We start from the raw sequence: 1,153,433 nt of genomic DNA on the forward strand, positions 1-1,153,433 counted from the left end.
TCGAATGTTAATGTGAATACAGAGATTTGCTTTCTGGTAGAAGTAAATTAAGAATTAACAGCTTCTTATGGGGGCTTGGGGAGGAGATGGAGAAAAAGCACTGCGAGGCCAGTGGGGAGGGGGGCTGCCTATACAAGGAATTGCATTAATTTCCTCCTGGCTTAACCATATGTTACTTTACGCTGTTCAATTTTAATGTGTGGTTTTGGAAACTAAAATTTCAGTCTTTATTAAAGAAAATTTGGAGAACAAACGAAAAAAAAAAGGAACCTTTCAGTTGGAAGAGATAGAGACCCACTCAAGGTAGCCTAAGCAGAAAAAAAAGGAAATATAATGCTTTATGTAACAGAAGTCCTGGAGGGAAGCTTGGATTCTCATATTCTCAGTGTTAAAATGCAAAGGCCTGTCTTGTCCAGCTCCACGCTGGAAGATCCCGAGGAAGAGCTCTGATGAGCCGCCTCAGTCCATGTGCCCTTCCCTGACCCGGTCTCCGTGGCCCAGGGGAACCGAGTGCTGCGGCTGGCGCAGCGCAGGAGGAGGAGGTGGAAAAGGGTTTGGGGTCTGCCAGACCCATGGGAGCCATAACATTGGAGAGGAGGAGAAGCCGTCCCTAGAGGAAGGAGGATTCGAGGTGGAACTGCACCAACAAAACTCACTCACCACAGATGGCCCTCACGGAAGGGGTGGAGGCAGGGGTGCTGTGCATGTTCAGAGGGTGCGGGGAGGGTGCCGATACCCAAGCGGGCTGCTGATGCTTTCTCCCTCTTCCCTCGCGCACGGGAACACACAGTCCCGCTCATCTGGGGAGTAAACTTGGTATAGTGTATTATATGGGGAGTCTGTTATATATACGGATTGGAAAAGACAGTTATTCTAGATGATTTTCAGTATGGAGTTTGCTGAAACCATATCAAGAAATCATTCAGAAAATGTTCAAAAAGGACCCAATAAGCCAGGAACCTGTAGAGAATGGGGAGTCAAAAGCTGATAAGGCGTGATCACTGACCTCAAGAAACAGAGATTGTTGCTTTGGGGCCATATACAGGAATGGCCACAGCCAGGCAGTTCAGTGCTCACAGTTCCATCCACCCAGTGGGACTGGGCTTAAAAGAAGGATGTGGGTGAGGTGTAGGAGGCAGGGGATTGACACTGTGCTTTACTGGCTTGAGGGTGGTTTACCTGCCTTTCCTCAGTATCCCCCCAAGATCCACCAGGAGGCCAGCCTTTGACCTTTAGCCTGCCCCAAAGCCAGGAGACTTCATGCCAACCATGCAGCCAGATCTCTTCCTTAAGAGACAACCAGGTCAGCTGGAGTTTCCCGTTGAGATTTTGTTTCCACTTAAAAAAAAAAAAAAGATTATGATATTTTCTGTCTCCTCAATTTAATCTGCCTTTGCTCTGAATGAAAATCCTGGAGCATCCCTTGAAGTCCTTTTGAAGATACTAAATTTCAAAACTTTAAAAATGGCTCTGGTGCTTAAAACAAGGTCAGAGCATGAAAGTGTTACATTCTGTAATAACTCTCAAGAAAGTTCTGATTATTAAAGTGAACATGATCCTGTAGAAAAGCTAGAAAACAAAAGTCAAGGCAAGGAAGAAAATTGAAAGCCCCCCGTAATCCCCTAACCAGAGTTAGTCAAGCCTAACATTCTTGGGGTATTTCCTTACTGTTCTCTTCCTGATGAGCCATGTCAGTGGCTGCCTCATCAATTCTATGGGTGAACTGTCATTTGGTTAACTGCACTCTTTTTTAAAAAAACTTATTTTGAAATACTTCCATGTACATTTCCTAAGAAAGGATATTAACTTATATAATACCTTTAAGTACAGTTATCAAGTTCAAGAACTTTAACATTGATATAAAGCTTTCAGTCTATATTCCAATTTTTTCATATGTCCTAATAATGTCCTTTTGGGCTTTTTGTCCTCCAATATTAGATCCAGTCCAGGATCATGTATTGCATCTAATTGTCAGTGTCTTTACTTGCCTTTTTTTTTTTTTTTAATTGTGGAGACATACAGTATAAACTTTCCCAGCTCAACCACTCCCAAGCATACCATTCAGTAGGATTAATCACATTCACAGTGTTGTGCTACTTAGCTGCACTCTGAAGCATTTAGATTGTATACAGTTGTTTGTTGTGGTTTTATAATGCCACATGAGGAACATCCTTGCATAAAGAGGGCGTTCCCCTTGTCCCACCCTTGTGTTTAGAATTGTCTGGAGCATTCTTAGGATGATTTCCATGAAGTCTCCCAGGGCAGTGAGCGCCTCTTGTCTGTCACGGTCTGAAAGCCAGAGCGCCACGAGGATCCGTGCCCAGGGCTGGCCCACGGTGGGTTGGCCACGGTGTGCACGCACCTGGGCTCCAGCACTTCCAGCTCTGAGATCCTGTCCGAGTTATGTGACCTCACTGGGCCTCAGTGTTCTCATCCATAAAATGGGGCTTATCATACCCACTCGTAGGGTAATGGGATAAGTGAGGGAAATGGGGAAAAGTGTGTTTGTGTGTGACATAGTTCCTGAAAAGCACTTACTTCTGTTGAGCACTTTCTGTGATTATCTGTGGCTTAAATGAGCAATGCTGACATATGATAGGTGTTCAATAAATGTTGAAATTGAAGGCAAAAATATGCCCTAATTATGACGGATACAATATAAAAATGACATTTCAAGGCGAGAGGGCCATTTTTCAACACTTCCAGCACTTTTGAACATATTCTGTTAGCCAGAGCACACAGTTGAGTTATTTATTTACTTATTTTTTGTCAGTGGTAACTTCTTTTTTTTTAGCCAGTTTCTGAAACAAAAATGTCCTGGGTCCAGTGACACTACAGTTGTAAAAAGTGTTTTTAAAATGGGCTGCCAGATTCTTTCAGTCATTCTGCAGCCTGTTAAGGATAAAGCTTCCCTACCTCATGAAGACAGTGCTGTTGACATTGGTGTTTGGTGCAGGTCCAGTTGTTGCCACCATCTTGACCTGCTGGCACCAGTTAGGAATTGGGCTCATCTGAGCTTCTTGGTATTTATAGGGGGCTGGGTCTCCCCCCAAAGGACCTTGGTCCTTGGTATGCATGTAACGTAACCTCTCTGATACTGAACTGCATTTTGCTCAGCTACCTCATCTGCAAATGAGATTAAACGTTATAGCTATTTCATTGAGTTGTTGTGAGAGTTAAGCATGCCTGGCACACGGTAAGTACGGCAAAGATTCAGCTGTTTTTATTTTTGTTATTATTACTCCAGCTGAATCCTAGTGACATATGCTTTTGGGTTTTCAGAAACATTTGTCTGGAGTTTTGAATGATTGTCTCATCTTTGTTACCTACCAGGGCAGCTCAATAGGTGTTGACAACATTTATAGATATGCTAAAGAAACTTGTCATTCATTCAGTAAACACTGGCTGAGCAGCTGTGTGTCGGGTGCAGTGCTAAGTGATGGGGATAGAGTGGTGAATAAGACATGGTCCCATGGTTTATAAGGTTGACAATGCCCCATGGTGGTGAAAGGGGGCAAGCCAACTCTGGGGGACTGTTGGGAAGGGTGTGAATTTGTACATCCTTTTGGGAGGGCAAGTTGGCAATGTCAACATTAAATATACATGTCTGCCTACTCTAAAATGATAGTCATCAAGACAATGTGGTATTGGTGAAAGCACAGATAGTGAAACAATAGAGTCCAGAAATAAGATTCACATGCATTTATCACTTTGGCATAGAATAGTCACTCCCCTCTCATATATGTTATATAGCTTTGTCATACTTGTATTGACAAAAATAATTTTTGACTAGCATGCCAAAGCAATACAGTGGGAAGGAAAAGTCTCTTCAACAAATGGTGTTGCATTAATTGGTATCATGGGGGAAAAATGAACCTCACCCCCTATCTCACAAATACTCAAAATTTGAGAAGGATCACAGATGTAAAACATAAGAGTCAAAACTATAAAGCTTCTGGAAGAAAATATATTCATGAATGTGAAGTAGGTAAATATTTCTTTGGACACAAATGTACAAATCATAAAAAAATTGATAAAGAGGATGTCATCAAAATTAAGAACTTCTGGTTTTTGAAAGGCACCATTAAGAAAATGAAAAGACAAGCCATAAACTGGGAAAAACATTTTCAGAATATAAATCTGATAAAGGACTTGTATCCAGAATATATAAAGAAGTTCTACAACTCAATAAGAAGATGACAAACAACCTAATAAAAAATGGGAGAAAGACTTGAACAGGCACTTTACAAAAGAAGATATATAAATGGCCAATAAACACATGGAAAGATGCCCAACATCATTGGTCATCAGGGAAATGCAAATTAAAACCACAGTAAGATACCAAGAGAATGACTAAAATGAAAAAGATTAACACCACCAAATGTTGTTGAGAATGTGGAGCACTCAAAATCTCATACATTGTTAGTGGGGATGAAGAATGATACAACCACCTTGCAAATGTCATCTCTTATAAAGTTAAACATACTATTACTCTATGACCCAGCAAGTCCACTCCTAGCTAGGAGAAATAAAGGTATATGTCCACAAAAGCCTCGTATAAGAAGGCTCTATTTGGGGTCCCCTCCCCTGTGCTGTGGCCTGGAAACTGTCCAGGCAGAAAGATGGGGCAATCCTGGGTCTCACTTCATTTGTTGCCCCTCTCTCGGGGATCACTGTCTTGTGTCATTTGTTGTCCAACATCGGAAAACTGTTGTTCTATGGTGTGTTGTGTCATTCCCCCCCACACACCCCCAGGTTTTTAGTTGTTTAAAGTGAGAGGTTAAATACAGTCCCTCCTGCTCCATCATGGCTTGGAGCAAAATTACCACGTCTTGTTCCATAGGGTTGTGGGGTAAACTGGTATATTCATTTGTCAAAACTTATAGAACTGTCCATTTGGGATTTGTGCATTTTGCTGTACGTAAATTATAACTCAGTGGAGTGAACAATTGGGAGAAAAATACATATGTCCTTTGATCTAGCAATTCCATCCCTAGGAATTTATCCTAGGATGTTTCCCAGGTATGAAAGATATATTGTACAAGGATGCCCTTGATAGCATAGATGGCCATAGCCAAAAGGGGAAAAGAAATCGAACTATCCATTAATAAGGGACTGGTGTATCCCTTCAAAGGAATGCTACGCAGCTCTTAATCCAGATGAGTATGTCTTTATTGACGAGAAAAGCCATCCAAGATACACTAGGAACTTGAAGCAGCAGTCGCAGTCACCATATATCGTATAGTAGTGGGCATCTGTGGTATTGTCTGATTGGATTCTCCTCGTCCATTTCCTGGGACTGTCCTTCCCTTCCCCAGATACATCTGGCTGTGAGAGAGCTGCTGTCATCTTACATGAGTCTGCATCCTCTGATATTTGGGTGAGTCAATGAGTCCATTCCCAGATTTTTCTAACTTGAAACCAAGTCTGACTCTCCAGAGGTTGAAACTATAAAACAAACAAACAACTCAAGCCCCAAAGACAAACATGGATCTTGCCTCATGGAGGAAAAGGGATCTTCAGCAACAGGATAAAGCTGACGTTCAGAGAGACACAGAGACGAGAAGCCACTGCCCAGAGGCCTTCATGTGTTTAGCCCTGAAATCCTTGCTTTGAAAGTCCCCAGCTACGCCCCAGCCCTTCCCATGACTTGGTTATCTGATTTCTTGGATACTAAGAGCCAGCAAATCCTCCCTTTTGCTCAAGTTATTTGAGCCAAACCATATGGTAGTATGTGCATCAGGGGAAAAAAAAATGAAAAAAAACAAACAAACCATAAGTTGTGTGTGAGTGTGTATGTGTGTGTGTGTGTGTGTGTGTGTATCTGGTCTGTAGCTGCTCAAACAAACTTCGAAGCTTGTTTTTTGGCAAAGAGGACTCGGAGAAGGAAATGTGACCACAGCTATTCACAACTATGGCTAGTTTTGTCAGAGCAGTAAGAGAGGCTGGGACTGCTGCTGGTTGTCTAAGGCAGGCAGTGTGGACACTGAGCAAGCGGCAATGACCTACTGGGCAACCTTTGAGATTACCCTGTACCCAAATACTATTTGTCTATTTGATTATGGAAAGATCTCTCGTTCTCTTTCTTAAAGACAAGGAGTTCCCAACTCCCTCTGCCCTGCCCAAAATGTTTCACCTCAAATACTTAAGCTGGCAAATCCTTAAGAAGTATTGTTAAGAATGCTCAAGAATTGTTAAATTGCTAAAAAGTTTTAAGCCCTTATTTGTCTTTGGAGCATTGCTGGATCCTTCAGATATATTATTTAATTGCTTAATGTAATAAGTGTGTTTCTGGGAGGGAAATGTATAAATCCAAGGATTTTAATCTTTTTTAAAAAACTTGCTATTTAATGTTAGATGCTTATTATACAAGAAAAAGACAATGCAGATAAAAAATAAAGAGGAAATCATCCATAGAAATATGAATACAATCTGGATAGTGCAGAATAGGGGGGATTGTTAATGGTTTTGTTAGGCATGATAATGATATTGTAGACACATAAGAGATGTCCTTTTTAAAGGTTAATGTTAAATTATGTAGGGATAAAATACAGTGATGTGCGAGATTTGCTTTAAAATACTTCAGGAGGGAAGTGGGAGACAAAGTAAGTTTTTTAAAAAAATGTTGAAGCAAGTGTGGCAAAATATGGATAACTGATGAATTGAGCAATGGGTGTATAGAGGTTCTTAGGAAACCTATTCTTTCTACTTTTGTGGGTGTTGAAAATTTTCATAATAAAAACATTTTTAAACACCCATAATCCTCAAGCCACCACCCCCAAATCAGTATTTTCTACTTTGTGTACATCCTGTCAGTACAGTTATGCAGGCATATATTTTTAAAATAGCATCATTGATGGTAAAGGTTTGGAAATGGATGGTGGTGCTGGTACCACATTATTGCAAGTGTAATCAACGGCACTGAACTATAGAGGTGAATGTGGTTAAAAGGGGAAACTTTAGGATGTATATGTTACCAGAATAAAAACTGAAGGATAAAACAGGACTGTGCACACAGTGAACCCTATTATAGACAAAAGACTATAATTAACAGTACAAGTTTAAGAATGTTCTTTCATATATTATAACAAATGTATGATACCAATGCAAGGTGTTAATAGGGAGGAATATGGGAAAAATATAAACCTAATGTAAACTGTGGATGATAGTTAATAAAACCATTTTAAAGATCCTTCATCAATTGTAACAAAGGTAACTACTGTTAAAAATAGTACAATTATAAAAAAGTGCTATCAACAATTGTAACAAATGTTCCACACTGGTGCAATGTTGGTGGTAAGGTGGGGTTTGGGAATCCTGTATTTTGTGCAGGATTGTTCTGTAAACCCACAACTTCACTAATAAATTTTTTTTTTTTAAAAACCCAACATCATATTGAGTACATTATCAATTATTATGCAATGAATATCTTGTCATAAAATACTCTTTGTGACATGCTTTTTAATAACTACTTGCCATGTCATTGACTGGACATAAAATCCAATGGGGAATTTTTCCAATTTCTCACAATTGTAAACAATCAATAAATACTCTAGTATATAATCTTTATGCACTGCTATGATAATTTCCCAAAGATAAAAGGCCTAGGACAGGAATTTCAGGATGAAAAGAATGTTTAAGCACCAAGGGCAGCTGGTCACCCATGGGATTCCCACAGACGGTGTTTCTGTTTTTGTTTTTTTAAGCAAACCCTCACCCTATAACTTAGCCCTTGAGCACATCTAGAATGTCATATTTCAGCTTTGTAAGGCTGCAGTGCAAAAGCCTGGGGCACCCAGCTCCTAAGCAATGCCTGACACCCAGGAATAATCAACAGAGCCTCTAGTCTTTGGAACCATCTTACTAAGATGGACAATGATGAAACGTTTAAATGGATATTATGGGCGTATGCCAATTACATGAATAATTATATCAATTTCTGTGCATGAAGAGGGCAGGTGGGTGGTGCATGCGTGCCCTTACTCACCAGAGTCCAACCAGGGGAGGACATGCTTCCTTCTTTATTACACACTGGCCTGGCTTTAGCCTACAGATGATTCTTTCTCATTTTGTGCAGCCTTGTGGTTATTCTGACCTTTTGTCTGGCCTTGGGAGCTCGACTGGACACTTTCACCAGGTTGCAGGGGAGGAAGCGGAGATGCTTAACAAGGTCTTGCCTCAGAGGTTGTCAGGATGCTAATTCAGGGTTCCTCCGTTCCAGGCACTACCCCACCAGTCCCATCCTTGATAGATACGCTCCTTTGACAGGAAGTGTGCTCCAAGGGTGAGCACCCAACATTCCAATCAAAGACGGCAGTGGAAAAGACCGGAAGCACCAAGGCCTGAGCAGGAGCAGCACCAACCTGCCCTCCCCTCTCGCCTCATTCTTTAACAAGGACAGTTGATGCTCCTCAGATGTACGTAAAACGCTATCCCGTTCAAGCGCCAAGTCCTTTCCAGAGGGAAATGCCGGCACTAGGTCATGTCTGTCAGGATGGCCCCACCCCTTAGGCTCAGGGTTGGGCATGTGACCTAGGCCCAACCAATCAATGCCCCATATGTGCTCTGACCCCAGTGATTGGTTCAAGGATGGCATGTGACCCGAAGCAGACCAATGAGAGCCCACCGAAGACTTTAAATGGAAGTGTGGGCCAAGGGAATCTGTTTACTGGGGTTGCTTACTTGGTTGTACAGCTTCAGTGTTTAAGACCGTGGCTTTTGGGGTTTGGAGTTGAACTGGTGTCTCCTCTTCACCATTTACTGTGTGACCTTTCTCAAATTTCTTAACGTATCACTGAGATTTGGCTTCCTTATCAGTTAACTGGGGCAATAAAAACATCTACCCTGTAAAGGGTAAAACAACCCTGTAAAAACAACCCTTTGATGGGTTGTTAGGAGTTTTGTGTGATGTAACATGTAACGTGTGTTGTGCCTTCTCTGTATACATCATTCCATTATGTTGGTTGGCTGTTGTGGTACCATCCACACCCTGAGGTGGGGGTGGCGGGGTTGTAACAAGCTCCTTCCGTCTTGCTAAGCCGGTTAGTCCACAGCACTATTGCTCTTTAACCATTTTTTTTTTTTTTTAATGAGGCATCACCAGATGGTTTCTATACACCTGTAATTTTCTGGGAAACTCCTGATTTCAAATATTCAATCCTGTTGACAGAAAATAAGTTTCAGTTTCTGATCAAAAGAATATCGTTCCAGTCCATACATGATGCGGATGGACCTGAGCCATTGGTTGAGCATTTGTGTTGCATGAAGCCATTCCAGGAGAAAGGGTTATTTGTGTGGAGGTCTCCCCGTGTCAGGAAGGACTCAAGTGATGGAAAACGCAACACAAACTGGCTCAAGCAAAAGAGGAATTAATCAGTTGATGAATTACAAGGATAGTTCTGATTCACAGAGCTGAGAGTCAGGGAGGTAGTGGTCCCCTAGAGCAGAAGTGGGTCAACTGTTTCTATCAGGGCCACATCGTAAATATTTTAGGTTTTGCAGACCGTTTGGTATCTATTGCAACCATTCCACCCTGCAATTGTAGCACTAAAGCAGCCATAGACAATACATAAAAGAATGAGTGTGGCTGTATTTCAATAAAATGTTACTTACAAAAACAGGTTGTAGGCTGGTTTGGCCCATGTGCTGTAGTTTGCTCTGGAGGGAAACCAGTGTACCGTTACTAAAAGAGAGGGGATTCCATGAAGGTGGCCAAAACCCAAACATGCCCATTATAAACCTCAAATTCTCCTGGCATGGTTTGCTTTTTCTGTCCTCCTCAAGAAAACAAAAGGAAATGAGGTGACTAGCCTGGGCCAGTCTATGTGGATAGAACAGAGAGAGGTTCTTTTCTTTTGTAGATCTGCTAATATATCAGAGTTCAAACACAGGACCTTAAAGAAGGGTGTAGTGTATGCTGGGTAGCTTACATGCTGAGGTTTTACTTCTTCACATGCTGATTTCTTTTGTGACCGCCATAATTTCTTAGGCAGACCTCTGGACCCATGATTATCTGTGAGTTAAGTCCCTTGTATGTTCAATGACACAAGATAATATACGAGGGACTACTCACTCTCCAGATGTGACTCACTGCTGGTAATGATTGGTGTGTTTTTATTAACTGGAATCACAACATGTCTTAGAAACGAGTGTGTACTGAGCAGTGTCAGGGAAACATTAATCAGCCATTATGTCCTCATGCTTTGGAATGTCTCAGTCAGATAAAAATATAACGTTGGCAAAGGCATTCTAAAGATTTTATGTTGACCCAACCCAATAGTAAATAGTTTGAGGAACCTTTTGTGGAGTAAATGTAGACAGTAGTCCTCAGAGTTGAGAGTCAGAGGGTTTCTAAAAGGGATGATGGCAGAGCTGGCCAATGGAGCACTGCTTCTCTATCCTTGAAATTTTTGGACTTCCCATCTCTGAAGCAACAGCCATGGCAAAGAACTAACTAATAGTTGAATCTCTTCTCTTTGACAGCAAGAAATGAAGCATTGAAAGCACAAATTCCTATAGTGGGGCTAATGTAGTGGGATGTTGGGACACACGGGGCAGATCCAACCCTACTTGTCCATGTCTTTCCTGGGATGATAATCCTGGATATGCAGCTACTGACTAATGTCCAGGATCAAGCCAGATAGGATTCAAAACATAAGGACCTAAGAAACGTCAGCTATAAGACATGTCATATTCCTGCACCAAGGGGATGTGAAAGAGAATAGGATGAGCATTCTCATGTTGTCCTGTCATGACCACTACCCACAGCCCTGTTGGGAAAGCCTGGGAGTCCAGAGGGCAGGGAATAAGGGACCAGCTGTGCCTTCTGAGGGAATGGCCCAACTCTCTTGGTGAGCTTTGTAGCACCCATCTTTAGCTGCCTGGGCAATGCCAGAACTTTGGAGATTCAAGTCCAGTTGCGACTGCCCTAAGGGAAGCCCAGTTCCCAGTGACATCAGGGCATAAAGTTTAGTACTGGGCTGTCTTTAGTTGGGTGTTTCACTGAAAGAGTTCCTTCGTTGACTTAGGAGATGGTCTATACAGGCATTATCCTTGATTGAATCTTGTGACCCTTTTAGGTACACAGGTCTCCATTTTTAAATTTCTATCTACTGGTACAGCATGGCTGTTGGAACTCAAAATTGTGTCTTAGTGAAGTAAAAATTTAAGTAATCATTATTTGTTTGGTAAGCAAAATATTTCCACATAAGTTCCTTTGATGGTGAAGAGGTTGAGTAATCACTGGGGTCCAACCCTGTTGGACTATACTCATTTTATACACATTTCGGTTCTGACTCTCAATCTTGGCATACTGAAAGGGACATGTGCTGGTTTGGATGTATTGCATTCCCCAAAATCCCATTATCTTTGATGGGATCTTGTGGGGACAGATGTACTAGTGTTGATTAGATTGGAATTCTTTGATTGAGTGTTTCCATGGAGATGTGACTCAATCAACTGTGAGTGAAACATTTGATTGGATGGTTTCCATGGAGGTGTTGATTCAGGGTGGGATAAAGGAATTCTCGGGCAGAAGGACCAGAGAGCAACTGAGAGTGACATTTTGAAGAGGAGCTGCAGCTAAGAGAAGACAAAATGCCCCAAGAGCAACATTTCGGAGAATGCCATTTTGAAACACAACGGGAGCAACTGGACGTCAGCCACATGCCTTCTGAACCAACAGAGGTTTTCTGGATACCAATGGCCATCCTTCAGTGAAGGCACCCCCTTACCTTGGACACTTTATAGCCTTAAGACTATAACTTTGTAACCAAATAAACCCCCTTTATAAAAGCCAATCCATTTATAGTATTTTGCATAATGGGCAGCATTAGCTAACTGGAACAGGACATATTGCTTTTCTAGAGTTCCTTTTCAGGGATTCAGGTCATAATTTCAGGTCCCCAGATTTTAGATTTGTTTCAACAAGATCAAGAGGACTTCTTTCATTCATTCAATTAGTATTTATTTAGGTTCTCCTTCTACTTTATGCCAGTGTTCTATAAACTAGAAACTTAAATTTGTAACCTGTTTTTTATGCATTGAATACAAATGCACAAAGACATATGTATGACAATGTCACCATAGCATTGTTTGTAATAACAGATAATTGGAAATGACCCAAATATCTATCAACAGAAAATTGGATAATGGTTCATCCAAACAACAGAACACTGAAATCATTAAAAAAGAAGAGACAGATCTTTAGGTATTAGTATAAGTGAGTTAAAGTAATAATCAGACAAAATTAAGTTGTAAAATAAGTTTTATATACCATTTTTTTGCATACACACACTTCACAATCTGGAAGGACACATGAGAAACTGGTAAGAGTGGTTGCATATGGGAAAGGGAACTAGGATGGGAGATTTTGTTATATATGTATTTGAAAAAACATCTTAAAGAATAAAGACCATTCTCTTTCTATTGACTTTCTCTAGAGCATGGGAACATTCATTTCTCTAAGTCACACATTATTATAATGTTTGATTTTTTTATTGATCACATACTGCCTTCCTAACAGAAAAAATAATTTGTACACTAATTGTAGATCACCTGAGGGGATAAGATGCTCATATGCAGACTGGTAAAATGCATCGATGATTGAAGATTCTCAACCTAGTGCTGCTGAGAGCTTTCTCAGCCAGGGAGTCAGGTCGTTGAGCACCTTTAGCCTGGTACTGATACATGGTGGTACTGGCTATTAGTCCGCTTTGACCAGAAATTTAATTGAATTTTTAGAAATTAAAAACAAACAACGTTTATATTAACAAAGGTCTCTAGAAGTCTGTGCCAGATTATGTGGGTTTGAGAATTTTATCAAATCTCTTACAGTGAGGTGATTTAATCACAAAACTTTTGGAGTAAATATCAGTTTATATACATCTATTTGTAATCAAACTCCAGCCATTTATACTAATATAAATGTGCTTACTTAACACTGAAAGAACAAAACTTCCAAGGTAGCAAGCCTAAAAAGGAAATCTAGGTTATGAATCTAAGTTAAAAAAACTTACTCTCTATAGCACAAGTGATTGGACTGGCAGGGAGAGGCAAGAAAGTGAGCAGTACTTGGGGCAAAAACGAAAGATCTAATTGATATAATAGTTGAAGGGCAATTTCACGTGGGCTTCCCAAGTAAATTGTCATTTACCATATAGGCTCTACTATGTCTTACTCCCTCTCCAGAGCCAGATGACAATTACATGTAAAAATAGGCGAATACTGAAGAACAGCTCCAGTCTAGTGTACACTTTGGCTAAACTGTTTGTATGATATCAAAAGTACAAGTGACAAAAGGAAAAAAAATAAATTGGACTTAATCAAACTTAAAAAACTTTTTGTCCTTCGAAGGAAACCATCAAGAAAGTGAAAGACAACCCAAGGAATGGGAGAAAATATTTGCAAATTAAATATCTAAGAGAAAAACCGTGGTATACCCATACAATGGAATCTTATTCAGCGATAAAAAGAAATGAGCTACACGTTACCGCAAAGGAGAGGCTAAACTTGCATATAATTGTGCCTAAGAGTCTCCCCCTGAGTACCTATTTGTTGCTCAGATGTGGCCCTCTCTTCTCTCTCTCTAACTGAGCCACCTTGGCAGGTGAACTCATTGCCCTCCCCACTATGTGGGACCCAACTCCCAGGGGTGTAAATCTTCCTGGCAATGCAAGATATGACTCCCGGGGATGAATCTGGACCCAGTATCCTGGGATTGAGAATATCTTCTTGACCAAAAGGGGGATGCAAAATGAGACAAAATAGTTTCAGTGGCTGACAGATTTCAAATGGAGTCGAGAGGTCACTCTGGTGGACATTCTTATGCACTATATAGATAAAACCTCTTAGGTTTTAATGTATTGGAATAGCTAGAAGTAAATACCTGAAACTACCAAACTCCAACCCAGTAGTCTGGACTCCTGAAGAAGATTATATAATAACGTAGATTACAAGGGGTGACAGTGTGATTGTGAAAACCTTGTGGATCACGCTCCCTTTATCTAGTGTATGGATGGATGAGTAGAAAAATGGGGATAAAAACTAAATGACAAATAGGGTGGGATGGGGGGGGGATGGTTTGGGTGTTCTTTTTTTCACTTTTATTTTTTATTCTTATTCTGTTTCTTTCTGATGTAAGGAAGATGTTCAGAAATAGATTGTGGTGATGTACGCATAACTATATGATCGTACTGTGAACTGTTGATTGTATACCATGGATGATTGTATGGTTATGTGACTGTATGTCAATAAAACTGAATTTGAAAAAAAAAAGAAATGAGCTACAAACTCACAAAAAGACATGATTGGCTCTTAAATGCATATTGCTAAGTGAAAGAAGCCAGTCTGAAAAGGCTATATTCAGTATGATTCCAATTATATGAAACTGGAAAAGGCAAAACAGTAAAAAGTGATTGCAAGGGATTGGTGTGGGGTTGGGAGCAGGGGAGATTTGAATAGGCGAAACTGGATTTTTCTAGGGTGATAAAATTATTCTGTATGATACTGTATAATAATGACACTATAATACTAGGCACTTGTCAAATCTCATTGAACTTTATAGCACAAAGAGTAAAACTTAACGTACACAAATTTAAAATATCATTTAGGAGGTGAGGGGGTGGAAATCCCAAGATGCAATGCAGAATGTAACAAAACAATCTAACACTTTGGAAATGGAGCCTGTAAATCTAAGAGCAAAAGAGATTGTACATCACTGTATTATAGTTTAAAATTCCTTCTTATGGGGGTATGGCGTATTAATAATTAAGTAAATGGATGGTGGATGGTGGGAGCCAGGTGTCTCACTGTTGGGTTAAAGTTGACAGATAAGCAAAGGGAAGAGGGTAGACTGATCCATATGATAATGGAGTAGAGTTGGAGACATCAGTATTAATTCATTTCGCTTAATACAGGTACAGATCATTACATAAATATTTATAGTTATGTGTACATATACAGGTTAGCATACACATGTCCTTTCTCTGTCTGCCGAGAGGGCATAAAGTTTCAGTAGCAACAAGCACACCCAGCGTCTAGATCTCGGTTTCTAATACCATTCTTCAATAGAAGAAACCTGGGCTCTTAGGAGAAAAGGCTGATGAAACAAACCAATGGTGGGGGTATTTTGCTAAAAGAACACAGAAATCAACTGAAAGAGCTCCCAATGACCAAAGCTGCACCAAATTGAGCCACAAAATAAATAAGGGAGTATAAGCCTTAGTATAAAATAAATATCCATGGAACATACTGATACGAATAATTGAATAAATCAATTAATGGGGGAGAAGAGACAAAGCTCCCAGGCAGAATAATTCCAAATATTGTATGTAGATACTCCACCCTCAAGAAGAGGAAGCATAACTCCCCACTCTTTAAGTGTGGGTTGCACATAGTAACGTCCTTCCAAAGAATACAATATGGAAAGGGGGAAAAGGGGTAACTTTATAGGGGAGAAATCTGACAACCACCACCCTCAGCCAAGTGATCAGGATCATCAACAGTGTTATATCATGTTGATATTATGTGTCCTTGGTATGATGTGATGAGTATGGCACTTTACCTCTGGGGTCTTCCTCCCCAAAACCATAACCATCAGAAAAATCCCAATAGAGGGGCATTATACAAAATATCTGGCCAGGTCATCAAAAACAAGGAAGTCTCAGGACTGTCACTGCCAAAAGGAGCCTAAGGAGAAATGAAGACTAAATGTAGTGTAGGATCCTGGATGGGAACAGTAAAAGGACTTGATATCAAATCCAAGAAAATTAGAAGAAAGTATTGACTTCAGTTAATAATGTTATATATATGTGTAAAGTTATATATGTATATATATATGACTTGTATCCAGAATATACTAAAAACTCTCACAACTCAACAATAAAAAAGCAACCAACCATTTCACACTCACTAGAATAGCTATTATTTAAAAAACAAACCAGAAAATAAGTGCTGGTAAGGATGTGGAGAAATAAGAACTCTCATATGTTGCTGGTGGGAATGTAAAATGCAGTCACTGTGAAAAAGAGTTTGGCAATTCCTCAAAAAGTTAAACAAAGAACTACCATATGACCCTGCAATCCACTTCTAGGTATATATCCAAAAGAAAAGCAGGAACTTGCACACTGATGTTCATAGCAACATTATTCACAATCATGAAAAGGTAAGAGCAACCAAAACATCCATCAACAGAGGAATGGATAAACAAACCGTGGCATATACAATGGAGTATTATTCAGCTGTGAAAAGGAATGAAGTTCTGATACATGCTACAATATGAACCTTGAAGACATCATGTTGAATGCATTAGGTCAGACACAAAAAATACTTTATGATCTCATATTAAAGATTTAGAATATGCAAATTCAGTTAGAATTAGAATACAGTTTACAAGCGGCAGGGATGGAGGTGGGGAATAGGGAGCTAATAATGCTCAACTGGTAGTTTCTGTTTGGGGTGAAAAGGTTTGGAAATGGATAGTGGTGATGGTAGCACAACATTCTGAATGTGATTAACACTACAGAATTGTATACCTGAACATGACTAAAATGATTATTTTTAGGTTGTGTATGTTACAATAGAACCGTACAACAGAGTGAGCCCTAATGTAAACTATGGACTATAGCTAATGTTTCATCATTTGTACAAAGGTACACACTAATGGAAAATGTTAATTTTTCTGTAAACCTACAATTTGTTCTAATAAATTATTTTTAAGAACCTTAGGAAAAAAGTCAACGCAATTAATAAACAGGCAAAGGACATGAAGACATTTTTCTGAATAAGATATATAAATGGCTAATAAGCACATGAAAAAACGCTTTAAATCTTTAGTCATTAGGGAAATACAAATCAAGACCATAATGCAGTACCACTTCACACCCAGTAGGATGGCTACAAGTCTGATGATTTGCAAAAACTGAAACCCTCATTTACTGCTAGAGGGAAGGTAAAACGGCGAAGCTGCTTTGGAAGTTTGGCAGTTCCTGTTTGATCAGTTACTGTGACTCAGCAATACAACTCCAAGAGAATTGAAAATGTGTTCATAGCTGCATTATTCATAATAGCCCCTAATTGGGAAAAATCTGTGATCAACAACTGATGAATGGGTAAACAATGTTGTGTATCTACACAGTGGAATATTAGGCAATAAAAATGAAGTACTGATACACAGTGTAACATGTATGAACCTTGAAAACATTATGGTAAATGGAAGCCAGCCAGAAAAAAATTATTCCACTCATAGGAAATGCCCTAAATACACAAATTCTTAGAAACAAATTAGATTACATCAAGGCCTCAGGAAAGGCTGGGATGGGGAGTGACTTTTTGGGGTGTGATAAAAATGCTCTGGAATTAATAGTTATGGCTGCATGACAGTGAATATTCTAAAAAATGATTAAATTTGTATGCTTCTAAAGGTGAATTTTTTTAAATTCAATTTTATTGAGATATAGTCACATTCCATGCAGACATACGAAGCATACATTTAGTTGTTCACAGTACCATTATATAGTTGTGAAAGAGTGAGTTTTATGGTATATGGATTATATCTCAGTAAAACTGTTATTTAAAAATTCTCTGTGCTAGTGACAATGTATGTTTATTTTCTAGACAGGTGCTCCACAAAGTAGAGCAGGTAGGCAGAGTACAGTAATAGATCTTAACCCTTTTTTTCCTTCCAAATGGTGTTCTATGATATAGTCAAAAAACTCAGAAGATTTGAAAGAAAGACTACACTGAACAACGCTGTTTTATAAACTTTTATTGGAAGGGCTACAAACTTTATATTGTCACTGCATTTCTTATTCTTATAGTGGTTGTGGGGAAGTAACCTTGGATACAAAACTATGTTTTGAATCTTGCCCAGGCTGGTTGTGAAATAATTTTTGTACAATGGAGGTAGTGGAAAGGGCAATAACTTAAAACTCACAGGCCTTGATTAGTGTCAGGACACCTTTTTTTCATTCAAGTTCTAGCAGACCTAGAAATAAACTACAAGTACTATATTTAGGCTCAGGGATGGCATAATACAATTTGAAATTTCAGTTTTCAGTTTTCCCCTTTACACACGTAAAATGTGCAACTGACTTTTCTCTCAAATAAGTGTGTTCTAAAAATATCTACTTGGGAGTGAAAAGACATAAGGAAGAACATAATTCTTTTCATAGGAGTTTTACCTGATTTTTTCATACCAGCCCAAGGAGTCTTACTTTTCTAAAATATTAGGAACACATCACTGCTTCCCCCAATTACAGATATTCAACTTAATAACAGGTTCTGTGCAAACATGGTTTTACCTTGATTCGCTGTTACCTTGCTTTTTAAAGGGGGAGAGATGGATACAGAGGCCTAGGCCAACCTGGCCCCAAATGCTCTGAATTGTAACTTAGGCCTTACATTACTTAGATGTCCTCGGCTGATGGGTGCTCTACAAAGCTTAGTTGAAGCTAATAAAATGCCTGTTTCTACCAATGTATCAAGCTTTCCTTTGTCTTTTAAAACTATAAAATGGGCACTTGGCTGAGGCATAAGCCTCAGGCCAATGGGTTTTTAAGGGCCGGCTGTTCGAGAACAGAACGAAGGATTCATTCTCCAGTTTAAGGATACGTTTAACAGTTCAAAATATGTTCTTCCTTCTAAAAATGTGACACAAGGAATAATTTACATCAACTGCTTTTTATTATTGAGTTTCAGAAACCTTTCACAAGATTGTAAAAAAAAAAAAAAAAAGAAAAAAAGAAAAAAAAAAAGAAAACCAAAAATCTTTACAACCACAGCTAATGTATTTTTCCATTGTTCCCAGTCAGCTCCGAACCCATTGTGTGCAAAGCCCATTTTCCATGCATCTAAATGATAGATACAGGCCATGAAATTCTTTATTCTATTTATAGCAGCTTATGCAGGTGCAGCCAAACACAAAGCTTCAGGACAAATTGTACACAAATCTTACAATGAAGGATCTGAATTTAAAATATGAAACATAAAAATCTACACAAACTGATAAAAATCAAGCACAGATACCAGGACTGAAACTTATAACCCATGTGGGAAGGGAGTTTTGTTTCCTTTCAAGTGCTTTATTCCGCTACAGAACAGTCCAAATGAATACGTAAAGCTTTGTGGTTAGTTTAAATTATACACTCTGTAGATACTATACCAATTTTAAAAGTTACACAGAGACCAATAGATGTCCACCAGTTCATCTGGATTGATCAGATACTCCAGCTGAATCGCTGAAAACAAAGCAGGCAAATGTGGAAAGAAAATCCACCTGCGCTCTTGCTGCAGCTGTTACTGATGGGCACACTGCACTCCAGGTCCGTGGTGGCTGCTGCTTTCCTCGTCAGAGCTATCATTGTAGGCTTCGCGCCTCTGACCACCTCCCGAGCCCCGAGTGCTATCAAATTCCTGAAGCTCTACCTCCTCTGTGTCTCCAATGACATTAGGAACTTCCGGTCTAGATGGCAGAAGATCTTCTAGTTCCTTCAGTAAAACAAACAAAAATCAGATTAAGTTTTAAGATTTGTTCAACTTTCCTTTTGCTACAATCCAAGTGGTATGCTTCTTTGACAGTTAAAATGGAAAGTGACTGGGTTTTGTTTCACAGGCCACAAACTGATATCCCTCAAACCAAATCTGCAAATTTTGCACAACCCATTACTTAAACACACACACAAAATGGAATTGGTTGCCAATATTTAAACACTGGGAAATTTCACATTAAAATCAAGACTTCTAGCCTTTAAACAAACAAACAAACAAACAAACAAACAAAAAAAAACACCTCAGACATGCCTTCCTGCATCCCAGGGAACCCCAATCCTTCCAGTCAGTCAATTTAATTCCTTGACTGCTACCTACTTGATCCCATGAGCATTTACACTGTAACCCTCACTACAACCAGACAATCATGCAAGGATTTAAGAAGTAAAAATTTAAATTATGTGATCTAATCTCGGCGCCAAAACGAAGGTGTCAAAGAAATACAACTGTTATTAAACTTTATAATTAAGTCATTTGTTGCATAAATGTAGATAACACTTACAGAAAGCTTTTCTGGGTTGATCCAGTTATTTTCAGGAAACTGCACATCAAACTTTATGTAAAGATCACCTTTTTCAAAGGGATTCCGATACTGTGGCATTCCTTCACCTCGAACTACACGAACACATCCTATTATTTAAGTAAGTAAAGGGGGAACTATTAAGAATTTTACACAAAAAAGTGTTCAAAAATACTCTTTTGAGAATCACCCACATTTAAAAAAATGACAAATTATAAAAGAACACACAGAAGCCTGGCTCAGATAAAATTAAGTTCTTAAAATACCAAGATTACCTGGTTCAATTACTTTGCCAGGGGGGTATTTCACCACAATCTGACGGCCATCAAGGTGCTTAAATGTGAATTGAAATCCACACAGAGCTTCAACAAGTCCAATCTTATATGTCATGTGCAAATCATTTCCATCTCTCTGGAACACCTAATGGATAAAGCACACAAGGAACACATTTAAAAAATATCCCTTTCCAAGCCCCAAATTAATTCTACCCATTCATTGTAAAAGCCAAACTGCCACCATCCCTAATTCTCCAAGTTTATGTCAGAAAAGTTAGCTATTCCTGGGGATATGCTAGAAACTTCTTTAAGGAAGGTATTGGAACTGGGGAGAGTTGGCTTAAAGAGCAACAGAGCTGAGGCTCTAGTAAGAACATCAAGTATATCTGGCAATTATGGCCCACTTACTGAGCAAAATGGTGAAGAAGGCACAGCAGGCTCTGTGGAGCCAGCTCACTTGGACTGCTCCCCAGATGTGATCCTAACAGGGGAAGGGGAGGGTACAAATTCAACATAAAGCTCAACCTGTAATGCTCAGCCAGTAGTCAAGGGGCTCAATTCCATGCTTCATACATGCACAAACAAGTTTTTTCTCATTTAAAATTCAAAACTTGCTTAGATGAATGTAAATTAAATGGAGCAACCACTGAAGTTGACTTATTAAATATTACACTCTAAGTCTATGGACTAGGTAATGCAAAAGTTGCTGAATAACCACAATGAATGTTCCTGAACTTTCAATGTATGGGAAAATACATCAAATTTCACACATGCCCAACTTGAAAACAGAGGAAATCTGAGATTTTTTTTTTTTTTAAAACCAAGTTTATTCTCCTAAATTTACCCATGAATTAAAGGTAAACTGAAATTAGTATCTTGACCAGTGTGTCTCAGAGTGTGTTCCTGGACCAGCAGCCTCAGTAGCACCAGGATACTAGGAATGCACATTCTTGGGCCCACCATACATGTACTGCACCAGAAACTCTGGAGGTGGACCCAGCAATCTGTTGTTTTAATGAGCCCTCCCGGTGATTTTAATGTACTCTAAAGTTTGAGACCCACATCTAGTATAATTTTTTTATTGTGGGTGATTCTTGATAGAATATTTTTTTCTCACAATAAATGGAAACATATTTTTCAATGAGGTATCTTTAGAGCAGGACTCCTCAATGCTTTTAAAATGCTTATGTATATCCAAAGACTTAAATCAGACTCCATTACCAACTGGTCCCCTCACAGATTTGCTGGAAATGGTTTAAGAACCAGACTCAGGTGTACGCCATTTCAAATACTGACTTATAGAAGAGAAGTCTAAGAATCTACTCTGAGAGGGCAGATATTTAGAAGGACTGAATTATCTAGTTAGGTTAAGCAACACCAGATAATGTGGTTCTGTCAAACTGGCCTACTGAAAAGTAACAGGGCAAGAAGATAAATACATATGAGGAAGCACTCTAAAAACAGAATGCTTTTTTGATCAAAAGATTTATGTATGTTTGAGTGTTTCACATACAGCTTCCATCGTAATCTCACTGTGGCCTCATAATTTCTTCAGCATAAGTGCTGAGGTGAAAAAAAAAAAGTCAAAACCAAAATTACAAGCTATTTTATGAACAAATAGCCAGTTCCATGTTCTAGTTTAAATTATTCTAGTTTCCTTCAGAAGATTCATGATATTTTCAGTGGTACAGATGAATCAAGAAGCCTAAACCTCATCTCTGGCTCAAGTTTCTGGTCATGACAGAAAACTAAGAAGGAACAAACTTCGACCTCTTACTACATAAATCTCCATTCTAATCTTTACCATCTTCTAGTTTCTACTTCAGACAACCAGTTACATCTGCTTTCTATTGGAAACTAGATGCAATTCTGCAGCTGCCAACAATTTTAAGAGGTGACTTGCTTCCAAAAGCCTCCCCACAGCCTCGAGAAAGAAAAGCTTGTTCATTTATCTTATTTGATTTTACAATATCCTTCAGTGGGAGATCTATTTTGTTTTTGATAAGCAAACCAAAGCCCAGGGAAGCTACAGCTAGCAAATGGAAGTCAGAATGCAAATCACTCCAAATCCAGTGATGTTTCTACTCTAAAAATCCCAATTTAACTATATAGCAACATTAAAGACTAAACATAGAAATAAAAAGATTTCACCATCAGGATGACATGTCAAACCCCCTAAAAATCATCTCTATTCTCCTATAAGTAAACATTCCTTCTTAACTTCTTCACCAACTTTCTGGCTGTGCACTGCAGCTATTGTTTGAGGACTGCCCCAGACTGCTCATTGTCTCTAAAAGTACCCAGATTACAATACAGCTTAACCCACCCCCAGGAAGACTGTAAGTTCTTCAATTACTTGGCTACTTTTCTATCTTTTTGCCTCGCAGAATGCCTTCTTTGATGTTATGCACAGCAGGCAAGACTGAACAAATAAGGAAGTAGCTAAAATGCCAGGAAATAAGGAACTCATAAGAGTTACAAATATTTCAACCTATGAGACCCATAAGACAGAAATTCAAGTAACTACTCTCATGTTTTAGCAATCTAAGAGACCCTTGCCACATGTGAAGATTTGGCAATATCCATGAAGAGTCAAGATGTAAATTATAGTTTTGCTGAGCATGAAATCTGACTAGCATATCCTGAAAGGCTAGTGTGCGAGGAGCAAGCCACCACCTAGTGAGTGAATCCAATCAGATTCCCAGATCCACATGCAACATGGCTTTGTTGTTCTCTATTGGATTCTGGAGGTGATTTTAAAATTTAATTTATTTGTAGAACTGACCATCAAATGGAGGAGAAACTTCTAGTGTAAAGTGAAAAGGCAGTTAACCAGGGATTGTAAAGACCTTCAGAGGAACTCTTAAGAAACTGTGATTAGGTATGGAGCCAGAATCCCAGTCAAGTAAAGACCTAGCATACACTATAGCACAGTGAAAAATATAGGCACAATGGTATAACTGAAATAACATAGACTAGACGGTTAGATAAATTCATCCTTGCCTTGTACACAGCAAATACAATACATATTCAATCAGAAATTAAACTTTTTTTAAACTGCAAGACACTTTCTTTCAAGGAAAGCTCACCTGGATACCCAGTATGTAAAACAAATCAACAGAACAGTTAAGGATGGGGCTGGGAAGAGAAACCCTGCCCACTCACACCACCTTTCAAAGGGGTTAAGGAATCTGAGGTCCAGAGACAAAGGACAGTACCGGACTAGGTGGAACAAAAACTGATTGCTCTCTCTACCTACAGCACTTTGAATGCACCTGCCTTGTTGGTTCACTGCAGTTCTTATGAACTCCGCCACGATACCTTAACTTCATCATACGTTGAGTGTTTCTCCAGGGATTCCCAAAAGATCCAACCTATATCTGGCAAGCAAGACCCATTTCTTAATTTAAACAAACAAACAAAAAGGAAATTACCTCATGTTCTTTCTCTTGTAGCAAAAGAACAATGTCTCCTGGTTCCACTCCCGGCGCCTGGTCTGCTTCCCCAGTGAATGTAATTCTCTGTCCATGTTTCATGCCTTTGTCTACGTGGACTTCAAGAATCTTGACTTCTTTAATCACTTTCTTCCCCTCGCATTTTTTACAGCGGTCCTTTTCATTAATTACCTCTCCTGGAATGAGAGGTCAGTCAAACTTCTTAAGTAAGATCACTCCTGATAATGCCCTTATTCATTAATTATTTTGTTTGTTTGTTTGTTTTAACTTCTTTTAACATCTGCCTAACTTTTTTGTTCAAAGTAGCATGCTGAAAAACAAAAGCTCACATTTCACTGCAGGGTACCTGCAGGACCCAGCTACCCAGTCTACCCTACTCCTGAGCGTAACATCATCTTAACACACTTTCTTGGCTTCTGATTCTATTTCCTGAAGTTAAAACAAAGCCTAAGGATTAAGGAAATGAAATACTATAACTTCTACAAACGGTTTTCCAGTAAAAGTTGTTTTTATTTTTATGTTCTAGTTTCATATACGTTTAATAGAGGCAACCAGAATTTTAAATATCCTTCATGACTCAGTTAAACTATATAGTTGGTATTGGATTTTATTTATTTCGCAGACTAAATGCTAAACCCTGCTCAGATGTCCTACTGTGTATCTCCCTTTTATTAAGGTACAATATCATTTAGAATTTCCAAAATTAATTAGCAATGGCTAAACTGTAGATGGCACTGGGTATCTCCAAACCATGTTTAGGACAACATAGCTTCTTTCTTCTACGTATTCTTCTGAAGCATTTGATTAGTGGTGTAATAAAATAAAAATGAAGTTGTACTTAGTGTATTATGAAAAAATAGCATCAGTTTCCAATAGCTGATTATTGGCACATTTTCATGGCTTAAATGACTTCAGAAACTGTTTCTAGAAGAGTGCTTTCACAAAGTATGTTCTCTAAACACCAGTTCCTCAAAATGGTAATAGGAGGTATACGGAAAAATATTTCCGTCAACTTTGGTTTCTGGACAGCAGCAATCACTAGCAGCTTTAATACGGCAAAATGCACTGAAATACTCCAGGAAGGGAACATAAAATGCAGCTTCTCAAAATTATCTGGTCACTTCCAGGAGCAATTTAGAAAAGGATGTTCTGGAACTGCGCTGTCCAATATGGTAGCCACATGTGGTTATTTACATTTAATTAAAATAAAATTTAAAATTCAGTTCCTCAGTCAACACTAGCCACATTTCAATTGCTCAACAGCCACATGTGGCTATTTGGTTACTATACCGGACATCATAGATACAGAACATTTCCATCACTGCAAGAAAGTTCTACTGGATAGAGTTGCTCTAGGACAGGGGTCAGCAAACTAAGGTTCGCAGGCCAAATTGGGCACAATGCCTGTTTTTTCAAATAAAGTTTTACTGGAACATGTTTGTGCCCACTTGTTTACATACTATCCATGGCAATAAGGGCATTAAAAAGGCAGAGGTGAATAGCTGTGATGGAAACCATATGGTCCACAAAGCCTAAAACATTTACTTCTGTGAAGAGCTTCAATCCAATATCCAATCCTCAACAGCTAACTAAGGTTTACAGTAAAATCCCCCACTTATCAGAATGTTAACTGAACAATTTTCTGTCTCCCTATTTATTCAAATCTAACCTTTTAAAATACAAAGGGGTAAATAATCACCTTGCCCATCTTTGTTGAATTAACAGACTGACCTGTCATTGCATATAATACAAATTTACTGTGGTCAATGGGCCTGTGCATAACAGAATAATTACTTTCACACTTAACCTTTAGAACACTTTGTATCTTTTCTTTAATAAGGTGAATACAAGTACACTTTGAAAAATTGTACTCTCTCCAATTTCTGCACTTCTAATCCATTCTGACATAAAAGCAGGGTATTGGCACACATACCTTCTCCATTACAATCAGAGCACACAGACTGCATCTGCTGTACCATGCCTGGAGCCAGCTGCCTGATCATGATGCGTACACCTCGGCCCCGACAAGCACTACACTTCTGAACAGCTCCAGATTTTCCACCTTGGCTAAAGCAAGCAAAAATATACATTAGATTCTTGCCCAAAGACCATTATAATAAGCCATAACAAATAGGAATCGCGTTCTCCACTTCATCTTCCATTTCTAATGACTAATATTTAAATGGACTTTCAGAGGTTATCAGAAAATATTCTGTGTTGGGTAGTTTTAAATCATGAGCAATTTTCACCTGGTACAGACTTTCAATATGCCACCTAGAACAGACGAAATTTATTGTGTAAGCCAGAACATACACTTACCCACCGCATGCACTACAGAGTACATTCTTGCTAAGTTGTAGTTTGGTTGTCTTGCCATTATACAGATCTTCTAAAGAGACTCTGGGGGAAAAAAAAATCAGGTTCAATCAAATTTTGCCAAGTTCTCTTAAATACAAGATATAAATTACAGCTGATATATAGCCAATTCCATTATAACCTCTTAAAACAAAGAATCCGAAAACACCTTCTAGTCTCAACTGTCTCAAAATTGTTATCTTAAGCTAAAACTTTTATACATTCTAGGCAGTGTAAGAATAACATGTTTATGGACAAAACATTACCACCAACACTTCCAAATAACGGCATATCTACAGCTTAGCCTTAGACAAAAGCGCTTGGTTACATCTATCTTTTAAACTCCTTGAAGAACCTTAAATCAAGTCTCTTAAAGAAAAAATAGGTAGGTCAGGTTTTTCTACATATTAAATTACAGTTAGTATACAAAACCACCCACCAAGAGCCCAGAGAAAAACCCATTTCAACAACATAGCCAAGGAAGGAAAAAAGCAGGTAAGGATCTGGCTAAGCTAGCAGTCTCCCCTGCCAGTGGGAATCAAACTGGCATGATCCCTCTACAAGGCAATTTAGTAATATTTATCAGCTTCAAAACACTGATGCTTGCTTGGGAATCTATGCCAAGGAAAGACGATGCTGTATAAAAAGATGCTCAGAGCAACAGTATATATTACAGCAAAAACCTGGCAGCACACTAGAAAAGGTGAATGATTAAATAAATCATGGAATGGAATATTATAAAGCCACACAAAACTACACAAATGAAATGCTTGCAATAATAGGAAATTTTTAATTAAAGTTAAACTGCAGGAATAAAACTGCGTTTACTATATAATGTGAAACAAGTTTTAAAAGGAGAACTTGAAGAACCATAAGGACAGTAACTACTCTCTTGGTCCTATTTACTTTCTAGACTAGTCTTACATCAAGAAAAAACATGAAAGAACTAACCCATATTGCATAGTACTCCTGAGATGATATCCAAATAATTTTTTTCTGAGGGTAAATTCTTTTATGCAAACAAATTTAAGGATAAGACTCAAACAGATTATGTATGACGTCCTCTAATTTACTATAATGTGTAAACTAGATAACATGAAATATTTTAAATAAACATTTGAACTTTGGACTCTGGCATTTGCTAGTAAAACCATTTTCTGATCATGGAAAAAATTAACGGGAAAAAAAGACCTCACAAATTTTGCAAAGTGAAATAGCTATCTTCATATTATAGGCTTGTGGGTTCTCAGGCTAAGGAAGATCAGACACCATTCATATGGTAGGTTTATGTTAGGCTGGAAGCCAACAAGTTCCACAAAAACCAACTCAGGAGAGTTCACACTGAGGATCAAGTAATGAGTGACTTTAACATGTCAACAAACTAGCCAGGCAGAGAGTCTCTTTTCTTAAGTTAACTAAAAAGTAACGTGAGGATTTAAATACTTCAAAGAAAATAATCTTCACACTTAAAAATTTAAATATAACAAGCAGCCTCAGAAGCATCCTCCTACTCAGTAAAAAACATCAACTGTCCTTCAAGATTGGTAACAAAATACAAACATCCAGTTGATCAAATTCAATTTAGTAATGAGACAATAAGGCAAAACATTTTTTCTTCTGATGAAGAACAGAACATTCTACATACTTTTTCTCTTCTACGTAGTACGACCATTTCAAAAAGGGAACTTAATATTTTTTTAAAAAAGAAAAAATGATATTCACTTGAGTGGATGCATCATGTCTTCTCCTCTTCTTCTGCCATTTCGACTTCTACTCTGATTGCCCATGAAGCCGAACAATCCCCCACCAAAAATGTGAGAGAAAATATCATCCATGCCACCACCTCCACCGCTACCTTCCCGAAGACCTTGTTCTCCATATCTGTCGTATAACTCGCGTTTCTCAGGATTTGAGAGTACTTCATATGCAAAACTTATTTCTTTGAACTATAAAGAAAAAGTAAAAATGAAAACAAATAGGTTTTCCAAATAGAAGAGGAGGGGGAAGACTATAGGAATCCAAGAGTCAATTCCCCAAGGTAATCATTCTAATAAAAGCTACAAGTCACCTTTGGTATGATGCTGGTCCTATTTACCACCTATTATTGCTGTGAACATTAGTACTCCCATTCCAAATCCAGAGTACTTTTAACATCACTCCCGAAATTTAAAACTAAAACCCCAAGGGAAAAATAGACTTAGAATCTCTTTACTTACTTTGTCTCCAGCATTTGGATTCTTATCAGGATGGTATTCCTTGGCCAACTTTCTGTATGCCTTCAAGAAAGGATTTTTTAAAAAAAGTTATACATAATGGCTAGTTTAAAGATTTGTAATTACTAACTTTTCCACTTTTGTGAGAAGTAATTTTTACATTATCCAAAATCTGCTAAAGTCATAACCTTGGAAAAATATTTTCTTTTTATTGAAATTACTGCATGGTATTTTCTATATCAACAATTTACTCACTAACATAATGTAACAAAGTAGACAGTAGTTACACTTGAAAAGAAGTTCTACTTAAGAGCAAGATACAAAAAAATGAAACAATACTACATACAAAAACAAAATAATTAAACATTATTCCATACTTTCACTCTCATCAAATGTCTTTGACGGCCCTAAATGACACCAAGAAGATCCCAATAAATAAAAGAGGAAGGACTGCTAAAGCTTTGCAGATAGCATAACACTATTAATATAAATTCACCTAAGGTTAGAATCTGCACTCATGATGGCTCCTCTCGTCCCTCTAACATCAAGAAAAAGCCAAGAGAAATTCCTTAGGGAGTCCTTCCGTGTTCTATTCTCACTTGCTGGATAACAGGGTCTACAGTGACCTCGGTTTTTAGATGCATATACGCTCTCAACCAGGTGATTGGGATATACTGCACTTAAGTCTTCACACAGACACATGAATTATATAATGCCGACTAGCATTTCCGGTAAGGTAACAGGAAGTCATTTTATTCTCAACTGTACGAGTTCCACTGTCTAAGGAGAATTCTCATTTTCCTCATCTTACAAATCCGGATATTCTAAGCCCCGTGAAGATGTTGTGGGGCTTAATTAAATACCACGAGTGCTTTGAAATCTTATGATGAACAATCTCGCGGCAACGCACAGGGCGATAATAAGGCCTTATATTTATTTTTAGTCAGCGTACACTCAGGTATTTGGCTAGGACCCAAGGCTCATTCCAGAAGCACACTCAACCCATTTAGATTACCTGCCCACGGAACAATGCACCCCAACACAGACCCACGCTGCCTCCGGGTCAATGGGAGAGGGAGAGAGGGGGAGGCGCTCCTGTGACCCGCGCGGCGGCGACCGCCTAGGCTCCTCGGAGACCGGCGTCCGGCGGGGGCGGCCTCCACCTCCCGCCGCTCCGACCCGCAAGCCCTAGGCCCAGCCTGACCCGCGGCCAGGGCAACTTCTCTCCCGAGGCCGGGATGCGCTGGGCGCCTCGGTCCAACCTGTTTTTCCAGGGTGGTGACCTCGGCGTGGTGAGCGCCCGGCACCCGGCGGGGCAAAGAGGAAGGAAGGGTTTGCATCGCAGGGGTGGGTTTTATTCGCTGCATCTGAGGGCGGGGGAGGCCGGCGGCCCAAGGTCAGCCGAGGCCGGGAACGCCGGGCCCGCGCCGCGCCCGCTCTGCCGCCACTGCCCCCCGCCCGGGCCCGCTCGCGGGAGGCCCCGCAGCAGACCCCACATCCCGGCCGCACAGGCCCGGCAGCCCGCTCCCCCTACCTTCTTGAGCTCGTTCTCGCTGGCACCGGGCGGGACGCCCAGGATGTCGTAGAGCTTCGTATCGGCTACGTTCGCCATGGCGACCTGCCGGGCAGCGCGCAGGCAGGAAGGCGGCGGAGCGCACGGAGCCGGGCCGGGCCCACGAGAGGCAGCCGCGCAGGCCGAGGCGGACAGCAAGGGAGAAGCGGGGGTGGTGCCGAACTTTGACCCGGCGCACGACGTGCCGTGACGTCCTCGCGCAGAGCCCGCCCCGAGAGCGCGAGCCGTGGCCGCTGGGTCGGCCTGGCAAGGCGGAGGAAGGGGTTCGCTTGCTAATTATGTTCTGGGGGTCTCGGCCGCGGGGTGGGTTGCAACGTACAGAATTGGGAAGGATTTCGCACGGCTCCTTTCAAGAATTCGGCCCACTCTGAAAGGCGTTGTTTGTTTAACGCCGCGCCGAGCGCTTACGGCAGGAAGAGGCCCTTGAGGCCGGCGGGAAAGAAAGCGGGTCCCGGCTCCCGCCGGAGGCGCGCGGGCTCGCGGAGATCGCCCTCGGAATCAGAGACCGGGTGGACCTGGGTCAGGCTTCCTCGGGGCTTTCGATGAAAACCAGCATCTGGGGTGTGTGTATGTGTGTGCTTTTTGTTGCACGGGGATTTTGAAACATTCACCAAAGAGAATGGTATAATACATCCCCATGTAACTATCACCTAGATAAACAAGGTAGTGGTTATCTCTACCTTTTTTAAGCGACGTCATTATCACGTTTAATGAAATTCACTCCTTAATCTAACTTTCATTCCGTGTTTAGATTTTTCGTAATTGTCTTATATCCTTTTACAATTGGTTGTTAGCAAGCCACTAAAAATCAAGGTCCCCGAGTTGCCCCTGGATCATGTGTTTGAGTTTCAGTTGATATCTTTAAAGTTAGCCAACATCAGAGGTCTAGATGGTGTAAGGCTGTCTGGCTGGACGAGCACAGTCACCTGGTGACCGATGCCCAATAATTTACATCACTTCTTTAGGTTAGCTCAAAAAATGTTTTGTGCAACCTACCGTGTACTACCATGTACAGAAGCCTGGGATGGAGGAGGGGAGTGTTACAAAAGAGAATATGCCGTGGTATCTGCCTTTAGCCCACTAACAGTTTATGGAGACAGAAAAATAAAGTGTTCTGATCCCTTGGAACCTGAACTTGTAGCAAAGACTCCAGCATAAGCATCTCCCGCAAGATAATCTTTATTCCTTGTTATTCCTTCAGACCTAATTCTGGCGGGCCTTGAGAAGTTTGAAATTTATCCTGAAAATTCTGGGGAGTGGCTTATGAGAAGTCATCATGTTCCTTCCACCACACTCTTTTTTCCTCAAATCCCACATGAAATGTGGCTGCTTTGATTCCACCGTCTGGTGAAGACTGGTGTCTCATTTGAGTTTCCACTACCCCTGCTTTGTGCTTTCTGTGAAGGTATATGTGACTTTTATGGTATTTTGATCTGGTGTGTACTCTCCCTTATGGACATTCATTCTTCTGTGTCCCACAGGCCTGGCATTGAATGTGGTCAAGTCATCACTAGATCAGTTCATGAATGCCATTACCGTTTAAATGCTGACCTTCATCTTTCTCTTATGCACTTTTCACATTTTGGGTAGTTCACAAGAAGCAGTATCAAGTTGTGGTGGGGTTAGACTGTGTGGGTTGCAGCCTGGCTTTGCCATTTATTAGCAATGTGAACTTTGGCAAGTTAACTTTTCTGAGGCTGTTTTCCTCATGTTTAAAATGGGGTTTAAAAATATATCATTGGCTTGTTTTGAGGATTAAAAAAGTTAGTACATGCAGACTACTTAGGACAGAAATATTTGGCTAAAACTAATTATTAGCTGTTCTTCCCCATTTGCCTCAGCAGTCTATACATCTCTGTATTATCTTTATTTGTTTCAATTCCTGGCTTCCATAATGGATTTCCCCGACTTCATTACCTCTCTGGAATTTCCCGCAGTTACTTTTCATGCTCTCACCTCCCACATCTCCCTGCCTACTGCATATGATATACTCCTCTTCCTCCATTAGTTCCCACTCCCCATGAGATTATGAACTGAAAACGTTGTCTTTACTGCAACCTGATAAAGTTTATTATCTGATATAGTTTCTCTTATTTTTATCTCATTTTCTTCCTGACCATGAAGACTTGAAACAAGCCAGAGTTTTCTGTTTTTTCAGTTTTACTCTTTTTTTTTTTTTTTTTTTTGCAAGGGGAAAAAGTCCTTGCTTGATTCAGTTTTAGCTCTTGATGTTCTAATGAAGAGTAGCTGGGTAAATTCACTCCCTAGCTCTAACTTGTACTTTACCTGACTCTAAACCCACCATAGTTCATATTTAAAATTTTTGTTTTCATTAATTTATAGTATTTTCTTCGTTTCTGAGTACTAATGGTACTGAGCATTGCTATTTGCTAATTCAGAACAGCTCTGTGTGCTTCAGCTGACACGTTGTCCCTGTCGTGGCTTGCAGAGTCAAACCTGTGGCAGCGTGAGCACCGTTGTATTTCAGCCATTGGCCGTGTTTTGAGGTAGCTCATTTATTTTAACTCCAACTTTAGCTGCTGTCACGAAGGGCATTTATCTCATGTCATGTCTTAGGCACCATAAAATGCTGAGTCACAGTGCATCTGAGGGCTGCTCTCACTAGGCAAATGACTAGTTTGAGGCTGCAATGATTTCAGATTTCTGTCAGGGTAAATTGTTGCTCAGTTCCTTTCTTTGTTTTGATTTGACTTGCTGTGTAAGTTCCTGCGAGGGGTGGAGGTAAGGAGGAAGCAGAATGAGGGAGGGAGTGTGTGGCCTACACTATTTTTGAAGGCCACATTTACAGCGAGTTGAGTACAGAAGTATGTAATCCATTTCTTCAGGTAACTTTTATATCTGATTCAGACAGTTCAGACTGTAGTTTTGCTTTCTGCCTCTAACTAGTTTTGAATATACAGAGCAGGTGGTACAAGTTAAAATATTTTTCCAGGGATACAGAGAAGGTGCTAATGGCTCTTGTCATAAGGGTGTCAGGACCCAGAACTGATGATTGTTTGTACTTTGAGAAGAAATTGTGGGGACTTGGATCACTGGATAATCTGTAAATTTCTTGCAGTGCCTCAATCAGATTATTTGCCATTGGGGGCGCCATGATTGTATGTGGTATTCTAGCCCCACTGCCATCAAACCTTATGTTGACTAGGATATGCCATGTCAACTAGCATATCATAACAGTTCAGTTTGCTCATACCATTGCAATAGTAAATAAGCAGAGAAACTGATGGGATAAATTCAGCTACCTAACCATTTGTGTGGGGAAAAAAAGCAGAGAAGAAACGTCTGCATACTCATTTATTCAACAAATAAGTATTGTGGGCCCACTGTTCAGGGCTAGAGATAATCATAAACAAAATCACTGCCCTAACAGACCTTACATCCTAGTGGGAAGATAGACCAGTAGATACAAGATATATGGGATGTTAATGTGCACTCTGGAGAAAAAGGGGGTGATGGGGAACATAGGGGTTGGGCACTGTTTTCTTTTTAGGGTCTTTGGGGAAGGCTTCGCTGATAAGGTGACATTTGAGCTGCAATCTAAAAGGAAGTAAGCCCTGAGATTTGAGAAAAGACCCTAAGGCAGGACATGCCTGGCTTGTTACGGCAGCATGACCAGTAGGGCTGGATAACAGTAAGTGAGAGACAGTGGAAGGAGTTGGGTTCTGAGGATCTGATCAGGCAGAGGCTTGTAGTTCACTTAAGGACTTGGCATTAACTCTGAGTGAGATGGGAAGCCATTACAGGGTTTTCTGGCTACATTTTTTTTTCTTTTTCATTTTCTTAAATTGGAGAAGTAAGTTTACAGAAAACTCATGCAGAAATTACAGTATTCCCAAGTACCCCTTACCCCTCTATTAACACTTTGCATTAGTGCGGTACCTTTATTAAAGTTGATGAAAGAATATTAAAATTGTACCATTAACTATAGTCTGTCATTTACAGTGTTCACTGTGTTGTACAGTCCCATGTTTTATCTTCTAATTTTCATGCTAGTAACATGTATACAACCTAAAACCTCCCTTTTGAACCACCTTCACATATATTATTTAGTGCTGCTAATTACACTCACAATATTGTACTTCTGTTACCACCATCCATTTCCAAAACTTCACAGTCAACCTAAGTAGAATTTCTGCACAAATTAAGCATTAACTCCCCATTGCCTACCCCAACCTAGCCCCTTATATTCTAGATTTTAACTCTGTAAGCTTGCTTATTATAATTCGTTCACATCAGTGAGAGATCATATTATATTTGTCCTTTTGCGCCTGACTTATTTCACTCAGCATAATGTCGTCAAGGTTCATCCATCTCGTCACATGCATTAGGACTTCATTGCTTTTGTTTGTTTGTTTGTTTGTTTATGGATATCCTTTACTAGCTGTCCCTAATGTTAACAAAGCAGATAACCATAGTACAATTATCACCATAGGGAAGTTAACTTGAAAGTATGAACTAAACAACAGAGTTTGAGTTCACCAGTTTTTCTCCTAACATCCTTTCTCTGTTCCCAGATCCAATCCAGGACCCCATATTGCATTTGGCTGTATTGTCTTCTTGGTCTCCTCCAGTCTGAGGAGTCCTTGGGATTTCCTTGTCTTTCAAGATCTCACCACTTTTGAAGAATCCTGATTCATTTTTTTAATAGAATGTCTCTCATTTGGGCTTGTCTGATTTTTTTTTAATTCATTTTTATTGAGATATATTCACACACCATGCAGTCATACAAAGCGTACATTCAGTTGTTCACAGTACTATTATGTAGTTGTGTGTTCATCACCAAAATTAATTTTTGAACATTTTCCTTACCACACACACAAAAATAAGAATAAAAATTAAAGTGAAAAAGAACAATTAAAGTAAAAAAGAACACTCGGTGCCTTTTTTTTTCTTTTTTGCCCCCATTTTTCTACTAATTCATCCATACACTGGACAAAGGGGAGTGTGGGCCATATGGCTTTCCCAATCACAGTGTCACCCCTCATAAGCTACATTTTTATACAGTTGTCTTCAAGATTCATGGGTTCTGGGTTGTAGTTTGATAGTTTCAGGTATTTACTGTTAGCTATTCCAATTCATTAGAACCTAAAAAGGTTTGTCTGTATTGTGCGTAAGAGTGCCCACCAGAGTGACCTCTCGGCTCCTTTTGGAATCTCTCAGCCACTGAAACTTATTTCATTTCCTTTCACATCCCCCTTTTGGTCAAGAAGATGTTCTCCTTCCCACGGTGCTGGGTCTAGATTCCTCCCTGGGAGTCATATTCCACATTGCCAGGGAGATTCACTTCCCTCAGTGTCAGATCCCACCTAGGGGGGAGGGCAGTGATTTCACCTGCCAGGTTGGTTTAGCTAGAGAGGGCCACATCTGAGCAACAAAGAGGCATTTGGGAGGAGGCTCTTACACACAATTACAGGCAGGCCTAGCCTCTGCTTTGCAGCTACAGTTTTGCCAAAGTCAAGGACTTCATTCCTTTTTACAGCTGTATAATATTCCATCATATGTATATACCACATTTTGTTTCAATCCATTCATTGGTTAATGGGCAGCTGGGTTGCTTCCATCTTTTGGCAATTGTGAATACATGCTGCTGTGAACATTGTGTGCAAATATCTGTTCGAGTCCCTGCTTTCAATTCTTCTGGGTATAAACCTAGTAGTGAGGTTGCCAGGTCATATGGTAATTCTGTATATAGCTTCCTGAGGAACTGCCAAACTTTTCCACAGTAGCTGCACCATTTTACATTCTCACCAGCAATGAATGAGTATTCCCATTTTTCCACATCCTCTCCAACACTTGTAATTTTCTGTTTTTTTTTTTTTTTTTTAAATAGGAGCCATTCTAGTGGGTGTGAAATTATATCTCATGGGGTTTTGATTTGCATTTCCCAAATAGCTAATGATGTTGAGCATCATTTCATGTGCTTTTTAATTATTTTTAACTATCATTTCATGTGCTTTGTATATCTTCTTTGGAGAAAGGTCTATTCAAGTCTTTTGTCCATTTTTTAAAAAGCAATTTTATTGAGATATATTCCCGCACTATAAAATCCATCCAAAGCATACAATCAGTGGCTCACATTATCATCATATAGTTGTGCATTCATTGCCACAATCAATTTTAGAACATTTTCATTACTCCAAAAATAAAGAAATAAAAATGAAAACACCCCAAACATCCCATACTCCTTATCTCTCCCTATAATTTATATTTTTTGTCTTTGTTTTATTAATCATCTGCCCATACACTGGATAAAGGGAGTGTCAGTCACAAGGTTTACACAATCACATGGTCCCATGATAAAGGCTATACAGTTATACAGTCATCAAAGATCAAGTCAGTTCAACAGATTCAGATATTACCTTCTAGCTATTCTAACACACTAGAAACTAAAAAGGAATATCTTTATAATGTATAAAAATAACTTGTGTAATGACTTCTTGACTCTATTTGAAATCTCTTAGCCACTGAAATCTTTATTTTGTTTCATTTCTTTTCCCCCTTTTGGTCAAGAAAGGATTCTTGATCCCATGATGCTAGGACCAGGCTCTACCCTGAGAGTCATGTCCCACGTTGCCAGGGAGACTTCACTTATACCCCTGGGAGTCATGTCCCACGTAGCGGGAGGGTAGTGAGTTTATTTGCAGAGTTGGTTGAGAGACACCACATCTAGCAACAAAAGAGGTTCTCTGGGGGTGACTCTTAGGTATAATTATAGGTAGGCTTAGCTTCTCCTTTGCAGGAATAAGCTTCATAAGTTTTGCCCATTTTTAAATTGGGTTGTCTTTTTATTGTTGAGTTGTAGGATTTCTTTCTGTATTCTGGATATTAAACTCTTGTTGTATATGTGGTTTCCAAATATTTTCTCCCATTGAGTTGGCTGCCTTTTCACCCTTTTTACAAAGTCTTTTGAAACACAAGGATTAAGTTTTGAGGAGGTCCCATTTATCTGTTTTTTTCTTTCGTTGCTTGTGCTTTGGGTGTAAATTCTAAGAAACCATTGCCCAACCCAAGGTCCTGAAGATGCTTCCCTTTATTTTCTTCTAGGAGTTTTATAGTCCTAATTCTTATATTTAGGACTCTGATCCATTTTGAGTTAATTTTTTGTATATGGTGTGAGATAGGGGCTCTCTTTCATTCTTTTGCCTATGGCTATCCAGTTCTCCCAGCACCATTTGTTGAAGAGACTGTTCTTTCCCAGTTGAATGGATTGGCAGTCAAAAATAAATTGGCCATAGATGTGAGGGTCTATTTCTGAACTCTCAATTTGATTCTTTGGTCTATATCTGTTCCCATGCCAATACCACTGTAGCTTTGTAATAAGCATTGAAGTCAGGAAGTGTGAGTCCTTCAACTTCGTTCTACTTTTCAAGATGTTTTTGTGTATTTGGAGCCTCTTATCCTTCCAAATAAATTTGTTAATTGACTTTCCTATTTCAGCAAAGTAAGATGTTGGAATTTTGACTGGGATTGCATGAATCTGTAAATCATTTCAGGTAGAATTGACATATTAACATTATTTAGTCTTCCAACGTATGAGCATGGAATGTTCTATCTTTTATTTAGATCTTTGGTTTCTTTTAGCAAAGTTTTATAGTTTTCAGTATAAAAGTCTTTACATCCTTGCTTAAATTTATTCCTAGATATTTGATTATTTTAATTGCTATTGTAAATGGATTTTTTTCTTGACTTCTTCAAATCTTCTGTTGTATCCTCATAGTATATTTTAATTTCCATTATTGTGCTTTTCATACCCTTAATTTCTGTTATTTTTTTTTGTCATATTTTGTTTTTTTGTTTGTTTTTTTTTCCTTTTGGCTTTTTTTTTTTTTAATTGAGATTGATCACATACTATACAGTTATCCAAAGGTCCAAAGTGTACAATCAAGTGCCCCTGGTACCATCATACAGCTGTGCATCATCACCACAATTAATTTTTTTTTCAATTTTTAGAACATTTTCATTACTCCAGAGAAGGAATAAAGACCAAAAAAGGAAACTCAAATCCTCCCATACCTCTAGCCAACCGCCCCCATTGTTGACTTATAGTATTGGTATAGAACATTTGTTACTGTTGATGATAGAACGTTAAAGTAATAGTAACTGTAGTATATAGTTTGCAATAGGTATATTTTTTCCCCTATCTGCCTCTCTATTATTAACTTCTATTTATAGTGTCATACATTTGTTCTGGTTCATGAAAGAGATTTCCAATATTTGTAGAGTTAGTGACGGACATTGCCTACTACAAGGTGCATTCCCATCTTTTGACCTCCAACTTTCCTTCTGGTGACATACATGACTCTGAGGTTCCCCTTTCCACCACATTCGTGCACCATTCAGCACTGCTAATTATTCTCACAATGTGCTACCATAACCTCTGTTTATTTCCAACCATTTAAGTTCAACCTAGTTGAACATACTGCTCATACTAAGCAATGGCTCCCCGTTCTTTAGCCTCGTTCTATATGCTGGTAATTTATATTTCATGTCTATGAGTTTACATATTATGATTAGTTCATATCAATGAGACCCTGTAATATTTGTCTTTATGTGTCTGACTTATTTCACTCAAAATAGTGCCCTCAAGATTTCTTCATCAACCCAATTTTTTAAAGACAGGTTTGTTTACACACCATACATTCCATCCTACACTCAATAGTTTCTTGTATAGTCACATATTTATGTATTCACCACCCTCACCACTATCTTTATAAGGGCATCTTCATTTCTTCCACAAAGCAGGAGGGAGAGTCAAAGAAGTTAGAGAGAAAAAGAGAAAACAAAACAAAAAAAACCAAAAACAAAACAAACAAACAAAAAACAAACATGACTGCTAGGAAGCACCAAAAAGAAAGATAGCATTAAACTAAAGTAGAACAAAGAGTCAGACAGCATTACCAGTGCCAAGAGTCCCATACACCTCCCTTATGCCCCCCTCTTATATGCATTTAGCTTTGGTATATTGCCTTTGTTACATTAAAGGAAGCATAATACAATGTTTTTGTTAATTATAGTCTTTAGTTTGCATTGATTGTATTTTTGCCCCGATACCTCCCTATTTTTAACACCTTGCAAGGTGGACATTCATTTGTTCTCCCTCATGAAAAAACATATTTGTACCTTTTGTGACAATTGTTGGGCACTCTATGTTTCCCTGAGTTATACAGTCCCAGTCTTTATCTTTCCTCTTTCCTTCTGGTGTCTCACATGCTCCTAACCTTCCTCTTTCAACCATATTCATAGTCATCTTTGTTCAGTGTACTTACATTGTTGTGCTACCATCACCCAAAATTGTGTTCCAAACCTCTCACTCCTGTCTTTTCCTATTTGTCTGTAGTGCTCCCTTTAGTATTTCCTGTAGAAAAGGTATCTTGTTCACAAACTCTGTCATTGTCTGTTTGTCAGAGAATATTTTAAACTCTCCCTTATATCTGAAGGACAGTTTTGCCAGATAGAAGTTTCTTGGTTGGCGGTTTTTCTCTTTCAGTATCAAATGTATCATACCACTTCCTTCTTCCCTCCTTGGTTTCTGCTGAGAAATCCGCACATAGTCTGATCAAGCTTGCTTTGTATGTGATGGATCGCTTTTCTCTCACTGCTTTCAGGATTCTCTCTTTGCCTTTGATGTTTGATAATCTGATTATTAAGTGTCTTGGCATAGGCCTATTCAGATCTATTCTGTTTAGGGTATGCTGTGCTTCTTGGATCTGTAATTTTATGTCTTTTATAAGAGATGGGAAATCTTCATTGATTATTTCCTCTATTATTGCTTTTGCCCCTTTTCCCTTCTCTCCTCCTTCTGGGACACCCATGGCACGTACATTCATGCTTCTTTTGTGTGTAGGCTTTCAGGTGCATTGTTCTCCAGTTCCTGAGTGTTTTCTTCTACCTCTTGAGATATGCTATTGTATGACTCCATTGCGTCTTTCATCTCTTGTGTTGTGCCATAGATTCTGCCAGTTGTTTTTTCGAACTTTTGATTTCTACCTTATGTACGCCCAGTGCTTTCTTTATAGCCTTCATCTCTTTTGCCATATCTTCCCTCAACTTTTTTAATTGACTTAACATTAGTTGTTTAAATTCCTGTATTTCAGTTGAAGTGTAAGTTTGTTCCTTTGACTTGGCCACAACCTCATTTTTCTTAGTGTAGGTTGTAGTTTTCTGTTGTCTAGGCATCTGGTTTCCTTGGTTGCCCCAATCAGGTTTTCCCAGACCAGGACAGGCTCAGGTCCCAGAAGGAGGAAATATTCAATATCCAGTTTCCCTGAGGGTGTGTCTTAGAAGATTGATACACCCTGTGAGGCCTCAAGCCACTGTGCTTTTCCTAAACTGCCCAGCAGGTGGTGCCTGTCAGCCTGTAGCTCCTGACTGGTGTAAGGAGGTGTGGCTTGTGGCTATTTTCCCCCAGGCTCTGGGGTCTGGTTCTGAATGGAAGGCGGGTAGTAGAGCTGGTCATCACCTCTTTCCTCTTAGGGAAGATACCCCACCTAGGGAGATTTCATTTGCATTTAAATAGGTTCTTTGTTTCTCTGACTCTGTTATCTCCACCCTTGTCTGGGTCAGAGTGCTGCGAGCTGCAAATGGCTGAGGCTTTCTCCACTGAACTGCTCAGGTTGACAGAGAGAAAAAGGGACAGAAAGCCCCCTTTCAGAGTCAGTCCATGGCCCCCAGTTTCACCCATTGGCCAGAGATAGCACCCCGTCATCTGGGCTCCCCTTCCCAAGACAGAGAAGTCCCCTGACTCTTTAAGGTGAGTCATCACTAAAAGCCTCAGTCTGTTTGTTGGAGATTTGCAGCTTGCATTGAGCAGCCTACATTTGCCAATTAAAACCCCAGTTGGAGCTGGGCTGAGGTACATTCACTTGTTCGGAGAGTGCTCCTCTCTATCACAGTGAGGCTTTGCCATTTGGTCTGCTGTGGGGAAAGGGGGCTCCCAGCTCAGATCCGCAGTTTCTACTCACAGATTCCACACTGCAATCTCAGGCATTCCTCCCAGTTCAGGTTGATGCATGATGTGTGGACAGTCAAGTTGTCCCCCAGCAGTTTTTCCAAGATCATTTGCTAGTTTATTAGTTGCTTCAGGGGAACTAACTAATTTCCACTCCTGTCTATGCTGCCATCTTCTTCCTATGTTTTTTTTTAAACTTTCAAATTCTTTTTGCTAATACATTCTCTTATTATTATCCTTTAGCTCTATACCCATATTTTCCTCCATCTTGAATTGATTTAGGAGATTTGTTTGAACTTCTTTGATTAGTTGCTCCAAATTCTGTGTCTCCTCTGAAGTTTTAATTTGTTGTCTTGACTGAGTCATGTCTTCCTGTTTCTCAATATGGCTTGTATTTTTTGCTGATGTCTGAGCATTGATTATCTTGATGACTTATCTTTGAAGGTCTGTTTCACCCTCTTGTCTAGGGTTTTGTTGTTGATTGGCTTTGTGTTAAGTCTCTTCTTTGACATCTGGTCCTACTTAGTCTAGACCTTTAGAGTAGCCTGTGTTTAATTGTTCAGGTTTTCTCACTCTTCTTCATCTAATTCTTGCCCTGGATTTGCAGTACAATTTTTAAGATTGTACTTGTTGTCCAATTGTTTTACCTCCAGGAGATAGCTTCCTTTCTTCTGTTCCTTCTCCAGGAATCATGATCTGTTCTGTTTGTTTTTGTGCAGAATTTTCTCCCTGGCTCCTATGATTCTTTTAAATTCTCTCCCTCACTCAGGTCCCCGTTTTCCTTAAACTTTTCAGTTCTGGGACACCTCCTGTTTCACAGAACTTCAGTTTACCCCCTCTTTTTTTGTGTGAGATTTTCTGCCTCCAGTTTCTTCTCCATTAGGATTTCCCACCCCAGGGTTCCAGATAGGGTCAATCCAGAAAGGTGGATCAATCCAGAAAAGTCTGTTTTGTGTATATGTAGTCCAGCCAATAGAAACTGGATTAAGTGTGCATGCCTCTTGCCAATAGTTCTGCCACAGTCTCTCTCCCTTTTTTTTTTCCCCGATGGCCATTTTGTTTGCAGTCCTTCTCAGTTGCTTGTGCTCTGCCCTGGGTCTCCATGGACTTGAGTCTCTGTGCCTGGATATATGTGGGGTTCTAACTTGCTGCTCTATGGTCTACATGCACAGTAGGAGTAATGCAGGATGTGCTGCCTCTGCAGGACTCCCAAGCTGCATGGGACTGAGTGAGGAGCAGGGGTCTAGACTTGTGTGTCTGGAAAGAATTATCTCCTACCTGATCTTGGAGATTACTTTGGTTTACCTTTGATTCAGCATTTGTGTAGTCCTTCTCCAATCTCTAACATCCTCCGGAGTTCCGAGCAATTTGTCCTTTTATTAGCTGACTCTGAGGCGACAATTTTCCAGGGGATGTCTTATGTCACCATATTGATGACATCACTTCATTTAGAGGGTTTTGAAGTATCACTCTGGGAGCTCTGTCGAAAAGCTATTGAAATAATACCCAAGTGAGTGATGACTGAGAAATGAAGGTGAAGTTGGTGAGAAATGGTTGGATTCTGGATATATTTTAGCTTTTAGCTGAAAGAATTAAATATTGGACAGAAATAAGGTTGGGGTGAAAATAAGAGAGTTCATGTTAAATTGGAGATGCTTATTAGACTTTTAAGGAGAGACGTCAATAAGTAGTTGAGTTTATAGGAATGGAGTCCAGACTGGCAATATAAATTTGGGAGCTACCAACATACTGATGTTACATAGAGATAAGACTGGATAAATTCACCTAGGATACTTCATTCTGGCTGCACAACAGATTCCCTGGAGGAGATTTAAAAAATTTTCAGTGCCTGGACCTCTTCTCCTCAAAATTCTAACTGAATTGGTCTGAGGTAGGGCTATAGCATGGAATTTTTTTTAAAATATGTATTTAAATGTTTAAAACATCTGTTTAAGTGATTTAAAACATCTGTTTTTGAACATTTAGATCATTTATACTTTTTAAAAATTGTAAGCAATGCTTCTATAAATGATCTTAGAGTCTAATTTTTGTCAACATCCTTGATTGTTTCCATAGAATACATTTCTAGAAGATTGCTGATATTTGTAAGTTGTCACCTTAAGACATGGAAGACACATGATTTTGTTCTAACATATAGTCTCTAAAATATTTGTTCTAAAGTCAGAATGGATTTCCTTAATAAAATTTTCATACTCAAGTGTTAGAACAATGGGTAATCAATCCTCTATATTGTTAAAATCATCCAAAATCTGCAGTGCACATTCAGGTACTGAATCTTTCTCCTAGATAAAATGCTAAGAGGCTTCAACATTGTTTAATCAGAGAAAAAGAAATTATAGCTAAGAAAGAAAAAAATATATAGAAGTCAGAAGGCTGATTCAGAGTCTGGGATTCAGTTTAGTTTTTCAGGCACCTTCTTACTCCTTAGTGAATTTCATCAGGTTAAAACAAATCATAGTATCAAAGATATACCAAATAAAATGTTGGTAAATCAAGGAAGCAAGGAAACCAGTTGGGAAGCAGTGGGACAGGGGTCCAGGAGAGAGAGAGATGAATGTAGACAGATTGAACTATGGCAGCAACAGGAAAAACAGAGAGAAGAGGATGGATTTTGGATCTATTTTAGAGGTAAATCCTGGAGGTGAGGTAGGTGCTCCTCATTTCTATTTCCAGATCTTTCTCTCTCCCACATTCCAAAAAAACAAAAATTTTACTCCCAAGTCACCAGATTACCCCTAATGCTCCTCACTGCACTGTCAATTATCAATTTATTGACCACTAGCCTGACTATCCCTCATATCTCAAAACTTTAAGCTCCTGGCTCATTGTCTCTTCAACTCTACTTATGCCTTAATTATTGGCTTTTTCAATATATTTGTAAGTAATCCTTATATCACCTTGGCCTCTCATTTCCTTGAACTCTTCATCCCCAGTGATCTTGTCCTCCATACTACCTCAGGTGGAGTCATATTGTAGTCTGTCATTGACAGATCCTCTTTAATCTCAATTTCAAGTATCCCATTCTCTGACCGCTACCTCTTATCCTTCCACTCCCTTTAATACCCTGAGTCCAACATGCCTTCAACCTCATGGTTCCCTGTATTTGTGCATTCACCACTATCAACACTATCTACATAAGGACATCTCAATTTCTTCCACAAAGAAGGGGGAAGAGTCAAAGAAAGTAGAGAGACAAAAGAAAAAGAAAAAGAAATAAATAAAATGACAGCCAAAAAGCAAAGGAAAGATTGAATTAAACTAAAGTACAATAAAAGAGTCAGACAACTTCACCAATGCCAAGAGTCCCATACCCCTACCTTAAATCCCCCTCTTATAGGCATTTAGCTTTGGTATTGCCTTTGTTACATTAAAGGAAGCATAATACAATGCTTCTGTTAACTATAGTCTCTCGTTTGCATTGATTGTATTTTCCCCCCAATCCCACCCTATTTTAACACCTTGCAATGTTGACATTTGTTCTCCCTCATGTAAAAACATATTTGTACCTTTTATTACAATTGTTGAGCACCCTAGGTTTCATTGCGTTATACAGTCCCAGTCTTTATCTTTCCTCTTTCCTTCTGGTGTCCCACATGGTCCTAACCTTCCTCTTTCATCTCTACTCACAGTCATCTTTGTTCAGTGTACTTACATCGCTATGCTACTATCTTCCAAAATTGTTTTCCAAACTTCTCACTCCTGTCTTTTCCTTTCTGTCTGTAGTGCTTTCTTTAGTGTTTCCTGTAGAGCAGGTATCTTGTTCACAAACTCTGTCATTGTCTGTCAGAGAATATTTTAAGCTCTCCCTCATATTTGAAGGACAGTTTTGCCAGATATAGGATTCTTGTTTGGTGGTTTTTCTCTTTCAGTATCTTAAATGTATCATACCACTTCCTTCTTGCCTCCTTGGTTTCTGCTGAGAAATCCGCACATAGTCTTATCAAATTTCCTTCATATGTGATGGATCGCTTTTCTCTTGCTGCTTTCAGGATTCTCTCTTTATCTTTGATGTTTGATAAACTGTTTATTAAGTGTCTTGGCATAGGCCTATTTGGATCTGTTCTGTTTGGGGTATGCTGTGCTTCTTGGATCCATAATTTTATGTCTTCCGTAAGAAATGGGGAAACTTCCATTGATTATTTCCTTTATTATTGCTTCTGCCCTTTTTCCCTTCTCTTGTCCTTCTGGGACACTCATGACACGTACATTTCTGCATTTCATATAGTCATTCAGTTCCTGGAGACATTGCTCATATTTTTCCATTCTTTTCTCTATCTCTTCTTTTGTGTGTAGGCTTTCAGGTGCATTGTTCTCTAGTTCCTGAGTGTTTTCTTCTGCCTCTTGAGATCTGCTGTTGTATGTTTCCGTTGTGTCTTTTATCTCTTTTTTTTTTTTTGCCTTTCATTTCCATAGATTCTTCCAGTTGTTTTTTTGAACTTTCAGTTTCTACCTTATGTACGCCCAGTGTTTTCATTATATGCTTCATGTTTTTTTGCCATATCTTCCCTCAACTTTTGAATTTATTTAGTATTAGTTGTGTAAGTTTGTTCCTTTGACTGGGCCATAACTTCATTTTTCTTAGTGTTGGTTGTAGTTTTCTGTTGTCTAGGCATCTGATTTCCTTGGTTACCCCAATCGGATTTTCCTAGATCAGAACAGGCTCAGGTCTTGGAAGGAGGGAATAGTATCCTGTTTCCCTGAGGGTGTCTTAGAAGATTGGTACACCCTGTGAGGCCTCAAGTCACTGTGCTTTTCCACCCAGCAGGTGGTGCCTGACAGCCTGTAGCCCCTGACTGGTGTAAGGAGGTGTGGCCTGTGGCTGTTTTCCCCAGGCTCTGGGGTCTGGTTCTGAATGGAAGGAAGGTAGTAGAGTTTGGCACCACCTTCTTTCTCTTAGAGAAAATACACCCCCTAGGGAGAGGTCATTTACATTTGAATAGTTTCTCTGCATGTGCTATCTCCAGACTTGTCTGGTTCAGAGCGCTGGGAACTAATGATGACTGAGGCTTTCTCCACTGAGCCGAAAAAGGTGTAGAAAACCCTCTTCAGGGCCAGTCTGCAGTCACCCTCCAGCTCTCCAAGGTCAGTCATTACCAAAAGCCTCTGTTTGTTTGTTGGCAATTCGTATCTTGTATTGAGCAGTCCACGTTTGTTAAGTTTGTTGATTAAAACCCCAGTTGGAGCTCAGCTGAGCTATATTTGCTTGCTCAAAGAGTGCTGCTCACTAGTAACACGAGACTTGCAGTTCGGGCCATAGTGGGGAAGGGGCTCCCAGCTTGGATCTGCAGTTTTTACTTACAGATTTTATGCTTCAATCTCAGGCATTCCTCCCAGTTCAGGTTGGTGTATGATGAGTGGTCATGTTTGTCCCCCCACAGTTATTCCAGATTATTTACTAGTTGTTCCTGGTTGTTTATTAGTTGTTCCAGGGGGACAAACTAGCTTCCAATCCTCTCTATGCTGCCATCTTCTTCCATCTCTCTCTGTATATATATTTTTAATTATTTTTTTTTCCAACAGCCCCACCTCCTCTCCACTGGATGTTACCTCAGGGTAATTTGATGCTTCTTAGGGGTTTGTTTGTTTTTGCAGCTTATATTCAGCAGTCTATCTTTGTTAATTGAAACCCCAGTGGGAGCTAGGTTGTGCTATATTTGCTCACTCCAGGAATGCTGTTTTCTCCCAGAGCAAGGTCTTGCAGCTCAGCCTACTATGGGGGGAGGGGACTCCTGGCACAGTTCCATAGTTTTTACTTACAATTTTTATGCTGCCATCTCAGGCATTCCACCCAATCCAGGTTGGTGTATGATGTGTGGACAGTTACAGTTGTCCCTCAGCAGTTCCACATTATTTACTAGTTGTTCCTGGTTGTCTGTTAGTTGTCCAGGGGACTAACTAAATTCCACACATCTCTATGCTATCATCTTGCTCCTCTAGTATTTGTCTTTTTGAGTCTGGCATATTTCACTTTTCATAATGTCTTCAGGATCAAACCATGTTGCAGCATGTATCAAAACTTCATTCATTTATACAGCCAAATAATATTCCATTGAATGTATATACCACAACATTTTGTTTATCCATCATCTGTTGATGGACATTTGGGCTACTTCCATCTTTTAACTTTTGTGAATAATGCTTATATGAATATTGGTATAGAAATATCTGTTCAAGTCCCTCCTTTCAAATCTTTTGGATATATCCCAAGAAGTGGAGTTACCAAGTGAAATGGTAATTCTATTTTTAATTTTCTGAGGAACCACCAACTGATTTCCACAGTGCCTGCACCATTCTCCAGTGCCATCAGCAATGTTATCCTATTACCTCACATTCTCCTGCCAGACTTAATATTTTTTTGGTGTTTTTTTTTTTTTTTAAATAATAGCCATCCTAGTAGGTGTGAAGTGATATCTCACTGTGGCTTTGATTTGCATTTCCCTAATGATCAATGATGTTGAGTGTCTTTTCATGTATTATCAACCATTTGTAAATCGTCTTTAGAGAAATGTCTATTCAAATCCTTTGCCCATTTTAAAAATTGGGTTATTTTTCTTTTTGTTGAGTTGTAGGAGCTCTTTATATATTCTGGATATTAAACCTTTATTAGATATATGGATCGCAATTATTTTCTCCCATTCATCTTTTCACTTTCTTTGATTTAATCTGTTACTGTATTTTCATCCCTAAAAGTTCTGTTTGTTTCTCTTTAAAATAATTCCTCCTTTTGTTTGTGTATTGTCTTCTTTATTCCCATTAGTTCTATGTCCATGTTTTCTGTTAGCTAATTGAATTTATTTAGGTGATTTGACTGAAAGTCTTTAATTAATTGTTTCAATGTCTGTTCTTCCTCTGTTGTTTTAATTTGTTCCTTTTTATGGGCCACTTCTTCCTGTTTCTTTGTATGACTTGTGATATTTTGTTGATGCCTGGGTATTTGATTATTTTGGAGTGCTAACTCTGGAAGTCAGTTTTTCCCTCTTCCCTAAAGTTTTAGTGTAAGTTGGCTGTGTTTTAATGCTCTTTTTCAGTGCTTAGCCCAGGTTATACTGAACCTTTGGAATAGTCCATGGTTAACAGTTTTTCTGTCTGGTCTCTCTAAGCCTGAGTCTTGCCCTGGGTGCACACAGTAACTTTCAAGAATTCCCTAGTATGTGTAAGTGTTTCCCCTCCAGGAGAGGATTCCCTCTCTCCAGCTCTTCCTCCTAGACCCAGTGCTGTGCTCTTTGTTTTCATATAGTTTTATTCTCCCTGGCAGCTGAAGTTATGTCAGCTCCACTCCCATTCTCTGGTCTACCCTTTCACTCCAGCTTTCAGCTGTGGGCCTGTGCTGCCACCCAGTGGCCTGTTCCGCCCTTCCATGGAGTTTTCTGCCTCCAATAATTTCTGGGCTGGGGTACCCAGACCCATGGCCTGAGTCTGTCTCCCAGAGCCAGATGGGCTCAATATACAAAGACACCCAATATTTCTGTTCAGGTGCACCAGTATTCAGACACCAACAAAACAGACCAGTTACCAAAGTGGCATTTTGGATTGATCTGCCTTCTGGGAGCTGCACTTGAGTGCTTGTGTGTGGACTGCTACCATGAGTCTATTGGGTCACAGGGCCCTGCATCTGGATGTGTATGGTTTGCCCATTTGCCATCCTGGGTGGATTTGTCATCAGGGGCTGGCAGTAGAATGTGCCCTGGGGTCAGAGCCTCTGTTCTGAATCATACACACAGCCACACAGATCGAAGTGTAGGGGTGGAGCCCAGATGGATAAATTTGTCCCATTGCTCTCTTACTGTTTTTAATGTTTTAATTTTTCCTTTTGATCAGCATTGGTTATGTTGTTATTTAGTTTTGATCATCTTCCAGAAATTTGAGAGAGTTGATTTTGCCCTTTTACTTTGTTGTTTTTGAGGGGGAACATTTGACACGACAGCCTGTGCCACCATCTTAATGACATCTCCTCTCTCTGTATTTCTTACTTAGCCTTCCATTGTTTCTTTATACAAGGTCAAGCAAACACACATTTAAATTCTTATATAGCATACTATACACACTGCTCTGCACTTGCTTTTCTCACTTAATAAATCCTGTACATCTTTCCACATCAGTACATATTTTCTTCATTCTTTAAAAAAATTATTGTAGTTACATATATGCAACATAAAATACTCATTCTTTTTAAATATCAATATACATATGTGACGATGTACTATATTTTAATAATTCTTTATTGATGTATACTTGACTTATCTGATAATTAAGGTATTTATGCCTGAGATGAAATGCCTTAGAAGTTATCTTTTATCACCCAACTTTTGAAAAGTAGGATCTAATTCTTTTGGTGCATTCTACAAGGTGAATCAAGGTTTGGATTTATTTTTGATAGTTTAATTTTTAAAGGAAGTTGCTTTATCAAAAGAAAATCTCACATTTTTTTGGGAACAGAAGGAAATAATTTAAAAATATCCTGGATCCAAAGAGCTCCCAGGGGACTATCTAAAGCCAACAGCTATCAACATCAGCATTTGCCATTTGAACTTGAGACTATTAGCTTTCTACTGGGATTTGGAGAAAGATACCTCAAATTGTAAGAACAGTATTTTTGAATTAGTTTCTGGGTCAAAGTAATGGAGCCATTATTTTAGCTATGGTTTAGCTGTGAACTTGGCTGGCAGATTTTCCCTACTAAAGATACATACTACTCAGATTCAACTGGAAAAATGCACAGAAGAAATCTAAAGGAATGTTGGCATTGGTGATGGAAGCCCTCTTTTCTTCTAAGAGAATATGCAGTATAATATTCTTTAGGGGATCTCTATGAGAGATGAAACACATTGAAATGGTTGTAGTTTTATATATACCTAGGAGAAGAATTGCCAGATTATATGCTAATTCTGTGTGCATTATATGTAGTAAGCAATCAATAAATATCTGTGGAATGAATAAATGATTTCCTTTTATAAAATATTTGTGTTTTTATCCATTTGTTCATTCATTCATTCCACAGCTATTTATTAGGTGACATATATTGAGGCACTGTTCTAGGCACTTGAGGAAAAAAAATCAATGAACAATATCCAGACAGAACCCTGCCCTCATGGAGCTTATTTTCTAATTGATAAACAAGATAAATAAGCAAAATATATAATAAATGAGATAATAATCAAAGAGGAGGAAAACAGCAGTAAAGAATTGGAAACGTTGGGAAAGGGGTATGTTGTTGAAATTGTAGATAGCGTGGCCCAGGAAGATCTCTCTAAAATGGTGACATTTGAGTAAAGCCCTGAAGGAAGTGAGGGAGGGAGCCAGCCAGATATCTGGGGAAAAGAGCAATCCAGTCTAAACAGAAGGAGGATCTAGTGTGCAGAATCTGAGGTAGGAGCGTGCTGCTTGTGCTGGAGCAGAGCAAGCAAGGGGAAGCAAAACAGGAGAAAAGATCAGAAAGGTAAGGGTGAGACAGGTCACATAGAGCCATATATTCATTGTACAGACGTTGGCTTTTACCCAGGGTGAAATAGGAAGACACGGGAGGATATGAGCAGGGAAGAACCATGATGGGGTTGACATTTTCAAAGATCCTCTGACTGCTGCATTGAGAATAGATGGAAGTAAGGGCAGAAGTTTCTGGGCTATTGCAAAAATCCAGGCCAGAGACGTCTGTGGTTGGGATCAGGGAGGTAGTGGTACAAGTGGATTCTGGATCTGTTTTGAAGGCAATGCAGACTTACGGCTTATGGATCTGATGTGAGGAGTGAAAGAAAGAAGTCAAGGGTGAGGACCAATGTGGGCAAATGCACATACAGTAGATGTTGAACTGTATCTGCAAACATATTTGCTATGTTATTTTGAAACACTGTTCACATTGTAAAATTATTGTGTATGAAAATATAAAACTCTCTGATAAAAAGGGGCATATGAAATGCCTAGTAGCAGGGCCCAACCAATTGCTTGATGTTTATGCTTGTGTATGTTTAGGATTTACCACATTGGATTATGTGCAACTTGAATGTCTAAACCAGTAGACTCAGGCTCCTTATGGGGAGGGTTTGGGGCTTTTGCCTTTAATTCTCTATTTCTTGGCAAAGTATCTGGCATAGAATAGACATTGAATACATGTTTGATGAATGAAGGCATTTTTCTGAATGTATTATGTTCCCTAGCATTTTCCATTATCTGTTTATTTTTAATATTTTTATTAAAGTTTTTTTTGTGTTAAAAAACATACACATTTCTAATGATTCTAGGATACTGCTTAGAAACTTCTGCTCTTATGCTTTTCTGTATGTGTTGTAATTCATTCAAAAGGTCTTTAAGGTATTATTAGACTCGTATTATTACTGTGTCCCCAATCAATTGCAAGTTGTGCATTTGAAGATTTTATTCTATAATAAGTGATTTCTCTTAACTGAAACTTTCATATTTTACCAGTTTAAAGAAGTTTGCAGGCAATTGCATTTCTAGGTATATACCGCAAAGAATTGCAGACAAGAACTCAAACAGATATTTGCACACCAATGTTCATAGCAGCATTACTCACAGTAGCCAAAAGGTAGAAGCACCCCAAGAGTCCATCAATGGATGAATGGATAAACAAAATGTAGTATAGCCACACCAGGGAATATTTTTCAGCCATAAAAAGGGATAAAAGTTGTGATACATTTTACAACATGGATGACCCTTGAAGACATCTTGTTTTTTTTTAGTTGAAAAAAGATGGTTGTCTTTAATATTGATAATTGACTATTATTTTTACTACATTAAATATTGTCTTTTTCATTTTGTTTTATTTTATGTCTGCTACAGATTTCTCAGTTTTTAGTTGTTCCAGCCAGTGGTTTGGGGACCACTCAAATCAATAGGTAATTCCAGACACCACGGAACTGTTCCAAGCCAACCTTTCCTTGCTCTTCCTTTCTCCTCAACCTTCATTTTTTTCTCTTGCTATTTTATTGAGTTATAGTCAAATACCATACAATCATCCAAAGTGTACAATCAGTTGTTCACGGTATCATATATAGGTGCATTCATCACCACAATCAATTTTTAAACATTTTCATTAATCCAAAAAGTAATAAAAATAAGAATAAAAATAAAAGTAAAAAAAACACCCCAAATATCCCATACCCTTCTCCCCCCATTATACATTTACTTTTTGTCCTCATTTTTCTTCTCATCTGTCCATACACTGGACAGAGGGAGTATGAGCTCAACATCTCAGAATCTAGAAATAACCATTACAACTCAGGAGCCACAAGGTTTTCACAATCACACAGTCACACTGATGTAAGCTACAAAGTTATACAATCATCTACAAGAATCGAGGCCACTGGGTTGCAGTTCAACGGTTTCAGGTATTTCCTCCTAGCTATTACAATACGCTAAAAACTAAAAAGGGATATCTATGTAATGCATAAGAGTAACCTCAGGATGACCTCTCAACTCCATTTAAAATTTCTCAGCCACTGAAACTTTATTTTGTTTCATCTCTCTTCCCCCTTTTGGTCAAGAAGACTGTCTCAGTCTCATGATGCCTGGTCCAGGCTCATCCCCAGAAGTCATGTCCCATGTTGCCAGGGAGATTTACACCCCTGTAAGTCATATCCCAGTAGTGGGGAGGGTAGTGAGTTTACCTCTGAGTGGGCTTAGAGAGAGAGAGGCCATCTCTGAGCAACAAAAGAGTTTCTCTGGGGGTGACTCTCAGGCAAATTTTAAGTAGGCTTAGTCTCTCTCTTTTGCAGTAAGAGGCTTCATAAGGGCACGCTCCAAGATCGAGGGCTTGACCTACTAAATTGGTGGTCCCCAATGTATGCAAGAGTGTAAGGAATTCTCCAGGTGGGTAAATTTAATATTTTCACATTTTCCCCCAGTCCCTCAAGGTGGCTTTGCAAATGCTTTTTAGTCCTCTGCCCAAATTACTGTGGGATGTATCAGGCTTCACAGTAACCTGTACAAACAAATCAGATCTCACTCCCTATTCAAGTTTCCATGTAATTATAGTGTTTGAATAAACTGACCATATAAGTTAAATTACATTCTGTAGTGTCCTACAGAAAATAAAGATTTTCCACCAAATAAACCCTCTACCTTTGGTCTCACACGGAAGTTAAAGTTTTAAAACAAGGTCAATATTATCCTTTACTCTTTATTCTGATCTACATTAGTCCTAACCAAGGACATTTCATTCATATGTCTAATTGAAGTCTGATCTCTTTTTCAGCTTCTTTAGCATTTGACATTCATAGGTACCAAACTCTAGCTCTGAGTCTCAGGTGTCACAGAGATACCCAAAGTTCCAGGGACTGACCAGGTTATACACAAAGAGCTCAACATCTCAGAATCTAGAAATAACCATTACAGCTCAGGAATAGATGTGACTTCTGTAAGAGTTTACAATTTAGGAGCCATTACAATAAGCCTTCCCCTGATAACCTATGCTCTCAGTTTCAATTCTCAGAGTTTGCACATAATAATACTTAGTCTATATTAGTGCGGTGTTATAATGTCTGTCTTTTCTTTTCTGGCTTATTTCACTCAACATACTGTCTTCAAGGTCCATTTACCTAGTTGCATACCTCACAACTTCACTCTGTCTTACAACTGCTCAATATTTCATTGTATGTATCACCACAGTTCACCATTCCATTCATCAGTTGATGTACCCTTAGGCCACCTCCATCCACTGCAAATAGTGAATACTGCTGCCACAAACACCAGTGTGCAAATGTCTGTTTGTGTCCTTGCTCTCTGTTCTTCCATGTATATACCCAATAACAGGGTTGCAGGACCATATGTCAACCCCATACTTAGCTCCTGTGGAACCACCACACTGTCTTCCAGAGGGGCTACACTATTTTGCTTCCCTACCAGCAGTGATTAGGTACATCCCTCTCTCCACATTTTCTCTAGCACTTGTATCCCTCTGTTTATTTTTTAAGCATTCCATCCTAAGTAAACAATCAGTGGTTCCTGGTATAATCACATAGTTATGCATATACCACCACAATCTATATGCAGACATTTCCATTTCTTCTACCAAAAAAAGAGGAAGAGGAGAAAAAAAGAAAAAAAAAAAAGGAAAAATGATGTTTTATAAGAAAAAATAAAACAAAATAAAATACATTAAGAAGTTCAGACAATACCATCACCACCAAGAATCCCATACCCATCCCTTATATCCCCCTCTCACAGACGTTTAGCTTTGGTATATTGCCGTTGTTACAATTAGTGGAGGCATATTACAATGTTACTGTTAACTATAGACTCTAGTTTGCATGGATTGTATTTTTCCCCCAATACCAACCAATTCTAAACACTTTGCAAATTTGACATTCATTTGTTCTCTCTCATGTGAAAACATTTTTATATTTGCACATTTAATCACCATCATTGACTACTCTAGATTTCACTAAGTTATACAGCCCCAGTCTTTATTCTCTAGGTTTCACTAAGTTATACAGCCCCAGTCTTTATCTTCTATCTTTCATTCTGGTGTCCTACATGTCCCTAGCCTTCCTCTTTCAACCATACTCACACTCATCTTTGTTCAGTGTACTTACAGTATTGTGTTACCATCAGACAGTATTGTGCTATTTCTGGATCTATACAATCAATCCTGTTGAATATACTGTAACTCTTCAGCATTAAATGCCTGATCTTTCTATCTCCTGATAATCTATGTTCTCAACTTTAACTTTCAAAGTTTGCTCATCAGTGTTAGTTCATATTAGTGAGACCATACAATATTTGTCCTTTTGTTTCTGGCTAATTTCACTCATCATAACATCCTCAGGATTCATCCATGTTGTTGTATGCTTTGTGACTTTATTCTGTCTTGCAGCTGCATAATATTTCATTGTATGTATATACAACAGTTTGTTTATCCACTCTTCTGTAGATGGACATTTGGGCGGTTTCCATCTCTTGGCAATCATGAATAATGCCACCATAAACATTGTGCAAATGTCCGTTCATGTCCTTGCTTTCAGTTCCTCCAAATATATACCTAGTAATGGAATTGCTGGATCATAAGGCAATTCTATGCCTAGCTTTCTGAGGAACTGCCACACTGCCTTTGAGAGTGGTTGCACCATTGTCCATTCCCACCAACAGTGAATAAGTGTACCTGCTTCTCCACATCCTCTCCAGCACTTGTAATTTTCTGGCTTTTTTTTTTTTAATGGCCATTCTAGTGGGTGTGAGATGGTATCTCATTGTGGTTTTGATTTGCATATCCCTAATAGCCAGTGAAGTTGAGCATCTTTTTTTTTTAGCCATTTGTATTTCCTCTTTGCAAAAGCATCCATGTCTTTTGCTCATTTTTAAATTGGGTTGTTTGTATTTTTGTTGTTGAGTTGTAGGATCTCTTTATATATTCTGGATATTAAACCCTTCTCTGATATATGGTTCCCAAATATTGTCTCCCATTTCATAAGCTGCCTTTTTACTTTTGTGGCAAAGTCCTTTGATGCACGAGAGTGTTCAATTTTGGTGAGATACCATTTATATATTTCTTCTTTCAGTGCTCATGCTTTTGGTGAAAGGTCTAGGAAACCACCTCCTATCACAAGAACTTTAAGATATTTCCCTACATTTTCTTCTAAAACTTTTAGTCTTAGCTCTAATGTTTAGGTCTTTGATCCATTTCAAGTTAATTTTTGTATAAGGTGTGAGATAGGAGTCTTTCATTCTTTTGGATATGGCTATAGAATTCTCCAAATATTTATTGAAGAGGCTGCTTTGTCCCAGTTTTCTTGGCTTGACCACCTTATCAAAGATCGATGGTCCATAGATGAGAGGGTCTGTTTCTGAACACTCAATTCAATTCCATTGGTTAGTATATCTATCTTTATGCCAGTACCATTCTGTTTTGACCACTGTAGCTTTGTAATATGCTTTAAAGTCAGGTAGTGTAAGACCTCCCACTTCATTCTTCTTTTCCAATATATTTTTTTGTTTTGGCTATTTGGGACATCCTGCACTTTCAAATAAATTTAGTTATTGGTTTTTATATTTCTGCAAAGTAAGTTGTTGGGATTTTAATTGGTATTGCATTGTATCTATAAATCAGTTTAAGTAGAATTGACATGTTAACTATATTTAGTCTTCCAATCTGCGAACACGATATGTCCTTCTATTTATTTACATCCTCTGTGATTTCCTTTAGCATTTTCTTGCACTTTTCTGTGTATAGGTCTTTTGTGTCCTTGGTTAAATTTATTCCTAAATATTTGATTCTTTTGGTTGCTATTATAAATGGAATTTTTTTCTTCATTTCCACCTCAGATTGCTCCTTGCTAGTGTATAGAAACAGTACTGATTTTTTTTAAAATACATTTTTTTATTGTGAAACTTAACACATATACAGAACAGTGATAATTTTCAAAGTACAATTTAACAAGTAGTTAGCAAATTTCCAAGAATATTATGGGTTACATTTCCAAAATTTCAGTTATTTCCTTATTATAAAATATAACATATGCAGAGAAGTGATAACTTCCAAAGTACAATTTAATGAGAGCTATAGAGCAAATTACCAATAATGTTATGGGTTGCAGATCTACCATTTCAGTTATTTCCTTCTATCTATTCTAATAACTTAGCATCTAAAAAAATATATATAAAGATTCAATACTCATAATCCTTTGTTAAATCCTATCTTGGCTATTGCTACCCCTTCCTCTCAATTAATCACTTTCCTGATCTTCAGGGGTGTCTAGGCAGTGACCACCCTAACTTGTTCATATTGTAAAGGGGTGCCAACATTATGGGGAATGGGGTTGCATCTGGTTGTTGTTCTTAAAGAGGTGGTTTTCTCTGGGTTTTAGGACTTGACTGGCATAGGAACACTCTGGTGGATTTAAGTTTCTGAAAATTATACTTGGTAAGTGAAATTGTTATAGAGTTTCAGATATGGACCTAGGTATTTCAGGACTACTGTCGGTTAGGGCTTGGCATACTGTGGCCATTTGGGATATCTGGCTGGAGCTAGCATAAGAGTAACCTCCAGGATAGCCTCTCACCTCTTTTTGAAATCTGTTAGTCAATAGTACCGATTTTTGCATGTTGATCTTTTATCCTGCCACTTTTTTCAGGATTTTCTACATATAGGATCATGTCATCTGCAAACTGTGAAAGTTTTACTTCTTTCTCTCCAATTTGGATGCCTTTTGTGCCAGTTTGAATGTATTATGTCCCCTCAAACCCCATTATCTTTGATGTAATCTTGTGTGGGCAGAGTATCAGTGTTAATTAGATTGTAATTCTTTGAGTGTTTCCATGGAGATGTGCCCCACCCAACTGTGGGTGATGACTCTGATTGGATAATTTGCATGGAGATGTTGGCCCGCCCATTGGATGGGTCTGAATTAAACTACTGGTGCACTATGTAAGATCAGACAGAAGGAGCAAGCTTGCTACAACCAAGAGGGACACTTTGAAGAAAGCACAGTAGCTGCAGATGAGAGACATTTTGAAGACGGCTGTTGAAAACAGACTCTTGCTCTGGAGAAGCTAAGAGAAGACAAATACCCCAAGTGCAACTAAGAGTGACATTTTTGAGGAACTGCAGCCTAGAGAGGAACATCCTGGGAGAAAGCCATTTTGGAAACCAGAACTTTGGAGCAGATGCCAGCCACATTTTGTTTATCCACTCATTGGTTAGAGGACATTTGGGTTGTTTGCATTACTTGACAATTGTGAATATTGCTGCTATGAACATTGGCATGCAGGTATCTGTTCGCATCACTGCTTTCAGATCTTCTAGGTATATACCGAGAAGTGTGATTGCTGGATTGAAGGGCAACTCTATATCTAGTGTTCTAAGGAACTGCCAGACTGTCTTCCAGAGTGGCTGTACCATTATACAGTCCCACCAGTAATGAATAAGAGTTCCAATTTCTCCACATCCTCTCCAGCATTTGCAGTTTCCTGTTGGTTTAATGGCAGCCAATCGAATTGCTGTGAGATGATATCTCACTGTGGTCTTAATTTGCATCTCCCTAATAGCTAATGAAGCTGAAAATTTTTTCATGTGTTTTTTGGCCATTCATTTTTCCTCTTCAGAGAACTGTCTTTTCATATCTTTTGCCCATTTTATAATTGGGCTGCCTGTACTATTGTTGAGTTGTAGGATTTCTTTATATATGCAAGATATCAGTCTTTTGTCAGATACATGGTTTCCAAATATTTTTTTCCCATTGAGTTGGCTGCCTCCTCACCTTTTTGCCAAATTCCTTTGAGGTACAGAAGCTTTTAAGTTTGAGGAGTTCCCATTTATCTATTTTTTCTTTTGTTGCTTATGCTTTGGGTATAAAGTTTAGGAAGTGACCTCCTAATACAAGGTCTTGAAGATGTTTCCCTACAATATCTTCTAGGAGTTTTATGGTACTGTCTCTTATATTGAGGTTTTTAATCCATTTTGAGTTAATTTTTGTGTAGGGTGTGAGGTAGGGGTCCTCTTTCATTCTTTTGGATATGGATATCCAGCTCTCCCAGCCCCATTTGTTATGTCCCAGTTCAATGGTTTTGGGGGCCTTATCAAAGATCAGTCATCCATAGATCTGGGGGTTTATCTCCAAATTCTCAATTTGATTCCGTTGATCAATATGTCTGTCTTTGTGCCAGTACCATGCCGTTTTGACTACTGTGGATTTTTAGTAAGCTTCAAAGTCAGGGAGTGTAAATCCTCCCCCTTCTTTTTCTTTTTTAGAATGTTTTGAGCAATTCAAGACATCTTCCCCTTCCAATAAAATTTGATAACTAGCTTTCCAAGTCTGTGAAGTAGGTTGTTGCAATTTTGATAGGAATTGCATTGAGTCTGTAGATGAGTTTGGGTAGAATTGACATCTCAATGACATTTAGCCTTCCTATCCATGAACAAGGAATATTTTTCTACCTTTTTAGGTCCCCTTCTATTTCTTTTAGTAAAGTTATGTAGTTTTCTATGTATAGGTCATTTACATCCTTGGTTAAGTTTATTCCTAGGTACTTGATTTTTTTAGTTGCTATTGAGAATGGCATCTTTTTCTTGAGTGTCCCTTCAGTTAGGTCATTTCTAGTGTATAGGAACATTACTGACTTATGTGTATTAATCTTGTATCCTGCTACTTTGCTAAATTTGTTTATTAGCTCAACTAGCTGTGTCATTGATTTCTCAGGGTTTTCCAGATATAAGATCATATCATCTGCAAATAATGATAGTTTTACTTCTTCCTTTCCAATTTGGATGCCTTTTATTTCTTTGTCTTGCTGGATTGCTCTGGCTATCACTTCTAGCACAATGTTGAATAACAGTGGTGATAGCGGGCATCCTTGTCTTGTTCCTGATCTTAGAGGGAAGGCTTTCAGTCTCTTGCCATTGAGTACTATGCTGGCTGTGTGTTTTTCATATATGCCCTTTATCATATTGAGGAAGTTTCCTTCAATTCCTGCCTTTTGAAGTGTTTTTATCAAAAAAAGGATGCTGGATTTTGTTGAATGCTTTTTCAGCATCTATTGAGATGATCATTTGATTTTTCCCTTTTGATTTGTTAATGTGTTGTATTAGATTGATTGATTTTCTTATGTTGAACCATCCTTGCATGCCTGGAATGAACCCATTTGGTCATGGTTTATGATTTTTTTTAAATATGTCTTTGGATTTGATTTGCAAGTATTTTGTTGAGAATTTTTGCATCTATATTCATGAGGGAGATGGGCCTGTAGTTTTCCTGTCTTACAGCATCTTTACCTAGTTTTGGTATTAGATTGATGTTAGCTTCATAAAATGAGTTAGGTAGTGTTCCATTTTCTTCAATGTTTTGAGAGAGTTTAAGTAAGATTGGTGTCAGTTCTTTTTGGAAAGTTTGGTAGCATTCCCCTGTGAAGCCATCTGACCCTGGGCATTTATTTGTGGGAAACTTTTTAATGACCGATTGAGTCGCTTTGCTTGTGACTTGTTGGTTGAGGTATTTGGATAATTTCAATCTTTTTGAATCTATTGAAGTTTTTTTTTGTGGCTCAGCATATGATCTGTTCTGGAGAAAGTTCTATGAGCACTAGAGAAGAACATGTATCCTGGTGATTTGGGATGTAATGTTCCATATATGTCTGTTAATTCAAATTCATTCATCAGATTGTTTAGGTTTTCAAATTCCTTATTGGTCCTCTGTCTGGTTGATCTATTTATAGGAGAGAGTGCTGTATTGAAGTCTCCCACAATTATTGTGGAAACATCTATTGATTCCTTCAGTTTTGCCAATGTTTGTCTCACGTATTTTGGACACGTTGATTGAGTGCATAGACCTTTATAGTTCTTATTTCTTCTTGCTGAATTGTCCCTTTTATTAGTATATAGTGACCTTCTTTGTCTCTTATAACATCCTTGCATTTAAAGTCTATTTTATCTGATATTAATATTGTTACTCCTGCTTTCTTTTGGTTGTAGCTTGCATGAAATGTTTTTTCCATCCTTTTGCTTTCCATTTCTTTGTGTCCCTGTGTCTAAGATGAGTCTCTTGTATGCAACATATTGATGGTTCATATTTTTTATCCCATTCTGCCAATCTATATCTTTTAATTGGGGAATTCAATCCATTCACATTCAATGTTATTACTGTGAATGCATTTCTTGAATCAGCCATCCTATCTTTTGCTTTATATTTGTCATATATATTTTTCCCACTCTCTCTTTATTTCCTTTAATGTACCCTTAGTAAAACTCTTTAGTTCTGAATCCTTCTCCATACCTCTCTCTCCTTTCTTTGCTTCTCTGCCGGTAGTGCTCTCTTTAGTATCTAGTAGGTCAAGTCTCTTGTTAGCAAATTCTCTCAGCATTTGTCTGTCTGTGAATATTTTAAGCTTGCCCTCAAATTTGAAGGAGAGACATGCTGGATAAAGAATTCTTGGTTGGCAATTTTTATCTTTCAGAATTTTAAATTGTCATTCCACTGCTTTCTCGCCTCCACAGTGGGCCACTAAGTAGTCACTACTTAGTCTTATGTTGTTTCCCTTGTATGTGGTGAATTGCTTCTCTCTTGCTGGTTTCAGAACTTGCTACTTCTCTTCAACATTTGACAATCTGATTAGAATATGTCTTGGATGGGTTTATTTGGATTTGTTCTGTTTGGAGTTCATTGGGAGTCTATGATTTGCACATTTATGTTGTTTAGAAGGTTTGGGCAGTTTTCCCCAACAATTTCTTTGAATACTCTTCCTAGATCTTTGCCCTTCTCTTCCCCTTCTGGAACACCAATGATTCTTGTATTTGTGTGCTTTATGTTGTCAATCATACCCCTGAGATCCATTTCAATTTTTTGACTTTTTTCCCCATTCTTTCTTTTGTACTTTCACTTTCCATCCTGGCCTCTTCCAGCTCAGTGATTCTCTCCTCAGCTTCCTCTAATCTAGTACTGTGTGTATCCAGAATCTTTTTAATTTGATCAGCAGTTTCTTTTTATTTCCATAAGATCATCTATTTTTTATTTACTCTTGCAAATTCTTCTTTATGCTCTTTTAGAGTCTTCTTCAAGTACTTTATATCCTGTGCCATGATCTCATTGTTTGTGATTACCTTTGATTAATTGCTCCAAATACTATGTCTCCTCTGATTTTTTGATTTGGGTGTTTGGGTTTGGTTTATCCATATCTTCTGGTTTCTTCATATGCTTTAAAATTTTCTGCTGTTTTTGGCCCTTGGCATTTGCTTATCTTGATAGGGTTCTTTTATTTGAACAATTATCTATAATTTTTCAGAGCTACACCTTCGTGGAGTGCACTTCCTCTGACATACCAGCAGATGGTGCCCCTGAGTGACCTATTACCCTCAAGCCAGTTCTCCCCAAATTCATCTATGTAGTGAGCGGGTGTCCAAATCTTGTGGGGGTCCAATCAGTACACCAAATTTCTATGTATAGTTGGTGCATCCAGCCCTGAAGATGGGAGGTGTGCCCTATGCACTTAAGGAGGGAAAGTGGCTTAAAGGCTCAAATCTCCCAGCTATTCCTGGAGACTTAAAGCTGTTGCATGAGTCCAACCCTTTGACTCAGACTCCCCAGTTTCTCTCAGAAGTCCCTGGGATTGGTGTAGGGCCCTTTGAACTTCTGTGCAGGACCCCATCTCCAAGCCACACCCTCTGCAGGCCTCTATGGAGGGAAGACTGTGCAATGTCATGGGTGAATGGACTCCAAAAGGGAAGCTCTCAGCTACAGTGATGCACAAGGGCATTCCCAGACCACTGAGAAGATGGCTGTACAGGGTGTAGTGATTTCCCCCTTCTGCAGACCTCTGCCTTCCTAGCTCTGGGACAATTAGCTGCAGGTGTGTGAAAGGCTATCATCCATGCCAGATACTGAGGCAGGTGCCTGGAGCATGGAAAGCACTCCTACTTTGCTCAACTGCATGGCTCTTGCTGCTGGATCCATAGCTGCTTTTGGGGTTTTTAAATTAATCCGTCTCCAAACACCAACTCCCAGTTTCTCCTGACCATGTCAGGCTGTTTTTTCCCCAGCAGCCTCACTCTCTCATTTCCAAATGCAGACTCTCAGTTTCACCAAGTGTATAGTCCCTGTGGATTTAGTGGACCTTGTCCAGCTGGTACAATGCTGGAACTGGTATTCTGGCACACTTCTTGTCTTTTATCTAGTATTTTTCACAGAGAAGTATTTTGCTCTGTCTCTCCTAATCCACCATCTTGGATCTCCCTCCTGTTAAATTTTTATCACCAATCCGGGATCTCCTATGTCCACAGGAACTTTATGTATAACTATGTGGACTCTTCTTATGCCTAGACTAATGATTGATGCCACAGTCGAGGACTCTTAAGATTTACAGTGGGGGAGAATATTCGGTATTTAAAACCTCTTCACAATGTCCCTTTTTCTGATACCTTACTATCTACCAATGGAAACTCTTGCATGTATATTACTTTCTTTTTGCCCATAGAGCCCTAGCAAGCATCTTTCTACAGTGAGCTTCAATGGTAACTCATGCCCACAATTGAACCCAATGTTCGGTTTGCATGAAACTTGCCACCTTCAGGTGCTACAGGCTTTCCCTGGACCATAGCTCCTGCTAAATTGACTATGTGGAATGCCCTGTTGATGTGGCAGAACTCAACACACTGGCAACTCTGGAGTGAGATTTTCTCTTTTAAGACTGAAATCCAATTACTGTCTTATAATGAGACTTGAGCTTATGTTTTTTTTCCCTTGTGAGGGAACAAGTAAATTAGCCCCAGCCAATATTAGGGTATGCTCTACATGATAGGATAGGTTGCCTGACAGCAGAAGCAGTAAAAGACTGTATGGTCCCTGTCTGCATGGAACATCTTAATGGGAACCAAGATATGGGGTGTTTACCCTCAGAAGTGTGTAATTTTACTGTTAAGCTACAAAATGATAGCCTTTCCAATGGCAAAAATGCCTCCTACAGCCATGGAGCATATGCCTACCCCATGGGGTGGCTATGGACCTGTAGGCAATATGAATGGCCCTATTACCTTACAGTTGGACAGGATGCTGTACATGGGTGCAGCTGCATGTCCCTGCCATATGATATGATTCTTTACCCCACACTTACAGCAATTGAGAAATGGTTAAATTTAGATATCAAGTGAAGCATATCTCATGGTGGTTTTATGCTTTAGCTATTCTTTCCCCCAGGGGGGAGCTGCAATAGTTACCAAACAACAGATAACAGCTTTAGCTAATCATATAGCTCATGCACTAAATGAATCTAGGTTGGCAATTTCCTTGTTAAAAGATGAGACAACCCAATTATGGAAAGTGGTCTTACAAAATAGAATGGCTTTGGATATTTTGACTGTGGCACAAGGCGGGACCTATACCATTATAAACATACTATGTTGGGTATATATTCCTGATCACCCATATAATATTTCACAAGCTTGAAATCATATGCAAGAGCACATATACAGTATTGATTAATTATCTAGAGACCCCATTTCTTGGTTTAATTCTATTACCCAGCCTTGGTGGCATTTCTTTATAGGATTATCTGCCCTACATGTTGGATTATTACTTTTCTGTTGCCTTTTATATTATTGTTGTAGTATATGGATGCAATGCCTGTCCTATGGTCAAAGCAATCTGTCATGTGGGGTTAGATTGTGGCAGCCCAGGGCCCAGGCCACCTCCTAAATGGGAAAGAAACCCCAGGCACATAACAGTCTGTTTGGCCAGGACAAAGGTAAAGAAAGAAAACAATCTCCCTGGAGGGAAAAGAATGATAATCACAGATATAAAATGGCACTGATGGTATCTTAGTCTTAAACATTAATCTTAGTAAAACATCACGTCTTAATCCTCTGTAATGGTTATATTACAGACCTGATGTCATAGTATATGGAATGTCTTTGTTCTAAAATCATATACATATTGCCCCTTGTACTCCCTGCCCCTTTGTGGAGTGCTATCCCTCTGGACTATCACCACCAGAGACTTTCTCCTGTTCATAAGTCCTAATAAGTCTATGTCTGCTTCTGTGCCTGGTGTGTTTTTTGGTCTCACAGCAGCACCAGCTCATGCTCTTTGTGAATTTGGTCTGGGCCAGAACACCATTGTATATCCTAGTCTTGGCATGGATAAGTTTTATTTTTTTAAAAAATCAACTTTCGCTTTAAAGGATGAGGATTTACCACCTTTAAAGATATTTAAAACAAACAAACAAAAAACCCTGCAGGCTCTCAAGGCAATCTGAAACAGGCATTTCCAAATGGCTTTGTTCAATTTTTGGAATGTGAATGTCCTTTGAGAATGATGACTGTGGATACTTTTGAAGGGAAGATAATCGTTGGTATGTTTAAGTTCTTGTATGTTTATTAAAAATGTATTTGCATTGCTTTATAGGCATACCTTGTGCTTCCTCAGAATTGTCACCCCCTGCTCTGGGGAAGTTGCTGGTGATGACAGACTTTTTCATGCCTCTGTGAGGTCACACTCTGCTAATATCCATTGTCCTCTTCCTGCTACCTTTGAACAGAGCTCACTCTGAGATCTTTCAGTCTGGCAGTGGGGGCTCCAGCAAGGAGGATGGCCAGGAAAGTTAATTTGTGACCTCCAGCCAATCTCCTAGCTTCTTCGACCTTGGTTTCTTCTTTTGCACTGTGGAGCAAGGCTGTTTTGCATTTGTCATCTCATAAGGTAATAGAAATTAGCTCCTTAGAAGTCTGTATGTAAAAGCTCATGATATATGTTCATTTGAAAAGTTACTCTTTTATTTAAGTAATATTTGTTCATTTCAGAAAAACTGGCAAATACAGCTCAGTTTTTTAAAAAAGAAAATTAATTACATTTCCATACTATTTTCTATGTGTGTTGCATAACTTGAATTTATACTTAAAGTATTATGAACATCTTTTTGTACTAATAAATATACTGCAAAATGTTTTATATACAATCTAAGAACCTTTACAATAAGCCTTCCCCAGATCCAATTCTCAGAGTTTGCACATTATAGTTAGTCCATATTAGTGAGGCATTATAATGTTTTTCTTTTCATTTCTGGTTTGTTTCACTCAACATACTGTCTCAATGTCCATTCACCTCACAACTTCACTCATTCTTGTAGCTGCTCAGTGCTCCATTGTATGTATACGCAATGGTTCACCATTCCATTCATCAGTCGATGTACCCTTAGGCCACCTCCATCCACTGCAAATCATAAATACTAACACCATAAACCCCACTGCAAAAATATCCATTCATGTCCCTCTTTTCAGTTTTTCCAAGTATATACCCAACAACTGAGTTGCAGGACCATATGGCAACCCCATGCATAGCTTCCTGTGGAACAATCACACTGCCCTCCAGAAAGACTGCACTATTCTACTTGAGTTATAACGGTTATCTCTAAGTTCTGAGATGCTGAGCTCTTTGTGTATAACCTGGTTGGTCCCTGGAACTTTGGGTATCTGTGTGACATCTGAGGCTCAGAGCCAGAATCTTGTGGCTATGAATGCCAGCCTTACCCCATACAGTAAATGTTAAGGAGTCTGAAAGAAGAGATCAGACTTCAATTAGAAATACAAACAAAATGGATGTGGTTAGGACTAAGGTAAATCAGACTAAAAGTTAAAGGACAATATTAATGGTGTTTTTAAAACTTCAACTTTTGTTTGAGACCATAGGAAGAGATGTTTAGTAGATGCAAAATCTATATTTTTTTGTAACACGCTATATAATTTAACTTGTATGGTCAGATTATTCAAACAACATAATTACATGGAACGTAGAATAGGGAGTGAAATCTGGTTGGTTTATACTGGTTAGTGTGAAGCCCCAATATATCCCAGTAATTTGGGCAGAGAATAAAAATGTATTTGCAAAGCTCCCTTGAGGGACTGGCAGAAGATGTGGAAATATTAAATTTCCCCACCTGGGGAATTAATGATATTCTCACAAACATTGGGGGCTACCAATTTAGAAGGCTGAGCCCTCAATCTTGAGGCTTGCCCTTATGAAGTTTGTTACTGCAAAGGAGAAGCTAAACCTGCTTATATTTGTGCCTAAGAGTCACCCCCAGAGAACCTCTTTCATTGCTTAGATGTGGCCTCTCTCTCTAAGCCAATTCTGCAGGTAAACTCACTGCCCTCCCCGCTACGTGGGACATGACTCCCAGGGGTATAAATCTCTCTGGCAACATGGGACATGACTCCTGGGGATGAGCCTGGTCCTGGCATCATGGGATTGAGAAAGCCTTCTTGACCAAAAGGGGGAAGAGAAATGAAATAAAGTTTCAGTGGCTGAGAGATTTCAAATGGAGTCCTGAGGTCATTCTGGAGGTTATTCTTATGCTTTATATAGATATCCCTTTTTAGTTTTTTATGTATTGGAATAGCTAGAAGGAAATACCTGAAACTGTTGAACTGCAACCCAGTAGCCTTGATTCTTGAAGATGATCGAGTAACTATATGGTTTACACTGTGTGATCGCATGATTGTGAAAACTTTGTGGCTCCCACTCCCTTTATCCAGTGTATGGACAGATGAATAGAGAAATGAGGACAAAAAGTAAATGAATAACAGGGAGGGATGGGGGTTATGGGATATTTTGGATGTTCTTTCTTACTTTAACTTTTATTCTCATTCTTTTTTGTGTGTGGTAATGAAAATATTAAAAAATTGATTGTGGCGATGAGTGGTATATAATGGTTCTGTGAACAATTGATTGTACACCATGAGTAATTGTATGGTACGTGAATATATCTCAATAAAATTGGATTAAAAAACCAAAAAATGTTTTATTTAAATATTTTGAAGAGCCAACACATTTACAAGTTTCAAAATTCAAATTATGTAAAAAGGTATGCAGCACGTGTTGCCCTCTGCCCTAACTCCCCACTCCATCCTACCTCTGCTTCCTAACGTGGAATTCCTGTGTGTCTTAGTTTCTTTATGCATCTACAAATAAATGTGAATACATATTCTGATATTTCTCCTCTTGTGAACCTGACAAGTAAATCACATACATACTGTTCTCACTTTCCTTTTTTAACGTAACAATATATTTTAGAGTTTTTTCCATATCAGAACATAGGGCATTTCCTCATTGCCTTTATAGTGGGGTTATATTGCATTATATGGATAACTCATAATTTGACAAATCTCCTATAGCATTTGTGTCTATTTTGTTTATTATAATTAGTGATATTGTATACATCGTATATAAATATTTGTGCACATATGTGATTATTTCCTTAGGGCAAAGTTCTAGTAATGGCTCAAAGAGCTGGAATATATTCTAACTTAAAAAAAAAACAATAGGTACCACCAAATTATTCTTTAGAAATGGGCCAATTTATGCTACTATCAGTGCTATAGGAAGGTGTTTGCATCACAAACGTTTGATAGTATACACATTTTTCAAATTTTGTAAGAGAAAATGGTATTTCGTCATTGTTTTAACTTCCCAGTAGCGAAACTTAAAAAAAAAATCTTTTTATTAGCTATATATTTTAATTGCCTGTCCATGTCTTTTTCCCATTTTTCTATTTGGTTGATTATCTTTTCTTACTGATTAATAAGAGAACTTTAGCCCCACTCTTGGTTTATTGTTGGCCTTTTCAACCATTTATTACTTTTGACACATTCAGAAGTTTTATGTAGCCAAGTCTTCTTATCTTTTTCCTTTGTGGTTTCCGCCTTTTGTGTCTTGCCTGCCTGGTTTTGAATTTCAGGGATGCTGTAGAGTGAACCTGAGATCCCATTGTGCCTTACAAGCTCATGAATGTTGATTTGATTGGCCAAAGTGGAAAGGCTGTCAAGACATGAGTTTTGCATTTATTTGTGCCCACTATGATAAAAGTTTTCATTTGGAGGAAGCTTACCTGCAGTGTCTGAAAGCATGAGGTGATAAGGCAGTGATTAACACTGCATGGAGCTCCTGTCTGACTTTCCACAAAGGAATTATCCTGAATCACTTTTTAAGTTTCTGGTTAAGTTCCTGTTCTTTATAATTATTTGATAAATATCTACTGTATGTTTGCTGGATGAACACAGAGTGACATAGTAAAGGCAGGAAGGGGGCAGGGTGATAGCCATCAAGTGTAAATGTGTGGGAAGGACCCCATTGTGTGCTGGGGCAGTGAATTCAACAGGTCTTTTCTGCTGCTACACAAGATATTACCACAAACAGTGGCTTAAAAAAACCACCCATTTATTAAATCACAAATCTGAAGGTCAGAAGTGCAGGCACAGCATAACTAGGTTTTCTGATCAGGGTCTCACAAGGCTGAAATCAACGTGTCAGCCAGCTGCATCTTCATATGGAGACTTGATTAGGGAAAAATCTGCTTGAAGTTCCCTCAGGTTGATGGCAGAATTCATTTCCTTGCAAACATAGGACTGAGGTCCCCTTTGTATTACTGGCTGTCAGCTCTAGAAGCCGCTCTGAGGTCCTGGCCATGTGGTCTCCTCTCACACTAAATCTCTGACTTTAGGAAGGGTCCAGTGCTCGAAAGGGCGTGTGTGATTAGGTCAGGTCCATCCAGGATGATTTCCTTTTTGATGAACTCAAAGTCAACTGATTATTATTATTTTAGTTATATCTGTAAAATCTCTCCTGCCATATAAAAAGACACAGCAATGAGAGTGGCATTCCATCATATCACAAGTCCCACTCACATTCAAGTGGAATATATGCAGGGCATGTAAAATGAATGGGACTCTTGGGGTCCACCTTGGAATTCTGTTCACCCCACGACAGCATGGTAAAACCGAGGAAGAAGAGCAAAGTGCCTGAGAGCAAGTGTTCTGGATCCAGGCTGCCTAGGTTCACAGCCCAGCTCCATTTACCACCCATGTGGTTTAACCGCCCCATGCCTCAGTTTCCCCATTTGTGAAATGGGGGAGTGATAGCTATCTACCTTGTAGGGTTATATGAGGGTAAGTGAGGTAATGCAGGTAATTCCTTGGAACAGTTTCTGATTGAGTGTTCATACTGTTGAGTGGTTTGCAAAAGCATTTATATGAGTTGTTGAATTCTGAGATTTAATTACTTTATCAAACAAAATTTTAAGAAGTGTAAAAACAGTAGAATGGCATGTAGCATCTCTGGAAACAGTGGAAAAATGCTAATTAGAGGCGATAGCAAATAGTCTATGAGACTCAAATGAAATGCTAGTTACAATGACAAAGAGAGAGAACACTGAAAAAGAAAAGGAAAAAGTGAAATGTTCTAGGATTAATCAGGTAGAAATTCCTGATGCAAATAATCCTTGAGCTATTGCCAGCGAGGTACATATGTGCCAAACCATCTTACAAATATTCCTTTCTTGTTCCAAAAAGAAATCTTCCTATGTATTTAAGCATTTTGATGATTATCCAAAATAACAGGGATGGATGTTTAACAGGATCCACTTTTCTCTTCCAAAGTCTGTGTTTGGCCATCAACAATATGCATTGTTCTCTCAGGAATTTGATTCTTTCTCTCATTAAATTGAATTGTTTATTGTGTTTACAATAAAAAAATAAGGAATCAGCAAATTACAGCCTGTGGGCCAAATCTGGTCCTCTGCTTGTTTTTTAAATAAAGTTTTGTTGGAACACAGCCATGCATTCATGCTTTAATGGCAGAGCTGAGTAGTTGTAAGAGACCAAAAGGCCTATAAACCTCAACGTATTTACTGTCTAGTCCTTTAGAGAAAAAGTTTGCCAACCCCTGAAATGTAATAAATAAATAAAATCATGTTAATGTCTATAAAGACCTGCCAGAGCACAGCCTGTTTGTCAGATGATACTGGATTAAGCCCGTCTGTTATTTGAGCGGTGCCAAGAGAAGGAAGAGAAGAGGCGTCTCCACTGTCAAGCCCCGAAGGGTTGGAAACATGGGGTACATGGGGCACCAAAAGTGAATCAGACCCATTCCCATTAGGGATTTTGTTTTCAGATCAGCCTTCCTTCCCCAGGGATCCATAATTTTAATAAGGGCTCTTTGGGTAACAAGGAATAGAGGTTCCCTTGAGTTTGTTCAAGTAAAGGTTTAATTATTTGGATGTACAGGGCTGGATCGCTGGGATCAAGACCAGGAACACCACCAGGAAAGTGGAACTGGAACAGGGCAGCTGTCTGCCCCACGTTTATGTCTTGCTCTGTCCTCCTCTCTGCCCACCAGCTTCCTCCACTTACTCTCCTCATAACTTTGACCTACCAATGGCTTTGGCTTTTTGTGGTCAGCCCTACTGGATGTAGTAAAATTTTAAAATTTTTAAATTGAAGTAATACATGCAAAAGCAAAAAATTATATCTTTCTCACCACAGAATCCCCACACGCTTTCCCAGGAGGCAATTACTGTCAAGTACAGAATCTTATGTATTATCATTGCAGAAATTTTTCATGCACTTACAAGCAAATATATCCCCAATTTCATTCACAAATAAGGGCACACAATGCATAATTTTTCCATTTTCACCAAATTTTCGTAAAGCTTATACCCAGAAACAGACTGATTTACTAATTTACTTTCATTGGCCAAAGCAGAGTTCATGTTAGAAAAATATTTCTCCTTTGTCTATAGTCTTATTCACTCTTTAGTTTTCATCTTTAATTCTGCAAATCAGATGAGCTCTTGGGAGGTATTCAGATTTGCTAAAGCTGCCATTATGCAAAATTCCAGAAACGGATTGGCTTTTTTTTTTTTTTAATCTTCATTTTATTGAGATATATTCACATACCACGCAGTCATACAAAACAACTCGTACTTTCGACTGTTCACAGTACCATTACATAGTTGTACATTCATCACCTAAATCAATCCCTGACACCTTTAGCACACACACAAAAATAACAAGAATAATAATTAGAGTGAAAAAGAGCAATTGAAGTAAAAAAGAACACTGGGTACCTTTGTCTGTTTGTTTCCTTCCCCTATTTTTCTACTCATCCAATCCATAAACTAGACAAAGTGGAGTGTGGTCCTTATGGCTTTCCCAATCCCATTGTCACCCCTCATAAGCTACATTTTTATACAACTGTCTTCGAGATTCATGGGTTCTGGGTTGTAGTTTGATAGTTTCAGGTATCCACCACCAGCTACCCCAATTCTTTGGAACCTAAAAAGGGTTGTCTAAAGTGTGCGTAAGAGTGCCCACCAGAGTGACCTCTCGGCTCCTTTTGGAATCTCTCTGCCACTGAAGCTTATTTCATTTCCTTTCACATCCCCCTTTTGGTCAAGAAGATGTTCTCCGTCCCACGATGCCGGGTCTACATTCCTCCCCGGGAGTCATATTCCACGTTGCCAGGGAGATTCACTCCCCTGGGTGTCTGATCCCACGTAGGGGGGAGGGCAGTGATTTCACCTTTCAAGTTGGCTTAGCTAGAGAGAGAGGGCCACATCTGAGCAACAAAGAGGCATTCGGGAGGAGGCTCTTAGGCACAACCATAGGGAGGCCTAGCCTCTCCTTTGCAGCAACCGTCTTCCCAAGGGTAAAACTTATGGTAGAGGGCTCAACCCATCAAACCACCAGTCCCCTATGTCTGTGGTCATGTTAGCAACCATGGAGGTGGGGTAGGCCAATACCCCTGCATTCTCCACAGGCTCCTCAAGGGGGCACTACATCTTTTTTTTTTTCCTTGTTTTTCTTTTTTTTTTTTTTAACTTTCCCTTCTTTTTTAAATCAACTGTATGAAAAAAAAGTTAAAAAGAAAACAAACATACAATAAAAGAACATTTCAAAGAGACCATAACAAGGGAGTAAGAAAAAGACAACTAACCTAAGATAACTGCTTAACTTCCAACATGTTCCTACTTTACCCCAAGAAAGTTACCTAACATAGCAACAATTCTGTGAACTTGTTCCTACTATATCCATCAGAAATGAACAGACATAGTCATTCCTGGGCATCCCCAGAACGTTAAATAGCTTATCTGTTCTTCTTGGATTATTGTTCCCCCTTCCTTAATTGCTCTCTATTGCTAGTTCCCCTACATTCTACATTATAAACCATTTGTTTTACATTTTTCAAAGTTCACATTAGTGGTAGCATATAATATTTCTCTTTTTGTGCCTGGCTTATTTCGCTCAGCATTATGTCTTCAAGGTTCATCCATGTTGTCATATGTTTCACCAGATCGTTCCTTCTTACTGCCGCGTAGTATTCCATCGTGTGTATATGCCACATTTTCTTTATCCACTCATCTGTTGAAGGACATTTGGGTTGTTTCCATCTCTTGGCAATTGTGAATAATGCTGCTATGAACATTGGCGTGCAGATATCTGTTCGTGTCACTGCTTTCCGACCTTCCGGGTATATACCGAGAAATGCAATCGCTGGATCGAACGGTAACTCTATATCTAGTTTTCTAAGGAACTGCCAGACTGACTTCCAGAGTGGCTGAACCATTATACAGTCCCACCAACAATGAATGAGAGTTCCAATTTCTCCACATCCCCTCCAGCATTTGTAGTTTCCTGTTTGTTTAATGGCAGCCATTCTAACCGGTGTTAGATGGTATCTCATTGTGGTCTTAATTTGCATCTCTCTAATAGCCAGTGAAGCTGAACATTTTTTCATGTGTTTCTTGACCATTTGTATTTCCTCTTCAGAGAACTGTCTTTTCCTATCTTTTGCCCATTTTATAATTGGGCTGTCTGTACTATTGTCATTGAGTTGTAGGATTTCTTTATATATGCAAGATATCAGTCTTTTGTCAGATACATGGTTTCCAAAAAATTTTTCCCATTGAGTTGGCTGCCTCTTCACCTTTTTGAGAAATTCCTTTGAGGTGCAGAAACTTCTAAGCTTGAGGAGTTCCCATTTATCTATTTTCTCTTTTGTTGCTTGTGCTTTGGGTGTAAAGTCTAGGAAGTGGCCGCCTAATACAAGGTCTTGAAGATGTTTTCCTACATTATCTTCTAGGAGTTTTATGGTACTTTCTTTTATATTGAGATCTTTCGTCCATTTTGAGTTAATTTTTGTGTAGGGTGTGAGGTAGGGGTCCTCTTTCATTCTTTTGGATATGGATAGCCAACTCTCCCAGCCCCATTTGTTGAAAAGACCATTATGACTCAGTTCAGTGACTTTGGGGGCCTTATCAAAGATCAGTCGGCCATAGATCTGAGGGTCTATCTCTGAATTCTCAATTCGATTCCATTGATCTATATGTCTATCTTTGTGCCAGTACCATGCTGTTTTGGCGACTGTGGCTTTATAATAAGCTTCAAAGTCAGGGAGTGTAAGTCCTCCCACTTCGTTTTTCTTTTTTAGAGTGTCTTTAGCAATTTGAGGCATCTTCCCTTTCCAAATAAATTTGATAACTAGCTTTTCCAAGTCTGCAAAGTAGGTTGTTGGAATTTTGATTGGGATTGCATTGAATCTGTAGATGAGTTTGGGTAGAATTGACATCTTAATGACATTTAGTCTTCCTATCCATGAACATGGAATATTTTTCCATCTTTTAAGGTCCCCTTCTATTTCTTTTAGTAGAGTTATGTAGTTTTCCTTGTATAGGTCTTTTATATCTTTGGTTAAGTTGATTCCTAGGTACTTGATTTTTTAGTTGCTATTGAAAATGGTATCTTTTTCTTGAGTGTCTCTTCAGTTTGTTCATTTCTAGCATATAGAAACATTACTGACTTATGTGCATTAATCTTGTATCCCGCTACTTTGCTAAATTTGTTTATTAGCTCTAGTAGCTGTATCGTCGATTTCTCAGGGTTTTCTAGATATAAGATCATATCATCTGCAAACAATGACAGTTTTACTTCTTCTTTTCCAATTTGGATGCCTTTTATTTCTTTGTCTTGCCGGATTGCCCTGGCTAGCACTTCCAGCACAATGTTGAATAACAGTGGTGACAGCGGGCATCCTTGTCTTGTTCCTGATCTTAGAGGGAAGGCTTTCAGTCTCTCACCATTGAGTACTATGCTGGCTGGGGGTTTTTCGGATTGGCTTTTATAAAGGGGATTTATTAGGTTACAAGTTTACAGTTCTAAGTCCATAAAAGTATCCAAACTAAGGCATCAACAAGAGGATACCTTCATTGAAGAAAGGCCAGTGGAGTCCAGGACACCTCTTTCAGCTGGGAAGGTACGTGACTCGCATCTGCTGGTCCTTTGCTCCCAGGTTGCCTTTCAAAACGGCTTTCTCCAAAATGTCTCTGGGCTTCTGTCTCTCTTAGCTTCTCTCAGCAATCTGCTTGGTTCTCCTGGGGCATTTCTCTCTAAGCATCTGGGGGTCCTTTCTTAGTTTCTCCAGGGCAAACTCTGGGCTTCATCTCTTAGCGTAGCATCTCCAAATGTCATTCAGTCTGCATCTCCAAGTATCTCCAAGCGTCTGGGTCTGTGTTGGCTCTTAGCTTCTCCCAGGGGCAAACTCTGGATTACATATCTTAGCTTCTCTCCAAAATGTCTTTCTCAGCTTCTCTTGGGGTGTTTTGTCTTCTCTGCTCTCTGTGTGCGCTCTCTTAAAGAACTCTAGTGATCTAATAAAGACCCACCTGGAATGGGCAGGGTCACACATCCATGGAAATAATCAAATGGTCTCAACTACAGTTGGGTGGGTCACATCTCCATGGAAACAATCTAATCAAAGTCCCACCCTAATCAAAAGACTAATAAGTCTGCCCGCAGAAGATTGCATTAAAGAACATGGCTTTTGTGGGGAACATAATAGATTCAAACCAGCCCAGGAGGCATACTAAAGAGTTTAAAATTTAGATCTTAAATAAATCACTCATTCCCAATAAATAGTAAGGTGCTGTGCATTACTCATTTTCAGATGTGCTGACCATAGCTGCATGTGGCTGGGAGCGTTTTATTACTTCAACTACATGGTGCTGTCTTCCTTGGCAAAGACCAGATCAATTCACATTTTGCAGTGGGTGCAAGTCTCAGTCCACAAGTGAGGTGTGTGAGAAATATAACTTTCTCTATTGGTCTGTACCTCAGTTTTTACCTAGGACCCCTAGTTGACAAAGGTTGTGGAAACTTGACCACAGTCCACAAGGAGTTCCTCCCTTTCGTGGGTGGCTCCTAAGTTCTAGGGACTTTTGTCACACCAGGAAGTTGGCGTTAGTCCTGGTGTGTATGGACACATCAGGTGTCCACAGAGCCATCCCTCCCTCTGTCTGTCTGCCTGATCCCTCCAAGGGCTCTGTCCACGCTGTTGTAAATGGTGTTGGGGCCATTCTCTGCAGCTTTCATGGCTGTGCTTGGGCTTGGGAATGACTGTCACTCTCTGAGGCCATGTCTGCCTAACTCCTATGCAGTCACTTCCCCTTTGGGCATTTGCAACCTTCCCATGCAGTGTAACATGAGCCCTCTCTGCTCTCAGATCCTCAGGTTTTAGTACTTCCTTCCCTATTGTCCAGGGGACATTGTTGGGGGATTCCTTCGTCCAAGACGAACTTTCATCACTTCCCTTCCTCCTTTCTTTTCTCCCCCCACCCACTATACCAGCCCCCAACCAAGATGTCTTTTTCAGTCTGGGATAGATGGAGGCAGGGGCATGAAGGGCAAAGGGACAAAAGGGAACATTATTCTGCAACAGTGTTATCACTCTCTTAGCATTGGTTTTAGGTTTATGTTCTGGAAAGCTACCCAGTCGGCCCTCCCCTCTGCTTACATATGACCCCAGTGAATCAGCTCCTTCCTACTAGATCGTGTAAAGAAGAATCGTTCAGAAATGCACCACCTGGTCTGCATTAACTTTCCAGAGGGCTCAGTTCATTAGTGTGGTCTTCCTCTTTCCATCCCACTTTACAGGGTTAAAGGGGGCAGAGGCAGTAGGTTCTGTTCTTGGTCTGTTTTGAGGAGAGAAGGTCTAAGGAAAACAGCTCAGAGGGTCCAGGCAGGAGGCTGCACCTGAGAAGCCAGCTCCAGAAAGTGGCCCAAATCAAGTCTTTGGACCCCGGAGTTGGAACAGTTCAGCAGTTGGGAGGGTGCAGCCTCTTCTGTCTCCCCTGCTCACACTGGTCCTCTCTGCCTTTGGACCATGGGCCTTTGTGGTTTCCTGCCTGTATCCACCTGCCAGACACTTCCCTACCCAGCTCCTGCTGACTTTAGACAAAGGGAGATAAGAGATCATGAGTCCAAGACATTGTGTGTTGGTTTAGGGCTCTGGCATGACGCACAGAATTAGAAATCCTTAATACAAATGAATTTTGTTATAATAAATGAAGAAAAAGTTGGATATATATTCTATTATGTTGAGAAAAAAGTTCAGGTCCTTTTTTGCTGTATTATATTATCACAAATTAAGCTTTTATGAAACAAATGAAAATATGCAGTTTTGTTCATGACATAGATATTAAAATGTCAGTGTCCATCATAGTCTGAGCATTCAAGATAGACAACAAAAGTAGCACACATATAATAAAATACTGTTAATTTCTTTATTGCTTTATTCTAAAAATGTGTAAAGTGATAGTTTTATACAAGGTTTGTGCAAGGTTTATTTTGCTTCCTATCTTTGATTACTTTCTCTTTCCCTTTAGGATATGTTCTAGTTTGCTAATGCTGCTGGAATGTAAAACACCAGAGATGGATTAGCTTTTATAAAGGGGGTTTATTTGGTTACACAGTTACAGTCTTAAGGCCATAAAGTGTCCAAGGTAACGCATCAGTAATTGGGTACCTTCACTGGAGAATGGCCAGTGGCATCCGGAAAACCTCTGTTAGCTGGGAAGGCATGTGGCTGGTGTCTGCTCCAAAGTTCTGATTTCAAAATGGCTTTCTCCCAGGACATTCCTCTCTAGGCTGCAGTTCCTCAAAAATGTCACTCTTAGTTGCACTTGGGGTATTTGTCTTCTCTTAGCTTCTCCAGAGCAAGAGTCTGCTTTCAATGGCTGTCATCAAACTCTCTCTCATCTGCAGCTCCTGTGCTTTCTTCAAAGTGTCCCTCTTGGCTGTAGCTCCTCTTCAAAACATCACTCACAGCTGCACTGAGTTCCTTCTGTTTGTCAGATCATTTATATGGCTTCAGTGATTTAATTCAGACCCACCCTGAATGGGCGGGCCAACACTTCCACAGAAATTATCCAATCAGAGTCATCACCCTCAGTTGGGTGGGGCACATCTCCATGGAAACACTCAAAGAATTATAATCTAATTAACATGGATAGGTCTGCCCACACATGATTACATCAAAGATAATGGCGTTTGGGGGGACATAATACATTCAAACTGGCACAGGACACTTCAAAGAAAATCATTTAGACCAAGAAGTTATCTGGTATTCCAGATCAGGACTTGGAAAATCAATTAGCTGCAGAGGCATGAATGGGGTAAATTGTGTGATACAATAATGGGGTGGTGAGCATTCTGGTGCTCTGGGAGTTCCTGTGTCAACTAAACGAGGCAGCCCCTTTCCAGGTTCAGCTACTTGTGGCCATATGGAAAGGTGAGCCCAGTGTTGCCGGGACTGCTGTTTCAACAGAAGGCGGAAATCCAGATTTTCATGTGAGGTTGTTTGAGTTTTAGAACTACGTAGGACCAACTAAAATAAACCTGTTTCAGAATTGGCCTATGGCTCACGAGTTTGTAACTTCTGTCCCAGACTTTGTGGTTTCTACTGCCTTTGTTACAAAAATGAAACCAGGAGACACTACAGGCAAGTTTTGGCAGCATATATCAAATAGATACAGACGGTAGAGAAATTATTTTTAATCCAGGGAAGAGACTGAGAAATTAAAACTCCTTCCAAAATGGTGGCAATATTGATATCATTCTTCAGGTAATAAGAATAAAGCAAGAATTTACACAGGTTGGAAAATGCTTTTTTTAAAATTCATTTTATTGAGATATTCACATACCACACAGTCATACAAAACAAAGTGTACATTCGATTGTTCACAGTACCATTACATAGTTGTACATTCATCACCTAAATCAATCCCTGACACTTTCATTACCACACACACAAAAATAACAAGAATAATAATTAAAATGAAAAAGAGCAATTAAAATAAAAAAGAACACTGGGTGCCTTTGTTTGTTTGTTTGTTTGTTTCCTTCCCCTATTTTTCTACTCATCCATCCATAAACTAGACAAAGTGGAGTGTGGTCCTTATGGCTTTCCCAATCCCATTGTCACCCCTCATAAGCTACAATTTTATACAGTTGTCTTCGAGATTCCTGGGTTCTGGGTGGAAAATGCCTTTTTAAAAAGGTCATGACCAAAGTTGCTGAAAGAACCCTTGGAAAATAATACATTCCAGCCACTAAGTGCAGAGGAAATACCTCCAAGGGAACCAATGGGATTTATTTATTTATTTTTTTTTCCTCTATGATTTCCACTTAATTGAAAAAAAAACTAACTCAAATCTTGGAAAAATGAGAAAATGTCTTATTGATCTATTATTAGTCTTTCCATCATACCTCAGACTTCTGTATTGCTTCACAGTCATTTCTATTGCTCTGTAAGAACTGATTTGTGAGAGATTCTAGATTCTGTTTTTTTGCTTTTTTAATAATAAAATAATATGTCAAATGCCAAGTCTAGAAGACAATGGGATTGCAAGTAGCAAACATCAGGACTATATGGTCCTGTATCACGTGACAAGAAAATATGGATGATTCCATTAGAATTCTAAAATAAGTTTATGAAGGAAATAAGGTAGATGACTGTACCCAGCTACATATTTGATAGATGTCTCAAAAATTATTTACAAAATTATATATATATATATATATATATATATATATATGTGTGTGTGTGTGTGTGTGTGTGTGTGTGTGTGTGTGTGTGTGTGTGTGTCTTTGGCAAAATGCTTACAGGAGTTGAAAAATGGCCGAAAGTGCATAAATGGAAGGACACTGATGATGGTGAGGCACCAGCGAAGTTCAGGACCAATCAGTAGTTTTTGTTAAAGACCTAGACCCTCAGAAAAGGAGAAAATGGTGGTTGGGTCTCTACCTGAGCAGAGACCCAGAAGGAAACAAATATTCAGTCATCCTTTACAGTGAGAGAGCAGAGTTAACAAACTTTTATTTTAGAATGATTTTAGATTTACAGAAAAACTTCAAAAATAGTACCAAGTTCCTATGTACCCCTCTCCGAGTCTCCCCTATTAACATATTACATTACCATGGTCCCTTTGCTAACCTTGGTATATTACTAATCACTAAACTCCAGAATTTATTCTTTCACTTCCTTTTCAGTTAATGTCATTTTTCTGTTCCAGGATTCCCTCAGGGTGCTACCTCACACTTAGTCTCCATGCCTCCTTGGTCTTCTCTAATCTGTGACATATCCTCAGTCTTTCCCTGTTTGACATGACCTTGACAGTTTTGCTACTATGGTCAGGTGTTCCGTAAAATCACCCTTAATCTGGACTGGTCTGATGTTTTTCTCATGGTTAGATTGGAGTTATGGCTTTTGGGGAAGAACATCACAGACATGAAATACCCTTCTTGTTATATCCTATCAAGGAACATACTATCAACATGACTTATCACTGATGATGTTAACCAGTTACTTTTTTCCCATTCTCCACACTCTATTCTTTGGAACAAAGTCACTAAGTGCAGCCCACTCTGCTGATGGGAGAGGAGTTAAGCTGCAACTTTTGGGGAAGAGTATTTGCATAAGTTCTTCTTTAAGGAAGATTTGTCTCTATTCTACCATTTACTGATTTTTCAGTAATTTATTTATATTAGGATGGGCTTGCATATATTCATATTTTGGGTTATAATCCAATACTACCATTATAATCTGTTTTACTTTCCTAGGCTGCTAGAACAAATATCATGAAATCATTTGGCTTAAACAATGAGAATTTATTATCTTACAGTTTTTTTTTTTGTATAATCCTCCATTTTAAATAATTCTCATGACCCGAAACATCTCACAGCTCTTGTCAGCTCTTAATTATTTGTCCCTCGTATTTGTGTAGTACTAGGATGGTATTCCTGTTAATTATAGTCCCTGCATGCAATATGTAGATTTTTCCCATATGCCCTCCTGTTGTCAACTCTCTGTGCTACTGTCATACCTTAGCAGTATATCATGCAAGACCCTATCTATATTTGTGGTGCTCATCTGTAGTAAAAATGCCTTTAAACAACCCCTTTCAATCCTATTCACCTTCAACACAGCTCTGATACTAATAATCCCATTAACAAATAATCATCATCTCTATCCATTACCATACCTTTTAATTCACCATCATTAACATATCTGAACATATTAGCTTATCATCCCCCCTCACTAGCTACTGTCTATCACTGATACCCCAATATTCTATATTATAAGACACTGATTTTACATTGTTCAGAGAGTTCATAGACATGTTAACAAACAATATTCTCTCCTTTTGTGTCTGACTTATTTCACTCAGAATTATATCTTCAAGGTTCATCCATGTTGCCATATGTTTCAGGACATTGTTCCTTCTTACTGCTGCATAGTATTCCATCATATGTATATACCACATTTTGTTTATCCACTCATCTGTTGAAGGACACTCAGATTGTTGAAAAATATCTTTTCATATCTTTTGCCCATTTTATAATTGGGCTGTTTTACTACTGTTGTTGAGTTGTAGGATTTCTTTATATATGCAGGATATCAGTTTCTTATCAGATATATGGTTTCCAAATATTTTCTTCCATTGAGTTGGCTGCCTCTTCACTTTTTTGACAAAGTCTTTTGAGGCACAGAAGCTTTTGATTTTGAGGAGTTCCCATTTATCTGTTTTTTCTTTTGTTGCTTGTGCTTTGGGTGTAGGGTCTAAGAAGCTACCTCCTAATACTAGGGTTTGCAGATGTTTCTTACATTATCTGCTAGGAGTTTTTTGGTGCTGTCTCTTATATTGAAGTCTTTGATCCACTTTGAGTTAATTTTTGTATAGGGTGTGCAGTAGGTCCTCTTTCATTCTTTTGGATATGGATATCCTGTTCTCCAGACCCATATTTTGAGGAGACTGTCTGTCCTAGTTCAGTGGATTTGGGTGCCTTATCAAAAATCAGTCAACCATAGATTTGGGGGTCTTTTTCTGAGCTCTCAATTTGATTCCATTGAGCAATATGTCTATCTTTATGCCAATATTTGCTGTTTTGACCACTGTAGCTCTACAGCAGGCTTCAAAGTCTGGAAGTGTAAGTCAGTCCTCCCACTTTGTTTTTCTTTTTTAGGATGTTTTTGGCAAATCGAGTCCCCTTTCCCTTCCAAATAAATTTGATAATTAGCTTTTCCAAGTCTGCAAAGTAGGTTATTGGAATTTTAATTGGCATTGCATTGAATCTATAGATCAGTTTGGGTTGCATTGACATCTTAATGTTTAGTCTCCTATCCATGAGCATGCAATATTTTTCCATCTATTTAGAACCTTTTTTATTTCTTTACTACAATTTTGTAATTTTCTGAGTAGAGGTCTTCTACATCCTTGGTTAAGTTTATTCCTAGGTACTTGATTTTTTTAGTTGTTACTGTGAATGGAACTTTTTTTTGATTGCCTCTTCAGTTAGGTCATTATTAGTTATAGGAACACTACTGATTTATGTGCTGGCTTACAGTTTTGAGGCTGAAAGTCAAAATCAAGGGGTCATCAAAATGATGCTTTCTCCCCAGACTGTGGCTTCTGGGGCTGGCTTCCAGTGATCCTTAGTCCTTAGTTTGTCACATGGCAAGACACATGACAACATCCACTGAAGTTCAGCTTCTGGGTGCTCTGCCTGTGGCTTTCTTTCTCATGTCTCAATTCTGTTTATAAAGGACTCCAGTAGTAGGATTAAGACCCATCTGGAATGAGGTGGGCCACACCTTAACAGAAGTAGCTTCATGAGAAGGTCCTACTTACAAAGGGTTCACACCTGCAGGAGTGGATTAAATTAAGAACATATTTTTCTGGGATACTGACAACTTCAAACCACCATACTCTAATGTCTGGACCCCCAAAATGCATGTTCTTTTTATATACAAAACACATTCAGTCCCTCACAATATCCCAAAAGACTTAAGTCATTTCAGAAACAATGTTTAGTACAAAGTCTCATCAAAATTGGTTATAAGTGTGGTCTGTCCTGGGGCATGTTTCCCCTCTGTCTGTTCACCGGTGAAACATAGAAAACAAGTTATCTGCTTCTGATATACAATGGAGGAATAGACATAGAATAACACACATAATATAATTCCTATTCCCATGGGAAGAAATTGGAGGAAAAACAGGGATCAGAAGTCCCAAACAATTCTGAAATCCAGCAGGGCATACTGCATTAGATTTCAGTGTATGGAGTCATCTGTGGAACAATGTTTTGTCCTCTGGGCCTAATGAAGCACCAGTCTCACACTTACCTGGTGCTTGCACAGTGGCCATGCTCTCCCCAAACACTGGAGTGAAGGCTGCACCCTCTCCAAACATCGGGTTGGTGGCCAGACTCTCTGCAATCCCCAGGCAATAGGTTCCACCTTCTGAGAACGCTGGCTGGCAGCAGTGTTCAGGAAGACCTGAACAATGGGGCACAAGTCCTGCCTTCTCCAAGCACTGGGGCAGACTCACCCTTTCCACACATATGGGTGGGTTCACTCTCTTGGTCCAAGAAGATGTCTTCGGTCCAGACCTCAGCTTCTATGGTTCTGCCCTTGAAATGATTTTTACTTCAATTTGTCCCTTCTCTGTCTCTTTGACTTGAGGCTAGCAGCAGTTTTGTTCATATAAATATGCAAGCAAAAACTTGTAGTTTTGCATGTAGTACACAGGGGTCCAAACCATCAGACAAAAGAACTTTCCGCAGATCCTTCCTGGATAACTGCATTTCTAATCCTGACTTCGAGGGAAATTGCTGACTGGTTTCATGTTCAGTTAAACCCTCACATGGAGCACTGTTCTCTGGGGACTCACTTCCCAGAAACTCAGAATTTTCCAAACTATCGATTTCTGATTTCTTTGTGCCCAGGAGTTCAGCTTATCCATTTCCTTTCACATTTTACTATAATCTGCAAGGAGAAACAAGGCTGCATTTTCCACAGTTAACTTTGAAATCTTCTCAACTAAATATCCAAGTTCATCTCTCTCAGATTTTGCTGACCACACAGCATCAGAATGTAACATTTACTGTGTGTTAGGGCTTTACATTTATTAACTCATTTAATCCTCACATTTCTTCAAATAGATACCCTTATTATTTCCTGTCTCACAGATGAGGAAACGGAGGTGTGCAGAGTTAAATAACCCAGGGTTACATAGAAGTGACAGAGAAACCTGACATCGGGGCCCACTACACTGCATGTCCTTGCAAACTTTAGTTTTGCTTTGAGGATTCAGGAGACACTTCAGAGTCATGATTCTGCATATCAGTGCTAAGTATTCTGCAGATGGTTGGGTATACCACAAACCAAGGTTATGATTCATTGAACATCAAGTTATTGAGAGTTTTATTTTCTTGTTGGTTATCTGGATTTGACATATTTCCTATGGTGAACATGTATTAATTTTATACCAAGAAAAAAATGGTAAACATCATGTGTATATTTAGAATAATGGTAGCTGGCTGCTGCTCCCCAGCCAGAGATTCTCCCTCCAATTCCATTTCCAGTCTTGGAATATCAGGGTTTAATTTTATTAAGGGAGATGGTCAGTTTCTCTTATATTTAACTCATCATCTTCTTTTTCAATAATAAGAACCACATATACTTTCCATCTCACTTTGGCTGTTTGGAAGCACAATATAACAATTGCACAGGTCTTTATGGTCTGCTATGTTGTGTTTTTTGGTCTTAATTTCCCATATTTTAATTTTTAAAATATTAGCCCTAGTTTGGATTTAAGAATATGATGCAATGAGCTAATGTGGACCTCCCTCTTGTTACAAATAATAGATTAAAATATTTTTAAAAAATTCAAATCTATGATCAAATTCGAAATAAAGATAAGAGAATTTCTCAGGTGCCAACGCTAGAGTGGTACCCATGCAAGCTCTTGCCATGATGGCCGAGGAGGTAGGGGATCTAGATATAGGACTAAACAATTTGCTGGCCTCAGTGGGATAACAGATATGGCCTCCAGCCCACAGGCAGTGGGAAGAGGGAACTGAATGCATTCATAAATCGAGGATCTGGAATGGCTGCACTCCTGTATCCAGGGGACCAAAACACATTGCCTACCGACCCAAAGAAGGCTGCCTTCAGGAAACTTAAGCACCAAACCTGCACCAAATGTTCTCTTCCTGCTCACTGTGGGGATTCAGAGCCAACAAATCAACATAAAAACGAATCACAGTGCTCACTTTGGCAGCACATATACTAAAACTGGAATGATACAGAGAAGATTAGCATGGCCCCTGAGCAAGGATAACACGCAAATTTGTGAAGTGTTCCATATTATTTTTTTTAGCATGAACAACTTATAGTGGTCACTGCCTAGACATATCTGAAGATCGGGAAAGTGATTAAACTAGAGGAAGGGGTAGCAAAAGGCAAGATGGAATTTAACAAAGGATTTTGAATACTGAATGTTTATATAATTTTCTTTTCTTAGTTGCTGGGGTATTAGAATAGCTAGAAAGAAGGACTTGAAATGGTGGAACTGTAACACATAACATCCTTTGTAATTTGTTCTATAACTACTTGTTAAATTGTCATTTGAAAGCCATACCTTTTTGTATATATGTTATATTTCACAATAAGGAAATAACAGAAACCGTGGAACTATAACCTGTAATATTCTTTGAAAGTTGCTCTCTAAGTACTTGTTAAATGTCACTTGAACTTTATCACTCCTATGTATATGTGTTATATCCTACAATAAAAAAGTATGGCAAAAAATAGAAAAGAAATGTAAACAGGAAAAGAATGCTCTATCCAGATGAGAAGAAACAGAGGTGTCCCTGAGCAAGAGCAGAAGTTACAGAGAGTGTAGGAATGGTCATTATGTATATTCTTAAATGCTCACGTGTTACTTCTTACACTCAAACTATAACTAAAATTAAGTTTCGTTCAAAAACAAAACAAATCACAGACAGGTGATTTTCCTGGAGTACTCAGCCCTGCTCCTGCTGTTTCCACAAGTCAGAGCTCAGAGGACACACACATCTGCCTGCTCACACACACAATCACACACATGTGCACACCCTCTCACACACATTCAGGCACACTCACACCCCCAGAGAAAGATGAAGTCACACGAGAAAACTGATACACCATTAGAGCATAGCAGCAGACACAGCAGCAAAAGGATTAGTGCCCCTGAGAACTTGAGATAATTCAACAATGTGAAAAATGACCCTCTGGGAAAAGAATAATCAGATGTGATGAAATACGTGACTCTGCAGGTTGAAGAAGAGCCCCGATTCCTGCACAGGAGGAATGAAACCTGATGTTCCCTTGAGGTAGTTGTTCTGTCAGTTCATGTTTTCATAAATCCAGTGTTTGTAAAGTGGGGTCCACAACACCAAAAAAGATGCATTTGGAAGGATTTGGGAACACCTCTGGGCAGCCTGGACAAAGAGGTTAAAAGCTTGGTGGGTCGGCATAAGAGGAAGATTAAAGGAGCTGAAAATGGGCGCTCGGCCGAGTGACATACCCGAGATGACAGGACAGCAGCCCGCGGGGTCCTGGGGCTGACAACTGATGGATCGCCGTGATGAGGAGGGGAGAGAGCACTCCTGTCACCACAGCCACGATGTGACTGGAACCGAGAAGGGAACATTTAGAATCTGTGCCAGCGGGAATGTGCTTCCAGTTAGCACTTTCCCTCGTGAGGAGAGGACATTTCCAAGGAGAGAGGACCCGCCCCCACCAGGCCGTGTAGCATACATTGAAGAGTCGCGCAGCCAGTAGCTACTTAGATCCTGAAGAAAATAAGAGCTGCCGCTTGTGTTCCCTTATCCATTCCTTCAAGAACTTCTCTACCTGACCCACCCCAGGCTCAGTTGAGCCCCTTCTGCAGTCTGCCTTGGGTGCAGGTCCATGTGGTATCCATACAGTACAAAAAGGCCACAATGGTGAAATCTTTGAGCAGGAAACTGGCTTGTTTCTGGGGTTCCTAGGCCAGCAGAGGGCCCAGAGCAGGGGCTCAGGAAAGGTGGAAAGATGGGATGTGGAGACAAGCAAAGACAATAAAGAATTTGTCAGCCTCTGTCCCCAATCCTGGAGACACCCTCTAGATCTTTGGAATTTCCCATGATGGAGGTGTCTTTGTTATTCTTGATGGGCCCCAGACCACACCTGACGGTCTCTGCCAACAGATGACTCAGGGTGGGGAGCCACATCCTTAGTCTGAGGGTGGGGTCTGACCACTCCAGGAGGACCAGACAGGTGATAGGGTGCTGGGGCTTTGAGCCACATCATCACAGCCCTACTTCCATGGAGGGGCTGGGAGCTGGAGACCGAGTGCAAACATGAGGTCACCGATTCCTTCAATCATGCCTACGTAGTGAAACTGCAATAAAAATTTGGGACATCAAAGCATGAATTTCTTGTTTGGTAAAACACGTTGTGTGATTGGAAGGTGACATGGGGAAAGCACACGGAAGCCTCACATTTAGGGATCTTCCCAGACCTTGCCTACGACACATTTCTTCTCTTGGGTGCTTTTTGTTTATATCCTTTTTGCTATATCCTTTTGCTACAATAAAGCTAAACTTGTAAGAATAGCACTTTTCTGAGTTCTGAGTCCTTTCAGTGAATTATTGAACCCGAGGGGATGATGGAAACCCCTGGATTTGTCAGAAGGGAGGGGTGGCCGTGGAAATCCCCAAACTTGTAGCTGGTGTCTGAAGTGAGGACCGAGCCCCTACCCTTCACTCCAGGGGGTTCATGTCAGCACAGCATTGCACAGGGTCACCCCCCCACACACACACATGTTATTCGCCCAGGGCAGAGGTGCAGGAGTAAGTCAGCTGGACTGACGGAAATTGGTTCTCACGCCATCTTGATGCCAACCAGGCAAATCAAGTCAATTTATTAGGAAAAACCACTTTGGGAAAAGATCAAACAGATTGCCAACATGGTATAGATAAGAGTTAATTGTCTGAAAGTTCTGTTTTTCATTTAGATGCTTTTGGTATCATTTATACTGTTGTAATCATTTTATCTACCATTCCCTTTTTAAAAAAATTCTCTGGAATATTTTTTATAATTTTTTCAGTCAACTCTGAAGAAAAGAGACTTACTAGGAGAACTAGCAATCTATTTCTTTTTTAACTTTTTATTCTGAAATAATTTCAAACTCACAGGTCAGTTGTGAAAATAATACAAACCCCATACAGAAAACTCCAACATACTCCCACTTCCCTAGGTACCCAGATCACCAATTTCAACATTTTATCACCTTTACTGTATCATTTTTTCCAGTATCTATCTATCTATCTATCTATCTATCTATCTATCTATCTATCTATCTATCTGTATCTATCTGTCTATCATCTATCATCTATTTTCCATCCTTCTGTCCATTTTCTAAACATTTGAGAGCAGGTTGCATACATAATAATCCTTGAATACATAATATGTCCACGTACATTTCCTTCAAACAAGGATATTCACTTACTAATCACATTAAGTACAGTTATCAAGTTCCAGAAATTTAACTTTGATATGAAGCTTACAGTCCATATTCCGTTTTTTTCTTATGTCCCAATAATGTCTTTTGAGCCTTTCTCCTCTATTCTCGGATCCCACCCAGTATCATCCATTACATTTAATTGTCATTATCTCCTTAGTTTATCTTTCTTTCTTTCTCTTTTAAATCTGGAAACATATGTATACAACATAAAACTTCCCATTCCAACCTCTCCCAAGCACACCATTCAGTGGGATTAATCACAGTCACAGTGTTGCAGTAACTTCACAATCCAGTACTAGAACTTTCCCTTCATCCCAAACAGAAAGCCTGCACTCAATTCGCATTGATTCGTCACTGTCGCAGGCCCCCACCCCTGGTGACCTGGACTCTGCTTTCTGTCTTTATGAGTTTGTGCATTATCTGATACGTATTTGTGGTTACCATGGAGCTTAAATTTAAAATCCTATATTTATAACAGTCTCATTTGCTTTGGTACCAACTTAATAACTTCAATAGCATACCTAAACTTGTTCTATACCCTCTGTCCCCCCATCTGTATGTAATTCTCGTCACAAATTGCATGTTTATGCATGTGCCGGTTTGAGTGTATTGTGTCCCCCAAATGCCATTATCTTTGTGGTCTTGTGTGGTGCAGAAGTTTTGGTGCTGGTTGGATTTGCTTGGAGTGTGCCCCACCCAGCTGTCGGTGATGATTTTGATGAGCTGTTCCCATGGAGGCGTGGCCCCACCCATTCGGGGTGGGCCTTGATCGGTGGCGCCATATAAATGAGCTGACTCAGAGAGAAGGAACTCAGTGCAGCTGGGAGTGATGTTTTGAAGAGGAGCAAGCTTGCTAGAGAGGAGCGTCCTGGGAGAAAGCCGTTTTGAGGCCGGAGCTTTGGAGCAGATGCCAGCTGCCTTCCCAGCTAACAGAGGTTTTCTGGATGCCATTGGCCATCCTCCGGTGAAGGTGCCCGGTTGCTGATGTGTTGCCTTGGACACTTCGTGGCCTTAAGACTGTAACTGTGTAGCCAAATAAACCCCCGTTTTATAAAAGCCTATCCATCTCTGGTGTTTTGCATTCTGCAGCATTAGCAAACTAGAACAATGCATTATGAATTCAAAATCACCAACATCATTACATATAACACATTCACCTTTTAAATCTTGTAGGAAGTAAAATGTGTAGTTACAAATAAAAAATACAATACTACTTGCATTTATATTTCCCCATGTCATTTATCTTTACCAGAGATTTTAATTTCTTCATGTGTTCAGTCAATTCTTTCCTTTCAATCTGCAAAACTCCCTTTAGCATGTCTCGCAGGGCCAGTCTAGTGTGATGAAGTCCCTCAGCTTTTGTTTATCTGGGATTGTCTTAATACCTCCTTTCATTTCTGAAAGAGAGTTTACTGGAGATTGAAGTCTTGGTTGGAAATTGTTGCTTTCAGCACTTTAATTATGTCTTCCCGCTGCCTCCTTGCTTCTATGGTTTCCAATGAGAAATCAGTACTTGGTGCTCAATCTTATTGAGGCTCCCCTGTATGTGGCAAGTTGCTTCTCTCTTGTGGCTCTCAGAATTCTCTCTATATCTTTGGCACTTGACAGTCTGATTATAACATGGTGCAGTGTGGGTCTATTTGGGTTTATCCTGTTTGGAGTTCATTCCACTTAGATGTGTGTACTCATGTCTTTTGCTAATTTGGGAAGTTTTCAGCCATTATTTATTTGAATATTCTCTCTGCCCCTTTCTTTCTTTCTTTCTTTCTTCTCCTTCTGGGACTCCCACAATGAGTATATCGAAATGCTTGATGATGTCCCACAAGTTCCTGAAGCTTTGTTTGCTTTTCTTCATTCTTTCCTCTTTCTGTTCCTCAGACTGAATGATTTCAATGATCTTATCTTCAAATTCATTGATTCTTTCTTCTGCCAGCTCCAATCTGCTCTTGAACCTTTCTGGGAAATTTTTAATTTCTGTTACTGTGGTCTTCAGCTCTGTTTGTTTCCTTTTCATAATTTCCATCTCTCTATTGGTATTTTCTTTGTGTTCATCTGTCATTTTCCTGATTTCCTTTAATTCTTTGTCCATGTTTTCCCTTGCTCTTTGAGAATATTTAGTACACTTTTTAAAAATTCTTTGTCTATAATTTCCTGAGTCTGCTCCTCCTCATTGATAGTTTCTAATGCCTTAATCATCTCCTTTGCTTGGGCTATCACTTCCTATTTCATTGTATGGTTTGTAATCTTTTGTTGAAACCTGGATATTTTGATATTTTAATGTGTTATCTTTAGAATTTAGACTCTGAGACATCTGTTCTTCGAACTTGTACCCAGCTGGTGTTATAGCAGAGCTTTCCTTGAATGCCAAGAGGTAACCAAAAAAAAAAAAAAGAAAACACCTTTCTCAGTCCTTGCAGATTGACCTGTGCAAGTGCTCTCCTTCAGATTTAACCATACAATGAGTTTGGAGAATAGCTCCAGGCCAAAGAGTAGGAGCTTCCCCTGTCCTTTCTGCATGTGCATATTGTCTTGGGCATGTGCTTTGGCCCTAGGAATCCCCAGGTTTACATAGATATGACTGCCCCCTCCTCCACAGGAGCAGTTTCATCACGGTTCATGCACTGCACTGTATGTCCTGCACCCAGCAATCTCTTGCCCCAGGCAGCCACAACTTGACTGCTCTCCCACTGCATTCTGAAGAGCTTTGTGAACTGCCTTCTACACCAGGGAAAGTTCTAGAATGATGAGTTCCTTAGGCCACCACCAGAGAAATGGGTCAGGCGTTCATGCTTGCAGTATGTGCATGAGGGTTACTCTTTTCCCTCCATAACCAGCACTGGCCGGCTCCACACTGAGCTGGTGAGGGGGGCAGGAGGGACTTCTAGTGCTCCATGAGGTCCCACCACTTTTAAGCGGCCTTTTTCTGCTACTGCAGGCCTTTCACTGCTTTCTGGAGCTTTGAGAAAGATGTTTCTGTCTGTTCTTGCTGGTTACTCAAAGCTTCCGTGGGGTCATGGAGCCCTGAAACATCACGTTCTGCCATCTTGACTGGGACCCAGCAATCTATGTTCAGGTGTTTATGCACAGTTATATCATTTTTTCCAGAGGATTTAAACATTTATTTTAGCTATTAAGTTTGCTATGGCTCTTCAAGTTTCTCTGCAGATGGGAGTGGAATAGAGAGAAATACAAGTCCATATGGAATAAGCCTCTGTTTAGACAGACTCCTTGACTTATTAAAAGTGGTTCTTATCATAAATCCAATTTTTGAATTGATAAACGGATTTGTTACACACATAAGCTAGCATGCTCCAGTGCTGAAATCAGAACTGGGGCAAGAAGTTCATAAAATGTCCATTTATAAGTGCAGTGAATCTCCTTTTCATAAGCAGCAACTTCTCTCCTGATTTGCTTCAGACACAGCTCTGACTGCAGAGGTAGTTCTGCTCTAGAAAGCTCTGACACGATTCTAGTCTATTAATGCCTTGGAGGACTCAGAACTGTATATTTAATGCAGCTCATGGTCTAATCTGCCTACTAGCAAGGAGCCTACAGAACTCCAGGAGCCACAATTGTTGCTGTAAAATTGAAGGATGACAAGGAAAATGCCTTTTCCCAAGAAGCCACCTGTGCTGGGCTGCAGTATGTATCGACTGTCTTTCTGTGCAGGAGGCTCAGTTTCTGCCTTCTTGGAATTACAGTTTCTATGCAAGGGGCTCAGTTTCTGCCTTCTCGGGGTTACAGTTTGAGAGGGACCTACACTGAGCCTGATCAAAGGAATAAATGTTGTCTTGGGACAGAGATTATTCAATAAAGAAAGGACTTTGTATCTACAGATGCTAATAGCTAGATTTGAAATAAGTTACGATCAAACTGATTTAAAATAGTTAGACTGATTAGATCATGGTTTAAAGCCAATGATTAAATTGGATCAAGGCCACGAATAGAGCATCTCGGGCTGTTGTGTTTGGATTTGGGGAAGCAGACTGACTCACCCAGGAAACATTTAAAACACAAATTTCTGGGCCCACCCCCAGATTTACTGAATTAGGGGTGGAAGGATGGGGTCCAGGAATTCTGAGTTTGGGAACCACTGACTCTGGAGAAAGAGTTCTGGCTTAGGGCCAGGCAGATCTGGTTTTGAATCTTGGCCTTGAGCGGGTTTCTTGACCCTTCTGAGGCTCAGAACCTCACAGGGAGTGTGGCTTTGGAGTGAGTAAATGAGACAGCAGATGCCACGGGTCTCAGATGATTAGCCCAAAGGTGGGGCACTGTAGGGCATTTGGGAACCAAGAGCTGTCCCCCCTTCCTAACTGCAGCATAAAATGCTCCTGAAACCGCCCCCTTCAGGATTTCTGTGGAGACGACAATACCCAGTTAAATAATCAGATTGCCACATAGCAAGTCAAGAATCTGACTGAATCATAGATTGAAAGGGTTTGACAACCTGGTTAATTCTGATAACTTCGGGTTGAACCTGATTAAACGTGTGGCCATCCCAGTAAAGGCCAACAGCTGTTGGATGGAGCCAGTTAAGCAGGCTGGTATGGGCCTTGGGGCATCTGATTCATCGGGTGACACCCGGTATCCTGGCTCCCCCGAGCATGTGATTGTCATGCTTCGTGCCCACAGGCCCTCAGTGCCTTCAAGGTTCACTTGAATCCCACCATAACTGGGTGGGGGGATTTCGTCCCCCACCGAGCACCTGGCTGGCCTGAGATCAGTGCTTCCCATCCACGTCGGGGCAGAAACCAAGCACACTCAGGGGATCTGAAGCCACATGGCAGGTTTTCCTGCAGTGTCGATTTTACTCAATGACTGGAGAGAAGAGCAAAATTTTACATTAACAAAAGCTGGTGTTTATTGAATGCTTTGCTTTGTGCCAGGCACTGTTCTTTATGTATATTATTCTGTTTTATCCTATGAGGAAAACCTGTGAGGTGGGTGCTATTACTTTCCTCATTTTACAGGTGAGGAAGAACCAAGAGAGAAGCAGAAAGATTATGTAATTAGGTGTACTGGTTTCTGTATATTACGTCCCCTAGAAAAAGCCATGTTCTTTGATGCGATCTTGTGGGAGCAGACATATTAGTGGGGATTAAGTTGGAACATTTGGATTAGATTGTTTCCATGGAAATGCGCCCCACGCAACTGTGGGTGATAACTGAATAGTTTCCATGGAGGTATGGCCCCGCCCATTCAGTGTGGACCTTGATTAGTTTACTAGAGCACCATATAAGCTCAGACAGAAGGAGCGAGCTTGCTACAGCCAAGAGGGACACTTTGAAGAATGCACAGAAGCTGAGCGAGTAGCTACAGATGAGAGCAGATTGAAGATGGCCGTTGAAAGAGGACTCTTGCTCCGGAGACGCTAAGAGAGGACAAACGCCCCAAGAGCAACCAAGAGTGACATTTGGAAGAGGAGCTGCAGCCTAGAGAGGAACATCCCGGGAGAAAGCCATTTTGAAACTAGAACTTGGAGCAGACACCAGCCACGTGCCTTCCCAGCTAACAGAGGTTTTCTGGACACCACTGGCCATCCTCCAGTGAAGGTACCCGATTGTTGACACGTTACCTTGGACATTTTATGGCCTTAAGACTGTAACTGTGTAACCAAATAAACCCCCTTTATAAAAGCCAGTCCATTTGTGGTGTTTTGCATTCTGGCAGCATTAGCAATCTAGAACCCTAGGCAAAGAGGTATCGGAGGGGAAGGAGGAGTGTGGGGAGAGGAGGTGTTCCCAGCAGGGGTTCTGGCATGTGCAAAGGCCCTGAGGCAGAAGGTAAAATTGCAAATGAGGAAAAGAAAGGCAAGGATAGCTGACGTGCACGGGAAGAAAGCAAGGGCCATCAGACCACAGAAGGTCTTGTGGGCCAGAGATTTTGTCTGTTATCATAAGAGCAACGGAAAGCAATTGAGATTTTAGTTTTAATTTAACTTTTAATTACAGCATGTTAAAAATATACACAAAAGTAGAGAGAAGAGTAGAATGGGCTTCACCAATTAGCCATTGCGATGCTTTAAGAAGAAAAGAGAAATGATCAGATTCATGTTAAAATAAACAAAAACAAGTCCTCTAGCTACTGAGGAGAAGGAACTGGGGGGAGCAAAGTGGAAGTGGAGAGAGCAGTGCAGGAAGCCCCTGCAGTTGCCCACCTGGCACTGTGGCTGGACTGAGGGAAGCAGAGGGAATCCAGAGAAATGGATTTGGAGGGGCCTTGGTTTGGCTCCCCCTGAAACAGACCCTGAGACAAGGACTTGAGAGCAAGTAGTTGATTTGGGGGTTGGGAGATACTGGCACGGAAGTGGGGAAGAAGGACAGGGAGGGAAAGAGGGAAGACACCCCCTTCAGGGTTCCTCGCTACCCCTTGGGTGGGGCCATGTATATAACTTGCAGGACATAGTGCAAAACAAAAATGTGAGGCCCCTTCCTCATAAACGATTAGTAATTTCAAAATGACAGCAGAGCATACAGCCAAGTCCAGAGCGCTTTTAAGGATGAGGACCCTGTACAACTGCACAGGTGGAATGCCCGTGGAGCTTCATTCTGCAGGGAAAGTTGGGAACCAGTGTCAAACATCCATCTCAGAATTACCCCACCCAAGGGATGAGAGGGCTGCCAGTCACTGGCTGGGCACCAAAGCACCTGCCATGGAGGTTGAGGACGAGCGAGGTGTCTCAAAGGAGACACAAGACACAGGGTGACTTAGAGGTTCCTGGCTCATGCACTGAAAGTCCAGAGGGTCCCTTGCTTGAGACAGTGGGCCCAGAAGAGGAGCAGGTGGGGGGCGGTGGGGTGAGATCCTGCATTTAGTTTGGACACATTGAACTTGACTCATCCAAGGAGAGATGTCAAGAAGATGGTTGGAGTTTTGGGTCTTTGTGGAAGTGTCTGGCCATGGGAGTGGATGCCAGTGCCCAGAGAGAGTGCAGAGGGCTCTGAGAAGCTTGAAATACACTGTCCACAGGCTGGGGTCGCACTGAGGGTGAGACGTGAACTAAAGCAGAAAGCTGCTCCCCTGCAGTCCCTGCTCCTGAGGCAAGACCTTGGGACAAAGAGAGTCAGGCAGACACCCTGCCCATGAGGCCCTCCAGGTTTGTGATTAATGCAGTGGGGAGACTGGCGCCATCACCCTCCCCACCACTGCCTGGTTCAGTGCTGCCCTCAGCCCCATCCTGGCTCTGGGAGGAGCAGATGGTCTATAACCATCCACTCAAGCTGCCTCTGCACACTCCTCCAGCCAGGTAGATGTCCAAAGGGGGAGATTCAAAATCGCCTGCACAAACGCTGAAATTGCTTCTTTCTGTTTCATGGATTTTCTCTGTACAAATAAAAGTGTACGTTTACCAGTGGTTATTAAAACAATGAATTCCCTCCCGCCCCCAAATGCAGACAGCGAGATGGCTGGAGTTTTACAGAGTCTAATTACCAGAAGCAGTGAAAGTATCCAAAACAATACACGGGTGTCCAGATGGCGCAGGCGTTCTTGCATATTTCAATGTCTATTTAAAGAAAGGATGTCCAGGCTCCGTTAGCACCGAGAGAGGCTCCTGGAAGCCACGTTATTCCCGTCATTAAAGTCAATCCAAGCTCGCCAACAAAGAGGAGGCTAAATGAATCGGACTTGCCAAGCTCAAGCAGCCCTGGGCTCCTTGGCCCGGTAATTGCTTCCTTATTGTTCCTTCTCATTAAAATAAAGGTCAAAGGAATCACCAGGCACCTGCTGTCCTTGCTTACACAGAGAAAATCTTCCGAGGGGAGAAGTTCAGGGAGCCCACTACAGCGGGCATCTGGGCACAGGCCCTCTTCAGCTCTTACTAGGCAGAATCTAGCTACTTTTCTCCTGCATATAAAGAATGTACACATATGAAAACCATTTTCTACGTTTTGGTATAGGCAGGTTGCAGTAATCTGGAAAAGAGCCAGGGTGCATGTCCATTTATCTCTAAAACATAAAGATGGAATGCTGAAAAAATACAGATAATGTGTCTATTTGTCACTGGAGAAAACTAAACATCTGGCCCAGTAATTAATTTTTTTTCTTTTTGCTTTTGAATCCAGCTATTTTGGCATGGCAAAGGCACTACTTGAGAGGTTCTTAAAATTTGATGGATGTCTTACTCAGGGGTGATATTCAAATACTGAACATCAGGTTCAGCACGAGCCCTGGCCAGTAGAATGAACGCCAGCCAAAAACAGCCAGTATATGGTATTGGTGTGGTAAATGGCACACAGTATATGGTGTTGGTATACAGTATATGGTATTGGTGTTATATGGTATTGGTATATGGTATAAGATATTGGTGTGCGCTGGAACATGGCAGTCCTGGTTATACTTGTCCCTCAGTGAGTGAAGGGAAGAAAAGGGTACATTGAGGCAGGAATTTTGAATGACATTTTCATTTGTCTGAGTGTCATGCTGTAAACAGGGGGTAAAGTGATACTGGAGAAAAAGCTGAGGGTTAAGTGCCCCTGGCATGTCCCTGGAAGTTTTGTTCCCGGAGACCAGGGCCTGTCTGGTGGCCCACTCTCCAGGCAGGCTTGCTGCGGCTGGTTGTCCTCATTGTACTGGAGCACGAGAACACAGATACCAAGGACTTGGAATCCGAAGATGAATATGCTGTGATATCAAAAATGGCACTCCAAATTGGTTCCAAATACAAGGATGTTTCGTAACAGTGTTGGCCCAGATTGTCTCACACGGCTCATGCTTCAAATGTTTTTCAGCCAAATGAAGAGGCCTAACAGCCATCAAGCTCTTGTCCAGTGTCATTACTATAAATCATTATAAATGGGTTCTGAAATTGCTAGAGACATAGACCCAAGATCACAGTCATGGGGAACGGGGCCAAGAGATTGTTTCATTGAGGGAATGGGACATCACATCGTTTGCAGAACCGGCCTGCATCTTTGCTCAGGAAGGGAGGGAAATCCCCTCAGTATGTCTTGCAGTTGTAACAGGTATCATCAAGTGTGGAAGAAAAACGGACTGCAATACTTTTTTGGGCAAAGAATCATAGATGATACCTGTCTATCCCAGTCAGCAGCATTCAAACAACGATAGTGTAGCTAACATTTACCCAGCCCTTACTGTATGGCAGGCACACTTCTAAGCACTTTAACTTATAAGGCAGGCTTGGTTATTATTCCCATTTTACAAATGAGGGAACTGAGGCATAAAGCAGTTACAGAATATGTCCAGGGTTATATAGCTAGTAAGTGGCACAGGTAGCAACTACCTGATGATGACTTTTCCTCTTTAAGTCCATTCATTTCACACCAATCATTAAGACCTTCTAGGTGCCTTGGGGGAAAGAGAGGGAGGAGACCCACTTTGTGTCCCCAGGGATGTGGCTGGGGTGATTAACCCCTTGCAGATAGCTACATTCAAGCGTGACCATTTCAGGAGCTGAGTGTATCCTGCAGACATAAGTTTGAAGATACTGGAGGGACAACCCCTTGAGTTTGGAGGAGCCAGGGAAGGCTGTGGAAGGGCTACATTTGATCAGAGCCCGAGGTACGGGTAAGATTTTCCTTGCTTTCAATCATTTTCCCCATAGATGATGTGGAGTAAGTTCCGGGTGAAAATGCACAGCTTGCATTAGTGCTCTCCTTTCTCTGGCCCCAAGCTGCGTTTAGACCCAGCCCTTCTGCCTTACCATCTTTGAGGACCCACTTGCCCAGCCTCTCTCACCCACTCCTCATCTTGCTCAGATGAACATTACCCCACCCAAGTAGGGTGGTCAGATTTAGCAAATAAAAATACAGGAAACCTACTTAAATTTTTTAATTTAAGTATGTCCCGTGCAATATTTGGGATATACTTATACAAAAATGTATTTGTTGTTTATCTGAAATTCAAATTTAACAGGTGGGCCTGTATTTTATCTGGCAACGCTTACACCCAGGCCCTAGGGAATCCTTCCTCAGCCTCCCTCTGCCATAGGCCCAGACCCTTCTAGAGGCACCTTCTCTGGCAGCTCTAAAATTCATTTACTGATTCTTCAGAAATGGTCCGAGCACCTCCAAGAAGGGAGGCCTGTGAGGGACTCTTTGGGAAGAGTTAGCCTGGTAGGGTCTGCCCTGGAGAGAAGACAGGTCCAAGGTGGGCTTGGAGGCTTCCGGGAGGAGGCGTCCAGAAGGGGACCGCAAGGGCGAGGGGCAGGCGGTGCTCGGGGGCCAGGCTCGGGGCAGTCGTAGCGTCTCTGGTGCCAAGAACCTCCAGAACAGCCTCGCCAAGCAATGCCCGCCCGCGCGCCCTCCCTGCGGGCCCGGGAGAGGGGCGCCCCCAGTCCCGCCCCGAGTCAGCGATCGGCACGGGCAGTCCCGGCTCCGGCCGCCAGAGGGCGGGCTGCCCTGCGAAAGCCTTCCCCTTGCCCGCTGCGAGGAAGACGCACGAGCTCGGCGCCGGGCATCGCCTTCGCTCCGAAACCCACCCAAAGAGCAGAGAGGCCCCAGGCACCTCCCCTCCTCTCCGAAAGCCCCACGAGACAGGGGCGGCGCTTGAGGGCAGAGGTGGACCCAGAAGCGTGTGCGAGTCCACGCGCTGGTGCCGGTGCCTGTGTGTGGAGCAAGAGGGAGGAAAGAGAGAAGGGGTGACAGGGTCCTATTTCCCAGGAGGGAAGGTTCATTCATTAGCCAACAAACGTTCCCTGAGCCTGCAGTTTCCTCCCTCCCAGCCACAGCCCTGTACCCCACAGGATCCCTGTGCGTCTGCAGCACTTCACAGTTTGCGAAGCAGTTTTACAGTCAATTTCTCATTTGTCCTCTAGGCAACCTAGGGAAGGGGCTCGAGACGGGATTAATCTTTCTCCCTGTTCTAGAGACCGGAATCGAGGTTCCGAGGTGCCACTTAGCTCGGGAGTGGGTCAGCACAGCTGCCTTTCAAACCACACTTGAAATGTAATGATTTGAAAAACATAGGAGGAAATCTTGTTTGTTGGATAAATGAGTGATGAGTTGAATTTTGAAAAACTACACGTTCATCAACAGAGTAACAGACTGGACACGTCCCACTGTGCAAGGCTGTGCCGCGGTCCTCACTGCTTGTTTTGAGTTCATCGCCATGGCCTCTGTTAATTTAGGACCCTCTAGGCGCCGGGCTCTCTGCTGACCCTTCCACCCGAGTTATTGCTTTTCCCCGCACAAAGCGCCCGCGAGGTGGGGTACTCAGCAAGGTAAGTGACCGCTCCAAGGACACCAGCTGGGGAGGTGGGGTGGCCTCTGAAGCCTCTGACTCCAGAACCCGCTTCCCTTTGGTGACTGCGTGAGTGTTCACAGATGTGAACACCCTCTCCACCTGCAGGTCGTAGACATCCACTCTCCAAGCAGCCACTCTGTGTCTCCCACCAGGAGATGTCCCCAAAGCAGAGCTGAGAGACTTGAGTGGAAAAAGGAGCTTGTGGGATTCCAGAGACTGCGTGATGCTGGGTTAGAAAACAAGTTTCATATGGGCTCGTATATTTGTCTAAGTACAAGAATAACCCTGAGAGGATATTAACCAAACTGTTTTTCGGGGTTACTCTGTGGGCAGTGGGGGTTACTTCTGGGCACCGTGTGGATTTCTTACAGCAAGTCTTATACTTCAAAAACCCTGGAAATGCATTGTTTGTAATAACAAACATTTAGAAGCAACCAAAATGTCCCCACCAACCTCATAGACCCTCCCAGCTCAATCTGGGGTGGGGTTGAGATGGGGATCAGTCCACGGTCCAGAGCTGAATCAAAGGAAAGAAGGCCATGTGGCTGTGGCGGGGGCCTGCCCATCAGCTGTCCGGAACTGGAGCTGAAAATCTGTGAGCACATGTACATGCAAACACACAGACACACACACAGACACACACACACACACACACACACACACACTGTAGGCCCCTGTTCCACGGTCCACAAATGGGTCTTTGGTGTCTGCTGGCGATTGAATCAGTGACCCCACAAAAGACATCCATGTTCCTCTGGATGTGAACCCTCTGGTAAATAGTGTCTTTGGATATATTAAGGTGAGTCAGGGTGTGGACTCATTTGTGAATAGGATCTTCCAAGATGCTATTCAGCTGTGGCCAAAGTGAATGAGGGCGGGTCTTAATCTGTAAGACTGAAGGCCTTAGTAAGGCGGACAAGTCAGATACAGTCGGAAAAGCCAGAAACCAGCAGAAGCCAGAAGTAGCAGCCAGAGAGGACAGAGAGCTGGCCACGTGACCAAGGACAGTCATCACTTGAAAACTAGCCACTCGGGAGAAAGCAACATTTTGATTCTGGACTCTAAGGCTTCAAACTATGAGCCAAGACATCCCTGTGTATAAGCCAGTCCATTGTGTGGTCTCTGTCATAGCAGCCCTGGCCAGACTGAGACATTGTCCGTGCAGGACTCACCTCCTCCCAGAAGCCTGCTCAAGGGGTGGGAGCTCAGGGGTGGTCTTGGCTCTGGGGCCCATCCCTGCAGACCCTCACAGCTAAGCCCCCACCCTAGCCTGTCCCCGTGTCTGACCCTGGCCCTGGACCATGAATGGGCTCGAAAAGGGGATTCAGGGTCTTCTGGAGACCAGGCCCTCCCAGGGTCCCCCGGGCTCCCCTTCTCAAGGGGAAGAAAGGGTGGGCATCTTCCTCCTCCCAGCTCCCTACGCAGCCTCCCTTCCCCAGAGTCCGTTAGGAACCGTGAGCTCTGCCATGTGGATCCCAGCTTGGTGGAAAGCATTTGGAAAATTGGGGGCAGGGAAGGCTTGTCCAAAATGTTCACTGTGGCTATCTCAGGTGGGGGGATTGTGGGTGAGTTTCACCTTCCTCTTTTCTCACATTTTTGGTTTGTATTTGCTTAATTTAGTTTTTAAAGTTAGTCCACAGCCCTTCTTCACTGAGAGGAAGAGAGAGAAACTAGGAGACACAAAAAACAAGAGGAAGGAAAGGGGAAGAAGCAATAAAGAGAGAATGAAATAAAATGAGAAAGAGAAGGTGTAGGAGAGGCAGAGTTAGTTGTGTTCTGTTTCTTGATCCGAGTTCTGGTTAAAGAAAGTTAACGATATGTCTTTCTATAAGTTTATTTCAATAACAAGTTTTAAATGTAGGAAGGGATGGGTGGGGTTGGATTTGTTTATTTCCAGACAATGGGATTCGGTTCCACTGGAGCCTGAAAAGGGTTATTTCATAAAATCCACAGGATCCTAGGCTTTTCACAAAGTGAAGCAAACCATGGAACTCTTTGCTTGTCAAAGTGCGTCTAACACAAGCAAAGAGGAGCTTAGCTGTGCTCAAGGAAGCTTTGTCCACAGTGGGTTGCTAAGAGAAACAGGTTTAATAATCCTTCATTTGTGTGCTGTACTTTGTGGTTTTCAAAGCACTTTCATACTAATCTGCTCTTCATGCATGAGTGTGAAAAAATTATTATTTTAATGACTGGCACTTCTAAAGGAGGACACTATCTTTAGGAAATCCTCTGATAAACCAATTTGGGGATGGAAGGTGACAAGCAAAGAGCCTATCCAATAGCTCTACATAAGAAAAGCAAGGAGACTTTGCATGAGATGAGGCAGTGCAGAGAAGAGGGTGGGGGCAAGGTGGCAGAAAGCTGATTTCTTAACAGTGAGTAAGCTTTACACAGCACCTCCACAAATGCCCACACGTGCTGCTGCACAGATTGAGCGAATCCTCCATTCTTCAGGGGAGCACAGTTAGTGGCAGAGCTGGGTGGCATTTGCCCTACACGGCCCGGCTCTCAGAGTCTGACCTCCTGACCTCTGGGCTACACAGCCTCCCTGTGTTTTGGAGAACAAACAGTCTCATATGCCATATAAAGATGTTTGCGTTTTGTAATGTAAATCTCTTCTTTCCCACCCTCCCCCATTTTGGGTAAAGCTTCCTGACACACAAATGTCTTGTGGGAGAGTTTATTGGGGGAGATGAAGGAGGGGAGCTGAGTCGCACGTTTGGATCAGCACCGAGCACAGACACGAGTGAGCAGGAGACACCAGCAGGGTGGGCGTCTTCTCTGAGTTTGAGCATCCCCAGGGATTCCAGAAACCTGGGGGAGGATATTGGACTTCCGGTTGGACCAGGGATCTGGGGTCACAGCCAATTCAGTTGAAATTTCAAAGACCAGCTAGACTGCAACTGTTGTCCAGATTACACTCGCGACACCCGTGAGAGGTGGGGAGGAAAGGCTTTGTGCTCCCGGCTCACAGCATAAATGAAAACCAGAGAGATGAAGAATGTGTTCAAGGTGGCACAGCCAGAGTGGTATCGTGGGACTTTAGCCAAGAGCAGAGGGAGGCCCAGACCTAAAAACCTCGGCGACGCCCTAAAAGTACACTCTGTTAGTTCTGGCTGCCCAGTCCCCAGGCTGCCCTGCTCCGGATTGTCCCCAGGTTGCCTCTCTAGCCTTTCCTCTTGATCTGTGAGCTGCCTGGGCCCTTCTGATAATTCCCTTCTTTGGCGTCTCAGGTAGCCAGAGGGAGATTCTTAGTTTGCCATCCAAGAACCCCAAATAACAGACATGTCTGAGCTGGCCTTGGGCCCAGCCTCAGCCTGGGCCTTTAGAACAAGTTGCTCCTATGGGTTGATCCTTTTTTTTTTTTTTTTTTTAATATTAGAGTTTATTAAATAGGAAAGCTTTCGACTTGAATAGGAGGGAAAAAGGATATTTACTTGAAAACTAAATGCGAAGGCGCCCCATGCACAGTACATTAGTATATCAGAGCGTGTTCAGAAATCACCAGAAGGTCTCCGGCGGTGGGAACCTGAGGGGGCACTGCCCAGCCCACCTGGATGCCCAGGGCTGAGGTCTGGTCCTGAGCTTCCACAAGTGATTGTCATCCTCAAGGAGCTGGGGCGAGAGCAGAGAAGGAAAATGTCCCTCATTCACCATGATGGGGCTTCAGTCTATAAATAGCCATCAGAAATAGAGCAGAGAGAGCTTGAGAGAGAGAAGACAAATCATTTGAGGTCATACATTAATTTAACAGTGGCCTTTTTCATCCTTCTGAGACAAGCTATTTGATCCTATTCAAACTGGAAAAAATAATGAAACCACCTTGAATTATCGGCGTATCTGTTCAGTCCCCTCATCACCCATCAGGACTGGGCCGCAGGCAGGTGGGGACTGGGGTGTCAGGGGCGGGGGGGGGCTGCCGCCTACAGCAGCCGCCACCCCCACCCCCAACAACACCAGCGAAACTAATCCGAGCCAGCAGCCCCAGTGGGAGAAACTCATTAGCAGATCTGGTTTTGCATAATTTAGTAGTTGGCATTAGCAAATTAAGTCTGCTTGGCTTCCTTCGTTGTATCAGCCATTAAGAGAAAATGTGAGGAAAACACGGGTTCCTAATCCCAGCAGTTTTCTGGAGACGATGCTAATAACAAGAATAAAGTGCTAATGAGACGACAATTTTTCCTTCCACTCACATTTTCTTGCTTGTTCCTCAGGACTGCAGCAGAGGAAAGCGAGTCCGATCCTTCTTCCATTTGATGGATGATGAAATGAGACGGGGAGGTGTGTACAGCCAAGGAGGCGGTGGGCCTGGGAGCTGCTCCTTCAGCTGTCCTCACTGCCCACCTTGTTGCGGGTCCAGGCACATCCACATGTGCTGGACTCAACAGTGTGGGCTCCGTGGGGAGGCCAGTGATGACCGGCAGAAGCAGAGCTCAGGGCCGACAGCTAAGGCCCTGCTTTGGCCTCCTCCTCAGGGGTGGCCTCATCCCCATCTGGCTGGAGCATTTGTTATTCCTCATGCAAAGAGCAACAGTTAACAAAAAGCAATATTTGTTGAGTACTTCCAGGTGCCCAACATGCACTATCTCTTCAACAACTCACAGTCAACAATGAGGTAAGTGCCGATATCAGCCCCAATTTACAGGTGAAGAAGTTCAAGCTCAGAGCGATGAAACAGGCACCAATTGGAATGATTTCCTAGTCTCCAAAGAGTCCTCTTCTCTGGGATTAAGCTGGGCATCCAGAGGTAAGCCCCAATGATCCTGTCTTCGTCATGTGGCCTTGTCCCCCAGACTGGCCAGGAATGGGATATGACCCAGGCTGGGCCAGTCAAGAGGCCCCACCTGAGGCTTGTCAGGCTGGAACTAAGGCAACGGAAGCAATCCCTCTGGTGATGGGAGCTGTGCGATGTGAGGGCTGGAGATATGGCAGCCATGTTCTTCCCATGTGGAAGAAGCCAGTCTGCAGCAGGAGAATGAAAGTAGATGCAGTGACAAGGGCACATGGGAGGTGAGAAGCCCCGGTATCCGCCCAATAAATCCCCCTTTTCCTTTAGCCGGGTGGGTGTGGGTTTCTGTCTTTTGCAACCACAAGTCCTGAGCTCCCCCAGGAAGTATATGTCATGGCAGAAACTGAAGTCTCTGTCTGGAACCACCTGGCTCTCTCCCTCACTCAGGAGATGTCTAGACAGGCAGAGGGGGCAGTTAATGGAATCCCCAAATCACTGCACCAGTGGTGGCTCAGGGCTCATTCACCCACACCTATGCTCCGGGCAGTGCTGACCAAGGTGGCCTCTCTGGGCTCTGAGTTTTTGTTTTGAAAGACATCATGACTTTCTAACATTTCCACAGCTGAGTAATAGTAGGGCCTTGGCTAGGGTGGCCCCAGTCCACACGGCACTTTTGGGTGAGTGTGTCTGCCGGAGGTTTTGGGACACAACATACAAAACTGCACCCAGCAGCCCTGGCCTGGACTCAGACCGTGGTCTCTGCTCCAAAGGGCAAGTTCCCTCCACCCCAGAGCAGTCTCAGGATCGATGAGGGGGTGGTGGGAAAGGCTGGAACACTATGCTGGGAGAGCTCCCTGGTGAAAGGGTTTGAAAAGTTTGGTCTTGGGATGCGAAGCTTTGCTCTGGGCGAGGTGTCATCAAGGCACATCCCGAGAACTTTTGTGGCTAGAAACAGCGGGCAGGCCATGTGTTTCCAGCCAATGCCCCGAGCTTGGTGGAGACTTCTTCGTGGTGTTTATTAAAACTAATGAACAACAAATAAACCAAAAAAGTCAAAGAAGTCCCCATCTCCTGGTGTCATGAAGCCCCAAGCAGCACCAGAAGAGGATTCTGCATGGAAAGAGGTTTGGGGTGGGGCACTGTCATGAGGCCTTGTGCTCCCCCCACCCCCGGCACACTAAAGCCCCTGTCCAGCCCCACTGCTGGACTCCAGTTCAAATCACCAGCGAGGACTTGGTGAGCAACATCCGACACTGGCCTTGAGCCGGGCACAGCGAGGAGAGGACAGGAAGAAGACACAGCCAAGATTCAGATCTGGGGCCGGTAGGTTAGGCCTCGTCTGCTCACCTGTCTGCCCATCTGTCCACTCACCCATCCAACCCCAAGTGCCCAGTAGGAAGAAGTTTCTAGTGGGAAAAAGTGCATGCAAACACTGAGGTCAGTGTGTCGCTGGGGAGGGGTACCTGCTAAGTTATTTAGGGGGAAAGTAAAAGCAATGCACATACTTATCTATGCACAGAAAAATTCTGGAAGGACGCAGATACTAAGGGTACGGATAGAGATCTTATAACTACAGATACAGTGATAATCTCTGGCTGACTGAAAATGTATTTTTATTTTAATTTATTTTTATTTGCTTAACGGTGTTTTCTCGTTTTCTAAATTCACTTGTATTGCTTCTGAAATGAAAGATTATTAAAATAATTCATAAGGACCTATGGGTGGGAGAGCCAGGCCTCCTCCTAATCCTGGAGAAGGGGGCTAAGCCCCACCGCCACCCCCAACAAATGAGGCTAAAATCCCAGTAGCATCCCTTCCTTTATTGGCTGCTCCAGCCTCAAGCTGTGGTGGCCCTGGCATGAGAAAGTGCATCCATTAGATGGGGGAGAGCACAGTGGATTGCACACGAGGCGGCCCTGCAGCTGGGATGTGCTGGGCCTGTCTCTGGCTGAGGCACCCCAAGCTCTGCACATGCAAATTTCCATTTCCAGCCCTGTGTGGGTGTAGGGAAACCTTATCAGTATTGCTTTGAGTTATATGTAAAATTGAATTCTTCACCCCTCTTGAGTGTTGTTGTATAACTATCAGTTCTGATATTTTTGTAACCTGTTTTTTGGTTTTGTTTTCCTTAAATCTTTTCCCCCTTATCACATTGCTTTCAGTGTTAGAAAGTTTTCTCAGCAATACCAAGTTTAGAGGGAAGATTACAACATTTGAATGCTCGGGGTGTGAGAGCCTGAGATGGGGGAGCCTCAAGCACTTCCTCACAGAGCCCCCACTTACGGTCTGAGACCCCCCTGGGGCTCAGGAGGGGATGGGTGGCACAGCCCTCGAGGGTGGGACCCAGGAGGACCCATAGCTGGGTCATCCAGGAGGGGTTGTTTTATTTTTTTGGTTTTAATTAGAAAAAATTGGATGTTTACAGAAAAACCATGGATAAAATATAGTTCCCACATACCACCTTATTATTAACACCTTGCATTAGTATGGTACATTTGTTACAGTCCATGAAAGGGCATTTTTATAATTGTACTATTATTTACAGTAGGGTTCGTTGTTTACAGTAGGGTTCACTGTTTGTGTTGTGTAGGCCTATGCTTTTTGTTTTTAATTTTTAATCTAGTAACATATATACAACCTAAAATTTTCCCTCTTAACCACATTCAAATTGGGAAGGGTTCTTTAGGGAGCTGGGAAATGGAGAATCAGAACCATCATTAAGAGCACCAAACGCTAAGCCCAGAGGGAGAAGAGGTGGAACCAAACAGGAGAAAAATTGGTGTCAAGGAGAGTTGAAAGCTGTCCAGGGTAAGAGATGAAAGCAGGATGAGGCTCTGAGGGGAGATTATGTGCCAGGATTCCCTCCAGTTCCGCCCCTCTCGGACTGGGCTCCTCACCCCTTTCTTTGGGCCAGCGCTTGCCTTAGTGAGATCTTTGTGGCCTGGGCCTGGTAATGATCAGCAGCAAAACGACAAATAGCGCTGCCCTCTTACCGTTTCCTGGGTGTGGGGATGAAGCTTTCTCTGAACAACTGAGCATGACCCTCTCCATTACCTGAAGGCACGATAAGCATCGCATGTGGATATCCACCTCTTACTGCTTCTCTTGTTTTCGGGGTCTATTCTCATCTCTTTTGCTGGCCCGGGGTGCTCTGGTTGACAACCTGTCTGTTTGTTGGCTTTACGTTCTAGGTGAAGTCGGTGAGCACAAGCCCTCAGGCCTGTGTGGGTTGGAACCCAAGCACTGGGATGGGTCTGGGCAGGAGGATGTTTGTCCAGAGCAGACGCACCTGCGTATCTCCCAGGTCTGCCAACTCAGCAATTCCACTTGGAACCCTTTGTTTGTTCCTGGACGTCTTCCCTGAGCACTAGACCAGGTTTAGGATCCCTCTCTCTGCTCCTTTAGCTCCGTCTAATTCCTCTGAACACTCATTATACTTTATTTAACTGTTCATTTAACGTCAGCTTTCTCTAAGAGCTTCTATGTTCCGGGAGGACAGAGACGATGCCTGCCTTGCTCAGCATGGGATCCTTTACGCCTGGCAGTTGGCAATACTCAATCCATATTTCTTGAATGAATGCTAGAATCAAAATTCAAGTCACAGTTGAAGAGGGAATCCAGAAATCAGTCCAGGAAGCCCAGCAGCCTCAAACAAAGGCTGACATCATAAGCCAGAGAGAAAATAAGGGACAGGAAGCTATAATCAGGTATAAGCTGGGAGATGGTGCGTGCAAACATGCTTTGGGACATGCACAGGGTGCTGGGTTCTGATCATATGGAGGATGAGCCTCATGATACAGGGGCCAGGTTAGAGATACAGACCCCAGCTGGACACCAGCCTCCCACTGTTGAGTGCTTGCAAGTTACTCAATACTGGATCCTGGGCTATGGCCCTGAGTCCACTTTTAACTCCCTTGCTGACCCTGAGCAAGTTTCTTTTCCTTTCTGAGCACAAGGTGCCAGATCACAACCATGGCTGGCAAAATGTTCTGGGATCTATGTCTGACCTCCCCTCCCAGGCATGCAGGGGGAACAGTTTCTGGGAAGTCTGTTCCCATGGATGCAATATATATATATGATACATTTTAATGAAAGAAAATCTAGAAAATACGTGCAAGTAAAAAGTGAAACACTTACCCAAATACCCCAATACTGTTTACATTTTAGGCCCCAGTCTTTTGGCATCTAGCTCCAGATCTTAGTGTGTATTGGTTGAGAGCATGGGCTCTGGAGCTCTCTGAGCTGTCAGTTATGAGCTGTGTGGCCCTGAAAATATGCCTTAACCTCTTTAAGCTTCAGTTATCATCTGTAAAAAAGAGATGATGTGAAGAAAGGGCATATCAGCATCTGTTATATAGCAAGTACTTAATAAATGTTGGTAAATGCTGAATAAATATTAAAATTCATTAACCACTTATGTTCTCTCCATGCCTCCCTGAATTTCTTAGCAACGTCCCATCTCACTTCTGGGCTTCAAGAAGACCATCCACTGCTTATGGGGCGTGATTTTTTTTTTTTTTTTTTATCAACTCCATGCCCTCCTGAAAGCAAAGCTAATATCCAGGGGACTGTATTGAGCAATTTGAATGGGAATTATGGGGAAGATAAAAGTAAAGTGCACATAAAAGCAGATTGAGCAGTATATTGGACCATAATGGCTCAATTATGTCTGCTCTTCTCTTCTAGTAATAGCACCCCACCTCCTCTTCCTTTGAGAAAATATGCTCCCACTCTGGGTGATTTTGGTGGGATGTCAATCACATTATCTGGTTCTGCCTCATCCAAGCCACAGAGGTAGACTAGTGATCCAGGCCCAGGCCATAAGAATATCCCAAACCCCCAGCCTCAGAGAGTGGTTCAGTAATGGGCAATCAACCTCGGGCAGGCCCCTTTGATTTCTTCTTGGAACTCTGACTTTGGGATCAAGGTGCCATGAAAATATGCACTTACCATGTGGAGGAAGCCTGCTTGTGGGAAGGGAGAATGAGATCAACACAAAGAGAAGCTGACACATGCAGAGATGAACCTGGAAGTATCAAGTCCCCAGTTCCAGCCCCCTGAAGCCCTGGTTCTTGCAGAACTTCTGAATTGTGTTTTCTCACTATTCTTCTCACCCATGTGAGCCATAGAAATTTCCTTTATTAATTTTTTTTTTTTTTTGGCTTAAACCGAATTGTTAAATTGTTCTTTTCAAGTCAGAGTCCTGAGTAATACAAATGCTTTGTTTCTAAAGGAGGGAAGGTGGTTGTGTAATCACCTGTAATTGTGTCCACTCTGTCTCTGATGAGAAGCACATTTTTCCCAAGGGGCAGTACTCCCAGCACATTGCCCAAGATAGAGGGAACCCCTACTTTTGGGGGCTCAAGTGTCTCGAATTCTTATCCAGGGCTCTCTCGGGGTTGCACTCTGTCTTACTGATTGCTGATATGATCTACAGCATTCACTCCATCAAGCAGAATTTGAGTCTCTCAAATCTTTGGAGTTATTTGAAGGAACTGTGATCCTTTCATCTCTTCTAGTTTCCTTGGAGTTTCTTCTATTCTCTTTCATCTCTAGCTGAGCATTAGGAACAGGTATAATGGCATAAGATCCTGAGTCTGGACGTATATGAAAGTATTTGGCATATTCTGAGCTATCAGAATTATTCATGTGGCACCTGTATCCTGCTCCCTTATCACCACAGCCCTTTTATTTCTTTTATAAACAAGTTTGCATGAGTGGGACGTCCCCAGAGGGGTCTTGCACAGCCCTCCATGTGAGGTGAAGCTGCAGGCAGAAAACTGGTCACATTTAGTCAGATGCAAAAAGCTTCTAGTTTATTGCTGGCTTTAGGAATCCTCCCCACACACCCCAATCTGAGTCTTCCCATTATTTGAGAAGTTTGCCCACCTTCTCATCAGGTTGTCCCATTTCTCCTTCAGAAAAATGCTCAGAACATTTAGGAACCTCTCTTGCTTGATTCCTTCGAGTGCCAGTCAGTCTGGCATTTGTTGTTTTTTCCATGTGCCCTTTAATTTCCTTGAACTCATATTCCCCAATGGACAATAAATTACTTGTGGGCAAAAATAGTATATACTATGATTTCTTTAAGTACACCATAGGGGGAAAGAAAAACAGGGAATAAGGGGCCCAAAGGAAAGACCATGCAAATGGGAGAGATTAATTGATCTGGGTCATGACTAGATTTTCATCATCAATGTGAGAAAATAGAACTGGAAGAAATATACTTTGTGGTTTTCACCTGCTAGGATAGAAAGGCTGTGAGAGTTGTGACCCAGTTTGGTTTGTCAGTTCCACAGAATTCATAAGAAAAGAAATAAAAGAGGATGTTTTTTGAACATTGTGCCAGTTTGGATGTATTTTGTCCCCCAAACGTCATGTTCTTTGAGGCAGTCTTGTGGGGGCAGATGCATTAGTGTTGATTGGGTTGGAATCCTTTGATTGAGTGTTTCCATGGAGATGTAACCCACCCAACTGTAGGTGATAACTCTGTTTGGATTATTTCCATGGAGGTGTGGCCCTGCCCATTCAGCTTGGGTCTTTTTTTTTTTTCCCCTTCCTTAATTGCTCTCTATTGATAGTTTCCCTACATTCTACATTATAAACCATTTGTTTTACATTTTTCAAAGTTCACATTAGTGGTAGCATATACTATTTCTCTTTTTGTGCCTGGCTTATTTCGCTCAGCATTACGTCTTCAAGGTTCATCCATGCTGTCATATGTTTCACGAGATCGTTCCTTCTTACTGCCGTGTAGTATTCCATCGTGTGTATATACCACATTTTATTTATCCACTCATCTGTTGAAGGACTTTTGGGTTGTTTCCATCTCTTGGCAATTGTGAATAATGCTGCTATGAACATTGCGTGCAGATACCTGTTCGTGTCACTGCTTTCCGATCTTCCAGGTATATACCAAGAAGTGCAATCGCTGGATTGAACAGTAACTCTATGTCTAGTTTCCTAAGGAACTGCCAGACTGACTTCCAGAGTGGCTGAACCATTATACAGTCCCACCAACAGTGAATAAGAGTTCCAATTTCTCCACATCCCCTCCAGCATTTGTAGTTTCCTGTTTGTTTAATGGCAGCCATTCTAACCGGTGTTAGATGGTATCTCATTGTGGTCTTAATTTGCATCTCTCTAATAGCTAGTGAAGCTGAACATTTTTTCCTGTGTTTCTTGGCCATTTGTATTTCCTCTTCAGAGAACTGTCTTTTCATATCTTTTGCCCATTTTATAATTGGGTTGTCTGTACTATTGTCATGGAGTTGTAGGATTTCTTTATATATGCAAGATATCAGCCTTTTGTCAGATACATGGTTTCCAAAAATTTTTTCCCATTGAGTTGGCTGCCTCTTTACCTTTTTGAGAAATTCCTTTCAGGTGCAGAAACTTCTAAGCTTGAGGAGTTCCCATTTATCTATTTTTTCTTTTGTTGCTTGTGCTTTGGGTGTAAAGTCTAGGAAGTGGCCGCCTAATACAAGGTCTTGAAGATGTTTTCCTACAATATCTTCTAGGACTTTTATGGTACTTTCTTTTATATTGAGATCTTTGGTCCATTTTGAGTTAATTTTTGTGTAGGGGGTGAGGTAGGGGTCCTCTTTCATTCTTTTGGATATGGATATCCAACTCTCCCAGCCCCATTTGTTGAAAAGACCATTATGACCCAGTTCATTGACTTTGGGGGCCTTATCAAAGATCAGTCAGCTATAGATCTGAGGGTCTATCTCCGAATTCTCAATTCAATTCCATTGATCTATATGTCTATCTTTGTGCCAGTACCATGCTGTTTTGACAACTGTGGCTTTATAATAAGCTTCAAAGTCAGGGAGGGTAAGTCCTCCCACTTCATTTTTCTTTTCTAAAGTGTCTTTAGCAATTCGAGGCATCTTCCCTTTCCAAATAAATTTGATAACTAGCTTTTCCAAGTCTGCAAATTAGGTTGTTGGAATTTTGATTGGGATTGCATTGACTCTGTAGATGAGTTTGGGTAGAATTGACATCTTAATGACATTTAGCCTTCCTATCCGTGAACATGGAATATTTTTCTATCTTTTAAGGTCCCCTTCTATTTCTTTTAGTAGAGTTATGCAGTTTTCTTTGTATAGGTCTTTTACATCTTTGGTTAAGTTTATTCCTAGGTACTTGATTTTTTTAGTTGCTGTTGAAAATGGTATCTTTTTCCTGAGTGTCTCTTCAGTTTGTTCATTTCTAGCATATAGAAACATTACTGACTTATATGCATTAATCTTGTATCCTGCTACTTTGCTAAATTTGTTTATTAGCTCTAGTAGCTGTATCGTCGATTTCTCAGGGTTTTTCAGATATAAGATCATATCATCTGCAAACAATGACAGTTTTACTTCTTCTTTTCCAATTTGGATGCCTTTTATTTCTTTGTCTTGCCAGATTGCCCTGGCTAGCACTTCCAGCACAATGTTGAATAACAGTGGTGACAGCGGGCATCCTCGTCTTGTTCCTGATCTTAGAGGGGAGGATTTCAGTCTCTCACCATTGAGTACTATGCTGGCTGTGGGTTTTTCATATATGCTCTTTATCATGTTGAGGAAGTTTCCTTCAATTCCTACCTTTTGAAGTGTTTTTATCAAAAACGGATGTTGGATTTTGTCAAATGCTTTTTCAGCATCTACTGAGATGATCATTTGATTTTTCCCTTTCGAATTTTTAATGTGTTGTAATACATTGATTGATTTTCTTATGTTGACCCATCCTTGCATGCCTGGAATGAACCCCACTTGATCATGGTGTATGATTTTTTTAATGTGTCTTTGGATTCGATTTGCAAGTATTTTGTTGAGGTTTTTTGCATCTATATTCATTAGGGAGATTGGCCGGTAGTTTTCCTTTCTTGTAGCATCTTTGCCTGGTTTTGGTATTAGATTAATGTTAGCTTCCTAAAATGGGTTAGGTAGTGTTCCATTTTCTTCAGTGTATTGAAAGAGTTTAAGTAAGATTGGTATCAGTTCTTTTTGGAAAGTTTGGTAGAATTCCCCTGTGAAGCCATCTGGCCCTGGGCATTTATTTGTGGGAAGATTTTTGATGACTGATTGGATCTCTTTGCTTATGATGGGTTGGTTGAGGTCTTCTATTTCTTCTCTGGTCAGTCTAGGTTGTTCATATGGTTCCAGGAAATTGTCCATTTCCTCTACATTATCCAGTTTGTTGCCATACAGTTGTTCATAGTATCCTTTTATAATTTTTTTAATTTCTTCAGGATCTGCAGTTATGTCACCTTTTTCATTCATTATTTTGTTTATATGGGTCTTCTCTCTTTTTGATTTTGTCAGTCTAGCTAGGGGCCTGTCAATCTTGTTGATCTTCTCAAAGAACCAACTTTTGGTGATATTTATCCTCTCTATTGTTTTTTTGTTCTCTATGTCATTTATTTCTGCTTTAATCCTTGTTATTTCTTTTCTTCTACTTGGTTTAGGATTGGTTTGCTGTTCATTTTCTAGCTTCTTCAGTTGATCCATTAGTTCTTTGATTTTTGCTCTTTCTTCCTTTTTAATATATACGTTTAGTGCTATAAATTTCCCCCTCAGTACTGCTTTTGCTGCATCCCATAGGTTTTGGTATGTTGTGTTCTCATTTTCATTCGTCTCTATATATTTAGTAATTTCTCTTGTTATTTCTTCTTTAACCCCCTGATTGTTTAGGAGTGTGTTGTTTAACCTCCAGGTATTTGTGAATTTTCTAAGTCTCTGATGGTTATTGACTTCTAATTGTATTCCATTGTGGTCAGAAAATGTGCTTTGAATAATTTCAAACTTTTTAAATTTATTGAGCCTTGTTTTATGTCCCAGGATATGAGCTATTCTGGAGAAAGTTCTGTGAGCACTAGAGAAGTATGTGTATCCTAGTGACTTGGGATGTAATGTTCTATATATGTCTGTTAAATCTAATTCATTTATCAGATTGTTTAGGTTTTCAATTTCCTTATTGGTCTTCTGCCTGGTCGATCTATCTATAGGAGAGAGTGATGTGTTGACGTCTCCCACAATTATTGTGGAAACATCAATTGCTTCCTTTAGTTTTGCCAGTGTTTCTCTCATGTATTTTGTGGCACCTTGATTGGGTGCATAGACATTTATGATTGTTATTTCTTCTTGTTGTATTGCCCCTTTTATTAGTATGGAGTGGCCTTCTTTGTCTCTCAAAACATCCCTGCATTTAAAGTGTATATTACCTGAGATTAATATTGCTACACCTGCTTTCTTTTGGCTATAGCTGGCATGAAATATTGTTTCCATCCTTTCACTTTCAATTTCTTTGTGTCCCTGTGTCTAAGATGAGTCTCTTGTATGCAACATATTGATGGTTCATTTTTTAAATCCATTCTGCGAATCTATATCTTTTAATTGGGGAGTTTAATCCATTTACATTCAATGTTATAACCATGAAGGCATTTCTTGAATCAGCCATCTTATCCTTTGGTTTATGTTTGTCATATATATTTTTCCCCTCTCTCTATTAGTATCCTTTAATGTACGCATACCAAATCTCTTTAGTACTGAACCTTTCTCCAAGTCTCTCTCTCCTTTCTTTGTTTCTCTGTCTGTAGGGCTCCCTTTAGTATCTCCAGTAGGGCAGGTCTCTTGTTAGCAAATTCTCTCAGCATTTGTTTGTCTGTGAAAAATTTAAGCTCTCCCTCAAATTTGAAGGAGAGCTTTGCTGGATAAAGAATTCTTGGTTGGAAATTTTTCTCACTCAGAATTTTAAATATATCATGCCACTGCTTTCTCGCCTCCATGGTGGCTGCTGAGTAGTCACTACTTAGCCTTATGCTGTTTCCTTTGTATGTGGTGAATTGCTTTTCTCTTGCTGCTTTCAGAACTTGCTCCTTCTCTTCTGTGTTTGACAGTGTGATCAGAATATGTCTTGGAGTGGGTTTATTTGGATTTATTCTATTTGGAGTTTGCTGGGCATTTATGATTTGTGTATTTATGTTGTTTAGAAGATTTGGGAAGTTTTCCCCAACAATTTCTTTGAATACTCTTCCTAGACCTTTACCCTTTTCTTCCCCTTCTGGAAAACCAATGAGTCTTATATTTGAATGTTTTATATTATCTATCATATCCCTGAGGTCCATTTTGATTTTTTCAATTTTTTTCCCCATTCTTTCTTTTGTGTTTTCATTTTCCATTCTGTCATCTTCCAGGTCACTGATTCGTTGTTCAACTTCCTCTAGTCTTGTATTATGAGTGTCCAGAATCTTTTTAATTTGGTCAACAGTTTCTTTAATTTCCATAAGATCATCTATTTTTTTATTTAGTCTTGCAATGTCTTCTTTATGCTCTTCTAGGGTCTTCTTGATATCCTTTGTATCCCGTACTATGGTCTCCTTGTTCCTCTTTAGTTCTTTGATTAATTGCTCTAGGGACTGTGTCTCTTCTGATCTTTTGATTTGGGTGTTAGTTAAATCACTGGAGCCATATAAAAGTACTCACAGACAGAAGGAACTCAGAGCAGCTGCAAGCTTTGAGACATATTTTGAAGATGGCTGTTGAAAGCTGATGCATTTTGGAGAACACCATCTTGAAATGCAACCTGGGAGCAAGCAGACATCAGCTATGTGCCTTCCCCGCTAACGGAGTTTTTCCAGATGCCAATGGCCTTTCTCCAGTGAAGGTACCCTATTGTTGATGCCTTACCTTTGACACTTTAAGGTTTTAAGACTGTAACTTTGTAACCAAATAAACCCCCTTTAAAAAAGCCAATCCATTTCAGTTATTTTGCATAACAGCAGCATTAGCAAACCAGAACAGACATTTACATAGACACACATCAATGTGCAAATGCCTACACAGACTCTTTTTAGAATGGTTTGTTGGCATTTGAAAATATAAATACAATTGTGATAAGTTCACTACAAACTAGCCAACCAGTCATATCTTAACAAAAAAGCAACTGAGACTTCAAACCCATGTTTTCCTAGACCTTTTTAGACCTCCAAGGAGTAGGCAGAAATGGTGGTCCCCCCCAGGATGCAAGATCAAAGTGAAATTCTTGGAGATCTTTCTCTCATACTTGTCACTACTCCTTGCCTCAAGTGACCTCCTCAGAGACCAAGAGGATCCTTAATTTGTTCCTGATTTGACCAACAATAAACCATTTTAAAAATACTTCACACATGAAGAACAGGAGATAAAGAAACATGACAACTGAAAGCAGTGCATGTTCTGGGAGTTTCTTTTGCTAAAAAGGAGACAGTTGGTGAAATCTGAATGCAATCAGTAGATTGGAAAACAGTAGTATATTAATGTTAATGGACTCATTTTGATAACTGTACTTTACTATGTCTATGTAATAGACTGTCCTTTCAGGGAACTACACATTGAAGTATCTGGAGTGAAGTGGCATCATGTTATAACTCACTTCCAAATGGTAACTTCAAATGTATGTGTGTTTGTTTATATGTGTGAAATGAAAGGAGGAATAAGCAAGCCGAGAATTATAGTTTGAGATTTCCAAAGCACCTCATTTATCAATTGATTGAAAAACACTAGGTATAGGGAGGTGGGGCAAGATGGCAGAGTGGTGAGGTGTGGGTTTTAGTTACTCCTCCAGGGCAGTTGGTAGAAAGCCAGGAACTGTGTGGACCAGACACCGCAGAGCAATTTGACTTTGTGCATACTTCATACAACACTCACGAACATGAGGAACAGCTAAGATCAGTGAAATCTGTAAGCTCTCATGGCCAGGGGACCTATGCCTCTCCCTGCCAGACACAGTCCCATGGGAGGAGGGGCCATCAGTGCTGGGAACCAGAAGGGAGAACTACAGTTGCAGCTCTGACTGAAAACTCAGACTGCTGATCAAAAACTCCAAATATAGCTAGACTGAGACCAGACACCAGAGAATCTGGGAGCAGGCAGCCCAGCAGAGAGGAGATAGGGCTAGCAAAAATAGCAAAAAATACCCCCAAAATAAAAACAGAGACTTTTTGGAGTTTGGATGAATATAACATGGAGAAGGGCAGGGCTCAAACAGAACCAGGCACATATGCAAATCCAGAAGGTGAGGACCTTTGTCTGAAGAGCCTGTTTCTCTGCTTTCTTTGTTGTTCCTTAATGGCTCTCAACTCCTTGTCTCTTAGCATTTCAATAGCCCATTAGATCTGCAAGGACTGTAAATAGCTCATACTGGGCTCTTCTTTTTCTTTTTCTTTTTCTTTTCTTCTTTTTTTAAAATCTTTTTCTCTTTTTCTAAAACAATTATTCTAAGAATCCCGTTACAGAAAGCCTCAAAGACTTGCAATTTGGGCTCAGGCAACAGCAGACCTAAGATAGATCTGAGAGACAAAGCAATAAGTCTAGTGGCAGAGAAAATTCGCTAAACACTATAATTTCCCAAGAAAAGGGGGCTGTGGCCAAGCTCCAGTGGCAGCCCTCCTTCTGGGAAATTAGACCCCCAGGGGCTGGAATTCAGAAACTAGCTTCAGTCAGCCTCACCCCCGACAGGGTCAGGGTCACCAAGAGAACCTTCTTACACTAGTGGGATAACTGCAGGCTGGTAAGCCCCATCTTCTGGACAGCACAGGAGAAGCATAGACTCTAAAGGCCTGAGAGGAGGGTCTCATTCTCAAGGAAATTCTATACCTTCCTCTTGAGACCTGGGCCTCTCTGGACTGGGCAAACCTGACTGGGGTTGACCATATCTGAGGAGACCATCACAGAAGAAAGCTACATAGAAGCAGGGCAATAAACAGAAAAATAAGAGGTGAAAAACTGATCAACTAACAGAATCTAAGTTAAAGTTCTAGAATAGGCTGAACTGAACACCAAGGGTTAGAGAACAAAGCCAACCAACAAGAAAACCTTAGGTAAAAGAGTGAAAACAAGCTCCAGAATAAACTAATCAAGAAACTCAGATGCCTAGACAGCTTAAGATAATGAGCCATACTAGGAAACAGAAAATATGGACCAGTCAAAGGAACAAACTAATATTTCAACTGAGACACGGGAGTTGAAGCAATTATTGCTAAATCAATTCAATGAACTGAATGAACTAATTGGAGATGTTCAAACAAAGCTAAATCAATTCAAAAATCAAGTCAATGAACTTGGGGAAGACATAGCAAAAGAGATGAAGGATATACAGAAGACACTGGATGACCATAAGGAAGAATTCATAAAGTTGGAAAATCAAATGGCAGAACTTATGGGAATGAAGGACATAATGGAGGAGATGAAAAAGACAATGGAGGGATACAACAGTAGATTTGAACAGGCAGAAGAAAGGGTCAGTGAATTTGAAGACCAGATATCTGAATTCACACACACAAAAGAACAGATGGTGAAAAGAATGGAAAAATATGAGCAGGGTCTTAGGGAGCTGAGTGACAACATGAAATGCACAAATATAAATGTTATGGGTGTCCCAAAGGGAGAAGAGAGGGGAAAGGGGGCAGAAAGAAAAATAGAAGAAATAATCACTGAAAATTTCCCAACTCTTATGAAAGAAAATTAGAGATTCAAGAAATACAGCACACCCCAAACAGAATAGACCCCAATAGACTCACTCCAAGAGACTTACTCATCAGATTTTCCAATGTCAAAGACAAAGAGAGAATCCTGAAAGCAGGAAGAGGAAAGAAATCCATCACATAAAAGGGAAGCTCAATAAGACTGTACAGATTTCTCTGCAGAAACCATGGAGGCAAGAAGACAGTGGTATGATATATTTAAGGTACTGAAAGAGAAGAACTGCCAACCAAGAATTCTATATCCAGCAAAACTGTCCCTCAAAAATGAGGAATAGGCTAAAATATTTCCAGACAAACAGACACTGAGTTTGTGAATAAGAGACTGGCACTACAAGAAATACTAAAGGGAGTGCTATGGGCTGATAGGAAAAGACAGGAGAAAGAGGTTTGGAGAAGGGTGTAGAAATGAAGAATATCAGGAAGGGTAAAAAGAGAGAGAGGAAAAAATAAGACATGACATATAAAATCCAAAAGACAAAATGATGAATAAAGTACTGACCTTACAATAATAACACCAAATATTACTGGTTTAAACTCCCCAATAAAAAGACACAGAGTGGCAGGATGGATTAAAAAACAGAACCCATCTATATTGCTGTCTAAAGAAACTCACCTTAGACATAGGGACAAAAATAGGCTGAGAGTGAAAGGTTGGAAAAAGATATTTCATTCAAACAGCAACCAGAAAAAAGTGGGAGTAGCTATATTAATATCAGACAAGTAGACTTCAAAAAAACAATTAAAAGAGACAAAGAAGGACACTATATATTAATAAAAGGGTCAATTCATCAAGAAAACATAACAATCATAAATATTTATGCACCAAGTCATAGTGCCCCCAAATTCATGAGGCAAACATTGAGAACACTGAAAGAAGTAGATAACTCCACAATAATAGTTGAAGACTTCAATACACCACTTTCATCAATGGATAGAACATCTAGACAGAGGATCAACAAGGAAACAGAGGTGTTGAATTGTATGATAAAGGAACTAGACTTGAGAGACATTTATAGAGCACTACACCACACAATAGCAAGGTACATATTTTTCTCAAGTGTTCATGGAATATTCTCTAGGATATACCACATGCTGGGCCACAAAGCAAGCCTCAACAAATTTAAAAATATTGATATTATAAAAAACACTATCTCAGATCATAATGGAATGAAGTTGGAAATAAATAACGGGTAGAAGATCATAAAATTCACAAATATATGGAGACTAAACAGCACACCCTTAGAAAAGCAATGGGTAAAGGAAGAAATTACAAGAGAAATTAGTAAATACCTCAAGGCAAATGACAATGAAAATACAACATACCAAAACTTATGGGATGCAGCAAAGGCAGTGCTGAGAGGGAAATTTATTGCCATAAATGACTACATTAAAAGAGAAGAGAGAGCAAAAATTGAGGAATTAACTGTCCATCTGGAGGAACTAGAGAAAGAAACAGCAAATAAACCCCAAAGCAAACAGAAGGAAAGAAATAACAAAGATTAGAACAGAAATAAATTAAACCGAGAAGAGGAAAAAAATAGAATCAACAAAACAAGAAGCTTGTTCTTCAAGAAAATCAACAAAATTGATGGACCCCTAGCTAGGCTAATGAAAAACAATAGGTATATAGAAGACTTAAACAATGCAATCAACATTTTCAACCAACTGGACCTAATTGATATTTGTAGAACACTATGCCCAACAACTGAAGAATACTCATAATTTTCAATTGCACAAGAAACATTTTCAAGAAAGACTATATGCTGGTCATAAAACAATTTGTAATAAATTTACAAGTACAAAAATCATACAGAGTGTATTATCTAACCACAAAAGAATTAACTTTGAAATCAACAACAAAAACGTTGTTAATAATGGAAAAAGGAAAAGTCTAAAGCCAATGATCTAAGTTTCCAATGTGAGAAGTTAGAAAAAGAACAAATTTAGTCCAAATCAAGTAGAAGGAAGAAAACAAATGTGTAAAAATAGAAATCAACTAAACAGAAAATGAACTAATGATAGAGAAAATTAATTAAACCAAATGCTGGTCCTTGATAAAGATCAATAAAATTGCAAACCTCTAGCTGGACTGATAAAGAGAAAATGCAAAGAAGACACAAATTACTAATAGGAACAAAAGAGGAGATACCACAACAGATTCTACAAATATTAATAGGATGATGAGGGAATATTATGACCAATTTTATGCCAATAAAATCAATGATCTAAATGCAATGCACAAATTCTTTGAAAGACATATATAACCAAAAATGTCTTAAGACAAAAAAAACAAAAATTGAATAGCACTATACAAATCTTTAAAAATGAATTTAAAATAAGAATGTTTACACAAAATTTCAGGCAGAAATGGCTTCACTGGTGAATTTTATCAGATATTTAAGGACAAGATGATACCAATTCTATGCAAAATCACAAATTGGAGGAGGAGCTATACATCACTCAACTTATTTTAAGAGGCTAGCATTGCTCTTACACCAATATCAGACAAAGACATCACAAGAAAATGCACAAACAATATCCCTTATGAGCATACATGCAAAATAAGTCCTTAAAAATATTATAAATCAAATCTAGCAATATATACAAAGTATAATGTGCCATGATTAGGTGAGTTTATCCCAGGAATGCAAGATTGAAAATCAGTCAATGTAATTAACAATATAAAAGAAAACATATCATATGATCATCTCAATAGATGCTGAGAAAGTATTTTATAAAATTCAGAACTTATACATAATAAAATCTCTCTGCAAACTAGGATAAGAAGGGAATTTCCTCAATCTGATAAAAGGCAACTATGAAAATGTGTATCTACATATTAAATGGTGAAAAGCTGAATGCTTTTCCCCTAATATTGAAAACAATGAAAGTATATCCATTCTCACAACTTCCATTCAACATTGTACTCATGGTTCAAGTCAGTACAATAGGCAAGAAAAAAAAGTAAATCTATACATAATGTAAAATCACCTTTATTCATAGATGTCATCATCAAATGCATAGAAGACCCAAAGGAGTTTATAAAAAAGCTAATAGAACTAGTAAATGAGTTTAACAAGCAAGATTACGAAGACAACATACAAAAAAACCAACTGTATTTCTATTAGCTACAAAAAATTGGAAATTCAAAAATTTTTAAAAAAATAGCACTTAAAATAGCATTTACAAAAGCATAGAGTATAAAATATGTAGGAATAAATGTAAAAAAAATAAGTGCAAGATCTGTACAATGAAAACTACAATGGAATGTTTGGAGAAATTAATAAATACAAATAGATAGGGAGATATACCATGCTCATGGACCAGGAGAGAAAGTATTGTTAAAGTGTCAATATTGCCCAAATTGATCTATAAAGTCAATGCAATTCCAAACAAAATCCAAAAACCTGTTTGTTTAAATTGACAAACTGATTCTAAAATTTATATGGCAATGCCAAAGACCCCAAAAAACAATTTTGAAAAATAAAAAAGAACAGATTTGAAGGACTTAGACTAACTAATTTCAAGACCTACTAAAAAGCTAGTAGATTCCAGAAATATACTCACACGTATGTGGTCAATTAATTTTTGTCAAAGGTGCCAAAGTAATCCAATGTGGAAAAGATAATATTTCCACTAAACATACTCAACAAATGTATATCTACATGAAAAAAGTAAACCTTGACCCTTACATCACACCACACAAAAAATTTAACTTGCAATGGATCATAGATCTAAATGTAAAATTAAAACTATAAAATGTCTAGACAAAAATATAGGAGAAAATCTTAGCATCCTTTGGGATGTGCTGAGAAATCTTAGGTAAGAACCAGAAAAACCAATGATAAAATACAAAAATTGATAAATTGGATTTCTGCTATATTTGAAAGACAGAGTTAAGAAAGTGAAAACAAGCTGTAGGTAAGAAAGCATGCTACCATGAGCAAGGGCCAACAGAAACAACAAATAACAGAATTAGACTTTCAAGAAATTTAGATAATGGAATTATTGAATACAGAATATGAAATATGTTTAAAATTCTTAAAGAAATAAAAGAGTATAAAAGCCAAAAAAAGTTTATAAGTTCATATATATGACAGGATTTTAGTCAGAATATATAGAGACCTCTTGTATCTCAGTAATAAGAAAATAACCCAATTTTAGAAATTCAGCAAAAAATTGTACAAAATATTGACAAAGAAGATATGTAAATGGTCAATAAGCACATATAAAGATGCCCAACTTCATTAGTCATCAGGGAAATGCAAACTGGAACAGTGTGATATCACAGTCATTCAATTGGTTAAGAATAAAAAGGCTAATCATACCAAGTGTTTGTGTGAAAGTGGAGTGAATAAACCTCTCATACATTGCTAAGGAGATTGTAAAATGGTACAAAGACTTTGGGAAAATGATTTGGCAATTTCTTAAAATGTCAAACATATACCTACTTTATGATCTGGCAATTCAAATCTTCAATGTTTACCCAAGAATATATACACACAAAGGCTTGTACATTAATATACACATATACACAGAGCTTTCTTCATAACAGCCAAAACTATTGTTGGACATATGTTCATAAAAAATATATAGGTAAACAACTCATCTAACTGGATGCTTAAATTACGTGCATTTTACTGTATGTACATCAATAATGTTAATAAAGAATTTTATAAAGTCTGTGTGTTTTGGAAAATCCCAATCTGAGAAATTAATCTAAACTGATCTTGGGTTGAAAGTGCCATGGAGGCATCTCACAGAAGAAAATGCAAATCCTCTTTGGAATACACTCACACCAGTCTTCATAGAACTCCTACAGACAAAAATCTTTTTCAAAGATGAGTTCACAATAAAAATAAAATTAACAAACACTTCCCCAAAAAACTTCTATCATGAGCAAGGGTCAACAGATACAACCAATAACAAAATATTTAGTCAAGGCACTTAGTTAATGGAATTATAGGATATGGAATATTAAATAAATTTAAAATGGTTAAAGAAGGATTTTTAAACGCAAGGAAAGAAGGACACCACCAACAAGAGCAGGTAGCACTTTGGCTTTCAGCTTGGAGGTGGACAAGTAGCAATCTTCTTCGGTCATCCTGTTTCCAGCTTCATCTGATACCAGCTGTCTTTGATATACCACCCAACCTCCCAAACTCTACCCCAAGAAGATGAAATCATTTATCTGAGGTGCACCAGTCAGGAAGTCTGTGCCACATCTGCCCTGTCCCCCAAGATCAGCACCCTGGTTGGTCTCCAAAAAAAGGCTGATGATGATTTCACCAAGACAACTTATTACCAGATAGGCCTAAGGATTATGGTGAAACTGACCATTTAGACACACAGCATCAGATGAGGTGGTACCTTCTACCTCCACCCTGATCCTCAAAGCCCTTAAAGAACAATACAGAGACAGAAAACAGAAAAACATTAGGCATGAGAAATATCACTTTTGATGAGATTTTCAACATTGCCTGAGAAATGAAGCAGCGATCTCTAGCCATAAAAACCTGTGGAAACATTAAAGAGATTTTGGGGACTGCCCAGTCTGTGGGCTGCAATGTTGATGACTGCCACCCCCAAGGCATCATAGATGACATCGACAGAGGTGCAGTAGGTAAGAACAACAAAGGAAAATATTTCAATAAAGGATCATTTGACAACCAAAAAAAAAAGTAGGTATCAATAAATGTTGCTGGGCAAACTGGATCTGAATGAAAGTGGACCCCTGCCTCACTCCAAGTAAAAATTCATTCAAAATTGATCAAAGACCTAAGTATAAGAGTAAAAACACTTAGAGGAAAACAGAGAGAAACATCTCACTGGAAATTAAACAGAAAATTAGATATGACTGAGAGAGCTTGTAACACATTGAAAATATGAGGAGATGGAAATTGTGAGAGATTAAGGGATATGGAAGATAGAATGAGGAGTCTAAAATATCTCCAACTGAAGAATAGATGGAAAGAATAAAGATTATGGAAGACAGCAACATTCAAAGAGATAGTGACAGAATTTTCCACCACTGTTGAAAGTTATGAATCATTAGACTCAAGAAGCATATTGAGAGACTTACAGTTGCTCAAGATGATAGTGCAGAGAGACACTCCAGAATGCTGTGTTCTGACAGAATCTATGAACAACTAGCAAAAACTGGCCCAGCCATCTTTCTCAGAGCTCCAGATGGCAGTTAACATGTTCCAGTAACTGGATAAGCACAAAATCAAGCAAAAAGCAACATAAAAACAGTAGGAAAATCTTGTAGTATCTTTGCTGGACTGTCCCCCACCCCCTCTCAAGATCAGAGTGCCAGCATGCACTTTCAATGCTGATCCTGGTCCCAGTTCTGGAGACAGGAGAGTAGACCCTAGGTGCATACCAGGGTACATGTATGCCCATGCCAGTCTATCTAGTGGCAGCCCGAAGGACTGAATGAGGACATTTGTTTCTGGCTCACTACCCTAGAACTGGCCTTGCATGCAGAAGCAGCTTGCAGACCACTAAATCAATGTAAGAAAAAATCAAATTGCAGTGGCCTGGGGAAAAGAATTACCAGACTTAAGACATACAAAACAGTGCCCAGAACTCACACTATTTCATAGGAAGAAGAAGGGGCATCCAGGTGCCTGTAAATGGGAGAATTTGTAAGGACACATGCACATACCCAGGGTGAGATGCTCAGAAAAGACAGAGAGGACCTGCAGTTTTATTTAGGGCTATTATTCAGATTCACTGGCAGGAGAGATGAGCTCTGAAGGAGACCACCAGTCAACACAATGCCAATCTGTAAAGATCATGAAAGGTGCTTTTTGCATTTTTTTTTTTGCTTGCTCCTGGCATTCAAGGAAATTGCTGTCATATCACTAGCTGGATACAAACTTACTAAATCCCAGAGTTGAAACATTAAAATATTAAAAAGTACAGTACACCAAAAGATGAAAAGACATAGAAAGGGCAGCAAGATAGCAGCATATGGAGGTGTGGAATTTAGTTAGTCCTCTGGAACAACTAGAATATAGCCAGGAAAACTAGTAAATAGTCTGAAACAACTGTCCTCAACTAGTAACTGGGGGGCTGGGAACTTGCTCTGAAAAGTAAATTTCTTTTTTTCCTTTTTTTCTCTCAATCTAAGTAGCTCATTAGAGAAAGCCTCAGGCATTTTCAATTGTCAGCACTGACGTTGGCAAGGGTGGAGTTAAGATACAGAGACAAAGGAAGAAGTCAAATGTAGGAGATAAATCCCTAAAGGGCTTATCTTCCCTAAGAAAAGGGGGAGGTGGGGCCCAGCTCATGTGGCTGCCCTCCCTCAGAGAACTCAGGCCCTAGGGCCTGGGGGAGAAAAAAAAACAGAAAACAGAAACAGCTTAAGCTTGGCTTCTGACACTCTCACCCCCTGGCAGGGACAGGGTCTACTGAGAATTAAAGGCAACCCACCTCTTTATGCCTGGGGGAGCTGTGGGCTGACAAACACCACCTGCTGGGCACAGTATCTTGAGGAAAAGCATAGCATCTTGAGGCTTCATAGGAAAGCCTGACAACCTTCAGGGTCTCATCCTCAGGGAAACCTGATACTGATTACACTGTCTTCCTGAGATCTGGGCCTATCTGGTCTGGGAAAATCTGATTCGGGTAATCAGGGAAATCAGATGCCTAGACAACAAAAAATTGTGATTTGTACTAGAAAAATGAAGATATGGCCCAGTCAAAGGAACAAACTTACACCTCAAATGAGATACAGGAGTTGAAACAACTAATTAAAGACCTTCAAATAAATATGCTAAATCAATTCAAAAATCAAATCAATCAGTTGAGGGAAGATACAGCAAGAGAGATGAAGGGCATAAAGAAGACATAGGGCAAATATAAGGAAGAAATTGAGAGTTTGGAAAAACAATTGGAAGAACTTAAGGGAATGAAAGGCACAATAGAAGAGATGCAAAACAGAATGGAGACATAAAACAGCATATTTGAAGAGGCAGAAGAAAGGATTCAGGAACCATGGAGGCAAAAAAGCAAAGATATGTTATATTTAAGATACTGAAAGAGAAAAACTGCCAACTAAGAATTCTATATGCAGAAAAAAACTGACCTTCAAAAATGAGGGAGAGTTTAAAATATTTTCAGACAAAGAGACACTGAGAGAATTTGAAAGCAAGAGACATGTTCTACAAGAAACGGTAAAGGGAGCACTACAAGCAGATAGGAAAAGACAGGAGAGAGAGGTTTGGAGAAGAGAGTAGCAATGAAGACTATCAGTGACAGTAAAAAGAGAAAGGGAAAATAAAATAAAATGACATATAAATTCCAAAAGTCAAAATGGTAGACAGTAGACATTACATTGAGTGAAATTAGCCAGGAACAAAAAGATGGGTATGCTATGGATTCACTAATATGAATTAACATTGATGAGTGAGATTTGAGAGATAAAGTTGAGAGGTTATCAGGCGATAGAAAAAGGTTAGAAATTGGGCATTTGATGCTGAAGGAGTACATAAAGGTAAACAGGATTGATTGTATAGATCCAGAAGTAGATAGCATAAAAATATGTGATGGTAGCACACTATTGTAAGTACTCTGAACAAAGATGAGTATGAGTATGGTTGAAAGAGGAAGGCTAGGGGCATGTATGACACCAGAAGAAAAGATAGAAGATAAAGTTTGGGATTGTATAACTTAGTGAAACCTAGAGTGGTCAATGATGGTGATTAAATGTACAAATATAATAATGTTCTTAAAAGAGGAAGAACAAATGAATGTCAACATTGCAAGGTGTTGAAAATTGGATGGTAGAAGGAAAAAATACAATCAGTGCAAACTAGAGTCTATAGTTAATGGTAACATTATAAGATGCTTCCATTAATTGTAACAAAGGCAATATACCAAGGCTAAATTTCTATAGGAGGGGATAAGGGAGAGATATGGGATTCTTGACAGTGGCATTGTTGTTTGACCTTCTCATTGTATTTTACTTAATTTTTATTTTTCTTCTATATTTTATATTTTTATCCTTATTTTTCCCTCCCATTTCTCTTTCTTTGTGGAAGAAATGGGAGTATCCTCATAGAGGCTGTGGAGGTGAATGCATAACTATGTGACTATACCAGGAATCATTGATTGTTTACTTAGAATGGATTGTGTGGTATGTGAATAAAACTGTTCTAAAAAATAAACAGAGGGATAAAAGTGCTGGAGAAAATGTGAGAGGGATGTACCTATTCACTGTTGGTAAGGAAGTAGAATGGTGCATCCCATCTGGAAGACAGTGTGTTGGTTCCACAGGAAGCTAACTATAGGGTAGCCATGTGGTCCTGCAACCCAATTATTGGGTATATACTTGGAAGAACTGAGAGCAGGGATATAAATGGACATTGCACACTGGTGTTTATGGTGGCAGTTTTCATGATTCACAACACGTGGAGGTTTCCTAAGGGTACATCGACCAATAAATGAAATGGTGAACTGTGATATACACATCCAATTGAATACTGAGCAGAGGCAAGAAGAAATGAAGTTGTGAGGATGCAACTAAGTAAATGGACCTTGAGGACAGTATTTTGAGTAAAATAAGCCAGAATCAAAAAGATAAACATTATAACACCTCACTAATATGGATTAACTATAATGTGCAAACTCTGAGAATTGAATCTGAGAGCATGGGTTATCAGGGGAAGGCTTATGGTAAAGCTTACTAGAATGTAAGCTCTTACAACAGCCATGTCTACTCATGAGTTGTAACAGTTATTTCTAAATTCTGAGATGCTGAGCTGTTTGTGTATAAACTGGTCAGTCCCTGGAACATTGGGTACCTGGGTGACACCTGAGACTCAGAACCAGAGTTTGGCATTACCCCATACAGTAAATGTTAAAGAAGCTGAAAAAGAGATCAGACTTTAATTAGAGATATGAACAAAATGGACTTGGTTAGGACTAAGATAAAAGACTTAAAAAAATGATATTGACTATGTTTTAAAACTTCAACTTCTGTGTGAGACCAAAGGAAGAGAGGTTTATTTGGTGGAAAATCTATATTTTCTGTAGCACACTATATAATTTAACTTGTATGGTCAGTTTACTCAAACATCATAATTACATGGAATGTATAATAGGGGGTGAGATCTGGTTGGTTTGTACAGGTTAGAATGAAGTCATGATACATCCCAGAATAATTTGTGCAGAGAATAAAAATGTATTTGCAAAGCCCCCTTGAGGGACTGGGGAAAAATTGGAAATATTAAACTACTCCACCTGGGGAATTCCTGATATTATCACAAGCATTGAGGACTACCATTGTAGTAGGCTGTGCCCTCAATCTTGGGGCTTGTCCTTATGAAGCTTCTTACTACAAAGGAGAGGCTAAGCCTACTTATAATGGTGCCTAAGTGTCACCCCCAGAGAACCTCTTTCATTGCTCATATGTGGCCTCTCTCTCTAAGCCAACAATGCAGGAAAACTCAGTGCCTTCCTCCCTATGTGGGACATGACTCCCAGGGGTGTAGATCTTCCTGGCAATGTGGGACATGACTCCTGGGGATGAGTCTGAAACCAGCATCATGGGATTGAGAAAGCCTTCTTGACCAAAAGGAGGAAGAGAAATGAAACAAAATAAAGTTTCAGTGCCTGAGAGACTTCAAATGGAGTTGAGAGGTCATTCTGGAGGTTATTTTTATGTATTTTATAGATATCCCTTTTTAGTTATTAGTGTGTTAGAATAGCTAGAAGGAAATACCCAAAACTGTTGAACTGCAATCCAGTATCCTTGATTCTTGAAGATGATTGTATAACTATATAGCTTATATGGTGAGACTGTGTGATTGTGAAAACATTGTGGCTCACACTCTCTTTATCCAATGTATGCATGGAAGAGTAGAAAAAAGGGGGACAAATGTAAATGAATGATGGGGGGAGAGGAGTAGGAGATGTTTTCAGTGTTCTTTCATACTTTTTATTTTTATTCATATTTTCATTTTTATTTCTTGGGATTATGAAAATGTTCAAGTGTTTATTGTGATGAATGCACAGCTCTATGATGATACTGTGAACAACTGATTGTACACTTTGGATGATTGTATTGTATGTGAATACATGTCAGTAAAATCACATTTAAAAATAAAAAAATAAAAGGCATAGAAAGAAATATGAAATAATGGCCCAGCCAAGGGAACAAGCAAAAACATAAAACAAAAACAAAAACAAAAACAAAAAACAATGAGGATAGCCAGACTTTGGATATACCAGAAAAAGATTTTTTTTTAATGATTTAAAATATGCTCAGAGAGCTGAAGGTAAATACAGAAAAATACTAAAGGACACCAGGAAAATTATATATGAACAAAAAAAGAATTTCAATAAAGAAGCAGCAATTGTGAAAAAGGAATTAAACAGGTATACTGGCGTTGATGTAGGATTTGGTTTGCCAGTATTTTGTTGAGGATTTTGCATCTATGTTCATAAGGGATATTGTTCTGTACTTTTCTTTTCTTGTGATATTTTTACATGGTTTTGATATTAGGGTAATGCCAGCCTAACAGAGTGAGTTGGGATGTGTTCCTTCCTCTTCAAGTTTTTGGAAGAATTTGAGTCATACTGGTGTTAATTCTTTTTAATTATTTGGTAGACTTCACCAGTGAAGCCATTTGGTACTGGGCTTTTCTTTCTTGGGAGACTTTTACCACTGATTCATCTCTTTACTTGTTATTGGTCTGTTGAGAGATTCTGTTTCTTCTAGAGGCAGTGTAGGTAGCTTGTGTACTTCTAGGAATTTGCCAATTTTACCTAGGTTATCAAATTTGTTGGCATAAAATTGTTCAGAATATCCTCTTATAATCCCTTTTATTTCTGTGAGGTTAGTAGTAATGCCCTCTCCCTCTTTTATTTCCTAATTTTAGTCATTTGTATCTTCTCTCTTTTTTTCCTTGTCAGCTTCATTAAAATCTTGTTGATTTCATTGATATTTTCAATGAACCAAACTTTGATTTCATTTACTCTCTCCATTGCATTATTTTCTGTTTTTTAATGCAATTTTATTGAGATATATTAACACACCATATAATCCATCCAAAATATAAAATCAATGGCACACAGTATCATCACATAGTTGTGCATTCATCACCACAATAAATTTTAGAACATTTTCATTGCTCAAAAACAGAAATAAAAATGAAAATAAAGCCCCAAACTTCCTATACCCCTTATTCCCCCCATTATTTTTTTTAACAGTTTTATTCAAACACCATACATTCCACCTTAAGTGTTACAATCAATGGCTCATGGTATAATCACATAGTTATGCATTCACCACTACAGTTAATATGAGAACATTCTCATTTCTTCCAAAGAAAAAAATCCCATACCCTTTATATTCCCCTATTATTGACATTTAACTTTGGTATAGTGCCTTTGTTACAATTAATGCAAGAATATTCAATGTTACTGTTAACTATAGACCTTAGTTTACATTAATTGTATTTTCCCATACCCCATCTTATTATTAACGCCTTGTAATAGTGATGTATGTTGGTTCTAGTTCATGTAAGGACTTTCTTATATTTGTACAATTAACCACCATCCTTGTCCACTCCAGGTTTTGCTAAGTTGTACAGTCCCAGTTTTTATCCTCTAACTTTCCTTCCAGTGACATATTTGACTCTAGCCTTCCTCTTTCAATGTTACTCAGCATTGTTAATTACACTTAAAATATTGTGCTACCATCACACAGTATTGTGCTATCCATTTCTGAACCTTTACAATCAACCTTATTGTACATTCTGTACTTCTTAAACATTGATTGCCAAATCTCTGCCCCCTTCCTATGTCCTTATAACCTATGCTTTTGCCTTTAACTCTCAGAGTTTGTGCATTAAAGTTAGTTCATATTAATGAGACCATGCAATCTATGTCCTTTCTTTTCTGGCTAATTTTGCTCAATATAATGTTCTTGAGGTTCATTCATATCATTGCATGCCTTATGACTGCATTCCTTTCTGCAGCTGCACAATATTCCATCATATGTATGCACCACAGTTCACCCTTTTGCTCATCAGTCACTGGACCATGGGGTCACCTCCACCCATTTGGAATTGTGAATAACGCTGCCATAGACATTGGTGTTCAGATGTCTATTCATGTCTCTGATTTCAGTTCTTCCAAGTATATACCTAGTATATACCTAGATAATACGGCAATTTTATACTTAGCTTCCTGAGGAACTACTACACTGCCCTCTAGAAGGGCTGCACAATTCAACTTCCTAGCAGCAGTGAATAGGAATACCTCTTTCTCCACTTCTCCCCCAGAACTTGTAGTTTTCTGTTTATTTTTTAAAACAGTTTTATTCACACACCATACAATCCATCCTAAGTATACAATCAATGGCTCCTGGTATAATCACATAGTAATGCATTCACTACCACAATCTATATGAGAACATTTCCCTTCCTTCCAAAAAGAAAGAAGAAAAAAATCTCATAAACCTCCCTTATACCACTCTCTTATTGACATTTAGCTTTGGTATACTGCCTTTGTTACAATTAATGGAAGAATATTGCAGTGTTATTGTTAACTATAGACCTTAGTTTGCATTAATTGTATTTTTTCCCATATACCATCCCATTTTAACACCTTGTGATAGTGACATACATTTGTTCTCATTCATGTAAAAACTTTATTATATTTGTACAACTTACCACCATCATTGTCCACACTTGGTTTTGCTAAGTTATACCATCCAAGTTTTTATCCTCTGGCTCACCTTCGGGTGATATACATGACTCTAGGCTTCATTTTTCAACCATACCCACACTCGGCTTTGTTTATTAAACTTACAGCTTTGTGTTACCATCACACAGTATTGTGTTATACATTTCCAAACCTTTACAATCAACCTTATTGAACATTCTATACTCCTTAAGCATCAGTTGCCCAATCTCTGCCCTCTTTCTATCTCCTGATAACCTATGCCCTCTAATGTAATTCTCAGAGTTTGCTTGTTAGAGTTAGTTCAATTAGCAAGATCATGTAGCATTTGTCCTTTGTTTCTGTCTTATTTTGCTCAACATAATGTCCACAAAGTCACCCACATTGTTGCATGCATCATGACTTTTTTCCATCTTACAGCTGCATAATATTCCATCATATGTATATACCACGGTTTCTTTATCCATTAGTCAGTCAATGGACATTTGGGCTGTTCCCATCTATTGGCATATGTGAATAATGCCACTGTAAGCATCAGTGTGAAAATGTCTGTTCATGCCCCTGCTTTCATTCTTCCAGGTATATAGCTAGTAATGGGATTACTGAATCATAGGACAATTCTATACTTAGCTTCCTGAGGGACCGCCAAAGTGCCTTCCAGAGCAGCTGCACCATTCTATATTCCCACCAACAGTGAATAAGTGTACCTATTTCTCCACAGCCTTTCCAGCACTTGTGGTTTTCTGTTTTGTTTTTTTTTTGTAATGGTCATTTTAGTAGGTGTGAGATGGTATCTCATTGTGGTTTCGATTTGCATTTCCTTGATAAAGCTATTGAAGTTGAGCATCTTTTCATATGCTTTTGAGCCATTTGTATTTTCTCTTTGGAAAAGTGTCTATCCATGTATTTTGCCCATCTTTTTATTGTGTGTGTGTGTGTGTGTGTGTGTGTGTGTGTGTGCGTGTGTGTTTGTTGTTGAGTTGTAGGATCTCTTTATCTATTCTGGATATTAAACCCTTATCAAATATGTGGTTTCTGAATATCGTCTCCCATTGAGTAGGCTGACTTTTTACTTTCTTGACAAAATCCTTTGATTCACCAAAGTGTTCAGTTTTAAGGAGATGTATCTATTTCTTCTTTCATTTATCTATTTATCTGTTTCTTCAGTTATCTATTTCTTCTTTCATTGCTTGTGCTTTGTGTGTAAGGTCTAGGAAACCACCTCCTATCACAAGATGTTTAAGATACTTCCCTACATTTTCTTTTAAGAGTTTTATGGTCTTACCTCTAAAGTTTAAGTATTTGATCCACTTTTAGTTATTTTTTATATAAGGTTTGGGATAGGGGTCCTCTTTCATTATTTTGGATATGGATATCCACTTCTCCAGCCACCATTTGTTGAAGAGGCTGTCATGTCCCAGTTGAGTGGACTTGGCTGCCTTGTCAAAAATCAATTGTCAGAGACTTCTGGGAAGATGGCAGATTGGGAAAGTCAGCAAAATTCTCCTCTTTAAAAAATACTAGATATAGGAGGAAAGTGCTCCAGAACAGCAGTTCCAGGGTTCCACTGGCTGGGCAGGGACTTCTACTCCCATAGTGAGTGTGTACTTGGAGAAATGGAGAGACCGCATTTAAGATGAGTCTTTAGCCCGGAACACCACTGGAGAATAGGTGGTTAGAGCTGGCAGACAAGCATGGAGGGGAGCAGCCTTCCATGCCCCATGCACTCTCCTCAGAACTTGGCTCAGGTGCTAACCCTCTGGAGACTTGTGGCCAAGAGCCCCCATGCTAGGGACTGGCAGTTGGAGCAAGCAGAAAAGTGAAGGGGACAGCTTTCCATGCCCTGTGCAGCCATGTTTGCAGTTGGCTGCAGAGATAACCCTTCACAGCCCCGTGGCTGAATGTTTCCTTGAGGGAATTTGGGATTTGGAGGGCTTGTGACAACATCCCTTCTTCCTCCATGGAAGCTACCAGTATGCACAGCCTAGAGGCAAGGACACAGCACAGAAGTGCCAGAGCCCTCCCCCAATCCCAGGGAATCATGGGTGCATGGCAGACAGGGACTGTGAGGCATTTGAGCTGGAAGGTGGGACACACAGCTCTGCAGCCCAAGAGTACGCCACCCACAGCCCCAGGAACAGCTGGGATCACTGTGTTCTGGAGCAGACTCCCTGTCAAACTGTGCAGGGTATACTCCCTCCCCCCACGAGCTGGCAACCCCCAGTGCACACATAAAATAGGTGCACTGATTGTACTTCCACATGGTTTACACCCCCTTTCAGTGCATAGATGAAGTTGGGGGAGAACTGGCTTGAGGGAAAGAGGTGGCTCAAGAGCACCATCTGCTGGCAGATCATGAGAAGTGCAGTACCACAAGCTGTATGTAGTTCTGCCAAATTTTAAATCATCAAATAATCCTGTATATACTAAAAGAATCTTGTCAAGATAAGCAAATGCCAAGAGCCAAAAACAACACAAAATTATAAAGTATATGAAGAAACCAGAAGTTATTGATAACACAAATGTCCAAATTAAAAAGCCAGAGGAAACAAAGAATTTATAGCAATTAATTAAAGAAGTATAAACGAACATCAATGTCATGGCTCAGGATATAAAGGACATGATGAAGACCCTAGAAGAGCATAAAGAATTTGCAAGAATGTTATGGTAATAAAAGATACTGTTGATCAAATTTAAAATATTCTTGAGACATGTAACAGCAGGTTTGAAGAGGTAAAGGAACAAATTAGTGACCTTGAGGACAGGCTGATGGAAGTTGAAAGCACACAAGAACAAATGGTGAAAAAAATGCAAAAATTGGAAATGGATCTCAGGGAAATTATAGAAAACATGAAGCACACAAATATAAGATCATTGGTGTTCCAGAAAGGGAAGAGAAAAGGGCTAGGAAGCATATCTGAAGGCTTTGTTGGGGAAAATTTTCCAGCCCTTCTAAATGACATAAATCTGCAAATCAAAGATGCCCAATGAACTCCAAATAGAATAAATACAAAAAAAAAAAAAAAAAAACCCACCCACTCTGAGACATATTCTGATCAGATTGTCAAATGCTGAAGAGAAGGAGAAGTTTCTGAAAGCAACAAGGGAGAAGTGATTCACCACATATAAGGGAAACAACAAAAGTCTAAGTACTGATGATTCAACAGTCACCATGGAGGTGAGAAGGCAGTGGTATGACATATTTAAGATTCTGAAAGAGAAAAATTGTCAGCCAAAAAGTCTTTATCCAGCAAAGCTCTACTTCAAAATTGAGGGAGAGCTTAAAAGTTTCACAGACAAACAAATGCTGAGAGAATTTGTTAACAAGAGAACTGCCCTACAAGAAATACTAAAGGGAGCTCTATTGGATAAGGAAAAAAGGCAGGAGAGAGAGGCCTGGAGAACTGAAGACTATTAGTAGGGGTAACTTAAAGGAAATAGAGAGAGGGAAAAAATAGATCTGACAACTAAAAACCAAAGGATAAGATGGCTGATTCAAGAACTGCCTTCACAGTAATAACATTGAATGTGAATGGATTAAACTCCACAATTAAAAGATATAGATTGGGAGAATGGATTTTAAAATATGGACCATCAATATGCTATTTACAAGAGACTTGTCTTAGACCCAGTGACACAATGGGATTGAAAGTGAAAGGATGGGAAAAAAATATTCCATGCAAGCTACACCCAAAAGAAAGCAGGGTTAGCAGTACTAATCACAGATAAAATAGACTTTAAATGCAAGGAGGTCATAAGAGACAGAAGGACAATATATACTAATAAAAGAGACAATTCACCAAGAATTACTTATGCACCCAATCAAGATGAATGTTTATGCACCCGACAAAGATGCTCCAAAGTACATGAGACAAGCACTGGCAAAACTGAAGGAAGCAACAGATGTTTCCACAATAATCCAGGGAGACTTCAATACACCACTCTCTCCTATAGATAGATCAACCAGACAGAGGATCAATAAGGAAATTGAGAACCTAACCAATGTGATAAATGAATTAAACTTAACAGACATATGTAAAGCATTACATTACAAATTACCAGGATATCCATTCTTCTCTAGTGCTCATGGACATTTCTCCAGGATAGATCATATGCTGGGGCATAAAACAAGCCTCCATAAATTTAAAAAGATTGAAATTATTCAAAACACATTCTCTGTTCACAATGGAATGCAACTAGAAGACAATAACCATCAAAGATCTTGAACAGTCACAAGTATCTGGAGATTAAACAACATGCTCCTAAACAGTCAGTCGGTCACAGAGAAAATTTCAAGAAAAATTCCTAAATATTTAAAGATGAATGAAAACAAGAACACAACATATCAAAACTTATGGGAGGCAGCAAAGGTGGTATTGAAGGGGAAATTTATAGCTCTAAATGCATACATTAAAAAGAGAGAAAGAGCTAAAATCAAAGAACTAATGGAACAACTGAAGAAGCTAGAAAGTGATCAGCAAACTAATCCTAAAGCATGTAGAAGAAAAGAAATAGTGAGGATTAAAGTGGAATTAAATGATATGGAGAACAACAAAAAAAAAAAAACCACAATCAAATCTTCTTTGAGAAGATCAACAAGATTGACAAACCTTAGCTAGAATTACAAAGCCAAAAAGAGAGAAGACCCAAATAAACAAAATAATACAATAGAGGTGGACATTACTGAAAATCTCAAAGAAATTTAAAAAATCCTAAAGGGATACTATGAACAGCTGTATGCCAACAAACTAGAAAATTTAGAGGAAATGGACAATTTTCTGGACACACATGAAAAACCTTGACTGACCAGAGGAGAAATTGAAGACCTCAACAAATGAATCACAAGCAAAGAGATCCAATTAGCCATCAAAGAGCTTCCTACAAACAAAAGCCCAGGGCCAGACGGCTTCAGGGGAATTCTACTAAACTTTCCAGAAAGAACTGACACCATTCCTACTTAAACTCTTTCAAAAAATTGAAGAAAATGGAACACTGCCTAACTCATTTAGTGAAGCCAACATCACTCTAATACCAAAACAAGAAAGGAAACTATAGGTCAATATCCCTAATGGATATAGATACAAAATTCTCAACAAAATACTTGAAAATCGAATCCAAAGACACATTAAAAAAGTCATACACCGTGACCAAGTGGGGTTCATCCCAGGCAAGCAAGGATGGTTCAACATAAGAAAATCAATCAATGTATTACAACACATTAACAAATCAAAAGAGAAAAATCAAATTATCATCTCAATAGATGCTGAAAAAGCATTCAACAAAATTCAGCATATTTTTTTGATTAAAAACACTTCAAAAGGTAGGAATTGAAGGAGACTTCCTCAATATGATAAGGGACATAAATGGAAAACTCACAGCCAGCATAGTCCTCAATGGTGAGAGAATGAAAGCCTTCCCTCTAAGATCAGGAATGAGACAAGGATGCCTGCTGTCACCACTATTCAACATTGTGCTAGAAGTTCTAACCAGAGCAATCTGGCAAGACAAAAAAATAAAAGGCATTTAAATTGGAAAGAAAGAAGTAAAACTGTCATTATTTGCAGATGATATGATCTTATATTTGGAAAACCCTGAGAAATCAATGACAGATACTTGAACTAATAAATTCAGCAAAGTGTTGGGACACAAGATTAAAGCACATAAGTCAGTAATGTTCCTATACACTAGAATGTCCTAACTGAAGAGACACTCAAGAAAAAGTTTCCATCCACAATAGCAACTAAAAAAATCAACCTAGGAATAAACTTAACCAAGGATGTAAAAGACCTCTACACAGAAAATTATATAACTTTACTAAAAGAAATAGAAGGGGACCTTAAGAGATGGAAAGATTCCAGGTTGATGGATAGGAAGACTAATCATTGTTAAGATGTCAATCCTACCCAAATTGTCCTACATATCAATGCAATACCAATCAAAATTCCAACAACTGACTTTGCAGAATTGGAAAAGCTAGTTATGAAATTTATTTGGAAGGGAAAGGGGACTTGAAGTGCTAAGATAATTTTAGAAAAGACAAATGAAATGGAACACTTCCTGTTCAAAGCCTATCATAAAGCCATGGTAGTCAAAACAGCATTGATCAAAGATAGACCTATTGATCAATGGAAGTGAACTGAGAATTTAGAAATAGGCTCCCAGATCTACAGTTGACTGATTTTTGATAAGGTGCCCAAATCCACTGAACTGGGACAGAACAGTCTCTTCAAAAAATGGGGCCAGAAGAACTGGATGTCCACATCCAAAAGAATGAAAGAGGACCCCTACTTCATACCCTATACAAAAATTAACTCAAAATGGATCAAAGACCTCAATATAATAGACAATACCATAAAATTCCTAGAAGATAATGTAGGGAAACATCTCCAAGACCTAGTATTAGGAGGTAGCTTATTAGACCTTATACCCAAAGCACAAGAAATGAAAGGAAAAAGAGATAAATGGGAACTCCTCAAAATCAAAATCTTCTGTACCTCAGAGGAATTTGTCAAAAAGGTGAAGAGGCTGCAAATGCAATGGGTGCAAATATTTGGAAGCCATGTATTCCAGTTTGCTAATGCTGCCATTTTGGAAAACTCCAGAAATGGACTGGCTTTTATAAAGGGGGCTTATTTGGTTACAAAATTATAGTCCTAAGGCCGTAAAAGTGTCCAAATAAAGGCATCAACAATAGGGTGCCTTCACTGACAGGTGGCCAATTGTGTCCAGAAAACCTCTGTTAGCTCAGAAGGCACATGGCTGGTGTCAGCTTGCTCCCAGGTTGTGTTTCAAAATGATGCTCTCCAAACTGTCTCTAGGCTTAGCTTCTCAGGACAAATTCTGGGCTGGTATCTCTAAAAAGTCTGCTTTCAATGGCCATTTCCAAAATGTCTCTCTAAGCTGCAGCAGCACTGAGTTCCTTCTGTCTGAGCTCTTACAGGGCTCAGTAAACTAATCAAGACCCATGCTGAATGGGTGGGGCCACACCTCCATGGAAATAATCTAATCAAAAGTTATTACCCACAGTTGGGTGGGTCACATCTCCATGGAAACAACTTAATCCAAAGATTCCAACCTAATCAACACTAATATGTCTGCCCCCACAAGACTGCATTAAAGAACATGGCACTTGGGGGGACATAATACATCCAAACTGGTACCCCACGTATCTGATAAGAGACAGACCTCCCACATATATAAATAAATCCTACAACTCAATGATGATAGTATAAATAGCTCAGTTATAAAATGGGCAAAAGATATGAAAAGACATTTTTCTGAGGAGGAAATACAAATGGCTAAAAAACACATGAAAACATGTTCATCTTCACTAGCTATTAGGGACATGCAAATCAAGACTACAATGAGGTATCATCTCACCCCAATAAGAATGGCAGCCCTTAAAACAACAAAAAACTACAAATGCTGGAGGGGATGTGGAGAAATTGGAACTCTTTTTTTATTGCTGGTGGGAATGTATAATAGCACAGCCACTGTGGAAGACAGTTTGGTGGTTCCTCAGAAAACTAGATATTGAGTTACCCTACAATCCAGCAATTTCACTTCTTGGTATATACCCAGAAGACCTGAAAGCAGTGACATGAACAGATATGGCACCTCTCTCTTCCCTGCATCTCACCACTGCACCCACTGCACTTCCATGGGGGTAGGGCAAATGCTGCCCACTGGATTTCCTCCTGGGAACTCTTCCTGTCTGACCACGGAGGATCACCCCCAGCAAACACAGGTAGATGCATGGGAGTGGAGGGCTGTGGCTCACTCCCTTACCTAGTGGTGGTTTTGCTGCTGATGGCCAGAAGGTGGTCCAATGGGAGCACACTCACCACATCCCTCCAGCCATCATCTCTCCTCCATTTTTGTTGGTGTCCTCTCCATGTACTGTGGGGAACTCTCTATGGCCAGTCACACCCTGAAAAACTGGTCCCTGGTGTCCTCTGGCTGCATTCTAGTTACTTTCACAGAGGAGAAGCTCATTCCACCTCACCTGCTCTGCCATCTTCCTGGAAGTCCTGCTTATTTTTTTTTAAACAGTTTTATTCACACACCATGCAATCCATCCTAAGTAACCAATCAATGACTCCTGGTATAATCACATAGTTATGCATTCTCCACCACAATCTATATGAGGACATTTCCAGTTTTTCTGCAAAGAAAGATGAAGAGGAGAAAAATATGAAGAATAAAAAAATAAAAGAAGAAAATATTAAAATAAAATAAAATACAATGAAAAGGTCAGACAACACTACCACCACCAACAATCCCATACCACTCCCTTATATCCCCCTTTTATAGACATTTAGCTTTGGTATATTGCCTTTGTTACATTTATTGGAAGCATATTACAATGTCACTGTTAACTATAGACTATTTTACATTAATTGTATTTTTCCCCTATACCATCCAATTTTCAACACTTTGCAATGTGTTTTTGTTCTCCTTCATAAAAAAAAAAATCCTTGTATTATTACATTTAATCACCACCACTAAGCACTCTAGGTTTCACTAAGTTATACACTCCCAGTATTTATCTTCTGTGTTTCTTTCTGGTGTCATGCATGCCTCTAGCCTTCCCCTGTCAGTGACACCCACACTCATCTTTGTTCAGGTACTTAGAATATTGTGTTACCATCATACAGTATTGTGCCATCCATTTCCAGATGGAACATTCTGTACTCCTTCAGCATCAGATGTGCAATCTTTACTCTCTTTCTATCTCCTGATAACCTGTGTTCTCAGCTTGAACTCTCAAGGTTTGCTCATTAATATTAGTTCATATTGGTGAGACCATACAGTATTTGTCCTTGTGTTTCTGGCAAACTTACTCAACATAATGTCTACTGTCTACCATTTTGTCTTTTGGATTTTATATGTCATATCTTATTTTATTTTTTTCTTCTCTCTTTTTGCCCTTACTGATGTTCTTCATTTCTACACTGTTCTCCAACCTCTCTCTCCTGTCTTCTCAGTATCTTGTTCACAAATGCTCTCTGTGTCTGTTTGTCTGAAAATATTTTAAACTCGACCTCAGTTTTAAAGGACTGTTTTGCCAGATATAGAATTCTTGGTTGGCAATTTTTCCCTTTCAGTATCTTAAATATATCATACCACTGCTTTCTCACCTTCATGGTTTGTACTGAGGAATTCACACATAGTCTTATCGAGCTTCCCTTGTATGTGATGGAACACTTTTCTCTTGCTTCTTTCAGAATTCTCTCTCTGCCTTTGACATTTGATAATATGATTATTAAATGTCTTGGAGTATGTATATTTGGATTTATTCTGTTTGGAGCATGCTGCGCTTCTTGGATCTGCAATTTTATTTCTTTCATAAGAGATGGGAAATTTTCAGTGATTATTTCCTCCATTATTCTTTATGTCCATTTCCCCTTCTCTTCTCCTTGTGGGACACCCATGACATATATATTCATATGCTTTATGTTGTCATTCAATTCTGTGAGATGTTGCTCATATTTTTCCATTATTTTCCCTATCTGTTCTTTTGTGTGTAGGATTTCAGACCGTCTGTCCCCTAGTTCATGAATCCATACTTCTGCCTCTTCAAATCTGCTGTTGAATATCTACAATGTGTTTTTCATCTCTCCTATTGGGCCTTTCATTTCTATAAGTTCTTCCATTTGTTTTTTCAAGCCTACAAATTCTTCTTTATGGTCATCCAACATCTTCTTTATATCCTTCATCTCTTTTTCCATTTTCCTTCAGCTCATTCATTTGATTTAGCATATTTACTTGAAGATCTGTAATTAGTTGTTTCAATTTCTGTATCTCATTTGAAGTGTAAGTTTGTTCCTTTGACTGGGCCATATCTTCATTTGTCTAGTATGAATCATAATTTTTTGTTGTCTAGGCATCTGGTTTCCTTGATTACCCTAATCATATTTTCCCAGATAAATGGGCCCAAGTCTCAGGAGGAGGATGTAATCAGCATGAAGTTTCCCTGTGGATGAGACCCAAAGATTGTCAGGCTTTCCTGCGAGGCCTCTAGACTCTGTGCATTTCCTATCCTGCCTGGCAGGTGACACCTGTCAGCCCATAATTCCCAGTGGGTATAAAGAATTGTGGTGCCTTTAATTTTTAGCAGACCCTGTGCCTGCCAGGGACCGAGGGTGAGTCATAAGCCAAGCTTAAGCTGTTTCTGCTTTTTTTCTTTTTTCCTCCAGGTCTTGTGTTCTCAATTCTCTGAGGGAGGCAGCCAACTTGACCTGCCCCCCCCCCCCATTTTCTTAAGGAAGATATGCCTTGTTTTGACTTGTTCCTTTGTCTATCTATCTTAACTCCAACCTTGCCTGGGTCAGCACTGACAATTAAAAATACCTGAGGCTTTCTCTAATGAGTGACTTAGAATGAGAGAGAGAAAAAAAGAAAAAAGAAAGAAATCTCCTTTTCAGAGCCAGTCCCCAGTCCCCCAGTTTTGCCAGTTGAGAGCTGGAGTTGGTGCTTGGTTCTTGTGTCCCTTTATTGGGACACAACCCTTTTCCAGTATTTTGAGCTCAGCTGTCTCTAAAATTCCTCTGTTTTTGTTTATTTATTATTATTATTATTTATCCATCAGCACTGTCTCCTCTTTGCTGGGAGGAACTCAGGTTCCTTTCCTGTGTGCTCCAGGATTATCTGTGCTCATAGCTTGCATTCAGTATTCCAAATTTGTTAATTAAAACCACAATTGGAGCTTGGTTCATCTACCTTTCCTTGTTCCCAGGAGAGACTGCTGCTTTTACCCAGAGGGAAGAGTTCCATCTTAGCCTGCCATGCCGGTGGGGGATTTGTGAGCCTCTGCCATTTGGGGGGCTTTACTTACAGTTCTACATTGTGGTGTCAGTCCTTTCATTCCTACCAGTCTAGACACAGATGTCCCCCAAACAATTGTTCCAGACTATTTACTGGTTGTTCCTGGCTATTTACTAGTTGCTCTAGAGGGCTAACTAAATTCACACCTCCTTACACTGCCAGCTTGATCCAGCTCTCTTAAATCAGTCTTTTGCCATTGACACTATTGAGGCTTTTAAATTCAGTAACTGAATGATGACTTCATTTGGTTAGCCCAACAACTCTGTCAACTGGAGATATTAAACATAAGGAATCTTTCTTCTTCTGATCCTGTTGTAGCTTTTTCTTCATCTCAGCAACATGAAAGTAAAGCCAAAAACATTAGGACTCGAAGGTGAATAAAGGCATTCATTTCATGGTAAACCTGTTCTTCTCGTACAATGAATGGTAAATCAGCTCTTTTCAAAAAACATTATGAACGAACTAAACATAACCAGTTTACCTCAATGATACAAACACAGTAGAAGCAAAAACATGAAGAACAAAAACATGTCCTCTAAAAGTATAATTTGTATACAGATGATTTAAGGTTTATATCAGTATATTAAATTACAAAGTAAAATGCAGGCCAAGCACCTTACAGAACTGAAAATGTCCTAAATAATAGGCGGCCTATATTCTTTCATGAATATCCTTCCTTAATGGTCTACCTCCTACTCATACTTACTCTTAAAAAATGTACATGTATATCACTCTTCACTGGAATCTTTCCCTGGAGATCTGCTTCCCAGAAACATTCTTTTATAAAAGGTCTAGGTAAGCAATAGTTGACACCAAAATGTGCCTTTGTTCCCCAGGAGGAAGCTTCAATACAAAACAGCTGTCAGCATCTTCCCCCTAAATAACAACCAGCAGCCGTGTGGGTCCTTAACTAAAACTTGCAGAGACCCCAATTGACTCTAAACTGATGCACCTACAATTAGAGAGATTTATGAATACCTTCTGTCAATCCATAGATGTAGAAACAAAAAACAAACTACAGAAAGAAGACACACTTGTTTTAAACCAACAAACAAATTAGCCAAAATACAGCCCATGATATATATTACTTTTATAACCATAGCTTAAGACTCTAAAAATTGTCATTTTTCAAAACTATAAGTAATGAATTTATAAAAGGTTTCTGTTTCCAAAGATGTTATTGGGGTCCACATAGTCATTAACAGAGTCAGCATCCCAAAGCCAACATCAGAGATACCCTCCTGTAGCCACCACTTCCGTAACTTGCCCATTCCATGGTGATGTGACAGGCTCCCACCATTAGTGAGGACTCTTTCTCTAGCAGCTGCTTCAGTTTGTTCAAACATAGTCAGTGGGTCACTAATTCCCCTATAGTTGAAGGCAAAATAGAAATAGATACATGTATCTGTATCATAAGTCTGCATCACCCTGCATGTAGAAAGAGGAACAAAGTGAGCACCCTTCTCTGCATTCTCTTGTTATTCTTTCTTTTATGTTTCTAGAGCTCCACAATCCTGTATCAAGGAGCAGAAGTCTCAAAGAATTCTTCTAATACATAGTATTCCAAACCCAAGCCTCAAATGTATCCAACGACATAGGTTAGCAAATAACCTCTCTGTCCATTATTCTCACCAGCTGCCAACTCACCGAATTTTGCTGCAGTGTCCTACACTTTCTTTTCATGTTGAAGAATCTTCTTACCACCATCCTCAAATGGTAATGTAGCGACACTTAGGTGATTGGGATCAAATCCTTTAAACTTTGTATTATAAAACTTTTTCAATCCATCCAAAGATGATGTAAAAATAGAGGAGACCTGAGGTTTAAGAGCATGACCAAAATGAAACTGCTGCTTGTCCATGAGGTGAATAGATGCAGGAACACATCCCTGTTTTGAAATTTCTCTTAAACAAGCTACTTCTTGTTCAAAATTAGGGAGAGCTACTGAACCATACTTTTGGTGTGCAGGGATTGGTCTTATTTTTATTGTTGCTTCTGTTATCATGCCAAACATTCCTTCAGATCCCATGATGAAATGATGGATATCAGGTCCGTGACTGCTTTTTTCTATTGTATCTATAGGTGTTACCATTTTTATATGAACCACCAGATCCTCAATATTGCCATAGTTATTCTTAACACCTGATGCCCTAGTAGATACCCATTCTCCCACAGTGCTGAATTCCAGGGAATCTGGCTCATGACCTGTACAATAACCACTTTCTTTAAGCTGTCTTTCCAACACTTGTCCAGTTAAGCCAGCCTCTACATAAGCCATCAGAGTATTTTCATTGATTTATAGGATTTGGGTCATTTGTGAAGTGTCCAAATAATTGTTCTTGTCTTATCTGCAGGACACATGAAACACTTGTCCCTCCACCAACTGGTGTGATACAAAAATTATATTTGCATGCTAGATTCCCAATCTTAACTACATCATCATGACATGTCGGCCATAAAACTGTATCAGCCATTGATGAAACATTCCTTCCCTGAGCAAATATATTTCTTGAAGACAATGACCATGAGCTCTAAATACTTGATCATTTGCTTCTTGTGAATATGACCTATTAGGTTTTTTAAGGTCATGAAGAAAATCTTCATTTACAATAGAGGAGGTGTATCACTAGGATTAAAGAATGCTTTAGAGGTAGTTTTATGCTCCCAACATACTCCAAGGTTATTTTGGACCCAATCTTTAAAAGTTGATAAAATCATGCCACTAAGAAAGTACCATTTCCCAGTCAACTCATTGTAGGCCTTCCTATTGATGAAGAACTTGGAATCATTTTATCCCTATCCATTCCATTTCATAACTTCTTGCAGCTTCTTGGGAATGGTGTTTGTCTTCTGTGCAGTGGGAGTAGCCATGGGTGCTACGGTGCCCGTGAATAGGGCTCTCCCAACTTTGCACTGGTGCCCAGAGCCTCCCAGAGCCAACCCAGCAGATGGCCCCACAGAACCTGCAGTCTCTGAGCATCGTGGCCAGGCTCCATGTTCTGGTCTCTGTCTGCAGCAGAGCTAGGGCCCGCACCCATCCCACCTGCTGCAGGCGCTGCCTCCTCCATGGCTTCTGCCTTGTGCTGCCACCCAGGACCCCTGGGCACAGGTGATTGGATGCTCAGAGCCGTGCCTGGAGTGCCCGTTCACTGAGGAGCATCCCTGCAGCCATCCCAGCGACTGGCACACTACAGATTTTTGCATGTTGATGTCGTAACCTGCCACTTTGTTGAATTTGTTTATTAGCTGTACTATCTTTGTTGTGGATTTTCCAGGATTCTCTCTCTCTCTCTCTAAAGCCCTGTCATCTTCAAATAGGGAAAGTTTTATTTCTTCCTTTCCAGTTTGGATAACTTTTTCCTAATCACTCTGGCAAGAACTTCCAGTACAATGTTGAATAACAGTGGTGAGAGTGTGCATCCTTGTCTTGTTACTTATCTTACAGGGTAAGCTTTCAGTCTTTTACCATGATGATGATACGGGTTTTTCATATGTGCCTCTTATTATGTTAAAGATGCTTCCTTTTATTCTTAGTTTCCTGAGTGTTTTTATCAGGAGGAGCTGCTAAATTTTGTCAAATGCCTTTTCTGAACCAATTGAGATGATCATGTAGGGTGTTTTTGTTGTTGTTGTTCCATTAATGTGATGTATTATGTAATTGATTTTCATATGTTGAATCACCCTTGTATATCACCCTTCTAATACCTGGGATAAATCCCACTTGATCATGTTGTATAGTTCTTTTTTTAAAAAAATTCAGTTTTAATGAGATATATTCACATACCATACAGTCATCCATGGTGTACAATCAGCTGTTCACAGTACCATCTTACAGTTGTGCATTCATCACCCCAATCTATTTTTGAACATTTCCTTACACCAGAAAGAATCAGAATCAGAATAAAAAATAAAAATAAAAAAAGAACACCCAAATCATCCCCCTCATCCCACCCTATTTTTCATTCAGGTTTTGTCCCCATTTTTCTACTCATCTTTCCATATATTGAATAAAGGGGGTGTGATCCACAGGGTTTTCACAATCACACTGTCACCCCTTGTAAGCTACATTGTTGTACAATCATCTTCAAGATTCAAGGCTACTGGGTTGGAGTTTGGTAGTTTCAGGTATTTACCTCTAGCTATTCCAATATATTAAAACCTAAAAAGTGTTATCTATATAGTGCATAAGAATGTCCACCAGAGTGGCCTCTCGACTCCATTTGGAATCTCTCAGCCACTGAAGCTTTATTTTGTTTCATTTTGCATCCCCCTTTTGGTCAAGAAGATGTTCTCAATCTCATGATGCTGGGTCCACATTCATCCCCTGGAGTCATATCCTGCATTGCCAGGGAGATTTACATGCATGGGAGTCAGGTCCCATGTAGAGCGGAGGGCAGTGAGATCACCTGCCAAGGTGGCTTAGTTAGAGAGAGAGAGGGCCACATCTGAGCAACAAAGAGGCACTCAGGGGGAGACTCTTAGGCACAATTATAAGGAGGTTTAGCCTCTCCTTGCAGCAACAAGCTTCACAGGGGCCAGCCCAAGACAGAGGGCTCAGCACATCAAGCCGTCAGTCTCCAGTGTTTGTGAGAACATCAGCAACAATCCAGGTGAGTAAGTCCAGCACCTCTGCATTCTCCCCCAGCTCTTCAGGGGGCCCCAAATAGATATATATATATTCTCCACCCAAATTACTTTAGGATGTGCTGCCATTTCATTCTAATCTATATAGACCTACCATATCTCACTTCCTATTGAAAATTCCATGTAATTGTAGTGTTTGAACAAACTGACTTTAGAAGTTATATTGTTTAGAAAATATAGATCCTACACCAAATAAACATCTCTTCCCTTGGGCTCATATGGAAGTTGAAGTTTGAACACAATCAGTTTCAACCCTTACCCTTTGTCCCTATTTGCTCTAGTCTTAACCAGAACTGCTTCATTCATATCTCTAATTGAAGTCTGGGCTCTAGTTCAGCTTTTTTTTTTTTTTTTTTAACAGTTGCTGTATGTGTTAACACTGATATTCATATCTGCCAAGCTCAAGCTCTGAGTTTCAGGTGTAACACAGATACTCAGTGTTCCAGAGACCAATCAGGTTTCACACTAAGGGATCAACATCTCAGAGTTTGGAGATAGCCATCACAATTCGGGAATAGATTTGACTGCTGAAAGAACTTACAGTCTAGGGACCATTACAATAATCATTTCCCTGTTAGGCTGTGCTCTAAGATAAAATTCTGAGTTTTCACATTGTGGTTAGTCCATATTGGTAAGGCATTATAGTGTTTGCCTTGGTTTCTGGTGTACTTCACTCAACATGCTGTCTACAGGATCCATTCACCTCCTTGCATGTCTCACAGCTTCACTCCTTCTCTTAGTTGCTCAATATTCCACTGTATGAATACATCAGAGTTCACCATTCTGTACTTCAGTCAGGGTACCCCTAGGCCACCTCCATCTACTGCAAATCATGAATACTGCCTCCATGAACACCAATGTGCAAATGCCATTCGTGTCTCTGCTCTTGGATCTTCCAAATACATACCACAGAATGAGATTGTAGGACCTTATGGCTCCACATACTTAGCTTCTGGTGGAGCCACCACAGTGACCTCCAGAAAGGCTACACCATTCTGCCTCCTCAACAGTAAATAGGCACATCCCTCTCTCCATGTTTTCTCCAGCACTTTTACCTCTATTTATGTTTTTTCCTACAATCTTATAGAGAAATATTCACATAACATACAACCATCCACAGTGTACAATCAGTTGTTCACGGCATCATCACATAGTTGTACATTTATCACCACAGTTAGCACTTGAACATATTGATTATTATGAAAATGTGTGGGTTTGTTTGGTGAAAAATAAAAAAGTAATAAAAAGAAAGATAAAAATGTCATACAATACAATATAATAGTAAGGACAAAAAAATAATACCACTACCAAGAATCTTGTATCCCTCCCTTATATCCCCCTCTCATATATATTTAATTTTGGTTTATTGCCTTTGTTACATTTAATGGAAGCATTTTGGAATGTTACTGTTGACCATAGACTCCAGTTTGCTTTGATTATGTTTTTTCCCAAATACCATCCCTTTTTCAACACTCTGCATGGTTGACATTCATTTCGTCTCTCACATGTGAGAACGTTTTAATATTTGTACATTTAGCGACAGTCATTGTCTATTCCAGTTTTTGCCAAGTTATACAGTCTCAGTCTTCATCATCTATCTTTACCTCTGGTGTCATACATTCCCCTATCCCACCTCTTTCAGCTTTACTCACAGGCATCTTTGTTCCATGTACTTACAATATTGTGCTACCATTACACAGTATTATGCTATCTATTTCTGGATCTATACAATCAATCCTGCTGAACATTTCTGTAAACCTTCGGCATCAAATGCCTGATCTCTACCCTCTTTCTATCTCCTGGTAGCCTGTGTTATCAGCTTTTAACTCTCAAAGTTTGCTCATTAGTGTTATTTTATATTAGTGAGACCATACTGTAGTTGTCCTTTTGTTTTTAGCTAACTTCACTCAACATAATGTCCTCAAGGTTCATCCATGTTATTATATGTTCTGTGTCTTTGATATGTCTTACAGCTGCATAATATTCCATCATGTGCATATACCACAGTTTGTTTATCCACTCATCCATTGATGGACATTTGGGCTGTTTCCATCTCTTGGCAATCGTGAATAATGCTGCGATAAACATCAGTTTACAAATGTCTGTTTGTGTCTTAGCTTTCAATTCCTTTGAGTATATACCTAGCAATGGAAGAGCTGGGTCATACGGCAAATCTATACGTAGCTTCCTGAAGAACCTCCACATTGTCTTCCAGGGTGCTTGCGCCACTCTACTTTCCCACCAGCAATGAATAAGTGTGCCTCTTTCTCCACATCCTCTCCAGCACTTATAATTTTCTGTTTTTTGGATAATGGCTATTCTGGTAGGTGTGAGATGGTATCTCATTGTGGTATTGATTTGCATTTCCCTAATAGTCAGTGAGGTTGAGCATTTTTTCATATGTTTTTGAGCCATTTGTATTTCCTCTTCAGAAAAATGTCTGTCCATGTCTTTTGCCCATTTTTAAATTGGGTTGTTTGTCTTTCTTTTGTTGAGTTGCAGGATTGCTTTATATATTTGGGATATTAAACCCTTATCTGATATGTGGTTTCCAAATATTGTCTACCATTGTATAGGCTGCCTTTCAATTTTTCTAACCAAAGTCCTTTGATGTACAAAAGTGTTTGATTTTGAGGAGATCCTATTTGTCTATTCGTTCTTTGGTTGCTCACGCTTTGGGTGTAAGGTTTAGGAAACCACCTCCTATCACAAGACCTTTAAGATAGTACCCTATGTTTTCTTCTAAGAGTCTTATGGTCTTAGTGCTTATGTTTAGGTCTTTGATCCAATTAGAGTTAATTTTTTATAAGGTGTGAGGTAGGAATCCTCTTTCATTCTTTTGGAAATGTATATCCAGTTCTCCAAACACCATTTATTGAAGAGGCTGCTCTGTCACAGTTGATTTGGCTTGACTGCCTTATCAAAGATCAATTGTCCATAGATGCAAGGGTCTATTTCTGAAAACTCAATTTGATTCCAATGGTCAGTATCTCTGTCCTTATGCCAGTACCATGCTGTTTTGAGCACTATAGCTTTGTAATATGCTTCAAAGTAAGGTAGTGTGAGACCTCTCAGTTCATGCCTCTTTCTCAAGATATTTTTGGCTATTCAGTGCACCTTGCCCTTCCAAATAAATTCAGTTATTGGTTTTTCTATTTCTGCAAAGTAAGTCGAGATTTTAATTGGTATTGCATTGAATCTATAAATCAGTTTAGGTAGAGTTGACATCTTAATTATATTTAGTCTTCCAATCTATGAACATGGTATGTTCTTCCATTTTTTAGGTCCTGTTCTACTTTTAGCAGTTTCTTGTAATTTTCTTTGTATAGGTCTTTTGTGGCCTTCATTAGGTTTATTCCTAAATACTTGATTCTTTTGGTTGCCATTGTAAATGGAATTATTTTTATTTCTTCCTCTTGTTGCACGTTACTTGTGTATGAGAACACTACATTTTTTCACATGTTGATTTGTAGCCTGCCACTTTGCTGTATTCACTGATTAGCTCTAATTGCTTTGCTGTAGATTTTTCTGGATTTTCTACATATAGAATCATGTCGTCTGCAAACAGTGAAAGTTTTACTTCTTCCTCTTCAATTTGGATGCCTTTTATTTCTTTTTCTTGACTGATTGCTCTAGCTAGAACTTCCAGCACAATGTTGAATAACAATGGTGACAGTGGGCATCCCTGTCTTATTCCAGATCTTAGAGGGAAAGCTTTCAGTCTCTCCTCATCGAGTACAATGTTAGCTGTGGGTTTTTCATATATTGTATTTATCATATTGAGAAAATTCCCTTCTATTCCTATCCTTTGAAGTATTTTCATCAAGAAAGGATGTCAAATTTTGTCAAATGCCTTTTCTGCATCAATTGAGATGAACATGTGGTTCTTTTGCTTTGAGTTATTGATGTGGTGTATTACATTAATTGATTTTCTTGTGTTGAACCAGCCTTGCATACCTGGAATAAACCCCACTTGGTTGTGGTGTATAAATCTTTTAATGTGCTGCTGGATTCAATTTGTGAGTATTTTGCTGAGGATTTTTGTGTCTATATTAATTAAAGAGATTGGTCTATAATTTTATTTTTTTGTAGTATGTTTGTCTCATTTTGGTATTAGGGTGATGTTGGCGTCATAGGATGAGTTGGGTAGTTATTGTAGTAGTGAATTGGGTAGTGAATTGTTCTTCAATTGTTTTGAAGAGTTTGAGCAGGATTGGTAGAATTCACATGTGAAGCCATCTGTTCCTGGGCTTTTCTTTTTTGGGAGCTTTTTGATGACTGACTCAATATCTTTGCTTGCGATTGGTTTGTTGAGGTCCTCTATTTCTTCTTGGGTCAATATTGGTTGTTTATGCTTTTCTAGGAAGTTGTCTAGTTCGTGGAAGTTGTCCAGTTTATTAGCATATAGTTGCTCATAGTATCTTCTCATTATCTCCTTTATTTCTGCAGGGTCAGTAGTTACGTTTCCTTTCCCATTTCTGATTGTATTTATTTGCATCTGCTTTTTTTTTTTTTTTTATTAGCCTAGCTAGAGGTCTATCAATTTTGTTGATTTTCTTGAAGAACAAGCTTCTGGTTTTGTTGATTCTCTCTATTATTTTCCTGTTCTTGGTTTCATGTATTTCTGCTCTGATCTTTGTTATTTCTTTCCTTCTGTTTGCTTTGGGGTTTATTTTCTGTTCTTTCTCTAGTTCTTCCAGATGGACAGTTAATTCCTCAATTTTTGCTCTCTCTTCTCTTTTAATATAGGCATTTAAGGCAATAAATTTCCCTCTCAATACTGCCTTTGCTGCATCTTATAAGCTTTGATATGTTGTATTTTCATTGTCATTTGCCTGGAGGTATTTACTAATTTCTCTTGTAATTTCTTCCTTTACCCACTGGTTTTCTGAGTGTATTGTTTAGTCTCCATATATCTGTGAATTTTTCAGTCTTCTGACTGATTTATTTCCAACTTCATTCCATTATGATCTGAGACAGTGTTTTTTATAATATCAGTATTTTTAAATTTGTTGAGGCTTGCTTTGTGTGACCCAGCATGTGGTCTATCCTAGAAAATGTTCCATGAGCACTTGAGAAGAATGTGTAGCTTGCTGTTGTGGGGTGTAGTGTTCTATAAATGTCTAGTTCATTTAATATACACTTCATCATCTCCATTTCCTTATTGATCCTCTGTCTATATGTTCTATCCATTGATGAGAGTGGTGTATTGAAGTCTCCAACTATTATTGTGTAGTTATCTACTTCTCCTTTCAGTGTTCTCAATGTTTGCCTCATGAATTTTGGGGCACTCTGGCTTGGTGCATAAGTGTTTATGACTGTTATGTTTTCTTGATGAATTGACCCTTTTATTAATATATAATGTCCTTCTTTGACTCTTTTAATTGTTTTACTTTTGAAGTCTACTTTGATATTAATATAGCTACTCCCGCTTTTTTCTGGTTGCTGTTTGCATGAAATATCTTTTTCTTCTAAACTTTCACTTTCAGCCTATTTTTGTCCTTATGTCTAAGGTGAGTTTCTTGTAGACAGCATATAGATGGGTCCTGTTTTTTAATCCATTCTTCCAGTCTGTGTCTTTTTATTGGGGAGTTTATTCCAGTAACATTAAGTATTATTACTGTAAGGTCAGTACTTTCTTCTATCATTTTGTTTTTTGGATTTTATATGACATATCTCATTTTTTCCTCTCTCTTTTTACCTTTCTTGATGATCTTCATTTCCATACTCTTCTCCAAACCTCTTTCTCCTGTCTTTTCCTATCAGCCTGTAGCACTTCCTTTTATTATTTCCTGTAGCACCAGTCTTGTATACACAAACTCTGTCAGTGTCTGTTTGTCTGAAACTATTTTAATCTCTCCCTCATTTTTGAAGGACAGTTTAGCTGGATATAGAATTCTTGGTTGGCAGTTCTTCTCTTTTAGTATGTTAAATATATCATACCACTGTCTTCTCACCTCCATGGTTTCTGCAGAGAAATCTGTGCAGTCTTATTGAGCTTCCCTTGTGTGTGATAGATTGCTTTTCTCTTACTGCTTTCAGAATTCTCTCTTTGTCTTTGACACTGGACAATCTGATCAGTAAGTGTCTTGGAGTATGTCTATTGGGGTCTGTTCTGTTTGGGGTGCACAGTACTTCTTGAATCCCTAATTTTTCTGTAGATTTTGCTGATCTCAGCTGCTCCACATGTTCATGAGTGTTGCATGTAGTTTGTCCAATCTCAAATTCCTCTGTGGTGTATGGTCCACACAATTCCTGGCTTTCTACCAACTACCCCAGAGAGTAAGTACAACCTAGACCTCACCACTCTGCCATCTTGCCCTGCTCTGTGTATAGTTCTTTTAATGGGGTAGGATTTGGTTTGCTAGTATTTTGTTGAGGATTTTTACGTCTATATTCATGAAGGCTATTGCTCTGTAATTTTCTTTTCTTTTGATATATTTATCTGGATTTTGTATGAGGGTGATGCTGGCCTAATAGAATAAGTTGGGAAGTGTTCCATCCTCTTCAAGTTTTTGGAAGATTTTGAGAAGTATTGGTGTTAATTCTTCTTTGAATGTTTTGTAAAATTTACCTGTGAAGCCATCTGGTCCTGGGCTTTTCTTTCTTGGGAAATTTTTTTTTAATATTGATTGATTGATTGATTGATTTTATTACTTATCTGCCCATACACTGGATAAAGGGAGTGTCAGTCACAAGGTTCTCACAGTCAAATGTTCACCCCATAAAAGCTATATAATTATACCATCATCATCAAGAATGAAGGCTACTGGATTACAGTTCAACTTTTTCAGGTATTTCCTTCTATCTGTTCTAATACACTCAAAATTAAAAAGGAATATCTATATAGTGCATAAGAATAACCTCCAGAATGACTTCTTGACTCTATTTGAAATCTCTTAGCCACTGAAACTTTATTGTGTTTCATTTCTCTTCCTCCTTTTGGTCAAGAAGGCTTTCTCAATCCCATGATGCCAGCGCCAAGCTCATTGTTGGAGGTTTTTGATGACTGAGTCAATCCCTAACTTCTTATTGGTTTGTTAAGATCTTCTGTTGCTTCTTGAGTCTATCACTTCTTGTCTGCGTCTAGGAATTTGTCCTTTTTATCTAGGTGATCTAATTTGTTGGCATACAGTTATTCATAGTGTCTTATTTCTCTCGGGTCAATAGTAATGTTCCCCCTTTCATTTCTGATTTAAATTATTTGCATCCTCTCTCTTCTTTGTCAGTCTAACTAAAACTTGCCAATTTTATTGTTTTTTCAAAGAATTAAATGCTGGTTTTGTTTATTCTGTTTTTAAATTCTGTATTTCATTTATTTCTTCTCTAATCTTTTTATTTCCTTCCTTCTCACTTTGGGTTTAATTTGCTGTTCTTTTTCTAGTTTCTCAGATTTGTGGTTAGGTCTATGATTTGAGTTCTTTTTTAATATAAGTCTTTAAGGGTATATATTTCTATCTGAGCACTGCCACTGCCTTTGCTATGTTTATTTTTATATGAACATATATATATGTTTATTTGCTTCAATAAAGTTTGATATGTTGTGTTCTCATTTTCATTCATCTCACAATATTTCCTGCTTTCCCTTGTGATTTCTTCTTTGACCTATTGTGATTTCTTCTTTAAGGGTGTGCTGTTTGACATCCATATATTTGTGGATTTTACAGTTCTTTGCCTGGTATTGATTTCTAGTTTTATTCCAAAAATTATTTGAATAATTTTAATCTTTTAAACTTATTGAGATGTTTTGTAACCAAACATGTAGTCTTTTCTGGAGAATGACCCATGTACTCTTGAGAAGAATATGTATTTTGCTGTTTTGGGGTGCAGTGTTCCAAATGTGTCTTTTAGTATAGTACTGTTTGAGTTCTCCATTTCATTATTTATTTTCTGTCTACATGTTCTATTGACAAAAGTGTTATATTGAAGTCTCCAACTATGGGTGTAGAGGTGTTTATTTCTACCTTCAGTTTTTTCAGTGGTTGCCTCTTTAATTTTGGGACATTTGCCGTTAGGTGCATAAATGTTTATGATTGTTGTTTCTTCTTGATGGATTGACACTTATTAAAATATTGTGTCCTTCTTTGTCCTTTGTACCAGTTTTTTATTTAAGGTCTATTTTGTCTGTTGTTAGTATAGCTCCCCCAGCTCCTTTTGGTTAATGTTTCCATGGAGTATTTCTCCTATCCTTCCACTTTCAACTTATTTGCATCTTTGTGCCTAAGGAGGGTTTCTTGTAAACAACAAGATCATGCTTTTTATCAATTCTGCCAATCTGTGTCTTTTGTTTATGCATTTAATCCACTTACATTCAGTGTAATTACTGATAAAGCAGGTCTTTCTTTAGCTGTTTTGTCCTTTGTTTGGTATATGTCATATCTTTTTTGTTCCTCTTTTCCTTTATTGCAGCCTTCTTTTGTTCATAGTGATCTTTTGTGATACAAGTGATTGACCCCGTCTCATTTCTTTTTCTGTATCTATTTTAAATACTTTCTTTGTGGTTACCACGGATTTTGTATGAAACAATCGAAGTCTAAAACCTGCAAGTTTGGAAGATACCAACTTAATAGTCTCTGCTCATATACCCCTCTGTTTCCTGTCTTTGTGTTGTTTTTGTCACACATTACCTCTTTGTATTTTGCATGTCCATAACATGGAAATATGACTTTTTTTTTATTAAATTGTATTCTAAATTCTATAGGAAACAAGAGTAGAATCACATACTGAGGATACCATACTATTAGGCTTTTCATTCACCTATGAAATTGCCTTTACTGAAAATCTGCACTTCTTATTACTTCTCCAAGTTACTATGTCCTGTCCTTTCTTGACAACCTGAAAATCCTTTCTTTACAACCTGAAAATCTCCCTTTTGCATTTCTTGTAGGGCAGTTCTCCTGGTGACAAACTCTTGCAGTTTTTGTTTATCTGTGAATGTCTTAAACTCTCCCTCATTTTTGAAGGACAATTTTGCTGGATAAGGAATTCTTTCTCATTACTTTAAATATGTCATACCACTGCCTTCTTGCCTCCATGTTTTCTGATGAGGAACATGCTCTTTTCTCTTACTGCTTTGAGAATTCTCTCTTTTATCTTTGTCATTCAAGATTTTGAATGGTATCTGTCTTGGAGAAGGTCTATTATGGTTTATCCTGTTTAGAGTTTGTTGCATTTCTTGGCCATGTATATTTCAGCCATTATTTCCTCAAATATCTTTTCTGCCCCCTTTTCCTTCTTCTTTCCTTCTGGGACTCCACTTCATTTGTCCCTCCACTCCCTTAGACTCTACTCACATTTTTTCATTTTCTGTATCTGCTCATCTGTGTGATTATGATACTCCTGTATCTAGTTCACTGATTCTTTTTTATTCAACCTGCTGTTGAATATTGTTAGTGTATATTTAATCTCCATTATTATGTTTTTCATCCCCATATGTTCTGTTTTGTTCTTTTAAAAGCTTTCTTTTTGTTCACACTTCATCTTCCTTATATTCTTAAGTTCTATATCCAAATTTATTTATATCTATCCATATTTCCCTTTAGCTCCTTGACTGAATTTGACTGAACTCTTTGATTAGTTGTTCTACCATGTGTATTTTCTCTGCAGTTTTAATTTGTTGCCATCTTTCCTGTTTCTTTGTATGGCTTGTGATTTTTTTTGATGTCTGGGCATTTGGCTGTTATGATGTGTTCATCCTGGAAGTCAGCTTCTCCTTCTTGCCTGTGGTTTTAGTGTAGATTGGCTGTGTGTTAAGGCTATTCTTCAATGCTTGTTTCATTTTATACTGAACCTTTAGAGAATCCCATGTTTAATAGTTCACATTTTCTCAGGTCTTTCTGCACCTTACTCTTGCTCTGGGCATACACAGTAACTATTAATATTACTCTTTTATGTGAAAGTGTTCCCCCTTCAGGAAAGAATTTCCTTTCCCCTCTTCCTCCTCTGGGAGTTTTGGACTGTTCTCTTTGTTTTCATATACATTTTCCTCCACAGTGGCTATGATTTGCTCAACTCTTCCCCCAGACTCTGGGAAGCCTTTTCACTCCGGCTTTCAGTGCTGGGTCTTTGCCACCTTACAGTGGTTCAGTTTCCCCTTTTCATGGGACTTTTCTCCCTCTGTGACTTCCATACTAGGGGATCCCAACCCACAAAGCCAGATGTGGTCAGTGTTAAAAAAAAAAAAAACACAAAACCTGATTTTTTCACTTGAGTACACCAGCAATTAAGGACCAGGTGGGGAGTGTGCACAGCTTACCAGTTCTGCCACAGGCCTCTCCCTGCCTGGGACTGCTTTGTACACCTGAATGTGTGTGGGACTCTAAGTCTCTGCTGTGGGTGGCTCTGTGGTCAGCAACTGTGGCAGGTGGTGTCCAGGCTGGAGCCCTGCTGCTATGTGTCTCCTAAACCATGAGGTCTGAGCATGGGAGGAAGGGTCTAGATGGTCAGGTCCATGTCACTCTCCTACCTTTTCTTTTTGGTAGGCTTTTTTACTTCTTTAATTCAGCATCTGTGGAGTCATTCTTCAGTCTCTCTCATCCTCCAGAGTTCCAAGCGAGTTGAATCTGCCCTTTTATTTAGCTATCTCTAAGGGAAAATGTTCCCAAGAGTGTCTTTCTACACCATCTTGATGATGTCACCTCTTTCATTTCTTTCTTTCTTTCTTCTTTTTTTTCTTTAAATAACAGTACATTTTCAAAACAACTCTCATGTTAAGGAAAAAAAGAGGGTCAAGGTGTGCCTCAGAAACGCTGCTTAGACTGTGGCCCCACAGGATGTAGGTTCCAGGAGGAGGGACAAGCATACTGATGAAAACCCCAATGGGGAAGAGCAAAGGGCAGCAAAACACAGCAAATCTGAAGACACTTTGTTGTCAAATGCTGGCAAGGGGGCACAATGCTGACTTTAACACACACACAAACTATCATACATTATGAAAAGAAAATAAAAGACATTTTCAGAAAAGAAAAATTGAACAGATCACCAGGCAGAGTGCCAATGAATAACTTCTAAAGGAAGATAGGAGGAAAGTGACCACAGGTGTAAGGTCTCAGAGAAGGTACAAGAGCAAGTAAACTGATAAACATGTAGAAAAATCTAAATATTTACGTAAAATAAAAATTATTGACCATTTGGGGGAGAATAAAAACCTGCTTGATCAGATGGCAGAGTGAGAAGCTTCAGGGCTCTGTAAACCAACAGAAGCTTTTAACAACCAGTAAGAACTGGCAGATACATCTTTCTCAAAGCTCCAGAAAATAGTTAAAGGACTGTAGCAATAAGGCAAGCACTGAATCAAGAAAAAAGCTACTTAGAAGCAGGAGCGTCTCATGGCAACCTGGCTGTCCCCTCCCTCACCCTCACCAGTTACAGAGCCAGCCTGTGTCCTCAGTGCAGATCCCTGGGCCCAGTTCTGGAGGGAGCAGAGAAACCCTTGTGCACATACTGGGAGCAGGTCTGGCTGGCCCAATCTGTCTGGTGGTGGCCTGAGGGACTTGTCCCAGAAATTGCCCTGTAGGTAGAGGCAGTTCACAGAGGTCTCTTATAATATTCTGTGGGAGAGCAGAAAAGTGGCTGCCTGGGCAAGGGATTGCTGGCTTTAGGACATGCAGTGCACTGCTCAGAATTGTGAGAAAAATGTTTCCTAGGGAAGAGGGGACATTCATATCTGTGTAAACGGGGGAATTCCCAGGGCCACAAGCAGATGCCCAAGACAAGATGAATGCACAGAAAGGGCCAGGGAGGCCCCTAGGCCTTGGCCTGGAGCTGTTCTCCAAACTCATTGCATGGATGAGCTCTGAAGAAGGTCAGTCTGCAAAGACTGGGAAAGGTGTATCCTTTTTGTCTTTTTTGTCTTTCTTGTTAGCTCCTGGTATCCAAGAATAGCTCAGTCATAATACTAGCTGAATACAAGCTTAAGGAACTCAGAGTCTAAATTCCAGTGATAACATTAAAATATCAATGTCCAGCTTTCAACAAAAGATTACAAAAACATACAAAGAAACAGGAAGTGATGGCTTAGGCAAAGGAGAAGATTAAAGCATTAGAAACCATCAGTGAGGAGGATCAGACCTGTGATATTCCAAAGACTTTTTAAAAAATGGTCCTGCATAAGCTCAAAGAGCCAAAAAAAATAAAAAATAAAAAAAATAAAAAATAATGGACAAAGAACTAAAGGAAATCAGGAAAATGATAGAACACAAAGAGAATATCAATAGAGAAACGAAAATTATGAAAAGGAACCAAGTAGAGCTGAAGACTATAGTAACTGAAATTTAAAAACTCCCCAGAAGGATTCAAGAGAAGAAAGAATGAGTGAACTCAAAGATAAGACAATGAAATCATCCAGTCTGAGGAGCAGAAAGAGGAAAGAATGAAGAAAAGTGAATAGAGCCTCAGGAACCTGTGGGACACCATCAAGCATACCAGTATACACAAGTGGGAATCCCAGAAGCAGAAGAAAGAATATTCAAAGAAATAATGGCTGAAAACCTCCCAAATTTAATGAGACAAGAATATAAACATCCAAGGTGCTCAACGAACTACAAGCAGGATAAACCCAAATAGACCCACACTATAGTCAAACTGTCAATTGCTAAAGATAAAGAGAGAATTCTGAGACCAATGAGAGAGAAGCAACATGCCACATACCAAGGAGCCTCCATAATATTGTGTTGATTTCTCACTGGAATCCACGGAGGCATGAAGGCAACGGGAAGACACATTTAAAGTTCTGAAAGCAAAAAATTTCCAACCAAGAATTCTGTATCCAGCAGATTGTCTTTCAAAAATGATAGAGGCAGTAAGACAATCACAAATATACAAAAAGCTGAGGTAGTTTATCACCACCAGACTGGCCCTACAAGAAATGCTTAAGGGAATTCTGCAGACATTTGACTGAATCCACATGAAGAAATAAAGTTCTCTGGTAAAGCTAATGATATGGGTAAGTATAAATATGAGAACCATTGTATTTTGATTTGTAAATCCACATTTTACTTTTTACAGGCTCTAAAAGAGAAATGTATTAAATGTAATGATAAATCAACAGTTTTGGACTCAATGCATAAATATGTAATTTGTGACAAGAACTTACATAAAGGTGGGGAACAGAGGGGTATGTAACATAGTTTAGATATGTTCTTGAAGGTAAGTTGATATCAAAGCAAATGAAATTATAATAAATAGAGGATGTGCCAGTTTGAATGTATTGTGTCCCCCCCAAACACCGTTATCTTTCATGTAATCTTGTGTGGGCAGACATGTCAGTTTTGATTAGATTGTGATTCTTTGAATGTTTCCATGGAGATGTGCCCCACCCAACTGTGGGTGATGACTCTAATTGGATAATTTCTATGGAGGTGTTGCCCCACCCATTCAGGGTGGGTTTGAATTAAATTACTGGAGCACTATATAAGCTCAGACAGAAGAAGCAAGCTTGCTACAGCCAAGAGGGACACTTTGAAGAAAGCACAGGAGTTGCAGATGAGAGAGAGTTTGAAGACGGCCATTGAAAGCAGACTCTTGCTCTAGGGAAGCTAAGAGAGGACAAACATCCCAAGAGCAACTGAGAGTGACATTTTGAAGAGGAGCTGTGGACTAGAGAGGAACGTTCTGGGAGAAAGCCATTTTGAAAGCAGAACTTGGAGCAGACGCCAGCCATGTGCAGCTAACAGAGGTTTTCCGGACACCATTGGCCATTCTCCAGTGAAGGTACCTGATTGTTGATGTGTTACCTTGGACACTTATGGCCTTAAGACTGTAACTGTAACCAAATAAATCCCCTTTATAAAAGCCAGTCCATTTCTGGCATTTTGCATTCCGGCAGCATTAGCAAACTAGAATAGAGGATATTGAATTTAAGCCCCATGGTAACCACACAAAAAATATCAGAGAATGTGCAAACTCATAAGGACAGAAAGTAGAGTACAGGTTACCGGGGGTGTGGAGGCTGGGAAAATGGGGTTGATACAAAATGAGCATAGGTTTTCTGTTTGAGGTGAAGGGAAAATTCTAGGATGGTGGTGAGGGTACTGCAACATTGTGAAGGTGATTAATCCCACTGAATTGTATGCTTGGGAGGGGATGGAATAGAAAGATTTTTTTAAAAAAAGAAAAATGAACTAAAGAGATGACATTCAAAAGCAATATTGGATAGGATCGAAGAAAGGAGTAGAAAGATCACAGAAAGATATTTTTGGGACAAAGAAAAAATTGGAAGCGATATAGTAGCATATCTTGACCTTGACAACTGCACTTAAGGTGATTATATAAGTGAATATCCTTGTTTGTAGGAAATGTACATGGAAGTATCATGTGTTCAAGGATTATGATGCATGCAACCTGCTTTCAAATGTTTAGAAAATGAATAGATGGATGAATAGACAGGTAGATGATAGATAGAATGATATGGAAAATGTGGGAAAATGTTAAAATTGGAAGATCAGGATCTGGGGGAGTGGGGGATATGTTGGAGTTCTCTGCATGGGGTTTGTATTATTTTTGCAACTGTCCTATAAGTTTGAAATTATTTTAAAATATGAAACAACAAAAAATAAAGACAATAAGGAAATATTCAGAAAAAGAACTAAAACTGTACAAAAATAAAAGATGGAAGAGGGGTGGCTGCAGTTGTGACATTATATGATTTTTCTTTTTTTCAGAAAGAAGGTGGAAATATTAATTTTATATTTGAAGTATGCGTGATAAAATTCAAAGGTCAGCCACAAAAACAAGAGCAATAGAGTATATAAATAACTTCTAAGCAATGCATACAAGGGAATGATAAACACCAAATTTAGGACCGGGGGATCAGGTGGATAGGAGGGAAATGAAACCCAGGAGGGGTTCACGCCAGCCTCAAATTGTATTTACAGAATACTGTTCCTTAAGTAGGGTCCTGGGTATCTGGGTGCTCATTATTCATTATATCTTTTGATAAATCTGAAATATTCCTTTAAAATAGAATTCAATAGATTTGAGTTTTTTAAATCCCTTTAATCTTTCCATAGCAGTGATTCTCAAACAATTTTGCCCCCCGCAGCAGACATTTAGCCATGTCTGGAGACAATTTCGGTTGGTACAACTGCAGGCAATGCTACTGGCATCTAGCGGGTAGAAGCCAGAGATGCTGTTAAACCTCCTACAATTTAAGAGCAGCCCCCAAAGCAAAGAATTCTGCAACCAAAATGTTAATGCAAGCTTGAGAAACTCTGTTCCATAAGAACATCTATTTTTTCAAAAATTAGATTTTCTTCTCTCCCTTCTATTGAAAAGGAAATGAAACTCCATTTTGCAAATCAAGAGAAGCAGAAATGATGTTGCCACATGGCGGCCTAGTTTACAATACTTCCTGTACATAATTATTTTCAGGAAGTAAAAATGTTTGATAAAGTCCAGGAAAAACACTAATTTCATAAAAACATTTTAAAGTGCTAATATATTAATTTACCTTTGACTGATAAAGTGCCATGAACATAGCAATAATTACAATGGGCTGCTTTTGACTGGAGTTTCTTTATGAGATGAGGTTTCCATGGAATAGTTAATTGCTTTCAGTTTCTCCATATTCAAGAAAGAACAAAAAAGGTATCTGAAAAAGAAGCTGTTTCTGTTCTCTTGTTTTCTTGCTAGTGGCACATTAGTATTCAATGGTGGTACTGTACTTGATTCTGAGGCTGCTACTGAAATGTCGTCATTAAATCCTGACTTCACACATCTGGCATTCTGCCTAAATGCAGCTCAGTGTAGATTACAGTTCAACAAATCAATGCTCTTGAATTGCAGGTTTATGTAAACCTGCAATTAAAAACAGTGTGCAATCACTTTCTTTGCCTACGTGATGAGGGAAGAGAAGCAAGCTGTTTTTTCCAGGGTGGAGAGGTGAAAATGCTAGCTAAAAATAGCATTCCCTAGCATAGCCATTAAACATAGATTTTTTATAAAGGCAGTTTCATTGAATCTCTCAGTCCTTGCACTGTTTGAGGAAGTTCTCTAATTTTCATTGACAAACTTCGGCGTTTCTTCAGAGAACTTGGACTGGTGAATGTTCTAGTAGTATTTGCTTAAAGAAGCTGTGAGCACTTGTGGTAATTGGGAAGGAAAAGCTCAGATCCTCAAGAAAGGAGATGGTGGTAGCAGGACTGGAAGGTTTTTACAAAATGTGTGTGTGTGTAGATTTCTTTAAAAGTGACTGAGAGGCTACCTACGGGCTCCGAGCAGAAAGGCAGGCACCCTCCCTGCCGTGCAGAAGAAAATGAGAAGCTCAAAGTAGTCCTTCAAGAAGCAGGAAACAGCCACCAACCGCCGTGGAGCAGGAAGACAATGCTCTGGCATCTAGCAATTAAAAATTGAAACCAGTTTCAGAAAGGAAAACTGGCCAGAGTTGGTATTTTGATCATTTTGGCAGAAGCAAAGCAAGGCAAAAAGAGCATTGTCTCCCAAGAAATCCATTTAGTTCTCATCACAACAGAAGAATTCCCATATAGGAACGTTTAGGCTACCCTTGTCATTTTGGGGTAGCATCGGGATATCAAGGATTTGTATTTCCTTTCTCAGTGACCCAGACGGACTCCTCCATCGTAGGGTGTTTGTTTTTTGTTGTTGGTGCCCCACTGCTTTCATTGTCCCCAAACTCATTTTTTTCATGTAATTTTAGGAGTCAATGGGATTGGAAACATGATAGATGTTGGTGGAATTGTGGGACTCCCACATAGGATCTGAATAGAATTTTATCCTGGTTTTATGTTTAGATCATTTCATCTCACCCAAAGGAGAGCTGATGAGTGACTTAAAAGGGACACTACTCGAGAGTCAGGGTTTAATTGTAATCTAATTTACATTTCAAATGCAGAATACCCAAATTTTGATCTTTTTTGCTCTCTCCTTGGAGAGAGTGAATCTGGTTAAGTGGTTTTATCTATGGCTGGGGAGGCTAAGGATAGCCGAGAAGTGCTCATGCAGGAGAAAGATCAGCTCTCCTTAATCCAGCTCTTCAGACGCTGACATTGATCAAGATGATGCGAAGACTGCTTTGATCGTCTTTCTTCAAACATAAAGCATCAAGTTAGATCTCCAGCAACTACTTTTACTCCAGGGGTCAGGTTGGGATATGCCATTGTCTTCCTTTTCTAGCTTTGTATTAGTTACCTATGGTTGTATAACAAATTACCCCAGGATTTAACAGTTTAATACAACAAATTCCTATTCTCTCAGTTTCTGCTAGTCAGGAATCGGGGTGTGGCTTAGCTGGGTCCTCTGGCTCAGGGTCTCTCACCAACTGCAGTCCTCTCAAGGCTCTACTGTGGAGCAGCTGCTTCCAGGCCCACACCCACGTTAGCAGGATTCCGTTCCTTCACAGGCCATTGGACTGGGGGCCTCAGTTCCATGCTGGCTATTGGCTGAGAGCTCCCTGGTTTCTGCCATGCAGGCCTTTCCACATTGCATCTCACAGCATGGCAGCTGGCTTCCATCAGAGCAAGTGAGAACAAGAGAGTGTGAGCAAGACAGAAGCCAGAGTGTTTTTGTCACAAAATCTCCAAAGTGACATCTATCACTTTTGCTTATTTTATTTATTAGAAGCAGGTCACTAGGTCATTAGGACAGGGGATTAAACAATAGCGTGAATACCAGGAAGTGGTGCCATCTTAGAAGCTTCATTTTTTTATTTGAAAAGCTAATGACTGGAGAAATGACTGCCTTAAGACTCTGGATTTGAAAAGCAATTGCAGCAAGCTCACGAATCTGTTACTTGTGCACATTTCCAGAGATTAAATTGTTTTATGAGATGTGATGTAAGAGTGATAAAATAACTCAAGGTTACAGAAAGAAATGCTTTTGAATACTGGAGCAAAAATCTCCTTTACTTAGACTGTCTTACTAAAACTCACATGACTCTACATTTTTGGCTTGAAATCTGTGAATATTCTGAAACACCACTAATAACAACAGGACAGTTATCAGAAAATGGAAGAATAAAAAGATTTGAAAAGCATGGATCAATATCTACATTTCTGATGAAAATTCCTTCTAGCAATCAGCAGATACCCAAATTGTTTTAATAAACTCTGTACTGACCAGGTGACCAGAAGGTACTGGATGTTGCTGAGTATGACAAAGTTTGGAAGGTGAGAGCATTTTTAGATGAAACCTGATTTTTGATCCTAAATACACAGAAAGTAACACAGTTCTGTAACTACCTGTTGAGTCATACAGTGGTAACTTTTTCTTTCTTCCTTCTTTGTCCCTTCATCTGTGGCCATATGATAGTAAAACTCGGGGGAGTTTTCACCTTGCTTGGCTTACTCACCCCCCAAACTGCCCAGTTAAGTGCACACTTTCCTGAGGTCTACTCATCCATCTTTACTAAGCTGGGGCTGTGCATTCTGCACCTCACAGGCACTACGTGGGTCTGACCATGGAAGTTCTCACGCCACTTCAGTGACTGGACATAGCAGACTGGACCTGCAGGCAGCCTGAGCCAATTCAGTAGAAATTATACATTTTTCTTTTCTTTTCTTTAAGTTTACCTTCACTTGAGATGAACTCGAAAACACAAAATGGTTCTTCCTATAATAACTCGTGATGCTTTTGTTTCTTATAATTATTTACTATTTTGGAAGCTAGTGTGCAGGAAATGTCAAGCTTGCACTGGAAGGAAATAAGGATTCTGCTGCCATTCAGTGGCCTAAAAATTCTGTGCCACTTCCAGAGACTTTGGCAATCAAGGAAATCAAAACACAAAGTTTTATTTCCAGTTAATAAGCTTGCCCAAAGGTCAAAATTCTTTACTGTGAAATGCCAAATAAAGGATTAAGCATATGAGAATCTGCTTGGTCTAGAAGTTCATCTCTAATAAAAATCCATTTTTTTTTTAAATTTACTCTAGACAGTACTTAGTACTAAACATGCACCAACAGTCTTAAACAACAGAAATATATGAAGAGTTACTAGCTAAAGGAAAGCAAATTCAGAATTCCGAATTTTGTTATTAGTAGATGTGTAAAACATGAGCAACTGATTTTGCAGAGAGTTAGAAAAAGATGTAAGTCTATTTGTCATTTGTAGTGGCTCAAAATTCAAATCATTCTCCAAAACTCAAAGAGACATGGTGCACAAATGTTTAATTTCTAGAGTATACATAGTTTCCTTTAGATTTAACAAGGATCACAAAAGCAAAAACACTGAAGCTCCTTCTAACTAGTAACAAGCCTATAAATTAACATTATTTATTAGGAATTCACAGCAATTGTCTTGCAGAGTTTGCAGGTGCCAAGAAATTATGGCAATCAAAACTGTAGAATTACAAGGTGTTACATATATTTTTAAAAAAAAGGTGAAATATAATGCATTGCAAGAAAAATTACTTTTATGGAATAAATTACATTTTAAATAAAAATGATTCACAAGTTTACATGGAACATCTGGGCTGCTGTTTAGAACTGCTTGATTTTTAACACTTTCAGCCAGCTAAAGCAGAGAGACAGCACAAAGCAGGAAAAGAGCACTGGGGTAGTAGTTCCAAGATTTGGGTACTCACTAAGCTTCTCTGGGCTTCAGTCTTCTCATTAATAAAGATGGAACTGGTAATCTTTCTTGGATCTTAAAAAAGGAAACAACTCAAGACTTCTTCTAGGTCTAATCAGTCTGATTCATGGCATATTATGTTTAGTACTTGAAATAAAGTAATGTGAACAATATGGCAGACACTAGTTTTCAATGAAAGCATAATCTACTTTGAGAATTATTTCTGGAATCACAAGTAGGCTTTCCCACATCAGTTGACACAATCCTGAAACAAGGAAGCATGCTTCTCATCAGACAAGAGCAGAACTATAAAAATGTTCAGAGGCAGACATTTAGGAGGTTCTTTTACTGTCCAATAATTACATGAAACATGATGAAGACACTGACATAAAAACTTAAGTCAAAGTGGCCCTTAAAATCTCTCTTGTGATGTGAAATATGAAACATCTTTTCTTTAATTAAACCTTTATTAAACCTTTAGATTGAACACCCCCCCCCCCACAAAAGGATTATTGCACTTCATTGCTATATTCCTTTAGAAGTTGGGATTAGTAAATTTTTTGTAATTTTGGGACATGTAGGGATTGGTATCTTGTGTTAAAATTGGGATTAACTGTGTCACAAATAGAAGACAGCAATGACAATACTATAGAAGTGTATGGACATTTTCCTTAATGATACTCCTGAAATGGAGATATTCTGTATTCCAGATTTACATTTTCTAAGTTTTAAGTTTAATACTGGACTACTGTGTTACCTGTGCAGGGTGTAATAACTTCCATAAAATGGCTAAATTTCATGTCTTCCATTACTAAAATTTATGGCTTTCACTTTAGTAAACAATTTGTAGTTTTCCCACTGACCTCAAAGATCAAAGATTTAGGCATTATATAGTAATAATGCCTAAAATTTATTAGTTCCATTCTCTTTCCTAGAATATACTGGCAAATGTTTGACTAAGAAATAAATGAGATCTAAGACCCATCTATAGTTCAATGAAAGCTGGCTTAGCTACTGATGATCTGGTTCTCTAGTTCCAGCCCTGCAGATAGACTGATCAGAAACCAACGTTTCTAGATACCATTAAGTTGTGCCTCCACTTGGCTAATTTTTTTACTACCTTTTTCTGCATTTTGTTCCTTTTTTAAATCCCAAAGAAATGATGCCTCACATAAAGTCCCTCTCAAACTAGTATCAAGAAAAAAAATAGCCTCTGCAGATGTTTGTCTTTTCTACTGTGAAAAACAAAAACTGTTCCTTGTTTGTTTTAGCAGCCAGAAAATTTAGAGCCCAATTTGTTGTTCAAGCTTTACTTGCTTACCTGAGCTGCTTGAAACCATGTGCTTCTGTGCTAATGTTTTAGCTTTAAATGTCTTCTTTAAAGGCTCTGTATTCTGTAGGCTTCTTTGAGCCTTTTTAAAAGAAGACAGGACACAAATTTCAAAAGTAAAAATATAGTTACAAATGACTATATATAATGTTCAGCATAGTGCATAATGGATATAGTTTTACATAGAAAATATGCTAAGTTCCCTTTCATTATCATGAAAGAATGAGATCACAGTTATTATTATATTTAATATTTATCATGCTGTTCAAATGTTGGCTGGCTTAAGTTACCTACTAAAAAGCCTATCCAACATAGCTACTCTAAGAAATTAATTATATAATCTGGCTCTGGTATTAGTTCAGGGTATATACTACATTCATTAAGACTTTTTACCTTTCCAAGTTGTATTTTTAAAACAGAAGAAATTATGCTGACTTACAAAAATTAAATCATGAATATACTATGTGTAGGTTTTCAAATTTCCTGGGTATAATAGTTTTTTAAAAAAAATTTAAAAATGTGACATAAGAAATGTTTTGTATTATTTATATCTATGCATTGTATTTAAAGTCACAGTTTTCACTAATCTGAGAACATATTTATGTAATACTTTAAAGAATTAATGAAATCCTGTGAAACTTCAGTTTCTCATTTCATTGAGAATTCAGTATCAAAAATATAGTAAATAAGAATTTACATCTTTTAAATGGCATGTCTGTATTAGTTATAATTTTATACATGGATTCCTTTCCATACGTATCTTCAGATCCAAAATCCCAGTGCCATAAACAACATGATTGATCATGTAACAATGTATATTTTAATATAGGATTTGTGTAATGATTTAGAGCAATAAATATCACACAGTAAAAAATTTATCATAAACTAAATACAGTAACAAAAGAAAAAAAAAGCTTATGTACACATTACCAAGGTCTTTACAATAAATTATAGTGTACAGTTCCATCAAAGCATATTTGTATACAGAGCCGCTAATGTGAACACGGAAAAAAATCTGCCATGTAGGTCTTTAATCTTGAGTTAATAAAGTTTGTGCAGTATCAAATAATATCAAAAGTCTAAAAAAAGACTGAATTTTTATATAATGTTTATAAATTATTGTTTTATATACCATTAAAAAACATAAGATCAAAAGTACATTTTAAAAAAAAGTGGAAGTTGTTATTCTTGATAAGAGCTAGAAAAATGTATTGTCCCAAGTAAGAAGCAATGTAAAGGCTTACAGTTTCTTAGGAATTTCCCTTTAACTCTCAGACAACCTTGGTTACCATATGCCAGAGGATAAACCAATGCAAAGGTAGCTAAGCAATCTTTTTACAAAAATAATAGGAAACATAGATCTGGCGATGAGAAATATTGCAAATAAACATAATTATAGACATCTCCCTAAGTGAATTAAATGCCTCTTCACTTACTGGAATGAATGGGCTGTCACTGGATGTGACCAAATTTGAGAAATTTCAAAGGCTTCTACAAGTTTTATTTTTCTCAGGTTTTTAGTCATAACTGGTAATAGTGCATACATCCCAGGGCTATGCAATTTTCCACTATAACTTAGATAAAATATGATTAAAAGGTAATAAAGCATATCATCTACTTATCAAAGAAAATAAAGACTAAAGATGCAGAAATTAAAAGGACAGCAGCATAAAAATTAGTCAAGAAGAAATGGATGAAACCTACCTCTGGGTCTTAATTGGCACTTATCACAGTAACTAGCTATAATGTGACAAATTTGAGAACAAATGTCTATTGAAATACGTGAAGAACATTAACCACTTGTATTTTTTAAGAAATTGAAATTGTGAAATTACTGGCTTATAAAACTAATTAAATTTGGAGAAAGGGAAAGTAAAAGGAATCTAAGATGTAATGAAAAAATCTTATTTTTAAGCTTGTTGTGCGATCAAAACATGTGGGATCAAAACATTGACAGAGCCCCTTTTTAGGTTCTAAAGAATTGGGGTAGCTGGTGGTGGATACCTGAAACTATCAAACTACAACCCAGAACCCATGAATCTCGAAGACAGTTGTATAAAAATGTAGCTTATGAGGGGTGACAATGGGATTGGGAAAGCCATAAGGACCACACTCCACTTTGTCTAGTTTATGGATGGATGAGTAGAAAAATAGGGGAAGGAAACAAACAGACAAAGGTACCCTGTGTTCTTTTTTACTTCAATTGCTCTTTTTCACTCTAATTATTATTCTTGTTATTTTTGTGTGTGTGCTAATGAAGGTGTCAGGGATTGATTTGGGTGATGAATGTACCAGTATGTAATGGTACTGTAAACAATCGGAAGTACGATTTGTTTTGTATGACTGCGTGGTATGTGAATATATCTCAATAAAATGAAGATTTAAAAAAAAAAAAAAAAAAAAAAACATTGACAGAGCTATGTTGATCAAAAGCAGTCTTCTAAAACTAACTGGCAGCCTGAGCGTGGCGCAACACAACCCATTCCTTACAAGTGGTGTTTAACTGGTGCTTTGTTTACATGAACCAAGTAACAGACGATCTTTTTTCTTCTTCACTGAATGGAGTAAGTTCCTTGGTGAGTTTTACAGACTGCCTGAGACAAAATTTCACCATTACAATAGGTTAATGGTTAATGAAGATCTTCCTACTTTTGATAGGGGAGAGGGGTGGGTTGCTGAAAACAGTATGGGTGCTCTGTAGGCTGCATATACACATACATACTTAATAATTAGCATCAACTTTAGAAGATTAAAAATCAATGGATATGGACGTTTGTGCAGAATCTTCTCGCCCCCTGACATAAATTTCACAGGGAATCTCCTCCATTACTCTGTCTTCTAGAGCCTGTTCAGGGCACTCATGTGCCTGTTTGAAAGTGTAGCTACTTTTTTTGAAGGTGCTATTAAATGTTTTCATTGGCTGTGGTTGTGCAAAATCATTTCGGAAAGGAAGTTCCATGGAGCTGAGGTTGGTCCTGCTTTGTTTGACGCTGGATGCTTGCGACCCACAGTGATGGTCATGAATGCACCGGGAGGCAGTGGAGGAGCGTCGCATTTTCTGGTAGTTGTCCAGTTCTTCTGACAAGTCAGCCAGGTCTGCAGAAATCTCTTTGTCCCTCAGCGAAAACAGTTCATAATGAGGAGGATCAAACACTTCTTGGAACCCAGTTTTATTAAAAGCAGTTTTGCAAGCCATGACCTTTTTTCGAGGCTGTTTCACTTGTACTAAAATAGAAATAATGAGAAGGACTAAGACAATCCCTGATGTAATGCCAATAATTGTTCCATGAGTTTTAGTGATTTGTTCAAATAGTCCTGCTTTTTTCTTCTCTGTAGGAAGAGAAACAGAAAAATTGAGGTTCTCAAAATTCATCAGTAGGAGCCCTCTCACAAACTGGGAAGGAGGTATTTTTAGGTAAAGTACTTGGGTCAAATACACTGCAGATGATGCAATTTAAAATTAGTTTTTTAAACAAATAATGCAATTCTATTACTGAGATACCTGGTTATAAATAACCAATAATGATACAGCTAGATAGAGTAGAAAAAAGATAAAGGACTTGGTTCCTTTACTCAAAAGTACGTGAACACATATAATCAAATGAATATAGAAAATGCCAAAATAGATTCTTGTTTTCTGTCAAGTATAACTTTCTGCTCTATGAAATGTTTGGCCAACAGCCCCTATGAGTACATACTCAGTATTTCTATTGATGGACATCAGCAACAGAGAACTACAATAAAAAGACTAAATCAGTCACATACATCATTCATGATCTACTGGTTCTGAAAATATTTCATGGCAAGTACTTAAGATAGCCAGATCAGATTACATCACTTTTTCATAGTGATTTATTTTATAGACATTTAATGAAATCCTGGAAGAAAAAAGGTAGATAATCTTTAGTTTTGAGAATGATTTGACAACCAGCTTAAAGACATTCAATTATTACCACAAGCCATGTTTATTTTTCACATGGTATATACAGAAAATAGAGCATAGGAAATTTTATGAAAAGAAAAAAAGCATTTTTTAGACTGGGTCTACTTTTACCTTGTAATGCTGACTCCATCAGTTGATTTTTATTAAATATGTAAAATAATATTTCCATATAATTTTAAAAAGAATAATACTTAGGCTACTTAAAAATTATTTTGAGAAATAAGGTATCTTTACAGCATAAATAGAAAAATAAAATAAGGACAGGAAATATCATGACGCACTTCTTAACAACTAAGATAGAAAAAACAACGTAATTTATAAACCCAAAATACTTTTGTTTACAATATTTTTTCTTTGTTTCTATGACATCCCAGGGAAGCTCTGTGATCCATATAAACATTCTTTTAAATGTTTTCTGCCTAAACAACCATGCTAAACACAGTTGTAGAAAAAGATCTTTTAGGTCTTGAGGCTACAGCCACTTTTATCTCAATAATGTTGGCCTTTGTACCAGACTCACCTTTACAATGATTTTCATCCCAAGGGTATGCACAGTTTTGAACACCATTACAGACTAAAGAATTATTGATGCACATGTTGCTATGGCAAAAGAAAGTGCTACCTGTGCAGGGAGCTGTAGGAAAAAAGAAAACAGTATTGCTAAGAAAAGAGAGTATACACATTATGAACCCATCTCAATTTATTTTATACTTTTATAAAGTTAATTTCTTACTCCAAAGGCCTTTCTACAAAAACACTGTACTCCACAAACAATAAGACAAAGGCCAATACTCTCTGGCTCTGGTTCATCTAATGTTTTTCTCATGGTAGACACTACAAGGCCATTTTTATGTAATGACAATGTGAATATATTTCCCATAGTTCTTATAGAACTAGTATATACCCCAGTGTGATTGTTAATTTTATGTGCCAACTTGGCTAAGTTAAGATGTTCACTTGTTTGGTAAAAACTGGCCTAGCTGTTGCTGTGTAGGTATTTTGTAGATATGATTAGCAGCTATAAACAGTTGACTTTATATAAAAGTGATTATCCTTGATAATGTGGGTAGACCTCACCCAATCTATTGAAGGTCTTAAGAGCAAAAATTGTGGTTTCCGTAAGAAATCCTTCCTCAAGACTACAACCCTCTATTTCTCTCTGAATTTCAGCCCTTCAGAATTCACTGCCAGCCCTCACAATTACATGAGCCAATTTCTTAAAATAAATCTCTACATATTACATAAATAAATACACACACACACACACACACACACACACACACACACACACATCCTGCTGGTTCTGTTTCTCTGGAGAACCCAGACTAATATACCTGGGAAATTTGTTTTCAAAAATTTAAAGGACATCTGTATACCAATATTCATAGGAGCATTATTCACAATTGCAGAAAGGTAGAAGGAACCCAAGTGTCCAAAAACAGATGAATGGATAAACATGAGGTATATCCATACAGTGGAAGTTATTCACCTGTGAAAAGTAATGAAGTTCTGATACATGCAGGAACATGGACAAACCTTGCAGACATCATGTTGAGTGAAATAAGCCAAACACAAAAGGCAGATATTGTGATGTCACTTTATGAAATATCTAGATAGGCAAATTAATAGAGAAATTAAGTAGATTACATGCTACCAGGGGCAGGGAGAGGTATGGGGAGTCAACGCATAATGGATGCAGAGTTTCTATTTGGAGTGAAGGAAAAGTTTTGATAATGGATGGTGGTGATGGTAGCATAACATTATGAATGTAATTCATACTACTGAACTGTACATTTGAAATTCTATGTTGTATATATGTACATTTCAAAGTACAATAATGGTATATGGAGTAATGTCTTATTTTGTATAAGTGACTCTCAGCCTAGAATGTCTCCTCCTTTCCTTCTTAGTGATCACTTTCAAAATCATCTCAAATGTTGCCCTCTCTGTGAAGACTTCTCAGTGGTCCTAGGTAGGCAGTCATGCCTGTTTGTTCCTGTCATACTCTGTATACTCCTGTATGCACACTTCTCAATGTACTTCTGAATATTTGTTACACTGGATTATGATTCAATGTGTGTACTTCTGCTAGGAAATAAAGTTCTAGATCGGAGACGAAATACAAAGCAGTGTAACTTGAAAGTTTCAGCTTAAAGACTGGAAAAACATTATGGCAGACAATCCTAAAAGTAAACTAACTATTTTGACTTGTAAAATTATAATCTGACAAAATGTTTTCTTTCTGCCTAAAAAATTCTACTTTAAAAAAAAAACCCAGGTTTTATTTTCTTTTTTAATGCAAATTATTGAGATATATTCACACACCATACAATCCATCCAAAATATACAATCAATGAAATTTTTGATTTTTCAGAAAATACATGTTTTACCAAGCAAGAAAAATTGGATATCACTTTATATCAGACTGACAGAACCTAAAACATTTTTTGCATTTTCTTTTTAAAGTTTCTTTTCAAGATTTCAAGATGAAATAAAGGTCTAAAATTTTAATGGACTGATAAATATCTTCTTCCCACCCAAGATGGGCTTACAAGGGGTTTTCCCTGATAAATATTATCTTTCTTTTAATAAATATACAATGAATATCATTAAAATAATAGGCATGAGGTTAATATTTCTTTCCCCTAAAGAGGAGGTTATCTGTTCAGCTTGCCACTCCAGGCCTTTGTTTGCTTACTTATTTCCTCCCCAAGGGAAGAAGAGTGAATTATTTTATCAATAAATCTGGGAGCAGGAATTGGGGATTCACAGCTCAGAACCTCTATACCGTTACTTTAAAGGGTCTGACCCCCACCTGACTGTCTAGCTGTCTGCTGGTGACTGAGTGGGCAAGCTTGCAATTCTAGGGTGTAGTCTTAGGAAGCTTAGGAATACCTAATCGTATTCTCAAATTGCATTATCAATAATAAAACTGATCTATTGATAGCTACTTGTCTGTCCTCCTTTACCTATCTCAATTGGCTTTGAACATGGGCTGGAAAAACAGGCATTATATTGGGTCCCCAGAAAACCCCAAAACATAATCTGATTAACATAGGTCAATATTCTATATTCCAAAATTTCTATTCTTCATCCCAAATTGCTTTGGTATTAGAGTACAAACATAACTTTTCTTTAAGGAAGAATCCTGGTAAGGCATTATTTATCCAAGTCGCAATGCAGCAGATTAATAATCTATGGGTTAATCATTGTGAACCAGGGTTTGTTTATCCCTTTCCCCCACTGTTAAACAACCTGAGTTTAGGCATTGACTTCTTTACCTACATACAATTAAATAGTCTCCAGAATAAACTTTTAAGCTTGCTTATTCACTGAGCACTTACAGTTCAAGTGGCCTTGTGACTGAAGAGTCTGAAACAGCTAAGATCCACAGATAATTGGGGGAAGTGCTGTGCAGCACAAAGTGGAAAAAACAGTGGACAAGTAATCAACAGAAATTGTTCCTGCTACCAGTTCACCTGTATACTTACAGACATCTAACATCCTGAGTCTCAGCTTTCTCCTTCACACACAAGATGGACTACAAGGGTATCTCACATTCTGGTTTGAAAATTCAATGAGACTATGAAATTATTGGTCTCAATCAAGTTGGTACATCTGTTCTTAATCTAAGTGCAAAAAAATGTACATAACTAATGACTAAATTACTCAGAGACTGTTATCCTGTCAAAATGGCATCATTTAACCTGTGAGAATTATAAATATTTCATGATCCTTGAAAAATGCTTGATGGTTTCAAAGCTATAGTGACAATACATATTAGTTACATAGATAAGCCACGAGATTGGGAAAGGAGAATCAATGAAGATGTGTGGTAGTATTTTATTTAATTAAAGAAACTAGCTAGTGTACCACAATTACATAAATGGGTACACTTTAAATATAACAAATGGTCTAGAGAAACATCTAGCATTTAAAAAAAATTCCTCATTTCTAAAAACTGTTGTTTTCTATTTTTATTTATATATCACATCATTATTCTATTACATGGTACACAGTATTATATAGTATATTCTAATTCTGGTATCTATTTTATCTATTTAACAAATGGGGGAGCAGGGAAAAGAAGCTATTTTTAAGACATTTTGAATGAGGTTATAAACATTATGGTGGCTTTTTGGTGTTCTGATTTTCTGAGCCAAACTATCATTAGCTTTTAAGTTTATCCATAGAGTATTATGTGACTGCAATTTATTGGCTCTTTATGGTATCAAAGGTGGTGTAAAACAGGTTTTTTGCCCCATGTTTCTCAATGATTATATATGGTTAAGAGGAAAATATCCTTAGTTTTTATTATAGAGTTCTTTATAATTGTTCTCCAAATTATTTAAAGTAATTAGAAAATAGCACTGATATGGTCAGAGTTTGTTTTATAGAAATTTGAGTTACATTTATAATTACAAATATCTTAAGCTTTATGGCTTTTCGTTGGACAAACTTGGCTGCTCCTATGAAATTTCATGGGGCTGCTAGACAAGCTTTAATTCAAAACTATAATAAAATAGCTGAATAATGAGTTTCTATAAATAAGGCACAAAGATAACAGCAAAAATAGTGTCAGTTATGAACCACTCTCTACTTATAGCCTGAGGACTCTCCACCCCCTTTACTCATCACTGGGTTATGGCAATGGGAAAGAAGAGGAATGTTTGGACTTCAGCTCCCCTCTACTTGTGATGAGATGTGGCAACGATGCTGAAAGATGGTTCAGTCCTTCAACTAAGCCTGCAGGCAACCCTTAGGCAATATGTCACGGAAAATCACATTATGTATTCATTCTAACAAAAGAATCTACTCTTCACAGTTCTAGTCCTAGAAATTATTTTCTTATAAAGACATATTCTTAAAAAGTCATGTATGTATTATAATTCAGTGCCTGGACAGAAGTGAAACACATCCTGATTACTATTCTACATTGTCCCATTTAGCTAAGTAATACTATTTTAGTCACATCTGCAATGTACAATGGGTAGGCATGAAGCGAACCTCTCATGCAGAATTAACCCATTTATATAAGCCTTTATTTGAAATATTGATTGTTTTCATGGATGGATTCATAACAATTACAAATCATTAACAGCTTAGAGAAGAACAAAATAAATGGTTCAACAATTTGAATTAATGATAAGAATGTAAAAATTTACTGTTTTCATCTTTGAGATGTGTTTATCAAAGGAAGATTTTAAAGCTGGGAATCTTATTTTGGAAAAATCCATGAAATCCCTTAATTTATCATGCACCCACAAATTTTTTGGAGGAGGCGATTCCTTCTTGTTCTTGGGTAATAAAGTCAAATTTGGGATATGGAGCTAAGTCTACTGCAGCCTTACAATTCAGTCTTACATATACTGATTAGCATAAAGATACAACTTTAGGGACACTTTTCACCTGTTCAATAATCAGAATTGTACTAACAATGAAATCATTAGTATATACAGAGAAAATACCTTAACTAAAACACATCAAGGATAATTTCCATTTAAGATTTAGACCAGGGAGAAACTAAGATGGCGGCTAGGTGAGACAGGGCAAAGGAACACCTCTGTGAAAAACACTAGATAAGGACCAGAGAGTGACTGAGAATACCGGTTACAGCGATGCACCAGCTGGACGAGGTCTGCTAGATCCCAGGGGCTGTATACTTGGTGAAACTCAGAGTCTGCATTCTGAAACGAGTGAGTAAGCTGGCTGGAAGTCCCGCAGCCGCGCGGTGATCTGGGGAAGCCAGAGTGTGCCGTTTGGAGAAAGGGAAAAACCCAGGAGTGGCTGCAGCTACGATAGTGGGAACCATGCAGTAAAACACAGCAAGAGGGGGCTGGGCCAGCCTCTCGGTGTCTGGCCTGGAAGATAGCCCGCTGCAGATACCCTGGGGGCCAGGTGAATAGAGGGGAGAGCTGGAAGCAGAAAGAAACCCCGTGGCTCACAGCTGGCTCCCGGGAGGGCTGGATAAACTCCTGCCTGGGGCCGTGCCCACAGCCCAGAGCCCCACCAGTTGTCCCGGAGCTGGGAAGGAGGAACTGTGTGAGGAGGGGGGGTTGAGACGCCCCGTTCGGCCATTTTTGCATCAGGCTGAAAGCGCCCCGGCACGGCCCGGTGGCCCAGGGCTTCCCTTGAGGGACGGAGTGCACTGGTGACATAGCACAGCATTCCCTCGGCAGAGGTCCTGGAGGATCGCGGCTGGGCGGGGGGACCCGCTCGGAGAACCCAGGGACGTGATGCCAAGTCCGGTGGTTTGTGGGACAGCGAGAGAAAGGGTCTGGGGTTGAAATGAAATGAAGGCTTGGACTCTTGTGGCAGCCTTGAATCTCTGGGAACCTGGGGGATTTGAATATTGAGGCTGTCCTTCCTCCCTGGCCACCCGTACATGCACCCCGCATTCTGGGCAGACAGCTCCAGCAACACACCCAGGCTCAGTTCTCTGGCTGGACCCCACAAGAATCATTTCCCCACACACCCCGGGGACAAGGTGGAGAACTGACTTGAGGGGTATAGGTGACTCACAGATGCCATCTGCTGGGTACTTAGAGAAAGTGTACGCCACCAAACTGTGTTTCTGAAAAATTAGATCAGTATTTTTTTTACAACTTGAAAGAACCCTATCAAGCAGAGCAAATGCCAAGATCCCAAAAACAACAGAAAATCTCAATGCATATGATAAAACCAGATGATATGGAGAATCCAACTCCAAACACACAAATCAAGTTATCAGAAGAGACACAGTACCTCGCACAATTAATCAAAGAACTACAATCGAGGAATGAAAACATGGCAAAGGATTTAAAGGACATCAAGAAGACCATGGCCCAGGATATAAGTGACATAAAGAAGACCCTAGAAGAGCATAAAGAAGACATTGCAACAGTAAATAAAAAAATAGAAGATCTTCTGGAAATACAAGAAACTGTTGGCCAAATTAAAAAGACTCTGGATATTCACAATACAAGACTAGAGGAAGCTGAACAACATCTCAGTGTCCTAGAAGTCCACAGAACAGAAAATGAAAGAACAAAAGAAAGAATGGAGAAAAAATCGAAACGGATCTCAGGGAAATGATAGATAAAATAAAACGTCCAAATTAAGACTCATTGGTGTCCCAGAAGGGGAAGAGAAGGGTAAAGGTCTAAAAACAGTACTCAAAGAAATTGTTGGGGAAAACTTCCCCAACCTTCTACACAATATAAATACACAAAGCATAAATGCCCAGCGAACTCCAAATAGAATAAATCCAAATAAACCCACTCCAAGACATATTCTGATCAGACTCTCAAATACTGAAGAGAAGGAGCAAGTTCTCAAAGCAGCAAGAGAAAAGCAATTCACCACATACAAAGGAAACAACATAAGACTAAGTTGTGACTACTCAGCGGCCACCACAGAGGCGAGAAGGCAGTGGCATGACATATTTAAAATTCTGAGAGAAAAAAATTTCCAACCAAGAATACTTTATCCAGCAAAACTCTCCTTCAAATTTGAGGGAGAGCTTCAATTTTTCACAGACAAACAAATGCTGAGAGCGTTTGCCAATAAAAGACCTGCCCTACTTCAGATTCTAAAGGGAGACCTACCAACAGAGAAACAAAGAAAGGAGAAAGAGACATAGAGAATTTTAACAGACACATATAGTACTTTACATCCCAAAGCACCAGGACACTCATTTTTCTCTAGTGATCACAGATCTTTCTCCAGAAGGGACCATAAGCTGGGACATAAAACAAGCCTCAAGAAATTAAAAAAAAAAAAAAATTGAATATACTCAAAGCACATTCTCCAATCACAATGGAATACAAATAGAAGTCAATAATTTTGGAACAGTAACTCCACTATTTACTTCCTACATGATATAAATTACACAAACTCTAATGACAAATCAGTGGCTTTGAACTCAATGCAAAATATGTAATTTTAGACAACTATATAAAGGTGGGGGAATGGAGGAGTATAGGAACATAGTTTATGTGTCCTATTGAAGTGAAGGTGGTATCAAAGAAAAACAAGATTGATATGGATTTAAGAGGTTAATTTTAAGCCCCACAGCAAACACAAAGAAATTATCAGAGAATATAACCATAGAGATGAAATGTAGAGTTTGGGTTAAGAGAAATGGGGGAAGGGGCAATGGGGAGTTAAGAAATGAGTGTAGAGCTGCTGTCTGAGGTGAAGGGAAATTTCTAGTAATGGATGGTGGGAAAGAGCATTACAACATTCTAAATGTGATTAATCCCACTAATGGAAGGCTAGGGAGGGGGTGGAATGGGAAGATTTAGGCTGTATATATGTTTCCACAACTGGAAAAAAAAAAAAAAAAGACAGTCTAAATAGATGACGACTGAATGCCAAGGATGAACTTGGATGGGATTGGAGGATAGAGGACAGGTGGCTCAAAGGGACACAGTTGAGACATAAGGTAAAAGAAATACAGAACGTAAGCTTTGTATCATTGTTGAATCTCTTGTACTTCTTAGCTGCGCTTAATGGGATTGCATAAAAGAATGTTCTTGTTCATGGGAAGTGTATACATGAATTATAGTGTACGTTCAAGGAAAAAAAAAAAGATATAGACCAGCACTCTCCAAAATCAGTATGAGCCAAAAACATGAGCTAGTAGCCATATTAAAAGATAAAAAGAAACAAGTGAAATTAAGTTTACTACTATATTTTACTTAACCCAATATATGTGCAGAAAAGAGTTAAACCAGGCGTAAGGCTATCTTTAAAAGGGCCTGCTTGCAAGGTTGGCCCTTGGCTGGCATCTGGGAACTTGGCTTTCCTCCACTCTAACTGGTAAGGGTGGTTCAATGAACCTAAGCAGTTTGTGCAAGCAATGTTATTTATGCTGAACACCTGCTTTCATTCTGGCAGTCTGGAATTTTGGTGTGCTTGGCAGAGGTTGATACATGCCCAGCTTCCAGTAAAAACACTGGGTGCTGAGTCTCTAATGGGCTTCCCTGGGCAGAAACATTGCACACATGTAACTGCATTATGTGTTGCAGGAGAAATGAGCATATTCAGTGTGCTTGTCTTGGGAGGCAGAAAGCATAAGGAAGCTTGGGCAAGGATTTCTCCAGACTATACCTGTGTCTTTTTCCCTTGCTGATCATATCGTATATGCCGTTGCTGTAATAAATCTTAGCTGTGAGTACAAATACATGCTGAGTCCCATGAATCCTTCTAGCAAATGATCTAACATGTGGGTGGACTTGGGGATCCCTGGAACAGTATAAAAAATCTTCTTCTTTAAACATGTAATCAATAGAAAACATTATTAAGGAGTTATTTTACATTCTTCACTTGAAATCTGGGGTGTATTTATATAATTTAAGCAGTTTTCAATATGGACTGGCCACATTTCAAGTGCTCAAAAGCCACCATGGCTAGTGGACACTGTACTGGACAGGGCAGGTATGGATGTCAGGAATAATAAATTAATGAAAAAAGTACAAAGACTAAAATAGCTTTCTTGCTATGTCTTTGTATAAAGCAGTGATTTGGAATTACTTGGAATATGAAACAGCCTTTGTGTAGTTATTTTTTTAATTAGCAAAGTTGTGGGTTTACAGAAAAATCATGCATAAAATACAGGGTTCCAATATACCACCCTATTATTAATACCTGGAATTGGGGTGGTGCATTTTTACAACTGATGAAAGCATATTTTTAGAACTGTGCTACCAACTATAGTAAATGGTTTAACCTGGGGTTCACTGTTAGTGTTGGGCAGTTCATGGATTTTTCAAAAAAAATTTTATTCTAGTAACATATATACAAGGTAAAATTTTCCCGTTAAACCACATTCAAATATACAATTCAATGCTATTATGTTTAAAACGTTGTGCTGCCATCACCATCATCCATTACCAAAACTTTTCATTGGCCAAAACAGAAACTCTGTAGATTTTAAGCCTTAATTCCTTGTTTCCTTACCCCTGACCCATCCCCTGGTAACCTGTATTAGATTCTGACTCTATGAGTTTGTGTATGCCAATTATTTCTTATCAGTGAGATCATACAATATCTGCCCTATTGTGTCTGGCTTATTTTTCTCAACCTGATGTCTTCAAGGTTCATCCAAACGTTGTTGCATATGTATCAGAACTTCATTCCTTTTACAGCTGAATAATGTTTCATTGTGTGTAAAGGACGTATTTTGTTTATCCACTCACTGGCTGATGTACACCTGGGTTCTTCCATCTCTTGGCAATCGTGAATAATGCCGCTGTGAACAACAGTGTGCAAATATGTGTTCAAGGCCCTGCTTTCTGTTCTTTGGGGTATATACCAATAAGTGGGATTGTTCGGTCATACAGTAATTCTATACTTAACTTTCTGAGGAAAAGCCACAATGTCTTCCACGATTTTATATTCCCACTAGCAAAAAGTGTTCCTATTTCACCACATCCTCTCCAATACTTGTAATTTCACATTTAAAAAAAAATAGCAGCCATGCTAGTAGGTGTGAACTGTTATTTCACTGTTGTTTTGACTGGCATTTCTCCCACTGTATAGGTTGTTTTTTTTTTCATGATAAAGTCCTTTGATACACAAAAGTTTTAAATTCTGTTGAGGACCCATTTATCTATTCTTTCTTTTGTTGCTTGTGCTTTGGGTGTAAAGTCTACGAACCCATTGCCTAACACAATGTCCCAAAGATGCTTTCCTATGTTTTCCTCTAGGAGTTTTATAGTTGTGGCTCTTATATTTAGGTCTTTGATCCATTTTGAGTTGATTTTTTTTATATGTTGTGAGGTATGGATTCACCTTTATTCCTTTGCATACAGAGATCCAGTTTCCCCACCCCGTTTGTTGAAGAGACTATGCTTTCCCAATTGAGTGCTCTTTGCCCCCTTGTCAAAAATAAGCTGGCTATAAATGTAGGGTTGATTTCTGAACTCTCCATTGGCCTATATGTCTGCCCTTGTCAGTACCATGCCATTTGGATTATTGCGGCACTATAATAAGTTTTAAGATTGGGAAGTGTGAGTCCTCCACCTTTGTTGCTTTTTCTAAGATGGATTTGGCAATTCAGGTTCCATTACCCTTCCGTATGAATTTGATGATTGCTTTTTTCATTTCCACAAAGACAGTTGCTGGAATTTTGATTGAATCTATAAACTGCTTTGGGTAGAAGTGACATCTTAATAATATTCAGTCTTCAAATCCATGAATGTGAAACATCCTTCCATTTACATAGTTCTTTGATTTCTTTTGACAATGTTTTGTAGCTTTTTGTGTACAAGTCCTTTACATCCTTTTTGAGATTTATTCCTAGACATTTGATTCTTCTAGTTGCTATTATAAATAGGATTTTTTTTCTTGATTTCTTCCTCATATTACTAGTGTATGAGTAATGATTTTTGGGTGTTGAGCTTGTACTCTGCCACTTTAAAGATTTCATTTATTAGCTGTAGGAGATTTGTTGTGGATTTTTTCAGGATTTTCTGTATAATAGGATCATGTTGTCTGCAAATAGGGAAAGTTTTACTTCTTCCTTTGCAATCTGGATGCCTTTTATTTCTCTTCCTTGCTTAACTACTCTGGCCAGAACTGCCAGTACTATGCTGAATAACATGGTGAGAGTGGGTATCCTTATCTTGTTCCTGATAAGGAGACTTTCACCATTAAGTAGGATGTTAGCTGTGGGTTTTTCATATATGCACTTTATCATGTTGAAGAAGTTTCCTTCTATTCCTAGTTTTCTAAGAGTTTTTATCAAGAAGCGATGCTGGATTTTATCAAATGCCTTTTCTGCATTCAACTGAGATGATCAGGTGTTTTTTCTCCCTTCATTTTATTAATATGGTGTATTATGTAATTGATTTTCTTATGTTGAATCACCTTGCATAACTGGGATAAATCCCATTTGATCATGGTGTAAAATTCTTTTAACGTGCTGTTGGATTCAGTTTGCTAGTATTTTGTTAAGGATTTTTCCATCTTTATTCATAAGAGATATTGGTCTTCTTTTCTATTCTTGTGGTGTCTTTAAGTGGCTTTGGTATGAGGTTAATGTTGGCCTCATGAATGAATTAGGGAATGTTTCCCCCCTCTTCAATATTTCAGAAGGGTCTGAGCAGGACTGGTGTTAATTCTTCTTGGGATGTTTGGTAAATTCACCAGTGAAGGCCTCTGGTCCTGGGCTTTTCTTTGTTGGGAGGTTTTTGATTACTGATTTAATCTTTTTAGCAGTTGCTGATTTGCTGAGATTTTCAATTTCTTCTTGAGTCAGTGTAGGTAGTCTGTGTGTTTCTGGGAATTTGTCCATATCATTTGTTACCTAATGTACTGGCATACAGTTAGTTGTTCATGGTATCCTCTTATTGTGTAGTTTTATTTTTCAATTTTGAAAACATCTCAAATTAGAAACAATCTCAGGTTACATCCACAGAATAACAAGGAGCAGCAGCACAGTTCACTCAAGGCAAATACTACTGCTGAGCTCTTCAATTTTCCAAATGCCTGAGCAATTCATTACCATCCAAAACACCTAAATACTTTGCCCTTCAAATCTTTTGAATTTTAGTTTTCAAAGGTAGTCCGACTCAAAATTGTAGGTATCTTTGACTCATTCTCTCTTACCTTTATTCTTGATAAGTCACCAAATCTGGTTGTTTCTATCTCCATACATTTTTGTTTTTAAACTTTTTATTTTGAAATAATTTCAACCTTACAGGACAGCTGAAACAAACAAACAAACAAACAAAACAACCATACAGAGAACTCCAACATAATCCCCAACCAGATGCACTAATATTACCATTTTGCCACATTTGCCATATCATTTTACCATTCCATTCATCCATCCAACCATTTTCTAAACATTTGAGAGTACGTCTGATATACTATGCTCCTTGGACGCTTAATACTTCCATGCATATTTCCTAAGAACAAGGATATTCACCAGCTAACCACCTCAAGAACAGTTTTCAGGTTCAACAAGTTTAACATTGTGTTCTAGTTTGCTAACACTGCCATTACACAGGATATCAGAAATGGACTGGCTTTTATAAAGGGGGTTTATTTGGTTACAAATTTACAACCCTAAGTCCATAAAACTGTCTAAACTAAGGCATGTACACGATGATACCTTAACTGAAGGATGGCTGATGGCATCTGGAACCCTCTGTCAGCTGGGAAGGCACATGGCTGATACCTCTGTTCCTTTGTTCTTGGGTTGCGTTTCAAAATGGCTTTCTCCAAAATGTCTCTGGGCTTCATTTCTTAGTTCAGCATCTCCAAACATCCTTTTGTCTGCATCTCCAAGCGTTTCTAAGTGTCAGCAAGCAACTCTGTCAGCTTCCAAGCTTCTAATGTCTGTGTATCCTGGCTTATGAGTATCCCAGGGCATTTTCCTCCCTTTGTTCTTCATGAAAACTTCCTTTAAAGGACTCCAGCAAACTAATCAAGACCTACGCTGAATGGGCAGGGTCAAATCTCCATGAGAACATTCAATCAAGAGGTCACACACTATTCAAAAAGATTTATCAAGCTGCCCCCACAAGACTGCATTAAAGAATATGGCTTTTTCTGGGGGACATAATATATACAAACTGGCACACAGATATACAGTTTAGGGTCTATATGCCAAAATTTTCGTAAGTCCCAGTAATGTCCTTTTGGGCCTTTTCTCCTCCATCAATAGATCCAGTCCAGGGTCTTGCACTGGTATTTAATTGTCATTGTCTCTTCAGACTCTCTCTTTTAAAAAAACTTACGAAAAATACATACAACATAAAATTTCCCATTTAAAATACTCCCTATCATAAAATCCAGTGGGATTTACAAGCTTGTACTACCTTGACCACCATCCATTACCAGAACTTTTCCATCGCCCCCAAAACTGTGCCCACTATGAATTAACACCCATACTCTTTCCCTCCCATCCCGATAACGTACCCTACTTTCTGCTTCTATATTTGCATATTCTATCTAATATAAGTGAAATCATATAATATCTGTCCTACTTGTCTGACTTATTTCACTCAACATTTCAAGGTGTCATCCATGCTGTAGCATACATCGAAACTTACTTCATTTTTATAGCTGCATATTACATTGCATGTATTTACCATATTGTGCTTATGCACCATCTGTTAATGGCCACTTGGGTTGCTTCCGTCTTTTGGTTATTTGTGAATAATACAAATATGTGCTGAATCCCTGTTTCCAATTCTTTAGGGGTATATACCCAGGAGTGGGACTGCTGGGTCATCTGATAATTCTATGTTTAATTTCTTGAGTAGCTGCCAAATCATTTTCCACACTGTCTGCACTCGTTTACATTCCCATTAATAACATACTAAGCTTTTTACTTCTCTGCATTCTTCCAGAACTTAGTTTCTGTTTTCTTAACAATAACCATTCGAGTCTGACGTGATATCTCACTGTGGTTTTGATTTGTGTTTCCCTAATGGATAATGATGTTGAGAATCTTTCCATCTTTTCACTGGCCATTTGCAAATTGTTTTTGGAGAAACGTCTATTTAAGTACTTTGCCCATTTTTAAATTGGGTTATTTGTTGCTTGTTGTTGAACTGTGGGAGTTTTTTGTATAATCTGGATATTAATTCCATATCAGATACATGGTTTCCAAATATTTCTGCCCATTTTGTCAACTGTCTTTTCATTTTCTTAATAATGTCCTTTGAGTACAAAATATTTTCATTTTGATGAAGTCCAATTTAACTATTTTTTTTTCTTCTGTTGTTCATGCATTTGGTGTCAAGTTTAAGAATCCATTGCTGAGGAGATCCAAGATGGCAGACTGGGAGAGACAGAGCAAAACTCTTCTCCATTAAAAGCATTAGACACAGGACAAAAAGCACCCCGAGACATATTCTGATTAGATTGTCAAATGCTGTAGGAGAAAGTTCTGAAAGCAGCAAGAGAGAAGCGATTCACCACATACAAGGTGAAACAAACAACATAAGACTAAGTCCTGACTACTCAGTGGGCACCATGGAGGCAAGAAGGCAATGATATGACATATTTAAAACTCTGAAAGAGCAAAATTGCCAGCCAAGAATTTTTTATCTAGAAAAGGCTGGGCAGGGACTTCTACACCCATATTGAGTGTGTACTTGGAGAAACTGAAAGACCACGTTCAAGACGGGTAAGTGTTCAGCCCAGAACGCCACAGGGGAACAGGGCTGAAGCCAGAGGACGGCACGATGGGGAGTAGCTTTCCACTCCCTGGGAACCCACTACTTGGTGTGGGTGATAAACATTCACAGACCCACGGCTAAGAGCCCCCATGCTAGGGACTAGAGATTGGAGCAGGCAGACAAATGCAGAAAGGGCAGCATTCCATGCCCCGTGCAGCCATCTTTGCATCTTACTGGGAGAAAACCCTACACAGCCTGCCGCCAAGAGCTTCCTGGAGGGAATATGGGATTTGGCAGGCTTCTGATGGCATCTACCTTTCCTCTGCAGTGGCCCATAGTATGCACAGCCTAGAGGGGTGCCTCACAGAAATGCCAGGAGCCTTCCCCAAATTCCAGACACTCCTGGGCCGACGGGCAGAGAGGGACTGGTGGCATTTGAGCTGAAAGGTGAGAAGCATAGCTCTGCAGCCCCAGAAAACTCCACCTGCAGCCCTGGGAATGGGCGGGATCACTGTGTCCTGGTGCGGACTCCCTGCCAAACCACACAGGGCACGACCCAACCAAAGGGCTGGCAATCCCCAGTGCACATGGCAAATTGGTGCACTGGCTTGAGTATAAAAGGTAGCTTAGAAGCATCATCTGCTGCAGGGAAAGTGTACTACACCCAAGCTGTAACTCTGCCAAATTATAGATATATGTTCAAATAATCCTGCATATCCTAAAACAGCCATATCAAGATAAGGAAATGCCAAGAGGCAAACAAACAAACAAACAAACAAAACAGAAAATTATAAAGCAAATGAAGCAACCAGAAGATATCGATAACCCAAATGTCTGAATTGAAAAGCTAGAAGACACACAGAACTTAGAGCAATTAATCAAAGAAAGTACTCACAAACATCAATATCATGGCTCAGGCTATAAAGGACACGAAGACCCTAGAAGAGCATAAAGTAGACTTTGCAAGAGTAAATAAAAAACAGAAGATTTTGTGGAAACAAAAGATACTGTTGATCAAATTAAAAATATTCTTGAGACACATAATACCAGATTTGAAGAGGCAGAGGAACAAATTAGTGAATGCGAAGACAGAGTCATGGAAAGTGAAAGAACAAAAGAACCAACGGTGAAAAAAACTGAAATATTTGAAATGGATCTTAGTGAAATGATGGACCACATGAAACACACAAACATAAAAATCACTGGTGTTCCAGAAGGGGAAGAGAACAGTAAACGGATAGGAAGGATATTCAAAGACTTTGTTGGGGAAAACTTTCCAACCCTTCTAAATGACATAAATAGGCAAATCAAAGATGCCCAATGAAATCCAAACAGAATAAATCCAAACAAACACACTCTGAAACATAATCTGATTGACTGTCAAATGCTGAAGAGGAGAAAGTTCTGAAAGCAGCAAGAGAGAAGCGATTCACCACATACAAGGGAAACAACATAAGACTAACTACTGACGACTCAGCAGGCACCAATGTGACAAGAAGGCAGTGGTAGGACATATTTAAAATTCTGAAAGAGAAAACTTACCAGCCAAGGATACTTTATCCAGCAAGGATCTCCTTCAAAATTGAGGCAGAGCTTAAAATTTTCACAAACACGTGCTGAGATAATTTGTTAACAGGAGACCTGTCCTAAGAGAAATACTAAAGGAAGCTCTACTGTCTTGAGAAAAAAAGAAATGAGAGAGAGATCTGGAAAAGGGCACAGAACTGAAGAGTTTTAGTAAGGGCACTGTTCTAGTTTGCTAATGCTGCCAGAATGCAAAACACCAGAAATGGACTGACTTTTATAAAGGGGATTTATTTGGTTATGCAGTTACAGTCTTAAGCCCATAAAATGTCCAATGTAACGCATCAACAATCGGGTACCTTCACTGGAGGATGGCCAATGGCATCCGGAAAACCTCTGTTAGCTGGGAAGGCACGTGACTGGCATCTGCTCCAAGTTCTGCTTTCAAATGGCTTTCTCCCAGGATGTTCCTCTCTAGGCTTCAGGTCCTCAAAAATGTCACTCTTAGTTGCTCTTGGGGTGTTTGTCCTCTCTTAGCTTCTCCAGAGCAAAAGTCTCCTTTCAAAGGCCATCTCCAAAATGTCTCTGTAAGCTGAAACTCCCCTCTCAGTTTTAGTGCGTTCTTCAAAGTGTCCCTCTTGGCTCTAGCTCCTCTTCAAAATGTCACTCTCAGCTGCACTGAGTTCCTTCTGTTTGTCAGCTCATTTATATATTGCCAATGATTTAATTTAGATCCACCCTGAATGTGTGGGGTAACACCTCCATGGAAATTATCCAATCAGAGCCATCATCCACAGTTCGGTGGGGAGCATCTCACAGAAACACTCAAAGAATTACAATCTAATCAACACTGATACATCTGCCCACACAAGATTACATCAAAGATAATGGTGTTTTGTGGGACATAATGTATTCAAACCAGTACAGGTACCATAAAGGAAATAAAAACAGAGACGGGGAAAATATATCTGACAAACAAAAACCAAAGGATAAGATAGCTGATTTAAGAACTGCCTCCACAGCAATAACATTGAATGTGAATGGATTAAACTCCCCAATTAAAAGATATAGATAGGCAGAATGGATTTAAAAATATGAAAAATCAATATGCTGTTTATAAGAGATTCATCTTAGACCCAGTGACACAAAGAAATTGGAAGTGAAAGGATAGAAAAACATATTCCACGCAAGCTACAGCCAAAAGCAAGCAGGGGTAGCAATACTAATTTCAGATATAATAGACTTTAAATGCAAGCATGTCATAAGTGATAAAAAAAAATGACACTATATACTAATAAAAGGGACAATTCACCAAGGAATAACAATCTTAAAAGTGTACGCACCCAATCAAGGTGCTCCAAAGTACATGACACAAACATTGGCAAAACTGAAGGAAGCAACAGATGTTCCCACAGTAACTGTGGGATACTTCAATACACCACTCTCTTCTATAGACAGATCAACCAGACAGAGGATAGATAAGGAAACTGAGACCCTAAACAATGTGATAAACAATTTGACTTAACAGACATATATAGAGCATTACATCCCAAATTACCAGGATATACACTCTTCTCTAGTGCTCATGGAACTTTCTCCAGGATGGATCATATATGTGGCATAAAATAAGCCTCAATAAATTTGAAAGGATTAAAATTATTCACAGCACATTCTCTGACCACAATGGAATGCAACTAGAAGTCAACAGCCATTGAAGATCTAGAACAGTCACAAATATCTGGAGATGGAACAATACACTCCTAAACAATCAGTGGGACAAAGAAGAAATTGCAAGACATTGCTAAATATCTCAAGACGAATGAAGATGAGAACACAACATATCAAAACTTATGAGATGCAATGAAGGCAGTACTGAGGGGGACATTTATAGTTCTAAATGCATACATTAAAAAGGAAGAAAGAGCTAAAATCAGAGAACTAATGGGACAACTGAAGAAGCTAGAAAATGATCAGCAAACTAATCATAAAACAAGTAGAAGAAAAGAAATAATAAGGATTAAAGCAGAAATAAATGATATGGAGAACAAAAAAACAAAAGAGAGAATACATAAAATAAAAAGTTGGTTCTTTGAGAAGATCAACAAGATTGACAAACCCTTAGCTAGACAAAGTTAAAAACAAAGAAGACCCAAATAAACAAAATCATAAATGAGAGGGGGGACATTATGCAGATCCAGAAGAAATTTAAAAAATCCTAAGACGATACTATGAACAATTGTATGCCAACAAACTAGAGAATTTGGAGGAAATGGGGTGAACAACCTAGACTGACCAGAGGAGAAATAGAAGACCTCAACCAACCAATCACAAGCAAAGAGATTCAATCAGTCATCTAAAAGCTTCCTACATATAAAAGCCAAGGGCCAGATGGCTCCCCAACCAAAGTTTCTAAAAAGCACTGCTACCATTTCTACTTAAACTTTCAAAAAACTGAAGAAAATGGAACATTATCTAACTCATTTTATGAAGTCAACATCACCCTAATACCAAAACCAGATAAAGATACTACAAGAAAGGAAAACTACAGGCCAATCTCCCTAGTGAAAATAGATGCAAAAATCCTCAACAAAATTCTTGCAAATCAAATCCAAAGACGCATTAAAAAAAAATCATACACCATGACCAAGTGGGGTTCATCCCAGGCATGTAAGGGTGGTTCAATATAAGAAAATCCATTACAGTAGTAAAACACATTAACAAATCAAAAGGGAAAAATAAAATGATCATCTCAATAGATCCTGAAAAAAACATTCAACAAAATTCAGCATCCTTTTGTGATAAAAACACTTCAAACAGTAGGAATTGAAGGAAACTTCCTCAATATGATAAAGGGCCTATATGAAAAACCCACATCAGCATAGTACTCAATGGTGAGAGAATTAAAGCCTTCACTCTAAGATCAGGTGTAAGACAAGGATGCCCGCTGTCACCACTATTATTCAACATTGTGCTAAAAGGAAGAATAAAACTGTCATTATTTGCAGATGATATGATCTTTTTTTTTGTTTTGTTTTTAGTTTTTAATTTTGATTGAGATTGTTCACATACCATACAATTATCCAAAGATCCAAAGTGGACAATCAATTGCCCCCAGCACCCCCATACAGCTGTGCATCCATCACCACACTTAATTTTTGCTCAATTTTTAGAAACTTTTCATTACTCCAGACAAGAAATAGAGCGAAAGGAGAAAAAAAAAGAAAAGGAAACTTGAATCCTTCCATATCCCTAACCAACCCCCCTCCATTGTTGACTCACAGTATTGGTATAGTACATGTTACTGTTAATGAATGAACGTTGAAATATGACTAACTGTAGTATATAGTTTGCAATAGGTATATATTTTTTCCCTATATGCCCCTCTATTATTAACTTCTAGTTATAGTGTCACACATGTGTTCTGGTTCATGAAAGAAATTTCTAATATTTGTACAGTTAATCATGGACACTGCCCACCACAGGATTCAGTTTTATACATTCCTGTCTTTTGACCTCCAACTTTCTGTCTGGTTACATATGTGATTCTGAGCTTACCCTTTCCACCACCTTCACACACCTTTCAGCACTGTTAGTTATTCTCACATCTTGCTACCGACACCTCTGTTCATTTCCAAACATTTAAGTTCATCCTAGTTGAACATTCTGCTCATACTAAGCAACCACTCCCCATTCTTTACCCTCGTTCTATATCTTGGTACCTTATATTTCATGTCTATGAGTTTACATATTATAATTAATTCCTATCAATGAGACCCTGCAATATTTGTCCTTATGTGTCTGGCTTATTTCACTCTGCCCTCAAGTTTTCATCATCAACCCATTTTTTTTTAAGATGGTTTTGTTCACATGCCATACATTCCAGTCTAACTAAACAATTGATGGTTCTCTGCATGGTCATACATTTGATGGTTCTCTGCATGGTCATACATTTATGTGTTCACCACCTTCACCACTATCTATATAAGGGCATCTACATTTCTTCCACAAGGCAGGAAGGAGAGTCAAAGAAGGTAGAGAGGCAAAAGAAAAAGAAAAAAGAAAGAGGAAGAAAAAAAATGACAGCTAGGAAGCAGCAAAAGGAAAGCTTTAATCAAAGTATAATAAAGAGTCAGACAACATCACCAATATCAAGTATCTCACACCCCTCTCCTATCTCCCCCTCTTACCTGCATTTACCTTGGTATATCACCTTTGTTACATTAAAGGGAGCATAACTGTATCATGTTACTTACAGTCTCTAGTTTATGTTGATTGCAACCTTCCCCCAATGCCTCCTCATTTTTAACATCTTGCAAGGTTGACATTCGCTTGTTCTCCCTCATAAAAGAACATACTTGTACATTTTATCACAATTGTTGAATACTCTAGATTTCACCAAATTACACAGTCCCAGTCTTTATGTTTCCTCCTTTCTTCTGGTGTCCCACATGCTCCCAACCCTCCTCTCTTAACCATATTCATAGTTATCTTCGTTCAGTGTACATACCTTGCTGTGCTACCATCTCCCCCAAAATTGTCTTCCAAACCTCTCACTCCTGTCTTCTATCACTCTGTAGTGCTCCCTTTAGTATTTCCTATAGGGAGGGTGTCTTATTCACAAAGTCTCTCATTGTCTCTTTGTTGGAAAATATTTTGAGCTCTCCCTCATATTTGAAGGACAGTTTTGCTGGATATAGGATTCTTCGTTGGGGGTTTTTCTCTTTCAGTATCTTAAATACATTACACCACTTCTTTCTTGCCTCCATGGTTTCTGCTGAGAGATCCACATATAGTCTTATTAAGCTTCCTTCATATGTGATGGATTGCTTTTCTCTTGCTGCTTTCAGGATTCTCTCTTTATCTTTAACGCTTGATAATCTGATTATTACGTGTCTTGGCATAGGCCTATTCAAATCTATTCTGTTTGGAGTACGCTGTGCTTCTTGGATCCATAATTTTATGTCTTTCAAAAGAAATGGGAAATTTTCATTGATTATTTCCTCTATTATTGCTTCTGCCCCTTTTCCCTTCTCTTCTCCTTCTGGGACACCAATGATACATACATTCTTGTATTTCATTTCATCCTTAAGTTCCCAGAGACATTGCTCATATTTTTTCATTCTTTTCTTCATCTGCTCCTTTGCGTGTAGGCTTTCATGCGTTTTGTTCTCCAGTTCCTGAGTGTTTTCTTCTGCCTCTTGAGATCTGCTGTTGTATGTTTCCATTGTGTCTTTTGTCTCTTGTGTTGTGCCTTTCATTTCCATAGATTCTGCTAGTTGTTTCTCTGAACTTCTGATTTCTGCCTTATGTATGCCCAGAGTTTCTCATAAACACTGCCTTTATCTCTTTTGCCATATCTTCTCTAAACTTTTTGAATTGATTTAGCATTATTTGTTTAAATTCCTGTATCTCAGTTGAAGTGTAGGTTTGTTCCTTTGACTGGGCCATAACTTCGTTTTTCTTGGTGTAGGTTGTAGTTTTCTGTTGTCTAGGCATCTGACCTCCTAGGACACCCCAATCAAGTTTTTCCAGAGAAGAACAGGCTCAGGTCAGAGAAGGAGGAAATATTCAGTGTCCGGTTTCCTTGATGGTTTTTCTTAGAGGATTGACACATCCTGTGTTTTTCTGCCTGGCAGGTGTGCCTGTCAGCCTGTCAGGGCTGGTGTAAGGAGGTGTAGCCCACGGCTCTCCTCCCCCAGGCTTTGGGGTCTGGTTCAGGTAAGGCAGGTAGTAGAGCTGGGTCCCTCCCTTTCCTCTTGGGAAGCTATGCCCCCTCTAGAGGGGTCATTTGCATATAAATAGATTCTTTGTTTCTCTGACTCAGTGCTGAGATTTTAAAATGGCTGAGACTTTTTCTACTGCGAAGAGCTGCGAGCTGAAAATGGCTGAGGCTTTCTCCTCTGAGCGCCCAGGCTGAGAGAGAGAAAGGGACAGAAAGCTCCCAGATTAACCCATCGGCCAGAGATAGCACCCAATCCTCTGGGCTCCCTGCCCTGAGACAGATACATCCCTTGACTCTCCCAAGTCAGTAATCACTAAAAGCCTCTGTCTGCTTGTTGGGGAGTCACAGTCTGTATTGAGCAGTTAACATTAAAACCCTAGTTGGAGCTGGGCTGAGGTACACTAGCTTATTCGGAGAGAGCTGTTCTCTAGCACCGCGACGCTTCTGTGAGGGAGGGGCTCTCGGCTCTCGGCTTGGGTCCGCAGTTTTTACTTACAGATTTTATGCTGCGTTCTCGGGCATTCCTCCCAGTTCAGGTTGGTGTATGATGAGTGGATAGTCACGTTTGTTTCCCCGCAGTTATTCCAGGTTATTTACTAGTTTTTTGGTAGTTTATGAATTGTTCCAGAGGGACTAACTGGCTTCCACTCCTCTCTATGCTGCCGTCTTAGCCAGATGATACTATCTTATATTTGGAAAACCCCAAGAAATCAATGACACAGCTACTTGAGCTAACAAATTCAGGAAAGTGGCAGGGTACAAGATTAATGCACATAAGTCAGTAATGTTTCTATACAATAGAAATGACCTAATTTAAGAGACGCTCAAGAAAAAGAGTCCATTCTCAATAGCAACTAAAAAAATCAAGTACCTAGGAATAAACTTAACCAGGGATGTAAAAAACTCCTACACAGAAAATTACATAACTTTACTAAAAGAAATAAAAGGGACCTAAAGAGATGGAAAGATACCCCATGTTCATGTTAGGAAAGCTAAATGTCATTAAGATGTCAATCCTACACAAACTGATCTACAGATTCAATGCAATTCCAATCAAAATTCCAACAAACTATTTTGCAGACTTGGAAAAGCTATTTATCAAATTATTTGGAAGGGAATGATGCCTCAAACTGCTAAAAACATTCTTAAAAAAAACGAAGTGGGAGGACTTACACTTCCTGACTTTGAAGCTTACTATAAAGCCACAGTAGTCAAAGCAGCATGGTACTGGCACAAAGAAAGACACATCGATCAATGGAATAGAATTGAGAATTCAGAAATAGACCCTCAGATCTACTGATAAGGCCCCAAATTCACTGAACTGGGACAAAACAGTCTCTTCAACAAATGGGGCTGAGAGAAGTGGACAACCATATCCAAAGGAATGAAAGAGGACCCCTATCTCACAACCCATACAAAAGTTACCTCAAAATGGATCAAAGACCTCAATATAAGAGACAGTCCCATAAAACTCCTAGAAGATAATGTAGGGAAACATCTTCAAGACCTAGTAATAGGAAATTGCTTCTTAGACCTTACACACAAAGCTCAAGCCACAAAAGAAAAAAACAGATAAATGGGAACTCCTCAAAATCAAAAGTTTCTGTACTTCAAAGGAATTTGTCAAAAAGGTAAAGAGGAACCCAAATTCAATGGGAGAAAATATTTGGAAACCATTTATCTGATAAGAGACTGATATCTTGGATATATAAAGAAATCCTACAACTCAATGACTATAGTACAAACAGTCCAATCATAAAATGGGCAAAGATACATATAACTTGGCAAAAACTGGAGAGGCCAATGACTGTTACTAAATATACAAATATAAAAATGTTTTTGCATGTGGGAAAGCAAACGAATGTCAATCATGTAGAGAGTTGAAAAAGGGATGGTATTCAGGAAAAAATATAATCAAAGCAAACTGAAGTCTATGGTCAACAGTAACATTGTAACATTCCTCCATTAAATGTAACAAAGGCAATATGCCAATGCTAAATGTATATGAGAGGGGGATATAGGGGAGGAATATGGGATTTTTGGTAGTGGTGTTATTTACTGTCCTTACTAGTATATTGTATTGTATGACATGTTATTTTTCTATCATTTTTTTTCTTATAGTAATCAATATGTTCAAGTGCTGATTGTGGTGATAAATGTACAACTTTATGATGATACCATGAACAACTGATTGTACACTGTGGATAAATGTATGGTATGTGAATATAACTCTATAAAATTGTAGGGAAATATATATATAGGAGTAAAAGTGTTGGAGAAAACATGGTGAGAGGGATGTACCTATCTACCTGTTGATGAGCAGGTAGAATGGTGTAGACTTTCTGAAGGTCAGTGTGGTTGTTCCACAAAAAGTTATGTATGTGGGGACCAAAAGGTCCTGCAACCTCATTATGGGGTATGTCATTTGAAGATCTGAGAGCAGAGACATGAATGAACATTTTCAAACTGGGGTTCATGGAGGCAGTAATCATGATTTGCAAAGGGTGCAGGTGACCTAAGGGTACATTGACTGAAGAATGGAATGGTAGACTGTGGTGTACGCATACAGTGGAACATTGAGCAACTACAAGAAGGAGTGAAGCTGTGAGACACACAACGAGGTGAATGGATCATGTACACAGTATTTGAGAGAAGTACACCAGAAATAAAGGCAAACACATTAATGTCTCACCAATATGGACTAACTACAATGTGTAAACTCAGAATTGAATCTTACAACATAGCCTAACGTGGACATAATTACTGTAATAGCCCCTAGATTGTAAGCTCTTACAGCAGTTAACTCTATCCCTGAATTGTAATGCCTATCTCTAAACTTTGAGATGCTGATTCCCTAGCGTATAACCTGATTGGTCTCTGGAACAATGAATATTTCTGAGACACCTGAAACTCAGAGCTAGAGCTGGGCAGATGTGAATGTCAGTACTAGTGCATACAGCCACTGTTAAAAAAAAAAAAAAAAAAAAAAAAAAAAAAAAAAAAAAAAAAGCTGAAAAAGAGCCCAGACTTCAATTAGTGATATGAATGAAACAGGTCTGGTTAAGACCAGGGCAAGCCAGGCCAAAGGGTAAAGGTTGAAACTGATTGTGTTTTTAAAAACTTCAACTTCCATATGAGACCAAGGGAAGAGGTATCTATTTGGTACAGGATCTAAATTTTCTAAATGGTACAACTCTACAGTCGATTTGTTCAAACACCACAATTGCATGGAACTTTGAATAGGAAGTGAGATACGGTAGGTTAGTATAGGCTGGAATGAAATAGTGACACATCCCAGAGTAATTTGGGGCAGATAATAAAAAATACATTTACAGCCTCCCCCTCCCCCGCCCTGAGGATCTGGCAGAAGGTGCGGATGTGTTGGACATCCTCACATGGACTGGTGTTGATGTTGTCACAAACATTGGGACTGGCGGTTTGATGTGCTGAGCCCCCAATCATGGGACTTGCCCTTAGGAAGCTCGTTACTGCAAAGGAGAGGCTAAACTTGCATGTAATTGTGCCTAAGAGTTTCCCCCTCAGTACCTCTTTGTTGCTCAGATGTGGCCCTCTCTCTCGCTGAGCCATCTTGACAGGTGAACTCGCTGCCCTCCCCCCTACGTGGGACCCGACTCCCAGAGCTGCAAATCTCCCTGGCAATGCAGAATATGACTCCTGGGAATGAATGTGGACCCGGCATCATGGGACTGAGAGTATCTTCTCGACCAAAAGGAGGATGCAAAATGAGACGAAATAGTTTCAGTGGCTGAGAGATTTCAAATGGAGTCGAGAGGTCACTCTGGTGGACATTCTTATGCACTATCTAGATAACAACTTTTAGGTTTTAATGTATTGGAATAGCTAGAAGTAAATACCTGAAACTACCAAACTCCAACCCAGCAGTCTGGACTCCTGAAGACAATTATATAATAATGTAGATTACAAGGAGTGACTGTGTGATTGTGAAGACCTTGTGGATCACACCCCCTTTATCTAGTGTATGGATGAGTAGAAAAATGGGGATAAAAACTAAAGGACAAATGGGGTGGGATGGGGGGGATGATTTGGGTGTTCTTTTTTCACTTGTATTTTTTATTCTTGCTCTGGTTCTTTCTGATGTAAGGAAAATGTTCAGAGATAGATTGTGGTGGTGAACGCATAACTATGTTATCATACTGTGGACAGTGGATTGTATACCATGGATGATTGTATGGTGTGTGAATGTATTTCAATAAAACTGAATTTAATAAAAAAAAAAAAAAAGACATTTCTCTGAAGAGGAAATACAAATGGCCAAAAAACTCATGAAAAAATGTTCATCTTCACTTGCTATTAGGGAAATGCAAATTAAGACCACAATGAGCTATTATCTCACATCAGTCAGAATGGCTGACATTAAATAAACAGGTAACTACAAATGCTGGAGAGGATGTGGAGAAATTGGAACTCTTATTCATTGCTGGTGGGACTGTATAATGGTACAGCCACTCTGGAAGACAGTTTGGCGATACCTCGGGAAACTAGGTATCGACTTACCCAACGATCCAGCAATTGTACTTCTTGGTATATAGCCAGAAGATCTGAAAACAGTGACTTGAACAGATATTTGCACACCAATGTTCACAGTGGCATTGTTCACAATTTCCAAGAAATGGAAACAATCCAAATGTCCTTCAACAGATGACTGGATAAACAAAATGTGTTATATACATATGAAGGAATACTACGCAGCAGTAACAAGGAATAAGGACAGGAAACATAGGAAACATGGATGAATCTTGAAGATGTAAAGCTGAGTGAAATAAGCCAGACACAAAAGGAGAGATATTGTATGTTACCACTAATAGGAACTCTGTGAAAAACATAAAGAGTGTCTTATAATATAGAACATAGGGGAGCTAATTCTAGACAGAAGCTGGTGAAGGGGGAATGATAATCTAAGGGGAATGATAAGATAAGATTTAACAAAGATCTATGAATACTGAAACTTTATATAATTATTCATTTTTTTGGATGCTGGGGTGTTGGAATGGCTAGAAGGAGCTAAATGACATGGTGGAACTGAAGCCTGTAGGATCCTTTGGGATTTGTTCTACAGCTGCTTGTTCAGTTGTGCCTTCAAGGTCCTCACCTTTCTGTATATACCCCGTACTGCATGATAGGGAAGGGAATGAGAGTGTGGAACTGTAACCCATAACAATTTTTGAAATTACCTATATAACTGCTTGTTGAGCTGTACATTGAGAGTTGACACCTTTCTGTATGTATGTTAGATTTCACAATAATGGAAATGGCTGAAGTTGTGGAACTGAGACCCATGACATTCTTTGAAATTTGCTCTCCAACAACTTGTGAAATTGTACTTTGAAAGTTATCACTGTTATGTATATTTATTAAAGTTAACAATAAAAAAAAAAAGAAAAAAGAAAACAAGAAAGCATTGCCTAATACTAGATCCTGAAGATATTTCCCTATTATTTCTTGAAAAAGAAGAACAAATTTGGAGGGACTAACACTTCCAAAATTTAGAATTTATTACAAAATCACAGTAATCAAAAGAGCATGGTATTGGCATGAGGACAGACATATAGGCTGTGCCAGTTTGGATATATTATGTCATCCCCGTCCTTCTCCCCCCACCCCAGAAAAGCCGTATTCTTTAATGCAGTACTGTGGGGCCAGACTTATTAGTCTTGATTAGGGTGTGACTTTTGATTAGGTTGTTTCTGTGAAGATATAACTCGCCCAACTGCAGGTGAGACATTTTGATTAGATATTTCCATGGAGGTATGGCCCCATCCATTCAGGATCGGTCTTAATTAGATCACTGGAGTCCTTTAAAAGGAACAGGAGTGGACAGAGATGCATAGAAATACCTGAAGATGCAGACACAAGGGCGTTGGAAGACGGTAAGCTAAGAGATATAGCCCAGAGTTTGCTCCGGAGAAGCTAAGAGAGGATTCCCAGATGCTTGGAGAGAAATGCCCCAGGAGAATGAAGCAAAGAGCTGAGAGAAGCTAAGAGAGACAGAAGGACAGACATTTTGGAGAAAGCCATTTTGAAACCAGAAATTGGGAGCAAAGGACCAGCAGACACCAGCCATGTGCCTTCCCAGCTAACAGAGGTGTTCCAGACACCACAGGCCTTTCCTCAGTGAAGGTATCCTCTTGTTGATGCCTTAGTTTGGACACTTTTATTGCCTTAAAACTTTCAAATTTGTAACCTGATAAATCCCCTTTATAAAAGCCAATCCATTTCTTGTATTTTGCATAACATAGCATTAACAAACCAGAACACAGGCCAGTGGAATTGAATTAAGAGTTCAAAAATAAATCCTCACATCTAATAAACCCTGGCCAACTGATTTTTCACAAGGGTGCCAAGTCCACTCAACTGAGAAAGAACAGTATCTTCAACAAACGGTGCTAGCAAAACTGGATCTCCTTAAGCAAAAAATTGAAGGAGGACCCCTACCTCACATCATATACAAAAATCAACTCAAAAATGGATCAAAGACCTAAAGATAAGAACCCAAACCACAGAACTAGAAGAAAATATAGGGAAACAACTTCAGGACATTGTGTTAGGCAAAGATTTCTTAGATTTTACATCCAAAGCATGAGAAATAAAAGAAAAAAATAGATAAAAGGGACTCTTGGTGGCTCCGTTTTGCTGCACATTTGTGCATTAAAGGACTTCACCATGAAAGTAAAACAACTGACACAATGGGATAAAATATTTGGAACCACATATCCTAAAAGGGTTTACTATACAGATATATAAAGAAATCCTTCAAATCAATAACAAGAAGAAAAAAAAAAACCAATTGCAAAAAGGGTAAAGGACTCGAATAGACATTTCTCCAAAGAAGATATACAATGGCCAAAAAACACATGAAAAGATGCCCAACATCTTTAAACATTAGGGAAATGCAAATAAAAACTATAATGAAATGTCATTTCACATCCAGTAAAACGGCTAATAGTATAAAAAAGGAAAATAACAAAATCTGGAGAGGATATGGAGGAACAGAAACACTCATACCTTCTGGTGGGAATGTAAAATGGTGCACAACCTATGAGTAGATAAACTGTGGTGCAAGAATAGTCTCTTCAACAAACAGTAAACTCTAATGTAAGCTATTTTAATAATTTTTTAGTATAATTTTAATAATTTTTTTTCATTAATTGTAACAAGGGAACCACACTAATACAAGGTGTTAGTAATGGGGTGGTGGGGGGAGTATATGGCAACTTTTTGTTTCTGCATGATTTTTCAGTAAACCTGTAACTTCTCTAATAAAAAAAATTGTATTAAAAATTGGTCATAGATGTGTGGGTTTAATTTCTGTGCCCTCAAGTCCACTGCATTGGTCTATAGGTCTGTCCTTATGCCAGTATCACATTGTTTTAATGTAGCAGCTGTGCAGTAAATTTTGAAATTGGATGTGTGAGTCCTCCCACTCTGTTCTTTTTGAAGATGGCTTTGGTTATTTGGGGTTGGGGTTTCTTGGCCTTCTTTAAAAATGTGATGATTCACTTTTCCATTTCTGCAAAAAAAAAAAAAAGGCTGTTGGAATTTTAACTGGGATTGTATTAAATCTGTAAATCACTTTTGGCAGTATGGACATCTTAATGATATTAAGTCTTCTAATCCATGAGCATGGAACATGGTTCCATTGATTTAGGTTTTTAATTTTTCAGTTATGGTTTTTGTTTTTTCTAAAACAAGTTCTTTAACTCCTTGGTTAAATTTATCCCTCGATATTTTATGTTTTTATAAAGTTGCTATTGTAAATGGAACAGCTTTCTTGATTTCCTTTTTGGATTGTTCATTGGTATATAGATACACCGCCAATTTTTGTGTATTTTTCTTCTACCCTGGCTATTTTGCTAAATTATTTATTCCTCTAGTACCTTTTTCTTGTACATTCTTCAGGATTTTCTCTGTTGGATCACGTCATCTGTGAATAGAGTTTTACTTTTTCCTTTCCAATTTGGATCCCCTTTATTTCTTTTTCTTGCCTAACTGTTCAGGTTAGTGCCTCCAGTACAATGTTGAACAGCAATGGGGAAAGGAGACACCCATGATGTGTCCCTGATCCTAGGCGGAAAGCATTATCTGTCTTGCACCATTGAGTATGATATTAGTTGTGGGTTTTCCAATATGACCTTTACCATGTTGAGGAAGTTACCTTCTATTCCTAGTTTTCTGAGTATTTTTATCAGGAAGTGTGCTCTAGTTTTTCAAATGCCTTTCCTGCAGTAATTGAGATGATCATGTGATTTATTTCTTTCATTCTATTAATGTGGTGTATTACATCAACTGATTTTCTAATATTGACCCACCTTTGCATTCCTGAGACAAATCCCACTTGATTATGGTGTACAATCCTTTTAATGTGTAATCAGATTGGCTTGCTAGCATTTGTTGAGGATTTTTGCTTCTACATTCATAAGGGATACTAGTGTCTGTTTTTTCTTGTTGTATCTTTCCTTATCTGCTTTGGTATTATGGTGATGCTGGTCTCAGAGATGAAACAGAGTCTTTTCTCCTCTTCAATTTTTTTGAAGAGTTTAACAAGATTGGTGTTAATTTTTCTTTGACCTTTTGTTAGAATTCAGCAGTGAAGCCATCTGGTCCTGGGCTTTCCTTTACTGGGAGAATTTCAACTACTGATCCAATCTCTTTATGTGTTATTAGTCTGTTTAGATCTTAAATTTCTTCTTGAGAAAGTTGAGGCAATTTGTGTTTTTCTAGGAACTTGTCCATTTCATCTAGGCTATCTAATCTGTTCACATGGAATTGTTCATAATATCCGATTATTTCTGTAATGTTGGTAGTAACAGCTCCAGTTTTATTTCTGACCTGTTACTTGCATCGTCTTTTTTTGTTATACGGGTTAAAATTTGTCATTTTTATTCATCTTTTCACAGAACCAGCTTTTAGTTTCTCTGATTTTTTTCAACTGTTTTTATATTCTCTTTCATTTACCTACACCGTAATTATTTTCCTTCCTTTGTTACACTCTGCTATAGTTGGCTTTTCTTTTTCTAGTTCATCTATGTTTGAGAATCAGTTACTGACTTGAAAGCTTTTTTTTTTTTAAATGTAAGCACTTATAAATTTCCACTGAGCACTGCCTTTGCTGCATGCCACAAGTTTTGGTACACTGTGTTCTTGTTTTCATCTTTCTCAAGACATTTCCTAATTTCCGTTGTGATTCCTTGCTTGGTCCCTTAGTTGTTTAAGAGCACATAAATTTTCACAATTGTGAATTTTCCAGTTCTTGATCCGTCATTGATTTCCGCCATCATTCCATTCTGTTCAGAGAATATACTTTGTATGATTTCAACCTCCTAAAATGTATTAACACTTCCTTCGTGACCTAACATATGTTCTATCCTATGTTAGGAGACTAATCCCATGCACTTGAGAAGAATGCGCAGCTTGATTTTGTTGGATGAAGTGTTCTAGATATGTCTTGAGTATATATGTCTATATTTACAGTATTGTTTAGGTTCTCTACTTCCTTATCGATATTCTAGCTAGACATTCTATCCAGTATTGAAAGTGATCCAGTTTACTAATGCTGCCATTATGCAAAATACCAGTAATGGATTGGCTTTTATAAAGGGGGTTTATTTGGCTACAAATTTAAAGTTCTACGGCCATAAAAGGTCCAAACTAAGGCATCAGCAAGAGGATACTTTCACTGAAGAAAAACAATGGTGTCCAGAACACCGGCATGTGGGAAAGCATGTGGCTGGTACCTGCTTACCCTGGGTTGTGTTTCAGTCTCTCTCTCTCTCAGCTCTTTTCTCCCAGGGCGTTTCTCTCTAAGTGTCTGGGGGTCCTCTCAGCTTCTCCAGGGCAAACTCTGGGCTTCATCTCTTAGCATCTCCAAATGTCCTGTATGCATCTCCAAGCATCTCTAAGCATCTCTGTCAGCTCCAGCTCCACTTCTCTCTTTCTTCCTGAGCATCTTGAAGGACTCTTGTGATCTAATTAAGACCCATCTTGAATGGGAGGGGCCATACCTCCATGGAAATAATCTAAACAAAAGTTTTCACCCACAGTTGGGTGAGTCACATCTGCATAGAAACAACCTAATCTAAATATTCCACAAGATTGGATTAAAAGAACATGTCTTTGGGGGGGTGGCAAAATATATGCAAACCAGCAAATTCCACCCAAAAAGGCATGATCTTTCAAAATGCAAAAATATATTCATTCCATCACAATACAGTTAAGTACAGTCTTATAAAAATCAGTTACATGTTTGAAAAAAACTGAAAAAGAGTTCAGACTTCAATTAGAGATATAAATGTAATGGATCTGGTTAGGACTAAGGCAAATCAGGCTGTGCCAGTTTGAGTGTATTGTGTCCCCCAAATGCCATTATCTTTGTAGTCTTGTGTGGGGCAGAAGTTTTGGTGTTGGTTAGATTTGCTTGGAGTGTGCCCCACCCAGCTGTGGGAGATAATTTTGATGAGATGTTCCCATGGAGGCGTGGCCCCACCCATTCGGGGTGGGCCTCGATCGGTGGAGCTATATAAATGAGCTGACTCAAAGAGAGAAAACTGAGTGCAGCTGGGAGTGATGTTTTGAAGAGGAGCAAGCTTGCTAGAGAGGAACGTCCTGGGAGAAAGCCGTTTTGAGGCTGGAGCTTTGGAGCAGATGCCGGCTGCCTTCCTAGCTAACAGAGGTTTTCCGGAGGCCATTGGCCATCCTCCGGTGAGGGTACCCGATTGCTGATGTGTTACCTTGGATGCTTTGTGGCCTTAAGACTGTAATTGTGTAGTGAAATAAACCCCCGTTTTATAAAAGCCTGTCCATCTCTGGTGTTTTGCATTCTGCAGCATTAGCAAACTAGGACACAGGCCAAAGGGTAAAGGACCATACTGACTGTGTTTTAAAACTTCAACTTCTGTGAGACCAAAGGAAGAGATGCTTATTTGCTACAGGATCTGTATTTTCTGTAGCACACTAAATAATTTAATTTGTATGGTCAGTATATTCAAACAGTATAATTATATGGTACTCTGAACAAGAAGTGAGATCTGGTAGGTTTGTACAGGTTAGTGTGAAATCCCGATACATCCCAAAGGAATTTGGGCAGATAAAAAAATGTTATTTGCAGGTCCCCTGAGGAACTGGGGAAAAATGTGGAAATGTTGGACTTCCCCACCTGGATTATTACTGATATTCTCACAAACATTGGGGATACCAATTTAGTACGCCAAACCCTCAATCTTGGGAATTGCAATTACAAAGTTTGTTACTGCAAAGGAGAGGCTAAGCCTACTCATAACTGTGCCTAAGAGTCTCCCCCAGAGATCTTCTTTGTTGCTCAGATGTGGCCTCTCTCTAAGCCTACTCGGCAGGTGACTTGCTGCACTCCCCCCATATGGGACATGACTCCCAGGGTGTAAATCTCCCTGGCAAAGTGGGACATGACTCGGGTATGAGCCTGGACCCAGCACTGTGGGACTGAGAAAATCTTCTTGACCAAAAGGGGAAGTGAAATGAAACAAAGTTTCAGTGGCTGAGAGATTTCAGAGTCAAGAGGTCACTCTGGAGGGCATTCTAATGCACTATACAAATATCCCTTTTTAGTTTTCAGTGTATTGGAACAGCTAGAAGGAAATACTTGAAACTGTTGAATTGCAACCCATTAGCCTTGATTCTTGAAGATGATTTTGTAACTATGTAGCTTACACAGTGTCATTGTGTGACTGTGAAAACCTTGTGGCTCACACTCCCTTTATTCAGTGTATGGACAGATGAGTAGAAAAATAGGGACAAAGGTTGAATGAAAAACAGGGTGGGATGGGGGGATGGAATGCTTTGGGTGTTTTTTTTTTTACTTTTATTTTTACTCTCATTTATATTTTTTGCAGTAAGGAAAATGTTCAAAAATTGTGATGAATGCACAACTATATGATGGAACTGTGATCAGTTGATTGTACGCTGTCAATGACTGTATGGTATGTGAACATACTGCAATAAAACTGAATTAAAAAAAAAAATCAGATATAGGCATAATCTGTCCTAAGGCAACATTCCCCTCTGGCTGTGGACCTGTGAAATTTAGAACAAATTATCTGTTTCCAATATTCAAAGGTAGGACAGTCATAGGATAAATGTTCCCATTGCCATAGGGAAAAACCAAAAGGAAAACAGGGGTCAAGGGACAAAAACAATTCCAAAAACCAGCAGGGCATACTTCATTAGATTTCAAAGTGAGAGTCATTTATAGAATGACATTTTATCCTCAGGGCTTGAGAGCACAGGAGTCCAATCCTTTCCAAGGGCTTCAAGCAGCCCTTTATTCTCCAAACGCTGGGGTGAATGCTCCAACATATCCACACGTTAGGGAGACTACCTCCTTCTCAGCCACACCCTCCTCAAACACAGGGGTGACATCCGGAGTCTCTTCCATCTCCTGGGCACACTCTCAACCCTTCAGAACAGTGGGGCGGTGGCCAGGCTCTCCCCAATCCTCAGGGAATGTGCTCTACCCTCTCTGAGGCCTGGGGCAGCAGCACTCTCCCTGAGCATTGAGGTGGAAGGTCTGCCCTCTGCCTCAAGGGCAAACACACTCTTTCCACGTACATGGGTTGCTCTACTCTCCTTGCCTGAGATTTCTTGGCTTCAGATATTGGCTTCCATAGTTCTGCCTCCTCTCAAGAGATTTTTCCTTCAATCTGTCCCTTTTCTGTCCCTTTTAGTCCAGACTGGTTCCATCTATACAGATCTCACAAAAAATTTGTTGGCTTGGCATGCAGCAGACAGAAGTCAAAACTGTCAGACAATAGGACTCCCCAAATCCTTTTTGGATAACTCCATCTCAAATCTTGGCTTGTACTGAAATGGCCTGCTGATTCCAAGTTTCGTTAAATCCTCATGTGGGGCTGTAGTCTCTGGGGTTTCATTTTCTGGAAGCCCAGAATTTTCCAGACTATCAATTTTTGGTTTCTTTGTACCCAAGATTTCAGTTCTCAGTTTATCTCTTTCCTTTCACATTTTACTACATGCTGCAAGGAGAAGCCAGGCTGCGTTTTCCACACTTAATTTAGAGATCTTTTCAGTTAAGTATCCCAGTTTGTTGCTTTCAAATTCTGCCTTCCATCTGACACCAGAACTCAATTTGCCAAACCCTCCACCACTTTAAAACAAGGATTGCCTTTCTTCCAGTCAGCTATGACACATTCATTGTTTCTTTTTAAGGCCTCATTAGAAGTATCTTAGGGTCTATATTTGTACCAACAGTCTCTTCAAAGCAATCTAGGCCTTTTCTATCAAATTCCTCACAATTCTTCCAGAACCTCCCCCCATACATTTAAAAAGCCATTCCAATGTGTTTGGTATTTGCAAGCTCAGCAGCACCCCACTCCTGATACCAAAATATGTTCTGGTTTGCTAACGCTGCAATTACGCAAAATACCAGAAATGAATCGGCTTTTAGAAAGGGGATTTATTCAGGTACAAATTTAAAGTTCCAAGGCCATAAAAGTGTCCAAACTAAGGCATCAACAAGAGGATACCTTCACTGAAGAATGTTCATTGGTGTCCAGAACACCTCTGTCAACTGGGAAGATACGTGGCTGGCATCTGCTGGTCCTTTGCTCCCACGTTGTGATTCAAAAACGGCTTTCTCCCAAAAGTCTCTGGGTTTTTGTCTTAGCTCCTGTCTCTTGGCTCCTGTGCATCCTTGTTTCTTTCTCCCACAGTGCTTCTAAGTGTCTGGGGGTACTGTCTTAGCTTGTCAGGGGAAAACTCTGGGATCCATCTATTAGCTTAGCATCTCCAAAAGTCCTTCTGTCTGCACTCCAAGCATCTCTCAGCATCAGTGTCTGTGTCAGCCCTTAGCTGTCTTCAATACTCCAGTGAACTAATCAAGTCCCACCATGAATGGGTGGAGTTCACACCTCCATGGAAATAATTTAATAAAAAAATCTCACCCACATTTGGGTGAGTTACGTCTCCATGGAAACAACCTAATCCAAATATCCCACAGTATTGGATTAAAAGAATATGTGTTTTGTGCTGGGCATAATACATCCAAACCGGCACAGCGGTGTACTGCAGTCTCCACCTGTTAATGTAGAACCTATCTCTCCTTTCAAGTTTGTCAATTTTTGCTTACTAAATTTTGGAGATCTGTCTTTAGGTACATATATTTTTATAATCATTAGAGGTTTTGATGAATTGATTCTTCTCAACAGTGTCCTTCTTTGCCCCCTTTCACAGTTTTCATCTAAATGTCTGTTTTCTGATGTAAGTACAGCCACTCCCGTTATTCTTCGGTTACTATTTTTCCTGTCCTTTCACACTCAAGCTATGTGTGTCTTTGAATTTAAGGTGTGTCTCTTACAAACAGCATACTGTCAGGTGGTGCTTTTTTTTTAATCTACGCTTCCAATCTCTGCCTTTTTTCCTTGTAGGAATTTGTTAATTCTAATTAATTGCAGCCCTAAAATCTGTCCTCAAAGTTTCTCCACTGTTAAGCAGGATCAGTGCCTGTGTATAAGCTGTACATCTTTTAATATGAAAAAGTTCCCAATGTTTGTAAAATAGTAAAGACTTTTTAAAGACATAAACAATTTGTAAATAAGATAACTCCCTCCAAAGCAGTATTTGGCAGTACCTAAACTACATATGCACTTACCTTTTGACTCTGCTATTCCACTTCTAGGAATGTACTCTAATGATACATCTCCAAAAATATGAAAATGGATATGCATATTATTTGATACATCATTTATAATTACAAAATATTATGAATAGCTCATATGTCCCTACATAGGAAATTGACTAAATTAACTGGAACACACAATGGAATACTCTGCAGCTACAAAGAGTATAAGAAATATCCCTCTGAACTGATAAGACTGATTTCCTTGATATATTTTTAAATTTAAAAAGAAAATTACAAAAGATTATAGTGTGCTGCTCTTCAAGTAAGATAAAAAGAGGATATAAGAAAATAAACATGGTGTGTGTTCATTTGTGCCAAAAGAAATACAGGAGGGATACACCAAGATCTAATGAGACTGGTTACCTGCAGAGTGGGTAGGAATGGAATCAAGGAATAGGAAAATGGAATTGGGGCAGCAGAGATGACAGGAGAATGATACTTACGAGTATACCTTTTTGTACAGTTTTGAGAATAAGTTCCCCCAAATGAAAAAATAACTTAAAGTAATCATGATGTGGGGCAAAACAGAATAAAATACAGTCACAAGTAAATTGCTGGGGGTAGTTTGAAGCTGTTATGTACCCCCAAAAAGGCCATGTTCTTTTAATAAATTCCTGTGGGTACAGACCTACTGTGGGTGGGACCTTTTCATTAGGTTATTTCAATTGAGATGTGACCCACCTTATACAAGGTAGGTCTTAATCCTCCTAATAGAGTCCTTTACAAGAGGATAAAAACCACAGAGAAGCTGAAGGATGAAATTAAGAGAAGCTCATAGAGAAAAGCCTCAGAGAAGCTAAGAAAGGACCTAGAAGAAACAGGGAGGAAGCCACTGAAGCCAGAAGGTGAATGCAATGAAACCTGGGACAGAAGGACCACCACACCTGGACATGTGACAGAGGGGTCCGGACTACTAGCAGCCTTTCTTCAAAGAAGCTTTATAGCAAATCAAAGCAATAGTATTACAAAAGTATTTTGAATACTGTACATTAAAATGTATTCCAAGCCCTTTTCTGGCTGGAACCCTGGAGGGTGTAGAAGAGAAGAAAGTTCCGGCTGTGCAGGAAACCCTTAGGAAAAAGCGAAGGAATTCTGCTGAACTGAAGATCAAGCGCTTGAGAAAGAAGTTTGCCCAAAAGATGCTTCGAAAGGCAAGGAGGAAGCTTATCTATGAAAGAGCCAAGCACTATCACAAGGAATATACGCAGATGTTCAAAACCGAGATTCAAATGGCTAGAACGGCAAGAAAAGCTGGCAACTTCTGTGTACCTGCGGAACCCAAATTGGCATTTGTCGTCAGGATCAGAGGTATCAATGCTATGAGCCCAAAGGTCCGAAAAGTGTTGCAGCTTCTTCGCCTTCGCCAAATCTTCAATGGCACCTTGGTTTAAGCTCAACGAGGCCTCGATTAACATGCTGAGGATTGTGGAACCATAGATTGCATGGCAGTACCCAGACCTGAAGTCAGTGAACAAACTGATCTATAAGCGTGGTTATGGCAAAACCAGTAAGAAGCAGATTGCCTTGACAGATAACTCTATGATTGCAACTCAATCATAGAGTAAATATGGCATCATCTGCATGGAGAACCTTATTCATGAAGTCTATACTGCTGGGAAACACTTCAAAGTAGCAAACAACTTCCTGTGGCCCTTCAAATTATCTTCTCCCACAGGGGAGATGAAGAAAAAGACTACACATTTGGCAGAAGGGGGAGATGCTGGCAACAGGCAAGACCAGATCAATAGGCTTATTAGAAGGATGAACTAAGGTGTCTACTATGATTACTTTTATAATCTGGCCAGTCAACAAACAGTGACTGCTTTCAAATTAAAATGTATTCTACTGGTGACTTCTTGTTAGCCTGCCTCTGCCTTCCTTTAACTGTAATGACAAGTCTTGTGATAAAATTAACCTAAGTCAATAGCCCACCGTATGCAAAACTAGGGTCTAGTTTGTATCTCACAGGAAACATTGCCAATGTTCTCACAAATATTGAGGACTGGTGGTTTGGTATACCGAGTCCTCTATTGTGGCGCCTGCCCTTATGGAGCTCGTTACTGCAAAGGAGAGGCTAAACCTGCTTATAATTGTGCCTGAGAGTCTCCCCCGAGTACCTCTTTGTTGCTCAGATGTGGCCCTCTCTCTACCTAACCCAACCCTGCAGGTGAACTCACTGCCCTCCTCACTATGTGGGACCTGACTCCCAGGGGTGTAAATCTCCCTGGCAATGCAGGATATAGACTCCAGGGGATGAATGTGGACCTGACGTCATGGGACTGAGAACATCTGGACCAGATAGGGATGCGAAATGAAACAAAATAAAGTTTCAGTAGCTGAGAGATTCCAAATGGAGTCAAGAGGTCACTCTGGTGGGCACTCTTACGCACTCTGTAAACAGTCCTTTTTAGGTTTTAACATAATGGAACAGTTAGAAGTAAATACCTGGAACTGTTGAACTGCAACCCAGTGGCCTTGACTCTTGAAGACGATTGTATAACAATGTAGCTTGCAGGGGGTGACAGTGTGATTGTGAAAGCCTTGTGGATCACACTCCCTTTATCCAGTGTATGGATGGATGAGTAGAAAAACAGAGACAAAAACTAAATGAAAAATAGGGTGGGGGAGTTGATTTGGGTGTTCTTCTTTACTTTTATTTTTCATTCTTATTTTTACTTTTTCTGCTGTAAGGAAAATGTTTAAAAAATAGGTTGGGGTGATGAATGCACAGCTATATGATGGTACTGTGAACAGCTAATTGTACACCACGAATGACTGTATGATATGTGAATATATTTCAATAAAACTGAATTTAAAAGAAAGTAAATGCTCAGTAAGTGTCTATGAATGTATGAAAATTATGCAAATTTTATCAAAAGTATGAGAATATTTACTTACGTTCCACAAAGGAGGTAAAGAGCATTCTAAACCTGCTAAGCCGGCTACCTTCATCCGCCCACATTCGTATTACTCCAACTCCTGTTTTAAGCATTACATCATTGGCCACGGTGCTGCAAAACTTGGCCTTCAGATTTTCAATAGAACTGCTTCCATCATAGACTGCAACGAAGTTTCTCTTGCATTCATTTGAGTGCTCCATTTGATAATCTAGGAACCTCAAATAAATCTGTAACATTAAAACAAAGAAAAACACTGCTTTTAAAAAGAAATCTTAATTTTTCTATTTTTCTTATCCACAGTCAACAAGAAAGACTGAATCCAGCTATGACGGTTGACATGAAAACATAGTAGATAAAAAGCTGACCAATACATAGTTAAAAAAAAATAAGGCTATTTCTTTGGTTGTCTTAATAATGTCTAAAGTTTATGCTATGTTTATGAAGAGAATAAACTTTTTGGTCTATGAGACATAACTGTCTTACATATTTTCTTCATTATAAAAACAATCTCATGGTACTCACAAACTGGGAAAATGATTTTTCAAAGTAAGTTATCAAGGTAAGCACTATAGTATTCTATTTGTGTTTTGCAACCTCTTAAAATTTTATAGGAAATTTGCTACCTAGCACTAACTTATTTCTTAAAATACACTTTGGCCATTCTTCTTTGAATATTTTCTACTTTTTCTCTTTAGATTGTGGGCTTACAAAGACTACGAGCACTAATCTTTAAAAGAACCTAATGAAGTAGTTATTTTCTTTTTTCAGGTAAGGAGGAAATTAAGGCTCAGAGAGATCAGGAACTTGCCCAGGGTTACTCAAGGCCATGATGTGAACCCAGTTGATCTGACTCTAAAGTGTGTGTTCTTCCCATTCACTAGTACCTTCTCTACACACAAAAACACACATCACTTTTTGCCCGACTGCTTGACTATAACTCTACAATTAAAATAAAATTTTAGGGATTGGAGAATAGAAGCTTCTTTTGAATTGCCACTGAAGATGTCTAATGAGTATCTACTTTATAGCTGTTATCTTTGGGGTAGCAGTATAATGCCACCCCCACCCTTTAATTTAAAGGGTTTAATAAAACAAAAATGTTTTCTCCCCTAGAACATCTTGATTGCGTATAACTAAGAGCAAACAATGAAAAATATAGCTCATAGAGTTAAATTCTGACCAAGTCACTTTAGCTGATTTGAAATGATCAGTTTGCAGCTTCTATTAGAATGGAAATTGGTAATGAAATAGGATTTTCATTTAAAAAATTCACAAAATCATCATACATGTATTTTGACTATGGCAGCAATACGTCTTCTTAAATATATCATATGTTCTCATTAATTTGTCCATCATTTATAAAACCAAAACACTCTGCTCATGTTTCTATAGTAGCAAGTATCACAAATATCGTATTTAATTCTTTCAGGTCCTATGGAAGACAGAATTGTTTTCTTAATTTCTGTTTTTGGTTGTTCATTAGTGGTATAAATAAATAATTTTTGCATGTTGTATTTTCAACAGATACAATGGAGAACGTTTTCACAGTTTTAATAAAGTCTAATGGATAAATTTTTTTCTTTTATGGATTTCCCTTTGGTGTAGCATATGAGAATTTTTTGCCTTACTCAAGGTCATAAAGACTTCTTCCCAATATTTTCTCATCAAATTTTATAATTTTAAATTGTGGCTTATGATTCATTTTGAGTTAACTTTTGTATAAGGTATTAGTTCAGGTTCTTTTTTTTTTTGTTATATGAATGCCCAATTGTCCCAGTACTATTTGAAGATATACAAATTGCTAAGAAGTGCATAAAAAGATGCTCAACACCATTAGTCATTAAGGAAATGCAAATCCAAGCCACAATGAGGAAGGTCCCATGACCATGAAAGAAAACAATTATCTGAAGGAACATATTTTTGGAGATAGCATCTCAGTGCTGGACAATGGAGATTCAAAGAGATAATAGGGACATACCCTCATCAAGATGGTGGAATGAGAAGGTTCAGGGCTCCAACCCTCACAGAACTTTAGAAAAATCAGCAAGAACTGGCAGCAATACCTTTCTCTCAAAGCTCCAGAAAACAGTTAAAAGGTCTGTAGAAACAGAATGAATGCTGACTCAAGAAAAGGGCTGCTTAAAAGCTGTAGGATCTTGTGGCACCCTGGCTGGCCCCTCACCTGTCCCCGCAGTGGCTCAGCATGGAGCCAGCCCATGCTTCCAGTACAGGTCCCTGGTATGTATGTCTGGAACATTCTGGCTGGTGGCAGCCTGAAAGACTGAATCAGGATACTCTTCACAGGCTTGCCATCCCAGAACTTGTCCTGAGTATCAAAGGCTGCTCATGGAACTCTCGAAAAGAATTCTGTGGGAGTGCAGTCAAGTTGTGGCTGCCTGGGGCAAAGGACTGCTGGCTGAAGAACATATAGTGCAATGCCCAGGACCATGAGGAAACAGTTTCTTAGGGAAAAGGGGCCATTTGTATCCTAGTAAATGGGGTAATCCCTAGGGCCACAAGTGCACACCTCATGCAAGTACAGCAAGGGCCCAAAATAACAAAAACAATCTTGAAAAAGATGAAGTTGGAGGACTAACAATTCCCAATTTTTACTACAATGTGACAGTAATCAAAACAGTGTGGCACTGACACAAAGATAACTAGATCAGTGGAACAGAACTGAAGGTTCAAAAATAGACCCACACATTTATGGACAATTAATTTTTGACAAGGATGCTAGGTACATGAAGGGGGAAAGAAAAGTCTCTTCAAAAAATGGTGCTGGGAAAACTGGATATCTACATGTAGAAGAATGAAGTTAGCCTCCTACCTTCACACCATATACAAATATCAACTCAAAATGGGTCAAGCACCTAAATAAAAGAGATAAAACAACAAAACTTTTAGAAGATAATATAGGAAAAATCTTCATGTTCTGGGATTTGACAATGATTCTTAGATATGACACCAAAACCACAAGCAATGGAAGAGAGAACAGATAAGTTTTGAATTCATCAAAGTTAAAAACTTTTTTTATACTGAAGGAAATTACCAAGAAAGAGAGAAGACAATCTATAGTATGGGAGAAAATAGTTTCAAACCATTTATTGGATGTGTTTAATACCCAAAATATATTAAAACCTCCTAAACTCAACAAAAAAAGGCCAACTACCCAATTAAAAAATGGACAAAGAATTTGGACATTCCTCCGAAGATATACACCTGGCCAAAATACACATCATTACCCATTAGAGAAATGCAAATTAAAACCACAAATATATACAACTTCACACACACAAGGATGGCTATTAGAAAAACAACAACAAAGAAAATAACAAGTGCTTGAGAGGTTGTAGAGAAATGGGAACTCTAGTACCTGTTCTTGGGAATGTGAAATGGTGCAGCCACTGTGGAAAGCAATATGGCTATTCCTCAAAAAGTTAAATATAGAATTACCATTTGACTGGTAGTCGTACTTCTAGGAAGATATCCAAAGAAAGTGGGAAAAGTCACAAATAGAGACTTGTATAACAATGTTCATAGCAGCATTATTCACAATAGCCAAAAGTGGAGACAACCCAAATGCCCATTAACAAAGGAATGGATAAATAAACATGGTATATACACACAATGGAATATTAGGCCATGAGAAAAAATGAAGCTATGAGATATACTGCAATATGGTAGAATTTTGAAAAAAATACATGCTTAATGAAATGAGCAAGACACATAAGAACAAAAACTATATGATCACTTATAAGAGATGACTAAAAACAGCAAATCTGCAGAGCTAGAAAGCAGATTAGTGGTTACTGGTAGAAGGTAGAACGGGGGGGGGAGCAGAAGGGTAAGTGTTTGGGTAAAAAGAGAGAAAAAGACAAGGGGGGGGGGCTGCTAAAGACAGCCCTGTAGGTTGAGAGGAAAGGACAATAGACAATAGATGGAAGCCAAATGAGAAATAAAGACCTCCAGTAAGGAGGTATCATGAGTAAATATAAAACCCAATACTATTAAATTTTTCGTTTGTAATTTCACTTTTTACTTCCTACATAATCTAAAAGGCAAATGCATAAAATGTAATGACAAATGAGCGGTTTTGGACTCATAATGTAGATATGTAATTCGTGACAACAACTACCAAAAGGTGGGAGACAGACAGGGGAAGAAACAGTTTGTGTATACTCTAATTGGCATCAAAGTAAATGAGATTATTATAGATTTGGGTGTTAAATTTAAGCCGCATGGTAACAACAAAGAAAGTACTGGAGAATATGCAAGCTCATAGAGACAGAAAGTAGAGTACAGGTTACCAAGGACACAGGACGGGGTAAATGGGGAGTTAATGCATAATGGGTGTTGGAGATTGAAAAGTTTTAGTAACGGAAAGTGGTAAGGGTATCACAACGTTATGAATGTGACTAAACCCACTGGTAAGTTTGGGAGTAGTTGAGTAGGGAGTTTATGTTGCATATATGCACCCAGAAAAACTACTTAAAAAGCAACTAAAGAGATAAGGACAATAAAATGCAACAAAAGATCCTGAATGGGATCTAACGAGGAGAAAAGGCTCAGAAGGATATTATTGGGACATATGAAAAAATTGGAATACAGACAATAACTTCAATGTTAAATTTCTTGAATGGTATAACTGCACTTAAGATGGTTACACAAGTGAATATCCTTGGTCTTAGGAAATATACATGGCAATATTAAGCGTTCAAGAAGCATGATGTATACAACCCACACACAAGTGTTCAGAAAATGGATTCATAAACAGATAAATGGATGGATAGACAGACCAATAAAAGTGACACGGCAAATGTGACAAAATGTTAAAATAAGTGAATATGGGTTTTCCTGGGGTTGGAGTATGTTGGAATACTCTGTATGGGGTTTGTATTGTTTTTGTAACTGCCCTTTAAGTTTGAAAATATTTCAAAATAATAAGTTAAATAAATAGAGAAAAACAATCCCAGAATGAGATATCATTTCACACCCACCAGGACAGCTATTACTTAAAAACAGAAAATAACAAGTGTTGGTGAGGATGCAAAGAAATTGGGATCCTCATGCATTGCTCCACTCTTAGCTATATGCCTCCAAAAAATGAAAACAGGGACTCAGACATTTGTATACCAAACTGCATAGCAACATTATTCACAAAAGCCAAAAAGTGGAAAGAACCAAGTGCCCATTAACAGATGAATGGATAAAAAAGAAATTTGATATATATATAAAATGGAATATTATCCAGTCATACAAAGGAACAAAGTTCCAATACATACTTTGTGAATGAACAAAGAAAAGCAAGTCAGATATAAATGGAAAAATATTGTTTGACTCCACTTACATGAAAATTCAAAAAGGGCAAACTCATAAGACAGAAAGTAGGTTACCAGGGGCTGGAGAGGAGGAGGAATGGGGAGTTAGTGTTTAATAAAACCAAACAGACTTTCTGTTTTGGGTAATGAACAGGATTCAGAAATAAATGAGGGTGGTGTGGTGTGGTGGTGGTGGCTGCATAACACTGAATGTAATTAGTGCCACTGAATTAACTGTACAATTAAAAATGGTTAAAATGACAAATTTTCTTATGTACATTCTGCCACAATAATAAAAGCCAATTGTGAGAATCTATTTCTGGATTCTTTACTCTATTCCATTGATCTATATGTCTGTCCTTTCCCAGTAGCACATTGTTCTGATTACTACAGCTTTACAATCTATACTGTCTTTGATAGGTATAGAACCATTCAGGTCACAGATTTGTTTGTGGGAGAGTTTTGGTTGTGGCTTTCAAGGAACTTCTCCATTTCATCTAACCAGTCCAATTCTGGGGCACAGAGTTGTTTGCTGTATTTTCTTATTTTTCTTTTTAGTGTCTGTAGGGTCTGTAGTGATATCCTATTATTCTGTCCTGATATTGTGTTTACCGTTTCTGCTTCCCTTCATTCTTTCTAGTATCATTACTGTTGTACATAAAGAAGTTTCTTTAGTGTTTCTTATATAGCAAGTCTGCAGGGAACAAATTCTTTTGGCCTGTCTTCATCTGAGCTTGTCTGTAGTTTCCCCTCATTCCTGAAAACATATTTTTGCTGCATATAAAATTCTGGATTCATAGTTATTTACTTTCAACATTTTAAAGATTTTGATTTACTGTCTTTCTGGTGAGAAATTCAGTCATTCAAATCATTGTTCACTTATAGAAGATACATCATTTTTCTCTGGCTTTTCTTAACTTTTTCTTTATCTTTGATATTGCTTTAATTTCCTGGCTATTAAAACAAGTTCTGTGCCAGTTTGAATGTATTGTGTCCCCCAAACACCATTATCTTTGATGTAGTCTTGTGGGGCAGACGTTTTGGTGCTGAATAGATTTGCTTGGAATGTGCCCCACCCAGCTGTGGGTGATGACTCTGATGAGCTATTCCCATGGAGGCATGGCCCCATGCATTCAGGGTGGGCCTTGATCAGTGGAGCCATATAAATGAGCTGACTCAAAGAGAAGGAACTCAGTGCAGCTGTGAGTGACGTTTTGAAGAGGAGAAAGCTTGCTAGAGAGGAACGTCCTGGGAGAAAGCCATTTTTTTTTTTTTTTAATTCAGTTTTATTGAAATATATTCACAAACCATACAGTCATCCATGGTATACAATCAACTGTTCACAGTATGATCATATAGTTATGCGTTCATCACCACAATCTATTTCTGAACATTTTCCTTACATCAGAAAGAATCAGAATAAGAATAAAAAATAAAAGTGAAAAGAGAATACCCAAACCATCCCCCCATCCCACCCTATTTGTCATTTAGTTTTTACTCCCATTTTTCTACTGATTTTTGAGAAAGCCATTTTGAAACCAGAACTCGAAGCAGACGCCAGCCACGTGCCTTCCCAGCTAACAGAGGTTTTCCGGATGTCACTGGCCATCCTCCAGTGAAGGTACCCAATTACTGATGTGTTACCTTGGACACTTTATGGCCTTAAGACTATAATTGTGTAGCCAAATAAACCCCCTTTTTATAAAAGACAATCCATGTCTGGTGTTTTGCATTCCGCAGCATTAGCAAACTAGAACAAGTACCACGAAATGAATTGGCTTAAACAGTGGGAATTTATTGGCTCGTGGTATTGAGGCCAGGATAAGTCCAAAACTGAGTGATGCTTTCTCCCTGAAGGCTGTGGCGTTCTGAGACTGGCTGCTGGCAATTCTGGTCCTTGTTTTTTCCATAACTTGGCAAATGCAACTGTGATGTCTTATTTTTCCTCTGAGTTTTGTTGCCTTCCAGCTTCTGATTGCTCTCTAGGGATTGTCTCTCTATGGCCTTCTCTATAAGTCCTCCAATAATAGGACTAAGGCTCATACTGATTAAGGTGGGCTACACTTGAACTGAAGTAACTTCATCAAAATGTCCTAATTACAATGGGTTCCCACCTACAGGAATGGATAAGTTAAAGACCATGTTTTTCTGTGGCACCAAGCTACCACAATCCACCCTCTGGATCTCAAAAGACATGTTCTTCCCATATACAAATTACATTAATTACATCACAACATCCCAAAGGCTTTAAGTCATTTCAATAAAATTGCCAAGTACAAAGTCTCATAAAAATTGAAATGGGTATGGTCTATCCTGCGGCAAAATTATTCTTTATCTGCGGACCTGCAAAACCTAGAAAACAACTTACCAGCTTCCAGTATACAATGGAGATATGCATAGCATAAACATTCTCATTCCAGAAGGAAGAAATTAGAAGAAAATTGGGTCGCACGTCCCAAACAATTCCAAACCCCAGCAGAGCAAACTCCATCATATTTCAAGGCCTGAGAGTCATGTATGGGCCAACATTTTGTCCTCCAGGCCTGAGGAAGCGCAGCCCCAACCCTTCCAAGCACTTGTGCAATGGCCATGCTCTCTCTAAACAATGGGTTGAAGACCCAATCCTCTCCAAGAATTGGGATGGCAGTGTCCATGAATGCCAGGCACAGGCCCCACCCTCTCTGAACATTAGGATGGCAGCCAGGCTCTCTGCAAATGCTGGGACACAGCCCCTACCATCTCTGAGCACTGGGGTAGCAACACCCTTCCTGAGCAGAGGGCAAGGCCCACCCCCCCCAAGTGCTGGGAAAGATGGCCTGCCCCCTCCAAACCCAGGTGAACCTGCCCTTTATACACACATGCTTTGGGTCTGCTCTCTCGACCAAAGGAGACAGCTTCAGTCCAGACCTTGGCTTCCATGGTTCTGTCCTTCAAGTCATTCTTCCTTCATTTCAGCCCTTCTCTGTCCCTTTCAGTCCATTATGGCAATGGTTCTGCTCATAAAAACTCTGCAAAAAACCTTGTCGGCTTTGCGTGCAGTTCACAGGGGCCCAAACCATCAGACAATAGAACTTTTCACAGATCCTTCCTGTATAACTGCATTTCCAAATCCTAACTTCCACTGAAATGGCTAACTGGATCCATGTTTTACCATATCCTCTTTAACAAACAGTTCAGTTAAACCCTCACATGGAGCCCTATCCTCTAGGAAGGGACTTTCCTGAGCTGCTTCTGGCCCTAGTCTCAGAGCCTATCTGGATAGGCTCAGCATTCTCCAAACCTGATGGTTTCTGGTTTCTATGTGCTTAAGAATTCAGTTCTCAGTTTACCCCTTGCCTCTTGCAATTTACTATAAGCTTCAAAGAGAAACCAGGCTGCACCTTCCAAACAGCTTGGAAATCTCAGCCAAATATCTAAGTTCATTGGTTTTAAGTTTTGTCTTCCATTCAACATCAGAACTCAATTTTGCCAAGTTCTCTGCCACTTTAAAACAAGGATCATCTTTCTTCCAAATTCCAATAACACACTCTACATTTCCTTCTAAAGTCTCATCAGAAGTACCTTCAGTGTCCATATTTCTACCAACAGTCTTTTCAAAGCAGTCTAGATTTTTCTATCAAGCACCTTACAATTCTTCCAGCTTGTACCCATTGCCCAATTCCAAAGCTATTTCCATATTTTAAGTATCTGTATTAGCAGCACCCCACTTTACGATACCAAAAACTGTTTAATTTCCTGTCTGCTAAAATAAATACTATGCAATGAGTTGGCTTAAACTACAGGTATTGGTTGGCTCATGAATGTGAGGCTAGAAGTACAAAATCAAGGCACCAACAAGGTGATGTCTTCTCCCAGAAAACACGGGCTGCCAGTGATCCTTGGTCTTTGGCTTCTCTGTCACATGGCAGTGCACATGGTGGACTCTCCTGGCTTCTCTTTTGGGTCCTGTTGACTTCCAGCTTCTAGTTGCTCCCTGTGGCTTTCTTTCTGTGCATCTGAATTTAATTCTGTATATAAAGGACTCCAGTCACATGATTAAGACCCATCCTGATTTGCTGGGCTATCCCTTAACTGATATAACCTTATCAGAAGGTCCTAGGCTAAGTGGATTAAAACCCACAGGAATTAAGGAATATGTTTCTCTCAGGTACATAGCTCCAAGCCACCACAGATACCAAGCATTTGATTTCAATATGCCCAAGTCTGGTTTTGTTTATCCAGTTTGTTCATCACTTAGCTTCTTCAATTTGTAAATTTATGTCTTTCACCAATATGGGACCTGTTAGCAACTGTTTATTCAAATATTATTTTCTGTGCCAATCTCTTTCTCTTCTCCTTCTGGGACTCAAATGTTGAGATTTTTAAAATTGCCTGACAGATCCCTAAGGTTCTGTTAATTTTCCTATCCTTTTTCATTGTATATCATAGTGAATACTTTCTATTGATTTATCTTCCAATTTCACTGACTATCCTCTGCCATCTCCATTCTCCTATTGAGCCCAGAGTGAATTTTTTTAAAAAAACATTCAGATATCATATTTTCCTTTTTTCAGGTACGAAATTTCCACCTGGTTCTTTTTTATGGTTTCTATTTCTTGGCTGAGACCTGCCTTTCTGCTCATTTCAAGAGTGCTTAACCTCATGGGATATGGCTAGAATAGCTGCTTTAGCATCTTTGATAATTCCAACTTCTGGGTTGTTGGAATTATCATCTGCTGATTTTCTCCTTTTGGAATTAATAAGATTTCTATGTTTCTTTGTAATTTTTTTCATATCCAGTATTTTTAATATAATGCTGTGAGACTGTGGGTCCTGGTAAAAATCTCTGGAGGATATTTGGTTTTGACTGTTTTGTTTTAGCAGGCAATCTACCCAGTTAGATTCCGAGACTTCAAGTTCTACCTCACTTTATATCGGTGGTAGTTCCAGTATCAGTTCAGTTTTCAGGGACTTCGCAACAACTTTGTTCAGGATATGCCCTTCGCAGGGACTCAGACGGTAGTTTAGTGATTCAGTTCCCAACAAATTTATGATGTTTCCTTGGGTCTATTTCATGCATAGACAGCTCAGGGGTAAGACAGAATTAATTCAGTCTCTTCTCTAGCTCTCTCATCTCCAAAACTTCTCTCATATTCTGCTGACAACATAAACCCCTTTTCTATATTCCCATGGACAGAAAGACAAGTTTCCTTCAGGGTTTAAGTCTCCTATCCTGTTCCAAGTTTCGACTGACTTGAGATGACCTTTTAGATGTTGAAAGGAGAGGAAAAAAAACCAACAGGTATTCTCTGCCATACTCTCCAGACATCATCATCTTTTCCCAGTTCTTCTGGTTAAAGAGACAGGGTTTCTCTTGGTCTTTTATTGCTGCTGTGGCTGCTGCATTACCAGTGTATGACTGGGGATGGCTTTGGTTAGACATGGGAGAGAAAGAGGGGGAAAAAACCCCAGCAGGAACCCTGAACCCAGCTCTTCAGTTTGCAAGAATCCCCTTTTCTATCTTCTTGTTAGTTTTTCTCCCAGATTCTGGTTCTGTGAATCAACCCACACTCAGTTCAGAATCTCACTCCCTTTATGGGTCTTTATTCAGGTTTTTACTTATCTTCCTGATATACCTGTTAGTAGTTACTTTTCAGAATGCTTTTATAGTTGATTTTGTACTCTTTCCAAATATTTCAGTTGTAATCAGAAGTATGCTGTATTGGGTTTACTCCAACTTGGCTGGTTCTGAAGTTGAGAAATTTATTTTAATGTAGTTAAATTGGTGAATTTTATCTTAAAGTTTTGTTGTGTCTACTGTTCTTGTTTATAATAAACTGTTTTCACAACTAAAGTCTTATAAATATTGTCCTATATTTTTTCCTAAAAGCTTCACTTTTAATTTAACTTTTAGGAACTGATTTTATGACCTGTGAGAGAGAGATCCAACACCGATAGCTAATATTTGCAGTGTCAATTATTAACAGTCTCTCCTTTTGATCTAGAATGCTACATATATACCAAGCTTCCGTACATGTGTAGTTTTGTCTTTGGGTACTTTATCCAAATTAAGTCAGTATATCCCAGTGACAAGTTCATCCTCATCAATTACCATAACTTTATATTGAAGAGTAAGGCCCCCCCCCCTTTGTTTTTATTGAAAATTGTCATGGATCTTCTTGACCCTTTTAGAGGTCTTCTAGAGGAAGATTTTCTTTTATGGCTAACATTTTTGGCATAAAGTCTAAGAAACTATTGCCTACCACAAGGTCCTGAAGATGTTTCGTATGTTTTCCTCTAGAAGATTTAAAGTTTGGGTTTTATATTTAGGTCTTTGATACTTTTTGAGTTGACTTGTATACGGTACGAGGTCACAGTCCACCTCCATTCTTATCCAGTTTTTCCAGTGTGATTTGTGGAAGAGACTATTCCCAGCACGATTTGTGGAAGAGACTATTCTTTCCTCTTTGAGTGGACCTGGCACCCTTGTTGAAAGTCAGTTGGCCACAGAGTGAGGGTTTATGTCTGAACTCTCAATCTGATTCCACTGGCTTTTGTTAGACATGGGAGAGAAAGGGGAAAAAGCCCAAACAGGAACCCTGCACCCAGCTCTTCAGTTTGCAAGGATCCCCTTTCTAGGTACCTGTGCTAGTACCATGCTGTTTTGATTACTGTTGTTTTGTAATCAGAAAGTGTGTGTCCTCCAACTTCATTCTTTTTCAAGACGGTTTTGGCTTTGGGGCCCCTTACCCTTCCATATCTATCTGACAATTGGCTTCTTTTCCAAAGAAGGTTGTTGGAATTGTGACTGGGATTGCACTGAATCTTTAAATCACTTTTGGTAGTACTGACATCTTAACAATATTTAGTTTTCCAATCAATTAATGTAGATGCCCTTCAATTTATTTAGGTCTTGATTTGTTCATGTATAAGTCCTTTACATCCTTTGTTAAATTTATACCTAGATATTTGATTCTTTTAATCGCTATTGTAAACAGAATTTTTCCTCTTCAGGTTTTCATTACAGGTGTATAGAAATACTAGCAATCTTTTCATGTTGATATTTTAATCTGCCACTTTGCTGAATTTATTAGTCCTAGTAGGTTTATTGTGTATTTTTCAAGATCTTCTGTATATAGAATCACTTCATCTGCAAATAGGAAAAATTATACTTCCTCCTTTTCAATCTGGGGCGCCTTTAACTTCTTTTTCTAGCCCAAATGAACCAGCTAGAATTTCCAGTACAATGCTGAATAACAGTGGTGATAATGGGTACTCTTGTTTGGTTCCTGATCTTAGAGGGAAAGCTTTCAGTCTTTCACCATTAGGAAGGATGTTACCTGTTGTTTTCATATACACTCTTTCTCAAGTTGAGGACGTTTCCTTCTATTCCAAGTTCTCTGAGTGATTTCATCAAAAAAGTGTGTGTGATTTTGTCAAATGCCTTTTCTGCATCAACTGAGTTGACTGAGGATTTTTGCATTTATACTCATACAAGGGTTAGTGCTGTGTAATTTTCTTCCCTTGTGGTATACTTATCTGGTTTTGGTGTTAGGGTGATATTGGCCACATAGAATGAGTTAGGAAGTGTTCTCTCCTCTTTGATTTTTTTGGAAATTTCTGAGCAGGACAGGTGTTAATTCTTCTTGGAATGTTTGCTAAAATTCACCAATGAAGCCATCTGGCCTTGTTGGGAATTTTCTGATTACTGATCCAATCTCTTTAGTTTTATTGGTATATTGTTATCTTCTATTTCTTCATGGTTTCAGTGTACGTAGTGTGTGTATTTTCTAGGAATTTGTCTACTTCATCTTGGTTACCTAATTTGTTGGTGTACTATTGTTTATAGTATCCTCCATTAATCCCTTTATATTTCTGTGTTCGGTAGTAATTCCCCCTTATTTTTGATTTTAGTTTTTTTGTGTCCTTTTTTTTTACCTTTGTCTAATTAAAGGTTTATCGATTTCATTGATCTTTTCAAAGAACTTCTGGTTTTGTTGTTTCTATTGTTTTTTTTATTTTGTTTCATTTATCTATGTTGTAATCTTTGCTACTTTCTTTCTTCTGTTCACTTTTGGTTAGTGTAGCCTTCTTTCTTTAGTTCCAAGTAGGTTAGATTAATAATTTGAGACCTTTTAAAAACAAAAGTTATCAGAGCTACGAATTTCCCTTCTCAGCATTGCCTCTGCTGCATTTCTGTAAGTTTCTGAGTTTTTTCATTTTCATTCATCTCACAGTATTCCTAATTTCCCTTTTGATTTCCTCTCTGACCCTTTGGTTGCTTAATAATGCACTGTTTAATTTTCACATATTTGTGAATTTTCCAGTTCTCTCTCATTGATTTCTAGTTTAATTCTTATGTGGTAGGTAAGATACACTGCATGATTTCAATACACAGTTATCCTTTCTACATCGCGACTTTCCTCATCGTGGTATCAAAGTATCATGGGTCAGCATAAGAAATTAAATGGGAATTTTGGGGGAGTTTTGTGGAAGCTGCAGATGACATGCGAAGGCCAGCAGATGAAACAGAACAAGTATACAGTATTTTTACTTAACATTGACCTATGTATGGCCTATGACCAAATATTTAACACAAATATTACAGTAAGGTACTGTAAATACCCAATAAAAGAAAAAGAAATAATTCAGACTTCTTCTCAGGTACGAAGGGAGGGCCCAAAGACTTTTACATGGATTTACCAGATTGTGGGGGTGCCACACCCCTTACCCTCATGATGTGGAAGGGATAACTGTACTTGAATTTACTGAAACATGTTTTGTCACCTAACATGTAGTCTATCCTGGAGAATGATCCATGTGCACTAGAAATGTATTCTGCTGCTGTTGGGTGAAAGGTTCTATACATGTCTGTTAGGTCTAGTTGTTTTATATAGTCCAAGTTTTCTGTTTCCTTACTGATCTACTGTCTGGCTGTTCTATCCATTATTGATAGGTGGTATACTGAAGCTTCCTCCTATTAATGTAGAATTGCTTTTACTCCCTTCAATCTGTCAATATTTGCCTCATACATTTTGTGAATCTGCCATTAGGTGTGTGCATAGGTATGTATTTCATAATTGTTATTTCTTCTTATTGAATTGACCCCTTTTATCTACATACAGTGACCTCCTTTTTCCCTAATATCAGTTTCTGACCTAAGTCTATTTTATCTGATATCTATATAGCTGCACCAGCTCTTGTGCTTACTATTTGCATGGTATATGTTTTCCCATCCTTTAACTCTCAACCTACATGTGGTTTTGAATTTAAGATGAGTCTTTTGTAAACAGCATAAAGTTGGTTCGTGCTTTTTTTTATGCTTCTGCCAATCTCTGCCTTTTGCCTGCACAGTTTAATCCATTTACATTTCAAGTAACTACTGATAATGCAGGATTTCCTTTGTCATTTTGCTACTTAGTCTTTTTAAGTCATACCTTTTTTGTTCCTCAATTTTTCCTTTAATGCATACTTTCATATTTATTTGATTATTTGAATTGTACCATTTTGAGTCCCTTCTTATTTCTTTCTGCATTTTTCATATATTCTCTTTGCAGTTACCGTTTAAGCACAGTTGATTTGATACCAACTTACTATCAACAGTATACATATATATCGTTCTATACCACACCATTTTGTGGTACTTGTTACAAATTATACCTCAGTTCATGTCCTAAACCAGATATTTAGTATTACTTAATGCATTTGCATTTTACAACCTGTAAGAAATTTAAAATACAATTATATGGCAAAAAATATAATAGTATTGGTATTTATAATTATCCACATGGTTACCTTTACCAGAGGATCTTTATTTCTTTCTGCTGCTTCAATCCCCTGTCTACTGTCCTTTCTTTCAGTCTGAAGAACTCCTTTTAACATTTCTTGTAGGGTATGCCTAGTGGTAACAAAGTCCCTCAAGTTTTGTTTTTCTGGGAATGTCTTAATGTCTTAAACTTCCCCCTCCTCCCCATTTTTGAAAGACTGTCTCACTGGATATAAAATTCTTGGTTGGCAATTTTTTTCTTTTAGCACTTTACATACTTTGCCCCTCAGTCTTCTTGTCTCCATGGTTTCTGATGAAAAATCTGCATCTAATCTTATTGGGACTCCCCTGTATATAGCACATTACTTTTCTCTTGCAGCTTGCAAAACTCTTACAGCAGTTTGACTACTATGAGTGTGGGGGTGGTTCTCATCGAAGTTTATCCTGTTTGGGTTTGCTGAGATTCTTGAATGTGCATATACATGTCTTTTGTTTAGTTTGGGACGTCTGCCATTCTTTCAAAATATTCCTTTTGCCCCTTTGTCTCTTTCTCCTCCTCCTAGGATTCCTATAATTCATATACTGGTATGTTTATTGGTGTCCACAGGTCTTTTCCCCTTTGGCTTTGTTCACTTTTTTCATTTTTTCTTTCTGCTTCTCAGCATGAGTCATTTCTATTGTCTTGTCTTCTAGTTCACAAATTCTTTCCTCTGCCAGCTCCAGTCTTCTGGTGAAACCCTCTCTATAGAATGTACTTCAGTTATTGTGGTCTTTGACTCCAACTCCAGTAGTTCTGTTTGGTGCCTTAAATATTTTCTATATATTTATTGAGATTCTCATATTGTTTATTCATTGTTTTCCTGATAGCCTTTAGTTCTTTTCAGTGTTTTCCCTTATCTCCTTTAGCATATTGAGGACCATGTTTTTAAAAGTCTGCTGGTATGTTCAAAGTCTGGTCATCTTCGTTGATGATTTCCAGCTTTTCATCTTGTTCCTTTGGATAGCCAATCCCCTCCTCTTTGTCATATAATCTTTTGCTGCACACTGTACATTTAAATATTTTAAAGTGTGAACTCTGGGAATTTAGTCCCCGAGCTGTTTGTACCTTAAATAACAAATCAATGCAAAAAACACCTTTTACTCTCTTTGCGAATCGGGTCTGGGTTGGCTGGTGGTTTCGATACCTTCAGCGTTTAGACCTTCCATCAAGAAGGCCAGCCCGAGGTGAATGTGAAGTGCAAAGTATTCTCCATCTTTTTTGAACCCGTGTCTTGCCTTGGACTTGTGCTTGCTTGTGGCCTTAGAAATACCCATTTATAGGAATTCAAATACTTCCTCTATTCCCTGTGGAATAGACTTTCTCCTTTCAGGTACTCTATTTTATGACTTAAAGCTGGCAATCCTTTGCTCTAGACCACTTTCATTTGTTTCTTAAAATTGCTTTAGCTGTTTGCAGGCTGCTTCTGCCTGCAGGACAAGTTATAGGAGAGCGAGCCAGAGATGAGGTAACTGGTTTGATCTTTCATACCGTCACCCGATAAACTGGCACCAACTTACGGGCACTGCATATATGCATAGGTGTTACTCTGCTCCCTCCAAAATAGGGGTAGGGACCCACAAGGGGAATGCAGGTTGCTCCACACTTTGCTAGGGTCAGAGGAGAGGCCAGCAAGTTGCCATGAGCTCCCACCACAATTCTGTGGGCAAATGGTACTCTGGAGTGTCATACACTGCCACCTTAGATGAATGGAAGCCTCATTTGTCTTTTAATATCTCTTTTAATCTCAAAATTCCTATTTTCTCCCCTCTAGTCATTTATAAATAGATGTTTTTTCTTTCATTTAATATGTCTATTTTAGTTTGTGTGATAATAGTTTTTAATCTATTAAAAGGATTACCTTGCTCTAGTTGAGGTAAAGATCCTTTCCATTTCCAATATCATTTTATCTTTTTTTTCCTCGATCAATCTTGCCAGGTTTGTCTATTATTTTTTACAAAACAAAACAAAACCAGTCTTTGTTTTTGTTGCATCTTTCTCTTATTTAAATTTCATTAATTTCTGCTTTTTTACCTTTTTTATATATATTCTGACATTCTTTTAATTTAAGTGAGTCATAGCTCACTAATTTTCCATCTTTTTTTTTTTTTTTCTTCTAAAGGGAGAACTCAGGCTTATAAATTTCTGGGATGTACTGCTTTACTAGCATCCCATAATTTGTGCTATGTGGTATTTTCATTATTAAGTGACTTCTAAATTTGTTCAAATTTCCATCATTATTTCTTCTATGACCTAGTGCTTTTCTTTCTTTTTTAGAGCAATTTTTTTGATATATATTCACACACACATATAGTACACAAAGGCTCACAGCATCATCTCATAGTTGTCCATTCATCACCATAATCGGTTTGACCTAATGCTTTTTATCCAACTGTATGGATCAGTTTTTGTAAATGCTTCATGGATGGTTGTAGAGATGCATATTCTCTGGTTGTTGAGAGTAAGATACCATATCCAGTAGGCATAAAGTGTTGTTTAAATCTTTGCTTGATCTATTAATAACAGAGAAGTAAATGCAGTTATGTACTATAATTATGGATATGTCAATTTACATTTTCTACATTTTGAGGAGAAGAGTGGTTAACACAGAAATTTTTAAATTATTTTATTTTCCTGGTGAATTTACGACCTGGTTTTGATTGTAATAGCTGTATCAGCTCTCTTTTGGTATCTGCTTGGTATTTGTTTCCTATTTTTGTATTTTCAAATTTTCCTATAATTATCCTGTAAAAAAGGATAATTTGGATTTCAACTGTAGAATTTGGTCCATTTATTCTTTTTGTTCAGAAATGTTACTTTTCCCTCATTCTAGAATGACAGGTTAGTTGGATGTGGAATTTTAGACTGTCAATGCTTTTAAGACATTATTCTATTGCTTTCTGGCTTCTATTTTGCAATTGATGATTCTGGAGCCATTCTTAAATCTTAATTCTTTGGTAGGCTCTCTCTTTCTCCTCTCTAGTCATTTAAAATTTTGTCTGTGGTGTCTAATGTAATGATGTGTCAATTCAAAAAATGTTTTTTCTTGCTAGGGAGTCATTGTATTTTATACCTTTCATCAATTCTTGAAAATTTTCTTAATATACTGGCACACTCTTTCAGTGCTGTATGTTAGTAATTTCTTCAGATCTGTCAAGAACCATACTTTCTACCTGTGGAAGTTGTATTTGGTATTCTCAAGTGTCTGGTCTTTTTTCTTTATCTTTTTGATTCCTTATGGTCAGATATTTAAAACTTATTAAAATATTTAAAATATTAAAAACTTTTGATGGTTTCTCTTTTTAATAATACTACCGTCTGAAGTTCTGGGGGCTCTAAGAAATACATGATTTGTTGTGTTGTTAAGCATTTGTGTTTTCTAATTTTAGACTGTGCAGTTACCTTCAGCAATATTTTATCTGTGGCAATCATGTGGCCTCTAAGGCAATTTTGGATTTATTTTGGCAAAGTGCCTAAAAGTTTTTATGAGCCCAGGCCCATTATTTAAATTTGGGGGCTTAGTAGTTTCTGGATTAAGCAGAAAATGTAAATTCATATTCCACCCCCTAAGAAGTTTCTAGGTATAAAGTCTTAGAGAAAACTCCAATCCCAGTCCCCAATCCCACCCTGAGCCCAAGACCAGAAAGACAATTTTGTCATCAATCTATGCTAGTGGAAGATTTTTTTTTTTTTAATCTACCCTTTCATAGGAAGCATTTCCCTTTAAGGCTTCCAGCTTCACATGGCAGCCTCACAGTGGTCACATGAACTCCAAGCATTTTTTTTTATCCCATGTTAGTGTAGGCATTAAAATCAAACTCTTGGGCACATCTATCTCTGGGCAGTGACAGGCTACTGAGATCAGCAAGGGGCATTAGTACTATCAGTTTCAGTTAACTGCTCTATTTATAGTTATCTATCTTCTTTTCTAGTCCAAAAGAAATACCTTTTCTTTGGAATATATCTATGCTTTTAAAACGATATTTTTAATATTTTATCCAATATTTCCAGGTATTTTGTAACAGGTAAGTTTTCAGGTTATCAAATTCATTGTATTATCACAACTGTAAATCTGATTTTAATGATTCTTTAAATGTGTATTTCCCCCACCTTCACTCTCTTCATCTCTTTACACAGGCAAAATATAATTTTAACTGCTGATATTCTTAGAAGAATAAATCGAAAACAAACAGCAAAAGTAGTTAACAATTAATCTCAAGCTCAGAATTATTTAAAAACATTCTTCCCTGCAGTATTTTTCAATAAAAACTCTATATTATTATCAGAGTACAACATGGTACGAAGATAAAAGTAGACTCAACATATTTGTGTTTTGGTTTTGACACTGCTGTGACCAAACTCTGTGATGCTGGCAAGACACTCTGACCTTCTGTGGACTGTCTTCCTCCTCATAAAAAGGTTTCATGAATCCATGGCTCTTAAGATTTTAAGAATCTTTATGTGTGATACTTCTGAAAATAAAATTATATTTTAAGTTGTTTAACTGTAACAGTTCTGGGACCTTAACAGATGTTCAATAAAGTGAAAAATCAACTGTTTTTACATTGTAGTATCAGTTTATGTATGTGCCAGTTTGGATATTATGTTCTCCCAAAGGCCATATTCTTTAATGCAGTTTTGTGGGGGCAGACGTATTACTGTTGATTAGGTTAGAATCTTTTGATTGAGTGACTCCATAGAGATGTGACTCAACCAACTGTGGGTGAACCGTTTAATTATTTCCATGGAGATATGGACCCCATCCATTCAGGGTGGGTTATGATTTAATCATTGAAGTCCTGTAAAAGACCTTAGAAACAGAAGGAGCTCAGAGCAGCTGTGAGGAACATTTTGGAGGAAAGCTAAAAGCTGACACTGATGCTTAGAAACACTTGGAGATGCAGACAGAAGGACGTTTAGCTACAAGATGAAGCCCAGAGTTTGCCCCGGGATATGCTAAGACATGACCCCCAGTTGCTTAGAGAGAAATCTCCTGGAAGAATCAACCAAGAATGCACAGGAGCTGAGAGAGGAGCTGGAACATAACTCGAGATCAACAGATGGCGTTTCTCCAGTGAAGGTATACTCATGTTTATGCCTTGGTTTGGACACTTGTATGGCTGTAGAACTGTACATTTGAAGCTTAATAAATCCCTTTTATAAAAGCTAATCCATTTCTGGTATTTTGTGTAACAGCAGCACTAGCAAACCAGAACAATGTAATAAATAAATAAATGCACAAACCAAAATACAACACTACACGAATCAAGTCTTATCATGTTCTTTTCCAAAATGATTCAATACACAATAATACCTTCGCTTTTGGAGTAGCTTTAATTGTCCATATGCAATCAACTGCTTGGCCAGGTTTTGTTTTTTCTTCTTGTTCTACCTGACTAGAACGTACTATTCCATCAGCTCCTGAGAGCTCAAACTGGCAATCTAGAAAGAATAAATGAATGACGTTAAAAGGAAAATAAGACTAATAAAAAATGCCATGAGAAAAAAGAGGTAATATACTAAACCTGGAATGGGATTTAAAATACCTCCTAGGTAAGTAAAGTCTGGATCTGTAACAGAAAAAAGAAAAAAAAAATCATTGGTTTTGAGATATTTTAAACTTACTTCAAGGTAACATCTTAAGTTATGCCTAATGCTCCATTTAATAAACAGCAAGGCAAGAGAAAGCAGCTTTCTTTGGTGAAGATTTTAGGCAGTGGCTATTTAGGAACATATGCAGCCTGCCTACTTACAGGATCAATGTTTATTTAATGATAACATTTATACTTTGGGTCCTATCATAAAAGAATAATTTATTGATGCTACTTGAAAACTCACATCAATTCACCATCAAAAGGAACAGCAGATGTTCTATTCTGCTGAGTTTTTTCACAGTAGCAATGAAAACAAAGATGACTAGGGGATTCACAGAATATTCTGCCCTGTGAAGTAGTTTATAAGTTTGAGAGGCAATAGTTTATACCAAAATAACTAATTTGATTTAGTAGGGTATTTGATTTTTATTAACTAAATCAATTAAGTGAAATAACTGATACTTTAGTGTTACAAAACGTTACACGTGCAACAGATCTTTACAAATAAGTTTATGCTGCTTGAAAGAAACAACAGAAAAAAACAAAACTCAATTATCTTATTATTTCTAAATATTAAAAAACAAACTCAGACAACTTCATATGTAATGGTGCTTGCTTTCAAGGCCAGTAGATTTTTTTTCCTTTGAGTTTTATATATCATGAGAGAAACTTCACATCTTATAGCAACTTTACATCTTATAGACAAATAAAATGCTTAGGATTTTTAGACTTCATCACCTCCCATTTGCCTTTTATAGTGCTTCAGAGTTTCTACATATATTATGTCTAATTTAATGCTCACAAGCGTAATATCAGGATTATATATCATACTTTATAGATGAGGAAACTGAGTTAAAGAGAGATTAAGTGATTTTCCTCCATCAGACAGTGGCAAAGTCAGGATGAGATTCTAATGCTCTAGAAATCTACTTTGGAACTTTTCTCACCCTACCATGTTGCCTTTATAGTGTGGGTCAGTATCCCACAATTTTACCTCTAAGAGGAGAAAAATCCACATATCAAAATAAATATGCAATATACAATTAGTCACAGCCAAACTATGGCTGCATGCATTGTTATTTAAAGTCATGTTTATAGAATAAATTCTGTCTAGGAGTTGGTAAATCTGGAAGAAACCTTAGGAATATGATAAAAATCACGTATCGTAATTTTTTAATTACAATAAAAAAGAGCAGTCTCTGAGATGTATTCTATATTAAGCTAACAGTTAAAAGACAAAATTTCATTCTTTTTGGAAAATGCTATCCTTTTGGCATTGAGGAGACAAATACTGAAGCAACACTTAACAATTCTCATAATATTTTTAGTGACAAAAAAAAGAAAAGGTTTTTTATGTTGCTCTGGCATAAAAAGCAGGTAATAAAGCTGTGTGTATAGTATGATCCCAGTTTTGTACAACAAAATAGAGAGATATAGAAAAACCTCTGAAGAGAAGCACATCAGAATGTTAACACTGGTTTTATATATAAGGGTGTGGGATTATGTATAATTTTTTATTTAGATGCATTTTAATTATTTTTCAATTAAATTTCTTGTGTGAAAAAATAAAGACAGAAAGATGATATAATTGTTATGCTAAATTATTTTTCATCTTCTTGTAAGTTTTTTGAAGATAGGAAAAATAATTAAACCTCTCTGTTGTTTCTTCCTTAGGGATACGCACATACTTTTACACTGGAAAGGGCTACAGAGTTTACAAAGTGCTTTTACCAGAATCGGTGAACAGGTGTAATGGGCTGAATGGTGGCCCCTCTAAACATATGCCCATGTCTTAATCTCTGGAACCTATTACCTTATATGGCAAGTGAGTATTAACTTTACATGGAAAAAGAGTGATTAAGAATTTTGAGAAGAGGAGAAGACAGACCCACAGAGAAGACGATGTGAAGACAGGGGAAGAAATTGGATGGCTATGGCCACCAGCCCAGGAATGTGGGGCAGCCACTAGACACTGGAGAAGCAAAGAACAGATTTTCCTAGGGCCCCTGGAGGGAGCAGTGGGTAGCCCTGCCAGATTTCACACTTCTAGCCTACACAACTGTGAGGTAATAAATTTTTATTGTTTGAAGCCACTGAGTTTGTGTCAATTTGTTATGGCAATCTCAGGAAACTAACACAGCAGTTATTCCTATTTTGAAACAACTGTTTCCTTATTATGAAAACAAGACAATTGTTTTCATAATCAATTATGAAATACGAAATGATTTTACAAAAAGGTATTTACCTTGATGTTTTTGGCCTTGAGTATATGCTATAAAACATAAAGAAATCTAAGACAAAAATGGGCCACAATCTGTAATATGCTTCAAAATTTAGTGATATGGTTTGATTTCCAGTTTTTGTTAAGTGTTTTACTTGTTGATGATACGCATTTTCTTTGACCTTGCTAATTTCTTTAAAGTCTTGATTTTGATTAATAGATCAGCTTATCTCTTTTCCAATCTTAAGATTCTAAAATCATAATGTGAGATAACTAAACAACTGAAAAGATAATTTATTTTTTACCTGGAATAAATGAATATTTTGCTCGAAATCCAAGTCCTTCTAGCTCTTCATCAGAACTAAACTTAATCCACATGAATCTCCCTGTTGATCTAATTAATGGAGGGCTTTTCACACCACAATAACGATCTATAAGTGGAGAGAAACCAAATGGTCCATCTCGAACTTCCAAGTGATCAAACCGACATTCAAATGATGGTTCTATATAATAATGTTCATCAAAGGTCAACTCTATTCTTTGACGTGGAGCAGCTAGAAAATAGGGTAAACGTATCAGAACAACACAACCAAGAAAGACTATAAATGTACTGATAAAAATGAGAAAGACAAAACAACTGTTCTGTTACTGCTTCATAGATGGGCTAATAAGGGGAAGTGACTGTTATATACACAAGTCATAAATGTTATTTTTATGTTAATGGTACTTTTTTGAAGAACTATGGTAATTTTTCCCTTTGGCATATGGTATTTATTAAACTAGTCAAATGCACTTAATTGATTAAAACTGAAGTTTTGGAGCCAACTCTTATAAGTTTATGAGCTACAGCTCTTAGTTCATGAGACACGTAGAAAAATAATCTGAAGCAATGCAGGTAACAAGGTAAATATAGACATAAATTTGCATAAAGCCTAAGATGGGATGCCAGTAAGTTTTAGAAAGTTATTTCATCAGAGAAGTTTCTCACACATATACTGATTCACCTAGTTAAATTAAATTCTCATGCAATTCAAACTATTTTTAGGATATTCAAACTTCCTATAAAATTTCAACTATTATTTTGTTAATGTAGTCAACATGCAGAAATATTTACAATTACCAGAATTTAATCCAAATGCATGCTTCAATTCTGTTCAAACTAGTTTAAATAGAGCATTTTATTTACATATTTAGTTTTACCATAAAGTAAAAAATCACCCATTAAAAGACAGAATTATGTCAAATACCTTCCAAAATATAAATACACTCCTTGTTTGGTGGATATGAATCAGGATAATTTGGTGACGCAAAATGACCTCCGTTGCTGGTCCGAACCCAAATGCCACACTGGGTTGCAGGCATGTGTTTGATTCCAATGTTTTGTCCATCTTAGGGGAAAATAGCATTTCAAATATTAATTACAACAAAAGAAAATATCATTCTCTTTTCCCCACAACTTCCCCCAAACAATTGCCCCCTCTATACTACAGAGATATATTTTTAAGAACCCCTGCCAACTTTAGCACAATAATTGAATATAGGAGAAGTGAAAGAGAAAGACGACTGTATACTGTGCCTGCTGCTGCCATGGGAGAGAAATGGGAAATAAAATCCTCCAACTTTTAGAGACAAAAACCATGTGGGAGAATCTGACAATTCAACAAAGTTAAATAAAACCCAGCTGACATAATAAAGAGTATCTCATAGTTTACCTCTGATATGGCACACCTATATTTAGTTTAACACAAAGTCAAATAAGATTCGTAAGTTATAGGGAGGTTTTATTAAAGACTATAGATTGAACATATGCATTTGGCTCTGCTCCTTCTTTAAACCTCACTTAAACAATGGTAAGGGAGTTTTTAAAAAGGCATAAGCCTGAAAGTACGAAGAAGATAAAATAACAATTGGTGGTAGCAGGTGTTAGGAAGTGGGGGAAAACTGGGCTTTTAAAAACATGAACATGAGGCTTGGTTAAAAGTCTGTTTTAAAATCCATTTTATCTCCATCCAATACTCTCTCCTGTTCCACAAATCTATGTAGTTGCTGTTCTATCATCGCATCAGAAAACTGGACATTATTTCTGTGAAGAAGGTAAAAGAGGGTTTCTGGACTGGGGAGACACCAGGCACACCGACAACAGGGAGATGAGCTCAAAGTTAACATCCTGAATGACACTCCCAGCCTCCTCCCCACACTGAGCTCTCCAAAACCTAGCAGACAGCTACGGGTCCTCCAAAAGGAAACGGAAAGATTCTTCTCTGGGGAATCTCATCAGCCCAACGAAAAAGACCCAAAGATACAGATTCAGGGGGTTCCTCAGTATCAGATCACTCAACACGGAGGGCCACAGACAAGCCATAACTACATCTGCAGAGAACTTAGGGTCTGCTTTTTCGTGCCCCTCACATAAAGATGAATAATGTTTGAGGAAAGCCTCAAATAAGAAACAATCAGAAAAAAAGCAGCTCTGAGGCAACAAAGACTACATAAGATTAATAGAAAACAACAAAAATACCAACACAAAACAAAAGATAGTATTATCTATAAAACAAGAGCAGGATGCTCTTAAAAAAGAAACTCAGAAAACAAAAAGAAAGCTACTAAAAATAGAAGAAATGAAAAAACGTGTAGAAAGTTTAGAGTAAAGGTTGGCAAACTGCAGCCCTGGGCCAAATCTGGCTGGCTCCCTGTTATTGTAAATAAAGTTTTATTGGAATAAAGCCATGTCAGTTTATTTGTATAGACATATAGCTGTTTTTATATTATAATGTTAAGCTGAGTAGTCTGCACCAGAGAATGTAAGACCTATAAAGCCTAAAATATTTACTATCTGGCCCTTTACAGAACAAGTTTTCCTATTCCTGATCTACAGGATAAAATGAAGTTTCCAAAAAGGAGAGCAAAAAAGAGATGGAAAACAGAAAATATTTTTTTAAAAAACCCAATAACCAAGAGGGCAAATAACCAAAAAACAGGACACAAAACAGAGAAAACAGAAGAAAGGAAATTTTAAAAATTAAATAGGATAAAAAGGAAAAAGAAAACAACAAAATTTCTATATTAAAAAAGTTCTGTGAGTGACAATGTAAAAAAAGTGAAAAAAAAGGGCTTTGAACAAGATATTGATGGAACTGTTTCAACTGTCTACACTGGAAAAGAGGTTTTTATTTTTGCTTAATGATAAAGCATAAATCGCATTTAATTTTTTGACATAATCCACAGTGTGCTAGGAGCTACCAGAGATGCCATTTAAAAATATTTATCAAGGCAAGACTTTCTGTTGACAATTTATTGTAATTAGTGACCGCTGAACCCAGTGAATTCGAGGCTGCTATGCTGACAGAAGGCCTTAGAGATCACTGGAACATTCCAGAGGGATTAAGGAAATAGTACTGAAAAGTTGCAAACCTTTCAAATAAGCTACCCCACTGTCCTCAACATGCCGTAAGTTCCACTGTAAGTACTTTACCTTGGGTCTTCTGTGCCACAGCAATCCCTTCCACTACAAGTATTGTTATTAACAACACTAGAGAAATAATAGAAAAGAGAAATTAAAAATGTGAATTTACAGTACATTTAACTATGTTTAAAAGGAAAATAAGATGGATAAAAGTTTAACTAAAACCAGTATTTCTTACTAACACTCTCAAGATTTTTAGAGGTTATGTTCTTATTTACTTCTTGACACTTAGGACAATCCTACAGAAGACATCAATGATTTTGCATTCATTTATGTAAGTACAAATAATACATGGCACTTAAAGCATTTCTCAACTTATGATGGATTTTTTAAAAATTTTATTTTAGTAACATATATACAACCTAAAATTTGCTCTTTTAACCACATTCAGATAAACTATAATCTTATGATGGCTTTTTCAAAATTCATTTTTTCCAAGAAACCTGGGTGACTATAACTATTCCTATATTTACTGTACTCCATCTCAAAGAGATTACATGCATTATAGCTAGCTTTGCATTGTATCATGCCACTGAAAGTTCAATCAGATTATCTGACTTGTGAGAACATTCATAATAAAGACAAAAGGCAGCAGCAGTCTCAATTCAAGACATTTTATAGTTGTATAGTACTATACTGTGTTCTTTGTTACAAAAGCTAGTCGCATTATAGAAAAGGAAACTTTTTCTCAAGCTGTTATCAGTGAACATTTCTTAGACCCAATCAGCAACATGTTGAATTGTCATATGTATGTGTTTTGAATATTTCTTTAAACATTTTATTTTTATGAATGGTGCACTAATAACTTTCATTCTCCCTTTCAATGAAAACCACACTACCAGCCTTCCCCCAACCTCCTGTGGGAATTGAAGTTTTTATTATGCATTCAGTCAAACAAATCACCTCCTGGATAGCTGGTACTGAGAATAAGCAGATGTGGGGGGAAACATACAGCAAAATAGTTAAGAGTATGGAGTTTAGGAATAATACAAAGGGTTGTAGTGAAGATTAAATGCATAGCACTTTCTATGTGCTGGGCATTCTGCTAAATAAATAATAGATAACAGGACAAATTACCATCCTCAAAGAGTCCACCTACTATCAAAGACAATTGACAACACAAAGTGAAAAGGAGTGTAAACAGGAGGTACACAGAAAGCATAATGGAAGGACAGAGAATCCCCATTTTGCTGGGGATTAAGGGGAACAGGGTGAGGCAAACTTCAGAAAAGGTATATTCTGTCTGAATCTTAAAGGACACTATGGGAGAGGGAGAAACAGCTTTAAAAACATGGAAGTAGTCAATTGCTCTTTTTCACTCTAATTATTATTCTTGTTATTTTTGTGTGTGTGCTAATGAAGGTGTCAGGGATTGATTTAGGTGATGAATGTACAACTATGTAATGGTACTGTGAACAATCTAAAGTACGATTTGTTTTGTATGACTGCGTGGTATGTGAATATATCTCAATAAAATGAAGATAAAAAAAACAAAAACAAAAAACATGGAAGTAGGAGCACCAATCTACAGCAGGTTTCAGGGAACTCTGATTAGTACAGTATGATTAGCATGTGTACAGGAATGGTAGTTACTTCAGGTTAGAAAAAGTAGCATGAGAGGTGGGGCAAAAATGGCAGCACAGGGAGGTGTGGAATTTAGTTAGCCCTCTAGAGCAACTAGTAAATAGCCAGGAAGAACTAGTAAGTAGTACAGGACAACTGTCTGGGAGACAATCCATGACCATACACACACATCGTACATCAGTCTGGAATGGGTAGAATGGTTGAGATTTCAACATAAGAACTGTATAAGTAAAGCCCGTGTGGAAGCTGGTGCCCCCTCCCCGCTGGCACACAGACTGAGTTAGAACACTTCCCTGTGGGATAAAGAAACAGTCTCTGCTAGGAGCAAGGCAAGGTAAAGGTAGCTCAACGAAGCTCCAAGTGCAGTTTTAATTAACAAATCTGGACTACTGAATACAAGCTACGAGCACAGATAAATCCGGAGCAAGCAGGGAAGGAGCCCTGATGTCTCTCCCAGCAGAGAGGAGGTGGGGCTGATGGAAATAAATAAATAAATAAAGACAGAGGCTTTTGGAGTTGGCTGAGCTCACAATACTGGACAAGAGGCACACAGAACCACGTACCACCTGGGGTTCTTGACTGGAGAAACGGGGGCAGGGGACTGGCACTGAAAAGGGGATTTCTGTCTTTTTCTTTTTTTTCCTCATTCTAAGTAGCTCATAAGAGAAAGCCTCAGGCATTTTCAATTCTCAGCACTGATCCAGGGAAGGTTAGCTAAGATAGGTGGAGAGAAAAAGAAGTCAAGTGAAGGAAATAATTCACTAAAGGGCTATCTTCCCTAAGAAAAGGGGGGACCAAGCCCAACCCAAGTGGCTGCCCTCTCTCAGAGAATTCAGACCCCAGGGCCATGGTAAAAAAAAACAAAACAAACAAAAAAAAAAACCAGAAATAGTTTAAGTTGGCTTCTGGCTCACCCTCAGTCCCCTGCTGAGAGTTAAAGGCACTGGAACTCTTTATGCAGGTGGGGAGCTGAGGGCTCACAAGCACCACCAGCTGGGCAGGACAGGAAAAGCACTGAGTTTAGAGGCCTCACAGGGAAGTCTGACAGTTGTCTGGGTCTCATTCTCAGGGAAATGGGATACTGATTACACCCTCTTCCTGACAGGAGGAAGCCCATCTGGTCTGGGAAAATCTGATTGGAGTAATCAAGGAAACCAGAAGCCTAGACAACACAAAAATTATAAGTCACATGAGGAAAAACCAAGTCAAAAGGAATAAACTTACACTTCAAATGAGATGCAGGAGTTGAAACAACTAATTAAAAATCTTCAAAGAAATATGCTACATCAATTCAAAAACTAAATCAATGAATTGAGGGAAGAAATGGCAAAAGAGATGAATGATATAAAGAAGACATTGAAGGAATATAAGGAAGAACTCAAAGTTTGAAAAAACAATTTGCAGGGAGTAGCTAAGATGGTGGCATAGAGAGAAGTGGAAGACTGTTAGTTCCCCCATGGAATAATTCGTAAATGACCAAAAAACTAGTAAATAACCTGAATAACTGCGGGGAGACAAACGTGACTGTCCACTCATCATCCACCAACCTGAATTGGGAGGAATGCCCAAGACCACAGCATAAAATCTGTAAGTAAAACTGCGGATCCACGCTGAGAGCTGAGAGCCCCTCCCTCATGGAAGCCTCATGGTGCTAGAGAGCAGCACTCTCTCAGTCCAGCCCCAACTGGGGTTTTAATGTTACCTGCTCAATACAGACAGCGAATCCTCAACAAGCAGATAGAGGCTTTTGGTGACAACTGACCTTGGGAGAGTCGGGAGACATATCTGTCTCAGGACGGAGAGCCCAGAGGATCAGGTGCTATCTCTGGCTGACGGGTGAACCTGGGAACTTTTCTGTTCCTTTCTCTCTCTGTGGAGAAAACCTCAGCTGTTTTCAGCCCACAGCGCTTTGCAGTAAAGACAGCCTCAGCCATTTTAAAATCAAAACACTCTGATCAGCAGAGTCAGAGAAACAAAGAACTTATTGATATGCAGATGACCTCTCTGGAGGGCGCATAGCTTCCCAAGAGGAAAGGGAGGGGCCCAGCTCTACTGCCTGCCTTTCCAGAAGCAGACCCCAAAGCCTGGGGGAGGAGAGCCACAGGCCACACCCTCTTACACAGGCAGTGACAGGCTGACAGGTGCACCTGCTGGGCAGAAAAGCACAGGTGTATCAATCCTCTAAGAAAAACCATCAGGGAAACCAGATACTGACTATTTCCTCCTTCTGGGACCTGAGCCTATTCTCATCTGGGAAAACCTGATTGGGGTGGCCTAGGAGGTCAGATGCATAGACAACAGAAAACTACAACCTACACTAGGAAAAACGAAACTATGGCCCAGTCAAAGGAACAAACGTACACTTCAACTGAGATACAGGAATTTAAACAACTAACGCTAAATCAATTCAAAAAGGTTAGAGAATATTTTGCAAAAGAGACAGAGGCTGTAAAGAAAACACTGGGCATACATAAGGCAGAAATCGAAAGTTCAAAAAAAAACAACTAGTAGAATCTATGGAAATGAAAGGCAAAACAGAAGAGATGAAAGACAATGGAAACATACAACAGCAGATCTCAAGAGGCAGAAGAAAACACTCAAGAACTGGAGAACAAAACACCTAAAAGCCTACACGTAAAGGAGCAGATGGAGAAAAGAATGAAAAAATATGAGCAACATCTCCAGGAACTTAAAGATGAAACAAAGTACAAGAATGTACATATCATTGGTGTCCCAGAAGGAGAAGAGAAGGGAAAAGGGGCAGAGGCAATAGAGGAAATAATCAATGAAAATTTCCCATCACTTATGAAAGACATAAAATTACAGATCCAAGAAGTGCAGCGTACTCCAAACAGAATAGATCTGAATAGGCCTACACCAAGACACTTAATAATCAGATTATCAAATGTCAAAGACAAAGAGAGAATCCTGAAAGCAGCAAGAGAAGTGATCCATCACATACAAAGGAAGCTTATGTGCGTATTTCTCAGCAGAAACCATGGAGGCAAGAAAGAAGTGGTGTGACATATTTAAGATACTGAAAGAGAAAAACTGCCAACCAAGAATCCTATATCCAGCAAAGCCGTCCTTTAAATACGAGGGAGAGCACAAAATATTTTCTGACAAACAGACAATGAGACTTTGTGAACAAGACACCCGCCCTACAGGAAATACTAAAGGGAGCACTACAGAGTGATAGGAGAAGAGAGGAGTGCGTAGTTTGGAACAAAATTTTGGGAGATGGTAGCACAGCAATGTAAGTACACTGAACAAAGATAACTATGAATATGGTTGAGAGAGGAAGCTTGGGAGCACATGAGACACCACAAGAAAGGAGGAAAGATAAAGACTGGGACTGTGTAACTTGGTGAAATCTAGAGTGTTCTACAATTGTGATAAAATGTACAAATATGTTTTTTTACAAGGGAGAATAAGCAAATGTCAACCTTGTAAGATGTTAAAAATGGGGAGGCATTGGGGGAGGGATGCAATCAACATAAACTAAAGACTATAACTAACAGAATCATTGTATTATGCTTCCTTTAATGTAACAAAGGCGATATACCAAGGTAAAAGCAGATAAGAGGGGGGATAGGGGAGGCATGTTAGACACTTCACATTGGTGGTGGTGTCTGACTCTTTACTCTAACTTTGATTTAAGGTTACTTTTCCTTTTGCTACTTCCTAGCTGTCATTTTTTTTTTTCCTCTTTCTTTTGCCTCTCCACCTTCTTTAACTCTCCCTCCTGCCTTGTGGAAGAAATGTAGATGCCCTTATATAGATAGTGGTGAAGGTGGGGAACACATAAATATGTGACCATACAGAGAACCATCGATTGTTTACTTAGGATGGAATGTATGGTGTGTGAACAAAACCATCTTAAAAAAAAAAAATAGGTTGATGACAAAACCTCAAGGGCAATATACTGAGTGAAATAAGCCAGACACATAAGGACAAATATCGCAGGGTCTCACTGGTAAGAACTAAATATAATATGTAAACTCATAGACATGAAATATAAGGTACCAAGATACAGGACGAGGCTTAAGAATGGGGAGTGGTTGCTTAGTATGAGCAAAATGTTCAACTAGGATGAACTTAAATATTTGGAAATGAACAGAGGTGTCAGTAGCAAGATGTGAGAATAACTAACAGTGCCGAATGGCGCATGAAGCTCAGAGTCATATATGTCACCAGAAGGAAAGTTGGAGGTCAAAAGATGGGAATGTATAAAACTGAATCCTATGGTGGGCAATGTCCATGATTAACTGTACAAATATTAGAAATCTCTTCCATGAACCAGAACAAATGTATGACAATACAACTAAAAGTTAGTAATAGAGGGGCATAGGGAAGAAATACATACCTATTGCAAACTATATACTACAGTTAGTAGTATTTCAACATTCTTTCATAAACAGTAACAAATGTACTATACCAACACTATGAGTCAACAATTGAGAGGGGTTGGTTAGGGATATGGGAGGATTCAAGTTTCCTTTTTTTTTTTTTCTTTTTACATCTTTCACTTTATTTCTTGTCTGTAGTAATGAAAAGGTTCTAAAAATTGAACAAAAATTAAGTGCGGTGATGGATGCACAGATGTATGAGGGTACCAGGGGCAAATGATTGTAAAGTTTGGATCTTTGGATAATTGTATGGTATCTGAACAATACCAATAAAAATTTAAAAAAAAAATTTGCAGAACGTATGGGAATGAAAGGCACAACAGAAGAGATGAAAAAACACAAAGGAGACATATAACAACTGATTTGAAGAGGCAGAAGAAAGGATTTGTGAACTAGAGGACAGACCATCTGAAATCCTATACACAAAAGAACAGAGAAGGAAAAGAATGGAAAAATATGAGCAGGTTCTCAGAGAACTGAATGACAACATGAAGCCCAAGAAAATGTGTATCATGGGTGTCCCAGAAAGAGAAGAGAAGGGAAAAGGGGCAGAAAGAATAATGGAGGAAATAACTACTGAAAATTTCCCATCTCTTATGAAAGACATGAAATTAGAAATACAAGAAGAGCAGTGTACCCAAAATGGATCTGAATAGATCTACTCCAAGACACTTAAAAATGAGATTATCAAATGTCAAAGACAAAGAGAGAATTCTAAAAGCAGCATTCTATCACATACAAGGAAAGCTTGATTAGACTATATGTGGATTTCTCAGTAGAAACAACGGAGGTGAGTAGGCAGTGGTATGATACATTTAAGATACTACAAGAGAAAAACCGCCAAGCAAGAACGCTATATCTGGAAAAATTATCCGTCAAAAATGAGGGAGAATTTTAAATATTTTCAGACAAACAGATACTGAGAGAGTTTGTGAACAAGATACCTGCTCTCCAAGAAATATTGAAGGGTGCACAACAGGCAGATAGGAAAAGACAAGAGAGAGAAGTTTGGAGAAGAGTGAGGAAATGAGGACTATCAGGGTAAAAAGAGAGAGAGAGAAATAAAAATTAAATAAGATATGACATATAAAATCCAAAAGACAAAATGGTAGACAGTAGACATTATATTGAGTGAAATTAGCCAGAAACAAAAGGACAAATACTTTATGGTCATTCAAGTTGAGAACACAGGTTATCAAGAGAGAGAAAGAGGGTAGACATCAGCCATTTGATGCTGAAGGAGTACAGAATGTTCAACAGGAGTGAATGTATAGATCTAAAAGTGGATAGCAAGATACTGTGTGACGGTAACACAAAATGTGAAGTACTCTGAAAAAAGACGAGTGTGAATACGGTTGAAAGAGGAAGGCTAGGAGAATGTACAATACCAGAAAGAAAGACAGACGATAAAGACTGGGATTGTGTAACTTAGCGAAACCTCGAGTGGTCAATGATGGTGATTAAAGGCACATAATGTTTTTATATAAGGGAGAACAAATGAATGTCAACATTGCAAGGTGTTTAAAATTGGATGGTATAGGGGAGAAAATACAATCAATGCAAACTCAAGTCTGTAATTAATGGTAACATTTTAAGATGCTTCCATTAATTGTAATAAAATAAATATACCAAAGCTAAATGTCTATAAGAGGGGGATATAAGAGAGTGGTTTGGGACTAGTGGTGGTGGTGTGACTGTCTGACCTTTTCACTGTATTTTATTTTACTTTCTTTGTTTTTGTTTTTATTCTTTATTTTTTTCTCCTCTTCCTTTCTTTGAGGAAGAAATGGAAATGTCCACATATAGATTATGGTGGTGAATGCATAACTATGTGATTATACTGGGAATCTGATTGTTAACTTTGGATGGATTGTATAGTATATGAATAAAACTGTTTAAATAATAAACAGAGGGACACAAGTGCTTGAGAAAATGTGGACAGAGGGATGTACTTATTCACTGTTGGTGGGGAAGTAGAATGGCACAGCACATCTGGAAGATGGTGTGGTGGTTCCACAGGAAGCTAAGTATGGGGATGCCATATGGTCCTGCAACCCTGGCTATATACTAGGAAGAACTGAGAGCAGGGACATGAATGCACATTTGCACACTGGTGTTTTTGGTGGCAGTATTCATGATTTTCAATGGATGGAGGTGGCCTAAGGTTACATCGACTGATAAACAGAATGGTGAACTGTGGTATATACAGACAATGGAATACTGAGCGGCAGCAAGAAGGAATGAAGTTGTGAGGTATACAATTAGGTGAAGAGACCTTGAGGACAGTACGTTGACTGAAGTAAGCCATAAATGAAAAGACAAACATTATAAAACCTCAGTAATATGGACTAATTATAATGCACAAACTTTGAGAACTGAATCTGACAACACAGGTTATCAGGGGAAGGCATATCATAAAGGTTCCTAGATTGTGAGCTCTTACAACAGTCACATCTATTCATGAATTGTAATGGCTATTTCCAAATTCTGAGATGCTGAGCATTTGTGTATAACCTGGTCAGCCCCTGGACCTTCAGGTATCTGTGTGACACCTGAGACTCAGAGCCATAGCTCAACAGCTATGAATTCCAGCATTTCCCCATACAGAACTGTTAAAGAAGCTGAAAAAGAGATCATTCTTCAATTAGAGATACGAACAAAATGGACTTGGTTAGGACTAAGGAGAATCAGACTAAAAGGTAAAGGATGATATTGACTATGTTTTAAAACTTCAAGTTCTGTGTTATACCAAAGGAAGAGATGTTTATTAGGCGCAAAATTCATAATTTCTGTAGCACACTATATAATTTAAGTTCTATAGTCACTTATTAAAAAACCATAATTGTATGGAACTTTGAATAGGGAGTGAAATCTGGTTGATTTGTACAGGTTACCGTGAAGCTGCAATGCATTCCAGAGTAATTTGGGCAGAGAATAAAAAGTAGTTGCAAAGTCCCCTTGAGAGAATGGGGAAAAATGTGGAAATAGTAAACTTCCCCACCTGGGGAATTCTTAATATTCTTGCAAGCATTGGGAATTACCAATTTAAAAGGCTGAGCCTTTGATTTGGGACTTGCCTTTATGAAGCTTGTTACTTAGCAAAGGAGAGGCTAAGCCCACTTATAATTGTGCCTAAGAGTCACCCCCAGAGAACTTCTTTTGTTGCTCAGATGCGGCCTCTCTCTTCAAGTAAGTAGACTTGCTGCCTTCCCCTCTTTGTCGGACATTATTTCCAGGGGTGTAAATCTCCATGGCAACGTGGGATATGACTTCCAAGGATGAATCTGGATCTGGCATCATAAGATTGAGAAAGGCTTCTGGACCAAAAGGGGTACGAGAAATGAAGTAAAACAAAGTTTCAGTCACTGGGAGATTTCAAATGGAGTCAAGAGGTCATTCTGGAGGTTATTCTTATGCATTATACAGATATCCCTTCTAGTTTTTAGTGTATAAGAATAACTAGAAGGAAGTACCTCAAAGTGTCGAATTGCAATCCAGTATCCTTGAATCTTGAAGACAATCGTATATTAAATAGAATAGCTTATACAATGTGACCATGTGATTGTGAAAACCTTGTGGCTCAGACTCCCTTTATCCAGTGTATGGACATATGGGTAGAAAATCAGGACAAAAAGTAAATGAATAATGGGGGGGAGGGGGGTATGGGATGTTTTGGGTGTTCTTTTCCACTTTTTTTTATTTTTTTGGAGTAATAAAATATTCAAAACTTGATTGTGGTGATGAATGCACAACTATATGATGATACTATGAACAACTGATTGTATACTTCGGATGATTTTATGGTATGTAAATACATCTCAATAAAACTGCATATTTAAAAAAAACGTACTATGAGATCCGACTGTAGAAAGCCTTGAATGTCATGAGCTACAGAGTTTGGACTTTTGACTATGAGAAGCCACTACAGATTCTAAAGTAGAGAGTGCCATTATCACTTATGTGTTTCAGACCAATAATTCTGAAAGTTCTGTGGAATCTAAACTTTTAACAAGAAGAGAGGAGATTATTTATGAAGCAAAGACAATGAGGTCTTGAAGCAGAGCAGATTATTGGAAACGGAAAGGAGGAGGGATTTATAAGATGATTCAAATGTAGTCAACCACAATGTGTAACTCAGAGGATGTTAGGGGAGAGGGAGAAGGAGGCCTTGGAGAGGGTGCTAGTGTGAGGGACTGGGCAATGGTCATCCCATGGTTCATTTTGTTTGGTTCAGATGATTCTCATTTTATTCAAATGTCCTGGGAATGATGAAGATTTTTTTTTTTTTCATTTTGGGGAACTGCACACACTGAGTATCTACCCCACAGTCCCCAATGTACACAGATAATATATAGTTCTTGCCATTCAGTTGTTTGTATTTTATTATCTAATTATCTGACCTCTTCACCTTTGGCTTCTTGATCTTTGCTGACTTTTCACTTCTTTCAATAACTTTAATTTCCCCTTTCCCTTTCTTTGGCTGCTGGTAGTGTTGTACATAATCTCGTTACATAGGAACAACCCTTCCTCCAAATTCTTCCCATCTTTACACCAGATATGAGTTAGAGAAAGGGAGTCTTGGCTCATTTTTGTTGTTAGTTTACCACAGAAGAATTATGATCAGAAAGAAAATCCGGGGTGGTAACTTCAGACATTTGACAATTCAGCAAATGACACATCCTGTCTGTATCCATTTATCTCATTAGAGGATATACTACTTCCTAGATGATACATAACTGGTTGAAATTTTGTGCTCAGTACATACTTCCTTCTGAATCACAGGAATAACTATTTACTGATTTTCACATTCATAATTAACAATATATAAGTAAGTAACCACAAAGCCAGGCAAGCAGGGCAAGAAAGAAACCAACGAAATGAAACCAGGAGAGTAACAGTAAGACTATGATAAAAGATAATTGTGCGAGGAAAAAGTATATTATATAATGACCAATAAAAATTTGCCTGGGTAAAATATCTGATTTAGGAAATTCACACAGAATGCTCATGTGTGGTAGAATAATCATATTAAAAATAGATTTGCAAGAGCACATAAACCAATTACATTTTTCTCTACTTTATTTGGAGGGCTGGTCACAATTTTCTTTTCCCATAGAGTTAATACTATTCACAACTGAATCACTGAATATAAAAATGACATGCAAATAAATGGGCAAATCTGCAAAGCAACTAGAAATAAAAATACTTAGTGATACAGTTGGGACTATTATCACTCTAAATTCTGTATCCTAATAAACATAGCTTCCCTGAGTCATGTAATAGAATATTTGCAAATGGCTTGATTTACGATCAGGTTGAATTATTAAAACCAACTCCATTAAAGCCCAATGGTGGAAATATTTAGTACATGAAGCCACTTTGTGTGCTTTGTTCTATTCTTAGTCCCAACCTATGTGCCCTCCTTCTCACCAAAAGGATCAGCCATTTCTCAAATCTACAGATACCTCACACTTTGAATTCAAAGACAAGATACTCAATAAGGCACTAATTCCTTTAAGGGAGAAATCCACATCAAAACAAAAATTTTAAACTCCCTAACTTTAGTTTGGTTATGCAGAGAACTGTTTGTGATTTGATGCCTGATTTTAGAGTTTAGTCAAGGCCGCGTAATAACCTGTGTACCGATCTGACTTAAAAGGCAGGCTCAAATAATAAAGACAGGTGCCATTCAAAGTGTCACTACAAATCCTCAAAGCCACTCCCCTTATCCCACCTCCTTTTACTCCGAATCACTCTTATTTTATAGCTCTGAGTAGAGAATCTTGTCCCCTAGACCCTCCAGTTTAAGAGTCCTACTTTCCATTGTGAAAACCAAGGTTACATTTATTCTTTTCACCATTATTTAATAATGGCAACTCTGACCAATGCAACAAATACTGGAAAAGAGATAAAATTATTCTTTAAAGCTAATGTTATTTAAAACCTCAAAATTCCAAGAGAATTACCTGAAAAAATTATTATACCTATTAAGAGAATAAAGATTAAATTATATAAATCAACAAATGAATAAATTGAATAAAATGGAGAAGTAACATATTTCTGGATTGTAAAACTCAACATTGTAAAGGTTACAATTCTTCCTAATAAATCATACATTTAATGATATTTTAATCAAATTTTGAGCTTTTTTTAAAACTTCACAGAATGTTTCTCAGCTCAATTTGAAGATTTTTATATGAACCAAGTAAAATTTAAAAATAAAAACTAACGTATACAAGTACAAACATATACAATTAATAAAACAGAATATACTTATTGAAAAGCTACAGTAATTAAAACAAGTAATTTTAACAATCAGGCTATGTCAACAAACATATCCAGCACCCACATATCCAAGGAGCGAGTCAGTCCCTGAGGATATAGCAATGAACCAGACATCACCCTTATTCTCAAGGACCTTACAGATATGAAAATGCAAGAAGAGAAAAAGCTAAGAAACAGACCCAGAGATATCTAAGAATTTATTATTATGATACATGTGGTATTTAAAATTCTTGCTGTAAGGATGGGTTTAATAAATGGTTCTGGGATAACTCAGGTATTTGGGAAAAAAATTAGAGCCCTACTTCAAGCTAAATACAAAAATAAATGTAAGATTGAAAAAAGAGTTTAAAGTAAAAACTAATAATAAAACTAACTAATAACTAAGGGAAAAAAAAGTCATATTATGTATGTACTTGTGAGTGGAAAACACTGATTCGCTAAAGACAGACACATAAATGCAAACTATAAAAAGTGGAAAAATTATACAAGAAAAATGGGCCAAAAATTTAAAAATGAAGCAAATATTCAGTCCTATTAATGAATACAGAACAGGATTCTAGTCTTGTCAGGATATAGGAAACTGGCATACTCATATACTGCTTCTGGATTCTAAATTGGCACAACCTTTTAATGAGAAATCTGGTAACATTTATAAAAGACTTTAAAAATGTGCAAATTCTACCCAATAATTCCAAGTCCAGATTTGGGAAATGAACCAGTAAGATAGTTGTTCTCAAACTTTACAATGCATCATAATCACCTGGAGGGCTTGTTACGACACAGTTTGCTAGGGTGGGGGCACCTCCACAGATTCTGATCAAGTAAGTTTGGGGTGGGCCTGAGAAGTTGGCAGTTCAAGTCCTCTAGTGATGTTGAAACTGTTGGTCCTGGGACCGCACTTTGGGGACCAATGCAATAGGATAACGATAGTACACTGAAAGTAAAAGAAAGAGGCAGCCTTTTTTTCTCCTTTGGTTGTGATAGGGGCAAATTTGGGCCTTTAGGGACAGGGCAGTTTGGGATGAGGGTGGAGAAAAGACAGTAGCTGAGTTGGTTTTTGGAAATGTTGACCTTGAGGTGAATGCTTTACTGCCTATTTATGGAAGCCTGAAGTACGTATCCCAATTTAGACATGTTCTTAATCTTAATTTTCATGCCTGTGAGTATGAACCCATTATAAACAGGATCTCCTAAAGATGTTATTTTTAGTTAAGGTGTGGCCCAAACTAATGAGGTTAGGTCTTAAACCATTACTGGATTAAGAATTATCAGAGTCCTTTATAAGGAGAAGTAGTTCAGACATAGTGAGAGAAGGTGCAGGGAGAAGCAGGAAGTCAGTAAGAACTTGGAAGAGAAAGGAGGGGACATTACCATGTGATGGAGGCAAGGAAGCAAGCCAAGAAATCCCAAGGATCCCTGGCAGCCAGCACTAGAATGCTACAGAGTTGGGGGAGAAAGCATCTACGCTACAATTTTGGACTGCTCTATAGTTTCAAAACCATGAGCCAATAAATTCCCATTGTTTAAGCCAACCCATTGTGTGGTTTCTGTCATAACAGTAAGGAAAATGAAGACACTATTCTTATAATGTCCCCACAAATATTTCTCATTTCTAAGTACCTGCACTTGCCAAAGACCTCCTTTTGCTCTGCCAAATTACCTTCACACTGTTTAAAACCTGCTTTCTCCAGGAACCTTTTTCAGATTAATTTTACTTGATAGCATTCAGACATTTCATTTCTGTGGCTATTCAATGGTTCTCTGTTTCTATCTAGCTTTATGTTTCTTTCACTGATTTTGTATGCTCTTATTAAATATAAAAGCACTAGCATTAGGCTTGGCATGAGTAAAAGAAAAACCCGATCAAGTAGTTTAAATAGGACAGAAGTAAATTTTGATGTCATGTAAACAAACTGGAGATAAGCAGTCAAAGGCTAGAATGAAGGCTTTATAATTACCAGAGCCCTAGGCTCCTTCTCCCTTGTTGTTCCTCTATGTGTGACTTTCATTTCTAAAGTTGCCTTATGGTCCAATATGGATGCTGGATTGCCAACCATTACAGGCATACCTTGGAGATATTTCAAGTTCAGTCCCAGACCATAGCAATAAAGTGAGTCACTACATTTCTGGTTTCCCAGTGCATATAAAATTATGTTTACACTATACTGTAGTCTATTAAGTGTGCAACAGCCTTATGTCTAAAAAAAAGTTCATACCTTAATTTAAAACATGATACAGTGACAAGAAATGAGCACATGCTGTTGGAAAAATGGCACCTATAGACTTGCCTATGCAGTGCTACCACACACTCTCAATTCGTAAAAAATGCAATTATCTGTGAAGTGTAAAATGAGGTATGACTGCACAGCTTCATTATAGCTCTTATGCTTATATTCTAATAGTAAGAATGAAGAAATGACATAGGGAATTTCCCTTCCCTTTAAAAATACTTTCCCAGGACTTCCAATTATCTCAAAATAAAAGGTTTAACTAAACAACACTTCCCTGAATTTGCACACACTTCTACTCACATCTTGCTTGCCTAGACTTGATTAGTCACATGGCCACACTCCAACTCTAGGGGAAGCAGGAAGTATAGTCTTTATTTTGGGCAAGCACGGTTTTAGCTGAAATCGAGAGAATTACTGAAGGGTAGAATGGATACTGGGGAAAACTGGCAGCTTCTCCCACAGTCCCCTATAGACTATTCTATATGCAGTAGCCAGTGGTTACAAAACAGAAATCAGATCGTGTCCCAGCCTTTCATAACATCCTCTGATAGATTCCCACTGCATTTAGAATAAATCCATACTCCTTACTCTGGTTTCAGAAAACCTATGTGATCTGGCTCCTAACTATCTCTCTGACCTTCCTCCTTTTTGATCACTATCTCCAGCGACACAGGCCTTCTTGCCATTCCTTCAACACACCAGCTAACTCTTACTAGTTACTTCTTTTGCTTAGATTATCTTTGCATGGGTGGTTCCTTCGATCATTCAGGTCTTGTGAGGCCTCTCCTGACTTTTAAAGTAATTCTGTATTTTCTGTTTTATTTTAATTATTACTTATGACCTGGTTTCTTGCTTGTTTATTGTCTGTCACTTCCTATTAGAAAGAGGAGCCTTATCTCTCTGATTCACTGATGTATCTCCAGTGCCTAGCATATGACACAACAAAACACGAATAAATGAAGTGACCAAGCATGATCCTGATTACATCTTCTTTTTATTTCCGTGACACAGTACCCTGTGCTAACGTACTGATATGCACAAATCTTGGTTAACAGCTGCCACACACGACCCACCTTTTTACTTGAACATGAATCAGAGGATGAGAAAGGAATTGAGGTTTTTTTTTTTTTTCTTCTCCTTTTTCACGTGCCTAGCCACTACTCTTATTTTCTTCTAGCTGGCTTAGTTTACCTTTGTTAGTAATTAAAACACCTCTTTCTAAGCTTTCCTATTTTAAGCATCTAAGCAACAAACGTAAGTTTGTTAAATCTATCAAGAAATGCCAGAATGTAACAACCGCCTACCTGTTTCCCTGTTCATTACTATTTTCTATGATAAAAACAGCAACGGAATTCAGTTAGAGAGCACATACCACTTGAGGGACTAATAATCAGTTTATAATAAACTGTTCCAAAGAACAAAAAGTATTCAAATTAGTCAAACACAATCTTAAGAAAGAAGATGGATCTTGGTGAACTTTGAGATCACTCCAGCCCACATACATTCATCACATTGCCAATCATTTTTATAAGAAAGAGTAACTGTGGCAGAACTGAATTCTCTTTTCTGCAGAAAGTGACAACCTCCTTGTTATCCAAAGTGCTCATGAGACAGCAGTTTTATATGCTCTGTTTTAATTGCAGAGGAGTCCTCCTTACATCCACAGCAACTACCACTAAATTTTAACATGACCCGGTCACATTCTTTGATTCAAAATCAAAGAGTATTTGATATCTGCTTATCTGTTAGTGCTGCAATTTCCAACATATTACCCTAAGCATATTTAAACCAACATGTTTTAATGTCACTTTGAGTAGGAAGAACAGAACTCTCAGATCAGCATACTCTGTAATTTTTTAAGTGGAATAATACACATGGTGAAAAGTGTCAGTTCTTCAGGGGCCACTTGGATGCTTGAGGTGACTATGAGGGCAAGGCACCCCGCCCATTACAGTCTCTTGTTTTCATCATAAGGGTTCCTTTAAGAAAGGGTTCTGTTGTAAGGCAAGTTTGGAAATTACGACTCCCCCTTCTAACTCAAAGACCTATATGGTTGGGATCTCAAAGGCCTCAGGGACACATATTTTTTAATATCAATAATTATTCTGCAGCAGCATAAACAGAAAACTGATAGGCGATTGGGCTGGATGAGTAGTAGTAACCCAAGAGCAGCCTCTGGATTGTTTTTTTAAATTTTAGATATGAGCTTTATTTATAGTCTTATTCCAAAAAGGACAGAAAATGGATTTGATTTAAACTTGCTTTGTAATGCACATGGGTATTGTAGGATTACATGCTTTTCCTAAAAGGTGGGTTTTGATTTCAAAACATAGGTAAACTGGATTCTAGTTATTTGAAGGTTTACTATTATAAAACCATCCTTTAATAAGATTTTTCAGTTGTCAGGGTTAAAACATGCTCTTCAACCCCTTGGTGAAAAGAACCAAAAAGTTAATTTTTAACAAGGCTGTATGTAAAAACTTCACTTAAAAGTGGAAGTATTTCATTACTTTACTTATTTCTGTATAGTCATAGTTTAACTTCTTGGATGAGGTTTAACATTGTAGAACAGGAGTCAATGTCCGCACAGTCTAAGATTCAAAAAATATAATGCTAAGGGATATTTGTGTTCTGTTACTTTGCAAACTTAATCAAGTTTATACAGCTTTAAATCTGGCTAAGTTTAATAAGATTCTCCCCAAGCAAGTGTGTGGTATGAATAAGAATAAACAGGTCTATGTAATGAAATATTTTCATGTGACTCTACTGCTTACTTAACTTTGAGGAAGGCAAGCCAAGTTTTATGAGACCTGGAGTGATCCTAAACTGTTAAAAGTGAATTATCCACCTTCAACAATATATGAAAGGTTTAAAAAGCCCAGTAGCGTTATCTTTTGTCTTCATTGTCCAAAATGAAACAAAAAGAATCAATGCATCTTTAAGAACTAACTACTGACTACCTAAAATCTCAAACACTCATTATGGCTGATTTGTTTTAGTAGAAACTAACCATAATATTCCAAACTAGGTCCTTGATAGGTAATATCTACTATTATGTAAATGTTAAATAACTGCTTCAGATAAGAACCTCTGATATTGAAGCAATTCATCTTACAGGTTACTTAAGGGATACTTTCTCAAGCCTTGCTGCACACAATGAACAGTATCTTGAAAAGGCTGATTTTTTAAAAGGAACTTTTAAAAATTAAAAATATTAATTTTTGTATAAGTAACACATTTAAAAAGAAAAAAATCAAATGATACAAATTAGTGTACAGGGGAAGGTAAGTCTTCCCTTCACTCTTGTATCTGTGCTGGGATTCCCCCTCTAGAATCAACTATTCTTAATTTCTCAAATTTGTCCACCAATTCCAGCATTTAAAAGCATACAGACTTAAAAACAGGTTGCTTACTCTCTAGTAAACATACAATAACAATTCAGCTTGAGTTTTAAAAATATTCCAGTATGTAAAAATAGTGAGGTTGGATAGCAGAAATAAGGAAGGAAGGAAGGAAGGAGGAAGGAAAGGAAGGAAGGAAGGAAGGGAAAGAAAGGAAAGGAAAGGAAAGGAAAGGAAATGTAAGGAAAGGAAAGGAAATGTAAGGAAAGGAAATGTAAGGAAAGGAAAGTAAAGGAAAGGAAGGAAGAAAGAAAAGCCACATACTACATTGTTTTCACCGTAGCTCTGCCATCACTACGGATGCATTTCGTGAAAGCTGCAAAAAACTAAAAGCTACACCACGATGGCCATAGAGGGCAGTGTGTACCAACGACAAAAGCAAAGGCAGAAAAGCTGCAAATTTCGTTCACCATTCTAGGAGTATCTAGGAGATGGTCCTATCCAGCTGCGTTTCTCAAGTTCTGCAGGTAAAGCTCTGTAACAGATTTAACGTGATTTCTCCCCAGAGGATTACTCTCAGATGGACTGTCATTATGATGTTGATAACCGTGTTGAGTGCAGCAATCAAAACAAGGGGAGAAAATTCAGATAAGCAGCATCATAGAAATCCTATTGTGCATATGGTTTACGGAAGAGTAAAATAAAATCGTATATCCAAAGAATACAAATAGAACACAAAAAGAATACAAATTAGGGATTACAGATATGAAAAACCACAGGATTAATTTCAGAGCTTAAAATGTTACTATAATGAAGGGATCGCTAAAAAATTATGAACTGACGTGAAATATTCCCCAGCCAGAAAGTCCTACGGATCGTAGTATACAAGCTATATGCGTAAGTATATAGCTGGGTAATTAAACATTTTAATTTCCTGACATCCTAATTGTGAACTTAGTAATGTTTAGTGTGTAGTATGTCCAATTAAAATTTAAAACAAAATTATACTGAATTTTCTAAAAAACAAATGGAAAAGTGTCAATACGGGGTAGCAAAACACACAATTTGTCACTGTACAAATATCAAGATATAAAAAGCTATAGATGACCCTCCTAATATAATGCCTTGACGCCCCCCCAAAGAATATTCTATAACATTACAAGTATACAGATACTTTTCAATCTAAGTCAGCGGGAGTAGGGGGACATGGAAGCCCTTTCTTGAGCATTGACTTGTGCTATTTTCCTCCGAGGACTGAAAAAAGAATTTATTCAGTCCGAGTTTCACAAGCAACTTTGTATCACAACCTTAACGATCTACGTATAGCAATTTTTACCTAAAATACACTTTCTGGGAAATGCAAAGAACTACAGTATGTTTTATTAGAGATTTTTGCACTTGACGAGATTTTTAATTCCCGGTACAGCAAACGAGTAAGAGAATCAGCGCCAGCGGCAGGCTCTCGCCGAAAGCCGGAGGAGGGTCACCGCTGAGCGCCCTGGGCGGCCCGGAGCAGCCGCGCTCCCGGGGCCGGGCCGAGCCGGGGGCCGCAGTGGTGCCGCAGCCTGCGCGGCCGCGGCAGGTGGGACCCACCGGCCAGGCCCATTGTGCCGCCCGCCACGGCGAGGTCTGACCGCGACGCGGGGCTTTTCGAACATCGCTCCACGACGTCTCCGCCGGGGCTTTCACTGTTTGAATGGAATGACTTTTTGTTACTGAATTCTGAAAAAGACCGGCCTTCGCTACGCTGACATAAACCCCACAACTTTGCGGGGCGATGCACGGGATCCTAAGGAAAAGGGAGAACCCGGAGAGGGGCGCGCGCAGCTCGGAGGGCCTCCAAGACGCCAGGGGCCGGCCCTCATCAACCTGACCCCGCGTTCGGACCCTAGACAACTCCGCGACCCGAATGCAGCACCGGGAGAACAGGTCCGCCGGGGCCGGCCGGGCGGGAGTGTCCACGGTGCGCTCGGGTCGCCGCGATCCCAGCAGACAAAGAGTCGCGCTGCGCGTCCGCGCGCGGCGAGTGGCCGCAGGTCCGGGCTGGGATCGCGCTGGCCCGCAGGGGGCGCCGTCCGCGGCCGCAGCGCTTACCTTTGAGGACCGCACAGAGCTGCTCCAGGGCCATGGTCCCAGCGGCCCGGCGCTCCGCGAGGGGCTGAGGCGGGTGGCTGCGGCGAGGAGGCGGCGGCGTTCACGGCCCGGCGCGGCGGCAGCCCCGCTCTGGCTCCATCGCCGGCCAGCACGCTCCTTCCCCGCGGGCCAGGGCTCAGCTCCTGCGGCCCGCCATGCCCGAGCCCTCCGGCGGGCTCCCGCGCCGCCCGAGTCCCCCGACGACGCTGCGTCCCATCGGCCGCCCAGAAGCCGAGGGCTGCGGAGGCGAGGGAAAGGGAGGGCGCGGGCTGCCCTGCGACGCAGCACCCGAGTGATCGCACCCGCCGCCGTAGCTAGGTCTCCACCGAAGTGGCGGGCGCGGGGAGCCCAGGTTCATTTAAGCTGGAGCGCGAGCGCCGCGTGCCGGCCGCGCCGCCACTGCGCATGTGCCCGCCCTCTCCCCGCCCCCGCCCGCGTGCCCCTCGCACCCCTCCCCGCCAATCGCCGGCGAGCCGGCCTGCGGCCTCGAGTGCTGGGAGGGCGTCGCGAGCCGGGCCCGCCGGCGGCCGTTACACCTGGGGGCGGGGCCAGGAGGGCGGGGCCTGGAGGACGCGGCCGCCCACCGCTGCGCGGGCTCGCCGCGGACGGCCGCTTCCCGGGCCGGCGCCGAGGGAGAGCCGGCCCTGCTCCCCGCCTCGAGGGGCGCCCGCGGTAAGCAGGCCCGAGTCCTCGAAGCCTCTCGCCCGAGGGATGGGCCGAGGGCCCTGCCGCCCACCTCGCAAGGGAAAAGAGGACGCCGAACCCTCGGTCTCCTAGGTCCTCAGTTCAGGGTCAAAACTTTGCCCAGCTCAGTCCTGCTCTCATTCCTGCGTCTGGCAGGGAAACAGGTCTCGGCATGGCTGAGGGCCAGGGGTCCCTGAGGGTCTCACCCGCCCTGAAGCGCCTACGCGGGTGCTGGGCACGTTGTGTGTCAACTCCTAATCCTCAGGGGTCCCTGATGAGATAGGTACTCCTAGAGGATGGGGCCGCGGCCGAGGCTGGAGAGGCCAGGTGATCTGTCCAGGGCCACACAGTGAGCAGCAGAGGCGGCTGCCAGCCCGGGGAATCCGCCTCCAGAGACTGCCCTGTGACTGCAGAGTCCTACTGACGGGTTGTTTAACTTCATCGATGAAAATTTCCAGATTTACAAACTATTGTGTAGTATGTAGTATTAATTATCCTGTTCTATTTTCTCCATAGCAGTTATCATATCTGAAATGTCCTTGCTCATTTATTTGTTTGTTCAGCATCTGTATCCCCCCAATCCTCACCCCATTAAAATGTAAGCCGTTTGCGGGCAGGGAAGCTATGTTCATTTATTCACTTACCACATATTTATGGACAATACTTATGTGCAAAAAGCCATGATAGATGCTGGAGAAACAACCACAATTAACGCCCTACAATATTTGTGCCTTTACTTGGTGGCAGTAGGAGCTCCATAAATGTCTAACAAATTATGTCAGGGCATCTCAGGCAACCGAAAAAATCTTCCAAGGGTATTAAGCTCTTCTTTCCTTTTATCCCTCCAAGAAAGGCACAAAAGAGTAGGTAATACATAAGGTTTATGCATAAAAACATATTTAACATAAACTAATCAAGTATCAAGGTATTTAGTCCTTTGCCTGTTGCTTTGGTGGGTACAAAAGAGGTGTTAAGTTTGGATTCCTAGGGACAAATTACCTACAGTTACATTGAGATTGCACACAAGAACCAACTAGTAAGTAAAATGGCATTTTACACTAATGTAATATAGTGACATATTGGGCATCTAAAACAGTAAATAATAGGAGTATTAAGTCTAAGTTAGACACAATAGTGGGCGAAAAGAATGAGGAGGAAGGGACCCTTACAGCTTCTGGAACATAAAAGGGTCTTAATGCGTAGTTGTTGACTGAAGGAGAAACCAGTGTGTGTGATGTCATCAGAATGCTTCATGAAGGAGGTGACACACAAAGAATGCAAAGGCTGCTGATGGCAAGTAGAGAGGAGAGAAGGAAGAGCATCCACTTCAGGCAAGGAGTGGGGGGTGGGCATCACATTTGGGACAAGAGTTGTGTTTGGTAGCAGTTAAAAGTAAGGTTGAATATGGTGGAGTTTGATTATGGAGATCCTTGCTTGAATGCTAGTCAGTTTGTTCAGAGTTTGTTCTTGATTTCAGAAGACCAGAGGGTGTAGTTTTCAATAGAGGGATAATGGAGTTCTGGAAAGATTAATCTGGCAGTTGAGTTGAGGATATAATAAAAGGGGAGAGATAAGAGCGACCACAGTAATTCAGAAAGTATAAATACTGTACAGCACTTCTTCATTCAGCCTAGTAGCCTATACTGGTAGTGTCATTGTGATAAAACCTAAAAAGTCTTTTCTCCTCTAATATGTTGGCTTAAGAGTAGGTTCCAATTGAGAATGTTCATTTTGTGGCCACCTTTTAAGACACCTGTCTTTTAGATGTACTGCTATAATTGTTGGTAGTAGGTTTTTCGAGGAATGTAGTAAAGCACAAATCTTAGCTGGGATTACTGTGTGGCCACATACTGGCTAAATCAAAAGGAAAGCAGTGTTGCATATCTCTCAGCTGGGGAGTTCTGCTTTTGAATTACTATTTCCCCAAAGTCCACCCAGTAGCACCCAGTCTGTCCCCAAATTACCTGCCAGTTCCCAGGTGATCAAGGGCTATGCTTTCACTGGATGCCACCAGCTCTCTTCCAGGCATTGGTCTAGCCTTGCCAACTCCTTACAGAATCATTCCTGTAGTTTAAATTTGGTTTTCTCTAAGTCCTATGCAATATTCCAATGGTATTTGCTTGGTATTTACTTATTATGGTAATGAATCAGAAAAAAACATTTTATCTCAATGTTTGTATACTTATAGATTTTTATTGTCTCTCTTTTTTACTATAGTTTGGGAGCTTTAATGTTTTATTAACTGATAACCTAGGAAGGCATGCTATGTTTAGAGATATAAGGAGCTTTAACATTTTTAACTGATAGGCTAGGAAGGCATGTTACGTTTAGAGATATAATGAAGGAAGATTGAGGAATTTATACAGAATCAAACTTTGATGTATAGAAAATCTATTTTTAGAGAATAAAATAGGGGTCACAAAATGCTTTTATTTTCTTATAGTGTGCAAATATAACTACAATAATGGTGAAGTTTAGTGAAAAATGAAATCACACAGGATCTCACTGAAGATTTCATTGCTCATTATGCAACTGTAGGGGATTTTGGGGGTAGAAAAAGAGAAAGATTTTAATTTTTTGTTGCATGAACCATAATTATTAGTGTGTTACGAATATTGAAGAATGGTCACCAGGGAGTCCAAAACAGTTCTTTCAGTAACATTGTCACCTAAAGCTGTTTCTGATTTTCTGGTTAGCAAGATTCCACACCTAGAAAGCTTTAAAGAATTATTGTCTACTACCAATACTAAAGTCTTTCAACTATTAAGTTATCAGGAAAATTTCTGCACATTGAATTACTTTCATTTGATTGTAAAAAACTAAGAAACTCCTAATTATATTTCTTAGAATGAAGTTATTTTTCTTAAAAACCAAAATCCCATTTTGAAAGCAGTCCTATTTACTTCAGGCTTAAACATGTTATTTTTTTCAAGCTTAAGTGAATGCTAGTTTATTTGGTGCAATATAAAACTATAATTTTAAAGTAAAAAATTCTTAATGTAGTTATTTGGTAATATTTGCGAGATAATAGAAATTTCTTGTCAGTTCAGATAAGGGCTTAATGGACAGTAAATATCTATGCTGCTTCATATATACCTAAGCTATTTAATACTATTGTGATTGGAATGCCTGTAGTCAAATTTATTCAATTTTGATAATATATAAGATGTATCTGAATTATTGCAATTATTAACAACAAATCTCAAACATTTCTTGCTGTGTAAAACACATAATTTAAGATTTGTAATGAAATTCATTTCTAGATTTATAATCTGGAAAGGGATCTTTGGGAAAGTTTTATAATTTTTTTTGAATGTGATATATAACATACTCAGAAAAGGGTCTGAAACAAATATGTATATACAGTTTAACAAATAATTATAAAGCTAAGAGTCATATTAATACCACCTAGATCAAGAATTAGAACATCATCTGTATCCTAACAACCCCCATGTTCCTGTGCCTGGTTAAAATCCACTCCCAATATCCTATAGTTGATCATGATTCTGACTTTTATGATAATCATTCCCTTCCTTTTCTTTAGAGTTTACCGTTTATAAATGCATCCTTAAACAATATAGTTTTATTTTCCTATTTTTGAGTTTTATGTGAATAGAATAATACTGTATGTATTGTTTGTGTTTTGTTTATTTTGCTCAATGTTGTGAACTTAATCTGGTGTTTTGTGAATTTGTAGTTCATTAAAAGTCATGGCTGTATAGTATTTCATTGTATAAAAATCTATGTAGACAGACATTTACGCAGTTTATAGCTTTTAGCCATTATGAACGTTGCTGCTATGAACATTTTTATATCTATATACCAGTATACATGTACAAGAATTTCTTTAATAGTAGAATTGCTTTGTAGAATTGCAGATGCATATGTTCAACTTAAAATAAAAGTAGAAGCAACTACTGCTTTAGAAAGTAGCCGTGCCGTTTTATAAAGTTCCACTAAGAATGAATAAGGCTTCTGTGCTCCACATACATATCAACGCTTGGTCGTTGTCAACTGTTTTATTATTTCTCAGTCTGGTAGGTGGGCCATGGTATCTTAGTGAGATTTTAATTTGCATTTTCCTTACTAATAGGATTGAACACCTTTTATATGTTTATTTTTCACTTGGATTTAGATTTTTTTGAAGAATCTGTTTAAATCTTTTGCCCAATTTTTTGTATGTGTTTCATTTTGCAGATCATGAAGTTATTTACTGATGCTAATATTTACTATTATAATTCATATTTCACATTTAGGTGTTTTATCTACCTGGAATAGATTTCTTTTTGGGTGAGAGGGGTACAATAAATTTTTATATTTCTTATGAATAGTCCCAGGACAATTTATTGTTAATACACTGTTCTTACCCCACTGCTCTGCAGTTTCACTTCTTTCTTGAACAGATGTCCATGTATGTGAATCAGTGGTCTCTCATTGGTCTGTCTGTCTTCTCATCAATAGCACAGTGTATTAATCACTCTTAACTTCATAGTTATAGTTTTGAGATCTGTAGAACAAGTCCTTGTTCTTCTTTTTCAAGATTGCCATAGATATTCTTTGCTCTTTGTATTTCTATATATATTTTAAAAACAGCTTATCAAATTCACCAACACCACCAAAACTCACAGGGATATTTAGTGGAATTGGAGGAGATTTGACATATTTACAATATTGCGACTTCCAATTTATGAACATTGTACAAATATCTATTTATTGATTATTCCTTTAATGTTTCTTAGAAAAGTTTTGTAATTTCTGGAAAATTTATAAATGTGTACATTACAGGGGAATTTAGAAAATACTTAGAGATGAATAAAAATCAAAGCACAACACACCAAAACTTATGGCATACAGCAAAGACAGTGCTCAAAGGGAAATTTATAGCTATGACTGTCTTTATTAAAAAAGATCTCAAATTAATAAGCTAATCTCATATATTGAAGAAATAGAAAAAGAAGAGCAAAGTAAACCCAAAGTTAGCAGAAGAAAGGAAATAATTAAGATTGGAGCATAGATAAATGATACGTTATAGAAAAACAAGTGAGAATACACAAAATTAAAAGTCGATTCTTTGAAAAAAATCCATAAAATTGGCAAACCTTTTTGCTAGACTAACAAAGGAAAAAGGGAAAATGTGCAAATAACAAAAACCAGAAAGGAAAATTGTGATATCACTACTGATATTACAGAAATAAAAAGGATTATAAGAGAATGCTCTGAACAAATGTATGCCAACAAATTAGAGAATCTAGACAAAATAGAAAAATTACCTAAATTAACTAAAGAAGAAATAGAAAACCTCAACAATCCTGTAACAAGTACAGAGATTGAATCAATAATCAAAAACCTTTCACCATAGAAAAGTCCAGAACCAGATGGCTTTACTGGTGAAGTCTATGAAATATTTAAATAAGAATTAAAACTAACCTTTCTCAAACTCTTCCAGATACTTCAAGAGGAGGGAACATTTTCTAATTCGTTCTGTGAGGCCAGCATTGCTCTGATACCAAAGCAAGGTAAACACATCATAAGATAAGAAAATTACAGATAAATTTCCTTTGTGAATATAGAGCAGAACTCCTTAACAAAATACTAGCAAACTGAATCCAGTGGTATACTTTAAAAGATTATTCACCATGACCAAGTGGGATTTTACCCCAGGAATGTAAGGGTGGTTCAACACATGAAAATTAATATAATACATGGCATAAATAGAATGAAGGGAAAAATCCACATGATTATCTCAATAGATGCAAAAAAGTGATTAGAATCAGTGCCCTTTCTTGATAACAACACTCAACATGATAAGGGCCATTTATGAAAAACCCACAGCATTATACTCAGTGGTGAAAGACTGAAAGCTTTCCCCCTAAGATCAGGAAAAGGACAAGAATGCTTGCTTTTAGCACTGCTATTTGATACAGCATTGCACTAGAAGTTCCAGCCAGTGCAATAAGGCAAGAGAAAGAATGAAAAGGAATCCACATTGGAAAGAAAGGAGTAAAACTATCTCTATTTGCAGGTGACATGATCTTATATACAGAAAATCCAAAGGAATCCACAAGAAAACTATTAGAGCTAATGAATGAGTTCAGCAGATTGGTAGGGTTCAAGGTGAACACACAGAAATCAATTGTGTTCCTATATAGGAGCTATGGACAATCTGAAGAGGATATTAAGAATTCCATTTTGAGTAGCATCTAAAAATAACTAGGAATACATTTAACCAAGGATTCAAAAGACCTGCACATTGAAAGATACACACTGTAAGAAATGAAGACCTAAATAAATAGCAAGACATCCCATGTTCATTGATTGGAAGAGTAAATATTGTTAATATGTCAGATTACCTAAAGCAATATACAAATTAAATTCAATTCCTATAAAAATTCCAGCAGCGTTTTTTTTTTTTTTGCAGAAATGGAAAACTGACCCTCAAATTAATATGGTATTGCAAGGGACCCCAAATAGCCAAAATAATTTTGAAAAAGAAAAGCAAAGTTGGAGGACTGACACTTCCCAATATCAAAAATCACTACAAAGTGACAGTAATCAGAACAGTGTGGACTGATATAAAGATGGGCAGACCGATGGAACAGAACTGAAAATCCAGAAATAGACCCACACATCTATGTCTAGTTGATTTTCAACAAAGTTGCTAAGTACATGCAGTGGGGAAAGAATAGTCTCTTTAACAGGTAGTGCTGGGAAAACTGGATATCCATGTGCAAAAGAATGAAATTAGACCCGTACCTAACACCATATACAAATATCAACTCAAAATGGATCAAGGACCTGTAAAACACTTAGAAGATAAGATGGGGCAAATGTTCATGACCTGGGATTTGTCAATGCATTCTTAGTATGACACCAAAAGCAAAGTAACAAAAGAAAAAAATAGATACATTTGATTTCATCAAAATTAAAAACTTTTGTGCATCAAAGAAAGTGAAAAGACAACCTACAGAATGGGAGAGAATAGTCGTATGGTTTATAGATCAAATAACAGCTTAATATCCAGGATACATAAAGAGCTTTTACAATGAAACAGTGGAAATACCAACAACCCAATTTAAAAATGGACAAAGGACTTGAATAGTAGGCATTTCTTCAAAGAAGATAAACAAATGGCCAAAATGCACATAAAAAGATGCTCAACATCATTATCCATTAGGGAAATGTAAATCAAAACCACCACGAGATATCAAGTCATGCTTCAACATGGAAAAACCTTGAAAACATGATGCTCAGTGAAATAAGCAAGACACATAAGGAAAAATAATGTATGATATAACTTACAAGAGATGAACTAGAAATAGCAAGCATGCATAGATAGACGAGAGGTTACTGGGGGATGGGGGTGGGGAGAAAGGGAAGTTTGAGGGGAAAGGGGTGTTTGTTTTATAAATATTTTAAAAATATGTTTTTATCATTGATCCCAGTGAGATGTGGTGTATCTTGTATTACATTGGGTCTTAGGTAGTTTATTTGGTGCTAATATAAATGTTAACTATTTGCCAATCTCATTTTCTAACCAGTTGTGCTGGTATATAAAAATGCAATAGATGTCTTAAAAACTGCTTTAATGACGTATAATTGACATACGGTAAACTGAATATAAAAATATAAGATCTGATGAGTTTTGACAGATATATATATATATATCTCCATGAAATCATCACCCCAATCAAGATTATGAACATATTCGTCAAGCCCGAATGTTTCCTCATGCCCCTTTGTAATCCCTCTCTCCCTCCATTGCTCCCTCCTCTCTCTGCCCATCCTCTTTCCCCAGGTAACCACTGATCTGCTTTCTATCACTGTAGATTTGTTTGTATTTTCTAGAATTTTATATGAGTGTAATCATATAATATGCACTTTTTTCCCCTGGCTTTTTCACATAGCACAGTTATTTTAGGATTCATCCATGTTGTTGCATGTTGTTGAGTTATTACTTCATTTGTTCAACCATTCCCTAGTTGAGGGACATTTGGATTATTTCCAGTTTATATTATATTCAGTTTTGGGAGATCATGAACAGATCTGCTATAAACATTCATATACACATGTTTGTATGAACATAGCCTTCATTTTTCTAGAGTAATTAGTTACCCAGGAGTTGGATTACTAGGTCGTATGCTAAGTGCATGCTTAACTTTATAAGAAACTGCCAAACCATTTTTCCAGAGTGCCTTTATCATTTTGCATTCCTACCAGGAATATATGAGAGTTCCAGTTGCTCTTCCTCCTCCTCAGCACTTGAAATTGTTAGTATTTTTTATTTTAGCCATTCTAACAGATGTGTAATGTATCTCTTCATGGTTTAAATATGCATTTCCATAATGGCCAATGAAGGTGAACATCTTTTCATATGCTCATTTGCTGTGTGTATATCCTCTTTGGTGAAATGTCTATTCAATTTCTTAACCCATTTTAAGATTAGATTTTGTTTTTTCATTGTAGAATTCTTTATACATTCTGGATACAAGTCCTTTGTTGGATATGTGACTTGCATATATTTTCTTTGAATATGTAACTTGCCTATTTATTTTCTGGAAAGTGGTTGTGTTTTATTTTTTTGCATAGCAAAAGTTTCCAATTTTGATGAAGTCATGTTTAACAGGTTTTTCTTTTATAGATTATACTTTTGCTGTCGTTTCTAACAACTCTGCCTAACCCCAGTTTGTGAAAATTTTATTCCATGTTTTATACTAAAAGTTTTGTAGTTTTATGTTTTACCTTTAAATTTGTGATCTATTTTGAATTAGTTTTTGTATAAGGCACATGCTTTAGGTCAAGGTGTTGTTTTCTTTGTTTTGCTTTTGGCATATAATGACCAATTGTACTAAACACTATTTGTTGAAAAGACTGTCCTCCATTGAATTGTGTTTCCACCTTTGTCAAAGATCAAAAAGCTGTGTTTGTGTGGGTCTATTACTGTACTGTCTATTCTGTTCCATTGATCTATGTGTTTATCTCTTTGCCAATACTGCACTGTTTTGATTATTGTAGCTTTGTAAGTTTTAAAATCAGGTAGTTTGAGTCCTCCAACTATTATCCTTTTTTCAAAATTGTTTTAAGCTATTCTAGTTCCTTGACCCTTTCATATAAATGTTATAATAATCTTGTCTTTATCTACAAAAAATACTGCTGGGGACATCATCAACATGGCGATGTAAACAGCTGCCCAAAACTTCTCCCCAGATATTCAGCAAAAAAAGGGAGGTAACCCTGACTCATTCGGGACTCTGGAGGAGGGAATGGTTGGGAGAAGGACCCTACAGATGCTGGATTGAAGAAGAAGAGAGATATAAGGTAGGAGAATGCCATTGCGGTCCTGCAGCTTCTCTCTCTTCCCCCTCACTCAGTCTGGCACAGCACAGAAGGAACACAGAGCCAGCAGTTAGGATTCCTCTCACCTCCCACCAGGGACACGGACTAAAAATTGCTCACGTCAGTGAGACAGATCCCCATCATTTGGAGATCAGGGGTATAGCGGAGGACATTTCAAGGCCCACATCAGTGAGGAAAGTAGTAGCTAGTAGCCCCATACTTGGCTGGGGATGGCTGAAAACTGTGGCAGCTGGGGGAGTCTTCTGCTGCAAAGAGAGTGGGAGACACAGCCCCACATTGAGCCAGACTTTACCCAGCAAAGTGAGGGTGTGAGAAACCCACACCTTCAGCCATGCCCAGTCAGGGGCACTTGGAGGCAATTCAGACCCACCAAGCCAGACTCACCTGGGCTCTAAGAGGTAATTCAGCCCCACCCAACCAGGCACAGCTGAACTCCAAGACGTAATTCACCCTCATCTGGTCAGATGCAGCCTTGGATCCACCTTCTGAGGACAATTAAATCACCAAACAGTGCCATCTTCTCAGCATACCAGAAAGTGCAAGGGAATTTTAGAACTTCTCAGAACCTCTCTAGACCTATCCCAGGCCCAGTGGATCTGGTCTACACTCCCTGCCTGGGAAACCAGACCTGCTTAAGTTTATAAATACAGATGACCCAACAGTTAAAGCAGTGTGCTAAAACAAACCTAGGGCTTGGTTGCTGTGGAAAACCAGAACGCCATTGGGAACCACCAGACTTGTTTTACCCACACACAGAGAACTTCTGTAGTGCCCAGTGCCTACCCAGAGGCGGGCTGCTGTGGGCACTTGGTTTGCAGGAGATACTGGGGAACAGAGCTAATCTGAAAACTGGCCAGCAAGCGAGAGACATAGGCAGGGCAAGAACCAGAATAATAAGAGCTAAAAATTTCTGAGCAGTTAAATGGAAGCTAATAGAATAAGTTGAACTGAATGCCAAAGACCAAATAGAGAATGAAGCCAAACAACAAGAAAATCCCAAGTAAAAGAGTGAAAACAACCTCTAGAATAAACTAATCAAGGAAACCAATGCCTAGACATCAAGAAAAAATTATGACTCACACCAGGAGAAATGAAGATATGGCCCAAAGAAACCGACACTTCAAAGGAGATACAGGAGTTGAAACAACTTATTAAAGATTTTCAAACAAACATGCTAAATCAGTTCAAAAATCAAATCAACAAGCTGAGGGAAGATATGGCAAAAGAGACAGAGAATATAAAGAAGGCATTCTGCAAACATAAGGGAGAACATGAAAGTTTGAAAAAACAAATGGAAGAACTTATGGAAATGAAAGGTACAATGGAAGAGATGAAAAAATAAAGACTTACAGCAGCAGATACGAAGAGGCAGAAAAAAGGATTAGTGACCTAGAAGACAGAACATCTGAAATCTTACACACAAAGGAACAAATAGGGAAAAGAACAGAAAAATATGAGCAGGGTCTCAGGGAATTTAATGACAGCATGAAGTGCACAACTATACATGTCATGGGTGTCCCAGAAGAAGAGAATGGAAAATGGGTAGAAAGAATAATGGAGGAAATCGCTGAAAATTTTCCTCTCTTGTGAAAGACATAATATTACAGATCCAAGAAGCACAGCAGATTCCAAACAGAATCAATCCAAATAGACCTACTCCAAGACACTTACTAATCAGATAATCAAATGTCAAAGAGAATTCTGAAAGCAGCAAGAGAAAAGCAATCCATCTTATACAAGGGAAGCTCAAAAAACTATGTGCAGATTTCTCAGCAGAAACCATGGAGGCAAGAAGGCAATGGTGTGATATGAGAAAGATACTGAAAGAGAAAAACTGTCAACCAAAAATTCTATATCTGACAAAATTGTCCTTCAAAAATGAGACAGAATTTAAAATATTTTCAGACAAAGAGCCACTGAGGGAGTTTGTGAACAAGAGACCTGCTTTACAAGAAATACTAATGGTGTGCTACAGGCTCATAGGAAAAGACAAGAGAGAGAGGGATGGAGAAGATTGTAAAAATCAAGACTATCAGGAAAGGTAAAAGGAAAGAGAGAAAAAAATAAGATATGACATATAAAATTCAAAAGACAAAATGGTAGAAGAAAGTACTGCCTTTACAGTAAAGACATTAAATGTTAATGAATTAAATTCCCTGATAAAAAGAAAGAGACTGGCAGAATGGATTAAAAAGCAGGACACAACTATATGCTGTCTTCAAGAGACTCACCTTAGACACAAGGACAAAAGTAGTTTGAAAGTGAGAGGTTGGAAGAAGATATTTCATGCAAACAACAACCAGAAAAGACCAGGGGCAGCTATGCTAATATCTGACATATTAGACTTCAAATGTAAAACAATTAAAAGAGACAAAGAAGGACACTATTAATAAAAGGTGCAATTCATCAGGAAGACATAACAATCATAAATACGTATGCACCGAGCCAGAGTGCCCCAAAATACATGAGGCATACACTGAAAACACTGAAGGGAGAAGTAGACACCTTTACAATAATTGTTGGAGACTTCAATATGCTGCTGTCATCAATGGATAGAACATCTAGGCAAAGGATCAATAAGGAAACAGGGATGTCAAATAGTACGATAAATGAACTAGACTTCACAAATATTTATAGAACCCTACACCCCACAACAGCAGGATACATTTTTCTCAGGTACACATGGAGCATTCTCCAGGAGAGACCACATGTTAGTTCACAAAGCAAGTCTCAATAAATTTAAAAATATTGATATTATACAATACACTTTCTCAGATCATAATGGAATAAATAGAAAATAAATAACAGGTGCAAGGCCAGAAAATTCACAAATATATGGAGGCTGAGCAACACACTTTTAACCAGTGGGTCAAGGAAGAAATTACAAGAGAAGTTAATAAATATCTAGAGGTAAATGACAATGAAAACACAACATATCAAAACTTATGGGATACAACAAAGGTGGTGCCGAGAGGGAAATTTATTGCCCTAAACACCTATATTAAAAAAGAAGAAAGAACAAAAATCAAGAAATTAACTGCTCACATGGAGGAACTAGAGAAAGAACTAACCCCAAAGAAACAATAGAGAGAGTCAACAAAAAGAAGCTGGTTCTTTGAGAAAATCAATAAAAGTGATGGACCCTTAGTTAGGCTAACAAAAAAAAAAAAAAAAAAAAAAAAAGAGAGAGAGAGAGAGAGACAGGGTGCAAATAAATAGTATCAGAAATGGGAAAGGGGACATAACCACTGACCCTGCAGAAATAAAGAGGAGAGGATATTATGAGCAACTGTATGCTAAAAAAATAGACAAATTAGACTAAATGGACAACTCACTAGAAAACTATGAACAACCAACTTTGACTTGAGAGGAAATAGACAATCTCAACAAACCAATCATAAGTAAAGAGATTGAATCAGTCATCCAAAAGCTCTGAAAAGAGAAAAGTCCGGGACCAGATGGCTTCACATGTGAATTCTACCAAGCATTCAAGAAAGAATTAGTACCAATCCTGCTCAAACTCTTCAAAAAAAATTGAAGAGGCGGGAAAGCTACCTAACTTACTTTGAAGCCAACATCACCCTAATTCCAAAGTGAGACAGAGATACTAAAAGAAAAGAAAATTATAGATCCATCTCTTTAATGAATATAGATGCAAACATCCTCAACCAAATATTCACAAATTGAATCCAGCAGCACATTAAAAGAATTATACACCATGATTAGTGGGATTTATTCCAGGTATGCAAGGCTGATTCAACATAAGAAAAGAAACTGATGTAATACACCACATCAATAAATCAATGTGGAACAACCACATGATCATCTCGATCAACGCAGAAAAGGCATTTGACAAAATTCGATGTCCTTTCTTGATGAAAACACTCAAAAGGAAAGAAATAGAAGGGAGTTTTCTCAATATGATCAAGGCAATATATGAAACACCCACAGCTAACATAATACTTAATAGGGAAACACTGAAAACTTTCCCTTTAAGATCAGGAACAAGACAAGGGTGCCCACTGTCACCATTGTTATTCAACATTGTGCTGGAAGTTTTAGCTAGAGCAATTAGGCAAGAAAAAGAAATAAAAGGCATCCAAATTGGAGAGGAAGTAGAAAATTTTTCACTGTTTGCAGATGACATGGTCTTATATGTAGAAAGTCCAGTAAAAAATCTACAGCAAAATTTGCGCTGGCTAATGGATACAGCAAAGTGGCAGGGTACAAGATCAACACACAAAAATCACCAGTAATGAGCAACATGAGGAGGAAATCCATTTACAATAGCAACCAAAAGAATCAAGTATTTAGGAGTAAACTTAACCAAGGCCACAAAAGACCTATACACAAAAACTACAAGAAATTGCTAAAAGAAATCAAACAAAACCTTTAAAAATGGAAGAATATACCATGTTCATGGATTGGAATACTATAGTTAAGATGTCAATTCTACCTAAACTTATTTAAACATTCAATGCAATACCAATTGTAATCCCAACAACTTACTTTGCAGAAATAGAAAAACAAGTAACCAAATTTATTTGGGAGGGCAAGGTGCCCTGAATAGCCAACAATACCTTGAAAAGTGGAATGAAGTGAAAGGTCTCACACTGCCTGATTTTGATGTATATTACAAAGCTACAGTGGTCAAAACAGCATGGTACTGGCATAAAGATAGATATAACGGCCAGTGGAATCCAATTGAGTGCTCAGAATAGATCCTCTCATCTATAGACAATTGATCTTTGATAAGGCAGTCAAGCCATCACACCTGGGACAGAGTAGCCTCTTCAATAAATGGTATCTGGAGTACTGGATATCCGTATCCAAAAGAATGAAAGAGGACTCCTGTCTCATACCTTCTACAAAAATTAACTCAAAATGGATCAAAGACCTAAACATTGCAGCTATGATCATATAATTTTTAGAAGAAAATGTAGGAAAATATCCTAAAGATCTTGTGATAGGAGGTGGTTTCCTAGGCCTTACACCCAAAGTGTGAGGAACCAAAAAAGAAATAGATACATGGGATCTCCTCAAAATTAAACACTTTTGTACATCAAAGGACTTTGTCAGAAAAGTAAAAAAGTAGCCTATGCAATGGGAGACAATATTTGGAAACCATGTATCAGATAAGAGTTTAATATTCAGAATATATAAAGAGATCCTACAACTCAAAAGAGAAACAACCCAATTAAAAAAGACAGGGACAGACACTTTTCAAAGAGGAAAAGCAAATGGCTCAAAAACATATGAAAAGATGCTCAACTTCACTGGCTGTTAGTGAAATGCAAATCTAAACCACAATGAGATATCATCTCACACCTACCAGAATGGCCATTATACAAAAAAAAAAAAAAAAAAAAAAAAAAAAAAAAAAAAAAAAAATAGAAAATTACAAGTGCTGGAGAGGATGTGGATAAGGAGGCACACTTATTCACTGTTCATGGGAATGTAGAATGGTGCAGCCACTCTGAAAAGCAGCATGGCAGTTCCTCAGGAAGTGAAGTATAGAATTGCCATATGATCTAGCAATTCCATTACTAGGTATATACTCAGAGGAACTGAAAGCTGAGACAGGAATGGACATTTGTAAACTGATGCTTATAGTGGCATTATTCACAATTGCCAAGAGATGGAAACAGCCCAAATGTCTGTCAACGGATGAGTGGTTAAACAAACTGTGGTATATGCATACAATGGAGTATTATGCAGCTGTAAGACAATGAAGTCACAGGGCATATAACAACGTGGATGAACCTTGAGGAGTTATGTTGAAAGAAATTTTCCAAAAACAAAAGCACAAATACTGTATGGTCTCACTGAATGAACTAACATTAATGAGCAAACGTTGAGAGTTAAAGCTGAGAACGCAGGTTATCAGGAAATAGAAAGAGGGTAATAATTGGGCATTTGATGCTGAAGGAGTATAGAATGTTCAACAGGATTTGTTGTATAGATCCAGAAATTGGATAGCACAATACTGTATGATGGTAGCACCATATTGTAAGTACACTAAACAAAGATGATTGTGAGTAAAGTTGAAAGAGGAAGGCTACGGACATGTGTGACACCAGAAGGAAAGATGGAAGATAAAAACTGGGACTGTAGAACTTAGTGAAATCTAGAGTGGTCAATGATGGTGATTAAATATACAAATATGAAACTTTTTTTACATGTGGGAGAACAAATGAATTTCAACTTTGCAAGGTATTGAGAATGGAATTGTATTGGTGAAAAATATAATCAAGGAAAACTAGAGGATATAGTTAACAGTAACATTGTAATGTGCTTCCATTAAGTGTAACAACAGCAATATACCAAAGCTAAATGTCTATAAGAATGGGATATAAGGGAGAGGTATCGGATTCTTGGTAGTGGTGGTGTTGTCTGACCTTTTTATTCTATTTTACTTTAGTTTAGTTTTATTTTTTCTCTTATCCTTTTTATTCTTATTTTAATTTTGGGGAAAGTAAGGAATATGTTCAAGGTCTGATTGTGGTGTTGAATGCACAACTATATGATGATACTGTGAACAGTTGATTATACACCGTGGATGATTGTATGGCCTATGAGTATATATCTATAAAATTGCAGGTGAAAAAAATAAACAGAGGGATACAAGTACTGGAGAAAATATGGAGAGGGATGTACCTATTCGCTATTTGTGGGGGAGTAGAATGGTACAGCCCATCTGGAGGGCAGTGTTGTGGTGGTTCCACACGAAGCTATGTATGGGTTTGCCATAGGATCCTGCAACCCTGTTATTGGGTATAAACTTGGAAGAACTGAGAGTAGGGATACGAATGGACATTTGCTCACTAGTGTTTATGGCAGCACTATTCACGATCTGCAATGGATGGTGATGGCCTAAGGGTACTTCGACTGATGAAGAGAATATTGTATGCATACAATAGAATATTGAATGGCTGCAAGAAGGAATGAAGTTGTGAGGCATGCAACTAGGTGAATAGATCTTGAGGACAACATTTTGAAAAGGCAAACATGATAAAAACCTTACTAATACAGACTAACTATAATGTGCAAACTCTGAGAATTTAATCTTAGAGCACAGGGTTATCTTATTTTAAAGATCTGTAGATTGTATGCTCTTACAGCAGTCACATCTTTTCCTGGGTTGTAATGGTTATCTCTAAATTCTGTATAACCTGGTCTGTCCCTAGAACTTCAAGTATCTGTGTGACACCTGAGACTTGGAGCAAGAGTTTGGCAGCTGTGAATATCAGTATTATCCTATACAGCAACTGTTAAAGAAGCTGAAAAAGAGATCAGATTTCAATTAGAGATACGAATGAAGCAGATTTAGTTAGGACTAAGGCAAGTCAGACAAAAGGGTAAAGGATGATATTGACTATTTTAACACCTCAAATTGTGTGTGACACCAAAGGAAGATATGTTTATTTGGTGAAAATCTATATTTTCTGTAGCACACCAGATAATTTAACTTATATGGTCAGTTTACTCAAACACCATAATTACATGGAACTTTGAATAGGGAGTGAGAACTGGTTGGTTTGTACAGATTAGTGTGAAACCGAGATATATCCCAAAGTAATTTGGGCAGAGAATAAAAATGTATTTGCAGAGAACCTAAGGTGGTGGCTAGGTGAGACAGGGGAAAAAAACACCTCTGTGAAAAATACTAGATAAAAACCAGAAGGTGACCCAGAATACCGGTTTCAGCAATGCACAAGCTGCACAAGGTCTGCTAGAACCACAGGTGCTGTACACTTGGTGAAACTGGGAGTCTGCATTCTGAAACAAGTGAGTATGCCGGCTGAAAGACCGTGGCCATGCTGCGGTGTGGGGAAGCTGGGGGTTGGTGTTTGGAGATGGACTGGTTCTTTAAAAAAAAAAAAAAAGGAAAACCCCAGAGCGGCTGCAGTAGCAACAGTGGGAACTGCGCAGTGAAGTATGGCAGGAGCGGGCTGAGCCGGCCTCTCAGTATCTGGTGTGGAGGATAGCCTGCAGCAGATTCCATCAGGGCCAGGGGAGCAGAGGGGAGAGCCGGAAGGAGAAAGAAACCCCACGGCTTGCAGCTGGCTCCCCGGTGGGTTGGAGACACTCCTGCCTGGGGCCATGCCCACAGCCCAGAGCCGCGCCAGTTGTCCTGAAGCTGGGAAGGAGGAACTGTGCAAGGCGGGGGGGGGAGTTGAGATGCCCTGTTCAGCCATCTTTGCATCAGGCTGAGAGCGCCCCTGCACAGCCCGGTGGCCCGGGGCTTCCCTTGAGGGACGGTGTGCATTTGTGACATAGCACAGCATTCTCTCAGCAGAGGTCCTGGAAGATCACAGCTGAGAAGGGGGGCCCGCTCGGAAAACCCAGGGACGCTACGTCAATGCTGGTGGTTTGTGGGTCAGTGACAGAGAGGGTCTGGGGCAGAACAGAAATGAAGGCTTTAGACTCTTGCGGTGGCCTTGAATCTCCAGGAATATCTGGGGGGTTTGAATATTAAAGCTTCCCTGCCTCCCTGGCCACCCGGACACACGCCCCACATTCAGGGCGGACGGCTCCAGCAACACACCCAAACTGAGTTCACCAACTGAACCCCACAAGAATCATTTCCCCACACACCAAAAGGACAAAGTTGAGGAAAACTGACTTGAGGGGTATAGGTGACTCGCAGACGCCATCTGCTGGTTAGTTAGAGAAAGTGTACGCCACCAACTTGTATTTCTGAAAAATTAGATTGGTATGTTCTTTTTACAACTTGAAAGAACCCTATCAAGCAAAGCAAATGCCAAGAGGCCAAAAACAACAGAAAATCTTAATGCATATGATAAAACCAGACAATATGGAGAACCCAATTCCAAACACCCAAATCAAAATATCAGAAGAGACATAGTACTTGGCACAATTAATCAAAGAACTGCAATTGAGGAATGAAAACTTGGCAAAGGATATAAACAACATGAATAAGACCATGGCACAGGATATAAGGGACAGAAAGAAGATCCTAGAGGAGCATACAGAAGACATTACAAGAGTAAATTAAAAAATAGAAGATCTTAAGGAAATAAACTGTTGGCCAAATTAAAAAGACTCTGGATACTCATAATACAAGATTAGAGGAAGGTGAACAATGAGTCAGTGTCCTAGAAGTCCACAGAACAGAAAATGAAAGAACAAAAGAAAGAATGGAGAAAAAAATTGAAAAAATCGAAATGGATCTCAGGGATAGGATAGATAAAATGTCCAAACTTAAGACTCATTGGTGTCCCAGAAGAGAAAGAGAAGGGTAAAGGTCTAGAAAGAGTATTCAAAGAAATTGTTGGGGAAAACTTCCCAGACCTTCTACACAGTATAAATACACAAAGCATAAATGCCCAGCGAACTCCAAATAGAATAAATCCAAATAAACCCACTATGAGACATATTCTGATCAGACTCTCAAACACTGAAGAGAAGGAGCAAGTTCTGAAAGCAGCAAGAGAAAAGCAATTAACCACATACAAAGGAAACAACATAAGACTAAGTTGTGACTACTCAGCGGCCACCATGGAGGCGAGAAGGCAGTGGCGTGACATATTTAAAATTCTGAGAGAGAAAATTTTCCAACTAAGAATACTTTATCCAGCAAAACTCTCCTTCAAATTCGAGCGAGAGCTTAAATTTTTCCAGACAAACAAATGCTGAGAGACTTTGCCAATAAAAAACCTGTCCTACTTCAGATACTAAAGGGAGCTCTACTGACAGAGAAACAGAAAGGAGAAAGAGATATAGAGAATTTTAACAGGCATATATAGAACCTTACATCCCAAATCACCAGGACACTCATCTTTCTCTAGTCATCACTGATCTTTCTTCAGAATGGACCATATGCTGGGACATGAAACAAGCCTCAATAAATTAAAAAAAAAAATTGAATATATTCAAAGCACATTCTCCGACCACAATGGAATACAAATAGAAGTCAATAATTTTTGAACTGTAACTCCACTATTTACTTCCTACATGATATAAAATACACAAACTCTAATGACAAATCAGTGGTTTGGACTCAATGTAAAATATGTAATTTTTGACAAGAACTATATAAAGGTGGGGGAATGGAGGAGTATAGGAACATAGTTTGTGTGTCCTATTGAAGTTAAGTTGGTATCAAAGAAAAACGAGATTGTTATGGATTTAAGAGGTTAATTCTAAGCCCCACAGTAAACAAAAAGAAATTATCAGAGAATATGACCATGGAGATGAAAAGTAGAGTATAGGTTAAGAGAAATGGGGGAAGGGGCAATGGGGAGTTAAGAAATGAGTGTAGGGTTGCTGTTTGAGGTGAAGGGGAATTTCTAATAATGGATGGTGGGAAAGAGCATTCCAACATTCTAAATGTGATTAATCCCACTAATGGAAGGCTAGGGAGGGGGTGGAATGGGAAGATTTAGGCTGTGTATACGTTTCCACAATTGAGAAAAAAAAAAGAAGTCTAAATAGATGACAATTGAATGCCAAGGATGACCCTGGATGGGATCTGAGGATGGAGGACAGAAGGCTCAAAGGGACACAGTTGAGACATAAGGAAAAAAAAAAAGGAAATATAGAATGTAAGCTTTCTATCATTGTTGACTCTCTTGTACTTCTTAGCTGCGTTTAATGGGATTGCGTAAAAGAATGTTCTTATTCACAGGAACTGTATATGTGAATTATACTGTTTGTTCAAGGATGTGTGCAGCTAGCTCTGATATGTTCAGAACACAGAGCAATAGATGGTGGATGATAGGGAGGGAGGGAGGGAGGAAGAAATAGTGTGACAGGATGTTGAAGTTGATGGATTGGGCTATCGGGGGAGGGGGTCAGGGTATGCTAGGGTTCTGTGTATGGGGTTTGTATTGTTTCTGCAACTGTTCCTGTGACTTTGAATTTATTTCAAAATAAAATTTAAAAAAATGTATTTGCAAAGGCCCCCTGAGAGACTTGGGGAAAATGCAGAAATATTAAACTTCCCCACCTGGGGAGTTACTGATATTCTCACAAGCATTGAGGATTACTGGTTTAGAAGTCCGAGCCCTCGATTTGGGGGCTTGCCCTTATAAAGCTTGTTACTGCAAAGGAGAGGCTAAGCCTGTCTTTCTAAGCCAACTCGGCAAGTAAACTCACTGCCCTCCCTGCTCCATGGGACATGGCATCCAGGGGTGTAAATCTCCGTGGCAATGTGGGACATGACTCCTGGGGATGAACCTAGACCTGGCATCATGGGATTGAGTAAGTCTTCTTGACCAAAAGGGGAAGGAAAATGAAACAAAATAAAATTTCAGTGGCTGAGAGATTTCAAATAGGGTCGAGAGGTCATTCTGGAGGTTATTCTTATGCATTATAGAGATACCCCTTTTTAGTTTTTAGTGTTTTGGAATAGCTACAAGGAAATACCTGAAACTGTTGAGCTGCAATTCAGTAGTCTTGATTCTTGGAGATGAATGTATAACTATGTAGTTTACAGTCCCTTTATCCTTTGCATGGACAGGTGAGTTGAAAAATGGGAACAAAAATTAAATGATTAATAGGGGGATGGGGGTGGGATATTTTGGGTGTTCTTGTATTTTTATTCTGTTTTTTTTTTTCAAGTAATGAAAATGTTCAAAAATTGATTTTGGTGATGAATGTACAACTATGTGATGGTACTATGAACAATTGCTTGTACACTATGGATGATTGTAGTTTATGTGACTATAACTCAATAAAACTGAATTTTAATAAATTCAGCTGGGATTTTGATAGAGTGGTGTTTATACATTACTTTGGGGAGAACTGACATCATTATGTTGAATCTTCCAATCTGTGAACACAGTATGTCTTTCCATTTCAGTCTTCTTTGATTTCTTTCATTTGTAGTTTCAGCAAACAGATCCTGGGCATATTTTTTTTTTTTTTTTTTTTTTTTAGATTTCTACGAAATATTTCATTCTTTTGGATATATAGTATTTGGTATTTAAATTTGTTTTCAATTTCCAATTGTTCATTACTTTTGTATAGAAATATGATTGCTTTTTTTTTTGCATTGACCCTTTATTGTTTGACCTTGATGACCTCACCAAGGTCCTAGGTTTGTGTGTTCTTGTGTGTGTGTAGAGATTCCTTAGAATTTTCTACTATATGATCATGTCATCTGTGACTATGTAAAGTTTTATTTCTTCCTTTGTAACCTGCCTTTTATTTCCTTTCCTTCGCTTATTAAACTGCGTAGGACTTCCAGTACTATGATGAAAAGTAGGAGAGAAGGAGGACATCCTTGCTTTGTTCTAATCTTAGAGGGGAAAGCATTCAGTCTCTCAGCACTAAGTACCTCGTTAATGCCCTTTATTAGGTTAAGAAAATTCCCATTTATTCTTAGTTTGTTTAGATTTTTAAAAAATCAGAAATGGGTATTAGATTTTGTCAAATGATTTTTCTATCTATCTAGAGGATCACATGGTCTTTGTTTATTCTGTTAATATCATGAATTCTGTTGCTTGTTTTTTTTAATAGTGAATAAATCTTGTATAACTGTGGTAAACCAGTTGGTCATGACATAATATCTGTTTTTAAAATTCAGTTTTATTGAGATATATTCACATTATCCATGGTGTACAATCAACTATTCACAGTACCATCATATAGTTGTGCATTCATCACCACAATCAATTTTTCAACATTTTCCTTACACCAAAAAGAATAAAAATAAGAATAAAAAATAAAAGTAAAAAAGACCCAAATCATTCCATCCCCCCATTCCACCCTGTTTTTCATTTAGTTTTTGTCCCCATTTTTCTACCCTTCCATCCATACACTGGATAAAGGGAGTGTGAACCACAAGGTTTTCACCATCAGACCATCACAGAATGTATCTTCAAGAATGTATCTTCAAGAATCAAGACAGTGGCAGTTCAACAGTTTCAGGTATTTCTTTCTAGCTATTCCAATACACTAAAACCTAAAAAAGAATATGTGTATAGTGCATAAGAATGCCCTCCAGAGTGGCCTCTAGACTCCATTTGAAGTCTTTCAGCCACTGAAACTTTGTTTCATTTTGCTTCCCCCTTCTGATCAAGAATATTTTCTCAATCCCACAATGTCAGGTCCAGGCTCATCTCTGGGAGTCATATCCTGTGTTGAAACGGAGATTTACACCTCTGGGAGTTAGGTCTCACGTAGGGGGAAGGGCAGTGAGTTTACCTGCAGAATTGGCTTAGAGAGAGGGGCTACATCTAAGCAATAAAAGAGATTCTCTGGGGGTGACTCTTAAGCACAAATATAAGTAGGCTTAGCCTCTCCTTTGCAGTAACAGGCTTCATAAGGATAAGCCCCAACATTGAGGGCCCGGCCTACCAAACTCAATGTTTATATCAGTAATAACCCAGGTGGAGATGTCCAACATTTCCACATTTTACCCCAGCTCCTCAGGGGGAGCATGCAAATACATTTTTATCCTCTGCCCAAATTACTTTGGGATGTACTGGTATTTCACACCAATATGTACAAACCTACTGTATCTCAGTTCCTATTCAAGTTCCATGGAATTATTGTGCTTGAATAAACTGACCATAGAAGTTAAATTATTTAGTATCATATAGAAGATATATATCCAGATAAACATCTCATCCCTTGGTCTCACACAGAAGTTGAAGTTTTAAAATACCGTCAAAATAGTCTTACCCTTTGGCCTGATTTGCCTTAGTCCTAACCAGATCTCCTTCATTCATCTCTCTAATTGAAGTATGGACTCTTTTTCATCTTTTTAAACAGTTGCTGTATGCACTAATACTGACATTCATAGCTGCCAAGCTCTAGCTCTAAGTTTCATGTGTCTCACAGATAAAACATTTCCAGAGACTGACTGGGTTATATACCAAGAAATCAGCATCTCAGAATTTAGAGATAGCTATTACAATTCAGGAATAGATATAACTGCTGTTAGAGCTTACACTCGAGGGAATATTATAATATCTTTTTAATGTATTTGTGGATAGAGTTTGCTGCTTCATTGAGGATTTTTATGTCTATGTTAGTGAGGGATATTGGCCTAGTGTTATTTTCTCGTAATGCCTTTGCCCGGGTTTGGTATTACAGAAATGTTTATTTTTAAGCAGTTGTGAAGTATTCTCTTCTCCTGTTTTCTGCAAGAGATTGTGTAGAATAAGTATTATTTCTTCTTTAAATATTAGGGAAAAAACCACTTGTTCCATTGAATGTTCTTTTTTGGAAGGCCTTTTATATGCTAATTCAACTTTTTAAAAATATATAAGGTTTACTGGTTCCTTCTTGGGTGAGTTTTGGGGAGTTTGTGTTGTTTAAGATCTTGAATCATTTTTTTTTTCCTTTAACTTACACTATAATTCACATATACACTTCCCATGAACAGGAACATTCTTTTATGCAGTTCCATTAAGCGCAGCTAAGAAGTACAAGAGATTCAAAAATGATACGAAGCTTATATTCTATATTTCCTTTTCCTTATGTCTCAACTGTGTCCCTTTGAGCCACCTGTCCTCTATCCTCCAATCCCATCCAAGTTCATCCTTAGCATTCAATTGTCATCTAGTTAGACTGTCTTTTTTTTTTTTTTTTCAGTTGTGGAAACATATATACAGCCTAAATCTTCCCATTCCACCCCTCCCTAGCCTTCCATTAGTGAGATTAATCACATTTAGAATGTTGTAATGCTCTTTCCCACCATCCATTACTAGAAATTTCCCATCACCTCAAACAGCAACCCTACACTCATTTCTTAACTCCCCATTGGCTCTTCCCCCATTTCTGTTAACCCAAACTCTACTTTTCATCTCTATGGTTATATTCTCTGATAATTTCTTTGTGTTTACTGTGGGGCTTAAAATTAACCTCTTAAATCCACATCAATCTTGTTTTTCTTTGATACCACCTTCACTTCAATAGGACACATAAACTATGTTCCTATACTCCTTCATTACTCCACCTTTATATAGTTATCTAAAATTACATATTTTGCATTGAGTTCAGAACCACTGATTTGTCCTTAGAGTTTGTGTATTTTATATCATGTAGGAAGTAAATAGTGGAGTTACAGTTCAAAAGTTATTGACTTCCATTTGTATTCCATTGTGGTTGGAGAATGTGCTTTGAGTATATTCAATTTTTTTTTTAATTTCTTGAGATTTGTTTTATGTCCCAGCTTATGGTCCCTTCTGGAGAAAGATCTGTGATCACGAGAGAAAAATGAGTGTCCTGGTGATTTGGGATGTAAGGTACTATATATGTCTGTTAAAATTCTCTGTATCTCTTTCTCGTTTCTTTGTTTCTCTGTTGGTAGGGCTCCCTTTAGAAACTGAAGTAGGGCAGGTCTTTTACTGGCAAAGTCTCTCAGCGTTTGTTTGTCTGTGAAAAATTTAAGCTCTCCCTCAAATTTGAAGGAGAGTTTTACTGGATAAAGTATTCTTGGTTGGAAATTTTCTGTCTCAGAATTTTAAATATGTCATGCCACTGCCTTCTCGCCTCCATGGTGGCCAACTGGAGTAGTCACTACTTAGTCTTATGTTGTTTCCTTTGTATGTGGTGAATTGCTTTTCTCTTGCTGCTTTCAGAACTTGCTCCTTCTCTTCAGTATTTGAGAGTCTGATCAGAATATGTCTCATAGTGGGTATATTTGGATTTATTCTATTTGGAGTTCGCTGGGCATTTATGCTTTGTGTATTTATATTGTGTAGAAGGTCTGGGAAGTTTTCCCCAAGAATTTCTTTGAATACTCTTTCTAGGCCTTTACCCTTCTCTTCCTCTTCTGGGACACCAATGAGTCTTAAGTTTGAATGTTTTATTTTATCTGTCGTATCCCTGAGATCCATTTCGATTTTTTCGATTTTTTTTTCTCCATTCTTTCTTTTGTTCTTTCATTTTCTGTTCTGTGGACTTCTAGGACACTGAGATGTTGTTCAGCTTCCTCTAGTCATGTGAATATCCAGAATCTTTTTGATTTGACCAACAGTTTCTTGTATTTCCTTAAGATCTTCTATTATTTTATTTACTCTTGCAATGTCTTCTTTATGCTCTTCTAGGGTCTTCTTTATGTCACTTATATCCTGGGCCATGGTCTTCTTGATGTCCTTTAAATCCTTTGCTATGTTTTCATTCCTCGATTGTAGTTCTTTGATTAATTTTGCGAGATACTGTGTTTCTTTCGATATCTTGATTTGTGTGTTTGGAGTTGGATTCTCCATAGTGTCTGGTTTTATCATATGCATTAAGATTTTCTGTTGTTTTTGGCCTCTTGGCATTTGTTTTGCTTGATAGGGTTCTTTCAAGTTGTAAAAAAAAAAAGGGATATCGATCTAATTTTTCAGAAACATAGTTTGGTGACGTACACTTTCTCTAACTAACCAGCAGATGGAGTCTGTGAGTCACCTATATCCCTCAAGTCAATTCTCAGCCTTGTTCTCGCGGTGTGTGGGGAAATGATCTTGTGGGTTCATTTGGAGAACTCAGTTCGGGTGTGTTGCTGGAGCCGTCCACCCTGAATGTGGGGCGTGCGTACGGGTGGCTAGGGAGGAAGGGGAGTTTTAATGTTCAAATCCCCCAGGTTCCTGGAGATTCAAGGCCGCTGCAAGAGTCTAAGACTTCGTTTCATTTCAGCCCCAGACCCTCTCTCTCACTGATCCACAAACCACCGGACTTGGTGTAGCGTCCCTGGGTTCTCCTAGCGAGTCCCCCCTCCCAGCCGCGATCCTCCAGGAGCTCTGCCGAGGGAATGCTGTGCTATGTCACCAGTGCGCGCCGTCCCTCAGGGGAAGCCCTGGGCCATCGTGCCGTGCCAGGGCGCTCTCAGCCTGAAGCAAAGATGGCCGAAAGGGGCGTCTTGACCCCTCCCCTCCTCGCACAGTTCCTCCTTTCCAGCTCCGGGACAAATGGCGGGGCTCTGGGCTGTGGGCACAGCCCCGGGCAGGAGTTTATCCAGCCCTCCGGGGAGCCAGCTGTTAGCCACGGGGTTTCTTTCTGCTTCCGGCTCTCTCCCTCCGATCCCCCAGACCCAAGGGTATCTGCAGCGGGCTATCTTCCCAGCCAGACACCAAGAGGCTGGCCCAGCCCCCTCTTGCTGTGTTTTACTGTATGGTTCCCACTATTGCAGTTGCGGCAGCTCCTGGGTTCCCCCCCACTTTTTTTTTTAAAACAACCAGCCGGTCTCCAAACGCTGAGCCCTGGTTTCCGCAGACTGCCACGCAGCTGTGGGTCTTCCAGCCAGCTTACTCACTCGTTTCAGAATGCAGACTTCTGGTTTCACCAAGTATACGGCCCCTCTGGATAAAGGGAGTGTGATCCACAAGGTTTTCACAATCACACTATCACCCCTTGTAATCGCATTGTTATACAATTATCTTCAAGAGTCAAGGCTACTGGGTTGGAGTTTGGTTGTTTCAGGTATTTACTTCTAGCTATTCTAGTACATTAAAACCTAAAACCGGATGTCTATGTGGTGTATAAGAATGTCCACCAGAGTGACCTCTCGACTCCATTTGAAATCTCTTAGCCACTGAAGCTTTATTTTGTTTCATTTTGCATCCCTCTTTTGGTCAAGAACATGTTCTCAATCCCACAATGCCGGGTCCAGATTCATCCCCAGGAGTCATATCCTGCATTGTCAGGGAGATTTACACCCCTGGGAGTCAGGTCCCACGTACTGGGGAGGGCAGTGAGGTCACCTGCCAAGGTGAAAGCACCACCTTTTTGATTCATTACTTTTCTCTATTGTTGAACTGTTTTTTATTTCACTGATTTCTGCTCTAATCTCTGTTATTTCCTTCTGTCTTCTGTTTTAGGTTGAATTTACTCTTTCTCTAGTTTATTAAGGTAGAAGCTTAGGTTACTGATTTTAGATCTTCTTTTTATTTGTGTAGTAAGGAATTTGGCCTTGCCCAAAGAGACTTTGGCTTCTATTCCTGGGAGTTAAGCCTTAAACTTTTGGAATTTCTTAGTGAGAGGATTGTCTTGTTATTCATAGAGGGCCCCTGATAATTTATGCTAATTAGGTGACTCAAGATGGTCCTCTTGGAGGCCCAGGGCTGGAGTTTGAGTTTAACCATGTGTGCAGTAAATCAATGATTCAGACTTATGTAAGAAACCACAATAAAATCTCTGGACACCAAATCCTGGTCAACTTCCTTGGTTGGCAGTATTGTGTGTGTGTTATCACTCAGTAGTCAAGAAAGGGTAACACTATTGATGGCTCCATGGGGAAAAGACAACTTGAAAATTCCATGTTTGAACTCCTCACAGACTCTTCCGTTTGTGTCTCTTCCTTCTACTCATTCTAATTTGTTTCCTTTTTCTGTAATAAATGTAACCACAATAGATTTCAGTGACTTCTGTGATTATTTCTAACGAATTATTAAATTTGAGGGTAGTTTTGGAAAACACCTCAACTTCTAATTGGTGTCAGAAATGAAGGTGGTCTTGTGTGGACTCTTACCTCAAAGTTTGTAGTTGGACCCTAACTCCTTGCAGTTGGGTTCAGAAGTCTTGAGTACTGTGCCCTAAACCTCTGTGTTTTACTTATTGTAGGATTAATGTATGCATTTAATATTATAAATTTCCCTCTAAGCACTGCTTTATCTGCCTCCTACAATTTTTTTTAAAACAGTTTGATTCACACACCATACAGTCCAACCAGTGGCTCTCAGTATAATCACAGAGTTGTGCTTTCATCATCACGATTTTAGAACATTTTCATTGCTCCAAAAATAAAAACCCTAAACCCCTATACACCCCTATTATTGACACTTACCATTAGTGTGGTACCTTTGATACAATTTATGGAAGAATATTAAAATATTACCGTTAACTATAGTCCATAGTTTGCATTAGGTGCATTTTTTCCAACATACCACCCTACAGTGACATACGTTTGTTCTAGTTCATGGAAGAATATTCTAATACTTGTACTATTAACTACCTTTATCATCTACAACAGGGTTCACTATGTTATACAGTCCCACATTTCATCTTCTAGCTTTCCTTCTAGTGACATACCCGACCTTAAACTTCCTCTTTCAACCACAATCACATGCACAATTCCCTGCTGTTAATTACACTCATAATATTGTGTCACATTACCCTGTATCCATTTCCATACATTTGCAATCTACCTTATTAAAAATTCTGCACAAATTAAGCATCAGCTTCTCATTCTTTACCCTCATTCTATCTTCTGGTAATCTATATTCTAGATATTAACTCCATGAGTTTTCTCATTATATTTCCTTTATGTTAGTGAGATCATGCCATATTTATCCTTTTGTGTCTGGTTTATTTCACTCAACATAATGACCTCAAGGTTTGTCCATGTTGTTGCATGCATCAGGACTTTATTTCTTCCTATAACTGAATAATATTCCATCATATGTATGTACTACATTTGGTGTATCCATTCATCAGCTGATGGACATTTGGGTTGTTTCCATCTTTTGGCAATTGTAAATAATGCTGCTATGAACATCAGTGGGAAAATGTTTCTTCGTGTTCTAGCTTTTGGTTTTTCTGAGTCTGTTCCTAGTAGTTGGATTGCCAGATCATATGACGTCCTGAGGAACCGCCAAACTGTCTTCCACAGTGGCTGTACCATTTTACATTTCCGCCAGCAGTGAATAAGTTTTCCTATTTCTCCACATCCTCTCCAAAATGTAGTTTTCTGTTTGTTTAATAGTGGACATTCTGGTATGTGTGAAATGATATCTCATTGTGGTTTTGACTTGCATTTCCCAAATAGATTGTAATGTTGAGCATCTTTTCATGTGCTTTTTAGTCATTTATGTTTCCTTTTTGGAAAAATCTCTGCTCAAGTCTTTTGCTCATTTTTAAAAATTGTTGAGTGCTAGGATTTCTTTATATATTCTGGATATTAAACTCTTATTGGATATGTGGTATCCAAATATTTTCTCCCATTGAGTTGGCTGATTTTTTACCTTTTTGACAAAGTTCTTCGAAACACAAAAGTAGTCAGTTTTGAAGCTGTCCCATTTATCTGTTTTGTTTTCATTGCGCTTTGAGTGTAAAGTTTAAGAAACCACCACCTACCACGAGATCTTTATATGCTCCCCTACATTTTCTTCTAGGAGTTCTGTGATCCTGGCTTTTATATTTAGGTCTTTGATCCACTTTTTTTCTTTACCTTTTTTTTGTGAAATATAATATATATACAGAAAAGTGATAACTTTCAAAGTACGATTGAAGTAGTAGTTAGAGAGCAGATTTCAAAGAATATTATGGGTTACTGTTCCACAGTTTCAGTTATTTACTTTGAGGTGATTTCTGTATAAGGTGTGAGTAGGGGTCCTCTCATTCTCTTCATACGGATATCCAGTTCTCCCAGCACCATTGGCTGAAGAGATGGTTTGTTCTGTCCCAGTTGCGTGGACTTGGCAGCCTTATCAGAAATAAACCGACCATAAATGTGTGGGTCTATTTCTGAACTCTCAATTTGGTTCCATTGATCAATATGTCCATCTTTATGCCAATATCATGCTATTCTGACCACTATAGCTTTGTAATACGCTTTAAAATCGGGAAATGTGAGTCTAATTTTGTTCTTTTTCAAGATGTTTTTGTCTATTCATGACCACTTATGCTACCAAACAAATTTGACAATTGACTTTTCCATTTCTTCAAAGTAGGTCATTGGAATTTTGATGGCAATTGCATTGTATCTGTAAATCAATTTGGGTAGAATTGACTTAATGATATTTAGTCTTCTAATCTGTGAACATGGAACATCCTTCCATTTATTTAGGTCTTCTTTGATTTCTTTTAGCAATGTTTTGTAGTTTTCTGTGTACAGATCCTTGGTTGAATTTATTCCTAGATATTTGATTCTTTTAGTTCCTATTGTAAATGGAATTTTCTTCTTGATTTCCTCCTCAGATTATTCTTAACTAGTGTATAGAAACAGTACTGATATTTGCTTGTTGATCTTATATCCCGCCACTCTTCTGAACTCATTTATTAGCTCTAGAAGCATTGTTATGTATTTTTCCAGACTTTCTAAATATAGGATCATGTTATCTGCAAATAGTGAAAGTTTTACTTCTTTCTGATTTGGATGCCCTTTATTTCTTTTTCTTGACTAATTGCTGACATCTAGCACAATGTTGAATAACAGCAATGGCAGTGGGTGTACTTGTTTCAGATCTTAGAGGGCAAGCTTCCATTCTTTCACCACTGAATACAGTGTTAGCTGTGGGTTTTTCATAAATTCCTTTTATCATGTTGAGAAAGTTTCCTTCCATTCCTACCTTTTATTTTTTTTTTATTTTTTTTCCATTTTTATTGAGATTGTTCAGATACCATACAATTATCCAAAGATCCAAAGTGTACAATCACTTGCCCCTGGGTACCCTCATACAACTGTGCATCCATCACACTTAATTTTTGTTCACTTTTTAGAAACTTTTCATTACTCCAGACAAGAAATAAAGTGAAAGATGAAAAAAGAAAAAAAGAAAAGGAAACTCTAATCCTCCCCTATCCCTAACCAACCCCCCTCAATTGTTGACTCGTAATATTGATATAGTACATTTGTTACTGTTTATGAAAAAATGTTGAAATACTACTAACTGTAGTCTATAGTTTGTAATAGGTATATAGTTCTTCCCTATATGCCCCTCTGTTATTAACTTCTAATTGTATTGTCATACATTTGTTCTGGTTCATGAAGTGATTTCTAGTATTTGTACAGTCGATGATGGACATTGCCCACCGTAGGATTCAGTTTTATACATTTCCATCTTTTGACCTCCAACTTTCCTTCTGGTGACATATATGACTCTGAGCTTCCCCTTTCCACCTCATTCACACACCATTCGGCGCTGTTAGTTATTCTCACATCTTGCTACCAACACCCCTGTTCATGTCCAAACATTTGAGTTCATCCTAATTGAACATTCTGCTCATACTAAGCAACCACTCCCCATTCTTAAGCCTCGTCCTATATCTTGGTACCTTATATTTCATGTCTATGAGTTTACATATTGTAATTAGTTCCTATCAGTGAGATCCTGCAATAATTGGCCTAATGTGTCTGGCTTATTTCACTCAGTATATTGCCCTCGAGGTTTTGCCATCATCCCATTTTTTTTTTGTTTTGTTTTTAATCTTCATTTTATTGAGATATATTCACATACCACGTAGTCATACAAAACAAATCATACTTTCGATTGTTTACAGTACCATTACATAGTTGTACATTCATCACCTAAATCAATCCCTGACACCTTCATTAGCACACACACAAAAATAACAAGAATAATAATTAGAGTGAAAAAGAGCAATTGAAGTAAAAAAGAACACTGAGTACCTTTGTCTGTTTGTTTCCTTCCCCTATTTTTCTACTCATCCATCCATAAACTAGACAAAGTGGAGTGTGGTCCTTATGGCTTTCCCAATCCCATTGTCACCCCTCATAAGCTACATTTTTATACAACTGTCTTTGAGATTCATGGGTTCTGGGTTGTAGTTTGATAGTTTCAGGTATCCACCACCAGCTACCCCAATTCTTTAGAACCTGAAAAGGGTTGTCTAAAGTGTGCATAAGAGTGCCCACCAGAGTGACCTCTCGGCTCCTTTTGGAATCTCTCTGCCGCTGAAGCTTATTTCATTTCCTTTCACATCCCCCTTTTGGTCAAGAAGATGTTCTCCGTCCCACGATGCCAGGTCTACATTCCTTCCCAGGAGTCATATTCCACGTTGCCAGGGAGATTCACTCCCCTGGGTGTCTGATCCCACGTAGTGGGGAGGGCAGTGATTTCACCTTTCAAGTTGGCTTAGCCAGAGAGAGAGGGCCACATCTGAGCAACAAGGAGGCATTCGGGAGGAGGCTCTTAGGGACAACCATAGGGAGGCCTAGCCTCTCCTTTGCAGCAACCATCTTCCCAAGGGTAAAACTTATGGTAGAGGGCTCAACCCATCAAACCACCAGTTCCCCATGTCTGTGGTCATGTTAGCAACCATGGAGGTGGGGTAGGCGAATACCCCTGCATTCTCCACAGGCTCCTCAAGGGGGCACTACATCTTTTTTTTCCTTTTTTTTTTTTTTAACTTTCCCTTCTTTTTTAAATCAACTGTATGAAAAAAAGTTAAAAAGAAAACAAACATACAATAAAAGAACATTTCAAAGAGACCATAACAAGGGAGTAAGAAAAAGACAACTAACCTAAGATAACTGCTTAACTTCCAACATGTTCCTACTTTACCCCAAGAAAGTTACCTAATATAGCAACATTTCTGTGAACTTGTTCCTACTTTATCCATCAGAAATTAACAGACCATAGTCATTCCTGGGCATCCCCAGAACATTAAATAGCTTATCTGTTCTTCTTGGATTATTGTTCCCCCTTCCTTAATTGCTCTCTATTGCTAGTTCCCCTACATTCTACATTATAAACCATTTGTTTTACATTTTTCAAAGTTCACATTAGTGGTAGCATATAATATTTCTCTTTTTGTGCCTGGCTTATTTTGCTCAGCATTATGTCTTCAAGGTTCATCCATGTTGTCATATGTTTCACGAGATCGTTCCTTCTTACTGACGCGTAGTATTCCATCGTGTGTATATACCACATTTTATTTATCCACTCATCTGTTGAAGGACATTTGGGTTGTTTCCATCTCTTGGCAATTGTGAATAATGCTGCTATGAAAATTGGCATGCAGATATCTGTTCGTGTCACTGCTTTCCGACCTTCCGGGTATATACCGAGAAGTGCAATCGCTGGATCGAATGGTAACTCTATATCTAGTTTTCTAAGGAACTGCCAGACTGACTTCCAGAGTGGCTGAACCATTATACAGTCCCACCAACAATGAATAAGAGTTCCAATTTCTCCACATCCCCTCCAGCATTTGTAGTTTCCTGTTTGTTTAATGGCAGCCATTCTAACCGGTGTTAGATGGTATCTCATTGTGGTCTTAATTTGCATCTCTCTAATAGCCAGTGAAGCTGAACATTTTTTCATGTGTTTCTTGGCCATTTGTATTTCCTCTTCAGAGAACTGTCTTTTCATATCTTTTGCCCATTTTATAATTGGGCCGTCTGTACTATTGTCATTGAGTTGTAGGATTTCTTTATATATGCAAGATACCAGTCTTTTGTCAGATACATGGTTTCCAAAAATTTTTTCCCATTGAGTTGGCTGCCTCTTTACCTTTTTGAGAAATTCCTTTGAGGTGCAGAAACTTCTAAGCTTGAGGAGTTCCCATTTATCTATTTTTTCTTTTGTTGCTTGTGCTTTGGGTGTAAAGTCTAGGAAGCGTCCGCCTAATAAAAGGTCTTGAAGATGTTTTCCTACATTATCTTCAAGGAGTTTTATGGTACTTTCTTTTATATTGAGATCTTTGGTCCATTTTGAGTTAATTTTTGTGTAGGGAGTGAGGTAGGGGTCCTCTTTCATTCTTTTGGATATGGATATCCAACTCTCCCAGCCCCATTTGTTGAAAAGACCATTATGACTCTGTTCAGTGACTTTGGGGGCCTTATCAAAGATCAGTCAGCCATAGATCTGGGGGTCTATCTCTGAATTCTCAATTCGATTCCATTGATCTATATGTCTATCTTTGTGCCAGTACCATGCTGTTTTGGCAACTGTGGCTTTATAATAAGCTTCAAAGTCAGGGAGTGTAAGTCCTCCCACTTCGTTTTTCTTTTTTAGAGTGTCTTTAGCAATTCGAGGCATCTTTCCTTTCGAAATAAATTTGATAACTAGCTTTTCCAAGTCTGCAAAGTAGGTTGTTGGAATTTTGATTGGGATTGCATTGAATCCGTAGATGAGTTTGGGTAGAATTGACATCTTAATGACATTTAGTCTTCTTATCCATGAACATGGAATATTTTTCCATCTTTTAAGGTCCCCTTCTATTTCTTTTAGTAGAGTTATGTAGTTTTCTTTGTATGGGTCTTTTACATCTTTGGTTAAGTTTATTCCTAGGTACTTGATTTTTTTAGTCGCTATTGAAAATGGTATCTTTTTCTTGAGTGTCTCTTCAGTTTGTTCATTTCTAGCATATAGAAACATTACTGACTTATGTGCATTAACCTTGTATCCCGCTACTTTGCTAAATTTGTTTATTAGCTCTAGTAGCTGTATCGTCGATTTCTCAGGGTTTTCTAGATATAAGATCATATCATCTGCAAACAATGACAGTTTTACTTCTTCTTTTCCAATTTGGATGCCTTTTATTTCTTTGTCTTGCCGGATTGCCCTGGCTAGCACTTCCAGCACAATGTTGAATAACAGTGGTGACAGCGGGCATCCTTGTCTTGTTCCTGATCTTAGAGGGAAGGCTTTCAGTCTCTCACCATTGAGTACTATGCTGGCTGTGGGTTTTTCATATATGCTCTTTATCATGTTGAGGAAGTTTCCTTCAATTCCTACCTTTTGAAGTGTTTTTATCAAAAAGGGATGTTGGATTTTGTGAAATGCTTTTTCAGCATCTATTGAGATGATCATTTGCTTTTTCCCTTTAGAATTGTTAATGTGTTGTAATACATTGATTGATTTTCTTATGTTGAACCATCCTTGCCTGCCTGGAATGAACCCCACTTGGTCATGGTGTATGATTTTTTTAATGTGTCTTTGGATTCAATTTGCAAGTATTTTGTTGAGGATTTTTGCATCTATATTCATTAGGGAGATTGGCCGGTAGTTTTCCTTTTTTGTAGCATCTTTGCCTGGTTTGGTATTAGATTGATGAAGATTGATTAGCTTCATAAAATGAGTTAGGTAGTGTTCCATTTTCTTCAGTGTTTTGAAAGAGTTTGAGTAAGATTGGTGTCAGTTCTTTCTGGAAAGTTTGGTAGAATTCCCCTGTGAAGCCATCTGGCCCTGGGCATTTATTTGTGGGAAGATTTTTGATGACTGATTGGATCTCTTTGCTTGTGATGGGTTGGTTGAGGTCTTCTATTTCTTCTCTGGTCAGTCTAGGTTGTTCATATGTTTCCAGGAAATTGTCCATTTCTTCTACATTATCCAGTTTGTTGCCATACAGTTGTTCATAATATCCTCTTATAATTTTTTAATTTCTTCAGGATCTGCAGTTATGTCACCTTTTTCATTCATTATTTTGTTTATATGGGTCTTCTCTCTTTTTGATTTTGTCAGTCTAGCTAGGGGCTTGTCAATCTTGTTGATCTTCTCAAAGAACCAACTTTTGGTGATATTTATCCTCTCTATTGTTTTTTTTTTGTTCTCTATGTCATTTATTTCTGCTTTAATCCTTGTTATTTCTTTTCTTGTACTTGGTTTGGATTGGTTTGCTGTTCATTTTCTAGCTTCTTCAGTTGATCCATTAGTTCTTTGATTTTGGCTCTTTCTTCCTTTTTAATATATGCGTTTAGTGCTATAAATTTCCCCCTTAGCACTGCTTTTGCTGCATCCCATAGGTTTTAGTATGTTGTGTTCTCATTTTCATTCGTCTCTATATATTTAGCAATTTCTCTTGCTATTTCTTCTTTAACCCACTGATTGTTTAGGAGTGTGTTGTTTAACCTCCAGGTATTTGTGAATTTTCTAAGTCTCTGATGGTTATTGACTTCTAATTGTATTCCATTGTGGTCAGAGAATGTGCTTTGAATAATTTCAATCTTTTTAAATTTATTGAGGCTTGTTTTATGTCCCAGCATATGATCTATTCTGGAGAAAGTTCCATGAGCACTAGAAAAGTATGTGTATCCTGGTGATTTGGGATGTAATGTCCTGTATATGTCTAATTCATTTATCAGATTGTTTAGGTTTTCAATTTGCTTATTGGTCTTCTGTCTGGTTGATCTATCTATAGGAGAGAGTGATGTGTTAAAGTCTCCCACAATTATTGTGGAAACATCAATTGCTTCCTTTAGTTTTGCCAGTGTTTCTCTCATGTATTTTGTGGCTCCTTGATTGGGTGCATAGACATTTACGATTGTTATTTCTTCTTGCTGAATTGCCCCTTTTATTAGTATGTAGTGGCCTTCTTTGTCTCTCAAAACATCCCTGCATTTGAAGTCTATTTTATCTGAGATTAATATTGCTACACCTGCTTTCTTTTGGCTGTAGCTTGCATGAAATATTTTTTTCCATCCTTTCACTTTCAGTTTCTTTGTGTCCCTGTGTCTAAGATGAGTCTCTTGTATGCAACATATTGATGGTTCATTTTTTTTTTTGATCCATTCTCCGAATGTATATCTTTTAATTGGGGAGTTTAATCCATTTACATTCAACGTTATAACCGTGAAGGCATTTCTTGAATCAGCCATCTTATCCTTTGGTTTATGTTTGTCATATATATTTTTTCCCTCTCTCTATTAATATCCTTTATTGTACCCATACCGAATCTCTTTAGTACTGAACCTTTCTCCAAGTCTCTCTGTCCTTTCTTTGTTTCTCTGTCTGTAGGGCTCCCTTTAGTATCTCCAGTAGGGCAGGTCTCTTGTTAGCAAATTCTCTCAGCATTTGTTTGTCTGTGAAAAATTTAAGCTCTCCCTCAAATTTGAAGGAGAGCTTTGCTGGATAAAGTATTCTTGGCTGGAAATTTTTCTCACTCAGAATTTTAAATATATCGTGCCACTGCCTTCTCGCCTCCATGGTGGCTGTTGAGTAGTCACTACTTAGTCTTATGCTGTTTCCTTTGTATGTGGTGAATTGCTTTTCTCTTGCTGCTTTCAGAACTTTCTCCTTCTCTTCTGTGTTTGACAGTGTGATCAGAATATGTCTCGGAGTGGGTTTATTTGGATTTATTCTATGTGGAGTTCACTGAGCATTTATGATTTGTGTATTTATGTTGTTTAGAAGATTTGGGAAGTTTTCCCCAACAATTTCTTTGAATACTCTTCCGAGACCTTTGCCCTTTTCTTCCCCTTCTGGGACACCAATGAGTCTTATATTTGGACGTTTCATATTATCTACCATATCCCTGAGGTCCATTTCGATTTTTTCACTTTTTTTCCCCGTTCTTTCTTTTATGCTTTCATTTTCCATTCTGTCATCTTCCAGGTCACTGATTCGTTGTTCAACTTCCTCTAGTCTTGTACTATGAGTGTCCAGAATCTTTTTAATTTGGTCAACAGTTTCTTTAATTTCCATAAGATCATCCATTTTTTTATTTAGTCTTGCAATGTCTTCTTTATGCTCTTCTAGGGCCTTCTTGGTTTCCTTTGTATCCCGTGCTATGGTCTCATTGTTCATCTTTAGTTCTTTGAGTAGCTGCTCTAGGTGCTGTGTCTCTTCTGATCTTTTGATTTGGGTGCTTGGGCTTGGGTTACCCATATCGTCTGTTTTTTTCATATGCTTTATAATTTTCTGTTGTTTTTGGCCTCGTGGCATTTGCTGAACTTCATAGGGTTCTTTTAGGATTTGTAGACCAATTGAAGGCCTTATCTCTAATTTATTAGATCTACAGCTTCGTGGAGTACACTTTCTCTAACTAACCAGCAGGTGGCGTCCACGAGCCACGTGTTCTCCACAAGCCAGTTCTCCCCTGCTTAGCCTTTTTGGTGAGTGGGGGAGTGAGTTTTGTGGGGTCCAATTGGTGTACCAAGCTTGCGTGTGTAGTTGGTGTTGCCTGCCCTGTATATGGGGCGTGTTTCTGGGCAGTCAGGGAGGGGGGGTGGCCCTAACAATCAAATCTCCCTGGTGATCCTTGAGTTTTAAAGCTGCTGCAATAGTCTACTCCTTCAGTTCAGTCCTGCCACAGTTTGTCTCTGCCACTGACCCACAAGTCCTTGGTATTGGCGTATGGCTCCTGAGACTTGCAAGTGGGCCCCTCTTGCAGGCCGTGCACCCCGGGTCCTCTGTTGAAGGATGACTGTGCTATGTCACAGGTGAGTGCCGTCCCTCCAGGGCGGTTCTGGGTTGCTGGGCTGTGTAGGGAGGCTCCCAGTCTGCTGAAATGATGGCTGAATGGGGCTTTGTTTATTCACACTGCTCCACCTTCCCAACTCTGGGACAATCAGCTGAGGTTGCAGGGAAGGCTAATGTCCACGCCCAGTTTTGTGGTGTGTGCCTGTTATTTGAAGCACTTCCGTCACACTGGGTTGTCTGGGGCAGCTCTGGGCTATGGGGCTGGCGATGGGCATGAGTGTTTCCTGTCCACCAGGATGATGGCTGTGAGCGGACACCCCCCTTTTCTTGGGAAGTTGTGGTGTTTAGTGAATTTTCTCAGCCACTGGATTATTACCTTTTGTCTCAGAGCTCTCTTAGTTCTGCTCTTGACTTGACCTGCCCAAATTGCAAGCCTTTGAAGCTGTCTGTATTGGGCTTCTTAGAGTAATTGTTTTAGAAAAAGAAAAAAGGATTGGAAAAAAAAAAAAAAAGGGCCCTCCTCAGAGATCTAATAGGTTATTGAAATGCTAAGAGGCCATTAAGGAAAGGTCCACAGGGCAGAGAGATCAGCTTTTCTTTGGGATTTGCATATGTGTCTCAGGGCCTGAGCTCTGTCCTTCCCCTTTCTATGTTCACCAGAACTCCAAAAATCCTCCGCTTTTATTTTGGAGTTTTTCGTGTTGTTTTTTTTCTATGCCTGTCTCCTCTCTGCTGGGCTGGCTGCTCTCAGATTCTCTGGTGTCTGGTCTCAGTCTATCTATGGTTGGAGTTTGGATCAGTAGAATGAGTTTCCGATAAGGGCTGCCACTGCAGTTCTCCCTTCTCCTTCCCGGAGCTGACAGCCCCTCCTCCCACGGGACTGAGCCTGGCAGGGAGGGGCGCAGGTCCCCTGGCTGCAAAAACTTACAGATTTCGCTGATCTCAGCAGTTCCACGTTTTCATGAGTGTTGTATGAAGTATGCCCAAAGTCAGATTGCTCTGTGGTGTCCAGTCCACGCAGTTCCTGGCTTTCTACCTACTTTCCTGGAGGAGTAACTAAAACATACAGCTCACCAGTATGCCATCTTGCCCCGCCTCCCCATTTTTTTTTAATATGGTTTTGTTCACTCACCATACATTCCATCCCAAGTAAATAATCTGTGATTTTCTGCATGGTCATACATTTATGTGTTCACCACCTTCACCACTATCTATATAAGAGCATCTACATTTCTTCCACAAGGCAGGAGGGAGAGTCAAAGAAGGTAGAGAGGCAAAAGAAAGAGGGGAAAAAAATGACAGCTAGGAAGCAGCAAAAGGAAAAATAACCTTAAATCAAAGTAGAATAAAGAATCAGACAATACCACCAATGTTAAGTGTCTGACATGCCTCCCCTATCCCCCTCTCTTATCTGCATTCACCTTGGTATATCACCTTTGTTACATTAAAGGAAGCATAATACAATGATTCTATTAGTTACAGTCTCTAGTTTATGCTGATTGCATCCCTCCCCCAATGCCTCCCCATTTTTAACACCTTGCAAGGTTGACATTTGCTTGTTCTCCCTCGTAAAATAATGTATTTGTACCTTTTATCACAATTGTTGAATACTCTAGATTTCACCAAGTTACACAGTCCCAGTCATTATCTTTCTTCCTTTCTTGTGGTGTCTCACATGCTCCCCATCTTCCTCTCTCAACCGTATTCATAGTTACCTTTGTTCAGTGTACTTACATTGTTGTGCTACCATCTCCCACAATTGTGTTCCAAACCACACACTCCTGTCTTCTATCACCCTGTAGTGCTCCCTGTAGGATTTCCTGTAGGGCAGGTGTCTTGTTCACACAGTCTCTCATTGTCTGTTTGTCGGAAAATATTTTGAGCTCTCCCTCATATTTGAAGGACAGCTTTGCTGGATACAGGATTCTTGGTTGGTGGTTTTTCTCTTTCAGTGTCTTAAATATATCACACCACTTCCTTCTTGCCTCCATGGTTTCTGCTGAGAGATCTGCACATAGCCTTATTAAGCTTCCTTTGTATGTAATGGATTGCTTTTCTCTTGCTGCTTTCAGGATTCTCTCTTTGTCTTTGACATTTGATAATCTGATTATTAAGTGTCTTGTCATAGGCCTATTCAGATCTCTTCTGTTTGGAGTACGCTGCGCTTCTTGGATCTGTAATTTTATGTCTTTCATAAGAGATGGGAAATTTTCATTAATTATTTCCTCTATTATTGCTTCTGCCCCCTTTCCCTTCTCTTCTCCTTCTGGGACACCAATGATACATACATTATTGTACTTTGTTTCATCCTTGAGTTCCCGGAGACGTTGCTCATATTTTTTCATTCTTTTCTCCATGTGCTCCTTTGCGTGTAGGCTTTCAGGTGTTTTTTTCTCCAGTTCCTGAGTGTTTTCTTCTGCCTCTTGAGATCTGCTGTTGTATGTTTCCATTGTGTCTTTCATCTCTTGTGTTGTGCCTTTCATTTCCATAGATTCTAGTAGTTGTTTTTTTGAACTTTTGATTTCTGCCATATACATGCCCAGTGCTTCCTTTACAGCCTGTATCTCTTTTGCAATATCTTCTCTAAACTTTTTGAATTTATTTAGCATTAGTTGTTTAAATTCCTGTATCTCAGTTGAAGTGCATGTTTGTTCCTTTGACTGGGCCATAACTTTGTTTTTCTTAGTGTAGGTTGTAATTTTCTGTTGTCTGGGCATGGTTTCCTTGGTTATCCAAATCAGGTTTTCCCAGACCAGAACAGGCTCAGGTCCCAGAGGGAAGAAATATTCAGTATCTGGTTTCCCTGCGGGTGTGTCTTAGAAAATTGCTCCACCCTGTGATGCCTCGGGTCACTGCGCTTTTCTGCCCAGCAGGTGATGCCTGTTAGCCTATAATTCTTGCCTGATGTGAGGAGATATGGCCATGTTCCCCCAGGCTCTGGGGTCTGGTTCTGAATGGAAAGGGCCCCACCCCTTTCCTCCTAGAGAAGACAGACCCCCCAGGTGGAGGTCATTAGCATTTCAATGATCTTGCTCTCTGCTTGTGGTGTCTCCACCCTTCCCGGAGTCACAGTCCTGGAAACTGAAAATGACTGGGGCTTTCTCCACTGAGCTGACAAAGAAACAGATGGTCCCCTTCAGACCGAGTCCAAGGCGACCCTCCGGCTCTCCCAGGTCAGTTGTCACCCAAAGCCTCTGTCTGTTTTTTGGGGATTCGTACCTGTAGTGAGCAGATCATACTCGCTACTTAAAACCCCAGTTGGAGCTCAGCTGAGCTATATTTGCTTGCTGGGAGAGAGATTCTCTCTGGCACCACGAGGCTTTGCAGCTCGGGCTATGGGGGAGGGGGTCTCCCGACCTGGTTCCGCAGGTTTTACTTACAGATTTAATGCTGTGTTCTTGGGCATTCCTCCCAATTCAGGTTGGTGTATGATGAGTAGATGGTCTCGTTTGTCCCCCCGCAGTTATTCTGGATTATTTACTAGTTGTTTCTGGTTTTTTGTAGTTGTTCCAGGGGGACTACTTAGCTTCCACTCCTCTCTATGCTGCCATCTTGCCTGAGTCCTCCATTCCTACCTTTTAAAGTGTTTTTATCAGGAGAGGTTGCTGGAGTTTGTGAAATGCCATTTCTGCATCAATAGAGATGATCATGTTTTTTTCCCCTTAGTTCTGTTAATGTGGTGTATTACATTAATTGATTTTCTTGTGTTGAACCACTCTTGCATAACTGGGAAAAACCCACTTGATCAAAAAGAACATGTCAAGGGAAAAAATGGAAAAAAAAATAAGCATTGTCTCAGGGAATCAAGAAACAAAACAAAGCACAGAAACATACCCATCATGGGTGTCCCAGAAGGAGAAGAAAAGGGAAGGGGGGCAGAAAGAATATTTGAGATAATAATGGCCAAAAATTTCCAAATGCTTATGAAAGATATAAATATACATTTCCAAGAAACACAACATACGCCAAACAATCTGGAGTAGGTCTATTCTTTTGTCTGTTTGATTTCAGATGTCCTGTTTTCCAACTTGCTGATCCTTTCTTCTGCCTGTTCAGATCTGCTGTTCTATGCCTCTAAGGTATTTTTAATCTCATCTATTTTGCCTTTTGTTCCCATAAATTCTGTTATTTTTCTTTGCATGCTTTCACATTCTTCTTTATGCTCACCCATTGTCTTCTTAATATCCTTCATCTCTTTAGCTATATTTCCCTTCATCTTCTTGAATTTGTTCAGTAGATTTGTTTGAACTTCTTTGATTAGTTGTTCCAAATTCTGTATCTCCTCTGACTTTTTATTTGTTTCTTTGACTGGGCCATATATTTATGTTCCGTAGTATGGCTTGTAATTTTTTTGCTGTCATCTGGGCATCTGATTATCCTGATGAGATTATTTTGAAGGTTGGTTTCTCTCTATCTTAGGCGTTTGTTTTTGATTAGGTTTGTATTGAGGCTTTTCTTTCACATTTGGCTTGTTAGTATTTCCCAGCCCAAACAGGGTCAGGCACCTATGCATGGGGTGCAGACAAGCAGCAAAGGCCCTGGGGAGAGGGTCAGGAAAGATGCCAAAAAAAAACCCTTTTTTCAGCTATCCAAGGCTGTGCTTACCCAGCCTGCCCAGCAGATGGCACTCTGTGGCATCCTATTCACCACAGCCCTAAGAAGGCAGGGTATTTTTAGCCCTCTGCCTGCTCTGCCAGTGATGTAGGTTGAAACAATGGCTCACTGGTGCCTGTATGCGATGGGTTAAAGCAGCAGCATCCAGCGAACTAAATTCAGCAGTCAATAGCTGGAGCAGCACTGGGTTATGCCTCTCTCTGTTGTTGGGGAGGAGGTCTGTCATGGCTCTCCCAATCTGCAGCAGCCCACCAGGGAGGGAGCAGACTGACCTGAAACTGCTTGCTTTGAGGTGTGGGCTGGGCACCAAGAGCCATGGCCAAGCAAGTGACTCATGGTTTTTCACCACATTTTCTGTCTCTTCATCCTATTCTAACCTGGATGTTATTCAGTACTGCCCTGATCTCCAGAGCCCTAGAGCAGTTTTTTTGATAGTTTCTGCCTGTCCACTAGCTATTTTTGAAAGAGGAGTGAACCCTCCAGCCTCCTACTCCACCGTCTTCCTGGAAGTCCTTGTCTCCTACAAATTTTGATATATTATAAATTTATTTTCAGTTCATTTAAAATATTTTTAAATTCCCTTTGAGATTTCTTCCTTGGCCACTGCTATTTAAAAGTGTATTATTTCCAAATATTTTGGGATTTTCCAGGTATATATCTAGTTTAATTCTGCTTGAGTCTGAGAACATATTTTTTGATTTATATTTTTAAAAATTTGCCCAGAATATGGTATCTTTCTGAATGTTCCGTGTACACTTAAGAAGATGGTGTATTTTGTTGCTGGTTGGAGTCTACTATAAATAACCATTGTAAGGTTGGTTGATAGTGCTTTTCAGGTCATCTCTATGCTTACTGATTTTCCCCCTACTTTTTCTATCAGTTACTAAGGAGGGGTGTTTGAAGTCTCCAACTTAAATTGTGGATTTGTCTATTTCTCCTTGTAGATTTATCAGTTTTTATTTTATGTATTTAGTTTATACATATTTAGGGTTTTTATGTCAAGAGTGAGGATAGCAAATGTGGCAAAATGTTAAAATTGGTGGTTCTGGATTTCCGTGGGTATTATGTTGGGGTTCTCTGTATTGGTTGTGTATTATTCTTGCAACTGTTCTGTGAGTTTGAAATTATCTCAAAATAAATAGTTTAAGGAAAAAAAAAGAGGGGGGAGTGATCTTAGGCAAGTCTGCTATCTTCAGCTGAGGCAGTCCTCAAATGGGACTGACAGGTGACCGACTGTTGATGGCACTCCCAAGAATGAGGATAGTGAATCCTTTCTTCCTGAATGAGGATATTGACACATCACAGCATCTACCAGGAGTATTCAGGTTTTCTGTTTCTTCTTGTGTCTGTTTTGGCTATATTTTCTTAGGAATTTGTCCATTTTGTCTAAAATTGCAAATTCATTGGTATAGAATTGCCCTTATGTCTTCCTCTTTTTTTTGTTTTGATATATACATAATCTGTAGTTTTATAATTTTTTTATATTGGACATTTGTGCTCATTTTCTTTTTCTTGATCACTGATGCTGGAGGTTCTTAGGGCAGCCTGCGCTCAATTACTGAGGTTATGGGGGTATAGAGAACCTGCTCTCTTACCCTAACTTGGGATGGGCTCATAGATAGGGTCATCCTATCTCTGAGCTCTCTGTAGGGTTGAATAAGGCATTTCAGTGAGAATGCATCACAACTTGATTTCTCCCTCTGCTCTTTCCCTTGCACGGGTATTGATTTCAAGAGCACCATCTAATATGTTACTATTTTATTAGTCTTTCAAAATACCGGCCAGTTGATGTCGAGCCAGGCTACAAGTAATCACAAGAGCTGGTTTACTTTTAGTCTACCTATACCCTGAGAAGTTAGACCTCAAGTATCCTAGCTTAACCCTTGTTATACCATTAGGGTCTGTTGGACTCATTTTAAAATTTGAGCAGTTCTACCTATTTGTATGGATTAATATTTCCTGACTTTTATTTTTTCTTAGAGATCTTAAAAAAAACAAACAAAAAGACAATACACTTATTTTTAAAAAATAGAATAAACTGATTTTCTCTTGCAGTTACCATATGAATCCATTGAGCACTTTTATAAACCTAAGACTTAATGGAATTTAGTGACCCTAGTTTTCTTATATCTTGAAACATATTGTTAAAGGATTTCTCTGCTTCTTGAAAGGACATCTATGAAGCTCAGGTCTTTTATCCTTTGATAATTTAGTAACCACTGCCTCTGAGTAAAGATGCTCTTCATAGATTTATAGGGATACTTCATAGTCTGAGAGTTAATCTCTAGCCATCTCTGGCCATAACAGGTTCCTACAGTTCCCTGTCAAGAGTGGGAAGGGAAAAAATGAAGGAAAGTATGTTTAAAAGTTGTTACTGAGATGGATAAGATGGCAGCCTAGAGAGTAGTGGAAGCTAGTTAGTCCCCCTGGAACAAAAAAAAAACAACAGAAGCAACTAGTAAATAACCTGGAATAAATGCGGAGAGACAAATGTGACTGTCCACTCATCATACACCAACCTGAATTGGGAGGAATGCCTGAGATCGCAGCATAAAATCTGTAAGTAAAAACTGTGGACCTTAGCCGAGAGCCCCTCCCTCATGGAAGCCTTGTGGTGCTAGAGAGCAGCAGCACTCTCTGAACAAGCGAATATACCTCAGCCCAGCTCCAACTGGGGTTTTAATGTTAACTGCTCGATACAGACTGCGAATCTCCAGCAAGCACATATGAGGCTTTTGGTGATAGCTGACCTTGGAGAGTCAGGGGACGTATCTGTCTCGGGATAGTGAGCCCAAAGGATCGGGTGCTATTTCTGGCTGATGGGTGAATCTGGGGGCCGTAGACCTACCCTGAAAGGGGGCTTTCTGTCCCTTTCTCTCTCAACCCGGGCGGCTCAGTGGAGAAAGCCTCAACTGTTTTCGTCTTGCAGTGCTCTACAGTAGAGAAAGCCTCAGCCATTTTAAACTTGCAGCACTCTGACCCAGACAAGGGTGGAGATAGCAGAGTCAGAGAAACAATCTATTTATATGCAAATTACCTTTCTCTAGGGGGCATATCTTTGCAAGAGGAAAGAGGTGGGGCCCAGCTCTACTACCTGCCTTCCATTCAGAACCAGACCCCAGAGCCTAGGGGAAAACAGCCACAGGCCACACCTCCTTACACCTGTCTGGAGCGACAGGCTCACAGGCATCACCTGCTGGGCAGAAAAGCACAGGGTGTGTCAATCCTCTAAGACACACCATCAGGGAAACTGTATACTGAATATTTCCTCCTTCTGGGACCTGAGCCTGTTCTTATCTGGGAAAACCTGATTGCGGTGGCCAAGGAGGTCAGATGCCCAGACAACAGGAAACTACAACTACACTAAGGAAAATGAAGTTATGGCCCAGTCAAAGGAACAAACTTATACTTCAACTGAGATACAGGAATTGAAATAGCTAATGCTAAATCAATTCAAAAAGTTTAGAGAAGATATGGCAAAAGAGATGAAGGCTCTAAAGAAAACACTGGGTGTACATAAGGCAGAAATCAAAAGTTCAAAAAAACAACTGGCAGAATCTGTGGAAATGAAAGGCACAACACAAGAGACGGAAGACACAATGGAAACATACAACAGCAGATCTCAAGAGGCAGAAGAAAACACTCAGGAACTGGAGAACAAGACACTTGAAAGCCTACACACAATAGAACAGATAGAGAAAAGAATGGGAAAATATGAGCAACATCTCCAGGAACTTAAGGACAAAATGGAATGTAAGAATGTACATATCATTGGTGTCCCAGAAGGAGAAGAGAAGGGAAAAGGGGCAGAAGCAGTAATAGAGGAAATAATGAAAATTTCCCATCTCTTATGAAAGATGTAAAATTATAGATCCAAGAAACACAGCGTACTCCAAACAGAATAGATCTGAATAGGCCTATGCCAAGACACTTAATAATCAGATTGTCAAACATCAGTGACAAAGAGAGAATCCTGAAAGTAGCAAGAGAAAAGTGATCTATCACATACAAAGGAAGCTTAATAAGACTATGTGTGTATTTCTCAGCAGAAACCATGGAGGCAAGAAAGAAGTGGTGTGACATATTTAAGATACTGGAAGAGAAAAACTGCCAACCAAGAATGCTATATCTGGCAAAACTGTCCTTCAAATATGAGCGAGGGTTCAAAATATTCTCTGACAAACAGATAGTGAGAGAGTTTGTGAACAAGATACCTGCTATACAGGAAATTCTAAAGGAAGCACTACAGACTGATAGGAAAAGACAGGAGTGAGAGGTCTGGAACACATTTTTGGGTGATGGTGGCACAGCAGTGTAAGTACACTGAACAAAGATAACCATGCATATGGTTGAAAGAGGAAGGTTAGGAGCATGTGGGACACCAGAAGAAAAGAGGAAAGATAAAGACTGGGACTGTATAACTCAGTGAAACCTAGAGTGCTCAACAATTGTGATAAAATATACACATGTTTTTTCATGAGAGAGAACAAATGAATGTCAACCTTGCAAGGTGTTAAAAATAGGAAGGTATTAGGGGAAAAATACAATCAATGTAAACTAGAGACTATAATTAACAGAATCATTGTATTATGCTCCCTTTAATGTAACAAAGGCAATATACCAAGGTAAATGCAGATTAGAGGGGGGCATGGGGGGTGTGAGACTCTTGGCATTGGTGGTGTTGTCTGACTTTATTCTACTTTGATCTGAGGTTATCTTTCTTTTTGCTGCTTCCTAGCTGTCATGTTTTTTTTTCTCTTTCTTTTTTCTTTTTCTTTTGCCTCTCTACCTTCTTTGACTCTTCCTCCTGCTTTGTGTGAGAAATGTAGATGTCCTTATCTAGATAGTGGTGAGGGGAGTGAACACATAAATATGTGACTATACAGGGAACCATTGATTGTTTACTTAGGATGGAATGTATGGCATGTGAACAAAACCATCTTAAAAAAAATGGGTTGATGATGAAACCCTGAGGGCAATATACTGAGTGAAATAAGCCAGACACATAAGGACAAATATTGCAGGATCTCACTGATAGGAACTAATTATAATATGTAAACTCATAGACATGAAGTATAAGTTACTGAGATATAGGACGAGGCTAAAGAATGGGGAGCAGTTGCTTAGTATGAGCAGAATGTTCAACTAGGATGAACTTAAATGTTTGGAAATGAACAGAGGTGATGTAGCACATTGTGAGAATGACTTACAGTGCTGAATGGTGTGTGACTGTGGTGGAAAGGGGAAGCTCAGAATCATGTATGTCACCAGAAGGAAAATTGGAAGTTAAAAGATGGGAATGTATAAAACAGTAAACCTTGTGGTGGGCAATGTCTGAGATTAACTGTACGAATATTAGAAATCTCTTTCATAAACTAGAACAAATGAATGACACTACAACTAGAAATTAATAATAGAGGGGCATATATGGAAAAATATATATACCTATTACATACTATATACTATTGTTAGTAGTATTTCAATATTCTTTCATAAACAGTAACAAACATACTCTGCCAATACTATAAGTAACCAATGGAGGGGGGGTGGTTAGGGATATGGGAGGATTTGAGTTTCCTTTTTGTTTTTCTTCTTCTTCTTCTTTTGTCTTTATTTCTTTTCTAGAGTAATGAAAATATTCTAAAAATTAAACAAAAATTCATTGTGGTGATGGATGCACAGCTGTATGATGGTACTGGGGGCAACTGATTGTACACTTTGGATCTTTGGATAATTGTATGGTACGTGAACAATCACAATAGAAATTTTTTTTTAAAAAGTTGTTACTGTTAATCTGGAGCCTTTTTGGTATTGAAGTATTTTGTAAAATAAGTTTCTGAAATATGTAAAGTTTTTTGGCTGGTCAGATGGGACTGGTCCAAATAAATGGTGTATTAACAATGATGATATTTGCAATATTTCCATGTATGTAATTTTTATCTTAAAAGTGATTATTTAGTCTTAATTACTCCTCCAAGTTCCTAAAAACAGGATCATGGAAGTATAGATCAGTGGAAGAGAAATGTCACAAAATGTCACGTTATTGTTTGTCACTGCAATGGGAAATTGGAGGAAAGAAAGAAATAGCACTTACCAAGTAACTTCTAAGCACATATTGCTATATAAGGCTCAACAACTATCCTTTGATGTAAGTATATCACTCACTATTTTTGTTTTACAGAAGAGGAAACAAAGGTCTAAGAGGTAAAGTATGACTGACTTGGTCATAAAATGGGGGAGTTGGGCTCCAAATCCAGATTTCACTGACTTCAATGTCTTGTTCTCTTTCCACTAAAATATTAAAAATTAACGTAGGAGGCAGGACAAGATGGCAGTGTAGAGATGTGTGGAATTTAGTTAGTCCTATAGAGAAACTAGTAAATTGCCAGAACAACTAGTATATAGTCTAGAACATCTCTGACTAGACTCATATCATACACCAACCTGGAGGGTGGAATGACTGAGATTGCAGCATACGACTAAGTAAAGCCCCCGAAACTGCAGAGCTGGTGCTCCTCCCCCACAGCACAGCAGGCTGAGCTGAAATACTTCCCTCTGGAAGAAAGAAGCTGGCTACTTCAAGCAAATAAAAGTAACTCAATTAAGCTCCAACTGCAGTTTTAATTAAAAAATTTGGACTACTGTATACAAGCTACCAAGCACAGATAAACCTATAGCAAACAGGAAAGGAATCTGAGGTTCCTCCTGGCAGAGAGGAGGCAGGGCTGATGGAAAAAAAATACATAAATAAATAAAAACAGAGGTTTTTGGTGATGGCTGAACTCAGAATACTGGAAAACAGCTGTGTCCCAAGAAAAGGGGCACAGAGAACTGGGTACCAACACTGGTCAACTGGCAAAACTGGGGGCCTGGGGACTAACTCTGAAAAGTGGTTTTTGCTCTTTTTCCTTTTTTAAAAAATCTCAGTCTAAGCAACTCATTAGAGAGAAAGCCTCAGGCATTTTCAATTATCAGCACTAACCCAGGCAAGGGTGGAGTTAACAGAGTCACAGAGACAAAGGAAGAATTAAAGTGTGGAAGATATCTCCCTAAAGAGTGTATCTTCCCTAAGAAAAGGGAGGTGGCGCCCAGCTCAAGTGGCTGCCCTACCTCAGAGAGTTCAGATCCCAGGGCCAGGGAGGGGGTATAGAAAAAAATAAACCATAAACAACTTAAACTTGGCTTCTGACATCCTAGGCCCCTGGCCAGGACAGGGTCCACTGAGAAATAAAGGGACTGTACCTCTTTACACCAGTGGGGAGCTGCAGGCTGACAAGTGCCACCTGCTATATGGGACAGGAAAAGTGCCGTATCTAGAGGCCTCAAAGGAAAGTCTGACAACCTGCTCCTCAGGGAAGCTTGATACTGATTACATCTTCATCCTGAGACCTGGGCCTATGTAGTCTGGGAAAATTTGATTGGGGTAATCAAAGAAACCAGATGCCTAGACAACAAGTTATGAGTCACATTAGGAAAACTGGAGATATGGCCCAATCAAAGGAAAAACCTACACTTTGAATGAGATACAGGAATTGAGACAACTAATTATTAATCAAACAAATCTAAATCAATCCAAAAATCAAGTGAATGAGTTGAGGGAAGATATGGCAAAAGAGATGAAGGATATAAAGAAGACATTGGGCAAACATAAAGAAGAAATCAAAAGTCTGAAACAAAATTGGCAGAACAGATGGGAATGAAAGGCACAAGACAAGAGATGAAAATCACAGTGGAGACATACAACAGGAGATTTGAAGAGGCAGAAGAGATTCATGATCTGAAATCCTACACACAAAAGAACATATAGGGAAAAGAATGGGAAAATATGAGCAGCATCTCAGGGAACTGAATGACAACATGAAGTACATGAATGTACATCTCATAGGTGTCCCAGAAGGAGAAGAGAAGGGAAAGGGGCAGAAACAATAATGGAGGAAATAATCACTGAAAATTTCCCATCTCTTATGAAAGACATAAAATTATGGATCCAAGAAGCACGGCATACCCCAAACAGAATCGATCAAAATAGACCTGCACCAAGACACTTAATAATCAGATTATCAAATGTCAAAGACAAAGAGAATTCTAAAAGAAGCAAGAGAAAATTGATCCATCACATACAAGGGAAGCTTGATAAGACTGTGTGCAGATTTCTCAGTAGAAACCATGGAGGCAAGAAGGCAGTGGTATGATATATTTAAGATAATGAAGAAAAACTTCCCACTAAGAATTCTATGTCCGGAAAAACTCCTTCAAAAATGAGGGAGAGTTTAAAATATTCTCAAAGAGACACAGAGAATTTGTGAACAAGATACCTGCTCTACAGGAAGTACTAAAGTGAGCACTATAGGCAGATAGGAAAAGAAAGGGGAGAGAGGTTTCGAGCACAGGATTGGGTGAAGGTAGCAGAATAATCTAAGTGTACTGAACAAAGATGACTGTGAGTACAGTTGAAAGAGGAAGGTTAGGGACATGTAGGACACCAGAAGGAAAGATAGAAGACAAGGACTGAGACGGCATAACTTAGTAAACCTAGAGTGGTCAATGATTGTGATTAAATGTGTTTTTACTTAAGGGAGAACAAATGAATGTCAACTTTGCAAGGTGTTAAAAATGGGGTGGCATTGGGGGAAAAATGTAATCAATGTAAACTAGAGTCTGTAGTTAACAGCAACATTGTAATATGCTTCCATTAATTGTAACAAAGGCGATATACCAAAGCTAAATGTCTGTAAGAGGGGGAGATAATGGAAGTGTATGGGATTTTTGGCATTGGTGGTGGTGTCTGACTTTTAAATTTTTTTTAATTTAATTTTCTTTTTTCTTTTGTCGCTTTTTAGTTGTCATCTTTTTCTTTTTTCTTATTACTTTTTTTTCCTCTTCCTCTTTTCTTTGTGGAAGAAATGGAAATGTCCTTATATAGTGTGGTGAATGCATAACTGTGATTTTACAGGGAATGATTGTTTACTTAGGATGGAATGTATGGTGTGTGAATAAAACCATCTAAAAAATTAACAGAGGGATACAAGTGTCAGGGAAAATGTGGAGAAAGGGATGTACCTAATCACCATTGGTGGGGAAGTAGGATGGTGCAGATCATCTGGAGGGCAGTGTGGTGGTCCCACAGGAAACTAAGCATGGGGTTGCCATATGGTCCTGCAACTTGGTTATTGGGTATATACTTGGAAGAGCTGAAAAGAGGGACACAAATGGACATTTGCACAGTGGGGTTTATGGTGTTGGTATTCATGATTTGCAGTGGATGGAGGTGGCCTAAGGGTATACTGACTGATGAACGGAATGGCAAATTGTGGTATAACATACAATGGAATATTGAGCTACTACAAGGAGTGAACTTGTGAGGTACATGGACATTGAGGACAGTATGTTGAATGAAATAAGCCAGAAATGAAAAGAAAAACATTATAGTGCCTCATTAATATGGACTAACTATAATGTGCAAGCTCTGAGAATTGAGTCTGAGAGCATGGGTTATCAGGGGAAGGCTTGTTGTAAAGGTCTGTAGATTGTAAGGTCTTACACAGTTACATCTATCTCTGAGTTGTAGGGGTTATTTCTAAATTCTTAGATGCTGAGCTCTTTGTGTATAATCTGGTCAGTCCTTGGAACTTTGGGTATCTGTGTGACACCTGAGATTCACAGACAGAGTCTGGCGGCTATGAATGTCAGTATTACCCCATATAGCAAATGTGAAAGAGCCTGAAAAAGAGATCAGACTTCAATTATAGATATGAATGAAATGGACTTGGCTAGGACTAAGGTAAATTAGACTTAAGGGTAAAGGATGATATTGATGGTGTTTTGAAAACTTCAACTTCTGTATGAGACCAGAGGAAGAGATGTTTATTAGATGCAAAATCTATATTCTTTGTTAACACACTATATAACTTAACTTATATGGTCAGTTTATTCAAACAATGTAATTACATGGAATGTTGAATAGGCAGTGAAATCCAGTTGGTTTGTACAGGTTAATGTGAAGCCCCAATACATCCCAGAGTAATCTGGGCAGAGAATAAAGATGTATTTGCAAAGCCCCCGAGGGACTTAGGGAAAATATGGACATATTAAATTTCCCCACCAGGGGAATTAATGATATTCTCACAAGCATTGGGGGCTACCAATTTAGAAGGCCAAGACCTCGATCTTGGGGCTTGCTTTCATGAAGTTTGTTACTGCAAAGGAGAGGCTAAGCCTACTTAAAATTTTGCCTGAGAGTCACCCCCAGAGAACCTCTTTTGTTGCTCAAATGTGGCCTCTCTCAGCAATTCTGCAGGTAAACTCACTGCCCTCCCCACTACGTGGGACATGACTCCCAGGAGTTTAAATCACTTGGCAACATGGAACATGACTTGTGGGGATGAGCTTGGCCCTGCATCATGGGACTGAGAAAGCATTGTTTGACCAAAAGTGGAAAGAGAAATGAAACAAAATAAAGTTTCAGTGGCTGAGAGATCTCAAATATAGTTGAGAGGTTATTTTGGAGGTTATTCTTATGCATTATATAGATATCCATTTTTAGTTTTTAGTGTATTGGAATATTTAGAAAGAAATACCTGAAACTGTTGAACTGCATCCCAGTAGCCTTTATTCTTGAAGATGATGGTATAACTATATAGCGTATACTGTGTGACTGTGTGATTGTGAAAACTCTGTGGCTCCCACTCTCTTTGTACAATGTATAGACAGATGAATAGAAAAATGAGGACAAAAAGTAAATGAATAGGGAGAGATGGGGGGTTATGGGATGTTTTGGGTGTTCTTTTTTAGTTTAACTTTTATTCTTATTCTTTTTTGTGTGTGGTAATGAAAAGGTTCAAAAATTGATTGTGGTGATGAATGCACAACTATATAGTGGTACTGTGAACAACTGATTTATGCTGTGGATGATTGTATGGTATGTGTGAATATATCTCGATAAAATTGAATAAAGAAAAAATTAATGTAGCTCTTTTTTGCATGGTTCACTTTCCATGGCCCACTGCAACCATGGGATCATCTCCTGTCAACCCCCCAGGTTCAACAGGGCCCCTACCCTCTGTCATCTCCACCATGGGACCCACAACCTGAAGCACTGCCATGTGTGGTAGAAGAAAGAAGGGAAGTTCTGCTCCTGGAATTCAAAGAAAGCTCTGTCTTAACACTAGCTGGATACAAGCTCAATATGAGAATTTCCAGAATGCAACAAAAGAATACAAAATACACAAGGAAACAGGAAGCAATGGCTGAGGTAAAGGAGAAGATTAAGCCATGATAAACCATCAATGAGGGGGATCATACGTGGAACATTCCACACACAGTCTAAAAAAATGGTCCTAAATATGCTGAAAGAGCTGAAGGAAAGTATGGACAAAACACTAAAGGAAATCAGGAAAATAACAGATGAACACAACGACTCTCAAAAGAGAGATGGAAAGGAACCAAACAGAACAGAAATTAAAAATTCCCTAGAGGGGTTCTATAGTAAATTGAAGCAGGCAAAAGAAGGCATCAGAGAACCTGAAGATAAGGTGATTAAAACCACTCAGGCTGAGGAGCAGAAAGAAACATAAAAGCGAAGAGAGCCTAAGGAACTTGTAGGGCACTATCAAGTGTACCAATACATGCATTGTGGGAGCCCCAGGAGAAGAAAGGGGCAGAGAGAATAATCATAGAAATAATGGTTGAAACATCTCAAATTTAACAAAAGACATAAATATTCATACCCAAGACACTCAACGAACTCCAAACAGGATAAGCCCAAATAGATCCACAACATGCCATGTACTCAAACTGTTGAATACTAACAATATAGAGAGAATTCTCAAAGATGCTAGAGAGAAGCAACATGTCACATATAAGGGAGCCTCAATAAGATTAAATACCAGTTTAGCATCAGAAACCATGGCGGCAAGACGGCATTGGGAAGACATATTTAAAGTGCTGAAAACAAAACACTGTGAACCAAGAATTCTATATATGGCAAAAATGCTTTCAAAAATGAGGGAGATATTATGACATTCCCGGGTCAACAAAAGCAGAGGAAGTTCAACACCAATAGACATGCCCTATAAGGGATGTCAAATAGAGTTCTGCAGTTGAAAGGAAGACAACAGACAATAGATTGAAGCAAAATGAAGAATTAAAGATGTCTGGTAGGATAGTGACATGGGAAATAGAAATGTCAGTATTGTAGTTTTGGTTTTTTAACTAACTCCACTTTTTACTTCCTACAGGATCTAAAAGGCAAATGTAAATGTGTAATGACAAATCAGTGTTTTTTGACTCCTAATGTACAAACATGTAATTTGTGACAATAAAGGTGGGAGGCCCAAGGGATACACTATTGAAGTTAAGCTGGTATCAAAGCAAATGACACTGTTACAGATTTAAGATGTTAAATTTAAGCCCTATGGTAACTACAAAGAAAATGTTGAAAAATATGCAAGCTCTGAGAGACAGAAACTAGAGTACAGGTTAGTTATTAGGAATGGAGAGTTAATGCATAATGGGTGTAGTTATTTCTTTTTGTGAAAGTATGAAAGTTTTAGTAATGGAAGTTGGTGAGGGTACTACAATATTGTGAATGTGATTAATTCAACTGAATGGTATATTAGGGAGGGGTTGGGATGGGATAGTTTATGTTCCCACAGTTACAAAAAAGAAAAAATAAAGAGATAATGATGAAAAAAAAACTAATGGAAAGGTCTTTGTCACTGATTCTCAACATTGTGATGCATTTTTTCCTGCTGCCCCTTAATAAAGACATTAATATTGCATTTGGAGTTTAGTATCAAGAACATAGAGAAATATAGTAGTAATGCCACTGGTTGTACTATTAATTGCCATTAACATTTTATTTGCCTACAACATTGAGGGAGTTTTAAAGCTCATTTTTATTAATTTATATGTACTAAGCCCAGTTGTTTATAGAGATAGTGTGGAATAGTACTTGGCACACTGTTGTGGATTGATAACTATTTTAGTGAATTTAACTGCGTATTTAGTCAGGAGAGCTCCATCTTGCCCACGACTTGTCTTAATTAAGAGACAGCGGGCCAGTCACCTTACCTCTGTCTCAAGTCCAGATGAGTGATTTAGATCTCAATCTCTAAGGCCTCTTCGTGTTCCAAGATAATTATTAAAAAACTCCCCAAAATATTTCAATAAAGAATATTTATTAAGAGGACATTTTAACATGCTTATATACAAAGAAAAACATTAAAACACATGCCATTCTCAGTGAATTGTGAAGGAAAAAAATAACATGATGAACAAACAAAATTATTTTCAGAGAAGATTGTTTTATAACCATCACATTTCCATTTGTATATTAGAAAATTATTACCATTGATAAATAAACTTTTCCCAATCTTAGACTTGTCTTTTTAAAGTAACTTTCTGATGTGAAATCCAGAATACAAAATTTGCATTAAAATCTGAATGTAAATTATAGCGTCCTCCAAGCCTTTGAGAAGAGAAATGATTGAAGATTTGCATTCCCAGATGCTATGTACAGCACTTTCCTTTCAAGAAATCAAATGCTCTTCATTACCATATGATGAGGATCAGTGTTCAAATGACAATTTTTAGGGCATATGAGTTCTTGATGTGTACTATAATATAATTTTTAGTTAATGTGAGCAAGTAATCTTTATATAAGATGTCAACCATCAAGAATTTAGGGTTTTCAAAGAATATGATTCCCTCAAGCCTGAAAACAACATTCTATTGCCTCTCTATATTTTGATAATTATAGAAGTCTCTAAAAAAAAATCTCTAAAAATAGTAATGATGACTACTAAGTACTGAGTTGTATATGCTAGAGACTAAGCTAAGTGCTTTATCATATGTCATCCCATTTAATTTTACAGTAAGACAAGTGAGTAGGTAACATATTAGCCCCTTTGTATAAATGAAAAAATTGAGGCTTAACATGGTTAAACAATTTGCCAAGTTCAGACGGCTAACAGGTGGTGGAACCAGGAGTTTAAGGCAAGACTACTGGACTGCAATTTCAAAGCCAGAATACTCAGCCACTATACTGTATGCCAATCAGCGAGAGACCCCTGATCTGCTATGAGGAATGTTAATGTTTCATAACTTTTTCTGATAACAGTCACAAAAGTATAATTTGTATCATTAGAATAAGAAGCAGACCAATTCAAGTGGAACACAAAAAATCCACTCATTTAAATATTTTTATTTACATATGTTTTTCCATCATCATTTTAATAAGATTATAAATACATAAACACCTGAGTACATGCAACACATTCCACAAAGGAACAAAAATGTACAAGCACTATTCAATAAAGAACCCAAAAATACCGTACAAAGTGCTTTAAAAAAAAAGATCTTGCAACACTTTCAGACCGTATTTATTTGAAAACTTTCCAATAATTACCAAAGGATGCATCATTTATAAATAATATCCAAAACAATCTCATTTTCTTCTATAAGCCAGAATTTAGTATTTCAGTTAATCAAATGAATAGCAGTTCCATTATGTAATATTAAAGGCAAGTCACATAGCATCAAAATGAAACCGATGGGCTTCTTGTCGTTTTTCTCTATCATCTGCTTTCTGAAAAAGAATTTTACACTAGTTTATAAATGATAGGAAAATGTCAAGAAAAGACTAATTTCTCAAATATAAAGAAGTTAAAACAAAAAAAGCCTTCAGCAATTAGTAGATAATAGGTGTGATTTTATAATAGCAATAATCTCATGAAATATTTTTGTAGTTTATACTAGCTATTTTATATTTAATGATCTACTAATGGAATTTTAAAACCAACAAGAAATATTCCTTAGATACTACACTTGTTATATTTATTATTTATTTGTAAGTAGGAGTAAACACTCGATTCTATGAGGATGGAATCAACTATTGCATTTTCTTTTCCATTTTTAACACTGATGCTAATAAAACAATCTAAATTAATTATATTAAAGTACATTAATTATTTTGGGGTTAACTTATTGATTTAACAGATATTTATTGACCCTTTACTCCCAATAAGATACTGTGCTTGGTATTTTGAGGGATTAAAAAAAAAAGTCAAACTCTGAAGGAACTGAAAACCTAGTCTGAAAAGAAATAAAACATTTAATAACTATATTTCAAGATAAAATAGTGAAAAATGTTACCAGTATTCTGAGAGAGAGATTTGCTTCTAGGTTGAAGTGAGGAAAGTAAAAACTTTGAAAACAAAGGGTGTTTGGAAATGGCAGGTAAGAGGAGCATTCAGTCCAAACTGGGGGTACAGCATAAGCAGTCATGGGAAGTAGAGCGGAGCACGGAGTATGTGAAGGGAGGTGGTAAGAAATGAGGTTGGGAAGGTATATTGTACAGTCACATTGGAGGTATGTGAAGGACAGCCTAAAGGGTTTAGCCATATTAGGCAGGGATTTGACAGCAGTGTGACATTTGAGCAGGAAAGTGACATTATTAAGGCTAAACTTAATGATGAGTAATATGGCAGTAATGTGATAAACGGAGTAGAAAGGGGAGTGAATGGAATCAGGCAGACCAGGTAGGATGTACCAGGGGGCTGAACTAAAGCAGCGGTGGTAGGAATGCAGAAGTGGAGTTAGCTGCGGAGACTTTTTATGGAGGTAGAATCAATAGGGCAACTGATAAAATTTTGTAGGTAGGAAAGGAGTGAGAGACAAAGCTTTAGAATACTGGTTTTGAGGTGCCTGTAAGTGATCTAGGTGGAATTGTCATGGAGACAACTGGAAATGGGCGAAGACAGCTCTGGAGAGAGATGAGGACTGGAGTAATTTGAGGTAATAGTTGAAGCCATGATTTTATATGAAATTGGCTGGGAAAGTGTAGGAAGAAGGAGGCCTAGGACAGACACTATGGAATAATACTTGCATTTAGAAAATGGTATAACAGCCAGAGTAGGAGAAAGAGGAGTGGCCAAAGAGGTGAGAGACACTGTACACAAGGGAGAGAACTTCATGTGTCACAGTCAAATATATGCTTATCTTCAGAATCTTCAGCTACTGTATCATTATGTAAGTGTGAACACTGTGTAAGTGCCCAGTGTTTATGCTGTAATCAGATCCCCTGATAAATTAATGAAATTAATTTCCTTTCCTTCATAGGTTTAGAGCTATGTAATATTTCAGACTACATTCTTATCCTTCTGGATGAAAGTACGTAGGGTCACCCTTGATCTTACCTCCTAAGTTGCAATCTTAATGTTAACTGAATATGAAACTTTGTTACCATTTTTGATATTTAAAGTAGTGATTATTTTTTGAGACAAACCTATGAACAATTATCAGAACAATTAACAAGTTTTTTTTCTTAAGTCAAAAGAGTAGCTAAGATAAAATAAATGGTAATTTCAGTTAAAAGAAAATGAATATGATGGGGATAACAATCCAAAGAGAAAAGGTGCAAAAAAGGAAACACTTCTTTTGTGACAAAAAGAAGCCTTTTTGGAGGTACTCTTGGAACCTACTAGTTTGGACTTAATATATATTCTTATACAAATAGAAATTAGCCTTTTTTACTTCACTTAAACATTGTATAAAAAATTTTGGGAGTTTTGTTTATAATTATTATTTATGGTATTTTACTGAAGAACATGTCAATTTAGTTTAATGCAAAAAATATGACAGATGGAAATGATGGTTATCACTTTAGTTGTTATTTGCCCCCCTCCCCCACCAACCCTGAGAAAATCATGTTACTTCTTTGTGCTCTAATTTCTTTATCTATAAAATGAGATAGTTGTTATTCCTGGAAAAAGAATATCTATGGCTCTGTCAGTAGAAATGAACACAGACTCATTTAAAAAATACTATTTTTCAAGCCATGATGAAATTGTTTCTAATTAAGTCTTTCTATATAGCTGGTAATTTTGGGGTGATCACTACATACAACATCAAACTTTTTAAATAGTCTTCTCCTGTGGCTTGTATGAACATTTAAGAGACATTAGTGACTTCAGGGGACAACAGAAATTATCATCAATAAGATGACATTCTGGACAGAATTTGAAAACTCAGGAAATGTTAGTTACGTGAAAAGTTAAACTTAAATATAGCATTTTCAAGAGTAATACAGTACTATACTAAATTATCCAAAGTTAAAGTTTCATTTAATTGAACAAACCTTTTCCTGCCAATGTAAAATGCCAATTATTGCCAAGATGAAAACACAGACACCAATGAGAGCTATAGCAGTGAGCAGAACAATGTTACTTGGTGTAAGATACAGTTTGGCACTCCAGCTGTAGATGAAAACAGAAGAATTAAAATTAGAAATTTTAACTTAAAAATGACAAACTTCTAGTGACACCAGAAAACAAAAAAGTTTATTAATGAAAGAATCAATCAATTCATTCATTAATTCATTTACCCATCTATCCATTCATTATAAATTAAAACAAAAGCAATTAAATTTAGATAGTGCTAAGACTATCAAAGATCCTGCAGAGTTCAGATTTTACTCAGAGAACTGAAATGGTATACAATTTTTTATGTAACACTTTCATATTTTTCTTTTTTCAAGTTTGATCTTGTGACAATTACTCCTAAGTAAACCTATCAAGGTTCTTTGGACAATCTTAGAAACCTTTTTTAACATCTTGATTGACTTGCTAAGTTTAAAACCTTGAACTGACCATCTAAAACAACTACATAGCCAGGTGTAGATAGACGGCTTGTGCAAAACCTCTCCCATTTCTGTGTCATGTTGGAGGATTTACATTACTACAATGCATTTTAGAGGCCTATTACAAAATCACTTTTGTTTTTCATTGTTAACGGCAATATAAAAACTAGAGGTCTTCAGCATAAATAGAACTAGCTCTTTCCTCTGAAACAGTTCATATAAAACAGCACATGGAAAACCTTCACAGTCTAAAATTGAGGTCTGTATCACCTACACTGCAGGTGGTTACATACAGAGCTTTTTGTTCTCCCTGAAAAGAGATAATGGATATATTTTCATTTTAAAAGTTTAATAAAAAGTAAGATTGTTCTGATGAATAGTAAGTAGCTTAGCCTCTATCAATAAATCTCAAAATAAACCTTACATTAAAATCAATTTGTTCTATTATTATGTACATAAATTTGAAAACATTTCTTCAGAGAGAATAAGAGAAACAAAAAAAAATTTGAGATTATAGAATTTTTCAGAAATTCAGAATAAGAAAACTTTAAGAAAACAAATAGTTAATTATCTCAGTACCTTACTCATACTTAAAAAAAAGTCTTTCGTAGGTTATTTAGTTATTTTTTGGTACTTTTAAAATAAATTTAAAAAACAAGAATATAGGCATTTTGGTTAAAAAAAAATCAAGTAGAACAAAAGGTCAATCCTCATTTTCCTACTCAGACGTAGTCATTCTAGTTTTTTGTGTATCCTTTGAGAGAGATTTTATACATATTTAAGCTTATGCATATATAACATTTTTAGACTAAAAAATGTTTCTAAACTTTTAGAAATACAAATGGCCACTTATTATAATATTCTTTTGCATTTTGGTTTTTTTCTGGCACCACACTGTCTTAACAGTCTGTTCCATGTCCGTGGCAGTGCACATGAACCTGTCATGGTACTGCACTGTACAGAAGCACCATAATTTATTTCCTACTTATGGTCCAGTTTTAAATTTCTTTTACAGAAAATGAACATAAACACACAATATAGGATCATTTTAAAAAGTCTCAACCAGGAGTATAACTTTCTATTGATGTTACCTCATTTTAAGCATAATGGTATAATAAAGTTTTCTTAAGAAACTTGGTTCTAAAGTGCACAAGTCTACCATGACACACACTCAGTGGTGCTGGTAAACTAGCTCTCTGGGGAGGGTGGGGGGTGGGGAGCCGTGATTTGTGGAATTTGCCAATCTTCATGTGTAAATATACCTACCATGACTGATTTTAAGCTACCAATATGACTTAACTGAACACAGAGCTGTTAAGAAAGAATGCATAATCAGCTTGTGATCTGGCCCAAGCTGGCTCTAGCACCAATGAATACATCTAAAAATTTAATTAAAAACAAGCCTGTACTTTGAGGAGAAATATAACAAGCAGACCCCTTAGGTTACATATTCATATAAAATTATACCATTTCTCTTTGGTTATTTTCCCCTAATGATAGACTGGACTTAAGTTATTATTTTTCCCAATGAAGTTTAAATGTTAGTAAATACCTTCATCACCTACTTTAAAAAGAATAGACTCAATCTAGTAATTTAAAGAAAAATGAACAAAGTTGGGGATTTAGAGTTAAATGCTGTATATACTCTGCTAATAAGTATAAAAATGGCTACCGTTTCCTGAAAACTTACCATATGCTGGGCACTCTGTTAACTACATTTAATCCTCAAAATAGCCTTATAAGGTAGGTATTCTACCTACCATTCTACAGATGCAGAAATTGAGACTCAGAGAGGATAATGGACTAGCTCCCAATCTCAGTCAGCAGCGGAACTAAGTTTCTAGCCTAGATCTGTTTGACTCCAAAATTTGTGCCAACCACTGTGGGATATATAATCATTCTTCGAAGACTTTATGAAAAAGATCAGTATTTATTTAAAATTTAGCAACCTGTAATTTTAGAATTTATAACTAGTAAACTCAAGACCAGTTTATTTAACCAGCATATGTATAAATCTCTTTTCTAATAGGATTTAATTTGCTCTTCCTGAAAAATGTCAGGGACCTTTTGTGTAGGCATGCTTAGTCATTTAAAGTTAGCTATAAGCAAATTAAGTGATGGCATTCATACGGGAACACAGTAGGATTAAGAGAGTTTTTAAAAGACTTTAAGCGCATCTGTGATTCACAGTTGACAGTATCTTTACCAAATTCAGTTCAAATAAGGACATTACCTTCGAGGAACATTATGGGGGTATGGAATGACAATTAGCTGGGAATTTGGAATGATTGCAGTCCACTCTTGTTTTCGTATAGACTGGAAAAAGAATTTAATGACATTAAAAATCCAGTATATTTCAAAAACATGTCATTATTATTCAAAATAAATAAATGAAAAAGCTCAATTGAGAAACTGAAATTTTAGGTATGGATTAAACCAAATTTACATATTCACATTAAGTCCAAAATAGAGGTCCTGTGTCATTTGATGACAAAAATTTTCTGATCTTTCCATGGAAGGATTATATTTGCTTCTCATAGATTCATTCACTCATTCATTCATGAAATATTTATTGAACACTCTTATTTAGCAAGTACTGTTCAAAGTTCTATGTGCAAATGCTGCTTAGAACTAACATCAAGTTAGAAAAAGTGAAATATATAGCATGTTAGATGGTGAAAGTGATAAGGATAAAATGAAGGAAAGAGGGACAGGAAGTTGTGAGGTTTATGGGAGAGGTGGTGGAAAGATATACTATATGTTCAAATCAGGATGGGTTCTCTATAAGATAAGCTTAGGTCACTGACAATTTTAAAAATTCTCTTAAAAAAACTGAATATTAAAAAACAGATTAATTGTAAACAAAAGCAGTTTTTACTCACCTTCTCTCCAGATGGACGGGGAATACCAACAAATAGATGATCAAGAAAATTTGCACTTCGACCTAAACCAAGTACACTGTATGGTAGTTGGAGAGCTAAATGTGCTGACTGGCTGAGCTGTCCAGCTAGATATATTTAAAAAACAAAAAGAAATCTTTGAATATATTGTTCTTGTCCAATGTTAAAATGATAAAATGTTAAAAATATATTAGAACTGATTCTTTAAGGATAAAAAACCAAAATTAAATCTCTAATTGACACTTAAAAAACAGAACTTTACTGAGTTATAATTCACCTAGCAATCATCCTTTTACTTTCACCTTAATAGTTTTTATAACTCTAAACTGTGTCTCTTGTAGGCAGCAAATAGTTGGATCATATATCTTTTACATATTCTTCCAATCTCGCCTATTAATTGGAGTATTTAATCCATTTAAATTTAATGTAGTTATTGATAAGGTAGGATTTATGTCTATTTGTTGTCTTCTACATATGTTATGTCTTCTTGCTCTTCTGTTTCTTGATTGCTGTTTTCTTTTTTTAAAATATTTTCTGGTATATCATTTTAATTCCTCTGTTGTTTCACTAGATGTTTTTGAGTTATTTTCATAATGGCTGATCTGGGGATTACAATTAGCATTTTAAAAGCAATCTTCATCATGTTAATAACAACTTAATTTCAATACAATACAAAAACTTTGTGCTATTATGGCTCAGCCATCCCTCCCCCCTTTTCTACTGTCATGCAAATTACACCTTTGTACATTACCAGCCCATAAAACAGTTTTATAAATATTGCTTCATGCAGTAGTCTTTAAAATCAGATAGAAGAGGTACACACTAAAATATATATTTATACCTTCTTTTATATTACCTATAGTTAGATTTACTGGTGCTCTTTGTGTGGATATGAATTATGTCTAGTGTCCTTTCAGTTTAGCCCAAAGGACTCCCTTTAATATTTCTTGTAGGCAGGTCTACCAGTGATGAATTCTTGCCCAATTTTGTTCTGGTAATTTCTGAAATTCTCCTTAATTTTTGAAGAACAGTTTGACTGGATATAGAATTCTTGGTTGACTGTTTTTTATTCACCACTTGGAGTAAGTTATCCCACTGCCTTCTGGTATCCTTGGTTTCTGATACAAAATTAACAGTTAATCTTATTGAGTATCCCTTATAAAAGATGAGTTGCTTTTCTCTCATTGCTTTCCTTGTCTTTCAACAATTTGCTTATGATGTATCTTGGAGTTTATCTTACTTGGAGCTATACTGAGCTTCTTAGATGTGCAGAATAATGGTTTTTAAAAAAATCATATTTGGGAGGTTTTAAATAATTATTCCTTGAAATATCTGTTCTTCCCTTTTCTCTCTCCTCCTTCGGATATTTCCATTATGTGTAAGCTGGTTTGCCTGTGGTGCCCTACTGGTTGCTGAGGCTCTGTTCATTTTTATTCATTTTTTTCTTTCTAAACTCAGACTGGATAATTTCAATAGATTTATATTCAAGTTTGCTGATCCTTGGCCAGCTTAAATCTGTTGTTGAGTTTCTAGTATATATTCAGCTATGATAATTTTCAACTTCAGAATTCTATTTATATTCTATATTTAGTAAGGCATAGCTGTCATACTTTTAATTTTTACAAAAATCAAGGTGAAATTCACGTAATATACAGTTAATCATTTTAAAATGTAGAATTCATTGGCATATAGTATATTCGTAATATTGTGCAACTACACCCTTCTCTAGTTTCAAAATTTTTATCACCCCAGAAAAACACCTTGTACCCAGTAAGTAATCCTTTACAATTCCTCCTCCTTATCACCTGGCAAATACTAATCTGCTTTCTGTCCTTTGAATTTGCCTCTTCTGGATATATCATATAAAAGGAATAAAAAAATATGTGACATTTTGTGTCTGGCTTCTTTCACTTAGCATAATGTTATCAAGGTTCACCCAAGTTGTCGCATGTATTAGTACTTTGTTCCTTCTTAAGGCTGAATAATATTCCATCATATGTATATTCTGCAAATTGTTTATCCATTTATTGGTTGATGGGCATCCTAAAAAATGTGGGTATTCACACATACATGGAGACACACAGAATTTTCCATATTAACTGTTATTAAGTATATCAACCAGTGGCATTAATACATTCATCCATTACCATCCATTACCAAAACTTTATCAACCCAAACATAAACTCTGTATCCTAAAGCTATTAACTCCCCATATTTCCCTCCTCTCCCCCCAAGTTTCATATCTGCTTTTCTATAGCTTGATGCACACAGGTGTCCAATGAAGGAATGATAACAGGCATGTCAAAAATAATGAAGAGAGAAAAAGAAAAGCAATCCACAGCAATCCAAGCTGTTATTGCCTGTGGCGTTCCAATTTAATAGTCAATGCTCCTTTACAGAGTTGCATTAGGAAGGTACAGTTTTCTGAGGTTATGTGCAATTATGTTTCAGTTGTCATGCTCTGGATTAAAAGAGATAAACTCTGGTTTCAAAGTGGACAATGTGGTATGAGTGAGTTAAATGGAAAAGCTTGGCTTATCCCTTAGTGTACTTCACATTTCATGCTAGAGATCTACAACTCTCCAAGAGGCAAACCAGTAATCAATGGGCCATGCCACTTTGCTATAAGCTATCTTTTTTAGTGGTGACAAAAAGCACACGGGAGTGAAATTTCTTAGTTTTCAGACAGGGATAAAGACACATAGTTACTTTGCAACCAAATGTGAGAGGGGTTTTTTTCTTCCCAAATTGCAAGACAGGTTATTTTTTAGTGACATGTGATTTTTAAGTAAATTTTCATTATACTAGGAAGCTGTCACATGTTATTCAACTTGGAGACACCTGGAAGCAATTACTTGGCTATCAATAGATACTAAACACAAAACAAAAATACCTTACACTTCTTCCCTTTAGCAAAGTCATCTCTTTCACATGTACCTTCTTCCTAGAGGACATGACTAAAGTTGTGACGGTCAGTGAGCAAATTCTTTTAAACCTTAACTTCTCACTTTCTGCTCCTTTACATTTCTTTCCCTTTCCTATCCACTCAAGTCTGCTCTGCCCAAACACAGCTTTTTATTAGCATTGACACATCCATCTTTATAAATTCTTTTGCATTGCCTTAAACTGTCTCTCGCTTTCCATCTGAGGCCGTGCTGCCATCCCCTCTCAGATTCCTCAAGACAGATTTCTATGATTGTTTTCTGAAACCCTCAGAATCAACCTGAAAATATGATTCATATTAAAGATGTCAAGGGATCAGAATACTCACTGGACTCTGTGAGCTTATACTCTAGCTTGTATTTATTATAGCTTGTAAATATTTTTTGAATAATAATAATAAATCTTTATAGAACAACTCACTATCACTGTGGAGTTTGTTTATATGCACAGCCCCCAGCCTAAGACAACACATACATTACAAATGATTCTTATGTCCCTAAAATTGTGTCAATTTTCATTCTCTAAGCAATTTCTATTTATTCTCTTGCTTTTGTGTCTTTTTTCCTTGTTCATACTTATAGATTTGTTCTTAAAAGTTTCTTTCTGCCTTATGCTTACTATAGTACCTTATTTAACCTTCATTTCTTTAGTTCTCTAAAAATTTGGAAATGTTGCAAAGTCATGGTTTACCTTTTGAAGAAACAATGTATTAAGTTTAAGCCCACTACTATTTCACTGAAAGAGGTCATCACACAAAGCTGGTGGTAAAGGAAGACTCTTGATCATGATTTCCAGGAAAGGAACAATTTTAATAAAAAAGTAATTTCAATTCCTTTTTCCCATCCCTTATGACTTTGCTGTCATTCATTTCATTTATCCATATACTATAATTACCCAATACACTATCGCTGTTATTACTTTAAACAAGAGTTATCTTTTACATCAACTAAAAATAAAAAAAGAAAAGATTTTACTTTAACTTATTCTTTCTCCAATGCTCTTCCCTTTCTTTATGTAGATCTAAGTTTCTAAACAATGTCATTTTCCTTCTCCCTGAAGAACTTCTTTTAATATTTTTTGCAGGGCAGAGCTGTTGGCAATGAATTTTCTGTTTTTGTCTGGGAAGTCCTTTATTTTTCCTTCTTTTTTTTCCTACTTCATTTTTGAAAAATAATTTTGCTGGATATAGAATTCTAGCTTGGTGGTTTTATTTTCTTTCACTCCACTCTCATTTTGTTTGTATGGTTTTTGACAAGAAGTCTGCTGTAATTCTTATCCCTGTTCCTTGATAGGGGGGTGTTTTTTTTCCTCTGGCTTCTCTCAAGAGGCCTAAGTATAGGTTTTTTTTGGATATTTATCCTGCTTAGTGTTCTCTGAGCATTCCAGATCTGTGGTTTAGTGTTTGTCATTAATTTTCAAAAATCTGTGCCATTTATTATATCAAATATTCTGCTCTGTTCTCTTTGCTTCTTTTGGTACTTCACTCACATGTATGTCTCACCCTCTGAAATTATTCTACAATTCTTGGATGTTCCATTCTGTTTCTTTCATTTATTATTTCTCTTTGCACTTCAGTATGGGAGGTTTCTGTTGAGTTATCTTCAAGCTCACAGATTCTTTCCTCACCTGTATCCAGTCTACTTATGAGATTATCAAAGGCATTCTTCATATCTGTTACAGTGCTTTTGATTTCTGACATGTCCTTTTTATTTTTCATAGTTTTCATCTCTTTACTTACATGTGTTCTTGCATGTTGTCTATTTTTTCCAATAAAGCCCTTAGCATATTAATCCTAGTTATTTTAAATTCCCTGATAATTCCAAAATCTGAGTCTGATGTTTGCTTTGTCTTTTCAAGATTTTTTTTTTTTTCTTTTTTGCCTTGTAATATTCTGTTGAAAACTGGATAGGATATAAAAGGAACTGTGGTTTTATGTTAGTCTGGTTAGTAGGTGGACTCTGTCTAAAGTTTGCTGTAACTGTATGTGCCAGAGGCTTCAGATTCCTCTGGTATTCTTGTTTTTGTCTTCCCTGTTATCTTTGGGATTCCCTAACAACTCCTCCTTAGAGTCTAAATTGAAACATGTTCATCTAAAATCCACTCTTATTATACTTAAGTGCTGGGCCTGTTTCCCTGGGCTTTGACCTTCACAAGTTTCTTAGTTGCCCCCTCCTCCGGCCTCCGACTTGGATGAGATAGGAAGGTTAGAGGGCCTGGAATTGGGTAAATGCCCTACCCCCAGGTGAGATAAGGTTCTGGTAAAGTCATTTTCTCTGGAGCCTAGGCTTTTGTTTTGAAGCATGCTCTGTACATACTTCAAAATGGTTACTTTCCCCTCCCTCAGCCGGAGATGCGAAGGGACCTTTCTTGGCTCTTTATTGTGAGAATCTGCTAAGGTTCCTGGAGGTAAAACCCAGAAAAGTGTGGGGGCTAGTTTTAATACATACATGCTAAAATCCTTTCTCTGATTTTATTTTAGCATATTGTTCCACTGATTTTGTATTTCAAATTAGGGGAGGTCAAGATGTGATAAGCTTTTTAGTATAATTTCTTATTAGGGATCAGAGATTACATTTTGGTAGGTAGGAGAATCAGACCATTGTTACTGATTTAATTTTAAGAAAACATAAAATACTGGTTCTCTCACAATGAATCAGGTCTTATAAGGAAAATGGCAAAATTATTCAGCTCAATCATAATAGTCTCAACTTCTCTACATATTTACTTGAAATAGCTACAACATGAGTGGCTTTGAGGTCACAATATGTGTCTCAAAATTTATCAGTGTATTAGAAATGCCATATGAGATTATCTGAAATTCCACAATTTACCACACAAACATTTAAATGGGATTTCAAAATCAGAGGGGCCACTGATTACTATTCACTTGCACATTTCTACACAGTACAGGTGGCAAATTAAAAGGAAGTAATCTATAATTTTTTTTTTTACAGGAAAATTACATGCCCTGAAACAGATGATAGCTAAAGTGATGATGACAATGATTAGTAACAACAACAAATAACTTTATTTCCTATATTGTCATCTTGAATTTCATTGCATTTGACAAAAATTTTTCAATTCTGGGGATCTAGAGAAAGTGAATGAGTTATTATAGGTCATTTAAGTCAGTGGTACCCAAATACTGTTAAACTAGGGAAGAAGAGAAAATATATTTATACTTCAAACTTCAGGAATATTCTTAGTTGTGAAAAATCTTTTCCACTGGTTCTTGAAATGTGGTCTCTGGAATAGTGGAACCACCTCTGGGGACTTCTTAATGAAAATTCTCAGACCTATTGAATTGAAACTTTGGAGATGGGGGACCCAGCAATTTGTGCTTTAATCAGTTCTCTAGGTGATTCTGATATATGCTAAAGTTTGACACTTCAGACCATATAGGAAAACACAATATTCCTTACAGAGAAACAGCTGTAATTCATCACCAGTTTCCTAGATTCCTGGCTCATCTTTCCCATTCTCTGCAAGTAATCATCTTTCACATACTATGCAAATAAAAAATTGGGATTTTTTAAAGCAGTGAGTTTGGGAACCATTGCAATAGGGAGAATACTTGTTCTCTAGATTTAATGACATCTGTAGAGCATACCTGATAGTGGGACCCAAACGATTATATTCAGAATAAATATAACATCTTTTCTAAAACTAACAGAAGTTCATGAGAGAGAAGAGAATTTAAGTTGTTATTTAGGAGTAAATTACCAGTTTGCACACTACTTAAATCTAGGACTGTTCATACTGAATTTATCTTGATGCCAAATTCTTATTCCCAGTTTGTTGATGGTAGGGCAACATGAAAAAGAAGCCAAAAGATAGTGAGGTAGAATGAATTGATAAAGCTGTAAGTCAGCCAAAAAAGGTCCTTATATGTATTCCAAGTAGGTGTTCAGTATATTTTATCATTTAACTAATCATATTATAATCTTATCTGACAATGATATAAAGTTTTAAGTTTTAAACACATCTCAACAGTAATCTCACTAGCCCTTTAGGAAGAGAGTTGGCTTTCTATTATTTATCTCTGTATCCTCATCAAGGGGTCTGGCACAATAACTCTGAATGCCGTTAGTAATTAAAAATATGCATAGACCATCAGGGAAACCGGATGCTGGGTACTTCCTCCTTCTGTGACCTGAGGTTGTTCTTGTCTGGGAAAACCTGATTGGGGTGGCCTGGAGGTCAGACACCTGGACAACAGAAGGCTACAGCCTACACTGGGAGGGGCGAAGTTATGGACTAGTCAGAGGAGCAAACTTGCACTTCAACTGAGATACAGGAATTTAGACAACTAATGCTAAATCAATTCAAAAAGTTTAAAGAAGATGTGGCAGGAGAGATGAAGTCTATGAAGAAGACACTGGGCATACACGGGGCAGGGGTCGAAGGTTCGGAGAAACAACTGGTGGAATCTGTGGAGATGGGGGCACAACACAGGAGATGGGGGATGCAGTGGAGACATACAACAGCAGATCTCAAGAGGCAGGGGGGACACTCAGGAATTGCAGAGCAGGGCACCCGGGAGCCTGCATGCAGGGTAGCAGATGGAGGGAAGAGTGGAGGAGTGTGAGTGACGTCTCCGGGAACTTAAGGACGAAACGAAATACACGAGTGTATGTGTCATTGGTGTCCTGGGGGAGAGGAGAGGGGAAAAGGGGCAGAAGCAATAATAAGAGGAAATAATCAATGAAAATTTCCCATCTCTTATGAAAGACATAAAATTAGAGATCCAAGAAGCGCAGCATACTCCAAACAGAATAGATCTGAATAGGCCTACGCCAAGACACTTAATAATCAGATTATCAAACATCAAAGACAGAGAATCCTGAAAGCAGCAAGAGAAAAGCGATCCATCACATGCAAAAGAAGCTTAATAAGACTGAAAGAGAAAAACTGCCAACCAAGAATCCTATATCCAGCAAAACTGTCCTTCAAATATGAGGGAGAGTTCAAAATATTTTCTGACAAACAATGAGAGACTTTGTGAACAAGACACCCACCCTACAGGAAATACTAAAGGGAACACTACAGAGTGACAGGAGAAGACAGGAGTGAGAGGTTTAGAACACAATTTTGGGAGATGGTAGCACAGCAACATAAGTACACTGAACAAAGATAACTATGAGTGTGGTTGAGAGAGGAAGGTTGGGAGCATGTGGGATGCTGGAGGAAAGGAGGAAAGATGAAGACCAGGACTGTGTAGCTCAGTGAAACCTAGAGTGTTCAACAATTGTGATAAAATGTACAAATATGTTCTTTCATGAGGGAGAATGAGCAAATGTCAACCTTGCAAGGTGTTGAAAATGGGGAGGCACTGGGGGAGGGATGTAATCAGCATAAACTGGAGACTGTGGTTAGTGGGATCATTGTATTATGCTCCCTTTGGTGTGGCAAAGGCGATGTACCAAGGTAAGTGCAGATGGGGGGGGGTGATGGGGGAGGGGTGTGAGATACTTGGCATTGCTGGTGTTGTCTGACTATTCTACTTTGATTTAAGCTTATCTTTCCTTTTGCTGCCTCCTAGCTGTCATTTTTTTTTCCTATCTTTTCTTTTTCTTTTGCCTCTCTACCTTTTTTGACTCTTCCTCCTGCTTTGTGGAGGAAGTGTAGATGCCCTTGTATAGATCATGGTGAAGGCAGTGAATGCATAAATATGTGACTGTACAGCGGACCATCGGTTGTTTACTTGGGATGGAGCATATGGCATGTGAACAAAACCATCTTAAAAAAAAAATGCGTTGATGACAAAACCTTGGGTACAGTGTACTGAGTGAAATGGGCCAGACACATAAGGACAGATATTGCAGGGTCTTGCTGATGGGAACTAATTATAATATGTGTAAACTCATAGACGTGAAATACAAGTTACCAAGATACAGAACGAGGCTAAAGAATGGGGAGCGGTTGCTTAGTATGAGGAGAATGTTCAACTAGGATGAACCTAAACGTTTGGAAATGAACAGAGGTGACGGTAGCACATTGAGAGAATAACTAACAGTGCTGAATGGTGCGTGAATGAGGTGGAAAGGGGACGCTCACAATCATATATGTCACCAGAAGGAAAGTCGGAGGTCAAAAATTGGGAATGTATAAAACTGAATCCTATGGTGGGCAATTTCTGTGATTAACTGTACAAATATTAGAAATATCTTCCATGAACCAGAACAAATGTATGACAGTACAACTAGAAGTTAATAATAGAGGGACATATAGGGAAAAATATATACCTATTGCAAACTATATACTACAGTTAGTAGTATTTCAACATTCTTTCATAAACAGTAACAAATGTACTATACCAATATTACAAGTCAACAATGGAGGGGGGGTGGTTAGGGATATGGGAGGATGTGAGTTTTCCTTTTCTTTCTTTATTACTTTTATTTTTTTATTTTATTTATTTTTTGCTTCTTTATCTTAATTTCTTGTCTGGAGTAATGAAAAGGTTCTAAAAATTGAACAAAAATTGATTGTGGTGATAGATGCACAGCTGTATGGGGGTACCGGGAGCAAGTGATGGTACACTTTGATCTTTGAATAATTGTATGGTATGTGAGCAATCTCAATAAAAATTAAAAAAAAATATGCATAGACCAAATAATATTATTTCAAGCTTTATCAAAGTGATCCTTTAATGTTTAAAATCTGGTGTTGGTGACATTTTTCTTAGTAGGCAAGCAATGTTGGATTTTAAGAATTCTGTATTTTTTCAATTGTAGTTAAGATTGATGGATTTTTAGCACATAGTTCTGATCTACTATGTAAAATGCAACATCAGAATTGTAGCCAGAAGTAGAGCTTCAATTTATATACTGGTAATATGCCTTACAGTCAGAGCCATTTTGCTTCAAATTAAAAAAAAAAATTGGCTAATCACAAAACTCTAGGTAATATGAATACAGTAACAAAATACTTTTATGCCTGAAACATGCCTAACAAAATAAAATAGTACATATCTTTTCTTAAGTGTTTTCCATGTAGACATTTCATTTAATTGCTAAAGTGATCATTTTTATTGTTAATGATTTTTTTTTTTCTAATTTAAGGGTCCGTTGTGAGCATCAATGAATTGAGACACACACAAAAAGGTACTTGTTTTATATCCTAAATAATTAAACCGAGAAGCGTACTCTGCTCATATCAATCTGTAATCTTACCAAATAGAAGTAATTGTATGGGAATAGGGATGTTGAAACACATTTTACTCTGAAAGTATATTATTGAAAATAAACCATTTGCAAATCAAACCTGAAACATTTTTAGGTACCCTTCCTAGTAAAAAGAGTTTAATTTAGTGCAAACCCAAACCCCTCTACCACACACTTACTGAATTTCAGACTGAATTTTGAGTTTTATAAAACTTTAGTATTATGGTTCTTAATCAGAAATTCTTTCATTTTGTCTTCTTGATACATTATTCTTGTAAATTACAATGTTTTCCTTCTCACATTCACAAATGAATCAATAAACAAATTGCTTGTAGGCTTTGCATAAACTAACTCTTACCAGATAGATGACTGTATTTACCGTTATTCTAGAAGTTTAGAAAGGGAAAGATGTTATGAAAAGCAAGGCTGCTATTCCATAAAAGTGAGAGTAAGCATTTTATATTTAGGAATGTTTGGCAGGAACATTGATTCAACAGAATAATCTTGAAATTGTGGAATGAATTGTTTGAGCAATGCCAAGACATATTAAGTTTGAGGATCACCTCCTCTCTCCCCTTCCCGTCTGCCCTTCTTTTATTTGAGAAGATAAGCCTCAGTCGTGTACTAGCAAGGTCAAACTTGGAAGGACAAAACCTTCAGGGAAGAAACTTTTACCCACAAGTTTTTCTTCTGGGTCAAGATCACCCAGGCCAAACTTCCCCTTCTGGAAAGATAGACAAGGTGTACTTTTCTTTATTCCTCCTGCTAAGTAAAACTAGAAACCCTGGATACCAGGTGGAAAAAAGAAGGTAGACCAGCAAGGGACCTTGGGACCCAAGGAACAACATGGCTGTGAGTTTCCTGGCTTTTCTTTTGGCCTCGTATATCACAGACTTCAAGCTGAAGAAGGTGATAACTCAGGAATGCCAACAGGTGCACAGGAAGATTACATGGGAGATCAGAACTCCCACCTCTGCCTAGTAGAAACAAAGAGTGCCCCATCTCTTTCATTGTCAAAGCTGTACTTCCATTACCAACTGGGAGTAATAAGGTGGAGTTCCCCCACCCCCATTTGAGTAGTATCAGAAGAAAACAGCTAAAATAAGATCCAGTGTCTCAGAACATAATACAAAAAAATCCAGATATCAATTTAAAAATTACTTGTTTTTCCAAGAGTCAGGAAAATCTCAAACTGAATGAAAAGACAATAGATGACAACAGTGACATGAGAGAAGTGTTAGAATTATCTAGACTTAAAAGTAGGCATGATACAACTTGAACACATAATTACAGGCATGTTTGGAAGAAATGAAAATATAAAAAGCCTCAACAAAGAATAGAAGATATACAGTAAAAACAAATGGGCATTTTAGAATTGAAAAACACAATCACTGAAATAAAAAGTTTAATGGATGGGTGTAGCAGCAGAATGGAGGAGAAAAAGGAAAGAATCAATGAATAGGAAGACAGAAAAATAGAAATTACCCAATCAGAACAATAGCAAATAAGACAAAAACAAAGAAAAAATTTTGAAAAAGGCCAGAGATAAATGGCACCTTACCTATAGGGGAAAACAGCTAGATTGACAGCAAATTTATCATCAGAATCCATGGAGGCCAGAAAGAAGTGGCACAATTTTCCAAATGTTGAAAGAACTGTCAACTCACAATCCTACACTTAGTGAAAATATCTTTCCCCTTTATTTTAAAGGGAAATCAGGACATCATCAGTTGAAGAAAAAGTAAGAGAATTTGTTTCCACAAGGCTTATGCTAAATGAATGAGAGAAGTAAATTCTCTAAACTGAAAGGAAGTAAAAGAAGGAATGTTGGAACATTAGGAAAGAAAAAAGAATATGGTAAGCAACAATACAGAAAATATAACAAGCTTTCCTTATTCTCCTGAGTTTCCTAAATTGTATTTGACAATTGAAGCAAAAATTAACCATGTCTTATGCAATTCTAAATGTATATAAAGGAAATATATAAAATGATATATATTGGTGATGGTAGCGGGACATAAAGTTTTTATACTCCACTTGAATTGAAAAATGACATACTAGTATATGTATTAAATTATGTGTATGTAATGTAATACCTAAAACTCTCTACAAACTCTGTACAAAAAGATATGCTCAAAAACACTATTGAAAAATCATTATGACATTCTAAAAAATGCCCGGGCAATCCATAGAGAAATAAAAATGAGAGAACAAACAGAAAACATAATAAAACAAAAGGCAGATGTATGCCACGAATATCAATTTTACATTAAATGTAAATGGTCTAAATACACCAATTAAAAGGCAGAGAATGGCAGAGTGGATTAAAAAAACATGACCCAGCTATATGGCTGTCTACAAGAAACTCAATTCAAATATAATAATATAGGCAAATGAAAGTTATAGTAATATTTTGCCAACCATACCCATCCAACCATGCTAATGGTTCACCCCTACAATTGATGAAGGCATCAGGATGTGAGACTGCATGAAGTGACCACCTCTCTCTTTTTTATTACAAGGCTATTTGAGAATATGAGCAGTATTTCATCATTCTAAGTTGTACAAGACTCTTAAAAAAATCTACTAGCAGGTGAATATTCAGGATGGACTTGTAGGACTGTGATAACTACCTACTATGCGATTTGATAGGTAATATTCTTGAAGCAAATTTCACAGCTTTCTGTTTAACATGTTTAAGAGAATTAAATCGTTAGCTGCTATGCACTCATTCCTCTTAATTTCTTACCAGAAATTTTCTAAGGTTCTCTAAATTTATAACCAAGAAGGAATAGAAGCATTTTAATATTCATTTTTACTTTTTCCCAAAATTTATATTTTAAATTGCAGGTAGCTTTGCTGTAGTTTTTTACCCTAAAATTTTCTTTTCTAACTATCAAAAAAACTGTCATTTTAAATTTGGAGTTCTGTAGTATTAGGGACATTCATGAAAATAGGTTTTTACATCTTCATTTTGCTTGTTAGATTTTATTTATTAGAGGTTTTCTTTGTTGCTATACAACAACATAAGATGATCATCAAAAATCCAAGTGCTCCTTAAAACAACCAGGACATAGAGTTGTGTTTAAAGTCTGCAGCAATTAGGTCAAAAAGGAAAATTATAAGAAATTTAAGTTAGAGAGCTTTGACAGGAACTTGCTTCACTGAGAAGCCTGGGTACATTCTGAAGGATCAAATGAATATTTCAGGCACTATCATTATCAAATTAATACTTTATTGCAAGAAAGTCTTTCTATCTGTAATGGACATGTCCAACTATGCTTCCACGTCAAACTGACACATATGCTAGTTGTTACAAACAAATGGCTTACTGGTCTTAAAACTGGGGGGCAGAAAAAAGGAAGAGATCACTGAAGGTGCACCAGCAGCTAAAGGAGCAAGAGTAAACCAAGAATGAGGAAGATATGGGATCCAAGAACCAAGAATCAAACACAGAAGGGAGGTGAAGGGAATAACTAAGGTCACAAAAGGAAGACCCAGGATGATAGCTTGGTGGCAGACTAGAGAGTGTTTGGCCAGATACAGAAAGAAGCATTTCAGAGGTATTGTCAGGAAAAAAAAAATTGAACTGACATATTATCAGACAATTTTAGCTTTGTGGAAAACTAGAAAAAAGAAGAGTGCCAAGAGGCAATTAACTGCATAAAAAGCACAACATTCTTTAAGGAAGGAAATAAACTCATACCACTTGGCTCAGCAATAAAAAAAGTTTTATCTTTTGGACAGTGAAAACCTGTCAACTGGAATCAACCAAGAATGAGTTAAAACTACATTGCAAGGATAAAGGAGGGGAAATATGTTTGGATGTTATGGATGATTAAAGAGAGCTAAATTATAAATTCTTATTCTTAAGTAAAGGGAAATAAATGGATAACATGTAAAACAAGAATTAAGAAATAACATCATTGGAAGATGGCGGAGTAGATGAGGCATCCAGGCTTATTCTCCATCAGAGTAACCTGAAAGGGGCTGGAGGACAGAAGGGACCATGGTTCTGGGGTGTGAATGGCCACAGAGGGTCCCCAACAGGATGTGGAAGGGACACCCGATAAAAACGGAGGAGAGACGGCATCTGGAGGGATGTGGTTAGTGCGTTCCTCATCTGGACTGCCCCCCACCCTACCCCAGGCCAGCAGCAGCAAAGCTGCCACTGGGCAAGGGAGTGAGCAGAGGCTCTCTGCTCCCATCCACCTACCTTGACAGTTTGCTGGAGGGTGATCCTCCACAGCCATACAGCAGGGAGATCCCGTGAGGGAATATGGCAGGCTGTGACTGCTCTCCCCCCAACGGAAGTCCGGGGGGTGCAATGGTGAGAAGCAGGGAAGGGAGAGGTGCCACACTGGCAACTGGGAGCCACTCCCACACCTCAGAGACTCGGAGGCACAAGGCAGGCAGAGAACTGGCAGGCAGGGCCCATGTCCCACCTTCGGGGTGCCCTTGATCAGGCTCCCTGCCTGCCTGCTTGGGGTCCATGTTGCAGCCCCAGGACCAGGATTCCCCAGAGCACAAGGAGATACAGTGCATTTACTGGTTCCCCACCCAGTTTAGACTCCGCCCACTGCACAGAAGAAGTTCGGAGAAACTGCACTCCAGCAAACCAAATTAAATATAAAAACTCAATTAATTCTGCATTTCCCAAAGTAACCCTATCAAGACAAGCAAGTGCCCTGAATCCAGCAGAAAATGACAAAGCACTTGAAGGCAACAGAAGATACGGACAAGCCAAACAAACAAAAAGCTGGAAGAGACACAAAGTTTGGAGCAATTAATCAAAGCAGTAAACACATATATCAGTATTATGACTCAGGATATATGTGACATGAGGAAGACCCTAAATGAGCATGAAGAAGAATTAGCAGGAGTAAATTAAAAAATAGCAGATACTATGGAAATAAAAGATACTGTTGATCAAATTAAAAATACTCTTGAGACACACAACACTAGACTGGAAGAAGTAGAGGGACAAATTAGTGACCTCAAAGATAGGATGATGGAAAGTGAAAGCACAAAAGAACAAATGGTGAAAAAAATTTGAAAAATTTGAAATGGATCTCAAGGAAATGATGGCCAACATGGAGCACAAAATGTAAGAATCACTGGTGTTCCAGAGGGGGAAGAGAACAGTAAAGGGCTAAGAAGAGTATTTAAAGAAGTCACTGGGGAAAACTTCCAATCCTTCTAAATGACTTAAATATCCAAATTAAAGATGCCCAATGAACTCCAAAAATGATAAATCAAAATAAACCTATTCTGAGATATATACTAATTGGATTGTCAGATGCTGAAGAGGAGAGACTTTTGAAAGCAGCAAGAGAGAAGCAATTCACCACGTACAAAGGAAACAACATAAGACTAAGTACTGACTACTTAGCAGGCACCAGGGAGACAAGGAGGAAGTGGTATGATGTATTTCAGATTGTAAAAGAGAAAAATTGCCAGCCAAGAATTCTTTATCCAGCAAAGCTCTCCTTCAAAACTGAGGGAGAGTTTACAATTTTCACAAACACGGGGAGAATTTGTTAACAAGAGAACTGCCCTGCAAGAAATACTAAAGGGAGCTCAACCAGCTGAGAAAAAAAGAATGGAGAGAGAGGTCTGGAGAAGAGCACAGAAATGAAGAGTTATTAGTAAGGGTAACTTAAAAGAAAAAAAGAGGGGGAAAAATAGATATAACAACTAAAAAACCAAAGGATAAGACAGTTGGTGCAAGAACTCCCTCCACAGTAATAACTTTGAATGTGAATGGAATAAACATTCCAATTAAAATATAAAGGATAGTAGAATGGATTAAAAAATATGATCTAACAATATGCTGTTTACAAGAGACTCATCTTAGTCCCTGTGATACAAAGGGACTGAAAGTGAAAGGTTTGAAAAAAATATTCCACACAAACTGCAATCATAAGAAAGCTGGGGTAGCTATACCAATATCAGACAAAATAGACTTTAAATGCAAAGATGACACAAGAGATAAAGAAGGACACTATATATTAATAAAAGGGATAATTCACCAAGGAGAAATAACAATTATAAATGTTTATGCACCCAATCAAGGAGTTCAAAATACATGAGACAAACACTGGCTAAACTGAAGGGAGCAATAGACATGTCTACAATAATAGTGGGAGACTTCAATACACCACTCTCTTCTACAGACAGAACAACTTGACGGAGGACCAGTAAGGAAGATGAGAGCCTAACCAATATGATAAATGAATTAGATTTAATAAACATATACAGATCGCTACATCCCAAGGAACATTCTTCTCTAGTGCCCAAGGAACATTTTCCAGGATAGATCATAAGCTGGGGCACAAAACAAGTCTTAATAAATGTAAAAAAACTGAAATCATACAAAGCACATTCTCTGACCACAATGGAATGCAACTAGAAGTCAACAACTACCAAAGAACCAGATCTTTCACAAATATATGGAGGTTAAACAACACACTCCTAAACCACCAGTGAGTCAAAGAGGAAACTACAAGAGAAATTGGTAAATATCTAGAGGTAATGAAAATGAGAACACAATATATCAAAATCTGTGGGATGCAGCAAAGGCAGTGCTGAAAGAGGGAAATTTATAGATCTAAATGCTTATATCAAAAAGCAAGAATGAGCTAAAACTAAAGACCTAACTGAACAACTGAAGAGGCTGGAGAATGATCAGCAAACTAACACTAAAGCAAGTAGACAAAAAATAAATAACAAAGATTAAAGCAGAAATGAGCTGGAGAACAAAAAAAACCAATAAATAAAACCAAAACCTGGTTCATTGATTAGAGCAACAAGATTGACAAATCCTTAGCAAGACTGACAAAGTCAATAAGAGAGAAGACCCAAATATACTATGAACAACTGTATGCTAACAAGCTAGACAATTTAGAAGAAATGAACAATTTCCTGGAAACACATGAACAACCCAGACTGACCCAAGAAGAAATAGAAGCCCTCAACAAACTAATCACAAGCAAAGAGATTCAATCACTCATCAAAAATCTACCCACAAATAAAAGCCCAGGGCCAGATGGCTTCATAGGGGAATTTTACAAAACTTTCCAAAAAGAATTGACACCATTTCTGCTCAAACTCTTTCAAAAAATTGAAGAAAAAGGAACACTATCAAACTCATTTTATGAAGCTAACATCACTCTGATACGAAAACCAGATACAGACACTACAAAAAAGGAAAACTATAGGCCAATCTCCCTAATGAAAATAGATGCAAAATTCCTAAACAAAATACTTGCAAATCAAATCCAAAGGCACATTAAAAGAATTATACACCATGACTAAGTGGTGTTCATTCCTGGCATGCAAGGGTGGTTCAACATAAGAAAATCAATTAATGTAATTCCACACATTATTAACAAATCAAAAGGGAAAAATCAAATGATTGTTTTGATAGATGCTGAAAAAGCATTTGAAAAAATTCAACATCCCTTTTTGATAAAAACACTTCAAAAGGTAGGAATTGAAGGAAACTTCCTCAATATGGTGAAGGGCATATATGAAATACCCACAGCCAGCATAGTACTCAATGGTGAGAGGCTGAAAGCCTTCCCTCTAAGATCAGGAACAAGACAAGGATGCCCGCTATCACCACTGTTATTCAACATTGTGCTGGAAGTGCTAGCCAGAGCAATTTGCCAAGATAAAGATATAAAAGGTATCCAAATTGGAAAGGAAGAATTAAAGCTTTCATTATTTGCAGATGATAGGATCTTATATTTGAAAAATCCTGAGAATTCGACCACAAAGATACTTGAGCTAATAAAGGATCTAAATAGGTGGAAAAATATTCCATACTCATGGATAGGAAGACTAAATGTTGTTAAGTTGTCAGTTCTACCCAAACTGATCTACAGATTCAATGCAATCCCAATCCAAATTCCAACAACCTACTTTGCAGACTTGGAAAAGTTATCAAATTTATTTGGAAGGGAAAGGGGCTTCGAATTGCCAAAAACATTCTAAAAAAGATTGAAGTGGGAGGACTTATACTTCCAGACTTTGAAGCCTACTATAAAGCTACAGTGGTCAAAACAGTATGGTACTTAGGATGGAATGTATGGTGTGTGAACAAAACCATCTTAAAAAAAAAAAAAAAAAATGGGTTGATGACAAAACCTCAAGGGCAATATACTGAGTGAAATAAGCCAGACACATAAGGACAATTATTGCAGGGTCTCACTGATAGGAACTAATTATAATATGTAAACTCATAGACATGAAATATAAGGTACCAACATATAGGATGAGGCTTAAGAATGGGGAGCGGTTGCTTAGTATGAGCAGAATGTTCAACTAGGATGAACTTAAATGTTTGGAAATGAACAGAGGTGTCAGTAGCAAGATGTGAGAATAACTAACAGTGCCAAATGGTGCGTGAATGAGGTGGAAAGGGGACGCTCAGAGTCATATATGTCACCAGAAGAAAAGTTGGAGGTCAAAAGATGGGAATGTATAAAACTGAATCCTATGGTGGGCAATGTCCATGATTAACTGTACAAATATTAGAAAACTCTTCCATGAACCAGAACAAATGTATGACAATACAACTAGAAGTTAATAATAGAGGGACATATAGGGAAGAAATATAGACCTATTGCAAACTATATACTGCAGTTAGTAGTAGTTCAACATTCTTTCATAAACAGTAACAAATGTACTATACCAACACTATGAGTTAGCAATTGAGGGGGGTTGGTTAGGGACATGGGAGGATTCGAGTTTCCTTTTCTTTTCTTTTTTCATCTTTCACTTTATTTCTTGTCTGGAGTAATGAAAAGGTTCTAAAAATTGAACAAAAATTATGTGCGATGATGGATACACAGCTGTATGAGGGTACCAGGGGCAACTGATTGTACACTTTGGATCTTTGGATAATTGTATGGTATCTGAACAATACCAATAAAAATTAAAAGGAAAAAAAACAAAAAAAAAAACAGCATGGTACTGGCATAAAGATAGACATATTGATCAGTGGAATAGAATTGAGCGTTCTGAAATAGACCCCTGGATATACAGTAGACTGATTTTTGATAAGGCCCCTAAATCCACTGAACTGGGACAGAACAGTCTCTTCAACAAATGGTGCTGGGAGAACTGTTAGCCATAACAAAAAGAAGGAAAGAGGACCGCTACCTCACACTCTATACAAAAATTAACTCAAAGTGGATCAAAGACCTCACTATAAGAAACAGTACCATAAAACTCCTAGAAGATAATGTAGGGAAACATCTTTAAGACCTTGTATTAGGAAGTAGCTTCTTAGACCTTATATCCAAAGCACAAGCAACGAAGATAAAATAGATAAAGGGAAACTCCTCTAAATTAAAAGCTTCTGTACCTCAAATGAATTTCTCAAAAAGATGAAGAGGCAGCCAACTCAATGGGAGAAAATATTTGGAAACCATGTATCTGACGAGAGTAATTTCTCGTACATATAAAGAAATCATCTATAAGTCAATGACAATAGTACACAGAGTTTGATTATAAAATGGGTAAAAGATATGAAAAGACATTTTTCTGAAGAGGAAATACAAATGGCTAAAAAACACATGAAACAAATGTTCATCTTCTTTAGCTATATTAGGGAGATGCAAATCAAGACCACAGTGAGATATCATCTCACACCAATAAGAATGGCTGCCATCCAAAAAACAAAAGACTACAAATTCTGGAGAGGATGTGGAGAAATTGGAGCTCTTTTTCATTGCTGGTGGGAACGTATAATCGTACAGCCACTGTGGAAGACAGTTTTGCAGTTTCTCAGAAAACTAGATATTGAATTACCCTATGATCTGGCAATTCCACTTCTTGGTATATACCCAGAAGACCTGAAGCAGTCACATGAACAGACATTTGTACACCGATATTCATAGCAGCATTGGTCACAACTGCCAAGAGATGGAAACAATCCAAGTCCTTCAACAGATGAGTGGATAAACAAAATGTGGTATATACATACGATGGAATACTATGCAGAAAAGGCAACAAATTCTTGAAATATATGGCAACATAGATGAAACTTGAGTGTATTAACTCAGATGCAGAACGAGATATTTAATGTTACCACTTCTATGAACTCTCTCAACAACGTAAAATCAATGTCTTATAATGCAGGAATATTGGAGGCCTAGTGATAGGCAGTAGCTAGCGAACAGGGAATGATAATCTAATATGTTCATATATATTAATGATGGTGAATTCAAAGGTGTGGTAATGATAGGGGTGACGATTGTTTGTTAATGGGATTATAAGTATCAGAGCTGTATTGAAGGCGAATAGGAATGAAAGAGGTTGTTTAAAGGCATGTTTCCTACAGATCAGAACCACAAATATAGATAGGTGCTTGCAAGATATACTTCTAAGGTATGACACTGGCACAGTGAGTTGACAACAGAAGGGTACAAGGGAAAAATCTACACATTGCACACTAGGGACTATAATTATTAGGAATACCATACTAGTATACAAATACTAGGGACAAATAATTGGGGGCTGAGAAGAGCTGTGAGATGTTTTGAGTCATGAAAATTGTTTAAAATGGAGAGTGATAAGGATTGTACAACTGAGTGATGATAATGTGAGATATGGATGGATTATGATGGATATACCATATGCTATTTGAATTTAGGAACTCCATACTTTATAGGTTGGGCCCTCGATATTGAGGCTTGCTTGGGTGAAACTTATGGCTATAAAGAGGAGGCTGAGCCCACCTGTAATTATGCCTAGGAGTCAACTCTAGAGAACGTCCTTAATTGCTCAAATGTGGACTTTCTCTCTAAGCCTAACTCTGCAAATTATTCATTACCCTCCCCCAGATGTGGGACAGGACTCCCAGGATGAGTGGGCCTTCCTGACGACGTGGGACGTGGATTCTGGGAATGAGCCTGATCCTGGCCTCGAGGGACTGAGAATGCCTTTTTGACCAAATGGAGGAAAAGAAAGGCAACAAAATAAGGTTTTACTGGCTAAGAGAATTCAGATAGAGTCAGGAGGTTGTCCTGGAGGTTACTCCCATGCAAGCTTCACCTAGATTTGCCAAATGACCACAATAGGATAAACCCAAGTCATCAGCAGTCCCGAAAACCTTAAAGAATACCAGATCCCTTTCTGAGACTCAATAAAAGTTTCACTCACTGTATGGCAGCTAAGTCCCAAAACCCAGAGGCAATAGCCTCTTCAAGAACATCAACTAGATGTGTCCCTTTTCCCTTTTCAACATGAACAGGTTAGGGTAGTCCCTACCTAGACATCCCCGAAGATCAGGAAAGTGATTAAACTAGAGGAAGGGGCAGCAATAGACTAGATGGAATTTAACAAAGGATTATAAATACGAATCTTTATATAATTTTCTTTTTCTTAGTTGCTAGGGTATTCGAATAGTTAGAAAGAAGAATTGAAATGGTGGAACTGTAACCAATATCATAGTTCGAAATTTGTTCTATAGCTACTTGTTAAATTGTAATTTGAAAGCTATGACTTTACATATATATATATTTCACAATAAGAAAATAACTGCAACTATGGTACTATAACTCAAAATAACTTTGGAAATTTCCTATATATCTACTTGTTAAATGATAACTTTGAAAGATACTATCTTTTTGTATATATGTTGTATTTCCTAATGAGGAAACGGCTGAAACTGTGGAACTGTAACCTATAATATTCTTTGAAATTTGCCTGTAACTACTTGTTAAATCGCACTTTGAAAGTTATCACTTTCATGTATATGTTATATTCTACAATAAAAAATGATAAAAAAAGAAATAATATTTTTTTAAACATCATTTTTAAGAATAATAAATAAAAGAAGTAACAGCTATCTGGTTGCCAACAGATATTGGGCAATGAGGGAACCACAGTTTTTCATTATCAGACTTGCACTACTGTTTGATTCTTTAGCACTCTGACTTTGTTAAAAATAAAAGTTAAATATGGACAACAAAATAATAAGTGCTTTGCTTTCTATTACCTTGTTTAATATGAAAGAATGTGAATAATAGTCTCATATAAACATTTGGCAGAGAACTCTATTATTTGGTTTTTAAGTGTTCAGCCCATGAGTTAGTATACTTTCTAACTGGTAGATATAAGTAAATTATTTGTGTCTTTTTTTTTTTTTAAACAGCAAAACCATCAGTACTCTGTATTACTGAACAACTGTAAAAAGTCATTCTGCTTACCTGGAAAAGGATTTAAATATATTAAAAGGAAGATACTTGGCCAAAATGAAATATATTTAATAGAACAGGATCTATTCATATAGTTTTTTGTAAATATGGCCAAGATCTTTGATTAAAACGATTGAATTTAATTATAGTGTAACTGTTGACAATGTAACATCTTTGGTCTTAAATGAAGAATGTTAAAATACTAGAAAGATCTTTTAAGGTGAATCTATTGTCTTCTTCAAAATGTGTTACGAAAACTGAAGTCTGTCTTTATTAAATCAATAAAGACAGAAATACAAGAGCATAATACCAGGATCATAATGTGTACTTATTGTACTGGGAACTTTTCTCCTCTTCCTTTTCCATCAGTCTATGTAATGTTATGATATTATTTTATAGCTTTTTTTTATTCTCATATATTTTAACTTCAAAAATTTTAAGCAATATACACAGCTGACAGGAAATTTCACACCTATATACTATTACAATACTATTAAATGAGAACATCCATGTAAAGTGCTTAGCAGAATGCCTGGTACAGAGTAATTACTAATCAGTGTTAGCTAATATTATTACTTAGGAGTATCCCCCAACTCCTAGGAAATAAAGATTATGATGACATTCCTTAGGAATAACATCAGATAATATGTTAAAATGACTGGGTTATAGCTCTTATTGAGATGATAATGGTGGGACCAATGCAAGTATTGAGAATCCAAGTTAAAGGGCCAGCCGCTTGATAGTCTAAGTTGGGAAATAGTAATAATTTGTTGTTGCCTGTGCCTCAGGCCATACAAAACAGGGAAAATGAGGTCAATTGGCCTTGCTGTTGGCCTATGCAGCCACGCTGGTTAGAAATCCTAAGTCCCTGGGGAATAGGAGTTACCCAAAATATTGTAATAAAGCCTATTAAATCTTTATTACCAATTTAGGACCTCCTATTCCCACAGAAACCTTATGCATAACTATGTGGTCCCTTTTCATGCCCAGAATAACAATTAATGTAATGGTAGAAAACTCTCAGAGTTTGCAGAAGGAGAGTATCTGGTATTTAAAACCTCCCCATAACGTTCCTTTGTGTGGTACATAATTGTCAACTACTAGAACTCTAGTATGTACATTGGTAAATCAGCAGGAATTACCCCTTATTGCTCCCCATAAACATCTTTCTTTTCGCCTAGCAAACACCTTCCTACAGCAGGCTTCATAACTCATGCCCAGAATCAAACCCAATGTTAGGTTTACACGGGTTTACCACCTTCAGGTGCTGCTGGCTTCCCCGGACTGTGACCCCTGCGTGGATACCCCGCTGGCCTGGCAGAAGTCAGCAATTATCAGCAGACGCCTTGTCTAAATGGTGTAATTCCCTTTCTTGACCCTGGCGGCATCTCTCTGTGAAGCTGTCTCTGTTGGGAGGACTTCTAGTGTTATGCTGTCTATGGATGCAATATCTGCCCTATGGTCAACAAAGTCTGCTGCGTGGGGGTGGACTGTGGGGACCCAGGGACCAGGACCGCTCCCCTCTATAGTGATTTCACAGAGCTGCCTACAGATGTTAAAAGTCAGCACACCTCCCGAGGGGAGGAAAACATGTATTGTGAACAAAGCATTGAAACTCCCCTCTCCTGATCACTGTTGATAACAAATCTCCACAAATATGTCACAAGACCCTGCTGAAACTCTGTTCTCACACCCTCCTTGTCCTAACCCTGATAAACCACCCCCTGGCACCCCTTGCATTGTGGAGCATTAACTTCCATCTTTCCTGGCTAGCTGCCGCCGGGGAACAAACTGTAGCTCCTGTAAAACGGAGTCCTATTAAAATCATGTCTACCTCCGGCAAAAAAAAAAAAAAAAAAAAAGACTGGGTTAGTAGATTAGACTATCTTACTATCACTAACTACTCAATCAAGTAGGATCTGCAAGTCTCTGGAATGCCAAGGAATGCTCTAAAATCTCAGTGATGTTTCTGAAACCAATATAAGAAAAAAATCCATGAATGGCAGAAATCATAAAGCCTAAAACAATGAAAAAGGAACAGAAACATCATGAAATAACAGTTCGCATTTGTTAAATTGTAGTCATCATTTCACTTCACACAGTTAAACTGTTTTAAAGTTGAATGAAACAGATTTTTAGGGATAAATTCCTCCTTTTTGTATACTTCAAGCTTTTTACAAGATCACATGTAAAAATACTAGCATAGTGCTAAGAATATGTAGGTTTTGCATTCAGATAGGCCTCATTGTAAATCCAGCTGTACCAGTTAACAGCTGAGCAACAAAGTGAAGTTACTTAGGTTCTCAGAGCCTCAGTTCCTCAGCTGTAGAATGGAGATAATGACAGCAACCATGCAGGGATATTGTAATTCAATGAGAAAACAGTCTCCTAGTGCCCAGAACAAAGTAAGGACTTTAAAATTATAATAAGCACCCACAGGTCAGGTATCTTAGTTTTAATTACTATTTTATAAGCCAGTTCCACTACTTTATATTAGATTAAAAAAAAAATCCTGATTGCAACCAGAAATGAACTATCACTATGATCTATTTTGGCTAGGCTTTCTGCCTTTTTTTTTTTTTTTTGTCTTAAATATTAAGTCTTTCTACTACCCTAATTCATTCCACAAATACTTGGGTGTCTGAAAATGGGTAACGCACATAAAGACAAAATTAGATAAAGACTCAGTCTTTAATAAGTCTATAGTTATTTGTGAGATAAGATACAGACATAAACATTAACACAAAGTAGCAAATGTAGGTGTCAAAAGAGGGGTACAAGATAAAGTTCTATTGACATTTGGTGGGAAGAGAGTTTATTTCTAGGTTGGGGGGTGAGGTTTTGGGAAAGATTGATGGGGCAGTGGTATTGTCAGAAGTGCTGAGGTGTAGAGATGGGGAAGAGGTAGGGATTGAGAGGGTGAACAAGGGCATTGAACATGGAGTTGGAAAAGCTAGTCAGATATGGGAAACCAAGTTGGACTGATGTGTAAGATGTGTAAAGAGAACAGGGTGAGATAAGGCTGGAATGTAACTTAAAGTTCAATCATGGCAGTCCTTGACTCTCAGGCAGTAGGAAGCCACTTAGGGATCTAAAAAGAGCTGTGCTGTAGAAAGATTAATTTTACAGCTGGATTTCTAAGGTATCTCAACATTCTGATGTGACAAACTGTTCAGACTATTGTTTCCTAAATTTATAATTAGCCATGACAGAGATTAATGGAAAGATGAAGCATTCTGCTGAGTAGGCACAATCTACATTATGAGTCTGCACTATATATACATATATATATATTTTTTGTGGACTCTAATTCTCCTGTTGTTTTCTTGGTCTGAAAAGTGAAGATTAATAAGGGAAAAGGTACATCCCCTCTTTGAGATAATAAAGATTTGGAATTTGTTCAGGGTACAGAGAGCTTAAAAAAAGGCAAATATTTGTAAATTGCTAAACAATGACGTAGTAAATTTCTAACTAAATCAGTACATCTCCTTTGAATTCACTTATTTTACTTTACCTGATGTGCCACTTTAGATATATTATGTCCCCCAAAAAGCCATGTTCTTTAATGCAATCTTGTGGGGCAGACTGGTTAATCTCTTTGATTAGGGTGTGACCTCTTGGTTGAATGTTTCCATGGAGATTTGATGCCGCCCATTCAGGGTAGGTCTGGATTAGTTTACTGGAGTCCTTTAAAGGAAGTTGATACAGAGAGCAGAGAGATGCTTGGAAATGCAGACAGAAGGACGTCTGGAGATGTTAAGCTAAGAGATGCTAGTCCAGAATTTGCTCTGGAGAAGCTAAGAAAGACAAGCCCAGAGACATTTTGGAGAACGCCATTTTGAAACACAACCTGGGAGCAAAGGAAGAGCAGACGCCAGCCACGTGCCTTCCCAGCTGACAGAGGTGTTTCGGACGCCATCAGCCATTCTTCCGTGAAGGTATCTTCTTGTTGATGCTTTAGTTTGGATGCTTTTATGGCCTTAGGACTGTAAATTTGTAAGCAAATAAACCCCCTGTATAAAAGTCAATCCATTTCTGGTATTCTGCATAATGGCAACATTAGCAAACTGGAACACCTGATATTGTAATTGTAATGAATTTAAGATAGGGAGTGGTGAAAAATTAAGTTAGGTGATACAGAATCTAGGTTTTTTTTTTGCAAATACTATTCTACTTCAATTTTAGATTCAATTTATAGGAATTAATTCCTTGAATAAGCACGCCTGAAATAATCATCTCAGGAATTTTATTTCATTCTTGCATTTGTTCACGGTGTACTGAGTGTTGCCTATGTTGCAGGCATTGTACATATATTTACATTTGTGAATTTCAACCTTTATTGTCTATAGTAGCTTTCTGTGATCTGTGTTGTACACAACTGAGGTTATAGGAAAACACGGACACTGAAAGTAGTGTAAGTCCTTTTGTAAGACAATGAGAAGGACACATCAGTGGCATTACTGAGCAACACATGTACTGAGTATATTTGTGCTAAAAATACTTGCACAGTGGATAGGATTTGTTGAATTATTTACAACTGTGGGATGACAAAACATCTGCTAGCAAAGACTATATAAGGAGAAATAGACAAATTCTTTCTTCCTGTTCCTAAAGCTGCTAAATGGCAGAGTTCTTCCTTTGGTGTTAGGATCTATATTGACTGTAAATATGATACTAGATATCAGTCTGTAAATACAATTTCATGAAGCAAACATTTGTTTTGCTGGCACTACAATGCCCAATTTTTTTTCTTTTGATTTTCCAGAATAGAACTTTGATTCACTTGCATCTGCACAGATGGGATTTCAACTGAACAGCTGAATACCTTTCAAACTTTCTCAGTTTCTCTGAATTTCTTTCTCATAATTCATCCATTCATTCAATACTTATAATTAAAGCAAGAAGATATACAAGTTGCTGCTTAAAGCCTTCCTCCCTCCAACCCTCCCTATATGTTTCTTTTTTTCAGTGAAAGAAAACAAATCACCACCAATGAATCAAACCCCTGCCCCCATCCCCTTTTCTGCTGACTTAGCTATTCCTGTTAGTTGATGTGAGATTAAGGTAAGGGGATGATTTCCCTTTCAAGAATTCATTCTTTCAGAGAGGAAGAATGCCATGGATGATACAGGAGGGTGTAAGAATTTTTCCATTTGCTTTGGTCATGCATTATGATTTTTGACACAAAATTTTGCCTCATTTAAGCATTGCTCAGCTAAGATTTTTGGCTGAGCCAAATATGGCCATTTAAAATGTTCTGAATGGTTAAAAAATGTATACAGTACTAAAAAACTCATTTATGCTTAATTACATGTGGATAAACAGAACATGACTATACTTCTTTGGAGATACTTTCAGAAAACAAGCATGTGAGAAATGAACATAAAGAATCAAATGTATTTTGACACTGGAAGAGGTAATTGATAATTATTGATCAAAATGGAGAAATCTGAGTGAAAGACAGAGTACTTTTGTGTTAAATCATTTTCCTCAACAACCTAATGTTTACCATCAATATGAATTTTGTTACCTCTTAATCCAAATGCTTCCTTGCCCTTTTATAAGCTGTGTTGTCAGTCTGCCATGCATTTTTAACTGCTCTTCGTATTTGAGGCATGTGATTGCTTAATACCAATTTTTTTTTAATTAAATTCAGTTTTCTTGGAATACATTCACACACCATACAATCATCCATGGTATACAATCCACTGTCCACAGTATGATAACATAGTTATGCGTTCATCACCACAATCTATCTCTGAACATTTTTCTTACATCAGAAAGAACCAGAACAAGAATAAAAAATAAAAGTGAAAAAAGAACACCCAAATCATCCCCCCCATCCCACCCCATTTGTCCTTTAGTTTTTATCCCCATTTTTCTACTCATAAAGGGGGTGTGATCCACAAGGTCTTCACAATCACACTGCCACCCCTTGTAATCTACATTATTACATAATTGTCTTCAGGAGTCCAGACTGCTGGGTTGGAGTTTGGTAGTTTCAGGTATTTACTTCTAGCTATTCCAATGCATTAAAACCTAAGACGTGTTATCTATTTAATACCAATTTTTGAATGACGAAGGATATATAGAAGTTAAGGGTTGCTTATGCTTTTCTTAAATATGTCAACTAACTGTAACCTCAGAGGGTTAAAGAGGAATACTTTTCCTCTGTATTTGAATTGCAGGACCAAATTAGTAATTCAAGAGGCAGAAAAACAATTCTTGGTCTAATAATGTTATTATTCACAAATGACCAACAACTCACTAGTCCACAAAATTGTGCCAACATGCTCCAATTTAATAAGTTCTTATCAAATTTTTTTTTAGGGAAGGGAATTGGGATCCCCATTGCAGATGTCTGACTAATTTACAAGATTAGTAAATAAAATCCTAAATTCAAAACCAGAAGAATTTAGCTCCTAAAATGCTGAGAAATGTAGTATAATTTTAATTTTTTGATCTGTCACAAGGAACTATTAAAATTTAGAAAATTAAAGGCTCTTCTATAATATAACTCATTAATAACTTTTGGCTATTGCTGGGAAATGGAGTTAGACCACAGAGTTTTTGCTATGATAATATCTATCTATAAGCAAAGGCTAGACTGTTTTTGAATAATACTAATACATGCTTGTGGTCTCTGTCTGGTAATAGCTTTCAAACTTTTTTGTTTTAATTAAGATTTATTCACATACCATACAATCATCCAAAGTATAAAATCCATTGACTACATTACCATCATATAGTTGTTCTTTCATCACCCCGATCTATTTTTTTTTTAACATTTTCCTTGTACCAGAAAAAGTGAAAGCAAGAATAAAAAAAACAAGAGTAAAAACAGAACACCCAAATTGTATCCCCCATTCTTCCTTTAGTTTTTTTTTTTTGCCCCCATTTTTCTACTTATCCATCTGGACAAAGGGGAGTGTGATCCACATGGCTTTCCCAATCACATTGTCACCCCTCATAAGCTACATTGTTATACAATTGTCTTCAAGTTTCATGGGTTCTGGGTTGTAGTTTGATAGTTTCAGGTATTTACTGCTAGCTATTCCAATTCATTAAAACCTAAAAAGGATTCTCTATATTGTGTGTAAGAGTGCCCACCAGAGTGACCTCTCAGCTCCTTTTGGAATCTCTCTAACACTGAAGCTTATTTCATTTCATTTCACGTCCCCCTTTAGGTCAAGAAGATGTTCCCCAACCCAAGATGCCAGGTCTAGATTCCTCCCTGGGACTCATATCCCATGCTGCCAGGGAGATTTACATCCCTGGGTGTCAGATCCCACATAGCAGGGAGAGCAGTGATTTCACCTGCCAAGTTGGCTTAGCTAGGGAGAGAGGGTCACATCTGAGCAACAAAGAGGCATTCAGGGGGAGACTCTCAGGCACAATTATAAGCAGGCCTAGCCTCTCCTTTGCAGCAACCGTCTTCCCAAGGGCAAGTCCTGTGGTAGAGGGCTCAGCCCATCAAACCGCCAGTTCCCCAAAGTCTGCAAGCACATCAGCAACCATAGGGGTGGAGAAGCCCAACACCCCTGCACTCTCCCCCAGCTCCTCAGGGGGGCTCTGTGTATTTTTTTCATTTTTTTTTTAAATTAAGTATTAACTATATAAAAAAATTGTAAAAAAATACAATAAATAACATTTCAAACAAACCAAAACAAGGGAATAAGAAAAAGACAACTAATCTAAAATAACTACTTTACTTCCAACATGTTCCTACTCTATCCCCAAAAAATATAAAGACTGTAACCCAGCAAAGGAATAAGAAAGACAGATAACCTAAGATAGCAACATTTCTGTGAACTTGTTCCTATCATACCCACCAGAAATAAACAAACCATAGTCATTCCTGGGCATTCCCAGAACATTAAATTTACCCACAACAACTTATCTGTTCTTATTAGGTTATTGTTCCCCCTTCACTAATTGCTCTCTATTGCTAGTTCCCCTACATTCTACATTATAAACCAATTGTTTTACATTTTTCAATGTTCACATTAGTGGTAGCATACAATATTTCTCTTTTTGTGCCTGACTTATTTTGCTCAGCATTATGTCTTCAAGGTTCATCCACGTTGTCATATGTCAAACTTTTTTTTTTTTGATCACAGCTCATAATAAGAACTTAACTGGTACAAACATACATGCACATAAATGCAACTAAAATATAACTTCAGTGAAACAGTACTTTACTATCTGTGATGTACTGTGACATTTTTTATTATTCTCTTTTATTTTATTAAGTAAAAAGTGCTGGTCATAACCCACTAAATGAATTTCATGACCTAGTAATGGGTGGTGACCTTCAGTAAGCAAAACATAGTGCTCTATGAGAAAACCAGGGCTGCAGCTTCTGAAATAGAAAAATGTGGTCATTCTCTTATAAAAATGTGGTCATTCTCTTCTAAGAGTGGAAAGTTCTCTACTAGTGAGACAGAATGGGATGATAAATTAAGTGCCACTTCCCTGTTTAGAATATATATTTATGCATGGAATACAACATAAGTTTGAAATATTTTAAAAAGCATTTCCTTAAATGAAAAAGCAATATATGCTCAGGAAAGTAAACTAAAATGCAAAAAATATATGAAGAAACTCCCAAATTGTGACATAATATGGTAACATTTCTATATATTATTTTGATTTTATATTTTCCTACAATACACTTAAAAATACACTCATATAGATGTGTTCCTCCAAATATTATATCATAAACATCTGCTCATTTCATCAAAAATTATTTTAACATTTTTTAGGCTGGAAAATATTATAAAATGGTATAATTTGTTAATTATCTCTCTATTGCTGGACATTTAGATTTCCCCAGTTTGCTACTACTGTCTTTTAATTTTATGTTTTGCCATGCAAACTACTGCATTCATTTGATTTACATATTTGACTGTATTCATCTTTTTTTCTTAGATATTTCTCCCTTGTTTTTATGCTTACAAATTCCTTCCATATCCAGGAAACAAGAAAATACTAAACTTTAATAACAATAAGTCTAATGTTCATTTTTTTTTAAATATACCCCAAAACAACAAACATGCTAAGAAAGTAATTCCTTTAAAAAAATTAGTAATGGGTACTGAAAATCATCGAATGGGTTTTCAGCATCATGTAATGTATCATACTAGGTGCCAATGCCTGGCTTGTAAAAAAGTAGGGGTTTAAGAAATAGTTTTTGAGTCAACGAACAATCACAGAATTAAAAAAAAACTCTAATTTTAAGAGCTATATATATATGTATATATTAATATATATATAACAAAATTTCCCATTTCAACCATTTTTGAGTGTTCAATTCAGTACTAGAAGTAATATTTTTAACAGACTTCAATTTGTTTTAAAATGTCTTTTTAACTGAAAAGGACCACAAGTTTACTGAAAATCAGTTACAGAAATGTAAAAAGGAGAAAGTGAATCTCTAGAAATCCTACTCCCCAAGATGAATTTGGTGTATATTCTCCCAGAGTTTTCCTTTGTGAAGTGAGAATTATTCATTTAATTACACAAAAATATATGCACATAACTGTTTACTGTTGCACTATTGTATTAACAGTGAAAAAAAATAGAGGATTGGACAGATTAGCTATTGTTATTGCCACACAAAACAGGCCAAAAAGAAATTAGGATTATCTGTATGAACAGATAGGGAAAGATGTATACAGTTTATTATTATATGAAAAAAACAAACAAAGAACACAACACAGGTCTTTTAAAAATTGATCAACTGCCATGTTACCATTTTAAACCATCAGTGCATTCCTGAGATAATTATCTACTTGATAGTATTAAGCTTTTCTTTCTAAATATGGATGAATTTAAATTGTTAGCATTTTAGATAGGATTTTTCACTGATAATTCACCAATGAGCTAAATTTTTAGTTTTGGGTGTACCGGCTTTGTCTGAGTTATACAAGTTTTATGAAATGAAAAGAGTAACTTTTTATCTTTTTCCCCATGTCCTGTAACTTCTTACAGAGCACTGAAATGATCTGTACTTTGAAAGCTTAAAATTATTAAGTGAGAAAACCAGTTGGTCCTGGGGCCTTTTTGGTACAATACAAAGTTTAATAAGTACCCGAATTAAAACTTAAGTAATTTGTTCAAAGCATCTATATCCTTATTTGTTTTTATTTTCTTTCACTGACAGTGGTACATTATTTGACTAAAATGATGTTTGTCAAGTTCTCCTTGAATTTTTAAGTCTTTGTTTTAGGGAATATGTTTCAGTGCTGAAGCATGTGCTTTCTGTGCTGATTAAGTCTCTTAAATGTGTACAATTACTCAAAAGGAAGGTTACTGCTGTATGTTTGATTTATGTTAGACCATTACATACAATGAGAATTGCCATGTAAGTTATAATTATATATTAAAAATAACTTTAGATAATATTCCAGTTTCTACTAGACATGGAAAACCTATTATTAATCCAGATTGTAGCATTGATTGGATTCCTATTTTTTTCCTTCTAAGATGTTGTTAATTATCAACTAACCACGTCACTGTTTGATCAAGATAATTCAAGTAATTTCTTTCAGTCTCTCCATTAATTTAACTGGAAAATAAGGGTAATGCTTTGGCTCCACCACAATGGGGATATATGAGGAATTAAATGTTAGCATTTTTGCTATGGAGCACTTTTGGAATCTACCAGTGTAAGCCTACAGAAAGTCTAAGTATAATAAAAATGAAAAATTTTTTTGAGTTGTGAAAACATGACAACTTTTGTCACCAAGTTTACTTGCAAATATATTGTTTAAAGATGGTTTTACACATTTTGGACATTGTATCTAGTCTTACCTGAGCCATTTTTTGGATACCCATTTGCATCCACAGTTGTGTACATGATATAAGGTCCAGGCTGATTCACTCCAAAGGGCTGCAATTAAGAAGCAATAGTTAAGCCTTGAAAATTAAGTGAATTATTTGAAGTTTTAGGTGAATCTTTTACAAATAAAGTAAAAAATTCTTTCACAATTCTTACATAGATTACAGTTACTCAGAGAACACTTCTATAAATAGATAACATTTCAAAAGAAAACTTGTTAAAAATTCATAAAAGTAAATTATTTGCTAATTGTCTTTGTTATACAGTTCATTAATTTAATTGGATACGTCTAAGATCTAATATTGCCTCTTATATAATGGGTACTACTTTAAGTAAAATTTTCTTCAAAACTTTTGGTTCTATATCGAAGAGAACTACAATAATTTTATTAATGGCACTGCTTCTGGGATGGCTTGGATATACTTCCCATTTTCCCACTAAAATATCAGAATAAATAAAATCCATTCATAGTAAGTACGGGAAATGAAAGGATTGATGATTAGTTCCAACATTTTTAATCTCCATCACGAGGTTTAGAGAATACATTATCTTCTAGTTAAGGAAAAACCTGACAGATTGACAGAACCAAGTAACAATGGTGAGGCTTATCATCAACTTGTGTATTGTTCCCTACTTCTGGAACATGAAACCTTATATTCCTTTCCCTTAGAAACCAAGGCTAATTAACTAGGTATAAAGAAACCAGCAACTACAGTGAATAGCCTAAAAAAGAGATGATAAAATGCTCAAGTAATGCTTTAAACTCTTTTTGAACACTTTTCACAGAATTAAGTTTCTACTGTTCTTCTAAATAAAGAAAAAAAAAAGGTTTGCCTCCATGATTAGGACTAGAAATAATTAACTACACTGATATCACAATTGCCTGACTGATAATTTTAAGAACTTTAGAGGTCCATATACCTTCAAAGAGTCTGAGAAAACAGGTTGCCATAAGAATGGAATTACTCGTAAGATATTAGTAATTGAATAAAAGATTCATGATGAATATTACACAAATATTAAAAACAAACACAAATTTGTTAATGAAGTATTTTTATGTAGAAAGAAGAATATTATATACTTGTACTACATACTCCTTCCATGAAAGAATTACCAAAATTCTCTAACTATATTCCTGTTTTGAAGATGGGCAAGGAACAGCATTATTCTTTTGATACATATAGATTTAAAGCCAACCACTGAGTTGAAGAGAAGTTAAGCTATGGAACTATATTCTTCATCTAATTATATATTTTTCCTTTATAGTTTAATCATATATGTAAATATCTTAATATTTAGCTTTCTGTTTTAAATTTTTATGCAAATGCATAAAACTGTATGTATGCATGTATTTTGACACTTTCTTTTTTAATACATTATTTTGAGACTCACTCATGATTAAACATGTAATTGTAGTCCACCTTCACAGCTGTAGCGTTTCCATTGTAAGAAAATAGCAAGAGTATTTCTCATTCTATTGTTGATTGATATTTGTTTCCAATTTTTTTGTCATGATAAACCTGGCATTTTTACATATGTCACCTGATGCATAAGTGCAAAAGTTTATCTGGGGTTATGTATCCAGAGTGGAATTGCTAAGTCACAGTGGATGCATTTTCAACTGTACAGTAGTGCCATTTTTTTCCCACTGGTAAATGGTCTTACCAGTTTACACTCCTACCAGCAGCATATGAAAGATCCTGTTGCTTCAAATGACTAGTAACAAACATTGCTAATGTGGCATGTCTCTTTTTTATTTAATTAGAGAGATTGTGGGTTTACAGAACAATCAAGCATAAAATACAGGGATCCCCATATACTACCCTATTACTAAGATCTTGCATTGGTGTGGAACATTTGTTACAATTAATGAAAAGCACATTTTTATAATTGTACTATAAAGTATAGTCCATAGTTTTAACTTAGGATTCACTGTTAGTGTAATGCAGTTGCATGAAATTTTTTTCCAATTATAGAACCTAACACTTCCCCTTTTAACGATATTCAGATATGTATTTCAGTGCTATTAATTACAGTCACAATGTTGTGCTACCATCACAATCCACTACCAAAACATTTCTATCATTCCAAACAGGAACTCAGTACATTTTAAGCCTTCACTTCCTATTTTCTGTTCCTACTTCATCCCCTTTTCTATTCCTACTTCATCCCCTGGAAACCTATATTCTAGATTCTGAGGCTATATGAATTTGCTTGTTCTAATTATTTCATATTAATGAGATCATACAATATTTGTCCCTTTGTATAAGGCTTATTTACCCAACATGATGTCTTCAAGGTTCATCCAAGCTGTCACATATATTAGAACTTCATTCCTTTTTATGGCTGAATAATGTTCCATTGTATGTATATACCACATTTGTTTATCCATTCATTGGTTGACAGACACTTGGGCTGTTTTGATCTTTTGGCAATTGTGAATAATGCTGCTATGAAAATCGATGTGCAAATATCTGTTCAAGTGCCTGCTTTTAATTATTTTGAGTACATACCTAGTAGTAGGATTTCTGGGTAATATGTAATTGTATACAGTTACCCCTACCACATCGCAAGGGTTAGGGGCGTGGGGCCCCCATGATCTGGAAAATCTTTGTAAAAATTTTTTTTCAGGGTTTCAGGAAACTCCCTAGCTGCCACTTGATTGGCAGATGCTGCTTCTCCTGTTACTTTTACATTGTATACGCTTAACCTTTTTTAAAAAAATTTCAAACCAGCCTTTGCTGGCCTACAAATATGTAGGGGGTAGACGCTTCAGCTTCATTTTCCTTCAGGGAATCATATAAGGGTTTAGCCTTTTCTTATATGATGCTAGAGTCTGCCAGAATGCCTTTTTTTTAAACAATCCTGAACCTAAAAGAATGTTGCACTTTCTATGTGAGAGATGTGGATCTCGTGGTTTATGCAAAAGCTTTGCAGCTGTTGGTGTAGCTGCAGCAATGGCTTCATGAATTTCCTTCTCTTTTTACCTGAAAGGCCTTACAGTCGACTCATTAATGCTGTAATGGTGGCCAACAGCAACAGCCATTTTGCCTGAAAGTTTCATCTGTGGGTTCTGCAAAACTCCCAAATTCCCATTTAATTTCTTATGCTGACCTGCAATATTTTGAAACTGCAACAGGAAAGTTGAGATATGGAAGGGATAACTGTACATAACTTTCTAAGAAACTGCCAAACTGTCTTTCACAGAGGCTGCACATTTTACATTGCCACCAGGAGTATTCTTATTTCTTCACATCCTAACACTTGTAATTTTGTTGTTTTTTAAAAAATTGCAGCCATTCTAATGGGTGTGAAATCATATCATATTGTGGTTTGATCTGCATTGCCCTGATGGCTAATGATGTTGAGTATCTCTTCATGTGCTTTTTGACCATTTGTTTATTTTCTTTGGAGAGATGTCTATTCAAGTCTTTAATCCATTTTTACACCGAGTTGTTTTTAAGTTGAAGGATTTCTTTATATATTCTGGATATTAAAACTCTATTGGATATGTGGTTTCCAAATATTTCCTCCCATAGTGTAGGCTGTCATTTTACTTTCATGATAAAGTCCTTTGATGCACAAAAGCTTTTAACTTTGATGAGATCTCATTTATCTATTTTTTTCTTTTGTTGCTTGTGATTTGGATGTAAAGTCTAAGAAACCATTGCCTAATACAAGGTCCTGAAGTCACTTCCCTGTTTTCCTGCAGGAGTTTGATAGTCATGGCTCTTATATTTAGGTCTTTGATCCATTTTGAGTTGACTTTTCTATAAGGTGTGAGATAGGGGTCCTTCTTTCATTTGCAAATGGAGATCCAGATTTCTCAGCACCACCTGTTGAAGAGACTATTTCTTCCCAATTGAGTGGTCTTTTCCTCCTTGTCAAAAATCATTTAGCCATAAATATGAGGGTTGATTTCTGAGCTCTCAATTCTATTCCATTGGTCCATATGTCTGTACTTGTGCCAGTAGCATACTGTTTTGTTTACTGTGGCTTTGTAATAAGTTTTGAGTGGAAAGTTGAGTCCTCCAACTTCATTTTTTCTTTCTCAAGATGGCTTTGGCTATTTGGGTCTACTTATCCTTCCATATAAATTTGATGACTAGCTTTTCCATTTCTGCAAAGAATATTGTTGGAATTTTTATTGGGATTGTGTTGAATTTGTAAATCGCTTTGGGTAGAAGCAACATCTTAACAATATTTAGTGTTCCAATCCAAGAACACAGAATGTCCTTTCATTTATTTAGGTCTTCTTTGATTTCTTATAGCAATGTTTTATAGTTTTCTGTGCATAAGTCCTTTACATCTCTGGTTAGATGTATTCCTAGATATTTGATTATTTTAGTTGCTATTGTAAATTGAAATTTTTCTTGATTTATTCTTCTAACTGTTCACTGATTGTGTATAGAAACACTACTGATTTTGCATGTTGATGTTGTAGTCTGCAAAATTCATTAGCTCTAAGAGCTTTTGGTGGATTTTTTTCAGGATTTTATATATATATATATATAGGATCTTGTCAACTGCGAAGAGGGAAAATTTTACTGCTTCCTTTCCAATTTGGATGTCTTTTATTTCTTTTTCTTGACTAACTGCTCTGGCAAGAACTTCTAGTAAAATGTTGAATAACAGTGCTGACAATGGGCATCTTTGTATTCAAATGATCTTAGAGGGAAAGCTTTACATCTTTACCATTATGTAGGATGTTAGTTGTGGGTTTTTCATATATGCTCTCTATAATGTTGGGGATGTTTCCCTCTATTCCTGGTTTTCTAAGTGTTTTTATTCAGAATGGGTGCTAGATTTTGTAAAATTTGTTTTCTGCATCGAGGTGATCATGTGTCTTTTTCCTTCATTGTGTTAATGTGGTGTATTACATTAACTGATTTTCTTATTTTGAAGCACCCTTGCATATTTGGGATAAACCCATTTGATCACGGGTATAATTCTTTTCATGGTGCTGTTGGATTATATTTTGTTGAGGATTTTTGCATCTATATTCATAAGAGATATTGGTCTGTGACTTTCTTTTCTTATGGTGTCTTAATCTGGCTTAGGTGTGAGGGTGATATTTGCCTTGTAGAATGAATTATGGAGTATTCCCTCCTCTTCACTTTTTTGGAAGACTCTGAGCAGGACTGGTGTTAACTCTTCCTGGAATGTTTGGTAAAATTCCCCTGTGAAGCTATCGAATCCTGGGCTTTTCTTTGTTGGATTAATTACTGATCCAATCTCTTTACTAGTTATTGTTTTATTGAGATTATCTATTTCTTCTTGAGTCAGTGTAGGTAGTTTTTATGTTTCTAAGAATTTTCCATTTCATTCAGGTTATCTAATTTCTTGGTATTCAGGCATTCATAATATCCTCTTATAGTCCTTTTTATTTCAGCAGTGTTGGTAGTCATGTCCCCATTCTCGTATCTGGTTTTTGTTATTTGTGTTCTCTCTCTCTTTTTCTATGTCAGTCTTGTAAAAGGTTTCCCAATTTAGTGACCTTGTCAAAGAACCAACTTTTGGTTTTGTTGATTCTTTCTATTGTTTTGTGTGTGTGTGTGTGTGTGTGTGTGTGTGTGTGTGTTCTTCGTATAATTTATCTCCCTCTAATATTTATATTTCTTCTTTATGCTTGCTTTGGGATTAGTGTTCTCTTCTTTCTTTAGTTCTTCCAGTTTTGAGGTTAAGTCTCTGATTTCACATCTTTCTTCTTTTTTAATGTAAGCATTTAGAGCTATATATTTCTGTCTTGGCATTGCCTTTGCTGCATTCCATAGGTTTTGGTATGTTGTGTTTTCATTTTCATTCATCTCAAGATATTTCCTCAGTTTCCTTGTGATTTCCTCTTTAATCCATTTTTTTTGTTCAAAAGAATGCTGTTTAATTTCCACATATTTGGGAATACGTACATTGTATGATGGCATTATTTGTGAAGTTATTGATACTTGTTTTGTGATCTAAGATATGGTCTATACTAGAGAATGATCCATGTGCTGTTGAGAAGAATGTGTATTGTATTGTTGTTGGGTGAAGTGCTCTATGTATTTCTTTTAGGTTTAGTTGGTTTAGAGTATTGTTCAAGTCTTGTATTTCCTTACTGATCTTCTGTCTAGATGCTCTATCCATTATTGAAAGTATTGTATTTAAGTTTTCTAGTATTAATGTAGAACTGTTAATTTCTTCCTTCAAATCTGTCAGTATTTGCTTCATTTGTTTTGGGGCTCTGCTGTTAAGTGCATATATATTTATAATTATGTCTTCTTGTTGAATTGACCCCTTTGTCAGTATAAAATGACTGTCTTTGACCTTTCTATCTGTTTTTGACTTAAGGTCTATTTTATCTGATTTTAGTATAGTCACCCCAGCTTTCTTTTGGTTACTATTGCATGACATGTTTTTTCCCCATTCTTTCACTTGTAATTTACTTGTGTCTCTGAATTTAAGGTGATCTCTTACAGATAGCATATAGTTGGATCATGCTTTTTAATTCATTCTACCAATCTGTGCCTTTGACTGGAGATTTTAATCCATTTACATTTAAAGTCATTACTGATCATACAGGACTTTCTTCTGCGATTTTTCTATTTGGTATTCGGAAGTCTTAAACCTTTTTGTCTCTCAGTTCTTCTGTTAATGCCTACTTCTATAGTTATTTGATTTTTTTCTGTTGTACCATATTGAATGCCTTCTCATTTCTATCTGGATATATTTTTCATCTGTTTTCCTTGTGGTTTCCATGAGGTTAAAATGTAACATTCTAAATATATATAACAGTCATATTTGGTTTGATACCAACTTGACTTCAATAGCATAAACATACGCTATTCCTATATCCATTCATCCCAGCATTTTTTTTGTACTTGTGCCCAATTTTACCTTTGTACACTGTATGTCTAAATGATTTATCATTACTTTTTATATATTTGCATTTTAGCACCTGTAGGAAGTAAGAAGTGGAGTTACATACCCAAAATACCGTATAATTGTAGTGGCATTTATAATTACCAAAATGGTTACTGTTTCAGAAGTCGTTATTTCTTTATGCTCTTCTGAACCACTGTCTGGTGTTCTTTCCTTACAGTCTGAAGAACTCCTCTTTAGTTAGCACTGCTTTTAAGGTAGGTCAGCGGTAATGTACTCCCTCAGCTTTTGTCTACCTGGGAATGTCTTAGCCTCGCCCTCGTTTTTGAAAGAGAGTCTCACTGGACATAGAATTCTTGGCTGGCAGTTGTTTTCTTTCAGCACTTTAAGTATTTCAACCCCCTGCCTTTTTTTTTTTTTTTACTATAATTTTATTGAGGTATATTCACATACCATACAATCCATCCACAGGATACAATCAATGGTTCATAGTATCATCAAATATTTGTGTATTCATCACCAAGATCAGTTTTAGAACACTTGCATTACTCCAGAAAAAGAAATAAAAAAGAACAAAGAAGACCCCAAAACACCTCTCTCTTATTTATCACTAGTATTGCACTCTATCCATTTTTAAAATTTTCAAATTGCTTTTTTAAATGCAATTTTATTGAGATATATTCACATACCATACAATCATCCAAAATGTACAATCAATTGTTCACAGTATTGTCATATAGTTGTGCATTCATTACCACAATCAATTTTTTGAACATTTTCATTACTTCTACCCAATTTTAAGATTTACAATACAGGTAGGTTAATTAAGACAGTGTAATATTGTCAGAGGTAAGTATATAGATCAGTGGAACAGAACAAAACATCAAGAGGTAGATCCATACAAATATGGGCAACTGACTTTTCTTTTTGCTATATAGTCATACAATCATTATCAAAGATCAAGGCTACTGGATTACAGTTCAGTAACTTTAGGTATTTCTGTCTGGCTATTCTAAAACACTAGACACTAAAAAGAAATATCTATATAATGAGTCAGTATTGGCATTGATTTGTTAAATCCAAATTTCTCAATTACACCTTCTCTCTCTCATTTGATCTTTCTCTTAATCTTCAGGAATGTCTGGGCAATGACCATTTTAACTTCTTCATGCTGGAAAGGGGTGTTGACCTTATGAACCTTCTGCTTCTTGTCAACATGTTTTCTCATGAGAAATTGGCACTCAGTCTAACTGGGGCTCCCTTGTACATAACACGTTGCTTTTCTCTTGCAGCATTCAGAACTCTTTCCTTGTCCCCTGCATTCAGCAGTGTAATCAGTCTATGATGGGGTATATTTTTCTTAATGTTTATCCTGTTTGACGTTTTCATGCCTTTTGATAAGTTTAGGAAATTCTGTGTCATTATTTTTTGAATATTCTTTCTGCCTCTTTCATCTCCTTTTGGGATTCCCATAATGCATTTATATATTGGCATGCTTGATGGCATCCCAGAGGTGTCTTAGGCTATTTTGCTTTTTATAATTCTTTTCTCTTTCTGTTTCTCTGCCTGACTCATTTAAATTGTCTTGTCTTTGATTTCGTGGATTCTTTTTTCTGCCAGCTCCAATTTGCTGTTGAAACACTCCTGGGGATTTTGCATTTCAGTAACTGTGTCTTCAACTCAAGTAGTTCTGCTCGGTTCCTTTTAAAATTTTTTCTCTATTTTTAAGATTGTCGTATTTCTTGTTCATTGTTTTTCTTAAATCCTTTAGTTCTTTCTCTGTATTTTCCTTCATCTCCTTGAGCATTTTATAGATCACTTCTTTAAAGTCTTTGTTTAATGGTTGCTGGTAATTAGCAGTGGTACCAAACTATGTTTATTGAGAGTTGAGACTTTAGTTGACATTTTCTTGAAAATGGATAAAGTGTATCAGTTCTAGAAAAATGGCCATAGTTGTTGCTAATGATAAAACTTGAGCCTCTAAGGGAAAACTGGACTTTTTGAAAACTGTATCTGCTACTGTGAACTTGACAGCTTCCCAATGTTTAAAGAGTTTTGTGATGAGATCAGTGCTTATATTATCAAATATGATTTTTAAATATTTTGTAATGAAATCTGTTAATATAGGGGAGGTCTTCATTAACTCTGTAAACTAATGTTTTCCAAATTACCAATGTATGCTCTTACAAAACCATGTGCAGGTAGAAGATCCATTCAAAATTCAAGACAGACCAGTGGATTTTAATGTAATAGAATAAGGCAGAAGCATTTTTGGAATAGTGTAGTTAAGTCTCCTCTTCTATAAAAGCAAAGAAAGCACTGGTAAAACTGAGACAAAAAGAAACAGGAAAGTATGGGTCTTATACAGGGGAGAAAAAAAAGTTGAAAGAAACTGTCCTTGAGGAAGACCAGATGTTGGACTTAGTAGAGAAAGTCTTTAAATCAGAGATTATAAGTATGTAAAAAGTATTTTTTCCTCTTTTCTGAAGGATAAAAGGAAATAGAGCAATATTTCAACAAAAGATAACATTGATAGAGACAAATCATAAAAAAGAACCACATAGAAATTCTAGAGTTGAAAAGTTTAATAACTTAAATGAAAAATTCATTAGAGAGACTCAACAGCAGAATCTGAAGTGGCAGGAGAAAGAATCAACAAAACTGAAGACAGGCCAATTGAAATTATCAAAAAAAGAGAACGGAATATACCAAAATGGACAGAGCCTCAGACACCTGTGGGGTACCATCAAATATTCCAACATATGCAAAATGGAATTTCCAAGAGGAAAGGAGAAAAAGGAGAAGAATATTTAATGAAATAGTAGCTGAAGACATCTCAAATTTGATGAAAAACATTAGTCTACATATCTAAGACGGTCAATGAACTACAAATAGGATAAACTCAAAGAAATTTACACTTAGATACAAACTGTTGAAAGCCAAAGGGAATCTTGAAACACCCAGACAGAACAATTGATTATGTACAAGACATCCTCAATATGATTAACAGCTGACTTCTCATTAGAAATCATGGAGGGCAGAAAGTAGTAAGATCATATAGAAAAGGTGATAAAAGAAAAAGATTGTCAACCAAGAATCTAAAATCCAGTAAAACTATCCTTTAAAAATGAAAGGGAAACCAAGACATTGCTAAATAAACAAAAATTGAGAGATTTTGTCACTAGCAGAACTGCCTTACAGGAATTACAGGGAGTCCTTCACTTTGAACTGAAAGGATACTACACAGTAACCTGAATCCACACAAATAAAAGAGTACTAGTAAAATATGAGGAACTTAAAAGATGATATAACAGTTCCCAGTGCTGTGACTCAGAGAAGGGTGAAGATAGCACAAGCAGAGAGAGAGACCACTGAAATGCTAATGACCCCCCTAGGGGGTCTGTCTTTTCCAAGAGGAAAGGGGTGGGGCTCTCCATTCAGAACCAGACCCCAGAGCCTGGGGGAACATGGCCATACCTCCTCACACCAGTCAAGAATTATAGGCTAAAAAGAAGAAAAAAATGCATGACTTGCAGCCATCTCCCCGGCGGGCAGGGGCACTCCTGCCGGGGACTGAACCCACAGCAGAGCCGTGCCAAGAAACCCAGTGTGACAGGGAGTCTTTCCTGCAGCACCGCTCACACGCCACAATGTTGGCCATGGACAGTGGCCTTGAATACACCTATGGCTGATTGTCCCGGAGCTGGGAGGGTGGAGCTGTGTGGAAGGGGGAAGTTAACGTGTCCTATTCAACCATCTTTGAAGTGGGCTGGGAATGCCCGTGCACAGCCCGGCGTCCCAGGGCTTCCCTGGAGGCCGGCGTGCATTTGTGACGTGGCACGGCCCTCCCTCCCTCAGCAGAGGTCCTGGGAGAGCACAGCAGGGAAGGGGGAACCACTCAGAAATCCCAGGGAACCTACGCAATACCAAGGACTCTTGGGTCAGCAACAGAGAACAGCCTTAAATCTCCAGGAACACCTGGGAAGTTGGATTATTAAAGCTGCCCTTCCTCCCTAACCGCTCAGACGCACGCCCCTCATTCGGGGCAGATGGCACCGACAGCACACCCAAATTAAGTGCACCGAGTGGACCCCAAAGGGGTCAGATCCCCACACACCACAAAGACAGGGTTGGGGAGAGCTAACATGAGGGGAATTGGTGACTCATGGATGCCATCTGCTGGTTGGTTGGAGAGAGTGTACGCCACCAAGCTGTAATTCTAACAAATTAAAGATCAAGTAAAGCAAATGCCAAGGGGCCAAAAACAACAGAAAATCTTAAAGCTTATGATAAAATGAGATGATATGGAGAACCCAAACCTAAACACCCAAATCAAAAGATCAGAAGACACACAGTACTTGGCACAATTAATCAAAGAACTACAGACAGGCAATGAGAGCATGGCACAGGATATAAAGGACATGAAGAAGGGCATGGCACAGGATATAAAAGACATAAAGAAGACCCTAGAAGACTATAAAGAAGATATTGCAAGAGTAAATAAAAAATTAGAAGATCTTATGGAAATTAAAGAAACTGTAGGCCAAATTAAAGACTCTGGATACTCCTAATACAAGACTAGAGGAAGCTGAACAACAACTCAGCTTCCTTGAGGACCACAGAACAGAAAATGAAAGAACAAAAGAAAGAATGGGGAAAAAAATTGAAAAAATCGAAATGGATCTCAGGGATATGATAGATAAAATAAAATGTCCAGATTTAAGACTCTTTGGTGTCCCAGAAGGGGAAGAGAAGGGTAAAGGTCTAGAAAGAGTATTCAAAGAAATTGTTGGGGAAAACTTCCCCAACCTTCTACACAATATAAATACACAAAGCATAAATGCCCAGGGAACTCCAAATAGAATAAATCCAAATAAACCCACTCTGAGACATATTCTGATCAGACTCTCAAATACTGAAGAGAAGTAGCAAGTTCTGAAAGCAGCAAGAGAAAAGCAATTCACCACATACAAAGGAAACAACATAAGACTAAGTAGTGACTACTCAGCAACCACCATGGAGGCGAGAAGGCAGTGGCATGACATATTTAAAATTCTGAGAGAAAAATTTCCAAACAAGAATACTTTACCGAGCAAAACTCTCTTTCAAATTTGAGGGAGAGCTTTAATTTTTCACAAACAAATGCTGAGAGATTTTGTTAATAAAAGACCTGCCCTACTTCAGATACTAAAGGGAGTCCTAGCAACAGAGAAACAAAGAAAGGAGAGAGAGATATAAAGAATTTTAATAGACATATATAGAATATTACATCCTAGGTCACTGGGACACACATTCTTCTCTAGTGATCATGGATCTTTCTCCAGAATGGACTGTATGCTGGGACATAAAAACAAGCCTCAAAACAAAAAACAAAAAACAAAAATAGCACCAGAATTTGTTCAAAGCACATTGTCTGACCACAGTGGAATACAAATAGAAGTCAATAACTGTCAGAGACTTGGAGAATTCACAAACACCTGGAGGATGAAAATGAGGGGGAGATGAAAACATTCCCGGATAATCAAAAGCTGAGGGACTTCATCACCAGTAGATCAGTCCTATAAGAAATGCTAAAGGGACTTGTGCAGGCTGAAAGGAAGGGACACTAAACAATTGACTGAAACTACATGAAGAAATAAAGATTTCCAGTAAAGATCACATGGTAAACATAAATACCAATACTACTGTATTTTTGATTTATAACTCCACTATTTACTTTCTACAGAATCTAAAATACATAAACTGTAATGATAAATCAGTGGTTTTGGACTCAATGTAAAATATGTAATTTTTGCCAAGAACTACATAAAGGTGGGGGAATGATGGAGTATAGGAACATAGTCTATGTGTCATATTGAAGTTAAGTTGGTATCAAAGAAAAACAAGATTGTTATAGATTTAAGATGTTAAACTTAAGCCCCACGGTAAACACAAAGAAAGCATCAGAGAATATGACCATAGAGATGAAAAGTAGAGTAGGGGTTCTGAGAAGTGGGGGGAGGGGCAATGGGGGGTTAAGAAATGAGAGTAGGGTTTGTTTGGGGCGAAGGGAAACTTCTAGAAACGGATGATGGGAAGGTGATAGCATTACAACATTCTAAATGTGATTAATCCCACTAATGGAGGCTAGGGAGGGGGTGGAATGGGAAGATTTAGGCTATATATATGTTTCCACAAATGAAAAAAAAAAAAAAAAAAAAAAGACAGTCTAAATAGATGATAATTAAATGCCAAGGATGATCCTGGATGGGATCTGAGGATGGAGGAGAGGAGGCTCAAAGGGACACAGATGGGACACAAGGAAAAAAAAAAAAAAAGGAAATACAGAATGTAAGTTTTATATCAATGTTGAATTTCCTGAACTTCTTAGCTGCGCTTAATGAGACTGCATAAAAGAATGTTCTTGTCCATGGGAAAGGTATATGTGAATTATATTGTTTGTTCAAAGATATGTGCAGCTTGCTCTCATATGTTCAGAGGACAGAGCAATAGATGATGGATGATAGATAGGGAGGGAGAGAAGGAGGGAAAGAAAGAGACGGTGGTGTGACAGGATGTTAAAGGTAGTAGATGGGGGTATCGGGGGAGAGGGGGTCAGGGTATGATGGAGTTCTGTGTATGGGGTTCGTATTGTTTTTGCAACTGTTCCTGTAAGATTGAATTTATTTCAAAATAAAATTTATTAAATTAAAAAAGAAAAGATGATATAGATATATTTTTGTAACTCAATTTTTATTCTGTTTGACTTAAAAGACTACTGCATAAAGAAACAATTATTGATGGGCTCATAATGCATAAAGGTTTAATTTGTATGACAATAGCATAAAATTGGAGGGAGGGAACAGAGGTATATTTTATCAAAGTTTTTGTATGCTCCTGAAATTAAGTTAATATGAAGGGGATTATTTTAAAGTTAAGATGTTAACTGTAATCCCCAGAGGAACTACTAAGAAGCTACTAAAAACATAGTAAAAGGAACAAGGGAATTAAAATGGTATTCTAGAAATGATCTAATGATGGAATAAAGGGAAAAAAAGATCTAAGTCATATAGCAAACAAATAGTAAAATGGCAGATGTAAATCCTACCTTAACAAAATTACATTAAATGTAAATAGATTATACAATTTAATCAAAAGGCACAGATTAGCAGAATGTATAGTAAAATATCATCCAAGTATATGCCGTCTACAAAAGACACATTTCGATTCAAAGACAACAAATAGGTTGAAAGTAAAAGGTCTGAAAATATATACCATGTGAACAGTAAAAAAATGAAAGCTGGAGTGGCTGTACTAATATTAGAAAAAATTGATGAGACAAAAATTGTTAGTAGAGACAACAAACAACATTTTATAATGGTAATAAAAGGGTCAATCCATCAGAAATATATAACAAGTATAAACATATATGCAACTAACAGAACTCCAAAATACATGAAGAACTAAAGTGAGAAATAGTTCAGCATAACAGTTGAAGAGTTCAATATACTACTTTCAATAATGGATAGAACAACTAGGCAGAAGATAAGCAAGAAGAAAGACTTGAACAACAGTATAAATCAACTACACTTAACAGATATGCATAGAACACTCCACTCAACTATAGCAGAATACACATTCTTCTCAAGTAGGCTTAGAACATTCTCTTAGAAGAGAGCATATGCTAGATCATAAAATAAGCCTCAATAAATGTAAAAGAATTGAAATCATATAAATTATGTTCTCTTACCACAATAGAATTAGAATTCAGTAACAGAAGGAAATTTGGGAAATTCATAAATATGTGGAAATTAAACAAAATCCTCCTAAATAAACAGTGGGTACTGTAACTGAGTAAGGAAAGTTCATTGATATGTTTTCAAATTCCATTTTAAAAAACTGCCACTTGCTATTTTGTTGTAGTATCAATTATGTGGACAGGATAGTAAAACACTCCTTTTTTCAGCTATATCTATGTGTGAGGCTGGATTTTTTCATGTATTTAAACCAAAACTATTGTAGAGGATGAATATAACAGGGGCTTTGCACTGTCATCAGCATCTCAGACCCTGTCATTAGGTCTCTCAGTGACCACCTCTGACACCTCCCTGTACAAGATAAACAGCTTCTCCCTCTCTTCCTGGGATCCTTCCTAGGTTTGTGTTCCAGCAAATGTCAAATACGAACACCCCAATCTCTACTCTTGCTTGACCAACTGTTACAGCTCCACCCATATAATGTTATAAAGGCACAGGCCCCAGGCTCGCTGTAACCTTTTGCTCCCTGCCTGCTTTGTTGAGCTCCATCTCTTGACATGGTCCCTGTGTGGCCCTGTCAGGTGTACTATTCCTCCCTGTTCTAGGACCTTTTCTTTCATGCATCCCCAGTGCCACTCGTCCTTGTTGCACCTGACTCCATATAAAGTTCCTTACAAGACAACAATGTATCATAAAAAATTGATTATAGAAGGAGATATGAGAACCTTCTATCTTTTACTATACCAGGTTTTAAAGAGATCTTTGCAAAAATATAAAGGAATGCCATTCCTTTCTCTAATTTGTTTTTGGAAAATATAGTGTTTTTTTTTTTTTTTTTTACAAAATATAGGTCATATTATTTTTATTATTTGTTTAAAATAAATTAATGAATATACATTTAAAATAGTTCAGCTTTAATTTCAAATAGAGCAACATTGATATAATTCACATAAAGGAAACCTCTCTTGAAACTTGAGACCAAAACGTTTAAGAACTGCTGCTCTGACCATCACAAGCCATTCAAGTCCCATTTTGCCTTTCTCGGTCAAAATGATAAAACTGATACTTGTGCTTACATGTCATAGCGTTACATGTTTCAGAGTTTGGTTTCTTTTTTAGTGCTATCTACCTCCATATAAAAATGTACTAAATGTACTAAAATATACTAAAAGTGGTTATGCTTACAGAAAATACTGGGACAATCTGGAATAATTTTTACTTCATGACTCTCTTCTAAGAAAATAGTGGTGTTGGATTATTGTTATTTTTCATGCCTTTTATGTATCTGGGTTATATTAAGCCTAGCTGAAAGAAAATCCCAATTTTTATAAGCCTGTAATTTGGGGGTGTTATTTGCATCACTAAAAGAATTTCCCATTTAAATAGGATAAGATTTACCTAATTCCTCTACTGCATTTAAGTATTTGTGCATACATCTTCATTCATATAAAACCTGAAAAGCTTATATGCCAAGAGTCCAAACTATGGGATTTTCAATCAGCAGTGATGATAATGAATCTGTAAAAGTAATGTATAAGTTAATGTGAAAATGATTCATTTTATACACACTTCTCTATAGTTTAGTTAATAAATCAAGGTCTAAGGGTTTATTGTATGTTTCATGCCATGAAAATATTACATGTATTAAGCATTCCAAATTCTGAAAATAAGAATTTAGTCTTTAGAGTTAGATAATCTGGGTTCCAATGTCTCTCTTTTTTTCCCTTACTTTCTCACTTACAGTTATGCGTGACCATGTGCAAGTCATTTAATTTCTCTGTGTTTCAGCTTTCTCATTTTAATGTATGGATAGTCAAAGGACCTACTCACAGAATAAGAGTGAAGATTAAGTGAGTAAACATTTAAAATAATTAGAACAGTGCCTGGTACATAGTAAGTGATGAATATGTATGAGCTTCACTTTTTATTTATGCCACATAGGTTGTCATTTTTCTTAAGGAAGTGATGAAATTTCATTTTCAATTATGTTGAATTACTGAGTGAGCATAAATTATTTTGACCAACACCAGAAATATCTATCAAGTTTATCCTTCTATTTTTATTTATTGTATTGTGGGATTCTAAAATTATGAGTATAGTTTATTTGCAAGAATGTGTTTTTGGAAGGAAATTACATTTCCAAGCATATATAATCGCTGTGGAAGACAAGCTTGTTAGCCGACAGTAAAACACTTTTCTAAATCTAGTATAATGGTTCTTAAGCTTTAATTTGAATCAGAATACCTGGAGGGCTTGTTAAAATACAGATTCATTGGCTGTACACTCACGAGTTTCTGATTTGGGGAGGCTAGGTGTGCCTGAGAATGTGCATTTCTGACAAGTTCCCAGGAGAAGCTGATTCTGGTGGTCTGCGGACCTCTCTTTGAGAACCACTATTGGGATTATACTTTGTATAACTAATAAAAAATGGCAGCATGTGAGAGTATTTAGTGTAACCTAAACCCTCTTATGTGGACTGCATATGACTGAGTATAAGAAAATAAAACCATTAATTCAGTGAGTGTGCAAAATAACAAGGTCTGAAACAAGTATTCTTTTCAGTTGCTTTTAGTGGTGCAGAAAATTGTCTCAACCAATACAAATGCACAGGAATGGACTGAGAGCAGCTGTATAGAATTGAAAGGCAGAAAAAGATTTCGGCTGGGATCACTAAAAAGCTTTTTGAATTATTTGATATAACTTGCAACTTTTAGATTTATTTTAATTCATATAGCTCTAAAAGGTACGATCTTAAAGTATTTATTGTGTAACTATTTGTTTTCATGTGGCCTATATCATTATTACATCAGAATGCTCATTTTTCCTCCCTAACCATAAAATAAAACATGCCCTTTTCTCTTAAGGGCAAATTTCAGGTTCTCTGTCAGCTAGTATCTAAGAGAAGTGTAGGCCCTTTTTCGAATGCCCATGGAGAAGATACGTCTTGAGAAGCAAAGAGGCCAAGTGGAATACACCAGAAAATGTAGGTATTTCGGCATTCAACAAACTTTATTAAAAATTACCAGCAAATTTTAATTTGCAAGTGACAAATTTCAGAGAAAGAATAAGCATAAAGAGGGGAGCAGTCTTAGCTTGGGCAGTAAACACAGAGTACTTTACATGAAAGAATCCTGTGGTTTTGGTTTATGCAGTGTCACGAGAAGATAGAAAAAATTGTTAATTTTGTTAAAAAAACACATTAAAGAGCTAATTTAAAAAGGATTTGGGAGAAGCATCTCAGAAAAGGAAACTGTCTGATTAAATGCATAATTAGGGCACTGGCTTAAATAATTTAGGTGTAATAGTAAGAACACATAGCAAATTAACGAAAGTTGGGAGTAACTTTAACTTTCTATTGCAGTTATTATTGTAGCCCAGGGCCAGCAAACTTTATCTGTAAGGGGCCAGAAAGATAGTAGATATTTTAAACTTTGTGGGCTATAAGGTTTCTAGCACAACTCCCTAACTCTGCTGTTGTAGCATAAAAATAGGAGAGACATTATGTAAATGAATGAGTGTGGCTGTGTTCCAATAAAACTTTATTCACAAAACAGGCAGGCTGAATTTGCATCACAGGCTGTAGTTTGCGGACCCCTGTTCTATCCAACAGAAGAAACAATAAGGCAGAGATCATAAACATGACAGAATAAACATGACTGTACATGCAGCTGTAACAAAAAAAAAAAAAAACAGCTTAAAACTATGGATAAATTTTAAAATAAAAAACTCGCAATAATGGATATGAGAACACAGGTACTTATAAAGCACAATGATAAACAATTTGGATTAACCTATGAACCGTAAGCACCTGTTAAAACAAATTGAAACCTGAAGAATATTCCATATATTCCAAATGCAGTGACAAAATGAAAGCTGACAGTCTGAGATGACATTACTGAATTATAATGATATATATTATGTCTAGAACAGCTGGGGAATGAAAAGGCAGAAATGAAGCAAAAAAACTGTCCTGGGAACCAACAGTTCTGCAGTACTTCTGAGATTAGACTGCTCCCAGAGACTGGTCCAGAATTCTGGTCTTTGTGCACTAAGGTACTGCGTCATGAGCAATTCCCAAACAGCACGCAAGGACACGCAAATGACAGAACACACAAAATGTTAGCAAAAGACTTCAAAGAATACATAGGTCTTTTTCCTACCACACCAGCTCACATGAGACAGAGAGTCATGTTTCAAGTTAAGTAAAGTTAGATGGATGTTGACAACCCTGATTCTCCAGGTCTCCAAGTGCAAAGATTTCTTGCATCATGAAATAAATACTTACTAGAGTTTCTGTAAGGTGAATTCTGTTTTCCCTTTGAAGATTTTTATGAACCAGATATATATTTCTATGGAAAACACTCAGTAATCTGCCAGTAAATTCTGGCAAGAAAGGATTAAAACATTAGCTGTTCCTATGCACTTTCCATGAGAAAACATAAGCACAAATCTCTCACATATTGCCCTACACATTCTTGTCTGATCCTTGTTTGAATGAATTCAGAGAAGTTAAATTTAAAAACAGCAGTGATTGCTCAAGTTTTCCATATTATAAGTAAAAAGTACTATCACTGGCATCCATTTTCTTATTCTAGGATGTCATACTGATGTAAAGCAGTTTAGGTGTTCTATTACACAGATTCTTTTGTAACTAATTGCTCTCTGTATGCCTGCTGACTGACAGAAAGTCAAGGTAGGAAGATCTCTATTTTTCAGGGGCTATCATATATTATGATTCTAAAATATTAGGAAAATAGCTGATTTCAAGTGTGGACTATATTTTTCTTAAAGGTAACGTTTTCTTGATCCTGTTCATGTTTTTTATAAACACTTACTGGGATTTTTCTGTTTCTTCATTAGTGTTAACTGCATTGACCAATTTTAGTTCAATACTGAATTCTTTTTTTTTTTTAATATATTTTTTTAATCTTCATTTTATTGAGATATATTCACATACCACGCAGTCATACAAAACAAATCGCACTTTCGATTGTTCACAGTACCATTACATAGTTGTACATTCATCCCCTAAATCAATCCCTGACACCTTCATTAGCACACACACAAAAATAACAAGAATAATAATTAAAGTGAAAAAGAGCAATTGAAGTAAAAAAGAACACTGGGTACCTTTGTCTGTTTGTTTGTTTGTTTCCTTCCCCTATTTTTCTACTCATCCATCCATAAACTAGACAAAGGGGAGTGTGGTCTTTATGGCTTTCCCAATCCCATTGTCACCCCTCATAAGCTACATTTTTATACAATTGTCTTCGAGATTCATGGGTTCTGGGTTGCAGTTTGATGGTTTCAGGTATCCACCACCAGCTACGCCAATTCTTTAGAACCTAAAAAGGGTTGTCTAAATTGTGCGTAAGAATGCCCACCAGAGTGACCTCTCGGCTCCTTTTGGAATCTCTCTGCCAGTGAAGCTTATTTTATTTCCTTTCACTTCCTCCTTTTGGTCAAGAAGATGTTCTCCGTCCCACGACGCCAGGTCTACATTCCTCCCTGGGAGTCATATTCCACGTTGCCAGGGAGATTCACTCCCCTGGGTGTCTGATCCCACGTAGAGGGGAGGGCAGTGATTTCACCTTTCAAGTTGGCTTAGCTAGAGAGAGAGGGCCACATCTGAGCAACAAAGAGGCATTCGGGAGGAGGCTCTTAGGCACAAATATAGGGAGGCCTAGCCTCTCCTTTGCAGCAACCGTCTTCCCAAGGGTAAATCCTATGGCAGAGGGCTCAGCCCATCAAACCACCAGTCCCCTATGTCTGTGGTCATGTTAGCAACCATCGAGGTGGGGTAGGCGAATACCCCTGCATTCTCCACAGGCTCCTCAAGGGGGCACTACATCTTTTTTTCCTTTTTTTTTTTTAACTTTTTTTCTTTTTTAAATCAACTGTATGTAAAAAAAAAATTAAAAAAAACAAAAAACAAAACCAAACATACAACAAAAGAACATTTCAAAGAGACCATAACAAGGGAGTAAGAAAAAGACAACTAACCTAAGATAACTGCTTTACTTCCAACATGTTCCTACTTTACCCCAAGAAAGTTACCTAATATAGCAACATTTCTGTGAACTTGTTCCTACTATACCCATCAGAAATTAACAGACCATAGTCATTCCTGGGCATCCCCAGAACGTTAAATAGCTTATCTGTTCTTGGATTATTGTTCCCCCTTCCTTAATTGCTCTCTATTGCTAGTTCCCCTACATTCTACATTATAAACCATTTGTTTTACATTTTTCAAAGTTCACATTAGTGGTAGCATATAATATTTCTCTTTTTGTGCCTGGCTTATTTCGCTCAGCATTATGTCTTCAAGGTTCATCCATGTTGTCATATGTTTCACGAGATCGTTCCTTCTTACTGCCGCGTAGTATTCCATTGTGTGTATATACCACATTTTCTTTATCCACTCATCTGTTGAAGGACATTTGGGTTGTTTCCATCTCTTGGCAATTGTGAATAATGCTGCTATGAACATTGGCGTGCAGATATCTGTTCGTGTCACTGCTTTCCGACCTTCCGGGTATATAGCGAGAAGTGCAATCGCTGGATCGAATGGTAACTCTGTATCTAGTTTTCTAAGGAAGTGCCAGTCTGACTTCCAGAGTGGCTGAACCATTATACAGTCCCACCAACAACGAATAAGAGTTCCAATTTCTCCACATCCTCTCCAGCATTTGTAGTTTCCTGTTTGTTTAATGGCAGCCATTCTAACCGGTGTTAGATGGTATCTCATTGTGGTCTTAATTTGCATCTCTCTAATAGCTAATGAAGCAGAACATTTTTTCATGTGTTTCTTGGCCATTTGTATTTCCTCTTCAGAGAACTGTCTTTTCATATCTTTTGCCCATTTTATAATTGGACTGTCTGTACTATTGTCATTGAGTTGTAGGATTTCTTTATATATGCAAGATATCAGTCTTTTGTCAGATACATGGTTTCCAAAAATTTTTTCCCATTGAGTTGGCTGCCTCTTTACCTTTTTGAGAAATTCCTTTGAGGTGCAGAAACTTCTAAGCTTGAGGAGTTCCCATTTATCTATTTTTTCTTTTGTTGCTTGTGCTTTGGGTGTAAAGTCTAGGAAGTGGCCGCCTAATACAAGGTCTTGAAGATGTTTTCCTACATTATCTTCTAGGAGTTTTATGGTACTTTGTTTTATATTGAGATCTTTGGTCCATTTTGAGTTAATTTTTGTGTAGGGTGTGAGGTAGGGGTCCTCTTTTATTCTTTTGGATATCGATATCCAACTCTCCTAGCCCCATTTGTTGAAAAGACCATTATGACTCAGTTCAGTGACTTTGGGGGCCTTATCAAAGATCAGTCGGCCATAGATCTGAGGGTCTATCTCTGAATTGTAAATTCGATTCCATTGATCTATATGTCGATCTTTGTGCCAGTACCATGCTGTTTTGACAACTGTGGCTTTATAATAAGCTTCAAAGTCAGGGAGTGTAAGTCCTCCCACTTCGTTTTTCTTTTTTAGAGTGTCTTTAGCAATTCGAGGCATCTTCCCTTTCCAAATAAATTTGATAACTAGCTTTTCCAAGTCTGCAAAGTAGGTTGTTGGAATTTTGATTGGGATTGCATTGAATCTGTAGATTAGTTTGGGTAGAATTGACATCTTACTGACATTTAGCCTTCCTATCCATGAACATGGAATATTTTTCCATCTTTTAAGGTCCCCTTCTATTTCTTTTAGTAGAGTTATGTAGTTTTCTTTGTATAGGTCTTTTACATCTTTGGTTAAGTTGATTCCTAGGTACTTGATTTTTTTAGTTGCTATTGAAAATGGTATCTGTTTCTTGAGTGTCTCTTCAGTTTGTTCATTTCTAGCATATAGAAACATTACTGACTTACGTGCATTAATCTTGTATCCCGCTACTTTGCTAAATTTGTTTATTAGCTCTAGTAGCTGTATCGTCGATTTCTCGGGGTTTTCCAGATATAAGATCATATCATCTGCAAACAATGACAGTTTTACTTCTTCTTTTCCAATTTGGATGCCTTTTATTTGTTTGTCTTGCCGGATTGCCCTGGCTAGCACTTCCAGCACAATGTTGAATAACAGTGGTGACAGCAGGCATCCTTGTCTTGTTCCTGATCTTAGAGGGAAAGCTTTCAGTCTCTCACCATTGAGTACTATGCTGGCTGTGGGTTTTTCATATATGCTCTTTATCATATTGAGGAAGTTTCCTTCAATTCCTACCTTTTGAAGTGTTTTTATCAAAAAGGGATGTTGGATTTTGTTGAATGCATTTTCAGCATCTATTGAGATGATCATTTGATTTTTCCCTTTCGAATTTTTAATGTGTTGTAATACATTGATTGATTTTCTTATGTTGAACCATCCTTGCATGCCTGGAATGAACCCCACTTGGTCATGGTGTATGATTTTTTTAATGTGTCTTTGGATTCAATTTGCAAGTACTTTGTTGAGGATTTTTGCATCTATATTCATTAGGGAGATTGGCCGGTAGTTTTCCTTTTTTGTAGCATCTTTGCCTGGTTTGGTATTAGATTGATGTTAGCTTCATAAAATCAGTTAGGTAGTGTTCCATTTTCTTCAATGTTTTGAAAGAGTTTGAGTAAGATTGGTGTCAGTTCTTTCTGGAAAGTTTGGTAGAATTCCCCTGTGAAGCCATCTGGCCCTGGGCATTTATTTGTGGGAAGATTTTTGATGACTGATTGGATCTCTTTGCTTGTGATGGGTTGATTGATGTCTTCTGTTTCTTCTCTGGTCAGTCTCGGTTGTTCATATGGTTCCAGGAAATTGTCCATTGCCTCTACATTATCCAGTTTGTTGCCATACAGTTGTTCATAGTATCCTCTTATAATTTTTTTAATTTCTTCAGGATCTGCAGTTATGTCACCCTTTTCATTCATTATTTTGTTTATATGGGTCTTCTCTCTTTTTGATTTTGTCAGTCTAGCTAGGGGCTTGTCAATCTTGTTGATCTTCTCAAAGAACCAACTTTTGGTGATATTTATCCTCTCTATTGTTTTTTTGTTCTCTATGTCATTTATTTCTGCTTTAATCCTTATTATTTCTTTTCTTCTACTTGGTTTAGGATTGGTTTGCTGTTCATTTTCTAGCTTCTTCAGTTGATCCATCAGTTCTTTGATTTTGGCTCTTTCTTCCTTTTCAATATATGCATTTAGTGCTATAAATTTCCCCCTCAGTATTGCTTTTGCTGCATCCCATAGGTTTTGGTATGTTGTGTTCTCATTTTCATTTGTCTCTATATATTTAGCAATTTCTCTTGCTATTTCTTCTTTAACCCATTGATTGTTTAGGAGTGTGTTGTTAACTTCCAGGGATTTGTGAATTTTTTAAGTCTCTGATGGTTATTGACTTCTAATTGTATTCCATTGTGGTCAGAGAATGTGCTTTGAATAATTTCAATCTTTTTGAATTTATTGAGGCTTGTTTTATGTCCCAGCATATGATCTATTCTGGAGAAAGTTCCGCGAGCACTAGAAAAGTATGTGTATCCTGGTCATTTGGGATGTAATGTTCTGAATATGTGTGTTAAATCTAATTCATTTATCAGATTGTTTAGGTTTTCAATTTCCTTATTGGTCTTCTGTCTGGTTGATCTATCTATAGGAGAGAGTGATGTGTTGAAGTCTCCCACAATTATTGTGGAAACATCAATTGCTTCCTTTAGTTTTGCCAGTGTTTCTCTCATGTATCTTGTGGCACCTTGGTTGGGTGCATAGACATTTACGATTGTTATTTCTTCTTGCTGAATTGCCCCTTTTATTAGTATGTAGTGGCCTTTGTCTCTCAAAACATCCCTGCATTTGAAGTCTATTTTATCTGAGATTAATATTGCTACACCTGCTTTCTTCTGGCTGTAGCTTGCATGAAATATTTTTTTCCATCCTTTCACTTTCAGTTTCTTTGTGTCCCTGTGTCTAAGATGAGTCTCTTGTATGCAACATATTGATGGTTCATTTTTTTTGATCCATTCTGCGAATCTATATCTTTTAATTGGGGAGTTTAATCCATTTACATTCAACGTTATAACTGTGAAGGCATTTCTTGAATCAGCCATCTTATCCTTTGGTTTATGTTTGTCATATTTTTCCCCTCTGTCTATTAATATCCTTTATTGTACCCATACTGAATCTCTTTAGTACTGAACCTTTCTCCAAGTCTCTCTGTCCTTTCTTTGTTTCTCTGTCTGTAGGGCTCCCTTTAGTATCTCCAGTAGGGCAGGTCTCTTGTTAGCAAATTCTCTCAGCATTTGTTTGTCCGTGAAAAATTTAAGCTCTCCCTCAAATTTGAAGGAGAGCTTTGCTGGATAAAGTATTCTTGGTTGGAAATTTTTCTCACTCAGAATTCTAAATATATCATGCCACTGCCTTCTTGCCTCCATGGTGGCTGCTGAGTAGTCACTACTTAGTCTTATGCTGTTTCCTTTGTATGTGGTGAATTGCTTTTCTCTTGCTGCTTTCAGAACTTGCTCCTTCTCTTCCGTGTTTGACAGTGTGATCAGAATATGTCTCGGAGTGGGTTTATTTGGATTTATTCTATTTGGAGTTTGCTGAGCATTTATGATTTGTGTATTTATGTTGTTTAGAAGATTTGGGAAGTTTTCCCCAACAATTTCTTTGAATACTCTTCCTAGACCTTTACCCTTTTCTTCCCCTTCTGGAACACCAATGAGTGTTACATTCGGACGTTTTATATTATCTATCGTATCCCTGAGGTCCGTTTCAATTTTTTCAATTTTTTTTCCCCATTGTTTCTTTTATGCTTTCATTTTCCATTCTGTCATCTTCCAGGTCACTGATTCGTTGTTCAAATTCCTCTAGTCTTCTACTATGAGTGTCCAGAATGGTTTTAATTTGGTCAACAGTTTCTTTAATTTTCATAAGATTATCTATTTTTTTATTTATTCTTGCAATGTCTTCTTTATGCTCTTCTAAGGTCTTCTTGATTTCCTTTGTCTCCCATACTATGGTCTCATTGTTCATCTTTAGTTCTTTGAGTAGCTGCTCTAGGTGCTGTGTCTCTTCTGATCTTTTGATTTGGATGCTTGGGCTTGCGTTATCCATATCGTCTGTTTTTTTCATATGCTTTATAATTGTCTGTTGTTTTTGGCCTCTTGGCATTTGCTGAACTTGATAGGGTTCTTTTAGGATTTGTAGACCAACTGAAGTCCTTATCTCTAATTTATCAGATCTACAGCTTCGTGGCGTACACTTTCTCTAACTAACCAGCAGGTGGCATCCACGAGCCACCTGTTCTCCACAAGCCAGTTCTCCCCTGCTTTGCCTTTGTGGTGAGTGGGGGAGTGAGTCTTGTGGGGTCCAATTGGTGTACCAAGCTTGCGTGTGTACTTGGTGTTTCCCGCCCTGTATATGGGGCGTGTTTCTGGGCAGTCAGGGAGGGGGGGTGGCCCTAACAATCAAATCTCCCTGGTGATCCTGGAGTTTTAAAGCTGCTGCAATAGTCGAATCCTTCAGTTCAGTCCTGCCACAGTTTGTCTCTGCCACTGACCCACAAGTCCTTGGTATTGGCGTATGGCTCCTGAGACTTGCGAGTGGGTCCCTCTTCCAGGCCGTGCACCCCCTGGTCCTCTGTTGAGGGATGACTGTGCTATGTCTGTTCTGGGCTCCCGGGCTGTGTAGGGAGGCTCCCAGTCTCCTGAAATGATGGCTGAATGGGGCTTTGTTAATTCACACTGCTCCACCTTCCCAACTCTGGGCCAATCAGCTGAGGTTGCAGGGAAGGCTAATGTCCACACCCAGTTTTGTGGTGTGTGCCTGTTATTTGAAGCACTTCCGTCACACTGGGTTGTCTGGGGCAGCTCTGTGCTATGGGGCTGGCGATGGGCAGGAGTGTTTCCTGTCCACCAGGATGATGGCTGTGAGCGGACACCCCCCTTTTCTTGGGAAGTTGTGGTGTTTAGTGAATTTTCTCAGCCACTGGATTATTGCCTTTTGTCTCAGAGCTCTCTTAGTTCTGCTCTTGACTTGACCTGCCCAAATTTCAAGTCTCTGAAGCTTTCTGTATTGGGCTTCTTAGAGTAATTGTTTTAGAAAAAGAAAAAAGGATTAAAAAAAAACAAACAAAAAAACGGCCCTCCTCACAGATCTAATGGGTTATTGAAATGCTAAGAGACAAAGCAATTAGGGTCATTAAGGAAAGGTCCACAGGGCAAAGAGATCAGCTTTTCTTCGGGATTTGCATATAAGCCTCAGGGCCTGAGCTCTGCCCTTCCCCTTTCTATGTTCACCAGAACTCCAAAAATCCTCCACTTTTATTTTGGAGTTTTTCATGCTGTTTTTTTTCTATGCCTGTCTCCTCTCTGCTGGGCTGGCTGCTCTCAGATTCTCTGGTGTCTGGTCTCAGTCTATCTATGGTTGGAGTTTGGATCAGTAGAATGAGTTTCCGATAAGGGCTGCCACTGCAGTTCTCCCTTCTCCTTCCCGGAGCTGACAGCCCCTCCTTCCACGGGACTGAGCCTGGCAGGGAGGGGCGCGGGTCCCCTGGCCGCAAAAACTTACAGATTTCCCTGATCTCAGCAGTTCCACGTTTTCATGAGTGTTGTATGAAGTATGCCCAATGTCAGATTGCTCTGTGGTGTCCAGTCCACGCAGTTCCTGGCTTTCTACCTACCTTCCTGGAGGAGTAACTAAAACATACAGCTCACCAGTCCGCCATCTTGCCCTGCCCCCTCAATACTGAATTCTTTATATTGTTTCTTATTCATTTCTTTAAGACATTACATTTAATTATTATTTTAAAATTCTGATTAATTTCCTATTAACACAGATATTTTCCCTCTGAACAAAGTAAATAAAGAACTGTAAACTGGCACATTAAAGGCACAAAATGTCCACGTCACTATTTTTCTATCTCTGAAACAGGAAGCATGATATTGCCACTATTAGGTATGATAAGAAAGGCAAATACTTAGAATTGAAGAGACGATGGCATTTTAAGAAAATGTCAAATAAATACATGGGTTGTAATCAATAAGTATTTGTTGAAATAATGCCTGCTATCCCTTAAGGAATGGAGAAGCAATACTGTACGAAATAAGATAATTCACTTAATGAAAATAAAGACAAAGAGAATATTACTTGACTTAACATTGTCAGAAAAGCTTAAATAGAACAGGAAAAAGCCAGAGAATTTTCTGAAAGGACAAAAAAACGCTTAAAGGCACCCTTGTTTTGTTACATGCATTAAAATGTGTTTTTAGTAACAACGGAAACATTTGTGTCTCATCATGCGGTATCTCTGGGAACATAAATAAGGGATTTTTTTCCTTTATATTAAGGCTTTGCAGAATGCATTTCTCTTGAGAATAGGTTGTATTTTGCAAGTGTTTAAACTTGACAATGAATATGCTGTTGTGGTGAGAGAGATGGTAAATTTATCAACGAAACTGTTAAAAAACAAATTTTAGGAAAACTCATTTATTTATATATGAAATATTTATTGTCTGTGTTAGGCACTGTGCTAGGGAGCAAAGAGAAAAATAAACAAGATACAGTCTCTCTTAAATGACTTAACACTAATAACTTACCAACTATGTATAGAAGCAAAAACTGCTGGGACTAACTAACAACAGGAAACGAAGAAACAGAAGACAGTGTACCCAACTCTGTATGGAAGAAGCCAATCTGACGGTCACAGTGAGTAATCCAGAAGGTGGAGAAGGGCTTCAGGGCAGGGGAACACCATGCAAGGACCTGGAGGTGAGGGAGCATGCAAGCACACAGCAGTTCAGAGTGGCCGACATGAGGAGCTGGGGAAAGCATGAGGAGGAGGTGGAAGAGATGAGGCTGAAGATGTAAACAAGGGCTCTATCTCAATAAGATAGATTTTAACTATTTCTTAAGGGCAAAGGGAAGTTACTGAAAGTCTGTGTTTTTGCAAGGTTTCTGGTAGCTTTTTGAAGGGTGGCCCAGAGAATTTTCACAGTCCAGGAAAAAGACAACAATGGCCTGAACTAAAGTAAAAGGATAGAGAGAAGGGACCGTTAGGAAGAGAATAGTCTTTTAGTAGATTTGAGGGCACGAGAAAAGAGCAAGTAACTGACAGGGAATATGGGAAGAGGAGTTTTTTTTTTTTTTTTTTTTTTTTGGTGGGGAAACACTACTATTTCAGTTTTACAGATGTCTGTAAGACATTCAGACATAAAAGTCTTCAGGACAGACCGTTGGAAAAACAGATTTGGCATTCATCAGTTTAGAACTGGCAAATAAAGCATGAGAGAGCTTGGGATCACCTAGTGGAGTCAAAGAGAGCCTTGGAGGGAGAAGCACCAACATTTAAAGGGTAGGCAGAAGAAAAGTCTGTAAGGAAACCTGGAAGAATGGTTAGAGAGGTAGAAGTTACAGAGAGGAGGGTAAAGTGTAGAGGAATACAAGGAAAGGGAATGATCCCAGAAAAAGTGATCAGTAGTCTCAAATGCAGTTTCAACAAATGCAGTTTCAATGGCATGAGGTCAAAGGCTAGGTTACAACAGTGGGTTAAGCAATATGGAGGTAAGGAATTGGAGAGCTCCAACTGTATACACTCAAGAAGTTTGGCTCTGAAGAGAGAACAAAGTGTATAGTAGCTGGAGGGGAGGTGGAGTTTGGAAAGGTACATACATATGCATTTATAAGAGCGATTTGGGCACCCTTAAATGCTGATGGGAAGGTACTGACAGACTGAGGCTGAATATACAGGCAAGAAACAATAGAACAAGATCCCTGAGAAGGCTGAGACGGGAGGCATGTGGGCATAATTGATACACTGATTTTTTTTTTTTTTTTTTTTTTTTTTTTTTTGTCAAAAGGAAAAGCAAAGGGATGGGTGTGGATACATGGATTATGTTCTAGTAATAGTGGCAAGCAAAACAGATACTTTTTCTGCCCCCATTGAGCTCTTTTCAAAGAAATTTGCATGGAGTCTTTTATACATAGAAGCGTCAAGGACTAGTTTTCAACTCTTGCTGCTCAAGTGGAAAAGTACTTATCTACCTGCTTCTAGACTCCTATGAGGTAGGAAAAATCATCAGTTCTTGGCAGAAAACCCTATCAAGTGACAGAGAAAGAAGCTAGCACAACACAGAGGAAGGCCAAAATATGCCATAACTGAGAATAAAAGATTATATAGAGACTAAATACTAGTCTGATATTTAAGAAACAAAAAATCAAGGAACCATAATATAATTCTTCTTTAGATTGTCAGATGTTTATGGTAGCTTTCACTAAAAATATCAGTATCTTCTCATATCCATGTTTCAAAAACTTTTGATATATGTTAAAAGATTTATTTACATAAGAAAACATCACGTGGAAGTCAAGTGGACTACTAGTCTTATCCTAAAGGCAATGGAACACCATCATCTCAAATATTTAAGACTTACTATTTCTATCAATACAGCATGTATGTTATACTGACAGGGGAATAAACATCAACATCCACAAATAACAGCAGCTACAATTTTTTGAGTGTTTATTGTGTATTAGGCTCTCTACTGTTATTTATCTACATTAATTCCGCTAACCTTTACAAAAAGCTTATGAACTCATAAGAGTGGTGGGCTCCCAAACATGTCCATATCCTAATTATCAGAACCTGTAAATGTTACCTTACATAGCAAAAGAGACTTCGCAGATATGATTAAGGATCTTGAGATGAGGGGATTATCCTGAAATTATCTGGTGGCCCAAAGTAATCATAAGGGTCCTTATAAATGAAAGAGGAAGGGGACAGGAGCCAAGAAATGTAGGTGGCCTCTAGTAACCAGAAAAGCAAGGGAACAGATTCTCCTCAAAGCCTCCAGAGGGAATGGAGCCCTACCACCATCTTGGTTTTAGTCCAGTGATACACATTTCGGACTACTGACATCCAGAACTGTAATAGAATAAATTTGTATTGTTTTAAGCCACTAAGTTTATCACAGTTTGTTATAGCAGTAATAGGAAACTAATACAGGTAGGTACTATTAGTTTTCTCATTTTACAGATGAGGATGATAAGGCTTAAAGAAGTTAAATGATGTCCCCAAAGTTACTACAGATAGTTGAAGAAATTCCCATTTTATGTCCTACTTTCTTTCTGAAGTAGGAGATGAGATCAATTACTGACAGCTGGAAGTTGGGGGAGAGTAGAAAGAATATAAAATAGTTCTTTTGAAGAAAAACTGATTTGGGATCCATACAAGACTATGATACAATGATGAATGCTCATCTGAGGTTGAAGACCATGAATTAGTGGTGGTGCCAGTATGCAGAGCTGTGTATTTTTCTTCAGAAATGCCCAGTAGCCTAGGTATAGGAGTGAACTTGAGAGAAAGCTAGACTGACCCAGGTGTGGAACTTTGCCAGGTAGATACAGTAGAAAGGCAATGATTTATGTGAATTAAAGATAGTGGTGGAAGTGATGGTTGATGGTATGGTAGCTAAACAAGGAGGGAGGGAGATAAAAGACAAGAGTGAGCTGACACAGGTCAAAGGACTAAAGCTCTTAAAAGTTGAACTGGTATCGCTAGAGTAACAGAGTGATAGGGCTGGAAAGGTAAGGTATGCTCAGAGAGCTGGAATGAAACTGAGATCTTAGAAGTGGACCAGTTCTGGGTAGTAAAGCCTGGATCAGGGTATGGCCATGCTGGTGAGGAGCTAAAGTTATATAAGAATTAAAGACTTTAAGGTCTTCAAAATGGAGATGAAGGAATCTTGGTGGAATTAGCAGCTGAGCTGAATCATTCTTTCCTTTCTCCATATACCAGAGTTAGCTTGCATCAGGTGGGAAGAGCAGCCAGCAAAAGAGCTATTCAACTCAACAACTAACGTAAGTGGTAAAGAATATCATACAGTATGTACATTTCCCCCCTTTGTCTCACAGGAGTTTGTATCTAATCTGATAAATACTTTCTACTAAGATCAGGTGGATCTCATGTCAAAGCAATATGAAGGGCCACTTCTCCAGAAGTAAAAAATATCCCAAATGGGCATACATTTGACACATGGAATACTAAGGAAGTACACTGCACATTTATTTCTTTTAAGTTGTCATAGAATTGTGATCTATAGTATCAGTGGGAAAGGAAAATGATATATGTAAAGGGTAGTTCAACAGGATTTGAACTTCAAAGAATGCCATAAACAGATGACTGGGAGGCAGATACACTACCAGCAGAAAAGCACAATGTAAGAGTAGTTTTACTTATTGGCCTTCACTTATGAGGCTTTCTAAATCATTCTGATCTCCACAGGATAGAAGTGGATTATATCTGAAGATAAGGAGAAAGGGATCATTATTGGTCTTAGAAGTATAGCCTGCTTTAATCACATAGCCATTTCTATCAAACTTTATCCTAGAACTTGTGGGTAATATGAGTGGGTTCAATTTTAACTTTTTAAAATTCTTTGCTGGATGATGTAATTAAGGAGCCACCGAGTGGGTATATGGTTAATGAGAGAAAGAAAGAAGAACAAGGGGTCTGAATATTTCACAAACTGGGTGGACAGGAGCTAAATAAACAAGGTAATCTTTAGCCTCTGATTAATCATATCTACATTTTTTATAATGATATAAAGGCATAAGAGTTTTTCCAGGCAGTCATGCATGCTGTAGTGGATGTGTCATCTAGAATCTCTCTTCAACACTTATTCCCTGAGTTGCCCCAAATGCTGGCTGCTGACAGCTCAACACTGGGTTCCTCTGTGAAATTCTCTCAGCCAAAGAGAGCTGTTTAGCCCAAGTTATAACCCCTTCAAGGGACTGCCTGCATGCAATGTCTGACTGATGCAAGAGGCCCAGTCTTGGATTATCTTCGTGGGCTATCTTCTAGCTTCAGAGCTCTCCATGCATCAAAGACCAAATTTTCCCTCTGCCAAATAATGCTTGCCTTATTACTTCGGAAGTGTTCTCAAGTTGACTCTCGAATAAACCTGCATGCAAATCTTTGGCCCAGGGTCTGTTTCCTAAGAAACCAACCTAAGACACACATCTTAAATAAGGGACGTTTCCCAACTATTTAAAAGTTGGTAACACAGTACTTTAATTGAGTAGTAGGAATATGAGACTATAAATAGAATACCCAGCTTTGTATTCTTGTTTGACTACTTAAAAGCTATGTGGCTTTGGATAAGTTATTTAACTTATTTGAGCCTCAGTTTCCTAATCTTTAAATGGGGGATAATTTCTTAGGAAACAAGGATTATTATGATGAACCAAGCAGGGATACACACAACCAAGCAGTGATTCATACACACATACACACAATCAAATGTAATATTCTTATTACAATTTACATGAACTTGCTACTTTTTTTCTTTCTTGCTAATTGTTTTCATAATTTATTATCTCACTGAAACATTCCATTAAACAAATCTGTAATAAGATCACACACACACACACACACACACACAAATTTATTAATTGCCTACCATGTACGTCTTCACCTTGTGCTTTGAACCAGCTATACAGAGATAGCATGGTTCTTGCCCTCAAGGGGTTGCAATCTAGTGCGGAGAGGCATCTAACCTAAACAGTTATGTGCAATCAAGTACTATTTATGCCAAAATAGCAGCAGAATGCCCAGAAATAATGGGGGGTGGGGGAGCTGGTCATTCTTTCACAGGCATCAGATGAAAAATTTTTTCACAAAGGTACTTTATTTCCAGCCAAGTTTCTTTTGGCACTGAAGGACACCTTATTCACTTTCAAAAAGCAGTAACAATTTGATCGTGACGTACAACAAATATTTTGTTTATCTATTTATCATGCAAAGAATTTTCACAGAAAGATTTACAACTGAAAGTTAAGTCTACTTACTGTTATCTTACGAGGACAATCATTAGAACAGAGACCACTAAGAACTGTGGAAAAATAAAGAACAATCTATTACTTATGTTATATTGTAAGGGTACATTTAAAGTGAACTCTTAATTTTTTTCCCCATAAAATCCATTAATATGCTACATTTATTCGTGATCACAAACAGAAACAAATTCAGTTACTTTAAATCTGAACAAATTAAATTTTTGTTGTTCACTTTATACTAATATTTCAAAAGCCTTTTTATTAAGCTACAAAATGTTGCAATTTTGCAAAATACATAGATGAAGTAACTGTAGTTATACCAGACCACACCTACTGTTGGTTCTATTTTTTAGTTAGTTACCTAAATTCCAAGGGTGACTTAGAATCTGACAGGGAGGTGTCAACTGCAAATAAATTAAACCATATACTGAGAATAACAAATAGAACCAAACAGAACACTTAATACCTTATATCTTAAATTGCTTTTATTTTTCCATTTATCTAGTCAAAGTTTCTAGGTCAAAGATTCTGGTCACGCTTGATAACTATTCTGGAGAACATAAGTATAAAATAATTGATGAATACATTTGAGAGTCCATAACATACATACAAAAATAAATTAATGGCAAACTTAGACTGCATAGCTTCTGGACTCTACTAGCTACATATGTTTGACATAGGGCTGAAAGAAATGATAATTTCAGTAATTATACTACTTTTCTTAAGAAATGCTATAGAAGAGCAAACTTCCACTTTTAGGTTTGGCCTTATCACTGAATCTCTCTTTGACCCATCCTTCATTTTCCCATCAGAAAAAAGAAACACTTCCACTCATACATACTTTCCCTCTTGAATTAATGAAATATGAAAATGTCTCAAAAGCTTTAGGTTTCTTGAGGTTTACAGACCACATAAGGAAAATCTTTATTTTCATTTCTTTTAATTTTCAATATTTTAATATGACAGGATCATCAGGATTATGGGTTAAGGCATAGTTTACAAAAGAAAGAAAGAATTGAATTAAATGGTACTAGAAGAACCTAATGCAGCACAAGGTTTATATATTCTGTTATTAATAGGTTTTTTTCTTATCATATAGTTTGTTTGTGTCAGGTTAATTTCACCAAGTCTATAGGTCATGAGTATTCATCCAGAGTAAATCCCAAATTGATGTGACACCAATATGGGCTAAAAATCATAAGCTCAGCTCCTTCAGGCATCCTTTTCATATAATACAGGCTGTCTCATTAAGTAGGGCCATTTCTTGCTTCAGAGTCAATGCAGTGTGTGGTCATGGGCAATCACTCCACCGTTCTATGCTTTATGGCTTTAAAAAAATCTTCAAAATAATATAGTTGGATTAAATAATTTATATGTTTTTTTATAAAAGCTCCAAATTCTAGGACTCTGAAGTGGGACCCGTTAACATTCTGACCTAATGCAGAGGGAAGGGTTCCAGGTTTAAAGGGCCCCTTGTGTAAGTTTGTTCACATATGACCAAATTAGCTGGAGCCTCGAATAGGCAGAATGTAAATGAATGAATGAATGAATGAGTGAGAATGGATCATACATGAGCAGAAATACAGAGCAGACAGGGAATACAACTTGTTATTCTGTCAGCTAATTTTCTGCTTTCTCTTTCTCCTTACCAGAATGTGTAATTTTACACTATTTTTAAAAAGTTGTACCTTCTTATATATTTTCACTTAAATATTATCATATAAAGGATACTATTATATGATACAACTTATGTAATACTCTTGGCAGAGGGCGTTCCACATGATAATAAATACTAACTACTGTTTACTTTAAACAGATAATGGATTCTATAATAATGTGATGTATAATTCAAAAGTTTCCTTTAAAATGGCAATGCTTAAGAGCCTACCATTTCAAATTAAACCACATCATATGTTATAGATAATTCATTCTTAGGGATATTTAACTTGGCTTCCAGCTGTGTGATTCAGTTTACCTTATCAGCTTCACATAAATGCCAAAACTGAAACCAAAGAATAGCAATAATCATGCATAAATATTCCAACACTAAACCAGTGTGCAGGGCGGGACAAGGAAGAGTTGAATAAAGTCAAAGCCATAAAGGTCAATCCTGTATAATGATTTTAGTAGCTTTTAAAAGGAAAAATCCTTACCTGGATTGTGGGTGACTATTCATATTTATTCTCTGAAAATGTCTTTAGTTTTTGTTGCTTTAAGACATATGAATATAAAATGAATAGCATGACCTCTCTACCAATAGCTCAAGCTTTTCCTATATGTGTGAAAAAAAGAAGCCATTTTTGGCATTTAGATAATTTTTTAGATCCCATCTGGCAACCTTTTTTTTTTTATTACTTTTCATTCATTATTTTTTAATTAGAAATATTGCATACTTACTATAAAAAAACTTAAATATAGGAAAATATAAAGTAAAAAGTGAATGATCCTTCAGGTATAATTTTGATCCTGTTTTCTACATATTCAAACATATTAAATATTAAACATGGTAGGTATGTGTTTTATACATATATAAATTTTTGGACACATATAAATATACATACACATGTAAATAGATTTTTATACACAGCAATTTGTTAAAAGTTTTGCTAAATGGCTCTCACCTAAACAGAAGAAAATGCAGGAAAAGAAGACTTTGAGAGACTGCCATACTATTTGCAAGAAGAAAATGGAGCAACATTTACAAAACTCTAACTTAGCAAAACTAGCCTTAATATGAAAGGGCAAGAGAAAGATATTTTAAGACATACATTACTTAGAAAATATACTAACTTATGTACAGCATTTCTGAAAATCATGAGGAAGTACTTCACCAAAAGGTACACAAAATTAGAATGAAGAAAGGGAAAGATGTGGTATAGAAGTAAAATGGTAGCAATAAAGCCAGTAAAACTTAGTTAAGTTTAATAATTGATAACATGGTTGTAAATTGTTAAGAAAGGATTTCTGAAATAGAACACACAAAAGGTAAAACAAAATTAATCATCCAGAAATAAATTTCCACAATATTTCAACAAAATCTGGAGGCAGATAAAGGAATAAAAACTTTCTAAAGGTCTCATCTTGTTTGGGAAGTACAAGATAGAAGATACTATTATATTTTTTAAAGTGTTAAAGAAATATAGGTTCATATGTGTTTGTTAGGAATGAGTTCAGTACTAGTAGAAAGGAATTAGGATGTACCCTCTAAATGTAGCTGACAGAAATAAGAGAAAAAAATAGAGTTAGGAACTAGTCCTGATACAGGGGCGCTAAGAACCCCACACTTCTGCAATGTAGAGGGTCCCTGTCTTCACACAAGTACTTGGAGAGTATTCTATGAATCTGTGGTGTTCTGGTTCTGGGAACCAGCTGGGCAAGAGGTAGAAGGATAATTTTACCTTTGCCTAGTCACATATCACAATTTACCCAAATTTCCTCAACAGAAAGACATTTAGTATAGGCTGATTTGAGCTTCAGAGTAACAATAATTTTAGAGCAAGATCAACTCTGGACATTCTGGATGGCTTTGAAAGGGTAATTACAGACTTGTAATGTCTGACTTATGATAAACAACAGCTAACAATCAAATGAAACAGCAAAGGACATTTCAAAATGACTAGAAGGTTATTTTTTCTCCAAATGATTGCTTTAAGTTGATATCTCATTTCCTATAACCTTTCTGTAAAGCATGTTATTAATATTTGTTAATTTTTTAATGCAAAGGTTTCCTATTTTCTAAAACCAAACCTTCTGCATCAAATTGGCTATCTCTGGGTCTTAGCAATCAATGCTTGGAGAACCCATTCCCCAGGAAGCAATGCTTCTTACACAGCAGCGCTACCCAGCAGCACCTACACTGCTTTAGCCTATGAAGTCAAAGGCTAGAGATTCTTACACTCTCCAGGCCAGGTATTCTCAGGAGTTTCTTAGGGTTTTCTATTTGTTTGTTTTTTAAACTTTTTACCATGAAATTTGCAAACAAATTTTCAAGCACACACAGATCAGAAAGACTAGTAGAATGCACCCTAGGCACCCTTCACACAACGTCAACAATTGTCAACAGCATGTGGCAGTGGCCAATCCTGTTTCACCTACATTCCACTTCCCACTTCCCTGGATTAAAGACAAACTTCAGACATGTCATTTCATTCTCAAGGGGTTTGTTGTCTCAGTATTTGAAGTAACAAAAAGTCTACTTTTCTTGAGGGGACCATGATGTGTTTATAGGCATTTGGTTATATAGTTATAATTTATGGCCTGCTTTAAGGATAAAAATGCAAAAATATTATTAGGATAGTGTTTTTATTCAACAGATACTTATCAAGGGCCTATTATATCATTGACATTAATACCAATGGCTAGAAGTAACTAAATATACACATATTGAATTTTATGTAGAGTAGAAGCTTTTTAGCTAAATCAAGTCATAAAAGAAGTTTATAAGGAGGTGAGCTTACTTTCACAGCTAGGTATTCAAGCAGAAGCCAGCTGAGATGCTGCATTAGGTCGATCTTAAGTATGACACTTTCTGAGGCCTTTCCCATATCTAAGATTCGCTGATTTTGGTTTCATAATTTTTAAATATGTAAATACCAGGGAGGGACTGAGGACCTTCAATCGTATGTATGCATTTCTCCATGTGGCCAGTTTCCCAAATGGGCAATACCAATTTCAGACTTGCTCCTGCTCCACACTGAGAACTGCTTTCTCTCTTTAGTATTTAAAAAAATTTTTCCAGTACCAACAAAAATAGGGAATAATACATTTTATTCTGAATCTCTTATCACTGTTAGGAAAATCTTATGCTCTGATTTATTTCTCTTTGCCTGACTAAGAACCTCTGCTCTGGGAAAGAAGCTACAGAATCAAACATGGAAAGCAATGGCATTATATGCCCTCATACTAGTAAGCAGATTTGTGACAAACATAGAAAAATAATCATATTTTTTTAAGAGCACAAAACAAAGAAATTTTAGTATAAAAGTGATTAAGGCTTGAACAAATGAACTTCCTGAGTGCAGAATTAATATCTTTTTTACTTGAAATTTTCCTTATTCCTCAATGTCTAACATCTATTCTAGAAAGCATTAATCCTTGATACATACATGAACAAGATATGATAGACACATGAACAATACTACATTCATATGAAGAGTCTTAAAGAACTCACCTCTTCATAAAGCAATAAGTCTGTGTTTCCTTTGAAAGCTTCAAACTTTGAGAAAACAGTTCCTTCAAACTACACTGGCAAAACTCATACCAAGGACACAAATGCTACAACTATCACATTAGATAGAAAGAAAAATAATTTGAAAGAGAATTATTAATTTGAATTTAATATATATTTTTGAAACACATATAAATATATAAAAATATATTTTTAAAACAAAAACATTTTAGATTGGAGCAAAAGGGTTATTTTCACAGCACCCATTAGGGTAACGAGAAAGAAAGCCTCTCTTACTCATTGTATGCTGCTCTTTCTGTACATTTTTGATGTTGTAAGCCTGGGAAATTATGTAGGTTAGACTTTCTAGTCACAGAGAAACCGAAGAGGTGAGTAGACTTGCTTAAGTTGAGCCAGGAAAGGATAACTCATCACTAGGGCTCAATATTCTTCATCACTAGGGCTCAAGACATGAGCTATTGATTAGCCATGTCCCTGATATAAGAAAATGAGCAAAAGTGGGATCTGTCCTTGAAGTTTCTATTTTGGTAGAATGCTTCCTAGAAATACGCTAGAGGGGAAGGGAATACTCTTACGTTAGGAGAGTCAATGTGTGCCTTGAAAGGTGCTCAGTGATTGCTTTGTCATAAAATTCCTGAGTGCCTCCTATGTGCCAGGCTGTGTACTGGGCAGGCACTGGGGAATCAAAGATAGGTAAGACAGACACACCACTCTCCAGCTGCTTAGGCTGTCACAGTATACTAGAAGAGACAGATGCTGATTCAAGTGAGACACATACATCTACATTTCAGAGTATTTCTCATATACTTTGGAATGGATGTAGAGAGGAAGGAGAGGAAATTATATGTTATATTAAAGTACATGGGGACTAATAATACGCTGTCCTTGAAAGGAGGATGTTTCTAGTGTTCCAAGGTCACAGGATGGATATTTTGAAATATTTTCTTAGAGATGATATGATTTCTGTGGAACTTCCCCTTGTCCATAAAGGATCAAATCTCAAACTCTCACTCCAGCAGCCCTTTATTTCAAATAAATTAACTGAACCAAATTATCCTAATTACTTATACACTTAGGGTTAGCAAAAATTTAAAGGATTCCATGTCCTCTATCTAGAGGTCTGAAGAGAAGAAAAATCACTGAGAAAAAAAATACATTTCAAACAACGTAAGTTAATAGTGTGCCAAATGTACAGTATATTTAAAATTTTTAGCTCTAAAATAGCTAAATAAAACCCTGTAGAAAATGACAGTGGAAGGAAGACAGTCAAATGGATAAGAAGTACAGAAATGGTTTGATTCATATATAGGCATTCTGTCATCCAGTTAAAAGTGAATTTGCTAGTTAGAAAGGAAGACTACATATTTTGTTATTTTCATCTCTCGAAATTTCCTAAGATTCATTCGTTATTCTGATGCTTTTCTGTGTCCAGTTACTTATGCCCATTTCAAAACTGTTACAAATATTTCTACAAAGTGTATGTGGCATAGCTATTGACATAGCCATCCTGATGCTGACTATAATAGTAACACAGTCACCATCCCACCCTATTCATGATAAAACTTTCAACAAGGAAGAGAGGGGAACTTCCTCAACCTGATAGAGAGCACCTACAAAAACCTCCAATATCATACTTAATGGTGAAAGACTAAATGTTTTCCTCCTAAGATGAGAAAAAAGGCAAAGATGTTTAATCTCACCACTCTTTTTCAACATAGTTCTGGAAGTTCTAGTCAGCACAAAAGAAAGAAAAGGCATACAGATTGGAAAGGAAGAAATAAAATGGTTCCTATCTGCAGATGAAATGATCGTCTATGTAGGAAAATCCAAGGAATCTATAAAAAACCTCTTAGAACCAATAGGAAAGTTCAGCAACATTGCAGGATACAAAATCATCATTCAAAAATAAATTACAGCTAGACTGACAAAGAAAAAAATAGAAAAGACGTGAATAAATAAAATCAGAAATGAGAAGGGAGACATTACTACTGACCCCACAGAAATAAAAAAGGATCATAAGAGGGATACTATGAACAACTGTGTGACAACAAATTAGACAACCTAGATGAAATGGACAAATTCCTAGAAACAACCAACCAACCAAGACTGACTCTAGAAAATACAGACGATCTAAACAGATGAATTACAAATAAAGAAACTGAATCAGCCATCAAAAACATGCTAACAAAGCTAAAATATGAATTCAGCAAAGTGGCAGATACAAGATCAACCCACAAAAAATTAGTAGTGTTTCTATATTCCAGTAATGAGCAATCTGAGGAGGAAATAAAGAAAAAAAAAATTCATTTACAATAGCAAGTAAAAGAATCAAATTAATCAAGGATGTATAGAATTTATACATGGAAAACTACAAGCTTTGCTAAAAGAAATCAAAGAGGACCTAAATAAATGAAGGGCATTCCATGCTTATGGATTAGAAGACTAAATATTAATATATCAATTCTACCCAAAATGATTTACAGATTCAATACAATCCCAATCAAATTTTCCAACAGCCTACTTTGCAGAAATGGAAAATCCAATTATCAAATTTATTTGGAAGGATTAGGGGCTCCAAATAACCAAAAACATTTGGAAAAAGAAGAAAGAAGTTGGAGAACTAACACTTCCTGACTTAAAAGCATATTACAAAGCTACAGTGTCCAAAACAGCACAGTACTAGAACAAGAATATATATATATATATATATATCAATGGAATCAAACAGAGTTCTGAAATAGAGCCTCATATCTATGGCCAGTTGGTTTTTGACAAGGCTGCCAAGTCCACTCAACTGGGAAAGAATAGTCTCTTCAATAAATGGTGTTGGGAGAACTGGATGTCCATATGAAAAATAATGAAAGAGGACCCCTATCTCACACCATATACAAAAATCAGCTCAAAATGGGATCAAAGACCTAAATGTAAGAGCCATAACTATCAAACTCCTAGAAGAAAATGAAGGGAAGCATTTTCAGGATTTTGTGTTGGAAAATGATTTTTGGACTTTACACCCAAAGTACAAGTAACAAAAGAAAAAATAGATAAATGAGACCTCATCAAATTAAAAACTTTTGAGCATCAAAGGACTTTATCATGAAAGTGAAAAGACAACTTACTCAATGGGAGAAAATATTTGGAAACCACATATCCAATAAAGGATTAATATCCAGAATATATAAAGAAATAAAAAAAATGAACAACACAAAAAATGGGCAAAAGACTTGAATAGACATTTTTCCAAAGAGGACATACAAATGGCTAAGTACGGGAAAAGTATGCTCAACATCATTAGCTAACAGGGAAATGGAAATCAAAACCACAATGAGACACCATTTCATACCGATTAGAATGGCTACTGTTAAAAAAAACACATTCACAAAATTACAAGGGTTGGAGAAAATATGGAGAAATAGGAGCATTCATTTATTGCTGGTGGGAATATAATATGGTGCAACCACTGTGGAAGACAGTTTGGCAGTTCCTCAGAAAGCTAAGTATGGAATTACCATATGACCCGGCAATCTACTACTAGGTACATACCCAAAAGAATTGAAAGCAAGGACTCGAACAGATATTTACACACTGATGTACATAATGGCTTTATTCATAATTGTGAAACAATGGAAGCAATCCAAGTGTCCCTCAACCAATGAATGAATAAACAAAATGCGGTATATACATTCAAAGGAATGTTGAATCAAATAAGCCAGACACAAAAGAACAAACATTGTACGATCTCACTGTTTTGAAACAATTAGAAGAAGCTAACTTACCGAGTCAGAATCTAGAATATAGGTCACCAGGGGATGGGGGGAGGAAGAGATAGGGAATGGGAAGTTAAGGCTTAAAATGTACAGGGTTCTTATTTGGAATGATGGAAATGTTTTGGTACTGGATGGCAGTGATGGTAATAAAACATTGTGAATATAACTAATAGTACTGAATTATATATGTGAATGTGTTTAAAAGGGAGAAATTTTAGGTCAAATATATGTAGTAACTAGAATAAAAATTAAATAGGAGAATTATAAAAATATTCTTTCATGATTATAATAAATATACTACACTAATGCAAGATCTTAATAATAGGAGGGGTGTATGTCAACTCTATTTTACATAGTTCTGTGAACCTACAACTTCTCTAACAAAAATTATTAATAAATAAAAATAGAGAATTTTAAGTCCATACTGATATAAATGAATGAATGAATGAATGAGAAGTTTAATGAGGAACAGGATAATTTACATGGTTTTAAAGTATTTCTCTACAAACTACTTATTAATACAAAAGGAAAAAGAATAACTTTCAGGTAGAGAAGCCTGGCAGATGACACTTGATTAAACATCAGTAATAGGACAAAATAATGTACCACTTAATGGGAAGTAATGGGTATTTGGCATCACTTCTCTGGTATTCTTGCAAAAAGATTCATAACTTGAATCAGTAGGAGACATCAGACAAACCCAAACTGAAGGACACTGTACAAAATAACTGGCCTGTTCTACTAAAAAATGTCAAGGCCCTGAAAATTAAGGAAAGACTAAGGACGTGTTCCAAACTAAAGGAGACTAACAAAATTTGACAACTAAATACAACACGTGATTCTGACCTGAATCCTTTTGCCATACAGGACATTATTGGGACAACTGGCAAAATTTGAATGCAGTCTGAGGACTAGAAGGTAGTAATGTATCAAAGTTAATTTCCTAATTTTGATGGTCATATTCTGATTATGTAGGAAAATGTCCTGTTTCTAGGAATTGAACACTAGTATTCAGGGGTTATGAGGCAAATGGTTCAGGAAAAAACCATTATTTGTGCTGTACTTACAACTTTTCTACAAGCTTGGGGTTGTTTCAAAATAAAAATAAATTTATACAAAAATATTGAAAAAAAACCGATTGCATTTCGAGGTACTAATGAAAAACACGGGGAAACCAAACTTAACAACACAGTAAGATTTACATTCACTATAGGAAAATGAAATATTTAGGTATAAACACTTAAAACAAGGACAGGATCTCTATGATGAACACAGTTGACAGGTGGAAGAGATGGGTGACATGGTTTGAAACTGGTTACATTGAGCAAATAAGTAAATATATAGAGGATAACAGGAGCAAAGTTTCTTGTGTGAGAAAAGTTATTTACAAACATGAAATGGTTAAAAGAGCCCTGAAGTGTTGTGCTAGATTGGAAATGGAAATGTTGGTATGAATTAATGGTATTATAATACATACACACGCATACATACATGCCTACATATGTATATATGCAAGTGTGTGTGTATATGTAGGTATATATGTATAGATTCATCTGTATATATATGTATGTGTGCCTGAATCTATACCTGTATTTCTTAGCTCTATCAATTGACAGAGCCTAGAAGAAATGACAACCCAGTAGCAACAAGTACACTAAGAACCTAAATTTTGATTTTAAATACCATCCTCTACTAAAAGGAACCAGGGTTCTTCAGAGAAATGTGTGATTATAGGGTTGCGGCAGGGGAGGTACAAAATGAGCCCGAATTATCTTGCTTTGCTCAGAGAATATGTTAAAAGGATAGAATAGTCAGCTTGAAGGAACTCCTATTGCCCACATTAGGAACAATTTAAGTATCAAAATAAATTTTAGTAAGGCATTACAACCCATTGAATAAAATATGAATCCCAATTTTATAGTAATAAAAATAAGCAAATATATGAACACATAGGAAAGAAATGAAAGATCTTCCTTACAGTAGCATGTCAACTAATATAGCATGTCAACTAATACAGTAGCATGTCAACTAATATAGCACGTTAGTAGCATGTCAACTAATATAGAAGGAATATATAGAAGGAATATACTAATATAGAAGGAATAGCATGTCAACTAATATAGAAGGAATATAGTAGCATGTCAACTAATATAGAAGGAATATAGAAGGAATGATGGAAATAAAGAATCATCATTTGGCCACTATCAAATAGAATTTTGTTTCTTTAGGCAGGAGTTGTAATGGACTCTAAGTCTGGTAGGTAGATATTTGATGAGGAGAAAGGATATTAAAGTCATATCAGAATATCTCCCTACAAAATACTAATCATTTACAAACAGGAAAATGATGAATTTAAGATGGAGAAACCTGGTGGCCGTCAACATGACCAGCGATCAAGGTTAATATCTTGGCGGTGTACAGTTCTTCATCATGTAGCTACTAATACAATGTGCTGAGAAGTACACAGCATCTGCATCAGTTCTACAAATCATGCAGTGGAATTTCTGCAAAGAATGTATGACCTGAGATGGGAAATGAGGAAACATAGGTTTGCCATTATATAGCATGTAAGACGTGTATTCTTTAAAAATGATAAGGACATGAAAAACAGGGGAACACTAAGGGCATTGTCCAGACTGAATTAAGTCTGAAGAGATGTGACAACTAAATGCAATAGGCATTCTTTGGATCCTGGACCAGAAAAAAAAAAAAAAAAAAAAAGACACTGTTGAAACAGTTGGTGAATTTTGAACAGAGTCTGTGTATTGGATGGTAGTGGTATACTGATGTTGAGTTCCTGACTGGGGGTTGTATATAGGTTACAGAGGAGTGTGTCCTTTTGCTGTTTGGAAAATATGTACTGGAGAGAGAGAACATGTGTGTGTGCATAAAAAAATTAAATATTAATAATCATAAAACACACAAAAATACTCACCAATGACTTTAACAAAATAAGCATCTGCTTCAAAGTTATTTTTTAGTGTATGGATGGCAAAATCATTCTTTGTATACCCTTTACTTAGCACTATGATATCCAAGATTCCCTGGGAAAAAAAAAACAAACAAAAAGTTGAGAATAAGCTTCTAGATCGACTTAAAATTGACCATTAAAATACAAGATATGTTTATCAGGTGAATGTAAACCTCAATTATTAAATCTGGTGTCTAAAATTTAATTATTATTTACTCTGAATAGGAAAACCATAAATAAAATGAAAAGATTCTTTAATTTTATTTTCTGGATATAACTGTTAGAATATTGGTATAGTTCCTTCTAATCATATTTGCATACATTTTTTAAAGGCCCATCATCTGACTGCCAGACTGTTTCCAACCATCAGGTATTTACAAAGAGTACCTTTTTATCTGCCTCTTACCAACACTGCATATTTTTTTCCTATGAATTGGGGTAATTTTTCTACTAGTTTTTGATAGGCAAAAAAAGAGAATGCTCATTTAAATTTATATTTGACTCTTTAATAAGGTCAATTATTTATCATATTTTTTCATAGGTTAGCCATTCGTATTTTTTCTGTAAATTGATTGCTATTTTTTTTTCTAGAGGAAGTTTTTGGTGACATAACAGTTTGCATAAACCCTTTTTATATTAAGGCTTTGACTCTTCCACAGCAAATTTAATTCAAAAAACAACTCAATTTTTATTTATGATGCTTTTGATATACAAAAATTAAAAACTGATTTGTAGTTAATTATCTTGATTTTCCCTTTGTGATTTTTTTTTTCTTTTTGGTTTGGAAACTGCTAATGAAAAGTGAAATAACACAAGATTTGATAGCATGAGAAAGACAAAAACAACAACCTGGATAATTTATAAAACTGAGTATCAGGTTCTTAAAACAAAACAAAACAAAACCCAAATCAGAGGTGGAGTAGGCATAAATGTCCTGATGGGCATTCAACTTTTTAAAATAATAAAATTATTTTGCAAGGATATACTGTGATATATTGACTCTAGAATTTTACACAATTTTTAAGGATTTATTATTTTTCTTCTCAACACTCTGAGTGGTAAATTGGCCTCCCATTTTAGAAAGGGGGAATCTAGGACCCTTAGAGCCTTTCACAAGGATACTTGGCAACCAAAGAATCAAAGCATCTGTGGAAAAAGATACTACAAAGTTAAAAATGAGTACTGAACTCATTCTTTTGTGATCTTGTGCAGTTCTAGGGTCTATTATCTTTCGATTGACTCTTCTCTACCACTGAACGTGAAGATTCCCCAGTCTCAGAACATGATTCTCCAGGGGTTTAATCCAAATAAGCACAAAATGAGACAAGGTGTTTTCATATTTCATTGTACTGATCAACCAATGGCATCAATAAATTTGTTTCCTTTGTCATTTAACATTAGAAAGGGGTCTCTTTTATTAACTCATTTGCTTTTATTATCTCATCTACATTTTCTGGTCAAAAAGGGTGAAGCTGAAAGCAAAACCTCAAGTGAGACGAGGTGGATGGCAATTACATCCCAAACACACAAGAGATCTCTCAACTCACATCTTCATAAATGTCAAAGAAGGTGGCAACCACGGCATCTCTGATTTGATTTAGGTCTGAGAGTTCCCAGTAGACTTTAAACATACGATGAGCTCCCTCACAGCTTGCATTATTACAAGGAACATTCTCCAGTAAAAAGGCCTGCTGATTGCTGGAAGACAAAGAAAAACTATTTAATTATTATAACATCAATGCAGTAGAGCATCCCCCTGTGCCGTATTTCCTAGACTCAAAGGAGATGGTAAACAGTAAACAGTGAAATTATACTAAAAAATCCCCACATCTTATTGATTATTGTCCTTTGTCACAAAAAAAACTTAAATTGTTGGCATTCCTTAGTCAGCCTTTGCCAAAAATCCTCTGCAAATTGACTGCTGGTCTCTTGTCCTCCAATGTGGAGTTTCCAAGTCCATACCCCTTTCCTACCCTGCTATTCCACAGCCTTTGACCCTGTGTTCCATTATTGAATCCTGGGGACACTGTCATTATCCCCTCAGATGCGCATTATTCCTCAGATGAGTAGCATTTGCATTTTAACTGGAGACTCCTGATAGCCTCAAGACTTGTAAGCTCAAAGCAGTGAATTTATGATAGAATTTCAGCTGCTCTGCCAGGCAGTAGGGTACATATTGCTTAGCACTTCTCAGATATCAGAAACATTGTACTTCACATATCCATGAAGTCCTCCCTCTTGAATCCTACTTTATAGGCCAAGTGATCATAAGCTTGAAATCTGGAGCCTAATTACCTGGATTCAAACCCTGGGTCTGTCAGTAGGCTCTGTATGACCTTGGGCAAGTTATTTAACCTCTCTAAGATTTAGACCCTGATTTATAAACTAAGTAATAAGCATAATCATAGACATGTTGTGAGAATGAAATGAAATATGGCATGGAAAGTACTTAGAAGCATTCCTGACACCCAGTTAATACTCAGTAAAAGTGTTGAAATTATCATTCTTATTAGGTTGTGCAATACAATGCCATGTAACAATATTTCCTTTAGATGTAGAAGTAACTTTTGTAAACAGTGATATTGTATGTAACAGCTCCTAAAACAATGCCATGTAACAATATTTCCTTTAGATGTAGAAGTAACTTTTGTAAACAGTGATATTGTATGTAATAGCTCCTATTTATAGGCATTTTCATACACATGAGAATATATATATACATTCTTTTACTTCCCTCTTATATTCTCTTACTTCCCTCTATGCACATAGGAAATAATAGGTTATATGGCTTAAATTTTATTACTGTTCAATGTTTCTCTAATTATTTTAAATAAAACTGTAAAGGAAAATTTCTCTTTCCTTTCATATGAAAATATTACTTTGGGTCTGGGGGATTTGGAAAAGAAAAAAGGCTCTACTGTAAAAAAGGAAAAATTCCAAGTGTTTAATACAGTAAGGAAAAGTATATACAGAATATTCAGTTTGCATGATGCACTAAATATATGATTGACTTCAAATTATTTTTCTAGATAAAAAGTTCTAAACATAAATAGTATATCAGAACAATTCTTTAACAAAGGAAAAAACAAACAAACAAACAAACAAAACTCCTAGACTGTAATGTTTACCTGGCAAATTTTCAGTTAACCCTGCTCAAAACCTAACATAAAATAGTATTCTTCCACTAAAAGTAATAAATGATTTCTTCTCTGTATTCAGCCTAATAATTGATTTTTAAATTGTAATTTGTAATAATCTTGCCAGGTTACTTACACATCCTACCCTATTTTTAGCCAAAACAACTTTACTAGATATTTCACAGAGATGCTTCACGCTCTAGTTTGTTATTAAGAGATCATGTTAAAACATGAGAACATATGATAAAAGCAGCTTTTCCATAATCTTCTGTAACCAATGCATCATACTGGCCAAACTTTTATTTTTTTTTCCAGACTGGTGTAATTATTTAATAACATGGGAAAATAAACATTTTATGAAATATGCTGGTTATTACAAAGTAATGGGTAGAGGATCACTTCACTTTCAGTTAAAAAAAAAAAAAAGATTAAAAGTATCAGCATGCATAGAAAAAAACTGGACAGTTAGGGACCAAAAAATACCCAATGGTATTTAGTTCTATTTATTGATTAAATATTCTTCCTTTTGCTTTAGTGTTATTTTTTGAAACATAATTACTTCTGAAACAAAAACAAAACAAGCTACTTGAGGGAAAGTTGTTAAATGCCAGGAGTTAGGAGCCCGGCAGTCAATGTCTGCTCCCAGGTAGTCAGGGACAGCCTGGTGCCCATGGTCAAGCCCAGATGTGGAGCCCTTTTCTCTTCTTTTCCTGTTGCAATACGACTTAGAAGACTGTCTGCCTTACACCTGACATTCTCCGTGTACTAACATTTCATGGGACTCTATGAATGTTAACCGGTACAACTGCAAAATAACCTGAGCAACTTTACTTCTGAATTGCTATGAAAGAGAACTACCATACCTCATAAAATACACCAGAAAACAAGTGATCGACAACAGAAAACCCACCTGACTAAACCACTGGCTCTGCTGGTTTTCTCTGACCTTCCTTCACTTTCAACTTTCACTTTTCTGTTTCATGGATTCTGGGAGTGGTAATTTTTCTCATAAAGACACTAGCATGAATGTTCACTGAGCAATGGCTATTTGATGGCTTTGCTGTGAGTCCACTGATACATGGTCTTGCCATTTAAAAACCCCACAAAGTGAAAAGGGAGTACCAAAATGCACACTACCCTGAAATTAACAAATCTGAATGACGAGTGTCCCATTCTTAGTTTTTTTTTTAAACAGGGTCTTTACAAGTTCCCAAATATAGAACAGCAGATTACACCTATATTGGTGTAAATGAGATTCAAAAAGCCCAGATTTTCTCCTCAAATGTTAAGACTGGAAGGAGCACTTTATTCAACTAGCAAGCAGTATATAAAAATTGATACCATCTTTAACCTAAAGTGTTTCTAAGGTATTTCCCAAAGCTCTCGGCCTTTTTATATTGCAGCATTTCCAGGAAGGAAATGAATGAGTGAGTCTGTACCAATGGTTCTCCATTTCCAACGCTACTTATGGAATTTCATTATTATACTGTAAGTGTGATCACAATTTCAAATATACAACAACAATCAACAACAACACTTATTGTAGTTGGACAATTTAAAATGTCACTTAATTTTTTATATGCGTTTGTAAGGATTATAAAGCTGTAATGCCATGGGATCATTATTCTTGTCAGCAGCTCACTAACTACACCTTGGTCTTTGTGATGGTTAGGTTCATGTGTCAACTTGGCCAGGTGATGGTGCTGAGGTGTCTGGTCAAGACTAACCATTACTACTGGTTAATAAACCAGAAGGCTGGTTATTAAATCATCAGTCAACTGACTGCATCTGTGACTGATTACATCAACAAAGGGCATGTCTTCTGCAATGAGAGAATTCAATCAGCTAGATTTAATCCAATCAGTTGAAGACTTTCAAGGGAGTAGAGAGAGAACCTTCACTTCTTCGGCTAGCCATCATCTCTTGGGCAGTTCGTTGAACACCTGCATCGGAGTTGTCAGTTTGCTGCCTGCCCTACGGAATTTGAACTCGTGCATCCTGTCCTACTGAATTTGAACTCATGCAGCCTGCCTTACGGAATCTGGACTCATGCATCCCCACAGATGCATGAGATACTTTTATAAGATCTCATATTTACAGATATCTTCTGCTGGTCCTGTTTCCCTAGAACCCTAACTAATACAGTCTTAGACTGTAGAACTTGGGGTCTTTAAAAGTTCAGTACTTTCAAATTTTACTTTTAAAATCAAAAATTTACTTTTTTAAAATCTTACCTTTAAAACTAATTCTATGTAAGCCCAGGAAGGAAGAACATTGGTCCAGATGGTTTGGAAACCCTTGGGGAAAAGTGGTTTTGCTTCTTTTGAGTTAGTTTCTCTATATGTTCTGGGTAATCATCACCAATATAACTTTTTAAACAATTGTTTCTTTCAAAACTATTACTAAAGTTGTTATAAAGTCTAGAAATTTAAAAAGTAGAAATCCTTCCTTTCTAAGGATAACCATTTCTAATGTGTTTTTCCAAACTTTATTCACATATAAATATGTAAGTATCTATACCCCTAAAAATGGGTGAATTGTGTGGTATCTGAATTATACTTGCATAAAGCTGTAATATATCAAATAAAAGATATACCAGGTTAAGGCAAATTAAACAAAGTTTGGAGTGGCTATATTAGCAAACTACAAAGTAGACTTCAAATCAAATAATATTATCTGAATAAAGAGAGCCATTTCATAATGAAAAGGGGTCAATTCATCTAGAGTACATAAGAATGTTAACTGTTTATGCATCCAATAACACAGCCTCAAATAACATGAAACAAAAACCGAGGGAACTGCAAGGAGAAATAAATCTCACAATTATAGTCAAAGGTTTCAATATGCTTCTCTCAAATTGAAGACAGAAAATCAATAAGGATCGATAAGGATAAAGAGGACTCAACAGCATAAACCAATTTGACCTGATACTCAACACTCAACCCAACAACACCAGAATTTATAACCTTTTGAAGTGCACCTGGAATGTTTCTTAATATATTTACCAATAGAACATATTCTACATCATAAAACAAGTTTCACAGTTTAAAAGGAGTCAAGTTACACAAAGTAGGTTCTCTGACCATAAGGGAACTAAATCAGAAATCAGTAACAGATATCTGAAAAACCCCCAGATATCTGGAAATTAAAACACCTTTAAATAATCCACATATAAAATAAATCAAAAGGGAAACTAGAAAGCATCTGAACTGAAGGAAAATGAAGACATAGCACATTAAAACTTGTGGTGTGGTCTTCTGTTTCTATCTTGAGGAACTAGAATTAGAGGAGGAAATTACATACAAAATAAGCAGAAGAAAGGAAATAATAATTAACATAGGGGAAATCAATGAAGTAGAAAACACAAAAATAGAGAAAATCAATGAAACCAAAGGCAGGTCCAGCTAGATGATCATTAAATATTACCCATATGAAGAATGAGAGAGAGAACATCACCACAGATTTTACAGATACTAAAAGAATAATAATGGAATGTGATGAACATTTTCAGGTCAATATAATTGACAAGTTGGATGAAATGGACAAATTCCTTAAAAGACACATATTACCAAAGCTCACTCAAGAAGAAATAAAGAAACTGAAATTGTGATTTGACACTTTGCAAAGAATAAAACTCCATTTCCATGTGTGTTCACTTATGAATTCTACCAAATATTTAAGGAAAAACTAATACCAGTTCTTTACAAACTCTTCATAAAACAGAAGAAGACATACTTCCCAACTCATTCTATGAAGCCAGCATTAAACTAACACCAAAACTGGACAAAGACATTACAAGAAAAGGAAAGTATGATCACAGATACAAAAATTTTTAACAAATCCAACAATATAATCAGACCTCACTCTGCATAGTACTGTGTTCCCTGAAACACATGCATATTGGACTTTGTCTTTACCTTGTGGTTATCAGAGAACTGAGCAGAGAAAGGACATGGTTCTCATATGTACAAGTTTCAGAGGACACAGTACTATACAAAGTAAGGCTGCCCCTATATAAAAATGATAAAAATCATGACCAAATGGAATTTATCCCAGGAATGCAAAGTTGCTTTTCAGTGTAATCCACCAAATTTAACAAACTAAAAAAGGAAAACCATATCATAATAGATGCAGAAAAATTAGTTGACAAAATCCAACATCCATTCCTGACAAAAACTAGAAATAGAAGGCGCTTTCTCAACGTAAAGGGCATCTACAGAAAACCTACAATTAACAATACTTAGGATAAATTCTAAACGCTGTCCTGCAAAGATTTGGAACAACACAAGGTGGCGGAACACAAGATCAATGTACAAAAGTTGATTGTATTTTGATATACTGTCATAGAACAATCAGAAATTGAAATATTACCCGGTATAAGAGCATCAAAAATATGGAATACTGTGTGACTCTTAGGAAAATGTGCAAAGCCTGGACCCTGAAAACTATAAAACACTGTTGAGAGAAATTAAAGACCTAAATAAAAAAAGTTAAGTGTTTTTGGTTATATACACACTTTGTTCATGAGTTGGAAGACTCAATATTGTTAGGATTTCAATTATCCCCAAATTGATCTACAGATTCAATATATTTCTGATTAAAATCTCAGTAGAATTTTTTGTGGTTGTTGCAGAAATTGACAAGCTAATCCTAAAATTCATAGGAAACGCAAAGGCCCTAGATTAGTTAAAATGACTTTGGAAAAGAAGAATAAAGTTGGAGGACTTAAACTACCTGAATTTACTACTCAAATAAACCTAAAGTAATCAAATCAATGTGATACTGCTGGAAAGATACATAATTGGAACACAAAAGAGAATAAAGAAATACACCTACATACATATGGTTCACTGATTTTCATCAAAGGCAACTGAGTGAAACAAGGAAGTCTTTTCAACAAATTGTGCTAGAACAACTGGACAGTTTAGAAAAAACTGTAGTTGGATTAATACCTTGAATCATATATTAACATTAACTCAAAATGGACCACAGACCTAAATATAAAACCTATAACTATAAAAATTATAGAGAAAACAGGAAGAAATCCTTGTGACTTTGAGTTTGGTAAAGATTTCTTAGATATAACAGAAAAATCACAACACATAAAAGAAAAATTGATAAATTGGACTTTTCCAAAATTAAGAACTTCTGCACTTTGAAAGATGATGTTCAGAGAATGAGAAGAAAGGCCAGGGTATGGGAGAAAATATTTACAAATCACATGTCTAAGGAAGGACTTGTATCTAACATATATAAAGAACTTTCAAAACTCAGCAGGAAAACAAATAGCTCAATCATAGTATGGGCAAAAGACGTGAACATACACTTCACCAAAGAAGACATATGAATAGTAAATAAGCACATGAAAAGATGCTCAACATCATTTGATATTAGGGAAATACAAATTAAAACTACAAAAAGATATACTACAGACCTATCAGAATGGCTAAGATTAATGGAAAACTGGCATTTTTCTCAAAAATTTAAATATGTACCCACCACAAGACTCAGACATTTCATTCCTTGGTATTTATCCAATACAAATGAAAGTTTACATTCACAGCAGATTACTTGTCACAGCCAATACCTGATAATATGTTAAGGGATATGATAAATATATAATGGAATACTACTCAAGATACATGTAACAACATGGTGAATCTTAATATAATTATGCTGAGTGAAAGAACCCAGACATAAAAGAACCTATATTGTATGATTCCATTTACATTAAATTTTACAAAATAGAAACTACATTACAATCACAGAAAGCAGATTTGTTGTTGCCTACAACCTGGGAGTGTTTAGAAGGGGTGGGAGGGATGTAATACAAAGGGTTAAGAAGAAACTTTTGGGGGTGACAGATATGTACATTAACTTGATGGTGGTAATATTTCATAGGTGTATGCATATTTCAAAACATATCAACTTATACACCTTAAATATGGGCACTTTGCTGTATGTCAATTAAAGTTCTATAAAATGGTTAAAAATACATGGGTCAACTTCATAACAGAAACACCAAAAGCACAAGCAAGAAAAGAAAAAAACAGATAAACAGAGCATCATCAAAATTAAAAACTTTTGTGCTTTAAAGGACATCATCAAGAAACTGAGAAAATCCACAGAATGGGAAAATTTTTTTTCAAATTGTATACTAATGAAGGATTTGTATTTAGACTCAGACATTCCACTCCTTGGTATTTATCCAATACGAATGAAAGTTTACTGATACATACTACTGCCTGGGCAAACCTTGAAAAGAACTCTCAGAACTCAGAAATAACTCTTATAACTCCCTAATAAAAAGACAAATAACCCAATTAAGAACTGGGCAAAGGATCTGAATAGACATTTCTCCAAAGAAGATATACAAATGGCCAACAAGCACATGAAAAGATGCTCAACATCATTAGCTATCAGGGAAATGCAAGTCAAAACCACGATGTGACAGATATCACTTCATACACACTAGAATGGCTATAGTCTAAAAGGTAACAAATACTGGTGAGGATGTAGGGAAATCAGAATCTTCACATATTGTTGATGGGAATGTAAAATGGTACAGCTGCTTTGGAAAACAGTCTGGCAGTTCCTCAAAAAGGTATATTCTACACCTAGGTGGATCACAATTGAAGTGAAAACCTATGTTCATGCAAAAACTTGCACATGAAAGTTCACAGCAGTATTATTTGTAATAGCCAAAAAGTAAAAACCACTCTAATGTCCACCAACTGATGTATAATAAAATGTGGTCTACCCATATAGTGGACTAATATTCAACAACAGGAATAAATGAAACACTGAAACATACTACTGCCTGGGCGAACCTTGAAAAGATTAAGTGAAAGAAGCCAATCTTGAAGTACAGCATATTGTGTGATTGCACGTATATGAAATGTACAGAACAGGCAAAACTATAGAGACAGAAAGCAGATTAATGGTTGCTTAGGGCTGTCTGGGGAGGGAGAGAGAGGGGACTTGGAGGGTGATGGCTAAGGGGGGCAGGGTTTCTTTTTAGGGTAATGAAAATGTTCTAAAATTGATTGTGGAGATGGATTCACAGCTTTGTGAATATACAAAAAGCCACTAAATTGGTACTTTAAATGGATGAATTGTATGGTATGTGAATAATATCTTGACAAAAATGTTAATAAAAAGAATTCCAGGAAATTTTGACCCAAAGGTGGGGGGGGGGGGGACCGTAGGAAAATGTAATGACATAACATGTACAATTCATCTATCAAATGCTACTTCTCTGAAATTTATTCATCTGTGCAGACTACTGAGGCTGGTTGTAATTTCTTTCCAAAGGCCATAAAATTGATATTATTTCTCAATACTTTACTACTTGACAGAGTTTGGTTTATTCCAGGTTGTTAATTTTGTTGTGTGCATCTGTCTTACTTTTCATTAAGAAAGGTAGCTGATGGATCATTTAACTTGGAGTTTCATTTTATCCCTGACTGCTCTTAGAGCTTGTGTGTCCACTTTAGTCATTTCTGTCTCCAGTGAGTTCTGCTATTCTAGATTGTCCTTAACTCTATTATTCTTAATTCCCCAATTTTATTATCAGCCTAGACTCACAAGGAAGGAAAAGAGCTTCCATTTGGGGATCTTTCTGTGTAAACCTTAAGAAAAGCAGTTCTACATGCAAAGGAAAAACAAATTAAGAAACAACACATCTAAGTCCATTAGGAATCCTCTAAAATTGAAACAGTTTTTTGAATTGCTGCTCTGAAACTCATGCTGCCAACTGTTGGTAAATGTAGACTCCTCAGCTAAGGTAATACAACTAAATAAAACTTCCACTTTTATATACTAAAAATTATTGAAGTATCTGCAATAGATCAGATTAGACAATCAGAAACGTTCAAGTAAAGTGATCAACTTGCTATTCAGTGAAAGTTCACGTGAGCTCTGGGGAATTCCCCAGAGAGTGTCTAGGATGAATTCAGTGGGTAGAGAATAATGTTCTTGAATGAAAGAAAGGAAGGAAGCATCTTCTGTAGAGCAAGGCCAATTGAACGGATAAATTTAATGGATCTATGATAATGAATGCTAAAAGTTCCTGTCAAATAATATGGTTAGAAAAGATTTCATCACGTTTTAATTTATCTTTATTCCAAGGTGTTTCTTATATTGGCTAGGTTGGTGGTTACTACAACATTTTCTTTCTAGGTGTTAAAGTATTTATCTTTTATTTTTAAAAAATGAAAAATGATGGACATTTTCTTAGTTGGGTAATGATATAAACAGGATAACTCAGATTTTAAGAGTGAGAAATTAGTGGACGAACAGAACTCATAGAGTACATATGTGGAAGACACAGAGACTGATTAGGAAACTAGTCTTTGGTTGGTAACTGTAGGATGTAGTGATGAGTTGGATAAAGGGAAAGGGAGAGAGGAAATGAGAGAGGGATGGGGAAATGAAAGATGACTTCAACATTCCTGATCTGAGTGATTGGGAAAGTGATAATACCATCACCTGAGATAGAAAATACAAAAAGAAAAGGTTACTGGAAAGAAGATACTTTCAGGTCCAGGCTGTCAGAGGTGAAACATCTGGGGGGAAGAATCCATCAGGCAGTTATATATACAAGTGTAAGTCCAGACAGAGAGATTTAAAAGTCCTAAGCTTATGTGGTAAAAGAGGAGTTGTTAAAAGAGAAGGAATAGATACAGTCAGAGAAGATATGGAGGGAGCCGGGAGAATTTCAGGAGTAGGTCATCAACAGCCAAATGCAGGCAAGTCTGGTCACAAAGACTGTACGTATTCACTGGATCTGTCAACGAGATGTCATCAGGATGGAAGGAGAGCTTCAGTAGACTGGGGTGCGCTGAAGCTTGGCTGTAGAAGGTGAAGGGTGAAGTTGAGATCTTAAAGTAGTCAGCTGTCCAGAGTCACACACAAAAAAGGGTTTTTGCTTGTTTAAGTTGGGGGAAACTTGCATAGGTTTAAGTAAAGATTGGGGCAAGAGAATAGAATGAGATTTTTAAAGACAAAGGAAAGGGGATAATCGATGCAGCAAGATCCAGAGGAAAGAGGTAGGTCTGAAAGGGACAATATATTGAGTACAGACAGATAAATCAATGAGGAGAATGTGAGAATAATTCAGGGCGATGAGAAAGTGGCCTGAATCAGGGAGGTAGAGTGAAAGTAGAGAAGAAAAGAAGCCTGAAAATCTCATTTTGAAGGACTGTACCTGCTTGGGGGAGTAGAGTCAAAGATAATTTAAGCTTTCTAGGCTAAAATGATTGATGCCATGATGATATCCTTGTGGTAAACAGAGAAATTAAGAGGGAGAGCTAGATTTGAAGAGAAAGGCAGATATGTGTAAGTTTGGTTTTAGACAAGTTAAGTTAGGGAATGGTAGGATATCCAACTGGTAGAGAAAACAAGATTGAAGGTAAAGATATAGGAATAATTCACCTTGTAAATTTGAATGAGATAGCCAGCGGGGGGGGGGGGGGGGAGGTAAAACTGGGGGGAAAAGGATGAAGATTCCATATTGTAGAATGTCCTCACAGGGGTAGACAAAAGATTTTTAAAAATCAAAAGTCTAAAAAGTATATATTACAGAGCTACGGAGAGAAACTTGTGACACTGAATACTAGAAATGAATGATGTGTTTGCAAGTGAACTCCAGCTAAATATAGCATCTTCCCATGTGATATTTTTAATAACTATGGTATAGGACAATCTAAGCATCCAATAACTAAAGACTGGCTAAATCAATCCAATGAAATATTTTGCAAATATTAAAACATAATAAAAGTAGTATTTTCTGACATGTAAAGTTGTTCATAATATATTGAGTGAAAAAAGGAGGTCACAAGACAGTATCATTGATATTATTGCATTTTGCAAGACAAAGTGTGAGTTGTCTTGCATGCTCATGAGAATACAGAAGTAAAGCAGGGTTTAAAAGGATACACACCAAAGATTAACAGTGGTTGCCTCTAAGTGGGTAGAGTTGTGGGTATGTTTTATTTTATTTCATTTAATTAGCATGCATTTTTCTATAGTAAGCAGAAAACAGAATTTTCTTACAGTCACCAATCACTCTCTCACATCATCTATTTTAATTCACTGCATAGTCCCAGCAGTACCTCATATTTTTCTTATTTATGATTTGTTTGTTTACAATCTACCTTCTCCAATTTTTTCTCTTTTATTCACACTTGTTATCGCAAGCACCTACCACAGTGATTCAATAGAGCAGGAGCTCAGTATTCCTTAAGTTAACAGGTAATGCTTTATAATATGAACAATAAACACTAAAGGCTTAATTTATTTTTAACCACTATCATCTTTCACCTAAGTTCCTCTATTTACAAAGTGATTAAATATGTTAGAAGCTAACGAAAAGCTGTAGGGGAGGGTCTGGATAGTAGGGATTTTATCCACAATAAGACTCTGAATCTAGGCTTGGTTAAACACATCTCTTGGCCCAAGACAGCTATACAAGAAGGGACTGAATGCAACTGAGTTTTATAAAATAATCCTTTCGCAATACATACACACATACAAATCTTGTGTCCTCAAAGTCAAGTCCTTGTGGTGTTCCATATTTATTTCATTTGTCATTGCTCACACCATTTTTATGATTCCTCTTTGAGGATGCCTTCAGAAGCTGTTGAGGTTTTTGACATACTCAGTGATGGTACGTCTTCAAAGTTAGCAGTAAATTTGGACTTAAGTCTTGTGGTTAAGTTCAGTAAATATGTTGGTTAGCACAATATTTGTACAAAATCCAAATATAACAGGTAATGCTTTATAATCTGCCTTTTTTTTCAGACAAAATTCATATAGCATAAAATTTGCCATTTAGAAGTATACAATTCAGCCTTTTTACTATGCAAGTTGTGCAACCACCACCACTGTTTAATTCCAGAACACGTCCATCACTCCTAAAAGAAATCCCATACCCATTAGCAGTCACTCTCCATTATAGGCAATTCTTTTTTTTTTAAATGTTTTTTTATTGTGAAATATAGCATATATACAGAAGTAATAACTTTCAAAATACAGTATAACAAGTAATTATAGAGCAAATTTCAAATTATGGTATGGGTTACAGTTCCACAATTTCAGTCATTTCCTTCTAGCTGACTAAAAAGAAATATCTGTATAATGATTCAGTAGTCATAGTCCTTTGTTAAATCCTACCTTGTCTGTTGCTCCTCCTCCCTCTCATTTGATCACTGTCGCAATCTTCAGGGATATCTAGGCAGTGGCCACTCTAAGTTGTTCATACTCAAAATGGGTGTTGACATTATGGGGAAGGGAGAGATGCAGCTGGTTGATGTTCTTGAAAATGTTGGTACCTCTAGGTTTCAGGACTTATCTGGCATAGGAACAATCTGGAGGTTTTAAGTTTCTGAAGAATAAACTTAATAAGTGAAACTTTTATAGACTCTTGGTAAGAGCCCTGGGTATTCTTCAGGGTTTTTGGGAATATTGTTGGTTGGGGCTGGGAATACTATGGGAATTGACAATATCTAGCTGAAAGTTGCAAAAGAGTAATGACCAGAATAGCCTCTTGACTCTATTTGAAATCTCTTAGCCACTGAAACATTATTTTTACATTTCATGTTCCCCTTTTTGGTCAAGAAGGTATTCTCAATCCCACAATGCCAGGGCCAGGCTCATCACTGAGAGTCATGTCCCACATTGACAGGGAGACTCACACCCCTGGGAGTCATGTTCTACATAGGGTGGAGGGTAATGAATTTATTTGCAGAGTTGCACTTAGAGAGAGAGAGAGAGAGAGAGGCCACATCTGAGCAACAAAAGAGGATCTCTGGCAGTGAACCTTAGCCACAATTATAGGTAGGCTTAGCCTCCCCTAAGTTTCATAACAGCAAGGCTCAAGATTGAGGGCTTGACTTATTAAGTAGGGGGTCCCTAAATTTCCCATAGCATAAAAGCTATCCAAAATAATCAATCAATGTCTCATATTATCCTCACTTGGTTGTACGATCATCACTCAATTTCAGACAAAACCAAAACACCCCATAACTCCTATCCCCCACAAATTATTTATTTACCGCTAGTATTAGTGTGGTACTAGTAAGGCATTCCTATTAAATATAGTCCATACAATGTAATAGTTGTGCTGGCTTGAATCTATTATATACCCCACAAAAGCCATGTTCTTTTAATACAATCTTGTGGGTGCAGACTTACTGTGGATGGGACCTTTTGATTAGATTATTTACATGGATATGTGAATGTCCTAGTTTGCTAATGCTGCAGAATGCAAAACACCAGAGATGGATAGGCTTTTATAAAATGGGGGTTTATTTCACTACACAGTTACAGTCTTAAGGCCACAAAATGTCCAAGGTAACACATCAGTAATTGGGTACCTTCACTGGAGATGGCCAATGGCGTCCGGAAAACCTCTCTTAGCTGGGAAGGCACATGGCTGGCGTCTGCTCCAAAGTTCTGGTTTCAAAATGGCTTTCTCCCGGGATGTTCCTCTCTAGCAAGCTTGCTCCTCTTAAAAACGTCACTCATAGGTGCACTCCGTTCAGTCTCTTTGAGTCAGCATGTTTTATATGGCTCCACTGATCAAGGCCCACCCTGAATGGGTGGGGTCACACCTCCATGGGAGTAACCCACCAAAGTCACCACCCACAGCTGGGTGGGGCACATTCCAAGCAAATCTAACCAGCACCAAAAAGAAAGACCACAAAGATAATGGCATTTGGGGGACACAATACATTCAAACCGGCACAGTGAATATGCCCATTCAAGGTGGGTCTTAATTTGTTTACAGGAGTCCTTAAGAAGCTGAGAGAGAGAGAGAGAGCATGAGAGCTCAGAGCTGACACAGACCCAGATGCTTGGAGATGCAGACAGAAAGATGTCTGGAGATGCTAAGTTAAGAAGAAATCCAGTTTGCACCATAGAAGCTAAGTGAGAACCCACAGACACTTATAGAGAAAGCCATTGAAATCAGAAGCTCAAAGCAACACAACCCGGAAGCAAAGGACCAGCAGATATCACCATGTGCCTTCACATGTGACAGAGGAACCCCAGATGCCATTGACCTCTCTTCAGTGAAGGTATCCTCTTGTTGATGCCTCAGTTTGGACACTTTCTATGGCCTTAGAACTGTAAATTTGTAACCTAATACACATGCTTTATAAAAGCCAATCCATTTCTAGTATTTTTGCATTCCAGCAGCTTTAGCAAACCGGAATAGTAGTTTTTCCAAATACCACTCAGTTGTTAACTCTTTGTACAGGTGTCAAACCTTTGAGGTAGATCTTGCAAGAACATATTTATATTTGTAGTGCTAATCTGTGAGATACATGGAAACAACCCCTTTCTATTATGGTCGACTTCAATATGGCACTATTACTTAGTCCCATTAAGGAACTATCAATACCACTGTCTACTCCCATACCTTTAAGTTCAGCCTCGTTAATAAGTCTGTACACATTGGTAATTTCTCCCCCTTCTATAGCGTCTGTCTATCTCTAGGTTCATGATATTCTACATTTTAAGACTGATTTTACATTATCTAGGAGGTTCATAATAGTGAACTCATACAATATCTCTCCATTTGTGTCTGACTTATTTTGGTCAACATTATGTCCTCAAGATTCATCCATGTTGTCACATACCTCAGGATGTCATTACTTCTTACTGCTGCATAATATTTCATTGTGTGCATATACCACATTTTGTTTATCCACTTGTCTGTTGAAGGATCCTTGGATTGTTTCCATCTCTTGGCAATTGTGAATAATGACACTATGAACATCAGTGTGCAAATGTTTGTCTGTATCACTGTATTCAGATTTTCTGAGTATATACTGAGTAGTGGAACTGCCAGGTTGTAGGGTAACTCAATATTTAGTTTCATGATGAACTGCCAAATTGATTTCCACAGTGACTGTGCCTTTATACATTACCAGCAGCAGTGGATAAGTGTTCCAATCCCTCCACATCCTCTGCAGCTTTTAGTTTCCTGTTTGTTTAATGGCAGCCATTCTTATAGGTGTGAGACGATATCTCACTGTGGTTTTGATTTGCATTTCCCTAATAGCTAATGAAGATGAACATTTTTTCATGTGTTTTTAGCCATTTGTAATTCCTCTTTGGAAAAATGTCTATTAATATCTTTTGTGCAATTTATAACTGGGTTGTCTGTAGTACTCTCATTGAATTGCAGGAGTTCTTTATATATAGACTGAATATCAGTCCTTTATCAGATATATGTTTTCCTAATATTTTATACCATTGAATTGGCTGCCTCTTAACCTTTTTGATGACTTCTTTTGAGGCACAAAAGCATTTGATTTTGAGGAGATTCCTTTTATCTATTTTTTCTTTTGTTGCTTGTGCTTTGGATGTAAGGTCTAAGAAGCTACCTAATATTACTAGGTCTTGAAGATGTTTCCCTATATTCTAGGAGTTTTATGGTACTGGCTCTCATATTTAGATCTTTGATCCACTTTGAGTTAATTTGTATATAGGGTGTGAGGTAGGGGTCCTCTTTCACTCTTTTGGATATGGATATCCAGTACTCCCAGCCCCATTTGTTGAAGAGACTATTCTGTCCCAGTTCAGAGTATTTGGGGGCCTTGTTAAAATCGGTTTACCATACATCTGGAGGTCTATTACTGGACTCTCAATTTGATTCCATTGATACATATGTCTTATCTTTGTGCCAATACCAAGCAGTTTTGACCATTGTGGCTTTACAATAGGTTTTAAAGTCAAGAAGTGTACATCCTTCCCCTACACTCTTCTTTTTTAGGATGTTTTTGGCAAATCGAGGCCCCTTTCCCTTCCAAATAAATTTGATAACTAGCTTTTCCAAGTCTTCAGAGTAAGTTGTTGGAATCTTGATTGGTATTGCATTGATTATGAAGATCAATTTGTGTAGAATTGACATCTTACTGAAATTTAGCCTTTCTATCCAAGAACATGGAATATCTTTCCACCTATTTAGGAACCCTTTGATTACTATTAGCAAATTTTTGTAGTTTTCTGTGTAGAGGTCCTTTACATACTTGGTTAGGTTTATTCCTAGATACTTCATTATTTTTAGCTGCTATTGTGAATGGAATATTTTTCTTGATTGCCTCTTCTGTTAGGTCATTACTTGTATATAGTAACATTACTGATTTCTGCACAGTAATCTTGTACCCTGCCACTTGGCTGTACTTATTACCTCAAGTAGCTGTGTCATGGATTTCTCAGGAATTGCCAAATATAGGATCATATCATCTGCAAATAAGGAAAGTTTTACTTCTTCCTTTCTGACTTGTATAGCTTTTATGTCTTTTTCTTGCCTAATTTCTCTGGTTAGAACTTCTAGCACAATGTTGAATAACAGTGGTGACAGTGGGCATCCTTGTCTCATTCCTCTTTTTAAGGGGAAGGCTTTTGGTTTCTCCCATTGAGTACACTTCAGTGGTGCCCACTGATTAGTCAGTACCCATGTGGTTTCCCTTATATGTGGAGAATCGCTTTTCTCTTGTGCTTTCAGGACTTTCTTCTTCTCTTCTGCATTTGAAAATCTGATTAGAATGTGTCTTGGAGTGGGTCCATTTGGATTTATTCTATTTGGAGTTCACTGGGCTTGTTTGATTTGCATATTTACATTGTTCTGAAGGGTTGGGAAGTTTCCTCAACTATGTCCTCAAATACTCTTCCTAGCCCTTTACTCTTCTCCCTCTGGGAAACCAATGATTCTTATATTTGAGTACTTCATGTTGTTCATAATTTTCCTGAGATCAAATTCAAATTTTTTATGTTTTTCACCATTTGCTCTTTTGTGCATTTGCATTCAATTGATTTATCCTCTAGCTCACTTATTCTTTCTTCACATCTGCTGTTGTGTGTCTCTAGTGTATTTCTAATTTGATCTACACCATCTTTAGTTTCCAAAATATCTGCTATTGTTCTATTTACTCTTTCAAAATCTTCTTTATGCTCTTGTAGCATCTTCTTGATGTCCTTTATGTCTTTAGCCAACCCAGTGAAGTTGTTTTGGAAATCTTTTATTAGTTGTTCCAAATTCTGTGTCTGTTCTGGTTTTTTAATTTGGTTCTTTGGCTTGCTCATATCTTCTTGGATCTTCATATGCTTTGTGATTTTCCATTGACATTTGCTTCCCTTAATAAGGTTATTTTTGGGAGATGCAGGTCTATTTGGACATTTTTATAAAATTTGGCAGAACCTCAATTTGCCCGAGTGCACTTTCCCTACCTTCCCAGGAGATGGCGCTCTCGGGCCACTTCTTCCCCTCAAGTCTGCTTTTCCCTGATCCCTGCCCACCATAAACACATAGGCATCTGGGGTGGGGGAGGGGCTTTTGGGGCCTCCATGTGACACTCGCCCTTGTCCCTGTCTCTCCATTCATTCCCAGCGTGGGCCTCTGCGTAGAAGGGACACAGGCAGCAGAACACAGTGTCTCTCTCACCTGCTAACTGTCAGATTGGCTCTGCTCAGCACTGCATCCCCTCTCCTCCTGAGGGGAAGGCCTCCTGGTCCTCCTTCAAACCTGGCGCCCACAGTGCCCTGCCTCAGGGTTGAGGGTAGGAACTGTGTACTGCAGCAAGGACTCTGTGTGTGGCTAACACAAGTCTGGGCACTCCCAGCTACAGAACTGAGAAAGGTTCTCCCCAGCTGGTTGCAGAGATGGGAGTGTGGGAGTGCAGAGCTCCTTCCTCTCTCACTCTGGCCTGTACGTAGCTGCCAGCCCTGGAGGAGGTCATGATTGAATAAATTCACCCCATTCTTTCAGTTATAATTATTCTGCTTTTTCATCCAGGTCCCCTCTATATATTGTAGAGGTCCTTTTCTGGCTGCTCATACCCTCGTTTTCTTCCTTCTGTTTAGTTATTCCATGGGGGAGAAGTTTGCTCTGCCCTTCCTATTTCACCAGCTTCCAGGAAGTCCATGCAGGCAATTATTAAAGAGGAATTTCTAAAGTGTTTTAAACATTATTAAAGAAGTATGTATTCTCCCAAGGGAACTCCTCTGAGGGTCAACTGATTCCTCTGTGTATATCATTTAAAAATAAATATCACTCATATTCATTCAGTTTGGGATACCCATGAAATCTGATCAAGGAAACCAACTTTTTTCTCTTGCCATGTCATATTTTGTGTAGAAAATTCTTTATGTTTTTCTTTTTAAATTTTAGCAAAAGATGATGTGCACATTGGGGTCTCCTATGCAGTTTTCATTGATAATCTTAAGAATGTGCTGATTTCAATCATATAGCACATTTTTAGATCATATTCTAAACCCATCTTCTGTGAAATATACATTAGATTATGAAAGGTAAAAAGTCTAAGTACGTTAATACCTGTGGGATACAAGAAGTAAGCACATTTAAGATCAATTTTATCTTCTTGGAAAAAGCTTGCCAGCATGCTGAGTTAAGATAATTATGTACCTTTAAAAAAAGTCAATATCCCACCAACAGAAATGCATTAAAATAAGATTAAACCAGGAATGTGTACATAATCACCTATTAAACCCTTTATTAAGCAGAGGACAAAACATTAAGATAATTAACTACAACTGAATGAAAGAAAAAGCAGAAGTAATAGGATTACTTCTATAAAACTGAAAACTTTTTCCTAGTCTGGACTTTCTTGGCTTTGGGTGACCCCAAGTGACCCAATTTTAAGATTTAAGGTCAGAATGCTGAGTTACTTTTCACCATTATTCAAAGGTGAGTTAAAATTTTCTCTTCTTGGGATAATGATTGCTTTGAAACTACCATTTAACAGTATAGCTATAAAAATGAAAATTTACTACAAAATATCAACAATAACCTGTGAATCCCATGTTAATTAGCATGTGTTCTAGTTTGTTAATGCTGCCGGAATGCAAAACACCAGAGATGGATTGGTCTTCATAAAAGGGGGTTTATTTGGCCACACAGCTACAGTCTTAAGGTCACAAAGCATCCAAGGCAACACATCAGCAATCAGGTACCTTCACTGGAGAATGGCCAACGGCATCTGGAAAACCTCCATTAGCTGGGAAGGCACATGGCTGGCATCTGCTCCAGAGTTCTGGTTTCAAAATGGCTTTCTCCCAGGACATTCCTCTCCAGGCTGCAAATGTCACTCTTAGTTGCTCTTGGGATATTTGTTCTCTCTTAGCTTCTCCAGAGCAAGAGTCTGCTTTCAACGGCCATCTTCAAACTGTCTGTCATCTGCAGCTACTCTCTCAGCTTCTGTGCATTCTTCAAAGTGTCCTCTTGGCTCTGGCAAGCTTGCTCCTTCTTAGAATTTGAGAATCCCAAATTATATAATGAGAATCCCAAATTATATAATGCTCCAATGAACTAATTCAGACCCACCCTGAATGGGTAGGGTCACACCTCCATGGAAACTATCCAATTAGAGTCACCACCCTCAGTTGGCTGGGTTGCATCTCCACAGAAACACTCAAAGAATTACAATCTAATCAACACTGATTCGTCAGCCTACACAGGATTACATCAAAGATAATGGCATTTTGGGGGACATAATACATTCAAACCAGCACAGCACGCTTATGCTAACAAGTTGTTGGAGATGTGGTGAGACGGAATTATCGTGGGAAAGACAATGAATTCAATTTATATTCTGTGGGATAAAACATCAGTAACATTGTTGAAATACCCTAGCTACAAGGCAAAAAGAGACTGAATTCAGGTAGACCATGATTCCTCTCTCACTCTTGAGACATCTATTTCAAACTCCACAGTATATTAAAAATGAGAATTTATGTACTACCCTCACTTTCATGTTCTACTTGCTTTCTGAAATTCATTTATTTGGAAGACAGGTAGGGAAGGAGGTTCTTAGAGAAAACCAGGAGTGCTGTTATACTTTGGCATAGAAGAGCTATGACCAGTAGCATTTTGAAGGTGGGTTTTATCTGGTTGAATTTTATATATCATATTTATGTTCTTTTAACAGTTTTTTCCTGTTTGGTTCCACAGCCTTAAATGATCTGCTAAATTTCCCATAGCATGTACCCGAGGATATGTCGATGTGTTATTCTACTCTGTTTACTGACATTGTCCACTTTCTGAAAAGACTTAGAATGAATAATAATGTATTTTCTTAGAATTTCAGAATCCCAGGCCTTTCCCTTGCTTTTACATTTCTTTAACTGTTGTTTTTGTATTACAAAGGGCATGATTTTTGAAATGCTAGTTATGGGCCTAAACAAAAATGGTAGGCAGTAAATACAGGATAACAGATACTTACGAAAGATGGTTAAATAAAATATGTACCTTTTATATTAGGGAATTATATCTTACACAAGCACAAGTTTAAGTCAGTTAGTTGAAAATAAAGTACATCCTGGAGTTTACCATATACATTTAACAACCTGAATTCAACTGTATGTATAATGCAAATCAAAACCACAGTGAGGTACCACTTCACATTCACTAGGATGGCTATAATTAAAAAAACAAAACAAACAGAAAATGATCAATGGATGAAAGGACAAACAAAATGTGGGATATACATAATGGAATATTAGTCACAAAAAGGAATGAAGTTTTAATGCATGCCACAACATTTATGAACCCTGAAGCCATCATTTTGAGTGAAGTAGCAAGACAAACATTTTACAATTTTCCTTACATGAAATACCTAGAAGAAGAAAACTTCACAGAGACAGATGGTGGTTTATAGGTTACCAAGGGATGGGAAGCAGGAAGAGGGAGTTATAGCTTGATGGGTAAGTAGTTTCTGTTGGAGGTGCACAATATTAATATAATTAATACTACTGAATTGCAACTTGATTGTGGTAAAAATGGGAAATTTTGTGCTCTACATTGGTTACTACAACAAAAAGTTAATAAAGAAAAAGGAAAAACAAACGTGAAATGCAAAATTTTAAAACTTTCATGATAAAATATACGAAAATATATTTATGACAATAGGATATATCAGGATTACCTAAATAAGATCAGGAAAGCCATAGTTGCATATAAAGCAATTTGTATTTATTGTATGTGTACATTTTTATTGTTAAACTGGATATAATTATCTCTATTCTCTGCATGTTTTTTCATATGAGAAGGCTCTACTGTGTGCCACCAGTTATCATCAATACTGTGGCAGCAGATGCAATGATTTATAAAATAAACTAGATTATATATTTAACTGAACTATATAGGTCATAAAGGACTTAAAATTATTTTAAAACTAGTTTGATATTTTATTAGAAATATAATCCTTGCATTTTTATTTCCCAATTACATAAACTGATTATGAAAATACATTTACAAGCACAGTACCTTGAACCTTTGAGAGAAAATTAGATACTGGTATTTTAACATGGAATTTTAAATGAAGGTAACAAATGAAATTGCATTTGCAATCAGAGATCGGAATGTTCAGGCTGTAAGAAATGAAAGGACTCAGTCCAAACCTGCACTATCCAATATGGCTACTACTGGGAACATGAAATAGAGCTAGTCTGAATTCAGATGTGCTGCAAGTATACGGTGGAATCTGAATTGGTATACACATACATATATTACAATTTCAAAACTGTTTTGAAGAATGTTATCTAATTTTCTTATTCTGTAAGGGGATGGCTCTGTGTGATGTACATGAACAATTATTTATTTATTTTAGCTCTTAGATTTGGGAGGGGTGAGCTTACGTTTCCACTTCAAGTTCAGAATTGACTATAATCAGAAAGAGTGTCTTAGGCAAACTGACCAACTTTAAAGCATATCACAAAATTATCAATAACTAAAGACAGAAGAAATTTGGTATAACTTTATATCAGATGCTTATTCAAATACCTCCCTCTGTGTTATACAGCTGCTATGTAAAAGGCAGCTAAAGTTTACATTGTTCTCCTTTCTATCCTTGCTTGGACCAGTAATTTAGCTGTTACTATGTTACAGACCTATCTCACTCAGGCTTAGATAAAAAATATTCCTGTGTAGAGAAAAAGCTGTGAAACTGATATTTGTGAATCCCTGATGTTATTATTGCAGAGAAAAACAAGTAGTGGTACTGGGGAGGAAGGGAGTGATACCCCATGAGAGGGGGAAATATTTCAGCAACTGGAGTAGAAACAGTGAGTATTATCAGCTAATAAGAATCATGTCACACCAATATTACTTATGTACAATCTATGGATAAGTGAGTATCTTAAGGAATGGGGAATACTTACAAAGTTCATGAAATTCTTTCATTTCATGTGTATTCCAAGTTTTACCCTCAAGAAAAATAAGGAATCGAGCTACATCCTGGATTTTCTTTTGTTGATGAGCTGAGTAGATTTTATGCCAATCAATTTTCAAAATATTCATTCCACAAATACTTAGTGAGCCAGGCAAGGGGAATAAAACATAATGAGATTTGGTTTCTGTCTTCATGGAGCTGAAGGTGTAATCAGGAAAACAGACAACTACAACTCAGAGTGGTGTCAGTCAGGTGGTAGAGCATAGGATACCATGAGAATACATAAGAGGGGTATTTGGGGAGGGTTCCTGAAGGAGGTGAAATCTGCTTTGAGCTCTGATGGTCATTAAGCTCTATGAAGATAAATGGAGACAGGAGGCAAAGAGATGCTTAGATCCATTTTGGCTATATTGGATTTGAGGAGAATGCCCACCCCCATTATGCTGCCAGATCACCAAGCCAGAAAAAAAAAAAAAATCCTCCTTACATAATATATTCCCACACAGCTACTCCTGCCCGATGAGACTATTTCTTTGCTCCCATTAACAGCAACTCCTTGAAAGAGTTATCTATACTCACATACCAACCAGCAAGGTATGACAGATCCATTTGCTTGATATCATCGGCAGCATGTGGTATCATTAGTTTTTTGTAGCCATTCTAATAGGCATATTATCGCAGTATCTCACAGTAGTATTAATTTGTATTTCTCTAACGGTTAATGATGTTGAACATACTTAATGTGGTTCTTTGCCATCCATACATTATTTTTGGTGAAATGTCCAATTTTTTGTTTTTTTTAAATCTATTTTCTAATTAGATAATTTGTTTTCCTCCTATTGAGTTTAGAAAGTTCTTTATATTTCATGGACAAAAGTCCTTTGTTGAATATGAGATGTGAAAATATTTTCTCCTTGTGTGTGTCTCTTTTCATCCTCTTAATAATGTCTATTGCAGAGGCAAAAGATTTTTGATCAAATGATATTTCATCAATGTTTTTATTACTGACTTTTTTTATTATTTTGGTGTCATGTCTAAGAACTCTTCACCTAAAAACTAGGTAAGAAAGATTTTCTGCTATATTTTCTTTTAAAAGTTTTATAGTTTTAGGTTTTACATTTAAGTTTGTGATAAATTTTTGCATTAATTTCTGTATAAGGTGTGAAGTTTAGGTCAAGGTTCTCTCATTCTTTTTGTTTGACTATGGATGACCAATTGTTCGAATGCCCCTTGTTGAAAACACTATCTTTCCTCCATTCAATTGATTCTGCACTTTTGTCAAAAATCAGCTCTACTTGTGTGACTCTCTAATCTGTTCCAGTGATCTATAGGAATATTGCCATACCAATACCACACTGTCTTGATTACTTGATTTATTATATAGTAAAATCTTAAACTCAGGTAGTGTTTATTTTATTCTTATCCCTCTTTTCCAAAGTTGAATTAGCTATTCTAGTTCTTTCATCTTTCCATATATATGGAAGAATCACTTGGTCTATATGTGTAAAAAATCCTACTGGGATTTTGATAGGAATGACATTAAATCTATTGATCAATTTGAGAAGAAATGATAACTTGGCAATGTTGAGTCTTTCAATTCATGAATATAGGATATCTCTTCATTTTTTTTTCTTCTTTGCTTTCTTTAACCAGCATTTTTGAGATACGAGCATACAGATGCCATGTTTTATTTATATGTAATTCATCTTTTTTTTTTTTTTGAATTTTTTTTTTATTGAGATATATTCACATACCACGCAGTCGTACAAAACAAATCGTACTTTCGATTAGTTGTACATTCATCACCTAAATCAATCCCTGACACCTTCATTAGCACACACACAAAAATAACAAGTGTAATTCATCTTTTAAAGGTATTTTAATTTTGTGTTGATTTCCGTTTCCAATTGTTTGTTGTCAGTGTATAGAAATAAGATTGTTTTTGTGCATTGACCTTGTATCTTGCAACCTGTCTAAACTCACTTATAAGTTATATTAGTTTTTTCTTCTTTTTTGGGGTAGATTTTAAAAAATTTTCTACATATACAATCATGTCATCTGCAAATAGGGAAAGTTGGATTTCTTCCATTCTAAATTATATTCCTTTCATTTCCTTTTCTTGACTTACTGCACTAGGTAAGACATCTAGTACAATGTTTAATGACTGTTTTGAGAATCCATATACTTGTCTTGTTCCCAGTCTTAAAGGGAAAGCATCAGTCATTCTTTCACAATTAAGTAAAGATTAGCTATAGATTTCTTGTAGAAGCTTTGTTAAGCTGATGAAGTTCTCTTGTATTCCTATAATCTTGAGACTTTTTACTATGAATGCATGTTGAATTCTGTTGAATTTTTTCTACATCAAGCAATATGATATTTTCTTCACTGAGACTGTTAATATTAAATCAGCCTTGCATTCCTGGATACACCGTACTTTGTCATGGTTCATTATTTCTTTGATATATTGCTGGACTGAATTTGCTAATACTGTATTTGGTACTTTTGTGTCTCTGTTCATGAGGGACTACTGACTGTAGTTGGTTTTTACTTCTGTACTCTCTTTGCCTGGTTTTAGCATCAAGATATTGCTGACCTCTTAAAATGAGTTGGGAAGTGCTCCTTCCTTTTCTGTTTTCTAGAGGTTATATAGAATTGAAATGATATTTTCTATAAATGTTTGGTAGAATATGTCATGAAACTAACAGGTTTGGGGATTTCTTTCTCAGAAGGTTTTTAATGAAAAATTCAAATTCTCTAATAGTTATAGGAAGGTTTAAATTATCTATTTCAAAGTGAGTTTGAACTCTGAATTTTTGTTATTTTGAGGTTTTCGAGAAATTGGCCCATTACCAATGCATATGCATAGAGCTATTCCTAATAGTCCCTATTAACCATTTAAAGTCTGTGCAGTCTGTAGTAATAGTCTCTTTCACTTCTGTTATTGGTAATTTGTACCTTCTCTCTCTACTTTTGTTTTCAGCTTTTGGAAGATAGCAGAATAGGGAGCTCGAGGACTCAGTCCTTCCAGCAAACCAACTATTAAACAGGCAGGAACAGTCTGAAACAACTATTTTGAAACTTTATAACATCCAAGGAGTAGTAGGAAGAGGCCTATAAATTATGGTAAAGAGCAGTAAATTGCTCTACACATGTGGAGTGTACCCACACTGACTGCAGGCAGCCCTGGGGTTCAGACATTGACTAGCTGCTGGTAACAGAAAGAGACATAAAAATCCTCTTCCCCAAGAACAGAGGTGGGCATAGGTGACCACTGATCATGGCTTCTGATTAGTGAATTCAGATTGCTATGTCCTGGCTCTGACAGAAGCTATTCTGTCAACCTGTTTTGAACAAAGGCGGTGGTAGCCACTGTTTCAACCTACCCAGACAAAGGTGGAGGCAGCCATTGTTTTAACCCTCCCTGGACAGGGGTGAGGTGGTGGAGATTTAAAGATAGAGCAACTCCTGGGGACAGTTAGCTGAGGGCTCCATTTGCTGCAAAGGCCAGGAACTCTCAGCTTTGGGGAGCCATCAGAGAAGCTCTTGGCACCCTTTCTGATTCCTTCCCCAGGGTACTTTGGAGCAGGTCTGTGTCCCTTACGTGGATCCCTGGCCTTGTTATGGGTGTGAAAAGACTGACTTGGGAAAGTCCTCTCTGAGGTGACCCTCCTTCCAGAATTTTTGCCCCAGACAAAAGCAGCATGAGAGAATAAAAGGAGTATAAAAAACTATAGGGGTGGGTTGTCTGAGACAAAGGCCTGGCGGCATCAAATATCCAGGAGAGGAAGGTTGGTCTCCTCAGAAACAAAGGGGAAAACTAAACTGTAAACAGAGGAACCCCCAAACAACTAACAAGCAAATACCCAGCACGAGATAGAGGCCCAGAAAGACAGGGGAAACCCTGATAGTGCATTGCCTTGGGCAGACCTTCCTGAAAGAAGGGCTGAAGCCAAGAAAATCTCTGTTTTATTACCAGCTGGTTACAAAACCAAGAAACAGACAAATCAGGGAATAAATCCAAGAGTTAACTTTTTAAAATATTAAAAAATACAGTGGGCAACAAAAGAGTATGCATTATGGGAATCTAAGAAAGAGAAGAAAGAGAGAAAGATGAAGGACTAGTCAAAGAAATAATGGCAGAGAACTTCCCAAACTTAGCAAAAGACGTGAATATTCACATATAATAACAGTAAACATGAAGAAAAATATACCCCATCATATATTGATTGCACTATTGAATGCAAAGGACAAGCAGAGAGTTCTGAAAGCTACAAGAGAAAAGCAGTGTGTTATGCACAAGGGAGCAAGAATGAGACTGAGGAGAGTGCCGATTTCTCATCAGAAACCACGGAGGCAAGAAGGCAGTGGATTGAACTACTTAAAGCGCTGAAAGAAAACAATTGCTAGCCCAAAATGTTATATCCAGTGAGACTCTCTTTCAAAAATGAGGGAGAGATTAAGACATTCTCGGATAAACAGAAGCTGAGGGAGCTCATCACCACTAGACCTGCCCGAGAAGCAGTGCTGAAGGGAGTTCTTGGGGCTGAAAGGAAAGGATACTAGTCGCTGACAGCAGCATAAAGAGAGAAAGACCTCTAGTCAAGGCAACCATTGGGTAACTATAAATGCCAGTATTAGTGTCTTGTATTGTTTGTTATGTAACTTCACTTCTTACTTCCTACAGGTGCTAAAATGCAAATATATAAAAAGTAATGATAGGGGAAGACAGAGGAATAGGAGAGGCAGAGCAAATTTCTCCTCCAAGAAAGGAACTAGAGAAGGGGCAGAGAGCACACAAAACAGTGGCTGCAGGGTGTGACTGGCTGGAGAGGGAACTCTACAATGCGTAGTGGGGACTTGGATGGACAGGCAGAGAGGCAACACCTGAAGGGATGGGATGAGTGTGTTCAGCTGGGAATGCTGCTAGGGACTGTGGCTGGAGCCAGATGCCAAGTGTGGGAGGGAGCAGCTTTCCATGTCATGTGCACTGATTTCAGCAGTTGGCTGGGGAGATAACTCTTCACAGCCCTGTAGCTGTGACTTCCCGTGAGGGAACTCGGGATTCAGTGGACTTGTGGTGACGGCGTACACTCTTACTCCATGAAAGCCTGCACTATGCATGGGCGAGAGGCAGGGAGAGGCGAAGGCGACAATGGAAGCACCAGGATCCCTTCCCCAACCCCAGAGGCTCATGGGCACATGGCGGACAGGGTCCGGTCACCATTTGGGCAAGGCGGTAAGATGTGCAGCCCCACAACTCAAAGGTGGTCCACTTGAAGGCACAGGAGTTACCAGACCCACTGCACCCTTAAGTGGACTCCCTGTCAAGCTGGACAGGGTCTAACCCCCACCCCCCGGGAGGCACCCCCCAGTTGTACACAGAGAACTGGTGCACAGATTGGATTTTCTTCTCGTTTGGACACCATGCACTGCATAGGAAAAGTTGGGGAAAAGCTGGCTTGACAATAAAAGGCGGCTCAAGAGCGCTACCTGCTGGGAGGACAGGGAAAGTACATTTCAGCAAGCTGTAGCTATGCAAAATTATATATAAATGCTCAATAATACTGCATATCCCAAAATAACCTTATCAAGATAAGCAAATACCCTGAAACCAACAAAAAAATCACAAGGCATATGAAGACCCAAGTAGATATGGATGCAACCAAATTAAAAAGCCAGAGGAGATAAAGACTCTGGAGCCATTAATTGAAGAAATCCATACAAATCTCCAAAACAGCTTCAATGGATTTGCTAAAGACATAAAGCATATCAAGAAGGGTCTAGAAGACAATAAAGAATTTAAAAGAGTAAAAAAAAAAAAAAAAGCAGATCTTATGAAATAAAGGGTACTGTAGACCAAATGAAGAATATACTAGAGACAAACAAGGGCAGATATGAAAAGGAAGACGAGAGAATAAGTGAATTAGAGGATGAACCAATTGAATGCAAATACACAAAAGAATCAATAGTGAAAAACTTGAAATGGATCTCAGTGAAAAGAACACCATGAAGTGTGCAAGTATAAGAATTTTTGGTGTCCCAGAGGGAGAAGAGTAAAGGGATAGAAAATGTATTTGAGGACATAGTTGGGGAAAACTTCCTAACCCTTAAAAACAACATGAATATGCAAATCGAAGAAGCCCAACAAACACCAAATAAAATAAATTGAAACAGACCCACTCCAAGACATGTACTAATGGGACTGTCAGATGCTGAAGAGAAGTAGAAAGTCCTGAAAGCAGCAAGAGAGAAGTGATTCACCAGATAGGAGGGAAACCACGTAAGACTAATTACTGACTAAACAGTGGACACCATGGAGGTGAGAAGGCAGTAGTATGACATATTTAAGAGTATAAAAGAGAAAAATGGCCAGAAAAGATTCTTTATGCAGGAAAGCCGCCCTTGAAAATTGAGGGAAAGGTTAAAATTTTCAAAGATAAAGAAATGCTGAGAGAATTTGTTAACAAGAGACCTGTCTGCAAGAAATACTAAAAGGAATTCTATAGGCTAAAAAAAAAAAAAGAAAAAAAAAAAGGAGAGGTCTGGAGAAGGGCAAAGAACTTAAGAATATTAGTAAGGGTAACATAGAGGAAAAAAAGAGAGAGGGGGGAAAAATAGATCAGACAATTAAAAACCAAAGGATAAGATGGCTAGTTCAAGAACTCCCTTCACAGTAATAAATTTGAATGTGAATGGATTAAACTCCACAATTAAAAGACACAGACTGGTAGAAAGGATTAAAAAGTATGACCCATTGTTATGCTGTTCAAAAGAGACTCATTTTGACCCCATGACACAAAGAGACTGAAAGTAAAAGGATGGAAAAAAATATTCAACGCAAGCTGAAACCAAAAGAGAGCAGGGGTAGCTATATTAATGTCAGATAAAATAGATTTTAAATGAAAAGATGTCATGAGAGACAAGGAAGGACACTACATATTAATAAAAGGGACAATTCACCAAGAAGAATAACAATCATAAAGGTTTATGCACCCAATCAAGGACCTCCAAAGTACATGAGGCAAACACTGGCTAAACTGAAGGGAGCAATAGACATTTCTACAATAATAGTAGGAGATTTCAACATACCACTCTCTTTTATAAAGAGAACAACTAGAAAGAGGACCAATAAGGAAACCGAGAACCTGTTGCGGTTTGCTAATGCTGCTGTTTTGCAAAACACCAGAAATGGATTGGCTTTTATAGAGCGTTTATTTGGTTACAAAGTTACAGTCTTAAGGCCATAAAAATGTCCAAGCTACAGCATCAACAATAGGGTACCTGATGGCCAGTGGAGTCTGGGAAACCACTGTAAGCTCAGAAGGCAGGGGGCTGGCATCTGCTTGCTCCCTGGTTGTGTTTCAAAATGGTGTTCTCCAAAATGTCTGTGTCAGCTTCTAATGGCCATCTTGAAAATGTCTGTCTCAGCTGCAGCAATGAGGTCCTTCTGTTTGTAAGCCCCTTAATAAGGCTCCAGTGAACTAATCAAGGCCCATGCTGAATGGATGGGGCTATACCTCCATGGAAACAATCAGAGGCTACACCCTAACCAAAGGTGTCACTAGTCATATCTTCATGGAAACAATCCAATCCAAAGATTTCAACCTAATCAACACTAATACATTTGCCCCCACAAAACTGCATCAAAGATAATGGCGTTTTGGGGAACATAATACATACAAACTGGCACCAAACCTAAACAATATGATAAATGAATTAGATTTAACACATATATAGACCATTACATCCCAAAGTACCAGGATATAAGTTCTTCTTTAGTGATCATGGAATGTTCTCCAGGATAGATCATATGCTGGGGAACAAAACAGGTCTTAATAAATTTTAAAGGATTGAAATTATTCAAAGCACATGTTCTGACCATAACGGAATGCAACTAGAAATCAACAGCCACCAAAGGACCAGATATTTCACAAATATATGGTTAAACAACACACTCCTAAACAACCAGTTGTTCAAAGAAGAAATTGCAAGAGAAATAGATAAATATCTAGAGATGACTGAAAACAAGAACACAACATATCAAAACCTATGGGATGCAGCAAAGGTGGTCCTAAGAGGCAAATTTATAGTTCTAAATGCATACATTAAAAAAGAAGAAAGAGCTAAAACCGAAGACCTAACTGAACAACTGAATAGGCTAGAGAACGATCAGCAAATTAACCCTAAAGCAAACAGAAGGAAAGAAATAACAAAGATTACAGCAGAAATAAATGAGCCGGAGAACAAAAAGACAATACACAGAATAAATAAAATCAAAAGTTAGCTTTTTGAGACAATCAACAAGATCATCAAAACCTTAGCTAGACTGACAAAATCAAAAGGAGAGAAGGCCCAAATAAAATCAGAAATGAGAGGGAGGTCATTACTATGGATCCCGAAGAAATAAAAAAAATCATAAGAAGATACTATGAACAACTCTATGCCAACAAACTAGAAAACTTAGAGGAAATGGACAATTTCCTGGAAACACATGAACAACCTAGACTGTCTCAAGAAGAAATAGAAGACCTCAACAAACCAATCACAAGCGAAGAGATTCAATCAGTTATCAAAAACCTACCTACAAATAAAAGCCTAGGGCAGAATGGCTCCATAAGAGATTTTTACCAAACATTCCAAAAAGAATTGACTCCACTCCTGCTAACGCTCTTTCAAAAAATTGAAGAAAAAGGAGTACTACCTAATTCATTTTATGAAGCTAATATCACTCTAATACCAAAACCAGATATAGTATAAGAAAGGAAAACTACAGGCCAACTGCCTAATGAAAATAGATGCAAAAATTCTCAAACAACTATTTTCAAATTGTATCAAAAGGCACATTAAAAGAATTAACACAACCAACTGGGGTTCATTCCTGGCATGCAAGTGTAGTTCAACGTAAGAAAATCAATGTAATACAACACAGTAATGCATTGAAAGGTAAAAATCAAACCATCATCTTCATAGACGGTGGAAAAGCATTCAACAAAATTCAGCATCCCTTTTTGATAAAAACACTTCAAAAGGCAGGAATTGAAGGTAACTTCCTCAATATGATAAAGGGCATATATGAAAAAACCCACAGCCAGCATGGTACTCAATGGTGAGAGACTGAAAATCCTCCTAAGATCGGGAACGAGACAAGGATGTTCACTGTCACCACTATTATTCAACATTGTGCTAGAAGTTCTAGCCAGAGCAATTTGGTGAGACAAAGAAATAAAAGGTATCCAAACTGGAGAGGAAGAAGTAAAACTATCATTATTTGCAGATAATATGATCTTATATTTGGAAAATCCTAAGAAATTGATGACAAAGTTACCTGAACTAACAAATTCAGCAGATAGGCAGGATACAAGATCATGTGACTAAGTCAGTAATGTTCCTATACACTAGTAATGACCTAAATCAAGAGGCAATCAAGAAAAAATTTCCATTCACAGTAGCAACTGAAAAATTCAAATCCCTAGGAATAAATTAACCAAGGATCTAAAAGACATCTATGCAGAAAATTAGAAAATGTTACTAAAATAAATCAAAAGGGACCTAATTAGGTGGAAATATATTCCGTGTTCATGGATAGGAAGGCCAAACATTAAGATGTCAGTTCTACGCAAACTGATCTACAGATTCAATGCAATTCCAATCAAAATTCCAACAAGCTACTTTGCAGACTTGGAAAAGCAAGTTATCAAATTTATTTGGAAGGAAAAGGGGCCTCAAATTGCCAAAAAAATTCTAAAAAATAACAAAGTTGGAGAACTTACCTTCCTGACTCTAATGCCTACTATAAAGCCACAGTATTCAAAACAGCATGGTATTGGCAAAAAGACAGACATTGATCAATGGAATCAAATCGAGAGTTTGGAAAGAGACCCCCAGATCTATGGTTAACTGATTTCTGATAAGTTTCCAAATCCACTGAACGGGGACAGGATAGTCTCTTCAACAGATGGGGCTGGGAGAACTGGATATGCATATGCAAAGGGATGAAAGAGGACCGGTACCTCACACTGTATACAAAAGTTAACTCAAAAATAAAGACATTTTCTCTGAAGAGGAAATGCAAATGGCTAAAAAAGACAGGAGAAAAAGTTCATCTTCACTAGCTATTAGGGAAATGTAAATCAAAGCCACAATGAGATATCATCTCACAAAACTAAGAATAGCTGCCATTAAACGAATAGGAAACTGCAAATGCTGGAAAGGATGTGGAGAAATTGGAACTCTTATTTGCTGCTGGTGGGAATGTATAACAGTACATCCATTGTGGAAGACAGCTTAGCTGTTCCTCAGAAAACTAGATATTGAGTTACCGTATGATCCGGCATTACCACTACTTGGTATATACCCAGAAGATCTGAAAGCAGTGATTTGGACAGACATTTGTACACTGATGCTCATAGCAGCATTTTTCACGATTGCCAAGAGATGGAAATAATCCAAGTGTCATTCAATACATGAATGGATAAACAATATGTGGTATATACATACGATGGAATACTATGCGTCAGTAAGAAGAAACAAGGTCCTCAAACATAAGGCAACATGGATGAAACTCGAAGATATAATGCTGAATGAAATAAGTGAGACACAAAAGGAGAAATATTGTTACCCTTACCATGGACTCCCTGGACAATGTAAAATCAGTGCCCAGGATCTAGAGATAGACAGAAGCTACTGAAGGGTGATTGATAACCTAATATGTTGAGATATGTTAATGAGGGTGAATTTAAAGGTATGGGAATGGATAGGGGTGATGATTGTTCATCAATGGGTTTATAAGTATCAGCTGCACTGAAGATAAACATGACTGAAAGGGGTTGTTTAAAAGCATGCATCCTATGGATTAGCGCTACAAATATAAATAAGTATGTGCATGATATACTTCTACATTATGAAACTGGTACAAAGAGTTAAAAACTGAGTAGTGTATGGGAAAAACTACCTATTGCATACTAGGGACTATAATTAATAGGAATACCCTACTAGTAGCACATGTATCAGAGATAAATATTTAGGGGCTTATATGAGCTTTGGGGTATTTTGGGTCATGAGAATTGTTTAAAATGGACAGTGACAATGATTCTACAACTAAGAGAAGATAATGTGAGACAATGATTGTTTATCTTGGACAGAACATATGCTGTGTGAAATCAGGAACCCCCTACTTAATAAGTTAAGATATTGAGTCTTGCTCTTGTAAAACTTATGGCTGTAAAAGGGAGGCTAAGCCCACTGAAAATTATGCCTAGGCGTCATCTCCAAAGAACCTCTTTTGTTGCTCAGACGTGGCCTTTCTCTAATTCCAACTCTGCAAATAAATTCATCACCCTCCCCCCAACGTGGGACAGGACTCTGAGGAGAGTGAGCCTCCCTGGAGATGTGGGACACAGATCCCAGGAATGGGCCTGACCCTGTCATTGAGGGATTGAGAAGGCCTTTTTGACCAAAAGGGGGAAATGAAAGGCTACAAAATAAGGTTTGAGTGGCTAAGAGATTTCAAAAAGAGTAGAGAGGCTGTCCTGGAGGTTACTCCTATGCAAGTTTCAAACAGATATGCCAATGGCCACAGTATGACAAGCCCATACAACAGTTGTCCCCAAAACCCTAAAGAATAACAGGGTCTCTATCTGAGAGTCTAAAATGTTTCACTTACTAAGTTTATTTTTCAGAAACTTAAATCCTCCACAGTGTCCCTATGCCAGAAAAGTCCCAAAACCCAGAGGCAATAGGCTGCCTCTCCAAGAACATCAACCAGATGCGCCCCCTTTTCCCATAATGTCGACACCCCTTTTCAACATGAACAAGGTAGTATGTTCACTGTGTAGACATCCCTGAAAACTGGGAAAGTGATTAAACTAGAGGAAGGGGTAGCAATAGACAATATAGAATTTAACCAAGGATTACGAATACTGAATCTTCATATGTTTTTTTCTTAGTTGCTAGGATATTAGAATAGCTAGAAGGAAAGAACTGAAATGGTGAACCTGAAACCCATAAAATTCTTTGAAATTTGCTCTATAGCTACTTGCTAAATAGCACTTAGAAAGTCATCACCTTTCTGTATATATATTTTACAAAAAGGAAATAACTGAAAGTATGGTACTATAACTCATAACATTCTTTGAAATTTCCTATATAACTACTTGTTAAATCATACATTGAAAGTTACCACCTTTCTGTTTATATTTTACACTTCACAATAAAGCAATAAGTGAAACTATGGAACTGTAACCCATAACGTTACTTGAAATTTGCTAACTACTTGTTATATCGCACTTTGAAATTTATCACTTCTATGTATGTGTTATATTCCATAATTAAAAAAATGGAAAAAAAGTAATGATAAATCTATAGTTTCTAACATACCGTGTACAAAAGTAAAATTGGGAATGAGTACAAATAAAATGGTGGAGGGACACAAGGGGTATAGGAATTTTATATGTGTATGCCATTGAAGCTAAGCTCGTATCAAATCAAACATGATTGTTATATATTTAGGATGTTTCATTTTAAACCCAAGGTAACCGCCAGGATGTTAAAAAAAAGAAAAATGAGATAGAAATGAGAAGGTACTCAACATGGTACAACAGAAAAAAGGCAAATAAACATAAGAGTAGGTGTTAACGGAAGTGATGGAAAAAAAGGTGTCAGACTGTGTGGGTTTGGATGTATTATGTCCCCCAAAATGCCACATTCTTTAATGCAATCTTGTAGGGGCAGATGTATTACTGTTGATTAGGTTGGAATCCTTTGATTGTTTCCATGCAGATGTGACTCACTCAACTGTGGGCGAGACATGTGTTTGGATAATTTTCACGGAAGTGTTATCCCACCCATTCAGGGTGGGTCTTAATTGAATCACAGGAGTCCTATAAAAGGTTCATAGAGAGAAGGAGGTGCTGCAGCCAAGAGACTCTGAAGAACACTCAGAAGCTGAGAGTGGAGCTGGAACACAACCTGGGATCAGCAGACACCAGCCACGTGCCTTCCCAGCTAACAGAGGTTTTCTGGATGCCATCGGCCTTCCTTTGGTGAAGGCATACTTGTGTTGGTGCCTTCATTTGGATAGTTTCATGGCCCTCAGACTGTAACTTTGTAACCAAATAACCCCCTTTGATAAAAGCCAATCCATTCCTGGTATGTTGCATAAAGGCAGCATTAGCAAACCAGAACAGATTTTTTCACAGTATTTAAGTTAAAAGAAATCAAGTTTAAGAGTCAATGTTTTACTTTCTTCAGGATCCACAGTAATGTCACCTTTCTCTTAGGCACAATTAGGCTCTTAGGCAAAATTTTAGGGAGGCCTAGTCTCTCCTTTGCAGCAACAGTCTTCCCTAGGGCAAGTCCTGTGGTAGAGGGCATAGCCCATCAAGCCATCAGTCCCCTATGTCTGTGAGCACATAAGCAACCATCGAGGTGGGGAAGCCCAACACCCCGGCATTCTCTACCAGCTCCTCAAAGGGGTTCTGCATATTTTTTTCATTGTTTTTTTTTAATTAACTTTTTTTAAAATTAACTATTAACTATATAAAAAAAAAATACAATAAAAAAACATTTCAATCAAACCAGAACAAGGGAGTAAGAAAAAGATAACTAATCTAAAAGAACTACTTTACTTCCAACATGTTCCTACTCTACCCCAAGAAAATAACCCCATATAGAAACATTTCTGTGGACTTGTTCCTACCATACCCACCAGAAATTAACAAACCATAGTCATTCCTGGACATTTGCAGAATGTTAAATTTACCCATGATAGCTTACCTGTTCTTATTGGGTTACCATTTCCCCTTCAATAAATGCTCTCTAGCGCTAGTTCCCCTACATTCTACATTATAAACCATTTGTTTTACATTGTTCAATGTTCACCTTAGTGGTAGCACATAATATTTCTCTTTTTGTGCCTGGCTTATTTCATATTTATAAAAGGATACTATGAACAACTGTAGGCTAACAAACTGGATAATGTAGAGGAAATGGACAATTTCCTGGAAACATATGAACAACCTCGACTGATCAGAGAAGAAACAGAAGACCTCAATCAACCAGTCACGAGCAAAGAGATCCAATCAGTCATAAAAAAGCTTCCCACAAATAAATGCCCAGGGCCAGATGGCTTCACAGGGGAATTCTACCAAACTTTCCAAAAAGAACTGACACCAATCTTACTTTAACTCTTTCAAAACATCGAAGAAAATGGAACACTACCTAACTCATTTTATGAAGCTAACATCAATCTAATACCAAAACCAGGCAAAGATGCTACAAAAAAGGAAAACTACAAGCCTATCTCCCTAATGAATATGTGTGCCTGTTTGAATGTATTATGTCCCCCAGAAAAAGCCATATTCTTTGATGCAATCTTGTGTGGCAGATGTTTTAGTGCTGATTAGACTGGAATCCTTTGAGTGTTTCCATGGAGATGTGACCCACTCAACTATAGGTGATAATTCTGATGACATAATTTCCATGCAGGTGCGGCCCCACCAATTCAGCGTGGGCCTTGATTACTGGAGAAGTATATAACCTCAGAAAGAAGGAGCAAGCTTGCTACAGCCAAGAGGGACACTTTGAAGAATGCACTGGAACTGAGAGAGGAGCTTCAGCTTACAGAGACATTTTGGAGACGGCCTTTGAAAGCCAACTTTTGCTCCGGAGGAGCTAAGAGAGGACAAACACCCCAAGAGCAACTGAGAGTGACATTTCGGAGAGAAGCTGAAGCCTAGAGAGGAACGTCCTGGGAGAAAGCCATTTTGAAACCAGAACTGTGGAGCAGACCCCAGGTACGTGCCTTCCCAGCTAACAGAGGTTTTCCGGACGCCATTGGCCATCATCCAGTGAAGGTATCCGACTGTTGATGCGTTTACCTTGGACACTTTATGGCCTTAAGACTGTAACTGTGTAACCAAATAAACGTCCTTTTATAAAAGCCAGTCCATTTCTGGCGTTTTGCATTCTGGCGGCATTAGCAAATTAGAACAATATGCAGATATTCTTATGCAATATTAGAACAATATGCAGAAATTCTCAACAAAATACTTGCAAATTGAATCCAAAGACACATTAAAAAAATCATACACCTTGACCAAGTGGAGTTCATTCCAGGCATGCAAGGATAGTTCAACATAAGAAAATCAATCAATGTATTACAACACATTAACAAATCAAAAGAGAAAAATCAAATGAGTATATCAATAGATGCTGAAAAAGCATTCGACAAAATCCAACATCCCTTTTTGATAAAAACACTTCAGAAGGTAGGAATTGAAGGAAACTTCCTCAATATGATAAAGAGCATATATGAAAAACCCACAGCCAGCATAGTACTCAATAGTGAGAGACTGAAAGCCTTCCCTCTAAGATCAGGAACAAGACAAGGATGCCCGCTGTCACCACTGTTATTCAACACTGTGCTGGAAGTGCAAGCCAGGGCAGTCTGGCACGACAAAGAAATAAAAGGCATCCAAACTGGAAAGGAAGAAGTAGAACTGTCATTGTTTGCAGATGATATGATCTTATATCTGGAAAACCCTGAGAAATTGATGATACAGCTACTAGAGCTAATAAATTTAGCAAAGTAGTGGGATAAAAGATTAATGCACAGAAGTCAGTAATGTTTCTATATGCTAGAAATGAACAAATTGAAGAGACACTCAAGAAAAAGATACAAATTTCAATAGCAACTAAAAAAGTCAAGTACCTAGGAATAAACTTAACCAAACATGTAAAAGACCCATACAAAGAAAGCTACATAACTCGACTAAAAGAAATAGAAGGGGACTTTAAAAGATGGAAAAATACTCCATGTTCATGGATACAAAGGCTAAATGTCATTAAGATGTCAATTCTACCCAAACTCATCTACAGATTCAATGCAATCCCAATCAAAATTCCAACAACCCACTTTGCAGACTTGGAAAAGCTAGTTATCAAATTTATTTGAAAAGGGACAATGCCTCAAATTGCTAAAGACACTCTAAAAAAGAAAAACAAAGAGGGAGGACTTACACTCCCCGACTTTGAAGCTTATTATAAAGCCACAGTTGCCAAAACAGCATGGTACTGGCACAAAGATAGACACATAGATCAATGGAATCGAATTGAGAATTTGGAGACAGACCCCCAGATCTACGGCCAACTGATCTTTGATAAGGCCCCCAAAGCCACTCAACTGGGACATAACAGTCTTTTCAACTAATGGGGCTGGGAGAGTTGGATATCCATATCCAAAAGAATGGAAGAGGACCCCTACCTCACACCCTACACAAAAATTAACTCAAAGTGGATCAAAGATTTCAATATAAAAGACAGTATCATAAAACTCCTAGAAGATAATTTAGGCAAACATCTTCAAGACCTTGTATTAGGTGGCCACTTCCTAGACTTCGCACCCAAAGTACAAGCAACAAAAGAAAAAATAGATAAATGGGAACTCCTCAAAATTAAAAGCTTCTGTACCTCAAAGGAATTTGTCAAGAAGGTGAAGAGGCAGCCAACTCAATGAGAAAAAGTTTTGGAAACCATGTATCTGATAAAAGACTGATATGTTGCATATATAAAGAAATCCTACAACTCAATGACCAGAGTATAGACAGCCCAATTATCAAATGGGCAAAAGATAGGAAAAGACAGTTCTCTGAAAAGGAAATACAAATGGCCAAGAAACACATGAAAAAATGTTCAGCTTCGCTAGCTATTAGAGAGATGCAAATTAAAACCACAATGACATAGTATCTCATACCAATTAGAATGGCTGCCATTAAACAAACAGGAAACTACAAATGCTGGAGAGGATGTGGAGAAATTGGAACTCTTATTCATTGTTGGTGGGACTGTATAATGGTTCAGCCACTCTGGAAGTCAGACTGGCACTTCCTTAGAAAACTAGATATAGAGTTACCCTTCGATCCAGTGATTACACTTCTCAGTATATACCCAGAAGATCTGAAAGCAGTGATATGAATAGATATCTACACGCCAATGTTCACAGCAGCATTATTCACAATTGCCAAAAGATGGAAACAACCCAAATGTCCTTCAACAGATGAGCAGATAAATAAAATGTGGTATATACACACAATGGAATACTACACGGCTGAAAGAAGGAACGATGTTGTGAAACATATGACAATATGGATGAACCTTGAAGACATAATGCTGAGCGAAATAAGCCAGGCACAAAAAGAGAAATATTATATGCTACCACTAATATGAACATTGAAAAATGTAAAACAAATGGTTTATAATGTAGAATGTAGGGGAACTAGTGACAGAGAGCAATTAAGGAAGGGGGAATGATAACCCAGTAAGAACAGATAAGCTATTGTGGGTAAATTTAATGTTCTGGGAATGCCCAGGAATGACTATGGTCTGTTAATTTCTGATGGGTATGGTAGGAACAAGTTCACAGAAATATTTCTATATGAGGTTATTTTCTTGGGGTAGAGTAGGAATATGTTGGAAGTACAGTAGTTATCTTAGGTTAGTCATCTTTTTCTTACTCCGTTGTTATGGTTTGTTTGAAATGTTTTTTTTATTGCATGTTTTTTAAAATTGTTTTTGATATAGTTGATTAAAAAAAAAAGTTAATTAAAAAAAAAAACAATGAAAAAAATATGCAGAACCCCCTTGAGGAGCTGGTAGAGAATGCAGGGGTGTTGGGCTTCCCCACCTGGATAGTTGCTCACATATGTGCTCACAGATACAGGGGACTGGTGGTTTGATGAGCTGAGTTCTCTACCACAGGACTTGCCCTTGGGAAGACTGTTGCTGCAAAGGAGAGGCTAGGCCTCCCTGTAATTGTGCCTAAGAGCCTCCTCCCGAATGCCTCTTTGTTGCTCAGATGTGGCCCTCTCTCTCTAGCTAAGCCAACTTGGCAGGTGAAATCACTGTCCTCCCCACTACGTGGGATCTGACACCCAGGGGAGTGAATCTCCCTGGCAATGTGAAATATGACTCATAGGGAGGAATCGAGAGCTGGCATCGTGGGATGGAGAAGATCTTGACTAAAAGGGGGATGTGAAAGGAAATGAAATAAGCTTCAGTGGCAGAGAGATTCCAAAAGGAGCTAAGAGGTCACTCTGGTGGGCACTCTTATGCACAATATCGACAACCCTTTTTAGGTTCTAAAGACTTGGAATAGCTAGCAGTAAATACCTGAAACTATCAAACTACAACCCAGAACACATGAATCTTGAAGACAATTGTATAAAAATGCAGCTTATGAGGGGTGACAATGTGATTGGAAAAGCCATATGGACCACACTCCCCTTTTTCTAGTTTACGGATGGATGAGTAGAAAAATGGGGGAAGGGAAACAACAACAAAAAGGCACCCAGTGTTCTTTTTTCTTTAATTGGTCTTTTTCCTTTAATTTTTATTCTTATTATTTTTGTCTGTGTGGTCATGAAAATGTCAAAAATTAATTTTGGTGATGAATGTACAACTATATAATGGTACTGTAAACAATTGAATGTACACTTTGTTTTGTATGACTGCATGGTATGTGACTATATCTCAATAAAATGAATAAAAAAAAAATAGTCAATGTTATCCAAGGACTTGCACCCTATTCTGGAGAGATCTAGTCCGTTTCCGGTAGTATGCAGGAAAGCTGAGTATTGTTAGGCAAAATATGTCTGCTACTGTGCCCTACTTAGAGATAAAGTATGGATTGTGGTGATTGAGACATAATTCATGTAACATGAAATTAACTAATTTAAAAAGTATTATTCAGTAGTTTTTAGTATATTCACAACTATATAATTCTAAAACATTTCCATCACTCCAAAAAGAAGCCCCATACTTACTGGCAGTCAGTCCCAATTCTCCTCTGCCCCAGCCCTTGGTAACCATTAGTCTACTTTTTGCATTTAAGATGCCTATTCTGGGTATTTTGTATAAAGAGAATCACGGTATGTGGCTGGCTTTATTCACTTAGCATAACATTTTCAAGGTTCATCCATGTGGTAGCATGTATCAGTACTGCATTCCTCCTCCGCTAGCCCTAGAGGCAAGCCTATGAGCTTAAATAAAAAAAGTACAGAAATACAGAATTCTATGTGCCTTTATAAAAGGAAATAAATTCATGATTAGACTTACTAAAAGAGAATTGAGAAAAAACAACAGCAACACACAGATCAGAAAGCAAAACAAAACAATGCTCATTAGACAATTCTCTTACTGTTATCAATAATACACAAAGAGCCAAATGTGACTCTTGGTGCAGATTTTCACTGAAAGCCAGTACATTAAAATATGGAGATAGTAAGAATTAATACAACAACACCAAATATATAAATGCCTTAGTGATTCTGTGTCAATGTAGAGTAAAAAAGCAACTACTTTAGATGAGTGATATTTCCAAATTTTTAGCTAAATATTTTACGATTGACAAATAATAAGAATATACAAATGAAGATTTGACAGACTACGAACTAGAGAGAAATTTCATGTTTACCTTGTGCTTACTTCTAACAAAATATTCAAAACCTCCAGTTAGACATTTGTTTAACAGGTATTATTTTACTGGTAGATCAAAATCAGTCAGATTTTTAATTATTAGAGTATAGTATTTGTTAAGCTTGGAAATGCCCAAACTCTTAACTCACTTCATTAGGTATTTTTACATGGATGCCAGATGCTGAGGAGGCAGCCAACTATATCGATGTGACCTTATTTAGTTTCTCTAAGCGCCTCTACAAACAAACAAAAATAAAAAATAAAACCTTTTCTGATTACAGAAGTAATGCTGTTGTGATAGTGAAAATCTGGTGACTGACATTCCTTTAACCAGTGTATGGGCAGATGAGTAATAAAATACTGACCAAAAAATATATATAAAAATAATAAGGGGAAAAGGGGTATGGGATGATTTGAGTTTTTTTTTTTGTTTTTTAAATATATTTTTTCTTTATTTTGTTGTAATAGAAATGCTCAAAAATTGATTGTGGTGATGAATACACAATTTTATCATGATACTATGTGCCACTGATTGAATACTTTGGATGGATTACATGGTGTGTGAGTATATCTCAATAAAATTGTGTTAAAAAAAAGTAATGCTGTGCTGTAGAAAACTTGAAAAGTAACACAAGAATGAAAAAAAATAAAAGTTAAGCCCTTTTAAAATAGAAAAGTATTCTTCTGGTCCTTTAATAATCTTGCCCTCCAAGATGTTTAATTTATTCTGACACTATTCAGTAGTGTCAGAGTCAAAACTGGTGTTCTTATTTACAAGGCTAAAGAAATTTGTATTTTGTCTTTTAAAACAAATCATAAGCATCTCTCCCAATCACTTAAATTAATGAAAGTTTTATCAAGGAATAGACCTCTTCTTTAGCTATGAATCTTTTTGGTTTTGTCTCATTTTGGCAGTGTTAATGCCTAATATAAAGCATCTTTAAAGGAGATTATACTATGTCCAAGATCCTAATACTGTTATCTTTAAATGTGGCAAATTTACACACTGTAGATACTTGTTTTGAGTGGTGAAAAAGTTACCCACAAATTAAAGATTAAAATAAAACCTTAACTTAATAAAACTCTTACATACATTATGCTTTATTTCGACAACTTCTTTGTAATGTAGGGCAAGTATTAGCTTCACCTTCAGGATTTTAAGGCAAATCTTTTGACAATTAAAATCTAACTCTCCTCACACTTGCCATGCTGTTGCTACCTGTTTGCCTGGGATGAAGAAAACACCTAGATTTCTCTGACTCAAGCTTCCACTCTGCAAAAAACTGCCTACGTCCTTAAAATTCCTATTTACATTTAATTTAGTGATGAAGATACAAAGAAAAATGGATAACAATGCTGATTTATATTTTCATTTTGTATTATATTTTCTTTTTATATAGATTGTATATTCTTTATGATTGTCCTTTTGTTTCACAAAAAAAGTGAGAAAAGGTGGTAGGCTTATGAAAAAAGATCTTGTGACCATGGACCTACTGTACTTCACAATTCATGTGTAACAGCACTGAAAACAATGACCCATTGTAGCATTTCATCTATCAGCCTTAGGGAGATAAAGGTTGCAAACTGAGGATCTAAGAAAGATGGAAAATTTTAAATCACTCCTTTGAAATCAATAAAGAAGAAAACTTTTTCCTATCTTCTAATTCTCCCCATTAGTATTACCTATTTTCTTTTTCAAGCTATCAACTGATCCTACCTTTACTTAAAATATTCCAATTTGACTAAGCCACTTAGGTTTCAAGAAAAGATTTATATGTTTTAATTAATATGTTTTAGATTTTTTTTTTTTAAACACATAAATAAACTGGCTCCTGGGGTTTAGAGCTGGATTAAAAAAGAATAGGAATGAAACAGCCCTCAGTCCTTTCTCTGCCAATAATCTGTAGAGTCCGTAGTTGGCAGGTCATTTAGCTATCTCACATCTTTTGGAGTTAAAGGCACCATACAGGTTGCTGTCTGTTTAGATTATACATATTTTCTTAATCATTTAAAGTTGAGAGGGAAAGGGAATTAATGGTATTTCACTCAACCCTCAAAACAACCTTGCAGTGTAAGTATAACTATCCTTATTTTCATAGATAAAGAAATTCAGGTACAAAGAGGTTAAGTAACTTGCTGAAGGAAACAGAGATAGGAAGTGGCAATATCAGCATTTAAACTAAGGTTCAAAGTCCTTGCTCCTTTTTCCTATCCAAAGCTGTGTTTAGAAACAAATTTTTCACTTAACTTTATGTGATATAATGTTATGAAAGAAACAGTACATACATTTTGTATTGTGCCCTTACCTAAATTCCTCTTAGAATAAATTCTGTCCATAAATTTGAAAAAAATACTCATTTGCGTTTTATGTTTTCCTTTTATTCATATATTCGACTCTAAGCAGCATAACAGAGAGGTGTGACTCTTAAGTCCTCCCTTCTTCACAGACTATTAGGAGAGGCAGTTTCCATCTATCACCCTTGGACATGGATTTCACACTGCCAGTTTCCACCACCATTAGTCTGATTCATACAGATCAGAATTACAAAACCAAAAGTTCCAAATCTTCCATGCCCTTGCTCTTCTGAAGAATGTTACTGTTCCTTAGAAGCTATAAAACTTTGTGCCTACTATTCTAGTAAGGAAGCCGAGTAAAAGGAAATAAAATGGATTTAAATGTATTATTCAAGAATGCCCTTTTCCTTTCCCAGCAGCTTCCCCCCCACCCTGTATTGTGTTGATAATTCATCAGCAAAAAAGCTTACTTTATCAAAGTATACTTTTATGTAAAAACAAAGTTAGCAATGCACTCAGTTTTATAGAAAATGTTTATTGAAATTTATCTTGGTAGCAATAGGGTGAAGTAATGAAATTTATCAACATAATTTGTCTGGAAAGACCAGCATATACACTCATGCATCATTGTCTGGAGAGACCAGCATATACACGCATACATCATTCACCACTCTTTCTCTGTAATTAATGATGTGCTGTCCAGTGAATATAAAATGCTTATTAAAAATGAAGTTCCTGACCCAGTCAGTAAGTCATATGTTCTGGGTTGTTTTCACAGTGGTGACTAGCAATTTGTGCTAGTCTGTAGTCTGGTTTTAATCTCTGTTCACATCAGGAATCAAGCTAGTGAGCTGAAAATTTGAGACAAGGTATTTTCAAGAACCCAGGACAAAGGAACAAAGAGATAAAAACATGTGCCAGGGAAAAAAAAGAAAGAGACAAGAAAGACAGATCCAGAAATTCCTTCACCTGTTCAAATATGAGCTTCATAAAAGAAATAAAGAAATAAAAATATAAATATATTTATATATTATATATAAAATATAAAAAGAAAACAAAAATCGGTAAAGAAATTTTTAGACATGCAAGGTCCCAGAAAAGTTTACTAGCTGCAGACTCCCCATGATAGAATTACTTGACATTGTAGCCAGAAAAATAATATATGAATCTGAAGAAAGAATGGCAGACATGGTGTTCAATGGTGACCAAAGAAAGTATTAAACATTATAGCTTATTGTAAATAACCAAAGAAAAGAAATGTGAAAATTAGTAAGTAAGTAAATAAATAAATAATCTTTGATGATATCAACATGGTGATGGTATTACTGATTGGGGTACAAGGAGAGAGAACTGAAAGTGTGCTATAAAGTTCTTATGTATTAACTCTACAAGTTCATCAAAGTTTAAGTACATATGTTAAACATTTCAGAGTACCCATTACAACAGAAATGAAATTTACAATACACATTACCACCTTAGGAAACATAAAAAGAAGAAATTTTCAGAAGGCAGAAAAGAAGGAAAAAAAGAAACTAGCAAAAACATAATGAATGTAAAACATAAAATGGCAAGAATAAATCCAACCATGTGTGACTATATAAAAATCAGATCACTAAGTAACTGAAACAATAGTAATGGTAAACACTTACATATCACTTACACTACGCCAGGCAGTGTTGTAAGTCTTTTACATATATTAGCTCATTTGATCATAACCTTATAAGATAGATACTACAATTACCCTTAATTTCAGATATTAAAACTGAGATACAGAGAAGTTACTTGCCTATGATCACACAGTTAATATAGAGTCAGAATTTGAAGCTAGACTCCAAAGTCCAAGCACTTATCATTAAACTATATTGCCCTTTTTTTTTTTTTTTTTTTAATCATCATTTTATTGAGATATATTCACATACCACGCAGTCATACAAAACAAATTGTACTTTCGATTGTTTACAGTACCATTACATAGTTGTACATTCATCACCTAAATCAATCCCTGACACCTTCATTAGCACACACACAAAAATAACAAGAATATATATTGCCCTTTTGAATGGGTTAAATTCTTTTAACAATCACATATAATTTGACTTATAAAAATTCCCATCAAAAAGTATTCTTTTTTGTATTTAACATAAGGTTTTTGAGATTCATCCATGTTGCTGACTTCCCTTTCTTGGGTAATTTATTCTTATATGACAGTTTGCCATTTTCCATTGTCCATAGCTTGTTGACAGAGATTTGTTTTGTTTCCAATTTAAGGCTATTATGAATAAAACTACTATAAACATTCTTTTTAGGTCTTTTTGTGCATGTAAGTTTTCATCCTTTTTGCATTAATATCTAGGAGTGGAACTGCTGTATCATAGGGAAGGTACGTGTTTAACTTTACAAGGAACTGCCAAAGAGGTTTCCAAAATGATTATGAAATTTTACATTCCCACCAGAAAATGTATTAAGAGTTCCATTTGAACCACAACCTCACCAATATTTTTTTTAACTGCAACATTCTAGTGGGTGTGAAAAAGTATGTCATAATAGCTTTAACTGCATTTCTGTAATTACTAATGATTTTGAACACCTTTCCATGTATTTACTGGCTGGTCATACACCTTCCTCACTGAATTGCCTAGGCATCTCTGTAAAGAAAACAGTTGACCGTATATGTATTGATCTATTTCTGAAGTCACTGTTCTGTTGCTTTGATCTTTCTATGTATCCTTTTGTCAGTACCACACTGTCATGATTACTACAGCTTTGCTGTAAGTCTTAAAATCAGGTAGCATGAGCTCTCCCCATCTTTGTTGCTTTTTATCAAGATGATTTTGGCTAATCCAAATCTGATGCTTTTAAACATAAATATTAGATTCAGCTTATCAATTTCCACAAGAAGACTTGCTGGGACTTTGATTGGAATTGCATCCAATGTAAAGATCAAGTTGGAGAGAACTGACATTTTAACAATATTGAGCATACTGATATGTGAAAATGGTGTATCTCTCCAGGTTTTTAGGTCTTCTTTAACTTCTCCCATCAGTGTTCTGAAGTTCAAAAATAGGCAAAAACAAGCTTTGGTGATAGAAATTAGAATAGTGGTTACCTCTGGGTCTGGGGATTATTATAAGGGGGCATGAGAGAACTTTCTGGGATAATGGGGAATGTTTTATATTTTGATTGGAGTACTAGTTAACAAGTAAAAACATTTATCAAAATTCATCAAATTGTGATGTGAGTACACTGAATAAAGACAACTGTGGGCATGGTTGAAAGAGGAAGGTTAGGAGCATGTGGGACACCAGAAGGAAAGAGGAAAGACAAAGACTGGGACTGTATAACTCAGTGAAACCTAGGGTGCTCCACGACTGTGATAAAAGATACAAATATGGTTTTACATGAGGGAGAACAAATAAATGTCAACATTGAAAGGTGTTAAAAATAGGGTGGTATTTGGGGAAAAATACAATCAACACAATCTAGAGACTATAATTAACAGAAACACTGTATTATGCTTCCTTTAATGTAACAAAGGCAATATACCAAACGTAAATGCATATGGGACATAGGGGAAGGGTATGGGACTCCTGGCATTGGTGATGTTGTCTGCCTCTTTATTCTACTTTGGTTTAATGCTATCTTTCCTTTTGTTGCTTCCTAGCTGTCATTTTTTTTTTTTTTTCTTTTCTTTTCTTTTGTCTATCTACCTTCTTTGACTCTTCCTCCTCCTTTGTGGAAGAAATGGAGCTGTCCTTATATAGATAGTGTGATGGTGGTGAATACATAAATACGTGACTATACAGGGACCCATCGATTGTTTACTTAGGATGGAATGTATGGTGTGTGAACAAAACCATCTTAAAAAAAATGGATTGATGATGAAACCTTGAAGGCACTATATTGAGTGACATAAGACACACACGTAAGGACAAATATTGCAGGGTCTCACTGATATGAACTAGTTATAATATGTAAATTCATAGGCATGAAATATAAGTTACCAGGATATAGAATGGGGCTAAAGAATGGGGAGGGGTTACTTATTATGAGCAGAATGTTCAACTAGGGTGAACGTAAACATTTGGAAATGGACAGGGGTGATTGTAGCATGTTATGAGAATGACTAACAGTGTTGAATGATCTGTGAATGTGGTGGAAAGGGTAAGCTCAGAGTCACGTATGTCACCAGAAGGAAAAGTTGGAGGTTAAAAGATGGGAATGTATAAAACAGTGACTCTTGTGGTGGACAATGTCCGTGATTAACTGTACAAATAATAGAAATCTCTCTTACGAACTAGAGCAAATGTATGACACTATAAGTTAATAATAGAGGGGCATATAAGAAAAAAATATATCTATTGCAAACTATATACTACAGTTAGTAGTATTTTAACATCTTTCATCAACAGTAAACAAATGTACTATACCAATACTATGAATCAATAATGGAGGGGGGTGGTTAGGGGTATGGGAAGATTTGCATTTCCTTTTTTTGTCTTTATTTCTTTTCTGGAGTAATGAAAATTTTCTAAAAATTGAAAAAAAAATTGTGGTGATGGATGCATAGCTGTATGATGATACCACGGGTAATTGATTGTACACTTGGGATCTTTGGATAATTGTATGGTTTGTGAACAATCTCAATAAAAAAAAATGGAAAAAAAAGTGACTCGAAATGTTCATGTATTTCCACACTCCTATAAACTTCCTTACCTCCCAAAGCAGAACATCTGGAACATAGTTTAACCTCTTCTTGGTGAGAAAGGGTCCTTGGTGTAAACCTAAATTATTATATAAAGCTGAGGGTGCAAATGAAAATGCAGCTTATACTGAAAGGGTAATTAGCAAATACCCTTTCACAGAAGTTCCCTACACTTATTTTCTTTACAAAGTCCCAGATCCTAATTTACTTCTGGTCATTTTCCATCCTCTCACAATGGTGGCTTGAATGTGTACCACCAACACATTCATATATGACCTCTCGTTTCTGAATTAACACAAGAGACCACATGCTTACACATACTGTCCTTTGACAGCAGTTTCAGTGAGGAACCATTGCTATGAGATATATGTATCTGTGTGTGTGCGTGTTCTTTTTTTTTTAAGCTCCCCAGGACTCAGAGAGCTTCTGGATTTTATTTTTTGTCTCTTGCTTTCTCCTTTCCTCTCTTGTCAGAGTGAATTTTACTATCTATCATATCATCACTTCTAACTTTTGCCAAAAGCCTGTAATTTTTTTCTAATCTACTACTTTCTTTCTACCTTCTAAATTTTTTCTTACAGAGGAAAAATAGGATTTGAATTCTGAGGGCCTGAATTGGAATCTTGACAGAGTCTGCAACTTGCTAGCTGTGTGATCTTGAACAAATTGTTTGACTTATTTGAGACTAGTTCCACATTTAGAAAATAAAGACAATACCACACACAAAAAAGTTGTTGTGAGGTAATATTTAGGAAAATCATTTTATAAACTTAAATTACATGTTGCTTGTTATTACTTTTGCCATTTTTCTCCTGGCATTAACAGGAAGGCAACATATTGCATTTGGCCATTTCTTTATTTACTTGCCATTTAACAGTTTTGGGTATTTTCATGGGAAGTACTCAGAATCTGCTCCTTTGCCACTAAATTTTTTAACAATTTCTAGATTATAGGACCGGTATTAAAGAAACATGTACTTATTCTGAGCAAATCACAGTCTATTTTCTATCTTTGAATTAAAAAAAAATGACCTAATAAAAAATAGAACATTAATTTAATTATGGCTTGTCAAATTCTCTTACCGAACCTTAATGGTAACTCTATGTTATAATTGGGATTTAATTAGACCTATAACATTAGGACATGTAGGGGAGCATTTAGGGGAAAATTCTTTCCAATATATGTATAAAATAAAATTCCAAATAATGGACTAAAAAATAACTTCAATTCAAACTGCTCATTTTTATTTGTATTAACTTCTCTAGTAACTCTGGTTAATTAAAAAAATAATAGGTATTGGAAATTCATATGAACAAGAGTTTAATTAGACAAATTATCTTACTATAATTTATCCTTCAGTTCCTTTTAAAAAAGATTTTCAGTTCTATACTAAAGATTCAGGACATAAACATCTCTTCAGTTTTACTTTGAAAATGAAATTTTAAAAAATTCTAAAAATAGGACTATATTTTATTATTGACTTACAAGTACACTATTGGAACAATGGCATTTTTAGTTTGCCTTTCCTTTCTAAAAAAAAAAGTGAAAATTCAGAGAATTAAGACAATGTGACTATACACAGAATATGACAATAAACACAGGGCAACTAAAGGCAATGGGACAGTCATAGGACAAAAAAAATCAGGATTTTTAGCCTCTGGTATTGATTTCTGACTATGCAGCTGACAGTTACTAGCTGCCTCTATAAAATGTCATTAATGGAGATTTTTTTTCACGTGACATAATTTTAAAGATTGACATAAGATAAATTAGGCCTTTATTGTAAAATAAAACATAAAGAGAAATTTAACGACACCACCCTTCTAAGAAAAAGAAAAAGAAAAAGAAAAAACCCACAAAACAAGTTAATAAATTATGGTTTCAGAATTTCTTTTCAGTAAATACGTGTTGTGGGATTTTAATCTCATCTGTATAGTTAATCCTTAATTGATTTTCAAAATCTTCAGAAAAAGGGAAACAAAATTCTCTAGATAGCAACCCTTCCAATTAAAAATAATAACTTTCACTAATTCTCAGTAAAACAGTAGTCTTGAAATCAGCTGAAAATTATAAACTGCTTTTTCAACAAAAGTGAATTCATGTAGGAATGGATTATGATGCACACTGTATCTTTTTATTTCTTCTATTTCTCAAAGAATATAGTATTTTTTGAATTCTCCTAGACACACATCTCCTTTTCATGTATAGGACTATTTCTCATTTAGTGATTAAATGATAATGAATGCTGAGATACACAGAAATCTATCCTTCAACTCCCATCTATCCCAAAAGGACAAAGAAGAAACTGGGTTTTAAACAGTTGCTTTTATAAAAGTACCAAGAGCCTATGTCTTCCTTTTGTACCTTGTGTTTCCTGTAGAGCTATAGTATCCACTGCTGTTGATACCATCATTTTTACTGAAAGGTAAAGAAACTTAAGTATGTGAAAGTTTAAAGGAGAAAATTTTGGTAAAGAACTTATATAACAAAAACACAAATTGTTTAGATGCTCTCCTAAGGATGAGTGATAATAGGCTTGAATGAATTTAAGTTGTAACTTGTTCTTTTGAATAAGGCTAATGTCCAGAACAGAGCAACGTTACATTTGTTTTTATGTGCCACTATACCTTAAAAAGAATAATCATCACTTTCATTTTAGAAGTTCTTTTGGTTACATCAGATTTGCTTCAAATACATAGGTCATACGTGCATGCAAATTCTGGATTACAGAGCATAAGGACAGTATCCCTGGAAAATTCTGTAACCACAATGCAGAGATAATTAATTTCGAAGTCCTTAACACAGATGATCCACAATTTTCTAAAAATGGGCAAATTAATGACACATGCTTCTCTAAAAGTAAGATTTCTAGATAATTGTTATTTGGTGTTGAAAGCAACAATAAGTCTGATTTTCTCCAGAGAAGTTATATTGCATCAAGAACCTGGCAATGAACGTGCAGCTGAAGCATTGTTAATTCTAGATTAACAAATGCATTAGTGCTCTGAAGACAAACTAATGACAGATAATTGATTCAGGAGGCAAGAAAGAACAAGGACAAAGAAATACAATGAATTGTGAACTGAACAAAACAATAGTCATATTTATGACTATCTTCAAGAGTCAGGATAATTATGAGTTTATGTTGGCTTATCTATGGCTCCTCAACATAAAAAAAACAAGGTACCTAGCATTCAAAATCACTGATAACACAATACATGTACTCACATTTTATGTATACAAATAATATCAATTTGAAAAATAGTCATATTGCAATTTTCAATGCCATTGCAAAACAAGAACCAATAAGGTAACATTTACTGAAAGCTCAGTATGTGCTACATACTTTACAGAGTGCTATATTAGCTTTTACCGCATTTCATCTTGAACACAACTCCCTGACAGAGGTATCATTACTACTTTCATTTTACGAGGAGGAGTTTAGGTAATCTACCCAAGATCATGTAGGTGGTAAGTGGCTGACTAGGATTAAAGTCTAGGCAGTCTGATCCTAAAGATCCTGCTCTAACCACCACGGTCTTCAGTCCCAAAATAATTAGATCATTTGGTACGTCATCTGCCAATAAAAGAAAACTTTTGACCTTTAAAAGATCAAGTTCTGATGAATAAAAATAAACTTTCAATTTTATTTTAGATTAGATGTTCTTTTCTGTACTACAGCAGTTGGGATAGTTCAGGGACCATGTAAAGAAATAGGAAGCAAGTTCATTATGCTCCTTATTTAAGGGGCTGAAACACATTTAAGTGCTATTTAGTGATAAGGTACAATAACAGAAATAAATGGCGGATGATGGGGGGCAAGATGGCAGACTGGTGAGCTGTATGTTTTAGTTACTCCTCCAGGAAAGTAGGTAGAAAGCCAGGAACTGCGTGGACTGGACACCACAGAGCAATCTGACTTTGGGCATACTTCATACAACACTCATGAAAACGTCGAACTGCTGAGATCAGCGAAATCTGTAAGTTTTTGCGGCCAGGGGACCCGCGCCCCTCCCTGCCAGGCTCAGTCCCATGGGAGGAGGGGCTGTCAGCTCTGGGAAGGAGAAGGGAGAACTGCAGTGGCAGCCCTTATCGGAAACTCATTCTACTGATCCAAACTCCAACCATAGATAGACTGAGACCAGACACCAGAGAATCTGAGAGCAGCCAGCCCAGCAGAGAGAAGACAGGCATAGAGAAAAAAAACAACACGAAAAACTCCAAAATAAAAGCGGAAGATTTTTGGAGTTCTGGTGAACATAGAAAGGGGAAGGGCAGAGCTCAGGCCCGAGCTCAGGCCCTGAGGCGCATATGCAAATCCCGAAGAAAAGCTGATCTCTCTGCCCTGTGGACCTTTCCTTAATGACCCTGGTTGCTTTGTCTCTTAGCATTTCAATAACCCATTAGATCTCTGAGGAGGGCCCTTTTTTTTTTTTTTTTTTTTAATCCTTTTTTCTTTTTCTAAAACAATTACTCTAAGAAGCCCAATACAGAAAGCTTCAGAGACTTGCAATTTGGGCAGGTCAAGTCAAGAGCAGAACTAAGAGAGCTCTGAGACAAAAGGCAATAATCCAGTGGATGAGAAAATTCACTAAACACCACAACTTCCCAAGAAAAGGGGGGTGTCTGCTCACAGCCATCATCCTGGTGGACAGGAAACACTCCTGCGCGTCTCCAGCCCCATAGCCCAGAACTGCCCCAGACAACCCAGTGTGACGGAAGTGCTTCAAATAACAGGCACACACCACAAAACTGGGCGTGGACATTAGCCTTCCCTGCAACCTCAGCTGATTGTCCCAGAGTTGGGAAGGTAGAGCAGTGTGAATTAACAAAGCCCCATTCAGCCATCATTTCAGCAGACTGGGAGCCTCCCTACACAGCCCAGCAGCCCAGAACTGCCCTGGGGGGACGGCACTCACCTGTGACATAGCACAGTCATCCCTCAACAGAGGACCCGGGGTGCATGGCCTGGAAGAGGGGCCCACTTGCAAGTCTCAGGAGCCATACGCCAATACCAAGGACTTGTGGGTCAGTGGTAGAGACAAACTGTGGCAGGACTGAACTGAAGGATTAGACTATTGCACCAGCTTTAAAACTCTAGGATCACCAGGGAGATTTGATTGTTAGAGCCACCCCCCCTCCCTGACTGCCCAGAAACACGCCCCATATACAGGGCAGGCAACACCAACTACACACGCAAGCTTGGTACACCAACTGGACCCCACAAGACTCACTCCCCCACTCACCAAAAAGGCTAAACGGGAGAACTGGCTTGTAGAGAACAGGTGGCTCGTGGACGCCACCTGCTGGTTAGTTACAGAAAGTGTACTCCACGAAGCTGTAGATCTGATACATTAGAGATAAGGACTTCAATTGGTCTACAAATCCTAAAAGAACCCTATCAAGTTCAGCAAATGCCACGAGGCCAAAAACAACAGAAAATTATAAAGCATATGAAAAAACCAGACGATATGGATAACCCAAGCCCAAGCACCCAAATCAAAAGATCAGAAGAGACACAGCACCTAAAGCAGCTACTCAAAGAACTAAAGATGAACAATGAGACCATAGTACGGGATACAAAGGAAATCAAGAAGACCCTAGAAGAGCATAAAGAAGACATTGCAAGACTAAATAAAAAAATGGATGATCTTATGGAAATTAAAGAAACTGATGACCAAATTAAAAAGATTCTGGACACTCATAGTACAAGACTAGAGGAAGTTGAACAACGAATCAGTGACCTCGAAGATGACAGAATGGAAAATGAAAGCATAAAAGAAACAATGGGGAAAAAAATTGAAAAAATCGAAATGGACCTCAGGAATATGATAGATAATATGAAACATCCAAATATAAGACTCATTGGTGTTCCAGAAGGGGAAGAAAAGGGTAAAGGTCTAGGAAGAGTATTCAAAGAAATTGTTGGGGAAAACTTCCCAAATCTTCTAAACAACATAAATACACAAATCATAAATGCTCAGCGAACCCCAAATAGAATAAATCCAAATAAACCCACTCCGAGACATATACTGATCACACTGTCAAACACAGAAGAGAAGGAGCAAGTTCTGAAAGCAGCAAGAGAAAAGCAATTCACCACATACAAAGGAAACAGCATAAGACTAAGTAGTGACTACTCAGCAGCCACCATGGAGGCGAGAAGGCAGTGGCATGATATATTTAGAATTCTGAGTGAGAAAAATTTCCAGCCAAGAATACTTTATCCAGCAAAGCTCTCCTTCAAATTTGAGGGAGAGCTTAAATTTTTCACAGACAAACAAATGCTGAGAGAATTTGCTAACAAGAGACCTGCCCTACTGGAGATACTCAAGGGAGCCCCACAGACAGAGAAACAAAGAAAGGACAGAGAGACTTGGAGAAAGGTTCAGTACTAAAGAGATTCGGTATGGGTACAATAAAGGATATTAATAGAGAGAGGGGAAAAATATGACAAACATAAACCAAAGGATAAGATGGCTGATTCAAGAAATGCCTTCACGGTTATAACGTTGAATGTAAGTGGATTAAACTCCCCAATTAAAAGATATAGATTCGCAGAATGGATCAAAAAAAATGAACCATCAATATGTTGCATACAAGAGACTCATCTTAGATACAGGGACACAAAGAAACTGAAAGTGAAAGGATGGAAAAAAAATATTTCATGCAAGCTACAGCCAAAAGAAAGCAGGTGTAGCAATATTAATCTCAGATAAAATAGACTTCAAATGCAGGGATGTTTTGAGAGACAAAGAAGGCCACTACATACTAATAAAAGGGGCAATTCAGCAAGAAGAAATAACAATCGTAAACGTCTATGCACCCAATCAAGGTGCCACAAAGTACATGAGAGAAACACTGGCAAAACTAAAGGAAGCAATTGATGTTTCCACAATAATTGTGGGAGACTTCAACACATCACTCTCTCCTATAGATAGTTCAACCAGACAGAAGACCAATAAGGAAACTGAAAACCTAAACAATCTGATAAATGAATTAGATTTAACAGACATATACAGGACATTATATCCCAAATCACCAGGATACACATACTTTTCTAGTGCTCATGGAACTTTCTCCAGAATAGATCATATGCTGGGACATAAAACAAGCCTCAATAAATTTAAAAAGATTGAAATTATTCAAAGCACATTCTCTGACCACAATGGAATACAATTAGAAGTCAATAAACATCAGAGACTTAGAAAATTCACAAATACCTGGAGGTTAAACAACACACTCCTAAACAATCAGTGGGTTAAAGAAGAAATAGCAAGAGAAATTGCTAAATATATAGAGACGAATGAAAATGAGAACACAACATACCAAAACCTATGGGATGCAGCAAAAGCAGTGCTAAGGGGGAAATTTATAGCAGTAAACGCATATATTAAAAAGGAAGAAAGAGCCAAAATCAAAGAACTAATGGATCAAATGAAGAAGCTAGGAAATGAACAGCAAACCAATCCTAAACCAAGTACAAGAAAAGAAATAACAAGGATTAAAGAACAAATAAATGACATAGAGAACAAAAAAAACAATAGAGAGGATAAATATCACCAAAAGTTGGTTCTTTGAGAAGATCAACAAGATTGACAAGCCCCTAGCTAGACTGACAAAATCAAAAAGAGAGAAGAACCATATAAACAAAATAATGAATGAAAAAGGTGACATAACTGCAGATCCCGAAGAAATTAAAAAAATTATAAGAGGATACTATGAACAACTGTATGGCAACAAACTGGATAATGTAGAGGAAATGGACAATTTCCTGGAAACATATGAACAACCTAGACTGACCAGAGAAGAAATAGAAGACCTCAACCAACCCATCACAAGCAAAGAGATCCAATCAGTCATCAAAAATCTTCCCACAAATAAATGCCCAGGGCCAGATGGCTTCACAGGGGAATTCTACCAAACTTTCCAGAAAGAACTGACACCAATCTTACTCAAACTCTTTCAAAACATTGAAGAAAATGAAACACTACCTAACTCATTTTATGAAGCTAAGATCAATCTAATACCAAAACCAGGCAAAGATGCTACAAAAAAGGAAAACTACCGGCCAATCTCCCTAATGAATATAGATGCAAAAATCCTCAACAAAATACTTGCAAATCGAATCCAAAGACACATTAAAAAAATCATACACCATGACCAAGTGGGGTTCATTCCAGGCATGCAAGGATGGTTCAACATAAGAAAAACAATCAATGTATTACAACACATTAAAAACTCGAAAGGGAAAAATCAATTGATCATCTCAATAGATGCTGAAAAAGCATTTGACAAAATCCAACATCCGTTTCTGATAAAAACACTTCAAAAGGTAGGAATTGAAGGAAACTTCCTCAACATGATAAAGAGCATATATGAAAAACCCACAGCCAGCATAGTACTCAATGGTGAGAGACTGAAAGCCTTCCCTCTAAGATCAGGAACAAGACAAGGATGCCCGCTGTCACCACTGTTATTCAAAATTGTGCTGGAAGTGCTAGCCAGGGCAATCCGGCAAGACAAAGAAATAAAAGGCATCCAAATTGGAAAAGAAGAAGTAAAACTGTCATTGTTTGCAGATGATATGATCTTATATCTAGAAAACCCTGAGAAATCGACGATACAGCTACTAGAGCTAATAAACAAATTTAGCAAAGTAGCGGGATCCAAGATTAATGCACGTAAGTCAGTAATGTTTCTATATGCTAGAAATGAACAAACTGAAGAGACAGTCAAGAAAAAGATACCATTTTCAATAGCAACTAAAAAAATCAAGTACCTAGGAATAAACTTAACCAAAGATGTAAAAGACCTATACAAAGAAAACTACATAACTCTACTAAAAGAAATAGAAGGGGACCTTAAAAGATGGAAAAATATTCCATGTTCATGGGTAGGAAGACTAAATGTCATTAAGATGTCAATTCTACCCAAACTCATCTACAGATTCAATGCAATCCCAATCAAAATTCCAACAACCTACTTTGCAGACTTGGAAAAGCTAGTTATCAAATTTATTTGGAAAGGGAAGATGCCTCGAATTGCTAAAGACACTCTAAAAAAGAAAAACAAAGTGGGAGGACTTACACTCCCTGACTTTGAAGCTTATAAGCCACAGTTGTCAAAACAGCATGGTACTGGCACAAAGATAGACATATAGATCAATGGAATCGAATTGAGAACTCAGAGATAGACCCTCAGATCTATGGCCGACTGATCTTTGATAAGGCCCCCAAAGTCACTGAACTGAGTCATAATGGTCTTTTCAACAAATGGGGCTGGGAGAGTTGGATATCCATATCCAAAAGAATGAAAGAGGACCCCTACCTCACCCCCTACACAAAAATTAAGTCAAAATGGACCAAAGATCTCAATATAAAAGAAAGTACCATAAAACTCCTAGAAGATAATGTAGGAAAACATCTTCAAGACCTTGTATTAGGCGGCCACTTCCTAGACTTTACACCCAAAGCACAAGCAACAAAAGAGAAAATAGATAAATGGGAACTCCTCAAGCTTAGAAGTTTCTGCACCTCAAAGGAATTTCTCAAAAAGGTAAAGAGGCAGCCAACTCAATGGGAAAAAATTTTTGGAAACCATGTATCTGACAAAAGACTGATATCTTGCATATATAAAGAAATCCTACAACTCAATGACAATAGTACAGTCGGCCCAATTATAAAATGGGCAAAAGATATGAAAAGATAGTTCTCTGAAGAGGAAATACAAATGGCCAAGAAACACAAGAAAAAATGTTCAGCTTCACTAGCTATTAGAGATGCAAATTAAGACCACAATGAGATACCATCTAACACCGATTAGAATGGCTGCCATTAAACAAACAGGAAACTACAAATGCTGGAGGGGATGTGGAGAAATTGGAACTCTTATTCATTGTTGGTGGGACTGTATAATGGTTCAGCCACTCTGGAAGTCAGTCTGGTAGTTCCTTAGAAAACTAGATATAGAGTTACCATTCGATCCAGCGATTGCACTTCTCGGTATATACCCGGAAGATCGGAAAGCAGTGACACGAACAGATGTCTGCACGCCAATGTTCATAGCAGCATTATTCACAATTGCCAAGAGATGGAAACAACCCAAATGTCCTTCAACAGATGAGTGGATAAATAAAATGTGGTAGATACACACGATGGAATACTACGCGGCAGTAAGAAGGAACGATCTCGTGAAACATACGACAACATGGATGAACCCTGAAGACATAATGCTGAGCGAAATAAGCCAGGCACAAAAAGAGAAATATTATATGCTACCACTAATGTGAACTTTGAAAAATGTAAAACAAATGGTTTATAATGTAGAATGTAGGGGAACTAGCAATAGAGAGCAGTTAAGGAAGGGGGAACAATAATCCAAGAAGAACAGATAAGCTATTTAACGTTCTGGGGATGCCCAGGAATGACTATGGTCTGTTAATTTCTGATGGATATAGTAGGAGCAAGTTCACAGAAATGTTGGTATATTAGGTAACTTTCTTGGGTTAAAGTAAGAACATGTTGGAAGTTAAGCAGTTATCTTAGGTTAGTTGTCTTTTTCTTACTCCCTTGTTATGGTCTCTTTGAAATGTTCTTTTATTGTATGTTTGTTTTCTTTTTAACTTTTTTTTTCATACAGTTGATTTAAAAAAGAAGGGAAAGTTAAAAAAAAAAAAAAAAACGAAAAACAAGGAAATAAAAAAGATGCAGTGCCCCCTTGAGGAGCCTGTGGAGAATGCAGGGGTATTCGCCTACCCCACCTCCATGGTTGCTAACATGACCACAGACATAGGGGACTGGTGGTTTGATGGGTTGAGCCCTGTACCACAGGTTTTACCCTTGGGAAGACGGTTGCTGCAAAGGAGAGGCTAGGCCTCCCTATGGTTGTGCCTAAGAGCCTCCTCCCGAATGCCTCTTTGTTGCTCAGATGTGGCCCTCTCTCTCTGGCTAAGCCAACTTGAAAGGTGAAATCACTGCCCTCCCCCCTACGTGGGATCAGACACCCAGGGGAGTGAATCTCCCTGGCAACGTGGAATATGACTCCTGGGAAGGAATGTAGACCTGGCATCGTGGGACGGAGAACATCTTCTTGACCAAAAGGGGATGTCAAAGGAAATGAAATAAGCTTCAGTGGCAGAGAGATTCCAAAAGGAGCCGAGAGGTCACTCTGGTGGGCACTCTTACGCACACTTTAGACAACCCTTTTTAGGTTCTAGAGAATTGGGGTAGCTGGTGGTGGATACCTGAAACTATCAAACTACAACCCAGAACCCATGAATCTCGAAGACAGTTGTATAAAAATGTAGCTTATGAGGGGTGACAATGGGATTGGGAAAGCCATAAGGACCACACTCCACTTTGTCTAGTTTATGGATGGATGAGTAGAAAAATAGGGGAAGGAAACAAACAGACAAAGGTACCCAGTGTTCTTTTTTACTTCAATTGCTCTTTTTCACTCTAATTATTATTCTTGTTATTTTTGTGTGTGTGCTAATGAAGGTGTCAGGGATTGATTTGGGTGATGAATGTACCACTATGTAATGGTACTGTAAACAATCGAAAGTACAATTTGTTTTGTATGACTGCGTGGTATGTGAATACATCTCAATAAAATTAATATTAAAAAAAAAAAAATGGCAGTTGTTGTTGTTAAAAAAAAAAAAAAAAAGGTACAATAACAAAGATACTTTGCAAATATTTGTCAATTGATTTAATTTCCATACCTTCCAGATGCATTCTTCAGTATGGCAAGAGCGTCTGGATAGCCATCCATGTTATAGTCCCCAATATGAAGGGCAATTGGAATTGGTATTTCAGCTGGTTGTTGTTCATACACAAATGGCACAAAGCTCCAGAGTGTACCCTTATTGCTGAAATCCTGTAGCACTGGAACCCACTATGGTTTAAGAGGAAAATGATTAGAATATTTAGTTATTTTCGGAAAAAAAAAATCATCATTTGTAAGGTAAATGATGTCCCACTAAAAAGGTTGTTTTCAATGTCAGTTCATTTTTATATAGATAAAAGTCCTCAAGATAAGCATCATTTTATTTAACTTCTTTATCTCTGTTGTATAGCAGGATATCTATTATAATGTATTTTGGGGAATAGGTGACTGGCACTCTGGAACAAAAATGTAGATTCCTAGATCTAGTCATCTTGGTTTGAACTGGCACATTAAGACTTAGATGGTTTTAATCATGGAAACTTCGAGTTGAACTGAAGTTAATGATCATTTAGTGGAACTATGATTCCATTTCTAGCGAAAGATTTAAAATTTTATGTCAAGTAGAAATATAACCTCAAATCAATAATTTAAAATATTAAAGGAAACTGTAATGCTATCTAATGCTGATATCCTTTCAGGAAGACCAACACAGGAAGAAATTTAGAACATGACAGGGTCTCCCTTGTTCTTCTGCTGTGCCTCACACATGAAGATCAACCAGCTCCAAGGCTTCCAAAATGACACCAGGCCTGACAAGCCCTGCCTGCCGCTGACAGGTACATCTTGGCCCAGCAGAATGAGCTCTGCCATTAAAAGGGCTGGAGGCCACATTTTTAGTAAATTCTATTTCTGTATTGATTATAATGAAGATAACAGAGAACAGGCTGTTTTCAAAATGAGCCTTTAGAAAACCCTTTCTCTTCTGATGGCCCTAATCTTTACCTTTTATTAACCTAATCCAAAACTAAAAATGTGAAGAGTGGAAATTGTGCCATTCAAATGACAGATATGCCTATAATTAGCTAATAGTATGGATGCTGACATATAACCAGGAGCTGCCGAAACAGAAGTAGGCATAGCTGACTTGAAATTGGAGGAAGCCAAAAATGCCTACAGATGTTTGTTCTTATCTGTAGGTGACTCATCTATGTGGCTCCAAGCTAAACTATAATAAAAATGACTTATTTAATATAAGGGTATGTCCAACATTTTATAGGTTATGCAAACAAAGCATAATTTGCCATGGAAAATGAAAAAAAAAAAAAGCTTAATGATAAAGATATATTTATAAAAATTGAGTTGTTTTAAAAATTGGTTTGTTCCTTTAATCATTTTTTCCATCTTTCTGAAAGGAAAAGAAAGTATCATTTTGAATAGCATCAAAATGTTTTAATGCTTCACCTGACTTTGAAAAAAAATGTTTTGTTTTGGAAGAAGATGGGAAACTTTCACTTAACACTAAGCTATCACAAATTTCTGAAGAGGAAGACAGTTTATCAATGAGAACAAATCACATCAGATAAAGAATTCCTGTTAAAGTAAATGTATAAAGGCCTAAAAGGTACAAAGATTTTTCACTTGTTGTGACATCCACAACAATCACCAAAGAACTGACATTTATCTTCCCACAAAGATGACTGTATCATTTGACAATAGTCTTGTGGTAGCCCATCTCTTAAAGACAGGCTGTAATTACTAGATATACCTATGAACCAATGATGAGGTATTACTTGACTTAAAAGTGTTTTAAGTGATTCAAAACCTAAAAAAAAGTTCAGGATAATAAAATTTACAGGTGTAATATTAAGGCTTTTACGAAGCTGACTGTATGAAGATTTGTTTTATTGTCTTAGTATAAAGTGTGATGTTCCCTAACTTACAGGCTATAATAGTCAACACATTATTCTATTATTTATTATCCCAAAAAAGAAAATAAAACTGATGAATTCTACTACTGTATTTCACATCAGGTACTATCCAAATGGAAAAATTCTCAGTGAGATAACCTATCATTCCTACATTAATCCCTTGCTGTGACTTATCAGATTCTCAATCGTTGCCCACAAGCTTCAGGTACAAAGTCAGCAGAAGAGAATGAAACAGATCTAAATACCAGAAATACAAACATGATTAACTTGAAAATCACCCTTTATTAACAAGTGTTTTACTATAATCTTGGCATGTAGGATGCTAACAGATCATTTAATTACTGAATTCAGAATGCATTTTTGTCACAAGAAGTGATTATAACAGTGATCTCTTACCCTCAACCAATCAATAAAAAATAGATTTAAATGTATTTCATTAACTACTTTTTCTAACTTCCAAAGATTTTTTTTCAAACATATAATTCTATTTACACTAAAACAAGTGGATATACCTGTTTTGTTCCAGATCTTGCTAAGTAGATGGTGCTTTTCTGACAATTTTTATCTTCACAGCCTGGCAGTAAGTGATCCATGTGTCCATCTCCATCTGCAAAAAGAAATTTCAAGAGTCCATTAACAGCCACAAAATAAAGTATTTTTATATGGCAGATTAAATTTCCTGTTTGTTCAAAAGCTAAATCAATCTGGATAAAACTGAAGAATTTGACATATGACTTAATAATGAATGTTACTTGATTTAAAAAAATTACTCTGGCCCTTGTTGCCTATTATCTGAACTGTGTCTTGTTTAAATTGCACACTTTTCTGTGGTTGAATATTTATCCAATATTGGAAAAAGACTTCATTTTAGATTTTAATGTTAAAATAATAAATTTTAATAATGTGGCTTTTACATAGATAATTATCATTGCTGCTACAGGAGAAAAATAAGCATGTCAATAGTAACTGATTAGCACATAGCTTATATTAAATGTGACTCTTATCTTTATACATATTTCTGTTAAGTGCTTTTTATACAGCATGAACTTCAAGAATTATAAAACTCTTAGCACCTGGCCTAAACAGCATTAATAACTTTTTATCTATAAAAAAGTAAAATGTAGGGACCACAGATGTCTTTTCCAATTAACAGGTTTTTAGAAAGCTGAGGTCAGCTCCCAATGGCTAGATTTTCATCCTAATCAGCTGAAAATTCTTTTTTTTTTTTCCTTTTGAAGAAGTCTTTAGAGAATTGAAAGGCTTATTATAGTTACATATCTATTTTTTTAATTTTATTTTGAAATAAATTCAAACTTACAGGAACAGTTGCAAAAACAATAAACCCTATACACAGAACTCCAGCATACCCCGATCCACCAACTTTAACATCCTGTCACACCACCATTTCTTTCTTTCCCTCCCTCCCATATCATCCATCATCTATTGCTCTGTCTTCTGAACATACGAGAGCAAGCTGCACATATCTTTGAACAAACAATATAATTCACATATACATTTCCCATGAATAAGAACATTCTTTTATGCAATCACATTAAGTGCAGCTAAGAAGTTCAAGAAATTCAACATTGATACAAAGTTTACATTCTATATTTCCTTTTTTATCTTATGTCCCAACTGTGTCCCTTTGAGCCTCCTCTCCTCCAGCCTCAGATCCCATCCAGGATCATCCCTGGCATTTAATTGTCATTATCTATTTAGACTTTTTTTTTTTAATTGTGGAAACATATATACATATATACAGCCTAAATCTTCCCATTCTAAACCCTACCTAGCATTCCATTAGTGGCATTAATCACATTCAGAATGTTGCAATGCTATCACCTTCCCACCATCCATTACTAGAAATTTCCCTTCACCCCAAACAGAAACCCTACCCTCATTTCTTAACTCCCCATTGCCCCTTCCCCCACTTCTTGTAACCCATACTCTACTTTTCATCTCCATGGTCATATTCTCTGATACTTTCTTTGTGTTTACTGTGGGGCTTAAATTTAGCCTCTTAAATCTATAACAGTCTTGTTTTTCTTTGGTACCAACTTAACTTCAATAGGACGCATAAACTATGTTCCTATACTCCTCCATTCCCCCATCTTTATGTAGTTCTTGTCAAAAATTACATGTTATACATTGAGTCCAAAACCACTGATTTATCATTACAGTTTATGTATTTTAGATCCCGTAGGAAGTAAATAGTGGAGTTACAAATAAAAAATACAGTAGTATTGGTATTTATATTTACCATGTGATCTTTACTGGAAATCTTTATTTCTTCATGTGGTTTCAGTCAATTGTTTAGTGTCCCTTCCTTTCAGCCTGCACAATTCCCTTTAGCATTTCTTATAGGACTGATCTACTGGTGATGAAGTCCCTCAGCTTTTGATTATCCGGGAATGTTTTCATCACCCCCTCATTTTTAACCTCAAGGTGTTTGTGAATTTTCTAAGTCACTGACGGTTATTGACTTTTATTTGTATTCTACTGTGGTCAGAGAATGTGCTTTGAATAAATGCAATTTTTTAAAATTTATTGCAGCTTGTTTTATGTCTCAGCATATAGTCTATTCTGGAGAAAGACCTGTGATCACTAGAGAAGAATGTGTGTTGCGGTGATTTGGGATGTAATGTTCTATATATGTCTGTTAAATTTTTCTATATCTCTCTCTCCTTTCTTTGTTTCTCTGTCGGTAGGGTTCCCTTTAGTATCTGAAGTAGGGCAGGTCTTTTATTAGCAAAATCTCTCAGCATTTGTTTGTCTGTGAAAAATTTAAGATCTCCCTCACATTTGAAGGAGAGTTTTGCTGGATAAAGTATTCTTGGTTGGAAATTTTTCTCTCTCAGAATTTTAAATGTCATGTCACTGCCTTCTCGCCTCCATGATGGCTCCTGAGTAGTCACAACTTAGTCTTATGTTGTTTCCTTTGTATGTGGGTGAATTGCTTTTCTCTTGCTGCTTTCAGAACTTGCTCCTTCTCTTCAGTATTTGAGAGTCTGATCAGAATCTGTCTCGGAGTGGGTTTATTTGGATTTATTCTATTTGGAGTTCGCTGGGCATTTATGCTTTGTGTATTTATATTGTGTAGAAGGTTGGGGAAGTTTTCCCCAACAATTTCTTTGAATACTCTTTCTAGACCTTTACCCTTGTCTTCCCCTTCTGGGACACCAAAGAGTCTTAAATTTGGACGTTTTATCTTATCTATCGTATCCCTGAGATCCATTTCGATTTTTTCAATTTTTTCCCCTATTCTTTCTTTTGTTCTTTCATTTTCCACTCTGTGGTCCTCGAGGACGCTGAATCGTTGTTCAGCTTCCTCTAGTCTTGTACTATGAGTATCCAGAATGTTTTTAATTTGGTCAACAGTTTCTTTTATTTCCATAAGATTATCTATTTTTTTAATTTACTCTTGCAAGTTCTTCCTTATGTTCTTCTATGGTCTTCTTCATGTCCTTTATATCCTGTGCCATGCTCTTGTTGTTTGTCTTAAGTTCTTTGATTAATTGCTCCAAGTACTGTGTCTTCTCTGATCTTCTGATTTGGGTGTTTGGGTTTGGGTTCTCCATATCATCTGGTTTTCATCTCCATGAATCAGATAAAATCATATGCTTTAAAATTTTCTGTTGTTTTTGGCTTCTTGGCATTTGCTGTACTTAATAGGGTTCTTTCAGGATATGAAAAACACCAATATCTAATTTGTCAGATCCACAGCTTGGTGGCATCCACTTTCTCTAACTAACCAGCAGATGGCATCCGTGAGTCACCTATTCCCCTCAAGTGAGTCCTCCCCAACTTTGTCTTTGGGGTGCATGGGGGTCTGATTCTTGTGGGGTTCAATTGGTGCACCAAGTTTGGGTGTCTTGTTGGTGCTGTCTGCCCTGAATGTGGGGCATGTTTCTGAGTGGTTAGGGAGGCAGGGCAGCTTTAATAATCAAACCTCCCAGGTGTTCCCAGAGATTTAAGGCTGTTGCAAGAGTCTAAACCTTCATTTCAGTCTTGCCACAGATTGTCTCTGCCACTGACCCACGAGTCCTTGGTATTGGCGTAGGGTCCTTGGGATTTCTGAGCGGGTCCCCCTTCCCAGCCGTGCTCTTCCAGGACCTCTGCTGAGGGAAGGCTGTGTCACATCACAAGACTGTGCCGGCCCTCCAGGGAAGCCCTGGGCTGCCAGGCCATGCAGGGATGTTCCCAGCCTGATGTAAAGATGGCTGAATGGGGCGTGTTATTTCTCCCTTTTCACACAGCTCTGCTTTCCCAGCTCCGGGCAATTAGCTGTGGGTGCACTAGAGGCCACTGTCCATGGCCTATATTGTGGTGTGTGCGTGTGTTGTGGGAAACACTCCTTGTCACACTGGGACCCTTGGCGCGGGCTCTGGGCTATGGCTCCGGCCCTGGGCAGGAGCGCCCCCAGCCCACCAGGAAGATGGCTGCAAGGGGTGCAATTTCTTTCTCCTTTTTGCTCCCCTCCGCCCTCCTGGCTCCGAGGCAATTAGCAGCGGGTGTGGGAAGGGCTATCCTCCACACCAGATACTGAGGCGTTTGCAAGGCCCACTCCTGCCGCGATTCACTGCGTGGTTCTCGCTGCCATATCTGCAGCTGCTCTGGGTTTTTTTTTTTAAAAAAGAACTAGTCCGCCTCCAAATGCCAACCCACGGTTTCCCCACACCGCAGTGCGGCTGCCGAACTTTCATCTGGCTCACTCACTTGTTTCAGAATGCAGGCTCCTGGTTTCACCAAATGCACGGTCCCTGTGGATTTAGCAGACCTTGTTCAACTGGTGCATCGCTGGAACTGGAGTTCCGGGTCACTTTCTGGCTTTTATCTAGTATTTTTCACGGAGGTGTTTTTTTGTCCTCTCTCACCTAGCCGCCATGTTAGGTTCTCCAGTTATACATCTTTCTTAATATGTAAATCTATACAAGGAAGGATCTTATTTACTGTAATTCTTATATCTCTCTTTCCAAGTGTAGGCACTACTCTGGGCACAAGTCAAGCAATGTATTAAACTACAGCAAATAGGTCAGTGATTAAAATTACAAAAAGCAGTCCCCAAAATTAAAACCTAGGTGACCACCACAATCTGGTTGTCCCTGTAAAGAGATTTAGCTCTAGGACATTAAAATCTATAAACCCTTCAGGCACGGAAGAGCCGTCCAGAGGAGGGAGTGCTGCAGTCCGTCTCATGTTCCCTCCTCTCAACTGGCCCTAGCTTCTCTTTCTCTCAAGTTGTTTCGTATTTCCTATCCAGGCTTTCAACCATGACTTAGCAGATATCTTTATGAAATGCTCTGCCAAATAACTATATAGAAATCATATCAATAAATCATGTGATAACACAATCATGCCTTTAATTATGATTTATCAGCAATATTTTATTTTAAATCAGTATTTTATAGATACGTTCACACAATTCTAGAACTCAGAGATTGTGCTCCCTGTGCTGACCCTAAGTGCTCTCTGACATTAATGTAAAGTGAAAGAGAAGATTTCTGATTCCAACTTCAAGCCCAAAGGAAGTTTGGTCTCTCAAAGGAAAGAAACATTTTAATCTTCACTTTTCTGCATGTTTTTTTTTAAATTTTGGAAATGATTTCAAACTCTAAAAAAGTTGCAATAATAAAAATGGTATAAGGAACATCTGTAAACCCTTTATTCAGATTCTGTTATTGTTAACATTTTGGCCCATTTGTTTAATCATTTGTCCTTGCTCCCTCTGAAACATTTTTTTTTCCCTGAATCATCTGTGTGTAATTACATATTATGGCCATTTACCCCTAAATACTTCCTGAAGATAGGAATATTCTCTTACATGACCACAGTAATCAATTCATAAATTCACACTGACATAGTACTTTTATCTAATGTGCTAGATATATTCCAATTTTGTCAGTTGATCATATAATGTCCTTCAGAGCATTTTTTGCCCCCCCACAACAGGACTCAGTCTCTGTAGGAATTATGTTTAGTTGTTATTTATCTTTAGCCTCCATTAAAAAACTATTGCCACAGCCTTTTTTTGTGTTTAATAATCTGTATGTCTTTTTGCCTCAGATTATAGAATCTTCTACTTTGTAATAAATTGTTATGCCTGGGGAGGAAAATAGCTTTCACATGGGAAAAATCAGAGGTGCCAGGCTGGGAACTAAAATTAGCTTAAGCAAATTATCTTAGAAATAATGTGACTGTGTTGAGTAGACTAAGAAAACGTCATGCTGGTGCAGGTGCCAGTTTGTGAACTTGGCAGGGAGTCCTTAAAAAGTATCCAGGATTTATAACTTTGGACTGCCTTCCCTCAGGACTCTTGAAGTTTTCCTGAAGGCTGAAATCCCTCCTTGAAGATGCAACAGAAATTTTACTAGAAGGAATAGCACTTCCACTGACTTATACTTAGAAACTGGAGTATAAAAACTGGCCTTCTGCATGGTGGCTGATCACCAGGGACTAAAGAGCAAATTAAAAAATTCTAAATTCCATTTGATGCTGACCAAACTAAACTCTTCTCTAAAATATGTAAAAAACTTTACTGAAATAGTTTTAATAATTCAAAACTGCTTTACAGAGAATTTAAAAGTTTAAAACCAAGAAGACACTAAAACAGTTATAGTACTTATTTAAAAATGGATGAGTTTTTGCATAATTATTTTTGTTTTTTTAATTAAGCGAAGGACATAAAAGGGTCACATTTACTATATCAATTATTCTCTTAAACATTCATAACATTTTCAGTCTCAAGAAGTTAACCAACCTGTGGTACTATTTAAGCAAATTACAACCCATTATTCTGGCCCCAAACTTCCTATCCAACTTTGCATACTTAATCTTCACTAATGTGGTGGTTCTCAGTGTGGTCCCCACACAAGCAGCCTCACCATCACCTACGAACTTGTCAGAAATGCAAAATTTCAGGCCTCTGAACAGACCTAAAGACTCAGAAGCTTTGGGGGTGGGGCCCAGCAATCTATATTTTTATAAGTCCTCCAGGTGACTGAGATGCATGGTAAGATTTGGGAACCACTGCTCTAAGGCAACTACCCTGGTCTCACACTGACCCCAGAAGGTGGTATGTATTCCCACTTTCATGTCTTTGATTATGCTTCTCCATTTAGAATAAACTTCTCTTCATAATCAAATACAACTACCCCTTTAGGACTCAGTCTGTATCTCTTCCTCAGAAGCTGTGCTCCAGCCTCATGGGATCCAGGCCATATTCTGCAAAATCGTACGTCTCTTAGGTCAACTCACTATGGTCAACGTATTGCATATGGTCATATAAAACAACTATTTTCTGTGAATGTTGTCATCCCACGAGAGTGTATGGAGACTTAATGTAATGGAAAGATGTGGATTTTAAATCTGGCTTAGCTCCTTTTACAGTAGCTATATACTCCTACAAAAGAGACTGAAAATATATTCTTAAAACATTAATTTTATTTTGGAACAGATCGAGCTTTACAAAAGGTATTCATTGTAAAAAAAACAAAATTCTTCCACTGTTGTCACCAGCTCCTCACCAATAGCAGCAACCACTTTGGTAGTTTCTTGTGTATCCTTCAAAAGAGAGTCTTTGCATATACACCCACTATACAATTTTGCACAAATGATAGCATACTCTAAACACTATTTGGCACTTTGATTTGTTGATTTATTGTATCTTTGAGATTGTGATGGTTAGGTTCATGTGCCAACTTGGCCAGGTGATGGTACCCAGGTGTCTGGTCAAGAAAATACTGGCCTGTTACTGCAAGGACATTCGTGGCTGGTTAATAAACCAGAAGGATGGTTTATTAAATCATCGGTCACCTGGCTGCAGATGTGACTGATTACATCACTGAAGGGCATGTCTTCCACAATGAGAGAATGCAATCAGTTGGATTTAATCCAATTAGTTGAAGACTTTTAAGGGAGACAGATAGAGGACCTTCACTTCTTTGGCTGACCAGCGAAGTGTTTCCTGAGGAATTCATCGAACACTTTCATCAGAGCTGCCAGTTTGCTGCCTGAGTTCATCGAACATCTTCATTGGAGTTGCCAGTCTGCTGCCTGCCCTACAGAATTTGGACTCTTGCATACCCATAGTTGCGTGAGACACTTATAAATCTTATATTTATAGATATCTCTTGTTGATTCTGTTTCGCCAGAGAACCCTAATACAACTTGGTACTGGGAGTGGTTCTTGAGAAACAGAATCTTAAAAAGGGCTTTTACAATTGGTTTTCTACTCTGATTAGATTCAAAGGCAATGATGACTCCATTTCCAATAATCAAGAAGGCACTGACAGTCCATGGCGTGAGTTGGCAATAAAGATATGCAAAATATCACCGTTTGATTCCTCTAATCAGTCTTGTATGAAGCAAGGCTCTGGGTGACAGTGTTTTTTACACCTTCACAGAATTTTGCAGAGTTAAGAGGTATAATGATGTTGGCTGGTTCCTCTTAGATACATTGGCTAAAGTTATAAGAGAAAGGGACAAGCTAAAGGTTTCAAACTTAAAACTTAAGTGCTGTATGACAGATGTAAAGGTTTCTATGTGTGCCCTGAAAGAAAATCTTATTTCCTATGGCTGCAGACTTGAGATTTCTAAAAACCAGACCCAGAATCTCACTGTGTGAGGAGCAGATTTACAATGTAAACTAAAATCTCAACCTTGCAGGGTGTCTGCTGTTAAAGTCAAGGCATTCATTGGAAAAAAATTGGATCCTGAAACTTGGGATGGGGACAATATTTAATAATTGATAATAATTGCAGTGAGGACACTGGAACCCTGGATTCTGCTGAGTCTTTTTTAGATATACCTGTAGTGGTCTTTCCTGAGGAAACAGCCCCCCCACCCCCACCTCCAGTCTGCCTGAGGAAACAGCTTCCCCACCTCTAGTCTGCCCTAAGGAGCCTGCCATCCAACATAGCTAAAGAGACTAACCCTTCAGTGCCTGCTAAACCTGTAATCACCTCCCCTGAGGAAGCAGCCCTCATTCCTCTGACTGAAGAGATTAATCCTGTTTCATGAGATGAAACTGCAACAGAACGTCCTGAGGTAAATGGCTTGAAGGATACTTCTAATTCTTTCAATGACCCACCCCCACCACCAGTCTTTGCTTCAAGACCTATAACTAGACTAAAGTCCTAACAGGCCCCGAAGGGTGAGGAACAAAGTGTGACCCATGAGGAAGTACGCTATACTCCAAAAGAAATGTATGAGTTTTCCAACTTATACAGACAGATATCAGGGATTGACTATGTGTGGGAATCAATATTAAAGGTGTGGGATAATGGTGGAAGGAATATAAAGTTGGAGCAGGCTGAATTTGCTGATATGGGCCCACTAAGCAGAGATTCTGCATTTAGTGTTGCAGCTCGAGGGATTAGAAAGGGCGTTAACAGTTTGTTTGGGTGGTTAGCTGAAACATGGATCAAAAGGTGGCCAGCATTACCTGAGGTTGAAATGCCAGAACTGTCCTGGTAGAATGTAAAGGAGGGGATTCAAAGGCTTAGACTTCCGAATGTTAGAGGGGATTTATCATGGAAGATCTACTTACACACCCCTGGAATTTCCAGAGGGCACACCTTTTACCAGGACTGTGAGGAATGAATTTGTGAGACTAGCTCTGTCATCCTTGAAGAGCCCTGTAGTTGCCCTTCTCTGTGGGTCAGATATTACTGCAGGAACTGCTGTCAATGAGCTGGAATCCTTAACACAATGGGGATAATGGGATCCTGAGTCAGCCGAAGCCACGTGGCAGCAGTTAACCGCCAAAGACAAGGTGGGGTCATTGGGAGGATTAAATAAATGTGTGGGAAAGAATTTGGGATAAAATGTAAAGCAGTAAACACAGAAAAGTACATCATTGCCATGTATGCCCTCTAGCATGGTGGCATTCCATGTATACACAGTACAGTGCTATACTGTGCTTAATAGGTGGACAGCAGAGTAAAAAATGCATAACTCTTGGAAGGACAGAAGTAGTTTTTTTTCAGAGTTCTCATTTCCAGGACCCACTGGAATGCTTTCAGAAGGAAACACTGAAACACTTGGTCGTGAAAAATGAAGGTAACAATTTAGGATTTGATAAACATTACTGCATAGGTGGAGGAAAAAAATGTGAGTAGATTGGCTAAATATTTTGATGTATAAGCAAGAACTCAGTTCAATAACAAAAATAAATCAGTGATTTTTGAATTACAGAGTAAAACATGGCATGACAGCTATAACAGGGCATAAGTCAAAATGTCTCTTTCCACCATCTGGAAAATTTACTCTTAGATGGCTGTAGCATACATGAGCTATAAATACTACAAGTCACAAGACTAATTAATGGTAGAAGGTTCTAAATAGAATTCAGGGCTTTCTGTAACTTTTAACGTGTGGGGCCCAAGGCTGAAAGATTTCTATACTTGGTTTCTGAAACCATTCTTCTTATTAAAACAGATCCAGAAAAAAAGGTAAAAGTAAGAGTTTTCCCATTACATTTGTTAAGAGACATGTGAGACATATGCCAGATAATGTATTTGCATATGAAGATAATTTTCTGTGACTCATTAGTAAATAGCTGGACTTACCCATAGTAAAATAAAATTTAGCAAAAATTTATTTCCTTTTCACTTCCAGTGAAGTATATGAAGAAGAATATCATTTTATAGTTTTCAGAAGAGCAAATCATTAATATAAGAGAAATTACTGGCACAGAAAGAAATTGAATATGATGCAAAAACTAGCACAAAAAACAGATTTGATTTTTTAGGAAAATAAAATCTAGATTTTTAAAATAAATCATAAATAGCATAAAAATAGATGACATGCATGAAAATATTTAGATTTCTCTAGTTTTCATTTAAAAAATGCTCATAAAACTAACTGTAAGAATGAGAATCTGGTGCTCTGTTAAAAAGAAAAAAGGAGGCTCCTATTACCTACATTATCGTGTGGAAGGTATAAACATTTCTTCAAAATATGCATTTGTAAAGTGACTTAAATGATAGAAAAACTATGAATATATACACAAGTTTATTCTGCTTCAGATATTCAATAGCATCTAGATTGATTTTAAGTTATGTTATATAAATATAGCATGAATGTAATGTCTTAAGTCCCAGGGCCTCAATGGAAGTTCAGTGATGAGAAACACATACTGTCATAAAATATGAACATGATCAGAACAGAAAACTATAATTTTTTGCAGATTCCGCAGGACACTAGCAGGCATGGCAATGCTGGAAAGTGTGATGTGGGGCCAAGGATATAGGAAGTTAACTAAGTTTGCTTTGACATAAATTTAGGCTTTGTGAGTATGGTCATGAGACAGGACTTTCATGAGGACTTTTTTTTTCTTGTCAAGGTCTAAGATAAACCATTTTATTTATTTTTCTGATTGAAATGATAAAATATTTTTCCTTGTCATTTCAATCCCTAAATATCTGTCATGCTTCAATAATGTCTCCTGGATACTTAACACCTGATGCTTTTTCTGTTTTGCTGAATATTCTGATTCTATAACTTCTATGCCATGATGAATTTCTTCCTAACATAGAATTATAAAAAGCAAAGTCATGACCTACTCTTTTCCTGCTCTGAGTTTCCTGTGCTCTTTCCAATATATGAATAGAGGTAAAAGCCAACTATCTTGGTGAGCAGGGAGATAATGAGGTGGACTGAGGTTCAAGTCTAGCCCAGTTGCCAGCAGGTACACACAGTGGAGGAAATGTCTCCTAAATATTATGCACAGCAATGGCCTCATTTATTTCACTTTCTGAAGCTGGAAAAAGACTTGGGAGAGGAGTGTTGGGCTAGATTATCCTTAAGATTCTTTTATGATTAAATCTAAAACTACTATTTTTAGATATATTTTTATTGGCTATTATTGTATATTAATTATTGAATGTGCTATGAAATTATGATTCTTTTAGCTCTCCTTACCAAAACAAAACACTGCACGTTTATTTAACTATGCACAGGCATAGTATAATTTTTCTCTAAAGTTTATCACAAAAAAATGAAGAGAATTTGTCATATTACTAATGCTTTCTGATTTTTGAATATATCATAAAAATCAATATATAGATTACTTAAAATTTGGAGTAATGTGATTGATGAAGAAGAAGGAAGCTATACTTGTCAAATTCTTACGTATGTTTACCATATTGGTGAAACAGGAGAAAAAGACAAGTATAATCTACTTTTTATACAACTAATTAGCTTACGTGAAATAGCTTTGCTATTTTCCACGAGCATGGTGATATTTAAAGAGACTTACTTTGTCTATTGACTTCTATAAGCTATCACATACCATGAAATTCTGTGTGGGGGATCATTTTAAGATTATCTCAGTTAAGTGTAAGAGCTTAAATTTTTTCTTTCAGTGATATCTAATCTTATTTAAAAAGTAACCTATTATAACAAAATACCCATTAATTAAACTCACAATCAGAATTCTAAAAATAAACAAACTGAAACAAAATCCTATTTTTTTGGTTTATACATTTATTTACATAGTGTATAGTGACAGTGCAGGAAGAAGTGGCTGCTAGTCTTAGTCCATCGATACGATCCTGTATCAGAAATAAGGCCTCAACATCAAAAGGACAGAAATGTATTTAAATGGGAAAATTCACACAAGTAAAAAAGGCAGTTAAGTGGCTCTAACTCTTGTTTTGATAAGCATAAGGAAATGTAAAATGATCATATAAGAAAAATTAATTTAAGGACAAAATCATTATGCTCAAAAGCTTTAATTAAATGCAAACAATCCAGTATTTTAAATCTGGGCAGAAAATGAGAATCAAAATTCATATCTGAAAAGCTGCTCCAGTGAATTCTCAGGAAATACAGGCATGTTTGGGTAGTGGAAAGGATAATCGATTAGGAATGGGAAAAAATGTGATTTTAGTCCTGTTCTGCCACTATAAGGAGCTTGGCCAATTCAGTTTTTCCATCCATAAAATGAGAAGGCTGGATTCCATGTATGACATTCTAAAATGCTGTCCAGAGTCCACCAAGGCCACAGTGTAGTTTCACATAATGCACATAATACTGCAATATTTTCTTGTAAAGATTAAATGATGATGATGACAATGATGACACTAGTCAACATTCATTGTTTACTATGAGCAAAACACTGTTGTAAGTTTTCTACATGAAGTATCTTCTTAATTTCCACAATTCTTATTGTGTCAAGATCCTATACTGTTACCCCTATTTAACAGAAAAAAAGGAAGCATCAAAAGTTTAAGTAATTTGCCCATGACCACAGTTAGTTAGGAGGTAGACCTAGAAATACAAACCTAGGCAGTCTGACTCCAGAGCTCATGTTCTTAACCACTGCCCTTTACACAGGGGTGGTATACAACAGAGTAAATTTAATAAATGGTAGTTATTAGGTTGATGAACACTAAAAGTGCCAAATGTTGACATTAAAATGTCAAAAATACTTGCTTTTATGTAAGCCAAGAGTCACTACTCCAAAGAAAACAGGGGTGGGCTATAGTCTCATAATCTCTTCTGGAGAGCATGAGGGTGCTACCCTCAAAGAAAGCTGAAAACAGATCCCATTAAAAGGGACACTGACAATTATTGCTAAAAAAGGTTAACCTAAGACTTCTGCCTATACTCATCTTACATTTGAAATATGTATTTTTGGGACTTTTAGTCTGAGGGTAAAGCTCTAATGACTAGGGAAAGCAAGAAGCAGGCAGCATGTTAGTGTCATTTCCTAATCAGATTCACCTTCCAGATCCTTTCATAACTGGCAATATTTTAATTACTTTAATTAAATGTGGGCTATTTTAAAAGTGCTTAAAAAAGGACAAATTTCATAAATATGTAGACTAATTTGATATATTCCTTTGACAAACAGAGGAGTATTCTGAACAAGCTAATTTTGAAATATCCATGAGAGAAATATCTTAGATGTTTTAAGTCATTTGGTTGTACAGTCAATGAGTTAATTAGTAATTAATACTTTTTCCTAAAGCAATCTTTAATTCCCTTCACAACTGCAGAGTATTTATAATTTCCATTTGCAGGTCACAATTTATTTCAGGTCAACTATGAAATAACCAAATGAATAATCTTTGCAAATACCCAACAAGTTATTAGGACATCAAACTCTCAGGTCTTAGCCTTTAAGAGATGCTATTTTCCCCTCAAAATACTAATACAAGATAATTATAAATGTAATGTATGAACTAATGTTGTCTTTTTCTAGCTACAGCTGAATTCTTACTTCACTGGTTGGCTGTAAACTTTCTGTCAGAATGTTGGGATTAGTGAAATAAACCACCAGTGGCAGTGATATTACCATCAGTCTCACAAGATACTCATTTTCAACATCAAAGCTTTTATTATCCATCCGTTTCAAAGAAAAAATAGGGAATCAAACTTCATAAAGTTACTAAGTTCATAAACAAGGTGAACAAAGTATTCTACGGCAGCTGTGATCTCTGCAATTATTTCTTGGTCAGTAAAAGGAAAATGTTCTACCTAATAAGAGGTGTAAGGATCCTTTCTAATATTAGTGTTTTCTTCACATATATCATTCATACTTTCCTAATTATTAACCTCTTTATTTTAAATATTAGTCAACAGAATATAATGATCAGCTTTGACTAGATTAATTTCTCACAGTCAAGTTATATGATGCTAGAACTAGAAAGGGCCTTCATCTCCATTTTACACATGGGAAAACTGAGGTCCAGAAAGACAAAATAATTTGTTCAAGATTGCAAACTGAGGGAGAGTCACAGTCTCATGTTCCTTCAATAATGCAGAAATGGTTCACATTTAGAAAACACCCAAACCTAGTAATCATTTAATGTGTTAGGAATAAGTCACTGAACAACATCAGAATATTGAGGCCTTCCAACTACCTTTTGCATTAGAAGAGCAGTTTATTCAAAGGCACCAAAGCAATTTAAGGGGTCATTCATCTATAAAATCACATCAACACCATTTATTATAGCATTTATGAACTCATTTTAATTGTGTTCATAAGCACTGAATAATCACAGAGTAAGACAAAGTAAGGAAGGAGTAAAACAAACTAGACATGAAGTTGTTCCAATTTTAATAAATATATAATGCCTGAACTGTGGTTCTGTCTTTTTCTACTACAATATATATCATGGGTATATCCTGGGATGGAGAAAGGGAACTGATAATTCCTAAATATCCACTAAGTCCTAGTACAGTTTCTTTTATATACACCTTTAAATATGATCAAAAGCCATGAAGCAAACAATATTATTTCCATTTAACAGATGAGAAAGTTGAGGCTTGGAGATGGTAATCACCCAGGAAAAATGCCAGTAAGTGGCAGCTAAAAGTGGGGTTTGAACTCAATTTCTGTCTCAGTCCACTATCCAAGGCTGTTTCCTTCCCTTAATGAACATGACACGTAACTGTGAAGCGTCAACCAGAATTAGAGATCTAGAAAACAGCTATGGAATATGGTTTTTCTCTGTGCTGGAAGGGAATGACCAGGATTAGAGCACACATCCTTAAATATGACTTTTGACCTTTTTTATGAGTTGATCAGTTCAAATATAAGGAAAGTGAACATTCATTCTAAAATTATTCATTTAGCAAAGTGTATTAGCATTACATTAAACAGAATATAAAATGGTCAAGTATCTTTCATTAAGACCATAAAGTTAATAAGGGGTGGATCTGGGATTTATACCAAGAACTGTTTGGCTTTGAAACACTGGGAAGTTACTTTAGTTTTTCAAGCCTCAGCTTTCTTATTACACAGCAATCAGAGGGGACCCAAGGCTGCCTTCTTACTTTAAGGGAATGTCTCTCTTTAACTAGCACCTTAAGTAGGAAAACAAATGTATTCCCCATCAATGACTGGGTATATAATTAGTGAACCCTGAAAAATAATAATAGTCTTAATTGAGGTTTCAAAATTCAAGGAATTGTGACATCTACATCTGAGTGGCTCATTGGTTCCATTGTAAATTATCTAATGGGCTTATTAATTGAGATATTCACAATAGCACTTAAAATATGCCATACGCTATATTGCTATAACGGTCCACCAGTGGGAATGTTGTGAAACAATATTTCAGTATGTGAAAAAAGCTTTCAACTGTATTCCATTTGATTTGTTTCATCATTGATTTTGCTAAATACAATAAAAAACACAATATTAACCCCTTTCTAAGAACCTCTCCTCTCTTCACATAGGAGTATATTTTTTGTTAGTCTCCTGATAAATGATATAATTTCATTGTATTAGTAATTAGTTACAACAGTAACATTCTGTATTAAATAAACACTTGAATTGAGGTGCGATGGACCTTAAAAAAATCCTAGAGTAAGTAATTTCAGATATATTTTAGTCTATGATTTGTAGCTTAGCTGAAGCCCTGTGTCTAAGCAAATGATACATTTTTATGTGGGTAAAGAACTGTTAGCAGAATCATAATGCTGACATTCAATAATTTCAATTCTGACAACCAAGAGATTCCTGTAGCTTTTTCCTCACTCTGAGCCACTGCAAATAAGTCAGTATTAGTTGACTTCTCACACAGGTTCCACCTTATGAAACTAATCTTTATACATGCAAATATAATGATTAGAAACTACACATAATTAATATAGTGTTCAGAATGGAAAAAAAAACACATAATGAATACAATGTTCTGAATAGAGAAAAACACATTTTTGATAATATATAATAAGAGGTTTTTAAAACAGGAACTTTAAATGGATCATAACCCTAATTTAAGAGCTAAAATTATAAAACTTCTAGAAGAAATAAGAGGAGAACATCTTTGTGTCTACTGGTTGGGCAAAGATTTCTTAGATATGGCAACAAAAGCATTATCTACAAAAGAAAAAAAATGATGAAGTGGATTTTATAACAACTATATGATGGCACTGTGAACAGTTGATTGTATACCATGGATGACTGTATAGTCTGTGAATAGATCTCAATAAAACTGAATTAAAACAAAAAACAACATACATTTATTATTTTACCACTTCTGTAGGTCAGAAGTCAGGGAACTGCTCAGCTTCTTCTCTGCTCAAGACTGAAATCAGTGTTGGCCAGATTGTGTTAACATCCAGATGCCTGACTAAGGAAGGATCCTCTTCCAAATCACTTAAGTTTTTTACATCTGTAGAATTCATGGCAGTTTGCTTTTTCAAAGCCAGCAATGGAGACAGAGAGAGAATTTCTGCTCTCACCTCTAGAATTACAGTTAACTGATTAGGAACCTAATTATATCTGCACAATACTTTTGCCTTTGTCATAAAGGAGAGCATAATCATGGGCAGGATATTTCATCACCTTTGTTGTACTGTACTGGATAGAAGCAAATTATAGGTCCTGTCCCCACTCAAATGTGGGGATTTCACAAAGGTGTGGACATGCAGAGGCTGGTATGGCGGGGGCTGGTTTAGAACTCTGCCTCCCATACTTAGTATTGTTTGCCTTTTAATTTTAGCCATTTTGCTGATATTACATTTTGCTTTATTCCTCATTTCCCTGATGCCATGAAAATGAGAAACTTTTCATAGGTTTACTGGTAATTTGTACATCCTCCCTTGTGAAGTGTCTGTTGCAGTCTTTGGCCCATTTAACCATCTTTTACTTATTGATTTATGGTTGTTCTTCACTGTCTTAATGATTCTTTTAATAAACAGGCATGATTAATTTTAATGTGAGAAAAAAAACATCATTAGGGGAAGATGGGGCATGGAGAGGAATGGAAGTTAGTTAGTCCCCCCGGAGCAACTAATAAACAACCAGGAACAACTAGTAAATGATGTGGAATAACTGCTGGGGGATGATCAAGACTGTCCACACCGTACACCTAGCTGGATTGGGAGGAATGCCTGAGACTGCAGCATGGAATCTGTGAGCAGAAACCATGGACGTGAGCTGGGAGCTCCCTGCCCCCACAGCAGCAAAAACTGCAAAGCCTAGCTGTGACAGCAGCACTATCTGAACAGGCGAATATACCTTAGTCCGGCTCCAACTGGGGTTTTAATCAGCAAATGTGGACTGCTCAATGCAAGCTGCAAATCCACAAAAAGCAGAGGCTTTTAGTGATGACTGTCCTTGAAGAGCCTGGGGACTTCTCTGTGCCAGGAGGGGCCCAGAGGACTGGGTGCTGTCTCTGGCCGGCGGGTGAAACTGGGGGCCGTGGAATGGCCCTGAAAGGGGCTTTTTGTCCCTTTTTCTCTCTCTCAACCTAAGCGACTCAGTGGAGACAGCCGCAGGGAGAAAGCCTCAGCCATTTTCAGCTCATAGCTCTCTGACTCACACAAGGGTGGAGATAGCAAAACCAATTAAACGCAAATGAAAACTCTCCAGGGTTGTATCTTCTCTAAGAGGAAAGAGGTGGTGCCCAGCTTTACTACCCACCTTCCATTCAGAATCACACCCCAGAGCCTGGGGGAAAACAGCCAAGGGCCACACCTCCTTATACCAGTCAGGAGCTACAGACTGACAGGTGCTACCTGCTGGGCAGGTTAGGAAAAGCACAGCAGCTTGAGGCATCACAGGGTTTCTCAATCTTCTAAGACACATCCTCAGGAAAAACAGACACTGAATATTTCCTACTTCTGGGACCTGAGCTTGTTCTGATCTAGGAAAACCTGACTGGCATAACCAAGGGAACAAGATGCCTAGAAAACAGAAAATTACAACCTACACTAAGAAAAATAAAGTTATGGCCCAGTCAGAGGAATGAACTTACACTTCAACAGAGATACAGGAATTGAAACAACTAATGCTAAATCAATTCAAAAAATTTAGGGAAGACATGGCAAAAGGGATGAAGGCTATAAAGACAACACTGGGCGTGCATGAGGTAAAAATCAAAAGTTTGAAAAAACAACTGGCAGAATCTATGGAAATGAAAGGCACAACACGAGATGAAAGACACAATGGAGGTATACAGAAGCAGATCTCAAGAGGCAGAAGCACACACTCAGGAAATGGAGAACAAGACACCTGAAAGCCTACATACAAAAGGATAGGGAAAAGAATGGAAGAATATGAGCAACGTCCCAGGGAATTAAATGACAACATAAAACGCACGAATATATGTATCATGGGCGTCCCAGAAGGAGAGGAGAAGGGAAAAGGGGCAGAAGCAATACTGGAGGAAATAATCAATGAACATTTCCCATTTCTTATGAAAGACATAAAATTACAGATGCAAGAAGCACAACATACCCCAAAAAGAATGCAGAAACCATGGAGGCAAGAAGGAAGTGGGGTGATATATTTAAGATACTGAAAGAGAAAAAACACCAACCAAGAATCCTGTATCTGCCAAAACTGTCCTTCAAATATGAGGGAGAACTTAAAATATTTTCTGACAAACAGACAATGACAGAGTTTGTGAACAAGACACCCGCTCTACAGGAAATACCAAAGGGAGCACTACAGACAGATAGGAAAAGACAGGAGTGAGAGGTTTGGAACACAATCTTGGGTGATGGTAGCACAGCAATCTAAGTACACTGAACAAAGATGACTGTGAGTATGGTTGAAAAAGGAAGGTTAGTGGATATAGTAAGATCATGTTGGAAGCAATAGAGTTATTTTAGGTTTTTTTTTTCTCTTATTCCTTTGTTTTCTTAGGGGTTGTTAATTTTCTTGGGGTATGGTAGGAACATGTTGGAAGCAATGTAGTTATTTTAGATTATTTGTTTTTCTTACTCCTCTGTTTGGACATGGTTTATTAATTTTCTTGGGGTATGGTAGGAACATATTGGAAGCAAAGTAGTTATTTTAGGTTATTTGTTTTCCTTAATCCATTGCTTTGTTTGAAATATTGTGGGGTTTTTTTGGTTGTTGTTTGCCTGTTTTTAATTTTTTGATAAACAAAGTTAAAAAATTGAAAAAAAATCAGTAGAAAAATGGGAGTAAAAACTAAATGACAAATAGGGTGGGATGGGGGATGGTTTGGGTATTCTCTTTTCACTTTTATTTTTTATTCTTATTCTGATTCTTTCTGATGTAAGGAAAATGTTCAGAAATAGATTGTGGTGATGAACGCATAAGTATATGATCATTCTGTGAACAGTTGATTGTATACCATGGATGACTGTATGGTTTGTGAATATATTTCAATAAAACTGAATTAAAAAAAAAAAAAAAAAAAAAAAAAAAGAAAGGAAGGTTAGGAGCATGTGGGATACCAGAAGGAAAGAGGAAAGATAAAGACCGGGACTGTATAACTCAGTGAAACCTAGAGTGCTCAACAATTGTTATAAAATGTACAAATATGTTTTTTTTCATGAGGGACAACAAATGAATGTAACCTTGCAAGGTGTTAAACATAGGGAGGTATTGGGGGAAAAATACAATCAAGGCAAACAAGAGACTATAATTAACAGAAACATTGTATTATGCTTCCTTTAATGTAACAAAGGCAACATACAAAAGCGAAATGCATACGCAAGGGGGACATAAAGGAGGGGTATGCGACTCTTGGCATTGATAATGTTGTCTGACTATTCTACTTTGGTTTAATGCTATCTTTCCTTTTGTTGCTTCCTAGCTGTCATTTTTTTTTTTTTTTGTCTTTTTTCTTTTTCTTTTGTCTCTCTACCTTCTTTGACTCTTCCTCCTGCTTTGCAGAAGAAGTGGAGCTGTCCTTATATAGATAGTGTGATGGTGGTGAATACATAAAATATGTGACTATACAGGGACCCATCGATTGTTTACTTAGGATGGAATGAATGGTGTGTGAACAAAACTGTCTTAAAAAAATCCACTGATGAAGAAAACTTGAGGGCACTACACTGAGTAAAATAAGTCATACACATAAGGACAAATACTGCAGGGTCTCACTGATATGAACTAATTATAACATGTAAACTCATAGACATGAAATATAGGTTACCAGGATATAGAATGAGGTTAAAGAATGGGGAGCGGTTGCTTATTATGAGCAGAATGTTCAACTAGGTTGAACTTAAATGTTTGTAAATGAACAGAGGTGATGGTAGCATGTTGTGAGAATAACTAACAGTGCTGAATGGTGCGTGAATGTGGTGGAAAGGGGAAGCTCAGAGTCACGTATGTCACCAGAAGGAAAGCTGGAGGTTAAGATAGGAATGTGTAAAACAGTGGTGGGTAATGTCCAATATTAACTGTACAAATATTAGAAATCTCTTTCATGAAACAGAACAAATGTATGACACTATAACTGTAAGTTAATAATAGAGGGGCATATAAGGAAAAAATGTACCTGCTGCAAGCTATATACTACAGTTAGCAGTATTTTAACATTCTTTCATCAACAGTAACCAATGTACTATTCCAATACTATGAGTCAACATGGAGTGGCATTGGTTAGGGATATGGGAAGGCTGGAGTTTTCTTTTTTTTTGTCTTTATTTCTTTTCTGGACTAATGTAAATGTTCTAAAAATTGAAAAAAAATCAATTGTGATGGATGCACAGCTGTATGATGGTACCGGGGGCACTGATTGTACACTTTGGGTCTTTGGATAATTGTATGGTATGAACAATCTCAATTAAAAAAAAAAAATCATTAGGAAAATGAAAAGCCAAATCACAGACTGGAAGATTTGCAAATCATGTATCTGATAAAGGATTTGTATCAAGAATATGAAAGAAGTGTTAAAACTTAATAATAATAGGGTGATGCCATCAATATGGTCACATAAACAGTTACTGAAAACTCCTCTCCAGAGATGCAGTGAAAGAAAGAACAATTCTGAATTGTTTGAAACTTTGGAGGAGGATGTAGACTGGAGAAAGAATATGCAGATGCCAAACTGAAGAAAGAGACGAAGTATCAGGTAGGAATCTTCTGTCCTAGACCAGCCAGTCCTCTCCACTCCCCCTCACTCAGGCTCAGTGCGGAAAACGCACAGAATCAGCAGATGGGAACCCTCCCACTAGGGACACTGATTTTAAAATCTCTCACAGCAGTGAGACATTCTCCCACTGTTTGAAGACCCAGAGGACAGGGGAGGACAACGCAAGGTCCAGGTCAGTGAGGGAAAGAGAGACTGAGAAAACGTGGACAGAGACTGCATTTTCAGCCCTGGATCTGAAAACCTTTCCCCCACCCTTGAGGGAAGTAGCAGCCGGTAGCCGTTTCCTTGCTGCAGGGACAGCTGGAGTACTGGGTAACAAAGGGAGTACTTGGCCACAGGTGTAGCCCCACGTCAAGCCAGATTTGGGCTGGTAAAGTGAGGGCATAGGATTCCCACAGTTGCAGCTAACCTGTGCAGATGCAGCCTGTGCTTAGAGAACGATTAAGTTACCAAACTGCGCCATTAGCTGGATAGTCTGGAAGGGCAAGGGAATAGCAGCCCTTTTACAAAGATGCTTCAGAACCTTCATTAGGACCACAGGAACTGGTCTACCTGCCCTCCACAGAAATCCAGCCGGTTCTGGCTGAGAAATACGGACAACCCAACTTTCAAAGCGGGGATCTAATACAAACACAGGTCTTGTTGACCGGCAAAAACAGAGCACCACTGGATGTCAGCAGATGTATATTACTCTGAACTTGCTTGGGTGCCCAGTGTCTACCTATGATCCCTGTGGTAGGCCACGGTGGGATTTTGTGCCTAAGAGTCATCCCTAGAGAATCTCTTTTGTTGTTCAAATGTCGCCTCTCTAAGGCAACTCTGCAGGTAAACTTACTGCCCTCCCCTCTACATGGGACATGACTCCTAAGGGTGTAAATGGCATCATGGGATTGAGAAAGGCTTACTGACTAAAAGGGGAAAAATAAATGAAACAAAATAAAGTTTCAGTGGCTGAGAGATCTCAAATGGAGTCGAGAGGTCATTCTGGAGGTTATTCTTATGAATTATATAGCCATCTCTTTTTAGTTTTTAGTGTATTGGAATAGCTAGAAGGAAATATCAGAAACTGTTGAACTGCAACCCAGTAGCATTTAATCTTGAAGATGATTGTATAACTATATAGCTTACATTGTGTGACTGTGTGATCGTGAAAACTTTGTGGCTCCCACTTCCTTTATCCAGTGTATGGACTGATGAGTAGAAAAATAAGGACAGGAAGTAAATGAATAATAGGGAGCGATGGGGGTATGGGTTGTTTACAGTATTCTTTCTTACTTTAACTTTTATTCTTATTCTTTTTTGTGTGTGATAATGAAAATGTTCAAAAATTAATTGTGATGAAGAATACACAACTGTATAATGGTACTGTGAACAACTGATTGTACACCGTGGATGACTATGGTTTGTGAATATATCTCAGTAAAACTGAATTATAAAAAAATAAAAAAAATTAATAAAATAAATTGTTATCACCTCATGCTTAAAAAACTTAGTAATGAGACACAAAACCAATAAAAAAGGACAAAGGATTAGAACAGGCATTTTATTATAGGAAATATACAAATAGCAAATAAGCACATGAAAAGATGCTCACCAACATTATAAGGGAAATGCAAATGAATGGCATAAGATACCTCTAGATACCCAATTAAACTACTATAATTAAAAGGAATGACAATACATAGTATTGACAAGGATGTGAAGAAACTGGATTCCACATACATTGCTGATGTGAATATAAACTTTTATACCTATTTTAGAGAAACTAATAGAGACATGAGAGATACTTTTCTGATAAGCAAACTAAAACCCAAAGAGTTTTTCTGACTTTGTAAAAAACTTACACTTAGTCCTATTTGTGAGAGAGTTTAGAACATGCCTGTTCCGGTTTCCTAATGCTGCCGTTAAGCAAAATACCAGAAATGGATTGGCTTTTATAAAGGGGGTTTATTTGGTTACAAAGTTACAGTCTTAAGGCCATAAAGTGTCCAAGGTAAGGAGGTACCTTCACTGGAGGATGGCCAATGGTGTCCGGAAAACCTCCGTTAGCTGCGAAGGCACATGGCTGGCATCTGCTCCAGAGTTTGGTTTCAAAAGGCTTTCTCCCAGGACGCTCCTCTCTAGGCTGCAGCTCCTCAAAAATGTCATTCTTATTTGCTTTTGGTGTGTCTGTCCTCTCTTAGGTTCTCCAGGGCAAAAGACTACTTTCAAAGGCCATCTCCAAAATGTCTCTGTAAGCTGAAGTTCCTCTCTTAGCTCCTGTGCGTTTTTCGAATTGTCCCTCTTGACTGTAGCAAGCTCGCTCCTTCTGTCTGAGCTTATATAGGGCTCTAGTAAACTAATCAAGGCCCAAGCTGAATGGGGCAGGGCCACACCTCCATGGAAATTATCCAATGAGAGTTATCTCCTACAGTTGGGTGGGTCACATCTCCATGGAAACACTCAATCAAAGAATTACAGTCTAATCAACACTGATATGTCTGCCCACACAAGATTGCATCAAAGATAATGGCATTTTGGGGGACATAATACATTCAAACTGGCACATATGGCTTTAAAAAAACTGAAACAGTGCATTTTAGGAGGTTATTTCTGGTGACAATCAAGACTATTACACATATTTAGAACCAATGTAGAAGAAGGAGTGTATAGATCACAGCTTGTGAGACAGAGCCAAGGATCATGTCTGAGCTCTGAAACTTACTAGCTTTGTGCCCTTAGAGAAGTTTCTTAACATCTCTGAACCCTTGCTACCATATCTGCATAATGGGGATAAATAATACTGTTTACCTCAGAGAAGTTTATGAGGATTAATTGAGATAAATGTAAAATATTTCCTGCCAAATAATAAGTATTATGAAAAAATAAGTAAACAAACATTTGGAATACACTAAACTCCCAAATCCTTAAAATGTCACTAACAAAAATCTTGAAATATTTCTACTGACTAATCTAAGAACATATTAGTGATGTGAGGACAGGCAGGAGGAACTTAAGTACAGTTAGTGTTCATTCATCTGTAATTGTAATGGAATAAAAGGGAATTGTCTTGCTATGGTGAAACAGAAGAGGAAAACGCTACTGTTCTACGAGAGTGGTTAATGGAATGAATTGCTCTGGCTGTGGGGATAAGTAGCACAGAGACTGTTCATCCATCCATCCATCCATTATCTATCCACCACCTATACAACCGTGCACCCATCCTATTCCCTCCCATCCCTCTATCACCCCGACTCACCCATCCAGTTCACTCCTCCTGTCAGTAGGTGAAGGTTAATCACGTAGGAACTGTGTATGGACCTACTTCCAAGAAGCACAATTGTGCTTCTGCTTATCAAACGATGTAGCTTTTACACAGAATGAAAATGCACAGGTACAAATGGAAGAAAATGGGGTTGAAATGGAAGCCTGAATTGTCTGAATACTGGGCAGGACATTTAGAAAAGGGAACAAGAGTGGCATTAAGATCTTCATATTTATTCCCAGGCTTCTATATTGCTCTGACCGATGGCAGAGAATTCCCCTCAGGTGTATTATGCCAGAGAGGAACAAATCTCACCTTTGAGTCCTTCCCAGGCTGTGGTATACGTAAGGTTTAAAAACAGGCATGGTATGTATAACAATCATTTCGAGATTAGTACAGTAATTTAAAAACGAAGAGATAAATGCATGGTGAAGTTCACAGGGCAGTTTTAAGGGCTGCTTTACTTATCACAGATCAATTCTATTAATTAGGGCAGGTTCAGAGTGACAAGTCTCCCAATTAAGTTGTGGATTATATTAGGAATTATTAAAAATATTATCCATTAAATTTTATAACAGCAATGTAATAAGGTAAAATATAACATTATCCCATAGTAATTTGTAATAGGTACTTTAAATTTCACATTCACATGCACATACACTAAAAAATTCAAAACACAGTGCAGTTTTGAGAATTCAATGTCACGGGTACAGCTTTACTAAAAAAAAATTCGTATCCTGAAAGGCAAGAATCTACCATACATAAATCTGTAAATAAAGGCTTCAGGGATTTGGCGTTTCTTTGTATATCTTAAAAGAAACAAATACAGCCTTGTCTGATTTAGATTATAGGTATGTATAGGGTATGTATAAAATCAAGATCCTGAAGTAGCAATTTTATAATTTTTATATAAATCACCATTTCCAATCAAAATGCATTCAAAATATTTATCAGAATCATATCTGGCATCTGTGACTCACCAAGATAGGTGCCTAACAGAAGTCTCTGCTAGAAAGTAGAAACTAAGGGACTATCCTTTTGCTATGGCAATCACTGAACTGCAGCCACCACAGTGACATGGAATGGAAAAGAAATTCTAATGAACTCGACTTATTATTTGGTTGAAAGAGTAATGTGAATTTTGGAAAAATATTCCAAGAACACCTAATCACTTTAGGGGCCATCTGACAAATTGCATGCACATGAAATATTTGTTTTACCCAAAATTTATAATAGTATTGTCTTTCTTTGGTGGGATGGAGGCAGGACAGGCTGAGGGAATTGAAAGTCTAAAAGGTTAGAGAGAGAACTGTTTAAACTGGGTTGCTTTGACACTGATCACATCAGAACAAAACTGGCACTATAAAGGTACAAAAGGCTATTCAGTTATTCAGAAGCTGTGCAAATACAGTTGTCCACTTAAATGTTAAATAGTATAAATACTGTAGATAATGCATGTTTTCCTCCAGTGGTCAGAGTTCAGGAATTAGAATGGAAATAGGAGGAATTTAGAATTGCAAATTATAAAGATCCAGGATGTCTCCTCTAGAAATTGGAAATCATCTATTTTACATATAAAGGGTATTTTTAGTTCAGTCACTTAACTTTATCAAAATGACCCAAAGTACCTTTATATCAGTATGCATCATGTGAATGGTTCAGGATTATAGTTGAAGATATTTAAGAAGTTCTAAATTTGGGCTCAATTCTCAAAAATCAGTCAATTCAATTAAAGCATTTTTTTTTTTTTTTTTTTGCATTTAATTCATTAAAAATTATTCACTGGGTATTTACAATGTGCCTGGCACTATTCTGGGCTTGAGACATACAGCAGTGAACAAAATACATCAGCAGAGTACAGTCTAATGTGGAGAGAAATCCTATGGAGAAAAATAAGAGGTAAAGAGGGTCAGAAGTACTGGGGGATAAGGGTTACTATGCTAAATAGAGTGGCCAGGGAAGGCCTCCTGTAGAAGAAGCTGGAGAGGGAGTGAGCCATGAGGATTATCTGCAGGAAGAGCATTCCATAAAGAGGGATGAGCAAGGCAAAGGCCCTGAGCGGGAACTGTGCCTGTTTTGTTTGAGAAACACTGAAGAGTCCACTGTGGGAGCAGTACAGTTACATTTATAGTGTTAGGAAGAAAGGTGAGTACTCTGGGCATAGACTTCTTCATTAACTACTTTCTGAAAGGCATGTAAACAATTATTCAATCCCAAATGTAACTCCTCAGCTCTCTCTCCAAACCGTCTATCTACCACTGGTACCTTGACTAGATGTCTTAACAGGCATCGCAAATCAACAGAACTATTAACATAACTCCAAAGTTCCTCTTTTTCCTGGCTATTGTTTCCTATTTCAGCCAATAACGCCACCATCCAATTTTTCAAGCCAAAAATCTAGAAGTCATCCTCTATTCCTCTTTTTCGTTTCCCTCCAACATCCAATCCATTAGCAAGTCCTCTCATTTCTCTCTCCAATATGTCCTAAATATGACCACTCTCTCCATCTCCTGGTGATTGTCCTGGTTCAAGTCATAAAGCCTTTGCCTTGTGAACTGCACGTCCTCTTAACTAATCTTGAAATTCCTTTTATTCCCTTACCTTCCATTCTACACACAGATGACATCACTCTTCTGCTTAGATTCCTCAAATAGCTTCCAGTTAAATTTAGAATAAATGTCCACAAGGCTCTACATGACCTGGTCAAGCTCTAGCCTTCTTTATATTCCCATTGTTTTGCCTTAGAAACCTCATTTAGATGTTCCTTCTCCATGGAGCAATCTCCTTCAAGAAAGACCTTCCATGACTTCATTCAAGTCTCAGGTCAAGTATGAGCTCCCACCAGCTACCCAAAAAAGCCTTCTCACTCCCATCACCTCATCTTGTTTTATTTCCTCAAAGCTCTTACCACTTTCTAAAAATACCTTATTAATTTCCTTTTTTGTTGTCTGTCCTCCCTCAATAGAATTTAAATTCCAGAAGAGGTGTATGCTTCATTCATGGCTATGTGCAAAGCATCAAGAACACATCCAGCCCATAAAGCAGGCACTCCAAAAGAACTTTCAAAATAGATGAATCAACACTTTGTACATAGCATAAATCAGTCAGTTTCAAAAAGAAAGGAAACCAATGGAAGAACAACTGATCACCATACAATTTTTAAAGTAGTTTTATTGAGATATATTCACATACCGCACAATCATCCACACTGTACAATCAATTGTTCACAGTATCATCATATAGTTGTGCATTCATCACAATCATCCCTTGAACATATTAATTACTCCAAAAAAATTAAAAATTAAATAAAACTAAAAAAGAACATACAAACCATTCCATACTCCCATTCATTCATATTATTCAAGGTTTTCACAATTACACATTCACACCATATAAGCTACATAGTTACACAATCATCTTCAAGACTCAAGGCTACTGGGTTGTAGATCAACAATTTCAAGAATTTCCTTCTAGCTATTCCAACACACTAAAAACTAAAAATGGATACCTATACAGCATATAAGAATGCCCTCCAGAGTGATCTCTCAACTCCATTTGAAATCTCTGTCACTGAAACTTTACTTTGTTTCATTTTGCTTCCCCTTTTCGGTCAAGAAGATTTTCCTTAATCATACAATGCCGTGTCCAGGCTCATCCCCGGGAGTCATATCCTGTGTTGCCAGGGAGATTTACACCCCCAGGAGTCATGTCCCATGTATGGGGGGTGCAGTGAGTTTACCTGCTGAGTGGGCTTAGAGAGAGAGAGGGCCACATCTGAGCAACAAAGAGGTTTTCTGGGGGAGACTCTTAGGCACAATTATAAGTAGACTTGTCCTTTCCTTTGCAGTAAGCTTCACAAGGGCAAGCCTCAAGATCGTGAGTTTGGCCTACCAAATTGTCAGTCCTCAATGTCTGTGATCACTATACAATTTTGAAAACTAGATGGAATTGTTTGACTGAACTGATATTATGCCTGTACCATAAAATGCATTCAAAGAAAATATAAAAATTATGTTTCAAGTTCCTTGAATCCAGCACTTATACCGAATTTGCTCATATGTCACATATTAAAATACTCTGTATTTACTTGATAAATTCTCCTAGAGATGAAAGTGATATATTAATACATTTAAGAGAGAATAGCAACATTTGAAACCTCAAACATTTTTCTGTTTTATTGATGATTCTGAATTGGAGTTCAATGTCTTCTTTAAAAAGGGAAAAACAAAACAAAACAATAAAGCTACTTAAGAAAAGAAAAGCTGATTTTAAACTAAGAAACAAAACTAAAAAAAAGGAGGGGGGGAGTTCACTATTAAGACTTTGGAATAAAATGTAACCCTAAATCACTCACATAAAACTAAGCCCAGAAAGCATAATACCTAGAACTTTCCCTTAAACAGCTTCTTTTATAATATAATCATCACCTGTCCATTTGACAGCATTTGAATTTTGAAATTCTTTTTAAAGAGAGAATGTGAATATTTAATTATCACCAATTAGCATTCAGGCTAAATGTAAAATTTATATTTTCTTACATGGCATATCTGATTTGCTTTTATTTCCAGGTCAAGCACTAATAAACAATTTTGTCAGACTGTTATCAAATATACCCTAAACAAAGAAAAGTATTAGTACTATGAATATTATTTTGAAGTAAGCATTTCAATTCTACCATGGCTAATTTGAAATAAACATCTGAATTTTTACCAAGTGTTTTAGTTTCCCAGGCTGCTTTAAGCAAATATCAGGAAATGTGTCAGGTTAAAAAAGTGAGAATTTATTTGCTAACTGTTGAGGCCAGAAAATGTCCAAATCAAGGTATCATCAAAGTGATACTTTCATCCCGGAGACTGGGTCCTCTGTCACATGGCAAGGCAGCGCTTGCTAGTCTCTCCCTTCTCTTCCAGGTTCCTTTGATTTTGGCTTCTTGCTTCCATGGCCTTCTCTCTCTCTCTCTCTCTCTCTCTGTATTCATTCCGTTTATAAAGGAATCTAGCAATAGGATTAAGGTGCATTACACTTTAACTGAAGTAGCCTCATTAGAAGATCCTACTTACAATGGGTTTACACCCACAGGAATTGATTAGATTTAAGAACATGTTTTTCCGGGGTACCTACATCTTCAAATTACCACATCAAGCATCATAAAGACTTCATAAAATAACTTTATTATTTTCCCTCCCTTTCATCTCCAATCTAATAAACACCATTGTGCTGGGCACTGGGGACACTCAGTTGAATAAGATTTGGTCTCAAGCAGCAATGACACCATGTGTAAGCTGTTCAATATTTTCTCATATGTTAAGTTCTGGATGACAGCATTTTCCATTTTCATAGGTTATTTATTATAGGATTATCTAGGAGGCCTAATTGACAATTCTGAGGCTTCATCATCATGCCAGGTATTCTTAAATCACTTGCCCATGCTAAGGTGGTCTTTGTGATCTGATAGCTAAGAATCAGTATCAGACTTGGGTATATACATATGTATTCTTTCATGTATTATGATATTTAAAAATATGATTCAATTTATAGAAAATACTGACATTCTATATAAGGTGTCTGTTTTCCCTTCAGTTTTATAGCTTTTTATTGATCTCTGTTACATATGGTATTATATGCAAAACCAATATATGTTTTCTCTAACTCTGGTCCTAATGTAAGTTTTTTGGAAAAAAGATGTACTTTATTTTTATTGATTTTTTTTGTCCTATGTAATTTAATAAATAGATTCCTTATCTATTTGTAGAAATCTAGAATTTGATATTCTCAGGTTACCTAGAAACAGGTTCAACTCTTAATATATAAAAAGGGTGATATAGTAGGGCAGGACACAAAACATGCTTTCTACAAGATACACATTCCTTGATGTGCTTAACTATTAGAGACATTTATGGGCTACAGATCTCTCAAGCAAAAGGCTAGGGCCCAGCACTGTGTCTGATGCTAATGACTAGCAGCCACTATTTATTGGGTGATTTCTAAAGTTCAGGGACTGCACTAGAAGTTTCTAAATGGTCCCTTTGGGCCACCAATGCCCCGCTAAATTCTAAATCCAAAGGCCCTTTCTTGGTCATCCTCTTATATCACATTTTAATATCTGTCAATGGCACCTAACCACCATTTAGCACTCCTTTCCTTTCCTCCTCAGCCCTCTGTCAGTCTCTCTCTACCCTGTCTTCCATGGAGAGCTCATCTCGGACTTGATCTCTCACATCTCTGTGGAGGACTCTCAAACCTGCTTTGGCTTTATTCCTGAACTTAGGTTTGCTAATTGTTCCTGCTTGATTGTCTTACCAGCATGATCAATGTGGCTAGGCTAAACTATCTTAATATCCAAACCAGCTTTCTCTTCTGAGTTACCAATCGCTAGGTATATTATCATTGTTTTAGTCATTTGGAGTCAATTTTGTATTTTTTTTACTCGTTCCAGTGTCAAACCAATCATCAAGTTTACCGATTCTTTCATTGCAAAGTTTCCCACTTCTGTACCTCCATTCACTGGCCTAGTTACAGTTCAGGCTCTCACCACCTCATACTCTGACCCGTCTCATGACTGGTTTCCATCCCTAGAAAAATCCAGTGTTTCAAAATTCTGTTTTACCTTGTAAATTGTTGGTGGTAATGTAAAATGGTATAACCACTGTAGAAAAGTTTGGCAGTTTGTCAAAAAGTTAAACACAGAATTACCATATGACCCAGCAAGACACTCTTAGGTATATACCCCAAAGAATTGAAAGCAGAGACTTGAACAACACTTGTACACCAATGCTCATAGCAGCATTAGTTACAACAGCCAAACAGTGGAAACAACACATGGAAGAATGGATAAACAAAATGTGGTATATCCATACAATGGATTTATTATCCAGCCATAAAAAGGAATGAGATCCTACATCATACAATATGCTACAACATGGGAAGAACCTTGAAAAAATTATCCTAAGTAAAACAAGCCAGACACAAAAGAACAAATATTGTATGATTCCACTTATAGAAATTTCTAGAATAAGCAAATTCATAGAGACAGAAAATAGATTAGAGGGTATCAGGGTTCAGGGGAGGTAAGAAACAGTAGTTATTGATTAATGGGTGGAGATTCTGTTTTGGGTGAAGAAAAAGTTTTAGTAATTGATGGTGGTGATAGTAGCACAAAATTGTGAATGTAATTAATACCACTGCATTGTACATTCAAAAATAGCTAAGACTGGAAATTTTCTGTTACATACTGTACATGTTACCACAATAAAAAGTAAACAAAGAAACACCTGTTTAAATCCAAATCTCTTTTGATACGCATCAAAATTTCAGGTACCTCAGATATTTTAAAAATCTCCCATTGAACAACTATTCCATGCCCCAGAACTTACCTTACGAATATCCCACCAGACTTAGTTCTACTTTACTTTCTGAAGTTAATATAAAAGGTATTAAGGAATAACTGTTCAAAGTTATTCTACTTCCCACTACTTCTGCAGAATAAAATCAATATTTGTTCATTTGTTTTTCATTTGGTAATCAAATGTGTTCACAGGCTATTTTTTATACATTTCTAAACATTTACAGAAACTCTCTATTCAAGCCAAACTGGTTTGTTCATGCCATTTTCATACCTCCACATATTTTTGGTCAGAGTTAAATTTGCTTCAAGGACCAGTTCGAAATCTCGTATCTTCCATTAGGCTTTCCTAATCTCTATCGGCCTAGAGAGATCTGTATTGCCACCAGACTGTACCTTGCTAGAACATTCATTTCTTAATTAATAATGAAATACATTCTGGTTTCTTTTACATTGTGGCAGCTATTTCTTTCTTTATACTTGTATTTTTTACATATTTATCTTTTGTCTCAACTCAACTATAAATTTCATAAAGGCAAAAACCTAACCTTAAAAATTTTCTGCATTCTTACATGGTTTTCAGCACAATATTTTAAGCATAAGTCTCATTTATTCATTTTATTTGAAGTAAAGATCTCATGAAAGTACATGACCTTTTCTAAAGTAGTTGTTCAAGCAATTGAGAAGATAGGATCAATTATACACGAACGTAGAAGTATTATGGTAAAAATTCTAATGGTTTTAAAAAAATTACTGGATACTAAGTACATACTTTGTTTTTTTCTTTCTTGCCATTATTGACTATTCCTCTTCTATAATTTACTTTTTCATTATTAAATTAATATTAAATTAATATATCACATTCTCAGAAAAATTGGAAAATAAGGAATAAACCCATTTTGGTACATTTCTTTCTAGGCTTTTCCATTTTCATATACTTCTTTAGTCTTTTTCTTTAAGGATTTTTTTAGATGATCATATTGTATATCTAATTTAATGTTCTGCTAGATTTTCCTAACAGAGCCTCACAACCACCATTTTTATTGGCTATGTAACATTCAAGTGATTTCTGAGAAAGTTTTTCATTGGTAGAATAAAATGAATCAATAATATTATAATTAGTTTGAATCATTATTTCCTTTCTTTATTTGCTAAAGCTTCCTGATTTTCTTTGATTTTGAACCACCCTACCCATCCCTCTTTGGCTATACCAGAATAGCTTAAGTTTAGAGTAGATTTTTTGATGTCTTTAAAAAAATATTTCAAAATGTCATCACAGCTATAAAAAATTCTGTTCCTAGACAATTTAAGTAAGCAGGGAGCCATTTAAACATTTGGTATGGGTTTCCTCAGGTCATCCATATCCTTTATTCAAGTGTGTGCTTTCTCTATTCACCAAGTACCAAATTTTTGCCATTTTCCTTGCTTTAGTTCAAAAGGAATGGATGGGATGGAGGATGGAAGGTAGAATACAGTTCACAGATGTATTCAAACATACACTTTTCATCATCAAACAAATATACTGGATATAATAATATTCATAACCTTATTCAATGCCATCCGCTTTTTTGGAATCATTAGTAGTCTTGTTTTTTGACAATACCCAACATAAAACACATGGACTTTAAAAAGGCATTATGGGCTATCCATTAAAAATTTAGTGATAAACTCTAAAAGTTTACTAAGAAATTATCCAAATTTATTAGATACAGGGGGAAAATATAGTAATGTTTCTTAATTCAAATATATCCTATGTTCTGCACAGTTTTAAAATGCAAACATGTAAATGTTTATATTTATGGTTAGCATGATTAAAATAAAACTTTTAAGTTACTATGCTGGTTTGGAGCTGTTATGCATCCCAGAAAAGGCCATGTTCTTTTAATTCATTCTTGTGCGTGCAGACCTATTGTAGGTGGGACCTTTTGATTAGGTTGTTTCAATTAGATGTGACCCAGCCCATTCAAGGTGGGTCTTAATCCTTTACTGGAGTCCTTCATGAGAGGATAAAAGGCAGACACAGTGAGACAGAGGATTAGAGAGAGAAATGCTCTGTAGATGCTAAGAGAGAACCCACAGACACTCAGAGAGAAAGCCACTGGAATCAGAAGCAGGAGGCGATGAAACCCAAGAGTGAAGGACCAACAGACGCAGGGCATGTACTTTGCTATGTGACAGAGGAACCTTGGATGCCAGCAGCCTTTCTTCAGAGAAGGTATGCTCTTGTTGATGCCTTAATTTGGACATTTTCATGGCCTTAGAATTGTAACTTGTAACTTAATAAATCTCCATTGTTAAAAGTCAACCCATTTCTGGTATAATGCACTTCAGGAGCTTTAGCAAACCGAAACAAGTTACTCACAATTTCGTTAAAAGAAAAGGACTTTATTTAAAAACACATAAATCATGAAATATATAACTTTAATTAAGAAGTTCTTAAACATGGGTTGACAGATGGGGTTCAGGGAGGTCTGTAATTCCCTGAGAATTATATATTGTGTATAAACTTTTTTCCTAGGGAGAGACTTGCAAAAGGATCTGTCATCCCCCCCAAATTAAGAATCATTGTTTTAAAGTCATTTATCCAGCTAATCAAGTCAATCAGCAAATTTTGAAAAACTTCATATATTTCATCATTTAACTATTTGCATCAAAAAAATGTGAGCCAATCACAAGAAATTTATTAAAAACTAAAAGAACATTCAACTTACTAAAACTAAAATGCAATACATCATAGAGAAATGTGTTGAAATGTCCATGAAATAACACTATCAAACCTCCTGCTTGGATGCTTTGGGATACATCTCTACGATGATGAACAAGTTGATATAGTTAACTGAATAAAGAGCAACAAAAACAAAAGAATCAGATAAGACCAATGAAAAGACTCTAATCAATAATTTCTTGTGCTTTTACCATGACCTTGACACTGTGCTTTAATTGCACTGGATATTATCATCATTTCCATTATATAAAAGAGGACGCTGAAGTCTCTGGACATGGTTACATCTCATCTGTATTTTGAGGCACAGGCTGAAGTATTTGGAGGAAGAATGAAGGAACAATATGATGGGAATGAGCTTTGGATATCTTTTAGAGGTGGTCTAATGACCACTTTCTCATCTAATACAAAAATTCTTTTCATAATAATCCTGACAAATGATGAACATACCATATATATTTTGGTAGTTATTAACCAAATGAAGTTGATTTACTGTGTAGGATCTTATATAAAACAGAAATCATAGGTCCTCTTAAAGGAAATTCATGAGATGTTATTCTTCTTTGGAATTAAGACATAAATAAAAATGGTTTTTAATATTCAAATTCCATGAGGTCTGATTAGCTTCAATTCTATTTGTTCTATATTCTGGGTATATGAAGGAGTGTTCATAATATTTACTATTTGATATTCTCTAGATAAGTCTCAATAGACTCCCTTAATTAGCATATTACTCCAGCAAACAGGAGTCCCTTAACTTCACAATATATTTAAACATACATGCCATAAATTAGTCCTTATTGTATTAGAGAACTGACCACATGCCATGCATAATACTAGAATAGCCATCTTTTAAATCTATAATAGTGCTGAAGACAATGAAATTGTTTTCTCAAATGTGGAATTAATATGACTAGGTCAGAGAGAGAAAGAGAATTGGAAAGGTGAAAATAATCTTACCAAAGTCTGCAAAGGCTGACTGTCCAACCACCATCATATTTTGAGGTTTTTCAAGTATACTACTGACGGAGAAATTTCCATCCTGTTAAATGCAGAAAATTTTAGATGAGATTATTCATCATAATTCACTCTTACATCATGTATGGAACAAAGCATTTTGACTGAAGCACAGAAATAAAGACTTTTACTGTATTGCACAAAAACTATTTAAATCTCCTGTACCACTTTTATCATGAAAGAAAAGAAACTGCTGTGAGTTGATGAAGAAGTTCATTTGGAGTGCCTTCCTTGCTGTCAATTACGGCTTGATATATTTTGCTAAATCATCTCTATAACTTCAGATATAATGAGTGTTTTCTACTTTGAAGTACTGTAGAAGGCTTTGGTAATATTAAGAAATAGAAAACAGTTCCTACCTTCAAATAGCTCACAGTCCAGTTGGGAGATAGAATGTAAATTAGGAAGATAAAATTTCTGAAGTTAACACATAAGAAGTACAAGTAGGCAGCAAATATACTAGGCTTCACAGATTTTAAGAGAAGACTCTCTTTGGGGGACAATTAAGAAAAGGTGTTCAAATGAGGTAAGAATTACACTGTCCTTAAAGGGCCAGTTCATTATCAAGTTTATGTATCAGTGAGAAGAGGAACAAAGCTGCCATATACTAACCAGAAGCAGTTGAGCTAAACAAAAGAACACATCAGAGAACCTTTGTTTCAGTTATTCTTTCCAAAATGGAGCAGTATATATCTGATTTCCAAAAAATATGCATTTCTTTAAATTATTGCCCATCCTTTCTGTAATTTTATATTACTACTGAGAAAAATAAAAACACTGAATAAATATATTTTTAGCTCTTAGTTGTATACAGAGCTCTCTTCTAATCATTGATCTTTATTCATTGTTTGATATACTGATTCTGCTAAATACCTCCAATATACTGAGATGCTTTAAAACATTTTTTTTGTTCCTTGTTTCTTTAAGGTTACTTCAGGTTTGCAAGTCAATTTCTCAAAAAATCATTTCTGACTTTTACAGAAAAAGGCATTTCTGCAATGAAAGCACAAAGACCAAATGCTTGCAGACCATGAGTAAGTGAATACGATTTGTCTTCTGACAGGCAATTTTCCAACTATTTTAACACTCCATTATCCCCATGCAGAAACATGTTTCCCTTACCATTACTAAAGTACTTGATGTACTTTTCACAGGATTTTTCTACAGAAATCTTATTTACATAAGTATCTTAAATCTTAGGGTTTCCCTCTGGTTTTATCTAGTACCTGAAATTACATTAGAAATGTTGCTATCAAAGTTACCAAATTTCTGGATGAAATGCCTTTTTCCTTCACTGAACTGTCAAGTAGTTTTGCACTTCAGAATGATTACAGAATGGGGTACAGAGAAGATAAAATGTTTCATAAAAGAGTGGGAAGAATCTCTCTTAAAATACATCAGCCGCATGTGAGATAGCTGAATATCAAACCATTACATTGACACAACTGAATTATACCACTGAAGGTCTGTTAAATTTGCTAAGGATTGCTGAAAAAATAAATTTAATTAGAAATGTTTCTAGATCTAATCCTGTGCTGCATCTCCATTAACAAATGCCATATTCACAGTAAGCATCAAAAACAGAAGAGCAACACACTCTTCTAACTGCTGAAAAAAGAGATATATCCTTGTTAAAGGAAGAGCATGCAGCACACATTATATGTATGACATATTTTGGGAAAAGGGACAGTACAAATTTAATTTTCAATTATCATATTTGTTTTTACTCCACTTGGTAGGACAAATACATTTAACTTAATTTCCATTCAGATTAATGTTATTTATATCCTTAGTATTTGATAAAAATGAGTTAATAAATTGCATTATCAACATATTAGTCTCATTAGATAGCCTATTTTAAAGTGGAGAATAACTACACTTATTTTTAAAGATGAAGCCGCTACGTAGCTTTTCAATGCAGAAAAGACAAACGTGATTAACTACTTTTTTCATTCTGCACATATACTGAGAAGGCAAAACAGTCTAGTGGAAAGAGCGCTACAAGTACAGTTAGATGACACGAGTGTTGTCATTGGTTGTGTCACTATAAGGCAGTCAATTACTGCTCTGAGTCTTGGTTCATCAATTGCCAGAAGACAGCTATCATATAGGGCCTCTACTTAGAGGGTTCTTGGGAGAGTCAAATAGAATTACAGATTCGAGAGGGTTCTGCAAAGTATAAAGCATCATGTACCGTTTTATAATGGCTGTTCTGCACCATGATCTGCAAGTACCTTGTTCATGGTTGGTATCTGGGACTCATCCACTCCACTGTCTGCCCTACTCTTTATCTTACTGGCCTTTACGATTTCTTTGCAATCCAAACTCAGGGATTTCGCTGTAGCTATGCCCTTATTTTCTCTCCTACCTACCTGGTTTCTGGATTTATTGTCCAATGACTTAAGGGTAGTTGTTTTAGAGACAGACTTCCTGGTTCAAGTCCCAGCTTTGGTTTTCTAGCCTTGAGGCCCTGAATAAGTTAGCTCTAGTCACACTATCAGTTTATTCATCACTAAAAGGCACTTCTATGAGGTTTTGTGAGGATTAATGAGATAATCCGTATAAAGTGCTTAAGAAAGCACCTAGCCATGGTATGTATTTAGTAAACATAATCATTAATGGTAGTAGGAACAGCAGTAGTAACACTACTACTCCTTCTACCACAACTACCACCACCACTGAAACAGCTATACACAACCATCAACATGGGAGACTTCTTCCCATTTTCTGCTTGAAGTCCAACAATGAGTGTTAGTTTGTAGTAAGTATCCTTTCATGGCTCACGCTATCTACACTTTGGCACGTGTGTTTTAATATTTAACGTTAAAACTGCCGTATCCATAATGCTAATAAGTGATCAGGAACGAATATGCGATACCTACTGTGTGTCCACCTATTCAATCACATAAGGCAGTGGTTCTCAACTGAAGGCAATTTTACTTTCTAGGGGACATTTGGCAATTTCTGGAGATATCTGTGATTGTCACATCTAGGGGAGGGGACACTCCTCTCATCTAGTGGGTAGAGTTCAAGCACACTGCTAAAACATCCATAATGCACAAAACAGCTCCCCACAACAAAGAATTATCTGGCCCAAAATGTTAACAGGGTCAAGGCTGAGAAACTCTGACATATAGGGTGGTGGGTCTTGTCAAAGAATCTGTCTTTGCCATTCTTCTCTTAACTCTTTTTCTTTATGACACTTATCTACTCTCTCCCTTGAGTTCTAGTTCCACATTGTTTTCTAACTACTTCATTGACTTGTCTCTTAACTAAAATAGATTTTTTTCCTGCCCCCAAAATTTCTATTTTTCCTATTTCTCTTACTTACCATCAGCAGAAAACCCAAGTTATCTTTCAGTTAATGGTGATCCTGTCTTCTCATGACTACCTCTTCTTGTTCCTTCCCAACATTTTACTCCTTTAATCATTCACCTCTTTCCCAGGTTACTGTAATAGCACCTAAATTTTCTCCCCAACTCTAGATTCCCCATGCCAATCTAAAACTTGCACAAAGCAGTCAAATTATTTACAATAATGAAAACTCATCTAATTCTCAGTTCTGAAACCTTTTATTTAGCTTGTCAATAGCTTCTTAAAAGATTAAATCATTTAGTTTACTTGAAAGAGAAATTTCTATGTATTGAGGTACTTTAAAACTATTTTAAAAACTGTTTGCTAATCTTGTTAAACTGACCCTTCTAATCTTACCTTCCCAACATCTCTTTCATATTCTGGCCCAAATCATCCCTCTTCTAACTCCCTCAGTGTGTCTTGTGCTTCCCAGCTGTGCACTTCCTTGTCCACCTCCTTCGTTTTCTTCATTTTCAATTGCTAAAATATTGTTCAACTGTACTAATCTTGTCAAATGCCACATATTTCTCAAAGCCTTCCCTGATAATCCTGGATGGGCCAGATGGAAGTACCAGCTATCTTTCAGCTCCTCATACCAGCCAACAGTGTTCACACTAATGCCTTAACTCTCTTCCTAGGCTACAAGCTCAATTCACTTCTCGAACCCACTGTGTGCCTACCACGGGGTTGTGTGCACAAACAACAATCTAAAAATATTTGTTGCAGCCTGCCCTATGGAATTTGGATGTGTGTATCCCCACAGGTGTATGAGACACTTTTATAAAATCTCATATTTACAGATATCTCCTGTTGGTTTTGTTTCCCTAGAGAACCCCAACTAAAATAGCTTGGTACCAGAAGTGGTTCTTGAGAAACAGAATCTTAAAATGGGTTTTAATAATTGGTTTTCCACACGGATTAGATTCAAAGGCACCAATGAATCTATTTCCAATAAATAAGATGGCACTGACAGTCCATGCCAAGCTGGCAAAGGAGATATGCAAAATATCACCATTTGATTCTCCTAATCATACTCTTGTATGAGGCAAGGCTCTGGGTGACAGTGTTTGGACACCTTAACAGAGTTTTGTGGAGTTAAGAGGTATAACGATGTTGGCTGGGTGCTCTTAGAAATGCTGGATAAAGTTGTAAGAGAAAGGGCTGAGCTGAAGGCTTCAAATTTAACACCGTATGACAGATGTAAAGGTTTCTATGTGTGCACTGGAAGAAAATCTTATTTCCTGTGGCCGCAGAGTTAAGATCTCCGAAAACCAGACCCAAAGTCTCATTGTGTGAGTAGCAGATTTACAATGTAAACTAAATCTCAAAATCACAGGGTGTTTACTGTTAAAATAAAGAAAAGAATGAGATCCTAAAAATTGGGATGGGGACATACGGGTTGATAAGGATGGCAGCGGGGACACTGGAACCCTGGATTCTGCTGAGTCTTTGCCAGATATACCTGCAGTGGTCTGCCCTGAGGAAACGACCCCTCCACCTCCAGTCTGCCCTTAGGAGACAGCTACCCGACCTGCAGCCTGCCTTGAGGAAACAGCTTCCCAACCTCCAGGCTGCCCTGAGGAGCCTGCCATCTAACCTCCACCTAAAGAGATAACCCTTCAAGTGCCTACTAAACCTGTAATCACCTCCACTGAGGAAGCAGTCCTCATTTCACTGTCTGGAGAGATTAATACTGTTTCAGCAGCTGAAACTGCAATGGAATGTCTTGAGGTAATTGGCTTGAAGGATACTTCTAATTCTTTTCATGAACCACCCCACCCCCACTCTTTTCTTTAAGACCTATAACTAGACTAACATCGCAACAGGCTCCGAAAGGTGAGGAACAAAGTGTGACCCATGAGGAAATATGTTACACTCCAAAAGAACTGCATGAGTTTTCCAATTTATATAGACAGAAATCAGGGGAATATGTGTGGGAATGGATATGAAGGGTGTGGGATAATGGTGGAAGAAATATAAAGTTGGATCAGGCTGAATTTATTGATATGGGCCCACTTTGCAGAGATTTTGCATTCAATGTTGTAGCCTGAGGGGTTAGAAAGGGCATTAACAGTTTGTTAGGGTGGTGGGCTAAAACATGGATCAAAAGGTGGCTGACACCTGAGGTCAAAATGCCAGAACTGCCTTGGTATAATGTGGAAGAAGGGATCCAAAGGCTTAGAGAGGCTGGAATGTTAGAGGGGATTTATCACGGAAGACCTGTTGCACACCCCTGGAATGTCCAGAGGACACAACTTTTACCAGGACTATGAGGAATAAATTTGTGAGATTAGCTCCATTATCGCTGAAGAGCTCTGTGGTCGCCCTTCTCTGTAGGCTGAATATTACTGCGGGAACTGCTGTCACTGAGCTGGAATCCTTAAACACAATGGGGATAATCGGATCTTCAGTTGGCAAACACCAAGTGGCAGTAAATCACCAAAGACAAGGTGGGTGTGGCTACCATAATGGATAGCAGACTCAATGCAGCAGTCAAAATCATCTGATTCCCAGAGACTTATGGTGTTGGCTAGTAGATCATAGGGTACCTAGAAGTAAAATCGATGGGCAGACTATTAAATTTTTGTTTGATCTGTATAAGCAGAAAACTTCTAGGTTAAGTGAACAAAAGTTTAACTTGAATAACAAAAAGAGAGAGTCACAGTTCCTTTATCAATTCCCAGACTTAAGACAGTTTACAGACCCAGAGCCCCTTCAATGAGGGGAAGGCTGAGTATCCTTGGGGAAGAAGAACCCTGTTACATACTGTTAGTCTTCCTCCCAGCCTTCCACAGGGAGACCTACAGCTTTTAACCAAGGTAAGTGTGCACTGGGGAAAAGGAAATGATCAGACAATTTGGAGATTATTAGACATTAGCTCAGAAGTGACATTAATTCCAGGAGACCCAATACGTCACCCTGGCCCACTACATAAGAGTAAGGGTTTATGGAGGTCAGGCGACTGATGGAGTTTTACCTCAGTTCCATCTTACTGTGGGTCTAGTGGGTTCATGGACCCATTCTGTGGTTATTTCTCCAGTTCCAGAATACATAATTGGCACAGACATACTCAGCAATTGGCAGAATCCCCACATTGGTTCCCTGATTCATGGAGTGTGGGCTATAATGGTAGTAAAGGCCAAGTGTAAACCACTAGAACTGCCTCTGCCTAGCAAAATAGTAAATTAAAAGCAATACTGGATTCCTGGAGGGACTGTAGAGATAAATGCCACTCTTAAGGACATTAAGTATGTAAGTGTGGTGATTCCCACCACATCCTCATTCAACTTTCCTCTTTGGGCTGTGCAGAAAACAGATGGGTCTTGGAGGATGACAGTGGATTATTGTGAACTTAACCAGGTGGTGACTCCAATGGCAGCTGCTGTTTCAGATGTGGTATCACTGCTTGAGCAAATCAACACATTCCCTGGTACCTGGTATGCAACTATTGATCTGGCAAATGCTTTTTCTAAATAGCTCTTAGTAAGGCCCACCAGAGACTGTCTGCATTCAGCTGGCGAGGCCAGAAGTATACCTGCACTGTCCTACCTCAAGGGTGTATCAACTCTGCAGCTCTATGTCATAATATTGTCTGCAGGGATCTTGATTGTTTCTCTCTTCCACAAGATATCACACTGGTCCGTTATATTGATGTTATCACATTCATTGGACCTAGTGAGCAAGAAGTAGCAACTACTCTAGATCTGTTGGTAAGGTACTTGTGTGTCAGAGGATGGGAGAAATATCCAACAAAAATACCGGGGACTTCCATCTGAGTAAAATTTCTAGGCGTCCAGTGGTGTGGGGCATGTCAAGATATCCCTTCTGAGGCTAAAGATAAGCTGTTGCATCTGGCCTCTTCTACAAGCAAAAAAGAGGCACAACGCCTACTTCTGGATTTTGGAGAAACGTATTCCTCATCTGGGTCTGCTACTCTGGCCCATTTACCAAGTGACCAGAAAAGCTTCTTGTTTTGAGTGGAGACTGGAACAAGATGAGGCTCTGCGATAGCTCCACACTGATGTGCTAGCTACTCTGCCACTAGGCCCATATGATCCAGCTGATCCAAGATGCCGGAAGTGTCAGAGGCAAGTAGAGATGCTATTTGGAACCTTTGGCAAGCTCCTACAGGAGAATCTCAACACAGGTCCTCAGGATTTTGGAGCAAAGCCTTACCTTCCTCTGCAGATAACTACTCTGCTTTTGAGAAACTGTTTTTAGCTTACTACTGGGCCATAGTAGAGACAGAATGCTTGACCCTGGGCCACCAAGTTCCCATGAGACCTGAGTTGCCTATAATGAGCTGGGTGTTGTCTGACCCACCAAGCCATAAAGCTGGGTGTGCACAGCAGCACTCCATCATAAAATGGAAATGGTATATATCCGATAGGGCTCCAGAGGGTCCTGAAGGTACAAGTAAGTTACATGAGGAAGTGGCCCAAATACCCATGGCCCCCTGTGTCAGTCTGGATATATTATGTCCTCCACAGAAGTCATGACCTTTTAATCCAATCTTGTTGGGTGGAACCTCTTGATTGTTTCTATGGAGATGTGACTCACCCAACTCTTGGTAATACCTTTGATTAAATTATTTCCATGGAGGTGTGGACCCTGCTCATTCAGGGTGGGTCTTGATTGGTTCACTAGATTACTTAAGAGAACTTAAAAGCTGACATAGATGTTTGCTGATGCATGGAGATGCTTGAAGATGCAGACAGTAGGATGTTTGGAGATGCTAAGTGAAAAGATGAAGCCTAGAGTTTGCCCCAGAGAAGCTAAGAGAGGACACACCCAGATGCTTAGAGAGAAATGACCTGGGAGAAAGAAGCAAGGACACACAGGAGCTGAGAGAGAGGAGTGGAGATAAAAGCCCAGAGACATTTTGGAGAAAGCCATTTTGAAACACAACCTGGGAGCAAAGGACAAGCAGATGCCAGCCACGTGCCTTTCCAGATGACAGAGGTGTTCTGGATGCCACTGGCCTTCCTTCAGTGAAGGTATCCTTTTGTTGATGCCTTAGGTTGGACACTTTTTATGCAAATAAAACTGTAAATCTGAAACCTAATCTCCTTTATAAAAGCTAATCCATTTCTGGTGTTTTTGCATAACGCAGCATTAGCAAATCAGAACACCCCACTCCTGCCACATTACCTTATCTTTCCCAGCCGAGAGCTATGACACCTTGGGGAGTTCCTTACAATCAGTTGACTGAGGAAAAGAAAACTCCGGCCTGGCTTACAGAGGGTTCTGCATGACTTGTAGGTACCACCTGAAAGTGTACAGCTGCCAGCACTGCAGCCCCTTACTGGGATGACCCTGAAGGACAGTGGTGAGGGGAAATCTTCCCAGTGGGCAGAACTTCAAGCAGTACACCTGCTTGTTCATTTTGCTAGGAAGGAGAACTGGCCAAAGGTACTTTTGTATACTGATTCATGGGCTGTTGCTAATAGTTTGGCTGGATAGTCAGGGGCTTGGAAGGAAGATGATAGGAAAATCGGTGACAAAGAAGTCTGGGGAAGAGTTACGTGGATATACCTTTCTGAGTGGGCAAAAAACTTGAAGATATTTGTTTTTCATGTGAATGCTCACCAGATGGTGACTTCAGCAGAAGAAGATTTTAATAATCAAGTGGATAAGTGGACCCATTCTGTGGATACCCATCAACCTCTTGCCCCAACCATGCCTGTAATCGCCCAATGGGCTCACGAATGAAATGGTCATAGTGGTAGGGATGAAGGTTATGCATGGGCTCAGCAACATGGACTTCCACTCACAAAGGCTAAGCTGGCTACACCCAGTGCTGAGTGCCCAATCTGCCAGCAGCAGAGACCCACACCTAGTCGCCAATATGGTACCATTCCACAAGGTGTTTAGCCTGCTCCCTGGTGGCAGGTTGATTACATTGGACCACTTAAATCACAGAAGGGGCAATGTTATTCTAACTGGAATAGACACATACTCTAGATATGGGTTTGCCTTCCCTGCATGCCAAGATTCTGCCAAAACTACCATCCATGAACTTGTGGAATGCCTTATCCACTGTCATGGTATTCTACACAGCACTACTTCTGATCAAGGAACCCATTTCACAGCAAATGAAGTGCAGTAATGGACATTTGCTCAAGGAATTCTCTGGTCTTATCATGTTCTCCATCATCCAGAGGCAGCTGGTTTGATACAATGGTGGAATGGCCTGGTGAAGACTCAATTACAGCACCAACTAGGTGGCAACACCTTCCAGGGCTGGGGCAATGCTCTCCAGGAGGCTGTGTATGCTCTGAATCAGCGTCCACTCTATGGGGCTGCTTCTCCCATAGGCAGGATTCACAGGTCCGGGAATCAAGAGGTGGAAATGGGAGTGGTATGACTCATTATCACGTTAGTGATCCACTAGAAAAATTTTGTTTTCTGTCCCTGCAACCTTAAGCTCTGCTGGTCTTAGTCTTAGTTCCAAAAGGAGAAGCACTCCTACCAGGAGACACAACAATGATTCCACTGAATTGGAAGTTAAGAATGCCATCTGACCACTTTGGGCTTATCATGTCTCTGAATCAACAAGCAAGGAAGGGGATTACTGTACTGGCTGGGGTGACTGATCCTGACTATCAAGGCAAAAAAGGACTGCAACTACACAATGGAGGTTCAAAAGAGTTTTCCCGGAATACAGGAGATCCCCTAGGGCATCTCTTAGCACTACCATGCCCAGTAATTAACATCAATAGAAAACCGCAACAACCCAATCCAGGCAGGACTAACAACGGCCCAGAAACTTCAGGAATGAAGGTTTGGGTGACCCCACCAGGCAAAGAAACACAGCCAGCTAAAGTGCTTACTGAGGGTAAAAGGAGCATGGAATGGGTAGAGGAAGCAAAGAAGGTAGTGATAAATATGAACTATGACCACATGACCAGTTACAGAAATAAGGACTGTTTAAGGTATGGTGATGGTTCCCAGTTCTCCAATCAAGCAAGCACTGGCCTAACCATTACTTCAAGGACATTTGTGACTGGTTAATAAACCAGAAGGCTGGTTTATTAAGTCATCAGTCAATTGATTGCATCTGTGGCTGATTACATCAATCAAGAGAATGTCTTCCACAATGAGAGAATTCAATTGGCCTGATTTAACCAAATCAGTTGAAGACTTTTAAGGGAGAAGAGAGAGAACCTTCACTTCTTTAGCCAGCCAGCCTCTCCTGGGGTCCTTAAAGACCTTAACTGGAGTTGCTAGCTCACCGTCTGCCTTATGGTATTTGGACTTGAGTTGCACATCCCCACAGTTACGTGAGACACTTTTATAAAATCTCATCTTAACAGATATCTCCTGTTGGTTCTGTTACCCTATACAACCCTAACTAATACACAGATTGTATTCTTTTACTAGCAAGTAAGGTTTTATTGGTTTTGAGTGTTGTTGTTTGTCAATTAGTGTGCTACTGCCAGATGTACAGCCCAGTCTCTAATTGAAAATGATTCTCCATTTTATGAAAACCACACTTTATCTAAATTAGTTAATTTTGAGTTTACATTCTCTCTAAATCATACTAATGACTTTGTTTTATTCATTGTTAACATGTGTACCTCACTGACCCAGCTGCTCATAGTCCCTGTTGTCCAGAAGCCAATTTATTTAATTTTCTTTAAAGAAAATGATAAAAAATGGAAAAAAGATCCCAATCAAAATCTATTCTCTTCATGGAGATTTCTCTATTGAATGGTTATACTTTATTACCCTCAAATAAGCCTAAGTAGAGAGAACTTTACACACTTGAAAATGTTTCATAATTTTATACACACATTACACTCATTTGTGATGAGACCCTTTCCCCCACAGATGGACACAAGTCAATCCAATATAGATCTTATTTTAAAATATCTCAAGATTCATTTGAGAGGGGTATGAAAGGTTATCTGCAAACAAGTTAACATCCCCAGAAGTGGGAGACTTAATTTATAGAAATCATCAAGAATTTAACAATCATATTTTTATCACTGGAAAAGCAAATATATCTACCTTTTTTTAAAGCAATATATTAAAGAAAGAAATCTTTCAGGTTTAGAGGGCTTTCTTACTTTTCCTCGCCCCATTAAAAATTAAAGGTCAAATTATTTAAGCTTAGAAGTAATCAGTAGTAGTTAGAAGACTTATTTTGTCTAAACAAAGCCCCTCTCCGATTCTAGTTTTCTCCATGAAGAAATGTGAGTCATGGCCAATATCATATATCATCACTGACCATGTTATGAGAAATCCTGATAATGAATCTCCCTCTGCAGGCTTGTGCTTTACATAATTTACAGATCTGTTCTTTTTCATAAGCATTTTAATAAAAATATATAAATGGCTATGGGCTTAATCTGTATCGAATAAAAGACAATCTAGAGTAAAGGGATGGGAAAACAAGAGGAGAGCTAAAACTAAAATGTGACAAGTAACTACTGTATGCCAGGCACTTTACACACATTGCTTCATTGAATCTTCACAAACATTCTAGAAAGCAGAGGTTTCTAAACCCATTTTCCAGATGAGGAAATGGGATTTAATAATTGACCAGTGTTTGATCAATGTTTCTGAGTAAGCCAGGTTTGTCTGACCTCAAATCTTGTCCTCTACTATGCAGCTTGAATTTCAACTTTAAGATTTCAGGTGGTCTATTCCTCATTAATTAACCTGTCTTATACCCTATATCAAGCTCAAAATCAAATCAAATCAAATCATGACATCATTTTAGGAGTATTATACTTGCAATTAAAAGTAAAACTTTTGGGACAGCCTCCTTAATCTTGATCAACTTGGAAGTAAGTTTAGTGTCTGTTGTTCTTATTTCTCTATATATGCCTGAAGGCAAGGAGGAAAAATTAGTCATTTAAAAAGCTTTTTCTTCATAAGCCATCATGCTGACAAATTAAATGACAGTAATCTTTTTCAACAGCTGACAGCCTAGCAGGGGCCCTGTTAACATGTGCATTAGGGCAGACTGATTGGATTAATTGGCAGTCATGCCTAAAAACCTGCAGAGGAATAGATGCTGAATGAATCATTTCCTTCAGCAATATTCAGCAGTTTGAATGCAGCAATGCAACCAAAGGATCTTAAAGTTGTTCTATTTATTGTTGAAACCAACCAAGTGATTACTTTCACTTTATTTTCTAAAATTGTGTGCTTTTACTGAAAGCCATCATTTAAAAATGCTTCAAAGAAAAGATTTCTTACCAAATTTTCCCATATCTCAAATTGCAAGGTACTGGATGGAGACAATGTAGTGAGGAATAAATCTAGAAGGAAGATAACATAATATTAAATTTTGCAGTCATACTGATGTGTACATTTAAAAACAGGAAGAAATGCAATTCATAAAAATAACCATTAATACAATTCTACTTAAACAGATTTTAAATTATATTGTAATGGGCTTGGTTGCATCAAAGAAAAGAAAGTAGATGACCTTGTGTTTTGGTTTCCTGGCTGCTAAAACAAATACTATATAATGGGGTGGCTTAACAACAGGAATTTATTGGCTCATGGTTTCACAAATTAGGAGGTTTGCTTCCTTCTGTGGTTGGTATTTTCTAGCTGCCGGCAATCTTTGGGGTTTCTAGGCTTTTCTGTCACATGGCAATGCACATGGTGGCATTTTCTCCTTTCTCTTCTGGGTTTCAGTGACTTTCCAACTTGTCTGGAAGCTCCCCATGGCTTCTCCTTCCTTCAACAATTTCCTTTGCTTATAAGGACTTCGGCCATATTGAATTAAGGCCCACCCTCATTCATTTTGAGCACATCTTCACTAATAACACCTTCAAAGGTCTTATTTACAAATGGCTTCACACCCACAGGACTAGACATGAACTAGTTCATGAGACATGAACATGCCTTTTGGGGGAGACATGATTCAATCCCCAACATCCTATATCAGTACCATTAGGAAAAATGTATTTAAAAATAGCACTTGACATTAGTCCTTCAAAAGCCTTCCTTATTTCAAGAACAATTACGTGTAGCATTTTTTTAAATTACACATTTTTATCCTAAAGTGGACTATATTTTTAAAAAAGGTATTGTGATCACAAGCACATTTTCCTTTCTTACCCTAAAAGCAACAATTGTCTAAATATCATACTCAGGTTTCAGCACTAATTAAATTGCAGCATTACAGAATCCAAAATCTTTAGCATTCATGTTAAATGAGAAATTTTTCTTCAAATTCCAACAAATTTGTTGACAAATTCCAACAAAGAAAGTCTCTTTTATTGGAAAATGCAAGAATTCTAATAACATTTCTTTGAAAAATAGGTTGACAATCAAATTAAACATCCTATTAATACAAAGGCCAGTTGAACTGCATATCCATTCCAGAAAGAGCATTTATCATAATGCTTGCATAATTGCTATTTTACATAGCAAATATGCAAAGTCTTAAAATGAGGAGTTGGCTCATAGGAATATTAATGACATTACTCTTTTATGCTTTAAAAATGGATATTACTCAGGATGATGTGAAGATCAGGACTATTTTAAAGAAAAATGTTTTTATTTTTTCCCACATTAAATATGTTTACGAAAGTATCATTCATGATTTAATGTATTTTCCATAAAAGGTTTCATATGAATTTAATGAGGCAAATTTATGTAACAATTAGATTCTCAAGATAGGGAAGTAATTTGTTCACTTTTATAATTAGCTGAACTCAAAATTTCTGATTCCTAGTAAATGGAACCATTCTTTATGTCAATATATCCAATGAAATGTCTGCTTCAGTACTCCTCTGGAAACTTCTAAATAACACCTGAGATTTCCATGATGATCCATCTACCACCAATCCGCTCTCCTGCTCCCATGTATCCTCCACATTGCCCTCAATCTACTAAAAAGAAAAAAAAAGTCCAAACTTGATCTCATTCTTTCTTCTCTAGGGTGCAGGGCAAAACTCTGTCTGTTACGTGAAGGTCTTCCTACTTATGTTTCCAGGTTCGTTTCCTGCTACTCCCTCAAAAGTAGCTTGTGCTTCAGAGAGAACAGAGTAGTCACCTGATTTTTAAATATTCTTCCACCTCTGTCTCTGCAGCGTCCTCACAGCCACTTGGTGAAATAATTCTTCAAAATCATCATGAGGCCCTCCTTTCCCTTAGTCAGAGCTTTACCTCCATTGCTATTCCAATGACAGTTCTATCAGGGCAGTTGTTACAATATACCATGATATTCTGGTGTCACATCTGTCTTTCTTGAGCTTTGTGAGGGCAGGAGTCATGTCTAATAGATTTTCATAGCCCCCTGTTCCTATGTGCTTGGAAGTGGTATGTGTTCAAATATGGCTGAATAACTAAATAATACCATGCTATGTGTACATTGTGGTTCTTGCAAATTTGCTTGAAAGGTCTAAAATATTACTCTATTGCATCTTTAAATGGAAAGTCTTGGGAAAAGAAGGGTCTTATTAAAAGCATTTCATTAAAAATAAATATGACTGACCACAAGGACTACTGTATTAGGAATGTTTAAAAGCTTTTACATCTTTATACTATCTGAAAATGTGGATAATCAGCATACGAAGTGGATAATCAGCACATGAAAGTGATTAAGGATTAATAACCACAGAGATTTCTAACAATTACTAAAAGAGGAGTGTCAATGCAAGCTCTCAGTTTTATGAAAGAAGCAAAACCCACAAAAGGACAATCATGCTATTACCTAATATACTACAGGTGAATCTGTTCAAATGGAAAACATCAAACTATTGAAACCCTTAACACATTTGAGAATAAATCAGGAAGCATCTTTCCATCAAGGAACGACAGACTCAATGCCTTGATAAACCAGCGAGCTTTGTGGGTTTGGAAGAACTATTCTATTACCACATATGGTTAAGCAGGGATAGTTTAAGCGAATGACGGATGCCTACCAGCAACTTACTACCACTCCTGGAAAACAATTCAAAGTTGTCTTCTTCTATTGCTATTGTATTAGTCTCAATATATTTGCATAACAGGTGATAAATCATGAGCCTCCTGTTGTTTCATGCATATTTAGAACATTAAGAAGATACATTACCCACACTGTTTCCTTATTTCTATTTATTAAGAAACTTTGAAAAAAACAGATGAGAGATTAGAAGCATTTTGTAAAACAGATTAAAAAAAATCTCATGTTCACTATTCAATTATGTAAAGAGGTTATAGAAAAAAATAAATGATTAATTACATGGAGAAATAAAACTAGAGAATTTTAATTATTAATGATTCAGTTATAAAGAATCATGTCTCAGACTTTGATTAAGAATGAAAAGTTTGTCTTGAAAAAAAATTTGGTCCACAAAGCAATAAGGTTATCATCCTCCCACATTCTAAGGGTAAGTCACAAATAAAATTAAAGGAAATGTATCAATGAAATTGTAATAGATGTTGTGATATGCCCCACAGATTACTCATTAGGAATGAAGGACTTATTTCCTCAGCTGCTGGAAATACTGCTAGTAGACAGCCTCCAGAAGTCCCTGCTCTTTAAACAGCTTTGGCTGAAAAGAGCTACCTTGCAGAAAGCCGTGTATCCAATAATTTTCTGAGCTATCCTGAATCTACAAATGGTCAATTCAGAGGTATATAAAGGCCGGACTCTCACACTCAGACCAACTCTGCAGGACCACTCTACATTAAGAACTCCCCAGGAGTCAGGTGAGGCTCTTTTGGACATTGCATCATACCTCACTCTACTTCCTTCTTTTCCCTTCCACTGGTATTGACTATAAGAGCACTCCCCAAAAAACTTCCTGTATACCAATTTCCATCTCAGAGACTGTTTCCCAGGGAACCCAACTTACAACAGTTGATACCAAAAGGGATTCTAGAAAGCAGACACTAACATGAGATTTTGGTTGAGTTAGATGGCTGCTGCTAAGTTCAACTGAGGAAATACAGGAAAGACACAAAGCAGAGTGTCACTAATTGGAAATTAAATGCTAAGTGTGAAAGCCAGAGGGCCTCTTGGGTAGCATATAAAGAGGCTCTCATATTCTGCAGGAGAAGGGAAGATAAGGCTAAGAACCCAAGGCAGGACTTAATGGTAAGAATAGAAGAGCTCCCAAGAAGGTTAAATTTTTCAATCTAAGCTGGTTGGCTTAGCATAGGGTGGCTATACTAAAGTTAGGGCCCTACTTGGGCGAGAGTGACAGTTTGATCCAGGGGATGGGAACAGCTTGGTTGATGAATCAGAAAACGTTGAAACCCCAGATTCACTTAAACTTCAGAGACTGCAGTCTTCACTGTCTTGTTTGAAGATGACAGAGAAGTCTCTCCCAACCCCCCATTAGGAAACATGTCTCCTATAAGGCCTACCTCACACTCTCTTCTGGCCACTAGGCCAAGAACTGGAGTTAATTTACAAGATAGTTTAGCAAGGGATGTGGTGGGCATATAAAGGAAAAAAAGGGACTATACTTGAAAGAAGTCCAGGACCTAGTAAACATGTACTGGCAGAAGCCAGGAAGAGTATGCAGGGGACCTTCTGAGTATGCCTGATGAAGGCAGGGAGGTGGGAGGTGGGGAAATGGAGAGTTGAGAATAAAGAGTTAATGGAAAACTGAATACATTGGTCCTCTTTCATCCTGGAAATGGCAGCAATTCATTTTGACAGGAATAGGTACAAATTTTGGGTACGGGCTTGCCTTTCCTGTCTTGAAAACTAACTTAAAATGCTAACAGAAACATTATCATTATAGCTGACATCACTGGTATTCATTTGAAGAAATGAGCCTCAAAGAAAGACCACATCAAGAGTTACTGAAAAATTTGGGATATAAAAGCAAACTCAATAAGGTCATTTTTCATTCGACTCGCCTAACAAGTAAAATTGTGAAAATATTCAATGCACATGCAGTTTCTTCCCTAGAAACTACAGACATACAGTCAAGTAAGTGTGTACAAAAACATTAAATGGTTTATGCTTCAATTATCACCATTCATAGCTTGAAAGGATTAAGCCTACTGCATTTTAATCCTTGCCAAGTGTGGTACAGCATTTCTTTCAAACGAAGAGCCCTATGGTTAAAGCTGGGGAAACCTGAGTTTCAGAAACTTAAGTTGGAAGTTTGGCTGTGTGAACTAAACCATGTTAAGAAAAATATTCAAATGGAAATTTTTAAAAAGTGTTCATAATATCATTGGGAGTTCCTATATAAAGAAATTCTCCTTTGATGATGACAGTTGCTGTATTCCCAAAGGAGAAAAATTATGGCTCATTCTGGAAAAATATGGTTAAAAAACATTTGTAGTATTTTAGGAAACCTTCAGATATTTCCACAAAGAATGGTTCAAAGAAGTATCATAAATCCATACTTCATCTACCTTTAAACCAGAAGGATACGGTAAGCTCATCTTTATATATTTTCTACAGTACTATCCAGTGTTTTAGGCCCAGTTATATTAGTGAAAGGGCAGCATAACAACAAATAAAAATATCTTAAACCTGCCCCCACTTGTTCATAAAAAAGTACAATTAATCAAAGACCTAACTGCACACCAGGAGGAACTAGAAAAAAGAAGACCAAACTAATCCCAGAACAAGCAGAAGAAAAGAAAAAACAAGATTAGAGCAGGAATAAATGCAATGGAGAATAAAAACCAATAGAGAGAATTAACAAAACCAAAAGTTCGATCTTTGAAAAGATGAATAAAATTGACAAACCATTAGCAAGACTGACAAATTAAAAAAGAGAAAACACGAATAAATAAAATCAGAAATGGGGGGGGGGAATTACTATTGTCTCACAGAAATAAAAAGGATCATAAGAGAATACTATGAACATCTGTATGCCAACAAATTAGACAACCTAGACGAAAGGGACAAATTCCTAGAAACACACAGTCAACCTACACTGACTCTAAAAGAAATAAAAGACCTCAACAGACTACAATTACAGAAAAACCTCCCAACAAAGAAAAACCCAGGACCAAATGGATTCACAGGTAACATCTACCAATCATGACAAGAAGAATTAATACCAATCCTGCTCAAACTCTTTAAAAAACTGAAGAGGAGGGAACACAACATAACTCATTCTATGAAACCAACATCAGCCTACTATTAAAGCCAAATAAAGATACAAGAAAAAAAAAATTACAGACCAATTTCTATTGTGTATATAGATACAAAAATCTAAAACAAAATACTTGCAAAGTTTATCCAAGAACACATCAAAAGTACGATATACCATGATCAAGTGGGTTTTATCCCTGGAATGCAAGGGTGGTCCAACATAAGAAAACCACAGCAACAACATGAAGGGAAAAAACAACATGATCATTTCAATGGATACAGAAAAGACATCTGACCAAATACAGCAATTGTTCTTGATAAAAACTCTTAGAAAATAAGAATAGAAGGAAATTTCCTAAACCTGACAAAGGGCATATATGAAAACCGCACAGTAAGTATCATATTCAATGGTGGAAAGACTGAAAGCTTTCCTTCTAAGATCTGGAACAAGAAAAGGATGCTGTCATCTTTGTTATTCAACATAGTACTGGAAGTTCCAGCCAGAGCAATTAAGCAAGAAAAAGAAATACAGGAATCCAAATTGGAAAAGAAGTAAAACTATTTTCAGCTTACATGATCATATATATGGAATGTCCCAAAAAATTGACAAAAAAGCTAACAGAGCTAATAAATTCAGCAAAGTTTATTAGGGGTACAAGATCAACACGCAAAAAACAGAAGTATTTCTATACACTAGTAAGCAAAAATAAGTAGAATTTCTATTTAATAGTAGAATTTCTATTTAATAGAATTTCTATTTAATGAGCAAACTGAGGAGGAAATCAAGTAAAAAATTCCATTTACTATAGCAAATAAAAGAGCAACATATCCAGGAATAAATTTAAAGAAGGATATCAAGACTTGTACACTGCAAACTATAAAACACCGCTGAAAGAAATCAAAGAAGACCTACATAAATGGAAGGACATTACATGCTCATGGATTGGAAGACCAAATCAACCCTACCAAAAACGATGTACAGAGTCAAGGCAATCCTAATCAAAATGTCAAGACCTTATCTTGCAAAAATGGAAAAGCCAATTATCAAACTTATTAGGAAGGGTAAGGGGCCTTGAATAGGCAAAAACACCTAGAAAAAGAAGAATGAAGTTGGAGAATTCACAGTTCCTGATCTTAAAGCATATTACAAAACTACGGTGTCAAAACAGCATGGTACTGGCACAAGAATAGACATATTGACCAACGGATTGAATTGAGAATTCAAAAACAGACCCTCACACCTATGGTCAACTGATTGTTTAAAAACTGGAATTTAATTGAGATATATACACAAACCATTTAATCCATCCAAAATATACCATGACTCAAGTATCATCATATAGTTGTGCATTCATCAGCACAATTTGAGAACATTTTCATTATTCATCCCCCCAAATAACAAAAATAAAAAAGAACACCCAAAACATCCCATACCCCTTATCCCACCCCATTATTTATTCATATATTTTATGTTCATTTTATTAGTAATCTGCCTATATACTGGATCCAGGGAATGTCAGTTCCAAGGTTTTCACAATCATGTGATTACATGATAAAAGCTATATAGTTATACAATTATCATGAAGAATCAAATCTACCAGATTACAGTTCAATAGATTCAGGTATTTCCTTCTAGCTATTCTAATACACTAAAAACTAAACAGGAATATCTATAAAATGCAAAAGAATTTATTTAATTACTTATTTATTGTCTTTATTTTATTACTCATCTGCTCATACACTGGATAGAGGAAATGGCAGTCAGAAGGTTTTCATGGTCAAATGGTAACCCCATAAAAGCTATATAGGTATATGATCATCATCAAGAATCAAGGCTACTGGATTATAGTTCAACTGCTTCAGATATTTCCTTCTTTCTATATGAATACACTCGAAACGAGTATCTATATAGTACATAAGAATAATCTCCAGAATGATCTCTTGACTCTATCTGAAATCTCTTAGCCATTGAAACTATTTTGTTTAATTTCTTTTCCCCCTTTTGGTCAAGAAGGCATTCTCAATCCCACAATGCCAGGGCTAGGTTCGTCCCAGGAAGATATGCCCAACATTGCCAGGGAGACTTAATCCCCAGGGAGTCATGACACACATGGGGGAGGGTAGTGAGTTAATATGCAGAGATAGCTTAGGAATACAGACCACATCTGAGAAAGAAAAGAGGATTTCCGGGGATGACTCAGACATACTTGTAAGTAGGCTTAGCTTGGCCTATTAAATTGGGAGCCCCTATTGCTTAAGAGAATAGAAGGAATTCCCCAGGTAGGTAAGTTTAATAGTCTACATTTTCCCCCAGTCTCTCAAGGGGAATTTGCAGATATTGTTTTATTTTCTGCCCAAATATTCTGGGATGTATTGGGGTAAAGAATAACAAGAACCCATTCCAGATTCTAGCTTCCGTGTAATTAGGTTGTTTAAATAAACTGACCAGACAGGTTAAATTAGATAGCGTGCTACAGAAAATACAAATTTTGTAGCAAATAAACCTCTTTAACTTTGGTCTCACATAGAATTTGCAATTTTAAAATACAGTCAATATCATCCTTTATCCTATACTCTAATTTACTTAGTCCTAACCAAGTCCATTTCATTCATATCTCTAATGGAAATCTGATCTCTTTTTCAGCTTCTTTAATAGTTGCTGTATGGAGTAACGCTGACTTTCAGAGCTGCAGAAATCTAACTCTCAGTCTCAGGTGTCACACAGATACCCAAATTTCCAGGGAACTACCAGGTTGTACACAAGGAGCACAGAATCTCAGAATTCAGAAATAACAGTTAAAACTCAGGAATAGATATGACTGCTGTAAGAGCTTCCAATCTAGGATCCTTTATAAAAAGTCTTATTGAACATTCTGTACTCCTTAATCATTGATTGCCCAATCTCTGCCCCTGTTCTAACCCCAGATAATCTATGTTCTTTAATTCAATTCTCAGTGTTTTCTCATTATAGTTAGTTTATATAAGTGAGGCCTTAAAATATTTGTACCTTTGCTTTTGGCTTATTTCACTCAACATAATGTCCTCAAGATTTATTTACCTATTTGCATTTCTCATGACTTCAGTCCTCCTTGCAGCCATCAATATTCTATTGCATGTATACATGACAGATCACTCCTCAGTTCATCCATCGATATACCCTTAGGCCACTTCCATCCACTGCAAATAGTGACTAATACTGCCATCAACACCAGTGTGCAAATGTCTATTTCTGTCCTTGTCCAAGTATATACCACATAACAGGGTTGCAGGACAACATGGCAGCCCCACACCCAGCCTCCGGTGGAACCATCACACTGTCCTCCAGAGGGACTTCACTATTCTGCTTCCCTATCAACAGTGAATACCTATATTTTTCTCTCCACATCTTCTCCAGAACTCGTATATTTCTGTCAATTTTTTTTTAAATTCATTTTATTGAGATATATTCACATACCATGTAGTCATACAAAACAAAGTGTACATTTGATTTTTCACAGTACCACTACACAGTTGTGCATTCATCACCAAAATCAATCCCTGACACCTTCATTACCACACACACAAAAATAACAATAATAAAAATTAAAGTGAAAAAGAGCAATTAAAGTAAAAAAGAACACTGGATGCCTCTGTGTGTTTATTTCTTTTTCTCCTTCCTCCATTTATCTACTCATCCATCCATAAACTAGATGAAGGGGATTGTGATCCATATGGCTTTCCCAATGCCACTGTCACCCCTCATAAGCTACATTTTTATACAATTGTCTTCAAGATTCATGGGTTCTGGGTTGTAGTTTGATAGTTTCAGGTATTTACTGCTAGCTATTCCAATTCTTTAGAACCTAAAAAGGTTGTCTATATTGTGCATAAGAGTGCCCACCAGAGTGACCTCTGAACTCCTTTTGGAATCTCTCTGCCACTGTAGCTTATTTCATTTCCTTTCACATCCCCCTTTTGGTCAAGAAGATGTTCTCCGTCCCACGATGCCGGGTCTACATTCCTCCCTGGGAGTCATATTCCACGTTGCCAGGGAGATTCACTCCCCTGGGTGTCTGATCCCACGTAGGGGGGAGGGCAGTGATTTCACCTTTCAAGTTGGCTTAGCTAGAGAGAGAGGGCCACATCTGAGCAACAAAGTGGTATTTGGGAGGAGGCTCTTAGGCACAATTATAGGCAGGCCTAGCCTCTCCTTTGCAGCAACAGTCTTCCCAAGGGCAAGTCCTGGGTAGAGGGCTAAACCCATCAAATCACCAGTCCCATATGTCTATTAGCACATCAGCAACCATTGCGGTGGGGAAGCCCAATACCCCTACATTCTCCACCAGCTCCACAAGGGGGCTCTGAATATTTTTTTCATTTTTTTTAATTAAAAATTTTTTAAATCAACTATATGAAAAAAAAATTTTAAAAAACATAAAATAAAAAAATGTTCCAAACAAACCATAACAAGGGAGTAATAAAAAGACAACTAACCTAAGATAACTACTTTACTTCCAACATGATCCTACTCTACCACAAGAAACTAACCTAATACAGCAACATTTCTGTGAACTTGTTCCTACTATACCTATGAGAAATTAACAGACCATAGTTATTCCTGGGCATTCCCAGAACGTTAAATTTACCCACAACAGCTTATCTGTTCTTATTGGGTTACCATTCCCCCTTCCTTAATTGCTCTCCATCACTAGTTCCCCTACATTTGACATTATAAACCATTTGTTTTACATTTTTCAAGGTTCACATTAGTGGCAGCACATATTTGAACTGTAAAAAATGAAAGTGTATGTTTCCTTCATTACTACCATTTTCCCTTCCCAAAGACAACCACTATCAGAATTTTCTCATAATATATTTTGTCAATAATAAAAAACAATTCTGGAAATAAAGACATGCATGAAAAAAAAAAAAAGACCATATCATCTGCAAACAATGACAGTTTTACTTCTTCCTTTCCAATTTGGATGACTTTTATTTGTCTTGCCAGATTGCCCTGGCTAGCACTTCCAGCACAATGTTGAATAACAGTGGTGACAGCGGGCATCCTTGTCTTGTTCCTGATCTTAGAGGGAAGGCTTTCAGTCTCTCACCATTGAGTACTATGCTGGATGTGGGTTTTTCATATATGCTCTTTATCATATTGAGGAAGTTTCCTTCAATTCCTACCTTTTGAAGTGTTTTAATCAAAAAGGGATGTTGGATTTTGTCAAATGCTTTTTCAGCATCTATTGAGATGATCATTTGATTTTTCTCTTTTGATTTGTTAATGAGTTGTAATACATTGACTGATTTTCTCATGTTGAACCATCTTTGCATGCCTGGAACAAAACCAACTTGGTCATGGTGTATGATTTTTTTAATGTGTCTTTGGATTCGGTTTGCACATAACTTTTTGAGAATTTTTGCATCTATATTCATTAGGGAGATAGGCCTGTAGTTTTCCTTTTTTGTAGCATCTTTGTCTGGCTTTGGTATTAGATTGCTGTTAGCTTTATAAAATGAGTTACGTAGTGTTACATTGTCTTCGATGTTTTGAAAGAGTTTAAGTAAGACTGGTCTTAGTTCTTTTTGGAAAGTTTGGTGGAATTCCTCTGTGAAGCCATCCGGCCCTGGGCATTTATTTGTGGGAAGCTGTTTTATGACTGATTGGATCTCTTTGCTTGTGATTGGTTGGTTGAGGTCTTCTATTTCTTCTCTGGTCAGTCAAGGTTGTTCATATGTTTCCAGGAAATTGTCCATTTCCTCTACATTATCCAGTTTGTTCGTATACAGTTGCTTATTGTATCCTTTCATAATTTTTTTAACTTCTCCGGGATCCGCAGTAGTGTCACCTTTCTCATTCATTATTTTGTTTCTATGGGTCTTCTCTCTTTTTGATTTTGTCAGTCTAGCTAGGGGCTTGTCAAATTTGTTGATTTCAAAAAACAAACTTCTTATGTTATTTATGTTCTGTTTTTTTTTTTTTTGTTCTCTATGTCATTTATTTCTGCTTTAATCCCTGTTATTTCTTTTCTTCTACTTGGTTTAGGATTGGTTTGCTGTTCCTTTTCTAGCTGCTTCAGTTGGTCCATTAGTTCTTTGAATTTGACTCTTTCTTACTTTTTAATATATGCGTTTAGGGCTATAAATTTCCCACTCAGTACCGCTTTTGCTGCATCCCATAGGTTTTGGTATGTTGTATTCTCATTTTCATTCATCTCTATATATTTAGTAATTTCTCTTGCTATTTCTTCTTTAACCCACGGATTATTTAGGAGCGTACTGTTTAACCTCCAGGTATTTGTGAATTTTGTGAATCTCTGATGGTTATTGACTTCTAATTGTATTCCATTGTGGTCAGAGAATGTGCTTTGAATAATTTCAATTTTTTTTAAATTTATTGAGGCCTGTTTTATGTCCCAGCATATGATCCATTCTGGAGAAAGTTCCCTGAGCACTAGAGAAGAAAGTGTATCCTGGTGATTTGGGATATAATGTTCTATGTATGTCTGTTAAATCAAATTCATTTATCAGATTGTTTAGGTTTTCAATTTCCTTATTGGTCTTCTGTCTGGTTGCTCTATCTATAGGAGAGAGTGATGTGCTGAAGTCCCCCACAATTACTGTGGAAACATGAATTGCTTCCTTTAGTTTAGCCAGTGTTTGTCTCATGTATTTTGTGGAACCTTGGTTGGGTGCATAAACATTTATTATTGTTATTTCTTCTTGTTGAATTGCCCCTTTTATTAATATGTAGTGGCCTTCTTTGACTCTCATAACATCCTTGCATTTAAAGCCTGTCTCATCTACTCCTGCTTTCTTTTGGCTGTAGCTTGCATGAAATATTTTTTTTTCCATCCTTTCACTTTCAATTTCTTTGTGTCCCTGTGTCTAAGATGAGCCCCTTGTATGCAACATATTGATGGTTCATTTTTTTTTGATCCATTCTGCAAATCTGTATCTTTTAATTGGGGAATTTCATCCATTTACATTCAATGTTATCACTGTGAAGGCATTTCTTGAATCAGGTATCTTATCCTTTGGTTCATGTTTGTCAGATATATTTTTTCCGTCTCTCTACTGATGTCCTTTAACGTATCCGTACTGAGTTTCTTTAGTACTGAACCTTTCTCCATATCTCTCTCTCCTTTCTTTTTTTCTCTGTCGGTAGGGGTCCCTTTAGTATCTCAAGTAGGGCAGGTCTCTTGTTAGCAAATTCTCTCAGCATTTGTTTGTCTGTGAAAAATTTAAGCTCTCCCTGAAATTTGAAGGAGAGCTTTGCTGGATAAAGAATTCTTGGGTGGAAATTTTTCTTGCTCAGAATTTTAAATACGTTATGCCACTGCCTTCTCGCCTCCATGGTGGCTGTTGAGTAGTCACTACTTAGTGTTATGCTGTTTCCTTTGTATGTGGTGAATTGCTTTTCTCTTGCTGCTTTCAGAACTTGTTCCTTCTCTTCCGTATTTGACAGTGTGATCAGTGCATGTCTTGGAGTGGGTTTATTTGGATTTTTTCTATTTGGAGTTCACTGGACATTTATGATTTGTGTATTTATGGTGTTTAGAAGATTTGGGAAGTTTTCCCCAACAATTTCTTTGAATACTCTTCCTAGATCTTTACCCTTCTCTTCCCCTTCTGGAACACCAATGAGTCTTAAATTTGGATTTTTATATTATCTATCATATCCCTTAGGTCCATTTTGATTTTTTCAAATTTTTTTCCCATTCTTTCTTTTGTTCTTTCATTTTCCATTCTGTCGTCTTCCAGGTCACTGATTCGTTTTTCAACTTCTTCTGATCCTGTACTATGAGTATTCAGAATCTTTTTAATTTGGTCAACAGTTTCTTTAATTTCCATAAGATCATCTATTTTTTTATTTACTCTCGCAATGTCTTCTTTATGCTCTTCTAGGTTCTTCTTCATGTCCTTTATATCCTGTGCCATGGTCTTCTTCATGTCTTTTGTATCCTGTGCCATGTTCTCGTTGTTCATCTTTAGTTCTTTGATTACTTGCTCCAAGTACTCTGTTTCCTCTGATCTTTTAATTTGGGTGCTTGGGCTTGGGTTATGCATACCGTCTGGTTTTTGCATATGCTTTAAAATTTTCTGTTGTTTTTGGCCTCTTGGTATTTACTTAACTTCATAGGGTTCTTTTAGGATTTGTAGACCGATTAAAACCCTTACCTCTAATCTGGCAGATCTACAGCTTCATGGAGTACACTTTCTCTAACTAACCAGTGGGTGGCATCTGTGAGCCACCTATTCCCCTCTAGCCAGTTCTCCGACTTTGTCTTTGTAGTGAGTGGGGGCTGTGAGTCTCGTAGGGTCCAATTTGTGTACCAAGCTTGCGTGTGTAGTTGGTGTTGTCCACCCTGTATATGGGGCGTGTGTCTGGGCGGTCAGGGATGGGGGGTGGCTCTAACAATCAAATCTCCCTGGTGTCCCTGGAGATTTAAAGCTGCTGCATTTCCCCCCAGCTCCTCAGGGGAGCCCTGCATATATATTTTTATTCTCTGCCCAAATTACTTTGACTCTTTCTCATTTTTGAAGGACAGTTTTGCTGGACATAGGATTCTTGGTTGGCAGTTTTTCTCTTTCAGTGTCTTGAATATATAACACCACTGCCTTCTCGCCTCCATGGTTTTTGCAGAGACCTGCACTTAGTCTTATTGAGCTTCTCTTGCATGTGATGGATAGCTTTTCTCTTGCTGCTTTCTGAATTCTATCTTTGACATCTGACAATCTGCTTAGTAAGTGTCTTAGAGTAGGTCTATTGGGATCAATTCTGTTTGTGGTACACTGCACTTCTTGGACCTGTACTTTTATGTCTTTCATAAAAGTTAGGAAATTTTCACTGAATATTTTCTTTCTGCCCCTTTTCCTTTCTCTTCTCCTTCTGGGCTGCCTATAACACGTATTTTCCTTTGCTTCTTGGACCTCTAATTTTATGTCTTTCATAAGAGTTGGGAAATTTTCATTGAGTATTTCCTCTATTATTCTTTTTGCCCCCTTTCCCTTCTCTTCTCCTTCTGGGACACATATAACACGTATATACATGCCCTTCATATTTCCATTCAGTTCTCTGACATCCTGTTTGTATTTTTCCATTCTTTTCCCTATCTGTTCTTTTGTGTGTAGGATTTCAGATGTTTTTAATGACTCTTCAAATCCTCTGTTTTATGTATCCACTGTGTGTTTCATCTCTTCTATTTTGCCTTTTATTCACACAAATCCTGTTTTCTTCAAGATTTCAGGTTCTTCTGTACAGATACCCTGTGTCTTCTTTACCTCCTTCCTCTCTGTTGCCACATTTCCTTTCAACTTATTGATTTTATTTAGAAGATTTGTTTGAACATCATTAATTAATTGTTTCAACTCCGGAATCTCAGTTGTGGTGTTAGTTTGTTCCTTTGACTGGGGCACATCTTCATGCTTCCTGGTGTGACTTTTGATTTTTTTTGCTCTCTAGGCATCTGATTTTCTTGATTAGCTTATTCTGGAGGCTGTTTGCTCTTTTTTGCCTAGGGTTTTCTTGTTGGTCATCTTTGATCTCTATCTGTTCTGTTTCTCTCTCTGGTCATTTGTAAGATTGGCTCTGCTCCCCAGCCTTCCCCCCCAAATCAGGTGCCCACAGCAGCTTGCCACATGGATGGGAGATAGGCACTGGGCACCCCAGCAAGTTCAATGTCTGTGGTAAATCAAACCTACTGGCTTCCAGTGGTGTTCTGTTTTTCACCCATCAGGAAGACCTGGGTTTGTTTTAGAGCCCTGCTTTAATAGTTCAGTCATCTGTATATCTCAGCCAAAACAGGGCCATGTTTCTCTGCACGGAGTGTAGACCAGCTCCTGTGGTCCTAAGAAATTGTCTGGAGCATGTTTTTAAGTGTTTCAATTCTCTTTTACCTTCTGGATTGTCCAGCAAATGATGCTGTTTTGTAATTTCATCATCCTCAGAAGATGCCTTCCCTCTGAGAATAGACTGTGTTTTCACAGGTGAGCTAAAACTGCCAGATTCCTATGCCCTCATTTTGCTGGCCAAAATCTGGCTTGATGTGGGGCTCCACCTTTGCCAGAGGACTACCTCAACTGACCCAGTCCTCTAGCTGTCTTCATGGCAAGGAAACGGCCAGCTGCTGCTGCTTCCCTCAGTGGTAGGGGAAAGTTTTCGGACCCAGGCCTGGAAACCCAGTCTCTATTCACGTTTTCTCAGTCTCTTTATCCCTCACTTACTTGTGCCTTGAAATATCCTCTCCTGGTCTTCAAACGGTGGGGGTATGTCTCACTGCTGTAATAGATTTTATAGTCTGTGTCCCTGGTGTGAGAGGCCCCTTCTACTGATTCTGTGCCTTTCCCATACTGAGACCAAGTGAGGGGGAGCAGAGAGGACCAGCTGGTCCATGACAGAAGATTCCTACCTAATATTTCTTCTCTTCTTGGCATTTGCAGGGTCCTTCTCTAGTCTGTATCCTCCTACAGAGTTTCAAACAATTCAGTATTGTCCTTTTTTTTTTGGTTGAGTCTCTTCAGAGAAGTTTTCAGTAGCTACTTATGTTGCCATGTTAATGATGTCACCTAGTCAACTGATTTTTGACAAGGTTGCCAAGTCCATTCAAATGGGAAAGAACAGTATCTCCAACAAATGGTGCTGGGGAACTGGAAAACCATATGCAAAAGAATGAAGGACCCCATCTGACATCATATACAAAACTTATCTGAAAATGGATCAACGACCTAAATATGAGAGCCAGGAGTATAAAACTCCAAGAAGAAAATGTAGGGAAGAAGAAAATGTAGGGAAGCATCTTCAGGATCTTGGGTTAGGCCATGGTGCAAGTGCAAGCAATGAAAAGAAGAAACAGATAAATGGTGTGTCTTCAAACTTAAAAAACTGTACATCAAACAATTTTTTTTGAAAGTGAAAAGACAATGTACTCAATGGGAAAAGATATTTGGAAACCAAATATTCGATAAGGGTTTAATATCCAGAATATATAAAGAACTCATACAACTCCACAATAAAAAGACAGACAACCCAATTTAAAAATGGGCAATAGACATTTCCTCAAAGAGGATATCCAAATGGCTGAAAAGCACATGAAAAGATAGATGCTCAACATCAATAATGTGAAGTGTTAACAACAGGGGAGTACATAGAAACATTGTATTTTTTACATGATATTTATGTAAACCTACAATTTCTCTAATTAAAAAAATAATAATTAAAGAAAATTATGCTAAGTGGAAAACACCAGACACAAAATATTACACACTGTAAGATTCCATTAATATAAAATGTAAATATAAATAAATCTATTGAGATAGAAATAGATTAGTTGTTACGTAGGACTGGGGAAGGATGGAAGGACTGAGAGGTGACTGCTAAGGGGTATGAGATTTTTCTTTTTGAAGTAATGAAAGTGTTCTAAAATTGTGGTGATGAATGCACAACTCCGTGAATATACTAAAAACCATGGATTGTAACTTTAGATGGACTGTATGGTATGTAAATATATCTCAACAAAACTGCTTTTTAAACGGAAAATACACTTAACAAAATGAGTAATCAGTCCTTAATATTACAAATACACCTGTTGAGAAAGTGGTTTGATAACATGCATCAAGGACAAATTCATAACTTTGCCCAGATACTTTGCTTCTAGTTATCTAACTTATTATAGAGAAAAGTTAATGCTGTGGCCTTAATTGTAAGAGAAATACATAACTGGAAACAACTGGAGTGTATAACAATAGTAAATAGTTTGTTCAAGCAGTGACATTTATAAAGTCTTAAAGTTGAGTGACAGTGTTGATAGTTAATCCAAATAAAACTAAGTGGTATTTAAAAAAGAATACTTAAGTCCATACGATTGCTGAAATCACTAAGCGGGAAAGACAAACCAGCAAATGCCAACAACTGTCTTTGCAGCAGCAGCTGTAGCTCAGAGGTTATCAGCTCAAATACTGTAAAGAGTGGGACCCTAACTTAAATAAGTGAAGAATACCTGGTGCAACCAAGATGTTAAAATAGTGAAAATATGGAGGGCACACCTACTAAAATTCTCCGGATGGGAGAGACAGCAGAAAGGAGGAGACTATGATGAATAGAGAGTCAATACCTGCTCAAAGAAGATGGTAACTAATGAGTACCAGCCAACTGTTGTTATTATAGAAGTATTATGTTTATATATGAAGATTCAAACTTTAAAATTATTAAACCCTAATTCAAAATATTTCAAACACAGGTACTAGTTTGAAACATCCAATAAGAGATTATTGCCTTAGTTATTTATTTGTTTGCAGTGACCCAACTATATACTCTACATGTTCCTGTATCAAATAATTCTGTCAGATAATATTCCATACAGATAAACCAATGTAAGATACGACAAAACTGCATTTGCATGGGTCACCATTAACAAGGTAATTCTTAGTAAGAAGTTTAACTTTCTAAGAATCATTTTAAAATGTCACAAACTTCCATCTAGACTTCCCTTCTATTTCTTTGCCTTTCCCTTCTTGAAACACAAGAGTCCAAAAGGAAGAGTCACCATTCTTATCAACAGGCAGTTCTGACCAGCCCTAACTTAAGAGAGTATACAGAAGATGCAGAGATACTCAGACACCACTCTGGAATATAGACATACATTATTACAGGACAGAAAGCCCTTAATACTCCCATGTATCAATCCTTGGTTCAAACATTACATGGAGTAAACAACTGACATACTCACATTCATTCTGCCTTCTCCCATCACTCAAATCATAATCAGTAGTTTTGTTCTTGGAACAAAAATGTTGGATTTATTTCAAATTGTGTATGACCATGAAAATCTTTGCCAATATAACACACTCCAACTAATAGACTGCAGGCAGCAAATGATGATGGGAGCCTACGTTAACTGCACTGAAACAGAATGCCTAAGGAGTAATAAGTTTCATTTGATGAGGATTATTAACCAGTAAGGAATGAATATATTCTAATTAGTACATTTTTATCACAGGGGATTTATTTTTCACAACTTGTAGGCTGAATTGTTATGAGAAATGTAATCAAGGTAATTATGGTAGGTTAATGATCCTTGAAGACTTAACAATATTTTAAATTCCAGAATACTGGAATCCATGTATCTCAATTGAAGTCACATGTTCTCTATTTCTGAGAGGTCGAAGTCTTAATGAATTAGAGGAATTTTTGCAGATTTAATATTTTCAGTGTTGAAATGTTTTGAGTTAGCCGACATTAATTTGAAATTACTCTATATTCTAGAAGGTAAGGAACTCAAATGATAATACTTCACAATGGAATAAACTGAAAAAGAAGAACTTGGCATCAATCACCACTAAGATTTTCTCCCAACTCTCATTTATGTAAATTTACTTGATGGAAGGTTTAATAATATGGATTTTAGAATTGCATTTGACCTGAGGTTTTTTCTTAGGGCAGTAAAGTAAGTCTGCATCTATTTGGTTTATTCACTGAAGTTACTAGCTTCAATTCATTTCTTTCATTCCCAAATCTGAACCTTTATTCTCATGTCTACCTATGCTCAGTTTTCAAATTTATAAAGTGGTTAAATTTGGTAGTAGCTCAACAACTGCCTATGCAAAAGCTACCATCAGAAAAATTTTTTTTTTGGGGCAGCAAAACCCAGCATGTTGGATTTCTGAGTATTTATATCCTCTGAATGAAAACACTGTCACCGTGTATCAATTGAGGCTCAAATTAAAGAATCACCAAGAAAAATGCATCTTAAAATGTATTTTTGTCTCCTGAGCTATTTCATTCTTAACGAATCCTAGATTTTCACTACATGATGGGCTCCAGCTCCTGGGATTTGGGTCAGAGAAGGAACTTCCATTTGGATCACAAAAATGGTGACCAGATATTTAAAATCCAATTCAAACTCAGAGTGATTTATTTTTTAAGTGACATAGTTTAAACAAGATGATAAATGCTCTAAAATTTATAAGCAGAAGCTACTTAGGTTCTCTGATTGTGCAATGTCAGAATGAACTTCAAAACACATTAGAGGGCCAGCAAAACTTAACAGTTTACAGAGCAGAAGACGGTAGAAAAAGGAGAGGCAGACCTCACTACTCCACAAAAATCACTAGAAAACAGGCAGAAGCTGTCGAAAGCAGATGCCCCAGGTCTCAGGAGTCTAGGGAAAAAGAGAGCCAATAGCTGAGAAGGCTGGGAAAGTGCAGTCTTGAGAAGCTGCATTCCTGAACATTTTCCAGGGCCCCTAATAAGTAGTCTGAACCACCTGTGTGGGACTCTGGCCCAGTTTTGGCTGGGAAATATTGATGAATCAAGATCCAAAGGAGAACTTTAACTTGAACCCATTCTATAATAAAATCTTAGACAAAAGAGGGAAACAAACTTTCAAAATAATTGTATCAAGATAATCAGATGCCCAGATACAAGCAAAATTTACAAGACACTATGGAACAGAAGATATAAATATGCAATTCAAAGCCGAATGTACTCCAAATGGAGTAAATCCAAATAGACACACTCCAAGAACCATACTACTCAGACTGTCAAATGCCAAAGAGAATGTGATGGTTAGGCTCATGTGTCAACTTGGCCAGGTAATGGTGCCCAGTTGTATGGTCAAGCAAGCACTGGCCTGTTACTGTGAGAATATTCTGTGGACTTAAATCATCAGTAAGTTCACTGGATTTATGGCTGACTACATCTACAATCAATAAAGGAGAGTGTCTTCAGCAATGAGAGATGTTTAATTCAATCAACTGAAGGCTTTAAAAGGAGAAGTGATGAGTTCAGCAGTCAGAAGAGAGAATTTTCATCTCTATTTCAGCCAGCCAGCTTCTCCTGGGGAATTCATTGAAGACCTTCACGGAGTTGCCAGCTTGCAGCTTGCGCTATGGAATTTGGACCCGTGTATCCCCACAAGTGTGTGAGATACTTCTATAAAATCTGATATTTACAGATATATCCTGTTGGTTCTGTTTCTCAGGAGAACCCTGACACAGCTTTGGAATCAGGAGTGGGTCCTACAAAACAGAATCTTAAAAATGTTTTTTTTTTGCAAATGGTTTTCTACTCTGATTAGACTCAAAGGCACTAATGATTCTATTTCCAATAATCAAGATGTCATTGATAGTCCATGGTGTGAGTTGGCAATAGAGATACACAAAATGTCACCATTGGATACTGCTACTAAAACACTCATATGAGGTAAGGCTCAGTCAGTGTTTTTGGCATGTAACAGTTTTGTGTAAATAAAAGGTATGATGATGTTGATTGGTTGTTCCTAGATATGCAGGATACTGTTTTTTATAAAAGAAAAGGCTTCAAGTCTGCAACTTAAGCACCATCTGAAAGATGAAGTTTCTGTGTGTGCCCCGAAAGAAAATGTTGTATCTTGTGGTGGCAGACTTGAGATCTCTGAAAATGAGACCCAAAGTAGCAAAGTCAGAAGATAAACTAAATTCTCAACCATGCAGGGTGTCTGCTGTTAAACTGAAGGCATTGATTGGAAAGGAATGGAATTCCGAAAATTGGAATGGGACATATGGGTTGATAATGATGGCAGTGGGGACACTGAAACCCTAGATTCTGCTAAGTTTTTGCTAGATTAACTTGTAATGGTCTGCCCTGAGGAAACAACTGCCTTACCTACAGCCTGTCCTGAGGAAAGAGCCACCCAGTCTGCAGTTTGCCCTGAGAAGACAGCTTCCCTACTTCCATTCTGCCCTGAGGAGCCTGCCATCTAACCTCCACCAGAAGAGATTAACTCTATGGTCCCTGCTAAACCTATAACCACCTACCTGAGGAAACAACCTTCACTCCTCTCTCTGGAAAAATTAATCCTGTTTCACCAGATGAATTTGTAATGGAATGCCCTGAGGTAATTGGTTTGAAAGACACTTCTAATTCATTTTGTGGCCCACCCCCACTATACCTTTCTTCCAGACCTATAACTAGACTAAAGTCCCAAAAAACCTGAAAAGGGAGGTACAAAGTGTGACCCATGAGGAGGCACACTACACTCCAAAAGGACTACATGAGTTTTCCAATTTACATAGACAGAAATTAGGGGAATATGTATGGGAATAGATTTTAAGGGTGTGGGATAATGGTGGAAGGGATATAAAGTTGGATCAGGCTGAATTTACTGATATGGGCCCACTAAGCAGATATTCTACATTCAATGTTGTAGCTCGAGGGGTTAGAAAGGGCGTTAACAGTTTATCAGGGTGGTTGGCTGAAACATGGAGGTTGAAATGCCAGAACTACAATGGTGTACTGTAGATAAGGGATCCGAAGGCTTAGAGAGATTGGAATGTTAGAGTGGATTTATCATGTAAGACCTGCTCACCTACCCAATGAAGGTCCAGAGGACAAATCTTTCACCAAGAGTGTGAGGAATTAATTTGTGAGACTAACGCCATCATTTCTGAAGAGTCCTGTAGTAGTGCTTCTCTTTGGTCAGATATTACTGTGGGAACTGCTGTCACTGAACTGCAATCCTTAAACACAACGGGGTGATCGGATCTTGAATAGGCAGTGGCCATGTGGCAGCACTTAACTGCCAAAGACAAGGTGGTTACAGCTACCATAATGGACAACAGACTCAAAGCAGCAATCAAAATCATCTGACTAGCAGAAACTTATGATGTTGGTAGTAGATCACGGGGTACCTAGAAGTAACACAGATGGGCAGTCTGCTAAACTCTTACTTGATCTTTATGAGCAGAAAAGTTCTAGGCCAAATGAACAAACATCTAACATGACTTACAAAAAGAGAGAGTCATGGCCCCTTAATTCCCAGACTTGAGACAGTTTACAAACCCAGAGCCCCTTGAATGAGGGGAAGGCTGAGTACACTGTTACACTGCCAAAAATTTACACTGTTAATCTCCCTCCCAGCTTTCCCTAAAGAGTTGTAGAACATTTTAAAGAAATTCTTATTTTACTGAAATATATTCATGTACAACACAATCATCCAAAGCGTACAATTAATTGTTCACAGTATTATATAGTTGTGCATTAATCACCACAATCAATTTTTGAACATTTTCATTATACCAAAAAAATAAAAATAAAAATAAAAGTAAAAAAGAACACCCCAAACATTCCATCCTCTTTTTAAATTTTTGTCCCAATTTTTCTACTCATCAGTCCATACAAAAAGTTAGTGTGAACCACAAGTTTTCACAATCACATGGTCATATAGCACAAGCTATATATTTACATGTTCATCTTCAAGAATCGAGGCTACTGCGTTGCAGTTCAACAGTTTCAGGTATTTCCTTCTAGATATTCCAATAAACTAAAAACTAAAAAGAGGTGTATACATACATATATATATATTACTATATAATGCATAAGAATAACCTCCAGATGACCTGTCTACTCCATTTGAAATCTCTGAGCCACTGAAACTTTAATTTGTTTCATTTCTCTTCCCTCTTTTGGTCAAGAAGGCTTCTCATTCCCATAATGCTGGGTCCAGGCTCATCCCTAGGAGTCATGTTTCACGTTGCCAGAGAGATTTACATCCCTGGGAATCATGTCCCACGTAAGGGGGAGGGCAGTGAGTTTATTTGCGGGGTTGGCTTAGACAGAGAGACCACATCTGAACAACAAAAGAGGTTCTCTGGGGGTGATTATGAACAATTATATGTAGGCTTAGCCTCTCCTTTGCAGTAACAAGTTTCATAAGGGCAAACCCCAAGGTAGAGGGCTTGGCCTTCTAAACTGGTAGTCCCCAGTGCTTGCGAGACTATCAGTAATTCCCCATGTGGGGAAGTTTAATATTTCCACATTCTCCCACAGTCACTTCAGGGGGGGTTTGCAAATACATTTTTATTTTCTGTCCACATTACTCTGGGATATATTGGAGCTTCACATTAACCTGTACAAACCAACCAGATTTCACACCCTATTGAAAGTTCCATGTAACGACGATGTTTCGAATAAACTGACCATACAAGTTAAATTATATACTATACTAAAAAATGTAGATTTTGCACCAAATAAACATCTCTTCCTTTCATCTCACAAAAAAGAAGTTTTAAAACACTGTCAATATCGTCCTTTACTCTTTAGTCTGATTTACTCAGAGCTGCCAGACTCTGAGTAAAAAGTCTGAAAAAGAAATCAGACTTCAATTACAGAAGTGAACAAAATGGACTTGGTTAGGCCCATTTTTTGTGGGATTTACCTCCCATCCTCTACCACGCAAATGCCATCGCAATGGGTCTAGAGTAGTTGCTACTTCTTGCTTACTACATCCAATCAACATGGTATCAACAATATAATAAACCAGTGTGATGTCTTGTGAGATGGAGAAATGATCAAGTTCTCTGCGGACAAGATTATGACATAGGGCTGGAGAGTTGATATACCCGTCAGGTATGACAGTAAAGGTAAACTACTGGCCTTGTTAGCTGTAGGTAAACTGTCTCTGGTGTTTCTTACTAACAGCAATAGAGAAAAAACCATTTGCCAGATTAATATCTGCATACGAGGTTCCAGAGTTATATATTGATTTGCTCAAGCAACAATACCACATCTGGAACAGTAGCTGCAACTGGAGTCACCACTTGGTTAAGTTTACAATGATCACTGTCATCATCCAAGACCTATCTGTTTTATGCATAGGCAAAATAGGAGAGTTGAATGAGGATGTGGTGGAAATCAACACCCCTGCAACAAGTGCTTAAGAGTGTTACTAATCTCTGAAATGACCCCAGAAATCAATTATTGCTTCTGATTTACTGTTTTGGTAGGTAGGGGCAGTTCTAGCGTCTTCCACATGGCCTTTCCTTCCATAATAGTCCTCACTCCACTAGGCAGGGAAGCAATGTGGGGCTTCTGCCAGTTGCTGAGTATGTCTATTCCCATTATGCATTCTGGAACTGGGTAAATAACCACAATATGGGTCCAAGAACCCACTGGACCCACTATGAGATGGACATAAGCTAAAACTCTATCAATCACATGACCTCCATAAGCCTCTCTTCTGACTGGTGGACCAGAGGGATGTTTTGGGTTTCCTGGAACTAATGTCACTTGTGAGTCAGTGTCTAATAATCGCCCAAATGTATGATCATTTCCTTTTCTGCTATGCACAGGTACCCTGGTAAAAGGCTGTAGTTTGGTCAGTCCCTGGGACTTCGGGTATCTGTGTGACACCTGAAACTCACAGCTAGTATTTGGCAGCTATGAATGTCAGTATTATCCCATACAGCAAATGCTAAAGAAGTTGGAAAAAAGATCAAACTATAATTAGGGAAATGAATGAAATGAACTTGGTTAGGACTAAGGTATATAAGACTAAAGGGTAAAGGATGATATTGATGGTGTTTCAAAACTTCAACTTCTGTGTGAGACCAAAGGAAGAGGTGTTTATTTGATGTAAAACCTATATTTTCTGTAGTGCACTATATAACTTAACTTGTATGATCAGTTTATTTAGATACCACAATTATATGGCACTTTTAATAGGAAGTGATATCTGTTTGGTTTGTACAGCTTACTGTGAAGCACCGATATATCCCAAAGTAATTTGGGCAGAGAATAAAAATGTATTTCCAAGGCCCCCTGAGGAACTGGGGTGAAAATGTGGAAATATAAGACCTCCTCACACGGGGAACTACTGATATTCTCTCTAGCATTGGGGACCATCAATTTACAAGACTGTGACCTTGATCTTGAGGCTTGCCCTTATGAAGCTTGTTACTGCAAAGGAGAGGCTAAGCCTGCATATAATTGTGCTAAGAGTCACCCCCAGAGAACCTCTTCTGTTGCTCAGATGTGGACTCTCTCACTGAAGTCAACTCTGCAGGTAAACTCACTGCCCTCCCCCATGTGGGACGTGATTCCAAGAGGTGTAAATCTCCCTGGCAACATGTGACATGTCTCCTAGGGATGCCTGGATCCAGCATCAAGGGATTGAGAAAGCGTTCTTGGCTGAAAAAGGGAAAAGAAATGAACCAAAATAAAGTTTCAGGGGCTGAGAGATTTCAAATAGAGTAGATAGGTCATTCCGGAGGCCATTCTTATGTGTTATATAGGCATCTCTGTATAGTTTTTAGTGTATTAGAATAATTAGAAAGAAATACCTGAAACTGTTGAACTGCAACCCCATTGATTCTTGAAGACATTGGTATAACTACATAGCTTGTACTATGTGACCATGTGTTTGTGAAAACCTTTTGGTTCTCACTCCCTTTATCTAGGGTATGAACAGATGACTAGAAAAATGAGTAAAAAAAGTAAATAAATAATAGGGAGGGATGGAGCTATGGTATGTTTTGGGTGTTCTTTTTTACTTTAATTTTAATGTTTTTTTTGTGTGTTTGGTAATGAAAATGTTCAAAAATTGATTGTGGTGATGAATGCATAACCATATAACGCTACTGTGAACAACAGACTGTATACTGTGGCTGATAGTATAGTTTGTGAATATATATCAATAAAATTAAATTTTAAAAAATACAGGGTCCTTCTACTTCATTGAAATTTCTAGGTGTCCAGTGGTGTGTGGCATGGTGAGATATCACTTCTAAGGCAAAGGATAAGCTGTTGCATCTGGCCCCTTCTATGGGCAAAAAAGAGGCACAATTCCTAGCTGGCCTCTTGGATTCTGGAGACAACATATTCCTCATTTGGGTGTGCTACTCCTGCCCATTTACTGAGTGACCAGAAAAGATGCTAGTTTTGAGTAGGGTCTGGAACAAGAGGAGGCTCTGCGACAGGTTCAGGCTACTGGCAAAAGCTGTTCTGCCACTTGGGTCATATGATCCAGCAGATCCAATGGTTCTGGAAGACTCAGGGAGAAATGGAGATGCAGTCTGGAAACTTTCATAGGTCCTTATAGGAGAATTCCGACACAGGCCCTTAGGATTTTGGAGCAAAAACTTTGCCATCCTCTTCAGATAAGTAGTCTCCATTTTAGAAACAGGTTTTGGCCTGCTACTGGGCCTTAGTTGAGTCCAAAGAGTTAAAAATGGCCCACAAAGTTACCACGAGACCTGAGTTGCCTATCATGAACTGGGTGTTGTTTCATCCACCAAGTCATAAAGTTGGGTGGAGCTGAGTGTGCATAGCAGCGCTTCATCATAAAATGGAAATGGTGTATACGAGAGAGGGATCAAGTGGGTCCTGAAGGCACAAGTAAATTACATGAGGAAGTGGCCCAAATGCCCATGGCCCTGCCGCATCACTTTCTCATTCTCAGCCCACAGCTATGGCCTTCAGGGAAATTCCTTACAGTCGTTTGACTAAGGAGGAGAAAACTCAGGCTTGGGTTACAGATGATTCTGCATGATATGCAGGTACCACCTGAAAGTGGACAGCAACAGCACTGTAGCCCTTTTCTGGAATGTCCCTGAAGAACAGTGGTGAGGGAAATCCTCCAAGTGGGTGGAATATTGAACAGTACACCTGGTTGTTCATTTCGCTTGGAAGGAGAACTGGTCAGAGGTGAGTTTGTATACTGATTCGTGGGCTGTTGCTAATGGTTTGGCTGGATGGTCAGGGACTTAGAAGGAACATGATTGGAAAATTGGTGACAAAGCAGTCTGGGTAAGAGGTGTATGGATAAACCTTTCTGCGTGGGCAAAAAATATGAAGATATTTGTGTCCTATGTGGATGCTCACCAGAGGATGACTTCAGCAGAGGAAGATTTTAATAATCAAGTGGATAAAGATGACCAGTTCTGTGCATATGAGTCAGCTTCTTTCTTCAGCCACACCTGTAATTGCCCAATGGGCTTATGAACAAAGTGGTCATGGTGGTATGGATGGAGTTTATACATGGACTCAGCAACATGGACTCAGCAACATGGACTTCCTCTCACCAAGGCTGACCTGGCTACAGCCATGGCTGAGTGCCCAATCTGCCAGCAGCAGAGACCCACACTCAGTCCGTGATACAGCACCATTCCCTGAGGTGATCAGCTTGCTACCTGGTGGCAGGCTAATTACACTGTAACATTTCCATCATGGATGGGGCAGTGATTTGTTCTGATTGGAATTGACACATATTCCAGATACTGGTTTGCTTTCCCTGCACATAATGCTTCTGCCAAAATACCATCCATGGACTTACAGAATACTGTATCTACCATCATGGCATTCCATACAGCACTGCTTCTGATCAGGGAACCCATTTCTCAGGAAATAAAGTGAGGGAATGGGCACATGCCTGTGGAGTTCTCTGGTATTACCATATTCCCCATCATCCTGAGGCAGCTGGATTGACAGAATGGTGAAAGAGTCTTTTGAAGACTCAATTACTGCACCAATTATGTGTCAATACCTTGCAGGGTTGGGGCAGTGTTCTCTAGGAAGCAGTGTATGCTCTGAATCAGCGTCCACTCAATGATAGGCTGTTTCTCCTATAGGCAGGATTCATGATTCCAGGAATCAAAGGGTGGAAATAGGAGTGGCACCACTGAGTATAACCCTTAGTGGTCCCCGAGAAAAATTTTTGCTTCCTGTCCCTGCAACCCTAATCTCTGCTGGTATGCCAGTTTGGATATATTAAGTCCCCCGAAATGCCACATTCTTTAATGCACTGTTGTGAGGGATGGCTTTTGAATAAATTATCTTCATGGAGATATGGAAGCTGCCCTTTCAGGGTAGTTTTTAATTAAATCATTGGTGTCCTATAAGAGAGAGAGACATTATGAAGAAGGCCATTGAAAGCTGATGCTTGGAGATGTGGACAGAATGATGGTCAGAGATGCTAAGCCAAGAGATGCTAGCCCAGAGGTTGCTCCAGAGAAACTAAGAGAGGACCCCCAGATGGTCTGATGCACAGGAGCTGAGGAGGCATTTTGGAGAATGCCACTTTGAAATGCAACCTGGGAGCAGCAGATGCCAGCCACATGCCTTCCCAGCCAAAAGAGGTGTCCCGGATGCCATCGGCCATTCTTTAGTGAAGGTATCTTCTTGTTGATGCCTTAGTTTGGACACTTTTATGGCCTTAGGATTGTAAGTTAGTAACCAAATAAACCCCCTTTATAAAAGCCAATACATTTCTGGTATTTTGCATAACAGTAGCATTAGCAAACTGGATTTACAGGTCTTAATTCCAAAAGGAGGAATGCTTCCACCAGGAGACACAAGAACAATTCCACTGAACTGGAACTTAAATCTGCCAGCTCGCCATTTGGGCTTCTCATACCTCTAATTTAATAGGGAAAGGAGGAGATTACTGTTTAGGCTGCCATCACTGTTCTGCATTATCAAGGGGAAATAGGACTGCAAGTACACAGAGGAGATAAAGAAGGGTTTGTTTCGAACATAGGAGATCTCCTACGGTGTCTCTTATTACAACTAGGCAGTGTGATTAACGTCAATGGAAAAGTGCAACAACCCAATCCTGGTGGGACTATCAAAGGCCCAGAAACTTCAAGAATGAAGGTTTGGGTCACCCCATCATGCAAAGAATCACGGCCAGCTGAGATCCTTGCTGAGGGCACAGGGAACATGGAATGGATAGTGGAAGAAGGTATTGATAAATATGAACTACGACCACATGACCAGTTACAGAAATGAGGAATCTTTTGGTACGAATATTTCTTCCTTGTTTCGGTATGAGTAAGTTTGTATTTGTACAAAAAGCAAGTACCTGTTTTCTTCTCTAACTTATTCCCTTATTGGTTGACATAAGAAGTATTATTCATATTGTAGTATTTAAGTTGTAGGGTAACAAATTTAATAGTGAATATTACCCAAGGACTTGCACGCTATTCTGGAAAGATTTGATGCATTTCTGGTTGTATGTAGGACAGTCACGTATTGTTAGTTGAAAAATATGCCTGTTATTGCTTTTTATTTAGAAATGAAACATAGTTTAAGGTGATGTGTATAGCTGAAAATTGACATGGGGTGGACTGTGAAGGTTAGGCTCATGTGTCAACTGGTCAGATAATGGTGCCCAGTTGTATGGTCAAGCAAGCATGGTCTAAGTGTTACTGTGAGGATATTTTGTGGTCTTAAATCATCAGTAAGTTAATTGCATTTATGGCTGATTACATCTACAATCAACTAAGGAGAGTGTCTTCAGCAATGAGAGACATTTAATTCATTCAGTTGAAGGCTTTAAAAGGAGAAGAGATGACCAGCAATCAGAAGAGAGAATTTTCATCTCAACTTCAGCCAGTTAGCTTCTCCTGGGGAATTCAAAAAAAGCCTTCAATGGATTTGCTCAACTTGTAGCCTGCCCTACAGAAATCTGCACTCATGCATCCCAATAGGTTTGTGAGATGCATATAAAACTGCTTATTTACAGATACCTTCTGTTGGTTCTGTTCCCCTAAAGAACCTGAATTAAAACAGAGAAGGAGAAAATTTTTAAAGCAGGAAGAGAAATTGCAATTTACCACATACAAGGGAAGCCACATAATGCTAAGTGATGACTTCTCATCAGACATCGTGGAGATGAAAAGGCAGTGTATGATATATTTAAGATACTGAAAGAAAAACTACCAGTCTAGAATTCTTTATCCAGCAAAGTTGTCCTTCAAAAATGAGGGTGAGTTTAAAATATTCACAGATAAACAAAAGATGAGAGAGTTGTTAACAAGGTACCTTTTTTTGCAAGAAATACTAAAGGTAGTTCTGCAAACTGGAAAAAAAAAGGAGAGAGAGGCTTGGAGGAGAGAAAACAAATTAAGATTATCAGTAAGGATAACTACAAGGATAAAAAGAGAAAAAAGTAAATCTGACAAATAAAAGTCAAAGGACAAAATGGTTGAAGTAAGGACTACTTTTACAATAATAACATTGATTGTCAATGGGTTAAACTCCCCAAGCAAAAGACACAGATGGGCAGAATGAGAAAAAAAGAAAAAACAGGATCCATCTATATGCTGTCTACAAGAGACTCATTTTAGACCTGAAGCTAAAAATAGTGTGAAAATGAAAGGGTGGAAAAAGATATTCAATGCAAGCAGCACCACCCCTCAAAAAAAGCTGGGATAGCTATACAAATATCAGACAAAATAGACTTTAAATGCAAAAATGTAATAAGAGACAAAGGACGCTATTTATTAATAAAAATGGCAATTCACCAAGAAGAAATACAATTATAAATGTTTATGCACCTGACAAGGTGCTCCAAAATATATGAGGAAAACACTGAAAAAACTGAAGGGAGTAAAAGATGTTTCTACAGTAATAGTGGGAGACTTCAACATACCACTGTCTTCAATTAGATAGAATGCATAAACAGAGGATCAATAAGGTAACAGAGCCCTAAATAATATGATAAATGAACGAGACCTAACAGACATATATAGAATATTGCACACAGAGACAGCTCATGGAACATACTCCAGGACAGACCAAAACAAGTCTTAATATATTTAAAAAGATTGAAGTTATACAAAGCACTTTCTCTCATCCTAATGAAATGAAGGGGGGAATCAATAACAGCTGAAAAACTGGAAAATGAAAAAACTTATACAGATCAAACAACATGCTCTTAAACAATCAGGGGGCCAAAGAAGAAACTGCAAGAGAAAGGAGTAAATGTCTCAAGGTTAATGAAAATTAGAGCACAACTATCAAAACTTATGGGATGCAGCAAAAGCAGTACTGAGAGGAAAATGTATAGCTCTAAATGCCTACATTAAAAGAGAGGAAAAAGCTAAAATCAAAGACCTAACTGAATACCAGGAGAACCAAAAGAAAAAACAATAAATTAATTCCAAAGCAAGCAGAAGAAATAACAGGATTAGAGTGAAAATAAATGAAATGGACAACAACAACAAAAAAGAGACTCAATAAGAGCAAAAGTTGCTTCTTTGAAAAGATCAATAAAATTGACAAACCCTAGACTAGATGGACAAAGACAAAAAGAGTGAGGATACACATAAATGAAATCACAAATTAGAGGAGCATATTACTACCAAACCCTGAAGAAATAAAAAAGATAAGAGGATACTATGAATAACAGTATGTCAACAAACTAGACAACTTCAATAAAATGGACAACTTCCTAGAAACTCACAAACAACCTAAACTGACTTGAGAAGAAATACAAGACCTCAACAAACCAATCATATGTAGAAAGATTGAATCAGTCATCAAAAACCCTCCCTCCAAAGAAAAGTCCAGAACCAGATTGCTTCTGTGCCAGTTTGAGACTGTTGTATACCCCAGGAAACACTATGTTCTACTGAACATAGTGGATACCTTTCTTCAGTGAATGTATCCTTGTGTTAATGCCTTAGTTTGGATACTTTCATGGACTTAGAACTGTAAATTTGTAACCTAATAAATCCCCTCTATTAAAAGCAATCCATTTCTAGTATTTTGCATAATGACAGGTTTACCAAACCATAAGAGCTTCACAGATGAATTTTACCAAACACTCAAAGAAGAATTAATACCAATTCTGCTTAAACTCTTCCAAAAAACTGAAGAACACTACCTAATTCATTCATTCTAATATCCCCCCAATACCAAAGCCTGATAAAGACACTATAAGAAAGAAAAACTACAGACCAATATCTCTAATGAATATAGATGCAAAATCCTCAATAAAATACTTACAAATTGAATTCAACAGCACATTAAACGAATGATACACCATGATGAAATGGGTTTTATTCCAGGTATGACAGGATGGTTCAAAAGAAGAAGATCAATTAAAGTAATAAACCACAGCAGCAAATGAAAAGGGAGAAACGACATGATCATCTGGACTGACCCAGAAAAGGCATTTGAGAAAATCCAAGATCCTTTTTTGATAAAAACACTTTGAAAGACAGGAGTATAAAGAAACTTCCTCAGCATGATAAAGGGCATATACAAAAAACCCAGAGCTAACATTGTAATGAATGGTGAGAGATTGAAAGCTTTCCCTCTAGGTCTGGGAAAAAGATAAGGATGCAAACTGTCACTACTGTTATTCAACATTGTGCTAAAAGTTCTAGCTAGAGCAATAAGGCAAGAAAAAGAAATAAAAGGCATCCAAATTGGAAAGGAAGAAGTAAAACTCTCACTATTTGCAGACAACATGACCTTATATTTAAAAAGCCCCCAAAAAACTATGACAATGCTACTGGAACAAATAAACAAGTTCAGCTAAGTGGTGGGATAACAGATGAACACACAAAAATCAGTAGTGTTGCTATTTACTAGTAATGAGCCATCTAAGGAGGTAATGAAGGTAAAAATTTGATTCACTTTAGCAACTAAATATCTTGGAATAAACTTAAACGAGGACATAAAGGACCCATATACAGAAAATTACAAAACATTGCTAAAAGGAATCAAAGACCTAAACAAATGGAAAGACATTCCATGTTCATGGGATGGAATGCTACATGTTGTTAAGATGCCTATTTGGCCCAAATTGATCTACAGATTCAATGCAATACCAATCAAAATTCCACCAGCCTAGTTTGCTGAACTAGAAAAGCTAATTACCAAATTTATTTGGAAGGGAAAAGGGCCTTGTATAACCAAAAATACCTTGAAAAAGAAGAATGAACTGGGAGGATTCATGCATCCTGACTTTAAGGCATATTAAAGCCACAGTGGTCAAAAGAGCATGGTACTGGCACAAAGACAGACATACTAATCAATGGAGTCAAATTGAGAGTTCAGAAACAGACTGTAAGGTCTATGGTCAACTGATTTTTCACAAAGCTCCCAAGTCCACTCAATTGGGAAAGAATAGGTTCTCCAATAACTGATGCTGAGAGAACTGGATATCCACATCCAAAGTATGAAAGAGGACCCTCTATCTCACTCTGTATACAAAAATTAACTCAAAAATGGATCAAAGACCTAAATATAAATGACAGTCCCATAAAACTCCTATAAGAAAATGTAGGGAAACTGCTTCAAGATCTAGTGATAGGCAGTAGTTTCCTAGACCTTGCACCCAAAGTACAAGCAAGGCAAGAGTAAATAGATAAAATAGATAAATGGGACCTCCTCAAAATTGAATACTTCTGCGCTTCAAAGAAGTCAGCATTTTGCCTTGGTCAAAAAGGTGAAAAGGCAGCCAACTCAAAGGGAGAAAATACTTGGAACTACATACCTGAAAGGGGTTTGATATCCAGAATATAACAATGAAATCCTACAACTAAAGAATAAAAAGAAAAATAACAAAATAAAAAAATATGAAAAAGCCATGAATAGACATTTTTACAATGAGGGAATACAAATGACTGAAAAGCAAATGAAAAGATGCTCTTCTCCACCAGCTATTAGGGAAATGCAAATCAAAACCACAATGAGATATCATATCACAGACTCTCAGAATGGCCACTATTAAACGAATAGGAAATTACAAGTGTTGGACAGTGTTCCGGTTTGCTCAAGCTGCCAGTATGCAAAATACCAGAAATGGACTGGCTTTTACAAAGGGGGTTTATTTGGTTACAAAGTTATGGTCTTAAGGCCATAAAAGTGTCCAAGCTAAGGCATTAACAATAGGGTACCTTCACTGAAGAATACCAATGGTGTCTGGAAAACATCTGTTAGCTGGGAAGGCACACGGCTGATATCTGTTTGCTCCCAGGTTGCGTTTCAAAATGGCATTCTCCAAAATGTTAGCATCAGCTTTCAACAGCTATCTTTAAATTGTCTCTCCAAGCTGCAGCAGCGAGCTCCTTCTGTCTGAGCTCTTATATATGACTCCAAAGATTAAATCAAGACCCTTACTAAATGGGTGGGGCCACACCTCCCTGGAAATAATCTAATCAAAGGCATTACCACATTTGGGTGGGTCACATCTCCATGGAAACAAACTAATCCAAAGACTTCAACCTAAGCAATACTAATACATCGGCCCCCACAAGACTGTCTTAAAGAACATGGAGTTTGGGGGATGTAATACATCCAAACCGGCACAGACAGGATGTGGAAAAATAGGAACACTTATTCATTGCTGGTGGGAATGTAATATGGTACAGCCATTATGGAAGGTGGTTTGGTGGTTCCTCAGAAAGCTAAGTATAGAGCTGCCTACGATCTGGCCATCCTGCTACTTGGTATATATCCAGAAAAACCGAAAGTAGGAAGAAGAACAGACATTTGCACACCAATGCTCACAATGGCATTATTCACAATTGCCAAAAGACAGAAACAATCCAAGTATCCATCAACTGTTGAATGCATAAACAAAATGTGGTATATACATATGAGGAATATTATTCAGCAGCAAGAAGGAATGAAGTGCATGCAACAACACAGATCAACCCTGAAGACATTAGGTTGAGTGAAACAAATCAGACACAAAAGGAGAAATAGTATATGATCTCACTAATATGATCTAATCATACCATGTAAACAAAAGGACATAGATTCTAGATTATAGGTTACTGAGAGATAGAATTTGGCTACAGAATGGGAAATTGTTGCTTAAGATATGCAGAACTTTAAACTAGGTTGAATTTAAATGACTGGTAAGGTATAGAGGTGAAGGTAGCACATTACTGTGAGTATAATTAACAGTGCTGAATTATGTGAGTGTGGTTGATAAGTGAAGTTTAAATGTATATATGTCAAAAGAAGGAAAGCCAGAGGTTAAAATATGGGACTGCAGAATTCAGTAAATCCTGTGTTGGCGATGACTGTGATTAACAGTACAAATATAAAAAATTTTCTCCCTGAACTAGAACAAATTAATGAAACTATTACAAGGAGTTAATAATATAGTTGTAAATAGGATAAAAGGTACTTATTGATATCTATGGACTGTAGCTAACAGTAATATCTTAATATTCTTTCATCAACAGTAATAAATGTACGAATTATACCACATCAATGCTAGGGATCAATGATGGAGGCAGGAGTAAGGTGTATAGGATGTTTGGGTTTTCTCTTTTGCTTCCAGTATAATAACAATGCTCACAATTTGATTGTGGTGGATGAATGCACAACTGTGTGATGATACTGTGATGATTATGTTCTTTGGCTGAATTGTATAGCATGTGAATATAGCTCAATAAAATTGCATTTAAAAAATGTGTTTTTTTGCTCTTGTAGATCTACCAGTAAGACAGGTAAAAAGAGAAAAGAAGTTATTTAAAATGATTTAAACCCACTGACTGAAAAGCAAGATTCTAACAGTAGCCAGCTCTGCTCCATACAGTCTAGATACTCTTGTATTATATGTATATTGTCTTCTCTTCTTGACTGGTCTCTGTTCCCTTTCTATGCCCCAGTGAGGAACTTTCTGTAGACTAGGATAACAGTGGTCTTAATGAGATTATCTGCCTATATGGTTTCCATGAATAATTTCTAGAAACAAACTGGAAGGGAATATTTTTGCTGAATCCAGAGCAGCATAGTGATATAATGTTTGAGGTATAATAAATGTCAATTATTTGGAAAAACTAAATCAAAATATTAACCTCTCTGGGCTTCATTTTCTTGCCTATAAAATGATATAGTTAGACTAAATGATCTTTAAGATTTCTTCCATATCATATCCATCCACTCATTCAACATCTTTTAAACATTACCTATTTTTGCCTGGCATACAATTAGGTATTAGAGAGAGAAACACAAATGAAGCACTCCTTGGCTTTGAAGAGAAGAATTTTTTGTCCCTAGAGGAAATGGATGCAGAAACAGATAAATATTATATGGTAATGGCTCTGTTACAATTATGAATATGAACATGAACATAGCAGAGCTAGTCACTGCTTGGGTGAATTTAATGAGGGCTTGACTAATGAGGGTGACTTTGTATTGGTTAGAAACTTAACTAATTAAAATAATGGGACACACACATGGACTCTAACTCATTCTATAAAAAATATTAAGTAGAGATTATTTTACTAAATGTAATGCAAACATTAAGCACACTTAACAATTACAAAAATGCTCATATACCCATACCAACTGTATACAATATGAAGTTAATGTTAATTCTGAGAAGTAAATAATTTCCTCAACATTATGACATTTGATTAGAGTCCCTAAACCTCAAATGTGAAATTATAAACATATTTCTCTTGAAACAGAAATGGTATACTAGTGATGAAACATGAAAATTAAGTGTACATCAATGCATTAAAGCTTCAAATAGCTAAATTAAATCATTTAAGAAATGTAATGTTAAATCCAAAAGTGCATCTTTAACGATATAGAAAGTAGACTGTTATAATGCAAATAGTAAACCATATAGCAACTAAAAAATCTAAAAGTAAAGTTCTTTTTCCTCAGTCTTCTCTGCTTGTTACAATAGGAGAATACCATTTGTAAGTCACGTTAAGAGTGCTCATTTCAATAGGAAGATACTTAACCTTTCTTTTGTAATGTCAAAGGGCCTTTTATGAGAATTGGAACTCTTGCATTGAAAACTGAACACTTAATTAAAACACTGCATCAAAACTAAGAAAGGAATGGTTTTCTACGCCATATAGTAATGTTCTCATGCTAGTTCATTAATCTATCATATTTAATTTATATATGAATAATGTATAACATGTCAGAATAATCTCATGGATCATCCAATTATAAAATCTTCATCCAGCAAAAGATTCGCCAAGATAAGTGAGTAACAAAACTCAAGGCTATAGGCTTAAACAAAAATCGCAAGTTATTAGCATTGGGAATGACAATTTGTAGGCTGGCAAATGCCTACCAAATGTAGCAGTTCTGCTTCAGGAATGCAATCATGAGGGGCTCCACAGACCTGCTCCCCAATAAAACAGGCATGATTGGAGGAAATTATTAAGAAAACAATCATATAAAAATCTTTGGAAATTGACCAAAAGATATACAACATATAAAGAAACATTTATTCAGGAAATTCTATTAAAACTTGGTAAGAATAGTAAGAAACCATGGCAGTTGAATCATGACGTGTTCTCTCCCTCCACCCTCCTAGCTCAGTGTTGATGGAGACACTGGTCCAGAGAGGTGCAGCCCAAAACATAAGGGACCCTTTTCCCACAGCTCCTAGGAAAGAGCTATGGTATCTTTCTGGGAGGAGTAGGTTACCAGCATTTCTCAACCCCTCTGTAAGTTTCAAAGGCTGATCACAAGTGAGTGCAGCTGAGAAGTCAGGGACTCCCTTCTCCCACCCAACCCATACTCATAGGGTGGAGGTTCTACCATATTTGTGGCATGCTGAGATTACTGAGGCCCCAATTGCCCTTGCCAGCTTGCCAAAAGGGTGGAGTTTCCATGCTGGGAAAGGCAAGCTTACCACCCTCACCAGGACCCTTCTAAAGCAGAGGTGTCATTCAGGGAGAAGTGCACCATTGTCCCTGTTGCCAGCTCTGGAGCCATGGCTCAGAGATTTTGCCCAGGAGTAGAGTCAGGCTTTAAAACCTGGAGGTCTGAAAGATGCATCCCTGGGGTCAGAACAAACTTTAAACTCTGCCGTAAAAACAAACAAACAAAAAAACACTACCCCTGTAAAAGAACATGAATTTAATAATTTCAGGCTTTAAAGGAATATATGCCACAAGTTTTGCAAAAAGAATACAGAAATCATCTGGCAATTAGTGGAGCAAACAAGTGGGTGTGAAAAGGAAAAGAGACTAAGAGACCCTGCTAAAACCACTGTGATTCCAGGGTGACTGTGCACATGATCAAGGTTGTTTCCTCTGAGGAGCAACACCAGGGGCTTCACATTGCAAGGAGAAACAGACTTCACTAAAATAGACCAGCCAGTCACTAAGCAAATAAATAAGCAAACAGGGACAACAAGCCTTTGCAGTGGGAGTGGGGGATGAGAGGTCAGAATCCAGAGTAAATACAATATACTACTGTAAAAATGAATCTGACTCCATATTTTGATGTCTGATTAGTGACAGCTTTTGAGTTTCACCACTCCCTTGTGACCTCATCTAGGCAAACTGATAAGAAAGCCCAGGTGCCTCCCACTTTGCTGTTGGGTGGGGATTTAGAACCATGTAAGCCCCTGCCTGCCTGCAGGCACCCTCACTCAGGACCCACCCTGAATCACAATAAAAATCCCAAGCCAGTCTCTTAAATGCTCTCAAGCTATTTTCTGACCAGTGTGGGAGGCCTGTTCTGCTTTTCCCAGAAAGCCTCATTATGTGAGTAATAAACCTTTTCATATCCTCTTGCTGAAACAAATTTTGGTTGGGTGGGTGAGTATCCATACTGTTTCTGTGGGACGGCTGAAGCGAATATCTAAAATGTTCACTTTTCATCAAAAAACTACAAGAAATGCAAAGAAATAGTTAAGTGGGACACATACTAACAGCAGCTATTGTGAAAGGGACCAGACGTCAGATTCAAGACAACTTCAAATTAGTAATTATAAATATGCTTAAAGCACTGAAGGACAACATGATTTAAGAAGTATGATGACAATGTCTCATTAAAAGAGATGATTAATAGAGACAGAAATCATAAAAGAAATTATAAAAGAGATAGAAATTATAGAAGATTCATTAGATAAGGTAAACAGCAGAGTTGAACTGCCAGAAGAAAGAATTATTGAACTTCTAAATTGATATAGATGATGTAATCTGAAGAAGAGAGACAAAAAAGAAGGAAGCAAAATTAACGGAGCCTGAGAAACAGGTGGAACACCATTAAACATACTAACACCTGTGTAATGGAAGTACCAGAAGAGAGGAGAGAGGAGAGGGGCAAGAAAAAATATTTGAAGAAATAATGGCTGAAAACTTCTCAAATTTGATGAAAACTCAGACATCCAAGAAGCTCAATGAATTCCAAGTTGAGTAAATGCAGAGATCCATCCCCAGGAAAAAAACGTTAAAATTCTGAAAACCAAAGAAAATGAGACAATCCTGAAAGCAGCAAGAGAAAACACTTTAAGCATAAGGGAATCCCAGTAAGACTAACAGCTGACTTCTCATCAGAAACAAAGGAGGCCAGGAGGCAGTGAGAGGACATAATTGAGGTGGTAAATGAAAAATAACACTACCAACAAAGATTCAGCAAATATTTACCAAAGCTAACATTAAAAAGTGAGGATAAATGAAGACATTTCTAGATAAACAAAAAATGTGAGAATCCATTGCTATTAGACTTGTCTTATAACAAATACCATAGGAATTTCTTTGGGCTGAAAGCAACTGACCCCAGGGAGCAAACTGTTTGAATCCAAATTAAAAAATTAAATAGTGTATCAGTAAAGGTAATTATGTCATTGAAAACCAGTATAAATGATTATTTCTTTTACTTTCTTCTCTTAATTTATGTAAAAAGCTATTGTATAAAACAATATTGTATATACTCTTATTGCTGAGCCAATAATATAAAGGAATGCAGTACATTTGCCAGTAACAGCACAAAGGAGATGAATGGGAAGACAATTGTACTGGACTAATGAAATTACACCAGATAGTAACTTGAATTTACAGGAACAAATGAAAAGAACCAGAAATGGTAAATAAGGCTAGTATAACAAAAGATAAAACTTCAGAAAGCATCAAAGAACAATATCAGATTAGACACTAAAGACTTTAAAAGCCCAGTTTTCAATATGCTGAAAGTACAAAAAGAAAACACACACACAAAAGAACTAAAGGATATCAAGAATACAGTAAATAAACAAAATGAGAATCTCAATAACTAAGAGACAGAAATTATAAAAAGGAAACAAAAAAAACGGGAAGTGAAGACCATAATAACTGAATATAAAAAATTCCTTAGAGGATTTCAACAGCATATTTAAGCTGGCAGAAGACAGAATCAGTGACCTCAAAGATAAGATAAACTGAAATTAATCAGGCTGAAGAGCAGAAAGAAAAAAGAATTAGTAAAAGTTAAAATAGCCTGAGACATGTGGGGGCACCATGAAGAATACTAATACATGTATTACAGGAGTCCCAGAGGGAGAAGGAGAGAAAGGAGCAGAAAGAATATTCAAATAAATAATGTTAGAAAAATTCCCAAATTTGGCAAAAGTCATGAACATGCACAGCCAAGAAGTCCAAAGAATATCAAACAGGATAAACCTGAAGTAAGCCCAGGCACATGATGGTCAAACGGTCAACTACAAAGGACAAGGGGAGAGTTCTGAAAGTTGCAAGAGAAAAGCAACTTATCATGTATAATGAAGTCCCAAGCAGATTAACTGCTGATTTCTCAGCAGAAACCATGAGGTAAGGAGGCAGTGGGTTGAAATACTTAAACTGCCGGGAGAAAACAGTTGCCAACAAAAGTAAGTGAATAATAGAAGTGTATGGGAGGGGGGTATGGGATGTTTTGGGTGTTCTTTTCCACTTTTACTTTTATTCTATTTTATTTTTTTGTGTGTAATGAATTTTTTATGGGCTGATTGTGGTGATGAATATGCAAGTATGTGATGTTTCTGTGAATAACTGATTACACACTATGGATGATTGTACGGTATGTGAATATATCTCAATAAAATTGCAGGGGGGAAAAAGCAGCTCAATAAAAACTATTAAAAAAAAAAAAGACCCGAGAAAGTCTACTACATTTTCATTGTGACACCTCAAACATGCTCATTTATCAGCTGATACACATTCCTAGAAAGGAGTTAACTATGTAGAACAAGCCAATGCAAAACACATGAAATTGTGGGTTTTACAAAACTTCAGTATAACATAGGTAAAGATGTATGACAAATATTTAATAAAGTCAGGATGGTACTAAAAATACAGTGTGAAAAAAATTATGTGAACAATAAGTATACATATAAATAGCAATTATGTCAAAAGGAAAATAAATGGAAAAAAATACATTTAAAAATTGACATTTATGAATGAGTTTTAATTTCTTTTTTGAATTTTACTATATTCTAATTTTGGTATAATGAACAATATTTACTCCTATGATAGTGTAAACTTTATCAATATAAAAATATTTCATTGTGGAATAAAAATGTAAATGGCTTGAATTCTCCAGTTTAAACGCAGATACTGGAAGAATGGATAAAAGCACGATTGAATTATGCTGTTTACAAGAGGCTCATCTTAAATTCAAAGATGGAAGCAGGTTGAATGTGAAAGGATGGAAAATAATATACAATGCAAGAAGTAATAAAAAGAAAGCTGGGGTAGTTTATCAGATAAAGTAGACTTTAAGTTAAAAACTTACCAAGAGGGGCTGAAGCTATACTTCAGACTCCCGCCATGCTGGTGGTGCCTTTCCTTCTGTCCCCCACCATGCTGCTGCGTGAATAAATCTTTCCTGCCTGAAAGTCGACTGGTCTCCATTCCCTTTATGGTAGTGCACCCCCAAAATTTCTAACATTATGTCGCCAAAACCCAGGAAGGGGGATACATTGAGACCAGCTGACCTGTGGGGAACTTCCACACTGCCATTGCTGATCAATCACCCAACACTGGACACCAATTCACATTCCACGGGTGAGTTTTTGCGACATCTCTGGAAGGTCCTGTCCATTTCCAATTTTCTCCAGACCCCTCTTCCTCGGGGATGCCTCAGGTCAACTTCGGTCTCCACTCCCATTTCTGAACAAGAAGTTAAAGACTTGAAGATGCCTGACTCTCTCATTCTTGTTCCCCACTTGGGGATGCTAGCACGCTACCCAATTGGACTCACCATGGGAAACTCACTCAGTTCCTCCCAAGGTAGTAGCCAGAAAATGGAACCTTCGATTAGCAAATTCTCCAAAATTTTAAAAATTACACAAGGTGCAATGGCAAAATGGTCCGAGATTCCTTATATTCAGGCCTTCTTTTATCTCCTCACTTTGTCAGGCTTGTACCACCTATCAAATTCTCCTTCTCCGTGCTCCCCCTCCTCTCTCCCCCACATCTCCCTACTCTTTCTTCAATCCTTCCAAAAACTTTCTCCTCAATTCATCTCAAGGTCCTCACTAGGCTCCATCCCTCAGTCTTTGCTGCACTCGGCACCTGGCCCAGCCCTGCCCTTTTTTCTCTCCCATCTAAAATTTCTCAGGCAACCTCTAATATACACCACAAACTCCAAAAATTAAAACCCAGCCCCCAGCTCCAGCTTCCCAATCTCCTGGGGCTCAACATAAACAACTGAAAATGCCCAAGTACCGAAAAAGCTCCAGTCACCACCATCATGCTATGGAACCATGGGTAATGCTCTTAGTTGCAGGTAAAAACATTTCATTCCTTTATTCTCCAAGCCACTGAACCACCTCTCAGTATCTATAATGTGAATAAATGGTATAACTCTAGGCCCCCGCAAACCCCTCCACTACCTTATACCCTCTATAGTATACCTTCTTCTCACTCCTTAATAATCCCAGAATGTCTCACTCCTATCCTAAAAATTCTTGTTAAAAAATTATGTATTTCTTTTTCAATAATGCATTAACTAAAGTATGTTAAATATTTAACATTATTCTAACAGGTGTATATTGTAAAATGCTTGCTTGCTTAAAACCAATTTCCAAAATTATTTTAATAACTTAAATGTAGAGGATATAAGAAATGCTTTTATCGAAAGAAAAAGAAAAGTAGTTTTGTCCTAAATGACTAGTTGTTTCAAAATGAAAAAAAAATGAAGGACAAAACCGAAAATGGATACAGAAAGTTGCAGAAAGTTTGCGGAAAGAGAAATGACTCGTTTCAGAATGAAGAAAAAATGAGGGACAGACAAGGAAATTTATTTCTGTGGTCAAAGTTAACAAAGGGTAAAAACTAGCAATATCACTGCTTAATAATGCCTGGCCATTCTTAAAAGCTAAACATGCAGCTACAAAAAGCCTTAAGGGAAAGAATATGCAATTAACCCATGAAGAATTGAAAACACTCAGAATAAAAATTTACAAATACTAGCATGCCAATACTCTAACGTAAAAGAGCATAAGCTGCCCAAACAGCAAGTTAAATGTATCCTAACTTCTCCTAACTAAAACCCTAAAATGTAAACCGTTTACTGAAAAATTAAAACTAAAAAATAAGCTGCTCAACCTCTAGTCCAACAAAAGGTTAAAAGAGGAAATTCAATACCCTAATCCTCCAAAACAAAACAAAACAAACAAACAAACAAAAAGGCGGAGCAGCTGCCACTGCTCCAGCAAAACCTCCTAATCAAAAAATGCCTTATCAATATAAACTACCAAAACCATTTAATAGCCCTGTCTGGCCAATTAAAAAAAAAAAAAAACACAACTAATAATACCTAGCAAATGACTAGTAATTACAGTAAACTCAATACTGTAACTCCTCCTTTATTTTCAACTGTACCAAATCTAATCACAGAAAAATAAATGTACTCAATTAGCAGCTTTTGTTAATTTATTAAGTTATTAAAAACTGTTTATACTCTGTTTAGTACAAATTTTAAAACCTTTATACATGCTAATTAAAAAGGTAAAGCATAAAAATAAAATTTTCCATAGCAGGCTGTAAGCTGCATCCTTTATTATAACAATGCTTAGTACCAATACAAATTAAAAAAAAAAAATAAAAAACACCACAAAACAGCACTCTTAACTTTAACACCATATGCCAATTAAATTTATTTTTTTACAAAAAGGAAAAAGAGCAAGAAAGGACCAGAATAAGGCAAAGCTCATAGCTTCAGCTATAAACAGTAATCAGCCACCTCAAATTCACTCAGGGGCAGAAGCCACTGGAACCTGACATCAATACGGAAAGATAAGGCACTGGAAACAAAAGTGCCCTCACAGACGAAAGAAACCCCAAGAATAGAAAAAGCCTCCAGGGCCCTGTCCACAGTGTGGGAAACTAGGACACTGGGCCCCAGAGTACCTTGCTCTCTAAAAGCCCTGCTAGCTGCCCCCGACCAGGACTAAAAGGGCCTGGGGCAAATGGCTCCCTGAATCTCACCAGAAAACATCAAAATCATCAAGCCCTGGGTGTCTCTTGATGTGGCAAATAAAATCATTATTTTTAAAAATTACTATAAAAGCCACCTATTCTGTCTTAACCTCTCACTCCAGCTCCCTCTCCTCTAAAGTGTGTGCCATAGTGAGAATAAATAAAAAGTCTCAGGCTCAAGCCTTTACCCCACCTCTCCCTTGCCAAATTGGTAGTATTATTTTTTGAGTCATCAAATTCCAGTAATACCAGAGTGCCCCACCCCACTTCTAGAAAAAAATATTCTAAAAGCATTAGGTGCTAAAATACAAATAATAAGCTGTCTGCCAAAGCAAAGGTCAAAGGTCCATAGACAGTCTAGCAGACATGGTTCTACAAAGTAGATAAGCCCTAAATATTCTTGCAGCTGTGCACTACTTAATAAAACTTGCTATTTTCCCCACTCTGCGCTATCCTTATACCACTTTTAACCCCTTTAATACTAATCTTGTTTTTTGTTTATAAAGCCCTGCCTTGTATGGCTCCTAATAAACTTCATTCGCAGAACTGTCCAGGCCACAACCACAGACCTCACTCAAGAACATGTTAACAACATCCTCCTTCTACAAAAGTTCCAGTATCAAAGCTTTCAATCGAGCAAACAAAATGGACAGATGTGCATAATCTGGGAAAAAAAGAACAATACTCCCACACTGTCCCAAAACAGCAGGAAGCAGCCTGAAAAGATTGATGCTCCCAAACCCTCTCCTTACTTCCCAATATATATCTGTCCCATTCTTCTTTTCTTTTATATAAACAAAAAGTCTGGAAATGTTGGAAAATTCCACTTCTTTCCAAACAACACAGTAGACAAGCCTTTTGTGCAAGACTTCCTGGTGGCCAGAATAACAATGCTGCAGCCACTGCATCCTGTCCCCAACCCCCTTTCCCAGCTATACACATTCCATTCCTTAAAAGGACATTAAAACCCACCACTCACTTTTCCATCAGCTCAATGCCATTCCCTCTCCAATTCCCACCCCGAAAGGCCCCAGGGTCCAATCACGACTTGACCCATCATCAGCCAAACCCCTGTCCATCTTGACTAACTAACCACCCCCAAAAGTAAAACATAAATACATCTCTCCCTTTGTCTCGAGCAGGCTGAAGCTTCACTTCAGACCCCCGCCATGCTGATGGCACCCTTCCTTCTGATCCCCATCACGCTGCTGCGTGAATAAACCTTTCCTGCCTGAAACAACAACAGCAGTAACAAAGAAAACACAACTTACCGAGAGACAAAGAAGGTCATTATATACTGAAAAAGGGTCAATTCAAAAAGAAAACAGAACTATAAATATATATGCACCTAGCAGCAAAGTCCCACAATATATGAAGCAAATATTGACTAATTTGAAATGGTAAATTGATGGATCTACATTAATAGAAGGAAATGGCAATATACCACTTGCAAAAAAATGATGGAACAGCTAGACAGAAGATCAGCAAGAAAACAGAAGAAATGAATGATACTATATATCAACTAGATCTTACAGACATACAGAGAACATTACATCTACCAGCAGGATAATACTCTTCACTAGCACACATGGATTATTCCTTAGGGTAGACAATATTAGGTCACAGAACAAGACTCAATAAATTGAAAAATACTGATATCATACAATGTATCTCATCTGATCACAATGGAATGAAACTACAAATCAATAATAGAGAAAAGGAAAATTCAAATATGTAGAAATTAAACAACCTATTATTAAAGAACCAATGGGTTAAAGAGAAAATCACAAGGGAAATTAAGAAATATCTTGGGGTGAATGAAAATGAATACACAACATACCAAATCTTATGGGATGCAGCAAAGGCAGTGCTGAGCAGGAAATTTATAGCTCTAAATGTTTACATTAAAAAAGAAAAAAAAAGACCTAAAATCAGAGACCTAACCACACAACCTGAGGTTCTAAAAAAAGAAGTGCAAAGTAAACCCAACATGAGAAGGAAGGAACTAACAAAGATTAAAGCAGAGATAAATGAAACAGAGAATTTAAAAAAAAAACAATAGACTCAACAAAACCAAAAGCTGGTTGTTTGAAAAGAACATAAGATGGACAAACTTTTAGTGAGACTGACAAAGAAAAAAAGAGAGGACACATAACCAAAAACAGAAATTAAAAGGGGGATATTACCACTGACCCCACAGAAATACAAAGGACTATAAGGAAAAATATGAAATGAATGCCAAAAAATTTAGATAACCTAGATGAGAGGGCTAAATTCCAGAAGCACAGAAACTAACTACACACTCAAGAAAAAAGAAAAGATTTCAACAAACCAAAGGAGGGTCAATCAGTAAAAAAAAACTTCCCAACAAAGGAAAAGTTCAGTATGAGACGGCTTCACAGGGGAATTCTACCAAACATTCCAAGAAGAATTAACACCAATCCTCCTCAAACTGTTCCAAAAAATTGAAGAACAGGGAATACTCCCTAATTCATTCTACAAGGGAAACATCACCCTCATACCAAAGACAGGTAAATATACCACAAGAAAAGAAAATTATAGGCCAATATTTCTTAAGAACATAGAAGCAAAAATTCTCAACAGAATACTAGCTAACTGAATCCAGCAGCAAATTAAAAGAACTATATACTTTGATCAAGTGGGATTTATCCTTGGTATGCAGGGACAGGGGAGGGGGTCAACATAAGAATATCAATTCATGAAATGGACCAAATGAACAGAATGAAGGAAAAAAAAAAGAACATATAAATTGATGCAGAAAAGGCATCTGACAAAATCTAGCAATTTTTCTTGATAAAAACTCTTAGAAAGCAAGGAATAGAAGGAAGCTTTGTCAACCTGATAAAGGGCATATATGAAAAAACCACAGCTAAAATCATACTTAAAGCTTTCCCCTTAAGATTAGGAACAAGACAAGGGGGGCACCACTTTTATTAAACACTGTGCTGGAAGTTTCAGCAAGGAGGGAAAAGGAGGGGGGGAGGGAGGGAGAGAGAGAGAGAGAAAGACGGAGGGTGTTTCAGTTTGCTAATGTGGCTGTTTGGCAAAACACCACAAATGGACTCGCTTTTATAAAGGGGGTTTATTTGGATATAAAGTTACAGCCTTAAGGCCATTAAGTGTCTAAAGTAAGGCATCAACAATGGGGTACCTTCACTGGAGAAAGGCCATTGGCATCTGGAAAACTTCTGTTAGCTGAGAAGGCACATGGTTGGCGTCTGCTTCCTCCCAGGCTGCATTTCAAAATGGTATGCTCCAAAATGTCAGCTTTCAACAGCCGCCTTCAAAATGTCTCTCAGCTGTAGCTTCTCTCCAAAATATCAGTCTCAGTTGCTCTGAGGTCCTTCTGTCTGTGAACTCCTTAATACTACTCCAGTAATCCAATTAACACCCACCCTGAATGGGTGGGGCAACACCTCCATGGAAATTATCTAATCAAATGTTTCACTCACAGGTAGATTGAGTTACATCTCCATGGAAACACTCAATCAAAATATTCCAATCTAATCAACACGAATACAACTATCCCAATAAAAATCGCATCAGAGAACATGGCATTTTGGGGGACATAATACATCCAAACTGGCTCAGAGGAGAAGAGAGAGAAAAAGATGGAGAGGGGGAGGGAGAGGGAGAAAGGGAGGGAGGAGGGAAGAAAGGAAGGAAGAAAGAAAGAAAAGGCATCCACATCAGAAAGGAAGAAGTAAAACTTTCTCTATTTTCAGATGACGTGATGTTATGTACAGAAAATCTTGAAAAATCCATAAGAAAGCAACTAGAGCTAATAAATCAATTCAGCAAAGTGGCGGTGTACAAGATCAATACTCAAAACATAGTACTGTTTTTATACACTAGCAATGAGCAATCTGAAGAAGAAATCAAGAAAAAAAATTTCTTTACAATAGCAACTAATAGAATAAATCTAACTACAGATACAAAGAATTGTACACAGGAAACTATAAAACATTGCTAAAACAACCAAGAAACTAAATAAATTCATAGACTGGAAGACTAAATGTTATTAAGATGTCAACTCTACCCAAAGTGATTTACAGATTCAATGCAATCCCAGACAAAATTCCAACAGCTTAAGCTGCTGAAAGGGAACCCGAACATCCAAAGCCATGTTAACTGAGAGTTCAGAATTCACATTTATGGCCAGCTAACTTTTGACAAGGGTGCTAAGTTCATCAATTAGGAAAGAATAGTCTCTTCAACAAATGGTGCTAGGAAAATTGGATGTCCACGTGCAAAATAATGAGGTGGACCCCTACCTCACACCATATACAAAAATCAACTCAAAATGGAAAAAACCCTAAATATAAGAACCAGAACTATAAAATTCCTAGAAGACAACATATGGAAGCATCTTAAATACCTTGTATAGGCAATGGTTTCTTAGACTTTTATAGCAAAAGCACAAGCAACAAAAGGAAAAATAGAAAAGTTGGATTTCATTCAAATTAAAAACTTCTGTGCATCAAAGGACTTTATCATGAAAGTAAAATGACAACAAAAACAATGGCAGGAAATATCTGGAAACCAAATATCTGATAAAGGGTTTACTATCAAGAATAAATATATAAAGAAATGCAACAATTCAATGACAATAAAGACAAACAACTCTATTTTAAAAATAGGCAAAAGACTTGAATAAATGTATCGCCAAAGAAAACATACAAATCGCCTGAGAATACATGAAAAGATGCTCAACGTAATTAGTCATTGGTGAAATATAAATCAAATCACAATGAGATACCATTTCATAGCTTCCAGAATGGTAGATATTTGAAAAGAAACAAAAAATTACAAGTGTTGGAGATGTTGAAAAATAGGAACACTGATTCATTATTGGTGGGATTGTAAAATGGTGTAGCTCCCATGGATGAGAGCTTCATCATTTCTCAGAGAAAGCTAAGTATGAAATTACCAAAGGACCTGGCAATTCTACTTCCAGGTATAGACACTCAAAGGAATTGAAAGGTGGGACTCAAACAGATATTTGTACACCAATATTCATAGCAACATTATACATAATTGCCAAAAGATGGAGGCAACTCAAGTGTCCATCAATAGATGAATGGATAAAAACAAACTGTACTATACAGCTGGAACAGAATATTCTTCAGCTGTTAAAAGGAATGAAGTTCTAATATGTGCGACAGCACAGATGAACCTTGAAGACATGATGTTGAGTGAAATAAGCCAGAGGAGAAATATTGTATGACCTCATTTATATGAAATAATTAAAATATGCAAATTCATCAAGTCAAAAACTGCAATACAGGTTACCAGGGGCTGGGTGGTAGTGGGGAATGGGGTATTAATGTTAATTTGTACAGTTTCTTTTTGGGGTGATGGAGACATTTTGTAATGGATGGTGGTTCAGCATTGTAAATGTAATTAACACCAATGAAATGTATAACTGAAAGTGGATTATTTGGTTGTATATTTGTTACCAGAATAAAAATATATCAAAAACTCCATAGAACTGTGAAACTCAAAGAGTGAACCCAAATGTAAAGTATGGACTATAGTTAATACTATAATTATAATAGTATTTTTACATCAAGTGTAACAAATTTAGTATACGAAAGCAAAAGGTTCATAATAGGGAAAACTGCATGGGTGATGGGGGATGGGAATATAAAGGACTTCCGTAGTAAATTCATGATTTTTATGTAAACCCATAACTGCTTTAATTAAAAATAAATAAATATATTACTCAATTAAAAAATTAAAATGGCAGGTGTAAATCCAACTATTATCAATAGAAACATTGAATGTCATTGAATGAATCAACTTAATCAATAGCAGAGCTGGTAAACTTAGATAAAAAATGGTTACCAAATGCAAAGGTTTTAGATTTGGTGATATCAATGCCACGCTACTACTGTCTTTGAAATAAGTAATCCTCTGGTCCATTAACTCAATTTGATGGTGGAGAGAACAGGAGTATGAGTGGGTATGGAGAAGGCTACTTGTTTTGGTTTGCTAAAGTTGGAGCTCATCCATTAAGTTCACCAGGTTGGTAGTTGTACACATTTAGATAAAAGTGGCAGTGATTGAAGATTAGGATTGAATTTGACATTGAGTCTGCATGGGCTGATCTTAACAACATAAACGTGACAGAAGTCCTAATAAGTGTCAATAGCAGAAGCTTTGCCCTAAAACTTTAATACTGTGTTCTTTGTTTGGAGGTAGTTTCTGAAAGTGAAATAAAAGGCAGGGAAAGGTGGATGAATGCTACAAATAGCCTTAAATTAACTGAAATAATTTTCAAATGAAATAAAACAGGGTGTACTAGTGCTCATTACTCAAAAAAAGGTGTGCCTCAAACCTGTAAGGTATTACTTGAAAAAGCCAGTACTGAAATACATCTGTTTCTTAAAAGATATTTAATGAATATATTTGCATAGAATACATTATGCATAAAAATGAATCAAATTTAGGAAAGGTTATACAGGTATATAATACACATATAAAGTTGAAATAAAAATATTTATTAAGGAAGGTACAAATAAAGTAAGTGGGAATCCTGAGGCTATAGAGATGATTAATAGCTCGGGTATTAAGAAAGTTTTGCTGAGCCTTGATGCCTGAGGAATAACTGGGCAAGGACTACTTACAAACAGGGGCATAAAGATGGGAAAGTGGACATGGAAGAGAACCAAGTACTCAGATCAGGTTACTCAGAGAAATCTGTTTAGTTACAATGTAATAGTATGCCCTTGACCATTTTAAAGGACAGTTATATGAAGTATTCATTTGAACAAAGTTTCTGCATGTCTTAACCTTCTACAGTTAAAGACAAGTCTATATAAGGACATACATAATATAATTCTGCTAGATTGGATTTCCAAGTAAACATTTCTGTAGACAAATCTGCATGCTTTCTTCTATTAGACACTCAAATTTGACACTTGTGCAGGTTTGAAACTGTTATGGACCCCCGAAAAGCCATGTTCTTTAATGCAATCTTGTGGGGCCAGACCTATTAGTCTTGATTAGGGTGTTACCTTTTGACTTAATGTTTCCATGGAGATGTGACCTGCTCAACTGTGGGTGAGAACTCTGATTAAATTATTTCCATGGAGTGTGGACCCTGCCCATTCAGGGTGGGTCCTGACTGTTCATGGTAGTATTTAAGAGAGCTAAGAGCCACACTGATGCTGACACTTGGAGATGCAGACAGAAGGATGTTTGGAGATGCTAAGCTAAGAGACGAAGCCCAGAGTTTGCTCCAGAGAAGCTGAGAGAAGACTCCAAGATGCTTAGAGAGAAACACCCTGGGAGAAAGAAGCAAGGACACACAGCAGCTAAGAAAGAGGAGCCCAGAGACGTTTTGGAGAAAGCCATTTTGAAACACAACCCAGGAGCAAAGGAACAGCAGATGTCAGCCACATACCTTTCCAGCTGACACAGGTGTTTCAGATGCCAATGGCCACTCTTCAGTGAAGCTATCTCTTGTTGATGCCTTAGTTTGGATACTTTTATTGCCTTAGAACTTAGATTATTTGTAACCTTTTGAAAAAGCCAATCCATTTCTGTTAACCTTTAAAAAAGCCAATCAATTTCTCATATTTTGCATAACGGCAGCATTAGCAAACTGGAACAACACTCAAGGAAATTTCCTTTTTGTCTCAGCTATCAAGGAACTCAGAGTAAATTAGAGCTCAAATGTTTTAATTTGCTCATTTACGTCACATTAGATGCCCTGGGTCTAACAACTATTCTTCAGTCTTTTAGAATTTCTGTGCTGTGCTCAAGTTTTGTTTTGTTTTGTTTTTTTGTCTCTATTTTAAGCTTTTAAGCTTTTAAGATTCCTTTGAATTCTTTCAGAAGTAGGACTATAAACATTAAGTAATTGTTTTTAACCAAAACATGTTTATCAAAGACCAATCTATGTGAAAGGCTTCCAAAGATCCTTTTCAAAAATAAGCAAAGATAAGTATTAGAAATACACACATGCAAGCAGCTTGCTAGTCTGGTGAAAGATTCTGTCATAAGATTATTTCCTGTCATCTCTGATTCTCTGATTTGGAGACACTTTTGGTTGTTACAATAGGGGGAGGGGTGCTACTGGCATCTAGAGGGTAGAGGCTAGGGATGCTGCTAAACATCCTACAATGCATAGGATAGCCTCCACAGCAAACAACTGGCCAGTTAAAATGTCAATGCCATGGATGAGAAATCCTGAGGCAGAGGGAACAGCATATGCAAAGGCATGGAAAAAGGAAAACTTGAGCACACTCAGGAAAAAGCACAGAGTTTGGTTCAGCTGAAGCATAGGGTATCTGCAGGAGAGCAAGAGATATACTGGAAAGGAGTCTAGGGTCACACTGGATGCAAGCTAAGAAGCTAGCATCTAATTCAGAGAATAAATAGGAGACACTGAAGGTCTTTGAACAAAGAAATGATGCAACAAGTTGGGAGGCTTAATATATAATTGCAGGCTTATCAATAATTTCTCTTTTCAGTTTTCAAGCACTTTTTAAGCATGACTTCAATTACTTATTAACACTTCATTTATGTTTCATCTCCTTAACAGAACAGTAAGGCACTGGATGAGACATAGCACATTCTGCAGTTGACTGGGCATACAGTGGACTAGCCTGAAATTCAGACTTCAAGCTATACCACTTTTAACAGCCTTGTTATACACATCCTTCAGCTACCAAAACCAGATCATATGAAAAACTTTAATTTTCTCTCTCTTCATTCCCAGTATCTATTTAGAGATGCTGAGGAACAATTAAATGGCAGGCAGCGTGAGACAGGAAAATTTTAAAAAGGCTTGCATTAATATACAGAGTTATCTAAATATTTCCTGAAAAACTGAGTGCAAGTGTGTTGCTGGATTTTGGAAATATTCACTAAACTTAAGACATGGGTCATTAAAGTTCTTCAATCATTTTAACCCCTCCTCTTCAAGAAGGAAATGATTAATAACAGCTCAAGATTCTGAATCTGCACTGATTTTTAGTTATTCAGTAAATTTGTCTGGCTCACTTCAATCACCAGTTACTCTGGGTAATGATGGCAATTTATAAAAGCCTGAATATAACCAAGGCAAATGAATTCCTGTTTCTAAGAAGAAAATATTAACTTGATTCAGGTTGCTTTTTCTGGTCTTCTCCTGGAAAATATATTAGATACCAAACAAGGTCAACAGGGCAACAATGCCTCCAAATGAATCAGACCCTTTCTGACAAGTAAAGAATTTAATCCTCTAGCAGGCATTCTGTTCAGAATGATAACTATAATGCCAAAGTGCCATTTATTCTTTCTCCAGTGTACCAAATAGAGCCCTAGTTACATAAGAGTTAATACTCCATTTATACTCAGGGAAAGCTTATTCACCAGACAATGTTTCAGTGAACATGAATCAGAGAGAAAAGCTGAATTCTCCAAATCACATGCATGGAGCAGGCTAGATAAAACTGACAATGGGGTGAACCTTCCACATCTGGAAGAGAGTTCCTTTCCCTGTACTTTTAACCAGCTTAGAGACAGGCTTTCTCATCTTCACAGATCAAATTCTGAGGGCTTAGGAGTACCCAGATAGAGTGAGGAAAGTATAAGAAAAGTTACCAAGGTGCAAATAAATTAATTGGTATCATCTATTAATAGATAATAAATTCAGAGAAAATGAGAAAAACACTAAGCAGAGCAATATTATTAGAATACTAAAGAATATTTTAACGGATAGTTACACTTTATTTTCCTTATTTAAGAAAGAACACTTTAAGAGACATACCTTTGTAGACGTTAATTTCTATCAGACAAACTTTAGAAAACCCATTCTTCCCCATTTGTTATCAGCTACAATAGTCAGGCTTCCATTGCATGCAACATTTATAAGGCACATTTTTAATAGTCTGTAGTTAGCCTCATGGATTCCTGTGACAATTAAAAATTTTCTTTTTCCTATGAGATCACATTTTTATCCAACTGGGAAGTCAGTCATCTTTTTCTAATATTTTCAGGAATAGAGTGCTACATGCAACAGTATGCCTCATGTCTCTAGAAAGATATTAATTAAACAATCTCTGTCAGTGGGGTCATATATTCCTCTACGTATGTATGCTTTTATTGTCAAAAAGAATACACTAATAAACAGATGGCTTTACAGTTTTATCTGTTCACAAATCAGAATGGTGCCCCAGGCACTGTACTGGGTACTTTGTACCTGTTCTCTCATTTACTCCTTACCCTGCAAGGTAGAAACTATTATCATCCCTATTTTTACAGATGAGGAGTTTGAAGTTTAGGCTAAATATCTTCCCCATGGCCATACAGCTGTTCAGTGGTAGAACTAGGATTAGAATCTGGATCTTGTGGACTACAGACCCTGCATAGTTAGCTACAATGGTACATCCTCTTCCTTGGCAACTGGCTTGCTTGCACTTACCTTCCTTCCTCCCTTCATTCAAATAGCTATCAGTACGCATCATGATTATGCCAGGGGCTGGGGCAAAAATAGTGAATAGGGCAGACAGTGTTACTTTCCTCATGGGCAGACACTTTACTAGATGATAAAGACAAGTAAACAAGCATAAGAGAGTAGTTGCCACTAAACTGGGGTAGGCTTCTCAGAGAAAGAAAAGGTTTCAGTTGGGAACTGAAAGATATGTAAAAGTCAGCCAGGTGAAAGGAAGTGGGAGAGTTAAGAGTGTCTGTGGCAAAGGAAATAGCATATAAACTCAACGTGGCAGGACTACAGAGAAAGAGATAGGGACTGGAGAGGGCTAAGGCTAGAACACTGGGTGGGGACTAGACCAGGAAGGGACATGAACGCTATGATAAGGAGCAAGGAATTCTCCCTGTGGAAATAAGGAGGCATGAAGAGATTTTAAGCAAAAGTGTTATAAATCTCTAGTTCAAGTGTTTGCATGCCAGGTGAGAGAATGAACGGGAAAAGGAGACGGGTGGCTATTAGACCAGTCGGGAGGTGGTCATTATAAAGTAAGCAAGAGGTAACAGTGGTCTAAACCTGGATAGTTGCAACAGGGACACAGAGAAGTTGATGGTTTCAAAAGGTTTTTAGGAGGTGAAATCAAGGAGATTTGGGAACTGACTGGATGTGCAGAGTGAGAATGAGAGGACCAAGAATAAGTCTTGGGTTTCATCCTTGACCACTGGAGAGATGGTGTTGCCACTCACTGAATAGAGTAAATAAAGGAGGATTAGGAGGTTTTGAAGGAAAGACAACTTGGAGATGATGAGTTTGGAATATGTGTAGCTTACAGAAGTAGTGAAATCCAGCACGCAGTTAAATCTCATAAGAGAGATCTAGGATAAAAAAATATAAATTTGGGAGTGGCATAACTAATGTAACTGGTACCAGCCTTGGAAGTGGATGAGTCAATAAAGTGTCCAAGGAGAACTGTTCAGCAGCAAAAGGGAGGAGGGCTTAGGACAAAATCCAGAGCTTTACTATATCTAAGGGTCAAAGAGAGGAAGAGGAACCCACAGAAGGTTCTAAAAAGGATGAAAGAGAAACTAGGAAGAATACCAGGTTTCACAGAGATCAAAGAAAGCAAGGGTTGCAAGGAGGCAAAAGTAAAAGGTGTCAGATGCTGCCAAGATGTCAAGTAGGAGCCAGAGGAAAAGGAGTTTGTGGTTAGTTCTGGGAGATGGGACTAGATGTATCCATGGAACAAGATACCTGAAAGGAGGTGAAGGTAGCAGACCATGGGGAGAACCATTAATGAAATGGGACAGCTAAAGATTACAATCATTTGAGAGGAAGAGATCACAGATGCAAGGTGGCAGAATAGGAAGTTATAAGATTGTTTCCTCTACTAGAAAAATGACTGAGCTAGAAAAAGTGTTTGGAATTAATTTAGTGGTAACCTGTGAAACCAGACTGGACATTGAGAACAACCACAGGTGCGTCAGAGGAAGTGAGAAGCGGCTGAGAGTTCGGATTTTGTAAGTAAAAGTCTGAATCAGTGACCAGTCCCTTATTCCTCAACCCCACAACCACAGCTGTGGAAATGGTGGTGGCTGCAAAAATATGGCTCACATTCTGGGAGACGCTAGGCAGAGGAAACTTCACTTTCCAAAACTTGGGGTTGGAGGTAGAGGTCTGTCTGGGAGATCCCCAAGGCACCAGCATGGTCCTGGCCTCTCTTTAGGCTCTTTGGACAGCAGTGGCTTCCAGTCTCCTATCAGCATCCCCTGGGACATAAAGAGCCAGTGTAGGGTTTTTCCTTGTTGGTTTTCTTTAATGTGGGCATTTTTTGGTCTGACAGCTCATGGAAGGCCCAGAGCAGATATTAATCTCAGTTTCAGCTCTCCTGACAGCAGCAGCTCTGGCATCCCACCAACATGTACCAGGACACAGCCAGTGCATTCTTTCTTCTTTTATGTGTGGGTGATTCTTGGTCCAGCAGATCCCTGAGGGGCCAGTGCTAACACTGGCCTGGATCCGGCCCACTGAGCAACAGTAGCTTCTGGCCTTGTACTAGCATCAACCAGGATGTGAAGAGCCACTGTATCTTTTTTAGGGTTGGTTTAATTTCCTTCTCTTTGTGTTTACTGGTCTGGCAGATCCTTGAAGGACAAGCATGGATAGTGGCCTCAGTATTGGCCCTCTTGGAACATGGGTCCTGGCCTTGCCCTGGCATCCAGAAGGAAATTTTGGCTGGTTTTCTTCCATTTTCTATTTTCATTTACTTTTGTTGTTGTTAAGTGTGTTTCTTGGTCTGGAAGAGACACGAGGTACCAGTGTGTATACTATCCTTGATTTCAGCCCTCTTGGCAGTAACAATTTCGAGCCTCACATCACCATCTACAAGGATGTAAGGAGCCAGTGCACCTTTTGGGGGTTGGTTTTCTTCCCTTCTTTTTCTTTTAATGGTCTGGCAGAACCCTGGGGGTCCAGTTTGGAAGCAGGGTTTGGTTTTGGCCTTCACAGCAACAGCTTCCTGGTTCCAACCAGCGTCTACCCAGAGACTTAGAGAAACAGTGTATCTTTCCGTCTCTTAATATTTCTTTAATGTGGGTATTTTGTTGCTTAGCTATTTTTTTATCTCTTTCTTTCAATCTTTTTTTTCCTTTTATATTCTTTTTTCCCCCATGGTCTGGTGAACTTAGGAGTGGGAGAACTAGATTTCCGGAGTGAACTCAACACAATATTCAGAATGTTCAGTTACGAAAAAAATTTACAAAACATACAAGAAAACAGGAAACTATAGCCCAGGAGGAACAAAAAAAGAATTCAACCAGAAACTATCCCAGAGAAAGCCCAGCCACTGGAATTACTAATCAAATATCTTAAATCAACTTTCTTAAATAAGATCGATGAACTATAGGAAAACATGGATAAAGAATTAAAAATTAGGAAAACAAAATAGTAACAAAAGGGGAATTTCAATTATAAGACAGAAATGAGAATGAGGAACCAAACAGAAATTATGGAGCTGAAAATTAGAAATACTGAAATGAAAATTTCAATACAGAGGTTCCACAGCAGCTTCAAGTGGGCAGAGAAAGAAACAGTGAATTTGAAGACAAGACAATTGAAATCATGCAGTATGAAGAGAAGAAATTAAAAAAAGAATGAAAGAAAAATGAAAAGAGGCTGAGGAACCTGTGGGACAACATGAAGTGTAGCAATATAAACATCATAGGAGTCCCACAAATAGAAAAGAAAAAGGTGTAGCAGAAATATTTGAAGATAAAATGACTGAAAACTTTCCCAGATCTGATGAAAGATATGAATACACATATTCAAGAAGCTCAAAGAACTCTAAACAGGATAAAAACAAAGACCTACAATGAGATACAGTGTTGTTAAACTGTCAAAACATAAACAGAGAATCTTGCAAACAGTGATAGAAATGACATGTCAAAGACAAGGGATCTTTAATAAGAGTAACATCCTAGCTCTCATTAGAAAATATGGAGACCAGAAGGCAGTGGGATGCTGAAATAAAAAACATGTCAACCTAGAATAATATATCTCACAAAACCATCCTTCCAAAATGAGGGGGGAATTGAGATGTTTCAAGATAAACAAAGTTCAGGGAGTTCATTATCACTAGACCTTCCTTACAATAATTGCTAAAGGGAGTACTTCATGTTGAAAGGAAAAGACAGTAGATATTAACTTGAAGGTATACACAGAACTAAAGGTTTCTGGTACAGAGAAACACATAGTGAAATGCATATACCAGCATTACTGCATTTTTGGTTTGTGACACAGTCTTTTACTTCTTACAAGGCTTAAAATTCAAATGCACCGGGATAGGTGGCAAGATGGCAGACTGGTGAGGTGTTGGTTTTAGTTACTCCTCTGGGGCAGCTGGTAGATAGCCAGGAAATGTGTGGAACAGGCACCTCAGGGAAATCTGAGTTTGGACATGTGTCATACAACAGTCTCTAGCACCTGGAGCAGCTGAGATCAGCTAAATCTGTTAAGTTCTTACGGCCAGGGGGACCGTGCCCCTCCCTGCCAGGCACAAAGAACGGTTTTGCCCCTCGTTTTCCAAGGGAGGAGGGGCAGTCAGTGTCGGGAACCAGGAGGGAGGCTCAAACCGGCCCCAGTAGCAGAAATGATTAACAAACTCAGACTGCTGAACGGAAACTCCAACCACAGGTAAACTGAGAACAGACACTGGAGAATCTGGGAGCAGTCAGCCTGGAGAGGAGATACAGCAAGCAAAAACAGCAAAAACAAACAAACGAACAAACAAAAAAAACCAAAGAACAAAAAAAACAAAAAGAGGGACTTTTAGAGTTGGGGGTGAACATAATATGGAGAAGGGCTGGGCTCAAACAGAATCAGGTACATATGCAAACCCAGGCAGCCAGGGCCCTTCTCTGAAAAGCTGGTTTTCTGGTTTCTTGTTTGCACATCAGTTGCTCTCCAACTCCTTGTCTTTTTGCATTTCAATAGCCCATCAGAACTGTAAGGATGGAAATTAAAGTGGTTTTTCTTTAAATAGTCTATACTGGGCATTGCTTTTTCTTTTTGTATTTATTAATATTTTTTCTCTCTCTCTTTTTTTTTAAATAACTATTCTAAGTAGCCCATTATGGAATGACTCAAAGACTTGCAATTTGGGCCCAGGCAAGAGCAGAGCTCTCAGATAGCTCTGAGAGACAAAGCAATAAGTCCAGTTGGGCAGATAATTCCCGGGAGGGCATAATTCCCCCAAGAGAACTGGGGCATGGTCCAGTGTGAGTGGCATCCCACCTTTGGGGAACTCAGACCCTAGGAGCTGGAATTCAGAAACAAACTTCAGTCAACCACGCCCCCGACACGGTCAGGGTCACCTGGAGATCTAAAGGTTCTATAAGTCCTTACTCTGGCAAGTGCCACCTGCTGGAAAGGACAGGAAAGCACAGAATCTAAAGGGCTCACAGGAGGGTCTCATTCTCAAGGAAACTCCATATCCTCCTCCTGAGACCTGGGCTTCTCTGGACTGGGGAAACCTGACTGGGGTTGACCATATCTGAGGAGTCCCTCACACAAAAAGGCTACATAGAGGCAGGGGAAGAAAAAGAAAAACAAGAGGCGAAAAACTTTCATCAACTAAATAGAACCTAAGTTAGAGGTCTTCAATAAGCTAAACTAAACACCAAAGGTTAGAGAACAAAGACAACCTACAAGAAAACCCTAGGTAAAAGTGTGAAAATGAGCACCAGAATAAAGAAATCAAGAAAGTCAGATGCCTAGACAGCTTATGATAACGAGCCATACTAGGAAACATGAAAATATACAACAGCCAAAGGAACAAACTAATAGTTCAACCAAGAAACAGGAATTGAGGCAACTAATGCTAAATCAATTCAATGAACTGAAAAAGAACTAATTAAAGATGTTCAAACAACTCTCCTAAATCAATTCAAAAATCAAGTCAATGAATGGAGGAAAGATACAGCAAAAGAGAAGAAGGATATAAGGAATACACTGGATTACCATAAGGAAGAATTCACAAACTTGAAAAAACAAATGGCAGAACTTATGGGAATGAAGGGGATAATGGAGGAGATAAAAAATACAATGGAGGTATACAACAGCAGATTGGAACAGGCAAAAGAAAGGATCACTGAATTAGAAGACAAGATATCTAAATTTATACACACAAAAGAACACATGGTGCAAAGAATGGAATTCTGAAAGCAGCAAAAGAAAAGCAATCCATCACATACAAGGGAAGCTCGATAAGACTAGATACAGATTTCTCCGCAGAAACCATGGAGGTGAGAAGACAGTGGTATAATGTATTGAAGGTATCAAAACAGAAGCACTGCCAACCAAGAATTCTATATCTGGCAAAACTGTCCTTTAAAAATGAGGGAGACAGCAGCCCAGAACTGCCCTGGGGGGACGGCACACACCTGTGACATAGCACAGTCATCCCTCAACAGAGGACCAGGGGGTGCACAGCCTGGTAGAGGGGCCCACTCGCAAGTCTCAGGAGCCATACGCCAATACCAAGGACTTCTGGGTCAGTGGCAGAGACAAACTGTGGCAAGATTGAACTGAAGGATTAGACTATTGCAGCAGCTTCAAAACTCCAGGATCACCAGGGAGATTTGATTGTTAGAGCCACCCCCCCTCCCTGACTGCCCAGAAACACGCCCCATATACAGGGCAGGCAACACCAGCTACACACGCAAGCTTGGTACACCAACTGGACCCCACAAGACTCACTCCCCCACTCACCACAAAGGCTAAGCAGGGGAGAACTGCCTTGTGGAGAACAGGTGGCTTGTGGACGCCATCTGCTGGTTAGTTAGAGAAAGTGTACTCCACGAAGCTGTAGATCTGATAAATTAGAGATAAGGACTTCAATTGGTCTACAAATCCTAAAAGAACCCTATCAAGTTCAGCAAATGCCAAGAGGCCAAAAACAACAGACAATTATAAAGCATATGAAAAAACCAGACGATATGGACAACCCAAGCCCAAGCAACGAAATCGAAAGATCAGAAGAGACACAGCACCTAGAGCAGCTACTCAAAGAACTAAAGATGAACAATGAGACCATAGTATGGGATACAAAGGATATCAAGAAGACCCTAGAAGAGCATAAAGAAGACATTGCAAGACTAAATAAAAAAACTAGATGATCTTATGGAAATTAAAGAAACTGATGACCAAATTAAAAAGATTCTGGACACTCATAGTACAAGACTAGAGGAAGTTGAACAACGAATCAGTGACCTGGAAGATGACAGAATGGAAAATGAAAGCATAAAAGAAAGAATGGGGAAAAATTTTGAAAAAATCTAAACGGACTTCAGGGATATGATAGATAATATAAAACGGCCAAATATAAGACTCATTGGTGTTCCAGAAGGGGAAGAAAAGGGTAAAGGTTTAGGAAGAGTATTCAAAGAAATTGTTGGGGAAAACTTCCCAAATCTTCTAAACAACATAAATACACAAATCATAAATGCTCAGCGAACTCCAAATAGAATAAATCCAAATAAACCCACTCCGAGACACATTCTGATCACACTGTCAAACACGGAAGAGAAGGAGCAAGTTCTGAAAGCAGCAAGAGAAAAGCAATTCACCACATACAAAGGAAACAGCATAACACTAAGTAGTGACTACTCAGCAGCCACCATGGAGGCAAGAAGGCAGTGGCATGATATATTTAAAATTCTGAGTGAGAAAAATTTACAACCAAGAATACTTTATCCAGCAAAGCTCTCCTTCAAATTTGAGGGAAAGCTTAAATTTTTCACAGACAAACAAATGCTGAGAGAATTTGCTAACAAGAGACCTGCCCTACTGGAAATACTAAAGGGAGCCCTACAGACAGAGAAAGAAAGAAAGGACAGAGAGACTTGGAGAAAGGTTCAGTACTAAAGAGATTCAGTATGGGTACAATTAAGGATATTAATAGAGAGAAGGGAAAAATATGACAAACATAAACCAAAGGATAAGATGGCTGATTCAAGAAATGCCTTCACGGTTATAACGTTGAATGTAAATGCATTAAACTCCCCAATTAAAAGATATAGATTCGCAGAACGGATCAAAAAAAATGAACCATCAATATGTTGCATACAAGAGACTCATCTTAGACACAGGGACACAAAGAAATTGAAAGTGAAAGGATGGAAAAAAATATTTCATGAAAGCTACAGCCAAAAGAAAGCAGGTGTAGCAATATCAATCTCAGATAAAATAGACTTTAAATGCAGGGATGTTTTGAAAGACAAAGAACGCCACTACATACTAATAAAAGGGGCAATTCAACAAGAAGAAATAACAATCGTAAATGTCTATGCACCCAATCAAGGTGCCACAAAATACATGAGAGAAACACTGGCAAAACTAAAGGAAGCAATTGATGTTTCCACAATAATTGTGGGAGACTTCAACACATCACTCTCTCCTATAGATAGAGTAACCAGACAGAAGACCAATAAGGAAATTGAAAACCTAAACAATCTGACAAATGAATTAGATTTAACAGACATATACAGGACATTACATCCCAAATCACCAAGACACACATACTTTTCTAGTGCTCACGGAACTTTCTCCAGAATAGATCATATGCTGGGACATAAAACAAGCCTCAATAAATTTGAAAAGATTGAAATTATTCAAAGCACATTCTCTGACCACAATGGAATACAATTAGAAGTCAATAACCATCAGAGACTTAGAAAATTCACAAATACCTGGAGGTTAAACAACGCACTCCTAAACAATCAGTGGGTTAAAGAAGAAGTAGCAAGAGAAATTGCTAAATATATAGAGACGAATGAAAATGAGAACAGAACATACCAAAACCTATGGGATGCAGCAAAAGCAGTGCTAAGGGGAAATTTATAGCACTAAACGCATATATTAAAAAGCAAGAAAGAGTCAAAATCAAAGAACTAATGGATCAACTGAAGAAGCTAGAAAATGAACAGCAAACCAATCCTAAATCAAGTAGAAGAAAAGAAATAACAAGGATTAAAGCAGAAATAAATGACATAGAGAACAAAAAAACAATAGAGAGGATAAATATCACCAAAAGTTGGTTCTTTGAGAAGATCAACAAGATTGACAAGCCCCTAGCTACACTGACAATCAAAAAGAGAGAAGACCCATATAAACAAAATAGTGAATGAAAAAGGTGACATAACTGCAGATCCTGAAGACATTAAAAAAATTATAAGAGGATACTATGAACAACTGTATGCCAACAAACTGGATAATGTAGAGGAAATAGAAGGGGATCTTAAAAGATGGAAAAATACTCCATGTCCATGGATAGGAAGGCTAAATGTCATTAAGATGTCAATTCTACCCAAACTCATCTACAGATTCAATGCAATCCCAATCAAAATTCCAACAACCTACTTTGCAGACTTGGAAAAGCTAGTTATCAAATTTATTTGGAAAGGGAAGATGCCTCGAATTGCTAAAGACACTCTAAAAAAGAAAAACGAAGTGGGAGGACTTACACTCCCTGACTTTGAAGCTTATTATAAAGCCACAGTTGTCAAAACAGCATGGTACTGGCACAAAGATAGACATATAGATCAATGGAATCGAATTGAGAATTCAGAGATAGACCCTCAGATCTATGGCCAACTGATCTTTGATAAGGCCACCAAAGTCACTGAACTGAGTCATAATGGTCTTTTCAACAAATAGGGCTGGGAGAGTTGGACATCCATATCGAAAAGAATGAAAGAAGACCCCTACCTCACCCCCTACACAAAAATTAACTCAAAATGGACCAAAGATCTCAATATAAAAGAAAGTACCATAAAACTCCTAGAAGATAATGTAGGAAAACATCTTCAAGACCTTGTATTAGGCGGCCACTTTCTAGACTTTACACCCAAAGCACAAGCAACAAAAGAAAAAACAGATAAATGGGAACTCCTCAAGCTTAGAAGTTTCTGCAACTCAAAGGAATTTCTCAAAAAGGTAAAGAGGCAGCCAACTCAATGGGAAAAAATTTTTGGAAACCATGTATCTGACAAAAGACTGATATCTTGCATATATAAAGAAATCCTACAACTCAATGACAATAGTACAGACAGCCCAATTATAAAATGGGCAAAAGATATGAAAAGACAGTTCTCTGAAGACGAAATACAAATGGCCAAGAAACACATGAAAAAATGTTCAGCTTCACTAGCTATTAGAGAGATGCAAATTAAGACCACAATGAGATACCATCTAACACCGATTAGAATGGCTGCCATTAAACAAACAGGAAACTACAAATGCTAGAGGGGATGTGGAGAAATTGGAACTCTTATTCATTGTTGGTGGGACTGTATAATGGTTCAGCCACTCTGGAAGTCAGTCTGGCAATTCCTTAGAAAACTAGATATAGAGTTACCGTTCGATCCAGCTATTGTACTTCTTGGTATATACCCGGAAGATCGGAAAGCAGTGACACGAACAGATATCTGCACGCCAATGTTCATAGCAGCATTATTCACAATTGCCAAGAGATGGAAACAACCCAAATGTCCTTCAACAGATGAGTGGATAAATAAAATGTGGTATATACACACGATGGAATACTACGCGGCAGTAAGAAGGAACGATCTCGTGAAACATATGACAACATGGATGAACCTTGAAGACATAATGCTGAGCAAAATAAGCCAGGCACAAAAAGAGAAATATATGCTATCACTAATGTGAACTTTGAAAAATGTAAAACAAATGGTTTATAATGTAGAATGTAGGGGAACTAGCAATAGAGAGCAATTAAGGAAGGGGGAACAATAATCCAAGAAGAACAGATAAGCTATTTAACGTTCTGGGGATACCCAGGAATGACTGTGGTCTGTTAATTTCTGATGGGTATAGTAGGAACAAGTTCACAGAAATGTTGCTATATTAGGTAACTTTCTTGGGGTAAAGTAGGAACATGTTGGAAGTAAAGCAGTTATCTTAGGTTAGTTGTCTTTTTCTTACTCCCTTGTTACGGTCTCTTTGAAATGTTCTTTTGTTGTATGTTTTGTTTTTTGTTTTTTTTTTTTAATTTTTTTTTTCCATACAGTTGATTTAAAAAAGAAAAAAAGTTAAAAAAAAAAAAAAAGGAAAAAAAGATGTAGTGCCCCCTTGAGGAGCCTGTGGAGAATGCAGGGGTATTCGCCTACTCCACCTCCATGGTTGCTAACATGACCACAGACACAGGGTTTGAGCCCTCTACCACAGGTTTTACCCTTGGGAAGACGGTTGCTGCAAAGGAGAGGCTAGGCCTCCCTATGGTTGTGCCTAAGAGCCTCCTCCCGAATGCCTCTTTGTTGCTCAGATGTGGCCCTGTCTCTCTAGCTAAGCCAACTTGAAAGGTGAAATCACTGCCCTCACCCCTACGTGGGATCAGACACCCAGGGGAGTGAATCTCCCTGGCAACGTGGACTATGACTCCCGGGGAGGAATGTAGACCTGGCATCGTGGGACGGAGAACATCTTCTTGACCAAAAGGGGGATGTGGAAGGAAATGAAATAAGCTTCAGTGGCAGAGAGATTCCAAAAGGAGCCGAGAGGTCACTCTGGTGGGCACTCTTATGCACACTTTAGACAACCCTTTTTAGGTTCTAAAGAATTGGGGTAGCTGGTGGTGGATACCTGAAACTATCCAACTACAACCCAGAACCCATGAATCTCGAAGACAGTTGTATAAAAATGTAGCTTATGAGGGGTGACAATGGGATTGGAAAGCCATAAGGACCACACTCCACTTTGTCTAGTTTATGGATGGATGAGTAGAAAAATAGGGGAAGGAAACAAACAGACAAAGGTACCCAGTGTTCTTTTTTACTTCAATTGCTCTTTTTCACTCTAATTATTATTCTTGTTATTTTTGTGTGTGTGCTAATGAAGGTGTCAGGGATTGATTTGGGTGATGAATGTACCACTATGTAATGGTACTGTAAACAATCGAAAGTACGATTTGTTTTGTATGACTGTATGGTATGTGAATATATCTCAATAAAATGAAGATTAAAAAAAAAATAATCAAAAAAAAAAAAAAAAGACAGAGCCTGACAGAATGCATAAAAAACAGGACCCATCTATATCCTGTGTCTACAAGAAACTCACTTTAGACACAGGGACAAAAACAGGCTGAAAGTGAAAGGCTGGATAAAGATATTTCATGCAAACAGCAACCAGAAAAAAAGTGGGAATAGCTATATTAATATCAGACAAATTAGATTTCAAAAGTAAAACAATTAAAAGAGACAAAGAAGGACACAGTATATTAATAAAAGGGTCAATTCATCAAGAAAACTTAACAATCATAAATATTTATGTACCAATCTCGAGTGCCCCAAAATTCATGAGGCAAACACTGAGAACAATGAAAGGAGAAGTAGATACTTCTATAATAATAGTTGAAGACTTCAATACACCACTCTCATCAATGGATAGAACATCTAGACAGAGGATCAATAAGGAAATGGAGATGTTGAATTGCATGATAAATGAACTAGACTTAACAAATATTTATGGAATGCTACACCCCACTACAGCAGGATACACATTTTTCTGAAGTGCACATGGAACATTCTCTAGGATAGACCACATGTTGGGTCACAAAGCAAGTCTCAACAAATTTAAAAATATTGATATTATAAAAACCAACTTCTCAGATCATAATGGAATGAAGCTGGAAATAAATAACAGGCAAAAGATTGTAAAATTCACACATATATGGAGGCTAAACAACAAACTCTTAAAAAACCAGTGGTAAAGGAAGAAATTACAAGAGAAATTAGTAAATACCTTGAGGAAAATGACAGTGAAAACACAACATATCAAAACTTATGGGATGCAGCAACGGTGGTGCTGAGAGGGAAATTTTTTGCCCCAAATGCCTATATTAAAGGAGAGGGAGAGCAAAAATTGAGGAATTAACTGTTCACCTGGAGGAACTAGAAAAAGAACATCAAACTAACCCCAAAGCAAACAGAAAGAAAGAAATAACAAAGATTAGAGCAGAAATAAATGAAATTGAGAACAGGAAAACAACAGAAAGAATCAACAAAACAGAAGTTGGTTCTTTGAGAAAATCAATAAAACTAACAGACCCCTAGGCTAAAAAAAAAATAAGAACAGATGGAAAAAAATGCAATCAGAAACAGGAAAGGAAACATAACTATTGACCCTGCAGAAATAAAGGAGATAATGAGAATATAATAGGAGCAACTATATGCAATAAAATAGACAACTTAGATGAAATGGACCACTTCTAAAAAAGCATAAACAACCAACATTGACTCCAGAAGAAACAGACGATCTGAACACACCAATTCCAAGTAGAGACTGAGTCAGTCATTAAAAAGCTTCCAAACAAGTAAAGCCTAGGAACAGATGGCTCCACATGTGAATTCTACCAAGCATTCAAGAAAGAATTACTACCAATCCTGCTGAGACTCTTCAAAAAAGTGAAGTGGAGGGAAACTACCCAAATCATTCTATGAAGCCAACATCACCCTTATACGCAAATCAGACAAAGGTAACTACAGAAACAGAAAATTACATACCAATCTCTTTAATGAATACAGATGCAAAAGCTCTGAACAAAATACGTGCAAATTGAATCCACTAAAAGAATTATAGACCACGACCAAGTGGGGTTTATATCAAGTATGCAGGGCTGGTTCAACACAAGGAAATCAATTAATGTAATATACCACATCAATGTATCAAAGCAGAAGAACCACATGATTATCTCAATTGATGCAGAAAAGGCATTTGACAAAATTCAACATCCTTTCTTGATGAAAGCAGTTTAAAGGATAGGAATAGAAGGGAATTTTCTCAATATGATAAAGGCAATATATGAAAAACCCACAGCTAACGTCATACTCAATGAGGAGAGACTGAAAGCTTTCCTTGTAAGATCAGGAACAAGACAGAAATGCCCACTGTTACCATTGTTATTCAACATTGTGCTGGAAGTTCTAGCTAAGGCAATTAGGCAAGAAAAAGAAATACAATCCATCTAAATTGGAGAGGAAGAAATAAAACTTTCACTCTTTGCAGATGACATGATTCTATATGTAGAAAATCCAGAAAAATCTACAGCAAAGCTATTAGAACTAATCAATGAATACAGCAACATAGCAGGCTACAAGATCAACATGCAAAAATCTGTTGGGTTCTTATACACAAGTAATGTGCAATAAGAGGAAGAAATCAAGAAAAAAATGCCATTTACAATAGCAACCAAAAGAATCAAGTATTTAGGAATAAACTTAACGAAGGCCACAAAAGACCAATATAAAGAAAACTACAAGAAATTGCTAAAAGAAAATGCAATTTTCTTTTATTTCCTAAAAAATTTCCTAAAACTATGGAAGAACATACCATGTTCATGGATTCAAAGACTAACTATAACTAAGATGTCAATTCTACCTAAACTGATTTATAGATTCAATGCAATACCAACTGAAATCCCAACAACGTATTTGGCAGAAAAAGAAAAACCAATAACCAAATTTATTTGGAAGGACAAAGTGCCCTGAATAGCCAAAAATATCTTGAGAAAGAGGAATGAAGTGGGAAGTCTCACACTACCTGACTTTGAAGCATATTACAAAGCTACAGTACTCAAAATAGCATGGTATTGGCATAAGGATATACCAACCAATAGAATCAAATTGAGGGTTCAGAAATAGACTCTCACATCTTCGAACAATTGATCTTTGAAAAGGCAGTCAAGCCAAAGCTCCTGGGACGGAGCAGCCTCTTTAATAAACGGCGTTTGGAGAACTGGATATCCATTTACAAAAAATTGAAAGAGGACGGCTATTTCACACCTTATACAAAAATTAACTCAAAATGGATCAAAGACCTAAACATTAATGCTAAGATCGTAAGACTCTTAGAAGAAAATGTAGGGCAATTTATTAAACATCTCGTGATAGGAGGTGGTTTCCTAGACCTTATACCCAAAGCATGAGCAACCAAAGAACTAATAGACAAATAGGATCTCTTCAAAATTCAACACTTTGGTACATCATAGGACTTTGTCCAAAAGGTAAAAAGGGACCCTACACAGTGGGAGACAATGTTTGGACACCATGTATCAGATAAGGGTTTCGTATCCTGAATATATAAAGCAATCCTCTAACTGAACAACAGAAAGACAAACAATGGAATTGAAAAATGGGCAAAAGACATGGACAGATACTTTTCTGAAGAGGAAATATAAATGGTTCAAAAACATAAGAAAAAATGCTCAACTTCACTGGCTAATAGGGAAATACAAATCAAAACCACAATGAGATTATCATCTCATACCTACCAGAATGGCCATTATCCAAAAAACAGAAAATTACAAGTGCTGGAGAGGATGTGGAGAAAGAGGCACACTTATGCACTGTTGGTGGGAATGTAGCATGGTGCAACCATCCTGGAAGACAGTGTGGCAGTTCCTCAGGAAGCTTAGTAAAGATCTGCCATATGACCCAGCTATTCCATTACTAGGTATATATTCAGAGGAACTGAAAGCTAAGACACAAATGGACACTTGTAAACTGATGTTTATCGCGGCATTATTCACAATAGCAAAAAGATGGACAGCCCAAATGTCCATGAACAGACAAGTGGATAAACAAACTGTGGTACATACAGACAACGGAATATTATGCAGCTGTAACACAGAACAAAGACACAGAACATATAATAACATGGATGAATCTTGAGGACATTATGTTGAGTGAAGTTAGCCAGAAACAAAAAGAAAAATACTGTACAGTCTCACTAATACGAACTAACATTAATGAGAAAACTTTGAGAGTTAAAAGCTGGTAACACAGGCTACCAGGATATAGAAAGAGGGTAGAGATTGGGCATATGATGCTGAAGGACTACAGAATTTTCAGCAGGATTAATTGTATAGACCCAGAAATAGATAGCATAATACTGTGTGATGGTAGCACAATATTGTAACTACACTGAACAAAGATGTCCATGAGTACAGCTGAAAGAGGTAGCCTAGGGGCATGAATGATACCTGAGGTGAAGACAGAAGACTGGGACTGTTTAACTCAGCAAAAACTGGAGTGGTGAATGATTGTGACTAAATGTACAAACAGAAAACTGTCCTTGCATGTGGGAGAACAAATGAATGTCAACCATGCAGAGTGTTGGAAAGGGGATGGTAGTGGGGAAAAAATAAAATCAAAGCAAACTGGAGTCTAGAGTCAACAGCAACATTGTAATATGCTTCCATTAAATGTAACAAAGGCAATATACCAAAGCTAAACATGTATGCAAGGGGGACATAAGGGAGGGATATGGGATCCTTGGTAGCGGTGTTGTTGCCTGACCCTATTATTATATTATATTGTATGACATTTTATTTTTCTTTTTATTATCTTTTTTCTTATTCGTTTAAAAAAAAACCCACTTTTTTTTTTTCGTAGTAATCAATAAGTTCAAGTGCTGACTGTGGTGATAAATGCACAACTATATGATGATATCGTGATCAACTTATTGTACACTGTGGATAATTATATGGTATGTGAATATAGCTCTATAAAATTGCAAGGAAAAAAATTCAGATGCAACAAAAATAATCATAAACATCTGTTAATGGGGCCACAATGTATAACGATTTTATTTGTGATAATAACAAAACTAATGGGAGGAACAGAGGGATAAAGGAACAAAGTAGGTGTAGGTTATTGAAATTAAGTGGGTATCAGAACAACCTAAAGTCTAATACATTTAGGATGTTAAATATAATTCCCATGGTAACCAAAAAGAAAACATCTAAAAACTTAACACGAAAGGAAATGAATAGTGATTCAAAATGGCTTATTGCAAAAGATCTTCTAAACAATAAGGAAGGCAGGAATGGAGGAAAGGAGGACAAAAAAAGTGTAAGACATACAAAAAATAATTAGGAAAATGGAAGTATGTTCCATTTTATCACTAATTACCTTAAATGTAAATGGATTAAATTCTCCCATCAGAACTCAGATGTTGGCAGAATGGATAAGGAAGCATGATCCAAGTATATGTTGTAAAGAAGAGACTCCTTTTAGATCCAAAGAAACAAACAGGTTCAAAGTGACAGAACGTGAAAGTGGAAAGTGATAAAAAAGAAAAAAAAATCCAAGCAAATAGTAAACAAAAGAGAGCTGGGGTGGCTATACTATCACATAAAATAGACTACATCAAAATTTGTTACAAGGGATAAAGAAGGTCACTATAAAATTATCAATAAAGGGGTCAATTCAACAAGAAGATGTTACAATTATAAACAAATATGCATCTAAGGAGACACAAAATACATGAAACAAACATTGAGAGAACTGAAGGGAAAAACAGACAGTTCTGTGTTAATAGTTGGAGACCTCAATATACCATTTTCAATATGGAACAGGATATGAGGATGACACATCAGCAAGGAAACAGAGGACTTGAACAACAGTAAAAATCAACTATATTTCTAAAAGAAATACAGAACAATTCACAGAAAAATACATATTCTTTTCAAGTACACATGGATCATTCTCCTGGATAAACCATATGTTAGGACATAAATAAGTCTCAATAAATGTCAAAATACTGAAATAATAGAAAGTACCTTCTCAGACAACAATGAAATTAAGCTAGAAATCAATAACCGAAGGAAAAGTGGAAAATTTATAAATATGTGAGGATTAAACAGCACCCTCTTAAACAACCAAAGGTTTAAAGAGGAAATCACAAGGGAAATAGAAAGAACTCAAATCAACAATCTAACTTCACATCTTGAGGAACCAGAAAAAGAAGAAGAAAGTAAACCCAAAGGTAACAGAAGTAGGAAATAGAAAACAGAAGTCCAGGACCAGACAGTTTCACTTGTGAATTCCACCTAACAAAAGGGAGAATTAACACTAATCTTCAAAGTTTTCCAAAGAATACAAGAGCAGATACCACTTCATAATTCATGTATGTGGCCAGCAAGACCCTGATACCAAAGCATGATAAAAACATCACAAGAAAATTATAGACCAATTTCCCTAAGGAATATAGATCCAAATTTCCTTAACAAAATACTAGTAAAATAAATTCAACAACATATTAAAGATATTATACACTACAACCAAGTGGGATTTATCCTAGCAGTGCAAGGGTAGCTTAACATACGAAAATCAGTGAATGTAATACACCACAAAAATAGAATGAAGGAAAAAGAAAATACATTAAGATTATCTCAACAGACAAAGAAAAGGCATTTGACAAAATCCAGCACCCTTTCTTGATAAAAACATTTAGAAAATTAAGAATAGAAGTGAACTCTTTCCACATGAGAAAAGGACATTCATGAAAATCCCACATTAACATCTTATATAATAGTGAAAAACTGAAAGCTTTACCCCTAAGACCAGGAACAAGAGAAGGATGCCCACTTCTTTGAAATAAGCAGGGCACAGAAGGACAAATATTGTATGACATGATTTATGTGAGATATCTAGAATTAGCAGGTTAACAAAGACAGAAAGTAGATTAAAGATTACCAGAGAATTGGGAATTGGGCAAAGGAAGAGTTTTTACATGGTGACTATAGAGTGTTTGCTAATAAAAATTAATTTAAAAAAACAGTAATACCACAAACTTATTTGAATGGCTCAAATAAAGAATACTGATGGTATCAAGGGCAAGTGAAGATAAAGAGCAACTGGAATTTTCAGTCAAACTAATTTTTGGTGATAGAAGGCAAAACAGTGATTATCTTTGTGAGAAGATGATTGGAAAGAGACATGAGGGGGGTTCTGAGACACTATTAACATCTACAATCCAGGTGATGATTACAATGGGTATGTTTACATTATGATGGTTCATGAAGCTATACACTTACGATTTGTGCACTTTCCTGCATGTAAAGGTTTACTTCAATAAAAAGGTTACCAAAAACACAAAGTAAAGTTTTAAAAAATTATTTGGGAAAACTGCTTATGCAAAATATTATTTATTTGGTTTACTACAATTAGTTCATTAAAAAATAATAAGTCACACCAGTGAATTCTGAAGGCAAAACTTGAACAATTTTCAATCTTGTTTAGTCACAAAAGCTCAACTGGTGCTTTCTCCTATTCTTCCTCTCATTATCTTAATACTCTTCCTTTCAATCTTTGCTGAACTCTAACTCCCCTAATCCTATGCCCAATCTATGGCTGATCCTCCCTGGTTTCCTTTCACAAAACACTTCTCTTAACAGTTCAGATGACAAGTTCACAATGACAGCTTTTCTTGTTTATTTTCTCTCTTTTCTTGAACCTGCAAACTTTACAGGGGTAAGGACTTCCAGTTTTGTTCACACAGGTAAATGATAACTGCTTAATAAATGTTTGCTGACTGAATGACCAAAGTGGCAGAATCATTTTGACAGCAGAATCTGAAACTAACTGAACCTTTCTGTGGTGATTTCAGACTGAGGGTCATTACCCATTAGTGGATCATGAAATCAATTTCATCATTTTGCAATAAAATGAAAAAAAAAACCAAAACTGCAAAACCATACATAGTATGGGTAAACATTGTTATGTAAAAATGTTTAAATGTGTGAAGGTATATATAAACATACATGGTATATATATATATGTACACAGATTGTTACATAAAATATTTTATATTTTTATGTATTTTTAAATATTGTAAAGTATTTTCTTAGAAACTTTCAAAGTTAATCCACTTGGCTATGTAATACTATTCCCATTTTTACAAATGAGGAGACAGTGTCTGAAAGAACAAAAGGACTTACCTACCACCTATGTTGTGAGAAGAACTGAAAGAACAGCCTGGTTGGGTGCCCAAGAATTTACCCTTCTGTGATTATAAATATCTGAAAAACATTTCTATCTGGTACTAAATGCCCAATTGACTTCAACTATTTTGTCTATCACAGCAGCTTTTATAGACTGAATTAACCAGTTAGTGATTTAAATAACCAAACTGATCGTGCACATAAGGAAACTATGTTTTTATCTGTAACCATAAAACATGATTGTCAAATATCTTTGAGTAGAACCAATGAATTGATGTACTTACACATTTATATCTTAAATGCCAAAACAGAGTTGGGTTTTTAACTGATAGATGTTTTGAATTATTTGAACCAAAGAAAGAAATTCCAGAGTGTTATTTCTAAACAATAACCACAATAACTAATACATTGCATTAATACAAAAAGACAAAAAGGAACTTAAAATAATATTTGATGCTTTTTAAAAGATCACACTCATATTTGATAGTTCAATTGTTTTTAAAAAGAGAGTACTTGTAATATTTGATAGTTCAATTCTTTTTTAAAAAGAGATTATTTGTAATATTTATAGTATTTGCTCCTTCTCTTTCTTCATAGTGAATAAAAATTGGTCATCAATTTTGTTAAAAAAACAGAACCCAATTGATTACAGTGAGCTTACTGGAGTACCTTCCTTTTTTCTTTTTTTTTCTTTTTTTAACATCAGAAGTCAGTGCTCAAAAGTTAAATACCCACCATGTGGAAACAACCAGACAAATCTAGAACGAGGGACAATCTATAATACAAGTGAACCCAACTCTTCAAAAAGTCAGTATTATGAAAAAAAAGGTAAAGCTATAGCTAGATTAAGAGTGATTATGGAGATCTAACTACCAAATGCATGCATTAATTTTGACTGGAGTCTAAATAAGGAAGAAAAGTAGTTATAAAATATATTTGGGGGACAACTAGGAAAACCCGAAAATGGATTGGTTATTAGACGATATGCAATTACCGTTAATTTATTTTATGTGATAATGGCATTGTGATTGTATACGAAACATCCTTATTCTTTGGAGATACATGCTGAAGTATTTAAAGGTAAAGTGCTAAGATGTCTAAAACTTATTTTCAAACAGTCAGGAAAAGAAAGTGGACTGATTTTTCTCCGTCTTTACATACATATATACATAATATGTATCCATGCATAAGAAAATGTAGAAAAATATTACAAACTGTTTGATGTATCCATGCATAAGAAAATGTAGAAAAATATTACAAACTGTTTGATCTAGGGGAAGAGTATTATAATCCTCTTTCAAAACTTTTTGAGTGCCTGGAAGTTTTCAGAATAAAAAGTTAGGAAAAGAAAAAATAAGACGTCAGTGCTGAGCATCAAACACCGTATTCAATACAATCAAACCAAAAGCAGATTTAATGCTGCATACAACAATATACTGGCATCAGAGCATGCGCTTATTTAGTTTAAATGAACTTTAAATCAATGAAATTTAAATTTTAAATCAACAACGTAAAAAGTCTTAAAAACACTATTTACTTAGGTGATATATAGAGAAAGACAATCTTAGAAACCCTCATGAACACAAAATCGCTTCACAAACCAGATTACGGTAAGGGGTAGTCATTACTGAAGTCTTCCCAATGTGTGTTTAATGGGAAGACTCAAGGTGTTAGAAGAAATATACATCCAAATGAGGGAATATCATTCAGCTATGATGCAGATGAAGTAGATCTAAGTATTGAGATGGAATGGTGTCTAAGAAATTAAGTGAGAAAAAGGAAGCTATAAAATATTATACTTAATATCATTTTGTGAATTGTGAAAAAAACTCATACAAACAAAAAAAAATCAAAGAGATAAAGAATGATAAAATGGTCACATAAGTATCCTCTGCTTGCTTAACAAATAGATCATCCCTTGTGCCACTCAAACTCCAGTGTGTCTCTGTTGAATCTTTTGTTCCAACAAAGGTTACTATCTGTTTATTCTTCTCTCTACTCTTTTGTATAGTTTGGCCACACACATATATACACAGATGTATACAGGCACTTTACCCAGATATCATCACTTTTCTGACTTTTTTGTCAACATCCATTCTGCTATTCATCCATGTTAATCTGCACAAGCTTTAGCTCTAATTTTTCTTGCTGTAGGATCAGATCAATCTTTTCACTTAATATTTGCAAATCTGAGGAAGGCAAAATGATATCTTGTGGTTTAATTTAATTTCTCTAACTTCTAAAGATGCTGAACATGCATGTTTATTGTCTTTTCTTATTTGTTCCTTTGTGGATTGTCTGTTCATATTTTTTGCCCGTTTTTCTAATATGTTGTCTTTTTTCTTAATTGATAGTAGTTCCTTATTTTGTAATTCAATTCATTTTTGGTTGTATGTGTTTCAAATATTTTCTCCCAATCTGTGGCTTCTCTTTCCATTTTATTTTCAAGATAACTTCTGAGAAATAGAGGCTTTATATTAACATAATCCATACACAATTTAAAAAAAAGCCCCCAAAATAAAAATGACATATTTTCTTCTATGCACAGAATACTTAGAAAAATAAGCTGTGAATACAAAACAAAGCAATAACAACACTTCAGGTTATGTGGGATTTTTGTTTTCTACATGTCTGCAGTGTTAGAGTACTTAAAACGAGCATGTGTTTCTTCATTCTTAATTGGGGGTCCACGGTCTTTCTAGGGGGTTTTTGGATGGGTTTCAGGGTGTTCCTGAACATAAAACTTTATTCTTATGTGCATTTTCCTTGGGAGAAGTTACATAAATTTTCCCAGAACTTCAAAGACAATATTAAATGCACAGCTCTCTGCAATTATGTCAATTGTAAAACAGTATTTCCACGGTAACTAAGCTGCAAGAGTACAGGCAGAAAGACTCTTGGATTCCATGGTGTGACTTCTGGCAAGTTATTAAACCTCTCTACACTGGTTTCACAATATGTACAATGGGGTTAATAACAGAACTAGGGCCTGGCTCATCTAAATTCTAATTAAAATTTGTTATACTTATTAATTTCTAACCTTATTTTAGTTAAAAACTTAATAAATTATGGCAGATTAAATGTTTTGATAGACTTTTCTTTTAGCTGGGGGGAGTTAGGGTGAATGGGTAGGCTGTAGGTGGATATCCCTGGATCAAGTCCAGGTCCTAATAAATAGGTACTATAAGATATTAAATAAGTCTTGTACATGTATTATTGCTATAGCAGTTTAATATCACTATAAAGTTTCTCTCAGAAGTGTTTACTTTAGGAGTAAATATGTGAGTATCAGGGAAGTCAGAGTTCTTGCAATAAAACATTTTTCATTACTTTGTCTCTCTCATGCCCTATTCTTATCAGAGAACATGATAACATCAGAAACAACTACAGTTTTTAGTAAACAGGTCTCTTCATCTTTGCTGATAAAAATCAACTTTGTATTTAGAACGGAATTTGAATCAGTTCAAACTGAATGTCTTTAGAAGCTATTCATTAGATAACCTTATGATAGCTCAAGGGTTGAAGTGGTTTAATTTGTATTGCTAGAAAAATAAACAAAATTCTTGAAAAATGCCTCTATTATTTTCCACCTCTACTTAGATAAAATTCCCACAACCAGTGTTACTAACTTTTGTATATGTTTTGAGAAACCCCTTGTGGAGTTTTCAGAGAAAGCCCGCCCAAAAATGTATGCTTGAGCTTTGGTGAACAAATACCAATTTCATTACAAAGCTTCCTTTACCAGCTGTTAAATCTTCAACTGAAAGAGGCCTACCAATTAGGGACAGTTTGAACACTTAAAAATATCATAGCTATCCTCTGGTTCTGTTCTACTGCCAAAAATGTGACTGTTTATTCAAAAGATATCCGTCAAGTCTCTATTTGGTGCTAGGCACTGCTCTAGGTACTGGAAAAATAATAGTGAACAGAACAAACAAAAATCTCTGTTCTCCTGCAGATTATATTCTGGTAACAGGAAACATAATTAAAATGTTAAGTGAATGATTATATAGTATTTTAGCAGGTGAAAGGGTTTTGAGAAAACCTAAAGCAGAGTGAGGGCAATGGGGAGTGCATGAGAGTTGAAATTTTCAATACAGAAGGCCTCAATGAAAAGATGACATTTGAGTGAAGACTTGAAGGATGTGCCAGTTTGAATATATTATGTCCCCTGAAATGCCATTATCTTTGATGTAATCTTGTGTGGGCAGATGTTATCAGTGTTGATTACATTGTAATTCCTTGAGTGTTTCTTTGGAATGCACCCCACCCAGCTGTGGGTGATGACTCTGATTGGATAATTTCCATGGAGGTGTTGCTCCACCCATTTGGGGTGGGTCTAAGTTGAGTCACTGGAGCCATATGAATGAGCTGACAGAGGGAACTCAGTGCAGCTGTGAGTGATGTTTGAAGATGAGCTACGGCCAAGAGGGACACTTTGAAGAATGCACTGGAACTGAGAGAGGAGCTTCAGCTTACAGAGACATTTTGGAGACGGCCTTTGAAAGTCGACTTTTGCTCTGGAGAAGCTACGAGAGGACAAACGCCCCAAGAGCAACTGAGAGTGACATTTTGGAGAGAAGCTGAAGCCTAGAGAGGAATGTCCTGGAAGAAAGCCACTCTGAAACCAGAACTCCAGAGCAGATGCCAGTCACATGCCCTCCCAGCTAACAGAGGTTTTCCGGACACCATTGGCCATCCTCCAGTGAAGGTACCTGATTGTTGATGTATTATCTTGGACACTTTATGGCCTTAAGACTGTAACTGTGTAACCAAATAAACCGCCTTTTATAAAAGCCAATCCATCTCTGGTGTTTTGCATTCCATTAGCATTAGCAAACTAGAACAAAGGAGATGACGTATTATCTGAAGGAATAACTCAAAGAGGTGATAATGGATATCCAGAAAAATAATACTCCAGGCAGAGAAAACAGCTACTCAATCCAAGCTGTGAGACTGTACATTGCCTTGTAAGTTTCATGAATAGCAATGAGGCCTGTGTGGCCAGAGCAAGCAGGCTGGGTCAAATGAAGTGCAGCCTACTAGGTCATTCAAGGACTTTGGCTATTGCTCTAAATGTAAATGCCACTGGAAGATGTGCAACAGAAGAGTGACATGACCTGACTCACATTTTAACAGGAGCTCGTGTTGAAAAGAGCGTAGGGGGGAAGGGTAAAATCAGGGGAACCAGTAATTATAGTAATTCAGGTTTGAAATGGTAGTGTTTTTGGAATAGAATGATTGTAGTGGAGGTGGTGAGAAGTGATCAAGTTGGATATATTTTGAAAGCAGAATGAACAGGATTTCCTAAACCTGATGTTGGGTGTGACAGAAAAAGGAGGAAAGGATAGATTCCACATCTTGACCAAGAAACTGGAAGGATGGGGCTGTCATTTAGTAAGATGGAGAACATGATAAGTTGAGGAGGTGTGGGTGACTTTCGAGATTGAGGGAAGTCCAGTTTGGAGTAAAAATTTGGGAGTTGTAAACTCCTAGGTGGTACTTATAGCCATGAAATCACCAAGGGTGTATAAGGGAAGGAAGACAAGAATCTTGTAAAGCTCCACTAAATGCACTATAAATAAATGATATACTGAATATTAATGTGTACCTGCATTTTAAAACATTTAAGACTTAAATGAAGTGTGAACTTCTGAAAACAGAATGAATAAAGTAGTGTCTTGCTATAATGATATCCTTGAGGTTCATGCTATAGTGGCACTTGAGTCTAGTGATCTCATTTTTCATCTTTAAACTCTTGGTTCCTAGCACAATGCCTGGCAACATAGAGGCTCAGGAAATAATTACTGAATTTGATGAATGAATGAAAAAGTATTTGTGATATTAAAGAAGTTTTCATGTCACGTTCTTTTGCCTTCCAATGACAAAAGATTTACCATTTTAAATGCTTCACAAGCCCTATCCACCCTACCCATTGTAAAAAGAAGAAACTGGGAAGATATTTTGAATGTGAGCTTTTCCAGTCTACTAAAAGTAAAACACATGCTTGGCCAAATCAGTTAATGAGAGTAAAGGCTCCATTAAGTGACATCTTTCCAGTTCTGTAATAAGTAGAAAAATGACCCAACAAAGAAAATGGTAGGGAGTCTCTGGAGTTAAGGGCTAGCTATATATTTTACATCACCTCATCAGTAGTGCAGCTTTTAAGTTCCTTTATTAGGTTGCTTTTCAAAGCTACATGCCAGAACCATGACAACTATGTGGCAGGAAGAAGAAGGGGGCCAAGCCCAAAGATACCATTATAATCTATCTAATATGTCATGTCCTAGATCTTTTCTTTACTTGATATATGTATATATCAGGGATATTACATAATTCTTTCTCGTGACTTTGTATAGCGACCCCAGTCAGAGGCAAACTTATCTAGGGCAACAGTTCCTCAAACTGTCATTATTGGGGACTCTAGAGAGCTTCTGTTGATATGATCTATCTCTCTCTATACAGATACATACCATAACAGAAATTAAAACTGAGATAAATTTAAAACACAAGAATACACAATCATGCATAAAAAGTCATCACACACTAGTGTGAAAAAGCAAATGATGTTTTATGGTTTTTATAAAAGTCATTTGACCTCGCAGATCCTCTGAAAGGGTCTTTGCGACCCTCGGGATCCACAGACCATAGGTGAAGAACTGCTGGCTTAGGAAAAGATTAGGGCTATTGAAGTAGGGCTGGAAAAAAGTCAATATTCAGCTATTGACTTCCAAAATATCAGTTTTTAAGTCTAACGATAGAAAACAGTATTGAAAGTCAGGTTTTGCTGATAATGAAAAAGATTCCCAAATCCTCAAATTTCTATTACATATTAAAAGCAAAACCTGGAGATCTGAACAAGTTTTACTTTAAGTCACAAATAGAAAGAACTCAGGTCAAGATGTCAGGCTATTTAAGGAGGCAATGGGAAGGCATGAGACAGGGAGGAGGAATCAGAGAGATTGGAGAAAGAGAGAGGAGATCTGATGCCAATTTCCTCGACTACATTTCCTGGTGTCAATTTCAGAGCCCAATCTCATAGAGGGTAACACTGAGAATATGGAAGAAACTCATGAAGTTGAAGGGAACTCAGGGAGGAGCCTGTCCTTCAAGATGATTGGTACCAACACAGGTAATTTTCTGTGACACAGAAAAGACAGTGTAGAGAGTCTAAGCTAGAATTCTCAAACTTCCCTTGATTTTCATGTACAGAGAAGGGTCTCAAGATCCTCTTTGGTAGACATGAAGGGTAGCCAAGTTGACACCAGTGGATCCTCCATGGGGATACTATAGTATAAGGCAAAGGAATCCCATGGTAGAGGATAGGCAGTGAACAGTGCAAGAGAGAGGGCTGGAAGGAGATGATGGAGCTTCAGGAATCCAAATGGACATTAAGATCCAAGGCAGGAAAGGAGAGGCTAGGTCTGCCTATAATTGTGACTAAGAGCCTCCTCCCGAATGCCTCTTTGTTGCTCACATGTGGCCCTCTCTCTCTAGCTAAGCCAACTTGGCCGGTGAAATCACTGCCCTCCCCCTACATGGGATCGGACACCCAGGGGAATGAATCTCCCTGGCAACGTGGAATATGACTCCTGGGGAGAAATCTAGACCTGGCATCGTGGGACGGAGAACATCTTCTTGACCAAAAGGGGGATGTGAAAGGAAATGAAATTAGTTTCAGTGTCTGAGAGATTCCAAAAGGAGCCGAGAGGTCACTCTGGTGGTTCTAAAGAATTGGAATAGCTAGCAGTAAATACCTGGAACTATCAAACTACAACCCAGAACCCTTGAATCTTGAAGACAATTGTATAAAAATGTAACTTATGAGGGGTCACAATGTGATTGGGAAAGTCATATGGATCATACTCCCCTTTATCCAGTGTATGGATGAATGAGTAGAAAAAAGGGGGCCAAAAAAAAAAAAAAAAAAAAAAAAGGCACCCAGTATTCTTTTTTACTTTAATTGTTCTTCTTCACTTTAATTTTTATTCTTATTATTTTTGTGTGTGTGGTGATGAAAATGCTCAAAAATCAATTTTGGTGATGAACGCACAACTATATAATGGTACTGTGAACAACTGAATGTACGCTTTGTATGACTGCATGGTATGTGAATATATCTCAATAAAAATGAATTAAAAAAAAAAAAAAAGCCAGAGGGAAGACATGGGAAACTATGTAAGATATACACCATTATGAACATTTACCTCCAAATGAAAATAAATGGAGGAGAAATTCTGGAAAAAAAAAACAAAAAACAAAAAACAAAAAACAAAAAACAAAAAACAGATCGAAGGCAGGATGAAGTGTCAACCAGGACAGATTATTAGGATATGATCTAGTCAAGAGAATCAGGTCACCAGCTGCCAACTTCAGCAGAAAATGTCAGGAGGCCAGCTACTGCACAAGGCCTCTCAATGTAATGGCACAAGGACCTCCGGGCAGATACAAGGACCTGTCCCTCTAATTGACTGAGGACATATAAGCATACCCCTATGTACACCCAGCTGCCATCTTTGCTAGAAGGTGGAATGTAGAAAGATCCAGAAAGATTACAAATTTACCCAATAAGACTGACTTAAAACCCTAAAGAGACTGAGATCATTTTAACTGACAAATAAAAACTCCCCTTTTCCCATATCTGCTCAAAACATAAAAGCTTTGTTATATCAATTTTAGAAAACATATTCCATTTCTGTGTATACCCATGTGGTAACTTGCTAAAATTTTAATACTACTACATATGCTATTCCTTTAAAAATAAACCTTATTTTAGTTAAACATAATAATATTTTATTTAAATGACCAGTGATTGGACTATTCATGGTCCATAAGGGAGAACATAGGTAAACATTAAGTGTAGAAACAAAGCACTCAATAGCAAGGCAGAGTCAGGAGGATGGCTGTGCTGCCAAATAAGGATTCCTTCAGGGGTCATCAATATGGAGATAGCTATCTAAAGATTAAACAAAAATATCTGCAAGAAAATCTAATTGGATTAACTATTTAAGTGTAAAAACATAAAACCACCAAGAACTGTTTTAAAAATTTCTTTGTTCTGAATTATATTACATACAAATCATATTTTCTAAGTATGACACAAAACAGATACCATAAAAGAAAAGATAAACTTCACGAGAAATATTTAACAATTCTATATAGTAAAAAACCCCACAAAAACTACAGACAAAGTAAAAAGTCATACAATAAGCTGGAGATTTGTACAGCATGTATCACAAAAGAAGAGTAATTTCCTTAAAGTACAAAGAACTTTCAAATAAAAAAATTAGGCTAAAAATCTCCAATAGAAAAATGGGCAAACCATATGACCACGCAATTCAAAGAATGGACAAAAATTATTAGAAAAGTTGTTCAACATTATTCATAATTCAAGAAATGCAAATCAAAACAAGATACTATTTTTTACCTATGAAACTGCCAAAATGTAAACTCTGAAAACAACAAGTGCTATATCTGCTATTTTTTCTGTATGCTTGAAATAATCCATGGTTAATAACAATACATTTAAATAAACAAATGATAGATCCAATGTTGGCAAGAATAAGCACTTTATATGCTTTGTGGGAATGTAAATTGATACAGCCTCTGAAGGGAAATTGGAAATATCTACTAGAATTAAAATTAAAAACATCATTTGTTTACTCTTTGCCCTCTTCAGTACATTTGAAGTATTCCATGATAAAAGATATTTAAGAGAAAAAATGCATATATGCTTTGACCTTAATTAAAGTGTTGAGAGTATCTAATTCTCCTAGGCTTGCACAAATATGTAGAGATCCACATATACAAATGTTCAATGGAGCACTATCTCAAACAAAAAAGAGAAACACACAAATATCCACAATGAGATGAGTATTTAAATTACAGTATCTCCATAGAGGAATAACATGAATCCATACCAAAGAATGAGGCAGGTTACATGTGCAGATACGTTAAATTAAGATTGACAATTATATAAAAATAATTTCATTTGAGTACAAAAAGGAAATGTGTGCATGTGTGTGTGTTTATGTGTGTATGTTTGTGCTACCTTTACAAAAAATTTCTGAAAGAATATAGAAGAAATGATCGATCTGCTAATCTCTTTCTCTTTATTCATTTTAAGTAAACAAAGTCTGGTTTTAATCCCTTGGCCCACCCACAGTAAGAAATGGTCATCAATAACCTAGATTGGCCTGTTACATTCCTTCATTCCAGTAAAAGAAAATTAGTCTAAAGTCTGCTCATTTAGTAACAACAGAATAAGCATCTGCCTTCAAAAACAAAGACAAACATTGGCATCTAGGTCCTTGTCAGACAATGGTAACTGTTAAAACTTGTACTAAAAGCCCAGTTGAAAAAGAAGATATTTACATATGGCTGACAGGACATGTGGACCATCAATCTCTCTTGATATTAGACGAACTGGTTTTGGATTCGGCTATATCATGACTGCTACTGCCTTGGCTTTCCTACACATCTGTTTTCACTGAGTTGGGTTTTGGGGATATGTTCTTGGTTTTCATGGAGGGACCTTGTAAGAGGAAGCCCTAAATTGGTAACCACCAGGCAATCCATAAGAGAAAACACACAAATGAGCAACTCAAATATTAAAAAAAAAAATTCTATTTCAATAGTCAGCTCTGAAATGCATATTAAAATCATAATGAAATAAGTTTTTCCACATCACTGAATTAGCAATGATTCAAAAAAGACAATACTCAATGTTGACAAAAGCGGGAGAAGAAAGCACTCTAACATGCCTTTCTGGAAAGCAATAAGGCAATGTTTCAGCCCCTAAAAAATGCTTGTATTTGTGTAACTAGTTATTTCACTTTCAGAAACTCTCCTTGAAGAACTTTGGAGAGATATGCACAAAAAGTCAAATATAAGAATTTTCACCAAAGCACTATTTATAATAAATAAAAAAAAAAAAAAAAAAAAAAAAAAATGAAAACAACTTAAATGTTAAAAAAATTGGTTAAATAAATTATGTTACTTCCATACAGTAGATAGGAGCCATTAAAAGCCACACAATTTTGGTAATTAGTTAAAAAAAAAAAAAGGGCAAATAAAAATGCTGTAAAATGGGGGAAAAAAGTATTTGAAATAGAAAATTCATTTTATATACTACATTATCTTGGCTTGCTGCCCACAGGAAGACCTATTTATATTACGAATTTCTTCTAGTACTTATTGCTTGGAAATGCTTTACATGTCCCAAGGAACAACTATACTGTAGACAATGAGAACCATATAACATCCTTTTTTTTTTTTATTTGGCCAAGTTCTTATCTCAACTATACAAAACTCTACAGTCCAAAGAATAATGCCCCTTAATAGCTCTCTTTTTATTACATAGCAATTTGCAATTAATAAGTACTTACTTCATTCTGCCACACATTATGATAAGATTTAGTCTCAACCAGTAAACCAAATTTTCTTTGAAGGCTGAAGGAATTTCCTCCCATCCTTGTATTTTGTGTGATGAATATTCAGGGGTTTGCACAAGGCATTTACTCAATGTTTGTTGAAATGATTTCAAAGGCAGAGATAGACGTTTGAATAAGAGAATTCTGAAAATTGGAATTTTTTGTATTTCTTCATATATTCTAAGTTGTTAACTTCTACAAGTCCACCCATCAAAGATAATGTTCTTATATTTCGTACAATTGATTGCTTAATGTAAAATCACAACTCCTTAGAACAAACACAACTGGTTTGTTTAATCACAAATATTTTAAGGTACATTTTTTAGATTGGGCAAACACAAGAATTATTTAAATGCAAAGTCTATGTCGGCCTCAACCACACTTTAGGGTAACCAAAGAGATGATGGGAAATTCCTTTTTTATATGCAGAGGAGTGACAGAATTAGGGTGTAATGATGTTGCAATATCTATTGAAATAATGGATCTGACAATGATCATCAAAGGCTACTAAACTCATTAGAAAATGTTTAAAGTTTTCTAAAATAAATAGCTTTTAAAAGCCTTTGGACATTTTTAAGACTTAGTATAGAGCGCTCCTACTTGGAACAATGGAAATGTTTTAAAATTTTTTTAAAAAATCCATGGAACTACACTACACAAACAGTGAACCCTAAGTTAAACCATAAACTACAGTTTAATAGTACAATTACAAAAATACGCTATTATCAAATGAAGCAAAATTTCCACACCTAATGCAAAGTGTTAACAATAGAGTGGTATACAGGAATCCTGTATTTTATGCATGATTGTTCTGTAAACCCACAACTTCTCTAATAAAACAAAAAAAACACTTCCAAAGAGGATTGTGGGAAGATGGTGGAGTCAGAACCTCTATGAATCAGTCCCTCAACCAGAATAACTATTAAATAGGCAGGAACTGACTGAATCAACTAGTTCCAAACGTGAGAGACAAGCAGACCATTGTAACAGATCCAAGTAAGATCAAGAAGAGGAGGCTGGTCAATTATGGTAAATGCCAGTAAACTGGTCTCTCAGCTCAGTGGATACCACTGCCCAGCCCATACTCTCAGGGCAGGCATCTAGAATGGTGAATCCTTTTGAGAAGGTTTTAAATTTACTTTGCCCAGATCCATCAGAGGAATCACTATGGCAGCTACAGCTTTATGAAATGTATTTCTTAAGTAATAGACTTGAAAGAAGAAATGACTCCTTGATCCATGAGCTGTAGAATGGATGCTATGTTAGCAGGGCTGAAAACAACATTCATCTCATTGCATATCTCCGTCAGAGCTCTTGGGTTACCAGGTATATTGTCAATGAGCAGTAACATTTTGAAAGGAATCTTTTTCTGAGCAGTAGGTTTCATTAGTGGAGTTAAAACATTCAGTAAACCATGTTGTAAACAGATGGGCTGCCATCCAGGCTTTGTTGTTCCATTCATAGAATACAGGCAGAATAGATTTAGCATAATTCTTAAGGGTCAAAAGATTTTTTGAATGGTAAATAAGCATTGACTTCAACTTAAATTCAATAGCTGCATTAACTCCTAAGAAGGTAGTTAGCCTGTCCTTTGAAGCTTTGATGTCAAGAATTGAGTTCTCCTCCCTAACTATGAATGCCCTAAGAGGCATCTTCCAAAAGAATATTGTTCTACATTGAATATTTACTATTTAGTACAGTAATATTCATCAATTTTCTTAGCTACATCTTCTGGATAACTTGCAGTGGCTTCTGTATCAGCACTTGCTTCACCTTGCATTTTATGTTATAGAGATGGCTTCTTTCCTTAAACCTCATGAACCTACCTCTTCTAGCTTCAAACTTTTCTTCAACAACATCCTCACCTCTTTCAGCCTTCACAAGATTGAAGAGAGTTACAGCCTTGCTCTAGATTAGGCTTTGGCTTAAGGGAATATTGCAGCTGGTTTGCTCCCCTATCTAGACCACTAAAACTTTTTCCGTATCAGTGATAAGTCTGTTTCACATTCTTACCATTCATGTGTTCACTGGAGTAGCACTTTTAATTTCCTTCAAGAACTTTTCCTTTGCAATCACAACTTGCACTGAACAGATATTTGGACACTGATGTTCACAGCAACATTAATCACAATTGCCAAAAGATGGAAGCAATCCAAGGGTCCATCGACTAATGAGTGGATAAAAATAATGGGGTATATTCTCATAAAGGATATGAGAATGAAATTCTGATATATGTGACAACATGGATGAATCTTAAAGATATCATGTTGAGTGAAATAAGCCAGACGCAAAAGGACAAACATAGTATGATCTGACTGATATGAAATAATTAGAATACGCAACCTCACGGAGTCAGAATCTAGAATATAGGCTAACAGGGGATGAGGTAAGGGTAGGGAATAAGTAGTTAAGGCTTAAAATGAATAGAATTTCTACTCGGGACCATGGAAAAGTTTTGGTAACAGATGGACCTGATGCTAGCAAAACATTGTGAATATAATTAACAGCACTGAATTATATATTTTAATGTTGTAAAAGGGGAAATGTTAGGTTGTATATATGTAACTAAAAAAGAAATTTTAAAAAATTCCCTGGAATTAGGAACTCAGTGTTACGTATGGAGTACAGTTAATGGAAAAATTTTAAAAATATGTTTTCATCAATTACAACAAATTACCACAAAAATGCAAGGTGATTATAATAGGGTAGTGTGATGGTGAGGTTCATGTGTCAACATGGCCAGGTGATGGTGCCCAGGTGTCTGGTCAAGCAAGCACTGGCCTAACCGTTACTGCAAGGACATTTTTGGCTGGTTAATATACCAGAAGGCTGGTTTATTAAATCATCAGTCAACTGATTGCATCTGTGGCTGACTACATCAAGGGAATGTCTTCTGGAATGAGATAATTCAATCAGTTGTATTTAACCCAATCAGTTGAAGATGTTTAAGAGAGAAAAGAGAGAACTTTCACTTGTTTTTCAGCCAACCAGCCTCTCCTGTCTGCCCTACGGAATTTGGACTTGTGCATCCTGCCCTATGGAATATGGATTTGTGCATCCCCTAGTTGTGAGACACTTTTATAAAATCTCATATTTACAGATATCTCCTGGAGGTTTGTTTTCCTAGAGAACCCTAATACAACTTGGTACCAGGAGTGGTTCTTGAGAAACAGAATCTTAAAATGGGCTTTCACAATTGGTTTTCTACTTGGATTAGATTCAAAGGCACTAATGACTCTATTTCCAATAATCAAGATGGCACTAACAGTCCATGCTGTGAGTTGGCAATGGAGATATGCAAAACATCACCATTTGATTCTCCTAATCATATTCTGGTGACAATGTTTTGGATACCTTAACAGGGTTTTTTGGAGTTAAGGTATAATGATGTTGGCTGGTTGCTCTTTGATATGCTGGATAAAGTCATAAGAGAAAGGGATGAGGTGAAGGCTTCAAATTTGAAACTTAAATGCCATATGACAGATGTAAATGTTTCTAAGTGTGCCCTGAAAGAAAATCTTATTTCCTGGGGCAGCAGACTTGAGAACTCTGAAAACCAGACCAAGCATCTCATTGCGCGAGTAGCAGAGTGACAACATAAACTAAAGTCTCAACCTCACAGGGTATCTGCTGTTAAAGTAAAGGCATTGATTGGAAAAGAATGGGATCCTGAAACTTGGGATGGGGACACAAGGGTTGATAATAATGGCAGTGGGGACACTGGAAGCCTGGATTCTGCTGAGTCTGCTAGATATACCTGTAATGCTCTGCCCTGAGGAAACAGCCACCCCCAACTCCAGTCTGTCCTGAGGAGACAGTTAACCCAACCTCCAGCCCGCCTTGAGGAAACAGCTTCCCAACCTCCAGGCTGCCCTGAGAAGCCTGCCATCCAACCTCCACCTAAAGAGATTAACCCTTCAGTGCCTGCAAAACCTGTAATCACCTCCCCTGAGGAAGCAGCCCTCACTCCACTGTCTGGAGAGATTAATCCTGTTTCAGTAGATGAAACTGCAATGGAATGTCCTGAAGTAACTGGCTTGAAGGATACTCCTAATTCTTTTCATGACCCACCCCCACCACCACTCTTTTCTTCAAGACCTACAACTGAAGTTCCAATAGGCTCCAAAAGGTGAGGTACAAAGTGTGACCCATGAAGAAGTATGCCAAATTTCCAAAAGAACTGCAGGAGTTTTCCAATTTATAAAGACAGAAATTAGGGAAACAGGTTTGGGAATAGATATTAAGGGTATGGGATAATGGTGGACAGAATATAAAGTTGGATCAGGCTGAATTTATTGATATGGGCCCACTACGGAGAGATTTTGCATTCAGTGTTGTAGTTTGAGGGATTAGAAAAGGAGATAACAGTTTGTTTGGTGGTTGGCTAAAATGTGGATCAAAAGGTGGCCAACATTACCTGAGGTCAAAATGCCAGAAGTGCTCTGGTATAATGCAGAGGAGGCGATCCAAAGGCTTAGAGAGATTGCAATGTTAGAGTGCATTTATCATGGAACACCCTGCTCACACACCCCAGGATTGTCCATAGGTAATACCTCTTACCAGGACTGTGGGGGAATAAATATGTGAGACTAGCTCCATCATCCCTAAAGAGCTCTGTAGTCACCTTTCTCTATAAGTCAGCTATTACAGTGGGAACTGTTGTCACTGAGCTGAAATCCTTAAACACACTGGGGATAATCAGATCCCAAGTTGGCATAAGCCATGGGACAGCAGTTAATCACCAAAGACAAGGGGGGCATGCCTACCATAATAGACAGCAGGCTCAAAGCAGCAGTCAAAATAATCTGACTCGCCTCGTGCTAGATCACGGAGAACCTAGAAGTAAAATAGATGGGCAGTCTACTAAATTCTTGTTTGTATAAGCCAAAGAATTTTAAGTAAAGTGAACAAAAGACTAACTTGAATTACTAAAACAGAGAGTCACAGCCCCTTACTCAGTTCCCAGGCTTCAGACAGTTTACAGAACGAGAGCCCCTTGAATGAGGGAAGGCTGGTATCCTTAGGGAAGGATCCTACTACACTGCCCCAAATTTATACTGGCAATCTTCCTCCCAGCCTTCCCCAAGGGGGCCTTTGGCATTTTAACAAGGTAACTGTGCATTAGGGAAAAGGAAATGATCAGATATTTTGGGGATTATTAGACACTGGCTCAGAAGTGACATTAATTCCAGGAGACCCAAAACATCACTCTGGTCCATCAGAGAATGGGCTTATGGAGGTCAGGTGATTGATGGAGTTTTAGCTTAGGTCCATCTCACGGTGGGTCTAGTGGGTCCCCAGACCCATTTTGTGTTTTTTTCCCAGGTCCAGAATGCATAATTGGAATAGACATACTCAGCAACTGGCAGAATCCCCACATTGGTTCCCTCACTTTTGGAGTAAGGGCTATTATGATAGGAAAGGCCAAGTAGAAGACACTAGAACTGCCCCTGCCTAGCAAAATAGTAAATCAGGAACAATACAGATTCCTGGAGGGATTGCAGAGATTGATGCCATTCTTAAGACTTGAAGGATGCAGCAGTGGTGATTCCCAACCCATCCCCACTCAACTCTCCTATTCAACCTATGCAGAAAACAGACGGGTCTTGAGAATGACAGTGGATTATCATAAGCTTATTCAGATGGTGACTCCAATTGCAGCTGCTGTTCCAGATGTGGTATCATTGCTTGAAGAAATCAACATATCCCCTGGTACCTGATATGCAGCTATTGAGCTGACAAATGCTTTTTTCTCAGTAACTGTTAGTACAGACCACTAGAAACAGTTTGTATTCAGCTGGCAAGGCCAGCAGTGTACCTTCACTGTCCTACTCTCCAACCCACTGTCATAATATTGTCTGCAGGGACCTTGATTGATTTTCTGTCCCAAAAGACATCACACTGGTCCATTATATTGATGATATCATGTTGATTGGACCTACTGAGCATTGGTAAGGCATTTGCATGTTAGAGTATGGGAGATAAATCCAACAAAAATACAGGGGCCTTCCATCTTAGTAAAATTCCTAGGTGTCCAGTGGTGTGGGGAATGTTGAGATATCACTTCTAAGGTGAAGGATAAGCTGTTGCATCTGGCTCCGTCTGTGACCGAAAAAGAGGCACAAAGTCTAGTTGGCCTCTTTGGATTTTGGAGACAACATATGCCTCATTTGGATGTGCTACTATGGCCTATTTACTGAGTGACTAGTAAAGCTTCTAGTTTTGAGGGGTGACTGGAAGAAGAGGAGGCTCTGTGACAGGTCAAGGCTGCTGTGCAAGCTGCTTTGTCACTTGGACCATGTAACCCAGCTGATGTGTTAGTGCTGGAAGCACCAGTGGTAAATGAGATGCTGTTTTGAGCTCCTACCGGAGAATCACAATGCAGGCCCTTAAGATTTTGGTGTAAAGCCTTACCATACTCTGCAGATAACTACTCTCCTTTTGAGAAACAGCTTTTGGCCTGCTACTGGGCCTTAGTAGAATCAGAACTCTTAAACATTCCCACCAAGATATTATGAGACCTGAGTTACTTAACATGAGCCGGATGTTGTCCAACCCGCCAAGCCATAAAGTTGGGCTTCAATAGCAGCACTCCATCATAAAATGGAAATGGTATATACAAGATAGGGCTTGAGTAGGTCCTGAAGGTACAAGTAAGTTACATGAAGAAGTGGCTCAAATGCCCATGGCTCCCACTCCTGTCACATCACCTTCTTTTTTCCAACCCAGAGCTATGGCCTCTTGCAGAGTTCCTCAATCAGTTGACTGAGAAAGACAAAATATGGTCATGGTTTATAGACGGTTCTGCACGGTACGCAGGTACCACAAAAGTGGACCACAGAAGCAGTGAATCAAGGGGTGGAAATGGGAGTGGCATCACTCACTATCAGTACTAGTGATCTAGTAAGAAAATTTTTGCTCCCTGTCCCTGCAGTCTTGAGCTCTGCTGGTCTACAAGTCTTAATACCAAAAGGAGGAGTGCTCCCATCAAGAGACACAACAATAATTCCATTGAACTGCAAGTTAAGTCTTTCCCTTGACCACTTTGGGCTTCTCATGCCTTTGATTCAACAGGCAAGGAAGGGGATTACTGTATTGGTTGGGGTGACTGATACTATCAAGGCAAAATAGGACTACAACTACATAATGGAGGTAAAGAAGAGTTTTCGTGGAATACAGGAGATCCGCTAGGGTGTCACTTAGTACTACCATGCCCATGATTAATATCAATGGAAAACTACAAGAACCCAATCCGGGCAGGACTAACAATGGTCCAGAAACTTCGGGTATGAAGGTTTGGGTCACCACATCAGGCAAAGAAACACAGCCAGCTGAAGTGCTTGAGGAGTGTAAAGAAGACATGCAATGTGTCATGGAAGAAGGCAGTGATAAATATGAACCACGAGCATGTGTCCGTTTATAGAAACGAGGATCATGACGGCATGAATATTTCCTCCTTGTTTTGTTATGTGTATGTTTGTATTTGTACATAAAGAAAATATCTTTGTTTTCTTCTCTATCTTATCCCCTTATCATATGACATAAGTTGTATTGTTCATTTCATAGTATTTAATTTATAAGATACTGAGTTTAAGAGTGAATGTTACCCAAGGACTTGCATCCTATTCTGGAGAGATTTAGTGTGTTTCTGATTTTACCCAGGACAGCTGAGTATTTTTAGGCAAAACATATGTCTGTTATTGTGTTCTATTTAGTGATTAAGTATGGTTTAAAGTGATATGTACAGCTGCCAAGTTGACAAGGGGAACCACTGTGATGGTCAGGTTCATGTTTCAACAAAGCCAGGTGATGGTGCCCAGGTGTCTGGTCAAACAAGCAATGGCCTAACCATTGCTGCAAGGACATTCACAGCTGATTATTTAAACTGAAAGTCTCATTAATTAAGTCATTAGTCAACTGATTGCATCTGTGGTTGATTACATCAAGAAGGGAGTTTCTTCTGCAAAGAGATAATTCAATCAGCTGTATTTAACCAATCAGTTGAAGACTTTTAAGGGAGAAGAGAGAGAACTTTCACTTGGTCCTTACCTAGCTGGCCTCTCTTGGGGAGATCACTGAAGACCTTCATCAGAAGTTGCCAGCTCACCATCTACCCTATGGAATTTGGACTAGTGCATCCTGCCCTATGAAATTTGGACTCATGTAACCCCCCCAGTTGCTGAGACATTTTTATAAAATCTCTTATGTAGAGATATCTCCTGTTGGTACTGTTTTCCTAGAGAATCTTAACTAATACAGGTGGCATACAGGAATCCTGTATTTGATGCATGATTGTATCGTAAACCCACAAGTTCTCTAATTAAAAGAAAAAAGCCTTTGAATATTTTTTGTAGATAAGCTAAATATTTTCTTTTAATTTAATTTATAGCCTCTATTAGTCAACAAATAATTTTTAAATGGAAAGGGAAATAATCAGTTAATGTGTTGCAATTTTTAAGAATTCAAAATGAATGGCAAATGCAAATTATGAGGTGGTTAAGATCAATAACATCAGACTTATTACACACAATACTTTTTCCATGTTTCCTATATCACTGACTTTTTATAACTGATTATCATTATGTTTTTAACCTTCAATCCATCAGCAAATGAATACTAAGTAACAAGTTAGGAAATAAAATCTCAAAATTCTGTCACAATTCTAAACAAATACTTCACATTTATGTGCAACTCACCTGCTGTAAAATCTTTAGTCAGATCAATAAATGCATGAGAATGTGGAATTCGCATTTTACTTTCAGTGGTCAATGCAGGATGCCAAGATAAGTACCTTCAAACAATAAATACAATAATTCTATTAATGTATACATCAGATGAGCACTGTTTTAAAAGAGGAAAATTTCTGAATAGAAAACTTTAAAAATGTATTTATTTTTATTGAGGCATATGTCACAAACCATTTTTAAAAGTTTACAATTCATGCTTTTCAGTATATTAACTGTGCAACCATCACCACTATTTAATTCCAGAACTTTTCGTCACTTCAAAAAGAATTCCCACATCCACCAGCAAAGACTCCCCAATATTCATCCCACCCCACCCCTCATCTGCCTCTGGCAGCCATTAAGCTATCTCTTTCAAGATTTCTCTATTCTGGACATTTCATGTAAATGCAATCATACAATATGTATGCTTTTTGCGTCTGTTTTCTTTAACTTAGCATAATGTTTTCAGGGTTCTTCTATGTGATAACACGTATCAGTAGATCATTCCATTTTAGGCCAAATAATGTTCCATTCTATGGACATTTACTTTGTATACTCAACAGTAAATGGACATCTGGTTGATTTTCACTCTGAATATTGTGAAAAATGCTGTTATGAACATTTCTGTACAAGATTTTGTGCTGACTTACATGTTCAATTCTCTTGGGTATAAAGCTAGGAGTGGAAATGCTGGGTCATTTAACTCTATGTTCAGCATTACTTAGAAATTACCAAACTATTTTTCACAGTAATGGCATCATTTTACATTCACAGCAGCAATGTTACAAAGGTTCCGATTTCTCTATGTCCTCACCAATACACGCTATTTTCTGCTTTTTAATTATTGTCTACTTAGTGGGTATGAAGTGATACCTCACTGTGGTTTCGATTTGTATTTCCCTAATGATTAATGATGCTGAGCATTTTTTCATGTGCTTGCTTGCCAGCCGTATATCTTTTTTGGATAAATGTCTATTGTAGTCATTTATCCATAAAAAAAAATTGTACTGTGGTAACATATGTCTAACTTGGAATGGTTAAAATAGCCATTTTTGAGTGTACAATTTAGAGGCTTTAACTACATTTACAGTGATGTGCTGTTGTCATCACCGCCCATTACTAAAATTCTTCACCACCCCAAACAGAAACTCTGTATCCATTAAGCAACAACTTCCCACATGCCCCCGTTCACTCGGCATGTGGTAACCTGTAATTTACTTTCTGTCCCCATGAGTTTGCTTATTCTAGATTTTTTCATATAAGTGAAATCACACAATATTTGCCCTTTACTGTCTGGCTTATTTCACTTAGCATAATGTTTTTAAGGATTATCCATGCTGTAGCATGGATCAGAACTTCACTCCTTTTTATGGCTGAATAAAAATTCAATTGTGTATAAATACCACATTTTGTTTTCCCATTCTTCTGTTGATGAACATTTGGGTTCTATTTTTAGCACACGATGAAACTCATTCTTAAAAAAAAAACTCATTCTTTAAAAAAAAAACAAAAAACAAGCAGAATTCATAAAACCTAATTTTATTATTTCAACTAAATCCCTGAAATGGAAAGCCATGGTAATAGGAAAATATTAAAATCAATTGAGAAGTTGTATTTAGCATTTAATATAAGGTAATTCACGGCAAGCAACTAGATTGTTTATTCTTCTTTCATACTAAATAAGGTTAGAAATCTTTAAAATAATTTCAATTAAGTCCAGTTTAATAATGGTTGCTTCATTTCTTTTTAAGATAGACCATTTATTCATCAGTTCTGTAAATTACAATCATTAAAGTATTTTTAATTATTAGGAAAATAATCAGACTTAGGACATTCTACGACAAGTTTAATGCAGTTATTTCAGAAGATTTTCCTAATGTTCCTAATAAATTTGTAATTGTGGGCCAAAAATGAATTAAATAATAGGGTTTTACAGAGTTGAGCTTAATGAGGTTCATGTGGCTCTGTCTTTAATTACCACCTGAGCAGTTATTGATCTCATTCCCCGCAGAACTTTTAACAGGTTCACTTTGAAATAATTCTTAGCTAGACTTTTGGGAAACCTCAACTAACTTGTGACATTTCATTCAAGGAGCTTTAAGCACATGTATACGAATATGTACATATATATATAGGTATACGCCAAAAGGAATACTGACAAAATGAAATTCATAAAGTGGCCTATTATGGACCAAATTCAATAAAAACATGTTTTATTTGACCCATATCTTTTTTTTAAGTCTTGAATTCACTGCCAAGACATAAAAGAATAAAATCAGATTTCACATAAAAATTTATATTTCCAGATTCTTGTAAAATATCAGAAGTCTGGCACTTAACTGGTCCATTCCAGGCAGAGGTAGAGCATAAAGGCAACTGACGTCATAACCTTCCTAAACTGCTTCACTCACTCTGCTATCCTTCTTGGCCATGTTAGACATTTCAGTTTTTAACTTTTAACAAAGTATTAACTGTAAACTTGTTTTCTTGAACATTTCAAATCAATGTTCAAGCACTTCACAGCATTTCAGATTTTATACTTTGTCAGCTATGCTCTTCTATTTTACGTTAACATCTTTCAAAAAGCAGATGATCCTTGTATTTTGATTTCCACACAGTGTCTATTTAACATTCTGCTCTTTACCAAGGTGGAGAGCTGGGGGAAAGGAATAGCTGATGTTTATTTTTGCAGTACTTTTTAAGATGGTTGAATACTGATTATGAATATATATATATATGTTAAAATAAAAACTTGAGCAAAATCTGATTAGCTTTCAGAGAGTTTTATTGAATCAATTCATGAATTGGGGAGATTCTAATCGCTACAAGGTAGAGAATGAATTTTCTCCAACAAAAAGAGCAATAGGCTTTAAAAGACAGAACATAGGAGAACACTGGAAGGAAATTTTTATTGGTTAATGCAGACTACATTTCCTAATATGGTTAGTGCACGCGATTGTTTAGCAATGAAGAAACTGGCATAAGAATAGGTTATTGGCAATAGCTAATTGGCTGATTTAAATTCTGTTTTCTGGGCTAGCTAGGCATTTACAGGAAAAAGATACTTAGATTTTGGTTTTGCTGACATGGGATTTAGCACAGGTACCTCTGATTGGGCCTACTAGATTTTATTAATCAATTCTCTTCTTCTGATCTGGCCCTCAGCTAAGCCCAGGGCTGAGATAAAAATTGAAAGCATTAATGTCACTCTCAGTTACCATCTGCTGGCTCTGGATAGCTCTTGTAGGTGATTAGGTTACAGATGTCGAGGGGGTGGTTATTTTTGTTCTCTTTGTGCTTCTGTCATTCTAGGTGGACAGACACCTCTGGTGAGATGGCTGGGTGCAACCATTTAAAATTTTTGAGAAGATACAGTACACCAAGGAGACTATTATGATTACTATGAGTAATAAAATGACCAATGTTTACAGTATGCTTTGAGCCAACGATCCCAGGACCCAAACTAACTGAAATCAAAGAGATCAAAAACAACCGTGAAGAAGTTCTTACTTGTTTAAGCCATGTGGCTTGACTATTTCATGTATCTGTGTTTCAACTGTTACAGAAGTGTTTACCCAAGTATTGATAACAGCACAAACTCCTCCTTGCTCATGCAGCAAATAGTCAAGCACAATTCTATTATCCAAAACAACTAGCTAAAGAGTCTAAAGATTTTTGTTGCACAGCAACATAAAAATATAAAGAGGAGATGTCAATTAAAAAAAAATTGGAAACCAGAGTTTGCAGTGAATCAGCAATTTCTCCTACTGTTAATAAATATTTCTAATCATATTTTCTTTGGGGTTAATTCCTAACCAAGGCAATAAGCATCTAGTGAAAGATGGTCATTCGGCATCAGAATTAGTGTTTTGCTCAGGAATGTAAAGAAAGTGGGGTAGTTCAATATGAAACTTCGGATTTGCTGTGAATTTCTAAGGGAATAAGAAGGCGTCCAAGGGTGCACTGTCCAACAATCTATGCTGGAAGTGGCCCAAATGGTAAAGGTTTCCTTTCTTCCAAAAATTAAAACAAACACTGGAAGGGTGCAGCCCACCCCTAGAGATACAGTGGTCATCTCGGGAATGCCTCTGGATATATGGGTGAGTTATTTACCATTGGTAGTAGTTGTATCTTGCCAGGCTGCCCAGGGGTGTGTGGAGGAATGATTCACAACTAATGGCTGTACTTTTATCTTTGTCACAGGGAATAAATAAAGGCTGATGTTTGTACAAACATGAGGCAGGGGAAATCAGCTCTCATAGTAGCAATCCTGATAAAGAGGTGAGAAATTGAGCATGAGAAATATTTTTAAAGGTGGCATTTGGGACCTGAGAGTGATTACTCATGGGTAAAACAACTAGGTCTCCGGCATCATGATTGCGATTTGTGAAGACAGATCCAACAGTTAGATTCCGCCTTTTTGCAAAGGCCTGGAAAAAATGAATGATAGCATTTTCTTTCTAAGCTACGGCAAAAAGGAAGAGTTAAACAAGAAGACAAGAAGACATTTTTTGCGGTAAAAACTCATGAAGCCATCTACTTCTTGTTCTAGTAAATTTTAATTTTAGGTGTTTGGTTTGGTCATAGGTTCAATTGTTAGAAGGTAGAACCCTTTTATGTTGTGAGATGTGAACCCAAGGTTCAATCCCTTCTAGTTTAACTTAAGTGTCAGAAGTTAAGAGTACCTGGTAAGGACCCTTCCAGCAGGGTTCAAGAGCTGTTTTGCATTGATGTGGCTTCCAGTGTACCTAATTGCTGCAAGTTAGGGTGTGAGGAGTTTGAGGAAGACTTAGATCTGGAAATGTGTCCCTCATCTGTTGGACATAACTTTTGGCTTATGTCATTAGATTTATAATATTGAGATATCCTGTTGGGGAAGCAGAGGATCAATGTTAAAATGGAGGCCAACTGACATTGGCCCTTCAGTGATAATTTCATAGGGAGATAGTTTTTGTTTCCCAAAAAGTGTGCTTTGAATGTCCATAAGGGCCAGTGGGAGAACTTTAGGTCAAGGTTACCCAGTTTGCTCAGTTAATTTAGACAGTTTAAGATGCCATTGCTTCTCTCCACATTTCCTGAGAATTGAGGGTGGTAGTGACAATAATGCCAATTGTTTGTAGAATCTTAAGAGTTTTAATGACCTGCCCAATAAAATGAGTCTATCCGTCACTAGAAATAACTGAAGGCATTCCCCAAGCAGGGAATACATTTTCTAAAAGTTTTTTTAGCGATTATTATAGCATCTGCCTTATGACAAGGAAAAACCTCTGTCCGTCCTGAGAATAAACTGACATAGGACATAAAGTTCATGCTGGGTGGCAGTTAAATGAATTGTAGATGTAAATGCTCAGAGGCGCCAGAGGTGGTGGTGTATAACCTCTAGGAACTGGGATGGGTTTTCCAAGGCTGTGCTGTTGACAAATTATGCATTTATTGTAAATGCAGGTAGCACTTATAAAACCTTCCCCATCAATATTTATTATTTGAGCCATTTTGTTGGTACTGTGGTGAGAGAGTGAAAGTTTTAAGGACTCGTTCCTTTACAGATTCTGGGAGTACCCACTAACCATCCTTCCTTTCCCAAAAAACTCTCTTGGAATTAAAAATACACCCTTCATGCAGCCAAATTTGTTGTTCAGCCATAGGGGCCTTTTTTTGATTTACCCTTAGATGCTTTGAGCATATTTGATTACAATTAGGGATTAACATGTCTAAGAGAGAAAATTGAGTGAATTACACCTGCAGGTGTTTCAGTTGCAGTAGTCTTTTCATGGAAATCTGCTAAACTATTTCCTTGGTATTCTGTGTTACTGGTATGAGCTGTGATTTTAATAACGAAAGATTGACGAAGTAAGATGGCAGTTAATAAGTCACTGACTAGCTGCCCATTCTTTATAAGGTATTTATTGAAGTAAAGAAACCCCTGTTTCCATAGGATTCTAAAATCATGAACAACTCTGATGTGTTCTGGCTGTGAGTAAAATGTTAACTGTTTTTTTAGACGACAGTACATAATCTCTAATAAGGGTGCACAGTTACTCTTGTTGCGCAGAGGTAGTCTGAGGTTAAGTTATTTCGAATTTGGGTTGTGATGGCATATCCAGCTTAAAATTTTCCATGAATTTCTTGGATTTAGGAGTCACCAACAAAGAAAACAAAGTCAAGGTTATGAAATTGTATTTCTTATAAGTCAGGATGAGGAGTTATAAACTGAGAGGTAATCAGCTCATAGCTATGAGGATCTTCTTCCTATAGTGAAGGCAATTGGGGGGCAGGGAAAAGAGTATTGCATCTTTTTAGAATTAAGTTAGAAGGCAAGAATAATAAAAGGATTTCACAGGAAGTCAATGGGCTGGAAGATAGATGCTGAGGAAATTCAGAATTTTAGAGGCCTTCAACAGCATGAGGCTTTTGTAAATATACATCATTTCCCAGTGTTATTTCTGCAGATGATTGAACTATCTTTGCAGCTGTGGCTATTGCTTTTAAAAAAGCAGGATATGCTTGAACCACAGTATCTAATTGTACGCTATAATAGACAGCAGGTTTTACTTTTCCCCATGTTCTTGTGTTAGTAAGCCAAGAGCATGTCCATTTCTTTCATAAAAGAACAGAATAAATGGCTTAGAATAATTTGGTAGCCCCAAGGCTAGTAAGGCCATCTTAAGTTGTTTAAAGGCCTGCTCATGAGAGCCATCCCAAGGTAAAGGTTCAGGTATATTGGCTTTAGTTAATTCATAAAGAGGAGATGTCAATTAAAAAAAAAAAAAAAAAATTGGAACCTAGAGTTGGCAATAACAAGCCAGCAAAAAGAATACCATTAATTGTCTTTTGTTAGGATCATTTTTATTGTTTTGGGTGACAGGTCAATGCCTTCAGCATTTAAATCATGACCCAGGTAGTGGAGTAAACGGCAGTATTTTCTTAGAAACCTGCTGTCCCTTTTGAGCTAGCTGCTGGAGTAAACAGACAGAATTTCTTAAGGAGATCTTTTTAATAGAGGTGCAGAGCAAATAAATCACCTACATATTGTAAGAAAGTGGAGACATTAAAGAACTGTGGGTGCTCAGGTCGTCACATAACACTTGAGAGAAATAAGAAGGTGCCTCTATAAAGCCTGGAGGTATAACTCTCCAAGTGTATTGCTGATGATTCTACATGAACGCAAATAGATATTGACTATCTGGATCTACTGGAATGCTGAAGAAAGCAGAATACACACCTATAACTGCAAACCATTTAGAATCAGGAGGAACTCGGGAAAACAGGGTACTTGGGTTTGAAACTATAGGAAAGCAAGGGATGACTAATTTTTTAATGGGCATTAAATCTTGAACAAACTACTATTTGTGACCATTTGGTTTCTTTACAAGTAAGACAGGAGTGTTACAAGGACTGGTGCAGAGAATAATTAGTCCTTGAGATACTAAGTCTAACTATTCGGGAAAGGTCAGCAATGTCCTCCAGTTAGAGTGGATACTGAGGAAGTTTTAGGAAGAGTTTAGATGTCTCTATCTGTATTTTTAAAGGCTGGGCAATTTGGATTCTTCCTACGTCAGTACGGGATATAGCCCATAGAGATTCCAGTATAGCACACAGGTAGAGGAGTTGTGATCAATTTCCTTATCCTCAACATTGAATCAAGTTTTGCAAAGAGCATATAAGGTCTGCCTCACTATCTTCAGGATCTAAAGAGAGTTCTCCCTCCAGGAAGAGGCGAATTACGCCTCTCATTTTTGATAGCAGGTGTCTTCTTGCAAGATTTATGGGGCAGAGTTGCAAAGCAAAAAGGAATGTTTTTCAGTAAAAGGGCCTGAAAACATTTGGATAAATACTCCCATTTGGGCTTCATTGCTAATCCCCACTACTGCAATTTGCTTTTGACTTCAAGGGACTTGTAGCTTTAACAGTGTGGGGTTCAGAGTTGTAAATGTGGTCCCAGTTCCTATAAGAACCTTACCTGTTTCCCCATTTATTTTTAATTCAGTTAAACTTTGTGCATTTAAAGGGATTATGGGGAAAACGCCACTCAGATCCCCAGAGCCCCATCAATACTGAGCAGGGTTTTCTGTATGCCTTGGTAGAATATTTTTTCTTTTTCTTTTCCCCCATTTTTCTGAGGGCAATCACTCTTCCGATGGCTGGGTTGATTTCTAAGCCATTGTTTGAGCATCTGATTTCTGGAATTGGTTTGGGTGTTTGATTTCTGGAGTTGGTTTGAAATCCTCAATTACTCAGTCTAGGTCTGGATCCTTATATTTGTTTTAATTGTAAGGACATAAGTTTAGCAGGTTTTTTTTTTAAATCTGTTTCTAAGGTTCTTTCAAACTGTTTGGCCATAATTATAAGTTTAGACAGATTCACTGCCTACCAATCTATTCTTCGTATTATTTGTCTTTTTATAAGTCCCTCTATATTGGGTAATAGGTCATTTACAAATAGAGCCACCAATGTAGGCTGGGTATCAGCAGTTAGTTCTTTAATCCTGAGTGTCTGAGAAAAACGGTTTCTAATAAAGTTTTAAAATCTACCACAGATTCATCTCTTTTTTGTTTATAGGTTTGAATGACTGCCCAATGAGTGCATTCCAAAAAAATTTTAGGAAAGGTTTTAGTAAATCAGCAAAAGATGCCATGAAAACTTGGGGGTTTTGAACATCTTCCCCAAGCTACAACCAGTCTGCCTTGCACATCTGTTTCTGAACTTCCCCTGGCCAACTAACATGCCTGATTGAAAAAATCAGGCAGCCTGGGGTCATAAGTTCCTATAAGTATTTAAAATTCCTCATAGAATTTTTGAGGCTCTTCGTGTGGCTTGGGAAATTCCTTGATTATAGCTTATAATTGAGACTTTGACACTGGAGAGAGTGTTATGTGTGGTGGTTCTCTGTAACCTCAGGAGGTCTAACTTTAAACGACAACTGTTAAACTTCTTCATCAGGACAGTAGGGAAACTGTGTTAATGCAGAGGGGATATTCAGGCAAAGGTGGACAAAGAGAAAGAGCAGCTGGGGTAAGGGAGGAACAAGCCAAATTCTCACTGGCACTAAGGGTTTGACCCTTTAATTTCTCTTTTACTTTTTTTAAGGAGTATTTTAAGGAAGCTAGTATAGAGTCTTGAAGTTTTTTAGAAGACTTGGCATACCAATTGAAATAGGTATTACATCCATTCCGCCTTATTTAGGAGTCTGCTTTATCAAGAGCAGTTCTAAGATGAGTAATCTTATTCAGCTAAAAAATTCCCCATAAGGGCCATTGTAATTGTAAGTTATCTTGAGTGATGTTCTGCTATTTACTTAAGTAGGTGCAACTCTGAGCCCCATAATTCTTAAATTTGAGTAAAAGATGCTGGGCTGCCAGCTGGCAGAGTGCTCCTAGAATTTGAGGCTCCCATAGCAAACCAGCAGCAAAAATCCTGCTGACCTCAGAGCAGAAATGTTGTGAACAAAAACCAAAGAGTAAGGACTCAGGTCTCATAAGCCATATTACTGCTGAAGATAATCGGCCTCTTAACCCCTGGACAGGAACTCAGTGAGATCAGAGAGCTCAAACACAAAAAGGGTGAATCTCAGACCCCAGAAGAACTCACTGATGACTGAAGAGACAAGGACAGTGAACACAATAGTTCCCAGTGGGGTGCCATGCCTGTCTCCAAAGCAATTTCCTTTGGATCCCATCCTTGTACCAAAATGAATTAAAAAAAGAAAAAAGTGAGCAAAATTTGATTAGATATCAGAGTTTTACTGATTTAATTCATGAAATGGGGCGAGTCCAATTGCCAAGAGAGACAGGAATTTTGTTGAAAAGAGCCACAGGCTTTTATAGAAAGAACATAGTACATTGGGAGGAAATTTTCATTGGTTAATGAAAGTGAGGTGGTTGCCTAGGAATGAGGAAGTTAGCTGGCTTCAGAATAGGGAGTTGGTGATCTCTGACTAGCTGATTTAATTTCTGTTTTCTGGGTAAGCCTGGCATTTACAGGGAATAGAAACTTAAATTTTGGTTTTGCTGACATGGGGCTTAATATGGAGTATCTCAGGTTGGACCTACTAGATTTTATGTATTGCATATATAGCTGTCGATCAGAATTAATTCATTTAAAAATTTATAGTTGAAAATAAAATTCATGTATCTTATTGTACCTTTAAAGTCAATCTTTGGACACATCATGGGTTTTTTGCAATAAGTAACTATATTTATATAAACCATAATCTTGTATATGTGTCCAACTCCATTTGAAGGTTAGGATCACCTTCTTCCTTCTGATTACAAAGGAAGAAAAGAGCAGACATGACAAAGTGTGCAGTTCTAAGCCACGCTGAGAGACTTCACTGAACTTTCTTGACCTCCACAGAAAATTCCAAATTTTAGCTTTTGACCCCCCAAGAAACAATTATATCATTGTGTTCTAATTTGTGGGCATCATCACCCATAATAAAAAAGGACAGCATATATGGAAGGATAAATTTAAATTTAATAAAAGTCAGTTGTAGCTTTGGGCCGCATGTGGTAACTTGTCTTTGAAATGAATGCTAATCTACCCATTTTTTCAAGGATCAGCTTATGCTGAATTATCATTATTTAAGATACCTAGGTAAAAGCAGTTACAAGAAGATTGGTCTGACAAGAGGAGTCTGCATCTCCAAGCTGCCTAGTTCTTTTGTGCAGTGGTCTTCCAATATTTTTGTTTAGATATCCTTTAAAAGAATTTTGAAAGATTATATAACTACCCCCCCAACAATTTTAAGTACATTTCTATGAAAACAATCTAAATGCTTCCATCAGCTTAAAGAGTTACAAAGTAGGCAATCTTCCAATCTATTAGAATTATTGACATTTTAAAGTAAAATCATTACTTTTAAAAATGTATTCAGTGGAATACAAACACCATATGAAATTATCCACCATCATCCATTAAAAAAATAGAACTGGAAAGCAACTAGAAAGGGGCCTGAGGATGCCAGGGACCAGGGTTTCAGGGTGTGACCAGTCATAGAGGGTCAGCTGCAATACATGGAGGGACACTGACAAAAACTGAAAGGACAGCAGCTTGAGGGATGGGGTAAGTATGTTCCCCATCCGGGCCACCCCTTCCACACCCAGTCCACCAGTAACAAGACTGTCTGTCGCTGGGCAAGGGAGTGAGCAGCGGCTCTGCACGTTCATGCAACTACACTGGCGGTCAACTGGGGAGCTGATCTTCCACAACTAGGCAGCAGGGAGCTCCTGTGAGGGAACCCAGTGGGCAGCCTCCGCTCTCCCCTAATAGAAGTCCGTGGGGGGTGCAGTGGTGAGAAGCAGGGAGGGAGGGCACCATACCAACTATCAGGAGCCCCTCCCAAACCCCAGAGACTTGAGGTTGGATGGAGTGGGCAGGCAGGGCCAACATTCAATCTGTGGGGTGCCCCTGAGTGGATTCCCCACCCACCTGCTCAAGGCGCATGTCGAAGCCCAAGGACAAGCAGTCCCCAGTGCACACGGAGATCCAGTGCACTGACTGGTTCCCGAACAGGTTTAGACTCTTCCCACCCCACAGGAGAAGTTCCAGGGAAGCCCCAATTGAGAGTGCCACCTACTGGTAGATTAGGGAAACTGCACTGCAGCAAGCTGTACCTCCACAGCACAACATGCTGATAGGACTGGGAAAATACACTCTAGGAAGCTACAGCTTTACCAAATTGTATATAAATACTCAAATTATCCTGCATTCACCAAAATAAGCCTTTCAAGACAAGCAAATGCCCTGAAGCCAACAGAAAATAACAAAGCACCTGAAGAGTCTAGAACATATGAACAAACCAAATAAATCAAAAAGTCAGAAGAGACACAAAATTCGGAGCAACTAATTAAAGAAGGACAAACAAATCCTCAAAACTAATTCAATGAGATACGTAAAGACATACCGGTAATCAAGAAAATTCTACAAGAGCATAAAGAAGAATTTGAAAGAGTAAATAAAAAAAGAGCAGCCCTTATGGATATAAAAGACACTGTGAATCAAATTAAAAATATACTAGAGACACATAATAGCAGATTTGAAAAGGCAGAAAAAAGGATAAATGAACTTGAGGACAGAATAATTGAATGAGAGCACACAAAAGAACAAATGGGAAAATAAATAGAAAAATTTGAAATGCATCTCAGAGAAATGATCGACAACATGAAGGAAACAAAAATAAGAATCACTGGTTTCCCAGAAGAAGAAAAGGGTAAAGGGATAAGAAGAACATGTCAAGACATAGTTAAGGAAAACTTCCCAAACCTTCTAAATGACATAAATATGTAAATCAAAGATACCCAACAAACTCCAAATAGAATAAATCCAAATAAAACTACTCCAAGACAAACTGATTAGATTGTCGAATGCTAAAGAGAAGGAGAAACTTTTTAAAGCAGCAAGAGAGAAGTGATTCACCAAATTCAAGGGAAACAACATAAGAATAAGTACTGACTACACAGCAGGCACCATGGAGGTGAGAAGGCAGTGGTATGATGTATTTAAGACTGTAAAAGAAAAAATTGCCAGCCAAGAATACTTTATCCAGTAAAGCTCTCCTTCAAAACTGAGGGAGAGTTTAAAATTTTCACAGCCAAACAAATACTGAGAGAATCTGTTAACAAAAGACCTGCCCTGGAAGAAATAGTAAAGGGAGCTCTACCAGCTGAGACAAAAAGAAAGAAAAGAGAGGTCTGGAGAAGAGCACAAGATAAGCATATTAGTGAGGTAATTTAAAGGAAAAAAAGAGGGGGAAAATAGATCTAACAATTAAAAACCAAAGGATAAGATGGCTGGTTCAGGAACTCCCAACACAATAACTTTGAATGTGAATGAATTAACTTCTCCAATTAAAACATACAGACTGGTAAAATCAATTAAAAAGAATGAACCGTCAACAGGCTGTTTATAAGAGAGTCATCTTAGACCCCATAACACAAAGAGACTGAAAGTGAAAGAATGGAAAAAATATTCCACGCACACTGCAACCAAAAGAAAGCTGGGGTAGCTATACTACCATTGGACAAAATAAACTTTAAATGTAAAGATGTCCTAAGAGACAAAGAAGGACATTATATTAATAAAATGGATAATTCATCAAGAAGAAATAACAATCATAAATATTTATGCACCCAATAAAAGAGCTCCAAAACATATGAGAAAAGCATTGGCTAAACTGAAGGGAGCATAGACATGTCTACAATAATAGTGGGATACTTCTATATACCACTCTCTTCTACAGATAGAACAACTAAACAGAGGACCAATAAGGAAACTGAGAACCTAAACAATATGATAAATGAATTAGACTTAACAGACATATATAGATCACTACATCTGAAAGTACCAGGATACACACTCATCTCTAGTGCCCATGGAACATTCTCCAGGATAGATCATATGCTGGGGTAAAAAACAAGTATAATAAATAAATTTTAAAAGACTGAAATTATTCAAAGTACACTCTCTGACCACAATGGAATGCAACTGGAAATCAACAACCACCAAAAAACCATATCTGTCATAAATAGATGGAGGATAAACAACACATTACTAAACAACTAGTGGGTCAAAGAAGAAAACGCAAGACAAATTGGCAATTATCTAGAGACGAATGAAAATGGAAACAACAAATCAAAAGCTGTGGGACGCAGCAAAAGCAGGGCTCAGAGGGAAATGTATAGCTCTAAATGCATATCTCAAAAAGCAAAAGCTAAAACCAAAGACCTAAATGAACAACTGAAGAAGCTAGAGAATGATTAGCAAACTAACTTAAAGCAAGGAGACAAAAAGAAATAACCAAGATTAAAGCAGAAATAAATGAGCTGGAGATAAAAAAAAAAAAAAAAAAAAGTAGAATAAATAAAACCAAAAGCTGGTGCTTTGAAAATATCAACAAGAATGATAGAACCTTAGCTAGACAGGCAAAGTCAAAAAGAAACAAGACACAAATAAACAGAAATGAGAAGGGGTTAATTACTACAGATACCGAAGAAATAAAACGAAAATCATAAGAAGATACTATGAACAACTGTATGCCAACAAACTAGACAATATAGAGGAAATGGACAATTTCCTGGAAACACATAAACAACCTAGACAGACCCAAGAAGAAACAGAAGACCTCAACAAACCAATCACAAGCAAAGAGATCTACTCAGGCATCAAAAACCTACCTACAAATAAAAGCCCAGGGCCAGATGGTGTCATAGGGGAATTTAACCAAACTTTCAAAAAACAATTAACACCATTCTTGTTCAAATTCTTTCAAGAAATTGAAGAAAAAGGAACACTACCTAATACATTTTATAAAGCTAATATCACTCTGATACGAAAACCAGATAAAGATACTACAAAAAAGGAAAACTATAGGCCAATCTCCCTAATAAATATAGATGCAAAAATCCTAGGCAAAATACCTGCAAATCAAATCCAATGGCACATTAAAAGAATTATATACCACAACCAAGTGGGGTTCATTCCTGGCATGCAAAAGTGGTTCAACATAAGAAAATCAATTAATGTAATTACATAATTCAACACACTAACAAATCAAAAAGGAAAAATCAAATGTCATCTTGATAGACACTAAAAAAGCATTTGACAAAAATTCAACCCTTTTTGATAAAAACACTTCAAAAGTTAGGAAGTGAGGAAACTTTCTCAATATGATAAAGGGCATATATGAAAAACCCACAGCCAGTACAGTACTCAACAGTGAGAGGATGAAACCTTTTCCCCTAAGATTGGGAATGACACTAGGATGACCACTATCACCTCTATCATTCAACATCATGCTAGAAGTTCTAGCCAGAGCAATTCGCCAAGACAAAGATATAAAAGGTATCCAAATTGTAAAGGAAGATGTAAAACAGTCATTATTTGAAGATGATATGATCTTATATTTGGAAAATCCTGAGAATTCGATCACAAAGCTACTTGAGCTAATAAATAAATTCAGCAGAGTAGTGGGATACAAGATTAATGCACTTAAATCAGTAACGTTCCTATACACTAGTAATGATCTAACTGAAGTGGCAATGAAGAAAAATTTGAAACACAATAGCAACTAAAAAATCAAGTACCAGAGGCAGGACAAGACGGCTGAGCGGTGAGGTGCGGATTTTACTTACTCCTCTAGGGCAGCTGGTAGATAGCCAGGAACTGTATGGAACAGACACCGCAAAGGAATCTGAGTTTGGACACACACAGCATACAACACTCACGAGGGCGTGAAGCAGGTGAGATCAGCGAAACTTGTAAGTTCTTGTGGCCAGGGGGCCCATGCCCCTCCACGACAGGCACAATCCTGAGGGAGGAGGGGCCGTCTGTGCTGGGAACCAGGAGGGAGAACTGCAGTTGAGGAACTGATTAACAAACTCAGACTGCTGAACAAAAACTACAACCAGAGATAAACTGAGACTAGACACCAGTGAATCTGGGAGCAGTCGGCCTGGTGGAGAGGAGACAGGGCTAGCAAAAACAGCAAAAACAAAAAACAAAAAACAAAGACAAAAACAGAGACTTTTGCAGTAGAGGGTGAACTTAATAAGGAGAAGGGCTGGGCTTAAACAGAATCAGGCACATATGCAAACCCAGGGGACCAGGGCCCTTCTCTGAAAAGCAGGTTTTTCTGGTTTCTTGATTGTTTCTCAATTGCTCTCCAACTCCTTGTGTTTTTGCATTTCAATGGCCATCAAAACTGCAAGGACGGAATTAAAAGGCTTTTCCTTAAATAGTCTATACTGGGCTCTACTCTTCTTTTTTTTCTTGCTTTTTTTTTAAGATAACTATTCTAAGTAGCCCATTACAGAAAGACCCAAGACTTGCAATTTGGACCCAGGAAAGAGCAGAGCTAAGACAGCTCTGAGAGACAAAGCAATAAGTCAAGTGGAGGAGAAAATTAGCTAAAGACCATAACTTCCCCAAGAAAAGTGGGGCGTGGCCCAGCTCCAGTCAGCCACACCCCCGACAGGGTCAGTGTCACTGGGAGAACTAAAGGCTCCATAACTCCTCATACTGGTGGGGGAGCAGCGGGCTGGCAAGCAACACCTGCTGGACAGCATGGGAAAAGCACAGAGTCCAAAGGCCTCACAGGAGGGTATCATTCTCAAGGAAACTCCATATCCCCCTCCTGAGACCTGGGACTCTCTGGACTGGGAAAACAAGACTGGGGTTGACCATATCTGAGGAGTCCCTCATAGAAAAAGGCTACAGAGGCAGGGCAAGAAACAGAAAAAATAGACATGAAAAATTCCAATCAAATAAAAACGAAGTTAGAGGCCTAGAATAAGCTGAACTGAACACCAAAGGTTAGAGAACAAAGCCAATCAACAAGAAAACCCTAGGTAAAAGACTGAAAACAAGCTCCAGAATAAGCTGATCAAGAAATTCAGATGCCTGGACAGCTCAAGATAACAAGCCATACTAGGAAAAATGAAAATATGGACTAGCCAAAAAAACAAACTAATAGATCAACTGAGATAACAGGAGTTGAGGCAACTAATGCTAAATCAATTCAATAAACTGAAGGAAGAACTAATTAAATATGTTCAAACAAATCTCCTAAATCAATTCAAAAATTAAGTCAGTGAACTGAGGACACATACAGCAAAAGAGGTGCGCCGAATAGCCAAAAGTCTCTTGAGAAAGTGGAATAAAGTGGGCGGTCTTACACCACCTGACTTTGAAGCATATTACAAAGCTAGAGTGCTCAAACCAGCATGGTACTGGCATCAGGATAGATATACCGACAAATGGAATCGAACTGAGTGTTCAGAAGTAGACTCTAGTATCTACAGACAATGGATCTTTGATAAGAGAGTTAAGCCAAAGCAACTGGGACAGAGAAGCCTCTTCAGTAAATGGTGTTTGGAGAACTGGATATCCATTTCCAAAAGAATGAAATAGGACTTCTATCTCATACCTTATGCAAAAATTAACTCGAAATGGATCAAAGACCTAAACATTAGCGCCAAGACCATAAGACTCTTAGAAGAAAATAAAGGGCGATTTCTTAAAGAGCTTACGATAGGAGGTGGTTTCCTAGACCTTACAAACAAAACATGAGCAACCAAATAACAAATAGACAAGTGTGATCTCCTAAAAATTAAACACTTCTGTACATCAAAGGACTTTGTCAGAAAATTAAAAAGACAGCCTACAGAGTGGGAGACAATATTTGGAAACAACATATCAGATAAGGGTTTAATATCCCAAATATATAAAGTGATCCTATAACTCAACACCAGAAAGACAAACAACCCAATCAAAAACTGGGCAAAAGACACGGACAGGCACTTTTCTGAAGAGGAAATAAAAATGGTTCAAAAACATATGAAAAAATGCTCAACTTCACTGGCTATTATAGAAGTGCAAATCAAACCCACAATGAGATATCATCTCACAGCTACCAGAATGGCGATTATCCAAAAAACAGAAAATTACAAGTGCTGGAGAGGATGTGGAGAAAGAGGCACATTATTCACTGTTGGTGGGAATGTAGAATGGTACAACCACTCTAGAAGACAGTGTGGAGGTTCCCCAGGAAGCTTAGTATAGATTTGCCGTATGACCAGCTATTCTATTACTAGGTATATACTCAGAGGAACTGAAAGTTAAGACATGAAGAATGACATTTGTTAACCGATGTTTATCGCAGCATTATTCACAATAGCCAAGAGATGAAAACAGCCCAAATGTCCATCAATGGACGAATGGATTAACAAACTGTGGTACATACAAATGATGGAATATTACACAGATGTCAGACAGAACAAAGACAAGGAACATATAATAACATGGATGGACCCTGAAGACATTATGTTGAGCGAAGTTAGCCAGAAACAAAAGGACAAATAATGTATGGTCTCACTAATATGAACTACCATTAATGAGCAAACTTTGAGAGTTAAAAGGTGACAACACAGGCTACCAGGAGACAGAAAGAGGGTAGAGATTGGACATTTGATACTGAAGGACTAAAGAACGTTCAGCAGTCTTGACTCTACAGACACAGAAACAGGTAGCATAGTACGGTGTGTTGGTAGCACAATATTGTATCTACATTAAACAAAGATGCCCATGAGTAAAGCTGAAACAGGTGGGCTAGAAGCATGTATGACACCTGAGGTAAAGAAAGAAGATAAAGGACTGGGACTCAGCAAAACTGGAGTGGTAAATGATTGTGACTAAATGCAGAAATAGAAAACTGTTCTTGCATGTGGGAGAACAAACGAATGTCAACCATGCAGAGTGTTGGAAAGGGGATGGTAGTGGAGAAAAGTTTTTATCAAAGCAAACTGGATTCTATGGTCAACAGTAACACTGTAACATGCTTCCATTAAATGTAACAAAGGCAATATACCAAAGCTAAATGAGTATGAGAGGGGGATATAAGGGAGGGCCATCGGATTCTTTGCAGTGCTGTTGATGTCTGACCCTACTATTATATCGTATTGTATGCTATTTTCTTTTTCTTTTTATTATCGTTATTATTTGTTAAAAAAAAAAAAAAAACTTTTTTTCCCATAGTAATCAATATGTTCAACTGCTGATTGTACTGATAAATGCACAACTGTATGATGATGCCGTGAATAACTGATTGTATAATGTTGATAATTCTATGGTATGTGAATACAGCTCTATAAAACTGTACGGAAAAACATAAACAGGGATAAAGTGCTGGAGAAGACATGGAGAGAGGGATGTACGTATTTGCTGTTAGGAGGCAGAATGATATAGCCTTTCTTGAGGACAATGGGGTGGTTCCACAAGAAGCTAAGTGGGTGGGTGCTGTAAGGTCCTGCAACCTCATTAGGGGGCATTTACTTGGAGGATCTGAGATCAGGGGCATGAATGGACATTTGCACACTGGTGTTTATGGAGAGAGTATACATGATTTGCAATGGGTGGAGGTGGCCTAAGGGTACATCAACTGAGCAACAGAATGGTGAACTGTTGTGTACAAGGAAATACTGAGCTACTGCGAAAAGGAGTGAAGCTGTGAAACACGCAACGATGTGAATGGAAACTGTAGACAGTATTCTGAGTGAACTGCACCAGAAAAAAAGGCAAACACTATAGTGCCTCAGCAATATGGACGAACTACAATGTGTAATCTCAGAATTGAACCCTAGAGCACAGCTTATCAGAGGAACGCTTATTGTAACTGTCCCTAGATTGTAAGCTCTTATAGCAGTCACATCTATTCCTGAATAGTAATGGCTATCACCAGATTCCGAGATGTTGATCCCTTTGTGTATAATCTGATTGATCCTTGGAACTTTGGGTACCTGCGTGAAACCTGAAACTTAGAGCTAGAACTCAGCAGATATGAATGTCAATATTAGCACATGTAGCAACTATCAAAAAAGCTGAAAAAGAATCCAGACTTCAACTAGAGATATGAATGAAGCAGATGTGGTTAGGAGTAGGGCTAATCGGGTCAAAGGGTAAAGGACAATATTGACTGTGCTTTAAAACTTCAAATTCCATTTGAGACCAAGGGAAGAGAGGTTTATTTGGTATAAGATCTATATTTCCTAAACAACTTAACTCGCACAGTTTGTTCAATACCATAATTACATGGAACTTTTAATAGGAAGTGAGACCTGGTAGGTTTGCAAAGGTTAGTGTAAAATAGCAACTATTCCCCAAGTAATCTGGATAGAGAATTAAAATACACATGCAGGGCCTCCCTGAGGTGCTGGGGGAAAACGCAGAGGTGTTAGGCTTCCTCACCTGGATTGTTGCTGATATTCTCACAAACACTGAGGACTGGAGGTTTCATGTGCCAAGCACTCCATCACAGGACTTGCCCTTATGAAGCTTGTCACTGCAAAGGAGAGGCTAAACCTGCTTATAATTGTGTTTAAGAGTCTCGCCCTGAGTACCTGTTTGTTGCTCAGATGTGGCCCTCTCTCTCTAGCCAAGCCAACTCAATGGGTGAACTCACTGCCCTCCCTGCTATGTGGGATCTGACTCCCAGGGGTATAAATCTCCCTGGCAAGGCGGGGTCTGACTCCCAGGGATGAATCTGGACCCAGCGCCATGGGATTGAGAACATCGTCTTGACCAAAAGGGGTATATGATATGAAGCGAAGTAAAGTTTCAGTGGCTGAGAAATTTCAAATGGAGTCGAGGGGTCACTCTGATGGTCATTTTATGTACTATATAGATAACCCTTTTTAAGTTTTCATGCACTGGAATAGCTAGAAGTAAATACCTGAAACTATCAAACTGCAACCCAGTAGCCCTGACTCTTGACGATAACTGCACAGCAATGTAGCTTACAAGAGGTGACAGTGTGATTGTGAAATCCTTATGGATCACATTCCCTTTATCCAGTGTATGGATGGATGAGTAGAAAAATGAGGCAAAAAACTAAATGAAAAACAGGGTGGGAGGGGTGGTGTTTTGGGTGTTCTTCTTTACTTTTATTTTTTATTCTGATTTTCACTTTTTCTGGTACAAGGAGAATGTTCAAAAAATAGACTGGAGTGATGAATGCACAATTATATGATGGTACTGTGAACAATTAATTGTATACTTTGGATGACTGTATGGTAAGTGAATATATCTCAATAAAATTGAATTAAAAAAATCAAGTACCCAGGAATAAACTTAAGCAAGGATGTAAAAGAACTCTAAACAGAAAAATACAAAATTTTACTAAAAGAAATAAAAAAAGACCTAAATAGATGGAAAAATATTCTGTGCTCATGAGTAGGAAGACTAAACGTTGTTAAGACGTCAATTCTACCAAAACTATTCTGCAGATTCACTGCGATTCCAATCAAAAATCCAACAACCTATTTTGCAGACATGGAAAAGCTAGTTATCAAATTTGAAAGGGAAAGGGCCTCAAATTACCAAAAACATTGTAAAATAGAAGAATGAAGTGGGAGTACTTACCCTTCCAGACTCTGAAGACTAATATAAAGCTACAGTGGTGAAAATAGCATGGTACCGGCATAAAGATAGACATATTGATCAATAGAATTGAACTGAGACTTTGGAAATATACCCCCAGATATACGGCCTACTGATTTTTATAATGCCCCCAAATCCACTGAACTGGCACAGAATAGTCTCTTCAAAAAATTGGATAGGGGACCTGGACAGCCACAACCAAAAGAATGAAAGAGAACTCCTACCTCATACCCTATACAAAAATTAACTCAAAGTGGATCAAAGATGTCAAAATAAGAGACAGTACCAAAAAACTCCTAGAAGATAATGCAGGGAAACATCTTCAAGACCTAGTATTAGGAGATCACCTTTAGACCTTACACCCAAAGCACAAGCAACAGAACAAAAAATAAATGGGACCCCCTTAAAATCAAAAGCTCTGTGCCTCAAAAAACTTTGTCAAACAGGTGAAAAGGCATCCATCTCAATAGGAGAAAATATTTGGAAACCATGTACCTGATAAGAGACTGATACCTGCATATATAAAGAAATCTTACTACTCAATAACAGTAGTACACACAGCCCAATTGTAAAATGGGCAAAAGATGAGAAATGGCATTTTTCCGAAGAGGAAAGAAATGTTCACCTTCACTAGCTATTAGATATTGAATTACCCTACAATCCAGCAATTCCACTTCTTAGTATATACTCAGAAGATCTGAAAGCAGTGACATGAACAGATATACTTCTAATGTATGACACACTAGCAAAGAGAGTTGACAACAGAAGGGATATATGGCAAAAATCTACATATTGCATATGAGGGACTATAATTAACAGGAATACCATACTAGTATTATACAAATACTAGAAACAAATAATTGGAGGCTGACAAGAGTTGTGAGATGTTTTGAGTCTTGAGAACTGTTTAAAATGGAGAGAAATGAGGATTGTACAACTAAGTGACGACAGTGTGAGATCTGGATGGATTATCGCAGACATAACATATGCTATGTAAACTGAGAACTTTATAAGTCAAGCCCTCAATCTTGAGGCTTGCTCGGGTGAAACTCATGGCTGTAAAAATGGGAGGCTAAGCCCACCTACAACTATGCCTAGGAGTCCTCTCCAGAGAACCCCTTTTGTTGCGCAAAGTGGACCTTCTCTCTCTAAGCCTAACTCTGCAGATAAATTCATCACCCTCTCCCTGATGTGGCACAGGGCCCCCTAGATGAATGAGTCTCCCTGGTGACGTGGGATACGGATTCTGCGAATGAGCCTGATCCTGGTATCAACAGATTGAGAATGCCTTTTTGACGAAAAAGGGGAAAAGAAAGGCAACAAAATAAGGTTTCAGTGGTTAAAAGAATTCAAATTAGAATAAAGAGGCTGTCCTGGAGGTTACTCCTATGTAAGCTTCACTTTAGATATGCCAAACAACCACAATATGATAAGCCCAAGTCAACAGTAATTCCCAAAACCTTAAAGAATACCTGAATCCCTATCTGATACTCTCTAAAGGTTTCATTCACTAAGCTTATTCTTCAGAAACTTAAATTCTTCAGAGAACTCCTATCCCTGCTAAGTCCCCAAACCCAGAGGCAACAGCCTCTTCAAGAACATCAACTAGATGAGTGTCCCCTCTTCTCATAAAGTTGACACCCCTTCTGTTCATGAACAACTTAGGGTGGTTACTGCCTAGACATCCCTGAAGATCGGGAAAGTGATTAAGCTAGAGGAAGGGGCAGCAACAGACAAGAAGGAATTTAACAAAAGATTATGAATATTGAATCTTTATATAATTTACTTTTTCTTAGTTTCTGAGGCATTAGAATAGCTAGAAGGAAAAAACTGAAATGGTGGAACTGTAACACATAGCATCCTTTCAAATTTGTTCTATAGCTACTTGTTAAATTGTAATTTGAAAGCTATCACACCTTTTTGTATGTATGTTATATTTCAGAATAAGAAAATAATGGAAAGTATGGTACTCTTAACTTGTAACAACTTTGGAAATTTCCTATGCAATTACTTGTTAAAGCATACTTTGAAAGATATTTCCTTTTTTGTATATATGTTTTATTTCACAATAAGGAAATAATTGAAACTGTGGAACTGTAACTATCATATTCTTTGAAATTTGTTCTCTACTTGTGAAATTTCACTTGGAAAGACATCACTTCTATGTATATGTTATATTCTACAATAAAAAATGTTTAAAAAAACAGAACTATTTCTTCCTTAATATTCAGGAAGTGTACGTAATTCCCTTTTACTCTTCTACTCATACTTCCATTCCATTTCTCTCACAGAACTTTATCATGATGTAAAATGTTTTCATATCTGAAATGTTTTGAATGATTACTCTATCATACTTTCTATACAAAAAAATATATAAATTAGTTTACGAATTAAATTTTTAAATTAGTTTTTTCTATAAATGTGTGTAAAAACTCTTTGAGGATGTGTTATTTAAACAATGTATAATTGTATATACTTAGTATATAACTTAACATATAATATGTGAAAATATATGAAAAAAATAACTTATTAATCCAAAGATAAAATTTTATTGGGAATTCATTTCTTAAAGAGATGAATAGAGCTTTTAAAAATATTATTTTATTAATCCTTAGAATAGTATCATTGATTGCTGGAATGAGACAGATTCAACATGAAGTATGCTGCTACTTTTCATTTTTATAGCTACAAATGGCTAAGGAATCTTGTTCATATAAATAGGTAGATGGGAATGAAAGTTTTATTATTGCAGTAATTCTTAATTCTTTGATCTGCTCTGTGCTCATTTACCTACCACCCCAAACAACTTTTAGTGTTCTATCAGTTAGGCACTCTTTCAAGTTGCTGGAAGCAAAGAATTGGAATATCTCTGATTTGTAAAAGGAAGCATAACACAGCCATTAGAACCATTCACTTTCCCTATTTGCTGAGAAGCACACCAAAAAAATGTTACCAAAATTACTCTTAGAGGCACAATTGTTTCACCAGAAAGACTCAAAAAGGGTTTGGGATAGGCTTGTACTGTATCTTTGCCAATATTATATGATTTATTAAAATGTTTCTATAATATCATATGCCTCAAATATATTTTCATCAAAACCTCCCTGGAATCTTATCATTAAGAAACTATTCTTAGTTTTTTTAGGTGTGATAAACACATTCTGATTACATATTTTTCAAAAATACTAATCTTTTATAGATCTATATTGAAATATTTATAGATTAAAAATATTGGGGGAGGGGGTAAATGGGTTGGAAGAGAAGGAAGTGGGGGGAAAGTAATGAAAGAAATGAGAATGACCATGAGCTGATAATTGTTGAAGCTGGGTGACAGATACATTTCTTGCAAATTCATTGTCCCATTCAAACTACTGTTGCATATGTTTGAAAGTTTCCATAATAGAAAGTAAAAAAGTAAATTTAAAGCTATAGATTTAACTCAATTTATGCCAAATGTCTGCCTTATAACCCAATTAACAAAGCCAGTCCTCATGTTCAAATCAATCAATCTCCAAATGAAAATTATTTTTTCTACACAGCCACTATGCTATATGGAAGACAAGCTGGTTAAGTGGAGAGAGAGAAAGAGACTATGTTAAGGAACACTGAGGCACTAGACAGATGAATGAAGATTTCTCAGGCCTTCCAGGCCCTCGTGACCACCAGCTAAACTCAGCCAAGTGAACGACCCCAGCCAAATAACAGTTGGACAAGAATCACCCAGCCAAGCCCTGCCCAAATTCCTGACTCCAATCCAAGGGAATATTATATCAATCCTGGTACTGGAGAGAGAAAGGGACAATTGAGTCAGGAGTGAAAATACTCACAATATCCTTATTTTACTACTCTTACGTATCTAATAAGCACCAAAGGCCTTCTGTGATTACAGTGGTAATGACTGTGCTGAAATTAAAGAAAGTGCATGGTTTTAGAACTTGGCAGATCAAGATTCAAATCCCAGAACTACTATTTATTTACATTTGGTTAGGCTGAGGTGATCACTTAAACTTTGAATTAACCTCTCCAGGGAATCTCCTTGAAATAGCCTCTTAAATCACACAAGCTATCTGCTGTGAGGAAAAAAAAAAAAAAAAAAAAAAAAAAGAGACAACCCTAATGCAAAGTATAAAACCCAGAGTTGCTCAGATATTTAAAAAAAACAAAGAACCTTGTTTAAGACTCTCTTTCTCCTCTTTTTCCCCATCCAACCCTGAGCTTCACAGAGGAAAGATAAACTGTGCAACCACATGATATGTCTTCTCTGGAGGGACATGCTGAGGAGCAGAAAGCATGGGAGAAAAGTGAGAAAAGAAACGTCTATGGAGAACAAAGTCACCTTGACAATTATTGGATGAATCAACCGCTCACTCTCTATGGCAACTGAACTCAAAGGTGTGACACCAGATAATCTCAAGGACCTCTCAGCATAAAACCTTATTCTCTTAAAAGAAAATGTGGAGCTTTCTTTCAGCCTTATCCTTCATTTTTTTTCAATATTCCTAACTCCATAGGGCATACAACAGTGATATCTCAGCAAAGAGACATGCACTGGCTTCTAGGGCAGGCAGAGAACAGTGGGCAGCCTGCAGAGAAGCCTGTGCCCCACGGGTAAACCACATATCTGCTCAGCACTACTGCTCAGCTCAGTCAGTGCTCAGACCTACAGACTGCTAAAACTCAAGTATTTGTAGAGCAGTTTCAACAGCATATAATTTTTTAAAAATATAATAAGAATTTAATGAAAGAGGACTTATTAACCTGTATTTTTAAAAAAATATTAACCATTTTGATGCATTTTACCCTAAACTGAAGTTATAGGGAACACTAATCTTATTCAAAGTGTGCTATATACTTGGCTTCTCCAACTATGTTTGTTATAAAATTGACTTTTTTCAATATACATGCTAATAATAAAGAAATAAAACAAAAGTGGCCCCCCTTAAATAAGAAAATGAAATTTTGGCATGTTAATTCAAATATGAAATATGCTGAATTCCAGACATTGTTTTAAATATTACCTTCACTATTAAAAATTCATAAAAAACAAAAAAACACACAAAAATATTTAAATACAATGCTATCAATCAGAACATAAAACAAAGGACAATGAAATATCACCAGGGAATCTTTGGTCATTTACTTGCTCCCTCAAAAACTTCCAGTGGGACTCCAAGAAATAAAATTATGGATCCTTAAGTAACTATGACATGCTGCTTGACATAATCACAGTACATAAAATTGTAAGGTATCTGCAAAAGGTTTTCACTGTTTCTTTTAATTTTGAGAAGAGCAAGTTTTAGGCGACAAACACGGAGAGAACAAATGAATCTCCAAGAGCAAAGTTTCTTTAGGAAAAGACAAAACTTAGGAAATGGATGCATAATACTGATTTTTCAAGTTCTAATGGATTCCTTTTAACAGTAGTGTTAAAATATAAATGGTATGTAAGACGGGAGGGAAGGGAGCTACCAGGAAAAGCCAAAGAAAATATGAACCATCTGAAAGCCACCTCTTGGTTAGGATTTTGAGTACTATACCGATTAAAAACTTTTAAAACTGTCTTGAGGATTATTTGGTTTTACTTTGTGTTTCAAATCTCCTAATTTTCATATTTCTAAACAGAAAGATTTAACTGACACTATGGTATTATGACATCATCAAGACAAATATTTGCAGTAGTTTCTCCAATGCATCAGCAAACAACAAAATTAGTAAATATGAAGGATGACTTAATAAATCAGTTACTGGTTAAAATGTGAGAAAAGATACACAGTTAAACAGAAAAATAGAGATTTATTCCTTCTGGATTGACAGTAGGTAACCATATCTAAGTAAAAGAGAATTTTTTTCTGATAATGGAGAATTCAAAGTCACCCACACAACTTACCGTTAAAAACTTTCAGTGTCGTTATTATATGAAAAAATTTAATGCAAAAATTTTAAACCAATATGGCAAAATACATATCTGTCACATACCTACATTAATACCTCTAAGTATACAACCCAGGCCTGGCCCAAAAAATACGCTTGAACTCAACCTATAAGTGATAGAAAATCTGAACAGACCAGAACTAGATTTGGCTTTGATTAAAAATACAAGTAGAAGTATTTCCACTTCAATGCTAAAAACAATATCCTGAATGCTTATGCAACATTAGTTTCATATACCCTTTTATAGAAAATGCTCATTAACGATAACCTCATCTCTGCAAATTCTGCTCCAACACTTAATACCTAGGTGTTATTTCTAAGTAATGCGACACATTTCAAGTATCAAGGCATTATAAAGTGAGGTTGAGACACAAACTGAAGACTCACCTTTGACCATTTAACACACTTCAATTATTTCCAGCACCTCAGAAGATTTAGCACCCTTCCAGTCACCCTTAGATAACTACCACCACTGCACCAATTATAAGGGACTCTTCTGCCTATTACCACTGTCTGTTTAGGTTGGCCATTTGTAATTTTACTCCTGCCAAACTGGTCCTGCTAGTTTTACCTGTGCTATTTAAATACCTGAACAGAGCTAGGAAGCATTTAACACTCTACTTAAAGATTACTGCAAGTTTCCCATAAAACTAAGGTACTGGCCAAATTCAATTTATGATAACCTTGGTCTGGCATGCTCGTAAAGTAATATTTAAGTTGCAAAAGAGAGGTTATATTTCTTGGTAAATAAGGCAAGTTTAGATTTCCTGATAAATAAGATTAGGCTGCCCATCAAAGAGGTCATTCAAAGCAGTCCAAAATGTCATAGCTGATGGCTTTCTCACTTATGCACCAGGCTTAGGAAACTGATACGGCCTAAACATTTTCTTATTTTAGAAAAACATTCATCTTTGTTCCCACAGGGACTTCTTCAGGTTTCTGTTGACTGAGTCATAAAGATATTGCTAGGGTGCAGTAATTTTAACAATGTTATTGGCAGACATTTATATAATTTGTCTAATTTGTACAATTTATATAACTTTATTCTTTATATTGGCATCAGGATAAATCATAGATTGGTACCTGTCAATTACAGTATAGTTAGCTTCCCTATTGTTAACTCAAGTTTAAATGAGAGGCACCATAAAATACCAGACTATTCAAGAGTAAACAAAACCCAAAAGAATATGTCTTTAGGCAGAATAACTATTAAAAATTGCATTTTGTCAGGGGCATCAGAGAAAACATCTCATATAGAATTCAGAAAAGTAAATGAGCTATGACACTATCACATGATATTTGAAATAGTTGTCTTGTAGATTAGGTATAAGATCCACAAAGGGAGTAACTTTACTTCTTGAATTATCAACCATAGAGATTTCACAAGTTTTAATTTCTAAAGGTCAAACTATATCATATTGAAGATATTCCATGTAATTTTTTTACTAAATTAGAGATAATTATGAAATAAACCAGGCAGAAGTCACCCTTCTCAATAACATACATGTCTGTTTTTCAAGAGAAGAAAAAAAAAGACAGTTTTCCAAGAAGTCCCAACGGAAGGCAAAACAGCGGGGCCTGCCATGTTAGAAGTAGACTGCACAGGCTCTTTTTTAGATATATTTTTTTAAATTTTGGGGTAAAAACAGGGTTTCATACAAGATTCACAATAATTCTTTCAAAGTTCACTATGACAATCATCAAAACATCCATATTCTTTATTGAAAACTTTCAGAAAAAGTGACAGGAAATCTGATAGTTTTTTCTTAGAATACCTTAAATTTAGACAATTTACTCATCTATGTGCCTTTCAATCATATTTCAAAAACTAATCATAAAGAGTCACTACTTTTCCAAAACACAGAATTAGATTTCCAAGTACCTGGGAAGACACACTCATGAAGGCAGACCTATTCACTACCAGGAAAGCCAAAACACTAAACATGTACTCCTGAACTAAAATTTCTCTTATCAGATACAGAAAAAATTAACCAAGTTGAATGTACCATACAAAAAAAATCTTGCTATCATGAATTCTTGTGTAAGGAGGACCATTTTATTTAAATCCAGAAGAATTGTAACAGAGATTTTGAATTACAAAGTTCCAGGCAGTTTTCCTAACAGAATAGCATGCATGGATAACGAGGGAGTTCTACCACACTTCCTAGTCAAGAATAAAGCATACAATAGCAAGTTTCCTGAGTTTAGAAGAGAGTTACAAATTCAGACAATTATTACTCATTGAACAAACAAAACAAAGATGGAACAAAGTTTAACAATTAAAGTCTAGGAGCTAACATGACTAAGAGAGAGGGTCTGATCAAGAATTCAGCTATCCATACTATTTAAATAAAATTCTTCCATCTCTAAAAAAATCTAGTGTTTCACTAAGATGGCTATCATAAAAAATGGAAAATATTATGGCCAACTGATTTTTGACAAGGTGCTCAGTACATTCAGTAGGGAAAGAATAGTCTCTTCAACAGATACTGCTGGAAAAACTGGAAATCCACATGCAAAAGAAGGAAAAGATGCGTACCTCACACCATATACAAAAATCAACTAAAAATCGATCAAGGACCTAAATATAAGAGCTAAAACTATAAAACTCTTAGAAGATAACGTAGGGGCAAATCTCCATGACCTGGGATTTGGCAATGGATTTTAGATATGATACCAAAAGCATGAGTAACAAAAGAAACAAGAGATAAATTTGATTTAATCAAAATTAAAGCCTTTTGTGCATAAAAGGAATTAGCAAGAAAATAAAAAAAGACAACTACAACATGCAACTAGGTGAGAGGATCTTGAAGACAGCATTTTGAGTGAAGTACACCAGAAACAAAAAGACAAACATTATAATGCTTCACTAATATGGACTAACTATAATGTGTAAAATCTGAGAATTGAATCTTAGAGCACAGGTTATCAGGGGAATGCTTATTGTAAAGGTCCTTAGATTGTAAACTCTTACAGCAATCACATCTATTCCTGAGTTGTAATGGTTATCTCCAAATTCTGAGATGCTGAGCTCTTTGTGTATAACCTGGTCGGTCTCTGGAACTTTGTGTATCTGTGTGACACCCAAGACTCAGAGCTAGAATTTGGCAGCTATGAATACCAGTATTACGTCATACAGCAATTATTTAAAAAAGCTGAAAAAGAGTTCAGACTTCAATTGGAGATATGAATAAAAAAGATGTGGTTGCAACTAAGGCAAATCAGGCCAAAGGGTAAGGGACAATACTTACTGTTATAAAACTTCAACTTCTGTGTAAGACCAAGGGAAGGGTTGTTTATTTGATGCAGGATCTATATTTTCTGTAGCACATTATATAGTTTAACTTGTACAGTCAGTTTATTCAAACACCATAATCACATGAAACTTTGAATGGGAAGTGAAATCTGGTAGGTCGGTACAAGCAAGGGTGAAATCCCAATACATCATAAAGTAACTTGGACAGAGAATAAAAACGTGTTTGCACGACCTCCTGAGGAACTGGGGAAAAATGTGGAAATACTAAACTTCCCCACAAGGGTTATTACTGGTGTTCTTGCAGGCACTGAGGACTACCAATTTGGTAGGCCAAGCCCTCAATCTTGGGCTTGCCCTTATGAAGACTGTTACTGCAAAGGAGAGGCTAAGCTTACTTATAATTGTGCCTAAGAGTCTCCCCCAGAGAACCTCTTTTGTTGCTGAAATGTGGCATCTCTGTCTCTAAGCCCAATAGGCAGCTAACTCCACTGCCCTCCACCTTATATGGGACATGATTTCCAGAAGTGTAAATCTCCCTGGCAATGATGGATGTGATTCCTGGGGATGAGCCTGGACCCAGCATCGTGGGATTGAGAAAACCTTCTCAACCAAAAGGGGGAAGCAAAATGAAACAAGATAAAGTTTCAGTGGTTGGGAGACTTCATACGGGGTCGAAAGGTCACACTGGAGGGTATTCTTAGGCACTACAGAGATATCCCTTTTTATTATTTAGTGTATTGGAATAGCTAGAAGGAAACACCTGAAACTGTTGAACTGCAACCCAGTAGCCTTGATTCTTGAATATGATTGTATAACTATGTAGCCTACACGGTGTGATTCTGTAGCTCACACTCCATTTTTCTAGTGTATGGATAGATGAGTAGAAAAATGGGGACAAAAATTAAATGAAAAACAGGGTTGGATGGGGGGATGGAATGTTTTGGGTGTTCTCTTACACTTTTTTTAATTCTTATTTTTATCTTTTTTTTGGAGCAATGAAAATGTTTAGGAATTGATTGTGGCGATGAATGCACAACTATATGATGGCACTGTGACAACTGATTGTACACTGTGGATGAGTGTATGGTATGTGAATATATTTCAATAAAACTGAATTTAAAAAAAAAAGACAACCTATAGGGAGAAAAATGTTTCAAACTATGTATTGATAAGTGCTTAAATGCAGAATATAAAAAGAACTCCTATAACTCAACAACAAAAAGACAAACAACCCAATTAAAAAAATGGGCAAAGGACTTGAATAGACCTTTCTCCAAAGAAGATATACAAATGCCCATTAAGTAAATGAAGAGATGCTCAACATCATTAGCCATTAGACAAATGCAAATCAAAACCACCATGAGATACCACTTCACAGCCATAAGGATAGCTACTATTTAAAAAATGGAAAATATATGTGAGCACAGATGCAGAGAAATTGGAACCCTAGTCCACTGTTGTTGGAACTATAAAATGGTACACCCACTGTGGAAAGAAATATGGTGCTTCCTCAAAAAATTAAATACAGAGTTACCATATGACCTGGCAATTCCACTTCTAGGTATATACCTGAAGAAAGGTAAAACAGGATCTCAAACAGATAGTTGTACACCAATGCTTATAGCAGCATTACTTATAATAGCCAAAGTTGGAAACAACCCAACTGTCCATCAACAAATGAATGGACAAACAAAAAAATGTGGTACATACACACGATGGAATATCATTTGGCACAAAGAAAGAAGTATGAGACAAGCTGCAACATGGAAGCACCTTGAAAATATGCTCAGTGAAATAAGCAAGGCACAGAACGACAAATGCTGAATGATAATACTTGTAACAGAGGACTAGAAATAGCAAATGTCAAAGACAGAAAACAGATTAGAGGTTATGGGGGGTGGGCTTGAAGGTGGGAAGGGAGAGTGTTTATTTAAAGGAAAAAAGATAAAAAAATTTAAAATAGCTGTAAAAACAAACAGAAAATGTTACCAACAATGTGTACAAACTGAAAGCTTTATGCATTGCTTGTGGGACTATAAGAGGTTGCAGCCATTGTGGGAAACAGTTTGGCAGGTCCTCAAAAAGTTCAACATAGATTTACCATTTGACCCGGCAATTCAATCCTTAGATATACATCCCAAAGAATTGAAAGCAGGTACTCAAACAGATACTTGTACACCAATATTAGTAGCAGCGTTATTCATAAAAGTCAAAATGTCCATTGGCAGACGAATGGATAAACAAAATACAGTATATACATACAACGGCATATTATTCAGTTGTAAAAGGGAAGGAAGTTCTGATAAATGTCACAACAGGGATGAACAGTATACTAAGTGAAATAAGCCAGACAAATGGACAATTATCATTTGATTCCATTTATATGAAATATTTTAAATATGAAAATCCATAGAGACAGAAAATAGATTCGAAGTTATAGGAGCTAAAGGAGGGAGAACTGACAGTTACTGCTGAATTGATAGAAAAAAATTTGTTTTTTGGAGTGTGAAAAAGTTTTAGTAATGGAAGGTGCTAATGGAAGCATAACATTGTAAATACAATTAATGCCACTGAATTGTACGTATAAAAATGGTTAAAATGGCACATTTTATGTTTTATATGTTACCACAGTTTAAAAAAAACAACCCAAAACAAAAAGGTGGAATCTGAGTCAGGGCTGTAGATGAGTTAATTGTATTGTGACAATATCAATTTCCTGTTTTTGCTAATGTACCACTACTGGCTATGTCAGATGCCACCATTTGGAGGAAGCTCAGTGATGGGTATATGGGACCTCTGAACTATTTTTGTAGCTTCTTGTGAGTCTATAATTCAAAATATAAAGTTCAATTAAAAAATAAATCTAATGAACCAATATTTAAATGGGGACCCATAAAGTTTATATCTCTAAATCCAAAGGGGATAATGGGGCTAAGTTTGATTTACATAGAAAGCAGATGCAGAGCAAATCAAAATTGTTGAACATATGCCCTTTTAAAAATATTTAAGGAAAAGGATTTCTAATGAGCTGGATTTTTTTCCAGTGATTTAAGCAATTAGTTCCATAGACACACAGCTCCTTTAGCAGGAATTGTACATTAAATAAATTATATGGTTTTAATCATATTTACTCACCCTCCTAATAGTATTTGTGGCTGGTCAGACTCATTCGTGATACCAAATACATCAGGAATTAAATCACCATTAAAACTGAAAAGAAAACATTGAAGACTTTAAGCAGTTATTTTATGAAGTTTTCACTTCTCATTTAGCTTTAAAAGAAAAGAAACTTTTGGAAGATGTGGTAGACATAACAACGTTCACCAATGTCTAGTTATAGTTAATGAAATGTGAGCACAAGTTACATGTTACTTCCAGGTCAAAGCATTTAATTTCTGTTACTAGACCCTCAAGCCCCACCTAAGGCTGCTGTGTCAACAAGAAGAACATGTATTTCAGATGATCCATCCATGAAGATGGAGGAATCTTTGACAAACTGACTCTGACTGATGGCCTATCCCTCACCCACAATGGACACGGAATGAAAATGAGAAACACATTTCTGTTGTGAGATTTGGAGGTTGTCTGTAACCTCTACATAATTTATCTGATCTTGAATGTCAGGAGAAATAATCCAAAAAATTAATTGCTAGCTGGTATAAAAATCCCTACTAACCATTGAATATTGTGATAACAATGAAAAAATACCCAGCTATGAATGAAATCAAGCTGAATGCCCTTAAGAAGATTAATCCATGAATTTATAGCTCAGACTTCTAATGGCCACTGACCTAGTGATGTAACTGTAAGAAAAGCAGCACTAGAAATAAGAATGTGGTCATACATTATTTTAATCCCAAGAATGATCTCTACTTTATTATCAAAGTATCCTATTAAGAAATTTGGATGAAATTTCTATAAGTCTATTTGAGGAAACAAATGATAATACTAATGGAGATTTGCAAAAAGGACAAAAATTTCTCCTTAATATGGAAATCTTTCCAAATGTTTGGAGGAACTCTTGTATCCTTTATATCTGTTAATCAAGCACTAGTAGTTTTTCCCCAAAACAATTATCTTAATTCATGAAAATCTGCATGGCTACAATCAACATGGATCCATAATGGATTCACACCAAGTAACTGAAACAAAACCACAAACTTTTTCTGAAATACTGAATTTCATCTTTCTCTTTCCTCTTATCATGATAAATAAATATCCCAACATCAAGAGTAGAGGTCCCAGATAACCTCTTTTGTTGTTCAGACGTGGCCTCTTTCTCTCAGCGAACTCTGCAAATAAACTCACTACCCTCCCCACTACATGGGACATGACTCCCAGGTGGTAAGTCTCCCTGGTAACGTGTTACATGACTCCCAGGGATGAGCTTGGCCCTGGCATTATGGGATTGAGAATGCCTTCTTGGCAAAAAGGGGAAAAAGAAATGTAACAAAATAAATTTTCAGAGACTAACATATCTCAAATAGAGTTGAGAGGTCACTCTGGAGGTATTATGCATTATATAGATGTTACTTTTTAGTTTCTAGTGTATTAGAATAGCTAGAAGGAAATACCTGAATCTGTTGAACTGTAATCCAGTAGACCTGATCCTTGGTGATAACTGTATAACTACATAACTTTTATCGTGTGACTGCGTGATAGTGAAAAGCTGGTGACTGACACTCCCTTTACCCAGTATATGGGCAGATGAGTAAGAACATAAAGATAAAATGCATATAGATATATATATAAAAGAGTTATGGAATGTTTTGGAGGTTCTTTTTATTTTTATCTTTATTTTGGAGTAATGAAAATGTTCTAAAATTGATTGTGGCAATGAAGGCACAACTATATGATGATATTGGGAGCCACTGATTTGAATGCACTATACGGGTGTGAATATATCTCAATAAATGACATCTAAAAAGAAAAAAGAAAAAAAAAAAGAGTAGAGGCCCCTATCACTTAAGGGAGAATGAAGTTAGCTTTAATACTACTTATCAATGTAGTTTTTATGTGAAAGATTTTATGTTTACAAGTTTAAATAACTCAAAGGGAAGCAAGCACACACTTACTCCATAATTAGTGGTTCATCCTGAAAGGTCCTGTTGAGTATGGTCATATTGTTAGGATCTGTAAAGAAAGAAAATAAATAAATTAGACACAGCATTTCATATTATTTTTTGGTAAGTACACTTGGGAGAAAACATTCTTTTATGGTTTTTAAGATTCGTCTCTAATTTATTCCAACTAGTACCACTAACCTGACACCATAAATCTAATTTAATTGGATTTGTAAAGGTAAACTGCTGGAAGGGTCCATTCTGTAGTAAAGACTGGCATTACATTAACTTTCTTTTGAGGCTTCAATCTGAAAATCCCTTACATAAGCCTTCTCTATACATAATTTAACACTAGAGAAACTGACAACTAACAAGATTTTGGTGTATACAAGTCAATATGTATAATACTACCTGACTCTGAATGTTCATGCTTATATACAAGTAACATCTTGCACATGGTAATCCATATTTAAATACTTATTGACTGAATGAGTATACAGTATTGAGATTATTGACTATATTCCCAAATATTGCAGAAAACACAATTCTATTTTCCCCTTTAAAATCTGACTCCATGAACCAAGTTATCCATTTAGGTATCATTAATTGTCCTTTCTGTTAAGACTTGAAGGTTTGTGGCTGGAAATGGTAGACTGGCTCTCAACCTCTACTTTAACCTTTTTGATACAGACTAGAAACAAAAAACAGCATTTCTCGATAGACTTGCACCTGAGATTCTGAATATAATTCATGTTTTGCTCGTCAAATACACTGTGAATTTCGGAAGGCAGAAGTGAGTGAAGGTTGTCTCAGTGTCTGATCACCAAATTTGTATCAAGAGATGGGTGGAAGGCACTCATGTAGCTGGTTAGTCATAGCAGGCACAGTGTCATTCTGGCAGCTGTTAGGCAGCTGGCCACACTCTCTGATAGTAAAAGTGGCAGCAGCTTCCTTGATGGTTTTGGGGATAGGTTGAGAAAGTTTACCCTGGAGTCTGTTCTTAGCCATTCCAATAAAGCCATTAAAACTCTGTAAAAATTATCTTTCTTCCCTAAGCTAACAAGAGTGTATTTTGTTCTCTGCATTTGATTATAGACTGGTTCTGGGTTGAAAAATAAAAATCAGAAAGTGAACTGTTGTAAAAATGTTTGTGTGTACAATTACTGACACTCAAAAACTATTTTTGAATAGATTCCAGGACAATGTCTTTGTCATATTTACCTAAAAATAAACAGGCATTCCCCACCCCACTCCCTCAAAATCTAATGATAAGTATTAAAAATTTTCCAAATAAATTCACCTAATGTTTGATTTTGTCCCCAGAAGATAACAGCTCCTAATTCATTGTTGACTTGATTTTTGGGAAGATACGTCAGAAGTACATCCATTTGTGAATCTCCATCATAATCCCCAGGAACTACACTGGTTATCAATGTACTGTGATTGCTGGGAGAAAAAAAAAAAAGCATTTGAAAATAGCCAGTTAAATTATAATAAAGATACTTCTATATTTCTACCATACAAAAGGTATTTTCAATGCAAAAGTTAAAAGTTCACAGAAGTGATTAATTTCATTCTCTTCTTTAGTATCTTATCATGTTTGATGTATGTAGAAGTCTTTGGTAGGGAGTGGGGAGTTCAGAATGAACACAGAGTAGTCTTAAAGAAACAAGATAAATCTGAAATATAGTAAGAGAAGGGTGGTTTTATGTCAAGTATTGGCTAATATAGTTCTTTTATTTAATTTCTTCATTAAAAATACCATGGCATTTGCATGGTGTTTACAACAGAGGCTCATTTGCTCAACTGCTGAAGCAGTAAGAGGTATCACTGTGACTTTGTTAGTTAAAATATAGTATTTTACATTATTCATAACATTTAATTTTGGATTTTAATTGTAGATTCTAAACTTACAGTGAAAATTAAATAATCATCTTATTTCTGAAAGCTGCGGAAGCTACTTGAAAAATAAGGTCTTTTATCCAAACCTAGTAATACCAAACTACTCAAACATACATATCAAATTTTATATGTTTAACCATAAAATGATTCCAAAGTTATTTATTAACTTTGAAAACTTAACAAAATATTCTGAAGTCTTGTCATAATGATGTTTGAGTATCTCAACCAAAAAATAGGTCTTAAATTCAAGTTATACTGAATTCCATTTAAAGCAAATTGCAAGTTAGCATGTTTGACTTGCAATTAGACTTATGGATCATTATTTTCTAAATGGCATCAAGAATCTAAAAGTACATATACATAGGTTTTACTTAAAGTGAAATAAGGAAAATACTGAAAGTGTTAAAGGTTAAAGCACAGAAAGCACAGCTTAAAAATATATATATAATTATAGCTTTATTATGATGCATCTACTTATTATGCCCTACTAAGCAGCACTTAATATCTATTGTCTCATTTAACCTTCACCACTGAAATTGTTATTCCCAATTAATGGACTAGATTCAGAGTAATTAAGTAGGTTCCAGAGTTAAATTGATTTCAAATGGAATAGCTGACCTTCAAATACAGCTGTGTTGGCTTCAAAAATTGATCATCATTACAGTAAAATATTTTTGGTGATGCCAGTTTCCTCAAAGAATTCCAATAATACTTTAACCTTTCTAAGGAAAATACCCTATCTTTAAAAATGGTGAGATAACATCCAGTAGGACGGCTATTATTAAAAAAAACCAAAACAGAAAACAGCAAGTGTTTGGTTAGTATGTGGAGCAAGTGGAACCCTTGTGAATTGCTGGTGGGAATATAAAATGGGGCAGCATTGTGGAAAAGTTTGGCAGTTCCTCAAAATGTAAAACACAGAATGATCCAGTAATTCTACCCTTTATATATCTCAAAGAATCGAAAGCAGGGACCCAAACAGATACTTGCACACCGATGTTCACAGCAACATTATTCACAACAGCTGACAGGTAGGAACAACCCAACTGTCCACGAACAGATGAGTGAATAAACAAAATGGGGCATATCCACACAATGGAATATTATGCAGCCATAAAAAAGAAATGAAATTCTGACACATACTACAACATGAACAAACCTTGAAAACATGCTAAGTGAAATATGCCAGTAACAAAATGACAAATATTGTATTATTCCACTTATAAGAAATATCCAAAATAAATAAATTTGGAGAGACAGAGTAGATCAGCATTTACCAGGGGCTAGGTGGAGGAGAAATGGCAGTTATTGCTTTATGGTTTTGGAGTTTCTGTTTGGGATCATGAAAAAGTTCTGCAAATAGTGATGATGGTTACATATCATTGTGAAAGTACTTAATGTCACTGAATTGTGTGCTTAAAAATGGTAAATTTTAAGTTATTTATATTTTTCCACCATAAAAAAAAAGAGAAAAAAGATGCACTATACTAACCACACATGCTACTATGTAGCAAACTGTAACTAGTGTGTGTGTGTGTGATGGTGTGTGTGTGTCCCCTACAGGCAGTGAAATCTGCCCAAATACATCTAGGATTGGTGCAATATATACCCTGAAATAGATGGAAGGATATTACAAAAGGATTAGATGGCAATTTAACCAATTGCCTAGTTTCTTCATGGTTGTAAAAATAAGAAGATTTTAAAGATGTCAGATTGACACACACATTTATCTCTTTTTCCTTCAAAGAAAATGATATGGATTAAAAAAAAAAAAAAAAGTAAACCATCAAGGACAAAGAGATCACAAAAAGAGACAGTAGATACAAGCATGCTAATGGATTTAGTAGGGCAAGGAAATTATAAGCTAAAGTGTCCAGAAAAAAAGGGTCAAGAAGGTTTGCTTTCTCCTGAGGAATCCCTGAGAGGATCAGATTTGGAGTCATCAAAAATAGGGAAGACGAGAGTGAGACACAGAGCACAAAGCAGGTTTAATTAAGTCTGTATTCTGAAAAGCAGTCCCATCTCCTATAGGCTCACTAAGGAAGAACAAAGAGATTTATTTTCTGGAGAGTGTCAGGCATTGAGGATTTAAGTTACAGCACAGAGTTAATGGAAAGTCTATAAAATGAACAGTTTGACCCTTGCCCCGACCCTATTCCTAGAATGCCAGCCAGCCAGCCAATAATATACCTAGGGGGCAAGAAACGTAGAGAGGTCCCATCCATGCAATGAGCTCTTTAGTAACTTACTCTTTTTTTTTATTAAATTTAGTTTTATTGAAATACATTCACACACCACACACTCATCCATGGTATACAATCCACTGTAGTGACTTACTCTTAACTATCAATAGACACTTGCCTTTTGAAGAAAATTATGAATATTGGAGAGAGATAAAACAAATAGTAATCAACCTGATGAAAACAGAGGTAATGGAGGCAACTCAAGAAAACTTCGAGACTATTCTTGGATAGATAAGAGAAGAAAGTATGATCATGGGATGATGTGGATGTTCTTTTTTACTTTTCTATATATACATAATGGTACTATGAACAGTTGATTGTATACCATGGATGACTGTATGGTATGTGAATCTATCACAATAAAATGAATTTAATTAAAAAAAAAGAACACTACTAATGGAAGATGGTGGAGATGGCAGTACAACACTGTAAAAGTAATTAAAGCCACTGAATTGTACAATTAAAAATGGTTAAAATGACAAATTTTATATCTTGCTATATACATATGTAATCCCTTAAAAAAAAAAAAAAAAGACCAGCATGCTAAGAGAAAAGAACAATAAGAGAACAAAGAAAAGCTCTTGGAAACTAAAAATATGACAGATGATATAAAATATTCAATAGAAGACTTCAAAGGCAAAACAAAAAAAACAAAAAAACAACAGATAAATAAAAGAAGAAAGGATGAAGCCAGGCAGTCTAATAACCAAGCAACAGGAATTCATAATAAAGAGAGTACCACCAAAATAAGATGAAAGAAATAATATAAAAACATTTTACAGACCCCAAAGATAAAAACCCACAGCTTTAAAGGGCCCACCAAATGACAGGATAATGAATGGAAAGTAATCCACACCAAGGCACATTATAATATTTCATAACAAAAGACTTAAAGAAGAGACTCTAATACTTTCAAAATCAAAAATAAATTAAGCCATATTCAAAGGGCTAGGAGAAAGAATGGCATTGGGTTTTTCAACAGCAATCCAGAAAGTCAAAAGACCATAAGTCAACCAAACTGAAAAAAGTCAGTGAGTACAAAATGTTTTTGGACATGTGAGGACTTATCATGCATCCTTTCTCATGAATTTCTTGAAGGATGCACTCCAGTGAAATGAAGGAGGAAATGAAGAAATAAGGTGACACAGGAAGTAAGAAACAGGGGATTAGGAAAGACACAAGAAACAGGGACCAAGCAAAGAACAGAAAAGTGAAACTCCTCAAATAATAACTTGGAAGAAGGCCTAAAAGTGAATCCAGATCCGGTAGTAGTGTGCAGATGATCCACTGGGGAAAACAAAAATGCATGACAGGTACATAGCAGATATGTTGAAACATTTGCAAAGAAATTAAGGATATGTACAAGAAAACTATGCAATTTATTTTTTAAAAAGCAACCATTCATTCTAGGGAGGAAAAACCGTATGAGAAATAAAATATTGTACACTAAATGGGTCTGAAGTACACAGAATTTACATGGCCAAAATGTAAACAATGATTATTATTTTAACTAAAGATTATGATGTAACTATATTGGGATGATGAAGATGCTAAATCCTTCCCTATGCTGACAAAAAAAATCAAGAGATAAAGATTTTAAAAATAACTCAAAGAAATTAAAGAATATTTATTTAAAAATAAGGAAATAAACGCCAGAAGAAAGAGTTAAACATTTTAAAGTTCGTTGCATATGAGAAAGAAATAGGGGAGGGGGGCAGTCAGAAAAGGATGAAGGATAGTTATTTTTACTTTGAAAAATATTTTTAGGAAAATAAAACCAAAAGTTTCTAAATTTGTAAAATATATAAAACAGTCAACATTGCATTAATTAATTGGAATCTTTTTTAAACCATCAGAACCCAAGCCCTTTATATCCTCTTTCTTTAACTTCTTATCTTCTAAGAAAAACCACTTCTATGCAGTTAGTTTATTTCTTGTATGTAACATTTATCAATTTTTGTTCCTTCTCCACTCCAAGCATGCTGACATCCAGTAACCACATAAATTTCTCAAAGGGAATACCTTTCTATTTATCCATTTATAACTCTCAATGTTCTAGTCAAACCAATTTTTTTTTTTTTTTTTTTTTTTTTACATCTATCCATGTTTAAAGTATTGTAGAGTCCAGGCACTCATCACTCACCACCCACCCCGTATAAGGACTTTAATAATAGCATTACAAGCAGTCTCTCATCTTAACCCACACAAATTCATTTTGCACATAACAAGTAAATTAACCTAAAATACCATTTTCATTATTTCTGCTTTGCACAAGAACCTGTACTGATTCCCCACTGCCCATGGGATCAAGTTCAAACTCTCTAACATTTATGAAGGTCTTTAGTCTGCCTTGATCTCCTCTTCCTAGCTCATAACTCTACAAAGTGTACCCTCACTTTTGCCAGCCATATCTTCTGGCCTTCTCTTCACAACATGTTTTTTCTACTGCCATCCCTTGCAAATGCTGTGTCCCCAAACTTGAATTCTCCCACCTAAATTTTACTCACCCTAAAGTCAAGCTCAAGTCCCATCACTCCAGTGGAAGCTGCCACTCTAGCCTGCACTGACCCATCTCTTTCTCCTTCAGCTCTGACAGTAATAAATGCTGCATTCTATAGCTTTAAAATAGTATTGGCTCATTATCACTTAGGGTCACTGTTTCAAGCATTGTCAGTCATATAAAAGAACTCAAATAAGAGCAACATTTTAAAAATTGAGATAATGTCAAAATCCTGATCTGAATTCCTTCAAAATCAACCTTAAATCAGCCAATAAACAAAAAAGTTGGAACCAAGGTCATTCACCTATTCTCCATTGTGCACCAATACTTTCTGCCCAATACATGGCTGACATGATGAACCTCTCGTGAGTGATCTACTCCCACAGGCACACTTGGGGTGAAAGACAACTCCCAACACATTCTAGAAAGCATACTAGACTATAAGGGAATAACAGGTGTTTTTGTAAAAACAGCCCTGAATCCATTCAAATTTATTTATTTTTTTAAAAGTAAATGATTTCACAACTTTGGTACTTATACTATTTTTCCTAACAAATTACTTGCCACTCCCACCTCATTATTAGTGGTCTTGTGCCATGATACCACAGTTGAGTAATACCAATTTCAAAGGCAATCCAACAAGCTACTACATAACCATCATTACACAAACAACTAATATTTTGCAGAAACAAATACATTTGCACTTACCTCAAGCTCAGATTTACTTTGGGTTTAAAATAGGGTGCGTTCTGGTCCGCCAAAAAGATGATTAAATCATTTCCTAAAAGAAGTGAATAATATAACATTAAAAAAACGTTTCCTGGTAAGAAATCCAATCAGTAGTTACAAGCAGCTTTTCAGGTACTGTTCTAAATGAGGAAACTTTCATTCTACACCAGTTAATCTAGAACAGTCCTACTAGTCTAATGGAATGGGGATTCTTAATAGCATATCACAAGTTCAGTGTTCAAGGCAGCAGAGAAATAGGCAAGAAAAGCATGGAAAAACTTGGTTGATCAAGACAAACTGAAACTAATGGCTTCTTCAAGTAGTCACACTGGCTGATTTAAAAGAACAATACAGCAACATGCTTTTTTAGCTGTATGACAAGTCTTGCCTTCCTCAAACTTAACAATACAGCCTCATTTAAAACTGATTGGTTCATTACACAGATGCAATACACCAAGGATACGGTAATTTCCACTGCAGGTTTCTGACTACTAACAAGGACATTATTATTTAAGCAGGTAATGCTGATTCCTCCAAGAGTTCTCCTCCTATGGAGCCAATCCCAGGTTGATGCATTTTTGGAGCTCAATGAACACTCACTGGGACAGACTGTTGAAACTGTTTAAACAGTTTAGGCCGTCATTAAAGAGCAGAGTTTCAGTGTCCAGTTTGGGTGAAGTAGTCACAGGTTTTGCAGTATGCATACCTGCAATGGCATGAGTCATATGAAGGCAGGAAAAAATGTCTAGGGTCTACAGAAACTTTGAGTTCCTAGCAAGAAGTCTGGTTCAAGATCCTGCCCAATCAGGCTCTGTGTCAATTCTTACTGCCTTCTTTCCTGGTCTTGACCTTAAGAAGCACTTGCTTTTGTGGATACTCAAGAACGCTAAGACCCGCTAATGTCACTGTCATCAACAAGATCCATAAAAGTTTGCTTAGTGATCAGTTAAAGCAAAGAACTTCCAAGAACCACCACCTGGCAAAGAAAAAAAAAAAAAGAGGGATATGGAAGACTAGAGGGTTGACTAAGCTGAGGAGAGTCAGGTGCACCCAAAAGACTAAGCAGCTCAGAAGGAAAAACAGTGCAGTATGGGAATGTTCCCCCAAGGAGGCACAGAGGCTTATCAATGGTCCTTGCAAAATCCCTGTGTGAGCGGTGGAGTATTTAGGGCCTTGGGAGGACACAGCGGCTTCAGAGAAAGTGGGGATCCTGATAAAGGGAGGGAAAGGTGTATTAGGTAAGTAGAGAGGCATGGAGAAATCTCCTTTAAGAAAGAAACTGTACAGTTGCATCTTTTCCTGTTCATCAAAAGGGAAGATGGGTTGGGGGAAGTACAATAGAAGGGAAAGTAGGGGCCTTAAGCGTGAACATACTGGCAAGCTACAAAGAGTCCTGGGAATCAGGAAGGACTTTGGAAGACAGGTGATTCAATGAGGAGGGTGGAGTGAGCGGAGGCCGCGGGCTTCTCAGGAAAAATACTGGGGTGTTGCCAGGGCTTCTGGGTGTAGGTTAACCTGGTGGGGTGATGCTGATCAAGCCTAAGGGTTGGAAAAGATGAAGAAAAGCGGTAAGGTGTAAAGGATGCTGAAGATAAGAGAAAGAGACAGAGATGGAAGAGAAGAGGCTGGAAAATGCAACAGAACCGACAATCGGGGCAAGGGCTGTGGGGTACACCAGGGCGGGGCACAGGACGGCAGAGAGAGGGAGGGCCCGACAAGCACTGACTTTCCCGCAGGACGAAGAGGTCCGTCTGCTTGTCGGAGTTCAGGTCCCCGAAGGCCGCCAGGGTGCCCCAGGCCTCGGCTCCAAAGAGCTCGGCCGTGACGTTGTGCAGAGCCTGCGCCGGGACTGGCCCGACTCCCAGCAGCACGAGCCCCCAGAGCAGCGGCGCCAGCAGCACCCAGGTAGTCGGCAGCCGGCCCGCCGCCGCCATGGCAGCCCTCGGCCCCCGCCCGCCGGCCCAGCGCCGCGCTTGACGGCCGCCGTAAAGCACCGCGCCGCCAGTCGAGACACAGCGCGCAGTCCCGAAGCGCGGGGGAGCCCCTGCTGGCCCCCCTCTCTCTCAACCCCTAGGTGGCCCCTCGGACGCTCGGGAAGCCGCGCAGCCGAGGGGAAGCTCGTCCTCGCGTTCACTTCCGGCCGGCGTGCCTCCCGACAGCGTCGCGCGGGGGGCGGAGCTGACAGGCGGCCCGGGGGCGGAGGAGGCGGCCTGGCGCCATGGCTGGGGCGGCGGGAGTCTCGGCCGAAGTGAGCTGGAAGGTCTTGGAGCGAAGAGCCCGGACCAAGCGCTCAGGTTTGGCTGACCGTGGGTGGTAGTCCTCCCCCATTGCCTAGGGCGGGAGGCAGGCAGGGGTGCTGGAAGTGAAGCTGTGTCGTGCCCTACGTCTTTCCCTTCGGAAAACAGGCGACGGCGCCGTCCTTCCCCTAACGTCTTCTCTCCCACCTTCACAAAGTAGGTGGCGGCCTCAGCTCTACCTGGTGTGTGCTCTTTCCTCAAAGTCGAGGGCGATCCCGACTTCGCCCTGAGTTTTTCCACAGAAATCAGGCGGCGGCCACATTCCTGAAGAAGGAAATGTGATCTTTTTATATGTGTCCCTGTGTTCCTCCGCAAAAATAGGATAGTTTCATTCTTACGCATGATTGCCACCTGGCCCTAGAAAACAGGCTGCTCCTCGTTGCCTTATTTTATATTTTACATTTCCCACAAGTTCAGTTCTGAGCCCTAGCCAAGTATCTTTGTGGCAGAGTTTGAGGGGGATTGTTCCTTGGGCCACGAACGGAGTCACTTAGAGCATAACTGGATCTCGGAAGGAAGGTGGTCCCAGGACGCGTAGTTTCTAGTTGTGGCTCCCAAGCCCCAGCCCTTGGAGATCAGAAGACATCGCTCAGGCTGTTGTAACAGTTCAAGTGTCCTGAACTGACTTGTTCAAATTGCAAAGTCATGACTTTGAAGTTAGTATTTGTGGCTGATATATCCTCTGACAGCTGGTATTGGAAACGTCCTTTATTCCTGGCTGGCTGGAAATAAATTTAAGCTAGAAGTATGCAAATAAAAAGAAAAGGTGGTGGAATGCCTAGTCTGAAATTAAGAACTTCTTCCTTTTAAGAGATTGACTATACTGTTTATCAGTGTTTGTCAATATCAGTTCTGGTATTAATCTAAGAAAATTAAAATTAACTCTGCAGCTGTGTGAATCTATTTTTTCTTTTCCTCAGCTAATATGATCCCCTTATGTTTGGGTTTTTTTTCCCCATCTATGAAGTTCTTAATTGTCTATTGCCCTATTTCCTTTTTTTTAATTTGGAGAAGGAATCAAATTTGATAAATCATGCAGGAGAAATTTACACAATCTTTGTTGCCAATTTCATTGTTTTTAAACCTTAAAAAAAAAAGTTCTGCATTTATTTACGTAACATTATAGTAGAAATCACCAACAGCGTCTCAGAGAAGTTTCCAAAAGTGGTCTTAGGACTTTTAGAGTCAGAACAGTTGCTTCGAATAGTCACATGTATTTTTGTTTTCATCTTTTTCTTGAATTTTCTGTGTCATATACAAATATTGAGTTGACCACTAACAATGTGTGGTTGTCTGGGCTATAAAGAGTATTAATGTATTGATTAAATCTGGATCAAGAAGAGTAACCAGAGTTTCTTACAGGGAATTGAGTCTGCTCTCAACATATTTTTTCAGCATTTCTCTTTTTCTTTAAATAGTAAATAGGATTTATTTTCTCCTCCTAGCTTTGAAAACCTTGTTTTTTTTCCACTGAGAAAAAAAAAAATCTGAATTTTAACTGTTGTTGAATGCAATCACTTCAATCTAGTTTCATGTGAAAAGTACACTGCATAGTATCAATGTTGGATGTTACTATATGTTTACATTATAGTAAAAAGAGCTACCAACTAAAGTCATTCCTCTAAATTAACAGTGATATTTGAGGTTTTAGATTCTTCTGATAACTGTGAAGTATAGACTAAAGTTTCTTCAGTCAGTCATTTCCTTTCTATGTCATTAAAAAATCAACTTGATTCTGTTTATTACTTTTAGAAGAAATATAAACAGAGCTTTGTTTGAAACTTCGACTAACCTGTCTCTTGTGTAGACTCCACTGAAGAGTTCTGAGCATTGTTACATAGTAGAATAATCACTTCACTGCGTAACAGAGGATGCTACTCCTATGTAACATTCAGTAAATATTTGTTTCCTGCCTCATCCATATAAACAAATGTGATTTATCAAAGCAAAGAAAATCAAACTTTCAAATCATGTAAGAGAAAATAAAATTATAGTAAATCTCAGTTATTGCCTTTGTTGTGCATTGCGTCATGTTAATACTGCTCACACTGCTTTCTATTAATCTAATGCTGATTGCCTCTAACCTTCACTAAACATTTTTGAAAATTGCTGTAGTTTAGCCTGGAACGCTTATGATTAGAGTCAACAATTTGAAATGGCCAACTCACCTGATGCAGTCGCCTGCTCTCCACCTGCTTTCTTAAGGTCTGGTAAGTGTGTAGACCCAAAAGGGTCACTTGGTATTTTTATATACCTCTGTTTCGGAAGGTTGATATCCCCATATGATATCATTTAGGTTTTGTTTCCTCTTTGGTTGCCCAGAACCTGAGCATTATTTCCACTATTGTTAGGATTAATTTGTATTGTATTTCAAATGTAGTCTGTCGTGGTGGTATGAGGCAGGGCGTAGGAGGGACCCAAAGTGAAGTCCCTGCCCTGATACTTGCCAGCTGTCTGGGAGCCTCAGTTGTCAATTGAGTGTGGAAGTCATCTTCTTAAACCATTTTTTACTTCTTTCAGAACGGAATTAACTTGTAAATTAGGAATGTTTGGTCAGTGCCCCATGTATTTTATTTACTTTTCCTCTACTCCCTAAGAAGTAGGTATCATAAACATTTTCACAGACTGGAAATGGAAAGTCACAGAGGTGAAGCGATTTGCCCTAAGCCGTGCGACTATTATATCTCAGTGCATGTGCTCTGTGCTCCATCCCGTGTGAAGGCTGGAGGAGACCTTGGTGCAGTAGCTCTTAGCCTGTTGGAGTTAGTGAGCTCTTTGAAAGTGAATGATGACTCCCCAGATTAGTGCACAGGATTTTGAAAACAATTTTGGGGTGATTCATGGATTCAAGATCGACCATGTGTGAGCTTCTGTTAGAACTCAGGCCTCTGAATGCATTCATCTCAACTTTACAGAAGAAATGGCCTTTGTTAAATGGTCACAGAGCTAAACTTAAGCCCAAAGTCTCTAGGACCCTGTCCTGTAGGCTTTGGTGTACCTTGGGTCACTCAAAACCTGTTAGGTGAGACTAGTCTGGAAGTTTATTGGCAAGTTGCTGCATTTTCTCTAATGTACCTGAAGCAGAATTTTCAGCCTTGTGACCTATTAACAGATACATGTGAGATGAGCCAACCTGAAGAGTGAAAACTCTTTTTGGTCTCACCATAGCCATTCAGAAGTGGGTTCCCTTTATTTCCACATATTGTCTGTCTTGGCAAGATGGAGGAGGAAAATCGCTAGGAAAAGAAATAGAAAATACCTTAGGAAAGAATAACAGTCAAACAGTAGAAAACAAATGTTATACTTTAAGGAACAAAAATGATCCTTGTCTTTATTTGTCACCTGTGAAATGACAAAATACCATATTATATGTAGCAATGTCATGTGATTCTGATTTAATTTTTGAATTAAAAGAATAGGAGAACATATATGTCTTTGGACTGTTTTCTTTCTTTTTAAGTCTCAGGCTCTATTTCCATCTTGACTTTCCTAAGAAAGGCTTAGTCACTTTTCAGCATTAGCAAAGTCATTCAGTGGCACCAAGTAAATAGAATGCTAAAGGTATGCTTTTATGCATCAATAGTCCTGAAAAATTCAAAACCCAGGAATTGTTCTTTATCATTAAATAATGTTTTTGAAGGCAAATGCTTGTAGCTTTTCCAGTACCATATTTTTAGATTGAAATAGAAGGCATCAAGAAACGAAGCAGAAAATATCAAACTTCCACTGTTTTAAAGAGTGATTCCTTAGAAATCATTTTCAATATTTGAGTAAGTAGTAAGTTAGCAGAGTGGTTTGCATTTATAGTTTATTTACTGCATTTATCTCAGAAATGATTTGTTTTCCCCAGTTGTAGTTGTGCGACAGTGTTTCATTGCATGATTTCATTTAGCAGTCATTTTGAAGCATGTCCTGGGTTCACAGCTAAGCTTTTCACTGGTACTTTTGACTGGAAACCATCCAATAATGCCAAAAATAAAAGCCAGTATCTTGATTTTGGAAAACTAGTTTCCTATGTACCTGAATTGTAGCATGCATTTTAAGCTTCCTTATTCCTCCTGAATATCTGCTTTGCTGTCTATTTTTTTCTTTGTTTCTATTCTTTCTTGAATTTAGTGTGACTCCTGCACTTATTTCTACCTTTGCATGCTTGAGTTGTATTCTGACTGCTACTGTGTCAGTCTCTGCTGTGGGTAAATGTAATTTATTTTGACTGCTAAAATCCAAAGAGAGATCTAGATATCCAGGGGTTTTTTGTTTGTTTGTTTTTTAAAGAACCTTGGAGTAAAATGTCTAAGAAACTGAATGTAATTGAACAACCAAAATAAGTTAAATAATTAGTAGGGAAGGGTTATATCATCCTGTACATTAGATTGTTTTATTTCTCGTGTGACCACTACAGTTACATAGTATATTAGGTTAGCAGAGTTGGTCGTCTTTTAACTGTTACATTGGCATTGCAGTTCCATTATTTGTAGGAATAGTTACCATATAATGTGATGAGGTAAGAAATGTCGCAGCATTTTTGCTTCTATTATGAAGTGGCAACTAATTTAAAAAATGATTTTCTTAAAATAAATCATCTGCTTGTCTTTATGTTGATTCCTTAAGTTTATCAGCATCTGATAAGTGAGTTATTGCATCTGACTTGAGTATTTCCCTTTATTCATTCTCATTTCTATTTAGGTTCTTTGATTAATTTCCTTTTATTAATTTGATTTGAGGGATATCTTAGTCTTCCAGGCCTGGTGTGCCAGATACTAAACATTGGTTGGCTTAACAACAGGAGTTTATTTTCTAACAGTTTGGGAGGCTAGAAGTCCAGAATCAAGGCTTGACTAGGCCGTGTGTTCTCTCCAGGTCAGTAGAATTCTGGTGGTGGCAGTCTTCTGTCACATGACAATATCTCCTCTCTGGCCTCTCTGACTTCTGGCTCTGGCTTTTGGTTTCTTCTGATTTCTGGTTTCCACTGTCTGACTGTATCTAAATTACCTCTCTTTAAAGGCCTCTGGTAATATGGAGTAAGACCCACCCTGATTTAGTTTGGCCACACATCTTAGGAGGTCCTATTCACAAATTAGTGCACACTTTATCTGATAATACATCTTCAAAGGGTCCTATTTACATTGGGTTCACACCCACAGGAATGTGGATTAAGATTAATAATTTGTCAGGGTACAAAATCTACCACAATAGGTATATTTGTATTTGGTAAGATTTTATTGTTTATACTGGGCAGAACTCAACTTTTTATTTTATATGTCTGGCACTCTGTTTTTTTCAGGCATTTGTATAGCAGCCTTGTTTTCAGCCTATTCTAACAACCAACTAATTGAAAAGGTTCTTGTGGCTTGATGAGGGTTTTTGTGCATTGTGACCTCCTTTAAGAATCTAAGGAAAGAGCATATATTTTGTGATCAGCTAGACAAGGTTCTAATCCTGGTACAGTTGTTTATTGCCTGTTTGATCCTGGGCAAGTTAGTTTACACCACTGACACTTCCTTCTCTATAAAAATGAGTATAATGAAACCTACCCAGAGGGATTACTGTGAGGTTTAAATAAAGTGTTATATGAAAAACACTTGATATTTAGTAGCTGCTTAGTAAATTTAGTTCTTGTCTTTCCTAAAAATAAGTGTCTTTTACAATTTTGCTGATATGTATTAAAGAATAGGATTTAAAGGGAAACAGACATGGTTTCTCTTTGCCTCATTTTGATACCTATCTTCAAAGTAGCCATTTGATTAAGAAAATATGATTAGCTTGAATCAGATTACCCAGGATCTAATATTAATAGAGTTTTGCTGTTTAATGGCCTATTCCATGTTTAATTTTAGCCCTCATTTTCCTCTAAGTCCATCTCACTTTTTGTCAGTAATTATCTACAAGTTTAAAGAAATTATTTCTAATGGTATCCATGGAAACTCCTATTAGGCAGCAGAGAGACCAGTGGTTATTTTATGTATAGTTGGTAGATTTTTTTTTATTATTGGGTGTATAATGGATTCCCTTTAAGTAGGATGGAATTTCCACAAAGCACTTATAAATTTTATCCTGCTAGGAGCTCTGATCTCTTCTTACCAGGTCCTGGCTTATAATCTTACAAAATGTAAGAATTGGAGGCCATATTATATGACTTAACTCCCTTGGCTTGAATCTCACTGACCTCAGAGCTTACCATCTATGCCATTATCCTCAACAAAAATGATGCTTCTGATTCCCTGGGTAAAATAGATTCATGAAGAGCGCATCTGCAAATCCAGCTGCTTTAGATTGTTACTGAATACTTAAATTGTGCATTCTGAAAGTTATTTTCCTCTTATTGTTTTCTTTATCTTCTGTCTTCTGTGAAACCAGAGAAAGGGTAAGAGGGTTTCTCCACAATACCTGATTCACATTATGCTGGTTTGAATCCATTATGCATCCCATAAAAGACTGTTCTTTTAATGCAGTTTTGTTAAGGCAGACCTATTGTAGGCGGGACCTTTTGATTAGATTGTTTCCAGGGAGATATGACCCACCCAATTGTGGGTGATTAGTTTATTTCCATGGAGATATGACCCTGCCTATTTAAGGTGCTCTTAATTAGTTTATGGGAGTCCTTAAGAGAACTCAGAGCCAACACAGAGCCCAAAGCCAACACAGACCCCTATGCTTAGAGAAAGCCATTTTGAAAGCCATTTTGAAACTAGAACCCAGAAGAAGAAGGACTAATAGATGTCGCCATGTGCCTTCCCATGTGACAGAGAAACCCTGGATGCCATCGACTTTTCCTCAGAGAAGGTATCTGCCTCTCAGTGCCTTAATTTGGACATTTTCATCAGATTGGAACTGTAAATTTGCGAACTAATAAACCCCCATTTTAAAAGCCAGTCTGGTGTTTTGCATTTCAACAGCTTTAGCAAACTGGAACAGATTTCTGTACCAGAGAAGTGGGGTGCTGCAATTTGCAAGTACTAAAAATGCTAGAATGGCTTTATAAATGAGTAAGGGGAAGATTCTGGAAGAATTGTGAGGAGCTTGATAGAAAAAGCCTAGATTGCTTCGAAGAGACTGTTGGTAGAAATATGGACGCTAAGGTAAAAGTTCTTCTGATGAGGCCTTAGACAGAAATGAGGAATGTATTATTGCAAACTGGAAGGAAGGCGATCCTTGTTTTAAAGTGGCAGAGAATTTGGCAAAATTGAGTCCTGGTGTCGGAAGGAAGGCAGAATTTGAAAACGACTAGCTAGTATACTTTGCTGAAGATATCTCCAAACTAAATGTGGAAAATGTGGCCTGTCTTCTCCTTGTGGTGGTTAGTAAAATGCGAAAGGAAAGGGGTAAGCTGAGAACTGAACTCTTGGGTACAAAGAAACCAGAAATTGATGGCCAGGAAAATTCTGGGCTTCCTGAAAGTGACACCCCACAGCCTAGTGCCCCATGTGAAGATTAAACCAAACATGGAACCTGACAGCCATTTCAGTACAAGCCAGGATTGGAAATGGAGATATTCAGAAAAAGATTTTGTCTGATGCTTGAGTTCCCTGTATGCTGCATGGGAAACCAACAATGTTTTTGTTGGAACTGTATAAATAGAACCACTGCCAGTCTAGACTAAAAGGGAAAGACAAGGGACAAATTGAAGGAAAGATGACTTCAAAGACAGAACCATGGAAGCTAAGGTCTGGAACCAAGAAATCTTGGGCCAGGAGAGTGGACCCACCCGTGCACATGTAAAGGGTGAGTTTGCCCTGAAGTTCAAACAGGGCGGAGCACATTAGCTGGGGATTGGGGAGAGCCTGGCTACCACCTCACTATTAGGGAGAGGGGAGAGCCTTTGACCAGGAGATGGCAGAGAGTCCAGGTGGTGCCCCAGTGCTTGAGGAGGGTGCAGCCAAGAACACAGTGGTCTCCCCAACACTTGGATATGTTGGAGCAATCACCCCAGCATTTGGAGAGAACAAGGCTGCCATGTAAGCCTTAGAAAGGGTGGTACTTCTGCTCTCTCAAGCCCAGAGGATAATATAAATGATTCTCAGGCTTTGAAATCTAATGGAGTTTGCCCTTGGAGTTTTAGGAACTGTTTGGGTCCCATGACCCCTGTTTTCCTTCCGATCTCTCCCTATGGTAATGGGAATTTTATCCTATGACTGTCCCTCATATATTGGAAGCAAATAACTTTTTCAAGGTTTCACTGGTCTACAGCCAGAGGGGAATTTTGTTTAGGACAAACCATGCCTGTAACTGATTTTGCTAAGACTTTGTACTTAATATTGTACTGAAATGATTTACGGCTTTGGTGATAAGACTGATCCCAGTGCCTACGTTTCCAAATGGGCATATAATGATTATCTCAAACATAACTTGGCCGAAACAGAACTCTTATTTTCCACCCCTATTCCTACCTCAGACATGTGCCTCCCTGAATCTTCTCCATACCAGTAAACTAAACTACCATTCTCTGTTACTCAAGCTAAAAATATAGGTGTTATTCTTCTCTTTTCTTCACCCTTTTTATTCAGTTCATGTGTAAATCCTTTCCACTCAATCGCCAACAGATATACCAAATCTGTCTGTTTCTCTCCAGCTGTATTACTGCCTCTCTAGCACAAGCCACTTTTATCACTGGTGCAGACTACTGAAATAGCATGATCTCCTGCCTCCAGATTTTTGCCTCACTGCACCTAGCAGTAAGAAGAATCTTTTAAAATAATGAGTCAGATCACATCACTGTCCTGCTTAAATTTCACCAGTGACCTTCATTACTCTTAGCTTAAAATCCACAGTTCTTTCCCATTGGTCTCAGAGCCTGAGTGGCTTGGCTCTTGTCTAGGTCTTTGACCTCCTTGTGGAACTCTCCTTTCCTTTTCCATGTCTATTCAGCTGTGCTAGCTTGCTTTGGTTCCTTAAGACACAATCTGATGTTGATGTTAGGCTCTTTGTAGTGGCTATTTCCTTTGCCTAGAAAGCTATCTTGCTATTTAGGTAGCCGTTCTTTCTGATTGTCTTAAACTTATCTTCTTTGGAATGGCCTTTTCTGCCCACTCAAATCTATGTGGATCCAGGCACATCACTCTTTGATTTTTATTCTCTGAAGTGTTCTTCTCACCAGCTGATTTTTTTTTTCTTAGCTTCACTGTCCATTTGTATCCACTAGAATGATAGCTCTATGAGAACAGGTACTGCAACTATTTTTTCCCTGTTATACCCCTAGAGCCCAGAAGAGTGCCTGTAACATAATATGTGCTCAGTAAATCGTGTTGCTTATCACGCCTGAGTCCCTCCTGTGTCTTTTGATTGACAGTGTTATAATATGGTTAGTTTATGTATTTCACACTCATACAAATCATCTCAAATCCCAGTAATGATATTTATAAACTGTGTGAACAGTTTTGGTACCCGATTTTTCTCAATGTACCGTGAAGATAGTAGTATGTCCCTTATAAATTCTATTGTGCAGTACCTTGTGGTGGTAGTAATAGTACTAATAACATCAATAGTGATTACAATGTTGATGACTTACGACAACTTGAGCATTTAATCTTTACTGAGTACTTAGTATGTTCTAAGTGTTCTAAGTGCTTTACATTTCAATTTCACAACAATCCTGTGCTCTGAGTAGTACTGTCCTCTTTTGGGAACTCAACACACAGAGAAATAACTTACTTGAAGTCACACAGCTAGTAAGTGTTACAGCTAGTATATAAAAACTTAGGCAGAGCCACTGTTCCAAGCCACTGTGTGTACTGCCTTCCTCTTCTATAGGACCTGTTACCCCAGTAATGTATTTCAAAAATGGCAGTGATTATTATTTGCATATTGATGATGTTCACTGTTGTTCTCTGATTTCTGATTAAGTAATGCTTATTGGACGTTTCTGAAGTCATAGGAAGCTTGTAGTTCCTGATACTGGTCTCAGAGAGTGCATACCCTGAAAGGTTATGCACATACCTTCAGTCTCTCTCTTGGACTCTCAATTGTCTCCTTCTTAACTTCCTTACCTTGCTGTCCCATTTTATCACCTCCCTAGCTAATCCCTCCTACAAAATGCTGCCTGGGTGATTTTTCTGAAACGAAGAACTGACCCCATTACTTCCTTTCTTAAAAAGACTCATCAGCTCTCCATCTTCTGCAGGATTTAGGGGTGAATGTTTCTCTAGAAGTGACATTTAAGCTGAAGGAAGGAAATATGAATCAAGTGAGAAGTTGGGGTGAGGAGGGTTCTAGGCTAAGATCCTGGAGCTAGACAGAGCTGGGAATTTGAGGTGGGCATTTTGGACAGAGCATTGACAATGACAGGAAAAGGTAAGAGAGGGAGGTTGTGATGGCAGGGCCTTGAGAACCTTAAGCTCTTTGAATTTTATTGTAAATGGAAGGGAAAGCCATTGAAGGATTTTGAAGCAATGGAGTTATAAGACTTGATTGATGTTTTATAAAGATTGTTTGACCATTTATGTAAAAATGGATTGACAGCAGTCTGATGGCAGAAACTATGTGGTATATGTCTCTGTGTTTAGCACCTAGCATGGTACAGTGCCAGGCACCTGGTGGGCACTCAATCCATGTTTGGTAATGAATAGCTATGAAAGCACAGACTGATGGGTCAACAGTCTGGATTCAGAAAATATGGTTACCATGATTATACATTAGAACATATCTACTATTTATAACATATCTTTGCCTAAGAGACTAATTTTTAGAATGTGGCCCATTTAACAATGGAAAATTCCCTGTGTGTATGTGTGTATATATAGTGAAGTATTATTTACAATTTTATATCATTATGATAATCTGTGTCTGTATTTTAAAATGTCACATTGACCTTTCTGTTTATGAGGAATAATTGCAAAAGTGTACAAGGTGTGCTGCCTAGTCTTTTTCATGCTTCAGGCTGAAAGATACATATAGGCATCATTTGATTTATCAATGAAAAGATTTTGGGGTTATTAGGGATAAAATTTTTTTTTAAATTTTATTGGTAAATACTTAGGAAGTTGGGACATGTCTTTTATGATTTTTTTTTTTTTTTTTTTTTGGTCTGTTTTCCAATCACTGATAAGAAAACAAATGAAAACTTTTAACTGCAATTTTTGCATACTTAATCTTGAAAACTTGATAAATGTCTTCTGATGGCTCATTGTAGCTTTCTGAGAGGCATTTTAAATAAATTCACACTTGTTCTTATTTTAGTGACATTAGATTTTGGCTGCCTTGATTACAAGTGGTTTTACGAAGATGAAAAAAATTAGTGCTGGTGTTTTTTTTGTTTGTTTGTTTTACTGTTTGTTCCTTTTTTCCAGTAGACTTTATTATTTTATTTTTCCAACAATGATGCCTTTATCTTATCCTATAAAAAGAATTGTTCTTCATTTTTACATACTTATTTTCATAGCTTTCTCTTTGAATTTATACATCACAAATGTTTGGAGGAAGTTGCTTTTTATGGATGAACAGAGGTAGTACCTAGACTTTAAGTGACTTCCAAAAGCCACAGTGAGAATCGTTTTAAGTGTATAGTTGAAATTGGTGATTTTTATAGGTTCTGATAACGTGTTTATATGTTCTTTGAGTTCCTTTTTGTCTTTCAAAATATACAGCATTATAATTTGTAAGTTCTTAATTTCTTATATAAAAATTTTCAAAGCTTATTTTTGAACTCCTTTTACTATCAGTAACCTCACATCATTTACTTGGGCCCCCCTTTTTAACCATTTAAGATTTGAGTTTTATAGCTAAGGATTGAATTACTGCAAATATATAGGCCCATATGATGGAGGTGAATAGTTGGGTTGTTATTTTAATTATTGAGTCTTACTGCTAAAATTGTGAATGGTGGCTAGAAAGTACAGGTGCAGGGGGTCTGGGATTGAGCAGTTGAGCTTTAGACAGCCTTAACCACATATGTTTTAAGCTTCCTAGAATGTTTTGAAAACATACTCATATCATATGCTTAACTTGAATTCTATATGAATTTTTTAGGTAGTTACATCACTTTGTTCATGTGTTTACGTTGATCTTTTAAATGTGATTATAAATATCCGATGGTTGACTAGTTATAAATCATCCATTATCCAAAGGATAAAATGCGAGCCTGGAATCTGAAGTTCAGCATCCTCCAGTATTAGACTTCTAGATACATTTCACGCTCCTCTCCCGCTTGCATTTTCTGCTGCAGTGCTACTAATATATCTGCAGCTCCTAGACAGGACTCTTATCTTTTTGGCTCTGCACCTTTATCATAAGATTCCCTTTGTAAGTAGTCTCTCTCTGAAAGCTTGTTACAGTCCTGTAATCTTTTATTTTCCAATTATCTGTTGTCCTTACGTATTTTCTAAAAACGTTCCTTCTCTTCATTAATTGCTGTACTGTTTCCCATGGCACTGTATACATTCATTTTTCAGCTCTGATGTCACTGCATTATTACTTGATAATTAATTATATCTATATCTCCCTTACTAGACTGTGAAATCATTCAGGTCAGGGACTGGGTCTATTGCAGCTTTGTATCAGCCCCTGATAAAGGGCTTAGTGCTAGGAACTTAATTAAAGTTAAATGAATTAATGAATCATGCTGAAAAGATGTAGTGCTATTTTGGTACAGAATGAATTTTCCAACACTCTGTATGCTGTCTAAGCATTTTACCTTTCTGTTTGATGAATAAAATTTGGTGAATTTATTTTTATGCTGTTTTTGAATAGAACATATTCTCATACAAAATATTTCCCCCACGTTGTGAAGTGCAAAAAAGTTCACAGTTCAAGAAAGAAATGTAATATATGAAGCAAAATAGTGACCTAAGTGTGTGATAGCCTTAGGTCCAGGTGAGTTAATGCTAGATTGTTCTCATAAACTGTGGACAGCATCTTTAAGGCCAAACTGCATGGCACTGTGATTGCATTTGCCCTTGCTTAAAAATTTTGAGCAATTTCTGTGGATTGACTTTTGCTTTCCCTGAAGAGAAAAAGGAAGAAATCACAGAGATTTATTCATCTACGTTGTTATCAAAATGTAAGTTATAAAGTAGAATGTTTACTCTCTCACACATAGAGAAGGTCAATGCTGTTTAATAGGCCTTTTCTATCACAGTGTAGATTTTACCAAAGATATCAAGAATTTTCAACTTGCATTTATATTCCAGGAATATGGTACTGAAAAGAGATTAAAATGATATACTTTTAAATGCAGTGGAAAAAAATAGCTTCCTAAATCTTGCCGTCTTAGCATAAGTTCAAAATTTATCAGACTAAGAAATGATATAAAATCTATTTCTGGAAAAGTCCTAAATGCAGTGTTAATTAATGCATTAGAGAAAAATCTCTGAGTTTTCACTTTAGATCTCCTCAGATCAGAACCTAACAACTCTTAGGTATTTAACTTCTGGAAGAGAGCTTTTTATATTCTCATAGATTTCAGTTGTCTTGAATTAATATGTCATTGAATTGGAGGTAAAGGGAAGTGAAATCTGGGTAAAGGGCAAGTGCATTAAGAATATGCTGGTTGAAACAGCTCATTTACATGGCTGACAAAGTATAGTTATCAATACTGGCATAACTTAGAAAATAACTTATTGTTTAGGGAAATATTATTATTAAAGCAGTATTTCTGATTTAAATTTTGCCTTGGAAGCAGAGTATATAAATTTCAAAAAAGAGTGTTTAATTTTAAATTACAAACACTACAAAAAAACAAAACCCTTCCCCCACCCCTTGGTAACAATTAATGTATTTTCTGTCTCTGAGACTTTTCTATTTCTAGGTATCTCATACAAGTGACATCACACAATATTTTCCCTTTTGTGCCTTGATTATTTCATTGAGCATAGTCTTCAAGGTTCGTCATATTGCAGCATATCTTAGAACTTCATACCTTATGAACTAAAAATACTCCATTATTTATATTATGTACCACATTTTGTTTATGCATTTTATTTTTTGATGGACACTTGGATTGTTTCCACCATTTGTCTGTAATGACTAATTCTGTTATGAAAACTAGTATTCAGATATCTGTGTGCTACCATGTTTTTACTTTCTTTAGGTATACACCTAGAAGTGAAATTGCTGGGCAATATGATAATTCTGTATTTAATTTAATGAGGGACTGCCATATTGCTTTCCGCAATGATTGTACCATTTTACATTCGTACCAGCAGCACACTGGAGTTCTAGTTTCTTTGCATCCTGTCCAACATTTATTTTCCATTTTTGTAACTATAGCCATCCTTTTAGGTTTGAAGTAATTTCTCACTGTGGTTTTGATTTACATATGCCTAGTGGCTAATGATGTTGAGCATCTTTTCATATGTTTGCTTGCTATTTGTATAATCCATTTTGGAAAAAATCTGCTGAACTTCTTTGCCCATTTTTAAATTGTGCTGTTTGTCTCTTTGTTGTTGCATTGTAGAAGTAATTTTTGTATTCTAGATATTGAGCCCTTACCAAATATATAGTATGCAACTACTTTCACTCATTCGGTAGGATGTCTTTTCACTTTCTTTAAAATGTCCTTTCATGCATAAAATATTTTATTTTTAATGAAGTGCAGTTTATTTATTTTTTCTTTGGGGCTTGTGTTTTTGGTATCGTGGCTCAGAAGCCATTGCAAACATCAGGTTTTCCAGTTTGCTAATGCTGCCATTATGCAAAGTACTAGAAATGGATTGGCTTTTATGAAGAGGATTTATTTTTTAACAGAGTTACATTTCTAAGGCCATAGAAGTGTCCAGACATCTGCAAGAGGATACCTTCACTGAAGAACGGCCAATGGTGTCCAGAACACTTCTGTCATCTGGGAAGGCACATGGCTGGCATCTGCTGGTCCCTTGCTCCTGGGTGGTTGTGTAGGTTTGTGTATATTATGTCCCCCAGAAAAAGCCATATTCTTTAAACCAGTCTTGTGGGATATTTGGATTAGGTTGTTTCCATGGAGATGTGACTCACCCAACTGTAGTGATAATTTTGATTAGATTATTTCTCTGAGGTATGTCCCCGCCCATTCATTGTGGCTCTTGATTAGTTTACTGGAGTACTTTAAAAAGAGACACACAGGCCCAGACACTTGCTGATGCTTGGAAGTGGTTGGAGATACAGACAGAAGGACCGTTAGCTAAGAGATGAAGCCCCGAGTTTGCTGCAGAATGTGCTAAGACAGGGCCCCCAGGTGCTTAGAGAGAAACATCCTGGGAGAAAGCCTAGAACCCCTGAGCAGACACCAGCCCATGCCTTCCCAGCTGACAGAGGTGTCTGGATGCCATCAACTGTTCTTCAGTGAAGGTATACTGGTGTTGATGCCTTAATTTGGACACTTTTATGACCTTAGGACTGTAACATTGTAACCAAATAAACCCCTTTTATAAAAGCCAGTCCATTTCTGATATTTTGCATAACAGCAGCGTTAGCAAATGAAGAATTGTGTCTCAAAATGGCTTTCTCCAAAATGTCTTTGGGCTTCTCTCTCTTAGCTCCTGTGCATCCTTGCTTCTTTGTCCCAGGGTGTTTCTCTCTAAGTGTCTGGGGGTCCTCTCTCAGCTTCTCCAGGGCAAACTCTGGGCTTCATCTCTTAGCTTAGCATCTCCAAACATTGTCCTGTCTGCATCTCCAAGGGTCTCCAAGCGCCACCTCTGTGTCACCTCTTGAGCTCTTAAATACTTCAGTGAACTAGTCAAGACCCACCCTAACTGGGCAGGGTCCATACCTCTATGGAAATGATCTAATCAAAAGGTCTCAACCTAGTCAAAAGACTTATAAGTCTGCTCCCACAAGTTTGCATTAAAGAACATGGCTTTTCTGGGGCACATAATGTATCCAAACCAGCACACCAGGTCATGAAAATTTGTCCCTGTGTTGTTTTCTAAATGCCTTAGAGTTTTAGCTTTCAGACTTAGGTTCTTGATTCATTTTGAATTAGTTTTTGTATATGGTATGATGTGGGGATCCAACATTTTTCTTTTGTTTGTGGCTATCCAGTTTTCATAGCACCATTTGTTGAGGAATTATCTTTCCACATTGATTGAACTTGCCACCCTTGTCAAAAATCAATTGACATTGGAGACATGGGTCTATTTCTGGACTTTCTATTTCTATTCCAGTGGTCTAATTGTCTATCTTTATGTCAGTAGCACACTGTTTTGATTGCTCTAGCCTTGTAGTACAACTGAAAATTGGGAATTTGTGCTCTCCAGCTTTATCATTTTTCAAAATCATTTTGGCTATTCAGGGCCACTTGCAGTTCCATATGAATTTAAGGAACAACTTTTCCATTTATGCAAAAACATCTGCTGAAATTTTGATAGGAATTGCACTAAATTGGTCGATTGCTGTGGGTAGTGTGTTAGTTTGAAGCTGTTATGTACTCCAGAAAAAGCACATGTACTTTTAATCTATTGCTGTGGGTGCAGACCTATTATAGATGGGACCTTTTGGTAAGGTTATTTTAATTGAGCTGTGACCCAGCCTGTGTGAGTTTGAAACTGTTAGGTACCCCAGGAAAGTCTCTGTTCTTTAATGCAATCTTGTGGGGGCATACTTACCGTGGGCAAGACCTTTTGATTAGATTATTTTCAAGGAGGCGTGACCCCGCCCATTCTGGGTGCTCTTAATTAGTTTACTGGAGTACTTAAGGGAGCTCAAGAGCAGACACAGACCCAGACGCTCAGAGATGCAGTCAGAAAGACATTTGGAGATGCTAAGCTAAGAGGTGAAGTCCAGAGTTTGCCCTGGAGAATCTTAAGAGAGGACTCCCAGATGATTAGAGAGATGCCCTGGGAGAACAAGGAAGGATGCACAGGAACTGGGAGAGAGAAACTAAGAGAGAGAGAAGCCCAGAGACAGTTTTGAGAAAGCCATTTTGAAACCAGAACTGGAGAGCAAAGGACCAGCAGATGCCAGCCACGTGCCTTCCCAGCTGTCAGGTGTTCTGTATGTCATCGGCCTTTGTTCAGTGAAGGTATCCTCTTGTTGATGCCTTAGTTTGGATACTTTTATGGCCTTAGAACTGTAAATTTTTAATGTAATAAATCCCCTTTATAAAAGCCAATCCATTTCTGGTATTTTGCATAAGAGCAGCTTCAGCAAACCAGAACACAGCCCATTCAAGGTAGGTCTTAATTCTTTACTGGAGCCCTTTATGAGAGGCTGAGAGACAGGAAAAGCCCAGAGAGAACTTAGAGGAAAAAGTTCCCTGAGGAGCTGAGAGAGGAAGCCACTGAAGCTAAAAGCTAAAAGTGATGAAACCCAGGTGAGAAGGACTGGTAGATGCCGGCTGTATGTCTTCCCATGTGACTGAGGTGTCCCGGATGCCAGTGACCTTTCTTCAGAGAAGGTAGCATCCTGTTGATACCTTAGTTTGGACATTTTCACAGCTTTAGAACTGTAAATTTGTAAGCTAATAAATCCCCATTCTAAAAGCCAACCCATTTTGGTATATTGCATTTCTGCATCTGTAGCGATCTTAAACAGGTAGTATTGACGTCTTAACAATATTTATTCCAACCCATGAACATGGGATACCTTGCCATTTATTTAGGTTTTCTTTAATTTCTTTAAACAGAATATTGTATTGTGAGTTAAATTTATTCCTACATATTTTACTCTTGTAGATATCATTGAAAATGGAATTTTCTGAATTTTCTCTTCTTTTTTGATAGCTAGTATATACCAGTATATTTGATTTCTACTTGCTAATTTTATGTCCTGCCATTTGGCTGAGTTCATTTATAAGCTCTAGTAATTTTCTTGTAGATTTCTTTGGATTTTCTATATAGATGATCTTGTTGTCGGTGACTAGATATAGTTTTACTTCTTCCTTTCCAATTTGGAAAGTTTATTTCTCCTTCTTTCCTAATTGCTCTGGTTATAACTTCTAATACACTATTGAATAACAGTGGTAGATTGAGCATCCTTGTCTTGTTCCTGATCTTAAGGGGAAAGCTTTAAGTCGTTCACCATTGAGCATGATGTTAGTTCTGGGATTATCATAAATGGCCTTTATCAAGTTGAGAAAGTTCCTTTCTATTCCTTTTCTGAATGTTCTCATCAAGAAAGAGTGCTGGATTTTGTCAAATGCCTATATGACAATTATTGGGATAATCCTGTGTTTTTTTTTCCCTTTATTAATATAAGGTATTACATTAATTTTCTTATGTTGAACCACCATTGCATTCCTGGGATAGATGCCACTTGGTTATATTGTAACCAACAATATTAAATGTTAAATATGCTGTTAGATGGTGTGTTAGCATCTTTTTAAGGATTTTTATATCTAAATTCATAAGGGAATTTGGTCCGTAACAGGCATTGATATGAGGGTAATGCTCACCTCAAAAAATGAATTAGGAATTGTTTCCACCTATTGTATTCTTTGGAAAAGTTTGAAAAGAATTGATATTAATTCTTTTTAAATATTTGGTAAAATTCACCTATGAGGCCATTTGGTTCTGTACTTTACTTTGTTGGAAGATTTTATGTTATTGATTTTATCTCTACTTGTTATAGATCTGTTGAGGTTTTCTGTTTCTTCTTCTGTCATTTTAGGTAATTTGGGGTTTCTAGGAATTTTTTTCAATTTTGTTTAGATTATCTAACTTTGGCCTACAGCTCTTCATAGTGTTTTCTTATAATCCTTTAATTCCTTTAAGGTGAGTAATGATGTCACGTTTTTATTTCTCACTTTAGTTATTTGCATCTTTTGTCTTTATTTCCTTGTTAGTCTAGCTAAAGGTTTGTCAATTTTTTTTTTTTAAGGAATCAACTTTTAGTTTTATTCATTCTCTCAATTGTTTTTTCTATTCTCTAAGATAATCATCAATATTTCCTTCTTTCTGCTAACTTTGGGTTTACTTTGCTCTTTATTTTCTAATTCATTAATATGTGAAGTTAGGTTATTGATTTGTTATCTTCTTTTTTAATGTAAGCATTCATAGCTCTAATTTTCCCTCTGAGCATTTCTTTTGCTGCATCCCATAAGTTTTGTTATGTTGTATTTTTGTTTTCTTTCATCTCTAATTTCCCATGTGCTATATTCTTTAATCCCTTGGTTTCTTATGAGTATGTTGTTTAATCTCCCAAATATTTGTGCGTTTTCCACTTTTCCATCTGTTAACTGTTATCTAGCTTCATTCCATTTTGGTTGGAGAAGTTGCTTTTTATAATTTCATTATTTTAAAATAAAGTGACTTGTGCCCTGACATATAACTATCTGGGAAAATGATCCATGTGCACTTGAATAGAATGTGTATTCTTTGTTGTTGAGTGGATTGTTCTGTAATATCTGTTACATCTAGTTGAGTTATAATGTGATTCAAGCCTGCTAATTCCTTGTTGCTCTTCTGTACAGATGTTCTATCCAGTATTACAAGTCATGTATTAAAATCTCTATTATTGTAGCATTGTCTGTTTTTCCTCCAGTTTTGTCATTGTTTGCTACATTTATTTTGGGGTCCTTTTTTTAGTTGCATGTGTCTTTAAAATTGTTTTATCTTTTTTTTAATTGACCAATATAACCATATATAATGTCTTTGTCTCTTATAACAAAACCATGTATAAAATCGATAGTCCCATAAACCACCCTATTATTAACACTTTGCATTTGTTCCAATTTTTGAAAGAACATTTTTATAATTGTACCATTAATTATAGTCCATTGTTTACAATTTGGTTCACTGTTTGTGCTGTAAAGTTCTTTTTCTTGTTTTCGTTTTTAAAATTTTTTATTCTAGTAACATATATACAACTTAAAACTTCTCCTTTTAATCACATTCACATATATAACTCAGTGTTGTGAATTACATTTATACTGTTGTGCTACTGTCACAACATAACAGCAGCTTTAGAAAACTGGAATGCAGCCCATTCAAGGTGGGTCTTAATCCTTTTACTGGACCCCTTTATGAGAGGTTAAAAGCCAGTGCATCTGTATTGCCAGTTCAGGACTTCCATTTTGAGGCTTTTATTGTATGTTAATAACCTAAATTTTCCAGCACTGTAGTGGAAATGACTGGATATTCAAATCTTCTTCTAACCTCTTTACAGTAATCAATTACAGTAATTATATTCTGTGATCCCTTCTGTGTTCAAAGGATCCTGTAGTTTCTCTTTAAACATGCAGCTATGCTTCAGGATATATTGACAACCTCCAGTTTGGGGGAGTTGCCTAGCCAGTTGAAAGTAAAGAAGAGTCATACTTGGTTAGCACTAGAATTAAGCTGATTTTTTTTCTCCAGTCCAATTTATTTTCCTCAGGTATTTGTGACACTGAAGTGCAGAAAGCTTGAAGGACTTTGTGTTGGCCTGTTGTGGTGGTAATGTTCTTCCTGGCTCTTTAATATCTCATGTAATTTATCATCTAAATAGCAGAGTAATGCTAATAAACACTGGCTTTAGAAGTCAGATAAGATACAACCACCTTGTAGAATGAGCATAAAAATAAGGTAGGTGCTTCAAGTAATAGAATGTGATTTTCTTTGAAAAGTACAGGAAACACCAAGCAGTATTCAGATTAGCTACAAAAAACTAGCAAGTCCAAGACTGATTTTCACTATGGTTTGATCTTACAAAAGTAGTTTAGCTTCATTTGCAATAGTATAAACTGAATACCTTAAATATCCATTGCCATGACTCCACTTTTCATTTCAATTTTTTGCTACAATGACATCCTTATAACTAAATTATAATGCAAATTAGAGCACGGCAGAATTTTTTTTTTTTCATTTTTTTTTTATTTTGAAATAAATTCAAAGTTACAGGTACAGTTGCAAAAACAATACTAACCCCATACACAGAACTCCATCATACCCTGACCCCCCTCCCCCGATAGCCCAATCCACCACTTTAACATGCTGTCACATCACTATTTCTTTCCCTCCCTCCCTCCCTCCCTATCTCTCATCCATCATCTATTGCTCTGTCTTCTGAATATATGAGAGCTAGCTGCTCACATCCTTGAACAAACACTATAATTCACATATACACTTCCCATGAACAAGAACATTCTTTTATGCAATCCCGTTAAGCACAGCTAAGAAGTACAAGACATTCAGCAATGATACAAAGTTTACATTCTATATTTCCTTTTCCTTATGTCTCAACTGTGTCCCTTTGAGCCTCCTGTCCTCCATCCTCCAGTCCCATCAAGGTTCATCCTTGGCATTCAATTGTCTTCTATTTACACTGTCTTTTTTTTTTCCCCCCATTGTGGAAACATACATACAGCCTAAATCTTCCCATTCCACCCCCTCCCTAGCATTCCATTAGTGGGATTAATCACATTTAGAATGTTGTAATGCTCTTTCCCACCATCCATTACTAGAAATTTCCCTTCACCTCAAACAGCAACCCTACACTCATTTCTTAACTCCCCATTGCCCCTTCCCCCATTTCTCTTAACCCATACTCTGCTTTTCAACTCTATGGTCATATTCTCTGATAATTTCTTTGTGTTTACTGTGGGACTTAAAATTAACCTCTTAAATCCATAACAATCTTGTTTTTCCCTGATACTACCTTCATTTCAATAGGACACATAAACTATGTTCCTATACTCCTCCATTCCCCCACCTTTATATAGTTGTCTGAAATTACGTATTTTACGTTGAGTTCAAAACCACTGATTTGTCATTAGAGTTTGTGTATTTTATATTCAAAAATTATTGACTTCTATTTGTATTCCATTGTGGTTGGAGAATGCTTTGAGTATATTCATTTTTGTTTTTTGTTTTTTAATTTATTGAGGCTTATTTATGTTCCAGCTTATGGTCCCTTCTAGAGAAAGATCCATGATCACTAGAGAAAAATGAGTGTCTGGTGATTTAGGATGTAAGGTTCTATATGCGTCTGTTAAAATTCTCTATATCTCTTTCTCCTTTCTTTGTTTCTCTGTTGGTAGGGCTCCCTTTAGTATCTGAAGTAGGGCAGATCTTTTATTGGCAAACTCTCTCAGCATTTGTTTGAAAAATTTAAGCTCTCCCTCGAATTTGAAGGAGAGTTTTGCTGGATAAAGTATTCTTGGTTGGAAATTTTTCTCTCTCAGAATTTTAAATATGTCATGCCACTGCCTTCTCACCTCCATGGTGGCCGCTGAGTAGTCACAACTTAGTCTTATGTTGTTTCCTTTGTATGTGGTGAATTGCTTTTCTCTTGCTGCTTTCAGAACTTCCTCCTTCTCTTCAGTATTTGAGAGCCTGATCAGGATATGTCTCAGAGTGGGTTTATTTGGATTTATTCTATTTGGAGTTTTCTGGGCATTTATGCTTTGTGTATTTATATTGTGTAGAAGGTTTGGGAAGTTTTCCCCAACAATTTCTTTGAATACTCTTTCTAGGCCTTTACCCTTCTCTTCCCCTTGTGGGACACCAATGAGTCTTAAGTTTGAATGTTTTATTTTATCTATCATATCCCTGAAATCCATTTCGATTTTTTCGATTTTTTCCTCCATTCTTTCTTTTGTTCTTTCATTTTCTGTTTTGTGGACTTCAAGGACGCTGAGACGTTGTTCAGCTTCCTCTAATCTTGTATTGTGAGTATCCAGAGTCTTTAATTTGGCCAAGTTTCTTTTATTTCCATAAGATCTATTATTTTGTTTACTCTTGCAGTGTCTTCTTTATGCTCTTCTAGGGTCTTCTTTATGTCACTTATATCCTGGGCCATGGTCTTCTTGATGTCCTTTAAATCCTTTGCCATGTTTTCTTTCGTTCCTCAATTATAGTTCTTTGACTAATTGTGCCAAGTACTGTGTCTCTTCTGATATTTTGATTTGGGAGTTTGGAATTGGGTTCTCCATATCGTCTGATTGTATCATACACATTAAGATTTTCTGTTGTTTTTGGCCTTGTGGCATTTGCTTTGCTTCATAGGGTTCTTTCAAGTTGTAAAAAAAAGATACCGATCTGATTTTTCAGGAACACCTGTTGGTGGCCATACTAACCAGCAGATGGTGTCTGCGAGTCATCTGTACTCCTCAAATCAGTTCTCAACCTTGTCCCTGTGGTGTGTGAGGAAATGATTCTTGTGGGGTTCAGTTGGTGAATTCAGTTTTGGTGTGTTTCTGGAGCTGTCCGCCCTGAATGTGGGGCATCTGTCCGGGTGGTCAGGGAGGAAGGGCAGCTTTAACGTTCAAACCCCCCAGGTTCCCGGAGATTCACGGCCGGCGCAAGAGTCTAAGCCTTCATTTCAGTTCAGCCCCAGACCCTCTCTCTCACTGTCCCACAAACCACCGGACTTGGCTTAGCGTCCCTGGGTTTTCCAAGCAGGCCCCCTTTCTCAGCTGTGATCTTCCAGGACCTCTGCTGAGGGAATGCTGTGCTACGTCACCAGTGTGCGCTGTCCTCAAGGGAAGCCCTGGGCCGCCGGGCCATGCAGCGGCTCACTCTCAACCTGATGCAAAGATGACCAAACGGGGCATCTCAACCCGCCCCCCCCCCCCCCCGCACAGTTCCTCCTTCTCAGCTCCGGGACAATGGGCGGGGCTCTGGGCTGTGGGCACAGCCCCAGGCAGGAGTTTATCCAGCCCTCCGGGGAGCCAGCTGTGAGCCGCGGGGTTTCTTTCTGCTTCTGGCTCTCCCCTCTGCTCCCCTATCCCTGAAGGTATCTGCAGTGGGCTATCGTCCAGGCCAGACACCAAGAGGCCGGCTCAACCCTCTCCTGCTGTGTTTTACTGCGTGGTTCCCACTGTCACAACTGCAGCTGCTCCTGGGTCTCGCCCCCCCCCCCCTTTTTTTTTTTTTAAAAGAACTAGTCGGTCTCCAAACGCCAACTCCTGGCTTCCCCACACCGCCACGTGGCTGCGGGTCTTCCAGCCAGCTTACTTACTCATTTCAGAATGCAGACTCCCGGTTTCACAAAGTATACGGCTCCTGTGGTACTAGCAGACCTCGTCCAGCTGGTGCATCGCTGTAACCGGTATTCTGGGTCACTTTCTGGTTTTTATCTAGTGTTTTTCACAGAGGTATTTTTTTGCCCTGTCTCACCTAGCCACCATCTTAGGTTCTCCAAACACGGCAGAATTTTAATAGTCTTAGTATTCATCCAAAGTCACATTCTTTCGGTTTTGTATTATACAAAAAACTGATAGTCCATTAAAAATATGGTAATGTTAAGCTACAGTAAGAGAACAGACATGAAAATTTTAAGCCATTTGGATTGTTTGAATATTGTGTTATTTGATGATTTAGAATATAAAATATGCCTATTTTAGCTGTTAGAGTATTCCAGTTTTGTATTTTTAACTATATGTACTAGAAAGGTAGATTAATTTACATCTTAATATCTTCAGTATAGTGTAGGTGTGGTGGACTCCTCTCATAAGGATTTTGAGTTTTCTGTCTCCCCCCAAAGAGAGCATGCTTTCCTGGAATGTTTGACAATTAGCCCAGTTAGACTTACAGGTTGTAAGTGGCTCATTAATAAAGTTAAGATTAAGTCTGAATAGTCATGCCTCAGGAATAATTATTCAGTTTGGTTATAAAATTTTGTTTGACAACCTGTTAGCATCATTCCCATGTAGCTGTTTCGGTTTGCCAAAACTGCCAAAATGCAATATACGAAAAATGGATTGGCTTTTTCAATAGGAATTTATTAAGTTACAAGTTTACAGTTCTAGGAACATAAAATATCCAAATTAAGGCATCAAGAGGCAGATATTTTCTCTGAGGAAAGGCTGCTGGCATCTTGTATTCCTCTGTCACATGGGAAGGCTCATGGCAACATGTACTGGTCCTTCTTTCCTGGGTTCTGGTTTCAGTGGCTTTCTCAGCCCCTGTGAGTCCTTGCTAATTTCTCCCAGGGCATTTATCTCTCAGCTCTCTGGGCTTTTACTGTCTTTTATCCTCTTCACAAAGAACTTCAGTAAAGGATTAAGAGCCACCTTGATTGATCTGGGTCACATCTCAACTGAAGTAGCCTAACCGAAAGGTCCCACCCATAATAGGTCTGCCCTCACAAGAATGGATTGAAAGAACATGATCTTTTCTGGGTTGCATAACAGATTCAAACCAGCACAGTAGCACAGGAACATATTTTAGTGAAGCTTTTCTCTCTCTCCACTCAAGTAATTTTCCTTCTGTGTTCATGGTTGGAGAGAATGGTAATCTTGGGTATCTGCAGTTCCTTCATATGGGCTCTAAATTGCCTGTGACAATCAAGAGTGTTTTAATTTCACATTTACAACTTACATTCCACTCAATATTCTTTTTCTATTTCTTAAAAATTACTGATTAAATTCTTAATTTAAAATTCTGTCCATCCTTGCATTGAATAAGAGGATTCTGTTGTTAATCTGCCAGAGCCAATTCATCAAAATACTTTGATTTCCTACTTTGTGTCCATTCCTGTGCTAGGTACTGGAGGGGATTATAAAGTTTAAGGGTTAGAAAGGAAAGACAATTCTTCTTTAATGAGCACTATGCTAGTTGCTTTACTTAAAATATTTCCTGTAAGCCTTGCAGCAACCCTATGATGTTACAAAATTTTCCCTACTTGATAGAGAAAAGACCAAGCTTGGAAAGAGCCCAAGCCCTAGAAGTTGCCAAATAATATTGTAGCCCAGGTCTGTCTGTTTTCAAAACCCATGTTTTTTCCACAGCCACTTATGAATTAACACGAGCTCCCTCCAGAAGTTTGTTTACAACACTGTGGGTTGGGAGACCTCTCTTTTCCTCGATTGAACCTTTGGTTTAACTTTATTCAATAAAGAGTGAAAGTTGGCTTTAAAAGATCTGGCTTGGATTCCATAAAAGAATGTTGGATCAGTTAATGATTTTATTATAGGTTGGTCTTTAAAGAAGTTAGTTTCTTAACACAGACCCTCTGGGCAGCATGGGGGCAAAGCATGAAAGTCTAAAGGTTGTATAGAAGTAGAGTGTAGGAAAAGGCAGTGTCATCTCTCCCCTGCTTTATTAAGCCAGTGATCTAAACTTCACTGCAGTTTGATGGTAAGAAGATTAACCAACATTCATTACTTACACACCATATATTCTTTCAGAAGTATTTCATGTTTTCTTCTGTATATGAATTTTTATTTATATGCTTAGCTTACTTTGCTAATTCATAATTTATTGTGAATGTTTTTCAATTAACATTAAAGATTATTCCTCTGTTTATGCTTACTGCACAGTGTGGTATTAGGGCAATTTTTATTTAGTAGTTATAATATTCATATTATATGTATATTGCTATGCTTTGCCAAGACAAGAATACAGAGTGTGCCAGTTTGAATGTATTATGTCCCCCCAAACTCCATTATCTTTGATGTAATCTTGCATGGGCAGAGGTATCAGTGTTGATTAGATTGTAATTCTTTGAGTGTTTCCATGGAGATGGGCCCCACCCAACTGTGGGTGATGACTCTGATTGGATAATTTCCATGGAGGTTTTACCCCACCCATTCAGGGTGTGTCTAAATTAAATCACTAGAGCCATATAAATGAGCTGACAAACAGAAGGAATTCAGTGCAGCTGAGAGTGATATTTTGAAGAGGCGCTACAGCCAAGAGGGACACTTTGAAGAATGCATAGAAGCTGAGAGAGTAGCTGCAGATGAGAGACAGTTTGAAGATGGCCGTTGAAAGCAGACTCTTGCTCTGGAGAAGCTAAGAGAGGACAAACACCCCAAGACCAACTAAGAGTGACATTTTTGAGGAACTGCAGCCTAGAGAGGAACGTCCTGGGAGAAAGCCATTTTGAAACCAGAACTTTGGAGCAGACGCCAGCCACATGCCTTCCCAGCTAACAGAGGTTTTCCGGACACAATTGGCCATCCTCCAGTGAAGGCACCCAATTGATGATGTGTTACCTTGGACACTTTATGGCCTTAAGACTGTAACTGTGTAACCAGATAAACCCCTTTTATAAAAGCCAATCCATTTCTGGTGTTTTGCATTCTGGCAGCATTAGCAAACTAGAACGCAGAGCAAGCCTCATCAAAATGTAAATGATAACTGAAAATGGTACAGGTCCATTTTTCAAAATTTTGAATGGCTTGAGACTACTATATCTCAAGAAATTGTGTGGAATAATATATAATGCAGAAAAATGCCTAATATTGCATTTTTTATTACTACAATAACAGAAGGCATGATAAAATTAAATATTTCTGATAAAGTTTGTGAAGGGTATATAGTGAAGTTCTTTTTCTCCTTCCACTTAATTCAATTAATGTTGAGCTAAGAGTTTATCATTTAAGTTTGGAATTTAACATTTTTCACTTGCAGTATGAAATAATGACTCAGGATTTCTGTTGACAAATGTTATATATTTTCAGATTAGTATTATCCTTTATAAAGTGATCCATCTGTAAGGCTATAGACATTTATTCTGATGATTCTGCAGCTACTCAAATCATTTTTTAAATTATTTCCTTTTATGATTTCATTCAGAATCCTCTTTATAAGCAACAGAAGAATAGAAGAGAGTAAAGTAGAACAGACGTACAGAACAAGTTGAATTACTCTACAGTTACAGCAAAGGTTCTTGGTAAAATGGGAGTCTTAACAATTTTGTCTGCTTTGATGGATCAGTAACCTTATTTGTAGCTGTGGATTCTGAGTAACTTTTTGCAAACTAGATATCAGAGAATATTGACTTCATTTGTTCAATAAATGATTATTGTGCCCGGCACTATTGACACTGGGATTACTGCAGTGAATAAAACAAAAACTCTTGGGAACATTTAAAAAATAGAACCACTTACGAAAGCATTTTCTTTTCCTAGAGAAGAGTTCCAAAAACTTTTTAGAAAGATTGGTATTGTTGGAATATGATATGACTCTGACCTCAAAAAAATCATACAGAATCATAGTCTATTATAGCAAGGTACTCTACTGGACTAGAAAAAGGAAGGAAAATGAAATAGTTAACTGAGTACTTGGTATTCATAAGGTCAACACATGAAACATCAACTGGATTTAATATCCTTAAATAGATTTTATAGGCCATGCTCCTTCTGTAAAGGTCACTGGAAGAACTTAATACCTTATTTATTAAGAATAAAATAGAAATGGTGGAATGGCCTTTTCACATCTGAGTTGGGTAAGTTGAATAGGCAAATTTTACTTCATTTTTATAAAGCTATGGTATTTCACATTTGCCATTTCATAGTTTACCTCTAAAATGTTTCCTACCCAGCTTGCCACCCACCATACAGAAACTTAGATTTGAAAAGTTGAGGGTTCATATGAACTGTAATGATAAATAGGGTAGTTAAGGAAGTGAAAGTATATACATATATATATATATATACATAGACACATATATATACATATATATATATGTATATATAAAATGTTAGAGTTCTCTGGTGTTAAGGCAGAAAATGAAGTTAAGGATTAAGGGCTCTTAACTCTTCTAAGCCAAGCATTTTTTTGTGAGGTTTCATGGTACAGGGAAATGAGCACACATACAATTTGTTGTCAGAGAGCCCTGTATTCAAATTCAGACTGCCACTTAATAACTTAACTTCTTTGTACCTCAGTTTAATATCAGCCTCAAAGCTTTGTTAGGGCAATGAAATGGGATAATGTATATAAACTGTATTATATAATGCATAGTTGTAGGCATTCAGATGCTCTATTTCCCATTTTTAACAGCTACACAAGTAGTAAATAAGTATCTTCTTTATATTTTGATGATCAGAAACAGAATGGAAATCACTCTTCTCTCATTAGTGGTAACCATTTTCATCAGTTAGGTGTGTATCCTTCCAGACTTTTCTGAGCACTTAGTTATATATATATGTGTATGTATTTGCAAAACCACACATACCTATTTATTTTTGCCCGTCTGAGATCATGTTTTATATTTCTTGTTCTATAATTTAATTTTTTTCTCACAGTGATATTACCAATAAATCTAACTCATTCATTTAAACATTTCAAGGTACTTTGTTGAATGGAGGTACTGTAATTTTTTCATTCATTCCCCTACTGAGAGCACATTTATTCCTTAAAGTGTTTCATTTTTGTGCATGGTAGAACTGAATAGAAAAGAAAATCATGGTTGTAAGTTTTGTTTCTTTGTTTTGCAACAAAGTGCAGAGTCATATACAGTGTATTCAGAACTTTTAACCATAAAACTTAACATGTATCCATTCTGAAGTGATTACGTTTCCAGTTTCAAAATTTTCCTGAAATAACATTTTTGTTTTCTTCTTTTTACTTCCTTCCTGCCAAACACTTACAAGCCGTCTGCTATGTACTAGAGATTAATTAGTTATTAATCAGTTACCCCTGTAGTAGGGGAGATATCACAAATAATGAAAATACACTGTATTGTAATAAGCAAGAGCTGTGCTTTAAGAATCTGGAATCTGGAACCATTAACTCTGCCCATTAATTCAAGGTGGCTCCTGCAATCATGTGGATCACCTGTTCAATTCAGTAAACCAGCATTGGGGAATACAAAGTTGAGTATATATTAGAGTAACTTATCCCTCCTCCAATTGTGCCCTTATAGTTTGTATCAGTGGATGAACATAAGGAAATTTAAAAATGAAGAAATTATTGGCTGAAATTAATGATATAATTTAAATTTCAAATTTGCCTGAAAATTTATTGCATCATATGTAAATGGTACCTAGGATAAACATGTAGATTATTGCCTTCTGGGAATGTTTGCTATCTCATTTTCTCTGTAAGTAATGTTTGAATAATTTCCTCATAAACTACTCCTGCAGTTTGCATATGTTTTGTATGTTCTTATACAGGGCTGTCCTTTTCCTCTGCTCTCCCATGCCTACCCTTTCTGCACCCTTCCTAACTTCCCCACCTTCCCTACAGCTGTAGGTGAATACAGGGAACATGCTAACCACATGGAACTGAGAATGTCTGTCTACAATAGAAGGTCTTCACCTTCTGCTAGTTCTTGCTTAGTTCGTTGGGAACCATTAGCCCAGGAATTTTGGTTACGCACTGCCTCTTTGTTCAGACTTTCTTTTTAGTTTATTAGCCTGTGCATTGCAGTTCAGAAATTGAACTTGTCAGGCTTTCAGGGACTTAGTCCTGACTCCAGAAATCGTAACTCTTACAACATATGTCATATCTATAAAATTAGCTGCTCACCATTACCTATTCTTAGAATATTCTAAGTTGCAATCCTTACAAGTGGTGAACTTCAACTTGTTCAGTTCCCGAAGTGGGAGAATTATTAATAAAACACAGATGGGAGATACTGACCGATTCTCCTTTCACGAATTTCTTGTATTTTCTGATAAAACTAAGGATGCAGTGAAAAATGAAAGTGTATTGTTTACTTTACGTTTTGACTCTGTGTTAATATCCAATATTGAGTGATACATAAAATATTTATTTTTTAAAATCAGTATATGTTGGGGGAAGCCTGGGTATAGGCAAGACCATGAGGAAGTCCAAAGGCAGCAACATGCCGGAACCTTCCCAGTAGAAATGGTCAATGCATGGTTTGCAGAGAGAGTTTGCACCATCTCTGTCTGCAAGGAAGGCATCAGAGGCCACACCATATCTTGCTTTTGCCTCTTGCAGCAGAGTCCTTGGGCTGATAGCAGTGCCCCTAGTACACCAACCAGGAAAATCTCTGCTTCAGAATTTGACCAACCTCTTAGACCCATTGTTGTCAAGGATTCTGAGGGAACTTTGAGCTTCCTGTCTTACTCAGAAAAGAAGGAACAGATGCCTCTTACCACCCCCAGCCCCCAAGGTTAGAGAATGATGAAGGGGATCAGTGCTCAAGACTCTTGGAATTAGTGAAAGATGTTTCTAGTCATTTGGATATCACAGCCTTATGTCACAAAATTTTCTTGCATATCATGGACTCATCTCTCTTGGCCGCTACTCTCTGTTCCTTGCGTGTGAGGACAGCTCCAATGACAAGTTTCTTATCAGCTGCCTCTTTGATATTGCGGAAAGTTCAAAACTGGAAGAAGCTTCAAATAACTATATCCGCTTTGAGTGGAACAAAGGCATTGTTGGACATGTGGCAGTGCTGGAGGAGCCCCTGAACATCAAAGATGCATATGAGAGGGAAGATGGTGGCATAGAGAGGAGTGGACGTTAGTTAGTCCCCCCAGAGAAACTAATAAAAAAAAAAAAAGATCTGGAATAACTGCTGGGAGACTACCATGACTGTCCACACATCGTGCAGCAATCTGGATTGAGAGAAATGCCCGAGATTGCAGCATAAAATCTGTAAGTAAAAACTGCGGACCCGAGCCTAGAGCCCCTGCCTCATGGAAGCCTGAAGTGCAGAGCCTCGCTGTGATAAAGAGCAGCACTCTCTGAACAAGCAAATATACCTCAGCCCAGCTCCAGCTGGGGTTTAAATTAACAAATGTTAACTTGTCAATACAAACTACAGATCCCCAACAAGCAGAGGCTTTTGGTGACGACTGACCTTGGAGAGTCAGGGGACGTTTCTGTCTCGAGACAGGAACCCAAAGGATCGGGTGCTATCTCTGGCTGACGGGTGAATCTGGGGGCAGTAGACTGACCCTGAAGGGGGCTTTCTGTCCCTTTCTCTCTGTCTCAACCTGGGTGGCTCAGTGGAGAAAGCCTTAGCCATTTTCAGCTCACAGTGGTCTGCAGTAGAGAAAGCCTCAGCCATTTTAGACTCACAGGACTCTGACCCAGAAAAGGGTGGAGATAGCAGAGTCAGAGAAACAAAGAAGCTACTTACATGTAAATGATCTCTCTAGGGGGCATATCTTCCCAAGAAGAAAGAGGTGGGGCCCAGCTCTACTACCTGCCTTCCGTTCAGAACCAGACCCCAGAGCCTGGGGGAAAACAGCCACAGGCCACACATCCTTACACCAGTCTGGAGTGACAGGCTGACAGGTGCCACCTGCTGGCAGAAAAGCACAGGGTGTGTCAATCCTCTAAGACACACCAGCAGGGAAACTCAAGGAAACCGGATACTGAATATTTCTTCCTTCTGGGACCTGAGCCTGTTCTCGTCTGGGAAAACCTGATTGGAGTGGCCAAGGAGGCCAGATGCCTAGACATCAGAAAACTACAACCCACACTAAGAAACACGAAATTACGGCCCAGTCGGAGGAACAAACGTACACATCAACTGAGATACAGGAATTTAAACAACTAATGCTAAGTCAATTCAGAAAGTTTAGGGAAGATATGGGAAAATAGATAAAGACTATCAAGAAAACACTGTACATAAAGCAGAAATCAAAAGTTTGAAAAAACAACTGACAGAATGTATGGAAATGAAAGGCTCAACACGAGATGAATGACACAACGGAAACATACAACAGCAGATCTCAAGAGGCAGAAGAAAACACTCAGGAACTGGAGAACAAGGAACCTGAAAGCCTACACAAAAAGAACGGATGGGGAAAAGAATGGGAAAATACAAGCAACGTCTCCAGAAACTTAAGGACAAAACAAAATGCAGAAATGTACCTGTCATTGGTGTCCCAGAAGGAGAAGAGAGGGGAAAAGGGGCAGAAGCAATAATAGAAGAAATAATCAATAAATATTTCCCATCTCTTATGAAAGACATAAAATAATGTATCCAAGAAGTGCAGCGTACTCCCAACAGAATAGATCTGAATAGGCCTATGCCAAGAAACTTAATAATCAGATTATCAAACATCAAAGACAAACAGAGAATCCTGAAAGCAGTAAGAGAAAAGAGATCCATCACATACAAAGGAAGCTTAATAAGACTATGTGTGGATTTCTCAGCAGAAACCATGTAGGCAAGAAGGAAGTGGTGTGATATATTGAAGATACTGAAAGAGAAAAACTGCCAGCCAAGAATCCTACATGCAACAAAACAGTCCTGCAAATATGAGGGAGAGTTCAAAATACTCTCTGGCAAAAAGCCACTAACTGAGAGAGTTTGTGAACAAGATACCTGCTCTACAGGAAATACTAAAGGGAGCGCTACAGACAGATAGGAACAGACGGGAGTGAGAGGTTTGGAACACAATTTTGGGTGATGGTAGCACAGCAATGTAAGTACACTGAAGAAAGATAACTATGAATATGGTTGAAAGAGGAAGGTAGGAGCAGGTGGGACACCAGAAGAAAAGAGGAAAGATAAAGACCAGGAGTGTATAACTCAGTGAAACCTAGAGTGCTCAACAACTGATAAAATGTTCAAATATGTTTTTTCATAAAGGATAACAAATGAATGTCAACCTTGCAAGGTATTAAAAATAGGGAACTATTGGTGGAAAACTACAGTCAACGTAAACTAGAGATTATAATTAACAGAATCGTTGTATTATGATTCCTTTAATGTAATAGAGGCAATATACCAAGGCTAAATGCATAGAAGAGCGAGGCATAAGGGAGCGGTATGGGACTCTTGGCATTGGTGATGTTGTCTGACTCTTTATTCTACTTTAGTTTAAGGTCATCTTTCCTTTTGCTGCTTCCTAGCTGTCATGTTGTTGTTTTTTCTCTTCCTTTTTCCTTTTCCTTTGCGTCTCTACCTTCTTTGACTCTTCTTCCTGCTTTGTGGAAGAAATGTAGATGTCCTTATATAGATAGTGGTGAGGGTGGTGAACACATAAATATGTGACTTTACAGGGAACCATCAATTGTTTACTTAGGATGGAATGTATGGGGTGTGATAAAAACTATCTTAAAAAAAAAAAGGTTTGATAACGAAACCCTGAGGGCAATATATTGAGTGACATAAGTCAGAACACATATAGACAAATATTGCAGGCTCTCACTGATAGGCACTAATTATGATATGTAAACTTGTAGACATGAAATATAAGTTACCAGGTTATAGAACGAGGCTAAAGAATGGGGAGCAGTTGCATATTATAAACAGAATGTTCAACTAGGTTGAACTTAAATGTTTGGAAATTAACAGAGGTGATGGTAGCATATTGTGAGAATAACTAACAGTGCTGAATGGTGTGTGAATATGGTGTAAAGGGGAAGCTCAGAGTCATGTATGTCACCAGAAGGAAAGTTGGAGGTTAAAACATGTGAATGTATAAAACAGTGTACCTTGTGGTGGGCAGTGTCCAAGCTTAACTTTACAAATATTAGAAATTTCTTTCATGAACCAGAACAAATGCATGACAATACAACTAGAAGTTAATAATATAGAGGGGTGTTCTAGTTTGGTAATGCTGCCGGAATGCAAAACACCAGAAATGGATTGGCTTTTATAAAGGGGGTTTATTTGGTTACAAAGTTACAGTCTTAAGGCCATAAAGTGTCCAAGGTAACACATCAACAATTGGGTACCTTCACTGGAGGATGACCAATGGTGTCTGGAAAACCTCTGTTAGCTGAGAAGGCACATAGCTGGCGTCTGCTCCAAGTTCTGGTTTCAAAATGGCTTTCTTCCAGGACATTCCTCTCTAGGCTGCAGCTCTTTTTCAAAATGTCACTCTCAGTTGCTCTTGTGGTGTTGGTCCTCTCTTAACTTCTCTGGAGCAAGGGTCTGCTTTCAACGGCCATCTTCAAACTGTCTCTCATCTGTAGCTACTGTCTCAACTTCTGTGCATTCTTCAAAGTGTCCTTCTTGGCTGTAGTAAGCTCACTCCTTCTGTCTGAGTTTTTATAGGCTCCAGTGAACTAATCAAGGCCCATGCTGAATGGGCGGGGCCACGCCTCCATGGAAATGATCTAGTCAGAGTTATCACCTACAGTTGGGTGGGTCACATCTCCATGGAAACACTCAAAGAATTACAATCTAATCAACACTAACAGGTCTGCACACACAAGATGGCATCAAAGATAATGGCATTTGGGGGGCATAATACATTCAAAGTAGTATGTTCCACCCCCTGGACCCCAAAATGACATTATCTTTCCATGTACAAAATACATTCATCCCACAACAATATCACAGAAACTTAAATCATGTCATTAACAATAGTTAAGTACAAGATCCCATCAAAATCAGATACAGGCATGGTCTGTCCTAAGGCATAATTCCCCTCTAGCTGTGGACCTGGGAAACTTAAAACAAGTTATATATTGCCAATATTCAAGGCTACTGGGTTGCAGCTCAACAATTTCAAGTGTTTCCTTCTATCTATTCAATACTAAAAACTAAAAGGGAATATCTATATAATGCATAAGATAACCTCCAGAATCACCTCATGAGTCTATTTGAAATCTCTCAGCCACTAAAACTTTTATTTTCATTCATTTTTCTTCCCGCTTTTGGTCAAGAAGACTTTCTCAGTCCCACAGTGCCAGATTCAAGTTCATTTCCGGAGTCACGTACCACATTGCCAGGGCAATTTACACCCTGGGAGTCATGTGCCATGTATGGTGGAGGGCAGTGAGTTTACCTGCACAATTCTGAGCAACAAAAGAGGTTGTCTGGGGGATGACTCAGGCACAGTTTTAAGTCGGCTTAGCCTCTCCTTTGTAGTAACAAAGTTCATAAGGGTAAGCCCCAAGATTGAGGGCTTGGCCTTCCAAATTTGTAGTCATCAGTGCTTGTGAGAATATCAGTAATTCCCCAGGTGGGGATGTTTAATATTTCCAAATTTTCCCCTGGTCCCTCCTGGGGACTTTGCAAATACATTTTTTTTTTTTTTTTTTTTTTTGGTCTGCCTGTACAAACCAACCAGATTTAACTCCCTACTCAAAATTCCATATAATTCCCTCATCTTTGAAGGTGAGTTTTGCCAGATATAGGATTTTTGATTGGCAGTTTCTCTTTTTCAGTATCTTGAATATATCATACCACTGCCTTCTGGCCTCCATGGTTTCTGCTGGGAGATCTGCATTTAGTCTTATTGAGGTTTCCTTGTATGTGATGGATTGCTTTTTTCTTTAACTTACATGGTAAGGTAATATGCCTCCATTAATTGTAACAAAGACAATATACCAAAGCTAAATGTCTATAAGAGGGGATATGATGGAGAGGTGTGGGACTCTTGGCATTGGAATTGTTGTCTGAACTTTATGTTGTATTTTATTTTTATTCTCCCATCATTTTTAAAGCTGTCTTTTCAGGGGCGCATTTCCTTTATTTCAAACTCGCCCAGTTCCTGAAACCTCTTAACTATTTTCCACAGTTTTGACAAAAATGGCTATCCATGTTTTTGGAAATTGTTCAACGGTTTTGTGGGAGACAGAACCCTGAATTGTCTCCTGGTTCTGGTCTACTGGACAAATATATTCGTTTATTTAATTTTATGTAATTACTTTGGCAACAATACAAAGGCGATCACTAAAATGTTAACTTTTAATTAACCAAGTTGTTCTTAATTCATTGTGGACTTTCTTTGAAGATATAGGAATGTATAAGAAAATATTGGTGATATAGAATTAGGTGATTTTGTTTTTATACTTTTATGCTGTTATTTGAATACCTTCTCATTTAACTCTTACTTAACAGGTATTTATTTTCTTGAGAACTTTATTTTTCACTTTCTTCATTCATTTTTACCTCTAGAAAACTTCACTGGTGATAATATTGAGAATAATTATATGACAATTATTTTAGTCTTTTATGGGGAGGGATAGTTACCTTAATAGCACTTTTAAAAATATGTTTTCAGTCAAAAACCATGATACAATACCATTAAAACAGTTTATCACGCAATAAGGTGAATGGATCCTATACACAGCATTTTGAGTGAAATACATCAGACACAAAGGCAAACACTGTAATGCCTCACCAATATGGACTAACTACAATGTGTAAATTCAGGATTGAATCTTAGAACACAGACTAAGAGGGGAATGATTATTGTAATGGTCCCTAGATTGTAAGCTCTTACAGCTGTCACATCTATTCCTGAATTGTAATGGCTATCTCCAGACTTTGAGTTGCTGATCCCTTACTGCATAACTTGATTGGTCTCTAGAACATTGGGTATCTGTGTGACACCTGAAACTCAGAGCTAGAGCTCGGCAGATATGAATGTCAGTATTAGTGCTTATAGCAACTGTTAAAAAAAAAAAAAAAAAGAAAGAAAGCTGAAAAAGATCCCAGACTTTAATTAGTGACATGCTTGAAGTAGATCTGGTTAAGATTAGGGCAAACCGGGCCAAAGGGTAAAGGTCAAAACTGACTGTGTTTTAAAACTTCAACTTCCATGTGAGACCAAGGGAAGAGATGTCTATTTGGCACAGGATTTATATTTTCTAAACAGTGTAACTCTATAGTCAGTTTGTTCAAACACCACAATTGCATGGAACTTTGAATAGGAAGTGAGATATGGTAGGTTTGTATAGGTTACAGTGAAACAGTGACACATTCCAAAGTAATTTGGGCAGAGAATAAAAATATATATGCAGGGCCCCCTGAGGAGCTGGGGGAAAATGCAGAAGTGTTGGACTTCCTCACCTGGACTGATGCTGATGTTGTCACAAACATCGAGGACTGGCAGTTTGATGTGCCTCTATCATGGGACTTGCCCTTATGAAGCTCGTTACTGCAGAGGAGAGGCTAAACTTGCATATAATTGTGCCTAAGAGTCCCCCCGAGTGTACCTCTTTGTTGCTCAGATGTGGCGCGCGCGCGCTCTCTCTCTCTCTCTCTCTCTCTCTCTCTCTCTCTCTCTCTCTCTCTCTCTCTCTCTCTCTCTCTCTCTCTCTCTCTCTCTCTCTCTCTCATGAAGCCACCTCGGCAGGTGAACTCACTGCTCTCCCCCCTACATGAGACCAGGGGTTGTAAATTTCCCTGGCAATGCAGGTGATGATTCCTGAGGATGAATCTAGACCCAGCATTATGGGATTGAGAATATCTTCTTGACCAAAAGGGGGATGCAAAATGAAACGAAATAAAGTTTCCATGGCTGAGATACTTCAAATGGAGTCGAGAGGTCACTCTGGTGGGCATTCTTATGAATGTCCTTTTAGGTTTTTTTTTTTGTTTTTTTTTTTTTTTTAATCATCATTTTATTGAGATATATATATATATATATCCTTTTAGGTTTTAATGTATTGGAATAGTTTGAAGTAAATACCGGAAACTACCAAATTCCAATCCAGTAGCCTTGACTCTTGAAGACGATTGTATAACAGTGTAGCTTACAGGGGGTGACAGTGTGATTGTGAAAACCTTGTGGATTGTACTCCTTTATGTAGTGTATGGATGGATGTGTAGAAAAATGGGAAAAAAAACAAAATGAAAAATAGGGTGGGATGGGGGGATGATTTGGGTGTTCTTTTTTACTTTTATTTTTTATTCTTCTGATTCTTTCTGATGTAAGGAAAATGTTCAAAAATAGATTGGGATGATGAATGCTTAAAAAAAACAGTCTATCAAAAATAAATTCACTCTCCATTGTATTGCAAGTTATATCAGTTTTGCATAGTCTATTGCTGTCTTCATCTATATGCATATGTATTACTAATTGTTATAAAAGCATATATATAACATATAGAGATTGTATTTTTGTTGTATAATGTAAAATAATACTCTTTTGCTATAGCTCTAAATAAAAACTGAAATATTATCCACACACAGTCCTTCCACCTTAGCAAATGTGTCCCCTTTGGTCTTTTTACATAAATACACACAGCTTTCAAGTTGTGATTATTTGTACCTGATTCTGTTTTCTTTCTTAGTTGATCGCTTCAGTAGGAGTTTGTAGACACCCCGAGTTTAGCCCTTACTGTGCAAATAGTGGCCATATTATTTCTGTTCAGTTGCTAGGCTGTTAACATAGTTAGTTCTTTCTGGTACTAATTGAATTCAGAATCTCGAAGGGCATGAGTCAGCCCATGCCTCCTGTGCTCTCTTGTGTGTTAGGTCTTCCGTGTCTTCACTATGAAGCCATTCTAATTTGTGCCATTTTATAGATTCTTTTTTAAAAACTCTTCTGTTGGCTCAGAGTAGGTCATTTCCTGTTCCGTTTTATTCACAAATCATTTTCTCTTTCCAACAGAAAATAATGGGGCAGTTGCTAAATGTGTATGTCCTTTCTTTACTTTCTTCAGAATGTTTACCTTCTGCCTAAATATAAAGGTATTCCAGGTACCTTGGCTTTAAACTGACATGCTTTACATAGCAATTTTTTGAACCTAAATGCTTTAATTTTCTGTAAATAATCTTATTGCATCTTAACACAGTTTTACCCCAGAATAAATTATACGTTCATTTTTGTGCTTTGCATTTTGTCATGCATTACCTGAATCTAGAGTTGGATTACTTGTGATCCTGAGACGTTTATGATTTTTGAGTGCTTTTAAGAGGAGTGAGAACCCATACTTAGTTTGATGGCTTAAAGTTCAGATGACTTCCTTTCGTTCAGCATTAGAAAAAGTATACCAGTCAAGTGAATAATCTTCTGTATCCGTTTTGTGACAAATTATTGTGATTATTGTGTATTCTGTAGTTTTTAAGCAGTGTGCTCTAACACCTTGCAGTAGTTTTCATGGCTGAGAAGTAGATACTGTCTCTTCTTATGGTCTGGATAATAAGGCTAGAGTATTATCTACTTGGGATAAAGTGGAGGCCTAAGACTTTCAGTATGAAGACTAACTGAATATTAGTGGAGTGGGTGTGTTTGGGAGATGTGAGATTTTTGAGGCATGATTCTTTGACAGAGGATTTCCTGGAACTATCAACATAAGGAATAGGGTTTGGATTTTAGGGCATGTAAGTAGATATATTTCCCAAAGGGAGATGACGTGATTGAGCTAATGACTACTATATGATTTTTTTAGTTGTCAGAACAGGTGCATGTATCACTTAGCTACACCTACTGCCAGGGGTGAGGGTGAGGGTGTGGGTGTCCCAAGATATTTAGAGCCCTTCTATACTTGTTGACAAAGGGGGTTCCTTCTCTCTCCTCCCCCCACCAAAGGAAATTACTGGTAGTGAAATTGGGTAGCTAATATATAAAAATGAAAATCACATATAAAAATGAAGAAGATAGTGCTTCTTCATTTGTGAATAGGTTTTCTTTATATGGCTGAGTGAAAATGAGTGAATTTGATGTGTTTTCATTTTTCTCTTAGACTCAGTTTATGAACCTCTTAAAAGCATTGATCTTCCAAGACCTGATAAAGAAACTCTGTGGGATAAATTGGATCGTTATTACAGAATTGGTAAGCAAAACTGAGGAAAACATGTCTTTAAATAGCTATGATTAGTATTTATTCTATGCTGTTTATATTGTATGCATTATGTGGATATTATTTTATCACTTGCATGTTGGGATAGTTTCAGTGCTTTGGCAAGTATATATTCCAACTGCACATTGATACCAAGACTATAAATCTCCAAGTTACTTCTGGTTCTTGAGTAATTTTTACACTGTCACCAATACCTTCCATGTCCTTTTAACCTTCCTAAATATTACCAAATTCAAGAACCTGAGGAGATTTCTTGATTAATACTTATAGAAACAAAAATTTTATATAAGTATTCCTTCTTCATTTACCTGCGCATAGTGTCCTGATAGTTCTGAAATTTTTATATTCATTTAGAATTCAGGGAGATGCAAAAAGTAATACCAGGTTACTGTCATTAATATCATGTTACTAGTTTTGTATGTGTTTACGAAGGTCAGTCTGGCAAATTTTGTTTTTCAGTGTGAGGAAACAACAGCTTTGAGATGGGCATGTATGGTGCTCCTCTTTGTTTGTCAGACCATAAATTGGAAATGCCCATTAATTTTTTATTAGTTTATTTCTTGTACCATTTACTTGGCCTAGAATCACAAATAATATAAAATTTGGTTTATTTGTCTCACTCTAAGATGTGGGTTTTTAGTTTATTTCAACCGTTTGAAAACCTTATTTTACAAGATTCTGGTATATATATATTATGTTGCCCTTTTATCTTTATAGCAGTAACTGGTTGGAGAATTAACTGTATTTAAAAAAAAAAAGTCAGTGGTTTACTTGGGACTATAAAGACCAATTCTTTAATCTTGGAAATAATAAATACCCTGGTGTTCTGAAAGAAATGATTACTTTCTTTGCATGAAGAATAGTTACGGTGATAGGATCTGTTTAGTCTGAGAAAAAGAAAAAGAAAACCAAAACTTAACTCTTTAATCCCTGTGATGGACCAGAGCATTTAAGAGCTTTCAAAAACTATCCTAAAAAGTTGTTGGAACATACTCAAGCTAGGTTAGATTAATTAATGTACTTTAGGGAAAAATAATACTCATCCATTTATAGTTAGAGAGGAATAAATAGCTTTTAGGAAATGTAATTTTAGTGTGTTTATCTTCCAATTTTAGGACTCATAAAAGGTGATGAAACATGGATTTTACACTTCTTTTAAGTAAAATGTTCACAAAACAGTTAGCTACTTGGCTGCTGTTTTCATGTCATACAAGAATGGGATTCAGTTTTGAAATATTAAACGTCTTAAAATTTACAATATAATAAACATAATAATAAATAAAGCGAATGCACTCCTCTAAAAACCAGGCACAAATTAGTCATCAGTGAAATACAGGATTCTGGCCTGTTTTATACATCCTTCCTGTGTTCTTGATAATTTCCTTTTCTCCTTGTGGTTGGAGTAGATTTGGATTTAGCAACTGTATGCTACTCTTTGTTGTACAGTAAGTGCTAATTAATTGAATCTTTGCTTAAAACTAAAAAGACACTTTCATGCAGGATGGATTCCTGCTTAGGCTGAGGTGACCTACATGAAGTTGTTTCTACTCTACAAAATTTTATAGATATAAATACAGCTAAGTTTAGAAATAACGATTAAATAGTCAGAAGTGGAATGAGCGAACCCAAGAGGATCAAGACATTCAACCTAAGGAAAATGGATGGCTGTACAATTCATTCTTTGTCTTGTCTTCAATTGCAGTCAAGTCTACATTGTTGTTGTATCAAAGTCCAACCACAGGTCTCTTTCCCACTAAAACTTGCGGTGATGATCCGAAAGCCAAGATCCAGGACAGCCTGTACTGTGCTGCTGGGGCATGGGCTTTGGCCCTTGCATACAGGTAAGCTGGTTGTGCTCTACTGGAAGCTCCGAGTCTAGGTAGAAGAGCTTTCTTGACCCTAGGTGAATTAGGCAGCTGTGTTTTGATTCTGCCACCAACTTACTCTGTCACCTGTGATTGCTCACATCCCCTTTTAGGCCTCTAAACCCTTTAGTTTTCTAAGGGATTTATATGAGATCTCTTAGATTCCTTTTGGTTCTAACATTTTTTGACATTGTAATGAAAATATTTCATCTCAAGGTTTTTGAAGTAGCATTAGTCTTTGTCAGGATGAATTGTCTGTTTTTATCAAGTTGATTGATTTCAATCACAGAAGAAATTGATGGTGATTGAATTTTGCAGATGAAAAAACTGAGGCGCACAGTAGCTTACAGGTTTGTCCAGAATTACACAACTAGTTAATAGAGCCAGGCCACAACTACTGTTTTTTTATTTCAGTTTTGTGTTTTTCCCACTGTATTTCTTTGGGTATCGGTTGTTAAATCTAGGCATATTTTAAGTAATTCTTTTATAAAGAAAAAAATTCTATTACAATAGAAAATTTTTCCTCTTTATTTCATTATACATAGAAAACATCCAATGTGAGGTCTGATAGTGAGTAGTTAATACATTTTAACCATATTACTAAGATTTTTAAAATTAGGTTTCTGAATGTTAATTTTTCTGAAGGTGATACAAAATAGATACATTTACTTCTGATTTGAAATTTTATCTTCCACATGAACATGATTCCCTGCCTTAAATCACTGATGTCTTGCAGTTTTTAAAAGTAAATTTAATATTGAGATAATGTGACATGATTATCGTTAGCACACTTTCGTTGTGCTTATGTCACTACAAGCATTTCCTTGCATAGTCTATGTGAGTATAGTACGTCTTCATTAATTGTAAAGCTACTAGTGCTCTTAGAAGTATGGGGAGTCTTCTGGTTTGCTAAAGCTGCCGAAATGCAATATACCGGAATTGGATTGGCTTTTTCAATGGGATTTATTAAGTTGCAAATTTACAATTCTAAGGGCATGAAAATGTCTAAATCAAGGCATCAAGAGGTAGATACCTTCTCAGAGGAAAGGTCTATGGCATCTGGGGTTTTTCTTTCACATGGGAAGGCACATGACTGTAGTCTGCTGGACCTCTCCCAAGGTTAGCTTCTTGTTTCCCTTGCTTTCTCCAAAATGTTTCTGGGCTTCTGTCTTAGCTTCTCTCTTTTAGCTCCTGTGTGTCCTTGTCTGTCTCTCCCAGGATATTTCTCTCTTAAGTGTCTGTGTGTCCTTTCTTAGCTTCTCCAGGGCAAACTCTGGATTTCGTCTCTTAGCTTAGCATCTCCAAATGTCTTTCCCTCTGCATCTCCAAGTATCTGAGTCTGTGTTGGCTCTGAGTTCTCTCTCCCTCCCTGAGCTCTCTTAAGGACTCCAGTAAACCAATTAATACCTAACTTGAATGTACAGGATCACATCTTCATGGAAATAATCTAATCAAAAGTTCCCACCCACAATAGGTCTGCCTCCACAAGATTGAATTAAAGGAACATGGCTTTTCTGGGATACGTAATATATTCAAACCAGCACAGGGAGTATCAACAGCACCTTAACCAAGTGGTCAAGTCAGTAATGGGCAAACTGATGTTATGTGCCTCCTCAAGTGAGACAGTGGAAGCTATACTGCATCTCCTATGAGAACTTCTTACCAGAATGTCTAAGTAGTCAGTCAAAGCCAGATTGTAGCTTCTAACAAGACAACTGGCTTGGACTATTAAAAAAAAGTTGGTATCACAGATTTTTTTTTAACAGTGAGGTTGACTAGATTAAGAAAGACTAAAGATGTATGATAACAAATGCAACACATGATCCTTAATTGGATCATGCATTTTAAAAACATTATTAAGTATATTTTGGGGATAATTGGATAAATTCTATTGAAGACTATATATTAGATAATATCAATATTAAATTTCTTGGGTGTGATAATGGTTTTATGGTTATGTAGGATAATGTCCTTGTTTTTAGCAGATGTTTCTGAGGTGTGTAGGTGTGATGGGTCCTGGTGCTTAGAGGTTACTTTCAAATAGTGCAGAATAAAGAAAAAAAAAAACAAAAAAAAAGAACCATAGAGAATGCAAGCTAATGTTAAATTGGTGAATCTAGGTGAAGAGTAAAGAGGTTTTTTCATTGTAGAATTCTTTCAGCTTTTCTGTAGATTTGAAATTTTTCTTTATAAAACACTGAGTGAAAATTACTTATATAGAAAATACTACAGTAATGACAGGATATGGCTAAAAGTCAGACATTCACCTTTTCTCAGAAGTCGTCAAACATCTGATAAAGAATTTAGTGTTCTTATTTTTCTGGGCACATTATCTATGTACTAACTCCTTACATTATTTTTCTTCTTATGTAGTAAAAGTATCAGATTTTGTGTGCATGTGTGACTGGCAAGTGAAATATTTAGAGAAAGGCAAGGGTTCTCATCAAAGAAACATTATGAAACCCTTTTTAAGTTTCACAATATATTTAAGTTGTGATGACTTGTTTAAAGAATTCTCATGTTGCAAAGTTGATAAGAATTTTGTTTCAGTCTACTTGTAAATGCTAACGAAATTGTATAGATTACTTTAGGAAGAATTCCTCAAAATCTATGTTAATTTTTTCTTCAGTAGTTTATATCTCTTTTTGGTATTGACTGCATGGTATAAAGTTATTAATTTAAAAAAATTATGAGTAAATTTGAATTTCTAATTGTATTAGTTTTCCATCAGCCTTGTAACAATCCGTGAAACCTCATGTCTGTTTGAATTTGGGTATTGTGTGTGTGTGTGAACTGAGGATTTTAAAACATTGAAAGTCTTTTTATTTTGTGTGCATTTAGGAGTATAATATTGTGTTGTTCAATTAGTTTCATATAGTCAGTATTTTACTATTGAAGACAATGAAATAATAAACTTGCATAAATGTACTTTGAAATAGTTTTCATTTTTCCTAAATGTAATGTAAGTCCACTTTACAATTTGAATATATTTGTTTAAACTTGGAAGAGGAAAGGAAAGTCATATAGTAAGTTATACTTTTTAATGTATTATTTATAAAAATAATTTACATGGTTCAGGTTAAAACCGTTTCTGAACCTACTAAACTATACAAAGTCTGTTAAAAGAAAATTAGCTTATTCTTTATTTTAAAATGGTATCATGTAGGGTTTGGGCAATTTTTGTTTGTTTTTAATATGAGCTTTTGGGGGGAAACTGACTCTTTACATTAGAGATCAAATGTGAAATATAGCTTTCTTTTTATATGTGAGAAGAATAAGTCATTTTTTAAAGAGTATTGTCTTGATTGGATACTGTCAGACTGCTTAAATGCATATATATTGGAAAAAGGAAAACTCAAAGTGTTGTCAGGATACTACCAGTAGTGTCCAGGTGAGAGAGGTTGTGTCTTCCTGCAAAAAATTGGCCTGTTCCCTGCATGACAGATTTATTGCTGTTCGGGAGTTTAATATAATAGGTGGCCCTAACTTAGTGTTAAACAATCAAGTGACATGGATAACTGTTTACCTAGTGACATTCTGATTATATTTTATTTTCCTTGAAGCTTGCCTGAGAGGAAATAATGCGCAAATGATAGGACTTTAGTGTCTAGTTTCTTCTCTAGTTATATATCTACATAGATTATAAATATAGTTATTATATATAAATTATATATAGAGATATGAAATCAAGATTTCATGTTGTGGGGATACCTGATCAACAGTTTACACTTAGATTGTGACCAATAAATTCTTATTAAATACAAGTAAATTTAAGGTTGTTTCATTTATTAGTTTTTGTAAATTTGAAATATTTTTCAGATCACACTAGAACTTGAATTTGCATACGTCCTACTTCCTAAAGAGGACAGAATTTTGTCGGTCTCTGGTAGAAAATAGAGGAATTATTTTAGTTCACCATGTTTACTTTAAATCTTAGGAAAGGTAATAAATATGTCCTAATGACCTAAATGTTTTTACTCAAATGCATCTATATCTGCTCTTTCATTTTCCAGAGAAATATTCTGGTTACCAGATTATTTGCAGTAGAAAGGAGGACCAGGAGAATGTCATAAAAAGGAACAGTTCTTTGTTATAGCTGAATTATTCTGGAATATTTTATTCTTGGTTTAATGCTTATGAAATTAGGAGCCAAGAAAATTATTTTAAAGACATTTTTAGAAAAACTTGACTTGATTTTGCTTTTTTCTTCATTCTTTCCTCATTTTCAGTTGGGGTAGGAATGGTATGCAGAAAATTTCATGACTTCATTATACGCTAACTGTGCTATTTCCTCCATAAATCAATGCCTGTTCCACTGTTACCCATGCCAGGATTTGACTCTATTAAAACAGTTCTATCAAGAGGAAAAATAAAGTACAGAGCAAAAATTTGGCAGTATAACTGCCTTTGCCTGCATAATAAAGGAGTAATGATGTGGTAATGATGAAAATTTTACTTTTTACTGACATTCACTATAATATGTTAAAAATGACACTTTTTCTTCTCAGTAGTAGTCTATGAGATATGTATTTGGAGAAGGAGGTAATTGTAGTATACTTTTTAAGGAGACAGGTGATATTTTTTCTCAAGTTTGGATGGTTGCCAGATATTTTAGTTAAGATTAATTGAAAGAGTAATTAAGCCATTTTTGTTTTTCATTAGTGGGTAATTCTCACCGAAACTTTTTTGGTCACCGATCTATAATAATACATAATAATAAAACAGGAAGTTATGACCAGGAGAGCATCTTAAACCGAGTTTAACATTAATACTTTGACTGTTTTTCTTTTTCTTGTTTTTATTTTTCTTCAAAGCAAGAGGTATAAACTGTGGTCTATTGATTTTAAATTAAGATCTGAGAACGTAAGACTTTATGTACAAATGCATCATGTATTTTAAATAATATTTCCAGTTAATATTTTGACACTTATAAAGAGATTAAAAGAGAAATTGGTAAAGGAAGAGAAAAGTAATCTGTTAGGAGAGAAGCAAAATGTATATAAACATAAAGGGGAGACTTTGGAGAGAAAGAGGTAAGGAAAGAAACAGGAAAAGGGGTAAGACAGCATACAGAAGCCTAGCATATTAGAAATATTAGTTATTACTATTTTTTAATTATACTTTCTGTTTGGCTTAAGAATCTCCAAATGTTCATAATTCTAAATACATATGCACCTAATAACAGTACATCAGAATTCACAAAGTAAAAATAGTACAGCTAATGGGAAAAAAAGAGAGACTAATCCACATAATCCACATGATAGTTCGAAATGATTTTTAACACTCCTCTCAACTAATAACAGTATAAGTAGACGAGAAAATCAGTGAGGATATTGAAGCTTTGAACAAAACTATCAGACAACTTGATCTAATTGACATTTATAGAATATTAAACTTAATAATTGAAGAATATATATCCTTTTTATGTGTACATGGAACATTTAACAGGGTAGACCACAGGCTGTGACATAAATCCCCCCAAATTTCAAAAGACTGAAATCTTACAAAATGTGTTCTCTGTCAATAACGGAATTAAATTAGAAATCAGTAAATATGAGGTATCTAGAAAAGCCTCAGATATTTTGCAGTGAAACAGTATGCTCTAAAATAGTCAGGGGCCGAGTAGAAAAATAACAAGGGGAATTAGAAAATAGTTTAAACAGAAGAATAATTAAAACAAAATGAATACACAGAAATCTCTAACCAGAGAGTCTAAAACTTTCCATCTCAATCTAAGTTTATGCTCATCTCTTCAATTACTCATTTGTTCAAACAGCACTGAGTGTTTACTCTGAGGCAGACATTTGGCCTTAGCATATGATAGCTCTGTCTGGTTGTTGCTAGCATGCAAGGATATGAGACACCAGTGCTACTGTCTGTCCCATTCAGAGCTAAGTCTCTAAAGTTTCGAGAATAAAGAATAAATGCTTCAGCCAGACCTGATCTGCTCTTCTGTTTTAGCAAGAAGCATGCATCCAGTCATTCAAAGCTATGCACCAAGTTCTTCCAATTTTACTTCAAAAAACGTTTCCTAAACCTTTCTCTTTTGCATTTCTCCTACCACTGATATTAGGTCCTTACCTAAGAGTTCACTCTCTCTTGGATGGAATCCTGCAAGTTGATGTCTTAACCATCTCTTTGCCTCTATTCTCGTTCCCGTTTTATCCAGCATCTACTCTAGAGCCCATGTGCTTTATCTAAGATACAAATCCAGCTATGCTACTTTCCTCCTCTAGATGCTTCAGACCCTATAAACATTTACTGACTCCTTACTACAGAATCAAGTCCTGACTTCTAAACATAGCCCACAGAGCCCACTATGACTTACTGTCTGTCCAACTTCATCACCATTTTCCACCTCTCTTAATATCACAAGATTAAAATCTCCCTGAATACATCAAGCTTACTCATGATGTATCTTTTTCATGATATTCCTTCTTTCTGGAATAACCTTTTTACTTCTTCCCTGGCTAAGTTTTATTTATCTATCAAAGAATCGGCTTGCTTCTAATATACTGGAAGTCTGAGCTTTTCGCTAAACTATGTATCTCTTCTCTGTAACCTCATTGTGCCCCGTTCAAACCTCAACATCAGTATATACCGACAATATGTATCTGTGCAACTGTGAAGCCCCAGTGCCTTGCAAATAAAATAGCCTTAAATATCTGTACAACTATTCTATTATTTATTGAGAGAGGAGTGTTAAAAATAATTTCCAGAGAGGATCTAAGATGGCAGCATAGACAGGAGTAGAAGCTAAGTAGCCCCCTGGAACAACTGAAAAAAAAACAGAAACAATTAGGAAATAATCCGGAATAACTGCAGGGGGACAAATGTGACCATCCACTCATCATACACCAACCTGAATTGGGAGGAATGCCCAAGATCACAGCATAAAATCTGTAAGTAAAAACTGCAGATCCAAATAGGGAGACCCGTCCCCCCCAGCCTGAGCTACAAAGCCTCGTGGTGCCAGAGAGAAGCTTCCTCCCAGCAAGTGAATGTAGCTCAGCTGAGCTCCAGCTGGGGTTTTAAGTAGCAAGTGTGAACTGCTCACTACGAGGTACGAATCCCCAACAAGTAGACAGAGGCTTTGGATGATGACTGACCTTGGAGAGCCGGAGGGTCGCCTTGGACTAGCTCTGTTCCTTTTTCGACTCAGTGGAGAAAGTCTCAGCCATTTTCAGTTCCCAGTTCTGTGACCCAGACAAGGGTATAGCACAGGCAGAGAGAGACCATTGAAATGCTAATGACCTCCCCCTAGGGCATCTATCTTCTCTAAGAGGAAAGGGGTGGGGCCCAGCTCTACTACCTGCCTTTCAGTCAGAACTTACACCAGTCAAGAATTATAGGCTTAACAGGTGCCACCTGCTGGGCAGAAAAGCACAGTGACCTGAGGCATCACAGGGTGTACCAATTCTCTAAGACACACTTGCAGGGAAACCGGATACAGAATATTTCTTCCTTCTGGGACCTTAGCCCATTCTGGTCTGGGGAGGCCTGGTTGGGGTAACCAAGGAAACCATGCCTAGACAACAGAAAACTACAACCTACACCAAGAAAAATGAGGTTATGGCCCGGTCAGGGGAACAGACTTGCACTTCAACTGTGATGCAGGAATTGAAACGACTAATAATAAGTGAATTCAAAAAGTTTAGGGAAGATACGGCAAAAGAGATGAACCGTATAATGAAAACACAGGACGTATGTAAAGTAGAAATTGAAAGTTCAAAAAACTAACTGGGGGAATCTATGGAAATGAAAGGCACAACAGAAGAGATGAAAGACACACTGGAAACATACAACAGCAGATCTCAAGAGGCAGAAGAAAACACTCAGGAACTGGAGAACAAGAAACCTGAAAACCTATACACAAAAGAACAGATAGAGAAAAGAATGGAAAAATAATGAGCAACGTCTCCGGGAACTTAAAGACAAAACAAAAAGCAAGAATTTACATGTCATTGGTGTCCCAGAAGGAGAAGAGAAGGGAAAAGGGGCAGAAGCAATAATAGAGGAAATAATCAATGAAAATTTCCCATCTCTCATGAAAGACGTAAAATAACAGATCCAAGAAGCGCAGTGTACCCCAAACAGAATAGATCTGAATAGGCCTAAGCCAAGACACTTAATAATCAGATTATCAAACATCAAAGATAGAGAATCCTGAAAGCAGCAAGAGAGAAACGATCTGTCACATACAAAGGAAACCTGATAAGACTCTGTGGATTTCTCAGTAGAAACCATGGAGTCAAGAAGGAAGTGGGGTGATAAATTTAAGATACTGAAAGAGAAAAACCACCAACCAAGAAAACTATATCCAGCAAAACGATCCTTCAGATATGAGGGAAAGCTAAAAATATTCTCTGACAAACAGACAATGACCGAGTTTGTGAACAAGAAACCTGCTCTACAGGAAGTACTAAAGGAAGCACTGCAGACAGAAAGGAAAAGAAGGAGTGAGAGGTTTGGAAAACAATTTTGGGAGATTGTAGCACAGCAATGTAAGTACACTGAAAAAAGATGACTGTGAATATGGTTGAAAGAGGAAGGCTGGGATCATGTGGGACACCAGAACAAAAGATGAATGATAAAGACTGGAACTGTGTAACTCAGGGAAACCTAGGATGCTCAATGATTGTAATAAAAGGTACAAATATGTTTTTACATGAGGTAGAACAAATGAATGTCCACATTGCAAGGTGTTAAAAATAGAGTGGGATTGGGGGGAAAATATGATCAATGCGCAGTAGAGGCTAGAATTAACATTGTATTATGCTTCCTTTAATGTAACAAAAGCAATATACCAAAGCTAAATGCATATGGCGGGGTTGGGAATAGGGGAAGGGTATGGGACTCTAGGCATTGGTGATGTTGTCTGACTCTTTATTCTACTTTAGGTTAATGCTATCTTTCCTTTTGTCACCTCTAGCTATCAAGTTTTTTTTGTTTGTTTATTTGTTTTTCTCTCTTTCTCTTGCCTTTTTCTTTTGCCTCTCTGCCTTCTTTCACTCTTCCTCCGTCTTTGTGGAAGAAATGTCCTTATATAGAGAGTGGCGATGGTGCTCAATACATAAATACGTGACTATACAGGGAACCAACAGTTGTTTACTTAGGACGGAATGTGTAGTGTTTGAACAAAACCATCTTAAAAGAAATGGGTTGATGAAGAAACCTTGAGGGCACTATGTTGAGTGAAATAAGACACATAAAGGCAAATATTGCAGGGTCTCACTGATACGAACTAATTATAATATGTAAACTCATAGACGTGAAATATAAGTTACCAGGATGTAGAATGAGGCTAAAGAATTGGGAGCGGTTGCTTATTATGAGCAGAATGTTCAACTAGGGTGAACTTAAATATTTGGAAATGGACAGGGATGATGTTAGCATGTAATGAGAATAACTAACAGCGCTAAAGGGTATGTGAAGGTGGTGGAAAGGGTAAGCTCAGATCATGTATGTCACCAGAAGGAAAGTTGGAGATTAAAAGATGGGAATGTATAAAACAGTTAATCCTGTGGTGGACAATGTCCGTGATTAACTATACAAATATTAGAAATCTGTCTCACGAAATTAGAACAAATGTATGTCACTGTAACTAGAGGTCAATAATAGAGAGGCATATAGGGAAAAAATAAATACCTATTGCAAACTATATACTACTGTTAGTAATATTTTAGCATTCTTTCATCAACAGGAACAAATGTACTATACCAAAACTATGAGTCAGTAATGGAGGGGGGGGCGAGTTTAGGGGTATGGGAGGATGTGAGTTTCCTTTTTTTCTTGGTCTTTCTTTCTTTTCTGGAGTAGTGAAAATGGTCTAAAAATTGAAAAAAAATAATTGTGTTGATGGATGCACAGCTGTATGGTGGTGCCATGGGCAACTGATTGTACACTTTCTGTCTTTGGATAGTTGTATGGTATCTGAACAATCTCAATATGAATATATAAATAAATAAATAAAATTAAAAACCTCTATTCTGTAGACACAGCTAATAAAAGAATGAAAAGACAAAAAAATATAATTTGCAACTGTCATGTAGATTTTTCTCTACTTCGGTTTTGTCATTTTTGCTTTGTGAATTTTGAAGTTCTGCTATTAGGGACATGTATATTTTGAATTATTATGTCTTCTGATGAATTTCCCCTTTTATTACTATGAAATACCTACCCCTCTTTATTTTTTTTTTATCCTCATTTTATTGAGATATATTCACATACCACGCAGTCATACAAAACAAATTGTACTTTCGATTGTTTACAGTACCATTACATAGTTGTACATTCATCACCTAAATCAATCCCTGACACCTTCATTAGCACACACACAAAAATAACAAGAATAATAATTAGAGTGAAAAAGAGCAATTGAAGTAAAAAAGAACACTGGGTACCTTTGTCTGTTTGTTTCCTTCCCCTATTTTTCTACTCATCCATCCATAAACTAGACAAAGTGGAGTGTGGTCCTTATGGCTTTCCCAATCCCATTGTCACCCCTCATAAGCTACATTTTTATACAACTGTCTTCGAGATTCATGGGTTCTGGGTTGTAGTTTGATAGTTTCAGGTATCCACCACCAGCTACCCCAATTCTTTGGAACCTAAGAAGGGTTGTCTAAAGTATGCGTAAGAGTGCCCACCAGAGTGACCTCTCGGCTCCTTTTGGAATCTCTCTGCCACTGAAGCTTATTTCATTTCCTTTCACATCCCCCTTTTCCTACCCCCCTTTAAATGGGGTGTTTTGTCCATTTACTTTCAAAATAATTATTGACATGGTTGGATTTTAGTCTTTCATCTTGCTATTTGTTTTCCATTTGTTTCTTCTATTTTTTTTAATCTCTTTTTCTCCTCTCCTACCATCAGTTGGGTTAATTGAATATTTTTTAGAATTCCATTTTATTTTCACATTACATTTTTTTTGTTATTGGTTACTAACAGTATGAATCCTTAATTTAGGAGCTCACCAGTATGCATCCTTAACTTATCAAAGTCCACTTAGAGACAGTATTCTACGATTTTACACTTCTCATCTGGCAGTTCACAATTCCCACTTCTTTCTTCATACCTGATGTGATGGTTGGGTTCATGTGTCAACTTGGCTGGGTGGCCTAGCTGTCTGGTCAAGCGGGCACTGGCCTGACGATTGCTGTGAGAATATTTGAGGCTGGTTAATAAACCAGTGGGCTGGTTTGTCGGATCATCAGTCAATTGACTGCAGCTGACTGATGACTCATCAAGGGGCGTGCTTCCACAGTGAGAGAATGCAATTGGCTGGATTTGGTCTGGGTGATCAGTTGGAGGCTTATAAGCCGGATGATTAGAGAACCTTCACTTCTTCAGCCGCTCAGTGAAGCATTTCCTGGGGAGCTCGTTGAAGTTGCCAGTTCATTTTCTGAGGAGTTCGTCAAAGTTGTCGGTTTGTTTCCCGAGGAGTTCGTGGGACCTCTTCCTTGGAGTTGACAGCTTGTTGACGGCTCTGCAGAATTTGGACTCGTGCGCTCCCACAGTTGCGTGAGTCACTTTTACAATTTGATAATAAGAGACATCTCTCATTGATTCTGTTTCCAAGGAGAACCCTAACTAATACACCCAACAAATGTAATAAACTCCCAACAGTGTGAGTCTAGTTATTGTTCACTATACCCCTATTTTTTTTGTGTGTGTTGTTGTTGTCATATGTATTATAAGAACATATGTTACAAATTCAGTCTTTCTTTAAAAAGTTTACTTGCTCTAAAAAATCATTGTCTTTGAGGCTACAAGAAGAGAACACACTGTTTTTAATTTTTACCCACTTATTTACCATTTCTTGTGCCCTTCATTCTTTCTTCTAGATCTAAGTTTCTATCTGGTAAGTTAATTTCCTTTCATCCTGAAGAATATCCTGTATCATTCTGGTAATGTACGTCTGCTGATCAGCAAATAGTTCAGATTTTGTTTATCTGAAAACGTCTTTATTTGACTCTTGTTTTTGCTGATGGGTTTTTTTTTTTTTCTTTTAGCCCTATAAATATATCATTTCCTTTGTCTTATGGCCTCCATTTTTTCTGTGTAGCAATTGACCGTCTTTCTTATCTTTGTTTCCCTAAATGTAATATGTCCTTTTTTGTTTATTGCTGCTTTCGAGATATTTTCTTTTTATTTGGCTTGTAGCATTTTTACTATGACATAACTAGGCATGGTTGTTATTATTTTTATTTTTCCAACTTGTTTTTCACTGAGTTTCTTTATAGGTTTATGAATTAATGTTTTTAACCAAATTTGGGATGTTTTTGTCATTTTGTTCTTCAACTAGTGTCCTCCTGTTGTCCTCTTGGACCTGGATTACGTTTATATTGACTATTGATCACAGTTACATGAGGCTTTTTATTTAAATCTTTTTTCTCTCTGTTCTTCCAATTCAATAATTTCTATTAATCTGTCTTCAAATGCACTGCCTCCTTTTCTGCCATCTCCAGTCTTTAAGCTCATCCAGTGACTTTTTCATTTCAGTTATGGTATTTTTAAGTTCTATAATTTCCATTTGGTTTCTAGTTCTCTGTTGACATTCCCTATATATTTACTCATTTAAGATGATATTTTCTTTTTATTCTTTGAACGTATTTTCCTTTAATGCTTTGAACATATTTATAGTAGTTGATTTAAAGTCTTGCTAAATCAAATGCTGGACCTCAAGATAAGTTTCAACTGACATTTTGGAATGGGGCGCTAATGATCATATTTCCCTGTTCTTTACATATGTTGTACATTTTAATTGTGTACTGGACCTTACAGATGATAATTTTAGAGATTCTGGATTGTGTAATCCACTTGGTTTTTATTCCAGTAGGATGTTCATTTACTGGCTGGTCATGTTTAACTTTTGTTGACTTAGTTTTACACTTGGTTAGTGTGCATCTGTGGAAAAACCAAGGTGTTTTCCAAGCACCTGTAACGTAACAGGACATGATTTCCAAGCTGTCTCCTTTGTAAATCTTTTCAAGACTTAGTTTGGGCTTTGAAAGGGCAAGATCCTTAGATCCTTCTAAAGTGTAACCTTTCTGGTACCTTAACTGGATGTCTGAGAGTTAACAAAGTATGAAGGATATCTCTTTACTATGGCTGAGCCAGAACTCCAAATATCCACTGCAGTGCTCAACCTCTAACATCTCTGTTTTGTTTTTAACCCCGTATCAGCTGCTCATAGTGGCCTTGTCCTGTTCATATATTGCCCAGTCTTGAACCAAGGGAATTACAGGGACTCCCACGTGGACTGCTGCTGTTTCCCTCCCCATCCGCCTTTCTTCTCTTCAGTTTCCTGCCATGAAGATTTACCTACTTAAACTACCCTGGACTCTTATCTCTGCCTTAGCTCAAAGGAAGTGCCATGCTTTGCCTGAATTCCAGCTCTGTGAGACATGTTCTCTAGGCCAAGAGCCAGAGGAATTGTGGGGCTCACATTGTGGGTTTCTCTTTCCAGTCTTGTGCTGCCTGTTAAGCAAAAGCAGTTGCCTCATTTATTTTGTCTGATTTTATTGTTATTCTGATAACAGTTTTTCTTTCATAATCAGAAAGTGTATTTTTATTTTGAATTATTTTTCTGAGCTCTTTAAATCTGTACAGATATTTTCTGGTTAAAGTATTAATTTTGTAGGAATAGACTAATAGTTTTTTTGTTTTTGTTTTTGTTCATACCACAAATTTTCTTGAAACCTAGAGATCAGAATGAAATAGTCTTAAATACTCTTAGATATTCTTAACATATAGATTAGTATGAAAATTATCTTCTTTTTATGTAACTTAGGATTTCAGATATGTATTCCCCAATAATACCACTCACTTGGCTTATTATAGTGGCCACAACTCAACTCCTTATCTTCAAAATTGAATCCCTCCAGTCCGTTCTCTTCATTGTATCTAGCGTGTTTTTCTGCCTAGCTCAAACATCACCCATGCCCTCTATACTTAAGTTGAAAGCACTTCTTTCCTTGAAACTGCCAAATAGTTTGCTGTACCCATCTTCCTACCCCAACCACATGGCTGCTAACTTCTGCTCAGCTTTCAGTTCTCTGGAAAGTCTTCCTTTACCTTCTTGACAGCCCTTTCTTCTCAGTCCTTCTTACCTCCTAGACGTTATTATTTGCCTCTGCTATGTATTTCCATACCACTTGCCCCTCTTCCCCGATCATAGCTCTTATCATCGTTGAATCTTACTGATTATTCTTCTCTACTGGATTGTAATTTCCCTGATGGTATAGACTATGTTTGTTTTGCCCACTGTCCTAGCTGTATTATCTAGCAGTTTTACTGCAGATATTAGACACTTAAAAAAATATTGGTTGAATGAATGAAAAAAATATTTGAATGATCAGATACTTTGTGCTTAGGTACTTTTATCAGTTATCATTAAAAATACCAAATGTAGGTTTTTAGCTAAAGATTCAGGATGCTTGAGGGAGTAGTTTTACCTGACTTCCCTGTTTGAGATATCCTGCAGTTTCTGAAAGTGGGTCTTTTTTTTTTTCTTTCTTTTCTTTTTCCATTTTAAGCAGTTAGGTTCTGAAACCAATAACCTAAGCAGAAAGAGGAGTCATATATAACATCACTGTTGGGACTACCAGATCAATCAGAATGGTCTGGTTGGTTGAGTACTTAACTCAATAATTGTTCTTTCTCAGAACTTAGACCAAGTTTAGAATTCTTGGGTTTTGGAATCTGGTACACATGTATTGAAATCCTTCTCCACAACCAGTTCTGTAATCACAGGTAAGTTGTTAGCTCTCTCTGAGCTCCAGTTTCTTCAGGAAAAAATAGGATTATTGTGATGATTAAATGAGATGATGTATGTAAAGGACTGATCGTGGTATCTGACATAAAGGAAGCCCTCAGTAAATGATAGCCACTATTATTATATTATGTTGCATCATCGTCAGTATTATCATCGTTACCAAATAATAACTTAATTTTCTTTTTCTTGTTTATTATTATTATTTTCTGTGGCATGCTTAATTTTCTTACTTTTAATTGAAGGAATTTTTGATTGTGATCTAATTGGCTAGCCATAGCAATATTAAACTTGTGTCAGAGCAGAGTCATGGGCCTCAATTAACCTGGGCTTCCTTGAATCCATATGGCCATTATATAACCTAAAAGATTGGTATTAAAAACTGCTTCTAGTATATAGCAATGAATTTTAAAAATCCATTGGTGGAGTTTTCCAATTTAGAAATATCTTTTTAAAGTGTCAACCTAATTGTAGAAGATATTGTATGTTATTTAAAAAGCGATTGGCTTACTTCCTTAGAAGAATTGATATTTAGGTGAGAAATCTGCACAAGTTCCATCTTGGGATTTTTTTTTTTTTTTTAATTGTAATGTTTCCACATCTGCTTGGAAAAGGGAGTTTGACGTTGACAGAATTAGTAGACATCACCAGAACACAGGATTAGCCAGATAGTTAAATACTTAATTATGAAAAGCTCTGCTTCCTTTTCAAAAGCATTTCCAATTTGTTTCATGAGTTATCTCTCTCATCCAGGCGCCTTGATGATGACAAGGGAAGGACCCATGAGCTGGAGCACTCAGCTATAAAATGTATGAGAGGAATTCTCTACTGCTATATGCGTCAGGCCGATAAGGTAAAACAGTATGGACTAGAATTTTCACATCATTCTGAAGGATTAATTTAACCAGTAGCAATAGCATCTTCTGAAGAAGAATGTACTTTAAATACTTAAAGGCACATCCTAGGCAGTCTCGATAGGTTAAAACCGCCTCTACCTTCCAAGCCCAAGGTTTTGAAATTCAGAAATTGAAGGAACTCCTTCAGTCAGAGGTAATTGAGAATTATTATTGAAACATGAATTTCTGTGTGTTTTGCATCTGGTGTATGCTTGATAAAAACCTGGTGTCTCAGGAACTTCACAATATCCAAACTTCTAAACAATATGATATTATTTTGGAAAATTCTTATCAAAATTACTTTTGTACATGTGAATTGCTCTAGCTTAAATGAATTTTAGTTGAAAAATATAATACTTGATTTCTTTATGTGGAAAGAGGCCAGGACTTGTAGACTTAGAAAACAGCAAAATTCTCAGGATTATCATGAAAATTAAATTAGTGTCAATAATAACACCTTTTAAACGGTAAAGCTCTACATGGATGTAATTTGCTTGTCCCCCTACTTGCCTTCATCTTGGTTTCCCTGGGCTCTAATACTGTGTACCTGTGTGTGTGTGTGTTTGTGTGTGTGTGTGTGTGTGTGTGTGTGTGTCCATCGGGGACCCCAAGGCCACCCCCAGGTTTGAAAATTCACTAGGAGGACACACTAGAACTCAGCATATAGTTGTATTACATGTATGGCTTATTACAGTGAGAAATTGCAAAGGATAATCAGCAAAGGCAAAATGTGCATTGGACAAAATCCAGAGGAAGCCAGGTGCAACCTTCAGACTCCTCTCCTAGTTGAGTCACACAGGACTTACTTAATTCCCCAAGTGACCAATTGTGACAATGTTGTGTAAAATATTATCTACCAGAGAAGCTTGTTAAAGACTCAGAGCCCAAGATTTTTATTAAGTGCATAGGTACCCTCTGCCTAACACTTACCAAAATTCCAGAATACTAGAAGGAAACAGATGTTTAGCCTAAACCATGTTGTTTGTATAAACAATTAAGACACAGTGAGCTAGCCATTCTTATCAGGGAATGGTGGGATCCCTCTCAGAATCCAAGTTCCCAGACACCACCAGCTAGACAGGCCAGCCTTTTAAGCAGACCTTTCTAAGGATAGCAATCTCAGGCCTGCTGACTTTTTCTACCCAAATCATTATAAATGATTTCTAGTGTGTGATGTTGTCTAGCTGTGTGATGTTGGGCAAATTACTTCATCTTTATGTGCCTCAGTTTTTTCATCTGCAAAATATATGTGCTAGTAGTACCTCCTTGATGGTTTTTTTCTGTGAAGACTAAGAGATAATATATAGAATGCACCTAGCACAAGGCCTGGCAGCAGGCAAGCATACAGTGAATACTCATTGTTGCTATCATCACCAGTATTCCTCTTTCCTCCTCCTTTCCACCCCATGTTTCAGATGCTTTTCCAACCTCTAAAACTTAGCAGAGATTCACAATAGTAAATATGCAAGCAAGTTTGAGCATTTTATTTTATGTGTTTTTATCATGTGAATGTCTTCATAATATTTTAAATTATGTTTCATAAGTATCAAAAATTGGGATAAAAAGACCTGTATGTGAAGTCAAAATCTCACCATATTCTAAACGGCTCAGAAACATAGGAAAAAATGATCAACTTCACTGGCTATTAGGGAAATGCAAATCAAAACCACAATGAGGTATCATCTCACACCTACCAGAATGGCCATTATCCAAAAAATAGACAATTACAAGTACTAGAGAGGATGTGGAGAAAGAGGCACACTTATTCGCTATTGGTGGGAACGTAGAATGGTACAACCATTCTAGAAGACAGTGTGGCGGTTCCTCAGGAAACTAAGTATGGATTTGCCATATGACACAGCTATTCCATTGTTAGGTATATACTCAGAGGAACTGAAACTTAAGACACGAATGGACATTTGTAAACTGATGTTTATTGCGCCATTATTCACGATAGCCGAGAGATGGAAACAGCCCAAATATCCATCACCAGACAAGTGGATGAACAAACTGTGGTACATACACATGGTGGAATATTACACAGCTGTCAGACAGAACAAAGACACGGAACATATAATAATGTGGATGAACCTTGAGGACATTATGTTGAGTGAAGTTAGCCAGAAACAAAAGGACAAATACTTTATGGTCTCACTAATGTGAACTAACATTAATTAACAAACTTTAAGAGTTAAAAGCTGATAACACAGGCTATCAGGAGATAGAAAGGGGGTAGAGATCGGACATTTGATGCTGAAGGTCTGCAGAATGTTCAGCAGGATTGACTATATAGATCCAGAAATTGATAGTATAATACTGTGTAATGGTAGCACAATATTGTATAATGTAAGTATACTGAGCAAAGATGTCCGTGAGTAAAGCTGAAAGAGGTGGGCTAGGGGCATGAATGACACCTGAGGTAAAGATAGAAGATAAAGACTAGGACTGTTTAACTTAGCAAAAACTGGAGTGGTCAATGATTGTGACTTAAATGTACAAATACAAAACTGTTTTTGCATATGGGAGAACAAATGAATATCAACCATGTGGAATGTTGGAAAGGGGGTGGTACTGGGGAAAAAATATAATCAAAGCAAACTGAAGTCTGTGGTCAACAGTCACATTGAAATATACTTCCATTAAATGTAACAAAGGCAATATGCCAAAGCTGAATGTGTATGAGGGGGCTATAAGGGAGGGATATGGGATTCTTGGTAGTGGTGTTGTCTGACCCTACTATTATATTTCATTGCATGATTTTTTGTTTTTCTTTTTATTATTTTTTTTATAATTCAGTAAAAAAAAGAAACCTCTTTTTTCATAGTAATGAATATGTTCAAGTGCTGACTATGGTGTAAATGCACAACTGTATGATGATACCGTACAACAACTGATTGTACATTGTGGATAATTAATATAGTATGTGAATACAGCCCTATAAAATTGTGGGGAAAAATATGAACAGGGATAAAAGTGCTGGAGAGAACATGGAGGGAGGGATGTACGTGTTTACTATTGGTTGGGAGGCAGAACGTAGCCTTTCTGGAGGACAGTGGGTGGTTGCACAAGAGGCTGGGTATGTTGGTGCCATGGGTCCTGCAACCTCATTAGGGGGCATATACTTGGAGGATCTGAGAGCAGGAACATGAATGGACATTTGCACACTGGTGTTTATGGAGACAGTATACATGATTTGCAATGGATGGAGGTGGCCTAAGGTTACATCAACTAAGGAACAGAATGGTGAACTGTTATGTGTGTGTACAATGGAATATTGAGCAACTGCAAGAACGAGTGAAGCTGTGAGACACGCGACGAGGTGAATGGATCCTTGGACACCCTTTTGAGTGAGGTACGCCAGAAACAAAGGAAAACACTAATGGCTTACCAACATGGACTAACTACAATGTGTGAACTCAGAATTGAATGTTAGAGCACAGCTTATCAAGGGAACACTTACTGTAATGGTCCCTAGGTTGTGAGCTCTTACAGCAGTCACATCTGTTCCTGAATTGTAATGGCTATTTCCAGATTCTGAGATGCTGATCCCTTTGTGTATAACCTGATTGATCCCTGGAACTTTGGGTTTCTTTGTGACACCTGAAACTCAGAGCTAGAACTCAGCATGTGTGAGTGTCAATATTAGCGCATATAGCAATTGTTTAAAAAGAGGCCAGACTTCAATTGGAAATATGAATGAAGCAGATGTGCTTAGGATTAGGGCAATCAGGCTAAAGGGTAAAGGATGATACTGACTGTTTTAAAATTTCAAATTCCATGTGAGACCAAGGGAAGAGATGTTTTGTTGGTGCAGGATCTATATTTCCTAAACAATTTAACTCGTACAGTTTGTTCAGATACCATAAATACCTGGAACTCTGAATAGGAAATGAGACCCTGGTAGGTTTGCATAGGTTAGTGTGAAATAGCGGCACATCCTGAAGTAGTTTGGGCAGGGAATAAAAATATATATGCAGGGCCCCCCTAATGAGCTGGGGGAATGTGTGGAGGTGTTGGACTTCCTCACCTGGAGTGTTCCTGATGTTCTCACAAACGTTGAGGCTTGGCAGTTTGGTGTGCCGAGCCCTCTATCTTGGGACTTGCCCTTATGAAGCTCATTACTGCAAAGGAGAGGCTAAACCTGCTTATAATTGTGCCTAAGAGTCTCCCCTGGAGTACCTCTTTGTTGCTCATATGTGGCCCTCTCCCTCTAGCTAATCCATCTCTGCAGGTGAACTCACTCCCCTCCCCCCTATGTGGGATCTGCCTCCCAGGGGTTTAAATCTCCTGGCAACACAGGATATGACTCCAAAGGATGAATCTGGACCTGACATCATGGGATTGAGAACATCTTGAAATGAAATGAAACAAACAAAAGTTTCAGTGGCTGAGAGATTCCAGATGGAGTCGAGAAGTCATTCTGGTGGGCATTCTTAATGGACTATACAAATGACCCTTTTTAGGTTTTGGTGCATTGGAATAGCTAGCAGTAAATACCTGAAACTATCAAACTGCAACTCAGTAGCCTTGACTCTTGGGCGATTGTATAGCAGTGTAGCTTAGAAGGTATGACCGTATGATTGTGAAAGCCTTATGGATCACACTCCCTTTATCCAGTGTATGGATGGATGAGTAGAAACATGGAGACAAAAACTAAATGAAGAATAGGGTAGAAGCGGTGAGAATGATTTGGTGTTATTTTTTGCTTTTAATTTTTTGTTCTTATTTTTACTTTTTCTGGTACAAGGAAAATGTTCAAAAAATAGATTGGGATAATGAATGCACAACTATCTGATGGTACTGTGGACAGTTGATTGTATGATACGAGAATATATCTCCAGTAAAACTGAATTTAAAAAAAAAAACAAAAAATTTCACGCTATTCTGCCACCAGAATGTGGTAAACCTGTAATTTGTCACTGATATTTTACATTGCTAATCACTATTGCAAAGATTTCGAAGATGCTTCAAATAAATGAATATATCATAGATGGGCATACTTGAAGTAAATCAGTATGACATGTTATATTAAGCGATTGTGATTAAAGGTATTTTTTCCTAACTGTGAGAAGTTAATGTTTATTTCACAAATGTCATCTCATGAATATCAAATTTCTTTATGAATACAGCTTTTCTATCAAGCAGGTATTGTGAAAGCCATGAATTTCATGTTCATTAGATAAGCTGACAGACTTACATTAGAATTGTTTATCAGAAGGAAGGCAGTGATGTAATAGTTTTAAATTTTTTGGGTGTGGCTTATTTGGCTGATTGGTAATGGCCCCTTCTAAGTATTATGTTTCAGTCTGATTAGTTTGAATGTGACTTAAGCTTTCTTGAATTCCTTAAATTATAAAGGATTAGGATATCTTTTCCCTATGTAGGTATTATGGCAGCCATTAAAATACATCGAGTTGTATGATGATACAAATAATATTGGGTATTCATAATACAAACTGCAGTGTCTTGATAGTCTTAAAAGTAAAAGATGCTTTACAAATTCTGTAACATTTTCGTTGAGATAATCTTTCTTTTTTTTAATTAACTTTTATTTTAAATGAACTATATTTAAAAAAATACAATTAAAAAAAACATTTCAAACAAACCATAACAAGGGAGTAAGAAAAAGACATCTAACCTAAGATAACTACTTTATTTCCAACATGTACCTACTGTACCCCAAGAAAATAACCTAATATATCAACATTTCTGTGAACTTGTTCCTACCATACCCATCAGAAATTAACAGACCGTAGTCATTCCTGGGCATTCCCAGAACGTTAAATTTATCCATGATAGCTTATCTGTTCTTACTGGGTTATCATTCCCCCATCCTTAATTGCTCTCTATCACTAGTTCCCCTACATTCTACATTATAAACCATTTGTTTTACATTTTTCAATGTTCATATTAGTGATAGCATATAATATTTCTCTTTTTGTGCCTGGCTTATTGTGCCTGGGTTTTTGTGCCTGGCTTAAGAGCATATCATCTGCAAACAGGTTTACTTCTTCCATTCAAATTTGGAAGCCTTTTATTTCTTTGTCTTGCTGGATTGCCCTGGCTAGCACTTCCAGCACAATGTTGAATGACAGTGGTGAATCCTTGTCTTGTTCCTGATCTTAGAGGGAGGGCTTTCAGTCTCTCACCACTGAGTACTATGCTGGCTGTGGGTTTTTCATATATGCCCTTTATCATATTGAGGAAGTTTCCTTCAATTCCTCCCTTTTGAAGTGTGTTTTTCAAAAAGGGATGTTGGATTTTCTCGAATGCTTTTTCAGTGTCTATTGAGAGGATCATTTGATTTTTCTCTTTTGATTTGTTAATGTGTTGTAATACATTGATTGATTTTCTTATGTTGAACCATCCTTGCATGCCAGAAATGAACCCCCCTTGGTCATGGTGTATGATTTTTTTAATACGTCTTTGGATTTGATTTGCAAGTATTTTGTTGAGAATTTTTGCGTCTATATTCATTAGGGAGATAGGCCTGTAGTTTTCCTTTTTTGTAGTATCTTTGCCTGGTTGTGGTATTAGATTGATGTTAGCTTCATAAAATGAGTTAGGTGGTGTTCCATTTTCTTCAGTGTTTTGAAACAGTTTAAGATTGGTGTCAGTTCTTTTTGGAAAGTTTGGTAGAATTCCCCTGTGAAGCCATCTGGCCCTGGGCATTTATTTGTGGGAAGCTTTTTGATGACTGATTGGATTTCTTTGCTTGCTATTGGTTGGTTGATGACTTCTGTTTCTTCTCTGGTCAGTCTAGGTTGTTCGTATGTTTCCAGGAAACTGTCCATTTCCTTTACATTATTGAGTTTGTTGGCATACAGTTGTTCATAGTATCCTCTTATAATTTTTTTAATTTCTTCCGGATCCTCAGTAATGTCACCTTTCTCATCCATGATTTTGTTTCTATGGGTCTTCTCTCTTTTTGATTTTGTCAGTCTAGCTACGGGCTTGTCAATCTTGCTGATCTTCTCAGAGAACCAACTTTTGGTGTTATTTATTCTCTCTATTGTTTTTTTTGTTCTCTATGTCATTAATTTCTGCTTTAGTCCTCGTTATTGCTTTTCTTCTCTTGGTTTAGGATTGGTTTGCTGTTCATTTTCTAGCTGCTTCAGTTGATCCATTACTTCTTTGATTTTGGCTCTTTCTTCCTTTTTAATGTATATGTTTAGTGCTATAAATTTCCCCCTCAGTACTGCTTTTGCTGCATCCCATAGGTTTTGGTATGTTGTGTTCTCCTTTTCATTCGTCTCTATATATTTAGCAGTTTCTCTTGCTATTTCTTCTTTAACCCACTGGTTGTTCAGGAGCGTGTTGTTTAACCCCCAAGTATTTGTGAATTTTCTAAGTCCCTGATGGTTCTTGACTTCTAATTGTATTCCATTGTGGTCAGAGAATGTGCTTTGAATAATTTCAATCTTTTTAAATTTATTGAGGCTTGTTTTATGTCCCAGCATATGATCTATTCTGGAGAAAGTTCCGTGAGCACTAGAGAAGAATGTGTATCCTGGTGATTTGGGATATAATGTTCTATATATGTCTGTTAAATCCAATTCATTTATCAGATTGTTTAGGTTTTCAGTTTTCTTATTGGTCTTCTGTCTGATTGATCTATCTAAAGGAGACAGTGATGTGTTGAAGTTTCCCACAGTTACTGTGGAAACATCAGTTGCTTCCTTTAGTTTTGCCAGTCTTTGTCTCATGTATTTTGTGGCACCTTGATTGGGTGCATAAACATTTATGATTGTTATTTCTTCTTGTTGAATTGCCATTTTTATTGGTATGTAGTGGCCTTTGTCTCTCTTAACATCCTTGCATTTAAAGTCTATTTTATCTGAGATTAAAATTGCTACTCCTGCTTTCTTTTGGCTGTAGCTTGCGTGAAATATTTTTTTCCATCCTTTCACTTTCAATTTCTTTGTGTCCCTGTGTCTAAGATGAGTCTCTTGTATGCAACACATTGATGGTTCATTTTTTTTAATCCAGTATGCCAATCTGTATCTTTTGATGGGGGATTTTAATCCATTTACATTCAATGTTATTACTGTGAAGGCGTTTCTTGAATCAGCCATCTTATCCTTTGGTTTATGTTTGTCATATATCTTTTTTCCCTCTCTCTCTTAATGTCCTTTAGCGTATCCATACTGAATCTCTTTAGTACTGAACCTTTCTCCATATCACTCTCTCCTTTCTTTTTTTCTCTGTTGGTAACGCTCCCTTTAGTATCTCAAGGCAGGTGTCTTGTTAGCAAATTCAGCATTTGTCTGTGAAAAATTTAAGCTCTCCCTCAAATTTGAAGGAGAGCTTTGCTGGATAAAGAATTCTTGGTTGGTAATTTTTCTGTCTCAGAATTTTAAATATGTCCTGCCACTGCCTTCTCACCTCCATGGTGGCTGCTGATAGTAACTACTTAGTCTTATGCTATTTCCTTTGTATGTGGTGGATTTCTTTTCTCTTGCTGCTTGTAGAACTTGCTCCTTCTCTTCCATATTTGACGGTGTGATCAGAGTATGTCTTGGAGTGGGTTTATTTGGATTTATTCTATTTGGAGTTTGGTGGGCATTTATGATTTGTGTATTTATGTTGTTTACAAGATTTGGGAAGTTTTCCCCAACAGTTTCTTTGAATACTCTTCCTGGACCTTTGCCCTTCTCTTCCCCTTTTGGAACACCAGTGAGTCTTTTATTTGGACGTTTTATATTATCTGTCTTATTCCTGATGTCCATTTCAATTTTTTGACTTTTCCCCCATTGTTTCTTTTGTTCTTTCATTTTCCATTCTGTTGTCCTCCAGGTCACTGATTGGCTGTTCAGCTTCCTCTAGTCTTATACTGTGAGTATCCAGAATCTTTTTAATTTGGTCAACAGTTTGTTTTATTTCCATGAGATCATCATCTTTTTTAATTTACTCGTGTAATTCCTTCTTTATGCTCTTCTAGGGTCTTCTTCATGCCCTTTATATACTGTTCCATGCTCTTCTTCAGGTCCTTTATATCCTGTGCCATGCTCTTGTTTGTCTTTAGTTCTTTGATTAATTGCTCCAAGTACTGTGTCTTGTCTGATCTTTTGATTTGTGTGTTTGGGTTTGGGTTCTCCATATCGGCTGATGTTTTCTTATGCTTTAAAATTTTCTGTTGTTTTTGGCCCCTTGGCATTTACTTAACTTAATAGAATTCTTTTAGGATATGTAGACCGATTCAAACCCTTATCTCTAATTTGTCAGATCTACAGCTTTGTGGAGTACACTTTAACTAACCAGCAGGTGGCGTCCTCAAGCCACCTATTCCCCTCAAGCCAGTTCTCCCCGACTTTGTCTTTGTGGTGATTGGGGGTGTGAGTCTTGTGGGGTCCAATTGGTGCACCAAGCTTGCATGTGTAGTTGGTGTTACCAGCCCTGCATATGGGGTGTCTGAGCGGTTAGGGAGGGCGGGCAGCTTCAACAATCAGATCTTCCAGGTGTTCCTGGAGATTTAAAGCTGTTGCAATAGTCTAATCCTTCTGTTCAGTCTTGCCACAGTTTGTCTCTGCCGCTGACCCACAAGTCCTTGGTATTGGCGTATGGTCCCTGGGACTTGCAAATGGGTCCCTCTTCCAAGTCGTGCACTCCGAGGTCCTCCGCTGAGGGGCAACTTTAGGCTGGCATGGTGGTGTCAGGACAGGTGTGGCAGGTGAGGTGGTGGCAGCTCTGTCTTCTTCCTCCGTCCATCCCATAGCCAGGGCAGAAGAGCAGCATATTGGCAGTTTCCCATCACTCCCCCAGCCCCACCTACCTGGCCAAAATAATCTTTCTTTATGCTCATAACCTTTTGGAGTAGGAAAGAAGGATATTACTGTAATCTACATTGACTGTGGGGAACCATCTTAGAGTGATGGAACAATATGCTCAGATCACTGCCACCCACCATGCTTTCATCTCGTTGGTGCTCACTGATCTTTTCCTGTAGTCTTGGCCAATTCATGACTCTGTAACACTAGGGAACAGAGTCAACAACAGCACCAGCATCAAGAATCCCATATACCTGCCTTATATCCCCCTTTTGCAGACATTTAGCTTTGGCATATTGCCTTTGTTGCAATTAGTGGAAGCATGTTACAGTGTTACTGTTAACTGTGAACTGTAGTTTGCATTTTTAACAACTTGTCAAGTTGACATTTATTTGTTCTCCCTCATATAAAAAGATATTTGTACATTTAATCACAATCATTGACGACTCTGGGTTTCACTTAGTTACACAGTCCCAGACGTTATCTTTTATCCTTCCCCGTTGTCCTAAATGCTCCAGCCTTTCTCCCTCAGCCTTACTCACAGTCATCTTTGTTCAGTGTACTTACATTGCTATGCTACTATCTCCCAAAATTGTATTCCAGACCTCTCTCTCCTGTCTTTTCCTATTTGTCAGTAGTGCTCCCTTTAGTACTTCCTGTAGAGCAGGTATCTTTTTCACAAACTGTCTTAGTGTCTGTCTGAGAATATTTTAAAGTCTCCCTCAGTTTTGAAGTCAGCTTTGCCAGATATAGAATTGTTGGTTGGAAGTTCCTCTTCCTCAGTATCTTAAATGTATCATACTGCTGCCTTCTCGCCTCCATGGTTTCTACTGAGAAATCCGCGTATAGTCTTATGAAGCTTCCCTTGTGTATGATGGATTACTTTTCTCATGGTGCTTTCAGAATTCTCTCTTTGTCTTTGATATTTGATAATCTGATTAAGTGTCTTGGCATAGATCTATTTGAATCTCTTCTGTTTGGGGTACACTTTGCTTCTTGAATCTGTAATTTTATGTCTTTCATAAGAGATGGGAAATTCTCTGTGGTTATTTCCTCCATTATTGTTTCTGTCTATTTTCCCTTCTCTTCTCCTTCTGGGGTACCTCTGAGATGTACATTCATGCCCTTCATTCAATTCTGTGAGACATTGGTCATATTTTTCCATTCTTGTACCTGTCTGTTCATGTGTAGGATTTCTGATGTCTTATCCCCAGTTCATGAATCTTTTCTTTTGCCTGTGCAAATCAGCTGTTGTATGTCTCCATTTCGTTTTTTATGTCTTTTATTGTTCCTTTCATTACCATACGTTCTGCCAATTTTTTTTTCCACACTTTGGATTTCTTCTTTATGTTCACCCAATGTCTTCTTTATATCCTTCATCTCTTTTACCATATCTTCCCTCAACTTGTTGATTTCATTTTTGGATTGAGTTAGGAGATTTGTTTGATTAATAAATGGTTGCTTCAATTCCTGTATCTCAGTTGAAGTGTAAGTTTGTTCTTTTGACAGGGCCATGGCTTCATTTTTCCCAAGGTGTCTCGAAATCTTTTGTTGTGTAGGCATCTGGCTTCCTTGATTAATGCAGTCAGATTTTCTCAGCCAAATGGGCCCAGGTCTCAGTAAGAAGTGTAATTAGTGTCAGGTTTTCCTCAGGAGCAAGTTGTCTGACTTTCCCGTGAGGCCTCTAGACTCTTTGCTTTTCCTGTCCTGCCAAGCAGTTGGCTCTCATCAGCCTGCAGATCCCCAGCAATGTAAAGACGTGTGGTCCATTTAATTCATAGTGGGCCCCATCCTCGGTATGGGCTGAGGGTATCAGAAGCCAAACTTAAGTTGTTTCTGGTTTGTCCCCCCTCTCCCCCCAGCCCTGGGTCTGAGTTCTCTGAGAAAGGGCCCCCACTTGAGCTAGGCCCTATCTCCCTTTTCTTAGGGAAGATAAACCCCCTAGGGAGTTCTCTTCTACACTTGAATTCCTTCTTTGTCTCTTACTTTCTTAACTCCAACTTTGCCTGGGTCAGCACTGACAATTGAAAATGCCTGAGGCTTTTTCTAATGGGCTGCTTAGAATGAGAGAAAAGAAAAGGAAAAAGAGCAAAAGCCCCTTTTGAGAGCCAGTCCCCAGCCCCTCAGTTTCTCTTGTCATCTTGTGTTTTTACTCAATTATCTGTGCCCCTTGACTTGGTGTACATCCATTTACCCGTACTCTGAACTCCACCGTCTCCAAAAGCCTCTGTGTTTATTTAGATATGTATTTTTTTTCTTCAACCCTGCCTCCTCTTTACTGGAAGGAACCTGAGATTCCCACTTGCTCAGGGCTTATCTGTGCTTGTAGTTTGTGTTCGATAGTCCAAATTTATTAAATTAAAACTGCAGTTGGAGTTTGGTTAAGGTACATCCCTTGCTCCCGGCAGGAACTGCTTCTTTCTTCCCAGCGGAGTTTTGCTACTCAGCCGCCATGCCAGGGGGAGAGGCGCCAGTCTGCAGTTTTTACTTCCAGTTTTTATGCTGCAGTTTCAGCCATTCCACCCATTCCTGACTGGTGTATGATGTGTAAACAGTCACAGATGTCCCCGATAGTTGTTCCAGACTATTTACTAGTTGTTCCTGGCTATTTACTAGATGCTGTAGAGAACTAACTTAATTCCACACATTTCCATAACGATGTCTTGCCCCACCCCTGAGATAGGTTTTTGTGGATGAGAAGAGTTTTGAGAAGTTGAGAAGAGAATATGGCTCTATACAGTTACTTAGCCAAATGAAACAAGGCAAGATCTTGACCAAGCAGCTATTATTATCAATAAAATCTTTTAAAAGATAGAATAAAATCATTGTCTTTACATAGAATTTTATATCATTGTGTTCATTCTCTGTTCCTATTTATCTCATACTTCCAGAGACTAGCACTGTACTTTGCACGAAATTGACATCAATAAATGTTTCCTGAATTGAATTGAACTGGACCTAAAAAGTGGGTGGATTTTGGGGGGCTTTTTTTTTTTTTTGGTCTTGGAAATTTCCTACCAGATTATTTAGCATTTAGTGTTCTAAAGTGGTTAAGTTTTACTTTTTGTTAAGAAATAAAGGTGTGGTCTATGTTCACTTGGAATTGGTGCCTTAATAAACAGTATTTTGGGGAAGGGAAATGAAAACATGTTGACAGGCACATAATTTAAATTTTTTTTATCCTTATATAAAGAAATAGTTGAAGTTTTGAACACTTTCCAAATTTGAATGTAGCCTTAAGCATTTTTTCCTTATGAATGCCATATAAACATTTACAAATAACAGTACAGTGGGATGCAAATCACTGAAATCCTGTCTCACACAGTAAGCAATTATTTGACTCTAAAATCAAGATTCAGAATATTGCAGACATCATTGCCACTGCATTAACGTGTTTATAAAATATTAATGAAATATTCACCAATCATGTTAATACCATTAAATTAGTAGTAATGAATTTTTTCTGTGTTTTCTTCAAATATGGTATCGTTTCTGCTTTATTCAGTCAATAGGCCTTAGCTTACTTCATTAATAAGTTTCGTAAAAAATAACTTGAAATCTGTAATCTTGGATGAGTTTGTGAATAACTACCATTATTTATATTTTATACTTTATTCTAGGTCCAACAGTTTAAGCAGGATCCACGCCCAACAACGTGTCTTCACTCTGTATTCCACGTGCGCACAGGAGATGAACTCCTCTCCTATGAGCAATACGGTCATCTTCAGGTAAAAACAGAAGATGATGTGTTTTCTCCTTCTCTTATCTACACTCCGCATCATAGGAAAGTAGAGATTGTTTACAATTTAGAAAAAGAGTTTATAATTTTTTCAAAGTAGAAGTAGAAAAATCAGCTTTTAAAGGGTGAATAAAGTGAAATTCTAACCACAAGGGCATAATCAATTACTGTGATTGAACATCAAATCCTGTGAGTTCTGGGTCTTGAAGTGAACAGGCAAGTGGATGGATAATAACATTTTCAGTATCTAGAAGAAAGGAAGCCTACAGTTCTTTCAGTGACAAATACTTTTACTTGTTATCAAATTTAAAAGAATTTCAACACTTAGAATTAGGGAATGAAAGACAATTGACAGTGTCAGTTTTTAAAAATTAGTCTTCAATAACTCCAAAAGCACACCATTGAAACGCAATTCCAAAAGGCATTTGTGGAGTCTATAAACTTTGTCTTCTATAATATGCTAAGTTTCTAGATAAATAATAAGAAGGCACAGGAGGATTTTGTGTTTTGTTTTCATTTTTTCTTTTCCATCTGTATATCGTTTTTAGCTGGACATCTTTTGCACTGTTTCTATGATACAAATGTGATATATGCTAATTATTTTTAATGGATTTTCTTCCTACTCATCATTTGGTCTTGTTATTGTTCAAACAGAATACTTAATGATTATTCATCCCCTAAAAAATTGGAGTATCTCGTTTTCATAGTCCCTCTACAGATCTGAAATATCTTACTTTAGTGTGCCTCATCCAGACACAGAAAGTGTAGTGTCTCCATTTCAGTATCGAAGAAACTCTTGTACTTCTATATAACCAATTCCTTGGAGAATTGCTGTAAGCAAATATTTGGCTGATTCTGGCAGTGGGATGACTCTTCTCCACCACGTTCTGTTACAGGTCACTCAAGAGTTTGTGATCCAGAAATAAACTAAAACCAGAATCCTAAATCTTCCTGTGTTGTCCATTTGGACCTTGAGAAGGACTGTACCTCAGTGCTGAGATGTCAGAGATACCCAAGATAGGCTGAGAAGGCTGCCAGCAGTGCAAGGCCCGTTGGCACATAGCTGCTTTTTCTAAGGCCTCCAGGGCACTGATAATTTTCTTCCTCAACTTTCTTTCCATCAGTCACTCAGTAATGGTTGGAGGAGAGTTAAGGGTGACAGTGACAAAAGCCACTAAAGCTGTTTGAGAATAACTATCTTCTGGGTCAGAAGTGTATGGGAACAAAAGTACATCTTGCTTACTCTTTCTCTTTAACTCAAGTTTCCAATTTCCTGGCTAAATTAAAACTTCTACTCCCTCCCTTCCTCCCTCCTTCCCTACCTTTCTTGCTTCCTCCTCTTTTTGTTCTTTCTTTCTTCCTTTCTTCCTCTCAATATAATAGCTCTATTGAGATATAATTCACATAGCACACAGTTAACTAATTCAAGTTTACAATTCAATGGTTTTTAGTGTATTAGATTTGTGCAATGATCACAATTTTAGAACATTTTTATCACCCATAGAGATGCTTTGTACCTATTTGCAGTCACTTTCCATTTCTTCCCAGTAACCTCAGCCGTAGGCAACCACTAATCTACTTTCTGTAATTAGGCAATCTGTCCCTGGATTTGCCTATTTTGGATATTTCATATAAATGGAATCTTACATTATGCAGTATTTTGTGACTAGCTTCTTTCACTTAGTGTAAGGTTTTCACACTGTATCCATGATGTGTAGCATGTGCCTCTCACTGCTCATTTCCTTGAGATTATTTCCAGATCCCATTCAGGATTCTGTGGGAGTCTTCTCATTAAAGTAAATTTTATTTTCTTCATTATTTCTAGCTTAGTTTATATAACACTATCATTAATAGCCTATTAAACTAAAAGAAGAAAATAACTCATTTGTTCATAAATATCTTTTATCTTATATGCTATACCATTGATTAAAATTATTACTTCCCTAAAGATGCTTAGGGTAATTCTGTATTCTCTGGAAATAAGACTGTTTTCAAGATAGTTATAATGCCTTACATGTTAGTAACTTCTGCATTGACATACAGTGAAGATGGTATGACATTACATAATTACCTGTGGGGGGAAAACTATTCGAAAGTACTTTATACTCAAGATTTGAAAATAAATCTTAGAAAACAAATGTTATAGAAACAGTTGCTAACAATGATTCTTGCAACTGTTTCCATAATCAAGTATTACCCACCACAATGAATTTTAGGATTTTAGAGTTTCATATACAAGCCTGGGATTTTATTATGAACTAAAGCCACAACTCCTTTTTCACAGTAGGAGAAGAAATAGTTTTTATATGCCACTGATATGAGTTAATGACTTATAAGTTGATAAGTTGAGTTTTAAATTCAATTTCATAACAACAATTTGTTTCCTAACAATTTGTTTTAATGTTGCCATTTGTTTTCAGATAAACACAGTGTCCCTCTATCTGCTTTATCTTGTGGAAATGATTTCCTCAGGACTCCAGATTATCTACAACACTGATGAGGTACTATTTCCCTAAATTCTTTAGTCCTAAAATTCATCTCATATAATAACCTTTAGAATATCCTCTTTTTTATTTTTAAAAACTTATTTTTGATTTCAGAAATAAAAGATTATTCTTAAATTCATATCATCAGATATTGGTTGTATATCAAAAATTCTGTATTTTCAATGCAAAGAATTTGAAAAATGAACAAAGTGTATAACAGGGTGTAAAACTACTCCTGTGAGGGTTCTGTTTCCATATTCTGAAATAAAACCTTCTAACTTTCAGAAAATTTTAGTAACAATAAAAATAAAGTATTTTCATATTTTTTATGTTTTTCCTTTCCTTGCTTTTTGTAGCCCATCCTTTAAAAAGAAAAAAAATCTTTTTGTTATCTTATTATTCTTATTTGTGGGACCTCCATAGGGCTCTTAATGTTTTTCAGAAGACAAATACCATGTTCTTATTATTAGGAAATTTGCCAGGAATTTATATCCCAAAATTGAGAGGAATTTTTTTTCACAGGCACAAATGCTTGAACAAACACCGATGCATATATGTTGACAAATTTTTAAATGTGCAACAGTGGGAGCAAATATCTTTTATCATTGAGGTTGTACATTCAATGAGAGCTCCATCAAAGAGTAGGTATGAGATACGTACTTGTTAGTATTCTTTTCCTGTGATCCGTGCAGGGAAGAGCAATGGCCTTATCTACTAAACACCCAAATCTCCTTTAAACTGTACTAAAGGGGCTATGAAATAGGTGTTGCCCTCTAGTAGTTTATAGTTGTGTACATACTCCCACTTGTGCTTTTTAAATATGTTGTCTAAGGCCTATTTAGAAATGAAGATGTTATCTCTGATAAGTAGAGATTATTACCCACTTTTGGTTTCTTCTGTTTGATTTGCCAAAGAATTACATGTTTTCATTTCATCCAGATACTTCTCAGATTTTGTTTTGTTTTGCTTTTGCTTGTGGCTGGTTAATTCTTATTTCAGTCTTACCTAACATCCTAAATTATAAAACAAACAGAAGAAGTGTGCCTCTGACTAATTAAACAAGGGCTGCCACAACCTGTCCAATTAGCTTCCCACTTCTTCCTACTCATAGAAACTCCACTGCACTGGCAGAGGCATCCCAGGTTCCAGTGGGATTCAATATGATAGTCATTTACAGTAAGTGGCAGCTAACATTGAGGATTGGAAGTGATTTCTCACTAAAGTTACTTGGATAAAATAGTAGTGGTGAAATTGTTTTGGTTTGTCATGGATTTGTGTTGTTTTCTTATTTTAATTTTTTGTGTTCTCAATATCTATCATAGTTTGTTTTAAATCCTAATTTGTGATCTGACATTTTTTCCTATATAAGTTATGGATTTCATCAACTTTTCCATTCTGTTTTATATGGTATGTATCTATACTTAAGCAATTTCTGACAATTCTCCTTAAACTTTATTGCTTTATTCTTTTAATTTTGTTCTTTCCTTTTTTAATTCTTATCTGGATTTTCTTCTTGGTCTTACAGTTTTTATTTGGTACATATAAAATTTTTATGTAGCTATATGAATATGCTTTTACCACATGCACACACTTAAAATCCTAAAATAATAGTATGTGTCATTGCTACCTTCCATCTTTCCCCTTGAATGTGTGTATACTATATTAGGAATCATATGGAGAGGCAGTTAAATGGGCCTGCATAAAATCTTTTAATGAATACAGCTACAGATATTTTATAGTATTTAACCCTTTGGAAGGTGGTATGACTTGGGAACCATTTTCTTTTCTAGTTGTACCTTAGGTCCTAGAGTGGCAAGTTCATAGTCTCATCTTTTTTCTTCTGTCACCAGGCATGTGTAAATCTTAGGGTAACCGAGGGAACTGGGAAGGCAGTGAGATCTATATACGATCAGATTTTAAATTTATCAAAATCCTTATATTTCATAGGAATGAAGAATACAGAGTTTGCCTACACACACACACGATGATCCTTGTCTTAGTTTTGTAGGGCTTCAATAACAAAATAGCACAATCTGGGTGACTTAAAATAATGGAAGTTATTAGCTCACAGTTCTAAATGCTAGATGTTGGCAAGTCAGTGCTTCCTTAAAAATGAAGAAACCCCACCCCAAAATTGCAAAACAACAACATTTCATTTTTTCCTTAAGATAATATTTTCTTGCTTTTATGGAAAAATGCTTCATTTCCCGAAGATGCATAATATTTTCTTAAAGAAGGGATTTTCTAGTCCCCACAGCTATGTCTTAAAGAATGCCTTAAAAGTAGAGATTTGTTTTCCCTTCCTTCTTTTTGGATTTACTTCTCTTTTTAATTCATGTATAGGAGACAGCATGCCTGTGCCATATTTGCAGTTGAGATCACCTAATTTTCCAGAGGCTTTTATTTCTTATTAAGTATTTGCTCTTTGTTGGGGTACCTTGATATCTCATTGTTAACCAAATCTGAGTGATGCCATTTCACTTACCTATACTTTTTAAAATTAAAAATTAAAACATTGTTTATCAGTAAGTATAACTTTCCCTTACTTTGTTTCTTTGAACCTTAGTAAACATTTATTTTAAAGAAAACTCAAATATTTGATCACAATTCATGACTTTTATGCAAATTCTAAAAGTATGTGGTATGATTATATACTCTTTTTAATAATCTTGACTCCCTCTTTCTACTGACCCATTATGTATTTTTTGATAGTTTTGGTAGGTTGTATTTTACAAGACGATTCTTCTTCAATGTAAATGTTCAAACATTTGCCTGAAGTTCAATACATCTTTTCATCATTTTAACATCTATAGTGTCTTTAATACTGTCCCTTTTAAAATCCTGATATAATATGTGCTTCAGTTTCTTTGTTTATTTATGATTGGTCTTGATTTGGGTTTTCAGTTTTATCAGTCCTTTTTAAAATTTATTAAAAACTTTTTTGTGATAATATAAGCAACATAAAATTTCCAGTTTACTATGATGTGTGTGTTTGTGGATAACAACTTTTTTGTTAAAAACTGGACATTGAAAATAATGTCATGTGGCACCTCTTAGAATCACATCTCCCTGCCCAAGGATTTTTTTTGTTGTTTTATGTTGTTGTTTGTTAAATATTCTTCCCAAACAGTTTTTGTAAAGTCTGTATTCTTTGCCTGGTGTGGACACTAAATACTTGGTTAGCTTAGTGATCAGCTAAGATTGTTCAGAGATTTCCTTAAATGTTTTGAACAAAGAAGTCTCTTTTGCTTTGTAGAAGGTTTCTGTATGGGGTTCTGTGGCATGCCTTCAAAGCTCTGACAGGCTGTTTATAATTCTCCTTTATCCTTCACATCCTGCTTTAGCAAAGCATCAAGTTCAGTCACAGGCAAGAGATGAACAGCTCTGACATCTTTTCTGATGGGTGTGTGCAGAGCCCTGCCCATGTAGGTAGTCTTCTAGATTCCCAGGAATATGTTGGAGTTTTTGTTTTTGTTCTTCTTTTTTGTTTTTTTCGTATTAACTGTAGTTTCTAGTTTGCATTGATTGTATTCTTTTCCCCTACACCACCCCATTTTTAACACCTTACAAGGTTGACAGTTGTTTGTTCTCCTTCATGTAAAAACATATTTGTACATTTTATCACAATTGTTCAGAACTGTAGGTTTCACTGAGTTATCAAGTCCCAGTCTTTATCTTTCCTCTTTCCTTCTGGTGTCCCAAATGCTCCTAACCTTCCTCTTTCAACCATACTCACAGTCCTCTTTGTTCAATGGCATATAATTAACCCTGAAAATTAAAACTGGTTAGAATAATGCTAAATACTTAAAACACTTCAGTTAATGCATTATTGAAACAGTAATGTACGATTTTTTAACAAGAATTAATAGCACAAGTAGGAACAATAGATTCAAGCTGAGTTTTCATTAGTTGATAGAAGAGTTCCAGGTAAGGGGGTTTTTAAATGCCATATTTTCTTCCCCTGCAGGCAGCCCTTCACAGTCAGATCTACAGTTAGTTTGAGGTTGCAAAGTTATGCATACAGTTCCCTGGGGGATGGGGGTCCCAGATGGAGAATATAAATAACCTTTGGCATAGTACCTCATGGCCTTAGGATTCTCAGCCATCTTGCCTGCATGGGCCAGAACCAGAGCCAATTGATGTTATAGTCCCCAATTTCTAGTGTTTGTGGCACAGGCATGAGCAGATTATTATCACACTCTTGCTGTGGCTTGAGGGCAGCTGGCGCCCCTTATCTGAATTCCTAAGGCTTACATGGGCCCCGCGGTTATGATTTCCACAGGAGCAGCGGGAGCCACTGCTTTGGGTGTGGAGTTGATGCTGGTACAGTGTGGAGTTCATTGTTGTAAGAAGTTTCTATTATCCTTTAAGTGTTCCTGTAAAAAGGCCATTCACTCTTTCAATTAACCCAGCTGTGGTGGGGTTATAGGGCAAGTGAAATGTCCAAAGGACATTGTGTTCTGTAGCCCAGGCCTGGGTTAATTGACCAGTGAAGAGGGTGCCCGTATGACTGTCCACATGTGTGGACATACCCATACAGGGTGAACACAGAAGACTATAAATAAGCCCCATTTGGGGAGTGCTCAGCTAAACACGCTGACAAAATTCCAGCTTATGTCCTACAATGCCAAATTTTTAACGATAGCACTGTGAGTGCAGAGATGCATGAAATTTTAGGACCCGTCTCCCTGCCTCCTGTTGATCCTCCTGAGGTGGCTCCTCCCATGTCCACCATTGACAGCAAAAGCCTTCTCAGAAGCCCCCAGGAGACTTGTGCTGATGTCATATTGGCCAAAAGTATCACAAGGCCACCCCTGGCTCTATATATGGATACTGGGAAATTACTATATTTCTTCTTCAAGCTTCTATAGTTCTGCTGTCTAATAGGAATATAATGTGAGTTCCATAGGTAATTTTAAATTTTCTAATAGCTACATTTATCAAAAAAGAGAAAACAGATGAAAGTGATATTAATACTATATTTTCTTTAGTGTAATTTACCTAAAATATCCTTATTTCTGCATTTAATCTATATGAAATTATTAATGGGATATTTTACTCTTTTCATATTCAGTCTTCAAATTCCAGTATGTGTTTTTTACTGAAATCCTGTCTCAGTTCAGACTAGCTATCTGTCAAGTGCTTAATAGCCACATTATGCTTGTGGCTACCTTATCACTATGTAAACTGAAAGGAAGGAGGGCTTTTCCAAGGAACAATGACTACCACAAAAGCCAATTTAATTTCCTCAGCCTCCTTCAGGGTCATTCAAGGTTAGAGGCAAAAGGCCCTAGCAGTGTGGGGCCATTTGCTTTTATAGGTTAGCTTTACTTATTTCCCCTCCCTCTTCCTTGTTCGGGGCTCTTCCTCCTACCCTCCCTTCTCTCCAGGGCATTGCCTGGTGGTAGATAGTGCATTCGGGTGGGTTGGTTGGTGCTTGGTGTTTCCGATAAATGAATAGCCCCCAGGCAGGGTGTCTCTGCCAGACCTGCCCTCCCGACCTTGATTAACTTTCCATCCTCAAGGGCTCTTTCATGGTCTCTTCTCTCCCCTTTCTTCTTGTTCTAGCCTGCCTTAACTTCCCCGTCAGAGAGTTCTTGCCCCCTTAATCTTAAGGGTTGTTGAGGGATGAGGATCTGTTTTCTGTAGCTGCTTCCTCCTTGTTGGGGGTGTCCACCCTGCCTGATGGTACATAGAACTTTCTAGCTATCTCATTAAAGATGAGAGGGGAGGAGTCCAGAGGGGCATTCAGAACAGCTGAAAATCTTCGCGCTAGCGTTAGTTTGGTGTGAAAGACATCTAGTCTCAAAGAAATAAACTTGGTAAGAAGCTTAGTTTAGAAGTGAAGTGTCGATCAATAGCAAGAGGAGGATAGAAGTGAGCTGGCCTAGGAATGGCATTAGCCAAGAAATACTGGGAAAGAGGAAAGGGGATGATTGTCCTTTAGGTCCAAGAGTGAATCTTAGCTGGCAGCTGGTTCCACCTCACTGGGGAATAAAGGGTGCGTGTGGCAAGTTAAGGCGTGCAGGAATGAGGCTTAGAAGGGGCTTGGTGTAAGAAAGGGATAAGTTTAGTTTTCACATAGAGACAGCATGGAATAAGGGAAATGGAGGCAAAACCAGTTTAAACAAGCCCCAGACAAAGAGAAGAGAGAATCTGCCTGCTCCTTATATGGAAAAGTAACCATAGTTACTGGAATGTAAAGAGATATGAGGTAATATCAGAGGCGGGAACTCACAGCAAAAAAAATAAAAATTTGAGGGGGATAGGCTGATCAGTTCAAAATCTCAATAATGAGCTAGTTGGCTCTCTAGGATTGGCTGTACAAATTAAAATCTCAAAAGATGAATTAGTTAGTGTTCTCCGATAGGCTGTAACCTCTGTAGTACCCAGTCAATGGGGAAACAGGGGAGGGACTTGGGAATTAGGAGTAGGAGATTTAAAGATCGCCATTCTCTTCCTCTGGCGCGCCAGTCTTCCATGTGTTTGGCTGGACGCCCTATCTTGCAAGATTGTAAATAAATTCTTTTCTCCTCCAAAACCGAGTGAGCGTTTATTCCCTTACAGGAACCGCTTTATTTCCGACACTTGGTTGATTAGGCTGCAGCTTTGGCTCCCGTGTCAACACAATTATTTCCTCAAGAGATGTTGGTATTATTTTTTTTATTGTCACAGCATTTAAGAAATTGAATATCTCTTGGTGGTGTTTAATTGGGCAAAAGCCTCACTCTTTTTACGCTGCTGAGTGAATGTACAGGACTAAGAAGGCATTGCCTTTTCCCTTTTCCTAGTTCTAGAGTTCAGGTGAGGGCAATTGTTTTCTTTTTGAGCTCAAGTCCCTGGGGGCAGGGCTTTGCCTTCACTGTAGTTTGGCTGACTGTCGAATACTTTGCTTTGTTTGTTTTATGGTTAATGAAGAGAAATAAAAATATTTGGTAAGTTACAGCAGTTTTGTCCTGTTTTACCTTTGCACATTTACTAGGGTTATGTTAGTTAACTGGTGGAACATAATTTATATTATGGGGGAAATGTATATACTCAGAAAGATAGAACTAGTAAATATGATCTTTTAAACTCTTTGTCAATCTAGTTTCTGAGTTTTTTTTAAATTTCAATATCATTTCAGTTATATTAACCAAATAAAAGTGTTTCAGACACATAGAAATTTGTCTCTAGCTCCTTTTACCTTCTATGAAAGTGTTCTGAATTGAAAAGTTTTGTGTGTGTGTGCGCATGTTTACAATTGGTGGTGAGAAGTAAGGGATTTGGGGAATTTGAAGGATGGTGAATAGGAAAAATGGGTGTGTAAGTTACTACAATAGTCTCTGATTTCAGTATAATATGTAATTTGGAGAATATTTTTAAAATTTTAAGCCTATAATATATTGGTATGGATTTCTTGAAATAAGGTATAATTTTCTTTGTAAGACATATTCTTAAATGGTGGTTGTTACTGAAATAAAGCTGATAAAAATATTGATACATGCATAAGACAGAAACTGAAATGGCTACTTCACTTATTGCTGAAATAAAATTTTTCAAAATGCGTAAAACGGTCATTGTTTAATAGGAATTCACTTTCCTACTTGACATGTTATAGGAAAAGAATATAATATTAGTAATTGTTCATAGTATTGCATTAGTTTCCCAAACATTTGTAGATAATAAGCATGAAGTTGCAACCTTTACTGTTTTAGGCAAGTTAAATATACACATAGTCAAGTATATCTAAATCCTTTTTTCCATTTAATCAGTTAATGATGGTCTTTTGGTTTAGTGAATGACCTGATCACTGAAAGAGTTTTATAAAAATTTTTAAATTTATTGCCATGCAGTATGACAGTTGACTCCTTGATAAAAATTTGTGAAACATTTTCTATTTGGACGGTGTGTCGGTTTGGATATATTATGCCCCCCAGAAAAAGCCATGGTCTTTAATGCAGTCTTGTGGGGGCAGACTGATAGTCTGTTGATTGCATTGGAAATGTATTTTTAAATTATTTCCATGGACATGTGGACCCCATCCATTTAGGGTGGGTCTTAATTTAATCACTTGAGTCCTATATGAGAGCTCACAGGCAGAAGGAACTCAGAGCAGCTCAGAGAAGCATTTTGGAGATGGCTGTGGAAAGCAAATGCTTGGAGACATTTGGAGATGCTAGCCCAGAGTTTGCTCCAGAGAAGCTAAGAGAGACAAGCCCAGAGACGTTTTAGAAAAAGCCATTTTGAAACCAGAACCCAGGAGCAAAGAATCAGCAGACGCCAGTCACGTGCCTTCCCAGCTAACAGAGGTTTTCCAGATGCCATTGGCCATCCTCTAGTGAAGGTACCTGATTGTTCATGCCTTACTTTGGACACTTTATGGCCTTAAGACTGTAGCTGTGTAACCAAATAAACCTCTTTTATAAAAGCCAATCCATTTCTGGTATTTTGCTTAATGGCAGCATTAGCTAACTGGAACAGTTTAAACAGAAAATAGCCATCGATATTCCATAATAATTTTAGGACTTTTACAATGATACATCATCTATTTTTATTTCTTCCTTAGCCAATGTCAATATCAGTGAATTTTGAATATGGTACTATTATCTGCAGCTTCTCTGCTGCCATGGGTATGAAGTCACTGATGATAAGTTGAGGTGCTAAATTTAGTATTCAGGTATTTGATCTGTTAATAACATTCTTTGGGAATGTTGTTTTACAGTTCTGAATTTCCTTTACTGTCATTCAGTGTTCCCATGTTGCCTAACTAGGAAGTCTTGAAGTGAAGATTTTAGAATTTTTTTCTATATATCATGATAATTACACTTGGGTCACTTAAAAATTTGAAAAAGCCTCTTATGGGTATTTTAAATTGAGTTATTTGTTGTACAGTAGAACTAAAAAATGGCTATCATTTTTCAGTTGTTTCTCGTTATCCTGGTAAAGTTTATGGGATTTTTTTTTTCAGTACGATTTTATTAGGGCTACATAAATAATCCAGTTTCCTCCTGAAATCTGTGTATTAAAATACTTTAAATTTGAATGCATTTGCATTTGTCAGCTGTGTCAGTGTAATTGAGTTAGAAGAATAATTCCTCCTCATGGAAAGTTTTTATATTTTGTGAAAAAAAAATAGGAACAGTTAGCCAAGAAAAGACATTTATTCTTTGATTTTAAATATTCCCGAAGTTTAAACCCCCAAATTATCAGTTTTAGGATAGGGATGGCTTCAAAGCATTCTCCTCAGTAATGCCAAAACATTGAAAAGGTAAGTGGCTTTTATGTCACTGTGTAAACATATTTACTAAATTCATTTTTAAAAATATTTATTGAGCACCTACTTATATGAAAAATACAGAAGGTGCTGGAATGCAATGGTAATCAAAGTCATCTTACCCAGACTTGGGGAATCAGGGAAGTTTTTCTCATCCAGATTTATATCTGAAGGGAGTGTAAGATTTAGCTAGATGAAATTGTAGAATAAGAATGTAGAAATAACCAAGTTGGGAAAGAGTATTGATTATTCCAGGACCTGGTAGAAGTATCACTTCTGACATTTCGGGGGCAATAGGAGTACCAGTTGGTGGGGTAAATGTCAAGGGAGAAATGTCATGAAATCTCCGTAAATGTGACAGTATAGCAGAGTATACTAGCTGTTTTGCCTTTTTCATTCTAAAACTGTGTAATAATATATAAAATATAACATAACTCATTTTTTTTTTTAATTGCCAAGTGCAAATAAAATAAAAGGAAATCCTTAGATGCCAAAAATAAGGGAACTTGCAACAGTAAACAGTTGACCCGGTGGTGTAGGTAAGCTCATTGTATCACTAGGCTATTATAGTTTTTTAAGTATCACTCCAAATTTTAATGCCTTAAAACTTTTTTTTTTTTCCACCATTCTACAGCTGGGTCTGACAGTGTATTGAATATGGCCAGTCTTGGCTAATCTTGGCTGGGCTCTGATTTGCAGTTTGTCATTATTGACAGGTTGCTTCGGAGCTAACTAATTTAGAATGGTATTTCACAATCTAGAACAGCTTTGCTGCAGATGGTCTCTCATATTCTGGCAGGGAGCTAAGCTTGTTCTCATGGCAAAGATGGGATCTGAGAGAGAGAGAAGAATGTGAGAACTCTTGAGAAGTAGGGTCAAAACAGGCAGGCTAACACTTCAATCATATTCTGCTGACTAATGCAAATCATTTCTCTCAGTCCTTGTTAGGAAGAGTCGTAAAATCATGTTGCAAAGGGTATAGATAAGGTGGAGAATTGGAGCCATTTTGCAGTCAATTTAACTATTTGCATTATTGTCTAGGGATGTAGTTTTAATGTTCACATAGAAACAAGAGATATTTGGCCCGTACAAGGTAGGGTGCTGTGGAAGGGCAGTGCGAAAATGTCTGCCAGCTACCTAGTGAATAGGAAGTTAATGTTGTCTAGGGCCCTAGGTTGAGGATAAAAAATTTCTCATGAAAATTCGAACTCCAAGCCTCTTTCGTGTGCTTCTGTGGGTGTAAAGGAAAGATGTATTTTCTTTATAGGTGCATTTCCACAAATAGAAACATTTGCTGTAAATGAGTTACCAATAAATAATTATAAATCACATGAGGAAATTATTCAAACTGAGGAACCCTCAGATATTTCAAATAGGAAAATTTGCACTTCACAAACTTTAGTTAATAGAACAACCTAAAAGAGATTCTAAAATAAAAATGTATTCAATTCTTTAATATTAAAGTGATTGTAAAGCCAAAATAAAGAATGAGAAAAATGAGGTTTTGAAAAAGAGCTGAATATGATTATTAGAAATGAAAATTATAAAAAACTGTAACAATTCAGTAGACACGCTAAAGAGTAGATTCAACACTAGTGAAGAAGGAATTTGCAAAATGGATAATTGTGATGGTTAGGTTCATGTGTCAACTTGGCCAGGTGATGTTGTCCAGTTGTCTGGTCAAGCAAACGCGGGCCTAACCATTACTGCAAGAACATTCGTGGCTGGTTAATAAACAAGAAGGCTGGTTTATTAAATCATCAGTCAATTGCTTGCATCTGTGGTTAATTACATCAACAAAGGGAATGTCTTCTGCAATGAGAGAATTCAGTCAGCTGTATAGAGAGAACTTTCACTTCTTCAGCCAGCCAGCCTCTCCTATGGAATTCACTGAAGACCCTCGTTGGAGTGCTTGCTTGCAGCCTACCTTACGGAATTTCTCTTCTTCAGCCAGCCAGCCAGCTAGCCTGTCCTGGGGAGTTCATCGAAAATCATCAGAGTTGCAGCCTGCCCTGTGGACTTTGGACTCATACATCCCCTCAGTTTTGTGAGACACTTTTATAAAATCTCTTATTTACAGATGTTTCCTGTTGGTTCTGTTTCCCTAAGAACCCTGACTAATACAGTAGTTCTGAAGGTATTATCCAGAATGCAGGACAGAAAAATAAAAAGTAGAAAATATGAAAGAGAGTTAGAATAATTGAAGATAAAAGGAGGAAGTCCAACATGTTTTATATGAAGAAGAGAATAGAGAGAATTGGGTAGAGGCTCTCTTTGAAGAAATGGTGACTCAGAATTTACCTGAATTGAGGAAAACTTTGGTCTTGGGCTGCAAAATAATCCCCCTCCCCCCCCAAAAAAAGAAAAATCCCTAGGAAATTTCAGAACATTAAATGGAAGGAAGCTTGGTCCCTAAGTGACTTAATGGAACTAATCTGTCCTACCAATCTGTACCAACATACACACTGTTTAAGAGTAATTAATTATACTTTAAATGCCAGTGTATTGGGGGATTTTCTTGTTACTTCAGTTTAGTTTTTACCTTTTGTATTTATGATAAAGGTGTATAGAGTGACATTACTTAATGTTTAAAGGGACATTTCATTAGGAATATACAACAATACTCTATGCAACTAACAGTATATAAAGCAAACTTTAATGGAATGAATCTGTAATCATAGGGAGGATATTTTTAACACATTTCTGTCAGAAACTGATAGACCAATGAGCCCAGGGGGAAAAAAAAGTTATGATATAAATTATCTGAGCAGTACAAATATTCTCGATAATTTTCTACAAATACTAAGTGAGTAACAGAGAATCAGTGGCTGTATTTTCTGACCACACTGAAATTAAATTAGAACTAAGTAACTGAAACATATCCTCTAAATGCCATGTTTATGGAAACTAAAAACAAAAATCCACTTCTGTTTTATGGTTTTTACAAAGAATTGAGAATGGAATTGAATAATAGAATGGAATGATAATGAAAACACTACATATCAATATTTGTGGAGTGTGTCTGAAGTGTTAGTCATTGGGAATGTTTAGCCTTGAATGCACATATTAGAAAATAGCTATGATGGAAAATTAATGAATTAAGTATCCAATTTTAAAAGGTAAAGAATACCTTAGTAAACACAAAGCAAGTAAAAGGAAGAAAATAATAAAGGTAAAAATAGGAGTAGTGAAATAAAATATAAAGGAGGAATAGAAATTGTCAATCCCATGACTGTTTTTTGTTTTCCAAAGATAAATACATAAATCAATCTCTGACAAGATTGACCAGGCATACAAGGAATATTTAAACTGATAAACAGTATTAAGAATGAAAAGTAAAACAACTACGAAAAACGTAGACATTTAAAAATAGAGGAGGCGGGGCAAGATGGCAGACTGGTGAGCTGTATGTTTTAGTTACTCCTCCAGGAAAGTAGGTAAAAAGCCAGGAACTGCGTGGACTGGACACCACAGAGCAATCTGTCTTTGGGCATACTTCATACAACACCCATGAAAACGTGGAACTGCTGAGATCAGCGAAATCTGTAAGTTTTTGCGGCCAGGGGACCCGTGCCCCTCCCTGCCAGGCTCAGTCCCGGGGGAGGAGGGGCTGTCAGCTCCAGGAAGGAGAAGGGAGAATTGCAGTGGCTGCTCTTATCGGAAACTCATTCTACTGATTCAAACTCCAACCATAGATAGACTGAGACCAGACACCAGAGACTCTGAGAGCAGCCAGCCCAGCAGAGAGGAGACAGGCATAGAAAAAAAACAACACGAATAACTCCAAAATAAAAGCAGAGGATTTTTGGAGTTCTGGTGAACACAGAAAGGGGAAGGGTGGAGATCAGGCCTTGAGGCGCATATGCAAATCCCGAAGCAAGGCTGATCTCTCTGCCCTGTGCAGCTTTCCTTAATGGCCCTGGTTGCTTTGTCTATTAGCATTTCAATAACCCATTAGATCTCTGAGGAGGGCCGTTTTTTGTTTTTTTTTTTTGTTTTTTTTTTAAATCCTTTTTGCTTTTTCTAAAACAATTACTCTAAGAAGCTCAATACAGAAAGCTTCAAAGAATTGAAATTTGGGCACGTCAAGTCAAGAGCAGAACTAAGAGAGCTCTGAGACAAAAGGCAATAATCCAGTGGCTGAGAAAATTCACTAAACAACACAACTTCCCAAGAAAAGGGGGGTGTCCGCTCACAGCCACCATCCTGGTGGACAGGAAACACTCCTGCCCATCACCAGCCCCATAGCCCAGAGCTGCCCCAGACAACCCAGTGTGACGGAAGTGCTTCAAATAACAGGCACACACCACAAAACTGGGCGTGGACATTAGCCTTCCCTGCAACCTCAGCTGAATGTCCCAGAGCTGGGAAGGGGGAGCAGTGTGAATTAACAGAGCCCCATTCAGCCATCATTTGAGCAGACTGGGAGCCTCCCAACACAGCCCAGCAGCCCAGAACTGCCCTGGGGGGACGGCACTCACTTGTGACATAGCACAGTCATCCCTCAACAGAGGACCCGGGGTGCACAGCCTGGAAGAGGGGCCCACTTGCAAGTCTCAGGAGCCATACGCCAATACCAAAGACTTGTGGGTCAGTGGCAGAGACAAACTGTGGCAGGACTGAACTGAAGGATTAGACTATTGCAGTAGCTTTAAAACTCTAGGATCATCAGGGAGATTTGATTGTTAGGGCCACCCCCCCTCCCCGACTGCCCAGAAACACGCCCCACATACAGGGCAGGCAACACCAACTACACACGCAAGCTTGGTACACCAATTGGGCCCCACAAGACTCACTCCCCCACTCACCAAAAAGGCTAAGCAGGGGAGATCTGGCTTGTGGAGAACAGGTGGCTCGTGGACGCCACCTGCTGGTTAGTTAGAGAAAGTCTACTCCACGAAGCTGTAGATCTGATAAATTAGAGATAAGGACTTCAACTAGTCTACAAACCCTAAAAGAACCCTATCAAGTTCAGCAAATGCCAAGAGGCCAAAAACAACAGAAAATTATAAAGCATATGAAAAAACCAGACGATATGGATAACCCAAGCCCAAGCACCCAAATCAAAAGACCAGAAGAGACACACCTAGAGCAGCTACTCAAAGAACTAAAGATGAACAATGAGACCCTAGTACGGGATATGAAGGAAATCAAGAAGACCCTAGAAGAGCATAAAGAAGACATTGCAAGACTAAATAAAAAAATGGATGATCTTATGGAAATTAAAGAAACTGTTGACCAAATTAAAAAGATTCTGGACACTCATAGTACAAGACTAGAGGAAGTTGAACAACGAATCAGTGACCTGGAAGATGACAGAATGGAAAATGAAAGCATAAAAGAAAGAATGGGGAAAAAAATTGAAAAACTCGAAATGGACCTCAGGGATATGATAGATAATATGAAACGTCCGAATATAAGACTCATTGGTGTCCCAGAAGGGGAAGAAAAGGGTAAAGGTCTAGGAAGAGTATTCAAAGAAATTGTTGGGGAAAACTTCCCAAATCTTCTAAACAACATAAATACACAAATCATAAATGCTCAGCGAACTCCAAATAGAATAAATCCAAAAAAACCCACTCCGAGACATATACTGATCACACTGTCAAACATAGAAGAGAAGGAGCAAGTTCTGAAAGCAGCAAGAGAAAAGCAATTCACCACATACAAAGGAAACAGCATAAGACTAAGTAGTGACTACTCAGCAGCCACCATGGAGGCGAGAAGGCAGTGGCACGATATATTTAAAATTCTGAGTGAGAGGAATTTCCAGCCAAGAATAGTTTATCCAGCAAAGCTCTCCTTCAAATTTGAGGGAGAGCTTAAATTTTTCACAGACAAAGAAATGCTGAGAGAATTTGCTAACAAGAGACCTGCCCTACTGGAGATACTAAAGGGAGCCCTACAGACAGAGAAACAAAGACAGGACAGAGAGACTTGGAGAAAGGTTCAGTACTAAAGAGATTCGGTATGGGTACAATAAAGGATATTAATAGAGAGAGGGAAAAATATGGCAAACATAATCCAAAGGATAAGATGGCCGATTCAAGAAATGCCTTCACGGTTTTAACGTTGAATGTAAATGGATTAAACTCCCCAATTAAAAGATATAGATTCGCAGAATGGATCAAAAAAAATGAACCATCAATATGTTGCATACAAGAGACTCATCTTAGACACAGGGACACAAAGAAACTGAAAGTGAAAGGATGGAAAAAAATATTTCATGCAAGCCACAGCCAAAAGAAAGCAGGTGTAGCAATATTAATCTCAGATAAAATAGACTTCAAATGCAGGGATGTTTTGAGAGACAAAGAAGGCCACTACATACTAATAAAAGGGGCAATTCAGCAAGAAGAAATAACAATCGTAAATGTCTATGCACCCAATCAAGGTGGCACAAAATACATGAGAGAAACACTGGCAAAACTAAAGGAAGCAATTGATGTTTCCACAATAATTGTGGGAGACTTCAACACATCACTCTCTCCTATAGATAGATCAACCAGACAGAAGACCAATAAGGAAATTGAAAACCTAAACAATCTGATAAATGAATTAGATTTAACAGACAACTACAGGACATTGCATCCCAAATCACCAGGATACACATACTTTTCTAGTGCTCACGGAACTTTCTCCAGAATAGATCATATGCTGGGACATAAAACAAGCCTCAATAAATTTAAAAAGATTGAAATTATTCAAAGCACATTCTCTGACCACAATGGAATACAATTAGAAGTCAATAACCATCAGAGACTTAGAAAATTCACAAATACCTGGAGGTTAAACAACGCACTCCTAAACAATCAGTGGGTTAAAGAAGAAGTAGCAAGAGAAATTGCTAAATATATAGAGACGAATGAAAATGAGAACACAACATACCAAAACCTATGGGATGCAGCAAAAGCAGTGCTAAGGGGGAAATTTATAGCACTAAACGCATATATTAAAAAGGAAGAAAGAGCCAAAATCAAAGAACTAATGGATCAACTGAAGAAGCTAGAAAATGAACAGCAAACCAATCCTAAACCAAGTACAAGAAAAGAAATAACAAGGATTAAAGCAGAAATAAATGACATAGAGAACAAAAAAAACAATAGAAAGGATAAATATCACCAAAAGTTGGTTCTTTGAGAAGATCAACAAGATTGACAAGCCCCTAGCTAGACTGACAAAATCAAAAAGAGAGAAGACCCATATAAACAAAATAATGAATGAAAAAGGTGACATAACTGCAGATCCTGAAGAAATTAAAAAAATTATAAGAGGATATTATGAACAACTGTATGGCAACAAACTGGATAATGTAGAAGAAATGGACAATTTCCTGGAAACATATGAACAATCTAGACTGACCAGAGAAGAAATAGAAGACCTCAACCAACCCATCACAAGCAAAGAGATCCAATCAGTCATCAAAAATCTTCCCACAAATAAATGCCCAGGGCCAGATGGCTTCACAGGGGAATTCTACCAAACTTTCCAGAAAGAACTGACACCAATCTTACTCAAACTCTTTCAAAACATTGAAAAAAATGGAACACTACCTAACTCATTTTATGAAGCTAAGATCAATCTAATACCAAAACCAGGCAAAGATGCTACAAAAAAGGAAAATACCGGCCAATCTCCCTAATGAATATAGATGCAAAAATCCTCAACAAAATACTTGCAAATCGAATCCAAAGACACATTAAAAAAATCATACACCATGACCAAGTGGGGTTCATTCCAGGCATGCAAGGATGGTTCAACATAAGAAAAACAATCAATGTATTACAACACATTAAAAACTCGAAAGGGAAAAATCAATTGATCATCTCAATAGATGCTGAAAAAGCATTTGACAAAATCCAACATCCCTTTTTGATAAAAACACTTCAAAAGGTAGGAATTGAAGGAAACTTCCTCAACATAATAAAGAGCATATATGAAAAACCCACAGCCAGCATAGTACTCAATGGTGAGAGACTGAAAGCCTTCCCTCTAAGATCAGGAACAAGACAAGGATGCCCGCTGTCACCACTGTTATTCAACATTGTGCTGGAAGTGCTAGCCAGGGCAATCCAGCAAGACAAAGAAATAAAAGGCATCCAAATTGGAAAAGAAGAAGTAAAACTGTCATTGTTTGCAGATGATATGATCTTATATCTAGAAAACCCTGAGAAATCAACGATACACCTACTAGAGCTAATAAACAAATTTAGCAAAGTAGCGGGATACAAGATTAATGCACATAAGTCAGTAATGTTTCTATATGCTAGAAATGAACAAACTGAAGAGACACTCAAGAAAAAGATACCATTTTCAATAGCAACTAAAAAAATCAAGTACCTAGGAATAAACTTAACCAAAGATGTAAAAGACCTATACAAAGAAAACTACATAACTCTACTAAAAGAAATAGAAGGGGACCTTATAAGATGGAAAAATATTCCATGTTCATGGATAGGAAGGCTAAATGTCATTAAGATGTCAATTCTACCCAAACTCATCTACAGATTCAATGCAATCCCAATCAAAATTCCAACAACCTACTTTGCAGACTTGGAAAAGCTAGTTATCAAATTTATTTGGAAAGGGAAGATGCCTCGAATTGCTAAAGACACTCTAAAAAAGAAAAACGAAGTGGGAGGACTTACACTCCCTGACTTTGAAGCCTATTATAAAGCCACAGTTGCCAAAACAGCATGGTACTGGCACAAAGATAGACATATAGATCAATGGAATCGAATTGAGAATTCAGAGATAGACCCTCAGATCTATGGCCGACTGATCTTTGATAAGGCCCCCAAAGTCACCGAACTGAGCCATAATGGTCTTTTCAACAAATGGGGCTGGGAGAGTTGGATATCCATATCCAAAAGAATGAAAGAGGACTCCTACCTCACCCCCTACACAAAAATTAACTCAAAATGGACCAAAGATCTCAATATAAAAGAAAGTACCATAAAACTCCTAGAAGATAATGTAGGAAAACATCTTCAAGACCTTGTATTAGGAGGCCACTTCCTAGACTTTACACCGAAAGCACAAGCAACAAAAGAGAAAATAGATAAATGGGAACTCCTCAAGCTTAGAAGTTTCTGCACCTCAAAGGAATTTCTCAAAAAGGTAAAGAGGCAGCCAACTCAATGGGAAAAAATTTTTGGAAACCATGTATCTGACAAAAGACTGATATCTTGCATATACAAAGAAATCCTACAACTCAATGACAATAGTACAGACAGCCCAATTATAAAATGGGCAAAAGATATGAAAAGACAGTTCTCTGAAGAGGAAATACAAATGGCCAAGAAACACATGAAAAAATGTTCAGCTTCACTAGCTATTAGAGAGATGCAAATTAAGACCACAATCAGATACCATCTAACACCGGTTAGAATGGCTGCCATTAAACAAACAGGAAACTACAAATGCTGGAGGGGATGTGGAGAAATTGGAACTCTTATTCATTGTTGGTGGGACTGTATAATGGTTCAGCCACTCTGGAAGTCAGTCTGGCTGTTCCTTAGAAAACTAGATATAGAGCTACCATTCGATCCAGCAATTGCACTTCTCGGTATATACCCGGAAGATCGGAAAGCAGTGACACGAACAGATATCTGCACGCCAATGTTCATAGCAGCATTATTCACAATTTCCAAGAGATGGAAACAACCCAAATGTCCTTCAACAGATGAGTGGATAAATAAAATGTGGTATATACACACGATGGAATACTACGCGGCAGTAAGAAGGAACGATCTCGTGAAACATATGACAACATGGATGAACCTTGAAGACATAATGCTGAGCGAAATAAGCCAGGCACAAAAAGAGAAATATTATATGCTACCACTAATGTGAACTTTGAAAAATGTAAAACAAATGGTTTATAATGTAGAATGTAGGGGAACTAGCAGTAGAGAGCAATTAAGGAAGGGGGAACAATAATCCAAGAAGAACAGATAAGCTATTTAACGTTCTGGGGATGCCCAGAAATGACTATGGTCTGTTAATTTCTGATGGATGTAGTAGGAACAAGTTCACTGAAATGTTGCTTTATTATGTAACTTTCTTGGGGTAAAGTAGGAACATGTTGGAAGTTAAGCAGTTATCTTAGGTTAATTGTCTTTTTCTTACTCCCTTGCTATGGTCTCTTTGAAATGTTCTTTTATTGTATGTTTGTTTTCTTTTAACTTTTTTTTTCATACAGTTGATTTGAAAAAAGAAGGGAAAGTTAAAAAAAAAAAAAAAAAAGAAAAAAGACAAACAAGGAAAAAAAAAAAAAAGATGTAGTGCCCCCTTGAGGAGCCTGTGGAGAATGCAGGGGTATTCGCCTACCCCACCTCCATGGTTGCTAACATGACCACAGACATAGGGGACTGGTGGTTTGATGGGTTGAGCCCTCTACCATAAGTTTTACCCTTGGGAAGATGGTTGCTGCAAAGGAGAGGCTAGGCCTCCCTGTATTTGTGCCTAAGAGTCTCCTCCTGAATGCCTCTTTGTTGCTCAGATGTGGCCCTCTCTCTCTGGCTAAGCCAACTTGAAAGGTGAAATCACTGCCCTCCCCCCTACGTGGGATCAGACACCCAGGGAAGTGAATCTCGCTGGCAACGTGGAATATGACTCCCGGGGAGGAATGTAGACCCGGCATCGTGGGATGGAGAACATCTTCTTGACCAAAAGGGGGATGTGAAAGGAAATGAAATAAGCTTCAGTGGCAGAGAGATTCCAAAACGAGCCGAGAGATCACTCTGGTGGGCACTCTTACGCACACTTTAGACAACCTTTTTTAGGTTCTAAAGTATTGGGGTAGCTGGTGGTGGATACCTGAAACTATTAAACTACAACCCAGAACCCATGAATCTCGAAGACAGTTGTATAAAAATGTAGCTTATGAGGGGTGACAGTGGGATTGGGAATGCCATAAGGACCAAACTCCACTTTGTCTAGTTTATGGATGGATGTGTAGAAAAGTAGGGGAAGCAAACAAACAGACAAAGGTACCTAGTGTTCTTTTTTACTTCAGTTGCTCTTTTTCACTCTAATTATTAATCTTGTTATTTTTGTGTGTGTGCTAATGAAGGTGTCAGGGATTGATTTAGGTGATGAATGTACAACTATGTAACGGTACTGTAAACAATCGAAAGTACAATTTGTTTTGTATGACTGCGTGGTATGTGAATATATCTCAATAAAATGATGATTAAAAAAAAATAAAAAAAAAATAAAAATAGAGACTATATCACAAGAAAATGTATGACAGATTTTCTAATTATTCAAAATGGAATGTGTTCTAACAAAACCATAAGTAACTTTAACTTAAGAAAGATGTGAAAATGAAATAGATCTTTATTGATGTTTCTTTGCTTTAATTTCATTTTTGTACCCAAGGAAAAAAATTAAATTCTCCCTATTAAGAAAAATTATATACTATGGTATAAGATTTTGTCAGGTTGAGCTGACCTTTGCCGAGCCACAATATATTTCAATATCTAAGTTGTTTTTTGCTCCCATAGAACCAATTTTCAACCTCTTGGGTATTCATCAAGAAAGTAAATTACTAAAAAATCTTCCCCCTTCCTCTCATTTTATCCATGAAAGAACAACTCCAGATAGATTTATTTTATCAAAGCATGAGAGAACAGATAATTGCTATCTCATAAAACAGGGAGGCTTCCCAACAGATTTTATGAGGCAGGTATAAAACATGTCAGGGATGGTATGAAAAATCAAATTTTAGGCCAATCTCACACACACTTTTTGTCATTCTTCATTTTTTAATGCAATTTTATTGAGATATAATCACGTAACATACAATCATCATTCAAAGTGTACAGTTCACAATATAGTCATATAGTTGTCCTTTCATCACCACAAACTGAACATTTTCATTACTCCAAAAAAAAAATTAAAATAATAAAGAATATCCAAGATATCCCATTCCCCTCCTCCCTCATTGTTCATTTACTTTTTTTAAAAAATACAGTTTAATTGAGATGTCTTCACATACCCTACGGTCATCCACAGTGTTCAATCAGTTATTCACAGCACCATCATACAGTTGTGCATTCAAGACCAGGATCAACTTCTTACCCTTTTCCTCACTCCAAAATAAAAATAAAAGCAGAAAGGAACACCTAGATCTTGTTTTCTTTCAGTCATTTACTAATTCATTCAACAAATATTTGTAAAGCTTCTACCATATGACAGTTACTGTTCTAGGCACTAGGGATATATTGTGATGAATACACACAAGACCCTTGCCTTATGAAATTTATATATTAATTTGAAATATTGGCAGACCAATTTGTTATATAGGAAAAAGGGAAGATGCAAAACTGTGATATGCTCGAGAATGATAAACATACTACTTTTAATTGAGTGGATAGAGAATGTGAAAATACTAAATTGCCAACCAGCTATAGCTGAGAGGGAGAGAAAGAGAAAGGAAGAGAAATGGAGAATGACAATGTGAATGAATCATGGGTAACATATCACTTAAAATTGCATTTGACTTCACAAATAATAGAACACCCAAAAACAGTAGCTTAAAACAAAAGTTTTGTTTCATGAACCCCAAATTCTCGAGTTTGGAAGTCCTGGGCTAGAATAGTAGCTGAACATTGTTATCAAGGATCTAGGTTCCTTTCTCCTACCTGCCATCTACAGTATGAGGCATTTATTCAATTAATCATAATATGGTTGCTCTTCTTCAAGTTATCACTAATAAGTGAGAAATGAGAAAGAGGAAGAATCTTTTAAACTTTTTCTAGAAACCTGACCCAATGACTTCTGCTTACTGTCACCGGCCAGAACTTGGTCACATGACCAACCTTGTTGCTGTATAACCTTATAATGTTAAAAATCAGTGTTCTATTAATAATAAAGAAAATAAGAATAGATATTTGGTTGGCAATTAGCATTATGTGCCATAACCAAAGTAATGTTTAATTCTAGAAATGCAAGGGATGATTTAAAATGCTAAAGTCCATTAATATAAGCCCTCATATTAATAAGTTAGTGTAGGAAAACCATATGAACATCTCGGTGAATGGATAAAAAAGTATTTGATAAAAATTCATCACCTGTTCAAGAAAGGTGTTCTTTTTAAAATAGGTGTAGAATGGAATTTCCTTAACCTGATAAAAAGTATCTACTTCAAATCTGTAGTAAAGTTATTTAGTGGTGAAATGTCCCTTTATGTTTAAGGACAAGATAAGGGTATTAATTATACCAACTTCTTTTAAATATTGTACAGATGACCTAGTGAAAGCAGTAAGTTAATAAATGAGGGATGAGGATGGAAATGGCTTAAATGGAGTTGTCATTTCCAGTTGTTATTTTTTACTTAGTAATTCCATGTGAGTCCTTTGGGAAACTGTTAAAAGCCATAATAAAATTCACCCACAAAGCTGAATACAATACAGGATCACTATGTGCAAATCAGTAACCTGGAAAAACTCATTAAAAAGTAAGTATAATTTAAAGTAAATATTCCATTCACTATAAGGTACCTGGATGGAGAAAATTATAAAACTTTTGGTCATCATAAAAAGACTATCCAAATAAGTATAAAAATATAAATCATGGCAGTACACTGGAAGGTAAAGGTAGTAATTCTCCCTATATTAATCTTTAAATTAAAAAGAAATAAATTTCCTGTAGAAATCCCAACAGCATTTTCACTGGACATGGCAAGCTTATTCTAAAATTTATATGGAAGAGTAAATGGTAAAAATAGGGGAGGCCATTTTGAAGAAGAAAATTAAAGGAATGAAGGAAGACGCCCCTACCATATATTGATATTAATTAAACAGTGTGTCCCTGGTACAGTGATAGACTTAATAGCCAGATAAAAGAATTGGGAGTTCAGAAAGAGATTAAATAGACTGTATGCGCATACACCATACATGCACACGGAGGCTTGATTTTTGCTTTTCAGAGCAGTAGGATAAGACTCATTAATAAACTATGCTCAACTATTAAAAAAGCAAATGACATAGGATGTCTCACACATAAACATGTCAGTTCTCAGATATGAATTATTACAAAGTTTATGCTTTTAGAGCAGTCATCTCAAACTTTATGATGTCAAGATCCCTTTACAATCTTAAATTTTTTTCAGAACCCCAAAGAAGTTTTCTTTGTATATTTATTGTGTTAGAAATTAAAACTGAGACACATTAAAATTAATTCATTAAAAAATAAATCCATTGCATGCTAACATAAATACTTTATTAAAAAATTTTTTTCCAAACAAAAATAATTACCAAGAAGAATAACAATTTTTAAAATTTTTCCAAATCTCTTTATTTCTTGGATTAATATGTATTCTTTTCCCTGTTGCAATATCATTTACCATGTATCCTCTATAAAACTCCCTTGCACATTTATGGGAGAAAGTGACAGTAGTTTTAATTTGGTGCTCCTCCCAAGTTTCCTGGATTTCACTTTGAGAACTGTTATTTTAAAGACAAATTTAGGAGAATATCTTTCTCACTTCATGGTACTGAAGGCTTTCTTCAGCAAGACACAGTAACTGCAAAGCATGAAGAAAAAGATTATTTTTACCACGTTAAAGTAACAAGTCTGTTCATCAAAAACGGCAAACATATAACAATAAAGAGGATGAAAAGATAAGCCATGACTCAAAGAAGATATTTGGTACACATGTATCTGGATAAGTATCTAGAATATGTAAAGAACTATTACTAATCCATAAAATTAAGCCTCAATATAGGAAATTAGGGAACCTAATTAGAAAATTTCAAATTAAACCCCCAATGATAATACCATTTCACATCCACGAAACTGGTAGAAAAAGGAGTTGGGCAATTCTGGGATGCAAAACAGAAGTCTGAATACTGCTTGGATGAGCATGTATTTTTATATCTACTTTGGTGAGCAATTTGGGCACAACTAGTAAAATTGAGGATGCACTTACTCTATGATCCAGCAGTTCAACTCTCAGATGTATATGCTACATAATGCTTCCCTATTATGATGCCACAGACAGGTTGTTGGGTTGCAAAGTTACTGAGTCCTTTATCTACAAAGTGGTTATGGAGCCTGAGATGTCATACCTCCCAGGCCAGTAACTTCTGTCTGCACATAATCTTCTCCGGTTCCCTCATTGTGTTGTACAAATATTACTTCTATGTGTAATTTGATGTTAAAATGGTGGTTGTGAATCTCTTTGTAGGAGACATACTAAATGTTCATTGCAACAGTAATGCAGTAAAACATGTTACAGTAGAATTCTAATTAATGCAGGAAGATAAGGGGAAAATAGAAAATCAACTTTGCACGAAAACCACAATAATATTTGTTATAGACAGGATCCACTGATGGTTGCTAAAATTAGTGAGCAAAACCATGTGGAGACACAGAATTTGTGTAATCTAATATCTCCCCTAAGATATTTATTAGCTACAGGAGGAAAGTTTGTAAAATTACAGTAGAGAACCCCAGCAGAAGTCACCATAGCTAAGTGATCAAGTCATCATTGCTAATAAGAAGACACAGCAGATACCCATGGTATGATACACTAAGGTCACATCATAGCCAAACATGCATAAACTCAGTCCATTTGAGTGAAAACATTGGACAAACTGAAATTGAGGGAAATGTGACAAACAGATCATTACTCTTCAGAAGTGTCAAGGTCATGAAAAACACAGAAAGAATATGGAAGGAATAAGATAAGGAGAAATAACAACTAAATGCAAGTTGATATATTCCGTAGGATAATGTACAGAAAAAGGTCCTTAGTACAGAATCTTATGGAATTCTAATTACAGTTTTTAGTTCAGTTAGTAGTATTGTAACAGTGTCAGTTTCCTGGTTGTGATCATTTTGTCATAGTTAGGAGACATGTTAATAGTAAGGGAAGTTGAGTAAATGATATATGGAAATTCTGTGTTCTATTTTTGCAACTTTTCTATAAGTCTAAATTAGTCCAAAATAAGTTTTAAAAATTTTGACATGTGTATCTACTGCTCCCTTCTTTGCGGTGAGGTAGTGGGATAGGTGTATGTTTTGTGGAAGTCTAGAATTAACTTATGTTCTGTTTCTTTGAGGCCCCAGCATCTCTCCATTCCTTAAGTTTGTGGGTTGTTCTTTCCCCTGTGGGCAAATATCCTCTCTTTTGGGAAGGAGAATGGGAAAGTCAGGAATTAAGTGTCCCAGCCATTCAGCATTTTGAGGAAATGAGGGTGATCAATGTATTTGTTGACACACAGCTTAAAGATATTTTGGAGGCCTCAGAAAACAAGGAAGAATCGTGTTGGGAGGCATTGATTTCCTCTGATCAATTTATTGACCAATTCATTCACATCTGCTTTCTCTCTTCCTGTAATTTCTCAAAGTTTATGGTCTACTGATAGAACCTTACCTGTTTTTTTCAGTGTTGTTATGTTTTCAATCTAAAAAATACACATTATATTAATTATGTATGTGCACATTGAGAGGGGGTATAACTTGTCTCTTCACAGATACTTTGCAGTGAAGGGGAGGAAGGTGTGTGTATTCAGTTTACAATATTGATAACAAGCCTGATGATTAAATTTTAAACCCTGCAATCAGGACACATAGCCCACTTAAGAAATTGCCTTTACTAAAATGAGTAAGATTTTATTAAATAAGAACCAACCTTAATCTTTGCTTTCCATAGTAACTTTTGAGAGTATAAATTTCATCAAATGTTTGGAATCTTTTTTGGAAGTTATGACTCCTGGCCTGTTTGCAGTTCACCTCCAACTGCGAGCTTCCAGTTTATAATAAAATATGTCTTTAACTTAAAAAATGGTAGAAGGAAGATTAGATTCCAGGAGAATAAATAGACTGGAATTTCCCAATTGATGCAAGTTGAGTCTAGTACTTCATATAACAGAAATAACTTTTTGTCTCCAAAGTTTTATACTTATTTAAAATTGCATATGGGCAATTTAGATTCCAACTATTATTATCCAGTATAAAAACCCTGTTCTGTATCTTTTAGATACACAACCCTCAGAAACATTAAGAGACATGTCATTGAAGATTATTGGAGTATACAGAGTATTTAAATTTTATTCCTGTAAAATATTTAATATTAGGTTCTCACTTTAGGCTTCAATATTAGAAAAACCAGTTACAACAGAATATTCATTGTAATGTGATAATCATAATAAGAATTTCAACATGTTAAAAAGAAAGTATGTGTTTTGTTTTTCAAATAGTGTGAAATTGTTCTCACTCATATGTAAAGACCTTGTTACTACATATGTACTTATGATTCATTTCTTTTCCTTTAGGTCACCTTCATTCAAAACCTTGTATTTTGTGTAGAAAGAGTTTACCGAGTGCCTGACTTTGGTGTCTGGGAACGAGGAAGCAAATATAATAATGGTAGCACAGAACTACATTCAAGGTAATTCCTTGATTTCTGAGTGTTTATCTTTATTTAAATGCAAAGAATTTGAATATAAATGAATAAATAAATCAAGGTATTAGATTGGATTTGTGGTTTCTATATTAATTTTCAATAAATTTTTTTCTACATATGCATGTGAAATTCAATTAAAATTAAAGCAAAAACTTAGTTCTCAGTACCCAAAAACAGTTGCAAGAAAAGAAGCAGGTAGTCTTTTTCAACCTCCCAGTATGTCAGTGCTTGAAATTCAGTCTTAATCGTAAATCCATACTTTGGCTTTTCTGCTCAAACAAGTCATTTTCTTTGACACATTTAATTTTCCAAACACCAGTTGTGTGTGCCTTGCATGTAAAATTCCCTCCCATATTATAGAACTGATTTTTATGCTAACCACAGATTGTCATATCCTTCATGTAAATCTAGGCATTCAGTGTCATCTGTATGGGTGTGATTAACATCTTGAGCTGTGGTTTAGTGAGTATGAATAAGCAACAGTAGTTAGTAACTAGTAGTATTAGTTTATGAAGTTTCTTTATTTCTTAAAATTGGGAAAATAGTTTTCACTGACTGTCTACTCCTCTCAAATATACTAATTTTGTACCTGGGAGGTGTAGCTCAGTTTATGTCAGAGAAAGTGGTAGAGTAGGATTCAAGGGCCTATCCTTACACAGAAATACCAAAAAAAATACTGGCAAAAACTGTCAAATCACCTTTATTGGAACCATCAAAAATAGTCAAAGACTTACAGCAACCAAGTAAATGCTTGCACAAGTAAAAAAAAAAAAAAAACAATGACCTATTCTGGTAGGAGTACTGTTTTTAAAAAATTGTTTTATTGAGATATATTCACATACCATACAGTCATCCACAGTGTACAATCAACTGTTCACAGTACCATCATATAATTGTGCATTCATCACCCCAGTCCATTTTTGAACATTTTCCTTACTCCAAAAAAGAATAAAAATAAAAGTAAAAAAGAACACACAAAGCATTCCATCCCCCCATCCCACCCTGTTTTTCATTTAGTTTTTGTCCCCATTTTTCTACTCATCTGTCTATACACTGGATAAAGGGAGTGTGAGCCACAGGTTTTCACAATCACACAGTCACACCATGTAAGCTACATAGTTATGCAATCGTCTTCAAGAATCAAGGCTTCTGGGTTGCAGTTCCACAGTTTTGGGTATTCTTCTAACTATTTGGTAGGAGAACTTTGTGGTGTATGAACGTACGTCTGCTCTAGTCGCCTCTTCCCCAGCTCTGTGGCCGTCTTGAAGACAGCAGCCTGTGTTCCCAATGTGGGTTCCTGGTGTCAGTGAACTTTGTTCTTAAAGAATTATAGTGATTTGTTTTGACTTGTCTTCAGTGATTTGTTTTGATTTGTCTAGGGGTACCTGAAGTAATATCACTAAGGGGGCTTTCCTTATTTCACAAAATTTGGAACTCTGTCAGGGTGGAGAAGCAGCTATGCAGAGGGTGATCACTGGAAATAATTAAAAGCAAATGACCCAGCCACTGCAGCCTAGGGTAAACAATAGACATATCAAAAAGCACTGGAATAAAAGCTGGGGGTTGAAATGGTTGAAGAATTTGGACTTTCATAATCTTCTACATACTCCTGGAAATCTAGAAGGCCACATACATGCCAAGGCTGAGGCACATACTTACAAAGACATGAGAAGAGCCTGGGCTCTCACCTCTGGCTAACCTTTGAGCTCTGTTCAAGCAGGGAGTAATAGCAAAGGCAGATACATAAAGTGCCCTGTTGAGTGTTGAAACTGTATCCTAATAAACACATAGAGTTAAACTGCAAAGGGTAGGGGGTTAGTGTTGTTTGTTTGTTTGTTTGTCTCCAGGCATTTAAGGAAATATCTGTCAAACCAGTAGCTGACCACTAAATTAGTGGAACAGAGACTTCAGTATCCATACACGACTAAGAACTCACTCTTTACAAAAATAGTTGAGTCCACTAAACAATCAACTACATCCAACACAATCAGCAACAAAAAAAACCCTGAAGAGGCTTCAGAATCTGATTTCAAGAATTCCCACATTATGTTATTGAAAATACGCAGTTTTTAAAAAAATAGTAAGAGGCATACACAGAAACAAGAAAGTATAGCCTATTCAAAGGAAAAATGTAACAGAAACTGTTCCTGAAGAATTCCAGAAATTAAAGTGAGTAATCTAAAGTATGCTCCAAGTAGTAAAGGAAAAAGAATTAAAGGAAATGAATAGAATAATACCCCACCAAATAAAGAATGTGAAGAAAAAGATACGAATTATTTAAAAGAACCAAATAGAAATTTTGGAGCTGAAAAGTACAATAACTAAAATTAAAAATATACCAGAAGGAATCACCTGCAGGTTTTAGTAGATAAAAAGAAACAATAATCAAATTTATAGACAATGTTAATTAAAATTATTATTCTGAGGAATAGAAAGAACAAAAGATTAGGAAACATGAACAGAGCCAAAGATATGTGTGAGATACCATCAAGAATACAAATACAGGCATAATGGGAGTCCTAGAAAGAGAAGATAAAAGAAAGGGACGCAAAGAATATATGACAGAATAATGGCTAAAAACTTCGCAAATTTGGTGAAATTCAAATCTGAGTACCCAAAAGCTGAGAGACAAAGACAGACGCTATATGTTAATAAAAGGTAGAATTTGCCAAGAAGAAATAACAATCATAAATGATTATGCACCCAAAACAAAGAGCTCCAGAGTACATGAGGGAAACACTGGCAGAATTTAAGGGAGCAGTAGCTGTTTCTACAGTAATAGTGTGAGACTTCAATACATCTCTCTCTTCTATAGATAGAACAACTAGACAGAGGACCAATAAGGAAAACCTAAACAATGTGATAAATCAATCAGACCTAACCTAACAGACACATGTGGATGGTTGCACCCCCAAATACCAGGATATACATTCTTCTCTAGAGCTCATGGAACTTCTTGAAGATAGATCATATTCTGGGACACAAAACAGGTCTCAATAAATTTAAAAAGATTGAAATGATTCAAAGCACATTCTCTGACAATAATGGAATGCAGCTGGATATTAATAATGACCAAAGAACGAGAACACTCCAAAACAATCAAAGAATACAAAGAACCAAAGAACACACTCCTAAACAATCAGTGGGTCAAAGAGAAATTGAAAAAAAAAAAAAATCAGTAAATATCTGGAGCCAAATAAAAGTGAGGACACAACATCAAAACCTATAGGATGCAATGAAGGTGGTACTGAGAGGGAAATTTATAACTCTAAAAAAATATATTTAAAAGGAAGAGAGATCTAAAATCAAAGACTTAACACTGAAGAGGCTAAAGAACAGCAAACTGTTTTTAAGTAGAAATTAATTAAAGTAGAAGTAAATGATCTGGAGAACAAAAAACAATAAAAAGAATGAATAAAACCAAAAGTTTGTTCTTTGAAAAGATCAACAAGATTGACAAAGCCTTACCTACACTAACAAAGTAAAAAAGAGAGAAGATCCGAATAAAGTCAGAAATGAGAGGGATGTCATTACTATGGATCCTGAAGAAATTTAAAAAAAATTCATAAGAGGTTATTATGAACAACTGTATGCCAAAAAACTAGGCAACTTTGGGGAAATGGACAATTTCCTGGAAACACATGAACAACCTAGACTTACTCAGGAAGAAATAGAAGACCTCAACAAACCAATCACAGGTAAAGAGATCCAGTCATCAAAAATCTTCCTACAAAGAAAAACTTAGAGACATATTCCTTCACAGGGGAATTTTACTGACATTCCAAAAAGAACTAACACCATTCCTGCTCAAACTCTTTCAAAAAAATGAAGGTAAAGGAACACTGCCTAACTCATTTTATGAAACTAACATCCCTCTATTACTAAAACCAGATAAAGATAACTGCAATCAAGGAAAATTACAGGCCAATCTCCCTAATGAATATAGATGTAAAAATTCTCAACAAGAAACTTTCAAATTGAATCCAATGGTACATTAAAAAAATTATACTCCATGACCATGTGGAGTTCTTTCAAACATGAGAGGGTGAGTCAACATGAGAATATCAATGTAATACAATATATTAACCAATCGAAAGGGAAAAATCAAATGATTATCTCAATAGATGCTGAAAAATTATTTGACAAAATTCAGCATCCTCCTCTGATGAAAACACTTTAAAAGGTAAGAATCGAAGTAAACTTCCTCAATATTATAAAGGGATTATATGAAAAACCGACAGCCAGCATAGTACTCAACAGTAAGAGACTGATAGTCTACCCCCCAAGGATGTGCACAGTCACCACTATTACTACTCTACGTTGTGCTAGAAGTTCTAGCCAGAGCAGTTAGGCAAGAAAAAGCAATAAAAGGCATACAAATCAGAAAGGAAGAAGTAAAACTTTATTTTCAGATGATATGATCCTATATTTGGAATAGCCTGAGAAATCAGTGACAAAGCTACTTGAGCTAATAAATTCAACAAATTGGTGGGATACAAGATTAATGCACAAAAATGAGTAATGTTTCTATATACTAGTAATGGCCTAACTGAAGAGGCAATCAAGAAAAACATTCCATTCATAACTGAAAGAACTAAAAGAAACAATTAAAAGAAACAAGTATCTAGGAGTAAACTTAACCAAGGATGTAAAAGACCTCTACACAGAGAGTTACAAAACTTTGTTAAAGAAATCAAAGAATTACCTACATAGGTGGAAAGATAATTCTGTGTCATGGATAGGAAGGCTAAACATCGTTAAGATTCATATCTACTGAAATAAATATACAGATTCAATGCAATTCCAATAAAAATTCCAACAACCTACTTTGCAGACTAGGAAAAGCTTGCTGTCAATTTATTTCAATGGGAAAGGTGCCTCAAATTGCCAAAAACATCCTAAAAAAGAAGTAAGTAGGACAACTTCACTTTCAGACTAAAGTCTACTATAAGGCCACAGTGGTCAAAACAGCATGGTACTAGAACAAAGATAGACATATTGATTATGGAATCGAATTGAGAATTCAGAAATAGACCCCCAGATCTCTGCTCAACTGATTTTTGACAAGTTCCCCAAATCCACTGAACTGGGACAGAACAGTCTTCAATAAATATGGCTGGGGCTGGGAGAACTGGATATCCATATCCTAAAGAATAAAAGAGGACCCCTACCTCACACCGTATACAAAAATTATAACTCAATGTGAATCAAAGACTTAAATATAAGAGCCTGTACCATAAAACTTCTAGAAGATAATATAGGGAAACATCTTCAAGGCCTAGTAATAGGAGGTAGCTTCTCAGACCCTATACCGAAAGCACAATGAACAAAAGAAAAAATACATAAATGGGAACTCATCAAAATCAGATATTTTTGTGTTTCAAAGGACTTTGTCAAAACTGTGAAGAGGCAGCCAACTCAATGGGAGAAAACATTTGAAAACCATATATCTGATAAGGGACTGATACCCAGCATATTTGAAGAAATCCCGCTACTTGATGACAAAAGTACAAGTAGCTCAATTACAAAATGGGTAAAAGATATGAAAAGACAGATGGCTAAAAAGCACATGAAAAATGTTCATCTTCATTAACTACTAGGGAAATGCTAATCAAAACCACAATGACAATCATCTCATGCTAATAAGAATGGCCACCATTAATCAAACAGGAAACTGCAAATGCTGGAGTGGATGTGGAGAAACTGCAACTCTTATCCACTGCTGGTGGGAATGTGTAATGGTACAGCAGCTATGGAAGACTGTTTGGTGGTTCTTCAGAAAACTTAAGTATCTAGTTACCCTAGGACCCAGCAACTCCACTACTCATTTTATACCCATACGATTTGAAAGCAGTTACATGAACCAACATTTGCACACTGATGTTCATAGTGGCATTATTCACAATTGCCAAAAGATGGAAACAATCCAAGTATCCTTTAGCAGACAAGTGGATAAGCAAAATGTGCTATATACATACGATGGAATACTACACAGCAGTAAGGAGGAATGAGGTCAGGTCCTGAAAGATGTGACAACATGGATGAAACTTGAGGACATAATGCTGTGTGAAATAAGTCAGACACAAAGGAGAGATATTGGATGACATCACTAATATGATCCCTCTGGAAATGTAAAATCAGTGTCTTAAAATGTAGACTATAGGAGACTTGAGATAGAAGCTAGAGAAGAGGCAGTGATTACCTAATATTTACAAACTTGTCAACGAGGTTGAACTTAAAGGTATGGGAATGGACAGGGGATGATAGTTAATGTGATTATCAGTATCAATGCCATATTGAAGGTAAACATGTTTGAAAGGTGTTTAAAGTCTTGTATGTCACAGATTGGCACTAAAAATATCTAACATCACACTTGTACAAAGATTTAACCACAGAGTGGTATATGGGGAAAACAACTTATTTCATACTCTGGGGTATATTTAATAGGAATACCTTACTAGAACCACACCAATACTAGAGGTAAATAATTGCAGGGGTGGGCAGAGTGGGTAAGAGTTAGGGGGTGTTTTAGGTTATAATGATTGTTTAAAATTGAGTGATGATGATTGTACAACTAAGTGAGGATAATGTGAAACACTGATTGTTTATTTTGGACAGAATACATGCTATATAAAGTTAGAGACCCTGAAAAAACACATCATACCCTCCTCGATCTTGAGGCTTGCCATTATGAAACTTACAGCAATAAGTAAGCTAAAATATATCCTATCTGTCTTGCTCTAAATGGTGTAAAAATTTAAAGATTATCAGCTATAGATCAGTTTAGATAATTCAGATCTAAATGAAGGTGAAAACCATTTTAGTAAACACTGTTTAAGAGTCATCTTCAACTCTATAATTTTAGGGGATAGAAAGCCAAATAACAAAAAAAAAAATAAGATGATTACAGTTATTTAGTAAAATAAAACCTTTCTCCAGCTGACTATCTGTATAACCTTGAGCTATGTACACAGATAGTGTAATGTCTCTGTCCTCAGATTCCTTTTCTTTAAAATGAATTAATGGTAATATCTACTTTATAAAATTATTGTAATGGTTGAGCTAATACATATAAAGCACTTGAATGCCTGCCATGTAAGTGAACACTAGGATACAAGTGTACTTGCATATTCTGAAACACCTTACTGCAAAGAATAAAGAGAACTGTCTCCTTTTCCCTGGTTAGTTGGTACACAGGTCTCTTTCTCATAGTTTTATGATTCATGTGAGACATTTTTCAATAAGAAGAGAATTGTAGAAATCAATATTAAGTTAGTGATGTAGAGAAATAATTTGGAGGAAAGCTTACTTCATACTTCTAACAAATTCTGCCAAATACTAAAAATAGGAAGATACTATTGTATTTCAGCCATTATCCAAATTAATTTCTCAACATTCCAGATTAATTCATCAGTCAAATTATAAGAAAGTGGATCTGATTAAAAAGAATTTACCTTTAAAAGTGTTTATGATTATTGATTGTCTTTCCTGCTTTTTAAGTTAAGCTTTAATATATGCCAATGCAATCCCTCTGTCATTATTTTCACTAGAAAATATTTGCACTAGGGTTTTTTGTGGTCATAAGTATTTTAGTTTTGCAAAAGTGGAAAACCCTCAAATTCATGTGGAAATACAGGGGGCCCTGAATAACCAAAACAATTTTGAAAAAGAAGAGCAAAGTTGGAGGACTAACATTTGCCAATTTCAGAACATGCTGCAAACCTACAGTAATCAAAACGGAGTACAATGGGCAGAAGAATAGTCAGATACCCAGTGGAGTAGATTTATAAGTCCAGAAATAAACCCACACATCTGTGGCTAAGTCCAATCTGTGCACAAAGAATAGTCTCTTCAGCGTGTTGGGAAAACTGGATATCACATTGCAGAAGAATTAAGCTGGACCCCTGCCATACACCATATACAAAAATTAACTCAAAGTGTATCAACAAACTAAATATAAGAACTAAAGCCATGAAACTCTCAGAAGATAACATGGGACAAATCTTCAAGAGCTGGAATTTGGGAATGAGTCTTAGATATGGCACCAAAATTTCAGAGAACAAGTGAAACAATAGATAAATAGAACCTCTCTAAGATTAAAAACTTTTTGTGTATCAAAGGATATCATCAGGAAAGTTAAAAGACCATGTAAAGAATGGGAGAAAATAGGTCTAAGCCATATATTGGTTTAGGACTTAATATCCAGAATATATAAAGAACTTTTACAATGTAATAACAAAAGGACAAATAGGCCATTTAAAAAGTGGGCAAAGAACATGAACAGATATTTTTCCAAAGAAGATATACAAATGGCCAAAACATGAAAAAGTGTTCCGTATCAGTAGCAGTTACAGAAATTCAAATCAAATCCACAATGAGATACCACTTCATATCCATGAGGATGGCTATTATTTATTAAAAAAAAAAAAAAAAGAAAGAAAGAAAGAAAATAACCATTAGAGAGAATAAGGAGAAATTGGAACTCTAGTGTATTATTGGTGAGAATGTTGCAGCCACTGTGGAAAGGAATAACGGCAGTTTCTCAAAAAGTTAAATATAGAAATACAGTATCACTTGACAAGTCCACTCCTAAGGGCATACCCAAAGAAAGTAACAGCAGGGACACAAACCTATACTCATAAAGCAGTGTCCATAACAGCATTATTTATAATAGCTGAATGTGGAAACAACCCAAGTGTCCCTCAAGAAATGACTGGATAAACAAAATGTGGTACATAAACATTATGGAATATTATTCAGCCATAAGATGAAATGAAGTTCTGAGACATGCTGCAACATGAACGAACTTTGGAAATATGTTTAGTAAAATAAGCAAGTTATCTAAGCAAAAATATTGTATGATATTACTTATAGGAGAGTCCTACAAATAGCAAATTTTCAGAGTCAGAAAATAGAAGTTACAAGGAAATGGGGTAGAGGGTAAGGAAAATTTTTGCTTACAGGGTATAGAGTGCTTGTAAATAAAAATAAAATAAAATAAAACAAAAAAATTTTTAAACTTAGAAAGAACCTTGGCTAAAAATGACCATTAATCCTAGAAAGTGAGAGCGTCTGAAGGTCTGTTGTGAAAAAACAGAGGTTACAACTTGTTTTTGTTTAACTGAGGTGTCTTTACATTAAATTATTAAAGATTTTATTCTGAGGCTTGGAAGGTCATTATATGACTTTGCTACCTTTGGGATGCAAAACTGTAGCAGGCCAAGTTTATTCTAATAGATAGGAAAGTTTGATATTTAGGTTTGGATGTTATGGTTTGCACATTTTTCTATGATCTTATTTTCCATGATATAAAACTTTGTAGTTCCGAAAAAGAACTCTAAATATTTTTCTTTAAATGTTTCTGAGATCAGAGGGTGGGGCAAGTTGGCCGAGTGGTGAGGTCTAGGTTGTAGTTACTCCTCCAGGGCAGTTAGTAGAAAGCCAGGAACTCCAGGGACCGTACACCGCAGAGGAATTTGAGATTGGACAAACTCCATAAAACACTCACGAACGTATGGAACAGCTGAAATCAGCGAAATCTGTAAGTTCTCCTGGCCAGGAGACCAGTGCCACTGCCTGCCAGGCACAGTCCCAAGGGAGGGAGGGCTGTCCATGCTGGGAACCAGGAGGGAGAATGAAAGCTGCAACCATAGATAAACTGAGAGCAGAAGGAAAATCTGGGAGCAGGCAGCCCAGCGGAGAAGAGATAGGGCTCGCAAAACAGCATAAAAATAGAAAACAAAATAAAAACAGACTATTTGGAGTCAGGTGAACATAATAAGGAAAAGGGCAGGGCTCAAACAGAATCAGACAGATAATGCAAATCCAGGGAGGGAGAGCCCTTGTCTGAAAAGCCAGTTTCTCTGCTTTCTTGATTGCTCCTTAATCTCCCTCAACTTCTGGTCTTTTAGAATTTCAATAGCCCATTAGATCTGCAAAGACTGTAAATAGTCCTTATTGGGCCCTTCCTTTTTTATTTTTTTTCTCTTTTTCTAAAACAATTACTCTAAGAAGCCTGCTACTGAAAGCCCCAAAGACTTGCAGTTTGGGCCTAGGCAAGAGCAGAGCTAAGATAGCTCTGAGAGACAAAGCAATAAGTCTAGTAATGGAGAAAATTCGCTAAACACCATAACTTCCCAGTCCTTTTGGGACCTCATATCCCAGGGGCTGGAATTCATTAACTAGCTTCAGTCAGCCATGTCCCAGACTGGGTTTGGGTCACCAGGAGAACTAAAGGCTCCATGCCACCTTAAACTGCTGGGGTAACTGCGGGCTGGCAAGCGCCACCTGCTGGACAGCAAAGGAGAAGCACAGACTCTAAAGGCCTCACAGGAGGGTCTCACTTCCAAGGAAACTCCATACCCTCCTCCTGAGATGTGGGCCTCTCTGGACTAGGAAAACCTGACTGGGGCTGATAATATCTGAGGAGATCACCACAGAAAAAGGCTACATAAAGGCAGGGCAAGAAAAGGAAAACAAGAGGTGAAAAACTCTGATCAACTAAACAGAATCTAAGTTAAAAGTCTATAATAAGGTGAACTAAACACCAAAGGTTACAGAACAAAGCCAACCAACAAGAAAACCCTAGGTAAAAGAGTCAAAACAAGGTGCAAAATAAACTAATCAAGAAAGTCAGGTGCTTAGACAGTTTAAGACAATGAGCCATACTAGGAAACACAAAAATATGGACCAGCCAAAGAATAAACTGATAGTTCAACTGAGATACAGGAGTTGAAGCAGTTATTGCTAAATCAATTCAGTGAGCTGAAGGAAGAACTAATTGGAGATGTTCAAACAAATCTAAATCAACTCAAAAATCAAGTCAGTGAACTGAGGGAAGACATAGCAAGAGAGATGAAGGATATAAGAAGGACATTGGATGACCATAAGAAAGAATTCATAAACTTGGAAAAACAAATGGCACAACTTATGGGAATGAAGGGCAGAATGGAGGAGATGAAAATGACAATAGAGGGATATAACAGTAGATTTGAACAGGCAGAAGAAAGGGTCAGTGAATTGGAAGACCAGACATCTGAATTCACACACATAAAGAACAGATGGTGAAAAGAATTGAAAAATATGAGCAGGGTCTTAGGGAGCTGAGTGACAACATGAAATGCACAAACATGTGTTATGGGTGTCCCAAAGGGAGAAGAGGGGGAAAGGGGCAGAAAGAATAATAGAAGAAATAATCACTGACAATTTCCCAACTCTTACGAAAGAAAGAAAATTAGAGATTCAAGAAGTACAGTGCACCCCAAACAGAACAGACCCCAATAAACCCACTCCAAGACACTTACTGATCAGGTTCTCCAATGTCAAAGACAAAGAGAGAATTCTGAAAGCAGGAAGAGAAAAACAATCCATCACATACAAGGGAAGCTCCATAAGACTATGCACAGATTTCTCCGCAGAAAACATGGAGGCACGAAGACAGTGGTATGATATATTTAACAAACTGAAAGAGAAGAGCTGGTAACCTAGTATTCTATATCCAGCAAAACTGTCCTTCAAAAATGAGGGAGCGATTAAAATATTTTCAGACAGAGACACTGAGAGAGTTTGTGAATACGAGACAAGTGCTACAGGAATTACTAAAGGGAGTACTACTGGCTGATAGGAAACGATAGGAGAAAGAGGTTTGGAGAAGAGTGTAGAAATGAGGATTACCAAGAAGGGTAAAAAAAAAAGAGGAAAAAATAAGGCATGACATATAAAATCCAAAAGACAAAATGATAGAAGAAAGTACTGCCCTACAGTAGTAACACTAAATGTTAACGGATTAAACTCCCCAATAAAAAGACACAGACTGGCAGAATGGATTAAAAAACAGGACCCATCTATATGCTGTCTAGAGGAAACTCACCTTAGACACAAGGACAAAAATCGGCTGAAAGTGAAAGGTTGGAGAAAGATATTTCATGCAAACAGCAACCAGAAAAAAGCGGGAGTAGCTATATTAATATAAGACAAAGTAGACTTCAAAAGTAAAACAAATTGTTTAATAAAAGGGTCAATTCATCAAGAAAACATAACAATCATAAACATTTATGCACCAAGCCAGAGTGCCCCAAAATTCATGAGGCACACTCTGAGCACACTGAAAGGAGAAGTAGATAACTCCACAATAATAGTTGGAGACTTCAATACACCACTCTTATCAACGGATAGAACATCTAGAGAGGATCAACAAGGAAATGGAGATGATGAAGTGTATGATAAATGAACTAGACCTGAGAGACATTTATAGAACACTACATCCCACAACCACAGGATACACATTCTTCTTGAGTGCTCATGGAAGACCACATGCTGGTCACAAAGCAAGCCTCAACAAATTTAAAAATATTGATATTATAAAAAACACTGCCTCAGATCATAGCAGAATGAAGTTGGGAATAAATAACAGTCAGAAGATTGAAAAATTCACAAGATGAAGAATAAACACATTCTTACAAAACCAGTGGCCAAAGGAAGAAATTACAAGAGAAAGTAGTAAATACCTCAAGGCAAATGACAATGAAAACACAACATATCAAACTTATGGGATGCAGCCAAGGTGGTGATGAGAGGGAAATTTTTTGCCTTAAATTCCTATATTAAAAGAGAAAAGAGAGAAAAAATTGAGGAATTAACTGTCCACCTGGAAGAACTGGAGAAAGAACAGCAAATAAACCCCAAAGGCAAACAGAAGGAAAGAAATTTAACAAAGATCAGAGCACAAATAAATGAAACTGAGAACAGGAAAACAATAGAGAGAGTCACCAAAACCAGAAGCTCGTTCTTTGAGAAAATCAACAAAATTGATGGACCCCTAGCTAGGCTAACAAAAAAAAAAGGTGGGGGGGGGGGTGAGCAGATGCAAATAAATACAACTGGAAACGGAAAAGAAAACATAACTACTGACCCTGCAGAAATAAAGGAGATAATGAGAAAATAGTATGAGCAACTATACGCTAATAAACTGGGCAACTTACATGAAATGGACAACTTCCTAGAAAAGCGTAAACAACCAACATTGTCCCAAGAAGAAATAGAGGACCTCAGCAAACCAATCACAAGCAAAGATATTGAGTCAGTAATCAAAAAGCTCTCAAAAAAGAAAAGCCCAGGACCGGATGGTTTCACATGTGAATTCTACCAAGCATTGAAGAAAGAACTAATATCCATCCTGCTCAAACTCTTCAAAAAAAATTGAAGAGGAGGAAAAACTACCCATCTCATTCTATGAAGCCAACATCACCCTAATACCAAAATCAGACAAAGACACTACAAAAAAGAAAATTATAGACAAGTCTCTTTAATGAATATAGATGCAGAATTCCTCAACAGAATACTCGCAGATTGAATCCAGCAGTACGTTAAAAGAATTATACACCACGACCACCTGGGGTTTGTTCCAGGTATTCAAGGCTGGTTCAACATAAGAAAATCAATTAATGTAATACAGCACACCAATAAATCAAAGCAGAAGAACCACATGATCATCTCAATCAATGCAGAAAAGGCATTTGACAAAATTCAATGTCCTTTCTTGATGAAAACACTTCAAAGGATAGGAATAGAAGGGAATTTTCTCAATATGATAAAGGTAATATATGAAAAACCCACAGCTAACATTGTACTCAATGGGGAGAAACTGAAAGATTTCCCTCTAAGATCTGGAACAAGACAGGGATGCCCACTGTCACCATTGTTACTCCACATTGTTCTGGAAGTTCTAGCTAGAGCAATCAAACAAGACAAAGAAATAAAAGGCATCCAAATTGGAGAGGAAGAAGTAAATGTTTCTGAGATCAGATCTCCATGTGCCCATTTTAGATAAAGTCATCTCTGCTGCCAATAGGGTATATTTTGAAACTGCAGAAGTAGCACCCAAGTGCTCATGGGCCTCAGCAATGGCAGTAGTGGTGACCAGCAGTCGAAGCCTAGGGAGAGGAATGTTGAGCTGCTACCTACCAGGACGCAAGGCCCAACTCTTCATTGCTGCTGTCAGATCATTAGGACTTAAGGCAATATCGGAAGAATATCCTTATGCTGTTCTACGATTTTAGTCAGCTTGAATTATTTCATAGTAATACTCGCTATAAATACTTGTACTGCACTTTCCTTTCTTATTTTCTCTTCTACTCCATAACCCCCACTCCAAATACACATCCTGTTCTGAAGTTAGAGGTTCCCTCTTTAAAATCCATGCTCAGTTGTCCTTTAAAGTCTTAAAAAAGATTTTCTAAAGTTTGGAAGAAGAGCAGGGTTTAAACTACTGATGGAATTGATAAATTTTTAAGACCTTCTTTCAGTAATCATGACAGCTTGATTTAGTTTCTTGCTGAATAATAGACATTTCCTAATCTATTTAAGGACAGCCCTGGGTTTGCTGGTATCCTTTTTAGTCCAAATTCATGAATTATTTCCTACTTCTTAGGTAAACCCCAGGATTTTTCTTCTAAAATGTGTTCTCATTACATTTATGTGACCCCCATTTTAGCAGCAGCCTCAACCTCTTCCAGGCTTCACTTAAAGAGTAGATTACTGTAGGATGAGTTTATTCTCTGAAAATACTTGCCAAGCAACCCTGCTCTCCTGTTTCTGTTGACTTGACTTTTCTTGGGCAATATTTCCCTTTCTGTTTTGAAACCCCTAGGATGTCTGGATGTACATCAACTAATCCTCCTTTCCTATCCTGTTCATTCTCTAAGCCTTTTTATAAAAGGATGTATTTTTAAAAGATAATTATTTGATTTAGCTACATTTTCCTCCATGCAACATTTTAAAAACAAAATTTTGGCCATATACCACTCTATTACTAACTCTTGGTACAAGTGTTGTACATTTGTTGTAGTTCATCCGTACATCATTTTTATATGTATATTTTTATTTAGGCTTAAATTATTTTGTTCAAGCAGTTTTAAGTTTACAGAGAAGTCATGCAGTTACTAAATTCCCTCTTCCCACACTCAGTTTATGTGATTACTATCATTTTGCATTAGTATGGTAACTTTGTTACAATTGATTAAACAATATTGTAGTTACAGAATTCATTATATTCCATAGATTACATTAGATAGGGTTCACTCTTAGTGTTGTATAGATGTCTTCTGGTTACATATATACAATCTAAAATCATTTTAGCCACTTTGAACTATACAATTTAGTGGTGTTAAATGTATTCATAGTGTTGTAGTAATGTCACCACATTCCTTTGCCATCTTTTTACCAACTTTTCCATTACTCCAAAGGGAAGCTCTGTACAAATATAGCATTTTTTCCCCATTCCGCATTCCCAGCACTGAACTTTAAAGGAAAGCTTTCAATCTTACTCAGTTAAGTAGGATGTTAGCTATGGGTTTTGCAGATATGCCCTTTACCATGTTGAAAAAGTGTCCTTCTTTTCCTAATGTTCTAAGTGTTTTTATCAAAAAAGGGTTTGGATTTTGTCAGAGGACTTTCTTTGCATCAATTGAGATTATCATATGTTTTTTTTTTTTCCCCCTTCATACTGGTAATGTAGTGTATTACATTAATTGATATTCTTATGTTGAACCATCCTTGCATAACAGGGATGAATCCTGTTTGATCATGATGTATAATTCTTTTAATATACTATTAGATTCAGTTTGGTCGTATTTTGTTGAGGATTTTTTTTTTTATTTTGTTAAGATTGTTCACATACTGTACAATCATCCGAAGATCCAAAGTGCACAATGAGTTCCCCATGGTACCATCATATAGCTGTGCATCCATCACCACAATAATTTTTTTTTTCAATTTTTAGAACATTATAATTACCCCAGATAAGAAATAAAGACAAAAAAGAAAACATGAATCCTCCCATACCCCTAACCAGCCCCCCTCCTTTATTGACTAATAGTATTGGTGTAGTACCTTTGTTACTGTTGATGAAAGAATTTTAAAATACTACTAACTATAGTACATAGCTTGCAATAGATATATTTTTTCCCTATGTACCCCTCTATTATTCACTTCTAATTATACTATCATACATTTGTTCTAGTTCATAAAAGAGATTTCTAATATTGGTAGAGTTAATCATGGACATTGTCCACCACAGTATTCACTGTTTTATACATTCCCATCTTTTAACCTCCAGATTTCCTTCGGTGACATATCTGACTCTAAGCTTCCCCTTTCCACCACATTCACACAGCATTCAGCACTGTTAGTTATTCTCCCAATAACGTACTACCGTCACCTCTGTTCATTTCCAAACTTAGTTAAACATACTGCTCATAATAAGCAACCGCTCCCCATTCTTTACCTTATTCTATATCCTGGTAACTTACATTTCATGTCTATGAGTTTACCTACTAAAATTCGTTCATATCTGTGAAACCATACAATATTTGTCCTTATGTGTCTGACTTAGTTCACTCAGTATAGTGCCCTCAGGGTTTCTTCGTCAACTCATTTTTTTTAAGACAGTTTTGTTCACCCACCATACATTGTGTCCTAAATAAAGAATCAGTGGTTCCCTGTATAATCATGGATATATGCATTCACCACCATCACCACCATCTATGTAAGAACATCTCCATTTCCTCCACAAAGAAGGAGGAAGAGTCAAAGAAGGTAGAGAGACAAAAAGAAAAAAAATAACAGGTAAAAAGCAACAAAAGGAAAGATAGAAGTAAACTAAAGTACAATAAAAGAGTCAGACAAGATCACCAGTGCCAGAAGTCCCATACCCTTCCCTTGTGTCCCCCTCTTATATGCATTTAGCTTTGGTATATTGCGTTTGTTACATTAAAGGAAGCATAATACCATGTTTCTATTAACTATAGTTTCTAGTTTGCATTGATTGTATTTTGTTCCCCAATACCATCCCATTTTTAACACCTTGCAAGGTTGACATTCATTTGTTGAGAACTCTAGGTTTCACTGAGTTATACACTCACAGTCTTTATCTTTCCTCTTTCCTTCTGGTGTCCCACATGCTACTAATCTTCCTCTTTCAACCATACTCACAGTCATCTTTGTTCAGTGTATTTACATTGCTGCGCTACCATCAACCAAAATTGTGTTCCAAACCTCTCACTCCTGTCTTTCCCTGTCTGTAGTGCTCCCTTTAGTATTTCCTGTAGAGCAGGTATCTTGTTCACAGACTCTCTCAGTGTCTGTTTGTCAGAGAATATTTTAAACTCTCCCTCATATTTGAAGGGCAGTCTTGCCGGATATAGGATTCTTGGCTGGCGTTTTTTTCTTTCAGTATCTTAAATGTATCATCCCACTTCCTTCTTGCCTCTAGAGTTTCTACTGAGAAATCCACACAGAGGCTTATCAAGCTTCCTTTTTATGTGATGGATTGCTTTTCTCTTGCTGCTTTCAGGATTCTCTCTTTGTCTTTGACATTTGATAGTTTGTTTATTAGGTGTCTTGGCGTAGGTGTATTCAGATCTGTTCTTTTGGGGGTACACTGTGCTTCTTGGATCTGTAATTTTATGTCTTTTATAAGAGATGGGAAATTTTCATTGATTATTTCCTCTATTATTTCTTCTGCCCCTTTTCCCTTCTCTTCTCCTTCTGGAACACCCTTGACACTTACATTCATGTGCTTCATGTTGTCATTCAATTCCCTGAGCAATAGCTCATATTTTTCTATTCTTTTCCCTGTCTGTTCTTTTGTGTTTAGGATTTCAGGTATCTTGTTCTCCAGTTCCTGAGTGTTGTCTTCTGCCTCTTGAGATCAGTTGTTGTGTGTCACCTCTGTGGTTTTCATCTCTTGTGTTCTCCCTTTCATTTCGATTCTGCCGGGATTTTCCAACTGTAGATTTCTACCTTATGTTTGCCCAGTGTTTTCTTTATGTCTTATGTCTCTTTTGCCATATCTTCCCTGAAATCCTTGATTTGGTTTTTGAGTTGGTTTCAGATATTTCTTTGAAGATCTTTAAGTGACTGTTTCATTAAAGTGAAACAGTATCTCAACTGCATTTTAATTGAGGTGTTAGTTTGTTCCTTTGGGTCATATCTTCATTTTTGCCTTGTGTAATTTGTAGTTTTCTGTTGTCTAGGTATCTGGTTTCCTTGGTTGCCCCATTCAGATTTTCCCAGACCAGAATGGGTTCAGGTCTCAGTATGGGGTTATATTCAGTTTCGAGTTTCCCTGAGGGTGTATCTTAGAAGAATGACAGACTTATCTGTGAAGCCTCTGACCTCTGTGCTTTTCCTAACCTGCTGAGCAGGTGGCGTCTATCCGCCTGTCACTCCCAACTGTTGTAGGGAGGTGTGGCCCCTTTAGTTTCTGTTTTGGCTGTTTTTTCCCTGGCTCTGGGGTCTGAGTTCTGAAGGGAAGGTGAGCACTAGAGCTGGTCCCCACCTCCTTCCTCTTAGGGAAGCATACTCCCTCTGGGGAGTTAACTTCTGCATTTGTATTGCTCCTTTGTCTCTCTGAATCTCCACCCCTGTCTGTGTCAGAACACTGCAAAATGAAAATGGCTGAAGCTCTCTCAACTGAACCACTCAGGTTGACAGAGAGAAAAAGGGAAAGAAAGCCCCCTTTCAGAGCAGGTCCATGGACCCCCAGTTTTGCCCATCAGTGAGAGAGACCACCTAGTCTTCTAGGCTCTCTTTCCTGAGGCATAGGAGTTTTCTGTCTCATTAAGGTCAGTCATCTCTTAAAGCCTCTGTGTGTGTGTTAGGGGTTTCTCTGTTTGTAGGTTGTATTCGGCAGCCCACATTTGTAAATTAAAATCCAAGTTGTAGCTGGGCTGAGCTATAGTCACTATATTTGCTCTCTCCAGGAATGCTGTTTTCTCCTACAGCGAGGTCTTGCAGCTCAGCCTGCTGTGTGTGTGTGGAGGGAGGAGGGGTTTGGCCTAGTTCCATAGTTTTTACTTACAGATTTTATGTTCCTATCTCAGCCATTCCACCCTATCCAGGTTGGTGTACGATGTGTGGACAGTCAAGGTTGTCCCCCAGCAGTTGTTTCAGATTATTTACTAGTTGTTTCTGGTTGTTTATTAGTTGCTCCAGGGGACTAACTAAATTCCACTCCTCTCTATGCTGCCATCTTGCTTCATTCTTTTGTTGAGTTTTGTTGCGTCTATATTTATAAGAGATATTGGTCTGTAAGTTTGTTTTCATCTGGCTTTGGTGTGAGGATGATGTTGGCCTTATAGAATGAATTAAACTCTTTTTGACGAGTTTAAGTAAATTGGTGTTTATTCTTCTTATAATGTTTGATGAAATTCTCCTGTGAGTCCATCTAGTCTTGGGCTTTTCTTTGATGGAAGATTGTTGATTGCAGCTTCAATCTCTTTATGAGGAATTGGTTTCTTGAGATATTCTGTTTCTTCTTGAGTCAGTATAGATAGTTTGTGTGTTTCAAGAGTTTGTTCATTTCATCTAGGTTATCAAATTTATTGGCATACTGTTATTCATAGTATTCTATTATAGCTCATTTTGTTTCAGTGGGTTCAGTAGTAATGTCCCCCTTCTCATTTCTGATTTTTGTTATTTGTATCATTTCTCTTTTTTTCTTTGTCAGTCTAGTTTATAGTTTGTCGATTTCATTGATCTTTTTATAGAATCAAGTTTTGGTTTTGTTGAGTCCTGTATTGTATTTTGTTATTGTTCTGTGTCTCTGCACAAATGTTTATTTCCTTCCTAGTGCTTTTTGGATTTAATTTGCTCTTTTCTAGTTCTTCCAGTTTTGAAGTTAGGTCTCTGATTTGATGTCTTCCTTTATTAATGTAAGTATTTAGAGCTGTACGTTTCCCTCTTAGCACTGCCTTTGCTGCACTCCATCAGTTTTGGTGTGTTATATTTTCATATTTAATCACCTCAACATATTTCCAAATTTCCCTTGTAATTTCTTCTTGAACCCATTGGTTGTTTAAGCATATGTTCTTTAATTTCCGGTTATTGTGCATTTTCCATTTCACCTTCTGGTACTGATTGCCACGTTCATTCCTTTGCAGTCATTGAAGATACATTGTACGATTTCAATATCTTTGAATTTATTGAGACTTTTTTTTGTGAACTAACATATGTTCTATCCTGGGGAATGATCCATGTGCATTCAAGAACAAAGCATATTTTGTTGTTGGGTAGAGTGTTCTATATATGTCTGTTAGGTATAGTTGGTTTAGTGTATTGTTCATGTCTTATATTTCCTTACTGATCTTCTGACTAGATATTCTGTCTATTATTGAAAGTGATATATTCAAGTCTTTTACTATTAATGTAGAACTGCCAGTTTCTCCCTTCAAGTCTTTCCATATATTCTTTATATATTTTGGTGCTCTGCTGTCAATGTGCATTTATTTATGATTGTTGCATCTTGTTGAATTGACCCCTTTATCATTATAAAATGACTACCTGTGCACCTTATAATGGTTTTTTACTTAATGTCTATTTTATCCATTATTAGTATAGGTACCACAGCTTTCTGTTGTTTTTTATGATATATTTTTTTCCATCCTTTCACTGTCAACCTACTTGTATCTTTGGATTTAAGGTGAGGCTCCTGCAAACAACATATCATTGCATCATTCTTGTTTATCTATTCTGCCAATCTGTGCCTTTAGACTGGAGATTTTAATTCTTTTACATTTGAAGTCATTACTGATCCTGCCATTTTGCCATTTAGTCTTTTTAAATCTTTGTAAGTCTCTTTTTATCCCTCAGTTCTTCCAATAGTGCCTATTCTTATATTTATAGAATTTTTTGTATTATACCATATTGACTGCCATATCTTTTCTATGTGGATATATTTTTCGTCTGTTTTCTTTGTGGTTACCATGGGAATAAAATGTAACATCCTAAATTTTAAAAATTGCATTTGGTTTGATACCAACTTGACACCAATAGCATATACATATCTGCCCCACCTTTTTTTTTTTATACTTGTTACCACTTACATCTTTGTATATTGTATGTTCAGAATCATAGATTTGTCATTGCTTATTACATATACAGGGTCTGACCTATCTTTTCTGCACTTGTGTCTTGTACATGGGCTTGTGCTTGTTAGTTGTTTTGGAGTGTCCCTGTTTACAAGATTTTGGATGCCACCTCTAATTCCCAGGAGGCTGACCTCAATTTCCCAGTTGTTGTCTGCCTCTATATAGTATCTTATATTCCTCTTGTTGTCTCAAATTGCTTTTGCCTAGAGAGCGGATTCTGCAGAGGAGGTGGGAGGCACAATTTGGAGAGGAGTTTCCCGAGTCAGTCTTTCTTGACTGAAATAGGCCCGGGACCCAGCACAGACTGGGTACCCTGTAGAGTGGATTTGGAACAGCTTTGTGAGCTTCTTCCACCATTCCCTAAAGCTCAGCTTTCTGACCTGCCCAGCAGATGCAGCCCTTCAACTAACTGTCCCTTTGCAGCTCTGAGGAAGCATAGTGACAATGAATAGCCTCCACTGCTGCCTTTGCCAGGGGCAGATTGGAACAATGGCTGCCCTCAGAACTGGACCACCCAGGATCCAAAGTCACTAATCAAAATCTATGATTAGTGATCAGCTGTCGCTAATCTTGGTTTGGGGGAAGAGAATTTTTATATCCTTTCTACCACCAGTGAGCTAGTCAAGGTCTGGACCCCACTGTGACCTGCCCCATTTGTATGATATGGGCACCAATAACTGCCACACAGAGAGAGCAGTTTACTGGTCTTTACCATAATGTACCAGCCTCTTCATCCTGCTCATTTCACAAAGTTGTTTCAGACAGTTGTTGCCTGTTTTATCATTGTTCTCATGGAAGGACTGAATCCTGGAGCTCCCTTCTCTGCCATCTTCACACATACTTCCTTTATCCCATTTTTAAATTAGGTTTTTTGTCTTTTTGTTGTTGAGTGGTACAAGTTCTTTTTATGTTGTTGGTATTAAGCCTTATCAGATGTATGGTTACTGTGCCGGTTTGAATGTATTATGTCCCCCAAAACACCATTATCTTTGATGCAGTGTTGTGTGGACAGAAAATATATTGGTGTTGATTGGGTTAGAGACTTTTGATTGGATGTTTCCCTGGAGATGTGATCACTCAATTGAGGGCGAGATCTTTCATTGGATAATTTCAATGGAGGTGTGGTCCTGCCTATTCAGTATGGGCCTTGATTAGTTTACTGGAGCACTATATAAGCTCAGACAGAAGGAGCGAGCTTGCTACAGCCAAAAAGGATACTTTGAAGAACGCACAGGAGCTGAGAGAGGCTGCAGATGAGAGACAGTTTGAAGACGGCCATTGAAAGCAGATTTTTGCTACAGAGAAGCTAGGAGAGGACAAACACCCCAAGAGCAACTGAGAGTGACATTTTGAAGAGCGGCTGCAGCCTAGAGAGGAATGTCTTGGGAGAAAGCCATTTTGAAACCAGAACTCCGGCGCAGATGCCAGCCACTTGCCTTCCTAGCTAACAGAGGTTTCCCAGACGCCATTGGTCATCCTCCAAAAGGTACGCAATTGTTGATGACTTACCTTGGACACTTTATGGCCTTAAGACTGTAACTGTGTAACCAAATAAATCCCCTTTTATAAAAGCCAGTCCATTTCTGGTGTTTTGCATTCTGGCAGCATTAGCAAAATGGAACAGTTACGAAATATTTTCTTCTGTTTTGTAGGTTCTCTATTCACTTTCTTGGTAATATCCTTTGGAGAAGAAAAGTTTTTAATTTTTATGAACTCAGTTACCTGTTGTTTCTTTTGGTGTCAAGTCTAAGAAACCATTGCTTAACACAGTCCTGGAGATGTTTCACTATGTTCAACTAGTTTTAGCTCTTATTTTTAGGTTTTCAGTCCATTTTGAGTTAATTTTTGTATAAGATGTGAGATGTGGTAGTCTATCTTTATTATTCTGCATGTGGACATCCATTTTTCCAGCACCATCCATTCCAGAGATTACTTTTTCTCTATTGGTTGGAATTGGCACATAAATATGAGTGTCAGAAATAAATTGGACATAGATATGAGGGTTTATTTCTGAACTCTCACTTCAATTCCATTGGGCTATATGCCTACCTCGTCACAGTACCACACTTTTTATTATAGTTTCTTTGAAATAAGTTTTAATAACAGGACTTGTGTGTCCAACTTTGTTTTGGCTATGGAGTATGGTTTTGTATAATTGAAGCTTTTTGCTGTTCCTTATGAATTTGATGATAGGCTTTTCCATTTATACAAAGAATGCTGTTGGAATTTTGTGACTGCATTGAATCTGTAAACTACTTTGTGTAGATTTGACATCTTCACAGTATCTAACTATCCTATCCATGAACTATGAACTTTCCTACCATTTATTTAAATATTTAATTTAATTTAGCAGTATTTTGGAGTTTTCTATATACATCTTTTACATCATTTGTTAACTGTATTCCTAGGTATTTGATTATTTTGTATTTTGCTATTGTAAATGTAATATTTTTCTTGATTTCCTTTTCAATACCTTCATGAGTAATATATGAAATACCACAGATTTTTACATGTTGATCTCATAACTCTCTACTTTGCTGGATTCTTTCATTAGCTCTAGTAGTTTGTTATGGGGTTTTTTGGGAGTTTCTGTATATAAGATCATGTCATCTGCAAATAGGGTATATTTTACTTCTTCCCTTCCAATTTGGATGCATTCTATTTCCTTTCTTGCCAAATTGTTCTGACTAGAACTTCCTCTAAAATATTGAATAACCGTGGGCATGCTTGTCTTATTCCTGATCTTAGTGGGAAAGCTTCCAGACTTTTACCATTGAGTTTGATGTCAGCTGTGCATTTTTTGTGTAGTCCCTCTTTTTTGTTAAGGATGTTTCCTTCTATTCCTAGTTTTCTGAGTGTTTTTGTCAGAAGGGTGTTGGATTTTCTCAAATGCCGTATCTGCATCAAATGAGATTATCATATGTTTTTTCCCCTTTGTTCTTGATTTTCTCATATTGAACCACTCATATCTGGGATAAATTCCACTTGATCATGGTCTGTGGTTCTCTTAATCTGCTATTGGATTCAGTTTGCTAGTATTTTGTTGAGGATTTCTGCATGTGTATTCATAAAGGATATCATTCTGTAGTTTTCTTCTTGTGATTCATTTGTGTTACTTTGACATTAGGGTGATACTAGGCCTCGTAGAATGAACTAGGAAGTATTCCTTCCTCTTCAGTTCTTTGGACGAGATTGAACAGAATTCATGTTACTTCTTCAGGGAATGTTTCTCAGAATTCACCTGTGAAACCATCAGGTCGTTGGCTTTTCTTTGTGGTGAGGTTTTTTTATTCAGTCTCTATCCTTATTGTTGCGTTGAGATCTATTTCTTCTTGAATTAGTGTAGGTAGTTTTTTTCTCTAGGAATTTATTTCATGTAGGTTATATAATTTTATATATATAATTATTCATAATTCCTTTTACTATCCTTTTTATTTTTTAAATCTTTTATTTATCGAAAAATTATAAAAAACAAAAAAACCCACAACATATCAAACAAAACAAAGCAAAGGATTAAGAAAAACAAATAACCTAAAATAACTACTTTGCTTCCAACATGTTCCTACCATACCCCAAGAATATAAATAAACCATATCCAAACAAAGGAATAAGAAAAACAAATAATCTACAATAACTACATTGCTTCCAACATGTACCTACCATACCCCAAGAAAATTAACAAACCGTAATCAAAAAGAGGATAAGAAAAACCAAATAACCTAAAATAACTAAATTGAAGCTAATTTTTATGCAATAAAAATTACCAAAATTAACAACAACAACAAAAAAAAAACAATTCAAGCAAAACAAAGCAAAAGAATAAGAAAAGCAAATAACTTAAAATAACTATTGCCTCCAACATGTCCGTATCATACCCCAGGAAAATTAACAAACCCTAACAAAACAAAAGAATAAGAAAAACAAATAACCTAAAATAACTACATTGCTTCCAACATGATCCTACCATACACAAGAAAGTTTTCAAACCACAATCTTTCCTGAGCATTCCCATAACATTGAGATTACCCTCAATAGCTTATCTGTTCTTGTTAGATTATCATTCCCTGTTCATAGTTGCTGTCTTTCTCTAGGTCCCCTATATTCTACAATATAAAATACTTATTTTACATTTTTCATGAAGTTCACATTAGTGGTAACATATAATATCTCTCTTTATGTGTCTGGTTGTTTCACTCAGCATTATGTCTTTAAGGTTCATCCATGTTGTCATATGTTTCACAACGTCATTCCTTCTTACTTCTGCATAGTATTCTATCATGTTTATGTACCATATTTTGTTTATCCACTCATCTGTTGAAGGGCATTTGGATTATTTCATTTCTTGGCAATTTTGAATAATGCCGCTGTGAACATCGGTGTGCAAATATCTGTTCATGTCACTGCTTTCAGATGTATATACCAAGAAGTGAAATTGCTGGAACGAAGGGCAACTTGATACCTAGTTTTCTAAGGAATGGCCAGACTGTTTTCCAGAGTGGCTGTACCATTATACAGTCCCACCAGCAATGAATAGGATTCTAATTTCTCCATATCCTCTGCAGCATTTTTAGTTTCCTTTTAAACAATTGGTGTGAGATGATATCTCATTGTGGTCTTAATTTACATCTCCCTAATAGCTAGTGAAGATGAACATTTTTTCATGTGTTTTTTTAGCCATTTGTATTTCCTCTTCAGTGGAATGTCTTTTCATATCTTTTGCCCATTTTATAATTGGACTGTCTGTACTATTGTCATTGAGTTTTAGGATTTCTTTATATGTGCAAGATATCAGTCTTTTGTCAGATACATGGTTTCCAAATATTTTTTCCTGTTGAGTTAGCTCCCTTTTCGCTTTTTTGACAAATTCCTTTGAGCTACAGAGCTTTTAATTTTGAGGAGTTCCCATTTATCTATTTTCTCTTTTGTTGCTTGTGCTTTGGGTGTAAAGTCTAGGAAGTGGCCGCCTAATACAAGGTCTTGAAGATGTTTTCCTACATTATCTTCTAGGAGTTTTATGGTACTTTCTTTTATATTAAGATCTTTGGTCCATTTTGAGTTAATTTTTGTGTAGGGGTGAGGTAGGGGTCCTCTTTCATTCTTTTGGATATGGATATCCAACTGTCCCAGCCCCATTTGTTGAAAAGACCATTATGACTCAGTTCAGTGACTTTGGGGGCCTTATCAAAGATCAGTCGGCCATAGATCTGAGGGTCTATCTCTGAATTCTCAATTCGATTCCATTAATCTATATGTCTATCTTTGTGCCAGTACCATGCTGTTTTGGCAACTGTGGCTTTATAATAAGCTTCAAAGTCAGGGAGTGTAAGTCCTCCCACTTCGTTTTTCTTTTTTAGAGTGTCTTTAGCAATTCGAGGCATCTTCCCTTTCCAAATAAATTTGATAACTAGCTTTTCCAAGTCTTCAAAGTAGGTTGTTGGATTTTGGTTGGAACTGCATTGAATCTGTAAATGAGTTTGGGTAGAATTGACATCTTAATGACATTTAGCCTTTATATCCATGAACACGAAATATTTTTCCATCTTTAAAGGTCCACTTCTATTTCTTTTGGTACAGTTATGTAATTTTCTATGTATCGGTCTGTTACATCCTTGCTTAAGTTCACTGCTAGGTACTTGATTTTTTTTTAGTTTCTATTAAGAATGGAATCTTTTTCTTGAGTGTCTCTTCAGTTAGGTCATTTCTGGAATATAGGAACTTTACTCACTTATATGCATCTTGTATGCTGCTACCTAGTAAATTTGTTTATTAGCTCAAGTAGCTCTGTCATTGATTTCTCAGGGTTTTCCAAATATAAGATCATATCATCTGCAAATAATGACAATTTTACTTCTTCCTTTCCAATTTGGATGCCTTGTATTTCTTTGTTTTCCCAGATTGCCCTGGCTAGCACTTCTAGCACAATGTTGAATAACAGTGGTGACAGCGGGCGTCCTTGTCTCGTTCCTGATCGTAGAGGGAAGGCTTTCAGTCTCTCACCATTGAGTACTGTGTTTCCTGTGGGTTTTTTCATATGTTCCCTTTATCATATTGAGGAAATTTCCTTCAATTCCTACCTTTTGAAGTGTTTTTATCAAAAAACACTGGATTTTGTTGAATGCCTTTTCAGCATATATTGAGATGATAATTTGATTTTTCCCTTTTGATTTGTTAATGTGTTGTATTACATTGATTGATTTTCTTATGTTGAACCACTCTTGCATGCCTAGAATGAACCCCACTGGGTCATGGTGTATGATTTTTTTAATGTGTCTTTTAATTTGATTTGCAAGTATTTTGTTGAGAATTTTTTCATCTGTCTTCATGAGGGAGATTATCCTGTAGTTTTCCTTTCTTGTAGCATCTTTACCTGGTTTGGATATTAGTGTGATGTTAGCTTCATAAAATGAGTTAGGTAGTGTTCCGTTTTTCTCAGTTTCTTGAAAGATCTTAAGAAAGATTGATGTCCGTTCTTTTTGGAAAGTTTGGTAGAATTCCCCTGTGAAGCCATCTGACCCTGGGCATTTATTTGTGGGAAGCTTTTTGATGACTGATTGGATCTCTTTGCTTGGAGTTTGTTGAGCTCTTCTATTTCTTCTTGAGTAAGTCTAGATTGTTCATGTGTTTCCAAGAAATTGTCCATTTCCTTTACATTATCTTGTTTGTTGGCTTACAGTTGTTCATAGTATCCTCTTACGATTTTTTTAATTTCCTTTGGATCCGCAATAATGTCCCCTCTCTCATTTATTGTTTTGTTTATTTGAGTCTTCTCTCTTTTTGGTTTTGTTGGTCTAGCTAAGGGCTTGTCAATCTTGATGATGTTCTCAAAGAACTAACTTTTGGTTTTATTTATTGACTGTATTTTTTGTTGTTGTTTTTCTCTGTGTCATTTTTTCTGCTTTAATCCTTGTTATATCTTTTCTTCTGCTTGGTTTAGGATTAGTTTGCTGTTCATTTTCTAGCTTCTTTAGGTTCCGTTAGTTCTCTGGTTTTAGCTCTTTCTTCCTTTTTAATGTATGCATTAGAACTATGCATACATTGTTTTTTTCCCTCAGTACTGCCTTCACTGCATCCTGTATGTTTTGATATGTTGTGTTCTCGTTTTCATGTGTCTCTAGATATTTAGCAATTGCTCTTGCTATTTCTTCTTTAACCCACTGATTGTTCAGGAGTATGTTGTTTAACCTCCATGTATTTGTGAATGTTCTAAATCTTTATGGTTATTGACTTCTAGTTGTATTCCATTTGTAATCAGAGAATGCGCTTTGAATAATTTCAGTCTTTTTAAATTTATTGAGGCTTGTTTTGTGGTCCAGCATGTGATCTATTTTGGAGAAAGTTCCCTGGCTACTAGAGAAGAATGTATTTCCTGGTGATTTGGGATGTAATGCTCCATATATGTCTGTTAAGTCAAAATCATTTATCATATTGTTTAGTTTTTAAATTCCTTATTGTTCCTCTGTCTGGTTGATTTATCTATAGGAGAGAGTGATGTATTGAAGTCTCCCACAATTATTGTGGGAACATCTATTGCTTCATTCAGTTTTACCAGTGTTTGTCTCATGTATTTTGAGGCACCTCGATTGGGTGCATTGGCATTTATGATTGTTATTTCTTCTTGTTGAATTGTCCCTTTTATTAGTATATAGTGTCCTTCTTTGTCTCTAATGACATCTTTAGATTTAAAGTGTATTTTATCTGAGATTAGTATTGCTACTTCTCCTTTCTTTTGGCTGTAGCTTGCGTGCAATATTTTTTTCCATCCTTTCACTTTCAATTTCTTTGTGTCTCTGGGTCTAAGATGAGTCTCTTGTAAGCAACATATTGATGCTTCCTATTTTTTAATCCATTTTGCCAATCTGTACCCTTTAATTGAGTTTATTCCATTCACATTAAATTTTATTACTGTTAAGTCAGTTCTTGAATCAGTCATCATAACCTTTGGTTTTAATTTGTGAGATATATTTTTTCCGCTCTGACTCTTTATTTCCTTTAACATATCCTTACTAAAACTCTTTTGTTCTGTGCCCTTTTCCATACCTCTCTCTCCTTTCTTTTTTCTCAGCTGGTAGGGCTCCCTTTAGTATTTCTTGTAGTGCAAATTCTCTCACCATTTGTTTGTGAAGATTTTAAACTTTCCCTCAAATTTGAAGGAGAGCTTTGCTGGACAAAGAATTTTTTGGTTTGCAGTTTTTCTCTTTCAGAATTTTAAATATGTCATACTACCGCCTTCTTGCCTCCATGGTGGCCGCTGAGTAGTCGCTATTTAGTCTTATGTTGTTTCCCTTGTATGTGGTGAGTTACTTCTCTCTTGCTGCTTTCAGAACTTGCTCCTTCTCTTCAGCATTTGACAATCTGATCAGATTATGTCTCAGAGTTGGTTTATTTGGTTTTATTCTCTTTGCAGTTTGTTGGGCATCTATGATTTGCTTATTTATGTCACTTAGAAGGGTTGGGAAGTGCTCTCTAAGAATGTCTTTGGATACTCTTCCTAGTCATTTACCCTTCTCTTCCCCTCTGGAGCACCAATGATTCTTATATATTTGTGCGCTTTATTTTGCCCATCATATCCATGAGATCCATTTTTATTTTTTTTATTTTTTACACCATTCATTCTTTTCTGCTTTCACTTTCCAACCTCCACTCTTCCAATTTGCTTATTCTTTCCTCAGCTTCCTCTAATATAGTACTATGTGTATCAATAATCATTTTAATTTAATCAATGGTTTCTTTTATTTCCATAAGATCCTCTTTTTTTTAATTTACTCTTGAAAATTCTTCTTTGTGTTCTTCTAGGGGCTTCTTGATGTCCTGTATATCCTGAGCCATGGTATTGGTGTTTGTGATTACTTCTTTGATTAATTTCTCCAAGTTCTGTATCTCCTCTGATTTTTTAATTTGGATGTTCAGGTTATCCATATTTTCTGGTTTCTTCATATGCTTTATAATTTTCTGTTGCTTTTGAATCCTTTTTCGTTTCATAAAGGCAGTTTTAATGACCCCCTTTTCATTTCTGATTTCCGTCATTTGCCATCTTTTTCTTTATCCATCTGTTTAACAGTTCATTGATTTTATTGATCTTTTCATAAAAGCAACTTCTAGTTTCCTTCATTCTATTCTCTATTTTTTATTTTTTAGAGATTTGTTATTCTCTTTTTAATTTATCTCCGCCCTCATCTTTGCTAGCTTGCTTTGGGTTCTGTTTGTTTTTCTTTTTGTAGTTTCTCCAAGGATGAGGTTAGGTCTCTGATTTGTGATCTTTGTCTTTTTTTTTCAATGTGGTAATTTAAAAGTATAAATTTCCCTCTTAGCATTACTTTTCTGTATCAGATAAATTTTGCTATGTTGTGTTTTCACTGTAATTCAGTGAAAAATATTTCCTATTGCCTTGTGATTGCGCCTTTGATTCCCATTGGTTCTTTAAGAGTGTAGTGTTTAATTTCCACCTGTTTACCAGTTTCCCAGTTCTTTCACAGTTATTGATTTCTAGCCTCATTTCATTGTTGTTGGATCTGATACAGTGTATGATTTCAATTTTTTTAAATTTATTGATACTTGATTTTGAGCTAACATATATATATCCTAAAGAATGATCCATCCATGTACGTTAAATTGTTTTCTTGATTCAAAACGAAGTATGATTGCCCTAATTAATCTGTGGAGAGTTAGGAACCTGTTTAGCTTGTTTTCTGATTATCTGTTGCTTCAAACAAACCACTCCACATTTTACTCTTTGGGATCTGAGGGTTGACTGGGTAAGCTAGATGGTTCTTGCTCAGTGTCTCTCATGTATTTGCTGTTAGCTGTAGCTAAGTCTTGAGTCATCTGCAGGCTTCTTTACTCTGCTATCTGATTATTACCTAGACCTTAACGGGTTGTCTGCCAGAAAACTTATATGAAGTTTTCCACGTTGGCTTCCTCACTGTTTGGTATCTGGTTTCCAATATACAGTATCCCTAGAGAGTAGATTCCTTGGGTATAATATACTGCGTATATAACCTTGGAAGTTGTGCAGTACCACTTCCACTACATTCTGTTCACAGTAGTGACTGAGACCAGGCTGTGATCAAGTGAGCAGAATTAGACTCCATCTGTTGATAGGAAGATTGCCAAAGAATTTGCAAATATGTTTTTAAACTTCTACAGGTTCTTCACTTGGACTTTATTTCTTCAGGTTCCAAGCATTGTCATCTCTCTGTACTTGATAAGTTTGTTTTTGAAAGGTACAGTATTTGCACATCTAGGTTATGTGTTTGCATTATATTTATCTTCAAAAAAGTGCCGCTTTTTTAATTTCAAAAGGAGACTTTCTGTTTTTACGTTTTGGGCAGTAGCCAAGTCAACTGTCCTGGAATTTGTTTAAAATATGTAAAAGCATCAAGTACTACCTTCAGTGGTAGCAAAATACTACAGTACAACTTTGAGTTAGTACAGTATCTTAAACACACTATTGGCTCAGTTGTTCTTGAAAACCGGGGTAAATGGTCAGCATAGATTCTAGTAGGAATCTGAATTTGCAGCAAAGAAAAAGTGAGGATGCACTTGTACTTAACCTCTCTGGGCTTACTCATTTTAAAAGGGGAGAGGGTTACCAAAGAAGACGGAAGGATTCTATACAAAAAATTGTTGTAAGAAATTAAAGATGACCTTTATAATTGGAGAGACAGCCCCTGTTGTAGATTTGAAATTTGATGTTAAGATGGGAATACTCCTCAAATTGATCTGCCGATTCTGTGTAAGCCCCATCAAAATCCCAGCTGCCTTTCTTTAGCCAGTCTGAAAATTCATATGGAAATGCAGAGGGTCCACAACAGCCAAACCGTCTTGAAAAAGAGCAAAGCTGGCACAGTCTGACTTCCCAATTTCAAATTTTACTACAAATCTATGTTTAAAAAACTGTGAAACTATTATAAGGATAGATTCAGCGATCAATAGAACAGAATTGAGAGTACCGAAGTAAACTCACTCAGTGGGTTCAGTTAGGTTTTGACAAGAATGCCAAGATATTTCAATAGGGAAAGAATAATCTTTTCAACAAATTGTGCTACAACAAATGAATATCCACATGCAAAAGAATGAATTTCTATCCCTACCACACCTTATAGGAAAACGAACTAAAAATGTATCAATGACTTAAATATATGATTTAAAAGTATTAAACACTTAGAAGAAAACATAGTTGTAAACATTGTGAACTTGGATTAGGCAGTGGTTTGTTAACCATGACACCTAAAGCATTAGCAAAGGAAGAAAAATATTCAAATTTTGGGAATTCTTTATATATTCTAGATACTAGTCCTTTGTTGGATATGTGTTTTGCAGGTATTTTCTCCCAGTCTATAGCTTGTCTTTTCATCTTTTTATCAGGATCTCTCACAGAGCCAAAGTTCTTAATTTTGATGAAATCTAGTTTATCAGTTTTTCCTTTTTAATTGGTCACACTTTCGGTGTCAACTCTTAACAGTTGTCCCTGTATCTTGAAGATTTTCTATTTTTTTTTCCTAGAAGTTTTATAGTTTTACATTTTACATTTATATCCTTGATCCATTCTGTGTTATTTTTGTATATACAGTTAGACTTAGGTTGAGGTTCATTTTTTTTTTTTGCCCATGTGTATCCAGTTGCTCCAGTACTATTTGTTAAAAAGGCTGCTGTCTTCCCTCCATTGAATTGTTTTATGCCTTTGTGAAAAAGGAATTTGAACCATCTGTGAGTGCCTATTTCTGAGTTCTGTCTTCTGTTCTATTGATACATGAGTTATACGTCCACCAATAGCACACAGTCTTGATTATTGTAGCTATTATATTTGGTCATCATGATATTTGGTAGACAGATTCCTCTCACTTTATTCTTCAAAATTGATTTAGCTATTTTAGTTCCTTTGTATTTCCATATCAATTTTAGAAGAAGTCTGTCTACTTCTGCTAATATATCTTGCTGGAATTTTAATAGAATTAATCTTTACTATGTATTTGTATTTGATTCTGTGGTTGTAATAAACGTCTCCATTTTTTTATATCATCGTTGGTTTCATTCATCAGCATTGAACTGTTATTGCAAAGGAGACCTGTACATCGTTTTGGTTACATTTACACTGAATTTTTTTTTAATTTTTTGTTTGTTTGTTTTAGTGATTGTAAATGATTTTGTGTTTTTAAGTAGTGTGTCCCAGTGTTCCTTGCTAGTATAGAGAAATATAGCTTTTTAGTGTTGATATTATATCCCATGACCATGCTGAACTTACTTATTAGTTCGAAGAGTTTTCTGGATTCCTTGTGATTGTCAATGTAGACAATCATGTTATCTACAAATAAGGACAATTTTATAACTTCCTTTTCAATGTTATGTCTTTTATTCCCTTTTCTTGCCTTATTGTACTGACTAGAACTTTCATTAATATGTTGAATAATTGTGGTGATAGAAAACGTCCTTGTCTTGTTTCCATTGTTAGGGGGAAAGCATTCAGTCTTTCTTTCACCTCAATTATAAAGTCTGGTATAGATTTTTTGTATCCTCCTTACCAAGTTGCAGAAGTTCATCCCTATTCCTCTCTTTCTGAGGGTTTTTATCATGAAGGGTTGTAGACTTTTGGCAAATGCTTTTTTCTTCATTGATTAATAGGATCTTTTTATTTTTGTTTAGTATGTCAATATTTTGGATTAGATTGATCAATTTTCAAATATTGAACCAGTCTTGTATCCCTGGAATAAACCCCATTTGTTCATGGTATGTAATTATTTTTATATTTTTATATCTTGCTGAATTAGCAAACAGGTAATATTTTTAAAGGATTTTTGCATCTATATTCATAAGTGATATTGGCATACAGTTGTTTTCCTTTTATCATACTACTGTGTTTTTCTGGTTTTGTTACTGTTTTTTTCTGGGTTTTTTTCTGGTTTTCTGGTTTGTTACTAACTTCATAAAAACTGTGTTTTCTTCTGTTTTCTGAGAGATTGTATAGAACTGTTGTTAATTTTTCTTAAACATTTGGTAGAATTCTCCAGTGAAACCATCTGGACCTGGAGATTTCTTTTTTGACAATTTTTAAATTACAATTCAGTCCTTAATAGTCAGTAGGGGTACTCAGTTTATCTATTTCATATTGGGTGAGTTATGGTAGTTTGTGTTTTTCAAGTAATTGATCTTCTAAGTTGTCAAATTACATGTGTAGAGTTTTGTATAATATTTTTTTAATATCCTTTTCATCTCTGCAAGGTCTATGTTGATATATCCCTGATTCATTCCTGATATTGGCTGTTTGTTCCTTCTCTCTTTTTTCTTTGTCATCCTTGCTAGAGGTTTGCCAATTTTATTGATCTTTTCAAAGAACCGGTTGTTTCTTTGGTTTTCTCTATTGTTTTTCTATTTTAGTCTCAATGATTTCCACTCTAATCTATTATTTCCCTCCAATTTCTTTGAGTTTATTTTGCTCTTCTATGTTCTTGAGAGTAGTTATGTAAGATTATTGATTTGAAACTTTTCTAATATATGTATTAAGGGCTATACATGTATCTTTCACCAATGCTTTAGCCAGGTCCCACAAATTTTTTATGTTGTGTTTTCATTTTAATTCAGTTTGGGGCTTTTTAGAATTTCAGTTGAAACTTCCTTTTTGACCCATAGGGATTATTTAGAGTTGTGGGTTTTTTATTTTACTCTTCTCTTATTTATTCTAGTTTGATTCCATTGTGGTTGGATAACACAGATAATATGATTCAATTCATTTATATTTTTTGAGGTTTTACTTATGTCTCAGTTATCATCTATATTGGTATATGTAGTGGGTACTTACAAAGAAAGTATATTCTACATATTTTGTAGAGTGTTCTAAAAATATCATTGAGATTCTGTTGTTTGATAGTGTTGTTTAGTTCCTTCTTACAGTGGCTTGTTTTCTTTCTACTTTTTCTTTTCATTGTTAAGAAGTGGTGTTGACACTGGTGTTTATGGTGGCAGGATTCACGATTTGCAATGGATGGAGGTAGCCCGAGGGTACATCAACAGGTAAACAGAAGGGCGAACTGTGGTGAATACATACAACAGAATATTGAGCAGCTGCAAGAAGGAATGAAGTTGGGAGGCATGCAACTAGGTGAATGAACCTTGAGGGCATTAGGTTGAGTGAAATGAGCCAGAAACGAAAGGACAAATATTGTAAGGTCTTACTATTATAAACTAATTATAATGAGTAAAGCTGAAAATTGGATTCAAGAGCATAGGTTATCAGGGGATAAAATGTAGTCAGATGACGGTTGCTGCAAAGGAGAGGCTAGGCCTCCCTATGGTTGTGCCTAAGAGCCTCCTCTCGAATGCCTCTTTGTTGCTCAGATGTGGCCCTGTCTCTCTAGCTAAGCCAACTTGAAAGGTGAAATTACTGCCCTCCCCCCTATGTGGGATCAGACACCCAGGGGAGTGAATCTCCCTGGCAACGTGGAATATGATTCCCGGAGAGGAATGTAGACCTGGCATCATGGGACGGAGAACATCTTCTTGACCAAAAGGGGGATGTGAAAGGAAATGAAATAAGCTTCAGTGGCAGAGAGATTCCAAAAGGAGCCAAGAGGTCACTCTGGTGGGCACTCTTATGCACACTTTAGACAACCCTTTTTAGGTTCTAAAGAATTGGGGTAGCTGGTGGTGGATACCTGAAACTATCAAACTGCAACCCAGAACCCATGAATCTCGAAGACAGTTGTATAAAAATGTAGCTTATGAGGGGTGACAATGGGATTGGGAAAGCCATAAGGACCACACTCCACTTTGTCTAGTTTATGGATGGATGAGTAGAAAAATAGGGGAAGGAAACAAACAGACAAAGGTACCCAGTGTTCTTTTTTACTTCAATTGCTCTTTTCCACTCTAATTATTATTCTTGTTATTTTTGTGTGTGTGCTAATGAAGGTGTCAGGGATTGATTTGGGTGATGAATGTACCACTATGTAATGGTACTATAAACATTCGAAAGTACGATTTGTTTTGTATGACTGCGTAGTATGTGAATATATCTCAATAAAATGAAGATTAAAAAAATAATAATAAATAAAATAAATATGTTGAAACCAAAAAAAAAAAAAAAAATGTAGTCAGATGAACAATCGACAATGCAGGAGAACAGAATATTCAATAAGGCTTATTGTAAAGATTCCCAAATTGTAAGCTCTTGCAGCAGTCACATCAATTCCTGAGTTTTAACTGTTATTTAAGAGATGTTTATTTGGTACAAAATTTATATTCTCTGGAGCACATTAACTAGTTTAACATGAATGGTCATTTTATTTAAATAACATGATTACATGGATCCTAGAATAAGGAATGAGATCTTTTTATTCTGTACAGGTTAATGCAATAGCCTGATACATCCCAGAGTATTTGAGGCAGAAAATAAAAAAGTAGTTGCAAAGTTCCCTTGAGGGACTGAGGAAAAATGTGGAAATATTAAACTTCCCCACCTAGGGAATTTCTGATATTCTTGCAAGCTTTAGGGACTCCCAGTTTAATAAGACAAGCCCTCCATCTTGGGGCTTGCCCTTATGAAACTTTTTCCTGCCAAGGAGGAGCTAAGCCTACTTGTAATAATGCCTAAAGTCACCCCCAGAGAACCTCTTTTGTTGTTCAAATGTGGCCTCTCTCTCTAAGCCGACGCTGCAGATAAACTCACTACCCTCCCCCTACATGGGACATGACTCCCAGGGGTGGAAGTCTCCCTGGCAATGTGGGACATGACTCCCAGGGATGAGCCTGGCACTGGCATCGTGGGATTGAGAATGACTTCTTGACCAAAAAGGGGGAAGATAAATGAAATAAAATAGCATTTCAGTGGCTGCGAGATTTCAAATAGAGTCAAGAGGTGATATTCTGGAGTTATTTTTTTATATATTATATAGATATTCCTTTTAAGTTTCTAGTGTATTGGAGTAGCTAGAAGGAAGTACTTGAATCTGTTGAACTGTAATCCAGTAGACTTGATTCTTAGTGGTGATTGTATAACTATATAGCTGTTACTGTATGACCATGTGATTGTGAAGACCTTGTGACTAACACTCCTTTTATTCACTGTATGGGCCGATGAGTAATATAATAAAGAAAAAAAAGAATATATATATATATATATAAATGGGGGAGAGGGAGATAAGGGATTTGGGATGTTTGGGGTGTTCTTTTTTTTATTTTTTTCTTTATTTTGGAGTAATGAAAATGTTCTAAAATTCATTGTGTCAATGAATGCACAACTATGTGATGATTCTTTGAACCACTGATTGTATATTTTGGGTAGATTATAGGTTATGTGACTATATCTCAATAAAATTACATTTAAAAATAAGAGGTGTTGAAGTTTCCAACTATAATTGTGGGTTTGTCTGTTTATTCTTTCAGTTTTATCAGATTTATTTCACGTATTTCTGCAGCTATGTTGTCTGGTACATACAGATTTTATCATTATATAATATCCTTTTCTGTCACTAATAATTTTCTTTGTTCTGAAGTCTCCTTTTCTGATATTAATATACATGTTCCTGCTTTCTTTTGATTAATGTTTGCATGATATATCTTTTTTGCCTCCTTTTTCTTTGTATCGGCCTATATTGTCATATTTGAAGTGTGTTTCTTGTGCAGTATATAGTTGGGTTATGTTTTTTAATCCACTCCGCCAATTTCTTTTAACTACTGTATTTAGTCTATTTACATTTAACGTAATTAGTGTTACTGCTAAATTTTGCATTATACTTTGTTTTTCTGTTTCTCTTTTTCTTTTTTCTGCCCTCTTTTAGGTTACTTTGAATATTTTTTAGAATTCCATTTTGATTCATCTGTGGTACTTTTGATTGTATTTCTTTGTATAGGTTTTTAGTAGTTGCTCTAGATATTACATTATATATAAATAATTTATCACTTTTTATTGGTGCCATCATTTTACCAGATCAAAGGAAATAGAGAGACCGTACCTCACTTTATGTCCTCTCACCGTGTCCATTTGAAGTATAATTGTCTTAAATATTTATTCTATATTAGAACCACATCAGTGTTACAGTTTTGGTTTAACAATCAGTAATTTATAAAGGCTAAGAGAAGATTAGCCTATTTTATCTACCCATATTTTTGCTTACCATGTTTTCTTCATTTTTTATGAACCAGTTTTTCTCCTCTTTCAATAAAGAGAGCTTAATTTAGTCATTCTGTTAGGGTAGATTACTGGTGACAGATTCCCTTATTTTTCCTTCATCTGAAAATATCTTTATTTCCCCTTTATTCCTGAAGTATATATGATTTTGAGTTGACAGTCCTTTTGTTTCAACACTTAAAAAGAATCCTGCCATTTCCTCCTGACCCTCATGGCTTATGATAAGAAATCTGTCATTCTGATTGTTGTTCCTCTGCAGGTAATGTGTTGTTTTCTCTGGCTACTTTTGAGGTTCTTTTCTTCATCTTTAGTTTTCAGAAGTTAAATTATGGCACATTTTGGCAGGGATATTTTTGGTTTTATCATGTTTGGATTTGCTCACCTTCTTGAATGTGTGGTATGTCTCTCTCAATTTGGAAATTTTTTGCAATTATTTCTTCTTGTACTTTTTCACCTCCACCCTCTTTGTTTTCTCCTTCAGTGTCTCCATAAAATGAATGTTAAATCTTTTTCTGTAGTCCCACAGATCCCTGAAACTCTGTACATTTTCTTTTAGTCTGTTTTTTCTCAGTTGTTCAGATTGGATATTTTATACTTTTCTGTCTTCCAGTTCAGTGGTTCTTTTCTCTGTCCCCTTCATTCTGCCATTGAGCTCATCCATTGTGCCTTTCATTTTGGCTACCATATTAAGTTCTAAAATTTCCAGTTGGCTTATTTCTTATATCTTCAACTTCTTTGCTAAGCTTTTTTATTTATTTGCTGAAGCTTTATTTTCATTTGTTTCAGGCATGTTCATAATTTTTCATTTAATCATTTTTATCATGGACTTCTGAAAAATTTTTGTCATCCTATTAGCAGCTACTAATTTTCTCGTTGCATTCAGTTTAGATCTTTCTGGTTCTGGGTATGAATGAGTGATTTTTTTTATTTAAGTATGGACATTTTGGGTATTATTTTGTGAAACTCTGCTTTTTTTTTTTTAACTTTCTGTTTTTACTGTTGTGTGTGTGTGTTGTTTTGTGTGTGTTTTTTGTTTGTTTGTTTGTTTTTACATCACTGTCTCAGAGGAAAGTGGGGCACTTCCGGGGTGGGGGGTGGGGGTAGAAGTCCAGCTTGCTTACTTGGCATTCATTGGCAATATAAGATAAGGAGGCTCCTGATCTCCTTATTGTGGGCCTGGGTAGGACTACTCCCCAGCAGTCCTTCACTGATACCTCCCTGGCTGGTATAGATAGGAATAACCCATTATTGTTCCCTACATAGCCTCCACTTTTACCTCAGAAGGTATTATCTCTGGGCATTGGTTAAAGTTATGAATCTCCGTTAGTCTTACTCTGACACCATCCCTATGGAAAGGGTAGGTTTACCTCATTAGGGATAGGTGGAAGTAGAAGTCCATCTCTCCATGTCTTCTCCCCTTACATGGTGGTGTTTATGGGGGGTGTTTGTGGGATGAAAGGCCTGGTTTCCTCCTCAGGCTTCTCTCACACTATTATGGCCAGGGTAAGGTGGGTAGTAGGTAGTTGGGGGTGTGGCGGGTGCTTTCTTATAAGCAAATGAGGGTAGAAGCCTAGCTTCTCACACAAACTTTGCTGAAGTAGGTGGGAGTAGGGTAACAGCTTTTTCTGAGTGGTTGTTTTCTAAAAGTTTTCTGCGTGGCTAGACTGGCCCTTTCCTGGTATTTTGGCTATAGAGACTAGGCTTTTATTGGGACTTTTTGTGTCTGTTCCTGCTGGCATTTCCAGGTTGGTTGTTGGCTTCTCCACCTTCAAGTCTTTGATGTGTGAGTCAAAGGAAACCTGAAGTGCTCACTACCATTTCATTCCTAGCCAGTCTGCCTTACCTCCATTGTTATTGGAGTCTTCTTATTTTTGCCTTATGGGTAATATCCAGGGTTTTTACTTTACTTAATGTAAGCAATAGGGAAAAATATGTCTACCCTTTCATGTAGTTCTAAAATAATTTTTCTGAGCTAAAGTCCTTACTTACTATCCTGAAATATAAGTTATGCTAGCCTTGGAAGAGGCCATTTAAACAACCGATAGAATATATAAAACATCATGGCATGGGTAGTTTAGAGCAGTTATTCTCAAATTTTAAGGTGCATTCAATCACCTGGAGGACTTTTTAAAAACACATATTGCTGGGCCCCATCCCCAGAGTTTCTGATTCATTAGGTCTTGGGTGAGACCTAAGAACTTGGATTTTTAAGAGGTTGCCAGGTGATGCTGCTTCTGCCTCTCTGGATACCACATTTTTTGATAATCACTGCTTTAGAGAAATGCTTAAGTGATGGCAAATCATGGACTTTATATTAATGGCATATACCGTTCTTTGAGTTATAGCAAGAAAAAAATTCATAAAATAAACTGTACTTTATATCTAAAATATTAAAACTAGATATTTGTAAAATAGCAATGGTATTTTTTTAATGAATCTTATGATATTCCCATTTTCTAGCACTACTGTGTGTTGAATTTGAGAGATCAGGAAAGTAGGATACTGAGGGAACTAGTACACAATATATGATAAAGAAAAGAGTGTAGCAGCTGATGAGAAATATGGTGTCAGCCATACTGGACTGTACACAAAGAGTATTTGAATGTGTATATTAAATCATACTACATGGCAAATGTGAGACATTGCAAGATGTCTTTTAAGGTTGAGTTGATGTCAGAAAGGTTTGTTACATTGATCTAAACTGATGGTGCCTGACCTGGCAATTACTGTGCGCATACCACCTTCCTCCATTTTCCTATGATTTTCCTCTTTTGTGTGTGTGTGTGTTTCCTCTTTTTTTTTTTTTTTCAGTAAATATAAATGACACTGGAATTAAAACTACTGCCAACAGTAGTATGACCCTTAGTCTAAATCAAGATGAGCCTAAAAATATTTTTCCCAGATAATTACTAGCTTTGAGAAAGAAAATTTAAAATAATGATGTATCAGAAAGAAAGAAGTCTCTTAGGCATTCTTTTTTTTTTTTGGACATTTTGTAACTGTTAATAAACATGTTTGTAAATATTCATCAGGTACTGATTCTTATTTTGTAGCTATTTATATCAGAGTAATAACATATTTCCTTTTCTCTTTTAGCTCAGTTGGCTTAGCAAAAGCAGCTTTAGAAGCAATTAATGGATTCAACCTCTTTGGCAACCAGGTAAAAAAAATCAGCAATAAACTTGGATTATTTATTTCAATTGCATGTTTAATTAATTGTGGCCTGTCATTAACAAAGTCCTTTCCTAGTAATCAGAGACTGTCTGAAATTCATGTAGTAGCCCATGCTTGAACAGTTTTTCCTTTGAAAATGATTTGTCTATTAAACTTTAATTTTTAACTAAAAATCTGTACTTAATTTAAAAAAATCTCTTGGTGAAGAATTCTCATTTCCTTTGCTCAGTAACTTTTTCCCTCAAATCTCTTAGTGCTTCCACATTCTTAAATATTCTTAAATATTCCTAACCTTATACTATATGTCTTTCATGTCAGTTCTTATGTTCATGTTTATTTAAATATATTTAATGCAAAGGGGAATTTGTGTAATGTATGCAGGCAGGGATTTGGTAGTTCTTAATTTCACCCTCAACTGACTGTCATGAGATGTCAAAAGTATTATTTTCTCTGGAGATAAAAGCCAATCCTCAGGCTTAAATTTTCTTATGACCTTTAACTGATTTCTGCACCAAAAGAAACAAAACCAATCAAGCCAAATGGGACTGAATTGTCAGTGGAAGGGTATAAAATGGAGGGATATAGGGAAGTTTTCTAGATCAACTAGTAGAGTAATTTTCCTTAGCAATTTTTGTAAAGATTCCTAAGGTAGCAGGGAAAAGTGAAGCTTCCAAGTGATACTGTAATTAACCCTAAACTATGGAAATGCTAAAGCAGTTGGGATACATTTAAGGAAATTATGTAAATATGCGAAGAAGTGTCATGATTTCTTTTATGGCAGTTATAGTGATCTATACCTCAAGTCTTGAATTTAAGAAAGTTTCGAGTTGGTGTATGTAACATACTCTCTTCTCCCTACCTGTGCAAACTAAATCCCCTTCGCCTCTCACCCCACTTACTCTGGAGTTTGAGCTCTGCGTATGTCCAGGACCTGAGACGGAAACCACAATGAAGACTGACCACAACATGAAAGGGAAGAAGCGAGCAGCACCTCATTTTTGTTGCTGATGAGGTGACTCTGGGTCACCTACTTCCTACACTCCTCTTTTTCTCTCAAGGCCCACGGCTAGAGAAATGAAATGATCAGGGGATCTGGGGTTGTGTGACTTATCGAAATTCATGATTATTCGTATCTTGCCACTCTGGAAATTCTGGGTGCCTCTGGCACTTATCCCTTGGCATGTGTCAACATTTCTCTTTCCCTGGAAGAATCCACATAATCTTGGAAATTCCACATACATTTTCAGTACTTTTCATTTCCCTGTCACCCTTTCTCATTCTTGATGCAGCCATATATGTGTACATCTGGGCACATATACTATCACATATATTTAGAAGTAGGAGGGTAATACGGTATAAAAGGAGACTTAGGGTCATTGTATGCTCTGTAGTCTCACAAATAAGCTCTGAAGTGACTTTGGCTAGTTAATTTACCTATCTAAGCCTCAGATTCTTCGTCTGAAAAATAGATGTAATGATAATAGGTCTTAACTGGAAAGGCTGTTGTGAATAATAGGCTTAGTCCTTGGCAAAAAGTAAACCCTCAGTAAATGTTATCTCTTATTGTTATTGTTAATGAAGTACTGATAATACTAATGGAGTATGAAGGAATTGGACTAAATGACCTCTAGAGGGGATCTCGAGAAGACCAAGAAGAGGCATGAACTAACCCAGAAGTGTTGAAGCATCAGCCTGGAAAGATAGCGGTCTTGCTCTCCTGCCTTCTAAGGCATACCAAATAATGAGCTGAGTGGAGCTGAGTGCCTCTGGTAGCAGTTGGCTGTTTTATAATCATGCCATCTCCTTTGAAGCATATGAGTCTTAGTTAATATTGCTTACATTATCTAGAATACACCGCCTCCACCTTCATACCCACACACATGCGTACTCTGAACCTTTCCTAATTCTACCCATCTTTGCCTTACGCCCAGTTTTCCCAGGAAGCTTTCATAGATCACTCAGCCATAACTCTGAAATCACCTTTTGGTGATTTCAGAGTTACGCATTCTGGTTCCGAGGTATGAACATACTCCCAATATTGTACTAAACCTAAGTTTCTCATCCTTGGCTGCACATAAAACAACAACAACAAAAAAAAAAAAAAAAAAAAAAAAAACACTGACTCTATCCCAGACATTCTTACTTAATTGTTCTAGACAGAGGTCTTGGCATTGAAATTTTTCAAAACTCCCTAGGAATTCTATGTGCAGCCAAGGATGCGAACCACTGCTCTAAGCACAATTAATTATTGACCTTGTTTAGACCATATCTGTTTCCAGCAGAGTTATACACGCTTGCTGAGTTGACTGTTTCTTGATTATTTCAGATAGAAATACAGACAAATAATGTCTTATTCCTTTAGCCATACAGATGTCACACTTCCCCATCATTGGAACTCAGGTTCCCATGACAGGTTAGGTAGAATCATCTCCTAGTGCATTTACTAGGACAAAAACAATCATAGAAACTCAGTTCAAGGGTGAAGTTTGAGCTGTCAGTCATAAAATATGCTCTTCAGAGAATGTCTGTATACTATGGCATCATTGTAATGATTTCAGGAAATAAATGAAAATTAAATATCCAAAAATAAATATGTATATAAAACATCCTTTCATGTTCCTGTCTTTAATTGGGGAAATCAAAGTAAAAATAAGCTGAGGCCAAAATCAGACGATGATGACTAGAAACTGCTCATGTTATGCGAAGTGTTCAAAGTAGACATATCTTTCTTTCTTTGAAATTTACAGGCCTAAAATTAATGTGTCTGATGATTTAAAGTAGGTGATAATTAATTTCATGTGTGGGCTCTCCTAGGTGATTTTTTTTAAAACTCACTTCTGAATGAGGAATATCTGTCCATGGCCTTGAGTGAATTTTATCCTCCTGAAAATCTTGGCCAAAATGCCTGAAACGTGGTGTATTTTTGTATGAGGGCAGCCAAACAATATGATTAACTAATCTTTGATCTTACTGTTAAAATATAGTAACAATATGAGATTATTTTTCCCTTGGGCATATGTTTTAGAAGCTGGAATGGAAAACTGAGATCTGAACAAATAATTTGATGTATTTAGATACAGAAGCCGTTTATTTATGGCCAGAAAATAGACGTTGACTGTTTACATTAAATAATGGAAGTAATTGCCAAATTTGCCATTTCACTTCATTATTTATAAATTATCCTACTTGTATCTTTTAAAAATCCAATTTAAGGCAGACAAATTTGGCATGTAATTAGTTTTATTAATTATTGACATGAGAATAAATTATAACTCCTATTGTTTTATGTATTCTTAGGCTCCCAATACATTATACCCATTCCTTTTGTTTTGTTTTAACCACCCTGCTTGCTCCTGTTTCCCCAAAATTTCAGATCCTAGCTCTGGCCTCCAGCTTCCTCATGAAGTGCCAAGCCTTTCTATTTGTTTTTTTCTGTTAACTTTAGAGGTTCGTTATCATTAGTGTTCTTTCATCTAAGCCATTCGCTTGGTACTTAGTCATGTACTGCCATTTTTTTTTTTTTTTAGATAATCATGTTGTTCAGGACTGTTTATTACCTGGATCAGCTCCTTGAGAGCAAAGGTTAAGTTTGATCTTGTTTGCCTTCCTCCAAGGAAAGAGCACAGTATATTTTGCCAATGGCAGCAACTGCATAAAGCTTTGCTCAACAAGTAAGATGGGAAGTCAGTACTCTCAAATAACAGAAGGAACAGTTTAGCCTTAATCTGGTTGAGAGAGCTCCACTACTATCCTGTTCATTTATTAATTCACTTGTCAGAGTTGAAAGAGGTAAAAAATGCCAATGAAAAATAATTCTATTTTGTGCCTTAATATTTAGTTACAAACATGGGTTTAACAAGAAAAATATCCATCTGGTGAGTCTGATATTTTGATGTAGGGCCTAGTGCTACTAGATTTTGAAGTTTCAGGCTAGGTGATTGATTGAAGATAGTTTAGTTTCTGGGTGAACGCATCTTTGAAGTAGCTGAATTGGGGTGAGATTTAAAAGGCAATATTGATGCTGCATGAAATTTATGATACTTCTCTTCTCCCTTTCCCCACATATTTTTCTGAGTATTTTCTTCTAATGGAAGTAATCATTGTATTCCCATTTCATTCTCTGTATTTGCAAAATATTTAGCTCCCCAGTAAAAGAACAAATCCATGTTTACTTACATCTTTGTTGTTGAATATAGGATATATTCATGGCTAAATGGTAAACGTTTTTTTCAACTGGGTTAGCAGACCAATTGACATTTCCTTTTACAGCTGTCTTTTTTCAAAATTTTGGGTCTTAGTTGAAAGATATGTTTTTCAGTAGTTGTTAATATATAAGCTTCTGTGTCAGAAACTTCGTTTTCAAATCTTTGCCCTATTAAATTAAGGCTTAGTATCCTTTTCAATAAAATGAGGATAATAATATCTACATGTAGGGCTTAAATAACATAATCCTTGTGAAGCGTAAGGCACAGTGCCTGACACATAGTGAATATTAGCTGTTGTTATTTGAATGATTGTTCTTTGAATTCTTCCTGTCTTCATATTTTAATTAGTTTACATACGTAATTCGAGATTGTACCTAATTTTAATAGGATCATATAATCAACATTCTTTATCAGGAATGTGTGATTCAGATTTTGTGAATCAGAATTCATTCCTCCTTTATTCCTTGTCAAAAATTTTAGCTAGACTATTTGTCATTAATTGGTTGGTTATTTTGTAAATCAAAACATTTTGATTTACAAGAAAACCAAGATAGAAATAGGAAAAAAATTAAATATTTTATGTTTATAAAGTGAATATGTTTGTTGTAGGAAATTTTTTAAATACTGAAAGTATAAAAAAAGACAATGAAAATATTCTGTAATCCCACTCTCAAATGTAACCGTTAGTACTCTTGTGAAATTCCTTACCCTCAAAATGCCAAGTGTTCTATAGGTCCTTTTTCCTTACCTTAGGAAGTGTTTTTCTCTTTCTCATTGCAGGGCTGTTCTTGGTCAGTTATATTTGTGGATCTCGATGCTCACAATCGAAACAGGCAAACGTTGTGCTCATTGTTGCCTAGAGAATCAAGATCTCACGTGAGATGTTTTTGTAATAAAATAATGAGAACTATCATTTATGATTGTTATGTAGTTTTGTTTTCTTTTCCAAGAAAATGTTCTAAAAGTTTAGCGGATATCCAGAGAGATCATAAATATTGCCCCTCATTTCCCTGGCCTGTAGTTGTCTGACTGAAGAAATGAGCAGGATTATGGACAAAGCCAGAGTTTTATTCCTTGAGTCTTTTGTAAAACAGTAGAAAAGTGGACATATTCTTTGGAGGTAGCAACATATTCTACCAAAAGGAATCTTTTTTGTCCTAGGACAAAAAAAAATTTTTTTTCATGATGTATATTTCTTTTGAATAAAATTGTCATTTTCCTTGTTTTCTCCCATTCATTTCACTTTTTTTTCTTTCTCTGATAAATTTTTGTATGCCCAAGGTATCTGGTTACGAATCTTTCTAGTAGTTATCTGTGGCTCTATTCTTAGAAAACACCCACAATTCTATAATTTTAATTATTTAGAATAACTTTTTTTATATAGATAATGCAACTCGATGATAAAAGTGAAACAAAAGCCACAAATAAGCAAAAAATAATAATATAATACCCATCTATTATTCTATCATTCAGAGTTAATCTTAGGATGATAACCTTTGGGTCTATATATTTCCACAAGTTTTATGCATACATATAATATTTTACAAAATTAGAACGATAGTGTTTATAATGCTTGTTAACCTAGTGCTATGAATGAACAACATCATGCTTCCATATCAGTAAACATGTTTCTACAATATAAATTTTAAATACTCAACTAATTGTTGCACATTAGATTGTTTTCTGTGTGTATTTCAGTATTTTAAATAAATAATAACATTGTTATATCAAACTAAGTTATGATGACTCGTTAAAGTTTTATACATTGCCGTAATATTTTGAAATTTGAGTTCAGTGTTGAATCTTGAAAACACTTTATTGATGAATAAAGTTTTATCTCTTCTGTAAGGTTCTCTAAAATGTGCCATATAAACATATATCTGTCCCTTAGAGCAGAGAATCACATTGTCATTTAGATAACTTTATTGACTTTTCCTCTCCATGATTCTCCTTGGGCTTCGTTTATCATGTCTCTGTAGCGCTTACATTCTGTTCTTTTTCTTATTGCCCCCAGAACACAGATGCTGCTCTGCTCCCCTGCATCAGTTATCCTGCATTTGCCCTGGATGATGAAGCTCTGTTTAGCCAGACCCTTGATAAAGTGGTTAGAAAACTAAAAGGAAAATATGGATTTAAGCGTTTCTTGAGAGATGGGTATAGAACATCATTGGAAGATCCTAATAGACGCTACTATAAACCAGCTGAAATTAAGGTATCCAAACACCTCCTACATTAGCAGCATAGCAGAGGGGTCAAAGCAGATTCAGGAGGCAGACTTCTTGAGTCTGAATTCTGGCTCTGCCATTTACTAGCTTTGTGGCCATGGGCAAGTTAATTAACCTCTCTGTGTTTAATATTCTTCATTGGTAAAATTATCATAGTACCTACCTCATGAGGTTCTTATGAGTATTAAGTCAGCTAATATATATAAAAGTGCTTTGAGCAGTGCTTAGCATATAGTAAGTGTTAACTCATTTCTAGTGAGAATCATTTGCTCATATTGGGCCATATTGATTCACTGGGTGAATAATTTTTCTATTGCATTTTCAGGCCTTTGCCTGCCTGCTCCAAATACCTATTGTGATCCAAATTTCAATCTGTTAAGGAAATACTTTTATTAAAACTGATATTTCTTCCCCTCTTCCTTTTTCTGTTTCATCTAGACACTTCCCTTTGCAATGTAGCCCTCTATGTTTTACTTTTAAATTATTTATATTTCAAATATACATATACACAACTGTGTGCAGGTTCATATTAACTGTTTTTAAGCCTTACAGAAATATGTAACCTACCTGCCCACCCCCACCAAATAATAATAATAATAATGATTAGAAGCATACATGCATATTGCTGAAGACTGCTTTAGTGGGATAGGTTGAAAATTATTTTGATAAGCATGGGTCATAGCTTTGACTTACTCATTGAGGAAAGGTCACATCCTTTTCCTCAGGAATCTCTATAGAAAATGTATAGACAACATTGTACCTTATAATTTGGCAATTAGCATACCACTTTTAAAATTCAGTATGCACTTAGTTTTGCAGGACAGCTAGACAAGCTATTTATCATTTCATTTAATTTCACAGCCAACTACCATTTAGGAGCATTAGGAACTATTTTATTGTTTGCATTTTAGGGATTTTATTGCAGTCCGTTAGGTTGGGCAAAACACCTTCAGATGTTTGCTTTCTATTCATTTTTTGTGCACTTATATTCATTTTTTTGTGCTGATTTACAGCATTTATGTTTGAACTGAGCAGTTACCACCCTGCATATTTTCAACTTCGGATCAACCCAGCAGATCGCTACTTTTTTAAGTGCTGCTGCAAGGAAAGCCAACAACAGCATAGATAGTTGCCACCCACAAATCAGGACATCCATCTCAGTTCAGTTCTCATCTCTGCTTTCACTGCTTGTCAGTCTTGCTATGTGACCCTGCTAGGAACTCCCCTTAAAAGCTTTTCTATGGGAGGTTTGATTGTTAATCCTGCCCTTCCTCCCTAACCACTCAGGCACACGCCCCTCATTCAGGGCAGACAGCACCAACAACACACCCAAATTAAGTGCACCAATTGGACCCCAAAAGAATCAGATCCCCACATAACACAAAGTTGGGGAGAACTGACTTGAGAGGAATGAGTGACTCACGGACGCCATCTGCTGGTTAGTTAGAGAAAGTGTATGTCACCAAACTGCAATTCTAACAAATTAAAGATAAAGTAAAGCAAATGCCAAGAGGCCAAAAACAACAGAAAATCTTAAAGCACATGATAAAACCAGACGACATGGAGAACCCGAACCCAAACACTCAAATCAAAAGATCTGAAGACACACAGTTCCTGGCAGAATTAATCAAAGAACTACAGACAGGCAAAGAGAGCATGGAACGGGATATAAAAGACTTGAAGAAGAGCATGGCACAGAATATGAAAGACATAAAAAAGACCCTAGAAGAGCATAAAGAAGATATTGCAAGAGTAAATAAAAAAATAGAAGAGATCTTATGGAAATTAAAAAAACTGTAGGCCAAATTAAAAAGACTCTGGATACTCATAATACAAGATTAGAGGAAGTTGAACAACTACTCAACCGTTTCCTCAAGGAGCACAGAACAGAAAATGAAAGAACAAAAGAAAGAATGGGGAAAAAAATTGAAAAAATCGAAATGGATCTCAGGGATATGATAGATAAAATAAAATGTCCGAATTTAAGACTCATTGGTGTCCCAGAAGGGGAAGAGAAGGGTAAAGGTCTAGAAAGAGTATTCAAAGAAATTGTTGGGGAAAACTTCCCCAACCTTCTACACAACGTAAATACACAAAGCATAAATGCTCAGCAAACTCCAAATAGAATAAATTCAAACAAACCCACTCTAAGACATATTCTGATCAGACTCTCAAATACTGAAGAGAAGGAGCAAGTTCTGAAAGCAGCAAGAGAAAAGCAATTCACCACATACAAAGGAAACAGCATAAGACTAAGTAGTGACTTCTCAGTGGCCATCATGGAGATGAGAAGGCAGTGGCATGACATATTTAAAATTCTGAGAGAGGAAAATTTCCAACCAAGAATACTTTATCCAGCAAAACTCTTCTTCAAATTTGAGGGAGAGCTTAAATTTTTCACAGACAAACAAATGCTGAGAGAGTTTGCTAATAAAAGACCTGCCCTACTTCAGATACTAAAGCGAGCCCTACCGACAGAGAAACAAAGGAATGAAAGAGAGATATAGAGACTTTTAACAGACATATATAGAATATTACATCCCAGGTCACTGGGACACACGTTCTTCACTAGTGATCACGGATCTTTCTGCAGAATGGACTGTATGCGGGGACATGAAAACAAGCCTCAATAAAATAAAAAGTATAAAAATGAATTTGTTCAAAGAACATTCTCTGCCTACAATGGAATACAAACAGAAATCAATAACCATCAGAGACTTGGAGAATTCACAAACACCTGAAAGATAAAAATGAGGGGGAGATGAAAACATTCCCGGACAATCAAAAGCTGAGGAACTTCATCACCAGTAGATCAGTCCGAAGCAGGCTGAAAGGAAGGGACACTAAACAATTGACTGAAACCACATGAAGAAATAAAGATTTCCAGTAAAGATCACACAGTAGTTATAAAGACCAATACTACTGTATGGTTGATTTATAACTCCACTATTTACTTCCTACAGGATCTATAATACATAAACTGTAATGATAAATCGGTGGTTTTGGACTCAGTGTAAAATATGTAATTCTTGACAAGAACTACATAAAGGTGGGGGAATGGAGGAGTATAGGAACACAGTTTACATGTCCTATTGAAGTTAAGTTGGTTTCAAAGAAAAACAAGACTGTTATAGATTTAAGAGGTTAAATTTAAGCCCCATGGTAAACACAAAGAAAGTATCAAAGAATATGACCATGGAGATGAAAAGTAGAGTAGGGGTTCCAAGAAGTGGGGGAAGGGGTAATGGGGAGTTAAGAAATGAGAGTAGGGGTTTTGGTTTGGGGTGAAGGGAAACTTCTAGAAATGGATGGTCGGAAGGTGATAGCATTGCAACATTCTAAATGTAATTAATCCCACTAAGGGAATGCTAGGGAGGGGTGGAATAGGAAGATTTAGGCTATATATATCTTTCCAAAATTGAAAAAAAAAAGACAGTCTAAATAGATGACAGTTAAATGCCAAGGATGATCCTGGACGGGATCTGAGGCTGGAGGAGAGGAGGCTCAAAGGGACACAGCTGGGACACAAGGAAAAAAAAAAAATGAAATATAGAATGTAAGCTTTATATCAAGGTTGAATTTCTTGAACTTCTTAGCTATGTTTAATGAGATTGCATAAAATAATGTTCTTGTCCATGGGAAAGGTATATGTGAATTATATTGCCTGTTCAAAGATATGTGCAGCTTGCTCCCATATGTTCAGAAGATAGAGCAATAGATAATGGGTGTTAGAGAGGGAGGGAGGGAGGGAGAGAAGGAGGGAAAGAAAGAGCAGTGTGACAGGATCTTAAAGGTGATGGATCAGGGTATCTGGGGAAGGGGGTCAGGGTATGATGGAATTCTATGTAGGGGGTTTGTACTGTTTTTACAACTGTTCCTGTAAGATTGAACTTATTTCAAAATAAAATTTATTAATAATAAAAAAAAAAGCTTTTCTAGCCTTCTCCCATTTCTACTCATGTTCTCAGACTTTGCTTCTTATTTACTACTTGAAAGCCTTTCACTTCATATGCCTCACCCACTGCATCTATCCTTCATCCATGCTTACTTTTATCTCTCTTATCTCATGGAATGTGCTGCCCTTCATTCTAAGGTTAACCTTCTATCATATGCCACATCTTGTTCTCTTTTCATTCCCTGGGACTGTTATCATTTGTTTTCTTCTCTGATAGAATTAGGTCCATCTCTATCTTTTTGTCTTTTTTCTCCTCATCTTCTTCACTCTGCCTTCCCTCTTTCTTGCTCCCCAAGTTCATATCACCTTCTTTCCTTCAGCATAAATACTTTGATGTTCAAAAAAACTAAAACCCTTCCTCAACCCCTGTTCCTGTCTGCTTCCCATCCCTTGTCTCTTTACAGCCCCACTTCTTAAAAGCATGGTCTGTACTTGGTGTCTCTCCTTGTTTGCTTACACCCACACCTATCCCTTATAATCTGCTTCTTTGATTACTCTCAGTAGTGGCTGTGCTGGCTTCAGTCAGTTTTGGTCATTGAGTCATTGTGACCTTTCCTGACCTTATTTCATTGAATTTCTCCTTGGCATTTGAGTATCTTGACTGAGTACTCTTTCTTGAAATGTTCTCCATTTCTTGTGATTCTCTCTCTTCCTAGTTTTCTGCTTACTTCTCTCTCTGTCCTGCTGAATCTCCTTTACAGGTGCCTCATCTTCTACATCCTGTTAAACATTGCTCTTTTCCTGGATTCCATCTCCAACCATATTCTCTTTTCATGCTCTCCTGCACTGTACCCAGAGCTTTAGCTGTCACTGTTAACTCTAGATCTCTATTCCTTACCCATCTCTCTCCCCCTGAGTGCCCTACCCACATATCCAGCTGCTTATTGGATGTCTTCATTTGGATGCCCTACAATTCATGTTGTCCTCTGTACAAGCCCCAAACCTCAGAATCATTCTAGGTTCTTCATTCTCATTCACTCCTTTTATCAGTCAATAAGTGTGGCAGACTTAACCTCCTTAAAATCTTAGAAATCTGTCCCTTCCTCTCTATTACTTCTTGGTTTAGGCCAGTGATTCATAATCAAGGGAAATTTTGCCCCCCAGGGGACATTTGGCAATGTCTGGAAACATTTTTGGTTGTTACAACTTGGTGAATGCTACTGGCATTTGTAGAGTAAAGATCAGGGATGCTGCTAAACATCCAGCAATGTACAGGACACCCCTCCACAGAAAAGAATTATTTGGCCCAAAATGTCAGTAGAGTCAATGTTGAGAAACCCTAGTTTGGCTATCATCATTTCTCTTTGGATTGTTCCAGCAGCCCTCTAGTTAGTCTCCTTATTCTTTATCCTACCACTCTCCTCAATACTTCCAACAGTCCAGTCTAGCAAGTAAATCTAATGCATAAATCATAATCCTACTCAGTATTACCAGTGGTTCCCTGTCACTTATAGATCATTCTTAATCTCTTAGCATGACTATCAATGTCCTTCCTGATCTAACTGCTCTGACCCACCTTTTGGGCTTTAGCTTTCATTACTATCTCCTTGCTTGTTCCAGAAATACTGAATTGCTGGTCTTTAACTTACTTTGTATTTCCATGCATCTATGGTTTGCATCACCCCAGTAAATTCCATCAGGCATTAGCCAAAGCATCTGCTTACCTATAAACCTTTCCCTGACCCCATAGTCAGAGTCAGGTGTTTCTTTCATTCCTTTTATACCTGCTATACCATTTGTAGACATTTCACACTGTACTGCAGTTGTTCATTTGCATGCCTGCCTACCCACTACACTGCACCCAAGGGCAGTTTCTCTGTTTTTGTCACCATAGCCTTCTGTCTATCTGATGTCGAGCTTTAGCAAGTACTCAGTAAATGTTTATTGAATGGATGGATTCGTATTTGATGGATTGAATGAATGAGCTTTTGAATAACAAGAGTCCCAAGTAATTTAAAAAGCAAAAAAGAACAACCCTATTGTAAATTAATACTAAATTATAAAAACGTTGTTTCATGAATTGTAACAAATGAACCACAGTAAGGCAAGGTGTTGTTAATAGGGTGGGAACATTTTGTATTTTATGCATGATTTCTCTGTAAACCTACAACTTCTCTAATTAAAAAAAAAAATCAGTGAAGCTATTTATAAAATCAGTGCAATTTAAACTATTACTGTAAATAAACCTTTTACATATATCCTAAGCAAAATTGTTCTACTTTGTTAATGAAAATTTAATTTTAATGCAGGTTTTATTTTATGTTTTAGTTGTTTGATGGCATTGAATGTGAATTTCCCATATTTTTTCTTTACATGATGATTGATGGTAAGTGAGCTTTTCTCTGAAATTTAAACTATGTGTGATATAAGTGGTTTAAAGAAGAGCAGAAATGAAATATGACTGCTTTCAGCTAGCAAAATAGACTTCACTTCAGTGATGTTAACTACTCTGCATCTTTATATACTATTCTTCTGCTTTCTGACGGGATTAAAGAACTTTTAAAATACTTTAGAATATTTTTAAAATAATACTAATATGTTAGCCATATTTATAAAGAAAAAATTGTTGTGAATAGAAATTGTGCATGACGTGAATATCTATAACAGTCAAAAATAATGAAATTTTAAACAATTAAAACTTCAGTTTTTAATTCTAAATGCTAATATGACCTTTTGAAATCAATTTCTTAGAAATATACATACTTACATTACTTTTTTCAATTTAAATTTTAGCACTTACATCGAAAATTAAAATAAGTATTTCTAGGCAAAAAGACTTTCCTAAGGCATAATTCCTGAAATGTTTTTGAATTCAACTGCTATTGGATTTTATATTTTAGGAGTTTTTAGAGGGAATCCCAAACAAGTAAAGGAATATCAGGATCTTCTGACTCCAGTACTTCATCAAACCACCGAAGGTATAATTCTGTTGTTTTCTCAAGAAATTCTTCCTTAATGTTCCTTTGAAATGTGTAAATGATTCCATTTTAAAGCATGGCAATTTATATTAAATTTAAAAAATAAATGGTGCTTGGGGTGAAATTAGAAAGAATGATGTCTATTAATTAGGCAGAGGTCCTTTGTAACCGCTTCACTCTGTGTAGCGTGACCATGATATCAAGTGACCAACTTTTATCTAAGTGACCAAAAATGTTATTCTCTGGTATGTGCTGCCCCATTCAAAGGGCCACCTGGAGAAGCTCTGCCCTGGTCCAAAGGTACTGCCATATCTGAAAACATTCTGGCTTCCTCTTTGGAGTTGTTTCTAGGGTCCTTAGCATATTATTTTGAATGTCTTCAGTGATGCTAAAATATCATCTTTTGGGTCAAAAAATGCCATATTTTAGAAATGGTCAAAAAAGCCCAGTCTTATGAATAAAAGTATATTGGTTTTGGTCAAACACCAACAAGGACTGAGAAAGAACATCAACCTGTTTTTCTGTATGACTGAAAAACTAATTCTCAAAGGAATTCCAAAGGAGACATTCTAGATATCTTGGGGTTTAGAAATATTAATAGAATAAGAATATAGTCTCCTAACTTTTTTATCTGAAAGTTGAGAATTATGGTGAATTTGTGAAAAAAATTAATTGCCTTGTGGACACAAGGCACAAACTAACAATTGCAATAACTTCATTATGACTTCATTATCTTACATAAAGTTTATGATATTCTTTGGTGTTTCCCACAAATATCTCAGCATAAATAGTTCATATTATGTGCTCATCCTTTACAACACTTACAAATTTTAAAGTTGTAAAATGTTTATGGGTGAAGAATAAATTCCAAAAAAATACTAATTTTTGAAAAGCAATTATTTATATCATCTTTATGTTCCAAATGATCACTTCTCCAATATGAGAAATATGTAATGAACTTTGTAATGAATTTATATTTGAAATTCTTTGAATCATATCTTTTTGTATTCACTGGCAGAATATTGATACATATGAGGTAATAGTTTAATGTACCAGCCTTTAGACTTCATCAAGCTCAGAGAGTAAAATTCAACATACTCTCTGTGGATCATAGACTTTTATAGTGATTATAGACACAGACGTCACTATTGATTGGTACATGAAGAAATAAGTGACATTTTAGAGAAATATGTGCAATTTTATTAGGAAAATTAAGTTTACCAGGTGCTAGTGTTACAAAAGTCTTCTGTAATAGTCTGCTAGAATGTTGCTTTTTTCCCTTTTATAAATCATGCATAAAGATCCTGCTCTTTAAATAGTAATTTTTAGGTTCCACCAAGGAAAATTTGTATTTGTATTGGTCACAGAAGATTTTTTTCCCTCTTCAATGATATTGAATGATAGATGAGGTACTTTATATTTAAATGGAGATTTCTTTGCTTTAAGCAATGGTTCAAAGTTATAATCATTTACGATTATACAGGATATATCATTTGTGAAGCTTCCATAGACTAATCCTATTAAAATAGCCTCTTCTATGGCTGTAAATATTTGCATACTCTGTATTTATTGGTTCATTTAAAGGTTTTAAAATTACATGTTGTTAAAGGAGATTATGTACTCATTGTTGACCGAAGCTTAACATATGTTGTTCAGTTAGTGTTTCAATGTCAAACACTTTTTTATGTGTTTTCCACTGGCAATTTCTGAAAGAACCCAGAATATCCAATATCAAATCTGATATGGCCTTTCTTTCTCCCTGCTTTCTACTGTTACAGTTTCTTGAAGGGAAATTTGGGGGAGGGCAATAATTTATTATATTTTAAATATTTATTTTTTAAACTCCACAGGATATCCTGTCATACCAAAGTATTATTATGTGCCAGCTGACTTTGTAGAAAATGAAAAAAGAAACCCTGGTAGTCAAAAGCGATTTCCTAGTAATTGTGGCCGTGATGGAAAATTATTTCTTTGGGGACAAGCTCTTTATATCATTGCAAAACTCCTGGGTAAGTGGAGATGTTTGAAAACATTTTCTTCCTTGTTATCAAGCTGTTAGAAATGAGTATGTCCTTGCTAGCATTTTTCTTGGATTTGGGTGCTGCTTCATGCTTCTAAGATGTCTTTGGGGGATTTTCTTACTTTGTAAAGGTGTTTTAGTGTGTCTGTTTCACTAAATGATGATGGACAGTTTCTGGGAAGAAAGTCAAATAGGGTACCATTGCAATCATTTAGAGGGCTGTATCCAGCTTAAAGGATAGGCTCTCTCAGAAGGTTTTGGTAATTTTTTAGTTACCTTCATACAATATAGTAAAACTCTGATGTAATATAACAGTCATGCTTGGTCATAGCTTTAGTAAAACACTTGCCAAAAGGAATTGATTATCTGAAAGTTCTCTTCTTTCCAAAAAATACACATTGGCAATTTTCTGTTAGCTGGGTGCTTATTGGTACTATTCATAATTCTTTGAAGAATTATTTTTTTCAGCTTTTTCTACAACTTCAGCTGAATTAGAGAACTCCTTAGGCATGTTAAAATAAAGTCTGGTTTTCTGAATACAAAAAGCATTCTGCATCTTACTGTACCATTATTTGCAAAAAATTTCAGATATCCTTAGCATTTCCACCAAAAGGGTTATCATTTTAGAGTCAGAATTCTTTTACGGCAAGCAGATTAGAACTAACAGATTAGAAACAAACTAATTGTAAATACTGTAAATACTGTAACTGAACTAAAAGATCTTACTGTATGAAATACTATTATTATCTTTATGGTATCTAACATTACTACATAAATGCTAAATTTGTGCTATAAGAGTAATCATCTTTAGTTTATTTTTGTTCATTCCATTAAGTAATGATCTTTCAGAAGTTAGATTTCCAGTTGCAGCATGTAAGAGCATACAGAAACTAACAAAAGCAGAGATAATTAAGTTAATGCTCTTTTAATTTGCTCCCTTTTTTATTTCATTTTCTGGTTCTCTATATTTACTTAATGATAATTTAAGAAACTGTAGAAAAATTTTCTTGCAGCTTTTTGAAAAAGAGCTGATGTTATTTATACTGGATTTGCTTTTAATTTTAATTTTTCCAAAGGGGGGAATATATATACGTATACATATATATATATATGTATATGTATATATATACATATACGTGTATATATATATACACACACACATATACATATACACATATATATATATATATATTTATAAGTAGCTTTCTTAGAATTAAGCCAAGTTGAAAGAGTTGTCTCTAATTAGAGTATGTTATTTCCATCTCGCTAGCAAGAATACAATTAACTTTGTTGATACAGTTAAATAAAACATATTTAATTAGGTCAGCTGCTGACCTATGTAATGGCAAGAATTTAACATTAGATAAGTTATTTACTTCACTTGGAAATTATGAAAGCATGATAAAATTTTTCTGTGGTTCTGAAACTGAAAACTTGCACTTGGGATCTGGGGTTTGAGATCTAAATCTTCTTCATCCTGCCTTTTGCTATATATCCAGAGTGGAATTAGTAAACAAAAAGAGTCCTGTTTCAGCAAAACCTCTGGATAAAACTGACAAGGCTAATGAACTTGGAATACAGAAGTGACTACACCTACATAAGCAAATTGAACTTTAAAAAAAGAAAAAGATTGAGAGCAGTATCAATCAGTAAAAAAGCCTCGGGTCTTCCTTACTCCAAAATAAATTAGCAGATCTTGAATATAGGTATCATTTTTCTTAACATTAAGACGAAGAGTGAACAGAAATAGTCCAGGTCGTGCCTTCATCTCTGTGTCATGACCAAAGAGATGAAATATGCAGGGCTGCCTTAACAGAAAGGGTCAGTTTTTCTTTTCCTTGCTGAACTTCTAAAAAGGGATAAAGAACACTCAGAAGGTGAGTTGCAAACTATGAAACCACATACATATCTTCTACTGAAAAATGAGGTGCTGTGTATTCGTTAGCATTCTGGCCCAGATATGTGTCTGTGGTTAACAACTCACTGGTTAAGATAAATAAGCTCTTAGAAGATGAATTATTTAATTGCTCATAACTGTTGTCTGCTTCCCTCAGGAACAATCAAACTTCTGTGGATTTTTTAAGATTCCAAACACATTTACTAACAGTCTTATTTATTCATTAAAGGAGCCTCAATTGTATAACTGCTTGACAACATTTTGTGGGTAGTTAATTGCAGTTACTATTTTTACATGAAAATAATTGAACAGTGAATCTTTAAAATATTGTGTGATACATGACTTTCACGAATTCTGTTGGCTACCATTTAGGAGATAGTATTTGTGAAAATATGTTCCAAAGATCTTGTCAACCAGGCAACTTAGGATGCTCATAGGTCCTCTTACAGATACACCGAAAGCCGCAAAATTCACCACAAGAAGGAAATGCTTTCCATATTAACAATTCACCTATTCTTAGACCCAGCAGTTATTTGTAGAGTGCTTACTCTGTACTAGTCCACCTGATACCAAGTTGCTTTACTGCAAGGAGGGAATGGGAACTTGGAAATAGTTCTCTCTCTCTGAGGTCAGCCTAGTTAATCTGATGTACTACTTCCTAATTCCATTGTTTGTAACTAAGATGAATCTATTTGCATCTAAAGATAGAAAAGCCACTGATTCATCTTTTGATCCTAATGCTTTTTAGAGTTAAATTCAGTGACCAAGTGCCCCCTAGTTTGCATAAGGACATAATTAACTGCAGTCTTGATTTTCATTGGTCTGTTGACTTTAAAGGCAGTAGACTCTTTACACAGTAATAGTATATGGTTCTGTTACTGATAAAGATAAAATGAATAGATTAGAATGTAAATATATATTCCTACATTGTGATTGCTAAGAGATTTCCCAGATTGTTTCCCAGAAATAGCACTACTAATATCTACCCTTAAAATGTGTCACATTCTGTGCTTTGCCTTTTAAAAACATAATTCTCTTAACTTCTCTATGAGATTGGTACTGTAAGTCATAGGTGAGGAAGGGAGGCCTTAGAAGAGTTTAGCAACTCACCAGAATCACACAGCTGATGACTGACAGAGACTTTACCAATTTATTGAGGAGTCTACAGGGTGCTTGTGTCACCTGTACCCTCTTTGCCATTAATTATTCTCATTAAAAACAAAACAAAAAACTTTGCTACCCTGGTTATGTGTTAAATTGCATTGTGCTTTCATTTAGAATAAAAATTGAAAACGTTTCTTAGTCATATATGTCTTCTGTGAATTGTTCCAGTTATTTGCTTTGTTTTATGATTTTTCTTATCAGTCTTCCTGAACATCTTGTATATTAAATGTACTAAACTTTTCTGTTACCTTCCTAGTTTGTTTGCCTCTAAATTTTGCTTATGCTGTTGCTGATGAACAAAATTTACACTCTTTAGGCACTCGGATCTATCAGTGTTTTCCTAATTTTTGTCATGGCTTTTAATCTTAGAATGTCCATCCCAGTTAATCAATTGACTGTAATTTGTATATTTCGTCTGGTTAGTTATGTTTTTGTTTTTTTTAATAATGCTTAGATTTTTTTTGTTATAAGATATGATCTTGAGTCTACAATTTCTTTTTTTCTGAATAGCTCATTTCTTAATACATGTGTTATTAATACGTGTTACTGTAGCTGAGAATCAGTTAGGCTTTTAAGCATGAATTTTTGCCCTAAGTAAATTACCTGCTAGGCCTGTTTTAGTGTGTCCTGTGTAATTTTGGTGTCATCGTAAAAAGAATTATTTGCTCCATTAACTTTCCTTTAAATTGTCGTTTCATTAAAGAAAGAACAATACTTCTTAATGTTTTCTTTTTCCCCTCAACATTACTGTTTAAGATAAACCTTTGTCAGCATAAAAATGCAAGTATTAATGAACCTAATCTTGTTGGCTAAAGATTTAAAGTCCGCTGTCCTTATTTATAGAAATGATTGATTAGCTTAGAGGTTTGGTATTGTACTGTAAAATGCATTTATCTTTCTTTTTGTATTTTCATTGTAAACATTCTGTAGTTGATCAGATGGAAGTTCTTTCAGGTTTATCACTTCACAGAAAACCTGTGCTGTGGATTCCGCACGCTGAGGAAGTTTGTTTTAGCCTCCTGACTGATAAGAATCAATGCAGTGAAAAAATAAATGTGTTTCACCATATGGAAGTTAATGATTATGGCAGTTAATATTTCTTTATTTGTCAACTCCACCATTCATTTTTTGTTTAATGTCTGTTGATTGCCAGACATGTGCCAGGTGCTATGCTATGGTACTGGGATATAGCCATGAATTTTACAAGCATACAGTCCATGGAGTTATAAATGAACATGTTGGTATAAGTTAGAACAACAAGCAAAATTTAAAGATATGGCACAAAGAGAGAACTGAGAAGGAAAAGCAAAGAAATAAGCTTTCAAAAGATTTTGGTTAACCTTTTGATTCATATCGGGTTTTTTTTTTTTATTTTATTTTATTTTTTGTGTGGAATATAACATATTACATAGAAGTCATAATTTTCAAAGTGTGATTTAACAAGTAGTTAGAGAGCAAATTTCAAAGAATGTATGGGTTACAGATCCACAATTCCAGTTATTCATTATTGTGACAGGTAACATATATGCAGAAAGGTGATAACTCAAACTACAATTTAACAAGCAGTTATAAAGGAAATTTCAAAGAACATTATGGGTTACAGTACCATAGTTTCAGTTATTTGCTTATTGTAAAATATAACATGTATACAGAAAGCTGATAACTTTCAAAATACAATTTAACAAGTAGTTACAGAGCAAATTTCAAAGAATGTTATGGGTTATAGTTCCACCATTTCAGTTCTCTCCTTGTAGCTCTTCTGATACCCTAGCAACTAAGAAAAAAATTATGTTCAGATTCAGTATTTATAATCCTTTTTTAAGTTCTATCTTGTCTGTTGCTACCCCTTCCTCTAGTTTAATCACTTTCCGTATCTTCAGGGATGTCTAGGCAGTGACCACCCTACCTCGTTCATTTGAAACTGGGTGTTGACATTATTGGAAAGGGGGACACATCTGGTTGACCTTCTTGAACAGGCTGTTGCCTCTGGGTTTGGGGACTTATCTGGCATCCTCCATAAGATTTGTGGAGGATTTAAGTTTCTGGAAAATAATCTTAGTGAGGGAAACGTTCATAGAATCTCAGATATGGACCAGGTTATTCTTTAGGGTTTTCAGGACTACTGTTGATTTGGGCTTGTCATACTGTGGTCATTTGGCGTATCTAGCTAAAGCTTGCATAGGAGTAACATTCACGACAGCCTCTTGGTTGTATTTGAAATTTCTTAGTCTCTGAACCCTTATTTTATTGCCTTTCTTTTCGCCCTTTCGGTCAAAAAGGAATTCTCAATCCCTTGATGCCAGGGTCAGGTTCATTCCTGGAATCCATGTCCTATATCGCCAGGGAGATCACCTGGGTATCCTGTCCCAAGTCGAGGGGAGGGTGATGAATTTATTTAAGCAGTTGGGCTTAGAGAGAGAGGAAGGCCACATCTGAGCAACAAAAGAGGTTCTCTGGAGGTGACTCCTAGGCATAATTGTAGGTGGGCATAGCCTCCCCTTTACAGCCATAAGTTTCACAAGAGCAAGCCTGAAGATCAAGGGCTTGACTTACTAAGTAGGGGGTTCCTAATTTCAAATTTTTATGTTCTGTCCAAGATAAACAATCAGTGTCTCACATTATTTTCACTTAGTGGTACAATCATCATCACTCTCCATTTTAATCAATTCTCATGACCCAAAACACCCCAAAGCTATCAGCTCTTAATTATTTATCACTAATATTTGTGTTGTACTAGTAAGGTATTTCTATTAATTATAGTCCCTGGTATGCAACAGGTAGTTTTACCACTCTGTTGTTAACTCTTTGTACCAGTGTCAGACCTTAGAAGTATATCACATAAGCACTTATTTGTATTTGTAGTGCTAATCTATGGGATACATGCCTTAAACAACTCTGTTCAATCATAATTGCCTTCAGTGCAGCTCTGAAATTTATAATCCCATTAATGAAGAATGATCATCACTATCATTCCCACACCTTTAAATTCACCCTCATTCCCTCATTAACATATCGGAACATATTAGGTTATCATTCCCTCTTCACTATCTTCTCTATCTCTAGGTCCCCTCTATTCTACAGTATAAGGCACTGATTTCACATTGTTCAGGGAGCTCATAGTAGTGTAACATACAATATATCTCCTTTTGTGTCTGACATATTTCATTCAGCATTATGTGTTCAAGCTGTATCCATGTTCCCATATGTTTCAGGACCTCATTCCTTCTTACTGCTGCATAATATTCCATCGTATGGATATACCACAGTTTGTTTATCCACTCGTCCATTGAAGCATAATTGGATTGTTTCCATCTCTTGGCAATTATGAACAATGTAGCTGTGAACATCAGTGTGCAAATGTCTGTTCTTGTCACTACTTTCAGATCTTCTGGGTATATACCGAGAAGTAGAATTGCTGAATTGTAGGGTAACTCGATATCTGGTTTTCTGAGGAACCGCCAAACTGTCTTCTGCACTGGCTGTACCATTAAACATTCCCACCCTAGCGATGAATGAGAGTTCCAGTTTCTCCACAACCTCTCCAGCATTTCTTGTTTTCTGTTTGTTTAATGCCAGCCATTCTTACTGGTAGGAGATATCTCATTGTGGTTTTGATTTGCATTTCCCTGATAGCTAATGAAGATCAACATTTTTTTTCATGTGTTTTTTAATCACTTGTATTTCTTCTTTGGAAAAATCTCTCTTTATCTTTTGCCCATTTTATAATTGGGCTGTTTGTACTAGTGTCGTTGAGTTGTAGGACTTCTTTATATATACACGATATCAGTCTGTTATCAAATATATGGTTTCCAAATATTTTCTCCCATTGAGTTGGCTGCCTCTTCCCCTTTCTGACAAAGTCTTTTGAGGCCCAAAGCTTTTGATTTTGAGGAGTTCCCATTTACCTATTTTTCCTTTCACTGCTTGTGCTTTGGGTGTAAGGTCAAAGAAGCTACCTCTTACTACTTGGTCTTGAAGATGTTTCCCTATATTATCTTTTTTTTTTTAACTTTCAAAAATACATGTATTCCCTTTCTCTCCCCTCTCAGCACCTTCAGATAATGTGATGACATCATTTCTTGTGTGCATTCAAAAAAATTTTCAGCTCTGCTGTCTCCTTAATGTTAAAAAAAAAAGTATGTTATGAAAAGCATTGTTTACAAAATATAGGGAGATACAGAGTCATTTTTAATTTGGAATTCTATGTGAACTATATTATCTTCTAAGAGTTTTATGATGAACTTATATTGAGGTCTTTGATCCACTTTAATTTTTGTATATAGCGTGAGGTAGGGATCCTCTTTCATTCCTTTGGATGTGGATATCCAGTTCTCCCAGCCCCATTTGTTGAAGAGACTGTTCTGTCCCAGTTCAGTGGATTTGGAGGCCTTGTCAAAAATCATTTGGCCATAGACCTGGGTGTCTATTTGCAAACTCTCAATTGGATTCCATTGATCATTATGTCTATCTTTGTGCCGATATCATGCTGTTTTGATGACTCTGGCTTTATAGTAGGCTTTAATGTCAGGAAGTGTAAGTCCTCCCACTTCGTTCTTTTTTAGAATGTTTTTGGCAATTCAAGGCACCTTTCCCTTCCAGATAAATTTGATGACTAGCTTTTCCAAGTCTGCAATTTAAGTTGTTGGAATTTTTATTGGAATTGCATTGAATCTGTGGATCAGTTTGGGTGGAATTTACGTCTTAATGACATTTAGCCTTCCTATCCATGAACACGAAATATCTTTCCACTTAATTAGGTCCCCTTTGATTTCTTTTAGTAACATTTTGTAATTTTCTTTGTAGACATCTTCTACATCCTTGATTAAATTTATTCCTAAGTACTGGAATTTTTTAGTTTCTATTATGAAAGGATTTTTTTTTTAATTGCCTCTTCAGTTAGGTCATTATTAGAGGAAAGGAATATTACTGACTTATGTGCATTAATCTTGTATCCCACCACTCTTCTGAATTTGTTTATTAGCTCAAGTAGCTTTGTGGTCTATTTCTCAGGCTTCTCCAATATAAGATCATATCATCTGCAAATAATTACAGTTTTCCTTCTTCCTTTCCAACTTGGATACTTTTTATTTCTTTGTCTTGGTGAATTTCTCTGGCTAGAACTTCCAGCACAGTATTGAATGATAGTGGTGACAGTGGGCATCCTTGCCTCTTTCCTGATCTTAGAGGGAAGGCTTTCAGTCTCTCACCATTGAGTACTATGCTGGCTGTGGGTTTTTCATATATGCCCTTTATCATGTTGAGGAAGTTTCCTTCAATTCCTACCTTTTGAAGTGTTTTTATCAAAAAGAGTTGTTGAATTTTGTCAAATATTTCTCATGTCTATTGAGACTATCATTTGATTTTTCTGTTAATGTGTTGTATAATGTTGATTGATTTTCTTACGTTGAATCATGCTTGCACGCCAGGAATGAACCCTACTTGTTGGTGGTGTATACATCTTTTAATGTGTCATTGGATTCAGTTTGCAAGTATTTTGTTGAGAATTTTTGCATCTATGTTCATTAGGGAGATTGACCTGTAGTTTTCCTTTCTTGTAATATCTTTATCTGGTTTTGGTGTTAGAGTGATGTTAGCTTCATAAAGTGAGTGAGTTAGTGTTCCTTTTTCTTCAGTTTCTTGAAAGAGTTTGAGGAGGAGTGGTGTCATTTCTTTTTGGAAAGTTTGGCAAAATTCCCCTTTGAAGCCATGTGGCCCTGGGCTTTTATTTGTGGGTAGATTTTTGACGACTGATTGGATCTCTTTGCATGTGATTGGTTTGTTGAGGTCTTCTATTTCTTCTTGGGTTTGTCTAGGTTGTTCATGTGTTTCCAGTTAATTCTCCATTTCCTCTAGGTTGTCTAGTTTGTTGGTGTACAGTTGTTCATAGTATCCTCTTATGATTTTTTTAATTTCTTTGGAATCCATAGTAATGACCTAGCTCTTATTTATGATTTTATTTATTTGAGTCTTCTGTCTGTTTTACTTTGTCAGTCTAGCCAAGGGTATGTCAATCTTGTTGATCTTCTCAAAAACAAACTTTGGGTTTTATTTATTCTCTCTCTCTCTCTCTGTTGTTCTGCGTCTCATTTATTTCTGCTTTAATCTTTATTTCTTTTCTTCTACATGCTTTGGGGTTAGTTTGCTAATCATTCTCTAGCCTCTTCAGTTGTTCATTTAGGTCTTTGGTTTTAGCTCCTTCTTCCTTTCTGATACATGCATTTTGAGCTGTAAGTTTTCCCTCTTTGTACCACCTTCACTGCATTCCATTGGTTTTGATGTGTTGTGTTCTCATTTTCATTCTTCTCTGGATATTTACTGTTTTCTTTTGCAGTTTCTTCTTTGACCCACTGGTTGTTTAAGGGTATGTTGTTTAACCTCCATATATTTGTAACAGATTGGGTTCTTTGGTGGTTATTGATTTCTGATTGCATTCCAGTGTGATTTGAATAATTTCAGTCTTTTTAAATTTATTAAGATTTGTTTTGTGCCCCAGCGTATGAACTATTGTGGAGAATTTTCCATGAGCACTGGAGAAGAATGTATATACTGATATTTTGTGATGTAATGATCCATATATGTCTGTTAAGTCTAATTCATTGATCACATTTTTTTGGTTCTCAATTTCCTTATTGGTCTCTATTTGTTTTATCTATAGAAGGAAGTGGTGTATTGAAGTCTCCCATGACTATTGTAGAAATGTCTGTTTCTCCCTTCAGTTTTGTTTCAATTACTTGAAGCTCCTTGATTGGGTACATAAACATTCATTATTATTTCTTCTTGTTGAATTTTCTATTTAATTAATATATAGTGTCATTCTTTGTCCCTTATGACATCTCTGCATTTAAAGTCTATTTTGGCTGATACTAGTATAGCTACTGTTTTCTTGGTGTAGTTTGCATGGAATATTTTTTTCCAACATTTCACTTTCAGTCTCTTTGTGTTGCAGGGTCTAAGATGAGTCTCTTGTAAACAGCATATCGATGGGTCATCCTTTTTAATCCATTCTGCCAGTCTGTGTCTTTTAATTCGGGAGTTTTATCCATTCAAATTCAAAGTTAGTACTGTGAAGGCAGTTCTTTAACCAGACATGTTATACTTTGTTTTTTATTTTGTTTGTTTTTATTTTTATTTTTGTTTGTTTCCTTGCAATTTTATTCAGATGCAGTCATATACCATACAGTTAAAGTGTGCAGTCTGTTGTTCACAGTATTATATTGTTGTGCATTCAACACAATTTTTGAACATTTCCATTACTCCAAAAAAAAAATAATTAAAATAAGAATAAGAATAAAAACAAAAGTAGAAAAGAACACCCCAAACAACCCATCCCCCCATTACTCTTTTAATTTTCCTTCCCCATTTCTCTACTCATCTGTCCATACACTGGATGAAGGGGGGATGGTAAGTGTGAGCCACAAGATTTTCACAATCACACAGTCATAAACCATATAAGCTATATAGTTAAAAAATCATCTTCAAGAATCAAGGCTACTGGGTTGCAGTTCAGCAGTTTCAGGTATTTCCTTCTAGTAAGGTATATCTACATAATGCGTAAGAATAATCTCCAGAATGGCCTCTTGACTCCATTTGAAACCTCTGAGCCCCTGAAACTTTATTTTGTTTCATTTCTCTACCCCGTTTTGGTCAAGAAGGCTTTCTCAACCCCACGATGCCTCGTCCTGACTCATCCCCGGGAGTCATATCTCACCGTTGCCGGGGAGATTTACACCCCTGTTAACCCAACAAATTTTGCACAGTCAGCATTTCTTCAATTTACTCATGTATTCATAATTTTCTTTGCTGTCCAATACTATTTACCTGTTAGACATTTTTTCTGAGATTATATTTTCTTTCTGAAGAACATTCTTTAAAGAATCCATTAGTGACAATTTGTTGGTAATAAATTATCATTTTTTGTTCTACTCAGAATGTGCTAATTTTGCCCATATTCTTGGAAGACAGTTTTGCTACATATAGAAATCTATGGTGACCATTATTTTCTCTCATACTGTTTTCTGGCTTCCATTATTGCTGTAGAGATGTTAGCTGTCGGTCTAGTTGTTGGTCTTTCATAGGTAATTTCTCTTTTCTCTTTGTTTAAGGTCATCTGTTTGTCTTTGATGTTCTGCAGTTTCATTATGATATGCCTAGCATGGATTTCTTTCTAGTTTTTTCTTCTTGATAGCCACTGGGATTCCTGAATAAGGAGATTTGTCTCTCTTTAAAATTCTGAAAAGTTCTCAGATCTATTCCCCCCTCTCCTTTTTTTTCCTCTGATTTACTCTTACTAATATTCTTCATTTCTGTGCCCTTCTTCAGACCTCTCTCTCCTTTATTTTTGCACAGCCAGTAATGCTCCCTTTAGTATTTCTTAATAGATTCTCTCAGCATTTGTCTGTTTATGAAAATTTTAAACTCTCCCTCAGTTTTTAAGTAGAGTTTTGCTGGGTAAAGAATTCTTGGCTGGCAACTTTTCTCTTTTAGAATCTTAAATATGTCATACCACTGCCTTCTCACGGCCATGATGTCTGCTGTGTCATCAGCACTTAGTCTTATGTGATTTCCCACCTATGTGTTGAATTTCTTCTCTCTTACTGCTTTTAAGACTTGCTCCTCTTCGGCATTTGACAATCTGGTTAGTAACAGCCTCACAATAGGTCTGTTTGGATTTATTCTATTTGGAGTTCGCTCGGCTTCTTTGATTTGCATATTTATGTTGTTTCAAAGGGTTGGGAAGTTTTCCCCAACTATGTCCTCAAATACTCTTCATAGCCCTTTACTCTTCTGTTCTCCTTCTGGGACACCAATGATTCTTATATCTTCAGGCTTCATGTTGTCCTTCATTTCCCTGAAATCCATTTCATATTTTTCAGTTTTTTTCACCATTAGTTCTTTTGTGCATTTGCATTCAATTGTCGTGTCTTCTGATTCACTTATTATTTCTTCCGCCTCTTCAAATCTGCTGATGTGTGTGTCTCTAGTATATTTTTAATTTGATCTACAGTACCTTTTATTTCCATAAGATCTGTTATTTTTTTTATTTACTCTTTCAAATTCTTTTTTATGCTCTTTTTGAGTCTTCTTGATGTCCTTTTTGTCTTTAGGTAACCCATTGAAGTTGTTTTGGACATTTGTATGTTCCTTTTTGATTAATTGCTCCAGATTCTGTTCCTCCTCTGACTTTTCAATTTGGTTGTTTGACTTGTCCGTATATACTTCTAGTCTTACATGCTTTGTGATTTTCTCTTGGCTTTGGTGCATTTTCTTGTCTTGATAAGCAGGATTATTTGAACATTTATATGGAATTTGTCAGAGCCACAGCTTGCTGGAGTGCACCTCCCCTGTACTCCCAGCAGATGATGCTCTTGAGCCACCTCTTACTCTCAAACCAGGTTTCCCCCAACTTCAGCTATGCACTGTGCAAGGTCAAAAGCAGGTGGAAATCCAATCAGCACACCAGTTCTCCTTGTTCACTGGGGACTGCCAGCCCTGGAGGTGGGCCTTGGGCCCTTTGCAGCACAGCAAGGAGTCTGCTTTAAGGGCTCAGTGAATTTGGTAATTCCCTGGCCTCCGAGTGAATCACTTTCTAGCTATGGGGCCACACATCTCACCCTGTAGTTCAAATGTGTCCCAGACTCTGCCACTTGTCTGTGAGCCTCTGGACTTGGGGAAGGGCTCCTGTTGCTTCCTTGTGTTGCCCTTGCCTCTCCCCAACTCCTTCCTCTATACACCCCTGGCTTCCATGGAGGAAGAGCAAATGAGTTCACCGCAAGTCCACTAACTCCCGCTTTCCCTCACAGCAGCTCCTGGTCTTGGAGCTGTGAAGGGTTATCTCCCCAGCCAAATGCTTAAATGGGTGCATGGTGCATGGAAAGCTGCTCCCTCCCATGCTTGTCCCTGGCGGCGGTCCAGGTCAAACACACTCACCATATCCTTTCACATTCAATCTTTGCCTCTATCCATGTCCCCGCTGTGCATTGTGGCATACTCTTTCCTGCCAGTCGCAACCTGGAACCGCTGTTCTGTGTTTCCTCTGCCGCTTCTCTAGTCCCTTTCATGGAAGAAAAGTTTATTCTGCCTCTCCTATTCTCCATATTAGTTTTAATAGATTAGCATTTATGCTCTTCCAGGATATAAGGTTTCTTAATTTATGTCACCGCTTATAAATAGCAAAACAATAAAGATAGAATTTCATTTCCATAGAATGACAGTGAAACATTAATTATGTAAAATGGCTTGTTTGTTTACATCTCAGTGATCATACAAATGACCTAGGGAAATAATTGCTGCTTATTTAGAATATCAGTATACTAATCAACTCTGCATCATGAGCTAAACTGAAATTAATAAATTGAAATTATATGTTGATATTTGCCATAAGTACGCCTATATTGGTTTGCAAATGTACATTTTTGAGCGATAAAAGAAATTCTGTAATATGCTACCTGATTTGTATAGGGAACATATAACATACCAATGTCAAAATTTTTATTTCCTCTTCCTGCTCTCTTTTTCTGCCTACACTGTTTAGAATGTCAGTGTCCATAATGGGCAAGGTTAGTGTATGGTTAATAATCCGGACTTCAGAGACAGTCTGCCTATGGTAGAATCTCAACTCTGCCATTTACCAGCTATGTGCATGTTGTTTAACCTCTCAGTGACTTCATCATCTGTAAAATTATAAGGTTGTGTGGATTAATTAATTCATATGTGTGAATGCCAGGCATACACTAAGCACTGTATACCTATTGCTGCCACTACTGCTGCATTGAAAACTCAGCATCATGTCATTTTAACATGATCAGTGTAGAACTGTAGGTCAGGAATCACGAGTACATTTTCATAGCTTAAGTGCAATGAAAATACAGAAATGTGAAGACTGACTTTATTAAAAGTTAGATTCTTTTTTGTTGTTATTTAGTAATTTTTTAGCACAACTAAGAAAACTCGTAGATGTGGAGCTCCCAGGTCATAGAGTATGTTTGCTATAAATTTGTGTAGATACTGCTAATATGCCCCTGAAGAGACTGTAAAGAATTATATTTCAGGGATCTTGTTCTACTGCCACCCCTCCCCTCCCCACCCAACCACTCACCCACCCTGCCCACATTCCCCTCTAGGCTCACAGAAAATCCCTGCTATGCTGAGCCTCAGGTGCTGGTGGATATCTCTCAGGTGTGTTACAGCAGAAGACAACAGAGAATTGCTGACTTTGTGCCTTCTTCCTACCCTTCCCTCTCCAAAACTCTAAATTACCTTCTTGGTTATATCCTTGGATTTTATCAAAATTTCCACAAGGAGCTACCATGTGAAAAGCTCTTCCATGTTTGTACTACAACAGGAGTTGAAGACTTTGTCCTTGTATTGCTCAGGTCCCATTCAGAAATCTCTGTTGCAATTTAGGGTTAGGAGACATTTTCTCTCTCCTTATCAAACTGGTTAATGATTTGCATATAGGATTTCCTACATGTAAGGTCATGTTATTTGTGAAAGTAAGTAGTTCTGGGTTTTTTGTAATGCCCTTATCAGTTTGAGGAAGTCCCTTTTTATTTCTTCTTTTTGAGGTTTGTTTTTTTTTTAAATCATAAATGTGTGTTGGATTTTGTCTAATGCTTTTTCTGCATCTATTGAAATGATCATGTCATTTTTATATTTTATTCTATTTATGTGGTATTTTACATTGATTGATTTTTTGGACATTAAACCAACCTCGGATTTGTGGGATAAATCCTATGTTGTCAGGGTGCATAATCCTTTTTATATGTTACTGTATTCAGTTTGGTAGTATTTTGTTGAGGGTTTTTGTGTCTGTATTCACACAAAATGATGTGTGATGTCTTTGGATTTCATATCAGGATAATTCTGTCCTCAGCCCTCTTCTGTTTTTTGGAAGAGTTTGTGAAAGATTGGTATTTATTTTTAAACCATTTGGTAGAATTCATCAGTGAAGCCATCTTGTCCTAGGTTTCTCTTTACGTGAAGTTTCAGTATAGGTCATTATAGGTCTCTTCAGATTTCCTGTACCGTCTTGAGTCAGTTTTGGTAATTTATGTCTTTCTAGGAATTTGTTCATTTTTTTATCTAATTTGTTAGCATATAGTTGTTCATAGTATTCTCTTATAATCCTTTTTATTTCTGTAAGGTCAGTAGTAATGTCTCCACTTTCATTCTTGATTTTGTAAAATGAAGTCTTCTCTTTTTTTCTTGATCAGTCTAGGTGGAGGTTGTCTTTTTCTTGATCTTTTCAAGGACTAACTTTTTGTTTCATTGATTCTGTATAGTGCATTTCTATACTTTAGTTCATTAATTTCCACTCTTCTTTATTTCCTTCTTTTTGCTTCCATTTGATTTAGTTTGCTCTTTTTGTCCATTGTCTTAAGGTAAAGAATAGGTTATTATTTGAGATTTTTATTCTGTTTTAATATAGTCATTTATAGCTATATATTTCCCTCTAAGCACTTCCTGGACTGTGTCCCCTAAGTTTGGGTTTGTTGCATCTTCATAGTCATTCATCTCATTAGAAAGTTAATTAGAAAATATTTTCTAATTTTCCTTTTGGTTTCATCTCTCACCCATTGGTTTTATAGGAGTGTGTTGTTTAATTTCCACATATTTGTGAATTTTCCATTTTTCCTTCTGTATTGATTTTTAATTTCATTCCATTATGATTAGAAAACATGCTTTGTGTGGTACCTATCCTTTTAAATTTATTGAGGCTTGTTTTATTGCCTGGCATATGGTCTATCCTGGAGAATGTTCCACATGTACATGAGAAGAATGTTCTGTTGTTGGGTGGAATGTTCTATATATGTCTGTTAAGTCACATTGTGTTAAGTATACTTGTTTTATAATATTGTACAAGTGCATTTCTGATAATGTCACTTCCCTTCTTTCTTTTCAGTCGATGAATTAATCAGTCCTAAAGATATTGATCCAGTCCAGCGCTATATCCCCCTACAAAATCAACGTAACATTAGCATGAGGTTTTCCAATCAGGTAAACAGATATTTCATTTCTTAATTTAGACTCAACCAAAACATTTCAAGCTTAATTGAAAAAGAAATTTTATTATGAATGGGTTTTGTTGTTCCTACTTAGCGCACCTTCTCCCTCTTGTAGTAAATTAAAATGTACTTGTGGTAAAGGGCTATTTATTAATAAGGGAGTAGGAATCAAGCTTTCTTGCAGGTGAACATTTCCATTTTTAGAATGGTTGTGTCTAAGGTGTCAGTTGTCTTTTAGAAGATACAGTCCCTGAAGGCCTTGTGCCTGATGTCTCTCCAGCGGGACATCTATGTCACAGGACTGAGTTACTAACAGAATTGTTCTTAGTACATGGTGACACGTCAGGGGAGGGAACAGTTTTAAAATTTTTACATTTAGTAGCTGTGGATTCAGACTGTGTGTCAACAGAATAACTGTTTGCAGGATCAGCAAGACTGATGTTGTCTTGAGCAAACCCCGAAGTATTAAATGATACCAGTAATGAGACTGCTAAAATGAAAACATTATGGATTGTGAGAACTGCCTGAGGAGAAAGGGAATGAACTTGAGTGTATGCCTGGGATTCCAAGCGGTTAATGTGCATTGAATAAGAATATAGTAGATATGCTTACAAAATTGAAATATTCCGTTCATTAAGTGTGTGTATATATCTCTATATATCTCATGCAAGTGCATGTGTGTTTATGTCCAAGGAATCAATAATTGCTTGTTTTAATGATACAAAGGGAGAGCCAATCAGCCCCATTAGATTCTGTTCCACTATTTCTTTCTTTCTTTTGCTTGTCTTCACCAAATCTTTTAAGTAGTCTGACTGGTTTATAGATGAGAGGCTACTTGGGAAACTTCTAAATAAATATTAAGTTTTTATCAAGAACATAAAATTCCCATGTTAATATGTGATAGAAATTTCTCACTGTCCTATTAGGTCTAAGGTGGGAAATTGGCCTTCATTTTAGTAAGCACTTTTATCAGTACAGTGCTAGTGTCCATTTTGCAAAAATTTGAGATGTACAATTTCACTTGAAGAAGTGGTAAAATAGGGTATATTACTCCACGCCTCAACTCTGAGCTATTTTAAGACTAGTGTGTGTTACTTTCTTAGCACTTCACGTGTAAGATCCACTTCCTTAGGATCATGAAACCTCAAAGCTTTTCCTTGGAAAATCTACATTTCACATATGGGAGCAGGAGCCCAGGAGCATCAAAGCATTTTATTGGTACATGGCTACTGTAACCATCCATTTAAACAGTTACTTCATGATTGATGCATATAAGCAGTGCTGTGGGTTTTGTGTAATTTCTATCATACGATTTACGTGCAGCACTTTGCTCTCAAGAAAGCTTATAGTACAGGTGAGTTATAGTGAATTTTATACAGAATTCATTCTAATGTTAACATCTTGCATAACTGTAGTACAATATGAAAACCAGAAAATTTACATTGATATAATTCAAAGTTTATTCAGATTTCACTAGTTATAACATCTTTGTGTGTCTATAGCTCTTTACAATTTTTATGCAATTTTATTGAGATATATTCACATACCATACGTGTCATCCAAAGTGTACAGTTAGTTGTTCACAGTATCATCATATAGTTGTATATTCATCACCATAATCAATTTTTTAACATTTTCATTACTCCAAAAAATAAAGAATAAAATAAAAGTAACAAAGAACACTCAAAACATCCCATACCCTTCCTCCTCCCTGTTACTCATTTACTTTTTGTCCCCATTTTTCTACTCATCTGTCCATACACTGGATAAAAGGAGTGTGAGCCACAAGGTATTCACAATCACACTGTCACACCATATCAGCTATATAGTTACACAATCGTCTTCAAGAATCAAGGCTATTGGGTTGCAATTCAACAGTTTAAGGTCTTTCTTCCTAGTGATTCTAATACACTAAAAATTTAAAAGGGATATTTATATAATGCATAAGAATAACTTCCAGAATGACTTCTCGACTCCATTTGAAATCTCTCATCCATGAAACTGTATTTTGTTTCATTTCTCTTCCCCCTTTTGGTTCAGAAGGCTTTCTCAATCCAATGATGCTGGGCCCAGGCTCATCCCTGGGAGTCATGTCCCACGTTGCCAGGGAGATTTACGTACCTGGGAGTCATGGCCCATGTAGGGGAAAGGCAGCAGTTCCACCTGCCGAGTTGCTTAGAGAGAGAGGCCACATCTAAGCAACAAAAGAGATTCTCTGGGGGTGACTCTTAGGCACAGTTATAAGTAGGTTAAGCCTCTCCTTTGCAGTAACAAGCTTCATAAGAGCAAGCCCCAAGATCAAGGGCTCAGCCTTCTAAATTGGTAGTCCCCAATGCATTCAAGTTTTTGCATATGTCAATAGTTTGTTCCTTTTCATTAATGTTTTAGTATTCCATGGAATGGATATACTATGTTTTGTTTAACCATTCACCTGTTGAAAGTTACTTGAATAGTTTCCAGTTTTGGATTATTACAAATAAAGCATTCGTGGTCACGTGTCTGCAAGAAAATAAATTTTCATTTCTCTGGGATAATTGGTGGGTTTTCTCTGGGAATTGGTGGGTTTTATGGTAAGTCCAGATTTAGCTTTAAAAGGAATGGCTCAATTATTTTCCAGAGTGACTGTATTTTACATTCCCTCTAGCGATATATTTGTGTTCCACTTTCTCTACATCCTTGCAAGCATTTGGTGTTATCACTCTTTTATTTTAACCACTCTAATAGGTGGATGGTGACACCCAACTCATTGGAGGCAACAGTACTATGTTGAGCAAAAGTGGTGAGAGCAGATATCCCTGCTCCATATCCAATCTTAGAGGAGAAGTATTTAGGCTTTAATCATAGAGGAAAAGTATTTAGTCTTCAATCAAGTATGTTGTTAGCTATAGTTTTCTTTCTTAGGAGGTTGAAGAAGTGCTCCTGTATTTGACAGAGCAAGAAAAAGGAAACGAGATAAATAAGCTTAGTAGCTACTATTGATTGTGCTCCTAGTTTATAAACACTGTATAAATCATTTTGTATGTATTATGTCTGATTTTAACATCTCTATGATGTTAAACATTATTATACCTACTTAACAGATAAATAATGTGAGTCTCGAAGAGGTTTAGTAATTTCTTCAAGGTTACACAGTTGTCACCTGGCAGAACCATTATAAAGGTGTTAAATAACCAAGGAGGGATGGCATACATTTGGAAGCAGTGGTTTTTGGAATGGTGTGAAGGAGATAACAAAGAAAATAGCTTGTTTCATGAACAGCCTGGCTTAATATAGCATAACAATTGCATCTGTGCCTTAGGAGAGGATTGTGGAAGTTATTTTAAAATTTACAAAGATAGTTTTATGTCAGTAAAAAATGTATTCTGGGATTCATTATACATAGCATTCATCATACTGAAAGGGTCTAATTGTTTCCTTCTTTCTTCTTCCTTAGATAACCAATCTTGTTAACCCTAGAATGACGCTAAGTCTATTAGTCATTTTTTTTTGGAGTTTTCCTTCTGCCTTATTATCCAAAAAAAATCTCTTTCAGGAGGCTTCTTGCTTTCGGTGTTCATTCCCCATCTCCATTCAAAAATCATGTTCATGGTAGGGTCCCACCATTTTTTTGTTGTTGTTGTTGTTGCTTAAGTAACTCTGCTGGGTACCCAGCTGCAAATGAGACTTTGTTCACACTGCAGCACCTCCCCATGTTAATGTGAGATAATAGTCCCTTGAAGACTGTTTGTTTCCAGCCTTTGTTGTCCATTCATACCCAGAAGAAATTTGATTTCTGCAGAAACTGTAAGCAGCTGACCATACACATTTCACTGATACTTTGTATTCTGCATTACAGCTGTCCACTGGGGATAAGGATAAGGTGACCTTGTAGAGGACATCCATTTATAACAACTGGGGGGTTGAGGTTCTGGAATTCTATAGCACACGGATGTTTATACTGAAATGTTTGTTATACTAATTAGGATACAGAAGATTCCTGGTTAAATAGGGAAGTGCATTTAATACCTTTTATATGTTTGTAGAATCCTGTCTGAAACTATCACATTTAAACAGGTAATAGCATAAGACCAACCAGGAACTGGTTTGGTTTTTGTTTTTTTCCTCATTTTTTAACCAATTAGAGAATAACAGGGAGGAGGAAGGGTATAGGATGTTTTAGGGTTCTTTGTTACTTTTATTTTTGTTCCTGAAGTAGATATTATTAAATGCAAGAGAATATTTGCATAAATAAGCCATTCCAGTATCAAAGAAAGAGTTGTTATTTTATAAAAAGTACTCTGAAATGAAAATGCTATTTTAATATTTAACTAGGAAAGGTTTCATATTGTTGGACATTTCCTTTAGCAAAACAGGTAAGAGCACAACCTCTCAAGGCATGCTGCATGAGTTTGAACCCATGTACTCAGTAAGTTTTAGCTATTATTATATTGTATTTTGATAGTTCCAACACAAACATGGTAACTAATTGAAATGCTCAATAGTTAATGAAGTGGAAGGGTACAAGGATATGTTGCTGTTGTACATTGCAGGTATACCTCAGATACATTGCAGGTTCGATTATAGACCACCTAACAGTAAAGCAAATATCACAATAAAGTGAGTCACATGAATTTTTTTGCTTGCCCAGTGAATATAAAGGTTATGTTTGCACTACACTATAGACTTATTAAATATGCAATAGCATTATGTCTAAAAAACAATGTACCTACCTGTTTTAGTCTAGGTCTACTACAGCAAATACCATGAAACAAGTTGGCTTAAACAAGAGGAATTTATTAGCTTACGGTTTTGAGGCTGAGAAAATTTCCAAATCAAGGCATCATCAAGGCAGTGTTTTCTTCTGAAATACTAGCTGCCAGCAATCCTTGACTCCTCTGCCACGTGGTTAGGCACATGGCAGCTTTCTATATGCCTTTCATCACTAAGCTTAAATCATTTCCACCTTTTGATTTAAAGTAAGAGATGTGAAACTCTTCCTTTCACTTGAACATTTAAAGGCCATTGTTGGGTTGTTAACTGACCTAATTTCAATATTGTTGTGTCTCAGGGAATAACAAGGACCAAGGAGAGGAGAGAGAAGGGGAATGGCCAGTTGATGTTGCTATCAGAACAGACACAACATTTATCGATTAGGTTTGTCATCTTATATGGACACAGTTCATGGCATCCTGTTCCGGTTTGCTAAAGCTGCCATTGTGCAAAATATCCAAAATGGGTTGGCTTTTATAAAGGGGATTTATTAGGTTACAGATTTACAGTTCTAAGGCCATAAAATTGTCCAAACTAAGGCATCAACACAAGGATACTTTCACTGAAGAAAGGCCAGTGGTGTCCAGAACACCTCTCTCAGCTGAAAGGCATGTGGCTGACGTCTGCTGGTCCTTTGCTCCCAGGTCATGATTTCAAAATGTCTTTCTTCAAAATCTCTGGCCTTTTGTCTTTCTTAGCTTGTCTTTTTCAGCTCCTCTGCATCCTTGCTTGTCCTCCCAGAGCGTTTCTCTCTAAGTGTCTGGGTGTCCTCTTTTAGTTTCTCCAGGCCAAACTCTGAACTTCATCTCCTAACTTAGTATCTCCAAATGTCCTTTCATCTGCATCTCCAAGCATCTCCAAGCATCTGGGTCTGTGTGGGCTCTCAGCTCTCTTAAGTACTCCAGTGATCTCATTAAGACCCACCGTGAATGGGCGGGGTCACTCCTCCATGGACATAATCTAATCAAAAGGTCTCACTTACAGTTGGGTGGGTCACATCTTCATGGAAACAACCTAATCAAAAGGTCCCACCCACATTAAGTCTGCCGCCACAATATTGGATTAAAAGAACATGGCCTTTCCTGGGGGTACATAACAGTTTCAAACCAGCACACACTCCAAAATAATTGTAATAGTAACATCAAAGATCATTGATCACAGATCACCTTTCAAGATCTAATAATAATGAATGAGTTTAAAATATTGCAAGACTTACCAAAATGTGACACAAAGAATGTAGTGAGCATATGCTGTTGGAAAAATGGCACTGATAAACTTGCTCGATGGAGGGTTGCCCCCAACCTTCAATTTGTGAAAAACACAATACCTGCAAAATGCAACAAAACAAAGAGCAATAAAACAAGGTGTATGCCTTTACTAATAGTGGAAATTGAAACTGGGAGCAGACAGTTCTTGGAAGACCAGCTCAAAGCTTAGTTCTTTGCTGGGGTACAGGTAAGGGAGATGGTGGAGTAAAGGAAGGGCAGGACAAAGGAACCGAGGAAGAAGGTAAAATTGTGTCATGAATGTGAAAGAGTGAATTTTTACTTTGAGACACTTGATTTTGGCTTTGAGATACTGATTACCTAGTGGCTGGGAGGAGCAAAGCACTGGTGGAGATTTGGGTGCTGGTCTTTAGATCTTCCATGGTTCACCCACAGTATAATCTGGGGAAGGTCTCCTAATGTCTCCAAATTTATTTCCCTAATCTGTGAAATTATTTGGCTGAATTTGATTCATAAGTTCCCTTCTAGCCCTTCTGTTGCTGGCTTCTGTAATCTAGGGTGATAGGTAATCTTTGAGTGATTTCAGGGGAGTAGTGTACCCAGAAGCCAGATTGTAGGAAGTTAAAGAGTAGTTAAATGGTGAAAGACCATATGTTCGGGAAGTTGAGTTTGCTGCAAGAAAGGTTGTAGGCACCTCCTAATTAAGTAGATAGGCTATGTAGAACTCTGACAATATGGAATTACCTACTTCTCTTTTTTTTTTCTTATTTCAAATCTAGTCGATTTTTAAAGGCTTATTAATCTTGGTCATTTAAGGAAATTTTTCCTGTGGCTAAGTTTTATGTGGTTCTTTCATTCTGATGCTCTCAAAAAGTTTAACCAGTTTGAGACATAATTTCTCACTTAATGGATAAAAGAACTCTACTTCACTAGGTTGGCAAAAGAAGTGTGTGGGACCCAAAAGCCAAATTTATCTATAAGCAGGGGAATGAATTTGAGTACTGAAGGAAGTTCTTATTATTATCTTCATAAAACAGAATAAAATATTAAGATATCAAAAATGTTTCAGAAAGCCTGGGCTGCATATGCCATAGCTACACAGAGGTTCTATTCAGGTAGTACTGTGAGCATTCTTTACAGAAAATGAGAGTCTTTTATCAACTGGAATTTATATCAGAGCCAATGTTTACTAAATGATTTGATCAAAAATATCCAGAACTGAGGATAGTTAAACTGGAAGACAAAGAAGTAAGTTTAAATGCATTTAATAACATCATTCTAATTAATCCATTTAACTTATTAAAATTAAAAGTTCCAATATTAACCATGAGGTATAATGAAATATTTTATCTACAAAATGAAGACTTCTTAGTCGTGGCTGAAATGTGAAAGGGGGAAAAATAGATCCAAGTAAGATAGCAAGATTTACTGTTCAGAAAAAATGTACAAAGAATATTATGACCTAGTATTGTTTTAATGAATCTGTATTCCTGGCATTTTTCTGGGAAAAATCATATTTATAAATATGAAATTTTGGACATTTGAAGAAAAATCTATCATTTAGTCTTGTTTTAATCATCTTATTTAGTGATCCATATTATAACAAGTTGTGCTCTTCTAAAACACGACAATTGGGCTTTAGGGAGCCTCTCTTCCGTAAGGAATGATATTTTCTCATGGGGTGCTTGGAGAGTTCTAGGTATTTTTGCCATTGTGCTATTGAATAGGTAATCTTTGAGTGATTTCAGGAGAGTGGTGTCTAGAAACTAGAATATGAATATTTCTGGTCATCTACTTGAGGCATTATTTTACAGTAATGGCATGATTACCATGATAAAGCAGATCATGTGTTTGAGGTACCCTTGAGAGAATTTAGTTTCACATTTGTCATTTTCAGTGACACCAAAGCTTTGAATCTGAGAAGTACATTAGCACATTTAATATGCCAATTAAAATGAATTGATCTACTTTGACTGTCTTTGGAGAAAAGGCCAGTATGAAAGGAATGCTTTTTAATCATATGTGCCAGTTTGGATGTATTTTGTCCTCCAAAACAGCATTATCTTGGATGAATTCTTGTAGGGGCAGATGTATTGGTGTTGATTAGGTTGGAACCTTGTGATTGAGTATTTCCATGGAGATGTGACCCATCCAGCTGTGAGTGACACCTTTGATTAGGGTATGACCTCTTGTTTAAATGTTTCCGTGGAGGTGTGGCTCCACCCATTCAGCGTGGGTTCTATTGGATCAGTGGGATACTTTAAAAAGAGCCACACAGGCCTAGACATAGAGCAACTGAGAATGACATTTTGAAGAGGAGCTGCAGCTGAGAGAGGACAGAACGCCCAAAGAGCAACATTTTGGAGAACACCATTTTGAAACACAACCTGGGAGCAAGCAGACACCAGCCACGTGCCTTCCCAGCTAACAGAGGTTTTCTGGATACCAATGGCCTTCCTCCAGTGAAGCATTAGCAAACCAGAACATCATACAGTCTTATTTTCCAAGCTGCAAAGTTCCAAATTTAAGATGAAAGTCAATATTGATTTAATAAATTGTTTGCATATATATACAGTCCTGGGCTAAAAACATATATACTTGTTAGCCACTCGTTTTTCAAATTAATGAGGAAGTAACAGGAGTTTTTTGTTTTTTTTTTCCGAAAATACAGATGCATAAAGTTTCCCATGTATTATCTTCCTAAAGATTAAAGAACACCACATTTATGTCTAATACATTTTTATTTATGAGGAAGTGACATAGTAGATGGCTTTGAGTTTTATGTACCTTGCTATAAAACCTATCTCTTCTTGTTAACTCTCTGACCTTAGAAAATTTAATTAATCCTTCCAAGCTTCACTTTCTTCATCTGTTAAATAGGGATAATAATTCCTAATGCATGGTGGTGGTGTATGATTAAATGATAAGTTATGTAAAGATCATAACAAAGTACCTAAAACGTTGTAAGAGCTAAATAAATGTTAGTGCTATTTTATTTCAAATAATTTTTATATTACTTTCTCATTAAAGGGGATGAGAAAATTCCTTTAAAAGTATAACAGAAAACGTTGTATTTTCAACATTTTGGACACTGTGCTTAGGCTTTCTTACTATGTGGTTATAGCCTTATTGGGTATTTAGTTTTTCATTCTCTAACACTTTATACTGTCATTGCTATTTTCCATATTATTTCTATAAAAATATTATTTTAAATGTCTGCATAATATTTCTTCATTTTGCTCCATCAAGTTTTCTTTTACCATATTCCCTTTAATTTATTAATTTCTCCTCTAGAAACTTATCCTGATAAAAGCTGATCAAGATTTATGTTTACTGCAGCGTTATAGCATTTTTAAGACTGTTGATATGGCTAAATTGCTTTTCATAAAAAGGTCAATACTTAACTGCTTTTCTATTTCTAAATTAAGTGTCTTATATTCCATAGTGTTGATTAGCTAATGAAAATAAGGCAAGCAGTTATAAGGTCAAGCAATTTCAACTGACACTTGTATAAAAATCATAAAAATAAAAATCACTTGCTAAAATCGTTCCCTCCTTCTATCACACATATTGTTATAGAACTTAGTCCAGATCTGGAAATGCTTACTTTTTTGATCAAATGTGTCTATATAAGCTGTGAAACTACCCACAGCTCCACTAACAGGGAGGAGCTGATTTCTTCTTATTCACTAAGAAAGTTCAAAACCGTTTGCGATCCCCTTATGGTTATTTTCAGCACCTCACATGCATGGTAGAATATTAAGAATATTTTAAGAGACTATTAAGATAAGCAAGTTCATCTTATTTAACTCCTCTCATTTTATCGAACAGGAAACTGAGATTCAAATAGAAGTAATATGTCCAAGGTCACACGTGCAGATCCACGGCTGGAACCCAACTTTCCTAAAGTGTGACCTTGGAAACCATGGTGCAGCTTAGCAAAAATGTACATTTACTGCACAAGACTTAAATTATTAATATCATTTTCTGTGTTCCCATCATCTTAGTTACAGCTAAGGTAGATTAATATAAGCAGCTTGCCTTGGATATTTATGCATCTCCCATACCAACAACTAGCACAGTGCTTCTAGAGCTGTGCCATTCATCGTTTGATTACCTACCATTATGTAGTTTCATCATTTTTTGTCTTTCTCCTAAGTTGAAAAATTTCCCAGTTTATTTGTGTTCTTCTGAGTATCCAGAGAGTTTGACCTTATTAATGATCATTATATATTAAATACTATCAAATATTATAATTTGGATATTTTGCAAAAGACAAGTTGAGGTTTAAATTTAGGAAAAATGAAAGGTGTGGGGCACTAACCTCATTAAGTAGAGACCCACTTGATAGTAATTCCATCTCATATTCATCCTCGAAAAAATGAAATTTTGAGTAATTGACCAGTTAAATTTATGTTACATTTTTTTGTGTTTCTAAGGCTGTCCTATACACAGCCAATCCATTCCTTTCTATTGACAGGTTTGTTGTTTTTTTTGATTTGGAATTTAGTTGCATTTTAAAAATATTAGCTTTATATAGTGGTAATTTTGACTTGGATTACATACAGCTTAATTACCCATTGCCTTTTCTCAGATTACGTTATCTTGTTGCATCCCATACTTCTTAAGAATGATACTGAATTAGAAATGTTAGTATCTCTGAAAATCACTTTCAGAAGTTAGTAGATGGCCACATACTCTCATAATTTTCATGAATTTCCTAATGATACATCATCTTCATATTTTAGTTTTCTCCTTATTTATTTCCCAACTCTGATTAAAACATCTTCCATCATGGGAGCCTGTGGTTCATAGAGCCACATGTTTTATGAAAATTAACTGAAAGGGACATTGTGGTATGGTCAGATAACTGGACACCAATTATGACTCTTCCAATTATATCATTAATCAGTGGCTGAAGAAACTAATAAAGTCAGCCCAAGAACATGATTTAAATGTGACAATGTAGCAGTGTGTGAGCCTTTCCTTGTACTTATTAAGCCAAATTATTAAAAGAAGGAAATAGAACTTTAAGCTATTTATGTTATGGAAAATAAAAGTTAAAACTATACTAGTGGGGGGGGAACTATTCTAGTGGATGCTAAGATCCTTGCTTTTGATTATGACTAGATCTTTTTTTATGAATCCCAGAATACTAAGAAAATACCTCCACTCCCAGGCATTATTCACTTTTTTTCTTTTTACCTTTTAACTGTTTCATATTGATGTCCATTTTTTCTTTTTTACCCACAATTCTCTCTGTGTTTACTCTAATTCTCAATATATAGGCATTTTTAAGGGCCCTCTGCCCTTAAAAAAAAAAAAAAAAAAAAAAAGCATTTCCTCAACTTTACCCTTCTCTCAAGGGCTTTTCACCTCCCTTCTTTCCTTCTCTTCTGGACATCTTGGAAAAATACTTGCACCATCTCCATTCCTTCAATTCCTAGTCACTCCTTACTATACACATTCTAGCTGCTTATACCACTGCTCTGCTAAAACTACATGCAAAAGGTTACTTATGACTTCCTAATTAATAAAATCAGTTACGTCTTTTCAGATTTTGGTCAATTTAACCTTAAAGACATTTGACATCATTTGAACATTCCTCTTTCTTTAAACTCTGTAAAAGCATTGAAGTACTTAGGCAATTCCTGACCCATAGTAAGTGCTATATGTGTGTTTATTACTATTCTAAAAATTATAATTATGTTGAGTCTTTTCTTTCTTTAAAATCCTTCAGTAGATTTTCACTGCATTTAGATGAAAGCTGTGCTGGAGTCTGGACATTTCTGTGGTCTTAGAACTGTAGCTTTGTAACCTAATAAATCCCCTTTATCAAAGCCAATCCATTTCTGGTATTTTGCATAATGGCAGCCTTAGCAAACCAGAACAGATTTTGGTACCAAGAGTGGGGTGCTGCCTAGTTTGCAAATACCAAACTTGTAGGAACAGCTTTTTAAATGGATAACAGGAAGATTGTGGAAGAATTGTGAGGAGCTTGATAGGCAAAGCCTAGATTGCTTTGAAGAGACTGTTGGTAGAAATATGGACTCAAGAGACTTCTGATGAGGCTTTAAACAAATGATTATTGTGTCATTGCCAACTGGAAGAAAGGCAATCTTTGTTTTAAAGTGGCAGAGAATTGGGCAAAATTGAGTCCTAGTGTTGTATGGAAGGCTGAATTTAAAAGCAACTAGCTGGAATACTTGGCTGAAGAGATCTCCAAACTAAAAGTGGAAAATGCAGCCTGGCTTCTTGCAGTTTATAGTGAAATGTGAAAGCAAGGAGATAAGCTGAGAACTGAACTCTTGGGTACAAAGAAACCAGAAATTGATGGCCTGGAAAATTCTGGGCTCCCAGAAAATGGAACCCCAGAGGCTAAAGCCCCATATGAGGATTTAACAAAACCTGTAACCAGCCAGCCATTTAAGTACAAGCCAGGATTGGAGATGGAGTTACCCAAAAAGGATTTGTGAAAAGTCCTATTGTCTGACGGTTTTGACACCTGCATGCCAAGCCAACATATTTTTTTTTTTTTTGCAATGTCTTTATAAACTGAACCATGCCAGTCTGGACGAAAAGGGACAGAAAATGGACAGAGTGAAGGGAAAATATTTTCAGAGAAGGTGGACCCATGGAAGCCAATATCTGAAGCCAAGAAATCTCTGGCAAGCAGAGCAAAGCAACTCACACATGTTGAAAGGGTGAGTTTGCCCTGAAGGACCTCAATGCTCAGGAAGAGTGCTGCCACCCAGGCCTCAGAGAAGATGAACCATGTTCGCTGGGGATTGGGGAGAGCTTGGCCACCACCCCACTGTTTGGAGAGGGGAGAGCATTTTCCCCAGAGATGCAAAGTCCAGGTGGTGCCCTGATGCATGAGGATGGTGGGCCTGAGAAGGTGCTCTCTCCAACACATTGATATGTTGGAGCACTCACCCCAGCATTTGGAGAGAAAAGAGCTGACTCAAAGTCCATTGGAAAGGGTTTGACTCCTGTTCTCTCAACCTCCTAGGAAAAAATGTCATTTTATAAATGACTCTCAGACTTTGAAATCTAATGAAGTTTGCCCTGCAGGTTTTGGGAATTGTTTTGGTCCCATGACCCCTGTTTTCGTTTCAGTTTCTCCCTATTGCAATGGGAACATTTATCCTATGACTGTCTCTCCTTTGTATATAGGAAACAGATAACTTGTTCTGAGCTTCACAGGTCCACAACCAGAGGGGAATGTTGACTTAGGACAAACCATACCTGTAACAGATTTTGATAAGACTTTGCACTTATCTGTTGTCACTGAAATTATTTAAGGCTTTGGTGATAATTTTGATGGAATGAATGTATTTTGCATTCGGAAAGAACATGTCTTTCTGGAGTCCGGGGGTGGAATGTGCTGGTTTGTATATATTATAGACCTCAGAAGAGTCATGATCTTTTAGCCCAGTCTTGTTGGATGGAAACTCTTGAGTCAGTGTTTCCATGGAGAGTGACTCACCCAACTGTGGGTGATACTTTTGATTAAATTATTTCCATGGAGGTGTGGACCCCCCCCATTCATGGTGGGTCTTGATTGGTTCACTAGATTACTTAAGAGAACTCAAGAGCTGACACAGACGCTTGCTGACGTTTGGAGACTCTTGGAGTTACAAACAGAAGAACATTTGGAGATGCTAAGGTAAGAGATGAAGCCCAGAGTTTGCTCTGGAAAAGCCAAGAGAGGACCCGCAGATGCTTGGAGAGAAACGCTGTGGGAGAAAGAAGCTGAGAGAGGGGAACAAGTACAAAAGTCCAGAGACATTCTGAATAAAACCATTTTGAAATACAACCTGGGAGCAAAGAACCAGCAGATGCCAGCTGTGTGCCTTCCCATCTGACAGAGGTGTTCTGGATGCCATCAGCCATTTTTCAGTGAAGGTATCAACTTGTTGATGCCTTAGTCTGGACACTTCTATGTCCTTAGAACTGTAAGTTTGTAACCTAATAAATCCCCTTTATAGAAGCCATTTCTGGTATTTTGCACAATGGTTGCTCTAACAAACCAGAACAAAAGCCAAACATCACATTGCCTAGGGGTAAGATTGTTGGGCCTTAAGTGTGTCCACTCTGATCTGTTGTCACTCTTTTGCTTGTCCTGTTCTGTATACACTGATCTCCTCACAGTTCCTGAAACACTTGAAACTCTTTCCCATATTAGGGGCTTTGCACACACTGTTCCTTCTCCCTGAAGTGTTCATTTCCAGATCATTACATAGCTCACTCCTTTTTTGTCACTGAAGTCTCAAATTCAGTGGCATCCCCTACGAATTATTTTCTGACCAATCTAAAGTAGTCCCTTTCTTTGGTTACTTTATTATATCACCCTTTGCTTTTATAACTAATTTTTTATTATCTAATTATTTATATATTTATCTTTTTTGTCCATCTGTCTCTCCCACTAACGTAAGTTTCAAGAGGGAGGAACTCTGTCTTATTGCCTTATCTGTCTGGCACACATGATAAACATTGACTACATTAATTAATGGCAAGTTTTTATCCTTGAAGAACAGCTCAGATACCTTTTTTGTAAAGTCCTCATTTCCCTGGGGCTAAATTGGGTGCTCCCTCCCTTACCCTCAAAATATCCTTTAAGAACACTGTATTAATATCTACTGAATTCCATCTACTTCTTTGTCTTCTCTCCTATATGATCATTTCCTGAAGAACAAGGATAATGTTTCATCCATATTTTTGCCATCCCTAGTGCTTCACCATGGTGCTTGGGGGCATAGTAGGCTCTCAGTAGGTATTTTTCAGTGAATGAACAAACCCTCTAAGGCAGGAGCATTTCTAGTGCACAAAACTACTGAATTATGACTTCATTAATATAGTAGGGAAGAAGAGCCTTAGGCTTCGTCTGCTAAGAGTTATGGTAGAGTGTCTTCTCCACAGTCAGGTACCCTGTGAGAATCCACACTAAGAACGTTTTGACCTCAACCCAGTGAGGACTGCTCTATAACTAAAGGCTTGTTGGACTCTAGAGCCTGTTGGGTGCCTCTCTAGCTATTTGGTCTAACCTATCAGCTATTATTTTGTCGCAAGTTGCTCCTTGTCCTGTCTTTTTTTTTTTAATTCAATTTTACTGAGATATATTCACATACCATACAGTCATCCATGGTGTACAATCAGTTGTTCACAGTACCAATATATAGTTTTGCATTGATCACCACAGTCAGTTTTTAAACAGTTTCATTATGACCCACAAAAAAGAAGAAGAAGAAAAGTTAAAGTAAAACAAACAACACCGAAAACATCCTATAACCCCCATCCCTCCCTATCATTCATTTACTTGTTTCCTCATTTTTCTATTCGTCTGTCCATATACAGGATAAAGGGAGTGGGAGCAACAAAGTTTTCACAGTCAGGGTCACACAGTGTAAGTTGTATAGTTACACAGTCATCATACAGAATAAAGGCTACTGGGTTGCAGTTCAACAGTTTAAGGTATTTCATTCTAGCTATTCCAATACACTAACAGCTAACAAGGGATATCTATATAAAACCTCCAAAAATGACGTCTCAACTCTTATTTGAGATCTCTCAGCCACTGAAGCTTTATTTTGTTTGATTTCTCTTCCCCCTTTTGGTCCAAGAAGGCTTTCTTAGTCCCATGATGCCAGGGCCAAGTTCATTCCTGCAAGTCATGTCCCACATTGCCAGGGAGATGTACACCCTTAGAAGTCATGTCCCACATGGGGGAAGGGCAGTGAGTTTACCTGCAGAGTTGCTTAGAGTGAGAGGCCACATCTGATCAACAAAACAGGTTATCTGGGGGGTGACTCTTAAGTACAATTTTAAATAGCCTTAGCCTCTCCTTTGCAGTAACAAACTTCTTAAGGGCAAGCCCCAAGATCGAGGGCTTGGCCTTCTAAATTGGTAGCCCCCAGTGCTTGTGAGAATATCATTAATTCCCCAGGTGGGGAAATTTAATATTTCCACATTTTCCCTTCAGTCCCTCAAGGGGGCTTTGCAAATACATGTTTATTCTCTGCCCAGATTACTCTGAGGTGTATTGTAACCTGTACAAACCAACCAGATTTCACTCCCTATTCTGCGTTCCATGTAATAATGTTGTTTGAATAAACTGACCATACAAGTTAAGTTATATATATAGTGTGTTACAAAAAAATTTAGACTTTGCACCTAATAAACATCTCTTCCTTTGATCTCACACAGAAGTTGAGATTTTAAAAATAGTCAATATTGTCCTTTATCCTTTAGTCTGATTTACCTTAGTCCTAACCAAGTCCATTTTATTCGTATCTCTAATTGAAGTCTCATCTCTTTTTTCAGTCTCTTACATTTGCTATGTGGGGTAATGCTGACATTCATGGCTGCAAGACTCTGTCTCTGAGTCTCAGGTGTCACACAGATTACCCAAATTACAGGGACCAACCAGATTATACACAAACAGCTCAGCATCTCAGAATTTAGAAATAGACATTACACTTCAGGAATAGATGTAACTGCTGTACAAGCTTACACTCTAGGAACCCTCTCAATAAGCCTTCCCTGATAACCTATGCTCTCAGACTTCAATTCTCAGTTTGTACATTTTATTTATTCCATATTAGTGAAGCAGTATAATGTTTTTCTCTTCATTTCTGGTTTGTTTCACTCAACATACTGTCCTCAATGTCCATTCACCTCATAACTTCACTCCCTCTTGTAGCAGCTCAATATTCCATTGTATGTATACACCACAGTTTGCCATTCCATTCATCAGTCAATGTACCCTTAGGCCACCTCCATCCACTGCAAATCATGAATACTGTCACCACAAACCCCACTGTGCAAATGTCCATTCATATCCCTCTTTTCAGTTCTTCCAAGTATATACCCAATAACCAAGTTTCAGGGACCATATGGCAAACCCATGCTTAGCTTCCTGTGGAACCACCACACTGCCCTCCAGATGGGCTGCACCATTCTACTTCCCCACCAACAGTAATTAAGTGCATCACTTTCTCCACATTTTCTCCAGCACTTATATCCATCTGTTTTGTTTTTTTTTTTAGATGGTTTTATTCACACAACATACATTCCATCCTAAGTAAACAATCAATGTTTTCCTTTATAATCACATAGGTATGCATTAGTGGTGACTAAATAATCACATAGTTATGCATTCACCAACACTGTCTACATGAGGACATTTCCATTTCATCCACAAAGTAATAGGAAGAGGAGAAAAAAGAAATAGAGAACAATGACAACTACAAAGTAACAAAAGAAAAAATAAAATTAAAATAAAATCCAATGAGAAAGTCAGACACCACCACCAACACCAAGAATCCCATACCATTCCCTTATATCCCCCTCTTATAAACCATTAGCTTTCATATATTGCCTGTGTTACAATTAATGGAAGCATATTATAGTGTTACTGTTAACTATAGACTAGTTTGCATTGGTTGTATTTTTCCCCAATACCACCTGATTTTTAACACTTTGCAAAGTTGGCATTCATTTGTTCTCCCTCATGTAAAAACATTCTTATATTTGTACATTTAATCATAATCATTGACCACTCTAGGTTTCATTAAGTTATACAGTCCCAGTCTTTATCGTCTTACTTTTCCTTCTGGTGTCCTACATGCCCCTAACCTTCCTCTTTCAACTGTACTCACAGTCATCTTTGTTCAGAGTACTTACATTATTGTGCTACCATCACCCAATATTGTGCTCCAAACCTCTCTCTCTTGACTTTTTCTATCTGCCTGTAATGTTCCCTTTATTATTTCCTTTAGAGCAGGTGTCTTTTCACTGACTCTCTCAGTGTCTGTTTGAGAATATTTTAAACTCTCCCTCATTTTTGGAGGACAGCTTCGCCGGATATAGAATTCTTGGTTGACAGTTCCTCTCTTTCAATATCTTAAATATATCATACCACTGCCTTCTCGCCTTCCATTGTATGTGATGGATCACTCTTGCTGCTTTCAGAATTCTCTGTTTGTCTTTGATGTTTATAATCTTACTATGAAGTGTCTTGGGATAGGTCTATTCGAATCTATTCTGTTTGGGGTACACTGCACTTCTTGGATCTGTAATTTTATGTCTTCCAAAATAATTAGGAAATTTTCAGTGATTATTTCCTCTCTTATTGTTTCTGCCCCCTTTCCTTTCTCTTCTCCTTCTGCAATACCCATGACACATATATTCATGCATTTCATGTTGTCATTCATTTCCCTGATATGCTGCTCATATTCTTCCGTTCTTTTCCCTGTGTGTTCTTTTGTGTGTAGGATTTCAGATGTCCTGTCCTCCAGTTCATGTATCCTTTCTTCTGCCTTTTCAAATCTGCTGTTATGTGTCTCCATTGTGTTTTTCATCTTTTATATTGTGTCTTTTATTCCCATAAGTTCTGCCAATTGTTTTTTCAGACTTTCAAGTTTTTCCTTATATTTGCCCAGTGTCATCTTTATATCCTTCTTCTCTTTTGCCATATCTTCCCTCAACTCATTGATATGATTTTTGAATCGATTTAGCTTATTTATTTGAAGATCTTTAATTAGTTGTTTCAACTCCTGTATCTTGTTTGAAGTGCAAGTTTGTTCCTTTGACTGGGCCCTATCTTCATTTTACCCAATGTGATTCATAATTTTTTGTTTTCTAGGCTTCTGGTTTCCTTGACTACCAAGTCAGATTTTCCCTGGTCTCAGGAGGAATGTGTAAGCAGTATCAAGTTTCCCTGAGGATGAGACTGATAGGTTGTCAGACTTTCCTGTGAGGCCTATAGACTCAGTGCTTTCCCTGTCCTGTCCGGCAGGTGGTTCTTGTCAGCCTGCAATTACCCACTGGTGTAAAGAGGTGTGGTCCCTTTAATTCTCCATGGATCCTGTCCTGGCCAGGGGCTGAAGGTCTCAGAAGCCAACCTTAAGTTTTTTCTGTTTTGTTTTGTTTTGTTTTCTGCCCCCCAGGACCTGGGATCTGAATTGTTTGAGGGAGGGCGGCCACTTGAACTGGGCCCTGTCCCCCTTTTCTTAGAGGAGATACACCCTTTAGAGAATTATCTCCTACACTTGAATTTCTCCTGTGTCTCTGACTATCTGAACCACTCTTGCCTTGATCAGAGATGACAATTGAGAATGCCTGAGGCTTTCTCTAATGAACTACTTAGAGTAGGAGGAATGAAAAAGTAAACAAAGAAAGCTCCTTTTCAGACTAAGTCCCCAGCCCCTCAGTTTTGCTGGTTGACCAGTGTTGGTACCCAGTTCTCTGTGCCCCTTTCTTGGGACACAGCTGTTTTCCAGTATTCCGAGCACAGGTATCTCCAAAAGCCTTTGTTTTTATTTATTTTTTTTTTCTGTCAGCCCTGCCTCCTCCCTGCCAGTAGAGACCTCAGGGTTCCTTTCCTGCTTGCTCCATGTTTTATCTGTGCTTATAGCTTGTATTCAGTAGTCCAACTTTTTAAATTAAACTGGCAATTGTAGCTTCTTTGAGTTACTTTCCCTCACTCCAGGTAGCCTGCTTCTTTTTTCCACAGGGACATCTTACAACTCAGCCTGCCCTGCTGTTGTGGGAGGTGTGCCAGGTCCTCCAGTTCATGTATCCTTTCTTCTGCCTTTTCAAATCTGCTGTTATATGTCTCCATTGTGTTTTTCATCTCTTATATTGTGTCAGGGTTGTGGGAGGTCTGCCAGGTCTGCAGTTTGGCAAGCTTCATTTACATTTCTGTGTTGAGATTTCCATAATTCTGCCCATTCCAGGCTGGTGTATGATGTGTGTCCAGTCACGGATGTCCCCCAACAGCTGTTCCAGACTATTTAATAGTTGATCCTGGGTAATTACTAGTTGCTCTCTCTTACCCTGTCTTACCAGCCCATTTCTTTTATTTGTTTGTTTGTTTGTTTGGTCCTTGGGGTGACCATCTAGTGCTTAAAGAGAAAATGGAGCATGTTTTCTGCTTCTCCCTGGTGACTTCCCACTATAATAGCTGTGCATGTGGCCTGTGCATTCACTTCCACTCATAAGTGGAGCAGTGCACTTAGCAATGCTCTAGTGATCTGAAGAGTTTATTGTATAGCCAGTAAGATGAGGCAGTCTGACTTTAGTGGAGAGTTCTCTAGACCAAGTCAGTCCAGGTGTAGATTCTGCTTCAATGTCTGCCACTATCTTGCAATGGGATCTTGGCCATTTCTCCTTTTGGGGCCTCAGTCTCGTCATCCATCAAGTGGATTACTGAGTTTTTATCAAGGAAACCCATTTTTCAGACAAAATTAAAGGCAGAATTTCAACATATGAAATAGTTCAAAATTGTATTGCTCTGTCTAAACTAGGGACTTGCAGCCCATTCTCTCTCATAGGCTCCCTCACACTTCTTTCCTCATCCAGCTACTTCCCACATGATAAAAATGGTTCCTTCTGTCTTCAGTCCAGTCTCGCTCAAAGGAGAAGGGCCAAAAAGAAATTGGCTTTCTGTACTTGTTTCCTTTTCCTGTGATTGTACACATCACTTCCTTTTGTCTACCATTAGCTTTCTTTGGTTGTGGCATACCATTTGAGGTCCTTTCAAATGACACAGAAACTCTGAGAGTGAAATGACTCAGTTTTTCAAAACTGTACTACGCCCTTTTATCTCTGTCTTTCCTGTCTCACTCTCATTTTACCAATCTTTTCTGATGTTGATCTTTCCTGTTATGTTTCCGTGTTTCTCATTTGCTCTTCCCCCTTGTCATTAAAGCTATATGAGTCCCACAGGTCAAGGTTTCTCCACCTGGGCCCATGTACTCATTGTAGCATTGTTTTGGGGAAGTAGGCAAGATTTTTGCACTGTCATTTAAAAAATATGAAAAAATCCAGTTAAAGCAAATGCTTAGAGAGGGGTGAAAACAGTTTTATAAATCAATTCATTGTGACAGAGCATTCAGTGTTCTTGTCCAAAATAAACTGCTGTCATTGAAAGAACTGCTGTCAAAAAGCATTGCCTTCTTTACTCATTTTGACAATTGAAGCTGTGTGTCTGATGTCTAGGAATACTTTTTTAAATATTCATTTGATTTCCTTTCAAGTACAAAGCTTATAATCACGAATCCTAAATATTAAGGATCTTAAGGGCCATTTTCTCCCTGGCCAGCTCTACTCTCCAGCCAAGTTTAGGTTTTTAACCATGCTTGATGTTGTTATTCCTCAAATATTTCTACTTAACGCTCCTCTGCTCTCCTATTCATTTTCTCTATATTGCTGCTTTGGCTTGGTTGGAAATTCAGAACAGGATACCAGTGTGTCCCAGTCAGGAGGTGCCTATGTTTAAATGCTGTAGTCTGTTACTTGGCTCCTGAAGAAGAAATACCACAGGCACAGTGTCTCCAGTCATAATTGAGATGTATAAATCATCTGTATGGTTTCTTCAGCTGATGAGGTTTTGCCTGAAAAATGAATGTAATGAAAAAATGCTAGATGTGGGCAGGACCTACTGATGAAGGCTAATGAGCATAAATGAGTATTCTGTAAGGCCCCAAAAGCAGGGGCATAGAATGTTTCCAGTGCACTGCCCCTGAGGCAAGACCTGCTAAGGGTGAGGTATGACCAGTTTATTTGTTGTCTTCTTTTTCCTTTCCTTCTCTCTCTCCCCTCGCCCACTTCTTTGAATAAAAGACCTATTCTAGCCAGCAACAGGAGATCATTTTATGCATTATAGGACATATTAAAAATAAAACTGTTTAGACCAGTGCTTAGCACAGTGTTGCAAAAATGACAGTTACGAGCTTTACATACCATATAGGTAATTTAATAGAAGGGTTAATTTTAAAATTCAATTGCCAGGAATTAGCCATACTTCATCAAAAAGCAGATAAGAAATTAGGTGACTTGTAGCCAACACTCATAGTAATGTTTTCTTGATGTTTAATACCTCATCTCAAGTAGATGAAGAGTGGACTCTTGTTGGGATTCAAAGCCTTTTTTGCACCACTTGGCTTCCCCTGAAAGCAACACGTTCCTCCAGCCAGAAAAGCAAGCAATATATAATCACACGTTCCTCCAGCCAGAAAAGCAAGCAATATATAATCTGTGAAATAGCTACTGTGACGTGTGCTGCATGGGCTTCAGACCTGGACATGACTACTATCAAATTTAAGTTCTGTCACTGACTGGATGGGTGACCTCTGGCAAGTTATTTAACCTCTCCCCAACTCAGTTTCCTGACCTTTAAAATGGGAGTTCTTGTGTAATTTCACAGCATAGTATTTGAATAATATATGGCACATAGTAGACTCTCAAGAAATATTAATTCCTTAACATTCTAAACTGGGCTACCAAGCATATTTAAGCAATAAATTAATAAGAAAAGATAAACCATATTAATAAGCCATTATTAGTTAATTATTTCCATGAGGAATCTGTAAATGGACATCTGTATTTTTTTGTGCCATACTCCTAGAAAAGATTCAGACTCTTCCCACTGCTTCACCCAAAATCTAAACTTACTGTTCTTTTCTGAAAATAATCTTCTAATAATCCAGTGGCAGTAATGTCACTGAGTGATTTAAATTGAGCTCTTGTACCACTCCCTGTAAACAAAATTAAAATCTGATGTCTTATGGTACCATTGTATAACCATAACTATGTCCATGGATTTCGGTGCAAAAAGTTGACTAACGTTCAGTGATAAAAGCTGTGAAAAGATGACATGAGGAAGTAGGGTACAGATACAAAATGGAATTCCATGTGGTTATAAAGAAAAGGAGGACATGTACTATATATTAATATATGAAAAGAGCCCCATGATACATTATTATGAAATGAAAAAAGTGCTCACATTATGCTATTTTTGTGTAAAAAAATGTGAGAAAGTAAGACTGTATATTCTTCTTTGCCTGTATATGCATTAAGGAAACTCTGGAAAGAGGCATAATCACAGCAGTTACCTGGTTGGTAGGTGTAGGGAACTGGGTGGGTGGAAAAGTCGTGGGTAGGAGAGACACCTCATTGAAAAGTTTCGATAATTTTTAAATTTTTGAACTGTGTGAATAAATTATATGTTGAAAAAAAATTTAAAAGAACAAGGAAAATATCATTAGGGCCAATTCACATTAAGGTTTCTCTGTATGCCTTTTGAAAATTGTATGACATGGTTTTATTTATAGCTCCCAGCTGCAGATCTCCCAGCCATACTACTTTGACCTGATTTGAGTAATTTAGAAACTAGAGTATAGGCAGATAAACATGTAATGTCTTAATTATTGTTGTTTAAATGTTAAGATAAGTTGAAATAATAATACAGGTAATGCCCAACTTAAGAGCAAATTATTCTATAAAATTTCCTCTTCTAAACTGTCAAATGAGTGCCAATGGCCTTTCGTTCAGTATAAGATGAGCATGAGTGGCCTTTCAGGGGCCTGTCTTGTAGATATACTGACTGCTCATAAGAATGTCAAAAGTTAAATAGCAATTCCAAAGAGATGTGATGAGGTGGTCCTGACTAGTGCCAAGTGACTCATACAGACAGTACCTGCTCTGGTTTGTAGGGGCAAAAGATACCTAGACACTCTACACAATCTTTGAGGAATTTTATTCAGGAGATTAGGTTGAAAGAAAAGAGTGAGTTAGGATCTGGAGAGAGAGAGAGGAACAGAAGGGGCAGTCTGAACATAGAACAGCAGTGGACAGAAACTTGGGAGGGACATGAGTAAACTGGTTTTTCTAATGGAATGTTCTAAGGGAGACCTGGGATGCAAACAGGAAGCACAGGTAGCAGCTGGATTGTAGAGGTCCTCAAGAAGTTTGGGCTTTATTTGGGAAACACTAATTCTGGAATAGAGAAGTGATGCCGTAAACATTACATGAGTATATTTGCTTTCCCATCTACCCACCTTTTCTTCATTCAACAAATATTTTGTCCCATCTTCTTTGTCCATATCACTGATAGAAGAAAATTATCCTGACGGAAGTACAGATAAGGAGCACAGACCGTACAAAATAGAGACCTGCCCAAGGAGTGACCCAGGGAGAGTTTTGATTGTGTTACTGGAGTTGATGAAAGAGCTGTTGTTTTTTAAATTTATTATATGCCACACACTACTAATTGCTTATATTGCTGTGTATTATCCTCATAACCTTGTGAAGTAGACGTTTTTATTATTGTTATTCCCTGTTTACAGATGAGGAAACTGTGTCTTGGTTAAGTGACATAGAGGCTCACATAATTTAAATATCTAGCATATTTATCTAATATATTATTTGGTATTATAGCAATTAATAGTATAATTATCATTTGTTTAGTGGTCAATTTTAAAATATTTTGTATACCCTCTTGTTTAATCCTCCCCCTATGTGGTAGGCAGGCTTGCTATTGCTATTCCCATTGTATAGATAAACACAGAGTTGAGAAACTTTCCCAGACAACCATTCATCAACTAGAAAGCACTTTCTATGTGCCAGACCCTCTTCTAGACACTAGGGATATAGCAGTGGCAGGGTAGTCTAAGGTGCCTGCCCTCAGGGAGCTTACTTACTGATGGGAAAGAATAACAATGAACTTATAAATAAATGATGTCATACAATTTCTGGAGGTGACCAGTACTATTAAGCAGACAAAATAAGGTAAAGTGGTGGAGAGGGGCTGGAGAAACAGCTTTGGCCATGATGGTAAAAGAAAGCCTCTATGAGGAAGGGATGATAGTAGAGGCCTCCACAATGAGAAGACAGTCATGCAACAAAATTTGGAGGAAAAAATTCAAAATAGAAGTGCAGCAATGCAAGTGTCCTGTGATGGGAACACAGTTGGCATTGTCAAGGGCCAGAGAGAAATCCAGTGTGGTTGACATGTGGTGAAGGAGGGGAAGGAGAATGAAAAAGAAGAGGTGGACAGCAGCTAGATTGTGTGTGCCTTGTAGGCTGTGGTAAACAGTTTGAATCTTAGTCTGTGGGTGATAGGAAGCCACTGGAGAATTTTAAGCAGAATGTGCATGTGTGTAGTTTGTGTGTATATGTAGGGGTTGGCAATATGATCTGATTTGCCCTTTAAAAAAAGCATCCCCACTGCCTTTTGCAGGATGGATGGCTGTGAATAGGTGGGTAGAACAGTTAGTTGACCAAGTGAAAGATCAAGATGATTATCAGTAGGGTATTACTAGCAATGGAGATGGAGAGAAGTAGTGAGTTTGAGATATATTTTGGAGATAGAATCAAAAGGTCTTGTTGATGGATTTCCAGCATATTAATGGTTAAGAGACAGATTAGATTGCCCAGGTTTTAATCTTCGATCTTGCCACTTATTAACTGTATGATGTTGGATACACTTCTTAATCACTCTCTGCCTCAGTTTTCTCATCAGTAAATGAAAATAATTATAGTAACCTGCTTAATAGGGGTATTTTGATGAATAAATGATTTAATATGGCTACCTGGTGTTTAATAAGTATTGTCTATTTTTTTTAATCCATTATTGATTGTGAGGTATGAGGGAAAAAGAAGAATCAAGGATGACATATACATTATTTCCCACAGCAAATGAGTATATAGTGTGGAGCCTTTTATTGAGGTTTGGGGGTGGGTGGATTTAGGGAAAAATCAGTAATTCATTTTTGGCCATGGTAATTTTAAGGGACCTATCAGATGGAGGAAATGATGAGATGGGACTTGTACGTGGGTCTTTTGATTTTAAAAACCTGTCCTCTTTCCACTCTGAGAGTAGGTATGAGCACAGTCTCTGCAGTCATACTTCTGGGTTTGAATTCTAGCTCTGCCGTTTGTTAACTTTGTGACTTGTGTCAGTGCCTCATTTTTCTCATCTATAAAATGGAGACAGTGGTTTGTTAGAGCACTTGGAACAGAGCCTGGGGCATAGAACATAGAGTGTTACGTAGAGTGTTTGCTTTTGCTGTTGTTGTTGTTACTTTTCAGCCTTGAATGTTGCTATGAAAATGGAAAGAAAGGAGGTTTCAAGGTATTTTTTTTTATTCCACAAATATTTATTGACTGCATGGTATAATGGTGGAAATGGTATTTTTTGAAAGAATGATTAACAGGATTTTGGTGATTAGTGATTTGCAGAGCAAGAGAGAGGACCTTAGAATCTGAGGTTCTAAGCTATAATGACATATTAAATGAAGTATCAGGAATAGGAGATTGTTTGGGATGGGGTTGGGATTGGTGAGGAGTTGAGTTTAAGAAGTATTAATTTCAGAAATAGCCAGGAGAAAATGTCCAGAAGCAGTTAAAAACATGGGAACTCAAGAAAAAGATCAAGATTAGAAATATAGGCATGTAATCATATGCTTAGAGGAGATAATTGAAGGGTAGAGGAGAAATTGATTAGAGAGAACTAGAAAAAAAGAAGTGGAATGAAAAGAAGACCAAGGACTTATGTGAGGATACCCCTCTCTAAAGGCAAAGCAGGTTAGAAGGCGGAATACAGAATTATACAGGGGGAGGAGGGGAAAGGTGAGCAAATAGTTATAGTCGATGTTTAAGAAATGAAAGGAGAGAGAATTGGATAGCAGCTAAGGGAAGTGGTGAGACAACTAAGGATTTCTTCTAAAAGATGTTTGAAATTCTTTGGGAAAGAACTAGCTATATAGTATGATTGAGTATGTCAAATACTGTGCTAGTACTTTGTCCTCTCCTTAAATCCTCATAGCAGTTCTCTGAGATAGAAACAGTTGTTATATTCTCTGAAGAAGTACAAAATGAAAACTATCCCAATGTCCGTCAAAACTAACAATACTTAAGTAAATTATTGTATATACATTTGATGAAATGCCCTGCAGCCATTTTTTAATGAGGTAGAGCTGTATACTGCCAAAGAAGTGTATCTGAAATAATTTTACGTGATGATAAAACACATATGTGTTGTCCATCTCTCCTAGTAGATTCCATACTCCTCAAGGTGAGGCACTGGACCGTATTTACTTTATGACATCAGGGTCTAGCATGGACCCTTACACATTAGTATGGCATAATCATTGGTAGAATGAATGAGTGCATGAATGCGTATAAAATGGACAGACAGCACTAGTACTACACAGTCTTGGCTATGTGTATATTTGTGTATATACATACTTACACATACATACACATACACACACTTTGTGAACATAAAAACAGAAAATATTATCAGGGAAAACGCCATTCAGACGGACATTAATTACTATTAGGAAGTTTGAAAACAAAATGATTAAAAAAAAAAAAAACAGGGAAAAGATCATTCCGGTTCTGCAGTGGAAGGAAGAAAGTTGTTAGAGTGTACAGCCAGGGCTGAATTCTTTCTCTGGATGGAGAGTGGGGTGAGGGGTCCCACCGGGCTGGATTTGAAGACCTAGGCTTATTATAGTAGATAGTTTGTGAATTGGAACTTTTCAAAATGCTGAGTTTTTACAATGAAAGAATTCTTCAACCATTATAGTCCCCTAAACCAGATGCTCACTAGGATTCAATATATGTAGTGGCCATTTTAGACCTGAATATTCTGTCATGCAAATGGATGCAACATTATCCTAAGAAACAGGCTTGTTGATTCAAAAAGAAGATAAGATACCAATTTGTCAGTTAGGATTTGTGAGCTGCCTTGTTTATTGTTATTAAAGTATCATGTTTATTATTATTGAAGTGTCATCTGCAATCTAGTAGATGGTTTCACTTGCTTTTTCATTTAAGAATCTCATTATTTTCCTGAAGATTATAGATAATGGTGCACTCTAAGTTATTCTTCTGACTAAGTAAATACTAGAAAAGAGAAGTAAGGCAAATTTTTTTTTTCATTTATTGTTAGATATATTGATAATACTCTGAATAATTAATTTTTATCATCTATTTGAGAAACATTAAATTATAATTTCTTTATCAAATAAAAATAGAATTTATAAAATTTTTAATGTTATTTATTTTTGTTGGATTGTTACATCATGTTTTTTTTTTCTCATGTATTCATTTAAATCGCATGGAAGTCTGCCTGAAAGGGCATTTTCACAATGGTTCTGGGAACATATCTTTGATTGTGTAATATTTACTTTATTATGTATGTATTCTGGTGTTTCTTGCTTTCCATCATCCATATATTGTAGTGGCATATTGAATATCATAGAGAGGAACTGACATGGTAAATCAAATGTTTTATAGCATACTGTTCAGTGTATCGGATTCGTTACTATAAGGAAGTTGTATTTGATCAGTATTTCAGAGCTCCCTAATACTGTTAATTTATTGCTGCCTCTTAATGCTCTCTGTTAATTACATACAGGCACAAAATTGGTTTCATTTTAACAATGGGTAATATATGTTATAGTGAATCTTTTCCACACAAAAGGGAATAGCAAATATCCAACACTATCTTTGATTAGAACTATTAAGTCAAACAGCTTGTTTTTAATGAAGATAGTGTTAATTATATAGTCAACTGGGTCGTTCATTCTGTACCATAGGAGCTATATATTAGAATAAAGCTATTTTGATGTATAAGATGCCAAAGGAAAATTAGCTAACATGAAAGGGAATAGCCTTATATGTGGCTAAGATGTCAAGTGAACAATGTTAATTCACAATCATTTTTTTACTTGGAATACATAATTTGGGGTTTTATTTTTAGTTCCCCTCCTCCTCCTACCAGAGTTAAATGATGGAACATGACTCTCAGTCCCCAAACTACTCTTCTGCTTCATTCAAAATAGCCTTGACAGGCTAGCCTCTCTGGTACTGGTGAGATTTATGGCTCTCCATTCCTTGGTGTTCCATTACTCTGTATTTGCCATCAAATTGATTAGTAGGCAGCAGAGAGGAAGAAAAGAGGCAGCCACCTAGAGCCAGCTTGTGTCCGTCATTTTAATGAACTACTTAGAGATGGTTAATATTGTCCTTGATTCTCATTGTAGCTGATGATGACCAGATCTTTTAAAATGTTTTCCCCCTCCCTTATTCTGTATTACAGGGCCCACTGGAAAATGATTTGGTAGTTCATGTAGCACTTGTAGCAGAAAGCCAACGGTATGAAATCCAGATGGGTGGTGTGTTCTTTTATTTGGGAAGGGAGAGGTGGGGAATGACTGCTTTATGCTTACAATGTTGAGTATGGTGCATGGAGTAATTTCAGAGGCCCATTGATAGGGTTTTAAGGATGTCATTAATGTCATTTTAGTGCTAGCACAACATTCCTTTCATTTTTAAAAAATAATTTTGTTTTAGGAGATAAAACTAGTAAAGACTGTTACCAGTGCCAGTTTGCCTGGGGAGTTTTGAGAAATTAGTGCAAACGGAATACAGGGACTCCCAGTGTCACTGCTTATTCTCCCTGTACCCATCTGACAGTTCATGGAGAATCCAGGAGACCTCTGGATTCCAGCGAGAATGGCTTATTGCTGACATTGACAAATTCATAGTGTGCCCCAACTTGTGCATACTTTTCCCTTTTACCCTCATCATTCCATTTCCTGAACTATAGATGTGTTTCTTAAAATGTCTTTCTTTTTTTCCCTCTGTTCATTAGCCTGCAAGTTTTTCTCAACACATATGGTATTCAAACTCAAACCCCTCAACAGGTAGAACCTATTCAGATATGGCCTCAGCAGGAGCTGGTGAAAGTAAGTGATTTTGCCTCTGCTTTCTACTTTGGGGAGGTACTAGAACATGATGATTGGACTTAGTTTACAGGCAAGTCACATAGTTAAAATCCAATTCTGACATAGGATCATTTAATCTGAAAGCCTTTCTAATAAAGTTGGGAGGCCCACTTTATCAGGCATTGTTACTAAAAACTAACTGTGTTGGTGTGTCTGGACATTATATTCACGGGTCTCGTTGATTCCTCCTCCTTCCTAAAGTCTATCATTAACCTAGACTGATCACTTAAATAATAAATTAGCCTTAAATTAGTAGTAATGTGTAAAATTATCCTTTACACTTTTAATCAATTTTCCCTTTTATGTCTGTTGAAGAAAGCATCTCATATCTAAATATTTTTGGTAATCACTACTTCTCTTGTTTGTCTTTCCTTACTATTTATAGTCTGAGGTAATTCCTACCCCTTAGCTTTGCTGAGTCTCAAACTAATTATAAAGTAACACTGAGTGTATCTTTGATTCAGTTATGTACCTATTTGGGATGGTATTAAAATGTGACTTTGGAGACCTTCTGCATGCAGTGCTCTGTGATTGGAATTGTTGACTAGTTATTCAAAAACAACCATTTTTATTTGGTAATTGTTGAAATACAAGAAAATACAAGAAAACCTCCCTAGTGTTTGGTGGAAGTATTTGTAACAGTATGCCTCAAATGAACAAGGTTAAGTTGAACAGGTTGTTATAAATGGTTGTGGTCAAAACCTTGATGCTATAATAAGAGATGGTTTGGAGGAATGAGGTACACGTTACTTGGGAAAATGCAGGGTCCCTTAGTTGCTGGTAATCAGGTTGGACCTTACAGGGTACCAGCTCTTCAAGAGCTCTTAAATCTCTTCTAACAGATTTACAGCCCTAAATTTGGAAATGGAAAGACTACAAGACCATGGTAACAGTTTAAAATCAAACAAGATGTAAATGATGGAGAGGTGTTTTTTATGGTAGAGGAGGGGAGAAGAGGGAAATGAGACCAAGATGGAACTGAGGATCTACAAGACAAGGGGAAGAAAGGATGCCAAAATCTAAGGCCCCCACTATAAAGTTATCATTCAGGTGCAGGCTGGTTCTGCTGATAACACTTTTTATGCTCTCTCACTGAAAGCTCCTGAGAATGGTAACAAAGGTTATTTTATGATAAACATGCCCTCAAAGCAAATTAACCCAATCTGTTTTATCAGATCTAAGTTATATTAGCAACTTTTTAAATGCTCCTTTTGGTTGTAGGAGAGTGTATACTCCTTAACAGGCAATATACAGTCAAGATTAGAAAGGCCAACATGGCTAGCAAATGAACTGAGTGTGGCATTTCATTCATCCTTTCATTCATTCACTCATCAGCAAACACCAGCTATGTAGGGCATTCTGACAGGAGGACTTAGACCCTCTTCTCAGTGATCTTTGCATCTAGAGGTATGACAGGAAAAATAGTTAATTACAATCACTTTGATAAATCCTATAATGGAGGTTTATACAAAGAGGTGTTAGGAAGCATTCTCTTGCAGAATAATGTCCTGACAAATTTTATATTTTGCTGTTTTAAAGATGGTGTTTTTACTCTTTAGGTATGTGACTATATCTGCAAAGATTTGTGATCAATAGTTCAACTACACTATACCCTGCAGCCTCTGTGTTCCAAGCTAGCTGCTTTTTTGGGACCATACTTTTAGATGTACTGCCTAGCATACTGCTCCTTAAAGTCTACTTTTTAAAGTAAAGGTATTCCCTCAAATCTTAGTTGACTCACATATTTTTATGCCAACAGCTTTTCTGAAAAGTCACATCCTCCTTCAGCCCACTGAAGAGGATGTGAGGGCAGGCAGCTGAGAGCAGCTTTTACTGTGTGTGATGAACGTTTCACGATGTGGTGACTGGTGTGATTTGCTTCATGGTGGGGGGGTGGGGCAGGGTTGGTATCTGAATCCTTTAATAACAGGATTTTCTTCTGCAACGCAGACCTAGAATGAAGCCAGGGGCCTTTACTTCTGGGTGGTTTGATCACTATTACATATATATATATATATATATATATATATATATATATATTTAGTGCAAATGGTATGAATGTATACAACATGGGAGCAGCATTATCTGCATCCTAGAATGCAGAGAGCATTCCAGGTATGTCTGTTAAATTGTCACAGATTGTTTATATCTAGGTTCAGAAAGTTAAGCAGAATCCTTTTACTGTAATAAAGAGTATGTCATGGAATTCTACCTGTATCAGTACATTTTAACTTGTACACAATTGATTTATATAATTGCTCATCTAAAAGAAGAAAGCTAAAGTAGTTTAAACATACATTTACTTCTGAAAAACTGAAATTATATTTGAGGAAATGGGTGCTCTGTCTAGTATTGTGTGCTCTAACATTCAGTGCAACTACACAATATGTTTTTCTGTCCAACTGACTTCTTCCAAAAACACTGCTGTTCCAAAACCAACATTCACAAGCACCTCTGGCTCAGGAGGACATTCAGTTGTTCCTCATTCATCAATCAAGTATTTTATCAGCACCAGCTAAATGCAAGAGTAGGCTCAGTGCCGACTCAAGGGATACTGTTCTTCAGAAACATTGGCATAATAGGATGTGTACACAATTGCAGAACAAACAGAGCTCTAGCAATGACATTAATTTTGCATACTGTGTAGTTAGTACTTGAAATCAGTTCAAATCACAATTAGGAAATTGTATAGAGAGAGTTGGTTTGACTTTCTATTTAGGAAAATTTAGGTTAGAGTTCTGCCTCTCATCAAATGCAAAAATTAATTCCAGACAGACTAAAGATTTAAATATAAAAACACTAAAAATAAAAATAGTAGAATATTTTTACAGCTGTTGGAAGGGGAAGTCTTTTCTTACAATGATACTAGTGCCAAAAAGCCATTAAGAAAAAGACTGACAAATGTAACTAAATACAGCTGAAGATACCGTGAACAGCCCGGCAAATCAAAGGTGCTTGTGATATTTTTCCTATTAGAACAGTGTTCAGATTGAAATACCACATTATAAAATGATATTTGACCTACTATGCAGTCATTCTGTATTTCATAGCAAAATAGCAGAGAAGCAAACTGGGTAAAATGTCTGCTACACATATGACAGACAAAAGGTAATGTTCTTAATATGCCAAGATCGCTTACAAATAAAAAAAAAAAAAAAAAAAAAGACAAATACCCAGTAGAAAAGGAACAAATGAAAACAAAAATAGAAGAACTTACAAATGGCTGTTAAATATATGGAAACATGCTCATCCACCAAATATTTGAATAGAGTAAATTGAAACTAAAATGATATATCATTTTCACACAAGAAACTGACATAAATGCTCATGCAGTGTTAATACCAATGTAAATTGGTAAGTTATTTCTGGAAGGTGACCAACCTGGCATTATTCTCTTTGATCTAACAATTCTAGGAAATTATCCTGCAGAAATAAGTATGCAATAGTATATTGTCCAAAGATGTTTATTGAATTATTTTTTAAATAATAAAAAAAATTGGAAACTACCTTCATTTAGGGGATCAGTGTAAATACAGTAAGGGGGCTTTTATATTTCTTCAGTTATTTCAGCATTGAAAGGCAGGATAAATGCCCTTTGAAACTCAATTTACTATTGGGGAAACTGGAACATCGCAGTATTGTGTTTAAAAAATGGGATACTGAACAGATTATGTAGTATATGAACCCGTTTATGTAAATGGATGTATGTATATATTTAGGTATATATTTATGTATTCTTTTTTTATTCAGTTTTTGTGAGATATATTCACATATCATACAGTCATCCACGGTGTACAATTAACTGTTCACAGTATCATCATATATTTGTGCTTTCATCATCCCAATCTATTTTTGAACAATTTCCTTACACCAGAAAGGATAAAAATAGGAATAAAAAATAAAGATAAAAAAGAACACCCAAATCATCCCCTCCATCCCATTTTTTGTCCCCATCTTTCTACTCATCCATCCATACACTGGATGAGGGCAGTGCAGTCCACAGGGTTTTCACAATCACACTGTCACCCCTTGTAAACTACATTGTTATACAATCATCTTCAAGAGTCTAGGCTACTGGGTTGCAGTTTGATAGTTTCAGGTATTTACTTCTAGCTGTTCCCATACACTAAAATCTAAAAAGGGGTATCTAGTGCGTGAGTATACCCACCAGAGTGACCTCTCAACTCCATTTGAAATCTCTCAGCCACTGAAACTTTATTTTGTTTTATATATCTTCCCCCTTATGGTAAAGAAGATGTTCTCAATCACACAATGCTAGGTCCAGGTTCATGCCTGGGAGTCATATCCTGCATTGCCAGGGAGATTTACACCCCTGGGGGTCAGGTCCCACATAGCAGGGAAAGCAGTTAATTACCTGCCGAGTTGCCTTAGCTAGAGAGAGAGAGGGCCATATCTGAGCAACAAAGAGGTACTCAGGAGGAGATTCTTAGGCGCAATTATAAGCAGGTTTAGCCTCTCCTTTGCAGCAACAAACTTCAAGCCCCAAAATAGAGGGTTCGGCATACCAAACTGTCCCAAGTCCTCAGTGTTTGTGAGAATATTGGCAACAACCCAAGTGAAGAAGTCCAACATTTCCACATTTTCCCAGCTCCTCAGAGGGGCCCTGCATATATATTTTTATTCTCTGTCCAAATTACTTTGGGATGTGTCGCTATTTCACACTAACCTGTACAAAGCTACCAGATATTACTTCCTATTCAAAGTTCCATGTAATTGTGGTATTTGAACAAGCTGACTGTACAAGTTAAACTTTAGTGTACTAAAGAAAATATAGATCCTGCACCAAATAAACGTCTCTTCACTTAGTCTCACATGGAAGTTGAAGTTTTAAAACAGTCAGTTTCGTCCTTTACCCTTTGGCCCTGTTTACCCTAGTCCTAATCACATCTGCTTCATTCATATCTCTAATTGAAGTCTGGATTCTTTCTCAGCTTTTTTAACAGTTGCTGTTTGTGCTAATATGGACATTCATATCTGCTGAGCTTTAGCTCTGAGTTTCAGGTGTCACACAGATACCCGAAGTTCCAGAGACCAATCAGCATATACCCAAAGGGATCAGCATGTCAGAATTTGGAGACAGCCATTCTAATTCAGTCATAGATGTAACTGCTATAAGAGCTGACAATCTAGAAACCATTACAATAAGCGTTCCCCTGATATGCCATCCTCTAAGATTCAATTCTGAGCCCATACATTGTAGTTAGTCCTTATTGGTGAAACATAATGTTTGCCTTTGTTTCTGGCGTACTTCACTCAAAATGCTGTCTACGGAATCTTTTCACATCATTGCTTATCTCACAGCTTCACTGCTTCTGGCAGTTGCTCAATATTCCATTACATGCATACACCACAGTTCACTATTAGGTTACTCAGTCAGTGTACCCTTAGGCCACCTCCACCCATTGCAGATCATGAATACTGCCTCCATAAACACCAGTGTGCAAATGGCCATTCATGTCCCTGCTCTCAGATCTTCCAAGCCTATACCCCATAATGAGGCTGCAGGACCTTACGGCACCCACATACTTAGCTTCTTGTGGAACCACCACACTGTCTTCCAGAAAGGCTACACCATTCTGCCTCCTCACTAACAGTAAATAGGTACATCCGTCTCTCCATGTTTTCTCCAGCACTTTTATCCCTATTTATATTTTTCCCTACAATTTTATAGATATATATTCACATAGCATACAATTATCCACAGTGTACAATCAGTTGTTCATGGTATCATCATATAGTTGTACATTTCACACCACATTCAGCACTTGAATATATTGATTACTATGAAAAAAGTTTTTTTTAAGAATAATAAATAATAAAAAGAAAAATAAAATATACAATACACTATAATAGTGAGATTAGACAATACCACCACTACCAAGAATCCCATATCCCTCCTTTATACCCCCCTCTCTTACACATTCAGCTTTGGTATATTGCCTTTGTTACGTTTAATGGAAGCATATTACAGTGTTACTGTTGACCATAGGCTCCAGTTTGCTTTGATTATATTTTTCCCCCATACCTTTACCTTTTTAACAGTCTGCATGGTTGACATTCATTTGTTCTCCCACATGCAAGAACATTTTTATATTTGTACATTTAGTCACAATCATTGACCACTCCATTTTTTGCTAATTTATACAGTCCCAGACTTTATTGTCTGTCTTTACCTCTGGTGTTACACATGCCCCTAACCCTCCTCTTTCAGCTTTACTACAGACATTTTGTTCCGTGTACTCACAATATTGTGCTACCATCACTCAGTATTATGCTATTTCTGTATCTATACAGTCAATCCTATTGAACATTCTATAGTCCTTCAGCATCAAATGCCTGATCTCTACCCTCTTTCTATCTCCTGATAGCCTGTGTTATTAGCTTTTAACTCTCAAAGTTTGCTCATTAATGTTAGTTCATATTAGTGAGACCATACCGTATTTCTCCTTTTGTTTCTGGCTAACTTCACTCAGCATAATGTCCTCAAAGTTCATCCACATTATTATATATTCCATGACTTTGTAGTAGTCCATCATTTGTAAATCCACTCATTTGTTGATGGACATTTGGGCTGTTTCCATCTCTTGGCAATCATGAATAATGCCGTGATAAACATCGGTTCACAAATGTCTGTTCCTGTCTTAACTTTCTGTTTCTCTGAGTATATACCTAGTAATGGAAAAGCTGGGTCATGTGGCAAATCTATAGTTAGCTTCCTGAGGAACTGCCACACTGTCTTCCAGAGGGGTTGTACCATTCTGCATTCCCACCAACAGTGAATAAGTGTGCCTCTTTCTCCACATCCTTTCTAGCACTTGTAATTTTCTGTTTTTTGGATAATGGCCATTCTGGTAGGTATGAGATGATATCTCATTGTGGTTTTGGTTTGCATTTCCCTAATAACCAGTGAAGTTGAGCATTTTTTCATATGTTTTTGAGCCATTTGTATTTCCTCTTCAGAAAAGTGTTTGTCCGTGTCTTTTGCCCATTTTTTAATTGGGTTGTTTGTCTTTCTGTTGTTGAGTTGTAGGATCCCTTTCTATATTTGGGATATTAAACCCTTATCTGACATGTGGTTTCCAAATATCATCTCCCATTGCGTAGGCTGCATTTTTACTTTTCTGACAAAGTTTCTTGATGTACAAGAATGTTTTATTTTTAGGAGATCCTATTTGTCTGTTTGTTCTCTGGTTGCTTGCGCTTTGGGTGTAAGGTCTAGGAAACCACCTCCTGTCACAAGATCTGTAAGATATTGCCTTACAGAGAGCATGGGAGCAAGATGGCCACTACCAAACGTTTGCTGTACATGGGTGGGCTGGCAGAGGAGGTGGATGACAAAGCACCGAGTATTTGCTTTTGTTGAATTTGAGTTGGCAGAGGATGCTGCAGCAGCTAGCAACAACATGAATGAATCTGAGCTCTTTGGATGGACGATTCGTGTGAATTTGGCCAAACCAATGAGAATTAAGGAAGGCTCTTCCAGACCAGTTTGGGAAGATGATGACTAGCTGAAGAAGTTTCCTGGGAAGACTCTTGAAGAGAATAAGGAGGAAGAAGGGCCAGCGCCTCCTAAAGCAGAAACCCAGGAGGTAGAGCCCACAGCCAAAAAGTCCCGGTCAAGTCCTCAGGTGTACATGGACATCAAGATTGGAAACAAGCCAGCTGGCTGCATCCAGATGCTTCTACGTTCAGACATCGTTCCCATGACAGCAGAGAATTTCCATTGCCTGTGCTTCCACGAAAAGGGCTTTGGCTTCAAGGGAAGCAGCTTCCACCACATCATCCCCCAGTTCACGTGCCAGGGCAGTGATTACACAAACCACAGCGGCACTGGGGGCAAGTCCATCTATGGGAAGAAGTTTGATGATGAAAACTTTATCCTCAAACACACAGAATCAGGCCTCCTCTCCATGGCCAACTCTGGCCCAAACACCAACAGCTCCCAGTTCTTCCTGACATGTGACAAGACGGATTGGCTTGATGGCAAGCACGTGGTGTTTGGGGAGGTCACTGAAGGCCTGGATGTCATGCGGCAGATTGAGGCCCAGGGCAACAAGGACAGGAAGCCAAAGCAGAAAGTGATCATCGCAATCTGTGGGGAGTACACGTGATGCGGCACTTTCTCTGCTCTCCCATCTTTGCTCTTGATCCTGCGTACCTAGGAGCTGTCATCCCATCGGGGAGCAAGCAGGAGCTCCTGAGGGTGTCCCATTTGAAGAAGCAGCAGTTTGTATCATGAGTCCTTCCTTGGGGTCAGCTTGGAGCAGTTCCTCTGCAAGCATGGCCTGGACTTCCTCTGGGCTCTTTCCCAGAACATGGCTGTGGGCACAGGGAGCAGGCACAGGCCCTGCTGCAGCACCTCTCTACTGTGGACGGTCTGTGGGTCAGTCACTGGATTTACTGGATTTACCTCTGCTGCCAGTGTGGCTCCTGAGATGTTTTCTTCTGGTAAAGTAATTCCGAGTCCTTGTACTGTTACTTCCAGCCATTTCCTGGGCATTGTCGCAGATTGAATCTATTGCTAAGCTGTCAACTGAGGCAGGCTGGTGAGTCAGTAGAGGATAGTATCTTCCCTCTCTTGGGTTGGTTTCCTGAGATGCCAAATAATATATCTTCAGACTGCATACCCTTGTTAGACCATTGTTGGGGCAACGGAAATTAAAGTGGGGAAGTCCCTGTCTTTTGGTGCCTCAACTTCTGAGCTCATGCTGACCAGTCTTATGGCCCACACAGGTATTTATCTGTCTCAAAGATTCAGTCATTTATTTGATCACATATTTGTTCACTTATTCTGCAGGTATTTTTATAACTCATCTGTACCAGATTCTATGTTCATTTGTCAGGAGACAGAGGAAGTTGGCCAGTGGGCCCACAGACCTTATCTGGCTCACTGCCTGTTTTGGGAAATAAAGTTTTATGGGACAACCATTAAAAAAAAAAAAAAGATACTGCCTTATAATATCTTAAAGATCTTGCCCTACAATATCTTGAAGATCTTGTGCTGGCAGTTTTAGCTAGAGCAATTAGGCAAGAAGAAAAAGAAATAAAAGGCATCCAAATTGGAGAGGAAGAAGTAAAACTTTCACAGTTTGCAGATGACATGATTCTATGCCTAGAATATCCAGAAAAATCTGCAGCAAAGCTACTAGAACTTGTCAATGAAAACAGCAAAGTGGCAGGCTACAAGATCAACATGCAAATTCTGTAGTGTTCCTGTACACAAGTAATGTGCAATAAGAGGAAGAAATCAAGAAGAAAATTCCATTTGTAATAGCAACCAAAAGAATCAAGTATTTTGGAATAAACTTAACCAAGGCCACAAAAGACTTATACAGAGAAAACTATAAGAAACTGCTAAAAGAAATCGAACAGGATCTAAGAAAAGAACATACCATGTTCATGGATTGGAACACTAAATATAGTTAACATGTCAATTCTACCTAGACTGATTTATAGGTTCAATGCAATACCAATTAAAATCCCAACAGCTTACTTTGCAGAAATAGAAAAACCAATATCTATGTACTTTTAAAATCTATAACCTGTCTATATTTTTGGTCTTTCTTAGGGAATCACACAATAAATTACACCCTTCAACATACACCATAATGAAGCAGTTGTTGCCTAAGGGGTTTTGAACATATACAGTGCCACTCATTTTTGACATATGGTTTGAATTTTTCATTAAGTTCATATAATCAGAAAAATCATAAAGACGCATTTCAGTTTTGATGGGAAATACTTGAAGGTAGGAATCTAGTAGGAGATACGTGGCTCTGTTTTTTAAAACTTTGAAGTAGCCAGATTTGTTATCGTAAAGGAAACATTTGTCTCCTGTGTGTTCTTTTATGAATCCGAGCCATGCAAATTATATATTTAGGACAACATAAAAATAGTTTCTTATTCTAGAATGTTAGTGGATCAGCAAGTGTTGCTCTCAAATCACTCAGTCCCAAGATCTAACATGACATAATTGGCTAGCTTGTTTTCTACATGTCCATTGAATAAGGTTTTGCTGACCTCTTTTCTCTAGGAAAATCACAAATTAGCAGGGCAATAGCCAGAGGGGAAGAAAAGGGCAAAAAGGATAAGCATGGATTCTTCCTAACTTGGATTTACAAATTTTGTCTTACAGGCTTATTTCTACTTGGGTATCAATGAAAAGTTAGGACTCTCCGGAAGACCAGACAGGCCCATTGGCTGCCTTGGTACATCAAAGGTGCTCATGAAGTTTCCTCCTACAGTGGTTATCAGATTATAATACCATATGCTCAGATGCACCACCTGCAATACATCCATTCTCACATTTTATTACATACTTGGGCTAATTATCTGAATTATTATTTTCTGCAAGTAAATCTTACTATTTGTTTTGCAACATATAGCACACATCTTTTAGGCAATTTACTTCTATATTATTTCTAAGCTTTGTAAAATACCTGATTATGACAATATTTATTCAAAAACAGATGTTTTCCATCACATTGGAGGGGGACTACTTGTTTATTAGTGTACTGACAATCAGGAAACTTTAAAATTTCTTAATATTATGTGGATTTCACAAGCTATTATTTTATCTGCTTATTCAGAATTAAAAATCAATTGTAACATTTATTAGGACTTACAATATTATACCTTTGCCTTTGATATGTTTTGTATTTATTTATTTTTTTTTTTGGTATCATCCCTTACAGATTTACCGCATTTTAGGAAAGACTGTCGTTTGTTATCCCATCATATTTGACCTGAGTGATTTCTACATGTCTCAAGATGTTTTACTGCTGATAGATGACATAAAGGTATTCTCTTAATGTCTTTTTATTGAAATGGGATGACTTTCTTTCCACTGATTTTATCATGTTATTAAACTGAGTGCTCCTGGGAGACTATGACTCTGACTAAGTATTATGTACATCTTTGATATGATAATGATGAAGAAGATGATGATTGTGGTGGTGGTGGTGGTGATAGAAACTTGGTCAAATAAGCAATGACCACACACTGCTCTGTATAGATCCAGTCCAATATCTTCTTCCCGCACTAATATAAATCCACAGTAGTGTGAAGTGAGAATTAATCTTCTAAATGATAAGCCTGGGACTGGTATTTCCCTGTGGGTCCATTCTTGAGCTATATTTATTAGGCAACAAAAATTTTTTAAGGCCTTAAACAATCAAGAAACTTTAAAACTTTCTTAATATTATATAGATTTCATAAGCTATTATTTTATTTGTTTATTCAGAATTAAAAATCAATTCTAATTTTTATATTTTTAATGGTAATTAAATTTTGTACTTAAATGGTAGTTGCTATTTAAGAACAAAGTTTGAAATCAAAATGGTTTCAGCTTACGCACCCAAGCACCCCTTTAGAACATTTCATTTCCTAAATCGTCTACTTTATACAGGGTTTGATTGTGAATGTGTCTTGATACATAAAACTTTTCTTGGCTCTTTGTCACTAATGGTTAAGTATCTTGATGAGCTCACATTCTGTGCCTTACATCTTACCTTGTTTTTATATTTTGATAGAATGCCCTACAGTTCATTAAGCAATACTGGAAAATGCATGGACGTCCACTTTTCCTAGTTCTTATCCGGGAAGACAATATAAGGTAGGTTGTCAATAGGAGTGAGGTGCACATATCCCACCACCATTTACACTGTGAACACTTTGGGAACAGGACCTCCTTGTGCTTTTTTGTTGTCCCTTTTAATATGTGGCAGAGTACCCTGCATATGTAAAGGGCACTTAGTCAATATTAGATCACTAAAGTCTCACTCCATTTTTAATATGCATATTTTGTTTATCTATTTATGTTTTTCAGAGGTAGCCGGTTCAATCCCATATTAGATATGCTGGCAGCCTTTAAAAAAGGAATGGTTGGAGGAGTCAAAGTTCATGTTGATCGTCTGCAGGTAATCTTCTGAATTTCAGTGTGCTGCTGTTTTTAAGACAATACACAGATACAGCTATGTTTCTTAAAATATGTTTTGTTAAAGGTTTTTGTCTTAAGATTGTATTCTATACCTACCTTCCTATTCTTTTTCTCACCATCTCAGTTTAAGTCCTTGTAATCTGGTGCTTCAACAATTTTAACGGTTTCCTAATCAAAATGTTAGAATTTAGTAGTTTGTCTCTATCCTCTTTTTTGCATCTGAGGAAGCAGGGGTCCAGAATGGTGAAGTAACTTGCTGTATAATTTTGCTGTGTGAAGTTGGCTGACTCCTGTTCTAGTGCTCTTTTCCCTACTCCACAGTAACATCCAATCTGGAGATTCTTCCATTCAGAAATTCACAACATTATCTTCTCAGATCCTAAATTACAAAAGCCTTCTGTGGTTCTCTGTTAGCCAAAACAGTTGCTCTGTCCATGATTATTTCCTGCTAAGCACTTTTTGTGTTTCCGCCAATACAATTTAATTACTGTGTTCTGAACTTTGTGGGGCTTCTGTACCTCTTGCTCATGCCATTCCCTCTGCTTGGAGTATCTTTCCTTCTTTTAAACATGTCAAGGCCCAGCTCTATTGAATCACCCAGGCCAAAAATGACACTTAATCATCTTTAGCATTCTTTTGTGACCCTTTACATAAACTACTCAGACTGTAGTCCATCATGGAATTCCATGTCTTATTTCCTATAAAAAGTGTGTTCATCCCACAGGATTTTGTGTTACGGGTATTCAGTGTTAAATAAGAAAGAAGAAGGTTCCTATTTCTCCTCATCCTTGCCAGCACTTGTAATTTCCCTTTTAAAAAAAAATAAATGGGGTTATTGCCAATAGTTTTCAGTTATTTTGAAATGCAGAGTGTTTATTCATTGCACAATACTACTATGTAGTATTTTGGATTGCCCTTGCAGAAAAATGATTCCGGTTACACAGCTTTAAAGGAAAATGTTCCCATCTCAGATGAGGCTTGCACTTGGAGGTGTTTCTTCCTTCTTTTTTGGTCACTTTGCCTGTCTCGGCCCCCAAAACTCAAAAATAAACATCTTAGGTAAAAGCTAATGGCTTTGGGAGAACCTGGAAGATGGTGGCTAGGTGAGGCAGGTCTAAGAAACACCTCCATGGGAAACACTAGATAAGGACCAGAGAGTGACCCAGAATGCCAGTTACAGCGATGTGCCATCTGGACGAGATCTGCTAGTTCCCAGGGGCTGTATACTTGGTGAAACTGAGAGTCTGCGTTCTGAAACAAGTGAGTAAGCTGGCTGAAAGTCCCGCAGCTATGCGGCGATCCGGGGAAACCAGGGTTTGGCGTCCAGAGACCAACGGGCTCTTTTAATAAAAAAAAAAAAAAAAAAAAGATAAAAGGGGAAAAGCCAGGAGCAGCTGCAGGTGTGATCATGGGAAACACGCAGTAAAACACAGCAAGAGGGGGCTGGGCCGTCCTCTCAGTGTCTGGCCTGGAAGATAGCCCGCTGCAGATATCCCTGGGGCCGGGGGAACGGAGTGGAGAGCCAGAAGCCGAAAGAATCCCTGCAGCTAGCAGCTCCCTCCCGGGAGGGCTGGATAAACTCCTGCCTGGGGCCGTGCCCACAGCCCAGAGCCCCGCCAGTTGTCCCAGAGCTGGGAAGGAGGAACTGTGCGAGGAGGAGGGTGTGGAGTCACCCCGTTCGGCCATTTTTGCATAAGGCTGAAAGAGAGCCGGCTCGGCCTGGCGGCCCGGGGCTTCCCTTGAGGGACAGCGTGCGCTGATGACATAGCACAGCATTACCTCAGCAGAGGTCCTGGAGGATCGCGACTGGGCGGGGGGACCTTCTCGGAGATCCCAGAGACACTACGCCAAGTCCGGTGGTTTGTGGGACATCGAGAGAGAGCGGCTGGGGCTGAAATGAAATGAAGGCTTGGACTCTTGTGGCAGCCTTGAATCTCCAGGAACCGGGGGGATTTGAATATTGAGGCTGTCCTTCCTCCCTGACCACCCGTACAAGCGCCCCGCATTCAGGGCAGACGGCTCCAGCAACACACCCAGGCTGAGTTCTCCGGCTGGACCCCACAAGAATCGTTTCCCCATATAACGTGGGGACAAGGTGGAGAACTGACTTGAGAGTTATAGGTGACTCACAGACGCCATCTGCTGGTTAGTTAGAGAAAGTGTATGTCACCAAACAGTGTTTCTGAAAAATTAGATAGGCTTTTTTTTTTTTTTTTTTTTTTTAACAAATTAAAAGAACCCTGTCAAGCAGAGCAAATGCCAAGAGGCCAAAAACAACAGAAAATCTCAATGCATATGATAAAACCAGATGATATGGAGAATCCAACTCCAAACACACAAACCAAGTTATCAGAAGAGACACAGTACCTCGCACAATTAATCAAAGAACTACAATCGAGGAATGAAAACATGGCAAAGGATTTAAAGGACATCAAGAAGACCATGGCCCAGGATATAAGTGACATAAAGAAGACCCTAGAAGAGCATAAAGAAGACATTGCACGGCTAAATTAAAAAATAGAAGATCCTATGGAAATAGAAGAAACTGTTGGCCAAATTAAAAGGACTCTGGATATTCACAATACAAGACTAGAGGAAGCTGAACAACATCTCAGTGTCCTAGAAGTCCACAGAACAGAAAATGAAAGAACAATAGAAAGAATGGAGAAAAAAATTTAAAAAAATCGAAATGGATCTCAGGGAAACGATAGATAAAATAATACATCCAAACGTAAGACTCATTGGTGTCCCAGAAGGGGAAGAGAAGGGTAAAGGTCTAGAAAGAGTATTCAAAGAAATTGTTGGGGAAAACTTCCCAAACCTTCTACACAATATAACTACACAAAGCATAAATGCCCAGCGAACTCCAAATAGAATAAATCCAAATAAACCCACTCCAAGACGTATTCTGATCAGACTCTCAAATACTGAAGAGAAGGAGCAAGTTCTCAAAGCAGCAAGAGAAAAGCAATTCACCACATACAAAGGAAACAACATAAGACTAAGTTGTGACTACTCAGTGGCCACTATGGAGGCGAGGAGGCAGTGGCATGACATATTTAAAATACTGAGAGAGAAAAATTTCCAACCAAGAATACTTTATCCAGCAAAACTCTCCTTCAAATTCGAGGTAGCGCTTAAATTTTTCACAGACAAACAAATGCTGAGAGAGTTTGCTAATAAAAGACCTGCCCTACTTCAGATTCTAAAGGGAACCCTGCCAACAGAGAAACAACAGAAAGAAGAAAGAGATATAGAGAATTTTAACAGAAATATATAGTACCTTACATCCCAAAGCACCAGGACACTCATTTTTCTCTAGTGATCATGGATCTTTCTCCAGAAGGGACCATAAGCTGGGACATAAAACAAGCCTCAAGAAATTAAAAAAAAAAAAAAAAAAAAAATTGAACATACTCAAAGCACATTCTTCAACCACAGTGGAATACAAATAGAAGTCAATAATTTTTGAACTATAACTCCACTATTTACGTCCTACATGATATAAATTACACAAAACCTAATGACAAATCAGTGGTTTTGAACTCAATGTAAAATATGTAATTTTAGACAACTATATAAAGGTAGGGGAATGGAGGAGTATAGGAACATAGTTTATGTGTCCTATTGAAGTGAAGGTGGTATCAAAGAAAAACAAGATTGTTATGGATATAAGAGGTTAATTTTAAGCCCCACAGTAAACACAAAGAAATTATCAGAGGATATGACCATAGAGTTGAAAAGTAGAGTATGGGTTAAGAGAAATGGGGGAATGGGCAATGGGGAGTTAAGAAATGAATGTAGGGTTGCTGTTTGAGGTGAAGGGAAATTTCTAGTAATGGATGGTGGGAAAGAGCATTACAACATTCTAAAGGTGATTAATCCCACTAATGGAAGGCTAGGGAGGGGGTGGAATGGGAAGATTTAGGCTGTATATATGTTCCCACAACTAAAAAAAAAAAAAAAAAAAAAAAAAAGGGCAGTCTTAATAGATGATTGAATGCCAAGGATGAACTTGGATGGAATTAGAGGATAGAGGACAGGTGGCTCAAAGGGACACAGTTGAGACATAAGGTAAAGGAAATATAGAATGTAAGCTTTGTATCATTGTTGAACCTGTTGTACTTCTTAGCTGTGCTTAATGGGATTGCATAAAAGAATGTTCTTGTTCACGGGAAGTGTATACAGGAATTATAGTGTATGTTCGAGGATGTGTGCAGCTAGCTCTCATATGTTCAGAAGACAGAGCAATAGATGATGGATGATAGATAGGGAGGGAGGGAAAGAAATAGCGATGTGACAGCATGTTAAAGTTGGTGGATTGAGCTATCGGGGGAAGGGGGTCAGGGTATGATGGAATTCTTTGTATGGGGTTAGTATTGTTTTTGCAACTGTTCCTATAACTTTGAATTTATTTCAAAATAAAAAAAAATTAAAAAAAAAAAAGCTAATGGCTTTGTCATTCAAACATATCTGTATCCTCGATCGTTTCTCTGTTTGCTTTTTAGGGTCAGAACTGAGATATTACCAAGAAAGGCACATGCCATATTTATCATGGTGTCCTGGTATTTTGACTTAAAAGGGGAAAGGTACTTAATTTTAGTGGAATGTTGATTGAAGCTCGTTAGGAAGACTCCTCTTTCCTTTGCTGATGTTTTCACCTAATAAGATGGAATATGGAGAGTACTGTAATAATATAATTTAAGTGTTCACTATAAGCTGTTTGGGTTAAGAACTATTATAGAGTTTTAAACTTGTTATCAAATTAATGCAAGACACTTAAAACTATTTTTTTTTTTTTTGCAAAACTATTTATTTGTAAACAATTTAAAAATATCTAGGGTGAGTTAAAAGTCCCTGTGCATCTATATTAGGTGACAGGTATTGTCAGAGAGTCACTGTGTATTAATAATAAATGTTGAGATGGCTTCTCTATGTTTCTAGGAGCATTTGCATGTTCTCTTTGTGAAATCATGGTGCACAGAGGCCTTTGGACTGCCCTGAACCCCACTTCATCAAGTGGGCATAGCCTGGTCCCCCCGTTTTCCTCATGGTGCCATGTGTTTAAGATCTAACCAGTTAGTGTCAAGTGAAGATTATTCTGATTTTCATCTGAATGAATGTATAAGTGTATTTTGTGTGTTTTTTTGGCAGTCAAGACTTGATACTGTTCTAATTCGGAAAGCCAATTTTTGATGTGCTTTTGTATACCCATAATATAAATACTCTAAAATAATATGTCCTCCTGTAATTTGGAATTACCAGGTTCTGATAGTGTATTGATGAAAATCAAAGTATTTGCCAAGAAATTAAATGCATAAACAGAAAGGAAAGGGGTATTGGCGTTTTCTGTTTTGGGATAGAGAGATACCCATTTGGCATAGGTAGCATGGCATAATAGGAAAGATTGGTTTTATATGAGAGGAAAACAGTTTGGTTAAAATGGAAGGGAAAAGAGAGAGAGAAATATTCATCTGGAATTTGGCCTAGATACAATTTCATTACATTTGTTGGATCCTATTGAATGGTGGCTTAGATGACATGTAGACAAAACTTCTAAGTGACTTTTCAATATGTGCTTCTAAAAATCTGTGCTTAAGCATGAAAAAGAAGAAAACAGGAAAGCTATACCCATTTGCCATAATAAATGGATCAGAGTTTTTGTTTTTGTTTTTGTTTGAATCAAATGTTTCACTACAAAAAATGATGGAGGCCAGAAACTATTTTCAGACTTAATAGGACACTGTAATGCATTTTTACAAATAAGAAAGCGATGAGAAAGTACTTGAAAAAGCTCTCACTCTCTTTCTGTCTAAGGAAAGCTGTTCTCTTTCTACTTGGTGCAGTAATCTGAAAATTTAGGTTTAGAAGGTCAAAAATACTTTTCACAGGAAATGATCATAGAACTAAAAATAGTTTTTAAGGAAACCAGCTACACAGGGCAACCACCTTGCTCTTAAAAAGATTCAGTGCCAAAAGGCTAAATCATTGGCATATGGGAAATAAAATATAAAGTATACATTATAATTTCTGAGCCAGTATTATTGAAACACTATAAAAGTTACTAAAAATCTTAAATAGGTTATATGCAATGTCTCTGCTAGTGCTACGAGTCTAAATATTTTTCTTAAACTTTTCAGAAATACCAATTTTAATTATACATACCACACTATATGATGAGAGATAGTGCTTTATGAGTGATTCAAAATAATTTATTTTCATTTAAATCTTAAGTTGCGTTTCATCAAATGTGAGTTCATAATTTGAAAATGAAATCACACTACCAGCAATAGACAGCTTGGTTAAATACTCGATTAAGGAGCAATCACCAGTTCCATAAATAACTTAAAAATTCTATAAGCATTGGTATACAAGTAATCACACATTTGATTTCTTTTAATACTTTTTTTTAAATTCAGTTTTATTGAGATATATTCACATACCATACAATCATCCATGGTGTACAATCAACTGTTCACAGTACTGTACTATAGTTGTATGTTCATCACCCCAATCTATTTTTGAATGTTTTCCTTACACCAGAAAGAATCAGAATCAGAATACAAAATAAAAATAAATAAGAACACCCAAATCACACACACCACCCCCCATCCCACCCTATTTTTCGTTTAGGTTTCATCCACATTTTTCTGCTCATCCATACATACACTGGATAAAGGGAGTGCAATCCACAGGGTTTTCACAATCACACTGTCACCCCTTGTAAGCTACATTGTTATACAATCGTCTTCAAAAGTCAAGGCTACTGGGTTGGAGTTTGGTAGTTTCAGGTATTTACTTCTAGCTATTCCAATATATTAAAACCTGAAAAGTTGTCTGTATAGCGCATAAGAATGTCCACCGGAGTGACCTCTTGACTCCTTTTGAAATCTCTCAGCCACTGAAGCTTTATTTTGTTTCATTTCGTATCCCCCTTTTGGTCAAGAAGGTGTTCTCAGTCCCACGATGCCAGGTCCAGATTCATCCCCAGAAGTCAGCCACGTAGAGGGGAGGGCAGCAAGATCACCTGCCAAGATGGCTTAGTTAGAGAGAGAGGGCCACAACTGAGCAAAAAAGAGACACTCGGGGAGACTCTTGGGCACAATTATAAGCAGGTTTAGCCTCTTTTGGCAGCACCAAGTTCATAGGGGCAGCCCCAAGACAAGAGGGCTCAGCACATCAAGCTGTGAGTCTCCAGTGTTTGTGAGAACATCAGCAACAATCCAGGTGAGGAAGTCCAACATCTCTGTATTCTCCCCAGCTCTTCAGGGGGGCCCCAAATATATATTTTTATTCTCCACTCAAAGTATGTTAGGATGTGTTGCTGTTTGGTTTTAATCTATACAGACCTACCATAGTTCACTTCCTATTCAAAGTACCAGGTAATTGTAGTGTTTGAACAAACTGACTGTAGAAGTTATATTGTTTCAAAAATATAGATCCTACGCTAAATAAACATCTCTTCCCTTGGTCTCACATGGGAGCTGAAGTTTGAACACAATCAGTTTCAACCTTTACCCTTTGGCCCGATTTGCTCTAGTCTTAACCAGATCTGCTTTATTCATATCTCTAATTGAAGTCTGGGCTCTATTTCAGCTTTTTTTTTTTTTTTTTTTTAAACAGTTGCTGTATGCGTTAACACTGATATTCATATCTGCCAAACTCTAGCTCTGAGTTTCAGGTGTAACACAGATACTCAGTGTTCCAGAGACCAGTCAGATTATGCATTAAGGGATCAACGTCTCAGAGTTTGGAGATAGCCATTATAATTCAGGAATAGATTTGACTGTAAGAGCTTACAATCTAGGGACCATTACAATGGCTGTGCACTAAGATTCAATTCTGAGTTTACACATTGTAGTTAGTCCATACTGGTGAGGCATTATGGTGTTTGCCTTTGTTTCTGGCGTACTTCACTCAGTATGCTGTCTATAGGATCCATTCGCCTCGTTTCATGTCTCACAGCTTCACTCCTTCTCGTTGTTGCTCAATATTCCATTGTATACATACACCACAGTTCGCCATTCTGTTCCTCAGTCAGTGTACCCTTAGGCCACCTCCACTCATTGCAAATCATGAGTCCTGCCTCCATAAACACCAGTGTGCAAGTGTCCATTCATGTCTCTGCTCTCAAATCTTCCAAATACATATCCCATAATGAGGTTGTAGGACCTTATGGCTCCACAAACTTAGCTTCTTGTGGCACCACCACAGTGACCTCCAGAAAGGTTATACCATTCTGCCTCCTCATCAACAGTAAATAGGGACATCCCTCTCTCCATGTTTTCTCCAGCAGTTTTACCTCTATTTATATTTTTTCCTACAGTCTTATAGAGATATATTCATGTAATATACAGCCATCCACAGTGTGCAATCAGTTGTTCATGGCATCATCACATAGTTGTACGTTTATCACCACAGTCAACACTTGAACATATTGATTATTATGAAAAAATGTGGGTTTTTTTTTTTTTTTTGGTGAATAATGAAAAAGGTAATAAAAAGAAAAAGAAAAATTTCATACAATACAATATAATACTAACAACAAAAACAATACACTATCAAGAATCCCATATCCCTCCCTTATGTCCCCCTCTCATACACATTTAACTTTGGTATATCGCATTTGTTACATTTAATGGAAGCATTTTGGAATGTTACTGTTGACCATAGACTCCAGTTTGCTTTGACTATGTTTTTTCCCAAATACCATCCCTTTTTCAACACTCTGCATTGTTGACATTCATTTGTATTCCCACGTATGAGAACATTTTTTTATTTGTACATTTAGCAACAGTCATTGACCACTCCAGTTTTTGCCAAGTTATACAGTCCCAGTCTTTATCATCTATCTTTATCTCTGATGTCATACATTCCTCTGTCCCACCGCTTCCAGCTTTACTCACATCTTTGTTCAGTCTACTTACAATATTGTGCTGCCATCACACAGTATTATGCTATCTATTTCTGTATCTGTACAATCAATCCTGCTGAACATTCTGTAGTCTTTCAGCATCAAATGCCTGATCTCTACCCTCTTTCTATCTCCTGGTAGTCTGTGATATCAGCTTTTAACTCTCAAAGTTTGCTCATTAGTGTTATTTCATATTAGTGAAACCATACAGTATTTGTCTTTTCATTTCTGGCTAACTTCACTCAACATAATGTCTTCAAGGTTCATCCACGTTATTGTATGTTCCATGTCTTTGTTCTGTCTTACAGCTGCATAATATTCCATCGTGTGTATATACCGCAGTTTGTTTATCCACTCATCCATTGATGGACATTTCGGCTGCTTCCATCTCTTGGCAATCATGAATAATGCTATGATAAACATCGGTTTACAAATGTCCATTCGTGTCTTGGCTTTCAGTTTCTTTGAGTATGTACCCAGCAATGGAATAGCTGGGTCATATGGCAAATCTATACTTAGATCTCTGAGGAACCTCCACACTGCCTTCCAGAGTGGTTGCACCATTCTACATTCCCACCAGCAATGAATAAGTATGCCTCTTTCTTCACATCCTCTCCAGCACTTGTAATTTTCTGTTTTTTGTATAATGACTATTCTTATAGGTGTGAGATGGTATCTCGTGGTTTTGATTTGCATTTCCCTAATAGCCAGTGAAGTTGAGCATTTTTTCATGTTTTTGAGCCATTTGTATTTCCTCTTCGGAAAAGTGTCTGTCCATGTCTTTGCCCATTTTTTAAATTGGGTCGTTTGTCTTTCTGTTGTTGAGTTGAAGGATTGCTTTATATATTCAGCATATTAAACCCTTATCAGATATGTGGTTTCCAAATATTATCTCCCATTGTGTAGGCTGCCTTTTTACTTTTCTAACAAAGTCCTTTGATTTACAAAAGTGTTTGATTTTGAGGAGATCCCATTTGTCTATTTGTTCTTTGGTTGCTCGCGCTTTGGGTGTAAGGTTTAGGAAGCCCGCTCCTTTCACAAGATCTTTAAAATAGTGCCCTACGTTTTCTTCTAAGAGTCATATGGTCTTAGTGCTTATGTTTAGGTCTTTGATCCAGTTAGAGTTAATTTTTGCATAAGGTGTGAGGTAGGAGTCTTTTTCCTTCTTTTGGAAATGTATATCCAGTTCTCCAAACACCATTTATTGAAGAGGCTGCTCTGTCCCAGTTGATTTGGCTTGACTGCCTTATCAAAGATCATTTGTCCATAGATGTGAGAGGTTAGTTCTGAACACTCAGTTTGATTCCATTGGTCGGTATCTCTGTCCTTATGCCAGTACTATGCTGTTTTGAGCACTGTAGCTTTGTAATATGCTTCAAAGTCAGGTAGTGGGAGACCTCCCACTTCGTTCCTCTTTCTCAAGAAATTTTTGGCTATTTGGGGCACCTTGCCCTTCCAAATAAATTTGGTTATTGGTTTTTCTGTTTCTGCAAAGTAAGTTGTTGGGATTTTAATTGGTATTGCATTGAATCGATAAATCAGTTTAGGTAGAGTTGACATCTTAATTGTATTTAATCTTCCAATCCACGAACACGGTATGTTCTTCCATTTTTTTAGGTCCTGTTCAATTTCTTTTAGCAGTTTTGTGTAATTTTCTTTGCGTAGGTCTTTTGTGGCCTTTGTTAAGTTTATTGTTAAATACTTGATTCTTTTGGTTGCTATTGTAAATGGAATTTTTTTTTATTTCTTCTTCTTGCACATTACTTGTGTATAAGAACACTACAGATTTTTGCGTGTTGATCTTGTAGGCTGCCACTTGGCTGTATTCATTGATTAGCTCTAATAGCTTTGCTGTAGATTTTTCTGGATTTTCTACATATAGAATCATGTCGTCTGCAAACAGTGAAAGTTTTACTTCTTCCTCTACAATCTGGATGTCTTTTATTTCTTTTTCTTGCCTAATTGCTCTAGCTAGCACTTCCAGCACAATGTTGAATAACAATGGTGACAGTGGGCATCCCTGTCTTGTTCCAGATCTTAGAGGGAAAGCTTTCAGTCTCTCCCCATTGAGTACAATGTTAGCTATGGGTTTTTCATATATTTCTTTTAATACTTTTTTAATCCTGTAAAGAAGGTTTTTTATAAGCATTCTTTTTATTAATCAATCATAATATGGCAAAATGTGTAGTTGCTGTTTCTGAAAAGTGTTCCAAACTCTATATCCAGAGATATGAAAAATTCTTATAGAATTTTGTAATAAGTATACATGTTGGGTTAAAGAAATTTTATAGTCTTGTTGGAGTGCCATGAAATTAATACTTGCAATCCAGATTGCTGTAGTTTACACTTTTTCTGTATGTTTCAAATCAGGTGTATACCATTTGTATGAGAACACCACAGAATGAATTATCCAAAGTCCATTGATTTTAATATATGTTTTGGTTTGTAAACAGATTATAGTAATTTCTTGCACATTTTTGGAAATTAATTGTATAAGAATTTATGTACCTGCTTCTAGATACAGTGTGTAAATAAAAAATTTCATTCACAAACAAAATAAAATAAAATAAATAAAAAGCCATTCTCATGGGTGTGAGGTGATATCTAATTGTGGTTGTGATTTCTGTTTCCCTCATGGCTAATTCTTTTGAACATCTTTTCATTTGCTTTTTAGCCATTTGTATATCTTCTTTGCAGAAATATCTTTTCAAGTCCTTTCCCATTTTTTAATTAGGCTGTTTGTATTTCTGTTGTTGAGTTATAGGATATTATATCCTTATCAGTTATATGGTTTTCAAATATTTCCTCCCATTCTTTAAGCTGTCTTTTCACTTTCTTTAAAATGTCTTCATATGCATAATAGGTTTTAATTTTGTTGAAGTCAAATTAATCTGTTTTTTTTTTTTATTTGTTGCTCTTATTTTGGTGTACAGTCTAAGAATCTTTTGTCAAATACAAGGTCCTGAAGATATTTCCCTTTGTTTTTTTCTAAGAGTTTTATAATTTTAGCTCTTACATTTAGGTTAATGATCCATTTTGAGTTAATATTTGTATATTATGTAAGTTGGGAATCTACTTTCAATGTTTTGCATATGTATATTCAGTTTTCCCAGCACCATTTGGTGAAGAGAGTGTTCTTTCCCCATTGAGTGAACTTGACACCCTTATCAAAAATCAGTTGGCCATAGGTGTATGGTTTTATTTTTGTATTCTCAGTTCTATTCCATTGGTCATCCATTCATTTTTAATAGTAATGTTGTAAAAAAGTTTATTGGAAGCTGTGTGTTTGGAGACAAAGCTTCTTGTCTTGTTGAATTCACTTATAAAATGGTCTAATGGCAATGGCCCTTTTGTTGGTGGAAGCTCCTGATGGGACCAGAGGTCATTTCTCTGACTCTTCTCCGAGACTCTTCAGTTTTCCCAGAAAATAATCCTCTAGAATCCTGTCTGAAGTACATACACTTAGCTTCCACATTTGAAAAAATGAGGTTAGAGCAGGGTAGGGGAAGGGAGCCGCGAGGCCCACTGTATAGTATATAGCCTTTCACTTACTCCAGTATTTAATCCTTATGTTTCCTACTCTTTGCTGTGCCTTATACCCTTGAGTATTAAGTTTTTCACCAGAGAATAATCATCTTTTCTCCCGAAAGGTAGAATAATGAAAGCAGATAGTAACTTCGTAGCTATTTAGGGAAGGAAGAGGAAGTTTTGGAGCCAGTCATTTTATATGTAGTGTCAATCAAGTTACTGTTTATAGTCCCCTTCTCCCTCCCCAGCAGTATCTGGGCCTCAGGGTCTGGAGCCTCTCAGGGTTCTGGAGGGATGTTTGTATTCCCTTAGAGGGCAAATTCCTCTACTCTGCTAAATTAATTACTCCTCTCCATCTTTTGTCTTTATTTCAAAAATTTTTTTAATGTCTCACTCACTGATGTCTCCTCTCCTGTTCTCTATGCCTAGTGGGCTTATACTTAAACCTTATTTTTCTGCCATCTGTTTTTACCAATACTGACAAGGTACTCAAGCACTTTAAACATTTTACTATAGAAAAAGCCTATGTCTTGATTAGTGAGATTTCAGGAAAAGTAGGAATTAAGTATACGTGCTTATCATATTAACCAGAAGTCTCCTATTGCTTTTACACTTAATAGTTTTTCTCCATTCCAGGATCACCTAGATAGTTTTTTAAACTGTATAAGAAATATATGGACTGAACAAAAAAAAAAACAAAACAAAACAAAACAAACAAACAAAAAAGCCTATATAATTCTATTAATTTGGATGAAAAATGTAAGATAAAATTTTAATAAATGAAGGAATAAACCATATTCTTGGATGGAAAGACTGAATATTAAAAGATGTTAGTTCCTCCTAAGCTAATATATTGGTTTATAATCATAATCATTGAGGAATTCAGTGGGAATCTGAGCAGAGCTTTTGGCAGTCTATATTGCTGATGGGACAAATTTGGAGTTCAGGGCCTATCAAGGAGGAGGGATCCTGATAAACACTCCAGGCTTTCAGATAACCCTCTTAAAAGACTGTACCTTAGGAGTAACAGCAAACCAGAAATAGTTCCATCCTCACAAAGAGTAGAAAAACATCATCATTCCAAGCCTCAAAGTGTTTCTTTAGTGATGTATGTACAAAATCTATCTTTCATTTAAAAATTACCAGGCATACTAGAAGAAAGGACCAAGCAATTGAGAACTAAGAGGAAACACAGACATAGAAATAGCTCTTCTCCCCACCCCCTTAGCCCCCAGATATTTGAGTTGTCAGAAACAGACTTTAAAATAACTATGATCAACATTGTTTAAGAAATTAAATGACAAGATAGAGAATTTTATCAGACTTTGAATCTATAAAAAGAATCAAATAGAAAGTCTAGAAATGAGAACTACAAGCACTGAAATTAAGAACTCAGTGAAACAGTGTGGTGCTTGCTGAGTATAATTGATTGCAGGATATAGGTAACTCAGAAAAAATCCTACCATACACATAAGAACTTAAAATAATATGTGATCACAAAAATTTCAGGAATTAATGGTGATGTACATTATTTAACAGATACTTTGGAGAAAATTAATGAAGTTAGAACCTCATCTCACATCACATACCAAAATGCATTGCAAGTTGGATTATACACTTTAATGTAAAAAAGTAAAGCCATAAAATTTTTTAAAGGAATAAAAATACTTTAGTCTTTTGTTTCTGAGAAGTTTCAACCTTAGGTGTTGACAAATTCTTATTTCAATGTGGAATTTGAGTTTGTGCCGGTTTGAATGTATTGTGTCCCCCAAATGCCATTATCTTTGTGGTCTTGTGGGACAGATGTTTTTGGTGCTGGTTGGATTTGCTTGGAATGTGCCCCACCCAACCGTGGGAGATGATTCTGATGAGATGTTCCCATGGAGGTATGGCCCCGCCCATGCAGGGTGGGCCTTGATCAGTGGAGCTATATAAATGAGCTGACTCAGAGAGAGGAAACTGAGTGCAGCTGGGAGTGATGTTTTGAAGAAGTGCAAGCTTGCTAGAGAGGAACGTCCTGGGAGAAAGCCGTTTTGAGGCCGGAGCTTTGGAGCAGACGCCGGCTGCCTTCCTAGCAAACAGAGGTTTTCCGGATGCCATTGGCCATCCTCCGATGAAGGTACCCTATTGCTGAGGTGTTACCTTGGATGCTTTGTGGCCTTGGGACTGTAACTGTGTAGTGAAATAAACCCACGTTTTATAAAAGCCTATCCATCTCTGGTGTTTTGCATTCTGCAGCATTAGCAAACTAAGACAGAGTTTAAAAAGAATTTTACTTTGCTTTGAAATTTGTATATCCTGCCATGTTTTGTAGAGTTTCCATTTCATTTGAAGAGTCAGACACATTATAAAGATAATGTTATAGGTGGTAAATTTTTCTCTCAAAACAATAAATTGGAGATTCCTCATTCACTTTCAATTTTTTTTCATGTCCAACAGCATAGAATTTTAAAGTTGGAAGGGGGTCCTTTTTTCTCCTTCATCTTCTGTGAAATTGGAAATCTTATGTATCTTTATACACACAAACTCAAGTTGGACAGGACCTTGGGATAATTTCACCTAATGCCTTCATTTAACAATCAGGGAACCTAGAGTCTTTGGTGGAAAATTGTTCACAGTCCTGAGATTAGTTATTGCAGAACAGGGGCTAGAAATAATGGCTTTGCATTCCTGGCATATGTTTTTATTCTTGAGTATCTGGACCTTTATCACTGTCCTTTTCAGCAGCAGTTTAATGTCCACTTCACCACCTTCTCATTTTTCGATTTTAGTTGTGCCTGAGATATTAGAAGAGAGAAAGATGAGTAGTTTGATTTTTCATGATTCAGAGTGCTATCTTCTGGATTTTTTAAAATGTAAATAGGAACTCAGCATTAGTGTTTTACTTTTCATCTTCTATTTAGTATAGCAACTGACTGTGGCAATAAAATCCTCCTGGATTTTATTTTAAGTACTTTTAAATTTCCTTAGCCCATGACCTGCAATCTTTCTCATCACTGGGCCTCTGTCTACCTTCCCAAGGTTCATTAATCCAAGACATCTCTCCATGCAGTTCATTCCAGCCACACTCTCCCCTCCCCAAATTACTCGATACTTTGTATGTAATTGGAGGTTTTCTTTTCCTCTCATGCTATTACTCTGTTCTAGAGTTTGTCTTTTCCTTTTTTCCTTCTATCTAAATAATTATTTACTTATTTATTTTTAATGCAATTTTATTGAGATATAGTCACACATCAAGCCATCCTAAGTATAAAATCACAGCTCACAGTATCATCACATAGTTGTGCATACATTCCCATGACCAATTTTAGAACATTTCCGTTACTCCAGAAAAGAAAGAAAAATAAAAAAGAAGACCCAAATCCTCCCTTACCCCTTAACACGCCCCCCATTATTGACCCGTAGTATTGGTGTTGTATGTTTGTTACTGTTGATGAAAAAATATTAAAATATTACTGTTAATTATAGTCCATAGATTGCAGTAAGTACTATCTTTTCCCATATGCCCCTCTGTTATTAACTCCTTGTAATAGAGTTGTACGTTGTGTTCTAGTTGGTGTTCTAGTTCATGAAAGAACTTTTTTGTATTTGTCCAGTTAATCACAGACTTTGTCCACCACAAGATTCACTGGGTTATACAATCCCATGTTTTAAACTGCAGCTTTCCTTCTGGTGACATACATGAGTCTAAACTTCACCTTTCCACCACATTCACACACGATTCAGTACTGTTAATTATTCTCACAATAATGTGATACTGTCACCTATATCCATTTCCATATGTTTAAGTTAAAATAAACATTCTGTACATATTAAGTAACTGTTCCCCATTCTTTAACCTCATTCTATATCCTGGTAACCTATAGTCTATATTTTATGTCTGTGACTTTATATATTATAATTGGTACATATCAGTTATCATACAATATTTGTCTTTTTTACATCTGACTCATTTCACTTAAACAGTGTCCGCAAGGTTCATCCATGTTGTCATGTGCTTCAGGGCTTCATTCCTTCTTATTGCTGAGTAATATTCCATCATGTGTGTAAACCACATTTTGTTTATCCGTTCATCTGCTGACAGACACTTGGGTTGTTTCCATCTTTTGGGAATTGTGAATAATGCCACTATGAACATCGGGACGTTCTTGATGTTTGTTCACATCCCTACTTTCAGATCTTCTGGGTATATCCCAAGTAGTGGGATTGCTGAGTCATAAGGCAACTCTATGCTTAGCTTCCTGAGGAACTGCCAAACCAGCCTCCACAGAGGCTGTACAGTTTTACATTCCCACCAGCTTGAATAAGTGTTCCAGTTTCTCCACATCCTCTCCAACACTTGTAGTTTCCTGTTTGTTTCATAGTGGCCATTCTAGTAGATGTGAGATATCTCATTGTGGTTTTGATTTGCATTTCCCTAACAGCTAGTGAAACTGAGAATCTTTAATGTGCTTTTTAGTCATCTTTTCGGAAAAATGTCTATTCATGTCTTTTGCCCATTTTTTAATGCATTGTTTGCCTTTCTATTGTTGAGTTGTAGGATTTCTTTATATATTCTGGATGTCAATCCCCTCTCAGATATGTGGTTTTCAAATATTTTCTCCCGTTGAGTTGATTGCCTTTTCACCCTTTTAACAAAGTCCTTTAACGCACCGAAGAATTTGATTTTGAGGAGTTCCCATTTAGCTATTTTTTTTCTTTTGTTGCTTGTGCTTTGGATGTAAAGTCTAAGAAACTACTGTGTTGTCACTAGATCTTGAAGATTTTCTTCTAGGAGTTTTGTGGTAGTCGTCTTATATTTAGGTCTTTGATCCATTTGAGTTAATTTTTATATAGAGTGGGAGATAGGGGTTCTCCTTTATTCTTTTGGTTATCCAGTTCTCCCAGCACCATTTATTGAAGAGACTATCTGTCCCAGTTGAGTGAACTAGGAAGTCTTTTCAAAAATTAACTGGCCATGGATCTGAGGGTTTATGTCTGAACTCTTAATTCGATTCCATTGGTCAATGCGTCTATTTTGCTGTTTTGATTACTGTGGCTTTATAATATGCTTTAAAGTCAGGAAGTGTGATACCTCCCACTTCATTCTTCTTTTTCAAGATGTTTTGGGCTATACAAGTCCCCTTACCCTTCCAAATAAAATTGATAATTAGCTTTTCCATTTCTACAAAGTAGTCTGTTGGAATTTTGATTGGTATTGCATTGAATCGGTAGATCAATTTGAGTAGAACTGACATTTTAACCACATTTAGCCTTCCAATCCATGAACACAGAATGTCTGTCCATTTATTTAGGTCTTCTTTGATTTCTTTTAGCAGTGTTTTGTAGTTTTCTGTTTTGTACAAGTCCTTTACATCCTTGGTTATGTTTATTCTTAGGTATTTGATTCTTTTCGTTTTTGTAAATGGAGTTTTTTTCTTGATTACCTCCTCAGATAGCTCATTACTAGTGTATAGAAATACCACATTGATTTTTGCGTGTTCATCTTGTATACTGCCATTTTGCTAAACTCGTTTATTAGCTCAAGTAGCTTTGTTCTCGTTCTTTCAGGATTTTCTAAATATAGGATCATGCCATCTGCAAATAATGACAGTTTTACTTCTTTCTTTCCAATTTGGATGCCTTTTATTGCTTTTTCTTACCTAATGTTCTAGCTATAACTTCTAGCACAATATTGAATAACAGTGGTGACACTGGGTATCCTTGTCTTGTTCCTGATCATATGTAAGTCATAATTTATGTTTACAACTTTGCTCCAATGTTGCCTCTCGGGTGAAGCCTCCTAGACTGGAATTAAGTTGTCCTTCCAGTGTGCTTCTATTGTATTTTGCTTGAACTTCTCTATAGCTCTTATTTCATTTTATGTATAGTTAATTGCTTATGTCTGTTTCTCTCTTTGGATCGTAAGCTCTTTCAGGTCAAGCTTCACCAATCTCTGCATTTCCAGACTATACTGCTCACTACTTTTCTCTTTTTAGGAACTATGTAAATATGGATTCATTTACTCAGCAAGTATTTATTGAGCCCCATCCTCTAGAAACTGGGGATAAAGTGGCAAATAATACATACAGGATCATGATTTCACAAGACTTATATTGTAGTGGGGGAACCAAACAAAGCATAAAACCAGTAGGGATGGAGAGTGATAGGAAGAAGTACAATCTTAGATGGTTGTTCAGTCGAAAAGCAGCTGGTGGGATATAATTGAATGTCTTAGAGTAGGATGCCTTTTTGAATTTTATATTGCATTTAACATACATGTAGCAATATTAAGTTATTTAATTACTATTATTTAATTACTATTGCATTAATTACTAGGATATTAATGCCTAGCAAATTAATCATAACTATATTTTTTATAAGACTAATTTGGGAACCTCTTCAACCAACTGATTTTTTTTTTTTGTCAAAAGCTATTAATGGAATTTAAGCATTTGCCTGTTAACTCAGGCTAAACATTTACTTTATGAGCCAAATTGGACTATAAGGGTAAGTAAGTTTGAAATGGGAAATATTAAATCTAAATTATTTTTCTTTTATTTTCAGTATTATCTCTCAGCTTTGAGAATTAGGTAATTCTTCACTCTTCTTCTTTCAGACTCCACATTACAATCTGTTATTAAATCCTGTTGTCTCTATCTTCAAATTATATATAGACCCTAACCACTTCCCATCACCTTTGGCACTCATCAGAATGCAGGCTACTGTTGTCTCTCACCTGGATTTTTGCAATAGTTTCATCAATTCCTATGGCCATAAGACAGCCTCCTCCTATTCTACTGGTCATAAGGTTAGATTATGTCACACATCATAACCCTCCAATGACTTTCCCTCTCACGCAAAGTAAAAGTTGAAATCCTTCAAATGTTCTATGCGGCTCTCCATGATCTAGGACTACCTCTGACCTCATTTCCCAGCACTTCCCCACTGTTCCCTCTAGTTGAACCACACTGGCCTCCTTACTGCTCCTGAAACAAGCCAAACATGTTCCTGCCTCAAGATCTTTGTACTTGCTCTTCCCTTTTCTACGGTCTCTGCTTACATGTCACTTTATTAGGAAGCCTCGTAATCTATATTAAGATCTATGTTAATCAATTTAATCTATATTAGATTGACCTGTATGATTACTCTATATAAAATGACAAAACTGCCTCCTCCTGCACCCTCTTAGCACTTCCCATTCCCTACATTTTTATTTACTATTTTTTTAGGAAAGCAATTGATTTTTGTACATTAACATTGTATCTTGAGCTCTTGCAGTACATGCTCCTTAGTTCCAGGTAGTTTTGTTATAGATTCTTTGTGATTGTCTACAAAGATAATCGCATCATCTCTGAATAAATCACTTTTCTTCCTTCCTTTCTAATCTGTATTTTTTTTTTTTACTTTTTTATTTATAATTTATTTTTCTTGTTGTTACCCTCATGATTACAGTTCATTATAATTAAGGTATACAGAGTAAAATCCACGAAAAGAAAAAGGTGCATGGGGGAAAATCCAGAGGAAACCAGGTACAGTGTTACAGATATCCCCTCCCAGTGGAATCACATGGGACATATGTCAGTCCTCCAGCAATAATGTGTGATAAAACTTGAAAATGCTGACCCAGAGAAGTTCTCCCTAGCCTGGTGTCCAGGATTTTTATTAGCATCAGTCACAGAGGCATGTAGACCCTCCAGGTCAGGCCTCAGTGACTCAATCTCCAAACTCACAGCAAAAAAAATTGGTGTTGACCATATATTGCACTGTCAGCGTAAACTATCTGGACGGCCTGGTACAGCATGGTCCAAAGTCTCATGTTTGTCAATACAACTCTAATCAGATGGAACATTCTAAAAGCTCAGTTGCCAAGAGCTGGCCAATGCCCACTCCCCAAAACAGACCTTTTTGGGAAACGGGCAGTGTTTGAGAAAGCCAGGCCTTTGTAGTTACCTCTTTTCATACATACTCATATTGAAAAATTGTCCAAGTTCTTTAATGAACATAATTGTCTGTGCAAATCAAAAGGTAGAAGAAAACATAAAAGAGAGGAAGAGTGAGCTCTATTTTAGAAGCAAAGTAAGCCATAGGGAATAAGAACCCAATACTACAAAAATTAAATGCAAGTAAATTCCAAGAACTGCCTACAGCTTTATAAATTAAAGGGAAAATGATTTAGTAAAATGCATTTGAAATTTCATTGAAACAACAATGTATGGCACTTGATGAATATCTGGTAATGTTTTTGACTTAGAGTCTATCTTATCCAATATTAGTATAGCCACCCCAACTCTTTTGGTAACTACTTGCATGGTATATTTTTTTCCTTCCTTTCACCCTGTGCCGGTTTGAATGTATTGTGTCCCCCAAATGCCATTATCTTTGTGGTCTTGTGTGGGGCAGACCCTTGGGTGCTGGTTGGATTTGCTTGGAGTGTGCCCCACCCAGCTGTTGGTGATAATTTTGATGAGATGTTCCCATAGAGGCTTGGCCCCACCCATTCGGGGTGGGCCTTGATCGGTGGAGCTATATAAATGAGCTGACTCAAAGAGAGAAAACTGAGTGCAGCTGGGAGTGATGTTTTGAAGAGAAGCAAGCTTGCTAGAAAGGAACGTCCTGGGAGAAAGCCGTTTTGAGGCCGGAGCTTTGGAGCAGATGCCAGCTGCCTTCCTAGCTAACAGAGGTTTTCCGGAGGTCATTGGCCATCCTCCGGTGAAGGTGCCCGGTTGCTGATGTGTTGCCTTGGACGCTTTGTGGCCTTAAGACTGTAACTGTGTAGCAAAATAAACCCCCATTTTATAAAAGCCTATCCATCTCTGGTGTTTTGCATTCTGCAGCATTAGCAAACTAGAACACACCCTAAGCCTGTTTGTTTCTTTGACTTTAAGGTGAGTCTCTTGCACATAGCACTTAGTTTCAGTTTTTCACTGTTAAGTATGATGTTAGCTGTGAGTTTTTTATATATGTCATTTATCATATTAAGGAATTTCCTTCTATTCCTAAGAAATTTAGTAAAGATTTTATCAAGAAATTTTATCAGAAAGAGTGCTGGAATTTGTCAAATATCTTTTTTGCATCAATTGAGATTATCATGTGTTTGTATTTCCCATTCTGTTAACGAGGTATATTACATTAATTGATTTTCTTATGTCGAACCACACTTGCATACCATACCTAGGATAAATCCCACTTGATCATGATGTATAATTCTTTTAATATTCTGTTGGATTCAATTTTGTTGAGAATTTTTGCATCTATGTTCATAAGAGATATTGGTCTATACATTTTTTGTGGTGTCTTTATTTGACTTTGGTATTAGGATGATGTTGGCCTCACAGAGTCACTTAGGAAGTGTTCCCTCCGCTTCAATTTTTTGGAAGCATTTGAGCAGGATTGGTGTTAAGTCTTCTTGGAATGTTTCGTAAATTCCCCTATGAAGCCATTTGGTTCTCAGCTTTTCTTTGTTGGGAGGTCTTGATATAATGCTTATTAAATCTCTTTACTTATTATTGGTTTGTTGAACTCTTCTACCTTTTTTATTTCTACTTTCCACTTATCAACATCTGACATAGTATATGTGTTTGTGTATTTGTTTATTATCCACCCCACACAAACCTATAAGGTTAGTTTTAAGAAAACAAAGATTTTGTGTAATTCATGCTATATTCTCAGTACCTAGCGTTGTGCCTGGCACATATTATATGTTTGCTAAATATTTGTCCAACAGATTAATGAACTTAAGAGCAAGGTATGTAGATATGAGCTTACATCTTAGAAGTATCAGTCAATGGACATTTATTGTACTTGACACTGATCTCTGCCCTAGTCGCAGACTCTGTCCTCAAGGAGCTCATGGTCCAGGCGTGACATGTGCATATCAGTTACATGTTTGAGCCTTCCTCACTTATACTCTGCAAAAGGGCTTTAGTATGATTGCTAGTCATACGGTCATCCTGCCATCTACAACGCATGTTTGTTGATGAATCGCTGAGTTTCTACAAGAGGAGAAGGCACCACAGCTCTCTGCATGGTCAGCCAACAAGAGCAATGTTCCATGTCATGTTGCATCACATTTAAACTGAACAGTGAGCAAATGGAGAAAATAATATATAAAAGATAGTTTTGGTTGAATTGCCTTACTTTTAAAATAATAATTCATTGCTTTTTTTTTTTTTATGCAGTGCATTTCTCAGTATTTTCTGACAGTTCATCAGATAATTAGGAGTGACATATAATGCTAAAAATTATTGTAGGTTATCATTTATTTATACTGTTCATCACAAACCACTGACAAACAAAAACTATGTTTGAGTTTTCCTCATTTGGTTTGTTCAGCCTATAATCAGGAACTAAAGGAAAATAAAATGACCAAATACAGGTTGCCAGAATGCAGATAACATTGGCCTGGATAATCAACAATTTCGTGATATAGAAAAATGGAGACTTGGATAAATCCTGACTGGATAAACCTGAAATGTATTATGGTGGTTGAATCTGAAGTACAGTTTCACATGACCTCTTCCTAAAACAACTTAAGTATTTTGTGTTGTTTTTGATAATTTTCAAAATACTATTTTTAACATTTTATTAAGTACCAGTCTAAATTTTTTAATTCCAGCTTAAAAATAATTGCCCACAATTCTAAGAACAGAGGAAATTACAGGTCACCTCATATTTACTTGCCCTTTCTTATGACTCATGAACTTGTAGCTTCATGTGTGTGTTCTGTTTCGGGGGGGGGGGGTGTTGAATGTGAAAACCTGTCTGATTATAGAATTCCCATTTTAAAAATTACTTAAGAGTTGTGTATATATTTAAACTTTTTTTGAAGTATTACGTACTTACAGAAAAGTGTGTGCACAGATCATAGAGGATTTGAGAGTTGTGAATCTGTTCTCAATCACATTTCAGACACTGATATCTGGAGCTGTAGTGGAACAACTTGACTTCCTACAAATCAGTGATACAGAAGAGTGAGTCCTTTTGGATTATGTAATTATTATGTTTCTGGAGATAGCATTAGAAAAATATTAAATCTGAAATTTTTTCTTTTAATTTCCAGATTTCCAGAATTTAAGAGTTTTGAGGAACTAGAACTTCCCAAACATTCAAAGGTTAAAAGACAAAGCAGCACCCCCAATGCTCCTGAACTGGAACAGCAGCCAGATATCACCATTACTGACTGGAAAAACAAACCCACCCACGAAATTCTTCAAAAACTGAATGTGAGGAAGATTCAATTCCCATGTGGCCCCAAGTGAGGTTGGCAGAGCAGGAATTCCCAGGTTCAGACCATATGTCCTTTTTTCTTCTTAAAGAAGATAGCAGTTAACCTGGAAGTGGATGGCCTGTCTATACCAAGACAATAACGAGAAGTTGTTCTCATAGTCTAGCATTAGCATGTATGTCTTAAAAAGATGCTTAAGGGATAGGGATAAGTAGGGTTGTATTGGATATGAAAATATTGTATAGGCCATTAAAGAAGTTAAGTCAATGACAGTTTTCTCTGGAATCTCCAAATTTCCCTTTCAGTGCCCTTTCCCTCCTTTTCTCAGCTCCTGTCTTCTCTCCAGCCCCAATTTAGGTCTAATGCTAGCTTTAAGTCTCTCTTGCTACTGAGGAAGCTATCCTATGACACATCCAAATGAATATGTTAGCAACTTAATATTTTGCCTTTCCTAAGATTATTTACATTCTAAAGTAGGGGGTGGGGGGATGAGTTAGAAGTACCACTTATCTAAAGAGGTGAAATTCTAGTGGTAGAACTATAAATACTATGAAGCATACAAGTTAGAGCATGTAATGTAGGCTAAATGTATATTCTCCAGATACCATAATACTTGATTGATACCATATAGATCCATGTAAGCATGACTATAACAAACATAAAGCACATAGCACAATACCCTAATACACAATAAGCACTCTATGCATGGTACCCTCCTATCAACCATCCTTTCACAATAGATTGATATGAGCATCGTCTTCCCATTTACAAATAAGTCAGGAAAGAATGGTTAAATGACTTGGCCAAGTGTCTCAGAGAGTGGCAGAATCAGGATTAATGATTGCCAGCAACACATTTTCTGTCTATTGCTTATCTTGTTTCCTGGGAAATCTGTTAAATCCTACTGTCCCAGGAAGCCAGCTGGTCTGATTCTTTTTCCAAGATATCTAAGATACATGTTTGAATAATGTCACCTTATGCTTGGTAGTATATCAGTGACATTTTATCCTTCCTCCATTCCATTGTGGAATATTTCCTCTGCATCTTGTGGTTTCTTGATTACTTATCCCTTGTGATAACTCTGATACCCATTCTTTCCAGTTACTCAGTGATTTATATTTTCAGGACTGCGGTTGTCTGACTAGCCAAGCCATCCTACTGGGTATATTGCTCAAAAGAGAAGGCCCCAATTTCATCACAAAGGAAGGTAAGAGTACAAATCTAGGAGAACATTTTAAATAATGGGAACACTCTGTTCTTCAACACAGCTAAAATGTTACAAGTTAATTCCTTCTCCATTAAACTTTTTCTTTCTGTCTTCTTTCATTCTTTCTTTTCTTTGCCTTTCCTTTTTTTTTTTTTCTTTTACTTTTAAATAGAGAATGTTCTTTCATATCCCCTAGAATGGAGTAGGCTGTTCAGTATATGAATAAATTGCTTTCCTGCAATGATACTTGATTATTCCTCTGATTGTCTGAATAGGGTTCAGACTTGAATTCTGCCTGTGACTGTTACCCTGTGTGGCGCCATAGTTGATTACTGACAATTTCTGTTTCCAGTTTTATTTTCTATAATTCTTCAAGAATGATATTGAATTGTTATGTCTATAAAAATTACCTCCCTCATGGTCTGCAGCTATGTGCCATTACAATTACCATGAGCGAGGTAATTGCAATGGCGTGTGGCATTTAATGAAATTGTACTCTAAAGATAGTTAATAAAAATAAATCATTTCTAATCATGTCCATATCCACTCTGTCTTAAGGCCAAAACCCAGTTATCCATGAAATCCACACTTGTATGTTGAGTCACTACTCTAAGGAATCCTTGAGTTCTCCATCATGGTCTGCTTCTGGCATTTTATGACAGAACAATGTAGAATACATTTCAAGTACTTAATTTCTAAACACTTAAGCATTTGCTCATCTGAAAACCCTGTTTCCAAAGGGGTATGTTGATTTCGTTAGAATTGGAAATTACATCAATGTCCTAAACATCTGTTTAATTAATAAGATTTGTAGTTGTGGCATTGAACTAACATTTGTTTATTCAAATGAGTTCTACTTAGTTTTTATAGTATTGCAGTTGAGATAACCTTCTTGAATTTTATACATGTTAATTGAATAGTCTTAAATTTTTTAGTAAGTTAAAAGGAGAGGCACTGTAGGCAAATACTAAACAATGTCCTGCATGTTTCTAATTCATCTTGAAACTAGAATTATAAGCAGAATCCCACTTCTATTGGGGACATTCATTTAAATTTGAGCTTTAGCTATAAAACAATAGGATTTTTTTTAAATCAGACATTTCATTGGGAACCTAGAATTTGAATGATTATTTTAGTAGACCTTTTAATGATAACAAAGTTTATGTCAAATAGCTTATAAGGAAAATGATGAGGGAATTATTTTTAAAAACAATTTTTATTGGGAATAATGTTCATATTTTGTTTAGATATATTTGAAAGACTTAAAATTTTTTAAATCCATAACTTTATAGTTTCTTGAAGATCATGAGCGTCTACAGAATCTGAATATAATTTCGTCCAATTTGTAAAAAACTATAAAGATAAGTTCAGGGTAAAACATTAAAGATACTGTTCTTTACCCTTGTTTCCTTTTTGGTGCTCTGTCCTGTGACAAGGTTGATTTACTGAGAAAACCAGTCATGAGACCAGATCACATATTAATTGCAGCCAAAAAATGAAGTCCATTTTGTCTTTTGTGCTCTAGTACATGTCAAAATGATCATAGCCTCATACACATAAGAGAGTCTCAATAAAGTTTTGTTGAGAAAACAAAGGAATAATTATATAAATTTAGAGTCATCAGTATTGTGCAATTTTCTAATTATTTCACTATATTTTGTTTTTATTTTTTGCAGTAAATTAAATAACTTAATTTTTCTTTAAAACTTAGATTGCATATTTATTAAGAAAACAGGTGAATTTCAAGAAATAAATGTTCACTAAAATCATATATTCACAGTAAATATTAGCAAGTGCTGGAGACATTCGCACTTTGTCTTTGGATTACGTATTTAAATATGTTAAAAGTTCAAAACATTAATGGATAGCTACATCAACTCTACTAGAACAAAATTACAATACTACACGTGTGATTTTTTACAAAGGTGAATAAATATTATGCATTTAATTAAAAGCCTCCTTCAACAAAGACTCTATATCCAATGTCTAGGTACCGTTGCTGATCACATTGAGAGAGTCTATAGAAGAGCTGGCAGCAAAAAGCTTTGGTTCGTATTAGTGTCATTATGTTTTATGTTTATCATTATGTTTTATGTTTGTGTTGTCATATTCAGTAGCCTTAAGATAATGGACCGATCTTGAAGGTGGTTATTTGCTCTCGTTTTTACTTTTGAACTCCAAGGTTACAGAACTGTGACTCTGCCTACTTTCCAGAGATCTACCTATATTCCATTGTAGCATGGCTCTCCCAAGATATAGGACAAAAAAATGAGTGGTAATAAAGGATCCGTGGGGATAAAACCTGGAAAGCATTCACTAGAATGATTATGCTGTAATGAATGCTTCCTACCCTGCACTTCCTCTGCCCCAGCAAGGTGCTTTAGGTTCTAATTTGTGTTCAGGAAACCTGTTCTGTCATCTAGAAGGCCATGAAAAGAGATCAAAGGTTCGTTTAGTCGTAAGAAAAAATAATATTCTTAGAAGGCAGTTCACTCACTACTAAATTTAAATGAGCCGCAATGATTGTGGTTACTTTGTTTTTATGAGTAGTCTCTTCCTAGGGATTTAAAAACATACTGCGTAGGTGGAGATAAAATTGTTTAAATTCGCAATGAGGTAGGTATGCCTAAATGCATGGTTCTCTACATTTTGAAGCAGTTCTAACAGTTTTATTAGCAGAATCTAGCAAATTTTTAAATTAAGTGTACATTTTCTTTAAATGGCCTATGCTCTAATCTTGAAGAAAATCTTAAACAATGTCATAAGAAACTCCCTTAACCTCAATTGGCCTCAGGTTTCTAATCTCTAAAATAAGGGGATTAGACGAAACAATCTCTTAGTAGTGTTTCAACTCTATTTTTTATAATAAATATCCCATTCCTACACAGAAGAAATAATATAGCAATCGTATGGCTAAATCCCTGAAATTTTCACTGTAAATATTCTCAGCACAGTGAGACATGCAGGCCGGTAAATGTTGTTTTGCAGCCAAATTTCAAATGTGGTCAGTAGTTTTATTTTTGGTTAAGCAAACCTGTTCTTGCTTAATGTATTATGTGTGCATTTTAGATAAATCATTAACTAGCAGACATTAAGAATGCTGACTGTTATGTTTAAAAGAACAAACTCCTGGAAGTTTTATTTACAGTATTTTCCCTTCCATGGCTTCCCACTGATGTACCCAGGCTGGCAGTGCGCTCCGGGGCTGCATTCACCCAGAAATTTTCTTCCTCTATAGCCCCACACATAACTACCTTACTGGTTCATGGGAAACAGGTAACCTGCACTGCATTTGGAAAGTCAAGCTGCTTGAAAATTGTGGGCTCCTTTGCATTTGGTTAAACATGTCTTTTAATCATATAGTATATGAGTGAAAGCTGATAGGAAATGTTTGTTTCACTAACTTTACCATTTTTTTTTTACTTATCTATTAGACCATTCTGTGTTGAGATTAAACAATATATTTCCTTTCATGGATATCCTGAAATTCAAGAAAATTGCAGCCAGTTTTAAGCCTTATGTCTGTATTTTATTTTCTCCTACAAGTTCCATACAAATTTTTACTTTTGAGGAAAAATATATATATGATGTCTTATGTATTGCATGTGCTGTACTTAAAAAAAAAAAAAAAATCTGTTCTCCCTACAATCCAGATACTTTTTTAGAAATGTAAAAATAGCAGTGTGAATTCCTTCACCCAGTATTCCAACTCTCCTCCAACATTCTGGGTTTATTAAGGAAAAAACTAAAACTGCTGGTATTTCATTGTAGCATTTCCCAAAATTCAGTACCAAGTGAACCTTCTAATGCAGGGATTTGCTTATCTAGGCACCAAAAGAAATATGATTTCATGCAGTTAGAATAATAGGCGGCATGTACTAATGACACACTTAGTAATGAGTTACTGTAAAATTAAAATGTCCACTTAACTTCTTCCCCAACCTCCCAGTCAAAGGAAAGTTTAGACTCCTTTTTCTTTCTTTTAAAATTAATGATGTCATGAATAATGCTTTTTGGCACAGCCTGGTGGCAGATGTGAGGGCCAGGGATAGATCCCTCACTAATTCTAGATGGTCCACAATCTGGGAAATTTCAACTGCTTTGTCCAATGTCTTGGGCTCAGTGTTCCTCCAAATAATTATGTGAGGACTCAGTTTTGTATGTTTTTAAGATTCCCCAACCATGGGCCCTGTTCGGTGTCTTTTAGATTTGTGAACATCTGGCCTGCTCTCTTCTTTGCCCCCAGGTCGGTTGTGCGCCATGCAGCAAGTCTTTTAAATAAAGTAGTGGACAGCCTGGCCCCATCCATTACTAATGTATTAGTGCAGGGCAAACAGGTAAGTATCTGCTCTTCAGACTTGCACTCCATGATAGTCACAAAAGTTTTTGGGTAGGACCCTTCCTTTTAAATCTGGCAAGCCTGGATGCCATAGGCCTCTCACAACCAGATTAACAGTGGCTCAGGTGTTTCTACAAAAGGCACCCCCCACCCACCCACCACCCACCCCCACACAGACACTCAAATCTCATCTTAACAATGCAGATATTAATTATTCCTGAAAACTCTAAAGAAAACCCAAGGCTCTATCTACAACTCTATAAAAGTTTTACTTTTACTAAGTTTATTTTCCAGATTGTTAAATCCTCCAGATTGTTCCTATGCCACATAAGCCCTGAGACTTAGAGGTACCAGTCTCTACCAAAACATCAACCAGTTGCATTCCCCAACCCCATAATGTCAACAACCCTTTTCAACATGAAGAAGTTAGAATGATCATTGCTCAAATATCCCTGAAGATGAGAAAATGATCAATTGAGAGGGAGGAGTTGTAACAGAGAAGTTAGGATTTAACAAATGATTATGATTACTGAATCATTATATAGATATTTCTTTTCTAGTGTATTAGAACAGGCAGAAAGAAATACATGAGATTGTGGAACTGTAACCCATACTATAGTTTGAAATCTGCTCTATAACTACCTATTAAACTATATTTTGAAATTTATCACTTTTCTGTAAATGGGTTATATTTCATAATGAAAATGTTTATAAAAATTCAAAAAAAAAGGTGCAGTCATTAAATGGGTCACAGTCGCATCTTAGAGCTGTAGTTTCAACTCCTAACTTGAAGTCAGTACAGGTGCTGATATAGAAAATGGAATAATACCCCTGAAATACTCCAGACTGTTTTAGGATAGGCAGAGCAAATGCAGGTGAATAGTGAAGGGCACCTTTTCCCTTCTGTCTGCAATGTCTACCCCATTCCCTTAGAAATTTATTGGTCTTCAGGCAGAGCCAGGTTCTGTGCACCAAAGCTGCTCCCCAGAGCCTTTGCCCTCTCTGCTCTCTCTTCCTCTCTGAGATGCTGTCTTCCCCATCTGCCACAACCAGCTTCATCACCTCCTCCTCACAAAACCATCCTCACAGGATCCCTATCCTCTAGGTTCTCTTAAAAGACCTGTGACCCTTCTCACACCCTGCCCTGGACCCCAGTTCACTTGTTTGTGTGTCTATCCACGATAGACTGAGCTGCTGGAAGTCAGGGCCTGGGTCTTGTCCGGCACACTTCCCATTGGGCCCAGCATGGAGTCTGGCAGTGGAGTAGGCAGTCAGTGAATGTGGGTGGAATTGAGCCTTTGCACGTGGATATGTAGGGTGGGGTATGGCTGCTCATTTTTGTGTTTTTTTCCTATACGCTCTAAACACTTGGCTGAATCACCATTTGGTTAGAATGAAACAGGTTTGCTTTGCTTTTGTTCTTTGGAAGTACATGTGCTTTATTAAGTTTCTCTGACAGTTAACCTAGGAATAAAATAAGTGTAATAATATGAAGTACTTTAACCCTCTTTAATGGAATCAACCTGTTGCTCATATTTCAGGGATCTTAATTCATTAAAATTGAAATTATTTCATTCTGAATCCAGCCTTTGGAATGTTAGAATAATAAACCATTTTTACTGTAATATTTAATAACTGAAAAAATAATTGTACTAATAGCAAACTTCTGAGAAAAAGTCGTATCACTTTTCATATGTATAGTTTCTTTGTTTTTGCTAAATTATTAAGAGGTAAAATTTTCATCCCCATTTGTCAGCTAAATATACTAAGATACAGGAAATAACTTATCCATTGCCTTTCCTTACTGGAATCGTCATCTCTAGCCATATAGTTATATATTTTTGCCCTGAACCAAGCCACCTTTGGAAGAAAATTAACAGCCCTTAAAAAGCTATTTTTCTCTTACATTTCAGACCCTTGTAATATATCTGACAATATCAGAGCCTCTTGTGAGGTGGTAGCTGGACCATTGCCCATCAAACCAGCACATCTTCTTGGGGAACAGTCACAGAGCTGGCTGAACCTGGGAAGCAGACAGCTCAGCTTCATGACCAGGCTCATGAAGTCTAGTCGTTGACTGCATGTTACTCCTTTACAAAAAAGAAATGAAAATGGAACATTCAAAGTTTGCATTAGCTCAGTTATGAATTGCCACCCAGAGAACTGAAGTAATATTATTTCTACAGAGCACTTTCAGATCACCTCAAGCTCCCTAGAATGAAATAGTAGTTCAGACATCATTGCTTCTAGAGGCAATAATGTGCCTTCTGTTTGTTTTCTTCTTTACACACTGACATTTTAATAAAAGTAATTGCACTTGGACTAACTGGTTGATACTGCTTATGATATAATAAACCAGTAGTTCTCCGTTTTTGCTCTGCAAATCATAAAATTGGGGGTGAAAGACCCAATGTTCTGCCCTCTCCCTTCATCTCTGAAAACACAAGTTCCCTTTGACATGCTGTTCTTCTTCCTACCTCTTGTGACAGTACACTAAATAGAAGGGAAGTGGAAAGAGGTGATGAGAAGGAATATGGGACTGCAACTCCTATGGAAAGCAAATGCCAAAGATAAAGTAGAGAGCGAAACCAGAGTAATCCTCTTGCCAACTTCAGCTGCACTTTCTGCTTTAAGTTTTTCTTTACCATTTTTCCTCTACTCTTTCTCTTTTTCCAAGCCTGTGGGCAGCCTCATTTATGCCCATCCACAAGTGAGAGATACATCAGCTAGTATTATAGTATTTGCTAGGTGCCTAGCACTATGCCAAGAAAAGTGGGTTCCACGCAAGGAGTATATGACCTAGCACCTGCCTTTGAAAAGGTTATGGTGTTAAAGAGTAAAGAGTTCCATATCTTAAACTGTAAAAGAATAGAAGAATATCTCTCTCAGATACCAAATTTTATAGATTGTGTAGTAACATTAAACTATTCAGTGTATTCTGGTTCCTCTGGGGAGTTTTTAATACTATAGTCATTTAAAATAATTTTATCTTAATAGTTATTTATATTCCTTCCCTGCTGTTATCAACTAACCTCCACTTCCGTAACCAACCCTCACCTGCCTTTACATTTTAGACCAAACTCTGAACCATCATGAACTCCAGTGGGAGTCATGCTATGGAAGTCATTTTAATAAATTACAGGAAAAGTTATTCTACCTGATTCCCTAGCTTGTGTATAGTAATTTCAGCCTGCCAGTCACCCTGATTTTTTTTTTAATCTTTTAGTAGCTAGGAAATTTTTACAATAAAGTTCTGCCACTTGTAGGTAACTCTGGGTGCCTTTGGGCATGAAGAAGTTGTTATCTCTAATCCTTTGTCTCCAAGAGTGATTAAGAACATCATCTATTATAAGTGTAACACCCATGATGAGAGGGAAGCGGTCGTCCAGCAAGAACTGGTCATCCATATTGGCTGGATCATCTCTAATAATCCTGAGTTATTCAGTGGCATGCTGAAAATACGAATTGGGTAAGTAGAGTACTTTGCATTTGCATAAAGATAATTGTCCAAGTTATCCTCTAATAGACTTGGCCTTTCCATGTGAAGTGCTGCCCCAGGTTCCAGGTGACTATTTAGGAAAGTACATTTCTCCCCTAAGTCATGGAGACAGCATCTCGTATGTAGAAATAAATACCAGTGATCTCAGAGAATCCTCATATCTATTTACCAAATTAGACAAAGTGAAATAACTGTTCTCTGTTAAAATCAAACTCCAGGGATTTAAACAGCTGCATCATGTAAAACACTAATACTTGAAAAAATTCCTTTGGGTAAAATTAGATAAACCTTAGGAGAATGACTCAATAAAAATGAGGTGTCTGGAGGACAGACCCAATAAGAATTTGGTCCTTTTAAGAATATTCTGTATCCATTTTCTACTAAAATCTGTGTTCAAGAATTTTGTGAGACAGCATGGTACAGGGAAAGTTGACCAGGTTCTGGTATCCAACAGAACTGACTACCATTTGCCATCTGGGTAACCTTTGGTAAGTTACTGAACCTCTCTAACCTCATTTTAATACCAGCCTCATTATTTTATGTGAGAATGAAATGGGAATGTATATTTAAAATGCCTACTACAACCTAATAAAGTTTAAACATGTATGGTGGCTTAGAGTTACATACCCCCCAAAAAACATAATCTTAATCCATTCCTGTGGGTGGGAACCATTGTTAATAGGACCTTTGATGAGGTTACTTCAGTTAAGTTGTGACCCAACTGAATCAGTATGGGTCATAATCCTATTACTGGGGGCCTTGTAGAGAAGGCCACAGAGAGAGAAGCTTGGGTGGGAAAGTTGAGGAGGTGGAGGCAGATGGAAGCTGGAAGAGAAAAGAGAAGATACTGCCATGTGCATTGCTATGTAATGGAAAAGCTAAAGAAGCCCATAGATTGCTGGCCAGCCAGAAGATAAAGGACCCTGGGAAGAAGCAAGCCTTCTAGCCTCTGAAACTGTGAATCAGTAAATCCCTGATGTTAAACCAACCTATTCTCTGGTATTTGTTTTAGCAGCCAGGAAACTGAAACAGTCTCATTCTTTTCTTTATGTATGTATATGGATTACACAAGTAGCATGTGAGTATCTTCTGATTGCAAAGGAGGCAGACAGTACCTGAGCAAACAGAGTGACCTAACACATGGCAGATTCGGGGGCTGTTCCTCAAGTAGTTGTAGCAAATACATATTCTCTGTTGGGTACGAAAGTGTATGTGTGTGAGTGTGAATGAGTATATGTATAGCTTACTAATTGTATAATTAGGTCTTCAATAGCTTTACTATTTCCCTTCTACTTGATCCCTTGACTGTTGATAAATGACTTAAAAGTTTCTGATTGTAGTTGTGAATTTGTCTGGTTTCTCCTTATGTTTATATCAGTTTTGCTTTATAGATTTTAAAACTTTGTCCATGTTACTTCATAGCTTTTACCAGTATTTCTTTGTATCATATATTGCTTTGCACCTTGAATTTTTTAACTATTTTTAAAATTTCAATTATTCACAAAAGTATAAAGAATAGTATGATAAAGTCCTGTGTGCCCATACTATCACCCAGCTTCAATAATATGGTTATCTAACCAATCTTGTTTCACTCATGCTTCCTCTTACTACCCACTCCAAAGGCCAATCCATCGTATTATCTAATCTGTAAATACTTCAGTGTGTATCAGTAAGAGATAAGGACTTTTCAAAAATATAACCATAATACCATTATTATGCATTTTAAAAAATGAATTATCCTTTGTATGATGATTAAGTTCATGTGTCAACTTGGCCAGGTGATGGTGCCCAGTTGTCAGGTCAAGCAAGCACTGGCCTAACCATTACTGCAAGGACATTTCATGGCTGGTTTATTAAAATAAACCAGAAGGCTGGTTTATTAAATCATCAGTCAGTTGATTGCATTTGTGGTTGATTACATCTACAATCAACTAAGGGAATGTCTTCCACAATGAGAGAATCCAATCAGTTAGATTTAATCCAATCAGTTGAAAACTTTTAAGGGATAAGAGAGAGCTTTCACTTCTTCAGCCAGCAAGCCTCTCCTGGGGAGTTCACGAGGCCCTTCACTGGAGTTGCCAGCTCATGGCCTGCCCTGCAGAATTTGGACTCGGACATCCCTACAGTTGCATGAGACACTTTTATAAAATCTCATATTTATGAATATCTCCTGTTGATTCTGTTTCTCTATAGAACCCTGACTAATACACTTTGTCTAATGTTTTTGCCATGCCTGATTTTTTTTGTCATTATTAGCTTGGAATACTGTCTTCATTCCCTTTACATTCAGTATTCCTTTATCATTTTATATTGATATATCTTTTCCATTCAGCATTATTCTCTGTTTATATTTAATCCAATCTGAGATTCTGTCTTTTAATAGAAATATTTATTTCATATCTGTGCCATTTCTTTTATATTTTTGCTTATTCCTACCATTTCATTATTTTCTATTTACCATGCCTTTTTGTTTTTACTTTCTTCCTTTCCTGTTTATTGGTGGATTTATTCTCCATTTGTTCCTTAACTTTCATTTTTTTACATGAATATGAACTACATTCTGAAAAATTATGTTTACCCATTTTTTACTTCAGAAAAATGATACATGATTTATTTTATTTTCCTGATTGTTATTTGACAATAGTGAAATTATAATTTGCTGTAATTTATATCTGTTATAATTTGGCAGTAATTGGCAATATCTGCTATAATCTAAACTTTGCATGCCTTTTGGTTAAATAATCCTTATTCTAGGAATTTATTCTGCAGTAATCCTCAGACAAGTATATATATCACAGCCATCTTCAATGCATTGTTTGAAGTAGTGAAACATTGGAAACAACCCAGATGCCCATCAGTAGGAAATAGTTTAAATAAATTATGTTGTAGCTATACAGTAAAATACTGTGCAGCCATTACAAGAAACAAGATTAAGTTCTATGCTGACATTTTTAAATGTCTACATATAAATTTAGTGAAAAAAGGAAATTGCAAATATATTCCATTTTTTGTAAAAGAAAAGCAGTAATAACTGTACATATGTTATAGTAAGTGTGGAAAAATAACAAAAGAGTATGCCTCAAATTGGTGTCACCTATTGTCTCTAGGAGCTTTTTATTTTCTAAGTTATATTTTTCAGTAGTGTTTTAAAGTCTTTAGTTGAGCTTATTTTTTTTTAATGATTTTTCTAATTTAAATTATAGGCTATTTCAGGTCAATTTCCCATTCTTTATTTCTTCTTTCTTTCGATGGAGAAGTAAATTACTATACCTGCATAAAACTTCACCTTCATTTTTATCCCTTAAAATTTCTCCTTTCAAAGACTTAGAGGTATTCTGAATCATTTATAAGAACTTTGAATCATATCCTCATTTGTTGTATCTCTGTTTACTGCAATATTTTCAGCTCCAACCTCTTGACTACATGTGAGGATACAGAAATAGGTCTTTTATGTGAGTCATCTTTAAATGAAAATAAATTTGATTCTGCATCCACATACAGAGTATTGAACATACTGTGTTATCACAAACTTGGGCATCTCTGTGAGATAGACTGAGAAGTCCACATTACAAGTTTTCCAAAGCACATTTGAAACATTCATTCGTTCATTCTTTGTAATGAATGTTCTAGTCCACAAAGTCTCTGTAAGTGATAGTCATCCTTGCAGAGATTTAAACAAGACCTACTACTCTACTACTCTAGTAAAGGTGAACAATTCACAAAAGATTTTACAGTGCTGTGTTTTTCATTTCTCTAATAGTTTTTCCTTTACTGCTTATTCAATATTTTAGACTAATTTATGTCCTCTTAAAAATCCAAGGTAATCTCCTTTCTTGAATTCAAATCTGACCTGAAGTTTTTCATGAGAATGATGTGTGCTTAGTTTATTCTAAAAATAATTTCCTTCCTTTTTTACATCTGCTGCTCTATATGTTCAGTGCCTCCCATGAGAAATAACATACTTTTTTCCTTAAACTGTATCACCAAATAAAAATGTCAAGATGACAGCATGTTGAGAGTATTTGACAGTACCAGAAAACTACCTCATGAAGAAATTTGCCATGAATCCTTAATTCTTTGCTGTCCTGAAACTCAGCCTGGAATTAATTTTAGCATCATATTCCCATTGTGAATATTAACAGTGTCTGTGCCCAACTCATTATGTACATTTCCCTCTTATGTGGATCTCAGTAATTATATAAGAAATTTACTTCTGCTAATGATGGAGACTAGATCTCATGTTAATTTCTGTCTATATCAGAGTCTAACTCATAGGAGATGCTAAATAAATATTTGATTGTTTAATATCTAGTATATAAGCTGAGTCAGGTGGTTAGCCTTGAGCTGGTGATGGAGAAGTTAGGAAAATAAAGATAGCATGCCTCTGTACTTATTAGAGAGAAATAAAGGACTTAATTTTGATAAGTGCACTTGCTTTGTGCCATTTACATGATATTGGAATTAAGTGTAAAAAGATTCAAGTAAAGCCCTGTAGAGTATGACCAAGTGAAATAAAGCTTTGCTTATATGAAAGTCCAGTCACACACTTAGAGGATACTAGGATGCAGCACTTCTCCCCATTCATTTATTAATGGAATGATACAGGCAGTCATGTTCAGAGCATGGTACAGCTTGCCTTGTAATGGAACCTCTCTAAGCAGTGTTCCTGGTAAGGATCTGAGGGGGCACAAGTATGAATAACATGGTCATTGCATGCAAAAGCTCACTCAGCCTGACTCCACCCTCCTTGTTCTTCAGTCTTAAGTACTTTTGCATGTTTTTATTTATATATGCTTATATATACAGTTACCATTTTCTCAGGTAAACTGTTTAGAAATATTGATTTCTAAAAACTTATAACCTTTATGTTCTTTATGATTTTGACTTCTGATCCACTTTGTATTCATATATTCGTGTAGCAGCGGTTATTTCCCAGGACTCCAGGTGTTTTTTGTCTTTTGTCTGTCAGCTTTGCTATCTAGGACCAGTACTATTTAGCATTGAACAATTATTAGGTTATGGAGCAAGCTTTTTATTTCCTTGTAATGTTGTAGAATACCTCTGGCAAATGGAGAGTTTCATCACACATTAACCACAGAAAAGCTTTTCTAATATGTAGATCTTCCTGATTATTGTTGAATCAGAATTGGCTTAGAAAGCAATGTATAAGAACAGTTCAAAATTATTTATTTTGCCGTATTTTCAAAGTCAGTATTTGCAGTGGAAATAGCACTTGCCTGGGAATTGAGCTGCTTTTGTAGGTCCAGAGTAGATGCCTGTGTTAACAATCAATCCAAAAAGTTGTAAGTGAACGTGGACTGACCCCATGGGCCCAGCAAAAGAAAAGGTAATGGAAAAGGACAAAGGATAGTCAGTTGCTGTGTGACTACTCTGAGGAAAATCTTCAAACTCCCCTAAGGTAAAACCACCCCTGACACCTAATACAGCTCCCCATGTACCAATGTGAGTGTCACAAGTGGAAAGACTCAGTTCTGCCACTAACTTATGAGACATTCTTGGATACATATCTTAACCTTCTTAATACTCAGAGAAAGGGTATTAAGAGTATTACTAACGTTCTGTTTCCTGGATGTTTGACCCCTGGGTTATATCATGTAACCCTCAAAAAAAGACCTATCGGATCAGCGTTACTATCCTCAGTGTACAAGCAAGCTATTTGAAATTCACTGAAGTTAAGTCATAAGGCCAAGAACCGGGATTAAACTAGGTGAATGACGCCAGAGTTAATGCTTCCCCACTTCCTTTTTGAGCTCCCTTGTCTATAAAGTAGGATAATGTCACTGCTTTGGTTTCCTCATTGTATTTGAGTGATTCTAGGTAAGGAATGTCAAGATGTTTTAAAAAGGGTAAAGCTTTAGCATCATTGCTGTTATATTTGACATTTTATGGTCCTCTGTCTTGCATATTTGAACAGGTATATATGGGGATTTTTCCTTTTGACACACCACACATACCAAGAATCCATAGGAGGAAGCTCTCCCTTCCTCCAACATGCATGTTCTGTCTTCTGGCTCTAGGTTTCAAAGGCCCTGTGTTCCCACAGGAGATATTTACTTTGTAGGAATCCCTTTCAGCCATGGTTGATTCTCTGTCAGGGCCCAGGGGAATGATTGCCAAGCATTTCATACAGAAACTCTAACCAGAATCCCTTCCGATTCTTCACTGTCATCTGACTTGGTCTAATCCTGCCGTCTCCTCATGCAGACTCATGAAACATTTGGTATACACTCTAAAGTCCCCTTATACCTGTACCCACAATGCTTTTCCACCACATTAGCAGGAATTTGGGGACTGTTTTTACGCTAGTGATATCTACGGACAGCTTCGGAGAATTGTGTTTATCCTGTTTGTGGGACTTGTGATAATGCCCCTCTGATAAGGAAAAGATATTTGTGAGTCTTTTTCATATGTTCTTATTGAACTTCATCCTTAATAAATTTGACCCCCTTTCATGATAGTTTACTGCCACCAGCAATACATATTCAGTATTTTTCTTTACCAAACTTAACTTAGTCCCTGGAAAGTTTTTAGTTTGCTTAAAATCAGTAAACAAATTACTCATTTCAAGAGTCTTTAAATGTCAAAATTCTTAAAAATAGTTGAACTTGCTGCTGCCTCTAAATCACCCCTTTGTTTACTGTAGTGATTGTAGCATTTTTGAAGAAAGGGGGAGGGAAAGATTTAAGAATAAATTTTTTTTTCACTTCCTGATAGGGCAATATACTGTATCAGACTTATTCTTATCTGGCTTTTTACTCTTTTTTCATACTTTAAAATATTGATTGTAATTAAAAAGATTGATTGTGTGATCAGATTTGTCACCATATTCTTCCCGAAATGCCAATGTTCACTAGGCTGAATGGGCATAAGAACATTTGCTTTAGTCACAGTATATCTTACCCAGAGATCCCCTGTATTATGTTTCCTTTTATTTTTCCCCTTTTTTTTTTATTACAGAAGCTTCAGTTTAAGGAAAATCATACATAAAATATAGCATTCCCATACATTACCCTATTACTAACACCTTGCATTAGTTTGGTAAATTTGCTACAACTGATGAAAGGACATTTTTATAATTGTACTATTAACTTTAATCCATGCTATACTCTAGGGTTCACTGTGTTTGTATTCTAGTAGCATATACAACCTAAAATTTCCACTTTTAACCACATTCAAATATATGATAGTGTCATTTTGTTATGTTCCCTATTGTGTGCTACCATCACCACCATCCATTACCAAAACTTTTCCATCATCCCAAATAAAACTTGGCACAATTTAAGCATTAATCTTTATTATTCCCTACCCCCACCCCAGCACCTGATAACCTATATTCTAGTTTGTGAGTCCATGAATTTGCTTATTCTAATTATTTCATATCAGTGACATCTTACAATATTTGTCCTTTTGTGTCTGGCTTATTTCATTCAACATTATGTCTTTAAGGTTGTCACGTCTGTCAGAACTTCATTTCATTTTACACGTGAATTATGATGGTATATATATATATATACCACATTTTATTTATCCATTCATTGGTTGAAGGACACTTGGATTGCTTCCATCTTTTGGCAGTTGTGAATGTTACCACTGTGACCTTTGGCGTACACATATCTGTCTGAGTCCCTGCTTTCAATACTTTTGGGTATATACCCAGTAAGTGAGATTTCAAGGGTTCTTCATATGGTAATTCTGTATTTAACTTTCTGAGGAACCACCAAACTCTTCTACAGCAGCCGTACCATTTAACATTTCCACCAAAAATGAGTAAATATTCCTATTTCTCCAATACTTGTAATTTTCCTTTTTTTAAATAGTAGCTGTTCATGTAGATGTCAAATGGTATCTCATTGTGGTTTTGATTTGCATTACCCTAATGGCTAATGGTTGAGCATCTTTTCTTGTGCTTTTTGGCCATTTGTATCTTCTTTGGAGAACTATCTGTTCAAGTTTTGCCCATTTTTAAAATTGGGTTGTTTGTCTTTTTACTGTTGAATTGTAGAATTTCTTTACATATTCTGGACATTAAACCTTTATCAGATAATGTGGTTTCCAAGTATCTTCTCCATTGGTTAGGTTGTCAGTTTTACTTTAATGAAGTCCTTTGGTGCACAAAAGTTTTTTTTGTAATTTTGGTGAGTTCACATTTATCTATTTTTTCTTTTGGTGCTTGTGCTTTGGGTGTAAAGTCTAAGAAACCATTGCCTATAACAAGGTCCTGAAAAGAGACTTCCCGTTGTTTTCTTCTTGGAGTTTTATAGTTCTGGTTCTTATGTTTAGATTTTTTTATCCATTTTGACTTGATTTTTGTATGTGGTCTGAGATAGGGTCCACCTGTATTCTTTTGCAAATGGAGAACCAATTTTTCCACCACCATTTCCCAAAGAAATTGTTCTTTCCCAATAGCATAGACTTGCACCATTGTTAAAAATCATTTGACCATTATGTGAGGGCTGATTTCTGAACTCTCAGTTCGATTACATTAGTCTATATGTGTGTCCTTCTGCTAATAACAATGCTGTTTTTATTACTGTGGACTTGTAATAAGTTTTAAGATCAGGAAGTGTGAGTTGTTCAATTTCATTCTTCTCTTTCAAGATAGCTTTGGTTGTTTGACACCCCTAAACCTTCCATATAAATTTGGTGGTTGGCTTTTCCATTTCTCCAGAGAAGGCTATTGGAATTTTTAGTCTTGATTGCATTGAATCTTAAATCACTTTGGGTAGAATTGACATCTTAACAATACTTCGTCTTCCAATTCCTGGACGCAGAATGTCCTTCCATTTATTTAGATATTCTTTGATTTCTTTTAGCAATGTTTTGAAGTTTTCTGTTTACAAGTCCTTTATATCCTTGGTTTGATTTATTCCTAGATATTTGATTCGTTTAGTTGTTACTATAAATGGAATTTTTTTCTTGATTTCTTCTTCAGTTCATTACTAGTGTATAGAAACACTATAGATTTTTGCATGTTGATCTTTTATCCTGCCACTTTGCTGAATTCATTTATTAGCTCCAGGAGCTTTGTTGTGGATTTTTCAGGATTTTCTGTATTTATGATCATATCATCTGCAAACAGGGGAAGTTCTACTTCTTCCTTCCAATTTGGATGCCTTTCATTTCTTTTTTTCTTGCCTAATTCCTCTGTCAAGAACATCCCATAAAATTTTGAGTAGCAGTAGTGACAGCATCCTTGTATTATTCTTTATCTTAAGGGAAAGTTTCAGTCTTTCACTGTTAAGTATGATGTTAGCTGTGGGTTTTGTGTGTGTGTGTGTGTGTGTGTGTGTGCGTGCCCTTTATCATGCTGAGGAATTTTCCTTGTAAGTGTTTTTATCAAAAAGGAGTGTAAGATTTTATCAAATGCCTTTTCTGGATCAATGAAGATGATCATGTGGCTTTTTTCCTTTGTTCTGTTAATATGGGAAGTTCTTGACAGAGGAATTAGGCAAGAAAAAAGAAATGAAAGGCATCCAAATTGGAAGGAAGAAGTAGAACTTCCCCTGTTTGCAGATGATATGATCATAAATACAGAAAATCCTGAAAAATCCACAACAAAGCTCCTAGAGCTAATAAATGAATTCAGCAAAGTGGCAGGATAAAAGATCAACATGATTTTCTTATGTTGAACCACCCAGTTTTGTATGTTATATTTTCATTTTCATTTACCTCAAGATATTTCCTGAATTCTATAGTGACTTCTTCTTTGGCCTATTAGTTAAGAGTGCGTTGTTTACTTTCCACATATTTGTGAATTTTCCATTTCCATCTTTGTTATTGGTTTCTTTGTCCCTCAGCAATTTTTGACTTAAAGTTTATTTTATCTGGTGTTAGTGTAACTACCCAGTTCTCTTTTGGTTACTACTTTTGTGGTATATTTTTTTTCCATCCTTTCACTTTGAACTTTCTTATGGCTTTGAATTTGAAGTGAGTCTCTTGTAAACACCCTATAGTTGAGTCAGGCTGTTTTGTCCATTCTGCCTATCTCTGCTTTTTGATGGGAAAATTCAATCCATTTACAGTTGATGTCACTACAGATAATGTAGGACTTTCTTCTGCCATTTTGCCACTTAGTTTTTGCAAGTCTTATTCTCTTTTTTATCCTTAATTCTTCTATTAATGCCTACTTTCTTGATTTTTTTGTGTTGTACCATATTGAGTCCCTTCTCTCTTTCTGGATATATTTTTTATATATTTTCTTTGTGGTAACCAAGGAGTTAAAATTTACCATCCTAAATATACAGCATCCTTTTTTTTTTTAATCCAACTTAACTTCAATAGTATGCACATAAACTGTTCCTATACTCCTCCATGCCCCCACCTTTTTTTGGTACTTGTTACAAATTATATCTTTGTACGTTGTATGTCCAGAATCATTACTTTTATGCATTTGCATTTTAGCATCTGTAAGAAGTTAGAAGTAGAGTTACATACAAAAAAAAAAAAAATACAATATGATAGTGCTAGCCATTATAATTATCCATATGGTTAACCTTTAACTGAGGTCTTTATTTCCTCATGCATCCCTGAGCCAGTCTAGTGTCCCTGAAGTCTAAAAAACTCCCTCAATTCCTGAGCCGTTTCTTGATTTTGTATCCTGCTAGTGATATGACAGACATTTGCTTGAGTGCCAGGAGCTAACAAAACCAAACAAACCAGTGCAAAAAAAAACCTATTTGCAATCTCTGCAAATTGTTTTGTATTGGCTGGTGATCTCCTTCAGCTTTCAGCTGTCATCTCAAGAAGGTCTACCTAAAGTGAATGCAAAGTATAGGGTCCTCCCTGTCCTTTCTGTGCCTGAATTTTTTCCTGGGCTTGTGATTGTTAGTTGCTTTAGAAATTCCTTGTTTACAGGAATTTGAATACTCCTTCTACCCCCCCAGAACAGAACTCCCTCTCCAGGTTACTCTACTGCAGGACTTAAAGCAGGTAAGCCTTTGCCCCAAGTCACCTCTTTTGCCTGGAGGGCATATTTGGGTTGTGGGGGAAGAAGCTGAGGAGTAGTTTCCTAGGTAAGTCTTTCCCAGCTGGGCGGAGGCTGGGGAGGCACAAAGAAGAGCTGGCGAACTCCATACTGGCCGGGAGGGGGGGGGCCTTTGGGAGAAGACCAGCACGGTGCCAGTCACTTCTCTTCTCCTATGGCTCTTTGAAGCTGTTTTCTTGATTTGGTCTTTGTCCAGTAAATCAGCCCTTTAACTGTTTTCCTTGGTTTCGAGGAATGTCTTTAAGGCTCCTCTGCTGCTCTTGCCCAGGGCATGTTGGCATGATGGCCACCCTCAGAGCCAACCATCCCTGAGTTCTGAAGTAGCTGGTCAAAAGCAGTGATCAGCTATTGGACTGCACACCCCCAGATCTTGGGGAACTAGGTCTTTATATCCCGCCCTGGCACCAGCAAGCTACACCAGGGTCCAGGGTCAAGTACCTCATGCTGGAGCTTAGAGATTTGGCAGCAGTAACAGCTGCACAAGGAGTGCACTTCACTGGTTTTTACCACAATTTATCAGCCTCTTCATCCCGGCTATCCTTGGATGCTGTACAATGTTCTGCTACACTCCAGAGTTTCAAAATAGTTGATTCATCCAGTTCCTGCCTGTTTATATCACCCACTGTATCAGTTACCTTTAAACCAATGCCACTGTGTTTCCATTCCCTTTTTTTTCAAGGTATATCCTGCCATTGCAATTTCTTCAGCTTTACTGCTCTCAGGCACTCCAGGTGAACAAGATAACCTGCTTACAGGAGTGATATTCTAGTCTGATAATGATTTGATTTGCTGTCTTATTATTGATTTAGGCTCCAGCTTTCATGTTGAAATAGATCAAGTTTCTGACAGACCCATTACTGTAAAGACCTCCAATCAGCTGCTTTCTGCTATAGGTCTGTCTGTCAGGCTTTAGTGAGATCTAACCCCTGAGGATATACGCTATCAGTCCCTTTTCATCTCTGCTTTTCATGCTTCCAGGACATCCTCTAAGCAATTATGATTCAGACTTGTCTTGTCCTCTGATGTCTGTAACTGCATCTGTGGATCACACATCCAGTGCTTAGCAAACGTCATCGGTATCATGGGTACCAGCCTAACTAACATTGCTGTGCAGTAAAGGAAAGAGGAGGCAATTGCAGCATTGAGCTCATTAGCTAATTCTGATATTCAAAGTCTTTGCTTTTGACATTTGCTATGAGGTAAGGAAGTAAGATGATGGGGCTCCTCTACATCTAACCTGTTCTGATTGGATCAGAGGGTAAGATGTGTGAGTCATTTTCCTTCAGTTACCACACAGGAAGCCCAGTTGCCTTATCAAAATGTCACTCTTCTCCATATCAGTATGAATCAAGGTGAAAAGTACTTTCTTGCAACTTTTCCATCTCCTATTATATGACTTAGTAAAATGCTTGCATGGATAGTTACTTACTCAATGGTTTCATAGCAAACTTAGCAGATCCTTATTATGTTGAAATTTTCTCAAGGTAATTATTAAAAAATTGTTTTTTTGCCATGGATCAGTGTTTTTCTTTATGGCATTTTTCAGAAAATGTCATCCATTCTGTTTTACCAATGATGTCAGATTTCCATGTGCTTTATTACATATTCCTTGATTGGGCATATTGGAAAGAAAATTGCCAATACACACACAATGTCTTTACTAGCCTCAAACCAAGAGAGTTTTTTAAAAAGACGGATAAGTTTATTTCCAAGATTGTGCAAGAATGCTCATCTATCCCTTTACTCTTGTCCAGCAATGCTGAGGAATTCATTGTCCTCCAGTCAAATCTCCTTACTATGAAGATTGATATGGTCAGTCATATGTGTCTTCCACTTTCTTGTTTGCTTATTGACAAGTTAGAGCATGTCTCTGGTTTTTTAGACAGACTGAATTTATAAGGACCTGGCCCAAGGTTAGCTTTCAGACTTTTGGCCTTTATGTTTGCTTTTCTTTCTTTCTTCCTCCTTTTGTATTAAATGCTTAAAAGCTAGAATTGTCAAATCAGGTTTTGTGACTTTGTCAGTGGGGATGAGGATAAGAAGTCATGCAGTAATATACCACGCAAAGGTATTACTCTCCTTTTTTATTAGTAGTCCTAAAATACATAAAATATCTTTGAGTTTTTTAACTTTGTTACTCACTTGGTAATTTATTTTTTCCAAGTCTTTGAAACCAGTTTAGTAGTTTATGTCTAAGGCTTTTTTACTGTTTTTATTTTAGAGTCTTTTGAAGAATTCTTGGCTAAAAAGATTAGTTTGGCCAATATTTTTTAACAAATAAATGAATTTTCATAATCTGACAAATAAGTTATATTTGTTTGTGCTTGAATGAATGAAAAATAGCCACCTTTTTTCTTTGGTTGCTGTTGAGCACAGTATTTTCTATAATTTGCTCACAAAACTGAGATTTTTGAGAACAGAAAGAAACCTGAAGGGAAGCGTTTTAGGTCTTTTTGCATGGTGCTTCTTTTTGTAGGTTACTGGAGGACTTTGTATGGTACTGAGGAGTTTCAAAAACAAATATGATGGACTATGTTTAGTTTTAGTAACTTGAGATATTGGAGAAATTTAGAAAGTAAGACTTTTAAACATCAAAATTTTACTTATTTTAAAAAAGGATGCCTCCTGAAGCTAAATGGATATGTGATACTGACTTAAATAACTCCAAGACTTGAATTACCTCCAACCTGAGTCTGAGGTGTAAAGTAACATGAGTTTGGTAATGCTGTTATGTGTCTATAATTTGAAACCCTTTTTCCATACATTATCTTATTTGTTCTTATTTGTTCTTCAAAATAATTCCATAAAGTAAGCTGAAGAGGTAATAGTAATATTCCCATTTAAAAATAACTTGCCCAATTGGATATAGTTAATAAGTGCAGGATTGATACGCAAGTCCGTCTTTTTGTTTTTACTTTTCATTAAAAAAATTTTGAAGGTGTAATAATTTGAGAGAATAATTGGTAAATTCTCACTCATTATTTAAGTGGGTATTACCAATTTTTAGTTACTTACATTTTTTGCTTTTTTTTTCCTGTAGTATATTGCAAAGCAAATTCCAGACACTGTGGCTTTTACCCCTCAACGTTTTCTTTTCTCCTTCAATATTTTAGTTAGTATACATCTCTTAAAAAGAACTTTTTCTTAATCACAATACCATTATCACTCTGATAAAATTAGCAATGATTCCTTAATTATTACCCAATTCTTGTTTAAATTCCTCTTATTGTCCCCAAAATGAATTTTTACAGTTGGTCTGTTTGAATCAAGATCCGAAGAAAGGCCCACACATGGCATTGGTTATTGTGTCTCTTAAGTCACTTTTAGTCTAAAACAATACTTCCCACCCCTGCTTTTCTTTCCATGCCATTGACTTGTTGAAGCACCAAAAATCAGGTCTTTGGATTTAGAACTCAGTGTTCCATCCATTGTACTAAGCTACCTCAAATGTAAATACTAAATGTAAAGCAATTTAATAGAATACAACTCTATGTCTAACCTTTAAATAAAAATGGACTTTTTTTTTTATTTAAAGAAGAGTTCCATTGAGCAGACAGTTTGTGACTGAAATGAATAATGAGGATAAGCATGTAAAGAAATCTTAGTCTTTGCCAATAACATGGGTTTAGTCAGATTTTTCTTCTCAGTTAATTAGAAAAACAAATGGTGAATCTTAATTCCATACTCATTCTGTTGCACATATCAGGAAGTTCTCAAACATTTATTTTGTTTGCAAATACTTCATCATCTTTATTCCTATCAATGAATAATTATTAAATATGTATTCTATAGTATCAATAGTAACAATATTTTTAAAATATGTATTATGTTCCATCCTTGTGTATCTCTCATGCTTCCGTATTCTATTGCAATGTTTTGCAACATAAACCCTGCAGTTAACTGATAGACTTCCATAAATGTCAGCACAAGAAGAGGGGATTTGTCTTGGCAGATGGCACTGGAGATGGGAACAGTCACAGAGCAGGGACACATTGAACTATGACCTGGCATAGCAGGCAGGGAGATACACTTGGCTGATGTCACTTCTGTTTCAACAGGGAGGGCTTAACCTTTTTCTTACCATCTTTTGCACCAAGAGACATTAAAGTCATCCGATGAAGATACATCACTGTTGTTTTGCAAACCAGCCTTGAGAAAGGACTTTAATCTGTTTAGTTATATCCACCTAACTGTTTCATCTCTGCATCTGCAATAGCTTGTGGGTTGTCATTCAAGTAATCATATCAAGAGAAAGATAATCTTGGTGCAATAGCCTCACTGCTTTAAATTTTCATTGCTGTAGCTATGCATTGCCTGTAGCAAGCTGGCTGCACAGCCCTGCTTTGGGAGACAAGCAACATGGGTGAATGAAGGCACATTCTTTCCAGATGATGAGCTGCACAGTCTCTGTTATTGAGTGTTCGCTGAAAGATTTAAGGATAAAGCATACTAATCAACTGTGTAAAAGTAATTCTCTCACTTTTCCTAATGGTGTGTAAAGTTCTGGTTCCCTAAGGCACAGTATTATTTCCAGAATTTTCTATAGACTTCACAACTAGTTTATCTGAATTCTTTCCTCAAAACACAGTAACTGAAAGAAATGAGATAAAACTGCAAAAATACTTTTTAAAAACTTTTCAAATTTAAAAAAAGTTACACATAAAAATAATTCAGTGTTTAGACTCTACTGCAATTTATTGGTTAAAGTATGTTCTCTAATGTACCAGTATAATTAAATTATAACTAATTTCAAAGACAGGTACTTCTCCTCTGTCCCTTCTCATCATAGGAAATGACTGCAAAGTAAAGGAAATTTGCAAAAAAATGCTTGTTCTTCTTGAGAAAAGAACATTTACATAATAGCATATCTGAGCCCGTTTCTTAAAATGAATTATGTCTTGTTTTTTGCATATATCTAGCATTAAGGAAATATAATGTGGCAGCTATTTGTGTACATCATACAGAATTGGGAGATTCTCACTTGGTAAGGACCTAAGTGCTTACCTATTTCCATGTTTTGCAGCCTAACCACATGTGCAAGAACAAGCTTCATTTTTAAGAGTCTGATCACATCACATAATCTTGATGGAAGTAATTATATCAGCTGTTTAGGAGATTCAAATAGCGTTCTCCTCATTCCCTTTGGATGGGTCAGCGCCGTTAAGGACATTACCACGAGAAGCACAGGGTAATTTTATTTCAAGCCTTGTTGATTCATACTCCCCTGATTTTGTTGTAGGTGGATCATCCATGCCATGGAGTACGAGCTACAGATCCGCAGTGGAGACAAGCCAGCCGTAGACTTATATCGGCTGTCACCTAGTGAAGTTAAACAACTTTTGTTGGATATTCTCCAGCCTCAACAGAATGGAAGGTAATGAAGGCCCTTTATAACCTCTAGAACCTCTGGATTTTAAGTAACATCATAATTTTTGGACTTATGTATGTATGAAATTAATAATATATCAGAGACCACTCTACTGGATGGGCAGTGTAAACAGAGATTCTTAAATGTCTGTCTTAAGTTGTGATTTTATGTTGGTTTGAATTTTATGTTTTTTTCGGTTACAGTTTCTAAGTGTTTCTTCATTTTTATTATTCTGTGCAGAATATAATACTTCATACCACTTTGGTCAATTCCACTTCCAAACCATTGTAGCACTCACCGTCTCTCCCAACATTTTGGCAAAGAGGTGTATTTGGTAATGTTATTTAAATATGTTGCCTGTGATTATATTACCCTAAATAGACCATTAGCTTATTTAGGGCTAAACCCTTTCATAGACTTAACTTGTGCTAATGTTAGAATAAAAAATAATAAATAAAATAATAATAAAATACTCTGTGTCTGCCTGGCATTTTCCAAGGTGATATATGTAAGGGCCTAGGGAATTCTCCCTAGAGAAGAGGTCTTCTACAAAGGAGAGTTGAACAAAAGGAAAGAATCATTGTTCTTAGATAGGACTTAATGTTATAAAGATGTCAGTTATCAATTTAATGCATTTCCAATAAAATTCCAACAACCTGTTTTATGGAGTGAGACAAGTTGATACTAAATGTCATATTGAGAAACAAATGTGTAAGAATGCCCAGAAAACCATAAAATGACTTACCCTGCCAGATTTTTTTTAATTGTGGAATATAACATATTTACATAGAAGTGATAACTTTTCAAGTGCAATTTAACAAGTAGTTAGAGAGCAAATGTCAAAGAATATTATGGGTTACAGTACCACAGTTTCAGTTATTTCCTTATTGTGAAATATAACAGTGTGCCTGTTCCAGTTTGCTAAAGCTGCTGTTATGCAAAATACCAGAAATGGATTGGCTTTTACAAAGGGGATTTATTAAGTTACAAATTTACAGTCCTCAAGCCATAAAGTGTCCAAACTAAGGCATCAACACAAGGATACCTTCACTGAAGAATGGCCAGTGGTGTCCAGAGCACCTCTGACAGCTGAGAAGGCACATGGCTGGCATCTGCTCATCCTTTGCTCCTGGCTTGTGTTTCAAAATGGTTTTCTCCCAAAATGTCTGTGGGCTTCTCTCTTCGCTCCTCTCTCAGCCCCTGTGCGTCCTTGCTTCTTTCTCCCAGGGCATTTCTCTCTAAGCATCTGGGGGTCCTCTCATAGTTTCTCTGAGGCAAACCCTGGGCTTCATCTCTTAGCTTAGCATCTCCATACAAACTTCTGTCAGCATCTCCAAGCGTCAGCCTCAGTGTCGGCTCCCAGCTTCTCTCCAAAATGTCTCTCTCAGCTTCTCTTGGGGCATTTTGTCCTCTTTGCTCTCTGTGTGAGCTCAATTTAAGGACTCCAGTAATCTAATTAAGACCCACCCTGAATGAGCAGGGCCATACCTCCATGGAAATAATATAATTAGAATTCCTACACACAGTTGAGTGGATCACATCTCCATGGAAACATTCAATGAAAATGTCATACCCTAATCAAAAAGATTAATAAGTCTGCCCCCACAAGATTGTATTAAAGAACATGGCTTTTCTGGGAGACATAATATATCTAAACCGGCACAGTACCCTACCAGGCTTAAAAACTACTATAAAGCCTCTGTAATTAGGACAGTATGATACTGGTGCATAAACAAACAGATCAGTAGTACAGAATAGAAAACCCAGAAATAGTACTTATAGACCCAAGTACATATGGAAACTTAGTATGTGATAAAGGTGGCATTTCAAATCACTTGGTAAAAGACAGACTTAAAATACATACCACTAGGACAACTGGATAGCCATTTGGAAAAAGATAAAATCAGACCCATACTTTATACCAGACACAAGAATAAACTCCAGATAGATTAGAGATCTAAAAATAAAACAAACCATACATGTGCTACAAGAAAACATGGGTAAATTTCTTTTTAACTTGGTGTGGAAAAAGGTTTTCTAACTATAATGTAAAACCCAGAAGCAATAAAATAAAAGATTTTTAAGACTATTTAAAAATATGAAAAGAATTTTTGCATGGCAGAAAATACATAAGTAACATCAAAAGGCAACTGAAATAAATCAGGCCCTCAACTTGAGGCTTGCTCTTGTGAAACTTTGGGCTATAAAATGGGAGGCAGAGCCTTCCTGTAATTATGCCTAAGAGGCACCTCCAGGGAACCTCTTTTGTTGCTCAGATGTGGCCTTTCTCTAAGCCCAACTCAGCAAATAAATTCATTAACCTCCCCCCAACAAGGGACATGACTCCCAGGGGAATGAGTCTCCCTGGCTACTTGGGACATGACTCTCAAGAATGAGCCTGGCCCTGGCAACAAGGGATTGAAAATGCCTACTTGACCAAAAGTGGGAAAGGAAAGGTAACAAGCTGAGGTTACAGTGTGTGAGAGATCCCAAATAGAGTCTGGAGGGTATCCTGGAGGTTTCTTTTATGCAGGTTCCAGCTAGACAGCCCAAATGGCCACAGTATGCCATGCCCTTACCAAAAGTATTCCCCAATAAGTAGGTCCTTACCTAAGATTCTATAAATAATTCATTCACTAAGTTTTCTCTCTCAGAAACTTAAATCCACCACAGTGTTCCTATGCCAGACAAGTCCTAAAACCTAGAGGCAACAACCTCTTTAAGAACAACAATCAGATGCAGCCCCCGTACCGTTGACACCCCCATCAGCATGAGCAAGTTAGGGTGGTCACTACCTAGACACCCCTGAAGATGGACAAAGAGACTAAGTGAGAGGACGGGGTAGCAACAAACAAGATAATATTTAACAAAAGTCTATGTATACTGAAAATTTATATAAATATATATATATATATATATATATATATGTATTTTAAATGTTGGGGTGTTGGAATCACTGGACGAAGGTAAATGATGTGGTGGAACTGTAACCTGTAACGTTCTTTAAAATTTGCTCTATAGCTACATGTTGAATTGTGCTTTGAAAGTCTTCACTTTTGGGTATATACCCTATATTTCATAATAAGGAAAGAACTGAAACTGCAGAACTGTAACCCATAACAGTTTTGAAATTACTTAAATAACTGCTTGTTGAACTGTATGTCAAAAGTTAACACATTTCTTTATGTATGTTATATTTTACAATAATGGAAATAGCTGAAGTTGTGGAACTGTGACCCATGACATTCTTTGAAATTTGTTCTCTAACTACTTGTTAAATCGTACTTTGAAAGTTATCACTGTTTTGTATATGTATTAAAGTTCACAATAAAAAAATGCAAAAAAAAAAAAAAACAGCTGAGAAACTGGGACAAAAAATGCCACAGGCAAAGAGTAATATCCAAAATTTCTTAAAATTGAGGGACAGAGAACCAAAACCTAAGGTAAAAATGAATAACAAAATCATGATTAAAAAATTTGTTTAAAACACATACAATTGTCTTTAGACATTTAAAAGATGCTCAGAGTCACTCATAATTAGACACATGTAAATTAAAACAGCATTGAGATACCATTTCTTATCTCAGACTGGTAAAAGTTAAAAAGTGTGACAAGCATTTAATGTGGCTATTGGGAAACAGGAACTCTCAGATGTAGCTGGTAGGCAGAAACTTCTTGAAGGAAATTTGACAACATCTAAAAAATTTACTAATGTACTTTTAGGAATCTACCCTGAAGATACACCTCCAACAATTTGGATATATATTTGCTCAAGGTTATTCATTGCATCATTGTTTATATTTGCAAAATATTGCAAACAACCTAAATGCCCATACAAAGGATATTGTCTGAATGAGTATGATATGTCCACACAATGAAGTACTATGCAGCTGTGAAAAAGAATGAGAGTGGTCTGTATGCATAGATAAGGAATCATTTCTAGGATATATTGTTACATGAAACAGCAAAGTGCAAAAGAGCATCTGTAGTATGCCACTCTTCATGTAAGAAAGAAGAAGATATAAGAAAATATATGTATACCTGCTCATTTGTGCAGAAGAAATACAGAAAGGATAAATCAAAACCTAATGACATTGTTTACTTTCAGGGAGTGGGTGGGAACAAGATGGAAGGAATAGATGAAATAGATAAAGGTACATGGAGTTAGGGGAAGAACCATACTTCCAAACCATGGTAATGTTTCATATACCCAGAATTTGAACAATTAATTAAAATTAATCCAAGATGTTAAGGGAACCCCAAATAGAATACAAGCTGTAACAAACGAATATAACCCCTCTCACAAGAATGTTACAGAAAAGAATTAACCCAAGTACCTTTGGAAAACATTACTTTGGATACTGTAAGGCTGAAGGAAAAAGGAACCACACACAAATACTGTACTGTAGGTAATAATATTTTTTTCTCACAATGATATAGATTAACAATTCTGAAATTATTAATTTTGATTAATAAATGTATATGAAATGACAGAAAAAGAAAATTAATTTAGGCAAATGCCATAGTAAGAATTGTTGCAAGCAAGAATCACCTCAATTGATTCTAAAATTAGTAGGTGAAAGTATAATGAGAAACAGAAAACTTGCATAATTTCAAAGTACATCCTCTCAGGTTACTTTTTAATTGCAAAGGGAAAGATAGTAACTTTATAGTGGAAAAACCCTCCCCACCTTAACCAACTGATCAAGTCTATCACCAGTAAAAAGACCTATCCACATATCAAAAGACACAGAAGACATATTGACATATCAAAAGGACACAGCCTAGCTTCTGTGGCTTTCTTGCTCAAATGCATAATGTCAGTCTAATCATGAGAAAACATCAGACAAACCCAAATTGAGGTCCTTTCTACAAAATATCTGACATTTCTAGTGTCAAAGTCATGAAAGATAAAGGAAGACTGAAGAGCTATCCACAGGTTAGAGGAGTCTAGGAGACATGAAAACTAAATGCAATGTAGCATCCTGGATTGTATCTTGGACTAAAACAAAGACATAAGTGGTAAAACTAGTGAAGTTTCAATAAGGTCCATAGTTTAACGGTATTGTATCAATGTTAGTTTCCTGGATTCCACAATAGTACTATGTTTAGAGCAGGATGTGGTATGGTTAGATAGTAAGAATTGGGGAAGCTGATTTGAAGATTATACCAGAACTTTCTGAATTATCTTTGTGTCTTTTTTGAAAGAGTACCATTTTTCAAAATAAAAGGCAAAAAAATAACAAAGATCTTCTGAAATAATTCTCCACCTCCATTGTAGACATGAGTATTCACTCATTTCTACTTTTTATATTGTTCTAAGCAAACCTCTCCTTTCTAAAGTATTATCCATGACTTCCTTGAACTCTGAAAACATCCTTTTTTGTTGCCAAACAAGAGGAATGGGGAAAAAGTCAAATGCAGAATATGGGGTATTCATTTTACACACCTATTATCTAAAGTAAAACATCACCAAGGAATCTCTAGACATTTGGGCTTCTTGTTAACATAGCACTGAACCCAACAAGGAAAGCCAAAAAGGATGCCTCTCTCATTTATGTAGGGATAAAATTTCATTGGTCTTCTCTCACCAGAACAAAAATGCCTTTTTCTGTTTCCTATATCCTGCATAGTTATTTTAATTCCTAGAAATATTGTAGGAATTCATGACATGTTTCACACTGATGCCTTTTTTAATAACAAGTTTTAAAATGTGTATTTGTTCCTGTCTTCAGCTGTGGCAAGAGTATATTACTTTGTCATTTATTCTGTTCTTTTCAAATTATGCCAACTGGTCTTTAATACTTGTGAATTATTTAAGAAGTTTATCTTAAGATTTAATGCTTAATGCATGAAACTCAGATCTGAGTTTTTCATCGCTGGTACTTCAGCCATATTTAAACAGCAAACTTATTTTTAATAAGGTCTAAAATAAAGGAATTTCAATACATATAAAAAAACTTTACTTGAGTATCCATTCATTGAATTATCAAATGTTTATTAAGCACCTTTCTGGGAAAAGGTGTATAGGAGTGATCAAGTTATATAATTTCCATTCCTTTGTGGAGCTTACATCTTATTGTTAAGAACCACATAAACATTTTTAAATTCGCTGCCCCTGTGTTTTTAAATGGAGCTGCTTTGTGTATTAGGAACTCATCTGATCATGTAGTGAACAACCTCATAATTTACTAAAGAATAGCATTTTACCTATTAAATGTTTTAAAATCTTGGGGATTTTCTGTTCTCCTGCAAGCTCTATTTTTTACTATGAAATGTGTACTGACTTCTATAATATGGTAGAGATGCATCATTTGTGGATTTTGGCTTTTATTGTTCTGCCGATTAGAACAATTAATCCATATTGTGAGCTTTGCTTGCTTTCTACCACAACAAGCTTGTTTTTCAACTCTGAAAACAATTTTCCTTTGGTCTACAGATGTTGGATGAATAGGCGTCAGATCGATGGTTCATTGAATAGAACTCCCCCTGGGTTTTATGACCGAGTGTGGCAGATCCTAGAGCGTACACCCAATGGTATCATTGTAGCTGGGAAGCATTTGCCACAGGTAAAGCCCCATCTTGTTTATGTCAGTGACAAGGACTTCTAAAGAGAACTAAAGGAATAGAGAATTTTCCCCCTCTGCTCTGCAGATAACCTTTCTTCTTATTTAGTTGTCTACGAGTATTTAAAGGAGGGAATAATAATTGGAGGGTAGAAATACTAGAAAATAAGAGTCTAATCATCTGGTTGGAAATACTTTTCCCCAATCTCAGTTACTTTTATTTTTCAATTTTAATCTCCTTTATAAAAGGGCCACTTTACCAAATGGATATATTACTGAAAAGTTGTCTTTAATCAATTTTGTTTTTGCTTTGTAGTATTTCATATGTTCAAGGAAGCTCTCTGTTTAAAGGAAGCACATGGTCATATCTTTTGCCAAGCAAACTGTCCTTCCTTTGTTTACTTATTAGTGAATTTGGGACTTCTTATATTGACTTTACCTTAAGTGGGGGTATCCTTTCACCACCAAGTTTTTTTGTTTTTTGCTCTGTTTTTGTTTTGTTTTGTTTTGTTACTTAGGGTTCACTGTTTGTGTAGTGTAGTTCCACAGATATTTTTAAAATGTTTTTTCTGTTACCATATATGCAATCTAACATTTCCCCTTTTAATCACATTGAGATACGTATTTCAGTGCAATTAATTATGTTTACAGTGTATGAATCTTGAAGACATCATGTTGAATGAAATAAGCAAGACACAAAAGGACAAATATTATATGATCTCATTGATTTGAAATAATTAGTATAAGCAAACTCATAGAGTCAGAATCTGGAATACAGGTTACCAGGGACAGGGAGGGCATAGGGAATGGGAAGATATGGCTTAAAATGTACAGGATTCCTATTTGTAATGTTTGAAGTGTTTTAGGTAATGGAAGGTGGTGATGGTAGCACCACCAAGTTTCAATCTCTCGAAAGCAGTGGACTGCTGCTGAGGGTCCTCATAAGCAATAAAATACACATTCAGGAAACCAGATCAGAACTTGAGAAGCAGCATGGTCTAGTAACGCTATGGATAAAGAAATTACTACTTAGGAATAGCATTGAAATGCAGTAGCTCTTTAGGCCATTAGACAATCAGACAATCACTTATTTTACTTGAAGTGTGACTTTACCTGTGGGCCAAATAAATTAGTGCCCCCTCCCTCATATGGCTTCCCACATTATGTAACTGGTCTGCTCCTGTGATATGATTATTTTATTTAAACCTGACATTAAAATCATTCTGCTTATACGCAAAAGTGAATAATTAGCATCTTGGAATGGAGTACTGTATTTGTTTTTTGTTGAAACTTGAACCAAATTTATTTTGATGAAGCTTGTTATACAAATAAAGTATTCCTAAATACATACACCTGCACTCTTTTTATACATACATATACATAGAGTATCTCTAGAAGGACCTACAAGAAATTGGTAGCATTCTTTCTTTTTTGCTTCTGGGAAAAGGAACTATGTGGCTGGGGGACAGAGGTGAGTTTTTCACTGAAACCCTTTTTTACCTTTGAAATTTTGAACTATTACTTATTCAACAAGCACTTTTAAAAAGTATTCTTTATATTACTCATGGACTGTTAAGTGGTTTTCTTTGGTTGCCAGTGTATACACTCCATCCCTTTCCCAGTTGCTGTGATTGTTGTTATGGAGCCACACCATCTCCTTGAGCAAACAGCCCTCCATTGTTAGGATCCTGCTTCCACTAGGCCTCATCTCTGCACACCTGGGCAGTGGTCTGAGGCAACCTTTGCTCAGTCTCCATCTCAGCCCCCACTGATACTTAGCAGGTTTTCATCTAATTGTCTGATCACCTGGGCTGTTTACATATAGTATACTCTCTTTGCCAACACTAATAACAACAATAGGTTTGAATTAAATACTGTTTATGTACCAGGTACTTTCTAAGTATTCACGTAATCTTCACAATAGTCTTATGAGGTAGGTACTTTATTATTCCCATTTGACAGATGAGGAAACTGAAGCACAGATAAGTGGTTTTCCCAGGGTCACCCTTCTGGTATATAGCAGACCCAGGCTGTGGCCTCCCGCAAAAATTTATTCTAAACTTCTTTGCTACACTGATTCCATAAGTCCTTTCCAAGATTAGGAGATATGACAAGTTTGATATCTGTAAGTTTTATTATCATAGTCACATAGCAGTTTGGTTGCCTTTTCAAATGAGATCTATATGAAACCTTTCCTCTGTAACCCATTAATCCCATTGCTAGACTTGTAAACAATTTTAATAACTGTGTTTGGCAACCAGCCTCATTTTCCCCAGATTGGGAACTACCTGTAAGTAGATGGACAGCATCAAATATGGGGAGGGCTGAGGATTAGTACACCTGGCAAAACAATGCTATCACTTAATTTGAAAGGGGACATATCCACTGTGTCCCATTTTGAGTAGTAAGTAGGTGCACATTGTTCTGAAGCTGTGACTGAATTTCACTGTAAAGCGTTATTGAGGTAAAAGCAATTAATACGTCTGAACATCTCTGGTAATAATTCTGGTGACTCCATCTGCTTTCCTCTATAGGAGCCTAACATTTAGAGCCTTCTTTCCATCTTTTAAGGGTTACCTACTATGCTCGGCTTTGAAATTGGATTTGAGTTTATTTTCTGTTTTTATTTGGTTTGTGAAAGTGAATGGAACACTATAAAATTTTCTAGCTTTAAATGAAATATAAAGGATAAAGTAAAGTCTTTCAGTTTTGCTTTTACTGTTTGCCTGCCATTTCTGCAAATAATGTTGCTTTTGCTTGTTTGTATTCATTTTTATGCTGCTAGCTCAGAAAGGACCTGCCACAGAAATGATGTAAATTAAGTAGCAAGTGATGTACATGCTGAAGTCTGACAGTGAGCATAACTTTTTTGTTAATTCTGAAAACAATAGGTACTCTATCTGTTGCCTCAATTTTGGGCTGCCGTTTTGTGAATCAAAAAAGCTTTCTAATATAGTCCCTTTCCCCTAAAAACATTAATAAAGTTAAGGTAACTCCTAAAAATGGGAGGTTTAATTCACGGTAGTCAGCTGGTTGGCTTCAGTAGTTTGACATGTATAAAATGCCGTTGTATAGCTGAGGATGTTCTCTAAGGCTATATACAAATTGAAGAAGATTATTGATTAGAAAATGAAATTCCTCTATTAAATGAGAACTAGAGTATAACAGAGCAGCATTTTAATGTTCAGTTATTTTTTTTCAGCAACCAACCCTGTCAGATATGACCATGTATGAGATGAATTTCTCTCTCCTTGTTGAAGACATGTTGGGCAATATTGATCAGCCAAAGTACAGACAGATCATTGTGGAGGTTTGTATCAAGAAAGGCAAATTGCTCAAGAAGTGCTTTCTACCTGCTGTCTAAAAACTAGGGTAAAGGAAACTACCAAGTAGACCAAGAATTTCATTCCTCACCCACCCCTGATCTCCTCTAATTGAGTCCTTCATGTGCCCAAGTCCAGGCACAGGAACAGTGTGAGCATCTTAAACTCCAGGATGGAAAGATTCCCTCCCCATTTCTTTTCACCTATACATTCATTCCAAGTACATCAGCAGTACCATAAATACCTTCCTTGTGCTGTTACCATAACCTTTCCACATCTAGTTCTTCTGGGACATCAAGTGGGTAACAGAGGTCCTTCTTATTGACTGTAATGAGCTCATTCCTTTTGCAGGAAAAAATGTTCCTTTAGAACTAGAGCATAACTTATATTCTTCTGGCTAGAGCCCTGCCCCAAGGTCTCCCGCATTGTGACCCCTGAGTTATACTGAGAGTGTTTCCTTTGGTTCCTCCAGGTTCTGTTTGTGAAGCATTTAGATAAAGTACAGTCATTTAGGAGTTCTGTTTCGTGTTACATGCACAAGGTAGGAGCCATAAACATCATCAGAAAACCTTTATAAGCAATGTGTACTCAGACATAGTCTTTACCTATAAGAGTTTATCATCTAAAATGAGCATTACTACTTAGGATAAATGTATGGGATGGCCAAATAATAGGATGATGTGTCAAACTAAAATAGTTTATACAGACCTGACTATAGCCTCATGTCAAAAAGTCAGAAGTAAGTGTATTTTGTAAAACAGCCATTCTGAGAAACTGCTATGCCATCACAGAGTTATATTCATTTTGGGGTGCTCAGACCCCAAGTTGTTTCATCATTAACCCTGACCCAGTCTCTGTTGAACTCATCTGCCTTTTCTGGCTCTGTCTCTACCCCTTCATCTCTGGCAGGCCCCCAATCACACTAGATATTTTTTGGTTACTGGCCTCTTGCCAACAAAGGATTAATGCCAAAGGCCTAGAAAGAGTTCAGATATTTAGAGTAAATAGGGCACAAGGTTAGGAAAAACATTTTTCTAAGTTGTTAATTTTACTTAAGTGACTAAAAAAACATTTAAATACAGCTATAGGGACACAGTAAAAACATGGACATCACTTCCAAACAGAACTTAGACTGCTCATTTGTAAGATTAGGAAGATTCCCAGTCTTCCTCTTAGCATACAGAACACACTATAGAGTGCTAGGATCATCCATTGATCTGATTAAAGAATAAAACAGGTCCAGAGTGTTTCCCTTTCATGGTTCATATAATTGGCTTTCAACATCTGTCTCTTCTAGCTGCTAATGGTTGTATCCATTGTACTGGAAAGAAACCCCGAGCTAGAATTTCAAGACAAAGTAGATCTAGACAAATTGGTGAAAGAAGCATTTCATGAATTTCAAAAAGATGGGAGTCGGCTAAAAGAAGTGGAAAAACAAGTAAGTAGAGAAAATAGCTTTTTGTAGAATTGTTTCACTGTCATAACTCTGAAAAAAAAAAAAAATCCCTTATCTCTCATTATTCAATTTACAAAACACGTTCAGAGAGTACAAAATACCGTCAGGGTGACGTTGACACTATTTGAGGAATTAACATTACTTTTTAGTTAATTACTAGTCAATTCAGCTATGAAATTCTTACTAAAAAGAAATCTAGGAAGAAGTAAATCTCCTTTATATATTTAGCAGTTAAAATGTATTTTACCAGGATTAAATTCTGGGAGAACAGGAATGCAGTAACCAACAACATACTGGGGCTGCGTCCTGCCTAATATAGCCCCTTCCAGGCTCTCTGTTTGATCTTTTTGCTCATCTGTAAAATCTTTGCCTAAGTAAATAAAAATTATTGGTAAAGAGGAGAGTAGTAAAAACGTCTGTCTTTGTTTTATATGCTGAGATGACACCTCAGGAAAATGAAAGAAAAGTTCAGAAAGCTCATATTTTCCATAAGGAAATCTTCCTGTGCATTTATTTTTTCCCTAGGCTGACACTGATTTTACCTGTCAACTCTTTACAAACAAAAAATCAAACAGCCTGCTTACTTTTTTCCTTTGTAGGATGATATGGCTTCCTTTTACAACACCCCCCCCCTGGGAAAAAAAGGAACATGCAGCTATTTGACAAAGGTTGTGATGGATTTGCTGCTGGAAGGAGAGGTCAAGCCCAGCAATGACGACCCATGTCTGGTTAGCTAATGAGGAAAGTAGAAGAAGCTCTGTCGAGACACTGTCCACAGTGTGTTTTGTGTTGAAGTGTAATCAAGGCAGCCATTATGGATGGACTGATCATGGTGGTGAAGTGTTTGCCTTGCCCTTGGCAGAGTTATGAAACTCTTTTGCATGCCATAGCCAATCTAATGGTAAGAAATGCTTTTTACTCCAGCAAGAAAGCTCTCTCATGATTATACCAACATCAGTAATAACCTTCACTGAATGATAGAAATACTTTATGGTTTGAAAATTCGCCTCTGCATGTCTCATGAAAATGAATATTTGTTCCTTGGACTAACTTCCCACCTCAGTGCATACTGGTGGACTTTTTTTAGGGGCATTGTCGTGTTATAAGAAGATCTTAATATGCATCATAAAAGCAAAGTCAGCCAGCTGATATTTTAGTTCTTAGAAACTGCATTATTAGTAATATTTTACGATATAGAGCTATTGTACAATTTTACCTTATAAACCTGACTGTGGTTTTGTATTTGTGCTAACAGTGAGGATTGAACTAAAATACAAGGCAGTAAATCTATACCTTTCTCAAAGATTTTCTTTGAGCTCCTACTGAAAATGGGACATGTATAGGATTGTTTAGAAGTATGTTAAATTGTAGGATTTTTAACCTAGTTTGTTTGTACTAGTAAAAATAGAGTTAAAAGTTATTAAAGTTTATTTTGAAATTAACAAATGTTTCTGGACATGTTCTTTGTTCCCATGTTCATAATACTGAGTTTACTATATCTGAATATTTTCATTTAATTGATGTGGTGATGGAATGGAAGAGAATCTCTGTTAGCTTTTATTACACACATTTTGCTAGTAGATAGATGTAAACATACTTCAGTAAAAATACTAAGTAGATTAAACATCTGCACTTTATGAATTTATTTCCTTTCTAAATGTTACTCTGCCACACATTAGTTTGATTTCTGGGCCTATAGTGAGTAATTTTACCAACCAGTTTTATTGTGGCATTTCACTTTAGAAGTCAGAGACTTGTCACATAAAAAATTCAGCCCATTTGTGGAGTCTTGAAAGGAACTAGTAAAGAAGAGACAACTGGCTTTAGTAACAAGTCAAACTGATATCAAATAAATGGATGTGTGAGCACATGGAAAAATCTGAAGAATCAATCACATTTCTCATAACTTTGAGGTACACTGCTTATATCTTACATAAGAAATTATATATGCATTTGTAGTCTGTTTATAGAACATCTTAAGGAGAGGGATATGACAGAGAATTAAGTTGTATGACTTTATATTAAAATATATATATAAATGATGAAGCTAGATTATAGAACTTAAAGCATGAAGCCCATATAGAGAGAATTGAGGACTGGCACTTCATGGGTGGGGAAACTGGAAATTAAATAATAATAATAAGAAGAAGCCCTGAAATATTTTACCGTTGGCTGAAATTTGAAGAAAAGTAAACTGCATTGTATTTTTAAGAATTTTTTTTTAAAAATCTGATTAGCTGAGCAAAATTCCCAGAAATCTGCAGTCTTAGTTGGAACCAGTCATAATTTGCAAATGTATGTTTCCTGATGATTGTTAGCTTCCTGCTTAAATGTTACATATGCAAATTTTTGAAGATTTCACATGCTGCTGAAGGCATTCAGAATCTGTGACATATGTATCCACAATGTGTTTTGATGGAACTCAAAATTTATTGTTCTGGAAGATATATTGGGATCAGTAAGTTTTGATGCTCACCTCTGTAGAAGCCAAAATCTGTTTTCTAAATAGAAAAGCAAAAAATAAGAAGAATTAGAACACAGAGCTCATACGAATTTTAAAAGTCCCATTTGGCCTACAGAGCCAACATATTTTAACAGCTGCACTAGAGACTAGCTGAAAATGTTAGCACATTTATCCAGACATGACAAGATTTAAATCTGATTTTAAGATTTCCTCTATCACAATGGCAGAGTCACTGTTTAAGTTTATTGTATAAGCAATGTCTGTTGGAAACTCCTGACCGAATATCAAATTCAGCTACATGTCCACAGCATCATTTTAAGGAACATGGCGTTTTCTAGATTTCCTGCCATTTTGTTTGTCTGAAAAAGTCATATTTTAATTTTACAAAATCAGAGTGTGAGATCATCTTGATATCTTCTTCAATATGTGATGCTTGCTGTGCTTTATGGACACCAAATAGCATTTATTGAACACCTGAATACATTTAACTTTTCACCAAAACCCTGAAAAGAATAGATTCAAAGATATCCTTTTTTGCCTTTCATGAGCATGCATATTAAATAGATGGCATATGGAAGTATGAGTCAATACAATGTGATGACATGATTTAACTTTGGTCTCTGTGCTGTTAAACTAAGGAGAGGTTGGAAGCAGCACAGTAGCATGCAGCCAGATCATAAAACTCCACTATCTCAGAAACTAAAATCATGAATGAAAAATAAGGAAGACAGGATCAGCAAAACAACACAGGCAACATTCAAACAAAGGAAGCAGTACAACCTCATACCATAAACTCGGAAAAACAGCAGGAAGACAAAAGATCCTTTGGAACTAGTATTTGGCTTCTATACTCCAGCATTCCCAGAAGCTCTGCAGGGGTGAGGAGAAGGTGAGTTAATAAATTATGAAAAACTTAATGCATGTAGAGGGAGGCAGAGTGTTGAGTCAGAACCTAGGATAAAAGACAGGGAAAGTCACTGCAGTATAGAAGCTCGTTCCCACCATACATGCTACCATCCCACATTACTCTCCAGCAGGACTACTGCCAGCCCATGTGGCACCTTTATGTGAATTGGAAATAGGCACCCCCTCTGGACACACCCAGCCCTGTGGGCAGAAGCTCTGCTGATTGAGTGGCACCTTTGTGCACAAAAAAAGGTCTGTTCTCTGAGCAGATGCAACCCTATGCTCAGATACATGGCTTAGAGAGCCAAGCATAAACTGGGTTTCAGCCCTCAGTTGCCCTCTTGCTGGGCCCCTTTGTGCAGTATACAAAGCGCATGACTGTTTGTCACAGTCCTGCTCCCCAAGGAAGGAGAAGGTTATGGAAGTGGGCATTTTGATTTTCCGGCTGGGAAGGAAGCAGATGAGCATGGGTGACTATGACCCCACAAAATAGTTATTTCCAGCAATAATAGATGATGTGAGAGCTAGTACCCTGATCTGTGTCCTATTGCCTGAGAGGGAGGGACTGTATCTGGACAGTGGTGATGGGTGGATTTGATGACTACCCTTTTTTCCCCCTGTAATCTTATCTAAAAGTACCAGATCTGGGTTTGCTCTGCCTATTCAAGGGCATATCTTATTTCCAAAGTCAGAGCCTTATATTAAGAGATTGTTTCTGCAAATAGAGTAAACTTTACTTATGACCGAGATGGTCATCCGTAAAGTTAGAGGCCCCTCTTCATTCGCTCTCACAAGAAGTTGCCACTGTTTTCCTAACCAGAGAGGAAAAGATAGGTGAAACGAATGGGAGTGGGGAACTTGGGGTAGGGCTTCCCATCAGCCAGTTTCACCTTCCTTCAATTTGGTTCTTGTCTTAATCTATTTCTTTTTTATTTTTTCTGTCTTTCTGAGGGCTGCATATTCCTGACTGTGTATTATTACCTGAGAGAGAGGAACTCAGCTGGATGCAGCTGAGAGTGGACTAGTTGGGAGGAGGTTAAGGAGTCTATCTACACTGTATCTGGGCACCCACAGAACTACTATGCCAGATGTGAGAAAGATGGAAAGAAACTGCCTACAGGCTGTGTAAAACTTCTGCAGAAAAAAAGGATAGATATAGAACCCATTCTGAAAGAAAATTCACTCTAGGAAATAGAACATCCTCCAGAACAAATGTTCTATACTCTGAAAGAAATCAAAGAAAGAAGGAATCAAAGACAAAATAAGATGATACAATGAGATAGGAAAATAGAGCTAAGGAAACAAATTTCATAGAACTTATAAATTAGAAACAGCAAAGAACAAGATTGAATTGCTGAAACTGACTTGCTGACATAAAGGGAAAGCTTGACATAAATTGGTCAAGTACTTGCTGAACATCAACTACGTGTTCTAGGCAGAGTAGTGATAAAAAGTCCCGTTCCTCATGTAACTTACATTCTAGTTGGGATGGTGATGTGGGGTGACAGATGTGATAATGAGTGCAGTGAAGAAAAATAAGGCAGAATAAGGAGGGCAAGGAGTGACAAAGGGTATTCACTTTCCTGTAGTTGTTGGAGAGTCCCTGATAAGGTGATATTTTATCAGAGATAATCACAATGAATGCAGATGGGAAAGAATATAATAGAGATGGGGGGTGGATAGGGATGAGCTAACAAAAAATTGGCATCTCTAGGTGGAGAACCTCATGATTGGCACAGAAAAATATATATATATGTAATAATAAATATTTCCCTGAATTAGGAAGAACTAACTTTGTAGATAAAGAGAGCACATAATGTTCTAGGAAAAATTGTTAAAGAATGAGCTACACTGAAACATATCTTGAGGAGAAGTAATTGACCTTCAAGAATAAAAACCAATTCTTTAGGAATTCAGGCCAAAAAAAAATATTGGTCATCTTCTAGGCAAGAAAGTGTAACTTGCTCAAGTGACCTAAGATTTTTAATTCCAACCAGTTATAAAGGAAAATGAAGTATTCTTAAATATGCAAAGACTTAGGAATTGCAGCAACTGTAACCCGTTTTTGAAAATAATGTTTGACAAAATCCAGCTAACCAAGAGAAGCAGTATGAAGGTTGTAGTAATGGAGAAGATGTGAGAATATATAAGAACTATTTGTGAACCATGTTAGGTTGGAGTCATTCAAGAATCCACACAATGCAGCTAGTCAAAGTTTAAGTAGTAAGTTTAAGATTAAAGGAAGAAAGCAGGTGGGAGCCAGCAAAAAGAAAGAAAATGGCTCCAGCTCTCTTTTTCAGAGCGGCATTTTTTAAAGAGAAAAAAACCATGTGAGGAGGGAAGGGTGTCCTGTGCTTTGAGTGGATGAGGGCTTATCAACTTCTAAGCTGATTGGTTGCTAGGGTTCTAACACACTACCCTTCTTTGATGTGCAGCTGCATTATCTATGTGGAGGAAGCAGGCCTTTTGGCTTGATTGTGGTCGTTCATCTTACGGGCCTATCTGATCTTGTCTTACCTGCCATTTGGGGTCGAGGCACCACTATGACTGGGATTTCTAAAACAGCCTTTAACCCTTAGTTTATGGCACACCTAGTATCTATGAGATAAGCAGCAGGGCCCCTGGATCAGACATTCCTTCTATATGTTAGACTCTTTTTTCTGGGGTCTGACAAACCATGATTCCATTAAAATATAAAACTAATACTAAACAACAAGGTTTACACCTACAGCAAAGAATATAAAGATGACCTGAAAGAAAAGCCTCACAATCTAAAATAATAAAAGTAATGGACCAAAACAAAAATCCTTGAATTTACTGACAGAAGTCAATAGCGGCCAAGAAGGAAGTGTGAGCTAATTTTCTTGTCTTTCATAGCAAGAAGCCAATATACTCTTCATTTTTTTAAATTAATAAATCAAGAAATAAAGGTTGGGGTTGTGGGGAGGTGTGGTTGAAAATTTGTTTCTGGAGAGAGAGAAAACAAAAGAAAAATGACAGTATCCAGATCCAATATAACTGAGTCTCTCTATTTTAGTATCATACATGTTGAATTCAAGGCAAAAGGTGTTAAATCCGTAACTAGAATACAAGTGGCCTAAGTCAGTACACAAAAAACAACAACAAAACAGTATCGGGGCAAAACTGCTAGCTGCCCACCAAATTCTATTCTTTGCTGCCATGGTAACAGAATTACAGCAGGGCATATGGTTGCTCAGATAAAACACATTCCATTCTCCTACAGTTTGGTGTGGCCTTATTATTAAATGTTCTCCAATGAAATGTGAGCAGAAGAAATGAGTTCCACTTCTAGGCCTACTTGCTTCTCTGTGCTGTTTCCCCTTTTCTGTGGGCTGCAATGGCAATGAGCAAGGTGACTTTGGTAGCCGTGTGTTGAAAATGGACGCACTGCTTCAGTTTAACTATGGAGCACAGGCTACATCCCCTCCACATCCCAACCTTCATACTAGAACAATGGCCATTGACTAGGTTCTGTCAGGTGACAGAAACTATCTGTTATTCAAACAGAGAATTTAAAGAATTGCTTAAGCAAAAAGTTGTTGACTAGGAAACTAAAAGATGTGAGTAAGCCATTATATTTTTGAGGGACTAGTCGTCTGTTCTAGCAGTTTGCTCTAACCAACGTAAGTATCAAAATATATGAAGCAACTTCCTGGAAAAGCAAGGAGAAAGAAAAGTAAGCGACTCATCTCACTTATCTCCAACAACCTATGACAGATCTACAAACATAAGTAATGATATGGAGCATAGAAATAATATAATCACTAATGTGAATATTTAATTCCATATCCAAACAACAGAGATTTCACCTTTTGAAGTTCCCCTGAAACATTTGTTGAAACTGACCATATTTTGAAAAGACTCCATGCATTTCCAAATTAGAAAAGGAATGTATAATCTGATGTCAAAAAAGAAAATACCCCACAAATTTTAATAACCAAAATAGATGGGGAAAACCCAACCTCTTGGAAATTTTAGAATTCCTTTCTAAATTGAAATCAAAACTGTACTTTGTGATAATCATACTACTACATATAAGACAACTAAATTCATAGCCTTAAACATTGGACTAGCAGGATAGAATGGAAATACTCATTTCAAGAAATTTTAAAAGTACAACAAAATAAACATAAGAAAAGCAGAAGAAAGAAAATGATAGGTGAAACAAATTAATTAAAAAAAAAAAAAAACAATAAATCCCAAGAACTGGTTTTTTGAAGAAAATGTAAGATATACACTGCTTAGCCTAATCGAGTAATAAAGGAGACTAATAGCTTAAATTTATTGAGAACTTAATATACTAGGCATTGTACTTAGTGCTTTTTGAAGTGGAAACTATTATCCTCTTTTCATATTGAAGAAACTGAATCATAGAATTTAAGCATCTTATTCAAGATCACACAGCTAGAAAACGACCAATCAGATTCCAGATCATAAAATTAGAACTCAGAAAGAGAAAAAAATCACAGATGCAGAAGAAATTTTTAAGTTTAAATTTAAATGATACATGTTAACAGAAAATTCTGAAGTTTGTCATATGACTAGTTCAAAGATACTTCATGAAGAAATAAGCTCATCCATTTTTCAAGATTCAAGAAACCTGGGGTCAGGTTGGGGAAATCTGTCACCTAGCTCATGCCCACTTTACAGCAGCACTGGTCACTCTGTGATGTAGAAGGTATCTTGTGAACAGCAGAATGTGGGCACAAAGGAGCAGTTTCTCTAAATGAGGGAGCAGGAAACCCTACAGCTGAAAGAAGTATATCTACTCTGGAACCTGGCTTAAGTCCCTTCCTTGCTAAAGGATTGCTGGAAGCATATCCATCAGACAGAAAAGGGAGATCCCAGTTCCATCTTGCTGGAAGCACTGAATGGTACCAAAAAGTTCACAGCATGAGTATATTTTACTCTGAGCTCACAATAAAATGAGTGAAGAAACTCAGTAACATCAAAGTCACTCACCAGCAAGTGCCCACCCTACCACGTTCCTGTATTTGGTAGGGAAATACAAATTGTGGTGGATAATTAACTCTCCCATCTTGTGCGAGCAGTGCAGTGAACTACAGGGGCAGCTTCAAGTGGCAATTTTGGTTCAAGTATCAACTGAGCCACTGGGAAAGATGCTGGGTTTGGAAGGGATTTGGATCATTTAGACAAGTATTTGTTTTCTGAGCTTGAAAGTGGGTGCTGCAATCAGAAATCTTTCTTGCAACACACGTTTCTGGCTCTTCAGGTTCAATTGTTTTTTGATGGAGACTTCGCAAATTACAAAAGCACAGCTCATGACCTAGACGTTTGACAGTACAATCAAGTTTCCCTTCTGGTCAACTTCTTGCAAGATTCTAGCTGAAAAGGAGCAGGATAAATCCTAGCAGAAATGAAATTATTTGAGTCCCATTTTTTCTGCCTCTCCTTATCCTGCAAAAAATACGGGAATGATTCTTCAACATTTGAAATCATTGATCTGACCTCAGTTAAAGTAATTCCTTTTAATTTTAAGGAGTTCTGTTGGTTCGCTTTTTTTTTTTCATTTCTTGATGTATGTTAAAAGACAAAAAAGTTCACTTTTTTAGTATTCACAATTCTTTGATTCATATTTTTCCCCCTCAGAGTTAGCAGTTCAAGATTGACAGTTTCAGCCTGGTGATCGGTATCAAATAACATCCTCTGTGCACATAGCCATTGCCTGGTCTCCAGATTAGAATTGTGGGAAAGGACAAAATCTGGGAGCCTGAGAACTTATGTTCAAGCCCCAGATCTCCCATTTTCTGTAAGTTGTAGACCACCTGACAAATTAGTGATGCTCTCTGAAGCTTAGTTTCCTTATCCTTAAAATAAGAGAGTTGGACTACATTTTTGTAAAGGTCCTTCCAACTCCACCATTTTATCAGTTCAGTCTTCCATTTATTTAATGGCGTATGTCACCTTTCCATTAAACTTTTGACCTCTGTCTTGGTAAGTGCTCTCTCTTTCAGAGAGTTCCTGCATTCTCGTGGCTTAAATATCACCTTTATTCTGACCACTCCTAAATTTATATATATATCTCCATCATGTATCTCCATATGCCCACTGGAAATTCCCACTTATTTGTCCTACCACCTTTCATCAACCCCTTTCTTACCCAAATTAAGTAGAACTTGTTTTTCCCTCACAATATGTCTCTGTTCTGGCTTCAGGTCTTCTCTGCAGCATCCTCATTATCCCCAAGCCTGCAGTCATCTTCAGCAGCCCTCTTTTCATCAATTGCCAAGTCTCATTGGCTTCTTACTTCAGCCATCTTCTTTTTGTTCCCACTGCTAGGACCCTGATCTCCTTGTTTCTCAGTAATTCCCCAGCAGGGAGTGGGGACTGCTCACCCACCTGTCTCATTGTCTGGAATCACAAAATCACAAGTGGGACAAAGAGAGAAGGTGGCTTAAGTCTTAGCTCTCGGCCCTGGAGAAAGGTGCCTGGAGGAGACTGATGAAGTGGAGAGAGCCTTTCTCCCAGAGAGGTTTCCCATGGGGTCCTGCCCTGAGCCTGGTGGCAGATTCACTGGGATGCCTCCCCTTCAGTGTCCATCAGGAGTTTGGCCTCCACCTCTGCTAAACGCTTCTTATGAGTTATCTCGTATAATTCTAATGCCAATATTACGAGAGAGGCACTGTTAATACTCCCATTTTGCCTGTGAGGAAACTGATTAGCTGAGAGGTTAAACAGACTGTGTATGTCAGTGGCAGAGCTGGGCTTAGAAATAAAGTCTGTCGGATTCCAGACTCTGGGCTGTTAACTGACTACACTCATTTGTCTTACCTTCTAACCAGCTAATTTAGTTTATGTAACTTAATATATGTCAGCATCACATGTCAAAATTTTTAAAATATTTAAATAATTTAAATAAACTAAAATATTTATAAATATATATATGTAATGACAATGATCGCTGAGAAATAGTAAGCATGAAAGTGGTAGAAGGAGAATCCTGCTTATAAACACAGAAGAATGGAAACTTTTTGCCATTTCTGTTGCCTTACTTTTGTTCCTTTGATAACCCTACCCTTGATGGAGTCTCCAGCCCAATTATGAACAGAAACCAAGAGATTTGGGTAAGTTCCTGTGCGGTTTGGATGTATTTGTCCCCCAAAACACCAAGTCTTTGATGCAGTTTTGTGAGGGCAGATGTATTAGTGTTGATTAGGTTGGAACCTATTGACTGAGTGTTTCCATGGAGATGTGACTCAATCAGCTGTGGGCAAGACTTTCGATTGGATAATTTCCATGGACGTGTTATCCCACCCATTCAGGGTGGGTCTGAATTAAATCATTAAGAGCCATATATAACAGCTCAGACAGAAGGAGCTCACTGCTGCATACTAGAGAGGTACATCCTGGGGAGAAAGTCATTTTGAAACCAGAACTCCGGAGCAGACACCAGCCATGTGCCTTCCCAGCTAACAGGTTTTCCGGATGCTATTGGCCATCCTACAGTGAAGGTACCTGATTGTTGATGCCTTACCTTGGATACTTTATGGCCTTAAGACTGTAACTATGAAACCAAATAAACCCCCTTTATAAAAGCCAATCCATTTCTGGTGTTTTGCATAATGACAGCATTAGCAAACTGGAACAGTTCCCAGTTCCCACTGAGCATATAGATTTGATGACAGAGACAGTGGGGCTTGTTAATATCTCTTTATCCAGGAATTACTTTTTAAGAGTCATGAATTCAAAACAAACACCTAGATTTGGTTCAAGTCATGCCATTTGTGTGCCATGAGCAGTAGGTGATGACACGGGCTCTCCAAGCTATGCCCCTGCCCTGATCCTTGTGAAGCTGGAAGTCCTGCTGGACACTGCAGGGGATAGTCAGGCCCCAGAGGGACCCAAGAGGAAGCCTTTCTGGGAGCAGCTCTCCCATGTTCTAAGCAGCTTCCTAAGCATACAGAAGCTGGCTACAGCGGGTCTTTTTTCAAACAGTGGGAGGTATGCTGAGCTGAATGGTTCTTTTGAACCCAGAGGTCCAGAGCCTGACGATTCAGGGCTGCTTGGAAGCACGTGTCTTCTGTAAGGGAGAGAACCTTTTAGTTTCTCATTACAGTCCGTGGTACTCACCCCCTGCATCCACACACAACCATTAAAAAGAACAGTAATGGGAACTGGTTGTCAAGATATTTTTCTTGCCTCCCTAGGAGGGAAATGCTGTTGTGCAGTCTAGAACCCTTGAAGGAAATCACGGTCAAATTGTAGGACTTAAACCATACTGATTCTGCTTCTGACATAATATTCTTCTTCCTTCTCCCTGTAATACTCCAAATAACATCTGGGCTCCTCCACTGGCAGAGTATGGGAGGGTCACTTTCCACCCCTAATCTGACTCTACAAACTATCCAGTTTCAGGCTAACACAAGTCCCACAGTGTGCTTCCTTCTGTCCATTGGAGAAAATTAAATGTGTATAAACACCATGTTCCTCTTGTAAATAAGCCTTCAATGGCTTCCTATTGTCTGCCACTTTGAATCAGTCCAGGTTACTCATGGTCCTCAAAGCCATAGATGTGGTCCCTTCATCTGAAATGCACTTGGAATTCTTTCCTATTCATTCCTTCCATCCTTGTGTCCCACGCTCTTCCTGGACTCTTGAAGTAATACTAATCTCAGCCTCTGAATGCCCAAGGTTGCCAGGTAATTCCATACAACTATGGACTATCCACTGATGCATTCATTATTTCATGAGATCAATGCCTTCCTTAGATGAAGTATAAATCTTCTGAAGTCCAGCACTCAATAAGGGCTAAATAAATTGGGTGTCTTCACCTAGTACCCATCACAGTGCAGAACATACAGCAGAAGCTAAATAAATGCTTGCTGACTGAAAGAAAAGTGAGTGGATAATAAATATTTAATATGAATGAGGATTTGCCCAAAGGGAGATGGTAATTGTCTGGGTGCCTGAAAATAAGAAAGGGACTAGGGCTGTTTTGGCAGTTTTATATATGACTGTGCAGTGAGACTTAGAGAAATACAGTAAAACTGTACATGCTTAACTCATCTAGAAAATGGAAGTTAAAAAATTGTACACTAGACATTTATGAAAGCAGCTGATGAATGACTAGTCATTTAAAAGCAGAAAGCTGAGAATTCCAACTTGGCTTTGTAAAAATAGCTTTAGAGTCACATTCTGAAACTGGAAGGTTTTATGCAAATTAATAATACAAGTGATTTTTCAACTTCTATTGAACAGGGAAGTAAATAACTGGAACTAGCAGAGTCAGCAGTTAAGTGGTTCTCTCAAATGCATCAAGAACAGTGCCATTAATTTTCTCTGTTATGGAGATGGTGGATGATCCCACCACAATTCCTTCTAGTTTTGGCCCAGTGCCCCATATCCTTGAGAGGAGTTTAGTTGGATGCTATTTGATTGAAATACATTATGCCGGTGAAATTTTCCTTAGTTCTTTAATTGAGAAGAGACCCAAGACAGTAGAATTAATTGGGGCAAACACCCATCTTTAGTTGCCTTGCTCTGCCATTAACTAAAGAAAACATGTGCTTGTCCTTAGGTCTCTCTTGGCTCCCCTCCCCTCATCCAGCAACTACTGGAAAACTAGTAGTTAACTCTGCACACCTCAGTCATTGTGAAAAAAAAATTCAAAAGATGGGAAGTTATAGTGAAAAATATTATAACATAATTATTGAAGATTGCTTGGCATAAGACAACAGGTCTGCATGGTAGTTAGTCTATTAAACAATGTATAAATAAAGTTTTAAACACATACAGGCATTAGACTGTTGTACATATTGTATATACGGGAGCCTGACTTAAAATGCCCATGTTAGTATTGGAACAGTGACCACACAGCACAGCAGGCATGGCCTCAGGGGCCTTTGGCACACCTCAGAGCTGCCATACAGGCCCTAAGTCCACATGGATCTTGGCCAACTCCTTCCAACACTGATAATTCACCATAGCAGTCACCTATTCAAGGACCTTGCACAGCCATCATCCCATTTTATCCTCACAACCACTGAGTCCCTGCTCTGTGTCCTATGTGGTTTCACTCCTAGCGCTGTGGCCCAGTGCCCATCTCAGTCCTTACACCAGCTTGACCACCCTGGAGCTGCGCCACAGGCCCTTCCACCTCGGACAGGAGCTGGGGGGACAACCGCCTCCCTCGAAGTTTAGGCCTGAGGCTTTGTGACTGGCATAGCCAGTGGTGGGCATCTCCTCTTCTGCCCGTGTTCCTTTCGGGGCCCATTTGTTGCCTTTGGGAAAATGATGTCTCGAGGTGACCTGAGCCCCTTTTCTCTGGTGTGGTGTAGTAGTCCTGACCTTCCTTTTGCTGCTGGTTGTGTCTCAGTTGGCCTGTCCATGGGGCTTAGTCATTTATTATCTCCCTGAAAAAGTGAAAGAGAATCTCAACTCTGAAGAGCAGAAGAAATGGTGAAAGGCTGTTGTGATGTTTAGAGCATAAGCTGAGATCTCAGATGTGTAAGGAAAACCTTTAGGCAAGAAGTAGAAATGGGTTCTCCTTTGAGGTTCCCGGATGCCTCTGATTTCCTGTGTCCAAAAGAAGTCTTTAATGAGAATGTGAGTGTGTGTGTGTGTGTGTGTTGTATAGGGGGGAAAGGCAAGGAGAAGAACTCTAATCCCACATCCAGTGGCATGGAGAATAGCAAATGATGCCCACTAAGGCTTTTTGAGAACATCCCTGCTTCGGGTTTGGCACGAGTTCATTCCCAGCCTATAGCTAAGACCCAGGTTTGTTTCAGGCTCCACAGGGCAGGAGCAGGTTTCCCTTCTAGCTAAGTCTGACCCCTGTACCTCTGCTGGGAGCTCACCTGCACCAGTCTTCTCAAGCACTTTTACCCATCAGTCATTTCTTTTTTACTCTTCACTAGATCCTTCCTATTAGCATTAAAATTTGCTATATCTCCTCCAACTTAAACCTCCCTCCCTCACCCCACAAGGTCATTCACCCACACTATCTTTCCATTCCCTTTCACAGCCAAACTTCTCAAAAGTCATCTGCATGTGTTGTTATTTTCTTACCACTCTGTCACCAAAATGTCTTGCTAAGATCACTAATAAGTTTCATGTCACCAAGTCCAAAGGATATGTTTTAGATCTCATCTCTCAGCAGTTGTTAAACAGTCACTCCCTCCTTAAAACACCACTGTCCTTTGGCTCCCAGGTCACTTACCTTCTTCTGGTTTACACCCTTCCTCCCTTAGCAGCTCTTTCTCAGCCTGTTAACCACTCATCCTCTTAAGATGTTGGCCCTTGGCTTTACTGAAGGTCACCTTCCCTGCTCTGCAGTCCCTCCCTGTTGGTCTCACCTGTTTGCATGACATCAGTGGTCAATAGCCTACTTGCACAATAGCTCAAATCTCATCCCAGAGCTTATTCAGCTACATACGTGACAACTCAATCCAGAGGCCCTTCAACCTCAAAATATCCAATATTGAACACGTGATGATTTCTCCCCCAACTTCAAAAATCCTGTTTTTCTTCCAGTTTTCCTTCTGTAACCCATATACCCAGCTTGGAGGCACCAAATTTTGGATTCATTTTTGATGCTACCCTTCACTTCGCTCCCACAGCTAATTGCCAAGTTCTCTCCATTCTGGCCTAATAAATCTGGACTCAATCCATTCTTGTCATTTGCGCTACCCCCACCGTGATTTACGTCACCACCGTCTGCAAGGGACTCCTAACTGGTTCCTGCTTTCCCTCTTTCCTCTCACCAGTCCATCCTCCAGCCATCAGCCTGCCCGAGACAGTGCTTTGAAATGCAAATCTGAACATGATAGTGGGAGACAGAGGCAGGGACTTAAAACTTTAAGCAATAGAAAACCTATTGTTCTTAGGATAAAAGTTAAAAGCCTTTTCTTAGTTCCTTAGATTGCCCACAGAGTATTTTCTCCTGTGTTCCCTCCGCCTAGAACATCCTGCCTCCTCCGTTTCATTTCACTTCTTGTGCCCGGCTCTCTCCTACTCATCCCTCAGCTCTCAGTTTAAATGTCACTTCTCGGGAAGTCTTTTTGGAACCCTGAGACCAGAGAACACCTCCTGCTACATGCTTTACTCCATGGAAATAGAAGCAGTGATCACAATTGTCATTCAATAACTGACTAAATGATAGTTCCTTAAAACCTTACATTACCTTAAAGGGTACTGAAAATGTTTTAAAATGAATTGTGGTGATGAATGCACAGTTCTGTGAATATATGAAAAACCATTCAATTGTACATTTTAAATTGTACAGGATGTTAATTATATCTCAATAAAGCCATTTTTTAACAGTAGAGTAAAAGCTTTAGAGAGGCAGGAAACTTGTCTATCTTCCTTATCATTGAGTACCCAGTATGCAACATGGCTCCTTGCACATAGTGTGTGCTTAGTAACTATTGGTGGAAGAGGATAGAGGTAGGTTATTTAATAATAGGGCTGCCCTTCTGAGTGGGTCCAGCCTTGGAAATGTTTTGTTTCTTTCTTAGATGTAGGTGAAAGTTCAACTTTAATGTGTCTCGCCCTGATTATTAATGCCCTTAGGCCCCTATCATGATGCCAAAGGAAGGAGTGACCCTGAATTTAGAGGTATCCTCCGAGTTTTCTAGTTTCTCCCCTTAAAGCCCTCACTTGCAGTGCCAGGACAGCGCTGTCACCATCCCACACTGAGGCAGCAGCCAGATGTCTATGCGTAACTCCCTTGCACAGGGTTAACTGCAGTTCTTTGGGCAAGCAAGTGAGGAGCCCAAGTGTATAGCTGAATTAATGTTTCTATTAACATCGTTATTATTATTTTGCGTCTCGTGAACACTTTCTTTGTTGTTTAGTGCAGTTGCACAGAGGTTACCATACACATGCATGTCCTACTGATGAGTCCTGTAACCAGTAGAAATCAGTCACAGAGAGAGCCACAGAAGAGAATCCAGACTGACCATACCCCTTTCTTCCTTAAAAGCATTCACCTTTAGTTATTTTAGAATTGTTCCCAAGGGAGCCAAATACAATAGATGTGTTTGACTCCATTTGGATCCATCTCCTTCTACTTTCCTCTCTGGATCACTGATGACCACAAAATGAAGCAAAATATGCTCCAGTGAGCATGCTCACAATTTGCACTGTAACTGGAAAAACTGCCTGATTCTCTGGCTGTGCATGTGGCAGCCTAGGGCAACATCCAAATGGTAAAAAGAATGGGTAGGTAAATGGAATTCAGAAGGAGGGTCCAATTCCATTTCTCTTTTTGATCTGCAAACTCCTCTTTCCTAAGCTGTGGCATCACTGGCTTTGAAAGCACTGCCCATGCACAGACTGCTTGAGACATTATTTTAAAGACTTTCCAACTGATGCCCCTTGTGGCTTGTTTGTGTAAGATATTAATGGGGCCAGCTACAGAGCTGCATCTCTGGGTAAAAACACCCATGGGGGGATATAAATGGCTCTGGAGAATAAGAACTAGAGCCCCTAGTTTTTGGTATAAAGCAATTTCCCACAAATTACTTCTGTCTGCTGTCAAGTGCCGGCCGGGAGCTCAGGGTAGCTAGAGCTCAGCAATGGCCCTGATCCAAATGTGTGCAGAGTGATCTCTAAAGCATTGCTAGTTTGTCATAGTACCATATGCACTTGCCTGATTGCTGAGATTGTTTTTTAAATTTATTTCTAGATTTCTAATTATTTATGGCAATAAGTCACCTAACAAAGACATTCATTCATTCAGAAATACTGACTGAGCAGTAATCTAGGCATAGGGATCTAGTGGTAAGACAGTCAATGTCTCTGTTCTCAAGGTTCATGGTTAGAGAGTTATGGAGGAAGCATGGGATATTTTAAGTAAGATAAGACAAAAAAGGCATCTATGATCAGGTGACATTTGAACTAAGACATGAATGATGCAAGGAACCAGCCATGAGAAGATCTGGGAGAAGAGCAATCCAGAATGAGGGAACTGCAGATGCAAAGGCCCTGAGGCAGGATCAGGTTAGTTTTATTCATAGAAGAAAAGAAGTCCCAAGTGGCTCCACTGCTGAACCAAGGAGTCTGAGTAGGATCTGAATTTGGAGGGGACAACAGGAGCTAGATCAGGTGGGGATCCTGCAGACCTTGGCAAGGGGGTTGGCTTTTAGTCTAAATGCAGTAGGAAGACATTTGACGGTTTTACACATTGGAGTGACATGAAAGCCTTGAGATGGGGAAGAAAGACTTGGGGAGTCCTTGCAGGGTTGAAAATGAAGAGGGTCAGCCCAATGGAGAATTTGTGTAGTATCTAAGCCAACTGCCAGAGTCACTAGCTGTCAGTAAACCACCTCCCTTTGCCCCAGTTAGCCACTTGACCCTCAATTTGAGACGAGCCTTAAGAAGAGGCGGCTAAAAATCCCCTGTCCTTTGGCTGCATGTTTAGCCAGAGTCCATCTTTCCAATTCCTTGTGTCAACTTTTAATAGATTTCAGAACTCTAGTGCTTCTGTTTAATGAAAAGCCTCTCACCTTAATTAAGATGACTTGCAACCTTTGCAGAGTTAGTGCCCTAAGCTAGCTACCTCCAAAAGCTGGGCGTTGCGGCTTTCCTCCCTGCCTCCCTGTCATGGAGGTGCTGGCCAGGGCTCCTCTGCAGCATTTGTCATGGTCATCAGAGTCAGAGAATTGCCAATTAACCATGTCATCTGCTTCTGGAATCCAGTCCAAACATCATTTTCTCAAAGAGCTAAATTATAAATCTTTTACTGCTGATTGTAGATAAGAGATCAGAGAATTTCTCAAATATATTGCTCTTTTCTAGGGAGGGACTGAAAAATCCTAACACTTAAAAAATAGCAGCAACCAACAATCATGATGTTTCTCCCATGATGTGCAGGAGCAAATCTTTATGTTCTTCACAAATGGGGGTTATTGTCTGGGTCATAGTGGAGTGTGGGAGGCAAAAATGACTTTGTGATGAATTCTGGTTCTACCTTAATCTCTGCCTACTTGTGATTTCAACTTCCACTAGTGTTTTCTGGTAAGCTAACGCTGAACTATAGCTTTCTTTTCTTTAGCAAGGTCTCTTGACAGGTTGAAACTAAGGCAATAATAACGGGGGAAGGTGGGGAGGAGCTTAAAGAGCCTTTATGTTTTTGATAGATGGGTACAGTTTATTAGGGTTAGCTTTGAGTGAAGCCTGAGAATGGGGCTGGGTAATAGGAATGATAATTTTAAAATCTATTGTGCACATTAAAAATGTTAATCATCAAAGTACTTTCATAATAGTCCCTCAAAAACATGATTTTCAGGGAACCAGCAAGGAGGTTTTGGTGACTTTTAACAACACCTCTAGATTGGGAGATTGGCACAAAGGAGAGGAGAAGGACCTGGCTGATAGAACAGCAAAAAAACTTCATTTGCCTTTCCTTTCCCAGGGACATCAGGTTACGTGGAGAGAAAAGATGCTTTCTGGTGACGTGCATCTCCCAGCTAAGGAAAACAAGAAATGCTTTGGTAAGGTCTGAGAGCCTCCAGGGCCTCTCTTCCAGAAAGATCTCACCCAGCTTCCCAGTCCATGGCATGCTCCACCTTTAGTAGCCCTTTGGCTTGAAGCCATTTTCTTTAGGAGATTCTTGCTAAATGCTTGCGCGAGGCTAGTGGTACCACACCCAGTAACCACCTCTACATGGATGAATCGTGCAAACTGTCTGACAGTGGGTTTAAGGTAAATTTCCCTCCTCTTTTATCCTCCATGACCTCACATCTTGACTGCTCCAAGTACCTCTTCCCACCAGCTTTTCAAACCTGACTTTCGTCCTTCAAGCCCAGTTCACCTACGACTGTTGTATCTGATCCAATTCCTCTTCTGTTCAGAAACCTTTTTTGACTCTCAACTATTTACAGAATAAAGTCCAGACTGTTTAAACTGTATTTTGGAAAATCCCAAAGTTGTGCTCTGCAACTGACAGGCTGTCTGCTTAGGGGAGGGTCAAGCAGCCTCTTTGTTCCAGACGTAGAACAAAGGGACTGTAGAGAGGGCCGACAACCCTGTGTGTGCGGCTATGGTAGTGCTGCAGACACCAGAGATTTGTTGTTGTTCTTGTTATTTTTCATTTTTCCTTCCACAGTTCTTAGATTTGTTGAAATATTAACCTCACAAATATACCTGGTTTCCCTGTGTATTCACCCATTTCCAGGTAAATCCTGGGGAGTCAAAGGAAGAAGGTATACAAACATAGTACACTTACTCCTTCTCTACTACTGTTTGAGACTCCTCCCTGCAAAACCAGGAAAACAAGACAACTCAGTGGTTTGCTGAAAGGTAATGGACAGGAAGGTGACACTCCCTTAGATCTGGTCCCAACATCCCATCATTATTCCCCTCTCCATCCCTCTAGTTGGGTGTTTCTTACAAATCTGTGTGCTCTGCAGTGCCCAGAGGGGTGTCTCGCTCTTGTTACTCTGCTTGAGGCCCAACTGGTAAAATTCCAATCCCAACTGATATTCTCCAATGACTTGACTAGCTACCTTGCAATCATCCAGCTGCATTACTGCCCAGGGTCCACCCCGTTCTGCAAACCTGGCTTAGTCCCTTAGCTTTTTCCTTTTCAAGGTTTATACAGCCTTAGGCATGGAAAGGACTTTAACAGATTCCTGTGAGCTTTCACAGCTGTAAGACAACCAGTCCAGTTTTTCATGCCATCAATGAAGGAGATTCCCATTAACTCAGTCACAGTTCTGGTCTAACTTCTTTAGAAGGAAGAGTTTTACTCCTCTGAAGCTGGGTGAATTCTAATCTTGGCTCCACCTCTGACCTTGGTTCTATGACCTTATAAAGTCAAGTTCACCTCCCCAAGCCTTGGTTGTCTCAGTTGTAAAATGATGGTGGTAGCAGGGGAGAGATAATCTCCAAGCTCCATTCCTTAAACCCAGGGTTTTTTATCTTCATTTATGCCTTGCTGGGGAAAAACACATAACTGACCACATCCTTTCAGTAAAAGCCCTAAATGAATCTATGTAACATTTTATAGCTGTAAGATGGGCAGCACCATCCCCAGCTGGTAGATGAAAGTGACTCATAGATGGTTAATAGCAGAGGTGGGCCATGGGGGTAAGCAGCCACTAACAACAAGGACAGCTTGCCTGGCACCATCATTTAAGGAGAGTGAGTGTAACTGCACTCATGAAAATGGTGCCACCTTTGAACTGTTTTCTCTGTGCCACTCTTGGTGTTGCTGTCACACTTTGCCCTCTAATATCTTTTCATCTATGTCACACAGAACGTGAAGCAGAACAAAACAAAACAAAACACTGAAAAAGCTCCGCTTTTGTAGAATATGCTCAATCTCTTCCCCTTTGCCACCCCCCCCACTCCCATTATGCTTCTTGATGGGACTAGAACTAAAGTTCCTTCCCTCCTGGTCCAGCTACCCCTCGTGTCTCCACGAAGACTCTCAGCTCCAATCAGACCCCCTTCATCTCCATGCTGTGCGGAGGCTTTTCTGTCATTTTCTGGTTTCATGTAGAAGTTCTTTTTGCTTGTTCCAAGCTGCTCTTCTCCTAACTCTTTTCAAAGTTTCCCATGCTCCTACTGGTTTGGGGACCCTTAAACTGACAGAGATGTCACTATGCTAACATAATACCGATTTATTTTATGCATTTTGCTGTGAGATGTTGTGTTTCCCTGAGATACCTCCATGAGAAAACAGAAAATGCATTTCTCCCAGTTTTGCTGCCCTGCTTGTTTCCACTCCATTAACACAGAATGATCCACTTTGTAAACGGCCACAGCGGCCAGCCTGCCATCCTTCGCTGGGTTTCTTAGTGAGTGGGGGAGTGATGCTGCATCAATTTAATTTCATCTCTGTTCCCAATCAGATATGGCAAAGGCTGTCCCTGTGAGCCAGTGGATTGAAAGGAGTCTCTTGCATCACACCCTGTATTCAAGCTTCATCTCGTTTGAGGGGGTATTGAAAAGAAGGGAGTCAATAAAAATGAAAGCCATAGGTGATGAGAGTCCCCACTTCCTCTCAGCTCCACTTTCCTCTGCCTGCATCTCCAGCATTACCACCAGCAGACTCTTCCTCCGATGAGAGACCAATAGACCAGATTTCCTACTGGATCCCTCCTGCCCAGTTAAGTTTCAGTGGTAATTCCAATTAATTGCTGTTCTATCACCATCATGGCAAATGATCTCCAACTACTTCGTATGTCCATGTGTTGGAAGTCACTTTAGCTAAAGCTCTCAAGCTCTTCCCATAAAGGGGTTGAAAAGAGATTAAATCAAGGGAAATATAAAAATAATCACCAGCATTTACTGAGTATACTCCATGTTTCCCTTGCTAAATGCTTTACATGCATTATTTCATTAATCATTATTGCAACTTTGTAAGGTAGGGGGACTATCTCCATCTTAGAGATGGAGATACTGAGGCTCAGGGAGCTCAGCAACTTGGTCCAGGTCATACAAATAGAAAGTGGTCAAACTAGAATTCAAACCGAGGTTGGTCTGCCTCTGGAGCCCATGCTCCCAAACATGTCTCACGATGTCCTCTGTGAAGAACTGGACTTGTTTACTCAAATTGTCCAACAGCATTTCTTATTCTGCATCTACTCTTCTTCCCATATCTGAGCAAATTATTTACCCACTCTGAACTTCCAGTTCCCCTGCAGGGTGGTTAAGATGAAATAAATTTAGGAGCACTTTATTTTGCCTCAGCCACAGAACAGGTGTTCAGAAAGTCTTAGTTACATTTCTCAAGAAAAGTCTATACACGGACACTGGGTTGTTACTTGTAAAGAAGTATTTGAATGCAGAGTCCCCTTTTGCAGATCACTTTATCAAATGTAAAGAATAGCCTTGCTAGAGAACGATATAGTCAGTGAAGTGAGCTGTTTCCTCTCAAAGATTTATGTTTTCGTGGCCAGAGTGAGGCCACCCAGCTTGGTCAGCCCAGAGGGAGAGAAACAGATTGGAGAGGAGAGATGTGGCTTAACAATGAGGCATTGGTGAGGAGCCCCAAGCTCACCTTCTTCAGCTGAGCCGTGTCCTGTGCTGTTGGAGACCGTGCAGGAGATTAAGAACCTTTCTTCACTGCCACGCCTTACATACTAGAAGCAAATGGAAGCATCTGTGGTCAGAGCCTGTTGAAATCCTGGGACTTCCTTCTCTAATTTGATTTTTCCTTCTGGTTTTCTAGGGCCCTGTTTCATGAGAGGCTTGAGGAGTCATGCAGTATAATTGAATGATTGGTGTTCTTTAATTAAGGCAGCGAGACGCAGCGTGTGGCACATTTTGAGTTGATTATTGGATGACCAGGCAGTTATCTGCTGGAAGAAGCTTGAAGGAGAGACTCATTTTAATAATCTGCAAGGTGAAATTGCCATCTGTAAGTTGATCTGTGCTGTTAGAAGTACAGGGTCACATTTGTACATAAAAACTAGTGAGGCCCCAAATGATCACTCCTTAATCTAGCTCCATATGGGTTGTGTCTTAATGAATAATGATGACCAGCTCCTTGGTAGTGCAGGAAGTGCTCACTGCACGGAGGTAAATGATATCTTGATAAGTTTTAAGTCAGTTTGGTCTCCTTCCAGCCCTCATAGCTAGCCTTTCTAATCATGCCTAGTTTGTGCCTAGTTGAATACTTAACTAATTTTAATACTGGATTAGTCAGAACACAATTCAGGAAGCAAAAAGGAAAACATTCTTTAAAAATGACATATTCCTAGATCAAATGTAAATGACTTTTGCAGGGCATTTTGGATATTGCGCTACAATTGTATTGAAAACCAAGTGTGCAAGCATTAGGTTTTCCTTGATTTGTAAAAATAATGTCTCAGGAAACTTGGGAGTATAGATAATTATAAGAGGGAGTATGTCTAGAGTGGAAGCAAGTGCTATTTTATATGGTGATAGCTATTCATCCAGGTGGCATCCTATAGAAAGCTTTCTAGGAATGGCTATTCTCAAAAGATGCTTTTGTTGTGTGTTCCTGATTCACACATCTAGGTTGCTCTTGTCTCACTGGTAACCGCTTAGCACTTGGGACCATTTCTCTCTCTACGAGTTTACCTGTCCCAGATGGTGTCTAGTGCAAGACAATGTGAAGAAGTGACAATAATGGCATACTACACAGCTATCTCTCCTGAACCTCTCAGGAGACAGGGACGATCTGATGAGACTAATATAGCATTTATCATGTGTGTGTGTGTCAACAAAAATCCTTCTAAAGGAATATTTAATAAACAGGGCCCTCGATATCTCCATTGAGAGCTATTTTATTTCTTTTGTGGTCTTCCCTGACTTATCCAGCTCACGGGGAACTCTTCTGACTTCTGACTCTGGTACCATTTACTAGTGCACCGTCACCATGTGGCACAACATCCCCGACCTGGGCACCATGTCAGAGGCCAAACCCCACCTCATCACACACAGCCTCCCCTCCCGCCTGGGTGAGCAGGTCTCCAACATCCGCCGTTACCTGCTCCCAAACCCAAGTATGACAACTGCCAGGTCATCACTTTCGCTAACCAGGACTATGACATCTCCTTCAGGCACCACACCTTCAAGTAGACAGACCATCATGACATGGAGCTGACTGAGGTTGGACCTTGCTTCGAGCTGAAGCTGTACATGATCTGCCTGGGCACACTGGAGCAGGTGACCAGCTGACGTGGTGTGGCGCTGGCACCCGTACACCAACACCACTGTTGATGCCTTACCTTGGACACTTCATGGCCTTAAGACTGTAGCTGTGTAACCAAATAAACCCCCTTTATAAAAGTCAATCCATTTCTGGTATTTTGCAAAATGACAGCACTAGCAAACTGGAACAGATTTTGGTACCAGAGAGGTGGGGTTCTAGTGCTGCTGAGTTTGCAAATACCAAACATGTTGGAACAGCTTTTTAAATGGCTAAGGGGAAGATTCTGGGAGAATTGTGAGGAGCTTGATAGGAAAGGCCTAAATTGCTTTGAAGAGACTATTGGTGGAAAGATGGACTCTAAAGATACTTCCGATGAGGCCTTGAACAGAAATGTTGAATGTACCATTGCAAACTGGAAGGAAGGTGATCCTTGTTTTAAAGTGGCAGAGAATTTGGCAAAATTGTGTCCTGGTGTCAGATGGAAGGCAGAATTTGAAAGCGACGAGCTGGGATACTTAGCTGAGGAGATCTCCAGATTATGTGTGGAAGATATAGCCTGGCTTCTCCTTGCAGCTTATAGTAAAATGACAGTGGAAAGGGAACAAGCTGAGAAATGAACTCTTGGCAAAGAAACCAGAAGCTGATAATTTAGAAAATTCTGAGCTTTCAAGAAGTAATTTTCATGTGAGGCTTCAGTCCCATGTGAGGATTTAACCAAACATGGAAACTGACCACCATTTCGTACAAGCAAGGATTGGAGATGGAGTTATCCAGAAAGGATTTGTGGAAAGTCCTATTGTCTGATGATTTTGACCCCTATAAACGGCATGCCAAGCCTACAGAATTTTTGCAAAATCTGTATAAACAATGGTTCATTGCTGATCTGAACTGGAGGAAATGAAGAAGGAACAAATTGAAGGAAAAATTTCTTCAAAGACAGAACCATGGAGGTTGAGGTCTGGAGTCAAGATGTCTTGGGCTGGGAGAGCCGAGTGACCAGTGCACGTAGGAAGGGTGAGTTTGCCCTGGAGGAAGAGAGTGGGCCTTCCGCCTGGACGCTCTGGAAGAGTGCTACGACCCCAGGTCTCAGAGAGGGTAGAGCACATTCCCCAGGGATTGGGGAGAGCCTGGCCACCACCCCACTGTTTGGAGAGGAGAGAGACTTTGCCTCAGAGAGGCAGAGTCCAGGTGGCCAAAGTGGTGGTCTCCCGAATGTGTGGATATGTTGGAGCACTCACCCCAGTGTTTGGAGAGAAAAGGGCTGCTGCAAAGCCCCTTGGAGAGGGTTGGAATGCTGCTTTCTCAAGCTCCAATGATACAACATCATTAGATAAATGACTCTTTGGACTTTGAAATCTAATGAAGTTTGCCCTGCAGGTTTTAGGAATTGTTTTGGTCCTGAGAACCCTGTTTTCCTTTCAGTTTCTCCTTATGGCAATGGGAATGTTTACCCTATGACTATCCCTCCTTTGTATATTGGCAGCAGATAACTTACTTCACAGGTCCACAGCCAGAGTAGAATTTTGCTTTAGGACAAAACCACACATGTGACTGATTTTGATGGGATCTCGTACTTAACTATTGTTACTGAAATGCTTTAAGTTTCTGTGATATTGTGATGGCATGAATGTATTTGGTATATGGAAAGATCACATTTTTCTGGGGTCCAGGGGGTGGAATGTGTCAGTTTGGCTGTATTATGTCCCCCAGAAAAAGCCATGTTCTTTGATGCAATCTTGTGGGGGCAGATGTATTCATGTTGGTATCTTTGGATTAGGTTGTTTCCATGGAGATGTGACCCACCCAACTGTGAGTGACACCTTTGGTTAGGATGTGACCTCTGATTGAATGTTGCCATGGAGGTGTGGCCCCGCCCATTCAGTGTTGACCTTGATTAGTTCACTGGAGTCTTATAAAGGCTCACAAATAGAAGGACCTCAGAGCTACAGCTGAGAGAGACATTTTGGAAGATGGCTGTTGGAAGCTGACATTCTGGAGAATGCCATTTTGAAAAGCAACCTGGGAGCAAGCAGATGCCAGCCACGTGCTTTCCCAGCTAACAGAGGTTTTCTGGACGCCATTGGCCATCCTCCAGTGAAGGTACCCGATTGTTGATGGCTTACCTTGGACACTTTATGGCCTTAAGACTGTAATTGTGTAACCAAATAAACCCCCTTTATCAAAGCCAAGCCATTTCTGGTGTTGTGCAAAACGGCAGCTTTAGCAAACTGGAACAACCACATACAAGACTTGAGTGCTGAGTGAGCCCACTCACTGGTCAGGGCATGGACTTCGAACTGGGAGGTGGGGCTGACACACATGGGCACCCAGGACTGAGAGTGTAGGGTCCATGGTGAGGATAGAGGGGCCAGAATAAACCTTCTGTCACACCAGAAAAAAAAATTACTACCACAACTCTTGGTAGTATTGATCTATACACCATTGTTCTCAGGTGAGTCCATCTTGTCTCCTCAACCAGACTGCCAGCTATATAGAAGATGCCTTCTTTATCCCACATAATGCCAAGGACAGAGATCCATATAGATGACATGCATTTAGCCTGCTGGCCTCACTATTTGGAGGAAAAGGCAAGCTATTCTATTTATTTGGATGTGAGGCCGATATAAGATTGGGTTTCTCAGTATGAATCTTGTAAATCTATGGGCTGCTCCTTATCATATACAGCCTCCAGCCTTCATCAAGGACCACAATGGCCTTAAAATAGGATTATATGACTTTTTTTCCCTTCTTGGAAGATGAGTGAGCTGCAAAGACAGGAAGAGTTTCTGGAAATCTGGCTCTCTCCCTGTGGAGAGTGAGCAGAACACTTTTCTTTAAAACTGCCTACTGTCCAATGACTGAGCACACCCCTGCTTTGTTAGAGGAGGAAGGGGATAGCTGACTTGTTTTCTTTTTTTTTCTTTTGCCATTTGAGCTAAATTTTAAACTGATTTTCAGAACTAGCAAGAATATTGAAAGAAGTTTCTTCTTAAGCAGTTCAATTTTCTTAGAAAATATGCAGAAAGTCCAAGGACATATAATGCTGCTATCTTTTGGGAAATCATATTAAATTGTAATAAATAAATATATATATATATAAAATAAATAAATAAAATCCATATATTTTGTGTTGTTCTTAACATGAACCATTGTTCACATTTAAATTTTGTCTTCAAATTAAGATGCTCAATAATATTGGGATAGAAGTATGAAAGGATCCGTAATGGAGATAGAATTAGGGAATAGATAGGAAATCACTCTTAGGTGTTCCATTCAGCTGGCCCCACTTTTGCTCAGCTCCCTGAACTAGCAAAGTTAACACAGCAGCCCCAATATGGCACAATGGAGAAGCAAAATCAACAAGAGTGCCTTGTCATTCTTTCCCTAGTCTTCCCTAATTTAGCTTAACTATTTTCTAGGTATTTCTTTGAACTCTATTTCTTTGGAACTTTAATGAATAAATTGAAGTTTCCTAGAAGTTCCGTAACTGGATACACCAGTCAGCTATTGTCTATGTAACCAATTACCCCAAAATTTAGAGATTTAAAACAGCAAGCATTTATTTAACTTATGATTTTGTGGACTGGCTAGGTGATTGTTCTGGTCTTGGCTTGCACATGCGTCTTTGGTCAGCTGGTGGTCAGGAAGGAGATTATGCTGCTGATGGCTGGGCTTTCTCAAATGCTGATTGGCAGCTGGCTGTCAGCTGGTCTAGGAAGGGCTCGGGTCTTCTCCAAGTCCACCTAATCCAGCTTGTTCCCATTGCAGTAGCAGGGATCCAAGAGAGAGGAGCAGAATGCAAAGACTCTTGAAGCTCAGGCTCCAAACTGGCACAGTATCACTTCTGCCCATTCTGTTGGCCAAAAGGAGTCACTCAGCTAGCCCAGATTCAAAGGATGGGACAATAGCCTCTACCTCTTGCTGGAGGAAGCTGCAGAGTCACATTGCAAAGGGCATGGATGACACAGGTAGGGTAAAGAATTGTGAGGGTTTTTTTTTTTTTTTTTTTTTTTTCAATTTATCACACTGGGATCATACCAGAAGAATTTTCTTTTACACACACACATACCCACACACAGAGATACACACAAAAAGCTTGTGTTAGCTGCTATAATGCAAGCACAGTGATCAGAATGGCAAGACTAGGTGTCAGAATTTAAAAGAAGACTTTTCCTGCACCCTAATTTTAAGTGTCCATTCTCTCAAGTTTCAATCTTGGTTATTTTACTGTTGTTACTCCCTTCTCATTTGGCCACATTTTCAAAGAACTGGGGTTTTCAGATGGCCGAGATCATCTAAGATGCAGGCCTTTGCTAAGGCTGTGTATTTGGAATCCCTATACTGTGTGAGTACTTTGGGCTATAACAGCTTATTTTTCCAAGATGTTCATATTCAATATTTCTTTGTGGCATTAAAGAAATCCCTGTTTTCTAATTCAGCATCAGCAAATTTAAATTTTTTTGAAAAACTGTTCTTCTGGCAATATTTGTGGACCTTGATTTGCAACTCCTGTGAAAGTCATGAGACTCCAGAGCAGGGATCTGGAACTCAAGGGCCAAGGCTGACAAAGTCTGCGTGAACTGGTTGGGTGTCTTACCTGGGAGGCGATAGGTAGTGGTAGATCAGTAGGTCTAAAAATTTGCTGCATGTTAAAATCACCTGGGGGGATTCTTTAATGCCCAGGCTACATTCCAGGCTAATTAAAACTGAATCTCTGGGAATGGGACCTGGGTATCAGTATTTTTTAAGCCTACCTGGTAATTTCAATATGCAGCCAAGTTTATGAACAAGTGAATTAAACAAGACTTCTCAATCTTTGATGTGAAGACAAATCACCTGGTGATGAATCAGACAAATCTGATTCATCAGGTCTAGGGTGGACCTGAGATTATGGGTTATCAGTAAATTCCAGAGTGATGCCAGGGCTGCTCGTTTTGATAGCAAGAGTTTAAAGTAGAGATCTCAAACAGCCCACAGACTTTTTCTTTTTGGTGCATTGCATATTTAGACAACATTTTTTTTAAACCAAGAGATTTCTCATGAAAATTCATATTTCTGATTTTTCTGGAAGTAATGAAAGAACCTGCAACAGCAGCTCTGCACATCCACTGAATTAGTGCTGAAGAGTGACCACATCAAGGGAGGCTGTGAAATGCCTTCTCCCACCCCTGTTTATGAATAGGATAAACGTGTCTGTTACCCTTTCCATATGGACTGGCAGATCCACATCCAGCATACAAGTTCACATGTGCACACTCAGCCAAAACTCTGGAGGCAAAACCCAAGTATTAAAGTGGGAAAATGTGAAAGGAGAGGAGAAAGAGTAATGATACTGATTGCAACAGAAGCTTACTGGAGGTGTTTCAAGGGAAACATGAGTGGAGGGTGGGGGGTGGTGGTTTATTAGGATGCAAGGGGAGCTTGTGGACCTGTGTTGCAGCTGTGTTTCAGAGAAGAATGGAATTAGGAACACAGATGTCACCAGGGAGGACCCTCCATGCCTTCATCTCTGTTCCTCTATGCACAGTTTCCTCATTTTGTGTCTTTGTTTCCTCTGTTCTCCAGTCCACATGGTGAAGACATGGCTCCCTGCGGTACCTGGGTTTACATGCTATGGACCTTGCCATGCAGTCCCATTCCACATTTCTGGGGAAGGTATTACAAATTGGTGCTTATTCTTTGGTACACCTCTTACCATGTGACTGGGGATGATCTAAGAGGCTTCTGCTATACTAAGGAAAGTTACTGCAACTGTGTGTAAAGTTAAATCCTGAATGTGCTGGAAGTCCTTGTACAGAGGGAGGGCTAATGGTCTGGAACTCTGAATTGCAAGCCCAGAGAAGATCCAAAGACTCCTTCACTTGCAAGGCATCTTTGCCTTTTAAAGGAGGAGATTCAGTCCAACTATATAGACTCAACAGTTTCTCAAAAAGAAAAAAAAAAAGCATTCATGATAATAATACCTGCAAGGACAGCAGAGACTAGCTGCATTGATTTCTTCTCTCTCCAAAATATAATGCAGTGCATGAAAATTAAATCAGTCATCAACTCCTGACAGCTCACTACATGCAAACTTCTGTGTTTTGAGTGTGACCATGTGAGTGGCATTGAGTAAACAACTCACAGGAATGGTCTCTGTATGTGAGATCAGGCAAACACATCCAAGGCTACACAATACAGAGATGCACCAGCTGAATTTCAACAGGGGAGGAAACTGGGTTAAATTTGAACATGGAAAGAGAGAAGAGGAAAATGTTAATAAGCCAGGTTACTGAAGGATATGAAGAGTGATTCATGAGTGGGCATTTACTCCCCTATAATGAGATCTGGGACTATCTGTGAAAACAGTTAGCTCTGACTGTTTTAAAAAGAAGAGATAAAATGTTTAATGTGTGGCACCCTGGAGCTTGCCTTTTTTCATATTTTAAATGATAATTCTAATAAAACACCTGTAATCTGCAAGAGATCAAGTTATACACCTTCCCGTCAGAGAGTGCAATTGAAAACAATGGCACAGATGTTGTATATGCACATCATGAGGCGAGAGCAGATTTGAGGGTAAAAGGAACTGAAGTGCCTCATATAAGATGGTACGAATTCTGCCACTTGGGCCTAGGACTCACCTGTCTGACTTTAGCCAAGATGTTTCATAATGAATGGGGTCAAATTCTGTCTACCTCATAATGAAAAATATATGATAGGGCCCTTACTTGAGATTTGAGAAATATTGTACTAATAATTGCAATGAGTTTGGGGCCCAGACGACTGCTTCCTGAACATTGTCTTAAGTGTGGACCCTCTGTGGGGAGTTTACTTTGATCACAGTAATAGGCGAAAGGCCAAGGGAACAAGGGAAAACATGTCAGTAGGTAGCCAGGAAGTATGTGGACAGCTTACCCCACTTGTCCTGGGCTATACTCCTCAATTAAGCTTGACAGGGGTCCTAAGGTTTATGTATTTGTCTATCTCTGGCTCTATTAAATCTATAGGCACTGGCCATTCTCTCTCTGGTAAACTAAAAAGTGATGCCTTCTCCCAAATTATCTCTGGTTAGGTATGATTCCTACAAAGGTCTAGTTGATTCATATGGGACAGAGAGGGCAACTTCTCACTGGCTCTTTTCTATCCCTCCCATTTCTTCCCCTTTGTTCTGGAAGCATGCCCTCAGAACAATGCATTTAAATAATTCTGAGTGATACCAGAACAAAAATTTATTTTCACTGAGGCATGGCTTCATTCTACAAGGACTGCTGCTTGGAAGCCCAAATCTGAAGGCTGATTACAGAGACTCTGAAATGACCCATCTCATCAGCTGGGCTGGGCTTGGCTGGCTCCTTCCCTTAGCCAATGCTTGAGGCTCTCCACTCTATGTATCATAAACACTCCCTTTCCAATAGGCCATGCTGCCATTTCAGTTATTATGACTGCACTAACATGTGTATTAAATACTTTCTGCCTGCTCCAGGGGGGTAAACTTCAGCAGCTTCCAATTTCTGTCTTCAAACCTGGTGACTTCCAAGAAGGGAACCTCTATCTTCCTCAGATAAGAAATGGATCCTTGTACTGTTCTTCAGAAATCAAGGAGTAGAAATCACTATCTCTTTTCCTCAATGTTCATAAACTTCAAGATCCCTTTGAGTTTGGAAATAATTAATACCTTAAAAGCAGATCTAAAAAGATTTCTGTTATGCAAAAAGTCAGACTATATCACCCACATGTTCCATCTGAAAAAAATGCTAAAGAACAGACTGACCACACACAAAAAAAGACTGCAAGAAAATAGAGATCTCAAGTTGGGGCAACCCATAAAAACAGGGTGAATAACAAAATATCTAAATGGATATAGGTCGATTGGCATCAAACAAGAGAGAACAATGTCAGGATTCTTGAAAAAGACATGGTATGAGGCATGGGAATTGTAATAAGTCTCAGAAAATTTATGAAGTTGGAGGTGGGGACATAAATGAAATAAAAATAAGTTCAGGGTGGGAGGTAAATTGTGGGTAGATGGCTGAACAGGAAGCCCCAGGAATCAGTCCCTCCCCCAGAACAACAATTAAACAGGCAGGAACTGCCTGAATCAACTATTTTGAAACTCAGGAATCTCACAGAACACTGTGCAGCGTACAGGGAAGGGCAGAAGGAAGAGGCTGGTGAATTTCAGTAAGTACAGGTGAATTGCACTCTCCACACAGTGGCAACTGTCACCCATCCCCCAGTCTCACAGTGGCAGCAGTGAGGTACTCAAACCTGGCACCTGGGACAGCTTGCTGGTACCAGGGTAGGATACGAACACCTAAATCTCCAAGATCCAGGGGTGTGGGATCCCGTCGCCAAAGACTTCTCTACATCAGCTGCTTCAGATCATTGGGGGCACATCTCTGAGCGGAGCCAATGTTCCAGCCAGCCTTGGGTAAAAGCATTAGAGGAGATTAAGAAGAGTAAGCTTCTTCAAAACAACAGAAAGCTGTTAAAGGGTTGCACTTACTGGGCCAGTGCTGAATAAAGAAGCTATGACTTCAAAAAGCCATAGTATTAGCTCTAGCACCCTCCCTGGCACCTCCCTCAAACCCTCCACAGGGCAGTTTGGGGCCACTGGCACTTCAGTGTGAGTCCCTGGCCTTGTTCTGGCTGGGAGAGACTGACTTGGGAAACTCCTTTCCTGTGTTCCCCCACCTCTTAGAAATTGTCTTCTAGGCAAAAGCAGCTTGAGACAGGAAAGCAATTATACCAGTTTGTATATATTATGTCCCCCCAGAAAAAGCCATGTTCTTTGATGCAGTCTTGTGGGGCAGATGTATTAGTGTTGATCAGGTTGGAACCTTTGGATTAGGCTGTTTCCATGGAGATGTGACCCACCCAGCTGTGAGTGACATCTTTGGTTAGGGTGTGACCTCTGATTGAATGTTGCCATGGACATGTGACCCTGCCCATTCAGTGTGGGCCTTGATTAGTTCACTGGAGTCTTATAAAGGGGCTCACAAACAGAAGAACCTCAGAGCTGCAGCTTACAGAGACATTTTGAAGATGGCCGTTGAAAGCAGAGTTTTGCTGATGCTTTGGAGGTACTAGCCCAGAGTTTGCCCCAAGAAGCTGACACAGAGACATTTGAGAATGCCATTTTGAAATGTAACCTGGGAGCAAGTGGATGCCAGCCACATGCCCTCCAAGCTAACAGAGGTTTTCCAGATGCCAATGGCCATCCTCCAGTGAAGGTATCCTGTTGTTGATGCCTTACCTTGGACACTTTATGGCCTTCAGACTCTAATTTTGTAACCAAATAAACCCCCTTTATAAAAAGCCAATCCATTTCTGGTATTTTGCATAACAGCAGCATTAGCAAACCAGAAGAGCAGTGTAAGAAACAATTGAGTGGAGTGGCCTGGTACAAAGGCTCACCTTTAAATCAGGCAGAGGGACAACTGGGAGAGAGAGAAAGTCTGTTTCCTGAGGAATAGAGGAGCACTCAAATTCCTGTAAACAGGGGAACTCCTAAGGTCACTAGCAACCACAAGCCCAGGACAAGAAACAGGACCAAAAAAGACAGGGAAAGCTAGTACTTTGCATTCACCTTGGGCTGACATTCTTGAAAGGAGGGTTGAACTCTGAAGGAAAGCACCAGCCAGTGAAAGTCAATTTTCAAAGACTGTGAATAGTATATTTGCATAGGTTTGTTGGGTTTTGATAGCTCCAGGCATTCAAGAAAATCTCTGTAATATCACTACCTGAATATAAACTCAAGAAACATTCAGCTCAGGGTCTAAACCTAACAGTTTAAATTTTAAAATATTAAAATATACAGTGTGCAACAAAATATTACAAGACAAACAAAGAAACAGGAAATGATGGTTCACCTGAAGGAAGAGGATAAAATTCCAGGTAACATCAAAGAAATAGACCCAACTGTGGACATACCAAAGACTTTTTTTTTTTTTTTTTTATTGTATACGTCTTTTTTTTTTTTTTAATCTTCATTTTATTGAGATATATTCACATACCACGCAGTCATACAAAACAAATCGTACTTTCGATTGTTTACAGTACCATTACATAGTGGTACATTCATCACCCAAATCAATCCCTGGCACCTTCATTAGCACACACACAAAAATAACAAGAATAATAATTAGAGTGAAAAAGAGCAATTGAAGTAAAAAAGAATACTGGGTACCTTTGTCTGTTTGTTTCCTTCCCCTATTTTTCTACTCATCCATCCATAAACTAGACAAAGTGGAGTGTGGTCCTTATGGCTTTCCCAATCCCATTGTCACCCCTCATAAGCTACATTTTTATACAACTGTCTTCGAGATTCATGGGTTCTGGGTTGCAGTTTGATAGTTTCAGGTATCCACCACCAGCTACCCCAATTCTTTAGAAGCTAAAAAGGGTTGTCTAAAGTGTGCATAAGAGTGCCCACCAGAGTGACCTCTCGGCTCGTTTTGGAATCTCTCTGCCACTGAAGCTTATTTCATTTCCTTTCACATCCCCCTTTTGGTCAAGAAGATGTTCTCCGTCCCACGATGCCGGGTCTACATTCCTCCCCGGGAGTCATATTCCACGTTGCCAGGGAGATTCAATCCCGTGCGTGTCTGATCCCACGTAGGGGGGAGGGCAGTGATTTCACCTTTCAAGTTGGCTTAGCTAGAGAGACAGGGCCACATCTGAGCAACAAAGAGGCATTCGGGAGGAGGCTTTTAGGCACAACCATAGGGAGGCCTAGCCTCTCCTTTGCAGCAACCATCTTCCCAAGGGTAAAACCTGTGGTACAGGGCTCAACCCATCAAACCACCAGTCCCCTATGTCTGTGGTCATGTTAGCAACCATGGAGGTGGGGTAGGCGAATACCCCTGCATTCTCCACAGGCTCCTCAAGGGGGCACTACATCTTTTTTTTTCCTTGTTTTTCTTTCTTTCTTTTTTTTTTTTAACTTTCCCTTCTTTTTTAAATCAACTGTATGAAAAAAAAGTTAAAAAGAAAACAAACATACAATAAAAGAACATTTCAAAGAGACCATAACAAGGGAGTAAGGAAAAGACAACTAACCTAAGATAACTGCTTAACTTCCAACATGTTCCTACTTTACCCCAAAAAAGTTACCTAATATAGCAACATTTCTGTGAACTTGCTCCTACTATACCCATCAGAAATTAACAGACCATAGTCATTCCTGGGCATCCCCAGAACGTTAAATAGCTTATCTGTTCTTCTTGGATTATTGTTCCCCCTTCCTTAATTGCTCTCTATTGCTAGTTCCCCTACATTCTACATTATAAGCCATTTGTTTTACATTTTTCAAAGTTCACATTAGTGGTAGCATATAATATTTCTCTTTTTGTGCCTGGCTTATTTCGCTCAGCATTATGTCTTCAAGGTTCATCCATGTTGTCATATGTTTCACGAGATCGTTCCTTCTTACTGCCGTGTAGTATTCCATTGTGTGTATATACCACATTTTATTTATCCACTCTTCTGTTGAAGGACATTTGGGTTGTTTCCATCTCTTGGCAATTGTGAATAATGCTGCTATGAACATTGGCGTGCAGATATCTGTTCGTGTCACTGCCTTCCGATCTTCCGGGTATATACCGAGAAGTGCAATCGCTGGATTGAATGGTAACTCTATATCTAGTTTTCTAAGGAACTGCCAGACTGACTTCCAGAGTGGCTGAACCATTATACAGTCCCACCAACAATGAATAAGAGTTCCAATTTCTCCACATCCCCTCCAGCATTTGTAGTTTCCTGTTTGTTTAATGGCAGCCATTCTAACCGGTGTTAGATGGTATCTCATTGTGGTCTTAATTTGCATCTCTCTAATAGCTAGTGAAGCTGAACATTTTTTCATGTGTTTCTTGGCCATTTGTATTTCCTCTTCAGAGAACTGTCTTTTCCTATCTTTTGCCCATTTTATAATTGGGCCGACTGTACTATTGTCATTGAGTTGTAGGATTTCTTTGTATATGCAAGATATCAGTCTTTTGTCAGATACATGGTTTCCAAAATTTTTTTCCCATTGAGTTGGCTGCCTCTTTACCTTTTTGAGAAATTCCTTTGAGGTGCAGAAACTTCTAAGCTTGAGGAGTTCCCATTTATCTATTTTCTCTTTTGTTGCTTGTGCTTTGGGTGTAAAGTCTAGGAAGTGGCCGCCTAATACAAGGTCTTGAAGATGTTTTCCTACATTATCTTCTAGGAGTTTTATGGTACTTTCTTTTGTATTGAGATCTTTGGTCCATTTTGAGTTAATTTTTGTGTAGGGGGTGAGGTAGGGGTCCTCTTTCATTCTTTTTGATATGGATATCCAACTCTCCCAGCCCCATTTGTTGAAAAGACCATTATGACTCAGTTCAGTGACTTTGGGGGCCTTATCAAAGATCAGTCGGCCATAGATCTGAGGGTCTATCTCCGAATTCTCAATTCGATTCCATTGATCTATATGTCTATCTTTGTGTCAGTACCATGCTGTTTTGGCAACTGTGGCTTTATAATAAGCTTCAAAGTCAGGGAGTGTAAGTCCTCCCACTTCGTTTTTCTTTTTTAGAGTGTCTTAAGCAATTCGAGGCATCTTCCCTTTCCAGATAAATTTGATAACTAGCTTTTCCAAATCTGCAAAGTAGGTTGTTGGAATTTTGATTGGGATTGCATTGAATCTGTAGATGAGTTTGGGTAGAATTGACATCTTAATGACATTTAGTCTTCCTATACATGAACATGGAATATTTTTCCATCTTTTAAGGTCCCCTTCTATTTCTTTTAGTAGAGTTATGTAGTTTTCTTTGTATAGGTCTTTTACATCTTTGGTTAAGTTTATTCCTAGGTACTTGATTTTTTTAGTTGCTATTGAAAATGGTATCTTTTTCTTGAGTGTCTCTTCAGTTTGTTCATTTCTAGCATATAGAAACATTACTGACTTATGTGCATTAACCTTGTATCCCGCTACTTTGCTAAATTTGTTTATTAGCTCTAGTAGCTGTATCATCGATTTCTCAGGGTTTTCTAGATATAAGATCATATCATCTGCAAACAATGACAGTTTTACTTCTTCTTTTCCAATTTGGATGCCTTTTATTTCTTTGTCTTGCCAGATTGCCCTGGCTAGCACTTCCAGCACAATGTTGAATAACAGTGGTGACAGCGGGCATCCTTGTCTTGTTCCTGATCTTAGAGGGAAGGCTTTCAGTCTCTCACCATTGAGTACTATGCTGGCTGTGGGTTTTTCATATATGCTCTTTATCATGTTGAAGAAGTTTCCTTCAATTCCTACCTTTTGAAGTGGTTTTATCAAAAACGGATGTTGGATTTTGTCAAATGCTTTTTCAGCATCTATTGAGATGATCAATTGATTTTTCCCTTTTGACTTGTTAATGTGTTGTAATACATTGATTGATTTTCTTATGTTGAATCATCCTTGCATGCCTGGAATAAACCCTACTTGGTCATGGTGTATGATTTTTTTAATGTGTCTTTGGATTCGATTTGCAAGTATTTTGTTGAGGATTTTTGCATCTATATTCATTAGGGAGATTGGCCGGTAATTTTCCTTTTTTGTAGCATCTTTGCCTGGTTTTGGTATTAGATTGATGTTAGCTTCATAAAATGAGTTAGGTAGTGTTCCATTTTCTTCAATGTTTTGAAAGAGTTTGAGTAAGATTGGTGTCAGTTCTTTCTGGAAAGTTTGGTAGAATTCCCCTGTGGAACCATCTGGCCCTGGGCATTTATTTGTGGGAAGATTTTTGATGACTGATTGGATCTCTTTGCTTGTGATGGGTTGGTTGAGGTCTTCTATTTCTTCTCTGGTCAGTCTAGGTTGTTCATATGTTTCCAGGAAATTGTCCATTTCCTCTACATTATCCAGTTTGTTGCCATACAGTTGTTCATAGTATCCTCTTATAATTTTTTTAATTTCTTCAGGATCTGCAGTTATGTCACCTTTTTCATTCATTATTTTGTTTATATGGGTCTTCTCTCTTTTTGATTTTGTCACTCTAGCTAGGGGCTTGTCAATCTTGTTGATCTTCTCAAAGAACCAACTTTTGGTGATATTTATCCTTTCTATTGTTTTTTTGTTCTCTATGTCATTTATTTCTGCTTTAATCCTTGTTATTTCTTTTCTTGTACTTGGTTTAGGATTGGTTTGCTGTTCATTTTCTAGCTTCTTCCGTTGATCCATTAGTTCTTTGATTTTGGCTCTTTCTTCCTTTTTAATACATGCGTTTAGTGCTATAAATTTCCCTCTTAGCACTGCTTTTGCTGCATCCCATAGGTTTTGGTATGTTGTGTTCTCATTTTCATTTGTCTCTATATATTTAGCAATTTCTCTTGCTATTTCTTCTTTAACCCACTGATTGTTTAGGAGTGTGTTGTTTAACCTCCAGGTATTTGTGAATTTTCTAAGTCTCTGATGGTTATTGACTTCTATTTGCATTCCATTGTGGTCAGAGAATGTGCTTTGAATAATTTCAATCTTTTTAAATTTATGAGGCTTGTTTTATGTCCCAGCATATGATCTATTCTGGAGAAAGTTCCATGAGCACTAGAAAAGTATGTGTATCCTGGTGATTTGGGATGTAATGTCCTGTATATGTCTGTTAAATATAATTCATTTATCAGATTGTTTAGGTTTTCAATTTCCTTATTGGTCTTCTGTCTTGTTGATCTATCTATAGGAGAGAGTGATGTGTTGAAGTCTCCCAGAATTATTGTGGAAACATCAATTGCTTCCTTTAGTTTTGCCAGTGTTTGTCTCATGTATTTTGTGGCACCTTGATTGGGTGCATAGACATTTACGATTGTTATTTCTTCTTGCTGAATTGCCCCTTTTATAAGTATGTAGTGGCCTTTGTCTCTCAAAACATCCCTGCATTTGAAGTCTATTTTATCTGAGATTAATATTGCTACACCTGCTTTCTTTTGGCTGTAGCTTGCATGAAATATTTTTTTCCATCCTTTCACTTTCAGTTTCTTTGTGTCCCTGTGTCTAAGATGAGTCTCTTGTATGCAACATATTGATGATTCATTTTTTTTGATCCATTCTGCGAATCTATATCTTTTAATTGGGGAGTTTAATCCATTTACATTCAATGTTATAACCGTGAAGGCATTTCTTGAATCAGCCATCTTATCCTTTGGTTTATGTTTGTCATATTTTTCCCCTTTGTCTATTAATATCCTTTATTGTACCCATACCGAATCTCTTTAGTACTGAACCTTTCTCCAAGTCTCTCTGTCCTTTCTTTGTTTCTCTGTCTGTAGGGCTCCCTTGAGTATCTCCAGTAGGGCAGGTCTCTTGTTAGCAAATTCTCTCAGCATTTGTTTGTCTGTGAAAAATTTAAGCTCTCCCTCAAATTTGAAGGAGAGCTTTGCTGGATAAAGTATTCTTGACTGGAAATTTTTCTCACTCAGAATTTAAAATATATCGTGCCACTGCCTTCTCGCCTCCATGGTGGCTGCTGAGTAGTCACTACTTAGTCTTATGCTGTTTCCTTTGTATGTGGTGAATTGCTTTTCTCTTGCTGCTTTCAGAACTTGCTCCTTATCTTCTGTGTTTGACAGTGTGATCAGTATATGTCTCGGAGTGGGTTTATTTGGATTTATTGTATTTGGGGTTCGCTGAGCATTTATGATTTGTGTATTTATGTTGTTTAGAAGATTTGGGAAGTTTTCCCCAACAATTTCTTTGAACACTCTTCCTAGACCTTTACCCTTTTCTTCCCCTTCTGGGACACCAATGAGTCTTATATTCGGACGTTTCATATTATCTATCATATCCCTGAGGTCCATTTCGATTTTTTCAATTTTTTCCCCATTCTTTCTTTTATGCTTTCATTTTCCATTCTGTCATCTTCCAGGTCACTGATTCGTTGTTCAACTTCCTCTAGTCTTGTACTATGAGTGTCCAGAATCTTTTTAATTTGGTCAACAGTTTCTTTAATTTCCATAAGATCATCCATTTTTTTATTTAGTCTTGCAATGTCTTCTTTTTTTTTTTTTAATCTTCATTTTATTGAGATATATTCATATACCACGCAGTCATACAAAACAAATCATACTTTCGATTGTTCACAGTTCCATTACATAGTTGTACATTCATCACCCAAATCAATCCCTGACACCTTCATTAGCACACACACAAGAATAGCAAGAATAATAATTAGAGTGAAAAAGAGCAATTGAAGTGAAAAAGAACACTGGGTACCTTTGTCTGTTTGTTTCCTTCCCCTATTTTTCTACTCATCCATCCATAAACTAGACAAAGTGGAGTGTGGTCCTTATGGCTTTCCCAATCCCCTTGTCACCCCTCATAAGCTACATTTTTATACAACTGTCTTCGAGATTCATGGGTTCTGGGTTGTAGTTTGATAGTTTCAGGTACCCATCCCACCCTATTTGTCATTTAGTTTTTACTGCCATTTTTCTACTGATTTTTTTTCAATTTTTTAACTTTGTTTATCAAAAAATTAAAAACAAACAGGCAAACAACAACCAAAAAAACCCCACAACATTTCAAACAAAGCAATGGATTAAGGAAAACAAATAACCTAAAATAACTACTTTGCTTCCAATATGTTCCTACCATACCCCAAGAAAATTAATAAACCATGTCCAAACAGAGGAGTAAGAAAAACAAATAATCTAAAATAACTACATTGCTTCCAACATGTTCCTACCATACCCCAAGAAAATTAACAACCGCTAAGAAAACAAAGGAATAAGAGAAAAAAAAAAAAAACCTAAAATAACTCTATTGCTTCCAACATGATCTTACTATATCCAAGAAAGTTTACAAACCATAATCATTCCTGAGCATTCCCATAACATTGAGATTACCCTCCATAGTTTATCTGTTCTTATTAGATTATCATTCCCCCTCCACTAATTGGTATCTCTAGGTCCCCTACATTCTACAGTATAAAACATTGTACATTTTTCACAGAATTCACATTCGTGGTAACATACAATATCTCTCTTTTTGTGCCTGGCTTATTTTGCTCAGCATTATGTCTTTTTTTTTTTTTTTTTTTTTTTTTTTTTTAATCTTCATTTTATTGAGATATATTCATATACCACGCAGTCATACAAAACAAATCGTACTTTCGATTGTTCACAGTACCATTACATAGTTGTACATTCATCACCCAAATCAATCCCTGACACCTTCATTAGCACACACACAAGAATAACAAGAATAATAATTAGAGTGAAAAAGAGCAATTGAAGTAAAAAAGAACACTGGGTACCTTTGACTGTTTGTTTCCTTCCCCTATTTTTCTACTCATCCATCCATAAACTAGACAAAGTGGAGTGTGGTCCTTATGGCTTTCCCAATCCCCTTGTCACCCCTCATAAGCTACATTTTTATACAACTGTCTTCGAGATTCATGGGTTCTGGGTTGTAGTTTGATAGTTTCAGGTATCCACCACCAGCTACCCCAATTCTTTAGAACCTAAAAAGGGTTGTCTAAAGTGTGCATAAGAGTGCCCACCAGAGTGACCTCTCGGCTCGTTTTGGAATCTCTCTGCCACTGAAGCTTATTTCATTTCCTTTCACATCCCCCTTTTGGTCAAGAAGATGTTCTCCGTCCCACGATGCCGGGGGAGATGCGTTGGGCCCTCTACCACAGATTTTACCCTTGGGAAGACGGTTGCTGCAATGTCTTCTTTATGCTCTTCTAGGGTCTTCTTGATTTCCTTTGTCTCCCGTACTATGTTCTCATTGTTCATCTTTAGTTCTTTGAGTAGCTGCTCTAGGTGCTGTGTCTCTTCTGATCTTTTGATTTGGGTGCTTGGGCTTGGGTTATCCATATCGTCTGATTTTTTCATATGCTTTATAATTTTCTGTTGTTTTTGGCCTCGTGGCATTTGCTGAACTTGATAGGGTTCTTTTAGGATTTGTAGACCAATTGAAGTCCTTATCTCTAATTTATCAGATCTACAGCTTCGTGGAGCACACTTTCTCTAACTAACCAGCAGGTGGCGTCCACGAGCCACCTGTTCTCCACAAGCCAGTTCTCCCCTGCTTAGCCTTTTTTGGTGAGTTGGGGAGTGAGTCTTGTGGGGTCCAATTGGTGTACCAAGCTTGTGTGTGTAGTTGGTGTTGCCTGCCCTGTATATGGGGCGTGTTTCTGGGCAGTCAGGGAGGGAGGGGTGGCTCTAACAATCAAATCTCCCTGGTGATCCTAGAATTTTAAAGCTGCTGCAATAGTCTAATCCTTCAGTTCAGTCCTGCCACAGTTTGTCTCTGCCACTGACCCACAAGTCCTTGGTATTGGCGTATGGCTCCTGAGACTTGCAAGTGGGCCCCTCTTCCAGGCCGTGCACCCCGGGTCCTCTGTTGAGGGATGACTGTGCTATGTCACAGGTGAGTGCCGTCCCCCCAGGGAAGTTCTGGGCTGCTGGGCTGTGTAGGGAGACTCCCAGTCTGCTGAAATGATGGCTGAATGGGGCTTTGTTAATTCACACTGCTCTACCTTCCCAACTCTGGGACAATCAGCTGAGGTTGCAGGGAAGGCTAATGTCCACGCCCAGTTTTGTGGTGTGTGCCTGTTATTTGAAGCACTTGCATCACACTGGGTTGTCTGGGGCAGTTCTGGGCTATGGGGCTGGTGATGGGCAGGAGTGTTTCCTGTCCACCAGGATGATGGCTGTGAGCGGACACCCCCCTTTTCTTGGGAAGTTGTGGTGTTTAGTGAATTTTCTCAGCCACTGGATTATTGTGTTTTGTCTCAGAGCTCTCCTAGTTCTGCTCTTGACTTGACCTGCACAAATTGTAAGTCTTTGAAGCTTTCTGTATTGGGCTTCTTAGAGTAATTGTTTTAGAAAAAGAAAAAAGGATTAAAAAAAAAAAAAAAAAAAAAGGGCCCTCCTCAGAGATCTAATGGGTTATTGAAATGCTAAGAGACAAAGCAACCAGGGCCATTAAGGAAAGGTCCAGAGGGCAGAGAGATCAGCTTTTCTTCGGGATTTGCATATGCGCCTCAGGGCCTGAGCTCCCGCCTGAGCTCTCTGCCCTTCCCCTTTCTATGTTCACCAGAACTCCAAAAATCCTCCGCTTTTATTTTGGAGTTTTTCGTGTTGTTTTTTTCTATGCCTGTCTCCTCTCTGCTGGGCTGGCTGCTCTCAGATTCTCTGGTGTCTGGTCTATCTATGGTTGGAGTTTGGATCAGCAGAATGAGTTTCTGATAAGGGCTGCCACTGCAGTTCTCCCTTCTCCTTCCCGGAGCTGACAGCCCCTCCTCCCACGGGACTGAGCCTGGCAGGGAGGGGCGCGGGTCCCCTGGCCACAAAAACTTACAGATTTCGCTGATCTCAGCAGTTCCACGTTTTCATGAGTGTTGTATGAAGTATGCCCAAAGTCAGATTGCTCTGTGGTGTCCAGTCCATGCAGTTCCTGGCTTTCTACCTACTTTCCTGGAGGAGTAACTAAAACATACAGCTCACCAGTCTGCCATCTTGCCCCGCCCCTCCCCAAAGACTTTTTAAAAATAAACTTCAATATACTCAAGGAAATGAAGGAAAATACACAGAAAGAACTAAAGGATAACAAGAAAACAATGAGTGAACAATATGAGAATCTCAATAGAGAGATAGAAATTTTAAAAAGGAATCAAGCAGAACTAATGGAGTTGAAAACCACAATAACTGAAATGAGAAATTCCTGGTAGGGTTTCAACAGCAGATTGGAGATGACAGAAGAAGGAATCAGTGAACTTGAAGGCAAGTCAATTGAAATAAGTCAGGCTGAGGACCAAAAAGAAAAAAAAATTATAAAAGTAAAAATAGCCTAATAGACCTGTGGGACAAAATCAAGTGTGCAAATATACACATTATGGGAGTCCCAGAGGGAGAAGAAGGAAAGGGGAAGATGGAATATTCAAAGAAATAGTGACAGAACACTTCCAAAACATGTTAAGAGATGTGAGTATGCACATCCAAGAAGTCCGTTGAAAACCAAACAGGATAAAGTTGAAGATAAATATGTCCAGACATATGGTGATCAAATTATTGGATGCAAAGGACAAGAAGAAAGTTCTAAAAGCTGCAAAGTAAAGAGAAAGTGCTAGGTGCAAAGGAGTCTCAATTAGATTAAATGCTGATTTCTCATCAGAAGCCACGAGGCAAGGAGTCAGTGGGTTTAAACACCTAAAGTGCTGAGAGAAAACAATTGCCAACCAAGAATTTCAGTTTCATATCTGGCAAGACTCTTCAAAATTGAGGGAGAGGTGAAGACATTCCCAGATAAACAAGTGCTGAAGGAGTTATTTGCCACAAGACCTGCCCTACAAGCAACGCTAGACAGAGTTCAGCAGACCGAAAGGAAAGGGTGCCAGGCAGTGGATCAAAGTAGGATAAAGAACCAAAGACATCCAGTAAAGATAGCCATTTGGGTAATTATAAATTTTCGTACTATAACATTGAATTTTTTGGTATGTAACATCAATTCTTGCTTCCTACAGGTAGGAAAATGCTAATGCATAAAAAGTATGCTGTATTTATGGTTTTGGACACACTGTACAAAGATATAATTTGTAACAAGTATCAAAAAAAGGTTGGAGGAGGTGGGGCAAGATGGCAGCATAGAGAGACATGGAATTTAGTCTTCTAGAATAACTAGTAAATAGTCAGGAACTACTAGTAAATAGTCTGAAACAACTGTTGGGGGACATCCATGACTGTTCACACATCATACACCAGCCTGGAATGGGTGAAATGGCTGATATTGCAGCATAAAAACTGTAAGTAAAGGTCCCCATACTGGAGTTGGCATGCCTCCCCCTCTGGCATGGCAGGCTGACTTGCAAAACTTTGCTGTGGGAGAAAGAAGCAGTCCCTGCTGGGGGCAAGGGAATGTAGCTAACCAAACTCCAATTGTGGTTTTAATTACCAAATTAGGACTGCCGTATAGATAATACAGGCACAGATAAACCCAGAGCATGCAGGAATCTGAGGTTCCTCCTGGCAGAGAGGAGGCAGGGCTGAAGGAAAATAAATACATAACTAAAAAAAAGAGAGGCTTTTGGAGATGGCTGAGCTCAGAACACTGGAAAACAGCTGTGTCCCAAAAAAAGGGCACAGAAAACTGGGTATCAACTCTGGTTGACTGGTGAAACTGGGGGTGAGGGTGGGGGTGAGGGTGGGTGCTGGAGACTGGATCTGAAAAGGGGCTTTTTCTCTTTTTCCCTTTTTCCCCTCTCATTCCATGTACCTCATTAGAGAAAGCCTCAGGCATTTTTAATTGTCAGTGCTGACCCAGGCAAGGGTGGAGTCAGAGAGACAAAGAAGGGACTCAAGTATAGAAGATAACTCCCTAAAGGGTGTATCTTCCCTAAGAAAAGGGGAGCAGGGCCCAGCTCAAGTGGCAGCCCTCCCTCAGAGAATTCGTACCCCAGGACCTGGGGGAAAAAAACAGAAACAACTTAACTTTGGCTGCTGACACACTCAGGCCCTGGCCAGGACAGGGTCCTCTGAGAATTAGAGGTACCATCCCTCTTTACATCAGTGGGGAGTTGAAGGCTGACAAGTGTCACCTGCTGGGCAGGATATGAAAAGCACAGAGTCTAGAGGCCTCACAGGAAAGTTGGACAAACTGCTTGGTTTCATCCTCAGGAAAATGTGATGCTTAATAGAGTCTCCTCCTGAGACCTGAGCAGGTCTGATCTGAGAAAATCTGGGGCAATCAAGGAAACCAGATGCCTAGACAGCAAAAATTTCAAGTCACCTTAGGAAAAATGAAGATATGGCCCAGTAAAAGGAACAAACTTACACATCAACTGAGATACAGGAATTGAAACAACTAAGTATTAATCAAGTAAATCTTCTAAATCAATCTAAAAATCAAATCAATGAGTTGAGGAAAGATAAGGCAAAAGAGATGAAGGTTATAAAGAAGGCATTGGGCGAACATAAGGAAGAAATCAAAAGTGTGAAAAAACAACTGGCAGAACTTATGACAATGAAAGGCAAAATATGAGAGATGAAAAACAGAATGCAGACATACAGCAGTAGATATGAAAAGGCAGAAGATTCATGAACTAGAGGACAGAGCACCTGAAATCCTACTAACAAAAGAACTGATATGAAAAAAATGGAAAAATATAAGCAGTGTCTTAGGGAACTGAATGACAACATGAAGAGCATGAATGTATGTGTCTCAGGTGTCGCAGAAGGAGAAGAGAAAGGAAAAAGGTCAGAAATAATAATGGGGGAAATAATCACTGAAAATTTACCATCTCTTATGAAAGACATAAACTTACAGATCCAAGAAGTGCAGCATACCCCAAACAGAATAGATCAAAATAGACCTATACCAAGACACTTAATAATCAGATTATCAAATGTCAAAGACAAAGAGAGAATTCTGAAAGGTGCAAGAGAAAACTGATCCATCACCTACAAGGGAAGATTGATAAGACTATGTGTGGATTTCTCAGTAGAAACCATGGAGGTGAGAAGGCAGTGGTATAATATATTTAAGCTATTGAAAGAGAAAAACTGCCAACCAAGAATTCTATATCCAGCAAAACTGTCCTTCAAAAAATGAGGGAGAGTTTAAAATATTCTCAGACAAACAGGCACTGAGAGAGTTTATGAACAAGATATCTACTCTACAGGAAATACTAAAGGGAGCATTGCAGACAGATAGGAAAAGACAGGAGAGAGAGGTTTGGAGCACAATATTGGGTGATGGCAGCACAATAATGTAAGTTCACTGAACAAAGACAACTGTGAGTATGGTTGAAAAAGGAAGCTTAGGGGCATATAAGATAGAAGAAAGAAGACAAAGACTGGGTCTGTATAACTTAGTGAAATCTAGAGTGGTCAATGATTGTGGTTAAATGTACAAACATGTTTTTACATGTGGAAGAACAAATGAATGTCAACTTCACAAGGTGTTAAAAACTGGGTGGTATTGGGGAAAAATACAGCCAATGCAAACTAGAGTTTATAGTTAACAGTAACATTGTAATATGCTTCCACTAATTGTAACAAAGGCAATATACCAAAGCAAAATTTCTATAAGGGAGTGCTATTCTTATTCTTGGCATTGCTGGTGTTTTCTGACTTTTTTATTATATTTTATTTTAATTTTATTTTTCCTTCTGTTGCTTTTTAGTTGTCACTTTGTTTTCTTTTTCTTTTTCCACAGCTTCCTCTTTCTTTGTGGGGGAAATGGAAATGTCCTTTTATAAATAGTGTTGGTGAATGCATAACTATGTGATTATACAGGGAGCCATTGATTGTTTGCTTAGGATAGAATGTATGGTGTGTGAATAAAACCATGTAAAAATAAACAGAGGGATACAAGTCCTGGAGAAAATGTGGAGAAAGGGATGCACTTAATCACCATTGGTGGGGAAGCAGAATGGTGCAGCCCATCTGGAGGACAGTGTGGTGGTTCCACAGGAAGATAAACATGGGGTTGCCATATAGTCCTGCAGCTTGGTTACTGGGTATATAACTGGAAGAACTGAAAAGAGTGACATGAAGGAACATTTGAACAGTGGGTTTTAAGGTGTCAGTATTCACAATTTGCAGTGGCTAAGGGTACATCAACTGATGAATGGAATGGTGAGCTGTGTATGGAATATGGAGCTGCTACAAGAGGGAGTGAAGTTGTGAGATAGAGAGATATTGAGGACAGTATGTTGAGTGAAATAAACCAGAAATGAAAAGGAAAATATTATAATGCCTCACTAATATGGGCTAACTATAATGTGCAAGCTCTGAGAATCGAGTCTGAGAGCAGAGGTTATCAGGGGAAGGCTTATGTAAATGTTCCTAGAATGTAAGCTTCTACAGCAGTTACATCTATTTCTAATTTGTAGTGGTTATTTCTAAATTCTGAGATGCTGAGGTCTTTGTGTATAACCTGTTTGGTCCCTGGAACTTTGAGTATCTGTGTGACACCTGAGACTGAAAGCCAGAGTCCAGCAGTTATGAATGTCAGCATTACCCAATACAGCAAATGTTAAGGAGTCTGAAAAAAGAGATCAGACTTCAATTAGAGATATGAACAAAATGGACTTGGTTAGGATGAAAGTAAATCAGACTGAAGGGTAAAGGATGATATTGACAATGTTTTTGAAGCTTTGGCTTCTGTGTGGGATGAAAGAATGAGATGTATATTAGGTGCAAAATTTTCATTTTGGGTAACACAATATATAATTTGACTTGCATGGTCAGTTTATTCAAACAGCATAATTACATGGAATATTGAGAGGGGAGTGATGTCTGGTTGGTTTGTGCAGATTATTGTGAAACCCCAATACATCCCAGAGTAATTTTGGCAGTGAATAAAAATGTATTTGCAAAGCCACCTTGAGGGACTAGGGGAAAATGTGGAAATGTTAAATTTCCTTACCTGGAGAATTAATGATATTCTCACGAGCATTGGGGGTGGCCAATTTAGAAGGCCAAGCCCTTGATCTGGGGGCTTGCCCTTATGAAGATTTTTACTGCAAGGAAGAGGCTGAGCCTACTTAAAATTTTGCCTAAGAGTCACACCCAGAGAACCTCTTTTGTTGCTCAGATGTGGCTTCTCTCTCTAAGCCAACTCTGCAGGTAAACTCACTGCCCTCCCCCCTACTTGGGGCATGACTCCCAGGGGTGTGGATTTCCCTGGCATTGTGGGACATGACTTGCATGGATGAGCTTGGCCCTGTCATTGTGGGATTAAGAAAGCCTTCTTGGACCAAAAGGGGGAAGTGAAACGAAACAAAATCAGGTTTCAGTGGCTGAGAGATCTCAAATAGAGTCGAGAGGTCATTCTGGAGGTTATTCTTATGCATTATATAGATATCCCTTTTAGTTTTTAGTGTATTGGAATAGCTAGAAGGAAATAACTGTAACTTTTGAACTGCAGCAAAGTAGCTTTGATCCTGGAGATGATTGTATTACTATATAGATTACACTGTGTGACTGTGTGATTGGGAAAACTTTGTGGCTCCCACTCCCTTTGTATAGTATATGGACAGATGAACAGAAAAATGAGGACCAAAAGTAAATGAATAATAGGGAGGGATGGGGGATGGGATGTTTTCAGTGTTCTTTTTCACTTTAACTTTTTTCTTTTCTTCTTTTGTGTGTGGTAATGAAAATGTTCAAAAATTGATTGTGGGGATGAAAACACAACTATGTAATGGTGCTGTGAGCGATTGATTGTACACCATGGATGATTGCATGGTTGTTATTATGTGAACATATCTCAATAAAATTGAATTTTTTAAAAAAGGTGGGAGGATAGAAGGTTAAAGGAATAAAGTATGAGTATGCTATTTTCAATCTCACTGCATTGTTATTTGTAAAACAGCATAATTTTTCTATTCAATTTTAATTTTTTAATTCATCTTAAGGTAAAATTGATAAATATTTTGAAAGTTTTTTAAAATTCAGGTTTATTGACATATGTTCACATATCACACAATCATCCATGGGGTACAATGAACTGTTTATAGTACCTTCATATACTTGTACATTTATCACCCCAATCCATTTCTTGAACATTTGCCTTGTAGCAGAAAAAGTGAAAATAGGAGTAAAAAATAAAAGTAAAAAAGAGCACCCAAATCATCCTGCCCCTTCCACCCTATTTTTCCCTGATTTTTTTGTCCCCATTTTTCTACTCATCCATGCATACAGTGGATAAAGGGAGTGTGATTCACAAGGCTTTCACAATCACACTGTCACCTCTTGTAAGCTACATTGCTATACAATCATCTTCAAGAGTCAAGGCTACTGGGTTGTGGTTTGATAGCTTCAGATATTTACTTCTAGATATTCCAATGCAATAAAACCTAAAAAGAATTATCTATATAGTGCATAAGAATGCCCAAGTTACCTCTTGACTCCATTTGGAATCTCTCAGCCACTGAAACTTTATTTTGTCATTTTGCAACCCTTTTTGGTCAAGAAGATGTTCTCAATTCTACAATGTTGGGTCCAGATTCATTCCCTGGAGTCATAGCCCATGTTGCCAGGGAGATTTACACCCCTGGGAGTCAGGTCCCACAGAAGTGGGAGGGCAGTGAGTTCACCCACTGAGTTGGGTTAGCTAGAGAGAGAGGGCCACATCTAAGCAACAAAGAATTCATGGGGAGATTCTTAGGCACAATTCCAAGCAGGTTTATCTTCTCCTTTGCAGTAACAAGCTTCTTAAGGGTAAGTTCCGTGATAGAGGGCTTGGCACATCAATCCATGAGTCCTCAATATCTGTGAGAACATCAGCAACAATCCAGGTGAGAAAGCTTGACACCTCTGCTTTTCCCCCCAGCTCCTCAGGGGTGGCCTGCATATATATTATTATCCTCTGTCCATATTACTTTGGGTTGTGTCACTATTTCACACTAAGTTATGCAAACCTACCAGGTCTCACTTCCTATTAACAGTTCCATGTAATTATGAAATTTGAATAAACTGTACGAGTTAAATTGTTTAGGAAATATAGATCTTGCACCAGCTAAACATCTCTTCCCTTGGTCTCATATGGAATTTGAAGTTTTAAAATGCAGTCAGTATTGTCCTTTGTCCTTTTGGCCTGATTTTTCCTAGTTCTAATGACATCTGCCCAAAGTTCCAGGGATCTGTCAGGTCATACACAAAGGGATCAGCAACTCGAAACCTGGAGATAGCCATTACAATTCAGGAATAGATATGACTGCTGTAAGAGCTTATAATGTATGGACCATTACAAGTGTTCCCCTGATAAACTGTGCTCTAAGGCTCAATTCTGAGTTTACATATTGTAGTTAGCACATATTAGTGAGGCATTATAGTGTTTGTCTTTGCTTCTGGAATAATTCACTCAAAATGCTGTCAACAGGTTCCATTCACCTCGTTGGATGTCTCACAGCTTCACTCCTCACAATTGCTCAATATTCCATTGCATGCACACACCAAAGTTCACCATCTGTTCCTCAGTTGATGTAGCCTTAGGCCACCTCCACCCATTGCAAATCATTCACACTCACTCCATAAACACCAATGTGCAAATGTCCATTCATGTGCCTGCTCTCAGATCCTCTGAGTAAATGTCTCCTAATGAGGTTGCAGGACCGTATGGCATCCACCTGCTTAGCTTCATGTGGAACCACTCCATTGTCCTCCAGAAAGGCTATACCATTCTGCCTCCTAACCAACAGCAAATACATACATCCCTTTCTCCATGTTTTCTCCAGCACTTTTATCCCTGTTTATATTTTTCCATACAATTTTAAAGAGCTATATTCACATACCTTATAGTTATCCACTTTGTAAAATCAGTTGTTCATGGTATCATCATACCATTGTGCATTTATCACCAGTCAGCACTTGAACATATTTATTACTACCTAAAAAATGTTTTTTTTAACAAATAATAAAACAGACAATAAAAAGAAAAATGAAACATCGTACAACACAATATAGTAGCAGGATCAGACAACACCATCACTACTAAGAATCCCATATCCATCCCTGTATCCCCCTCTCATACACATTCAGCTTTGGTATATTGCCTTTATTACATTTAATGGAAGTATGTTACAATATTACTGTTGACCATAGATTCCAATTTGCTTTGATTCTATTTTTTTCCCCGATACCATCCCCTTTCCAACATTCTGCATGGTTGACATTCATTTGTTCTCCCACATGCAAGAAGAGTTTTGTATTTGTACATTTAGTCACAGTCATTGACCACTCCAGTTTTTCTTAAGTTAAACAGTCTCAGTCTTTATCTTCTATCTTTACCTCATATGTCATTCATGCCCCTAGCCCACCTCTTTCAGCTTTACTCACAGATATCTGTGTTCATTATAGTTACAATATTGTGCTACCATCACATAGTATTATACTATTTCTGAATCTATACAATCAATCCTGCTGAACATTCTGTAGTCCTTCAGCATAAAATTCCTGATCTCTACCCTCTTTCTAGCTCCTTGTAGCCTGTATTATCAGCTTTTGACTCTCAAAGTTTGCTCATTAATGTTAGTTCATATTAGTGACACCATACAGTATTTGTCCTTTTGTTTCTGGCTAACTTCACTCAACATAATGCCCCAAAGGCCCATCCACGTTATTATATGTTCCATGTCTTTGTTCTGTCTTACAGTTGCACTATAGTCCATCATGTGTATGTACCACAGTTTGTGTATCCACTTGTCCATTGATGGACATTTGGGCTGTTTCCATGTCTTGGCTATTATGAATGATGCTGTGATAAATATTAGATTACAAATGTCTGTTCGTGTCTTAACTTTCAGTTCCTCTGAGTATAAACCTAGTAAAGAAACAGCTGGGTCATATGGCATACTTAGCTTCCTGAGGAAATGCCACACTGTTTTCCAGAGTGGTTGCACCATTCTACATTCCCACCAACAGTGAATAAGTGTGCCTCTTTCTCCACATCCTCTCCAGCACTTGTACTTTCTGCTTTTTGGATAATGGCCATTCTGGTAGGTCTGAGATGATATCTCATTGTGGTTTTGATTTGCATTTCCCAAATAGCCAGTGAAGTTGGGCATTTTTTCATATGTTTTTGAGCCATTTGTATTTCCTCTTCAGAAAAGTGTCTGTCTGTGTCTTTTGCCCATTTTTAAAATTGGGTTGTTTGTCTTTCTGTTGTTGAGTTATAAGATCACTTTATATTTTTGGGAAATTAAATCCTTATCTGATATGTGATTTCCAAATATTGTCACCTAATGTGTAGACTGATTTTTTATCTTTCTGATAAAGTCCTTTTGTGTACAAAAGTGTTTAATTTTGAGGAAATCCCATTTGTCTATTTGTTCTTTGATTGCTTGTGCTTTGGGTGTAAGGTCTAGGAAACTACCTCCTATCACAAGATCTTTAAGATATTTCCCTATGTTTTCTTCTAAGGGTCTTATGGTCTTAGCATAAGTGTTTAGGTCTTTAATCCATTTCAAGTTAATTTTTGTATAAGGTGTGAGGTAGGAGTCCTGTTTCATTCTTTTGGAAATGGATATCCAGTTCTCCAAACACAATTTATTGAAGAGGCTGCTCTGTCCCAGTTGCTTTGGCTTGACTGCCTTATCAAAGATCAATTGTCCATAGATGCGACAGTCTATTTCCGAACACTCAATTCAATTCCTTTGGTTGGTATATCTTTCCTTATGACAGTACCATGCTGTTTTGAGCACTGTAGCTCTGTAATATGCTTAAAAGTCAGGTAGTGTGAGACTTCCCACTTTGTTCCTCATTCTGAAGCTATTTTTGGGTATTTGGGGTGCCTTGCCCTTCCAAATAAACTTGGTTATTGTTTTTTTTTCATTTCTGCAAAGAAAGTTCATGGGATTTTAATTGGTATTGCATTGAATCTATACATCAATTTAGATAGAATTGACATGTTAATTATATTTAGTCTTCTAATCCATGAACATGGTATGTTCTTCTATTTTTTTTTTTTTAGGTCCTGTTTGATTTCTTTTAGCAGTTTCTTGTAATTTTCTTTGTATACGTCTTTTGTGGCCTTTGTTAAGTTTATTCCTAAATACTTGATTCTTTGGGTTGCTATTGTAAATGGATATTTTCTCTTGATTTTTTCCTCTTATTGCATATTACTTGTGTATAAGAGCACTACAGATTTTTGCATGTTTATCTTGTAGCCTGCCACTTTGCTGTATTCACTGATTAGTCCTAATAGCCGTGCTGTTGATTTTTCTGGATGTTCTCAATAGAGAATCATGTCATTTGAAAAGAGTGAATGTTTTACTTCCTACCCTCCAATTTGGATGCCTTGTATTTATTTTTCTTCCCTAATTGCTCTAGCTAGAACTTCTAGCACAATGTTGAATAACAGTTCTGACAGTGGGCATCCCTGTCTTGTTTCTAATCTGAGGGAAAACTTTCAGTCTCTCCCCACTGAGAAGGATGTTAACTCTGTGGTTTTCATATATTGGTTTTATCATATTGAGAAAATTCCCTTCTATTCTTATCCTTTGAAGTGTTTTCATCAAGAAATGTTGTTGAATTTTGTCAAATGCCTTTTCTACATCGATCAAGATGATCATGTGGTTCTTCTGCTTTGAATTATTGATGTGGTATATTCCATTAATTGATTTTCTTGTGTTGAACCAGTTTGCATACCTGGAATAAACCCCACCTGGTTGTGGAATATAATTCTTTTAATGTGCTGCTGGATTAGATTTGTGAGTATTTTGTTGAGGATTTTTGAATCTATATTCATTAAAGAGATGGGTCTATAATTTTCTTTTTGTAGTATCTCTGTCTGATTTTCATATTATAGTGATGTTGGCCTCATAGAATGAGTTGGGTAGCTTTCCCTCCTCTTCAATATTTTTGCAGATTTTGGGCAGGATTGGTACTAATTCTTTCTTATATGCTTGGTAAAATTCACACATGAAACCATCTTGTCCTGGGCTTTTCTTTTAGGGGAGCTTTTTGATGATTATCTTTTTACCTGTGATTGGTTTGTTGAAGTTGTCTGTTTCTTCTCAGGTCAATGTTGGTTGTTTATGTTTTTCTAGGAAGTTGTCCATTTCATCTAAGTTGTCTAGTTTATTAGCATATAGTTGCTCATAGTATCTTCTCATCATGCCCTTTATTTCTGCAGAATCAGTAGTTATGTTTGCTTTCCCATTTCTGATTGTATTTATTTGTACCCCCCCCCCCCCCTTTTTATTACCCTAGCTAGGGGTCCATCAATTTTATTGATTTTCTCAAAGAACCAACTTTTGGTTTTGTTGATTCTATTGTTTTCCTGGTCTCAATTTCTTTTGTTTCTGCTCTAATCTTTATTATTTCTTTCCTTCTGTTTGCTTTGGGGTTTATTTGCTGTTCTTTCTCTAGTTCCTCCAAGTGAACAGTTAATTCCTCTATTTTTGCTCTCTCTTTTCTTTTAATATAGGCATTAAAGATAATAAATTTCCCTCTCAGCACTGCCTTTGCTACATCCCATATGTTTTGATATGCTGTGTTTTCATTGTCATTTGCTTCAAGGTATTTACTAATTTCTCTTGTAATTTCTTCCTTTACCCACTGGTTTTCTAAGAGTGTGTTGTTTACTCTCCATATTTTGTGAATTTTACAATCTTCTGCCTTTTATTTCCAACTTCATTCCATTATGATCCAAGAAAGTATTTTTTATAATATCAATATTTTTAAATTTGTTGAGTCTTGCTTTGTGACCCAAAATGTGGTCTATTGTAGAGAATGATCTATGAACACTTGAGAAAAATGTGTATCCTGCTGTTGTGGGGAGTAGTGTTCTATAAATGTTTATTAAGTCTAGTTTATTTATCTTACAATTCAACATCTCTGTTTGCTTATTGATCCTTTGTGTAGATGTCCTATCCATTGATAAGAGCAGTGTATTGAAGTCTCCAACTATTATTGTGGAGTTATCTACTTCTCCTTTCAGAGTTCTCAGTGTTTGTTTCATGAATTTTGGGGTGGTGCATAAATATTTATGATTGTTATGTTTTCCTGATGAATTGACCCTTTTATTAATATATAGTGTCTTCTCTGACTCTTTTAATTGTGTTACTTTTGAAGTCTAATTTGTCCGATATTAATATAGCTATTCCCATCTTTTCCTGGTTGCTGTTTGCATGAAATATCTTTTTCTAACCTTTCACTTTCAGCCTAATTTTGCCCTTTTTCTACAGTAAGTTTCTTGTAGACAATATATAATTGGTCCTGTTTCTAAATCCATTCTGCCAGTCTATGTCTTTTTATTGGGGTGTTTAATCCCTTGGCATTTAGTGTTATTTCTGTAAGGGCAGTACTTTGTTCTGCCATTTTGTCTTTTGGATTTTATACATCATGTCTTATTTTTTTCTCTCTCTTCTTTTACCCTTCCTGATAATCTTCATTTCTACACCCTTCTCCAAACCTTTCTCTCCTGTCTTTTCCTATCAGCCTGTAGCACTCCCTTTAGTATTTCTTGTAGCACTGGTCTCTTATTCACAAACTGTGTTTATCTAAAAATATTTTAATCTCTCCTCATTTTTCAAGAACACTTTTGCTGGATATAGAATTCTTGGTTGGCAGTTCTTATCTTTCAGTATCTTAAATATATCATACCAGTGTCTTCTCGTGTCCATGGTTTCTGTGGAAAAATCTGTACATAGTCTTATCAAGCTTTCCTTGTATGTGATGGACTACTTTTCTCTTGCTGCTTTCAGAATTCTCTGTCTTTGACAGTGGACCATCTTATCAGTGACATCTTGGAGTAGGCCTATTGCAGTCTATTCTGTATGGAGTATGCGGTACTTCTTGAATCTTTAATTTTCTGTCTTTCATAAGAGTTGGGAAATATTCAGTGAACATTTCTTCTATTATTCTCTCTCCCCTTTTTCTTTTTGTCTCCTTCTGGGACCCCCATAATATGTATATTCATGTGCTTTATGTTGTCACTCAGCTCCCTAAGACCTTGCTTGTATTTTTCCATTCTTTTCACCATCTGTTCTTTTGTGTGTATGAATTCAAATATCTTGTCTTCCAATTCACTGATCCTTTCTTCTGCCTGTTCAAATCTACTGTTGTATTCCCCTATTGTGTTTTTTCATCTCCTCCATTATGCTCTTCATTCCCATAAATTCTGCCATTATTTTTTTTTACAAGTTTATGAATTTTTCTTTGTGGTCATCCAGTGTCTTCCTTATATCCTTCATCTCTTTTGCCATATATTCTCTCAGTTCATTGAGTTGGGTTTTTAATTGATTTAGATTTGTTTGAACATCTCTAATTAGTTTTTTTCTCAGTTCATTGAATTGATTTAGCATTAGTTGCCTCAACTCCTGTGTCTCGGTTGAACTATTAGTTTGTTACTTTGGCTGGTCCATATTTTCATGTTTCCTAGTATGACTCATTATCTTCAGCTGTTTAGGCATCTGATTTTCTTGATTAGTTTATACTGGAGCTCATTTTTACTCTTTTATCTAGAGTTTTCTTGTTGGTTGGCTTTGTTCTCTAAACTTTGGTGTTCAGTTCAACTTATTCTAGACCTCTAGCTTAGGTTCTATTTAGTTGATCAGAGTTTTTTACCTCTTGTTTTTCTGTTTCTTGTCCTGCCTCTATGTGGCCTTTTTAGTGAGAGTGTCACCTGAGATATGGTCAACCCCAGTCAGGTTTTCCCAGTCCAGAGAGGCCCAGGTCTCAGGAGGAGGGTATGGCATTTCCTTGAGAATGAGACCCTCCTGTGAGGCCTTTAGAATCTGTGCTTTTCCTATCCTGTCCAGCAGGTGGTGCTTGCCAGCCCACAGCTCACCCACCAGTGTAAGGAGGTACAATGCCTTTAGTTCTCTACAGACTCTGAGCCTGTCATGGGCATAGCTGACTGAAGCTAGTTTCTGAATTCCAGCCCCTGAGGTCTGAATTCTTTGAAGGAGGGCTGCCAATTAAGCTGTACCATGCCTCCCTTTTCTAGGGGGAGTTATGCCCTTTGGGGAACTGTCTCCCTCACTATGTTGATTTTGTCTGTCAGATCTATTTCAGCTCTCCATTGCCTGTGTTCATGGGCCAGTTGCAAATATCTGAGGCTTTCTGTAAAGAGCTGCTTAGAATAGTTACTTTAAAAAGAAAGAAAAAAAAAAAAAGAAAAAAATCCCTTTTTGAGGCCCTTCCTTTGTGTTAGTATGGATTATTTAAAAATGTGTGCTTTAGAGTATTGTCTCTTTCACCTGGATAGTTACTCTCCAACAGCTTTAATTCTGCCCTTGCTGGGGTGCTACTGAAGTCTAAAAAGATAAGGAGTCAGAGAGTGATAAAAGAGCCAAAATGTAGAAAAAGAAAAAACAAGCTTTTTGGAGCCACAGAATGGGTGTCCACTTCTACGTGCCCCCTGCTTCCTGGAGCCCATCCCTTCTCTAATACGCCAGACACCCCAACTCCAAAAGTTAAATAATTTGTTAATTCTATAGTTGAGGCTGGGTTGAGCCCTCCTTCTTGTTCCAAGCAGATTGTTTTTTTTCTTTTCAGGGAGCCAGCTGTGAGACAGTCAATGGGGTCTGGGTGGGGAGGGGCACCATACCCCTGTTCAGGGTAGCTTACAAATTTCACTGCAACCTCAGCTGTTCCACTCACTCCAAGCTAGTGTATGACATGTGACTGGTCTTTAAAAGTTTTAATGGTGCCTTTAGAGTAATAGTATTGAACTTTTGATGAGGTTATGGTTTCCTTCACAAATCTGATGAAAATATGTATATAAGCATATATTATGAGTATCATTTCTGGGAATACACGAACAATAGGGTAAGAAATGATAATTTAGATAAAATTTAAATAACTACAAACATCTACATATCGCTGTAAACTAGTTTCAATGATTGATGAACAAGCTAAGTACAATTAAGGATAAGGATGGCCATATTCTGTAGTGATTAAGATCATGTGAGGATTCCCCATCCGGGTGCTGCCTCCACAGGAAGAGCAAACACTTCATTCCTGTGGGACCCATGGAGGAGGTGCCCATGAATCTAGGGGTTCTCAGGCTGCATCCACATAATCAATGAGATAAAAAGGACAATTTTGAATTGTTCAGAATTCTGGAGGAAGATACAGATTGGAGAAGGTCCCTACAAATGCTGAATTGAAGTCACAGATAAATAGCAGTTAGGAAAATCCCAACCTAGATTGGCCAGTCCTCTCTTCTTCCCTCACCTAGTCTCTCACAGCAGCTTGTATCCCTCACATCAAATATAAATTGTCTTACAACAATGAGACAGATCCCAACATTTGAAGACCTGGGGGAGAGGGGAAGACATTTCAAGGCTGAGATCAGTGAGGGACAAAGAGTCTAAGGAAATGTCAGCACAGACTCTTTTTCCAGCCATGGATCTGGAAGTCCTTCTCCCACCTCTGAGGGAAACAATAGCCAGTGGCTGTTTTCTTGCCTGGGGGACAGCTTAAAACTGGTACAGCTGGGGGAGTCCTCTGCCACAAATAAAGTGGTAGACACAGTTCCACATTGAGCCAGATTTTGGATGGCAAAGTGAGGGCTCAGGAAACCTACAGTTTCAGCCTGCCTGGTCAAAGGCAGTCTAAATGCCTAACCAAACTGATTCTAAGGATGATTAAGTTACCGAACAGCACCATCTGCTGTGTGGACCAGAAAATGCAAGGGACTTGAAAGGCTCTTCGGAGACTGTCCAGATGCTATTTCAGTCCCACTGGAACTGGTCTAGACCCCCTAAACAGGAACCCACCCCTATTTTGGCTTGGAAATACAGATGACCAGACTATTAAAGCAATGCCCTAAAACAAACCCAGATCTTTCTGGTGAGAAACAAAGCACCATTGGTAGACAGTAGACATTTTTACCCACACACAAAAACCCTGCTGTGAGAGACTGGTTTAGGGGGGAGACTGGGGGGCATAGCCAATATGACAACTGGCTGGTGAGAGAGACAAAGAACAGATAGAACAAAGCCAATCATTAAGAAAATCCTAGACAAAAGAAAGAAAATGACCTCTAGAATAAACTAAGTTAGAAAATCAGATGCCTAGACACCAGCAAATATCATGACTCATACCAAGAAGAATAAGATATGGCCCAGCCAAAGGGAAAAACTAACACCTCAACTGAGATTCAGGAATTGAGACAACTAGCTAAAGATATTTAAGCAAATCTTTTAAGTCAAATCAATGAGTTTAAGGAAAATGTGGCAAAAGAGATGAGAGATATAAAGAAGGCACAGGGTGTCCATACAGAAGAATGTGAAGGCTTGAAAAAACAAATGGCAGAACTTATGGGAATTAAAGACACAATAGAAAAGATGAAAAACAAAATGGAAACATACAACAGCAGATTTGAAGAGGCAGAAGAAAGGATTAGGGAATTAGAGGACAGCACATCCAAAATCCTACACACACAAGAATAGATAGGGAAAAGAATGGAAAAATATGAACAGGGTCTCTGAGAACTGAATGACAAAATTAAGCACATAAATATACATGTTTCAGGTATCCCAGAAGAATATGAGAAGGGGAAAGGGGCAGAAAGAATAATGGAGGAAATAATGAAAATTTTCCAACTCTTATGAAAGACATAAAGTTACAGGTCCAAGAAGCCCAGCATACCCCAAACAGAATAGATCTGAATAGACCTACTCTAAGACACTTACTAATCAGACTGTCAAGTGTCAAAGACAAAGAGAGAATTCTGAAAGGAGCAAGAGAAAAATGATCCATCACATATAAGGAAAGTTCAATAAGACAAAGTGCAGATCTTTCAGCAGAAACCATGGTGGCAAGAATGCAGTGGTATGATATATTTAAGATACTGAAACAGAAAAACTGCCAACCAAGAATTCTATATCCAGCAAAACTGTCCTTCAATAATGAGGGAGAGTCTTTTTCTGCTCACTCATTCCCTGGAAGGAACCTGCCACAAATTTTCTCGCTTCATTTGGCTGCTGGGCCACGGATGAGCTGCTGGCACCGCTTACTTCCTCCTGCCCCAGAATACATGCACTGAAGCTTGGGACAAAATACATATCTAATTTCTGTGGCAAAATTAAAGAGCTGCTATGGCAATGAAGAAAGAGACCAAATTTATCATTTTCACCTAAAGAAAAATGATAGACAAAAATCAAACCTGTGCTGAGGACAGAATTCTGTGCACTATATGATTTGTCTGGTCCACATACTTGAAGAATGGTTTGGCATGGAGCAGTTGGAGGACTACTTGAATTTTGCAGACTATCTCTTCTGGGTTTTTTTTTTTTTGAATAATATATTCTTTATTTACAAGTTAGAATCAATAAACAAAAAGATGACAACAGTCCAGGGGATCAAATGGGAGATGACTGAAACCCCCAGAGGCTCCAAATAGAGCAGAAAATAAGAAAAAAGGGAAAACAGTAGGGAAAAAAAAGTCAACATAAAAAAAGGAACTCCACCCTTCTTCCAACCCCATGAAGGCTGAGGGGACCACAGCCCTATCCCTCAGCTTTTCCTAGTTTAAAATAAATTAGACCAACCTCAAGTAGGGCCCTTACAAGTGAACAGGGCAGCTATGATCTCAGATGATCCCATATCAGGGCCTTTGCCCACTCCCACCCTGTACCTCTGCCCCACCCCAATCACTCTGAATGGGGGGCTCTAAGCCCAAGAGGTCACTCCCAATGGGGATGGGAACTCAGATATCTTATTTTGTCCATATGTCCCTCCTTCAGTAATTGTCACTGTATCCCTCCCCCTGCAGAGCCAGCTCTCCTTAAGTGGGGAGCAGGGGTGAGATGAAGTGTCACAGGCAAAGGGCAAAGGGTTGAGGGCAGGGCGGTCTAGGGGTTTGGTCCTGCAGAGCCTCCTGCCCCATCTGGCCTGGCCCCTTAGCCTGAGTCTGAATCACTGGTGTCTGAAGAAGAGGAGAATAGAGAGGAGGAGCTGGAATTGGAGCTGGAGCTGGAAACACTGAGGTGTGACACTGCTACTTGCTGTGCTGCTGAGGACTCTTGTTTTCTCACTCATTTTTTGGGGGGGCTTTTTGGTGGAATTGAGCTGCTCACTAATATCTTCTAACTGCTTTTCTAGTTCCTGCTGCTTCTCCAAAGCCAGTTCCTCTTTTGTCTTTCCCACAGGTTTCTTAATGGTGTAGGGCTTTTGGGGTTTCTTTCATAGGCAGGAAAAGGATGTAGTGTTCAAGCTCGCTAAGCATGGATGGCTTGAGCATTTCAAAATTGATCTCAATCTTTTCTGAGTTTGAGTCATGTAAAGAGGACTCTCCGGCTTGAATTATGTGTACAACATGCTCCAGCTTCTCTCCAGGTAATTTATTGATGTCCAGGCTCAACTGCTGTTTCTCATCCTAACTCATGGGTCTGCTTTCTTCCTCCTCCTCTGAATTGCAGTTTGTAGGTAGGGCAGGTGGGGCTGTCTTTGTGGCCTTTTAGGGTAGTTTGGTGCCACTGCCACTGGAAGGCCCAAAGCCAGAAGGTCCTGTGGCAGCACTGCCACTTCCTCTCCCACTGGCTTTCTTGGACTTCTTGGTCTGAGGTTGGTGGGGTGCCCGGGGCCCCTTATCATCTTCATCCACCCCAGCTCAGCCTCTATGCTTCTCTGCCTTCTGTTTCTTCTTTTTCTCCTTTTTCTCTCTCTTCCGCTTGGGTTTGGATATTGGGCCTTGGGACAGGGCAGCCAGTTGTTCATTTACTGCCCGAAGCTCTTCCTGTGGTTCTGCCAAGCAATGAGCCCTTTCTTCCCCCAAGTCAGAGCTTTCATTCTCTTCTTTCTCTTCATCTTCCTCCTCCTCTTCCTCAGAGCAGCTCTCACTGCTACTTTCCTCACTGGAGGATTCTGAAGATGACTTGGCCAGGCCAGGGGTCAAGGCAGTGGAGACTGGTAAAGGCCCTGGTTCCAGTGCTCCATCTGGCATCTTGGCATAACAGAACTCAAATACATCCTGCAGCTTTTGAGCCATTGCCACAACATCATGGTCCGGGGGATTGTACTCATAGAAGTTAGAGAACATAAGCCACACATCAGCAGCAAATTCCTGTGTTTCCTGGTAATCACAATTCTCCATCTTCTGCTTGACAGTACTGAGGTCCATTGGGTGTTTAATGATGTCATGGTAGTCATGCAGCCCCAAAGCAAGTGTCCACTGGTTTATAGAAAGGCCAGGCACAGGCAGCATGCTTCTTAGAGAGCAACTCCTTCAAAATAGCATTGCAATATTTTAACTGTTCTGAGAGCTTTCCTTTCTTGGAGCTCTGGTGTTGTTGCTGGAGTCAAGCAAGTCTTTCTGAGGGGGCTTGATGGGGCAGCCACTCTCTCTCCACATAGGGGGAAGCCATGCTGCCTTAGGTTCAAGACTCCCATGGGGGCTAGCTGGGAAACTAGAAGCCAGGATGGGTGTAGGTATAGGTGTGGTAGTATCTGCTTTCTGCTTTACCCCTTTATTTCTTGGCTAGGGGCTGAGCTGGTGGAGCTGCAGAGACAGCAAGGAGCAGGGGTCCAGCAGAGTACAAAGACTTGAGAAGGGGAGAGGAGACGACACATGGGTGGGGAATGTTGAGGACAGTGGTAGGTATCTCAGGTGGTGGAGTATACAGCGCTGTGTGTGACACAGAAGAGACAGCAGGCACCTGATGGGCACTGGTGATACTATCCTAGAGTGCTGCCAACTTGGCCCTTCTTGTGGCTGTTCTTAGGGATGGTCACCACAAGCTCTTGTTCCTCTTGTGGCACTGATGTCACTTTCTGTAGGAAGATCTTTTCCAACGTCTGTGCCATCAGAACAATGTCATCAGCGGGCTTGTTGTAGATGTAACAGTTGGTGAACATGGTATTAAAGTCCTGCATACACTCTGAAGCAGCCCAGTAATAGTTGTTTTCAAGCTGCCTCTCAGTAGTACCCATGTCCATAGGCTGTTTTATAATTTTGTGATAATCTGGAAGACCCAGTTTGATGGCATCCACAGGTTGCCGGAACGCCAGTGCAAATTGATGTTTCCACAGAGCCTTCATTACCACGTTGTGCAGATATTGCAGCTGGTTGGTGACCCTGTCCTGGCTTCTTAGGATTGGACACCTCATGGGGTGAAGGGTTAGCAGGGTTCAGTTTCGAAGTCAGCTCTGAAGCCATTGTGGGACTCTCAAATCCTTCATACAGTAGGGAAGGCTTTCAAATTCTTTTCCCTGGCACTGCTGCCTCCAGACCCAGCCCCAGTATCCCTGCATTCCCCTCCCCAGGAAGCTTGCTGTGGGGTGCCACGTTTCGCAACATCTTGATCGCTGGGGACCGGTGCTGCCCTTAGCCGCGGCAGGTCCGGGTGGCCTTGGTTCCCCTCGCCGCCAGGTCCACCTTAACCCAGGAAGTGAGGACAGGGGGTGGGGGGTGGGGGAGGGGCATTGCCTCTGGCCCTCCAGGCAAGACCCCTCTGCCCCCAGCCCCCGCCGGGCAGCTACGACAGGAGTTTTCTCCGTGGCCCCTCGGACACCTCCCAGTAGTTCAGTGGCCTCCACTGGCAGCAGCCAACGAGAAAATGGCGGTGGCCTCAGTTGAGGCCGGCGAGAGAGGGATCAGACTCTTCAAAGACAAGGATGGGCCCCAGTCCCAGACACCCTCATCAATATACCCCGCTGTTGCTCTGCAACGGTTCCCTCTTCCTGCCGGGATCGTCCGCCATGGATGTGGTCCTGTTTCGATCTTGGATGGAGGATGAACACGGAAGTGGTTTTGGGAGCCGCTGCCTCCATATTTGAAATCCTCTTGAAGGTGGAGTAGAGGGGGAGGGCAGACTCCGAGGACTAGGCGGGGCCGAAAAAGGGGAGCTTCGGGGGCTTCTATGGGGTCAATACTGTCCGCCAGGACCAGCCATAGGCCAAGACGAAGGCCATTTTCAAGCGGATGGACGTGGACTGCAATGGCGGCCCCGACGACTGGTAGGCTCCGTATCAGCAGGCAGAATCCCCAGGACCATTCTACACACTTCTCCACTCCAGCCCGAAATAGCGCAGCGGAGCTCTGCGCCAGCCCTTTATATATGGGCCAGGAGGCGGAGCTTCGCTGCTCATGCGCGCCACAGTGCTCGAGATTTCCCCCACCCCCTCCGCGCGCGCATGCTTGTTCACGGGCGTGAAGAGGTCGAGTTGAAGAGGGAGGAACACTTCTCTGCGGGAGCTTTTTCTATTGGACAGCTGAAGTGATGACATCATAAACTTAGTCTCCAAGGCTTCAATCACCAGGCAGATGCTTGCCACGTGGACCCTTAGGAAAGCGGCAGCCCGTCATATCTCTGGGCCAATTGGCTGCACTGCGGTCCGGCTTTCTGTCTTGCTGTTGTCGACCTTGTTCCCCCCACTTGCCACTCGGTATGGGTTCAGCATGGCTGCCGCAGCCCGGCAACAAGGCACAGCCTCTTGTGGGTTTTTATGCCACTGATACTTTTAATACTTCCTTACTTTACTATCTTCCTTCTCTACTTATTTTCTTACACATTTATAAGAGGAAGAATGTATTAAAAGAAGCCTATTCTCATAATTTATGGGTTGGTGCCAGGAAAACTGTGGCCATCTAGACAGAGGATCAATAAGGAAAAGCTGTGGACATGCAGCAGTTTGGCATGGTTATGAAGCTCATGGCATGGAAAAAATACCAGTCGAAGGACCAGCACTTATAATTTTTTATCATGGAGCTATTCCCATAGATTTTTACTATTTCATGGCTAAAATTTTTATTCATAAAGGTAGAACTTGCCCAGTTGTTGCTGATCATTTTGTCTTTAAAATTCCAGGGTTTAGTTTGTTACTTAATGTATTTTGTGCTCTCCGTGGACCAAGAGAAAAATGTATAGAAATTCTGAGGAGTGGTGACTTGCTAGCTATTTGACCAGGTGAGTCCAAGAAGCCCTTATTAGTGATGAAACCTACAACATAATATGGGGTAATGGTGAAGGCTTTGCTCAGGTGGCAATCGATGCAAAAGTGACGAGGAAGCTCAGGCACAGAGAGATGAAGGGATGGAAGGCGAGGCAGAAGCAGACAGAGTGTTCAGGTCAGGACTTCAGGCAGCTGAATATTTGAGAAGGGTTTAGATCACTTGGAGGAACAAGATTATTTAGATGGCTTTATGAAAAATTCCATTATCCACTTGTGCCGATGTATGGAGGTTTTCCAGTGAGGTTAGGTACTTATTTAGGTGACCCCATTCCCTATGATCTAAAGATCACAGCAGAAGAATTAGCTGAAAAGACAAAGAATGCTGTGATCGATAAGCCCCAAAGAATTCCAGGAAATATTATGAGTGCTTTATTAGAACGTTTTCATAAAAAGCAAAAGATCAACTAGAGTATGATTTAATGTATTTATACATTTATATTATATGTTTGGTTCTATAGTACTGTCTTCTAAATTTTGTAGGTTCTATAATTAGTATTTTTTAAAAAATCATGTTAATAGGCCTCTGTCACAGAACTTCCTTGTTTAAAAACTGTATTGTCTTAATTTTGTTTTTTGCAATCAATTGTGTCAAATTTAAACTAATTCATTACATGCCTAATAATTCAGAAAAGGATCATATTTCATTTGTACATTCCTAATAATGTATGATATAACATGGATTCTTAAAGTTAGGTTTGTTAATAATCGCAATCTAGGTTAAACAAACATTCCTGAATGATGCTTCTATTTCTGTATCTATTGAACTGAGCTAATTTTGAGAGATGGCATAAGGAGGCTTTAGTACAGACATTTAAATTAGGAAAAAAAATCTTTTTTTTTAATCTACCCTTCATTCCTTGAGAGTGTCTGGGCAAGTCACTTAATGATTTCGTGCCTTACAATTCACTTTTTTAAACTTAATAATACCATGGTGAGGAATAACATTTTAAAGTTCTTTATCTTTGCTGTGATTTATAACAGTGGAATTGAAATTTTAATTAAACAGTACCAAAATCTTTTAGAAGTTTATATATTCCATAGAATGTTTAAATTATTCCTTCAGATATGATGTCCAGTTGCCAAGCACAATGAAAAAGATGTATTGTTTTCCAAACTGGATAAAAAAGAAATTAGGGGGATAACATTTCTAATTATTGTTATTTTTAGTATTTATTATATTTTTAATAAGATTCTGTGTACAAATTATAGGGTATGCTGTTCATTGTCAATCCTATAACATGGCATTTAATAGTGTAAGGTTAAAAATCACTGTTGTGCTTTGCATTTCATATGTTAGAAGCTGATTCTAGGTTGATGGAAGTAGAGCTAAAGAAAGCTCTGCTTCTGTTCAATATCATGGCTTATTCAGTTTGGCTTTGCAACTAGTCAAATGGTTTACTGTTTCAGTAAAAATAACAAATAATGAATTTATGTGACTGCAGAGTGCTCTGAAAATTTGATGGCTTTTGATTTATCTCCTTGAAAACTGAATTTATAAAGTATTTAAACAGAAAGTATCAGAAAGCAAGATCAGTGTCTCCCTCCCCCTTTGTAGGTGTTAATTACTTGGATTTTTATATAGATTTTTGTATTACAAGTGTGTATTTATATGTGTAATGTGTATTAAATGAAACAATTTAAAAATAAAGGAAAACTGAAATGAAAAAAAAAATGAGGGGGTATTTAAAATATTTTCGGACAAACACCAATAGAGTTCATGAACAAAAGACATGCTTTACAAGAAATACTAAAGGGAGCACTATAGATAAATAGTAAAAGACAGGACAGAGAGGTTTGGAGAAGAATTTAGAAATGAAGAGTAACAGTAAGGGTAAATAATAGGGTAAAAAGAGAGAAAAATTAAGATATGACAGATAAAATCCAAAAAACAAAATGGTTGAAGACAGCAATGCCTTTACAGTAATAAAATTAAATGTTAATGGATTAAACTCCCCAAACAAAAGACATAGATTGGCAGGATGGATAAAAACAGGATCCATCTATATGCTGTCTACAAGAGACTCGCTTAAGAACCAAGTACAAAAACAGGTTCAAAGTGAAAGGTTGAAAAAAAGAAATTTCATGCAAATAACAACCAGAAAAGAGCAGGACTAGCTATACGAATGTCAAATTGCTCTAAAAATGTAAAACAATTAAAAGAGACAAAGAAGGACACTATGTATTAATAAAAGGGACAAGTCATCAAGAAGACATAGCGATCATAAATATATATGCTCTGAGCCAGAGTGCCCCAAAATACATGACGCAAACACTGACCAACACTGAAGGGAGAAGTAGAAACTTCTACAATAATGGTTGGAGACTTCAATAGATAGAATATCTAGACAGAGGATCAATAAGGAAAAAGAGATTTTGAATAATATGATAAAAGAACTAGACTTAACAGAAATTACTGAAGGTTGCATCCAACAAGAGCAGGATATACCTTTTTCTCAATTGCTAATGGATCATTCTGCAGCATAGACCATATGTTGGGTCACAAACCAGGTCTCAATAAATTTAAAAAGATCAAAAATTCAAAAAGCACTTTCTTGGATCTTAATGGAATGAAGGTGGAAATCATAACAGGCAGAAGGCTAGAAAATTCATATATATTGAGGCTAAACACACTCTTCAACAACCAGTGAATCAAGGAAGAAATTACAAGAGAAATTAGTAAATATCTTGAGGCAAATGAAAAGGAGAACACAACATATCAAAACTTATGGGATGCAGCAAAGGCAGCGCTGAGCAGGAAATTTATTGCCCTAAATGCTTTATCAAAAAAGTAGAAAGAGCAGACACTGAGAAATCAACAGCTCACCTGAAGAAACTAGAGAAAGAACAGCAAGCTAATCCCAAAGCAAACAGAAGGAAAGAAATAGCAAACATTAGTGCAGAAATAAATGAAATTGAGACAATGAAACAGAGAAAATCAATAAACCAAAAATTGGTCCTTTGAGAAAATCCACAATATCAATGGACCTTTAGCTAGGCTGATAAAGGAAAAAAAAGAGAGAGGATGGAAATAAATAAATTCAGAAATAGGAGGGGGGACATAACTACCTTCCTGCAGAAATAAAGGAGATAATGAGTGGATACTATAAACAATTATATGCCAACAAACTAGACAACTCAGGTGAAATGGACAACTTACTAGAAAAGTAAGAAAACCAACATAGACTTAAGTAGAAATAGAAGACCTCAACAAACCAATCCCAGGTAAAGATAATCAGTCATTAGAAAACTCCCTAAAAAGTCCAAGCCCAGATGGCTTCACACATGAATTCACTTGTGAATTCTACCAAGCATTCAAGAAAGAATTAATACCAATTTTGCTCAAAATCTTCAAAAAATCGAAGAGGGAAAGCCACCTAACTCAATCTCTGAAGCCAACATCACCCTTATACCAAATCCAGGCAAAGTACTGCAAGGAAAGAAAATTACAAACCAATCTCTTTAATGAATATAGATGCAAAACTCCTCAACAAAATACTTGCAAATCAAATCCAGCAGCACATTAAAAGAGTTATACACCATGACTAAATGGGTTTTATTCCAGGTATGCAAGAGTTGTTCAGCATAAAAAAAATCAACTAACGTAACACATCAAATCAATAAAGAGGAAAAACACTTGATCATCTTGATCAATGTACAAAAGGCATTTGACAAACTTCAGCATCCTTTCTTGATGAAAACACTTTAAAGGATAGTAATAGAAGGAAACTTCCTCAACATGATAAAGGGAATATTTGAAAAACCCACAGCTAACATCATACTCAATGGGAAAAAAACTGAAAGCTTTCCCTCTAAGATCAGGAGGAAGACAAGGATGCCCACTGTTATTATTATTCAATATTGTGCTGGAAGTTCTAGCTAGAAAAATAAGGCAAGAAAAAGAAATAAAATGCATTCAGATTGGAAAAGAAGAAGTAAAAGTTTCACTGTTTGCAAATGACATAATCCTATAGGTAGAAAATCCTGAAAAACCTAGTAAAGGTGCTAGAGCTAATAAACAAGTACAGCAGAGTGGCAGGATACAAGATTAACATGCAAAAATCAATAATATTTATATACACCAGTAATGAGCAATCTGAGGAGGAAATTAAGAAAAAAATTCCATTTACAATAGCAGCCAAAAGTATCAAATATTTAGGAAAAAATTTAACCAAGGACATAAAAGACCTATACATGGAAAACTACCAAACATTGCTGAAAGAAACCAAAGAAGACCTAAATAAATGGAAGGACATAGTGTGTTCATAAATTGGAAGACTAAATATAGTTAAGATGTCAATTCTACCCAAACTGATTTATAGATTCAATGCAATACCAATTAAAATCCAACAACTTATTTTGCAGAAATAGAAAAACCTTTAATCAAATTTATTTGGAAAGGCAATGTGCCCTGAATAGCTAAAGATATCTTGAGAAAGAAAAATGATGCAGGAGGTCTCACACTACCTGATTTTAAAATATATTACAAAGCTACAGTGGTCAAAACAGCATGGTGCTGGCATAAAGATAGATATACTGACAAATGGAATCAAATTGAGCATTCAGAAATAGGCTCTCTCATCTACGGACAATTGATCTCTATGTGGTCAAGTCAACTCAACTGGGACAGAGCAGCCTCTTCCAAAAATGGTGCTTGGAGAACTGGATGTCCATATCCAAAAGAATGAAAGAGGATCCCTTTCTCACACCTTATACAAAAATTAACTCAAAATGGATCAAAGACCTAAACATTAGAGCTAAGAACATAAATCTATTAGAAGAAAAACTAGGGAACTATTTTAGAGATCTGGTAAAAGGAGGTGGTTTCTTAGACCTTATTCCCAAAGCACAAGCAATGAAAGAAATAGACAAATGGGATCTCCTCAAAATTGAACACCTTTGTGCATCAAAGGACTTTGTCAGGAAAGTAAAAAGGCAGTGTATGCAATGGGAGACAATATTTGGAAACCACATATCAGATACAGATTTAATATCCAGAATATATAAAGATATCGTGGAACTCAGTGACAAAAAGAGAAAGGACCCAGTTAATAAATAGGAAAAAGATATGGACAGACATTTTTCTGAAGAGGTAATGCAAATGGCTCAAAAACATATGACAAGAAGCTCAACTTCACTAGCTATTAGGGAAATGCAAATCAAAACCATGAGATATCATTTCACACATCCTAGAATGGCGATTATCAAAACAAAAGAAAACAAAACAAAACTACAAGTGTTGGAGAGAATGTGAAGAAAGAGTCACACTTATTCACTGTTGGTGGGAATATAGAATGGTGCAACCACTCTGGATGTCAGCTTGGCAGTTCCTCAGGAAGCTAAGTATAGACTTGCCATATGATCCAGAAATTCCATTATTCAGTATATACTCAGAGATACTGAAGGCAGGAACACAAATGGACATTTGTACACCAATGTTTATGGTAGTATTATTCATGATTGCCAAGAGATGGAAAAGCCCAAATATCCATGAATGGTTGAGTGGATAAACAAACTGTGGTACATACATACAATGGAATATTATGCAGCTGTAAGACAGAATAAAGTTATGGCACATATAATAATGTGGATTAACCTTGTGGACATTATATTAAGCAAAATTACCCAGAAACAAAAGGACAAATACTGTGTGGTCTCATTAATATGAACTATCATGGGTAAATTCTGAGTGCTAAAGTTAAGAACACAGGTCATCAGAAGATAGAGAGAGGGTGGGCATTTGATGCTGAAGGAGAACAGGATGTTCAACAGAAATGATTTTGAAGATCCAGAGATCTTTACAATATTGTCTGATTGTAGCACAATACTGTAGACATAATGAATAAAGCTGAGTGTAAGAGTGGTTGAAAGAGGAAGGCTAGTTGCAGGTATGATACCAGAAGGATAGATAGAGGATAAAAACTGGGACTGTTTAACTTAGCAAGACCTAGTGTGGACAATTATGGTGATTAAATGTATAAATACAGGAAAGTTTTTACATAAGGGAGATCAGGAGAACAAATGAATGTCACCATTTCAAGGTATTGAAAGTGGGATGAAAAATACAATTAATGCAAACTAGGGTTTATAGTTAACAGTAACAGTGTAATATTCTTCCATTAACTTTAACAAAGGCAATATACCAAAGCTAAATATCAATAAGAGGAGGATATAATGGAGGGCTATGGGATCCTTGTTGATGTGGTTTTCTCTCCTTTCTATTTTTCATTGATCTTTATTTCTGTATTTTTTTTCCTCTTCTTCTTTCCTTGTGGAAGGAATGGAAGTGTTATCATATAGATTGCTCTGGTGAATGCATAACAGTTCCCTTAGGATGGATTGTATGGTTTGTTAGTAAAACTGTTTAAACAAAAGGATACAAGTGCTGGAGAAGATGTGGAAAGTTATAGCTATTTACTGTTGGTAGGTAAATAGAATAGAGTGTTCTTCTGGGGGACAGTGTGGTCATTCCACAGGAGGCTGGGTGTAGGGCTGCCATATGATCCTGCAACCCTGCTTTGTGGTGTATACTTGGAAGAACCAAAAGCAGGGACACAAATAGACATTTCCACACTGATGTTTATGGTAGAATTATTCACAATTTGCAATGGATGGAGATGGCCTAAGAGTACATCCGTGGATGAACAGAGAGATGAACTTTGGTGTATACATACAATGGAATATTGAGTGGCTGCAAGAAGGAATGAAGTCATGAAACATGCAAGTAGGTGAATGAAACTTGAGGACATTACATTGAATGAAATAAGCCAAAAAAAAGGGAAAAATATTGTAAGACTTCATTAATATGTACTAACTATAATGAGCAAATACTGAGAATTGAATTAGAGAGCATAGGTTATCACGGGGCAGAGATTGGGCAATTGATGATTAAGGAAAACAGAACATTCAATAAGGTTTATTGTGAAGGTTCCTAGATGGTAATCTCTTACAGCAGTCACATCTGTTCCTGAATTTTATTTTTTTATTTTATTTTATTTTTTTTAATTCAGTTTTATTGAAATATATTCACAAACCATACAGTCATCCATGGTATACAATCAACTGTTCACAGTATGATCATATAGTTATGCGTTCATCACCACAATCTATTTCTGAACATTTTCCTTACATCAGAAAGAATCAGAATAAGAATAAAAAATAAAAGTGAAAAGAGAATACCCAAACCATACCCCCATCCCAACCTATTTGTCATTTAGTTTTTACTCCCATTTTTCTACTGATTTTTTTTCAATTTTTTTAACTTTGTTTATCAAAAAATTAAAAACAAACAGGCAAACAACAACCAAAAAAACCCCACAACATTTCAAACAATGCAATGGATTAAGGAAAACAAATAACCTAAAATAACTACTTTGCTTCCAATATGTTCCTACCATACCCCAAGAAAATTAATAAACCATGTCCAAACAGAGGAGTAAGAAAAACAAATAATCTAAAATAACTACATTGCTTCCAACATGTTCCTACCATACCCCAAGAAAATTAACAACCCCTAAGAAAACAAAGGAATAAGAGAAAAAAAAAAACTAAAATAACTCTATTGCTTCCAACATGATCTTACTATATCCAAGAAAGTTTACAAACCGTAACCATTCCTGAGCATTCCCATAACATTGAGATTACCCTCCATAGTTTATCTGTTCTTATTAGATTATCATTCCCCCTCCACTAATTGGTATCTCTAGGTCCCCTACATTCTACAGTATAAAACATTGTACATTTTTCACAGAATTCACATTAGTGGTAACATACAATATCTCTCTTTTTGTGCCTGGCTTATTTTGCTCAGCATTATGTCTTTTTTTTTTTTTTTTTTTTTTTAATCTTCATTTTATTGACATATATTCATATACCACGCAGTCATACAAAACAAATCGTACTTTCGATTGTTCACAGTACCATTACATAGTTGTACATTCATCACCCAAATCAATCCCTGACACCTTCATTAGCACACACACAAGAATAACAAGAATGATAATTAGAGTGAAAAAGAGCAATTGAAGTAGAAAAGAACACTGGGTACCTTTGTCTGTTTGTTTCCTTCCCCTATTTTTCTACTCATCCATCCATAAACTAGACAAAGTGGAGTGTGGTCCTTATGGCTTTCCCAATCCCATTGTCACCCCTCATAAGCTACATTTTTATACAACTGTCTTCGAGATTCATGGGTTCTGGGTTGCAGTTTGATAGTTTCAGGTATCCACCACCAGCTACCCCAATTCTTTAGAACCTAAAAAGGGTTGTCTAAAGTGTGCGTAAGAGTGCCCACCAGAGTGACCTCTCGGCTCCTTTTGGATTCTCTCTGCCGCTGAAGCTTATTTCATTTCCTTTCACATCCCCCTTTTGGTCAAGAAGATGTTCTCCGTCCCACGATGCCAGGTCTACATTCCTCCCCGGGAGTCATATTCCACGTTGCCAGGGAGATTCACTCCCCTGGGTGTCTGATCCCACGTAGGGGGGAGGGCAGTGATTTCACCTTTCAAGTTGGCTTAGCTAGAGAGAGAGGGCCACATCTGAGCAACAAAGAGGCATTCGGGAGGAGGCTCTTAGGCACAACCATAGGGAGGCCTAGCCTCTCCTTTGCAGCAACCGTCTTCCCAAGGGTAAAACCTGTGGTAGAGGGCTCAACCCATCGAACCACCAGTCCCCTATGTCTGTGGTCATGTTAGCAACCATGGAGGTGGGGTAGGCGAATACCCCTGCATTCTCCACAGGCTCCTCAAGGGGGCACTGCATCTTTTTTTATTCCTTTTTTTTTTTTTTTTTTTTTTTTTTTTAACTTTCCCTTCTTTTTTAAATCAACTGTATGAAAAAAAAGTTAAAAAGAAAACAAACATACAATAAAAGAACATTTCAAAGAGACCATAACAAGGGAGTAAGAAAAAGACAACTAACCTAAGATAACTGCTTAACTTCCAACATGTTCCTACTTTACCCCAAGAAAGTTACATAATATAGCAACATTTCTGTGAAATTGTTCCTACTATATCCATCAGAAATCAACAGACCATAGTCATTTCTGGGCATTCCCAGAACGTCAAATAGCTTATCTGTTCTTCTTGGATTATTGTTCCCCCTTCCTTAATTGCTCTCTACTGCTAGTTCCCCTACATTCTACATTATAAACCATTTGTTTTACATTTTTCAAAGTTCACATTAGTGGTAGCATATAATATTTCTCTTTTTGTGCCTGGCTTATTTCGCTTAGCATTATGTCCTCAAGGTTCATCCATGTTGTCATATGTTTCACGAGATCGTTCTTTCTTACTGCCGCGTAGTATTCCATCGTGTGTATATACCACATTTTATTTATCCACTCATCTGTTGAAGGACATTTGGGTTGTTTCCATCTTTTGGCAATTGTGAATAATGCTGCTATGAACATTGGCGTGCAGATATCTGTTCGTGTCACTGCTTTCCGATCTTCCGGGTATATACCGAGAAGTGCAATCGCTGGATCGAATGGTAACTCTATATCTAGTTTTCTAAGGAACTGCCAGACTGACTTCCAGAGTGGCTGAACCATTATACAGTCCCACCAACAGTGAATAAGAGTTCCAATTTCTCCACATCCCCTCCAGCATTTGTAGTTTCCTGTTTGTTTAATGGCAGCCATTCTAACCGGTGTTAGGTGGTATCTCATTGTGGTCTTAATTTGCATCTCTCTAATAGCTAGTGAAGCTGAACATTTTTTCATGTGTTTCTTGGCCATTTGTATTTCCTCTTCAGAGAACTGTCTTTTCATATCTTTTGCCCATTTTATAATTGGGCCGACTGTACTATTGTCATTGAGTTGTAGGATTTCTTTATATATGCAAAATATCAGTCTTTTGTCAGATACATGGTTTCCAAAAATTTTTTCCCATTGAGTTGGCTGCCTCTTTACCTTTTTGAGAAATTCCTTTGAGGTGCAGAAACTTCTAAGCTTGAGGAGTTCCCATGTATCTATTTTCTCTTTTGTTGCTTGTGCTTTGGGTGTAAAGTCTAGGAAGTGGCTGCCTAATACAAGGTCTTGAAGATGTTTTCCTACATTATCTTCTAGGAGTTTTATGGTACTTTCTTTTCTATTGAGATCTTTGGTCCATTTTGAGTTAATTTTTGTGTAGGGGGTGAGGTAGGGTTCCTCTTTCATTCTTTTGGATATGGATATCCAACTCTCCCAGCCCCATTTGTTGAAAAGACCATTATGACTCAGTTCAGTGACTTTGGGGGCCTTATCAAAGATCAGTCGGCCATAGATCTGAGGGTCTATCTCTGAATTCTCAATTCGATTCCATTGATCTATATGTCTATCTTTGTGCCAGTACCATGCTGTTTTGGCAACTGTGGCTTTATAATAAGCTTCAAAGTCAGGGAGTGTAAGTCCTCCCACTTCGTTTTTCTTTTTTAGAGTGTCTTTAGCAATTCGAGGCATCTTCCCTTTCCAAATAAATTTGCTAACTAGCTTTTCCAAGTCTGCAAAGTAGGTTGTTGGAATTTTGATTGAGATTGCATTGAACCTGTAGATGAGTTTGGGTAGAATTGACATCTTAATGACATTTAGCCTTCCTATCCATGAACATGGAATATTTTTCCATCTTTTAAGGTCCCCTTCTATTTCTTTTAGTAGAGTTATGTAGTTTTCTTTGTATAGGTCTTTTACATCTTTGGTTAAGTTTATTCCTAGGTACTTGATTTTTTTAGTTGCTATTGAAAATGGTATCTTTTTCTTGAGTGTCTCTTCAGTTTGTTCATTACTAGCATATAGAAACATTATTGACTTATGTGCATTAACCTTGTATCCCGCTACTTTGCTAAATTTGTTTATTAGCTCTAGTAGCTGTATCGTCGATTTCTCAGGGTTTTCTAGATATAAGATCATATCATCTGCAAACAATGACAGTTTTACTTCTTCTTTTCCAATTTGGATGCCTTTTATTTCTTTGTCTTGCCGGATTGCCCTGGCTAGCACTTCCAGCACAATGTTGAATAACAGTGGTGACAGCGGGCATCCTTGTCTTGTTCCTGATCTTAGAGGGAAGGCTTTCAGTCTCTCACCATTGAGTACTATGCTGGCTGTGGGTTTTTCATATATGCTCTTTATCATGTTGAAGAAGTTTCCTTCAATTCCTACCTTTTGAAGTGTTTTTATCAAAAAGGGATGTTGGATTTTGTCAAATGCTTTTTCAGCATCTAATGAGATGATCAATTGATTTTTCCCTTTTGACTTGTTAATGTGTTGTAATACATTGATTGATTTTCTTATGTTGAACCATCCTTGCATGCCTGGAATAAACCCCACTTGGTCATGGTGTATGATTTTTTTAATGTGTCTTTGGATTCGATTTGCAAGTATTTTGTTGAGGATTTTTGCATCTATATTCATTAGGGAGATTGGCCGGTAGTTTTCCTTTTTTGTAACATCTTTGCCTGGTTTTGGTATTAGATTGATGTTAGCTTCATAAAATGAGTTAGGTAGTGTTCCATTTTCTTCAATGTTTTGAAAGAGTTTGAGTAAGATTGGTGTCAGTTCTTTCAGGAAAGTTTGGTAGAATTCCCTGTGAAGCCATCTGTCCCTGGGCATTTATTTGTGGGAAGATTTTTGATGACTGATTGGATCTCTTTGCTTGTGATGGGTTGGTTGAGGTCTTCTATTTCTTCTCTGGTCAGTCTAGGTTGTTCATATGTTTCCAGGAAATTGTCCATTTCCTCTACATTATCCAGTTTGTTGCCATACAGTTGTTCATAGTATCCTCTTATAATTTTTTTAATTTCTTCAGGATCTGCAGTTATGTCACCTTTTTCATTCATTATTTTGTTTATATGGGTCTTCTCTCTTTTTGATTTTGTCAGTCTAGCTAGGGGCTTGTCAATCTTGTTGATCTTCTCAAAGAACCAACTTTTGGTGATATTTATCCTCTCTATTGTTTTTTTGTTCTCTATGTCATTTATTTCTGCTTTAATCCTTGTTATTTCTTTTCTTGTACTTGGTTTAGGATTGGTTTGCTGTTCATTTTCTAGCTTCTTCCGTTGATCCATTAGTTCTTTGATTTTGGCTCTTTCTTCCTTTTTACTATATGCGTTTAGTGCTATAAATTTCCCTCTTAGCACTGCTTTTGCTGCATCCCATAGGTTTTGGTATATTGTGTTCTCATTTTCATTCGTCTCTATATATTTAGCAATTTCTCTTGCTATTTCTTCTTTAACCCACTGATTGTTTAGGAGTGTGTTGTTTAACCTCCAGGTATTTGTGAATTTTCTAAGTCTCTGATGGTTATTGACTTCTAATTGTATTCCATTGTGGTCAGAGAATGTGCTTTGAATAATTTCAATCTTTTTAAATTTATTGAGGCTTGTTTTATGTCCCAGCATATGATCTATTCTGGAGAAAGTTCCATGAGCACTAGAAAAGTATGTGTATCCTGGTGATTTGGGATGTAATGTCCTGTATATGTCTGTTAAATCTAATTCATTTATCAGATTGTTTAGGTTTTCAGTTTCCTTATTGGTCTTCTGTCTGGTTGATCTATCTATAGGAGAGAGTGATGTGTTGAAGTCTCCCACAATTATTGTGGAAACATCAATTGCTTCCTTTAGTTTTGCCAGTGTTTGTCTCATGTATTTTGTGGCACCTTGGTTGGGTGCATAGACATTTACGATTGTTATTTCTTCTTGCTGAATTGCCCCTTTTATTAGTACATAGTGGCCTTCTTTGTCTCTCAAAACATCCCTGCATTTGAAGTCTATTTTATCTGAGATTAATATTGCTACACCTGCTTTCTTTTGGCTGTAGCTTGCATGAAATATTTTTTTCCATCCTTTCACTTTCAGTTTCTTTGTGTCCCTGTGTCTAAGATGAGTCTCTTGTATGCAACATATTGATGGTTCATTTTTTTTGATCCATTCTGCGAATCTATATCTTTTAATTGGGGAGTTTAATCCATTTACATTCAACGTCATAACCGTGAAGGCATTTCTTGAATCAGCCATCTTATCCTTTGGTTTATGTTTGTCATATTTTTCCCCTCTGTCTATTAATATCCTTTATTGTACCCATACCGAATCTCTTTAGTACTGAACCTTTCTCCAAGTCTCTCTGTCCTTTCTTTGTTTCTCTGTCTGTAGGGCTCCCTTGAGTATCTCCAGTAGGGCAGGTCTCTTGTTAGCAAATTCTCTCAGCATTTGTTTGTCTGTGAAAAATTTAAGCTCTCCCTCAAATTTGAAGGAGAGCTTTGCTGGATAAAGTATTCTTGGTTGGAAATTTTTCTCACTCAGAATTTTAAATATATCGTGCCACTGCCTTCTTGCCTCCATGGTGGCTGCTGAGTAGTCACTACTTAGTCTTATGCTGTTTCCTTTGTATGTGGTGAATTGCTTTTCTCTTGCTGCTTTCAGAACTTGCTTCTTCTCTTCTGTGTTTGATAGTGTGATCAGTATATGTCTCGGAGCGGGTTTATTTGGATTTATTCTATTTGAAGTTCGCTGAGCATTTATTATTTGTGTATTTATGTTGTTTAGAAGATTTGGGAAGTTTTCCCCAACAATTTCTTTGAATACTCTTCCTAGACCTTTACCCTTTTCTTCCCCTTCTGGGACACCAATGAGTCTTATATTTGGACATTTCATATTATCTATCATATCCCTGAGGTCCATTTTGATTTTTTCAATTTTTTTCCCCATTCTTTCTTTTATGCTTTCATTTTCCATTCTGTCATCTTCGAGGTCACTGATTCATTGTTCAACTTCCTCTAGTCTTGTACTATGAGTGTCCATAATCTTTTCAATTTGGTCAACAGTTTCTTTAATTTCCATAAGATCATCCATTTTATTATTTAGTCTTGCAATGTCTTCTTTTTGCTCTTCTAGGGTCTTCTTGATTTCCTTTATCTCCCGTACTATGGTCTCATTGTTCATCTTTAGTTCTTTGAGTAGCTGCTCTAGGTGCTGTGTCGCTTCTGGTCTTTTGATTTGGGTGCTTGGGCTTGGGTTATCCATATCGTCTGGTTTTTTCATATGCTTTATAATTTTCTGTTGCTTTTGGCCTCATGGCATTTGCTGAACTTGATAGGGTTCTTTTAGGATTTGTAGACCAATTGAAGTCCTTATCTCTAATGTATCAGATCTACAGCTTCGTGGAGTACACTTTCTCTAACTAACCAGCAGGTGGCGTCCACGAGCCACCTGTTCTCCACAAGCCAGTTCTCCCCTGCTTAGCCATTTTGGTGAGTGGGGGAGTGAGTCTTGTGGGGTCCAATTAGTGTACCAAGCTTGCGTGTGTAGTTGGTGTTGCCTGCCCTGTATATGGGGCGTGTTTCTGGGCAGTCAGGGAGGGGGGAGGGTGGCTCTAACAATCAAATCTCCCTGGTGATCCTAGAGTTTTAAAGCTGCTGCAATAGTCTAATCCTTCAGTTCAGTCCTGCCACAGTTTGTCTCTGCCACTGACCCACAAGTCCTTGGTATTGGCGTATGGCTCCTGAGACTTGCAAGTGGGCCCCTCTTCTAGGCCGTGCACCCCGGGTCCTCTGTTGAGGGATGACTGTGCTATGTCACAGGTGAGTGCCGTCCCCCCAGGGCAGTTCTGGGCTCTGGGCTGTGTAGGGAGGCTCCCAGTCTGCTGAAATGATGGCTGAATGGGGCTTTGTTAATTCACACTGCTCTACCTTCCCAACTCTGGGACAATCAGCTGAGGTTGCAGGGAAGGCTAATGTCCACGCCCAGTTTTGTGGTGTGTTCCTGTTATTTGAAGCACTTCCGTGACACTGGGTTGTCTGGGGCAGTTCTGGGCTATGGGGCTGGCGATGGGCAGGAGTGTTTCCTGTCCACCAGGATGATGGCTGTGAGCAGACACCCCCCTTTTCTTGGGAAGTTGTGGTGTTTAGTGAATTTTCTCAGCCACTGGATTATTGCGTTTTGTCTCAGAGCTCTCCTAGTTCTGCTCTTGACTTGACCTGCCCAAATAGCAAGTCTTTGAAGCTTTCTGTATTGGGCTTCTTAGAGTAATTGTTTTAGAAAAAGAAAAAAGGATTAAAAAAAAAAAAAAAAGGGCCCTCCTCAGAGATCTAATGGGTATTGAAATGCTAAGAGACAAAGCAACCTGGGCCATTAAGGAAAGGTCCACAGGGCAGAGAGATCAGCTTTCTTCGGGATTTGCATATGCGCCTCAGGGCCCTTCCCCTTTCTATGTTCACCAGAACTCCAAAAATCCTCCGCTTTTATTTTGGAGTTTTTCGTGTTGTTTTTTTTCTATGCCTGTCTCCTCTCTGCTGGGCTGGCTGCTCTCAGATTCTCTGGTGTCTGGTGTCAGTCTATCTATGGTTGGAGTCTGGATCAGTAGAATGAGTTTCCGATAAGAGCAGCCACTGCAGTTCTCCCTTCTCCTTCCCGGAGCTGACAGCCCCTCCTCCCCCGGGACTGAGCCTGGCAGGGAGGGGCGCGGGTCCCCTGGCCGCAAAAACTTACAGATTTCGCTGATCTCAGCAGTTCCACGTTTTCATGAGTGTTGTATGAAGTATTCCCAAAGTCAGATTGCTCTGTGGTGTCCAGTCCACACAGTTCCTGGCTTTCTACCTACTTTCCTGGAGGAGTAACTAAAACATACAGCTCACCAGTCTGCCATCTTGCCCCGCCTTCTGTTCCTGAATTTTAACTGTTATTTGTGAATTCTGAGATGCTGTGCTTCTTATGTACGACCTGGTAGTTCCCTGAAAATTTGGGTATTTGTGTGACACCTGAGACTCAGAGTTAGAGTTCTGCAGCTCTGTAAGTCAGCATTACTCCATACAGCAACTGTTAAAGAAGCTGAAAAATCAGACTACAATTAGAGATATGAATGAAACAGACTTTGTTAGGACTAAGATAAATTAGAATACAGAGTATAGGATGATATTGACTGTATTTTAAAACTCCAAGTTCTGTGTGAAACCAAAAGAAAACAGGTTTATTTGGGACAAAATTCATAATTTTCTGTAGCACCCTATCTAATTTAACCTGTCTGGTCAGATTATTTAAACAATGTAATTTCATGGATCGTAGAATAGGTAATGATGTCTTGTTATTCCATACAGGCTCATGTAATACCCCAATATATCCTAGAATATTTTGGGTAAAAAATTAAAAAGCATTTGCAGGGTCTTGGGCAAGATAGTGGCATAGAGAGGAGTGGAAGCTAAGTAGTCCCCCTGGAACAACTACAAAAAACCAGAAACAAATAGTAAATAATCCAGAATAACTGCGTGGGGGGACAAACGAGACCATTCACTCATCATACACCAACCTGAATTGGGGGGAATGCCCGAGAACACAGCATAAAATCTGTAAGTAAAACCTGCGGAACCAAGTCGTGAGACCCCCTCCCCCATAGCCCGAGCTGCAAAGCCTCGTGGTGCCAGAGAGAAGCTCTCTCCCAGCAAGCGAATACAGCTCAGCTGAGCTCCAACTGGGGTTTTAAGTAGTGAGTGTGAACTGCTCACTACAGTTACGCATCCCCAAAAAACAGACAGAGGCTTTGGGTGATGACTGACCTGGGAGAGCCGGAGGGTCACCTTGGACTGGGTCTGAAGGGGACTATCTGTTTCTTTTTCAGCTCAGTGGAGAAAGCCCCAGTCATTTTCAGTTTCCAGGGCTGTGACTCGGGGAAGGGTGGAGACACCACAAGCAGAGGGCAAGACCATTGAAATGCTAATGACCTCCACCTGGGGGGTCTGTCTTCTCTAGGAGGAAAGGGGTGGGGCCCTTTCCATTCAGAACCAGACCCCAGAGCCTGGGGGAACACGGCCATACCTCCTCACACCAGTCAAGAATTATAGGCTAACAGGCGCCACCTGCTGGGCAGAAAAGCACAGTGACCCGAGGCATCAAAGGGTGGAGCAATTTTCTAAGACACACCTGCAGGGAAACCAGATACTGAATATTTCTTCCCTCTGGGACCTGAGCCTGTTCTGGTCTGGGAAAACCTGATTTGGATAACCAAGGAAACCATGCCTAGACAACAGAAAGTTACAACCTACACTAAGAAAAACAAAGTTATGGCCCAGTCAAAGGAACAAACATACACTTCAACTGAGATACAGGAATTGAAACAACTAATGCTAAATCAATTCAAAAAGTTTAGAGAAGATATTGCAAAAGAGATAGAGGCTGTAAAGGAAGCACTGGGCATGTATATGGCAGAAATCAAAAGTTCAAAAAAACAACTAGTAGAATCTATGGAAATGAAAGGCACAACACAAGAGATGAAAGACACAATGGAAACATACAACAGCAGATCTCAAGAGGCAGAAGAAAACACTCAGGAACTGGAGAACAAAACACCTGAAAGCCTACACGCAAAGGATCAGATGGAGAAAAGAATGAAAAAATATGAGCAACATCTCCGGGAACTCATGAATGAAACAAAGTACAAAAATGTATGTATCATTGGTGTCCCAGAAGGAGAAGAGAAGGGAAAGGGGGCAGAAGCAATAATAGAGGAAATAATTAATGAAAATTTCCCATCTCTTATGAAAGACATAAAATTACAGATCCAAGAAGCGCAGTGTACTCCAGACAGAAGAGATATGAATAGGCCTACGCCAAGACACTTAATAATCAGATTATCAAATGTCAAAGACAAAGAGAGAATCCTGAAAGCAGAAAGAGAAAAGCGATCCATTACATACAAAGGAAGCTTAATAAGACTATGTGCAGATCTCTCAGCAGAAACCATGGAGGCCAGAAGGAAGTGATGTGATATATTTAAGATACTGAAAGAGAAAAACCGCCAACCAAGAATCCTGTATCCAGCAAAGCTGTCCTTCAAATATGAGGGAGAGCTCAAAATATTTTCTGACAAACAGACAATGAGAGACTTTGTGAACAAGACACCTGCCCTACAGGAAATACTAAAGGGAGCACTACAGGGTGATAGAAGGCAGGAGTGTGTGGTTTGGAACACAATTTTGGGAGATGGTAGCACAGCAATGTAAGTACACTGAACAAAGGTAACTATGAATACGGTTGAGAGAGGAAGATGGGGAGCATGTGAGACACCACAAGAAAGGAGGAAAGATAACGACTGGGACTGTGTAACTTGGTGAAATCTAGAGTATTCAACAATTGTGATAAAATGTACAAATATGTTCTTTTACGAGGGAGAGCAAGCAAATGTCAACCTTGCAAGGTGTTAAAAATGGGGAGGTATTGGGGGAGGGATGCAGTCAGCATAAACTAGAGACTGTAACTAATAGAATCATTGTATTATGCTTCCTTTAATGTAACAAAGGTGATATACCAAGGTGAATGCAGATAAGAAAGGGGGATAGGGGAGGCATGTCAGACACTTGACATTGGTGGTATTGTCTGATTCTTTATTCTACTTTGATCTAAGGTTATTTTTCCTTTTGCTGCATCCTAGCTGTCATTTTTTTTCCTCTTTCTTTTGCCTCTCTACCTTCTTTGACTCTCCCTCCTGCCTTGTGGAAGAAATGTAGATGCTCTTATATAGATAGTGGTGAAGGTGGTGAACACATAAATGTATGACCATGCAGAAAACCATTGATTATTTACTTGGGATGGAATGTATGGTGAGTGAACAAAACCATATTAAAAAAAAAAGGGTTGATGACAAAACCTCGAGGGCAATATACTGAGTGAAATAAGCCAGACACATTAGGACAATTATTGCAGGGTCTCACTGATAGGAACTAATTATAATATGTAAACTCATAGACATGAAATATGAGGTATCAAGATATAGGGTGAGGCTTAAGAATGGGGAGTGGTTGCTTAGTATGAGCAGAATGTTCAATTAGGATGAACTTAAATGTTTGGAAATGAACAGGGGTGTTGGTAGCAAGATGTGAGAATAACTAACAGGACCGAATGGTGTGTGAATGAGGTGGAAAGGGGAAGCTCAGAGTCATATATGTCACGAGAAGGAAAGTTGGAGGCCAAAAGATGGGAATGTATAAAACTGAATCCTATGGTGGGCAATGTCCATGATCAACTGTAAAAATACTAGAAATCATTTCCATGAACCAGAACAAATGTATGACAATACAATTAGAAGTTAATAATAGAGGGGCATATAGGGAAGAACTATATACCTATTACAAACTATATACTACAGTTAGTATTTCAACATTTTTTCATAAACAGTAACAAATGTACTATATCAATATTACGAGTCAACAATTGAGGGGGGTTGGTTAGGGATAGGGAAGGATTAGAGTTTCCTTTTCTTTTTTTGTTTTTTCATCTTTCACTTTATTTCTTGTCTGGAGTAATGAAAAGTTTCTAAAAAGTGAACAAAAATTAAGTGTGATTGATGCACAGCTGTATGAGGGTACCCAGGGGCAAGTGATTGCACACTTTGGATCTTTGGATAATTTTATGGTATCTGAACAATCTCAATAAAAAAGAAAAAAAAAAAGAAAAAAAAAAGCATTTGCAAAGTCCCTTTGAGGGGCTTCAGAAAAATATGGAACTATTAAACTTCTGCAGCTGGGGAATTCATGCTATTCTCTTAAGCAATAGGGGCTCCCAATTTAATAAGCAAAGCCCTCAATCTAGGGACTTGCCCTTATGAAACTTATCTCCCAAATGGCAAAGTGAATCCTAGTTATAACTATGCCTAACTGCCAGAAAACCTCTTTTGTTGCTCAGATATGGCTTGTATCTGTAAGCTATCTTTGCAAATTAACTCATTGCCCTCCCCTCCTATGTGGGACATAACTCCTAGGGGGGTAATTCTCCCTGGCAATGTGGGACATGACTCCTAGAAATGAGCATGGCCCTGGCATTGTGGAATTCAGAATGGCTACTTGACCTATAAATTTATAAATTTCAAATAGAGTCAAGAGGTCATTCTGGAGGTTATTTTTATGCATTATATAGATAGTCCTTAAAAAAGAGGACTAAAAGTTTCTAATGTATTAGAATGGCTAGAAGGAAATACCTGAAACTGTTAAACTGTAATACAGTAGCCTTGATTCTTGATGATGATTGTATAACTACATATCATTTAGCATGTGACCATGTGATTGTGTAAACCTTGTGACTGACACTCCCCAGATCCAATATATGGGCAGATGAGTAATAAAATAAAGACAAAAATATATAAATAATAGGGGGAATAAAAGGTATAGGATGTTTTAGGTGTTCCTTTAAATTTTTTAAATTATTATTATTTTAAGTAATGAAAATATTCTAAAATTGACTCTGGTGATGAATCCACAACTATATGATGATACTGTGAGCCACTGATTGTATACTTTGGATGGATTATGTGGTGTGTGAATATATATCAGTAACATTGCATTAAAAAGATCTTTTGAGATGCCTATTTGAAACCTGATTTTACCTACCTACCAGGTTTTTCATTGTAAGTCTGTTACTAAGCTGAGCATAATTAACAAATTTTATTAGTAAAATGAAGATGATAAAAGTCCCTATAGCATAAGGTTTTCAAATAAGTGAGATAATACATGTATCAGTTAAAGTTCTCTAGGGAAACAGAACCAACATGAAATATCTGTAAATATAAGATTTTATCAAAATGTCTCACACAACTATGGGGATGCACAAGTCCAAATTCCATAGGGCAGGATGCATGAGTACAAGTTCCATAGGGCAGGCAGTGAGCTGGCAACTCTGATGAAGGTGTTTGATGAACTCCTCAGGAAATACTTCATTGGCTAGTCAAAGAAGAAGTAAAGTGCCTCTCTCTCTCTCCCTTTAAAAGTCTTCAACAGATTGGATTAAATCCAACTTATTGAATCTCTCATTGTGGAAGACATGCCCTTTGTTGATGTAATCAGTCACAGGTGCAGTCAATTGACTGATGATTTAATAAGCCAGCCTTCTGATTTATTAAACAGCCACAAATGTCCTTGCAGTAATGGTTAGGCCAGTGCTTGCTTGACCAGACACCTAGACACCATCACCTGGCCAAGTTGACACATGAACCTAACCATAACTATATATATAAAGCATTACTCCTGGACTAAATACAAAGTATTGTTTGCTATTTGTTGCTTCTGCTTCCACTGATGTCCCATTGCTTCTTACTGCTGTTCTTTTTATTATCATTAATTTTAATATTTTTAAACTTTCTAACATCACCTGATTTTCTTCTAGGTTCCAGTGACTAAGTTCTCCTGAATTTTATAACTGGGAAATAAAATTATTCTGAGGAGAAAGCTTGATACTTTAGGTCTGCATTTTAAAAATTGACATTGAAGTAAAGTTGGAATCAAAATAAAAATGATTGTTACATACTAAGGGTGGTAATTTTTTTCTCCATGCTTATCACAAAGAAAATACATGAAAAATATATCCCAAGAGAAATGAGAAGAGGCTCAATATGGTAAAAAAAAAAAAAAATCAAAGAAATTTTAAAGATTTCATGGAAAAATTGAAGGTCAAAACAGGTAAAATACTTATAAAAACTAAATAACAAAATGGCAGAAGTAAGTCCTGCATATCAATAGTTACTTTAAATGTAAATGGATTAAACTCTCCAGTCCAAAGGCAGAGATTGATAGAATGGATTAAAACACACACACACACACACACACACACATGCAACACACACACACACACAAACTAATCATATCTCCTAAGAGACTCACCTTAAATTCAAATACATTAGCAGTTTGGAAGTGAAAGGATGTTAAAAAATATATGACATAAAAGTAGTAACCAAAAGAGAGCTGATGTAAGTATGCTATATCAGATAAAATAGACTTTAAATAAAAAACTGTTACAAGGGAAAAAGATGGTCATTATATACTGATAAAGGTCTTAGTTCAATAAAAACACATAACAATTATAAATATATATGCACCTAACAGCACAGCCTCAAAATATGTGAAGAATATATTGACAGATTTTATGGGAGAAATAGATCATTCTATATTAATTGTAGGAGACTTTAATACATGACTTTCAATAATGAAAGCACTTCTAGACACAAAATCAATAAGGAAATAGAAGATTTGAATGATTCTCTAAAACAGATAGACATAGCAGTCATATATAGAACCATTCACCCAACATCAGCAGAATACACGTTCTTTTCTAGGGTACATGGATAATTTTCCAGGTTCAGCAGTGTATTAGGTCAAAACCCGTCTCAATAAATTAAAAAATATTGAAATATGCAGTGTATATTCTCTGACCAAAATGGGATGAAACTAGAAATCAATAACAGAGATAGAAATGGAAAACTCACAAATATGTGGGGATTAAAACACATTGTGAAACAACTAATGAGTCAAAGAAGAAATCATGAGGGAAATTAGGAAATATCTTAAAGCAAATGAAAATGAAAACACAATGTACCAAAACCTATAGGATGCAGCATAGGCAGTGCTGAGAGGGTAATTTATAGCTCCAAATGCATATATTAATAAAAAGAGGATGTCTGAGAAAATGGAGGAATAGGGAGTGAGATGCAGAACCTAGTCCTTTCCCAAAAGCAGTGAGTAGACAGGTAGAAATCATCCAGGTCATTAGTTCTGGGGCTCCAGAGAGCAGGGGAGTTCTGTACAACATCAAGGGAAGTGCAAGATGAAGAGACTGAGAAACTGGTCAGAGACAGTGAGTAATTCCACACACAGCTCTGGTGCCCAACTCCCACCCTCAAGGGAAGCAGCAGTGGGTGGTCTAATCCTTGCATAGGGGGCTGCTGCAGACTGGGATGGCCACAGGAGACCTCTGCCTCAAGTGCAGAGTGAGACACAGCCCAATACTTGGCCAGATACTGGTCAGTGAATTTAGAACATGGGATCTCACTGTTTCTACCTATCCCAGTCAGGCACCACCAGGCACCATGGTTTCTACCATGTTAGAGGTGGAACTGGCAAAGGACCATAACAGCCTCCATTAGTGGGGCTGAGAAGAATAGATTGACAAAGATTGTCATCTGCTGGACAGGCTGGAAAGTGCAGCATGATGATATGGAAGGAAAAAAAAAAGGATTTTGGAGTCTTTCCTGATCTTCTCCCAGGGCCCTTTGGATCTTGCCTGCACCCCATGCAGGAGTACCTGGAGCTTTTTGTCTGGGAAATATAGATGAACCAACTGTCAAAGAAGAGCCTTAACGCAAACCCAATCAACAAAAAAATCCTGGATAAGAGAGAGAATCCATCCTTCAGAATAAACCCATCAGGATGCCCAGATATCATCAAAAACTCACAAGCCACACTAAGACTCAGGAAGATATTGCCAAAAGGAACAAATTAAAAAGTTGGAGAAGGTATATAATTTGGAACAACTAATAAAAGATGTTCAAACAAATCTCCTAAATCAATACAAGGAGATGGCCAAAAAGATAAAGGACATAAAGAAGACACTGGGTGAGCATAAAAAAAGAATTTGAAACATACAAAGGAAAATAACAGAACTTACAGGAATGAAAGACAAGATAGATTAAACTAAGAATACACTAGAGGTACACAACAGCAGATTTGAAGAGGTAGAAGAAAAGATCAGTGAGCTAGAAGACAGAGCATCTGAAATTAAAAAGACAAAAGAATAGATAAATAAAAGAATGAAAAAATTTGAGCAGGATCCCAGGAAAATAATTTATAACACAAGTTGCAAAAATATACACTTCATGGGTGTCCCAGAAGGAGGAGAGAAGGGAAAAGGGCTAGAGAGAATATTTGAGAAAATATTGGCTGAAAGACAAATATATGCACATCAAAGAAGTGCAGCATACTCCAAGCAGAATAAGTCAGAGGAAACACATACTAATCAAATGGTCAAATGCCAAAGATAAAGAGAGAATCCTGAAAACAGCAAGAGAAAAGTGATTCACCATATATAAGAGAAGTCAAATAATACTAATGGCTGATTTCTCATGAGAAGTCAGAGGTACAATATATTTAAAATGTTGAAAAAGAAAAATTGCCAGTCAAGAATTCTTTATCCAGCAAAGCTGTCCTTCAAAAGGGAGGGAGAGTTTAAAATATTCACAGATAAACAGAAGCTGAGTTTATTAACAAGAGACCTGCCCTACAAGATATACTAAAGGGAGTTCTGCTGACTGAAAAGAAAAGACAGGAGAGAGTGGAGGAGAGTGCAGAAATGAAGATTATCAGTAAGGGTAACTAAAACAACAAAGAGAGAAAAAAATAAGATTTTTTTATTATTATAGACCTAATAAAAGCCAAAGGATAAAATGGTTGAAGTAAATACCACCTTTACAGTAATGACATTGAATGTTAATGGATTAAACTCCTCAGTTAAAAGTCACCAGTTTGAGAATGGATAAAAAATATGATTCATCTGTGCTGGCTTGGATGTATTATGTCCCCTAAAACACCAGGTTCTTTGATGCAATCTTGTGGGGGCAGACATATTTAGTCTTGATTAGGTTGGAACATTTGGACTCGGTTGTCTCCATGGAAATGTGACCCATCCAACTGTAGGTGATAACTCTGATTGGATTATTTCCATGGAGGTGTGGCCCCACCCATTCAGTGTGGGTCTTAATTAAATCACTGGAGCCCTATAAGAGCTCAGAAATACTTGATGCTGCAGCCAAGAGAGACATTTTGAAGATGGCCATTTAAAGTAGACTTTTGCTACTCCAGAGTTTGCCTGGGAGAAACTAATAACCCCAGATGCCTAGAGAGAAATGTCTTTGGAGAAACTCATGTTGAAATCAGAACCCCAGAGCAGATGCCAGCCATGTGCCTTCCCAGCTAACAGAGGTTTTCTGGGTGCCATTGGCCTTCCTTTGGTGAAGGTAACCTATAGTTGATGCCTTAAGACTGTAACTGTGTAACCAAATAAACCCCCTTTATAAAAGCCAATCCATTTGTGGTATTTTGCATTCTGGCATCATTAACAAACTGGAACACCATCTATGTGCTGTTTATAAGAGACTCATTTTAGATCCAGAAACACAAATAGGTCAAAAGTGAAAGGCTGGAAAAAATTAATCCACACAAGCAGTAACCCCAAAAAAACCTGGGGTAGCTATACCAATATCAGGCAAAATAGACTTTAAAGGCAAAACTATTATGAGACAAATAATGACATTATATATTAATAAAAGGCTCAAGTCACCAAGAAGAAATGACAATCATAAATATTTATGCATCTAACCAAGGTGCCCCAAAGTACATGAGGGAAACACTGGCAAAACTGTAGGGAGTAATAGACAACTCTACAATAATAGTGGGAAAACTTCAACACACCACTCTCATCAACAGATAGAACATCTAAACAGAAGATCAGTAAGGAAACAGAGAACCTACATAATATGAAACTTAAGCAAGACCTAACAGACATATATAAAACAATCCACCATAAAAGAGCAGGATATGCGTTCTTCTCAAGTGCTCATGGATCATTCTCCAAGATAGACCACATTTTGGGTCACAAAGTGCGGGTGACTGAGCTTGTACCTCGACTTACCAGGCCTGGGCCAGGGGACCTGATATCACCCCCTGGGGAGGGTAGTAGGTACGGGCGTGAGTGCCCTCTGCAGCCCCCCCGAGCCTGGGGAGCGAGGTTAAGGCAGCTCCCTTTTCCTCACCTAAAATGCCACTGGCAGGGGAGGCTTGCCGGAGGAAACCGCCTTTCTCCCAACTGCCCTTTCCCCACTTCCTTATCTTACCCACTCACTCCCTGGTGCCAAGGCCACTCCTGCCACCGCCAGCGCGCATGCACCGTGGCCAGAACAACCCCCGCCCCGCTGCTACGGCTCCGGCGTTCTCTCAGAACCAATCCTAGCCCCTATCCCTTCAATATTGCCATTTAAGGCTGCTTCACCTCCTTTCCAGCCCTGCCCTTCTTACCAGCCTATATAACCTGTAATCACCCCTGAATAAATCTCTTTGGCGCATACTCCTACTGGATGAAGAGTGTCTTGTCCCTATCGCCGCCCTCCATACCTTGCACGCCTCCCGCCGAGGACCCCGGCCACGTCCTCCGCCTCGCCCTCGCCTCCAGGAAAGAGCCCCCGCCGCCGGTACCCTTTAAGCAGCCCCGAGAGCTGAGGGCTCGGCTACCGGCCGCCCCTCCCCCTAGAAGCAGTAACCGCGACCGCAACTGGTGCCCCGTGTGAGGAGCGTCTCCATACAACAGTTCAGCAGGTCGCTCGCTCGCCCGGACGCCTCTCCAGCTTCCCGTTTCCTCGCCTGCAAGGTAGGGCCGCCTCTCCTTCGCCGCTTCTGGAGCCGTGGGAGGTTCACTGCTCCGAAGCCGCTCATCCCTTCCCCCACGCTCTCTTCATCCAGTAGGAACTCCTCCCTTCCCCCACGCTCTCTTCATCCTTTTGTATGCGCACTTCTATGACCCCCGTTCCTCCTAACGCTCTCCCTCTTCCCCTCCATTACTTTGCTGTAGTTCTTTGTATTTTTATTTCTTCATTTGGCGCTGTGTGCCTCTTTGCAACCGCCCCCCCCCCAACTGCTCCCGTTGCCAAAGGGAACTGCTTTCTGCTCTCGCCGTCTCCTTTGGCCTCAAGGCCACAGTTTATCTCATTCTCTCTGCTCGGTAAACAACTCCTCCTCCTCCTCCCTGCCAGCCAGGCCGGCCCGGCTCGGGAGCAATCCCCCCTCCTCCCCCCTCAGCTATGGGTAATCATATATCTACATGTCAGGCACCTCAAGTTCGTGCTCTAGCGGGTCTCCTAGACACGCATCGCTGTAAAGTGTCTGTCCGGCAGCTGCAGGTGTACTGGGACCTCCTGCTGCCCTTTAACCCATGGCTCACCACTTGCCATCTTTGGGACCCTGTTACTTATGATCGTCTTATTGATCGGGTCACTAATGCCATGGAACATGAGAGCAAGCGCTTCCCTCCCGGCTTGCTCCCCACCTTAATAACCATCCGCTCCTGCCTTCAAGGCTCCCTCCCCCCTGATCGAGGCCCCATGAAATCCAAGGAGGCCCTATCAACCCAGCCAACAGATTCAGATAGCGATACTAATTCAAATCATGACTCAGACACGGAGTCTTTAGTCGAGCAGATTAACAACGCGCTCGAGGTGACTCCCAAAAAGCAAAATAACACTGCGCCACGCCAAGATGGCGAACTTCCTCCTTCTTCTTCCATCGAGGGGAGGAAATGCTCCGGCGATGACATCAGCCCTAAGCTGGGCCGGAAACCGCGTACGCTTTACCCCGCCCTTTCACAGGGCGGAGCTAGTCCGACATCTTATGCCTTGGGCCCCACCCTTTCACAGGGCGGGGCTGATCCACCATCTTGTGTCTTAGCCACGCCCACCGCGCCGCCATCTTGCGACGCTTGGGGCCTCCCACTCCCACCTCCCCCTTCGGCGAGCTCCCCCTCGGAGCCGCTACCGGCAGCTGCCGCCGCTCCTTCCACCCCACCGACTAACAACCCCTGGCTGCCTTCTACACCTCAAGGCAACCCTTGGGGCAACGCTCCCCCTACCCCCACTCCCGCGCCAAGCCTTCTGCAAGCGCGTCCTCCTTTCTCTCGTGCTTTTCAATGCTTTCCTCTTAACCTTGCCCCCACCCCACAGAAACCGTATGACTGGTATCCCATTGACTCAGATACTATCAAGCAACTTCGCAGGGCCGTCAGGGAGGACGGGTTAGGTAGCCCATATGCTTCCCAAATACTGCAGGATCTCGGCATGGACTATTGCATTCCCCAAGACTGGGCCTCGGTTGCCTGTTCCATTCTTAACCCCGGTCAGTTTGTTGACTGGCGTGCTCACTTCCAGGCAGAAGCAGCTCAACAAAGTGAGCAAGACGCAGCCCTTGGAGTCTATCATCCCCCTGAAGCCTATTTGGGCACTGGAGCATTTCTAAATGCGTCTGCTTATATTAATGTCCCTGCTACCTTCTGGACTGTCCTCAGAGGCATCGCCTTACGCGCGTTTGCCAATTGCTCTGCCCGTCGACCTGACAAATTTACCAAGCTCCTCCAGGAGCCAAACGAACCTTTTGCCACCTTCGTTTCCAGGGTTGAAGAGGCCTGTGCTAGAAAAGTCACCGACCCCCAAGCCCAGTTAGCGCTCACCCGCGAACTCATTCTAGAAGGAGCTAACCCCCCCTGTAAGCAAGCCATTCTTCCCTTGCGGGAAAAAAGGATAGATGACTGGGTTCTCGCCTGCAGCACCTTTGATCCAGCTGCCACGTCTCTAGCCCAGGCTGTCTCTGGCGCCGTCACGGCCGCCTTGGCCGCCACCACCGGTTGTTTTAAATGCGGGCAAAGCGGTCATTTTGCCAGGGAATGCCCCAATACGGAGGCCAAACGCCCGCCTCCCATGCAACGCAATGGGCGCCCCCCTCCCACTCCATGCCCGCGCTGCCAACGTGGTTATCACTGGGCGCGCGATTGCAAAAGCAGCTACAGAGACCTTAACGAGAAAGATTTAAAAAAATTCTGCTATCCCTGGTGCCCTGGCGGTAGTCAACACCAAAGCACTGAGCAGGCTTTAAACTCCAAGCGGGGCAAGCCTCAGCCCCGCCCCTAAGAGGCAGCGTGCCGGCCGGTTCCAATAAAACTAATCAATGCTCCAACAATAAAACGCTTCTCTGGACAGTCCCCCTCACTCCAGAAAAACCTACTCGTAAATTAAAAATAGAGGGGCAATGGTACACAGGCACGCTCGATTCAGGACCAGAAATCTCTTGCATGCCCGCTCAATACGCCACCATGTGCATGGTTCTTGATGGTCCCTCGGTAGTGGGAGCCACTGGTACCTCTACTTCTCTTCAGGCCATAAGACCCATTAAGTGGGAGGATGGAGAAGGCCACTCAGGTACCTTCCGCCCGTTATTTCTACACACCATAGACCAAATTTTATGGGGCCGTGACATCCTCGCCGCCTCTGGGGCAGTGCTTACCACGCAGCCCCCCCAATAATGTGCGCCACTGCTCGTTTAACACCTCCAGCGCCCGTTCCTCTGCAGTGGGATACTGAGGAACCTATATGGGTGGAGCAGTGGCCCCTTCCCACGCATAAATTGGTAGTACTCCAAGCCCTCGTACAAGAACAATTGAATGCTGGCCACATAGAACCTTCTACTAGCCCCAATAATTCGCCAGTATTTGTTATTCATAAAAAAACCACAGGGAAATTTAGGCTCCTCAATGATTTGCGGGAAATCAATAAGCATATTCTTCCCATGGGTTCCCCGCAGCCTGGCCTTCCCCATCCGGTAGCCATCCCGGCTCACTATCATGTAGCCACCATTGACATCAAAGACTGTTTCTTTTCCATCCCGCTACATGAGCGAGACCGCCCGCGCTTTGCCTTTACAGTTCCCGTCCCCAATCACGCGGGTGCGGCTAATAGGTACCAATGGAAAGTCCTCCCTCAAGGGATGCGTAACAGTCCGGCCATCTGCCAGATGTATGTTAATCACGCAGTGGCCCCCCTGCGAAAGCAGGCCATGCTCATCCATTACATGGATGACATCTTAGTGGCCTCTGAAGACGCCGAGACGCTTCCTCTAATCCTCAAAGACCTTACCACTAATTTGGCTGACCTCGGCCTTACAATTCAACTCGATAAAGTTCAAATTGTGCCACCATTAGCCTTCTTAGGGTTTAGTATTGATAAAACCATTGCTCCGTCCGCTCCCCAGCTGGACATACCGGACCGGGTCACTATCACTGAGCTTCAACAGCTCTGCGGTCAAATCAATTGGCTCCGCTCTGCGTTGCCGATCACCACAGCGCAGCTACAACCACTCTTTATGCTGCTGAGTGTCCCTGAAGCTCCGCCGCTAGCAATCTCTCGGCGCATTAAGCTCACCCAAGAGGCAAAAGAAGCCATTGCCGCAATTAACAAGGCACTTGCTGCCTGCTGTCTCAACAGGTTCAGCACTAAGGAGGGCAATCTTATAGCACTCATCCTCCCTACGCCCGGCACACCCATGGGCTGCCTGTGGCAGGAAGGCCCTCTACTTTGGGCGCATCCCGCTAAAAGTCGACTTAGGAAGATTTGCCCCGCAGTACGGCTCTGGATCAGCCTAGCTTCAGATCTAGTTACCTTGGCTGTTCATGTATTCGGAGAGCCACCAGAAAAAATTGTTTGGCCCCTAGACACAGGCCAAACCCGCCTGCTTATACGTGACAACCCGGACATGCAAATCCTTTTAGAAGGATTCCAGGGGGAATTCAGCTGCCACTATCCTAGCCATCGGCTGTTACAGGGACTCGCCAAGCTTCCCTTCCGCAGTCCCTTCCATCCTTTCCCCTCCTCTGCACCCATCCCGGGTGCCAATACCGTCTTTACTGACACCTCCAAAACCCGTTTCGCCTTCCTCTCTTATTCACAGGACCATCCGGAACCCCGCCTATTCAGTTATGTCAACCTTCATTCGGTCCAAGTGGGGGAAATTCTGGCAGTGTCATACGCACTAAACGCCTACTGCAGCCACCCAGTAAACATTTTCACTGACAGCCTCTACACTTATCAGGTCTGCCGAGTCCTCGCGTTTTCCACCTTTTTCCCGGGAGACTCGGCCATTGATAAAGCACTTTCTGACCTCAGAAGCATCCTGGAGCATCGACAGGATCCTTGGTTCATTAGCCACATTCGTAGTCACTCAGGCCTTCCGGGGCCCTTGGCTAATGGCAACAGTATAGTAGACCAAGTGGTCTCAGCTCAGACTACCCAAGCTATGCTAACTAACACAGCGGCCCCTCCGGGGGACGCTGTTAACCAGGCCAAGTTATTGCATTCCAGGTTTCACTTTTCGGCTACGTCGTTACATCATCTATGTAACCTTCCCTTAAATACCTGTAAACATCTTATCCGCAATTGTGCAACTTGTGCACCCTTTGCGCCACTTGGCCCCTTACAACCTCAAGGAGTCAACCCACGAGGCTTAAAACCCAATTCTAGATGGCAAATGGATGTAACTCATGTTCCGTCCTTTGGGCGCCTCAAGTATGTACATGTAATAATTGACACCTTTTCAGCTATGTGTTATGCAGTCCCCCTCGTCGGGGAAACGGCCAAACATTGTATCAAAGCCCTGAGACAAGGAATTCTCTTCATGGGAGTCCCTTGGGACCTAAAAACAGACAATGGGCCTGCCTATCGCAGTGCCTCTTTTGCGGCTTTTCTTCAGTTATATAACATCACTCATCATTTCGGCATCCCCTATAATCCACAGGGGCAAGCCATTGTAGAAGCAGTCCATCGCCGCTTAAAAATACAAATTGAGAAAGAAAGGGCAATGCTCCCCCAGGCAACTCCAGGGGACCTTGTTATAGCAGCCCTTATTCACCTTAATCTACTCACATTCAATAAGGAAGGGCTTTCGCCCCTACATAAACATTGGGGGCCCTCGTATAGGCCCACCCAGGCCCCGATGGTTTACTGGAAGGACCCGGAGAATAATACCTGGAAAGGTCCCTCCCCACTTCTCGCCCAGGGGCGCGGGTTTGCTTGTGTTTTCCCAGATGATGCAGCACAACCAATATGGATCCCAGGAAGGGCAATCCGGCCCGCCACCAGCAACCACGCGTTCAACGAGACGGGAACGCCGTCGTCTCCGCAGCCTGGTGCACCAGATGACAACAGTACACCTGGGCCTGAACCCCAGTCCGAGCAGAGCGCAGCAGCGGCGAGAAATTAGAAAAATTATACGCCTCTATAAACAGGCAAAACACCATGTCATACACCCTCTCAACCCTCACCCAAGCATAACCTCCCTTCTAATGGTCATGTTAGTTCTTGCCTCTTCTACCCAGGGCGATCCCCACCAGCCTTGGAAGTGGACCCTTGCGCGTTGGAAAGACTCCACAATAATTTTTTCCAACACCACAGCGGGATCTCCCTCCTTCGTCTTTTATGCCATTGATCTGTTTGTCCCTCCTAATCCAAACCTTCCTAGTTATCCAGGCAGCCTAAATATTCAGGATTATTATATGTGTCCAGCTTCAAATCCTGGAAAATCATACTGCAAATCCCCAACAAACTATTACTGCCCGTACTGGGGGTGTGAAACAATAGCCACTGGCTGGAAACCTTCTGTCCCTGACAAATTTCTAAACCTCGCAGTAATCCCGTATTCTTGCCAAAATTCAGGCTATCGCTATTTCAACAGGTACCCTTGTCCTAAAAGACTAATGCTCACCATACAAAACCCTACCGATACGTCTTGGCTCTTGGGTAAAACTTGGGGCTTCCGAATTTGGCTATCGGGGTTCGATCGGGGAACCCTTATATTCATAAGAAAGGAGGCTATAAACCAACCAAAGAAAGATACTATTATAAAAAAGCCCTTTAATATTAGTCCCAACAAGGTCATTAACCCTCTTTTTCCACAGCCCTCCAGCCGCACCTTAGCTCCGGCTAAACGCACTTCAACTACATCTCAAACCCCACCACCCCAGCTTCCTTTGCCCCCTTCTCGTTATTCCTCTCCCCTCCTCAGCCTCATCCAAGCCGCCTTTGCCTCAGTAAACTCCTCCAACCCCAATTTTACCTCATCCTGCTGGCTCTGCCTCTCCACCTCTTCCTCTCTATACGAGCCCGTTGCCTCCAACCTCTCCTTTTCAGAAAGCACAGAAAACAGCCCCTTAGAATGCAATTGGAATACCTCTGCCGTCCCTCTAACCTTTCATTCAGTCTCCTATACGGGAAAGTGCGTCCGCCCTCGCTCCAGTAACTCTCCCGACCTCACTGCCTGTGCCAGCTATTCATCTCCCAGCAGCTCTGCCAAATTTCTTATTCCTCATAACTCCTCCCAATGGCTCTGCTCCTCTACAGGACTTACCCCCTGTCTCAGCACGAATGTCATCAATGAATATAAAGAAACTTGCCTCCTAATTGTCCTTATCCCTAGAGTCTTATACCACAGCGAAAAAGACTTCTTCCTCCGTCTGGAAAAAACTGCGGCTCCTGCCCCACTGCAAAAGCGAGAGCCCATCACCGTCCTTACAATTGCCTCCCTCCTAGGTCTTGCCGGCACTAGCACCGGAATCGCTGCACTAGCCAGTCAAGACTCCGCCCTAACTCACCTCAGGGCGGCTGTTGACGAAGACATTCATCACTTACAAAACGCTATTCACCATCTAAAAAATTCTGTCAATTCCCTCTCTGAAGTAGTGCTCCAAAACCGCCGAGGTCTTAACCTTCTCCTCCTCAAAAAAGGAGGCCTCTGCGCCGCCCTAGGAGAAGAGTGCTGTGTATATGCCAATTCCACAGGTCTCGTCAAAGACAGCCTGAAAAGGGTCCGAGAGGGACTGGAAAAGCGTAAAAGAAATCGTGAAGCCACCAGTTATTAGTCCAGTTTTTTCACTCCCATCCTCCCATACATCCTTCCTTTTCTTGGCCCCTTATTAATAATTATTCTAGCTCTCATCTTAGGACCTGCCTCATCCGCAAAATTGTCCAGCTTGTAAGAAAACAAACGGATGCCATTTTTTCCTCGTTCGTGCAAATCCAGTATCAGCGACTCGCCACCTCTGACGCCCCCCACTCCAAGATGACAGCCAACCCTCCGCGACCTCAACGCCACCGGTCGACTCGCCAACCGCGAGGCCCTTCTCAATCACCTGAACATCGCTCTCGCCTCGAGTTCCAGCTTCTCTGAACCCCTGAACTTTAAACCCCTCACCTTCGCCCAGCCCGCTGCAGCGAAGCCATTGTCAAGCGCCCGGGCACCACACCAACACTGAGCTCCAGCCTCGCTGAGCCACCGTCAACCCCTTTTTTCCCTTCCCTAACCTCCCCCTTCCCTCACCCTTAGCGGGCCTCTCCGGTAAAGCCTCTTCCTCTAATTAGAAAAGAAAGGGGAATTGCGGGTGACTGAGCTTGTACCTCGACTTACCAGGCCTGGGCCAGGGGACCTGATATCACCCCCTGGGGAGGGTAGTAGGTACGGGCGTGAGTGCCCTCTGCAGCCCCCCCGAGCCTGGGGAGCGAGGTCAAGGCAGCTCCCTTTTCCTCACCCAAAATGCCACTGGCAGGGGAGGCTTGCCGGAGGAAACCGCCTTTCTCCCAACTGCCCTTTCCCCACTTCCTTATCTTACCCACTCACTCCCTGGTGCCAAGGCCACTCCTGCCACCGCCAGCGCGCATGCACCGTGGCCAGAACAACCCCCGCCCCGCTGCTACGGCTCCGGCGTTCTCTCAGAACCAATCCTAGCCCCTATCCCTTCAATATTGCCATTTAAGGCTGCTTCACCTCCTTTCCAGCCCTGCCCTTCTTACCAGCCTATATAACCTGTAATCACCCCTGAATAAATCTCTTTGGCGCATACTCCTACTGGATGAAGAGTGTCTTGTCCCTATCGCCGCCCTCCATACCTTGCACGCCTCCCGCCGAGGACCCCGGCCACGTCCTCCGCCTCGCCCTCGCCTCCGGGAAAGAGCCCCCGCCGCCGGTACCCCTTGAGCAGCCCCGAGAGCTGAGGGCTCAGCTACCGGCCGCCCCTCCCCCTAGAAGCAGTAACCGCGACCGCAACAAAGCAGGTCTTAACAATTTTAAAAGATTGAAATTATACAAAACACTTTCTCTGATAATGGAAAGAGAAATAACAGCCAGAGAACTGACAAATATATGGAAGTTAAATAACATACTTTTAATCAATGTGTGAGTCAAAGTAGAAATTGCAGGGGAAATCAGTAAATATCTCAAGATAAATGAAAATGAGAACACAATATATCAAAACTTATGGGATGTAGTGAAGGCAGTGCTGAGACAGAAATTTGTAGCCCTAAATACCTACATTAAAAAGGAAGAAAGAACTAAAATCAAAGACCTAACTGAACAGCTGGGAAAACTAAAGGAAGAACAGCAAATGTATCCCAAAGTGAGTAGAAGGAAAGAAATAACAAAGATTAGAATGGAAATAAATTAAATTGAGAACAAAAAACACAATGGAGAGAATCAATAAAACAAAAAATTGGGTCTTTGAGAAGATCAATAAAATCGACAAACCTTAGCTAGACTGATAAAGACAAAAAGAGAGAGATGCAAATAAAAACATCAGAAATGAGAGGGGGATCATTACCATTGACCCCATAGAAATAAAAAGATCATAAGAGGATACTATGAAGAACTGTATGCCAACAAACTAGACAAATTAGATGAAATGGGCAATTTCCTACAAACACACAAACCACCTATGCTGACTGGGAAAGAAATAGAAGACATTAACAAAACAATCACAGGTAAAGAGATCAAATCAGCCATCAAAAAATTCCCAATAAAGAAAGCCCAGGACCATATGGCTTCACAGGTGAATTCTTCCAATCATTTCAGAATCAATACCAACCCTTCTCAAACTCTTCCAAAAATTTGAAGCAGAGGGAACACTAACTAACTCATTCTATGAAGCTAACATCATCTTAATACTAAAGCTTGATAAAGATACTACAAGAAAAGAAAATTACAGACCAGTCTCTAGTGAATATAGATGGAAAATTTTTCAACAAAATACTTGCAAATCAAATCCAACAACTCATTCAAAAAATTATACACCATGATCAGGTGAGTTTTATTCTAGGGAATTCCAGGGTTGTTCAACACAAGAAAATCAGTTAGTGTAATATGGTACATTAATGAATCAAAAGAGAAAACTATATGATCATCTCAATTAATGCAGAAAAGGCATTAGACAAAATCCAGTTTCCTTTAATAGATAGAAGCACTTCAGAAGATAGTAATAAAAGGATATATATGAAAAACCCACAGCTAACATCATTCTCAATGGTGAGAGACTGAAAACTTTCCCACTAAGATTGAGAAAAAGACAAGGAGGTCCACTGTTACCACTGTTATTCAACATTGTGTTAGAAGTTATAGCTATAGCAATTATGCAAGAAAAAGAAATAGAAAGCATCCAAATCAGAAAGGAAGAAGTAAAACTTTCACTATTTGCATATGAAATGATCCTATATTTAGAAAGTCCCCTAAAACTATGGCAAAGCTACTACAGCTAATGAATGAGTTCAGCAAAGTGGTGGGATACAAGATCAACATACAAAAATCAGTACTGTCATGAGCTATCTGACAAGGAAATTGACAAAATATCCATTCACAATAGCAAATAAAAGAATCAAATATTTAGGAAGACACTTAACCAACAATGTAAAGGATGTGCACACAGAACACTACAAAACATTCCTAAACTAAATAAAAGAAAACCTAAATAAATGGGAAGATATTTCATATTCAAGCCTTGGAAGATTAAATACTGTTAAAATATCATTTCTACCCTAATTGATTTACAGATTCAATACAATACCAATAAATATTCCAAGAGCTTAATTTGCAGAAATGGAAAAGACAATTATCAAATTTATTTGGAAGGGTAAAGGGCTCTGAATAGCCAAAAATATCTTGAAAAAGAATAATGAAGCTGGAGGACTCACACTTCTTGACTTCAAAGCATATTACAAAGCTACAGTGGTCAAAATAGCTTGGTACTGGCATACAGATTGACATGTTGATCAATGGAATTGAATTGATAGCTCAGAAATAGACCCTCAGATCAGTGGTTAATTGATTTTTGACAAGTCTCCAAAGTCCACTGAACTGGGAAAGAACAGTCTCTTCAATAAATGGTACTGGGTGAACTGGATATCCATATTCAAAAGAATGGACGAGTACCCCAATTCATACCATATACAAAAATAAACTCAAAATGGATCAAAAACCTAAATGTAAGAGCCATAACCATAAAACTCCTAGAAGAAAATGGGGAAACATCTTCAAGAACTAGTAGTAGGTGATAATGTCTTAGACTTTACAACCAAAGCACAAGCAAAGATAGTGAAAATAGACAAATGGTACCTCCTCCAAACAGTTGTGCGTCAAAGGAGTTTGTCAAAGGTGAAAAAGCAGCCTACTCAATGGGAGAAAATATTTAGAGACCACATATCCATTAAATGCTTGATATCCAGAATATATAAAGAAATCTACAATTCAACAATAAAAAGAAACAGCCAACTAAAAATGGGCAAAGACATAAGTATACATTTTTCCAAAGAGGAAATGCAAATAACTAAAAAACATATAAAAAAGATGCTCAACTTCACTATGACGGAAAGCAAATCAAAACCACAATGAGATATCATTTCACTCCTATTAGAATGACCACTATTAAACACACAGAAAACTAGAAGGGTTGGAAAGGATGTGGAGAAATAGGAACAATTATTCACTGCTGATGGGAATGTCAAATGGTAAAGCCACACTTGAATATAGTTTTTGGAGGTTCCTCAGGAAGCTAGGTATAGTACTGACATATGATACAGCAATCCTGCTACCAGCTATGTGCCCAGAAGAACTGAAAGCGGGGACATGAACAGACATTTGTACATCAATGTTCATAGTGGCATTATTCACAGTTGCCAAAAGATGGAATCAAACAAGCATCCTTCAACTGATTAATGGATAAACAAAATGTGGTATGTACATACAATAGAATATTATTCAGCACTAAGAATGAATGAAGTGCTGAAACAGGGAACAACATGGATGAACCTTGAGGATATTATGTAGTATGAAATAAGTCAGACACAAAAGGAAAAATATTGTGTGATCGCACAAATATGAACTAATTATTATAAGTAAACCCATAAAGTTAAAATCAGGAATACAGGTTACCAGGAGATAGAAAGAGGGTAGAGAATGGGGAACAGATGATTAAAGTGTGCAGAATTGTTAACTAGGTTTAATTCAAGTGTTTGGAAATGGATATAGATGATTGTAGCACATTATAGTAAGCATAATTAATGGCACTGAATTATGTGTGTGATTGTGGTTGAAATGGGAAATTTAGAGTCATGTGTGCCATTAGAAGGAAAACTAGTGGATTAAATATGGGACTGTATTTCACAGAGAACCTTGTGGTGGACAATGACTGTGATTAATAGTACAAATATGAAAATATTCTTTCATGAACTAGAACAAATTTATGTCACTATTACAAGGAGTTAATAATAGAGTGGTATATGGGAAAATGCACCTACTGCAGACTACAGATTATAATATTTTAATATTTTAAAATATAATTAAGTATTTTAATATTCTATCATCAACAGTAACAAATTACTACACTAATGCTAAGCATCAATAATGAAGGAATAAGGGATATAGATGTTTGGAGCTTTTATTGGAGAAATGAAAATGTTTTAAAATTGATTGTGATGAGTGAACAATTATATGATAATACTGTGAACCATTAATTGTATTCTTTTAATGGCTTGTATGATGTGTGAATATATCTCAATAAAACTGCTTATGAAAAAGAAAGATCTCAAATCAGAGACCTAACCTCAAAACCAGAGGATCTAGGAAAAGAAGAGCAAACGAAACTTACAGCCAAGCAGAAGGAAGTATATAACAAAGATGAAAGTGGAGATAAGTGAAATAGAGAAAAAGAGAAAAAAAGAATCAACAGAATCAACAAGACCAAAATTTGGTTCTATGAAAAGGTCAATAAAATTGACAAATCTTTGGCTACACTGACAAATAAAAAAGGAGATAGAGATAACTAAAAATCAGAAACGAAATGGAAACATTACTAAGGATCCCACAGAAATAAACAGGTTTATAAGAAAATACTATGAATAATGATACACCAACAAATTAGAGAACCTAGATGAAATGGACAAATTCCTAGAAATGCCCAAACCACATTCACTGACTCTAGAAGAAATAGAAGATCTCAACAAAGCAATAATAAGTAAAGAGATTGAATGAGTAGCCAAAATCTTACCAACAAAGAAAAGCCCAGGACCAGATGGCTTTAAAGGAAAATTTTTAACAAACATTACCAGAAGGATTAACACTGATACTGCTCAAACTCTTCCAAAAAATTGAAGAAGAGAGAACACTCCCTAACTCATTCTATGAGGCCAACATCACCCTCATAACAAAGTCAAAGAAACTACAAGATTTCATAGACAGGTTAATGTCCCTTATGAATACAGATGCAAAATGTACTCAACAAAATACTAGCAAACTGAATCCAACTGTGCACTAAAAGAATTTTACATCATGAGTAAGTGGGATTTGTCCCAGGTATGCAAGCGTGGTTCAACATAAGAAAATCAATTAATATAACAGCCCGTTAACAGAATGAAAGATAAAAAGCATGTGTTCATCTCATTGATGCAGAAAGGGAATCTGACAATATCCAACACCCCTTCTTGATAAAAACACTCAGAATACTAGAAATACAAGGAAATTTCCTCAAAATGATAAAGGACATATATGAAAAACCTATAGCTAACATCATACTTAACAGTGAAAGACTGAAAGCTTTCCCTCTAAGATCAGGAATAATGCAAAGATACTCTCTGTCACCACTGTTAGTCAACATTGTAGTGGAAGCTCTAGCCAGAGCAATTAGGCAAGAAAAAGAAATGAAAGACATCCAAATTTGTAGGAAAAAATGAAACTCCCTATTTGTAGATGATATCATTTAATATATAGATAATCTTGAAAACTTCCATAACAAAGCTAACAGACCTAGAAAACGAATTCAGCAAAGTGACAGAAATTTATAGTGTTTCTATACACTAGCAATGAAAAAGCAGAAGAAAAAATCAAGAAAAAAATCCATTTACAATAGCACCTAAAAGAATCAAATATTGAGGAATAAATCCAACCAAAATGCAAAGGATTTATACACAGGAAACTAAAAAACACTGTTAAAAGAAAACAAGAAGACCTAAATAAATGGAAGGACATCCCATGTTCATGTATTAGAAAACTAAATACTGTTAAGATGTCAATTGTACCCAAATTGATTTACAAATTCAGTGCAATCCCAGTCAAAATTCCAAAAACGTTCTCTGCAAAAATGGAAAAAACAACTACCAAATTTATATGAAGATAAGGGACCTCAAATAGCCAAAGCCATTTTGAAAAAGAAGAATGAATTTGGAGGACTCAGTTTTCCCAATCTTAAAACTTATTACAAGGCCACAGTAATCAAAACAGCATGGTACTTGCACAAGGACAGAAAATAGACCAAAGGAATTGTTCCAGTTTGCTAGAGCTGCCATTAGGCAAAATATCAGAAATGGATTGGCATTTATAAAGGGGGTTTACTTGGTTACAAATTTACAGTTCAAAGGCCATAGAAGTGTCCAAACCAAGGTATTAACAAGAGGATATCTTCACTGAGGAAAGGTTGATGGCATATGGAACACCTCCATTAGCTGGGAAGGCATGTGGCTGGTGTCTACTGGTTCTTTGCTCCTGGGTTCTGGGTTCAAAATGGCTTTCTCCAAAATGTCTCTGGTATTGTCTCTCTTAGCTTCTTCAGCTCCTGTGCATCTAAGCATCTTGAGTCCTCTCTTAGTTTCTCTCTCTCAGCTCCTGTGCATTCTTTCTTGTTCTCCCAAGACATTTCTTTCTAAGCATCTGGGGGTCCTCTCTCAGCTTCTCTAGGGCAAACTCTGGGCTACAATCTCCAAACATCCTTCTGTCTGCATCTCCAAGTGTCAGATTTCAACAGCCATCTCCAAAATATCTCTCTCAGCTTCTTTTGGGTCATTTTGTCTTCTCTGCTCTCTGTGTGAGCTCCTCTTAAAGGACTCCAGAGATCTAATTAAGACCCACCATTAATGGGTGGGGTCCACACCTCCATGGAAATAATTCAATCAGAGTTTCCACCCTAATCAACAGACTAATCAGTCTGCCCCAACAAGATTGCATTAAAGAATATGGCTTTTCTGGGGGACAGAATATATCCAAACCAGCAAGGGAATCAAATTGAGAGTTCAGAAATCAACCCTCACATTTATGGCCAACTGATTTTTTTTTTCAATTTTATTGAGATTGTTCAGATACCATACAATTATCCAAAGATCCAAAGTGTACAATCACTTGCCCCTGGGTACCCTCATACAGCTGTGTATCCATCACACTTAACTTTTGTTCAATTTTTAGAAACTTTTCATTACTCCAGACAAGAAATAAAGTGAAAGATGAAAAAAGAAAAAAAGAAAAGGAAACTCTAATCCTCCCCTATCCCTGACCAACCCCCCCTCAATTGTTGACTCGTAGTATTGACATAGTACATTTGTTACTGTTTATGAAAAAATGTTGAAATACTACTAACTGTAGTATATAGCTTGTAATAGGTATATAGTTCTTCCCTATATGCCCCTCTATTATTAACTTCTAATTGTATTGTCATACATTTGTTCTGGTTCATGGAAGTGATTTCTAGTATTTGCACAGTTGATCATGGACATTGCCCACCATAGGATTCAATTTTATACATTCCCATCTTTTGACCTCCAACTTTCCTTCTGGTGACATATATGACTCTGAGCTTCCCCTTTCCACCTCATTCACACACCATTCGGCACTGTTAGTTATTCTCACATCTTGCTACCAACAACCCTGTTCATTTCCAAACATTTAAGTTCATCCTAATTGAACAGTCTGCTCATACTAAGAAACCACTCCCCATTCTTAAGCCTTGCCCTATATCTTGGTACCTCATATTTCATGTCTATGAGTTTACATATTATAATTAGTTCCTATCAGTGAGACCCTGCAATAATTGTCCTAATGTGTCTGGCTTATTTCACTCAGTATATTGCCCTCGAGGTTTTGTCATCAACCCATTTTTTTAAATATGGTTTTGTTCACTCACCATACATTCCATCCCAAGTAAATAGTCAATAGTTTTCTGCATGGTCATACATTTATGTGTTCACCACCTTCACCACTATCTATATAAGAGCATCTACATTTCTTCCACAAGGCAGGAGGGAGAGTCAAAGAAGGTAGAGAGGCAAAAGAAAGGGGAAAAAGAAATGACAGCTAGGAAGCAGCAAAAGGAAAAATAACCTTAGATCAAAGTAGAATAAAGAATCAGACAATACCACCAATGTCAAGTGTCTAACATGCCTCCCCTATCCCCCCCCTCTTATCTGCATTCACCTTGGTATATCACCTTTGTTACATTAAAGGAAGCATAATACAATGATTCTATTAGTTACAGTCTCTAGTTTATGCTGATTGCATCCCTCCCCCAATGCCTCCCCATTTTTAACACCTTGCAAGGTTGACATTTGCTTGTTCTCCCTCATAAAAGAACATATTTGTACATTTTATCACAATTGTTGAATACTCTAGATACTAGTCACCAAGTTACACAGTCCCAGTCGTTATCTTTCCTCCTTTCTTGTGGTGTCTCACATGCTCCCCATCTTCCTCTCTCAACCGTATTCATAGTTACCTTTGTTCAGTGTACTTACATTGCTGTGCTACCATCTCCCAAAATTGTGTTCCAAACCACACACTCCTGCCTTCTATCACCCTGTAGTGCTCCCTTTAGTATTTCCTGTAGGGCAGGTGTCTTGTTCACAAAGTCTCTCATTGTCTGTTTGTCAGAAAATATTTTGAGCTCTCCCTCATATTTGAAGGACAGCTTTGCTGGATACAGGATTCTTGGTTGGCGGTTTTTCTCTTTCAGTATCTTAAATATATCACACCACTTCCTTCTGGCCTCCACGGTTTCTGCTGAGAGATCTGCACATAGTCTTATTAAGCTTCCTTTGTATGTAATGGATCGCTTTTCTCTTTCTGCTTTCAGGATTCTCTCTTTGTCTTTGACATTTGATAATCTGATTATTAAGTGTCTTGGCATAGGCCTATTCATATCTCTTCTGTCTGGAGTAAGCTGCGCTTCTTGGATCTGTAATTTCATGTCTTTCATAAGAGATGGGAAATTTTCATTAATTATTTCCTCTATTATTGCTTCTGCCCCCTTTCCCTTCTCTTCTCCTTCTGGGACACCAATGATACATACATTTTTGTACTTTGTTTCATCCATGAGTTCCCGGAGACGTTGCTCATATTTTTTCATTCTTTTCTCCATCTGCTCCTTTGCGTGTAGGCTTTCAGGTGTTTTGTTCTCCAGTTCCTGAGTGTTTTCTTCTGCCTCTTGAGATCTGCTGTTGTATGTTTCCATTGTGTCTTTCATCTCTTGTGTTGTGCCTTTCATTTCCATAGATTCTACTAGTTGTTTTTTTGAACTTTTGATTTCTGCCATATACATGCCCAGTGCTTCCTTTACAGCCTCTATCTCTTTTGCAATATCTTCTCTAAACTTTTTGAATTGATTTAGCATTAGTTGTTTAAATTCCTGTATCTCAGTTGAAGTGTACGTTTGTTCCTTTGACTGGGCCATAACTTTGTTTTTCTTACTGTAGGTTGTAACTTTCTGTTGTCTAGGCATGGTTTCCTTGGTTATCCAAATCAGGTTTTCCCAGACCAGAACAGGCTCAGGTCCCAGAGGGAAGAAATATTCAGTATCTGGTTTCCCTGCAGGTGTGTCTTAGAAAATTGCTCCACCCTGTGATGCCTCGGGTCACTGTGCTTTTCTGCCCAGCAGGTGACGCCTGTTAGCCTATAATTCTTGACTGGTGTGAGGAGGTATGGCCGTGTTCCCCCAGGCTCTGGGGTCTGGTTCTGAATGGAAAGGGCCCCACCCCTTTCCTCCTAGAGAAGACAGACCCCCCAGGTGGAGGTCATTAGCATTTCAATGGTCTCACTCTCTGCTTGTTGGTGTCTCCACCCTTCCCAGAGTCACAGCCCTGGAAACCGAAAATGACTGGGGCTTTCTCCACTGAGCCAAAAAAGAAACAGATAGTCCCCTTCAGACCCAGTCCAAGGCAACCCTCTGGCTCTCCCAGGTCAGTCATCACCCAAAGCCTCTGTCTGTTTTTTGGGGATGCGTACCTGTAGTGAGCAGTTCACACTCGCTACTTAAAACCCCAGTTGGAGCTCCGCTGAGCTATATTCACTTGCTGGGAGAGAGCTTCTCTCTGGCACCACGAGGCTCCGCAGCTCGGGCTATGGGGGAGGGGGTCTCACGACTTGGTTCCGCAGGTTTTACTTACAGATTTTATGCTGTGTTCTCAGGCATTCCTCCCAATTCAGGTTGGTATATGATGAGTGAATGGTCTCGTTTGTCCCCCCACGCAGTTATTCTGGATTATTTACTAGTTGTTTCTGGTTTTTTGTAGTTGTTCCAGGGGGACTACTTAGCTTCCACTCCTCTCTATGCCGCCATCTTGCCCGAGTCTTGGCCAACTGATTTTTAATAAGGATGCCAAGTCCCACACAACATGGAAGGAATAGCCTCTTCAAGAAATGGTGCTGGAAAACTGGATGTCCATGTGCAAAAGAAAGAACATGGACCCCTTCCTCACCCCAAATACCAAAATAAACTCAAAATAGATTGAAGACCTAAATATAAGAACCAGAACCATAAAACTCCTAGAAGAAAACACAGGGAAGCATCTTCGGGAGCTTATGTTAGGCAATGGTTGCACAAGCAACAAAGGAAAAAAAACAGGTAAATGGGACCTCATCCATATTTAAAACTCTTATGAATCAATGGACTTTTTCATGAAAGTAAAATGACAACCTTCATAATGAGAGAAAATATTTGGAAAGCACATATGATAAGCATTTAATAACCAGAAAATACAGAAAATCCTCTAACTTAACAACAAAAAGATAAACAACCCATTTTAAAAATGGGCAAAGGACTTGCATACACATTTCTCAAAGGAGGATATACAAATGATCAAAAAGCACATGAAAAGATGGTCAGCATCATTATAAATTAGGGAAATACAAATCAAAACCACAATGAGATGTCATTTCACATCCACTAAAATGGCTACTATTAAAAAATGAAAAAATATAGTCTTGGAGAGTGAAGAAATAAGAACACTCACTCACTATTGGGAATATAAAATAGTACAGCCACTGTGGAAGATAGTTTGGCAGTTCCTCAGAAAATTAAAATATATAATTTCCATATGACCCAGAAATTCCACCCAAAACAATTGAAAGGAGGGACTCAAACAAATATTTGCATCACAGTGTTCATAGTAGCATTATTCAGTTGCCTAAAGATGGAAGCAACCCAATCGTCCACCAACCAACGAATTGGTAAACAAAATATGGTATATACACACAGTTGAATATTATTCAGCCATAAAAATTAATGAAGTTCTGATACCTGCAACAACATGGATGAACTTTGAAAACATCATGGTGAATGAAATAACCAGATACAAAAGGCTATTGTATAATCTCATTGAAAAATAATTAGAATAGCCAAATTCATAGAATAAAAAACTAGAATGTAGGTTACCAGGAGCCCAGGTGGGGGCAGGTAATGGATGTTAATCCTTAAAGTGGGACGATGTGAAGTGTTGGTAATGGATTGTGATGATAGTAGCACAACTCTGAGAATGTATGAATAGCACTGAAATATATAGTTGAATGTGGTTAAAAGTGGGAAATGATGGTTTTTATATATGTTACTAGGATAAAAACTAAAAAAAAAAAAAAATATCCATGGGTGTGTATAACAAAGGGAACCCTTAGGAGAACCATGAACTGTAAGAGACAATTATAGACCTCTTGCCTCTAACCTTTCTTTTCTTGTAGGAGTACATGTTCTCTCACATGTGTACCTAATAAATTTTATTAAAAAAGAGACAATCATAAAATGTTCTTTCATCAATTGCAACAAATGAACCATACTAATGAAAGATGCTAATGATAGGGTGATATATGGGAACTTTGTATTTTATACATAATTTTTCTGTAAACCTACAATTTCATTAATAAAATTAAAAAAAAAACAGAATTACAAAAAAAGAAGTGACATTTTGAGACATCCGGAAACTTGGAAGAACCTTGAAAATATTGTGCTCAGTGGAATAATCTTGTCCACTTATGGACAAATATTGTGTATCACTTATAAGAGAAAAGATGATTAGGAATAGCAAATCTGCAGAAACAGAAAGTAGATTAGAGGTGACCAGAGGATGGGGAGGAGGGAGATTGTTTGGAAAAATTTTAAAGTAAATAAACAGCTATAATAAAATTCAAAAAAGGAAAAGAAAAATAGTCCCAGAGGTCTTAAGATTGTGGTGATGATATTATAATGAGGAAGTGAAGTTGGTAAGTAAATAAAAGTATGTCAAAGGTCCTGCTTTATGATGGCCATTGAGAAACCACATGCACCATGCACCCATTAATATGACATTTTTAAAAAGTGGAATTTAGGAGTCAAACCACTAAACAGTATACAGAGGAATATTATATAATGATAAAAGATACAATTCATGAATAATAGAAGTCAAATATTATCTAGCAATATAGAAACTAAACACATAAAGCTTAGGAGAAGTGATAAAAATTTAATCAAAGTGGACATCTGAATCACCTCTCAGAATTAATGGACTTGGCAGGTTTATTATTTATTTGTTTCTTTATTTAGTTAACAGCTCTATTGAGATTTACATATTTCACATACCACACATCTCACCAACTTAAAGTGTACAATTCAAGATATTTCTGGTCCATTGGAGAAATGTCTACTCAAAAATGTCTTTTCTGATCCTTTGCCCATTTTTAATTGGGTTATTTGTCTTTTTATTGTCGAGTTTCAGACATTCTTTATATATTCTAGACACAAATCCCTTATCAGATATATGATTCACAAATTTTTCTCCTATTCTGTGTGTTGTCTTTTCATTTTCTTGTTAGTCTCTTTTGAAGCAGAAAGGTTTTAAATTTTGACCAAGTCCAAATTATCTATTTTTCTTTTGTTTGTTGCGCTTTGGTATCTTATATAAAAATCCACCACCTAATACTAGATCCTAAAGATCCCCTCTGTTTCCTTCTGTTTTATGGTTGAGTAAAATTTTTTATATGATGAGAGGTAGGAGCCCAAATTAATTCTTTTACAGATGGATTTACAGTTTTCCCAGCACAATTTTTTGAAGAGAATATTTTCCCCTGTAGAATGGACCTGGTGCCCTTTTTGAAAATCAACTAGCTGTTTGAGTTTATTTCTGGATGTTCAATTATACTCCATTGGTCTATATATCTATCCTTATGCCAGTTACACTGTTTTAATTATGGTAGCTTTGTAGTAAGTGTTTTTTTTTTTTTAAATTTTTATTGGGATTGTTCAGATACCATACAATTATCCAAAGATCCAAAGTAGACAATCAGTTGCCCCTGGTACCCTCATACAGCTGTGCATCCATAGCCACACTTAATTTTTGTTCAATTTTTAGAAGCTTTTCATTACTCCAGACAAGAAATAAAGTAAAAGATGAAAAAAGAAAAAAAGAAAAGGAAACTCGAATCCTCCTGTATCCCTAACCAACCCCCCTCAATTGTTGACTCGTAGTGTTGGTATAGTACATTTGTTACTGTTTATGAAAAAAAGTTGAAATACTACTAACTGTAGTATATAGTTTGCAATAGGTATATATTTCTTCCCTATATGCTCCTCTATTATTAACTTCTAATTGTATTGTCATACATTTGTTCTGGTCCATGGAAGAGATTTCTAATATTTGTACAGTTAATAATGGACATTGCCCACCATAGGATTAAGTTTTACACATTCCCATCTTTTGACCTCCAACTTTCCTTCTGGTGACATACATGACTCTGAGCTTCCCCTTTCCACCTCATTCACACACAATTCAGCACTGTTAGTTATTCTCACATCTTGCTACCGACACCTCTGTCAGTAGCAAACATTTAAGTTCATCCCAGCTGAACATTCTGCTCATTCTAAGCAACCGCGCCCCATTCTTAAGCCTCATCCTATATCTTGGTACCTTATATTTCATGTCTATGAGTTTACATATTATAATTAGTTCCTATCAGTGAAATCCTGCAATATTTGTCCTTATGTGTCTGGCTTATTTCACTCAGTATATTGCGCTCAAGGTTTTGTCAGCAACCCATTTTTTTTTTTTTTTTAATATGGTTTTGTTCACACACCATACATTCCATCCTAAGTAAATAATCGATGATTCTCTGTATGGTCATATATTTATGTGTTCACCACCTTCACACTATCTATATAAGGGCATCTTCATTTCTTCCACAAGACAGGAGGGAGAGTCAAAGAAGGTAGAGAGGCAAAAGAAAGAGGAAAAAAAAATGACAGCTAGGAAGCAGCAAAAGGAAAAGTAACCTTCAATTAAAGCAGAGTAAAGAGTCAGACAACACCACCAATGTCAATTGTCTAATATGCCTCCCCTATCCCCCCCTCTTACCTGCATTTATCTTGGTACATTGCCTTTGTCACATTAAAGGAAGCATAATACAATGATTCTGTTAGTTACAGTCTCTAGTTTATGTTCATTTCACCCCTCCCCCAATGCCTCCCCATTTTTAACACCTTGCAAGGTTGGCATTTGCTTGTTCTCCCTCATAAAAGAACATATTTGTACATTTTATCACAATTGTTGAACACTCTAGATTTCACCAAGTTACACAGTCCCAGTCGTTATCTTTCCTCCTTTCTTCTGGTGTCTCACATGCTCCCAACCTTCCTCTCTCAACCATATTCATAGTTACCTTAGTTCAGTGTACTTACATTGCTGTGCTACCATCTCCCAAAATTGTGTTCCAAATCATGTACTCCTGTCTCCCCCTATCACTCTGTAGTGCTCCCTTTAGTATTTCCTGTAGGGCAGGTGTCTTGTTCACAAATTCTCTCATTGTCTGTTTGTCAGAAAATATTCTCAGCTCTCCCTCATATTTGAAGGACAGCTTTGCTGGATATAGGATTCTTGGTTGGTGGTTTTCCTCTTCCAGTATCTTAAATATATCATACCACTTCCTTCTTGCCTCCATGGTTTCTGCTGAGAGATCCATACATAGTCTTATTAAACTTCCTTTGTATGTGATGGATCGCTTTTCTCTTGCTGCTTTCAGGATTCTCTCTTTGTCTTTGACATTTGATAATCTGATTATTAAGTCTTGGCATAGGCCTATTCAGATGTATTCTGTTTGGAGTACGCTGCGCTTCTTGGATCTGTAATTTGACATCTTTCATAAGAGATGGGAAATTTTCATTGATTATTTCCTCTATTATTGCTTCTGCCCCTTTTCCCTTCTCTTCTCCTTCTGGGACACCAATGATACATATATTCTTGCACTTTGTTTCATCTTTAAGTCCCCAGAGATGTTGCTCATATTTTTTCATTCTTTTCTCCATCTGCTCCTTTGCATGTAAGCTTACAGGTGTTTTGTTCTCCAGTTCCTGAATATTTTCTTCTGCCTCTTGAGATCTGCTGTTGTATGTTTCCATTGTGTCTTTCATCTCTTGTGTTGTGCCTTTCATTCCCATAGATTCTACAGTTGTTTTTTTGAACTTTTGATTTCTGCCTTATGTATGCCCAGTGTTTTCTTTACAGCTTCTATCTCTTTTGTGATATCTTCTCTAAACTTTTTGAATTGATTTAGCATTAGTTGTTTAAATTCCTGTATCTCAGTTGAAGTGTACATTTGTTCCTTTGACTGGGCCATAACTTTGCTTTTCTTAGTGTAGATTGCAATTTTCTGTTGTCTAGGCATGGTTTCCTTGGTTACCCCAATCTGGTTTTCCCAGACCAGAACAGGCTCAGGTCCCAGAGGGAAGAAATATTCAGTATCTGGTTTCCCTGCAGGTGTGTCTTAGAAAATTGGTTCCTGTGAAGCCTCAGGTCACTGTGCTTTTCTGCCCAGCAGGTGGTGCCTGTTAGCCTATAATTCTTGACTGGTGTGAGGAGGTATGGCCGTGTTCCCCCAGGCTCTGGGGTCTGGTTCTGAATGGAAAGGGACCCACCCCTTTCCTCTTGGAGAAGATAGACACCCTAGGGGGATGTCATTAGCATTTCAATGGTCTCTCTCTCTCTCTGCTTGTGGTATCTCCACCCTTCTTTGAGTCACAGCACTGGGAACTGTAATGGCTTGGGCTTTCTCCACTGAGCTGAAAAAGAAACAGATAATCTCCTTCAGGCCTTGTCCAAGGCAACCCTCTGGCTCTCCAAGTTCAGTTGTCACCCAAAGCCTCCATCTGTTTTTTGGGGATTTGTACCTGTAGTCAGCAGTTCACACTCACTACTTAAAACCCCAGTTGGAGCTCAGCTGAGCTATATTCGCTTGCTGGGAGAGAGCGTCTCTCTGGCACCATGAGGCTTTGCAGCTCAGGCTATGGGGGAGGGGGCCTCATGACTTGGATCCACAGGTTTTACTTAGATTTTATGCTGTGATCTCAGGCATTCCTCCCAATTCAGGTTGGTATACGATGAGTGGACGGTCTAGTTTGGCCCCCCGCAGTTATTCTGGATTACTTGCTAGTTGTTTCTGGCTTTTTTTTTAGTTGTTCCAGGGGGAGTACTTAGCGTCCACTCCTCTCTATGCTGCCATCTTCCCTGTCTCCTCTGTAGTAAGTTTTGAAATTGGCAAGTGTGAGACCTCCAACTTTGTTCTTATTTTTAAGATTGTTTTGGCTATTTGGGGCCCATTGCAATCCCATATTAATTTGAGGACTAGCTTTTCCATTTCTGCAAAAATGGTTTTTAAGATTTTTTTGACTGTTGGGATTTTGAAAGAGATTTCATTTAATCCGTGTATCACTTTGGGTAGTATTGGCATTGTAACGATATTAAATCCTTCAATCCATAAACACAGGATGTCTTTACATTTATTTAGGTCTCTAACTTTTTTCAGCAATTTTTGTAGTTTTCAGTGTACAAGTCATTTCTTCCTTGGTTAAAATTATTCCTAGGAATAGCTAGAAGTAAATACCTGAAACTATCATATTCCAACCCAGTAGACTTGACTCTTGAAGATGATTGTATAACAATGTAGCTTACAATGGGTGACAGTGTGATTGTGAAAACCTTGTGGATCACACTCCCTTTATCCAGTGTATGGATGGATGAGTAGAAAAATGGGGACAAAAACTAAATGAAAAATAGGGTGGGATGGGGCGATGATTTGGGTATTCTTTTTTAATTTTATTTTTTATTCTTATTTTTTGTGGTATAAGGAAAGAAAATGTTCAATAATAGATTGGAGTGATGAATGCATAACTATATGATGGTACTAGGAACAGTTAATTGTACACCATGGATGACTGTATGGTACGTGAATATATCTGAATAAAACTGAATTTAATTTAAAAAATATTCCTAGGTGTTTTATTCTTTTAGATGCTATTGTAAATGGAATTGTTTTCTTGATTTCCTTCTCATATTTTTCATTACTTGTATTTAGAAACACATTTGATATTTGTATGTTAATCTTGTAGCCTATATATTTGCTGAATTCATTCAATGGTTCATACAATGGTTCTAGTAGCTTTCTTGTGGATTCTTTGGGATTTTCTATGTATATAGTATTATGTCATCTATGAATAAGGATTGTTTTACTTCTTCCTTTCCAATTTGGATACATTTTATTTCTTTTTCTTGCCCAATCACTCTGGCTAGAACCTTCAGTACAATGTTGAATAACAATGATGATGGTGGGCATCCTTGTCTTGTTCCTGATCTTGGAAATCTTTCAGTCCCTCACAACGGAGTGGGTTTTTCATATATGCCCTTCATGTTGACAATTTTTCCTTCTATTCCTATTTTTTTTTAGTATTTTATCATGAAAAGGTGTTGGATTTTGTCAAATGCTTTTTTATGCATTGTGGCAGGTTGAAACTGTTATGGACACCAGAAGAGCCATGATCTTGTAACCCAATCTTGTTGGAAGGAGAATTTTGATTGAGTGTTTCCATGGAGATGTGACCCACTCAACTGTGTTTAAACTCTGATTAAATTATTTCCATTCAGTGTGGGTCTTGATTAATTCACTGGAGTATTTAAGAGAGCTAAGAGCCAACACAGATGCTGATGCTTGGAGATGCAACAGAAAGACATTTGGAGGGATGAATCCCAGATTTTGACCCAGAGAAACTAAGAGGGGACCCCCAGATGCTTAGAGTGAAACACACTGGGAGAAAGAAGCAAGGACACACAGGAGCTGAGAAAGAGGAGCGAAGACAGAAGGCTGGAGACATTTTGGAGAAAGCCATTTTGAAACCAGAACCTAGGAGCAAAGGATCAGCAGATGCCAGCCATATGCCTTCCCAGATGACAGAGATGTTCCAGACCCCATCGGCCACCCTTCAGTGAAAGTATCCTCTTGTTGATGCATTAGTATGGACACTTTGATGACCTTAGAACTGTAAATTTGTACCCTAATAAATCCCCTATATAAAAGCAAATCCATTTCTGGTATTTTGCATAATGGCAGCATTAACAAACTGGAACATGCATCAATTGAGATGAGCATGTGAGTTTTTCCTTCATTCCATTAATGTGGTATATTGCAGTGATTATTTTTATGTATGTTGAACCACCCTTACATCACTGGGATAAATCCTGCTTGGTCATGGTGAATAATTCTTTTACCATGCTGCTGGATTCAGCTTGCTAGTATTTTGTTGAGGATATTTCTGTCAATATTCACAAGAGATATTTGTCTGTAGTATTCATTTCTTGTGATGTCTTTGGTTTTCAGTATCAGGGTAATAATGGCCTATTCAAATGAGTTGGGAAGTGTTCCCTTCTCTATCTTTTGGGAAGAGTTTATGAAAGATTGGTGTGAATTCTTCTTTAAATGTTAGGGAGAATTTAGCAATGAAGCCATCTGACTCCAGACTTTTCTTTGTCGGGAGGGATTTTTAAAAAATTATTGATTCAATCTCTATTTACAATGGGTCTATTCAAATGTTCTATTTCATCTTGAGTAAATTTTGGTAGTTTTTGTGTTTCTAGGAACTTGTGCATTTTACATTGGTTATCTAATTTGTTGGCATACAGTTACTCACAGTAATCCTTTATAATCATTTTATTTCTGTAAGGTTGACAGTAATGTCCTCTGTTCCATTCTTGATTTTAGCAATTTGAGTCTTCTTGTTCTGTCTAGTTAAAGGCCTGTCTCTGTCAATTTTGTTGATCTTGTTAAAGAACCAATTTTGGTTTTGCTGAATTTCTATAATCTTTTCTCTTCTTTATTTAATTCATTTACACTCTAATCTTTACTATTTCCTTATACTTGCTTTGGGCCTCTATTTTGCTTTCCATTTTCTAGTTTCATGAGGTAGAAGGTGATTTGAGATCTTTTTTCTTTTTTAAAGTAGGCATTAACAGCTATCCATTTCCCTCTGAGCACTGCTTTAGCGGTATCCCATGTTTTCATATGTTGTAGCTTTGTATTCACATTATATTTAATCATCATGTCTTCTTAGGCATGGAAAATTCACAAATATGTGGACATTAAATAATACATTCATGTATAACCAAAGAATCAAAGTACAAGCCACACAAGACACTAGAAAATACCTTGAGGTGAATGGGTACATGTTCTCCTTTTGGCTGTGACAGTTTCTCAGACTTTTCTTGTATTAAATGATCTTGACAGTTTTGATAAGTATTGATCAAGTATTTGTAGAATGTCCTCTATTGGCATTTATCAGATGTTTTCTCATGATTAGACCAGAGTTATGGGTTTTTGAGAGGAAGACCACTGAAGCAAATTGTCATTCTCTTCACATCATATCAAGGGGGACATATTACGATATTACTTGTCATGTTGATGTTAACCTTGATCGCTTGGCTGAGGTAGTGTTTGTTAGTTTTCTAAACTGTAATGTTACTCTTTTACCCCACTTTCCAATACTGTACTCTGTTGAAGGAAGTCACTATGTACAGTCCACACTTAAGGAGTAGGAAGTTTTGCTCTACCTCCTTGAAGACAGAATAGCTACATAAATTATTTGGAACTCTTCCACAAAGGAGAATTTTCTTCCTTCCTTCCTTCCTTCCTTCCTTCCTTCCTTCCTTCCTTCTTTCCTTTATTTTTCCGTCTTTCCTTCCTTTCTTTCTTTCTTTCTTTCTTTCTTTCTTTCTTTCTTTCTTTCTTTCTTTCTTTCTTTTTTTCTTTCTTTCTTCAGTAATTTATTTATACCAATATGGGTTAATGGATATTTTGTACTTTCAGTTATAATCCAGTACTGCTTTATTTTGTTGTTCTAATTTTCCAATTTTGGCCAGTGGTAAGTCTTTCAGTTGGCTCCTGTGTCATTTTGAGAAAGGATACCTTTTATTTTAAAAATGAAAAAAAATGAGATAGTGGAATTAGTTCCCATTCAAGCTTGATTTAATGACTATAGATAGGACTTTACATCTCTGAAATAAAAAATAACTTATGTCCACAAAGATGTTTAAGAAATGGAAATGTCTGCAAAGAAAATCTTAAATCCTTCCAAACATATTCTCTGACTATAATCCAACAAAAAAAATAGAAGTAAATGATGAAAGGGTGATTAAAAACTTAATTTCTTGGAAATTAAGAATCGTGTATATTTTTAGAAAATCCTTGAATTAGAGAAGAAATTTAAAAAAAATCACAGTGCTGGTTTGAAACTACTATGGACCCCAAAAGAACCATGACCTTGTAATACAATCTTGTTGGGTGGAACATTTTGTTTGAGTGTTTCCATGGAGATGTGACTCAACCAACTATGGGTGAGACCTTTGATTATTTTCACGGAGTTGTGGACCCCACCCATTCAGGGTAGGTCTTGAGTAGCCCAGTGGAGTATTTAAGAGAGCTCAAGAATCAACACAGATGCTGATGCTTGGAGATGCTTAGAGATGCAGACAGAAAGATGTTTGGAGAGATGAAGCCCAGCATCTGCCCCAGAGATGCTAAAAGAGGACCCCCAGACACTTAGAGAGAAATGCCCTGGGAGAACAAGCAAAGATGCACAAGAACTGAGAGAGAGAAGCTAAGAGAGACAGAAGCCTAAGCAAGGATGCAGAGAGGCTGAGAGAGAGAAGCTAAGAGAAACAGAAGCCCAGAGGCATTTTGGAAAAAGCCATTTTGAAATGCAACCTGGAAGCAAAGAAATGGCAGATGCCAGTCTCATGTCTTTCCAGCTGACAGAGGTGTTCCAGACACCATTGGCCTTCCTTCAGTGAAGGTATCTTCTTCTTGCTGATGCCTTAGTTTAGGCACTTTTATGGTTATTTGTAATCTAATAAACTCACTTAGGTTATATGTAATCTAATAAACTCACCGAATTCAAATCAAAGTGATGCTTGTATAGAAAAAGAAACTTCAAAAATGGGCCTCAATGTTTGTGAATTTAACACATGACAAAAATGATTAATTCTATGGGAAAAGAGTTATTTCATAAATGTGCTAGAAGAATTAGCCATTGATCTGGAAGAGTAGTAATCAATTACCATATCATATTCAAATGGAAGTTTCCCATGAGCTCCCTGAGGGTTTCTGCTTCCAGGTACAGTGGACTAAAACTATTGGATTCAGGTGTTTTTTTTTAGTATCTTCCATGTCTCTACTTATCATGGTCAATCTTTATCTTCTTGAACACATGGAATGTAGTTATGACTGTTTTAATGTCAACTGTATTATTTCTGGATCACTTTGAGAGATTGACTTTTCTCATCATCATGGGATATATTTTTCTGCTTCTTTGCATGCTTCATAATTTTTGAATGTATGCCAGACTTTATGAAATTTTCCTCGTTTGCTGCTGTACATTGTTGTATTCCTATAAATATATTTGACCTTTGTTCTGAGGTGCAGTTAAGTTACCTGGAAACAATGTGATCCTCTTGGGTTTTGCTTTTAAGCTTTGTTAGGAGGGATAAGAGCAACACTTAGTCTAGGATAAAACTTTCTCCACTCTTCAGTCAAAACATTTCTGAGCATCCTACTAATCTCTAGAATTATGAGGTTTGTCCACTCTGGTTTAAGTGAATAGGCACTATTCTGGCCCTTTGTGATCCTCATGGATTCTTCCCTCTAGTCCTTTTGGTAGCACTTTCCCAACCTTGGATAGTCTTCTCACCTGCATGTGCTATAGAGTACTCAGACCCCTGCACATCCCAAACACTCTTCTTATGCAGCTCTCTTCTCTTTGGGACTCTATCCTGTCTTCCCTGGATCCCAGCTCCATCTCTTCAACATGGAGACCACTGTCCTCCGTGGTGACTTGAAGATGTATGTACCCCAGAAAAACATGTTCTTAAATCTAATACATTCCTGTAGGTATAATCCCATTTTAAGTAGGATTTTGATGAAGCTCCTTCAGTTAAGGTGTGACCCACCTTATTCAGGATGCGTCTTAATATTATTACTGAAGATAAACAGAATGATGAGAGAGAGAGAAAGAGGGAGAGGGAGAGGAAGAAAGAGAGAGAGAGTGAGAGAGAGAGAGTGAGAGAGAGAGAGAGAGAGAGAGAGAGAGAGAGAGAGAGAGAGAGAGAGAATCACAGAAGCCAAAAGCTGAAATCAACAAAGCCCAGAAAAGAAGGGAAAGACACACAGGTTGCCTTGCTATGTGGCAGAAGAGCCTAGAATTACTGGCAGCTGGTCTTCTGAAGAAGGCACTGTCTTGAGTATGCCTTGATTTGACATTTTCCTGGCCTCAAGGCTGTAAGCTAAGAAATTCCCATTGTTTAGGGCAATCAATTTCATGGCACTTGCTGTAGCAGTCTAGGAAACTAAAGCCTCCTCCACCTGGGTTTCCCTTCTTGCCCTTCTGACTGGAGAGTCTCCACAGACCACGCTCAGGACAACTGCAGGGCTTGGCATCACTGTCCTTCTTTGTCCTGATGTTCAATGTCTTGAGAACCTTTTGTTGTCCAGTTTTTGAATTGTTTCAGGCAGGAGGGCAAATGCATCCCCGGAAACTCCATTTCCTCTGGCGACTTTAGTGGTCAGATTCCCCAGTTTTGGACTCTGCATCCAGGATGTTCCAGGGTCTGAGAAGATGAAAACCAGTTATTTTTGGAAGAAATTAACAAGCTGATTTCAAAATTTATATAAAAAGACAATGGAGCTAAAGTAACCAAAACAATTTTGAAAAAGAAGAATCAATTTGGAGGACTTACACTACCTGCTTTCATGACTAACTGTAAATCTATAATAATCATGACAGTTGTGAAATTGACTTAAGAATAGTCATATAAACCAGTGGGACAGAATAGACCCCCACTTATATACTATATAATTGAGAGTCATGGCAAGTTAAGGGGGTAAAGGATAGCTTTGTTCAACAAATGCTGCTGGAACATTTGCATATCCATAAGCAAAAAAAGGACTTAGATACTTATCTTAATTCTAAATGGATCATAGACCTAAATCTAAGAGTTTAAACTATAATACTTCTAAGCAGAAGCAAAAACATTCTAAATAGAAGCAAAACTATAAAATTCATAAACAGGAGCAAATCTTTGTGATCTTTGGTTACTCCAAGATTTCTTTAAAAGGACACGAAAAAGTATAAAATATAAGTGAAAAAAATGATAAAATGGATCCCATTCAAATTAACAGCTTTTGGATTTTAAGAAATGCAGTTAAGAAAATGTAAAGGCAAGCCATAGGCTATATTGGGAATTGAATTATGTCCCCCACAGAAGATGTGTTCAAGTCCTAGACTCTGGTCCTATGGGTGTGGACCCATTTGTAAATAAGACTTTTGAAGATGTTATTAGTTAAAGTGTGGACTCATTTGTGAATAGGATCTTTAAAGATCCTATTTAGATTAAGCCAAATTGGATCAGGATGGGCCATAATCCATGTGAATAAAGTCCTTATAAGAAGAGGAAATCTAGACAGACACAGGGGACTGAGCAGAAGCAGAAGTCAGAAACAGGAGAAGCCAGAGAGAGATCACCATGTAATGGAGGATTGCCACCATCAGAACACTTTGAGGAAAGCCTGGCCTTACTGACTCCTTGATTCTGGATTTCTAGCCTCCCAAACTGTGAGCCAATGAATTCCTATTGCTTAAGCCAATGAGCATGTGGTATTTGTCATAGTAGCCCTGGCAACCTAAGATGACTGGGAGAAAATTTTTGTAAAACATATATCGAAGGATTTATCTAGCATAAAAATGTCTTATAAATCAAGAATAAAAAGTCAAACAACCCAATTAAAAAATGGTCTGGTCTTTGTAAAACAAGGACCAAATTTGTGAGTAGACACTTTACAAATGAAGATATATGGCCAATATATGGCCAATAGGCATATAAAAAGATTCTCAATTTTACTATTCATCAGAGAAATGCAAATAAATTCCCAACAACATATATTTATACACTTACTAGAATGGCTAAATTGAAAAATACTTACAGTACAAAGTGCTGACAAAGGCATAGACCAAATATAACTCCCATCATATCTGGTTGAAATGTGAAATTGTACAGTCACTTTGGAGAACAGTATGGTGGTATTGCATAAAGTTAAACATACACTTATCATATAACTCATAAGTTCCACTCCTGGGGTTTACCCAAGAGAAATGAAAACACATCTATAAAGACATATGAACGCACATTTAGAGAAGGATTATATGTAGTAGTCCAAAACTGATGAATGGACAAACAAATTATGGTTTACCTATACTATACTGTGGAATGCTACACTGCAATAAGTAACAAAAAGCCTAATGCATCCAACATTGTGGATGAATCTCAAAAACATTATGGTAAGTGAAAGAAATAAAGCACAGAAATTTATTCTGGATGATTCCATCTAAATAAAATTCTAGAAAAAGACAGAACTATAGTAACAAAGCAGATCAGTGATTGCCTGGGGCTGGGATGAGGGGTGGGGATTGACTTTAAGGGGGCATGAGAAAACATTTTATATCTTGATTGTGATGGTGGTTACTTAATTTTATACAATTGCCACAAATCATGAAACCGAACACTTAAAATGAGTGTTTTGTATTGTATATAAATGATATCTTAATTTTAAAAATTCAAAAATAAAAATGTAGGTTCCTTATGACCTAAGGACTTAAGCCTCAATAAAAGACTCTTCCAAGAAAATTTAGGAGCCTACCATTTAGGGGTCAGGAAGAAATTCTTAACTAAGACCAGAAACTTAGATGCTTTAAAAGAAATGATGTGTGCTTGACTACAGAAAGCAATAACCTTTGTGTGACTAAAGAAGCAATTGAAACTTCTAGATCTGGAAAAATAGTGTAATGCAAATGACAGACAAGGAGGAAGTTGTCCATATTACTCACAGTGCTTCTACAAACTGAAAAGAAAACCTCCCTGCAAGAAAAAAATTGGCAAAGGAAAATTAACAGAAGAGCACATTTAAATAGCCACAGATATATGAAAAGATGTTTAAATTCTTTGGCAGCTGGAAGAATGCAAATTTAAATAGCAATGAGATACCAGCTTACATCTGTTAGAAAAAACTGCACCACTTAATATTCTGGGAATTAGAAGAAAAAAATACCCTCATCTTGCTATGGAAACGTGCAGTGATGAAGAAGTAATCTAGCACCATCTAAAAATACATGTAACATTTAATCTTTCCAAGCTACTCCCAAGATGACAATAGACATAAAAGCAGATGTACTCTACACATCTTACATGTCTTACACATAGTACATATTAATAATTAATATATAACATATTGATAAGTAACATGTACTAAAATGTTTATTGCAACCTTATTTCTAATGGCGCAAAACTAAATCCAAGTGGATACCCATCAAGAGGGGATGGGTTGAATAAATTCTCCTGCATTCATACCACATTTTATTGAGCAACCACTACAATGAAATGAGTTATAGCAGTTGACTTTATTCCACTAGTAATATTGGGTGAGAAACGCAAAATGCAGAAAAGAGTGTATAAGCAGATGTAAAACAAGGGCCCCAATCCAATTTTGCATACACACATACAGTTCTATTTATATGTGTATATGTATCTTTGTATAGTATTATGAGCATGGAGGAAAATATGGAAGGATTCTTACCAGATTTTTGACCCCTTCTACCAAGGTGACCCATATTGTGTGTGTGAATGTGTGTGTGTTTATTAGAGAAGCTGTGGGTTTACAGAAAAATAATGCATAAAATACAGATTTCCTATATACCACCCTATTATTAATGCCTAGCATTAGTATGGTACATTGGTAAAAATTCATGAAATAACATTTTTATAATTGTATTATTAATTATAGCCCATCATTTACAATAGGATTCACTGTATGTGATGTTTTTCTTAAAAATTTTTTATACATCCTAAAATTTTCTCTTTAAAAGCACCTTCAAATATACATATAATGTATTGCTGTTAATTATGCCACAATGTTGTGCAACCATCACCACCATCAATTACCAAAACTTTGCAATCAATCCAAAAAGAACTCTGCATGATATAAGCATTAACTCCTCATTCCCTATCCCCACTTTGTCACCTGGTAATCTATATTCTACATCCTGACTCTATGAGTTTGCTTATCCTAATTATTTTTATCAGTAAGGTCATACAATGTTTGTCCTTTTGTGTCTGGCTTATTTCAACATGATGTCTTCATGTTTCATTCATGCTGTCATACATATAAGAACTTCCTTTTTATGACTGAATAATATTCCATTGTATGCATATACCACATTTTAATTATCCTTTCATCAGTTGGTGGACACAAGTTGCTTCCATCTTTTGGCAATTGTGAATAATGCTGCTATGAACATCAGTGTGTAAATGTCTGTTTAAGTCTCAGTTTTCAAGTATTTTGGGTATATACCTAGGAAGAGGATTGCCATATGGTAACTCTATATTTAACTTTTTGAGGAATTCCAAACTCTCTTCCACAGTGCCTGCACCATTTTACATTACCACCAGCAATTAATGAGTGTTTCTATTGCTCCACATCCTCTACAAAACCCGTAAATTCTTTTTTTTTAATAGTAGACATTACAGTGGGTGTGAAATGGTATCTCATTGTGGTTTTGATTTGCATTTCCCTAATAGCTGGTGATGTTGAGCATCTTTTCATGTGCTATTTGACCATTTGTACATTTTCTTTGGAGAAATGTCTATTCAAGTTCTTGGTCATTTAAAAAAATGGGTTGTCTTTTTATTGTGGAGTTGTAGGATTTCTTTACACATTCTAGATATTTAACCCTCATTGGATATGTGGTTTCCAAATATTTTCTCCCATTGAGTAGTTCATCATTATACTTTAATGATAAAGTCCTTTGATGCACAAAATTTTTTAAATTTTCATGAGATCCTGTTTATCTATTCTTTCTTTTGTTGCTTGTACTTGGGTGTAAAGTCTAGGAAACCATTGCCTTACACAAGATCCTGAAGAAGCTTCTTACATTTTCTTCTAGTTTTATGGTTCTGGTTCTTGTCTTTAGGTCTTTGATCCATTTTTAGTTGATTTTTGTAAATGAAGTGAGGTAGGGGTCCATGTTCATTCTTTTGCACACAGACATCCACTTTTCCCAGCACCATTTGTTGAAATGACTATTCTTTCCCCATGTTTACTTGGCACCCTTGTGAAAAATCAGTTGACCATAAATGTGAGAGTTGATTTCTGAATTCGCAATTCAATTCCATTGATCTATTTGTCTTTCCTTATGCTGGTACCATGCTGTTTGATTACTTATGGCTTTGTAATAAGTTTTAAGATCAAGAAGTGTGAGCCCTCCAATGTTTGTTTCCTAGGTTGCTCTAGCAAATACTATGAAATGCGTTAGCTTAAACAATGGGAATTTATTAGCTTACAGTTTTGAGGCTGAGAAAATGTACAAATCAAGGCACAATGCTTTTTTCCTGAAGACTGGCTGCTGGTGATCCTTGGCTCCTCTGCCACATGGCAAGGCACGTGGTGACATCTGCTGGTTTCTCTCTTCTCTTCCAGGTTTCATTGATTTCAGCTTCTTGCTTCCATGACTTTCTTCATCTTGCTTCTGTTTATAAAGGACACTAGTTAGAGGATTAAGATCCATTCTGAATAAGGTAGGTCACACCGTAGCTGAAGGAGCCTTATCAAAAGGTCCTATTTACAATGGGTCCACATCCACAGGAATGGATTAAATTTAAGAACATGTTTTTCTGGGGTACATACAGCATCAAACCATCACACTCAACCTCATTCTTCTTTGTCAAAATGGCTTTGTCCCCTCCCCTTACCCTTCCATATAAATTTGAGGATTGACGTTTCTATTTCTACAAAGAAGGTTGTTAGAATTTTGATTGGGATTACATTTAATCTGTAAATTGCTTTAGGTAGAATTGACATTGTGACAGTATTTAGACTTCCCAATCCATTTATTTAGGTCCTCTTTGATTTCTTTTACCACTGTGTTGTAGTCTTCTGTGTACAAGTGCTTTGCATCCTTGCTAAGATTTATTCTCAGATATTTCATTCTTTTAGTTGCAGTTGCTATTGTAAAGGGGAGTTTTATCTTGTTTTTTTCTTAATATTCTTCATAACTAGAGTGTTGAAACACTATAGATTTTTGGGTGTTGATTTTTTACCCCATCACTTTGCTGAATTAACTTACTAGTTCCAATAGCTTTGTTGTAGGTATTTCAGGATTTTCTGCATATAGGATGATGTCATCTGCAAATAGGGAAAGTTTTACTTCTTCCTTTCCAACTTAGATGCTTTCTCTTTCTCTTGCCTAATTGCTCTAGCTAGAACTTTCAGTATAATGTTGAATAACTGTGGAAACAGTAGGCAGGCTTGTCTTGTTCCAGATCTTAGAATGAAAGCTATCAGTCCTCACCACCGAGTATGATGTTAGCTTGGCTTTAGTATGTGGGTGATGTTGGTCTCCTAGAATGAATTAGTAAGTGTTTCTTCCTCTTCAATTTTTTGGAAGACTTTGAACAGGATAGGTATTCTTTTTGGAATACTGGGTAAAATTTACCTATGAATTCATCTGGTCCTGGGCTTGGCTTTGTTGGGAGTATTTTGATTACTGATTCAATCTCTACTAGTTTTTGGTTTGTTAAGATCTTATATTTCTTCTTGAGTCAGTGTAGGCAGTTTTTGTGTTTCTTGGATTTTTTTTCCATTTTGTTTAGCTTATACAATTTGTGGTGTACATTTGTTCATAGTATTCTCTTTTCGTCCTTTTCATTTCTCTGGGGTTGGTAGTAATCTTTCCCCTTTCATTTCTGATTTCAGTTATTTGTGTCCTCTCTCTTTTTTCTTTGTCAGTCTAGCTCAAGTTCAATTTTGTTGATCTTTTTGAAGAATTGACTTTTGGTTTTGTTGATTCTCTATTTTTTTAAAAATTCTCTATCCCATTTATCTCTGCTCCAATCTTTGTTATTTCCTTTCTTCTGCTCATTTTGGGTTCAGTTCTTATTTTTCTGGGTCCTCTAGTTTTGAGGTAAGGTCTCTGATTTGAGATCTTCTTTTTCAATGTAAGCTTTAAAGATATCAGTTTCTCTCTCAGCACTGCCTTTTCTGCAGCCCAGAAGTTTTGCTATGTTGTGCTCTCATCTTCATTTTCCTCAAGATATTTCCTAATTCCCCTTATTATTTCTTCTTTGATCCATTGGTTGTTTCAGAGTGTGTTGTTTTAATTTCTGCATATTTGTGAATTTTCCATCTCCTTATATTACTGATTTCAAGTTTCATTCCACTATGATCAGAGGTGATAAATTGTATGATTTCAATAATTTCAAATTTATTGAGATTTGTGTTTTGGCCTAACACATGATCTTTCCTTGAGAATGATCCATTTGCACTAGAGAAGAATGTGTATTATGCTTCTATTGGGTGAAGTTACTATATTAATCTTTTAGATCTGGCTGCTTTAAAGTATCAACCAAGTTCTCTGTTTCCTTATTGATCTTGAGTATAAATGTTCTATCCATTATTGAAAGTGATATATTGAAATCTCCTACTATTAATGTAAAACTATTTCTCCCTTCCAATCTGTCAATATTTGCTTCATATATTTTGGGGGCTCTGTCATTAGGTGCACATGTATTTACAATTGTTGTATCTTCTTGTTTAATTGACCCCCTTTTAGCAGTAAATAGTGTAACAGTTTTTGAATTAAAGTCAATTTATCTGATATTACTATAGCTACCCAGCTATCTTTTGGTTAATAATTGCATTATATATTTTTTCCATCATTTAACTTTCAACTTACTTATCTCTTTGAATTTAAGGTGAATATATTGTGAACAGCATATAGTTGTGTCATGCTTTTTATGCATTATGTTGATCTCTACTTTTTGACTGGTGTGTTTAATTCATTTGCACTTAAAGTAACTATTGATAATGCAACAATTTCTTTTTCTATTTTGTTATTTTGTGTTTGTAAGTCTTACATTTTTTGATGCTCAATTCTTCCATTAAAGACTACTTCCATATTTATTTGGATTGTTGTATTGTACCATTTTGAGACCCTTCTCATTTCTTTCTGAATATATTTTTGTGTATTTTCCTCATGGTTACCATAAGTTAAAATTTAACATCTTAAATCTATAACAATCATTTGATTTGATACCAATGTATCTTCAATAGCATACACATACATGGTTTCTATACCCCTCTGTCCCCATCACTTTTTGTTCTTATTCCAAATTATATCTTTGTATATTGTATACTCAAAACCATCCATTTATCATACTTTTATGCCTTTGCTTTTTAGCACCTGTATGAAGCAGGAAGTGGAGTTACATAACAAACAATACAATAAGATAGTAATGGTATTTATAATTACCCAGATGGCTACATTTACCATCAGTCTTTATTTCTTTATGCTTCTTTGATCCGCTGTCTAGCGTCCTTTCCTTTCAGTATGAAATTCCTTTAGCATTGCTTGTAGGACTGGTCTAGTGGTGACAGATTCCCTTAGCTTTTGTTCACCTGGGAATGTTTTCATCTCTCCCTCATTTTTGAAAGAAAGTCTTGCCAGATAAAAAATTCTTGGTTGACAAATGTTTTCTTTCAGCACTTTGAATATTTCATACCATTTCCTTCTTGACTTCATGGTTTCTGATGAGAGATCAATGCTTAATCTTATCAGGATTCCCTTGTACATAACTCATTGTTTTTCTCTTGCAATTTTCCAAACTCTCTACTTGTCTTTGGCATTGGACAATTTGTTAATTTTATGAGTGGGAATTTTGCTCTTTGAATTTATCCTGTTTGGGGTTTGTTGGGCTTCTTGAATATGCATATTCATGTCTTTATTTTAACTGGTAAGTTTTCTGCCATTATTTCTTTGACTATTTCCTCTGCCCTTTTCTCTCTTCTTCTGGGACTCCCATAATGCATATATTGGTATACTTGATGGTGTCCCACAGGTCTTAGGCTCTGGTTGTTCTTTTGAACTCTTTTATCTTTCTGCTCCTCAGCCTGAATCATTCAGTTGACTTGTCTTCTAGTTCACAGATTCTTTATTCTGCCACCCCCATTTAGAGAATTTTTCATTTCAGCTACTGTGTTCTTCAGCTCCAGTATTTCTTTGGAGAGATTCCCATATTATTTCAATCATTGCTTTTCTCTACCTTTAGCTCTTTTTGTGTGTTTTCCTTTATCTCCTTTAGCATTAAGGATCATTATTTTAAAGTCTCTGGTAAGTTCAAAGTCTGGTCCTCTTTATTGATGATTTCTGGATTTTTATCTTGTTTCTTTGGATGGGTCATTTCCTGTTTGCTTTGTGATCTTTTTTTGCACAGTATACATTCAAATATTTTAAAGCATTGACTCTGGGATTAGTCCCTGGGCTGCCCCTTAAATTTGTAGCCAGCTGGTGATATGACAGAGGTTTTACTGAATGCAAGGAGGTAATCAAAACAAGCAAACCAAGACAAAATGCACCTTTCATTCTCTTTGCAAATTGGCTATGCTTTGGCTGGTGGCCTCCTTCAGAGATTAGCCCTCCATTCAAGCAGACCAGCCCAAGACAAATGGCAAGTACAGGGTCCTCTCTATATTATCTGAGCCACAGCCAGAGATCCTGCTGCTTCTCCCGGGCCTGTCCTTGCTAGAGGCCCCAGGAATTTCACACTTACAGTCCACAGGGGTTTGAGTGAACATCCCCTCTACTCAATCACGGTTGCTCTTTCAAATGTCTTAATACAGGTAGTCCTTTTCCCCAGGCCATTTCAACTTAATTGTTTCTCACACTGTACCAGCTATCTGCTAGCAGCTTCTCTGCCCTTAAGACAAATATTGGGATAGCAAGCCTCAGATAATTCCCTGGCTCAAACTCTCAGATTTCCACCTGATCAATTAGCACTGACATACCTGTACCCCAGTATGCACACAAGGGCCTACGATGGTATTGTAAGCTGGCTCCACTCTATGTAGAGGGAATATGGGAGGGGACAGCAAGGGCACCAGGAGCTTTTTCTATGACTTTTAAAACTGTGCTTCTTAATTCAGTACTTGCTTATAGTTTTGAGGGAGGTTACTCTCCTCAAGATTCCTCTACCACCTTTGGCCCAGGGGTGGTGGAAAAATGGCTCCCTCCATTTCAGGACCCCTGTGAACTGAAGTAGCTGGTCAAAAGTAGAGATCTGGGATAAGACCACATATCCTTGGAGTTTGAAGGACTACTTCTTCATGATTCACCCTGGCACCAGAAATTGCACGAAGAGCTGGAGCTCCGGGCCCCACTGCTGCTGGTCGTGAGGTGGGGAAGGTGGATGGTAGCACTTCAGGGGTAGTGAAATTCATCGATCTTTATTGTAATTTAGCAGCCTCTTCCTCCTGCTCCTCCCTGGATGCAGCCCAGTGTTCTCCTAGACTCCAGAGTTTCAAAGTTGTTGATTCAGATAGTTTCTGCCAGTTCAGTAGCTTTTTTGGTGGAGGGGCTGATACCTGGAGCTCCCTATTCCACCATCTCCCCACACTCCTCTCTCCATATGTGTGTTTTTGTAATTGTATAGGTAGGAGTAAAGCCAAGCCAAGGCCTCTTCCCCTGCAAAAGCCAAGAAACCTGCATTTGAAAACCATGTATATGATAGTATGTGTATTGTATCAGTCAGGGTAGGTTAGGCTATTCTTTATAGCAGACAATCCATGATCTCAGTGGATTAATATAATATCATTTATCCCTTGGTCAAACAAAGTCTGAGATCCTGGGAGATTTTCCAGGACAACTATTTTCAATGGCTTTGCTTAGCCTTTGTGGAGCAAGTTGCTACATGGTGCTCCACCTGCTCAGGCACAACAAAAGCCCTCATCAAATGACCACTTTAATTACTTACACAGCACAAAGGCTCCAAAAGAGCAGGGGAGAAGATTCCAACACGGCCAGCCTCCCTGGGAAGGCCAACTGCTCAGCAGCTCTCTACACCTCACCTTGCATTAGGTGACCTTGGAAGGAAGAGATAAATTATTGTAGATAGGCTGAAAAAAATGTGTCTTCCACAGGAGGTAGTTGCTCAATCACCCTTCTAGGACTAGTTGTTGCTCTGTAGATTTGGCCCAGTGGCAATCTGGAAGGAAAAAAAAACTTCCTCCAGATGACCCTGTCCATAATGGCAGCAGGGAACCTGACCGACTGCTGGATCTGCCATCTGACCCCTTGCTCCCTCTCCTCTTTGCTGAGTCCAGATTGCACCCAGGGAATTGCTTTCCCCTGCCTAATGTTTGAACTAACATTAGGAAGTCCTTCATTTATGCTTTGTGACAAAGTAACGGCATAGCCATTGACTGTGCATCTCCCTCCCCCATCCCTGGACTACCTCTGGGGATGCAACACCTCCTGATACAATGAAACTGGAAACTGCTAGCATCCCTGAGATGACCATTGTCTCCATAGGGATGGATTGCACATCTCCAGGGTTTATCTTCCTTTATGGAGGGAAAAATACTCCACCAGTAGGTCACTCCCTGCATGTTGCTGGACAGGTGGGGCAATACATTTTTGGATTCCTGACCACCCCCTTGAGAAACAAGCTCACTGGCTGCAAAGTATACAAACAGATTCTATGTGGGACCTCATCAGCTGTCTGCTGGGAGTTTGGGGAGTGTTTTCATCTGCTAGGCTGCTGAAATGCAATGGACCAGAAATGGGCTGGCTTTTAACAATGAGAATTTCCAAGGTTGTGAGAATGTCCAAGTCAAGGCATCATCAAGATGAAACCTTCTTTCTGAAGACAGACGGCTGGCAATCCTGGCCCTCTCTGTCAGATTGCAAGGGTGATGGCAGCATCTGCTGGTCTGTCCCTTCTCTCCCAGGTTTCATTGCTTCCATCATCTGGCTTCAGGGGCTTCCTCTCTGTTTCTGTGACTTTCTCTCTCTCAGCCTCTGTGTCTTTTTTGCTTTGTGTCTTTCTCTGAATTTCATCTTCTTGTAAAGGACTCCTGTAAGAGGATAAAGACTCACCTGGGGCTTGTGTCATCTGAATTAACCCAATCAAAAGGTCCCACCTACAATAGGTCTACACCCACAGGAGTGGATTAATTTTAAGAACATAATTTTCTGAGGTCCATAAAGCTTCCAAACCATCACAGGGAGGCATGGATGCAGTCATTACTCTGGATAGACCTGATTACCCTGCTTGGAACAATGGTATGCATAGGAATCATCAAAGCCCTCCTAATATGCTGCAGCCATTGGCGTTCCCAAACTTTTACTCTCAAAATTGTTGAAAGCTACAGGCGAATAGGCCGAACCTATCTCCAACTTCATGTCTGAGGTAGGAGGTGGGCTTATGGTGTGAAAATTAATGTGGAGGAGTATAACATAGGCCTGGTTGAGAGGCTGAGGGGTGGATAATTGGTAAGTCATGGACATACTCAGCATGCATCTCCCAGCCCTCACCCACACCCCTGCTTTTCCTGTTTTGCTTGTTTATGTGCAGTTGTTTGTATGCTTCCATTTGTGCTTATTTGCATGCAGGTGTTTGGTATGTTTCTATTTTGTGAGAGACTACAGGTAGCTGGGGGAGATGTTATATATTAAGTAGCCCAGTTGCTTGCCAGGGCACAAAGTTTCCCTATTAGCAGAGTCTCCTCCCTCTGGAGTGTATAAAAGCTCATCCCTTGGAAAGCGAAGGTGTCCCTCATCTCTGACATGCAGTGAGGTGTGTGGAGCTGGCATCCACCAACTCTCACTGGAAAAGTTGATCTTGGACCATGAAGTTCTGACTCAGCCCAGCACTTCTCCCCTTTTAAGAGGCAACTTCTGGGATGCTCTTGGACCTTAGTGGAAACAAAAAGGATTACTGAAAGCTCTCAGGTTCTCTTAAGGCCAGAAATCCCCATCATTTCCTGAATCCTGGGTAATAGAACACTCACCCAGGCATTGCCCAACAACAGAGTATCATCAAATGGAAATGGTGCATTCATGATCATGCCCTCCCCGGTCCACAGGGAGTGACATGCTTCATGAAAGGGTGATGGAGGCTCCCTCAACAATGATCCTGTTGCAACACCAGATGAGGTCCCTTCCCTCCCTGCATTGGCACATTGGGGACTATGATTCAAGGATGCTCCAATGGATGCTCAGAGCTGATTCAGCAAAGATCAGCCAAGCTGAAGCTATCTGGTTTCCATGGGGCAGCAGCTGCTATTTCCATTGCTTGGGCAAAAAATATACCACCTCTTGCACCAGAAAAAGTGCTTAATGGACCAAAGTATAAGTAGTCCATGTAGCCTGGAACACTTGGAACCAAGTGCCCCAATGAACCCAATGAGTTCACTGATATATGGGCTATTGCCAACAGTTTAGCAGTCTGATCAGGTTCATGGAAAGAGTGCAATTGGAGAATCAAAATTTCCCTGGTGTGGGGAAGGGATCTTTGGAACCAGTTGGTCACATGGAAAGGAATCATCTGTATTACCCATATTGATGCACACAGCAAGGGCCTGTATCACAAAGAACATCACTGGAATGCACAATACAGTGATCAATGGGTCTAGACTAATGGAATTAGATGGACCTTCCACATTACCCAGCACCCACAGGCAGCCAGCCTTGTGGAGAACTTTAATGGCTTCCTAGAAAAGGAGCTCCAGCATTTACACCATGACAGCTCTTTTACTGGATGGACAGTCCACCTTACTTGGGCCCTCTGGAAGCTGAACTCGGCAGTTCCCCAGAAGGAAGCCTTATCCCCCTTCCTAGTACAGGGAAGGGTGAGGGAGGAACCCAGGATTTGCTATGCATTCACACTTACACCCATCAAGATGAGGCTAGGCCTCAAAAGGGGGACCAAGGACACACCACTTGGGACTCTCCTTTTCAGCCACTGTCAGGATATCATCCCACATTTTACCCCATTACACCCTCCACACAATTCCCACGATGGTGGGAGGTTAGGGCCACCAGGCAGAGGGGTGGGATGATGGCAACTGGCCTAGAAATTCTTAACACACATAGGGTGACAATCCAGTGGGCTGGTCCTGGGGCCTGACACACACATACTGGAGGTTAGCAAGTAATGTCTACCCATGGTTGGGCCACCAGTCCTCTTGGAAATAGCCAAGGGATACCTTTGAAGAGTCCTGGAAACTTCCATCTATTAGGAAAGGGTGAACATAGGAAGAAGATATGAGTAATAAACTCAGATCAATGGAAAAGAGATGAGGTTATAGCAGAAGGTAAAGGACCAACAGCAGCTTCCAGGCCATTTAGGTCATATGGAATCTATTTATTATATATGTTTTCATGATTGCTACAGCAGGGGAAGAGATGACATGGAGAATTATGCACCAGCAAAGGTTTCCTCCTGGAATTGGCGCAGGTCATTTTTGCTCATTTTTTTTTTTAACCAGATCAAGGCACATGGCCATACATAAAAGTTCAAGGAGTTAAGGAAATCTACTCCTCTCTGTGCTCCTGGAAGGGTAAGAGGGAGGGACATATTAATGAGCAGCAATAATGTCTGCTATATATAAATTTAGGAATTATTTATATGCTGATTTACATAAAGAAATTAAGCTTTAAAATGACTCTGAAATGATTTATATTTTGAAAACAAGCAACTTACCAAAAAAAAGAAATGGCCAATAAAAATGAAATTATTTATATTGGTAGGTTGACTAAGATTACAATGGTTGATGAAGCTTAAGGGCAATGAAGTGTAGGAAAAAGAAACCCAAATACTTCTGGTGTGAGTATAAGTGTGTACATTTATGAAATACAATTAGGCTTAAGATATCAAAATGTAATTTTTGAATTATCTTTTGGCTCAGTAGAATGACTTACAAGAATTCACCCTTGAAAAAATCAGACAAGTATGCAACAAAATTTGTAGAACAAAATGTTTGCTTCAGCATTATTTATGATAATAAAAGGGGAAACGGTCTAAAAGAACACCTATTGGCAATGAATTAATTAATGTATGGTAAATTATATAGTCAAATATCAGGGGAGTAACTGAAATAGATGAAATAGATTTAATTTGTTTAACACGGAAAAAAAAAGTTCTAAGCATGCGTTCTAGATTATCTATTGCCATGTTACAAACAACCCAGAACTGAGTTTAGAGCACTATTTTATTCTGCTCCTGGTTTTGTGGATCAGGGGTCAGGAAGGCCTCACCTGGATGGTTTGTCTCTGCTCTACATGCAGCTGAGCCAGGTGGGCCTGGAGGATCCACTTCCAAGACAGCTTCTTTACTTACGTGTCTGGTGTCTTGGTGCGTCTTGGTTTCTCTCTCCTTAGACATGGAAGTTCATGTTCTAGAACTTTTGGGGCTTCCTCACAGCATGGTGGTCTCAGGGTAGTCCTATACTTAGATGATGATTGACTTTCAAGAAGTAGGAAGTGGAAGTTTCCAGGCCAGTTATGGGCTATGCACAGAACTGATGCAGCATTACTTCAGCTGTATTCTATTGATTAAAGCAGGGACTCAAGGGACTGGGGGAATAATATTTCTTGATGGGAGAGTGGCAAGGTCACATTGTCCAAGAGCATGCATGATAGGGAATGCTTTTTTGGCAAACTTTGGAAATTACAGTCCGCCATAGTATAATATGAAACAATTTATGTAAATATTCATATTTTTTAATATTTAAAAATCTAGAAAAATGTAGAAAAAACAATTTTCTTTAAAAGATTCAGCAGACCAAGCACTTCAAGGAGGAAGGGTTTAGGGGTTAACTGTCCTTTTTGACAGTCAAAAGAATGATCTCAGCTTTCAGTGAGCATCTGTCTGGTTCTTACTCTCTATTTGCAGCAGCTTCACTCCTGTAGCTGTGAGTTATTAGAAAAAACAACAAGTGTATATGTTTGAAGACTTTTCATTGCCTTCACTCATCTTCTCAAATGTACCCAGAAGTCATAATGCTGCAATTACACTGATATCATCATCTCCATGGAAACGGAGCCTTGCATCATAAACATGGCATTATGACTTCTCAGCAGGAGGAGGCAGATGGAATTTTGGCACTGAATGTGTAAGATTTATTTAAAAACACAAATGTCTTGAAGAATAACACCACGGCAAAAAAGATAAAGGGTGTGGAGTTGCCCCTATAATATGCATGCTTTGCTTTTTTTGTTCTCCAAGGATTTGCTCACCTCTGACAGGACTCAATTTTGCCAATTTCTTTTATTATCCATAGCTGTGATTGGCATGGCATGTTCTAATCTTAGTCAATGGCTGTTCAGATTGGCAGGGACTGCATTTACAGAAGGAGAAATCCAGAGAAGAAAACTGACTTGCCCAAGTCACATACATAGCCAGCGGCCCTGCTGAGGCCAGTCCTTTCTCCTTTCTCCCAATCCACATGCCTTAGTTTCCCTTTCAGTGTCTCAGTTTTACTTTGAGAACATAATTTGTGCATCAAATATAAAATTGGTATGGCTATTCTATAAAACAAAAAATATATGGTGTTTTAAGTGAGAGAGAAGTTCCTATCTCTCCACAGGTTTAGGGACCCAGGGTCTACTTCTATATTACTTTTCTGCTGTCTTTAGTGTGTTGCCCTTCTCTGCTGATCCAGGGTAGCTCACATAATTTCTGCATTCTAGCCAGAGTAAAGGGAGAGCATTCTCCATCCTTAAAAATGTTTATTGTGGTAACATATGTACAACACAAAATTTCCCATTTTAACCACTTTCATGTGCACACTTCAGTGATATTAAATGCACTCACAATATGGTGCTACCACCACCACCGTCTATTACCAAAAACTTTTTTATCATCCCATACAGAAGCTCTGTATCTGTTAAGCAGTAAATCCCCATCCCTGTTCCGTTCACCCCACCCCTACTAATCTGTAATCTACCTTCTGTCTCTATGAGTTTGCATATTCTAGTCATTTCAAATAATTGGAATCTTACAATATCTATCACTTTGTGTCTGACATTTCATCTAACATGATGTCTTCAAGGTTCATCCATGTTTTGACAGGTATCAGAACTTCACTCCTTTTTACAGCTGAATAATATTCCATTGTGTGTATGTACCACATATTGTTTATTTATTATCGGTCACTTGGTTTGTCTCCAGCTTTTGGCTATTATGAATAATGCTGTTGCAAACATTGGTGTACAAAGATCTGTTCAAGTCCCCATTTTCAATTCTTTTGGGTATATAGATGGAAGTGGAATTTCTGGGTCATAAGGTATTTTTATGTTTAACTTTCCGAGAAACTGCCAAACTGTTTTCCACAGCAGATGCACAATTTCACCTTCCTACCAGCAATGTACAAAGGGTCATTTTCTCCACATTCACACCAACATTTGTTATTTTTCTCCCACCTTTTAAGAGAAAAATCTGAAAGCTACACAAATAACTTCTGCTCACACCCCATTGACCAGAGTTTATATGGCCAAACTAGTTTCAAGGGAAGATTGGAAATGTAGTTTTTATTCTGAGTATCCATGTGTTCAGCTAAAAGTGGATAATCTATTTTGTGGGAGAGGGGGAGAACAGATAGTGGCAACAACCATGGTCTCTGCCATACCCCATGACCCCTTCCATAAATTATTTCAGTGGACTATTGACTAATTTCCCCCAGCTAAGGCCATGGCTGAAGACTGATTACAGCATTCATTTTCCCAAGGGTACTTTACAACTTTAATTACTGTGTTAGCTATAGAGATCACTGAATTGATAGACTGGATACCAGACTGGGATAAAGATAGGAATTAATGGACCATTAGAGTATGTATTAGGATTGTAACAGAGACCCTTCAATTCAATGACTGTAAGAACAAAAAAATTTGTTTCTTTTTCAACTAACAGTTCAAGGTGTGTGGTCCAACACTGGTGAAGCTTTGCTCCGTGCAGATGCTCAGGGATCCAGGTTCATGACAGCTCTGCTATTTCTAATCTGCAGCTTCTAAGGCCTCTCGGCTCACTGCTATTCCAGTTATCAAAGGAGCAGAAATTCAGGTATAAGATTGCTTTTCTTAAATAAGTGAAGCAGGGGTTGTTCTGCTCATAATTTATTCGTGAGGGTTTTGTCACTTGGCCCAAATCGTTCCCAGGTGGACTGCTACATATCATATTCAAATCCATTATTATGGAAGATGGGGAGCATGGATATTAGTGGACAGTCAGCAGTTTTCTCTGTGAATTACCACAGCTGGAATGACTGAGATGCAATCATTTCTTTCATCCAAGTCTCTCTTTACACTCAAAGATTCAAGAAAGAGAAGGCGAGAGGGAGGGGGAAGGAAGTACAAAAGAGAGAGAGAGAGAGAGAGAAATCTTTTCCATTCAACTAAGCTTAGGCCACAGGTAGTCCACTTGGCAGCCACTGGGGAGGCAAGAAGAAGGATCACAGAACCTTTTTGGGTACCTGGATTTACATTCCAACCAAGACTGCTCACAATGCAACATTGGTCAGAATTTTAGTTCAAGGATTCCCCAGTTCTAGAAATATTCCTTTATATTCCTGCTAACAGCACCTCTATTTCCTCTTGACAATTAGGATCAATCACCCCAACCAACACAACCATTTTTTTGCTTGTTTTTCCAGTGGCATGAAGATCTCAAAATGATCAAGTGGTATTTTGGACTTTCAGTTCAATGTAGACATTGTTGTGACCATCTGGTAGAGCCCTTTTCTCTTGAGTTCTCAGTCCTCTAAATTAACAGAATCCAAAGTTACAAGGATGGGGAGAACATTTTTTAAGACCCAACTATAACCAGTGAATCAGAGTACATTCTAGGTCTCTAAGAATTAGCGCTGGCTCATAACCAGAGTCCAATAATTCCTGAATGGTCTTGGTATTTTCATTTCCTCAGTGATCAGTTACTCTGGCCTCTAGTCCCATTGAATATGGCTAGAAGAAATATTTCCAGCACACATTCATGTTATCTCAATATTCTTACTCAATGTTATCCAACCTCCCCTTTGTTCAAGAAGTTCTGAATCTAAGAATTGAATCAGGTTTTGGAACTGAGGAATGCACTGTAATATTTCATAATGACTCAAATGAGTCCTGTTTGCAAACCTATCACATGACCAGTCACATAGAGCAAAGTTGTGATCACTAGAAGCACTAGCGATCAATTGGTTTTCACTGAATATTCTTTCAAGTATTTCTAATCATTACTTGGGCTCTGCTGCCTATTACAGAAACTCTGCTCAGCTTGTTATAGGTGTTTAAGTGCTGTGCCAGTTTGAATGTACTATGTTCCCCAAAATGCCATTGTCTTTGATGTAATCTTGTGGGGGCAGACGTTATCAGTGTTGATTAGATTGTAAGTCTTTGATTGAGTGTTTCCATGGAGATGCAACCCACCCAACTGTAGGGGATAATTCTGATTAATTTCCATGGAGGTGTGGCCCTGCGCATTCAGCATGGGCCTTGATTAGTTTACTAGAGCACTATATAAGCTCAGACAGAAGGAGCGAGCTTGCTACAGCCAAGAGGGACACTTTGAAGAATGCACAGGAGCAGAGAGAGGAGCTGCAGCTTACAGAGCAACATTTTGGAGATGGCCTTTGAAAGCAGACTTTTGCTCCAGAGAAGCTAAGGGAGGACAAATGCCCCAAGAGCAATTAAGTGTGACATTTTTGAGGAGTTGCAGCCTAGAGAGGAATCCTGGGGGAAAGCCAGTTTGAAACCAGAACTCTGGAGCAGTCACCAGCCACATGGCTTCCCAGTTAACAGAGGTTTTCCAGATGCCATTGGCCATCCTCCAGCAAAGGAACCCAATTGTTGACTTATCTTGGACACTTTATGGCCTTCGGACTGTAACTATGTAACCAAATAAACCCCTTTGTATAAAAGCCAATCCATTTCTTGTGTTTTGTGAAAAGGCAGCATTAGCAAACTGGAATAAGTGCTATCAGTTGTCTTCTGTCACTCCTAGATAGAATAATCCTAATTGAAAAAGGAAGGTCTCATTTTAAGTGTGGCCTTTCTCACTTTAATCCCCTACCTACAAAGGATAACTTCTATCTCCCTTTCCAAAAATAAATATATTTTTATGCCAGAAGTGCAAAGCTCATGAATCATTTTAAAATCAAACAATTCACCTTATTAATAGACCAAGAAAGAACATGTGAACATTTAAATAAATGTATAAAAAGCATTTGACAGAATCCAACATCAGCAGACAAAATTATATTGAAGAAGTAGAACAAAGTAGGAGGACTTCACTACCTGATTCCAAGACTTAGTATAAAGTTACAGGAATCAAGACTGTGGCAATGGATTAAAGACATACATAGGACACTGGAGCAGAATAGAGTGCAGAAATAGACTCACACATATATGGCCATTTGATTTTTGACAGATGGTGCTGGAAGAATCAGATATTCTCATGGATTGAAAAAAACTCTTGACCCTTATCGCACACCATGTGCAAATGTTAACACATTATGGATTATAGACTTAAAGTAGAACCTACAATTTTAAAACTTCTAGAAGAAAGCATTGGAGGAAATTTTGGTTATCTTGGGTTTGAGAAGATTCCTTAAATATGACACAAAAGTACTTTAAAATCCTAAATTGGGGGGTGGGGCAAGATGGTGGAGTGGTGAGGTGTGGGTTTTAGTTACTCCTCTGGGGCAGTTGGTAGAAAGCCAGGAACTGCGTGGACCAGACACCGCAGAGGAATTTGAGTTTAGACATACTTCATACAACACTCATGAGCACTTGGAACAGCTGAGATCAGTGAAACCTGTAAATTCTCACAGCCGGGGGGCCCAAGAGAGGAGGGGCTGTTGGTGCTGGGAACCAGGAGGGAGAACTGCGGTTGCAGCACTGATTAACAAACTGACTGCTGAACAAAAGCTCCAACCATAGATAAACTGAGACCAGATACCAGAGAATCTGGGAGCAGTCAGCCTGGTGGAGGGGAAACAGGTCTAGCAAAAACAGCAAAAAAAAAAAAAAAAAAAAAAACACACACACACACACACAAAAACCCCAAAAAACCAAAAAAACAAACCAAAACAAAACAACAACAAACAAAAAAAAACCCAAAAATTAAAAACAGAGACATTTGGAGCTGGGGTGAACATAATAGGAGAAGGGCTGGTCTCAAACAGGATCAAACAAATATGCAAATCCAAATCCCTTCTCTGAAAAGCCAGGTTCTGTGCTTTCTTGACTGTTCTTTATTCACCCTCAACTCCTTGTCTTTTAGCATTTCAATAGCCCATTAGAACTGCAAGGACTGTAAAGAGTCCATACTGGGCCCTTCTTTTTCTTTCTTTCTTTTTTTTTTTAAATAACTATTCTAAGAAGCCCATTACCGAAAGCCTCAAAGACTTGCAATTTGGGCCCAGGCAAGAGTAGAGCTAAGATAGCTCTGAGAGACAAAGTAATAAGTCTAGTAGTGGAGAAAATTCACTAAAGACCATAACTTCCTGAGAAAAGGGGGAAGTGGTCCAGCTCCACTGGCAGTCCTCCTCTGAGGAACTGAAACCCTAGGAGCTGGAATTCAGAAATCAGCTTCAGTAAGCCATGCCCCCAACAGGATGAAGGTCACCAGGAGAACTAAAGGCTCCACACCTCCTTACACTGGTGGGGGAAATGCAGGCTGGCAAGCTCCACCTGCTGGACAGCATAGGAAAAGCACTAAGTATAGAGGCCTCACAGGAGGGTCTCATTCTCAAGGAAACTCCATACCCTCCTCCTGAGACCTGGGCCTCTCTGGACTGGGAAAACCTGACTGGGGTTGACCATATCTGAGGAGACCATCATGCAAGAAGGCTACATGGAGGCAGGGCAAGAAACAGAAAAACAAGAGGTGAAAAACTATGATCAACTAAATAGAACCTAAGTTAGAGGCCTAGAATAAGCTGAACTAAACACAAGAGGTTAGAGAACAAAGTCAACCAATAAGAAAATCCTAGGTAAAAGAGAGAAAACAAGCTCCAGAATAAACTAATCAAGAAACTCAGATGCTTAGACAGCTCAAGATAATGAGTCATTATAGGAAACATGAAAATATGGACCACCCAAAGTAACAAACTAATAGTTCAACCAAGATAGAGGAGTTGAGACAACTAATGGTAAATCAATTCAATGAACTGAAGAAAGAACTAATTAAAGATGTTCAAACAAATCTCCTAAATCAATTAAAAAATCAAGTCAGGGAACTGAGGGAATATAGAGCAAAAGAGATGAAAGATATAAGGAAGACACTGGATGACCATAAAAAAGAATCCATAAACTTGAGAAAACAAATGGCAGAACGTATGGGAGTGAAGGGCATAGTGGAGGAGATGCAAAAGACAATGGAAGGATACAATTGTAGATTTGAACAGGCAGATGAAAGGATCTGTTAATTGGAAGACCAGACATTTGAATTCATACACACAAAAGAACAGATGGTGAAAAGAATGAAAAAAATACCGGCAGGATCTTATTGAGCTGAATGACAACATGAAGCACACAAATATATGTGTTATGGGTGTCCTGGATGGAGAAGAGAGGGGAAAGGGGGCAGAAAGAATAACAGAAGAAATAATCACTGAAAGATTTCCATCTCTTATGAAAGACAGAAAATTAGAGATTCAAGAAATACAGCACACCTCAAACAGAATAGACCCCAACAAACCTACTTGAAGACACTTACTGATCAGATTGTCCAATGTCAAAGACAAACAGAGAATTCTGAAAGCAGCAAGAGAAAAGCAATCCATCATATTCAAGGGAAGCTCGATAAGACTATGTACAGATTTCGCCACAGAAATCATGGAGGTGAGAAGAGTGGTATGATAATTTAAGATACTGAAAGAGAAGAACTGCCATCCAAGAATTCTATATCTGGCAAAAATGCCCTTCAAAAATGAGGGAGACATTAAAATATTTTCAGACAAACAGACACTGAGAGAATTTGTGAATAAGAGATTGCTGCTATAAGAAATACTACAGGGAGTGCTACAAGCTGAAAGAGAAAGACAGGAGAAAGGTTTGGAGAAGAGTGTAGAAATGAAGATTATCAGAAAGGGTAAAAAAGAGAGAGAGGAAAAATTAAGACATGATACATAAAATCCAAAACACAAAATAGTAGAAGAAAGTACTGCCCTTACAGTAATAACACTAAATGTTAATGGATTAAACTCCCCAATAAAAAGATACAGACTGGCAGAATGGATTAAAAACAGGACCCGTCTATATGCTGTCTACAAGAAACTCACTTTAGACACAAGGACAAAAATTGGCTGAAAATGACAGGTTGGAAAAAGATATTTCATGCAAAAAGCAACCAGAAAAAAGCAGGAGTAGCTATATTAATATCAGACAAAGTAAACTTCAAAAGTAAAACAATTAAAAGAGATGAAGAAGGACACTACCTATTAATAAAAGAGTCAATTTGTAAAAAAAAAATAATAATCATGAATATTTATGCACCAAGTCAGAGTGCCCCAAAATTCATGAGGCAAACACAGAGAACTCTGAAAGGAGAAGTAGATAACTCCACAATAATAGTTGGAGACTTCAATACACTGATGTCATCAATGGATAGAACATCTAGACAGAGGATCAATAAGGAAACAGAGATGTTGAATTGTATGATAAATGACCTAGACTTGACAGACATTTATAGAACACTACACCCCACAACAGCAGGATATATATTTTTCTCAAGTGCTCATGGAACATTCTCCAGGACAGATGTTGGGTCACAAAGCAAGTCTCAACAAATTTAAAAATATTGATATTATAACAAACACTTTCTCAGATCACAATGGAATGAAGTTGGTAATAAATAACAGGCAGAAGATTGTAAAATTCACAAATATATGGAGAATAAACATCACACTCTTAGAAAACTGGTGGATAAATGAAGAAGTTACAAGAGAAATTAGTAAATACCTCTAGACAAATGACAATGAAAACACAACATATCAAAACTTACAGGATGCAGCAAAGATGGTGCTGAGAGGGAAATTTATTGCCTTAAATGCCTATATTAAAAGAGAAGAGAGAAGAAAAATTGAGGAATTAACTGTCCACCTGGAGGAACTAGAGAAAGAACAGCAAAGTAACCCCAAAGCAAACAGAAAAAAAGAAATAACAAAGATTAGAGCAGAAATAAATGAAACTGAGAACAGGAAAACAACAGAGATAATCAACCAACCAGAGCTGGTTCTTTGAGACAATCAACAAAATTGATGGACCGCTAGCTAGGCTAAAATGAGAGAGAGAGGGAGAGAGAGAGAGAGAGAGAGAGAGAGAAAGAGGGAGAGAGAAAGAGAGAGAGAGAGAGAGAGAGAGAGAGAGAGAGAGAGAGAGAGAGAGAGAGAGAGAGAGAGAGAGAGAGAATGCAAATAAATGCAACCAGAAATGGGAAAGGAAACATAACTGCTGACCCTGCAGAAATAAAGGAGGTAATAAGAAGATACCATGAGCAACTATATACTAATAAACTAGACAACTTACATGAAATGGACAACTTCCTAGAAAAGCATAAGCAACCAACCTTGACCAAAGAAGAAATAGATGACCTCAACAAACCAATCAGAAGTAAAGAGATTGAGTCAGTCATCAAAAAGCTCCCAAAAAAGAAAAGCTCAGAAACAGATGGCTTCACATGTGGATTATACCAAGCACTCAAGAAGAAATTAATAACAATCCCACTCAAGCTCTTCGGAAAAATTGAAGAGAAGGAAAGCTACCCAACTCATTCTATGAAGCCAATATCACCCTAATACCAAAATCAGACAAAGATACTATAAAAAAGAAAATTATAGACCAATCTCTTTGATGAATATAGATGCAAAAATTCACAGCAAAAAACACTCACAAATCAAATCCAGCAGCACATTAAAAGAATTATACACCATGACCAGGTGGGATTCATTCCAGTTATGCAAGGCTGGTTCAACATAAGAAAATCAATTAATGTAATACACTACATCAATAAATCAAAGCAGAAGAACAATATGATCATCTCAATTGATGCAGAAAAGGCATTTGACAAAATTCAACATACCTTCTTGATGAAAACACTTCAAAGGATAGGAATAGAAGGGAATTTTCTAAATATGATAAAGGCAATATACAAAAAACCCACAGCTAGCATCATACTCAATGGGAAGAGACTGAAAACTTTCCCTCTAAGATCAGGAACAAGACAAGGGTGCCCATTGTCACCATTGTTATTCAACATTGTGCTGGAAGTTCTAGCTAGAGCAATTAGGCAAGAAAAAGAAATAAAGTGCATTCAATTTGGAAAGGAAGAAGTAAAACTTTCACTGTTTGCAGATGGCATGATTCTATATGTAGAAAATCCAGAAAAATCTACAGCAAAGCTATTAGAGCTAATCAATGAATACAGCAAAGTGACAGGCTACAAGATCAACCTGCAAAAATCTGTATTGTTCTTATACACAAGTAATGTGCAACAAAAGGAAGAAATTAAGAAAAAATTCCATTTACAATAGCAAAACCAAAAGAATCAATTATTTAGGAATAAACGACGCAGGCCACAAAGACTTAAACATTAGTGCTAAGATCATAAGACTCTTAGAAGATAATGTAGGGCAATATCTTAAAGATCTTGTGATAGGAGGGGGTTGCCTAGACCTTACACCCAAAGCATGAGCAACCAAAGAACAAATAGGCAAGTGGGATCTCCTCAAAATCAAATACTTTTGTACATCAAAGGACTTTTTTAGAAAAGTGAAAAGGCAGCCTACACAATGGGAGACAATATTTGGAAACCACATATCAGATAAAGGTTTAATATCCCGAAGATATAAAGTGATCCCACAACACAACAGACAGACAAATAACCCAATTTAAAAATGGGCAAACCTTGGGAAGACTGTTGTTGCAAAGGAGAGGCTAGGCCTGCCTATAATTGTGCGTAAGAGTCTCCTCCTGAATGCCTCTTTGTTGCTCAGATGTGGCCCTCTCTCTCTAGCTAGGCCAACTTGGCAGGTGAAATCACTGCCTTCCCCTCTACATGTGATCTGTCACCCAGGGGTGTAAACTGGCAACGTGGAATATGACTCCCAGGGAGGAATCTAGACCTGGCTTCATGGGATGAAGAATTTCTTTTTGACCAAAAGGGGGATGTGAAATGAAATGAAATAAGCTTCAGTGGCAAAGAGATTCCAAAAGGAGCTGAGAGGTCACTCTGGTGGACACTCTTATGCACAATATAGATAACCCTTTTTAGGTTCTAATGAATTGGAATAGCTAGCAGTAAATACCTGAAACTATCAAACTACAACCAAGAACCCTTGAATCTTGAAGACGATTGTATAAAAATGTAGCTTATGAGGGGTGACAGTGTGATTGGGAAAGCCATAAGGACCACACTCCCCTTTGTCTAGTTTATGGATGGATGAGTAGAAAAATAGGGGAAGGAAACAAACAGACAAAGGTACCCAGTGTTCTTTTTTACTTCAATTGCTCTTTTTCACTCTAATTATTATTCTTGTTATTTTTGTGTGTGTGCTAATGAAGGGGTCAGGGATTGATTTAGGTGATGAATGTACAACTATGTGATGGTACTGTGAACAATCGAATGTACAATTTGTTTTGTATGACTGCGTGGTATGTGAATATATCTCAATAAAATGAAGATTTAAAAAAAGAGACTAAAAAAATAAAATATCATAAAGGAATACCACAAACAACTCTACACACATAAACTTGACAACTTACAAGAAATGGACTTATTCTTCAAAAACTCTAACACCAAACCCCCAGATCATTACTATTATTATCACCAATATGGAGTAGATAATAGTCCAAAAATTATTAAGGAAACTGTATTCATAATTTAAAAATTCCCATAAAAGAAATCTTGAGACCCAAATGGATAATTATACTAAATATTTGAAGAAAACATAATATCAATTCTACAAATCTCTTCAAGAAAATATAAGAGGAGGGAAAGTTTCTCAGACAGTCCAAAAATAAAACTATGGATCAAAAACTCTTGTGAATATAGACACAAACATCCTTAACAAAATATTAGCAAAGAGAAATTCACAAAATTGAGGGGGTACAAGATCAATTCACAAAAATGAGTGTTTATACACCCCAGCAATGAACTGTCTAAAAAAGAACTCAATAAAACAATTCCATTTACAATTGTAACTAAAAGAATGAGAGATCTAGGAATAAATTTAACCAAAATGTAAAAGGAAACTATAGAAAACTACAAAACATTACTTTAAAAAATGAAAGAAGGACTAAATAAATGGAAAGATAGTCCAAATCATGGATTAGAAGACATTTTTAAGATGTCAAAAGTACCAAGGTGATTTATAGATTTAATGCAATACCAATCAAAATTTGAACAGTCTTCTTCACAGAAATGGAAAAGATAATCATCAAATTCATAAGAAAGGGCAAAGGATCCCAAGTAGCCAAAACCATCTTGAGAAGAAAGAATGAAGTTCAAGAATGCACACTTCTCAAATTCAAAACCTATATCAAATCTACAGTAATCAAAACAGTACAGTACTGGCAAAAGGGCAGACATATAAACCATTGGAATAGACTTGAAAGAGTAGAAATAAACACTCCCATCTATCAAATATAATCAATGAGAACATAATCGTCTTCAAAAAATGGTGCTAGGAAAATGATATTCACATGTGAAATAATGATGGTGGGGCCCTACCTCATACTATATAAAATAATTAATTCAAATTGGATTAACAACCTAAATATATGAACTAAAACTATAAGACTCTTAGAGAAAAACACAGGGAAATAGCTGCAGGAAATTATATTAGGCAATGGATTCTTTAGACTTTTCCACTGAAAGCATGAGCAAAAGAAATATTAGATAAACTGGACTTTTTTTTTTCATAAACAAACATTTAACAACTGAAATCTAATAAAATGGTAATTGAATACTGAATTGTAACCATGTAGAATTTACTTCCAAGAAAGCAATACTTTAAAAAATATATATTTAGTACTTATTATGTACTAAGCTCTGTCATAGGTGCTTTACATGTATTTAGTGGTTTAACCTGCACAATAACCTAATGAGGTAGCACCTATTGTTTAAACCCAGCATTACTCTGATGATAAAACCAGATAAAGACATCACAAGAAAGGAAAACTACAGACAAATATCTCATGAATATAGATGCTAAAATTCTCAACAAAATACTAGCAAATTGAATCCAACAAGATAAACTGGACTTTAACAAAATTAAAAACATTTGTGAGTCTTAGGACATTATCAAGAAAGTGAAAAGACAACCAAATAGTGGGAGAAAATATTTGGAAAACATAAGCCTGATAAGTTTTTTTAAATGCAATTTTATTAAGACATACTCACATAGCATACAATCCATCCAAAGAATACAATCAATGGCACACAGCATCATCATATAGTTGTGCATTCATTGCCACAATCAATTTTTGAGCCTTTTCATTACTTCAAAATAAAGAAAAAAATACAAAAAATATGCAAAAAATAAAAAATAAAGAACACCCAAACAATCCAATACCCCTTATCCCCACTATTATTTATATATTTTTGACATTATTTTATTACTCATCTGCTCACCCTGGTTAAAGGGAGTGTCAGTCACCAGGTTTTCACTATCACACAGACACATGATAAAAGCTATCTTGTTATACAATTATCATCAAGAAACAAGTCTACTGGATTACCATTCAACAGATTCAGGTATTTCATTCTAGCTATTCGAATACACCAAAAACTAAAAAGGAATATCTATATTATGAGTTAAGAATAACCTTCAGATTTAACTTTTGACTCTATTTGAGATCTCTCAGCCACTGAAACTTTATTCTGTTACATTTCTTTCCCCCCTTTTGGCCAGTAAGGCATTCTCAATCCCATGATTCCAGGGCCAGGCTCATCCCTGGGAGTCCTGTCCCTCAGAGCCTGGGAGACTTACACCCTTGGGGGTCATGTCCCATACAGTGGGAAGGATAGTGAGTTTATTGGAGAGCTGGCTGAGAGAAAGAAGCCACATCTGAACAACAAAAGAGGTTCTCTGGGGGTGGCTCTGGCATAATTATAAGTAGGCTTAGCTTCTCCTTTGCAAGAATAAGCTTTATAAGGGCAAGCCCCAAGATCAAGGGTTTGACTTATTAAACTGGGATTCCCCAATGCTTGTGGAAATATCAGGAATTTCCCAGGTGGGGAAGATTAATATTTCCACATTTTTCCCAGTCCCTCAAGGGGACTTTGCAAATACTTTATTTTCTGCCCAAACTACTCTGAAGTGCAGCAGGGTATCATATTAAAAGGTACAGAATAACAAGAAGATCTCATTGCCTATTCTAGTTTCCATGCAACCATGTTGTTTAAATAGACCATATGGTTTATATTAGAAAGTGTGCTACAGAGTATGTAGATTTTGTACCAGATAAACTTCTCTTAAATAACAGTCAAAACTCAGGAATAGATGTAACTGCTGTAAGAGCTTACAATCTATGGACTTTTATAACAAGCCTCATTGAACACTCTGCACTCCTGCATCATTGATTGCTCAATCCCTGTCCACATTCTATCACCTGGTATCTATGCTCTCAAATTAAATTCTCAGCATTTGCTCATAATAGTAAGTTTATATTAGTGAGTCCTTACAATAATTGTCCTTCTGTTTCTGTCTTATTTCACTCAACATAATGTCCTCTAGGTTCATTCACCTAGTTGCATGCCTCATGACTTGAGTCCTTCTTGCAGCCATTCATTGATTTTGATGAAGTACCATCTATCTACTATTGCTTGTGTGATTGGTATAAAGTCTAAGAAACCATTGCCTAACACAAAGTCCTGAAATTGCTTCCTTATGTTTTCTTCTAGGAGTTTCACAGTTTTGGTTCTTATGTGGTACTAATTCTTTCTTGAATGCTTGATAGAATTCACATGTGAAGCCATCTGGTCCTGGAATTTTCTTTCTTGGGAGTTTGTTGATGACTGATTCAATCTCAATCTGTACTTGTGAATGGTACTTGTTGTTGGTGTATTGAGGTATTTTATTTCTTCTCTAGTCATTGTTGGTTGTTCATGCTTTTCTAGGAAGTTGTCCATTTCATCTAAGTTGTCTGGTTTGTTAGTATATAGTTGCTCATACTATCCTCTCATTATCTCATTTATTTCTGTGGGGTCAGTAATTATGTCCCCCACCCCATTTCTGATTTTATTTGTTTGCATCCCGTCTTTTTCTTTGTCATCATAGCTAAAGTCCATCAATCTTATTCATTTTCTCAAAGAACTAACTTCTGGCTTTGTTGATTCTCTCTACTGTTTTCATGTTTTCAATTTCATTTATTTCAGCTCTAATCTTTGTTATCTCTTTCCTTATGTTTGCTTTTTGGTTAATTGGCTGTTCTTTCTCATGTTCCTTCAGGTAAGCAGTTAAGTCTTGAGATATTTACTGATTTCTCTTGTAATTTCTTCCTTGAGTCACTGGTTGTTTAACAGTGTGTTGTTTAGCCTCCATACATATGTGAATTTTCCTGCCTTCCTCCTGTTATTAATTTCTAACTTCATTACTTTATGATCTGAAAAAGTGTTTTGTATAATTTCAGTCTTTTTAAATTTATTAAGACTTGCTTTATGACCCAACATGTAGTCTGTCCTGGAGAATGATCCATGAGCACTTGAGAAAAATGTATATCCTTCTGTTGTTGGGTGCAATGTTCTGTAAATGTCTGTTAAGTCTAATTCATTTATCATTTTATTCAAAATCTGTTTCCTTATTAATCTTCTGTCTAGATGTTCTATCCATTGATGAGAATGGTGTACTGACCTCTCTCATTACTATTGTAGAAGTGTCTACTTCTCCCTTAGTTTTGTTAGTGTTTGCCTGATGTATTTTGGGGCACTCTGGCTCTGTGCATAGTTATTTATGATTTTTATGTCTTCTTGATGGATTGTTTATTTTATTAATACATAATGTTCTTTTACTCTTTTAGTTGTTTTACATTTGAAGTTGTCTTTTTCTGACATTAGTATAGCTACTCCCACTCTTTTCTGGATGCTGTTTGCATGAAATATATTTTTCCAACATTTCATTTTCAACCTGTTTTTGTCCTTGGGTCTTAAGTGAGTCCCTGGTAGACAGCATATAGATGGATCCTGTTTTTTTTTACCCACTCTGCCAATCTATGTCTTTTGATTGGGGAGTTTAATCCATTAACATTTAATGTGATTATTGTAAAGGTATTACTTTCTTCAACCATTTTTTTTCCTTTTGTATTTTATACATCATGTCTTATTTATTTTTATTTCTTTTTACCTTTTAGTTGCCCTTACTGCTAATATTCCTTTCTACACTCTTTTCCAAACCTCTCTCTCATGTTGTGTTCTATCTGTCTGTAGTGCTCTCTTCATTATTTCTTTCAGAGAGGGTGTCCTCTTCATGAACTCTTTCAGTGTCTGCTTATCTGTAAATATTTTAAACTCTCCCTCATTTCTGAAGGGCAGTTTTGCCAGATATAGAATTCTTGGTTGGTAGTTTTTCAGTATCTCAAATATATCATATCACTGCCTTCTCACCTCCATGGTTTCTGCTGAGAGATCCACACTTTGTCTTATAGAGCTTCCCTTGAATGGAATGGATTGCTTTTCTCTTGCTCCTTTAAGAATTCTCAGTTTGTCTTTGACATTTGACAATCTGATTAGTACATCTTGGGATAGGTCTATTTGGATCTATTTTGTTTGGGGTATGCTGCACTTCTTGTATACACTTCTTGTACACCTGGTGTCTTCTTTATATCCTTCATCTCTTTTGCCACATTTTCTTTCAGCTCGTTGATTGGATTTAAAAGATTTGTTTGAACAGTTTAGTTGTTTCAACTCTCATATCTCTGTTGAAGTGCTACTTTGTTCCTTTGGCTGGTCTGTATTATCATGCTTCCTAGTATGACTCACAGGTTTTTGCTTTCTAGGCATCTGATTTTCTCAGTTGGTTTATTCTGGAGTTTGTTTTCTCTCTTTTGCCTACAGGTTTCTTGTTGGGTGGCTTCATCTCTATCTGTTCTTTGTCTCTTTCACTGGCCTGTTGTCAGGTTAGCTCTCTCCCCCAGTCTCCCCCCAAAACCAGGTGCCCACAGCAGCGTTACCATACAAGGGAAGCTGTATAAGACAAAGCGTGGATCTCTGTGTGTTGGTAAAACAAGTCTGCTGGCTCCCAACAGTGCTCCATTTTTCACCAGCCAGCAAGCCCTGGGTTTGTTTTAGAACACTGCTTTAACTGTTGGGTTGTCCAACAGCTTAAATAGGGATGGGTTTCCGTGCAGGGTGTGTAGACCAGCTCCAGTGAACCTGGGATAAGATCTGGAGAGGTTCTAAGAAGTCCTACAATTCCCTTGTAGTTTCCAGTCTGTCCAGCAGATGGAGCTATTTCATGACTTAATCATCCTCAGAAGGTGTTTACCTTCTAGATCTGAGGCTGTGTCTGACTGGGCAGGGCTGAATTATCTCCTGGAGTCCAGGCTGTGTCAGACCAGGTGGGACTGAATTTCCTCTTGGATCCTGGGCTGCTTCTGACCAGGTGGAACTGAGCTTCCCCCTGGAGTCAAGAGACTACCTCTGCCCAGGCAGGGCTGAATTTTCTTCTGTAGCCCCGGCTGTGTCTGACGTGGTGGGGCTGAATTACCTCTCGAAGCCCGGGCTGAGTCTGGCTGGGTGGGGCTAACTTACTTCTTGTAGCCTGTGCTAAGTCTGACTGAGTGGGGCTGAATTGCCTCCTGGTGCCCCTGCTGTGTCTGACTGGGCAGGACTGAATTATCTCCTGGAGCCCCTGTCTGACAGGGTGGGGCTAGAAGCTGTGGGGTTCTTGTGCCATCCCAGTTTGCCAGGCAAAATCTGCCTCACTGTGGGACTGTGACCCCCACTCCACTTGTGGCAGAGGATTCCCCCAGGTGCCACAGTTTTCAGCCATCCCCCAGACAAGGTTTGGGCTATTGGCTACCGTTTCCTCAAGGGTTGGGGAAGGGCTTCCAGATCCAGGGTTGGAAACAGTCTCTGTCCATGTTGTCCCTCACTGATCAGGGCTTTGAGATGTCCTTCCCTATCCCCCAGGTCTCCAAACAGTAGGGATCTGTCTCACTGCTGCAAGAGATGTTATACTCTGTGACCCCAGTGGGAGGTGAGAGGACTCTCGACTGCTGTTTCTGAGCTCCTTCTGCACCGCACGAAGCCTAGTGAAGGGAAGGGGAGAGGACCACTGGTGCAGAACAGTTTTCCTATCTGATATTTTTCTTTTTCTTCAATTTGGCTTTTGTAGAGTCCTTCTCCAGTCTATACCATCCTCTGGAGTTTGATACAAGTCAGGGTAATCCCCCTTTTTAGCTGAATATCTGAGGAGAAGTTTTCAGTAGCTGTTTACATCACTGTGTTGATGAAGTCATGTGATAAGGGTTTAATATTCAGAATATACAAATAACTCCTACACCTCAACAATAAAAGGACAAGCAACCCAATCAAAAAATGGGCCAACCCACAACAAAGCTCCTGCAGTTAAAAATGAATTCAGCAAAGTCATGGGGTACAAGATCAACACCCAGAAATCAGTAGTGTTTCTATACATTAGCAATGAATAAGTGGAAGAAACAAATCAAGAAAAAAATTCCAGTTACAACACTAACTAAAAGAATCAAGCATTAAGGAGTAAATCTAATCAAGAATGTAAAGTACTAGTACACAGAAAACTACAAAACATTGCTGTAAGACAAAGAAGACCTAAACAAATGGAAGGACTTTCTATGGTCATGGATTGGAAGACAAAATATTGTTAGGATGTCAATTCTACTCAAAGTGACTTAGAGATTCAATGCAATTCCATTAAAAATTCCAACAACTTTTCTGCAGAAATGGAAAACTCAATCATAAAATTTATATGGAAGGGTAGGAGACCCCAAATAGCTAAAGCCATTGTGAAAAAGAAGAACAAATTTGGAGGATGCACATTTCCTGATTTTAAAATTTATTACAAATGTATTGTAATCAAAACAGCATGGTATTGGCACAAGGAAAGACATATAGAGCAACAGAATTGAATTGAGAGTTCAGAAATTAACCCTCACATATGCAGTCAAGTGATTTTTGACAAAGGAGCAAAGACCACACATTTGGGAAATGATAGTCTTTTCAACAAATTGTGGTGGGAAAACTGAATCTCCATTTGCAAAAGAATGATGGTGGACCCTACCTCACACTATATACAAAAATCAACTCATAATTAGTTAAAGTACTAAATATAAGAGACAGAAATATAAAACTTCTAAAAGAAAATATGGTGGGGAAGCCTCTTCAGGACCTTAGGTTAGGGAATGGTTTCTTAGACTTTACACACAAAGCAGAAGCAACAAAAGAAAAAATAAATAAATAGGATCTTATCAAAATTAAAAACTTTTGTGTTTCAAAGGACTTGATGATGAGAATAAAACAACCTACACAATGGGAGAAAATATTTGTAAACCACATATCCAATGAGGGTTTATTATCCAGAATATATAAAGAAATCCTACAACTCAACAACAAAAAGACAAACAAACCAATTAAAAAATGGGCAAAAAACTTGAATAGATATTTGTTCAAAGAAAATATACAAATGGCCAAAAAGCACATGAAAAGATGCTTAATATCATTATCCATTAGGGAAATGCTAATCAAAACCAAAATCAGAAACCATTTTACACAAACTAGAATGGCTTCTATTTAAGAAATGAAAAATTACAGGTGTTATAGAGGATGTGGAGAAATTGGGAGACTCATTCATAGCTGGCAGCAATGTAGAATGGTGCTGCGGAAGGCAGTTGGCAGTTCCTCAAGAAGTTAACTGTAGAATTGTCATATGACCTGGCAATCCGACTTCTAGGTATAAACCCGAGAATACTGAAAGCAGGGACTCAGCAGAAATTTGCATTCATAGTGGCCTCATTCATAGTGACATTATCCACAATTACCAAAAGATGGAATCATCTCAAGTATCTATCAACCAACAAATAGTCAACAAAATGTGATATACACTCACTATGAATATTATTCAGCAATTAAAAGGAATGAAGTTCTGTTACATGCACGACATAGATGAGCCTTGAAGACATCATTATGAGTGAAATAAGCCAGACACAAAAGGACAAAGATTGTGTGATCCAACTGATATGAAAAAATTAGAATAAGCAAATTTGTAGAGTCAGAATCTAGAATATAGGTTACCAGGGTATCAGGAGGGGTAGGGAACAGGGAGTTAAGGCTTGAAATGTGCAGAGTTCCTATTTGGGGTGATGGAAACATTTTGGTAATGGATGGTGATGATGATGGTAGCACAACATTGTGAATGTAACTAACAGCACTGAATTATATACTTGAATGTGGTTATAGGTGGAAATGTTAGGTTGTATATATGTTTCTAGAGTAAAAATTTTAAAAATGCAAGGAACTGCACAACACAGTGAACCCTAAATTAAACCATGGACTGTAGTTAATAGTACAATTATAAAAATGTGCTTTCATCAATTGTAACAAACTTATCCCACAGATGCATGGTGTTAATAATAAGGTGATATATGGGAACCCTGTATTTTATGAATGATTTTTCTTTAAACCCACAAATTCGTTAATGAAAGGAAATACTCAAAAGCAAAGTTAAACAAGAAACTGAGCCAAGAATTTGAATAGATATTTTTCCAAAGAAGATAAACATTTATCTACCATATGAGAAGTTTTGGAGAGGATGTAGAGAAATAGGAACACTTATTCATTGTTGGTGGGAATATAAAATATGAAGCTACTGTGGAAGACAGTTTGGCAGTTCCTCAAAAAGTTAAGGATAGAATTACCATATGACTCAGCAATCCTACTTCTAGGTATATACGCCAAAGAATTGAAAGCAGAACTCAGGCAGATATTTGTACATCAATGCTCATAGCAGCATTATCACAATAGTCAAAAAGTGGAAGCAACCCAAATTTCCAACAGCAATGAATGGATATATGTGGTGTATGTATACAGTGGATTATTATTCATCCTTAAAAAAGAATGAGGTCCTAATATGTGCCACTACGTGGATGAACTTGAAGACATCATGTTGAGTGAAATAAGTCAGACACAAAGGGACAAATACTGTATGATTCAAGTTATATGAAATTATTGGAGTATGCAAACACAAAGAGACAGAAAGTAAAGTAAAGGTTAGCTGGGGCGGGGGAGAAGAAGGAATAGGGAGTTAATGTATAATGGGTGTAGGGATTCTGTTTGTCTGATGGGAAAGTTCAGGTAATGGATGTTGGTGAGGGTAGCACATCATTACGAATGTGATTAATACTACTGAGTGGTATTTTTGGGAGTGGTTGAGATGGGAAAGCTTATGTTTTATAAGTTTCCACAATTCAAAAAGGAATAGCTAAAGAGACAATGACAATTAAATGCAATATGAGATTTTGGATTGGATCAAACAATGGACAAAAGGTCCAACAGGACATCATTGGGATGTATGAAAAAATTGGAATATAGACTTAAAGTTTTATATCAATGTTAGTTCTTGAACTTGATAACTGTACTTAGGGTGGTATATAAGTGAATATTCTTGATCTTAGGAAATATACATGGAAGTATTATGTTTTCAAGGAGCAGGATATATACAATCCACATCCAAATATTTAGAAAATTGATGAATAGATATATAGACTCAAAGATGGATGGATTGATAGAATGATACAACAAATGTGACAAAAATGTTAAAATTGAATTAGTGGATCTGGGTAGCTGGGGTGTACATTGGAGTTCTCTGTTGAGTTTTGCATTATTTTTGCAACTGTTCTATAATTTTGAAATTATTTCAAAATAAAAAGTTTAAGAAAGAAAATATTAGCAAATATAATTCAGTAATATGTACAAAGAATCATACACAATGACCAAATAGAGTTTATTTCAGAGATGCAAAGCTTGTTTAATATTGAAAAGTCAATCAATATAATCCACCATGTTAACAGGCTAAAACAGAAAAATCACATGATCATGCCTATAGCTTCAGAAAAAACATTTGACAAAATTTAACACCCTTTTTTGATTAAAAAAAAACTCAAGAAATAAGGATAGAGAGTAACTTAGTCAGCATGATAAATTATAGCTACAGTGAAAGTGCAGCTAATATTATACTTAATGAGGAAAGACTGAATGCTTTGCCTATAAGATTGGAAACAAGGCCAGGTTGTCTACTCTTACCACTGGTCTTAGTTTGCCAGGGGAGCTATAACAAAATACCAAAAACTGGCTGGTTTTAAGAACAGAATTTTAACCGACTAGAAATCAAAATCAAGGTATTGGCAGGCCATGCCTTCTCCGAAGTCGGTAGCATTCTGGTGGTGGCTGGCTGTCAGTCAATCTCTGTTTCTGTCATGCAGTGATCTGTCTCTTATTGTCTCCTCCTGTGGCTTTTGTTTCCATGTCCACATTTCATTTGCTTATAAGGATTCCAATCACACCAGATCAAGGCCCAACCTGTTTCAGTTTGGCCTCATCCTAATAGGATCTTCAAAGATCCCATTTACAAATTATTTCACACCTGCAGGACCGAGAGTTAAGATGTGAACATGTTTTTGTGGCAGATATGATTCAATCTACCATACTACTCTTATTCACCATAGTGCTAGAAGTTCTAGTCAGTGTAATAAGGAGAGAAAATGAAGTAAAAAACATACAGATCAGAAAGGGAGAAACAAAACTGTCCCTATTGTAGATGACATGATTGTCTATGAAGAAAAGTCCCATGAATCTAGAAAAATCTCCTAGAACTAATAAGTGAGTTCAGCAAGATCACAGGATACAAGATAAGTATTCAAAAATCGATTTTATTTCCATATACTAGCAATGAACATATGGACATTGAAGTTAAAAATACAATATTATTTATAATCACTAAAAAATGAAATGCCTAAGTGTAAATCTAACAAAATATGCCCAGGGTTGTATGGTAAAACTACACAAAGCTGATGAAAGAAATCAGAGAAATTCTAGATAAATGGAAGATGTATCATGTTCATAGGTGGAAGACTCAACATATTAAAGATGTCAATCTTCCCAAACTTATGTACAGATTTAATGTCATTCCTATCAAAACTTCAGCAAGATTTTTTTGTAGCTATAGACAAGATTATTCTAAAATTTAAATTGTCAGTGAAAAAAGACAATCTGAAAAGGTTACATAATACTGTATGAGTCCATTAACATAACATTCTTGAAATGACAAAAGTATAAAAATTGAGAACAAATTAGTGTTTGCCAAGGGTTAAAGAGGGGGTAGGGATTGAAGAGAAAGGGGGTGTTCCTATGAAAAGGAAACACAAGTGATCTTGACTGTATCCATGTTAGTATCTTGCTTGTGATACTATATTATGGCTTTGCAGATGTTACTCTTGGAAGAAATTGGGTAAAGGGTACCCAGTATCTCTCTGTATTTTTTTCTTACAACTGCATGTGAATCCATAACCATCTCAAAATATGAAACTTAATATAAGAATAAAATGGGAAAGATTTGAACAGATACTTCAACAGAGAGGATATGCAGATGGCAAAGTGGCACACGAAAAGATGCTCAATGTCATTAGTCATTAGGAAAATGCAAATTAAAACCACAAATGCAACCACTAAAAACTAAAAATAACTAAAATTTAAAAAATTCACCAAAAGTTGGCAAGGATGTGACACAACGGTAACTTATATATGCTTTTGGTGAAAGCATAACATAGTACAACCGCTTTGGAAAATAGTTTGGCAGCTTCTTATGAAGTGAAAAAACCTATAATAAGACCCAGCCATGACACTCCTGTGTATCTACTAAGATCCACAGAGAAATGAAAGCATATGTGCACTCAAAGATTTATATACAAATGTTCATAGCAGCTTTATTTGTAATGAGCTATGTTATGGGTTAAAATGTCCTCCCTTCCCCACCACCCCCAGGAGATATGTTGAAGTCCTAATCCCCAGTACCTCAGAATAAGATATTATGTAGAAATAGGGTCATTAAAGATGGAATTAAGCAAATTGAAATGAGGTCATACTGGTGTAGGGCAGGCCCTTAATCTGATGTGAATGGCGCCCTTGTAAGAAGGGGAGAGGAGCCACAGAGACAGAGAGAAGACGGCTTGTGGCGATGCAGGCAGACACTGAGTTATGCCACAAAGCGAGGAATAGCAGGGTTTGCCGGCTACCACCAGGAGCAAGGAGAGAGGCACAGAACAGATCCCTCCCTCCAGACTTGAGAGGGGACATTGCTCTCTTCCACCTCGATGTTGGACTTCTAGCCTTCAGAGCCACGAGACAACAAATTCTCCTGTTTTCAGCCATCCAGTTTACGGTACTTTGTTACAGCAGATAAGTAAGGAAACTAAGGCAAGGCCAAACTGGAAACAACCCAAATATCCACCAAGAGGTGAATCAACAAGCAAAATGTGATACAACCATATGATGTAATACTACTCAACAATGAAAGTGAAAGAACTAACGAATCATGCAACAACAATGATGACTCTCAAAATCATTATGTTGAGTGCAAGCATTCAGACCCAAAAAATAAAATAATGTATACTGTATGATTAATTTACTTGCAATTCCAGGAAATGCAAACTAAGTTATGATTATTCATCAGTAGTTGCTTGAGGACAGGGAAAGAAGAAGTGCTGGGCTACAAAGGGTCATGGGGAAATTTGGAAAGTGATGGGAATGTTCATTATCTTGATATGGGTTTGCCTCACTGGTGCATACACTTGATATGAAGGTGCCATCGCTGGTGATGAGTTGTCAAAATGCATTGATTTTTACACTTTAAAGAAATGTAGTTTCTTATATGTCTATTTATACCTCAGTAATGCTACATAAAACAAAAAATTTGATTCAACCAATGCTTATTGAACAACTACCACGTTCTACGCCAGGGTTTGGCAAATTACAACCCTTGGCCATATCCAGTCCTCCAGTGTCTGGTTTTGTAAGGCCCATGAGCTAAGAATGGTTTTTACATTTTTTTTAGTGATTAAAACAAAATCAAAAGAATAATAATATTTTGTAATTTGAAAATTGTGTGAAATTCAAATTTCAGTGTCCATAAATAAAGTTTTATTGGAACACAATTATACCTGTTCATTTACATATTGTCTATGATGGCTTTTATGTAGTTGAGAATGAGACTGTATGGCTCATAAAACCTAAAATATTTACCATGTGGTCCTTTATGGGAGAAAGTTTGCCAAACCATGTTCTAGGCACTGGAGATACATCAGTGAACAAACAGAAGTCTTGCTACATGGAGCAAACTGGTGACATATGCTTTTGAAGAAAATAAAGCAGGGAATAGGGATATGGAGGGTTGGGTGGGAATCACAATTTTTAATTGGATTTTGTTGTTCTTGAACTGAAATTGGCATATCATAAAACAAACCATTTTGAAGTGAACAATTCAGTGGCCTTGAGTGTATTCACAGTGTTGGAGGGTCACAGTTTTAAACAGAGAGGTCAGATAAGGCCTCACTGAGTCGGTGATGTTTGGGAAAAGGAGTAAGAAGAAAAGGTACTGGCTTCTGGGCACAGAATATTCGGGTCAGAGGAAACAGAAAGTGCAGAAGCCGGTTGTGGGAGCCTGCCTAGCACATCTGAGGCTGGTGTGGCTAAAGGTGAAGAGTAGTTAGAAATGAATGTGTTGTTTTGTGGGGCACTGTGGGGACTTTGGCATTTACTCTGAAAGAAATGATTAACCACTGGAAGGTTTTGAACAGAGTTGTGCTGTGAGCTGGCTTAACGTTCAGCAGGCTCACTCTGGCTGTTGTTTGAAGGGCACCAACGATGGAAGAAGTAGGGAGACCAATTAGGGGTCTGGTAATCCAGGACAGAGATGATGGGTTTGGGCAGGCATCATGGCAGTGGTCATAATGAGACATGTTTGTTATCATGGATGTATTTTTTTTTTTATTAAATTCAGTTTTATTGAAATACATTCACACACCATACAATCATCCATGGTATACAATCCACTGTCCACAGTATGATAACATAGTTATGCGTTCACCACCACAATCTATCTCTGAACATTTTCCTTACATCAGAAAAAACCAGAACAAGAATAAAAATAAAAGTGAAAAAAGAACACCCAAATCATCCCCCCATCCCACCCCATTTGTCCTTTAGTTTTTATCCCCATTCCTCCACTCATCCATACACTAGATAAAGGGGGTGTGATCCACAAGGTCTTCACAATCACACTGTCACCCCTTGTAATCTACATTCTTATATAATTGTCTTCAGGAGTCCAGACTGCTGGGTTGGAGTTTGGTAGTTTCAGGTATTTACTTCTAGCTGTTTCATGGATGTATTTTGAAGGCAAAGCCAACACGATTTGCTCATGGACTAGATGTGCAATGGAAGAGAAAGAGAAGTTGAGCTTGATTCAAGCTTTGGGGCCATGTTGAACAGCAATGTATTTCTCAGTGCTTTAGTGGAAAAGTATCATCTGGGATCTCTTGAAAAATATAGTCAAGGTTTGGGTGAGAGGGCCACACTTGGTAAATCCATCCCAATACTCCCATCTTTCTATGCCCATGGACTTCTCCTATGTTGTACCAAGGAATTTCTGCATTTAAATTACATTAATTGCAGGACACCATTTAATCCAGCTTAACTCAGCCAAAGAAACAAACACTTAGAACCACAATTAGCTGCGGTGAGTACATGGAATTTGGAATCTGTGGTAAACATATTCACATTTATAACTGCAGCCTGAAATAAAACTGCTTCTGCTGTCTGAGTCTAGCAATTCCAGAATCCATTTCATACATTCCCCCAGGTTTTTGCTGATCCTACATCTATTTTTAGTATTTTAGCACTGTCCTCCTGGGTTTGACTTTGATTTAATCTGACTCTAATGGTTCCGGAGTTCAGCCTTCAGGCAATGGGAGATATTAGGTGTGGGATATGAGGAAAATTAATATCCCTTTACAGTGTAACCCCCTCAGGGGAGGTCATCAATAGAGGCATCATCACAACCTTCGGATAAAGTAGGAATGACTATTTCTGATGCAAAAGGGGTGTCAGTGGAGTTTGAAGGGTTAGAACACTCAGTCAACTGACTTCTCCCAGGTATTACTATATTTTCCCCTATTTAATGTCCTAATTTTCATGTAAAGGACCAGAAAGGAGTTTGAATTCAGCAGCCACAGAGCCAGATTTGCTTCTCATTTTTGCTTATGTCTGACCATCCTGTGGATATAAAAAAATAGGATTTTTTATAGCAGTTATAAAAACTCCCTGATTCTCCTACTATGCCTTGAGTCAAAAATTTATAATCCAGGTCCTTTAAGTTTTCTAATACATGAGAAAAACCTTTCATTTATCATGAACCCCACAATGATGTAGCTCATCAGCCATTCCACGTAAGTCTTGGTTTCAATAGGCCCCTGATTGCCAGTGACCACATAATTTTTGCCAGTGGAGCCAAGGATCATTAGGTGCAGTCCTCTAATGGTCAGAAAACCCTCACTGTCTTTGGACCCAGCCACAAGAATTAGCCAATCCAATATTCTCATTCCTTTGTTAACTTTTTTTTTGTCTTGAAGTAACCACGTTTCTTACCAATTACTCTACTGGTTGAAATTCTTAGACACACTAAACTAGTTTATAAAGAAAAGGGATTTATTATGAGCTGTAGGCAGAGCATAGAATCATCTAGAGGCTGAATAAACAGAATCTAGGCTGAGTTTCCAGGAATGACTCTGAAGACTAAACTCTAGGACTGGCAACCAAGGGAGCTGCCGGCCCTGCCCCACTACCACAGCTGGGGCCTCCCCCTGCCGTAACCTGTGCCAATAAAATGGATGCTTTGCATGTTTTAAACCCTATCTCCAAAGACAACTTGCTCTGACTTGGTTTCAAACAAAGGCATCTAATTGACAGAACCTAAGCCACATCTGGAACTGTATGCTGCAAGGAGTAGGCCTGATGTCTCCAACCCCTGCAACATAGGAAGGTGTGCCAGAGGGTGATTAGAATGGGTGTGAGCAAGCTGCAGTGCCCCAGAGAGAGGGGACAGGATCCAAAGCTCAATAAAAGCCTAATGTAGTTACCTAACAATGTTTAAATTACAAAAAGAACTCACAATTGTATGCCATTCAAAAAATTCAAACATAAATACTTAGGGAATAAAGAAGGTTCACTTTCATTCTCCATTCCATTCAAGTCTTACCAAACTCCACACAGTTAACTGTCACCAGTTTTTCAATCTTTCCGAGTAATATCCTATGCATTTGTAAATGTGTGTACATAATAGTTATTTTTTTTACATAAAAGTGATGCTACTTGATCTTTGCAGCCAGTCAGTGTGACCCTGCAGAGGAGGGGAGTAAACACCTTGACCTCATTTTCCTCCTTCCCTCTGATATCCTGCTGGGGTGTCCCCACTGGAAGCCAGAGACACACAGCCTGCTGATGTGGTCACTACAGGCCAGCCTCTCAGCCCAGAGAACAGGGGGGGTCGGGAGACTGGAGGGGCAGAAGGAAGATGTCCATCCTGGGGAGACCAGAGAGAGGCACCGAGAACAGTGTGTTAAGAATAATCATAGAGGAGGCTGCTCCTCAAATCACCTGCTTCTGCTTGGTCTGTGGAGCTCATGGAGCAGCTATGTCGATAGCTTCATGTCATCCCCGTGCTCCCACCACAGCAGGGAAGAGGGTGCTCCCCATCCCATTGGTAGTCTGCTACCTCCCTGCAGTCAAGAATAAGACACACTGTGCACCTCCGCTCTCTCTGCCCTTGCCTGCAGCCCGTGCAAAGTGGAATATTGTCTTCCCAGTGATGTGTTCGGCTGCCAGCTGCCTTCTCCTCTGGTTCCTTCCTGTGCCCTGAGCCAGTCCAGTCACCAGAAGGGCAGAAGGGGCCTGGGAAAGCCAGACCCCCCCACAGAAGGATTTGTCTGATCTGTCATTCTACCCAGACTGTAGGCAGCTGGTGAGATGGATAAAATCCACCTTTGTTTTCATGACACAGACTTGAGGAACTAACACTGTTTAGGTTGTTGTCTGTCTGGTGTAGGTGTGGGCAGACATTGTTGTCTTTGGGTGGAACAGATTTCCAACACCCAGATGTATCTCAAAACTTCCTAACCTGGGCCCCCAAGTGTGCTAATGGCTTTGAAAGTCTCCTTAAAAGCACTCCCTGTCTGTCCTTCAGTGTTAATTAGGAAAAAGCATGTTTCAAGGAAAGCTTTTGAAGAGATTTTGCCTTTTCTCCCAGCTCTTTTAGCCAAATGCCATGTAGACTTCTGTCTCAGTTATATATTTTTTGCCAAACACAGATTTTATTCCCCTTTCAAAATCCAGCTGAGACTTCGTCTCTGATGAGAGGCCTCCTTGGGAAAAAGTGATTCTGCACTTTCTTTCTGGTTAAAATGTATATGCAGCCCAGTATTTTGTGATGCCTTCCGTACATACAGACCAGCAGAGTGGTGTGGAAAGACCCCCGGCCTGGTGTGCCAGTTTGAATGTATTATGTCCCCCCAAATGCCATTGTCTTTGATGTAATCTTGTGGGGCAGACATTTTAGTGCTGCTTAGATTGGAATTCTTTGAGTGTTTCCATGGAGATATGCCCCACCCAACTGTAGGTGATAACTCTGATGAGATATTTCCATGGAGGCATGGCCCCACCCATTCAAGGTGGGCCTTGATCAGTGGAGCCATATAAATGAGCTGGCAAACAGAAGGAACTCAGTGCAGCTGAGAGTGACACTTTGAAGAGGAGCTACAGCCAAGAGGGACACTTTGAAGAAAGCAGAGGAGCTGCAGATGAGAGACAGTTTGAAGACAGCCGTTGGAAGCAGTCTCTTGCTCCAGAGAAGCTAAGAGAGGACAAATACCCCAAGTGCAACTAAGAGTGACATTTTTGAGGAACTGCAGCCTAGAGAGGAATGTCCTGGGAGAAAGCCATTTTGAAATCAGAACTTTGGAGCAGACGCCAGCCACGTGCCTTCCCAGCTAACAGGTTTTCCAGACACCATTGGCCATCCTCCAGTGAAGGTACCCGATTGCTGATGTGTTACCTTGGACACTTTATGGCCTTAAGACTGTAACTGTGTAACCAAATAAATCCCCTTTTATGAAAGCCAATCCATTTCTGGTGTTTTGCATTCTGGTAGCATTAGCAAACTAGAACACCTGGGGATCCCGAGCCTCCAGGTGTGGTCTGGCCACCAGGTGGCTCTGAGACTTTGGGTGAGTCCTTCCTTTTCTCTGTTGATTGGGTTTGCAAACCGATGAACAGTGGATCATATCTGGCCTGAGCATACTTGTTTGTCCTATAAAGTGTTTTTGCTATATATGTTCTTTCTTTATGCAATTTTATTATTCACATATCATACAATCATCCAAAGTGTACAATCAGTTGATCACAGCACCATCATATAGTTGTGCATTCATCACCAAAATCAATTTTTGAACATTTTTATTACTCCAAAAATAAAAATAAGAATAAAAATAAAAGTAAAAAATAATACCCAAAGCACCCCATACCCCCTCCTATTATTCATTTACTTTTTGTCCCCATTTTTCTACTCCTCTGTCCATACACTGAATAAAGGGAGTGTGAGCCACAAGGTTTTCACAATCACACAGTCACACTAAGTTATATAGTTATATGATTGTTTTCAAGAATCAAGGATACTGGATTGCAGTTCAAGATTTTCAGGTATTTCCTTCTAGCTATTCTAATAAACTAAAAAACTGAAAAGGGATATCTATATAATGCATAAGAATAACCTCCAGAATGATCTCTCGACTCCATTTGAAATCTCTCAGCAACTGAAACTTTATTTTGTTTCATTTCTCTTCCCTTTTTTGGTCCAGAAGGCTTTCTCAATCCTATGGTGCTGGGTCCAGGCTTGTCCCTGGGAGTTATGTTCCACATTGCCAGGGAGATTTATACCTTTATGAGTCATGTCCCACATGGGGGTGGGGGTGGGGAGGGGAAGCAGCTAGTCCACCTGCTGAGTTGGGTTAGAGAGAGAGGCCATATCTGAGCAACAAAAGAGGTTCTCTGGGGGTGACTCTTAGGCACAATTATAAGTAGGTTTAGTCTCTCCTTTGAAGTAACAAGTTTCATAAGAACAAGCCCCAAGATCAAGGGCTTGGCATACTAAACTGGTGGTCCTCAGTGCTTGAGAGAATATCAGGAATTTCCCAGGTGGGGAAGTTTAATATTTCCACATTTTTCCCCAGTCCCTCAAGGGGGCTTTGCAAATACTTTTTATTCTCTGCCCAAATTACTCTGGGATGTATCGGGGCTTCACACTAACCTGTACAAACCAACTAGATCTCATGCCCTATTCAATGTTCCATGTAATTATGGTGTTTGATTAAACTGACCGTACAAGTTGAATTATATAGTGTGCTACAGAAAATATAGATTTTGCACCAAATAAACATCTCTTCCTTTGGTCTCACACAGAAGTTGAAGTTTTAAAAACACTGTCAATATCAGCCTTTAACCTTTAGTCTGATTTACCTTAGTCCTAACCGAGTTCATTTTGTTCACATCTCTAATTGAAGTCTGATTTCTTTTTCAGCTTATTTAACATTTGCTGTATGGGGTAATGCTGACATTCATAGCTGCCAAACTCTGGCTCTGAGTCTCAGGTGTCACACAGATACCCCAAATTCCAGAGACTGACCAGGATAGCATCTCAGAATTTAGAAACAACCATTACAACCCATGAATAGTTATGACTGCTGTAAGAGTGTACAATCTAGGAACCTTTACAATAAGACTTCCTCTGATAACCTATGTTCTCAGATTCAATTCTCAGAGTCTGCACATTATGGTTAGTCCATATTAGTGAAGCATTATAATGTTTGTCTTTTTGTTTTGTTTCATTTTATTCACAAACCATACAATCCATCCTAAGTAAACAATCAATGATTCCTGGTATGATCACATAGTTTTGCTTTCACCACCACAATCTATATGAGGACCTTTCCATTTCTTCTGCAAATAAAGAGGAAGAGGGGAAAAGTGAATAAAAAATAAAGAATAGAAGAGAAAATAAAAATACAATACAATACAATGAAAAGGTCAGACAACAACAACAGCACCAAGAATCCCAGACCACTCAGTTGTATCCTTCTCTTATAGACACTTAGCTTTGGTATATTGCCTTTACAATTAAAGGAAGCATATTACAATATTTCTGTTAACTGTAGACTCTAGTTTGCATTGATTGTATTTTCCCCCTATACCATCCAATTTTCAACACCGTGCAATGTTGACATTCATTTGTTCTCCCTCATGTAAAAACATTCTTATATTTGTACATTTCTCACCATCATAGACCACTCTAGGTTTCACTAAGTTATACAATCTCAGTCTTTATATTCTATCTTTTCTTCTCATGTCAAATATGCCCCTAGCCTTCCTCTTTCAACCTTACTCACACTTATCTTTGTTCAGTTTACTTTACAACGTTGCGCTACCATCACACAGTATTGTGCTATTCTTTCTATACATAAATCTTGTTGAAGATTCTGTACTCCTTCAGCATCAAATGCCTGATATCTACCCTTTTTCTATCTCTTGGTAACCTGTGTTCTCAGCTTTAACTCTCAAACTTCACTCAGTAATGTTAGTTCATATTAGTGAGACCATACAGTATTTGTCCTTTTGTTTCTGGCTAGTTTCACTCAATGAAATGTCTACTGCCTATCTTTTTGTCTTTTTGATTCTACATGTCATATGTTATTTTATGTTTTTTTCTCTCTCTTTTTATCCTTACTGACAGTCTCCAGTTCTACAAACCTCTCTCTCCTGTCTTTTCCCATCTGCCTGTAATATTCCCTTTAGTATTTCTTCTAGATCAGGTTTCCTGTTCACGAACTCTCTCAGTGTCTGTTTATCTGTAATTATTTTAAATGCTCCCTCATTTTTGAAAGACAATTTTGCTGGATATAGAATTCTTGGTTGGTAGTTTTTCTTTTTCAGTATGTTAAATATATCATACCACTGCCTTCTTGCCTCCATGTTTTCTACTGAGAAATCTGCATATAGTCTTATCAAGCTTCCCTTGTATGTGATGGATCACTTTTGTTTTGCTGCCTTCAGAATTCTCTCTTCATCTTTGACATTTGATAATCTGATTATTAAGTGTCTTGGCATAGATCAATTTGGATTTATTCTGTTTGAGGTACACTGCATTTCTTGGATCTGTAATTTTATGTCTTTCATAAGAGATGGGAAATTTTCAGTGATTATTCCCTCCACTATTGTTTCTTCTCTCTTTCCCTTCTCTTCTCCTTCAGGGACAAACATGACATGTATATTCATGCACTTCATGTTGTCATTCAATTCTCTGAGACATTGCTCATATTTTTCCATTCTTTTCCCATCTGTTCTTTTGTGTGTAGGATTTCAGTTGTTCTGTCCTCTAGTTCATGAATCTTTTCTTCTGCCTCTTCAAATTTGCACTTATATGTCTTCATTGTGTTTTTCATCTCTTGTATTGTGTCTTTCATTCCCATAAGTTCTGCCAATTGTTTTTTTCAAACTTTCAAGTTCTTCCTTATGTTCACCCAGTATCTTCTTTAAATCCTCCATCTCTTGTGCCATATCTTTCCTCAACTCATTGATTTGATTTTTGAATTGATTTAGCATGTTTGTTTGAAGATCTTTAATTAGTTGTTTCAACTCCTGTATCTTATTTGAAGTATAATTTCATTCCTTTGACTAGGCCATACCTTTGTTTTTCCTAGTTTGACTGATGATTTTTTGAGGCATCTTGTTTCCTTGATTAACCCAATCAGATTTTCCCAGATCAGACAGGCCCAGGGCTCTTGAGGAGGGTGTAATCAGTATTGGGTTTCCCTGAGTGCAAGACTCAGCATATTTTGAGACTTTCCTGTGAGGCCTCTAGACACTGTGCCTTTCCTATCCTGCTCAGCAGGTGGTGCTTGTGAGCCCACAACTCCCCACTAGCATAAAGAGGTGCAGTGCTTTAATTCTCAGGAGACCCTGTCCCTGCCAGGGACTGTGAGTGAGTCAGAAGCCAAGTGTAAGCTGTTTCCCACCCCCAGACCCTGGAGTATGAAGTCTCTGAGTGAGTGCTGCCACTTGAGCTCCCCCCATTTTCTTAGGGAAGATATGCCCTTTAGGGAATTATCTCCTTCTCTTGACTTCTACCATTGTCTCTCTGACTATCTTATCTCCATCCTTGTCTGGGTCAGTGTTGACAATTGAAAATGCCTGTTTCTTTTCTAACGAGCTATGTAGAATGAGAGAGAAAAAGGAATAAAGAAAGATATCCCCTTTTGAGAGCCAGCCCCCAGCCCCCCAATTTCACGAGTCAAGAGCTGGAGTTTGTACTCAACTCTATGTGCTCCTTTTCTGGGCACACAGCCTCTGTTTTTATTTATTTATTATTATTTTTTTTTTCCATCAACCCTGCCTCCTCTCTTCGTGGAGACACCTCAGGGTTCCTTTTCTGCTTGCCTCATGTTTACCTGTGCTTGTGGATTGTATTCAGTAGTCCAAATTTGTTAATTAAAACCACAATTGGAGCTTGGTTGAGCTACCTTCCCTTGCTCCTGGTAGAGACTGCTTCTTTTTCCCACTGGGAAGTGTTCCAACTCAGCCTGCCATGCCAGTGGGGAAAGGGGCCAGCTCTGTAGTTTGGGGGCTTTACTTATGTGTTTTCAACCCTTTTACCCATTCCAGACTGGTGTACGATGTATGTCCAGTCACAGATGTCCCCCAAACAGTTGTTCCAGACTATTTACTAGTTGTTCCTGGCTATTTACTGGTTGCTTTAAAGGAGTGACTAAATTCCAAACCTCCCTATGCCATAGTCTTCAATTTCCAGCTTTATGTATGTTCTTAAATGTGAATGTTTTAGACAGAGCATGTACTTTCCAGTTCACTGTATCCCCACCAATGCCTTTCATGCTCCACCTACCTAGCCTGCTTCATGCAAGTACATTTTCTTCCCTATGGGTATGTACTCTTGCCTCCCAATTCTTGTTCATTTGTTCTCAGTATTTTGGGGCTGTGGATCCTCTTGAGAATCAATGGAAGCTCTCTGCTTTTTCCTAATATGTCTTACATATCCACACATAAAATTTATTCTATAATTTCAGAGTAACTGAATCCAAAGATGATCCCCTTCCCAGAGGTCCATGGACTCCTTCATCTAAATGATCTCTAAGCCCCTTACTGGGTCTAGAGTTGGGAGATTCTTTGCAAACCTCTACTTCTCTGGGGTGGAGCACATTCAGTCACAGTTGTCATGTGTAAGACCTTGCAGCCATATCTTCAGAAGAAGGGGCTGCTACAGCCCATGTAGAGCAGGCATTCAGGGAGTTGAGTTGAATATCTGGGTCAGCAGCCCTGATGTCCTTGGCAAATTTTCCCCATAGACCTGGAGAGTAATTGACTTCTGCCAGATCCTGATGACCATTGTATACAGGTATTGCTATTAAGCATTTCCCCCCAAACAAGCATTTTCCCCATGTCAAGCATCAGAGGGGAAAGGGGTCACTCCAAGAGGCTTAAGTGACTGCACAGCAAATGGCTAGTTGATCTCACAAGCTGTTGGAGATTCCCATTAAAAAGTCCAATTGCAACTGGCAGGGAAGTTCTCTTGTTGACTTTCTCTCAGGGGCAGGGGGTGAGCTAACTTTCACTAGAATTGCTCCTCAGGGAGGGTGGAGAATGGGGTAAGGAGGGCAGAGAATCTGGTCTCCAAGGGACCTGAGTTCTAGTCCTGTGTGATCACAGTGATAGTTGACCTCTGTTGATTTCTTATCTCCTATAAAACTTACACAATCCTATGAGTGAATCCTATTTCCCACTTTAAAGATATGGACCCTGAGACTCAGAGAGATAAGGAGACTGCATCCAGGTCACACAGCTTTGAGATGGTGGCCCAGGGACTCTGTCAAATAAACCGTTTGCAGTGCTTGAGAGCTGCTGACTGTGTGAGTGGGTGTGTGACTCAGGCTTCCCCTCCTCAGTGGTGAGTCAGCCTTGGTTGTGATGGGAGGGGGAGGGGAGGGCTTGCAGCCAGCTGACTCATGTAGCATCCCTCCCCTGCACATGGATTCCCCATCCTGCAGCCCCACGGAGAAGCAGCTGAGGCCGGATTTCTTTGCCTGGTTTGGTTGTGGGAGGAAGGGGTCATCCTCCCTAATGGCCTGTCCTCAGCTGCCACTTGCTTGGACCATGGCTTGTAGCTCAGCTCTGAGCCCTCACTGTGCCTAGCCCAGGAGCCAAAGGAGTCCCCTAAGAGCATGCAGAAGGGACTCAGTTGAGAACAGGAAGCACATATTCAACCTGGACTTTCCCTCCAAAGGGGTGAAACTCTTGGCTCTGTCTCAAAAAATCATTAGCTTTACTTAGCACTTTCAACTCTCCCAGGTTTCTTCTCCAGCATGATTGAATTCTCTCCTGAAATAGCCTGAGAAACTGTATGCTTATTTCATCCACTTTTCTATTTTTTCACAGTAAAAAGGTAAAAGAAAATATATATAACAACCCAAGTCAGGTAGTTGGTATGCTCTCCTTTTTAGAGATGGGGAAACAGAAGCACAGAGGTTGTGGGATGTGATTAAATAGGGCTGCTGCATGTGGTTGTACAGGTAGGTGTTTCATTGCCCAGAGAACCCAGCAGAGAGGTGATAGAGCTGAAACACAGCCTGTGCTAGGTTCACTAGGCTGTCTAGATTGCACCTGGCAAGAGGGAGGGGTATGTCTTTCTACTTTGCATGAAAGTGCATTTTGGGCTAGGAGAAGCTCTGTGCCTAAGGTAGAGTGGGATCAGTGGGATCCCTGGGAGGAGAGTCCAGGTCTCTAGGATCTTGAAGCTGACCCCTCACACCCACTGTCTATGCTCTCACTTCCTAGGTCCCTTTAGTTACCCCCAGTTCCTGCCTGGAGCCTCCCCACCTCCACTGTTTCGGCAAATCTGAATTTCCTCTATAAAACCTCTGGTCATATGGATTAAAACCTACCCTGATCTGATTCAATTTAGTCATTCCTTAATAATAAGGTACTATTTACAAATGGGTTCACACCCACAGGATTGCGGATTAAGATTTGAATATGTCTTTTGTGGTACATGACCCCAACAAGTTATAGGGTCTTTTCACGTCCTTCTTATCCATGATCTCTGATGATTCAGAAAGGTCTCTTTCCAGTCCCACTTCCCAGATCTTTAGTGGCAAAACACCTCCATATTCACACTTCCTTTGGGAATGACCTCCTATACTTGTTCTGGGGGTGCTCCTCTGCGCTTCTGCCCCGGCCCCACACAAGCATGTGCAGGGGTGAATCCTGAAGGCTCTGGGGTGCCCTGTACTTGGGTCACCTTCTGGAGCTGGTGTCTACCACTGCAACCTCTCTACTTTCTATGGGACAATTCCCCTTCCCTTAGCCCTTGGATCACTGAAAGCTCCTCTGTAACTTCTCAGCATTATTTTTTTCACTCATCCAAAGTTCTCCAGCTGCTTGCTCCTGCATCCCCTCCTCTAGGAAATGATCTCTGAGTACCTGACAGCACAGTGACACTTCTCAGATACACAGCCCACTCACAAACCCAAATCTCTCTACTCACCTTCACGGGGTGGGAAGGAAACTGCTTGCAGAGGCTGGAATTCCTGAGGCCTAGGGAGGGGGAAGGAGGGGCGGGAGCAGGTGTGGAGTTCCCAAGCCCTGTCCTGCTGTTGTGTTCTACAACTCCAATATAAATTCTTGGAATCCTAGGATCATCAAGCAGTCACCTACCTTCACTGGTGATAGATTCCCATTGTCATTGAGATTATGAGGCAATACAAGGTCACATCGCTGGAGCAAAATGGGGAGCTGGACTTGAGTTTTCTTCCTCCACGTCAGAAGCATTGCTAGAGGAGTTGTAATCTCCCCAACAAGTCCATTCTCCAAGGATAATGTGGCTTTGATCCATCATCCCTTCCTTCTTTCCTCCTTTATCTATCCCTCCCTCCCTCTCTCTCTCTCTCCTCATCACCCCCCCCCCCCCCAGCACTATAGAAGCAAGGGTCAGTGTCCAGTGCACCACTGGAATATAAACAGGCTGCCTGAGAGAACCGCAGAGAGGTGATTTGGGGGCAAGGGATGTCCTGCACTTCTTCCCCCAAACCTCAGCCTTGCTCCCTGGTTGGAACCTGCTCTGCTTCCACCTGCAGTTTGGCATTTTCCCTTCCCTACTTCCTGGCAGGACTTTTTGAGCCAGTTCAGCCTCCTCTGGGCATCGTTGCTTCCATGACTGAAATGGGCCTGAAGATTGTGAGGCTCAGGTCTGTTTGATTTCTCTCTGAACCTTGTCACATGCTCAGGAGTTTAATAATTCATTATAAGAGCATAAATTCATGGATGAAGCCAAGCTTTTCTTGTCCTCCTGAATACAAGGAGAGCACTTACTCAACACCCTGAACATTTCTGTGCTTAGAGAGTTTCCACACAGGTTGAACATTGGCAGATGTGCTGGATTCTCATTCTTTTGTGGATTAAAGCAATATGTTAACTTGAATTGGGGCCTCTGGTGTGTAACAGAGCCTCATTTTAAAGTAACATTCTTTAATAAAACATGGATGAAAGCAAGTGGCAATGGAGAGAAATTTAAAAAATTTTCAGCTATAGAGACTTGGAATTCTGAACATTCACACGTTAAATTCAGCTGCAGCATATCTGGATATAAATAATACATGGAAGTTTTTAAATAGTTAAGCATTACAGGAGTTAGATAAGCTCTGCAAGGATTTGCATTTAATTCCCTTTTTTTTTTAAAAAAAAAAAAAACTTGTTAGCTAAAAATAAAATAATTTCAGATATATAAAATAAGACAGTAAGGAGAATGTGAAACAGAAGATGATCCATTTCATTTAATGCCTGGATCTTAAACCATTCATGAAAGTAGTTTGCAGGAAAAGGCCACCCTGGGGTTAAGGGAGAGAGGAGTCTGCTCTAGATGACAAGCCAGGACCTAGCTTTTGGACTTCAGTTGAGTTTCATCTTACCCCTCCCTGTCTCTTCTCTGAACCAGCTCTGCTTTTTATTAAAACAATGCTGAAGAGATGTTCCTATCGCTAGAGAGGACACAGCTGTTGGAAAAGACGGGAGATGAGAGAAAGGAATAGATGAGGAAAGCTGAAGATGTGTCTTCTTTGCATTCACCTTCACCCAAAGTTCAGCTCCATTTGGGGCTTCTTCACATTTGCAGGTGGGGCAATTCTAGCTTCTTGGAGATCATGGTCTTTTAGGTTCTGGGGTATGGGATCCTCAGAAAGGTGTCTTGAATCCATCTTCTCTTTCCATGCCTCTTAGGCTTGGTTTCCTACTATAATAGAAGGCATATTAGAAAATGATTCATATGATCCGTCTTAATTCTGGGATTCCCACGGATCATCCAGACTCATACTTATCATACACACATATTTCTGGGGTTTAGACTCAGCTCTATTCCCAGTTGACTTTGAAGCCTTGGGCAACTCTCAGTTTTCCAATTCTAACTATATATTCCAGGACTTGTATTGAGCACCAGGGACACACAGCTGATCATAACCCAGGCCTTCTCAGAAGTAGCTCCCAGACAGGTAAAGCAAAGACTGCTATGGAGTATAAGTACTGGAATAGCAATGGAAAAATGTGCAAAAAGGGGCGCAACTCTTCCTTGGTGAGATGGGGGTAGACATATCAGAAATATAATAACACCATCAACACTGCTGCTCACTGAGCATTTAGTACCTGCTGGTTCCTATGCAAAGTGCTGATTAGATTGGCACAACAGACCACCTGTGCCCTGTGCCCCAGCAACGGGCAGTCTCCTTTATCTGCAAAATCACACTATTGTGTAGATACTACTTTTGATTAGATTGAGATAAAATTCACATAGCATAAAATTCTCCAATTTAAGCATTTTAAGGTATCTGATTTAGTGGCTTTTAGTACAGCCACAACATTGTGCAACAGCCATCACTCTCTAGTTCCGGGACATTTTCAGCACCCCCAAAAGAAAGCCTGCACCCATTAAGAAGTCACTCTCTCTCCTCCCCTCCCCCCAGCCCCTGGCAACCTCCAATTTGCTTTCTGTCTCTACTGATTTGCGTATCTGGATATTCCGTATAAATGGAATGCAATAGGTACCCTTTTATGTCTGGCTTCATTCACTTAGCATAATGTTTTCAAGTTTCAACCATGTTGTAGCACGTATCATTACTTCATTCTGTTTTTATTTTTTGTTGGAGAAGTTGCAGGTTTACAGAAAATGCATGCAGAAAAGACAGAGTTCCCATACGCTCTCCTCACACACACGGTTCCTCCTATTATTAATAATTTGCATTAGTGTTGTGCCTTTGTTAAAACTGACAAAACAATATTATTATAATTATACTATTAACTGTAGTCCATAGTTAACATTTGAGTTCCCTGTTTGTGTTGTACAGTCCTATGTTTTTTTGAAAAAAAATATTCTAGTAGCATATTTAAAACTTAAAATTTCCCCTTTTAACCACATTCAATTGTACAATTCAGTGGGGTTAATTGCATTCACAATGTTGTTGTGCTATCACCACCATCCCATTACCAAATTTTCCATCACTCCAAACAAACTCTGTACTTATTAAGCATTCCCTTATTTTCTACCCCTCACTCTTGGTAATCTGTATTCTAGTTTCTGTGTCTACAAATTTCTTTATTCTAATTATTTCATATCAGTGAGATCATATGATATTTGTTCTTTTGTGTCTGGCTTATTTTACTCACCATGTCTCCAAGGTTCATCCATGTTCTTGCATGTATCAAAACTTCATTACTGTTTACAACTGAATAATATTCCATTGCATGTGTATACCACATTTTGTTTATCCGTCCATCTGTTGATGGACATTTGGTTGCTTCTATCTTTTGTGAAGTGAGAATAATGCTGCTATGAATATCAGTGTGCAGATATCTATTTGAGTCCATGCTTTCAATTCTTTCGGGTACATACTTAGACGTGGGATTGCTGGGTCATATGGTAATCTTATACTTAATTTCCTGAGTGCCTGCAATGTGTTTTTCATGGTGGCTGCATCATTTTACATTGCCACCAACAGTGAATGAGTGTTTTCATTTCTCCACAAACTTGTTACATGCTCCTCAAAACTTGTCATTTTTTGGTTTTAATAGTAGCTTTTCTAGTGGCTGTGAAATGGTAACTCACTGTGGTTTTGATTTGTATTCCCCTAAAGGCTAGTGATGTTGAGGAGATTTTTATGTGATTTTTAACCACTTTGTATCTTCTCAGAAGAAATGTCTATTCAAGTCTTTTGCCCGTCTTTTAATTGGGTTGTTTATTTTTTTGTTTTGAGTTGTAGGATTTCTGTTTATATTCTGGATATTAAACACATCAGATATGTATCTTCCAAATATTTCCTCTCATTGTGTAGGTTGTCTTTTTACTTTCATGTTGAAGTCCTTTGATGCACAAAAGTTTTAAATTTTTATGAAGTTCCAGTTATTTATTTTTTTCTTTTGTTTCTTGTGCTTTTTATGTAAAGCCTAAGAAACTGTGGGCTAACACAAAATCCTGAAGATGCTTTCCTATGTTTTCTTCTAGAAGTTTTATAGTTTGGTTCTTATTTTAGGTCTTTTATCCATTTTAAGTTGATTTTTGTATATAGTGAGAGGTAGGGTCTGACTTCATTCTTTTGCTTATGGACATCCAATTTTCCTGGCACCATTTGTTCAAGAGACTCTTTTTTCCCAACTGAGTGGACTTTGCTGCTTGTCAGAAGTCGTAGAGGAGAGAGTTTATTTCTGAACTCTTGATTTGATTCCATGAATATATGTTTCTGTCCTTGCAGCAGTACCATGCTGGCTATTTTTTTTTTTTTTTTAACTGCAAATTGTATTGAGATGTATTTACATACCACATAATCCATCCAAAGTATACAATGTCCATGCTGTTTTGATTATTGTAGCTTTGTAATATGTCTTAAGATCATCCATCTTCCTTCTTCTTTTTCAAGGTGGTTGACTATTAAGGGCCATTCACCCTTACATGTAAACTTTATGATTAATGTTTCTGTTTCTGCAAAGAAGGCTGGTAGAATTTTGACTGGGATTGTGATGAATCTGTAAATCACTTTCGGTATAATTAACATTTTAACAATATCTAATTTCCCAATCCATGAACATGGACTGTCTTATTTATTTAGGCTTTCTTTGATTTCTTTTAGCGATGCTTTGTAGTTTTCCATGTACACATTCTTTACATCCTTGGTTAAGTTTATGTCTAGATATTTGATTATTCTTGTTGCTATTGTAAATTTTTTCTTGATTTCATCTTCAGATTTTCACTACCAGTATATGGAAACACTATTGATTTCTCCATGTTGACATTGTACCCTGCTACTTTGCTAAATTTGTTTATTAAATCTAGTAGCTTTGTTGTGGATTTTTCAGGATTTTCTATATTTAGACTGCAAATGGGGAAAGTTTTACTTCTTTTCCAATTTGGATGATTTTCATTTCTTTTTCTTGCCTTATTGCTCTGGCTATAACCTCCAGTACAATTTTGAATAACAGTGGTGACAGAGTGTTGTTCTTGATCTTAGAGAAAAAGCTTTGAGTATGATGTTAGCTGTGGAGTTTTCATTTTAAAAAAAATCATTTTGAGGAAGTTATCTTCTATTCCTAGTTTTCTGTGTGTTTTCACCAGGAGAGGTGCTGGATATTTTCAAATGTCTTTTGTGCATCAATTGAGATGGTCATGTGGTTTTTTCCCCCTTCATTCTATTAATGTGGTATATTATATTAACTGATTTTCTTGTGTTGAACCTCCTTTGCATGCCTGAATTCAGTTTGCCTGTATTTTGTTGAGGAGTTTTGCATATATGTTCATGAAGGACATTGGTCTGTAATTTTCTTTTCTTTTGCTATCTTTATCTGGCTTTTGTTTAGGAAGATGTTGGCCTCAGAGAATGAGTTAGGAACTGTTCCCTTCTCTTCAATTTTTTGGAAGAGTTTGAGCAGGTTTGGTGTTAATTCTTCTTGGAATTTGGGGAAAAATTCACTGGTGAAGCCGTCTTATCTGGTATTTCTATTGTAGGGAGGTTTTTGATTACTGATTCAATCCACTTACTTGATATTGGTCTTTTGAGATCCTCTTTCTTCTTGAGTCAGTGTAGGTAGTTTGTGCATTTCCAGGAATTTGTTTATTTCATCCAAGTTATTTAATTTGTTAGTGTATAGTAGTTCATAGTATCCTCTTATAATCTTTTTTATTGTGGGGTCAGTAGTAATGTCCTTCCTTTCATTTCTGATTATAATTATTTGTTTCTTCTTTCTTTTTTCGTTGTCAGTCTAGCTGAAGTTTTGTTGATTTTATTGATCTTTTAAGGAACCAACTTTTGTTTTCATTGAATCTCTCTATTGTTTTTTTAATTTTCTATTTCATTTATCTCTGCACTAATCTTTATTATTTCCTTCCGTGGTGGTTTGAAGCTGTATGAGCCTCAGGAAAACATGTTCTTAAATTTAATCCATTTCAGTGGCTGTGAATCCATTGTAAACAGGACATTTTGATGATGCTACTGCAGTTAAGGTGTGACCCACCTCAATCAGGATGGGTCTTTATCCTATTACTGAAGTCCTTTAAAGAAGAAATGAATTTAGAGAAGGGGGGTGGGAAGCCATAGGATGTAAGATGCTGAAACCAATGAAACCTGGAAGAGAAGGGAGAGAGCAGCAGAGCCTACTATGTGCTTTCCATGTGAAGGAGGAGCCAAGGATCACTGGCAGCCAGCCCCAGAATGCTGGTCTTCAGAAAGAAAGCCTTGCCTTGATGATGCCTTGACTTGGACTATCTTTCGGCCTCAAAATCATATAGTAGCAAAGTCCCATGGTTTAAGCCAAACCATTTCATGGTATTTTCTTAAGCAGCCTAGGAAACTAAGCACCTTTCTACTTTTCACTTTGGGTTTAGTTTACGCTTTTTTTTCTAGATCCTTCAACTGTGTCTTCTTTGAGATCTTTCTCTCTTTTTTTATGAAAGAATTTGTGGCTATATATTTTCCTCTCAGTACTGCCTTTCCTGCATCTCATAAGTTTTGGTATGCTGTGTTTTTGTTTCATTCACCTCAATACATTTCCTAATTTCATTTGTGATTTCTTCTTTGACACAATAGTTGTTTAAATAGTTGTGTGTTGTTTGATTTCCACATATTTGTCTATTTTCCAACTCTCCCTCTACTACTGATTTCTAGCTCATTTCACTGTGGTCAGAGTAGATACATAGTATCTTTTTAATATTTTTAAATTTATTGAGACTTGTTCTGTGACCCAATATATGGTCTTCCCTGGGGAATTATCTATTTGCACTAGAGAAGAATGTGTTTTCTGCTTCTGTTGGGTGAAGTGTTCTATATACTTCTGTTCAGTCTGGTTGTTTACTAGTATTGCTCAAGTCTTCTATTTCCTTATTGATCTACTGCCTAGGCAGTCTATGCAATATTGAAAATGATGTATTGAAGTCTACTACTATTAGTGTAGAATGATCTATTACTCCCTTAAAATCTTTCAATATTTGCTTCGTATACTTTGGGACTTTGCTGTTAGGTGAATGTATATTTATAATTATGCCTTCTTATTGAATTGACCCATTTTTTAAATATATAGTGACCTTGTAAAAGTTTTCGACTTAAAGTCAATTTTATCTGATGTTAGTATAGCTACCCAGCCATCTTTTATTCCTATTTGCATGATATATATTTTTCTATCCTTTCAACTTCAAACTATTTGTGTTTATGAATTTAAGGCAAATCTCTTATAAACATGCTTTTTTAAATCCATTCTACCAATCTTTGCCTTTTGACCGATGTGTTTAATCCATTTGCATTTAACATAACTACTGTTGATGCAGCATTGTTTCAGCCATTTTGCTATTTGGTTTTTGTAAGTCTTATGCTTTTTTGGTCCCTCAATTCTTATTAATGCCTATTTTCATATTTCTTAGATTTCTTATAATGTATCATTTTGAGTCCTGATCATATTTTTTTGCATATTTTTTCAGATATTTTCTTTGTGTTTACCATAGGGCTTAAATTTAACATCATAAGTCTATAACAATCATGCTTGATTTGATACCAACTTAACATCAATAGCATACATATATTCTGCTTCTGTACTCTCCATTCCTCCACCCTTTTCTTGTACTTGTTATAAATGATATCTTTATACACTATCTATGGTATATTCCCAAACCATAGATTTATTATAACTTTTTATGCATTTGCATTTTAAAACCTGTAAGGATTTTAAAATGACGTTAAATCCCCCCCCCCCCCCCCGCAAATACAATAAAACAGTGCTGGCATTTATAATTACCCAATTGGTTACTGTATTGGATAGGGTTCTCTAGGGAAACAGAATCAACAAGAGATTTCTATAAATATAAGATTTCATAAAAGTGTCTCACACAACTATGGGTATGCATGAGTCCAAATTCTGCAGGGCAGGCAGCAAACTGGCAACTCCAATGAAGATGTTCTATGAACTCCTCAGGCAGCAAACTGGCAACTTCAGTGAATGTGTTCGATGAACTCCTCAGGAAATGCTTCACTGGTTAGCCAAAGAAGAAGTGAAGGTCCTGTATCTGTCTTGCTTAAAAGTCTTCAGCTGATTGGATTAATATAGCTGATTGCATTCTCTCATTGTGGAAGACACGCCCTTCATTGATATAATCAGTCACAGCTGCAGCCAATTGCCTGATGATTTAATAAACCTGCCTTCTGGTTTATTAACCAGCCACAAATGTCCTTGCAGTAACAGGCCAGTGCTTGCTTGACCAGACACCTGGGTGCCATCAGCTGGCCAAGTTGACACATGAACCTGACTGTCACAGTTACCTTTATTGGAAGACTTTCTTTCTTTATGCCACTTTATTCACGGTCTAGTGTCCTTTCCTTTCTGTCTGAAGAACTCCCTTTTGCATGGCTGTTAGGGCAGGTCTAGTGTTGACAAACTCCCTGAGCTTTTGTTTCTCTGGATGTGTCTTAATCCCTCTTCCCCTCTTTTTGAAAGACAGTCTCAGTGGATATAAAATTCTGGGTTGGTAATTACTTTATAATTTTAAATATGTCATCCCACTGCTTTCTTGTACCCATAGTTTCTGGTGAGAAATTTGCACTTAATCTTATTAGGACTCCCTTGTACATAACATGTTGTTTTTCTCTTGTACCTTTCAGAACTCTCCTTTCCTTGGCATTTGACAGTTTGACTATTATGTGTCTGGCTCTGGTTCTCTTGAAGTTCATCCTGATTGGGATTTGCTGGGCTTTTTGAATTTGTATATTCAGGTATTTTGTTAAATTTGGAAAGTTTTCTACCACTATTTCTTTGAATATTCCTTCTGGTCTTTTTTTTTTTCTTCTTCTAGGACTCCCATAAAGCATTTACTGGTAGGGTTGATGGTGTCCCATATGTCTCAGGCTCTGTTCACTGTTTTTTTTTCTTCATCATTTAAAAATGCTTCTTAGTATTTTAATTGTCTTGTCTTCAAGTTCACTGATTCTTTCTTCTGCTGGTTCCAATCTGCCAGGACTTAGGGAATTTTTCATTTCACTTATTGTGATCTTCAAGTTGAGTATTTCTGTTTGATTCCTTTTTAAATTTTCTTTCTCTTCATTGAGATTCTCATACTGCTCATGCATCATTTTCCTGATATTCTGTAGTTCTTTCTCTGGGTTGTCTTTTATCTCCTTGATCATATTGAGGAGTCTTTTTTTAAAGTTTTGTACTGTGTATCCAAAGTCTGGTTTTCTTTGTTGATGGTTTCTGGATTTTTATCTTGTCCTTTGATGGGCCATAACTTCCTGTTTCTTTGTTTGTCTTGTAATCTTTTTTTTTTCTCATTTTTATTGAGATTGTTCAGATACCATACAATTATCCAAAGATCCAAAGTGTACAATCACTTGCCCCTGGATACCCTCATACAGCTGTGCATCCATCACACTTAATTTTTGTTCAATTTTTAGGAACTTTTCATTACTTCAGACAAGAAATAAAGTGCAAGATGAAAAAGGAAAAAAAGAAAAGGAAACTCTAATCCTCCCCTATCCTTAACCAACCCCCCTCAACTGTTGATTCCTAGTATTGATATAGTACATTTGTTACTGTTTATGAAAAAATGTTGAAATACTACTAACTGTAGTATATAGTTTGTAATAGGTATATAGTTCTTCCCTATATGCCCCTCTATTATTAACTTCTAATTGTATTGTCATACATTTGTTCTGGTTCATGGAAGTGATTTCTAGTATTTGTACAGTTGATCATGGACATTGCCCACCATAGGATTCAGTTTTATACATTCCCATCTTTTGACCTCCAACTTTCCTTCTGGTGATGTATATGACTCTGAGCTTCCCCTTTCCACCTCATTCATGCACCATTCGGCGCTGTTAGTTATTCTCACGTCTTGCTACCAACACCCCTGTTCATTTCCAAACATTTAAGTTCATCCTAATTGAACATTCTGCTCATACTAAGCAACCACTCCCCATTCTTAAGCCCGTCCTATATCTTGGTACCTTATATTTCATGTCTGTGAGTTTACGTATTGTAATTAGTTCCTATCAGTGAGACCCTGCAATAATTGTCCTTATGTGTCTGGCTTATTTCACTCAGTATATTGCCCTTGAGATTTTGTCATCAACCCATTTTTTTAAATATGGTTTTGTTCACTCACCATACATTCCATCCCAAGTAAATAATCAATAGTTTTCTGCATGGTCATACATTTATGTGTTCACCACCTTCACCACTATCTATATAAGGGCATCTACATTTCTTCCACAAGGCAGGAGGGAGAGTCAAAGAAGGTAGAGAGGCAAAAGAAAGAGGAAAAAAAAATGACAGCTAGGAAGCAGCAAAAGGAAAAATAACCTTAAATCAAAGTAGAATAAAGAATCAGACAATACCACCAATGTCAAGTGTCTAACATGCCTCCCCTATCCCCCCCTCTTATCTGCATTCACCTTGGTATATCACCTTTGTTACATTAAAGGAAGCATAATACAATGATTCTATTAGTTACAGTCTCTAGTTTATGCTGATTGTATCCCTCCCCCAATGCCTCCCCATTTTTAGCACCTTGCAAGGTTGACATTTGCTTGTTCTCCCTCGTAAAAGAACATATTTGTACATTTTATCACAGTTGTTGAATACTCTAGATTTCACCAAGTTACACAGTCCCAGTCGTTATCTTTCCTCCTTTCTTGTGGTGTCTTACATGCTCCCCATCTTCCTCTCGCAACCGTATTCATAGTTACCTTTGTTCAGTGTACGTACATTGTTGTGCTACCATCTCCCAAAATTGTGTTTCAAACCATACACTCCTGTCTTCTATCACCCTGTAGTGCTCCCTTTAGTATTTCCTGTAGGGCAGGTGTCTTGTTCACAAATTCTCTCATTGTCTGTTTGTCAGAAAATATTTTGAGCTCTCCCTCATATTTGAAGGACAGCTTTGCTGGATACGGGATTCTTGGTTGGCAGTTTTTCTCTTTCAGTATCTTAAATATAGCACACCACTTCCTTCTTGCCTCCATGGTTTCTGCTGAGAGATCCGCACATAGTCTTATTAAGCTTCCTTTGTATGTAATGGATCGCTTTTCTCTTGCTGCTTTCAGGATTCTCTCTTTGTCTTTGACATTTGATAATCTGATTATTAAGTGTCTTGGCATAGGCCTATTCATATCTCTTCTGTCTGGAGTAAGCTGTGCTTCTTGGATCTGTAATTTTACGTCTTTCATAAGAGATGGGAAATTTTCATTAATTATTTCCTCTATTATTGCTTCTACCCCCTTTCCCTTCTCTTCTCCTTCTGGGACACCAATGATACGTACATTATTGTACTTTGTTTCATCCTTGAGTTCCTGGAGACGTTGCTCATATTTTCTCATTCTTTTCTCCATCTGCTCCTTTGTGTGTAGGCTTTCAGGTGTTTTGTTCTCCAGTTCCTGAGTGTTTCCTTCTGCCTCTTGAGATCTGCTGTTGTATGTTTCCATTGTGTCTTTCATCTCTTGTGTTGTGCCTTTCATTTCCATAGATTATTCTAGTTGTTTTTTTGAACTTTTGATTTCTGCCATATACATGCCCAGTGCTTCCTTTACAGCCTCTATCTCTTTTGCAATATCTTCTCTAAACTTTTTGAATTGATTTAGCATTAGTTGTTTAAATTCCTGTATCTCAGTTGAAGTGTACGTTTGTTCCTTTGACTGGGCCATAACTTTGTTTTTCTTAGTGTAGGTTGTAATTTTCTGTTGTCTGGGCATGGTTTCCTTGGTTATCCAAATCAGGTTTTCCCAGACCAGAACAGACTCAGGTCCCAGAGGGAAGAAATATTCAGCATCTGGTTTCCCTGCAGGTGTGTCTTAGAAAATTGCTCCACCCTTTGATGCCTCGGGTCACTGTGCTTTTCTGCCCAGCAGGTGATGCCTGTTAGCCTATAATTCTTGACTGGTGTGAGGAGGTGTGGCCGTGTTCCCCCAGGCTCTGGGGTCTGGTTCTGAATGGAAAGGGCCCCACCCCTTTCCTCCTAGAGAAGACAGACCCCTCAGGTGGAGGTCATTAGCATTTCAATGGTCTTGCTCTCTGCTTGTGGTGTCTCCACCCTTCCCTGAGTCACAGCCCTGGAAACTGAAAATGACTGGGGCTTTCTCCACTGAGCCAAAAAACAAACAGATAGTCCCCTTCAGACCCAGTCCAAGGCGACCCTCCGGCTCTCCCAGGTCAGTCATCACCTAAAGCCTCTGTCTGTTTTTTGGGGCTGTGTACCTGTAGTGAGCAGTTCACACTCACTACTTAAAACCCCAGTTGGAGCTCAGCTGAGCTGTATTCGCTTACTGGGAGAGAGCTTCTCTCTGGCACCACGCGGCTCCGCAGCTCGGGCTATGGGGGAGGGGGTCTCACGACTTGGTTCCGCAGGTTTTACTTACAGATTTAATGCTGTGTTCTTGGGCATTCCTCCCAATTCAGGTTGGTGTATGATGAGTGGATGGTCTCGTTTGTCCCCCTGCAGTTATTCTGGATTATTTACTAGCTGTTTCTGTTTTTTTGTAGTTGTTCCAGGGGGACTACTTAGCTTCCACTCCTCTCTATGCCGCCATCTTGCCCGAGTCTCCTGTCTTGTAATCTTTTGTTGTACACTGTAGATTTTAATATTTTAAAGTGTTAATTATGGGATTTAGCCCCTGAGCTATCTTTCCTTAAGTTTATAACCAGCTAGTGATATGACAATGATTTCCTTGAGTGCCAAGAACTAACAAAAGTAAAGAAATAAAACCAAAAACACCTTTCACATTCTTTGCAAATTGGTTCTGTGTTGGTTGGCGCTCTCCTTCAGAGTTTAGTTCTCTTTAACAAGATCAGTGTGAGATGAAAGTTCAGAGTCCTATCCATCTTTTCTGAGCCTGCATCTTGTCTTGAGTTTGTGCTCACTTGTGACCTTAGGAATTCCCCCATTTCCTGGAATTTGAATATCCCCTCTATTCCATACAAAAAAGACTTTCTTAAACAAGTTATCCTTTGTCCTAGGTCACTTTGAATTAATTGTTTCATACACTGGTTTAGCTGTCTGCAGAGTTCTGTACTTTTAGGTCAAGTTCTTGGAGAGTGAGCTGGAGAAGAGTTTCCTGCCTCAGTCTTTAAGACTGCCTCTCAGTAGATTGACATGAACATATAGGCACCACTGTATGTCCATAGAGGTTACTCTGCTCCCTCTGGGACAAGGCAAGCAACCCATAATGGGAGTGCAGGGTTACTCTACACTGACTAGAAACAGTTCAAGAAGGGCCAGCAAGGGTGCAACAAGCATTTATTACTGCTTTTAAAGCTGTGTTTTCTTGATTTACCACTTGCCTAGTTACTGCCACCCATTAATTGTTTTCCAGATTTTGAGGAAGACGACTCTTCCAGTTTTTGCTAGTTGTTTCAAGATGCTGTGGGGGAACAGTACCCTGGAGTGTCAAACACTGCCATCTGACTCAACTCAGCTTCTCATTTCCTTCTTTCCTTTTTATGGCAGAGTAATATTCCATTTATGGATATACCAAATTTTGTTTATCTATTTTCATCAGTTGATGTACATTTGGGGTTACTTCAGCTTTTTGGTTATTATAGGTAATGCTTCTATGAATATTCATGTGTAAGTTTATGTTTGGACATGGGTTTCCCATTCTTTGGATTATGCACCTAGGAGTGGTATTGTTGCATTGTATGGTAATTCTATGTTTAAAGTCTTAAGGAAGCACCATTTTTATTCTCATTTAACAGATAAGAAAGTGGATGTTTGGAAAGTTTAAGACAACTAGTAAATGAAGCTAGTAAATGGCAGAGCTGGAATTCAAGCCCAGGACTTTTCACTCCAGAATCCATGTCCTGAATCCCTTTATCACATTGCCTTAGAGATGATGCTTGAGCAGAATCCTGAAGGTCTGGAAATTATCTTCATTGATGAGGGAAAGGAGGATGTTTGGGCAGGTGTGTTAAGCCCTAGAAATATGAGAGAGCCTTTGTGTTCACATAGGGTGTGATGATTTGAAGCTGTATGTACCCCAGAAAAGTATGTTATTAGAATTAATCCATTTCTGTGGGTGTAGAGTCATTGTAAGTAGGATCTTAAGATGTGGCCTATCTCATTCAGAGTGGTTGTTCCAGTTTGCTAAAGCTTCCATTATGCAAAATATCAGAAATGGATTGGCTTTTATAAAGGGGATTTATTAGGTTAAAAGTTTATATTTATAAGGCCATAAAAGTGTCCAAACTAAGGCATCAACAGGAGGATATCTTCACTGAATAAAGGCCGATGGCATCTGGAACACATCTCAGCTGGGAAGGCACGTGGCTGGCTTCTGCTGGTTCTTTGCTCCTGGGTTCTGGTTTCAAAATGGCTTTGTCCAAAATGTCTTTGGGCTTCTGTCTCTCTTAGCTTCTCTCTCTCAACTCCTGTGCATTCTTGCTTGTTCTCACAGGGTATTTGTCTCTAAGCACCTGGGGGTCCTCTCTTAGCTTCTCTGGGGCAAACTCTGGGCTTCATCTCTTAACTTAGCATCTCCAAATGTTCTTCTGTCTGCATCTCCAAGCTTCTGGTCTGTGTGAGCTCTCAGCTCTCTTAAAGGACTCCAATGGTCCAATTAAGACCCACCCAGAATGGGCAGGGTCATGTCTCCGTAGAAATGATCTAATCAAAAGGTCTCACCTACAGTTGGGTGGGTCACATCTCCATGGAAACAACCGAATCAAAAGGTACTACCCTAATCAAAAGACTAATAAGTCTGCTCCAAGATTGCATTAAAGAACATGGCTTTTGTGGGGGACATAATAGTTCCAAACCAGCACAGTGGGTCTTAATCCTTTTACTGGAATCCTTTATAATACAATGAAATTCAGACAAAGAGAGAGAAAGCCACAGAAGAAAGAAGCTGAAAACAATGAAACCCAGAAAAGAATGGAGAGACCAGCAGACACTGCCACATGCCTTCCCAAGTGGCAGAGGTCTCCAGGATTGTTGGTAGCTGGTCTTTAGGGAGAAAGAATCACCTGATGATACCTTGATATATCTCTCAGCCTCAAAACTTTAAGCTTGTAAACTAATGTATTTCCACTGTTAAAAGCCAATGCATTTTATGGTATCTGCTTTCAGCAGCTTGATAAACTAGAACATAGGGAGAGAGAGTTGAGGATGGCTAGAACATGCATTTTTGTGGGATGAATTTTGTGGGATGAATCTGGAAAAGAACATATCCTGAAAAGCTTTGCATACCAAGTTCAGGAGTTGTATTGAGAAGGACTTTAAGCAAAAGGATGAGCATGAAAGATATATGTGTGCAAAACAAATAAAAATGGAACTTGTAACTCAAATTAAAAAGCAAACACATTGAGAAAATATTTGGAGCCACATATCATCAATTTAATATTTTTGTTATATAAAAGACCTCCTAAACCTGATATGAATACACTTAAACTGAACTAGATAAATGGGCAAAGGACATGAACAGACGATTCACAAAATGAGAAATGCAAAGCAGTAAACAAACATATGGAAAAATATTCAACTTGGAGTGAAATCAAAGACATGCAAATTTAAACAATGGTGAACTAAACATTCTTTGCCTATCAGATTAGCAAATGTTTGTCAAAACGATAGTAGTCAATTCTGTCAAGACTGAGCATTAGGAGGGATTTCTGCATATCCCAAGTATGTTCAAATCTTGGGATACCAAATGTTCTTCCTTCTGTAACTCTGTAATTCCATTACTGGAAATCAGTTCACTCGGAAGCTTCATCTATATACTGTTTACCATAGAGAAAATATTAGAAAGAAAAAGGCAGAGAGTGTGTGTTACTAAAGTTCAGCATATCATCCCTGTGTGGACAGCTCCTCAGAGGGTCACCCCAGCCCTGACTTCTCTCTGGAGCTCCAGACCCACCCCGAGATGCACTGTTTGTTTTCTGCATACCTGCGTTGCCACACCAACTTCCCTGTTATGTTAATGGAATCACTGGTTAAATTGTAATCCAAGCTACAAATCTGGGGGCTCTCCTGGATTCTTGCATTTCCTTCTCCCCCCTTTCATTTAATCCAGTCCCCTCAAATCTTGTCAGTTACAACTTAGATCATGTCTTGGATCCATTTTCTCATCTTTTTCTAATTGTCATTGCTTTAAACCACCCCTTATTTTCTCACCCCTAAATTATTTCCAGAGTCTCCTGTGATGGCTGGTTCATCTTGGTGGCCAAAAGGAGATGTACTAAGGGGACAGATACAGGAGGGGCCTCAGCAGTGTCTGTAAGTTTTTATTTCTTATTTTTCAAAATTTTGAAGGAAATATCCCAAAAGGTTAATATTTGAAAGTGTTGTATGAACCAGATGTTCATTATGTTCACTATACGTTTTTTTTGTATTTGTAATATTTAGCAATGAAAAAGTTTCAAGTCTCTTGTCTAACCTCCCTTCTGGAAGTTCCTCCTCATTCCTATCCTTCCTCCACAATTCCACTAATTGTTTTAATAAGAAACAAACATGATTCTGCCACTCTCTTCTTGAAAACTCCATTAGATTAGTTTCCCATTTTGTACAGAATAAAATCCAAGTTTACTATCTCGACACAATAGACCATCCATATCTTATGCCCAAGTCATGCTAAACTTTATAGTTCCCCAAACTGTAACCTAAACTACTCCAGACCCTAACCTCTGCCTCTGCACATGTCCTGCCTAGAATCCCCACTCTCCACCTCTGCATCTGGCAGGCCTTCACTCACTTTTCAAAGCCAAGATCAAGCATCGTTTCCAGAGGAATGCTTGCTCTGATGTTCCCCAAGCAGGAGTTGGTCATTCCTTCCTTTAGTTTCTCAAAAAATTTGGTTCATGACATTTATCATTATCACCAAATTATTTTGAAACTTGTTTTCACCGTTTCTTCTATCATCTCCTCACGGGCAGGGCTGACGTCCTCTCCATCTTTGCAAATCCCAGGTAAATTGGGATGCCAAGAGCATCACAGGAGCCCTGTTGGTGTTCTTCAAATGGAGAAATGAAGAAGTGAGGGCCAACGTGCACCAGAACAAGAGACCTTGTCCACCTCAGTGGAGAATCGAGATGCTGGAGACAGAGGAACCTATAAGAGACTCAGCTGGGTTAACGGAGGAAAGGCAGTGAGTGAGACTACATTATAAGAGAGAATCTAATCCAAGTGCAGAAGGCAAGATGGAAATTTCTGATGCTTGAGGGTAATTTGTGAGGGTAGGCTCCCAGCCTGGATGAACCAGGTGCCCTGCTGGCTTCCAGTGATACAATGAATGCTGTGGCTTACCACCAATTTCTGCCATTTAGAATTGAGGTATTCATTCCTCCAGCTTCTGGGAGTGTGAATACCCTCAGCTCTAAGTTGAGTCACTTGCTGGGAATTGCCCTCAACTAAAGAGAGCTTCCCTATCCAGGTTTGTCCCTCTTCTTGAAGACATGTGCTATCCAGTGAATGGCCAGTGTGGGGTATAAAGGCTCACCTACTTGCTTCCAGGCTGGACAATGCTAAAGGGTCATTCCAGCCCCAGAGCTCAGTGTAGTTCAGCTGAGGTCTTTTTTTTTTTTTCTTTTAGTATCTGCAACAAAGTTCAACTCTTCCCTCTCCCCATTCCTACTTCTTTCGTGCCCAAACTGGTGTTGATCTCTGGGTCACTTCCATAAACATCTGACACACAAAGCTCCATCTCAGAGTCTGTTTCCCATAGAACTGGTCTAAGATAAATGATGCTTCAAGTGCTTAAGTGTCCATTCCAATGCTTTTACTAGATGGGAAGATACTTTCTTACATACAACTTCCAGAATCAACTCCTCAGATTTTTGAAGGTTCTTTTGTTAGTCTCAAGGCCACTTTTTTTATTGGTCCCAAGGCCACTGCTAAATGGTCCCATCTCCTTATCTATGACCCAAATGATTTTTTTTGGTCAATGGTTGTTAAGGCATACTTTCTTTGAGTTATATTATATTTCATCAAATAGAGAGTTCTGAAATTAAAACAGATTCAGCAGGGAAGTGGGAGGGGATGAAAATCATGAAAAGTTTTGGTTCCCCTCCCTATTAAGTGACAATGTTTTAAGGAAAGATGATTGACTAGATGTGGTTTTATTCTTAGTTAGTTGAACTGCAGGGATGAAAGTCTGTTTACTTCTGATCACTTAAAGTTCCTGAAGACAGGACTACAGTTTGGGAGAGATGGATAAAATATGCTTGGGATTTTTAATGCATGGCTTGGGGCACCAAAGAGATGGATCACTGCGTGTTTGGACTAGCAAAAGCTGAGATGATCAGATATCCAACCATTGTGATGTTAGCTCTTGAATGTTGCCTCTGAACAGCCCCATCCCTTGCTTTGAGGATGTGGAAGGCTATAGTTCTGCACTGAAAGTGGATAAAATCTGTGGGAGGGATCTTGGAAAGTGATTGTTACAAGGAAGAGCCCTCCTTCCTCCGTCTTGTTTTCCTTAGAATTAACCTTTTTTCCAACCTTCTTCACTTTTGACTCTGAGCTCCTACAGGGCTTCTCTCTCTAGCAGTCGCTACGGCTTCTGCCTCTTCGCTCCTACTACTGTTCATGCTGTGGCAAGTTTTCTCCGGGTTCCTCAATTCATTGTTTCATAGAATTGCTTTTTAATAATTGTGAATTCATTTGGCAGGCAGACATTGCAATTATGGACAAGATTGACTATTAGAGAAATCTCCCCCACTCCCAGGACAATTGAATGGCACACCACACATTAAATCAAATGAGCAGGCATTAGCACCAGTTGTAAACAATTTACCTTGTAGAGCTCCTGCTATCTTGCCAAATTGCCTAAGAATTAGAAGCGGATTCCAAATCACCTTATTAATCAATTCATATCAAGAAGATGTTCCAAAAACCACTGTTTCATATTGGTAGAGAGTTACATGGACATTTAAAAATACTTGTAAATTGGGTGGAGTGGAATATCCATCCTGCCTATTATTTTTAACTTAAGAACACTTCTTTGCTAAAGTCTGCTTCCAAAATTTCATTGCTTTCTGGAGAAAAATAGTGTACATGGAAGCATGTGGATTTTATTGCTGTGTAATTCATCTTTGAAACCCCAGGACCTAGCAGAGTTCCTGGCATTTTGTACAGATGCAGTTGTTATGATGTCAAATTAAATCCTAACCTGTGCCTATAGTGTGTGTACCAGCCAATCCGGGAATTCATAGGTATGGCTGAGATAAATTTTAGTACATTTTTAAGTAATGCCTAGATGCTTTATAACCAACTTTCTAATAATGGAACTTGCCCAAGGTCACACAGCCAGTAGAGGAACTGAAGAACTAGATTTTGAATTTATCACTGTGACTCCAAAATTTATAATATCTCCCTTTCACCATGCTAGAGGATCTGTTTTTAAGGTTTAATCTTGGCAATTTGGTTTGGTCTCAGGTGCATGTATGGTCTTGCCTTTTGAAATACTCCTTCCTGAATTCAGAGACCACTATCTAGATACCAAGTGTTTTTATCCTGCCTGCAATGCAATGGGAATGGAAAGGGGGGGTATGAACAGTTGATTCCTATTAAGGTGTTTCCTCCATCAAGGGTGCTTGTATTTTAAATGAGGAGTCTGGAAAAGTCAATATTAGCTCACTGAAATATGTTCACTCAAAAGCCAAAAGTCCCATTGGCCCCTCATTGCATATGGAATATAATTCAAGTTCTGTACTATGGCCTGCAGGGCCCTCCCTACATGATCTGATCTCTGCTGGCTCCCTCTCACTCCACTCTCCCCTTGATTACTCTCTGAACACACAGAGCTCATTCACAACTCAGAGCCTCTGCACTCACTGTTCCCTCAGCCTAGAGTACTTTTCCCTTAGATATTTTCTATGATTGCCTCCTTCCCATTTTTCTGGTCTCCTTAGAGAAGTCTTCCTCTATCATTCAATATGAAGTTGCTCTCCATCGCTGTCACTCTCTATCCCATAATCCTATTTTGTTTTCTTAACAGAACTTACCATTATCTAATTTATTTGTGTTGTCATCTGTCTCTCCCACTAGGATGTGCACTTTCTGATTGCAGGGACTCTATCTGCCTTGTTCACTGCTGGCATCCCTTATGCCCAGATTAGTGCCAGGTACTTAATAAGTGCTCATTAAATATCTGTAAGATGCAGAAATTTCTTCAAAGGTGAAATTCAGGTCTTTATAGAAGCAGGCTGGGGAAAAGAGGGGGTTGGAGGCTAGAGAACATCTCTACAGGCAGAGGGTCACTCCTCTTCCATCTCTAGATGAGCTGGTCCTCTCTTGCCTCTGATGCAGGACCCCTTGCTGACCTTGGGTTGTGGTTAGAAGTCTGAGAGCTGATAACATGTGTATGTCTGTGTCCCCATAAGGTGCTCTAAGTGCCCCCTGGTAGGTGGGACTGTACAACTCCAGTGGCTGCATTGTACTCTAGAACACTTTATTGTGTTTTGTTCATGTGAAGTGATGAACTAAATTTTGGTGAGGAAGTATTGAAAGTCTGAGAAAGTAGGAAGGATGGTCTTGTTGCCATTGACCAGAAGAGTTATATGCAACAACCTGTTCTCTCTGTTAGGATCCCAGTGAGCCATGTGCAAAAGGATTTCCTGCTGTCACCTATTCTGAGTGATAAAGAGGCCAGACTCACCAGAGGTTGAAGGAGCAGATATTTATGGGGGATTTTGTTTTGATAAATAAATGGATTGACCAATCACTCTGCAGCTAATTGAATGAACTAAGTTTTGCATTAATTAACGCACTTTTGTACTTGAAAACTGAGTTAAAACTTCTCATTTGTCTTGGTTGGCCAAGTTTTCAAATGGAAAGGAAGAGTCTTGCTGTCCTTGGTGCTGAAACAGTTTTCCCTTCAACAGGCGACTGAGTGGAAATAACGTTTCCGCGCTCTTCCACTCTTTCGGGGACAGGGAGATTTATGGATTTTCAAAAATCTTTTCACACATATCTTATCCTTTCTCTTGAGAGCTTTGTAAACTATGTGTGGAGGATGGTTTCTCCCTCCCTCTCCAATTTTATGGATTGGGAATCCTTGACACTGAGTAGCTAAGTAATGGAGTCCTGCTGCAAAAATTGTTAGGGCTAGAGCTAAGCCTCACACCCAAGTTGCTTTTTGTTGGAGGCTTCAGTAGCTCTTGATTTAATTAAAAAATCTACAAAGCTCTACTCTTATTGAAAACTTTGTATTTTTACTAGGACTTTATCTCTTTTCCACGGATATTTCTTAAAACCAATATACATTTTTATGTATGTAAAATATGTTAATTGTGAAAAACTTTGAAAATTGTAGATAAACAAAGAAGAAAATGAAAATACTTTATGATACACAGCCAGAGAAACTACTATTAACATTTTGATAAGTATACTTTGATATAGATAGATAAATAGGTAGATGGAAAAAAGATACATGACATAATGCTGTAAATACTGTTTTATAATTTTTTTCATTTAGAAAGTTATTAGGTACCTTTTTATATGATAACAAATATACTTCTAAAGCATTTAAAAACAGATGAATAATGTGTAATTGAGTTTGTACCACAATTTATGACCAATTTTTTGTTAGACATGAAGTTTATTTCTATTGTTTTTACTACACAAGCAATACTATAATAAGGAGTCTTATAGTAAATATTTCTGCACACTCTTATTTATTTCTTCAGGAAGATTCCTGGAATTGGAATTGTTGGGTCACACAATTTTAGGCCTTTTGATCCATGTTTGCACTCCCACTAGCAGGCCATTTTTCTTTATACTCAAACACTCTGGGTATTACTATTTACAATATATTATTTTCATTTTATGAGTGGTAATGGGCATCTTACTGTTTTAATTTGCTTTTCTTAAATTAGTGAGATTGGACATTTTTTTCCAAATATTTTTGGCTATTTGGGTCTTCTTTACTTAACCTCCTTTTCATAATCTTTGCTTATTTTCCTGTTTAAGAGTTCTGAAATCTGGGTCTTTTGACCCTAAGCTCAATGCTCTTTCTTTGAACTATAAGGCACAGCTGTTATGAAAATAAATATGTTTCCAGGATTGGTCTTCAGTTAGGTTGATGAGGTTCTCTCCTTTTAGGCCCCTTCCCCCTCATGGTCCCGATGTTGTTCCAATTCCAGCTGTGAGACTCTCTAGTGTCACTTTGATACCTTTGCGTGATCTCATTCAATTCTTCCAAGTGTCCTAATGGGCAGATGGGGCAAATCCAGGTGTCTCTATAACAGAGGAAACGAAGGCATGTTGAGGCTTTCTCAAGATCACAAACCAGTACCTGTGTCAAGCTGAATCTTGAACAGGATCTCTTAGGAGTCTAGTAGGAGAGTGATCAGATAAGCTAATCACATTGATATTTAATGAGTCACATAAACTATTATCCTTTCCAGAGTTATTTGCATTTAAATAGAGGAAACTGAGGCAATCACTATGTAATGTGCCCTGTCAAGCCAGAGGAAGATCTATTTTAGGGTTTGGAGTTGGCTCACCTCTGAAATCACACTGTGTGTGGGCCCATCTACTTCATTTGTACAGTCTTGGAACTTCTGTCTCACTGTGGGTTGACTTGAAAACACCAACTATAACAATCTGAATATACACAGGGCAAAAAGGACATAATGCCAGAAACAGGAAGAAAATATTGATTTTTCTCTTTCTCTGCTCTTCACCCCTATCAACCCCTCCTCTCCTTTCTCTTTCTCTTGTTTTCTAATTGTCCTATGTTCAGAAACCTTTTTGTCCCATTTTCTTCACAAAATGACTCAGAGCACATTTCCCTTTTTGTGAAGGATAGTGAGGTAGAATTAGACACTTGTGGGAGTTACTACGCACTTCTAGAAATGTTCTCTAAGCACCCAGAAGACTAGTTAGCTAGAAAGTCAGAATGCTGAGCAGGAACAATTCCTCTCTGCTGACCCACAGTCTGATGAACCCAGGCTCCAGTTTGTCAGATCTCTGCTAGTCCACAGACCTGATGTGGCAAACCCATCACGGACCCTGGTGGACAGCAGGTGAGGGTGTCTCTAAACACCACCTTCCCAGGCACTTAACTTTGTGGTGATACTTCACATGGTGCAAAATCACAAAGATGCATCAAGGCCCTGCCAAGCTGTATTCCTTCCTTGCCTTGGACACTGGCCTTCCACTGCCATTGCTTAGTTTTCTCTCTCACCCTTTAACCCTGTTATGAGAGAGGAAGCTGTGTATTTGCAACATTTTTTTGACTTTAAAAAATAACCATCGAAGAGAATTACCTATTTCAGTGCCTCACATATATTCCCTTTGCCTATCTCTGTATCATTTTTTGAAGAATTTTCTAAAGGTCTTTGTTGGAACTTTAATTTTTTGTGGAATTAGCACACTGGTGCTAGAAACCCTTTAGGCTTGAAGGAGAGTGGTATCATATAATGTTATGAATTTTTCTTCCTGCAAATACATGAAGATTGGCACACAGTCAACTCTAAATTTGATGGTGATAACAGGAAGTAAAGAGAACACAGATAGAACCAGACTTTAATACCATTAACTCTTTTATCCAGCATGGATTAACCATGGAAGGCTAAGGAAGGACTGGGAATAGTTTCACATCTCTGGGGGAAATACTCAGGTAGCAAAGGGTCACTGCTAATTGACACCCCCTACTGCTGGTGTGTGTGTGTGTGTGTGTGTGTGTGTGTGTGTGTGTGTGTGTGTGTACAGCAACAGGGAAGTCATGTAGATGATCCCAATTCATCCTGGACCATTTCAAGGTCCATAGATTTCTTTTCCATCAAATGCTGCTAGTAATCCCTGCCTTATAAATATTATAGGGTGGAAGTCAAGTTGAAAATGCAAGGACTTTGAGAGGCTAAACCTGCTTATAATTGCACCTAAGAGTCTCTCCCTGAGTACCTCGTTGCTCAGATGTGGCCCTCTCTCTCTCTAGCTGAGCCAATTCAGCAAGTAACTCACTGCCCTCCCCCCTACATGGGACCTGACTCCCAGGGGTGTAAATCTCCATGGCAACACAGGATATGACTCCCGGGGATGAACCTGGACCCAACGTCATGGGATTGAGAACATCTTCTTGACCAAAAGAGGAAAGCAAAATGAAACAAAATAAAGTCTCAGTGGCTGAGAGGTTTCAAATGGAGTTGAGAGGTCACTTTGGCACACATTCTTATGCACTGTATAGATATCCCTTTTTAGGTTTTAGTATGTTGGAATAGCTAGAAGTAAATACCTTAAATTATCAACCTGCAACCCAGTAACCTTGACTCTTAAAGACAATTGTATTAACTATGTAGCTTACAAGGGGTGACAGTGTGATTGTGAAAACCTTGTGGATCGCACTCTCTTTATCCAGTGTATGGATGGATGAGTAGAAAAATGGGGACAAAAATTAAATAAAAATAGGGTGGGATGGGGGAATGATTTGGTGTTTTTACTTTTATTTTTATTCCTATTTTTAATCTTTCTGGTGTAAGGAAAATGATCAAAAATGGATTGGGGTGATGAATGCACAACTATATGATGGTGCAGTGAACACTTAATTGTACACCATGGATGACTTGTAAGGTCTGTGAATATATCTCAATAAAACTGAATTTTTAAAAAATGAAGTAGAATCTTCTGATGAGTAGGTTCTTTTTATCATAAAAAAATGCAAGGACTTTGAGAAGAGACAGTGCTATGCAAGTGAAAAGCTTCTCCCCTCCTGTTTATTGGAGTAAATGGGCTCACACAGGCACTTAGGGTGCATGATAAGCAGCCCTGCCAGAGCTGGGTAACTAAGACATCAGGATGTGTAGTTGTGAGGTCTCATACTGAAGTGCCTACCCCTTTAAAGAAAATATCTCAGAAGATAGAATGACAGGCACCTGAGAATCAACTTTTTTCTTTTTAAAATAAGAATCAATTTTTTGGTACTTTTTCAGGTATGAAAGGAGCTCACATAATTTGTTTCAGAGAAAGATATGTTCTAGCCACAAAGGGTCAGCTTCTCAGAGTGGCTCAGCTATTTCACATCCATGGACATGGTAGCAGAGCTGCCCAGATGAGCAGACAGGGCACGTCGTGGAAGCCAACCGTTCTGACTGGAACCAGAACTATACTTCTCTCTCATTTTGTCAGAAACAATGTGTTATTTTGGTAACTCTTTATTTTCCACACTGCAGCTTCCCATGTAATTACTGGATGCAATTAGGTATTCCATAATGCATAATTACTCGTCTTTCTATGCCTCTGAAAGATGTGAAAACAAATGATCACAAAAGTCAGTGGCAAAAGCCTCCATCCACAGTAAGCCCATGTTTTCTACTTACCTGACTGTATGTCTGAATCAGATCAAACAATATTTAAGACTTTGTTTTTCCCTCTATCTGCTGTACACATGCATGAAATTAAACATTAGGACAGCAGAGCAAATTGGCTTGGTAGAATTTTCTTTATCATTTTCGGCTATGGCTTCCTATTCTGATTTGTGCAGACATCCAAATGGCATGAAAAAAAGGAGTGGTGAATCAGGCTCCAAATATGTTTCTTAAATCCAGCTTAATGAACTACTATACAGGCTAGATGGAAGGTCCTGCTTTATCTCTACATCAAATTCATTCTTTTGCACAGAGAAGGAAAGAAGACCAAGGCAGATTAAAATAGAGAAAGGGTTTTGCTTTTGATACACATCTATATTAACCAGGACTCTTTTGATTGCATGTGGTAGAAAACCAATTCCATCCAGCTTAAATAAAGGAGGGGATTTATTGACGTGATACTGGGGCATCTCAGGGAATAAAAAAGAGCTGCAGGAGTATGTGAAGCTCGGAGACTGGAACCGGGAACTTGATGTTACCAAGACCCTCTGTATCCCTCTACCCATATCTTTGTTTTTCTCTCTGATCCAGTGTTATTCTCTTATACAACAGACAGCTACAGGGGTAGCTTCTGTTCAAAGGAAGAGTCTTCCAGGTTAGTTCTGTTAAGAAAAAAAAAAAAAGGACAGTAAAGGACTTTGATTGACCTAGATTGGGTGAAGTACCTCCCACGGACCAATTTCTGACTTGGGGGGTAGGTTAAGGTACTAGTATTGATTCAGCCTGGGTCACATATCCAGCTTTGCAGGGAATAAGGTCTGCAAACAGCAATAGATGAAGGAGATGGCAGCAGGAAACATGCTGGGCAGAGAAAAACAGGAGTGTCAGAGCATCTAACTATGTCTTTGCTCAAATTTGATGAGCATCTCCAGGGCCCAGAAGAATAACCCAAAGTGTACTGATTTGATTTTTTAAATTGAGGGGGAAGTTCATATAACATAAATTCACCATTTAAAAATGAGCAATTAAGTAGTATTAGCATATTCACAATGTTGTGCACCTACCACCTCCGTCGAGTTCCGAAACATTTTCATCACCCCCAAAATGAAATCCTGTCCCATTAAGCAGTCATTCCTCATTACTCCCTCCCCTAAGCACCTGGCAGCCATGGATCTACTTTCTGTATCTATGAATTTACCTGTTCTGGATATTTAATACAAATAGGATTATACAATATGTGACGTTTTGTGTCTGGCTTCTTTTTCCTAGAGAACCTTTTTGAGGTTCACTCATATTGTAGCATTTATTAGCACTCCATTCCTTTTTATGGCTGAACAATATTCTATTGCATATATATACCTCAATGTATTTATCCACTCATCTTTTGACGGACATTTGGGTTGTTTCTACCTTGAAACAAGATCATTTTGTGTAGAACCTTAGAATTCAGTTTCTTCTTGTAGTTTCTTTCTAGACCAGGACACTTCATTCTCTGGTAAGTCCATGTAGAAATGCAAAAAAATTTGCTGCAGAACAGTTTTCAGAAGAAATCTGGTATAAAACCCCTAGATATAGTGCAGTTAATTGTGATGGTGAGGTGTCAAAGCCTCAGGAAGCCAGTGGTAAAAGACGTTGCTTTGTTGAGTTCAATCCAAGCAAGAAAGCAATGACAGAAAGAATGTTCTTTATTTTCTCCCACTTAGATAGAAGTCTCAGTAAGGCAGAGTTTGCTGTCTTAAGTTTCTCTTGTCCCGCTTAAAGATCAATCTTAAAATGGAAATTTTCTCTCTTGTACTAGATAGTTAGATAGACAGACAAAAATAATTGTCCACTGATTACTTTCTAAAACAGTCATAAGTCAAGAATAGGATTTTGGGTCCTTGTATTGTAAACTAAATTTCACAGTCCAGTTTGATCCATGGATACTTCCAGTGTCTTAGGTTGTTTTCCCCAGAAGGCATAGCCTGAGGCAAAGTTCACGTGCTACCTCTTTATTAGCAAGTGAAATCCCAGGGGGCAGAAGTGAGAGACAAGGGAAGTGAGGTAGAAAAGAAGAGAGAGCCAATATGAGGATGCCTTAATGAGCTGGCCACCACTTGACATAGCTGATTGCTCTATCTTATGTCACCGTCTTCTGCAATGCCTCGTAAAAGTTGCTTTTCAGAATAGTACATCTGGGTGAGGAAGGGAGAGGGTTTCTGCCAGAACCCATTTCCCATTTGGTCAAATGTTTGACTTACAGGAGGTGAACACCTTTGTACTTTGAGATTGTACAGCATGGGTGTACATGCTTCAGTGTCAAATGGGGAACTTCGAGGGCAAGAGGCCAAAAGCAGGTGGTGCAGGCCTAAAGCGAGGCATTGTTAGGTTGTGTCCAGGTGAAGCTGATCTGAGTTGAGGCTGACTTGGTCATCATAGTGCTGGCTGGCCTGGGACAAGTGACCCAAGGCCCTGAGACAGGAGAGACTGAAAGGACTGAAGGTTTCAATTTCCTTCAGAAACACAGAATTTGAAAACTATTAGAGACATGAGAGATACTTTTCTGATAAGCAAACTAAAACCCATAGAGTTTTTGTGACTTAGTAAAAAACTTACAGACACTTGGTCCCATTAGTGACAGAGTTTAGAACATGCCTGTTCTGGTTTGCTAATGCTGCCATTAAGCAAAATACCAGAAATGGATTGGCTTTTATAAAGGGGGTTTATCTGGTTGCAAAGTTACAGTCTTAAGGTCATAAGGTGTCCAAAGTAAGGAGGTACCTTCACTGGAGGACAGCCAGTGGTGTCTGGAAAACCTCTGTTAGCTGGGAAGGCACTTGGCTGGCTTCTGTTCCAGAGTTTTGGTTTCAAAATGGCTTTCTCCCAGGACGTTCCTCCCTTAGGCCACAGTTCCTCAAAAATGCCACTCTTAGTTGCTCTTGGGGCATTTGTCCTCTCTTAGCTTCTCCAGAGCAAAAGTCTGCTTTCAAAGGCCATCTCCAAAATGTCTCTGTGAGCTGCAGCTCCTTTTTCAGCTCCTGTCCATTCTTCAAAGTGTCCCTCTTGGCTGTAGCAAGTTCACTCCTTCTGTCAGAGCTTATATAGTGCTCTCGTAAACTAATCAAGGCCCAAGCTGAATGGGCAGAGCCATACCTCCATGGAAATTATCTAATCAGAGTTATCACCTACAGTTGGGTGGGTCACATCTCCATGGAAACACTCAATCAAAGAATTACAATCTAATCAACACTAACTACATCTGCCCCCACAAGATTGCATCAAAGAACATGGCATTTTGGGGGACATAATACATCCAAACCAGCACAATGCCTTACTGCTAAATCTGGGCCAGTGATCCTTCTATTTTTTTGTGTCTCCATGGCTCCCCAAATATCACAGCCTCATTTGTGAACATTTATAGCAAAATTTCCCAAAGGCCTTGTGAGGTGAGAAACAAGTCAATTCCTCCTAAATATTCATGAGCTATTTAATGGTTCAATCTCAGTGGGTAGCAATATGTCTATCAGGATCTATTTATTCTCATTATTTTAGTGATGTTCCGAAGCAATGCATTATAAACAATTTATGATGTGTTGACAGAACTGATGAATACTAGGATAACAGGCTGACAAGGAGGAAATCTCACCATGGCAAACAGAATGCAGAGGCATGACTCTTAGAAAGCTGGTGGGAAAGATTTTGATGGTTTGAGTGCTTAGCCAAATAGATGCCAGCTTGCAGGCCTGCTAATTTTATGCCAAACAGTTTAAGTCAGTTCTGTGTCTTAAGTCTCTGCTTGCACTGTGTGTCTTCATGCTAGAACCTGGCAGAATTTCTGCTCCTCAAAGGCAGGGCATCATGGCTGGGGTGGATGGGGCATTTGACAGCAGCCTAGGAGCATAAACATTCTTGAATTCCTAATGATTGAGTACCCATCTGATGGAGATGTTATCTTACTCACCTAATCCAAAAGTCATCTGGCTCAAGTTTTTGGTGAAGATTATGTTTCAAAAAGTCAAGACTAAAGGTTCAGGATAGGTAGTTTTGTCATTTAGAGCTGCTCTTTTTGGAAAGTGTGTCTAAGACCAGAGCCAGCTGATGCTGTGCATTCTCTCAGATGATGAACGTTTATTCTTCTCTGCCATCCACAGTTATAGGCTGCATTCAATACTCGTCCAGAGTTAGGACAGGACACTGCTTTTTTCTCACCTCTACATTCCCAAAAAGCCTAAAACAAATGAACAAAATCATATTGAGCTTTTATTTTCCAGGATGGTCATGATGCGACAAGATATCTATTAAGCACTTGTGAGGTATTAGCCACATTTTACAAAGGAGGAGATAGAGGTAAAAGAGATTAGGAAATTTGTTCATGATGACAGAGATGGCATTTGTTAGAATCAGAAATCGAAGCCCGATTGTTGGATAACACCATCTATATTCTGAGCATTATCATGCCTCAGTGTAGCCTTGATAAATTGCGTTTACCTCTTGGTGCCTCAGATTTTTCAAGTATAAAATGCAGATTTAGGTAAACTGCCTGTGTACATCAAAGGCAATTTCTGAGGATAAAAGAAATTGATAAACCTGAAAGCACTTTGAAAAAATGTTAAAAGATGTGGGGAAAACAAAAAAGAATATTTTCCCCCATGTCTTGCTTTTGATGGTTTGTTTTGCTCCAAATCCTTGAGTGTCATTTGGGTAGTCTTGAATTCATCCCTCATGCCCACCATATAGGTGAACTATGGTGCTCTTAAAAACACATTTATGCATATCCCCGGCCCATTTTATTTCTAAGATTCTGTGAGCAAGGTAAGAGAAGGATGATGCCCTTTTATTTCTGAACAAACTGAGTCCACAGGGGGCCAATGAGCTGCCCAACATTGCACAAGCTAAATTGAGCTGTCCTTGGTTGGTTCTGTGTTCTTTTCAACATACTGCACAGTCCCTTTGTGCAAACTAAGTCTTGATGTGTGGTGAGTGCCAGGTAGATTCCTGGGGCTTAAGGTGAGGGAGAGAGGCATTCTGGAGACTCAACTTCCAGTTATTCAGCTTCCAGTTATTCCTTCGTTTGTAAGCAGCCATACACTTTTCTGAAGTACCCTTTTCAATTTTCTTAGTCTTGGCTTCTGTCCCCCTCTTTTTTTTCCTTAGTACTTAGTCCAGAGTGACACCAATCAAGAGAGAATAAGAAATGACAGCAATAACCAAATTGCTTTCCAAATATTCGTTGATTTCATTATCACCTATAGTTGCAAATATTTTTACCTGTTGATCCTTGTTGTATAAATCATTGACTGTTTTATAAAGAGCATAAAGGGAGGTAAAAGAAGAAAGTTGACCTGCAAATGTATGCCTTTCATGAATTGATAATTATTGAAGCTAAGAGACAGGTATAAAGGGGTTCATTAGATCAGGGTTAGCATACTTTTAAAAAAGGGGCTAGATAGTAAATATTTTAGGCTTTGCAGAACATGTGGTCTCTGTTGCAACTACTCAACTCTGCTGTTGTGTGAAATCAGCCATAGGTAATATGTAAATGAGTAAATATGGTTGTGTTCTAACTATATTTTCAAAAATAGGAGTGGAATCAGATTTAGCCCATGGGCCATTGTTTGCTGACTCTTGCTTTATTCTGTCTAGTTTGGTAGATGTTTGAAATTTTCCACAGTAAAAGTTAAAATATTTGTGCCTGAAGTTATGTGACAATTTTTTAAAGAAAGAGAACATCATTATAAAATTTGTATCTTATATTACTGTGCACAGAGCTAATAGTCACTTAACAACAGTAATCACTTCCTGAAAAAAGTAAGATTTTTTTCCATATGAAAGAAGTAGAGTAGCTATTATCTAAAAAGTCTTCGAGACAGCCAGTCTTTCAGCAAACTCTGAGTAAAGAAAAATCTAATTTTGCTTGAATAATTTAAATTGACTGGTGAGGCTTAGCTGGGGAGTTGGATGTCAAATCTGGCCAACTCTTCTTTTCAGTTTCTAAAGTCAATAATCTACAAACACCAGCCGTGTATTTTATGCCTCAGGCTGGTCAGGTGTGATTTGGGAAGCCACAGTCCTGCTCTTAGGCAGCTATTGTTTCTGATGCCCACCAAAGCTGATTCTCAATCCTCTGCTGCTATTATTTCTGTTTCCATGGAAACGGACACCAGCATGGCCAAAACAAGATAACCAAAGTTTTAAAACAATAATGATTTGGACTCTCAGTTTCTATGGCAATAACAGTTAGCAATCAAGGATCACTGTTAAGTTCATGAATTTTTCATCCCTGAGGTAGGATATCAGACTTTGTACAACAGTCTTATCTATAAAATGCCATGCTAACAGAGCCTGCCTTATAGGAACATCATGCACATTAAATGAGGTTATGAATGCAAACCACTTAGCACGGGGCTTGACTATGGAGTACAGTCAGCTCCTCAGATAACTAAAGGCAAGTTGTAAGTTTTAGTATTTTGTGCAGCTATTAAAAATAATGTTATGGAGTGTCATGCATGCCAGGTAAAATGTTTACATTAAAAAGTTAAGTAGAAAACCAACATAAAAATGATCTCTCTGCTATCTCAATAACTTAACATGCACAGAGAAAAATTGCAAGTAGTGCTGTAAACAGGATTCTCATTACTGAATTCGCAAATTATTTTCATCTTTGCAAAGTGAGTCTATGTTCAGTGTTTAACACTAGCTTCTAGAATTAGGAATTGTTTTGTGTGAATACATTTTGGGTGAGTTTGATTTTTGTGTGATTTCAGTATTCCAAACAGAGCCTGTAAGTACATTTCCTGGGGGCAAAAAGCTGTTTTTTGTATGCACAGTATAAAACGAAGCTATGAATTCAACTGCTTAATAACAACATTTCCAAAAGAATAAAACATGCTTTACTGTAAAATGGAATGAGCATTTTGTGTTTTCTGGGCAGGAGTTAATTTTGCCAAGCAGGATTGGAGGTTCAGTTTTCCCCAGTATCTTGCAGGATGGAGAAAGTGGACTAGTAAATCCAGATGCTATTGCCAATGGCATTTGTTTTCTTACCTGCATGTGGCTGTAGCTTAGAAAGCATGCTAAGATTCAGACTACTGTAACAATAAGTAGCTAATAAACAAAGCTTTCTACCAAGGGGAAAGCTACTTTTGTTCTATTCTATTCTCCCTTTCTGGAAGCTGATTCGCTTTCCACTGCCGTGTTTTAGCTAGAAGTAGACGGCTATCTCTGTTTCCCTCGGTGTGTGTTTCTCCCTCACGTCTTCTCTTTCTGCCTCTCTTTTTCACATATATTTTTTCTCTTCCTGTAGTGAAACTATATTGCAGACAAATTATATGGAATTCCCTCTGTGAGACATGGAAAAGAAATGACAGAACTGCTAAAAAATGAAACAAAACTTCCTAATGCTGGCAAGGTGCTCTCATGGATTGTGAGTTGAAGTATAATTGGCCCAATCTTTCTGAAGGTCAATGAAGCAGAATCTACCGGGAGCCTAAGCAATATTTATATGCTTCAATCCAGTAATTCCTCTTCTGGGAATTTATCCTGAGGAAATAATCCAGAATGTTGACAAAGATTTCCCTGGAAGTATTTATTTTTCCCTCTGAGGAGTAACTGGAACAAATTCCAGTGTCCGTAAGGAGTGAATGGTTTAGTAAATTGTAGCCTAATTATACAGATGGGGCTTTGTGCAGCTATTAAAGATGTTTACAAAGTTTTTTTTAAAACATGACTAAATTATAATAAGTAAAGAAATCAAGATTTTAAATTGCAGATATAGTCCACTTGTAGCTATTAATAGCATGTAAAATATTAGAAAGGAATATCTCAAAAGGATAATAATTTATTTTTAAATTAATATTTACTTATAGGAAATGCATGGGCACTTTTTATGTAAGAAATTAAAATGTTACACTAAGGCCAAAGTCCTTTTGAGAACCGTGAGCAGTCCCAATCCCCTGTCTTTCTCCTTGGAGATTAATCCGATGTGTTAGATTGGTGCATGCTATTTTTAAAACAGTCTTCTTCATACTTGTCATTTTCCAAGATTTTTCTATAGTAACATCTGTTACATTTATAATGCTTATAGTGTATATGTACTTTTGTATCCAGAAAATAATTTTAAAGAAAAACGCAAAATGAAACAATCATAAGACTCCATTTCACAGCCTTCGGAGAGGCAAATATTTTAAAAATCTAATAATAGTATACGTCCACAACAAAGGGGGGAAGGAGTGGAAAAAATGTTCATCCAAATGTAATTGACACAACTATTTTAAAGAGTGATTTTGTAATAAATAGTATATATCTTTTTACTCAGCAATGATACTTCTAGGTGTATGGCCTAGAGAAACTCTCATATGTGGACACAATGAGACATATACAAGGATGTTCATTATAGTTTTGTTTGTTTATTTATTTATTATTTTGCAGACACACTGCACTTATTTAAAAAGATATATATATGTGTAAGTATATGTATGTGTATAACTATCTCAAAGGTAGAAAAGAAAGCAAACATTTGAAAATTAGGTACGTTTTATGTTACAGGATAAAGTGGATAAATGATGGACAAAAGTTATTTTTTAAAGTTATGTATATATATAGCTTTGTTTTTAATTGCAAAACTTTGACACAAAGTAAATATCTGTCAGGAAAGCAATAGACACAGCAGTCAATACAAATGACTTGGATCTATATGTAAATGGATACATTCTAATAACATAGAATGAAATGAAATACTAAGTTAAATGAGTGATACAATCTTATACAATTTCTGAAAAATTTAGAAAGACACAAGACACTTCCAGTTCTAATAAAGATGAAGTCTCTTAGTTTGCCCGGGCTGCTGTGATAAATACTACACAGTTGTTGGTTTAAACAAAAGAATTTATTGTCTCATGGTTTTGGAGGCTTGAATTCCAAAATCAAGGTATTGGCAGGGCTTGCTTTCTCCAGGAGTCTGTAGTGTTCTAGCGACCCTCGCTCTCCTTGTGTCGGTCCTCTGGTTTTCCCTGACTTCTACTAATCCTGCTCAGTTGTCTGTGTCTCTGTCTAGATCTCCTTCCTTTATAAGCACTCCAGCTAAATGGATTAAGGACAACCCAAATTCAATTTGGCCTCATCTGTATAGGATCTTCAAAGATTCTATTTACCAGTGAGTCCACACCTTAACCAATAATAACATCTTCAAAGGTCCTCTTTACAACTGGGCTCACTCCCACAGGACTTGAACATGTCTTTTTGGGGGGCATGACTAAATCCCTAACATAGAGTAAATACACTCCACCCTGTTTCTCCCACTGACTGTAAGTGGAATCCATGCACAAACTTCATGGAACAGCTACCTAAGGACTCTGAAAAGTAAAGAGTATCAGGCAAATTGAGGAGGGCATTTGAACTTGAAGTATGACTAATATAACGATGAGTTTCCTGCTTTCCCCCCTCTCCTGTGTGTCCTGGGTTAGCTCAAAGATACCAGAACCCTGGAACAGCTCACTGGTTGTGAACAGAACGGGCTCCAAGAGAAGCCCTCCCTTTCTGGTCGGAGGAGTAGGAAGAGAAGCCCTGACATGACAGAGAGAGTGGGTGAAATTTCCTGTATTTTTCCTTTCTTTCTTCAGCCTTGAAAGTGCATTTACACAGCAGTGGGGGTGGCAGCAGCAGCCAGTAAGGCACTTAAAATTCCGAGGGAGTGTAAATGCTTATCTCTGACCATAACCATTGCCTGAAGAGTGGGAAGCAGAATCCTCAGTGCTTTTTTTCTCCATGTATCCTCCCACTATTTGGCCCCAGAGGCAGATCCAACTGTGGAAAGTGAGCATCACTTTAGGGAGACTAAAGTCCCAGATTTCTAGCTAGAGGACAAGAAAGGGCCCTTGGGAACCAGAGAGTATGGGGGAAATTGTAGAGGAGAAAGCTCAAGAAAGGGATTCTATGAGCCCTAAGCTGCACATGCATGGCTCTGACCATAAGCAGCTGCCAAAGGCTTTGAGAACTAAACTATGAGGCAGAACACCACCCAGGCCCACAGCTGGCCCTGGTGGCACACACAGCATGTATCTGAAGACCATTGCAAAGACTTTGAAAAATAAAACTGACATGGGAACTACAGCCCATGGAAAGAGGGTCAGAACTTGTAACCTGGTCCTGTGTCTCTCACCTGCTAAACAGCCAAACAAACATAGAGAAGTAAGACTCAACCCTCAAACTATGCTGTTCAAAATGTCAAGGATACAATCCCAAATTATTCAACACTCAAATAATCAGTAAAACTCCAACAGTATTCAAGAGAGAAGATAATCAACAGATGCCAACTCCAAGATGACCCAGCTGTTGGAATTATTAGACAAAGCCACAAGATGCTGTCATAAACATCCTCAAGATGTAAAGCCTAATGCTAGGGAAACACATGGAAAGACTCAGCCTAGAAATAGAAACTATACAAAATAGAACCAAAATGGAAATTACAAGGGTGAAAAATACAATAACTGAAGTGAAACTTTCATTAATATCCTCAATAGCAGAATGGATATGACAAAGGAAAGAGTCAGTGAATTTTAAGATTAGCCAATAAGAAAAGCAGAGGGGAAAATATTGAAAATAATTGTGAGGCAATATCAAAAGGTCTAACATTCATATTATTGGAGTTTCTGAAGGAGAGAAAAAGAGTGTGGTGCAACAAATATATTTGAAGATATAATAGCTGAAAACTTCTCAAAGTTGACAAAAAATATCACTCACCAATTCAAGAATCTCAGAAACACCAAACAGGATGAACTTAGAGATATCCACACACAGGCACATCATAAACAAACTGCTGAAACCAAAGACAAAGAAAAACAATTCATGAAAGCAGCCAGAGAAAAAAGACATTGTACTTAGGCTGGAAACCAATAATAAAAATGTAACCTATATCCTCATATGTTTGGATATTAAAGAATATACTTCTATATAACCCATAGATCAAGGGAGATGTCTCAATGGAAATCAGAAATATTTTGAACTGACTGAAGATTCAAATTCTAAATTCAAAAATTACTTGTTGGGTTTAGCTAAAGCTAAAATGCGTAGAGGGAAATTTGTGAGTTAAAATGCATATTAAAAAAGAAGAAAAGCTGATAATGTGCTAAGCATGAAGTTAGAAAAGAAGTGTCAAACTAAAGTCAAAGAAAGTAGAAAAAGGACATAAAGATAAGAGTAAAATTAAAGAAAAGATTTATACCATTGATATCCTTACTGAGTCTGATCAAGAAAAAATGAGAGAATGCACAAATAATGTTAGGAACAAAGAAAGGAGCATCGTTTCAAATCCCACAGACATTAAAATGTTACAAAGTAGGTATTACAAACATTCTGCCAATAAACTGAAAATATAAATAAAATGAATAAATTCCTAGATGAATGCCATTTATTAAAATTGTTAGAAGAAATAGAAAATGAATAGTATGCTTTTTTGTATATGTGACATAAGTCACAATAAAAAGATTGAAGCATCAAAAATAAAGTTAAGAATCAAAGAGCTAGAAGGGAACCTGTGCTGCTTTGAAAGTATTATGTACCCCAAAATGCCATTATCTTTGATGTAATCTCATGTGGGCAGATGTATTAGTGTTGATTAGATTGTAATTCTTTGATTGTTTCCATGGAGATGCGTCCCACCCAACTGTGGGTGATGACTCTGATTGGATAGTTTCCATAGAGGTGTGGCCCCGCCCATTCAGCTTGGCCTTGATTAGTTTGCTAGAGCACTATATAAACTCAGACAGAAGGAGCGAGCTTACTACAGCCATGAGGGACACTTTGAAGAATGCACAGGAGCTGAGAGAGGACTTCAGCTTACAGAGACATTTTGGAGATGGCCTTTGAAAGCAAACTTTTGCTTTGGAGAAGCTAAGAGAGGATAAATGCCCCAAGAGCAACTGAGAGTGACATTTTTGAGGAACTGCAGCCTAGAGAGGAACATCCTGGGAAAAAGCCATTTTGAAACCAGATCTTGGAGCAGACACCAGCCACATGCCTTCCCAGCTAACAGAGGTTTTCCGGATGCCATTGGCCATCCTCCAGTGAAGGTACCCAATTGTTGATGTGTTACCTTGGACACTTTATGACCATAAGACTGTAACTTTGTAACCAAATAAACCCCCTTTATAAAAGCCAATCCATTTCTGGTGTTTTGCATTCCGGCAGCATTAGCAAACTAAAACAGAACCCAATAAATAAATTTGCTTTTTAAACTGCCTTTAGAAAGATAAATGTGTAGATCTTAATTTTATGAAGCTCCAGGGTATGCAAAATTATTTAAGAAGGTAGGGGTGACAACTCTTAATTCAAATAAAAAGTTAATTTTATAATTCTTTGATATGATGAGAATTGTTGTAAAATTGGATAAGGGGATGTTAGAACTTGACAAAACTCCTAAAATGTTGATAATCAAAAGAAATAAAGACATTTCTATTGTGTTGTCATAGCCTCCATTGATTTTCCATTCATTCTCATCTCCCTGACAGTCAAGGGATTTTTCTGATTTTAATGTCAGTATGGTTCCTTCCTTCCTTCCTTCCTTCCTTCCTTCCTTCCTTCCTTCCTTTCTTTCTTTTTTGAATTAAGAAATAAAACTGGTCCTCATTATAAAATCTCTGAAGGGAGAAATCAGCTCCCTCAATTCCTGTGTTTCCCAAATGAATATTATACCTTTCCCTTGTCTTGGGATGACACACTGCTAACCATGGAAACGTATTCTGTCCTTCCCTATGTTTTTTTTTTAATAGTTCAATTTTATTGCATTATATTCATAAACCATACAATCATCCACAGTGTACAATCAATTGTTCACAGTACTATTATATAGTTTTGTATTCATCACCATAATTTTTGAACATTTTCATTACCACAAAAAAATAAGAATAAAATTTAAATTAAAAAAGAAAATCCAAAACATCCTGTATCCCTCATCCCTCCTTATAATTCATTTACTTTTTGTCCTCATTTTTCTACTCATCTGTCCATACACTGGATAAAGGAAGTGTGATCCCCAAGGTTTTCACATTCACACAGTCACACAACATAAGCTATATAGTTATGCAATCATCTTCAAGAATCAAGGCTATTGGGTTGCAGTTCAACAGTTTCAGGCATGTCCTTCTAGCTATTCCAATATACTAAAAACTAAAAATGGATATCTATATAACACATAAGAATAACCTCCAGAATTACCTTAGATCTCTCAGCCACTAAAACTTTATTTTGTTTCATTTCTTTTCCCCATTTTGGTCCAAGAAGCCTTTCTCAATCCCACAATGCCAGGGCCAAGCTCATCCTTGCGAGTCGTGTCCCCCATTGCCAGGGAGAGTCACACGCCTGGGAGTCATGTCCCATGTAAGGGGGAGGGCAGTGGGTTTACCTACAGAGTTGGCTTAGAGAGAGAGGCCACATCTACCCTCTGTTTTAAAAGGAGCTGTGATCCCTTATACATCAAGCTGATGTTATGCTTCTTTACAATACAGTGTATTTACGTTATCCTACTTGTAGATGAATGACCTCACATGTAATTATCTGGCCAACCTCTGTCTCTACAGACATCCAGGCCTAAGCCTGGGGCTTTGGTATCAATTCTGACTTTTGACAGGAAGAATTCAAAAGCATTGAGTAGTATTGAGGCTACCGAGAAGCTGCTGGTTTGACTCGGCCTTTTTCTGCCTTTGTTCTGTGACTGAGTCCCTCTCTGTATTGCAGTTTCAGTGTCAAGGGTACTCCACTCCTGTATCTTTCTGTCTGAAGCCCAGGTATCATAACCTTGCCAAGTGCTGCAGTTTCTCCAAAACAGCTTTCCCCAGGCCCCCCCCCCCCCACTCCTGCCACTACAGGCCTGTTCTTTGTTCTTGTCTGAGTGGCTAAGTCCTGGTTCTCCTGCTCAGGGACTTCCCATCACAAACAGTGGTACTGAGACCCTGGGAAGGGCAGAGTGGCACATTGCACAGGGCAAGGGGTTTACGTTGAAATAGAACGGGTTACAAATCCCAGCTCTGACATTTATAAGCTTGGTGCTATTACTCAACCTCTCTGGGTGTCATTTTTCTCATGTAAGAGGAGAGTGATGATAATTGCCTGCTTGCATGAAAATTAACCAAGAAATTGTGAAAGCATCCTTTATGGTCCACATTTCCACTTGATGAGTTTTTCTAACCAGACCTTACTTCTGCTGACTGTGTCCTCTTGCCTGTGGAATTTCTTCCCAAGAACCTACATTTTCTTCTCAATCCTTCAGTGGCCCAGTTCCTTCCCATCTGATCCCTCCCATTGCCTTCCAAGATTTACACTGCTATTCTAATCCTGACTTTCATACATCCTTGTCAATATGTGATGGTCCAAACTGTCTTAGAAGGGAGAGACAAAATGCAGCCTATCCCCTGAAATAACTCTATGTGATGGCAGCTAACAACTGGTCTTTGATTAGGATGATTTGATTATAACCTCTCCAGAAGATAACAGATACATTCCAAAATCAGAAGGTGTTAATAATTAAAGCTAGAAGGCAAGAATTTTTAAAGATAAGTTTTGCACCTGAATTTAATTCAACTCAAGGTGCACACAGCTAAGCTATTCAGAGAATTTATTTTTAAAATAAGAGTTTGCCAAGTAGAATTTTCTTTGGCTTCTCAGATGTGAGTGTTTTGTAAGTACTGACAGCATGTTTACTAGAAATTCTTTTCCATTATGCAAAGAAAACAGTTTGGGGATCTTTGCTTTGAAAGATACCCTCTCCACAAAGTAGATGTCCAGCTGAAGTGGCTTTTTGGAATGCTTTTTACTTGCATCAAAGTATTTTCCTCTAAAGAGGTGCTGAGAATAAAAAAGAGAAAATGGAAGCATTGAATCCTAGGGTTAGTCAATTCTTCAAAAGACTTCTAGTTCAATCCCCAAAATGGTACCTGGATTATTTCATAGTATCCCCAACAAGAGTTCATCCAATTTTACTTGAATACCTCCAGTGATGCGGGGCTCACTCCTAGAGGTAGCCTGTCTTACATTTAGAAAGTCCTGTCTGAGAAACTTCTCGTGTTACATTGAGATGAAACCAATCTCTCCATATTTTCCAATTATTGGTGCTTGGAATCTTTGGAAAGGAGAGTCTAGGTGGGGACTGACAAACAATTGAGGGACATTTTTCCCAATGATGTTTAAAAACAGACATCCCTGCTGGCAGAGGCGGGACCTTGATATCCTCCGAATATTTCACCTCCAGGAGCTTATCCTAAGGCCTCTTTTAGTTGTTAATCTGGGAATTTTTGAACCAGAAACTTTACTAATAATGATAAAGTAGATAAAACAGTAGCTAACACTTATAAGTGCTATTATATGCCAGTTACTGTGCTAGGTGCTCCTCTTGCATGATCTCAGTTAATTAAAAAAAAAAGCCACGTGGCAGATGCTATTGCTGTTATCACGTTACAGGTGAGTTCACTGAGGCTTAGAGAGGTCAGATAACTTGCCCAACTCCCTTGACTAAGGTGGCCAATTTCAATCCTTGGATCTTAATTAAAGAACCCATATCCTAGTGGTCAACACTACTTTGAATTCCACTTGGTTTTTAACGATGCATGTAGTCAGAGACTTAGAAAATTCAAAAACACCCGGAGGGTAAAAATGAGGGGGAGATGAAAACATTCCCGGATAATCAAAAGCTGAGGGACTTCATCACCAGTAGATTAGTCCTATAGAAATGCTAAAGGGAACTGAGCAGGCTGAAAGGAAGGGACACTAAACAATTGACTGAAACCACATGAAGAAATAAAGATTTCCAGTAAAGATCACATGGTAAATATAAATACCAATAGTACTGTATTTTTGATTTGTAACTCCACTATTTACTTCCTACAGGATCTAAAATACATAACCTGTAATGATAAATCAGTGGTTTTGGACTCAATGTAAAATATGTAATTTTTGACAAGAACTACATAAAGGTGGGGGAATGGAGGAGTATAGGAGCATAGTTTATGTGTCCTATTGAAGTTAAACTGGTATCAAAGAAAAACAAGGTTGTTATAGATTTAGGATGTTAAATTTAAGCCCCATGGTAAACACAAAGAAAGTATCAGAGAACATGACCATAGAGATGAAAAGTAGAGTATGGGTTATGAGCAGTGGGGGAAGGGGCAATGGGGAGTTAAGAAGTGAGTGTAGGATTTCTGTTTGGGGTGAAGGGAAATTTCTAGTAATGGATGGTGGGAAGGTGATAGCATTGCAACATTCTAAACGTGATTAATCCCAATAATGGAATGCTAGGGAGGGGTTGGAATGGGAAGATTTAGAATGTATGTATGTTTCCACAATTGGAAAAAAAAAAAAGGCAGTCTAAATAGATAATGGCAATTAAATGCCAAGGATGATCCTGGTTGGGATCTGAGGATGGAGGAGAGGAGGCTCAAAGGGACACAGTTGGGACTTAAGAAAAAAAAAGGAAATAAAGAATGTAAGCTTTGTATCAATGTTTAATTTCTTCTTGAACTTCTTAGCTGCACTTAATGGGATTGCATAAAAGAATGTTCTTGTTCATGGGAAATGTATATGTGAATTATATTGTTTGTTCAAAGATATGTGCAGCTTGCTCTCATATGTTCAGAAGACAGAGCAATAGATGATGGATGATAGGGAGGGAGGGAAAGGAAGAAATGGTGGTGTGACAGGATGTTAAAATTGGTGGATCGGGGTATTGAGGCAGGAGGGTCCGGGTATGCTGGAGTTTTGTGTAAGGGGTTTGTATTGTTTCTGCAACTGTTCCTGTAAGTTTGAATTTATTTCAAAATAAAATTTTAAAAGAAATGATGCATATAGTGATAAGTTTTTTCTGAAGTTAAACGTCTTTCGTCCTCAGATCTTCCTGTGTGCTGCCCACTCCTGGAAGATTACTATCACCTTGGACAGGGGTAGGGCAGTTTGGATTGCTGCAGTCCTGGGGTAAATTTGTAGTAGCAGCTCAGGGGAATGAAACAACATAAAAACCTAAATGGTTCCTGGTACCGGAATCTAATTCTATGATTGGTGGCCTCAGAGTCTATTTTTTGATCTAGACAACTTTCCTGGGAATTTCCACTCCAGAATATGTTACCAGCTGAGTGTACCTCACAGTAGCTTTTACAGATGATCAGTGCCACCAAGAATGTTGGCCTGCAATTAGCAACTTCTAAGGGTCACAGTAACTCAATTAAGTTAAGGTTTTTCTGGGCTGAGGGTGATATGTGACCTCTCTCCTTCACTCAGGGCTGTGGCTGTGGACAGGAGAATTGCAGGGAGTTCCATCAGAGAATGAGCCCAGGATCTTCTCCCGTTTTCTTACCCTTGAAGCTTTCATGGAGTATCTCACTGCATTTGCTCAAGGTGCTGCTGTTAGTCAACTATACAGAGTTCCTACCTTATTAGTTTTCTTTAGCAAATGAATTCAGGCTAGGCACCATGAGACTAAAGAGATAGATAACTCACCTGAAATTCATGCCTTGGAAATCCAGAGACCAACATAAAAGGTAATATAGATGCACAAATCATGATAAGAGAAGATAAGACATGTGATGAATGGTCTAAGAAAGAGAGAAACATCCAAAGGAGAGAGTGGTTACCTCCTTTTAACGGTAATCAATGAAGACTTCACAAAGGAGGTGGCATTTTAATCTAGAGGTCACAAACTGGAGACTACCATCTAAATGTCGCCTTTAGATGGGTGAGAAGGAAAGGATACAGCTTGAAACAGGCAGCACATCAAACAGGCATGGAATTTGAGAAAAACTCTTAGCTCCATGTTCATTGCAATGAGATGTGCATAAGAGATTGAATTTGAAATGTGGGCCAGGACTAGATTACACAGAGTCTTGCCAAGGAATTTGAATTTTCCTTCTTATTGTACATATGCCATAAGAGGTCCTCACAATATAAAATTGATCTGTAACTTTCCCGCCCTTATTTCCAAGAAAACAGTTGAGAATGATGGAAGTGAAATTGTCAAAAGTCTTATGAGTCATTCCTGCCTATTTGGTGACATTATTAGGTTATCAAGGGGGTTATTGTTATGCAACTGGGAAAATGCCAAGACAATTAGCACATGAAATTTTTTTTGGTTAAGTCAAAAAATAAGCACATCTTAAATAGTACATTATTTGGAATAAGATGTATTCTCTGTGGGCTTTACTTTCGTACAATACGTAAGTAAAGGTTCTTGAAGAGCCAGCTTAGAACCATGGCTCCCCTGGAACAAATAACACCTACCACCCTTCCTCCTGCTTTCTTCTAACCCAGCCGGTCTCCAGTTGCATTTCTCTGGGTACTGCAGGTTGGAAGCACTCTGCCTTTTGTCCTCACTTAATTTTCATTTAATATTCAAATTATAGGTCTTGCTGATTGGCTTGCTCATAGGCAGTTTTCCAGGAGACCTGTTTCACTTTGTGTAGATTAAATCAATTATGCTGATTAGATTTCACTGGCAGCACATGTGGGACTCAATTATTACCCAAGTTTTTTACTTCTTATTCTTGATTTAGATCTATAGCGTTGTCCAGTGAACATCCCCCTTCTTCTTGCACCCCTCTTTGTCTGGGCTCAGATCCTGGGAGTTCATCATTTTTCCCTTCCTCAAGAATGGTAAAATTGACACTTTCATGCCAGAGTCAGTAAAGAATTGTTTGAACACAAGCTCTGTTGACTACATCTTGGAGCCACAGACCTTAGCTGGTCTTTCCAGAATGTGATGAAACCATTGAACCAGGAGCCAGGAGACCTGGCTTTTAGCTCTGACTTTGCCAGTAACTACCCGTGGTGGAGTGAGCATCCAACGTTCCCAGCCATGAGTTTTGGGTGAACTGATCCTACCTCCAGCTCTAGGGTGACACCCTAATTGTCTTCAACCAGTCTGCATGTTCTGTTTCACTGGCCACAGTGATGGGCTCATAGATGTACCAAGTCAGATCAATCAGGGACAGTAAGGCTAACCTCTCAAGTTTTAGTTGAGTTATGGGGGAAATAGAGTCCTAATAAAGAAGCATGCAGTTCTGGGATGTCTTAAGACATCCTGTTGTGGTACCACGACAGGAGCGCCTGGTGGAGAAAGAAAGAAGGGTACAGAGAGAGGGAAAAGGAGAGGGAGGGAATGAGAGATGTCTAACCTCAATCTCATCATTTTGGTCCCAGATCACATCTTATCTAAAGCTGGAAATACCCCTGTACCATTCAATTACATGAGCCAATAAATTCTATTTTTGCATATGCTAGTTGGTATTGATATTTCTACTTCTTGCAACACAAATCATCTGAATTTCTGTGTGGCATTTAGTAAATTACTTTCTCTCCCTGAACCTCAGTTTCCTCATCTGACACACAAAGGGCTAAAGTCCATTCTAGCTTTGACTTTCTGATACTCTGATTTTTTTTGCTACCAGTTCTTTACAATGTACTTGGAAGTTTTCATTAATGAAAAAGGAAGGATATGTGAGTGTAGCATTTCCTCATTTTATTTTACTTGGGGGGCACAGGTGGGTCAAGAAAGGCCCCTCAGAGGGAAATACTTTTAGCTAAGTCCTAGAGAATAAGTGACAGTGAAGCTGGTAAAACATGGTGTGTGTACTCTCCAGGGAGTCGGACCACCCACTTATAAATGGGATATTTGAGTTCAGGTTGACTTGATATTACAATTATAAAAGTTAGCTTCTATCCAATCTTGAACTCCATGTACCTGCTCCTTTCCCTACATCTGCCTTCATAAAAAAACCTCCTTTCCCTCATACATACACCTTCCATTTCTACTGTGACTACAAGTTCTGTGAGGATAGAGGTCATGTTTTAATCAACTCTATGCTGCCACAGTGCCTAGTATAGTGCTGTCTCTGTACACAGTGAGTTGGATTCCAAGTGGCAGGGCAACATGAGTCTCAAAATTGGGAAAGAGCAAAACAAGCTTGGACAATGAAATGGGGACAGGACTGGTTGAAGTATAAGCTCAGGTGCAAGAGGAGAGCAACTGGGGCTACAAAATTGGGTTTTTGGAGAGCCTCAAATGCAAGATAAGGTATTGGTACCATAAGTCACCTTTATAGAGGGAATTAAATAATAAGGTAATGAAAGGGCATATTTGTGCAACCAAAATACATTCAGTCCTTTTAACTGGTCAGGCCACAGACAGACCATTTGGCAACAGGGGATTTGTGTGAGCTGAAAATACATTATGCTCTTGAGGCAGCTTGGGAAATTTTAGACTTTAGCTTTTGCTCTTGGAAACCTTCCAAGAATAATCAGTTATACATTTAGGGTAATTCCCCACAGGTGTGGACAATCAGGGTGCTGGAAAAAAAGGTGATTTCAAGGTGGAAATGGAATAAATTCAAATGGTTATTGGGACTTATCAAGAGTAAGCCAAGCTCAGCCTTGGTTTGCTCTCTCTAACACACACACACACACACACACACAGCACAGTACGTTTAACATCTCTTCTTATCCAAATCCTCAGAGGTGACTGGAGTGTGAACAGCTGTCCATGCTTGTTAACTACTCTTTCAACTCAACATATCCCAAAATCAAACTCATTATCACACACCCAACCCTAGTCTCCTTCCTGAACCTCTACATTTCTACTTCCCTTCTATTTCTAAAAGGACAACAATTATCTTCCAGGCCTGAAAACTGAGTCATCTTAAACATCCCCCACTCCCGCTATTTAAATAGTCTCCAAGTCTCGCCGATTTCAACCTCATCATCTTGCCATTCCTTTGATAAGAGTTCTGATAACTCTGGGTTTCGTACTTCATCATGTGAACAATTGTTACCATCATTCAAGTAGCCTTCCGTGAAACAATCTCAAACTTGCTAAAACAGTACAAAACCCTTTCTCCCCTTGAATCATTTGAGAATAAGCTGCCAATATGATGTCCCATTACTGTTAGATAATTTAGTAACCACAATAACCATAATAAAATAATCAAAATCACAAAATTAAAAGTGAAAAAGTGCCACAATATAAACCTCCAACTCCATTCAAGTTTTGGCAGTAGTTCCAATGTCCTTTTTGGTAAAAGGATCTAGTCTAGGATGACATGTTGTATTAATTGTCATGTCTCCTTTTGTATTCTTCAGTGTATAACATTGTCTCAGTTTTGCCTTGACTTTTATGACATTTACACTTTTAAAAGTGTCTTATAAAAGGCTACAGGCCACTTATTTTGTAAAATGTCCCTCAATTTGGATTTGTTTAATGTTTTCTCATAATTAGACAGTTTTTTCATCTTTGACAAGAATATCACAGAAGTGATGTTATATGTTTTCCACTGCACCTTATCAGGTGGCATATGATTATGATGTGTCTCATTACTGGTAATGTTAACTTTGATAATTTACCTAAGTGGACTCTACCTAGATTTATAAAGTTACCTTCCTCTATTTGTAATTATCAAGGTGCTTTTTGGAGGGGCGGGTACTCAGAAACTATATAAATGTTCTCCTCAAACTTTCAATACATTTATTTACATCAGTATAGACTCATGGATTTTTATTTTAGTCAGTTACGATCTGTTTACTATCATTTATTTTGAGGCTTAAACTACCCTACATTTGTAGAGTGGGAACCCCATCAAGCTGGCTTCTGAGCACTTCTGACATGACCCCATGATTTTTGAGTACTTTCTTGCTTTCTAGCACAATATCTGAGTTTATCTTGTATTTGCCCTACCTCAGCCCTGTAATCGATAATTTCTTCAAGGATTCATGGTTGCTTTTATTGGAGAATGGCATTTAGAAACCAAGATTGGGGTACTAGGTATATTTATTGATACTAAGGTTTTACTGATACCAGACATTTTCAGTGAAAGTGAAGTCTTGTGTCAGTAGACTGACAGCCACTGGAGGGGACAGAAAAGGATTGGAGTTCCTATAAAGCCCAGTTTCCAGAAAATGTTATTATTTCATCTGCCTGATAGTTTCTGGAAGACTCAACTCACAGGCTGTCTTAATTTGACCTAACTTGGAGCTTACCCAGTGTAAGCAGCCTTTTTGCTAGATGCATTTGTTGAAAATAATCAAGGGCAACTCTTTAACATTGCAGTTGCCTTGCATGGTGGAAAAAAATGGTGCAAACAATAGGCTAACCAAATAAATTAAAAAGAAAAGCTGGGGGATGAGACATCCATAAGGGGCTTTGGAAAGCTCTGACATTTTCCTGGAAATCTAAAAGGCTGTCATGCACAGGGCTGCTGCATGCTTAGGGCAGTGCACATGCCCAGCAAAGACCTGAGAAGGCCCAAAACTTACCTCTGCTAACCTTGAAGCTCTGTTGAAGGAGAAAGTAAATGCTAAGACAGTGTTGTAAACTACCCGGATTAGTGCTGAAGACATGCCCAACACACCCACTAATCTCTTTGGCAAAGACTGGTAGAATTACTGCCTCCAGAAATTTAAGGAAATCTTTGTCCCATTATTAGCTGACCACTAAGCAAACTGAGCAGAGACCTCAGTGGCTACACAGACAAAAAATACAGAATTTACGGAATTAGTTAAGAACATTCACTAAACAAACAAACAACATCAACAACAAATCCTGGGAAAGGGGAGAATCTAGTTTCCAGAATTTCTACATTATGCTATTTAAAACAGCCAGTGTTCAACAAAAAGTTAGGAGATATATTAAGAAACAAGAAAGTATGGCCTACATATAGGGAAAAAACAGTCAATAAAAACTGTCCCTGAGGAACACCAGATGTTGGACTTGAAAGATAAAGACTTTAAATTAGCTATTTCAAATATGTTTGAAGAACTGGAATGTATGTGTAAAGAAAAGGATGACAAGTCATGCCTCACCAAAAAGGAAATATTAATAAAGAGATATAAATCATTTTTGAAAGGACCAAATAGAAATTCTAGAATTGAAAAGTACAATAACTATAATGAAAAATTCACTAGAGTGGCTCAACAGCAGAATTGGGCAGGCGATACAAATCAGTGAATTTGAAGACAAGTCGATTGAGATTATACAGTAAAAGGAGAAAGGGGCAAGACGAATATTTGAAGAAATTATGGCCTAAAACATCCAAAATTTGATGAAACCTATTAATCTGCACACCTAAGAGTTCAACAAACTCCAAGTAGGACAAACTGAAAAGATCCATACCTAGACACATCATAATCAAACTGTTGAAAACCTAAGACAAAAAAGAGAATATTGAAAGCAGCAAGACAGAAGTGTCATATCAAATACAAGGGACCCTCAATGAGAATAACAGTTGAATTCTCATCAGAAACCATGAAGGCCAGAACGCAGAGAGATGACATATTCAAAGCTCTGAAAGAAAAAAAAAAAACCTGCCAACCAAAAATTCTATATGTAGCAAAACTATCCTTCAAAAATAAAGGAGAAATTAAGATATTCCAAAACCAGATACATAAAAACAGAGAGAATTTGCCCCCAGAAGACTGATCCTACAAGAAATAGTAAAGGTAATCCTTCAAGCTGAAATGAAATGACACTAGACAGTGATTCAAACCCACAAGAAGAAAGAAATTGCATTGGTAAAGGTAAGTACACAGTGTATCAGTCAGGGTTCTCCATGTGTGTAAGTGTGTATCTATGGCTATATAAATTATATATTTATGTAAGTGTTAAGAAATTTATTATAGAAATTGACTCACATGGCCATGGGAATTGGCAAGTTGAATTTCACAGGGCAGCTTGTAAGTTAGACATTCTGAAGGATAAACTGGCTGGATGAAGTTGAGGCAGGAATTCTTCTTTTTTATGTTCTCAATTCTGGTTTTATGACCTCCAACTTATTGGAGGAAGAGATTCCCCTCATTGCTGAGGGGAATCTCTTTTGTTGTTTGTTGATTCAATCAGTCATAGACGCGATCAACTGACCCTAGATGCAAATCCACCTATGAAATACCGTTGCAGCAACAATCAGCTCAGAGCTTGCTTTGCTGAACAATCAGACATCAAAACCTAGCCAAGTTGACACATGAAATTAACCATCATAGCAAAGGTAAATATAAATAATAAGATAATTATTGTTTTTGTTTGTTTGTAACACTGCTTTTCTCCTATCTGACTTAAAACACAAGTTCATAAAGCAGTAATTATTTTTCTGTGTTGATGGTTTTACAATCTATAAAGCTTTTCCCTTCTCTTCTGGGTTCCTTTTACATTAAGCTTCTGATGCTCCCTCTGGCTTTTTTTCTCTCCATATTGGGCCTTCAGAATACCTTCCATATAAGGCCTTCAGTAATAGGATTAAGACCCATCCTGATTCGGCTAGGCCATACCCTAACTGAAGTAACCTCACCAAAATATCCTATTTACAAGAGTTTACACCCACAGAAATGGATTAAGTTTAAGAACATGTTTTTCTGGGGTATATAGCTCCAAGTTACCACATATACAAACTACCAAAACTCACTCAAGAAGAAACAGACAACCTGAATGGACTTAAAATAAGTAAAGAACTTGAATTAGTAATCAAAACACTTGCCACAAGCAAAGCCCAGGATCAGATGGCTTCACTGATGAATTCCACCAAACTTTTAAAGAAGAATTGACACTATCCATCAGAAAGTCTTCCAGAAAGCTTAAGAGAAGGGAACACTTCCATATAATTCTATGAGCCAGTGTTACCCTGATACCAAACAGATAAAGACATCATAAAAAAAGAAAGTTAAAAACCAATATCCCTTATGAAATTGTTGCAAAACTCCTCAACAAATTACTAGCAAACTGAATCCAGCAACAGATGACACGGATTATACATGACCAAGTGGAATTCAACCTAGAAATGCAAGGTTTTCTCAACATATGAATATTGATTTGATGTAATACACTATATTAATAGAATAAAGGATCCAAGTTATATGATCACCTCAAAAGATGTGGGAAAAGAATTTGACAAAATCCAAAACCCTTTCATATTAGAAACACTAAACAAACAAGGAGTAAAAAGGAGCTTCCTCAACCTAATAAATGGTATTTTTAAAAAAGCTAACATTAATACTTAAAAGGTGAAAATCTGAAAGCTTTAACCCTAAGATTATGAACAAAATAAAGATGTACATACACTTTTGCCACTTCTATTTAACATCATGCTGGAAGCTCTAGCCATAGTAATTAGGCAAGGAAAGAAATAAAAAACATCCAGATTGGAAAGAAATAAGTAAAATTATCTCTATTCACAGGTCACATGATATTATTGTATACAGAAAATCCTAAGGTATCCACAAATTACTATTAGAGTTGATACATGAGTTCAGCAAGATTTTTGGATACTAGATTGATACACAAAAATCAGTTGGATTTCTATATGCTGGTAATGAGCAAACCAAAATGAAAATAAGAAAACAATTTCATTTACAATATCATCAAAAGTAATAAAATACTTAAGAATAATTTTAACAAAAGAACAAGATAAGTGCATGACTTGCACATAGCAAGCTACAAAACATTATGGAAAAATTAAAGAAGACCTAAATAAATGAAAAGAGATTCCATATTTTTGGATTGGAAGTCAATATTGTTAAGATGACAGATTCAATGCAACCACATAAAATGTTAGATAGATTCCTTGTAGAAATTAACAAGCTGATCTTAAAATTCATACAGAAATTCAAGGAGCCCAGAATAGGCAAAACAATCCTGAAAAAGAACAAATTTGGAGGGCTCATACTTCCTGATTTCAAAAACTCGCTATAAAGCTATAGTAATTAAGACTCTATAGCATTGTCATAGGATAGATACACAGATAAATGGAATAGAATTGAGCAAGAAGAAAGAAACCCATACGTTTATGGTCGATTGATCTTCAACAAGCATGCCAAGAAAATTCAGTGGGAAAATAAATAGTATTTTCAGCAAATGGTGTTGGAACAACTGGATATCCACATGTAAAAAAAAAAGGAATTTGGAACTCTTACCTCATACCATATACAAAAATTAACTCAAATGGATCAAAGACCTAAATGTAAGAGCTTAAATATAAAACAATTAGAGAAAACAGGTGTAAATGGTTGGGACCTTTGGTTGGACAATGGCTTCTTGGGTATGACACCTGTGATAGGCTGAATTATGTACTACAGAAAAAATCATGTTCAAATCTTAATCCACTCATTGTAAATAGGGCATTTGGAAGACTTTTTTTCAGTTAAAGTGTGACCAACTGAATCAGTATGGGTGTCAATCCTATCACTGGAGACCTTATAGAGGAGAAAACCGTGG

General features: G+C 37.7%; 4 protein-coding genes, 1 long non-coding RNA gene, 1 other non-coding gene and 5 pseudogenes across 17 annotated transcripts; 6 read left to right on the top strand and 5 right to left on the bottom strand.

The window, feature by feature from the left end:
- Positions 1-17,742: 17,742 nt before the first annotated feature.
- On the bottom strand, positions 17,743-30,092 carry DNAJA2 (DnaJ heat shock protein family (Hsp40) member A2). The gene is made up of 9 exons (XM_037816284.1): positions 29,898-30,092; positions 28,367-28,426; positions 27,873-28,096; positions 26,115-26,195; positions 25,729-25,862; positions 23,775-23,971; positions 20,341-20,485; positions 20,048-20,175; positions 17,743-19,485 (listed from the first exon to the last, which is right to left on the bottom strand). The coding sequence occupies exons 1-9, from the start codon at positions 29,973-29,975 to the stop codon at positions 19,294-19,296; spliced, it is 1,239 nt and encodes a 412-aa protein (XP_037672212.1). The 5' UTR covers positions 29,976-30,092; the 3' UTR covers positions 17,743-19,293.
- A 54,474-nt stretch (positions 30,093-84,566) lies between these two features.
- On the top strand, positions 84,567-84,673 carry LOC119519083. The gene has a single exon (XR_005213943.1). It is a non-coding gene; the product is annotated as a U6 spliceosomal RNA (small nuclear RNA).
- Positions 84,674-143,966: 59,293 nt separating this feature from the next.
- LOC119518864 lies at positions 143,967-145,939 on the bottom strand (annotated as a pseudogene).
- Positions 145,940-170,701: 24,762 nt separating this feature from the next.
- NETO2 (neuropilin and tolloid like 2) lies at positions 170,702-258,961 on the bottom strand. Of its 2 annotated transcripts, none has more exons than XM_037816283.1 (9): positions 258,550-258,961; positions 238,615-238,671; positions 236,390-236,530; positions 235,448-235,696; positions 232,874-232,897; positions 232,642-232,769; positions 212,223-212,451; positions 172,776-172,889; positions 170,702-171,642 (listed from the first exon to the last, which is right to left on the bottom strand). In XM_037816283.1, exons 1-9 carry the CDS (start codon positions 258,581-258,583, stop codon positions 171,062-171,064), a joined length of 1,557 nt encoding a protein of 518 aa, XP_037672211.1. In that variant the 5' UTR covers positions 258,584-258,961; the 3' UTR covers positions 170,702-171,061. The 2 variants fall into 2 exon arrangements, with proteins under 2 accessions (XP_037672211.1, XP_037672210.1); XM_037816282.1 differs by having other exon boundaries at positions 232,853-232,897.
- A 192-nt stretch (positions 258,962-259,153) lies between these two features.
- LOC119518406 lies at positions 259,154-344,079 on the top strand. Of its 2 annotated transcripts, XR_005213753.1 has the most exons (4): positions 259,154-259,260; positions 264,719-264,788; positions 332,570-332,611; positions 343,525-344,079. It is a non-coding gene; the product is annotated as an uncharacterized LOC119518406 (long non-coding RNA). The 2 variants fall into 2 exon arrangements; XR_005213752.1 differs by lacking the exons at positions 259,154-259,260; positions 264,719-264,788 and adding an exon at positions 334,382-334,528 and having other exon boundaries at positions 332,583-332,611.
- On the bottom strand, positions 316,208-653,135 carry ITFG1 (integrin alpha FG-GAP repeat containing 1). The gene is made up of 18 exons (XM_037815500.1): positions 652,834-653,135; positions 651,087-651,159; positions 645,034-645,179; positions 643,746-643,803; positions 641,806-641,880; positions 608,526-608,620; positions 514,148-514,209; positions 501,527-501,608; positions 465,950-466,044; positions 463,565-463,737; positions 402,586-402,736; positions 401,003-401,111; positions 389,125-389,168; positions 355,696-355,774; positions 322,545-322,669; positions 321,896-321,978; positions 319,162-319,279; positions 316,208-316,611 (listed from the first exon to the last, which is right to left on the bottom strand). Exons 1-18 carry the CDS (start codon positions 653,039-653,041, stop codon positions 316,552-316,554), a joined length of 1,836 nt encoding a protein of 611 aa, XP_037671428.1. The 5' UTR covers positions 653,042-653,135; the 3' UTR covers positions 316,208-316,551.
- A 123-nt stretch (positions 653,136-653,258) lies between these two features.
- Positions 653,259-929,559, top strand: PHKB (phosphorylase kinase regulatory subunit beta). Of its 10 annotated transcripts, none has more exons than XM_037815495.1 (32): positions 653,259-653,401; positions 655,520-655,614; positions 693,265-693,354; positions 695,084-695,222; positions 710,773-710,872; positions 724,303-724,410; positions 726,842-726,922; positions 753,452-753,567; positions 794,725-794,788; positions 799,788-799,883; positions 801,022-801,219; positions 807,456-807,513; positions 808,028-808,105; positions 809,956-810,114; positions 826,088-826,182; positions 855,060-855,115; positions 855,615-855,708; positions 865,904-865,987; positions 866,463-866,567; positions 867,300-867,382; positions 867,596-867,686; positions 891,039-891,100; positions 891,190-891,352; positions 892,480-892,561; positions 894,552-894,609; positions 896,808-896,898; positions 900,167-900,369; positions 916,644-916,778; positions 923,212-923,341; positions 926,541-926,648; positions 927,959-928,099; positions 928,717-928,854. In XM_037815495.1, the coding sequence occupies exons 2-32, from the start codon at positions 655,560-655,562 to the stop codon at positions 928,852-928,854; spliced, it is 3,261 nt and encodes a 1,086-aa protein (XP_037671423.1). In that variant the 5' UTR covers positions 653,259-653,401; positions 655,520-655,559. The 10 variants fall into 10 exon arrangements, 9 of the variants coding, with proteins under 9 accessions (XP_037671423.1, XP_037671422.1, XP_037671419.1 ...); XM_037815494.1 differs by having other exon boundaries at positions 653,308-653,560; XM_037815496.1 differs by having other exon boundaries at positions 653,384-653,401; positions 655,525-655,614.
- On the top strand, positions 863,048-864,891 carry LOC119518405 (annotated as a pseudogene).
- A 22,263-nt stretch (positions 929,560-951,822) lies between the features above and the next one.
- LOC119519054 lies at positions 951,823-959,686 on the top strand (annotated as a pseudogene).
- A 28,942-nt stretch (positions 959,687-988,628) lies between these two features.
- LOC119518774 lies at positions 988,629-993,843 on the top strand (annotated as a pseudogene).
- LOC119518773 lies at positions 989,385-991,780 on the bottom strand (annotated as a pseudogene).
- Positions 993,844-1,153,433: the final 159,590 nt, after the last annotated feature.

This window comes from Choloepus didactylus, chromosome 22, assembly GCF_015220235.1.
Source record: "Choloepus didactylus isolate mChoDid1 chromosome 22, mChoDid1.pri, whole genome shotgun sequence".
NCBI lineage: Eukaryota > Metazoa > Chordata > Mammalia > Pilosa > Megalonychidae > Choloepus > Choloepus didactylus.

Coding starts and splice junctions, on each gene's coding strand:
- DNAJA2 (XM_037816284.1), bottom strand. CDS start 29,975: ATGGCGAACGTAGCCGATACGAAGCTCTACGACATCCTGGGCGTCCCG. Junction 28,427..29,897: donor GCGAGAACGAGCTCAAGAAG/GTAGGGGGAGCG, acceptor CCTTTCTTGAAG/GCATACAGAAAGTTGGCCAA. Junction 26,196..27,872: donor GACATGATGCATCCACTCAA/GTGAATATCATT, acceptor TTTTTCCCCCAG/AGTCTCTTTAGAAGATCTGT.
- PHKB (XM_037815491.1), top strand. CDS start 653,326: ATGGCTGGGGCGGCGGGAGTCTCGGCCGAAGTGAGCTGGAAGGTCTTG. Junction 896,899..900,166: donor TATTAGTGCAGGGCAAACAG/GTAAGTATCTGC, acceptor TGCCACTTGTAG/GTAACTCTGGGTGCCTTTGG. Junction 900,370..916,643: donor ATGCTGAAAATACGAATTGG/GTAAGTAGAGTA, acceptor ATTTTGTTGTAG/GTGGATCATCCATGCCATGG.
- ITFG1 (XM_037815500.1), bottom strand. CDS start 653,041: ATGGCGGCGGCGGGCCGGCTGCCGACTACCTGGGTGCTGCTGGCGCCG. Junction 463,738..465,949: donor CAAGATCTGGAACAAAACAG/GTATATCCACTT, acceptor CTTAAACCATAG/TGGGTTCCAGTGCTACAGGA. Junction 316,612..319,161: donor TTTTACATTGGCAGGAAAAG/GTTTGTTCAATT, acceptor ATTCTTTTTCAG/AAAGCAGATGATAGAGAAAA.
- NETO2 (XM_037816282.1), bottom strand. CDS start 258,583: ATGGCCCTGGAGCAGCTCTGTGCGGTCCTCAAAG. Junction 238,672..258,549: donor GCTCTGTGCGGTCCTCAAAG/GTAAGCGCTGCG, acceptor TTATTTCTCTAG/TGTTGTTAATAACAATACTT. Junction 232,770..232,852: donor TATTTTAAATCCCATTCCAG/GTTTAGTATATT, acceptor TATTCTTTCTAG/ATTGCCAGTTTGAGCTCTCA.